Raw genomic sequence first — 1,121,032 nt, 5'->3', positions numbered from 1 at the left:
ACAGCCCTGGAGCTCGAATATGACTGTAGATGTCGGTTGGAACAGACTGACAATACTTTGCCTTCTGGCACAGATAACTCTAGTCCTGACACTGCTTTAATCCACCTGTCAATCTCACACTTCCTTTTACCCCTTACCATGAACAAGATACTTAAACTGTTTCTATAGGGGAAGGGACTCACATCAAGAAGGTCTTTCCATTTCAACAGAGAAATCTTTCAATTTTTTTTAAACCCTTCCCTATCTCACTAACTCTATCCCAATTACACTTTAAACTAATCTTTAAAGTAGGGAAGTCGCAATAATGAAAACATCTGTACCAAGTCGATATCAAATTTCTGAAAACTTGACGGTACTTCAAGTGCAAAGGAGTCTTAATACAGTACTGTCCAGCCTGTCAACTTATACACAATAGCCGTGTGTGTGTGTGTGTGTGTGTGTGTGTGTGTGTTAGCACCCTCTGTGTACTGCATTAGCACGAGGAAGAAATGCTACGCGGGAAAGTGCACAGAAAATGACAAAACCTGCAGTAGAGATGCTATACCAAAAAAAAGTTGATTATGTTTTTTAACAATATTGCCATTTAATTAATTAAATCACATTGTTTTTGCTAAAACAGTGTTTGAATCAAATCAAAAAATCATGGACAAAATAATTGCACATTTGCATACTTTCAAGGATTATACTTTTGTGAGTACGCTAAAAGTGCTTTTTACAGTATCTTTCTTGCTTAATCTAAACATTGCTTAAATGGCTTTACAGGTAAATGAGATAGTTGGACTGGTTAATTAAACTTCTCAGATCTCTCTCTTCACAGTTTCCCCCCTTTCCTACAAATAAGAGCATTAACTCATGGTCTTTTGCTTAAGGCAAGTACCAATTACTCATGGACTCCACTGGGTGTCACTAGAACAGCTGCTACACTACTGCTGTGTAGAAGAACACCTCTTAGACTTAGACATCTGAATCAGGGATGGCTCTGCTACTTGCATCTGCTTTTCCGGTTAATTTATTTGTGCAATAAATTATTATACAATTCATGTGTTCCTCCACACATATACAGTGCATCTATGTCACATCAGTACACCAGCTGTCAACTCTTGCTGCACAGATCAAGTTAAGCAAAAATATTCTAAGCATACAATGGGGACTCAAGATGAATCACAGTACTGAGACAAAATTGGCCTGCGCAAACAAGAAACTGGTTTTACTTCCAATTTACATAAGTACTCTTCCTCTAAACTATTTTCTGGACTTTTGTTGGCATCCCTAGAAAATACTATAAATAATTGGATTATAGGGATACTTCCAACTGTTTCCTGTAATTAGCATCACAGATCTTGAATATTATAATCAGTCATGCAGCCTATTAAGGTGGGGGAAAATGCAAGCATGTCAAAGGTAGATGCTCTACGACCAGCTTAATGTTGGTGTGACAACAGTATTAAGAACATTATGTTCCATGGGACTGCTTAGAGAGGGTGCAGCCTTGTGCAGCCAAGCTCCCTTGATGTGGGCGTAGAAAACCGATCCCCAGACTAAACAGAAGGATAGTGCAAATGGTAGACAAAGAATCAAGCCAAAATCTCAAGACTTTCAAAAAAGTCTGGAGAAGAACATTGTGCCCATACTAGAAAATTTTGAAGTGGCCTTCTGTAAACCATGATATTAATTCTATCGAACACTTATGGAAAGACCTGAAACCGCAGTCCAGGTAAGGTACCCTTTAAACCTAAAACTGCCAGAGCAGTTTGGTTAAGAAGAAAGGTCCAAATTACCCGTAGGCAGGTGCAGAAGTCTTGCTGTGAGCTCGTCTCTAAAGGTTACACAACATTTAGTTAAGGGTGCCATTATTTTTGTTCCTAAACATTTTCTTTTGTTGTACTGTTTAAAATACTCTGTGGAATCAAAACCAAAAAAAGTCTCTAGCTTGCTACTACCTACATACCCTCTAATCTAGCCGTCTCATTCCCTTTGTTCCTTCCCATTTCCTCTTTTTGCTCTCTGGTTCATCCATTCAGGGTTACAGCCACTGGAACAGGGTTCCCAGCAGCTGGAAACTCAAGATGGTCTAATTTAAACCCCAGGCAACAGGATGGGAAACAGATGCAGGAAAAACCAGCAGGCAGAGGGCACATTTTATTCAACTAGGAAGGGCACCTCCAAAGGGCACTATGCTATTTAGACATCAAGAGAGGAAAAGTATTAACCAGTAATGTTAGTCATAAGCACAATCAGAATGAAATTCCAAGTTTATAGAAAAAGTGGAGAATTTAGGAAATAACTGTTCCTCTCTGCGCTCTCTGTTCCTTCAGGAAATACCAGGGCTGCCCTTGGGCAAGGCACTTAAGATTAATCCATGTTATAACATACTCGTTTTACAGGTTTTAAGTCATTATTGAGGATTATTTTCCGTTAAAGCTCTAGCTGTTGGACAAGACAGTCTGGGCCACAAAGGAAAAAACTGTAAATTAAGAGAGTGCAAGAGAGGCCTTCTCCAAACAGTAAATCTGCGATTAGTTGATAGATGGTGGAAAGAGGCTGATAGTAAAACATGTTTTTGCCAAGCTAACTCCTTTAGAGCATTTTGTCACTTCAAATTTCCACTATAACATAAGATACACTGTGTTTCTCAACAGAGGTTTTATTTATTGCTCTGGATTTTAGCTGTCCAATTACAACACGCTAGCAAGCATGTGCATGTAAATCTGGATTGGACTGAGAATGCATTTTACATCACTGACACAAATGACAGAGTACTGCCACTCTGCCTAAATTACATTTATAAGTCACATAAGTTGTCACCTTGTGGGATTTTAAGCCCTGGACCCCAAAGTGACATTACTGAAAGCTTCTGAATTCATAAACTAAAACTTTTTCAATGACAAAGTCACTTCCAATTAGAATGGGGTGTTGAATTCTGTTGTTTCGTAAAGGCATTTTTCAGAGAAGTTGATTCTCTTATTGTTTAGACTATACTGCAATATTAAATATATTACCTTTATTTTATTTTTTGCCCTGTATTGATAATGACATAAATCAAAAGCATTTATAGACCTATTTTTTGGTTGTTTTAAATAAATGCCTATTTAGTTGAAGACTAAGACAAAGCAGTTGCACAATGTTTACAGGTTGACAAAAAACTTTTAAAATGAAGAGTAAAGAAACTTGACAGCTTGACAATTTACTGTGTAAAATTTTCTTAAGCAACATAATGAATGTAGCTACCAATGATTCAATGAGATTCTCCATACATGAAATGGGTACTGGGTGTAACAGATGAACTTGTTTATGGACATGGACAATATGGGTGCTTTTTCCCTTCCTCTTTGCACCTTAGTCTCCTCACTTTCTGCTTATCGCACCTTTCCTCTCATAAATCCTATCACCTCTCTGAAGTTTCTTCTGACATCGTCTCTCTCTTGAATTTGTATTGTCCTCTCCTCTTCACTGGACTGGGTTAAGTCCAAAGTAAGCCAAACAGAGAATGATGATCCAGAGAAATGTTGTGGAGTACAGCGGCTGCCCTAACATTGAGAATGCGGGAAACCCACTAAGTGCTGCATTTCCATTAGCAAATGTTTCAATGGCTGGTTTCAGTGTCCAATAGGTCTACATACTCCACCCTTCCAAGAAAAATGTCTCGTGGGTCATAAATACCAGACACGTGCTTATAAATGCAAGCTGCTGCTTGACAGGTGCCAACTCCATTGCCTGCTTTGGCAGGTCACCATTAGTTTTTTTGTTGGCAAGAAGAATTTGCGCACGTCTAATCTGCATTTGGTGTTGTATCTTAATGTATCAACTTTTACATGATTATTCCAAACCAAAATATTAGTTCCAGGACAAAGCTACTTCATTAAAATTGATTGTAAAATATCAACAACAGATGGGATTCAGCTTAAAAACCACAACTTTTTGGGGCGGACCAACTGTTACTAAGTGATGCCTAGGAGATGCACCACAAAGCCGATGCAGGTTTATGTCTACTTTGACTGCAGCTGTTGGCCAAACATGCAGGGTTTTGTTGATTTTAAGCCTCTAAATGCCTCATTCAATATCTGTGGTTTTAGCTAGCCAAAAAGACAACCGGGTCTAACGGTCTAATGGGTTTTGTTAGTTTCATAGAGTGTTGGAAGACACTGTGCAATAGTTTAAAACAGACTGCTGGATAGATCCTGCGCTGCAGGAGAAACCACAAGGAATCGAATAAAAGGACAAAGATTATGAGAAAGACAGCTAAAGATACAAAGATGAGGAGAGAAAAATATAAGAGCATAAAAATATGGAGAATACCTGAGATGAGAAGACAAATGCCCTTTAACTAAAATAAGTACTTTCTGGTATTGCAATACAACACATTTTAATACCCTAAATCAAACTCTCACCTATACTGTTTATATTTTTCAGTAGTAATCATAGTCACGTTTTGATAATCTACCTCAATGTGTTTTGCGTGTGTGTGTGTGTTTGTGTGTGTGTGTGTGTGTGCTTGCATTTGTGTTTGCCAAACAAGTCTGTGAAGGTGTTGACCCAGTTTCTGCTGCCCGGTTTCTGGGGTTTGCTGTGTTTTTTTTCTACCTACATGTGTTTGATTTGAGGTGAAAGGAGGGAGGAGCTGACACTTCACATATGCCATGTGGTTGATATACACACACACAACAAGAAACACACAAGTAGATAAAGGACTATATCTATGCTCTAACTGTGACATGAAAAAAAGAAATATTGGTATAGAAAAAAAAACATACAATAAAATTATAAATAATACAGAGCCATCAACCACCTGGTGGAGGTGGAGGTGAAAGTATTGCACCTGCCATAACATTTGAAAAAGATGCCGTAACTGGCTAGATACAACCACAATGTGTGCTTCTATGGCTACTTCTGACGAGAGTGAGAGACTCGTCAGTACCTGCACCCTAAAAATGTCAGCTCTGCGTTGGAATAGATACGAAGAAAATGCCAATCGACAGTAAGCCCAAAAGAGGCGAATACCACCAACCCGCTCACCCACCTTTGACCTCATCACGCTGCAGATTTCAAGACGTAAGCTGCAGTTAGTTTGCTAGCTCTGAAATGGGAAACGTTGCAATGAGGAAAATAGGTTCTGCAAAATACTGGGTAGTTCTCCATCTTTTGTAACATACAAACTGTGTCCTGCTCCCTGCAAAAGATTTAGTTTTACTGGTTTATCAGTTCTTCTGGTTGCTTTTTGTAATTGTTTTTGTAAGTGTAATTGTTTATTTTGTACTGTTTTGTTATAGCCAATCTTCACACCCTTGCACTTGTATTTTATATCTTGTATTGATTAACTAATTTGACAAAAAAAGAGACAAAATACACAATAAACAAATTTAAAGTTTAAGGGACCAATTCTTAATTAAGTGTTGTTAATTTTTCCATCTGCTTTTGTTATTACAACAATATTGTTAATTAAAAATAATGAAATTGTTTGGCCTGCTATTGTGACAGCTCTTATGCATACTTGCATAAAAATTTCATGTGATGGTGAAAAGATCCATTATCTGTATTACTTATTCTGTTCAGGGTCAGGGGGGGCTGGATCCTATCCGAGTTGTATTGGCTGGGTAGGGTACACCTTGGAAAGGTCGCGAGTCTATCTCAGGGCCAACAGTGAAAGACAAACACAGACAGACAACCATTCACACTCACATTAACTCACATCACCAATTAACCTAACATGCATGTCTTTGGGCTGTGAGAGGAATTCCTGGGAGCCAACATAAGGATGGGGAGAACATGGGACCTAGCTGTGAGGCGGCATTAAATATTTCAAAAAAACTCGTTTGAAAGCTGTTTTGGGTTTTAACATGAAGTCAAATGAAATGCAATTCTCATTTAAGTAAAGCTCTGACTCCTTATCTTTCAGTGAAAAGGCAAAACTGCATGTTTCAACTGCATAGCTGCTCTGCAGGCTAGATGTACATACTTATTGTTTTTTAAACTAACATCAAAGCAATGCACAATACTCGGTATGTGGGTTAGACATTTTACGTTAATGCAGCGTGAACAGCATAATTGTCCTTGGTTATTTGCAAATAATTATGCATATTGGAGCAAAGAGAGACAGGCGTGATAAACACAAGGGGAGGAAGAGATGCACAGAAGTGTTTGTAATTAGTGCTACACCCACACACATAATGGCATGCACAAAGGAAGATCTGAAAGGAAGGAGACAGTCTAATATATTCACATTAAAATTCTATATCTTGCAGCACAACTTCATAGTTATTTAATTGTACTCAATTTTAAAACTGACAATAAAGAATCTATCTATCTAAACATTCAGTTAACCTTTATCTACATGTTTAACCTCATAACATGGCTTAGGCAGACAAAGAGACAAAAAGAGTGACAGGTACGGAAACAGACGTGTTCAGCCCCCTCAGCTGTCAGATTTCTGGTTTGCAGTTCTCAAATCCATCATCATTATTTCATTAAAACAGAAACATGAGCAACACCGGCTGGCAAGGTCATTTACGCAGAATAATGTAGAGTAACTGTTCACACCTGTAAAAACATAGTGACCAAACTACTCTGTCAAAATGTCCCAGGAAACAAGGAAGAAATTGATTATAGTGTTACAGTAATATAAAAATAAAAACATTACTTATATCATGCGTACACAAATGTGTCACTACATCATCTTTATATGTTAACTTTGTGAACAATGTCATATATATATATATAATTCCATTTTTTCAAATTAAATGGTTTCTAAATTAAATACATGTATGTGGGTTTAGAAAAAGTAAAAGGCTTAGAAATAGAAAAACTGTGCATATTTGAGTGTGCAATGATCCTATTACTGTTAATAAGGGGTAAACCTTGCAGAATAGACTTTTTCCTTACTATTTCCTTCAACTTTCTTGAAATGTCAACATAAATTAAAGCTAATGTGTATTTGCACAAGTACATTTGAGAAAGGTTTCAAAAAAAAATAAAATAAAAAAGGCCAGGACCCATTCTGGCAACACTGCATGTAGTAAGATGAAAAAGTAAAGTAGGCCTAAATGTTGGGAGACTTCTAGAGTTATGAAAAGTTAATGTGCTCAAATCTGTGATCCAACCTTTCACAATTAAACATAATACAGCTACATTGTTTACAGTGTTAACTGTTGCCTGTAGAATTTACAGTGATTACCTGGCAAAAAATATGATATGCCAACAATGCCTTGTAAAATTTGCACTTAATTACTGTAACAGCGTTTTATTGTATTTAAAATGATAGCAAAATATTACAATTACAATTAAACAATAATTAATTGTAATCTATTTTACTCCTTAATCTTGTATTCTATGAAAATTACAGAAATTACCTTAAATCCCTGTTAAAATGTTTTTACAGGTAATTTTTGCTTTTTAAATTAGCAGCTTTAACAATATATGTTCAGATGTGTTTTAAATGACACCTTAGTGCAAAAGTGATCCAAAATCTTTTATCAAAAGTCAATAGTTTTACATAGTTTTAAGAACCTGAGATGAAAGAGTCTTCATCTTCTCAGTATATGACTTATGCTCAAAGCAATTAAAGTCCACTTGCCTGAGGAGAAAAGAGACACAAAGTTGACTGTGGTTTTCTTCTTATGCACTTTGCGGCCTTGGAGCCACTGGTTGCATTGGTTCCAATGAAATATCATAAAATCACAAATTGACATAAAAAGAAAATTAATGACAATACCAATCACAGCTATTCTACATGAGAGCAAAATCCTTATGCTTATACAAGACAAACTAGTGATGTAGTTTTATCAACCTAAACTCAGTTTGGATATTTTTCAATGAGCACCAACTTGGAACGACAATAGCAGCATCAAACAATTGCACCAATACAGAATTTTTAGTATTCATTATTAAAAATATTGTTGTCGTGGTTTAAATGTTCTTCAGCAACTGACCAAGTATTCTGCTGCTGTTTTTGTTGATGTGGAAATGCTGGACATTCTCTAACAAAATTACTTATTTAAAACTGGTGTAAATCTCCTTAATAGCCTTATGAAGACCCCCACCCATATATAAATGTTAGTGCAAACCTTATACAAATGTTGTGGCCAATTCAAATCAAAATCTTTTAGCTAGTTAATTCACATAATAGCTCAGATCGGCCTATGTTTCTGCAGAACTACTGGCAATTGTTCTGCCATGCTTTTGTAATACAAGGAAGTAGTAGTGCAGTGGGATACATAGGACATTTGGGTGAATAAATGTTACTTTTTCCACTCGACAGTTTGCCTCCCCCAGTCTCCCCCAGCTTCACTTTCTGTTTCAAGCTTTTATTTTGTAGCGCCTCATCCTACATCCTGTCTTGTAGTTCTCTTTACCTATTATCAGCCCCGATTTTTTTTCACCTGTGCCCCCGTCTACTTAACCTGGCTTTCCCCTCATTTCCCTGCCAGTTTGTGTTTGTTGTTATGTGCCTGCACAGCAAGCCTCTGGATCTTTCCCCTATTTGGACTTCTGTTTCTCTGTTCTGACTGTTCCCTGTATTTGGACTGTTTCTGCCATTTTAGTCTGAGATTTGATTATTTATCCATGTCTGTTAGCCTCAGTTTAGAGCTTTAGAGTTTATTTACCCCTGTTAATTTACCTTTGCACTAGTGTCTCTTGATGATATTAGTTACTGTTCTGATCCCTGTATGTACACAACCTTTAGTTTTTGTCTATTCCTGATCCTGGTTGTTTAGTATGTGCGTGCGTAGCCCTCTTTGGTTAGTTGCTATTTTATCTTACATTTTCCCCATATGTATGTTTCCAGTATCCCATTTCCCTGTTTTTCCGGCACAGTTATAGTTTAGTTATCTTCCCCCACTTCTGCATTTGGGTTTATGTTCTGAGTTGGTTTTGATTGAGTGTTTTACCTATCTCTGTGTGTATTTTCCTGTCCTTGTGGAATTATATTTTTGTTTAATTCTTAAAATAAAACCACTTTTACTTTAAACCTCTTCTTGCAGTCTCCTTACGTGGGCCTTTAAAACCTAACACGTAATCCATGACAAAATGTACAGAGTTTTACTGTTTATCTCTATTTTAAAATATCTGTCACACATTTTAAAGTGGGCTCAGTTTCAGGATTGGATTTAGATTGTTTTTTAATGAGTAAATTTGACTTTAACTTTTTTCCTTTCTCTTCTCTTTCCTCTGAGATATGAAACATCTCTGTTTTAAATACATGACATGGAATAACACTGTGCTGTGGAGTCACTGTCATGTCAACTAAAGCAGCAACAATGCAACTGAAATAAAAAAAACATTTCCACATAGGCCCGAGTCACAACCTGGGAGCTAATGGCTGCTTCATCTCCTAAACCCCCCCCCCCCCCCCCCCCCCCCCCCAAAAAAAATACACAGTTAGTTTGTACTCACCGGTCTATGGAACCTAGCACAAACAGAACAGTAGAGGAAAGGAGGGGGAGGCTGTGGTGGACTCTAATCTCTGGCTGGTGTCTACAGGTCAGACTGCAGCTGTAGCAGGCTGGAGGCTTCACAAGGTCCAGGCTATTACCTGCTCTTCTCTGTCTGATAATTGCAAATGTCCTTTCCTCAGTCACTTGTTTTAATAAACGCTCACAGACTATATCACACCGAGCTAGTTTTAGCTTTAGACAGTAGCTAATAACACTAAATACACCAAAGCTACGCTAATGTCGCTACCGTCAAAGATCAGTGACTTTTGGCTAGTGTCGCCACAACGGAACGGGTCCGGCAGGTAGATTTGGCATCAGTTTTTACGCTGGATGCCCTTCCTGTTGCCACCCTCCCCTTTTTTCCAGGCTTGGGACCGGCACTAGGGTGGCCCTTGGTGCTGGGTGGGGCCACATCTGATGGGGTGGAATTTGAACCCGCTGCCCTCTGCATCCCAACACAATGCTCCACCACTGAGCCACCAGGCTAGTTAAAATCATGGGAAATTACAGTCACTCTTACAAATAAGACAATTTTGTTCTCACCAGTAACTCAGAAGTTATTGTTGCTCTTCTGCTTTGGTCATCAAATGCTCTTGTTCCTTCAAATTCAACAGTATTCAGCTGTAATGTGCATCATCTACATTCAAGATACAACTTGCCCATTATTGTACAATATGTTGTTGTGGAAAAATTCTGTTAGCAACGGTCATTTCTTTACCCATGCGGCATTGCAATATACAGTCAACTTTGTAAAATGACAGAAGTTATTGTAAAATTTCAATGTAGAAATTACAGCAACTTGTCACAGTGTACAGTATTCTGAGGGTACAAAGTATTATTTACAATTATAGTATACTCCTGTAGATGTAAGGATTAACCCTTTTTAAAAGACCTCCCCTCTATGAAACATCTCTGCTTGACTTGCTACTTTCCACAATGGCCTGCACAGGACTTTAGGTATCATCCTTGAATTTAAATAAACAGGAAAGCTGCAAGACTAATGAATCAAGCAAATATTGAATTTTGATAGCTGTTCAGAAGGGCAAGCATCGCTCAAAAATGTTGCCAATGCTGTTCAGTGACTCGGGGTCACAGGGAGCTTCATCAGTACCTTTCAACATTTAAATAAGTTTTAAAGCATATTTCTACAAAAAAAAAACAAAAAAAACCCCCAAAATTATCATGGCTCTTTTTTAGGGGAATTTCGATTGCAAAAACAGAAGTATATTGCTTTTGACACATTGTGACGGCCCTCTTCTCTCTGTGCTGTACTTGCAGGTAGCTGGGGGCGGGGCTAATTAAAGTAGTTGAGAGCAAATTGGCCTGGGGTCTTCCAACACATAACTCCCTGCCCTTCCTCATACGAGAGAGCTCTCTTTTCCCTGCACACCTTTTTGTTTGTTTTGTCATCTGGTCAGAGATAAGATTATTTAATTATATTTTCTGCTCGTTATGTTTTTCTTTTTTTGCTATAATAAATCGGTTTATTTTAGCGTTTGCCTTGTGTCCTCTTCTTGGCTGTGGAGCCAGGTTGTTAAACACATCAATACATTAGTTTACTAATTCAATTACATACATTAAGGAGCATTTTAGTTTTAGTCTACATTCTTGTGCTTCTTGATATAACATGACAATGACACTAAAGCTACACTAGCTTCTCTGTGAGGTTATATGGAGATTATATTGTGCTGGGCATATTACAGCATGTATAGTGTCTAGTATGAATTACTGTCTCTTGGCTTGCACTGTCCCTTTGTACGCCATGTGACATCCTATTGGATGCCATAAATGCTAAAACGCCTGATAATTATTGCACATGGTTTGGCGACTGCGATATTGAATTGCACCTCCACTGACACCACTCATGTATTAACTGTCTTAACGCTTAAAAACCATCCCTTCAACTGTCCAGTTCTCCACAACAGAAGTCGATTTATTGAATGAGGTAAGTTAGGGATCACCTGGATTCACCCGGTCACTAAGGTTCATCGAAACAGCAGGTGCTCTTAATATTTGTTTTTGCATTTGGTGTTTGGCTCTGTTCTAAAGGATCACAGGATTTCTGGACAGCACAGCAGTAATATGGTTCCTCAGAGAGGGACAGTAAATCCCTGAACAGACAGGGACTCCAGAAACCAAGGATCATCTTCTTGGCTAACTTAGTTAAAACCGATCACGTTTATTATTGTGTGTCTGTATACTCCTCATATGTGGATGTCCATGTTGTGTGTATTAATCTTGTTTGTCTTGTCTCACAACAATACTAAAAACAAAAGTCTCTATTTGTATGAGACTGTAAGGGTATGTAGGAATGTGTCTGTACTTAGTCAGCAGTGCAATTCTTACAGCAAATAGCAAACACAACATAATGGCCAGAGTTTTATAAGACACTGGGGAATTTAGTATAAAGCATCACTGCTTGAATGCCATTAAGTGACATCTTAGTGGAAATCTTGTATTTTCACTTTTGGCTATTACTTTCATTTTCACCTCGATTTTAAAGCTGACATCATCCCTCAACATGCTTAGGGAGTTATATGACCTTAATGTCTGCGGAAATCATTCAAAGCCTGTTGTAGAACCTTTTTAAAAAATCTATTGGCGTCACTTGGAAATTAGAATTGGTTTTCTCTTTCCCCTGTGCTGCAAAAGCTATCCATCTTGACAAGTCATTGAGTGTAAAGTTTAGCCTTAAACTGTATTTCTTTAAAAGCAGGGGAGCCAAAATCTGCCAGAGGAGTGAGTTGATTTGAAGACATGATTTCTAGCTTGTTTAAGCAATTTTGAACTAATGCTACTTTGATAACCCTAAAGCATTATCCCCATTTAACAATGTCATCAAATCTTAAAGAAAAATCATAAAAATGCAAAGGTGATCAAAGACATTATTTCACACATTGTCACTTTTTAGAGAAAACAACATTTCAAGGTAGCTGGTTTTTGCGGGGTGAAAAGTATATGTCTTATGAGATTCAAGGTTTTCTTTTACATGCCGTGAAAATTTAATATCTTCCCCTGTCTTCTCATTTCCAAACTATTAGTAACTTATCTGTAGCAAAGCCTGACAGCTGGAAAGACTTCTGTCCAACAGATTTCTCCTCCTCTCCGTCACCAAGGGACAGTCCAATAACCACAAGTCAAAGCACAGAGGACTTCACATTGGCCTGTTTTCCATTTGTGGGTAACCTTAGTATCAAGTTTAGTTCATATTCTATTGTGGGGGGAAATAAAGGGAGTCATATTTAAAGGGCTTTTCAGCGCATTTGGTAATTTTAAACTTCTGCAAAACACACAAATGTATCATCTAGTTCTGAAGTTAAGCTGCTCAAATAAACTAGTTTTACTCGTTACTGCAGTCCACTACACTTCTTTTCAGCTCCACTACATCAGTGCTCAAAATAATTTACTGCAATTAACGAGCTGCAAAGTTCTGGAAAATAAAATGGCATAACACATATTACAGAGGTTACATTTTGAACACTTTATAGGAATTTCACAAATTTAATGCGTTATATTTTCTGATACATTTTGTGAAATCCATTGGGCAGATATATAACAACACATGACTAAAAGGACACAACCATTTGTTTCCAATCACTGTCAACAATAAAGTTTTATTTATTTATAACCTTATACAAGTCCATAGAATAACATCAGTCAGTTAACTTAATGGCACATGGCTGCATTTGATGATTGCGCTCACATTTCAAACTGTATACTTTACTATATTCTGCACCGTTTAGACCATATTTCATTTCATATTTTTAATTTTGTTTAGTCCATATCATTTGTTAATACTTTGTTCTCATGTTAATGATATAAAGCAAGTGTTCATCTTCCTAATACCTGCTGCTCTGTAAATAAGATTAAACATAACAACATGACTCTGACCTCAGGCTTATTTTAGTCTACGTACAGGCATTTCCAATAAGCTCCCTTGTTAATGACTACAAAGCCTTACTCTCTAAAGCTCCATAAAAAGCCTCCTAAAGACTTGTAACCCCTGATGGTTTTGCATGAGAACACGACAGTGTAACAACTTCCCACCATCATCTTTTTTTGTGTGTCCTACTCAAGATTTCTAGACAGAATGGTCATCAAACATGACAAGCCTCTTTTCTCTGACTCTAACACTAGCAAAGGTTATTTCCTCTAATTTTTTGCTGACTCTTACATTTTTCAAGTTTCAATGACAACCTAGCTTTTCCTATTCCATACTATGGTAAGCTCATATTATCAAAATTCTTATTAAAATATTCGAAAATACAATCCTCAAACCAGAATTTCCACATCAGGTACAGGCAAACTCCAGTCAAGACCTCTTTGCACAGAATGCACAAGTCATCATCTTACATCCAGTAAAGTTATGGCAGTGTTTCAAATGCAATCCTTCAATTATATAATCAGAATGCATCAAAATGCAGATATTCATTGGATTCAAGGCTTTTTTAAATATTTTAATGTAATGTATATGTATGTTAAATAATCTAACATACATAATTATATGGAAAAATATATGTACATTAAACAAGCTAAACATCATCACTGTCACCTTGAGCATGTTAAAATAGTACGCTAACATTGCCATTTAGTTCTACAAACTTAACCTAGCCTTCCTCAGCTGTAGACCCCTTAGACAATAAAAATTCATGGCACTTCAAAATCAAGAAAATAGATAAAAAATCAATATTTGAAATTATTTTTTATGGTGGTGGAAGTAATATTCATAGCTACAGTGAAAGGGTGACAAAATTAAACAAGTCTCAAAGGAAGTTAAAATGGAGCTTCTAGCAAATCTACAGAGCACATCATTGTCTCTCAATAGAGAAACACTAGATAGACATTGTTCTTCATTAGCTTTTCTCCATTGGCTTCCCATAAAATCTAGAATAGAATTCAAAACCCTCCTCCTTACATACAAAGATCTTAATGGTCAAGCTCCATCATATTTAAAAGATCTCATAGTACTATATGGTCAAAATAGACCACTTCGATCTCATAATGCAGGCCTACTTGTGGTTCCCAGAATCTACAAAGGTAGAATGGGAGGCAGAGCCTTTAGCTATCAAGCTCCTCTCCTGTAGAACCAGCTCCAAGTTCAGATTCAGGAGGCTGACGCCCTCTCTACTTCTACGTCTAAGGCTTAAACTTTCCCTTATGATAAAGCTTATAGTTAGTTATAGTCTTGCAGCTATAGGCTCAGACTGCTGGGGAACCACCCCCCGATGCACTGAGCTCCTTTCCTTGCCTCCTCTACTCTCACCCGTATTTGCCACAAGTGCATGGCATTAACTCTTTGTCTTTCTCACCCATAGTTGTGGTTCTCTCTCTCTTTTGTAATATTTATTTTTCAAATTATATATTCAAAACATTTTCAAAAAAATGTATACACTGTAGCTTTGAGTAAATATTGAAAACTTGTAAAAAGCTTCAGTGAAGTACAGCCTCTATTTTGTTGAAAGCGATGACATATCAGAACTTAATAAATTCAGCATTTAACAGCTAGAATCTTAGCCCAGTCTTAATACAACATAATTTATACAATTTTAGTATTATACAAGAAAGATTTTGATACATTCTTGATTTTCAAAAACAACCTGAAAGTGTTCCGGCATAAGAAGTGTTCTCCTATTAACCTGCTCTGCCAGACAAGTTGGGACTTGGCTCAGTTTCTTAGAAAGTTTCAATTTTATTTTGTTTTTCCTCTAAACACATGTTCAGGGTGTAAATTGGTCACTTTCCAGCCACAATCCTCATGCCGTAACGTCCAGGCTACTGGGTTTATAACACTTTTATAGAATCCGTGATACGTGTACTCAACCTCTAAATGGTTCTTTATTGTAAATTTGAAAAGCATTTGTGTTTTCACATTGCAATTAGAGGTTTTGCGTGATAAACCTATCACTGCTCTGCGAGCCATAGTCTATAACAGAAAAGAGTGTTTATGCTTGAAATTTGCGTATGAATAGACCAGTTGGTTTCATAAAACAATGCTGATCTGTTTTCAACCTTGCTCAAGCAAAATAGAAGTATTTTTGAGTTGTAACAGAGCAAATATTTGCTGGTGCTTTAGCAGTTCAAAATATTTTGACTGAACACCCATTGTGCAATCTGTCTGGGTGAGAGAATGAGAAATCCAGTAGTCTCTCTTGGTTTTGAGAAATGTTTACACGCCTCTAATGTTGTTAATCTCAATGTTAACGAAGTGTGTTTGAAACAGAATTAGCACACTGGTGGTAATATAATCTAGAAGCTTTTGATTTTGAAATTTAAAGCAAAGACATGATAACACAACAAAGCAAAATCATTCTGTAGTTCACTTATTCAGAGTCCCCTCACTGAATAAAAGTGCTGAGGGCTGCATGTTTCAGCAACTGTATTAACAATTGGTTAAGATGAAAAAGCCAGATTTCATTCTAAATCCATTGTTTTCTTTTCAACTGACTTATGACGTGCCTTAATGCCTGTTGCTCCCACCTCCCCCCTAATTTGGTCCTCTCTGTGACTCTACATAGAGAACAGAACACACATGGAGAAAACTGAAACCCACATTATCACCATTTTCTTCTCCCGTGGAAATATATCTTGGCACTTTTGTAACCTGACAAAACTGGACAATAGTGACTGGAGTGCAACAGTTCCAGTATTTATAAAAGTGAAGCCTGCACACAGGACTGCTATGCTGGAATACTGATCTCTCATTTCATGTTTTTTTTTTAGTTGCAAAGGGGCCCTGTAAATCATGTCCTTTATACCTCCGGCTGGGGGTTCAATGCCTCACCACAGGGTGGGAGAAAAGCATGATGGGAAAAACATGATAGGATATCATTTTAGTGGGAGTAGTCAAAGTGACAAAAGAAGAAAAAGAGAACAAGGGCTGTGAAAGAGGTAGAGGAACTGTCTAAACTGGATGAGAGAGACACAATCACAGCTGGAGGTAAAATATTGAAATATAGTCAGACAAAGATAGAGAGAAAAATAAGAATATAAAGACATAAAACCACAGCAAAGGTAATAAAAATCAGACTCCCTATTCTAAAATGTATTTAAGCAACTAAAGTAACTTCATACAACCAAAAGAGCATAAAACAGAACTAAAAGTAATAAATAAAAAAACAAACATAACATTTTTATTTGGCAAATTTTTGTTAACTCATGTTGCGTGCTTTGTCTGATTTGTGCAGCTTTTAGAAGTCTTTCTGCTAAACGTTAGCAATCCAGCCCAGATGCCAACTGTTCAGCCAATTGTTATGAGATACAAGAATGAGAAGGAAGCAAGAACAGCAGACTCAGCAGCTGTGATTTCCTAATGGTAAATTTATATGTGCGGTGTTTTAATAATCTGCGGTCACCTAATACCCTGGACCAGAGCTATTCATCCATAATTCTTAGATACAAATGACTTTGGTCTCAACATCTAATATTAGGCATGTCTAACTGATGGGTTTTAATGATTGATGGCACAAAAATTCAACAAAGTCAGTAACAATACCAGCAGCCTGTGTGTGTGTGGGGTCAAACAGTAGGATTACGACAGAGTATCACCATAGGCTTTAGGCAGGTTACGCCATTTGTGATAAAAAATCTTGTAAAACTAACATTTTGAAAAGCCAATATTCTCTACTTAAAGTATCTACAGTGGAAGTATAAAAACATGAATAAACAATAAACAGGAATGACGCTTCAGCCAAACCATAGCAACCCAGAGCATGGATATAGACAAAAAAAAACAAACAAAAAAAAAAACACCACCGGACCCCTGTCCTCAGACTTACAGCTTGCATTAGAGGACAGAAACACACACATACAAATACACACACAATTTATCCAGAAATGTGGAAATGAATGCACATGGACACAGATTGCTCCCACACAGTGGAGAAAATGATTCCCAGAAATCAGGGTTGATTATTGCTATAACAAGACCCTGGGGATACGCTGAGAGGAGGTTTGGGGAGAGAAAAGTGTAAAAAAGCTTGAATGTTAAGACCAGGTGTAAAACAGAGGTAAGAGTCTGTATGAGTGTGCTTGTGTATGACAGGAAGAGAGAGTGAATGATTCATAACTTATAACCATTGTGTATCTTATTGTGTTTGTGTGCATGTGTGATATTTTAAAACACGCAATCGTGCATTTCTTTGGGTCCACGTGTGGACATCTGTTTATCAGTATTTGCAGATTCACCATGGTCTGCTCTTAACCTCACTTAAACAAAGCTAGGGGGCTAAAACAATGACCTCACATCCTGTTGCCACATTAATATTGGCCATTAACCTAAGAGCAAGTTCTGTTATTTTGTTTACAGGCTGTCTGGTCGATTGCATCAACATATAATGGCCCCTCAGCGGCCTTTAGCATTTTGATATTCACCCGGTCACTGAAATCAATGTGTTCAGCTCTACTTCCTACTTTCTGTTAGAAAGTTCAATGCTCTTACTGACAGCAAAGCTAATTCCAGCTTGTAAGCCAATTTTGGACAATATTTCTTAGCAATGAAATTTTGTGCATGCACATAAAAAGGATTTAATCTGTTTTAGAACCTCTTTTTATATGAAGCACTAGGGAGGCTACCAGGTGCAGGAAGTGTAGTTAGTGGTGCACATTTGAGTAAGAAATCCAAGAACACCAACCTAAGTGCAACTCACCTGCTATTTACACACAGACTAACAGTTCTTTAAATGGCATTACAATCAGAAATTATGTGTCATAAACTGTTTACAGGTGTGCTAGTTTGTTGTTTTGTCAAAACAGTATAAAGTATTTTCTAAATAAAAAAGCTTTAGCTTTAGAAACAATAGTTGGATTTAAATAAAGATGTTTTTTCTATATTTTTTTAAGAGTCTCTATTTCTTCAGATATTAGTTTAATTTAAACAAAAATTAAATTCACTGTATATTTGCTGAATGTCTACCTATAGATTACAGCTCACTACTTACAGGGTAAGCACAGCAAGCTTACTTATTTAGTAAAAACGCCTACTTCCACACTACATATTAATATATATTTGTTACTTGATAACAAAAAGCAAACTTTGGGGAATAACAGGATAACAAGATGAAAATAAGAAAAATAAATTTTGTATTAAAAGGGATACTTATTAAATAATTACATGATAAGTGCAAATACTTACAGTGTAACTATGGTATAAATACAGATAAGAGGGTAAGAGGGTCCACTTTACATTACAGCCCCCATTTGTTGTACCTACTGTATATCAACAGGTAACAAAGGGGTTTAGATAAAGTAATTTTTGAGAAAAGAGGTGGCAGTGCTAACCCACACTTACCATGTAATATTTAATTATTTATCAATAAGTAAGCTAAAGCATTAGCCTACCCTACCATTAGCTAGCAGAACATGTACTGGCATCTTCAACTTTCCCTACAGTAGCAGCAGACATGTTACTAATCTATTTGGTCCCACACCATAATGTTTATAATTTCCCCTCTGCCCAGGTTTTATTAGCTCCTGTCAAATAATACAACTGGCAAGAAACATGCCATGACATAGGCTGAGGTCATGAACACTGTGACAATTTGTCACATCCGTTTTTGAATCAACAAGAATTTCTAAAGAAACACAAATCACATTTCCCAGGCAAGTGTGCAACTAAACCTTGTGTAGGTCTTGACAACCAGCAGGTTTACCTACAGAATTTGGATGTAATTAAGATAACTAATACTGTTACTCCTCATAATGTCTATGGATCCCTGAGAGGTAGTTAACCCAGCAAATGAAGCCAAGGGCCGGAGGTCTGCTAGAAACCAACAGACAAGGATTTGGTTGGGATTCAGGGGCTTGACCCAAGACACTGCAGCAGAATAGATGTCTGCAGACACAAAAATATAAAGGGTCTTTCTAGCAAATATGAAAGCCCACATGCACCCTTATAAGTTCAAGGTGATGAGACACATGTGGATGTTGGGATAAAGGAATGATGCAAGTGTTAAGATAAATCCACCTCAAGAATCAATCCAACGGTTTCCCAGTGTCCACTAAAAACACTCACTTCAGCCACATTGCTAATGCTCCTTCCTTCTCACATTTTGCTCTACTACCCTCAATAAAATTGACCACAGTACAGCACTGTTTAGTTGCAAGAGTTATGGCAGTGGTGAGTTAACTTTCCTTTTTCAAATGTCACTGGCTGAAACCAGACAAGAGTTTGACTAAGGGCAACTGCTCTGTGTGTCTGCATGTGTAGGTGTTTTGGTTTGGGTTTTTTAGAAACGTGACCATATGGAAATCATTAGATGTGGGCTGATTCAGCATGCTGGCAAATTTATGTTTTTGCTTGTGTGTGTGTGGAATTTTACTTGCCACCTCCAGGTTTAGAAAATCAAGTACCACACCCTCACACTTTCCGCACAGAGAGACACACACACAGTCTATAATTTGGCTAAAGGACTAAAGACACACAACATCTGATCCAGGAGAAAACAGCAGCTGCTGTCATGGCTTCCCATAAATCTTATAATCACATAACACATTGTAAAACACTCAGAAAACCAGAATTACTACTACAAATGTGACACATTGTTGTTAAATTGTGTGATATACGATGACAGCTGTAGTCACTACTATTCGCACAGTGATGACACAAAATTTGAAAGGTCAGGGTCTGTCCTTCTGTTAAGGTTACAGTTGTACAAAGAACATGTTTTTGTATGTAAAACTACAGCAATGTCTAAGAGAGACTTTGTTACTTGTGTTATATTTTAACATAAACTATTAACAAACATTTTTTTCTAAATATCAAAATAAAAAATTCCAACTCTGCTGTCTTACTTTTTATAGTGATAATCTAGTTTCTAAATACAACTCTCTTTGGTAGGATACAGACAAATGAATGATTTTCAGTGCACCACCATTCAGACATTTTCAAACAGTTCATGACCACATTACATTTAGGATTGGGACATTTTCCTTCGCAAATATTTACTTTCCTTCTGCTTAGTTTGTCCAATGATAAGTTTTACTTTTTGGTTTGTGTTATAGTCATAGGTTTCCATACACACAATTGGAGTTAGGGGTGGATGTTATATTAAACAAGTTCATTAAGTGATTTTTATTTTTACAAGATAAAAATGCTAAAGTATACTCAAAGCTAACAAAAAACATAAGGGATTGGGCAAAAAGCAAAAAGAAAACCTTTATCACAGTGTAAGGTAAACCCAGCTAAACCCAAATCCAACATCACTATAGACCTCACTTCTTTGTAAGCCTATTACCCATCAACATTATTTGGGATAATACTGGACTTTATAGGTGCTAAAAAATAGATCAAAGAGTTACACAAACTGAATGTGACGCAATATAATTTTCTAGATAGGTTAAAAAGCAGTGCTCAGATTGGATCTTGCAGATACGCTGTACTTTGAAGCTAGAGCAAGGGACATAAAAAGGATTCAAAAAATATATTAATAGCCTCATTGATCATATTTGTCAGTTTAGAAATCTACAAAATCAACTGTGAAATGATAGTCCATCTATGGAGCACCACACAACCTCTGGCTGTCCATCTAGAGCTGCTGAACACATTAGGCTACTTCCAGTATTAAGCGTAGGAGAGAGGAGTAGAAGGTTAGAGGAAAGTGAGCCAAAGTCAAAGGACATAAAGGGGGCAATGCAAACACTGACAAGAAGATCTAGAGGCTGAGAGAAAGAATGGAGCAAATTGAGCAGGGGAGTAGAGTAACAGGGAGGGAGGGAAAAATGGGGAAAGGAGGGAAAGAGGGAGAGGACAGACATGGTTGAACCCCCTGAACGACATAAAAATGCAAAAGAGGGCTTGGAGCTTTGCAGTCACTCTTACCGACAGCCACATCCACCACTCTTCCATCTCCATATCTCCAGCACTCCTCTCCAATCATCTACAGCAACCCTTCATTGATCTGGACCCCGGGCAAAACCAGTGAGTAGTTACTGCACCACACCGTCATCATGTTGCTACCATTCATCAGTCTGCACAAATGAATGGGAATTTGTATTACAGCAGGTTACTAAACTTGCATGATAATTTACTGGTATTATTTTATTTACTGTATAGATTGTATGCAATCATATGAAAGCAAGCAAATATATAACATGTAAACAGAAAGAAACAGTGTTTCACTGCAATGCAAACACATACAAACAAATACTAAATCTGTCCTCTTTCTATTGTGTTAATATGTACTTTGCATTAGCATGTCATATTATCAAACTAAAGAATTATACTTTTAGGTGGTCTGCACTTGTGATTGTTCATCTAATTCACTAGGACTGTGAATCAATCTATGTGCATTGTGTTAATGCGTAAGTCGGAATTTGTTTCAGTTAAAACAATGCATGCCACTCCTCTGCACAATTACCACACAAATTAGAAGAAAGGAGTAGCAACAAAACCATAGTTCTAAGGAGGAAGACCCACACTTAAAAAAATCTTTATTGAAACATTCAAGGGGTTGCAGGATAACCACCAAGTCACTGATGCCGCAATGATGCATTCAAGGTTAACAAAGTCCAGCAGTATAGCTTTCCTCTGTTAAATAAAATGTATATTAAGGCAGGAATATCAAAAGGTTGCTGCAACAACAGCAACAAATAACAAACTCCATTCTGAAAATCCCAATAGCTTAGCTGAGTTTACCAGTCTAAACAGTGGAAGAAACAATGGAAAGACTTAACTGACAAATGTTCCTTCTGACTCATTTGTCCCACTTTCTGCCAGGCGCTTTGTCCTTTCAATAATTCTCTTTGTCAGTCTTGGCTTGTTCCAGATCTGATTGGAATAGAACAACTTCACAGACTTCATAAATACAGCATTCAAGACAAATAACAACTGACTACCACAAAGCTTTATATATACTCACACAGGGACAGTCAATAAACATGTACAAAAAAGTGGAAAACAAAATCAGTGAACTTGATAAAGTACTTTCTGAGACCAAACTTCTACCTTTGTTTTCCTGTCCCATTTATTTACTATCTTCAGGTCATCTATCCTCCTCCAAATCAGCCATCATTGTCATGGACACCACATGGAACACCTCTGAGATGCTCTACCAACTAATGGTCATGGTGTTGTCACTGGGCCAGGGCATTAATACAATGCCTGTTCCTACTGACAGCCCACTGTGCACGGCCACAGAAACTGCCCAATATAGCCTAACCTTTACCGGCAAGTGGACACAAGCAGCTTTCCCCAAGCAATATCCTGTCTACCGTCCCCCAGCACAGTGGTCAAACCTTATTGGTAAGTGCAATGCTGGTGTGGAACTGTTTTTGTACAGATTATAATTAGAAGCAGATGAAATACTGTATTCTGTTTGAGTAACAGAAAGTAAAATTCAAAATGTCTGTTCTACAACCCCATTAATGATTACTAAAAGCTGAAGAAAAATAACCTGGTCAGTGTATAGAAAATAAAAACAAACAATGTTCTCAATCATGAACCAAAGACAGGAGGAAAAAAGCCATATAACTCAGTTATAAACTATTGGAAAAAATAAATCTTGCTTTGATATCTCTTTGCAGATACTACAAACTATTGCAGACCTGTAGCAACATGTAGCTCTGATTCTCTCCTTTCCTTATGTCTCTCCTCTTAGGGGTGACCCACAGCTCTGACTACCACATGTGGCAGCGTAATGAGTTTGCCAGCAATGGAGTAAGGGAGTTTGCAGAGAAAGGCGAGGCGTGGATGCTGATGAAAGAAGTTGAGGCAGCCGGCGAACGGATCCAGAGTGTTTATGGGATCCTCTCCGCTCCCGCTGTTGTGGGAGGAACAGGCCAGATGAACACTGAGTTTGAGGTCTTCGCCAGGCACTCCTATGTAAGACACTTAACACCTGATTTTCTCCACTCTAGGTCACCGCATCAAGTACAGCTGAGGTTTTTGCTGATAGGCCAATATACAATATACAAAACAATGTGACGATTTTTAAGCCTGTGTCGTCTGATTTTCTTAAAATTGTTGCCAATGCTACAAATTGTAGCAAAGCAGTCTCCAAAAGTAATGGCATCATGTAGATAACATGACAGGAAAGAGTGCGTTAACAATACTGATTTAAAGATGATTTAGTTAAAACAATCTCAAGACTGTTTTTTGAATTTTCTGGGCAAAATAACAACAAAATACAGTATATGAAACTTAAGAAGCAATTGGTTGTTTTATGTCCTTCCTACCAAATATGTGGGTGGTTCAAACTAGGGACACATCTGACCAATAAAAGCCCACATCCAACAAAGCTGGCAAGATATTGGCTTATAAATTTATATAAATATGATAAATATGAATGTATAATTAAACAGGCATATGTTTTATTTTTATTGGCAATTTACTGAATAAAAGTGGAAAATATCTCCTGCCTTTCTCCTCTTTTGTCTTATCTCCATGTCTAACTCTGGCCCACTCCTCATTTCCTACACTCTTTTTTTCTCATCTCTATCCTATTTTTCTCCTCTTGCTAGCTGTCATTTATCGTGCGTATTGTTCCAAGCCCAGACTGGTTCGTGGGCGTGGACAGTGTTGACCTGTGTGATGGTGACCACTGGAAAGAGAATGTGTCGCTGGAGCTTTTCCCATATGATGCGGGAACTGACAGCGGATTCACCTTCTCCTCTCCCAACTTTGAAACCATCCCACAGGACAAAATTACACAGGTGGGTCAGTGTAGTTTTGTTAATACATTAGATGTGTTTTTTTGTTTTTTGTCTTCTGTGCAATATTAAACTACAACAATAAATAAAATGCCAACTGTGATATGCAAATACTTTATTATTGGGAAAAAATCACTAAAACTATACAGCTTTCAAAATCTATTATTATCTACCTTCCACTAATTTGACAGTCAAGTATTTTAGCTTAAAAAAAAAACCCAACACTTTAGTTATCTATTTACTTATCTAAGTTGTTTCTCACTAAATATGTACCATTTTGCTAGTCTGTGTCTTGATGTTTTATTTTTTAAATCTAAAATCATTCATATAAGCACTACTTTACACTACATATTACAGATAGATCATAAGTGATGAATTGCCTATGTGCTATTGCTGTTGCTATCATCTCTACCAACACAATATTTATCAACTGTTATTCCTCCATAGATCACCTCCTCCTTCCCAAGCCACCCTGCCAACTCGTTTTATTACCCCCGGTTGAAGCATCTCCCACCCATTGCCAAGGTAATGCTGACCAAGATAAAGAAGACCAATCAAATCATCAGTTTGCCATTGGAGCCCACCCAGTCCAACCAACTCCCAGCAGAAAATGAGATTGAAGACACACTCATTAGTAAGTATGAATTTTTGTCCTCATGCAGCTTTGATTAAGGAGTCCAGTGCGAGCACAGCACCAGTTCAAGTAGCGTATAAATTAATTAAATTAATAGTAATTAACATCACACACACACACACACACGATTAGCAACTACTGCTATTAACTTACAAAGTAGTAAAGCAAATGCAATGGTTTACATTAGTATAGTATGTATAGTATCCACATATACATCAAGTTTGTAATTTCTGTAGTGCCAAATTCTGATGCAGGGGTTTAAAACAATGCTAGGAACTTGCGTTTTTTTGCTGACTCAGATAAAAGCATTTGGGAACCATTATCGGCCACACACAAACTAAATTATTCCGACCAGAAAGCAGAGAAGCCAAGTGAGTGCAGGCAATCAGAAAATGCCAGGGGCACATCTGGCATCCAGTGGAAACGTCTAAAAATGAGAGATGCAGTATGTAAAATATGATTTTAAGAAAACTATGTCAAGATTTTGCACAGGCACCCAAATAGGATGCAACACATATGTTTAAACAAGTACTAAATCTGTAGGTTGAAGCTGGATTTAATTAAAGTGGGTTCCAGACAGTTAAAATTAAAGAGTCCCTGTTGTACAGATTAGTTGGAACAGTAAAAAAGCCTAACTGCAAGAACAAATACGAAGACAGCTTAAAAAAAAAAAAAAGCTCAAGAGTGTGTCAAATTACCAGTATGGCAAAAATGCAGTGGTAAACCAAACTGTGTAAGTGACTCACAACTCTCCAAAGAAAGTCTAAACAGATGATCTGTCAGGATTGTAATTATTTATTTTTTAATGGGGGAACGGGGGTTAACAAAAAGCATGTTTAACCTGGCTAAAGAGACAGTGCAGTAATCAGATTCACTGTTCAGGGTGACTGTAAAGTTTTCACTCAGCATCACAGACTATAAGACTGTTTCCATGGCTACCCATCAACAAACAACAAAGAGGGGCCAAGAATCTGCTGGGGTTTCCTGTTCTGCTCTCAAGACTCCATCCTAACTCTTCAGCTGTTTATCCTTCCCTTATGTTTTTCCCCAGAGCTTCAACAACATTTCACAGTCACCTGCTCTACATTTTCTGCAAAATATGAAATAGCACAAAAGTCACCATTACTTCTAACAGCATTTTATTAATTTACCTTTTCCTCTGCTTTTAATGGACACACAAGATGACCCAAGATGTCAAAATCAGCATTAATTTGATGTGTATGTCCAGCCATCTACATAATTCCTGTACAGTTTCCTGTCCTGCAACTCAACCAACTCAATCTGTGATACATATTAGCTGTACACAAGCTCAAAACAAGGTTGACTTGAGACAGGCCAGCAGGTTCACAATGTTGGATAAAGAGTGGGAAAAAATAAGTTCAATGATTTCATTAACCATTAGGTTATCTGAAAAAATTAATGAGAAAGACAGCTTCCATTCCTTGTATTACAACCAAGGTGCCTTTAAGCAAAGTGGTAAATCTTTATTAGCTGCAGCTGACTCATTAAGTGGTATTTTAAAGTGAGGTACTGGTAAATTGAAGGGATTGGCAAAAGCCCAACAACAAGGTTAAAAAAATCTATAACAGCTGAACATTATTCTGGCATGACAGCACTGCCAAGAATCTATAATGAGAAGCTGTTGATTCATACAGAGCTGTAGATAGACCGCAACGCACAATTTACTACAATTCCATTACTTTTTTCATATTTTTTGAGACAAATATGAGTTGAAGAGCAGTAATCTTCCCTATTAGATAATATATTTAAGCTCTTTTCTGCACAAAGCTTATAAATCCAAACTCAAATGTCCACTCATAAACATCCTTATAATAACAAAGAAAAGCAAGGTAAAACACAAGGTAGAAAGCACCATCTCAGCAAAACAACAAACAAAGCCTATATGTTAATGAGATTATAATTTCCCTTTCTCTGTGCAGATACCCCTCTGGACTGCGAGGTGTCAGTGTGGTCTCCCTGGGGCTTGTGCAAAGGCAAGTGTGGAGACTCGGGCATACAGCACCGCACACGCTACATCCTCATGCACCCAGCCAACAATGGAGCAGCCTGCCCCCTGCTGGAGGAAGAGAGGACGTGCTTCCCAGACAACTGTTTATGACTAAGCCAAGAAAGAAGAAAAAAGAAAGAGAGAAAAGAGAAAAATGAGAGGAAAGCCAGGAAAGAGAGAAAAGGGAAAAAGGGACGAAGACGGAGAAACAACAAAAGAAGGTCTTCCATATAGTCACAAGATGTATAAATGTGGAGAACCACACACCGTTCTTTCCTTCCTGGCCATGTTGTCTTACTGTGGGAAGGACTAATGTACTGATAGAGAATATGAACTTGATGTCAAGCCATGTTAACCCCATGTTGCGATGTTTCCCTTGCCTTTGTATTGCAGGTCAGTGATGCTGCCACTGTAGGTCAGTAGAGAAGTGTTGTGTTAGCTACAGTATGTGAGTTTCAACAAAGCCATTAACTGAAAAAAACATGTTCAGTATCTCAATTTAGTTTGACATACCAGAAGTTCACATATTTCTCTGTACACAGGCTTTCCCTGCAGTTTTTTACTTGCACATTAAAAAAAAACTATTTAAACAATACATAAGAAATATAATGTTCCACCAAAGATCTACTTAGGAGACTATCCAAATAATATCAGCTCACAGGGAAAAATATGATGCTTCAAGAGCAAAATGGTACTAGCAGAAACGTCAGGCAGAAATCAATAAGCTGCATTCAGAACATGTTTTTTAAGACAATGTAGTTGTTTTCTTGAAGACAAAAAATATATTTATTGACAGGATTTTAACCTGTACTGTACAGTATATCAAATCTGATGTATTGATCTGTAATAATTTGTAATACTTTATATTATGATATAATTTCAGTGCAGAAATTGTTTTATTAAAAAACAATGTATACATTTTTTGTTTTCTGTATTGTCAATAAAATGTAAATATATCTAAAGATATTTTGGCCTTATTGATAAATGCTTGATAAATGTTTCTGCAAGTTTGCATGTTTATTTTCCAACTTGTTTCCTATAATCTCAACTTTAATTTCAACTGAGAAATATATTATTACTAACACTGGGGATGCATGGTCAGATTATGTGTTGGGACAATAGATTTTACCTCAATGATCTCAGTTCAAGCCTCAGTGTTGGCTCAAGCTCACCATGATGAAGTGTTAGTCATAAAATGAATAAAGGTGTAGAGCAGTTAACCAAATGTTCATCATGGGACCAGTATTCTCATGAAGCTCACTCCATGCTGTGACATTACACTGGAGCAGATCACAATATGTACTTGGAGTACCATTTAATAGGCAGAACAGACACCAGTTGCACATAAAGTAACCCCTTTTTTGGGACAGGCTAAAGCCAACCCAATTCAAAACACATTGAAAAGATCTTCAGTGAACACTATTGGTGTAAATATATAGGAAATCACTTTTAAGTATACTTATCAGTATTTTGAACTCACCAATTTAGGTTGTAAAATATGGTAGAGTGATAGTTACACATGGCAGTGAGTTACAAATGGTGGTAGTTATTAGTTTTACTTAGATAAATTAGAGTGGAAGTCAAACAGTATATAAATCATCCATCCATCCATTATCTGTAACTGCTTATCCTGTTTAGGTTCATGAGGGGGTGGAGTCTGTCCCAACTGTCACTGGTCGAGAGGCAATGTACACCGTGGACAGGTCGCCAATCCACGTCAGGGCCAACAGAGAGAGACTTACGAAGACAGATAACCATTTACACTCACATTCACACGTACGGCCATTTTAGAGTTACCAATTAACGTAACATGCATGGCTTTGCACTGTGGGAAGAAACTGGAGCACCCAGAGGAAACCCACGCAAGCACGGGGAGAACATGCAAAAACCACGCAGAAAGGCCCAGCCTGCAAGGGACTCAAAGTGGGGGCCTTCTAGCAGTGAGGCGGCAATGCTAACAACTCCACCACTGTGCTGCCCTGTATAAATCAATGGTTCTTAAAAATGGAATGCATTATTTTACTGGAAGGTACAATATTGTTTAGTATCCACACACTATATGTAAAACTACTGAAGTGTAGGAGAAGAGGGTAATCAGATTATTTGGAAAAGCTTTTACAGATGCTAAATGTAAAGGGGGTTTATTCTGTGTGTGGGTGATTTCATCTGAGGTAAGCATATGGCATCTATTGTATATTACAGTTCAGATTACATTTTCCACTCAATTTCCAAAAAGATTTGGATTGTGTTTCATGGTGAAGTAGTATTTGCTTTGGAGACGGTTAAATGGTGAAAAGCATGTTAATAATGGATATAAATTCAGAAAGAAATTTAAAAAGGGTTAGCAGGCTGGGGTGATTAGTGCCTTCGACTAATTTGTTAAGATTTCTCATTTGGAGAAAAGGAGATTAGGAGGAAATGGCCCCTGGGACCAGACGTTTGATCGGCTCTCCACCCATTCTTTTGGTTATTTGACCTGTTTGTGGTAATTATACATTGGTGTGTAGAAGTTTTATGTCTGTGTTTGGTCATTTTGTGTCTGCTTTTGGTCACTTTCAGTCTGTTTTTACTCATTTTACACCTCTTTTGTATAGTTCCCATCATTTTTTGTTTTTTAACTGGAATATTTCAAACTCGAAATATAAACTTTATTGTTAAAGGCTCTGGTTGATGGGTCTCTGGGCCTACAGTTACTCCTTATAGCACAAATCAGCATCTGTAACTTTTGATTTAGTTTTGTAATTGCAGAGCAGGTACTTGGTTTCCAAGTGTTGAATAAGTTTACATTAGCATGTCTAATACTTTGATCCAGCATTTATTATGCTCTGTTGTATGTTTGTTATATATTTTCTGTGCTAAAGAATTAGAAAATACTGTTGCCTGCTTGCATGCCAATGTGTCATGAGCTCTGCTGTGAGTCATCAGAGCCTATGAATCACTATTTCAGCAAATATTATTGGCTCCACGGTTAACCAATCACAAAACAACCAGAAAGCCTTGTCACACAAAGTAGCACCTGTGCATTTCTCACACAAATTGTTTCCCTCATAGCCTTCAACTTTAAATATGTTAAATAGGACTTGGGTATCTAGCTATAGTCGAGGAGTAGAACTTCAGTCTTGACTTAAAATTAGCTCACTGAAGAAAATAAATTTAGTCATTTTTAAGTGCATTGTAATTTAATAGCTCACTCTTTACTGAAAATGGGACTGCGAGGCATTGGCATTTTTCTCCAGTATTACCTGATGTTTTCTGCAGCCATGTTTTTTGATCTCGGCGAGCAGGAGGAAAAGTGCATTATTAAGGAGATTCCTGAAGACATGCTGGTGACTGGTGAGTCCTGGAGAGGGAATATTGCTCCCAAGTGTCATTCACATTTCAACAGATCTAATTAATGTAGAATTTGATTTTGAAAGTGCACTTTGGCTTACTGTTGAATTATACAGATTATTGTTATACAAACTTTCATGACTGTATGTTTATTATTTCAGTGTAAGTGCATAAACCATTTATGCCTCAATATATGCTAAATACTTTCAAACTGCCCATTAAGTGCTGCCTTCTCTGTTTGTTCCTGGGTGAAATTTGTTTTTACAAGCTCAAAAACATGTGAAGGGATATGAAAATACCAATATCACAAATGCTAAAAGCTTACCATCGATCATCACTACTACTGTGTGGGCTTGTGCACATTTAAAGTACAGTATATATATGCACTCATGTATGAGTGTCTCCTAATTTCAGGTCATTTCTTGTTGGAGCCTTGGGATTTGAAGATGCTCACTCACTCTGTTCACCTTGGTGTCACTGTAACAGTCAGAGACCCCGACCATGAGGTACTGCATTCACAGGACAGCTTTATCACTAAGCCAGAGTCACTCAAACATGTGTGTGATGGTACGTTAAAGCACGTGCTGGGTGCTTTCCCCATTTAAACAAAACCCAAACTTAGTTAAAAGCCTTTGAACTGCGTTAGTAAAGATCAGCAATGCACAAGTCTATTGACAAAAAATGTTTCTGCTAGTTCTGCTTCCTGCGTAAATATTGGCCTAACTGTGTCTTTCTTTTTCTCAAGGTTCTGATGTCGAAACGCTTTGGTAAACTTGGTAAATTCACTTTCACAGCTCACACTTCTGGTCAACACTACCTTTGCTTCCAAACCAACTCCACAAGGTTTGCTGTTTTTGCTGCAGAACGGCTGGTGAGACCTGTGGAGACACAGAGAAGCAATTTATGTAAAAGACACAAAAAAAAGAAATACATACAGTACACTATTAGCCAATCGCATAAAACCTTCTGCTAACCCCCTTTACATCTTACAGTAATGCCTGCTTTAAACACATTGAGAAGATTAGGTTAAGTCAAGGTTTTTTATTTATCCAAGGTAGATTTACTGAGAGGCTTTCTCAGATTAAAAATTATAACTTGTTGACTTGTGATAAAAAGCAACCTAAACATTTGGGTGACAAGGTATTATGTTACATAACACTGAAAATCTTTATGTTCTGGGGTGTTGGCTAAATAAATAATGATAACTAATGCCAAAGTACTGTGCTAGATAAAATGATTTTTTATATTTTGTTCATTGCATTCTTGTACACTATTACTCAAGATATAAGACTAATCAATGATTACAAAAGACAATCAAAATGCTGCCCTCTAAAATTGTAACATATTTGAATATAACCACCCAATTCCTCCCCACAACACAGAAACTACATTTGGATGTTCAGATGGGAGAGCACTCAATTGACCACAATACCGACAAGACTAAAGACAGCATGGTGACTCTGGAGAACAACCTCAGGCACCTCATACATCAGATGACATACATCACCAAGCAGCAGGAGTATCAGAGGGTAAAGGAAAAGTCTTTTTTTTCATTGTTCAGCCTGAGTTGAAATAAAACCTGCAGTGTAAGAGTTTTTCTCCGAAAGAGGCTTCCAATATTAGTGGGGAAAATCTTTCAAGTACAGCCAGATTTAACATCCATTTTCCTTATCTTGTTTATTGCCTGACCTCATTCAGGAGAAAGAGGAGGTATTTCGTCTGATCAGTGAGGAAACCAACAGTAAAGTGTTCTGGTGGGCTGTGGTGCAGACCTGTATCCTGCTCTCAGTCGGTTTTTGGCAGATGAAACGACTTAAAGACTTCTTCATTGCCAAGAAGCTGGTCTGATGGGAGCCTCTGACCAGCACTCAGTGCTTACTACTACTATCCGGTAACCTGCAGCAAGGATGATTTATGTCCATAAATACTAGCAAATTAAAAAGTCTCCCTTTGACACATGGGCCACACAGGTGGTCATAATACATACTTTGTAGGATGAAAGGGTGAAAACTGTTTGTTCATGTTGGTAGGACAACATCCACATTTACTGCAATGAATCAGTTACTTGTTTGCGTATCACAGACATAAAACAAATCACTGTCGAATTGACAAAGTTGCCAAAACATACTGTATTTACTGTGATTTTGTCCCGGTTCATTTCTTGCCCTTGACATGTTTAATACATTTAAGGTTTGTAATCTGCATAGTCCTTTAAGTTTGAGCACAGTTGTTAAGTAGGTATGGTTTAACGGAATAAAAATGATGACTAACTAAATACTTGAATAAACTAGTATTATGGACAATAAATATTTTGTGCTTTCCTAATTTTGAGCTTTAAATATAACTTACTGTATGAGCCAACCAGGGTTTCCTCTGTTTTATGTTGTGTATTGCAAGGTTAATTAGATTATGAAGTATAAGTGTACTGATGATGTCATTAATGACGTCAGATGGCTTTTAAAAATTACAATTAGCGTGAAATAACCTGTAAAATTTGCATTAACTATTTGTTAATAATACTATCTTAGCTAGCGCTAGATAGCTAGCTTAACAATCGCAGAGCGTTAGCATGAGCTAAAGTTAAGTTAGCTAATGCCTCGCTGAAACCAACGCTGGTACGTTACGTGCTACAAGGTCCATTTTAAAAGCTTAATTTGGTCATTAATCAACGTCAACAGAGAAGGAGCATGTCTGTAAATCGAAGGGAGTTTACACGAGTCAACTTTGTATTAACTCAACAACTAACGCTAGCCTAGTTCACCCTATTGCTAGCTGCAGACTTCCAACTTTCACAGATCCCCCCGTTTAACGTTAGCTAACTTAGCATTTAGCTTTACCTGCAGCGGGAAAATCTGGCCCAGGTAAGGTGATAAACCCTCTAGGTAAGTGACTGTAGGGATGTAAAGTGACCCCAAATTTAAATGCAGCATATTTTATTAGCTCTCACTTGTTTGTATTGCTCTAACGCCGACTAAATTAAGATACTCGCCAAGGAAGAATTGTGGTCATTTCACATGTCCTAGTTAACCTGTAAAACACCATCTTTTGTAGCGCTTGCAAATGTCTTACTGGATCTGCTGCAACTCCTGCTTCCTTTCCCCGAGTGCTGACCGAAAACTGGCTCTAACAACCTGTGGCCATGTCATCTGTAGTTTATGTTATCAGAAAGGTACTTTTACTTCGATTTCACCTGTTCAAATGTGCCATGCCTGCCGCTCCAGTCCTGTCAAAGTGTGACACGACAGGGACATCTGTTGGACTTAACGTGTTATTACAGAGTTGAAAGCTCTGTTGTACACCACGAGTAAGCTTTCGAGCAAAAACTGTCAACTCTAAAGCTTCTCTAAGAAGCTTTTATTAAGAAGTTTTTTTTTTTTTTTTATCAAATTTTAATGTGGGAACCACATTAATTAAAGATCATATACACCATGGGTCTGTTTTCAATGGGCCTAATCAATCAAAGCCTCAAGAGTTTAATTATATTTAAATCTATTCTGGCTCTCAGTATTAGACACAAGGGCTCCACTTACAGTAACAGCACTTTGAAGCGCCCATTTTGTTCAGTTCATATGTTGGATTCAGGCTGGGCATGTTGCTTATTCAGTACATTCTGGGAAGGACTATATGGCTTTTATTTGTTGCTTTACAACTTTTTTTCAGGCAAACAAGACAAGTGTTTAATATGTAATGCCAAATGCCAAGTATCACCTCTCTCCGACAAAGTAAGCATATTCTTATTAAATGCCATCCCTGAGTGGTTGTGGGGCTGTATACGTGGGGTGACAGCATACTTCATATCTTTACAAACTGTCTTTATATTTTATAGACTGTTATTTACCATCCCATCATGCTTACAGTCATGTGAAATGTCTTCGTTTCAGAGCAGCTCAGAGGTCAAGGCTTTGTTTACGGACATCAACGCCGTCGCAACCAAGCACTTTAAGGAAACTAGCAAAGTTTGGTCACGTTCTTGATTCACATAATAAATTCACATAACAGTCCTGAACTTAGTAAATTACACCTAACTTAATAACATTCAGCTAATTCCAGTCTTTTATTATTAGAAGTAACAAAAATGGTCAAGCAGTGAATAAAAAAAGTTGATAGTAAAATAATGAAAATTACATTACTTGGTAAATGAAGTACTTGCAAAAGTTTGCCCCTCCCCCTCCCGCCTTTATAAATTAGTTAACAACTTTATTGTAGCACTAAATATTATGGTGATTTAAAGAATGTTTGCTTTATTTTATTTGCATTTTCAAAATAAGGGGATGCAAACTTTTGCGCCCAACTGTAGAATCATTTCTTTTCCTCTCTCAGGTAATAATGTTCCAGGCACAGCATCAAAAAAGACTGTTGACTCACTACAAGCAAAGGGTGAGAAAAATAAATTTAGCTTCTCTTCATATGAACTACAGTCTTATTCTGAGGTTTAGCGTTTTCGCTGTGTTTTATCAATTATAGAATGAGAAACTAGAGGAGATATTAGTAAAGATGAAGCAAGAAATGCAGCAGATGACAAAGTATGTTAAACCTCACATTTATAATACAGTTTCATACAAATTTTCAAACTGCAGTTTATTAAAAGTTGAGATTTTGTTTTTCTCCCCTTTAAAGAAAGATAAATGAACAGAGTGCCTACATTTCAAAACTGGAAAACTCTCTTCAGCATCTGAGGTAATGCACACAGTGGATATTTACAAGAAATTATTAAAATATGAGTAATCACTTTTTCAGTGCTTGCAATTCTGATCTGTAGTTTTCCTACCCTAGGAGCCATTATGCTGAATAATTATCCGACCTTTAAGTCAAGCAATAACAAGCGTTTGGCTAATCGTTTTAACTTCTCATTCAACAGGTTATTCTTCACTCACACACAATTATAACATTAAATGCTGGCTGTCCCAAATCTTGGCCATGCATTAATATTAATATTGCACATTAAATAAAATTGTTTAAAAAGTTTAAATAATCTATGACTCGTGTCAAAATCTCTAATGATTTGGAATAATAAAGTAGCATGTGACTTATTCACTTTAGCAGCATTGTACCATAAAGATGTATTTACAATCAGCTTGGCTGTTAGTGCCTCACTTCTCACTAGGTGTCACTACTGGAACATTTACTGCTGCCTTGTTACATCCAGTTTTTTTGCTCTGGAATTTCCTTATTTATACCAGCAAGTAATCCCTTTTCACAAATGTTCAGTAGATGGTAAAGGCAGAGAAATGCAAAGAAATGGTTTATCTGCTCTTAGGGCACCTTGAAGGAAGTAGGACCCATTTTCAAAAACAAAAACTTAATTAGAGCAGCTAAGGCAGATTGTTTAGTTGGCATTGATTAACAGTGTTTATTATTGTTCTTACTCAGCGTCAGAGCCTCATCAGTCCCTCAGATGCGTCAAAGTTCCCACACTCCACATGGACATAAACCAGGTAAATAATAGTACTGCGGTTTTCTTGAGCTTAATGGCAGACCAACCTGTACAGCAACTAATTCATCCGTAAGACCCTGAACTGACATTCACATTTACACAAACACTAAATTGGTATTGAATTTACTCTGACACACACACTGTTAATCTATCGTACTTTATATACAGTATTTTAATGTATAATATTCAATGATTGTTTGTTGCTAACATTAATTTTTGTGTCCAGTCACTGTATTCATCATTAACATAATCTGTGACAAATGATGACTTAAAAATAACACGGTTTCTATTATATAGTATAATACTTTACATTACTTCTTTGCAGCCTCACTCCAAACCACTGAACCACATCAGAGACAAGTCTGACTAGATCTACTAAAGACTGAAATCAAAATCACAAATCAGCTCTTATTAATCGTCCTAATGCTGTTTTTCTCTATTTTTTTAATAATTCAACACTGGTATTTTAATTTAAAGAAATATGATTAGAAGAAAAAACAACCTCATTCTGCCTAAACAATGCCTTAGTTACTAAAATCGTTCTCTCAACTCTGAGGCTGTAATAGATAAAGTTGGTAATCTGTGACAACCCTGACTTAATGGAAAAGATTATCTTAAGTACTGTAATAGGAATAGACCACATACCCAAAATATATTTATGGGTTCAGAATGGACAGGCAGTTTGGTCAAGACTACTGGTTGCACATAATCGGTTCCACATATTTCTTATGGTAATACTGGTAAGGAAATTCAAGATGGGATACATACAGAAAAAGCGAAAGCCAGCAGACTTATGAAGAAAGACCCAGAACTCTTGTGAGCCTGGTCATTTGAGGGCAATGACTGATCATTCAGTTTGACGCACTAAATGTTTCACCTGTGAACATTTATACACCTACTAATGTCTCTTTACCATTGATGGATGTTAATGTGTTACTGTGTCTTGTTTGCCTGTAGTTCTACAGATCCCATATAACTCCCCCATGTCACAACACTTATCAACTACTAATGTGTGAGTATTGTCCCTTTTCTAATGTTTCAATGTAATACTTTTAATTGTTAACCTGCTCCTTCTCTGGTATGCTCCCACCTTCACACCATCTCAGTTTTCAAATTTACCCTTATTTGACTCTCATTTTGCCCCAGACCTCGTAAGAGATAATGAAAATTTAGGAGGTATTTCACAGTGCAAACAAGTGATATCCTGGGTTCAACCCCAGTGTCTCAGATGTTAGCCTCAGCTGCTGTATAGTTTTGCCCTGCCTTGTGGCTATCTACAAACACACCTGAATAAGCTAAGCTTTGCTTTGGTTTAGTCAGGAATCCCTATTGGGTTTCCTAGACACCGTTGACACAGGATTGATTAGTTGGCCAAATTTAATAATGCAAATGTTATTTTATTCTCTGAGACTTGAAGTTTTTTATTGATTGAAAACAGTCTAGATGACGAGTTAGGGATATTAACTCCATCTGTGACAATACAAGTAATAATACTGTAACTAACTACATTTAAATTAGTTAAAATACATCATATACATTACACATTATCACATAATTTCTAAAATAATATGCGTAATCTTAATCTTTAATCTCTGCAAAATCTATCAGTAAATGGGCTTCACACTCTCTTTGAAAGGATATTTCAGTATTTCCCAGTAATTGGCTTCTTATAAAAAAGTCACTGCTGTAGTGCTCAGCCAACTGAACGAACCAGACTAATGAAATATGCTTGTCCACAGAGCTGAAAATATGGACGTGGATGAAAGGTGTCTGTTTAGGAAAGTAAGTAAATATAAGTAAGTATGTTATTTTACCTACGGTCCAAGCCTGGTAGAAATTGGGGAGGGTTGCGTCAAGAAGGACATCAAGGCGTAAAAACTGTGCCAAATCAACATGCGGACAATGATCTGCTGTGGCGACCCTGAACTCACGGGATAAGCTGAAAGGACAAAATAAAATTAAAAAATGTCCATCTAGCAATGTAATTTGTTTAATACATTGAAATATTTTAGATCGCTCAAGGTCATTCTGCATTGTGCCATTTTATTTATTACATAACTCCACTGAAAATAAAACAAACAAATAAACAAAAATTAAAAGGTTGACTTGGGCTGTTTCTCTCTTTCTCTTTCAGCCTAACTCTGTCCCCAGACTGTCATTAATCAGTCCTCCCCAAGACGGACGAATGGGTATATGCTTTGCACTTGTCAGAAAACTTAGTGGACGCTCTACTAACTATAGAAAGAAACATAGTCTGTGGTTGATTTTTTTCCTTGCTTGGAAGTAAAGAGGAATGTTATGCTAGCTAAGATATAACACAGTTAGGTTGCTACACTGACAAAGACAACATCGCATTGCATTTGACAAAGTGATCTTGCTGCCTAACCTTTTATGGACACCATAGTTGACCACCTACAGTGGTTAGACCAATGCAGATGTTGTCTTATGTTATGCTTAGGATTATATCTGCCTAGCTCCTTCTCTTTGATTAGGTTATTTAGTCTTTTAATGAATTTGACCTTTGCTGTGCTAGATAAATTAGGTGACAGTCCTGAAATACTATTAAAATTGTGTAGATGCTCATGATATGCATGTGCGTGTTTGGTTGAGTGAATATTATACTGAAGGACAGCATCTATTTTTACCAGCACTAATTGATTGATTCATTTAAAATGCTCAGATGATTTGATTTATTGTTATTATGAGATAAGCGAAAGGCAGTGGCTTAGTTGGTAGAGTGGTTGCCTCTACGACCATAGGGTCGGTAGGCGTGCAGTTCAGTGTCTGTGGACAAGACACTGAACTCCCCAACACCCCATCCCCAGCCGTGCAGTACCTGTCCCAAACCCAGTAGAAAATGGGGAGGGTTGGGTCAGCAAGGGCATCCAGCGTGAAAGGTCTGCCAAATCAACATGCAGACAAATGATCCGCTGTGGTAGAGTGGTCGCCTGCTGACGTCATCCCCTGAACTCACAGGATAAGCTGAAAGGACAAAAAAAATAAAGTAGATGAGGTTGGCTTGAGATATTTATTGTAGTGCTCTCTGTAGCAGACAGTTGTGTATATGCCAAGAGTGTTTTTACATCCTCTGTACATGTTTGTGTGAAGTGAAAATTGTGAAATACTAATTACTTTGGAAGATGACTCATCCATTTATCTTGTCTTCCTGGAGGCTTTTCCAAATGAAACTTGCAACCAAGAGACACAGAAGACTATAATCACCCCAAAATGTCAGATGTGCTTTTTAAATCGTTATAAGCCATTATATGTAAGAACTGTGTTATGGATTAATCGTGGCTTTATCTGATAACATGTTTAGGCACCATCCCTCAGAGATCTTCCAACCAAAACACCGTGGCCAAGCACTCAGCATGCTCAGCTACAGTCAGGTGATTTCATCTGTCTACAGTATATAATCATTTGTGGTACACTTGACATATATTTAAAAAGTTATGAGCAGTCAAGCCCATTCAAATATTAATTAAGGTTTTCCCAGCTTAACGTAACAAAAAATAAATAAAAGGATAAATCTGGTGATTCTGTATTTTGTGTGTGCACCAAAGCCAACAATGAATTCATCCCATCAAAAAATATTGTCTATGTAGGGGCCTGGTGGATCAGTAACACTGGGTTGGGATACAGAAGGCTGCGGGTTGGAATCCCACCACCACCAGGTGTGGACCCGCCCAGCCAACAAGGGCCACCTTGGTGCCGGCTGCGAGCCTGGATAAAAATGGGAGGCTTGCGGCAGGGAGGGCCAATTCATGCCAAGTGAAACGTGCGGAACACGTTCCGAAAGCCGTTGATCTTTGAACAAATATTGACTATTCAGCTAAAGCCTGATTGATCTTGTTCCTCTGAACCAAAAAATTGTCATACATTGACTCTATTAGTGTATATGTAGCGTTTCTAATATATTGCTCTTACTGACATGTTCTTTCATTGCAGTGATCACAGCCACCAATACTCACTAATGCCCCAAATCTATGGTTAAACATATTCAAGTTTGAATAACCTTAGCTAAAAGCAACAGTGGCCAGTCATTGTAGGCATTTACAAAGTCCTAATAAAAAAAACAAAAAAACAGTACATTTTAGCAAAATTGAAAAGTGTTGACAGCTAAGCTAAACACAGGGTTGGATTCGATCTATTCAGAGTAATTGTTGACAATAGCAGAAGCACTGTATAGAATATCACCAGCTGTCTCCTTTAAGAAGTGTGTGTAGCTGTTCTAGAAGTACTTGATGTATTTTTTCTTTTTCTTTTTCTTTTTTTTACTCTTTCCAGTAAAAACCTTTGAGAAGTGAGAATTCTATAAAAGGCTGTGGTCAGGTTAATGTTGATTTTGAATGAGCCAGAACTAGTAACAAAGACTCAAAATAATATCACTTCTAATGGTAGAAGAACGCTGTTTATATCCTCTGCTTTTTTCTGTTTGAAATGATCTTTTATATATCATTTAAGTAAAGGGAGTTCTCATCAATTATGTCTCACACACTGAAAGAATTCCTCTGTCAATAGTTTTTTCATTGCACCCGCACAGCGAGTTAATTCTCCTGTCCTCTCACAGTCGTTTTCAGGTGACCCCAGATATTTCCTATGGCCAAAGTTCCGGATGGAAGTCTCCCATCTTCAAACCTCCTTCATCCTTTAGACACTCTGTCTCCTCCCTGACCTGCCTTCCTCCTTAACAAAAACACACATTTATGCATTCATGAAGAATGTAGAGGTCATACAGACCACTGACATGTACATAGATGCCGGTCACAACCTAATATGAATTGTTTGTGTACTGTAAGTAAATGTATTTGGCTCAGACAAAAGTTTGTTGTTCATCTCCAGTCTATTAAACAAATAGTGACATAAGGCTTGTTGCTGTTATATGACACTGGATCTTTGTTAACTTAATATGTGGAGTGTTGTTTTTCAGTTTCTGGCTTGGGTTTACCTGCAGGCGATCCTACTAAAGTGCATCTGTGTTGGTGGTATGTCGTCAAAGGTCAGGCTTTTCAGTGGAGTCGGTGGCTTAGCCATGTTATGAAAGTAAACTGCTTTCATTAATCCGGCAGAGAAACCTACAGGCCTCAACTCAGAGTTTTACAAGCTTTTAGCCAAAGGCACGAATTTGATGTAATGCTCAATCTCCTGCGCCAACAGCTGTTCAGTTTACAAAGATAAACTGGGATTATGTCCATGAAAAAAAAGTAAATTTACTGCATTTTACAAGACTACAATTCAGTGTTGAGAGACACATGTGGCACCAACGTCAAAAAAGCCTTCAGGCAGCGATATAGTTAACTGCCCTCAACAACAGTTTCTGCACTCCAGATCCGCTGCATGTAACCTCAGTAACATGATGTGTGAGTTCACCCTCAAATCTTGTTACAAAACAGCTGCATGTGAAGGCAAAGAAAATTGTAGCCATATAGAAACATGATATCAACTGAAGTCATCACAGCAGAGAAAAGCTGATGCGGTGAAGCAGACGACGAGGACGGTGTGATGTGTTCAGACAGGTCGATTCTCTCTTTGTTGACCTGCGTTTTTTGCCTTTATTGTCCTAGGTTGTCAGGGTAGTGAATGGTATCTATTGAAGAGGGCTCAGGTGTGACTGTGTGTGTGTTCTGGCTCTGTTCACGCTATATTCAGGCACTTAAAGTGTGTGTGTGTTGTGTGTGTGTGTGACGTTAAAGGGTATTGTACCGGATCGGTAGGCCTGATCCTCCTCTATGCTCCAGTGGGATTTGAAGTCCTTTCCTGTTTTTTAAGGTCCACTTAGAGAGAAATGGGTCCCCAGGGCAGACTAAGCTGTCATGGTGTCCTCGTGCTGACAGGGAGAGCACTAAATCCGAATAATTTCTCCCTCATGCACACACATACTCTCACACACTGCATGACCTGTTGTATTGTTGCCCTCACTGTAATGGCAATAATGTGTGTGTTGTTTTGTGCGTTGTTGACATCTCCTTTTCTCTCTCCCATCTTCATCGCTCTTACTTTGTCTTGCACACACACACACACACACACACACAGACACACACCTCTGCCTGGCTCCAGGCTGTACAAATGAGCCCTGCCACTTCAGAGAGCTAAAGAAAACTATTCTGATGTCAGTGGTAATTATTCAGCAGCATGTTCCCACAGCTTGTTCACCCCTCCCCTCTTGCTCTCCCTCTCTCTCAGTTTCTGGCTTTCCAACTCCATTTTACTGTGTGTGTCAGAGAAGCTTCTCACTTAATCGGATCCAGATTTCACACTTTGTCACTCAGTATTGCTGTCTAGTACCTTTTGGTGCTGCAAGTGTAATCCCCTCTAGGCAAGACACAACATGAACTAAATGATTTCACAACAGAGCTATTTGTCTTTCAGAACTGTGCAGGACATGTTCCTCTGTTTGCCTAAAGTATATAAGCTCTAATCACCATCACTATTACAATTTACCATTTAGGTTGAAAGAAGACGAATAATGATGATGTTTTTGTTTAAAATTCGCAAGAAATTAAGAGCCAGAAGAGCCCTTCACTAATGTCTGTAAGGGTTAAAACCAAATGTTGGTTAAAAAGCACTGTGACCCCTACCATGAGATATTAACTATCACACAGAACGCATCAGACCTCAAAATAACACCTCACGATTGTTTATGGAGTATTGCATTATAGTAGAGCATACTTCATTAGGCTGGATCCCTTTTTTCTGTACATTGGTTTATTGTGGCTGTGTTCCAGGAGCATAGGTAGAGAATGTTGTCATATAATCGTCAAGCGAGCGGCTGCAGTCGAACTCATCAGTCAACAGTCTCAGCTATAAATTGTTTTTAGCACTAGTAAGCAAATGCTCAACATTGGAGCAGTGCAGCCTCACAGGGTGGATGTAGACTTATGTTGGTATGTGATGTCGCATTAAGTACAAAGGTTAATCTTAAATGTAAATATTTGATTCACTGGATAGTGGAAAGAAAGAATTTGACTTGATGTTGACTCGATCAGCCTGTAGATGTCACTATAGTCTGTCTGTCTTTAGTATATAATGAAAGGCTATAGTATATAATGAAAGCTCCAGTGTGCATTCCTCTACAGCATGAAGGTGTTTGGACCACAGCTGCCTCTGATAAAGATCTGCAGGATGAGGAAGGGATGCTCAGGAGAACACACACACACACAGACACACAGGTCTATTCACATCTGCTGCTTTTGAAGCGGGTGAAAAGGATGAGATCAATGAATCGCTGCACACACACAAACACACAACCACAGGCAGTTTTGTTGCATTTTAGCGGAAGAGAGTTGAATAGGGGTTGGTTTATGAGTCAAAGAGGAACAGGTGAGGATGGCTGACCGTAACTACTTGTGTATTTTTTTAATACACACACAGGCACATGTGAAGGCAGGCAGGCTGTTGCCTTTGAAGGGGCCCGGCCTTCTCCAACTGTCCCATGCATGCTTGAGTGATGTCAGCACGGCTGTGGAAAGATTCCTTTGCCGTCATACACATACACACATATGTACACAAACATTACGTTATCACAAACCGCTTCACACAAAAACACACCAACTTGCTTTGCAATTTTTCTACCTTCTACCTCAAACCCTCTTTCTTGCATAACACACTACACTTACTTTGACTTTCTTTGCTTTTCCTTTCTTCCACACACAAACACACACACACACAAAGACACACACTTGGCAGGATGTACAGGGGGCGAAAAAAAGGGCCGAAAGACAACACCGAGATTAGGAGGCTTTTGTCACGGCTCTGTGGCAGACTTTAAAGTCCTTGGCTCCTTTCCCCTCTGCCAGATTTCTTTCTTTTCTCACCCTGTCTGTCCACATCCCTCTGTTTTTCCGGCGGAAGGTAAACATTTGTTACAGAGAGATGGAGAAAGGGAGTAATGGAGGGAGGGACTGTTGGGTGGAAGAAGAATGGAAGTCGCCTGTTGCCCTCTTTTAGCTTCTATTTTGTTTGTTGTTTTTGTTCTCCTAGATTTAATGGCAGCTTTGTTGCCGTGTGGAGGATGAGCAGAGCGAGGGAGAGGTATGCAAACAGAGTAGTGCTTCAATGCTCCCCAGGTGTCTGCGTTGTTCCCATCTGTGTGTGCAATGCACGTGTGCCTTTGTCTGTGTGCATCGGTGTGCAGACTTCCATAAGTATCTGAATACTGAATACATGCTAAACCGTGGTAATCTTTTTTCTGGGTTAATGGGTGTAGGTATGACTATCATTTAAGTATCAATGAAGGTGTGTAGAGTGTGGTGTGTGTATTCCTCCAACCCAGGTGTGTGTGTCTGTGTGTGTGTTTGAGCCCTTCATGGTCATTGACTCCATTCACCTGAGCGCTTCTTTCACAGTGAAAAGGCAGGGGGGGGGAAAAAAGCTCTTCGGACAGCTTCTCTTCATCACCAACCGCAGCTGCTGTTGACTCAAGCTCACAGGAATCTCCTCCATGGGTTCACACCCTTTTATCCAGCCAACCGCAAAACAGCAAAAGCGTCCTGCAAAACCTCAAGATCTAAAAGACTAAACATTTGCTCCGACAATGACCAGGATTTGTGTAGAAAACAGGGTAACAAGGAAGTAGGTCTGCAACGTCATTCCTAGAATACAGACGTATCTGGTCTATAGTGCTGTTGATAGCAAAGTGTTAGATCTGTCTGTGAAATTTCACAGCTGAAATTGTAGCTTCAAACAATCAATAAACAACTTGATGAATGACTTATCATACATGTCAAAAGTTCAAAAATGTCTCCAGTGAATTTACATTATGCTCGGCTGATTACCCAGTGGTACATACACTTTTTTCTTGTAGCCCCCTCTGTTAATGCAAGTTTCAGCTAAACAACATTAATGTGAGGGATCACATCATGAGATCCTAATTAATCAGGAGTTTCAACAGATACTAACTTCACCTCCATCACAGTACTAAGTGTAGTCTCCCTGCCGTCAAACACTTTCATACTTTTCATAATGAAAATGTAATGAGCTAAATGAAGTTGAGTTTAATATCAAAGCTGTCAAATATGAAATGGATTTGAATTGTGCTCTCACTACAATAAGGCTTCACTGTAGGAAAAAGCAGGATCAAGAAGATGCTGTTAAGTTCTGCAAGAGAAAGTGGAAACCCAGAAACAAGTTCCCCAACAGGGAGAATGTGTATTGGGAAAAATGTTTGGAAGAAAAGTTTTTTTCAACCAACATACTTTGTGAAATTTCTATATAAAAAAAAAATGCAGGTTTTTTAAAAACGTATTTATTTATTTTTAATTCATACTGAATTATTACTCACTCTCTCAATGGCCTGTGTTTTTTTTTTTTTTTGGGCTCCTGATGATGAGTTTCCCCTCAATAAACAGGCCCCCTCCTCAGGGTCTGGGTGCTGTTTTAGAGGGGAAACAAGCAGCCAGGCACCCTTAACCCTTGGAGTTGTGAGCGACTCGGAGCTAGAGAATGACAGGTCAAAAATAATACACTCAACACAGTTAACCAAACAAAAAAAATACAACACAACATGCTGGACCACCCTGGAGCCCCACGAACAACTCCTCTGATTGGGGGTGGATCTCAACCCCCCACTTTTTTCAAAATGTTATTATTATTATTATTATTATTATTATTATTATTGTTATTATTATTAATAACAATAATAATAATTTTGTCTGTTTTGTTTGTTGTAACAAGGCATTTGATCTTATATTTTCTGTGTTTATTCAACCCTGCTTCCCAAAAATGACGTTGCTGTGGGTGGAAGCTGTGAACTTGATTAAGTTTTATAGGGAAAACAATCGGTGGATGAGTAAAGTGTTATTTGACTGAACAAAGTGCTACTTCATTAACAACAAAGCATGTTGCAAAGGGGGCAGATCTGTCACGCCACAGACCCAAGGGCGACTCTTGTATGTGGTTAAGTTTAGATAAGAAAAGCACTTTGGTTTGAGGTTAGTGACAAAAGCATTTCATCTTGGTCTCTGGGGTCAAAGTCATTTTCTCCAGTTCCTCAGATTTCTTTCCCGTCTAATTCATTCTTCACTCCATTTGCTCATCTCCTCATCAGTGCAGTGCAGCTTTGAGCTCAACACATCTGTCAGCAGCTCAGTTCTGTCTCATCCTCCTCCATGACTTTCTTCATCATTCCCTCCCCTGTCTGTCCTCCCTATCATCCACCCCTCAACACTTCAAGTCAATCAAATTTACAGGGAGGTAACCAGGAACACAAAACAGCAGGAAGAGACTAATCTCTGAGATGACAGAAGAAAGAGAGATGAGTATAATGGATGGAAACAACCCTGAGTGTAATATGTATTTCATGTCACTTGATCTACTTCTTTATCACCAGTGAAGCTTCTTGGATGGATGGAAATCCCTGGGTTAGGTCGTACGGTACTGATTACAAATCCACAGATTTCTGGGAGGTATTTTACTTTTCTGCATATTTTCATTACTTCTTTTCATTTTAACTCGAAGTCCAATATCCCCTCAATGCCTTGCTCAAATGCAGAAATAGTTTTAAATGTAATCACCTCACTCTGCAGCCTCATCAGATTTTAAAGAGCACTTTAGTTTTTTTTTCTTTAATCTTGTTTTGATTTTACCGTCCGCAGTGTTTGGTTCACTCACAATATCTTTCAGCTTCCAGCAAAATCCAGTAGCTACTTTAAGTGACTTCGATAAAAGGTTTTGATAAATCCACCAAATGGAGTTTGCAAACACACATCCATTTGGTAGCTACTGAGAAACACAAGTCTAAGTCTGGAGCTGTCAGAAAAATCAGCTGAATATACATTATTGTGCATTCACAGCTGGGTTTTCTCTCTTTAATCTATTTTGTAGGAAAGTCCAGGCCAAGCTAACAAGGTCCTGGATGATGACAACCATTATTGCTTCATCACTGGAAAATCCAACTGTGCTTCATGTTTGACCTAACGAAGCTAAAGAGAATATGTGTACCATTATCTTACATGTCCTGCCCTGTTGCCGTCCTCCACCCTTTTGCTGTGCCCCGTGCTCGCAACAGTGCTTTCTTTCACCGTCTTCTTCTCCAAATCTGAGTCACAGAGGGAGAGAAATGCTGGGCTTTCACACCCTGCAGCTGCACGCAATGCTTGTCCATCTGTCATCTCTTCAGGAAGACACGTTGACAGATAGAACACCGGCTGCAGCTCTAACCATTCAAGGACTACAACTATTTAGAGGACATTCAATTAAATACAGTGCCATAGTATTTTACGGGGGTTGACTGGAATTAATGTTTGTCACAGAAGAATAAGAAGAGGATTCAGCAAATGGAAAATCAACCAAAAGGAGTTTTAGATGATTAAAAGATGGTTCATACGGTCAAATTTACCACGTACCTTTAAGAACAAAGAAAATACCACATGGATTTTCCTTTTTTAATGGCACCAATAACATGATTACAATAAGAGGAGACAAAATTTGAACCTATATGATGATAGACTGTACAAGATTGTCGATACAAAGTTTATCGATAAAATTTTGTATATTCTGATGGCACGTATAAATACAATATCTTACAATGACATGAACATGTTATTTGCTACATAGCTTACATTAATACACAATAATCCACTCATGCAGGTAATGCCCAATTTATATATATATATATATATATATATATATATATATATATATATATATATATATATATATATATAAAAAAACAAGTTTTAAAAAAATAAATTAGAAACGCTTTCTCTTAGCAATTACTATGTTTTGTGGGCCAATGTGTTACTAGAGCTAGTGTATGGTCCAAAACATTCTCACCAAGAGCTTCTATAATTACACTGTTATTTCATGTACATACTAGTGGTAAGTGCACATACACACAATCTTTCTGTTGGCAGTATGTTACGTAGCTTTGACACACATGTAAAATGAGGGAAAATTGAAGGACTTTGAAAAATAAAAAATATTACGTTATTACGTTACGTTATATTAAATTGTACCAAAAAGACACTTCCAGTGACGCACACTGGCTGTTGTTCAAGGTGACTTTGTCATAAATGATTAACATCTCAAAAGGAGAGTACCAATGCAATATCTGAAATATAAACTGAGGCACATAAACAGAAGGTAAACCGTGGTCTCTGTGACTGCACCACAATCTTTCTGAAATACATAGATTCTCTTCTGTGCTTAAATTTGTATTGGCACTTTGTCATTTTACATAACTTTTTAATTATAACACAAAAAGTAATATATATAAGGGTCATGGACTGTCTCTGATGAGAGAATGAAAAATGTTGATTGTTTTGTTTAAATAGGTCTGTGTGCAGGTTCCTGGGTATAGTCCATCCTAACCAAGTCTTAGTATTCACACAAGTCCGAAGTGAAATGTGTTCAAATGGAATGAAAACATGAATTGCATTTGGTTTCAAAGAACATGTCTGCAGGCCCAGAGTTTTTAGGGGGGGACAAAGATAACATATCAAGTAATTTAAAAATCAGTGAGTGATCCATTTTGCACATTTCCTGCTTGAGCTGAACATTTGATGTGCAAAAATACATGCTATAAAGTTACCAGGTGATTTCAATGTTTGACTACTTCCCTGTTAAGGTGGTCAGACTCATGGGCACACACACAGTTGGACAAATTAAAGTGAGCATGACTGCTGAAACTGGCTATGTACTGGAAACGTAAACCGTAATTCAAGCAAATTAAATAACTAACTACATGTTTTACAGGTGATTTTGATGCTTTAGGAGATGCAGTCTTAACAGCAATTTTGAGATTTGGGAAACAAGTTTTATGATCTTTATACTATTTTCCATAATCAGCGCGTGCTGGATCTATGGGGTCTTACATCCTCACAAAGCATAACTTTACTTTGTATTATGTTTAAACTCCATTCTCTCCAGCTTAAGCTAGATTCCTTACTCTGACATCCATTATATAATGTATTAACTGTTCCTCACAACAGCTGCTGCACACCCATACAGGTGTTTTGGCTCATTAGACCTCTGCAGGACATATGCAACTGGGAATGACCTAATAATAATAACAGATTCTACATGAGACTGTACATGAGAGTTAGGGACAAATTGAGCACACAATCCCAAATGAAGGCTTAATCCCATAAAAGGAGTAAAAACACCTGTAGAGGTGTACAAATGGGTGTGTGGGGGTGTTAGTAGAAACAAACGTGTTGTTCCCATCGCTTCAATTACATTTAAAGAAAGTTGGTTGATAAAATTAGGGCTAAATTTGCAGGGTGTGGCAAAACATACCGAAGTAAATATTTAAATGTACTGTATTAAGAAGTTACTGCAAAAAACACAGCACCAAGAGCAGCAGATTGGGGACAGCTAGAGCGATCATCATTGATGTCTGCAGAGAATATGGCATTACATTTGAAACTATAAATACCTGATGTCTGATTTCAAGCCGTGTACATAAATTTGTCTCGTTACAATTTATAAATTCTTGACTGTAATCAAATTTTCCAGACAGAGTGACAAGAGGCTCTGCAGACGAGCTAGCAGCCAAACTTTTAACTATTTACAACATGAGACTAGAGATGAATCAATAGGCCTTATTATAAACCATGTGCAGAGAACAGACCACACCCAGACAATCTTCATTTATACCCCGTTTGCCCTCCTCTTTCGAGGCACTTTGAAAAGAACAGTTGAGGACTTAAAGTCTCATCCTTAACCTACGGAGTTTAAGCTGACATCTCTTTCTTTTAAATTTTTTTTTAAATCTCACAAAAGATGAACACAAATCTTTGACATATCCAGTGATCCACGAAAACTGGAAACAATTCTTGGAAGACACCATTTTAGACAGAGGTATTGTTGAAGAGCCCACTGTGCTGTTGGCTAAAAAAGGTTGACCAAAAAGAAGATGAGAACTGACATCCTTCAATTGTCTCTTTTCTAAAGTCGGTGAGCATCAAACAACGCTAAAATGGAGACGAAACTGGAAATGCCAATATTCTCCAAGAAACGAGGCAGGACACTCCTTAACTTCGAGGAGATCTCACGATTACTTGTTACCGAGTGACACACCGAAGCAAACGTCTTTTGTGGAAGAGCTCCTTGGTTGTAGCAGAAATTACACCATAGCTGCTTTGAAAATCAATCTGCTAAGGCAGCTCCAAGCAGTAACTCACTTTGACATCAGCTCCTTTTCGCACAGCCCCCAGTTAGCAGCTGGCCATTTATCAGAACCTCTGTCAGTGAGGCAAAAGTTTGTGTTGATTTGTGGATCTTATGGCTCAGTTGGGCTGATGTGGGAGATATACTCTGAAATTAAGCTATGACATTACACACATGCTATAACGTTATCTATAGATTATCCAGGGTGAAGTAGTCTTCTAAATGCCATATATATCATGTTACACTATATACACAAATAGATATATTGGGAGCTTTCTAGTTGTACTGTTACGGAGTAGGTTTGAGTCCAAAATATCCAGAGAAAAGTGGCTGATAAATTACAGGGTTGCTGTAAAGTTACCTGGAAGCTGTGACTTCATTGTTACTTCAAATGAGGCCTTTAAACAAAAAAGGCACATTTCTACTTTTGCAGAAGATATTTGATATAGACTTGAAAAAAATGTTTTTTTAAAGTTTCCTCTCATATTTCAATAGATTGGCTCCCACGTTGGCTAAAAATAGATCTTCTTTTACATTCTTCATTATCTCTGTATTGAATAAGTCCTTCTGCACATGTGGATGCAACTGAATGAGGAAAAGTTGCATGACCCCATGTTTCTGTATGTGAACCCACTTGCTCTCTTGCATGTGTCTTTTGTTATTCTTTGCTCTGTGTGTCAGCACTCAGTGTGAATTGCTGTCTGAGTGCAGAGGAAGATGTTCATGGAAGAGTCGAATGCGAAACCCCACTGACTGCTGCTGCCCTCACTGCTAACACTGGTAGTGAATGTGCTGGTGCACTTTCCCGTCCACGTGCGAATGCGTGTGTGTGTGAATATCCGTGTAGATCTTCGGGTAGATCTTTGGAGCCAATCCAGCACCTCCTTGAGTCAGGAGAAGCTGCTGATGGGCAATGTAGTCCTCATATGAAAGGCAATCTTTATCGCCGTTGGTTAGTTGAGAGGGCAGCGTTGGGCAGGCTCTGTCACGATTAGCCACTGGTAGACGCTGAGCAGCAGGAAGAGCAGAAGAGGAAGAAGAGGTGGAAGAGGAGCAGGTGCGTTTTGACTGGCAGAACCAGAGGAGGGCGGTGCCTAAGATGAAGGCAACGCCTGCTGGTATTCCAATGATGACAGGCCAGGGGAGGCTTGGTGATGTAGCTGTAGGGACAGGCTTGGGTTGGGGCTTCTGATCTGTAATAGAAAAAGAGCCAAAAAAGTAAATGGAAGAAAAAACGGCTGAAATGTGTCGTTAACATTTTCTTATAAATGCTTGTGATACAAGATACAAGACAACTAAAGAAGCCTGGTTGGCAGTAGTGGAAGTACTTAGATCCCTAGTAGAATGCGTTGTAAGTTATACATTGATTATGTTTTGTAGCTGAAGAAGAAAAATTACTTTCTTACTTAAATTTATTTTTTTGTGTCACACAGTTGTGAAATCTGCCTGTTCGAATTTTCAACTGTGCAGAATGTCTTAAAATCTGTTTTAGGCCACCTGACAGCCTGAAACCCAAAATATTCACTGTACTATTATGAACAACCAAGAGAGGCATCAGATCTTTACATTTAAAACGCTGCATCTAGCAAATATTTCAGAGTTTGATCTAATATGATTATTATCAAATTCTATACATTTTCTATCAACACGCTCTTTATGTTTGATGTTAGTTATTCTCTCTCTGACCTGGCAGCACAGTCAGGTAGGCACTTCTGAAACTGTAGCCCATAGTATTGGCTCCCAGGCAGATGTACATGCCACCATCTTCCTCTTTGGCTCTTGTTATCAGCAGCTTGTTGAGGTAAGATCCATCAGGACGCGACCAAACCTCTCCTGTAGGCAGGACCACGAAGCGGTGGTCTCCAACCTGAGACCAAATAAAGAAAAACTTTGCCATGCAGGTACTGAAAATAAACTGTGTTGTGTTTAACACAAATAGCACATTTGTGTACCTCAATGGTGGAGTTAAATTTGTTCTCGTCACCAGGTTCAACTCTTTTAAGCCACTGGATAACTGGCTTAACGTCACTGCGAACTTTACACTGGAAAGATGTGGTTCCGCCATAGTCTACAGTGGTGTTGACAGGGTGGGTGCCGGTGAGAATAGGTTTGGAGTTTGTACGTTCTGCAGAAAGACACAAAACACAGCATGGTGATTATGAAATGATACGTCAGTCAACACATTGTCTATAGAAGAATGTGAAAAACTACAGGCTGTCGAAAAGCCTGTGCTGACCAACTTCTGGATAAGTTGGTCAGCACTGGATAACTTTAAGCTTTAACTAAGAAAGCAGCCGATCACTCCAACATTTGTGGTCACGAAATCCTTTGAAAGTCTAATGTTGAACCACCATAACGACGTCACAGGGCACCTGCTAGACCCCCTGCAGTTTGCCTACACGGCAAACAGGTCAGTGAATGAAACTGGTAACATTGGACTGCGTTACATCCTTTAACAGCTCGACTACCCCAGGATATATACACAGCTTTTATCTGTGGATTTTAGCTTGACGTTCAACACCATCACTCCAAAAATCCTGTCCTCCAGCTCTCCTTGAGAGAACTGGAGGACATATGACTAATGGGACATAGTAGGGGTGGATGGGGAAAGTTTCGTCCTGCACACGGGAAACCAGCACCTGTGCTCCCCAGAGATGTGTCCTCTCCCCTCTGGTGAGAGAATAACATCAACTCCATCCTCACAAGAGCTCAGCAGAGCCGATTCAATACTCAACCACTTCTTCCTGTGCTTCTCTGTCAGAGTGTGGTTTGGAGCAGCCACCAAACAGGACAAGGACAGACGGCAACAGACGGTGGAACAAATTGTGGAAAGAATCACTGGTGCTCCCCTGCCAACTCTCCGGGACCTGTACACTTGTACAACTAGGAAGCAAGGAAATAAATCACCATTGACCCCTCTCATACTGGACACAACCTCTTCCAGCTTCTCCCCCCCGACAGGCACCACAGAGCTCTGTCTGCCAAAACCACCAGACACCAGAACAGTATCTTTCCTCAGGGCATGACACTCATTACCAGCTGGCCTCATACTCACTGCTACACTGCTGTTTTATCTGTAACTGCCAATGTTACAGTTCTGTATGTGTTTACTCCTGAACTTGTCCTTAAGAGCCACCAACAACTAGAAGCAAATTCCTAGTATGTGTCAGCCTACTTAGCCCATACAGCCGAGTCATATTCTAATCTACATTAAGAAAATAAAATCAGGGGAAGGGACGTGTTATTGAATTTATTTCAACTGAATGAACCATGAAAAAATGAACATAACATTGGTCGAGAGCATTATTTGCACAGTATCTGCAGCATTCAGCACCACATCCTCCCTCTCTGCTGAAAATACAAACAAGTCCATTATTTTCAGCTGCTGTCTTTTCTTTCTCAGTTCATACAGCAGAACAAACACACCTGACTGAGACATTCAATAGTCTACTATGTAGTATCTGTTAATGCAATCTCCCAGGAACACGCCATGAGAAAATAGAATTTTACTTTCTTGTTTGACGATCAGCTGTTTCAAACCACTATCTTCAGCAGAGGAGAGGAGCAGAGAAACATGCTAAACTTTTTGGCTTTGGTCCATCATTTTTCGAACGCCAAGTAGCGTGTGCGTTTTTGCTTTGTATGTACATTTATGAGTCTGGGGACATCTTGCAGTGCTGCTTTCTAATGTTTTGGGGCTGAGGGGTGGTTTTGTAGCTCAGTTGGTAAAGGGAGTCCATGGACCACAGGGTCAGTGGTTCGATCCCCGGTCCTCCTATATGTCGAAGTGTCTCTGGAGGGTTGCATCAGAAAGGGCATCCAGCGTAAAAACGGTGCCAAATCAACATGATCTGCTGTGGCAACCCTGAACTCACGGGATAAGCCGAAAGGACAAAAAATAAATAAATAAATTAAAAAAACACACAAAGAACACACTATAAAGTAATCTCTGGGTTATAAAATGTATAAGTTTGAGCAGTAACACTGATGAGAAACACCTGGTCAGCACTGAAACTGTGACACCATGCAGCTGTAAACTCTGTTAGTCAAATAGTGCTCAATGAGTGATGCCAAATATTACAGGGGGAACCTGCATTTCATGTAACTAATCTCCAAATAATTTTATTCTTACCTTTATACAGCCCACTCAGAGTGCTGGACAAATAGATGCAAACCCAGCAGATCATATGTATTGTAGGCACTTTTCTAAATTAGTGTTAGTTTTCTGTCTACCAACTGTGCCTGACTGACAGCTGACGGAATATCTACTAATGAAAAATATTACATTTGACATGAGCAAGTAGTGGTTTGATTTAGTTTTTCTCGTGAGGTGTATATGTGTGTACATGTGTGACTTTGTACGGACTGTGCAGGAAAAACTACAGCTGTACTTTAATGTAGCACAGATGTGGTGAGTAAAGCAAGAGTCAAGAGATCTGGTCTGTGCCTCTCAACAGACCAATAACAGCAACATACTTTTCACTGCACACATACAATTCAACACCAGCTCTTTAACAAAAAGCTCAACGTTAAATCATCCAGCAACATCCAAACAGTTTGCAGCTTTCCAACACGACCTAATACATCACAAAACACTCACAGCTCAGCCAAGCAACCCCATATTCTGCTCCACACAGCTAAACCAAACCTTTTATTCTAGCAAAAACTGGAACTGGTTCACCATCCAAACTGAAAAACACACCGGACAATTCTTGTTTGCTTGTCAAATGTTTACCGACAGGGCTGGGGATCAATAACCGACAATGAAGTGAAAGGTTTTTTTTTTTTTTTTTTTTTAAATCTATTTGAAACTTCTATTTTTTAAGCAACAAAAGTCCTGTGAGACAGTAGCTCTACTTTACAACAACCACAGTATGTTAAAGACATGCAGAAAATTAATTAATAGAAGGAGATGGGCTCCATCTATTAATTCATATTGCACTTGGACTGACTCTGTCCTCTGGTTACATTTGTGAATGCAATTTAAAATTGCTTGTGATTCTAAATTTCAAAGCTTATTAGTGCAGGCATCGTTTTTTACATAATCTACTATTCTGTGGGTGCAAAAATGATTACAAGTCAACAAATCTGATTACTGACTAACATTCAAGATGCTTACAGGAAATGTGGGGATTCTCTTTCTCCATTTTATTTCATTGTAAACTGAATATTTCCAAGTCGTAATTCTTGGTTGGACAAATATGGCAATTGGGCAACTCGAGGAGCATTTTATTAACTAAAAAATTAAGTAACAACAATAAAAAAAGAAATAAAATAATCATCAAATGAATAAATACTGAAGATAAAGCCTCCCACTGATTTAGGACTTAAGCGGATTTCATATTGGTGAATTCAAATAATGAAAGCTGTATGATACAACTGGATGGAAAAACCTTCATAAAAATCATATAAGTGGAGCTTTAAGTTGGAATAGACAAACTACATACTTATCTCTGTTTATATAAACACTACCTCTCGTTTGAGCTCTGTGAGGGTAATATATGCACGTTTACAGAGGATGGAGGCACATCAGGAAAATCTGGGATAGTACACTTCACAGTGAGTAGCATTTTATCTTTTTTAAACCGATCAGTTTCATATTGCCGATCAGCCCGTGTCAGTATTTAACCCTATAAGTTCTGCAAAAAACCCATTAGGACTCACGTATGACTTCCACTTTGTAGGTGGCATTGATCTCTCCTGCTTTGTTGGAGACATGGCAGGTGTACTTTCCACTGTGCTCTGGTGTCAGATTCCTCAGACTTAGAGTCCACTTCTTCTTCTTCCCTTCACCTCCTCCTCCTCCTGCTCTACTGTCCTCATCCACCAGCGGCCGGCTGTCCTTCAGCCAAACTATGTCAGGGCGAGGGTTGCCACTCGCTGCACACTTCAGACGCACGGAGCTGCCCACCGGGCGAGCAATGACACGCTTCCTCATCTTTGCCGGCTGAGTGAAACGTGGACGTACTGCACATGGAGAGAGGAGAGTTGACTAGTAAACTGTCAAATGCGTGCTGAATATAGAAACTTGATTTTAGGTTACATTAATTAAGAATTCCAATAACAATTTAAAGAGAAACTCGCTTCCTTTCCTTGCGAATGGGGGGAAAAAAAGGTGGGGAAAAAAAGGGAAAGTAGAGGATAGAAGAAGCTATTAGCAGAAATAAAAGATTTAAAGGGCAGTTTTATTTTTTACAAGCAGATTGGGAGACATCGTGGAATTTATCAGATTCTTATGTGACACTTTTATTAGATGTAAAGCGCGATCAAAGCCCAACCTGAAGAGACTGAGACACAAGCAGAGGGTTCAGAAATATTTCCTGCCTCCAATGTTTCAGGGTATATTCAATTTCTACTTCCCAGTGACTGATGTCACCATTAGAGGATTACATTATGAACATTCTAAACATTATTAGCATTCTATTTTTATGTATTAGAAATACATATTACTGTATATTGTCCATTTTATACAGCAGATTTGCCTACTGTAAAAACATTTCTTATAATTAATTTTTTCACCATTTTTTTTATATGGTATTTAATTAACTGAAATATAATCTACTATCTTACTAATATAAATACATGTATGCTGTTTCAGTGTTGATAATTCTGAATTCTACTGGTTGAACCCTTGTTTGTGCTGCATCCACTAATGTTCATGGTGCATGTTCTTTCATTTGGCATCGTGAAATTGCTGTCTTTAAAGTTAGCAACAATAATCTGCATCTAGACACACAAGTATATTCATGCCTGGTGTAAAAAGGCTTCTGTTTTTTTGTTGGTACAGCATACAAACATGCGATTCAATGTAAGTTTATAAAAAGAAAATAAACTATATCAAGAACAAATGTAATAACCTCAGTCTACTAACACCGTTTATTTTAAAACGGAGTCAATTTTAAGGCCGAAAACGAGACTTGGTGATCAGGAGAACATTTTTGCCGTGTAAGAAGAAATCACCTTCAACATATGGCAGGATGCCTCTTGGTATTTGCAACATAATCTGCTGAACCACTTATTCTTCTTTCTGACAAAGACTTACTCAAATGGATCAGGAAACCCCTTTTATTTTCCACTAACCCAGCGCCTCTGGCCCTCGATTTGTTTCCCTGTTCTGCTATTTAGAAAAGTCCTAAATTTGACCCATGTAAAACCCACTAGTCAGCAGTATAATACTGCTGTAAACATCTGGTCATGAATGCATATCTGTGGACAAGTCATAAAAAACTCAGACAGTGACTTAGCATCACACCAAACAACAACACTCAAATCCTGTGTTATAATGCGTAAAATGGCCAGTTAACCCCATGGTCTGTTCAAACATCCACATCCCTCCACACAGTTGCTTGACTGAACGCCATCAAGCATTGAAAAACACATATTCCTCCCTGCAAATAAATAAAATGGCCAGACACTAACTCGGTGCATCTACTCATACTACAATCACAAGCAGTAAAAATAGATCAAAGCATAAAAAAAAACTATCCAGTAGGGAGGGAGGAGAGGAAATCACTCACAGGAGCAGCTTGATTTTATAGCTCTAATGTTCTGGCCACAGCAGATAGCCATCAACCGGGCTGATAAATCACCCTGAAACTACTGCAGTTGTGTCTCTTTCTTTGGACCCAGTTATTATTCTAGCTCCGGGTAAACAAACAAGGGGAGAGTTATGTGACGAGTTTGCCCGTTCAAATCCGGAGATTTCACTATGGCCACATTACTCAGCAGAATATAGCTCTCTGACCTGAAGCCAGGCAGGATGACAAAACAAACATACCCGAAAGGCTTTTAGGTCTCGCCTTCATCCCCCCCCCCAACCCCCGAATTTGAGAAAAGCTACTGGACTTAAGCTGAACTGTGATCAGTCAATAGATCTGGTAGAGGATAAGACAAGTGGAAAGATAGAGAAGATGATAATATATATGTTTTGGCAATTCCTTGTATAATTATATAAATTTTGTTTCAAACAAAACAACGTGTAAAAAGCAGAGAAGTGCCAAAGCAAAGTGTGGCTGAAAAGAACTGGACATAGATGACACCAATGAATGAATGAAGAAAATACTGAGAAAATCTATTTAATTAAACTGATTTATAATGTCACAGCTGAACCAAATCAAACAGATCAAACAGAAGTTCAGGAAAGAAACAGTGAAATAGTGAAGTTCACATTAAGGTTAAAACAAACTGAAGACTGACTGAGGGCAAGAAAAGGGCAAATAAAAGTCGAGTGATGGCAGAGAAATCGAGAACAGAGAGAGAGAGAGGAGACGGAGTTCAAACAATAAAAAAGGCATAAGGTAAGACAGAGGGCACACGGAGAGGAAAGGAGAACAGAGGAGAAGCGACGGCAACTGAGAACGACTCACAGAGGAAAGAGGGGAGAAGGGGAGAGCTGGAGCAGGCGAAGGGGCAGGCTTGGAGACCACTTCAGTGCCACACTTCACAGTGTAAAAATACAACTGGCACTTCCAATGACTGCCTTTGATCAGTTTACTAGGGAGGGAGAGAGTGTGTGTGTGTGACAGAGAGAGAGAGACAGAGAGAGAGAGACAGAGAGAGCCTAAAAGCTTTGAAAGTTACACATATGATTTTTGTTTATCTCCATATGAAATGTAATGTAAAAACGTTTGTGACTCTGAGGGGATTTCAAACATGCACTGCACGGTAGTGACTGGCCACCACTTGCTGGATGACAAACGTTATTGTGGTCATTTCACACAGAGCTACAGACAATCTGCACCTCAGCCTAAGCAGTGAGCTTATGTATGTTAGGTTGTTTGTGAACAAAGAGTCAAACAGATAAAGAGAAAGAATGTGTGTGAAAAAACAAAGAGCGCTTTAAATGGGCAAACCTGGAAGTGTATGTGTGCACTGACCTTTGTGACAGAGAAAGAGAGGGTGGAGGGAAAACTAGGTAAATAAATAGGTAAGAATAAGCAAACAAAGCAGGGTTGAGATAGAGATTCAGGGATACTTCGGGGGGATGTGTCCCACCAAATGACACCTCGCAAATAGACTGCCTTCCACTCTGCCAGGGGTAATTCTCTATTCAAACAGCCCCCAGATGTGTGCCTGTGTGTGGGCACGTACCTTGTCCCCTCTGACAGTTCGCAAGGGATTATTCTGCTACTTTATTTTTAAATTGTTACACAACCTCAGCTATCTAAAGCATTACTTCTAGTCTTCGTTCACATTTCCAAAGGTTTATAAATCTATATATGGTTACCCAGTTTCCCAGCCAACTCAGGGACAGATTCAGAGTCTTCATTGGTTGTCCCTGCTCCACCTCTTGAACTGGAGTCATCTGGTGAGAGAGACACAGAAACACAAGAAGCATCATTAGTGGAATGAGAACTTGTGCATAATTTGGGGAGTAAAAAGTAAAGAGTATGATGCAGCACTCCAACTATTAGTCAAAGAAATATTCTGTAAAATTAATTAATATTAAGACACTTCTTTGTTGTTCCAGTTTGGTCACCATACGCACAGACGGAGCCAGTGCCAATATGCTACACAGGAAATCGAAAATGGGAGGTAGATGATCGCTAGGGCAATGACACGCTATTGTGTTTAACCTTTAACATATTGATATAAGACATTAAAAGTAGAAAACAGAGTGGACATAGTCATTAGAAAGGAGACTGATTTCTTGATATGAAAGGTAAAAGCAACTGAGGCACAGAGCCATGCAGATTAAGTTTTCAAATGTTAAACCAATGTGTGAGTGTCCTGGCTTTAAAACACATTTTCTCCATCCAGTCCCCTGCTCTCAATACCTCTACGTGCATCTTAAAGTTTCAGCAATGGATCAGCATCACATTTCTTGTCAAAACATAAAATTAAATGACACATAATACTGTATAATAGGTTTGTCCACGAAGATGACGGTTGCAGCGGCAAAACACAGGCGATAAATCAAAATAATAATAATAATAATACTATAACCACTCTTACTGCACTCCTGACTGGTGTCTCAGAGAAGGTATCTTTGTAAATGTATGCCTGACATTTAAGGAAACGGAAAAGAAAAAAACGACATGGTACAAAGAGCAACCTCTTTTTTGTACTTTCACTGTGTCTAGTGATTCAACAGTATCAAATTATGTTCCCGCTCATGCTGGTGGCGTATCAGCACCCCTTCCTCAGCTGGTCTTCCCACACTGATTATCAAAAAGACACAAACATGTGTCTGAACCTCCATGCTAAGGAACCACTTCAAGATGGAACCAATGTATTCAAGGGCCCCTTGAATACATAGGAAGGTGGAGTAGGCCAATAGAGTGCAACACTGGGTCTGTCCAAATTGGATTGGGGTGGGGGATGGGTGTATCTTGGCTTGAACCTGAAACTTCTACAAAAACCTGATGGCAAACAGAAAGAAAAATGACTAAACGGCCTTGGACCACCTGCAGAAAGTACACGAGGCTGTTCACGTAATTGTAAAAGGATATGTTTATCGTGCATGTTGGTACATATACAGAGCTGTGCGTGGATTTGAGCAGACCACCTGAAAGCTCAGAGTGTTTAATGCAGCGCCAAATGTTTTTAAAGCATCACTATTTGGACGATGGAATAAAAGACCTGTTTGAAATGCAAATACGAGGCTTAACCTGCATCCCCAGGGCTGGTATTAATAGCATGTTGGCAGGCCATGGCACTGTATGTGTGTGTGTTTTTGTGGATCTTTGTGTGTGTGTGTGATATGAATTCTTGTATGGGTTTCAGTGCATATATGTGCGTGTGCGCGTGCTCTGACTAAGTGGTAACTTGAGGCGCAGGTATTCCTGTCAAACCTTAGTCCTCCTTCCCTATTCTGGCTCCCCCCCTCCTGCCACATGCGTGGCGTGTTCTGAGAAAGGGCACCGCGTTTGAAGCTGAGCGGCACAGGGGTCTGATCTGAAGAGGGAACATGGTTTAGCACTCTCCCGCAGGCTTGGTGTGAGGCTGTAAACCTTACTTGGCAGACCTCCTACAGACCTTCTCACAGAGGGGGGCTTGGACCACTTTCACTGTCCATGCAGTACATCCGAGGTTTCAAAGCATTTTTTAAATTAAAAACAAACACGCTGTTATATAGCAGCCATATAACGTGATACTAATGCAGAGGTAAATCAACAACAAGCAACAGACTACAGCAAATGCACTTATGTAGCTAGATTAACTAGAAACAAGAATGTTTACTAGTAGCTAGAAATTTAAATAGCAATAGTATGGCAGTGTTAATGCTTTAATACTGGCTATGGTTGGATTTATTAAAAAACAAAGTGTAAAGAACGAAAGAAAAATAGGGCTAAAAAAATTAATTAAAAAATACCAGTGCACAAACATGAAGATGCATTAATATTATATATATGTAGTATGTACTATTTATGTACCGTGTAAGTGCTAGTTTTTTCTATTTGATTGTGGACAGAGAGAAGGTAGTGGGGTTAATAAGGGTAATGTACATTTGCTTCTATTACTTTGATTTATATTTATCAAGAAAACTGATTTTCCTGATTTCTTAAACAAAATAGCTTTTTTAGTCTTTCTGCACAGTTATATGTTCTCGTCTATGGATGAAGTGCCTTGTAGTCACTGGGGACAGGGACCAGATGCACAAAACAATTAAAACTGTGTACAATGTATTCTTACTGTTAGATTTATCAAAAGACATATACGCCTGGCTGTCTTGTACAAATTTCAATCACTGTGGTAACAAGCACACTTCCTCCCTCACAATTATCACCCTTACACATCAGTTCGCATAGTAACGCTTGTGCGGGCTCCACCAGTCTTGTCCTGTCATTGTGGGGAACGGACGGCACTGATCCCGCTGCATCAACGAGCTTCTTCAACAGCACCAGAGCAGCTGGTATCACATGACTGCCACCAGTGGCATGTGGCCAAATATAGCTCCCAAACCAGTGATTTATCACAAGTATCTATAAATGAGCATCGCTTGTCTCAGTACTTAAAATAAGCATTGAGACCTAATGAGCTGATACAGAATACATTTGCACGGTTTTGTTGCAATATTGTGTTCTTTTTTTATGTACCGTCTCTGTTGGTTAAAGGTCTTAACTCTGTATTGTTTTGTTTTTACAGTGGGGTGTTAACCCCTTGAAATTGAGTATTATTTCTTTTAATATCACATGCAGCAATATCATTTTGTTTTGCAAGAATATTTTATTGGCTAACTCTACCTTTTATAATCTAATTGGAATTTACCTGTCAAAATAAAGGTTAAATAAACAGAGCTTAAAAAAATTGGTAGACTGTCGTTTAACAGTTGAACCAATTCATTCTTGTTCAGTACTTAGACATGAGATGGATGACATGGATGGAGCTACTTTGAGACTGACTGAGCTGCCAGCGTGCCATTCTCCTTAAATAATCAAAGCAGAACCTTGTTTAATCCACAGACGACTGCATGGTTACTGCACTTGAATAACTATAGCCCAACAGGGGTGACTGGGCTCTTAGTGCCAATAAACAAACTCATGAATTTGCTCAGATAACCAAATGATTCCTCTGCTATCTCTTAAGTCAAAGATGAAGCTTTTATCCAAAGATGTTCAGAGAAAAGTCTGCTACCACACAGCTGAACTACTCACAATGAGCACGACTGTGTCCCCCAATACTCCATCTAAAAAAAGCTGTTCCTTTACGTGTGTATATTTTTACTGTAATTCTGGAATGTGACACACACACACACACACATGCATAAAACTTCTATTCATCTGGTGAGTAAAATTGTAACACAAAGTGCAAATAACACATCTGTCAGCATGTCAGTGTGTCAGTATCCAGTCTTCAGGAAACACTTTGGCCAGCAGCGTCAGCTTCTTTAGCTCCATGATACGAGCGAAGGGTTGGAGGTAGACTTAGTGTTTCAGGTTCAACAAACACGAAGTAAAAAACACATTTCTCCTCTTTTTCAGCTGTTTTCAATAAACAAAATGTCTTCTGATCCTGTTCCGTGTTTGGCCAGATAGTCTGACTGGTGCTTCCAACAACCAATACATACACACGTGCACATATACCAACTCAACACGGGAGTGTGTGCACAGACAAGCCATATCACGAATCTTACATGTTATGTAATTATAATAAAACAAATGTAAAATTGTAAGGTCACATATTGGACCAAATGCCTAAGCACAGGATCTGTAGCCACACACACATTCGGTTTGCAACTAATCGACAGGTTCTGCATTCCTGCAGTCTTTTCTTAACTTTATTAAACTTTTAGAAATTATATTTAGCCTATCAATTCACTTTCTAAGCTGGTAAATCTATAGGTATTGTATTATTTGTGCCGCATTGTCTAACATTGTTTTGAAAAGTACTATAGCTCAGTTGGCAAAGGCAGTCGTCCAGTTTCAGTGGTTCGACCCCTGGTCCCGGCTATATGTCGAAATGTCTCTGGACAAGACACTGAACTGAACAGTCCATGTCCATCCCCAGCTGCTCAGTGACGGTCCAAGCCCGGTAGAAATTGCAGATGGTCGCATCAGGAAGGGCATCCGCTGTAAAAACTGTGCCAAATCAACATGCAGACAATGATCCGCTGTGGCGACCCTGAACTCACGGTATGAGCCGAAAGGAGAAAAAAAAAAGTATAAATATTGCTGTTGTGTTACTACTACATCCAGACATTTTCCATCTAAGGATTTAACATCTTGTTCTTTGTACAAAGAATATAAAACAATATACAATAAACAATATAAAACATATTCCAAAGTTTGCTCTCTGTCCTAAAACTTGGATTTTCCAAGTTTTTTTCATTTTCTGCCTCTGTTCTTTCGTTTCTAACCACTCTTTTAATCTACAGGGGGGTGTGGTTCACCAGTGTGCTACATTTCACACATTCACTGGCAGGAAATCCCTGTGTGTGTGTTTTTATAAACCCTTCTTGTATTTACTTTAAGCTTTGCAGAGAAAAGGCAGCAGTTGAACACTGACACTCAGAAATACGAGTCCCAAAAGTCCAGTGTGTGTGTGCGTGTGTGTCCAGGGGGCTGGTGTTTTCCTAAAGGGTCACGTCCTTCCAGGTTTTAATATAGAGACACTGGATATGTGCACAGAACTTCTGTGTGTGCATGTGTTAGAGAGAGAGGTTTCTGTGGCAGCGCTTCCTGACCGCTGGTTGTTGCAGCATCTGAGCCAAAACCAGCTGCTCTAATGTGAATTTGTGCATCTGACAAACATAGTAAATCACTGTTAGTCCCTTAAAAATGACCGTGGTAGTTTTAGGCTTTACAAAGCAACAACGTGCCTCAGATTTTCATTTCACCATTCAGATACAAGTTTTAAGTTAACATCTTATAATCCAGGTTGCAGACTGACAGACAAAAGCCAAAAGTAGAAACAATTCACTATTGGTATTTGTACACAAATTAATTTAGAAGATGTTTTAAATGTTTTAACCTAATCCATTAGGTTACAGAGGTGATGGACATTTGAACTGAAAAGACAAAGAAAAGGAACTCCAGTTTAGAAAAGCAGAAACACAACCACCTCTGTTTAGCGCTGCTACGCAAAACAATAGAGACCCCAGACGTTTGTGGATCACTTTTAAAAGACCTCAGGTAGCAGCAGAAGATGCTGAACGTGTGTGTCAAACAGATGAACTTTGAAAGTCCATTCTTCAGCGGAGTTCTGCTTGGATCTATCCTCGTCCAAATCCACCACCTTTAAGGAGCAGAAGAATAAACACCATTTGTCCTTCAGCAGACGGCTGCTCTGTCAGCACTGACCCCCTACTGAAACACACACTGTCATTATTACTCCATCAGTTTAACGATACTGTGGAAACAACAATACTCTTCTATTATAAGCCCACTGTTGTGAGGATAGAATAACAGCACATTTTTTTAGGCTGTAGGGGTAAAGAGAGAGATATCCAACATCTGTCTGTCTTCTAATATTTTCTGCCTTCTCTTTAATAAAGCGCTGCACAACAGTGTTCCTGCAATTTGTCCTCACCTTACAAACATACTTTTCTTTCCAGTCATTTTAAGAATATTTCATTGAAAAAAAATTTACTGCAATACCACATACAGTAAAATTGTAACAAATGGTTAGATTAATTTTTTGTATGAAAGAATTTAAAACAAATTCCAAAGTTTGCTCTCTGTCCCAACACTTGGAAAAACTTGGAAAAAAAATGTTAATAAATGTTTTTTGCTTTTTTAAGCAACAAATCCAAAAAGAAAATTGTTGGCTGAAGGCTTAAATTTGAGCTCTTAGATTTCAGCTTTTTTCATTTGATAGACAAAACAAATATTCTGTTTATTGACATATTTGATGAGTTGGCCTTGTTGGACCTTTGCATTGTGTCACTGTCTCAAAAGATTACCTTCAAATAAAAAAATGCATCTTTCATCACTGCAGAGGAAATCATCCGGCCCAATGACTGACTTCGTAACAGATATTTCTCAAAAGTCAAGATGCCAACCTTTGCCACTGTTTCAAGAAATGTTCCAAAGGAAAGGATTTTTAATACTCTCATGAGAAAACAAAGTGTGAATGCACACAAGCATTAACGTGTGTGGACCTGATGTACACACACACACACACACACACACACGTCACAGTGATTTACACTCTTGCCCGTAGAGAGGCTGTGTAACCTTATGGAAGTCATTACAACTTGTGCCGTTACACAGTCCTCCATTAACAGCATGAGAGAGAGACACTGAAAGGGGCTGCGACAGAGAAAGATGGGAAAGAATCGGGATCTGACTGCCTTTTGGAAAAGGTCAAGAGGCAGTAGGAGAGAGATGAAAAGCCAGATTTGGAGAGAAAAAGGCAACATTGCAGTTAGAGATTTAATAACTGTAACTGCAGAGGAGACAATGGTACACTACAGTTAACTGCTGTGAAGCAATAACAACCAGTGTGTGCGTGTGTGTGTGTGTGTGTGTGTGTGTGTGTGTGAGTGTGTGTGTACGAGGTGTGTTCCAGGCAATGACATCTTCCAGCATTCGTTAAATCTCACACACACACACACACACACATACACACCCGTTGCTGGTATGTGTGATCAACATATTTCCATCGTAAACATTTACTTATAAATAACAGTTTGTAGTCGTTGTGGTAAATGTTTAGTGGTGAAAACACAGTTAAGTGGCGGTGTTTATATGTGTCTGCACGGCTGTGATGATGACACACATAAAGACTTACATACCTGCATTTAAATAAAGTAATGTAAGCAGTAATGTGGGTTTTGACATGGGTCACATGGGTCTTACTCCTTCCTTCACAGATCATGTTGCCTGTGAAGCAGGTCCTCTTCCCATGTCTTTTTTCCAACAAGAAAGCATGGGCCAGGTGAGTTAGAGAGCAGAACTGTGTCCGTTTAACACCACCAGTACATAATGTAAATCTCTCTAATGTAATCACACATGTCTGCAGATCCAATGGTAATGTAATGTCAATTAAATTTAGAATATACTTAGGAAATTCTTGGTTCAACATTATGTAGTAAAACAGGTGGTGCCACCAAATCTGGCCCTAGTGATACTATCTGAGAGACATGATGGCGCCATTATGAGTCTGGAGCCCGGGTAGTGCACTTGACATGCAGTCTTGGAATTTGAGAGAAAGCACTGTTGAAGTTTTTCCAAAGTCACTGGATTTGAATAAAAGCTTACATTTGTATCAATTCTCCAAATGTTTCAAATGGAACGAATTGTGCACTGATTAATTCACAATTAAATTATTGTGAAATATGAATTACTGCAAACCAAAATATGGGTAAGACAGAACAGTGTTTGTTTAAAGCTCTAACAGCTGAAGCAGGTCAGGATGAGAAGCAATGAGGCTAGAAATTTTGGTACAGTTCTATGACAAACAAAGAAATGTGCCGTATATCTGAAAACAGTGAATGGAAGTGCTAACACACCACCTACAAAAACATGATGTCTAATAAGGCTAATATGTACAGCACATCAACCACATTTAATCATATTCATTGAAACTGATCAATCAGCAGGTTAACATGTGTGTCAAACTGGACAGACATTCCGTCTCTTTCTGCCAAGAATTCTATTTACAAAGCCAGTGACTTCTGCCAGCAGCTAAAAGTGACTGGGCAGCGGCTGAATACAAAATGCGGCAGCTCCGACTACACAAGTGAGAGAGTCTTCACACAGAAAGCTGTAAGCTCCCTGTTGTTTTAGTGAGGCAAGGTTTCAATCACCAAGTATTCAATGTGTCCAGTCCCTATCTAATGCAAGACTTTGATAATTCTACTAATGTAACAGAGTGAAAAATGACAATGGGAGCCCACAGGGAAACCTGTGTGGTCATTAATATAAAGAGCTGAACCGTCAGAGCCACACTATTTCCCTCCGGCAGCATTATTACTGCTTTTATAACCTCATGCCCAGCTGGTCTGGCTATGCAGGTTCTGCTTAGCTCTGCAGCAAAAACCAACAGAGTGTATTCCTGAGGTTGATAGAATTGTTGACCATTTCAAGACTTATCTAACTCATAATTCCCTGCTCTCCACCTTCTCTATCAGACTTATCTTTCTGCAGATGTAAATGCAGAGCGTGTAAGTTTCTACTGTGAAGTCAAACAAAGCTGTGTTCACTTGCAGACTAAACAAAACCAGATAATCTTTTGTAAGGCAGCATAATGTTAGAGAGAGAACAAGAGAAATAGAGATTGTAGGTGTTTCTATGGATGTGTGTTTGTTTGTGTGTACCTTTAAGCAGAGCTACGTATTTCCTGAACCTTATTAGATAGCAGTTTGATCTTGTGCCATGAATGGGCTCAACATACTAATTACTGCCACCTGTCTGTCTGTGTGTGTGTGTGTGTGCGTGTGTCCGTGTGTGCGGTAAGAATGGCTGCATGAGGGAGGAGGTTGATGGTATGGTCATGAAAAAAAGTTACCTGCTGTTTTCACTCCGTTCACAGAAACACACACACACACACACACACACACACACACACACACACACACACACACACACACACACACACACTATTAGGAAAAAATAATTCTTCAAGGACGCAGAGGTGCTGTTTTCCATTGTGGGGATTAACCTTCAGCATGTGAGTGTGTCTGGTCTGTGTCAGACCTGTTAGGTTCACTTTGGCCTTGGATGCCGCATGTCTGTGTTTGCATCTCCAGCTGTCAGTCTCTCATTAATTTCAGGAACACACCAGATGATGTTTTAAAAGGTAAACATGCAGAAAACTGAACATTTCCCATTTTAAAGCTGTGGAGAGAGACAGAATAAGACAGATTGGACCTTACTGATCCATCAAACTACTGCAAACTACTAGTACTTATGCTTGTTAGAAATTCAGGGCTTCCTTTGAAGATATGATTTTCATGTTCGCAGAAAAGATCAATGATGTACAGTGCATTGCAGAGTTTTCATTAGAGTTTCATTGTCTGACAAATTGTTTTGATCTTCATCATAAGCACAAAATCAATACTAAGACCTTATACTGCTGTTTCTCCTCCAACACACAAATATGACATAATGCAGATCTGTCCATACACAGTGAACAAAGTTTTTTGCCAGGAAAAACTTGCCATGTAGTATTATATAGCTTTTGAGCATGAGAATCTCCCAGCAGATCCATTCAAGGTTACAACTCTAATATACTTTATGTCACAAACCTAGTGTTTGTATTTGCTTAAACACAACGAATAGGAATTCAGGATGTGTTTAATGTCTCATCAGCCAGGATATCAGTTTTCGTTTGCCATGTTCTACAGTGTATCTTTTTGTGTACCTCTTTGTATTTTGTGGTAGGGACACCAACTTACCACTTGTGCGTTTGATCAGATCAGGAAGTGACAAACTACAGGCACACGTTATCCGTATAAGCCAAAACAGACAATTTTATGGCAAAACTAGTAAATATTAGCATAATCATGGCTCAGGACATCTGGTTTTCTTATGTTTCACTCTTTAACAATGTAACAGTGAAGGTTTTTCCTTATAGTAGAACTGGCTTAGGATGAAGGTCAGGCAGTAAGTAGAGTGTTGAATAACGTCAACAAAATACCACCGAGACCAGAAAAGCCCCCAAACTTTCCAGTTCTTCCTGACAAAATATTCAATAAACTAACACTTCCAGGTAATTAATGAAAACCAGGGAGCAGAGTTTTGGCTAAAAAGGGTCTACAATAAAATCTGTTCCAGGAAGTAAAATCTACCACCCTTTAGGCTGAAAATAGTTCCAGACCCCTCAGCGGCTGTTGTGCTTTTAAAGACCCACTGTACAGCTGCATGATATTGCTACTGCTCTTTTTTAATCTATTCTAATCGCTTATCTATGTGAATTCACTTTTCAAAGAGCCATGTTAGTGTTCTTCCCCAAACTGTGTCAGAAAAAGCATCAAATCAAATTTATATGTTCTGTCTTACACGCAAAGCTTTGAATTTTTTAGATAATTTTTTATATTGATTATGTATTTACTTTCAGTAAATTTCAGTTTAGGTTTTTTCCCCCATGGAGTCAAGGGTATGGCTTGACAAATAACCAAACGTACTGACCACACTGAACACTGAAATCCACTTACATATGCGACAAATTACAGATGGAAAAAGCCTCTTAAAAAGTACGAAAATATAAGAAAATGTTTTCGTGTTAGTTTTAGTAAATAATAATAACTCTGCTTCCCACATGTCATGCATCATATTATCAACTAAAACAAGCTGCGATCTTAGGTCTTTCATTACAGCCTCCAGTCTCTATCTCAAGTATTTCTGATATTCAGTCTGGGGTCTATTTCTGGCTGTTTCTGTAACTTTCTGAAACAAATGATCTGACATTTATAACTGCTTCATGCTGTGTCGGGTAAACTGTGTGAAATAGAGATAGAATCTGAGGATCTGATCTTTGAATTTGAAGCAGTTTTAATCTGAACAACTGAGAGAAGCACTAGGACAATGTTGCCTCTTAAACAATGGTAGTACTGAGCCTCTGATTTCATGTTTTTGCAGTAAATAGCTTTTACAATTTTTTCAGTCTTACTCGTGTGTGGTATTTTATAATTCTCTGATATGTAATCTGTTTAAAGGAGATAAAGAATTATTTTCTATTTCATGATGGTATGTTGAAAATGACTGCAAAACAGTGAATCTAGAAAAAGGTCCTCCTTCATTATATTAGACTGAAACCTAAAATAAATTCTGATGTCAATGAACTTAGCGTGATTAGTGATTAAACCCCACTGTGACTGCTGGAAAGTTCACGTCTACATCTGGCCAGTTTGCCACATGAGCAAATTCCAAATTTGTAAAGCAACCAACAGCAGTCACTGAGAAATGAAAAGTACATTAACAAGAGCAGTTTCTTTCTACCTATATGAAGCTATGTGAAAGTGTTCTAGCACAGATTTTCTTTTGGGTGCCCATTAGTAAGTAACTAAATCCCTATTTGCTGTTCGACTGCTGACCCTGGTCCCTGACCCCTGGTAAAGAGGTCATAAGAAAGGAAATCTTTCCACTTGGGATCAGCAAAGTATCGCATTATTTAGTGATTCTGACTTCAAGTATTTAGTGAATCTCTGCGCAAAGCTGCCTCATTGTAGCAGTGAGGGGAGTTCAACAGAGTCTCTTCTAGCTGACAAAGCACAAATCCTGCCCTATTCAATCTCCATCTGATATTATCCAAATACACAATATGTGATTAACATGCCACATTTTTATGGGGTGTTAATAAGTCCAGATCAATTTTCCAGCAGAGTTACTAGCAGATTTGATCTGGTATATTTTCAGATGCTGCAGCCAGGCACGGGCCATTTACCCTTGGCGGTCAGGTTTAGGTTAACAACAAGGTCTGGGTTTGGTTATGACATGAAAAATGCTGAGAAAACCAACAGTGAGAAAATACACAAAGCAGTGCAGGCTCTTCCAATGGTTAACATGGGCTGTGTCAAAGCGTTAAGTATCAACAGAGAGATGAAATAACATACAGGCACAAGTGGTTTCATGCACTCACTCATAAATGTCATAAAGCTATGGGGTTTATGAGCTCTGAAAATATACACTTAGGGATCGGGTTTTCGCTTTTCTTTGTGTGTTAATAAAGTATGTATCTTTAAAACAAAAGCATCTAGTTAACTTCATTTTAAGTTTTAAGCTTTGATATAAACGTTGTCTTTCTTTCTTTCACTCCTATGTGCCCGCACATTAGTCTTTATATCTGCAGTGTTTACGCACAGCACTGCTTTACATCCCCGTTCACACTTGGTGGAGCAGCAGGGTCAAGCATGTAACACTAACTGAGAAATGGAGACAATATGGAATCACACAGGAATCTGGCAAAAACACAGCATCAGATTCAAGCTTTGACCATACACCTGGCAGATTAACATGGAGGAGGTCGTCCAGTCAAGGACACAAATTATTTAGTGGAATTTGTAAAACAATTCATTTACGTGGCTCACAGGGGGTCTCTGAGATCACAAAAGTGGAAACAGAGAGTGTGTGCTAACATAGAGACTAAACAGCCTTCATATGTGTGACATCATAGCAATGCAGATGAGTCTAAATGAGCTAAACAGACATGATTTTTAAAAGACAGTGAGTAAAAAAACACTCCTTTCTCATGCCTTATATCCAAAAACAAGACCAACACAATTACAGCAAATGGGTTAGATTGGACCCAAACAAAAAATAAAACATGCAATCAATATCATGCACTGCATGACTGATTTCACTCCAATAACAATACTTTGTCATTTATATTTATATGTATGTTAGACAATATCCTATAAATCAGTGTTAAAAGATTATATTTCCAGCCCTTTAAATTTATTTCCTGTGGACCTTGTGATCATTAACTCAAAAAATACTCATTCCCACTTAAAAAACAGTTCTTCTTACAGCCTTAACAAGAGAAGCAATTCGTGTCCACTGTGTGTTTACTGGGAGCTTGTTACAAGTCAATCCTTGTTGTCTAGAAGTTGCTGAAAACGCAGTTAAATAGGGAGATCACCCACTTGCTTGGAGAATGATAAACAAGGTAGAATATTTTTTTTCTAAACGTGCTTTTCAAAAAAAAAAAAAAAAAAGCTTGTTTTTAAAGGCTCTAAATGCTTTTAAAAAGGGACGGGTAGTCACTACCTTGTTTTAAGGCATTACACGCCATAAAGTTTGGAAACCAATGCTGTAATGGAAACCAGTATTTTCAATAACTAACAATACAAAATGCTCCAACAGGATGCAGAGGGCACACTGTCTGTTTAAGATGCACTCAGTCAGATATACTTAGTAGTTTGCTCCAACCTTAAAGCATCCTGGCCTATAAAAACTACTGTCATATCCCCAAAATAGATGATGTCCCCATTTGTTAAGTATCGCCTCTCTGCTATGTGAAGTTCTGCTGCCTCACGAACACTGCATGCCAAAAAGTTAAATACTTGGGGATGATGAAACAACTTACTAATGTCCTTGTGGCACTTGTATATTATTGTCAAACTGATGTGTTGCGATAAGAAAAATATTTGTACATTCAATGGGCCGCAGGTATCTCTGTACGTGTGTATGAATGCATCTGCAATATGTGCCTATTATTGAATTATCAGTGCATTTATGTATATAATATGTTGTATATCCAATTGCATTCATACCTGTGTCTGTGTTTGAGTGTGTTCATCCAGCTGCTGCCTGTGTAATTCTAGTAAACATCAAGGCAGCACTTTGCTTTGCTGAATTAACAAATCTCTCACATCCCTCGCCACGCGCCGCCTTTGAAACACACACCGCCGTCTTCGGCTCAGCACTTTGAACTCTCAATCATTCTCTCCCTTGCGGCCACCCTGCTCGTCCCTGTATCAAATTTAACTCCAATTAAATTTTGACTCATTACTACTTTAGTAGTTTTTGCCCTGTTTGACCTTTTGACCTTCTGATCAAAAGCTTCTAAATAATTTTTGCAAAAGGCCATAAGCTCTAGGCCACAACAGTCAGACAAGGAACATTTCTACTTTTGTTTTTCTACAAACTGCATAGGTCTTCACTTTCATACCTACTTAATTTCCAATTCTAATTTATGTTTTATTTAGGATTCTTCAAAGAGTAAAAACTTTTGCTTGTACCATAATAAAGTATATTCATAGTTTTAAGTTAGTGAATTAATTTGAAGCATTAAAACAAAACATGCTGGAACTAGTTTTAACTCAAGAACAACAAACTAAAAAACAAACAAACAAACAAACAAACAAAAACATTGGTAGCTCTACCTATTTGTGCTTTGCTCAGTGCTGGGCCCTGAACTACACTGTGATCCCTGCTGGAATGTTGGAGAGGCCTTAAATGAAGTCCCACTCAAAAGCAGCTAGTGTGTATCCCATATCCATGAGCTTGTTTGCTTTGCACATACTGGCATGCTTTTGCATAGATCTGCAGCAGGCTCACAAATGTGCCAACGTGTGTTCGCATGCCCTCGTGTATGTGCTTAAGTGTATGCGTCGGCATGTGTTGAGAATATGCGGTTGTCTTGTTTAACTTCAAAGATCCTGGCACGCTCTGCTGTGTGAAGCTACATGCTGACAGGCTGTCTTTGATGAACAACTATTTACAACAATGTAAAACTAACCAGCTCATTGTGATGCACCGCTGGGAAATGTTTCAACATGACTCACCCCTACGCCTGCTTTTCCAATATTAATTTGTGTTACTCAGGGCAGTTTGTTGATTATTAATAATGCAACTTGTTATCTGTGCACCCAGTTGGACACCCTTACTCACCTACAATAGTCAGTGTTTTGCTGCGGGCAGATAATTGCATATGGCCACTCTTGGAGTTCGGTTCACATCTGCATAAGAGTTTAGACTGGAGCTGGGTGAGTAAAACAATGTATCAGGCAGCAGTTAATGGTACGTACGTGTGGTCTGTTGCATCTTTGTATCTAGAAGCAACACACAAACACACGTGCACACACACATGCACACAGCAGTAGCTTCTCAACCATAGCACACTTATTGGTCAAGGAAATTTGATGTCGGTAAAGCTTTGCACATCTTTTCTAGTTGCTGATCAACAAATTTTAAACATTTAACAATTGCATGACTCTTAGCTTATGTGATGATGACATTTAGGTGGTCAGTAAATCAGTAGTACACTAGAAGGAGAAGGGTCTGTGTAGGCTGACAAGTGCTCAACTCTGTGTCTTGTAGTCATTGTTTAACGACAATAGTTTGACAATGTCTACACATCCTCCGCTCTCCTTTCCTTTACTCTTACTTCTGTTTCCACTTGTAAACGCTTTGGTGTTTGGGCCAAGTAGAGTTAGACCACATAAATGATGAAGACTCATAGGACTAATCATGGTGGCTCAGATCTGACAAATATTGGCATGGTGGGCTCTGAACCAGCATCAAGCATACAGAGAAATTATCTAAGGTTAACTTTGAAAGGACAGTATGGATAATCTTTCAACTCAAAACCTCTGGAGTGGCAAGAAAGGCTGTGGGGTTCCTCAAAACGATTAGTGCAATATATAATCAAGCTTTGAAAATTCAAAAATTTAGAGATTTAATATTTAATTAAAGGTCTTAATTTTACAAAGTATACTCATTTACAAGTATAACCACGTGCACACAAGTGTAACATGGAGTCAGACCAGAGGAATGTAATGGAGAGATTATGGTCACGGCCACAGACAGTGTGTGAATGTGTATCAGTTTTCAGCATGCTGTCACACTGATCAAACTTCAGGCTGATAGCAGAGGCGCCGCAGAACCATCACTGTGTTTGCCTAAGAACCATGGGGAAAACTTTGCATGCGCACACACACACACACTTATAAACAGAACACAGCAAAAACATATTTTGCATGCATTTATGTGAAACTATAGTGGTGGAATGCAGCAACGTTATGCAAGTACGTACATGTAGATACACACACACACACACACACACACACACACACACACACACACACACACACACACACACACACACACACACACACACACACACACACACACACACACACACACCTGATGGCTAAGAACAAACCCAGTCTGTTGTAGCTCATTTCTAGTTCTACCGTGACATTGTTTGCTTCAAATTACACATAATTTTGTAGGATTATTTCTGCAATCAATTTTTGTGTGTTGTTTTCACTTCGGCTTTGCTAAATGTTTAAAAATACAAGAGATAACGCATTTTATCGAATTTCCTGGACCTCAGATAAGGGGTGGTAGCAGCTTTAAAAAAACGTTTAGTCTACCCACATTGAACATTGAATAGGCTTTATCCAATTCAGATAAAACACAAACTTTAGGATACATAGCTGAAACTGTGATAAATCTTTTGATAAGTTAAACAAGTCTTTCCATGCTTGCTGCCTTTTTCTCTGTGACTGAAGTGTTTTTTTTTTCCGTTGCATCCCACCTACTTGTCGTCAGTGTTGTGAGATTGGAAAAGCCAGGAGCAACTGCAGGAATCTGAAGAGCGACAAAAGGAGACTGGAGAGGGAAACTTTGAGCATAATTCGCTCTTCACGTGGTTATTAAGACATCAAAGCTGCAGAAGATACAGGGCTTTTCAGAGCTGACACAAATGCATTCTGGGGGAGAAGAGTAACAAGTGAAAGAAGAACAGGAGAGAAAAGAAAGGAGAGAGAGGGAAAAGCAGGAGGGACATTGCGTGCTGGAGAACCACTATTTGGCTTTGATGGCGGCACAAGAGCGAAGCAGCAAAATGCAGACAAAAGTTTCTAAAACTTCAAAAGAAGCCTTTTTGTAGCACAGGTCCGCTCTCCCTTTCTCCTTGATTCTTCCATTTATTTCCTCTCCCTCCTCTTTTTAAACATGTCTTTGCTAATCGCCAGACCCTGTTCTGCCCTTTGTGGGCTCTCCACTCCTCTCAGGTCTATTCAACAGGGGGGCTGTTACAGCGGGAAACCCTAATAACCCGCTCTGAGGCAGACAATAGAGCCTGCAGGGCCAGCGTCAAAATCCCAGCCCTAATGAGAATAGAGTCCTTCAGTGAACAAGCATATCTGTCAATAGGTTGGCCTATTATAGAGTTGGAGAGTTGTGGTGGGCTGGGGGGTACAACAAGTGTGTGTTTTTTGGTGTTTAAGTTATTTGCACATTAGTCTATGTATGTGACAGGTATAAAGAAGGAATAATACAGAAAAACAAAAACGAGTGTAAAATAGGAAAAAGGCAAAGGAAGAAATAGGAAAATGTGTGTCTGTGTTGCCTCCTAAGGCGAACAATAGAGAACACTACTAATCCTCCAGACCGTATAATGGTCCCTAAGCTGACTATTCAGAATTACACGACTACTCTGCCAACTGCTGATACCCAAATATCCTCGTCCACCCGTTCACACTATGTTCCATCCTTACCTCCCTTTCTTTAAATCTAATATTTTCTGACTCATCTTTATCTCCCCACTTCCCTTCCATTTCCTCTTTTTCATGTACCACCTTATCCCAACTTTAACATGTCATTATGGCCTAATAATAGTTCATTACAGAAAAAACAACACAATTGTATATGAATATGTATTCTTTATAATTTCCAAATTCATGTCATCTTGTATGATCCTTGTTTCTTCTGGGTTTATGTAAAGAAAAAAGTACCTGCTGTTGTATGATAATCAGAATTTTATTTAACTAATACAGTACTCTCATGATAACCGGTTTGATGTATTGTTTTATCCATCCTTTTAGTAACTGTATTTAATGAAGTTTTCCACTCAGCTCCACCATCTGTCACGCTCACTGCCTCTCCCTCCTTTGTTAATCCCTCCTTCTTGGATCTTCTTTCTCCTCCCCTTCCCACCTCCTCCTCCTCCTCATTTTTGCAGTGTGTGTGTGTGTGTGTGTGTGTGTGTGTGTGTGTGTGTGTGTGTGTGTGTGTGTGTGTAAAAAAGAGCGGGAGTTATGCAGAGAAGGATGCTGAAGCACCTTGCTTCCTTTCAATCATTGCTGGGGTGAGCTTGCGTGGATTTTGTGGGTGCTTGTTAAGTGCGGCGGTTCAGGACACATCTCCCTTAATCACCCACTCTAAGAGCAGCAAGTGTTCCTTTAAGAGGATCTGTTGATGCTGTGGCATTTCTGAACCCTACCTCACATATTTACTTAGTTACTAATTTGCAGGTTAATTACTGACATTAATTTACATGTTATTCACATTTTTGGTAATCACTACTTTTAGTCATTAATAAAGCAGTAGCTCTAAAATGTATGCAGTTTTAACAAGCCCAAAAAACTGTCCCACAAAAGATTTCATTTTGATACTTGATGCCACTCCGATCCTGTCAAAAAGTATCAAGCTTCAATTACAGTAATTCTTCAGTCAAACTGATCCTTCTACTACTTTTCTTAAATTGTTTTGTTTTCTCAACTTTTACCTCCTTCATTATGATCAATTATTTTGCTTACTCCCCTCTATTTCCCATCCTTTCCCTCGTCTTTTGTTATTGTAGGACTCGCACTGAGGAGTTTGTTCTTAATTACATTAAACCAACTAGTCGCCCACATCCTCAAATATTTAGTTTCAGACCGTTTTACTCGTGTGTGAAAAAAAGAGTACTTCATAGGTTGAGTAATATTGCACTAAATGACTCGTGATTCATTCTGCTACATTTGTTAATTATACTCCTGTGTTTTACTCACACGATATTTGCTATGCCAAACACACACAGAAGTAAAGTTAGTGTCCACCTCACATTAGGTATGGTAGAAGAATGAAAACAAAAAGTAAACACTGAAGAATTTGCTGGCACATGGAGTTAAAAGCAAATTCCACCCTAGAGCCAAATTTAAAAAGGATGTAAATGAAGGACAGGGTGAGAAATGTGTAGAGAACAAAACCAAAGCAGGTATTTGAGGATGTACTGTTACAACAGTATAACCTGTTGCTTTCTTGTCTTATTTGTTGATAGTTAAAAAAAAAAAAAATCAACATAAAATAAATAAGCTGGTTGGTGACAGGTGGGAATTACTAAAAGCAGAACAGCTCACAGTACACTTTATTAATCTGACACAAGCACACTCAAGTCAGAGGAGCTGAAGATTTGAGAGAAGAAATGTAACTTGCTGCTGTCTGAATAGGAGAGGTTTCAAGCTTTGATTAGAAATGACAGCATTTGGCCTTTCCAAAATCACAGAGGACACATGCATTACTTCTGTTTCAGGGTGCGTTTCCCTTCAGAATGAATTACTGCTTGGGCCTCAGACAAAGGCTCACTGACTGACAGATGGCATCTCCTATGGAGAATTGAAGTCAAAGCTAGCAGAGGGTATTTAAGACCCATTAGGAGCCTATGAGAGCTTGACTTGGCGTAAAATTTGGAGATACAGGCCATACTCTCCCTCTCTCTCTCAAACACACACACACACACACACACAGAGAGAGAGAGAGAGAGAGAGAGAGAGCTCTAAATGAAGCATGAAGGCAAACAGGGGGGTGGTGGGGGAGCTGAAAGACCCTTTAGAGAAAAGATGTCTTCAATCAGCTGGTGAAGCAGAAGGAATACAACCACAGGAGGGTTGTTTTAGGGAGAGTAGAGAATTAAGTTGGATAAGAGAGACGACAAAGACAAGAGAAGCTGACAAGCTGATGTTCTAGAAAAATGTGTTTGATTTTCTGTGTCTCAGTGCTTACATATCACTGTACTGGTGTTATTGCCTTGCTGACTGCAAAGTTCTGCAATGGGTTGGGTAATCTGCAAAAAAAAGTTTTTTAATTATTATTGTTCACATTAAATCACATCGGCATGGGTAAAAATGTACTACATGTGAGCAGGTAGAGGGTGACAATGTAGATATAAATGAAAATAAAGTTATAGTTTTTCCTTTAACTGGTGCTATTTCAGCACTTTTATTTATCATTCCATAACTGAGAATTCATCAGGCTGAGAGCAACTAGATATGTGGTCAGGTGATTAGCACAAACTCGGTCAGTTCCGTAGGCAAGTCGTTCTGCAGGTCCTGAGTTAAAAATGAGTGACTGATCAGCGACATGGTGGTTTTAATGTTGTGGTGGACAGCGTTCATCACTGAAAGATTTAGCTCTGTCCATATTGTCAAACTATAATTTGTTTATACCACGGGTACAGGTTGGGTTGGGGATCTCACATTAACGGGTCAGTTCAGGTACGGATTTGATTTACAGATAAATGTGGGTAAAGGGTCAGGTCCAATACCAAGCTGTGCAGGTGTGGGTGCAGCTTTGCAAAGTTGGACCTGCAGGACTTTGGCTGACTGCACTCAGTCAGTGCACGAGACTCTATAAGATGTTTTTGTTCTTTGTTCTGTTAATGATGTTTGAGTTTCTGCAGACACAGTAGGTACACCATCACTCAACCCTACACCGTTATGGATTTCCTCATGTAATGTTTTATTTTTCACACTTGTTGACATTTCAAGACGGAAGCTGGGAAAACTGTTTTATTCTTTTCTATCTATATTTCTCCATCCTGTCCATTTTATGCCTGTGTCTTTGCTAAAAGTGAAACGAGGCAGAACAGGAGGCAGCCGTGAAATGGAGGCCGGGGGCCCCTGAGGAGTGTGTGCTGTGGAGTGAGTGTGCGTGCACACTGTTTGTCAGTGAGGTGTATATACAGTAAGGGTGGCTGGACAGATATTTTCCTGTCTTGTCTTGCGGATATATGCACAAAGATAAAGAACATATATCTTTCTGATCTCTTTGTGTTTGCCACTACCGGACTCAACAACAAGGTGGAGAACAGCTTTTGAAATTTGACTCCATTCTTTTCTTTCTATGTCTGTAACTTCACAAGCAGGCCCGTGCTTTTTCATATAAGCATGGACACAAACCAGCATGTTTACATGTCTGCTCTCTACCCTCATTTCCAGTGGAACAGCTTTGTCCATATCACTGCAAGGGGGGTGTTGTCACAGCTACCAACAACCATGAAGTGAGCAAATCTGGTGGAGAGCATCAAGAAATAACTGACCGTGAAAACAGAAAGAATGAAAGCATGTGGACACAGTCAGAACTGGTGCAACATTATTTTCACATTCACATGAACCACATTTTGTCAAACTCTGACCAGTCATACCACAGCTGAATGCTGATGGTCTATGATGCATATTGTGCAACTACAATGCAACTGCTCTGAATCTGGCCGGGAGCCTTTACGTCTAATTACAAAAAATATCAAATGTTGATCAAATGTGTCTCAATTAAAGAAAATTATGTTACATTTTGTTTTCCAAAACTTCAGAAAGGTAGTAGAGGAGTTGGGAAACTGTTGAGAAAAAAAAAACCAAGACTTTACTGATGTCTCTCTTTTAATATTTTTGATACTCTTGGCAGGTACAAATAGTTTCCAAGCAAAGGGAAAAACAGAAGACAACATTTTTCTGGGATTGCATTCTAGCTAGTGAAGGAAACAATATAGTTTAAGAGGAGGACTGCTAAACCACGCTATGATTTCTGGGCTCCAGTTTAAAATACCTTATTTTTTATGTTCTGTAAATCATGATTTAGATCCCCCCAAAACCCCATTGTGAGGCCTTAAACCCTCAACTGAACACCAACTGAGCGGCTCCTCCAAACTAGCGAGTTGCAGCTCCAGGTTCACTCCATGCATTTTTCTCCCATTAGTGAGAAAGCAGTGTGTGTAACCTGAGCAGAAAAATCTGGGGGTAAAAAACAATAAATCCCCAACACACACACACACATCCCAAGACAGGCACAGCTGCCCTGGTGTGTTTCTAAATAGGTGTGTGTGTGTGTATAAGAAAGACACTAGGTTATTTGAGATTGTTTTAGACCACACACACACACACACACACACACACACACACACACACACACACACACACACACACACACACACACACACACACACACACACACACACACACACACAGGTTTATGACTACTAGCAATTAAGCTGCAATCCTTGGCCACCTCTACATCCTCTCCAGACGAGGCAGCACATATCTCAATTAAAAGCTTCGAAATCTGAGAACACAAAAACGGACATATCAGCAGTGAGGAACAGAGGGAATAGAGAGGCGATATTGGTCTGCAATTTGATCTGATGTGTTAGTTTCTGGCTGGAGGACAGCTGCAGTCTCACACATGCAATACAGTTAAGTAGGGAAAAAAACAAGGATTTTGATTTGCTTTCAGATTATTTATTCTGTGTGTATTATTGCACTGTACTGTTAAGACATACAGGTAAGCTGTATGACATCAAGGCTTTGTTTAAGAAAGTGTAAAACAGAATAATCTTTCCTCTTTCAAATCATATTTTTTTGTACATTTTCCCTTTGTCATGTTTTAACTTGCTCTTTCATTTTTCTGATATCAGCAAACATTATGTATCTGCCGCTTGATGAACATAAATCACTTACAAGCTCATTTACTCAAACATATGTTTGATGTGCTTCTCTGCCTCTCTTTCATCTTTGTTCTCCAATTATGACCACATGTCAGCTGCTATAGTTGAGCTCTTAAATCACCACAAATCAACACATCAGTCACTTACTTGCTGAATGGACCAGCACACTCACATAGTCATGCTGACACAAGTGTGTAGCTTTGAACAGGACCATTAAGACTAAAAACTGCACTTGCACATTCCCGTGCACTAAAATCAGATGGAAATGCAAGCAAGCGTGCGTGCACACACAAACACACTCCAAACCACTTCCTTCCTTCCTTTTTACGCACAGCTTCCTAACTCTGCTCCAGACACACTCTCATTGTCATCACATCTGGTTTGAACTACAATTTTTTTATCATTCACTCTTCTGCAAGGAGGGAAACAATTTGAGAATTTCATACAAGCAAGCTGGAAAGACAATCAGCAAAGAGAAAGAAAGATTAAAAAAAGAAAGATCAAAAGAAAGTGGGAGGAAGAAAGAACAGCTCTCTCAGCCCTCAGCTTTTGAAGGACACAGAGGTTTGTTTGGTAGAAAAAAAATTTCTATCTCAGTTTCACTTTAGTGGTGGTCCCATGAATCTGTGCACACCAACGCATGCATACAATTACGTACACACACACACACACACACACACACACACACACACACTCAGTATTTACTAACACAAACATTTGCCAACCTACACACAATAAAAGAACAAACACTTCAAGGAATCTTCTAATTTCCCCCGCCAACAAAAGCCTGCCTTCACCAAACGCCTCTCCATCACTACCAACAACTGGGCAGCTGTACAGTGGAGGTTTCATTGCAATCAAGTGCTATTATCCAGCAAAAATGGGAAACTGTGAAAATATTGATACAAAATAAAATGTGGTCAGGGAAAAATGAGTTGGCCGAATGAATGAGGATTGAGTGCTAACAGAAAAAAGGTGTTAAAGATACTTTGGGTTAGAAATTGACAGGAAAAGACAATAAGACACAGGTGTGGGCTCAGTACTGTGAAATGAAGCAGCCATAGAATAACTGCTGAAGGACCACACATGAGAGGAGATGAAAGGAGAGGAGGAGGTGACAAGGGAGGGACAGAGGAGGCTAAGCAAAACAGCAGAAAAAAACCCACTCAACTGAGCAGAAGAAAAACAATAATGCAGCATAAATAAACACTTTATTTTCATTTCATTATAAGCAGTTTAAAATTTGCTATCACTTGTTAAGAGTTCTGCACACACACACATCCATTCCTCTAATGCTTCGGACATCATTGCCTATGGAAATTGCTCTAGCTGTGAAAACACACGCTATCTGCAGCTCCAAGGAGACGCGGTAGCTTGACTCCTGGCTTAAATTACTGAGGGAGGGTCATCTTCGAAGGTTAAAATGGTGGACCACAAACTCTGGGTACCATTTGTGTAATCTGCAAATGTAGTGATGCAGCCTCTTGCGCAGCATGTGAACCTTTGTTTTAGGTACTTGTGGAGTCCCTGAGATTTTCTCATAGCTAGATTGTGCATGACATGACCTTCTCCTTGTCTATTGTTTTCTCAGGGCACTTTTGACTCAGTCTACAATGCTCTACCAAGCTTTCCCCCTCCCTGCTCCTTTATAATCTTCTATTGCCTGCTATGCTCTTTTATGCTATGCACAGCTTTAAGGGTTATAGACTGTGTCAAATTGTTATGATATGCTGCAAAACTTATTAACTGATAAAGCAGAAATCATTGAAAATGGTGGTTGTTTCTTATTTGACCTGGCAAAATTGGTGTTTTTATGCAAAAAGTTTACCTCATTGTTCATGGAGACAAATGTAACTGATGCAGTTATGTGGATTTCTCTAGTTCATTGTCCCTGAAGCATCTGTTTATGCATATGAAAGTGAATGATATAGACAGTGACTGAGGAAAAGGGGATGGAAACATAGAAACACACAACTGCTCCTCTGCTACAGAACAAGAGAACCCACCATAACGTCACTTCAACTGGAAACAAAAACTGAAACCAACCAACAACCTGTGTCAAGTTTCTGGACTTTTTGTTTGTTTGTTTTATTTCTTGTTTCCTGTCTTGTATTTTTATTTTGTAGCACCTTAGTTCCGTTTCCTGTTTTTCACTCTTAGTCTCAATTGTTTTCACCTGTTCCTCTGTTTATTTAAACCTAGTTCTCCCCGCAGTCCCTGCCAGTTCGGCCTGCTTTGTTCGACTGTTAGTTGGTCTCTGGTTTGGTTTCTACTTAAATGCCCTGTTTAGTCATTTGTTTGATCCTGTTTTAGTATTGAGGATTTCTTATTTGGCCTGTCCCTGTTTGTTCACTGCTTGAATTTTGAAGTTTGGTCTTTTGTTTGTCACTTGCCTAATCATGTTTAGCTTTTAATTCTTTGTTTTTGTAAAGGATTTATGTTGTCTGTTTTTTTTTTTTTTGCCCTTATTAGTTGGGTTTTGTTTTGCCCCTTTGTTTCTTCCCTAATTTATCCCTGCACATTATCCTCTACAGTGGCATTGATAATAAATATTAGTAAACCTTAGTTTACTAACAGTTTGCAGCTACACTGCCATGCAGAATTCTCCACTGCTGGTCTGTGTGAGGTTTGTACAGTTTGAAGTCAGGATCTAATCCGCCTCCATGGGACGTTACTGAATTCAATTTACTTTGGTTTACAGTCTGTACCATCAGTCTGTACATCGTCTTTACAAAGAGAGCAAGAGAGAGAGAGCAGCTGTCTGCAGGGATGACCTCAGCGGCAGCTGTTGCCCCCCATGCCCCACCGTCCCTTTGTACGCCAGCCCGGCTTTGATGTTTAGGTCAAGACCGATAAAGCTTTGGATCATATACCAATAATTATAATGGACAATAAAAGAATTTTATATTCTGGCAATATGAAAATTTACCGTAACAATGGGGATAAAAATATTTTTGTGACTATAGTTGCAATACAAGCAGGAACAGGAACGATGCACCTTTTAAATGGAATAAACTGCAAACTACCTTCAATCTAAATTCCTCATATTCTGTATATTCTGCTACCTTGTTAATTCATGTTAGAGTTTAGATCAAAACATTTTAATTTTATCTATTAGGGCAAGAAAGCTTTATCATTCCAAAGTTTTGAGCTTGTGCACAGCATTAAATTTACATTTTAGGAAATATCAAACAAAAACTCTAAACACATTTTATCCAAAATTACCAAGATACAGCAAATATTGGCTCATTTCAGTGTGGGAGCATTTTTCTGCAGCCCATCTTTGAAGTGCCGATAGTGGACAAAATGAGATGCTTCAGTCAGATTCTCTGGAACGCAGTGCAGCCTTAATCTCTCTTTTGGCATTGACTCTACTGACTGAAACCCGACACACACACACACACACACACACACACACACACACACACACACACACACACACACTGGAGATACCCCAATACACAGACACACTCTGCACTGCCTGCACTCTGTGAATCTGCACTGACACAGTCCTGGCTCCAGGTATTTTGTTTACATGGATGAGAGTTGAGAGAAGTGGCTAATTGAGTCCCAGTAAAGACAGAGTAGTCCACAGTCACAGTTTGTACAGTACAAATGAGACACACATATAAAAATATACTTGTGTAGATGTACTGACAACAGACGCAGCATATTGTAGAAAACAATGTGTGATGCTGTAAACACAACCCAAGACCATAAATAACAAACATCTCCTTTAACAAATGTCTCATTCATAATTATATAGGAAACCCCCCCCCCACACACACACATACACACACATATAGAAAGACAGTACTTCAATGAAGCACCACACAGACTTGATTACTGTGTAATGGCCACACCAACCCATCCTGGCTAATTATATCATTGAAACTCACACACCCACACACACTTTTGTGCTATAGTTTCTAAGCACAATATTAAGTCACCAAAAGCTGTTTCGTTGATTAAATTTAAAAGGTTGGGGTTACACAGGAACTCAAACATTTTAGAAACCACTTACCTATAACAATGAGCGTGTAGTTGATGTTCACGCTGCCAAACCCGTTGGTAGCTTTGCAGATATAAGTCCCAGCATCATCTGTCTCCACTTCCTTAATGCGCAGACCATGCTGTAAAACTCTGAACCGCGTCCAGCCACTGTGAATGTTGCGACCATCTTTGGTCCACATGATGAGCGGCGGAGGGTCACCCTCCACAGGACAAGGCATCTTCATGGTGCGACCCAGACGGATGCTCTGTCGGTGGGTCACTTTCTCTGACACCCGTGGAGGACCTTAATGGCAGAGAGGTAGAGTTATTGGGAAAGATGTCATTCGGCTTGATACCGTTTTTAAATTAGTGGCTTAAGAAATAACATTTATTTACAGAAAGTGTGAACAACCATGTTACTTTCATGGCTATAAAACTGCTAATGTAATGGTGCACATTTGCTTGCTTGCACTGTCTGCAGGTTTGCAGCCATTACCAAATATGTCATGAACAGTAATAATCATTTAACCTTTAGTAAGTTTAAAATACTGACATTTTAACACATACAACAATAGATCCCCCCCGAGAGCAAACACAAAGTCAAGCTGTGAGTTTAATATCAACTGAGATGTCGTGTCAGGACATAAAATCAGGCGTGACCTTGACCGCTCGGTAGGCAGTGTACTGTGAAACTGCACACTAGAAAAACAAAGGATTTGGACGAGCAGGCTGATTGACCGGGAAACTTGGGAGGAAATTAGAGAGTGATGGAGAGAAGTAGGAGTAATGGAGAGAACAAAGAGGGAGGAGGGGGAGAGAGGAAGAATGGAAGGTAAGGAGAGAAGTAAAGAGGAAATGAGGAAATGAGTAGGGATGGAATTTAAGGGAGTACGTCTGAGGAGAGAAAGGGAATGAAATATAATTGGAGACAAGTACAAAGAAACAGGAAGATACAGTAGAGCGATAGAAGAAGGAGGGATGTAGGAGGTTTAGTGCATATTGACATCCCTGTTTGACCGCTCTTGACTCCCTCTGTGTTAAAACAATAGCCACTAAATTTAGTTGTGAGAACAAATAACAGATAAGTAACAAAAGACAACTGTATGGAAATCCATCAGAAAACAGTCCACTTCAGGTCACGTCCTGTAAGTTAAACATTTTTAATAAAGGACAAAGGGTGGTTCATGTTAACCATGTGCCTTATTTATCTAGCTGAATACATACGACCCGATGACGATTAGAAACACATGTAAACATGGCCTTGAATTAAGCATCTGAAGTGTAAATTTATTGGCCCCTTTGTCTGATACTTTATCACAAAATGAACAGCCTGATGCTTGATATAGCTTATGGAGACCTTCAATTTGTCCTTGTAAAAAACCGGTCAACTGATTACTAGTTGGTTGTAGGAGTTAGGATACAAGCACACAAGAGAAGAACAGGTGGTCCTGGTAGTTATTTGACTGCATTTCTTTAATGACATTTACAGCACAATGTTACAGTGCTTTCATTAAACGCTTAAAAGCGTTGCTTCTCATTCATCCATGCATACTGATGGTACCATGGATATAAGTTAGCAAACTCCTTTAATTGGTGCTACAATAAAAGTAAACTGTGAAATGAAGTGGTGAGAGAGTGGCATTTAACAGGATCAAGGAGGGATTCAGGATGTTAGGTACAACATGATGCAATGGAAATATTTCCATATTCTACTTAATTGGTTTAGTTTAGATAAATATTTGATGATGGTCATGATGATTTTTATTTTTATTTTTTTTTTTTACATCTGCACAGCTTTCGACATGAATATTTGAATCATGACAAGAACTGATGAGGGTGACAGGGTGTCAAATTCATTGTCATTTAACAAATTTAGCCAAGACTTTAGCAAATTAACAGCTTTAAGTGTTGTCTATTAATTTGTTTGTTGAACAAATCCAGGTTGAATTTTTTTTTATAAATCCCCAATTTGTGGCTAAATTTTTCATATTCAACATTCAAGCACAGATTTGTTCATACTTACTGTTTGTGCATGAGGCTCATTGTATGAACAACAGAATCCAGCATGGATCCACATTAATGTGCGGGACCGTATCAGTAGGTTCACAGGTTTAAATGAAGAAGACTGAACATCACGACCAGCTGTTACCTCTCACAGAACAGTAAAACAGGATCTTAATTTATTTTCACTATATTATTTGTTGTCGTGACAGGCTACTGTTTTAGCAGGAGAGCAGGGGGTGGACACAATGATGGATGGACGAAGGTGAAATGTGTGAAAAAGACATTAGTCACACTGAGGTATTCACAGGAGCCTCACTTCCTCCTTTCTCCTCCCTCCATTTCCCTTGTTCCTGGACAGGGGAATGTGTTCGTTCAGCTGTATGGCTTTCTCATCAGGGGCCCGAAAGCGCACATATTCTCCTTTTTCCTACTCCCAACCTCCATTTCTTTGTAATTTCTCTGGTTAGGTCAAGTTATTTATCGCTTGTTCTCTTACTCTGTTTGTTACTTCCTTCTTTTTTAAATACATTTGTCTGAATATATTGGCTATAAAATAAGCATCCCTATTTTTTCTTTAGCTCATGTTTTCTGTTTCACCTATTTTGTCTATGTAGTGTGTCCTGTTTCCAAACATTCCTTCCCTGTATCTAGATTGTGCCTTTAAAGTTACTTTTCTTCTATTTATTTTCTCTTTTCTTCCTCCAACAGATTAAAATGTCATTCCCCTGAACCCCCCTTGCTACCCCTCTGTTTCTTGCTCTTAGCTGCTTGGCTCCTCCTCCTGTCGTCTCTCCCTGTCATCGCTCTCTTTTCCTTAGCTCTCCGTCTCTCCCTATTTTGCTCTCTTACTCCCCGCTCCCTGTTTTTTCTTTCAACACACTCATTCACACCAGCTTCTTCGTTCAGTGCTGCATCTCTTTTTTCTCTATGGACTGATTTACTAGTCTCCTGCCTTTTTCAGATCAACACACACGCACACATACAACCTCTAACTGAACCTCTCAACTTTCAACGATTAACCTCTCCTACTCGCTCCCTCACTTCCACTCCTCCCTCCTTGCCCGATGAAGGGAACACCGAGCAGCAGCCTCCTTCCCTCTTTTCCTTCCACGGTCCATGACCAAAGTAAAGTCATTTTAAATCTGTCTCAAGGAGTGAAACTGAAGCAAGTTAAAGACCCATTCTTCTTTTTTGCAAGACCCAAGGTCACTGTCTGCATGTGTGCATTCTTGCATATGTGCAAGGACTTCTTGAGCACATCTACAGTTAAATGTGAGTTTGTGTAGAAAAAAGCTAAACACAAACTGTATATAGTGAAATTACACCAATTATGTGTCTGTGTGTGCCTAAGCATCTCTGTTTAACGGATTGTGTGGGGGCAAAGAAAATTGCAGGGCTTAAAAACTATGGTCTGTTTAGTCCATTTGGGGCTCAGGGTACTCCCTTGCCCACAACTCACTTCCCACGACAATCTAAAGCACCTTGAAGATTGTTTGTCTGGCTCCACATGCAGACAAGCACACACACAGTCCATGGCCTCCCTCTCTTTCCCCTTATACAGTGGGGAGTGTGTAGGTAGGTTATACGTGCCTGCCTGGTTTTATGGGACTTAATGACAGGCAAACACAGCCCACGTCAGACACACACTACTCCCACAGAGGCACAACCTTCCAGCTTAGAGCTGCACATCCTCTGCATGGGCTGAAAAGTCTGAAGGCCAAATAAAGCAAAGCAGAATTCCGTTCATACATTCTGTTCTTTTAGCAGTCACTCCCCAAGCAACTTAAATTGAACTGCTTACGTTCCATTATATGGTCGTCTACAGTAGTGACTGTAAGTTTGTGAACCCTTAAGAATTTGCTTCATTTCTGAATAGATAGGACTTACAATTATTTAAAAATTGACAAAAGGAATCCAGTTAAACAAACTACACAAAAACATCTCACTTAATATTTTATATTTTGTAAATTAATGTTACCTACAAGGTTACTTATAACTTATGTTGAATATTTGTGAAATCAGAAAACAGTGAAAACAGAACATTCTTGAACCTCTCACCATCTTTTAAACACCACTGTATATTGAATTATGCTATATTAGAGGAAAAAAAACACAAAGCCTTGTCACAAACATCTGAATCCTGTGTGAATCCCAAATATCTGTGAGCTAATCAGAATTCATTTCAGGTGTGATGCACTGTAAATGCAAGCGTGCATTTTTGTTAAGAAGGACCAAGAGTGACCTACAGTATAATAAAACTACACAGTTTTACAATAAAATATACTACAGACAGGTGTAGTCTTCACCAGAGATGTTCCAATATGATACCAAGGATCAGAGCCTATACCGGTCAGATGGAACAGCCATTACTATGCACTAGTTTCAGAGTACAATTCTGCCATTTATTCTTTCTTTCAATCATTGGGGGGCTCAGTTGTCAAAGGCAGTCGTCCACAGACAATAGGGTCAGTGGTTCAATCCCCGGTCCCAGCTATATGTCAAAGTGTCTCTGGGCAAGACACTGAACCCCCAAAAGCCCACAGCTGTGCAGTGCCGGTCCAAGTGGGGGGGGGGGGGGGTTGCGTCAGGAAGGGCAAGGAAGGTGTAAAAACTGTGCCAAATCAACATGTGGACAATGATCTGCTGTGGTGACCCAGAACTCACGGGATAAGCCGAAAAAACAAAAACTTTCATTCCTTAAGAGTTAAAGTTTCAAAAATCTTAAATTTAACACCTTAAACATTTTTAACCTTTTAAACTTAAACTTTACCTCCGGTATTTGGATCTGGTCCTTGATCAGGATATTCCTATTCTTAACTTTTTAAAGTAAAGCATCAAGTTTATTATCTTGGAAACAGCAGCTAAAGAAGAACAGTTCAAATTCAAAATTCCACTTATTTTTAATTTTATCAGTTTATTAAAAAATTATGTGTTACAGGTGAAACTATAAGAACAACTGACCCAACCAGATTAAACTCCAGGACAAATTAGCCTCTACTGTAAAAGAAGGGGCGAGGGGGCAGGAATGTGGCGCAGGAAGGTAGAGAGCGGTTGTCCACCAATCTCACAGTTGTTGGTTCAATCCCCGGCTCCTCTGGTCACATGTTGAAGTGTCCTTGAGCAAGACACTGAACCCCAACTTAGTTGCTCTTGGTGAGTGTTGGCCAGCTGCATAGCAGCTGTATGAGTGTGTGTGTGATTGTGATTGTGAATGGGTGAATAAGAAGCAGTGTAAGCACTTTGAGTGCCAATATGTAGCAAAGCGCTAAATAAGTGCAGACCATTTACCATAACTATGTGATACGGTTTAAAGCCCCGGTGAAAACTGGTAGGTTTAGATTGTTCCTCTTTTTTTAAACTCCAGTCCTATTTAGTGTTTTAACGTCTGGTTTGGATCTAGATTATTATTAAGTTTGGTGAGGTCTAATTCAAACTTGGGTTGTCCAGTCCACAATAAAAGAAATTCAGTTTACATTCGTTGACCGTGGTTTGGTAAATCCTGGTTCAGCCAACTTAGAAGTAGTGGATTAGTTCTAGTGGATTCACTGTATCAGCTGGTTTGGCCCAATTTAGATAAATCTGTGAGTAATTCTAAAATGGTACACTACTGCATTTTCACATGCCAACGTCAGCTGATAAAATTTCAAGTTAACTTACTGCTTTAATACGTTTACTTTGGTTCTCTTTTCAACAAAGGTCATTGCCAACTAATATCTTAGCGCATATCAGATATGTGAATGCCTTTCCCAGTTTTCCGTGATATAAAAACGATGTCATAACAGGCTGAATAAAGTAGGACGTCTAACATTTCATCATAATAAGAAAACCAATAAACACCTTCACTCCATTAAAAAAGGGACAGAAACATTGTTTCACATCCAAATACTGTGTCATTTTTCCATTGTGTTAAATAAAACATCTACTAATTTTGGTCAGTTTTCATGTTGCATATTTTGGCAGTGTGTGACAGCCAGGGTTGCCCTTTATGTTTCGGGCTTGGATAAAAAAAAATCGGTCTTTTAATGCCCTTAACGTTCCACTGGTCTTTGAGTCAGATGGTTCTGCAGAGTCCAACACAACGTTGTTGTTGGCAGGAAAGTGAGACTGGAGTGAGAGGGGAGAGCCGAGGAATGCTTTTGATGGAGAGCACTTAACAGCGGGACTCAGCGTTGATTTACTGTTCAAGGTAGAGGTGTGTGTCTATGTGTGTTTATGTGTGTATGTGTGTCTCTTCATGGGCATGTTGTGCTTAATATCACATTGTGTTTCTCAAAAGACTGAAGCACGGAAAGTTATTATCAAATCAGCTATATACTGTAAGTGACATTTCATTCTCTCTTTTCTCCGTTGTACTTCTAACAAAGCTCAGAGTTTTTAAAAACTGGCAAAATGTTAATTCTTCTGCATTGTGTTTTAATAAGAATGTATGCATGCACGGCTCAAAATAACCCCCAAGTCGTCTATTTACGCAGTGCTTTTGCCAAAACCCTGTAATCCCCCACTGTTGTGTTTTTGTGTCAGAAATTTCTATAAAGACTTGAGTCCTTTTATCATATTCATACTCTTTAATTTGATTACAACCAGGGGAATTGCTTTTGTAAAACCACATTATCTAAACTAAACAACGTCATTTTTTTCTTCTAGATCTGGCAGCTTACACAGACAGAACCTTTCACTAAGTTAAACACTCACTGAGTTTCCTTTCCTTGCCCTGCGGCAACATGCAGAACGATGGATACACACATTATCTTCCTCAGGTGCACACACACACACACACACACACACACACACAAACACCAACACATAGCCACACACACCCACACACACTTTCTCCTTTTGAGCCACTCACTTCCACCCCATCAATAGGTCAATTGCTGCTTGTTACTCCTTCCAGACAGTTAACACTAGGCCTGAGGGAGGGGAGGATACACCAACATCATTGAAGGCGCGCACGCACACACACACACACACACACACCCTAAGGCCTACACTTGTCTCACACAAAAGAAAAACACAGAGCGGCCAGAAAAACGTTAAGGAATCTGCTGAGTGGTTAGTACAGCAACCTGATCCGCTCAACAGCTCACACCATTGGCTCTCTGAGAGCACACACTTATAAAAATGTAAAGCCTTTTGTAATCCCCTTATTTATTTTATGGCTTGATAATAATGTCAGAACTTTCAGCAAAATGTGATTTGGTCTCTTACACTTCCTTTCTTTTTGCTTTTACTGTGTCCATTGTCACATCCCCTTCCTTCTCTTTGTGTCTCTGGTCCTTTCATTAAGGTTTTTCTACTGTAATAGCTGGTTCTATTGTTCCATCATTCTTCTCCTCTTGCTGTTGCACCTGTCTGCTTTTCACAGGAGAAAAAAAGTCCCCACATTCAAGATTAAGAAAGAGAGTCAGGGCTGTTATTTGGAACAAACCTACCAAACAAGTTGCTGCTTTAGAAAACCTTTAGCTCAAAGATCTCCCTAAGCCTCCAGCAGAAATATCACCTCACTCAGTGGCCTCCCACAAAACTCAGTGTAAAAAATACATAAAATTACCACTTAGTCACGCTTAGTCCTTCCAAAAACAAAAACTAGTATTTAAAGTGCATTAAATGTCCTCTGGAAGCAGCAGAATAAGGTGCAAAGCAAAAACAGACATTTGTATACTTGGCAACAGCAATAAATCAACTTGGTTTAAACCTCAGACAAAAAAGGGTGTGATTCATTTTAAATGACACACATCACCTAAATGTATACACAATGTAAGATTGACTAAAGTGGTGAAGTGAGGTAAAAGGATTTAAGCATTTAAAGGAATAATTTGCCACTCTGAGATCATTATTTGTACACTTTTTTGGTGCAGCTACATACAACTTACAGCTTCTAAGTAACTGCTAATACTGTGTGTCACTGTGAAATTAAAACATATTGTCATTATAAAAAGGCAATAAAGAAGATTATATTTTTGTGCCATTTTTCACTCAGTGATTACACAGATGCATTAACATAAGCAGCCATGGAGCAAGTTGTTGAATGACATATACCAAGCAGACTCTACTTTGGCATACAAATGTTTATTAGACGTAAATGGTAGGTTTATCTTAAAAAACTAGTGTCAAAAATATTTTCATTGACCGTGTTGGTTTCCAGAGGGGGAGGAGGAAACAGATGTTTGGTGCTGAACAGAACATGGTTCAATCATGTAGTAATACACATTAAGTTTTGATAATCAAACTTCATCATCATCATCATCATACAAAAATAAACACTTTGGTAATTTTATAATGTTAGAAAGTCAGAGGAACATGGGAAAAGTGGGAATGAGGTTTCTTGGGTGACCGAACATACTGTAAAGTACTGCAAACCACCAAGAACCTGAGCGCGTTTTCAGCCTAGAACATTATATTTAAGCATATAAATGGCTTTATTAAAACCACATCATGCACAGTAGGCAACTGTGTGCGTGTAGTTACATATTTGATCATCACGTAAATGCATATTAAGGAAGATGACGAAAGTACACTAAGGGATGAAGGAAAATAAGGTGTTAAATATGACAGAAAATACCTAGTGTAGGCAGGGAGTTAGTTGAGATGGGATAAAGAAAGGAATTCGTCCACACAAACAACTAATGACTAACATTTAAGGATTTCCAGGTAAACTGGAGAACGGACAAGGAACTGACATTTTAATGACTACCTTGGAGAAAAACGGTACCAGAATGCGCTTAGCCTTTGATAACCATCTATTACATTTGCATCCTGTGAGACAGACAAGAGAAAAGATTGACAGAGCTAGAGACATCTTCACTGGTGAAAAACAGTGTGCAGTCTTGTGTTGTTGATAGCCGATCTGGTTGTTGCTCACAAACTAAGACACAATATTATTTCTCTGTTACTTCTGTCTTCCACAGAGACAAATGGGAAATTAGATTTTACAAAGTTTGACAGTGAGCCTTAAAAACTTTCCACCTGTCTCCTGTGGCTACAACATATCCATGCAATCTGACAGAGTGTGTTTAACATTAGAGACCTTTTATATTCTTGAGCTTTTTAAGAGATCGTTAGGGTTTATGCATTTAGCATATGCTACCTGAATAAATAAAGAGAAGACTCTTATTATATAAAAAATGAAGAGGAAATGTCTGTGCAGATGATAAATCATGTTTGGCACAACCATCACTTTAGGCAAGAAAGCGAGTAGAGGAAAAAAAAAGGTGAGCAGGGAAAAACTGAATAAATTTAGTAAGGAGGACAGCCGTGGTACAAAGTAGGTCAAAGGCCACAAGTGCTCTTCCAGTTCAGTGTGTGTGCATATCATTCTTGGCTGGTCAGTGTATGGAGGCTGGGGACTGGGTTACATTTTAAGGCAAAAGACGACCTGAGACAGATGGGGAGCAAACACCCTGATCTGGAGCGAATTATCAAGGAATATCATAGTATACTCAGTTTACCTTCATACAGAATCATCAATGTTAATACATGAAATACTTTTCAGACACATGTCAAAATGCATTTTTTTATATAAATATAACAGTGTGGAAGGAACTGATCATTTCAGACTGCAACATATAAGCTTTTGTTCAGAGAATTTGGACACAAACATTTCTAGCAACAAGAGCATTTTAGCAATCCTATGACTCAGAATGAGAAAGCATGCATAAATAAAACCTCTTTCAAAACATTTTAAACACAAAGGAAACTCAGACATGCAGATGTGCCAACTATTCCCCACTAGCCAACCTTCACCTGTGGCTTCTAACAAACATTTGTCAGGCTGCAAAGTCCCCAGAACTACACTCATGGCAGGTGCTGTTGCTCTATGTGAGGAATCTGAGGGTCAGGCTCAATTTACCCAGTCCATCACTGCCACTGCCATTTTACAGTCACTAACAGTGGACACAACAATAAAACTGTGATCCAGGCATTGACAGAGAAAACACAATACAACAAATTGTGTGTACAACTATATTTACCTACAGTGGGTAGACCTCCACAAGTGCATCCCTACATTTAGACTGAGTTGTGTATGTATCTCCCATGCATGTGTCCCGTGCCTTACAGATAAGGCAAGACTAAGCCAGTGTAAGATAAGAAATAGTTAACACTTAAGTGTGTGTTTGTTTGTGTGCATATGTGCCTGTGTGTTTGTGAAGTAAAGCAGTGTCCCTGACCTGACATTTAGCAGAATTCTGGAGGCAGACACTGTTACTCATTAACAGCAGTGATAAAATACACACACACACACCACCGACTGTGGTCCAGTTTAGTGATAAAGACGCAAATATTTGCTGTAAGGGAGCCTTTCATATTGACATAAGACACAAAGATGAGACAGAATTAAATGAGAGACTACTTTATAAATATATCAATATACAGATCCAGCTTCCAAGTTATTAAATGAAGTAGGTTACACTGGAAGACCAAAGCAGGCATAAATATTTTTATTTTAAAGAAATTAAAAGTAATTCTAAAAGTGTAAAAGTCCAACACTTACGGAGTTATTATTTGTACAAAGATTGCTTCTTTCTATCCTTTTATTTATGCTACCTCTGACTTGGTTTTTTTAGTTTATGCCTTAGTATTAACCTAGATTTTTGCATAATGCATCCCAGTTAACAGTTTCAGGAGGCTGAATACTTAATGCACACTCAAGCAGAGCTCAGCTTTTCATTTCCCTCCTCCTTTCTCCTGTATTTCCTCATCATCTACTTCACATTACCTCCTGTCTTCCTCCTCCACCTGTGTTTTCTGCTTCAGTGGGTGGGGAGTAAGACATTCCACGCTTGCACATAACACGCACACCCCATCCCATGTCTCGCTCAAACACACACACACACACATATACACACACCCTCCCACATTCCACACCAATCCTCAGCCATGACTAAATCCATTTGTTCAGCTCAGGTCATTGTCTCATCTTGGAGTGTGTGTATGTGTATGTGTATGTGTGTGTGTGTGTGTGTGTGTTTAAGCAAGACATGTGCGTGTGACTGCATGCGCATAACCTATATCTCTTTTCTAATCTCTTCTTGTTGACTGACATGTAAATATCTTCCAAAGCCTCAGAGGGAAATACCCAAATGAAGATGCAACACAACTGACATCTTGCACAAACCTCATTGAAACAGGGGTAGCTGCCTTAGCAAGTACTATCTTGACTCACACTTCTGGCAAGGTGTTGCCAGATGATGTCAACGTTTTATTACCTTGTAAAGCAGATTTCGTTAGATATTTACTTTCAAAATTAGTATACAAAAACAAGGTTTTCGGCCATAATGACACAGATCTAATGAATTACTTTTATATCATCTCTCAATCCACAAAATTCATGAATGGGTTGCTTTAAAGAAAAAAAAGAAAAAGCATTGGCACGGTTGAATTAAGATTGCTTCTTTTCCTTTCGGCTCTCCCTTTTCAGTGGTCGCCATAGCGAATCATGTGCTTCCATCTAACCCTGTCTTCCTCATCTTCTTCATTCACACAACTTCATGTCCTCTCTCACTACATCCATAAATCTCCTCTTTGCTCTTCCTCTAGACCTCCTGCCTCACAGCTCCAACCTCAGCATCCTTCTACCAATATATTCACAGTTTCTCCTCTGAACATGTCCAAACCACCTCAATCTAGCCTCTGACTTTATCTCCACATCATCTAACATGAGCTGTCCCTGTGATGTCCTCATTCCTGATCCTGTCCATTTCGTCACTCCCAAAGTGAACCTCAAAATCTTAAGCTCTGCTACCTCCAGCTCTGGCTCCTGTCTTTTCTTCAGTGCCACTGTCTCTAAGGTCTCACCACCATCTTGAACTCCTTTCCTTTCATTCTCGCTGATACTTTTATCACACAACACACCTGACACTTTTCTCCACCTGTTCTAGGCTTGCACTCGCCTCTTTTCCTCTTTTCCTCTTTTCTCCATTGCTCTGAACTGTTGACCATAAGTACTTAAAGTCCTGCACTTACTTCACCTCTGCTCCCTGTAACCTCACCGTTCCACTTGGCTCCCTCTCGTTGACACACGTTTTCTGTCTTACTGCATCTAACCTTCATTCCTCTGTTTTCCAGAGCAAACCTCCACCTCTCTAGATTTTCTCCACCTGCTCCCTGCTCTCGATACAGATTCGAAGGTCATCTCGAAAAGTTACATCCACAGATATATACTGTCTAACCTCATCTGTCCATCACCAGATCAAACAAGAAGGGGCTCAGAGCTGATCCTTGATGGAGACCCACCTCCACCTTGAACTCCTCTGTCACACCTACAGCACACCTCACCACGGTCTTACAGCTCTCATACATTTTCTGCACCAATCTCACATACTTCTCTGCCAGTCCAGACTTATACCACAGCTCCTCTCTTGGCACCCTGTCATACACTTTCTCTAAATCTATGAAGGCACAATGAAACGTACGCTGCATCTCCCTGTACTCCTGTCTACTCTTTTTAGTCCTTTCAGTGTCCCACTTCTTCTTGGCTAACCTCTTTCCCTGTATACACTCCTGAACATCCTCATTTCAAGTCTCCTTGTCCACTTTCTTTTTTCTAATGACACACCTAGTACCCTCCTAGCTGTCTGCCTGTTCACATTAGCTGAAGTGATCCAGTCATCTGAAAACATCTCCTGACCACCCAGAGCCTATCTCATCTCCTCCCTGAAAACTACACAACATTCTTCCTTTTTCAAATTCCACCAATTCGTCCTTTGGTCTGCCTTAGTCCCGTTCATTTTCATTGTCATCATCATTTTACACACCACCATCCTGTGTTGTCTGGCTACACTCTCCCCTACCAATACTTTGCAGTCACTGAATCCACCTGAGTGCTTCTACCTCCGCTCTTATACATAAGAAGACACTAGGTTGTGCCCCCTTGTGGTTCCATTCCAAGTACTCTGGGACAAGAGAAAGCGACTGTTTTCAAAAGCAATTTAAGACTAATATGGTCATATTCCACATATTAACAACATCTTTGAGTCACCATCACGTCTTACTTAAATGTGAATAAGTAAGAATATCAACAGCTGGAATCTTTCCTTTGACAAACCAAATACTGCATGTGTCTGTGTTTCTACACTAGGACTATTTGCCATGATACACAGTGTGAGTCAGGAACAGAGTAGGAGACGTGCTGATTGATAGCGCGCACACACACACACACACACACACACACACACGATTCCAGAGCACCGCCTGAAATTAATCAGTCATCGTGTCACTTGTAGCTTTCAGTTTGCACTAATCGCCGTCCGTCTGCTGCCTCTCGTGTGTTTTCTTCTTCATATCCTGTTCTTGTTTTCCTCTCATCATTCTGCATTTTTGTGATTGTGTGTGTCATAATTACAGGACAGAACAGTGGAAAACACAATGCATTCTTCTGTTTTCTACCTGTCTACTCAAGTAAAATACTGTGTGTGAGTTTCCAAGTGGTAAAAAAAAGTTATATCCATTTTGAATTGTGATAAAAATTAAAAGGTGTAGTATTACAGTGGTATATATTAGTAAAGTAAATTACAGCAAATGTTATTCATTTAAAAATTTAACTAAAAAGCAAGTATTAAAAATACATGCAGGAGACACACGTTTAAAAGTAAAAACATTACAAAAATAACTTATATCACTATGCACTAGTCGGTTAAATTATCACATTTGTATATTAAATAACTATATGATTTCATAAAATCACATATAAACAGTTCCACAAACCATACAATTCTGTCAACATTCACATCACCACAGCAGCCTGAGAGTAAACATGTTTTCCTTCATTGACTAGAACTTGCCACAGAAACATTCAGTGTGGTTACACAGTCCCAAACCTCTACTACACTGTACTTGTGCTAACACTGATCCACCCCCCCACCAACTTCTCCATTTTCTACCACGTCCCATTGCCTTCCACAAAGCTCCTATAACACAACAGTTTAATCCCAGAAAGGAGCCTGTAAGTACCTTTGTTAATTACTTTAGGAAGAATTGGCCTGTTGTGCCCTGGTGTGATAATGGTGCAAGCACAGCAGAGGGATTAGCTGCAGATAATACGTACGCTGAGCTGACCAGTGTGATGAAGGGCTGTGTAGAGGGAAATAATTAACAGAGCTAACTGGTCTGCAGGCCTTTCAGCTAGACATCAGCCCTTTGTGGTTACTGGCAGGGGATTAATGTCCTGGGATATTTCACTGTGGCTGTAACCAATATCTCTTTTTTATATATATATTTTTTTACAGATCTGGTCAATATTTTGCCTGTTACTTTGACTGGACATAAAGTCCTGAAATACTTGTACCACACTGTGTCAGTGCACACTGCCTCAGCCTCAGGGATATACATTTTTGACCTTTGGCTACGAGCAGGAATTGCAGCTCACAGTTTTGCTGCATTTGATTTCAAATTCATGCCATGGCAAAGGATTGCTTTCAGTAAGTAAGATCTCCAAACAAAGTCTTTGAAGGGGACAAAGGATTAAATCTTATTAAAGATGGGCAAACATGCAACAAGTCTCATATGTCAAAACAGCAAATGCAGGTTTCATTTTAAAAGTCCTTCACAGTTCTGCCATTTTCAGATTTACACACTGCTCTTTCAGTCTGTATAATGGGCAGCCAGAATATGTATTTGGTATGCATACATAGTCTCAGTTTGCCTTCGCAGTAACTTTCAATACAGCTGAAAGTATAGACAGTAAAAATAGTGATACAAGTACAAATTGGAACTCTAATATAACTGTTTTTGGATGGCAGGTTGTGAGGCTACTTTTAATCACAAACTGACCCTAACGGTTTTCCCACAATCAGTCACCAGTGTACTGTATATCCAGAGTTCCCGTCCTGCTAGACCTACCCCCACACCTCTCACATTCCCCCCGCAGTATGGATTCCACATCGACAGCTGCAACCAGGGAAGAAGTCACTTTATGTCGCCTCATGTTTGGTGACTTTATTCATTGTGCAAAGTTTTTTTTGTTTTTTTGGTTTTAGTGCAACATTGGCCACGACTAGAAAAAAATAACCCCTAAAACCTTTTACCCTCACTGTGACTATTTAAATTAAGTCCATAGAGGTTTTGGGTACATTTTCCACTTTTGTAGAAAGAGTAAATCATTAAGAGATAACACATAGAGAAGACTATCGCATTAATCCTGTATTTATAAATAAAATAATCAAATTTAATATATATATATATGCACAAGTATAAGACACTGAACCCCCAACAGCCCATCCCCATCCGTAGACATGCAGTGCCGGTCCCAAGCCCAGTAGAAACTAGGGAGCGTCAGGAAGGGCATAAAATGATCCACTCTGGCAACCCTGACCTCACAGGATATGCCGAAAGGACAAAAAATATATAAATATGCACGAGTATGATATGATATGCATGTCTCGTTTATTTTTTTTTGCACTGGCAAATACGGTACACATTTAAAATAAGATAAACAACAAGCCTAACATGTCACAGCAAGAGCTTGCAAACTGTATTTGCTAAAGCTCTCTTCCTGGGGTTAAAGATCATCTGTATGTCAAAAAAACATTCAAGCAGGAGGAGCTTCCTGATCATATTTAAGTCTGGGGTTGCAATGGTTGTATTTTTGGTTTAGGGTAGTCTTGTATTTCTGTCACTGTCCACAAAAGTCTATAAGACTGCCCTAAGGGCTCTACTGCTCCCCTGTCAGACCCAATCTGACAGAACGAAGCCCTAAAAAAGCAAGGGTCTGTGTCCCCTGTTCCGCGGATCACCTTTCAACATCTCATTTGTAACACCATCAGAAATAACAGCTGGAGACTGTGTGTTTGTGTGTATGTGAGACAGGTGGGGGTTAAACGGGGGCGGGGGGTTCGGGGTGAAGAGTGGACATGGGAGACAGGGCTACCTACAAATACAGAGAGAAAAATGTCCGTGAGAGAGTTTGAGACAGAAAACTGAACACAAAGAGGGAGAGATATAATAATTAAGTAATAACTGGGTGAGTGGCACAGTTTGTGTCACCTTTAAAAGAAAGTAGTTCCTGGTGATAACCTTTAACTGGAGGAGAACCCAGACAAACATGGAAAGCTGTGTTTGTGTACAAAACTAGTCCATCTTAAAAATTTGCTGGTAGCCTCTCAGCAGTATTATTGTGTTAGCAGTTAATGTCAGGATGGTTTATTTACAAATAGAAAAATATTTCATTAGGCTTACTGGCACGTACACCTACACAGCCATAAGTTAAATTTACTCTCCTCCATGTGTTTGTGTCACTACTGCTGCATCTGCACTGTGTGGAAGAAAGCTGCCTCGTACTGCCAAAAAAGGTAGTATTTTTTATAAAAACAGCATAAAATGAAATTATCTTCACAAATTTTTCTATTGTCACAATATATATTGTTATATCGTTCAGCATTACGGGTAGGACACGCAAAAAGATAAAATGCTGCCTGTGGTAAGTTGCAACATGTCAAAACCAATACCTTCCCTACAAGGGAACTCTTAGAGTCTGGGCCGTATTTAGGTAAAAATTTAACAGAGAGTCAACATATAAGTCATCATGTCCATCATCATTTGAATGAATTAATCACTTGAACTGATTGGTCCACTTGTGTTTACACCGTTTATGACAGTCATAGTAATGGAGTTACTGCACTGCATGGAGACAGATAGGGAGACAGGAGATAAAGGAGAGAAAGCAAAGTGTGTGTTGTCCTGGTGAGTTATTGCAATCTCCTCTGGTGCTGGCATGTGCTTTCTCTGACCCCACACACACACACACACAGGCTGCCTTTTGACCCACAGTGATGTAGTGTTGACCAAACATACCCAAACCCCACTGAGATCACAATACAAGACTGTGGCGCCACAAACCCACACAATACTGTCCTATTTGGAGAAAGACAGAAAACTAGGAAATGAGAAAATAAGAGAGTAGGAAACAACAGAGAAAATCATTGTTTCTCCTATACTTCCCCACATACTTTCCCCTCAGCCCTCCTAAAGACAAAAACCAGAGTGACTTCTACATACATGAAAGTAAACAGGTTCATTATTCAAAAATTACACTGGTGCACGTTAAAATGGTGCAGCTATAAAAGAAATTCCTGAGTTTCATTATCGTATAAACAATATTAAGCCTCAACGAAGAGCTGTACCAGGATGATACCAAACACATGATGCTGTCAGACAATGTGGAATGATTTCTTTAGCCTCAAAGCTACTTAAGGAAGGGGCGAGGAGAAAAGAGGAGACATGAGTTACTTTATTAATGTTTCACAATTTTTTTGTCTCCTTTTGCTATCTGCAGTTCTCTGCAACACACTGTCAAGCCCCACAGAGAACATCCAGACAGCCCCATTACCCACCATTAGCAATGTCAAAGCAAACACTGACTTTATCTAAATGTGGGCTAATAACCTTTAACATTAACAGGCCCTGTAAAACTCTAAGCTGGTGCATAAATTGGGTGTGGGGGTTGGAGGCTGTTCCTGAAGATCCCCAGTTCCCTGCAAATGCGGTCATGTTAGTGCTGGTTAACTTTTTCACACCACTAAATAAAGAAGATAAACATGTAATGTTATGTTTCAAAATTACTCATTACAAAATCAAGTTAAACAACTAGATGCTTTTGGACATGAACTGTCAAGAACAGATTTCTACATGTTATCTCAAGTCTGCAAATACCTCCTGAGCTTCAGGTCCAATTTACAACAGTTAAAGAAAATAAAACACAGGCTTTACTTTCTCATTTGACCATTACTCTGGCATCCCTTGGTCAACTTGACCAAACAACCAACAAGGCAACATTTGGCCCTGACATTAGGATTTAACGAGAGGAAATAAAAGTCATTTGCACCTTTGAACCTTCTCTTTGTCTGCAGATGACCACGTAATGAACAAACACTGCTGATGCAAATCACTCCTTTGCCCTGTTTTAAAGACAGACTTAAGACTATTTAATCATTAATAAACTAAGCTGCTTTAGAAAGTAGAAAGTCCCCTATGAGTATTTCGAAATGAATTGTGAAAATGTTTTCAGCTTGTGAAATTGAACATCTTCCATTTAGAGTTGCATGCAGGTGATAGGCACAAAAATGTTTTCCCAGTCCCTCTTTATATCACTTACTTAAAACCATAGATCATGATGAAAATTTTATCAATATTAACCAAGAATTAAGCAAACGTAGTAAACAGCCAGATGCCTACCACCACCACCAGGCCACTGAATGGTTATCAGCATGTCAAATGGTATTTACGATAGTTAGCTGCGACTTAGCACACATTGCATGCTTCAACAAAAGGAGTGGGGTGGAGATTTACTCATCTGTTTGCACTGGGGAAAGGTTTTGTGTTTGAAGCATCTGTCTGTGGTATGCAGTTGTTTACTCTGCTCTCCTCCTCCAGCTCCCTGCTCCATTCTTCACATTATAAGGCAGGCAGATGCCTACCACAACTACCACAATCTGTGTTTATTAGTGTAATAACGCGGTTAATCAGTGCTTACCTTAGTTTGCTTTCATTGAGAACATGAGAACTAAGTGTGTGGGCAAACGCACAACAACGTACATGTAGTTTAAAGAGGAAATTAACAGTAATCCTCAAAAATGTCGCCCTTCTTAATTACTTGAAAAAGAAGAAGAGTCAAATACAAAAGAATATTACTATCTTGGTATGGTTTCCTACCATCTTTCAGGAACAAGCTCTATAATCTAGAGTCTAAGGTCAAACAATTGAATTACAAGAAATTTCAAAACAGTTAATTTCACAAATAATTGAGGTTCCCTTTTTTTTTAGCAAAAACTGCAAGTTCCTGCTGTGTAATTTCTTAGAGTTATGAACTGACAGCCAAGAACCATTTTTTAGACCTTACCTTGCGCTCCAGGAAAAGAAATTGACATGTGCTCACAAACCTGTATCTGAAATTGATATAGTCATCATTTACTTGTCTAAAAAGTTTAAAGCTCTGCTGTTTTATTCTGATTACTGTGTCCTAAGTGCTATTTAACAAACTGCAAAAGTCTCTCTCACCTTTCATTGTTCAACAGTGCATTCCTGTGTGTGGCTTGTTAAGGCACTGTGGGCTCCATGTGCAAGTGTGTGCTGCAATCATATTTGTGGGTAGCATCTTCTAGTTGTATACATTTCCAGCATCTGTGTGTATGTGACTGTTTACACAATTTTTCTCTGTCTGTGGTACAAACGATTTCTTCTCTTTCTCTGTTGTTCAGTGTTGGCAGCCTTCATGTACTGAATATGTGTTTTTAATAGGTTTGGGACACTTTACACTTATTGAAACAACAAATGAATGCGCTCATCTTTGTCTCTTTCCCTCTTTTACTTCAAATATTGGGTGGTCTATACAGCACCGTCACGTGGAAAACATTTAACTGTTTAGACGTAATGGTGCATCATGAAAAACCCACACTTCTCATCTAATTTCTCAGAACATCCTTTCTTTTCTGAATCTGTTGCCAAGGACGGTGGGAAGAACGAGCTGGCAAAAATATGATGTAATGGTACATGCTCTAGGTCATTAAAAAAAAAAAAAAAAAAAATCAGAAATCTACAATCTTCATGCAAAACTTGATGATCACATTATTATTATTCAGCCTGCTTTGCCAGTTGTTTGACTGTGAATTGTTTGACAAATGACTTTTGTAAATACTGTAAGACACTCTGATAGCCATATGATAAACACGTATTATTTCACATCACATGCATAATTAATGCATGTGTATTTGTGGAGGCATTCAGATACTCAAAATTACACATATGAATCCATAAACAACCAACTGATCTGTCCAGTGTATTTCAGCTGTAATTTCCTTTTCTTTCTTACTCATTTGGTATAAGCACAGAACCTTACCTGTCACCTGGTAAAGACTGGAAAACAATGGAAACAGTTAACCGGACTCTGAAAAAAGTGACAAAAACCCTTCTAGCAGAACCTCTAAAGCTCACTAATTAGCAACATTTATTTTAGCAAGCAAGTGTAAGAAGTGAGTTGTGTTTTTATGGTGGTTTATTGGCAAGAGGCAGTGATGCAGAAGGCACCGGGGTGACATATATATATAAGTGGGCTATGGCTACTTACTGAAATGCCAAACTATTCTTTTGACAGTGGAAAAAGTATGTTTTACACACTCTAAGTTAACTCTGTCCAGAGCAGCAGGCAGCCTAAAATCCACTGGCCTACTACTATCTGACCCCTGAAATCAAGCTCAATGCTGTTGAACTAACTGAGGAGAATGCTAATCTCTCAGCTGCTCAGTCTCATGCTCAACTCTACACACACACACATACACACAGGTTCAAACAGTGCAGTTGTGTAAGCCTCTGCAATTTATGCGACTCTACATCTGCCGCAATGAAGGCATAAATGTTGTTTTTATGTTTTTCTCTGTATCCTTCGCTTATCTGTCCATCATATCTTTACCTTTACCTCCGGTCCTTTCTTTTGAGTGACCCCTTTTTCCTTTCTTCTTTCTGCACCTGCCACAGTATCTATGTCTCTTTCACTCTGTTTTCTTTTCCTCCATCTCCTTATTTTTTCCTTCATCTCTCTCTTTTTCAGAACTCCAGCAAAGCTTCCAGCTATTCCAGTGTTTCTGCTTTTATGCACCACTCACAGTGGAAAACAGAGGTTATTGCCATCTGATGCTCAAATCCAAGGACACTAATGGAAAAGTAACATTGAGTAACAATCACTATAAGTATATGGCTTTTCTTGGTATCTGTTAATTCATAGATGTGCTGTACAGCTTTAGTTTCCAAAAACTGTGAGGCATTATGAAGATACTGTACAGGCAAAGGCAGGATTTAAAAAAAAATCCTATGTTAATTTATCAATGTTTCTTTATTGTTCATTAGTTTAAGATGTATTAATGTAAAATTGAGATATGAACTGAGAACTTCAAAACCACAAGTTTCCAATTTCATGGTGGTAAAGATAGACTCAACAAATCAAGCACTGCCCTTTCACATGTAGATGTTCTTCACAGTTTTCAGTCAATGTTACACAGGAATAACACAATAGTATTCACTCACTCTGACCCAATCCAATAATCTGTTTTTATTATCTTCCTCATTTGTTTCCCATAGTAGCTTTTCCCCTTTCTCCACCTCCCCTCTCCCGCCCTCCCTTACCCCCATCTTTTGTCTCTCTCTTTGCTGCCTGCCCTGGTTTCAGTGACAGACTGCAGGCAGTGAGGGGGAGGAAATGCTGTGGCATTGCACAGCAAACATCCCTAATAGGCTAATCTAATCTCATTTCTTTGTGGTCTATGGTCCTGTGTTTACTTTCAGCCCCGTGTCTGCACGCTGGCTCAGCCTCTCCTCCCTGAATGCAGCTTTGTTACGTCTGAAAACTCATCATTGGTGTGATCTAGGGAACAGGCGCCAACTTCACGACAGTCTGCCCATAATGCCTGGAGGCTGCAGATTGTTCTCATGCAGCCTCTGTTGCTGTTGTTGTTGAATTTATTATGTTTATAGTGTAGCATGCCGAGTACTGAGGAGTACTGCTGTGTAGCTGACCCTATAACAACTGACCCCCCTGTGGCTTTGTTCATTTAACATTTTACTCTACATCTTTGCAAAATAACCAGGAGGTAGAAAATCACATGACAAGGAACACGAGTGTAGCATTTAAAACTCCCAAACAAGTTCAAGAATTTTTGAATACAGTAACAGAGCAACCAGTCTAAGGCAAAGGTTAACAAACTAAAGAGGAAAAACATTCAATAAGTCAAGTACACACTGGGACAAATGTCAATTTTCCTCTAAGTAAATGTGTTAGTTCACAGCACACTAATAATGTAGTTCTGTGGAAAATACAAAACACAGTGTTTTCCCCACAGCTGCTACTGTCCTGCCATCATGCACTCAGCTTTATTGAGACTGCTGTTTCTTGAATCAGACAGTCACAGCGATCAAACTACCATGTTTCATAACTACAGTATTTTCCCCTAAATTCTCCTGGGGTTGGAGGAGCATGGTGACAGCAGTGTAGCAAGGATCCAACAACATAAAATTGTACTGCAATAAACGACTCCAAGTTAGACAATTCTTTGGGAGTCTTATTTTACAAATGCCACTAGATACTGCGGGATGTCACTTGCATTGGTTTACTGTATCTTAATAATATCATCAAGACATTCAGCTTAACTCTAAAGGATCAGGTCTTTGTGGAAAGCGGTATTTCTGTAACTCACCCCTGGCAGAATTAGACATCAGGACCATCTCCAGCCACAGGAAAACCCAGAGAAACTTCATTTTGGTTTATTGTTCAAGAAGAAAAATGCTCAGCTTCTATGATCTGAAAGAAAATGAAAATAGTATTAGGTTAGTTATTGATGCCTCTAAATGTATAACCCTGAGATAGCGAGAAATTATTACCTACTTATCTACATACAAATCACCACGCGCTGTTACAGTATGTGTTTATACCAAAAGCCACATTCATAATTCCACCATCTGATTGTTTTTTTTATGCTGTGGCTGCTAGTAAAATCAAAAGATACATTATTACAATATTCTTAGTACAAAACAAATATTTGTGCAGATACTTTCAAAAACCAACTAGTAGACGGTGAAAACATACAAGCACTTAAAAAGCTTATTTTTGGGAATTGTATCTTCTAAACAATCTCTTTCTCTAGAGAAGTCCATGGCAGACAGAACAAAAGAAGATGTTCCTTTTGGACTGAACACCATTATAAATCCGTATCACACCGGAGCAGAGATTTTCTACGAGTCAAACCTTTATCCTCACAGATTTATTTGGTCCACCCATGCATTTGTCTCTCTTTACAGTGGTTTTAATCTTTCCACCCCATAAATTATTCCACTAACTTTATGAGCTCTTATTTCAGTGCTTTTGCATGCCATATCTTTGATCAGGATCTGTCAGCCTCAGCGCCTCAGTCCAGGGGGAACTGCTACACACTTCTGAGTGCAGGATAACTGATCAGTGACAGTCAAGTACAAGGCAGCTTAAGTCACACTTTGATTTCCATTAAGTAGCTCGCTGATGTTAACAGAGAAATAGAAGCAAACTGTATTCAATAAATGTCATATAAACCTCACACTAAGCAGCTGTAAATCAGTGTCCATTAAAAAATACGTTTTATTTAGAATACCTAGGATTGTTTTCATTAGGATGATGCCAGACTTGCAGTTTAGTGTGTTTAAAATCAATTATTTACCTACCATTGTATTTTAAAAAAAAAAAAAAAAAAGGAAAACTGCACTTATCATAAAGTCTGTTCCTTTGCATTTGTTCAGCAAGGCACGTTGCCCTACAAAACCATATTGTTCAATGGCAACGTGCTGTTTTATAGTTTTATTCGTAGTACATTTTATACTTCCAACAAATATTGACTCTAAATTAAACACGTCAAACTTTAGCATGAAAATTAATGGTACTGACATAAACCAGAAAGACAAACATTTAGACACTTTTTAATCATAAATATTACAGTAATTTTGGCTAATAAAGATGGACTTACTGTGAGGCTCCCAGCAATGATGAGCTGTCCTCAGTCTGCACGTCCACTGTCCCGTTATCAAACACAAAAAAAACGTCTCGTCTTTTCCAATAATCCGTGATTTTAAATCGGTTTGTTGAATTATCAACAAACGTGGAGAGACGCGACACTCACAGCAACGCCAACTCGTACTAAAAACATGCGGAAGTATGCAAAGTTGGAATATTATTATAGGCGTAAAAGCAGCAAAAAAGAAAATCCAAAATATGAACGCTGCGGTCAAGCACGTGAGAGCCGCAGGCTGCTGTATTTCTGAATGACAGTCTGCACGTAAACCGCTCGAGGAAGAGCAGCGAAAGGACCGGGAAAGGAAAGAAAAACAGGAAATTAAAACATTGTCTACATGTCTCGATAGGCAACGTCACTCTTCACAACAGTTTCTATAAAACAAAATCCTGGACACCATGTCCACATTGCCTCCAGCCAGCGGTCCGGGCGTCCAGACTTTCAGCCGCAGGCGAGAAAACAAACTGCACGGACGGACTGTCCCAGCGCTAAACTTTCAGCCAATCAGAGAGCGAGCCAATCAGCCGGCGCACCAATCAGAGAGCAGGAACGTGCAGGACAAATTTGGAGCGGTTTAGGTCGGTGAGCGGGGAACAATAAACCCACAGTGACAAGTCATCAATTGGTAACAGAAATGATGCACAATGTGGGTTTGTTATTTCTCTACCTCTTTTAATTGTTTTACTTTTTCCTTCTTGTTATTCAGGATTATTATTATTGCTTTTAATTAATGCTTTTTAGAAACAGATATGTTTTTTATTTTTACATTTTTTATTCTCTTAATGAAGTTTAATGTATGTAGCCTATAGCTGTGCTCTATTGCTTTGCTGTTGGCCATGATTGCGGTGTAACATTATAGACCAACACTGCCACCCTATGGGTTTCAGACAGCACTTTGTGACAGTATGCTTCTTCAGATTTGAGCTGTTGAATACACCCATCAGCTACAACATTAACACAACCTGGTAATTTTTATAGGAAAATGTGCTGTGGCTTTTATCACATTTTTATATTAAAATCACCAGGTTGTATATGATGTGGCTTTTTATGGGGGCCTGGTGGATAAATGGGTAGAGCATCTGGTTGGGATGCAGAAGGCCGCTGGCTCGAGTCCTCCAGGTGTGGCCCCCACCCAGCCACCAAGGGCCACCCTGCAACAATATGGGCATCCAGCTTAAAAACAAATGCCAAGTCAACGTATGGAACACGTTGCGGTGTGGCGACTCCTGAAAGGGACAAGCTGAAAGCCGTTGTGATGTTGCTTTTATAAAAATATCATGAACTACTATACATTAAAACTGTTCAAATCAGCTCCACTTTTACCAAAAACGTTGGTAAAGGTGGATCTTTTAAATTAATTATATACACATTTTTCCATAATTCACATAATCAGTATTGTTTAAAATACAATATTTTCTTAGGGAAATACTTTTGTACTTCAAGTACAATGTAGCTAATCTGCATAGTGCATAACATTTTGCTGTGTAAGTGGGTGTATAGTTTTAGACTGCTCAGATTGCCCATGCATTATTAGGACCACCGGTATTAATGTTGTGGCTGATGTGTATAGTATATTTCCTGTTGCACTTGGCTCATAAGTAGCCTATCCAAAAATTATAATTATATATTCCAATAATGCACCACATTTGTTTATCAACTTAACAAAAATAAATATGAACATTATAGAAGAGGGAAAAAAGGAAAAATAGTACCAGTGTGTTGTTATTGGACAATTTAGGGTCTAACAGTGATTCACAATAGGCATTTTCACATTAGAAAATGTGTCTAAAGGCACATGTAATACTGATAATAATGACAACAGTGCAGGGGTTAATATTAAATATATAAATATTACCTTAATATTATGGCCAGTACCAGTCCCTTTTGAGTAAAACAGTTTCTTTTATTTGCAACACCTATGCTTTTCCTATTGCTGGTATATTCTGTTGGGCCTATTCAGACCCTTTGCGCGTGAGCTTCAGACAGTTCAGACTTTTTTTTAAAATTTTTTTTAATAGAGTGCATCTTATAGTGCAATTTCAGTAACTTGCCAAGAACATTTACATACGCTTTTGCAAACTATTTGGCAATGCAGTTCTCATTTTATGTGGTGGTTCTATGTTGAAATGAAATATTCCACTTAATAATTCTATTGCAGTCTACTTTATTCCACTTGCTTATGCAGCAGTGCCATCTTGTGGTGATGAGAGGACCAGCACACCTGTATCGTCATACTGTAGGTTAATTCTGGTTGTAGGAGTGCATTAAAGCCTAATAGCTTCACTAATGTATGCTTTATATTTACAAATCAATTTGAAAGAGACCAGTGTGAAAGGAGCTGTTCATAAAGATGAACATCATTTTATCACCTAAATGTGCAGTAAATGGGTCAGAGTTGATCTGAGCTTTTTCCTAGGATAAACCTTAGGAGTCAGGAGACAGGAGAATCACTCCCAATCAAATGGTTGGTTCAATGGTAAACATCGTTTAATATGGTACATTACGGTAAAATCAAAAATTTTTAAAACAACTGTAAACTCTTATAGGTGTTAACAAAAACATTACTTGAGTGATAGGGGGCCCTAGTCAAAGCCAAACATGCCATGTTGTACGATGTATTATTGTATGTATCTTCTTATTATTATATAGTATGTCTTATTATTATTATATAGTATGTTTCTTTAAAATAAATTATCCCCAGCTGAGAGAAAGAAACTCTATTGCGTTATACAAAGTTGACACAGAGTCCTCTCAAGAATGTATTAAACCTGGAAGCTTTGCTATACACTGAAGACATTTGGTTTTAAGATGAAAAGATGGCTATTACATTAAATGTTTTAAAAAATATTCTTAATTAAATTTCGGCTTTCATTTTAAGGTATTTATGCCTTCATGTTTTAAGATATAGATGATTGCACCTTTTGTATCACCTGTTACAGTACTTTTAGAGGGGAGTGTAGCTCTCAAACCTCTTAAATCTTCAGCTTTAGAAACATCTCTTAATGACCATGTAATATGCATTTTTTGATTATATCTTCCTTTTTCCTTTGATTTCTCTAAATATGCCCATACAATTATAAAATGAATATAAAATTATAATTGCAAATTTCAAATTAATCTTAAACTGCTTTCTTTAAGTTTAGCTGCATGTTTTCTCCACAAGATGGTAGCAGAAGATTATATTGTGGAAACAAACAAATGCACACATGCATGTCCACTGGACCTTTTTTGTTTTCAGTGCAGCTATAATTGTTAGAAATGTATTTTCTTCACTAACCATCATGACAGATGGTGGGATTATGGTTGAACATGCTCCATTGAGATCCACGCACTGTGACAAGCAGTAGAAGGCTGGAACTACTTCTGGTAAAAATTACTCTCTCTGTGTGTTTGTGTGTGCGCGCGTGTGTGTTTCTTAGAGTCCATGAGTTTGTGGAGTCATTTCAAATGAGAAGAAAGATCACGTGTCATAATTTACTCCATAATTGTGTCCAACTCCTACAAACTGCAGATTATCACAGTGTTACAAACATTGTTTTTGCAAAAGGCAAATGTGCTCTTAGTTGTGTTTACTATGATATCCATTTGTCTATGCCCCAGAGAAGATGGTCCCCAGAAACTGGAAGTGCATTTGTTTTCTTCTTGACTATCATTTTGTTTGACAGGAGAGTGTTACCATAACCCAGCTTGTGCAGAACATCCCCTGTCAGCAGCAGATTAACATACAGCACTAACATTTCTACACATCACATCTGCAACACGGCAACCTCTAACACTGCAACTGGCAGTCGCACATTTAAAAATTCGGTTAAAAAAAACGGTGATTGGTGAGAATGGCTGTGTTTTTTTTTTTGAATGAGAAATGGGTGCGTATTACAAATGTGAAGTTATTTTACTGTAACACTGAGCCCACTTATTTTCAGTGGCAGTGTGTGAAGTTAGCTGTAATGTTTATTACATATATATGCAGACCTCATGTTTGCATGATCAAACAAAGAAGGTATGCATCTCAATTACTCTGAGGTTTACATTAATTCTCAACAGTTTTTTGAAATGCACAAAGTGTTCGGTTTCTCTTCATGTGTTGCAGATATGTTGTGTGAAGTATGTCGTGAGAACCCTCTTGATGTACCTTCTCTTTTATGTTGGCCTCATAGTTAATGTCACATATGCTGTATTGTCGCTGACTGGAAGGCCAGTCTTTAATAGTCTTTTTTTTTGTTTAAATTGCTTAAGAAGCTCTTGAAGAGTTCTGTTTTTTTTAATATTGTGAGTGAGGCTGCTGAATGTGCAGCATTAGACAGCTCACTCCACCATCGTGGAACCACTGAGATGAACACCTTTTCTTAGGATCTTTTGCTGTGTGGGGTAGAAACCACCAGATGCCATTTGTTGGCATCTACAACAGTCTACACTCTACAGAGTACAGTGGGCATGAGGGATTGTGAACCTGGATGAGGGTGTTTAAGGTAGGAAGGTGTTGAGGAAGTGACTGCTCTGTAGGCAAGAGTCACAGTTTTGAACCTGATGCCAACATCCACTAGAAGCCATTGAAGAGATATGACCAATGGTGTAACATGCAGCAACACGGTCAGAGTTTGCTCCTGTGCAGTGGAAAGAAACCTGTGAACAGTCTTCCGGTTCAGTTAATGCACTGGTTAGGAGCTGGTTGTTTTTAATATTAGGTTTAACTGGGCTTCAGCCAGTGCAAGAAGGCGTTTATATTCTGCAGGCGCAGCAAAATGTCACATTCAATCTGTACACTTTGTTTTCAAAAGGTCATAATTAGCTAGCAGTTTTGAAACAATTATGGCCAAAGTGCACCAATTTCCCTCTGAAGGAAAAGTGGTGCTTACTCTTCATGAGTTAGCACTGGGTATGTTTGAAACACTTCTGGGTTGTGTTATTTCATTTTTACGTTTTATTCCAGTATGAATCTCAACTTTGTATTAGCTGCAAAACTTACCGTGTGCAGAGACTTGTTGTCTACCTCCAAATCAAAAATGTTCATTTCAAATCTTATCAAGTTGAGTGAGCATGAATGTTGCAGGTAGGAGCAGCTGTGAATAATTACAACTTATTAGCGAGGCTGGAGAAGGTTTGGTGATAGGAGGAGACACACACACACACACACACACACAAACACTAGGGAAATTAAATAGCAGCTGCTAAGAAACAGGAACATGTAATTTATTCAGCATCACTATATCTGCCCTAATTCTCTTGCCAGTTCAAAGGTTTAGAAAAGCTATTTACCGAGTAGGCAGGTATGCTACTGGTAAAAATGATTATTTGATTTCACAAATTTGAGCTCACAGATTAGAAGACAATTAACAGAAAACTTGAATGTCACTCTGAAACGTCAATTACCTAAGTAACTTTGTTAGGTAGAAAAAACTAAACAAAACATATCACGGTAACATTGCTGCAAAGCAAATATAGAGTTTGAAAACTCGTACAACAAACTAAGTGTTTAAAATTAGAAATGTTTCATTTTCTTTGCCCTCACAATGAGTGATAATGTTGTTGTTGCTAGGGCGGTCTGAGCAGTTGCTATGCAGCAGCCTCAACTGTTGTAGGAAATGGCTCTGGTTAAAGTTTGAAAGAAGGGAAAGAAAGAGGGAGATGCAGCCACAAGGCAATTACTTTCAACTGAGTGTGTGTGTGCGTGTGTTTCTATGTTTGCATGAATTTGTGTATTGGACATGTGCGTGTGCATCTATTATGTGTGCATGTACCTTTCATAGGGGAAACAGTGCATGTGCTTTCAGAGTGTGCACTGTAGGTTTGTGTAACTTTGCTGTACAGTATGTATCCGTGTACATATAAAGTACCTCTAGCTGTTGTGTACATACATATGTGTGCGTGTTTGCCTCTGTATGTTGTAGTCCCACCTCAAGCCTGAACCCGGCGTAGCAGCGGGGAGGGTTGGGCATTTATGAAGGAATTCTGTAATTTTCAAAACTGTGGTTTGAGTTTCACTCTTTTTAACAAGCTGGTTTGGGCACTGTTAATGGAAAACGGCTGCAGAGAGAAAAAGAGCGAGAAAGACTTTTGGCAGCCTGTAGGTTCACTTCCCATTTCTGAAAATATGTTTTTACCATTTGGTCTTTGTAGTTTTTTGCATTATCATTTTCATGCCACACAACAAACTCTGGACAAACCCAGGAAAAACACATCTAAAGAGGACATGGGATCCACTTAAGTTCATAAGTTGACGGCATCAATCCTACTGAGTCCTAACTCTTCAAAAGCAAAGTTTCAGGACTTGTCTGTTATATTATTTATGAGTGGTTGGTAAAATGGGATCTGAAAACAGGATTCAAGTGTATATATATTTTTTTACCTTGCCACCTCAGTGATGTTAACCTTCCTGTTGCAGTGCTGTGAAAATTCCAAACTTTCTGTTTTCAAAATGTGTTTTTTTTTTATGTTTGCCATGAGAGTTTTTAGCATTCACACTAAAAAGCCATAAAATAAACGATTCTTACAATGAACAACAAATTTTCCAAACCTGTTTCATCATATCCCATCCAAATGAATGCACTGTATTTTTATTTACATTTTACACAGCCTGTACCTGCAATTTAGCCTGTTTTATGCAGCAAATTTGATGAATCATTCAACCAAACTCCATTTTAGATTCAGATCACAGTGTATGGGAGATCTGTTCAGCTTTGTAAACAGTGTACAACAGCACCATGAAAATACTGAGTAGTTGGAAGAGAACTCTCGTGCAACTTCCCATGCAATTAAAAAAACAAACATTGTAAAAAAAAGTCCTAATATTACAGACAAAAACTCTAAAAGTTTATGGTAGTTTGCTGTTTTTTCATTATATTTAAAAACTTTGTGAAATTACAGATGTTTTCTGTGAAATAACACACCAACTTTTTTCAAAAGTTTTATGCCGATAAAACTGAAACGTTTTGTATTTACGTTCTGGATGTGAATTTCAAGAACAATAACCTGGAATCTGGTCAGAGGAAATTAAGTGAAAGATGCTAACCGCAATTACGTGCTAATATTAGCACATAGTTTACTGTTACAGTCGGTGCCTAGCCTGTGTTTATGTTAGCATTAACTTAATAATTAATGTTGCCCAGTCAGCTAACGTTAGTTTAAACTTTGGGATGAGTATTTGACTGAGAAAACTGTCATATGTACGTTTTAGCCAGAGAGGACCAGAAAACCATACAGTGTTAATGTTAAATATTGTATATATATGGAAAAATATTAAGTCCAATTAGGGACATTTTACTAAATCTGTCTCCTTTGTTAATTCCCCTCACCCCCAGATGTGTCAAGGATGAAGCTGATTACTGGATATTACACAACCCCAATTCCAAAAAAGTTGGGAAGATGTGAAAATGTAAATAATAACAGAATGCAATGAGGTGCAAATCTCATCAACCTATATTTTATTCACAACAGAACATAAACATATGAGATGTTGAAACTAAGAAATTTAGTATAACACAGTATAATACAATCATACCATGGTTAGTTTGATAACCATGATCATTTAAAATATTAGGTTTTCTTTCTTCATTAAAGTATAACTACTTCATTTAACTCCATGGGGAAATTTAGGAAACTGCTGTAGGTGTAGCTACCATTTTTCCAGGTGCTGGTGCAACTTGAGGACCAGGATCCTACCCAAAAACACTTTGACGTGAAGAGGAGCTCCTGAGCCACAGCTGGCCAAACAGCAATATGAGAAGAAATGTCAGCTTTACATAAAGTGTATAGCTAGTAGGAAACAATAGCTGTGTTTCAAGCAGAACTTCTTGTTCCACATCTGGAAGCCAGGTAGCTGGACCCCCTGCTGCAGCTAAACACACACACATTGCCAGACATACATATACACACAGTGGTCCAAGCGACCATGGGGGCCTGTTAAGCATGAGATATTTAGCCTGCAGACTGGGAAAATAAAAAGTATATTGTAATGGAGACAGCTGTAAAAGCACAGAGTGGTACAGGCTAGAATACAACAGGACATTGCCTAACGCTGTGTGATTGGTAAAACCAAATGTGGGACTCCACTGATTTATGGTGCGCAATGGCCTTAAGTTGTCCACTGATGTTAAAGGAAGAAAATGGGACTTTGTGAATGTATGTAACTTCCTAATGGCAATAAGATATTACTCTGAAGGGCTGCATAATGTGTCTCTTGGATTCTATTTTAAAAACATATTTTTTTCTCATTTGAAAGAAAAAAGTTTTTCAACAAATTCCTTTTAGTTTTACTTATTAACCTTGGAGACAGGGGAGAATGTGCAAACGTCTTGACTGACAGGTTTAGAGGTACAGTTTCTACTACTACTATGTTATAAGAAAGGGTTTTGGTTTTTTTACATTTTTAAACTTGGAGTAATTTGTAATTATTATAAAACTTATAAATATGAATGACCACAAAAAAGCCAGTGCAGTAAGGAAAGCTTACTACTCTGAATTTAGCACTAAAATATCTTTTAAACCAACTCGCAGAACTGATTGTGTCACATTTATGAATCTTTTGGGGCTTCAAAATACAATATAGGAAAAGAAGCTGTGACTGCATGTACATTTGAGTATTTACATGCCAGCTGTGCCTGTGTGGGCCACTGGAACTGCAGTATTTAGTATTTTTAATGCTGCTGTAAATAGTCTGTGTGTCTGCATGTGGGAGATGGTGTTTATCTGAGGTGTTTTTGGGTACATTTTCCTCCTCTCTGTTCTGAAATGTTTTATTAAAAACATAAAAAAATGAAGTTTTCATAACAGCTATATTATTAACCTTATTTCTCATTGCCCCACACTCTGAGGTAACGCAGAGAAAAGTAGGGTTTTACGAGCACTTAACACTAATGTTGCTCTAATGCTGCAGTCATGAGCTCATGTTCTGAACCCCCCTAGTTTTCACACTCAGTCAATATTCATCTCACTTTCTCTCAGTCCCTTTTCACTCTTAAAGATGTTGAACTTTCTTATAACCTCGAGTTGTTTCCAGCCTATGAAATGCTATAAATTCAAATATTGCTTGTTGTTGTCAAATTGTTGAGTTAGAATTGTAAAAAATACATTTTGTGCATTCTTTATTTGCTGTATTTTCATGGGAAACTGTTAAGACACATTTTGGTTTCTATGGTTCTTTTTAGTATAATCTTTCTCTCTTGCCATGTGCTTTCAGTTCCAGCTGTCAATTTATTTGTCTTTGTCTCACACCTTTCCTGACTCCCTCGCTCTGCACTGTCTATCTGTGCCCACTTTTGTCTCCTCGCAGCCTCTTTCTTTCCGTACACTCAGATCTCTGCGGCGGACCAAACATTCAAGACACTCTTCTATGACACATTCACAGGATATTTTTACCCAACATGGCAACCTGCCTGCATTGATTCCATGGGTCACAGTGACACCATTATATTTGCTTAATCAAACCTTATTTAAACATAATATAAACTGTAATAATGAGGGCTTTGCACCAGACCTCAATCAATTTATCGAAAACAGTTTAAAATATGTGGACAAAAAAAAAAAAAAAAAAATGTGGGATTCATGACAGATCCAGTCTGATCTAACTTACTACTTTGCTCATTTTAGGCTGCATTTAGTCATAAGTCTTGTGCTGTCCTAAAAACATTAAGCACAGATGTATTAGGATCTTTTAGTAAAACTTATTGAATGAAAAAGGGGTCTGTAACTGTAAATTATGAAAACATTGATACCCAAACACAGGCATTTTTATTTACACTCATAATAAAGCCCAACTTTTTATGAAAAAGAAATGAATTTATAGTGACACTATATGACAACTCAATATAAACATACCTCATTGAACAGAACACATTCCTTTTCAGACATAACTATATGTTATTTATATGGTACACAATAATATCTTACATGACAGCAGCACATCATCAGTGTCTACTTATATATTTATTAAAAAAAAACCTAACAGCCTTCCCACAGTGACAAAGTCTCTCTCTCTCACACAAACACATACAACACACACTGACTTAGACACCCAGAGTTACCTTGTGTTTGTCCACCTGTAAATCTGAACAGGCCATAATCATTGGCTGTGAGGGCAGTTACAGGTCCACAGGAAATTTCACAGTGTTACTACTAGTATGACTTAATGCCTATTACCCTGCACACACGCACACTCACGTGTTCACACATGAAAGTATATGAACGTTAGTGAAATCACACACACGAGCCCATGTAGAGAGCCATTAATTTTTATACTGTTTACCATTCCTGCAAAGGCCTAATCAGTACATTTACAGCATCCCTCAGCCTTTATGTATTTTAGCATTATGCTTTTTTATTAGATTCAGTTTAGTGTTATGTTTTATTTTAGGTTTATGGGCCAATTTAGAACCACTGAGCTGCTCCCCATTAATACCTCAACAAGTGTTGTACCTTGGGTCAAAACCAGAACCAATTTTTATTAAATGGTTCTTCCCATTCTGATGAAAGAACAACCATTTGAACGTCTGTTTTTGGATTAATATATGGTAGTTATGTTACATCCAAATGATGACAATCTCATTTCTAAAAAGATGAATTCATTTATCACTTAATTTTAAATATTTTGTTAAAGGAAGGATGGAGCAAAAGAGATTCAAATCATCCATTCGTCAAATACCTCAGTGCAATTAACTGCTTTAATTGTGGAAACTTTTTCAATTTCAATCTATTTACAGTCTTTCTTTGCAAATCATGATTTTTTTATCTTCCACTTTTACCGCCAATCTTACTTTTTGTCAAAGTAAAACTGTGGTAAATTTCAGCATGCTTCAGAAAAAATGTGTAATGCTGAAGTTGTTAACCTATTGGCCTCAACTGTGTTTAAACATCTTGATGACTAAAAATGTAAATTGTTTATAATAACTTGATGATGTAAATATTCAGTGTATGTGTGGGGGCTGCTGGCACTAAAAGCTGTGGGTAATGTCTGGTGCCTTCCACTATTTAAAAATGTTAAAAAAAAAATCATACTGTTGTCAATGTGTAAATACCTGTATTTTCCAAATTAAACCAGGTCTGTGAAAAAGGTATGCAATGGTCATGTAAGCCTTTTGCCCTCTATAGCTTTTTTTAAAAGGTGTGGCTCTGTAGGCTAATGTAGTGGGTATATCAATAAAATCTCACTATCAAGATTTTCATCAAGTTCATCAACTGAATTTCTTTAAAAACCATCTTTATATATGATCACCCGGGAGGGTGTTTTTAGGAATTCACAGCGAAAGTTCTGAAATGTTTCTTCCTGTGATAAACAAGCATGTTTTGTACTTAGCTACAGCTACGTATCTACAGTATGTAACTTTTGACGTTTGACTCCATGAGTTATCTATGTGTATAGAAGGGCTGTCAAAGCGGAAATTTCTTTATAAATGTTTTGAGCCTTGGTCACTCTTTGAAACAATCAGATAGGATCAAACTCCGTGTGTCACACGTCAATGCAAAAGAGTACTTGATGGATAGATTTTGAATGTTGTGCACAGCTGGCTTGACCATCATCATTAATGCACTAAAATGATCATTCCTATCAATATCACAGCATGTCACAGCCGAATATAGGTGTGATGTAGGGTGGTTAGTTACTGCCAATTTTTGCGTGTTTGTTGGTGTGATTTTTATCTATAAGAAGTCTTCATTTGTCTTTGTGACTCAGAAAACTACAGTACATCCAAGAAGGATTTGATGTGAAGCCCTGATCTGTTTCCATCTCTTGCACACATTCACTCACTCACTCACTCACTCTCTCACACACACACAAAGACATGACTACCTTTCCCATTCATACTTACACTGAAACACCTATTCAACAAAGATGTTCTCACTTTGTCCCAGCAGTGTCACTTGTAAACATCCATGCAAAGACGCTGTTGTGTATAAAGATAAACATCTTGTCTGATACCATCCTTGATCAACCTCATACCTCTCACAATAGAACTCCTGATAGTTGCTAAGTAACCACCTTAAACACATGCTTTTTCTCCAACGGCAAAGTGTAGTGACCCCTGAGACAAACACATCTGCACACACATATTGTGTTTGCAGCTAAAGACAAAAGATGAATGGTTCGTCGTAATAGTCACTGCTTGTGTCAAACTTCTGTAGTACAGATGATACTGTTTGATAAATAAAGTATGGAAATTATTGTGAGGGTTTTTGTATAAGCACCCAAGTCAGGAGACTGTGAGAGGAGGTATGTGGTGAAGGGAATGTATTACAATACAGTAACGGAAACAGAAAATCACTCTGACTCAACAAAAACAGTGAAAGGGACCTAAGTGTTGAAGCTCAGTGAACTCAATACAGGGCTGCAGAACGTAAATTGAAAGCAAACCCAAATACTGGAGTGGGGGGAAAGTAGGGAAGCTGAACAAGAACAAGAACAAGAAGCTGAACAAGAAAAAGGCCAACTGTGTGAACTAAAACAGGGGAAACTAATCACAGTGCCAGGGACAACAGAGAAACAAAAATACCCCAGGATGGATGGAATGTTTAATGACAATGATATAGAGGTGTGCATGTACAGAGACTGATCAAAAACAGAGATAACAATAAATCAGAATGCAAATGTACATAAGTAGGTAGAGCAGGATTAAACAACTAAGGTGAGTAGGCAGATAGGTAGGGATACACAAAAAAACCTAAGACTAAGAGTCTTAGAGGAGAAATCAGGTAGAACAGGGCAGGCCATAGTCCAAACAGGAAAGCACAACATCCAGGTGGATTGAAATTGTAAAGAGACAATCTGGCAGGGAATTGTGGGGAAACCCAGCTTTGAATGGGCAAGGGAACAGGTGAAAACTATCAGTGATCATGATGATGAGTAGTGAAGTTGCCAGAACAAGTGGATAGGAAGTGGGACAGAAAAACTACAAAATAAAAGCTAGGAAACAGAAAGCAGGGCTGGGGAAAACAGGGCGAGAGAGGAAACAAGAGTGAAGAGCAGAGATTGATTGGAAGAGAGGATAAGATAGAGAAGGAGAGGCAGACAGTGCAGGTCTAAGAATTGAAAGAGCGTAAGGTGTGTTAGCAGGTAGATTGAAGTAGGAAAGGCCAAAAGGTGAAGGGGAGTTGAGTTTGTTGTCAGATTCATGACCATTAAAACAACAAATTAGAACATCAATATGACTTTAAAGATGAACATGCAGCTGAAAAGCATTTCTGTTTATTAAAAACTTTGATTTTGGACCTTGTATCGATGTCTACTGGATGTTTACATGTAAGTCTACAAATTTTGCAAAAGCTTTTTTATTTCAGTCTACTGGTTGTCTGATGCAGACTTAAAATGCTTATCCATGACACGTGCCCTTCTTTAAAGAACTGTTTTTTGGCCAAGGCTCCAAAAGTTAAAGTTTAGAACAAACAATGCTTTTCAGTAGAAAATGAGCAACTGATGGACAGTGCAATTTGTTTGTTTAAATAAAAAGTCAAGCCTGGAAAAAAGTACACATGTATTTTTGGATTCCATTTGTATGCTTGTTTCATAAATTAGGTCACTATGAAGGAGTATTTATTCACAGTTTCCCAACTTCCCAGCCAATTACCAAATGAAATATGTACACACATTTGAAATCATTACATTTGTTGGCCATACCATAAAGCAGTAATATGGTTTACTTCTGTTTACACTTTTGCAAACAAAACAAGAACAACAACAAAAAAAATGCATAGTTTAAAATTCATTTATTACAACAGCAAGATGATAAGTAGAGGACAACACAGCATGGCTGTGTGAGCACAGCACACAGTTGAACAGCTGTTATTGTGCATTTATTCATTGCTAAAAGGTAAACAGCTTTCCCCCCACATGCATACAAACATCAGTAACAGGTAAAACACTATTTTTCATCATTCATCAGTGGAGACAATAAGCATCACAGCCAGTGAAAATTCAGACAGATGTATGTGATGGACAGATGGACACAAAGAAACATGCAGATAACTAGAACACAAAAGCTCAAAGAAGCCACAAGCACCTTGGCATGGTTGTTGCTGTTTCCACCGGTATGATTTGTTGATCCTGAATGCAGCATCTTCTTTTACCCCAGTGACTGAAGATTGTTAGATTAGTGTTACAGAGACACAGTTGCATTTCTCTCAAAGTCTTGTGTGTGACTGAGCACTATGGACAGTATGTGTATGTCTAAGTCTGACAGCAGGCATGAATTACAGTAAGACATGCTTCACCATCATCCTCCTTTGTAGTTCAAAAGTCCTTCTTGATGTTAAGTGTCTAAACCGATCCTATTCGGCGTGGAAACAAACCACTGAGTGGAACTCGCAATGTCAAAGACAAAACCTCAAAAGTTTCTCTTATTACTTTGCTTTAGGTTGGTGCAGCTTCAAAGAGTTTCCCATCATGCCAAGTGTAAACTTCCGCAGTAAACACTCAGTGCCACATATCATATTGTTTCAGACGGCAGGATGTAAGCGATACAGTGGGAGAGAGTCAACTAACCTGCATATGTGCTGTAGGTAAAACCCAGTGTCCAAAAGACAATTGGATTGAACAGTTTTCAGAATCCCCATGTTGGCACAGTCATACTGGAGCTTTCTGAACCTCCCACTGTGAATGAGTGGGCACATTTCTATTCACTGTGAGTGCTTTTTTTAAAATCCCTGTTTACTATAATTACTGTCTCGTACATCAGGAACATCCTGAATGTTAATCAGATTTTCTTGATACTCTACTGGTGAGAGGAGCCGAATTTTTAAAAATGATACCGCTGGTTTGGCTCCTCGGTGTCAAACACCATAACAACATTAAACAGGGTGTTAAAAGTTAGTAATAAAATGATTGGTACCTATTTAAGAGCTCGTTCTGACCACTATGTAGGGCAGCTACTAAACAAAGGTTCTATCATGTTTGACTTGCCTTCCGGACAAGATACGAATACTATTTTTAGTTTAACTTCCACCACTATAGTGAATTTAGAGAGGATACAGTGACATAACTCTTCTTCTTGTACTCAATGTTGGATGCGCAATGATCCCACAATGGTGCAACGAGCTACCAAACGCTGCATGCTCAGCTGACTCTCTCCCAATATTGAAAAAACTGCTGAAAACTGAACTCTTCCGCATCTTCCTATGCACTTAAATTTCTTAAAAAAAAAAAAATCCTTTCTGCTCTCTTGCACTTGTATCTCGTGAACTGTGAACACTTTTCTGATAGGACTTTGCTTTGATGTTTTCTCCTTGACTTAGATTTTTGCTTGCCTTGTACCTCACTTGTAAGTCGCTTTGGATAAAAGCATCTGCTAAATGACTAAATGACTAAATGTAAATGTAAATGTAAATGCTGTCTTGCTTTGTTGATACCGAAACAATTGCCCTTTGGCGACAATAAAATATTCTTAAGTTCTTAAGTTAAGATCTGACAAAACAAGAAGACGTTTCTTCTAGGAACATTTTTCTAATGCCAAAAAATTAAACTGGCATCACCAACTGTTTATGGCCTCTTATCTGTAAAGAACATGCTGGAAAAACAGGGTCTGGACCTGTACGCTCTGAAAGACTTGTGACTAATGGTTATGATAACAAAAGGCACATAGTTGTAGAAAGTGACTCGTGGCACTGGTAACCAACATATAGTATGTGTTTGACCTTTGACAGAACACTTCCTGTATCGGATGTCTCCTCATTTCTCTGGCTGGGTTTCCATGCATTTCCTTTAGAAATGGGACTATGTGAAGAATGTTGCAACAACAACCTCTGAGATGCTGAAACATAATACTGACCAACATTAGATACAAAATTTGGTCATTTACTTAAAAAAAATACATTTTTAAAAACACATTTATCAGCATGGAGCTTTTCATGGCCCGGTTTTCATTCAGTGGCTTATGATTTTATTGAGGAACCGACGGATTTTGTTACTCTTATAATCATCTTCCTTCTCTGCACCCGTTTCCTTTCGGTGTCAAATTGTTTACTTCACTGCGTTATTGCTGTTATTGTTGTCGAGAGTGAAGCTTTTCCTCACTGTGTTCGCTCCACTGTGTTATAATGTGTATGTATTTGAACTGTGCGTGTGGTCACCTAATGCATATGCAACACTTACATGCATTACATCATCCATTTTTCATTTTCACTCAGTAGTCACACTGCTTTCATCGTGTTTTCTCGTTATTTTATGTTCTTTACTAAATAATGTTTTTGTCTTTCCTCAGCTTGTTTACTCCTGCTGCTTCGTTAGCCTTCACAGTAACTGTTGTTGTGGCACTGCTGGCAGCCGAGCAATTAAAATGGCTTATAATGTGAATTTTAATGGAGAGGTACTTCATGAGCCATTTGTTTATATTACCTCATCTCTGACAAAGCATTAGCACTGCCTGCAACATTTCCCTAAGCAATTAGGCTACATGTTACCCCCATTTATACATTTGTGGATTAGCCATACCTCTGAGGAAAAACTATGACATACTCTTGGATTTATGTTATTTGTGTTTCTCTAATTGGGGGTAAATCTGGTCAAAATCTTTTAACGTATATCCACCCTGCCGCTTGAAATTGGAGTGCTTACATCTGGTTGTAATTTGTTATTTTTTGTTTGATAGTGACAATCAGTAGAAAGCAATGAAACGGCCAGAGAAAGACAGAAAGCGAGAGACAGACCAGAACATGTATGGGGCTAAACAGTACAGAAAGCTATGAAGAGAAATAATAAGCAGAGGTAAAGGTTAACTGTGAAGCAATATATGATTCCAGTTTTACAGCCAAGGTTGATTATTATTTTTATTCTTTGTTCCTTTTTGGAGCTTTTTGCCAAAATAGAAATGAAAATAAAAAAATAAAACAGCACACAAGCAGAAAACTTATCGACATGCAGACAAGCACCTGACAAAGGAAAAATTTAATCTGACGCTCAGGATCAGTCAAAAGAAAGAAGTAAAATTAACTTTGTAGATATGAATGTAATTGAAATGTATGACATGTGGCGCTGGTCATCTTGTTTATGCAACAGCAGCTGCTCATACATTTAATCATTTCATGTTTTCACATGTTTGTTTAATATATGCACACATGTTTTTCACCCACCGACACACAAAAATATATCATATGTTCCTCTCTCACTGTATATTTAGCTTTTTCTGTTTTGTTTTGTTGGTCAATTCTTCTTTTTGATGGAGTACGGATTTTTTGTGTTGCATGTGAATTCTATGAGGTTTAGGTTTTCCAGAGTGGCCCATAAAGCAAACGGAGAATCTGTAGAAATGAAATGGAACAAAGCTGCATCAACTGAAAGGAGCATTATCATTACTATAGTTAATCTTTAGTTTGTGTATTTTAACTCAAACCACTTTTTCCCCAACTCTACCCATAAACACGGGCAGAGTTTTTTGTGACAAAGCCAAACCACGTTCGTGCGTAATGTTATGTGATTATGACCAACCGAGCCTGCTAATATGTGATAGCAGGTACCTCCTGGCCTATAATTATAAAGCATAACAACAGCTAATAACTAGTGACTAGTTTGAAAACTTCCGTGTGGGTGGTTGCATTGTGCCGGAATCAGTCAATCCATTATTATTTTCATGTGGCATTTTCTTCTGAGGGTTTCTATTGCATTCATTTTAGATGTTGCCTTATAATCACCAGATGTTACAAAGATTACAAAGTCCTATTTTCTTGGCCTTAGTAAACAGCAAGCTCAGTTTACCAATGTGCATAGTTTGTGATTGACTTGTAACTACAGGGCATGAGAAGCAAAAATGGTTTTCCCCCCTTAAACATTTGTGGAAGAATAGATTTGGACACAGAGTCTCTCATGAGTAATAAAGGTTTTTTTTTTCCAACACAGACTGCATGCGGCCTCTGTTAACATCTCCCATTTGCCAACCAGACCTACCACAAAGAAATTGAGAAGTTACAATCTGATCCAATGTGATAAGAAAACTTACTGGAGGTTTAAATATCAACGTGTTCTCCAGCACCTGTTCCAGAGAGAATGATGTCGTGCAGCTGTAACTTCTCTAAATATGTTGGTTTTTGTGTCAAGAATATGATCAGTCGTTTGATTTTCCAGATAGTTGCTGGGGTGCTGCTGTAAACTAACGTCTCCCACATCTTCGAGTTATAGAGAAACCATCGACTGGGTGGTCAGGAAAGTCCCCCATCGGAGATATCTGATATCTAATAAATGGGGCAGAAATCCTGTTTTGTGTCTGTTTATTTCATCCCATCACCTCCTTCTTGAAATTAAAGTACTAAATGTCTCTCTTTTGTATTCTTTTCTCCCTTGTGTCTGTCTCTGTTTCAAGTACTAATGTTACTGGAGGCAGAATATGTGCCTCAGAAATATCTAGTAATACAATTTTTCAAATAATCAGCTCACAATTTTTGCCATTTTAGTTTATTATTGGCTCACATGTCTCACTTTGTTATGTGTATCCCTGCCAATCAGATTCCAGACTGTGGAGCAAAGTACCGGCATTAATGATTCCAGTAATGCTTTGCACAGTTTTTTGGAAGTTTTGCAGTGCCAAGTGCACTGAACAACCTTATTTGACTCAATGGACCAATAGTTATTGAAAATATAATGTTTAATGCCCATGACATGCGCTGGCAGTACACTGCCTGCATGTGGCGAACAACCCTCCATCAGCGCTTTTGTTGTAACCTATCATCTAAGAATTGCCCGTTGAAAAGATGGTTATGAACTAAATATGACACCGAGGTAAATACTTGAGTGAAAGAGTCTCCGTAGGGTCTTTTTGGTTTCACAACTTTTCGATCAAGCCTCATTTTCAAATCGAAATGACATGTTCCTGGACGCTTTGGCTCCTTGAATCCTTCTTCTGTAGATAACCTGTTTCTCCAAGTGAAGTCTCATGTATAGATTTGCCCATTGTCTTTTGTCTTGAAAGGATTGTGCCTCAAGGGAGGCGTGTAATTAAATAAGCTTGGGGCTTGGGTAGTGCCAGTCATCCAGCCGAGCTTGGGTAGTGCCAGTCATCCAGTTTGTCCACTCTGTCAGTAGCTCTGATGGTAGTAGTGCTTTTGCCCTCTTGGTTTTGAGATTTTTACTATCATCTACAAATAGTATCATATCTGAAGCCAAGTGGCCTAAACCCTGCGCCAGCGACATAATGTATAGTACAAGATTTAGGTTTCTCCATCACAATAATAAATTTATTTATGAAGGATCTTGGCCAACCTGAGGGCCTCTAGAAGTTGTCACTTTCATTTATCGTTTATATTTGGAACACGTGAAGCCCTTTGAGGCTTTAATTGTGATGGAGGCCAGTAAAAATAAACTTGACTGATGTAGTACAGTTCTGCAGTTTGAGAAAGATACGTTACAGGCTCTTTGGCATCGGAATCACCTTTGAATAAAACGTCGTAATAAACACCGATCTGTCACTAGCAAAATTATATATTCAAGTCCCATCGTTAATGCTGAAAACGTGTTAGCAGTTATTAGTTATTATTTATATTTATACAGTTATTAATAGTTTTTGGTCAAAAACTCTGTTCTTTCTGGCTGAAATAGTGCTAACTCTTTTTTTTTTACTTTTTCTTCCACTTGCTTTGTCACGCTGCAGGCTTTATAGCATTCAAAATGAAGATACCTCCATCACACATGCATTAAGAGCTGTAAACAATGGCCCATGTGACTTTAAGGTTGGTTTGGACCTTTATACATGAATTCTCATAATAGTCTTGAAGTTTGGTACACGATTAAGACCAGCATCTGAAGTTGAACAAAACCCAGTAGATAAAGAGTGATGCTGAATCCATTATTTAGTGGCCTATTCTTCAAATACAGTTGATTGGGAGTAGCCTGCTGGATATTTGCATTTTGTTTTCTAAATGTCAGCCCAAAGACTGCCTCTTGTACTCATCAGTTCTCTAACTACTTGCCATCAGTTGTTTTTCCAGGCTGATTCAATGACAAATTCTGGGAAATTTATAAGAGTTGACCAATATGAATGCCATGTCTAGAGTTTAATGCTGGAGAAGGTAGCAATTTATTTTATTATTTATTACAAAACACACACACACAACAGGCCATCAGAGAACACGTCACATAACTGTGCAGGTGGGAGATGTGTGTTCACGTGTTTTACCTGGAAATGAATACGCACATGTACGGAGAAGTGATGGTTGCGTGTTGTGTGTTAGCAGGTGGTGCATGTGTGGGTTTTCAGTTTGACTTTTCATTATTTACATTTGTAGAAAGCACAAACATTTCCTTGCTATGGGGCCTGTGTCACTCAACACAGAATTAGAAACAACACACTGTTTACACGCTGACTCTGCGTGTGTGCCTGTGTGTGTGTGTGTGATAAGCATAGGGTTCAGTGTGTGTGTTTTCATTGGTTTGTATATATCTGAAGACTGTGAATGTGTATGCCTGCAATGTGGAGGTCGTTGTTTTGTGTGTGTGTGTGTGTGTGTGTGTGTGTGTGTGTGAGCAAGCCTCCCTTCTTTACATTCACAGAGATACAGTGTGAGATAAAGCTTTGAAATTGAGCCAAAAGAATGGAAAGAAGAAAAAAAGCTGCTTTTTAAAAAAAATAATAATTTCAGCAGCGATGGAAACATCATTAGTCATCCAGACATCAGCGCACATTAAATCTTTCTCTAGGAGAGGCGGGGAGAGGAGCCATCATTCTTAAAAAAACATTTTCCTGTACAAATGTTATGACAAGCACATCATTTTTCACATATTTTTAATACCGCAAAAAGTCTTAAATATTCCATCTTAGTGAAGATTATCTGTTGGTGTGGGTTTTTGACAAAGTGCCAACATTTACAACAGCTTTGACCTTTATCGCTGCAGTGCCTCCCTCCATCCTCTCTTTTCACCTTTCCCTCCTGTTTGTTTCTCACACTACTTTCACCTCTGTGTGGCTGCGTTTGTCTTGCGTGTGTCTTAATTCCTCGTCCCTCTTCTGCCTCTTATCCTTTACCCTCTCTTCTTAATCTTTCTTCCAGCTCTAACTGGAACTCTCTTGCTTTGTCCCCTGATTCATCTCATCATCCATCCTCCCTCTTCTTCTTCTCCTATCATTTGTTAACTTCTTTCTCCCCTCCCCCTTTTCACTTTCATGAATCTGCCATCATTTGTTCTTTGCTGCAGGCCGCAGGCAGGAAGGACAAAAAACAGAGAAGACAAAGATTCAGGGACAAATTCAGTGAAGGTAAATGTACAAAATCACACTCATTAAAGATATTTTGTTAATAGTCAGATTAAATTATTAGAGATTTATTAAGGACATTCTAACCAGAGAGACAGGCAGTCCAAAGATCCACAACTGAAAAGACCAAACAATTGAGAGAGAAACCCACTAAGATGGAGCAGGAGAAATTAATGTAAAGAGAGAAAAAGAAAAAGATCCTTTTGATCCTTTCACATGCAGCCACACTCCCAGTAATCTGAGGACTTGACTGAGGATCCCTCCTGTGATTGGATTGAATGTTAGCCTTTGTGACCTCCCAAAGCACTTAACCGAAAAGGAAATGACCACCACACTCTGGGCAATTTGTGACAATTAACTACCATGGAAACCACTGAGGTACTGGTATCAGCTGTCCTTTAATCAGGCCATGGGCAGCATCTCAGTTAATGCTGAGAAACATGAGAATTTATGTGCACACATAAACTCCTAAATGCACACAGAGCTGCGGCGGCTCTCATCATGAGCCCACTGAAGAGAAGCAGGCCTGAGAAAGTTGGATTTCTCTGACATATGCATGTACAGTTTTATATTTTAACATGGTCGACTTATAACTGAAAAAGCAAACGTGCAAAGAGACTACTCCCACAATGCTGAAGAGTTGACGTGCACATTTATTAAAACGTTTACTACCTATACTTTATTTTGCTATGTGGTGCCCTGTCTTGGTTTCTTAGATTATGTCTTCAGATCTAAAATATCTCATTCCCAGAAGTGCTTTGGTGTTGGTCCCTGAATAACAAGAGCAGGGTTATTATTGTTATCCTTACTAACAGGGTCACTGACTTGTCTTACTCAGGTTGTGGAATGAAAATGTTCAAAGAACTGATTTGAACCATCATTTGTGTATCTAACTCTGAGAAATGAAATTTTGCTGCCAAGCAGCTCTCAGTCATAAAGATTTACCCAGCCAGCCCTAAACAATAGTCCCCTGTCAGCTTGATCAAACACTGGTAGGAAAACACAGAGTGAATGCGTTCAGGCTTTTTCAGCTAGGCTGAGTTAGTGGGCACACAAACCAATATGCCACTACAAAGATGCACACACACAATCATAAATACAGCTCCATATCAGCTATACATCAGCTATGCATGGATTCTTTAAATGTAAATCTAACATGCACACTCCTGACGGCTATTTCCACTGTGATTCCTTTCTCACTGGTGTAGAAGTGGCTCCCTTGGTCAACCCAACTGCTGGGGCTCTGGGGCTGTTTAAGCTCGCTGGCTGATCCGGAACAGCCCAGAGCCATAGTTCATACTAAGGTCCGGCAAAGTCATCATGTTGGACAAACTGGAAGCTGAAAAACTCCAGCCCTGAAGGTTTTCAGGTATTGTGAGTACCAGCATACAGTGTAAGAAAAGGTTATGAATCCACCACAGGCATATCACACTTGTGAGGTTTTTATGCCTCATTAATATGTGGTAGTTCATTTTTGAAGGCCTTTAAGTTTATTTTTATATGAAGTTTTCAGAGCTCCAGTTTCCACTGATTCAGCTTTACACTCCTCAAACAGTTTTGGAGCTTAAAACAGATAGATAGTTACAAAAGAACCCAAGATTTTATTATTTATTTTTTTGCCCTAAGTTACAGTCACCATTGTGACATCAGCTCAATTTATTACATCATTCTGAAGCCACGGATAGATTTAGAAACATCTACTGTACAAAAGTACTGCCTACTGTGTACAGACTGATGTCAATTGATATTTGTGTATATTTTGTTAGGATACCATAGTTGTTAACTGAAAGGATTAAAATATAATGGAAAATGTACGGCACTGACTGAGTATAGTAATGTTTTACTTAACAATGTTCTTTTACCTCTCATTCCCCCCTGCACACAAACTGATGCCATGCAAGGCTCTGACCTGCCCCCTGGAGCAACTTGGAGTTCAATGACTTTGCCCAAGGACGACCCGCTGTCCCCCCTCAGGCACAGTTGCTCCCTTGTTAACCAGCTGCCATTTCAGTCTGGTTGGTCTCTTTCTGTCCCACCAGACCGTCCACTTGATTGTTCAGCAGAATGTGAGCGTTGAATCGCTGATGCTGAGCGACACAATGATCCTTGTTCATCAGTATCTTGCCAACAATCTGAGCAACACACTGTGATTGTCATTGTAGCACAACTCTCACACTCTGTGAAACTTGTTGTACAATGACTTACAGTTGTTTTCACATTCTGACTGTCTGGTGTGGCATTGCTACACTAAAATTGATTCCTTTAAGCCTTTATAACTTTACAAAGAAAAATACCACAGTCATCCAGTTGCAAAAAAATTTGATTTTACAGACGGTAAAATACAAGCTGCCTTAATTCAGTTAATGTCTCACTACGTCTGCCATGGTGGTTGATTATAGTTAATATTAGCAAACTCCCTCCTACTTCCTTTTGGTCAAGCTCCAACAAATTTCCTCAAGACCTCATAGTATCGTGTGATCCCAAAAGGCTTCAATAGATCTCGGAACGCAGACCTACTAGAAGTAGAACAGGAGGCAGAGCTATTAGCTATCAGGCCACTGTCCTTTTTCGTAAAGCCTACAGTTGGTTCTAGTTATGCTGCTTTAGGCTAAAAGTGCACAGACTGAGCTCCGCCTGCATTTATATGTCACCACTGCATGACATCTTGTCACATTTCTCCTGTAGTCGTCCTTCTCCCTCTCTGTCTCCCTTTCTCAGTACCTTTCTGCAGGTGTCCCTGTGTGTTTCCAGTGTGAAGCTACTGGTCCTAACCACTTGCCCAATGTTTAGCTGTTCCCTCTTGTTGCTCTTTTCTTTTCTCAACTTTCCACTCACCCCAAACGGTCGAGGCAGATGGCCGCTCACCCTGAGCCTGGTTCTGAGTTTTCTTCTGTTAAAGCGAGTTTTTCCTCTCCATATTGCTCCATATCTGTATAGTCTTGGCTTTATTATGTAAAATGTCTTTACATAACTTTGTTGTGAATTGGGATTATATAAATAAAACTTAATAATAAAACTTACTGTGGAAATTACTGTGGAACCTTATAGTCTGAATTTTTAGATTTAGATCACACCAGTATATTCTAATCTCCTTATATTGACATGAAAAAACCTGAAGCTATAGTGAATTACATTAAATGAAGCAAAATGCCAACTCCCTTCAAGCCACTCATCCTGATCATCTCTTAGCTGAAGCATCTTGTGCATTATCATGTTTTATCATCTGCGGTTTAGAGGTCTGTGCCCAACTCCTGCTATACACAGCTCTGGCGCAGCTTATCTGCTGTATTTATCCAGCACTGATCCACTATAGCTCTGCCTGGAAGCTGTAGCCTAGTCAGGAATTCAGAGTTGTGACAAGGTTTACGTTGGCTGAACCGCCTGAAACTGGAGCAGAGTGCTGCAATGCAGTCAAATAAATCATATAAAGAGAGGGATGGCACAGGGAAAGACAAGCAAATAGCTTTTACCAACCAGTGTTTCCAGCAACAGATTTGTTGGCAGGAGCCAAAGTGAAAGGGAGAAGGGCAGAGACAATCACTGACCCAGAGGCAGAAAGAGATAGGGTTCACAAACACTAAATACATGTCAGGTTCTCTTTAAGGGAATTTATAGTAAAGGCTTTATTTGAAGATTGCATTCCTCTGTGTTATTATGTAGTCAGTGGTTTCCTTCATACCTCCAGGCTGTATAGCACCATCAAGTGAGACCGCCAATCCTGTACTGTGTTTAAACAGTGGTTAATCAACTGGTAGAACAAACCCACACACACACACACACACACACACACACAAAGACAAAGATTAATGAATGTAGTAGGATAGTAAAAACAAGAGAGGAAGACAGATGTGCATTGATGGAGATGCTTGAGATGCTGATGTAACTTTGGAGCAGATTTTTTAAAGGCACCAGAAGCAAAAAATAAAGGTATGGACATAAAAGAGGGAGTTGAAGAGTGGATTGAAAGAGAGAGGAGAACGATCTAAAGAAGAAAAATACGTGAGGACAAAAAAGGAGAGGAACATGTGAAGAATGGTGAATGACATAACAGAACCCAGGGGGCTGATACAACAACAACAGGCCTGATTGGAGCAAACGACTTCTCTTTTCCAGTCAGTTTAAACATGAATGAATCTGTTCCCTCTGGACACTGGCCATCGAAGGTTCGATACAGAAATAAAAAATGCTCTCCCAGTGTGTTGATGCACACAGCTCTAAAGTCCATGCCTGTACTATAGATTTTTCACTTTGCCTTCTTCAAAAATAAAAACACCATTTAAATTCTATGAATTTCCTTCGCCAAATACTATATTTATTTTCACTGGTAACCCAAAGCTGAAAACACAGGAATAAATCTTTTAAGAAGTAAACAGATCCCATTTTGTGCTTTAAGTTGGCTTTTACTTATTTAATCATTTACTTTAGCAAGAATTGCCCAACCTTAAATGTGTGTTTGAGCTGCCTAAACAATACCATAAATCAACGCTTCAGCAGTAAGAGCCGATATTTTGGTGGGAAATTTATATATATGGTTAATGTAGGTGTGCGCAGTTTGGTAGTCAACTGAACACCGTCTTCTTGTGTTGATTTCAATACATGGTGTTGCTTTGTTTTCATTCCTTTAAAAATGACCTAATAATGCCGATTAGTTCTGCTGTGTCAATGACATTTGTTTTAACCCAGCTAGAGGAGTAAAAATAAATGAAATAAAAATAATAAATGAAATACAAACAATACTAATTGTCCATTAGGGGGTAAGTTTAATGGCCACTGGGAGAAAGGATCTCCTGTGGCGCCTCTGTCTGAAAGTGCTCCTCTGTGCAGCCAGCACACAGCGGAGTGGGTGAGAGGAAATGTCCAGGATTGAGAGGAGTTTAGACAACTTTCTCCTCTCAGCCACAACATGCAGAGGGTCCAGCTCCACCCCGAGAACAGACCCAGCCCTCCTAAGGGGCTGCCTTTGAACCAGGGGCTTGTACACAGGTAGGAGGTAGATCAGGTTGTGGTCAGACCTGCCTGGGGTCGGAGGGCAGAAGAGCTGTAGGCCTCTTTAACATCACGTCCAGATTCTTCTCCCCCCCGGTGTGACAATCTACATACTGTGTGAAGGTGTGGTCTTGGAGAGGGTTACATGATTGAAAATCATAAAGAGGGTGTCAGGATATTGGGTCTGGAGTCTGGCTGGGACCGAGTGTATGATGTCACATGCACCGTCTGAGGAAGCGGAGGGAGGAATATAGACGGCCAGAATATAGAGCAGTAAATGATTGAATAAGTCAAAGCCAATTTACAGCACAAAATCTGTTTTCAGTAAGATTACAGCAAATCTCATAATGATAAAACAAAAAATATTGCTTTTGTTATCTATTGTTGAGTGGAGTTAGTGCTGCCACCTCACAGTTAAAAAGCCGTGGTTTGGATCCCCTGCTGGCTGCAGCCTTTGTGTGTGGAGTTTGCATGTTCCCCCTCCGTGCTTGTTGGGGTTTCCTCCAGTTTCCTCTTACAGTCCAAAGACATGCATGTCAGGTTAATTGGTGACTGTAAATTGTCCCTAGGTGTGAATGTGGCCAGCGACCACTGTGTGTAAGTGTGAATGGTTTTCTGTCTCTGTATAGCTCTCGATCTTGTCCCTGACATAAACTGGATTCCTGTCCAGGGTGGACCCTGCCTCTTGCCCTATGACAGCTGGGATAGACTCCAGCCCCCCATGACCTCAAATAGGATCAGCAGTCAAAGATGAAGGATGGATGGACGTTAGAGTTTAACAGTTGAAAATCTTCTGTTTAACCCCCCTGAGTGTTCCTGTTAGCAAACGCCTGCATGCACAAAGAATTGCTTTCAAATCTGGTTTTAATGAGGCTATTTAGTATCATTACATATTGAGAAGTTTAATTTTTGCCTTGATGCTGTATAATGATGTCCACATATTCACCCTCAGTGTTTATACAAAAGCTGATTTTCTAAGAAACATCCACTTGATGAGGGCCCAGTGAGACCCAGATAGATAGCCTAACTGGTCCAAAAACATGGTTCACTCTACACCCAATTTAGACCTGATCTGATTTTATTATCCTGATATATTCCAGCCACACTGTGCATTGACCCATTTTAAATAAAACAAGAGCCGGAAAAAGTGATGCGTTCACATGTTTAAACAAATCCAGTCGGGGGAAAGACTGAGCAGGTGTTCTCAGGCCATAAGTCGATTCGCAGTCATGTAACAGTGCTGCTCATATCTCGGACATAAAATGCCTTCAATTTCACAGAGCAGTATTTTTTCACACAGTCTGACGTGGAGCATTATCATATGACAGTGTGGGTGTAAACCACAATGTTTGGCACAGTACGTCCAGCTGAAAATGTACTGCTACAGACTCACTGTAACTGCAGAGACTAAACATGTGTCCTGGTTAATGGGAAATTATGAGTGTTATGATTTAGACTAATTCCGCAATTACAGTCTCACAGAGAGAGTGGGCTTCCTCCACATTATACTTCCTCGCTCTGTTTCTGTTTTGTTCCCGCCTCATTAATCTTTTCTTTGACCCGTTCTTTGACCAGTTCCTATGTTCTCCCCCTCTGTTCTTTCCTTCTTCTCTTTAATGTTTTCTGTATTTTCTAACTTCCTCTTTTCCTATTTCAGGAATCACATACTCTTTACAGTCGTCCTATACTGTGCTAATAATACATCTTAATTTCACTGACTTCTTTGATATATTTTATGCATGTTTTTATCACTTAAGAACTATCAATCGTATTACATGTAACTTTGTTTCCACAATTTACGTCAAAAATGAACACATTTTTTTAGGGTGTACAAAGCACAGAATAGCTTTTTAATTGTAGCAAATTATTTATTACTTATATATAGAATTAATGTTTCTATAAAAATCTTTTTGTAGTTAATTTTAGTATTGTTGTGACTATACAGTCCTGACTGAGAAAATACATCATTTTTACAATTATTGTCCTGGCATCTAAATATTAACAATCAGTCATTTGGTCTTTGCTTTTCCTAGGAACCACTTGTACGTGATGAGGACTGATGTATTTAACATTTTTCAAAACTTTTAACTAAAAATATGCTCCAACAATATGTACAGTCGGGGACTCGAGCTAGCTGAGACCTCCAGATCATCACACTGTGCTGGTGTGACCTTGTCTCAAAGAAACCAACAAAGTACTTTTTACGCCTGCGTGTGTTCTTTGGTTCAGCCTTATTCAAAATCCCTTAGAAGTTGGTGTGACAGGAGGCTTCTACAGCATCTCCAGCTCCAGATTCAAGCTGTAGAGCACATCATTGCTAAAAAACATTTTAGAAGGTTACCTTTTGGAACTGAAAGGATAACATTGTTTTTTCTTTTATCTGCTAAATTTCCTCTAACACTTGGTATTGGGACTGGACTTGACTAGAGCTAATACTTTGCTGTTGTGGAGATTCTGCATCTGACACATGGTTTGAGTCAAATCATTTTTAGTTTTATCTCTGATAGCTGATAGCTCTGATTTAGCCACTGGAGCCAATGACATAATAAGATAACTTGACCCGATCACTCGGTCATCATACCCACATTTAGGTGAAATACATTAGGTTCACAAAAAAAAGCACTTCAAAGTTACCTAAGGTGGAGAGTTGCTGTCAAAGTGCTCTTTCACCAAGCCAGTGCAAAGACATACTCTTCTAAAAGGTTATTAAGGTGGTTTGAACATTTACAATTGCATAAACTTTGTACATTTTACTCAATGCCACTACATGTGTATAAAAGTTAATAGAAAGTGATTAACTCAGTAGTACTGCAGTAGTACTCTGACTGTGCTTCCACTGCTCTAAACTCAAGTCAAGGTCACAGTTTGCAGGCTGCATTTGGAGGAATCCGGATGTGGGTTAAGAGTCTGAGCTGAAACACAATTTATTTGGAATAGCTAATATTTCCTCTTAGAAATGGATTGATAGTCAATTAATCAAACAAATTACTTTTTTGTGGATCATAGGCATTAGTCATTGGCTGAGAAAATAATCACACAACCCCTAGGCCTGCTAATGGTAACATTTTCCCCCTTGTTGCACTTAAACATCCCTTTACAAAGTCTGACAGCAATTATGATTGTGCACAAACAGTACAGTGTTTAAAGGTTGAGTTATCACAAGATGATCTCTGTAGTTCTAGTGTCAAATTTCTTTAATATTAAAACACACTTTAAGTAGGTGATGGGGGGAAAAAAATCACTTTACTCCACAAGTGTTGCATTAAATTCAGTGTGTAAGCTGGGCTGGAAATGAGGCTTGCAAGAGCTTCAGCCTCCCCTGTCACAGGAGACTACGATGGAGTCAGTTACTGTTTCGTTTTTTTTTTTTTTTTTTTTTTTTTTTTTGCTTTCTTTTCACGCCATTTTTCCTCCTAACTCGAACCATTCCACCTTGGCTGCCAGCTACCAGAGAGCAGAGGTCGTTAATTGTGCTCTAGATTGTAGAAACTCACTGCACACACAGATGGAAGAACGAGACCACAAGATGCATGCACGCAAACATGCACATCTACATACGCCCACACAAACACACACGCACACACACAGCAGAATGATAGTAATTGAAATTTTAAGTGTTGAGTATCCAGGAGAGAAAACAGGAAGAAAGTCTTAAAACCTTGCTCTCCCGAGCATCTTAAAACACTTTTTTATTGACTTTTATTGTGTGTTTGCCTTTGTGTGCATGTGTGTGTGCACATACATGAAAACATTCCTATTATTTTTTACTTTGCTTTTCCAGCACAATGTGTTCTGGCACTGCTGCAAGCCCATGACACCATTCAGGTGTAAACTATGCATGAGAAGGGCTTAGTATAGTTTCAGAGCTAAAGAGGATTTTTCCCTGAGGATAATGGGATTGACTGAGGAGGCTGGTGGAGCGGCTAAATTACAGAGAAAACTTTACCAACCTCATCCATGGATGCAAAATAATTTAGAAAATGAATGATGTGGCAGGATTTTTCATTTCATGAAGCTAAAAACTTAATTTTCAGCATTAAGGAAGTTGTTATTTTATTAATGTGAGGACTGATTTTCCTACATGATGCCACTGTTTTGCATTTTGTACAAAGAAAAAACATATTTTTGTGTCCTCTAAACAACCGCATCATGTACTCTGAGACACAAAATGTCATAGTTAAGCTTGAATTGATCAGTAAATCTCAAATGATGAAAACACAGGACATTTCTAGAAAATAAGGAGCTATTGTAAAACACTCATGTTTTCACAGGTTAACAGTTTCACACAGGTTCACACAAACTCAGCGGGCTCAAATACTGAAGCTCTACCAATCACAGCGTGCAGGTTTTAGCTCTCACAGGGAAGTCAGCAAATTACAGAGGCTGGTAATGTGGCCCATATGAGCAGGGGCTTTTGGGTAGTTGGAGCAAGTGTTGTGTTGATTATGATCTGACACTCCTGTTGGCTGCTTACAGAAGCATGCCTAGGAGGGAGTCAACCAACATGATGCAAAGCATTGAGGAACACTTCAGTGATGTCTGATGATCAGGGTTGTAGAAATTAACCAAGACTTACAAACAGCATGCTAGTAAACAACGGTAATACAAATACTGTATCTAACTACAGCCTTCTTGGAGTGATAATGTCTCATACTCAAATCTGGGATATAATAAACTGAGCTGCCACGTCTCTTCTTCCTGTGCTGTCACCTGTTTGTGGTGCCTTTAACTATTGCTCTCTGCTTTTCAGGGAGCAGAAAGAAAAGTCTGGTGTGACTGCCATGCTACTGCAATGCTAACGAGCATTGCTCCGGAGATATTTTGCATGAATGGAAATTGTGTTTTTCCAAATGCACTTTCTATTATGCACCAGGCACAAAGTTTTTGTTTAGATACAGATTTCTATATTTCCTCACACTATTTTGGGTCTGTGTACAAGTATGTTACCTTCTATGTCCAGATCTTCAATACTCTGTTTAGTGAAATATATTCACCCAAAGATCCTGCGACTGCCCTCTCGACGCTCTGATAGGAAAAAAAACAACCTCAAAGACAGTGTAAATCTTAACTTTGCCATTAAGATTTATAAAATGCCTGTTTGTTTAACTGACAAAAATATGAATCATAAATATCTCTCACATCCAATCAAATGCTTAAACATTTTAGAAAAGCAAAATGGCATCGGATGAACATGTAAACATAAACACAAAAATAAAGCATAAACATTGGTTTATGCTTTATTTTCCAGCTTTTTATGAACAGATAAGACAATGCTCTCCTATGTTTATCATTTCCCACATGATCATAAATGTTTATCTCACTAAGGTAATTCTAAGCAGTATTACACACACACGGCAGTATTTTCCCTATTTATATTTGGAAATGGAAAGGTTGACCCTTACACTCTGCTCCTACAAGAGGGCAGATCCTGCGACTGCCCTCTCAACACTCTGAAAGGAAAAAAAACAACCTCAAAGACACTGTAAAGTCCTAAAATACCTTTAAAAAAGACTTCTTTACACCAAGGACCACAAGTGTTCCAGAATATGTTTGTATGTGTTTGCTTGTGTTTGATGGTAAAGCTATATTTCATTACCTTTTCTGCCCTTTTTGCAACCTTTCCCATGTTAAAATATGATATTTTCTGAAATTCTCACCTGATTCACAAGCATGTTTGCATTCTATCATTTATGACCAACAAATTGTCACTGGAATACTTGGTCACTATGGACAATTTTGATAAAAGAGGGAAGGAAAATACGAACCATGAATATATGTTATTTTGACCCGTAGCAGCCCTTTGAGCTTCACAGTACTGAAGAGTATCTCCCAATGACCTTATCTCTAACCAAGGCCATATGATGCCACAGGGGGAGGTAAGTTTCTACTGCCTGGTGGTTTTTCCAAGGGACGTTAAAATCAATGTCAAAATCATCTGTTCATGACATGACAGTGGGACCTGTGGCTGTGGCTGAAATCAAACACCCCCATCTTATCTCTACTTAAAGACCTCCTCCCATAAATTCTTTGGCTTTGATCCTGTTTGATCTATGAGGAAAGTAAAAGGGGAAGTGGAAGTGAATTAGAGGATGAGGGTACGTATGATGGAGAAGATTAAAAGAAATAGACATAAAACACATAGAAAGAGGTCATTGTGCATATGTTTGCTTGTCAGAAGCCGTCCGCTCAATATATCACTTATTTCTGACCAGCTGTTAAATCTATGGAATGTAAAGGTTTGTGTCTGCAGTGGATTTTAGGCTAATTGGTCACGCAGAGTGATTACACTACTATAGACTTGCGCTAATATATTAATAACCTGCTGATTTTTGCACATAGTTACCTTCATATTAATGAACAAATCAGGGACTGTACATGGAAGTTGGACCTGGTAAATGCATCTAAAATAAAATTAACCATAATAACATGAAAATATTTGTTTTTGGATGGCAGTTAAATTACCTCAAGCAGAATTCGAGTCAACATGGTAATGTAAGTTCAGATAAATATAACACTCTATGTTTTGTACAAACAGTTTTCTATTTCTGGTAAGTGGCCATGACAAACTCAACAGTGCACTCCGATGTGTCCTAATGTAGAAAGCGGTGCTCTCTGTGGTGAGAGTGTTACTTCTCTGCCTTCACTGCATCCTTTATTTTGTGTATCGGATCATTTGGCTGTTAACCAGATTTTAATCTCAGTCGATGGGAAACAAGTGTAATGGGATTGTGTGCCGTTCTGGGATGCAATAATCACACAATAAATAGTTCAAATAACTAATAGGCGAACTTCAGTGACTTAGCACCAAACATTTGTTATGCCCAAGTCCAATATGAAATAATCTTTCAGACATAAGAAACCATCTTCAGAGCCACAGATGATATTGTACAGCTGGTTTCACTGGCTGGGTGTGAAAAATCTCCCCCTTGATACAAAAACTGAACTCCATGACTAAATTGGTGGAGTGCCCTTTAAAACAGCTCCAAAAGATCTAACAATTAGGGTATCCAGGGAAGAGGGAGGTCTATAAATTTTAACTTGAGTGGCACTTTCTCTGGTCTACTGAAACAGGAAAAGACTACTGTTCTGAATAGCTGCAGAGACTGTATTTAACTAACTGCTTTGTGAAATAATACTGAGATGAAACTATTTTTCACTTTTATTGGCCAGCCACAAGTCTTCCTTTAAGGACCTCTGATGGGTCCCCAGGCCCCTCTCTGACAGTCGCCACAGCAGAGGGATGAAACACATTCACCAGATGTGGCAAGAACACACTCTGCTGGCAGTTCAATCCATTTAAGGGTCAAGTCTTTGTGTTAGGTTATCAACACACTGAGTTGGGTTCATGCTCTTGTTTCACCAGGATCCTGGATTATACTGTAACTCAATACAGGTGGGATTTCATCATACAACCCGTGACAGAAAAATAAGCATACGTTTAAAATCTAAAAATGAGCAACTACACAGTGAGATGGCATTTAAAGCGCACACATACACACCTAGCTCTGCTTTTACTCCACATCTGAAAGTAATTCTGTGTGTGTGTGTGTGTGTGGTGGGAGGCCTGCTGGATTCCAGGGCGACCCCCCCCCCTCACCCCCCCTCACCAGGATGGCGGAGGAAAGGGGAAGGAGGGCGGGTGGTGGTGATGTTAGTGGCAGTGGAGAGGGTGGAGGTAGGTAAGTGTTTTGGGAAACTTGGAGGGAGCAGCAATTAAAATCCCCTTTTCTTGGTCCTTTTGATGGAATTCCTGGTGGAGTTGACTCAAAGCGGGATTAATCACCAGTCCCCCCTCCCCCACCCAAAAAATACCTCCATCCCTTACTCACTCTTTCTTTTATCCTTCTTCCCTCTCTTCCTCTCAATTTTTCTTTTCTTTACAAGTGTGTGTAATTTCCTTATTAATATCCTGGGAAAGGAAATCGAGGGCCCAGGCAAAGCAGTGCAAACCTTTTTTTTTTTTTTCTGTCACTGCTCTAACCTCAAATAATTCTAGCAAATGTTTCGTCAAAACTGTGAAGACCTGAGCTCGGTCTGCTTGTTTCAGTAAACTAATGCAAAGATTATCACAGAATCCAGCCTTAAAAGGCATTTGTAGTAATGTTTACAGTGCCTTTTAAACTTGACAATGATTTGTTTATGTGTGTGAGTGTGTGTGTGTGATAGTGAGTTGTGCGCTTGCACATGGGCATGGGCCAACCCTCTGACTCTTTCCCTTGTAGCTGAGTGGTCTTGTTATCAATGTAAGCCATGCATTGTATTACAGCCCGTAATTTAGTTTACATTGTGCTTGGGAAAGCAGTAAATTACATGGCTTTCTGCTCTAAATGAATAGCCGGCCGCTCCACATTTGAGACAAATGTCTTTGCTTTTGCTACTCGAGGCAGAATTTTTTGCTAACAGTGCTCTGAAACATATAATTTTGTACCAAACTCCTGGCTTTTAAACGCAAAGTACAGTGAAATCTAATAAGCCACTTTCGAAAGGGGTTTTCTCCTGCTCTGTCAAACAAATACTTGCTATTTGGCTTTTCCCACTCGCTTTTGGATAACATTTGTACTTTCTGCCCCATTTTGCACCCTCTCCTTTTCATCTGTCTTTCACCCTCTTGCTCTAAAACAAACATCCCAACAACCCTCAGGAAAACACCGTTTGGATGTGCATGCATTTCATCACTTCCATTAATTAAGTCTGTGACTCACAGACTTCTACTGATGTTTAATGGTATCCGTCATCTAGTTATGGTCTGAGCAGAGGAGACCATTATTACGCAGCTTTGGTGTCTTAATAATTTGCACATTGAGCAACAACATTTTGATTCTGGGAACACAAAAGATTATAACATCTGGTGTTACACATATTATTCAGGATCTCTGATGTTAAATGCTTTTGTTGCCTGTTTTGAGATATTCTAAACTACTGGCAACGAACAAGACACTAACTTAATGGGTCCGTCGTTAAAATATGGTAAAATGCAAGTGTGTGCTGCAGGGTGGATGTATTTCTTTTTTGTTGCGCTTTCGTGTTTGTACGTGCTTTGTGCCTGGTGGCCACTGTAATAAAGTCTTATTTATGGGACCTTTTGTTTCATACTAATTTACAGATTCATACTAAGAAAAAAGAAATGTGACTGTAGAGTAAAAGTAAATGTGTAGGCAAATAGTCAAAAGCAAAATGAACAGAATTTATTTGCACTTTCATACTGGAGTTCTTAAGCATATCCCTGTCATCCACGCTGTCACCAACGCACTCACACACTCGGGGCAGCTGAGCTTCCAAGCACGGCGTTGGCCCTGGGAACAGTTGTGGTTCGGTGTATTGCTCTAGGAAACTTTGACATGTGGGCAGGAGAGGCCAGGGATCAAACCACCAACCTCCTGAAGGTTTCTGCAATGTTAAACCTTATTATGTGTTTTAAGAGAGAGCTCCTGGCTGTGTAGCAATTCAGAAACAGCTGCCTGTTGCTAGCAGCTCATTCATGTGCAAAGTAAATAACATGATGAACTGGGAGGAGGGATAACAAATGAATACAATGAATAATACATCACAAATGAGCAGAAGTGTGTACTGTTTTTTTGGCTAAAGCTTCTTTACTTAACAGATTTATTTTGATATTTGAGGCAAATATTTTCACACAATCTAAGGGGCATAATACAAGAAAAACCTTTCTATGGGTCTTTTCTTTTGCACCCAAAGTTAGAATTTGTGTTTCACATCTTAAAATGTAACAGTCAGATACTCATACGATTAATAAAACTGTAGATTTTTGTGTGAGTTTGTCCCTTTGCATACCTTATTTTCTGTTTGACTCACAGATTAAAGACAAAGCCTGATGTAGATGTAGTTAGTCTTGTAGCAGTGGTCTGTGTTTATTGTGGGCATGTTAATGACCATGCAAAATTGCCCGCGGAGGCTCATTGTGCTTTGGCACATTTCACACATGTCCAAACTTGTAGGTTTGACCTTTAGCTCCAAACTAACCCTCTCTGTCCCCTGTAATTCCTGTGAAATAAAGCACAATCCCTAAAAACAAAGCAAACAACAAATATGAAATAACTATGAAAAGTGCTGCTGTATCTATATACCTCAGCCTCTTTCAAACTGCTCCAAAACCCCTTAAATCTCCAGTCATGAGAACTTACTCCAGCTGAAATCTGGCCCACTCGCTGCCTCAATTGTCTCTCATTTACTTTCTCAACTGTTCTCTATCCTCTTCATCCTCCCAGCCACTTGTCAATCCTCCCTTCCATCCCTTCATCCCTCTCTCAGACTTGTGTGTGCGCAATCCCCTCAGACTCTTAAAATCCTCTTTTATTTTATTCTTTCCTGCTGTGTTATATATTTTCATCTTTATTTCACTTTATCTGATGGCTGCTATTTATCTTTCAAGCTCCTTTATCCCCCTTTCCTTACTCTTTCTATCCCTCCTTCCACACTTCCAATCCCACCTTAGCCTTTCTGCCTCTGGTATTCAATCCAGTTCATCTCCTTGTTTTAGCCTCAGGAAGCTCCCCCATCTGGATGTTCTGCGTCTTTTATTCATCCATCTTTCCCTAGAAATCACATTTGTTTCTATTACATTACCAACAAACTTGCATTGTGAAGATTGTTTTCCAGATAAAAACTGACCTATTTTCTTTCACCCATTCACCCTTCCTTCAGTCTCTCTATCCATTCATCCATTCATCCATCCATGTCTCCTCATTGTTTCACACTAAATATTTTCCCGCCTCAATGAGTGCAGGTGCTTTCCATTACATCCACACACATATACAGTATGTGCACACTCAAACTTTGAAGTGCAGGGTTTCATCTGATCCAAACCACAGGAAGGGAGATTGAGGATCTGAGATAAACGAGCAGCGTGGAGCCGTACATGTTCGAATGTGACTATGTGTGTGTGTGTGTGTGTGTGTGTGTGTGTGTGTGTGTGTGTGTGTGTGTGTGTTCTTCCATGGGAGCTTGACTCCTGGTGAGTTGGTGTTGGCTATTACCAGCGGGCTGGGGGCTTTGATGTTATGTCTCCAGTGTCTCACTGGATTAGAAAGCTGCAAAAATTCTCGCTAAAATTATTTCATTAGAGTCAGTCATTCTGGAGTTTTTAAACGGCAACTAAAATAAAACGGACTTTCTCAAGGCCTAATAAAACAGATCGGTGTAAACATTTTGATTCATGCAACGTCAAGCTTCACCCACTGGTTGATCAAATCCTTAATAATGAGTGTGATAGCATCAGTGTGTCTAGTACTGGGACGATCAGTTGACTGCACGAAGGCAGTCTTTCATAATTATAAACATTATGAACCCGGTTTAAAGGAACGTCTAACGTTCCTATAGGTGAAGTAAAAAATCCACAACTCTCCAAATTCTGACCAAAGGATTTGTATGTGTTTTATCTCATAGCCTTTAGCACATTTTAACAGTGGCACTTGCATGTTTTTGGTGATCAAGTCCTAGATCCTTCAAGTCGAATCTCACAACATACATGTTTAGGTAAAGTTAGCCAGGGCCATAGCTCAGTTGGTAGAGCAGTTTACTATGAACCACAGGGTCAGTGGTTCGATTGGAGATTCTTCCTGGCTGCACGTCAAAATTTCCTCAGGCAACACACTTGACCCCAAGTAGCCCTTAGTGTGAGCTACTCACTTAATAAAGGCGATTAAGGCATCTTCTAAATGACTCATTGTAAGTTTCTAAAAATGTCACTTAACTCTGACTTATTGGATGTTACCCAGCTTTACATGTTGAAATAGCCTTTACATGTTGAAGTAAGAACTCTCTTGCTCCTGATACACAGAGGAGCATTCAGCCTGAGACTGCAACCGTGTTTTATATGTGTATGGACAAAGCCAAAAATACAGATGTTTCACAATGTGAAAGGCTGAGGCTTATCCCCTCAGTTCAGGGTCGCCGCAGCGGATCTTTGTCGGCATCTTGATCTGGCACCATTTTTACGCTGGATGCCCTTGCTGGTGCAACCGTCCCCAATTTTTCAGTTCAGTCTCTTGCCCAGAGACACTTCGACATATAATATTACATACAGTAAATATACACCAAGAGTTAAGGGTGAACCGGCTTTGTCACATATAGTTTGTAATATGTCAGGGGTTTCAAACCCTAAGGGGTTTTACTTTTAACAACAGAAGATATGTGGTGTGAGTATGCAGAAGCTGGTGATGCCCCATTCTTTTTTACAGCAATTGTTTGGGGGGCTTGGTCTCAGAGAAACAAAGGTCATACATCACACACACACACACTCACACACCCAAACTCCTGGGAGCTGCCTAGTTTAAGAGTAATCTTGTAGCCCAGACTGCGGAGCAGCTCCTCTAGAGCAGCTGGCGGTTCACTGCGTTGCTTTAGGGCAGTGAGCTTTAGCTGAGGGAGAAGAGAAGAGCAGTGTCGATTTTAATGACGGAAAGTGTCTAATTTATTTGCTTTTCCTGCATCTCTGGCCTTCACCTGAGTGTTTTCTGCTTAGGTTTGACAGGCAGTTATGGGATTCAAGATGATAAGGCTTTGTTTTTACAGTCTGCGCTCTAACCAGAGGGCAGCTCGGGATTTTCTGCCTCTGGTATTCTTCACCCAAACTCTGTCTCATGTTGTTCTCTTTATCCCTACTTCTGTTCCTCCAGTCTTTTGTAGCTTTCATACTTGCTTAACTTCTGTGAGCTTTGTTTAACACACAGTGAGCACTATGACTTCTCTGTCTGCGACTATAACTTTACAAGTTGATAAGACATTTAATGTTGTTATGGTATTAAACTGTTTTAAAATACTGATGCATCAATAGTCTGATGATCACACCAAAAAAAGTCTTATGTCATGAATTAAGCTAAAAAACACAGATTGGCACTGAGATAAGACTGAACTACAACATAGTGGCTTACAAAGCCACTGCCACAAACACACACACAAACACATACACACACACACACACATGCAATTAGGTATGTGTGTCTCAAATCAGGCTGAAAAGCAGCATGTTTGTAATCATATCTTCAAAAATGGAGCAGATAGCATCATAGGCAGAGAACCAGCAGTGGAAATGAGATGCTGACAGGCGGACACACAGACACACCTGTGATGTTATTCCCTGGGTGGATCAGGTAACATGCTGTAAATTAGCCAGTGATCCATGCTGGCAGTCAAACGGGGTAAAGTCAGCTCGGATTTGTGTCAAAACATGTAACAAGTGCTCAGTTTCATTACAGCTCCCTCTGAGCCAGTTGCTATAATTCGACATATTTCTGATACTAATTAAAATATATAGTATATAAATTACCGGCTATTGCTCATTGTTCTGCACCTTTATTCCATGATAGAATTTAAATTAAGCAAGTCACAAGAAAGTAACGTGTACTGTTGTATTGAACGATCAGATATTTGTCTGAAACAAACATGTTGTCTAGGAACATTCTATTTATACAATCAGCTTTAACATGTTTTTTAGTTCTAGTACAAATTGTAACAACAATTGTGTTTGCAGGTTACCAAAAATAATGAGCTTGACATAATTTCCAAACTAAATATTTAGTTTTAATTAAAAGACCTACATTTAGCTTTTTTTTCTCAATTATGTGTGAACGTATGCACAAGACACTCACACTCACACACACACACACACACACACAAACACAGTCCTGTGCTATAGCATGGCATTTATATCTGGCTTCTGTTTTGATTGGCCTTTAGAGTAGAGTCAGCCGGGTTTAGAGTTGGCGAAGAGGAATGTGTCCACACTATGTACACACACACACACACACACACACACACACACACATCATTTCATTTTCACATCACTTTCCTAACTTTAAAACACACAAGCGCACCTCAAACACCGATCCTGCGGGAAATGTCTTCCTCTTTCCCTGTGACACAGTCAGACACAGACTACAACACATCCGTTGACCTCACTGTGATATAGCTAAAAGACACACACACACACACACACACACACACACACACTGACACATCAGGCAGGAATATGTTGTTGTTGTTATGGTGGAGCTGTGGAGCTGCTCAGCACCTCCACTGATAAGACTGCAGCTATCTGATAGAGAAAAATGCAAAGAGCGAGACAGAGAGTAGAGGGCAGAGATTGATGGGGGCTGAAAAGAAAGAGAGAAAGTGGAGGGAGACGAGAAGTTAATGGTAGGACTGGGCAGAGGGATGAAAGGCAGATATGTTCATTCAGATTTCAGACTTTGAACTCATGTTTACTTTTCCAATAGTCAGGCTCCTTTTCCTGCTAACAACAGAGCTGCTGCTGTATTTAACATTTCTGTGTAGAATGGAAACACAACATATCGACGTGCTATTGTTCATAAGAAAGAGTCAAATCTGACCAGAATCACAATCGACTGTGTTCGACCTTCAGATTTTAATGACAACAAATAGTTTCCTAAGATAGTTTCAAAGTCTTAACTTTGAATAAGTGCAGGCTGAGGCAAAAAGTTATGAAATGAAGTCTGTGTTTTGGTCTCTTGTGTCTGAAAGTCTCCAAACTGCAGTCTTGTGTTTGGGTCTCTTGTGGTTGACTGTTGCAGACTTTCTATACTCAATACTGAACTGAGTGACACTGAGTGAAATTATGTATTTGTTAAAAGTTGTGTCTTATATATATTGATTAATGTGGGTGCGATGTTCAGTGGACATGGGTGACAACTCTTCAGCAGTCCAGTAATTTTGTTAAGTACACAAGAGAACTAACCTTTGTGACTTTTAAAAAGTCCTAAACTGCAAATTACTTGAAAATTTCACCATCTCAAGACACAAAACATAATCTTTTCAGAAGCACTGATTCCATTGGCCTTTCACACAGGAATCACCCAGAAAATCTTGCATTGAGACTTTATTTTGGGCCAAGCAGCTCAGTGGTTCTCTGTCAGCCGTTACCTGGTTATTTATAGAGACTATTAGACATCTGGCTTCTAATCAGTCTCAAGTCTCCTTCTCTGCCTCCTTTTAAAAATGATCCTTTCATCCCTCCTTCCTCCCCTCCCTCCATTTGTATTGCAACCTTTGACCGTTCCTTGTTAGGGAGGAAAAGGAAGAGGTTAACCTCTGCACTGAATACACACATACATGCATTCACACACACACACACACACACACACACACAAACACATACAATTTAATCATCCTACAGCACCTACTTAGGTCCCCCATGGAGCATATAGGTGGGCAAAGGTACATCAAAATGATTAACCTTTACTACAGATAAATGGGGACTATACAGATTTATACTAGTGGACTGTCTTCTAATTAAAATGATGTTGGGTTAATGGAGGTCACTGGACAGTGATGAGGAATATATTAAATATATTTATTATGTACAACTGGCTACAACAGAAGTTGGTCTGCTGACAGGGCAAAGTCAATAACCCCCCCCCCTGCCCCCAACCACATAGACACACACATGTGCGCACACACACAATGTTCCTGATAACTACATTTACAATCTTTTGTCTGACAGGAAGAAAACAGAGCTGAGTAAACAAAAGAGTGTGTTGCTAGAGCCACTATAAGAGATTATGCTGAAGTAGCTGTGTGTGTGTGTGTGTGTGTGTGTGTGTGTGTCTGCGTGTTCAGCAGGTTTTTCTAGCGTTTGGGGTTACCACTGCCAGTGTTAAAAGAAATATTTAACTTGGGTATCTGCCACCTAGAACAACCTTTGAATACTGCTCTTTCACACTTACTCTCTGTCTCTCTTTCTCTTTTATCTCCTGCAGGCTCAAATCCACTCACTGAAACTACATGTAAAGATATTTCATTGATTGATGAACAGTCAAACCATTAACAAAATTGCCATAAAAAGAACAATAACGCATTTATTTCAGTCCTTGGGCAACATTTCATTCCACTATTTATGCCAACAATAATTTCAGAAAAGAAAATATCATCCAAAACAAATCCTAATTATAAATAAATAAGAAATCGCTGTGTCATAAAGAGTCCATTTAAACCACACAGACTTACAGACCTGTTTCCTGTTTTACTGTTTTTAGATAAATGGCATTTTGTCAGTCTGTAAAAAGCTTAGAGCTGTGGGACACCATCACTCTTGAAACACAAACACACACACACACACACACACACACACACACACACACACAGACACACAGGTTCAGCTATGCAGATGTGCTGCACTCAATCAGTAGTTTAATCACAGAGGTTAAAGTTTAATGAGTTATTATTCCTGAACCCTTAATCATCCGTGGCTGCCCAGCCATTATATGTGGTGAATGTGTGTTCAGTATGTGTTCAAATGCAACAAATAACAAAGAGCTCAACACATTGTTACTGCGTTTCTTTCTTAAGTCATTGCAGGTCTTAAATGCTTTGTGTACTTAAGAAGATGGAGAAGAGAGACATTTTGTTCATCGTAATGATGCAGGTTTACGGTTGTCTACGATTCCACCGTTCAGATGCTTGAGGCTACACAGTGTCATAGTGTAAAATTTTCTCATGCTCAATAACAAACACCAACAATCTCTTAATTTTTCATAAACCCTGCAGACATTGCTGTACTTCTTGTGAAATTAAGCTAAATAACTGAAATGTGTCCCCAGCGAGATCTGACTCCAGAAAAAGACCGAAAAATCAGTCGTCGTCCATCTCAGTAATTTATATCACACTGTAAAAGATTATTTATGTAGGTTTTCTTTCAGTAGTGAAACACACTGTAACAGTATCACTAACTGAGCTGTCCACAGGTATTTGGATCTGCCTGGACATAATGCTCGACAAAAACACTGCAGCACCCTGTTGGTTTAGTGTGCATGTGTGTCAGTGTGATATTCTAGTAAATTAGACCATCAATCAAACACAACACGGGAAGCTGCAAAAGAAAAAAGAATCCTTGCAAAGAAGCGAAGGCGCTGAAACAACATGTGGCATTATTTAACTGCCCATTCAGAAACACAAGCATGTGTGTTTCTGTGTGTGTGAATTGTCGTACTACCATGTTTGTGCATTGTTTAACTCTGTGTTGCGGACTTGGTGGTTTACTCGAGACGTGAGGACTCTTTTTGACATGTCATCACTAAGTAAAGGCTCCACTGAGCAATATTATTAGAGTTCCTGCTAACCGACGCTGGGCCAGCTACATTGGAGGATTATCCAGAGGGATTAAGGATAAAAATGACAACAACAGTAAGACTTTCAGGTCTCCCATCCAAGGGGAACACATGAAATGACATTTGGACTTGAAGAATGAAGGATAAAGTTACAACTACAGATAACAGATGTGTGCTCTGTCATCATTTGACGGGAAAACAATTCCAATCCTCTGATTTGTGCATTTCCAGTTCTTATTTTGGTTCAGCAGAAAGCGTAGTAAGCACTTTTGGATGACTCCGTTTGTCTAATATGTCGAAAGTGGAGAGCTTTCTAGAAATGAGTCACAGTGTGGGCATCTAGTTTGACAGTACAAAATTAAAGTCAAGCCTAGAAATAGGGGTACGGTTAGACATGATGGACATAAAGAAATAAAACATGGACTAAGTTTCAGGTTAGGAGGTTAAGAGTGGAGTCACTTAGTTGGACTGTGTAACAACTGATGTTTGACTGGATGAGAAATGAGGATAAAATAAAAGACGAATTGTTTAGGGGAATGTGGTCCGTTGTCAGTTCACTTACACATCATTGTCTGTGTGTGATCGTGTCTGTTCAAGGCGACATGGGGATGTTATGATAGCCCGCTTTAAATGCTGCTTTTCTCTTCTCTTACTTTGTCTTCCCCTCTCAGATACACATAGAGGAAGTGTGTACACAGTGTACGGGGAGATAATAGCTTTGCAGGGGCCACAGTGGAGCTTAGCCAAAGATCTGTCTGGCTAAAGGATCCATTAAACCAAACACACACACACACACACACACACACACACACACACACACACACACACACACAAGTGCACACATACACGAGGACATACTTCATCACTGACATGTACAAAACAGACAATTAGCTCCAATAGACACCTAAAGTAAAACCGGTGCAAAAGCTCAGGAACACATACATTTGTATGGCCATTAATGTGCTATCAGATATCAGAGCATTTCAATGGATGAGGCCCAGTGTGAAGAGAAGTCCAAACTTTCCACCAATTATTCTCTAATCTGTCCACTGCTTGGATGGCGTGAGAGCGGAGGAGGAGGGGGGACAGACAGAAGAGGAGGGATGAGAAGCAGGAACTAGGAAGGTAGGAAGGAAGACCAAAGACAAAGGACTCCATTATACCAGCCTCGTTACAGTGCAATCCTCACACCATATTTAATTCATTAGAGTACAGTCATCATAATTACTGGGTCTGACCTCTTTGGCAAACTTCACATGTCCTGTGTTTTTGATTATAGTGGTGAACAGACACAATAATTTATACCATCCTGACAGAGGGGAAAGCAGTGAGTGAAAAATGGAGAAAACTTCAATGTTCTAGAAAAAAAAGGGTCAATCTAATGCGTGATTTGTTCACGCATTCAAATTTTTATGTTTTATTTACTATTTTAAAGTTGCATTTTCTTCTCAGATTTTCTCATGAAATCGACCTTCAAGCATTAACAAGCCGCTAGTTTTCTCCATTTTACATGAGCAAAGAGCAACAACGGAACTGATACACTATTTAAGAGGCCTTGTTGTGGGTCAGGACACTGAACTTTGAAGGAGCAGATATTTAAAGGGCATTTATGAAATTTTCTCCCATGTTCAACCAGTAAATTAAAATTTTAAATCCGACAGAGTTAAAACCCCGTTTCCTTCAAGTCATGGTCGTATCCGTTTAAACAATGGCAAACACATGTATGTTGAAACTGTAAAACTGACAAAATGTCTGACTTTGCAATACATACATCCAGTTCGTGACTTACATTTCATAAATGTTTATGGATTTATCACTTGCTTAAGGTTAGGGAAAGACTGCTGTCTGGTTCAATTAAGTAACATTTATGCACAGTGAGTTTATTTACATTAAATCAAAACCAAAGTGTTTTTCTTTTCTAAACTTAACCGCACACACAACTCTGAAGTCAAACTCAGGTCTGTGGTGAGACAGTCATGCACATTGTCCACCCTCTGTCTGCCCCAAACCACCTTGCAACTTGCTGTCAGTTAATATATTTTTCATTTATTCAACAAAATTACATTGATTACATTTAGAGTTCAGTTGTACGGGAATGTTATTTCTACGAGACACCATGTAATTTATAAATCGGAGAATAAAATGCTCCTCAAAAGTGATGGAACGTGTTTCACAGTTCAGGAGTGGAGACCTCCATCCATCTATTATCTTTAACCACTTATCTAGTTCAGGGTCACAGGGGCCTGGAGTCCATCCCAGCCGTCACTGGGCAAGAGGGGGGGTCGACCCTGGACAGGTCTCCAGTTTATCTCAGGGCCAACCCAGAGACAGACACACACAGACAGACATCCATTCACACCTATTGTCAATTTAGTCACCAGTTACCCTAACATGCATGTCTTTGGACTGTGGGAGGAAAATGTAACTGGAGTACATGCTAACTTCACATGCAAAGCCCAGGCTGCCGGATTGCCAGGAGTTTGTTTTTCTTTGTCACATCCTTTCCTGTCTGGGGACACATTTGTGTAGGTCTTATACTGTCTTCACTGCATGCAAAACAATGGGATATAGATTAAATGGCATGAGGTATTTTGTTGCTTCATCATATCTATATAATCTATATGATACTGTATAATCTGAGTTGTCACCTTTAGGCAACTGTAGCTACAGTAACATATTGTTTTAGAAAGCTGCTGTTGTAAAAACATTTTCATAACATACAAAACAAGCCCATTGATCTTGTACTGAGTGGGAGTGATGCTACTGGAAAACGTGTCCTTCATTATTATCCAATAAAAAATGTAATTCATAGAAAGACTGTGCTGGAAAATGTCTCTAAATGTGTGAGGGAGCTTCGGTCAATCGAGAGGAAATTCCATGTGACAGCACGATATTAATGTGTGCCTTCTCGCCTCTGTATGTGTGTGTGTGTGCGAGCAGTGAAGTGTGAAGCTGTTACTCTGGTCACTGGCTCGGCCCTGCATCACTGAATGATTCTAATTAGTAGCACACTGCCTCTCAGCTAGTAAAAATAAAGAGTGTGGGACAAGAGAAATAAAGATGATGGGATAATGGGGGGAAAAAGAGAAATAAAAGAAGAATGTGTTGATGAGAGACAGAGTGACACAGAGACAAAGAGAGTAAGTCAGACATTAGAAGCCAAGAGAATGAGATGAAGGGTTGAAAAGGGCACACGAGGGATTTCAAAAGAGAGCGAGGACAGAAAGAAAGAAAGAAAGAAAGAAAGAAGAAAGAGAGAAAGACAGTCAGAAAGAGTGGCAGTTGTTTTGTGGTGTGAGAACTTCTGCAGCAGCCAGTTCTTTTCACTTCACAAATGCTTAATGTCTCATTTTGCCATGTCCTCTGTGTGTTTTTGGTTTTTCCACTTTATTCATTAAAATACAGCGGAGACTTCAGGGAGAGAAATCCTCAAGAAGGGATCACAAATAGAAAGGTCCTGAGCGAAATCTTCAAACCCTCAGCCTCAAAAGTTAATGACATGCATCCTATCCCAGTGAGCCCAAACAAAGCCGTCAGAGCGAGGTTTCATACACACACCAGCAGTGGTTTGTCTGAGGAAAAAAAAGATCATCGCTCCTTCATTTTGAGTGTTTCAATGTGTTGTTTTTGTGGAGCAACAACTTTATCATTAGTTGTTTGCCCAACTCTTGCTACTTTCGGAAAAGAGACAGCTCCCAGCACTGTATGTGTTTTAATTTGCAAATCCTGTTTGTTGTAGAAAAAAATACATGGATGGATTTTTATTTTGTTCTTATTTTCATTTATTAGAATTTCCTATTATCTAAAATGTCCCAAAGACAGAAACTAAGAGTCAGTTGAACAGTATTGTACAGCATGAGTGGCTGTGTAGCATCCGATCATATGTTCCTCTGAGACCGGTCTGTCCAGCTTACATGTTAAGTCCGAAAAACAAGGCCACACGTCTTTAATAGACTGTCCACTCTCTAAACAACAATCGTCCAAATATGTGGTGCGACATTTGGAAATGAGATTTGCGGAAACACTGAAGTGAACAACACCATAATGTTGTTGGGGTGCTGAAAATCAAATCAGGCTGATATGTGTGATGTGTGTGTGTGGCTCTGTTTCTGTCTCCTCGGCTGTGTTGTCCTCCCCGTTTAAACATTTTCTCCCCTCTGTGTCTTTGCAGTTTACATGTGATGCGAGACAAAGGGACACCAGATGTTTCCACAAACCCATTTTTAGGTTTTTTCTAGATTTTGATGTGTTTTCTGTTTCCTGCTGAAGTTTCTTAATTCCTCTACAGTTTAACCAGAAATTGAATGTTTGGTTGACTCAAAGCTCTGACCCCTGAATCCACTCTTTTACTGCATGGGGTCATAAAGGCCTCATTGTAAACGACACCATTGTTTTAAATAACAGAACCACTGATAGGTCCAAAAAGCTGGGAACAACTTGGGCTTTAAAGCAGTTGATCAGATGTTAAATTTATGTAACTGTAACTTCCAGCAATTTAAGACTTACTAATTTTGCTTATATTAACACTTTACCAAGTGTCTCAGCTCTCCTTAAATGCATAAAGGGGAAATGAGATACACAAAATCCATTCCAGGGATTTTTTATTCTTATTTAACATTACAAAATTTGGCTTTTATCCTTTTTACATCACTGCAATAAAATGTTAATATGTTAGAGGTAAAACAGCAGAGTACCTAACAAACCTTTTGCTTTTGCTGTGAAATCCAAATGTTTTACTCGATTTTGTGTTTTAATTTTCAGATTTGTCTGGCATCTCATTAATAAATCAATAGAGCCTTGCAGTTTAGGTAATGTTGAATCCTTTGAGCCCTCACAAATTGTGATAAAATACATCTGGTTTCTAGGGAAAATTAATAGATTTTAGACATGGAGACACAGAAAACCATCGAGAACAGCACAGAATTCATTTTTAAATCTCTTCTACGTACATAACGAAGAGATCAAACTACATGTTTTGGCCACGTTTTGACTTTTTGTTAGTTAACAAGCGTAGAAAATTAAAACAACTAAATTAAAAGCTTATATTGACCACTGAGTCAATTGTGTTTCAGAGCTTCAGGTTTAGAGTCTGTTAGCTTAGCAAGTATGTTGAGCCAAAAATGAGTTTTACCACAGAATTTGCAACTGTCCTGAGGGTTTGATAAATGTGTTGTGTTAGAACCTTTTATAGCCTTTTGCTGTGTAGCTTGCTGGAAATGTTCAGGTTGACTATTTGTTCATTTGCCTTTGATGGGAAGGATGTGTGTTAAAAATGTATTACTCCTACTTGTTTAGGCTGTTTGTTTTAATGTGTACAGATGGAATTATATTTTTGGCAGTACTGTTTCCAATTTGGTAGACGGGGTAGTCTGTGGCCACTCAAGTCTCCACTCTCAAATGATAATATTTTTAATTTGGAACGCATCAGTCTGGGGTCTGGTCTTTGCTTTCCCTTTGCATAAAAGATCTTAGCAGCAATGACAGCAAGATCCAAGTGCAGGCAGCTGAAATGGATTTTCTCCACTAAGGCCGGTCTTACTCACTTTGACAGGCTGCTCCTGCTCCCTGGGCATGGCCAGCAGAGAGGAAACCTCAGGGCAGACCCAGGAAAGTCTGGAGGGATTTAATTTCTCCAAACGCCAGAGGCTACCTGTGGATCCCCCAAGAGGAGCTACAGTTAGTCACTGCAGAAAATACCTGTGCTGCTCTCCTTGCCCTGCAGCTGGCGTGGATCTGACGTGAAACTGAGAATAATTTCAAAGCAGCTTCTTTGTTAGAAACGGGAAGGCTTACACATCATCCCCACTGACATTTACACATGTGCACATTTTAAACTCAGGTCTTTAACACTGACTAACACCTTTTCCCTTGGGATTAAGAATGTCACATTTCAACAACTGGCGGTAAACAGGTCTGTCTAACCGCACTCAGGTGAATTCTACTTAAGCAGAAAAGAAGAGACATCAGACGTAATGCTGTGATAACTAACAAGTGATGCTTCTTCTCTTCTTTAGAAACTTCTATTATTGTTCATACTAGCTAAACACTGCGCACACACAAAACAAATGGATCTAGTTACACAACCTCGGAAGATTAGCAACTCTCTGGTAGAAATATGCATAACTGACTTAGCACGAATAAATATGGGCCCAAAAATGACCATACGCTACAAATTCAGCAAATCTATTTTGCATTAAAATAAGAGACCAGCAGACAAAACATTGGGATCGTTTTTCATAAGGTTTTGGAGAATTAATCTTAAACACTGCAATAAATTTACTGCATTTACTTATAAACCGTAAAATATTAAACAAGCCAGAAGTATGAGTCTGGTGGGTCTCCAAATGACAGTAAAACGGATGTTTTAATTAGCCAGAGTCCCAGAATGATACTCAGTCTGGGTTTTACAATATTTATGAACTTTACACTGTTCATTACAGACTGAGACACTGCTGAGGAAAAAGCTTTTAAAATTTTTGACATTTGCAGGAAAACGTCCCAAATGAATTGGATTAATTTAGAGGGCTGTGATATATTGAGAAAGGAGTTGTTTTATTTCCGTAGCAGCTAATTGACCAACTCTCCTCTCTTTGGCTCATACATGTTTCCCTCTGTGCCGATAGAGGGCAGCAGCTACACTGCAACATGCAGAACAGCATCCAGGCCACCGCACTGAAGATATTTCCACTTCACTGTACTATTGTTGGCCCATGTCAAAAAAGCATGTGTGGAAATCTGCGTAGTGACTAGATGCAGGATGAGAAGAGACTTAAGCAGTGCCTGTAACCATACAACTAGTTATACTCATCCACAACCAGTTAGAGGGACGTTTGTACTCCACGGTCATGAGGCCTCATCAGTCATCTTTTTATCAAAACTTTTGATGCTGGCTGCATCCACAGTGGATTTCTTTTTGCCACAGCAATAAATAAAGCATTTTATATTCAGCTTTGACAAACTGATTGATCTGTCTGACAGCATTTTGTATCATCCTGCTGGCATACAAAGGCTCCCCAAGGATGATACATGAGGCTATTTTGGAGAGATGGCTCCAAAAAAGACATGGCAAAAAACCAATATATGATCACAAAGCAGATCATTAAGATGATGTATGAGCCATGATTAATGGGGACGAGTTGCTGGGAAATTAGCTGAAGTATGTACACTCTGCCATGGCCTGAGAGTTTTGGAGTTTTATTCTTGTGTGTGGGAAAGTAGCTGAGTTTATACAGTGCGTTTCTGCGGGAAAGATAAGGATGAGTGAAACTTTGTAGTTCTCCCGCACTCTCTTTTCTGGTGACATCAACACACACACACACACACAGAGAGAGAGAGAGAGAGAGAGAGAGAGAGACAGAGAGAGAACGAGGGGGGGAGACAGAGAGAGAGGGAGGGAGAAAGGCACTCAGAGAGAGGATTTTGGGGGAAACCTCAGTACAAATCTGTCTGCCTCTCTCGCAATCTCCAGCCGTACCAGTCTGCGTTGCGCCTCTGCTCTCTGAAGTTTGGGTTTTTTTTTTGTTGCTCTTTTTGTTTTTTTAACATTACAACTCCTCTGCAACTCTCACTTTTTATTCCCTGACAGTGGAGGGATGCTTCTTGGAAGGAGGTTACACCCCAGCTGAAGTTTTTCACCTTTGGGAAGTTCAGGAGTCAGGCTGATAAGTTGTTCTCGGAGAGTTTGTGAATGGGGAGGACTTGGGGAGACTTTTGCGCATCGAGTTGAGTGACGCACGGTTAGACATATTCTAAGATAACTTGTAGGTGTCAAATCCTATTCTTATTGTCTTTCTCTGTCACTGGGAAGGGAGCGTTTTAGGAGGATCCTGACCGATCGAGGCTCTTGAGAGAAACTTTGGTGAACTTCTGAAACAGAGCACTTCATTTGATTTCGCCTTCCATCACATTTAAATCATACTGTCAAACGGCCTCTCTTGACCTTTTCCGGGATCCTTACTTCCACAGCTTTCTATTTCCCCGCGGATTTTCAATTAACTTCAGTTTGGAAGTAGTTTCAGTGGATATCATGCCGCCGACCGGGACGGAGAGGCTGGCTGCGCTCTGCCGGGTTTGGGCTCTGGTAGTCGCGCTGCTGGTGTGCGTTGCTTCGGTGAACGGATGCCCACACAAGTGCAGCTGCTCCGGGTCGCATGTGGACTGCCAGGGTCTGGGTTTGAAGACTGTGCCTAAAGGAATACCTAGGAATGCCGAGCGCCTGTAAGTATTTAGCATTAAGGAAATATATTTCTGTGATAAACCGCATCAAACACTGTTTTGTACACCGTTTCTTCATTTGTGTGACTGCAATGTTCCTATATTACCCCCATAACCAGTATCGTGACTTACTGTGTCTGTGAAACTTAATGCTTAATGTGCTTTTATTGGTCAAAATGCTAAAATCGCTATTACGTAGACATATAGTCAAACTACGTTTAAAGGTAATTTTGAATAAAGTAGGAACTTATTGCACAAGCAACCAATCACCATTTATGTGAAAAAGTGGATTGATATGTTTTATTTATTTTTGTCCATGAGATTTCACTTGCATGCACCAGGCTACATCTGCGTGATTAAACTGAAAGGGATTTGAACTCTGACCTGAACTTAGTGATTAGGCAAACATTTGTTTTATTTTGCTCATACTTGGATGACAAATGTGAGTTAGTGTGAAAGTATTTAGGACTGACAAGAATGATACATTGGGAAAATAAATATGTTGTGATTTATAGAATTATGCAAAACAAATCCTAGTGTCTTGGGGAACTGGATAAGTAAAGTTCGGTGCACATAATTCACCGGTGACCCCGGTCAATGGCAGCAGTTCTGAAGCAGTGTTTTGGAGAGCGGCTTACAGATTTTCAGCAGTTCAAAATCAAAGGCAAAGAGAGTGCAGTGAGATCTTCAGCATTCCCTTTGTAAGACTTTCAAAAGTTTTATTTTTGTGTGTAAATCCCTACACAATGATTCAACTCCTGAGGAATTAGTTTTAGTTTGTTTTCAAGCCTGGTGACACTAGTTTCAAATGAAACCCATTCCTAAGGCAGCCTCAGACCCCTGACAGATGCTGCTGCCACCTCTAGCCCGATCTTGACACGTATACACCCCCACAGCCACACACATGCACTCACAAACACACACCTATGCTGTTAAGGTATGGAAGTGATTACGCACGATAAGGGAGCAGCCAAAATCCCCGCGGGGGATCAACAACAAACCTAACACTGAGACAACAAACACAACCAGTAGGCTGCAGAGGCAAGTGGGGGGTAATGGCTGTGAATACGCATGCATGTGGGGGGTACTGTTTGATATTAACATATGATTTGAATATGAATGTGCGGTTTTACTTTTTTGCGTGTTTGTCTTGTTTTTTGTATATGTGCTGGCCAGTGCAGTAGTTGTTTCTTGCATGTGACTGTGTGAGTGCGAACAATGAACCCCGTACCTCTTCCATCCCACAGGGCTCTTGTGACCTCTCAGGACCTGTTGGCTTTTACACAGCAATCCCCTGAAGACATTTACACCCTAGCAAAATGAATAATTAGAGCAGGCTGTGATGGGGAGGTGGGATAACGGGGTCCCCTGACTCTCGCTGGGGTCTCCAGGGTGGAATATTTGGGGTAGCAGAGCCCCCTCCTATTGCTTTCACTCCAGAAACTGTGTTTATGTTTCCCTGATTTATCCAGGTCAGTGTTTCAGATGTGAATTTGGCCAAGAGTTGCTCTTCACCTCCCTCTTCCTCTCCCTCTCTGCCTGCCTCCATCTCTCTTTCTCTCAGCAGATACATTTTAGGGAGTCTGAGATGGGGAAACATTAAAATGAATGAGATTCCAGTTCTGAAGGTTACAGCAGACGGGGAAACTTTTTAGGAAAGAGACATGAACATGTTGTCTGGGCAACAGCGATTTGGGTTTGACAACTCAGATAGGGTCTACGTGCACAACAGGTTCTAGTAACAAGAGTGCCAAGTTTGTGATGTTCTTAGTCAAAAAGTGGTAACTTGTATCACATTCCCAAATTTTCCTATTGATTTTTTTTCTTAAATCTATCATTAAAACCTTTTAAAGATACAGATCAACTGTGTGAAGGTTTGTCATCTCTATCAATAAACATATATTAAAGCTTTGCACGATCAATAAGCCTGTAAGACCGGTCTCTTTCCTGGTCACGTAGTAGCCAAAAGTAGAAAAGGGAGATGGAAAGTACGTAGCTACTGCGATGGGGCTAAATTATGTCTCACCATAAAAATGAACTGAGGAGTCACACATATAATAATCTGTTATTCAGTTTCCTGGCAGTAAGATTTTACTAACGGTCTACGGCAGGGCTGAGATAGCTGGCTGAACACTGGTATGCATCAATTTGGGCAGAGAAAAACAGTGCATCAGAATGAAAAATAAATGAATACACCCAGAGAAAACCCATGTTTTCAAATACACTCGCACCCGTGGGCTTGACTGATGACTTAGGGAAGTTTGTAGTGTTCTCCTCAATAGAAATAATACAATCCCTGTGAAAAGAAGGCTATGTTAACTCTTATGTTGATTGCAAATGGAAAACAAGACAAGGAAAAAGGGTTTTTAGCTAAAAAAAAAAAGTTTTAATAGTGATCCACCTGCCATTTCTGTTCTGATTACGTTGTTCCTGTCTCATGCTGACACAGTGGTAATTTGCAAACTGATGTAGCAGACATGTTTTTTAGACTCACCATTTTGCATTAACGTTAAGTCGCATCATACGGTTTCTTTTTCATCGCAGTAGAATTCTTTAAAGAAGAGTAAAAGCAGTATTTTCACTATAAGCAAGAAGACGACAAGGCATGTGGTGTTTTGAGTGAAAGACAAGACTTTTCCCTTATCTCGAGTGGAAAATCTTTTCTGCTGCTACTCGGCTGCTCCCCTTTATCACTCTCTTGAGCCACATGTACTGAGTCAGACAACTTCACGGACTCTGTGGAGGTTGCGGAAAACAAATGCACAGAACCACTGTGAAGTGAAGAAGTATATGACACAAGTTGAGGGAAATTGCACTCCACAAGGAAGCCAAGTAATAGACCTCATAAAAAAAAAATAATGTTGGGATACACTTACGTACGTGGCTGATTTATTTTTTATTTAAATTTTATTTAAGGACCATGGCTACCTAGAAGGAAGGAAATCAAGTGAGATGGAAATTGGTTGCCACTACTGTACAAAGCAGTTAAACCACCAGTATGATTCTTAAAACTTTAGTCAGCTCCTACTTACTCTATTTATTACTCACACTTTATAACTTTAAGTCTTGCACCGCATCCAGAAGCAAACGGGAGCATGGTTTTCTGACCCGGAGTCCACCTGTCATAACTACAGAATTTCATTAAAAGCCCTTTTTTTTTTTTTTCTTTTTCTCGTCACTATTGTAAACCGTGCATTTGGAAAAGGTTAACAAGAGCAAAACAGTGGTGCCCTGAACTGCTCACTCAACGCACACAAACACGCACTCACAGGCAGCCTTGCAGATTACCTCAGGCCAGTCAATTCTGTAATGTCCTCCTTGGGATCCACTTGAGACCTCATTTGCATCTAATTTGAGTGGAGGGTTTTTGGGGGAGACTTAACAGGCTTAACGAGGCTGGGTAAAATGAATCCGCTTTTCTCTCCTGGGTCCAATTCACACCTGACCTACTGGGACTGCACACACACAGACACACACACACACAAACACACACCCTGCAGTGTTGATTTTTAGAGCTGTGAATTCCAAACTGTTGCCCCAACTGCTGTGAAGTGTGGGGAATTGAATGTTGTAGTCTAGAGGGGGGGAGGGGGGGGGGGGAGCTTTAATTAGTTTAGCTGCAATCAGGAAATTCTAGCATTAATGCGTCTTCAATGATATGAACAAACAAAATATTGATAAAAGACAAAGTGCCAGAGTGGAGTGTGACTTTATTGAACAAACTCATTAAACATACAAAGTGATGGGGCAAGAAGTCTCTGATGTCACTAAACATCAGCTGGAGTCAGGTGCTGGCAAACCTGAAGTCCAATCATTGAAATGAGAATGGAGGTGTGGATTTGAACTACCTCACTTATAAAACCACTTAAATCAAATGATCCTATTACTTTTCTTGCGAGTGTGTGTGTTTGAAGTTGAATGAGTTCACTCCTGCTGGAAGCAACAAGTGTCTAGAGCCAACTTTGCACAATCTAATTTTGATTTTAACTCCACTTTTTTCTGTTCCTCTGCTAACTGCACTTTGAGAGAAGCTTTTGGCAGGTTTTTCCCAAGCAACACCTTTCCTGGCTTTTCTAGCCTCATGTGGGTTATTTCCCTTCCCAACTCTTGATCTTTACCCAAACTTTGTCTCTCTTCTCTACATCTCTTATCCTTTCTGTCCATCTTTGATTCTCTCCTACTTTTTTTCAAACATTTCCTCACCGCTAGCTCTGCCTGTTGCGTGTCCACACCTCACTCTCTGGATCTACCTCTCTGTCAAACACACACACACACGCGTAAGCACACGCATATGCGCACACATACACACCTTTCATTTGCCAGGAGCATCTCTTCAGTAGAGTTTTCACAGCTCTCATTTCCTCTCTGTGTGCCAACCCACCACACAACTGTAGGCTCCTGCCGCTGCGCGCGCGTGTGTGTGTGTGTGTGTGTAAGCAGACATCAGTGAGTGTTTCTCTGTGTAGAATGGACACACACACACACACACGTTTCAGCCTCTGCTTCTGGCTCTCATCAGAGCTTGCTGTTGATTGGTCAGTAGATGCTATAACCACCACACCCTCAGCTATGAAATGGCATTTCATGGTGGAACTGAAATCGTGTGTGTGTGTGTGATAGAGAGATTTGTGTTGCTAACCTGTGAATGTAGCAAACCAGCTAATTTGTGCTGACACAGTCTCCGTCCCCTAAATTTAAAAATAATTTGATTGTATCAAGAGCAATCTGTAATCACTGAAATGCTGTGGTGTACACTTCAGTTTTGGCTGAGCTCTTTCCAGCTGTGGTCTGAGCGCTCGCCTCAAGTCATTGCAAATAATATTGTGTTGTATACAAGGTCCAGCCACACCCATGCTGTCTGATAATTCAACGATTCTTTCCAACAGTTTAGATTAGTCTAATGAATATCTGCTAACCATGCTATGTTTAGACTCTTTATACATTTGAGGAAAGCAGGGAGCTAATTAGTGATGTATTTTCTTGGTGCTGTGATTCTTTATGCGCTCAGTACTTTGAGGAAAGCTTCAGTCAGTGCACATTCTTTGGCAACTGTTGAATAAAAGCCATCATTCTGCGAAGAGGGTTCTTTACTGTTATCGTGGGTACGATGGTGATGTAATACATCTGAGGAGCAGCAGAGTGTTATTGCTATAGCAGACAAGCCTAAACTAAGAAGTAAAAACCACAATGAGCTTGCTGTTCTCATGCAGCCTCTTAATGTCACGCCTATCATCTGTGGCCATCTCGCGGTAACAATTTTGTTCCCTTCCGACTCTGCTCGATTCAGTTATGGTATGCCAAATGGCACGAGCGAGGGTAACCGATATTTAGGCTCCAGCTCTGGGTCAGTGGGTGATTTTTCTTGTTCCCAATTTTCTTAAGCGTGTGGGCAGTCGACCTTTCTGTGTAATGACTTTCGGTGTGCAGACGAGGCAGCCAGCTGGCACTGACACTGGGTGCTGCCCTTCTGGGAAAATGCTGTCTGGAACTACATTAATACAAACGCATGAACACACAAAGAACATGAATGTGCTTGAATGTACACATAATTGCACTGCACTTAAGGACCCTCTCTCACAGAGTGATATCCCCATCTGTAACCATCACAACTATACGCCAAACCCCAACCCAAGCTGATCCTAAACTTAACCATTAGAGGAGAATTATGGCTTATCACAATTTGGGTCCTATTTTTTTTAGGGGTTTTGACCATTGATTTGTTTATTTACTCATTACATTACAAATACAGTACTTATCGTGTTACATTATTTTCCAAAGAAATATGTGAAGCAAACCCAACAGTTTAGTGGTTAGATGATCAAATGGGGTGTAAACAAGCCACCAGTTAGGCCACCTTCATTTGGAGGACAAACTGGGATCGAGTGCTTCTGAAATCCCTCAAAAACACAGTGTGCATGTGCTGAACGTATGGATTATAAGAGAGTCTCTCAAATATGATAGACAACAGCAGCAAACAATTTAGGGGGTTTATTTCATTTCCTCATCCAAGTAACTTTTGATAACCTTGGTTCTAGAACTGTTTGGCTCATTGTCTGGTAGCTTCTGGTTCCTATTATGAGAATTAGCTTGGAGTGTGAAGTACTATTATTACATGTAGGAATGATGACTTGATGGCTCAAACTCTTAATATAAAGCCCAGATTATATGAAAATACAATTTTGTTTTAGACCTAAAGGACTTATTTCTAGCAGTGAAAAGCAGCCAAAAAAGGTGCATTCATATTTCAAATGAAAGTACATACTTAAAGTACTTAAAGCACACAGGAGAATTTCTGCATGCAGCCACACTCATCATTAGGCACACACACACACACACACACACACACACACACAAGACTCAGGCTTTCATTGGATTAAACGTGCAGTATATGGAAACTTTGACATAACACAAGAAAGAAGTAGAGGGACTGTGTCACACAGAAACTACCCAGAGTCACGAATGACCTTCTGTGACTTTCTGCTGAAACAGAAGCCAGCAGACCGAAGGGGTTCAGAATGTGTGTCCTACTATAATGCCAAGTCTGGGTTGTGTGTGTGTGTGTGTGTGTGTGTGTGCGTGCGTGTTGACTGTGTGCAGTGTGTTTAGAGTTGTTTGATGTTAACAAGCTATGCCACTGTTTTGTTAGGCCTCTGTCACCAAAGCAACCCATTATATCCTTTCTGAAGGGACGTTCTTTTTTTCATTGTTTCTCTCCTCAGATTTATGTTTGTGTTCACTTGTGCACACGAGGCATGCGATATGTATGTAGAATGACTTAAAGCATACATTTCCATTTTTTTATTGAATATTCAGTAAAGCTCAGTCTGACAGCCTTTTTATGTAGGGATGGAAGCTTATGGAGAAACCAGTTCCTCTTTTGTGCATATGCATGTTTCTGCATCACTTTTGTCTCTTTCAATCTGTCATTCATCTCAAACTCTCTCATCCTGCTCTTGTCCTCTCACTCTCGTTTTCTCTGGCTTGGCCTCTGTTGAGGAAGCAGCAGTGCTTGTTCTTGTCAAGTGGCCTCTCAGCGGCCAAATTACCCCTCCAGCCCCACCTCCACCATATTCGCTTACAGTAAAGCAGTAGTAAATCCAGACAAAAGCAATGCATCCTTATAAACTCCAGCAAAGAAAAGAGCTAACCAAATACAGTGCTCCTTTACTGCCTTTTTGGCTTGTGACTCTAAAAGAGAGGGATGCTTGCAGGCGACTCCCTAATGTGGTCAAGCCTGCGTGGTTAACAGCAACACCAGCAAGTGAAAATTCACTCAATAACACTGAATAGAGACTATAAGGGAGACAGACAGAAAGCAAAGCAATAGATGATGAAATGCAGAGGAGAGACACATTACTTCCACAGATTTCGACATAGTTCAGTCTTGAATGTTGCATGCAACAGAAGTGCGTTAAGAGGTGCATTAAGAAACAAGCAGGAAAAGAATAGAGGAGTGATGTGGGATAAAGGGTTAAAACAAACAACAATAACTTAGAAAGACAGCAAACATGAAATACTAACGAGTAAAACTGAGGCGTAGTACCGATCATTCAGACCAGATTTCTACAGTAACAGCGAATGTCCTTTCAGTCTGCTGTAGGGGAAAGTATTTTCCTGAATAATGGCTCCCTTTTCTGCTTCCTCTCCTCTTACTTTACTCCTTGTTTTTTGGCGAAGAAGTTCTCCCACCTTTTGTTTAGTTTCCCCCAGCATTGTTAACATTCTAGACACAAGCCAGGAGCTTATTTGTACAAACACAGCAGTTTTTTTTTATCCATTGTGACAAATGTGTGGTTAGGAGCGTTGGCCAGACAAAATGTTAAATGTCAAGTGTGAGACTGTTTCTGAGAAGCATGCATAGCCTACATGAGAAACAATCTCCAACAGTGGGATCACTGTCTTGCTGTGGCAGCTAAAGACAGCCCACCAGGAAAACCATTGTCTTTCAAACACATTTGCTGCAAGAGTGTTAGCAAATATTTGCCTCTGCTATGTAAATTTTGCATACGTAGTTATCATGGCAGTGGTAGGGGGCCTGGCATGAATAATCTGATTAATTGAAACGCAATCAGTTATTTACTGACTGGGAATTATTTTTTTTAGATTGCTTATTCTTTTATAGACCATCTAAAGACTGATGGGACATGGTTTTGGAAGTTTGAGAAACTAACAGGGAGAAGAATGATGATTTCTATGCCATATAACAATAGATTTTGCTCAGGTGGAATTCTTCATATAAGCTTCATCCTAGCTTTGGCTGTCTGATAATCTCAGTAATGCTTCTGAGGTTTAGCTGCACTGTGGTTGTGGGATGAAAATGAAGATTCATGGGACCTTTGTGTCCTTGAAGGTGTTGAACTCCAGCCTTGTGTTGTCTGTGTCTGCACTTGCTTGTTCTTATTTGCTCACATGCCTTTTGCATCTGTTTGTACGTAAATTGAATGCCTTAGATCTCCCAGTTGATAATTGCTGTGTATTCCAGGGAGCTGTTCACTACCTGTTAGCATTACTCTGACAGAGATTTAAAAGAGCAGTAAGAGAGAGCAAAGTTCCGCAAAGGCCCCGCATTTCAAAAAAACTTGTAAACTCTTGTAAACAATGCATGATCTGTAAACTGAGACAAGGACATGTTCATGCATCTTCCAGTTGTAGGATTTGCATTATCCTTGGTTTTCACTCCATCCACCCATCCATTATCTGCCATCGCTTATCCTATGTAACTTAACATGTATGTTTTGGACAGTGCGAGGAAACTGGAGTACCCAGAGGACACCCATGCAAGCACAGGGAGAACATTCAAACTCCACACAGAAACCCCCAACATTCTAGCTGTAAGGCAGCAGCGCTAACCACTCCACCACCATGCTTCCCTTGTTGTCACTCTAGCACCCCATTGCTGCATAAAGTGGATCTTCTTCAGCTATTTTCATGTCACGTTGTTGGGGTCCTTAGTTTGTGCCTCACGTATTGAGGTTGTATTCACTGATTTCCACTGACTTTAAATGGCAGCTGTTGCTTGTAGTGTGAATACACTGTTAATGTGAATCCAAATCCAGTAAGAATACGATTAGTGTGATCAGGGCAGAGCAGGTGTTGGTAAATGTTCCATTCACACAACTGAAGTGGATAAATTTCAGTTACACTGAAACCTTATCTTGAAGCAGCTTGACGCCTCCTCCCAGCTTGTGGTGACAGACACACTGTAGAATGTGGAGCTCAGAGGAAAAGGAAAAAGGCAATTAGGATTCCTTGCGTAACTGGGAAATTTAGGGGGCGAGATTGAGCATACCTATCTCAGAGAGAAGGATGGAGAGCAAGAAAGGACGCATGAGCATGAAGTGGTAAAAGACCTTTGTAGAAAATAACAGGAGATTAGAATAGGAAGCAAACTCATTCGGAAATGAAGCGTTGGGCCGACAACAGCAAAGGATGAAAGGGAAAGAATGGAGGAGATGGAGAGATAGGGATGCAGGGCCTAATACACAGAGAGTAAAAGTTAAAAGAGGAAATGTCACAGTGTTGGAGACAGAGACAGACATGAGAGAGGAAACTGTTTCCAGTACTTATTCTTCATTGTTGTCCCAGATAGAAGAAAAAAGACAGCAAAGGTCAAGGAAACAGAAACAAGAAGGATTGAGATAGATGGACCTGGACAGAAAAAGACACAACTGACCAATACAAAACATTTGAACTCATCTATCCTCTTCATATTTCAGGGTTTACCACAGCTTTTCATTACACTGAGCTCCAGGGAGTCTTTGTCACCTGATCTGTCATTTGTTTAACATTCCTTTCTAAAAGTCATTTCAGGTTTTTTGTTGAGTTGTTTTTTTTTTTTTGTTTTTTTCAGTCTGTGCCAATGAAGCTGTGCTTTGTGTGAATCAGCTCCTTAACCACATGCATTCGTGTGTGTGTGTGAGGAAAGTCAACTGGTTTTCCTGCCCAGGGCAGCAAGACTAAAGGGTTCACTGACTTCAGTTGGCCAGGGGGAGATGTGGTGGGAGTTGTCTCTGCCTTTTGTGTGCGTTTCTTGTCTTCTATGGTATATTAATTCCCCGAACACCTGCTGTTTGCATTCTTGCCTTATCCTGTGGTTGCAAACACACACGCATGCCTTACCTCTGTCTTTAATGGAAACAAGCAGTGGTTGGGGTTTTTGTACTAAAGCTTCTTGTTAGCTTCTCACTGCCAGCTGGTCAGTGAAATTTAAAGTTAAACTTTACTGCTGGGTGGGTTGGACACCCAAGCTTCAACAGACCAGGTGCACAAAAATGACCGTCCAATCAGCTTTATGTTATTCAGGTCCTTTAGGTTGTTACATATTTGGTTGATTCAAGTTTTGCATAGACAAACTTTTGGTTTTTATCCAATGTGAATAAAATTTTAGCTTTGATGCAAAGCTAAAATTACCTACCATTGTATATGGGTTTTATTTTCAAAATATCATTTTTAAACTATCTTTCCAACGCTTCACAAAGTTCCCAAGATTTGAGTCTTCATCTCAATGCACAACTCTCAGCTGTGGGGTTATCAGCTAATTCCAGTCATATCTAAGCAGGTGCAAATCTCAGCCGCTATAACCCCACAGTCACTATTAATCTCCTGAGACACTCCTCAACATTGGTTGCTGTCACGGCTCCCTCTACCACCCCAGCTACTGTATATGCCACAACGTTCACTGATCTTTAAAGGCAGGATTAGTTTTCCCTGTTAATAACTGTTCCTTAAAAAATTTAACTGAACAGATTTTCTCATTATGTCAGTTCCTTAACTCTGTGTCAGTGTCTAATCCATTAATAACCTATAAATGTTAGTTAAACTAACACACTGGCTAATAGCCAGAGCAGTGAATGATGCATTTGTACCATTAAGTAATGTTAGTCAGCACTAAGTTCAAGAATAACATGCAGTCTACTCATTTAAGTTTGTACAATATCAACTACAGGTGCAGCCTTTAGAAATAAAAGAAATATATCATTAATTGGAAACTAATTGAAATTGATATTTTATTATGAGCGTAGAAACTGACACCTCATGTAAAGTCAAAGTTTCTCCTGAACTCAACCGGACAACGTCGGCAAATTTCCGATCTATAAGGCCAGGTTACCAAAACACTGGTTAAACGAGTATACGAGATTCTGCTCTAGCTGGTATAACCATTTGTTATGCTCTCGATTCCTAACCTTCCATCTCTGCACATGCAGGCACAGAAACAGGTTAAAGTTGGAAGTGGGTTAGAAATCTGCTGATAGTTTTGCTTTTAATGTATTTAAACTAAATTAAACTGAACTGATACTGATAGATTATTTGATTATTCGAGAAAAATAATCTACAAAATAATAATAGATAGGTGCAGCCCTAGTAGTATCATTAGTTTACACCTCATCTTATTTGCCATTGAGAATGACCTTGACTTCTTCAGTTTTTAAGCGGTGATGTTAGACCACACTCCAGCTGGCCCTGTATCGTCACTGTTTGTTTGACTCCAGAGCTGTTTCCCTGGCGAGAGCAGAAGTTTCCACCGTGTCCAGAGAGAAAGATGAAGATAAGGATGGAGAGATTAGAGTAGAACTCAAAGACAAAAAAAAGAGAGAACGGTAGGAAAATGTAGCCAATTGTAATAGAGTGAAAGATTGAGATAAAAGAGGAAAGATTAGGGGGAAGAGAGAGAAATTGAAAAAGGCAAAGTGTTTAGTCAACTGTGGAACAGAGAAAGATAAGACATGAGAGATTGAGAGAGGGGAGACCCTGTAAAAGCGGCAGATTACATAGGAAAAAAATGGAGAGGAAGTCTGGGAACACAGGGGTGAAGCTGGCTGTGAAGGACTAAAAGAGCAGCGAGTAGGCAAAGGAGATGGTCCAGATAGAGAAAGTTAAGGAAGAAAAACCTGAACGAGCAGAGAAAGAGCTTCTAATAATGCTTATCCAGCTGCCTTGCTTTCTAAGGGACTGGCAAATACACATGTACTGAACGCTTGTGACAGACCACCAGTCGAGTACAGTCTGGATGATGTCAAAGTGGCTCATTGTCAAAAACCTACCTGGTCTCTGTGATTGCAGTGACAGCAGCATCATCAGAACGCACACAGTTTCAGGGCTGACGTTTAAGTTCAGAATCACTGGTGGTTTTAGCATTTGTGCTAGGCATAAAGAAAGTTGACGGGAAATAAGTGAAAGAGGTGGAAAAAATGGCTCCCTGGGTCACCTCAAAACTGAGATTTTGTTATTACACTGGTCAGTTACCAAACCCCCCTTAGGCTTGGAGCACACACTGCCACTTTGTAAAACTTTACTTAAAAATGTTCAGACAGTGTAGTGCAAAAAATGGTTGGCTTCATTTATGCTCACATGGGAGCATGAAAATCTATAAATAGATTACTTAAGGTTTCTGTAAGGGTTTTTAAAATTTTTTGACATTTCATCAGGTACAAGCACAAATGGGGCAACATTAGCATTCATTTGACCCCCTGCTTAATGTGCATTCACTTTTCAGACTGCTTGTAGTTCTGTTTTGGTCTCCACTGACTCTCGATAAACAAATGCGTCACTTCATTCTTCAGCTAGTTGACAGGTTTGTCCGCTGTTTGAGCTGTTTGGCTAAAAAGCAGCTGCCTCTTGTAACTGGAAATGAGGTTGATGATAGTGGTGAGAACGAACCCAACCATAAACCTGTGGGCTGTAAAACCAAAACACAAAAGCTTAACGATGATAAAATGCTCCATAAATCTCAGGGAAACAAAAGAGTCATGGGATAATTCTCTGCGGGCCTGTCACGATGTATAATCATTTGACTGATTAATTTAAAAAATGCAAATTAGTGCAGATTTGAATCTCTTCTCTTCTCACTGCTGCTGCTTTCCATTTAGATCACTGTCTGTACTGCGTTGGGTTGGAATCTTTGCAAAACACAATCATTTTATGTGACCTCCCATTGTATCAGTTGAAATATTGAACTATTCATTATCATGAAGCCCTTTCAAGGTCTCCTGGTGGACCCTGGCCTGAACCACATTTTGGGCTTTGGGAATCGCTGCCCTCACCCACACCGTCCTTCCCGTCTCATGTCAGGGTATGGCTCCTATTAGTGGTCCTTGCCATTGCAGCTTGGGGAAGCCTTTTGAAATCTAATATGGTCTTAAATCAGATTTATAAATGTTTAGGTGTATTATGAAAAACACACACAGGCTGCCTTTGCAAAACCCCATTCTGTTTATGTGCATGTGTGAGTTTGTGTCTATGAGTAAGAGAGGGTGAGTAAAAGCTTACAGAGAATTGTGAGTGTGAAATAGGAGAGAAAATTGTGTGTGTTGTTTGTGTGCGCTCTCTGGAAACACTGTCTGTGTGAGGTTTTTTTTTCCTTGCCCTAATTCCTCCAGTGCGACAGCGTTTCAATAAACAGCATACCCGTACAAAAGGAACCAGTCTATAAACACACACACACACACACACACACACACACACACACACACACACACACACACACACACACACACACACACACACACACACACACACACACACACACACACAGTCAGGTCATATTGCAGTATGTATACGTTGTGCCGCCGTAGTTCAAACAGATTGAATGACAGCCAGGAAACACGATAAGCTTTTAAACTCTGATGATGGAAAGAAAAAAATAATTTCATGCCTTTTTTTTGTTGTTGTTGTTTTAATTTTCTTTCTGTCTTTTTTTTAGGTGGAAAATTTCCTTCTCAATAATTTGCAGCTGGAGCTCTACATGAGTTTAGATGTGAGGTTACTTACATGCCAAATTGTGTAAAGTCATAGCGTTTGTATGTCTTGGGAGTGTGTGTCTGGGGGGGGGGAAGTCACATTCTGTTTGACTGTCACGTTCGCTAATTTGCCAGAGTGAGAACAAATAGAGACAAAGACACACACATGCACTTAGTGGGTCCTCACTGATGCCTTTTCAACCTTTAGCATGTTCCATATAAAACGACATGCTTTGAAGACACTGTATCATATTGTTGATCACATTTGTTTCTCTGTTTCTCTCTGTAGGGATTTGAACAGAAACAACATCACCAGGATCACTAAAGTGGACTTCTCTGGCCTCAAGAACCTCAGAATTCTGTAAGCTTGTTTCCTCCCTTTAACATTTAATAGTAAGTCGTTCAGTGCTGCTGAAATTACTCATGGATTGTTAAGCCAGTTATTTAACGGGTTAGTGTGCGACACCGTCAATTCTCCAACTAACCATTAAATGGTGTTACTATTATACGTCGCAGCATTATCAATCTTTCCCCAACTGTAAATAAACTTTAGACACCTGCATCTTACCAGAACATAAGCACAGAGGTGACAGATCAGAAGGTCTAGGTTATGTTGTGTTATGTTATGTTTAATTTAGATGGTACCGATAAACAACTAAATGACAAACAACTAGTCGTTTAGATATGGGCCCTTCTGGATTTCCACTGGTATCAAAGCGAGGTGTTTCATTGACCGGTGTATTGTAATTACTGAAAATCTACAAGGTTAACAAATGGCATAATGGTGAATTTAAAAGTGTTAAAATAAGCAACATAACACTTTGTTAACCGATTGGGATATAGACACAGATTAAACTGCTTTTAATTTTTACAATTTTTAACAAGAGATTAATATAATATCAATGTAAAACAGTAAAATGAATCTCAGTGTGACAGTTCTCCACTGTATCTCACATCTCTCTGATATAATATACACTTAGAGAACTGACGTAATTACCAACAACACCCTTTGATCGGTCTCAGTTGTACTGTATGTAGCCCAGGTTAAAATGGTCCTTATGAATTATTAGAAAAGGCAGTATAACAGAGTTGTCCCCCCACATTTCAGCCCTTCTCCATATGTGTTGTGATCGAAAAGAGGGATTTTGTACAGAACATCAGGAATTGTTTTGCACAGGTGTATGAATCCTTCATGTCTGCACTTTTACTGTTTTTGAATTGTGCACAAATTTTGAATGATCACTTTTGAGTTCTGTATGTGGAGGGAAATTGCTGAAATGAACGGAAATGTTTTTTCTTCACTGTAATTGTTTCTTCTGTACATTCTGGCCACAAAGAAGCCTTATATGGTGATTCCAGCCACACACTCTCTGCTCATACATTATTTTAGTTTGGGGGCCTCAAATATTCGATGAAACAACTGAGCTGGTCCGGTTGAAAGCCCCTCTGAAGTCTGTTTAGTAAGTGCAGTCTATCAGTAAACTTGGACATTATTTTCAAAATATAAACATTATATGCGTTTTATTTTCAGAAACAATTTGCCAGAATCTTTACTGATAGTTGTTAGTTGTCCTATATGTAGCAGTGTGACTCCCCATCTCTCCTCAGCTCTCCTAATTGACAATGAGGAATCTGTAACTCCTCTGCCTCAAGTGGCTCAAATTTGTATGTGTGTGTCTGTATGTGTGTGTTTGTGTCTGTGAGCTGTAATAACTATAATCACCACTGGCTGCATGCAGTTTCCCTCCTCACTCTGTTTTACCCAGACCACCAGATAAAAATACACTCCCAGCACAAACTAAGCTGCGGACTGGAAATAAGTCTGTGCATGTGTGTGTCTGCATTTGTAAATGCACTTGTTTAACTATAACCATACTTATATGGACCATTGTGGCTTTCTGTGTGTGTTGGAGCAAAATGGAGAAAGAGAGCAAGAGAGAGACCTTTATTTGTGGGTATCCTGTGTACTTGAGAGAGGGTGAGAAGAAGCGAAAGGCTATGTGTGCGCGAGTGTTTGCGTGTGGTGGGCCAGCAGCTTGTTTCATGTGGTCTGGTGATAAACTGCTGTGACATTTCGCCACTCTAAATCTCTTAAAGAAACGGGGAGGAGATGGCTTGGGAAAGAGAGGAGATAGTCTGAGAAAGTACACACTCAGACAGTCGCCCTCTCTCACACATACATACCAAGCACACACAGTCACACAGACTGTAACATTTACCTTAATCTCTAGTCAGCATGTATTACTATTACTTTATCAGACCCCCCTGTCTCACTAATTCTCTTCTCCTGCTCATTCTGACACACACACACACACACACACACACACACACACACACACACACACACACACACACACACCTGAATTCATAGCTCTGGGTTTACTGCCTAATTAAGTAATACATGCATCTCATGGCAAAACTTGGATGTAACTTCCATGTTAACATTTTCAGCATCCTTCTTATAGAGGGTAATTGCAGCGCACACACACACAAATGAGCCATGTGGTGGACAGGGGTCTGCATGGACACTCTGAACATGGGTGGATCTGTTCTGACACCTGTCGATCATACCTAGCATTAAATTAGCTGCAACATCTCCTGCAGGTGAGCTACAGCTCCTTGGTCAGTGCTAAGAGTTACAGTAATCAAGGTGTGAGAGAGATGAGATCGCTCCCAGCGCTTTTAAAGGAATGAAATATGTCTGAACGTAGCTATATTTGTGAACCGCCAAAAAGCATCTGTACGGACTTAGAATTTGACCTCTTTTAAACACCTTAATCAGACTGTCTGATGTAATCTGAATTAACGCATTCATAGAAAAAAAATACTGTAATTTAATCCAGCAGCCTGAATATTCTTAACTCCGAGCGGTCAGGCTGTCGTGCTCTAATCATGGACTCAGCTTGTCTCTGCATGCATTATGCGTGCGCAACACTTAGCGAAATATCTTTGGCAGATGTAGTCTGCAAGATTTCTTCCAGATTGTGGTAAAATTGAATAATTTCAAACAAATTGAGATGGAGGTGAAACCTTGTACTTGATATTGGACATTTGGCTGGAGCAACACAATGTGGTTTCACCCTTTGTGAGTAAATAATAAATAAAGTTAATATCCCCTGAAGGCCAAGGGCTCTCAGTTTGCCATAAGGTAGCATGACATCATTTAGCTTTTTCTGATGGTTGCTTAGACGTTCTAATATGGTTCGGTGAAAGGGTTATTAGACACACCAGGCCCCACACACATGAAATCAATACGTTTTCTTTCTTTTCTTCGTCTCTCAGTCGATGACTAATGCCTGATACAAACCAATATAAAAACAATACCTCATCTGAATAAAGTGCCAGCATCGGCTCCCCACACCATCTGTTTGGCGTAAAATCTGTTGCCTTTCTAATCTTCATTGAATAAATCTCCGTGCAGTTGATCCCTCATTTGGACAAATAAACTGACAGTTACTCAAAGTTACGTCTTGATTTAGCCTTTTCCTGGTTTCATGTGATGCGCTTTCCTATCAGAACGGAGAACACTAAGCTTGACTAGAATAAACAGGCTCAATTGTTGCTGTCTGGACTGGAATTATGACTGATGGAATGGAGTCAGCCCGTGCTTATGTTTATGTTGCTACCAGTGCATAACTGTTCATCTATGTTTGCGCATTTGGACACACGTACCTGACATTGCTCATTAGTGCTAAGTTTGTCTATGCATCTACTGTAATGTATATAATCATACTTGTCAGTGTGTTTGCCTTTGTTAGCAGAGAGTTTAAACTTTTGCTGCAATTGTTATGACTTGGCTATAGCATTTGTTTGAAATCGTGTAAGTGTTTCTGAATGTATGCAGCAGATATGGTTCTTTATATTTCCAATTTTGACTGGTTTTGTTACTCTTTGATAAAAAACAAAACAAAAAACTATTGATCCCCGAAGGGGAAATTGGCTGGTGTTACAATCTTTTTTATCATTATTTAATTAACAAGGGTAAATACCATCTTTGCAGAAATGTGCCCTGACTTGAGCAAAGTAGATTTTTGAAGTTGTTGATGCTCACCAGGCAGGAAAGGGTTAAAAAAAAAAAAACTTCTAATGAGTTTGGATTCCACTTGTTGACCGTTAGACAGACTGTGTACAAATGGAGAATATTCAACACTATTGATACTCTCTGTCTCCTGTTTTTTCAAGGCCATGTGGGTAAGCCAGAAGGCTGTTGGAAGAATGTACTGTGAACAGATGAGACCAAAGTAAACGTTTTGGCGTAAATGAGAAGTGTTATGTTTGACAACTGCCACAAACACTGCATTCCAGCTTAAGAACCTTATCTCATCTGTGAACCATTGTGGGGGCACTATCACTTTGCTGCCCCTGGACACGATGACTTGCTACAATTAATGGAGCTATGATTTTTAAGCTGTACAGACAAATTCTACGGGAAAATTTAAATGTATTCATTTCTCAACTAAAGCTCAATAGAAAGTGAATTGTGCAGCAAGACAGTCACGTGAAACACCCAGGCTGTTCTACCAAACAAATGTTTTAGAATGGCTGAGTTCCTGAGTTCTGACCTTTCTGAATGACTGAGCAATGCTGTGGAAGCTCCCAAAGCAGGAAGTTCGTGCAAAGAAGCCAACCAGCCTCCCTGAGTTGAAGCTGTTATGTTAGAAATCTTTCCGTGCAGGGCTGATAAACTGTTACTGATAGTGTCTAGTTGAAGTCATTGCTGCTCCAGGTACGGGTTCACATACTTTTTCCACACATAAATATCTAAACTGGATTATTTTCCACAATAAATAATCGGAAAGTGTAATGGTTTAGTCTCACTGGGTTCCCTTTATGTGGTTATAGAACCTGCATAAAAATCTGATCATAGTTTTTGGACATATTCACGCAGAAATGGATACAAATCAAAACAAACTCTGCATCTTTGTTTGCAAATAGTTATTTTCTTTATGTGCGTTTCCATGATTTCATGTTTGAGTGTTTGTCTGAGTCTGTAATCTTCCAGCCAAGTGCATGTTGCTGTCCCAACAGAATGCCTGTGTGTGTGTGTGTGAGTGTGTGTGTTTTCCTGTGTGTTTGTATAAAGAGACAGTATGACAGACCATGGATTAATGGATGAAATACAGCTGCATGCCTAAACATTTTCTTAGAAGGAATATTCAAAGGGAGATCATGCCAAAACAATTCAAGGTCCACATGGCAGGCCAGACGGTGTCTGTTTGATACAACCCCTTTTATTTATTTATTTATTTTTGGCTCTGTTTTTCTTACTTTCTTTTTTAATTTATTTATTTATTTTTTTATTCATCAGATTTGTCATTTTTGGTTCTTTGCTTTTTGCATCTATATTTCCTCTCTCTGTCTGCCTCCTCCTTCCTCTCTTTTCCCTTTAGTTAAACCCTTCTCTTCCTTTCCTCTCACATTAGCTCCTCTCTTCTATCAGCCTCCCCTTCCCTCCCCTCTCTCAAAAAATGTCACACTTAAAATCCACAGGCAGGAAATATAAACAAGCATATCTGTGGATTTGTCCCAAAAACATTACAGCACACAGAGCACAAAGGCAAAAAGAGAAATATGTGTTACACTCGGAGACAGAAAATCGAGACAATATCCACTGAGGGATGGAAGAGGGATGGGTTGTTAATTGTTTGTTTTGGCTCACTAGATCGTGACATTTGTGAAATGTTGCATGTCTTAAAACTTTTTAAGCTTTGTGCTTTATGCCAGACTCGTTTCTTCAGCACACTGATTGCTTGTTTATAAAACTAAATTTTTTAAAAAGTCCAAGTGTCTCTCAGTGTTTGAAATCGCTCTATTTCTCTCTGGCAAGCAGCCAATTTTTGCTGTTTGCATTGGCCAGAAATGTGATTTATCTGGTGTTTCTTCCTCTTGTTTGAACCTGCAGGTCAGCTGGGGAAACTAGCTGTGGTTAGATATGCAGCTGTTCTTCAGTTGTTCATGTTATTAAAGTTATGTTAAAAAAAATGAGAGCTACAACTATTTAAGTTATTTCTTCCTGTGATACACATTATTAGTTTTAATTGCCTTTGCTATTTTTCTAAATGTAACTGTTGGTATTCCCTTTGAATTTCTGATTTGTTCTGATTCGTTCTGATTCTGTTCTTTTCTCACGTCACTCTCTATGTTCACCCTGGCAGTCATTTGGAGGACAACCAGATCAGTGTCATTGAGAGAGGAGCCTTCCAAGACCTTAGGCTGCTGGAGAGACTGTAAGTACAAAAATCAGTGTTGTACTGCTATGTTGTGTGTGTGTGTGTGTGTGTGAGAGAGAGAGTGAGAAAATGCACAAACTAAACCTCTAAAGGTGGCTGTCACACGTAGAACACACTAGGTTACTAAAATGCACAGACACACGTAAATCACAACATAAATATTTTCAAGTGCATGCAGATATTTGATCTCCTACTCCTGTTTCCCATTTTGCCAAACACACACACACACACACACCTCTGGTTTTCTGTTACTGCTTGCTCATTCTGTAAAGCATATGTGCACAGGCTGCACCTGAATGATACCCGCATCCAGCCACTTCACACACCACCCTGGAATCAGCCATAGATATTGCCTTGTTCCGTGTGTGTGTCCGTCGGTTCACACTAAGGCTCCAGTCAACAGAATTGAGGTGTCAGTGCACACTGCTGGGCTCCCCCCACACACACCTGAATGTTTATGACTGTGTGCTTTGGAGGGATGTCAGTCAGAGAGCTTTACAGGAAGACGTTCTTTCATGGTAATGATTCAGAAGCATGAACCAAGAATACACAGTGATGCACTGGTGATTTGTGCGTTTTCAGATGTTATCACTTGAGAAATCAGCCAGAAGTTTAGACTTTTATGTGATGCAACACACCTTCTGGCTGCCATATTGAAAGTCTTAAGCTGACTACAGCACCATTTTTAAACTTAAACTTTGGATGAATGCTTCTTCAGTGATCTGAAGTCTCTGCTTAGTTTTGAGATAGTTGCATTTATTGGATTTCTAACAGTAACCAATTTGAAGCTACATATAAAACTCTTTTGGAAAAACTTTCCATAGCTGAGCTTATTTTGAAGTGGTGCTTCAGACTCACAGCAGTGGGAGTGGTGCAGAGACATTTAAAAGTTTATGAATTTAAAATGTGAGCATTTCATTGCTTGATTAGTAAGTTTTGCTGCATTCTCATGTACTTTAATTTCATAATATGAAGAGCATGGGAATTTCAGTCCCACTGACAGTTGGATGGCTACTAAAGACATAAAGTAGAGTGACGGGGACACACAGATAAACAACGACGTTAATTCTGAAAGTTTTTCTGACGCTGGACAGAAACAACAGAATATGAGTGACGGCAACATGTGTGTTTTGTCTCTTAATGGTGATCACACATCCAATAGTGAAAGTGCCAGGTGATTGCTGCTTTAATGTTTAAAGGCTCTTTAATGCAGTGTGTCAGGAAGGGTCAGGGGTGAGGGGTGAGGGAAGAGAAGAGCTTAGGCTAAATAGTTGTGTCAAAACTCACAGAGAATGAGATGGCCACTCGTGACCCACCATGGCACTCTGCTATATTTATTACAGTGTAGACTATTTTGGAACATCAGTCCTAAATACATCACACAGTGCAAGGATGACATGTTTTACATAGTTATCAAAGACAGAATAAAAGCGAGCTTTTACTGTTAAATATTACAGAAAAACTACGGAGATATACAATCATGGGTCCTAATTTAGAATAATTTTAACTTTGCAGAGAGTGAAGTGCTCTTAAAAAGGCTTACTTGGTAGGGCTCCAATGTCGTGCCTGTCTGGGTGAAAGGTTAGGGACGGGAGGTCCTGGAGCTGAATCAGTGTGATATACGGAGCTTATGTAGTCACCTCTGTGGGCAAGGACATTCGTTTTTGTCAACACATATAAAGTCACATGTTTGGGAAGTTCAACTCATAATCATTTAAAAGAAAAAAACGATGACCTGAAATGTAAAAATGTGATTATTGGCTAATTGTCTGTCCTGTGTATTATTGAAGTTAAAAGATTAGGGAATTTTCCAGACATGTGTTTTGTATTTGTTTTTTCAAGCATATACCTGGCTTCTTGTTTTTGAGGTAGTAAACCCGCGATATGGGTTCTCTTCAGTCTTGAAATATTTTTAGCTGGACTTTATTGTGAATATGACTAACTGGGATAATTTTCCACATTTTAAAAATATGACTACCATAGACTTGTGGATTGGTAATATTTCAAAGGTTTCCAGTAGAAGAAACTCATCAGTATTGTCTGAAAACACACCGAGGATCCTTTGACTAAAAACCTCAACTTTTCTGTGAGCGAACGTCTTAAAATGACTCATAACTGTAATAGCAGCCGATCACACGCTTTACTTTAGTAACAGTAGTTATTTTGAAGGAACAGGGGTCGATTATTTCAAATGGTGGGTGACTCTTCTTGGACTGCAGCTCTCTTTCCATTGGTGCACACAGGAGGGAAGTCAGGGTCCTATTATCATTATCACGAGGGGTTAAAAGGTTGGTATCTGCATCTTCTCTGGCACAGATTCGACTTTGTGACCTCGTGACCCTCCACCCTCCTTTTTCCTTCCACGCCTACGTTCACAGCCAAATGCTTTGGTAGCTTGATAACAGTTTCACTCCTGCTCCTCACACTGTCCTCATTGATCTCTGCTGCTGCCAACCCCACCCTGCTTCCACAAACACACACACACACACACACACACACACACACACACACACACACACACACGCACACGCACACGCAGACACATCTTTCAACCTTACGCACATCATCTTTTAATTTGTCTTCACGCACATGTCTTTCTGTTGGTCGACACCATTCCTTCACTCACTCCATCTTCGTCTCCTTCTCATTCCATTGTAAATAACTGCCATGTGCTCATTTCATGCTCGGTTCAACCTTCCTAAACATGGAATGGCTTTACACACGTAAAATATAGAAAGGCATTGGAGGCGAGAATGAGGTTTCTAATGCCCAGTAAGATTGCTAGGATGGAGCATTACCATGATCACAAAGCCGCATAGAGAAGGTGATTTTACACAAAAACAATTAACTCAAATGGCATTAGGAGTTGTTTTAGCTTAATTCTTGTAATAATTTACTGGTATCCATTTTGTAATTAAAGCCATCCAACCCTTCCAACATTTAAGGGGTATTTATTTACAAAGATAATATGTGAATGTTTCTGTTGGCTACATGCACCTACATGACTTCTCAACAAGCTTGGATTCAGCAGTGCAACACTTTTCATATTTGTTTAGATTTGCCAGTGCTGGTAAAAATACGGAATGTATGAGCTGTCAGTTTTATTTAGGACAAAATAAATAGTGTGTGACTTTCTCGGGCAAAGCTGTTGCATTTTGTGCACTGGTGTCAGAAACAAATTAAGCCAGTAAAAATGTGCTACTGGGGTACAGCAGTGCTCTAGGATTTTTGTAATCCTGTAACTGACCATATAAATAAAGCAACAAAACACTTAGTTCACCTACATGTATGTCAAAAATATTATTTATCTTTGGAGAGATGAGTGAAAGATGCCAGAATCTCAACCTTTTTCCCTCATCTCCCTCTCAGGTCGCAGCACACACAGGGACGATGGTGATTACTGGCTTCTGAAAGCTTGCAGTGTGATAACCTATATCCCAAACACACACACTCGGCACATAGCACGATAACCTGTAGGTCATGATCACAGGAAACCAGACAGACTTTCCCATCAGTTTGTCCTGTGAACCATAAACCTGCCGACCTTTAAGGTGATACTTTGATGATTCAGTCAACACAAAAGCACGAGTTCCAGTGATTTATTAGTGTGTGTGTTTGCCTGCTTCTGCTCATATTGTGGTTTACAATATCAAACAAGTTTTTTCCTCCTAAAACTATATTTACTGTTCTTTTCCTCCCTCTTTTCTCTCTGCAGTCGTCTCAACAGAAACAAACTCCAGTTTCTCCCAGAGCTTCTCTTCCAGTCCAACCCCAAACTAGGACGACTGTGAGTACACATCTTGGTTTTCCATGCCCCCATCCATTAATCCCACTTTCCCCAACTGTTCCATCAGTGTTTGACTCCATCACCCCCTCTCTCCTCTTTCCTGTCTCTTTTGATGTGTTACCTGATCCATTTCCAAACACAGCCATGGTGCAATGTCAGAACTTTTATCTGGGTTGAGGGTTCAAGTCCTGCACCAGGTGACACAGTGCCGCTCTGTGCTCCTGTCGAGAGGTGAAATGTGTGTGTGTGTGTTAGATGTGTGTTTGCACATGCATGATTTTAAGAGGTAAATGTGTGCCTGAAGTGAATGTTTTGCTTGGACCGGTGAGGAATTTTTATTTGGGAGTATGGAGTTTTCCCAGAGTATTCGGAGTGTAACAGCAGGTCATACTGATGCAAAGAAGCCTCCCACTTGCCGTCCTTCTCTCTGATTTTCATCTCACATTCCCAAACATGTTCTCATTCTTTCTTCCCTTTTCTCTGCTTCAGTCCCATCGGTGTATCCACCCTGTATCCTTTTCTTCCCCTGTGCTCTCTGTGTCTGCACTCTGACTTTTCAGGTTTTCTATTTGTCTTATCCTCAGAGAGAGTCTGTCAGATTCGGTTGAAGGTTGAAACACCTTCTAAACTTTATAGCTGTTTATATTGGGCTTCCTTCAAGTCAGGCTAGAGGTGCTGTAGACTGTGTGTGCATGTGCGTCTCCAGCCCACACCAGCATTTATTATTGTTGTCGACATTCTTGACCTTATATAGCTTATACCTTATGTCTAATGAATGTGCATGCATTGTCTGTGTTGTTATACCATAGTATCTGTATGTGGGCATTGCGTGCTTGTGAGCGTGTGCATGTGTGAGGTGTAGGGATAGGAAATACTAGATCTGGAACCGTAAACTTCTCCTTTCTTGCATTTTCTTTTATAAAGTTTCCATGGGATATAATGCCATGGAAGCTACTGTAAGCTTTATTTAATGAAAACTTACATTTCTTGCAATGGTTGTCTTGTGTTTTTGACATTATTGAAGTTTCAGGTGTTTTAGGTCGTCAGAAATTGAATTAGATCAATGGAAAGTAAAGGACTGCAAATGAAAAGCTCTCCTGGTGCCTTTGGCTTTGAAAAGTTGGTTTGAAAGGGTTGTAGCTTAACTTTTCACAGAAGACATGTCAGCTTAGATTTGCCACAGTTCCAGTGGTTTCCAATATGCCATAATTACTATAATGTCATAATATGACAAAACATATCAAGATAATCTGAAACATATTGAATACACTGGCAGTGAAATATGGTACAGGAGTGTTAGTAAACCTCATGTGCATATCTTTCGCAATTTTTTTTTTATCAGAAACATGCTCTAATTCCAAGCTGCCTGTAGATTGGTGCTGGGCAGTACACATCTACAACTTCTTATTAATGCATTATTATTGTACAATAGATGCAGTATTTGCTTTGAGGATGTTGATGGAGAAGTACAGAGAAGGTCATAGGGAGTTGCATTGTGTCTTGGTAGGTTTAGAGAAAGAGTATGACAAGGTGCAGAGAGAAGAGCTGTGGTATTGTATGAGGACGTCTGGAGTGGCAGAGAAGTATGTTATTGTGGTGCAGGACATGTATAGGAGCTGTAAGACCATGGTGAGGTGAGCTGTAGGTGTGACAGAATAATAATAATAATAATAATAATAATAAGCAAGACAGAATACATGTGTGTGAATGAGCCGAGTGGAACGGTGAGGTTACAGGGAGCAGAAGTGAACCGGCTGGAGAAAAGTGTCAAAAAACTGAGATAAGTGCTGGAGGTAGCAGAGCTTAAGATGTTGAGGTTCTCTTTGGGAGTGACGAGGGTGGACAGGATCAGGAATGAGGACATCAGAGGGACAGCTCATGTTAGATGTGTTAGAGATAAAGTCAGAGAGGCCAGATTGAGGTGGTTTGGACATGTTCAGAGGAGAGACTGTGAATATATCGGTAGAAGGATGCTGAGGGTGGAGCTGCCAGGCAGGAGGTGTAGAGGAAGACCAAAGAGGAGATTTATGGATGTAGTGAGAGAGGACAAGAAATTAGTTGATGTGAGAGAAGAGGATGCAGAGGATAGAGTTAGATGGAGGCACATGATTCGCTGTAGAGACCTCTGAAAGGGAACAGCCGAAAGGAAAAGAAATTATAGTATAAGACTAGGGTTGTGGCTAGTGGTAAGACTAACAAAGCGATCTATGCTTCCCCATTGATAAACAATATGCCAGCTAAGCAGAGAAGGGAATTATGGGTAACTTTAGGTCGCAGAAGCCTTGACATGCACGACTCCCAAATTTCAACAAGGCATTGTGCTTAGCTGCTCCTCGACAAGCGGATTGGTTAATGTGATGGAGTCAGGATGCAAGATGGAAACGGAAACGTAATGACAACAGCAAAAAGAAAATGAAGAAACGGAAAAAAAGATGGAGCAGCTAGAGGAGAAGTTGGCAGATGATTTTAGAAAATATAAACACAACTTGCCTGTTTTGTTCTGCTTCGCTCCATTCAACAATTAAGTGTAGCAGTTTGTTAACACTGACACAACTTTACTTTTCACTTCCTGTTTAGTTCCGCTTCCTCCGTAAATACTGGTTTGCTAAAGGCGGCACGTACATCTGCTATAAAAGAATAATAGAAAAACATATGCAAACGACTCCATATGCCACCAGCAAACATTTGCATACGTGCAGAATGCAGAAGTCTAATTTAAGCTTTAAGCTATTTCATCAGAATATGTGAACCAGTAGTGGATTACGGTTGACAGATTTCAGTGCTATTGAAACAGTGAAGCCAAACCTCACCTAAAGAACCCACTTGAAGAACCATTTTCTTGAGCCACTGTAAGTTGCAGCAAAAGCAAGCGGTGGAGCAACATTCTTGCCCAGAGATGGAAAAGAAAGGGCGGTTAAGACAATGATTACAAAACTCGATTAAATTCATGTCCTAACAGAAAGAAAATCCATCATCGAAATTGCTCTTAAGGGTAAAATTATTCCAAATTACCATTTGTAGCATTACATTTGTTAAATGGAGAACAAAGAGAATTTTGACTGATTAACAGCCACATATCCCGACTTGAAGGATAATATATTGAGAATTTCTTTTAAGCTGGTTTCTTACTTGTGCAATAGAACATTTGGGAAATATCTCTGAATACTTTTATGTACTGTTTTATGTACGCCTGACAATAGAATAAGCCACAAAGCCGTAATAAGACCCAGATGTGCATAAAAAAAAGATACACCGTGAAACCGCCAGAATCATTAAAATTACTGTGATACAAATTTTTGGTCATACCACCCAGCACTTTGTAAAGGAGCAACTAACAAACTTTCAACCCTGTAGTGAAAACCGTGCATTAACCTAGTTTGTGATTTCCCAGGTTCTAAATGAAGTAAATGCTGTTGTGTGGGTTCTGACAATGTGTGTATTCAACTTGAGAGAAAAAATGTTATCTTACGCAAAAAGCACAAGTGCGATACCCATAAGTGTTGTTTCATATATTATAAAAAGCGGACGTGTTCAATCGTCATGATCGTTACTGGACAGTACATTTTTCGGGTTGTAAAATTGAAAATGTTCAATTCGAGGAAATCATTGTTTTGCTTTCTGAACTTTTATTTTGAAATAGAGTAAGGAATGAATTACAGAACAATAAAAAACACACTCATAATAATGGTTTATGCTGATGACAAATATTGATTTGTATTTTCTGTGGCACTTTGTCAATAAGATCTCTTGTGTTGGCAGCAAAGCCACAGAAAGATGAAATCTTCTCAGTGGGATGCACACTGTATGAAACCTCTATTTAGATCTCTGGACAGACTGATCGAGCATTTCATATTTTTGTGGTGTTGTGTGATTTATTGCTGAAGACAGCAAACTAGACTGTTATGGCTGAAAGCAAATTGTCTTTTACGTCAACTGTGGCTTCCAGGATCACACACAGTCAAAACCCCTCATGTGAACATCAAGGACGCACATGGTGACAAATCCAAGCTCATACAAACACAAATTTTCCATCGCACACACATTTATACACAATTCCACTGTGTTTATTTCTTTCTTTTGACTTTTTTTTTTTTTTTTTGTTCTTCATGACTGACAGCCTTATTTCCTCCATTGCCTGGCTTACCATTCCATAAAATCCATAATTGGTCTCGATAGTTCTTATTTATCACCAGTTGAATATGGATCCCTATAGAGCTCTCACACAACTCACTATGAGAGTGGAAAGGGTGAAAGTGTTCCAAACTTAACATTATAAATCTCATGTTCTTTATATCCCTACTTTGCCATCAGCACAGGCTAAATTACAGTGTCTGGAGTTTCCTACTGCTCTTTATTTTTTATTTTTTCCGTTTTATCCCATGCGCACGGTGTTTTCCTTTAGATCAGAGAAGTGTCTGAAAGATATGCAGACAGTAGAGTGATGCTGGAGAGACACACAAAAGATGGAAGGATTGAGGTAGAATAATGGGAGAGAAAGTCAGAAGAAGGGAGAACAAGGAGGAGGAGACAGGGAGGTTTGCTGGTGGCTTTTCTGGTTTGGGTTCGTAACCTTCCTCTCTGTCAGTCTCGGTTAGATATTAAATGATGGCAGTGTGATAGGAATTACCTCTTAACCCCCCTATTAAAGCGCTGTGGTCTGAGGTTTGGAGACGGGAGGAGAGGAAGGAGTTGGACTTGCATTAAGGAAAATATGGCATGGGTTGGAGGTTTTGCTCTTGAGGATGGTGGGAGGTAAGTGCAAGAGGTATAAGACAGGATAATAGTTTTTACCAGAGTCTTCAACTCTGTAGGGATGAACGAATCTAGTATCGAAGAGTCTTTCTCCTACTGGAAAATGCTCTAATTGAGCAGTAAGTGTGGCTGGTGAGCGCTTGACTGAGACAAATGAACGATAAGGTATCGGGGAGGTCATGTGAAGGAGGAGATGGATGGATGAAAAGAGGCTGTTGGAGGATGAAGGGAGCTGGAAGATGGATGGAGGCACTGGAGCCAGTGGCCCCGCTAGGTGCTCAATAGGGGGTGGGGGGGGAGGGGGGGGAGAGACAAAACAAAGACAGGGATGGAGAGATGGATGGAGGAGTGGAGTCTGTGGGTTTCAGTGTGTGCAGTCTGTGGTTGTTTCCCCCCGAAGTTTGCAGAGACTGTGGCCTCACAGCACATGGACATAGACACACACTTCTCCGCACATTAAGCTTGAGCTTTGAGTTGAATACATTTGCTCGATATGCAATGAATTGTTGGTTTGAAAAACAACAATCAGGATGGCTTGGATGGAAAAACGTAAGCCACTGGTTAAAGATTTTGCGCATCACTGCACGTTAGTGTTTCAGGGAGGTTTATTCTGCTAAGTGACTCCGTGGTTGTTTGTCTCCTGTAAAATAACACTGATCCAGCCTGAGCCTCATCCTGTTATCACTTTCTCCTTTAGGAGTTTGATTGTGTGTGTGTGTGTGTGTGTGAAAGTGCGTGAGTGGCTTGTCATTTGAACCATCAATGGTTTAATTCCAGGGTTAGTCATGACGCAGCACCAACCAAACAGCTCAGGTTACAGTTGATTGGTTTGCATGACAGGAGAGGAGTGCGAAGAAGAAAAATGAGCTTAACATCAGACTTGAAAGATATTTCCTCTTTGTCTTCACCAATACCACCAACAATGCCACCAGTGGGGTTTCCGATATTGAGGATTACAAACTGTAGGAGGTGATTTTTGACCACCTTTCAACATTTATGGACAATGAAGGAAAAGTGCTGTGGTAGTGTATAGATGCAGATCCCTCGTGTGTTTTACAGATGGAACTCTTTTAATGTTATACAGCTGCAGTTCTGTTTGTAATGATATACAGTCTATGCATCATAAACTGTTTAGCATACATTATGATTGGGTCTAGTATAGTATGTTCAGTATCTTGTGATGGCTGATGTCAGCCAATGAGTTAGGCTATTTCATACTTCATGCATACTCCATGTATTTGTATCCAGAAAAGGTTTTGAAGAAAGTATTAATTAACCTTTAAGTACCTGAGTTTTTGATTTGTCTCTGCCTGTACTACTGTTACACATTATTAACTTAATCATGTCCCATAATTGTCATTTGCATCCTATAAAATTCATGACAGCAGCGATACCAGCAGTCTGACACTCAGCTTAGGTATTTTGGAGCTCTAATGGAAAGAGGAGCGAGTTATTTTATACAGGGGGTGAGAAATGGACCATTTCACCATTTTAACAAAGGGAAGTTTCACCTCAGTGTCTAAAGATTCCTCTACCTTCCTCCTCCTGCTCACATACGCTGCCATTTTGCCTGTCCCCAAGGGAAGTTTAAAAGTTGACATTTATGTTTTACCTTCCGAGTGTCATTAAATTCGCAGATAAAAACCTGTTTAGTGAAGAGCTCATTAAAACCACAAAAATAAATTCTCCATTTAAAACAGACCAACCTTTCAAACAGGTGCACGCTAAAAAAACAGTGAAACACAGTCTCTCTGTTTACAGGACACTTATTTACCACATTGACATTAATGCCTGAAATAAATCAATTTACAGCCATAGTCCCATTCCGAATGCTCCACTGCAAGTCTGTGTGTGTTTTTGCCAGAGCAGTTCTATAAGGAGGCCTTCATGGTGGCTTGACTTCAGGACTAAGACTCAAAAAGGATCCTCCATGGAGTGTCACTGCGTTCATCTAGTTTCTGTTTGTTTATGGTTTTTACCATCGGCCTGTAGCGAGTGTTCCCTGTTGTGCCCTCTAAAGGGGCAGGTGACAACTTTCCAAACTGTCTCTAACCACCCCTAACAAGTCCTCACCCAGCACAGACCAGAATGACTTGTAGAAGTCTCCAGGGAGTCCATTAAGCCCAGGAGCTCTTCCACTCTGTAACTCAGTGCAGAGTACAGCTCAACCGGGAAAGTCATCATGAAGCAACTTGCACACACCTAGATTGTATATGAATTCACTCTGATAAAGGTCTTCTGATAAAGATCGAGGAAACACCGCTAGATCTTAGAGCGCAAGTAATTTTCTTCTGTCCATTTTTCCTCTCCACACCAAATCAAAACTTAGACGGAGCCTCCATCTGTGTGGCATCCAGTAACCAAGATCTGAGCTCCCTGTGCTGTAACACCTAGCAGCCAGGCCAGAGAAGATTTATTTTATTTTATTTTTTTTCAATTTAAGGGAATCTAAAAGCCCTTAATTTCCTGTAGAGTCTACTAAACCTTGCAGTTCTATTTCAGTCTCTAGATCTCTCAAGGACCCGGTAATGTCCTTCATGACATTGCGAGTGTACAGCTGTCTGATCTGTCTTTTGCCAAAATCCCAACACTGTTGTATACATTTAAAGTCACTTTTTTTTCACTCACTCTTTTCAAAAGAATTTTGAAAAGTATTTTCCTGTGCCAATATGGACACTGTATTCTAACATTTAAAAAACAAAAAACATAAGTACAAGGCAGTGATAAGTAAAACCAACTGGGTACATGTGACAGGATTTAAGAATACTTAACTAATGTTTAAAAGCATAAAAACGAGCTAATCTGGCCACTGACAACATGTTAATATGACTCAAAGTGTACTGTCTGTGATTAAAACCATTGAAATTAAAGGACAAATTGAGATCGTTGTGTTGTTTTTTAACACCAACCATGAAAACCTGCCTAGGGGCGATTTAGAGCAGAGTGAAACCTTTTTGAGTGGTGATACTAACTGTCCATACCTTGAAAACTCCTTTGCTAGAACATCCTAATGAACGGTGAGCATTGGAGATGGTGATCTTTTTAGCTGGATTAGAACAGATAAAAACAGAGAACAGAGGTAAAAGTGTTTTTGATGAAAACACCAAATTCAGTTACATAGTTGATTTTTGCTGTGCTATCGAAAAATATGACAATTGAAGCAATAATGTGGGAAGCACACTTCACACTCCCTTAACCTACAACTCCACCAAAGGGGCAAAGTGGCGTCTTCCACTGAGCAGCAGTGGAAGTTTGACTGCATGTCGGCGTGTAGGCTTTTCAATCCTTGAACCGGGATCTACGACGGCCATGTTGCTACCACCACCAGCAACTACGAAAAACAAAACAAAATTATATGAAAGTGGAAATAAATAAACCAATCTGAAAAACCAGAAAAGGCGCTGAGGCGTGCTCCGCACCACTCCACTCCACGCTGAGGGAGGGAGGGAGAGTGAGGGAGGGAGGGAGCGAGAGAGAGAGAGAGAGAGAGAGGGATATTTGAGATGTTGTTTCCTCATAATGATGTTAAAGGAGAAAGTAGAGGATCTTACCTTCAATCTTGTCTAATTGTCCATTTAGAGGCGACTGCAATAGTTTTCCTGCGGGAATGTTATGGTTAGTGTTACAGGAAGTGGGTACACTCTGTGCATCCAGTGATTGGCTCTGACAGACGGGTTCTCTGTGGCTATTGTTGGGAACACACACACACACACACACACACACACACACACACACACACACACACACACACACACACACACACACACACACACACACACACACACACACACACAGGGAGAGAGAAAGCAGCTTTGATTGTCACTAGATTCCAGGCCCTTTGTTTGGTTTTAACACCACTCAGTGCTCGTGAGAAACAAATAATTCTCAAAAACACAGGCACACACAGAATAGCACACACCAGTACATCTCTCTATCACACCACCTGCTGATTGAACACCATAGGCACTGGATGCAGAGTTGCAGGTCTGCATTTGGGCGACAGAGTGTGTGTGTGTGTGTCTGTGTCTGTGTCTGTGTTAGTGCATGGTAGACTGTACTAAACCACGCACCCATGACAGAACTTCCTAATAATTAAACATGACTCAGAAGTACAAACCATGGTATGCAGCTGCACCACATGGCTTGTAGGACCTGACACGCAGTTACACCACAGGGCCCATTCAGAGCAGTTCATTGTGTGAGCGTTTCCAACAGGTTAATCAGCCTTACTAAAATCTTACTTTGCACGATAACTCCACAGAACGAGGGAAAACAATTCAATGTGTTGAACTGCTGGTGTGTGATGTTGCACCATGAAACCCATAGCTCATAGGCAGAAACTACCAGGGCTACTGAGCCTTCCCTTACACAAGAGATCCACTGGTATGCAAGGGAGTTTTACAGAGGCAAGGCTGCTTTTAGCGGCTTGTGTGTGTGTGTGTGTGTGCATTTCCCATAGCCCAGACGGCAGTACAATTTTGTCCCAAGACATTTTTAGATAAATACACAGTGCAGAGATACCGAAGTCCAGGAGAGAGAGTTAAAAAAAGAAGAAGAGAGAAAATAATCTAAAAAAATTGAAAAAGCCAGGAGAAGTATCATCCTACATGTTTGATACTTTCTATCAGGTTTGCCTAAAAATATTTTCTAACATGACCGTAAATAATCTGATGGGTTAGGCTCTACGTATTGGATCTGTCAAGATCATTACATACATCACGTCTGTGTAATCCTTTCTCTAACTTGCCTGTTGATGGCACCTAAGTATGGGAGAATATGAGTACTTTTTGTTAAAGTTTAAAAGTTTAAACTATTTCTCTTGCTTCAAAGAATGTTCTAGTTTAGTGTTGTGTGGTTTCCACATGTAAGAAATTCCACATACTGTACAAATGTTTGTCCATACAGTATATTCATTCCCACGCAGCAGTCCCTAAATGGTAAAGTATGTAAATAATGCATAGATTAGGTTAAGATTCGTTTTCCGTCTTCAGAGACAGACAAGCGGCAAAAAGTTAAAGTGTGCGTGTAGGTCATTGTGTGTCTTCCTTTGTGAAAGTGTGGGGGGGAAAAAAACATCCCAGAATAAGGTTTATTTTATATTTTATTACATTATTCTGTCACCTCACCAAGCAGGCCGTGGTAAACGTAACAGCAGCACCTTTCCATGCCTACTTAAGCAGCTAGCCATCTAGCTAGGTCGCTGCAGGGCCAAATCCTATAAAATGTTCGTGGGAGACTGGGGGCTTGTACATTTTTTTTATTATATTTTTTTTAATGTGGCAAAGATTTTTTTATTTTTGCTCTGAAATAGCAGAGAGGCTGCATGTGGTAGTAATTTGGGATTGCAAATAAAGGTGAACAGCAAGGAGAAAGTAGCCACAAAGTTAAAACTCCCTGACTTATGTGTGATATTAGTGTATGCGGTATATAATTAGCGTATGTAGTGTGCATGTATGTGTGTTTGTGTGTGTGTCTGTTTTCATATGCAGTGTTTTCTATGCTAAATGTGTGTACACAGTTTAGTAATTTGTCTCTGCTTGCATTTACACAGTTGCTTATATATTTGTTTATGCCTTACATTTGTTTGTACATGTCTACTTATATACATGTCTCCTGTTTTCCCGTGTGTCAGTCTGTTCATATATTCAAGGGGAGGCAAACTTGATCGGGGGCCAAACTCACTCACACAGTGTTTTTCTAATCACAATTTAGGTTTACATGAGAGCGTTAATGAAAAACAGACCTGGCTCGCAGGAAAGCTGCAGGAGGAGTAAGATGAGGGGAGGGCAGGAGGAGAGATGAGAGGCAGGAGATGAATGGGTGCATGACTAGGAGGATGTGAGTGGGAGGAGAGGAGGGAAAACAAGACTGAGTGACAGGTGAAGACAGGAGGAGGAGGAGGTGGTGAAGGGACAGGTAAAGGATGTGGAAAAGACAGCATAAATATGGAGGGAGACAAAGGGAAAAAGGCGCATTAGAGAATAAAAGCTTTTGTTGATTGCTGACCGGTTTTCTTTTTTTTCCTACAGAGTAGTCTAAGGATCTGGCTCTGATTTAAGATGCTTTATTTTTCCTAAAGGATCATTTAAAAAGCTGGCAACTGGTCTGTGGCCTACTCGTGTGCAAATGTGAATTTGTGTTAATGGGGCGGGTTTCAGCACCGTAGAATTATATGCACAATACACTCCATCACTACAAAAGTCAGCTCGCTAAACAAATGTAATGTCCTCAAAGTATGGCAACATATTTTCTTCGACAAAGTTGCCCTGGGGCATATGTAAAGTGAAACAACAGACTCCCGTAGTTTCCTGGGCAGCACAAAGGAATCGAGGGGTAGACTGCAAATAATAATGCATAAGGTGCCAAATAGAGGTTTAGAAAGAGATAAATGATTGTATCATTATCACCACAGCGGCAAATGAAGGCAGCAACACACTCTAAACTTAAACTTGAGTTACCCTCATTTGTTCTGAATGATTTGATATACTGCATCTTTGCCACTTATGTAGGGATTTTAGGATATCGGATTTTTGCTTTAATTTCAAGCTGTTAAACATGTTGTAAAAATGGATCCTATTTCAAGAAGTAGCAATCCCATTTAGAAATAAATCTCTTAAAGTGCAGTAGCAGCAGCTGAAAACTGACCCACAGTCTAATTGCTGTTGAGTTTGATGGCCACATTATTGCAGCTTTATTTTTTAACTATGCAGAAGCAAAGTTGAAATTGGGCTTTCATTATAGGAAAGCAACTGATAATGAAGGATCAGTTACATGCTCTTAAGTGACCAGGTTAATCAACTCTGTCAAGGACTGCGTTTACATGGGGTACTCTGAAAAATCAGCTTTCTCAGGTAATCGGGGAATGGAATGAGGCGGCATCGGCCCTTTAACTTGCTAACAATCTCTCCTTTCCTTTATTCTTTCACTGCAGCCTTAGTTATGCACATACGCCGTTAAAGAAAGCCGATTAGAAACCTGGTTGCGCAAACACATGTCATCAGCATTCTCTGATAGAAATCCACCTGGGGGAAGCCAGGTTCGCCACGTAACACTTAAGAAATCAGCTTTCCCAGAAAGCTGACTGTACCGTGGTTACTTAAGTCCACGTAAACGCGGCCAATTAACCTGATTCCTTAAATGTCTTTGTAAATGTCGAAAAACTGGTTTCTGTAATCGGGGGAGGAGATTATGGGAACCTGATTTCCGTAGATGATCTGTTGTAAAAATGTTCTGTTGGCATTCTCCAACAGTGCATGTGCACAGGAGCTGCAGCTAAAGCAAACAGTGGAGTGAAAGTTCATCACTCAGAATGATGCCTTCTCATTTTTTTACATTTTCATTCCAAACTGAAACTAACCCTTAGTGACCTGTCTAAATGTCTCAGACTGTTTGCACTTGTCTGTCTCCCTGATGGCCTTTCTTTAAGCTTTGACTCTGCTGTGACACACATGCAGCAAAAACAAAAAAAATGCAGAGCTTAGGTTTTGAAGTCTGAACATGAGGAGCACTTCATGAGGAGATTAATTACCTGCTGCGTGTATAATTCCAGTAGCCTGGTTTCTTAGGACCATGCGAACCTGATCCCAGATCAATCAGGAAACCTGGTTTCTTTTAATGACCCTGTTAAGTGAAGAAACGCAGTAATGAATTTGGTTTCTGTACATCAAATCAAATCAGTTCATTCCATAAATCCATAAAATGTTGACATGTCTGAAAAATTGATTTTCTGGGGTTCAGGCACTCACACATATTGTATTACATGATTAACTTTAGGTTTTAGTGAAGGAAAGTCTGCAGGAATGTTTCACTTCCTGTGTATATGTGCGTTTGTGTGTAGCATTTTCACTTTGTGGGAGGTCTACATAACCACTGCGCTCTTTGTTGACCATTATTATGGCTACAGACTACATGGCTGAACTGGCTAATGTCATACACACAGACAAACACACACGGGTATACACATGTAGGAGAGTCATAGTTTCTGTGTTTGGGCGTACAAGTGAATGTGTGTGTGTCAGAAGTTAGACTTGTGATTTATACTGTTTAAATAAAGTCTTATTGTTACAAATGAACCCACAGTGTTATTGTTGCCCTGGTGTAATAACAGTCAAGCAAACTCACACAAATTGAATGACACAACAAACACTCCCTGTATCTCTTGATCACACACGCACAGGCAGTAACAGAACCACAGATAATGGACCCACACATTTTGGGGAGACGCAAACAAACACAAACCAGTCCTGTCACTCTTTCCCCATCTCCTCATTGGTCTAGCTGTCAAACCAACACATTCACGCAAAGTCCAGGCTTTCATATGGGTGTTTACGTGTTTTTCAAGTGTTTCACGGTTCAGATAGGTAAGAAAATAGTGGCTACAATATTTCCCTTAGTCCCTTACAGAAATGTCTAACAGTGGGCTGTAAATCCTGTTCTCTATATAAATTCTAAACTGTAACATCAATAAATCATTTGAAGAGTTTGTGCTGCAGGTTATATTGTGTATAAAATTACCCCCATGCTACTTAAAAATACACCGGGATTAGATTCTCCTCTATTGCTTTGCCATGCAGTGAACTGCACAGTGTGACTGAACCTAAATTTGTCTGTTTGTCATTAGGTTACCATGGTGTAACACGCTGGCTATAAAAACTTAACTAACTCTGGAAGCTTTTACATCATCCATGTACTATTGCAGATGAGTCAACAGCAAAAATAACTAACATAAGATGCTACATGCAGCACTAAAACATCCATAAATCAAGACCACATTGAAGCTGAAACATAAGAATAAACACTTCAAAGCCGACCACCGAAAAGATTGGCACCGTCTACCTCTGTTACTTCCTCAGCATCTCCTGAATTTTACGTTGTGTGCCGCATTGCTGATTTGCCTGGAAGTCCATTGGATTGCTTTAGTGTATGTTAGAAAATTAGAGGGGGTTCTGCTGTTCCAGCACAAATGAAGCCAAAGATTTCAGACGAGATGGGAATCCCTTCTTACATGCATTTGATGAGCACTATTTCTTATGATTTCTATAAATATCCTGTATCCTTGTTTTTTTTTTTGTTTTTTTTTTTTTGGATAAGTCTAAAGTTTCTAAAGTTTCACCAACCAGTCTGTAATGCTGATGATATGTCATCACCCAACTCCAACAAATATAATGCAACTAAATTCAATTCAATATTAATTCTTGGTGTCTTGATTTGGTCCATGATGATTCTCGATGCAAAATTATTCAATTTAATAAAAGGAGGGTGGATATGATATTTTGACTTTACTTTACTGCACTATGTGTCAAAATATTGATCCTTTGCCTATTGAGCTACATATGAAACATTGGGTGACAGTCTTTCAGAAAAGGCGCAGAATGAGTATGCAGTGTATTTATGATATGAACGACTTATATATGTTTTGATTATATATAAAAAGTATTTTACTGACATAAGTTAATACCTGTATGTAAAAAATATATAAAATAAAAGTGTAAAAAAAGGGAATGAATTTATATTTAGTGTAGATTTTCTTTAATTATTCAAAGTGGGGCAGCAAGGTGGATGGAGTTGTTAGCGCTGCAGCCTTGCGGCTAAAAGATGGCAGGTTTGCGTACCCGGGCAGCAGTGGCCTTTCTGTGTAGAGTTTGCATGTTCTCCCCATGCTTGCGTGGATGTATTCCACAGTCCAAAGACCTACATGTTTGGTTAATTGTTCACTCTAACATTGCCGATAGGTTCTAAATGTGAGTGTGAATAGTGTATGTCTCTGTGTCGGCCCTGAGACCCTTCCAGGGTGAACCCCGCCTTTCGACACCTTGCCTTTTTAACAAGTGGGATAGATTCCAGCCCCTCCACAACTCTAAGTAGGATCAGCAGTTACAGATGATGGATGATTAATAATTCAAAGTGTAACTTTGTGACAAACATCAGTGCCTAAATGTTTTTGGTAGAAATAAGAGTAGGCATGTCTGTTCTGGAGTAAAAGGGCATGGCGGAGGAAAACAATGAGTGCTCTGCTTTGATTTGGTAATGTTCCATGTAAAGCAGTGGAGAACAGTCTCCTTCCCGCAGCGTAAGGAGTCATCTTTACCCAAAATGCTGAATGGATGCAGGTATTTTTAAAACGGGTTAGTTTATTTGCCCAACCACATCTGAACGAAGTTTTAAAATGTTAAAAACGTTTTGCTTAAAAAGAGAAGATGAACTACAAACTAACCACAGCATTTGTTTTAAGTTTTTCATTATTACAAAATCAATGTTTTAACATTTACATATCGATTCACAATCCGAACCTCTGATTCTTATGTGAATCCATTTTGTCACCCAGCACTATTGGCACTCTACTTGTAAAAGAAGAAGAAAACGTGATGAACTGTCACTCACATGCACATGCACATTGCACAGTGTGATAGAAAGACAGACGAGGAGAGAGACGGGAACAATCTGATGTTCGGAGAGGCAACAGGAGAATGAAGAGAGAGGAAATGAGAGACTCAGCAGAAGTAGAGAGGGAGAGAAAGAGGGAGTTAGCCACATAAATGGAATGAGTGGAGATTGAACCAGGGCTCCTCTAAATAGAGAGCACCGCAAAGCCACTTTAAAACCTGTAGAGATATATTTATACATTGCACACAAACACACACACACTTGCAAACACACTAACAGCATGGGTAGTTTCCCTGTTAGTTCCTGCCTGTCTCCCTCTTTCTCCTTTCTATTCTATCAAGATTTCAGACAGTTCTGAAGGATTAGTGATTATGTGACCCGTGGGGACCTGTTACACTCCTAAAGTCTTCGAATCTTAAAGTTACCTCTACATTTGTTCCTTTACAGTGCAATTCTGGGCACCAAACCTGTTTATACCGTAGTTGACAGGTTTAAATATGAAGTCTTATAACTCACTGTACGTTGAATTTAAAGAGCTGTTTATAACCATTTGTACCTTTCCCCAAAAAGGCACGTTTCAGTGGAAAATGAAGAAAAGGCTAATTGTGTTTGGGAAATGTATGAAAAGATAACTGACTAGGAGCATGCAAGAAATGGTTATTTTTGGGTTGAGAAAGATAATTAAAGATCCTAGAAAGCCGTGACAGTTTGTATATGTTGTTCAAATCAAGTTACTAACATGAGGGTTTTTCTTGTTTGGTTTGAGAATTCTTCCCCCTGCTGAAAAAGTCTGTAGACGTCACTGTGTGTATGTGTTAGAGGGAGAAGCATAGTATTAGTTGTTTGGATTGTGCCAGTCTGAGCCAAACAAACAAAGCAGGAATGTGCATTTCTGTGTTTAAACAAAGAAATATGAGCCCACGAAGAAAAAAACCAAAACACAATCCTCTAACCTCTCTTTCTTCTGATCTCTTCCTCTTTTTTGTCTTTTCTGTTTCTGGTTATTTTAGTTGTCAGCAGGGGGACAGCTAATGTAATGCAGATGCCTAATAACTTGTCAGAGGTGTGTGTTTGTGTAAGTGCCCATTGTTTGCCCATTTGTTTATTTGCACATTTGTTCAGTAGGAGCATCTGCTTTTGCATTTTCAGCTGACTCCCAGTGTTTTTCAGAGGGTGCTGTATGCACGGCCATGTCATGATTGAGTATGTGTCAGGGCGCCGCTCTAGCCACCATCGGGAGCCACATAGCATCCGTGCATCTTCAACAGATGTCAGATGCTTCCTTGCTGTGTTCAAACAACCTTGTCTTCATTTAGGTGTGCGTCCATGTTTGAAAATGAACTAAAACTGACTTGAAAACTCGCAAACTCTTAGTGATTACTTGTGGTGATAAGAGTAAAATATGTTGCTGAGAAGGAGACAAAACAAGTTAAATGTGTATTTAGAAATAACACTAAAGACAGAGAAAGACACAGCTCACAAGCAACAAATGAACTACTGTGTGTGTCCGTGTGTGCGTGTTCAGCCGCACATATTGTTCTCTGTAAACTTGTCATCCTGAATTTTGGTCACTTTTACAAGCGCAGCATCATGCTCGTGGTGTAACGAATAGCCTTGTGTGTGTGTGTCTCAGCGTGCCTGTGATAGGTTACAGTTTTAATCAAAAACAATGGGCTCCAGCAGCCTGCCCGCTAATTCGTAGCTTCGCTTTATAAGGCCACCAAGTCACCACAGCCGCTCCACTGTAAAACAATAGAACCACTGCACATCCAGCCTCCATAGGTTATCTGTAGATTATTTAACTTTTGTGCTGTTGCTGTGATGTCATTCCAGTTTTTGGAAATTCTGCCGCATAGAGGGACATGGGAGGGACAGGACTGATTCCATAAGTCTGTAATGTTAATGTATTGTTGTCCTTAATGCTGTATTGTGCACGGTGGGGAGATGGATGAGTAAAACACTGAACAAAAAAATGATAGAAACGCAATCTTAGACAAGGGTTTGTCTCCACAGTGGATTTTATTTTCAGCTCGAAGTCAGTTATTCTGTTTATACCACAACCACATTCCAGATTGTTGATTATATTTTAGATTAAATAGAAACCTTGTGTTGGATCTAAGTTTGTCAAGTTTGAAATAAACACTAATTTGCTGCCCTGTTAAATGGTAGAAGCTGTAGCTGTAGGTCAGCCAAAATATAAAGTGATCTATATGCGTATGGTTATTGATTTAGAAAGTAATGAGGCCTCTGTGTTAAAGTCCTGAAATCAAAGCCATAATTAAATAAAGTAAATGAAATAAGCAAATGGCACACCCACTGGTCACCCATGATTAGGAATCCTTTATGTAGCTGTCATAAATTCATAATACTCATTGTTTTCATAATAAGGGCTGCTGCCACTTGGCAGACTAAAATAAAAGTGGGGGGAATCAGCAAAGGGAGAAAGAAAAACAAATTTTAAGTCCCAGCAATAGATGATGATGATGATGGCAGGGGGATGTTTGATGTGCGGAAAAGTTTGTCTCCACCACTGAACATCAATAAACAGCTGACTGCAGTTGCCAACACCTACTAAAGAGAAATAAACTGTGGAGATGGACATATGTGGAAAGCGGGATGGAGGGAAACTGATCACATCAGAGACAACGGCGGGAGAAAGAGGACGACATGGAAAAAGGGAAACAAGGTGAAAGACTGAGATGTTCTGGCAAGAAATCACAGTACTGCTGAGGAAGAGAGCATTCATTGATGGCAGTTTACATGTCCTGTCGTTACAAGTTTACTCTAAAATCTTGTTTACGTGCTGCAGGTCAGTAAATAAAATCTGTGTATGCATGCAGCACAAGAGTAACCCGATTTCTTCTCCACCTCAGACTTGTTTTAGGAGCCTGGCGCACAGATTTCAGCTGTATAATGACGAAAAATGCTGCTTGCTGCATGTTGGTGTTGCAGCAGAGTGACATCGCAGGGAGAGAGAAAGGAAAGACGTATGCAGCTGATCCACAACAGTCTGAATGTTAAAAATCCACGTGGAAAAGTGACTGATTTAGACTTATTTAGAATTTTTGTCTGAGGGAGGTGGACTGTTTATATGAGGCGGTTGCCCCGTTAACTCGTTAACAATCTCTCCTTTCATATATTCATTCACTCAGCAGTGTGCATTTCGTTGTCTGCAGCCTTTGATTACGCACATGCGCAGTTGGAGAAAGCCCATTAGAAACCTAGTTACACGTAAACGTGCCACAGAAACTGTTCTCCGACAGTAAGATACTTGGGGAAACCAGGTTTGCCTAATCCCCTACCCCGATTTCGGAAACCAGCTTTTCCGTTTTCGTGACGCTTAAGAAATCAGCTTTTCCGAGAAAGCCAACTGTATCCTTGTTACTTAAGTCCTTGTAAACACACACATAAACTTCATTATTTGGCCTACAGTAAAGTGTCAACCCTACAGCACTCTATTAGCCACTATTACTCTTTGTTTTGTGAATGCAACCTCTCACCCAGCAAGTTATCATCCCTGTAGAAATGAGATGATCATTACAGCTGACTGTGGGGTGTGTGGACAGATTTTTGTCTTTTTGTCCCGTTTGTGTTACATCAGCAACTTGTAGGAGCTGAATGAGCAAGGACAGTACACAAATGGCTTATAACCGCAGACCAACCATCATGTAGACACAATTACAGACAGTGTGTCAGTTCAAGTACCGTGGGTGAAAGTTTGTAAAACTGGACCTGTGCTCTGTAGTGAATGTACAGTTTTTCCTTAGGTATGGGAATTAAATGCTCAGAAATTCATCCATCCATCCATTATCTGTAACCGCTCATCCAAATTAAAATAGAGAGACAGATGAAAAGAGCCACAGAGAGAGAGACACACACAGACTAGGAGAGCGTGTAATAGCTAGAAATACAAAGACCCGAACAAATAATCATGCTGCTGAGATGGAGAATGCCTGGGAGGGACACATGCTGCATTGGGACACAGAGGAAATGACAGAGCAAGCTACAGGCGAGAGAGCAAGGCAGCGGGAGGGCAAATAAATGCTGGCACTAGTTAGTATTAGCGAGAAACCAAGCTAAATACATGACCACAGGCGTCAGGTGGTGCTGAATGCTACCGAAGTCCATGCCACCCACCGCCTGGTGGCTGCTTTCATGTGGTCACTGAAGGGATGATGTCAGTGGCCGCTCCTTGGCTGCGTTTCCACTGCCCTGCTGCAACCGTTTCAGCTGTTTCTGTTCTGCGGTAGAATTAACAGGCTGATTCGCACCAGATTTGCCGAACCAAAGGGATCAAGAGGCGCCTACAGGTGCTGCACGTAGCGTTTTCAGTCTCAGTAAGTTACAGTAGCATAATAACCATTTATTCACCACATAACCATAGCAGAGCAGGGCGACCAGTCCTAACCCTACAGTTTGTAAAGCTATTGATTTTCTACTTTCTCTTGCGGAGTTCAGTCTCAACATGTTATTACATGACGTAACTGTGATAGTTTAGTGATAGTCTAGTGGAAAAAAGGAACGATTCAAATCCACTACCACAACTGCTGGTGATCAAACTGTAATGTCCCGTGGTAATTCTCCTTTTAAAAAAAGAAAAACTATCCCTGAGCACGTCTGTTCTTTACAAGGTGTTGGACACATTGCTGTGTAACTGTTGGCTGACAAGAGCACGAGGAGGTCTCCATGCACACACATGTATATAAACACATTTATGTCACCTCACTGACAAGGTGCTTGTGGATCCTGCCATCGTGCATGTGTGTGTGCTGGGGTGTGTTTCTTGAGCTGCGGTGCTTTGTGCCAGCCAGAGACCGGACAAACGCCTGTCAATTTGTCTGGTAAATTCATACACAGCCAATGAAATCACTCCACAAAGTTGGTTGGGATGAGTCACTGTATTCGGGACAAACCTGTTAATAAAAACGTCCAAAATTGTTGGAACAGTCTTCTGTTTTACTTTGATTTATCGGGCTACTTATGCACTTAAGATCTATCAACAGCTAGAGTTCTGCATCTACCATTTGGTTAAGAATTGTAAATCTTGGTTCGTGTCCCCCTCTCTCTCACTCCCTCTTCCTCTTGTCTCTCATTCTTGCCCTCCTTTGGCATATTTGGCATTCCATATTTGCTGCGAGTGAATCACACAAACATGTGGCTTTCATTAGAGCGCCTTTGTAGTGTTATTAAGATGAACACACACACACACCAGACACACACACTTGTGCGCACAAACAAACAGACAGGGGACCATATGGGCGACCGTTCTTAGGAATTGGCGGCACATGTGGTCATTTTTGTTTTATGAAAGGTGTCCAGGCACTGTTGTTCTGGATAAACTTTAAAGTGTGTGCATGTGTCTTTGTGAGGACTCATTTTCTCTCCACTGAGTAAGCAACACAACAATGGAGTAAACACATGTACTTTGCAGTGAGCTCACTGTTAACAGGAGTGTGTCATCTTCTTCCGTCGTCTTCCTCTTCCTGATACACGATAATGATCTTTAGGTGTTAGCTGATGGCCTTAGCCAAAATAGCCAATTCGACAAATGCTGCTGACCTAAATGAGAGGTAAATCATAGTTTGAGATCCTAACCATAACATTATGAGACTTCTCAGAAGTAAGGTTCTTCTTCTTTTTTGGCTGTGGTCAAAAGATTTATCTCTCTTTTAGCTGGGAGTCCAGCTGTCTTCTGACTCACTGCTGCTGTTACAGCTTGTAATTCCAAGCTGCTCTCACAGTGACAATGATGGATGTTATACATTTATGGCAACTCACTTAGTGGAAATCTTATAGTTCCATATTTAGAGTCCCTTTGTTAAGTAAGCTCCTCACACAAGGTGGGATCACTGTGTCAATGCCTTGCCGTGCTCTCCTGTCTAAAAGGTACCTTGCTGTCATGGGCAGTTCATGTTGACCCCAATTTTAAGCTGCCTTCATAGTGTCAGACGCAGGGTCTCACTGTCTGGGCGAGACCCAGTGTGACTTGGGGAGGGGCGGAAGTGAAGGTGTGTGAAACAAGGTTGTTTTTGCTCTTCAATGCACAGGTCAGGTGCTGAAGGGGGTAGTGCTGCTGCCTCACAGCTAGAAAAGTTACATTTTCCCTGTGCTTGCATGGGCTTCCACTAGTACTTTGAAGTTCTCCCACTGTCCAAAGACGTGCAGTTAGGTTAACTGTGGACTGCAGGTGTGAATGTGAGTGTGAATGGTTGTCTGTCTATTTATGTGGTCATCTGTATCAGGGTACAGGGAGCTCCCTGCCTCGTGCCCACTGACTGGACAGGATAAACACTTCAGATAATGGATGGATGGATTAAGTCTACCGTGTACAATGGAGGGGAAACAGCACAGTAATATGATTTGGACTTGGGCAAAGTTGTCATGCATTGCGTAAAACATGTGTGAGTGATCTGACATAATGCTGGAGGAGAAATGAGGAGATTCATAAAGGACCAGAGTGCCAGGCCCATAGTTGGGTGAACACAGCTGAAGAAAGTGTTCAGCTTTTTTGCAGACTAAACCAGCCACCTGAGAGTGTCCTTGTTTCTCCTCGGTAACACACATGTTCCTTACACAAATCCATGACAAAAATCCCTTATTATTTACACCGGTGTGGTGAGGGACTCTGCATAAAAAGAATCAGAATTTTCAGTTTTTTTAAAGGCTTCAAATTGAAATTCCAGTAAGATGTTTCTTTCCTAAAATTTGAACAGATCCACCTCTGTGGATGAATAGTGGACTAACCTTTGCTCCAGGGCTTTCAGATAAAGTGAGTTTTTTCCCGATGTTTTAAGTCATTTTGCTGTTGATCGTTGAGTTCAATGAGGGTGACCAGAGCACTGTCAGCACAGATTGTCATTGTTGTTTGATAAATGTCAAACATCAGACAATCCAGAGGAGTCTCACACAAAGGACGGTGGGAAGAATTTAACATTTTTGGCTTTGAGAGACCACAGAGATGCCAGAGACCTATGTGTATTTGAATTCAACCGTTCATTTTTGTGTATCATACTTTCTGTGCTGTCTGTGTGTGTGTGTGTGTGTGTGTGTGTGAGTGAGCATGCCTTTCCATGATTTAAACATTTTATGTGTGTGATGATATGCAGTAATGTCATGAAAGGCGAACATAGCTACGCGCTGAAGCTGCTCTGATTTTAATTAGCGCAGTCTCATTAACACACACATACACACACACTCACACATGGAGTTACACAGTCCTTCCTGGAACACTGTGGACCCACCACATACATATATGGATTATGTTTTAAGTGACGGGAATAAAGCTTTACACACACACAGACACGCACGCATGCGCGCGCACACACACACATTGATGCCCTGTTTCTTTGAAAACCTTGCCAACTTTAGAGTGGCACATTATGTGTGTGTCTCTGGGTGTGTACAATTTGCTTTGGGTGTGTGACTTCCATTCTCATCATGTAAAACATATCGGTGTGTATAATTATGTGTCTCCGGTCGGAGCTGGAGTGTCCAAGTACCCAATTTAGAAAGCTCAAGACTGTGTTTCAGCACAGCAGTCACTATTATCATCATCACAACCATCATCGGGGATGATTTTCTTCAGTCTTATGATCACTAACCTCTCAGTTGCTTTTATTTTCTTGCAAGCTAAATTATTCTCATGTTTTTTGTAGGTTTGCAGATGACAATGAAGGTGGGACTGCAGTTTATTTAATTAGATACTAACAGCAGATGTTTAGCAGCAGAAATCATAGTAACTAGTAGTAATAACTAGTAGTCGCTCATACCAGTACCACTCAGTTTCAACAAGGACGTGAAGAATTGAAACAAAAACCAATAGTGTCCTATTAAACTGTCTGCAACCCTTTTTCTTGAGAGGCAGTTTGACTTTGGCAAACTTAATTCACGGGGGAGTGGATGTGCACATGCACGCAGAAGGGAGCACCAGGCAATCTGAGACAAGAGCAAAGAGTGGCCTGAAAGAATAATGTCAGAAAGTTGGAGGAGTGAGGAAAGCAAAGCGAGTGAGACGCAGCAAGAAGAAGTCAACAATCAACACCAACATAAATCACATTCTGCTCTTCCTCTTGTTTTTCCTCTCCTGTCTCCATTTGTTGCCAGGAGCCAACATCCTGGAGAGGCGCCAGTCACCTCCTAAACCATGTTCACCTGACATTTCAGGAGATATAGATCATGTTGCAAACACACTCACACTCACATAGTCACTCACTACTCACGTAGTTTCAAATACATCTTCGTAAAACAGACAGTACTCGTCACCTGTTATTTGTCTTGAACACAGGGCTTTCACTAAGGTGTGTCTAAATGCAAGTCATTTTACATGCTCTGTTCATGGACATATATGGGACAGTGTGTCTTTCTTGTCTTATTTTATCTTTGGCCTGGTTAAAATGCTGTCAGTATGTGTCCTCCTGGGTTGTCTCCCCTTGGAATTTTTGAGATAATGGGAGTTCCTTCAAGGCCATTGTCTGTCTGTCCAGTTCAAAAGGTCCTGTGTCCTCTGGCAGTACAGCCCTTCAACAAGCTCAATGAGAGTGTGTCTTGTTCATAATCTGTCTCCCATTTCCCTGTGTGTGTTGCACACTGGTAGAAGACGAGGTGAAAAAACATGCACATTTGTGCCATATACCAACATTTTGCCACCACTTTTCCTCTCGGCTAATGACTCCTTACTCATAATTGTAAACAGTCTAAGTGCCCTTCACTTGCACAAAGAGGCCATTAATCACTACTAAAACACAGTGAGGAGGGTTTAAATTCATACTTAAGAGTGTATTTTCATAATAAGTGGCATAGGCAATCACCACAAATCCCATCTCTTCCGAAGTATCCCCAGGCCTAATACACTCTACGACACATTACACAGCTGACTAATGTTTAAATGTGATAAATCTGTGTAAAATCAGATTGTTACAATTAACCTTGATTTTAGTTTGGGAGTAATATCTTTTTTTCTGTTTGTTTAGAGTCTGAATGACCATTAGTGACCCTAAGCCTGAGCTGTACTGTAAATCATGCTTTCTGTTTGAAGTACTGAGATAACTGCAGTAACAAAATATGCCTGGATTCATACAGAGATTAAATGCTTCACTTTGAGGTTTAAAATACTTAATGTGCAATAAAAGGAATGTCTCTCTTCTCTGCTGATAATCCCCTTTTCTCTCTTAAGTATTTCCGCCGTGTTTTACTACTGCAAGTCACTTCCACAGCACACCCAGACACTGCAGGGACACAGCATACACACACTTACAGACCCTCTATTAATCACTAGTCTAATTCTGGGGGTAAATGTAGTAATAATGGCACTTTCAGCTTTTTGGCGGTGCTTCACTGGTTAATAGACTATTCTACCTTTCCGGAAAAGCCTGTGAGATGAAAGACTCCTCAAGGAGCCACATTAATGAAATGTGCTGAGTGAAAACTGAACTGGGATGAAGGATCGTATACCTGCAAACACACACACACACATTCTGCATGGTTTTTGTGTGCATGTGGGGCACCTCTAAGTTAGAGCAGCCACTCATTAACGCAGCTTTAAATACATCCCATAATTAGCCTTCAGCCTAATTACCCAAAACTCTTGACAATTTCTAACAGTTGCCATGACAACACAGTCAACTTTTAGTACTGTAGCTGCTGTTTTATTTGTTTACTTCCCAGGCGCAGGGTGACGATGGTGTGGTGACTTTTGGAAAAGATCTTGGTTGCAAATGTGTGTTTACGTATAAGGATTTATTTATAAATGGAACACCTTTTTTATGATTCTTCCGTCGTTGTAACCGTGTATTATTAAAGATCAGATCCCACCACTAATTGCATAGTATGTAGGAGCACTTGCCAAATCATTTCCCCTACTTTCCTTTACTAAAAATGGTGATTTACACAACAGACTTTCCCAGCGCTCTCTGAGCAGGTAGAATGATATTTGATGTTGTTGGTGATCTTTTCTGAATGACATTGCTTTTAAAGGGTTAGGTCACCATTTTCTAAGTTTAAAGTTCTGCCTTGTCTGTTATGTTCCAGCACAGGGATCTGACCATTTCAGCAAGTACTCTTGATTTTTTGTTTTTTGTCTTTTCTCTCTGTGTAAGATGATTCAGACAGATTTAATTCTTAGTTCACTGAGAGACAGTTAGGGTAAAAAAGACCTTCTGACTATTTCATTCTTTGTGGTGAGCTTCTATATTCTAAATACCAGAAACTATCGAATACTTTGCCTGGACCTGAACTGACTGACCTCCAGAGGCTGAGGTGTTCTTAAAAATGTGGTCATGGTTTGTGGGGCTAAAGGTCAAGAGCAGGCAGCAGAGCAGATGCCAGCTAAGGTAACTTACGACTCCCATGATGCCTTGCTGACCCGAAAAGCCATTAAGTGGCGTGCCTGTGCACCTGACATGTGATGGGTCAAAGCTGTGGTGAGCTCTTGCTGCTCTGCCATTTTGTCTAAGTGCTCTTCCAGATCTATTAGGTTGTTTACCTTTAACATGCATGTGCACACACGCACACACAAGTCCATAACTGACTTAACTGGACCAAGAGCTCTGTGTGTTCAGACGGGGGTCGTTGCCACATTTCTGAACCCTTTAACAGACTTTCTGCTGTGCCCTTATCGCTCTGACCTCTACCGATTCTTAATTCTTTCTTTACTTCACATTATATCACATCTATCACAAGTCGCAGATAAAACCATAGGGCCACCATTCTTAGTTAGATAACTAGTTTGAATACTAAACCAGTTTCATTTGGGATCATTAAAAACATTGTACACATACAACGTATTGAAAACATCAGCCAGAAATGCATGTGATAAGTTACATTTGCAGCATTTGCTCAAAACAACTCTTCACATAAGCTGATCTTCTCTAGAAGAGTTAATGTTTGTCTTTTTTTCCCTCTGCATTTGTCTGTCTGAGCCATCAGCATTAACTTGCATTTGTGTCCTTCTCTTATTTTATGTCTGCTCTTGTCCTCTCCCTCTTTCTTCATTCTTTAGAAGCAGGTAAATGGGTAAACCCAAGTGGCTGCCTCTGCAGCACTACAGCCAAGTGGGTACATACTTTTAAAAAAGTATAATATAAAGTATTCTTTCCTTTTCAGCAATACACTTGCTTGCATCACGACCTTTAGGAGAATCTAGCTCCCAAATCTCAAAATCATTGACATAGCAGATGTATTTGTTTTAATGTGGAACAGATTCCAGCACAGAAATATCAATTATCTTCCAGTCTTTCATCAGATGACCTCTCTCATTTTTGTGGTGCTTGACAGAGCAGTGTTTGTGGTGACTGTGTACGTGTGTGTGTGTGTCTGTGTGTCTGCATACGTGTCTGTCTGTGTAAGTTCTAAACCATGTCTTTCTATTTGTGTGTCTGTGTATGCCGGCACATTTGTTCATGTGTTGTGTATTTGACAAAATAAAACACTTTTGGTTTCTCTCCGGTTTGATCCTATCATCATACATTAAATTAATTTATCGTTTCTTCAAGTGTTTTCAAACTGTCAGGGAGAAACAGGCACTTTTCCGTGTGGCTGACCAGTACATTAACGACACAGCAGGAGACTCTTAGCTCCCTCTAGCAGAACACGCCCTCTAAACTCATTTCCAGGCACCAGTATTAGCATATGCATGCAGCTGATTAAGTAATAAACCAGACATGAGGACTAATGGAAAAACCCTTGTTTAGGTAGGATTTTATTTAAAGTGTTTAAGCATATAAAGCTAAAATGTTTCTGAGACTTCTTTTTCCTAGGAGAGCAGGCTTTGAGTCAAAAGAAATCAAAGTGTAGGAAAGTGGACTTTATGGAGTAGAGAAGGCAGAGAAAGTAACAGCGAGCTGTATTTCATAAAACAGAAAATATTCTTACACAAAACAATGCTGTGCAAGTTTTGTTGAAACATACACACAGTGTTACAATAGTAAATGGCACTTTGAAGTCTGCGTGTTATGTCATTACATATATTCTATATTATGTATGACATGGTGCTCCAGTTATTAGCATTGTCACCTAAAAGAAAGTAAGTTCTGGGTTTGAAGTTTCTGGCTGCCTGGGGCTCATAGTGTAGAGGTTGCACGCTGTCCTCGTTCTGGTGGGGGCTCGCGCTACGTGCTCCAGTTTCCTCTCACAGTCCAAGTTAAGGAAATTGGTGGTTCTAACTTGCCAATAGTATGAATGTCTGTTTCTATGCGCCGGCCCTCTGATTGCCTAATCAGGTATATCCCATCTCTTTGCACAGTGTCAGCAAGGTTTGGCTCCATGAAGGATTTCATTCTTTAATTCTGACCCAAAACTGCTGCTGCGCAACCTTACTATGCATTGGTCTTTTAAAAATTCTTCATTTAACCAGCAGCTCTTTAGCAAAGCCTGCAGTAACAGTTTCATGATAGCAGATCTGATCAATTCGGCAGCATAAAATAGTTAAAAGAAAAAAATAGTCAAATGCAGGATCTCATAGTTCAAACTAAAGATAAAAGGTCAAAGTTATGAATGAAAAGCTGTAACCTCACCTATTTAAGACAAAATATGCAAGAAAATAATGGGCTCCTAAAGGATTTCTTAAATATGATACTAGGTATACTAGGTTACAAGCTCATGGTGCATTGTAAAAAATGTAGTGTCTAAATCTGAGTTTCAGCTGATAGACTGTTGTCCCTTCTTTGAATCAATTGACCTGCGGTAGCATCAGTATCCATCAGACTGGAGCACAAAGCAGGTTCTTTTTATGAGAGGAAAGGAAAAAACTCTTTGTGGCCAGGAAAAAAGGTTTAGAAACCTCTGAAGTAATCATGTCTGAATTAAGGTTGTAATAGGACCATGAAGTGTGTGTGTGTGTGTGTGTGTGTGTGTGTGTGTGTGTGTGTGTGTGTGTGTGTCTCTCTCTCTGTGTATGTGTGTGTTACCAAGTAATACCCACCAACATTGTGGTTTTTGTTAAAGGGGCGGGTGGTTCTCAGTTGGAGGCCTGTGGTTGTTTTAGGGGGTGACACTGTCTGTCTTTTTGGTCTCTCTGTCTGTGTTTTAACCAGAATATCTGTCTTACACAGCATGTGTTTTGTATTCCTGTATCGCTGTGTGTGTTTATGTGTGTGTGTGTGTGTGTGTGTGTGTGTGTAAAACTAAATGCATATCTGTTTGTGTGTTGATGTTGGGATGTTGGTATTGTTTATAACTGGAATGAGAATAGAACAAAACATGAAAATAACACTCTTTATTTTTTTTGCGTGTGTGTGTTTGTGCACATGTGTGTGTTCTGGCATGCTCACCACTGGGCCAGATGGAGAGAGTTTTCTGTCTGTCCCCTCTCTCCCACTGTCTCCTTCTTTCTTGCTCTCTCTCTCTTTTCTCTCTAATCATAGTTTTCCTTTAGCTGTAAATAGGCGGGTTGGGAAATCTACATACGCGCGCACACACACATTTTTAAAGTAGCCTTTTTAAACCTCCTACTCTCATATGATCTGAAAGAAAAGAAAATGTGCTTGAATGCATTCAGTAGACACCCATACAGTCAGGCTCATCATGCCCTTCTACTCACCCGTGATCAGAGCAAGACACACACTCACACAGACCAAACCACATAGAGTAAAGAGAAGTGCCGATCGCCCACAACTTCCTCTTTTTGCCGTCCGCTCACTCAAATTACACACCCAACCACCACCACCACTGCTACCACCAGCAGCACCAGCGGGAACTGGGACTTTGTTTAAGGAAAGAAAAGAAAAAATGATGCATAGAAGTTTTGATAATCTGCTTTAATAAGTGTAGTTCTTTCAGTAACACAGTTTCCTTTTAGTGAATCTAATAACATGACCATCCTCCTTCACTGATGGTCGGACTCAAAAATGAAAAGTATCGCTAAACAAATTAAGTGTGAGATGGACGTAAATGGCGACTGAGTTGTGCGGAATAAAGCATAAAGATGTCAGCAGAACTTTTGGTTTAAAAGAAAGAAACAATAAAAGTTGACATCGTTATTTGACCAACATTTAACAACAATATTCTAGCATTAGGACATTCAAACAAACACAACACACAGTCAGTAAACAGTAAGCATACTGAGTCAGATTATCCTAAACAGCAGAACAAACAACCTCCCTGATCAGATAAACTATTACATTCGCGGATGATGGTAATGCACCTGAATGTAATTGAACTCATAGAGCTTTTTGACTCCTTTAATTATAATGATTGGGGCTGTTTGCCCCAGCTCTACTTTGCCAGGTCAGTCACTGACATCAAAGTTAATTGCATGCCATCATGCCCATTTTGCTGCTATTTTGCAAGTTAAATGATCAAACCGAGGCAAGTTAACTCAAATTGCCCTTCAGTTTTTTTTCTGAGTGTTTAATTTGCCCGCTCCTTTTTTTTTTCAATCTCTTGGGAGCAGAACTTGTCTTAGTGTTCCTGTTCTCTTTTAAAAAACTAAATATTTGGACATATCTGTCTGCTCTCCCCATATTGAGCCCAGGCATCCTTAAAAATGTCTTGTTGTTCTTCAGTTTGTTTAAAAGCTTTCAGTCCTTCACACACGCAATCCATTTTATTTGGTCAGTAGGGCCTCTGTTTGTCTGATTACACACACTCGTTTTCATTTGACTCTCTTCCTTTTTGTTGTTTCCCTCTTTCACACCCTGCAAACCCATATCCCTCCGTCCACAGATTCCTCCTGGCTTTTGGTCTCACACTCAGTGTGTGATTCACACAATGGCTCTCTGTGTGTGAATATACTGGAAACACATAGTAATGTAAGTTAAGTGTGTGTGTCCAGCTGCTTATACTTTTTAAAAATAAAAGTTGTGTATAAATTTTAATTGTACTAACTACTGTATGCATGTGATGTGATTAATTATGATTGTGCAAGTCGAGACAATTTAATGCTTTGTACTTAAAAACAAACACATTTATGTGGTCGTTCAACCACAACAGTTTCTTACGGAAATTTAGTAAAATTCAAAATTCATAGACTCTTCATCACTTATTGGGAAAAAAATCATAAGTTATACATGTGTATGTGTCCCTGTGTGTGTTTTTGTATTAGTTGTGTAACTGTGTGCACCACTTTGTTTGCTTCTGCGTGTGTGTGTGTGTGTGTGTGTGTGTGTGTTTGCAGCAGCTGTGTCCGCTCGCCCCACAGTGAATGACTGTCCTCTCTAAGCTTCTCTACAGACTGACAACAACACGACTGCTAAACGACTGGGAAAACTAAGTACTTCCATTCTCTGTCATTCTTCTTTTCTCTTCGCCTCCATTCGCTCCACTGCTGTGTTTGGTTTCCAGCAGAAGGACTGCAAGCTGCCACCAGCTCTGTTTGAGTTCCCTCAACTTTTAATGAGCGACGAGGGGAAACTGCTTTCTCTTTTACTGACTGGCTCCTAATCGCGTCTTACTTTCTGTCTGTCTTCTATAGTTTCACCTACGCTCACCCCTCTTCTGTCATTTCTTCTCTACCTCCCTGTTTTTCTCTACCCCCTGTATCTACCAATTTTATTGTCTCCGCTTCTCTTTTCTGTTTTCTGGCTGCCAGCTGAAAGCCCTGCTGTATTTACCAGCTTAGTTTCCTAATCCCAGTACAAACTACTATCACTAATGACTTTCTCACTGGGTGGCTTCAAAAACTGAAAGGAAGGCATAAATGCCGAAAGGAAGGAAGGAAAGAAAGACAGAAAGTTGAAAAGGAGGTGGAAGACGAGAAAACTGGTGGAATAGTATTTTTTTCCAAGGTATGTGCTTTACAGGCAGAGGAAAAGAATAGAGAAGCAACAGGTAGTTGGTCCCCAGTCATGCATGTCCCACAAGATGTGTGTGTGTGTGTGTGTGTGTGTCAGAGACCCTAGTGACCTCAGGTGCTCTGCAGGTGTGCACCTCTACATAACTGGGGGTCACACACACGTGCGTGTGCACATAGGTAGTCAAAGAGACTGGACAATTCTCATCAACTGCATTCCTTGCTGATTTGGCTGGGGGAGGGAGAAGAGTGGACAAAGACTTACTCTTTAAGAGCAGATAGACGTTGTGCATCAAAATAGCTGCATGGAAATTTTGCACAATTGGATTAATTGTGTCCACATTTCAGTGCACTACACAATATTGGCTACGTCTTAAAATTTTTCCTTCGCTTCTTCAATGTTGTTGGACAGTTGGAGCTTCACATTCTTTGTTACCTGAAACTACTTTGTTGTTTAGTTCCTAAATGACTTTCATTCTGCTAATGTAATTTCGCTGCAGCGTTTGAAATGTCAAGAAAAAGTTGCACATTTTAAAAATGTTGCAGTTGAAGAAGGTCTTAAACCCAATAAGTAAGTAGTAAACAGTGCACAACAGAAGACGTGTCAAATGAAGTGTGTGTGTGTCTGTGTGTGTTTGTGTGTTGGGGGCGACATGTGAAGGCTGGGGCAGTTGTTCATTTCCGTTTCCTCCCTCATGATTCCATCTCCTCCGTCTGTCAGTCTGTTCATTATGAGTTAACATCTGTGCCATCTATCAATAACCTCACTGTGTATGTATCACTCTGTGTATCTGTGTGTGCAGGTGCGTGTGTTTTGTGTAAGTTAACTGTTTCTGTACACACGCGCACACACACACGGTTTCATGTATAAAAGCTTTGAGAAAGACACTAGTACTAGAGGTTAGAAAGAAAAGGCACACAAATAGATGACATAGTCTTACTGTGACCTTTAAAGTAATAATCACTGGCCTGGATGTAGCATCACGTTACAAATCAATGACTTGTATGACTAAAGCTCTGAAAAAATGGCTTTTGTGGTGTTTTGCGTTATTTGTGTAGGATGATTAGACTGTGAGGCTGAAAAAAATAAAAGGACTCAGGGTAAACTAATAACCTCCTTTCTGTTTTCCTGGGAACTTTATGTCCTAGGTAAAGTTCAGAAAGTCCTGTTGAATTTGAATCGGACTGCGAGATTTCTAACTTTGACCTCCACTTACATACATTCACAGACACACATGCACACGCACGCATGCATGCAACCAGCATTCAGCTTCGGCTACATTTCCATCGAGCTGTCAAGTGAATTTCATGCAAAAGATTAAACCGTTCCACAGAATGCAGTTCCAACCCTTTCCATGTACTTGATGAAAGCAAATACTGTATATTGACTTCCTAAGTAAGTCTACCAGAAGGAGAATTGATTATGTTTATGAGCACATTGTTTTCGTTATTTCTTTGTGTTGGCCCCGTTTCATGAGTTGATCTGAGAATGAAAACCAATTACTGGATAATGAAATACCACCTGACGTCAATTCACAGTGATTTGCCATATTTCATGGATCCATTTCACAGTGTCCAATGTTAGTTGTGTTGTTGTTCACTGAGTTTTGTCCAGGCTTCTATTGTTTTTTTTTGTTTGTTTTTTTAACAGATTTGCTATCATACAGTTTCTGTATTGAAAATGAGAATTTATTCAGCTTCCTTCTTTTGATGTCAAAATTCATAAAACTGTCATACAGCTTTTTTTTTTGCCTATTTTTGAAATGTGTGTCCTTTTTTTGAACTTTCCACTTTTTCAAAAGTTTAAAGTTAATCTTGTTTTTATGACTGCATTTTATTCTGTCATTTATTCCTGTCTCGTCACTCTTTTAGCCCCCTTTTAATCTTGTTATTGGAGTCAACTTAATTACTCTAAAGGTGTTAAGTCGATGAATAAACCATGACATGTTTTTGTAAATGCTGAGTTTATCTGTCAGAAAGCCGTTCATAATGTATGGAATTCGCTGTCTCTCATCAATTCAGACAAAATTACATCAGAGAGGGATGGGGGAAGGCATCAATAGGAGAGTAAAGAAGGAGATGGAAGCAAGACAGTGATGAAGTAAAGGAGAGAGACAGAGGGAAGAAAGGGGAGATGAGGTGACAAGCTGGATGATGAGAGATAATTTCACTAGTGCACCGAATTAGTCCAAAGCTTCTCTTTGCTTCCCTTGTGTTTAATCTCAGTTATTTCGCCCTTTTATTTAAAAAAAAAAATCTGACATATACCACAGTTACAGTAGTTTTAAAGAACAAGCCCCAGAATAGCACACTTTTTAAATTAGTTTTCAAAGACTAAAGTGCCAAAGGAGAAATTCAACGTAAAGGCAGCTGGTTTGCATCTTACATCTGCTGCCAGCATTAAGTGGGCAAAAACTCCATCCTGTCGTCGAGGTTGTGTTTAAGTTATCACATGAAAATAAGTTTGTATATCAGAAATGTGAGAAATGAGAGCTAACAAATGACAAAGGAACAAAGCTGGCAGGGTTCCTACAGAACATCACGAGAATTAACAGCTTTAAAATTTGAAATGGATCCAATATTTTGTTTTGTTACTTAGGCGAGACACTAACAAATAGACTAGTTTGTTATATACTTCATTTTAAGATCAACTTAATATTTTCGTCTGGGACTGATGCTGACTCATTTTTATCTCTTACTGGAACTGGGTTGATTTTGCAGCAATGAAATCTGAACCTCCTGAAAGTGAGTTCTGACACTGACACTGACACATCACCTCTGCGCGCACGTCTAAACACAAAAGAAGCCTGCATCGTGTTTTTCACTCCTGTGTGCTGAAGTGGGACGAAATGGACCGTTCTTCTTCGGCTCTGCGGGCTCTTTTGTGTATCCCGCCATTCACCTGCATTTGTCATCTCTGCAGGTTAGGCATCAGTGCAGTGCACAACCTTAGCATCGGAAGTGAGAGACTGCACGCACGCATGCACCCACGCACGCACACACACACACACACGCACTGCCATCTATGTGTAGTGTAGGTGTTAGTGCATCACCATAGGTTTCACACATTCCATCCTGCATGAGTAAGAGATGAGTTGTATTTTTGTTCTCCTTTATTTATGTAAAATGTAACAGAAGTTTTCCATATGCGATCACTAGTCTTAACGCATTTAAATATTTTGATAGTTTGAGCGCATTGAAAGTGAATTATTTATCTCTCTGACTCTTTTTTATTTTTTATAGTGCCACTATTGCCAGCTACTATTCCTATTTTCTGTTTCTTCCGTTTCCTGCTTTTTTTGTAAAAACTAATTTCATTATGTCTTATGCCCTTCTGACTTTCGTAACAAATAATGAACTCTTTATACACACACTATCTGTTAACTAGCAGCCCCCACACACAGCAGTGATGTATAGCAATCTGATACATGCATTCACAAATCGATAGCATTGGGACTTGATTTAGGATGGAGAGTCTTGCAGATTTGCATCTTAAACCCACATTGGCAGAGAATTAGGGGTTGTATATCTTCCTGAGTGGCTTGCTCACAGTAGACTGAGGAAGGACATTAAACCAATCCATGGACTTTCCAATCATGAGCTCAGTTTTTTTTAACCTTAAGGCTACTTCCAACCACTACAGCAGCCAGGAAATACATATTCAGGTCACGAAGAGGTGTAAGGATATGCATTATATGAGCGTGATGAATATGGCGCTTGAACACAGCTGTCATATCCAGAACACTTGCGTAAAGTTAGCTGTGATAGGTGTCAATTCCTCTCCATTGCTCTCCATTTCTTTCTTGCTCGCTCTCTTTTTCTGTCACACACTCACCTAACAACTGACAGCCCAGTTTCCACAAGATTAGTAATGATTTGATGCTCTCAGATCCGGAACTGTCAAGGTCTCATCGTATTTGGGGGGTGGGGGGTGGGAGTATTGACTGCTAGTACAGGAACACAGATTTAAGCTGAGCTGTTGTGCAAATCTTTGCTCAGGATATTGGGTGGGAGGCGATGAGGCAAACATGTCCAAAATGACTCAGACTGAAGCAGAGGTTATGGTGTGGTGGTCGAGATTATTTAGGCTGCAAAAGATCCTTAAATTATTTTGAATGAGGAGAAAATCCTCAGCACAGATGCAAATGTGCAGTAGGATTCAAATTTAACTGTGACCCAGAGGGCTTTATAAATAACAGAAGACATTTTTGAATCCAAGGGTCTTTTTATTCTAGGATTTATGCACATGAATTATACCGAAAGAGCAAACAGAAAGTGCAAGACTCAAAATGGAGCAGGAATCATTATTAGTAATATGGTCACCTCAGAGTGTAAAAAAATATTGTATTAATAAATTGTTGATCAGTCTATATAACATAACAACACACACTTAGTGCATTTAAGAAAAGGCATTGTTTCTAAGAAAAGGGTTTCAAATGTAATTTAATTTAATTTAATAATACAAACGATTTTCTATATATACAATATACATAACATTTTAACATCATAAAAGAAAAACAGGGATATATCAATTAAAAATAATTTAAATGGATTTTTTTTGTTTTATATTTTACTGTGTGAATTATTTCACAGCTCTGCTGAATACATCTAGTCCAAAAGTCCAAAAGTCCAAAACACTATTTTTGCTACTATGAGATGATCCTAATAAATGATTAAATGTTGTTAAAGTTCCACGTCAGTACACTAGTAATTAGATAATTATGATCCCAGTGCTTACAGTGTGTTTTTTTTTCCTTCTCCATTAACCAGGTCACTACCGTCTGTGTAGTGTAATGCCACTTAATAAAACGTCCATCAGGAAAAGCAAAGCAGTTGTTCCAGCTTCCGGTATTGTAAACAGAATCAGCTTTAGTCTCCTATACTTCCTAATTTAGGGAACATACACACTCACACACACGCCTTAACATGCAGAAGAAATGCTGCTGTTGGAGAGTGTAAGGGATCTAATTGATTGGTGTCCAGAACTCTATAATTAAGCCAATAATAAATCAGCTTCTCAGTTAATGAGAAGAGCTGAACGTGACAAGTCAGTACAGACACACACACACCCACACACACACACACACACGAACACAAACCAAGTGGTGTGAGTGGTCTCTCCCTCAGTGACCTTTCACCTGAGCTGATTGAGAAACTGGCATAACTCAGTGTCACCAAGATGACCTGTTGTTACTACAGCACCCCTGGAGGTCCCACCAATCACAGCTCAGAGTACGATTTCGTTGCCAGGCGGATGTTTGAACCTGTAATAACAGCCTGCTCCAACTAATTTATGATTGGTTGATTTGGCCACTGGCTGATGCATAGGGTCAACTGAGCTATCTGGTTTTTAAAAGTGCTTTTATCTCTTCCTGGAAGAGCCATTTATTCAGTTCTATTGCCCGGAAGGGACATTTTAAGCCATTAATTTTAATTTGTAAGGTAGGAAGCATTTTAATCCATGTGCTATTTTAAATACCTGCAATCTGACTGATTAGAGAGCGTTTCAAAAGGAAATGTTGCCAGGAACTCAGTGGGTTGTTGTAATTGTAAAGTTTGATTCGATTTTCCCTCATCAGGAATGACTAATGTTTGTAGTTTCAGAAGCGATTTCACCATCCACCATTGATTTATTTTACCTTTCCGAAAATCCCAGTTTAAAATCTTTGCAGAAAGACACAGTTTTTTGTAGACCAGAAAAACATTTCCTGATTATGATCATAGTTTTTGTGTTAGGAACAGTGAAGAGTGATGCAATGTTGGTGTTACACAACGTTGCTGAATAGTGAGGGCCTTCCCTGTGAAAGTCCAATAATCTGTTGGGTCTGAAGCAAACCTTACTGGGTGGTCATACATTTAGAGAGAGCTAGACCGGCAACCAGCTGCCATTTACTGTCAATAGAGAGCCGGCCTTGCAGCTAGTGCACAGAAGATTCAAAAGGAGCCAAACTACACTAGGGAGGAAAGTTGAAGAAAGAAAAATTGGCGTCTACGTTTTGTGATTATTCATTATCATTTTCCAAACATGATGTAGCAGGACAGAAACATGGGGTATGTAATTGGAACTGGATTATGTTGGATTATGTTATGTTGCATTATGAGCATGTTTATAAAGACAGTCAACATACTTTTGTCCACCAAAATATTCAGTCTTGTGTCAAACTATGGACAAACTACAACTATTACTGAATATTTTATGGTTGGAACAGGCTCATGGTGGAGGATACGTAAGGCAACAAGGATCCAATCTGAGCAGAGGAAGTAATTAAACATGCTCAACACAACACCCCCCCAGAACTACACACTCACCAGATCCAAGCTACTGTTTGTATCCATATGTGTGAACATATTGTTACTCGTTACGAAGCCTCACAGTCCTCCTTTGCTTCCCCCGATCCTTATGACAGCTTTGGAAAACTCCTGTCAGGGTGATTCTGTCTTCTACTGTGAGAACCTGCAATTTCAGATGAACCGCATCAAGATACAGAAACAAACCAGTAATCAAACAATTGTCAAGTCATGTAAAGTTTATATTTCTCTTGTTTCGGCAGTTTCTCTGTTGCCTTAGTGTGTGAGAGGTTTATATTTTTCTAGTTTAACACAGTAGGTGATTGCCGTCAAGAAACTCAGAGGAGTGTGTGGCAGGAAAAAAGGTGAATGGAAGGAAAGAACAGCAATTTAAAATGACTGATGAACAATTTCAGCCATTTCCTTTCCCACTATTTTGTACGAACGGTGACTTCTGTGTTCAAAGGAGCCACTTGTAACATCATTGTGTTCAACAAGTGGATTTAATACAGGTCTGAAAGCCTTAACCATGGTATGGCAGCACAAAGCCTCCTTAGATTACTGAGACACACACACACACACACACACACACACACACACACACACACACACACACACACACACACACACACACACACACACACACACACACACACACAGGATAAGCAGACAAAAGCAATTCAGATGAAGGTATTTAAAAGAAGAGGAAATGTCAGTCAACAGGAGGATTTAAAGACTCTCTCACCAAGATAAAATTTTCTCTTTTCTTGTCTCCCTTAATCACATCTCTTTATCACTCTTCCACGTTTTTTCTGTCCCTCCTGTGCTGTCCTGTCAGTTTTTCCCTCTTCCCTCTCTTTTCCTTTAACTTTTCCTCTGTTTTGCCTGATATCTCCATATATAAGCTTCCGTTTTTAAATATTTTTCCTGCCTTCGTCCCCTGCTCTCAGTTCGGCCACTTCTTTCCTGCTTTTCTCTTTATAGGATTTCACTTTTCATCTCCCCTGTGCGAGACAGTGTTGATGTTGGCCCCGGTTCACTTCTGTTGCATGGCTTATCAGTGGAGGACAAATGACTGACCGTAGCATAGCGTAGCATGGAGCATTGAACTACTTCCCCGTTTCCAACAGACATGGATGCTTCATATTATCATTGGGTTGTTCTGTTGGAATAGGAAGGTTCCAGCAAATAATAATGTTTGTGTGTTTGAAGACAAATGTCATTACTATGCTTTTTATATTATCCATCAGAACATGGGTGACATTAATTAGCTCATAGTATTGTGTAATATGTTATGGAATATTTTAGTGATTAAAAATGCTAAAACATTTTTTTTAATGAATGTGGAAATTTCTTGGTGCTAAAATCGTAACTTCTCAACAGAACAGTATGGGCAGTGTTGTGAGATCTGTGATATTGTCCTTGTCAGCCATCTTGTTTTTCTCATTATGTTTAAATAGACATTTCAGCACAAGACACCTTCCTACAATTATCATTATAAAAATGTATTGATTGTGCTTTATTTTTTCACCCTCCCTGTCTGTTAGAAGTAAGTCTTTTGAGCTCAGCCTTTCTATTCTAAATTCTAAATTGTTCGAAAAGCTTCAGTGTTTACAACTGTTGAAGTGCTCTTGAAGTACCCAGCTCCCCATCTAGTGCCAAAACAAACAACTATGTCCTCTTGTAGGACAACGTAAACCCATCACTTAATGTGCTCTAGCAAGCAGTGAAGCTGACATTCATTTATGTTGGAAACAGGTTAGGGGGTTAGGGTTAAGCCTAACCCCCTAACGCTGTTGGAAACATTATTTTAACCGACATGGTCATGACCCTTTCCTTTCTTACAGCTGGCTCCCTGTACTAGTCAGTGATAATGGAAGTGAAGGTCTTCCTGCCCTCATCCCCAATTTAAGCCACTATAAAAGTGGCTTAATAAACAACCTGTAAAACTTGTAAAATGTAAATGGAGCCTCTTATTTAGTTTCTAAAAACTCATCATTATCCTCTTTCCCTCCTCTGTTTGTGTTCCTTCTCTCATTCTCCATTTATATAATAACAAATAGTTTGACCTCTGACCCTTGTGTTATGATCTCCCAGTTTAGGGATCGAGGACAGAGAAGGAATGAGGTGGAAAGAGAGGGAAGGAGGGGGTGAAAGGGAAGATGAGACCAGTTTATAAAACCTGACCTGACTTGGTAGTGTGTACTTTTAGGGAACAGAATTCCTGACATTCCTCAGTGCTACAACAAGGGCACACTCACAACCTCCCCACAAACACACACACACACACACACACAAACACACACACTGCTGTGTGTGCAGAGAATGACAGGTAGACTCCTATAATGACCAAAACAGATGTCGCTCTGGGATGTTTGGAAGACTTTCACCTCTGTCATGTTGCTTTCTGGCCTCATATAATTTTTACTTGTTCTTTCTCTTAATACTTTGTATTTCTTATACAATTTCCCTGTTATTTAGTTTTTTTTCCATTTTCTTCCTGTGCTTCTTAAATGTCTGAGAGAGTTTGCACCTGGATGGGTTGTTGTCCATGTAACCACACACACACACACACACACACACACACACACACACACACACACACACACACACACACACACACACACACACACACACACACACACACACACACACACACACACAGCAAACCGGACATCCGAAGGTCTCAACTGTACTTCTTTAAACTCATTAAAATGTAATTACAATCAGTCTATCCTGAGAGGTTTGAAGTCCCTCTCACTCAGTCTTTTTTTCTTTCCTCCTGTTTTCTTTACAATATATTCATGTATTAACCCTTTATTTCCCCTGATCAGCCACAGCATTACCATCTCATCATTCAGCCTGCGATCATTCAGTCAGCCCTCGTGGTGTCTGTGTATGTGTATAACAAAGATGATAAAGAGCAAAGAGCAAGAGAAATAACTCGAGTACCTGTTTAACAAGGTTATCTAACACCTATATTTCTTATTAAAATAATATTGTAGCTCAAACGTAGGCAGACTAAGAACTTTACAATTGTATTTTCGTGATTTTTGTCACTGCTTTTTTCTTGGCTTGGTGACTACAGTGTGTTATTACTGCAAATGATGGTGGACTTCATTTTAATAAACCAGCATGGCCTTTGATTGTGGTGGGCTGTGATAGGATTCAACACGCATTAATTTGAAGATGTAATGAGTTGATGAAGTAGAAAGTTTCTTTTACATTTAAGAAACAATAAAGTGGATACCGTATAATAAAATGACACATGATCCATTTACCCCTCCGGGATTCACATCTTAAGCAGAAAAATAATATCCACCCATGTTTTATTCTTTGCAAAAATGTCTGACTGGTGTTTTATTAGTCTTCTGTAGGCAGAGAAGACGGATCCAAATTTACTGTGACACAAATATTGAAATATATTAACGCTGTTGCTGTAATTACGCCTACTGATTGTCATCACACTCTCAATCTAGTTGAGATGGAAAAAGAGAGGTAGAAAGCGCACGGGATACAGAGTGTGAGAGAGAGAGAGATTTTAATGCATTAGCACTTTCATTCATGCCCAGGACAATTTCCGCTCAATAATAACAATCATCCAGTGTCTCAACCAATAAAGAAACATTGTCCGAGACGGAGAGACTAATAAAAGGAGCTGCTCACTTACCACCATTGTGTTTCATTGGATCTTTAATTATAGGAGTTGAACTTGGGGTGGCAGGCTCAATTACTGAAGAAAGCAATCTAAAAAGCTACCAGTGCACATATAGAGGCATGCAAAGGGCAGACACACACTCACACACATGGCTGAGCAACTGTGCAGCGCATGAGAACAAAGTATAGTTGCTCAGTCCGTTCTATCTATAATCATGACTGTAAACACAAAGCTCTACACTGTGCTCTCTGTCTTCTCAACAGTTTAATAAGCTGCTATGTCAATAGTGAATACACACAAATATACCGCCACACACACACGCGCGCAAAAAATACACCAGCACAGATGGGTAAACAGATACACACATAATTTGAATTTTTTCAATGTTCATATTGCCAAAAAATAAAAAACAAGCCCAGCAAAATTACATTCACACAAACCGACAGACATTTCACACATCCATGAAAGCTCACAACGGTTAGTTTGTGTATGTGTGTGCGTGTGTGTTTGTGTGTGTGCGCTTTTCGTTCAGCTTATTTGAAATTAGGAAATTCCCTCTGTGTGTTTTGTGCTTGCTTGTCATAGAAAAACAATACACTATTTCAGTCACTGGTTATGTGTGTTTACATGTTTTGGTGTGTGTGTGTGTGTGTGTGTGTGTGTGTGTGTGTGTGTGTGTGTGTTTGGCAGGCATGACCTACAGACAAAAATGCTTTGTTTTCTTACAGTCTTCCTTTCCCTTCTTTCTGTCTTTTTTTTATTCTTCACATTTTTTATTTAATTTCCATTTTTCTCTAAATGTGTCTGTCACTTTCTCAATGTCCTATCTATCTCCAGGTATCTCTCCTGTGTTTCCTTCCATTTTTCTTCAGTGTCTTGATCTCGTCTTTCCCACCCTTTCCACCAGCTGCTGTGTGATCAAACCGCTCACACATGAACATGCCCTCTATTGCAAGTATGTATGTAGCCACGAACATCCAACAAAACACACACATGTGACTTATTGAGTGCTCCTATAAAAATAGCAAAAAGCAAAAGTCGTCTTAACAAAAACCCTATTTCAGTCTCGCTCTCCTTAATTTTTGAGCAGCAGTTCAGTTCAGACTTGGGTTTTTAATCACAATTTGGGACATTAAGTGCTACTGGATGGATGTGAAGTAGACTTCTTGATGTTCAGTGTCTGAAATAGAGGTACAGTGTCTGAAATATTAGAGGACCATAGTGGCCTAATTACAACAGAGCTAGAGTGGGAACTGGGGAATAAAGTACAAAATCTGAGTTAAGATAGAGGTGAATTTGTTGGCCAACAAAACACAAGACTTTGACACAGGATAGCACACTTTGTTTCCCACATGGTAATGTTGTCTGTTTCATCCATGATCCCTGTTTGTTTTAGTAACCATGATGACAAAAGAAAATACTTATTTTAATTCAAACCATGGTCTTTTTTTAAAACCTAACCAAGTTGTTTTTGCACTCAAACCATGCTGCCAAACCATGACCATTCCATACCCACATGTTTATTACTGCTAACGTGAGGACCATGGTCTGGTACGCCTCCTGCTAACATGCACGTATGGGTCTTATCGTGGTAACCATGACGACAACGATTTGGTACCCCTACTGCCACTACACTATTATTTGCTGCATCTAAAGGGTCTAGGTTGTAGAACTTGTTGAGCTTTATACAGACTAACCAACCTACAGTACAGTGCAGGATGTGGTACAGGGTCGTACACTTGCAGAACAATATGTTCATACACAAACACACACAAACACACACACACACACACACACACACACACATCAATTGGTCAAACCCAATCACATATTTCCTTTACTTTGGTTTTGTCAAATGGCTGCTGGGACATTTTGCTGCATAATGGCTGTTCTCATTTCCCCTCTCAATTTTTTTGATCTCTTTTCTCTGCACTCATCCCCTCATCCCCCTCTCTCGCTCTCTCTCCCTCTTTCTTTCTGCGTATGGTTTTAGTTTTCATCTCCCTTGCCCTTGGGGCATGCTAGCTGCCCAAGCTTTTTGTACGGCCTGTTTTCAAGTGTGTGCGCATCTGTGTTTATGTGAGTGTGAGGTATTATCTTCCTGCGTGTGTGTGTGTGTACAAAATGAATATTTTTCGTATTTGTGTGATGAAGAAACAGTGAAGCAATGCGAGCGAGCAAACGAGATACAGCAAGAGGTAAACTGTGAGGTCTTCAATATTAGTCCCAATAACCCGGCTGGTTGTGAAACAAGCCAGCTCTCTGATCTGACATGTCTACAGGGAATACGCTCTTTCTTTTTAACTTCGCTTTCTCCATCCTACTTTCAACTATCGTTTTTTTTTTGCCTCTAAAAATGCAGAAATACCTCATGAATGTGTATAGAAAAATGAGAAACATATGGGCTCTGTGAAGAAACTCGCCACCTCCCCTTCGAATGCAAATGTTGGCTTTAGGCTGTAACACACACTCACAGACTTACACCCACACAAGTACCCACTGACAGACTTTGGCACACACCCACAATACTTATATGTAGTCTACATAGACTGTAACATCTGCTTACATTCACAGGAATATACACCTCTTTAAAACAGATTCCACTATGTACATATTACAGCATCACTGAACATTTGCGCGCACACAAACATACACGCACACACACACATGCATGATTCATAGACTTATAATGTGTGAAATAATAGGAGTTTAGGTGCTAATATATGTGCTGTGTTTTAACATGAAAATCTCCTTGACACCTTTGGTGACCATTAGGGAAGACCTCATTATTAGCTTCATGGCAACTGTGGTGCAGGAGTGCACCCAATACAGATGCAATCCAACCAGTGTACAGGTACATGTGTTTTTTAAAGACCACATAAATGTCTTTGTTTACCAAATGTTTGACTAAAAGGTTTCTTTCATGTTGCATTTTAAGGCAGACTTCACAAAGCATCCAACGGTATTAGAAAAACGAGCTGCGCATGTAACTTTTTTCTCTCTTGGTTTGAGGCGGTTTACCCTTTGTGTCCTGCAGGCGTCAGCAGCCATGTTGAACTTGCAGCCCAGTCCAGGGTTCAGTCGTCACTTGAGAACAACATACACCTGAATTCAGAGGCTCACACTTAAACACATTCATTTTACAAAACCTGCCCCTCATACAACACATGTAAGCACTCAAGTCCTCACCCGGGTCTCCAATCCCTCCCTCCCACTGTGCTCTGCAAACGAATGGCGTCTGGTGGTCCCTACACCACTCAGCAAATCCTCTTCCTAAGCAAAGCTCTTCAGCTCAATGGTCCCACAATGGTGGACTGAACTGGCTAACATCCTCACTGACAATTTTCAAAAACTTGCTGAAGACAGAACTCTCTTCCTGAACTTCCTGTGCACCATTTTTCACACTTTGATTAGACTGTCTTTTCTTGTTTTGCTTGCTTTGTCTCTCGCTTGTTCTGTATGAAAGGTTCTGCCAAATGAATAAATTTCAACCTAAATGGAAGTCAATTCATTCAATGATAGTGCCTCTATACCTCTATTTATACCTCTATTTTAGTATTTCTAATAAATAAATATTATTTCATTATTTAACTTTTTGTGTTTCTGGCTCAGCAAAAGAGGAGCTTCTGGCACAACATCACCTGCTGTCAAGGTACATGGACGAGAAAAAGCAAACTGAAAAGATCAAGCTGCTAGCACAACACTTACTGATTGTCAAACGACTTTATTATTGTTACAGCAGCACTTTTCAGCATGTGGCCTGTGTTGGAGTCTCCTTTTTTGGTTGAGTCTCAGAACTTGATGGGCCTTAAATTATAGTACCACTGGACAAACATAATCAGGAGCTTTAGAAGTTGCTTTCAGGTTTTGACGATCCAGACACCTCAAACTTTCTCAGCTCTTTGATGAAGGATTCCTATGGACTACAGGGCAACTATCGCTGGAAGGGGAGAACACACGCACACACACACACACACACACACACACACACACGCACACACACACACACACACACACACACACACACACACACACACACACACACACACACACACACAGTCTTATGAGCTCTTAGAAATGAATAGCTGTAGGGGGAGAACACACACACAAACAGCCATTTACACACAGGACGTGTCTAGGCAGGGAGTTGATGGTAGCTGGCTTTGATTGCTCTGTTGACCCCTGACCTCAAGGTGAAAAGGTACCAGAGGGTTCACCAAGACACACCTACACTAACACACACACAAACGCACTGCAGGAAGGTTTAGTTGTTGAACCGGAGTGTGTGTTGGAGTTTCTGTGGGTCACATCCCACCGCATGGAGGTTAGGATCACTAGCAGCTGAATTCACTTTGATCTATGACAAAGAAAGGGAAGGAAGTGGAGATCAGAGTTGCGAGGTCCTACCTCTGTTCATCTGTCACAAACCACCGCAGACTGCTTACAACAATTAAAATTAATGACATGAGGCATGGACCATTGGTCTGCCTTTGACTCTTAGTTGAGATATGTGTGTTTTTGTCATTTTTATTAGCATAAATGCACCGTTTTACTGTTGTTGTGTCTGAGTGGCAGCAATGTTATGTTTACTACATCTTCTCTTATTTACCGTAGCAACTTTTTCATCGCACGTAACAGTTTTTATGAAGATTTAAGCCTAACTTCCCCATTTGTCAAGGGTTTTCAGGTTTGTTAAAATCCAAAATGCACATTGAAACGTTGGTGCAAACACCCTTTGATGGTCCTGCTTAAACTCTATAATGAGCCAAAGCTAAGAGATAATATTTTCTTCCTGTGAGATGAAAGAAATTGGTCACTGGTTTGATAGAAAGCTCCAAATCGGCATTAATGCTTTTTCTTGCCAAAGCTCTGTGTAGGCAATAACAACCTTCTGCTGTCAGCCGCCATAAAAAGTGCATTTTTCTGTATACTCTCAACCATATGTTTCTAACGTTATCACAAACAATGTGATTTTGAAAATACAGAAAACTGTCAGAAAGGAAAGGAAATGATTTAATGTGTTTCTCCTGTGACAAGAATAATTTAATCATCATGTCAAGTGATCAAAACATGCTATTTTTTTTTTTCTTGTAAAAATACTCCAAGCGCTCCACTCTTGCTTGACACATCCACACAAACACAGGCTATATAGTTTACTGCTTGCTCTTATCAAAGCTGTTTTTATACCTTTGCCCCAATATGATCCAGAAGGTGTGTTATGTTTATAGAGCTGTTCCTCTACAAGCTGGGATAAACACGTGGCCGTTGTTTATCAGAAGTGACCCGTTAAATTTTCATTTTCGAAGTGGAGCTCTCTTCCCCATCACACTAAGCAGCAGAAATGGAAAATGGAAACGGAGATGTGTGACTTTACGACTAATGCTTGACCCGACAGACTGATAGAGCCGTCTAGACTAAGAAGAGTGTGTGTCTGTGCTCATTGCGGTTGTTTGACTGTGTGTGTTATTGATGGAGGGAACCTCTAACTTACTGCAGCTGTGACCAGAGCTGCATCAGTCCCTCCTCTGTCTTCATTAAGAGTTTGATTTATGAATAAATCTAAAAGAACACATTTATTTTTTGTGCAAAATAAAATGGAATTGCACCAAATTCTTTTTTTTTCTTTGCACCAAAGCAAAGAAAAAAAAATTGCTATTAGGGTTTACCAACTGACGCCCAAGCATTTGATATTGCAAATGTTCCTGTAACCTGCTTTCACTGTGAATTCTGGTTTCATCTAATGCGCTACTCACTGTCCATGTATCATCTTCACAAAAGGGTAAGACAAAATGGACAATAAGCCACCTCAATAAAACCACTGACAGTTGAAATGAACAACACTGTTGCAATCGCACCTTTCATTAGGTTTGATTTGTAAGACACCAAGCCAACAGTCAGTTCTTGACGTTGCTGTGTTGGCACCGTAAGGATCCGAGCAACTATGACAAGTGGCCCATCTGGTCTGATCCCAAGAAAGAGCTACTGCAGCACAAACCGCTAAACAATCATCAACACAGTGTATCAGAGCAGACAAGGGGACAATATTAGGTGTTTGTAATGTTGTGGCTGATGTCTACAGTTTTCCTCTGTGTTAAGCCCTGTCTTTTAAACTTGCATCCTGTCTGCACTCACATATATACAGTAACGTAATCTTGGTGTGTGTGTGGACATCTTTTTGAAGCCCTGCCCTGCAGCAGTGCAGGTCTGATTAGGTTTTTGCATTCAAAGTCTCTCTGCATTCTGTCATTAGTGTCATTTCACTAATGTTTGACTAAAAATACCCGTAGGAGAGTACTATTAAAACACAGCGGGGCAGTGTTAATCGTCTTGAAACACTAAACCCCTCTCTTGCTCTCCTCTGTCACTCACTTTTGCCCTCTCACTCACTCTCTCTGACTTTGCTCTTGTTCTCTGTCATGTCACACAGAGGTTTTTTTTTTTTTTTTTTTTTTTTTTAAAATCTCTTCCCGTCTGCATCTCATGAGTCCTATTACCAGATGCTATCAAGCTCTGGCTGAATGTGCCTCTTCACTCCCTAATGGTTCAGCAATTACAGATTATGTTATGATTTAGAGAAAGACAGACAGCGAAAGAGAAACATGAGCATGTCTTTGTGTTTGTTTGGCGTGTGAGTGTGTGTAAAAATGTGTGTGTGCTGGTCATTACAGTATATTTCAGGGAGGAGTTTCTTTATGAATCATAGCATTGGCTTAAGCAAGCTGACCATCGTCATTATTATTATTTTTATTATTATTGTTATTATTAACTGAGTGTTGGATCATCAGAAACACATGTTTTGGTATTGTGCCAAAAACACCATATCTCCATGACAACGCAGCGTGCACTGTAAAAGTGTATTTGTGTGTATGGCTAGGGTGGGTATTTGGGCAAGTATCTTTAAACACACTGTGCTGGAATCTATTAATTTAATGAGTTTGAAACAGCCTAGTGGACATTTACCGTATGCTGTCATTGGATGAAGTCATTTTGTTTTACGTTTTGGGAGGAAAACATCATTAAAAAAAAAGTACCTCTAAAATTTTATCACACCAAATTCTATCTTTCTTTTCGCTTTTGTTTCCGTATATATCTTTTAAGACAGGGATGTGTGCATGCCGTCTGTCTGTGAGCTGAGGTGTTCAGCAGGGTGGAGAACTTCAGATGACACACACAGAGTGTAGACAGCTGCGCTCCAGATGTACTCCACAGAATCACGCCTGAGTTTCATTTGTTGTCTTTATGGATGGTGGACATCAGAACCAGTCTCACTCAACACCACTGATCAGTGGACTCTGTGACCTCTCAGCTCTAATACTGATCAATCAATGTGATGCCCACAGTCTCTATAGACAATTAAAACATTTAAAGATAATGGAGGCCTAAATGCAATACCCCAGTGCCAGTTTGAATCAAATGTGAAGCCTATAAATGCATCCAATGCACATTGCAGTACAGCATTTGATACATTTTTAGAAGAGCAGAGGATAATAGAGAAATTTATGTGCAGTGACAAATGTGTTATATTCTACTAAAACAAAAACTAGAATGTTGTACTGTACATTAGGTGTGTGTCACTGAAAAGTACTGAGGCCTGATAACCATTTAAAGACATTTTCTTCCTCCTAAAACATTGTCCGATTTGCTAAAACTTTGTTTTAGAATCATCTTCACACCTTCATCGCTACATCGTCAGCTACAAAAGGACATTTACATATACATTTAGTCATTTAGCAGACGCTTTTATCCAAAGCGACTTACAAGTGAGGTACAAGGCAAAAGGACTGTATGGCCTTTTATTTCTTTAGACATCAGTGCCACCAGCTCCTGACCAGTGATTTAGCATTAAATTGTCGGCAGGTATGTGCATTGTATTAGCTGAATGCTTGTTGGTGGAGCGTATCGCAACACATAAAAGTGATATACTGTAGCTTTAAGTATTTTCTAAAGATGAAACTGAAAGATGAAACATAGATACTTTCAAACTCAATACAGTCATGGTGTCTCTTCACAGTTGAGCTCTCTATTTAAAACATTCTGTGTTTAATGTACAGATGTACTCTCGAGTACATTTACCTTTCATGCACTCTTACTATAATTTTCAATAAGGATGGAGTTGCTGTTTTGCACAATGATGACACGACAGGTCACATGGCTCTTTTACAGGTCAGCTATCCCAGCGGACCACCTGCTGAACCCATCTGCCTCCCCACCTCACCATCTGCCTTTTCCACCAATTTTGTGTCTATATCTGACTGATTGAGCCGTATGTAACCTAACACCCATCTGTTTTGTGTAGGCAGTTAAAAAGCAATACGGTCCAAATTAAGCTGCTTCACGCTACGTCTGACTGACATTCTGAGCACATTGACCTGCATGAGCAAGGTCCAATATGGATGGTTTGTGGAGGAAGTTCAAAAACCAACCCAGGCTGGATTAGACTTAAATTCACACTGTGCTATGATCTTATCCTCCCAAAAATGTGTGATCACCCACAAATGGCACACAGTGGTAATTATACTCATGGATAAAGCCATGAAGAGACCTTTAAGGAGAGAAAATCTATAAAACAAACATACAAAATGTTATGAAATGTTCTCACATCTCTGCCTAGTTCTCTTCTCTTTTTCCAATTTCCATCTTAAACCTACTGTTGCTTCATTTAAATGTCAAACTTTAAGCAAACGTTTGTTAAGGTTGCAAAATCTACTGATGCAAATGTCTGGTTGACATAAAGAAACCACACTTCAAAATTTGATTAGTATTGGCAGTGCTATGTCACACCGTGAGAGAGGTTTGAAGATGTCTGGGACAAATTAGGATGATGGCCTCAGAGTGTGAGTGGTGCAGCATGAAGTGACTGATTGCGAAGAAAGTTTGAGTTAAGTATAACATTTGTTGCATACTTAACTCAGTTTACAGTTACAGCTACAGTTTCTTTTCTGTAACATCGACTGTGTCCACATTCACTTCCTTTCCATTTTCTTTGGATTGTTTTCTGTACACATGCAGTAAACACTGCGTTTTATTACAAGGGATGGCCTTTTATTCTTGTTTTTGTGACTTGTGTTGTAGCCTACGATTCAGTAGGTGTTAGCATCGTACAGAATACATACTAAATTTGTCAGATCTTTGTCGCACGGTGTGGCAATAAACTTTTTTTGGGAAAATGTTTTGCTTTCTCAGAAATAAAGGGATGCACTTACAGTATTTTGTTTCATCAGTCTACAACCATAATGACTTACGGCAGCAAAGTAAACATTTATTCTGCAATATTTCAGAAAGTGCAAAGCTACTTTGTTTGCATGTTGAACCACTGAATTTATTGATTCACAGGTAGACTATGCCAAGCCTGTTTGTATTTAATTAGTAAATGTGTTTCCATTGCTATCAGTTGGCAAATATTCAATCCAACGTAGGATTTTGTCTCTATGAGCCACTGACTGTCTTCGTCTCTTATTCTTTGTGAGTGTCTTTCCTTAACATTTCTTTATCTCTCCCCATCTCGCAATTTCTTCATTGTTCTCTTTCCCCCCCCGCCAACTTTCTCCTTAGGTCGGGGTCTGGTACTCATCATGCACGCTGATCGCTTCAAAACCAGCAGAACTAATGCAGAGCAGATCTAGAGCTGTGCTGTAGAGAAAGAGAGGGACCCAAAGACAATGAGTTAATAATGGAGATGCAGCGAGTAAATGGGAGACCGGGGGAGATGTGAGAGAGTGGGCGTTGGGGTGATTTAGCATCTAGAGAAAACATTTGGGTGTAACAAAGCAAAGAATTTAAGAAAAACAATAAGAATCCAAATATTTGTGTTGTCAGAGGTAAAGGGCTCCAACTGGAGCATCATTTTTCTTTCCATCCATCTTCCCTTCATTCGGCCTTCCGGCCATTTATCAACACATTATAGAACATATAAAGCACCTGAGCTGTGCATGGCTTCTCTTTCTTTCTCCATGTCTTAATCCATCTAAACAGTCTGTTCCTCTATCTTTCCAGCTGCTGGGATTGTCTTCGGTCCATTCATATTCTTCTGAAGAACTGATGCGCATTGCTCCTGATCTTATCTTATCTACACATTCAAAACTCTTTTGATCTTGTTCCATCTGTTTTATCTCCAAACACATTGTACATGAAAGTCTAATTGTTTCTTCGTTTTAAAAAAGTGTGTGACATTTGAGTGTCTGCTTCTTTTGCAAACACCATCAGTAAGTGAACATTTCCATTCAATTCTTAGTAATTCACCTGATTCAGAAGGAATTTCATCATTAAATGAGGCATTTTCAGTTCTTAGCCTAAAATGCCTAAAATGATGGTTCGGTAGGTGACTGATCTATCTCTTAGTGATAGACTGAGTGGATGATGTGCATAATGCCATATAACAGTCTAAACGACTGATTGGGTTCAGTAGGTTTTTCTCAATTAGTACAGTGCACCTGACCCTTACAAAATGAATGCCGTACTACAAAGCTCTTAGCTTTAAATACAAAATATACATGGTCAAGCACAAACATATTACAATCAATATAGAGAAAGACCATGTTTAAGATTTAAATGCTGATGTCATTACAATAGGCACATCAGTGGAGCGATGTCACAAAGACAAAAAAAAAAAGACCAGGCTGAAGAAAAAGCATTTCCAAAGAGATCTCACAAGTTAAAATGAATACTAGTATACTAGAAGTATGGGTATCTCATGAATAGAATGACTGCTTACTGTGAAACCCCCTGAAGTAAAAGACAACTTTAGAAAAAAAAAAAACATTTCTGTCTTCATTTCATCATTTCATCTGGAGGTTCACCTTTCACCAGCTTTACCTTTTCCCCTTGTCCTTATTCCCATATTACAGCCTTTGCCTTTTCTAATATCTACCTGTTTTCCATCAAAGTATCTATAATTAAATGTTGCAAACTGACTTTTTTGGTTTTAGGCAAAGATAAAAGTAGGTGATGACTAGCACATGTTTATAAAGATGGTAGGAGAGAGAAAGAAAAGGGTGGAGAAGGAGGGAGAACATAAGTATAAGAGGAATCAGGAAAGAAGGATAAAAAGAGTAGAGAGAGCGGTATGAGGGTGACATGTTGAAAGATGATGTCAGTCGTTCACATTGCCTCGCGATGGAAAGATTTTAACTGTTGTAAAATGTGAGTTATGCAGGATAATGGAAGGGCAGGTCTTCATTATTTTAGGCATTCTGTGCTCACCACATCTCTGTCTTTCTTTATGCCTCAGTCCCTGCTTTATTTCAAGTTTGAATTCAATTCAGTAATGCTCCGCTGGCAGGAAAGCAAAGAACAACATTGCCAAAGCATCGAAAAGATCAGCATCATCCCGTTTCTCTGTCTTACATCTGCCTGTCTGTTCATTTTTCCTACCTGGGCACTGCCATTTTTTTTATATTTCTATTTTGTTGTCGTTCTGCTGCCTCTCTGTCGTCTGAGCGTTGCATCAATGTTCATTGATGTATCAATCATCACTGTTTTGTTCTGATTCTTTAAAACCTAACCTTTGTGTGCGCGCATGTGTGCAAAGGTGCACATGTGTGTACAAGAACGTGTAATAATATTAACACGTCACCACACTCCCCTCACTGCTATTCATTCTTGGTGATTAGTAGCAGGTGTTGGCTCTGAATTCAAAAACAAACTCTGATTCTCTCACACACACACGGGCTGGAATGATAGGTGTGATTTATGGGGCTGAGACTTGAGGGTTTTTGGAATAACACAGTCTCTTCCTAGAAGATAACATATGTAGCACACACATGCACACGATGCACATATGCATGTAGCGTAAACACATAGACAGACTTGCACACACACATGCATGTTTCATTTTTGTCTGGCATGGCTGGCTCCTTTCAGCCCAGAGGTGAGATCAGACGTTAAAGATCTAGTGATGAAAACACCCCTCGTGGAAACTACTTATTCATCTTCTTCAAGGGGAGATACACGCTCCTCACTGCAACTTTTTAAATCTCTGGGCTGTTAAAGTGACTGAAATAACATTCTTGGACTGAGCAGACATATTTTCATGCCAAACTCACTGTGTCTCTGAAACGGCTGGTGGACAGATCATTAATCCATTAATCTCCTGACAGCTGAAAAAGAGAAAGAAATTGACCATAATGTGCTCACGTGTGACAGAATTTAATACAAACAACTGGTCTAGTGAGGAGAATGCACTGAATAATATATGTCTGGTGTGCTGCAGAATTTTACGAGGCTGTTACTTTGTTCAATGGTGCATTAACTTCAGACATCATGGTATTGTGTGAATGAACAGTGACTTAAGCTTGTTCACTTTCACTGTGTGTGTGTTTGTACATTATGTGTGTGTGTATGTATATATATATATGTGTGTGTGTGTGTATATATATATAGAAGTGACACTTGTATAATGTATACATTCATTCCACACAAACTGATATATTAAAAGTATTTATTTCTGTTAATTTTGATGATTATAACTGACAATTAATGAAAACCCAAAATTCAGTATCTCAGAAAATTAGAATATTACTTAAGACCAATACATAGAAAGGATTTTTAGAAATCTTGGCCAACTGAAAAGTATGAACATGAAAAGTATGAGCATGTACAGCACTCAATACTTAGTTGGGCTCCTTTTGCCTGAAGTACTGCAATGCGGCGTGGAGTCGATCAGGCTGTGGCACTGCTCAGCTGTTATGAGAGCCCAGGTTGCTCTGATAGTGGCCTTCAGCTCTTCTGCATTGTTGGGTCTGGCATATCGCTTCTTCCTCTTCACAATGCCCCATAGATTTTCTATGGGGTTAAGGTCAGGTCAGTTTGGTGGCCAATCAAGAACAGGGATACCATGGTCCTTAAACCAGGTACTGGTGGGTTTGGCACTGTGTGCAGGTGCCAAGTCCTGTTGGAAAATAAAATCTGCATCTCCATAAAGTTGATCAGCAGCAGGAAGCATGAACTGCTTTAAAACGTCCTGGTAAACAGCTGCGTTGACCTTGGACCTCAGAAAACACGGTGGAGCAACACCAGCAGATGACATGGCACCAAACCATCACTGACTGTAGAAACTTTACACTGGACCTCAAGCAACGTGGATTCTGGGCCTCTCTTCTCTTCTCCCAGACTCTGGGACCCTGATTTCCAAAGGAAATGCAACATTTACTTTCATCAAAGAACATAACTTTGGACCACTCAGCAGCAGTCCAGTCCTTTCTGACACTGTCTGTTGTTCAAGAGTGGCTTGACACAAGGACTGCGACAGCTGAAACCCATGTCTGTGCGTAGTGGTTCTTAAAGCACTGACCCCAGCTGTAGTCCACTCTTTGTGAATCTCCCCCACATTTTTTAATTGGTTTCGTTTCACAATTCTCTCCAGGGTGCGGTTATCCTTTTCCTTCCCTTCGCCTTTCTATTAATGTGCTTGGACACAGAGCCCTGTGAACAGCCAGCCTCTTTTGCAATGACCTTTTGTGTCTTGCCCTCCTTGTGCAAGGTGTCAATGGTCGTCTTTTGGACAACTGTCAGATCAGCAGCCTTCCCCATGATTGTGTAGCCTACAGAACTAGACTGAGAGACCATTTAAAGGCCTTTGCAGGTGTTTTGAGTTAATTACTGATTAGATTATGGAAAAACCCTTTGTTTGTATTGGTCTTAAGTAATATTCTAATTTTCTGAGATATTGAATTTGGGGTTTTCATTAGTTATAATCATCAAAATTAAAAGAAATAAAAACTTGAAATATATCAGTCTGTGTGGAATAAATGTATATATTATACAAGTTTCACTTCTTGAATGAATATTCAAATTATTTGACCATCACCTGTATATATATATATATATATATATATATATATATATATATATATATATATATATATATATATATGGTGGAGTAGCTGCTGCTTCACACCCAGAAGGTCCCCAGTTCTAATCCGTTTTCCTCCGGGTACTCCGGTTACCTCCCATGTTGGGTTAATTGGTGACTCTAAATTCCCGTGCAGGTGTGAATGTGAATGGCTGTTTGTCTGTGTTTGTCTCTCTGTGTTGGCCCTGAGGTAAGGATGGCCTATAAAAAAAAAAAAAAGTTCATTGAGAAATTCATGAAAGACATTGGGTATGAATGTGCCCAGATTTTAAAAAGATCTATAATACTGGACACGAAGCTGCTCCTAAGGTGGACATTGTCACTAAAAAGATAAGGTCCTTGACACTGTTCCCACACAGCCAGAGCAGAGCAGCCCATAAAGCTGGTGGCAATGTTGGCAAGAACAACCTATTAAAAGCTAGTTATGATAGGATGTCCAATTTGATTATTTTTCTGCGATTAGGAAAACTAAGTAATTCTACTCACACTAGTTTGCACTCCATGCTGGGGAACATTTTAGAAGTTGTCTTATCTTTTGGGTGGAAACACTGATAGAGGGGGTTAGAAAAGCGTAAAGAGACAGAGAGACAGCGCTAAACTCTGGAGCCCTCTCAGAAAGTTCCAGTCTGCCGAGCCACAGACAGGCCATTAGTAGTACTGTCAGTGGACTAATTACTCCCTATGGACATCATGCTGCTCTCTGCTTCTCTTTGTCCCCACTTTGTGCACATTTAAATTCTGCTCAGTTTAACCATTTTATTCCTCTGCAACTTTTTATTTTTCTGTTATGGCCTTTTCTGTCTGTCAACCTGCTGCCCCTGTTTATCTGCAGCTGCTCACAGGATTTAAAACAGTACAGCTGGAACTTGTGCCTGTCATTTTTTTCCCATGTATTTGCGGTTGCTACTCAATCTCTGCCGTAGACTTAGGCGTCATCTTTCAGTTCAGTTTGCTTTGTTTTAGTTTGCGTTGTATCATCGTTTGCCATAAATTCCCTTTAATGAAGTGTATGGGTGTTTGTGCGTAACAGAGGCAGGAACGGAGAGAGATGGTGCATGGGACGACAAATATTAGTGTGCTTCTGTGTGCATTTGTTCTGCTATGAATCACTTTATAGAGACTTCTCCTTACAAGGACACAAAACAGATCCACACAAAAGAATTTATTCATTTAGAAAAATGCTTCTTGTGTTAAGTTTAAAATGAGGCTAATCTTAGGTTAAAACTGATTATAAAGAAACACAATGTCCCCACCGTGTGTGTGTGTCTGTTTGTGTTTATATCATGCCATATTTATTCTCCGGCATGATTAATCATAACTGCCTAATTTTAATGAGCCATTGAACAAAAATTATTTACATTTGAAATAAACATCTCCATACAAATAATGGCATCCATCCATCAGTGCTCAATAGCAGCAATACATCTTTTATGGATCCTTGCATTCAAAACTTTCTCTTTATGTCAACAATTAAATAAAGGTGGGAGGAGAAATAATGAGGGGTAAGCGAGAGGAAGGGGCAGAGGTAGAAGATCTTTAGGAGACTGTAATAAAATCTAAAACAGAAGCTCACTTACATCAGTTAGAATGAGGGTACAGTATGAAAACAGACTGCGAATGCATGAACAACCTGAGCATTGGCTTAACAGTAAAAACAAGAAACTTGTTGCTTTAGTAGCATGAATTGCTCTCTGCTCACTTGACTAACAAACACATTGTGCCAATTACATTATAATTCAACATGTGTATGTGTGTTGTTTGTCAGAAAGAAAGATACAAGGACCAAAACAAAAGACAGAGAGAGAGAGAGACTGGAAGAAGTTGCATAAAAAGCGTGGAAAGTTAACAATTAGTGTGTGTAATGAGGCAGGCGGTTTACTTGGTGCTAAAGTGAGCGAGGCTTTATGGGTGGTTTGTGTTCGACTATGTGGGATTGGCAAGGTGATGAAGAGGAATGGAGCTTTGAAGTTTAAGGAAAAAAGACAAATAAAGAGGGCAGAGGAAGTGATAAGCAAGTTGCCACTTAGGAACATGGTGGGATAAGAGGGGTGGGGTTTCTCAAGTGTACGTGAATTTAAAGTAACAAAGCAGTTCAATGGTGCCCTTTCATACATTATCAGACATAACCACATCTGTATTCCACTGTATCTACTGAATGTTCATGGGATGCACAAGCACATGCAGTTTCTGAGTGGTCACCTGAATCACTCCTCCATACTTGTGATTGTGAATACAGCCCCTACAGCCCAGAATGCAGCCCCTCATTATCTGATGTAATGCTTACTGCTTTTAGCCCATTAGTACAACATTAGTAGGCGTGTAAATATCCAAGCTTAACAAGTGTCTTTGTAACACAGCTTAGATGGAAATACAGGGAATGAAATACAATAACAGATTTTTTTTTTTTTTTTTTATGATTTGTATGTTCAAGAAATTATTATTTTTACAGCTTTTGCAAACTGAATTTGTGCTACTCATAACTTACACAGTTTAGTTTTTATGATGGAAGAATGATGATGAAAGCAGTGACAATAAGGCTCATAACAAGTTTTTGTGTGTGTATGTGTGTGTGTGTGGGGGGGTGCGGTTGCCAGTATGGAAACGTATTAGTCCTGCACACTAACTGAAGAGTGTAATCTTAAAATGAGATTTCCATTACCTGTTAAAAAAAAAAGCGATGTCCAGCCAGCTCTTGGGGAAATAAAATGATCTGACATCATAAATCAATTTAGAAAATGTTATTGCTCCAGTGTTTTAAGACCATTGCCTTTTAAATGCTGATACTTTAGAGCAAGTCATTTATATTCCAAGCATTACAGGCAGCAGGTTTCTCCGTGCTGAACTGTGTGAAAAGCTGCTCTCTCACTTGGGGACAGGAAGGGCTTACAGGTACAAGTTTTCAGTAAAAAATGTTAACTGTGTTTAACTCCTAAATCTCCCTTTCATTTCAAAAGCCTGTTCAGTAAATTATTTGAAATCACTGAAGTGCTTTTAGGAAGCATTTACATCTGGATGTGTTGTGTTTTGTAATGAACCATACTTAATGTAAGTTCTCAGTGAATGGCATCAGCAGAATTTGAGCCCCTGTGTGGTCACCAAAGGCTCAAATGAAAGATAAATCCATCAGGTTTAGCTTTTTCACTTTCAACTAATGCAGATTGATAGCTGTGCACTGGGAGGTAGACACACGCACACCTACGCATTGTTAATCATATGCATGAAGGTCTGCAGGGAGAAAGGAACAGTCTGGAATACCAGTTGGATATCTTTTCTTGTATGTTTATGTGGCTGTGTGTGTGTGACTTGGCCCTTTGCCCTGTCCCTCCACGAGCCACACGGTGAGGGGTCCTACTCGGGATTATCCCCGTGAGCCTTACACACACACACACACACACACCCATGCGCATGCACGCACAAATCCTGCCAATCCGCTGTGGGTAGTTCAGCAAACCGCCTGTTAGCCCTAAAGCCCGCCTCCGGCTGTCAGAAGCTTCCTGTCTACTTCCGCTTTCTGTCAGATGCAACAGAGAGGCCTTCTTCTGCACATAGACATCCCATTCATTCATCACCATTACCATCCGTTCTAATTGGAGCTTCCTGATATCTTTTTCTTCTACCTCTTTGGTGTCTTTCATCATATACATGCTTCTTACACAGTCTGTGCACAGTCAGTACCAGTGTCCCCAGTATACCCAACATTGTTTAATTGCTGCAATTAACCTGTTACCATGGTAATTAACCTAGGCAATAGTTCTGTCAACATTATAATGACAAACAGATGGTACCGTTGCTGCCAACTCTGACACAGGAACATGAACACACACGCACAGACACACACACACACACACACACACACACACACACACACACACACACACACACAAGACACTTACCTGCTCACACTATGTCCTTGCACTTTGATGTGGACAGGCACAGCCCTGCATATGCTTATGTAAACTCAAAGCCTTCTTTGTCTTTTGATCTTCTCTCTCACCCATTTGAGTGTTTTGCGCAGAAATATGGCCACTTAAGCTTTAAACGCTGCATTTTCATGTTGTTTGTTTAGATTTCCAATAACACCCTCAATTTCAACAGCTTCTCTAACAAGGTAAAACTAAAAACACAGATATTGACGTGGATCTCAAGCAAAAAAGTATTAAACAGATATTCACAAACAGTGCAAGAGCACGATTCTGCTCATTAAAACAGCAGATTAGTGTCTGCAATATTCTTTACCATTAGTAGCACCTCACAGGTTGGTTTTCAGTTTAAACTCACGTAAACTTAAATATACCCTTGAGACAGAGTATTAGAATATTCTGACCTGTATTTTGGGAGTGACAGCAGCTTCCTGTTCTGGATTTTGGCCTTTTAGTTCACATTTGAATCCCTTTTTTTGTTTTTAAAAATGGCAACTAAACTACTTGCAGGTTTGTATTGAACTCCCAGGTATAAGAGACACAAGACTGAGTATGATGAAAGCTCAGGTTTGTCCAAGATGGGAACAAGCAGCACTTAAGGCTCACACAGTTGCTGCAATGAAAAGTCACCATATGGAAGCAAGTATTAATTGTGCAAGGATTTACAGTGTCACCACTACGGCTTCCCTTTGGCTCTTTATGTTACTATCCCACTGACGAGCTGCAAAAAGGTTTCCAATGGGAACAATAGAAATGAAAAGATCCTAGACCATATTGTCACACAGTGTAATCAGCAGAGCAATGATGGGGGCTTTCATTTGATTACTTCCTGGTGTTTTCGAGCTATCTGAACTTTTTTTTTATTTCATTTTTATTTTTTTTCTGCAATCACAGTGTCTGATCTGATCAAAAAAAGCCCCTGTCAGACTGGATGAAACAATTTTAATGAGTTACGAAAGGAAGGACGAAATGAAAGAGATACAGGGAGATGGAGATGGAGAGAATGGAAAACTCCGAGATGGAGAAACAGAAATAAAATGGTGCTGATGGATCAGAGAAAGGGAGGTTTATCTTGATGAAAAGCAGAGCCCCTTTAGTTCTCGTGTGTATTTCTATATGTGTGTGTTTGTGTGAGTGTGTAAGGATGTGTGCCATAAATCTCTATGGGGACAGTTTGATGGCTGTTGAAATAGTAAACAGGTGGTCCCACCGCCTCCCTCTTCTCACCTCGACCACGGAGGTCCAATCAGTTGGTTCCACCGTGACAAAGTGCAGGACACACATTAATACAACCACTTTGTTTAATTACACTAAGTTTGCTATGCACTGTCTCCTAACTGAGTTATGTCATAACCAAGTCAGCATGGAATAGTCCCCGCAAGAGTGCGATCACCTCACAGTTCATTGCTGCAAACAGACTTTTAAAGTTCACTTTTAATACAATATGGTTGCTTGTCACATAGCTTGGGGGGAGCTTTGAGATTGGGACACTAAAGTGAGATAAGAAGCAGACTCTGCTTCAGATAAACACATCATCTTCGGTGTCAAGGCCATAGTGTGTATATGTATGTGTGTTTGTAAATGTGTTTTGTTGTTGTGTGTGTGTATGAAAGAAACAGCGTCATTTAACTGAACAGAACTGTAACAGAACTGTCACTATCTCTCTCTTCCATAAATTGGTCTTGTTTAAAAAAAATGAAACGTCCCTTTCTGTAAAGCCAATATCGCTTTATTAGCTTGTGGTAATCATTAATGTCAGCTTGTTTCCTCCTAAATTAGGCTTCTTTAAACCTATGAAAATGTAAAGCTTTCTCTAATTTTGCTTTAATTTGCTTTCTCTTCTTGAAACTCTTTTGAAGAAATAAACACATTTTTACTACATTGGTTAGTTGATGTCAGTGTCCATCACGAAACGAGTCTCTTTTAGACTCTTTAAAAATATCTTCCTTCCCACTAAGGCGTTTCATCTTGGTCAAATAATATTTTGAACACTCTAATTTTCATTTAAGAAACCACATGTTCCGTTTATAAATTGATGAGCCCATGTCATACTTGTCAAATACTTTATTTTTGGCATTGAATCCAGAGCCTGCTCAAATTGCTAAACTTCGGGAGTTAGTTATTTTTAAAAATATCCCAGACTATTTCGCTTGATCAACCCAAACAGCTGTTGACAGGCCAAGCTGTGGTATTACCAGATGACTTCTTCTATCCCCCCACAAAATGTATCTACATGTGTGTTTAGAGACTGCATGAGTGTTTATGTGAGTCCTGAGGTCCAGATTTAAACGGACAAGTTGATTTAACCTATTGACACCCCGAGGTGTGTGAGCTGTTACAGCGTCAGAGAAGCTGTGCTGTATGTTTGTATCCACCAGGGGGCGCCGTGCAGTAGTGTTTCCAGCCTCTTTGATGTGGGGGGTACAGGTGGAGCAGGGATGATGCAGCAGTGAGGGTTTGTTTGATTTGCTGTACTTCATAGCCGGGCAGTTACACCGCTGTCTGTGCATGAAGCGGTGCTACCTCTGCAGGGTTAGTGCACTGACATTGACATTAAAGGGACTCCAGGCTGTTGATTGTGGCTGAAACTCTGAAGAGAACTAAACGGCGAACAGATGAAGAAGCTTTAGTGTCGGTCTGCTCAGTAAAGCTCTGTAGAAAACCACACGACTCTGTCTGTCTCTGTTCTGCTTCTCTGTATTTTGTTTGTTTTTTTCTCCGCTGCTCTGTGTTGTTTTGTCTGTCTTCTTCTCCTGTCTTTGCCATCCTGAGACACTGTAAGCCTGGATAAAGACTTGTCATGTAATCCACATGTAAATATGAAACACAATTACACTAATGCCTAATTCCAGTGAGCATTAAAGAAGCCGGCATTAATCAAAACAGGCCACGCTACTTTGCTGCTTCACTTTTCCGTTTTTCTGTTTGCATGGGGGGATTTCTGGGATTTGTTTTTCTCTTCATACCTTTTTTTTTCTCAGTGAACATGTGTAGGTATTTTAGTCTGTGTGCGTGTCTGCGTAACTTCATGGAATTATTTGTCAAAGTTTTAGTTGTTTAATATCTTACATATCAACCTTTCTGTCCCGAAGCTCGATGTAAGGGAAGCAGTCAACTGATTTACTTCAGTCAAAGTATATCTGTAGGCTGAACTGTTTATACTGTTGTAAAGTCCATCTTCTCCACATGTTTGAGGCCTTCATGCAGAATGGTCTGTGCCCTTTTCTTCCCAAAGCTCCATCTGTGTCTCTTGCACTTTTTTCCCCTTTTCTCTTATTTCATAATCTTTCTTTCCCCCAGTCATTCCTATTTTTTTCCTTTTTCTCATCACCAATGAAAACAATACAGCCTAGTGATGACACTCAATAAAAATCCCAGAATTGTTCAATTATGAAGTGAACGGCCAAAATCACAATTTAATTTGTTACACATATGTGTACTGGGTACGTTTGTCATCGCACACAAAAGAAAAACACATTTTTAAATGCTGCAACATGCAAGTACATCTCTGTAAAGACACGAATTCGTGTTATCGGTGGTGCTTTTACCACAAACATTAGATGTATTTTTATGGGAACGACAAAACTCAGATCTGTTGCTGAAACAGTTCCCGAAAGGCAAACGGAGAACGGCAGCAGGGAGAGGAAGACGAACAGATGGACAAATTGCTGGGCAGACAGACAGAGAGTGATAGCTTCCCCACGCCACTTCTAAAATATAGTATAGCAAAAGGAAATGAGACACCAAAAGAAAAGAGATGACATAAAAGATAAAAAGGAGAAATAAAGGCGAGGAGAAGAAGCTGGGGATTTCCAGTGAACTCACAGTGGATTCCTCCAGTCTGCGAGAGATTTGAGGTTAAATACAAATGATTGGATCAAGGTGACGTTTGCTTGACTGTTGGCAGAGATGACATTATACATTTTTATCAATTTTATCTGTGCAAGGGTGGCTTCCCTCTGTATTTGGATCTGAATGGCAGTAGGCTTGCTTTTCATTATTTTTGTTTTCTTCTTTCTGTGCAGTCCTTATTCTGTTGGATTCTCACAGTCAGACTTGTATTTCTGTAACAGTTTTTTTGGATAATACTAGAAAGTTGAAGCTGTTTTGGATCAACCTCGGGCTATAAAATATGTTGCACTGAGCAGCGACAGCGCACAGCCTCAAACAAAATCTAGAACATAGCATCCAGACGATGCACAAAACCAGGGTTGCTCAAAAGAGAAACAGTCAAAGGTGAACCATTAGCAGTCAGACAGTCGCCCGAGTGGGATATTTTGTTTCTTGAAGGCGTCCTGACATAGTCATAGGGGTCATAGAGGCACGACTATCCTGACTATCAATATACTTTTGAGCAATTAAATTCTGTTCTGCAAAAGTCCTGCAGACAAGTGGCCAAAAAGGGTCCCTGCAAAATGCAGAGTAGAACAAAACCGGGTTGAAGTGACTAAATTACAATACTTTTTATTAATCGTGTTATGAATGACAAACACAAAATGGCCATTAAAAAAAAAAAAACTTAAACAGCCGCGGTGAGATCAAGTGGAAGTGAAGTACAGTCGTTTCATGGATTATTAAAAACACCTAATGTAATTATTATGCATTATGTGAGGGTGCCCAGTGAAATGAGTACATGTAATACAAACGACTTTTAAACTCGCCACAATTTAATAAATAATCCCAGTTTTTTTTTTGCATATATTGTAATTGTTATGTTGTAGGCATAATCTTTTTAACAGTTCTGCTGGCTCGTCGTATGTTTCCTTCTCCTCTTCCTCTATTCTTCTCATTTGCTCTCTTTTTATTGCACAAAATTTTGTTTGTCAGGGGAAAACCACTCAACACTTTTTCCGTTTTACAGTTTAGAGATATTTCTCTCAGGTATTCCAGTCTTGAACTAACGATTTCCATGATCGTACACAATTACTTTAAGATCATGTCTTTTTCCTGCTGCATTCCTCTTTCTCTTTTAAACTCCTTTTCTCCTGTTTTATACATCAGTATCCATTCCATCATGGTAGTTTGTCAGAGGAAACTCTTATAAACTTTACCCCTTGTTACTTTATGGTTAAATCTCCACGGGGCACTTTGCCAGTCGTCCTTTCCTTCTGCAAGTCAAACTCTTTTATTATTTGGGTGTTACAAAAATGCTCTGCGTCTGTTTCCAAAATGTTTTTTTTTTTGTTCTTTTTTATTGCAGATTTTTCTTCTTAAACATCACATCAGCGTTATGCTGCTGCTTTGTGAAAACCATCAAGCATCAGTTAAATGTACAGTAATTTCGATTTATGACAAATATTTGTGGAAAATAAACTAAATTATGTTCTTTTGTCTGATGCTATGCTTGATGAAAAGTTAATTTTCAGTGGCTGTGCAGATTGTCGTTCTCATGAAGTACAGTTAGTGAATGAGAAGAAAAAATATTTATGGCTGTTTTCTGGTCTGTTTCCACACCTTAAATTATTCCAAAATCATGATGCAGTCAATTCTAGTTGACATTAAAAGTGAAAAGTTAGATCTTGAGTTTTTTAAAAGCATTGTCTTTTCCAAACACATCACTGGTCACGACATTTTAGGTTCAAGCTGCGTTTCTCTTTTCTTTAGTGTCCTACAATAATTCGATTTGTTACTCCACATTTGATAAGACTGACGGCTGACAATAAGCTGACAGAGCTGACAATAAATAACTACTATTTTAAACTTAAACAGTAAAAAAAAACAATAACTTGGTTTTTATTTTTATTTTTTTTTTGTAAAGGTAGTGGTGAAAGAGGGAAGAGAAACAGAATTTATTAGAGTACAGACAGAAGAAGAAAGGCAAGTGTTTGCAGGATCGAGCAAAAAAACGAAGACAGAAATAGAACTTAAGGGATTGGCACAGAGTGAAAATGTGCAAGTTTGATTAAAACTAGTTATTTAATTAAAACACAGCAGTAGTCCAAGTTTTGATTTGAACTTAATAGTCTGAAAATGATTAAAGGATTTCTTCATTAAAGTGAGAAACTCATTCTATTTGTTTTTTTCTTGCTATTCTCACCGTCTATTTCTCAGTTCTTTCTCTCATTTTATTTGTCTCTCTCTCTCTCTCTCTCTCTCTCGGTTTAAACCTCGCTCTCCCTCTGTCATAACGCTCCTGATTGCCACAGCTGACGTCGCTCGAAAACATGTCTGACTGAGTTTTGAACCTCACACATCATAAAGTCGCAGCGAGTGAGCGCGGTGCCAGGCCAGATGAAAGTGCTCCGTGCCCCACAAATAACACCCACATTAGCACAACTACAGACAGAGACGAGGTAAAGACAGACATGTGGGCATAGAGACAGACGGACATGAGTAAAGGCTGAAGGTTGCTGAATAAAATGTTGTTTTAAGTGATTTTCTGACATTTCTGCTAAATATAAATCCATGTTTTTGCCCTGATGATGTCAGTGTTTTGTTCAAGAGGATGTGAAAGGATTACATTGACAGAGAACTGTCAATAAATACAAATTTCTCTCTACAAAAGATGCCTTATGTGCCTTTTTCTGTTTGTCCTCTGACCCGTTGTGAAATACCTTCTACTTTTCTGCAGTTTCCACTTGTTGTTTTTTCATTTTGACCTGTCACAGTACAGGTGTGTTACCACAGCAGGAACATTCCTAAGGCAACAGCAGCCTTTTAAAGGAACTCAGTTCCCCTAACTGTTTTTCCAAGGGAGGTGACCAGGGTCCAAATTAACCTCCTGGGAGATGGTACTAGTTGCCTTACAAGCAGTACTTTTAAGGTGGGGTTTGCAGCATTGAACACTGCTGGTTGTTCAGCTACACACCAGATCTTTTGATTGTAGATTGTAGTGGACAATAATCAGAATGGAGCAGCCCATGAGATTTTTCAACTGATGGACAAATTAGGCTTTGCTGCGTGGAGATGCAACTGCCAGGCCTTCAAAACGTCTCATTTGCTAGATCTTTGCTTAATATTCACATAGCTTTAGACCTGCATTGCAAACACAAACCACAATATGCTGGAAGAACTTTTACTGCCGGGAGGACACTTCGAAATGCCTGCTACTGTCTATAGAATATGTACTGCAATTTATAGACAGACGGGTGAACAAAACGGGGATACCGTTTGTGTTTCCGTGTCTTCATGTGTGTGTCCACTCTGGGTGAAGACAGGTACGCAGCCAGCTAATTAGTTTTGAGGATTAAGCTGAATGACGATAGGATTTAATTAGTCTTTTGTTCCTCGGCACATCTCTCTCTCTCTCTCTCTCTCTCTCTGTTTCTGTCTCACTCCTTCTCCTTCCAGCTCTCTTTCTCTTTCTCTCTCTCTCTCACTTCCTCTGTCGCCTACACAACCTTTTTAAGAGTAGTACGCTCCGTGCAGATGCACTCAGAAGACCTGGCTAGTGGCGCAGCTTTCGATTCATGTCATGCTCCTCTCGTCATTCAAATGTGTGCATTTTTGTGGGGAGGTCTAGGCGTGCCCTGGTGCTGTCCCTCTGAGACCCTCTCAGTTGATCAGGAAGTAGGTGTGCTCAGCTGGACGTGTCTTCTCCTCGTTATAGTGCGCTGCTGTGCTAACGAGCCCAGGGGAGTTTAACTAACGAGTGTGTGTGTGTGTGTGTGTGTGTGTGTGTGTGTGTGTGTTTGTAGGATTACTCTACATACACCAGAGGAAAAAGGTGTGGTGTGCGTATAAATATACACGTACTGAGCAGGGGACCTCTTCGGTACAAGAGGTACTTGGTACTCGGTACTTGTACGTGTGCACAGCATTCCAAGGGTGCTTCTCCTTTCTATGTAGTTCATGTGTTTGTGTGAGTAAAGGTATGTTCACAACAGGCGGGGTGCCACTTTTTTTTAGCATTAACAGACTTAGAGGGAACCTGAAACTTAAACTCCTTTCAACTTTTACCTTTTCTCTCTCGCTCTCTCAGACACACACACACACACACACACACACACACACACACACACACACACACACACACACACACTGCACATACTAACATTCTCTTCTGCTCGACTCTTTGGTCTAAAGATTCCTCTATGAACTTGTTTAAAAACTTTCTTTCTCCATTTTCCCAGAAATCAGTCCAAGCATTCCGACCAACTGTTTTGAGTTTCTATAGTAGGTAAACAAGGATATGATCCTTTATTCCAACAGTACCAGTAGCACCACTGGGAACCCTCCACTTTGCAGTGATTGGCTGCGTGGACGACAGTTTTAAATGTAAACCAGCTCAAATTCCATTAACATATTATATGCTCAACATTTTTATTACATTATAAGGTCTGTTATTACTTTTTATCATATTTCCTACATTATGGAGTTATTATGTTATGCTTTGTGAGTTTTTACATGCATGAGAAAATGAAAAAGGAAATGTGTGTTTTGAATCTGCATGTGTCGCTGTAGCTTTACTACGTGCTTCTGTTTATATGTCCAGCTTTTTCTTAACTTGGAGTATTGCTGTGTGTGTGTGTGTGTGTGTGCTGCTGTACTGTGGTGTTTTCTTTTCAGATATAGAAGCTGATAACATTTTCTGGAGGTCAGCCAGGCCTGAATCCTCTCTAACTTTTTACCTTCCTTGGCTCGGAGTGTGTGTGTGTGTGTGTGTGTGTGTGTGTGTGTGTGTGAGTGATAATGTGTGTGTTAAGCTTCTTGGCTCAGACTTAAGAGCACTGGGTGGTTGTCTCTGTTTCCACTTTGTGCCAGCACTTTTTCAACCCTCTCCTCACCTCGCACTTTATTTATTCAGTCTGTCTTTTACATGTCCCTTTTGTGAGCAGTTACATCTTTTCATCTCTCTACGCGATGCCGTTTGCTTTGTTTGTCCTTTTCTTTAGTCTTTTACACTCGGCTCCTCTCACCAATTTCTCTCTTCCTCAGCACTTTTTCTTTTCCCTCCTCCTTCTAACACCTATAGTGCTCACTTCTTTTTGCCTTCCTTCTTCCTTCCAAACTCTCTCTCTTTCTCTCTCTATGTCAGTGTCACCACCTCTTTTAATGGGTGTCACCTGCTAGAGTAATGGCCAGGGCTCAATGTGCCATAGCAGTAATTTAACACTGTCACACATACACCCACACACGTGGACGCACACACAGTGATGGATTACTCTTGGGACTGTTGCAGAAGTGCTGTATGTAGGATGGTGGATATGACAGTAGTAAATTAGAGTGTGAGTGTGTCGGTGTGTTGTGTGTGCATATGTGTGTTAAGAAGACCACTACAAACGTAACCTGCTTTGAGCTCTGACCAGTTCCGATGTGTTTTTTAATTAGTGTCTCACAGAAGTTTGCTTCCAGTTTGTTCAGTTGGGACTTGGCTTTCCAGTAATTTTTGGCGATTGATGGAAAAATTCATTATAATAATAAATGTCTGTTTTCCTTCTCACCATCAACTTGCTGATTGAAACTTAAAGCCAGTTCTAGAGAAGTTTTCCAGTTGCCGATATATGTGCTGGGGACCAGAAGCAAAGAATGAAATGTTCATCTCAGTTCTGAAAGCTCACAATACAAACAACATATGAAGATGGAGAAATACTGACGTTCACGATTTATATCAGGCTTGTGAAGCTGTGCTTACATAGATCCTATTTTTATGTGGTTGCGCATGCACAAGCCTGATATCCTTGGCCATAGTTATTCATAAATCTTTTAAAAGCTGTCATTGAAAATAGCAGCAAAGAAAAAGGCCTTTTTACCGACTGTCACTGTGGCATGATGTATGCATGATTCTTATGATGGCTCTGCCTATTTAGTTAACTCACACTTGGCCGAATTGTCTTGTCCCGGGCCCCAGCACAATTGTCACCTCCTTCCCTCTCCCCCATTGGCCTACTATTGTGCTAAAGCAATCTGTGCCCCACCGTAGACCTGGGTGCTGAGTGATCTTACTAGTCAAACCAGTCAGACTTTAGGGATCAAATGTGCTAAGACACAATATGCATTGTCGACTGTGTAAGGCCTCAAGTAGCAGCCGCTACATTAATTTGGTCAAGGTAATCGTGAGTTGCAGTAACGTCATCAAACATCAGGTAATCATCAGAAATTGTGTTCTTTTTGTGCATGTGCATCATCTGAGCATCCGACCTGTGAAGTCAGGGATTAACATTTCCAGAAAATCCTCTGTAATACAGGAGCTACAGTACTTTGTATATTTTCTGATTATACAAAGCAGTCGGAATCGTAGATGATTAAATAGATCAAGTTTTAATATCAGATTTATCGGACTCGGAAAGGATGCGGAAAGGTGCAGGACAAGCGAAGTGGTTGGAAGGCAAGGTATAGTTTACTGTATATAACTGTAGTGATGGGACAGGTGGACTGACAATTCTTACGAAGGAACGAGTGGTGGGTGATTCTCTATAGCGAAGCCAGAGCACTGGGACGGGAGGGAGTCGATACAGATGAGAGGACTGGGAAAAGAGGAGAGCTATGGGCGGCTGACACTATCAGGGCAAAAGAAAACAAAGAAGACCATCACAAATTAACAACTGAAATTCAAAGTATCAACCAAGATAGAAGCAACTAAAAGTGTCCGAAGAGAAAAGATATCAAAGGAATATTTCAGTCTTGAGTAAAATCTGCTTCGAATTAATGGTCCAAATTACACTAAATCCACAAGAGCAAAGCTGAGTAACAAGTCTCTTACTATGATAATGTGCAGGCAGAGCAGAGCAGAAGTTCTCCGGGGAGATTGGGGTCCAGCGGCCAGGCGCGAAAAAAACCCCACAAACACTCAAAAAACCAGAGAGTAACCCAGAGAGGAGAAAATCAGAGCTCACCGGGAAAAACCAGGTAACTTGGATCATGGGGAACAGGAAGATGATCTGGCAGAGGGGGGCAGGTAACCGGGGCATTCAAAGGGGAGGAGACAGGTGTAGAGAGCTGGCGCTGTTCAGGCAGCACAGGAGAGAGAGAGGAAGAGGGAGATCAGAGCAGAGAGGAGAGATAGTGATGATCACCAGGGCAACACGGGCCAGTGTCACAGCCGTGACAACAGAAGCAGATTAGGCAGCTGGAATTTAAGATAAAAATCATCATGGCAGAAAAAATTGCAACTTATCAAGAAAAGAAAGACATCACACTGTTTGAGTGACAAGTGTTCTGTGGGCAAAGCAGTGCAAAAAACCCCAAAACATAGCAAAATGCTTAGGGCTGCCACTTTCATTGTTTGTCCTGGCTCGGTCAGACGATTAGCGTGTGCTGCATTTGACTTTACCACTGTGTGAGATTGGGAGCGTTACGATACTGTAGGTGGTCGCAAACACGGAGAAACGCACAGAAAGATCAAAAATATCTCAAGGCTCTGGGTCATAAACTCCATGCACATAAATCTCAACTTGAAAGCAGTGGCACGGTAAAACAGAAATGTTTTATGTTTCTTTTCAACACCTAGTTAGGAAAAGGAGATGGAGACAATGAAAGACACTTTGCAGACAGAGTGAATGATGAAAGATGCCTGCCCAGTGACGTTTTGTGTGCCCATATGATGCCCATGTACCATGCAGTGTTTATTGTCCATACACAACTTTGGCGCTGCCCTCACTGACAGAAGTTGGCAAAGCATCAGTCACTATCACTCCCACACACACACACACACACACACACGTGAATACTCGCAGAGAAGACTGCAGAGGTGCACATTTTGCTTATGAATATTTTTGAGCATGTATGTGCTTTTAATGCTCAGGTTTATGTATTTGAGGGTAGACCTGTGTGTGTGTGCATGTGTGTGACTGAGTGTTTTTAAAAGGGCTTTGACAGTAGAGTGACAGCTGATGAAGATGGATTGGTTGCAGAAACTAGACAGCGGCGGATTGAAAGGGCTTGGTTGATTGTGTGTGTTTGTGTGTTTGCTTGTGCGTGATGCTCCATTGGTGTGTATGTATTGGGGGGGTAGGACACCTGCTGACTGATAGACATTTCTGTCTTTCAGGTTTTGGCAAGAAGAGATGAAATGACCATATGTGTGTCATAGATTTCCTCTTCAAATATGCATCCATAACAGCACTGCAGAGCTACACAAAATAGGCAGATTTTGCACTCAGAGCAAGATGGTTTCCAAACCTCCATCAGCTGGTGGGATTTGACCAAAAATAAAAAGCACAAAAATAGTGTCTTAATTCAATGTCTTATCTTACTTTAAGATGTAAATACAGTATCTCTTTTTTTTTTTTTTTTTTGAACTCCCAGTCATACTGTATATTCTGGACAGGCAGAACCAGCCACTGCGGTACATTTTCAGTGGTTTGGCTTTGTGCCATTAAGTATCTACATACTATTAGTCTTACAGCAGCTATCAATTACAAGAATGATAGTTATGAAATTGGAGATGTGTGGTTAATATCTGACACCGACAACATGAGCTATGATAATGTGTTTATCATGTAGCGCTGACTCTAAAAGAACATTTCTTGGAAAATTTGTGCAGGAATGGAAAGATCTGAAAGTGCTGGACAGATGTCAAATGTTTCTGAAATGTCTAAATGAAGGACTGTGTGTGTTTTCTATATCATCTAATCATAAATACATCCAGCTGCGATGGAGACAATAGCCAGAAACACAAAATAGTTTGGCTTAGACAAACAAACGCAAAAAAGACGACAGATGAATCAGGAACTGTTCAATTTGAGTTTATTTTAAACTTTTTAAAAAGTCCAATTTAGCTTCAGTTGTGTTGTTATAAAATTCAGAACCACTAAAAGGAAAACATCTGCAGCAATCTGAGAAATATCAAGATAATCAAAGAACTTATAATGAAATGTAACGTCATCTGAGACCAGCCAACATTAACCAAAAACAAAAGCCAAACCCAGATCCTTTGGTCAGATATTCAATATGCACAATTGATTGGCATGCACAGTTTATTTTGATTGAAATATACATGTCCCAAAGCATTGATGATAAAACAAAAAAAAAAAATTAATTAGACTAAGAGAAGTCTGTCCACTCATAAGAATGAGCCTCACAATCAGCCACAAACCATATCAGCAACATACCCCCGCTCAGTCGTCGCCAGACTGTTTCTACATGTTGTCTCGGTGTTGGTGTTTGTGGGGGAGGTGGTGGCTAGAAGCAGCATGCTACAGTCAATACGGAGGGTGGTGAGGAGGGTTTGAGGATGATATAGGATATTGTGAAAATGATTTGGGTTCCCTTGATAACAAATACTACAACTGGACAGCAGGAAAAATCGTGGTAAAAAACTGGAAACTAACTAAGCTCAGTTTGGACATGTGGAGTATCACCCCATTAAATGTTAGAGAAAATATCCAGTGTCCCATGCATATTGGTATTGCTATGTTATAAAATCATACTGTGCCACATGCGGTAACATTACAAGCATAATCGGTATGAATGTCTGAGTCTTCCAACAGGTGCAAGCCTGACTGGGCATATTAAAAATCCCACTCTGCACTGACATTTATCATAAAATGTCCAAACGTCATGTATTTTGAACTGGAGATCTACTGCATTAGTCCAGATGTTTTTGGCTTGAGTAGTGGACAGAACCAGAACCATTGCTTGTAACACGTTTAATGAGGGAGCAAAAACCTGACTTGTAGCTCAGTAAGCATGAAACAACACATGGAACGTAAGTGGCTCCAAAGTCCAATTCTTACTATTCGTTTGCCTTTCAGTGGACACAATGGGTGCGTAGAGTTTTTATATGTATTTCACTTGGGGGCGGATGTAGAGGCAGATGGCTGCTGCAAAACATGCTGGTACAATAACTGACGACAACCTTTTTGGTTTGTTGTGTTTGACCAAAAAAATAAAATGGTATGTAAAACTGCTTTAGAAGAAAATGTGTCAAGGACGTTGAAATAAACATTTTATACATTTATGTAAAGGCGTAGTTTACTTTTCTGGCACAAGCTCAGTCGATGCATTGGCACTGGAGACAATGCGGACACAACTGTTGGCCTGCAAGCACACATCTGTAGAGAGTCTGCACCGACCTTCATGGGCTAAGGACATGATGAAACATACATCATGGATACTGTGGCAGACACGCAGAAACTATGATTTTGGCCTTCAGTCACATATTGACCACAGCCAGTATAAACAATACATCTGTGTTGCACATAGTGTGAATGTGGCAAGTGAGTGATTCTTTGCCAATGGAAGTGGGAGGGCACTGATATACTTCAGTTCAGACTTGTAAATGAGCAAGGTAGTTAACCCGGTGAGCTGCACTTCACGAGCTACGGTCTGTTTGTAATAAATCACCAACCTACAGTACACGTGAGTATATTCTTACTGTATGTTATAGGCGACAACATTCAAGGCCATGGTGTTGGTGACATATTTCAGAATCCCCACAGCACATTGGATTCAAATAAAGGTGTAATAAATAAAGGGTTACTGGGAAGGCACATAATGAGTTATTTGACCCCCTAGACGACAAAATAATCCAAGTGTTTAATTTTCAATCAAAGACTTCAGAGCATGTAATCATTTAATTTCTTCACCTACCTTAGAGACAATTGAAAGTAAAACTGGGAGAGACATGATAGTGCCAGACAGTAAGTTCTATCTCGATGAACAACCATTTACAACCATTATCGGAGCTCAACAACAGCACAACACTGGCTTCCTTTTAGTCACAGGATCTCTCTCATGCATACACACAAAGACTTATGTTTCAAACAGACAAACATGCAAACAGACTAAGTGAGATCAGTCTGTCAGGAGAATTTCGTGGCAGTGAGATGAGAGATAACCTTCATCAGTAGAGTACATCTGCCATTGGATGGCTACCATTTAGAGACCACAAAGGGCTACCCCCCAGAATTACAAACGGTATACTACTGCTTGCCTTTCCATTGTAGATCAACAATTCACATGAAAGACAAGGAGCACTGATGTAGAGACATGACGTGAGGAAGAAAAACTGAGACAAAAAGGGTAAAAGAGGAAGGAGACAAGGCAGGATGAAAAGAAAATAAGATATATGGACCCAGGGAGAGAGACTGGGTTAAAAAAAGAAAAGGATGGGGTCCTGTCATCTCCTCGCCAGAACTGTTAGCCACGCTGCCCCTCGACCTCACTCGCAGTTGAAAGACTTGTGGCTTCATTGCATCGTCCAGACACACACACTCTCATTCACATCCTTGCATTCTCACATGTACAAACTGATACGCATGCACTCTCTCTTCACACGTACCCACACATGCACAGGTTTCCCCCCCCTGCTATTTTAACTGCTCCCATTGTTCGGAGCAGTGCTTCTCATTCCATATGACTTCCATATGGGAAGCCATGGCTGACTGTGAAAACTACCGTACTTCATCTCCAATCTATATGACTCTATACAATCCCCGAATGGGTCCTGGTAAGGTGTCGGACCAACGTACAACACATGGTAACCTGACCTTCACTACTGCTGTGTACCGTCCATTTCACAGGTGTCAGTTATGCTCCGGCTAGGTGCACGTTGGAAGCCATGTGTGGGGTAGCAGCAGAGGTGTGAAATGATCAGTAGCATAAAGCTGAAATAAATATCAAATATGTGCACTCTTTATCCGAACACCACACAGAATAAATTCATCTCAAGGTTTCAGTATGTTGTTGCCCCCAGCTGGTAGATAGTGGTGCTGTATGCAGAAAGTTAATAAGACTGCTGCATTCTCTGAGCTAATGCTTGTGGTCAGCCCCCATCCCACAGACAGGGGGGTCATTATTTGTGACTACTTTTGAAAGCACGCCATAGGTACTTGCATTGATTTTCTACCTTCCAGGCAGGTACTGATTTAGATTCTTCCAGTACAGTTAGAAAATCTAGTTGCAGAGACCCAAAAGTTGCATTAGAAACTCAGTCCATCATAGCGTGCACTTTGCTGCCTTTGCTTTTCTGTCAGATGTTATTGGAAGCCCGAATGTCTGAGATGTTCAACTGGGAAGCTGTTGGTAAAATTCAATGAAAGAATGGAAATCAGACTTATTATTTATCATCTGTTTTTTTTTTTTCCCAACAAAACACGGCATTATTACAGCAGTTCTCAGGAGCTGATTGAATTCCTGATGTCGTAGCAGTGGCCTGTTCACTGAGAGGCAATAGCACAACCTCACTGAATAAATGAACAAATAAATAAATAAATAGGTTACGATATTGTAGCATCTAAAATTGATATATTTTTACTTTGAAATCTTGCTGGTTTATATAACAGCATCATCTGCTTTTGGTGGCACAGTTTAAGTGTCCAAGGCTTCAGGTAACTAAGGGTTATGGTGATGGTGCTGGACGTGCTTTCCGTGCTGCTACGCTTCTTCTCTGGTATGTTTCTGCCGCCATATGTGTCCTATAAAGGTGTCAAGCCCAATGCCACACATGGAAAGTTCAGACTCTGCTGTAGATTCAGCAGTTCACTCCTGTGGAAGGCTTTACGATTTTAATTTTAATTTTAATTTTAATGAAATAGTTATTAAAGCAACACTTTTATAGCTCTTTCTGTTTAGTTAAAATAGCTAGCTTACAATTAATTTTAATATATAAAGTAAAACTATATAATGTGTGCAAAAACTTTGTGGTGGAAATCTACCATTAGTTTAAGTACAAAGTATTTCAGAACAGATTCAGGATACACACACATTCTCCTGGCATACATGCAACAAAAGCGACAGGAACTGTGCACAGATCATATGTGTGTGAAGTGATAGAGACAAATAGAGGAAAAACACAAGTAACTACATCAGGGCCACAGAGTTTAGAGAAAACATATACACAGATTCACGAAACTTTATTAATCGCAGAGGGAATTTGTTTTTTTAAATCCCAGAAGACTCAGAGATTTTGCATGTTGGGTTAATATCTCAATCCAGTCCTTTCTTTATTAATCTTCCACGCTTAGTGGCAGTAGTGGCTTCATAATCCATGTTCTTCGTGTAAGATGCAAAAATAGAGTGAGGAAACAGAGTGCTAAACAGTGTTTTAAAAATGCGGAAAGAAGCTGGCTTAAAAACCCATCATGAAGATGTGGCCAGATTGTGGATATGTTGCATTCTCTCTCATTATTTATTTATAAGCGTCAGCTGCCTCAGCGAGCCCACCACCCTCAGTCTCAGAGCGCTGCCCCTAAACTGGAACCAGATTTCTGGGAGACCAGGAGGTGCTGGATGTTTTTCTCAGTCCTGAAGGAAAGATTGGATCAAAAGGGGGGGGGGGGAGATTTCATGGTTTTGGGGTTTTGGGGAGAAAAAAATGTCAATGTTTTTTTCTGAGGGCCTGAGGTTGACTGACACTGAGAGTGAGCTTTAAAGTCTCCTTCTTTTTAGCTAGTCTGCATTGGATGAACTAATGCAGTAAAGAAAATATTTTCAGAGGTTGAATTACTTTATTGGCCAAGTACAATAAACATGCCAGGGTTTAATCTTCACATTTCCAAGTATGGTATTAGGGTATTATTATTTGGCCTTAGTGTTTAAGTGTATGACTGAAGAACTACCCTCTGATTTTTTTTTTTTTTTTTTTTACTTGAATATAGAGTTTACATTTACATATCACCCACACAGAGTGTAAAAACAGTACAGCAAGTTAAAAATGCTTTTGTGTTTTTATTTTTGTAGAATAAATCAGTTCCGAATAGTAGAGCAAGCACTTTAATAATAAAGGCCAAATAAGTAACCAATGAGGAAACTGAAAATATGAAATAAAAATAAAAAAAACATCATCCTGTAATTATGAATGCATTGGCTAAAAGTGTATTATTTTGAGCACAAATGCAAACAAACAAAAAAACTATATTTAATATAACTGATATTATAAGACTGTCAGATATTTTAGGTAAAAATAGATAATTCACACACATGATAACTACAGTAAAACAGTTTGGAGATTGTGTTTGAGGCTCGGCAAACTGGGCAAAGCCTTTAGCAAAACTCTGTTGGCTCCGTTTGACACCAGCGAGTTCTTTTGTGGTTAAAGTGGGGCACAGAGACGGAAAATCAGCCCTTCTTTTGTCAGCAGCGATGAGAGATTCTGTCTTTGTGTCCTTGATTTTTAGCTTCTTTCTTTCTACATCTGCTTTCCCTTTTTTTTTTTCTTCCCTTCTTCCCGTCTCACTTTTTACTTTAACTTCCCCTAGTGTCAGCTAAGCTCTGATCCCATTACGTTCATATAGAGAAATGTCTACTTTACATCTTGTTCATTGATGTTTTGTAGCTCTGGCTCAGTCTCTCTCTCTCTCTCTTTTTTTTTTTTGTTTAGCAGTGTTTTAAAAATATTCCAAATATTGTGCTATCGAGTATGACAGCAGCTGCTTGTGAGTATAAGGCAAAAATTCTTTGGTAGTGTCTAAGTTAAATTTTTCTGGTTAGTGGAAAGACCACAATGCCATCAAAAACATTAATACAATCCTGTTTTTCCTGCAAAATAAAACAAGAAAATACATTTTAGATTCAGGCTTTATTTTACCCAGTGTAATAATGAAGACAGTTTATAAAAGAGTTAACATTTTATACTTTGCTTTTAAAATCCTATCCAAATGAGGGTGTAAGCAAAGCACAGGCCGTTTGCAACAATGCAACATACAGACCAATTTACAATAGAAATTAACAAAACAATTCCATTCAATGTTTTTTACATTACATGCCACATACATGTAATGCATTTTCACTATTGTTTTCAAAATTATTGTTGATCTGTTTCCATTTTTTCCATTTCTATTTCTTTAAAAAGTACATTGTTTAAGTGATTGAAAATGCTTGAAATGTTTCCATACTGTAGTTTTGAGAGTGATTTGCACATTAAGGCCAAGTTGGGGGAAGGTTCTGATATGTTTAAGTGTATGGGGTCAGATTTCTTCTGTTTGTGCGAGAAAAATAAATATGGTTGATTGAAGATGTGACTATGTTAGGTGTGTGTGTGTGTGTGTGTGTGTGTGTGTGTTTAGGTGAAAAACTGTGGCTAAACTTGCGGTCCATATGTGAGCATGTAGTCTTTGGATCAGGGAGAAGTGTGTGTGCGTGTGTGTCTGTGTGTGTGTGTGTGGGAGAGAATTGTGTCTTGAACCCCACATGGCTCAACATGATTAGCAGCATATCATTGCATTTACAGACAAACAGACACACACACTCACAAACTTCACAAACAAGTATGTCAGAGCTGAAGGGTTTGTGAATTGGCAGGAACACTTCAGCTGCATTTATGCGTTGAATGCCATGTTACTCATTATGTAACTGCCAAACTTAAGAATAACGAACATGAGAACTGTATATTTGAGGTTTTACAGAGTCCGCAATAAGCATTTTTCCACTTTCCTCTAAATGTAACTAATTGCAAAGTGAATAGCTGGGTTGACTGTGTATAAGGAAGGAAAATCTTCAGTTTACAAATAATTCAGACTCCAGGCAAAGGAAAAATCTGCGCAATTATTATACAGCCAATAAAAAGTTCCAAAATAAAGGAAGTTGACTAAATTTAAAGTAATGCATTTAAGTCAGTGTCGCATCACAAACACAGCCAGAAGTTATTTAGGTCCAACCGTTAGAAGTTAAAGGAGGTAAATGAGGAGTGGAGAAGTGATTCCCTGGACCAGATTTATGTGAACTAAAGTTTTTAAGGAAACATTAGTGTTGTCTCTGGTGAAAATGAAGTTACGAAAATAATTACCTTCCCTTCCCGGTAGCGATACCCCCAGCTCGGTCAGGCAATCCATCAAACACAATTGCCAGTGTTGGCAGCAATACTGCAACAAATCTTAACATTTTTCAAGAATAACAGATGTGTCAGAATGTGTGTGGATGTGTTAGTGGAGATCTGGGTCCATCACCCCTTCTCCCAGTGTGTGGTGGGAAACCCTAAACACATCTCCCTGCATAAAAACACAGGAGTAGGAGTTGGAACTGAGCTTCTTGACTGGGGGTAACAGACCTGGAGCGTAAAATATGGATAAAAGAACATCAATTTAATAATTTATTTATTATTTAAGTGTTTTATACTACTTAAATTCCTTTATATATGAAGGTAAATTTTTTAGGTTCACTTGTTGTTCGGGTTATGTTATTTCTGCAGCATTGTCTCCTCAAAAGTATGTTTTGATACAACTAAATTGCTTTGTGGGGAACATAATTGCAGCTCACATTTTCTGGCAACATAATGAGGATACGTTGACATTTAACGTAAATGGCAAGACACAAACACATTGATGCCGAGCTTATTAATTGAAATGTTCCCAGACGTTTTTTTTTTATCAGCCAAAATATTCGATCTCTGAGAACCTACGACATCCATTTTGTCTCTCTCTGTTCTTGTCTTGAAGTGACAGTTCTCTATGTTTTATTCTAAATGTATGCTTCTGCTCCTATTGTGAGCATTTATACTTGCTGTGTGCTGGTGTGCTTTTATTTGTCTGCTGGACTTGACCGTTGAACTGAGGGACTCAGTGGGCCAATCGGTTATGAGGTTTGCGTTACTGTGACTTATAGTTAAATTTCAGATGAGGTATTGTCTGATGTGATATTCAGCTTTTAAACAGATCCGACACTGAGTGATTTTAACCTCAACACATCTTGGTTTTCTGCTGCATGCTTTCACACACAGACATAATACACTGAAATACTCAAACAATGTATATAGATGCACACAAAGTTACATCCAGTAAAGCTACAATATGGAGGAAAGGTTGACCTCAGTCGAGAATCTGGTTAAATGGATCATATATCCTTACAGTTAATCATACACTCAACTAGGGGACTGTGTATGTGTTAGTGTGTGCCAGCTGTAGGTTAGGAGAACGCTGAAGGTCATCTGTTCATTTACTATAAACATACACCATTACCGTCCTACTTCCCCTCTCTTCTCCTTACAAACCCTTTTCTGTCATTATTCTTCCTCCTCATCCTTCCTCATTTTCCCCCACTTCATCTTCGTCTTCCTTCAATGTCGACGGGGTTCTGGGCTCCTCACCTCCCATCTCTCACATCACTTCACCCATGTTTTCCCCTTTTTCTCCATAGTTTCAATCCCCACAACATCTTCCTCCTGCTCCCCCCCCCCCCCTGCCCCCCTCCTTCTCAGCACAGCGTGCATTTAAATCGAACCTACTGTACCCCATGATGTCACGTGACTGAGGTTGCCTCAGACAGAAGCTGGCAACCTGGGCCTTGTCACTCTACACGCAGCATTTTTAACTGTGTGTGCTTGTACCAATCCGGTCTATTATATGTGAGCAGGCGGACACAAGTCACTGTGTCTGTCACAGGGTGCAGTGGGCCTCATACAAGCAGTGCAATAGTTTGTCATTGTAGTAATTTACTTCTGTCTGTCTAATAGTCAGCTGGTCCACTTAACCCTCCAAACCCAACTGCAAGTGACACTGAGTGCTTAATCGACCCCAGCGGATACTGGGTGGGCCATGTTGTAAAAAAAACTAGCAAAAGAAAAAAGGTACAAAAATATCTACAATACCAAGAATTTTTACCAAAAAAACTGTGAAATACTTGCCATTGGTGCATTAAGCTCCACTTGGGGGAACTTTCTAACACAAAAGTTTCATATAATATTTACTGAACTTTTCCTTTGTCTTATATTAAATGAAATGATCTAATGCTTCACTTGTCCTTAAAGTGCACAGTCTGTCTCAGGGTAAGCAGTCAAATGCTTTTGTCTGACACAAACGATATTAGATGTTATGGGTTTAGAAATGGGCTTTTATTGAACCACCTACGTGAGGTACACCAGTTCACAGGGTCCAAACTTTTTAACCTGTTAACCTATTCAAATATGCCATTTAGCACGAATTAACATTTAGAACGGTGATTTATGATTGTCCTTTGTTTGGGCGTTTTTTTGGGGTCTTTTTTTGCAGCCATACATCCACCTTCAATTTTCTTGTCCCACGTATCTTGTCTCTGTTTCTTCATCTCCTCCCAAACAAGACTGACCAGCTCTGTTCTTCCTCTCTCTCTCCTGCTGCCTGCCGTCTTTCTTTTTCTCTGACAGCCCATTGAGACTCGGCACAAGGATCATATATTTGATTAGTGACTACATGGCCAACGGCGCCACATGTGGTCTCAGTGACTTTATACCTTTAGCCTGTCTGGGAGGAAAACATCTAACATTTATACTCATACACGAACAAATAAATAAAGGGTTAGGATGTTTTCACATGGACACACTTGGAAATAATGTGCTAAAACGCAGACAACTTTGTATACTAATCTACACCAAGTTAAGTCCCCTTAATGCTAAAGAGAAAGCAGTCTTTGTTAGAATGTGTTTAAATGTAACTCAATAAGGTATATAGATTTTTTTTTTCCAATTATTGAATGACCTGTGTTACTGCAACCTTTAATGGCTCTGTTTTGGTCTCAGTTATTCCACTTTTATATCCTGAAGCAGTGCAGTATGACACTCAGCTGCAGCATTATCCCACATCTGTAAAAAAACATTTTTAAAAGACACTCAAAGATCCTGCAAATACTGAGGAAGTAGTTTTGTTGCAGCAAATTAATTTGCGAAGGATTACGAGTTCCCATTCTACACACGTTATTTCTGTTCCATAAAAAATGTTTAACTGCGACACTAGACTTTCTGTTGCTCCATTTCCCTGACAAACCATGTGTCAACAGTATGAGCAGCTTGATTCTGAAAATTAGACATGAAGCCCAACATCTGAGCAGGGTGTTAGTTAGGACCGATAGTCGGCCCGTGTTGCTGTCAGTGACTGAATGTTCATTTCCTTCCTTTTTGTGAATGAGAGGGACAGATAGCATCACCAGTGCAAACAAACACACACACACACACACACCACTCTTAGACACACGAGCGCCTCCTAAGACAACACACACACACACATGCACACACAAAAACACAGACTAGGTTGGAATAAATTGCAGTAGGTGTGGGTTGCAAGGGGATTTCCTCCTTTTGGTACAACACACTTAAAGGTGGCAGTGGCTCAGTTGGTAGAGTGCCCACCCACCGACCATAGGGTCCCTGGGGCAATACACTAAACCCCCAACACTCCGGGCAGTGTCGGTCCCAAGCCCGGTAGAAATTGGGGAGGATTGCGTCAGGACTGTTCCAAATCAGCATGCGTACTAATGAGCTGCTCTGGTGACCCTGAACTCAATAGTCACACTTGGTAGGTGTAGGTGTGAATAATATGTGTGTGTGTGTGTGTGCGCTTGTTTGTTTGAGTTCTCAGGAAACGGTGTCCTACGCTACATGTTTCACTTTCACTGATTTGATTTAAGGAAAAAGATAATAAACTTAGCCTGGCTACTACTTCCTGGAAATACCCAATAGACTCTCCACTAATGCATGTGATCGTACACACACACACACACACACACACACACACACACACACACACACACACACATACACACACACGTTGTTGGAAAGGGTCCTAGTCACATTTTTATTGAGAATGAGTACAGAATCATTCAGTGTGTCATATATATATAAATATATATATTTATGGGGCATGTAACGCTTGGATTGCATTTGTTTCTGTCATTGTTTGTAAATAGATTTTAACATCAGCTTGTAAGCTGTAGTCAGTTTCACAACCATAACCATTTGGTTTTTACTGCTGAAGGACCTCCAGGCATCATCATGAAGCCACTCAACTCTTTTTGAATTTAACCACATTTTGTATAGTTATAGACATGGATATAATTTAGATTCCATTACTACTCAAACCTGCTCTGTGCAAAAAAATCCTACTGCCGTCCTACTGCATAACATTGTGATGCCACGTGTGTCCACTGGAGCTGAACTTGAACTCTAGACAGACACATTTATTTCATAACTTTTCCATGACAAGACGACAGTAAAATGTTTATGTTAGAAACCAGGGCCTGTGCTGCAGTTGCTATGTTGTTGTCATGGTGACATTGACTTGCCAAAAGAATAAAAAGACAAGAGAGAGGGGAGACAAAATGAAAAGAATGGCACGAGGCAATAGGCTTACGCAAATGCAGCTTATTCTAAGTTCAGTTCAGTTTCCATCACTGTGCTGAGGCTCTTTGTCATTGAGATCATTTTTCACTATCATGTTTGCTTATCGTGTGTTTGTCTGTTTGTAATCTTCTTTGTGTTGAAGTATTATTTCTACTTTGGACTTTCTGGACAGTCAAATGCTGTTCAGACATACTAAAGTAACAATATAAGACACTTTCATATAAATACATGTATGATGTCTTTTTGTGGATGTTGTCAACACAGCAGCATAAAGTTTATGTTGGTAAAGTAGTTTTGACGAACAAAGCGTGTTTTATTTTGTGTTTTCAGCAGTTTTGTTGGTTTATTTAGGATAATTGCTAAAAGTGGGTAGTTAATGTTAACAGGGATGGATGCTACGATGAATCACAAACAGTGCACTTACTGAAAGCTCAATACATACGTGGAAAGTTTTGACCTCATCAACTGAAGGAATTCAAATCTGACTGTCCAGTAAAAAACTAATTATATTTCTGTTATTCTAAGCAGTTATGGGACATTGAGTAAGCGGTGATTTTTAATGCAAACTTTTTTACTAACCCTTTTAGTGCCTAAACTACTAGAGTACATGTTGCAGTGATGCAGACCACAGCAACTGAGAGAGATCCTCTTGGTCCTTTTGCCTCAGTGCAGTGGTTTTACAGTCCATCTCCTGTGACATCTTTTCTCTTTTCTGTCTTGCTATTAGCTCCAGCATGATCCAGTTTCAGCCACTGTTGTTTACAGTCCACCAAACAATACTCACCACCGTGCGAGGAAAACTCACCACAGTGGCATAGAAACCCTACTGTCAACTTGCACTTTGGTGGCGTAATCGCAGAGCGGCCCCGGCGTAGGCCTTATAAAACATATAAAAGAACAAAGAAAAGGAGAGATCGAATTGTTTCTTAGCAGAAAGTGGAAAATACAGGAAGGGCTGAATGAGGACAGATGAGGAAAAAAGAGAGAAAGAAGTGTTGCTTGTTTAAAATTAGAACTGAAGTAAAGTGAGTGTTGAAAAGAGACGGCGAATGAAGAGAGATGGAGTAGTAAACGGCCATAAGAAAATGAGGTGAAGGGGAGTGGCAGCTCAGACAGAGGGACAGAGGGAGGTACGGAAGAAGGGATGAAGAGAAAGGCAAAAGAGTCGAGCCTCCTGCTGGGATCTCATTTCCAGCTGTCTGATAATTCTGCTCTTCTCCTGCCCCTAATCTCTACATGGAGGAAATGAGAAATGAGAAACACACACACACACACACACACACACACACACACACACACACACACACACACTCTCGTGTGTCTGTATTAATGCACATCTATATGTGTGTGCACAAAACAAACACACAGATATTCATGCAAATGTACAGTACAAGCACTTTCTCTAACTAGGACTCACATGTTGGAGCACGTACACATAAATAAACAAACAAACAACCAGCTAAACAAGGACCCACACACAGTGGAATTGTAAACAGGACTGTATATGTACGAAGATGCATTCACCCTACACAACGTTCTTTAGACACACGAACATGCACATATTCCCTGCTGAGAAACTATTAGCCTCTCTGTGTCACGGGGTGAGCGAAGGATAATGATTCACAGATCCCTCCTGTATCTGTCTTTCTTCTATGTAGACAGAAGAAAGACAGATACAGCAGATAGATTGAAGGACATAAAGAAAAGAGGTTAGAATGAAATGACACACTACAGGTGTGTGTGTGTGTGTGTGTGTGTGTGTGTGTGTGGGGGGGGGGGGGGGGGGGGGGGGGGGGGGGGGGGGAGGGGAACAGACATCCGCTTTCTCTTTTTGGTTCCTTTCTGTGTGCCAACTCTGCCTTTCATCAGTCTGCCTAATGAACAACATGTCAATTTGATTCATGTCCAGCAATGACAGGTTTGGAGGGCATTTAGTGGGAAACAGGGAAATTAAACTAATGAAACATCTTGTATAAATGAGGCTTCAAGTGCAAAGACACAAGATGCATTTACTCACTCTGTCATGTTCTAATTCCTAAATCAACAATCTTTATTCCCATTCACTGTGTTCAATTCACTTATTCACACAGATTTTGTGTGTGTGTGTGTTGCTTTTGTAGTTCACCCAGGTAAAAAAACAGCTTTTTCCCCCACTTTTCTGCGCTTGAAAAATCATATTGAGGAATCTAGGATACTAGAGGAAATGTTTGCACTAATTTTCTCAAAGAAGAGGCAATTCTGGCTCTCAGTGCCAGTAAGTTGCAGGTGTGATGATGAGGAGCAGGCGGAGTGTGTGAAAATGATCTGACAAGCTCAGGCAAGCATCACAGCGCCATCTACTGTCATGAAACGCCTCCTGTTCTCCTCCGCCAGTCAAGGTGTTGCTTCGATGGAGACTAGTGTACCTGCTGGGTGGGGCTTGAGCTCTGCTGGGTGTCTTTGTGCCACTCTATTTTATTCTATTTCTATAAATAGTGCACTGCAGATAGATAGTAAATGTTCATCTACAGAAAGTGTGTATTTTGTCAGCTGGCCTATTTAATCGAGAGAAATGGGGATTTTCATAGCAGGAGCTGCATCCTTTTGACCCCATCTCTTTCCTGTCTGCTTTCCCTCTGCTGCAACATTCAACAGTCTAATGGCTGCTTGATTGCAGCGCTGTGCCGGTGTGAGTGGACGCTGTTATGATCACATGTTTCCAAGCTGTGCGTTACCTCATAAACACGTGGGCCACTGCAGAGTTTCAGAGTAATGTGGTAATTGTCTAAGCTGCAGTGTAATGTGTCATCTGTGTTTTCCTTTACTGACCCCTGAATCAAAAGGCTAAACATAGGACATTCTAGATGGACACTGTATCTCGCTGCTGTAAATGATCACAGGCACCATAACAGTGGACTATTGTCCGACTATGATTTATAGGGAGTTTAACTAGTTTTTGTGTATTCCTTAGGGTGAAAGTTCCTTTACGGGAAGCCATGTCTTTATTTTATTGGTACCTACTGTGAAAGGGGTCATTTGAGACTTACAGTTACTTTTATTGTGTTTATCATAAATTACCTTTGATGTAAATGTAATGTCATTGGACAGAAATACGCTGTGTGTTGTACGTTTGGGATCCTTCACCTTATTGTTGTGTGCTGATTCTGCTGATTCTGTAGCCTGGATACTCTCATTTGCAGAGCTGGGGCCCTGTTTACCATCAAGATAGTGGAGTTGCCATGTGGCTCTGCTCTGTTTGTGTTGTTCACAGCAGATAGTTGAGATTTGGGTGCAGTTTCACAGGGTGTCTGTGTTTCAAACCCGTCTACCACTGTGGGCCCAAGGTCAACTTTCCAACTGCAGATTGAAATGATCAGAGACACGAGTTCTAAAAATGATTATGATATGATACAGTACAATGAAACAATATCTGACAGTCTGACAAACACATGGCCTGAATGAGGTGAGTTCACCCTGTTTTTGATTAGGGAGTTTTAGCACCACATGACAAAGAACGTTTAAACCTTCTGCTTATAGCACTATTACAGTGTAATATAACTCCTGTTCTTATGGTGCTCTGTGTGTGTCAGACCAGACACATGATTTGGAGAAATGTTTTCTCAAAGCACCATACAGTACATGACGTGTGCCTTCAGCACTGGTGGGCCAGGTCGGCCAAGCCCTCTAGACTGTGCACTGATGCACGGAAGCACTCAAAAACTCACAGAAAATGTAAATAGATAAACATATACAATAAATGAAATCTACTTCAAGTTATTTTCCAATGCATGTCTTTGTTGAGCCATTTTGCTGAGGTAAAGACACAAAGTCGGGAAATTAGCCCAACTCCGTAAAGACTGTGTGGTTTTATCATGGAGAACATTAACAGTCTGGAGGGATTATTTTTGTCATGCGTGTACAGTGCCTTGCAAAAGTATTCATAACCCTTGGTGTTTTACACATTTAGTCACATTAAAACAACAAACGTAAATGTATTTTATTGGGATTTTTGGTGATAGGCCATATCATATAATTGTGAAGTGAAAGGAAAATGATAAATGCTTTTCCAAGTGTTTTACAAATAAATAACTGAATAGTGCGGCGTGCGTTTGTATACAGCCCCCCTGAGTACACACTTTGTAAAATCATTCCATTGTAGCTCTGGCTCTAGAGTTACCATTGGCCTCTTGGCTGCTTCTCTGATTAATGCTCTCCTTCCCCGGACTGTCAGTTTAGGTGGACGGGTATGTCTTTGTAGGTTTGCAGTTGTACCGTGCTCCATGAGCTTGGAATATTTTTTATAACCTAACCTAACCTTAAACGTCTCCACAACTTTATCCCTGATCTGTCTGGCGTCAATGTCAACAATGTCCTTGGACTTCATGATGCTGTTTGTTCACTAATGTTCTCTGAAATTAAATGAATTGTTGTGTGTCCACTGTTAAATGGCTATGAATACTTCTACAGGGCACTATAGGTGAGTGTGTGTGTTTGTTTGTGTGTGTGTGTGTTTGTTTGTGTGTGTGAGTAATACGCACTCTGCCCTGTGTGTAAGAGAAAAAAAGCGTTTTGTGCACCATGTGATAACAATATGTGCTGATTGTGCTCTCCTGGGCTCTGCCCTCCCGATGCCTCCACCCCAGGTTATTTCTCTAACACACACGTCACACTCTAAACTCACCTCAGCCTTTCACTATGTCCTTGACCCTCTTTTTCCCCTCTCTCCCCCTTTTTCCCCCCTTTATTCATTTTCACCTCTTTCTTTGTTTTGGATTATTTTCTCCATCACACTCATCTGATCTCTTCTTACCAACTCGCTACGCTTATTCTTATACCTCGGTTTCATTATGGAGATATACTTTTTCAGTAGTTGTCCTTCTGCTGTTCTGCATTTCTTCCTACTCACTACTCTTGTGTCTCTCCACCCTCCTCCTTTCCTTTCCTTCTGCTCCTCATTCTGTCTTTCCTGGGCTCCTTCCGTTCCTCTGTCCTTTCCCTTCATTCCTGTTTTTGCTCTTCTTTCCCTTCTTCATCTTCTCTCCCTCCTACTCCTCCCGAGCTTTCCCCCTCTATCGCCCATCCCATCCACCGCCCCTCTCCCCCACCCACACTCCTCTCTCCATTAGCAGATTAGATTTAGTCCCATAATGCCGCTGGGCACCATGATTTTACCCTCTCTCATTACTCCTAAATCATCTTTTCCTTCTCTCATTCTTTTTCTCCGTCTCTCATTCTCTCTCCCTCAGTCATATCCCAGTTATGATATGCAAACAGACAATTCTACACACAAACCCTATATGCCAAGGCCTGCGCCGTGCACCGCAACCCCCCTGAATTAGCGGCAGGGCCGGTGATTTGTGATGCAGTGTGATTGGGTGGGAGGAGAGGATTTGGCTGAATTTCTGTGTGTCTGCATCCATCCTTTATTCCACTACATATATTCCCTGGGGCATGAATGATTTTCATATCGCAACATTTGAGGAGGACTACGTTCAATCGTATGCTGTTATACGAGGTGTTTTGCAGCAGTATTTTCTTAAATGAAGGAAGGGTGTAATGGAGTTTTTGAAGGGCAGGTTATTTCTTTTTTGGACATGTACTGCAACTGATTAGAGATAAAAAGACAAAAAACAAAAGTCAGATGCATATTAAGTCATGCATATGAGCGAGCGGACATTAGTTCTGAGTGCTCATCATTCTAGTTGTGTCAGCGTCTTATCGTTTATTATGGCAGCGGGTGAGTTAGCTGTACTTTAACCCTCTGTGACAAAACTGCTGATCACCACATCCATTTTAATAATGCCACGCCAGCTTCAAGCACATTTAACATTCATTTACATGCTGTGCTGAATGTACCATATTAAATACCATCACATACCAAAATAATACACATTATGCTACCATGCCCATTAGCAATCGAAGCACATTGGCCCAGATTAAATTAAACATTACTTGAAATAAATACATGATGAAGAGCAGCAAAAGTAAAACTGTGAATTTTCATTTATAAAAATTTTGGATCAGAAAAGGAAAAACTGCTAAACTACTGTATCTAAATAATTGGTGCATATTAAAAGGAGCAAAGTAATTTACTGTTATATTTCTATACATTTCAATACATTTCGTGTTTCCTCAACCCTGCTGATTACCGAGAATTGCCGTGATATGTTATAATTTCTCAACGTTGACCAGATGTTAAACCCAATTAGCTTCCCCCCCCCCCCTCTTTTTCAACCTACATTTTCAAATGAGCTGAAAATCCATTTCCTGCACCTGTCCAGTTTTCTTCAAACCACAGCGAAAGCCTGCTGGAGAGGAACAATAGCGGCGAATCTGGATCCACTCAATCTAATCTCAGTCCTAATGGGCTGCTTTTCAGACACGCCCTGCAATACACACACATACATACACACACACTCACAGAAAATTATGCACACAAATACAAGTGAGTGATATGGTTGCAGGCTTGATAACATTCATTCATCTCACACACAAACAGTGTTTCTACAGGTAGACCTTGACAATTTTAACAAGGATATAGATATAACCAGAGGCACGCACAGACACCCACGCCAACATACACACACACACACATATAAACATAGCTCCCTCTCTTCCAGTTAGTCTTGACATTAGCCACTCACTGTTTCTAACTGGATCATGGTGCTTACTAAAGAGATTAGGTCCTAGAGACAGCATAGCAACCACACATACACACACAAACACACACTTTCGCGTATACACACAGGTATCAGGCACATACAGAAGTGCTTTCTTTCTCCCGGTTTGGATCTTTTATTTTTTCTCCATCTCCCGCTCTCCAAATTCTCCTTTTTTTCTTTATATCCCCACTTCTTTCCTTTCCTCTCCCAACCACCAGCCAGGCCCTCGGGCTAAAAAGACAGCAGCCAGTAGCCATTGTGGGAGACTGTCAGAGGAATTAGCCTATTGCTGCATGGGAAGGGAGGATGACAGTCTGCTCTGTTAGCCATCACAATCACTTTATTTCACCAAGTACACTCAGATACAGATACAACCACGGTGGAAACTTCCTTTTCTATCTGTGCTCCTGCTTCACTACTGTGCTACGCCAACACCAGTGAGGACAGCGAGAACATCTTTCTCATTTAAAATACTTTACAGACATAAGAGGGTAACATGAGTAGCCTGGCAGCGAGTAATTTAAAGGCAATTCTGTAATTAACTTTTATTATTTTCGAGGGCTCTTAAAGTATGCCAGATGGGATAACATGAGTGCTGATGTACGGGATGAAAACCACACTTAGTGCAACTAATTGACATTTTAGTGCCACTAATTGTAAGTGAAAGATATTATTCATTTTCCCAGTAGCTTCACTTAACATAAATTAATCATAAATTTGCAGTTTTTTGAGTCTATTGCACCTGCACTTCAGACACAGATGAGCCACTTTGATGCTCTGTTGGTTGAGATTCTGTTTTTGGTTGACTGAAGTAAACTGAGTTACAGTACTAGTTGGTATTTAATCTTAAAAAGACCACCTTTGTGGAGATTGAGACCTTTTATAATTTATTATTACATAAAACAGTGTATAGCATCCCCTCAGGTGTAAAACCACATCAAACTCAACTTGAACCATACACTTATCAAATGTAGACATTTACTGCATCGAACGTTTATTCTTGTTTGATGGTGCGGATTTAATTTAAAAGATATTTGATGCTTGGTGAATTCTTTTTCCAAAACAAAATAAAACAAAAAAGAGTTATAGCATCCATAAATCCAAATCATGCAATTACTTAGAAGCATTTGGAACCTTGAATAGAAAAAGATAAACGACTTGTCCCTTCAGGGGTCGCCACAGCGGAACGTGTTCCGCACGTTGATTCGGCAACGTGCCCTTTTATCTGGGCTTTTATTTAAGCCCGGGACCGGCATGTGGGTGGCCCTTGGTGGCTGGGTGGCGCCTGGTGTGGTGGGATTCGAACCGATGACCTTCTGCATCCCAACCCTATGCTCAGCATTTTTCCAAAAGAGCTATTGTTTAATTATTATTTAACAACAATCTGATACAAAGTATCAGGTAATGTCCAGATTAATTTCAGACGTTCTTGTGTTACATGATGAAATTTTAGCTGAGTGAGCCAAGAAACTCTCTTTGCACACATCAACCTTTTCAGTGGAACACATTATGTCATCATCGTCACACAGGAGCCTACACCTGCTGTGCTCCACCTCACATTTGCTCGAATCTCACCCTCAGTTGTATTCTTCTCTTAGCATCATGAAAGGCCACACAGCTATTTGCCAAACACAGAGACAACAAAGATGTACTGTTTTTTTTCTCTCGCTTCTTCTCTTTTATACACACACACACACACACACACACACACACACACACACACACACACACACACACACGCACACACAAACACACACACACACACACTTTATGTCACGCGCATCCTCTGTCTGCTGTCTGTTTCTTTCAGTATTATGCACTTAAACAGAAGACACCACATGCACACACCTACACACACTTTCTCTCTCACACCGGCACAGAGGAGACACCTGCACTGTTCTGTTTCTGTGCTAAAAGTTAATTGGCCCACTAGCAAAATGGCCTGCAGTAACCTTGACAACGCTGACCTGCTGAGAGACAGATCAAAACTCTGTGAGATGGCTTACATATAGAGACACAACAAATATACACACACACACACACACACACACGCATACACAGATGCACATGTGCACACAGCATGTTCACTGACGTTCAGAGATGTATATTGTCCAAGAAAGAATAAAGCATCTATTATGGACACACACAAAATATACATATACTGTGATGCATAGATGCACATTCACTGCTGTGCATGAACATTTCTAGACACACAGCTCTCAACAGCACACAGACACGCACACTTCCATCAGAACTCTTCTTCTGCAATCTGCTAATTTGCAGCGTATTATTTATGGGCGCTGAGGTGCTCCCCAGATGCTTATAAAAGCAAAACGCCACAGTCAGCTTTTTTTTCCGGGGGGGGGGGGGGGTGTTACATTCCTCCATCAAACACTTAATTCTTCCGTTCTTTACCAAAATCCACCTTTGTCTTTTATTTTTCCCCTTGCCTTACTGTCCTTCTTTCCAACTTGCCTGATTTCTTCTTCCATCCCTTCCTTTCTTCTTTTACATCACATACCAGTTCCTTGTTTTTTCACCCTTTCTCCCATTTCCCCTCATCACCTGCCAGCCTCATACCGTCTCTTTATCACTTTACCTTGTCTCTTGTTGACTCTCATATTTCCTTTTCCTCACCTGGTTTCTCTTTTTCTTCCCTTTAGTCTTTTTAATAACCATCTTTGAAACATGTCCATCTCCGGTCCGGCGGCAGTGATGTCCCTTTACCAAAGAGTTCTTAAAATGGAAGATTTACTGTATGTGGCACCTGTGCTTGTTGTACATCAACAACGATTGCCTTATTTGCTGACTGGATTCCAGGGGCAGGGCTGGTTTGAGGGTTACAAATTGTATAAGTGAAATTTTAAATAACTTAAATTTTTTTTTCACAGTTTTCAACAATTATAGTTTTGTTGCTTGAACAATTGTACAAAGACCACATCAATTTAGTCAAGGAGCTTTTGCCAATCTCAAAATGTGAATCCTCAGGGTAAATTTTCCAATACCTGCAATGGAATAGGTTTATTTCTCACTGGTGATCATCCACATGGGGAAAATCCATTATTAGTTAATCATTTTGATGTAGATGTATTGCATTGCGTGGGTTAGCTGTCAGTAATGCGTGTATGAGCTCAATCAAATGTCAGTACATCTCCTTTGTTTGTGATGCTTCATGAAAACAAAGCCTCAAATCACGCATACACTGAAATTGTACATTGAAATAATCAATCATTATTACCAGCACCCCTGTCTCTTTGACCCAGTGAGATCGCCAATAAAATAAGATTTACCATCTTTTTGCAATACTTTTATAGGCTTTTTTTATTAATTTTTGACAGGTACACAACCTTTCTGTGTTACTAATATGATTTGTCAAGGTTTAAAAGATGAAGAAATCACTCGCAGTTACTTAGCTGACATTGCATCCTGTTGAAATTTCAGAGCAGATAAGATTTCCCTTGTCCTTTGATAAAATCCGCCTTTATGATCCCTCAATTTTAATTGAGGGATTACAAAGTCCTCTGTGGGTTGAGAAAAGGCCTCAGCTTCTTTGCCTTTCAGAACACACTGGATAAGCCAAGAGAAACAGCACTTGAAAATGGGGATTAAATCTCTAACATAATAGCTGCTGTCATGTTGATATTAAATATAGTAAAATACTGCAGAAGCCACTTTTTTTATCATTATATACACAACATTTTGGAACCTGTTTCTTACATCAGACACATGATATTTGAAAACTTGCTTGGTTTCACTGTATACTTTATGTCACTATAGCACATATTTAAGTCTCCTCAAAGTTCTCAGCTTATAAAACTTGAATTAATAATAATCAAGCTGTTGTTTTGTCAAAGTAGACATAACAGTTTAGTATTTCTTTCTATCTTACACCTATGTGTAAATCTACTACAATAGAAAAACATAAAATATAGATCTCCAACCTATCAACCCTCTTACTATTGCACTGGTCTTATTTTTTCGCGCCTGCCTGTTAACCCACCCTGCTCTCCCTCCATCAGTCTTGCCTCTCTGTGTCCATTCTAATGTTGCCTCTTGATCCTTTGCTGCTGGAGTTTTATTAGATCCATAAATGTCCCCAAGAGCCTGCAATATTGCTTAGCTAAAGCACTAGAAAAGAAGGAAGAACTAACAAGGAAAAAAGGGAAAGAGAGGCAGAGTAGTAATGTCACTTAGTCCCGCAGATGACAATTCAAATAAAAAAAATGTATTAAAACAAAATGGCGTCAGGGACATTAAAGTGAATTAGCCAATAACAAATGACCATGCGAGCACCACTGCTGCCTTAACCTCTCCAACTATTTTTTTTTTTTTCAATAGTAACTCATCTAAATTTGTTGAACGTCTTTCGGGCATGGGGCCAGAAAAGCTTTTATATCCATAAAGGCCTATGGATCACAGAGAATTGCATTAAGCTGTCCAATTTAATTACAGTATCGACAAAACATAATAGATACTTACAGCTTTACGGAGAGCGATGGTTAGAGCATGGGAGCAGCAGGGGAGAGAGAGAGAGACAGAGAGAGAGGGGGAGGGACAGGAAAGTGCAGACAATGTCCATTTACAATGCTGATGCATTGTATGTATCAAAGGAGTTGTTTGAGGAATGTGTGCATTTGTGTGTGTGTGTGTGTGTGTGTCTGCACATTTGTCTAACAAAGGATTTGCAAGGGCCCATGAGAGCGTTTGAAAATGCTTAGTTTGATTTAGATGCTACTGCTCCCTGATGACACTCGCAAACACACACAAACAACAGTCTACACACCCACACACACCCACACACAGTCTTCCACATTGTCACCCGCATACACACACCTGTCCCCCCCCCCCACACACACACACACACACCCACCCACTTACTCATATCAGTGTAATGGGGCGAGTTAGGTAGAGTGGCTGTCCTGTCCCGTCCCATCCCAGGCAGCCTGGGCTGTCAGGTTCCCATCCACTATGATCAATAGAGGGGGCAATATTTTTATTCATAAAGCACCCACTTAATTAAATCACAGCGACCGAGGCAGAGGGGGAGAGGGAGGGTTGAATAGGGGAGGAGGGATGGGGTGAGGGTTACAAGACGAAGCAAGGGCACTGAGTCAAACGACTGATGAAGAATTACAAAGACTGGGAAGAGAAAGGCAAAAAGGGAGAGAAATATTGATGGAAGACCAGTCTGTGTGCCCTCCATTATACGATTCAGGATACAGAGGACGCTGGGCAGTATTTTATGTCTGATAGGCCGTACTTGAATTTGTCTTTGTAGTAAAAATTTCCAGTGGCGGAAGAAATTACATTTATTCTGTTAGTTTAAGAGCAAGCTTTTAGGGGAACACATGTGGTTTGGACGTAATGTAGGCGAACAACTTAAAGCAATAGTTTGACATTTTGGAAAAAAGGCTTTACTTTTTTTTGCAGAGAGTTAGATGAGACGATCAATACCACTCTTGTATCTTTCTCGTAAATATAGAGCTACAGTCAGCAGCCGCTGAGTTTAGCTTAGCATGAATACTAAAAAAACGGGGCCAGCTGGCTCTGTCCGACGCAAAGCAAATAAGTGCATTTCCCAAAATGTCAATATATTCCCGTAAGACGAGCCAAACAAGAACGTACTAACTTGATAAGACTAGAAATAAAACGGAGTATAAAAAAAATCTGAAGTGAAAGAGCTCATTTCTGGGCCTCAACCAATGACACAATTTAAAGCAACAATATCGTCAGCTGGAAAAGTTTGAAATATTAAAAAAGTCACTAACGTACAGTTTGACACTGCAGACTCACAGTGTGTGAATGCACTGCCAGCATGTTATGCAATTTATTCAACCTGCAATATATCCTCCCCATTTGTTGGCATAAATCAGACTCACTTAAGTGGAGTGGCTCTGCAGCCAAGACTTAAAGACCGCAGTTGTAATGGGAAGGCTCAAGTTTTGAATGCATGAAGCTACACTGTCTGTGGCTTTGCCAGAATGCAGCAATTATTGTCTATATCTTTTCCCAGGTTAAATGTAGGTTAGGAAAAAGTTGCCCAATGAGAGAACAAAATATCATGTACAAGTGTGAGCTAGTTCTTCTCAGATGCCACACTGCAGCAAAAGACCTCCCTCTTTGCTGTTGCAGCGTGGTAACATCCATATTTATTAGATCATATGAATGCGTGCTGACACTCCCTGTGCGGTTACCGGGTATGTAGAAAAATCCATTCTTGTATCAGCGGAGTGTTCAACTTCTTCAATTTATGTACGTGACAGAAAGTGAGGACAAAGCTTTAATAGAAAGTTTCACCACTTAAGGTCATAACGCAAGAAACAGTGGTTCTGGTTCTGCAGCTACAGGAATACATTTAAGTAATCTACTGTCCCAGGCATTAAAAACTTACCATATATTTATTGTGATTTAAAGGCACCACTTAACAGTGAGGTAAAATGGCATAAAGGACACCTTAATAGTTCCAAAGGTTACACATACCACTGGATATTGAACGGCTTCTACAGTACAGACGGCAAGTAACTAATACCGGCATGACTTTGATCTTATCCTACAGTGGAGTTCCTTAAAAAACAAGTGGAATATGAGCTAGCCAGCAGTCGATATTTATTACTGTCTTTATGGAACAATATTAAATGCAGTTACAGCCCCCAAGGGAGAGAAAAAGAGACAGAGAGGGAGAAAGGGAGTGGGATTGCAGGAAGGGTGGAAAAAGAAAGTGAGAGAAAGGAAGAGAGATGGGGAGAAGCTTGAGCTAAGCATTGAAGGTCTCTCAGGTTTCAAATAAGAAACTGTGGCACCTTTTCCTCCTCTATCCTCCCCCTCTTCTCCTCTCCCTCAGTTTTTCACCTGGAGCCCAGCCAAGGGTCATCTGTCATCTTTCTCCCGCTACAGTCTCTCTTCTTTTATTAAAAGACACACACAGCAACACGCACAAAGAGGATACTGCACACTGTTGCCCATCCACTCTCACTTACCTGCTTTTTCTTGCGCGCCGAGACACAAATTCTACCTGACATACTGATACACACCTTTGCTGGCCTCCTTGTCATCTCTGTCTAACTGAGACCTCATGTGATGCCACCTGACACAAAGCCATGTGAAATCAAACATGCCTGCTTCCACTCCGCTGTTTGTAGGTTAATGGTTCAGGGCTGAGTAGCCCTGGCTCATATCTGAACGAGCCTGAGGGTGGAGCTGTCTAATATCTGGCATCTAATGTGACATTAAAAAAGCGTAGGGAGAGATACTCTTAAAGAAGAATTCTTTTGATCTGTGCAAATGAAAGATGTGTGTACTGCTTTTAGATCTACGTGTGTGTGAGTGTAGGTGTGTGTGTGTAAAGTCTCTAAAACGCTAAACTGTGCCCTGCTTAGCATTTTGTGAGTTGAAGGGTTAACAGTAATATACGAAGCTGCTAAGGATGACCTGGCGAGTGCTATTATTCTCCTCACATGAATAATGGAACTTAATATCGAGGAGGTGGTAGCTTGGAGCTCACACACACCCTCACACACCAATGCCAGCATCACCCCAACCAGAGATGGATCTCGCTGTCATCCCCAATCTCTCCAGACTTCTAGGGGCCACAGAGAGTCACCATGTACAGGGAGGACAGACCTTGGCTGGGGAAACCAAGCAAAAGTGTGGGGTGGGGGTGGGAAAGGGGGTCTTTGTGGTTTTAAAAAAGGGGGGCGGGGGGTCTGGAAGACATTTGGTCACAATTCAATCTGTTATACAGTGCTCAGGAAAGCATGACAAACATGGAGTGGATAATGGAGACTGCTTTTTCTGTTGCTGCTGCTGCTGTTTGTTGCTGCTCCTCGTCTTCTAAATCATTCTCTTCGGTTCTTCTTGTGCCCATGCATCCTCAGATTAAGCTCACTTGAACTCTGCATTGCCTTGTCTTCATCTAGCTCTCGAGATCTTCCAGTTCCTCAGAAGAAATGCAGGTGGTTTCAAGATCAGTATCACTATAATTTACAGGCTTTGTCATCCAAATACAGCTGATGTATAATTTAAACATCCATCAGTCTCTTTAATAGAATTTTTAGGAGATTAATTGTGTGCTCCCTCAAATGCTGTAGCAATAGGGAAGGACCCAAAACGTCTAAATCCAATAATTGAAATGTTGGAGAAAATCATCCTGGTATCCAAATAAGCTCTCTGTCTGTCTGTGTGTTTTTATGTGTATGTGTGTGTGTTTGTGTGTGTTTGTGTGTGTATGCTTTTTGTGTGTTTAATTTGTCAGTGATTGTCCTTTTCAAGGATCACAAGCCAATCTCCTGTTGGTGATATAGCCCTCGCTCTGCTCAAAGGTCGGCAGGTATGACTCACAGAGTGATGAGAGAGACGCAGCTGTTTACATGAAAACGTAGCGCAGCCCTGAATGTTGAATGTGTTCAAACATTAATAATGCATTATGATAGAGTAAAGAGTTATTTCCAATATCTGAAAGTACATAATGTCATATCATAACAGCTAGAGGCATCTGTTTGAATAATACAGGTCCTAAAAACCTGTTTTCTAAATTAGCTTCTAATCAGTTGAGTCTTAAAAATGACATTTTTAGATCATTAAATTTAATTTTAAGTTTAGGTAAACTAAAGACTAAAAACTAACAAAAACGAAAACTAAAGTTTTCGTTTTAGTTGTTTTTAGTCTGTTCTAAATACATGAAAGTTGTCAATTATCTGATATAAAAAAAATCTATCAAATCATGATGGCAGTTATTTCACGTTCTTCAAATCATGGCAGCTAGTATCAATTTAGTAATACTATTGGAAAATAAGACTTAAATATAAACTTAAAATGTCTCTAACCTCTTCGGGAGTTGTGTGATATGATGTCCCTGCATTTTTTTATCTGTGTATCCGGTGGAGATGTACGTACGTGTAAGTGGATGTGTGGAAGTAGAATGTGTTGATAGTTGTGGGTAAAGACTGTGACTGTGTTGAGACAGCATACACATTTTTTTTTCTTTTGTCATTTCCTGTGCAAAAACACCACACATGAGAAATTAATTATAACAAACTGAAAGAGCGTACGATGTTCTCCTCTGTTTCAAGCTAATAAGCTTTATACATAAAACTGTACAATCTGTCTGACCTGAGTAAAATTACAGGTTGTGTTTTTCCATCCATCTCGTTTACACCTCTCGAAATGTCACCCGAACAGTGAGAGCGCTGGATGAGGCTTTTCATAACCCTAAAAACCAGGTTCACAAATGGACAACCAGTAACCACCCTCATGATGAAAACTTCATTCAGATCCTTTTGGCATATGAGTTTTATTATTGTGGCCTAAACTGTGGAGCTGGTGTCAGTCACTCCGCTGGAGTCATAAAGACCAACAGAGAGAGAGACACGCAGTCTCATAATGGTTTTTATTTAACTTGGACGGTTTTGCTTCTGCCATAAGAAATAACAAATAAATATCATGGAGGGTAAACAAAACAATAAAATATGTATTAGCCATGAAACTCTTCTGAAATATGACTTTTTAATGTTTTTTTTCTTTATCTTTTTCCCGCTCCACTGCTTTCTTCCTTGTTCTTTGTAATCATCCTCCACAGTACACAGAGAGCAGGGTGGTGTAAAAGAGATGCAAATTACAGAGATAAAAGAGGTAGATTTATGGATCTAGTCAGATAGTTAGGTAGATAGACAAAAAAGAATGATAGATAATACAGAATGATAGAGAAAGGAGTGCGGGAAAGACAGCGAGTGATAACCGCTTTGCTATTTATCTGTTTCCTATTTGCTCTGTCAACATCTGCATGGGAGCAACAAAGAGAAAAAAGAAAGAGAGCTTACGAACCTTACAGAGAAATCTCACCCCTACCCAACAAGTGTCAAAGACTTCAAAACAAAAAGTGTAAACATGAGGAATATTTTCCGGCTGTGCAGCACATTAAAATATCATAATGCCATTCCTCCCTGTCAAATGTTTGCCTTTTTTTGTGCTCCTTCGTTACCGCAAGCATTGAGCAGAGTTGCACATAAAAGCACATGTTTTCTTTGCCTAAAGAGTATACAATGCCAGGCACATACTTTTCCCATCAAGGCCTGGGGAAAGAAAACAGGGAACGCTCATCTTTTGTCAAACAAAAGGAATGAGCCAGAAAACAGAGGGCAGAGTGGGACACGTCCAAAATGATGAAACCTTGTTAGTTTGGGGAAATGAGTTTTGTGTTTTCCGAGCACGGCTCGCCAATTAACATTCACAGCACTAATAAAAGTTGATTGGCTCTAGGAATAATGCACAAGCAATTTCCCTCCTGTGTGTGCGAGTGTAAATTACACAACATAAACATACAGTGTGTATGCTAAGGCTATATATTTGTGACTGCATGTACATTTATTCCAAGGTATATGTGCATGCGGGCGGGTGTGTGTGATTGTGAAATTTGAGCAACAACAATGAGCAGCAGTTCTTAATTGCGTGATGGAAAATGTTTGGTTGGCACATAATTAACATTCTCCACGTAGAGGACCGCTGATTTGTGTGTGTGTGTGTGTGTGTGTCAAGGTCAGGCAGAAAACTCCACACAAAGGGTTATTGCTCTTTTTTGCTGCTCTGTTGTCATTACCTAAGTGTGCATCGACTATCCAACATGCGTGGTCATGTATTTGTGTGCAGCTGCTGATTGACTTTGTTAGCGCATGTGTGCACAGTGTGTGAGTGTGCAACGCAGGCCTGACTGGCAGGAATATAGGGTGATTAGCTTGTCTGATATTTCATACTTCTCTTTCTCTCTATCTAATTACATTGTGCTTTCTGAACCCTGTTTGGCTTCCAGGCTTTCTGTCCAACAAACAACACTAATAGAGTTAAGGCCAAGCCGTTGTGTCATGTCAGAAATCATTTGGCTCATATAGGTATTCATTAGAGAGGAGGAAAAAGAGACTTGGCGAGGCCGTTGTATTTGCCTGCATGTTCAGTGTGTGTGTGTGTGTGTGTGTGTGTGTGTGTGTGTAAAATAAAGAGAAAAAGTCATTACTCAGAGGGAGAAAAAGTAAACAGGCTGTATGATGGCGGTATTAAAATGTGTGTGCTCGAGTTTCTCTGAATAGATATGATTGCTTCATTTTGTTCACCAGAGCAATGCGCTGCACTGTTAGAGGGCTTATGTTTAAAAAAGTGTTTAAAAAAGAAATATTTTACTTTAAAGACTTGAAACATACATTCAACACACGCACTTCTTTATTATCGGATTGTGCTCTCTTTCCACATCACTGCCTGTCCATTATTCTGTCTCTCGCTCTCTCTCTCTCTCACACACACACACACACACACACACACACACACACACACACATATGTACTGTAAGCTGCAACATGGTCTCATGGTCTTTTGACTTTTAAGGAACAAATTGATCCGCTGATCATAAATGTCATATCATGCTTTCCCTGTCTTTTCCCTCTCTATCTCTTTTTTATTTCTGTGGCTTTGTTTTGAGATTGGCAGAGTGTGTGTGTGTGTATTTGTGAGTGGTGTAGATTAAATGTGGTTTGTGCTTGTTGATCATTTAACATGCATATAATATCTCTGAATGTTTGAAATACCATCCACTAATGTCTGGTGTTGTTCTCTCTGGTTCTCCCTCTCCCTTTCTCTCTCTCCAGAGACCTCAGTGAAAACCAGATTCAGGCTGTTCCGCGGAAAGCTTTCAGGGGAATCACCAATGTCAAGAACCTGTAAGAACAATTACTCCTCACCTTTCCTTTGTCTCGGTTCCCTTTCCCATCATCTTCCTTCACATGTATGATCCTTTGTGCTTTGTGTCACCGAGCTTAACGTGGTCCAAATGCATTTAGAACATTGGAGGCAAAAGAGCCAAAAAAGGTAACGCAGAATGAATCAGAGAATAAATATGAAACCATGCTTTAGGGCGAAAGGCGCAAAAAACTGTATTTTAAGTGTTTCTTGTTTTATCTAATGTACTGTGCTATTGGTGTTTACTGTATATTCTAGATGCAGTCACAGTATAATTGTTTACAGTATAATTTGAGGGAATCTTGATAGACATAGCACAAACATACCGGATAGACGTTCTTATAGAATAAAACTCCCTGACAAATTTCCCTGCTGCACATGGTTTGTCGGTTTGCATCTCCCTGCCCCTCTTCGCCCCTGTTAGCATCCCGCTTTTCATCATTTTTGCCTGTCTTCTTCACTTTTCCTCCTTCCACCCCCTTCTCTTATTTATGCTTCATGTCCCCTCGTGGTCTCACTCTCCTCATCCTCTTTCCTCATGTCCTCTGCCTCCCTCTCTTCCTGTCCAGAGAGGTTTTGTCCTCGTGTCAATTGCTCAATAGCCCCTGTCATTTATTCATGATGCCCTAATCACCAATAGTGTGATCAATATGCTGCCTAATCAATGCTGCTCATCAATAATGACTGATCAATCCTGCCTGATGCAACACAGGGAACTAGACAGACTCTTGGGGGTAAACAGTGTCAAATATTGTGAGGAAGTTCAATATAGGTAGAAAATAGAAACTCAGTTGATGATTCTCATAACAGAACAGATCAGTGACCAACACAGACTATTCAGGTTTGGATTAGGCTGGAAAAAAAAGCAGATTTGCTCAACACATCTTCTCTGTGTAAATTAAAGTTTGCTGTTGTGTTTTGACAGAGGAAGGGATAATAACTACAAGATGCAAAAAGATATCCATCCATCTTTGTGGATGCTCCCCAAGTATAATTTCACTCCTAGAGCTACTGACTGGCAGAAAAAACAAACAGTATTCTCTGGCTTAATGGAATCTAAAAGAAAAGAGAGAGGGAGGGTAGGGATGGAGGTAGGTGGGGTTGAGTCTGTGGGCTTTGGCTAAATGAAATAAAATAAAAGGTTAAACAATATAGATTTTAACTTAAAGGAAAATAAATCTTTATGTCAATCAATGATACAAAGGTGGACTATGTTCGATTTCATGCCTGTATCATTTTTATCCAGTGGGTTTGTGCTGGCTAAAAATAACTCCGGATTTGTTTGATTACTTAATAACAATGAAATTCGTGGAATAACAATGAGAACTTTGGAACAGCTACTTCCTGGACTTTGTGATGCCGATATTTTTTTAGCTGCTGTTTAGAATTTCAAGAATGGACTGTGTTCCATTCAGGTCGTTTGATCCAAATGAGCCTTGCAGAGAGACAGTTTTTTCTTTGTTGTTTGCTTTTATCTGGCATCCAACTTGATAAGATCCACCTTCCCAGTAGTGTTTGTAGTAGTGTGATTAAGTTACTTTACAGATCAGTTTAGCGGTTGCAGTAGTAGATTTGTTATTTAATACCCCATTTAGTGTTTTGCCAACACACAGGTAATAACTTTAGAGAGTCACTTATCAGCAGAGGGGGAATCCTGGTTCCAGGTTTGGCGGAGTCATCGCAATATTTCACTCCAGTAGCAAAATCCCACTATGCTTAGTGACCAATCACCGAGAAGTTTACTACCTCCAAACGTACATTTGTCACCATAAACGTGATTGTATGTGTCCCAGAATTATTAAGATCTTCTGTATGACTTTCCAGCACATGATTTCATTGGCCAATCTGTGAATTGATTAAAATGCATCTTGCTACAGATCAGTAATTCACATTTAGAAAACAGGCAAATGTGCTCTTCTGGTTTCTTTCCTCTCCCAAGTGTGATGAAAGTTCAATATGGCTGCCAAGGTCCACAGGAGATTATTACTCTTAGGTTAAATGAACCTTTAAGTGCCTGTACTCTGTGCTGTACTACTATATATATATGTGTGTGTGTGTGTGTGTGTGTGAGACAGAGAGAGAGTAAGTTTCAGTTCCCGTGGCTAAGCTCCAAACCTTTGAGTACAGTTTGGCCTCTGATCATCTAATCCACTCTCCCCTCTCATGTCGCACACAATCCAAACTAAAAGCTACACACCCTTTTACCTCTTTGACCTCTGAAGTTTGAAAAAAAAGGAACTGTTGGCCAAGTCTGTTGCATCGTAGTCAGTATCAGTAAGTTGTGATGTTTCAGCACCTTACATGTTGTTAGTGATGTATTTAACCTGTGGTCATCCAAGGATGGCTTGTGGAGCATGTAAGCTCTTTTTCAGCATCACATGCACTTAACACACATCTCCACCTGGCCAGTATAACCACAGTCTCCTCCAATTATCCCCATCCACTGAGAGTAGGGGAAATTCATTATGAGTTTCCAGACGTTGCACATTGGATTTATTCCACTGCACCCTGCCCCCTTTTCTCTTTAACACCAGTCTCACTGCTCTAATGCAGCTCCTCACTTTCTGCCAGAGCTATAAAGTCATATCAATCAACTTTGACAGTAAAATTGTGTCTGCCCCCGTTAAAATGTTTTTCACTAAATTGCTTTGACCTACAAAGTGAATCATTTCACTTTTTTCTCTTCCAAAATTAGGAGTGACTCGGGCATATAAAGATCGTTCATTTCTTCCTCCCTTGTCTTCTTCTTTCAGCACCACCTTCTCCTACTTTTCATTTCTTCCTGTAGTTTCTCTCTCGTCAGCAGTACTTTCCAAGACTTTCTCCTCCTCCTTTCCTCCTCTTCAAATTGCATCCCCTTCCCCTCCCCCCCATCCTTGTCTTCGTCTTATCTCCCTCCATCTTTGTTCTCCAACCTTGCTGCGAACAGTTTCACTCTCTCGTCATTATTTGCTCTTCCTCTTCTTTCTCTTATCCTCTCATCTGCATGTTGATCTGTGTGTTTCCGTCTTGGCCCTTTTCCTTCTTTTAAATCAATTTTTCTTTTTTCCTCAATCTCGTATTTTCTTCTTGTTTGCTCTCCATCCTTTTTTCTCTGTATGCCACCCCACTCTTCATCTTCCAGTCCTCACTGTTTTCTCACTATCTCTCCATCCTCAAATCCCTCCGACTTTTTCATACATTTTTCTTTATTCTTCTTTTTCATCCTCATCCATCCCTTCCTCCATTAGACAAGGTGACTCCTGCTATAAAAGGCTCCAACCCTTCATTATACCACAGAGTAAAAAAAACCTTCATGACATTCTGTCCCTAGTGGACACAACATTGATTTTCTCATATGTCTCCGTCTCCCTCACACTTTGTGTCTCTCTCTTTCACTCTCACTTTCCCCTGTCTCTCTCTCACTTTTTCTCTCTCGCTCTCAATCTCAATGTTTCTCTCCCTTTCTGCCTCACTCACTCTTTCTGCGAGGCAGATATGGTCTCTATCTTTCGCTTCTCTTGGTTGTTCCCTCTGATGCTGCCTAGTGGCATTGTAGGCTACACAATTTATTGCACATCTCTCTTGCTGTCTCTCACACACACACATACACACACCTGCATCCTTTACTGCTATCAGATTGAATGCATTGCTGAAACTGCCAAGAACCTGGCAAATGTGATTACTGTAGTTTCACACTAACATAAGGAGACAAGTATATGCCATACATCTATGTGTAGGTGTTTGGGTATGTACATTGTGCTGACTGCTGGTCCTGTCATTCCCTTAAACCCAGCCTGTCAGTCAAACTACAGATGATAAAGGGAAATGAGGAGCTAGAATGCATAGATTGCACCATGCACACATTTCTAAACGCTCTGTGCTTAGTAGTTTGTTTGTTTTTCCATGTCATATTCTGGATACTTAAATCGTATCGGAACCAAATCATATTTTCCACAATCTAATCTTGTTGTTTCTTGTCGCTTTGTGTCCTGTCTTTTCTTGTCATGACTAGTCTCTTCACTACAGTCTTCATGTTAACCGCTGTTGTGAATGTCCAGCAGTATTTTTGCTGCTGTTCTGTTCCCGCTCTTGAGCTTATCTTAAAGGGAACATGCGGCAGGGGGGAAAATGCACGATCTCTTAAAAAAAAAAAGAAAAAAGAAGAAGAAGAAGCAGCTGTAAAATTGCTTGATTTTTCCAAATAATCAGTTTCAAGTATGAGGCCGGTTCTCTCTGTAAACAGCAATGTGAAAGCTCTCAATCAAAAAACTGACCTGTTGCATCCCCACCCCCACCACAGGACAAGATGAATGCATTTAATCTTGTGAGTGGGCAATGCACCAAAGTTAAGCAATTTCGGAGTATTTGGATCATCTTCGCTGCCTGTTTGGTCCCCCAGTGTGGAAAAGATGCAAATCTTATAATGGAAGCGTGACTATATTTTAGCACAAATCCCCTCTGCAGTTCAGTTCCAACAAGCTGCAGCACTCAAGCTAATAACTACACAATTATGACCACCTTGCAGGGGCCTGATTTACATTACAGTATATCGGGTAATCAGTATGCTGGTGAGTTGGTGAGCTTAAAATGGATATAAATTGAGAAATAAAAACTCACAATGAGAAATGTCATATAACTAACTCATTTCAATATAAAATGTATTCATACCTCAGGGGGTAATTTGATGCAAGCTGGTTTGCAAACATAAAAACACAAAATCACAACAATCAACTGACAAACTATAAGATGACGTAAAAATACAAGATCAAAAAAGTCAAATAAAAGCAAAGATTAAAATGAAGTTATAGCAGGCATTTGAAAATTAAACTGCAAAGGTGGAAGTGAATCATACCACACCAAAACCTGGGGTCAAAAAGCCACCCCGAGATTCAGTAGTGCTTCCTGCCCATAGTGGCATGAAGGCAGAGATGATGTGATCAACCACAGATACTGTATGTGCCCAGTTGTAGTCACGTTTAACCCTTAGAGTGACTGGACCCTGCACCCTTCCAAACTACACAACTTCAAAAATTACCCGTGTTAGAATCAATGTGTTTTTATTCCACTTTCATCACTTTGGTAATTTTTTAGACCCATCTATGGAAGCTTGGGGTAGTAGTACAAAAAATTTCGTAACATGTATAAATGGTAGGTTGAAAATTTAGTGGCATGACATCAAATACATGTGTTTTAGAGAAACAGCTGGACTATGTAATGATAAAAACTTTTCATTACAAAGATATTACAAAGAAAACGACCTCACCGGGTCATTTTTGACCCACTTATGCATCTAAGGGTTAAATCAAAACGCATGTGAGTCATCCGTGCTGGGAGATATTAGCTGTAGCTGGATAACAGAGGAGCATGAATGCATCAGATAAGGTACAGCTGTTTTATATGGCCTCATATTACACATCAGTGCCCACACAGACACACTTTTTATCTTCTGTAACCATCACGTCCTCATATTGTACCTTGTTTTCCATCCGCACGCCTTCTCGCTCTCTTCAACACTTTTTTTTATCGTGATCAAATTTAATTCATTTTCCCCACCGGGTCCATCCATGCTTAACATCTATGCAGTCATTGGAGCTTCGGTAGAATGTGTGCGGAGAATGTAATATGTACTTTCTTCAAACAATGAAACCTTACAGAGCAGTATATCTGAGTAAGACCAAAAAAAGAACAGACCGCATGGCTTTACTTCTTTACCTTTCTCCTTCCTGTCATCTTCTTCTTTCACTTCTCCCTCGTAAAACGCCTCCACGCGACACGCTTCCCTACCCACAATGCAGTGCAGGATGGCCGTTTGTTTGAATTATGACTACACTGCCTTAGTAAGGGGTGAGAACATTGTGTCATCTGCGTGCACACACACACACACACAAGCACACACATTTCTGACCTGCACTGTTGTGTTGTGTGTCTCATTGCAGTTGCCTCAAGTTGTTTTTATGTTTACCACAATTCCAACAATAGACATTGTGTGTGTGTGTGTCTGAAAATATATAAAAAAAAATTATTAATAAGCTTTCATAGAAGAGCATCTATGAAGGTGACACCCAGAGCAAATTGCAAACACTTTGCACTGCAATTTCTTCTCTGACCAAGCATACAGTGCCGTAAGGTTTTTAGGGGTAGAAGAACAAAAACATCATAGCCAGCTTCCAGGAGTTGTTTGCTCCGATTTCCATCATTTTTCGCACAACACCAACACCCCCCCCCCATGCACTTGCCTTAAATGGCAGGATATGGCTAAATCAATAAAGGTCATGACCAGCTGAGGCAGGAGCAACAAATTATAAATAGCTTTTGTCCAAATTGTGACATATTTTCAATCGGTTTCCAAAAGGTGGACACACACAACAACTTGGTTTTGATGACTTGTTGGATCTAGTTGGTTCTGGTCAGTATCTGCCTGGCTCCTTCGATGATGACAGCCAGCAGATAAAATTGTTAGTATGCTGTTTAAAGATTCTCATCTTTAGTCATAGTGTTGCCAGTTGCTTTTTCTCATGAAGATCATCAAACATTGGTAACCGGCGATGTCACAAGTGAGGAATTTTAAGTTAGCTTTGTTTTACAAAGTTATTTCGCCTCCATTTCCCTCTATAGTCTGTGTTGTCCTCTTCTCTCCATCCAGGATCTCAGCACTCTTTTTGTCTCTTTTTTCTTATCACTGTAAATTACTGGCACTGGTTGAAGCTATGTTTGTTTTGGCAGGTCAAGTGTTTGCCCCTTACAGACTCTCAGAGACTAGAAATCCCTGGTGGAAATAGCCTGTTTTTTACTTTCTGCATATCCTTGTCCAGAAATGGACATGGACAAGGAACACGCACAAACTTCTATTGATATGGCAGTAAGAGGACATGGACACGTTCCACGTGTGCTCACTGCAAGACATGACAACAACTATCAACAAGTAGAAACGCTGTTTGTTTTGTTTGACTGAGCAACATAAAAAAGTAAAAGAAATAAAATGAATTTGAATATTAAGTGCTTTGCATAAACGGTGTCAAGGATGTTGAAAATAATATTACATACCTTCCATATATGAAACAAGCAGCACTTTAGAGCTGTGGACAGTCTGGATAGTAACAAATTATTGTCCTGCATGTGGCCATCCACAAAAAGACCATGTATAGCCTTAGCCGACAGTGAAGACGACAACAGTGATGTCACAAATATGAACATGGACACACAGACAGGGGAAGTCTTGCGAAGTTGCGCCCCCAGCTTATCAGAGGTATTTTTCTTCACAGTGAAAATACTTTTTGATCATTTACTTCAACTCACATTCAGGAAAACGTACTCCTTGCAGTGCAGGGCTTCTTTTCATCCGCTTATGAGCATAAAGATAGATTTTAGAGTTTAGCAAGTTTGACTTTATCGAACTTTAATGTGTTTCCACCTTTTTTTTCCTTGCTAAAACAACAGAACCTTTTGAAGATTCTGTACCGCTTTTCTCATTTAAATCACATAACAGCCACTTGCTGTCCTTGCTCCATCTACCAATCTCCGTCTAATACTCAGTCAAACAGAGGCGGACTTCATAATTATGTGAAAAACATGACATGACTTCCTCTACCCTTGAACATCACTAAAAGCAGATTCAACATTTGCAAGTCAAAATCTGCCATGCAATGTACAAATCCTCATTTGCAGAACTGAGGCTACATGAAGTGGGGGCCATTTCATCCATGATGCCCTTCTAGCCTCCATCAGTTTGACATCAACAGACCTGTAGCCTTAGCCATCATTAGCTCTTGAATCACCTCGTTTAAACAGAAATATTATTATCATAAAGTTTCTTTGGACTGAGTGAAAACTTTTTTTTCACCAAATGTTTTTTCAATTGTGAACTTTCTTTTGAGTTGACTCAGTTGGGTTTTATAAATGAGGAACATGTAAGAAAATGTGATCATATTGTCTTAGCAAATAAAACGTGTTGCCCTTCAGGCCATCGTGATTCACAAATGTAGCCCAAATTCTCAGCAATTTAGCTCACTCACAAATAACTCCCAGACTTCACTCTATAGAACCAACTGAGCCCCCTGCAAATGGAAGTGACGCATTATTTGTTGCATTGGATTGACATCCCAGGGGGATATATTGTATCCTCCTTTCCTTCCTCTGTCCTTTCATTAATTAGTCAGTCAGTAGTTGTTGGACTGATGGATTCATGGAGTGGCAGGGCTACTGTGTGTGTGTTTATGTATGTGTGCTTCCCTTTGCTCCAGATGGTAGCAGAGGGAAGCATTGAATCAGTCTGCCAATAGGCCTTATGATAGACGTGATTAAACACACTAACTAATTACATGGAAGTAAATTAAAAATTGGGCCCCTGTTATATTCCCCGGTAACAAACATTAATGATGTGAACAAAGAAAATCACACGCTGGTGCGAAAAGAGAGAACACACACATACGCAAAGTACACCACACTGATACCAACCATGTCACTGCTAATCAGGGTGGTTGGTGAATAAAGCTGTCAGAAGAATCCAATCATATCACGGATGATGGAGTCATTTGCTGTGGATGAGGATGGAAGAGGATGAGCATGGCCTCCAATACAAATTTACCAGTTATTTTCAATTCTAGGAAAATTACAGATGTGAGGTTTCAGCAGAATAGTGATGACATGTTCTCAAAATTACCAGCACACAGTTGTGTAGAGTCAAATACACTTGGAGGGTTAAAGATTTATCACCACTTGCTAGTCCGCTGTGGTAGTTGTACAGAGTATTGGGAATTGCCCAGCTGCTCATCGACAATCACTGAGGTAACACAGTTGACATTGAAACCCATTAGAATCACATGAATAACAATGTGGAGGTCTCTATATGCAGCTTTTAATCCAGCTCAAGGTCTCACCTCAACTAAAACATAGGAATTTGCCAAAAGTGTGTGAAAAAAGTGAACTTAGCCAGCATGGATACTGGTACAGTAGTACATGCGTGAGCAAAAACAGTTTTACGTTGAATTCTCTGTAATGCCACACCCTTAACTTTACATTTTATTTTCTGTGTTATAAAAAGCTGTACTGAAAAAAAGAGGCTTTAATAACTACAGTCATCCTTGGCAATGCCATGTGTCTCCATATGGCTGAGCAGGCTGTGTGCCAGGTTTCCGTCCAAAAAACAACATGCCTTTTAACTACATAAAACACAAACATGGCACAGCCATATGTTGGTATGATCCCCAGACCAACTATATTTTACAGTCCAGTCATTTAACAGATGCTCACACTTAAAGCTGCTGTGCAACAAGTAGCCAAAAGAGGAAAAAGTTCTTAGATTTAGCTGCAAAGCATATCAGTGTGTTCTTTAATACTGTTACAGCAGATCACTGATGATCCTGAGCAAACTTTACAAATCAGGCTCAATTAATGAGTAGTGGCGGCAAGGCGGTGAGCAACCGTCTGTATGTATAAATCACCTGTAACTTATAATTACATTGAATCAAAGCAAATCAAAACCTCTTCTCAGTCCCACCAAATCTTTGGAGGGACGAAAACAATTACATTGCAAGCCGAACCTGGCCTGTGGGCACGCAGTTGTTTGATATTTACTGTCTTGAGTCCAACCTGAATTCATGCCAGCCGTTAACCACCAGCACCTGGTCAATATCAGGTAGAAATACATGAAAAATGTGCTTTGCTCTGCTGCCCTGCAAACTGCTTTCCATGAATCTGTCATACGCGTTGATGCTGCATTCAGAGTGCAGACATTTTCAAAATAAGAGCATAGGATTTAAATCAAACCACCACAATGAGAGAACTGTGGCTTGATATGGTTGCTTCTTTTTTTTCGAAAGTTCAAATATCTTCAACAAGATGGTGATGTTCACTCTTTTTCACATTTATTTGTCTAGTGTCACTGTATTTAGGACTTTCTTTGAACAGCTTCTTCTTAAAAAGCAGTTTTATATTGAGCTATACTTGGTGTTGGTGGTGTATTTTTCAGACATTAGGGGCTTACCCATCCCTCAAGCACCTATAGAAACAAAATAAAGAAAACGTTGGTCCTGGAGCCCTAACGTCATTGCTGTTTCCCAACAGAGGAAACCTTGCTTCTGTTTTGGAGAGCACCTTCTTCAGCATTAAAATGCTGACATGACTGATACAACAGGTGCTGCAGAGTCCTGAGCAGACACAAGGGCTATGTGGGGAAGAAGAAAAGGGAATTTAAAACGTTGATAAAAGAAACTGGGGGGAAGAAATGGATTAGCACTGGATAGATGGAGTATGTGAAGAGAAAAGGTGAAGGGGAATCAAGAGGAAGAAATGAGAGGGCAGTGGAGGGAGAAGAAAAATGGATTATGAATGGAGAAAGGGAGAAAACATGAAAAATGGAGAAGATTAATGCTTGAAAACGAGAGGTGAGAGAAAGAAAGGAGAGTATAGAAATCAAAGAAAAAAAGGATTAGGGATGGAGGGATCTGCTGGAGGATAGATGAGATGGGAAAAGGGACAAGGAGGAGAAGATTAAGGTGGAGTGATATGCTTTTATCTTCTAGTGTGTGGAGAGCAGACGGTAACTAGTCATTCACTGGGTGTGTATGTGTGTTGGTGTTTTTGACCTTTATGATTGTGTGTGTTTCACTGTTTTTATGTGTTTGAATGCTTCCTTGCTTATGTTTGCAACATGTTTTTCACTGTATGTGTGTGCACATATCCAATTGTCTGAAGCTAAATGCCACTCATCATTTCTGGCTGATTAAAAAAAAAAAAAAGAAACAAAGGAGAGAAAAAAAAACAAGAAGATGCTTCTAAAAGGCTGCCCTTTGTGTTTGTCCATCTGTAATTCGTCCATCTGCTTCTTAGCAGAAGAAGAAGCGAGGGGGAGGAGAGACAAAGGGATGAGTAGTTAAGGAGGGAGTTGGGAACAGAGATTTTGAGGTTGTTGGGTTCATGGATGGAGAGATGGATGGCGGTGGAGGGGGGGTTGAATACGTAAAGCTGAGCAAATTAAAGTAAAAGCAAAGAGGGGGTGATGGAGGGGGTATATCTGGGAGTCCAGTGAACAGGGCATCAAGCGGGCAAGGGAGGAGGGGGGAGGTAAAGCAAGGGATAGAAAAGAGTCAGGAAGTAGAGAGAGAGTGAGGGAGAAGGAAGGGGAATGGGAAAGAGAGGCAGAGTCGTGACTGTAGGTTGATTTACGGAGGCTTTCCTTTTAATGAAATTGTTTCACTGACAGAGCCGGTAAAAGGCCCTTAATGGATTGGCTGGCCTAATGTAATGAAATTACTCCCTCTTTCACTACAGGGAGAGGAAAAAAAAGAATAAAAGAGGACATGGGGAAGAGGAGGAGGATGGGAGAGGAGGAGTAGGAGAGGAGAAAATGCAATTAATATTTACAGAACAGACAAGCAGGGTGGGCTTTTAGTAGCTACGGCTCGCTCGCTCTCTTCTTCACTGCGTCTACCTCTCTCGTCCCTCTCTTTCCTGGTGGCCAGTGTGTGCTGGGCGTGCGGCAGGGGAGGGAGGTGATAGGCTGACGCCAGACAGGCCACTTCAGCGTACCGGTCTCCTCTCTTGCGCTCTCCTTTTCCTCTCCTCCACTCCTCAGGCTTGGCCATATCAGCACTGAGGTGAGAGACTTAACCTTAGCTTGTGTGCTGTTGTCTGGACTGGGTATCCCGAGAGTCTGTTTGCCTGTGTGTGTGTGTGAGAGTGTGAGAGAGTTGACGCCGATGCCTCCTACCTGCTACCTGAATCCGGCTACTGGGGTATCACCTTACACACACCCCCACAGGCACACATATTCACACTACCAGTCTTTTTTGTTAGTCCCTCCCCCAGCTGAGCAGACCTTGCAGACTTGCGCCTGACTCTCTCCCATCTCTCTCTCTCTCGTCTGTGTGTGTGTGTGTGTTTGTCTGCGTGTGTGTGTGTGCGTGTAATGCAGGCAACTGGACAGCAACCACATCAGCTGCATCGAAGATGGAGCTTTCCGAGCGCTCCGAGATCTGGAGATTCTGTAAGTAGAGAAAAAACCTGGTTCTCTCACACTGGCTGCTCCATCTCTCTCCTCCTCCTCTCACCAGTCCTCTCTTCTTCTCTCTCCCCCTTTTCATGTGTTGTTTGTAAAGCAGGGACCTGTTCTGCGCTTTCCTCCGGTCGCTAGCAACATTGTTTTTGGTCCTGTTCAGTTTCTTTGTGTCTCTTCCAGTTCATGTAAAAATTGACATCTTTCTCTTCTTTCCTTTCTTTCCTGCACGTCATCCCTCGTTCTTTCCCATTCATCTACTTCTTTCTTATCTTCTCATAAATCTTTATGAACCTGTCTTCTGTACATCTTGCATGAGAAAAACTTAAACTTAAAGATGCTGTTGTTGAAAAGAATGTTTGTGAGTATTATATTTAATACTCCCTTTAATCCCTTTGTGTGTGTGTGTGTGTGGTGAGGTGCACGTCTAAGTGTCTATTGCTCGACAGGATTAAGTGTAGCGTACCTGTTCGTTCACCGGCAAATGTGTCCTTGAAACACACAGAGACAGAGAGTGAGGAAAAAGTGTATCTGCCACCTGCTGTGGTGTGCGTTTCCTCTGCATCATGTGTGGTCGTGGATATGGAAATACATTAATGATACTGCGTGTTTGCATTCAGCTTTGTGTGTATGTGGGTGAAATAGACAGTGTGTGTTTTATGTGCGTGTGCATGCGCACATTTTAAGAGCTGTTCATTTGTCACTAGGCTCAGAGGTGTGAATTGTGACTGCTAGGTTGTTTGGGGGAAGGTGTCTACTTTCTCCATACTACACTGTGTGTGTGTGAGAGAGAGAGAGTGTGGGAGAGTGTGTGTACATCATTTTGCAGGAATATATGTGTATATGTGTCCATTGCATGCATTCTTAGCACAGAAGCAGATGCTGTGTATCATGTTCAACTCACTGCAACAGCTGAACTGTCAAAAAATATTTTTCTACTTTTTGTGCTAAAATACTGTATGTGAAGGTTAAAGTGTCAGGACTTAATTTTTTGAAAAAGCAGGGCTGCAAAGACATTAACAAAGAAAGAGTTTTTGTTTAGTTGGCACAGGCATTGGTTTATTTGTCTGCAGGGTTGTTGGCAATATATTTGTGTTCTGCTTTTTAGTGCTGAGAGGTTAAAAGGTCACTGGTTTTGTTGCTGAATATGTTTATTAGAGGGTAAAATTGTATAGCAAATAAAGCAGAGCAATAAGAAAGAGAGAGAGAGAGAGAGAGAGAGATCGGAGTAAAGACCAAGAAAGGCAGAGGCAGGAAAAGAGAAAAAAGAGAAAAGACATGAGGAGGGGAAAGAAGAAGAGGTAGAGGGTTGACATCACTGCCCCAACCTCTAGTCTTTCTGTCCTTGGTTAGAGAAAATGCTGGTTGATCATTACAGGTGGACGTGGTTGAGGGTCCATCAAGTTCATAATACTGCAGTGCTGAAGATGAGCACTGGCCCTCACTGTAACCAGATGTTTGCTTCTTCAGTTGAGCACCTGAAATGAAGAATACTTGATTGCTTGTGGTGGAAATCTCACATTAAGTTCCACTGTACCCGGCTACAGCATGGAGCACAGATTATTCACACCAGACATATTTAGAGTATGGAAAACGAATAAAATTTCTTCTGTAAGTTGAAGTTCATGAAAAATGTGTTGATGCCAAACTTTGTGGTTTTAAGCCAAACTTCATAATTAATATTCTTGACTCGTTTATATTATTTTTTTTAAAGCTATAACAGAATGCAGGTATTCCAGAGTAGAAGCTCACTGAGATTCCCAACAGTATCGGACACATCTTTAAGATTATCCTGCTGTCGGTGGGATTGTTCCTGGTGCAATTTGGTGCTGCCTAATGTGTTCACATGAATGATTAAAGAGAGCACAGAAAACAGTGGAAAATGGGTCAATACATTGCAGCTTAAACTTTGGACCAGTGCAAACGCGGCAAGTAAGTGATGTTAGAAATATTTTATATCAGCTTGATTTTTCTTCGGACGGCAAATAATTATTTTCTCACCTTTCATTTACCTCGTGAATCCCTCTCTTTTTGTGAAGTTTGCTTTTTTGATTCCCTAGCCTCACTTTATGCTCAGCGCACAATCGAAGGGATAGGGGGCAGATAGAGGGGGATCGTCAGTGCGAGATACAACATATTAGCAATTCATAAGACTCTGACAGCTGAGTGCTCAGTGGGATTTACAATTCACTGTAAATACGCAGCCGTTTGCATTCACAGCAGACAGCATGACAGCACACAGTATATTCACTGAATGTGACATTTTAATAAAGGCAGGTGTGTGCTTGTTTGTGTGTGTGTGTGTGTGTCTGTATGTGGTCAAAGGGCATGAATGACAGTAAGCAATTCTGCCACTGAACTGATCTTTATTTGGAGCATCTCACACAGATGTGTGCGTAGCCACACATATGCATACACACAAACACAGCCCCATCTGTTCAGTTCTAAGGGTTTGTTTCGTGACTGTAGTACGAAATGGGATGATAGATGTAAATGTGACTGGAGGTCATGTGACTGCACCATCAGGTAGGTGTGTATATTTGTGTGTGTACATGAATATGTGTGTGTGGACGTATTCTTAAACTGTACCCTATTTTATTACTATTTGATGGCTGGTTGAAGAAAAGGGGGTTAAGACTTGGCGTTAGGGTGTGGGTTAGAGTTCCTAGGCGTTGCTCAAAGTTGAGGTTAGTGTCGAAAAGATTGGTTCATTAATCCATTAGCCAATCAATATTTGGTTCATTTATCAGGCAGCAGTGCTGGTTAGAGCTAATTGGTTGGTTCCATCCCGGGGATTTACTGCTGTTTCTCTGCTCCATATCATCTCAAATCTTTTAAGCTTTTTGTCAGACAAACAAAGGCATTTTAAAGATTGAGATTTTGAACTCGGCAAAATCTTTAGTATTTTTTTACCAAATTAAGCCACATTATGAAAAATTTACTAAATAATCAAACATAAACCAATAAAAATGCATATTCACAATAATTTCTAGTTGAAGCCCAAGTTTAGGGTGCTATTGAGCTTAAGCATGCGGATGAGATATAAATTACAATTATCAATGTAGTCTTGGCACTTGCCTACATATTTCCATCACCGTCACCAGTCCAAATCATTCTTGTCTCCATATATGTATGTGAGAATGTATTTGTGTGTGAAAGTTTGAACAATAATTTAAGAAGTGCAACAGGAGTCCTGTATAAGAGACTGCATGTGGCCTGGCAAGCAAATGGATCCATGTTGAGTGTGTGTGTGCATGTGTGCTTCTGCCATTTGTGTGTGCACGCCTCATGCTAATTGTAAGAAGCACAGCGCTGTGTGTGTGCCACTAACGAATCTGCACATTAATTAATCTAGTCATTTTTAATTAGCTGCTGTTTCTTGGTAGACTAGGCTTTATCTGAGCTTCTTAATATGTTTCACAGCAGCAGCACTGACGAGTCAAATCCGAATATTGGGGCGTCGGGCTCAATTTAAAAATGCTAAATGGATTTTAGTTGGTAAGTTTTATTAATCTTATTGTAATTGTTCTCTAAGAAATGACAGCGTGTTTTTATTATTATTTAATTGGACAACATGTTAAAATTATGACACATTTAAACGGATTGTTTTCATAAAATATTTGCACATCACAAACTGAAAAATCGTGTCTATGTGCCAATGCGGCTAAAAGCCATAACAGTTTTTCTTTGTTCCAAACACTGATAGCTGTTTTAACAGCCACTAATTTATAATGTTTTGACATTTAGTGTCATTAACAAAAATCTAATTACAATTGATTTCTGTTGTTTCTACCAAACTATGTTCTGCAGCCTTTCATATACAGTAAGAAGAAACCCCTAAGCATCACTGTGCAGTGTATAAAATCAAATATATACTAGTCGCCCTGAGGCAAAGCACCTATAGGTCTTCTCATTTATGCATGGGTGACTGACAAAGACCTCATTTCTGTTTTCTGAGACAGGAACAGTTTTTAAGACATGAAAAGTTCAGGGTAGCCCGCTTTGAATTGTTGTTAATCTTTATGTCTCGGTTTGACAGGAGAGATTTTCTTCCTCAAGAGGTTTAGGGAGAAAGACGGATATGACTAAAGACACTTTTACATTCACCATTTCCTTTGATATCCGCTCCCTTTACTCATGTCCTTAGATAGTCTCTTTCTCTCTGGCTTCCTCTTCTCTCTGCTCTCTCTTTCATGGCTGCCAGGATGAAAGTGGAGGATCGGTGTTGTAAAAGCAAGGCAGTGCCGGGCTATGATTTATTTAGACCCGAAAGCACTGCGGTTACTATCCTTTCCTCTCTTTTTTTGCCAGAAGAGGCAAGAGACAAGAGAGATTGGGGGTGAAGGAAAGAGTGTGGTATCAGGGTTGTAAAAGCAGCCAGTTTCCTCAACATCATTTATTTATCTGCTGTTGGACCTGAGCAGGGGGAGGGAGAGAGAAAGCAGGTGATAGAGAAGACAGAAAAGGAATGAGTGAAATCTAGAGATGTGGATCCAGAGGATGGAAAGATTTAGACTGTGAAAAGTAAAGGTAAAAAAAAAGGAAAGAAGGTGAAGATGAAAAACCAGAGCAGTAGACAGACACGTAAAATGGACAGATTCCAGACAAATACAAACATTTGTGCACAAAGGATGCAGAGAAAACTTATCCATTGGTTGCAGATTTAAAATGAGGCAAGAAGAATGAGATGCAGGGATACAAAGGTGTGAAAGACCTCAGAAAACTAAAAGAAGATGAAACAGGACATGGAAACACAAGAAGAAACACTGACGTTGGCGGGTAAAAAACAAAAAGGGCAGTGATGGAAAATAGATTGAAAGGATCAGAGGGAGGAGGGCAGAGACGCATTAATTATTGATGGAACAAATGTCTGACTGACTGACTCAATTTGGCCCTTTGTTGTTTCCAGACCACCGAGGCTGTCAGATAGACTCAGAACAGTGCTGCTCAAAGTAAGGGTGGAGACCCCATTGGGTGTCTGGCCTGCTGGCTTTCTGGATCCTAATGTTTTATCAGTCTGGGTGGAAAAAAAGGTGCTGTTTCCAATGAAGACACACTTCATAAAGGAAGGCTCGCCCTTTTAATCAGATCATTTCAGGGACTTCTGCTTTATCAGTAAGTGAAGCAGCATTCTCATCCATTGTGATTTCATTCTGATTAAAGCTGTAGCTAAAGGACTGTGGACAGCGTGGCAGAGTGTAGCAGATAGTGAAAGACTGGAGGGGCGGGGTCAGTAGTGTTGAAGTGCCCTTGGGCAAAACACTGAAACCCTAAGTTGCCCAGATGCGTGTTTCTCACTTGTTGAACACTTTGAATAAAAGCTGCAAAATGAGTAAATGTATATGTAGAAGTGCATAGTGGAGCAGAATGGTTAAATTTCTTATTTTAGTGATGGTTTAAATTGGATATTGCAACTTTAAGTGCATTAAAACATTTAAAAGAAAGTCTCAATGGCTGCATCAGGTAACATTGGGAGATAAGCATTCATTTGCTTTATTGCCCTTTCAAAGTCGCTGTTTCTCTTCATTTAAGCCTGTATACAACTTGTAATGATACTTTGGCTTTGACCTCTGCTGAAAGCCATCACTTCCCCCTCCTTAATATCCGTCCAGTTATTTTCCACTAGCCTGTAATGAAGATAAACTCCAGTGCCGTAGTGAAAATTAAGAAAAGGAAATTAGCATGTGCTGGTAATTTAAGGTAAGCTTTTAGAACCTGAAGATTAGTGGAGTGAGTCTTTGGCTGGGACGTTTCCAGTCAATCTCTAAAATGAACTTTTTGGCTTGTCCACGGGGGCTCATATACCAACAGATCATTACTCACTAGGAGTCACCCTTTGTGGTCAAAGTAATGAGTTTACCTGCACATTTTTCACAGAAATGCTTTCCCCTACCTGTTCCCTGGAATGTCTACATTTTCTCACAAACACAAAGTTACTGTTATGTTGAAAGTAATGTAACCAAACGCTCATCGAGAAACAAGCGTTTAAATCTGCACAGCAAGGATGCATTTGGAAACAGTGGATATTCAGGAAATAAATGTTGCTTTTGAAACATGAGCTATACTGACAAATGCAGCGTAAGAACCAAATTGATTCATGGACAGACAAATGTAGTAGTGCATTTGACATTTACTGTTGTGAGGTAGAATTTGAAACAGTCTTGTGTAATTCAGCCACACACTGGGCAGGGAAATGAAGAAACACTCTCATGCGATGTCTCTTAACATCAAGCGTCACGCCTGCCCTTTAGCAGCTGGGACATCCTGCTGAAAGTTAGGAATCATTGGCCCAGTACCCCTCAGATTATCCCCCCAGCGCTGAACCACTTGGTGGTCACTCTTGGAAAACAGAACGCTCTCAAGCTGCTAAGCCCGACATTATTCTTTGTTTTACCAGACGACTCAATTCATCGACATTCCTCTGTGTGTGTTCTGTGATACCCTGCCAGAAATTTGTAGCGCTGATTGCGTTATATGAAAACAGCTGTCGATTCAAAAGTGTCCACATCGGTTTAGTGATAGGACACTGAAGTGGCTTTTAACGATCAAAAAAACTCTGATCTATCTACAAACACAGAGACAGACTCACACTTGACTCGTAATTCTTCCACTTAAAAGCATGAACAGATCGTAAGCCGAGGTGGCCTTTCATATTTGTCATTAAACTCCTATCAGAATCAATTACAGCAGCACTAAAGTTACTAACAAGTGATTTTCCTAATGATGAGGGTTACTGATTCATGACAAAGACCTTGAAGTGTTAGCACTAAAGAAAAAAAATTCTTAATTGCTTGATTCCTTTTTATCTCAATACAGTCTTTCAAAGGCATTGAGATTGGTACTGTAATTTGTAATTTGGAAGTGAATTTAATCGGCTCATTACTGACAACAACAATGCAGGCGGTCTCTGGTCTCGGTTTCTATTACAAAGGTCAGAGCCAAAGCTGCATGTTCTGTAGAGATTATAGCTAATAAACATATTAGGAGAATTTATTTGATAACTTCCTATTAACGTTTGACTGACAATTGTGCTCTATTTATTAAAGACAATAAATACAAGGGCTTTTTATCCTAAAATGTCCAGTTCATGTATCGATGGTCAAAGCTGCAGCAACACACCAGAGGGAACTGGAACATGACTTTGCTTTAATGCATAAGTGAGAAAAGTACCATGGCTGTGAAACTTAAGAGCCCTACAGTCTTAATATTTTGATTTTTTTCTTTTTTTTTTTAGGAGAAACCCTTTGATTGTTAAAGCTGTATGTGCTCAAACTTGTAAGGCCAATAAATACAGAAGAAGTGGGAATGTAATTATGTGATAAACACAGTCTTTATATTTGGCAGTGGAGCCGCTCGATCCACTTTGTCGGTTTGATTCCTGCGAATTTCCTCGTCTTTGCAATCACGTCAGCGCAGATGGTAGGCATTCCTCCTGCAGCGTCTAATGATTGTGTGTGCCAGTGTGTGTGTGTGTGTGTGTGTGTGTTTTACTCAGTGAGAGCTAATTTATTGCTGAGTGTCGGCACTGAATGCAGGCCAGCCTTGCTTCGCTGTACTCTGAAGTCTCCCCATATATTATTGCGTTCATTTGTATCAATGGGGAATGCAGAACAGTGGGAAAAACATCCTTTTATCCTGCCAATGTGAAGTTAGAATTTAGTTTTATGCATTTCGTGTAATGTTTAATTTGTTTTGGTTGATTATGCAACTCTGATGATCATTTTTGCAGCTTAATTAACTACAGTAGCATCCTCCGTTTTTCTTTGTGTCCTTGAGATTTGAGCCAACAATCTGTATCAACCTTTAGTTTAGCTTCCAATTATGTCTCCTAGTTTACCATCTCAATGTATTAGTCTCCATTCAGTTCCATCTGCCTGTAGGAGCGGACAGTTTGTAGATTAATTGCATTTACAAGTGCAAAGAAATCATTGTTAATGTTCTGCAATGGCTCAATCAATAACATATAATCTATTTAAAACACTTACCAAATAGCTAACACCTGATTTGGAATTCCACTGTGTTTTTACCAAGGGTGTCTGTCTGTCTTTGAATGAGTTAATCCAGTTAGTGCATGTGTCTGCCAGGCCACATCAGAATAAATGATGGGTCCCTGTGTGACGATGAATGGTAATTTAGATTTAACATAACTGGACTAACGAGCACGCTAATGACTCCAAAGCTAGGCTGGACAGCTCTCACTCGACAGGCTCACGTCTTGCATCCCAATGAGCTGTGTAAAGGGCATCCATGTACAGAGAGAGAGAGAGAGAGAGAGAGCTTCACACAGAGAGGAAAAACGTGCAGAAGTGTTTTAATAAATGCATGCATACACAATCATAAATTCACAAATGGTTCTGGCAGGAAAACACACACGCACACAGACGTGCACATACACACATAACGCAGAGGCTGTGGTTGTGTCTGTGTGCACACGTGTGTTTGCCTCTAAGACCTCCATGAGTAGTGGAGAGCAGCGGTGTCAGGCTAATGTGAAGCTGATTAATTAATTATTATTCATAGGCCAGTTTTCAACCAGTTGAATTAGATGTGGTTTTCGTTCAATGATCTTTCGACTCCACTCTTTTTTTTCTGTCCTGACAATTAAGACTAATGAAAATAGATGATAAGTACTTGATCATTTTGAGATATAAATACAATTAATCTGTTTCGTTTTTCAAATGGGGGTCTCTATCGCTGTCAGAAAATGTGAACAGGGTGAGTTTTCAGTGAATCGTTTATCTTCATATCTGAACGCGCTTTGTTGCTCAAGGTGATTTTCTCAAAGGATTTGCAGCACATTTCACTGCTCTCTGTTGCACGGTTGACTTGTCATTTTTCAAAATAAGCTTCTCTTTAAGGTGCAAAGTTTTCTTTAGAACTAGTAAATACACCATTAAGTGTTTACGGGGCCAGTAATCTGTGGCGTTATACCTGCAAGCAGCACTGCTTCATCAGAGTTACTGTACATTACCGTGTCATGCTCCTTAGTTGAACGACATGCTCAAACACATGTAAAGTGTGACGTTATCATAGTGTGCTTCCATTATTGTTATGGATTTCCGAAGCCACTTGTTACCTCTGTTTATGTGCTGTCAATGCCGCCAGAAATCAGATAATCTTTACCTGCTCAGGTCCTGAAAAAGCCAATGCTGTATGGGTCTATTAGCATTCAGCAGCGCCCACAAGTCACTCATTGTTACCTGTAACTATTTGGGCCTTTTGCATCTCTTTCTAGGCCACATAGCATCAGTTTTTAAATCTAAGTACATGAAAACATTTTATAGAACCCAATAGAAACAGAAACTAGAGACGTAATCTGCACATTTCTGTTGGGGCTACTCAGAAGCAATAAAAAGCAAATGTGCTACAGATAAAAGACTAAGATAAAAGAGAAGTCTTTCCTTATAGCATCTGAGACATGTAAAGAGGAAGGACATGTTTAAAAAAAGATGGGAGAGTGTCTGATGTATCCCTATTGCATTCTCTCCTCCAGGATACTCTACAGTAGCCTTTTGCTGATACCACAGAAAAACTTTCATGTTGGGAGGGTTTATAGATGAGCTTTATAGATGTGAGAGTGAATGAGAAGCAGGTGAAAAGTCATTGCAAAAATGTCCAGTGTGACAAAGAGACACAGCTGGAGAAGTGAACAGAGAGCTGGTTGGGGCGGTAAGGCAGAAAAGTGAGAACTCAAGCTGCCTTTCTATACGACACAGAGAGAGTCCAGGGGTCTGAGAAGCTCTCCAAAGAGCAGTGAAACGGCTGCATGTTTAATGATTACTTTTCTCGATGAAGCACTGCTCTTTGGAGGAGGCTGCACTTCTGAGAGTGAAAGGAAACAGTGAGAAAAAGACAGTATAAGGGAGAGAGAGAGGAGAAACGTGTGTGTGTGTGTGTGTGTGTGTGTGTGTGTGTGTGTGTGTGTGTGTGTGTGTGTGAGAGTGACTGTGTAGCAAAGGGGTATTGGCCAACGAGTGACTGTCATAACTCATAAGGGGAGACAGACGGAGTTGTTCACTGTGCTGTAGCTTTACAAGGTGACTTTCACTCAGCCTGACACGCACACACACACACACACACACACACACACACTTTTAAACACTTTCTTCAGCATCTGATGCATCTTCCCCCTCTTTAGACATTTTCTGAATTTTCTGACATTTTCTAAATCCGTTGTCACCTGCACTTTTTCCCTCTGTGCTTTTCTCATTCCTCTCATTTGTTCCCTCTTCGTATTTGTTTTCTTCTTTCATCAGTCGCCCACCTTTTCCTCTATGTTTTAGTGTGATTGCAAAATGTGCTGATGCAGGTATCAAAAAATGACCAAAATTTAGTTGAGCCCGCATGTAAATAGGAATTACACTAGACAGAGACATCATCAGCTCAGTGTTTCAGTTCAGTGGCCATTCAACCAAGCAGTGCGACCAGAATAGCTCTTTCTAGGGCTGTTTGTTTCTATTACATCAAAGAAGAAGAGCAGCAAAAAAATTAGAATGATGCATATCAGGCTTGTAAGCTGGAGGCAGTGAACTGCTTTTTCATCCAGCGTACCGTAGACTGCCCTTCTACTATATTTGCACCTCCTCCAACTTTTTTTGTTCAGCAGATGCCAAAGTTTGGGGAAAAAAATGCTTTAAAAAGAAGAGGTGGAATGAGAATGTGTGAGCATTACTCTTTAATGATAACTCCACTGTTATAAGGAAGTCATCTCATGCACATTCAAAGATTGCCAGAAGTGCTCTTTCTGCCGCATAGCATTTCTTACACTTGGCCAGTTGTGCATGCAATATGAGAATGATGCACCCTTACAGAGCTAATCTAACCCCACTGAGATGAAAACAGGCTTTTATTTCACACCTAAACATGGAATAACTAACAGAACTATATCTGAACAGAAAAAGATAGAAAATAGTTATCACGCTAAGTCCAAAATGCTATTTCTAAGTTATTGCATAAGTGACTTGATACTTCTATGTCCTAGATTCCTAAATCAATAATCTGTAGAGGCGATGCCATTATGTACCAAAAAGAATGCAGAAATGTTAGTCTGTAACACTGTCTTGAGCAGATATGCTCCATCCTATAAAACTACCTTCATGTCCCTTCCTTACAGTGTATTTTTGTCAGGATTAACTATAACATCTTCAACATGGTCGTTGAGAAACTTGTTTCTTGCTGCGATTTTCTCTTGTGTCATGTGAAATGTGATGCATTAATAATAATAAATGAATGAATTAAAATTAAGCAGTAAACCTAACCTTATTTTTAAGGTGAGTTAGGTTAACAGTTGTGCAAGTTATATAAGGTAAGTTTGAAAAAAAGCTAAACAAAACCGGCATGAAACCATATTGTTAAGAGTTTCTGGATTTAGCAAAAACAAACCTTCAATACTTTTCAAATAAATAAAGTCCATGACATACTGTAACTTATGCTCATCAACTTCTGCTTTCTGTATCTCGGTCATTCAATTTAAGACCACGGAAATCAAAGTTTGAACGCATCCAGCCGTGTTGGGACTGAGCATCCCCACACTGCAGCGTCTGACACCTGTCGATCACAGCCACCGTTTAATTGTTTCCATGCTGACTTTTGTCCACCACAACATTAAGACCACCAAGTGAATGTATCATGTATCTGCTGATCTATTGTTTTTTGTTATTGTGAAGAAATACAAAAGCCAGCGTTCTGCCTTTTTTATAGAATTTTAAGTACTGTATGGCGATTGTGTGTGAGTTTTGCCTGAAGTGTAATTTGACCTACAATGGAAAACTAGGGTAGTTGTTTGCACAACTTCACGGGTGCAACTGGCCAAATTGACTAAAAGAGTTAGTGGGTTGAAATAAAATTTTGTGTGCCCTACATGTCAGAATATCCCCAGTGCAGCTGGTGTGCGTCCATCCTCAGCCGCCCCCATTTCTTGCAATTGCATTTCTGTGGCTGTGTCCTGCCTCAAGATCTGCCTTGTATCCGCGCTGCGTGGGCACTAGATCGAAGCCCCTGAAATTAACCGTTCTTGAACCTGAAGTTTACTAATACGAAAGCTGCTGTGTAGGTGTGTATGATTCTGCAGGTGTGTGCAAACAATTTGCTTTGAGTGGATCCATCAGTAATTCTCCATGTTTGTGCCCTACACACTCGAACAAGTCTTCTTGTATCTATCTATCTGTCCATGTGTGAGTACGGAGGGGTCAGAACAGAACAGAGCTGTGCAGTTTTCTGCTGTTCAGTGATTTTGGTTTGGCTGGCCTTTTGGCTTCTATTTGAGTCAGCGTGCTCTGCAGAGCCATCACGCCCTGGCAGCAAGCGTTGCTTTGGTAAAGACAGACAGGCTGACCTGAGAAAAGGGGGGGAGGGGAAATAGACTGATGAGGCAGTGTGGGAAAGAGAGCCGAATGGCAAGAAAGACAGAAGACAAGATGGAGGGTCAGAACAAAAATGAGAATACGGGTCAGTACCAAGCCAAACTAAGGTTTAAAGAAAATAGCTGGAAGGATTTGTGAGGAAAGCGCGAAGAGAAAGCAAGGAAAGTATTGCTGGGGAGAGGGGCTGAGGTAACTACTGTTTTCATAATAATAACAGGCTGGAGCGACAAAGAGACCAGAAAGAGGAGCAGGGCTGAAAAAATAGGTACAGACGCTGTGTGGCAGTGCACTGATTTCCCAGGAATAATGACCGTGAATTTATGAAGCGCTTGAAGAGTTTCCTGGTCTGGAGAGAGAGGCAGAGGAAAGGTCGTAAGGTTTGGAGGGGGTGAAGTCAGGAAAAGTGAGAGAAGGTAAAGAGGAAAAGGAAAGGTGAGTTAACTGTGGAGAGAGAGGGGAGCAGTGTCAAAAACTGGAACAGCTTCGTGAAGAAAAACAGATCATTGTTTCCAAACCAGTACTGACAAGGCCAGATTTTACAGTAGTGAAATCAAAGCATTTTGTACAGTGGGATTTAAATTCTCTGCAAACTACAACCAAAAGTTCACTGTGCTCTTTGTGGTCCCACACCGTGTACAGGAACCAGCACTCGAGTAGACTGTGGTATTATCCTCCAATCAGCTTTAGAATCACCTGGTGGTTTTAATGTATAAAAACATTACCAACCATTAAATGCTGATGTATCATTATGGGTTAGTCCCCTGTCAGCACATACAATGGTCAAAATCAGCTCCACTTTTATGTACTCCATCTTTTAGTGGAGTATTTTTACTTAAAAAATGGGTAAAAATGTACATACTGCTTAGTACTTTTACTTGAATAAAAGTTTTGAAAAGTACTTGTAGTAGATAATGTTTAGGCCGATACCTGCACAACCTAAGTATAGAGTTTGGGTACTTCTACCACCTCTGTACACTGTGTATTACATTATGCTTGGTAAAGGACTTTGTAGCTGCAGACCGCTCAGAGTGGCCTGATCCTCGTCCCCCAAAAAAGACATTTTTAGGACAACTAACCTTGCTATTGAGGCCGATTGGTGTGTGTGTGTGTTTGAAGGGAAGACAGTGATTATAAACTGTGAAATTTTCAGCTCACAAGAAAAAAATTGTACATACAAAACACAAAATCAATGCTATACACTTCTTACCTGATAATCAGCAATACACTTGCACCAACACACACACACACAAACACACGCACACACTCTCTCATACACAAACCTTCAGTTGTTTTAAAGAATAGAGATGATGGGGTAGGAAGTGACTTTTTCTGCAGTTGGCACCAAACAATTTAAATACAATGACAGACAAAGATAAATAACTGAGCTTGTTCAGAGCTTGTTCAACACAATTTTCTCTTATTAATGTTAGGTGTTGTATGGCCCAGTTAGGTGTAGAGCATCATTTTTTTACATCATTTTTGTACAGTTGCTACTACGCTGGCCTGGCACATCCACCGTAGATTGATGGCTGCAACTGAATCAAAAGTACAAAAAGTTATTTTTTCCAATTATTTCCAATATATTTTGACTAAAGCAGGAACTAATGTGCACATGTTTAGGAATGTAAGACTGAACTGAGAAGCAAGCAATGCATTTTGAACAAAAAGACAATAGATAATCATTCAAGCTTTAGACGACTGCACTCAATCTGTTGTATAAATGTGTTGAACCTCTCCTATCTGTACAGCAGGAAAACAGTGGGAAATAGATTATTTTAGTTTGTCCTCTTATTTTTTATTTTTTTTATAATGCGCATGTAAGAGGGAGTCAAGCGTTGGCATAAGTTCAGCTCAGACCTTGCTACAGAGGAGGAGTGCACTAAAAAACGCATGCAGTCATGCAGGTACAGTAACACATTTGCCAGTAGCAGAAGAGTCTCACGGGGGAAAAGGGGCGGGTAGCAGGGGGCATTTGCAGAGGTGGGAACAGGAGCGTCAGATACTGGAAGAGCTCAGTGCCAGCAGTCTGACCCACACACAATTAATCACATCCCACTGGGTGGTAGGACAGGAAAGAGATGGAGAGATGGTGATGAGGGAGGGTAGTAGTAGAGAGAGGCAGAAGTGATTTAAGGTGGAAATCAAGCAGAGCTAAAAGACAATTGAGATGGGGTGTGAGGAGAGAAAGAAGGAGTGAAGACAGAAAGGCAATCTGCATTCTAATTTATTCTCATTTAAAGGTGTGATGGTCTCATCAGTGCATTTTTGTCTTCACCCCTCCCATACTTTTAGCTTGTACTAGTTTGTTTCTACACATTCTCACACACACACACACACACACACACACACACACACACACACACACACACACACACACTAACTGTAGTAGTTTCTCTGCATTTCTCCATCTCTTTCTTACATATTCCCACACATTCAGCCGGCTGCCAAACCACATGGAATGGAATCGATGACGATCTCCGTGTATCTCTGTTGACTTAGTGTCAGTTAATTCAATTAAATCAACATCATCACATTGTGGTTTTTAGGGGCAGTTTTATGCAACTTTACTCCACGTTCAGGCTTTAATTTATACCACACTTGAAAGAGCCTCACATTTTCTTGGAGATACCTGTGTATTTCAACTTTTATTGTGTCAAAGCCCTTCGCCAGAAACTTGGCACATTATTGGACAAAGTTTGTTCCATTGTCTTTCAGGCAGTTTGAAAAGCTTGCCACGCTCAGCACCTAGTGGTCTCAGTAAGAACTAATGAAAGCATCCACTATTAATTGAATGAAGCTCCAGTCCAATGTGCAATCATATTTTCAATTAAATATATATCATATAAAATATAAAACTGTTTTGAATTACATTTTACACTTGCTGTATGGCTCAAGGTAAGGTCAGAAAATACCGTAACTACTAATTATCTGAATCCCCTAATGCTTTTTAAGTTTGGGTTGTAAACAGTTGAGCTTTCCCATGGTGGTCTCCAACAGCAACACTCTGAAAATCTCAATGTTCACTGAGATGAGAGGACTGAATTGCACGACTTTGGTTGTTTAAACACTTGAGTTTATTAAAGTAGGCTGCACAGACACACAGACACACACACACATATATATATGCATATATGTATATAAATATGCAACAACACACATACACAAAAGAACACAAGCACAAAAACACACACAAATGCTTGACACATTCACTCCGACAAAAGACACTCGAGCATACACGATTTAACACCAGGCTGCCAGGTTAAAACCGTAAAGCAGGCATTAAACCCCGTGGGAAAGTTCAAATATGAGACGATTCAACCACTAAAAGCCCTTAACTCTTATACCTAAAGGCCCTTAAAGCCTGTTTGTGGACCTCATAGACCATTAGAGCTCAGAGTTGAAGTCAACAGGGTCAAAAATCTCTTCAAATTACAAGCTGAAATATCTCGAGCAAAAGAGACACACACTAAATGAAGATCCTATTCTTTCGATTCTATGTCACTTAGTTTTAACAACCTCGCACACTTGCATAAACACTCGGGCTTTTATTCACAGTTGTGTTGTCACAGTATTTTATTCAGAGGTGTATACTTGTCCAAGTCGACTGAGCATACCTGGCAACACACACACACACACACACTCCTTTGAATGAAGGTATACACATGCATTCACAGCAAAACACGTGCACACACACTCACTTACACCCTCTAATGTATAAACACCTGTGACACAGAGATTCTAGGATGACTGATTGCAGCTGTCCTGCCTCCAGTACACACACAGGGATGCAAAGAAGTACACACACACACACACACACACAGTTATCTTTAGATGACCTATAGACATATATATCCTTTTCAAACCTATTGTTTTATCAGGGACTGAATAGAAAGAGTAAAGAGGTTAAGTGATCGTGCGACCTGAAAGTGTGACTCAGATTTTTGGGGTGGGACGGGGGGGCGGCTCTCTCACTCTGCATGGGGAAAAAGTGAAGTGAATGGTAGGTGTGAAGAGGTTAAACAAGTGAGTGACTGAAGGAGTGAAGTGTCCTTGCATTCCTATTTGCCTCCTCTCTTCAAGCTGTAATGAGGCCTTGGGGAAGATGCTGAGGGCTCTTCACACTCTTCACATACTCAGAGTCTTTTAGGCCTTTCGATAGTTGGCCCCTTTTCAGTGTCTGTGTGGGAAAGCTCTCAGAGAATTAAATTTCTGTTGGAACTCATGTCAAAGCAACAACCACTGCTGCAGTATACACTGCACATTATGGTACAAAAAACATTGTTTTAAAAAGGCCATATTCTGCTTCTTCATATTTCAATTCTAATGATGGGTGTCTACAATAAACAATAGAGCTTTCAAAACATGAGCCGAACTTATGTCGATAAAATCACACAAAAACAAATCATGTGCCTTTGTCTGCTGTGTTGATTTTCCAGCAGCTTCCAGAGAGTTTGTCTGGACCCTCCAAAAATATTCCTGACAGTCCTTTGTATGAATCTATGAATCAGCCTATAAAACTGACCCCCATTTTGGGTCCACATGCCCACAACGTACACATCGTGCCCACCTGCTCCCAAATTTCATTCATCCGCTGTTCAGCAGGTTTCCACAAGCTGAACAATCAAAAGATAATGAGACAAGAGCTAAAACAAAGTGGTTCACACAGAACCAAAGACGAGCTACTGCAAGGCAATTTTTTTAGGGAAAAAAAAAGCTAATTATGGAATTGTAAACGATCCAATAGGTATTGCAGTAGAGCCCCAGATGATAATTGTGCATAATGTGGCCCCTTTAAAGTAAAAATTTCCACAGGGCAATCTATCCATGAGCTAGCTCAAAATGATCTTTATATATTTTTTAAACTTAATGTATAGGCAACTAATATATAACAATTCAAACTATTGCCAGTTTCTGAAATAATCTCCAGTTGCTTTTTTCAATACTGCTTAGTTAACCTCATAAGATCACTGCACAAGAAGTGATGCACTTTATGTGCACAACTACTACTGTGGTTGAGGAAGTGCCTCGTGCAGTTCATAGCGACTGTTAATTGTGACTCCAGGAAAGCCCCCACTGTGCTGGGGTGAATCAGAAGTAACTTTACACTTTTAACTCCACTTTGCTAAGCTAAGCTACTGTAGCTGTTACTTGTCCTACTTTAATAGCATTATGCAGTGGAATGAAAAGTGGAAACACTGCCAAGACTAACAACAAATCTCATCAGGAATTTAAGAATAAGTCAGAGAATGAAGAGTCTGTCTTTGCTGCCAGCACATTCACAGATGATGGTCCAACTCTTACTCCTGAGACCACTTTAGGTGAAAAGACAATAATTGAGTAAAAGGAGAGCAGAATAGATTAGATGCTTTCAAAAGAGATATCCTCTTTTTGAGCTTTAAGACTTAATGTTAGAGATTGTACTTGTGAGCAAAATTATTTTACTGCACGTAATATGCACATCGTAGTAGTAAATTATTCATATTGGTGCTTATGTAAACCAGATTACAAATCTCAAAAATTCCCCCAGTGGATGGATGAATTTAAATGAGTTTACACACATTTCTGCCATTTTCTTTTTCTTGTTTTTTTTTTTTAGACTCGCTTCACAATTTATCTCAACGCATGCTTTGAATATCAATCAGACGTCCTCTCTGATGAAATGTTTGCATTTATTATTTTCAGTCAGTATTTTTTCACGGCACTAGGATTTTATTATTGTAAACTTGAAATTTTAATTTTAGAAAACAGGCAGGGTTTAGCTAGATAACATTAAGAACAGCACAATATTTCTTTTATTGTTTATTATAGATGTTATAGACAAAGTGGTGGTTTACTTGTCATCTGTTGAATACAAAAGATTAACTGCAAGTGTTGGATGTGTGAAAGATGCCCTGCATTGAAATATTTACTACTACAAGGTAAAAAAAAAACTTCTGCATTACTCCATGAATGCTGAGAATAAAAAGGTCTGCTCACACCAGGAAAGTGGCACAAACAAATACAACTGGCTGTCCTGACAAATGTTCTACACAAACTGTCATTGTAACACTTACGATATTAATCTATTACAAACAGTGTGTCACATCAAAGATTACTGTTTAATGTCCGCAATTATTAGAGTCTGTGTGATCAAGAGTAGCAATGGTGCAGTCGTACGTAGGGTCATTAAATTGTTTTGTTGTGCTTTCACTTTTTGGTTTCATTCCTAGAATGGAGTATTGATTTAAGATTTCAGAGTAGCTCCAAGTTCACCTGGGGATTTTTACCCCAGAGTTCTGTCTAAAATGAGATGATGATGATAGAGAAAAAAAGCTTACAAAATGTTTTAGGAGCAGTGCAGAAAATTGAAATAATTTATGATGTTTTTACACAAGTAACAAATGTTTAACCTCTGCACAAAACTGATCCTACTCCTGTCAGTGTCTGCAAAATCTCAACAGTTTGTAAATGAGGTTAGCAGTATTTTAATTATTTAAAAGAATTTACAACCAAGCAGTCATTTCTAAAGTGAAGACTTTTCCATTTATAGTGAAAAGGCAAATTGGTAGCAGGGGAAGTCTGATGCACTGTTGCACAAACCTGTTGCAGTGCATTTTCAAAAATTTAATGTGCAATAAAAACACTAAAATTGACCGTTCGATACGGTTTCATTTTATGATTCGTTTTACGTTGTTTGGTTATTCCGTCGTCAGTGCTCTTCTTTCTGTTCCTTTTCGCACACCATAACTAATGTTAGTGATTACGAGAGAGAATAATCGTATTGAACGTGAAGTCAATATTGGTTGTAATCACAGTCATAAAGTTACACACTGTTGTGTAGTGTTTTAATGGCTGCAGTAATTCAGACATTCTGTTCGTGTATTGATCTGTGTCTGTTAAGGCTGACTGAGCATAACAGAGACTAATAGAAAATGTGTTTTATTACACGAATGCACACTTAGAGGAACATATGGCAGCTCAGACTTTGTGAAGTCATGTTCCCTTTTTGGAGATTCATATATTTGAATCTCTCCGCAAGAACAGTCCCTGAAGTTTTAGTTAAAAACAAAAATGTAAAGTCTTGCAGGGTGGCAGAGTTTTGCATTGATAAATTCATTACTAGACTTGTATTAAAACGTACTGTAGTTGGCTTGATTCTAAAAATTGTACTGCCTCATTTTTGCTTGTATGTATATACGGCAGACAGACAGAAGTTGCTTTGGAGTATTTTTTGTTGTTGTTGAAGTTATTTTTAGTGTCTGTGTTTATGCCCAGCATCTTAAAAGCAGAGCAGACGATGTTCGAACCTCTATAAACAGCCAGTTAATTGTGTGTGTGTGTGTCCATGTGTTTCTGAAGGAGGGAGGAAAGATTGACAAGAAGGCTTTGACCTCAGTGTGTAGGCTGCAGTAAAGCCACATATGATAACATCACTCTCTTTCCCTCCCTCCCCCCACCTCTCTCTCTTTCTCTCTCTCACACACACACACACACACACACACACACACACACACACAAACAGCATCTCCTCGGTGGGTTGCCTCTAAAGAGCCTCTTCCATCACTGACTGCAGAGGCCCTTTTGCTGCAAGAGAATAGGCACTGCGTCGCGAATACACGCGCAACGATGCACACAAGCATGTGCTGCTGTACTTGCTGACTCGAGAATATGCACTTGATAGTAGGACACACACATGTGTGAATGTGGACACACACGCACATTCAGGGTTCATGGATTTATCCTGCAATACCACTGCAGCGGTCACTGCAGCCAAGCTCAAATTAAAGCAAAAAAAAAAAAAACAACAGAGCTGAATAGGCATTTTGGAATAGAAACATTGTGTGTCACAAACAGTGTTGGTTCTTGAGCTCTCTTTACTGTGAAACCAAACTATTTTTTCTTTTAAACTGGCTTTCCTTTAATAATGAATCTGCAGGGTAACAAGCCTCCAGTAAAATGAAAACTACATATGGCTCAAATCTGCAATAAATTCTGTATGCATTATTTATTTCCCACAAAAAAAGGTGTGTATTTAATGGATAAATTAGTAACTACTTACAGTGTTTCACTGAATCCCTTTTTATAGATGCAAACTCATGATCTTCTGTTATACAATATTAAAGACACTGGAATCCAGTGGCTTCATATGTCATTCACTTTACCAGCACCATAGCTATGGTCCGGCAGGTCCCTGCTTTACATGCTGATAGACTCAGTGTGTTGTTATCATGTGACATGTGCATCAGTGTGTTTAGTTTGGCACAAAAAAAAAAGAACATTTATGGTTAGATTTGGACACAAAACAGTTTAGATTGTAACGGAGCATGAACTGGTTTCTCTCGTCTCCTCTGTTTTGTCACTTGCTCATTCACACCAACCTCCTACGTACAAAAACACTGTTGATTGTAAATTAACACGCCAAATGCATCTCTGGTAGTAGATGTCACCAATTTCCTACATATGTTGCTCATAATACTGTAGCTATGCCAGACGGTAGGAGGTGAGTACCATTTCATAAATACGGGCTGATGATGAGTAATAACTTGCCATTCATTGGCATGATAACACTTGAATGCAGCGTTGGGATCATGGTAATTTCAAGTTATTATGAAAATAGAAATAGCAAACAGATAGCAACAAGAAAATATGAGTGTTTGTAAAACTTTTTATTTAACCTATAAATCATGTAAGTTAAGAGTCAGTCCTGACAACGGAACATAAAGGCCTGCAAACCAAAGTCATTTTGAAAACAGCTGCAACACACGGTGCTAATGCGCAGTGCAAAAAGTCCTTTCCTAAGCATATAACATCAGTTGTGAAAACATTTGAAAATGGGAACACATGACTACATAGCCAATGTTCTGGTTTGTTCTATGTGATTTTGTGGTGGCAGCACAGTATAGTGTGTTGGGATCTGTCAAGGCTGCAGGATTATAAACTTCAGACAGACATAAGGTGGAGTGCAGAACCAGTGGAAAGTCCCTATCTGCACCAATCGGATACATTGCACTGAAAAGCCAATGAGTGAATCAAATGCAGAAATTCACAGGTGTACAATGTTCTGGCCGTTTCTTCACTCATATCACCGCCAAGTGCTTGTTTAACCTCTTCTGTCGGTTTTATAATGCTCCCAAAATTAAAAAATTCCATCCCATCTGAATGTTTTAGCTCAAGCTAATGCTCAGCCAACAGCAATTAAAGTGTCAGAGTTAGTAATTGCACAAAATGAAAACAGACTATGACTTTTCAGAGTAGTTTTTCAGAGCCCTCCGTTGATAAGGTGATTTCACTTTTATTTCAATGGCGATGTTCCTGCAGCAATATGCACATATTTTATTACAATCACATCAAATTTAAGAGTATCTATGATTTTTAAGAGGATAGCCATGGCCAGAAGTGTGTAAAATAAGCTGGGGGGAAAACTACCACAAATGTTGCTAAATGTTGTTTTTAGTGTTTATCTTGGCTTAATATAGTCCAGTCACTGCTTTATTAAGGGAGAGGGATGTGGACGGGGGTTAAACAGACTCAGTGGGAGAATAACTGACAGGGAAATTGCAGAGGGAAATTATTGTTATTCCACAATTAAATTATATATACTGGGAGGAATCACCCCTGACAGGGCTGACCATACCTATGTGTGTGTATGTGAGAGGGAGTGTGAAACCTTATCCATCTACCAAGGCCACTGAGGCTATACTGGCAGGGACAAGAACGTAGAAAGTGAATCGGAAGGAGAGAAAATTAAAGAGAAAGAAAAGTAGTAACATAAACAGAGTGGAGCAAAAACAGTCTATTTTAAGTCTGAGTGGGTGTTAGTGAAAACACAGCAAACCTCTGGTAATGAGCCTAGTTGTGACGATGGTACGTAAAACAAACCATCCTTGATTTGTGTCAGCGAAATCTGTCTGTGGTCACACTGTGTGTTTAGGCACAAACATATTGCAGATGCTGTAAAATTCCTTTCATCCTGAATTGGAGCCATTTTTCAGAGAGAAAACTGACCTTGTCCTTGTCTGAAAGCATTTAGAACACGTTGTCAGACTTGAAAAATGATTGGGTTTCCCATTTTAAAAAATGACCGCTCAGACTTCATTCTTCCTGAAACAATGACTCTTTGAATACACAAGGTTTCAGGTGATATGTAAAGTAAACTATCCCTTTTTTCTGCCCAGTGAAATTAATGATCCATGAAACTTGGGTAAAAAGCGAAGCAAAGAGTCGCATCGACTCGTGTTGACGTTGGCTTCCACAGGCCGCCAGAAAAATGACACCGTATTATAAATTTTAGTAAATCCCTGGATTTCTAATTCAACATGGATCTCTCATTTACTCATGTTTTCAATGTTGACTTTTTCTTGTAAAAAAACTGCCTCCAAGCCATGAAAACCGTCTCACAAGTTATAATGAGGGCTCATTATTTTTGCTGTATATTATGAAATTTCACCCCAGATTGATATGGTGATTGAAACGTTCATTGTCATTATAGGATTATAAGTTGATCCATTTGTTGTTTTTATTTAATTACTGGCACGTCTTGTGGAAATGAGTAGATCATTTGCATTATTTCTAAGTGCTTTTTGTCGTTGTTAACACTGTAAGAAATTTCTGATGTGTAAAACAGCACAGTGGTCGTAGCCTTTGTATCCACTGCTTCAGGAAACATAACTTGATGCTTTCATATATTGTGAACATGCATTGCGAGTTGTGTGTCTTTTTCCAGTGTTGCGTTTTGGCCGCTTTGTAAGCTTTGCATGCACTAAGTCACGAACAACCTCTTGTGCTTTGATACATCTTGGTGAATTGCTTTGATGGAAAACTGTCTCTTATGCATGTTTTTAAATCTCTGCTCTCATTTCTGTCTTTTTTTTTTGTACGTGGAATCCACAGATGATTGATTGGTGCCGTTTTTCTTGTGCATATGTGTGCGCGTGTGCATGTGTGTTTGTGGCATGTAGTTGTAATAATGTTTGAAATGTTCCCAGCAGTGTTTGGATCTCTTGTGTCTATAATGTTGAGATTCTACATCGTATAAAACCCTCAGAACCTCCATAAACAGTACTTTGACATTAAGATGGGACAACAGGAGAATGTAAAAGGAGCTATCTATTGCAGTAACTTCTGTTTCTTACATCAGAATACATATAGTTTTCTGTGGATATAACTTGTTGTGCGAATCCTCTTTAGTACATCCAATCTACTGGTAAACAGTAGTTGTCTAGTAGTTGTATAAGGGACACAGTGCCTTGTGTCCCTTATAACAGTGAAATTGAGTGTTTTCCTCTCTGATTGCTTTAGAAAAAGGGTTCATATTATAAACCTGACAGGGTAAAACAATTATATTTCACAAGAAAATAGCAATCATTATAGAAAGGTTTCAGTTCAGGGCTTTTCTGGTCTGGCTTGTCTAGGATCTATAGACACACAAGGTTTTTGTAAACATCTTCTTTAAGTAGGGCTGTAGATAAAAACTGTTGAGTGTTTTTCCCCTTTTCGACTGTGTGAGAAGTCAGGGAAAAGGTAGCGAAGTGTTGAACGTGAGTCTTGGACCAAAGTTACAGTAATGTTACTTACGTCATAGTTTAAACCACCAGAGCAATAAGTGGCACCAGGTTCTGATTTTTCTAACAATCTGTTTTTCCCCATCTCTCCTCCGGTTCCCCCACGACTCTGTTTCTCTGTCCAGCACCCTCAACAACAACAACATCACCCTCATCCCCCTGTCCAGCTTCAACCACATGCCCAAACTGCGGACACTGTGAGTATAACAAACAGTCACACACATTCGCAGAAAACTGCTTACGTATACTGCAAATGCTCGGCAAGAGAAAGTGCCTTCCTTCACGCACACTGAGGACATGGTGTAGTTACACACTCCACAACCGTAAACCAAGTAATGTTCACTTTCATACACATATGCCTCAAACACACACATCTTGACAGCAAAGTCTGTGTGTGATCATCTAATGCCATAAGAGGAGACCAACTCTAGTATTGTTTCATGACTGTGAATAATCATGTGGCCATTTCGCGCACAACACGCACAAACACACACACATGAAAACACACAGATAGATACAGTGACAAGTAAGAGCATGTACCACACACACACACACACACACACACACAATCTGATAAATAACCCAAGAAAAGCTTGTTAAGACTCTTATCTGCTTTGGTTCATTACGACACACATCCTATACTAATGGTATTGATGTGAGCACTACAAAACACACACACACACACACACACACATTGTGATCCAACATGAATGTCATGCCAAGTGATTGCTTTGATTTGTGTGTATATTAGTCATTTTGTTATTCTGCACTTGAGTGTGAAGGAGATTTTGGAGTTGCCAAGACGATGGCACGACATCTTAACGGAGACTCCCCATAATCCCATGGGACTGGCTGAGAAGCAGACCGTTGGTTGCATTCCTGCTGGCCGCGCTGAGGGCCGATTCTGCCAAGCCAGCATGCATAGAATGGGATTTCCTCCTCAAATCACCATTTTTATGAGGCACTTGTGTGGTCACGCAACCCTACTTAACATTCAGAAATGGGGATTTCTAAACACAAAACACAACAAAATAAAAGCGGCTTAACGGAGGTACAGACGATACACAGAGGTCCATCGTTTAGCCACATTTTTTTTCCTGACTTTTGACTGACAGTGTCCATCAAAACAGACAATCTCACATCAGAGTTTCTGTTTTTCCTGCATACTGCTGCAATTCCAGTAGCAATGCAGCTCGAAATCAGCCTTTTTAAAATTGGATTTTAGGCAGCAGCACAGCTACGCAGTTGCCAGCAGATTGAGTGCAGGGTTACCAATATCCAATATCTTTAATCAGAAGCCTTCGTCTGCTTCTGTTTTCTGACAACACTGTGACGGTCTCCTCTGATTTCCTCATTCTTCCTTTTCCTTTTTTCTGTCCTCCTTATTGTTTCTGGTCATGGGTCTTCCCTATTTTCTACTTCTTTCCCAATTTTTCCCACCTTTTTGTCTTCTACCTCGTCTATACTAAATTATTTATAAGCTCTGATATTGTCTGATTCTTCCTTTGGTGCTTTTCTTCCTGGTACCATCTGGCTAATTTGGTTGCTTTCTCTTTGCCTCATACATTTTATTCATCAGCCTTCCTTTGTTCGGTCTTGTTCTATAATCTTAGCTTCTATTTGGACTTTTTCTTTCCACTCTTGTCTTTGTTCACTGTCATGTTCCTATCTTAGTGATAGGTGGATCTTTGAATGGGACCTGCTACTGTTATATTAATATAATATTTCTAGTTTCTAATTGCTCATTTAAAGGACACAAAATGACCACAAACTGATGTACAAGAAATACATAAACACCAACCATGTGCTATTTAAATGACTAAAACAGACATAACCTCTCCAAGACAAAAGATCCAAAATGTCCAATCATAAAACAGCCACAAAGTTACCCCCAAAAAATTATTACAAACACCACTGCCAAGAACAGTGGAGTGCTCTTTGCCCAGGGGCTCACTTTCTCACAGTCCATCCAGGATCTCAGTCTATCCTCTTCCCCACCATCTCTCCTAGTGCCCTGCCTCATCTTCCACCTCCTTCTCGCTTGCGTCTGCTTTTAAATTTTATGTGTGTTCATTTTTGCTGTATTGAACTTACAGCTTTTATAAAAACAACTCATTCAATCAGATGTTTAGGGATGCCCCTGATTTGATTACTGGGTTTCTGTGTCTAGACACTTACCACCACCTCAACCTGTGATTTCTTTATATGGCTTTTACACACAGAATATATAGATCCATTTTTACTGTTTTATAACTTTCTCTCTACTGTATGTATCAATCACTCTTTCTATCTCCTTCTGTCTCTCTTTTTGTGCAGTGTATTGTACATTTAGTGTATTAGCAGTAATGATATCACCTCATGGTGCCTTTTATTCAGAAACTTGAGCCAATGAAAAGATTAGAACTCCCACTGCTTCTGTGTGTGTTTGTGTGTTTGTCTAATTCACTGTAGAAAATATGTGCCCATGTGCCTCACTAAAATTAAACACGCAGAGGCAGACACACATAGCAAACACACACATACACACGTTTACACAAACATCATGCACAGTGTCCTTAGTCACCCACGACCAATAAGCACGACAAACACTATCACTGACTTACACACACACACACACACACACATTACTTTCTCTACACCCCCTTGCCTGTTCCCATTCTCCCCTGGGCTTTAATCCTACTTGTCAGTAATTAAGGCTGAGCCGGGGGTGGGCCGGGACGTGGCTATCTCCAGGCAGGGGTTTGACTATAAACTGGATTTATAATAGGAGTGCAGTATTAAAACCCAATGCCCCCGCTGCTAGCATCAATGAGCCTATCTCTGTGCCATAACAGGATTTGTCCTCTTCTTTATTACAAAGGGAGGCCTGTCTTCTGAAAGGCTAGATATCCCGGCTGGCATATAATACGCTGACAAGACATTCTGCTGTTCATCCACCCTCCTCCTCCTCATCTCTCTGTCTCTCTCTCTCGCGTTCGCTCTCTCAAGGTGCCACATCCAGTCTGTGTTGCCTGTTGAGAGTCTCATCTCTGTGGAGCATCAGCTGATCGGTTCTATACTGAACCTTGAAATTAATGCTACAAGTAAAATCTGTAAATGCTATTAGTGTAAAAAAAAAAAATGTTTAGATGTAATTTCAATGTGAACAAAACATACAAAGTAACACATTTGGTAATATGTTGCAAAATGCATTTAACTTTTAAAAATCCAGCTGTAACATCCCAAAATAGCAGAATCCTTGATACCAACATTTAGGTTTCAACATTCACAGACACAGTGAAAACATGGATACATAAAACTTTACCCTAATGAATAAATGTAATTACCTATATCAGTGACAAAAAGGTTTAATTACGATTGTGTCGACATTCTTACATGTAACTAACTTTAATCAATCACCATAGACAACAACACAAAAAAAACCTTTTGTTCTGCTCTTTTCTTTGTCTTTTTCAAATTTTATTACTTTCTTTTCTTTTTTCCACAGCCCTGTCTCCTTCCCTTTTTTCTGTCTCGCGTTCTGTCTTTCTGAATAGGTGTGATTTAGTTGCATGTGTCCTCACTCTAAAGGGAGTCATATTGTCACAGACCTTGGGGAAATGAGAGCCCAGGATATTACTCTGTGTGTTTGTGTGTGAGTGCCTGTTTGTGTGTGTGTGTGTGTGTGTCGCCAAAGCAACAGCCTCATGATTCTGGCCAAGGATGTGAGCTGTGTGAAAAATAGAACCCATTTGAATGCAGACTCAAATACATTTGCGCTTGCTGGGCTGATGTGCCCAATTTAACTTCATAGACTTTTTGAACAGCTCTAGAAAGTGGCAGACACGAGTTGATTTTTCTAGTTTTGGTTCCTGTTTTGTACTTATATCTCTATTTAATCATACAGGCGTTTGCACTCCAACAACCTCCACTGTGACTGTCACCTGTCCTGGCTTTCTGATTGGCTTAGAGCCAGACGCAGTTTGGCTCCCTTCACCCAGTGCATGGCCCCCGCCCACATGAGGGGTCTCAATGTCCCAGATGTGCAGAAGAAGGATTTTGTCTGCAATGGTGAGTTGATGTGTGCATACAGTACATACACACATGGAGCTCGTACCATTCTATTTAAATATTACAACCTTCAAATTAGCTTCACCACAACTGCCTCAGTTTGATGCAAAAGAGCAGTGGTTCTAGTATGAGCTCCATCCAGATGTTCACCTCTGCACCCAATCTCTAAGGCTGAGCTTAGCCATCCTGCAGAGGAAACTCATTTCTGGTCCTTTCATTCATAATCTCATACTTTCACTACCTTCATTACAGCAGCATCTTACTTCCAACCTAAAGGGATTAATTTACTGTTGTAAAACACAGCCTTAGACTCGGAGGTGCTAAACTTTACTTTTTAGTTTCACTTTACTTTTTGTGGGGGGCTTAAAAAAAATAACATAAAACACTAAAAAGAATACAATCAAAAATGTAAATAATGCTTTTTATGGAACTATTCAGCACCCCTGGCATAAATAAGACGACATTTTGAGGGTGGAGTCAAGTAGAAGTCTATTTCCGATTTTACTGCTGCCAACAGTTGACTCTTGGATGTTGAGGTGTACAGTACAGACAGTGTAATAAACCGGAAGCCTATTATTACAAGCAGTATCATTATCGTCTCCGGTCAGCTATAACACTGAAAGAATTATGGTGTAGAGCATGTAATCAGCTAAAAGGCCAGTGTAAGAGCAGTAATGTTATCAGCAGCAGATAGTATAGGCACTGTTTATAGGCCTCTGATTCAGCTCTCTGTGCTAATAGACTGCCAAACAGCTCTTACTTTATTAGCCTTTAGCCTCGTCTTTTCTCCCTGCAGTGTACATGCTAAACACCAGTCTCCTTTTACTTGTACTTTTGTCAATCCCTGATCTCAAACCCTAAGTCAATAATGGATTTGGTCTCTTCTCCGTTGCTCATTATTTTCTGCCATATTGGTATTCACCCTGCTCCTGCCCTTTCATCTGTTTCCTGAGATAAAATGTAAAACACACTTTGCTGATACTTGTGAATGTGGAAAAGTAACTACAGTTACGGTGAGGACAGTGATTTCTCAGTGGACCATTTCTCTACTAAGCCAGGATCTGTTCAATATTTCCACAATCTGATATGTTATTGTATTCGTGTATTGTGCTACAGGTCCAGAACAGACTGAGACAAGGACTTGTGTTCCTCAGGTGGCCGTGTGTCCACCCAGCTGCAGCTGCAACAACAACATAGTGGACTGTCGTCGTAAAGGCCTAACTGAAATACCAGCCAACCTCCCTGAGGGCATCGTGGAGATGTAAGAACGCTTTATCTTAATTTTGTATAGGGTATAGTGTTACCCTATACACGCTCAGTATGCATGCCTAGGGTTGTGTATCTTGCATTGCCAATTCAAAGCACATTTCCATATCGTTTATATTATATTTTAAGACACATAGCACTGCATGCATTTAATGCCAGAGCCATTTGTTGCTGTGTGCTAGTGCTGATTTCAACTCATTTTAAAAAAGCGAAGGGAGAGATTGTAAACTATGTACATTTATTTGACTAAACACACACATCTATGGCCACGTAGGTCCACAAGCAGGTGGTTGAATTAACATGACCTCTTCACCTGAACTGCGGCACACTGAGTTTTCCAATGTTAATCAGTTTTAGATTCCAGGCGACCTTTTTTGTGTTACACACCCATACACTTAACATCCTTGTTCTCTCCTCCTCTTTGTTTCTGACTTGTACACACAAATTTAAACACATACACACCCCGCAGTGGGACGTGTTTGATATCCGTATTGATTGCTGTACCCTGTTTGTTTGTACAGAGGACAGCTGGTTGATTGCTCTGAGTAAAGGAGCAATTCTCCCCCCACTGCGCTACACCAATACCTCTATACGTCCCCGGCATAAGTAATAGATTCACGCTCACAAACACACACACACACCAATTCACACGCATATATGCAGAGAGTTTTGTTTGCACAAAGAACGTAACGTACTTGTGCCTACACACACATATTCTAGCAAGGGCTAAACACAGGGACATGCATTTTAATCATAGATTAAAAATTTTTAGTCGTGCATGTTGGTGGAAAGGATCACTGCCAAATGTGTGTGTACACGCTCAAGTGTAGGCCATTCATAACGTACTTTAACACAACAGTGTTGTCTTACACTGTTTAATTTCATCCCACCATCAAAAGAAACGTGTGTGTTTGAATTTGGGCTTTTATCAGTGTGTGTGCGCATTCATACAGAGCCAATCATGTACAGTAGCATCTCACCTGCCAAACCCATCTCCCGTTTCTATTGTCATTTAATCGCCTCCTCACCATATAGATTTTTTATAGAGCCTCTTAAAATGTCACCCCTTTATTACGTTCTTTCCTACAGACCCTTTAAGTGTCTTTGTCTCAACCTTGTTTTATTGCACCCTGATATAATTTGTATCTTTGTTGTGTGTGCGTAGATTGTCTTTGTCAATATCTGTACATCCTTGATTTATTTTGACCCCTTAGCTGTAATAAGATTTTGTTGGCTGCCAGGTGCATAAGATGTGGCAATTTAAGGAGGGCCGTGAGCCAAGAGACAGACACCTTCCAGGCTTGTGTTCAAAGCTAGGGTCACTTAAATGTGATCCAAATTGGCTCAGTTCATGGCACAAAATAGGATGTATTGGATGGATTAAGCTGCAAAGTGACTTACAGTGGTTAAAGACAGTTATTCAAGATGAAGCAAGAGAGGCTGCAGACGCATACATACAAACTGTCCATGCACAGATAGACAGCAAGATGGATAGAAAGACATCAAGGGAGAGGACTAAAGACTGGAAAAGAGAGGGATGGTCAGTGGAGGTCAAGAGCAGAAGAAGAGGAGGAGTGGAAGAAGAAGCGTGGATTAGTTCCCATTTATCATTCTGACAGCTGACCCTGTAGCTGGCCTTGGGACCTCACCACATCCTTTTCTTCTTCTCTGATTTTTGCTCTTCTCTCCCCTGTTGTTCACGCCTTTTTCATTCTCTGATTTCTCCTTCGTTGTTCTCGTCTCTTACTCGTCCTCTGTGATTTCTCTTTTCACCTTATGTCCTCTCCCCTTTGCTGCTACACTTCAGTAACTTTTTATTCTCCTCCTCCTTTGCCTCCTTTATTTCCCTTTTCCTCCTGCCTTCTTTCCTTCTTATCACAGAAACAAGGGCACATGAAAAATGCATGAGGCACATAGAATGAATGTGTTGCTCAGACCATCAGGAAAGCAGAAACTAAAATACAGCACATTTGCCCAAATGTGGGCTGTGTGCCTAGTTCTGATGGCTCCCCACATGATAATAGACTAATACTACCAGTATGGTGTAATGAGTCTGCTGTCTTCCACAGAAAGAGATGTAATAAATTTCCCTTGGCCCTTAGCCTGAAAAAGTTGAAGAACCTAGAAATATGTTCAGAAATACATAAATACAGTGGGGCTGCATCTAAAGAAGAGAACGCTGCGGCTCCATCAAATTATAATCATAATATTTTAACTGGACAATAATAATATTCACGTTCTCTGCCATTTATACAGTTAGATTAATTACTCCAATCTGTTCAATTCACATCATATATCAAATGTCACACTGGAAACGTTTGTGTACAGCACAGTCCACCTCTCTGCCTCCTGAACACTTTGGCCAGAGTCTCACTAAGCAAACAGTAATTGTGGTCAGCAGCAGATTCAGAAGGCCGCTCTCATGTAAGATCATTACTGCTGAGCTGCGAAAGTCAAGTCAACATTTCACACCGAGTGACCTTGGCAAGCCCCTGTAGCAAAGTACTGACCAACGTGCAAAAATGTAATGTAGACGTTGATTGGAACAGCCACCTTTTGAACTCGTTGTGCACTTGGGCTTGGCTGAGGTTCACGGGTAAACAGGAAATCAGGAGTCCAATGATTTCTCTTTCCTTTGCAAAATTAAATATTGAATGAAAACAAAATGAATTTGTGACAGAAGTGCGCCGGTTTACATTGCTCTTCTAAAAAATGTTTTGATGAATTGTTACAAATAATTTTGCTCCTCCTTGTCTCATGTGTCTGCTCTTTTTTCCTCTTTCTCTCTCTCTCTTGCTTTAGTCGTTTGGAGCAGAACCTGATTAAAAGTGTCCCAGCTGGAGCCTTTACTGCCTACAAGAAGCTGAAGAGAATGTAAGACTGTCTGAAAAAAAAACTGCACACACCCTCACACGCACAAGCAAAGATTTGTGTGTGGATGCACACAAACTGGCGAACATATGCACAAACATGGCATGTACAGTATGTCACTTCTTCTGTTACTGGCACCACGGAAACACATGCGTTGCTTATTTCTGTAACAGGCATTTTACCATGTACGTCCCAGCCATGTCAACTATGACGGGATCATATCTGTCAACAGTAAGAGTAGGTTTCATGTCTGACCACTCCTAAAACATCATGTCAGGAGAAAATAAAGCAAACCCAGAACCTCAGGCCAACTCAAGGTTAAGCACAGCAACCCAGCATACAGTAATATGAGCCCATTGATTTTCACATATTCTTTTGAAACATATTGCTTGTCAGACTATCTATCATATGTTAACCACCCTCAACTTTACAAGTCACAATGAACTGTGTCAAGAGCTTTTAAAAAATTAATGAGCTAAATAAAGCTGGGTTACACTGATTTCTCCTAGAAGCTTCATTTACAATAATTGCTGCTGAGATCAGGCTACTGCTTTCTAAACGTAATCTGACAGACCATATGACCAGCACTCACATTTTAGACATCGCTCTTATTAGCTAGTTTATTGTCTTCGGGATGTTGTCAGTGCATGTGTATTCAGAAAAAAAGAATTGATTGCATAGCTAGCATTGAAGGTTTTTGAGAGCATGTCAAAGAATAATCTCAAAACAATCTCAGCAAGAAATTGTCAGAAGGCAGGTGGGAGATTCTGATAAACTGGAAGAAGCTTCTATGGTCAGAATTGAGCTTTTTGTCCATCAAAACAAACACTGTGACTAGTGAAGAACCCAGGCAGCGTTTATGTAGTCTCTCCCATCTAAGCTCAGTTTTATATTCAGTTTAGACTACTATTTTCAGTTTCACATTAAAGTGATCATTATTCAATTTTATAAAAAAATAAATAAATATGTAAAAGATGAAAACTTTGATGCAGGGTCAACACTTTTTTGTAGGCACTGTAATACCTAAAATTTTAATTCACAACGTGCACATTATTTTTAATTGTCATATTTTCTGTTCTAGTCAGTAACTGGTGTCTATTCATTTCCACATTAGATAGAAAGACTGTAGCTGTTGGTCGCTATGTGTCCACGTGTCTAGTGCACATTAAATGGACTGTATGTATCTAATGAAGTCCAAATCAGCCTGCACACACAAACTTGTTCAATTTAGCTCCTCTAGCTCATCTCTTTACCACACACCCCCAGATATAAAGCTCACTGGTGAAAAATGGCTTTATCATGCAAATGCTTGAAAATACCAAAATTGCAAACTTCTGCAAGGTTGTAAGGTTATCGACCCACCCACTCAACCTCCCCCACCACACACACACACACACACACACACACACACACACACACACACACACACAAACCAACACACACACGTACACATAAACAGATAGACTTTTAGAAAAGTTAAATAATATATCTGACAGCAGTGGAAGTAAATGACATGAACTGCACTTAACATACTGCCATTTCCATTTTTTTCCAACCTTTTCTGATCATGTCACTTTACTTCTTTCCTTCAATCTGACTACCTCTCTCTCTCTCTCTCTCTCTCTCTCTCTCTCACTTACACATTCAGCCCTTCTTGCATTTTCCCCTGTCCCCTTGCCTTGACCTCTGCTGATGTACCCCCCTATGATCATTTGTCAGACAGTTCTAGGACATCCACACAGAATAGACCCCATCACTGTGTATTACAATAATGCACTTATCTCCTCTCTCTCTGTCTCTTCCCCCCAGTGACTTGAGTAAGAACCAGATTTCTGACATTGCTGCAGATGCTTTCAGTGGCCTTCGCTCACTCACATCACTGTAAGTATGACAAACTTACCTGAAAACATATGTACACAAACACATATCCAGGCAGGATAGTAATTGCATTTCCAGACATTTTGCAAATAAAAATGTTGTCGCAGGCAATGTTGACAAGTGGAACACAATGCAGTGGAGCATGCGTATGTGCTGTGTGTGTGTCTGTGTATTGGTTTTTGTGTGTGTGTGTAATCGGACGTGTCTGTAATCACTGAGGGTATGTGTATGTGTGTCTCTGAGGGTGAATGTGATAAGAACATGAAGGACAGTTTAATTTGAATAAATCTGGAGCATAAAATGAGACACACAGACATAATGGAGCAGACAAGGTGAACCCAGCTGGGTGTTAAGACTGAGTGCACACATATACACAAACAAACACAGACACACATACTGTAGAGTCAAGTCGGTTGTCATTGAAAGGCATGACATCTGCACTGGAGGGCAGCTGAGGCATGATGCAGCAAAATATAAAATTTCTCGAGTGAATTAAATTGTTGCCTCTGTGACTGGAAGCACATCTCAAAAATTATTTCAGTTTTTACCAATCAACTGAGATAAATGGACCAAAACAATGTGCTTAGTGAGCAAATCTTCACTGCTCAAACAACTTTACTGTTTTAAAAGAAAAATTCTAAATGTCTCTGCACTGGAAAGAGACAACATTTTGTCTTTGATTACAATTCAGTTTCATTTTTTACTTACTAAAATTGTTTTTTTCAGCTGGGTGAGCATGATGGCTTCCTCACTGAAAGCAGGGGTCTATCAAGGGTCTTCCTTGTTTTATTATGAAAGCTGAATTTTAGTGGATTTATTTAGAAACCGGTTTAGGCAGGAAAATAAAGTACTAATAAATGGTGGAAAGGATATGAACATCACCCAATTCAAAGTAAATACAGTATTACTCAAAGTAAGTAAATGGTGGAAATCGTAGTTTAGAAAAGCAAATGCAAAGGGGTTGTGTCCTTTACAACTGCCAACATGGTCGTGATAATATAATGTATGTACCGTTCCCTCGCTGTCATTCCACCTGAAAAAGTGTAAAATGTTATTTTTTCTGTATATTTCAAAATTTGAATACGGTGAATAGAAGAAGAGATTATTGCTTCTTTAATAGCAGATTAGGATGGGATTAATGTCAACAAATGAGTGAAAGCATTTTTTGCAGCCTGGTTCAGGCCACATAACAAAAAAACCTTCTAAACACTGTGACTTTAATGGTGTTGCTTTGATTGTCCTATGCAGTGTTCTGTACGGCAACAAGATCACAGAGTTGCCCAAGGGATTGTTTGATGGACTGGTTTCCCTACAGCTACTGTAAGTACTATCTGTGTAGCATGTTGTTCCATGTGAATCTGTGTGTATGTGTGTGGTCCCTCCAGTAAGAAAAAAGAGAATTATTATTTAGTAAACAAATAAGTAGCACACTTAATCAAAGGATGAACTGCCAAGGAAACACTGTAAGTTGTGGATTTGTAGCAGTGTGGTCCAAGTTTTTGTCAAGGATGCTAAATGTAAAGAAGGTACAGTCTTTGGGGTTTAAATTGCAAAGCCGGTATCTTCACACTGTAAATACAACAGCAGACCTAAATGTTCTGTAGTTTACTTGTGTTGTCACGACAACCGGTTAAATTTACAGTATCTGAAGTACCAAAAGTTGCTTTCAGTTAATATATTGGTTATACTGGAAGCAAAACAATATTCACAGCAGAGGCTGATGTTATAAATCCTTATCGTTTAAATATACAGTATGGTGGTTTTCATAAGTTGGAAAGCTTCGGGTTTTTCACCCACAATCACAGGACCAAATCTTAGTAATCATCACTATAGCACAGGGGCAACTAGTGTAGAATCCTATCTTCATGCATTCAAGCCTTCATTTGTCCTTTATTGGGTGTGTGTCTGCAGGGAAGTCTATTTTAAACAATCAACATGGACCACTTTGGTGCACTGTAATGAAAAGTCTAATCCCCTATAGTTCTTCTGATATTTAAAGGATTCTGAATCCTCATGAGCACAGACTCAAACTGCAGCAGTGGATCAGCGTGCAGTTAAAATTCCTATAATGGCTACATTGGCACTGTATGTGGCATGAGGCCCTCGCAAATGCCGCAGTCCACTGCAGAAACGGCTAACGTTCCGGGCTTTTCCATCGTAAAGTGAAGTGAAGCACAGAGAATGAGGACTAGTGAATCTAACCCACAAACGCCTTTAACGGGCCGAGGTGGATCATTGCGATGCATGGTGCATAGTCACACGGGGGGGTGGATGGGTAGATAAATTAACGGACGGAGAGGGGAAGATGGAGAATATAGGGAAGAAGACATACAGGGAGAAAGTACTGGTATAAATACAGAAAAGATTAAAAAAGTGTACGAAAGACTAGTGTTTCCATGTCTGTGTATGGCTGATAGGACATTTTAATATTTAGTTTTGAATGTCATGATTTTATAACCATAAAATAATAATAAATAATAATAATCAGTCAATTAATCAATTAATGCTTTAGATTTGGAATGCTTTGCCAAAGGCCGGATAAGTTGAGATTATTTCTATGCTTTTGCAGCTGCTTTACCCAATTAATATATAAAGTATTCATTAATTAATATTCATGTCCTGCCATGTCATTGGTCAATCTTTTAGCATTTTGTCAGCAATGAAAGTAAATCTGTCATGTCTAAAAACTGGGTCAGGTCATCAGGAATGAACCTGCAATATGGCAAAATAATTATAAATTATACATTCATTTTCAGTGGTGAATCAAACAGCATGTCAACCTTCCACGACAAAGATGAGTTTATTGGTTTGTAAAGGTACCGGTCTGCTGTTTGTATTGTTTGCACTGCTTTGTTTTACTGGTGCAGTTTCAAGTAATTAGTTCCCCCTGTGAGCTGCCTAATGAGGCGTGGATATGTCGCAGAGCAGCATGTGTGTGTCTGAGTGCATGTGCATGTGTGTCTGTGTAAATGGGTTTGCGCCGCTATAGGTGCTCGTTAGGATGGCTTGAGCTGATGAAGCTGAGCTGCAAGGATCGAGTTAGTCACCTGTCAGACAAGGGAAGAAAGACGGTTAGAGAAGACAGCAGAGCATGTGAGAGAGGTGAAGAAACAAAGAATGAGAGCGACAGAAAGATTGTTGAGAATGAGAAAAGAGCAAAAAGAGGCAGTGAAAAGACACACAAGTGAGAAAATGACAGGATGATGGAAAAAGTCTGACAACTTGAATACATTGGCTAATGATGTGAAGGCATGAAAGGATGGAGAGATGGACGGTAGGGTGGAGGTGCAAACCCCTTTCCTGTCATTTACCTAATCCCTCTATCACATTTCTCTAATCTCCGTCTCTCCTTGTCCTTCATTCTAGCTGTCAGACTCCTTCACCTAAATGTATATGTGTGTCTATCCAAATTAAATTTTCACCTGTCCCTTCTCTGTCTCACTACATTATTTCCTCCATCTCATCTCCATTCTTTAACATCTACTCCTCTGTCTTCCTTTCCGTTCTCACCATCTGTTTTTTCCATCAAAACAAGATATTGCACTCACCCACCCAACAATAGATATTTCCCTTCTGCTGCAGCAGAGAAAGTGAAAATATATAAAACTGCAATTTTCAGATTTACGTGTCACAGCCAGACAAAATATAATCACGGGTGTGTGGAGGGGGGTGGAGAGGCTATAGTGAAGAATGGGTGAAGAAATAGAGAAATGAACGAGACAGTGGAAAGAATTAGTGGTTTTACAGAAGATATACATCTGAGAGAGACAAATCTCATTATATACATAAACACGTTTATGCTTTTTTTCATAGTGCACAGGGATAATAAAGCTGCATAAGTTAAACAAATACAGGTAAAAAAAAAAAAAAGCTGAATGGCTCTTGCTTGTGTTTTAGGCTGCTGAATGCCAACAAAATTAACTGTTTGAGAGTCAACACCTTCCACGACCTACAGAACCTCAACCTGCTTTCGCTGTACGACAACAAGCTGCAAACTATCAGCAAAGGACTGTTCACCCCACTGCGCTCAATCAAGACTCTGTAAGTAATTTGCCTAAAAAAACAAGAATTCAGTTATGGTTGAGAACCAAGTGAGAAAACATGAAGGATCTGGAGCTACTCATGTATCCTCTTAATATTTTTCTCACAAGTGAATCAGATGTTGATGTGACTTGTGTTTTACTGTCTTTTTCTTACCTTTTTCCTGCCGTCTTTCAGCAGACATCAGCAATTTAGAGTATCAAATATTAAAGCTTTGATGGGTTTGGGTTGAGTCGGGAATATTTTGTTCCAGTCAGCAATGAAAAAAATGAACAGAAGTGTCACGCAAACAAATGACAACTGAGGAGACTGTTACTTCTGATCTCTCTTCTCTCCTTATTCAGTCATCTGGCCCAAAATCCCTTTATGTGCGACTGCCACCTCAAATGGCTGGCTGACTACCTGTTTGACAACCCTATTGAGACCAGTGGGGCACGCTGCAGCCACCCCAGGAGGCTCGCGAACAAACGAATTAGCCAGGTTAAAGGCAAGAAGTTCAGGTGCACAGGTAGGTGATGCATCCTCGCAAACGCAACAACACACGCACTTGCAAACACATGCTAGCATGCAGTGAGTCACCTGAAGGTGGAGAAGGAGTCGTACTAATCAGGTCAAAGGTCAAATAGGTGAACAGGTACAAATTTTAGAGTTTGTTGGTGTGTGTTTGTGTGTGTATATGTGTAAACAGAAACTGAAATTGGTATCCATTTACTAAAACACACACACAAGACTTCCGTCTTTGTCTCTCTGTGGAAGTCCTGTATGCCTGTTACTTCCTTTGATATGAGCCATGGGTCTCTCTAATTACAACACAGACCAATTCAGTATACTGAAACACAATAACTAACTCAGCAGGGGACTGACCATAAACTGTGATTGCCCACTCGAGTGAGTGTGGGAAATGATATGTGTGTGTGAATGTATACACTTCATATCCTCGCTGCCTCTCTGCAGTGGCTCATCATGCTGTTTCCCTGTCTTAAATATTAAGTCTTTATATGGCTCACTGGAAAATGAATTTTTAAAATCCCTTCACAGACATTGTACAAACTCTCTGAATTGTGTTAATACTCTGGTTGTGAGCTAATAATTGGTTTACAATGCAGCCTAGTTGGACATGACCCACACCAATGAATGGGATTGTGTTAAGGAACGATGACTAGGTAATAGGATTATCAGAAACTGTGGATAATTAGCTGCTTAAGAAAGACATAATAGCAGATCTATATTTTGGAAAACTACAGTTTTCAGAACTAAAACAGTTGTTTCCATTACAGTCACCTTAGTTATATCTCTGTGCTAACATAAGTGTGTATGTATTGCCGGCCATTTTGTGACATGACATTCCCACCCAGTCTGTTTTCTACAATGGTGTGGCCCAGCCTAATGGCGTTCATCATTAGCAGTGTAACCAATGCTATTAAAGGATGAAGGCTCTTATCCAAAGAGCTTCTTAATACCGTGCTGCATTGTTAGTACGGGAGGTCTGAATAGAAGGAAAATCCCTAATGTTAGGTCTAAGTTTCTGGATTACAAATGCTCCTAAAGCTGGTTCTGGCTCTCCTCCTTGCTTCCGTCCCTCTTTTCTGCAGTCCCATGCCTCTCCATGCACCTCCTCTTCCTCTCTGGACCTGTGTGGACTTTTTTGCTATTTGTGGGCAGTTTTCTAGTCTTGCCCCCCACTTCCTGTTTGGATCCACAGCCCATCTTTTGCCTCTCCTTTCCTGTATGGACCCTGCCCCCTAACTGATTGGTGCAGCTCTTTGTTGCCCCGCCTTCCTCCTGCGTGGACCTGCATTCTGATTGGTTCGTGCAGCTGTCTCTTGTGCTTGATCTAACCATGTGGCCCCGCCAATTGTGACATCACATGGTTCCATCAAGCGCCAGGGACCGCCGAGCACACACCCACCTGCCTCTCCCAGCCAACCGCACACCTTGGAGCAAAAACTGAGAGATAAACACCTCTGTCTGTTGGCATAATGTGTAGTATTTCTGGTACATGGGACTCTTAAGTGTTTTTGAAATTAACGAGCCATATACAGACAATCGACATTAAAATAGTCTGTCAGTGTTGATATAACTGGTGTTTCAGTACTTGGGCGGTTTAAAAGGTGCACTGTGGAGTTTTACTGTCAAAAAACAACATATATATATTTGTCTCACCAAAACTCGTATTACTAGAGCCTAAAAAATGGGTTAAATGCACGTCCTTCTTCATAATATCATTACATAAAATGAACCATTGTTTGAATCCACTGTTAGTCCTCTTCGTTGTCTTTTGTTCTAGTTTGTATTTTGGCTCAGTCATTTGTTTCTTCACACTTTACCAACACCACCTGTCCACCAGTAGCTTAGACGTGATGCCAAACCAGCACCAAAGATTTGCATTGCATTCTTCGCACGGCCGACATGTTGATGGGCAACCTCGCGTGCATGCACAATGCGAACAAGTTAGAAGAGCATCACTCTTTAGCCCTACTAAAAGGCAAAAACTCCACAGCTGCCTTTAAACAGTCCAAAAGTATCTTCGCTCACCTTGCTCAACTGTCTGCATAAATTTGAACTCTATACACCTTTTTTTCTACAGATGCTTCTACCTTTCCCTCTGGTGCTGTTTGCTTTGGAAAATATTGACATCTTTGTAGAGTTTTGTTCAGTGGTTAGCATGGCTGATTCTGCTACCTCTGTGCAGACCCCTTCATACTTTCTACTCATGTTAGAGACGACAGAAAAACATATCAAATGTCAAATCACTACTGTTGTAAAGGTTGTAAAAACCCACCCTCTGTTTTTTCTTTGTCACTTGTCCTCCTTTTCTTCATTTCTCATTTCCTCCCTTTCTGTTCCCTTTCTGTCAACTTGCCAGCCAATAGGATTTGCAGCAGCCCAGACACAATATTCTAAAATATTCTGGCACTGAAAGGAGCCAGCCACATCTCATAAAAGATGAGCATTATTTGAAGAGCAGTGAGCATTTTCCAAGTTCAAATCAAGGTTGTTCATTGAAAATTTTCCCCCCAATGGGTGGTCCTAATTTTTCTTCACACAGTCGAGCAGTGAACAGATAAGACATAAGAGTTGTGTGTCAGGAGACTGCAGAGGCAGAGAATCATAGAACAAGTAGTATGTGTCGACATCTGAAAGTGAAAACCAGAACAGCTTGAGCAGACAAAGAACAAAAAGACAACAATGTCAGAAACAAAGAGAAAAAGAGACCATGTTAATCATACTTTCGTATATAAAGACAATTGACTTCAGAAGTGGTCACTGGTTCATCGTTAACAAAAACTTCCAGGGTTAAAGCATTTTGTCTAAGGAACCACCCCTTAAAAGCACATGGATGGTCGTTTGTTTGATTTACTAAGAAAAATTACGCTTCCACCCACTGAAATTATGGCAAAAACAGGACAATTAAACTCAATCAAGAAACAGTTTAGACAAATACTGATGGCATGGCAGTGAGCCATACATAGCAACATCTGAATATGCATGTGTTCCTTTTTTACTATCAGCTGGTTATTTCCTGACATAATGTGTTTTGATAATTAACTTTATATCTTTCTGCTATTCCCTCCCTTCCCCTCCATCTTTATCACTTCACTTTCCGTTTCCTACTTTGCTGTTGACTTAATTAACCTGTTAAACTGTTTCTTCCTCCCTTTCCCTTTTTACCTGCTGTCTTCCATTCTGCCTGTCCTCCATTCCTGTTTTTCTGGATTTTTTATGCAAAAACTTTTCCTTTTTGTTTTTCTCTTCCTCCCCTCCACCCTCTCTCCCCTGCAGGCCAGGAGGATTATCGTAGCCGTCTGAGTGGGGAGTGTTTCCAGGACCTGGTGTGTCCAGAGAAATGTCGCTGTGAAGGCACCGTGGTTGACTGTTCCAATCTCAAACTGACCCGTGTACCTCCACATATACCTGAACACACCACAGACCTGTAAGTCAGAGTGTTTTACATAAATTCATATACATGCAAAAAGAGGAATAATCACATTAAAATTCACATGTTATATTGCTCTAACCGAAAGCTGCCTTTACCGCTTGCCTTTCTCTTTCTATTTGATTTTATCCAGGCAATATCATGAATGTCAGATTTAATTTTTAGCTCCCAGAACAGAATGCCTCTCAACAGCCTTTTCTCTCCCTCGGAGTCCCAAAGGAGCCATCATCATGTCTGACGAAGGATCTCACAGTAGAATACTGAATAGCCCTGTGGATCATTCGTTTCACAGCTGAAAAATGAAAAGAGAGTAACAGATCCTCACAACAGGAATTCTATAATTTAAAAGTTAAAATAGTTAAAATGTCCCTATGTGTGAAGAATCTGTTATAATCACTGACAAAGTAAACATGTTAGTTAATTGTAGAGAAACTGTCAAACGTGCCTATAATAAAGTTGCCTAACAATGTTTATTTACTGGCTACAGTAAAGGATAAAGCCAGTGGTTTGCTTTTTTCAAAACATCCCGACTAGATCAACAATGAATTTTCTCCTTACTGTAATGTCTTGACTTTAACTTAATGTATGTGCCAAATGTATCCATTGCTGTCCATGTTTCTGCACTGTTTCTTTCTCACAGAAAATGTCCATTGTCAATAACGAGCTTGAGAAGCTACAATCTGTTTGTATCTGTGGTTCAAACAAGTGTGACTCCAGCAATCTATTACATCCAGTGACGCTGCAACACAGTGTAAATCTTTTGACTAGATGTAAAAAGAGTAGAGAAGTGTGCAGATGACTCTGTCTTACTTGCAAAGTAATGGCCATTCTTAGCCTTTGAAACTTCTTTTTAATAGAAGTTGATCCCCACATATTTGCAATGATAAAACATGTCACCCTGTGCATCACTGATGTCTTTTTGGACAACAATAGAGGTCTATGGCACAGACACATAAGCCAAACCGGAATTTGTATTCAGAGACATTCCGCTTATTGTTTATTGTTGGTAAAAGTGTCTGACTAGAGGGTATTAAAAATAATACGAGTATAGAAAACAATCAGCCTTATCCTATAACATGTATTTGAATGATGGAGAGCTTCCACCACTGCTGTCACTGTGATACTAAAGGAGAATAGCTGCAGAGTAAGAGACCACTGCAGCACTACAGCAGATCCAAGATAGTTGCCATAGTGTTACTTATAGAAGTTAGTTGTATAATGGTGAATTCAACCATGACTGCCACTTTAGATAACTAATAATGTCAGTATCCTACAGACCATTAGCCCCCATTGCTCTCACTCCCTTTTCTCACTGTGAACCTTGGTATCCACCAATTCTCTCCATCCATTCCCAGGGTGCTTCTTGTCAAAAAAAATAAGCTTTGTCCTTTATGGTTGGTTGGAGGACACATCAGAGTTTCTACTATTTACGACACCGTCTCTCTTTTTCTTTTTCTTTAAGAGCATAGCCAACCAGCAGGCTGCTGAAGGCCACAAACATGCACACACAGAAATGCTCAAACAACCCTCCAGTCATGGCCTGTAACCTTTCTCACCAGGGGAAATCAGGAGAATTTGTGCCTGAGCTGTAGGCTTTTACCATGTTTTTTTTTTTTCTCTATTTCTCTCTTCAGTCTTTCTGTCTTTGTTACTCGTCCCACTAACCATAAAAATCCTTGACATCCTTGACAAGCCTTGAGAGTGTTCAAAAAGTACGAAAGAATCAGTCTTAAGTGAAATATTTCTGCTCAGTAAAATGCAGTGTGCACTCTGAGTAGATATTGGGGGCTCTGGATCATGAGTTAAAGACATCTAAATTCCTAGCATTCAGTATACACAAATGAAGCCAGCAGTAAAGGCCGTATCCTTTTCTTAATATCACCAATCTACTGCAGTCTGCAACATATTAAGTCTGAATTTATCCAGGTTGATCCTTCCCCACATCTCATTAGAAAGTGCCCCCTCCAGCTGATCTTTCACTTTCCTTTCTCAGTAACTCTTATTCCACCTCTTTCTAACACACACACACACACACACACACACACACTCACAAGGAGCATCCTTTTTGTTGCACGCTTTTAGTGCAAATTACCTTAATAAAGCAGATGTCGAGCTTCCTATCTCTCAAACTGTTTTCTCTTGGCTTAGGGCAGTGTGGGTATTGATGAGCGCATAGAAAAGATTCATTGCTTTTCTTTTCTCTGCTACTCTTCTCCAAATTTGTAAATCATTTTTCCTCCCTCCTCTTGATTTTCTGCATCATCATACTTCAGCAGTCACTAAAGGCCTCTTAACCTTCATGCGGTCATTCCTCTCTGATTTGCAGCCGCTCACCCTGTTGTTTTGTTCTCACTGTGCAAATGTGAAAGGTTCACCCATTCCTGTTTTTTCAAGAATATGCCAGCAGTTGAATTTATGATAGAATAAATGTTTAAATCGGTCTCTATCTTTTTCTCTGTAGGCGGTTAAACGACAATGAGATTGCCATCCTGGAGACTGCAGGGATGTTTAAAAAGCTGCCTAACATGAAAAAGATGTGCGTATACTTTATTGTTGTTTTATGTTTGTTTTTGCATGCATTTATTCATTAAGTCATGCTTTCATTATTCAATTCCCCCTGTGGAAAGGAGGAGGAATGAGTGCGAGATAGGGGCTTTCTTTATTAGGAAGAAATTATTTTAGGTTATATTATGAGGAGGCAATGATAGGGTAGGCAAACGAAGGAAAAGGGGACAAGAAGGATGAGGAAAGAAAAGACAAATGTGAAAAGAAAACAAGACAGAGCAACAATTAGGAAAGAGGTAGGAGTGGCTGAATACAAGCAAGAGTTTACAGTAGAGGGGACAAAGAAATTGGGAGAAGGGAAGGGTGAGTTGAAGGCATAAGGGTAGCAAAAATTAAATGGAAATGGAAGATGGGCATTCGGTTCAGATTTACAGTCAGTCTTTATCTAAAACCCGCTCTAGGTGTGTGTGTGCATAAACGTGTGTGTGTGTGTGTGTGTGTGTGTGTGTGTTTGTGTGTGTGTGTGTGTTTGCCAGAACAAGATAGAGAAAGACAGAGCAGAGACCAGCAGTTGATTTATTGGAGAGGAAATTGCTAACCATCTAGCAGTGTCACTGACGATATAGATTGGCTTGCACTCATTTCCATTTTGCTTCTCTCAACCCCCCCCCCCCCCTTTTTCTTTGCCTCCTCTCCTCCTATCCTTCCTTCTATCACCCCACACCCACAACTGTTCATTTTGTTATAAGTTTGTCAGCGGGGGCTAATTTCGTTTTCATCCTTTGGTTTTGTGTGTTATTTCATCTCGTCCCCTCTCTTTCTTCCTGTCTTCCATCGAATTGATAGCGACAAGCACTAAACTGGCTATGAATGAAAGCTACAGCAGTTGTGATAACTATCATTTCAAGTTATTATCTCAGTGGTCAAATCCTCGCTTTTCATTTTCATTTCTTTTATTGTGTGTGCAAAGAGGAGAGATTGCAATCACTTTCAGTTATTTGTGACCACTTGTCTCATTTACTTTTGTGTTGTGTGTGTGCGGCTGTTAAGCTGCTATAACAGAATGTAATTTATACAAGATGAGGACAGGATTGATTGCTGCAATTCAATTTAACACTGGGTGGACTTTGTTTCATGGTCGTTCATGTGGCAACCTAAATATGAAAAAGGTAATAATCTGTAATGTCTTTGTCCTTCCTGCAGCAACCTAAGCAACAATAAGTTGAGAGACATTCGTGAGGGTGTGTTCGATGGAGCAGGTGGAGTTTTGGAGCTGCTGCTGACAGGAAACAAGCTGACCGGCATTCAGGGGCGCATGTTCAGGGGCCTCACAGGCCTGAAAACTCTGTAAGCATTTTTTTTTCCTTTGTTTTAGTACATTCAAATTCAGTTTATTCAGTAGAAGAAGATGGCCAAGATGGATCCACACAGTCTTTAAACAATAGCAGAGTGGAAGAGGAGCTCATCATGAAGGAAAAAAATCCTCAAAGAAAATAGTCACATGGCTAACATTTCCCTCTCACTCGTTTTAATCTGATCAGGACAGCCTGTTCTGATTGAGGTGGTTATGCGATACATTTTTATTCTGACTGGGCTCTTATTCTGATTATCGGTGGAATATTTAGTAAACACGTCTAGTTTAGTCTTTCATGTTGCCGTGTGAAAACCTGTAACTTTTGTAGAATAATGTGGTTTTGATGAAATACTGTAGCCACAGTTTACATGTCAGGTTGTTTGAGTGCTTTAAATCCAGCTCGGGGTTTGGACTTGCGGTAGAGTTTATCAACTTTTGCTGCTCTAGATTGAAAGGAGACGACTGGGATAGTTCACTAACTCACCCTGAAATTACGGCTAATGACGGTATATTGTTTCTCTAATTTGGGCATCCACCATAAATAGGCAAGAGTCCAATCACAGGTTACAGGATAGTGTACGAAATTGTGAGCTGATGTTGTCTGTGTATGCTCAGTAATGACTGGCTAATGCTATCATGTATATATATGCCTGCTAATGACTCTCTAATGGCATCAAGGCTGTCCCTGTATTATGTTAAGAGGCTCCGTGCTCCAGTAATAGCCTTGGTAACTAGGTTAGTCTGTCCCAGAGATTGCTAATGCTAACTAACTCAGTTACCCTGTTCCCACATGGCTGAATGTCAAAAGCTAATGTCATATTATGGAGTCTGTAATGGTTGTCGAATGGGCACTGGTTTGAATTTAGCCCTGCTTTCTGTTTTAGCTGCAGTCCGTGTCATTACACATTGGCTCCTTTTAACATCTTAGCCTGTCTTACTGTTTCAATTTACACATTTGTTTGTCAAAAAGCGTCCTTTAAGAAGATGAATAAGCACAACACTCCAGCATACTGTATTTGTAACTACTTAAAAGCTTAGATGTGTGTCTTTCAAGGTCAAACAAAATGTGCCATCAGTACTATTTTGACATCATTCACCATATATCTGCTATGTGTGTTTCCAGAATGCTGCGGAGCAACCAGATCAGTTGCATAGACAACACTACTTTTACGGGTCTGAGCTCGGTGCGTCTGCTGTCGCTCTACGACAACAGGATCTCCAGCATTGCACCAGGAGCCTTTTCCACCTTGCACTCTCTGTCCACCATGTGAGTCACATTCACCGGGCTTTCTTTTAATTTCCCTCTCATTACTCCCACTATCTTCGAACATGTGTCACAATCTCTCACAAGAGAGTGAAGTAGAGACAAATGATGGGTGTTTTGTCTCCGCTTGTCTCTGTATGTCTCTCTCTCCCCTAATTTTTCAGCCCTTCTGTGGGAGTTTTCTGCCATGCAACACACACACACACACATTTGCAAACTCGTTGCTCTCTGGAAACGCTTCTCCTCACAGATGCTCTCCATCATTATCGACTAGTTTGGTCTGGATCCCAGGACATTTGTTATCAAAGCTAAATATGCCTGAGCATCTGCACACCCAAAGATATACACACCTGCTGCTGCCATGACTGGAATATTTGGATGGCATATTTTTTTAAGCTCTTTGTCTCTGTGTGTGTGTGTGTGTGAGTGTTTGTGTGTGTGTGTCAGGGCACACACGCTTTCATTAGTGTGAAAATGTTGACTGTTGTTCAGGCTGTGCAGAGAAGTACAGTAACAACTACCATGAAGTAAATATATGACAAGTCTTAACCTGCCACATTGTTTAGAAGCAGAGAATGGGAAGCTGGGGAAAAGTATATATGTCTGTATGTGTGTGAGTGTTCTTCTGATCACCTAGATGTGAAGGCTGTAAATAATGTATTTTACCGGCTTAATAAAACATTACAGATTGCTTTTTCTATATTTTTTGTTACTGTGAACACAGAGATGTGTCAGGCCAGAAATGTCTACTCACATCCTCTCCACTCACTCTTTCTTTCTTCCGTGTTTCCTCCCCTTGTTCTGCCTTTTGTTCTTGCTCTCTGGCCTGCTATGTACCTGTCATCTTTAATTTAAGTTCCTACCTAAGGCTTTGGGAGGAAAGGTGGGAGACAACAAAGGGAAAATGGGGACAGTAGAGAGAGAGACAGAGAGAGCGAGAGGATGGAATCATGTAGTGTTGCATAAACTCAGCTTTGCTCAGCAGGGCTGTTGGTGATAATCACTACACAAAATGAAAGGTGTCATCTGTCACTGTTCATTCTTTGTTCAGCATTAGTTTTTCATTGACCGTGTAGTAATAAGTGATTTGGAATGCAACACCTGTTTGCCACTTGCTGTGGAAGAAAGATGGATAGTTTTTGTTTCTCGGCTCTCTCTTCTCTGTTCATTTACTCATCTTACCTCTCCGCCTTTTCTCTCCCTGTCCTGCTATTTTTCATATCTGTTTCCATTTTTGGTGCATTGTTTCCCAATAGAGTTTGTCCATTTAATTAAAGGATTAACACGTTGAAAAGGAAGGAAGGGATTTAGCTTAGGTCTGGTTGTCACACGGCGAGGTTAATCCATTACGAAGAAATGAAGAAATAACTCGTCCCAATCTGTAGCAGAGCACATCAATAATATTGTAACACAAGCAACATTTCAGGTTTATTATCTTAGTAGCAGATATAGTGAAGGGCAGTGAACCACTTTGGAAAGAGCCAATCATCATTTAGGTTTTACATGTAGCTTTCTATTATGTAGAGTTTCCACTTTTATTTCTTTGTGAACAAAGTGGAAAAATAAAAAGATAAAACATTTCTCTTAATGATAAACTCCTTATGTTGTCACGCAACGTGACAGCACTCTTAAATCTCAAATTATTTTCACAGCTCACTGTTGATCTCACGACAAAAATTCTATATTTGCAAATTGCATATTTGCAAAATTACCTAAAACTGTTTCGTAAGTTCAATGGTTTTCATTCAGCTTCGCAAATCTTTCATTGGAGCTGCACCAGACAAGATGTTTAGGGGAAATTACCCTTGTCCAATAAATCAGAAAGCAACAGAAAGCATTTCCATTGTTGACACTGGAAGATTATGCCACTAACAATAGGAAATATAAGCGTTATGTTTGTGGCAGGATTCTGCACTGTTTTCTGTTGCCGGTCGGACATTTCGGAAATCTATGTCTGGCTGTCACCTGCATGTGCCAGAAAAGTAAAGATGCCTAGAACAGCTTTAGTGTTACTACCTTTGTGCTCCTGATGCTACCAGCTGCTCCACCCCATTCACTTTAAATATGGTTCTCTATAAATATTACATGAGCAGTGATACAAAGGCAACAAATGAAATGAGAGGTGATCAAATATGAATAAAATGGGCAGATAACCTTTTCTCTTTTTCTTTCTCTCAAACAATTTTTCACTCTGCCACCTTATCTTTTTTGTTTGCCATCTCCCATGTTCTTTACAAAATGAATACAAATGCCCGATAACCTTTTCTCTCTGTCTCTCTTTTTCATTCTCTTCCTCTCACCTTTTTGATTTCCAAAGTTATTCTCCTGTTTATTATTGACCAAAATGGAAATAATTTACCTGTGTAAGGTGTGTATGAGTTTTACCATTCAAACTATAACTCTTCTAAAGTTGTTTCCCTTTTCTGTCAATTATGCTGCTGCTTTGTAAGCCACAGTTTTATTATGGTTTGCTGAATTTAAATCTGTAGTGAGTGCTGGTTGTCTCGATAGATGGCATCTGCTCATGCACTGACTCAATATTTTATTTTTGAAGGCAAAATTCAGGGAAAACATTTAGGAAATGTTTTGTCATTTTGCCATGATAAATTCATTATACTATGGGAGAATGGATGTGCCCCAGTTAAGACTGACATTTCTTTTGTTTTAATCATTTTTTTCTCTGTATTTCCATAGTAACCTCCTATCCAACCCGTATGTGTGTGACTGTCACTTGGCCTGGCTGGGTCAGTGGCTGAAAAAGACCAGGGTGGTCAGTGGAAACCCACGCTGTCAGAAACCAGCCTTCCTGAAGGAGATCCCCATCCAGGATGTAGCCACCCCAGACTTTACATGTGACGGTGAGTCTCTGATTCTGTCTGTCCTCACAGTCGGCTACATGGTTGACAGAAACAGTTTTCCTCATGGACTGACATAGCACGGAAATCTGCTAAAATCCTCCGTTATGTCGGGTCCATTACCGTAGTTTAGTTCAAGTGGGGTGCTAAAGTCTAACATCTCCAGATGCTCAATGCATAAACTTCATAAAATGTCTTTGACCGCATACTAAGCCAGCACACACACACAGGACACAAACACGGTCAGCAGGGTATTGTGTGGACAGCATCAATAACCACTGGCAAACAACAGCCGTACATGACATCAGCGTGTGGTTTCTACAGTGACGTTTCCGTGACCACAATGATGCTGGTCTATAGTGGCTTAGGCCATTGGCTTGGCTGCCAAGATTGACGGCACCAAACAAACTGTGGCCTGGCTCTCCTGTCTATTATATCTTTCTTTCTTTCTCCCCTCTTTTACTTTTAAAGCTTCACACTACAAACCCCTTTTTTCTATCTCTCGCTCTATCTCGGTATGCCCCTCTCCCTCCCTCCTGAGTTTCTTTGAATTCATTACACTTTTCTAATTTCCTGTGGCTGTGCTGCAACCATTTACTGAAAATGAGTTTGGAAAGTAGTTAGTTGGGTTGGCTCATGTAAGGAAACTCCAAGATGGTATCAGATCTTAATATTAATTCTTGCATCTTACACACTCACACACAAATATACATTTGGATGATTGATAACACACTCAATTGTGTCAAACCCTGGTATGTCTGTCCCTATGTGGACCTTACAATGTTTACATTGCATGTCTGTTCTACTTCTAACATTAACATACAAAGTACAGAAAAGTAATAACTCTAAACTTATCTCTTCCAACAGAACTCTTAAATTGCAGAAACTCCTCTGTGCACAATGTATGTCAAGTTTTGGACAAGTTTAATATGTTTTTTTTTTTTTTTTCATTTTAGACTCAGACACTTCAGCCATTTAATAAAGAATCAAAGATCTAGATCATCACCAAACATTAAATCAATAGGTTATTAAAGATATCCATCTGAGAGTCGGACAAACAAACTTTTAAGAGGGATAACGTGTCCTCTTGGCTACACTAAAGTGTCCACATTATAAAGGTGTAAATCTCAAACTGGTTCCCAAATAAGTAGAAGCTAAGAAACACACTAACTCATACAACCAAGGTCCCCATGTCCGGTCTATTTATAGTTGAGTAAAATGGCTGATAAGTTGTCCAGGGGCAGCCAGGGGAAAGGTAAAGTTAATTGAATTTGTGAGAAGATATTTAGCGCACATTTAGATGTTAGTTCAATCAGCCGAATGTAGAGTGAGTCAGCCCATGGCTACACCTCCCTGTGGACTTGAAAGCTACACATCAGATAAGACACACTCTTATACACTCTTACACACTGCTACACACTGGCACATAAGCGCCCATTTGCTCGACATTTAGACATTAGCACAATTAGGAACCTACAAAGTGCATGAGAAAATTGCAATAAGACGAGGGGAGATGGCTATTTAACCAAGTCGCTGTGCACCAAACTCTGCATGTGGACGCGCATACACTTACACATCTGCAAGTGTATTGCTGCGGCACATGGTGGCACATAGGCACAAAGGCACAAACAGAGAATTATGAACACTCAGGAGCACACACTTGGCCTTTCTCCTTCCTAAACCTCTTTCTCTCTCCACATACACACATACAGTACAGTACACACAAACTCAGAGTGCAATTTTGTTATGATTGGCTGAGTGTCCACTCTTCATTATCCTTCATTATGGTTTTAACTCAGCTTGTTTTACATTTGGGACCACAGTTCAGCTATTTACAATGCAATGCTAGATTAAAGCTGCATGTGAGTTTCTCTGTCAATCAAGGAAATGGGAGCAGTTTTCAGCCAAGAACAACAGTCTTGTTTCTGATCCTTCTTATCTCTGTGTATTAGAATGATTATAATCATTCAGATGCTTTCATGTTTCCTCATTGTGTGTGTGTGTGTGTGTGTGTGTGTGTGTGTGTGTGTGTGTGTGTGTGTGTGTGTGCGTGCGTGTGTGTGGGAGGGGATCAGGGGAGCCATGTGCAAGATGCAGGTTTCCTGATGTGTTTCTCTTAAAAAAGGTTCCATTTTTCAATGATCATATTTTGCAAATAATCACTGAATTCAAAGTCACTGACATTGTTGTATTGTAGAACAATGCACCTAGTAAAATAACAGATGTGGTAACTTTGATTGTGTTGTTGTATTTACATTAGTTTTCAAAGTTATTGCAGGTCATCCTATCAGCATCTGTTCAGTAATTCTCCACAATCATACAAGGGAGTTTAATTTTACTGTGACTTGCCTGCAGGTCCTGAGCCAGATGTTGAAACACACTAGTGCAGCTGATTATTGCAGCCTCTGGTCATTTGAAATAGGTTATAAAAAACAGTTTTTTCTTCACATCTATCCACCGCTTTCCACCCCTCTTTGCTTTTCCACCCTTCTTTTCTTCTGTTTCAACACTTTTCTCTGTCCATTTTTAATTTCTCTGTCCTTCCCTCTCTCCTCTCTTTTTCTCTCTCACCAGGTGCTGAGGATAATGGGTGTCTTCCTGCATCTGGTTGTCCTGACGTCTGCACGTGCTCAGACAGCGTGGTGCGATGCAGCAACAGAGGGCTGCACTCTCTGCCCAAGGGCATTCCCAAGGACACAACTGAGCTGTGAGTCACTCACACAGAGACACACACACACACACACACACACACACAGACAAATTCCAACACAACAATGTGCACTTTAATTAAACCTACATGCAGCAGCCGATACTTACATGCACACAAACAGACCTGGGCATTTTTGTCGATGCTTAAGCTCCAGTAACATGCATAGTCACAAGCACACACACACACACACACACACACACTGATACTCACAATCACACTTTGCTGCAGTGCAATACTAATGCAGCAGTTTGCCTTGTGCTACTTCCCTGTGTGAGCTGATGGGTTTATAATAAAGCAAGTGCTGCTAATGTGATTTATTTATTTATAAATTTGGATGCTTATGGCATAAATGTATTAATACCCACATATGTTTAAATCTGTCCAAAAGCGTTAAATACCGTAAAAAATTATGTATGGAATGTAATGATGAAAGTTTTGTATGCACATTATTCACAAAGTGAAAGTAACGGCAGATAAATTGTATTTGTCTCATATTTCTGAAACATTTATTTGCCCCATTACATAACTGTTGCTACATCTTTGTCATTGATTTAAAGCTAGTTGGAATTCTTGTACAATAAAAGAGGCCGATAGGGGAAATGTCTATAATGATTGTAATTGTGGGAATTGATGTAGAATACAACAAGGGTAAAACAATGTTAGTCGACAATAGGGAGTTTGGAAGAAAGTAGGAACAAAATCTCTTGTAGGGAAGGTGAATTATTACGCACCCTCTCTTGCTCTCTCTCTCTCTCTCACACACACACACACAGAAACCCCTCTGGCTGTGAAATAGGCCTGCTCTGCAGGGTCAATAGCAGTGATTAGGTATTGATCAGGCAGAAGAAGACACTCCATCATACTGTCCACATGACCTACTTATGACCCAAGATAGGGAGAAGACACGGAGACAAATACATCATAAGATGTAGGTGTTATGCGTGTAAATATTTTCTCGTGGTTATGTGCGCAAATAGTAGTTTGATACCATTGTGTTGGTGTTGTGTGGTCGGTTCTCACAAGTTCAAAAGGCTCTTTGGTTTTGGGGTTAGAGTTAGAATAAGGTCTGGTTTAGGGTTGAGGTAATTGTTATAGTCAGGGTAAAGGGCTAGGGAATGCATTATGTCAAGTGTGTGTGTGTAGAAGAAGAAGAATCAGTAGGTCAGTGTAGGATAGCATATAGTTGGACATATGTCAAAATTTACATGATGAAAAAACGTCATGCACCTCCTCTTCAAATGGTCATGCTTAGGCCTTAAAAGTTTATCTTTGTCACCTTGTTCCATCTTTTTTGTTTGGGAAATCCAAAGAGATAAGTTTTCATTATGTTTACAGTATATTTGCGTAATACATACAGTACTACATTAACTATGCACTTTTCTTGCAGGTACCTGGAGGGTAATTCGCTGACATCTGTGCCCAAGGAGCTGGCAGCCCTGAAGCATCTGTCTCTGGTGTATGTACCACTCACGTAACCTTGAACACATATACTACATCTTTGTGTTTAGAAACCTAATGTGCCTCTGTTTGTGCTGATCCGTGTGCCTTTATTGTGTTTGTATCCACACAGAGACCTGAGCAACAACAGCATCAGCACCTTGGCCCCGTACACCTTCAACAACATGACTCAACTAGCCACACTGTAGGTTACCATGGCAACGCACACACCCTGCCATGCAGACACACATCTCCGGCCATATATCATCGCTGTTGTTACCAGCCAATGTTTTCTTCTTCACTCCATCCCTACATCCTCATTCTGTCTCTTTCCTACTTCCCATCTTTTGCCTTTGTCGTTTGTTTTCTTTTATCCCGACTACGTTTTCACTCTTCTATGCTCCAACCGACCAGTTGTGTCTCATTTCAAGCTTTACCTTCATCCCTTTGCTAACACAAATAAAGTTTATCAGTCTCCTGTGTTTGTTTTGCTTTCTAAAAGTTCTCAAAACTGTGTTTCTCTGTGACTCAATTAATGAATTTGTTCAATTAAAATCTGCTTCAGCTCCTCTTAAATTCTGCTCCTTTCCTTTTCTCTTATTCTATCCTGCATACAAATTTGTTTTATTGCCTCAGTAGTCTTGAAGCTTGCTTCTTTCTTTTTTGCTTTTAGCTAATCTAGCATATTACATGGGTTTTACATCAACTCACTGGATTTTTCTGTGTCCAGGGAAAGTTGACTGAGCATATTTTCTCTTTTCCAGCAACTCCACGTTTCATATTTCATACAGCTGCACTGATTCATGCCTGGGAGCAGCCCAGTGCAACCACAGACTTCTACTGTCAGCCCCCAGATAGCATCACTGGAACATTTCCTGTGTTAAATGACTTGCTTAAGCACACCTTTGACAGGCATTGAAGTTTGTAGAGGTGGAGGAGAGTGTTTCACCGTTTACTTTCCACATCAGATTTTCCAGTCTTTAGGTTAATTTTCTGATGCTGGCTGAAAGGCTCCTTTCTTTTAAGCATCTACTACAATTGTTAACGCAGAGGAAGATTTTTGTTTTTTGCTTCGCACCATTGAAACAACTTTCATGAGACAAAAACTGCAAGGAACCACTTATCTGTTGTCTTAAAGATACCTATTAGATATAAAAAGGATTTCCGTCATTGTATTCTTTTCTTTTCATTTATTGCTAAACCTAAAGTTTGGTAAAGCAGTGTATAGCAACAGACAATTTAATTTTGTCAGATTTGCCTCTGGCAAATATTAAACATTTTAACACTTTCCCACTGTTTACCCTGCAGTGAAATGCAGGTTGTTTAAGTTACTGTAAAACCAAATGTGCTGTTTCACCTTATAAGCATTTGCTGTTTTTTGATTCTTTGCCCTTTCCATTCCTCTTTATTTATTTTACTATGATTAAGGGTGTAGTCTAAAAGACGAGAGAAAAAAGAATGAAATGAACAAGTCAAAGGAAACTTTAACGCTTGTGACCTTGTTAATGTTCTCTCTCTTCCAGCATCCTGAGTTATAACCAGATCCGCTGCATCCCGGACCATGCCTTTGACGGGCTCAAGTCACTTCGTCTGCTGTGAGTAGCAAGCTTCATCTTCAAGTGCTGCAGTGCATTCAATATTCAACACCCCCCTTTGCTGGTTATAGTACTGAGCTAAATCAAAGTTTAATCACTCCCCTGGTGTCAAGCCAAGTGCCATGTTAAGACCCAGTCAGGAAAAGAGGCACAGCCACCCAATTGCTTGTTGTTTCAGGGCACAAAATGAGATAAAAGTCACAATCTCTCATCTCCTTCTTAATGCTCCATCCCTATCTACATGCTCTGGCCACTCTGTCTCTCCCTCTCTTTTCTTCATCCATCCTCTCCTCCTTTTCTCTCTCTCCGCCCAGTGTTATGTTTGATGAATCGACCTTCAGCCCCTGTTTCTCTCAGTCATCCATCTGGTTGTCCACCCTCTGTCTCACAAATCCACACACAAAAACACACCCACACACACACACACACAAGGACGCATTGATCGCACATGTGACTATTGCTGTTTACCATGCTCACACACACATACATGCAGCTAAAAACACATAAACCTGAACATATTGAGACACACACAAATGTGAGCTCAGATAGAAGTATTATTGACATTAAATTGTAATTTCAATCCTAAAATATTGCCTGAAGAATTTTAGCAGCCTTTTGTTGTCAGTTTTACTGCTGTAACAAGGCGTGTTTAGTTAGTTGGATTATTTATGGCGCTTTTCATAAAGGGACAGTCCACCCAGATAGCAAGAAAACATTATTTTGTGGTGATATCATTTCATGAAGATATTTATCATTATCAGTTTGACTTTTTTAAGCCCTTGTTCTCTGGATAATCCACAAACTTCAGTGTGAGCAGTTCATTAGGGTGTATTGTTTTGGTAAATATTAGTAACTCGAGGTAAATAAAAATGTTATACATCTTATTAAAGAAAGCTAGATTCTAAACTGAGACTAGCTTCCTCACAGTCTCTTTTTTAAAAAAGAGAGTTAAGCTCCTTCTTATGCTTTCCTTGCATTATCATTAAACAATTATAATTTGCATGTTGAATAGTCTGAAGCATTTGACATCAGCAAACTCTCAAATTACTTCACACACAGTGCTGAAGTTGATGATCTTGTAAATGACTAATATTTCAAAATATTAGGGGCTATAAATGTACTGTACTGTAAAATGGAAGCATCGGTGGAAGGAAAACATCTGAAAACCTACCACCATGACAAAACGATTAAAGATCTGAAACTTGTGTCTGAATAATTCTCTATAGACATCATTTCCTTAACTTTGCCTACCTCAGTTTGTTTAGAAAGAAAACTTCAATGTCTCACCCTCAGAAAAGTCAGCTTTGTTTCTGGCCTTTTCTCTGGTATTGACTGTATCTCTTACGAGGCTTTCACCTTCCAGGAGTTTAGTGATCGCCATTTTTTTTATCCCTCCCTCGTTTCATCCTTTCATTTTAGTTGATGTTGCCGTGGGGACTGATCCCTCTCTGCCCCCGCATAGAAACTGGTTGCCAGGCAGTCATCACTGTCACTTCCTCATTACCCACAACCCCCTCTGGACCAGCTTTGCGTGGGGGTGTTAGTCCAGCGTACATAGATGCACAAACACACACAAAGATTCACACAAACATGTAAAGACATTAAACACACACAAGTTAGTGAGAACAAAGAGGATACACACACATATGTGCGCTCTCACACACGATGACCGCAACGTGCTCACACACAATCGGACAGACCGCACACACACTTCTCCAACAGTGGTGGTTTGATAGCTGTCCCTTGCTACAGCCTTTCGCTCTAATGGAATGTGAACTTATATCCAGCAGGCAACACAATCAAATGGCAAGACACAAAGGACACACACGCACAAATGCTGCAGTCTCTGAGCCCTTGGAGACAAAAATTTCAGGCACACAAACATGCACAAGGGCACACACAAAAACCCACAGGCACAAAACAAAAATGCACATGCTCACGCCGATTCACATCACAGCCCGCGGTTTGTCCCTGTGACACAAAGTTTTTTTTTCATTCACACATCATATGACCATATGAGACCGTTTATATTCCATTCAGAGACCAGGACAAGCTTTATTGCCTAACAATAAAAATAAGCTTTGTGTTTATTTTGTGGTATTCTTTCATAAATATTTAATCTTTTCCCATTATAAGAGGAGTTGATTGTGTGTCTGCAGCTGAGGAACCAAATAATTTAAATAATTTAGCATGCAGCAATTCTGGGTTAGCCTAGTATAGTAGATTGTTGCAAATCAAGTACTATGCAGCTGTGCAGTCACTTTCATTTATCTTTGATAGTATCGACTAAACTTGTTTATTCATGATATTACTATAAGTTGGCCCAAAGAGTTGATGGCAAAGGTCAAAATGCCATTCATCGTCCTTCACCAAATCCCTAATTAATAAAATCAAATTAACAATAGGGAGGAGAGCAGCCTCTTAAATTTGTAACAAGGTCAGCATTGGTTTTTAATATTCATGCGCATTTTTGTCTTCTCTGTTCGGCTCTCTCTCTCTCTCTCCCCTTCAGGACTCTCCATGGTAACGACCTTTCAACTATCCCAGAAGGAGCTTTCAACCACCTCACCTCTTTGTCCCACTTGTAAGCACAGCTCCCACGTTTTGTTTGTATACCTATTTTTTTAAGGATCATCTACAGTAAGAATCATCAGGGAAAGTGCATTGTGTGTCACTGAATTGGTTTTAATTGTGTTTACATGTGTCTAGGGCTCTTGGTGCCAACCCCTTGTACTGTAACTGTGACCTGCGCTGGCTCTCCCAGTGGGTCAAGGCTGGTTTTAAAGAGCCTGGTAAGAATAACAATCACAGTCAATATTCTATTTAAATAGCTGTAACCAAAATGTTTGTCTGTTTGTAGGACATCATATATTATGACTTAAGTGCAAATTAAACCGTTTATCAATGTCATTTAACAGGCATCGCTCGCTGTACTGGGCCTCCTGAGATGGCTGACAGGCTGCTGCTCACCACACCACTCAACAGGTTTCAGTGTAAAGGTGAATAACTCCTTTCTGTACAACGGATACATGGCCGCTAAAATATCAGTCAGTTACACGAATATGAATGACACTGAATCTTCGGGGGCATTGAGACGATCTTTTGACGCTGTGAAACGTTTCACGGTTCATTAGTATTTAAAATGCATCTCAGATACATTTTCAAGCACAGGCTCAGGAGTTTAGTTTAAATCTGCCTTAAAAGAGCGCTCATGTTAGCCATGCTATAAGTTTGGTTCTAGGGGTGAGATGGTATATCAGCTGTCAACTCAAGGAACAGACACGTTTTAGACTAGAAAACACTAATCATGTATGCGCAAAGAAATGGTAAAACGTGGATTGGTAAAACAACAATTTGCTGAACATGTATGTTAGAAGGATTGTATGACTACGGTTTGCAGATGAATGTAAGAAAAGAAAGTGGACTGTGACTCAAACCTGTGCTGCAGTAGACAGTAGAGGTACCTGACATCTTCAGATTGAATAAGATCCCCTCTCCTTCCTACTTCCACATGCCCTGCCCTCTGCAACAAATCACATTTATCGCTTGGCTAAGCTCTTGGTTCTCTTATTCTGTAAGACCTTTTCTTAACACATCATCCATTAAACGAAGTCTTTGGGCTGCAGTTTAGCCCCATATGACGAAATATCTATGTCATTTCTTTGCTCCCTTTGTCTTCTTATCTTCATCCCTCTTTTCCACCTTCCTCTTTTTGCTTAGCACAAACACTGTTTGTGTTATCTGTTTCAGGTCCAGTAGATATCAGCATGATGTCGAAGTGTGCCCCTTGCCTGGCATCACCCTGCCAAAACAATGGTACCTGTGTCTCCGATGCCACTGGGTCCTACCACTGCACCTGTCCATATGGGTTTAAGGTGAGATAGTGAATAACAGCAGAGGGAAACACTTCTAAGACTTGTAAGGGTAGTTGAGGCTAGTTCGTAAAGCCAGCACAAGTGTGAAATAAAAAACATTTTATCTGTTAGTGAATGGGTAATTTAATATGTCATGTTTGATTAAATACTCTGTCTCATGCAAATTTGTTTTGGCTCTTTCAGTGCTAAGGCAAATATTTAAAGTTTTAACGCTGCATCCCCCTGCTTTTTTTGGAAGCATATCCAAAGTATATGCCCTTGATCCCTGACACTGCTCTGGTGCCCAGTACCAGCTACCTGCATTGTCAATTAACCAACCACTATTGAGTGTTTTTATCATTCTGCTGCTGAATTATGTAACCCAGCAGCCACAGCATTAGAAGTGTGTATATATATATATATATATATATATATATATATATATATATATATATATATATATATATATATATATATATATATATATATATCTGCTGGAATTTGCTGCATGTGTGAAAGATACCCTAGATAAATCGCCACGCGGTATAAGCAGCATTAGCACACTTAACTTTAGCTTTGCATACATAATAAATCTACCTGTTCATCGAGATATGATGACTGCAGCTGGCACTGGAGTTATTGACTTATCAAAAGATAAAGGGTGTAATCATTGTTAAGTCCCTGCATTAGGAAAAACATGCGCATCTACAGCTGAGAGGGCAATTGGCAGTGAATGAACGTGCATGGAATTTATGTGATCATATGCGTGCGTGCTTGTGTGTGCGTGTGTGAACTTAATGTACCCGTCCACATCATTACTCACCAGTTTGTTTGCATGCATATATAGAAATCAGTGGGTTCATCTCTCTGTGTGAATTTCTTATTATTTCTTATGCATACACTGTAAGCACTTTAAAGATAATCTCTTGGTCTCATGTTCACAAATGTCTCATAACCTTTAAGCTTTTACAGTACAACAAAGCCTTAGTCTGACTTTAATTAAAACATCACTTGCCAAGGTCACTGACTGGGAAATGGGGACTGTTGGTGTGTGGGAGTGTGTACCTGTGCATGTACATGTCTGTGTATGTTTTGTTTTCTGTGTGAGCATCCACTGGGACCATGTTAATTAAAATGTGTGAGAGGAATCAAAGAAGGAGCAGCAGAGAACAAAACAGGGAGAGAGAGAGAAGGAGAAAGAAAAAAGGGGGAGATAGAAAACAGCAAATCAAAGTACAGGAGACTGAGTGAGATGGGTGGATGAATAAGAAATGTAGTAGGTTGAGGGAGAAGTAGAAAGAAAACATCCAAAAGAAATAAATAGTGCGAAAGAGGAGAGGTTGAATAAAAGCTACAGTGAACAAAACGTCAACAAAGAGCTACAGTAAAGAAGGGAGAAGAAACTAATGAAGATAGATGGAGAGGGAAAACAGGAATGAACGTCTTTCTGTTGGCTTTGATCAGAGGAAGTGGGTGTGTTGGCGGCCAAAGGTTTGGTGGTTTGAAATTAAAACTACAGCCGCGGGGTTCGATCTGGAGAGGGAGCGTGTGCGCGCACGCATGTGTGAGTGTGTTTGCAGGACTTTGATACACAAGATAGTTCCAAGTGAAGGCTGTTTATTCAGAAAACAGGTGTGTGGTTAGAAAAGCAATGAATCAAACAAGTACTTTAGGCTGTGCCATGTTTTCCTGGGTTTGTAACTTACCAGTAAGGAGACCATTGAAGCAAAATACAGCTGATTTATTCAAACTTCTTTGCAGCTGCAGGATATTACTTTCATTTATCCTAAAATATTTGAAAATCTGTAATCCTAAAACAGAATTGCATAAATAATTATTTAATTAATTGTCTAAACTAATTATTAATTTAGTGCTTTGACGTCCATTATTATGCGTGTAGCTTATTAGTCTTACAGCTGGTTAAAACCAACAGGAGAAAAGATGCCTCTCACAGAACTCTTGTGTGAAAAAGTTTTGTTAGTGAGGTAGTTTGAAGGAGTTTTCTGATCACAAAACGCTTTGTTTGACTAGTGAAATTGTTTCTAGAAGAAGAACATTCAACATTTAATTATTAACACATTGTACCTGGCGTGTCCTCTTTTCTTCTCCAGGGTCAAAACTGTGAAGTACCCATCAATGCTTGTATTAGTTTCCCCTGCTCTAATGGAGGAACCTGCCACATTCAGCCTGGCCATGAAGACTACTTCAGGTACATCTGTTAATAACAAGCATGCCAAATCATATCATCATGCAATTTGGGGTTTTTGCTAAAGCATGTTGACTTTTAAACACTGGGAAAGCATTTGTATGCAGTTCATTTTGTATTTTAAAAACCAGCAATACAACTATTTTAGATTGAGTTGATAAAATTGAGAAGTAGAAAGAATCAAAGAAAGAAAAAGTCATTTTAAAGAAGTCTGTCGGGAATCCATTTTGTCTGTGGGTCAAATTTTATTGCCCTTTCTACCCTGCTTCCCCTCTCTATTAGTCGAGACGTTTTAAAAACTCGCCCTGTATTCTCATCCAAAGGGGAAAATTAACTTTACTCGGCCCCTAGAAATATAGACAGACTGATTAGAATGGACAGTCTTGCTTCACCACACAATGCATTACCCGCGATAACAACTCACTTTGACCTTATGATGTGTTTTCCTGCCTCTGTGTGTGTGCGTGTGTGTGTGTGTGTGTGTGTGTGTGTGTGTGTGTGTGTGTGTGTGTGTGTGTGTGTGTTTTGTAGGATGTGGAGTTGGAAAGGAAATAGGGGATATCTCAGAGGAGAAAACCCCATTTGGGTTGCTCATCAAATGCTTGTGGCCTCTCAGATTTCTTCAGCTGCTCGAGCAGATTTTTTTTTAACTTTTGTTATTGTTCATATTGTTGTTTATTCACTAATCTGTTGTAATAATTTACAGGGGTTTTTAAAGCTCCATGGTCATTACAAAATCTTTATTAGACGGACTTTTATCTCCTGTAATTTGAGATTAGTGAACACCACAGGTGTTAGGGAGAAATTACTGATTCGAGTACAGCTAAATCTCTTGGCTGAAGACCAGTGAGACGTTAAGGTTAATTTATAGATGGTCCACATGGTCATTTCCCTTTTTATCGCATTGATCTACAATGTACAGTCATTTATAACATTCTGCTGTCGGTTTTCCATGATGTGAACACCACCTGCTGAACAGCTGCTAAGTGGATTTTGAGGTGATATTAACAACTGCTGTCTCTAACCTTACAAATAAACTTCATCACTCTCATATTATATTTTAAATCATGCCGTCATTACCCTCACATGGGTGCACAATTCATTTGATTGCAAACTATGGTAAAGGCTGTATCTATGTTGGCCTTCCAGGGTATAGACCCATGATCCATAAATTTCCTGATCCAGTTTAACACACAATCCTGGGAGCTAGCCCATCGCAGAGTTTGACTCCTGGCTGCAGAGCAGCTTCACTGGAGCTGTTGAGGGTCAGGAGCCTCCCAGTGGCAGTTGTTGAGGGAGTGGAGCATCAGTCATTCCCTTTTCCTTCTGTCTCTCTCCAACTGATGCATGATCTCAAACTTTCTTCTCACACATCTAGAGTGTTGCAGCAATTTACTTTCTCCACATTACGACATGTTGAAATACTGTAAATGAATGTTCCTTGGTTATGACCTAACATATTAAACACTATATTCCCTTGCCTGCTATAATATAAGAACTAATCTCTTTTGGACTTGGAAAATAAGACAATAGTGTCCAAGTTTGTTTGGAAGTATGTGTAAGTGCCAGTAGCCAAAGTATAACTCGGGTAGCAGGCCACAGACCAAAAGTAATCAAGTTGGTCACAAACTGTTTAGAATAAATTAAAAACAGACTGTGTAATATGACTTTTTAATTTGTTGTATTTTAAACAAAACAGCACCCTATCCAATGAATTCAACCAAACCACATTAAACACACAATATTTTTCACTCTTTAAACTCTTTGAGGAGCAAAGGAATCAGCCTTGGTACTATAGTTAGTATAGTAATTCAAATAGTGTTTGTATAAAAATATAGTCTGCATGCTAAATATAAGCTTAATAACTGCAGAGGCCCATGGATACACAGACATTGTATATGCATAGACCTCCTCTATCGTGCCTGCCAGGATCATCAGTGTCTCTTCAAAATGCCCACTTTTCCTGGGCTCATAACAAACAGCCACTTAGATTGAAACAATTGTCATAAATATCTTAAACAGACTTGTCTCCTCCTTGAGCCCCTTAACAAGGCCTTTGCCCTTTGAAAGACTTTGATATGCGTCTGGCCTTTAACGTCCTGCGTGGTAATGTTATTAGGGGTCTCTTTACCCTTTACAGATCTTCTCTTAATGTTAATACCAACATAGGTAGATACTCTGTGCCCACTGAGAGATGCACAAATGAGAGGGGGAAAGACAGAAAGAGTCAGAGACCAGACCCCTTTGACATTTTAACATGTTACATAATCAGTTAGGGATATTCAATCCAAAGTCCAATTAGCCTTGGTTCTTAGCAGGGACCCATTTGTCAAACTATATAGTTTAAATGTCAAGACTGGGATTTGATTGGAGGAACAGTGCTCTCTGACCCTCTCAGTGCTCGCAGAACTTGTCTCAGTTTTATTTCTTTGTCTTTTGTTTGTTGTAATGTTTTTTTTCCCGCTTTTATTCTCTCTTCCTACACTGTCTTTTACTACAGTGTTTTTCTTTGTTCTTTCTATACACTCTCCTTGCCCTTTACAGTACCTATGGGAATTTTAGAACATTGACAGTGTTATTGTCATAAGTACAAACAAAACAAAATGATATGTCACTCGAAAGTTCAACAATACCTTAAGTTAGAATTTTGTTTGGGCAAAATGGGTCGATGCTGATGTTGTCACACCATTCAGTGGCTGGTTTGTGTTTTTATCACCACTATGGGCCTCTAGATACCTGCTCCACATGCTAATAGGCTCAGTAGGTCATTATCATGCAGTATTATGTGCCATAATGTCATTTGGTCTTGAAATAAAGTATACGTTTAGGGTTAGGCACAAAAAGGAGATAGTTGGGGCCTAAGAAAGATCATGTGGTGGGTTAAAATACACAAACAACATTGACCAAACCAACGCTACTGAGCAATTACAATAAACAAGACACAAACTGAAGTATCTCCTCTCTACCAAAATCACCAAATACAACTTTGTCAACTGTAGAGTTTACTACAGCCGCTAGATGTCACCAATTCATCTAGGTGATTAGGTAGCAGGTGACCTATAGAACCAGGACTATGGCTGTGACGACTGCTAACAACCCTTAACTGGCAAAGTAACAACCAAATCACTGAGTATAAATTGATAATCATACTCATGCATGTTTCTTTCCGCTCGCTAAAGGTTAAAAACCTTTTAACACATGTTTGAGTTCAAAACCAGCAGGCCGGGAGGTACTTTGTGTTGTGGGAAGAGAGACTGAATTAGATAAGTTAGTTAGTCCTGACTCAGTAGCAGAGAATAAAGAATAGTGAGTTGTGATAGAGGACAAAATGCGGAGTACGGCCAACTCTGTCCTGTATGTGTGTTTCCCTAAAAGTAGCAGTTGTGTTTTTGATCTAATTAAATGAGGTAACATGGCTGAGATATGAAAGGTGGGATGAGTGTGGAGATCAAGGACTTGTGAGAAGGAAGGAGAATGAAATGGCTTTGAAGACAGAAGAGAAACAAGAATGAGAGAGGATGAAGGGAGGGGAGGAAGAGGAGGAGGCTTTTATGACTTCTTAAAACTGCCCCAGGTGGATGTTGTCTGGCTGTAATGGCATCAAACTAAGTTTGTCTAATCGTTTTGTTAAAGCTTGGGTGGGTTGAGTTTGCTTTGACTTTGGCTTCTGATGTTCACTAATGCAACAACCCCTGACAAGAAAGACAGTAATGACATGAATCACAGTGCTGTGTTTAAAAGAGATGACTGCTTCTCTCTAAAATTTAGTGCTGGAGAAGATGTAGTAGTAATAGTTTAAACTTTGAACAGCTGTGTTAAATTTTCATTTCTGCTATAAAATGAGGCATGAAATAATGTCTCTCGTTGGACCACTAAATATAGATGCTGTGGCTCCAGTGGTGTTGGAGAACCAGCACAAGTTCTGCTAGAATGGAGATTAAATTGTTTTTCTTTAACGCTCTTACAGGGGATTGAGAGGGGAAGTGAACTTGAGCAACTGATGGATCAGATGTGTGCAGCAGCAGTGTGTGTTCTGATTTGGCCCGGTCACAATGTAATGATGATGATGACATTTTTTGTGTGTGTAGCTGCGTGTGTCCACCGGGTTTCGAGGGCCAGCGCTGTGAGGTAAACCCAGACGACTGTGAAGACAACGACTGTGAGAACAACTCTACCTGCATTGATGGAGTCAACAACTACACCTGTGTCTGTCCACCCAACTACACAGGTACACATACACACATACGCCATCTGTTTCTGGACTGAGATGTTCCTAATCCCCGGTCTTTGCTCCGGAGAGGCTGGGAGTGTCACCAAGTCCCCTCCAATGCTGCACACACATACGGAATCATATTTTCCACTTTACTGGATGGCATGTTAGTAATGGACAGCCTCTCTGCAGTGACCTGAAACTGCTCCTACAGGAGGTTGAAAGAGCAATCACACAGGAGACAGAGAGTTGGAGAGAGAGGGGGAAAATTACATCAAAATGGCAGAGGGACTGTGTACTAGAGGGAACTGGAAAAATAAACAAAGCTAGGAAGAAGGTAAAGAAGGGGCCGGTAAAGGGCAGAAGCAGTGACAGACTGAGAGAGAGAGAGAAGAGAGAGAGAGACCTCACTTGGTGGAGTCCAGCAAGTTCAAGCTAAACTGCTGACTGGGAAGTTAAGTTTTTCTATCTGTGACACTGTCCTCTGAGGCACGCACACACTCACACACACACACACACACACACACACACACACACACACACACACAGCTGGTCCCCTTTGACACTGGATCTCAGTCAATATACATACACACACATCATGTCATTATCATTGTTGGCACGGAAAAGTTGGATAAACTGCCAGCCACCTTACCACATACAGCTGTTAGACACACACACACACACACACACACACACACACACACACACAGCTGGTTCCTTTGGATCTGAACTTCCACTCAGCTCAGTGAACCACAGCGTAATAATCAGGTGTCACATTAAGAGGACAGTCCTTCGCTAGTTGCTCTGCTTTCTCCAAACTCAGCAACCAGGACTGTCACATTACATTTGCAGCAGAGGTGCGGGAGGTGGGGGGGGGTCTCAAGATTTAAGGGCGCAAGAGCTTTTATACAGCTCACATAAGGGTTCTGCAAACGAGGAGCTTCATTCCGACGTGAAAAAGACTCAATTTAAATAAAAACATCAATGCACCTGAATAAACTTTAATTTAATGTCACTTTGTCTTTTATCTTTTGCAATCGTGCTACAATATGTTGGTCACAAGGACATTAGGATTCACCCTCTGTAGACCATATATCAGCAAAAGTCACACCGGGAGAGCTCAGTAATTAGTGTTGGTAATGGAGTTAAATATCAACTCCATATCGAGTCCATACACTGATGTGCAAATACACATCTATCTTGGAACATATGTATTTAGAATAAATGTCCCAACAACATGCTTCAGTTTGTTTGGTGTTTGCATACAATCTGATGTATGGGGCATTTGTATTATATAAGAGTAAGCATTTGTACTATGTAAATACAGTGCCTGGCTATAATAAAAGAGTGCCTTGCCATGGGGAAGGCCAGTGGATATATCAGTTCCTAAAATGTTTATCTTCCTCAGTAATCATCCCATCAATGGTCTCATTTGTGCATGGTAATTATAATAAGGTATCACAGGTAATTTCATGCTGACAAATTAGTGTTGGCATCTTTAACTAAGTGTCAAAAGTGCAAAATACTGTTGCTTGCTTCAAAGTCTCTGTGTACACAGACCATTTAAATTAACACTGGAGCCCAGGACAACACACTTGAGAAAAGGGTGGTGGAGACAGACAGGGTGGCAGCAGGATTAGATTAAAGCAGGCAGAGAACGATGGAAATGTGTTTGACCTTTCTCAATCCCCTCTTCCTTTATATGACCAACATCCGCTACAGCTTTTACACACACACACACTGTTAACCCTGTGATTGGTGAGTGTGTGTGCATGTGTGTGCAAAGTAAGGCCGCAGTTGTGTCACAGACTATAAACCTCCTTCACCATCGGCCTTGAGAAAAAGCTGATAATGCCATTTCCTTGGTGTGTGTTTAAATAAAAAAGAGACTTCTACCATACGATATCTGGACAGTAAAGACACGTGTAAAATATCTTTTTCCACCCCTCGTCCTCTTAGCATGAGCCTCCTCTCATAAATGCTCCCTCTTCTTATGTATTTATTGTGTCTTTCTATTGCTTTTCCTCTTTGTTTCCTACTGCAAGGTTTTGTTTTGAATTGATCTTCAAGTTTGACACCAGTGGCCAGTGTTTTCAGCGACAGCTCAAATACACCGTCCCACAAACACACACACCCACCCACACACACTGTGGATGTAGCTGTACATGCTAAGTTTTTTTAATCGCTAAAGTAATATTTTACTAACTCTGTCACCAGGTGACCTGTGTGAGGAGGTGGTTGACCCCTGTCTCGATGGTTTTGACCCCTGTCAGCATGATTCAAAATGTGTCCATGTTGGTCGCAGTTACAGGTGAGTGACAGTTCAGCACTAAAAGGGGTCATAGGGCATTAAAGTGGGTCAAAAAGTTAAAAGCTAGCTTTTTTCGAAACCTGAGGAAGAAAACTGATCATAGCTAAACACCATTGGCCTCAGGGAAATACACACGGAGGAACACTGGTTTATTTTCAAAATTCTGTTCAAATTTAGTATATTTTTCACAGCACATTTGTTTTGCTACTAAATTCTTAGAACTTTATACACTAATGTGAAATGAGAACTTTGTACCTGCCACTTCCAGACTTATGAGATGGGGGTGTCAGAACCAATACATCCTTACTAAACAATGTGATAGCAGTTTTGTAAATGTAGAACCTATTTTAAAGCTCAAACTTATCCAAAAAGAAAAGTGACTAGAAAGTGTGATGTCCGTCACAAGACCATTTACTGGAACCATGTGATATAAAAACAACTGAAATCTCTCACCTCTGTCACCTCTTTGTACAGTTAAACATCTGTGATTATGAGGCAAACCCTGCCACACACACTCATCCCAGTCTTATTTCCATGTCACGGTAGGTGTGAGTGTTTACCAGGCTACGTGGGCCAACACTGTGAGCAGGACTACAATGACTGTTTGGAGAATAAGTGTCAACACGGAGCGGAGTGTGTCGATGCTGTCAACGGTTACACTTGCATCTGTAAGGAGGGTTTCAGGTGAGAGCCAACAAATCATGGAGACAGTAAATCAGGCCAGACTGGGAGGAGATACAGATGGTACTTCATAATCAGACACTTGACTGTCTGGACCCACTGTGTGCGTGTGTGTGCGTGTGCAGCAGATGCAGCTCCATTTGGTTAATTATAGTGGAGACTGTTGGCAAGATAGAAACAAATTCATCACAAGAAGCAGAGAGAAAAAGAGACAGAGGGAGGAAGTCATATGGATACAGGAAACTGAAAAGAAGAGAAAAAAAAACACATCTAAAGATACTTATGGATAAAAAGAGGAAATTCAAAGAACAATTCCTGGGGAAAGTAGATATAGATGTCATGCTGATATCGTTGTACATTAGTATTACCTTCCATCTTCCCCACTTCAATCTACAAATGTAATGCAATGAGGAAAAATGCAACACTAGTGCCAAACAACTTTTTATCAGCAGACCCGGACACAACAAATCACCCCATTAAAGCCCTATGAATAAGTTATCTCCTGTTTAATCTCCTCCTCCCTCAGCGGTCTGTTCTGCGAGAACCCTCCGCCAATGATCTTGCTGCAGACCAGCCCCTGCGACCAATCAGACTGCCAGAACGGTGCCCAGTGCCTGGTGGTTGCTGGGGAGCCCGTCTGCCGCTGCATGCCCGGTTTCTACGGCAGCAAATGTGATAAGATTACCACGGTTCACTTCCTGGGTCGCGAGGGATACGTGGAGCTGCCAGGTGCAAAACTTCGTCCGACTGCTCATATTTCATTGCAGGTATGGTCGCCGTTTGACCCCTTCCCCTTTGACCAAGATTTGATTTTATGTTGTAACTGTAAATCGCCTTAATAGCCTTTTTTCCTTAAAATTGTAAAGCACAACACTGTATCATGTATCAGCCTTTGGAGGCACAAAGCCATGTTTTGATTCGCTACATGGAAACTAGTTTTAGGCTGCTTAAAAGAAAGCTGTGTGTTGTTCATGTCAAGCCTATAGAGTTCCACGACTTAGTGCCGACAAAGCAAAGCAAACATCTGCTATGCCCTCTGTTTCCACGGCACACTGAGAACTCGTGCCCGTGCACACACACTCAGGCTAGTCCTCACAGACTACACACTCTGGACACCTGAGAGTCTCATTCTAATAGAGACATATGTTCCTGCTTTTTGGAAATGAGGGTGCAAGTAGGTGAAAAAGAAACAATAAAAGAAGGACAGCCTAATTGATATTTACCACCTGTTTGGATTTGGATTTGTCTGAGTGTGTGTGTGTGTCTGTGTGGGTGTGTGTGTGCTTCTGTGGTCCTGCCAGGAGCTTTCAATATCGGGGCCAAGGCTGTTAAACCTCGACCAAGAGGCCTTGACTCTAAAGCAAGAGGAGGAAAATGCAAAAAAGAAGGGAAAGAAAGCCACAACACTTTATAAATCAATGTATTTTCATCTTTTCTTTTGCTCCTTTCTTTCTGTCTGCATCCCTAGTTCTCTCTTCACCCATCCCCCTTCCACATTCTCTTTTGTTCTCTTCATCTCTCCCTCCTTTTATTTTCCTGTTTCGCCTTTTCTCCAGCACCTTGTTAGCAGGTGTTGACTTGGCTATGCTCCATTGAAACCAGAGTGTTAAGTGCTTTGGCCCCTTGGCCCCATTTCCAACTCGCTAGTTAGTTAGCGCTCAGCAGAGCATGCAAGCAAGCGTGACATGTCAAGTGTGTCTGTGTGGGAGGGAGGCCGAGTGACCTCATTTAGGAAAGTGTGTGTGGTGGAATTTACATTTTCTCCTCCTTTACTCATGTACATTTATAGTTTTTTAAGAACGTGAGTATATATACGTATTTTTTAAATTTTTGTTTGATTTGAAAATGCTGATTTGCAGCTGACGTTTTAAACAAGTACCAGACGGCTATGTAGGTACATTGCAAAGCTGGAAAAAATGTGTGGATTAAAACAGGGCTGTAGCTAACAATGGTGTAAAGATGTGTCAATGTCACCAAGTTTTAAAGTGTCAAAAAACAAGCTGATGACGTTACATTGGTACAATGTAACTAGTGAAAGCTCACTTTTAGCTTATTGCTTACAGGTTAGTCACTTTAGCTGCAGCCAAACAGAATATGCCAGCAATACAAAAAGGAAGGTACTGCAGTGATAGTTTCCAGTAACAAAATAGCCACTGAGAACATTAAACTATCTTGTCCCTCCAGGTGGCTACAGATAAAGACAATGGCATTTTGTTGTATAAGGAGGACCATGACCCCTTGGCTCTTGAGCTGTACCAGGGACATATACGACTCATTTACGACATCGCCAACTACCCACCAACAACTGTGTATAGGTAGGTCTCATACACACACACACACACACACCCAAACACACACACACACACACTCACACACATACTTTCTGATCTGCCATTCTTGCTCCACAACAGTCTGTCCAGCACTTCAGCTCGTCAACTTTATAAATTTACAATAATATAATATAAAAATAATGTTCCAAAACTGACTAATCAAGTAGAAATAACCAGAATTCTCTTACAGATTTGAAGAGCAACCCTCATTTAATAATATTTAGAAGCTAAATTCTCTGCACAGCTGGTGCTGTTGTTCGGCCTGGATAACACAAGGACTTAACAGCGCACTCCAAATTATGTTTAGGAATATATACCCAATAAATATTCAAATACATATTCACAAAAAGTTATAGTCCATGTAATAAAGCAGTCATTTTGTTTGACTTTGACAAGATGTGTCAAAGGTTCAAGGTATTTCAAGTGTATTTAAGAATACCAAAGGGAGGCTTACATGCAGTACAAACATAAAGAGCCGAGGGTTTCAAGGATCTGATGTCTTTAAGTACTGGTTAGTACAACATTTATTGTGCCTCCTGTCTCTCTCATTCTCTCTCTCTCGCTCTCTCTCTCTCTTTCTCTCTCTCTCTCTCTCTCAAAGCGACAGATCAATAGCTGCTCTCTCCTTTAAAAACAAATAAACATGATCTCAACCATTACAAGACCTTGAATTTAACAAAAGAAACTGAACAGACGTCACTTTAAATAAAACTGTGTAAACTTATTCAATAAGTCTGAATATTATACAGCATTAAATACAGAAACAGAAATTACAGAAATTTTACAGGAATGGGTGATCTATAGTAGCCTATTGTAATATCGGAGGTAATGCAGGTAAAGGTGATCATATTTTAAGTACTGTACTGTATTCGTCCAACATTTTCAAATATTAAATATTAACAGAAGAAAAAATAATTCTAAATAATAAAAGCCATACTGTGTACATTGTGTTTCAGGCTATATGAAAAAAACTCTAATGTGACACCTGTAAAACATTCTTTTAGAGGATCACACAAAACCTACACAAAGGGGTCAGAAGGTGTATAGCAATGAGAAAAGAGAGAAGGAAGTAACTATAAAGAATGAGGAGAGAGAAGAAAGAGACAGAAGGAAAGGATTAACTGACTTTATGCTGAAGTGGACAGAGAGAGAGACGGGGCCTATACGTCCATCTTTGTCTGGTGCTGATTGGCTCCTATTGATTCTGTCTGCTTCTCTGTCTCTACTGCCTGCAAGAAAGAGTGTGAGAGATGTGAGAGGGATACATGATACCATATTGTCATGGGTTCACTGTGTAACACGAGCACAGACAGCAGTGCAAACCACGCCAAACGTGGAACACTGTCATTTGTCAACACAATCTACTCATTGCCGTGGCAATTAAATAAATACCAATAATGAAAAAGACTACTGGCATGATGAGTGACCGCATGCTATTGTTTGGTAAAGTGTAGAAAAGCTAGGTTTATTGCACCAGGGCACTGGTATCCAAATACAGCTAAAGATCCCTAAGTTCTGTCCATTGGCAGATGATGGACAGTGTAGTCCAGCATGGAAAGACACAAAATAACCTAAAAAAACATAATAATTAGGACATAATAATGAGGAACCATAGCACCAGACAGCCAGCCATCCTGACCGAAGTATGAAAAGTTACTTCACGGTATTTTATTCATACTAAACATGTTTTTACCAGTGAATCCAGTAGCCAGTATTTTAAAACAAAAGTAGAGACACAGAGAGAGAGAGAGACCAATGTTAGTGTAATTGAATGAATTAAGACAGAAATCGGGGTTAGGGAGAAAATAAGAAGTGACAGAAGACAGATAGAAAGAGAGATGAAGGAGGAGAGAAGATGAAGTTTATTGCTTTCTCATCTACTCTCCATTCTTCTTCCTGTATATTTCAATCATCGATTTGCTGTGACGTTTGGCTTTGGGGTTTTGGCTTCACTCTGTTCTATTGTCTCTGTGGACAGGGACAAGGGTGAAGGAGAAGCAGGATGTAATGGTAGCTCTACTGTTTCTGATGATAATATGGAGACTGCTCATTACAAATTTAACTTTTGGATTAGCATGTTACATTATGTTATAAAACCTGCAAATATCCTGTGGGAGAAGAAAACTTTTCAGATATTTTAATCATGATTTCTACATCTAATATACATTTATTCTTTGTATTGCTATGGACACCACAGGGGTCATGATTTTTTGCAGTTTATTTTACTTTTGCTTGCAAATGCTGTGTTGCCAACTGCCGTTAATTTGTTGGTGTTTGGATATATACACAGTCCTCTACACCAACAACAGCAGTGAGCAACACGGTTCCACTGTGCATTATGCCTTTTGCAACCGATTTGTAAACACGCTATAAAAGGCTGAGCAGCAAGCAGAGAAAATTAGCTAAATTGTGACCAGTTTGACTTCAACTTGCACACATGTGGAGCAGGCCTCCACACCTAAAATCTATGTACATGGTACATGTCAATCATATTTATTTCACTTGTGACTTTAAGCTGAAAAATGATCCGGTCTTTGCATGCTGGAAAAGTGTTAAAGTGTTAACGGCCAGATATACTTAATACTGACCTGAACAGCCGACCCCCATGTGGTTCTACTTATACTGTCTGTACACATGAATGTGTTCATACATTTGTCAGCCTCTCTGGTTCACACGTGCGGTCCACTAGGTCATGCACTTTGGGCTGCAGGTGAATAGTGTGCATCAACCCTGTAGTCAGTGTGTTCTGTGTGGCTTTAATATGTAAGGACCAAAGGGCATTTTGTGCCTGGCATGCTGTGTATTGAGAAGGATTCCCAGGTTTACCTTTATAGTGACACTGCCAGTGCTATGATGTGATAAACAAATTCAGCAATGTTTCTTGAGATACTCTGTTACAAGTTTACTGCCATGAATTTTTGTTTTGTAAATCGACTTTGTTCCACACCTGCTATAGCATACTCAAAGTATAAAGTCACTTAGAATGCATCTATCTTTCATATATAGAGTTGATGGCAGGGCAGATGTGGGCCAAGACGCTACCTTGCTTGCTACCAAACAGTTGAACTTGTCTATTACTGGACATTTTTGCACTATTGAACTTTCCATTTGTGTTCCATTCTTGTTTTTTCTTCTTCTCATAAATAGGGTTGGTTCTGTGATCGGCGTGGGAAGAAGTGTGGAAACCACACATATTACTTCAAATATGACCTTAACCAGAATATGGGGTCATGTTTGCAGTAGAGTACACAACATGTAGTGGTGGTGGAAGGAAGGATAAAATGAAAGAATGGAAAAGAAAGCTTGAATCTAATCCAGCACTGGCACAGATGGGGAGTGATAGAGTCTGGGTTAAATAAAGACAGGAGAAGAGTTCAAGCAGAGGGACATATGGAAGTATAGGACGGAGTGATTGCTTGAGAGACAGACATAGATAGAGATAGCCAGAAAAACAGAAGGACGGACTGATGCTGGATGGAAGGCTTGCAAGAAATACCAGACAAGACAATAAGGGGTTACTGGATATAACAGGTTTCCCGCCAGAGGAACAAAAGGAGAGTAATATAGATGGAGAGAGGCAGTCAAAATGAAAAGATCATGAGACACAGCTGAACGGCAGAACGGAGGAGAGGGCAGTAAAGCATGATAGAGGGATGGAGTTAAAGGGTGGGAGAACAGAGGGGTAAAGTAAACCACAGAGTGAGTCAGGGAATTATCCTTGCCTGGTCTTGTTAACTTGACGTGGGCCACGCCTTTGAAGATGACAGATGGACAGACGGACGGACAGAGTGCGAGAACCACTGGAAGAAATAGAGAAGGGAAGCAAAAAAGAGAGGCCGATGAAGACAGAGAGGGACAAGCAAAGTAGCTCAGAACGGAAAGTCTAAATGAGAGTTATATAAAGTGTTAAAATGAAAGACACAAGTAGAGAAAGGGGATCAAAAGAAGGACCACGAGAAACAGAAAGAGAGAACATTTTTAAGATTGAAAATAGGGGAAAGAAACAGAGATTCATAGAATTATATGTCTGAACACAATGCTAACCACTGTGTAGACATTGTCTCTGTGTTGTGGTTAGACGCAGACGAGGCTCAGCTTCAAACCTGGGGATCATTTTATCACAAGCGTCTATATATTCCTCTCTATGTGCCATCGTCTCACTGCATTAGCCTGAGCTTTGCAAATGGCCTCATCGTATCTGCCCTAATTTTAAAATTCATTGTAAACCGCCTCAAACCGCATGGCTAGGCAGAACATCCTGCCACCATTCAACTCTAACTGTCCAGAATCGCTTAAGTACAGTATTTACCCACCACAGTCTGACCAGAACAGTTCTGCAGACCCTCAACGTGGCACTGTTTGCTCAGTTAATGCAGTTGTACCATTGAAGGCCAGGGACCGGTGCCAGTCCCTGGGATGATATTTGAGCGATCTCCGCCTGGGTTGGTTATCTTGTGTATTGCATTTAAGCATTTGTTTCTGCTTAAAGGGTAAATTAATTAGTCACCATAGTTTTGGGGATCGGACTTACAGGTTTTAGTACGTGTGAGGTTTCCGTCGTTGAATACCTACACCTATAAGATGCCCTGTCATGACAAAAATATTTTTACAATAAGACTCATTGTAAACAGACTTTTGAGACTCCACTTTGCTTCACCCAGCCTGCCTTCTCCATGCTTTGACTGTGCTTCTTCTGCACTGTTCCACCACATTCTGCACAGCTTTAGTCATTATTACAACAAATAAGAATGCCCCCACTTACTAATGAAGCAAAAATCATTGAAATTCTCCATAGGATTTGAAGAGTGAGCCTTGCTCAACAACATTTAAAAGTAAATATCTCCAGTGCCAGAGCTGTTCAATAAATATTGATGGGAGGTATCAACAGGGGCTTTCCACATTAAGTAAAATTTTGGAACATTAAAAAAGTGTTTCAAAAATTGCACACTGTAGCCTTAACTATTGTATTTAAATCCTCCATTATTGCATGTTTGGTGCATTAATACAATCTCATAAAATGTAAAATTATTGACCACGGTGTGTTTTGCCTCATTTGCATGCATCCTTGTGACTAAATAAATAAATAAACAAGGACCTCAACATAAAATCTGATTTATCCAGAAACACATTTGTATGGGCACACACTTGCACCTTCCCAGATGACAACCGGACAGGGGGTACAACCCACAATAAATCAGGGAAATTGGATTAGAAAATAAACAGCAAAAAAAGAGAGAGAATAGATAGAGGAATGCAAACAGGAGGATGAGTCTCAGCAGGGTGGACATAAAGATGCAGGCTGGAAAGCAGATGGAAAAATACTGAAAATGAAAAACTGAAACAATACAAGAGATGGGTAAAGTAAGAGGGTTTTAGATTTAAAAAAAAAAAGAGTAGGGAGACAAAGTGACAGTAAGACAAATAGGAGAACGTGCATAAGTCCTTCACTGTGACCTCATTAACAACCCATCAAAGTGGAATGTATATGCCCCGTGTTAAATGAACGTGTGCGCATGTGGGCGAGAGAGACAGAGTGTGTTTGTTGTGTATTAATGTGCTGCCCTTTACTAAATGCCACAGTAATATCCCTTCGGGTCAAAGGGAGTGCATCTACTGTTATTCATCAGCCAGAGACCGACCAAGGGATGCAGGGATGGACGTGGACGGAGAAAAAAAATGATAAAGAAAGGCAGATGCAGTGGAAGCTATGAGTAGATGGATGGATAAATGCACTGAGAAAAAACAGACATAGGGTCTGTGTGTGTGTGTGTGTGTGGGGGGGGGGGTGATGATGAATGGTTGGACAGAAGAAGATGGAAAGGGATGCAGAAAGGTTGTTGGAAAAATGAAGGAAAGGAAAGAGACAATACAGGAGAAAAAGATGCTATACTGTACCTGCTGACAGCACAGTGACAGTTTGGTGTTTCACATTATTTACCATTGTGCAAAGTAAACAGTGAACTTTACTGAAACACGTTACCAAACAACTGTGATATCAGTGTTTGGTGAATGACAGTATGAACCTCCATGAATATAAATGAACAGTATTTTTGTATTTTTGCAGCACTGCAGTCTGGTGGATCCCATTACGCTGGAAAAAACGATTCTTGTATTGTGTCTCCTCCACATACATGTGGGGTATGAACCTAAATATTAAGGAAGTCATGTAACACACTTCAGCTATGAAAACGATATAGGATTGTCACAAACATTTACACTGAGCTTCCTTCTCGGTGCAGGTCTTATAAACCGATTGTGTGTGATTTAGATGAATAAAGTCTGACCTGAATCTAGCTCTTAAAAACCACAGCGCTGTGGTCAAAACAGACAATGCTTGAACATTATAGGTTTAAAACGCTCAGAGGCAATTCAGACATCCTAACACTGAAAACCTATAGGTCTGAAACAACAAAGGCTCATTTCCGAAGCCCTGCAAAACACTTTGAATCCACTACTGAAAAGTACAAATTTCATCTGAACTGGCCAGCCTGGTTTAATGAACGCTGAAAAAAAGAGAGGGATAGAAAACAGTGAAGGAGCTCGCTGTTCAGCAGCTGCCGTCTCAGCAATGACTAATTGAGGTTACCACGGCAATATGGGACTGGGATGCCTGTCTGCTGAACATCATTTTAATCAGATTGGACCGCTAAACACAAACACACATTGTTGGTCTTGCTATAGCGGGGAGGACACTTATTGACATAATTCAGCCCCTAGCATCTTACCGTAAGCGTATGCATCATAACTACTGTAAACGCCAAACTCTTACCCTAATTCGAAGAGAACAGTTGACATCGAACTAAACATCTTCCTCACAGTGAAAGTAAAACTTCTACATACACACGCACACCTACAGACGTGTAAACACACATGGAGATATACACATATCCAGACTCACAAACAACCGACAGACAGACGCACAACAAATACGTGAGCATGCTGTGCCTATATACTGTATAGGCAAACCCACACAATATTAAAAACAATAAAAAAGAAAAATTAAACACATTCATGTGTGCACATACACATAGAAAATGTGGTTTAAAACGTTGTTAGTAAATAGGGTTGTCTAATTAGATTTTACTGTGTGCAGTTACTACTGCTAATACTTTATATACTACTTTAATACTACAGTTAATACTTTTTTTTTTTCAAATAAATTGAATTACTTGTGGGGTTGGATTTGATTTGGGGATAAGGGAAAAAAATCTGTTTTATTTGCGGCTTAGGAAATTCATTTTTTTATTTGTGCGTGGGTGGGTGGGTGGGTGGGGTGCTCGTTTTGGATTTTTTGATTGTGGAGTGGCAGGAAATTGGTGTCACTTGTGAGTTTGGATGAAGACAATGAAAGTAGGAGAGAGAGGCTGTTGTAATATGCTGTGTGTTTGTTTTGATTGAATTTCATAATGGGCGGCATTGTAGTAATTTGCAGGGCACAGCCGACTTCAAGGGACCTGAAATGCACACAGTCACAGATATTGTATGGATTTTCACTACAAAGTTGAAATGCATTGATATTTATATATTTTTGATTTTACTTAGAAACACACAGGTCTCATTCAGGTTCTGGAAAACATCCACTTGTCAAAACACTGATGAAGGCTGATTTGTACAAACACACACACACACACACACACACACACACACACACACTGGCCTCCTGCAGGGGAGGTAGGTCAGTATTGGACACACTATTAGTCATCTACTGCCACCAAGTGGAGCTTTGGCGACACTGCAGGTTCAGCATTATATATTTATACTGCATGTGTGTGTGAGAGGTGTGTCAGAATGAGTGTGTGATGCCTACTGTCTTGCACCGTGTGAGCTGCTTGTATGATTTAACTTTCCAGACACTTGAGCAAACTTAAAAGCGGATAAAGAGCTTTTTGGATGACCGTGGAGATGGTGGAGAAGAGAAAAAACGAGCGTATGTAAATAGCAAACAGTGTTAGAGAATATAAGGAGAGCAGAGCAGAGAGATAAAAAGATGAGCGTATACCAGGAAATACTGCAGAGGAAATGAAGGAAAAGGCACAGAAGAGATGGATGTGAGAGACTGTATATAGAAACGAAGGAAAAGGGAAACAAGAGAGCACAAAGCTACATAAGGAGAAGAGGGTGGTGAAGTAGGAAGCTAATCTTTCAGACTAGCAGACCATCATTTTGCTTGGTTGCAACAGGCCTGTTTAAGCCCATTATTAAATTACATGGCTCCTAATGGAAACCATGTATGTGTCTGTGTTGGGTCTACAGTGAATTCTGAGCACTTAATGTAGAAACCACAAGCTTTATGCTGGACTACACCAATGTCCAGAAGAGAAACGCACGGCGTGCATAAATGGCTTTGTCTGTCTCGGTAAACCATGAATGCAAACATCAGATTAACATTCTCAGTTAATAAAGGAAAAACACAGTGTAGGACAAATTGAACAATCATCCATATCACATCAATAACTTATATAATAGTCGATTCTTTGTAGAGGCTATTTCAATGTTTTAGTGTACGTTGTAAAAAAAAATAAGGACTTATGCACAGTTGGCAAAAACCTGATTTCTCACTCTTCTATATTATGTTTTTTTTTCTGCTTATTGTTCTTTTGCTCCATCTCTTTGCTATTATTTTCTACTCGTTCCTCTTCTTCCAGTGTTATTACATCTGCTCTGTTCCATGTTTTTCTCCTTTTGTTTGCTCAGCATTTTCTGTGAAAGTCCCATTGGCCCACCTCCACAACTTACAGCCGTGGTCGGTAATGTAACATCACTGTAATCTGAATGCTCTATAAACAGCTGTCAGTAAAAGCTGACTTGAGGCTCGTTAGTTATCCGGCCAATGAGAGCAGGCAGACAAAGGGATATATTGTCTTGATTTCAAGCTGTGGGAGTCTGGAGCAGACCACCAACGGAAAGAGTGGCTTCACTTGTTCTTTCGTGTTTTTGATGTTCTCCTTGTTTTCTCCGAGTTCGGGGAAAGGAAGAACTTGGGTGAACGGAGGCACAGTCAACTTTACCACCCCGTCATGCACCTCTCTTTCCTGTTCTGCCTCTCACTCTCGCTCGCTCTCCCTATTTCCACTGTGCCAAACCACTGTCTCTATAGCTGTCTGTCGTCCCTCCAGCAAAAACCACTTAGTGGGGAATCTCAGACACACACTGTTACACACAAACACACACAATTTCTTCCCTGGGTCAGACGTGGTGTGAGGGGTCATGATCCTGGTTCATTGTAGGCTCCTCTTCAGTGGAAACATGTATCTTCTTCAATAATATCAGAGCTCTAGCAACAAGTCTTTATTCTTGGTTATATTAGTACTGGTTTGTTTGGCCACCGTGAAATTGCATACATTTTGTTTCACCCCGTTATTTAAGCCCATCAGTAACCAAGGCCCTGTGCCGCTTGGGATTCTGGGCCTCAACCCCCACGTTGGCCAAATCAAGGGACCGTTTTAATCTCTTCCAAAAGAACACTACATTGAGGATGTAATCAGTCTGTGTCTGAGAATAATGTTTCAGCACAGATTTCCCTAATTTTGTTTTCATTTAGTTTGGTCGATTTGCAAACGAAACAAAGAGAAAAACAATGTTTGACTTGAAAATGTTTGGAGTCTGTTTTGTGTCTGGCATTTTCAGTTGCTCTATCATATTTTTCGCTCCTTCATTCTCCTGTCTGGTGTAGAATTCAGCTGTAATTCATCATAATAGAAACCTTACTGAAAATCTCTCCTTACTTTTTTTTCCGTGTGTGTGTGCGTGTCTGTGTGTTTGTAACAGCGTGGAGTCTGTGAGTGACGGCCTTTTCCACACAGTAGAGCTGTTGATTCAGAACCGTTCGCTGAGCCTGGTGGTGGATAACGGTGCCCCCAAGAGCCTGGGCAAGCTAGCCCGCCAGCCATTCGTCGACCACAACACCCAACTTTACATAGGAGGTAAGCAACCCCCCCCAACCACACACACACTCAACGTGCACAAGCTACCATCATCTGTCCTTTACTGCCTTTTAGTGGTTGCCAAGAATGGGTGCATATAAATGCAGTTCATTCGACTACATGCTCACAGTAGTACATCCCAGCAAAGGTTGTGGCGAAGACGCGTAGAACAGTTTCTGGCACGCCCCTCAGAACAGTCAGCTCACGTGCTGAAAAAAACATCATTTCATTGTGCAATAATGAAAGACATATGGTTATTTACTGTTCTGTTGGGACATTCTCTTTTAGTGTGAGAATCAACCAATAATGAAACCAGAGTCCAGAAAAGTGTATTTAACTAGCAACCCTCTTTTCTGTTGTTCACTTCTTTCATCCCATCTTTTCCATATCTTCCTGTTGTTTTTCTTCATTACTCAGGTGTACCATCTCAGATAGTGGCCTCAGGTCTGCGTCCTGGCCCTGACCGTTCCCTTCAGGCTTTTAATGGCTGCATTCACAATGTCCGAATCAACGGGGAACCTCAAGACCTGAACTACAGAGCCACAGGAGGACCACCACAAGGTGTCGAGGGCAAGGTGATTACATGGGGGAAGGCTTAACTCCCCCCAACAAAGGCACTACTGTAGTCTTTTAAGAGCAGTACAGCAGTTTTCAAAACCATATTAACAAATCAATAAGTTAACAGCACTGTCTACAAAAAATCCTACAATAATGCAGCTGATAGCAGCAGATATACACACTATATTTACAATGGTCCTTTTATGCAACATTGAAATGTGTGTCACACTCCCCCATTCTGTTCTTTTCTATCAGCTCAGCGTTTTCTGACAGTGTTTCCTCCCTTTGGTCTCTCACCAGGGCAATGGCATTCTCCCAGGGTGTCATTCATGCAGTGTGTGCGCTCAGGGTGCCTGTCGGGAGGGTGGCGAAACAGGGGTAACGTGTGACTGTCCTCCAGGACGCAGCGGGGCCCTGTGTGATCAGACGACCGCATCGAACCCCTGTCAGAACAGCAGGTAGGCAGGGAGAGCAGAGAATGGGCCGAAATATTTGTACGTCAATGTTCAGAAAGATGAATGCTGATTCTTCTGAAGTAGTTGCCACTGGTGGTGCACATTTACGCAACTAAGGCATTAAATGATGCCAAGTGTCTTTGTGAAGCTTGTCAAACCTTTGGAGCAGTTACTGATTGATTTACTGACTATTTGACATATATGACATATACTTATTGACGTCCAAATTATGTGGGTCTGTCTTTCCTCTGTTCTTATTCTTGCTCCAGATGTGTTCATGGTCTGTGTGTGCCAAAGGGTCATTCGTATAGTTGCCAATGTAGCAACGGCTACCAAGGTCAGTACTGTAATCGACAGCAGGAACCTCTGGCCTGCCGGGGGCATCGCTGTGGGCACGGGGATTGTCGAGTGTCAGAGGAAGGAGAACCAGTATGCCACTGTCAACCCGGCTATACCGGAACTACCTGTGACACAGGTAATATGGAAAAAGTGTAAAATTATGGAAATCAAGAGGGATTTTATCAACACATATGTCTCAAATGTCTTTCTTGCTCAGAGTTTACATGTCAAGGAGAGATGGTGAGGGAGCAGCTAAAGCGTCACCATCCGACGAGAACGTGCACGTCCACCAGCAAGATTCCCCGCATGGATTGCCCCCGATCCTGCCAGGCGGCCGCGCCACCCGGCGTTTGCTGCGGCGTCACCAAGACCAGGAGGAGGAAGGTTTCCTTCCGCTGCTCTGACGCCACCTCGTACTCAGAGGAGATAGAAACCGCCCTGGAATGTGGATGCTCCAAGTGCCCATTGTAACAGCACCGCAGTCAGTTTGTTTGCTTTGCAACACCCACCGCTGCCATTTTGTGAATTCAACACACCATTGAGGCTGTCGCTCTGAGATGTTTCCACGTTGATGAGCATCATCTTTATGTGATTTTTTTTTTCCACACTCCGTTTGACCGCTACCAATGAGCTGCCAAGAGAAAACACAAGTAAAAATGGGACATGTGTGTGTGTTTTGACAGAGAGAAAATATATTGTAAGATATAAGTGAGAAAAAACATAGAACTTATTTTTGTTATGGATTTTTTTGCTAAGAGATGATTAAAGGACTGATGAGTTGTTTTTAATATGTTGATTATATAATGTGTTACATAGTATAAAAGTGTTATTTTGTACCTTGTAAGAAGAAAGAGTGCACCACAAAATAGATTAACATTCCTTAAAATTATATGAATTTATATATATAATTCTATATAAATGTATACTCTAACCCAATGAATTGTATATTTTCTAAGTGTATTTGCATGATGTTAATGTGAGGCTGTGGACACTGAGAGGAGAGGACTGAAAGGGAAGAGCCCTGTTGATTCCACAATAAGGATAAGGTGGCGGTCTTTTGTTGCCCCCTCTCTCGGAGGCAAAACGGAAACTGTGTGTGCCGAGTTAACCTGCTTCACTGTGTAACGGACATCACTCTCACGTGAGTTCTTGAGAAAATGAAGAGACTCTACACAGAGATGATTTAACAGTTTGTTCTAATGTTGTGTTACTCTGTAGTTTGCTGTTGCACACAGGACATGGAGCCACATGAGGTTTGACATGAGAATCTTAAAAGACATTTGCAATTGATTATACATAATTCAGATTTCCCATTTCAATCAACATTAGTGAAATAATGCTGTAAGTTCAGCATCAGGCTGCGTCTATACTTGCTGAAATTTAAAATGTCAAGCTCAGCTTTAAGACAGCTGTCATGGCAATGACTGATGAGTCATAAGATGTGGAGGCCATGTTTAAATAAACCAACCATTATATAGCAAAGAAAGTCTTTTTAAAGCAGTGTTTTAATGTGATTGAATATTTCAAGTGATATATGAAACGTTCAAGCAGCATATTTTCTTCTAAGTTGCTCTTTAGATGGTTTTTTAACTAAAGCCATTTTGAATAAAACCATTATGCCAAAGTCAGTTGTATTTGCCTTAATGAAGGTCAATATAAATTAAATTGTTTAATCATACATGTTAAAGTGCCTTGGCGTACTTACATCTCAATTCAAATATGTTTCTGCAATACTGTCAACAGCTGCTACTGAATGATCATTTTGGATTGACAAACTGTACATGTATGCATTATTGTGTTGTATGTGGCAGTTGACACATGTCTCCTGGACACTATCATCAAATTATAAGGTGGCCTTCTTACAGTAAATATCAGTTTTACCTGATCATGTGGGCAGAACTTTGAAATGCATAGATATCCCAAAGCAGTTGAAAGAAATTGGTCCAAATCAATAGAAGCCTTAACCATGCCACAATCTTTTTGGTGTGATTTATTTGTTATGAAAAACATGTACCATGCATTCAATGTATAATGTTTTTACATGATTTAATGCATTTCTGATTTTTATGGTGAACATTGACAAGTTTTGAGTGGCATTTGGTAAAATCAATATTTCCATGGAGTGTGTATTTCAAAAAACAATCACGCATTTTATTTAAGGGGATTTTTTTTTTTTTTACCATTTGTTAATGATTGAAATCTAAACATTGAGTTCAAATAAGTGACTTGCAATATAGACCAAAAAGAGTGATTCAGTGTGATCACAGAAATCCTCCATATTAATGACTTATCTGCCTGCTACAGAGAAGAAGCTTCTGTAACTTTTTCATATGACAGACTTGTGCACGACGGAAACGCCAACATCAACATCAGTAGGTTTATATTAACTGCCCATAAATGACTAACACAATTAAAACCTTAGTGAAAGACTATAATGTAACTACTACTGTATTGTTTACTTTAGATTGTTGCTTTGTTTACAACAGGTCACAGTTAATTTACAGCTCTGCTATTTTTGACATATCAGTATTATTCATTTCTTTCAGTATCACAGATTTGCACACCTTTTGCTACTTCTACCTGCTCCACCTCCTCCTTTTCTACATACTTTTCCCTACCTATCCGTTGTCTTAATCCATTCACCATCTCATCCTTCTCCTTATTTGTTTCTATTCCAGTTTTCAAACCAAATCTATTTCTCTTTCCACCTCTTTTCCTAAAGGTTCTTTTTTTTTCATTGTGAACAGAATAAAACACCTCAGTTATTAGTTATTCGCAATAAAAGTAACTGTAAAGTCAGTCAATTCCAAGACATGAATATGTGAGTGATGATAATTGATACTTATGTTGAATGTTAAAATTAAACTACCATTGAAACCACACTAATTTTACTTGTCTGGTCGTTTTTTTTCTACGAATCCTAATCTCCCACATAATTAATTTGGTGCATTCCAGTGGTGGAGTGATTGGCACTCCCCCGCAGCTAGAAAGTCCAGTTTGAATCCACCTGTGACCTTTCTGTGTGGAGTTTTATGTTTAATACTCTTCTCTTGCTTGTGTGGGTTTCCACACAGTCCAAAGACAGTTAAAGTTACAGATTCAGAGTTTTGTCTTACAGTAATGAATTCAAGACATTTCCTGAAATGCGTATAAAGAACAAGGAATCAAACGTCAAAACAATTTATCTGACAAATACTTATCCATTATTAATACTTATTAGTTAATTGTAGTCATAGTTTTATGCTTTGATCTTTCAGTAATGTACATGATAAGAGCAATAACATTTTAAATGGATATGATTATTAAATAGTTCATGTTAAATTACTACACATTTGGGTTTGCATACATTAACTAGAATTGGCCCATGAATCACTGACTAAAAAAAGCCACCACTATCATTAAAAATTAGATGTTTTTCACCTAAACGGATGTTTCTTGTTGCACTGCTTAGCCTTGTCCTACACTTTCTTTTATACTCCCTGAATAAAGTGAAACAGCGCCTCCCTAGGATTCAGTTGATTTGGCTAGTCCTTGCTACAGTGTGGCCAAATGTGATATTGCACCCTTAAGGACGATCAGGTGGGCCACCACCGAGGAAGAAATGGAGCGACCAATAGAATATAAGGAAAATGGAACTTGGGGGGTAGAGAATGAATTTTGAAGATAGTAGCAATATAACAGTTGGGATGCCGGCAGTCAAGAAAGCCCAGAAGAAGAAGAAGAAGAAATAGAAGAAGAAGAAGAAGAAGAAGAAGAAGACAGCCAAATGAAGCGCGTGAACTTCAACTACAACAATTAGCTCAAACGACTATCAACCAACAACGACATTTTTGCACCAAATGCCGTGAAACAACCCGGATAGCTGTAGTTCACCTATTTCCCCCAAATGTTAACGCTAACCAGTTTTTTAGCTGCCATTACCCCATCAAACAAAATGGTCGCCACAGCAACGGTGGGACGTGCGAAAAACCGGATGCTTCAGTGTCAAATATCGTGAGTCACATACTTGTGTTTTCTTGCTGTGTTTTGTTGATGGCTAAACGTTTCTTGCGGTTTTCACGGTTTGTTTAACTCCGTCTGTGTAGCTGTTGCTACTGCACAGGTCACATTGCATCGTGTTGGTGCTGCAGTAACAGCACTTTAGGTCTGCTGCTAGTGGCCTGTGGGATTTTCGGTTTTTAAATGGTTTGATCTAAGGGGCTGTTCAGTATTTTGTATTTATTTGGAGTATACAACATATAGTGTGTATATCCTGTTTTAATGTAAACTCAAATGTGGTGGTCTTGGTATTCAGAATCTAAACTAGACATGTAACAGACTGAGTTTTGTAATTTGTTTGGTTTTTTTCTTTAGAAAATATACAAAAAAAATGTTTATCATGTCTAGCTATGCATGTGCATATTTTCCTTTGGTTGTGAACTCAAGTCTCACCAGGATCTTACTTTGTTAACCAAGTGAAATGATACATTGCCCCAAATTATCATTTGTTTCTAAAGATGGTGTGTAGATAATTGCAGCATGCTGGACTGATATTTTGACAGCTTGTTAAAAAATCTAATTAACCAAGCTATAGAATCGCAATTATTACTGTTTCACACTTCTAATGTCATATAAGGTGAGATTCAGACAGACTTTAACTCTGCGGACCTCATTAATTAATTTAAAAGGGGGATGCAGGGGCTACCACTACATGGTGTCTCTGCCAAAGTGATGCAGTGTTGCGCGGGGAAAAAGTGGGGCCTGGGCCTGTATTGAACACGGGTCTCAAAATCACTCGTTGGAGTCGTGCTGCATGATAATTTGGGACTAAAATTATCCAAACCTCACAGTAGAACATAAGTTCATGTGTTGTAGTGTTGCAGCTTAAAGACTCATTTTGTTAGATCATCGTGGCAGGTAACCTGTAAATTAGCCATGTTAATCTTGAGCTACATAAGCATCACTGACATTAAATAATGTGGCACTGATGTAATATGTCATCACAGCATTGGCAAAAGCTTATATCACAATGTTTTTCACTCTGTGCCTGCAGATTGTCCTTATTGTATACAATAGCTGTTTTTTTTTTTTTTGTTTGGCCGACATGTTTAAATGCAGGTTCTCATATATATACTTCATACTTCATGGTTGCTGATATCCAAACAAAGTTTATCCTAACTCTGGGACAACCTGTGTAAAAAACAAATAATATTTCGTTTGGAAATAGTAGAGCTCACTATGGGTCTTTGGAATTTTAGAGGCTTGGAAATGATTTTGTAGCCCTTCATAGACTTAAGTACAAGCTGCCTTCTTCCTTGTCTTTTATGGAATTTAGTTTGATCTTGGCATTATCTACTGCTTCTTAGCCTTTTCAAAAACATTTTATTGCTAAACGTATTTAAGTGATTTGTAAAATGAACAGGGCTTGCCATTGTCAGGCAGGGATGTTAAATGCGTCTGAATCAACGGTCAGACCAAAAAGAGAATACAAATGTTGTTCTTGATCACCAGCATCATTTGTTTCCACCCACATTTCAGACTATGTAGTTTAGAATTATTATTATGTTTATTATTTAAAAACAAAATAAAAAAGAAGAAAAAACAGTAAGCATGCTTACTATGACATGTCTTATGGGTTACACAAATTTAAGTGTTGTAGTAAAAACTAAATAACAACATGGAAGTGATAAAAGATCTTTAAGGTACATAGTACAAATATTGTGAGAATGTATTTGTTTTTGTATTTTGTACATATGAATATTGCCAGCATCATTCCTTATTATAAAAACAAAAGGTAAATATGCCATGCATTTAATGTGTTTAGTTTCACAAGACTCAGAGGACTGTCAACAACATCCAATAACTCAAACTGGAGCCAGTGTCACATCACTTCACATGCATCCAAACCACTTAGGCAGTCAAGACCCATGATGGAAGAGCTACTACAACACAACGCATTGTCCAATAGAACCAACCTCAACTCAGACCATACATGTGTCCTACTTGACCTCTGCCTGACTGGTGCCTACTGTATTTCAATTTAAACAAAGGTTTTTACAGACAGAAACATGGATATGACATGTGTTTACCTCTGTCCCCAATTGTGGCCAACCTGGTTCATATTAAAAGAAGTTGGTGGAAACATTCACAAAACAGGAGGTGGAACTTTTCAGAAAACACGTGCATGCAGTGGGGGAAAAAACAGCAATTTCACACGAGCATGTCACAGGAAACTGTCTGGCCTGTGCAGTACATATAGAAAAAGACAGAAGTCTCAACATTCAAGTATAAAGCAAACCCACAGACATGGATCAATATTTACACTTTGACTCGCACCAACTGGGAGCAATAAGAACCCTATGCCACCAGGGTGAGAGTGTGCCAACAAGGGTAGAAGCAAAGGAGAAGGAACATAAGAAGCAATCAAAAGCAGCGGCTACCCCAACTGGGCCTTAGTCAAATCCACTGAGGCAGAAACTGTTCCACCCTTAGGACAAAACACCCAGACATAAGCAGAGCAATGTAGCATATGTTCTACTTTTCTCTACTTTTTGCGTGGGGAGCAGCAGTAACAAGGCAACACAATTTCCCCACGGGATCAATAAAGTTGCTTAGATCTTGAATGCAGTCTAATGCACGGAGGAATGTACAGTTTTGCACACTGGAAAAAATAAACAACCACTTCAGAAGTTGTCCGACACAAAACCAGAAAGTGCAACACTCAGTCCATCTGCATGTGAAGGACAAGTGTCAACTCCTTTGAGGACGGCAATGTCTGTATTGTGGACAGGAAAGAGCAGTGGATCGAAAGAGGCATTAAGGAATTGATTCGTGTCTGGCTCACACGGCCCCCTCTCAACAGAGGAGGTGGCCTACGACACCACTTTTCAAACACTTACAGTATGGTTCTGTCATCACTCCTGAGGCATTTCCAGTCATTTACAACCTAACTGACCCCCAACAACACACATGAAACCAGGCGGGACACCAAAGTGTAACAACTTAACAACGTTGCTTTGTTCGTTTTGCTTTTTTGTTTTTTAGATGCACAGCTCCAACATGCTGTAAAAGAAACACAGTTTCCCACATCATGTTGGCGCTGACCCCACACTGAAATCATGGAGAGTTTCTAAGGTGAGGTTGCTTCAGACAATGGGAATCTGCCACTATGTTTTACATGTGTTATTATTTCTGCTGACAATAATGTCTCTCTTTTTTTCAAAAAACAATAGGCCACTGAAATGTTCATCTGAACAGGGCTAACCCTGACCTTGCTGGCATCGTACGTGAGGCTTTGAGTTGACCTTCCCCCAATGCCCCCACCATCCCAACCACCCACCTCCACACACATAAACACATACAGTGCCTTGTGAGAGTATTCGGCCCCCTTGAACTTTGTGACCTTTTGGCACATTTCAGGCTTCAAACATAAAGATATAAAACTGTAATTTTTTGTGAAGAATCTACAACAAGTGGGACACAATCATGAAGTGGAACGAAAGTTATTGGATATTTCAAAATTTTTTAACAAATAAAAAACTGAAAACTTGGGCATGCAAAATTATTCAGCCCCTTTACTTTCAGTGCAGCAACATAGTTGAAGTAAATCTAGATAATATAATTTCTTTTTTGCAAAATTAACAACCTGTGTAAGTTTATTTGTTTTGAACTAAATTTGACGCTGCTTTTCATGTCTGTTAAAACAGATGTAACCACTGTTCTAGAGTATTGTTACACTGAGTATCTTGTTTCAATGAGCCTCACTGATTAGTTTTGTACTTGTTGTAATACTAGAAGCTGCACGTTTTTGCATATACCTCCAACATTCTAGAAAAGTGGGACCTTGCTAACACTTAAATGCTGAAGCAGACAGAGCGGCACTCTGGCAGGCTGCAGTGTGAATTTCAGGAGCCAGAGCTCACTGAATGAAGTTATGTCTAAATTATGTAAGCGTATTAAAATCATGAAAACAGAATGGAGACTGAATTGGCTTCAAGGATTATTAAATTTTTATTAATATGCAGTTTAAAGTATCTAATATTTTAGAGTTTATTTTCTTTTTAATTACCAATCAATTCATCTTGAACAGCAATTTTCTAGCATTTGGATTGTAGTTTCATTACAAAAATTACCTAAATTGGTGGAGCACAGAACTGTTAGTTGTTGCTGAAAGCTATAATACACAACTTTCACCAGCACTAGCATAAGACCTGAATGCATAAGACCACAATGCATTGTGCTTCAGTCTTGAATAAATCCATTTTGCCTTCAACATGCTGCAGATTTCCCATGTCAGAGAAAGCAATGCAGCCCTAGAGCATTATCAGACCACCACGATGCTTCACTGTCTTCTTTTGGGCGTATGCTTTATTCCTCTTTATGCAAACATACCGCTGATCAATAGGCCGGAAAATTCCAGTTTTGTTTCATAGCTCCACAGAACAGAAACCTCAAACGTCTGTGGCTCATTTATTACTTCAACGCTTTTGGGTCAGAAGTGGTATACCTATTGGAGCTCAGTATGAAAACCTTACACAATTAGTTTGCACCTACTGTGCAAACTAAAACCCAAGTGTCTTGACACAAAGTCACTCTTAGGTCTTTCTCCCCCTGCCTCCTGAGAAATCTGGTTTTCAGCCATGTCTGACACTCAACAAGCCCCTAGTCAGTTTGGGTTTGATGTGTTCTATATCAAATACACCTGCTACAACTAATAAAGCTCTTGACTAGCTGCACCCGGTGTGCTTGAGACAATGCCTGATTTGCAAAAGTGTGCTCTTATGCATTTTGTGTTGAGAGGAACCACTTAGGACATTATTTGTGTGAAGCTATTTAAAGTGTTCTTGTTTGTCTTGTTCATTGCAATCAGCTGAATGTTGCCAATACACATTATTTTCAGTGGGGTTGAATAACTTTGAGTGAAGCGTCATGCATCATAATTTAACTGAATGTGGAGATATGCTGTCGAAGCCTCCTTTCACTCAGTATCACAAAACACCACTGGCAATGGTGCAAAGATGATGCTAAATTTAAAAAAGAAATTAACAAATAAAATCAGAACTATTCAACAAATATTGTGAAAATTCTCTTGAACAGTCATTGACAAAGGAGCAGCAGGAGTGTTGGAGGGAGTTTAGTTTACTGAAAGCAGTGGTTGTAGCAGCAAGGTTGCTCACCAATTGCATATGCGGACAGAGTGAGAGTGATGCTTGAGGTGTCATGTGGTCATGTATGCTTTAATGTTGTACATGAGGTGGGGGGCTATCAGACTGTCGCAGTTTGCAGAGGCTTCCGTCTCGCCAAGCATCGGCTGTACAACAGGTAAGTAAATTTGTTATGCCATCCTGTGTTAATTCCTGTGTGAACAACTTTGTTTCTGTTGCAGGTAAAACAAAATGCAAAATAATGCAATTTTTACTTTTTTTTTTTTCCAGATATATTGGAAGAAAAATTATTATAATTCTACTTTTTAGAAGTTTTGCATCCATTTTTATTTGCTCTTCTAAGTTTGTAAGTATTTATACAGGAACATTATGATTTGCTTTTACTCACTCTGTAGCTTTCTCTGCTCTGATAGATTTAATCTTTGATCAAAGTACTAGTGGTCAAATCATAGATGAATTATTAGCAATATACATAAAAAACAAACAGCCATTTGTCTCAGTGATAGTTGTACTTGATTACAGTGTGTGAATCAGTATTCTGGCTGCAGTTTTCAGCAGACGTCACAGCCCAGACTGTACGCTTCATCTCCTGTGCCCTTCCTTTACCAGGAAATGATGAAGATCCCCTTTCTGTGCTTGCTGTTGGTGATTCTCCCTGCTACTGTGATCTCTCAAGATGCAAGCATCAAAGCTCGCTACAAGAAGTTTATAACCCAGCATATCGACAGGCAAATGACTGCCAAGGGGTGCGACAATGTGCTACGAAAAAGAAAAATCACCAAAACCGACAGCAATGAGTGTAAAGAGACTAATACCTTCATCCTAGCTGAGACCAAAAAAGTCAGATCTATCTGTTTGCATGAAGGACAACCATATGGGAACAAGACCAAAAGCCTTAAACCCTTTCACATTATTGTCTGTAACATCCAAAACGTAAAAGCCAGGTATCCTAAATGTCGATATCGTGGTAAGTCTTTGAAAAAGAGAGTTATAATCAAATGTGAAAAAGGCTTTCCTGTTCACTATGACGGAGACATTGGTCATTGTGAGACCTAAACATTTGATTGTTAAATAAAATGCAAAAAGCATTGTACATGTGTTTTTATTTCTATATTTTAAATAATGGTTTCTAGTATAACCAGTCTGTGATAATGCTACAGGTACCTATTCTTCAACTATTCCGTAACAGTTAGCACAAGTTTAACTATTACAGTAGTTTTTGCTGCTTATTTTACCTTAAGCAGTAAAAGTACTGTGTTTAAAATGTAGATCTTTGCTAAGCTTTACTGATTGTGGAGGTACTGTGCTGTAATGTAGCATGATCTGCACAACCTGGGGCAACAACAAAAACCACATGCTGCATTTACCCTGACAAACAAGGCATTGCATGTGGCTGACCATTTCACAGCCTCTGAACAAATAGCAAGTGGTATTAGAATATACGTGACTTACATGACATATTTTACAGGATGTTGGAGGTTAGAAGTGCCCAAAAAAAGAAGTTAGCGGTTGTGGTTAAAAAGGTGATGCATAAAGCTGCAGTAAAAACACTCATTTGTCATTTGTTTGTAGATGTAAACCAGCTAATATAAGATGCAGATATATTCACTGTTCAAAAAATGTTGACAATCTAATGAAATCTTTACTACTTGGTGAAGGTTTGCATCAATCAATTTAGGTCTATCTTTTTTGTAGCACTGTGCAAAGGGGATTCACACAACCGCCTTTAAAAACCATCTGCAAACACAGCAGCATCATTGTTGGCAACAGCTGTGACTGAGCATTTCTGGTAAAGCTGCGTATTGTGATTAGGTCTGTGACCGGATGTTGGGATAGTTGACTTCTGTATTTTAATGGTTTGCAGTGTGAGAAAACTATTAAAAATGGAAGAGGTACAACACTAACTTACAAGGTTAATTTTAACTTTTATGTCGACCGGTATGCACTGGGTTTAGGACCACCATGGGACATGTGGGGGCTGTATCCTAACAGATTTGTATCAGGGAAAATAATGGAGGATACATACATTTCCCATGTAACATAGCACTAACATGACACATGCTCTGCACTGGATACCCAGCCCAGCTTCAACATTCTTACAGTAAATATTTAAGTATAACTATTAAAAAAATTTATGAAAAGTTTGTCAACCAGCTTATCACACAGTATGAATAATATTCCAGTCTCAGGAAACATGCTCTGATTTAAAACCTAATGCGACTTTGATCTGGTTATTATAGCGCTCAGTCTTTGCCAGTTGTTAAAATATGATGTGTATAAATATACTGATAACTAGTGATGGGTAGATAACACCTCATGGAGTTTGTGGCATATTTTCCTAACAGCATTGATACTGTTGAGCAGTGTACACTCACCGGCCACTTTATGATGTACACACCTATATAATCTAATGCAATCCAAGACCGTAGCTTGGGGGCTGCTTCAGGGCAGCTGCAGCCCAGTTGGTAAGGCAGTCGTCCACGGACCACACGGTCAGTGGTTCAATCCTCCGTGTCGAAGTGGCCTTGGGCAAGACGCTGAACCCCAAGTTGCTCCTAGTGGGTCAGGTGAGCACCTTGTATGGCAGCCACCGCCATCGGTGTGTGTGTGTGTGTGTGTGTGGGAAACAACATTGTAAAGCGCTTTGGATATAAGCGCTGTATCAGTGGCCATTTACCATTTACATCATCAATGCCAGGTTTTCCAACTGGAAGAACAGGTTGCTTCCTGCCTGCAGGAGCTGTGTGCAGCTGGTGAAACGATGTAACTTCACTGCTGTACTGTGATAATGTCTGGTTTTGTACACTGCTCATTTCAGACAATAGGATTATTTTCTTGATAATTAAATGTATGAGTTTAAAATAATATGTTAAAGTCAAACTCACTGATACTGGAGGACTTTTGTGTCTCACTGCCCTTGTCACAGATCCACCATGACTAAGCATGAACCTTAGTTCAAACACCTACTAAAGCCCATCAATATAGGGGGAGGCAAGCTGACCCTAAATGTAATTTGATAATAATATTGCACATTAAGCTGGTACCAATGTGTTTAAATCCTCAGATGTGACAGAAATGGGCAAGGAGTGTATAAAAATGTTAGTAAAATAATGAAAATTAAATTAATGTAAAAGTTTGGTAAGGCAGTTGTTCACGGACCACAGGGTCAGTGGTTCGATCCCCAGGCCCAGCTATATGTCGAAGTGTCTCTGTGGAAGACACTGAACCCCCAACAGCCCATTCCCATCCCCAGCTGTGCAGTGCCGGTCCAAGCCCGGTAGAAATGGGGGAGGGTTGCGTCGGGAAGGGCATCCAGTATAATAACTGTGCCAAATCTAAATGCGGACAATGAGCTGCTGTGGCGACCCTGAACTCACGGGATAAGCAGAAAGGACAAAGAACAAATAAATAATTTATGCAGTTTGTGTCCCCCTTCATAAATTAAAAACTTAAACAAAGCAAACAGAGAACTAGAGAGTGGTGAATTCATTAAAAGCAGGTAGTGGTTGTTGCCACAAAGTTACCCAGCACTGTTTGCAGACAGAGTTCAGTGTTTGACAAACCTTGTGACCATGTATGGTAATGTGGGATAATGTGGTTGTTTTAGACTATATAAAAGGTTCCACAGTTTCCAAAGTTTTAAGTGTCGCTAAGCTGTGACTATAATACAGGTGAACACACGTTTTCTACTGCGTTAAGGTTTTGCAGATTTGATTTAATTTAGTAGTAAATGGCAAACAGCACTGTAGTTTTCTGTTTGTTTGCAGAAGGAACCATCATGTAAAAAAGAAAATTACTTGTTGCATTACTACGTTTTTCTAGGTTTGCATCTCTTTCTACATGGCTTTTATAATAACATTCACAACTGTATTATTTTGGGTTGTAGCTCTAATGCTCTGTAGCTTTCTCTGCAGGTGTAAACCTCATCCAAATTAAACATATGAGAGTTTTTATTGTTGCTTTCGTTGACATGAGTATTTATTTTGTACCTCTGGATGATTCATAGGGGCAACTTCTACTATCGGTAATTTGTAATATGTCTGGTTTTGTACACTGCTCATTTCAGACAATATGATTAGGTTCTTGATAATTAAATGTATGAGTTTAAAATGATATGTTAAAGTCACACTTAAAGATACTGCAGGAATTTTGAGTCTCACTGCCCTGGTCACAGACTTAGCATGAACCTTAGTATAAACACCTGCTAACAGTGATCAATTTATCAATTGAGGGGGAGGCAAGCTGACCCTAAGTGTAACTTAATAATAATAATGCACATTAAGCTGGTACCAATGTTATTTATCATCAGAAGTGACAGAAATGGTCGAGCAGTGTATAAAAAATGTTAGTAAAATAATGAAAATTAAATTAACACAAAAGTTTGCATCCCCCTTCATAAATTAATCAGAAAACTTAAACAAAGCAAACAGAGAACTAGAGAGTGCTGAAGTCATTAAAAGCAGGTAGTGGTTGTTGCCACAAAGTTACTCAGCACTGTTTGCAGACAGAGTTCAGTGTTTGACAAACCTTGTGACGCAATGTAAGATAATGTGGGCGTTTCAGACTATATAAAAGGTTCCACAGTTTCCAAAGTTTTAAGTGTCGCTAAGCTGTGACTATAATACAGGTAAACACGTTTTCTACTGCGTTAAGGTTTTGCAGATTTGATTTAATTTAGTAGTAAATGGCAAACAGCACTTTATTTTTCTGTTTGTTTGCAGAAGGAACCATCATGTAAAGAAAGAAAATTACTTTTTGCATTACTACGTTTTTCTAGGTTTGCATCTCTTTCTACATGGCTTTTATAATAACATTCGCAACGGTATTATTTTGGGTTGTAGCTCTAATGGTCTGTAGCTTTCTCTGCAGGTCTAAACCCCATCCAAATTAAACATATGAGAGTTTTTATTGTTGCTTTCGTTGACATGAGTATTTATTTTATACTGCAACTTCTACTATCAGTAATTTTATGACCGTTATATTTCCAAATGTGTGAAATTGACTATATTCAGTATATATCAATGTTTGCAATTAATTTCAGAGTGGGAAGTTTTCTAAACACGTTAAAATGTCTTTAGGCTTAATCCTCTGTGCCTTTTTTTAAACCAGGAAATCATGAAGATCCAGTTTGGCTGCTTGCTTATGCTGCTTCTCTCTGCCACTGTGCTGTCTCAGCAAGGAAATGAGCGTTACAGACACTTTATAAACCAGCATATCAATGGGGGGATGAGAGTCAGTCAGTGTGATGCCGAAATACAAAGAAGAAGAATCACCGAAACTGGTACCAATGTGTGTAAGGAGACCAACACCTTCATCCTAGCTAGTACCAGCTATGTGAAAAACATCTGTGAGAAAGCCGGGGAGCCATATCGTGGTATGAGGATAAGCCTCCAACCCTTTAGCATTATTGTGTGTCAACTGAAAAACCAGGGAGCCACACGACCCAACTGTCAATACCGTGGTCAAGCTCGCACCAGGAAAATTGTGATTGCTTGTGATCAACAAGGCTTTCCTGTGCACTATGCAGAAGATATTGTACCCTTTTAACAAGTGATTGCACACAAGCTGTTCACTTCAGTGTCATGTCAAATAAAATACATTTGACAGCTTATAGTTGTCTGTTTTTATTGCAGTCCTGCAGTTATCAGTAGTGTTGTGAGAAATTTAGAATCGTTTGATGGTTTATATTGGTCCTTGTTGTAACGTCAACCCATTTTTATTTATGAATTTATTTTAAATCGGCACAGTATATCTAACAGTATAATTCTTTTGGAAACTGGACTGGATTCTTTTAATTTCATAGAACTGCTGAGCAAGTGTAAAACTAAACAAGTGCTGGGGTTTGCTGGTCTTTGTGTGCTACTGCTTGGCAGCAAACACCATGTCTAGATACGAGAAGGGAGGACTGTTCACCCTATTGGAGTGATTGCAACATCCCCTGTTCGACTTGAAGAAGCCCTCTATAGCCACAACTCTATTATTCACAGCTCTATACTGATTTGGAGGGAAATGGCATCTTAATCTTATATGGTGCCTATAGCAACATACTGTACCTCCTAAGAATTGAGTGGAGAATTTGTATATTATTGGGGGGTTTTTGTTGCATCTTTTCAGCAGCTTCAGGAGAAGCAAAATGTCTTGTTTCTGTCTTGTGATTTTTTTTTCTGATGCCAACACGTTAGGGATTTTCTGAAGACTCACTTTCTAAAGTAAGCGAGTGCCTTTCCAAAAAAACTTGAGCAGTGTTTTAAAGAGTGTGCCAGAATAAGACATGTAATCACTTTTGTAAGATAACCGCAGGAAATAAGACACCACAGGACATGTGGCATGAGCATTTAAAGTTTGTTAATACGCTCCATCAATGCCACGTATTGTCTAATACAACTCAACCTTTACACAGGCTGCATTACTCTAAAGCAAAAGCTTCACAAAACATGGCACCATCAGCCTGTTGTATCCTCAACAGATTCTAACAGAGTAAATATTTGGATAAAACCAGCTCCTAAAATGTTCACTGGAATTTTTTTGCCTCAACAAGCAAAACTGAACTGAGCACGTATCTTATTTTCACTTAGACTAAAAAAAGTCTGGTCGACATGACCCAGCTTCTCAGTGTTTTGGTGTAACCACAAGATGCAATCCATCCCCTGATTGTGGGTCAGTTCATTTGAGATGAGAGTATATAAGAGATCCAGTATTTAGGATTCTTTGACTTTTGTTGGTATTAGGCCGCCGCTTCAAACAATCAAGATTGGTCTGTAATGCTTATGCAGTCAAATCTTGCAGACTATAGAAGAAATTTCAAATTGATCTTTAGCAAATCCTTCAGGACTTACTCATTTATTGTATTGAAAAGTCATAAGTCTGTTATATGACACATTGTAAACTTGTTCCACCAATCCAAAAATGTAATGACTGGAATGAAAAAAAGACTCGTATTCATATTTCCTGGCACAGCCTGGCAGAAAGTGGCTGTTGCTCTGTAAGACACCTGGTTAATTGGCTCTCATGTTATAAATACGGCTATATCAGAGTCGCTGTATGTTTGATTTTTAATTTTAATAAAAATTACAAAACTTGTTCTAGGCAACACAATCAGATCTAGTAATTACAAGTAAATAAAAAAAAAACATCATTATAAATTGTTGGAAGATCAGTGCCACGGTGAACAGCAGCTCTGTGTAGTGTTTAGTGTTTTTCAACGCCACTTTTCTGGCACTATTTGATTTCCAAGTCACGTCCTTTTAATTCTGATGTTCAGATTGTGTTTTGCCCACCCTTTGAACTGCGACACACTGTGTCCACCGTTATAAAGGCCCCCGCAAAATTTAAACTGAACTATGATCCACAAATATTTGGATCAGTTGTCACGTGCCCGCTGCTTTATTTTCTTATGTCGTCAATGAGCATGAAAGCAGGACATAGAGAGAGAACAACTACTGTAAGTGATAGGTCACCGTTTTGAATTGTCAAACTTTTTTGTCATTACAAAGACAATCGTTCAGGTCGGCAACTCAGTATGTACAGAGCATTCAGGAAGTATTCTGACCCCCTTTTATTAAATTTTGTTACATTGCAGACTGACACAGCCAGAGCAAAAAAAGGTGTGCAAAGCTTGTTGGGTCATGCCCCAAAAGACCCAAACCTGTAAATATGCCAAATATGCTTCAACACAGTCCTGAGTAAAGGGTCTGAATACCCCCCAATACTTTTTACTTTTTACTTTTTTAAAATGATTAGTTTAGTATTGCTATCAAATCTTACTGGATTCATCCCCTGTTCCAACCTCACATTAAAACCATCTATCACAAGATGGCAGCAGAGTAAAGAGTAAGAAAGGGAAAGAGGATTGTGTGTTTGTAGTTACACAGATTTCCAAGCAAGAAATTCAGAGACAACCATCATAGCAACATTGTTAATACAACATAGTACATTTAGTACAAATATAGTTCCTTTTGCCATAGAAAAAAATAATTTAAAAGGTTGATTTAATCAAAGGTAAGTACACCTGGTGGTTATGTGGGAATTAAACTGCACACACAATTTTGCTTGTGATAAATGAAACTTTTGAGGGGGGATAATCTTTGCTGTAAACCTCAGAACATTTTCATTTTACAACAAATATTTATATAGAAATAAACAATGTTTTAATCTTTGTCTAATGATGTACCGTCGTTTCATCAGAGGAGAGCAGAACAGCAGAAGGTGGTCTCAAAATATCTTGGAAATATAATGCATGTTTGCTGTCCAGGTTTAAATATAATTATTTATTTAGTTCTTTTTATGCCACACAAAGTGTAAAAACGCAACTGCTTGTGCTTCCACGTAAGCAGATTGGAAAGAACCGGTCAACATAATTTCCACTGTATTAATAAAGTCATACAGATGATAAAAGTAACACTGAAAGACCAATCAGATTGTTTTTAACTTGCTCCTCCTCATTTCAGTGTCGTCCCCCGACCCCCCATTTGATATATTTACACTAAGATTATAAAGTTTACTGTACGACTGAAATTAACTACTCAGTGGATGAACCAGAAAATGATAATCATATATTGTTTAGTTCTCGTGTTTGCATGTGGGCGTAAGTATGAACACAAATCTATTTTCACTTCTGTTATGTTTGAATTGTCATTTTCTTGCTTTAAATGTGTGATTTGTAATCACTGATCTGCATGCAATTCTTTTTTGGATGCACAGATGAACAGCATATTTTGACAAAGTCTGTTCATGTTGGAGAAGATGTGACTCTAAAATGTAGCCGCCACTCCTCCGACTCAGGAACCTTGTTTTGGATTAAACTTAATCCTGGAAATTTCCCTGAAGTCTTAGGAGCCACTTATACTTTTGATAATGCCAACGTTAACAGGACTCCTCGGATCACAGCAATGCAAGGGCCTGGAACATTTGATCTACATATTACAAAAACCGAGCTGAGTGACACGGCATTTTACTACTGTGAGAAACATGTCGAACTAAAAACAACAATTTTGAATACTACTTTACTGAAAGTTGAAGGTAAAGGCAGCAGTATTCACGTTATTAGTACTCAGCATTTAGTTTGCAGATGTCTGACTTTTGCAGTCCAAAACATGTTTTAATAGAATCATAAGTGCTTGTATTGTCTAATTTCTTAATCCCCCAGGACCAGAATTTAATATCATTGCCACAATTCAAAACATTTCATCTGATCCAGTCCATCCTGGAGCCTCAGTGACTCTCCAGTGTTCAGTCCTCTCTGAAAACAGAGTATGTCCAGAAGATCACAGTGTGTACTGGTTCAGAGCCAGATCGGATAAATCTCAGCCTCTTTTAATTTATGCTCATGGAAATGATGGTGATGAATGCGAGAGAAGTTCTGCAGCTCCTTTTCCACAGAAATGCGTCTACAGCTTCTCCATGCACAAAATCAGCTCCTCTGACGCTGGGACTTATTACTGTGCTGTGGCCACATGTGGACAGATTTTATTTGGAAACAGAACAAATTTAAACATTGATGGTAATCACTGTGATATACTGTAACTTCAGACATTTTGCATGTTTCATGTTTGTATTAGTAGCAATTTAAAATTATTAATATATATTTCTTGATCATTTTTATGTTCATAATACCATCAAACAAATATTTTTATTATTGTTTATTAACCTTTACTTTTCACCATCTTCCAGAAGCCAACATGTTGTGTCAGAAGACAAATACAGTCATATTTCTTCTGTCTGTTGCTTTGACTCTAAGTTTGGTCGTTATAGCTCTACTGATTTAGACCAGGAAGAAAAACCAGTATGAAGGTTTCAATGGTAATAAAATGTGCTTTACTAATTTACTCACTCTACAATTCTTTCGGGTATAATGAAATTCTGTTCACCCTTTCCTCCTTTTTGATTGGTATTAATGGTTATTAACATCCTATACTACAGGGGCTTCTGCTGCTGCAACAACCACTGCTGGTCAACAAAATCAGGATGTAAGTTAATTTTTAATGAGGATTTGTTTGTACAAATTGGTACAAGTTGGCATATACTATCTAATAATGTTTGCCATTTATTTCTATAGACAAATGAAGAGTTAGTGATTTATTCTGTGCCAAAGTTTGCAAAGAGGACAACTGGCCGGAAAGTAAGGAGAGGTGCAAACGCAGTGGATGGAACAAGCATCTATGCTGATGTCCGAGCTTTAGGGTACGAATAGCCTCATTGTACATTGGAGAGATTGTTCAGTGCTTGTATGGTACAGAATGGATATTTAAGGTTGTTATCCTGTGTAATTCATTTTTACTCCATTTGTATTTTATTTTTACTTTTTTTGCAAGGTCTGTATCGTCTCTTTTTCATATGTTAGAATTGTTTTCTACTCATCAGCATTTATGACTTAAGGTTTCCATGGAACAATGATACAGGATTATTTGAAAAAGAACTGATGGATGTGATTAAAGATAAAGTCATTTGAACCTACGCTACAGTATATATGTATATGTAATCGAACAAATGTTGAGTTAACATATCAAATAAATGCTAAAAAAAAAAGCACTCGACGTATATTTACAGATAAGTTGCCGCAGCACTTTAAATATAATATCTACATGTCCAAATTAAGATTTTAGTGAATGTGTATTCAGTCTAACGCATAAATGAGAGCTCACAAATGTTATCAAACATTTAACTGTGCATCAGTTTTGCATCTTTGTTTAATGTACATTCACTTTACAATTTAGCTGTCAGGGTCAGCAAATTATCTTTCCCTTGTTTAACAAAGTAAAATAATTGCATTACTCTGCAGTTCTCTCTCTGGCATTCTGAGACAGCTGTGCCCTTTCAGACAACAAACCAGGCGTAGATTTAATGAAAACGGGGCCTTGGGCAAACCCAGAAATGCCCCCACCCACGTGTTTGAATCTCAACGGTTCTCTAACTAGGGTCTGCTGCTCGGGTCTTTATTTGGTCCCTGTTAGTGGGGAAAGGGGAATTATTTTCTCAAATATCAAAATCAGATACTTCTTGTTGTAAAGTACTGAATCCTGCTTCTGCCTTTAAGATAAAGCAGTCAACATTTGCACAAACACAAGAGGGTCCCCTTTTGGAAATTATCAAAACACAAAGTTGTTTTAGGCTTTGAACAAATGATTTTTGTTGTTCAATGCATTTTGTCTGTCCCTCTATGTTCCTGTACCAATTTTGACACAAACTAACACCTGCTGCAAGTGTATTTTGAATGGGTTGGGCCAGGTTGTATTGGAGGGAGATCAGATTGTTTGACAAATTTACCATAATAACTAAAAAGCAATTTTTTAGTTCAATTGAAGCTGGTTCCAGAGGAAAGGAGCTTAATAGCTAAAGGCTCTGCCTCTTATTCTACCTTTGGAAGTTCTGGGACCCACAAGTAGGCCTGCATTCTGAAATCAAAGTGGTCTGCTGGGGTTTTAAATGCTATTGTGGATTTGATGGGAAGCCAATGGAGAGAAGCTAGTGAAGGTGGAATAATGATTCTGTTTCTAGTTCCAGTCAGCACACTTTGTGCAGCATTTTGGATTAATTGCAGGCTTTTTAGTTAGTTACTGGGGCATCCTGAAAGTAGGGAATTACAGTAGTCCAACCTAGAAGTAACAAATGCATGGAATAGTTTTTCAACATCACTTTGAGTTAGGATGCTCCTCATTTTGGCAATGTTCCGTAGCCTGTTCTTGAGATTTGTTTTAAATGTGAAGTAAAGGACAAATCCTGGTCAAAAACATGCCGTCTTATGCCATCTACAGTAACTATATGCTCGGATTAAATTACCAATTACATGTTCCAGTCTCTGTAATAAAATGTGACCAATGGTGTCAAATGCTGCACTAAGATTCTTCTTAATGAATTCACTTACGTGACCATTATTGTAAATTCAAATGTCATAGGAAAATGGTCAGACAAAAGAGAATTATCAGTAAAGATGATGACTTGGTAACTACAATGATACATAAGTTTCAAGCCTGGGTTCTCAGAAAACGAAAGTGAGTTAAAACAGAGCTGTTATGTGCTTTTTTCCTACTTCACACATGTACCCATTTCCTTTCTGAAAGTTTTTTATTGCAGCCATCTCCCCTATTATACCGTCACACAACACAGCCCATTCACATCACACTTACACTCCTGACTAATAATGCAAAAGACCAAATTCTTATGATCACTGAAGCATGAAGACAATAAAGAAACTGCCCGTTTTGCTTTGGTTTCGTGCAATATTATACAAGTAGTGTTGCTCAGTCAGGCACCTCTTTTGAGTCTTTCAACAATTATTGTTTAACAAATTAGGAAATGGTGTACAGATATTCATACGGTGCTAAGATTATTCCCAATTACTCAAGTTCCCGGACTTTTTAGTGCCATCATCAAGTTAACACTTAATACATATACCTGCAATTTACTAATGCTATTGTAAGCATTTTAGCATTTAGTACGTCTGTACAAAGCTGCTAGCATGGCTGCAGACTGTCACCAAACTACTCCAAGGAACGTTTTACATATCTGACCCAAAGATAGACTTGGGTGAAAAAAGAAGGAATGCTATGTTTTTCTTTTCTATACAGCAAAAGGAAACTGCACACCAGGTACGAAAGTAACCTTGGCCTGATCAAAAGGAAGAGCAAAACATTGCAATGACATTTACATATTTGTGTGATTATTTGCAAAGATGGGCTTCTTGGTTTTGTAATAAGTTAAAAGCCAAACTTAGAAAGCAACTGTCTAGTAATGCTGGTTAAGCAAGTGATTTTGCTGCAGCCTTTATTGTTTTCCTCTACTTGAATAAAACCACAAAACCTCAAAGGTCATAAAATTGCACAAGAATGGTGCAACAGGAAATACAGTTTTGAAACTTGCATCTTGTGATTACCAAGTGGATGTTTCAGGCAGTTTGACCTGTAGCAACCAGCCTGTGGCATCAGCTTTCTCTTCAAAAAGCTCCGAAGATACTGTAACAAGAGACATTATCAAGATGGTTCTTTTATGGATTACACTGTTTCTTCTCCATCAAGGATGTAAGTGCATTCTTCTTTTGTTCAACTGATTTATCGGTTTCGTTCGGAAAGGTTATGTTTTTCTATTTGGTTGGATGTAACAATAGCACACAGCTATGTTTCTCAACTTATCTAATAAAACTAATTTAAACAAAGTTTATTTATTGCCATTTATGAATAATTCATAAATATTAGTTTAAGCAGTAAATGCTTCATTCTGTAATTATATGATTAAAAATCAACTATATTTCCATTATCTTTTCAGATGCACTGATTTCAGTGACCACAGTCCAACTCGGTGAACCTGTCACCTTCACATGTTTATACCCAAATTCAGAAAATAGCAACACACGAGTGAAGTGGTACAAACAAAGAGTTGGTGATAATCCCAGATTAGTCACAACGCTGACGAAAGGTACTACAATTCCTACATTTGAACAAGGATTTTCTCCGACCAGATATTGTGCAAAGCATAACTCATCCCAAAGCACTCTGACCATCCTGAGGACAATCCGAGCAGACGAAGCAGTCCATTACTGCGCAGTCAGTACTTGGAGTAAGGATGAGTGGAGTGGCACATATTTGTTCTTTAAAGGTAAAGCAAATCTTCATGCAGAATTACATATATATCACACTTAATGTAATTTTTTAACTATTTATACTCTTTTGTAATTATAGAAAACATTCAGAAGACATATGATATTGTTCAGTGGCCAACAGCATCTGGTCCAGTCCATCCAGGAGACTCTGTCACTCTCCAGTGTTCAGTCCTCTCTGACGCTGAGAATGAGACGTGTCCAAGTGAAGCCAGTGTGCACTGGTTTGGAGTCAGGTCCAACATCTTTCTTCCTAGCGTCATCTACACTGATGGAAATACACCTCAAAGTTGTGATCACAGATCTGACACTGTGAAGACCTGTGTTTATCGCCTATCCAAGAACGTCACCTCCTCTGATGCTGGGACTTATTACTGTGCTGTGGCCGCATGTGGAGAGATCATTTTCGGCAATGGAACAAAACTGGACATTGAAGGTAACTGTTTCTTTATTCTGATTAACACATTCTCAATGACGATCTTATTCTTTAAGAGTTAACTTGTCTTAAATATTTGTTCTTATCCATGTTTCAGGAGCAATCTTATCATCAGCCACCATTGGCAATATAACTCTGCTTCTGCTTTGTGCTGTTTTGGCTATGACAGTGATTGCTGCAGCCTTCTTCATTTATGCCGTGAAGAATAAGTGTGAATGTTGCATGGGTAATTGAACTTCATATGTTATATTACACGTTAGTTACACAAGAGGTTTCATCCATTTCAACATAACAAAATTGTTATATGATTACTTTATATGACTTTTAAAAAGGTATTTTATGTTGCAGCTGCTGCTTCGTTTCAAGAAAGAAGTGAACAAAGGAGATTTAAGGTAAGATGAACGTATTTATTAAAAAATAAAAATAAAAATAAATATTTTGTTAATATTTGTTAACATTTGAAATACATTTCCTTAGATAAGTAAGGACACTCAGATTTACTCAGCCGCGGTCTTCACCTTGATGAAGCAGGACACTGGTGGAGTGAGAGGTCCAAAAGCCGTCAACAGAGAGAGGATCTATGCTGCTTTCAAGGCTTTTGGATTGAAGTCCTGAACATTTGAGATCAGTTAGTCTCATATTTGCGTTTTGATGTTATTCTGTTTAAAATAAATGACTGTTAAACTGTTATTTTCATTGTTAATAATAATCTTATAATAATTTAATCACGTTACTTTATTTTGTTCTGCGTATGTAGCTGTCACCTGAAAAGTTATGGTGCTACATCGTCAAATGCAAAAAACCAAAAAAGGGATGTACTTCTGCAGTCATAATGAAAGAGCTAAGGCGTGTTACAGTTGTTTCGTTTGTTTAGAAATAGGGACTGTGCTGCAGGAAGTCTCAAAGATGTGTCCCTGTGCAGGTATATAAAGGTGTTAAAGTTTGTACCTGTCATTTTGACATGTGGTTTATGATGTTCAATCATAAAAATCTTGTGGCCAAGTGACCATGTTTCTGAGTAGTAGTAAACTGACTATAAATATTACAGACTGTGTAATACTCAAAAAAGTTCAGTTCACACTCATTTTACAGATGTGTAAACGTATAATGTGTAAGGTAAATCTTAGCCTGTAGGGGGCAGTAACATGCTGTTTGGGTTGTAAAGGGGAAAAAAACTGCTTTGTGGTCATTTTGGTTAAAAGTGACAAAGATACAGAGGTTGAAATCACCATTTTCATCTCTCTTAAGGGATTCAAATTGTTCATCAACCTATTTCTTAAGTACATAGAAATGACAGACATGAGCAAAAAGAAGATTATAGTTTCTCAAGATTTCTTTGATGTAATTGAAGTGTTTAAAAAATGCTCCTTTTACAGTAATAGTGACTTTATTTTTAAAAAATGTCTTAACAAAACAACATGAGAAAACAACATCTATTTATACACTTATCACCTTAACCGTTTATTCTGTTCAGGGTTGTATGGGGTCTGGAGCCTGTTCCAGCTATTACTGGGGGAATGGTAATGGGGGGACATACACACACAACCAGTGACACAGTCATACGTACAGAATCACCAATTAATTTAACCTAAAAAAAATTATAAATGGCAATGGAAAGTAAGCAGTAAGCCCCACAACATCTGACAAAAACTGGTATAAATCATAGTCATGCAACACAAAAATGTTCCCTTGTTCCAGGACCTCGGTGATCAGACCTCCACTTACTCTGTTCACAGTAATCGCTGCTGAACAGCTCAATCTATTCTTTTTTGTGCAAATTATATGCCAGCATTTCAAAAACATTTCTCAAAAAAAACTAAAGCTAATCTGTACCAAAGTTTGTGACAAAATACCTTCCTCTTTTGCTGTCGGTTGTTCCTTTTCAGTGGTCGCCATAGCGAATCATGTGCCTCCATCTAACCCTGTCCTCTGCATCCTCTTGTCTCACACCAACTAACTTCATGTCCTCCCTCACTACATCCATAAATCTCCTCTTTGGTCTTCCTCTAGACCTCCTGCCTCACAGCTCCAACCTCAGCATCCTTTTACCGATATATTCACAGTTTCTCCTCTGAACATGTCCAAACCACCTCAGTCTGGCCTCTGACTTTATCTCCAAAACATCTAACATGAGCTGTCCCTCTGATGTCCTCATTCCTGATCCTGTCCATCCTCGTCACTCCCAAAGAGAACCTCAACATCTTAAGCTCTGCTACCTCCAGCTGTGCCTCCTGTCTTTTCTTCAGTGCCACTGTCTCTAAGCCGAACAACATCGCTGGTTTCACCACCGTCTTGAACACTCGCTGATACTCTTTTATCACACAACACACCTGACACTTTTCTCCACCCGTTCCAACCTGCCTGCACTCGCCTCTTCACCTCTTTTCCTTACTCTCTGTTGCTCTGAACCTTTGACCCCAAGTACTTAAAGTCCTGCACCTTCTTCACCTCTGCTCCCTGTAACCTCACCGTTCCACCTGGGTCCCTCTCATGAACGCACATTTGTTAAAATACCAATTTAAGATATTTGTATAATAATAAGGTGAAAAGCATAAAGGCCACTTTATTATTAGATAACCGAGCAATAAAATAAAATGGGTTTAGCCCAGTTTGTAATTAACATTATTTTCAAATGATACGAAAACCCACCTCGAAACCCGAGTAGTTTCAACATTTGCATTTACTACATTAAGATGTGATTACTTGACATTCATTTTTGAATTTTTTGCTAATAAACAGTTACCATTATGTCCTTAGTATCACTTTTGTTTCAGCCGTTGTAAAGTGAATTACAGTAAATGAAGCTCTTTGAACCTTCCCGTTCACATGCAGGCCCTTTTTTTACTCAAAGACCTGATGCTACGTGTGATGATTTGTTCTCACAGCAGAGTACACACACTCTTGTGGTGGCTCTATCTTCCGTTTCCCTTTTTTCACTCTTCTTTTGGAGAAATCCAGTGCTATGTAGTTCATTGTTTCTGCATCACCATCCTGAAAGTTAGAGCAAGACCTCTTAAATCACATCCAAGAGCAGAATACATACCATAAAGCATATTGTCGCTAAAGTTGAGGGTGTCATATAAAATCAGGAAACATATTTCCTTCTGTGGTACATTAATCAGACATGCTGATGAGTCAGTAAATAATTCATACTCTAGCGGTTCTGTACTGTTTATCACATTATTAACGTTAATTTGAAGCATATTTACCACTTCGGTTGACTGATGGACTGCTGACTTGTCATTGCCAGAAATATGGAAGGCACTTAGTGCCCCTGTTAAAAAAAACAAACGATTTAGAAAGTATGTAAAAGATGATAAAGAACTGGTAATTGGTACCAAGTTCAAACTGATGGCACTTATTTCCAACAGTAGTGAGGGTGCCCAAAATACTGCGGTAGATGTGGTACAGTGGGTACCGGAAAATGGGATTTGTCTGACATGACACAAACACAAAGACGAAACAAGGAAGGTAACAATATAAAAGCAACATGTGGAAAATCAGTTACTGTATAAACACTGTATGTGTTGAGGTGTCAACTTTTATTTCTGCCTTTAGCCACCAAACACTACTAAAATATTCTCATGTATAATGTAATGTAGAACGTGTAAATGGTTCTTTGTGACTTTTATTGCAACGACAATCACTTCTGTGTAAATTTCTGTCACAAAATTAGTAACAACTGAACGTTGTGGTGCAGGATTATAGAACTTTTAGAGTGTTTCCATTCCTTCGCAGATAGTGATTCAGTACATATTATGGTAAGTGAGGATTTTTCCAAAAATGTAATAAATGTTTAATTGCTGCATATTAACGACTTTTACACAGCTTTACATTGGAAATGTTCTTTTCTAAACACAAGTGGAAATTATTCTAGGAAGGAAATTCCTGTTGCCGACTTAGAATTTATTTAACAATATACAATATATTATGATTTCAGGACTCAACGTTTACACGTACACAGTCTTTAAAATTAGGTATAGTACTAACAACCTTCTGTAGCTGATATAAATCATTACAACTCTTTGGTTTTCATTCTTCACATTTATATAAAAGATAAAAATACATTCAGTGAACCTACCTTGACAGTGTTCACAAACTCTCCTTCGACTTACACAGAAAATAAGAAGAGCAATCACTGCCACACAGCAGGCCAGTAGTACTCCAAGTGCAATGACAGGTGGGCCCAGTTCAGATCCTGCAATAACCAGAGACACTTTAATACTAAATTCATTCATTCATTCATTTATACACATTTCTTTACATTTAAAGAAATTGCAGAAATAACCAATGCTAATAAGTGGAACACAGTTACAAATAAGTTCTGGCAACTCATAATCAAAATTACCATTGGTGCAAGACCATTGTACTAATTCAGATATATTTAAACAAACATATTTGTTGTAGATATTTCTTTATCGGAACTCATTTCAGAATAAATGAGCTGATGTTTTGAACATTAACATGGCATTGAAACAACAATTCAAACAGACATCATTAATAATATTTAACTTATACCAGAGAGTTGTGATTCTGCCTGAAAGATCACAACTTAAAAGGGACTTGTTGCACAGATATAGAAAGATCACACTTGAATTTTAAATTGACAGCTTTTTTATAGCAGCCATTTTGATTTGGTTTTGCTGGTAACTATTAATAGTGGGTGACTGTGACGCAGGAGGTAGAGCGGTCGTACACCAATCCTCCAGTTGGTGGTTCGATCCGCAGATCCTCCGGTCAGATGTCGAAGTGTCCTGTTCCGAGCAAGACACCGAACCCCAACTTAGTTTCTCCTGGTGAGGGTTGGCCCGTGTCCCCCATGCGTGTGTGAGTGTGTGTGATTATGAGTTCGAATAGGTGAATGAGAAGCAGTGTAAAGCGCTTTATAAGTGCAGAACATTTACCATTGAACTGGCATCTACAACAATAGTTAATTTGTTTTACCAATAAGACAATTAACAAATGAAATGCAGCTAGTTACAATCTAACGATTTACATCTCATGCATAATGTGGTAAAACAGCATGATATATTAATCTGAGTGTTAATGGTTAGCATGTACAGAATTAATGATTTAGGAAAGGTTTTGAACATACTTGTCTCCACTTGGGTTCCTTCACCGAACAGTATCTCCCCACATGTGACCACAGCACAGTAATACGTTCCAGCATCAGAGGAGTTCTGTATGGTTTTGGACAAACTGTAGACACAGCTTGATTCCTGTTGTTCATCTTTCCTGCTCTTGTGAGGGTAAATGATGCTGGGATGGGATCCTGCTGATCCAGCTCTGAACCAGTACACACTGTGTTCACCTGAACACTGATCTCGGTTTTCTTTGTTCTTGCAGTGAAGTGAACACTGGAGAGTCACTGAGTCGCCCAGCTGGACAGACTGCGTTTTCGGATTTTTGTTCACATAAACTGGTTTCTGCTGATTCGGATCTGTGTGATTTAATAAAACAGGGCATCGAAGGGATTTATTGATGTCATTACTTGTATAATATAAACATTTGGTGATGTCTGTCAAGGACATAGACATAGAAAGTAACTGTTACCCGTCACAGCCAGGAAGATGCCGTTAACAATGGTCTGTGTATATGCCGTTCCAGTTTGACAGAAGTATGTTGCTTCGTCCTCTTTGATCACATTTCTTATTTGTAGAATATACTGAGACTCCCCCTCTGTGAGTGTGAAACGTGAATTGTTAAATGTTTCACGGAGTGAGTGTTTTATATAAGTTCCTGTAGCAACTGTTTGGACCATATATCCCAGAGACTGCTTATACCAGGTAAAGAATTTGTCTTCCTTATGTGAGAATGGACATTGCAATTTGACAATTCCACCAACTTCAACCTTAGTCAAAGAGATTGGCTGAGGACCGTCTGTAGACTCAATCACAGCTGAATAAAATTGACAAACAGAATTGTGGACAAAATGTAAAATCTGCCATTCAAAAGATTATTACACATCTCTGTGTGGTTTTGGCAATAACAATGTGTTCAATACAATATTAGTTAAAAGTTGAACTTACACATTGTACTTAGAAGAATCAAAGCAGCCAGTTGTTGGATCATTGTGTTATAAGACCCTTCTCTTGCACCACAGAAGCCCTTCTACCCAAATGAAGCTTTAGCCACAAGATCAACAAAGTCTACAAAGTGGAAATCAACCTGATTGGCTGAAATGCTGAAAATGCACTTCCTCCAAAATTTAGCCAATCCGTGATGAATTTTCAACTATTAATATATGCTGACAAGTGTGCTTCAAGTAAAGGGAGCCCACTCACGTCTCCCTTTTCCTGTGTTTTAACCTGTGTTTTAACTAATTACTATGCACTGATACTGTGGTTTAACTTTACTATTTATCAAAATCAGCATGTGGAATAAAACTTACATGTGGAAAGGACAAACATGTAGCTGTAGCCATGTCAGATGTCTCATCTTTACTCTTCTTGACTTGGCGACAACCTTGTAAAAAGTTTTATAACCTGATTAGCAATTAAGACCAGAGCCTTGTAATTAACAGTCGGAGTCAGTCAGAACCATTTGAGTTACCTAACTATTGGACTGGCCTCCTAGACATCCTGTGTTACATACTGTACATGTCTAGCAAAGCACAAAGTTAGACTGGTGTGGCAGATCGGTTTGTGCCACAGAAATCTAATTGTTTCTTTATCATCTTTCGACTCAGTCTGACTTTGTCCTTGGATCCCTTTTTGGCCTGGGCATGTGCTTTAACACAACTTGTTGCCGGGCGTCCTGTTTGATGTCCACAGTCACGAGTTTCCGTCCAACAGCAGGTGTTGTTCTAAGTACAAAGGTTTACTTGGCTACATTTTCCTAGTAGAGAAAAGGTTCTTTTCCCGTGGAGCTTAGTGAGAAGCTGGATGAGGTATGGCTGTGTGTCACTATTAGTGCCGCGCCTCTCTCTGTATATCCAACTATAAGCTTGAATACGCAGACCAGTAGACAAGCAGCCCAAATGTCCAGCTCCACTCTGGACCATACTGCTATGTCCTATTATAGATATATACATAACTCTAGCTGGTCTTCATGAAAGGCTTTTGGTGACTGCTAAAGAGACACTAAAGTGATTAACAGCATTGGTTCAGAACCAAATGCATTTGTATGGTCTAGAAACACTACATGCAGCTCTTTGTTGTCTCTTGGATTTATTTCTGCTATTTGTAAGAGAGGCGTGTAAAAAAATGGATGGAGGTGTTTGCTGTGCTACAAAGCCTGCTTTGGTGGGATGCCAAGCTGGAAGACAGTTTTCTTATTACAGTGGCTGTCTGTGACTCTTGTAATTGTAATTGGCAGCCACTATCTTCCAGCTTCTGATTAACGCCTATCTAGATAAACACTGTAGCTGTATAGCACAGCACCACAACATGTAATTTATTTGAAATTGTAATTTTTTGTAAGTTAAACTCACATATGGTTGTTCTGAGTATATATGTCCATTCATTGACGGGGGTGGACTACTGCGCTGTTCTAGTTTAACAGAACTTTTCAGTGTGTTTTCACTGAAAAGTTCTGTGCAAAACCACATGCAATGACTGTAAAAGACACTTACAAGTAATATCTTTAACGTTATCAAGGCTGATTGTACTTCAGAGACTTACTGTGGCTTCCTTATGCTGTAGCTAATTTTAAAAGAATAGTTCAAAGTTGTGTAAGAGCATTGATACTGTAGCACCCATGTGAAAATGAACCCGGAACACAAAGGCAATTAATGAGGGGTAAGAGGCATTAAATGAGGAATTCCCTTCTCTTCCCACAACAGCTAAAAGCATGTCTTCAGTTTCACTGTGTCGTATAGCAAAATGAAATATGTGCGTGATATTCTGCATGAAAAAATACTATCTACTATGTATGTTTTATTGTGAAAGTAAAAATAAAACCAGTCGTGTGTTGCTCCAGTCGCACTGAAAAGGTTTTAAAGGTAGTTTTGTTAGCATGACATTTTTTGGTGCAGCACTCTCTAGTTTGTCAGACCACAATGCACAGACCTGAAATGAAAGACAGGGGGCAGTGCAGAGGCACATTAATGATATTAAACACAAATTTAATGCAGCATAAGCCGTTACAGTATGTGAACAGGAAGATGAGCCACACTTTCAGTGTGTGTGCCATGCAAACATACAGCTAGGGTTTAATCTGCAATACTTTGATTTTCTCAAAAACAAGTCTGGCTATGACATTTGTGTCATCACCCTTTTTCTATGCTTAAAGTTGGAGAATTTATTTAAGAAGTGCAGAATCTTCCAAGCAACAACAGACATATGCAGGGACGATATTTCTACAAAGCAACATTGGCAAACACAACTAAGCTTGATTGGCCCCTGTTGTACACACTAGTGGAGTGTGATACTGTAAGATTTGGTTTAAATTCGATATCAAGTGATTACAGGGCCAGTATCACCAATACCGATACAGATGCCAATTCTTTTTAATAATTAAAGAGGATGCATCATCAAATTGCTAAACCTGGGCTTATTCCGACACATTAATATGTCTGTGCCTTTAAACATTACCATTTCATATCTACCACTTTAGTGGCACTGCATAAACGGAACAGCTTGTTACACTATTTGGTACGACGTGTCTTTTGTTTAAATTATTTAGACTTGGGAGGTGTGTGTGTGTGTGTTTGTGTGTGTGAGGTCTTCTGTCAGCCTGTGTGAACCCACGTTTGCTCACAACACTCTTCACTGCTTCGTCTCACCGAAACGTTCAGAGCATCTTTGAAGAACCATGAGTCTCCAGCCTTTAGTGCAAATAAAAAAGCACAATGAAGTTTTTGCAATTTAACAGCATTAACACAAAGAAACAATAAATAGTCGTTATTTATATATATATATATATATATATATATATATATATATATATATATATATATATATATATATTCAATCACTGGGCTTCACCCAAAGTTCAGTCACCGTTTATGATTCTACTCCTTCTTTTCCCCTATCTGCCTTTAACAAAGGGATTACAGTCATCATCAACATGATGATTAACAAATAATGTGCCACCATTATCCAAAAAAAAATAAAGATGATGAATTCTGTCAGCCAGACTTAAATCCAGAATAAAACAGGAGTTTTTTTCTTTTTCTTAAATTAAAAAAAAAAAATTCTCTAAATACAAGTTGCTGTATAGAGTCTACTCCTTTTTATAGCATCACTAAACTTACCTTCAGTCTCTTGCAAAGATTAGGACAGCGATCACAATCACACAGAGAACCAGCAGAACCACGAGCACAATCACAACTGGTCCAGGGTTTTCTCCTGTAATCAGACAAAAAGCTCAAGCACACTTCAAACTCTTTCCTGTGCTGCAGGAAACACTTTGCTCTTTAGTGGATGCAAAGCAACTTCAGCTTCACAGTGACTTTCACAAGTTTGGATTCATTTTGTTGTGTTTCTGTTTTTGCATTTAAGTGTTTACATTTGCTTTAATCTTGCTTTAATGCTTTAGATGCTTTAATCCAAAAACAATTACAAGTGATGAAGACAAACGGGACCCTGTGGTTCAGTGTCTGTCACGCTCCGGCACGTGAAGCCACCTGCATTACAGTGCTCACTTATTTTTATTTGGAGGTTAACATAAAGTGAGTGCACCTGTAATTCTGCAAATAATTTGTGCAGAACATGTTTACAGCTGACATTTTGAACAAAATATTTATCATTTACCTCCTTTTTTTCTTCTAGATGAGTTGACTGCCCTAACATGTCTGAGTGATTAAAGATAGTTACGATATCACTAGTCACAGCAATTACTGGTGAGGGACAGAACTCAATGTACAGGACAAACAGACATCTTAGTGCAACATTTTCCATAATACCTTCTTTACCAAAACTCCTCTTTTGGCAGCTATCATTTTAAAAATCAACTGACGCCTCTCTCTACCTAACGTAGAAGCAGCTGAGGCTCAGGACTGTGTGCTCTTTGTAAATGCATTAAAGAAAATGTTGTTGAACAAGAACTAACAACCTGAAGGGCAGGTGTTTGTGAAACTAACTAGCTTGGAGCCGGATAGGATCACTAAATGAGAATGATGAGGAAAAAATGTTTTGTTGATTATATATTAAATGATTACAAAAGACATGTATAATTACATACTTGTCTCCACTTGGGTTCCTTCACCGAACAGTATCTCCCCACATGTGACCACAGCACAGTAATACGTTCCAGCATCAGAGGAGTTCTGTATGGTTTTGGACAAACTGTAGACACAGCTTGATTCCTGTTGTTCATCTTTCCTGCTCTTGTGAGGGTAAATGATGCTGGGATGGGATCCTGCTGATCCAGCTCTGAACCAGTACACACTGTGTTCACCTGAACACTGATCTCGGTTTTCTTTGTTCTTGCAGTGAAGTGAACACTGGAGAGTCACTGAGTCGCCCAGCTGGACAGACTGCGTTTTCGGATTTTTGTTCACATAAACTGGTTTCTGCTGATTCGGATCTGTGTGATTTAATAAAACAGGGCATCGAAGGGATTTATTGATGTCATTACTTGTATAATATAAACATTTGGTGATGTCTGTCAAGGACATAGACATAGAAAGTAACTGTTACCCGTCACAGCCAGGAAGATGCCGTTAACAATGGTCTGTGTATATGCCGTTCCAGTTTGACAGAAGTATGTTGCTTCGTCCTCTTTGATCACATTTCTTATTTGTAGAATATACTGAGACTCCCCCTCTGTGAGTGTGAAACGTGAATTGTTAAATGTTTCACGGAGTGAGTGTTTTATATAAGTTCCTGTAGCAACTGTTTGGACCATATATCCCAGAGACTGCTTATACCAGGTAAAGAATTTGTCTTCCTTATGTGAGAATGGACATTGCAATTTGACAATTCCACCAACTTCAACCTTAGTCAAAGAGATTGGCTGAGGACCGTCTGTAGACTCAATCACAGCTGAAGTAAATTAGAAAAAGAAAAGACATTTATAAGATAAAAACAATTAAAAAGGTAATAACTGCCATTCAAAAATTAATTAAATAGCACTGACTGTACACATAACTACTGTTTAGTATAAACATTAGTTTATTAGTTAAAAGTCGCACTTACACATTGTACTTAGAAGAATCAAAGCACGCAGTTTCCCCGTCATTGTAGTAAAACAATGCTTTCTCTTGCACACTGATGGCTTTCTGCCCTATTGAAGGTTCACTTACAAGACCATCAAAGTAGACAAAGTGGAAATCATCCTGATTGGCTGAAAAGCTGAAAATGCACTGCCTCCTAAATTCAACAAATCATAATCATCATCCAACAACTGTTTCAATGAAAAAAAGTGCTGTTTATTGTTCTCCACAGTTAGAAAAGTTGATACTTTAAATACATTTTGATATTTTGACAGGATACTTGTGACTAGAATACCAGTATTTTTCATTGATTTCTTCTTTTATCTTTGATCTCTGGGTCTGAAAGATTAACAATGAAAGGCTGCTAATGTAGTTGAACTATAAACTTTAAATTATTTATCGAGATCAGCAAGTGTAACTTATACTAGGGAAAAGAAAAAGAGCTTAGTCTCTGTTACAGAGCCTTTTAATGTGTTAATATGAGGAAACTGTGGTGGGGAGTTATTCTGACAGTGTTTAGGGGGTTTAAGGTTTTTCACTGTGGTTATTTTTATCCACATTATCACTTATTATGGACTTTATTAATGATCGTAACCCAACACGGCGCACGTGTTTACTATAATAAAGTATGTGTGTGCCGTTGTCACCGTCTGTTTGGTTTTTATGTCATGTGTCTTCTAACTCAACCTTACCCTGATGCTTTTGTGCCTAACCCGAACCGTTGTTGTCTCTTAACACGACCTTACCCTCAAGTTGTTCTGCCTAACCCAAATGCAGTTTTTGTATGAATATAAAGTCATTCCAGTTAATATACAGACACCAAAGCGTACCCGTAACGTCAAGACCGCACACCATTGCTTCCAGGGCGCCAAATAGCGGCTCTCCCGGAACAGCCAATAATTATAATGGTATGTACAGTCTTGCCTTTGTTAAGTAAAGTGCCTTGATATGAATTTGTTGTGAATTGGCACTATATAAAAATGTAATTGGATTAAATTATTTAGCCCACTGATATATACAGGGTTCCAAAAATAATACAAACACCTGCCTGTATAATGTGATACAACAGCAAATAAATTAAAAAATAACTTTAAAAAAATGTGTTATGCAGTTGAATCAACACCTTACTCTGTATCAACAAAAACTGAACATTGTAACTTTTATTGAGGTAAGTTTGTTGTATTGTTGTAGTATCTATATTAATTTTATCAAGCTGAATAAGCTTCCAACTAATTTTTTGTAGCTAGGTAGGCAAGAATTAAGATTAGATTTTGGGGAACAATTAGCCATCTCATTTTGTACACCACACTGTTTTTGAACATTTTTAAGTAACATTTTAAGTATTGAATTCAGTTTTTTGCCAACTTTTGAATATCTGATTTTTCACTTGCTAAATTCTTCGCTATGATTATAGTTTCTGTTTCTGCAGTGTGTTATATGCAGGCAGTACACAGAGTGTTTTTAAAGTGTTTGTGCTAGAAATCTACAGTATATTACCTGAGTATTACCTCAGTGACCTCACACTTAAAACTCAAATCACATGACCAATGCCTCACTGGTTGCATACATTATTGATGTAGTAAAAACTTGCCATTGGTTCTTTCTTGTACTTGCATACTTGCTTACTCACGAAACGGAAACACTTCTTCAGATAGTACTATGCTTTAATGTTCCATCTCCTTGACTTGGCTTATTTTCTTGCCTTGTACTTCACTTGAAGTGCATCCATCTCCACAGTATCCATCTCCACAATATACTGCCTGGAAGGGCCTGGAGGAGTTAGAACAGGTACAAAGGTAAAATAGGCTTTGAGAGTGGAAAGGCCTCTTCCACTGCTGCAGTCCAAGCTAAGCATTTTTCTTTGCAAACTGTCTCAAGCACAGATAGGTTTGATGGGGACTACCAGTGAAGCTTCTCACACCATTATTCAGTTTGGCCAGGTGACCAACTCTTGGAAAAGTCATGGTTATGCCAAACGTCTTCTGTTTGATAATTATGGAGGACACTGTGCTCTTGGGAACCTGCAGTGCAGTGGAATTAGTTTTGTTGTTTTGCCCAGATCTGTTTCTTGCAATAATCCTGTTTCTGAGCTTTGCACCTTTGACCTCATGGCTTTTTGGCAGATACAGTATGCATTGTCAGCTGTGAGGCCTTCTGTAGGCTGTAGTGTGTGTGTCTTTCCAAATCATGTTCAGCCAGTTTAATTTATCACTGGTGGACTCATCAAGGCGAAGAAACAGCTCAGCAACGATAAAATGAAATGGGAGTCATCTGAGCTAAATTACAAGTGTTGTTGCATAAGGTCTGAATACCTACGCACGTGATATTTCAGTTTTTCATTTTTATTACATTTACAGACATTTGTAAAATTCAGTTTTCACTTGGCCATTATGGGGTAGTGAGTGGAGATTAATGAGGGGGAAAAAATCAAATGATTATAGTATCAAGCTGCAAAGGGTGTCTAGTAAAGGGTGTGTAAATGCGCTGTAGCTGGTTCTGAGGTAATCTCTAAAGCACCGCTCTAATGTGTTGGCTCTGGGAGGTCTGAGCAAAAGATCAGGATGTTCTCAAAGTAAGCACACGTCTATTTGTTCATTATATCCCGCAGGACGTTGCTGCAGCAGGGCTTGTGATATTCCAGATTATTTGGATTTCTTCTAAAGATAGTTTGACAGATATCTCATATAGCATCTTTAGTGGTTCTGAGAATAGGTCTATATCTGTCCCCCACAACTTCCCCCAAGTATAGATAAAAGAAAACAAAGATGCACAAATCTTTCTACGGTCACATCTTTTTATAAAGGCAATTTGCATTTGTGTTGTGAAAGCAAAATGCAAACAGACATGCAACAGCTACGGAACTTTAATGGACAAAATAGTGGTTTTAACAGGATATGTAGAGGTGTAGAGGTGCTAGAGGAGAGTCAGCTTTGGGTTACAGAGTAGAACTGTTTGTTTTCGTGTTATTTGACTGTATTTGTAGTGTGAGTTACTATCAAACATTTTAAGGACTCATCTTTTTTTTTAAAGGAGGCCTATTATAAGTTTTTCTCTCGTCGACAACTAAAACCAAGCAACAAACCCCCCACGTGCAAACATACAACCTACGTTTATGTGGACAACAGATCTTTTTCTTTAAAATGGTTTGAGCGACATTTGAGGCTTTTTTTTTTGTTTTTTATTTATTTAAAACAATTTAAGATGCACATCATACAACACTTGTATTATTTCAACACAGGATTAGCTGAATGGTTTGTCTTTACTCAGTCATGAGGTTCGCTTTCAATGTACACAGATCAATATGCACTGCAAAACATTTCTGTGTATCTTTAAAGAACCATATTTCCAGCCTTCATTGTAAATAAAAAGCACAACCCATCTCTCACAAAGTGAATACACACATACTGAGGTGCTTTTTTACTGTTTCACTCTCTTCTCCTTCATCTATCTTGTTCCTGTAAAGAAATCCAGTGGAAAATAGTTCAGTGTTTCAGTGTATAATTGCAGTATTTGACATTAACACCAGCTAAGGATGATAATAATGACATTTAGAGTGGAGGGCAAAGTAAGAATTTCATTGTACAGGGAAACATGCGTTCTATCTGTGCATATGACAATAAATACTTTGAATCTTTGAATCTTGAATCTTGAATGTGTCATAGACCAGCTGTTTGCACGTCACATTATTGTGAAATTAAAGAGGACTGGACTGGACTCAAAACTAAATTTGTGGTTTGTGAGACATAAAGTAAAATCCTGGATAACAAAATCGACTTTTTACATTATTCTACTTTTAAATTATTCTGAAAATCTGTCCATAGAAGTTACTAAATATAGTGCATGTATTACCAAACTTACCTTCAGTCTCTTGAGAAGATCAGGATGGCAATCACGATCACACAGAGAGCCAACAGCACCCCAAGCACAATGACAACCAGGTCTGATTGTTGTCCTGAAATCAAGTTAAAGTAGATTTTTTAACCCATTAATCCTCATTTACTTTTACCAAACGGACTTTTAGAGGGATAAGCACATTGCTGACATTTACGTTTAATTTGTCGAGTTCTGTCCAACAAGACAACACAATCTAACAACAACAATCTCAGTTACTTTGGCAAAGTAGGGTTTTGGTTTCATAGCTTAGACTATTAATTCTGTAAGTTATAATTTTGTGCTCACCAAAGTGAGATCATAGACATGACATGATGATGTATCAGTAATTACTGTGGTTAGTATCCTTACGGATTGAACCACAATAGCCAAACAAGTGAAACAGTTTTAGGTATGTTTAAAATAGTGATATTATAAATGCATAATATAAATGTTTTTTAAAACAATGTTCACACATACTTGTCTCCACTTTGGTTCCTTCCCCAAAAAGGATCTTTCCACATGTGACCACAGCACAGTAATAAGTTCCAGCATCAGAGGAGTTTTGTATAGTTTTGGACAAACTGTAGACGCAGCTCCTTTCCTCTGGTTCATGCTTGCTGATACTGTGAGTGTAAATGATGTCTGGATTAAATCCTCCTGATCCAGCTGTGAACCAGTACACAGTGTGTTCACCTGCACATAGGACACTATTTTCTTTGTTCTTGAAAAGAAGTGAACACTGGAGAGTCACTGAGTCACCCTGTTGGACAGATGTTGCCTCTGGACGCTGTCTTACATAGACAGACCACTCTCGATGTTTATGATCTGTTTGAGTCCCAAAAGATTACAAATTTCAGTATCATTTACTGTGAGTATTAACTTTTAAATAGAAAACGGTATTGAATTTACCATTTACAGCCAACATTGTGCCATTAATCATTTTCATGATGTATGCTGATCCAGCTTGACAGAAGTATGTTCCTTCATCCTCTTTGCTGACATTTCTGATGGCAAGCAAATGTTGAACACCAACTGTTGTGAGTGTGAATCTTGAGTTGTCAAATTGTTCTTTGAGTGATATTTTGTCAAATGTTCCTGCGGCAACTGTTTGGACCATGTACCCCAAATTCAGCTTATACCAGTAAAACAACCCAGTTTCATCTGCAGAGACTGAACAAGTCATAGTCACATTATCACCAAGTTCAGCCACAGTCAGAGGCATCTGGTGAGGACCCTCTTGGGTCAGAACTAAAGGAAAAGAATGGAATCAATTACTAAATATCTACTGTATCATATGTACTGCATTAAGATGTACAAATATTTCTCAAACACTTTTCTCAGTGCAGATAAAAACTGTACTTACCTGCTGTATTCAGAAGAATCAAAACAGCCAGGGACGTGATCATTGTGACACCGTCTCTTGCGTAACTGTTGTCTTCCTATTGAAACTGAAGTGAAGCCACAAGGTCATAAAGGTTTACACAGTAGCACACGTACTGAGTGGCTGAAATGCCGACAGTGAACATCACCCTAAGTTACCCAAACCCTGGAGATCCTGCTCCCTTTGTCTTGAACTTGCTGCTGCATTTGAAGTGAAGAATTGCTGATCCAAAGTTAAATGGACAGTAGACAGTTTTTGACAGTAGAGACCCTTTCTAACTAAATTAATTCTAAAGGGGGGGCACAGATATTTGTGACACGTTTATGACAATGATAAGTCAGGGCCCCTTCTTTATCAACCAACTAGATATGTGTTTGAACGGCATTAGTATTGAACAATTCTGCTAGACTTAATTCAGGTCTGCTGAGGTGATGGGAAGTTACGTACTACTTTATAATTAATTGCAGAAATGTCATTAACTTTCTTAGAACAATGCGATGGATAACAATTTAGGTTTTTTTATTTTACTGCAACACCTTATCCCACTTACACTATTGCTTTGTTAGATGCTTTGTTGATGCCCAGTGAGTTTTGTAGTTTCTTAGTGGATACAGTAGACACGATGTCTGTTTTTGGCTGCTAAATAAATCATAAGGAAAAGTTATGTTTAAATGGTAAATGACCACTTATATGAGGCTTTTATCCGAAGTGTTTTACAATGTAGATTCCCATTCGCACACACACTCACATACCTGCCATGCAAGGTGCTGACCTGACCCTACTTAGGGTTCAGGGCTTTGTACAAGGACACTTCGACAAGTAGCCAGGACCAGGGATCGAACCACTGACCCTGTGGTCCGTGGACGACTGCCTTACCAGCTGATCGAGTCGCATTTCATCACCAATTCATGCAGAAAAATAAGAAATTGCAAATAGTGCCATTACTTTTTATTGTGACTGTTTATACCATGATCTCAAGTGAAGTGACCGTGAGTATTAATTCATTAAGTATTTAATAAAAGGTGTAATGACATCTAGGAGTGGGATTGTGGATTGCTGTGTACAGTGTACGGTGTCCAGCAGGTTCATGTAACCTATGACATAAAAGTCACTGACAGGATATTTCTGCTTCCTGTCAAGCAGCGGTGGAAGTCATTGTGTGTATTTGGCTTTTCGTTGCCAGGCTACATGCTGTTATAACGTTATAACAACACAGTAAAATCATATCTTGAAACTACTTTAACGTGTAAAAACAACTAACTGCTGTATGTCAAAATCCTGTGAAAAAAAACCCAATATAAGAAAGTATTTTACAAATGGAGCCCCTCCATGATTAGGCCCACATTGAGAAGTTGTGTTTGGCCGCAAATAAAGGCAGGGGGCTTTCACTGCTTGCAGGAATATTAAAAAAAATGTCAATTTAAAACATCTGGACACAACTACTCTTGTGTAGTTTTTATTTAGTCACTACATCTGTAACAGCTACACTGACAGAAAAAAACAGTGGTGGGTCGCTTCTCTGGCTTTGACCAAACACTGAAGCTGTTTACTCAGAAGAGTTCTGACAATAGGCCTCAACAGGATATGTAAAGAGGTTTGCTATGTGAGAAAGGAAACTCGGCAATTGGCATCAGAAGCTAATTTTAGTTTAAGCTGTATATACTCTAGTACCTGATTGTTGTTAGTTGTAGTTTACCTACAGCACATGATCTAAGCCACCACCACCAGTGTGCGAGCATGTGAGTAAAAGTGTGAATGTGAAGCATCACTGGTTCTAATAAGGTATACAGATACAAATTAGTGCAGATTATTTAAAATCTATTAATTGCATCAAGGTGATTTGTAACTTTTTTCTCACACAGGTACACATATTAAAATGCATTTTAAAAGCCTTTAGTGCAAATATACGTTTTTATTCTAATAGCATATGTGATTACTGTCTGCACTGAGCAACACACTGAGAAGAAAGTGAAGGTAGTTATGAGTCACCAGAGTCCACTACAGTTATGATGTGGTTTATCATGTTTCCATCTGGCCTGCATGCACATCTGAGAACAAACTTACCAAAGATCACTCATGCACGATCAGTGTATTACCTAAGGAAATCATAAAATTAATCAGAATACATTTTACATAAGAATATAAACATGCTGTATATCTTTGTGGTATGGAATAAGATTTCGCAGCGGTACATTTAGGGACATGCTGCACATTTTGTATTACTCGACCTGTGCAAACAAACATACATTTTATCTTGCACGGAGGAAGTTAGCAGAAGTAGAATAAGAACTATTCAACTTCTTCTTCGGAAACAAAGATGCGCTTGTAAAGATCTTTATACAATAGCAGCATTAATGACTAAAGTGCTGTATCACTGGCCAGGTTTGGGTTCTTTTTGTGCCATGAATCTATCACTACTTCACTTACTTCACCGCCAACCCCTCCACTGGCCACCAACCCGCCCTCGCCTTCGTTAAAACTAAAATAGTGAGAATGACAGGAAGAAAAGACGCTTAGAAATCACACTTCATTGCAGCAGCCCAACCACAACTGTGTTCAACTTTCCATCCATCCATTAGTGGTGTGTGTGTGTGTGTGTGTGTGTGTGTGTGTGTGTGTGTGCGCGCGCTCGCATACAAACACACAGCTCTTATTTTGAATTTTATTTAACAGTTGTTTCTTTCCCCAGATGGTAGCATTTTGCATACAAATGCATGGTGTTATTTTGCTGGACTGCAGTTTTATTACTTCATCTCCCCCAGAAAAGTGATTTTATGTGATTTGTAAGTGATTTTTATTATGTCCATCACCTTAGTACAATAAGTCACTGCAACTTTTTTTCAAGGGATTGACACGGTCTTGAAATGACATCTCACATCATAGCATAAAAGTCTAAAGTTCTTTCTTCATACAAAACACATTTACATCAGATGAGTCAGGCAGCACACTGAGTAACCATAAAAGGTGCACAGCCCCCCTCCACTCTCTCTGCTTTACTCTTCCTGGTAATGTTTCACCACACGTAGGCAGGGTCACCACTGATGGCTTCTGCCTTCCCCTTTGAGTTACTGTGGCAACATCTACTTATTCAAATAAATCATTCCTTAAAATCCTCTTTATGTTGGTGTTACTGAAATGGTTGTTGGCTTGTGTGTTACAAATATTTCACGAGGTCATCTGGTTGTCACCAAGATGACGATGATGGTGGGAAAGGGCTTTCAATTTCAATGAGGCCACATAATGATCCAACTACTAAAGATTTAGGTTTAGTTCATGCTTTAACCTAAACAATGTAATTATTATAAATCAAAATGGTTTTGCATCAGTTACCATCACGTCCTCATCCCACAGCTTCACATACTGTAAGGACATGGCCCGAGGCATCAAATATTGGCACTTTTCATGTCATTTGGTGTCTCATATGGACACCACAGGTACTGTACCCACTGATATCACTATTGGATACCACTGGAGTGACACCAGGTGAACAACTTTACACAAACACTTAGTTAAGGTTAGGGCCAAAAACTGAAAATGTAGTTTAAAGATTAAATAAAAAAAACTGTTTAAAATACCTACACATACACTCACTGGCCACTTTACGTATTAGGTAAACCTGTACAAAGTAATGCAATCAATACAGCAGCTCGGCCATGATTTCTACTTTTACGACGCTATAATTTCTTATAAGGTCATAGTGGGTGGTGGATTCGTACTGTAGTGCATTATGGGAAAGAAGTAGTTCTAACTTTTAGGCCTCATTCATTTTTTAACAGGGTGGCCAAAACATTAATAAATATTAAATACCTAAAATAGTGGCTGGTGAGTTCACATTCTACATTCTGATCATCGATAAAGCACACGACACCTTACACTGGAGTCAAATTTCATTCTCCTCTGGGAAAGTCCTGTCACTTGTAGTGTTCAACCACCTCTGCAAAGCATTGGCATGTGACGGCATAACACTGAACAAACCGGCGGTTTTTGATGACATGGGAGTGAGAACGGGAAATATTACAGGCATTCTTAAGATATGTTGGCTATGTTCTCATTCAACCCTGTCTCCTAAAAATATCAATATCAATATCAATAACATGGGTTTTTAATTTGAAACCAAAACCAACAAACTCCTTGCAACTAGTTCTTCATTCATTTAGAAATATGTTGCATGGGAACAGATTCTTCCCCTGAGTACTACCGTGTACTATTGGTACTATATCTTTGATTGCACACTTACACTTCTGGGCTTCTGGTAGTTCACATTGATGTTCATAGGTTCATAGGTATATTCTTCTGTGGTGTGAATAACATGAATGCATACATTTACCTTTGTAATTTGTGCCATGTGGGAACTTAAAACGTACTGTAAACACCCACTATGAAACCTGAAAGAACTGCTGGTGATGTTTCATGTCTTTAAGCTGCTATTATTTCCACTGTGGTAGTACAAACACCAAGACCAATCAGATTGCTCTAAACATGTTTCCTCCCATGTTTCCTCCCACTTGTGTAATTATTAAGGTAAATCATTTTATCATATGATCTGAATTAACAGATATGTCAAGTGGAATAACCAAAAAATGCTGATCATATTTTATATACTGCTGATGCTCAAAGGGGCAAGTAAGTATTTGTGTAAAAGGTTTGATTTAATACTAAATTGTTATGTTGTTGCACTCCAGGTGCATTTATATTAAATCTATCTCTGTTGTTATTTACTCCACTATTGTCTTTTCAGGATGTACAGAAGCTCCTACTTTTGAGCTGAAGACGGTTCGTGTTGGAGATGATGTGAACCTGACGTGCACCCGCAGAAATGTGGGAACCTTGTTTTGGATGAGGCTTGTTTCTGGGAACTTTCCTGAAGTCTTAGGAAAAACATCTTATATCTTAGAGACTGTAGAGCCACGCATTACTGTCAGCAGACAGCCTGGAACATTTGATCTGCTAATTAAAAATGCACAGCTGAGTGATACTGCAGTTTATATTTGTTTAAAAACACAACATCAAGACATTATCTTTTTGATAGGAACAACCCTAAAAGTTAAAGGTAAATTCAGCAAAAATAATTAAATTAACATTTGCTTGATATAATTAACAATGGTTAAGTTACTTACAGTACCATAATTCCATTACTTGAACATATTCATTTGGAACATTTACATAACATTTATTATTTATAATTTATTTTTACTTTCCCCAGGACCAGAAACTGACATGACTGCAGCTCCCCCATCCGATCCAGTTCATCCAGGAGACTCGGTGACTATTCAGTGTTCAGTCTCTGAGAACGAGACATATCCAGAAGAAAACTCTGTGTGCTGTTTTAGGGCTGGATTTAATCTGTCTCCCCCAAGTTTTAATTACACTCAAGGAAATACAGTAGATGGGTCCAAAAACAACCCTGTGGGATCTTCAGCAAAGAATTGTGTCTTCAGCCTCTTAACTAATGCCAGCTCCTCTGGTGCTGGGACGTATTGCTGCTCAAACAGATCAAACACGCAAAATAAACGTAAGTGCAAAACCTGGAAAAATTAGCATCATTGTGTGTTGTAGATTTTGTCATTTGAGATAAACTATTAAAACATTCTACTTAATAATATCATCACTGCGATGTTAAATAACACTTAACAAATAACTAATTTTTAATATCCATTATTTGTGTTATCAATATTCTTCAGCAGTGAACACATGGGATTGTCAGAGGAACAATACGATTGTGTTAATCCTCGGCGTTGCTTTGGCCAACAGTCTGATTGTTATAGTTTTCCTCATTTCTTTAATGAAGCCTGGTAATTTTTCTAATGGTAAGTCAGTCTTACTTACTGATTTACTTTGGACGTCAATCCATTTAGAATAGTTGCAAAGTATCTAGTATCAACCTTCAATTCATGTTAAATTTATGTAGTACCTCATTTTTACTAATCTCTATCTATTGTCACCGTCTTTATATACAATACATTTAATAACAAGATTCCCTTTGTTTCCTTAACAGGCACTGAAACTACTGGTGAACAGCAAGAACAGCTTTTATGGGTAAGTTTTTTTAAGTTTTGAGCTCAAGTTTTACATTTTATTTAAATACTTTAGGAATAGGAATGTTAATTTAAGAAAGGTTAGTAAAACCATCAAACGCATTAATATTATTACCAAGTTTAACATTTATTTGCCTTATAAGCGACTATAGCTACAACTTGTGCGTTTTCTGAAAAATTTCTGAAATAATGACATCCACAGGAAAGAAGTTATGATCAGCACATTAATGACAAATTATTAGGCTCGCTGCATTTATACATAGTGTACTGTATGTATAATGGTTTAGACTTTGATATGTTTTGTTTTAATTCTAATCATGTCATGTTCAGTCATTGTAATTTTATTTTTATATGTAATGAAAAAAGTTGATCATGAATAGCAGTAATATTTGTATTAAAGTGTGAATTATTTAGAAATAAGAAGAAAATAAAACACACAAAATGCTCATAGATTAGCATGTAATTTATTCAATTTCGTGGCAAATCCCTGTACATGAAGTTACAGTAGCACACAGACTGGGTACAGATTGTTAGTTAATACTAGTTAATATATGTTTATTCAACCAAATTCAATACTGAGTAAACACCTTATTTTTTTTCAATCCACCTACTATGGCTCTTTTTAAGTAATGATATTCTTTAATATTTGTTTTAATTATTTTTTGTTTAAATGATTAATAAACAATTTAATGTTCTATGCCATATTAAGTTCTGCAAATACCACATTCCTCTACAATTGCACAGTTCTGTGTGGGATGGTTGTAATTTTGTAAAATGTAACACCTTGAATTTTTCATTTATATAAATATAGTTTACTCTAATAATAAACTAGATGATCAGATGTTTTGATGTGTGCTGGCCCTGTGAAGCCTATGAAGTATGTCAGTGATGCATATGGTGATTTACTCTGCAGTCCTGTAGTAGCTCTCTATTCGTCACTCTTTTTGGATTCCTTGTGGGGAAGTTCAATGCTGCATAGTTCACCGCCTCTGCTGCATCACCCTGCAAAAAAAAAAATTTTTGATCAAGGCTGTAATATCAAGTCAGGCTAAGAAAAACATACCTCATATTGTTTTTATATCTGATCTTGTGCATTGGTTAATATACTAAACAGTTGAACAAACTGATGATTAATTTCATTTACTTTTTTAATCCTAAACAAACTAAATTCTATCTAGTATAAAAATCAGTAAGACACACACTGAACATAAGAATGATGAGTTTACTAAATACAAAGTAAACTAACATAACACAGAATTATAAATATATTATAATAACAAAACAAATGTAAGTACAGAATAATGCTCGAGATACAATTTCATGTTAAACATTACTTTAATCAGGTGTTAAAACATTGTCTTAAAATACGTTCATGTCCAGTAAACCAACATTATGAGTTTATATTTGGTTCTCCTTCCCTATTTGGGGTAACCTGTGATTTTTCGTGTAAATTAAAACTTAAAATGGCCAAATAAAAACAGTTTTTCCTTTGAAACTTGTCTTATTCTTAGAAAAGAAGATTATTCTCAGTCAAAAAATGTAAAAAAAATTTAAAAACTGTACCCTGTAATCTCCAGAGACATCCTGCAACTAGACATAATCAGGACAGAAGACCCAGTCGAAGGTCTAAGTGCACATTTTGTCTCAAAACACAAGTACTATTACGTTTTATTCTTAAAAAAAACAGACGCCTGACTGATCCTGATTTGTCAGCATTGTTAAATAAAACAAGAGAAACCATTATGCACAGACACTGAGACTCAGGTCAGCTGGGCTCATAGGGAGAATTTCAAAAAATGAAAGAAAATCCCACTAAGGTTGGCAAATGTTAATAAAATGTCAAACGTTTGAGGTGTTTGAATATTTGTCAAAGGCAGAGCTCATGAACACATGATAGCTGCCTACCCAACACTATCAGTGAAGTATGGAGGTGGAACGTGGTGCTCTGGAGACGTGTTGCAATGGTGGTGGGTGATCTGTATTGTGTGCAAGGCATCCTCAACCAGCATGGATACATGTCCATACTGAAGAGGCCATTCCCTCTGGGCAACGAGTGACTGGGTATACTGGAATACTTTCAGTCATGGTTTGGCCTGCTCAGTCACTAGATCTGAAACCCATTGAGCTAAACCAAAGAGTTCAGGAACATTGCCACACGAACACAGCAGACCTTTACATAGCTCTGCTGAAGACATGGGAGGAAGTCCCACCTTAACATCTGCAAAAACCGATCAGTGGAATGCAATAGATTGCTAATGCATTTAATGCTGCAAAGGGGAGTTTTAAAAAAATAAAAGTAAAGATTAACATACCAATTGATCAGTGACCATTGACCATTGACCAAATTGACCATTATGCAAATGTGTTTACAAAATGAATTAAATGAATTGTTTATTTTTTACCTTTTTTTTTGTATCCATTTACATCCATTTAACTAAATAAAACCAAAAAAAGATCACTGAAATAAGAAAGTCCGTAGGTGTTTCCAAACCTTTCTTGCCAGTGTATCTCTGAGAACCTGTGCAGTACATAGCAGCTGGCGTGAACCCGTGCGAGACTCACGTTTGTATCCATATGTGTTGTATTTTCATATATGCATTTGAAGTGCTTCATGTACAAAGACTATACTGTGGGATACTGGGAGCTTACAGGCACACATTGGATAATTGAAAACGTCTAGTATCTATCCTAGTATCTTCTTCCATTTTAAGACTCCAACTATCCAGTAAAATATCTGTCTCCACGGCTAAATGAAAACTTTCTTCTGTCTGGGTTGCACAGATAGACATTTGGAACCAGAGATTCTCACTGCAAATATTGTCTGACACGGTTGAAAGCAGCAAGTCAAACAAAAGTCACAGGCCTCAATCTACAAGACTGAGTATTTTGTTTGAACCATTTGTGAAAAACGATGAAGAGTCTTACTGATGGCAACAGCTAGCGGCAGTAGTGAAGAGAGAGAGCATGACGTAGTATTTAGTGCGGAGTCTGTTGGGAGGTGGACTTTTGTACAGGCTGTTTGTCATTGTTTCATTTGCTACTATGGAAAAATTGGTTATGACAGCTTTAAAAATATTTACCAAATCATTTGATCCTTTGACAGATGGCCTGTCTGATCCTCGGTGACGTGATGCACATGCTGTTCCTGTTAATACAAATGAAACTTTTACTATTTTGCTGCAACACACGGAACAAAAACACCCACACATGTAGTGAGTCACTCAGTTAATGTAATGTAATGTTTTACACACTACCATACGTTTTACATTGGTTTAACATCGTGGCAGCAAAGTATTTTCTTTTTGGCAATTGTTGTAAAAAAAACACAAAGAAGTTCTGGAACGATCAAATAACTATAAAAACTGAGGTCTATGGCAGACTGGTGGCAGACTGACATCCATGAGCGGAGACAATTCATTGTTTAAATGTCTGTATAGGAAAAAAACTAGGTTATCCTTTAACTATAGTAAATGAAATTTCCGTTGCCTAATAGAAAAATGTGTGTACTGTATGATCATCCTACCTTTGCAATGTTCACAAACTTTCATTCGTCTTACATAGAAAACAAAGGCAGAAATCACGGTAACACAGCAGGCCAACAATAATCCAAGTAGTAGTACAACAGGGTCTAATCCTGGTCCTAGAATCAGAAAAAACACTCAGCACTTTATATGCATTTCTTTTGAGATTTACTGCTGAAAACAGAGATTTAGAAAAGGCACCATTTTAACTCAAACTTTAGACAAATGTATTAGTTGGAAGCTGTAAATACATACTTGTCTCCACTTTGGTTCCTTCACCAAACATGATCTCTCCACATGTGACCACTGCACAGTAGTAAATCCCAGCATCAGAGGAGTTGTGAATAGTTTTGGACAGACTATAGGAACAGCTCCTTTCCTCTTTTTCCTCCTTCTTAGTTCGGGGACTGTAAATGAGGCCTGGGTTAAATCCTCCCGAATCAGCTCTGAACCAGTACACACTCTGTTCACCTGCACACTGGACTCTGTTTTTTTTGTTCTCGGACAGAAGTGAACACTGGAAGGTCACTGAGTCACCCAGTTGGACTGACGCAGTACTTGGACTTTGCTTCACATAGACAGATTTCTGTTGATTCGGGTCTGTGGGATTCAGTTAAAAAAACAAGTCACAGTCAAAATTCACATTTCTTTGGCTTACTAATATTGTGATGACTGAGATATTTTACCATTCACAGCCAAAAATGTGCCGCTGAAGAAGGACTGTGTATACGCAGTTCCATTTTGACAGAAATATGTTGCTTCATCGTCTTTGCTGACATTTCTGATGGTAAGAACATACTTATTGTCCCCTTTCGTTATTGTGTAACGTGAGTCTTTAAACTGTTCACTGACTGTTACTATGCCAAGAATTCCCGAAGCCAGTTTTTGGGCCATAAATCCAAGCGACTGCTTATACCAGTGAAAAAAATTGCCTTCCCTGTCAGAGGCTGGACACAGTAAAGTAACATTGTCACCAGGTTTGACCACAGCCAAAGAGAACTGGAGAGGAGTCTCTGTAGTCTTAATCGTAGCTGAAAAAAGGAGAAAACAAACCCATAATGTAAGTATTTTCACACAATTTATAGTATAAAGAATCATTTCTAGTAGTATTTTTACCAGACTAAGTAGGACACTTACACACTGAACAAAGAAGAATCAAAGCAGCCAGTTTTCTGATCATCATTGTACTGTGCTGTTGTCTTGCACGACCTATGTCTTTCCACCCAAATGGAAGATTTAGTCACAAGCTGAATGTTAACAGTGCAGCAATCATTGTGATTGGTTGACACATGGTAATTGCACTTGCCCCTAAATATCACAACATGTCCCATGTTCAGTGCAAGTTTATTATTTATTATAATTAATTAAAGTTATTGTTTATTAATTTCTTGTCCAGTTTTTGTGGCTAGGTATTTTAAATGCTAGAACACTGGAAACCTAATGACTCTAAACATGTGTAACAATGCCAATGTGTTTACAGTTTATGGATTTCAAATATCAACTTTAAGAATTACAAAAACAAACAAATAAATAAATCAAACTGATCTGGGCTGTGTGAAGGTCTTGACACTAACTGTGGCTAGTAGTTTTCCAAAATTACTAACAACTCAGCATTTTTTGCTGGCCACAATTTTGAGATATATGTTTAAATGCAATTGGATAGAGGTTATTGGAATAGAAATACAACCACGAAATCGACCCCTTTCACCTCTTCACTACCTGATGTTGCCGGCTCACACAGAGCCTCTTTCTAATAAAACGCAGAAGACCTACGCTTTGTAGAGTCCTTGAACGCACCTCGCCTGCAAGATGCAGCAGACCGGCAGCTCTTGACAGAAGCAGATGTTGCATTAGTGATTCTTTTTTCTAAACCTCATGCACAAGTTTTAACAATCCAGTTATAGCACAGCAAGAGAAGATGAAATCACTCTGCAAAAACATTATCTACTCCCATCTCCACTATGTTCTCCATAGGGACGTTTCTTATCAATCCATCTGTAAATATAGGCCGACAGACAGACAGACAGATCGATAGACAGACAGACACACAGACAGACTGGCAGGCAGACAAACAGACGGATAGATAGATAGATATATAGATAGATAGATAGATAGATGAAAAGATAATCTTTAATCTGCAAAGATAAAAGTTTAATAACTAAAGGCAGGAAATGCAATCCTTGTAGAAATTACTGTAATTATTGTAGAAAGCAATGTGCAAAATGCCGCCTCTGGGAGCAACCACTGAAATGAGTTAGGCGTGATCTGTCTTTGCAGCACTTTGTAGATGCACACTGCATCTCTGTTTTAAGAACAACAAGCAAAGCCACATGATACACTGAGAGTCAAAGGCTGTGGTGGGCTACTTCTCTGCCTTTTGCCCAACTACTGGAGTTGTTAACTTAAAGCAAACCTGTCTGTGTGCTTCGACAGGATGTGCAGTCAGGGTAAAAGTGCAGCAAGGAACGAGCTGCACAAACTGTTGTTTGATGCAATATATGTTCTTAAAAGTTTAATAGCAAAGGTAATGATTTGTTCCATTGATTGACAAGTCTTTTTGCGGGAGAAAGCATTTAAAACATTTATGAAGATTACAAATCCACTAGTAGAAATAGTAGTTCAGAGAGACAGACACTTATAACATGTTATTGTCTGATGGGTTCCTGCTTGTGGCAAGCAGAAATTAAAATTGATAGAAATTTTTATAGGTTGTCATTTCATGTCATATAGGCCTTGTTGAAATCTTAATAACCTCTTTACTGTATACACTATTTAGCGGATTTCATGTAGCCCTAAACATTGTTAAAATTGCATTATGTTCAATATAATTGAATCTAATAGTTCAACTCCTGCTCATTACACGTGGCCACCTTTAAGAGAACGGAGGGGGCTTTCATCTAAGTGAAACATGCATTGAACTTTATAGTCGGTTTGTAGGCATAGATTATTTCCTTTGTACTAAGACACAGAAACACAGACGCAGGTCTCGCAAAAGTATTGCTGTTGTTTTTTGTGGCAGTTAAAGCTTAGATGACAGTTTTGTGCGTAGGACCAGTGGCCGTTTACCACTCCCCCCCTTTTCTTACCAGCTGCCACCGAAAAGCACCAAACCACAGAGAAGTGTAATGATGCATCGTCACGGCCTAATGTTATGTGGCAGATGTGTGTCCATTGCTCTTGTACCCATTAACTAATCCTTTAATGGGTTTTGATGTTAATGAGCATAATGTGTTAATTGTAACACAATATACTGTATAAGTTTATTAATCTTCTCAACTCGACTTGTTGAGAAGATTAAACAGCAGCGCTCCAGCTCGCCTGCTCCGTTTGACAAACTACAGAGAGTGACACAGGAAGAAAAGACCCTAGATACACGGCTTAGTTTGAAAAACCCTAACCACAACAATGTTTCCATGTACCATTGGTTTGTCTGTGTATTGACCGTGTGCACAAGCAATAAGCTTAAAAGTACAGACACAAAGTAAAACAAAGGCTTTTATTTCAAAGCTTTCATCTCAGATTTTTTCTATATTTTAACTGTGTGTGTGTGTGTGTGTGTGTGTGTACGTGTGTGTGTTTTAAGGAGCAAGCGAAGAGGTTCACCACTGGACCATTAGTGGCACAGGATTTATTTATGTCAATGATCTCAGTGTTTAAAATTACTTCTTCCTGTAAAAGAACAAAAACTCTAAATTGTACATATTGTAGGTAAATACATTTATCCAACAAAGTCATGCTCCATCACTGCCTTTTTACATGATGTTTGTATAGTAGTTTGACATTTTTAAATATTTTTGGATTCATTATGGGTTTTGGTTAGTATGAGTTAGTTTTACTAAGGTTTAATTATTTTTTAAACTACTTTTTTTCATGGTCTCATTTCTGTTTCATTTTTGTTTCAGTTTTAGTTTTTATTTTAGTTTAGAATAAACGGTGACCAAGCAATAGTGTGGTGGGAGGCAGACTGCAAACCTCAGTAACATATCAGCTACAGTATATTAGTTTCACATTGGCAAATAGTAAAAAAAAAGTACTGTAAAAGCCAAAATAGTGTTTGAATATTTATAGCGCCATGAATATTTAGACTCAGACTATGTCATGAGAGGGAGTCAACAATATGACATTAACACATTGGTACCAGACTTTAACTTTGTCTTTAAAAAACATGTCAATTTGATTGTTAAAAACATGTAAAAGTTACTGATATATGTACTACAGCAGTGTGGAGTTAGATTGTAAACTGTTTTTTATCATTTCTGTGATCAGAATTTTAAGGCCGACCTTGGAAGCCCCCCTTTGTTTGTTTCACCACCAGCAAGATGACGCATGAGTTTGAGAGAAATGTCTCAACAGCTGAAGGATGGATTGCAACAAACGTAGCACACACATTCAGGCCCAGCTGTAATAACTGATCCCCTTGACCTTTCATCTACTGACATCGTCAGGATAAATTAACTATTGATTAGCCTCAACTGTATTTTGTGCAAATCTTAGCCTCATGCTAACTTGCTAAACCAAAACGAATTTTGCAATTTAAGATTGCACTTTTATATCCACCACAGACAGAGAGTGAGCAGCAGTGACTGGGTGAGTCACAGGTGTGAGTGGACTGTGGAGTGAGGCAGGGCAAAGGTGAGAAGAGAGGTTAGATCAGCAAAACAGGGACAACATTGTGGAAATACGAAACACATACTAATTAAATGACAAAACATACAGGCCATGTGTCCCTACCCTCTCATACAACCAATAGGACTGTTATAACGATAATATGACTCTAATAACATCCCCACATAGGGAGATAGATGACTGTTGAAATTCCAGCACGTTTGGTGCCAGGCACCTAAAACGGTGATACAATGACGATGACATGGCAGGTAGTCACTCTGATGTTTTGCCCTCTAAACTCTGAAATGGAGAATAAAAACTACTGTATGGAGTGACCGATATGAGGGTCTGCTTCACTGCTTTTTGAAGATGATGTGGTTCTGTTAGCTCCATCAGGCCCTGACCTTGGGAATCCACTGGGGCAGTTTGCATCCGGGTGTGAGACCGCTGGGATGATACTCAGCAACTCCAACTCCGAGGCTGTGGTTCTCTGCCAGAAAACAGTGAAGTGATGCCTTTAGGTTGGAAATGAATCACTGTTCCAGGTGAAGCAGTTTTAGTATGTTGGGGCAGAGTTCATGAGTGATGGTAAAACGGAGGGTAAGACTGAGGGATAAGTTAGTGATTGGTCAGCTATAATGTGGACATTGTACTAAACTGTTGTGGTTAAGAGAGAACTGAGCCAGAAGGTAAAATTCTAACTCTCTCCTATGGTCTAAAGCTCTGAGTAATGACTGAAAGAATAATTTGGCATCTACAAGCTGTCAGAATCACCGACATCACTTTCTGTCCCTGGTCCCGTCACATTTTTCCCCGTTTTACTAATCACCGGCAATGAGTTTCACCTGCTCTCACCACTCTGTTTAAATACCACCTCAGTTCCCTCACCAAGCTGCCAGATCATCTGCTTTCTCACCGCAGCCTTCCAGCTTTCATCTAAATCATCATTGCTAACTACGGTTTGGACTACGCTACGTTTTTTGACCTGACTCCGCTTGCGACTTTGGTTATGTGAGTAACCGCTCCCTTTTGACAATCTGTTGCCAACCGCATGTATGACTAAGGACTATGAGTATTGTTTTCTGCCCATGAAGAATCGAGATACACCATATCCCACAAGTCATTGTCATGTTACTAATCTTTATGTCCTCTCTCATAGACTGGAGTTCAGCATCATCTAGCAACTCTGAGGAATTGCTAGTACTTCATCCTGTTTTGCCAACTATTATATTTTATAATAAACCTTATTTAAACTGAGTAATTGTGTCAAGCACCATATTGGATACAACCCTAAATCTAGTATCTTACAAAAGCAGCCATTCCTTCATAGGGTGACCAAGCTCAGCCTTAAGCCCGAATATGAATATTTAGACTCAGACTATGTCATGAGAGGGAGTCAACAATATGACATTAACACATTAGTACCAGACTTTAACTTTGTCTTTAAAAAACATGTCAATTTGATTGTTAAAAACATGTAAGTTAGTGATATATGTACTACAGCAGTGTGGAGTTAGATTGTAAACTGTTTTTTATCATCATCATCATATCAAGCTCAGCCTTAAGCCCGTTTTAGACATGACCTCTAGATAATGTCAGGTCCCGACATGGTCTGGAGTTTCCCTTTCAGACATGCCTCAGAACATGATGCAAAAACAAAGTGGACAGTGTTTTGCTTTGTGATCTGGTCACAAACCACAGAATCTTGTGCTATTCCTTGTATTTGTTTGATTTCCAGGTCTGTCCTCACCGACAGAAGTTCACGAATTTCATTGTCCTTCCAGTTTGACATTGTTTTTGGGTTGAATGAGTTCTTCACCCTTGGGTGTTTGTATTTGCCCGGTTTTCCAGCAGTTGCAGGAAATGGACATCATCAACATGCCCGCTCCCTCATGGTGAATTCTCTGGAGTATTACCACCTATTTACAAATGCTCGGTTGGAGATAATCCGGACTTTGCACTAGGGAGATGACTGCGTAAAGCTGATTGATGTCAGGGTCAACAGACTTGGGCATTTGCCTTCACGCATACTCCCACCCCAGACAAAGTCTGGGAAATGTCTGAATTCCAGTGCATGTCTGAAAGCGGCTTAAGACATAGGATACAGAGAGGTGGGACATCCAGAGGTAGCTTGGAGTAGAGCTGCTGCTCCTTCATGACTGATGGAGCTAGTCGATTTTGTCGAGTCAAGTTTGGGCATCTTGTAAGGATGTCACTTTGCTCTTTGGACATCTTTCAGGCATGTCCTACACCTAGAATGTTCTGAAGAGATTATGTATCTTATTTGGGCTGGAAATTTATGAAAGATTTCTGGAAATCTTAAACCTGCTGCCACCGCCAATGCTCCGATTGGTCACATGACAATAATCATGTCATGTTGTCACATGATTTGTTGCAACAAAACCGTTTCTCACTGGACTGGAACAGCAGTCTTCTTTGGGAAAGTCCTCTGCTTTGTTGACCCGTTTAACCAAACCACCTTATGGTAAACCTTTCAGTACCTAAACACTAGGTGAATGTGTTATGTTAACTAGAGCTGTCACCCCACAGTAATGTGTGTGTGTAGGCTATTTTTAACCTGCTTGAACAAACAATTTCTTTTTTTACAAATACTGTATTTAAAGAGCTACTGCAGACAGTATATCTTTATTTAAAAATGCCATATTTTGGATATATAAATCATGTAGCACCTGATGTTAAATGTTTACAGAAAAACTACCCTAACATGAAAAAATACCATATGTCAATCCCCATAAAGTACTTTGATTTCCTTTAAATTCAGGACAGATCTCAGACAGGATCTGTCTGAGACATCTTGTTAAAAGCCTACCAAATCATTTGTAGTGTACATTGCATTGATTATGATATATTTTCCATGCACGCATCATGTTTTCATAAATTAAAACATTAATGTAGTAGTACATGATGCATACTGCAACAAAATAGTATTTTAGTAACAAATGTTCCTAAATAAACCTCTTTTCTGTTTACTGTATGAGATTTAAATGAGATGTTTTGTCAACTCATCTAATGTTGCTGTTGTTTCAAGCTGGAAAGTTTCAGTTCACATACCGTATTTCCACTGGGGTGGTAATATGAAACACCAAAAAGCAAGAAGCCAATCAGGTTGTTAGGAACTTGTTTCCTCCCATTTGATTTGATTATATTAAGGCAAATCATCGTATAAGTTCATCCCCAAAATAAGAAAATGTTGATCGTATTCTACTCTCTGCTGATGATCAGAGTTGTGCGTGAGTACACATATATTTATATCTATATATATAGATAGATATAAATAATTAGATAAAGCTCTGTTTTAACCACATTACCTTTTTCTTCCAGCAGTACAAACTTGTCTCGATTGTTCATTGTTCTGTGTTGAATATTTTTTCAGGTTGCGCAGATGAACAGACCTTTGTGACAAAGTCTGTTAGTGTTGGAGAAAATGTGATTTTAACTTGTAACCTGCAGAAGTCCGGGGACATCGAAACATTTTTTTGGATTAAGCTTGTTGCTGGAGGCTTGCCTGAAATCCTGGGGAGAGCATATAGCTTTCTTTATAACTATGAAAAAATAATTTCTCGCATTACAACAACGCAAGAGCCTGAAAGATTTGTCCTGAATATCACCAAAACAAAGCCGAGTGATGCTGGATTTTATTACTGTTTGAAAATACATGGTTTCAACATCACGTTTTTAAAAGGAGCATTTCTTAGCATCACAGGTAAATGGATTACATAAAACATGACATAGATTTTTATTTCATGTTTACTTATTCAATCAAAAAATGCTGAATTATCTTTCAATGATGAAATAATTTAGGTAAAATTCTTGTTTTTCATTTCCAGGACCAGAACCTGATGTCACTGCCATCATTCAAAATTTTGCCTCTGATGCACTTTATCCAGGAGACTTGGTGACTCTTCAGTGTTCAGTCCTCTTTGATTCTGGTAAGAAAACGTGTCCAGAGGAACACAGTGTTTACTGGTTCAGAGTCGGATCAGATGAATCCCATCCTAATGTGATTTATACCCGAGGAAAAAGCAGTGATCCATGTAAAAACAGTCCTGAGGCTCGTTCTCCACAGAAATGTGTCTACAGCTTCTCGAAGAACCTCAGCTCCTCTGATTCTGGGACTTATTACTGTGCTGTGGCCACATGTGGACAGATTTTGTTTGGAAATGGAACAAAACTCGGTATTGAAGGTAACTGCATAGAAAAAATTGTAAATGATTTATTACTATTTCATAACCTACTAACAATTTATTGACGGTTTCAGATGTTAGCCCATGTGATTCTAAGAAGAGCAATACAATTCTGGTCCTGCTGTGTGTTGCTTTGGCTATAAGTCTGATTGTTATAGCCTTCCTCATTTACGCCGTCGTGAAACCCTCTTGTTATTGTTGCAACGGTAAGAGAAGTTACTCATAACATATTTTTTAAATCCAACTCCAACATCATTCATCTTTGATAAAGTTAAGACTGTACATTATAGCTGCCGCCAAAATGCAGACAAATGCTGTAACATTCGGTGGGAATCAGCAATGTCAGAAGGTAAAGACTTAAAAATAGAAAGATTAATTGCATGTCATGAAATCTCTTCTGTCATTTAGAATTTTGCATTTTATTTCTTCAGAGAAATGAGGACTTGGTTTATTGTACAGCAGTTTTCACCAGGCAGAAAGGTGGCAAAGCAGAGAGGAGAAATGCAACAGCAAAGGACGAGACGATCTACAGTGATGTCAGGAATATTGTGATGAACAATCCAAACTCTGAATTTAATCATTGATTATAATAAAATACCTGTGTGAAAATTTTACTACTTTAGCAGCACTTCAAACGTATTTAATGCATTTTTATTATATGCGTTTTGGCATTTGTGCATTTATTAAATAGGTGTCAGTGAAGAGTAGACAGAAAACACAAGGGAAGACATGGAGCATGCAGTGCAGGTGCACAGTCAGATGTGAACCCAGACTGCTGCAGTAATGTGGCAAAGGCTGAAACCATCTGACAGTGGCTCCTTAATGCATACAATATATACTTTGTACAAGGTGAAAACCTTAAATATTATATTTCAGTTCTTTTAGGTGATCATAGGAAATTCATAAATATAATGAGAAAGTAACCTTCTGGGCGGCCTTTGTGCTCTTTTATCTGTTTAATATCTGTGTTATATCTCATCTTTCAAAATGAGTTTTTTTTTGCTAATAAATTTACACAACTAAAATGGACACGTCTTTACTCATTCAGTGACATGTTACTCTGCAAATTCATTCGGTATGAAATGCTACACTTGCAGTTGGGCTCAACTACTACAACCAACAAATAAGCTAGTGCTTACTGCCATCAGGTGAAAACAAAGTGCCTGGTTCTTAGCCAATAGAAACATTAAGAAGAAATCTAATGATTTGCCAGGATCAGTTTAAATAGATTTAGGGCAAAAACACATATGACATCAATCACACCCATTGATTTGTATACTAACAAGCAGTGTAAATTTGATGTGATAGTGCCTAAATTCATTTTGCATATTAATTACAATTAATTAATTGGATTGTGTGTGTAATATAAAAATTGTAACTATACCGGTAAAGTATTAAAGATATTTTCCAATTGTGGGCAAATCATGATGACTTGTTGGAAATCAAAGTGGGTAGCAGTGATTTAGAGATGTTCTTTTTATGCACTGTAGTGGATTTTTGTGATCAGTTGTTGGGGTCTGACTGTATTATAGCTATGGTGTCTCTGTGGTTTTCAAAGTATTTCAGCCCCATTCCTCAGTTGAAATGTATTCTTGTTTCAATCAGTCCAGCTGTGGGCCACTGAGCACCTCACATACATGTGTTATTTTAACTGTATCCACAATGACAATGTAGGTATTGTCCAGTAAGATTCTGGTATTTTCAGGACCTGGAAATTAATTCATTTGTTGAATGTTTTTATTGTTAGAAAACGTTGCATTGCATTGGAAAACATAGTTATTCCCACCTCTGCTTTCTGTTCCTGCTTTCTGATCATCTCACCTCCTTCACTCACTGAACTACTAAAAAGTGTCTCAACAAGAGACAGTATCAAGACGATCAAGACGGTTATACTGCTGGTTGCAATGAAGGAATATATCACCGTGGAGTCACAGAGTGGATTAATACTAAATGGAGTGGGACGTGATCTATATTTAAAAACTTTTAAAGTGAACATTTTCGAAATTTCATAGAAATTGTACTATTGTAGTTTAAATTGTAGTTTAGGCTTTGGAAATGTGTTTTCAAAAAAATTGGACTTTTGTGTTTATCAGGAAACAGTCAGAGGACATCAAACTATACTGTTGTTCAGTGGTCGACAGCATCTGATTCAGTCCGTCCAGAAGACTCAGTGACTCTCCAGTGTTCACTTCTCTCTGTCTCTGAAAACAAGACGTGTCCAGGAGATCACAGTGTGTACTGGTTTGAAATATGTGGTTTTTAGGTACTGTATATACTTTAATGTTGTACATTTTTAATTAAAAACTAGTTAAGCTGAACGCATGTTTATCATGCAGATGTACAAACCTAAAAAAACGTGTGAGATTAAATAAATGTCATTATAATTTGTCTATATATGGATTTTTCTTTATTGTTTTAGTTGTCTGACAATGCAAAAAGGATTTAATCAATACAAACGATGCCATTAAAAATCTTTCTGTGCCAAAGTGTTGCTACTGCTGCGATGTGTCATTCTGCAAAATGTGTTGGTTGTTCTAGAATTGGCAAAATTACTAAAACAAATCCAAAATGTAATTACCGTAAGACCTCAGGAGGTAATTTGAGTCATCCTAAAATCACATTCATGTCATTTGGACTTCTTTCATCTTAGCTGGAAACAATTAACTCAACATCTAAATAGAACAAAACAAAGAGGACTTAAATGAATTTAAACAATTTCAGAGTTACATTCACGCTGGTTACACTTGGGTTTAAATCACATCTCAGGTGATCGGATCACAAGTGGATCGCGCTAAATGAAAGCAGAAACAATCACCAACATCGTAGTCTGAACACTTAAACTATTTGCTGAGATGATCTGGGACACATTTGAACATCAGGCTTTTTTAGTGTCAACGTGTAAATGGTAAATGGTCTGCACTTATATAGTGTTTTTCTACCTGTTGGTACGCATAGCACTGCTTCTCATGCACGCTTTGACACTCACAATCACCCACACACACTCACACACTATGCAGCTGGCCATCACTCACCAGGAGCAACTACATTGGGGTTCAGTGTCTTGCTCAAGGACGCATAGACATGTGACTGGAGGAGCCCGGTAAACCAACTATGGGGTTGGTGGACGACTGCTCTACCTCCTGCGCCACAGTCACCCTGTGTCCTGATCCATTACAGATGTATAAATATATCACTGGGAGGGGAGGTTGGCAGTCTACCACAGGGCTGACACAGACAACATGTCACACTTACATTTGCACCTAACTGCATGAGTGTGGGAGGAAACAAGGCTGCTAGTATGAAATTAAGGCGAACACAGAAAAACCCCATATGTATTGTAGTTTTGCTTAAGGACAGTAGCGACTTCTCCCTACAAACATTTTGTGAGCACAGGAATGTCCCTACCAATATTTGAGCAACGCTGTTTGGTGTAAAGTGACCTGGATCTATAAAAGTGATGGGTTGGGCAACAGCCTCCAAATCAAAGCACTGATTGAGCAAACGTTCAAATTTACAGATGCACATAGTGAATTCACTGTGCTGGGTAGTAAACAGAGAGGTAGGCAGGAAGTAAGCAGAGAAGTCTGTAGATTAGTAGCTCTACTTATTATGTTCAGCCACAGTAGTGCTGCAAAATAAGGTTCAGAACAGTTTACACTATTAACAGAAACTGGAAATAAATCAACAGTAGCGTATAAATAAAAAGCAAAGCAAAGAGATGTAGAGGAATAAATGTTCGGGAATTCTGGGTAAATGCTGACAGTAGGTTGCTGGACATGAGCACAGTTTCTGTGGGTGTAGTTACTGTGGTAAATTCAGGTTTCCAACCAGGTAGTACTGGCTGTGGTGGAAAGTTAAAAAGTTGCTGTTTAGGGCCTGGAGGTAAATTGAAGAAAAAACAGGGAATAGATTATTAGACAACAGATGGAGACTAGTTTCTTTAAGTAATGCTAGTTAACCTCATAACCTTTGTTAAAATATGTGTTTATTGCTTATCACACATGTTTATATAGCCTATTATTTAGCGAGGAGAAGGAAAGCTCTGGGTTTGTACATTCAGCAACGTGTACATTAAATCTGCTAAAATAGTTCAGGAGCTACTCTGGTCTAATCATTGTTAGTCATGTGTGGTATCGTTATCGTAATTAACCACGTGGGCCGGTGCAGTTTGAGTTAGGAGAGAGTGAATCTAAAATAGAGTATGTTCTGCTAACTGAGAAAAAAAGGAGTTTTACATGAACAAATCTGAACCTGGTGAAGGCAGTACTGCAAATTGCCTCTTCACCTCACTTCTTTTTTAAATCTGAGGTGAATCTCATGAACTGTTTTAAAAGAGTCATACGGCCACAAGGGGAAAAAAGTATGAAGGGAAGATGTTGTGCTCAAGCTCTGTTAATTCAGTAATTTACATATCTGCACACACAAAGAAAGTACCACACTAACAGTTGATTTAAAATGAACTGGTGTCTGTGTGTGTGACAGAAAGGTGGGAGTCCTTATCTTTATCATACTAAAGTTCTCATGCACACTTCATAAAATTTAAAAGTACTTATACTGTAATTGTTTAAATCCTGCAACAGAACACTTGATTTCCTGTCAGGAGAGAAACTGTAAATAGAACAACTCTTGTCCACAAAATCTCACCTTTAAAAGAGTGTCTGTGATTACTGTGTCATATTTAGGAACTCACCATGAGAAGAGGAGTGTGTAAACTGCTTTACGTGGGAAGGTTTGGGCTGATTTTTTCCGCTGGGGTAGAACAGTTAGACGCCAACTAAGCAAAAGAACCAATCAGGCTGCTCTGAATCAGGTCCCTCCCATTCGATATGGTTACATTATGGTAAATCAATCATCTTATAATACAGACAACAATAGCTGCTTTCTCAGGTGGTGAATCTGAAAAATGCTCGTCTTAATACAATTACTTCTTGTGCTGAAAATCGTCCGTAAGTATGAAGAATTAATTTAATATGACATATTTCAGCACATTGTCGCCTGTTTACAAAAATCAAGAGAGGACATCTGAGTGTTTGTGTATCGGTAACAATCATTGCTCTGTTTTCATTTTATTTTTTAGGATGCGCAGACGATCACATGTTTGAGACAAAGACTGCACATGTTGGAGAAGATGTGACTCTAACATGTAACCGCGAGAAATCTTGGCATCTCACAAATTTATTTTGGATCAGACTATTTTCTGGAACATTTCCAGAAATTTTAGGGGGAACATATGCACACGAGTATGAAGGTGTTGATAAGATTCGTCACATTACAGCAAAACAAGAGCCTGGGACATTTGTTTTGAAAATTTCCAAAGCACAGTTGAGCGATACAGCAATTTACTACTGCATAAAAGTGAAACAACTCAAATTTATATTTCTGAAAGGAACATTTCTGACAATCAAAGGTAAATACAGCAAAAGCAGCAACATAGATTCCAGATGGTGCTTAATATATATATATATATATATATATATATATATACACGGATATATATATATTTACTGAATGACTAATTGGAATAAAACAGGTTTTGCTTTTCTAGGACCAGAGTCCGATAGACTTGCCGTTACTCAAGACCCATTATCTGATCCAGTCCGTGCAGGAGACTCAGTGACTCTCCAGTGTTCAGTCCTCTCTGACTCTGGGAACAAGAAGTGTCCAGAAGAACACAATGTGTACTGGTTTAAAGCCAAATCCGATGAGTCTCATCTCAGTTTGATTTACGCTAATGGAAACAGTAGTGATCGATGTGAGAAGAGTCCTGAAACTCAGAAATGTGTCTACAACTTTTTTCCAAATGTCGATTCCTCTGATGCTGGGACTTATTACTGTGCTGTGGCTACATGTGGACAGATTGTATTTGGAAATGGAACTAAACTGGACATTGAAGGTAAACGTTAGATCATATTTCTATGTAACGATAACTGCATCACAATCTTTGAAACTGTTTGTCAAACAGTGTGGATGATTTATTGCCATTTCATAACTTTAATGATTTATTGAATGTTTCAGTTGTCAGCACATGTGATGTGAGGAACAATACAATTCTCTTCCTGCTGTGTGTTGCTCTTGCTATAAGTCTGATTGTTATAGCCTTCCTCATTTATGCCATCGTGAAAAAATCGTGTGATTGTTGCAACGGTAAGAGAAGGAGCTCATAATTTCGTCTGTTAAAATATTTCTCCAATGTAACATAATTTAACTTACATTTATGCTGTTTAAGTAAAATTACAGCATCATTCATCTTTATGAATGTTAATACTGTACATATTTTACATAATATAGCCGCTGCCAACCTGCAAACAAATGCTGCCATATCCAGTGGTAACCAGCAAAGCCGGCAGGTAAAGAATTTGTAAATGTGGCTGGAAAGAGAAGTGTGCGTGTATTAAAACCTCTTCTGTCATCTTCACATTTGCATTTCATTTCCTCAGGCAAATGAGGACTTGGTTTATTCTACACCAGTCTTCACCAGGAGGAAAGGTGGCAAAGCAGGGAGAAGAAATGCAACAGCAAAGGACGAGACGATCTACACTGATGTCAGGAGAATTTTGTGACTTATTAACAACCCAAACTCTGGATTTAGTTTGATTATTTAGATTGAGTATAATTAAATTGTTACTCTGTACGTTGTGTGAGAGTTTTACTCCTTAAGCAGCACTTCACAGATTTGTATTGCATTCTGACATTACATTTATATTGTTCATAAAAACGTTGCAGTTATTAGTTCACAATAGAAAATAAATATAATACCAATATAAGTTTATTTAACAGCTAGATTTTGGCTAGAATAGCCTATTTTGAAATAATTCTACGTTCATGGTTTATTTTTTAAGTGGTCAAAGGGGTTATTGATGCATCAGCCCAAGCTGTCTTTCTTAAGCGTTCAGTTTGAAAGAGCAGTGCGAAGGGCTAACTTTGTGGCTCTTTTAACTGTTTCAGAGGTGTTAACTCCTCCCAATGCCCTCAGCTCTTACACAGCGTGTTGTTTCCTTTGTCAATTTTCACACCTAAAAAATACACATTTTATTTAAATTCACTATCTATATGCTGCATTTATATGTAATGTGTTTTGAAAATACTTTCCAATGCAATCACTGCAGGAAGCATCTAGAGTAAGAAAATTTAATATCTTAATGTTTAATCTCAGAAACACAAAAGTAAAGTGATGATAGCTTTACATAGTTTCTTCTACTGGGACAAAATTTAAATTTATTAAATTTGTCGTTGCCATCAGTAACATCACCTACAGTATTCATTTATATATAGTATGAAAAACTTAACTTGAAGTAAAGCTCAACACATAACAACCACAAAATAACCCCGAAAGCCACATGAGGACTGAATAGTGTATGTGAAGCAAAGATTAAAAATCTAAGAATTGGAGTGGTGAATCAAATCACAATCACATTATAAACGAACAAGCAGTGTCAACAACATTCAATGTTATATGAATGTTTAAATTAATTCAGAAAATTAGCAGTTTAAGATTAATGGTGTTGTGTGAAATGTCTTGGGGACCATAAATTTGATAAAGGTACTGTTCCCCGTAGAATGAATTGTACTGTAATATGTCTGGATACTGTCTGACCATCACCAGATTGAAATATTAGCAATTCAGATACTAAAGTACCTACCAAATTACAGTATTTATCTCAACAGTGTTTATGATTAGTTTTTTTATGATTGGTGATATTGGGCTACATAAATCACATTTGGGTAGGACTTTAGAGCTTGCTAGTAATAAGGTAATAGTGGTGTAATACCTAGGAAATAACAAGGTAATTGGGCTGTTATGGTTAATAATTAATCAGTTTTTGCACAGTCTGGGTTTTTGTTTCGATTTCTGAAATAAGATCTGTAGTTATGGGAAAAGATTTTCCCATTTCATTTGTGTGACATACAATTAATCAATAAATAGTCCACTAGCGCTATTTTTTCAATTTGGCTTGTCTTTAAAGAGGCAGTTGCTAACAAGTACTAGCTCACTAATCCGCCTTTACAGCCTCGTTTAATTTATGTGAGAATATAAGTCAAAGTATAAATTAAATCACTAATTATATATTCAGTGGTGCGACTGTTATTTTAGAGCCTACAGTTGTATGTAAGCATCAAAAATTATGAAGTGGTGTTCGTCTATCTTACTTGTACATTTCAGAAATTTGGCACAGAGCTTAATTTCCACAATATTCCAAATGTACAAAGACCTTTTTGTCAAGGAAACCAGAGATGGGCTAAACTTCCTACAGCACTCTACAGGAGGCAAAACACAGTTAAGTTGGGGTTTCAGTGTCTTGGCTTCGACACGTGGTTCGGAAGAGCTGGGCATGAAGCTCCGACCGTATAGGTAATGTGTGTAGTTGTAAAGGTGGATGACACCACAGTTCCCCAAAGGCGAAGCCACATCAGCAGTGGCAATACTACAGTTTGTTGGGGTCCTAGGCAAAAATGCCTGCTGACATATAATGCCTCTGCATATCGGATAAATCAATCTAGAGTTTGTTTCTGACCCACGAGACTTAATCTAGTTAATGGTTTTTGGAACAGATATTATGGTCGACATCCAACTGTAATTGTTGTCTTCAGACTTTCCCATACAAATGGCACCAAGGTTTAACTCATCCAGAATAAACAAGGTAGATTTGAAAATGCCCTAATTAGAATGGCTACCACACAACCACAATGTGAAAACAGTATAAACACTGTACTGGTTTAATATATGCTTAATAACACCGTCACTGTGAACTGTGACTGAATGGCGGCGTTTAGTTCACACATTCACACCAGCATAGTTTTCTGCAGTTTTATGTCCTTGTGATAAAAACTCAAAAATATTTTAATTCTCTACTGGATGTCGAACAACCAGATATGCACTTTAGTTCTGTTCTATGTAAAGATGAAGCATCTCTATTGGTGAGGGAGCACTGGTTCCGTCTGGGCTTTGGTTCCCTTAAAGAACACAGTGTCACTGCTGCTGGACTTAAGAACATCTATTCTGTGCATCTTTCCTCTCAGAAGCAGGACTTGACTTATTGCAGACATTTATTTCAAGACAACAGTAATGAGCTTGGCATCAGTTGTTCGAAGTCTAAAAAAATAATTCACATAAAAAAGGTTTTCAAATGAGAATTCAGACGTGAACAATATAGACTCTAGTAACCACATTAGATACTATGTACTTCACAAAGACCAGGATGATACCAGTGTGACAGGAAGCATATTTTTTAACATATTCTCTGATAACCAATCAGATGCACTAATGCTCTGACCTATCACGGTCATCTCACCTCCTTCATCTACTGAAATACCAAAAACTGTCTCAACAAGAGACAAAGTGAAGATGATGGTGTTATGGGTTACACTGCTTCTTCTTCATCAAGGACGTAAGTGCTTGTTTAATCTTTCCACAGTATTTTTCAATAGAGAATTTACTTTGTACATGTCAACTGGATCTTTTTGCATTCTAACTTTCCCACACTGATTTAGATTATTAAATTAACTGTATGTTTGCTTTTAATTCAGATTCTCTGGTTCCAGTAACAAGAGTTCAACTTGGAGAACCTGTGACCTTTACATGTGCTAACAAGGAGCTCAACACTAAGGAGGTCCACTGGTACAGGCAAAGTGCTGGAGATACCATGAAATTAATTTTGACTTTCTGGCAAACTAAAATTGAGCATGGACCAGAGTTTTCTGAATCAAGAATGAAGGCAAATCTTGATAACAGTTTTAGCAACCTGACCATTTTAAGGACGATCGGAGACGATGAAGGAATGTATCACTGTGGAGTCGCAGAGTGGATTAAAACTGAATGGAGCGGGACGTATTTGTTAGTGAAAGGTAATTATGTGAACTATTTGTACTTTAAAAGTGACTCCAAGCATACGTTGATTATTTTCTGAATGTATGTATTCACTTTAAATAAATGTATGCTGGACCTATACTTTGGTTTCTTATTAAGATTTGTGTTAATCAGGAAACAGTCAGAGGACATCAAACTATACTGTTGTTCAGTGGTCGACACCATCTGATCCAGTCCGTCCAGGAGACTCAGTGACTCTCCAGTGTTCACTTCTCTCTGACTCTGAGAACAAGAAGTGTCCAGGAGATCACAGTGTGTACTGGTTCAGAGTTGGATCAGAGAAATCTCATCCAGAAATCATCCACACTGATGGAAATCATCAGTGTGAGAAGAGATCTGACACTGTGAAGAGCTGTGTTTATGGCTTCTCTAAGACCATCAGCTCCTCTGATGCTGGGACTTATTACTGTGCTGTGGCCACATGTGGACAGATTGTATTTGGAAATGGAACTAAACTGGACATTGACGGTAACTTTATCATTAATCTGTTTGAACATGTTATCAATGTCATCTGTATCTAATTGTTTCTTCCTTTTCATAATCTCTTAGGAATCAGCACGTTGTCACACACAGCCCGTGTTATCATTTCTTTGCTGTGTGTTGTTTTGGCTTTAACTCTGATTGTTATAGTCGTCCTCATCTGTGCCATCAAGAATAACGACTGTGATTGCTGCAGTGGTAATATGTTTTTTTTAATACTTGTCTATGTATGACAAAATTACATTAAACTACTACATTTTAATTATTTGTTATATCCGTATTCTGTGTTGAATACTTTAGCTGCTGTTGCCCTGAACACAAACTGTGGAGGTCAAAACACTCAGCAGGTAAAGCATTGAAAGACAGTCTAAACTTTATCAAAAGTAAGTCATGATGTTTTTTTTTTAACTTTGTTATTCAATATATTTTCTCAGAGAAAAATGGACATACGGATTTATTCTGCTGTTGTCTTTTCCATGAAAACTGACCGTGGTGGAATAAGAGATGGAAAAGCAGCAGAGAGAGCAAAGATCTACACTGCAGTTAAGGCTTTTGGAGTGGAATAATAAGTTAACGTGTGTTTTTGGTATCAGATGGTGCTGCGTGCATGGCCAGACAAAGGGTTTTCTGAGAAATGAAGTTGAAAATCTTCATCTGCAGAGCATAGTGAACACAGTGACAGTTAAAATGTGTAAATTACTTTAGTAAAATAATCTCGCAGTGATGATGAAATACACAAATTAAAAGTATTTTTAAAATGAAATCATTCACTTCACCTGCAGTAAAGCAGCAAAGGTGATAATCGTCATTTGAGACAATTGCTTATCCTGGTGTTGGTAGCACAAAAGTAAAGTTATTTTTACGATGTACAGTAGCTTATGTTACGCAAGCCTGTTTGGATATTAGGTGGTATTATACATATGAAACTGTATATAATTGACATTATTAAGTTTTGTCTGTATGTTTGCAACTGTAAAGACTGAATGTATCTTTATCATACAAATGTACAAACTTAAAAAAATACATGGACAGGACATGGCTATGATAAATAACCTTACCAGCTAGGCTTTTTGTTCATAATTATTATTGTACTTATTTTTTATTGTTATTTCTAAACTTATTTTACCATTGAATTTCTAGTTTCTGTGCCAGAATAAGTTAATAATTTTTATTTTATACAAACACAATGATACAGTTCACTGATTCAGTACTGGCTCTGATATATTAGGTGGACTAGATATCAAATTTTAATTTTTCAGACAGAAACTGTACAAAAACTGGCCAACAATTTTTGTTTTTGATGTGTGACTATATAATCTATTTGTGAACTTTTTTGGAACAATATCAAACTGTGACAAGTGTCATAGCTGCTCTAATGTGTCAATCTGCAAAACAATAGATTTGGACTGAGCAATAATAAAAGTGTCTCAATGTTACTTTGTCTATCTGTGGTCTCTCACATTTGGTATTAGAAGTCTGTCGATTACAAAAAAGAAAGCATTTCCATGTATACAACCCAGTTTGAACAGCACAACATTGACTAGATTTTTTTCAAGAGTTAGTATTTGACCTAATTAGCTGTGGGCTGTTGGGTTATTAACTTGGTTTTTCACCACGAGAAGAGATGTAATGTATTTCTGTGAGTCAGGTTTTATTGAAGCTTCTGTAATTGGCTTTGAAAACCCTCCTCGTTTAGCATAGTGTAACGAAACAGTGGCTGCCAGCTCTTTGTACTGAGCAGTTTAAAAAAACTGTAATGAAACCATCAGTGACTCAGTGTTATTTCATCTCTCTGCTGCTCTTCTACATTCAGTATCTTACACTTGAGAGCATTGCTAAAATTAAATTATGTGCCTACATGTGGGTGAACATGTTAAGGGATGATTTAACCTGCCTGGCCATGAGGCTTTAGCCTAGTCCACTTCAGTTCAGATGAACTTCAAATGTGTATTCCCATAAACATCTGAAGTGGATAATGAAAGTGAAAACAGTAGAAAACAGCAAGTTTCATCTCTGGCTTCTCCTGCTTTTGCAACTTTGTGCTGTTTTCTGAATGGGAACAGGAATCATACCCACCTGCTGATACTGTAGACTGAGATGGATAGAAACACCAGGCTGATCATGACACTTACCTAATGTCATGAGTTTCAAATTGACTTGACTGCTTTTGAATGTGGAAGTAAACCATGTAAACACTGAGCTCAAATCACCACATTCATAGGTTTATTACATAGTTCACGGTGACGATGACACCTGCTAAATCTACAACAGAAATCAATACAAGTCATTGATGTGCTCTGATATAGTTGTTAACAATGAAACTAATGTAAAAGCATTTGCAGTACTGCTGCTACTGTGTACAATCCCAGCAGAAGGTAAATGTTAGTGAAATATCTACGTATCCACCCTCCTCCTCTCTAACCATCCGACCACCTGCTCTCTGGATCCGATCCCTTCCACTCTCAAGCAGTTGCACCCACACTAATGCCAGCTGTTACAATAATCATCAACACATCTCACACAGCAGGCACTTTTCTGACCTCATTCAAGCAGGCCCAGATCACCCCACTGCTCAAGAAGCCTTCTCTTGATCCCTACTGACTGTTGTGGAATCTCTTTGTTCTGTAAAAGGCACAGGTCAGTCTTCTGTCTTAATCCTATTGATCTAACTTCAGCCTTTGACACTGAACCATCAGGTCCTCTTGTCCACACTCTCTGACTTAGTTATCTCTGGATCAGCTCTAGCCTGCCTTCGGTCTTACCTATTGGGACAAACCTTCAAGGTATCCTGGTGGGGGCATGTTTCTCACTCTGATAGCCGGTGTGGCACAAGGTTCAGTTCTTTGTCCTTCTCTTTTTTCTGTCTATACTACATCCATGGATTCTATCATCCACTCACATGGCCTTTCCTATCACTGCTATGCTGATGACACACAGCTCTTCCTGTCCTTTCCAGTGGACGACTCCACTGTCTCATCATGCGTTTCTGCCTGTCTCTCAGACATCTCACCCTAGATGACAGAGAGACACATCTTTAGCTCAACCTCTCCAAGACCGAAGTACTTGTTTTCCCAGCCAGACCTTCGACGCAACACAACATCAGCATCAACATTGGATCTACAGTGATTGTCCCCACTAAGTCAGCCAGAAATCTGGGGGTCATCATCGACGACCAACTGAGCATTAAGGACAACATCTCCTCAGTCTGTAGGACATGCAGATTTGCCCTCTACAACATCAGGAAGATCAGACCCTACCTCATGGAATATACAACACAACTTATTGTACAGGGGCTGGTCGTATCTCATCTTGATTAGAGCAATGCTTTGTTAATGGGGTTACTGGTATCCACAATCAAACCCTTGCAGATGATCCAAAACCCAGCAGCACGCTTCAGTTTAATCAGCCAAAAAGGACTAGTGTCACACCCCTCTTCAGAGCTCTACACTGGCTTCCTGTAGCTGCTCGCATCAGGTTTCAAGGGCTGTCTCTTGCCTACAGGATGATCACCTCAACAGCTTCTGTTTACCTCAACTCCCTGATTCAAGTCTACAATACTTCCCGTCCGCTGCGGTCTGCCAACGAATGATGTCTGGTGGTACCAGCACCGCAAAGAAAACACCAAGCAAATCTCGTCAGCAAAATGATCCCATGATAGTGGAACGAGCTACCAAACTTTGCATGCTCAGCAAACTCACTCCCAATATTCAGAAAACTGCAGAAAACAGAACTCTTCCGCATCTTCCTATGCAATTAAATCTATTCAAAAAAATAAAAATAAATTTCCTTTTTGTTGTTTCTTGCACTTGCACACACTTTTTTTACAGGACTTTGCTTTGATGTTTTCTCCTAGACTTAGATTTTTGCTGCCTTGTACATCACATGTAAGTCGATGGTGTAACGAGCTACCAAACTCTGCACGCTCAGCAAACTCACTCCCAATGTTCAAAAAACTCTTTCTTGCACTTGCATCTTGTGAAATGTAAACACTTTTCTGACAGGACTTTGCTTTGATGTTTTTCTCCTTGACTTAGAAAAGCGTCTCCTAAATGACTGTAAATGTAAAATGGGGAATTTGGGAATGCCAATTGGTATTTTTTCATTTTACCACCATCTTGGTGCAACTGTATCACTGGTCTTTGTGTGTTTCATGCTGTATTCCTAATGGTTGTTAGCAGACTTTGGTTGTGGAAGCAGTTAGTCGACCTACATTCCTGGCACTGTCAGAGATTTGTCCCAGGGTGTCTATGATTGCAAGACTTTAACAACTGATGTTTTTCCCTCAGTGTAATGTGATGTGACCACTGTTTTACAGCTACAGTTACAGAGATACAGCCACGTTTGGTCATCTTTCCTCTGTGATGACCCAGAATCGCACCGTGTTTACCCACCTTACAAGAAATACATACGGATATGTAAATGTACCCTGGATAGGTGGGAAGTCTACTAGAGGGCTGATATGCAGAAACACATTCACATTAACGCCAAATCTAAACAGGAGCACCAGTAGGACATGAACCCACACACAGGAAGAACATGTAAAGTCAGCACAGAAAAGCCCCACATCCTATGACTCACAGCTGTGTAGCCGTAACAAAAGTGTGGCACTGTCGATATGTGCACAGCTTTTTAACACTAAATCAAAAAGTTTACAAACAAAATTTTCAGTGCAATTTATGTACAAGATATTATTTGGTTATTTATATTCAATGTTCACTGTGACACAATGAATGACTCTCACATAAGATTAATAATATCACATACAGTAATAACTTGTTAGCTTATTAATCTTTATTATATAGAGTGTACTTTATCACCCAAGTACACTTTTTATATCTACTTTAAAAATAATCATTGTTTTAGAAGAACCTTCATTGTGACTGAGCACGTATACATATTATACATTACACATATATGTTACAATGAAATTCTTTGACGCCATTTAACCCATCGCCCAGTTGGGAGCAGTGAGCAGAGTTCTGCATACCATCCTGCTGCTTTACCCTTTCAGCTGTATTAAATCCTATACCAGAAAACTTTATTACCTCTGAGAAAAAACTATAGACAGCAGCTGTTGTCCCTGCAATCTCTCCTTTAAAAGACCTTCTGTGTGATTAAACCTCTTCTTTTCACGTGTGTGAGTGGGAAACGTACAGTGACCCTGAGAGCTCAGTGCACTTACAATTGAGAAAAAACATGCAAATAGACTCAACACAAATAAATTTAAAACCCAACTTTATCAATTTGACAACACAGGCTCAGCATTAAGAAACGCCCTGCAAAAAGCCAATACACAATCGAATGACAAAGCGTGCTGCAAAAAGCTACAACACAACGGATATTGCTCCACGAGAAACTAAAAATACATTTACAAATCTAAATGTCCATCACTTTTTAATGTCTCCCGCGACTGTCATAGCAATGTTTCCAGGGGACACTAAAAAGTGATAAACATTTTAAATCGTAAAAGTACTTTTAGTTGACTTAATCCAGTTAAAGCTTTTTGGAACAGATGTTATGGTCCACATCCAATTTTAATTGCTGTCTTCAGACTTTCCCACACAAATGGCACCAAGGTTTAATTCATCCAGATTAACAAGGTAGATTTGAAAATGCCCTAATCCGAATGGCTACCAAACAGCCAAGATGTGAAAACCGTATAAACACTGTACTGGTTTAATATCTGCTTAATAACACAGTCACTGTGAACTGTGACTGAATGGCGGCGTTTAGTTCACAGCTTTACACCAGCATAGTTGTCTGCAGTTTTATGTCCTCCTGATAAACTCAAAAATATTTTAATTCTCTACTAGATGTCGACAACCAGAAATGCACTTTAGTTTTGCAATATGTAAAGATGAAGCATCTCTATTGGGGAGGGAGCACTGGTTCCGTCTGGGCTTTGGTTCCCTTAAAGGACAGAATGTCACTGCTGCTGGACTTAAGAACATCTGTTCTGTGCGTCTTTCCTCTCAGAAGCAGGACTTGACTTATTGCAGACATTTATTTCAAGACAACAGTAATGAGCTTGGCATCAGTTGCTTAAAGTGTAAAAAGAATAATTCACATAAAAAAGGTTTTCAAATGAAAATTCAAACATGAACAATATAGACTCTAGTAACCACATTAGATACTATGTACTTCACAAAGACCAGGATGATACCAGTGTGACAGGAAGCATATTTTTTAACATATTCTCTGATAACCAATCAGATGCACTAATGCTCTGACCTATCACGGTCATCTCACCTCCTTCACTCACTGAAATACCAAAAACTGCCTCCACAAGAGACACTAACAAGATGATGGTGTTATGGGTCACAATGCTTCTTCTTCATAAAGGACGTAAGTGCTATTTTATTCTATCCAATGTTTCTTAGCACAAAATTGACAAGCCAAATGGGTCTTTTTGCATCTATTCCACATTTTACGGCAAACTTTAAGTTTAATGTTCAAATGTATGTTGTCTTTCTAAACTCAGATTCACTAGTTCCAGTCATTACAGTTCAAATTGTGGAACCTGTGACCTTCATGTGTGCTAATAAGGACCTGAACCTCAGGAGTAAAGAAATTCACTGGTACAAGCAGAGTCCTGGAGATACTCTGAAATTAATTGTCACAGTGTTACAATCATCACCTAAAGAACAAGAGTTGTCTGAATCAAGAATGAAGGTAACAACTGATAAGTATTTTAGCAACTTGACCATTTTGAGGACGATAAGAGACGATGAAGGAATGTATCACTGTGGAGTCACAGAGTGGATTAAAACTGAATGGAGTGGGACGTATTTGTTAGTGAAAGGTAATTATGTGATCGATTTTTATAAACTTTTAAGGTGGTAACTCTGTCTTAAGGTAATAGGACATACAAATTTAATCCAATTACATACTTTGAATGCATTTTAGCTCTGAAAATGTAAATCCCAAATATTAACAGAATTTTGTGTTAATCAGGAAACAGTCAGAGGACATCAAACTATACTGTTGTTCAGTGGTCGACACCATCTGATCCAGTCCGTCCAGGAGACTCAGTGACTCTCCAGTGTTCACTTCTCTCTGACTCTGAGAACAAGAAGTGTCCAGGAGATCACAGTGTGTACTGGTTCAGAGCTGGATCGGAGAAATCTCATCCAGAAATCATCCACACTGATGGAAATCATCAGTGTGAGAAGAGATCTGACACTGTGAAGAGCTGTGTTTATGGCTTCTCTAAGACCATCAGCTCCTCTGATGCTGGGACTTATTACTGTGCTGTGGCCACATGTGGACAGATTTTATTTGGAAATGGAACTAAACTGGACATTGACGGTAACTATATCATTAATCTGTTTGAATGTGTTATCAGTGTAATTTGTATCTAATTGTTTCTTCCTTTTCATAATATCTTAGGAATCAGCACGTTGTCACACACAGCCCGTGTTATCATTTCTTCGCTGTGTGTTGTTTTGGCTTTAAGTCTGATTGTTATAGTCGTCCTCATCTGTGCCATCAAGAATAACGACTGTGATTGCTGCAGTGGTAATATGTTTTTTTTAATACTTGTCTATATATGACAAAATTACATTAAACTACTGCATTTTAATTATTTGTTATATCTGTATTCGGTGTTGAATACTTCAGCTGCTGTTGCCCTGAACACAAACTGTCGAGGTCAAAACACTCAGCAGGTAAAGCATTGAAAGACAGTCTAAACCTTATCAAAAGTAAGTCATGATGTTTTTATTTTAATTTTGTTATTCAATATATTTTCTCAGAGAAAAATGGACATACGGATTTATTCTGCTGTTGTCTTTTCCATGAAAACTGACCGTGGTGGAATAAGAGATGGAAAAGCAGCAGAGAGAGCAAAGATCTACACTGCAGTTAAGGCTTTTGGAGTGGAATAATAAGTTAACGTGTGTTTTTGGTATCAGATGGTGCTGCGTGCATGGCCAGACAAAGGGTTTTCTGAGAAATGAAGTTGAAAATCTTCATCTGCAGAGCATAGTGAACACAGTGACAGTTAAATTGTGTAAATTACTCCAGTAAAATAATCTTGCAGTGATGAGGAAATACACAAATTAAAAGTATTTTTAAAGATTAAATTAATCAGTTTTTATTAATTTTGGACAGATGGGATATTAGTTATAGTTATTTTACTGGTTTGTAAAATTCTTATGTGTATCGACTTTGCGGAATTCAGTTGTCTGTCCAGTTTGTTCTGTGACATAATAACAGAATCACTGTTTTGAGCAACTATGAAATCATTCACTTCACCTGCAGTAAAGCAGCAAAGGTGATAATCGTCATTTGAGACAATTGCTTATCCTGGTGTTGGTAGCACAAAAGTAAAGTTATTTTTACGATGTACAGTAGCTTATGTTACGCAAGCCTGTTTGGATATTAGGTGGTATTATACATATGAAACTGTATATAATTGACATTATTAAGTTTTGTCTGTATGTTTGCAACTGTAAAGACTGAATGTATCTTTATCATACAAATGTACAAACTTAAAAAAATACATGGACAGGACATGGCTATGATAAATAACCTTACCAGCTAGGCTTTTTGTTCATAATTATTATTGTACTTATTTTTTATTGTTATTTCTAAACTTATTTTACCATTGAATTTCTAGTTTCTGTGCCAGAATAAGTTAATAATTTTTATTTTATACAAACACAATGATACAGTTCACTGATTCAGTACTGGCTCTGATATATTAGGTGGACTAGATATCAAATTTTAATTTTTCAGACAGAAACTGTACAAAAACTGGCCAACAATTTTTGTTTTTGATGTGTGACTATATAATCTATTTGTGAACTTTTTTGGAACAATATCAAACTGTGACAAGTGTCATAGCTGCTCTAATGTGTCAATCTGCAAAACAATAGATTTGGACTGAGCAATAATAAAAGTGTCTCAATGTTACTTTGTCTATCTGTGGTCTCTCACATTTGGTATTAGAAGTCTGTCGATTACAAAAAAGAAAGCATTTCCATGTATACAACCCAGTTTGAACAGCACAACATTGACTAGTTTTTTTTCAAGAGTTAGTATTTGACCTAATTAGCTGTGGGCTGTTGGGTTATTAACTTGGTTTTTCACCACGAGAAGAGATGTAATGTATTTCTGTGAGTCAGGTTTTATTGAAGCTTCTGTAATTGGCTTTGAAAACCCTCCTCGTTTAGCATAGTGTAACGAAACAGTGGCTGCCAGCTCTTTGTACTGAGCAGTTTAAAAAAACTGTAATGAAACCATCAGTGACTCAGTGTTATTTCATCTCTCTGCTGCTCTTCTACATTCAGTATCTTACACTTGAGAGCATTGCTAAAATTAAATTATGTGCCTACATGTGGGTGAACATGTTAAGGGATGATTTAACCTGCCTGGCCATGAGGCTTTAGCCTAGTCCACTTCAGTTCAGATGAACTTCAAATGTGTATTCCCATAAACATCTGAAGTGGATAATGAAAGTGAAAACAGTAGAAAACAGCAAGTTTCATCTCTGGCTTCTCCTGCTTTTGCAACTTTGTGCTGTTTTCTGAATGGGAACAGGAATCATACCCACCTGCTGATACTGTAGACTGAGATGGATAGAAACACCAGGCTGATCATGACACTTACCTAATGTCATGAGTTTCAAATTGACTTGACTGCTTTTGAATGTGGAAGTAAACCATGTAAACACTGAGCTCAAATCACCACATTCATAGGTTTATTACATAGTTCACAGTGATGATGACACCTGCTAAATCTACAACAGAAATCAATACAAGTCATTGATGTGCTCTGATATAGTTGTTAACAATGAAACTAATGTAAAAGCATTTGCAGCACTGCTGCTACTGTGTACAATCCCAGCAGAAGGTAAATGTTAGTGAAATATCTACGTATCCACCCTCCTCCTCTCTAACCATCCGACCACCTGCTCTCTGGATCCGATCCCTTCCACTCTCAAGCAGTTGCACCCACACTAATGCCAGCTGTTACAATAATCATCAACACATCTCACACAGCAGGCACTTTTCTGACCTCATTCAAGCAGGCCCAGATCACCCCACTGCTCAAGAAGCCTTCTCTTGATCCCTACTGACTGTTGTGGAATCTCTTTGTTCTGTAAAAGGCACAGGTCAGTCTTCTGTCTTAATCCTATTGATCTAACTTCAGCCTTTGACACTGAACCATCAGGTCCTCTTGTCCACACTCTCTGACTTAGTTATCTCTGGATCAGCTCTAGCCTGCCTTCGGTCTTACCTATTGGGACAAACCTTCAAGGTATCCTGGTGGGGGCATGTTTCTCACTCTGATAGCCGGTGTGGCACAAGGTTCAGTTCTTTGTCCTTCTCTTTTTTCTGTCTATACTACATCCATGGATTCTATCATCCACTCACATGGCCTTTCCTATCACTGCAATGCTGATGACACACAGCCCTTCCTGTCCTTTCCACCTGACGACTCCACTGTCTCCTCATGCATTTCTGCCTGTCTCTCAGACATCTCACCCTGGATGAGAGAGAGACACATTTTTAGCTCAACTTCTCCAAGACTGAAATACCTGTTCTCCCACCCAGACCTTCGATGCAACACAACATCAGCATCAACATTGGATCTACAGTGATTGTCCCCACTAAGTCAGCCAGAAATCTGGGGGTCATCATCAACGACCAACTGAGCTTTAAGGACCACCTCTCCTCAGTCTCTAGGACATGGAGATTTGCCCTCTACAACATCAGGATGATCAGACCCTACCTCATGGAATATACAACCCAACTCATTGTACAGGGGCTGGTCGTATCTCGTCTTGATTAGAGCAATGCTTTGTTAATGGGGTTACTGGTATCCACAATCAAACCCTTGCAGATGATCCAAAACCCAGCAGCACGCTTCAGTTTAATCAGCCAAAAAGGACTAGTGTCACACCCCTCTTCAGAGCTCTACACTGGCTTCCTGTAGCTGCTCGCATCAGGTTTCAAGGGCTGTCTCTTGCCTACAGGATGATAACCTCAACAGCTTCTGTTTACCTCAACTCCCTGATTCAAGTCTACAATACTTCCCGTCCGCTGCGGTCTGCCAACGAATGACGTCTGGTGGTACCAGCACTGCAAAGAAAACACCAAGCAAATCTCGTCAGCAAAATGATCCCATGATAGTGGAACGAGCTACCAAACTTTGCATGCTCAGCAAACTCACTCCCAATATTCAGAAAACTCTTTCTTGCACTTGCATCTTGTGAAATGTAAACACTTTTCTGACAGGACTTTGCTTTGATGTTTTTCTCCTTGACTTAGAAAAGCGTCTCCTAAATGACTGTAAATGTAAAATGGGGAATTTGGGAATGCCAATTGGTATTTTTTCATTTTACCACCATCTTGGTGCAACTGTATCACTGGTCTTTGTGTGTTTCATGCTGTATTCCTAATGGTTGTTAGCAGACTTTGGTTGTGGAAGCAGTTAGTCGACCTACATTCCTGGCACTGTCAGAGATTTGTCCCAGGGTGTCTATGATTGCAAGACTTTAACAACTGATGTTTTTCCCTTAGTGTAATGTGATGTGACCACTGTTTTACAGCTACAGTTACAGAGATACAGCCACGTTTGGTCATCTTTCCTCTGTGATGACCCAGAATCGCACCGTGTTTACCCACCTTACAAGAAATACATACGGATATGTAAATGTACCCTGGATAGGTGGGAAGTCTACTAGAGGGCTGATACGCAGAAACACATTCACATTAACGCCAAATCTAAACAGGAGCACCAGTAGGACATGAACCCACACACAGGAAGAACATGTAAAGTCAGCACAGAAAAGCCCCACATCCTATGACTCACAGCTGTGTAGCCGTAACAAAAGTGTGGCACTGTCGATATGTGCACAGCTTTTTAACACTAAATCAAAAAGTTTACAAACAAAATTTTCAGTGCAATTTATGTACAAGATATTATTTGGTTATTTATATTCAATGTTCACTGTGACACAATGAATGACTCTCACATAAGATTAATAATATCACATACAGTAATAACTTGTTAGCTTATTAATCTTTATTATATAGAGTGTACTTTATCACCCAAGTACACTTTTTATATCTACTTTAAAAATAATCATTGTTTTAGAAGAACCTTCATTGTGACTGAGCACGTATACATATTATACATTACAAATATATGTTACAATGAAATTCTTTGACGCCATTTAACCCATCAAAGACCTTGTGTGTGATTAAACCTCTTCTTTTCACGTGTGTGAGTGGGAAACGTACAGTGGCCCTGAGAGCTCAGTGCACTTACAATTGAGAAAAAACATGCAAATAGACTCAACACAAATAAATTTAAAACCCAACTTTATCAATTTCACAATACAAGTGCAGCATTAAGAAACGCCCTGCAAAAAGCCAAGACATAATTGAATGACAAAGCGTGCTGCAAAAAGCTACAACACAACGGATATTGCTCCACGAGAAACTAAAAATACATTTACAAATCTAAATGTCCATCACTTTTTAATGTCTCCCGCGACTGTCTTAGCAATTTTTGCTGCCTTGTACATCACGTGTAAGTCGATGGTGTAACGAGCTACCAAACTCTGCACGCTCAGCAAACTCACTCCCAATGTTCAAAAAACTCTTTTTTGCACTTGCATCTTGTGAAATGTAAACACTTTTCTGACAGGACTTTGCTTTAATGTTTTTCTCCTTGACTTAGATTTTCGCTGCCTTGTACCTCACTTTTAAGTCGATTTGGATAAAAGCGTCTCCTAAATGACTGTAAATGTAAAATGGGGAATTTGGGAATGCCAATTGGTATTTTTTCATTTTACCACCATCTTGGTGCAACTGTATCACTGGTCTTTGTGTGTTTCATGCTGTATTCCTAATGGTTGTTAGCAGACTTTGGTTGTGGAAGCAGTTAGTCGACCTACATTCCTGGCACTGTCAGAGATTTGTCCCAGGGTGTCTATGATTGCAAGACTTTAACAACTGATGTTTTTCCCTCAGTGTAATGTGATGTGACCACTGTTTTACAGCTACAGTTACAGAGATACAGCCACGTTTGGTCATCTTTCCTCTGTGATGACCCAGAATCGCACCGTGTTTACCCACCTTACAAGAAATACATACGGATATGTAAATGTACCCTGGATAGGTGGGAAGTCTACTAGAGGGCTGATACGCAGAAACACATTCACATTAACGCCAAATCTAAACAGGAGCACCAGTAGGACATGAACCCACACACGAGAAGAACATGTAAAGTCAGCACAGAAAAGCCCCACATCCTATGACTCACAGCTGTGTAGCCGTAACAAAAGTGTGGCACTGTCGATATGTGCACAGCTTTTTAACACTAAATCGAAAAGTTTACAAACAAAATTTTCAGTGCAATTTATGTACAAGATATTATTTGGTTATTTATATTCAATGTTCACTGTGACACAATGAATGACTCTCACATAAGATTAATAATATCACATACAGTAATAACTTGTTAGCTTATTAATCTTTATTATATAGAGTGTACTTTATCACCCAAGTACACTTTTTATATCTACTTTAAAAATAATCATTGTTTTAGAAGAACCTTCATTGTGACTGAGCACGTATACATATTATACATTACAAATATATGTTACAATGAAATTCTTTGACGCCATTTAACCCATCAAAGACCTTGTGTGTGATTAAACCTCTTCTTTTCACGTGTGTGAGTGGGAAACGTACAGTGGCCCTGAGAGCTCAGTGCACTTACAATTGAGAAAAAACATGCAAATAGACTCAACACAAATAAATTTAAAACCCAACTTTATCAATTTGACAATACAAGTGCAGCATTAAGAAACGCCCTGCAAAAAGCCAAGACATAATTGAATGACAAAGCGTGCTGCAAAAAGCTACAACACAACGGATATTGCTCCACGAGAAACTAAAAATACATTTACAAATCTAAATGTCCATCACTTTTTAATGTCTCCCGCGACTGTCTTAGCAATGTTTCCAGGGGACACTAAAAAGTGATAAAAATTTTAAATCGTAAAAGTACTTTTAGTTGACTTAATCCAGTTAAAGCTTTTTGGAACAGATGTTATGGTCCACATCCAATTTTAATTGCTGTCTTCAGACTTTCCCACACAAATGGCACCAAGGTTTAATTCATCCAGATTAACAAGGTAGATTTGAAAATGCCCTAATCCGAATGGCTACCACACAGCCAAGATGTGAAAACCGTATAAACACTGTACTGGTTTAATATCTGCTTAATAGCACAGTCACTGTGAACTGTGACTGAATGGCGGCGTTTAGCTCACACATTCACACCAGCATAGTTGTCTGCAGTTTTATGTCCTCCTGATAAACTCAAAAATATTTTAATTCTCTACTAGATGTCGACAACCAGAAATGCACTTTAGTTTTGCTCTATGTAAAGATGAAGCATCTCTATTGGGGAGGGAGCACTGGTTCCGTCTGGGCTTTGGTTCCCTTAAAGGACAGAATGTCACTGCTGCTGGACTTAAGAACATCTGTTCTGTGCGTCTTTCCTCTCAGAAGCAGGACTTGACTTATTGCAGACATTTATTTCAAGACAACAGTAATGAGCTTGGCATCAGTTGCTTAAAGTGTAAAAAGCATAATTCACATAAAAAAGATTTTCAAATGAAAATTCAAACATGAACAATATAGACTCTAGTAACCACATTAGATACTATGTACTTCACAAAGACCAGGATGATACCAGTGTGACAGGAAGCATATTTTATAACATATTCTCTGATAACCAATCAGATGCACCAATGCTCTGACCTATCACGGTCATCTCACCTCCTTCACTCACTGAAATACCAAAAACTGCCTCCACAAGAGACACTAACAAGATGATGGTGTTATGGGTTACACTGCTTCTTCTTCATCAAGGATGTAAGTGCTATTTTATTCAGTGCATATTATCAAATTTATCAAGCCAACTGGAGCTTTTTTGCATTTTTGCACATTGTAGAGTCGAATAGTTTCATTTTTAATTTTTACTTAAATGTATATTTGTTTTTAATTCAGATTCACTGGCTCCAGTAACCACAGTTCAACTTGGAGAACCTGTGACCTTCACATGTGTTTTCTCTAAAAATGCCCTCAGCAGTAAAGCGCTTCACTGGTACAAACAAAGTACTGGAGATACTCTGAAATTAATTGGGTCACTATTGAAAATGACAACACCTGAATATGGACCAGAGTTTTCTGAAAGACTGGAATTAAAAACTGATAAAAATTGCAGTAACTTGACCATTTTGAGGACGATCGAAGAAGATGAAGGAATGTATCACTGTGGAGTCACAGAGTGGATTAATACTAAATGGAGTGGGACGTATTTGTTAGTGAAAGGTAATTATGTGATTTATATTTGCAAACTTTTAAAGTGAATATTTTTGAAATATCCTAGTAGAATTCTGAGTGTTTTAGGCTTTAGAAATGTGTTTTGAAATTTCAAAATTTACCAGAGTTTTGTGTTAATCAGGAAACAGTCAAAGGACATCAAACTATACTGTTGTTCAGTGGTTGACAGCATCTGATCCAGTCCGTCCAGGAGACTCAGTGACTCTCCAGTGTTCACTTCTCTCTGACTCTGAGAACAAGAAGTGTCCAGGAGATCACAGTGTGTACTGGTTCAGAGCTGGATCAGAGAAATCTCATCCAGAAATCATCCACACTGATGGAAATCATCAGTGTGAGAAGAGATCTGACACTGTGAAGAGCTGTGTTTATGGCTTCTCTAAGACCATCAGCTCCTCTGATGCTGGGACTTATTACTGTGCTGTGGCCACATGTGGACAGATTTTATTTGGAAATGGAACTAAACTGGACATTGACGGTAACTTTATCATTAATCTGTTTGAACAAGTTATCAGTGTAATCTGTATCTAATTGTTTCTTTCTTTTCATAATCTCTTAGGAATCAGCACGTTGTCACACACAGCCCGTGTTATCATTTCTTTGCTGTGTGTTGTTTTGGCTTTAAGTCTGATTGTTATAGTCGTCCTCATCTGTGCCATCAAGAATAACGACTGTGATTGCTGCAGAGGTAATATGTTTTTTTAATACTTGTCTATGTATGACAAAATTACATTAAACTACTGCATTTCAATTCTTTGTTATATCTGTATTCTGTGTTGAATACTTCAGCTGCTGTTGCCCTGAACACAAACTGTCGAGGTCAAAACACTCAGCAGGTAAAGCATTGAAAGACAGTCTAAACCTTATCAAAAGTAAGTCATGATGTTTTTATTTTAATTTTGTTATTCAATATATTTTCTCAGAGAAAAATGGACATACGGATTTATTCTGCTGTTGTCTTTTCCATGAAAACTGACCGTGGTGGAATAAGGGATGGAAAAGCAGCAGAGAGAGCAAAGATCTACACTGCAGTTAAGGCTTTTGGAGTGGAATAATAAGTTAACGTGTGTTTTTGTTATCAGATAGTGCTGCGTGCATGACCAAACAAAGGGTTTTCCATGAATTAAAGTTGAAAATCTTCATCTGCAGAGCATAGTGAACACAGTAACAGTTAAAATGTGTAAATTACTCCAGTAAAAAAATCTCGCAGTGATGATAAAATGCACAAATTAAAAGTATTTTTAAAAAATAAGTTAAAGTGTTTTTAATAATTTTGGACAGATGAGATATTAGTTATAGTTATTTAACTGGTTTGTAAAATTCTTATGGGTATCGACTTTGCGGGATTAAGTTGTCTGTCCAGTTTGTTCTGTGACATAATAACAGAATCACTGTTTTGAGCAACTATGAAATCATTCACTTCACCTGCAGTAAAGCAGCAAAGGTGATAATCGTCATTTGAGACAATTGCTTATCCTGGTGTTGGTAGCACAAAAGTAAAGTTATTTTTACGATGTACAGTAGCTTATGTTACGCAAGCCTGTTTGGATATTAGGTGGTATTATACATATGAAACTGTATATAATTGACATTATTAAGTTTTTTCTGTATGTTTGCAACTGTAAAGACTGAATGTATCTTTATCATGCAAATGTACAAACTTAAAAAGAATACATGGACAGGACATGGCTATGATAAATAACATTACCAGCTAGGCTTTTTGGCTTTTTTTTCGTTATTATTATTGTACTTATTTTTTATTGTTATTTTTAAACTTATTTTACCATTGAATTTCTAGTTTCTGTGCCAGAATAAGTTAATAATTTTTATTTTATACAAACACAATGATACAGTTATCTGATTCAGTACTGGCTCTGATATATTAGGTGGACTAGATATCAAATTTTAAATTTTCAAACAGAAACTGTACAAAAACTGGACATCCATTTTTGTTTTTGATGTGTGACTATATAATCTATTTGTGAACTTTTTTGGAACAATATCAAACTGTGACAAGTGTCATAGCTGCTCTAATGTGTCAATCTGCAAAACAATAGATTTGGACTGAGCAGTAATAAAAGTGTCAATGTTACTTTGTCTCGCTGTGGTCTCTCACATTTGGTATTAGAAGTCTGCCGAGTACAAAAAAGAAAGTATTTCCATGTATACGACCCAGTTTGAACAGCACAACATTGACTAGATTTGTTTGAAGAGTTAGTATTTGACCTAATTAGCAGTGGGCTGTTGGGTTATTGACTTGGTTTTTCACTAGGAGAAGAGATCGAATGTATTTCTGTGAGTCGGGTTTTTTTGAAGCTTCTGTAATTGGCTTTGAAAACCCTCCTCGTTTAGCATAGTGTAACGAAACAGTGGCTGCCAGCTCTTTGTACTGAGCAGTTTAAAAAAACTGTAATGAAACCATCAGTGACTCAGTGTTATTTCATCTCTCTGCTGCTATTATACATTCAGTATCTTACACTTGAGAGCATTGCTAAAATTAAATTATGTGCCTACATGTGGGTGAACATGTTAAGGGATGATTTAACCTGCCTGGTCATGAGGCTTTAGCCTAGTCCACTTCAGTTCAGATGAACTTCGAATGTGTATTCCCATAAACATCTGAAGTGGATAATGAAAGTGAAAACAGTAGAAAACAGCAAGTTTCATCTCTGGCTCCTCCTGCTTTTGCAACTTTGTGCTGTTTTCTGAATGGGGAACAGGAATCATACCCACCTGATGATACTGTACTCTGAGATGGACAGAAACACCAGGCTCATCATGACACCTACCTAATGTCTTGAGCTTAAAATTGACTTGACTACTTTTTGAATGTGGAAGTAAACCATGTAAACACTGAGCTCAAATCACCACATTCATAGGTTTATTACATAGTTCACGGTGACGATGACACCTGCTAAATCTACAACAGAAATCAATACAAGTCATTGATGTGCTCTGATATAGTTGTTAACAATGAAACTAATGTAAAAGCATTTGCAGCACTGCTGCTACTGTGTACAATCCCAGCAGAAGGTAAATGTTAGTGAAATATCTACGTATCCACCCTCCTCCTCTCTAACCATCCGACCACCTGCTCTCTGGATCCGATCCCTTCCAATCTCAAGCAGTTGCACCCACACTAATGCCAGCTGTTACACTAATCATCAACACATCTCACACAGCAGGCACTTGTCTGACCTCATTCAACCAGGCCCAGATCACCCCACTGTTTAAGAAGCCTTCTCTTGATCCTTCCTGACTGTCTTGGAATCTCTTTGAGCTGTAAAAGGCACAGGTCCGTCTTCTTTCTTAATCCTATTCATCTAACTTCAGCCTTTGACACTGAACCATCAGGTCCTCTTGTCCACACTCTCTGACTTAGTTATCTCTGGATCAGCTCTAGCCTGGCTTCGGTCTTACCTATTGGGACAAACCTTCAAGGTATCCTGGTAGGGGTATGTTTCTCACTCTGATAGCCGGTGTGGCACAAGGTTCAGTTCTTTGTCTTTCTCTTTTTTCTGTCTATACTACATCCATGGGTTCTATCATCCACTCACATGGCCTTTCTTATCACTGCTATGCTGATGACACACACCTCTTCCTGTCCTTTCCACCGGACGACTCCACTGTCTCATCATGCATTTCTGCCTGTCTCTCAGACATCTCACCCTGGATGAGAGAGAGACACATTTTTAGCTCAACCTCTCCAAAACCGAAGTACCTGTTCTCCCAGCCAGACCTTCGACGCAACACAACTTCAGCATCAACGTTGGATCTACAGTGATTGTCCCCACTAAGTCAGCCAGAAATCTGAGGGTCATCATCGACGACCAACTGAGCTGTAAGGACCACATCTCCTCAGTCTCTACGACATGGAGATTTGCCCTCGACAACATCACGATGATCAGACCCTACCTCATGGAATATACAACCCGACTCATTGTACAGGGGCTGGTCGTATCTTGTCTTGATTACTGCAACACTTTGTTAATGGGGTTACCGGTATCCACAATCAAACCAAAGCTGATGATCCAAAATGCAGCAGCTCGCCTCATTTTTAATCAGCCAAAAAAACACCCATGTCACACCACTCTTTAGATCTCTACACTGGCTTCCTGTAGCTGCTTGCATCAGGTTCAAAGCTCTGTCTCTCGCCTACAGGGTGATCACCTCAGCAGCTCCCTTGTTCAAGTTTATAATCCTTCCCTTCCGCTGCGCTCTGCCAACGAACAACGTCTGGTGGTCCCAGCACTACACAAAAGACACTAAGCAAATCTCTTGTGCAATGATACCACGATGGTGTAACGAGCTACCAAACTCTGCACGCTCAGCAAACTCACTCCCAATGTTCAAAAAACTCTTTTTTGCACTTGCATCTTGTGAAATGTAAACACTTTTCTGACAGGACTTTGCTTTGATGTTTTTCTCCTTGACTTAGATTTTCGCTGCCTTGTACCTCACTTTTAAGTCGCTTTGGATAAAAGCGTCTGCTAAATGGCTAAATGTGAATGTAAAATGGGGAATTTGGGAATGACAATTGAGATAGGTATTTTTTCATTTTACCACCATCTTGGTGCAACTGTATCATTGGTCTTTGTGTGTTTCATGCTGTATTCCTATAGGTTGTTAGCAGACTTTGGTTGTAGAAGCAGTTAGTCGACCTAGATTCCTGGCACTGTCAGAGATTTATCCCAGGGTGTCTTTGATTGCAAGAATTTAACAACTATACCAGAAAACTTTATTACCTCTCAGGAGAAAAAACTATAGACAGCAGCTGTTGTCCCTGCAATCTCTGCTTTAAGAGACCTTCTGTGTGATTAAACCTCTTCTTTTCATGTGTGTGAGTGGGAAAATGTACAGTGGCCCTGAGAGCTCAGTGCACTTAAAATGGAGAAAAAACATGCAAATAGACTAAACACAAATAAATTTAAAACCCAACTTTATCAATTTGACAATACAAGCGCAGTATTAAGAAACACACTGCAAAAGGCCAATACACAATCGAATGACAAATCGTGCTGCAAAAAGCTACAACACAACGGAAACGACTCCACGAGCAACTAAAAATACATTTACAAATCTAAATGTCCATCACTTTTTAATGTCTCCCGCGACTGTCATAGCAATGTTTCCAGGGGACACTAAAACGTGATAAACATTTTAAATTGTAAAAGTACTTTTAGTTGAATTAATCCAATTAAAGCTTTTTGGAACAGATATTATGGTCCACATCCAATTTTAATTGCTGTCTTCAGACTTTCCCACACAAATGGCACCAAGGTTTAATTTATCCAGATTAACAAGGTAGATTTGAAAATTTCCTAATTAGAATGGCTACCAGACAGCCACGATGTGAAAACGGTAAAAACACTGTACTGGTTTAATATCTGCTTAATAACACCGTCACTGTGAACTGTGACTGAATGGCGCCGTTTAGCTCACAGCTTCACACTAACATAGTTGTCTGCAGTTTTATGTCCTTGTGATAAAAATTTAAAAATATTTTAATTCTCTACTGGATTTCGAAAACCAGATATGCACTTTAGTTTTGCTCTATGTAAAGATGAAGCATCTCTATTGGGGAGGGAGCACTGGTTCCGTCTGGGCTTTGGTTCCCTTAAAGGACACAATGTCACTTCTGCTGGACTTAAGAACATCTGTTCTGTGCATCTTTCCTCTCAGAACCAGGACTTGACTTATTGCAGACATTTATTTCAAGACAACAGTAATGAGCTTGGCATCAGCTGCTTGCAGTGTAAAAAGAATTATTCACATAAAAAAGGTTTTCAAATGAAAATTCAAACGTGAACTATATAGACTCTAGTAACCACATTAGATACTATGTACTTCACAAAGTCCAGGATGATACCAGTGTGACAGGAAGCATATTTTGTAACATATTCTCTGATAACCAATCAGATGCACCAATGCTCTGACCTATCACGGTCATCTCACCTCCTTCACTCACTGAAATACCAAAAACTGTCTCAACAAGAGACAAAGTCAAGATGATGGTGTTATGGGTTACACTGCATCTTCTTCATCAAAGATGTAAGTGCTATTTTATTCAGTGCATATTATCAAATTTATCAAGCCAACTGGAGCTTTTTTGCATTTTTGCACATTGTAGAGTCGAATAGTTTCATTTTTAATTTTTACTTAAATGTATATTTGTTTTTAATTCAGATTCACTGGCTCCAGTAACCACAGTTCAACTTGGAGAACCTGTGACCTTCACATGTGTTTTCTCTAAAAATGCCCTCAGCAGTAAAGCGCTTCACTGGTACAAACAAAGTACTGGAGATACTCTGAAATTAATTGGGTCACTATTGAAAATGACAACACCTGAATATGGACCAGAGTTTTCTGAAAGACTGGAATTAAAAACTGATAAAAATTGCAGTAACTTGACCATTTTGAGGACGATCGAAGAAGATGAAGGAATGTATCACTGTGGAGTCACAGAGTGGATTAATACTAAATGGAGTGGGACGTATTTGTTAGTGAAAGGTAATTATGTGATTTATATTTGCAAACTTTTAAAGTGAATATTTTTGAAATATCCTAGTAGAATTCTGAGTGTTTTAGGCTTTAGAAATGTGTTTTGAAATTTCAAAATTTACCAGAGTTTTGTGTTAATCAGGAAACAGTCAAAGGACATCAAACTATACTGTTGTTCAGTGGTCGACAGCATCTGATCCAGTCCGTCCAGGAGACTCAGTGACTCTCCAGTGTTCACTTCTCTCTGACTCTGAGAACAAGAAGTGTCCAGGAGATCACAGTGTGTACTGGTTCAGAGCTGGATCAGAGAAATCTCATCCAGAAATCATCCACACTGATGGAAATCATCAGTGTGAGAAGAGATCTGACACTGTGAAGAGCTGTGTATATGGCGTCTCTAAGACCATCAGCTCCTCTGATGCTGGGACTTATTACTGTGCTGTGGCCACATGTGGACAGATTTTATTTGGAAATGGAACTAAACTGGACATTGACGGTAACTTTATCATTAATCTGTTTGAACAAGTTATCAGTGTAATCTGTATCTAATTGTTTCTTTCTTTTCATAATCTCTTAGGAATCAGCGTGTTGTCACACACAGCCCGTGTTATCATTTCTTTGCTGTGTGTTGTTTTGGCTTTAAGTCTGATTGTTATAGTCGTCCTCATCTGTGCCATCAAGAATAACGACTGTGATTGCTGCAGAGGTAATATGTTTTTTTAATACTTGTCTATGTATGACAAAATTACATTAAACTACTGCATTTCAATTCTTTGTTATATCTGTATTCTGTGTTGAATACTTCAGCTGCTGTTGCCCTGAACACAAACTGTCGAGGTCAAAACACTCAGCAGGTAAAGCATTGAAAGACAGTCTAAACCTTATCAAAAGTAAGTCATGATGTTTTTATTTTAATTTTGTTATTCAATATATTTTCTCAGAGAAAAATGGACATACGGATTTATTCTGCTGTTGTCTTTTCCATGAAAACTGACCGTGGTGGAATAAGAGATGGAAAAGCAGCAGAGAGAGCAAAGATCTACACTGCAGTTAAGGCTTTTGGAGTGGAATAATAAGTTAACGTGTGTTTTTGTTATCAGATAGTGCTGCGTGCATGACCAAACAAAGGGTTTTCCATGAATTAAAGTTGAAAATCTTCATCTGCAGAGCATAGTGAACACAGTAACAGTTAAAATGTGTAAATTACTCCAGTAAAAAAATCTCGCAGTGATGATAAAATACACAAATTAAAAGTATTTTTAAAAAATAAGTTAAAGTGTTTTTAATAATTTTGGACAGATGAGATATTAGTTATAGTTATTTAACTGGTTTGTAAAATTCTTATGGGTATCGACTTTGCGGGATTAAGTTGTCTGTCCAGTTTGTTCTGTGACATAATAACAGAATCACTGTTTTGAGCAACTATGAAATCATTCACTTCACCTGCAGTAAAGCAGCAAAGGTGATAATCGTCATTTGAGACAATTGCTTATCCTGGTGTTGGTAGCACAAAAGTAAAGTTATTTTTACGATGTACAGTAGCTTATGTTACGCAAGCCTGTTTGGATATTAGGTGGTATTATACATATGAAACTGTATATAATTGACATTATTAAGTTTTTTCTGTATGTTTGCAACTGTAAAGACTGAATGTATCTTTATCATGCAAATGTACAAACTTAAAAAGAATACATGGACAGGACATGGCTATGATAAATAACATTACCAGCTAGGCTTTTTGGCTTTTTTTTCGTTATTATTATTGTACTTATTTTTTATTGTTATTTTTAAACTTATTTTACCATTGAATTTCTAGTTTCTGTGCCAGAATAAGTTAATAATTTTTATTTTATACAAACACAATGATACAGTTATCTGATTCAGTACTGGCTCTGATATATTAGGTGGACTAGATATCAAATTTTAAATTTTCAAACAGAAACTGTACAAAAACTGGACATCCATTTTTGTTTTTGATGTGTGACTATATAATCTATTTGTGAACTTTTTTGGAACAATATCAAACTGTGACAAGTGTCATAGCTGCTCTAATGTGTCAATCTGCAAAACAATAGATTTGGACTGAGCAGTAATAAAAGTGTCAATGTTACTTTGTCTCGCTGTGGTCTCTCACATTTGGTATTAGAAGTCTGCCGAGTACAAAAAAGAAAGTATTTCCATGTATACGACCCAGTTTGAACAGCACAACATTGACTAGATTTGTTTGAAGAGTTAGTATTTGACCTAATTAGCAGTGGGCTGTTGGGTTATTGACTTGGTTTTTCACTAGGAGAAGAGATCGAATGTATTTCTGTGAGTCGGGTTTTTTTGAAGCTTCTGTAATTGGCTTTGAAAACCCTCCTCGTTTAGCATAGTGTAACGAAACAGTGGCTGCCAGCTCTTTGTACTGAGCAGTTTAAAAAAACTGTAATGAAACCATCAGTGACTCAGTGTTATTTCATCTCTCTGCTGCTATTATACATTCAGTATCTTACACTTGAGAGCATTGCTAAAATTAAATTATGTGCCTACATGTGGGTGAACATGTTAAGGGATGATTTAACCTGCCTGGTCATGAGGCTTTAGCCTAGTCCACTTCAGTTCAGATGAACTTCGAATGTGTATTCCCATAAACATCTGAAGTGGATAATGAAAGTGAAAACAGTAGAAAACAGCAAGTTTCATCTCTGGCTCCTCCTGCTTTTGCAACTTTGTGCTGTTTTCTGAATGGGGAACAGGAATCATACCCACCTGATGATACTGTACTCTGAGATGGACAGAAACACCAGGCTCATCATGACACCTACCTAATGTCTTGAGTTTAAAATTGACTTGACTACTTTTTGAATGTGGAAGTAAACCATGTAAACACTGAGCTCAAATCACCACATTCATAGGTTTATTACATAGTTCACGGTGACGATGACACCTGCTAAATCTACAACAGAAATCAATACAAGTCATTGATGTGCTCTGATATAGTTGTTAACAATGAAACTAATGTAAAAGCATTTGCAGCACTGCTGCTACTGTGTACAATCCCAGCAGAAGGTAAATGTTAGTGAAATATCTACGTATCCACCCTCCTCCTCTCTAACCATCCGACCACCTGCTCTCTGGATCCGATCCCTTCCACTCTCAAGCAGTTGCACCCACACTAATGCCAGCTGTTACACTAATCATCAACACATCTCACACAGCAGGCACTTGTCTGACCTCATTCAACCAGGCCCAGATCACCCCACTGTTTAAGAAGCCTTCTCTTGATCCTTCCTGACTGTCGTGGAATCTCTTTGAGCTGTAAAAGGCACAGGTCCGTCTTCTTTCTTAATCCTATTCATCTAACTTCAGCCTTTGACACTGAACCATCAGGTCCTCTTGTCCACACTCTCTGACTTAGTTATCTCTGGATCAGCTCTAGCCTGGCTTCGGTCTTACCTATTGGGACAAACCTTCAAGGTATCCTGGTGGGGGCATGTTTCTAACTCTGATAGCCGGTGTGCCACAGGGTTCAGTTCTTGGTCCTCCTCATTTTTCTGTCTATACTACATCCCTGGGTTCTATCATCCACTCACGTGGCCTTTCCTACCACTGCTATGCTGATGACACACAGCTCTTCCTGTCCTTTCCAGCGGACGATTCCACTGTCACATAATGCATTTCTGCCTGTCTCTCAGACATCTCACCCTAGATGAGAGAGAGACACATCTATAGTTCAACCTCTCCAAGACCGAAGGTACCTGTTTTCCTAGCCAAACCTTCGACACAACACAACATCAGCATCAACATTGGATCTACAGTGATTGTCCCCACTAAGTCAGCCAGAAGTCTTGGGGTTTTCATCAACCAACTGTGCTTTAAGGACAACATCTCCTCAGTCTCTAGGACATGCAGATTTGCCCTCTACAACATCAGGAAGATCAGACCCTACCTCATGGATTATACAATCCAACTCATTGTACAGGGGCTGGTCGTATCTCGTCTTGATTACTGCAACGCTTTGTTGATGGGGTTACCTGTATCCACAATCAAACCCTTGTCGATGATCCAAAATTCGTGAGCACACCTCATTTTTAATCAGCCGAAAAGGACTCATGTCACACCACTCTTCAGATCTCTACACTGCCTGCCTGTAGCTGGTCGCATAAGGTTTCAAGTTCTGTCTCTGGTCCCAGTACCGCACAGAAGACACCAAGCGAATCTCTTCATCACAATGATCCCACGATGGTGGAACGAGCTACCAAACTCTGCACGCTCAGCAGACTCTCTCCCAATATTCAAAAAACAGTTGAAAACAGAACTCTTCCCCGTCTTCCTATGCACTTAAATCATTTTTTTTTTTTAAAAACTTCCTTTCTGCTCTTTCTTGCACTTGCATCTTGTGAATTGTAAACACTTTTCTGACAGGAATTTGCTTTGATGTTTTTCTCCTTGAATTAGATTTTTGCTGCCTTGTACCTCACATGTAAGTCGCTTTGGATAAAAGCATCTGCTAAATGACTAAATGTGAATGTAAAATGGGGAATTTGGGAATGCCAATTGGTATTTTTTCATTTTACCACCATCTTGGTGCAACTGTATCACTGGTCTTTGTGTGTTTCATGCTGTATTCCTAATGGTTGTTAGCAGACTTTGGTTGTAGAAACAGTTGGTCGACCTACATTTCTGGCACTGTCAGAGATTTGTCCCAGGGTGTCTTTGATTGCAAGAGTTTAACAACTGACGTTTTTCTCTTAGTGTAATGTGTGACCACCGTTTTACAGCTACAGTTACAGAGATACAGCCACGTTTGGTCATCTTTCCTCTGTGATGACCCAGAATCGCACCGTGTTTACCCACCTTAAAAGAAATACATATGGATATGTAAATGTACCCTGGATTGATATGTCGATATGTGTACAACTTTGAGTGCAAAATCTAACAGTTTACAGACAACATTTTCCGTGCAATTTACGTACAAGAGATTATTTGGTTATTTATGTTCAATGTTCACTGTGACACAATGAAGGAATCAGATTAATAATATCACATAAGTAATAACTTGTTAGTTTATTAATCTTTATCATAATAAAGTGTACTTTATCACCCAAGTACACTTTTTATATCTACTTTAAAAGTAATCATTGTTTTAGAAGAACCTTCATTGTCATTGAGAGAACCAATTACACATTACACATATACGGTCATGGCCAAAAATATCGGCACCCTAGCAATTCTGTCAGAACATGCAACCCTTCTCTCAGATCATTGGTCCAGTTGCAAATGTTTTGGTATTTAGGTGCTTATTGTTTTTGTTTGCACTGGAACAACAAAAAGAAACAAGAAAAGAAAATTCAGAACACAAAAATGGACTGCATACTATCCTGCAGCTTTACCCATTGAGCTATCAGGCTCATTTTGTATTAAATCGTGCAACAGAAAGCTTGATTACTTCTCAGGAGAAAAACCATAAAGACAACAGCTGTTGTCCGTGCAATCTGTCCTTTAAAAGACCTTCTGTGTGCGTAAAACTCTTCTTTTCACGTGTTTAAGTGGGAAACATACACTAGCCCTGAGAACTCAGAGCACTTAAAATTGAGAAAAAACATGCAAATGACTTTTACAGCGTGTTTTTTCAGTTGGTTGTGTTGTGGCTTTTTGCTGTGCATGAATGAAGTTGTTTTTTACATTTTCTGGTGTTTTTTCTATTTGCTTTTCTTTTGCAATTTGCAGTGCTGTGAGCTCTCAGGGCCACCACAGAAAGAAATGAAACGTAGGTTGATTATTTGCACTGGGTTAGAACAGCTAGACACCAACATACCGAAAGAACCATTCTGAAATCTTTTTCTACATAATCTGGTTATGATCATCTGATTATCATCTTCTGGTGCTGGATTTAGCCTTTTTTTCTCAGGAACTTTTTCCATCAGTGCAGTCCGTCTATATACTTTCTTGTAGCAAAGTGGTTTCATCACTGATTTGAAATAGTTCCACAAAGATCCCAAATGTTTTCTCCCTGACATTCTGACCTAACTTCCGGCTCTCAGCAGAGCTGAGTGAATTTTGCCTTTAATTATTTAGATTTTGAATTTTATTTGCTGTGGGTAAATTATTTAGTTCAAATTTCCAAAAATATTTTACAGCTATTAGTTTTTGTTTCAGTTTTCTTTTTTTTTTTTCAAGATAACAATGAGCAAAGTACATGTAAAATGCGGCACAAAGCCCAGGATGAGATAAGTGTGAAAAGCAGTGTAAGTTTGATGTATACTATGACAGCCAATCAGATGCACTAAATGCTCCCCTCACCTCCTTCACTCACTGAAATACCAAAAACTGCCTCCACAAGAGACACTAACAAGATGATGGTGTTATGGGTCACAATGCTTCTTCTTCATAAAGGACGTAAGTGCTATTTTATTCTATCCAATGTTTCTCAGCACAAAATTGACAAGCCAAGTGGGTCTTTTTTGCATCTATACCACATTTTACGGCAAACTTTAAGTTTAATGTTCAAATGTATGTTGTCTTTCTAAACTCAGATTCACTAGTTCCAGTCACCACAGTTCAACTTGGGGAACCTGTGACCTTCATGTGTGCTAATAAGGACCTGAACCTCAGGAGTAAAGAAATTCACTGGTACAAGCAGAGTCCTGGAGATACTCTGAAATTAATTGTCACAGTGTTACAATCATCACCTAAAGAAATAGAGTTTTCTGAATCAAGAATGAAGGTAACAACTGATAAGTATTTTAGCAACTTCACCATTTTGAGGACGATAAGAGAAGATGAAGGAATGTATCACTGTGGAGTCACAGAGTGGATTAAAACTGAATGGAGTGGGACGTATTTGTTAGTGAAAGGTAATTATGTGATCGATTTTTATAAACTTTTAAGGTGGTAACACTGTCTTAAGGTAATAAGACATACAAATTTAATCCAATTACATACTTTTATTTGAATGCATTTTAGCTCTGAAAATGTAAATCCCAAATATTAACAGAATTTTGTGTTAATCAGGAAATAGTCAAAGGACATCAAATTATACTGTTGTTCAGTGGTCGACACCATCTGATCCAGTCCGTCCAGGAGTCTCAGTGACTGTCCAGTGTTCACTTCTCTCTGACTCTGAGAACAAGAAGTGTCCAGGAGATCACAGTGTGTACTGGTTCAGAGCTGGATCAGAGAAATCTCATCCAGAAATCATCCACACTGATGGAAATCATCAGTGTGAGAAGAGATCTGACACTGTGAAGAGCTGTGTTTATGGCTTCTCTAAGACCATCAGCTCCTCTGATGCTGGGACTTATTACTGTGCTGTGGCCACATGTGGACAGATTTTATTTGGAAATGGAACTAAACTGGACATTGACGGTAACTATATCATTAGTCTCTGAATTTGAACATGTTAGCTACTTTACAATTCATCTCTAACATCGCTTCCATCTTATTATCTTAGAAACCAGCGTGTTGTCACACACAGCCGGTGTCATCATTTCTCTGCTGTGTGTTGTTTTGGCTTTAAGTCTGATTGTTATATCCGTCCTCATCTGTGGCATCCAGAATAACAAGTGTGGTGATGGTAACAGAAGTTTTTTTTCCACTACATATGACAAAGTTACATTAAAACTATTGCATTGCTAAGTTTTTTATCTACGTATTCTCTGTTGCATACTTCAGCCGCTGTTTCCTTGCATAAAAACAGTGGAGGTCAAACTACTCACCAGGTAAAGTACTATAAGACAGAATTAACTTATCGAATGAAACTTCTTTTTTCTTAACCTTGTTATTAATTTCTCAGAGAGAAGTTGTTTGGATTTCTTCTATTGCTGTCTTTACCATGAAAACTGACTTCGCTGGAATAAAAGACACAAAAATAGCATCGATCTACACTACAGTGAAAGCATTCGGATTGGATTAATAAGCTAACAAGTGAGTTGTGACTGGCTGCTGTGTGCATTTAATTTAAATAGGTATTAAGTGGAACTGTACACCATATATTGTATATTATTTCAATTTTATACTAAAGTTACAGTATGTTCATATGTTATAAACTATTTAGACTGAATGCATCCTTATCATACAAATGTACAAGCCTACAAAATACATACATGACAATAAATGTCTTTAGAATCTGGTACACTGATTGTTCATTGTTTTATTTGTGTAACAATGCAAAAAAGATTTAAACAACATAAACCATGTCAATAAAATAAATTGCAAAATGTGTTGGTTATTCTGGAAATGGCAAAATTACTTAAACAAATCGCAGATTGAATTACAGCTTCTGAATATAAAGTGACTCATCCTACAGTCACAGACAAGCAAAAACACTAAGATAGGGAGAAAATAATAAAACAAAGTCCTATGAGAAGAAATATTCCTCACTTATGAAATGAAAGTGCAAGAAAGAACAGATAGAATGTTTTTTTTGTTTGTTTTTGTTTATGTAGAACTAAAAACTAAAGCTGCAGAAGAGTTCTGTCTTCAATAGTTTTTGAATATTGGAGGCTGCTGAGTGTGTGGAGTTTGGTAGCTTGTTCCACCATGTCAGAGCACTGAGCCGAAGAACTTTGCTTGTGTGGACTCTGTGGAGTGGGTGGGTGTGAGGAGAACGTTAGCCAAACTGACCGTTGAGGCTTGTGCAGCTCCTTCAGCGGTAGACTGACACACCCTCAGTGTAGGAAGGAGCAGTGCCGCAGATCTTTCAGAAGGCTTGAATCCAACTCCACAGTTCAGCTGAATATCTCTAGTCACCCTTGATTACTGTAAATTATGTTTTTACTCCACTTTTTCTATTTTTATAAATACTTAAAAAAGTGCTTTTTCCACTGTACATAGTCCCTCTGAGCTGCTTAACAAGGGAATGTCCCCGATGTGGGATCAATAAAGTTTGATCTTATCTTATCTCATCTTATATTTTGCTATGTGGTGATGGGACCACCAGAGGTAACTTATTGCCAGAGTGCCGTGGGCAGAAGGGATTGTAGACCTTGATAAGGGAGTTCAGCTAGGCGGGTGCTGTTGAGTTCTGTACCCGAGAGTCAGATTTAAACCTGATGTGGCCACCTACTGGAAGACAATGTAGAGATCTCAAGAGTGGTGTGACATGTGGCCGATCAAAAAGGAGACATGCTGGTGCATTTTGTGACATCTGGAGGAGTATGATTGCGCATGGTAGTAGCCCATCAGCAGATTAATGCCTTAACAATGGCTGGGCTTACATATTCGTGTACTTTGTTGTAGATGGCAAATCTGCATGCTTGAGAGACAGTGGAGATGTGGTCAGTAAAGCTCATTTGGTCATTAGCAATGACCTCCAGATTTCTCACAGACTTACAGTAGTGGGGACAATCCCTGAAGTTCATAGGCTGATGCTGATGCTGTGTTGTGACACTCTGTCTTGTAAAAATTGGGTTGAATGTGTCTTGCAGTCACCCACGCCGAGATTTCCGAGAGACAGACAAAAATCCTTTAGAGACACTGTAGTCATCCTGTTGAAAGACTAGAAGAGCTGTGTGTCATGAGGGTAGCACAGTGGATTTTAGAACCCAGGGATGTAATATAGACAGAAAATGGAAGAGGACTGAGCACTGCAGCATACCCCTGGAGATGCCGTAGAAGTTAGAAACTTAAAGGTTCGTCCAGACAAGTAAGACCTGAGCCAGGCCAGAGCTGTGCCACAGATGCCCAAGTCAGAGAGTGTGGACAAGAGGATCTGGTGGTTCGGTGTCAAAGACTGCAGATAGATGAAGTGGGATTTTTATGGAAGACTAAGCTGCAGCCTCCAGGGATTCTACGATTTCAGGAGTGCTGATGAATGACCACTCTTGAAGCCAGACAGGTTGACAATAAGGAGATTGCTCTGAGAACGAAAATCTGAGAGTCGATTGAAGACTGCTTGTTAAAGTGTCTTTGCCAGAAATGAAAGATGAGATATAGGTCTGAAATTACAACTGAGGGATCTGGAGTAGGCTTCTTAAGCAGTGGGGAAATCTGGGCCTCCCTAAATGTGGTAGCTGAAATTAGTGGGGATGAAGTTGCTTCAAGGAGCGTACCAGGGATGGGATCCAGAGAACAGGTGGTAGGATGTTTTGAGAGGAGGAGGGTGTCAGTGTCGTCCCCAGCCAGAGTGGAAAATGAGGAGAGCGATGTACTTAGCAGGATGTCTCTATGTGGTGGAGAGAACTGGGAGCTAATGGCTGCCAACTAATCAGCAAAGAAGATGGCAGAGCCATCAGCAGTGAACGAGATGGAGGCAAAGGGGTGTAGGGGAGTGATTTAAAAGTGTCCTGGTGGTATTCAGTTTTTACCTTAGTGACGCTGTTAGAAAATCAGAAGCAAGACAGACACTGTATGTTCATAAACCTGCTGTAAGTAAATGTTTTAATAATTGGTAACTTAACTGTTTTTGTTGTGTGAACTGTTGATGAACATGATGACAATAAAATATGTGTTTTTGTCGAAGTGTTACTATTATTTGTGCTAAATTGAGCAGTTTATAGAAAGCAGTTTATATTTTTAAATATGACAATGGCTAATCACATTACACTTTAACTGGAATTATTTTACCACTGACCATTTCTAAAACTAAGTTATGTCTAATCTCTGCTAATGTTTGTAAGACAATGAAAGCATCCCATGTCAGACTAATATTTATTTAAGAGCTGAGGCCACAATTCACAAGGTTTCACAATGATTGAAAAATGTTGCCTGGAGTCTCAATTTCTACTTTTAGATGCAGTGGAGCATGTTTGGGATGTGATGCCATGGAAGCATCTGCAGCGACTGCATTGTGTTATCATGTCAATATGGACTTAAGTCTCTATGAAATGTTTCCAGCACCTCATTTTAGCTATGCCGCAATGAGTTAAGGCAATTTTGTAGGCAAAACGGGTCCTACCATTACTAGCAAGGTGTCGTTGGTGAGTGTATCTTTAAAACTGTTGAATGCATTTTCATTATATTTTGTGGGATCATGCTACTTAGAGGATGTAAGCAAATTAGTTGTTCTACTGACTATTTATAATGGACAAGTCAACTTTAAGCATTTGTGTTTTTAGTTTTTGGGTTGAACAAAAATTAAAGTCAGGACAAGCTTCTATAACTTTGCTGACCCCCTGCCACATCATATTTTGCCAACTTCAGATAAAAATTAGAATGTATCCTTTACTTTGATTTATGACTAAAACATTTATTAAACTTCTGTGTGTTTGTGATAAAATGCTAAATAATGTAAACACTGATATAAACCAAAGTCCATAAAGTAATAGATTCTATCAATATAAAATCTCTATCATTTCATAAAAATATCAGCAACATAATGTGTAAAAAAGAAATGACAGTTTTAGGCAAGAAAGTGAATACCCACCTAAATAAAGGGCTCTAAGTCTAGTGTAACAGGAAGTGGACCGCTGATTCTTTTTCCTTTGATAACCAATCAGATGCGTTTGACGCACCAACCTATCACAATCAGCTCACCAACTTTACTCACTAAAATACCCAAAACTCTCACTACAAGAGGCAATGTCAAGATGATCATGTTATGTGTTACACTGCTTCTTCTTTGTGAAGCATGTAAGTGTGATTTTACTCACCATGTATTTTCTCAGTGAATTAAGATGCCAGCTGTGGGATTTCTCATTGAAAGGTTTCTATGTCGTATACTATTTGTGATTTAATGTATCATATTGTGTGTTTTATTTAAATTCAGATGCTCTGACTCCGGTGATCTCAGTTCAACTTGGGGAACCTGTAACCTTCACATGTGATCTGCCAAACGCTGAGATCACTCGTAGAGAAGTTCACTGGTACAGGCAGAGTGCCGGTGACACTATGAAATTAGTGGTGATTCTACGGAAATCAACAAAACCTGAGTTTTCAAAAGGGTTTCCTGAATCCAGAATGAAGGTGGATGATGATAACAGTTTTAGTAACCTGACCATTTTAAGGACGATTGAAGAAGATGAGGGAATGTATCAGTGTGCAGTCATTGAGTGGATGACAATTCCTGTATGGAGCGGAACATATCTGCTAATAAAAGGTAAGAATCTGACATTTCAGTCAGTGTGTTACTATTTAAGAAAAAATAAAAGCCTTACCAACAATGTTTCAACTACTTCAGCCATTGATTCAAAGGAGTGTCATAATTTAGATTAGACTTACAATTTTCAAAATGCTTTTAAGAAATCTGCTCTGTTAATAAAAAAAGTTTTGTATTTATAGGAAACAGTCAGAGGACATCAAACTATACTGTTGTTCAGTGGTCGACAGCATCTGATCCAGTCCGTCCAGGAGACTCAGTGACTCTCCAGTGTTCACTTCTCTCTGACTCTGAGAACAAGAAGTGTCCAGGAGATCACAGTGTGTACTGGTTCAGAGCTGGATCAGAGAAATCTCATCCAGAAATCATCCACACTGATGGAAATCATCAGTGTGAGAAGAGATCTGACACTGTGAAGAGCTGTGTTTATGGCTTCTCTAAGACCATCAGCTCCTCTGATGCTGGGACTTATTACTGTGCTGTGGCCACATGTGGACAGATTTTATTTGGAAATGGAACTAAACTGCAAATTGAAGGTAACTGTTTCACTGTTCTGTTAATCAGAAAATTTGAATATTTGAGGTTTGAGGTTATACAGTTGGGCGCAAAAGTTGGGTGCATCCCCTTAAATTGAAATGCCAAAAAGAGAAATTTAGTTTTTATCAACATAATATTTAAAGGACAAAAATAAATTAATTAATTAAGGCACAATCAGTTAGTACAAAGTTCATTCGTCCAAAATTAAAGGTAATTTTAAATTATTTTATCAAGGAGGATGCAAGTGTTTTCGTTGTTTTGATTTTTGTTATTTTCCTGTGCTCCCGACAGGTCCTCCAGACATGCTGAAAGCATGATTATGCTACTTTTTATCGTAGTCTGCACACAGTAGCCAGCACTTTAATATTATAAGTCCTGAAAAATACATTGTGGTTAAATTAAGCTACTATTGCTGATTTCACACTCATTTCAGGCTAATGTTTGTCCAACATGTAGTTCAGCGTTTTTTTTAATATACTAATTCTAATCAATTCATGTAAAAGAATTTGAAGCTGTTTATGCTGAATGATCCCAGGTTAATAAACTACCAGCGGGATCCACTGCGTGTGCTAAAGTGTTTGATTTCTCATGCTATATTGGCTACCAAGTGTGTCCAGTGGGTCAGTAAACTAACTAGGCAAGGGAGAGTTGAGGAATCCACACCTATTGATGTTTACCCGCCAGGTGAGATGGACATGAACACAGATTTAATTAATTTAAAAACCCTAGCGATTAATAGGCTAATTAATGATGTTATCATTGTTATATTAGCTGGTAAGAACGCAATTTTTTTGGAGACAAGGTTTGCTTTTTTAAATAATACTATCTTGTTTTAAAAACTGATCTGTTTACAATTGAATTCTTAATAATAATCACAGTTTACAGTAAACCCCGACCAAAACGGTAAAAGAGAAACAGGCCTTACATCATGTTGTCACAGGGTGATATTTTACCTGTGAGTGTAAGCTTAGTGCCACCTAAAGACCTTATGCTGTAATCGAATCCCACGCTCCAGTACAAAAAATGCACAGTTGATGTTAAAATAGACAGTTATTGTGACAAAGGGGTCACACTTTGAATGCCAACATCTGTAATTATCAGATTAAAACTCTTATCAGCTGTTACTTAATACTAAACGTGCCAGATTGGTATTGGATTAAAAACAACTGCATCAGCACATCTCTAGCATTAAATATTTTATATTGTAAGTGTGATTTTACTCACCATGTATTTTCTCAGTGAATTAAGATGCCAGCTGCGGATTTTTTCATTGAAAGGTTTCTATGTCATATACTATTTGTGATTTAATGTATCATGTTGTGTGTTTTCTTTAAATTCAGATGCTCTGACTCCGGTGATCTCAGTTCAACTTGGGGAACCTGTAACCTTCACATGTGATCTGCCAAACGCTGAGATCACTCGTAGAGAAGTTCACTGGTACAGGCAGAGTGCGGGTGACACTATGAAATTAGTGGTGATTCTACGGAAATCAACAAAACCTGAGTTTTCAAAAGGGTTTCCTGAATCCAGAATGAAGGTGGATGATGATAACAGTTTTAGTAACCTGACCATTTTAAGGACGATCGAAGAAGATGAGGGAATGTATCAGTGTGCAGTCATTGAGTGGATGACAATTCCTGTATGGAGCGGAACATATCTGCTAATAAAAGGTTAGGAAAAAATAAAAGCCTTACCAACAATGTTTCAGCTACTTCAGCCATTGATTCAAAGTAGTGTCATAATTTAGATTAGACTTACAATTTTCAAAATGCTTTTAAGAAATCTGCCCTGTTAATAAATAAAGTTTTGTATTTGTAGGAAACAGTCAGAGGACATCAAACTATACTGTTGTTCAGTGGTCGACAGCATCTGATCCAGTCCGTCCAGGAGACTCAGTGACTCTCCAGTGTTCACTTCTCTCTGACTCTGAGAACAAGACGTGTCCAGGAGATCACAGTGTGTACTGGTTCAGAGCTGGATCAGAGAAATCTCATCCAGAAATCATCCACACTGATGGAAATCATCAGTGTGAGAAGAGATCTGACACTGTGAAGAGCTGTGTTTATGGCTTCTCTAAGACCATCAGCTCCTCTGATGCTGGGACTTATTACTGTGCTGTGGCCACATGTGGACAGATTTTATTTGGAAATGGAACTAAACTGGACATTAAAGGTAACTGTTTCACTGTTCTGTTAATCAGAAAATTTGAATATTTGAGGTTTGATGTTATACGGTTTGGTTATTCAGTTAAACAGTAATAAACTACCAGCGGGATCCACTGCATGTGCTAAATTGTTTTATTTCTCATGGTATATTGATATATATCTACTGTTATATTAGTTTCTAAGAACAACATTTTTATGGAGAGAAGGTTTTTGTTTTTTTAAATAACATTATTGTCTTTTAAAAACTGATCTGACTACAATTGCATTCTTAATAATAATCACAGTTTACAGTAAACCCTGACCACAACGACAAAAGAGTAAGAGGCCTAACATCATGTTGTCACAGGGTGATATATTACCACTTAGACCTTGTGCTGCAATCGCATGCCACGCTGCAGTACAAGGTGAAAATAGATATTTATTATGACAAAGGGGTCACATTTTGAATGCCTACATCTGTAATGATCAGATTAAAATCCGTATCAGCTTTTACTTAATACTAAAGATTTCAGATTGGTATTGGATTACAAAAGAACTGCATCAGCACATCCCTAGCATTAAATATTGTGTTGATGAAAAAAGCCTGTTTTATTTATTCTGCTATTTAAAATAAGAAGATATAAACAATTGTACTTAACTGCATTTTGGAGTCAAACAAAACTATATAAACCTTTTTTCACAATTTTTGTTTTCAATTTAAATGTATCTACATTCACACATAGTTTCTTCCATTTGTTTCTGTTTCAGATACCAACATGTGGATACAAATGACCACTGCAGTTATTTTCCTGCTGAGTGGTGTCTCAACTATGATTTTTCTAGCCTTCCTCTTTTGTCCCATCAAGTGTGACAAAAATGGTAACAGTACTTCATATATTAAATAACAATATGGTTAAAACTACTCCATTAATATATTGTTCTATATGTTTTCTATTCCATATCTCAGCTGCTGTTTCCCTGCATAAATACAGTAAATGTCAAAAGACTCAACAGGTAAAGAATTTAAAAACTTGATCTTATTAAAACAAAGTTATGAAGGTTATTTAACTTTTTAATTTCATTTATTTTTTCAGGAAAAAGATGACACACAGGTTTATTCTGCTGTCATCTTTACCACTATTAAAACTGCCAGTGGTGGAATAACAAATGCCAAAGCAGCAAATAGAGCAAGGATCTATGCTGCAGCGAAGGCATTTGGATTGAATTAGTGAGTTAACTGGTTTGTTTGGCATCAGCGGGTGCTGTTTTATGTGCATTGATGATGATCATGTGTTTGGAAGAAAAGGATTTATTTACAGTATGTGGCTATATGATAATACTGTTCCTATTAAGTTCTATTATTAAGCACCATTCTTAAATATAATTGGTAAGTTTCTTTTCAATCAAATGTACAACCCTGCAAAATACGCCTCTCAGTCACAACATTAACACCAAACGATAAAGTTTATATTTAAGAGTTAGCATAGGAAAAATGCAATGCAAGGAGTTAGAACACGGTATATGCAGATCGGCCCATGCTGACCCCTGTCCAACACATCTATAAAACCTCCAGGAGAATTTAGTGTTGTGTAACATTGGTGTATACAGCCATTTAAAAAAAAAACATCGCATAACCACCTTCAGTTGTTGTTACAAACACAATTGTGCTTCAGAAGTGGCAAATCACACCTTCTATTAGGCTAAAACTTGCCTATTGTTGATAGTAGCAGTCGTACTAATTGTGACAGGAGCAAAATTTACTCCTGAGATGACTAGAGCAGATACTATTTGAACCAGCTACAAATACAGGGCACGGGGGCTAAGGGACCTGCTTTGCCCCTGGTCACTTCAACATGTGGTCGCGGAAAGCCGAGCTCCGACCCTTACTCCCATCTGGTCGGTGGGCTGCCACTCTACCAGAGTACCTGATGGAAACCCATGCAAAGCACAGGGAGAACATGCAGACTCCACACAGAAAGGCCATGCAGTACCGGTCCCACAGTCGGTCAGGGACATGAACCCCCAAACTTTTAGCTGTGAGGTGGCAGCGCTAACCACTGTGCATATCATTTCATAGCATTTAACTAAGATAAACTTGTTACCGTTGGTGGAAAATGACTACCTACAACAAAGTATTAGATGAACTAGAGATATTTCCAGATTTTAAATAGAATTTTTATCAGCCAGTATAATTTAAAGCATCATCCTGCATGAATTATGCTTGTAAAGTGAGTCAGTGTCTTTTGAAAGTATATGTGTGCAAACCATTTGTTAACAAGATTTGGAGTTCTATTCAATTCTATCAATAAACAAATGATTCAAATGTTCTGCTGTTAGTGCTGTGATCCGTCAAAGTGCAAAACAGGTGTTGGTTATTCTGGAAGGGTTTTATTAGGTTTTCAATACTGAAAAGCGTCAAGATTCTCACCACTGCATTAGTGATGAACATTTCTAAAAGTAACAAGGGTTTTCTAAATAATATTTGAATATGTGATTAATCAGTCTGGGAAAACCATTTGTAATTTAAATTATAAATCAAACAGCTAAAACAGATTCTACAGTCATGCTGACAATACTGGCACACGTGCTGTGGCAATTAACAAAGCAACTTAAAAGCTTGTGCTCCCTGCAAAATCAGTAGCATGCCACAATTTCTAGATAAATATTAACATTCTGGCTAATGAATCTGCTTGTGGTCCGAAGCGTTGTGGTAATCTGCTTTAACAACGGAGTACACACACTCTTGTGGCAAATCTTTCTTCATCCCTTTCTTCACCCTCCTTGAGGGGAAATCCAGTGCTGCATAGTTCCCTGCCTTGTCTCCACGATCCTGCAAAAAATTCAAGTCAAGATCAATATGTATCTAGTCCAGGATATTTGTTTGATATTTGTCATACCCTGACATCATTACAACTACCCAATACAAAAACAGCAACACACCAATGCATATTTACCAGATTATGCACTGTTGACTTGTTATGCCCACGATGATGGGGAACATTGACTGATCCTGTTAAAAAGTTTTCAGATGTTATATTAGGGTTTCACATTTATCACAAGCTTAGGTCACAGAAGCAATAGTTTTCTTAATGAATGTAGTGCCCTAATTATTAACAGCAATGGGTTTGGCAGGAGGCGGATGGCTGAAATACAAAGTGCACCACTATTACACAACAGGCTACATCTACACCACAGTCTAAGTTAAGGTTAGAGAAAGAATATGGTTTGGGTCAAATCTACAGTAAATGTTCTGTATAAAACCAAGGCTCATATTTGTCGAAGCTCTTCAGTGTTTATCCAACTAGAATCTTTCAATAAACTCTTCATAGGGCGGGCAATTGATCAAATTAATTTGATTGAATCAAATTTGTTTTTTGGAACCATTTAAAAATGCACAAATAAAAATTGAGAATAGTTCCTCCACTTTAACTTGAACAGCAGTAGAAGGAAACAGAAGTTCTTGTCTTCCCAGCCAGACCTTCAACAAAACACATCAGCAGTAACATTGGTTCTGCAGTGATTGTCCCCACTAAGTTGGCAAGAAATCTGGGATTCATCATCGATGATCAACTGAGCTTCACAAACCATATCTCCTTTGTCTCTAGGGCATGCAGATAAAATCTTTATTGTCATCATTGAGCACATATATACATGCTGCACATACACATGCACAGGAGGCATTCGGAGAACTAGCACTGAGCATCTTGCTTAAGGACACACCGCATCAGATTCGAAGATTTGGAGGGTGGTCAACTCAACAGCTCCTGTTTACCTCATCTGTTCATCTCATCATACCATCTTCCTACGCACTTAAAATAAAATAAAAAATAAAAATAATAATAAATAAAAATAAAAAATAAATAAATCCAAAAATAAATCCTATCTGTTTTTTCTTGCACTTTCTGCACTCTCATGAAATAGAAACACTTCTCTGATAGCACCTTGCTTTGTTGTTTTCTTCTTGACTTAGACTTTTGCTTAACTTATACCTCACTTATCAGTTGCCACAAGTCACTTTGGATATAAGTGTCTGCCAGATGACTAAATGTAAACATTAGCTGTCACCATATTATTGTAAACTGGAGTAATTGTGGCTGCAGCAGGGGAAGAAAGTGAAATGGTAGCAAAGAAAGGTAGTCATGTCTCAATAAAAGCCACAGCTGTAGCTTGATGTTCTAGTGTGGCGGTAAAAGATTTTTTCATGTTTGGGTCTTAGAGGGCGAAGAGGGTTTGCTACACTTTCAGGAAAACTTAAGGCTGCCACACTGTTAACGACTCTACAGTCGACTACGAATGTTTTTAGTGGTGACAGCTGGTCGTACCCAGATGGCCCAGGTCAGGGCCAGTGTGGCCTAGTTGGTGCTGACATTTGGCAGAGAATGTTGTTAGGTGTGTTGTATAAAAAATCCAGTCTTTGTTCTTATGACCCAGTCAGTTGTCAGTTGTCAGTTGCCAGATGTTGTTACAAATATTTTTTAAAAAAAGGTTTAATATTTAGGACAGGTAGCTGTAACTAACTGCGTCAGAACTGTAGAGAGGCCTACAGCAACTACAGCTTTATCTGAACTTAGCTTCAATTAAAAATATTATTTTACCCTAATATCTCTACACACGTTCTGTTTTAACAGCAAAATAAATTCATTCAGACCTTAATTTAGTTAAGTATCGAAAAGAATATCAAACGTGAAAAACAAATATGGTGGACTTACCTTTACAATGTTCACAGCCTTTCCTCTGATTTATGTAAAAAATAAGGACAGTAATCACAACCCCACAAAGAGCCAGCAGTACACCAAGAACAAGGACAGCTGGGCCTAATTCTGTATCTGCAAAATACCCTCCCCCCCCCAAAAAAAACCCTTTATTAAACTCTATATAATATATTATTTAATTATGGAGTAAACAATTTTAGACAACACAGTGGCATTTATAAAACTATTATCATGTTTTGACAGTTTACCTCCACTGGTAAGTCAACATATGACAATCAATACTTAAACCTAAAACAAACCACCAAATTAATAAACATAATGCATTTCTTGTACATACCTTAGCTCACTAAATACATTTCTTGAAGACTGACTGATGACACAATTCCACTATAAATACATACTTGTCTCCACTTTGGTTCCTTCCCCAAAAAGGATCTTTCCACATGTGACCACAGCACAGTAATAAGTCCCAGCATCAGAGGAGTTTTGTATAGTTTTGGACAAACTGTAGACACAGCTCCTTTCCTCTGGCTCATCACTGCTGATATTGTGAGTGTAAAGGATGCCTGAATGAAATCCCTCTGATCCAGCTCTGAACCAGTAAACGCTGTGTTCACCTGGACACTGGACTTTGTTCTTCGAGAAGAGTGAACACTGGAGAGTCACTGAGTTGCCCGACTGGACTGACACAGTCTTAGTGCTTTGCTTCACATAGACAGATTTATGGTGCTCGGGATCTGTGTTTGTTAAAAGAAAAAGAAGTTTTATCTGTATGACTTAAAACATTACAGGCACAAACACTGATAGGATAAGATATTTTACCGTTCACCGCCAAGAATGTGCCATTGTAGGACATCTGTGAAAACGTCCCTCCTTTTTGACAAAAATATGTAGCTTCATCCTCTTTGGTGACATTTTTGATGGTGACAAAAAGCTGGGTCTTCTCTTGTGTCACTGTGAAACGTGAGTTTTTAAATTGTTCACTAACTCTAACTTTGTTAAGAACTAGAGCTACAACTGTTTGGAACAAATGCCCAACGGGCTGCTTATTCAAGTAAAAGAATTTGCTGTCGCTCTCAGAGCCTGAACATTGAAAAGTAACATCATCACCAATTCCAACCACAGTTAAAGAGATGAGGTGAGAATCCTCTGCAGTTTCAGTGTAAGCTGAAAAAACAAAAAACAAACAAAAGTTAGGATTTAAACCCGGACAAAACATAATCCCTGAAAAATGGCAGGGCCTTGTGTAGCATTTTCCCTCACACTACTTAAGAAGAGGACTTACACACTGTATGAAGAAGTATCAGGGCTGTGAGTGGTCCGATCATTGTGGTGTAGCACACTTCTCCTGCACTACTGATGTCTTTCTACACAAATGAAAGGTTAAGTCACAATGTGACCAAGGTTCACCAAGTTACATGATTGGCTGAAATGTATAAAATACACTCCTCCCTATATTTGGTTTAGGGTTTAATCCTCAGCACTGGTTATCTTTTAGCAATAAAATAAAATATGGGTATCTGAAGGTGAACATATGTATCCTGTGATTTTGATTCTGTATAGCATGTATACCACAGCAATTAACAACTCCCCCCTTGCAGCAAAGTGTTGCAGCAAAGTGAGCAATTCATCCAGTTAATGTGTGGACCATGAAAGTGTGAATTATGCCTCCCATCTGTTACCATTAAGTAATGGTAGTTTGATCCAAAAGACCTGGAAAGAAACATAGATTAGTTTGTTATCAATTGCAAGCCGAAACAGTATCTTTAGTAAAGTGGTGCATTTATTTTGCTATTAAATAGGGAAAGGGTCAACTTTTTTGTTTTTGGTGGTTTCTCCCACTGGGAGGTGCCAAAATCTTTACCAATTAATTTCATAATAACTGTAATGCTACTATCTAACAGAATGAAAATACTCAAACATATTCATCTTAATCACCCCAGCCTATGTATGTAAGAGTAATATAACAGATGAGACAGAAACAGGCTAAACTGCCCTCACTTGTCTACTTCACTCAGGCACATTGGGTCATTTTGCCAAACCAGCGGTGAAAGGTGAAAAAAAGGACAAACTATAATCATTAAACTCCATAGAATGAAGAAAGATCTTATGTTTCTATTATGGTAATAATAATATGCTGCCTGGTTACTTCCTGTTATTCTAGTCATCGCCAGTGATAGAGAAATCTTTATTACTATATTAGACACTTGGAACCCCATTTTCCTCCAGCATGGTCACATTCTGGGTGAAATCTCACATTGTCATTGTGCAGAGCAGGAAAAGGTATAGTAACCAAGACCTAGTGTCACTCACATACAGGCACCTCAATGTTGTGTGAAAACTAGGTGGAAAATCTTTCACCAATGTCACCACATAGCTGTCACGGCTGTGAAGCTGGTCTGTGCCATGGTGATCATTACTATCTCTCCTCTCTGCTCTGATATTGCTCTGTCTGTGTAGCCTAATTAGACCCCACTTACTTCACCTGTTGACTCCCCTTTATATGCCCTGGTTACCTGCTCCTCCCTGCCTGATCCTGTTCCCCAGTATTCTAGTTACCTGTTTCCGTCAGTTTTGATCTTCTTCTTTCCGACTTACCTTTCTGTCTATGACTGTGTATTTGTTTTTTTTTCCTAGAAAACTTCTATTCTGCCTGCCTGTAGGCCACTTAGTAAGTAACTTTTGCTGTACATTTCTTCCATGGACTCGATAACCTTCGGGCAATTAATTAGAAGCGGAATTGCTCAAGACTGTTGTTTTTTCATCTGATGTTTTTTTCTTATCGGACACTTTCAGGTGTTACTTTCTGCCTTTGTTGCTACTTTGTATTTCAGTTGTTACTTTGTATTTGCCTCTGTTGCCTTTTTTCGCTAATAGTTTCAGCAGCCCTTAGTTCTCCTCTTTTCCCTGACCTCTCACCTGTGTTGGCTCCCTCGCCGCCCAAGACTCCAGCTCCTCTGCAGAAAAGCTCCATTCTCTTCTACGAACTCCATCAGCAATATTAACTACTCTGAGTGTAAGCTGTCACTCACCTTCTCTCTCCTCCATAGATTTTCCACACCAGTCACCTGCAGTCAACTTCAAGCCTCTCCACCTGCTGCATCACCACTTTTGTATTCAATATAAATTATTTATTTATTTATTTATTACCTTCCAACTCACTTCTTGTCCTGTGCTTACTGGGTATGACAAGTCAGACATTACACTTAAGAATAGGAGCAAAAACTAAATTCGGGCCACAATTGAGCCAGTGTGCCGCCTTTTAAGTACAGTGCAATTGTTTGGAAAGAAAAAGCTGTAAAAAAGCAAAAGGGAGGAAAAAAGAAGCAACAAAGAAGGAGAAAAGGAGTCTGTTAGTTAATACGTGGAGATGAATTGAAATAAGCCACAGCAGAGGCAGTGGCCTGTGGGTTTGAGGGGCAGCTGGAAGGCAAAGGTGAGAGGAAATGTGGCCAAACCCAAAAAGGAAACTAAGAGATGTAGAGAACTCACAAGTGTAGATGTGAAGGAGAATGTGCGTGTTTGTGTGTGCGTGCTTACTATGTTAAGATAAAGTGTTGCAACTGCATCACCCATAGCAATAATGAAAAAAACTTGGGACTATTGGACTGTTTTTTTAATAATTTCTGCTGTGCAAATTAAAAACTGTCATGCACAAAACATGATAAAAATCTATTAAAAACTAGGTTTGAAATTAAAAGCACAAGGGATGGTTGGGCATAAATGTACATTTTGCATCAGAATTGTTTAATTTGTATAGTTGTTTTTCCCAAATGTTTGAATGATGTCATTCCAACTTTTAAATATGCTTTTTTTGTGCATAAAGCCACTAAGAGTTCTGGGGGCGTCACTGCGATCTGCTGTGTATCTGTTCACTAAATAGCCCATAACTTTGCTGCAGATGGTAACTAAAGCAAATGCAATGTGTTAGAAACGTAGTAACATACTGTACAACGACAACAACAAAAAAAGGCATCAAGCTACTTAGAAATGAGTTTCTGAGGTCACAGCATTTCTGCATAAATGTCAGGAGAACTTAAAGCGAAGCTGCGTTCAGCAGAAGCACTGACAAAGAAAAGCTGTGGTGGGCCATTTCTCCGCCCTTTGGCCAACCGCTGAAGTTGTTTACTCAGAACAGAACTGACTCTAGGTGTCAACAGGATATGTAGTGAGAGGAGAATTACATGAGCAGACTAATTTTAGCTCAACATATTATACCTGTTGTTTTATTTTAGTTTTTTAACTGTGCTTATTAAAAGTGCCAATCCTATTCTTCTCTTTTTAAAAGAAGCAACATCAGCGTTTGCTCCTAAAATGTATAATATTCATAAAACTTAGTGCTTAGTACTGTTTGATTAATTATTAGTTTTAACTAAATGCCCTCATGTCACCAAGGGATTTATATTGGGGGGGGGGGGCTTTAGCAAGGCTGTAACATACTTGTGAGCAATCGGTGAACGTTAAGATCAAAAGTCCCGCCTTTCCAAAAGACACCAGGCCAGATCAACAAGATTAGCCTCAGAGCAACACCCAATGAAACTAACCAGTCTTCCAACTTAACAAAACTGATCATCGGTCCCTTCCTTCTCATGAACCTATAGGCGCATCTCTATAAATGTGTGTAGAGATGCATCAGTTACTATTGGTCTTAAAAACCTGATGGAACAAATTACACTTGTTTTTCACCAGCAGCCTCAACAAAACACGAAGCCGAAAAGCAGTTAATGATGTCATAGAATGACTCAGCAGTTGAGTGTGTGTCCATAACTCGTCCACCCTTTAATGACATGTGCGATGCTGTGATCTTCGTATTAATGATAATAATAAACTGTTTTGGTCATCCACAGTTTTTACCAAGAGATAAAACGCCAGTGCAAGGCCAGTTTCCTGAGATTTAAACAGTTAGAAATGAAAGGACGCTTTGTAGTCACACCTCTTATTCACACCGTTTGAAAATCCAACCACAACACTGCTAAAGTTTCCATGCATCATTTGTTTGTCAGTGGTGACTGTCAGTGTGCACTTATCCGTGTGTGTCAGCTGTACTCTGGTTACTTTTTTGAGGCCATATTCTGTTGGGCTGCATTATTACATGTTCTTGGCAGCGTTGTTAGGTCTGTCCAACACTGCACTTTACCATTAATATCTTGACATTCATCGATTTGCTAATTTGTTGGTTGTTGTTTCACTGCAAAACCAAAATTCCATTTTATAATAAGCACTGTGACATATTTTCTCACGCTGCTTCACAACAAAGTCAGCTGGCTTCATGTGTCAGCTGGGTTATATTAAGTGGGGGTTTTCTCCTAGGTTCACATGGGTTCCGTCACTCACAACAGTACACACCTGCTGAATCAGAAAGTCTTTAATAGTGTTTCCACTATACGGCGGTGTATTGCCACTACCTTGTAGAAATGGATGGTTTGACCACAACCACGTTCTGTACTGTGAGTGGATCACATGATAAGTAGGAGGGTCATCATTCATAATGTGGAGCTTGTCAGTTGGCTCAATGGCACAATGTACACCGCACGCAGTACATTGCTACAAAACTAACACCTATTGGTATTCATGTTTTCTGTGCCTGTATTGAAAACCTTATCATGCTCTTATCTTTTCAGTCCTTTTAGGAGTGATATAACCAATATAAGAGAAGCTAATTTGTTCAAATTCAATCTAACCCTAATCCTACACTACAGAATAACCAAACATTTAGAGTTGTAAGGTCAGTGCTACTGTAATGGCAACAGTTACTGCTTTTTTGATCAGAAAAAAAAAAAATCCCACAGTGCAAATGTTTGGAAAAAGAAACATGTTGAGCAATTAGTCTTTATAATTAGTGCTAAAGTTTAAAACACACATTGTAGGGACTAATCCAGAGCGCTGCTCGTGTACATGATGAAAAGTTTACCCTGAAAGACCACAGTCACGTATACAGTCTAATCAGGCAGAGGCTCACTTTAAGCTGGGGATAGACCAGGGGCACTGAGAGCCTGCTGTGTACACCACTTTGCTTCACCTTTCTCTCTCTTTTTTTTTTAAACAGCCACAGTGATATTTTTGTGTTCGCCAAAATGCGTAACCATACTGGAGAGTATTAGCCACATGTTAAGTCCACCTATTTGGAAATATAAAACAAATTAAAAGTGTTCTAGTTCTAGATTATTGTACTCTCAACGGCCACTTGATTGTACAATGTAATGCAATCTGATACAGCAGCTCTGCCATGAATTCTACATTATTATAATATCTTGGTTTTGAAGTTGAAACAGAAAGGCGATAATTCTACTCTCTGTTTATTATTGAGGTCAAAGTGGGTGGTGGCGTCGTACTGGAGATCATTGTTGGAGGAGGTGGTTCTAAAGTTTTGCCTATGCTGTTTAAAATGAATGAGTCAAACTAGTTATGCTAAGTCTCCATGTCTTTCAGAGAATCCCATGAACGCTTTTATCAGAGTGACTTATTGTCATGTGTTCAGATGGTTCATATATATCCACTGTTGTTGTAATACAGTAATACGCCAACATAATGAGTAGCCAATCGGATTGGTCTGAACTTGTTCCCTCCCACTAAATATGGTTTCACTTCCTGTCTCTGTCTCTTATTTTCTATTCCCCTGTTTTCACATCCTTTCTAGTCTGTTCAGTGACTTTACATTCATCACCGCCCCTAATTAGTTACACCTGTTCTCCTGGCTATTTAAACCCAGCTCTTGCCACAGTCTCCCTTCAGATCATCCCCCTGCATGACTTTAGTGAGCCTTCCAGACAGTCTCTGTGGCCTTTGGATCATTGTAATCTCTTTGTCTGCGATCCCCTGCCTGAGATCTGCCTGAAGCCTGCTGCTAAACCAGTTTTGCCTATTACCTGTCTGCTAAACTTGCCTGCCTGCTAACCTGTCTGCCTATTGCCTACCTGCTAAGTGGCTAACCTGCCTGCTGGCTGTCTGATCAGTCTACCTGCTGATTCCTCATGTTGTCTGCCTGTCTGTAACCCATCCCTCCAGACTCCATCCGGGTTCCTTCCCCCATGTACTCTCCATTGTAAGTCCTTCATTACTTATTTCCGGATTGTGCAAATTGGATATTGGAATGTTTGATTATTGCTATTGGCTCTTGGGATTCTGGGTTGGACCTTGGATTATGGACCTTTACTTTGACACTGTGATAACCTGAATGTTTACTACTGGTTAGCTGTTCTTCTACAACAAAAGAAACATTTTTCTTTATCCTGAGCTCCCCTACAGTACCTATGCATTACACACCTGCAGACATTCATCCCTAGTATGCAATTATCCTTCTCCCCTCCACTCGACTGGTCATCCATCATCTGACCTCCCTCGTGGTTTCCCCTTTTTGTCTGGCTCCTGACTCACTCCCCTGTCCCAACTACATTTTTCTCCCCTACAAGAACTTCCATCTGGTCCTGCCCTTCCAGGACCCTTAGTGACTCTGTTCAGTCTCCCCTCTTTTTGAGAACAAGATGTATGTGGACTGATTTTATTTGGAAACTGGACATCGAAGGCATGAACATGCATTTTTATTACAATTTATGTTTAAAGATGAGACAACTAAAGTGGCCCTGAGTGCTCCGGGCACTGCAAAGCAAGAAACGTGTGCAAATAACCAAAGCACAGCAAACAACGCAGGTGCAGCATTAGGAAATGCACTGCAAAAACCCACAACACAACCAAATTGAGAATGGTGCTGCAAAAGCCACAACAAACAAATGACAAGCAACTGGAAGCAACTAGAAAGAAATCTACAAATCTAAATGTCCATCACTTTTTAGTGTTCCCTGGTAACATTGCTATGACACTAAAAAGGGACTTGACATTTAACAGTTACTACTACAAGAATAAAGTTTTCCTGTGCAGAGGGAGAAGAGGAGCTGAGAATGGAGCCTTGTGGTGCTGCATGGCTTTTACAGATACTGTCTATGCCACCTGGTAGCAGTGACCTGTTGACTTGAATGCACAGAGAAAGAAGCTTCAGTTTGAAGGAGGGAGCAAAGCTGAACAGGCTGAAAGAATGTTTGATAGTAAAGCTGGTGATGAGTGCATGAAGTAGCTTGGTGGTGGAAAGAATTTCACATTGATCTTTTCAAATAAAGCAGCAAAATCCTTTAGGAGGGGCTGGGGGCACAGGGAAGGGACTTTTGTGTTATGTCTAAACTTCAAAATTGGCTGAATGGCTTAATGAGACTGGCGGGAATCTTTTATTTAAAAAACAGATTCTTGATTAATACTAAGAAGCTAAGAAGGAATTCTTGCTTGCAGCCACCTTGGTTATGTTTCTGACCTTTTAAACAATTTGTCATTGTATAGAAAAAGCACAGGTGACAATAATGATGGCTAATCTATGCTACTCTAAATAGTGAGAACATTAAACAGAAAGTTGATAGATAAATAAAAAATATAAAAGGTGTTAGGTGTCAGATTCTGTCATAAATAACCCCCACCATCTTCCTGGTCTCAAAGTATTTCTGTATGGCTAGCATGTGAGAAATAAGCAAAGCCGCAGGCAGCAGCTACACCGAGGGCAAAAGCTGGGGTGGGGCATTTCTCTGCTCTCTGACCAACCACTGAAGCGCTTTACTCATAACAGAACTGACTCTGGGCTTCAACAGGATATGTAGAGTGAGGGGAGAGTTGCATGAGGCTTCAACAGACTAATTTTAGCTCTCAAATGACTTAGTTTTACTTTCTCATGTATGTGCTTTCATAAAGCACATTTAATGTACGTACATTTTTATCATGTTAAAATTTTAACCAAGGACACAACCATACATATACTACGTATATATACATCTGCATTCTCAAAATGTACTATTGTATAATTACAATTAGTCATTTAGCGAACACTTATCCAAAACAACTTACAAATAAGTAACAGACATTGGGGGCAGCTTTTTGAGGTTTAGTGTCTTGCCAAGGGACACTTTGACATGTGGACAGAAGAACCAGGAGTCGAACCACTGACCCTGTGGTTTGTGGACGACTGATTTACCAACTGGGCAACAGCTGCATCTATTAAACAAATTTTGCTGAACATGTAGTATTACGTTCTAATTAAGTTAAATGGGCTGCGATATTTCCTCCAAGTAATTCCCATTGGAATGTACCAGGCATATAGCTCATTACAATTTTTCAATAATTTGGGACTTGATTAGCACCCTACACAGAGCGTGCACGCTTAGGCACACACACACACACACTCAGCAGTGCAAGCTTTGTGTGGCTAAAACAATGGGTAAGAAAGGTAAAAAAAGACCCTTTGTATTCACACCTTAAACCAACGTGCATCAGCATGAGATGCTGCAATGTTTTCCGTACGTCACTTGTTTGTTGGTGGTAAATATGAGTTTGTTAGTGTGTGACAGTGCGAAACAGGACACAATGTGCATCAAGTTATTTGGTGCAGAGGATTTGTTTTTAAATTTCCCATTGCAGTTTTCTGTGAACGATTGATTTAGGTGTATAGAAATTTAAGATACAGAATGCAATTTATTTCTTTAATAAAAAAAAAATTCTCTAACACCTATAATTTTGGAGGATGTGGTGGAATCCTCCTGTGACACACTCTCTAGGCATCACCTGCAGCAATATAGAGGCGTTCTTTTCCAAAATCATTTGAGGATCACGCTACTGACCAAATGACACAAAGCAACATCTTCTTCTTGGTTAGTTTGGTAATCAGCATTCTTATTGTTTCATGAGAACGACGACTTGAAGGGCTGTGCAGAGTGTAAAGGCCTTGCTCCAGACTGAAAACGAAAGGAGGCCCTGCTTTTGTGCTTGAACATTGTATTTATGCCTCTGAACTTTTTCAAAAAGCAGCTCAAGACTCATCAGTTTAGACATGACTTTGAATAGTGGCTGTGCCCTTATTTTTTTTTTTGTTTTTTTTTTTTGTAAAGCTCTAGAAAGGTGCTATGTAAGTAAACTGTGCTTACTAACTAAAGAACAAATAAACTCATTCAACATCTTTGGCTTGTGATCAACCACTTGTCCACCACCAATACATCCATTATCATAACCTACAGGTTAATGTATTTGTATGATACTGTAAGAATGGCGCTCTCAAATGTCTAGAAGCACGTCATGAAAAGAAGTGAAGCGAGCAAATGATGGTGTGACCACAACCACCTCCTAGAGTTTAACATGCTCTTCCTTCTGAAGAGACTGACCCACAGAGTGGGAGGGTCTTTGTTGATGCCAAGCTTCTCAATTGGGTGGCTGTCACAATATTTAAGAAGGCTCCTCTTTCTTTGTGAATCTTTAGAATAAATGGCTGCATTCATCTCTTGTAAATTCTCAGAAAAATCCTATTTAACTAGGAGGAACAACTTTTTTAACTTGGAACTTTTTTTTTTTTTTTTTTTTTGACAATATAGAAATGACATCTTCCTGGCTCCCTCCACAAAGTCAATGAGATGGGACTTAGGCCTCTTTTTATTGTGACCTTATAAAGTTGGTGATGGCAAGTTATAAACTCAGCATCTACTTCATTTAAGACAGTTGGGAACGAAGGAGCCAGAAGTGCAAAAATGCAAACTGATTTTCAGGATTTAGGACTCATTTCTATGGTACTCTATATATTACACATATAATAAGAGGATATAATAATGTAATGGCCAAATCTTATCTTACCCCATCCCTAGATGTGTTAAAGCCATCATGTAGCCACAAAGCTAGAAGATGACCAGAAAGGTAACTGTTTTATGTTCAGTGCTAATGAAAACCCACCAGTGTAAATCAGACTGACAGAATAGCACTGACAGTAGTGCAGAGATATTCACTTCAAAAGCACTTAGTCTATCAATGAACTATTTCTGCACATGGTAGAAGAACACAAAAGGGCAGGGAGGAGGAGGGTTTCCACTGGAGCACAGTGGAATAGCAAGTGTCATGGTGGTAGTACTACAAAGGGTTAATTTACCATCAGTCATATTTTCTATATTTTCTGTCCTTTAAAAATGACTTGACTTAATCCAAATCAATACTGTTGGACATCCTGTTTGAAAGAACACCTAAATTGTAGTTAAAATCAAACTAAGTCATCTGTTTTTACTCAGTGACATTTATCGCAACATTGTGAAAAATAAGCCTGCTGTTAACATTTTTTTTTGGTTTTTTTTGTCTAATCACTTTTGAAAGATGGTTAAAATTATTTCCACTGTGGTAGAACAGTGAAATGGCAACATAACACAGAGCCAATCAGATTGCTCTGAAATTGCTCCCTCCCACTTCATTTGGCTATATTAAAGTGAAACATCTTATATCATTAAATTAAACAGTTACACTTAAACGCGATTCATCAAAAAATGCTGCCAGCGTTTTATTTTCTATTGATGCTCAATGTGGGGCGTAAGTAGCCTATACAGTATTAAGAAAGCTCAGATTTACTGGAGATATTTATCACATTTTTATAAGTATTGTCATGTTATTCAATTAATTTAGCAGAGGGGATGCATAATTTAATCTGTGGTTTATTTGATTTTAATCACTGACTTGTTATTAATTATTGTTTCAGACAGCACAGAAGATCAGACATTTGTGACAAAAACTGTTGTCGTTGGACAAAATGTGAAACTCGAGTGTCCCCGTAACAGATCCATCAGTGTAAAGCACTACTTTTACTGGATCAGACTTGTTTCTGGAGGCTTTCCTGATTTTCTGGGAGGAACATTTGACTTTGATTATGATGGTGTTATTAAGACTCCTCGCATTACAGCAAAGCAAGAGGATGGAACCTTTGTCCTGCATATTAGTGAAGCAAAGCTAAGTGATACTGGAATTTACTACTGTATGAAAGTAAAACAACTGGACATGACGTTTTTGAAAGGAGTATTTCTAAGAATCAAAGGTAAATAAAAGGAGGCAAAAAGACTTTTCACATTAAAATGTAATCATGTTTGTATCAGACACCATTTATAAAAGCATGTTTGATTTTTGTTTAATTTTTTGTTACAATAATTAATTTTAAATATACAGTTACATTATTCAACCAACGTTTTTAAGGTTTATTTTTATCAAATTAAACTGATTTTAATTTATTTTCTAGGACCAGAACCCGATGTCACGGCCATCATTCAAGAGCCTCTGTCTGATCCAGTCCATGCAGGAGACTCAGTCACTCTGCAGTGTTCAGTCCTCTCTGAATCTGAGGGGAAAATGTGTCCAGGACGTCACAGTGTGTACTGGTTCAGAGCTGGATCAGAGAAATCTCAACCCAGTCTCATTTATACTCATGGAAACAGAAGTGATCAATGTGAAAGTGGTTCTGATGCTCGTTCCCCACAGAAATGTTTCTACAGCTTCTCTAAGATCATCAGCTTCTCTGATGCTGGGACTTATTACTGTGCTGTGGCCACATGTGGACAGATCTTATTTGGAAATGGAACAAAAGTGGACATTGAAGGTAACTGTTTTTATTGTTAATTCAATTATCAATTAGGAAATGGATCAGGAGCTAATACATAAATAATTAACTAATTTCTTTTCATTTTGTTTCAGAAACCAGTATATGGCTGCAGACAACAAATGCAGTTATTTTTCTGCTGTGTGTTATCTTGGCTTTAAGTCATATTGTTATGTTCCATCTCATTCCTGCCTTCAAGATCAATCACTGCAATTCTTGCAGTGGTAAGAGGTGTTACTCATATTTATCTATCTAATGGAAAGACTATGCTGCATCCTGGACAATTCCGATGTATTTTATATTTCAGAGTACGAAGCTGGCACAGAAAAAAGCGATAAGCCATAAGAAAAGGCAAAAGGTAAAGAACATAACAGTTGGATTAACTTTATCAAGTGTTATCCAGTATTTTATACTTTGACTTGTACATTTTTTTTCAGAGAGATGAGGACATGTGCGTTTATTCTGCTGTCATGTTTACAATGATCAAAGCTGGTGATGCAAAAAAAGGACATAAAAGCAACAGAGAAAAGGTTATGTGCTGCTGCAAAGGCCTTTGGTTTGTATTAGTGAGTTAACAGGTCTGTTTGGTATGTTTATGCTGTATGATTTAGCTGATGTCTGTGTAGGTTTGTTCTACAGTGGCCCTTTATGTTGTGTATTATAGATAGTTGTGAACCAGACTTCAATGGAATAAATAAACTGAATCATATGTGTGGTGGACATTGTTAATCCAGTCATTCTGTGCTGGGACAGATCGAACTGTATGAGAGGTTCGGAATTGTAGAGTCTCCATTTAACATAAGCACTGCAGATATGTAAAACATATGAATTCAGAAAGGACACATTTGGTTATATTGGATATATTTCTGTTGTGCCTACAGAACACAAATGACCTACTCCGGTAATGTACCTGAACATGGTGTTACTTTAACGTAAACCCTGTCCACATGGGCAAATCATAGATGCTATTGATGCAGCAGTATTTGCACTGTATGGTATTTCTTGAATAAAATATGAACCACTGATAAACCATCAATAAAGGTTGAAACACACAATCAAGAAGCAATAACACAGAAAACAGGCTGATATTTAGGTACGAGAGTAAAGATGTTATCTTGTAGCATTATTTTGTCATTTGCACCTGACTTATTCAAGGTACAGTAAACACAGTGGATGGTCGTGTGTAATCCCACTGGGCACTAGTGCATGTGTCCTGCTAACTTTGAAAGAAGCCAATTTGTTTAGTTTAAACTAGCTGTATAGAAAAAGTCATGTCAATCATATTTATATCCATCTATTATGTAAACAGCTTATTCTGTTCAGGGTCCGAGGGGGCTGGAGCCTATCCCAGCTGTCATTGGGCGAAAGGTAGGGTACACCCTGGACACGTTTCCAGTTTATCTCAGGGCCAACACAGAGACAGCCATTCACACTTACAGGCAATTTAGTCACCAATCATGCCAAACCAACATGCACACAAAGCTGTCCCTCTTCACGTCTCATGTTAGTGGGGCATTCAAAGACCATGCAGAGCATAGGTCGGCTGTGTTTCAATAACAAACATCACCCCAATCATTTTAAAATCAGATCTTTCCAAATTGAGCTATAAGTCATCTCATGAAAATTGTATGTTTTATGTCACAATATATATCACAGAATCAAAGTCATTTTTTCCAAGGTCAAGGACTGTAACCCAGTGCATTAATTAATGTTACACAGTAAACCTGTATTTTACACCTGTGTAAAGGTCATGAATAGAAAAACTGAAACAGAAAAAAATGAGCAGCTATTTTGTGGGTTTTTTTTAGTAGTGGGCAAACAAAAACACATTGGCAGCCTTACAGCGTACAGTACATCAGACACAATCAAAATAAGTAATACATAAAAAAATGTAAAGCGATATAGGGGTCAGGTTCTGAAATAAACACCACCCACCATCTTTCTGGTATTTCGGTATGGCTGCCATGAGAAAAACAAGCAAAGCCACCCACCAGCAGCAGCTACTGTGATGGACAAAAGCTGGGGTGGGGCATTTCTCTGCTCTCTGACCAACTACTGAAGCTGTTTACTCATAACAGAACTGAGTCTGGGTCTTAACAGGATATGTAGAGTCAGGGGAAAGTTACACGAGGCTTCAACAGACTAATTTTAGCTTTCAAATGATTGTTTGTTTTACTTTCTTGTTTATGTGGTTGTATGAGGTGCAGGTAATGTACGTACATTTTCATCATGTAATTTAGGATTTAAGAAAAGCTGCAACCATGCACATACTACAACCTTTATCATCTGCATTCTTAAAGTGAACTATTGTTAGTGTTAATGTAGATGTATTATTTGACCCTGAAGCTCAGAGCACTGCAAATTGAGAATACACGTGCAAATAGACAAAAAACAAGCAAATTAAAATAAACAACTTCATCAATTAGACAACACAGGCACAGCATTAAGAAAAGCGCTGCAAAAAGCCACAACACAAACTGCTGCTCACTGATTTCCAGGTTTTAGGGCTTATTCCAATGACACTTTAATAAGAGCGCATAGAATAATGTAGTGATAAAATCTTATTTAACTCATCTCTAGATGTGTTAAAGCCAAAATGTAGCCACAAAGCTACAGGGTAACTAGAAAGTCAAATATTTTATCTTTTGTGCTTATGAAAACAGAACAGCACTGACAGTGGTGCAGATATTTTGACTTATAAAAGTAACTATGTATATTGTTATGTATGTATGTGTATATAAATATATTGTATATTTGAATAGTAAGTATAGCATCAGTATAATGTTTTTTATGACATCTTATACTACTTAATTAGTAAGTAGTACATTTAGAAGTAGTCAAAATTATTTTATTTTTCAGATCATAGTACACAGTGGATAACAGGAAGAGGGACGGTCAGGTGGAGCACAGGGAAATAATGAGTGTCATGCTGGTGCTACCCTAAAGGTCGGCACACACCTAACAAGTGTGCGGGCAATTATGGATGGTATTTGGTCTGTTGGCCTAGTTGGTGCTGATAATCCATCCATTATCCTATTTGGGTTGCGGGGTGACTGGAGCCTACCCCAGCTGTCATCGGGCGAGAGGCAGAGTACACCCTGGACAGGTTCCCTGTCTAGGCCCAACACAGAGAGACCTACACAGACAAACAACCATTAGCACTCACGGAAGCATGGAGAGAACATGCAAACTCCACACAAAAAGGCCACAGCTGGCCGGGGGGCCACCATATTTGTTATGGCACAACATGTCAGAATTTCCTTCAAAGGGTATGTTTATCTTCAGAATATTCAATTGTTCCCAACCAGTTGTTCTATATATCTGAACTGTCCAGTCTTTGACAGCCATTGCTAGCCTTCAGCTGTGTACCCATCTTTAGTTGAATAAATCGCAGCTTTGAAGACAGTAGGTAAAAGGGTCTGTAAGCATAGTTCATTTGCCATCACCATCATCTTTTTTAAAGTTAAACATAGCATTTATCTTTTGAAATCATGACTGTTAAACATCCTGTTTGAAGGAACACCAAGATTGTCTCGGATTATTGTAGTAAAAATCTAATCAAGTCATCTGTTGTGTTTACTCTGTGTAAACACCTGTTGTTAGTGTGTTCTGTTTGGAAAGATGGTTGATATTATTTCCACTGTGGTAGAACAGTGAAACGGCAACACAGAGCCAATCAGATTGCTCTGAAATTGCTCCCTCCCACTTCATTTGGGTATAATAAAGTGAATCATCTTATTACATCTTCAATATTGTCTAAGATAAATACAGTTACAACGCGATTCATCAAAAAATGCTGCCAGCGTTTTATTTTCTATTGATGCTCAATGTGGGGCGTAAGTAGCCTATACAGTATTAAGAAAGCTCAGATTTACTGGAGATATTTATCACATTTTTATAAGTATTGTCATGTTATTCAATTAATTTAGCAGAGGGGATGCATAATTTAATCTGTGGTTTATTTGATTTTAATCACTGACTTGTTATTAATTATTGTTTCAGACAGCACAGAAGATCAGACATTTGTGACAAAAACTGTTGTCGTTGGACAAAATGTGAAACTCGAGTGTCCCCGTAACAGATCCATCAGTGTAAAGCACTACTTTTACTGGATCAGACTTGTTTCTGGAGGCTTTCCTGATTTTCTGGGAGGAACATTTGACTTTGATTATGATGGTGTTATTAAGACTCCTCGCATTACAGCAAAGCAAGAGGATGGAACCTTTGTCCTGCATATTAGTGAAGCAAAGCTAAGTGATACTGGAATTTACTACTGTATGAAAGTAAAACAACTGGACATGACGTTTTTGAAAGGAGTATTTCTAAGAATCAAAGGTAAATAAAAGGAGGCAAAAAGACTTTTCACATTAAAATGTAATCATGTTTGTATCAGACACCATTTATAAATGCATATTTGATTTATGTTTAATTTTTTGTTACAATAATGAATTTTAAATATACAGTTACATTATTCAAACAACGTTTTTAAGGTTTATTTTTTTCAAATTAAACAGATTTTCATTTTTTTTCTAGGACAAGAACCCGATGTCACTGCCATCATTCAAGAGCCTCTGTCTGATCCAGTCCATGCAGGAGACTCGGTCACTCTGCAGTGTTCAGTCCTCTCTGAATCTGAGGGGAAAATGTGTCCAGGACGTCACAGTGTGTACTGGTTCAGAGCTGGATCAGAGAAATCTCAACCCAGTGTCATTTATACTCATGGAAACAGAAGTGACCAATGTGAAAGTGGTTCTGATGCTGGTTCCCCACAGAAATGTTTCTACAACTTCTCTAAGAACATCAGCTTCTCTGATGCTGGGACTTATTACTGTGCTGTGGCCACATGTGGACAGATCTTATTTGGAAATGGAACAAAAGTGGACATTGAAGGTAAGTGCAGAAGATTTCTATATACAAAGTGCTTTAAGATAAAATGTAAGTAAAAATGTATTGTATAAAAAATGTATTGTATAAACATTAGTTCAAACTGAAAATGATTTGATCTGATTTTGCATTAGCACTCCAAACCTGGGATTTGCAGATGGCCAATACAGTTCTGTTTGTGTTATGTGGGACTTTGGCAATAAGTGTGATTGTTATTGCCTTCCTGATTTATACCATCAAGAAGAAAACTTTTGATAGCTGCAAAGGTAATTTTCCACACAATTTTTTGTCAAAACTCACTTCAAGGGACATGACTCTTTGTGTAAAAAAACGTCTTCGACCTGTATGTGTATGTGTTATTTTATAATACAGCTTATCTGCTTTGCAAACAGATATAGCAACAGTCAGTGGAAATCAGAGAAGTCAGCAGGTAAGGAACCAGATGAAGCTGGAATATTTATTTGCATATTTGTCTCTCTGCATAAAAATTGTCATCTGCCATCCCATAACATTATTTTATATATTCTCCTCAGAGACATGAAAACCCACTGGTTTATTCTGCACCAACGTTTAATAGGAGGAAAGCTGCCAAAGCTGAGAGAAGAAATGAAAAAACAGCTGAGGGAGAGACAGTCTACACTGACGTCAGTATGTCTGAGAAAAAATAACAAGCCAAACAATGGATTTTCTAATTCAAAGCAAAATAGTATCATTTAGTGTCAAACTGTGTGAAATGTTCTGATCATCAGTGTGACCGAGGTGAAATACAGTTTTGCTTTAAATATTTTATATAATATTTTGACTTTTTACTTTTCAGTTGTCTTGGTGCACTTTTATCTTATACCCACATTAAATGGCTTTTGGTGATACACATTAGCATTTTGCATTTTATTAAATTCTTGTACCATTTCTCAGCGTTTTTGTTTGCCGAGGTTTCTACTTCTGCTGTTTCATTCTTTCACTGAAACAGGCTTTTTCAACAATTCAACTTGTCAGAGCAGGAATGTTTGCTCATTAAAGGAATGGTTTGGGATTTTGCAAGCTGGTCTACAAACAAAATATAAGCTAATAGGTCTTGTTTATAGATTCTGTGTAACATTGAACCCAGAAGATGACTATTCTTTAAGAAATGGCTGCTAGTCCTTGACTGTGCCAACTAATGCCCACTAATGCTGTTGAAAGCACTTTTCAATAATCTAGTAAACTTAAGATCACAGTTTTTAAATCCTGGTTTTGCTACGAAGACCACGGTGGCTCTACCACTAATGAGAAGCATCAAACATTTAACCAGGGGAAGCAGATGTGTCTGTGCGTGATGACTGCGAATGTGTGTCTATGTGTGTAAATGTATAAAGTAGTACACAAAATACATTAAAGTCCTTCCTTTGGGGATTTTGCTTTAAATTATAGGATAAATTGTCTCCTTACAGAACTTTTATCGAAGGTGTTTTACAGAACCACTATTGAACACACATACACACACACACACACCAATGATGGCAGCTGCCATCCAAAGTGCTCACCTAACGCTCCAGGAGCAACTTAGGGTTTAGCGTCTTACCCAGGGACTCTTGGACATGCAGACAGAGGGGCTGAAGTTAATGTTTGGAAAAAGCCCTGTAGGAATTATGTGGACCCTAAAGAAGGTAAAGTAGAAGCTACTCAAGCATGACTTTTGTTGCATGGCCCTTTCTGTGTACTATGAAGAATGATAATGTATACTGTCTCATACATGCAACAAAAGCCAACAGAGGATTAAGAGAAATGTCAGAACAGTTTTCATTCACCCACACAGTTCTGAGAAAAGCCCTAGACTAAATTTACCCCCTCACAGTTGCGTGCTAACCACTCAAGTTGCAACTCACATGCATGTCTGTCCAGAGTCATAGTGTAGACGGAAGGAATTTAATCATAAGATATTAAGGGCACTTTCGAACTTTACTTGATGTGGTGCGAAGACACCTCTCTTACCACTGCACTTAACTTGTGTAGTCTGGTTAAATTAAACTTGCCTTAGTCAGTTTACTTTCTTGTTCTTTGCCCTAATCCATTTAACGAATGAGCAGAGGAGACTATTCTCACTTCTTGTGAGGTATTGGGGTTCACTTTGATTTTTAATTTTTTTTATGTGTAAAAGGAAACCAAACCAAACGTTTGGAAACTGCAAAAGCGTATTTAAAGGGATAATATGGCAAAGCAAATTGCAATGAGAACAATGGAAATTGTGGTGAATCATTTTCAGTGAGAAGCTGCTGAATTCTATAATAATTTTATGAGTTGACCTTTGACCTTTAGATCTACAATGTCAACAGTTTGTAATTTTAGACTATTGAACATCTGTATTATATACAGTCATAATTAGCATGTTAATTATTTTGTTATGGTCTTCTCTTACTATGACCACACAATGTGTGGTCATAGTAAACTTGAGCACACAAGCTTGACCACACAAGGTAACTAACAAGTTCTAGTTAGTTACCTGAGTCCAGGTGATCCTAAGATATATATTAAGTTTTCTGGCTGAGAACTTGAAAACATAATGGCATCTGGCCATGGGTGTCGCTGGGGTGGAATCATAAATTCAACCTGTAAGGGCTCTAATTTCTTCAATTCACATAACAAAATTTACAAAAAGGTGCAAAATCGAGTCTGTCATTCTACTGTGTTAAATGAAATTCTGTAATAAGTGACTCCGACATGCGGTAAAAAATTACGGTGATATTTGTGTGTGTCCTAAACACCTGGATTATATTAAAGACTGTCAACTCATGTTTAGTTTCAGGGTGGGTTATAAAAACCCACCCTTAAACATAAAAGAAGCGTTTGCATAATCTTGCTTTTGTTTCATGTGTTCCGGTTGGAAAGATGGTTGATATATTTCCACTGTCAGTGTCACTGTAAACGCCAACATAATGAGTAGCCAATCAGATTGTTCTGAACTTGTTCCCTCCCACTGGATATAGTTACATTTGGCCATGTCCCCTTATAATACAGTCTGAACTGTAGCATTAAGTAAAATAACAGAAAAATGTTGATCATATTTCATTTACTGCTGTTGATCAGAGTTGGACGTAAGTATATAAGCTTTGTTCAGCTTTGTTCCTTATGTAATCTTTATGCATCAACTTAGCTTTGTTTTTAATTATTGTTATATTCCATTTTATTTTTTAGGATGCACAGATAAACTCAACTTTGAGACAAGAATTATTGGTGTAGGAGAGGATGTGAATTTGACGTGTACTCGCCACGTATCTGATTATGATGCAGCATTATTTTGGATCAGACTTGTTTCTGGAGCCAGTCCTGATTTCCTTGGAGGAACATATACCTTTGATTATGACGGTGATAATAAGACTCCTCGCATCACAACAAAACAAGAGCCTGGAACCTTTGTCCTGCATATTAGTGAAGCACAGCCAAGTGATACTGGAGTTTACTACTGTATGAAAGTAGAGCAGCTGGACATGACTTTTTTGAAAGAAATATTTCTAACAACTAAAGGTAAATAAAACAATTCAAAAAAACACATTCACTAGAAATGTAGTAATAATAATAATGACATCAGACGCTTTATTCATTCAGTTGTTTAATTTTCCTGCATGTAAATACTAAATCATCATATGGGAAATAGCATGATTTCTGTAATCAATTTAAATTATTTATAAATATAGTTTAATGTTCCAAGCACTTTATTCTAATTAAGTAACATATGTTTTATTTTACATCTTCTAGCACCAGAACCTGATATTACTGCCAACACTAAAGATCCTCCATCTGGTCCAGTCCATCCAGGAGCCTCAGCAGCTCTGCAGTGTTCGGTCGTCTTTGACTCTGAAAGAAAAACATGTTCAGAAAAGCACAGTGTTTACTGGTTTAGAGCTGGATCAGATAAAAATCCTCCCAGTGTCATTTATCCCCCTGGAAACAACAGTGTTCAATGTAAAAAGAGTCCTGAGGCTCATTCTCTACAGAAATGTTTCTACAGCTTCTCAAAGAACATCAGCGCCTCTGATGCTGGGACTTATTACTGTGCTGTGGCCACATGTGGACAGATTTTATTTGGAAATGGAACAAAACTGGACATTCAAGGTATGTGCATAAGATTTTTTGTGTGTTTACTCCCAAATCCAATAAAATTATTATAATTCTGGTGAAAAATAAAATATTAACATCTTAATTCAATGTCTTTATTTTGTCCTTGTCTTGTTTTAGAACTCCACAGCTGGGATTTGCAAAAAGCCAGCACAGTCCTGTTGTGTGCTACTTTGGCAATAAGTGTTAGTGTTAATGCCTTTCTAATTTTTACCATCAAGAAGAAGAATAATGATACCGGAAAAGGTAAAAGTTATTCATACATTTGATTTTCACACTTATTCCACAAACGCTAACTTTGTGAAATGTGTATTACTGCTTTAGGTAACTTAACCCAAAGCACCCTTCATATGAAATGTTTATTAAAATATTATATTATTGACAACAGATGCTCCAGCCACCAGTAGCAGACAGAAAAGTCCACAGGTGAGGTTTATTAATAAAATATGTAGCTGGCAAAGTTACTGATGCATTCTTTCCTATATTTGTTTAATACAATGGCATCTTCTATTCTTTCATATATTTTTCTCAGCAAGACGAGGACTCACTGATTTATTCTACAGCTTCCTTTACCCGGGAGAAAGCTGACCTCGGGGCAATAGGGAATGCAAAAAGAAAAGAGACAGTCTACACTGGCGTCAGAACTTTGGAAATAGATTAACAATCCAGACTGAGAAATGCATTGCATCAATTCAACACCTTATATAAGTGGCATTTTTATGTGTATACTGTATTGTAATATTATTTTATTACACTTGACGCTTTATTATTACACAAATGTTTGAAATTATTTTTGTAGATACTGTTTGGAATCACTGTTAATTTACATATGGTTATACATTTCAGAATACAAAAATTACACATAAATAATTGCTTGCTGACCTGCTGTTATCGGGCATCCGTTCTAATTCTCCCTTTGTGCTCTTATAATGCTCATAATGCTCATGGTGCTCATAATCATAAAACTTATCAATACGTCCAATACCAATTTAAATGTCTGTGATTTGCAACTGATGTTCTCTTTGTTTTCAAGTCATTTTCTGTTCATATTCCTGCGTTAACTCTACAGTCCAGGCTGTGCTTTGTTCATCTTTTTTTCCGTGTTCTTGGGGGATTTGCTTAATTTCTATGGATCGATAACAATTTTACTGTCATGCAATTCTTACTGGAACCAAAACAATTTTGTTTTTGTATTAATTCTCGATATTGGTAAGTACCTACATCTACGTACTTGTGCTCAGTCAGGGAATAAGTGGTATCGAGACAACTGGTTCATTTTTCAAAAAACAAAAAAGAAGCAAAGAATAATAAATCTGTTTATTTTAAGATGCACCATTTTGACATTGTAAATTCATATTAGAATATTTATTTCAAATTATTTATTTTGAAAAAGACTTGAAATTATTAGAGCATGAAACCAACCATGGCCAGAGACATGCTTTTGGATTGTCCCTCTGTCCATCCCATTCTTGTGAATGCAAAATCTTAGTTAAGTTAGGTGACATAGTTGTAGCACTTTCACACCCTTATCACTGTCTAAGATGCCACAGAACCAGTGCTGACTGGAGTGAAGGGACTTATGGGTTTTTATCTTAAAGTAGCTACTATAAGGATTCAGTGAATTTGAGTGGAAATGTTACGATCTGCTAAAGCGTATTTAAATGCTGGCTAATTTACTCATCATTGTAACTATTTAAATAACAAACGTAAGTAAATTAAAGGAAAAAATTTACAAAAATAATTTATACTAAACTGAATTGGCCCATGCTCAGAGGAGTCTAGGTGGTTATAGGTCAGGGGTCATCAACATGGTGCCTGTGGGCACCAGGTCGCCCGCAAGGACCACATGAGTAGCCCGTCGGCCTGTTTTGAAAATAGCTCACAATAGCACCACTTACCAATAAGCTGTCTCAAATTTTTTTTTGTTCTTTTTTAAATCACATTTGATAGATTTTGTGAGAAATCATTAACATGATCCGAGTCTTCACATAGATGAAAATCATTAATTTAAATAATTCTTAATAATACCATATAATTTTATATATATATATAAATAAAATAAATCAAATGTATTATTTCAAAAGTGCGTATTAAACTGGTAGCCCTTCGCATTAATTGCTACCCAAGAAGTAGCTCTCAGTTTCAAAAAGGTTGGTGACCCCTGTTATAGGTCCTCTGCAGCACGTAGACAAGAGCATCATCTACACCGATGTGGGGCAGGATATGCAAACTGTAGAGGATCCATGTCCATCCTCACCCTGGGACTTAAGTAGGAGAGGACCAGGCTCTCAAGAGTCTACATAATGTGAGAAGTGAGGGCTGTAGGCCTGTTGACCTTAGAGTCACCATGGAGACTTTAATCACTGTTTCGTTAACTTGTTGAAAGGTTTTTAATCCATCTTTTGTTAGGTGGAGTTAAGTTGTTTATATCCTTTCCATTTTTACAGTGTGACACTGGATGTTAGCTTAAGAGAAAAATTTTCAATTCCAGTGTGAAATGTTGTTTAATTTCTGCTTAAGTTGCCCAAGGGAAGGCAAAGTATTTTCAGTTCTTTTGTGCTTTTTGAATGGGAGTGGATTCGAGAGTGGTGCACAGGCCCAGCTCTGCCAATACAGAGCTACATCGCTGGCTTTAGTAATCTGCTCTTTTTACAAAGTACACAAACTCGGGTAATGAAAACCAGATTATGAATTGTCTCTAGTTGCAAACAGCGCTTAGCATTTCTGATCAGCTCCCTGCTGCGACCGCTCTGGGACAGCAGTCAGCTGTGGTCACCCAGTGCAGTCTGTGCCTGCAGGAGTGCGGTGGCACATGGAGTGGGATAACACACAGCTGTCTGTGTTGTGTTTTCATTTTAAAGCTGCAGTGTTGGACACTTTTGTAACACAGAAAAAAACATAATGATTTCTTATATATTGATGGTCACTCTGCTCACTTACATTGGGGGACTGGTGGCTCAGTGGTAGGGCATTCCGTTGGGATGTAGAAGGGCGCAGGTTTGAATCCCACCCCACCAGGTGTGGCCCCTCCCTGCCACCAAGGACCACCTTGGTGCCGCTCCCAAGCCCGGATAAAAAAAATACAAAATAAATAAATGGAGGGTTGCAGCAGGAAGGACATCCGGTGTAAAAACTCATGCCATGACCCCTGAAGGGACAAATCCATAGCCATTCCTCTTCACTTTATTTTTCCTTCCTGTGTTTTTGCTGACCGAGACTCATAAGTTAAACAGTGTTTAGTTTTTATTCCCCCTGTGTGAAAAGGGCCTGTACAGTTTTGGTTTCTATCCACAGTTTTTGCGTAATTGTCCACCACAACTTTAGATAGAAGCATGACAAACACACACTGTAAAAAGAACTACTGTATTAAGGACGTTTAGCTTCACCACTAAATCTTTTTAATCTCACAGCACTTTTTCATGTCTGCCATGAGAACAACAAGCGAAGCTACACTGACATGAAAAAAAAAAAAAAATGAGGTGGGCCATTTCTCCAACCACTGAAACCAATAACATTGAACAGACCTGACGTTGTGACCTGACCTGAGAGCTTCAACAGGATATGACAAGAGCTGGCTAATTTTAGCTTTCAAGTTTTTAATTTTAATTTGACTTACCAATTTTTGTGTTACCATAAATACAATATAATGTTCGCCAAAGATAAAAGTATATGTACGTGTTTGCTATATTACAACATTTAATCATTATGTTGATGTTGTGATTTAATAATAATGTAAAGGTTGACTCCTTAATTGAACTTTTCTCTACTCCATCACACCAAGACATACACCTTGGAACAGACTTGAGCAAGGCAGTCATCACAGCTAAGGCTCCTGCTGTTGTAATAATTGCAGAGTGGAATAATTGATGCCCTCTGCACCTTGCATGTATTACAGTATGTAAATTGAAACTCTTTTGCAACGTAATTTTTTGGGCCGTTTGCAATACTGTTGCTGACCACTACACCAAATTGCTGCACTGCCCAGGGATCCTGGAGGCTTGTTCTCCTGTTGGTTGTTGTGATGTGTAAAAAAAGAGCAGACCCATAAGGGTACTCCACTTGTCCATTTAAAAAAAGATAAATCAGCAGTGCAAGCTCAGGCTGTTGAGATTAAAATGGAGGATGAGACAGGAAGAAAACCCCCTTTGTTTTCACACGTTAGTTTGAATGTCTGACCACAACTGTGCTGAAGTTTCCATGCATCATTTGTCAGAGGTGGCTGTCTGTTTATCTGTGTGCTTGTTTTTGTAAACGTGCAAAGTGGAACACAGAGTACATGAAAGTACTGTAGGGCTTGTATTTCACTCTTACTTTGTGTGTCCACTGCTCTGTGTGAACAGCATCGTGTCGGGGGGGGGTCATTCATTAAAATCAATGGTCTGCGTGTCAGGAGCAACACTTGTAGCATTAAGGAGTAATTAGTTGTCAAATCATGTTTTGATTATCAATTTTCAGTCTCCATCTTCAAAGCAGACAAAATTATTCCTGATTTGGTAATTATTGTTTCTTTACATTTTATTGTACTGCAAGTAAAAACTGCCTCTTAGGAGGTTGTTTTTTTTGGTTTGCATAGGTTCACTGAGTTTCCACTCCTACACATCCAAATGCATGAGTGTTTAATCATGAGTCAATATGTTTCTTTGGAAGCCTAATGAGATAATCACAGTTAGTCACACAGTAAATGCTTTCACCCAAAGTAAGGAGGACACACCAGGGTCAACTTGGAATTTACCATGACACAAAGCTAGGAGGAACCGGCAGCTGACCTACTGACCTCAGTGGTTCATGGCCTACTAGACAGACAGCCATTCACACTCACATTTACACCTGCAGACAATTTAGAGTCATCAATTAACCAAACATGCATGTCATTGGACTGTGGGAAGTAATCAGAGTATCTGGAGGAAACTGGATACGATTAGGTCAGAGCCAAATGAGTGGTCTTTTTTAATGCAAAGATAATAACACACCCATCCTACTCACCTGCACTGCTTTTAGGGGAGTGGTGTGATGCCAAATACATATGAATAACTATGACAGGGAAATATTAATGAAAAGGACTGCATGGTAAATCACAGTCTTCATATCATCTGTTAATATTAGACTTATTGTGGATTAGCATACATTTTATGAACCAATTAACAGAGAAATACTTATATTTGTTCCGAAACCTTGATTTGGAGTCTGCTTCTGAAACACTTCTTCTTACCCCTCACTGCTAAAGAGATTCAGGACACCTCTACACTACACACAAGTGTGAAAAACCAGGGATTAGGGCCAAGGGGGAGAATTGGGTCTGGGGTTTAATGGTCGGAGGATGAAAGAGTCTTCCCTCGTGCCCTCCGTTGGGCTGATTTGTTCTCCTATGGGTAACGGACAGGCAGAGCAAGCAGGTGATGATACCGATGATGTGGATTGAATAGGGGTCTCTGCCCTGTACTAGTGTGACAATATATGTATACGAAATGGGCAGTGAGTCACAATGAAACTCATGAAAAATGTATTCTCTGCTTTGCAGTACTTGTCAGCTCCGTTAGTCACTGTTTTCGTTTTACAACCCCTAGAAGTTACTAGTCTCTCATAACAGTAAAATAATTCCTGCAGATGTAATCAAGCCCCACACAAAGAACTATACATTTCATAAGCATAAAATGTGATACATACAATACATTCATATTTAATGGCATCAGCAATCAGTGTGAAAAGTTCATTGTAACTTTAATCTTCTTTTTGTTGACTCATCTGATTTTCAAAATGGCTTTGAGTTTGCAGAATTAGTTAGTTAAAACAATACTAAACCTTATGAAATATCAAAAGAAAACAAAAATATACCTGCTGTACTACCTCACTAAGATGACAACCGAACGTTTAGAGGCAACACCAAAAAACAATATTTAAGTTCATAATTATGAAGTGTCTAACATGTCTGATCTCTAACACAGAAAAAACAAACGTTGGGGGATTTGGAGAAAAAAAATATAATATGTAATGTCACAGTGTTGGAAAGCAACGCACTAAATATGTACAGCACAAACACGCTGCATTTTTTTTCTGTGTTGAGGAAAATTTAACACAATTTTCAATTTTCAAAAATTCAAGATTTTAAAAAGAGTGAATACAACTAATCAGCAAAAAAAATTAAATATGGAAAATTGTTTCATATCGATACTATATGACATCAGATGATAAAAACATATTTCTTTTTATTCTTTAACATACATAACATGTTATAGAAACCTACCATGAAACATGAAACAAAAAGACTTGCTGTTGGAAAAATGGCTTATATTATTTCCACTGATGTAATACAGTGAAACCCCATCATGACAAGAGGCCAATCACATTGCTCTGAAATGGTTTCCTCCCACTTGATATGATTACATTTAGGTGAATCATTGTAAAAGGCAGTGTGCCAGTCTTGAGTGCAATAAACAGAAAATGCTGATTATTTTTCCTTTACTGCTGATTCTCAGAGTGGGCCGTGAGTATGTGTAGAAAGGTTGGATCATTTCTCAGTCATTCTGAAGAAGGCACATATGACTCTTCATGATTTTTCCTGCTGTGCTTTGTCTTTTCAGGATGTACAGAAGCTCCTACTTTTGAGCTGAAGACGGTTCGTGTTGGAGATGATGTGAACCTGACGTGCACCCGCAGAAATGTGGGAACCTTGTTTTGGATGAGGCTTGTTTCTGGGAACTTTCCTGAAGTCTTAGGAAAAACATCTTATATCTTAGAGACTGTAGAGCCACGCATTACTGTCAGCAGACAGCCTGGAACATTTGATCTGCTAATTAAAAATGCACAGCTGAGTGATACTGCAGTTTATATTTGTTTAAAAACACAACATCAAGACATTATCTTTTTGATAGGAACAGTCCTAAAAGTTGAAGGTAAATTCAGCAAAAAATAAATAAATTAAGGTTTGCTTGATATAATTAACAATGGTTAAGTTACTTACAGTACCATAATTCCATTACTTGAACATATTCATTTGGAACATTTACATAACATTTATTATTTATAATTTATTTTCACTTTCCCCAGGACCAGAAACTGACATGACTGCAGCTCCCCCATCCAATCCAGTTCTTCCAGGAGACTCGGTGACTATTCAGTGTTCAGTCTCTGAGAACGAGACATATCCAGAAGAAAACTCTGTGTGCTGTTTTCGGGCTGGATTTAATCTGTCTCACCCAAGTTTTAATTACACTCAAGGAAATACAGTAGACGAGTCCAAAAACAAACGACGAGTCCACAACAAGTGTGTCTTCAACTACTTCCCTAATTCCAGCTCCTCTGATGCTGGGACTTATTGCTGCTCTGTGGCCTCACGTGGAGAGAAACTTCCTGCAAACAGATCAAAACCCAGCAATGAAGGTAGATGCATTGTATTTGTATGTAAATGGAAACCTTAACATACAACACTTGTGTGTTTGGTTAGGGTCAAATATTTGTTATTCTTAATTACGCTTTAAATAATTAAGAACTTTCATTATTTGCTCCTTTTCATTTTGTGTCAGGAGTAAAACAGACGTGTTCAAAGAAGGACAACACAATTATCTTTCTCTTATCTGCTGCTTTGGCTATAAGTCTGCTTGTTATAGCCTTTCTCTTTTATTTGATCAAGAAACTCCAGACAAAATCTTGTGATTGTTGCAATGGTAAGAAAAGTCACTCTTAAAGTCCAATGGTCTATTGAACAGTTTTTGAAAAAACTGATTTTTGCTTCAGTTCTGTGTTTCTTGTTTTATTAAACAGCTTCAGTTGTGCTGCAAACAAATGCAACTGCCAGTATGATTCAGGAAAGTCAGCAGGTAAAACATATTAAGGGGACTATAATTTGAAAATGTTACACGTTTTAATGACTGTGAATGTAAATATTAAGATCTGGCATCTCATAATACTTTCTACAATGTTTCCTCAGACAGATGAAGAGTCTCTGGTTTATTCTGCACCAAATTTTACCCGTAGAAAATCTAGCAAAGCAGAGAGAAAAGATCCAAAACCATCAGAGGAGGAGAGCATCTACACCACCGTTAGAGCTGTTGCTTCGGACTAACAGTCTCACTAATTATAGTACTTTTAGAGTGCAAGGTACAGTAATGCTTGAACTACACTAACTGTATTTTTTATTCCTAATATATTTATGTGTTGTAATGAAAATGATTCATAACAAAGAATAAGATTAAAGTATAAGTTAAGCTTTTAGCAGTAGAGTTAGACAGAAGGGATCATGTCACTTTGTTTCCATGTGGAGTTTTTGTTAAAGGTATATTTGTATTTTATGTCTCTAAAGCCTCTAAGGCTCACATCCTGTATGTTTGAATGCCATGCCATAATAATAAATAAAATAATTTCTGAAATACTATTTGTGGTTATTTTTCTGTTATGTTTCTATTTGTGTTTAATGACGTAACCAAGACGTGTGGATTATGACAGCACAATGCTGAGTGAAGGTTGATTCTACTGAAAGTCATTCGATTTTATGCTAAACGGCCCAAACTTTAATACACTGAATGAACCCAATAAATAATCATGTTACATGATTGAATTTTCCTTCTCAGATTTAATTTGTTGCTAATTAAACATGCTGATCTGTTAACACACACATTTAAAACTTTCACCCATGTCCACATGACATTCAGCTTCTATAAACACAAGCTGAATGGCCTGTGATCCAGGTTTTGATGGACTAAATTTTGATCATATCGGGCGGAAGATGTTTCATCAGGTGATGGTGTTTTCACCCCCGTACTTACCCAATTCAAGCACTGCGGCCTTACACTTGGGCTGAAGGTCATCACAGCTATCAGCGAAGATCTACAGATATGATTTCCTTCTGCAGCGCCCCACTGCATAACACATCATTGCAAGGACACTGCAACACTCCACACAGATTACAGAATATATGAAAGAGACCTGCACAAAAGCTGTTTAACCCTAACAATCTAAGCCTTTTTGCCTTCAGAACTGATTTAATTCATTGCGGCATAGATATATCACATCCATGATGCAAATCTTCAGTTGCACCACATCCCCAAGGTGCTCTATGGGTCTGAGGACGGGTTACTGTGGAGGCCATTTGAGTACAGTGAACTCATTGCCATGTTCAAGAAACCAATTTGAGATGAAGTTACCTTTGGTACATGATGATTAATCCTGCTGGAAGTAGCCATCAGAAGACAGCTACACATTAAGGGATAGAAATGGTCAGTAACTGTACTCAGGCTGTGACATTTAAACGATTGTTCATTGTTTCAAAGGGACAAAGAATCGGTCATTATTCCGCGGCCGAATCATGGCTTTTATGGAATCACCCTGCTCCTCCAGTTTTTCTCCGTCTCATGTTACAAGCCTGTTATCAGCTCCTCATCAGCTCATTCTGCACAGCACACATTAAGGCCAGTTAATACAGAAAGATTTGCTCTTACACATTGATGGTGCCCAGAGGGTGAATCTTATTGAGGTAGGTGAACCCCTGACTCCTACCAAGTACTACTTGGTGGTTTAAGATGCCTTATAGTTTGAGGATTGTAATGCCATTAAGTGGCTCTTATATATGTCTTTATTATATTTATAGGTATGGAAGGATGGGGAGTGGTTAGTGCTGCCACCTCACAGGAAGTTGCAGGTTTGGGTCCTCGCCCGACCGTGGCCTTGCTTTGTGGAGTTTACATGTTCTCCCCGTGCGTGCCTGGGTTTGTCCGGGTACTCCCGTCCCACAGTCCATAGACATGCATGTTAGGGTAATTTGTAAGTATGGACGTCTCTCTGCGTATGTCTCACTGTGTATAAACTGTATAGGGCACCACAGAGTGCAGATAATCTGTGTTTTGGAAACTTTCAGACCACAGTTGATTAAACAACTTTAGGTTTTGTGTACTCACCAACTGTCTGCAGCTACCTCTATGATTAAGTCATGTTCTGAGGAAATCCCAACCAAACCACTTCCTTACTTCTCTGACATTTTGGTTGTTTCCATCTCCACTATTTTAAATGTTATAGTTGTAAACATGATGATTCTGATTGTGACCACATGAATTGTTTCTACAAAAATGAAGTATTGGTATTGGCATTATTGGTATAGTTATTGTTTCCAGAGATGTCTCAGTGGGTTATAGGAGAGTATTGTTAGTGGTGCCCTGTTCTCCAGTTGAAATTTGTGTTCTTGATGTTTGTGCAGCGTAGGGAAAACTTGAGTGATTATTAGGTCACATGCTTCATTTTGGATGTTTCCACTTCTGTATGTTATACACAGACTGGAAATTTACATTTAAATAGGTTGATTAAAAATTAACAATTTCCCTTACACAAATATATAATGTATTGGATCAGTTTCAATGTAGCGCTTGTGGTCTTTATGTGTCTCTTTACTAGATTTGAATACACACTAATGATACACTGCTTTTTCCTGACAGTAGAGACAGCATAAATAATTTAACTAATGTGTGATTTCTGAGTTTCACTCTAGTCTCACTTTTCTTAACTTCTTAGCTTTTCTACATTGTTATCAATTTCACTTATCAATACTGTTTTATTCACAGTTTCAGTCCCCCTCTTGTCATCAAGCTCCGTCTGATGTGCTTTTAGGTGTCTGCATAGCTGTGCAGCTCCAAGCATTGGTAAGGCAGGAGGTGGGAAAAAGCACAGCAAAATAAGAGCAGTTGTGGGAAAGTTCCTAAAACCAACTTTAGAATGAGGTGGTATGTTTCACAAAAGCCAGAAAGAGACCAGCATGACAGGAAGTGCACTGTTGAATCTACAGTGAGATAACCAATCACATGCACTTGCCATTATGACCTACAGCCATGTCACATCAACCCCTTTACTCACTGAAACACCAACAACTCCCCATGCAGCACACAATGTCAAGATGATCATGTTATGGGTGGCTCTACTTGTTGCCCATCAAGTGTGTAAGTACTATTTAGTTCTGTGCATTGTATTTAATGAAATATTTCTTTTTTGCCACGATGGCTTTTCTATATCATTGCTGATTTATGATTAAATTGTGCGTTTTCTTTAAATTCAGATGCTCTGACTCCAGTGATCTCAGTTCGACTTGGGGAACCTGTAACCTTCACATGTGATCTGCCAAACGCTGAGATCACGCGTAGAGAAGTCCACTGGTACAGGCAGAGTGCCGGTGACACTATGAAATTAGTGGTGATTTTACGGAAATCTACAAAACCTGAGTTTTCAAAAGGGTTTCCTGAATCCAGAATGAAGGTGGATGATGATAACAGTTTTAGTAACCTGACCATTTTAAGGACGATTGAAGAAGATGAGGGAATGTATCAGTGTGCAGTCATTGAGTGGATGACAATTCCTGTATGGAGCGGAACATATCTGCTAATAAAAGGTAAGAATCTACATTCATCAGCGTTTGCAAATGCTAATTCACCAAATGTTACTAGTAAGTGAAATAACTTTGTAGGATTGTTAAGCTTAGTTCGAAAATCACTAAAATTCCTATTTGAAAGAAATTACACAATCATTTAACATATTTATTGTTCATTATTTATTTATTATTTTTTAAATGTTTGCTATTACCTCCGCCACTGATTTAAAAAAGTTGTGTAATAATTTTGTCCCTCAATTTCACCATCCTCTGTTTCTGCTGCTCTAATCACTAATGTAAAATTAAACAGTCATATTGCATATAAAGTTACTGTACATTGATATATGCTTTAACTATTAGTCTTTCAAAACATCCTTGGAAATCTCATTATTATTATATGCACTTCTTTCAAAATAAAAGTGCTTCATTTTATATATATTTATAGGAAACAGTCAGAGGACATCAAACTATACTGTTGTTCAGTGGTTGACAGCATCTGATCCAGTCCGTCCAGGAGACTCAGTGACTCTCCAGTGTTCACTTCTCTCTGACTCTGAGAACAAGACGTGTCCAGGAGATCACAGCGTGTACTGGTTCAGAGCTGGATCAGAGAAATCTCATCCAGAAATCATCCACACTGATGGAAATCATCAGTGTGAGAAGAGATCTGACACTGTGAAGAGCTGTGTTTATGGCTTCTCTAAGACCATCAGCTCCTCTGATGCTGGGACTTATTACTGTGCTGTGGCCACATGTGGACAGATTTTATTTGGAAATGGAACTAAACTGCACATTGGTATGAATTTATGTTTACTACTGGAGTTAAAACACAAAAACATGTTAATAATACCATGATCGATGTGTCTCCTCTACAGAAAGCCCTAAAAAAATTTTCCTTGGTTTTCTAGAGCAAAGAGTAAATTCTCAGTGTATTGGACTGGTGATATCATTAGTCTGTTTGGCCATTTCTGTGACTGGAAACATCATTTTCATCATTTGTTACCGAAGACCAAGACCAGCGTGTGCAGAATTTAAAGGTGACTGTTTGTTACTGAATTAATATTTCTGATACAACTGTGGTTTTACATGAAAGTTTATTTGATTTAAGTGCATAACATTGAACAGCAAAAATCTTAATCTCTCGATCTGGGATAAAAATAGATATCTGCTAGATCATAAAATTAGCATTTTATTATTAATGCTGTTTCTTGCATCATTTCAGCATATGTATTGCGGTTTGCTCTATATTATCCTCGTGAAGTTTGTCAATAAAGTACACAGTGTCAGTAATTATGGAAAAAGTCTCACCTTGCTGAAAAGTCAGATTCAGTACATAATATACATTTCTCATTTATCTTCAGCGATTGAAAATGCGTCTTTGCAAGTAAGACATGAAAGTTTGAGTCAATCAGTTCACAATATTGTAAGTAAACATACAAAATCATTGGTTGTTGTTCTTTAACATGATTCACAGCAGCATTAATGGCATTAATGAAATAATTAAACAAATAATTTTGTTTGTTGCACAGGCTGAAAGTGAACACGATCTGAACTATGCTGCGTTACGTTTCTCTGGAGCAAAAGCTACAAGAGGAAGGAAGAAGAAAGAGCTGAAGGCTGAAGAAAGTGTGTACGCTCAAGTAAAATGCTCAACATGAATGTGTCTATGAAAACCTGTAGTGAGGTTTATAATTCTGACCCCTGTGTGAATACATTTTCTTGAAAGCAAACCGGTTGATGAATGTGAAAATCAAAACATACAGACTGTTTTTCCATGTTTTACTCTATGTTAGTCCTTATGCAAATTGTTGTCCTTGTTATTGTTTTATAACTATGAACCGCATTGAAATATAATAATTGTCTTCATTCGAAATATGAGTATAGTTATAGTATTTTTTTTCTTTTTACACAAAAAACATATTTTAAATTTCAGCCGAGGTTAACATCAGGTTTCAGCTGGTGAAAAGGGGTTGGGCTGGTTCCAAAGTTAGACTTCTTGTGTCACAAGGAAGTAACAGTTCAAGAAAACCCAAACAGAGAATCGCCACATCAAAAGACTTCAGAAATACCTTCTTGATTGTCAAACTCATGTTGTTCAAGATCATTTAGACTAAGATTTCAGTGGCCAGTGTGGACTGGAGGAATGATCAGAATCACCAATAATGCTACACAGGGACATGTGAGTAATGTTTCAGGACAGACTTTAGAAACATGTGCCTATGAACACACCTTAATGCTGAACAATAATATTTTCATCATAACTAAGTTCAGTCATTCGGTTTTCTCAAAAAGAGCTTGACCTCTTTGTTCATTCATCTCTTGGCATTTAAAAAGGCAGATTTTATCTGTAGTCCCTTATGAAAAGCCTGAGTCTTATCTTATGGTCTGCACTTATATAACCCTTTTCTACCTATTGGCACTCAACACGTTACACTGCTTCTTAATCACCCATTCACACTCACAATCACACACACACACCGATGGGGAGCTGCTATGCAGCTGGCCAACACTCACCGGGAGCAAATAAGTTGGGGTTCAGTGCCTTGGTCAAGGATCCTTTGACATGTGACCGCTGGAGGAGCCGGGGATCAAACCAACAACTGCGGGATTGGTGGACAAGTGCTCGACCTTCCTGCACCACAATCACCCCATGATCTGGCACTGTATTGTTTAGGGTCTACTTGATCCAAATTTTTGATCCAAAGATACAAGAAATATAAAATGAAAGGTTCAAAGACACATACACCACTGCAGCCTGCAGTGAACAATGCTAATAAGAAGTTAAAAGGTAATGATAGCTTTACCACTTTATCTGCAGCTTCCACTTTTATCTACAGTTTTAAGATGCACTAAAAAAAGAATTGGACTCGACTGACAAAGACAGCAAAAAAGAACATTCACTCAAGTGAGGAAGAACCATCTTATCTGGGGGAGTAACCAGAGGTTTAACCTGATTACGTTTCAGTTCCCTTGAAGCACACGGTGCCACATATACTGTGTGTTTATGGCAGTAAATGTCATATGTCAATGTCATCAGTGATGATTGTAGTACTTAAACACAAGAAAAAGAATCATCAAGAGAACCAAAGTTGAGCTAACATGCCAGGATGAGACCAGTGTGACAGGAAGTGCACTTTTAAATGTCTTCAGTAACAACCAATCAAATGCACTACATTCTCTGACCTCACCATCATCTCACCTCCTTCACTCACTGAAATACCTAAAACTGCCTCAACAAGAGACAAAGTCAAGATGATGATGTTATGGGTTACACTGCTTCTTCTTCATCGAGGATGTGAGTACTGTTTCATTAGGTCTTGATTTTTCTCAGTACAAATGAGAAACATGCCAACTTGTTATCTTTTACACCTTTATGTTACCTCATCATGCACTGATTTTAATTGCATTTTTTATTTAAAATTTAATTAAATTGACTGTATGTTTGCTTTTAATTCAGATTCTCTGGTTCCAGTAAACACAGTTCAACTTGGAGAATCTGTGACCTTTACATGTGCTAACAAGGAGCTCAACACTAAGGAGGTCCACTGGTACAGGCAAAGTGCTGGAGATACCATGAAATTAATTTTGACTTTCTGGCAAACTAAAATTGAGCATGGACCAGAGTTTTCTGAATCAAGAATGAAGGCAAATCTTGATAATAGTTTTAGCAACCTGACCATTTTAAGGACGATCGGAGACGATGAAGGAATGTATCACTGTGGAGTCGCAGAGTGGATTAAAACTGAATGGAGCGGGACGTATTTGTTAGTGAAAGGTAATTATGTGAACTATTTGTACTTTAAAAGTGACTCCAAGCATACGTTGATTATTTTCTGAATGTTATAATACGTATATATTCACTTCGAATATATATATATATATATATATATATATATATATATATATATATATATATATATATATATATATATATATATATATATATATTCGTATGTGGTCGTATTCGTATGTATGCTGGACATATACTTTGGTTTATTATTAATCAGGAAACAGTCAGAGGACATCAAACTATACTGTTGTTCAGTGGTCGACAGCATCTGATCCAGTCCGTCCAGGAGACTCAGTGACTCTCCAGTGTTCACTTCTCTCTGACTCTGAGAACAAGAAGTGTCCAGGAGATCACAGTGTGTACTGGTTCAGAGCTGGATCAGAGAAATCTCATCCAGAAATCATCCACACTGATGGAAATCATCAGTGTGAGAAGAGATCTGACACTGTGAAGAGCTGTGTATATGGCGTCTCTAAGACCATCAGCTCCTCTGATGCTGGGACTTATTACTGTGCTGTGGCCACATGTGGAGGGATTTTATTTGGAAATGGAACTAAACTCGACATTGTGTTCAGTGAAAGAGGTAAAATATTCAATATCTTTCTAATGTAATTATTGATAATGTTTTTTCTCTCAGAAGAATAAAATATTTTTTTTCTTGGTTTTCTAGAGCAAGTATATTTTAAATGTATTGCATTGATCATATCATTAGTCTGTTTGGCCATTTCTGTGACTGGAAATATCATTTTCATCTGTTACCGAACTCCAAGAGCAGTGTGTGCACAATTTAAAGGTGAGTGTTGTATTAAATCAATAATTCTGATGATGCTTTAAATTATTTATTTAAAATCTTCCAACTGAATAAGTTAAGTTTTGTACAAGACTAACAATTTTAAAGTAGCGTTGCTAATTTGTGATTTATTTTTACTTCTCATTAGGAAGAGAAGGTGCCTCTTCACCAGCAAGAGCTGACAACCCGAGTCAAATAGATGACATTGTAAGTAATGATAACAAATCATGTTTGTTTTGTCCATTAATATATTTCCAACAGCACTATATCAAACAAGACAAAATTATGTGACTTTTATTTGTTGCACAGGCTAAAAGGGAACAGGATCTGAACTATGCTGCGTTACATTTCTCTGGACGGAAAGCTACAAGAGGAAGGAAGAAGCAGGAGCTAAAGACTGAAGAAAGTGTCTACGCTCATGTTAAAATCTCAACATGAATGTTTCAAGCCTGTGCTTTGGTTTATAATTCTGCCCTCAGACAGTCTGACCTACTAAACAATGTTGATTTCTAATTTTATTAAAAATGAAGTGGTTGATAAATGTCAAACTCTCACCGTACCAACATAGTCTTTATGTTAAATTTTTTATATGTTAATCTAATGTGTATTACATATTTTTATCTTCACATTGGATTGATTGTTAAATACTGTACAGTATCTACAGCAGGGGTCACCAACATGGTGCCCGTGGGCACCAGGTAGCCCGCAAGGACCACATGAGTAGCCCGCAGGCCTGTTCTAAAAATAGCTAATTGCAGTGCCACTTACCAATGAGCTGCATCTCATTTTTTTGTTGCTATTCTTTTTTAACACATTTTCACATTTGATAGTCATTGTGAGAAATCATTAACATGATCTGCGTCTTCACATAGATGAATATCCTTAATTTAAGTAATTATTAATAATAACATATAATTAACGGTACATGGAGCAAAGTTTTTTTATACAAAAGTGCGTATTAAACTGGTATCACTTCACATTAATCGGTACCCAAGAAGTAGCTCTCAGTTTCAAAAAGGTTGGTGACCCCTGATCTACAGTAACACGTTAGACCACAGCCTGTGATTCACCCTGTAATCAAATCGTATTTAATCGGCCTGTACATACAAATACATGCAGTACTTGTAGACATAGTGTATAGTAACAAAATGAATCTTTACAACCTTTAATCACTGTATATTGTAAACTAAGGGGTATCTACTCTAAGATTACATGGTATGTATTTGATTTAAATTCTAATCAAACAATCTTGCAGTCAACATAGTGAGAATGTCGCTGTAGTTAAAAAACTGGAACTTTTCTTCTATGACTGTATTTCAAGTTAAGTAAATATTCTATATATTCTACTATGAAAAAATATTCTATGTGACAGACTCATTTGTGAATCCCACCAGTAGATTTTGATAGTGATAATAGTGATAAGACAGTGTGAAAATCTTACCATGTTCGCTCTGCAAGTTTCAACTACAGTGGGACAAAGCTTATCTTTTCATTTCCCACAAAGTGGGGATGGTTTCACTCTTCTACCCGATACTTATGGGGCTCTGGAGGCTCAGCAGGCTGTAAATTGAAGTGATCACTGTGTGTCCTCTTTTGAGGTGAGAACAATATGTGAACAGAAAAGGCTTCTTTAGCTATTTTGTATAGTTTGTGTAGTTTATACTCTTTAGCCATATACCTCCTAGATTAGAAGTTTAACATGAAATATAATATGAATGTGAAGTACTGAATTACTTTAACACAAAATCATAGAATATGCAACAATATTTTATAAGGATGAAATTAACCTAACAAGGTCATTTACAATTTAGTTGCTTATGGATCATCCAAAACTGTAAAATCATAACTCTTTCACCGTTTAAAAAATGATAGACCCTATTGTTTAAACAAAACCGTCAACTGCCGAACAAATTTTTCAAATGAATCGCTCTTTTTGAAAAACAATAAAAAACAGGTGGAGTAGAAGAAAGAGGAGTATGATGAGGAAGGCCAAGAACAGGAGCGGTCACATCAGACGAAGTTACAACAAAACTCATAGATCATGTTTTGGTCTAATTCTTAGTGACCTCCATAATCAAGACAGTCAAAAAGTTACAGCAAAAACTTACGGCAGTACAGTAAAAGTACACAGAAGCATCCTAGGTTTAAATCCTACTGTGCATTGTTTACCTCTATTCTACATAGAGGACAGGACAAAAAGACTTAGAGGAAACTTGTCAGTGTGATATTACTGCATAAAGACATCCAATACTTCAAAATAGAGAGATGAAGTCCTGTGTACAGTAACAACAATGACCCCTGACTTTTCTTCTAGCATCATCATCAGGTTAGAATATTTTGTGCCGTGCAAGGTGCTCACCTTCACCCTGTCTTGCCCAAGTTACGTTTCGACTAATAGCCAGGTGGGACTGAGAGTCAAACCACTGACCCTGTGGTCTGAGGACAAGTGCCTTATCAGCTGAGCTGACAGTGGTCGACACAAGAAGCTCAATGAGTTGCCATAGCAACAACATGCGCATCCCAGTCATTGTCTGTGCCCCCCTGGAAAAAGCTCCTCTTTCGTCTGAAGACAACGATTAGATAGTTTGAACTTGTTAGATAGTAAATAGTCGCTTATTTACTATCTAACAAGATTTGCCCGAGAAGCTCAAACATTACTGTGGGACTTTCCAGTTAAAGTCTGTGTTGGACAGTTTCCGGTCAAACAGACCATTTGAATGTTGGCACAGAGAAGCCACCAGCTGTGATAAATCTTTAGTGTCTGAATGTGCATTTCTTTTGTGTTGATTTCAGTAAATACTGAATAAATACTTCTGCATCAAATTTGTTTTTGCCTCAGGACAAAGAACAGTTCAAAAGTCCACTGCTGCCATAACAGTCATGTCCATGAATGTATATAAATATCCACGCCTATACATGTTGTACTTATCAGAAGCATGTGCGTGTGTCTTAACATACTAAAATAAATTGTAAATATTAATCCTTTGTCCTTTTTATCATGCTAGCAGGCTAAATTTCAATCAATCAACTTTTATTTGTTGATGTAATTGAGAGTGATTTATGTATGAGTTACAATGGATTTTATATATAATAATATTAACTTAAAGCAAAGGCTCACATTGCCTTCAGTATGAATAGTCTTAATTTTGTCTACTTCTTACCTACTTTACCTGCAGCTGAAAGGTTTCTCTGCAGTTTCAAGGCGACCTAATAAAAGTTAACACTAGCTCTGGTCTACGTGGAGCTCAACCATCCCACTTTGGGAGGGTACATTGCATTGACTCGGCCCTTAGCTTTTTGAATGGCGTATCACGGCAAATATTTATTGTGAAAGCCGTAAGTGCAACTGCTGTGTGAAGTTCAAGCAAAAACATAAATAGATTCAGGTGTGTCCAGTGTGTTCAAAAGAGGAGTGAGAAGTGAAAAGTGAACAATCTAGTCACTGCTGTAAATGTAATGTGCTTCACATAGACTCGGATGGGACCAGTGTGACAGGAAGTGTACTTTTGAATCTGTTCTGTGAAAGCCAATCAGATGCACTAATGCTCTGACCTCACCATCATCTCACCTCCTTCACTCACTGAAATACCCAAAACTGCCTCAACCAGAGACAATATCAAGATGATGGTGTTGTGGGTTACACTGCTTCTTCTTTATCGAGGACGTAAGTGCTTTTGTATTCTGTCTAATGTTTCTCAGCAGGAAATTACCAAACCAGCAGTATTTATTTATTTAACAGATTTATTTTTTAATTTTGGCTTTTCTAGCACAGTGTAGAGTAGACTCAATTAATTTTAAATGTATGTTGTCTTTTAATTCAGATTCACTAGTTCCAGTCACCACAGTTCAACTTGGGGAACCTGTGACCTTCATGTGTGCTAATAAGGACCTGAACCTCAGGAGTAAAGAAATTCACTGGTACAAGCAGAGTCCTGGAGATACTCTGAAATTAATTGTCACAGTGTTACAATCATCACCTAAAGAACAAGAGTTGTCTGAATCAAGAATGAAGGTAACAACTGATAAGTATTTTAGCAACTTGACCATTTTGAGGACGATAAGAAACGACGAAGGAATGTATCACTGTGGAGTCACAGAGTGGATTAAAACTGAATGGAGCGGGACGTATTTGTTAGTGAAAGGTAATTATGTGATCGAATTTCATAAACTTTTAGGATGGTTGTAAATTGTTTTCTAAATTTTATTACAAAACAAATTAAATGTGACTAAATTCATGCTTTGAATTTACTTAAATGTGTTTAAAAATCTCAAAAATTTACCAGAGTTTTGTGTTAATCAGGAAACAGTCAGAGGACATCAAACTATACTGTTGTTCAGTGGTCGACAGCATCTGATCCAGTCCGTCCAGGAGACTCAGTGACTCTCCAGTGTTCACTTCTCTCTGACTCTGAGAACAAGAAGTGTCCAGGAGATCACAGTGTGTACTGGTTCAGAGCTGGATCAGAGAAATCTCATCCAGAAATCATCCACACTGATGGAAATCATCAGTGTGAGAACAGATCTGACACTGTGAAGAGCTGTGTTTATGGCTTCTCTAAGACCATCAACTCCTCTGATGCTGGGACTTATTACTGTGCTGTGGCCACATGTGGACAGATTTTATTTGGAAATGGAACTAACCTGCAAATTGGGTTCAGTGAACGAGGTGAAATATTCAGTATGTTTCTAATGTAATTATTGATAATGTGTTTTCTTTCAGAAGCATAAATATATATGTTTCCTTGGTTTTCTAGATGAATTTGTATTTATTGGACTGATCATAACAGTAGTCTTTTTGGCCGTTTCTGTGACTGGAAATATTGTTTTCATGTTTTATGGAACTCCAAAGTCAGTGTGTGCACAATTTAAAGGTAAGTGTTGTATTAAAACAAAAATTATATTATTGTTATACTTTTACTTGAATATTTAATTTAAATTAAGTGTAGCATCATATCGGACAAACATGTTCCGGAGAAAGAAAGACAGACTTATTTTTACAATATTATCAATTTGCATATCTGTAGAACATTTTTGTTTTGCTTTGCTGCTTGTTCCATTTTTGCCTCCTGAAACTTTACAGTGCACAGTGTCAGTAGTTGAAGTTATTGTTATTATTGTGTTTTGTTAAAATTTTAAATTAAAACTTCAGCCCGTTTCTGAGGCATCAGAAAGCATAAATTTGTCCCGTCCCCTCTGCGTTACCTGCTGAGGCTTAGGGCATCCATTTGCGTTGATAATCGACACTTGGAGCTTTCAGCGTAGTTCAGTGGAAACCCCGACACAATATTTGATGCCTAAAGCAATGACATAGAATATGAAGTGGAAAAAGTCTCATAAGGAGGTGGACAGGGTGGTGGTTGGTCCCTTAAGACACATGAATTTTACACAGGACACCAGGGTTCGATGTTGTGCTCTTTAATAATGATGTTACATGTCGTGGCGCATGTGCTTACCACAGTAAGGAGGTAGTGTCAATATCTGATGCTGTGGGATGAGAATGTGTTGATAATTTATTGAAAACTCAGATTAGGGACATAATATTCCTAATTTTCTTCCATACTAGACATAGAAAACATCTCTTTACAAGCAAGACATGACAACTTGAGCCAACTTCAGCCAGTGCAAGATGTTGTAAGTAAAAATGCCATGATTAACATGACTCCCAGCATCGCCATATAACAACAGGATGACATAATGTGTCTTTTATTCGTTGCACAGAATGAAAGTGGAAATGACCTGAACTATGCTGCCTTGCGCTTCTCTGAAAGAAAAGCTACAAGAGGAAGGAAGAAAAAAGAGCTGAAGACTGAAGAAAGTGTGTACGCACAAGTTAAATGCTCAACATGAACGTGTCTATGAACAATGAGTTGCTTGGTTATGTATTGTACAGTATTTGTTAATTATATTAATGCAAAATATCTTTTGTCTTCATTTGAAATGTGGTGATGTAGGTCAAATGAAACCAAAAATCCAAAGCCAAATTTCTTCAATGTCAATACAAATAATATTGATATACAATTAATATCAATCATGTGACTCAGACTAAGAGTAAGTCTGAACTGTGAGAGCAATAGTCAGCTCTGTATAATAATAATAAATAAATACAATAAACAAAAACATGATAAAATTCTTCTAGTTTATTTATTAAATTGCTTTAATAAATCTTTCTGGCCAGTATGAACTGAAAGAATGATTACAAGCTCTGCCATTCAGGTCCATGTGAGTTTTGGTTTTAAACAGACTTTAGAAAGCCTCAGAAAGAATCTCACTGAGTTTCTAATCCAAGATCAAAAAGGCTTTAGTATCATAATAACTGACGCTGAACGGAAGAGGTTTTTGGTGCCTTTCATTGGACCTTTCTCAGTAATTCAGACATTTGTTTGAAATCATCATAACAGTGAACACAATGACAGATTGCAGCAACAGTCACACTTTGGTGCAGGATTTTTATTTCATGTTACCAAATAGTTTGCATTGTGGAACAACAAAAGAAAAAGTAACATGCATGAATCATTAAGACATAACTTGTACATGGAATAAATTCACGTTGTTTTTTCGGCATCTGTATGGCAAAAACATTAATTCACTTATAAACTTAATGATGAATCGAGCTAGATTAAAAAATGAAATAGAGAAGTTTTACAAATAGCCACATGCTGTATATAAAGCTTATTGGGCCTGAGCAGACAAAATTAGCTACATTATACAGCAAAGACTGATGCTAAACAACACAGCGTTGCACTAATTTAAACCAAATGTTTTCACAGCCACAAAGATCCTTTCTCTCTCTGCTAAGTTTGCATCCTTCATGGTACGTCTGCCAGGTTTTATCATGGTAAAGGCAACAGCTGAATAAACCCACATATCTTCATCGCTCTGGGAAAACATACAAAGTCACAACGATTTTAAATAAGACTTTAGAGGTTTTGCTTTTATAAAGTTAATCCTGCCTTTAAATACTTTACCTGTTGGCTGTTCGGACCATAACTGTTTCTTTTTAGGACAAAAGCAGCTATATTTTAAAAAATAATAAATAAATATTAGGATACAATAGTTTAAATGTAAAATTGGTGTCTAGAGAAGTATAAATAACTTCTATTACCTTTGCAGCAATCCCACTTGATGGTGCACATAAGGAAGACGAGCAGACTTGGAGCCAAAGCAGCAAACAGCAGAAAAAGAATTGTTATGGTGAACTGTAACCACATGTTGGTGTCTGAAAAATTGACAAGCAAAGAGTAGAAGTCAGTCATATTTTATGTCACATCCCAGTAAGATTATTTATAATATAAAAATGTTAATGAGTATTTTTTTTCTTTTAAAAGACTTAATAAAGCGCTTTGCTGTACACATACACATGATTAACAGACTAATGATACAGTTACTGTACCGTCAATGTCCAGTTTAGTTCCATTTCCAAATACAATCTGTCCACATGTGGCCACAGCACAGTAATAAGTCCCAGCATCAGAGGAGCTGATGGTCTTAGAGAAGCCATAAACACAGCTCTTCACAGTGTCAGATCTCTTCTCACACTGATGATTTCCATCAGTGTGGATGATTTCTGGATGAGATTTCTCTGATCCAGCTCTGAACCAGTACACACTGTGATCTCCTGGACACGTCTTGTTCTCAGAGTCAGAGAGAAGTGAACACTGGAGAGTCACTGAGTCTCCTGGACGGACTGGATCAGATGCTGTCGACCACTGAACAACAGTATAGTTTGATGTCCTCTGACTGTTTCCTATAAAGACAAAACTATTTGATAAAAAATTTTATTTGAATACAAAATGCCCAATATAAATACTAATGCTATGTGAGAAGTTATTTTTTAGAAAACATTAACACCAGTTAAGACAAGTCAAGATACTTAGTGATTAAAGTTGATGCAAAACATCAAACAATCCTCATAATTACCTTTCAATAGCAAATATGTCCCAGTCCAAACACTAGTCCAGTCCACAATTGCACAGTGATACATTCCTTCATCTTCTTGAATCGTCCTCAAAATCATCAGACTGCTTAGGTTCTGATCAGTTTTTAGGTCCATTCTTGAGGAAGAAAACTCTGATCCATACTGAGGGTTTGCAAATTTCTTAATCGTTGCAATTAATTTTAGATTATCCCCAGGTTTCTGTTTGTACCAGTAAAGCTGTTTACTGGTCAAACCGTTAACAGGCAAAACACATGTGAATGTTACAGATTCATCAAGCCCGACCGTGATCACTGGAACCAGCGAATCTGAGTTAAATTAAAACATTTCAATATTAGATTATAGAATATTCATGCAGATATTTAAATGAAAAAATGTTCAGTTGTTGTTAAATAGCACTTACGTCCTTGGTGAAGGAGAAGCAGTGTGACCCATAACACGAACATTTTGACACTGTTCTGCTTTGGAAACTTCTCTGTGATTCTGTAAGTGAAGGAGGTGAAAATGATCGTGATAGGTCAGAGCGTCAAACGCATCTGATTGGTTATAACCAAATCTGAAAAAACAAAGCATTTCCTGCCACATTAGTCTCATTCTTGTATGTGTAAAGTGTTTTAACTTTAACCATTTATTTAAATAGTTGGTAAAATCAATGATTAATGTTTTTCTCAATGATAGGATCCCAGTGTCAGTCGCATTAAATCTTTATTTCTGGACCAAAATGTAACTAAAATATGGAATATCGTGAAATTTGGTGCCCAGTGTTTGGTCCCACTGTCCTTCCTCTAGTGACGCCAACAGGTCAAAATCTTTACTATTTCAATCTGTCAAATGTCTCAACATAAACTCACAGTTGGTTCGTACTTCCCACATGATGAATCCTGTTAAATGTGACATTCTAAAATTTCCTCTTCTCAAGTAAAGAAAGTAATGTGGCAGTACAGGAAGTTTTGGTATGTTCACACATAGACTACAAAGCAAATAGCCTCTGGTGAAACTGTTGTTCTGTGGTTGTGTTGAGCACACAGTTGACAGACTCTGCGCCAACTGTCTGCTGGACTAAGAATGGCATTGATTTGGTTAAACCTCATGTGTCCTTAACATGTGAATGCGACATTATTTAAGATGATATACATACTGTATAAGAAATTAACATATAATAATGAACAGCTACATTTGGCTCAGTTGCTCAGTGCTGCATCAGCTGAGATTTGTATACTTATAGATTTGTATGGGCTCCTTTAACAAAAGTCTGGTCTTTTTGACAATGCACAGCAACTGTGGTCGGCCCAGCCTTTGAAATTTGTGTTAGTGATGGTTTGGAGGGTTGTGATGTGGGGTGGTGAGTGTATTTCAGTGAGAACATCAAGTGGTTGTGCAGCCAGCGGGTAGAAACTGTCTTGTTTTGAGATCCATTTCTTCAAACACTATTCCTACTAAGCTACTGTAGTGGTAGCATGAAACTTCAAATCAATCCAGCCTCCCTCTCCCTGCTCGGCTGTGCAAGATAATGCTCAACAATAACTAACTAACTGTGCGATGAAAGTAACTGAGAGATAAAGTTGAATAAATTATACATGTAAATATTAATGTTAAGAAATTGATATAAAACATTCTAATAAAAAATCTCAGACCCTTCAGGGGCCTCGGAGGATGTCTCTCATACGGAACCAAATTGTTCAGAAACAGCATGTTGTTTTGCTGGTGTGCACAGTTGTCTCATAGCCAGGGTGCCTTCTGATAAACTTAGATATTTTGACACATGATGTCCCCATGTTCAGTTCCTCTGTGGGACATAATCTCATGGTTCCTGGACTTCTAAAGATCCACTCCGTGAATCTTTACATAAAGATAAAGACTGTGAAGCATTTTAGACTCAGATATTTGTTGCAGTAAATGTCACAAGCAGCAGTGCTGAGCATTAAAAGTTCTAAAGTGTATAGTAACCAAACATGAGCTAATGTGCTTCAAAAGACCAGTGTGACAGGAAGTGCACTTTTGAATCTATTCTCTGAAAACCAATCAGATGCATGAGAAGTCTGACCTATCACAATCATCTCACCTCCTTCACTCAGTGAAATACCAAAAACTGTCTCAACAGGAGGCAAAGTCAAGATGATGGTGTTATGTGTTACACTTATTCTACTTCATCAAGGATGTAAGTGCCATTTTTATTCAGTCCATTTTATGAAAATTATCAAGCCAACTGGATCTTTATTGCATTTTTGCACATTGTACAGTCGCATAGATTAATTTTTCTTTTTAATTGAAATGTTTTTTTTTGTTTTTTTTTTAAATTCAGATTCTCTGGCTCCAGTAACCACAGTTCAACTTGGAGCACCTGTGACCTTCACATGTGATTTCTCTAAAAATTACCTCAGCAGTGAAGGGCTTCACTGGTACAAACAAAGTACTGGAGATACTCTGAAATTAATTGTGTCATTATTGAAAATGACAACAACTGAATATGGACCAGAGTTTTCTGAAAGACTGGAATTAAAAACTGATAAAGGTTTTAGTAACTTGACCATTTTGAGGACGATCAGAGAAGATGAAGGAATGTATCACTGTGGAGTCACAGAGTGGATTAATACTAAATGGAGTGGGACGTATTTGTTAGTGAAAGGTAATTATGTGATTTATATTTACAAACTTTTAAAGTGAACGTTTTTTAAGTATCGTAGTAGAATTCTGAGAGTTTTAGGCTTTAGAAATGTGTTTTGAAATTTCAAAATTTACCAGAGTTTGTGTTAATCAGGAAACAGTCAGAGGACATCAAACTATACTGTTGTTCAATGGTCGACAGCATCTGATCCAGTCCGTCCAGGAGACTCAGTGACTCTCCAGTGTTCACTTCTCTCTGACTCTGAGAACAAGAAGTGTCCAGGAGATCACAGTGTGTACTGGTTCAGAGCTGGATCAGAGAAATCTCATCCAGAAATCATCCAAACTGATGGAAATCATCAGTGTGAGAAGAGATCTGACACTGTGAAGAGCTGTGTTTATGGCTTCTCTAAGACCATCAACTCCTCTGATGCTGGGACTTATTACTGTGCTGTGGCCACATGTGGACAGATTTTATTTGGAAATGGAACTAAACTGGACATTAAAGGTAAATGTATCATTAGTCGGTTAATCGTGTGTATGTGAACATTTAAGAGATTTTATTTTGGCAGAAAACTGCAGATAACTGTTTTAAATGCAAGAGATAAAATATAAAAAATATTATGACAGTTATGTTGTTACAAAAGCAGTTATTTGATATCTTCTTGGTTTTCTAGAGCAGAAAGTGAAATCTGAATTTATTGCACTGGTGATATCATTAGTCTGTTTGGCCATTTCTCTGACTGGAAATGTCGTTTTCATCTGTTACCGAACTCCAAGACCAGTGTGTGCACAAATTAAAGGTGAGTGTTGTTTAGTGAATCACTATCTTATTGTGCTCAAAATGTTAGTAGTGGAAGGCTAATACCTTACAAGATATGACAAATGTATGCCTCAAAACTATCAAAACTATCAAAAGTATGTTTTTGTAGTAATATATTCCAAACTGTAGCTTAATGTGGTGAGTTGCTCCGACACTGCTCATCAAGTCATACGTGTTAAACAACATTTGCAGCAAAGCCAAGATATTCACTTCTTAAACTTTTGAGAGAGGCTCACTCCTCTAACCAATTAGAGAATATCCAAAAATCTTTGCTTGATTTGTTAGTTTTGCAGTATTTGTATTTGTGGTAGTTTGATAATAAAAAAATAAGTGAGGAGTATCAGAGAGTAGAAGAACACAGCGATGCAGGGAAGGCTGGGCTGAGCAGAGTGGATTGATTTTGAGCCTCAAGCTACCTCTAGCGTAAGTTGCATTTTATCACATGTTATTCAGTTCTGTTTCTTTGTTAGAAAGAGAAAATGCCTCTTCACAAGTGAGACATGACAACTTGAGCCAATGGCGACACAATATTGTAAGTAAAGATACAAACATTTTTAATTGTTAGAACATTCACAGCAGCACAGTATAACAGCATGATGTGTTTGCTCTGCTGCACAGGATGAAAGTAAAGAGGATCTGCACTATGCTGGGCTACGTTTCTCTGGAGGAAAAACTGCAAGAGGAAAGAAGGAAAAAGGGCTGAAAACTGAAGAAAGTGTGTACGCTCAAGTTAAATGCACAACATGAATGTGTCAAGGAAAAGTTGTGGTTTGGTTTATAATTCCAACCTCTGATTGGAAATAAATGTATTGGGTTCCATTTTTACTTTAATGAGAAAAGGTGGTTACTTGAAATAGGCCGAAATATTGAGGTACAGACAAACTCTTTGTTCTATGTTTGACTATACATTGATTCTTAGATGTGTTTGTTCATTTACAAGTATTACAAGTATAAACTTTGTTTATTCTGGTTTTAATTTGAACAAATTCTTGACTTAAACCCTTTGTCGGACCATCAAGTGTAAACTGACTGTTCAGATAAACCAGGAGCCAGAGGATTCCCCCCTTTTTCTTATGCCCAGCATCTAATAAAGCCCTAAAACTGTGACGTAAATAAATCTTTGAGAGATTCTAAAACATTTTAGTTGAATACAATGGAGAGATTAAAGATTAGTCAGATCTTTATTATTGTGTGTTCTGTTAATAATTTAATTATTTGTAAAAGTGTGACAAGGGTTAAAATGGAACTGCACTCAACCACATAATGTATGTAAGACCCAGATTTATGGGTTACACTAGTGCTTTACCTTTTATTAGGGAGTGTGGCATTTCCTGTTTTTTCGTCTACAAATACCTTACAATTATAATTCATTTATAACCGGAACATTAAGTCAATAGTTACTGTGCAACTGAACTGTGAGCCAAGTGTTTTAGTTTTGTTAATTCATTCATGAGTTTTCGATTAAGACTTTACAATTAAATTAATATTCATCATATGTATCATTGCATCTCGCAACAATTTACAACCAGTGCTTTATTATATGATGATGGACAAACAGGAAGACAGCATTTCACTAAACAGTTAGTTACCAAAGATCCCTAAAAATAAAGATTACACTGCAAACTCAGAAACATCAAAAGGCTGAAAGACCACAGAAATCAGTTATAATGGAAATAGCAGAAAAAATACAGGTATTTCCCGCTTTACAACGCTTGTCACGATCAAGATCACACTCCAGGAAGTAAGTGCATCAGTGTCAAAGTCAACAATCAAGGGGACACTTCACCAGACTAACCACAGAGGGTTTATACCCCTAACCCAGTGGTAAATCGTAACAACAGGAAGACCAGATTAGAGTTTGTCAAAAACCATGTAAAAACATCCTATAAACCAATGAGACTAATATGCACCAGAAAAATGGGGAGAAAAGAATTCGGAGCAGTGAAGAAACTGCAGAGAATTTCACACCAGCTCCAGGTGACCTGATCTCCAAATGAATCCACGCTCCCTCTTCCTGCTCTCCTGTGCTCAGTTACACTAAATAATCAAGGAGAAAGATTTGAAATTCTCTTATTGGTTGTAAGATGAGCTTTGCTCGGCTGACTCGCATGTAGCCTGTCGTTTTTCAACTCTTCTGAATTAGCCGACCATTTGCTAACACTGATATGGACAAGTCACTTATGAGCCACCTGTTTATGTGTTCAGTGCAGATATTTAGCCATAACAAGATCCGTGGCAGTACATATGCCACACAGCATCACCTGCAGTCATGAAATCAGTGAGTGTGCAGGTCTAACTAAAGAAATGAATGATAGACAGATGTTAAAGTAGGCTGCCTTGGAATGATGGTAACATCACTGATTGTAAAAGGAATCAAATCAAGCCCTTTTGTTATTGGAAGCCATCCAGATGTTCAAACCTGATATGACAGCTGTCCAAACCTCCACACTGTGCTCTAAAAACATTCTTATCATTTTCCATTGTACAACCAGTGGTGGAGAGTAACAGAGTACGAGTACTTACTACTAGTACATTTTCACATTTCTGTACTTTACTTAAGTACATTTTCATTATGGCTACTTTGACTTTTACTCTACTACATCTAAGAGCAAATATTTGTACTTTTTAACTCCACTACTTTCCTAAAATAGCTGTGTTACATGCTACAATCACATTACTTTACAGATTTCATAATTAACCAGTTTGTACGTTTGTTTTATGAAAACAAGTCACAAGCGACACACAAATTGCTTTGTCAAACCAGACGCAGGCAGGCTATTAGTCCGTCCATCCGTGTCCTTGAAAGACTTATCTGACCTATTAGCAGTACTCAAAGTGAGCTTAGTAATTTCACTCTTTGACGTGTTGTGCTAAGTTTTGCCTGTCTACTAACATCTACATTCATTGCGCAGGAGCGAAAACCCCCATACTGACGGTTTATTTTTAGACATAAAGCTGCTGAATTCCTTATAAAATGTGCCTTTAAATGGGATCACTGAACACGGTGTCATGTTTTGTCTATGTTGAGACATTTCTGTGGCTCTTTCATTCTGGATGTCTTCACCTTATTTCCAGCTCTCTGAACATTTCATCAGTGGTTGTATTAGTGTTTTAATCTTGAAATTACAGAGCTGTTAGTTGGACTGTTGCTGCCATGTTACATGCACGCCTTTCATAAGTAATTTAGAAATAAAACTAGAAAAGCATCAGATCATAGCTAAAAGAGATTCAACTGTTCATTTATATCTATTACCATTAATTTGTTTAATGCCACCCCTACAAAAAAGACAAAAAGTAGCACAGGTCCACAGAAAGAGACAATGAGAAAAAAAGTCGAGTACCTTTACTTTTAATACTTTGAGTAAACTATAAATCATGTACTTACTTTTACTTGAGTGGAAATTTCAGTCAGTACTTCATCAAACACAGTGGACAACAGCATATTTAGCCGATGAACACACCTCCACAGTGCTGCTGTTAGTTTGGTAACTTGTTCATGCTGAGGTACATTAGTGAACTAAACTCTGATCAGATCAACCTGATACATACAGTATGGATTCACACTGGCATCCTCTCTCCTGATGAAGGCCTGAATTGTGCAATGGATGCTGAATAATTGAAGAAGATAGTTACACATGTGAGAGGCTTATTTCAATTGATGTTCATCAGTAGAAAAATGACAGAGACTGCAACATGAAACTCTATGAATTAGCAGGATATGATCTACACTGAAAAAGGTTGTAACAGGATAATGCTCAACAATAACTAACTGTGCGATGACTGCAATTAAGAGATAACGTTGAATAAATTATACATGTAAATACTAATGTTAAGAAATTGATATAAAACATTCTGATGAAAATCTCAGACCCTTCAGGGGCCTCGGAGGACGTCTCTCATACGGAACCAAATTGTCCAGAAACAGCATGTTGTTCTGCTGGTGTGCACAGTTGTCTCATAGCCAGGGTGCCATCTGATAAAAGTAGATATTTTGAGACATGTGATGTCCCCATGTTCAGTTCCTCTGTGGGACATAATCTCATGGTTCCTGGACTTCTAAAGATCCACTCTGTGAATATTTAGATAAAGATAAAGACTGTGAAGCATTTTAGACTCAGATATTTGTTGCAGTAAATGTCACAAGCAGCAGTGCTGAGCATTAAAAGTTCTGAAGTTTATAGTAACCAAACATGAGCTAATGTGCTTCAAAAGACCAGTGTGACAGGAAGTGCACTTTTGAATCTATTCTCTGAAAACCAATCAGATGCATGAGAAGTCTGACCTATCACAATCATCTCACCTCCTTCACTCAGTGAAATACCAAAAACTGTCTCAACAGGAGGCAAAGTCAAGATGATGGTGTTATGGGTTACACTTATTCTACTTCATCAAGGATGTAAGTGCTATTTTGTTCAGTCCATTTTATCAAATTTATCAAGCCAACTGGATCATTTTTTGCACATTGTAGAGTCGAATAGATGCATTTTCCTTTTTAATCTAAATGTATATTTGTTTTTAATACAGATTCTATAGCTCCAGTAACCACAGTTCAACTTGGAGAACCTGTGACCTTCACATGTGTTTTCTCTAAAAATGCCCTCAGCAGTAAAGCGCTTCACTGGTACAAACAAAGTACTGGAGATACTCTGAAATTAATTGTGTCACTATTGAAAATGACAACACCTGAATATGGACCAGAGTTTTCTGAAAGACTGGAATTAAAAACTGATAAAAATTGCAGTAACTTGACCATTTTGAAGACGATCGAAAAAGATGAAGGAATGTATCACTGTGGAGTCACAGAGTGGATTAATACTAAATGGAGTGGGACGTATTTGTTAGTGAAAGGTAATTATGTGATTTATATTTACAAACTTTTAAAGTGGACATTTTTGAAATATCGTAGTACAATTCTTAAGGTTTTAGTCTTTAGAAATGTGTTTTGAAATTCAATATTTACCAGAGTTTGTGTTAATCAGGAAACAGTCAGAGGACATCAAACTATACTGTTGTTCAGTGGTCGACAGCATCTGATCCAGTCCGTCCAGGAGACTCAGTGACTCTCCAGTGTTCACTTCTCTCTGACTCTGAGAACAAGAAGTGTCCAGGAGATCACAGTGTGTACTGGTTCAGAGCTGGATCAGAGAAATCTCATCCAGAAATCATCCACACTGATGGAAATCATCAGTGTGAGAAGAGATCTGACACTGTGAAGAGCTGTGTTTATGGCTTCTCTAAGACCATCAGCTCCTCTGATGCTGGGACTTATTACTGTGCTGTGGCCACATGTGGACAAATTTTATTTGGAAATGGAACTAAACTGGACATTAAAGGTAAATGTATCATTAGTCGGTTAATCGTGTGTATGTGAACATTTAAGAGATTTTATTTAGGCAGAAAACTGCAAATAACTGTGTTAAATGAAAGAGATAAAATATAAAAACTATTATGACAGTTTTGTTATATAACAGAAGCAGTTATTTGATATCTTCTTGGTTTTCTAGAGCAGAAAGTGAAATCTGAATTTATTGCACTGGTGATATCACTAGTCTGTTTGGTCATTTCTCTGACTGGAAATGTCATTTTCATCTGGTACCGAACTCCAAGACCAGTGTGTGCACAAATTAAAGGTGAGTGTTGTTTAGTGAATCACTATCTAATTCTGCTCAAAATGTTAGTATTGGAAGGCTAATACTTTATAAGTCAAAAAAATAAGTGACTAATAAGTGAAGAGTATCAGAGAGTAGAAAAGCACAGCGATGCAGGGAGGGCTGGGCTGGACAGAGTGGATTGATTTTGAGCCTCAAGCTACCTCTAGCGTAAGTTGCATTTTACCACATGTTATTCAGTTCTGTTTCTTTGTTAGAAAGAGAAAATGCCTCTTCACAAGTGAGACATGACAACTTGAGCCAATGGCGACACAATATTGTAAGTAAAGATACAAACATTTTTAATTGTTAGAACATTCACAGCAGCATCGTATAACAGCATGATGTGTTTGCTCTGCTGCAAAGGATGAAAGGAAAGAGGATCTGCACTATGCTGGGCTACGTTTCTCTGGAGGAAAAACTGCAAGAGGAAAGAAGGAAAAAGAGCTGATAACTGAAGAAAGTGTGTACGCTCAAGTTAAATGCACAACATGAATGTGTCAAGGAAAAGTTGTGGTTTGGTTTATAATTCCAACCTCTGATTGGAAAAAAATGTATTGGTTTTCATTTTTACTTTAATGAGAAAAAGTGTTTTTTTTAAATAGGCCGAAATATTGAGGTACAGACACAGACTTTGTTCTATGTTTGACTATACATTGATCTTTAGATGTGCTTGTTCATTTACAAGTATTACAAGTATAAACTTTGTTTATTCTGGTTTTAATTTGAACAAATTCTTAACTTAAACCTTTCGTCGGACCATCAAGTGTAAACTGACTGTTTAAATAAACCAGGAGCCAGAGGTTTTCCCCCCTTTTTCTTATGCCCAGCATATATTTTTTTCTGTTTGTTTGTCCTTTCGGCTTATTCCGTGAGTTTAAGCCGTAAAACCGTGATGTAAATAAATCTTTAAAAGATACTAAGACATTTTAGTTGAATACAGGGGAGAGATTAAAGATTAGTCAGATCTTTATTATTGTGTGTTCTGTTGATGATTTAATTATTTGTAAAAGTGTGACAAGGGTTAAAATGGAACTGGACTCAACCACATAATGTATGTAAGACCCAGATTTATGGGTTACACTAGTGCTTTACCTTTTATTAGGGAGTGTGGCATTTCCTGTTTTGTTGTCTATAAATACCTTACAATTATAATTCATTTATAACCTGAACTTGAAGTCAGTAGTCACTGTGCAACTGAACTGTGAGCCAAGTGTTTTAGTTTTGTTACTACATTCATGAGTTTTCGTATTATGACTTTACAATTAAATGAATATTCATCACATGTATCATTACATGTCGCAACAATTTACAACCAGTGCTTTATTATATGATGATGGACAAACAGGAAGACAGCATTTCACTAAACAGTTAGTTACCAAGGATCCCTAAAAATAAAGATTACACTGCAAACTCAGAAACATCAAAAGGCTGAAAGACCACAGAAAACAGTTATAATGAAAATAGCAGAAAAAATACAGGCATTTCCCGCTTTACAACGCTTGTCACGATCAAGATCACACTCCAGGAAGTAAGTGCATCAGTGTCAAAGTCAACAATCAAGGGGAGAGATTCACCAGAGTAAACACAGAGGGTTTATAGCCATTAACCCAATGGTAAATCGTAACAACAGGAAGACCAGATTAGAGTTTGTCAAAAACCGTGTAAAAACATCCTCAAAACCAATCAGACAGTCACAAGGTAATTGTTTCGTTTTACATCCATTGTGTTGTTGTACAAAGCAGAAAGTATAAAATCCATGTGATTTGTTCATGTTGATTGTTCTTCTACATTAACATTCACTAAGATTATTGGTGGGAGGGGCACTACCACCCCCGTCCACTGTCACCGCTCGTGTAACGTTCACACTGTAGAAGCTGGAGCTGTAGACGGGTGTTGTGGTCAGATACAGGCTGTGTCATGACTGACATTTGTTTTCTGGAGAATTTATCAGCAGCTGACACACCAACAAGCAGTTTTTTTGTTTGTCCTCGTACGTAACATGTTAAACCAAACTCAGAATCGCTTTAGTAAAAAACATGTATTTTAATGTTCAGTTGAAGATAATACAAAGCTTTACATCTTTATATAACTGTATCTTTGTCTGCACAGTCAACAAAACAACAAGACTCATTAGATATGCCGGGGAAAACACTGGTTTACTTTAGGATCTGTTGGCTGCCGCACGTTTTCACGTTAAGCATTTTACTTGAGTGTACACACTTTCTTCAGTCTTCAGCTCTTTCTTCCTTCTTCCTTTTGTAGCTTTTGCTCCAGAGAAATGTAATGCAGCATAGTTCAGATCGTGTTCACTTTCAGCCTGTGCAACAAAGAAAACACTTGTGTTGTCATGGTGAATGTATTAATCATGTTAATTGACATAACAAATCTCATTTTGTATCTTCACTTACATTATTATGTTGAGGTTCACTCATGTTTCCGTGTCTTTCTTGAGAAAAGGGACTTTCTATTGATGAATAGATGAATAAAAAGGTGAATATTTTCTACTTATTGCTTTTCATTAACTGCTGTTTTAACTTTTTTTGATTATTAAAACACTTATAAGTTAAAGAATAATGGTACAAACACCACAAAAGACCTAAATACATTTAATTACATAGCAATATTGCAAGTATTATTAATAATATGTCAGATTAAAACATTTATAAATTTCTGTTTTCCACTTGTCCTGTAAACCACAGCAGGGTTTGAATTTTTAAATGAATAAACAACACTTACTATTAAACTTAGCACACGCTGGAGTTCGGTAACAGATGAAAAAAATATTTTCCGTCACAGAGACGCCCAAAACAACTAATACTATGATGAGTGCACTAAATTTGAAATGTCTTTTTTGCTCTGGAAAACAAAGATATAAAACATATTTGAGCTTTTTAATAGTATTTTGAGCATTATATGTGGATTTGAACATAAATTCATACCAATGTGCAGTTTAGTTCCATTTCCAAATAAAATCCGTCCACATGTGGCCACATCACAGTAATAAGTCCCAGCATCAGAGGAGCTGATGGTCTTAGAGACGCCATAAACACAGCTCTTCACAGTGTCAGATCTCTTCTCACACTGATGATTTCCATCAGTGTGGATGATTTCTGGATGAGATTTCTCTGATCCAGCTCTGAACCAGTACACGCTGTGATCTCCTGGACACGTCTTGTTCTCAGAGTCAGAGAGAAGTGAACACTGGAGAGTATAGAGACAACAGTATAGTTTGATGTCCTCTGACTGTTTCCTATAGAGACAAAACTCTTTGATAAAACATTTTATTTGATCACAAAATGTCCAACATAAATACGAATGCTTTGTGAGAAATTTTTTTTTAGGAAACATTAATAAGTCAAGTGACTTAGTGATTAAAGTTGATGCAAAATATCAAACAATCCCAATCATCATCCTAGCAAATATGTCCCAGTCGAACACTCGTCCAGTCCACAATTGCACAGTGATACATCCCTTCATCTTCTTGAATCGTCCTCAAAATCATCAGATTGCTTAGGTTCTGATCAGTTTTTAGGTCCATTCTTGAGGAAGAAAACTCTGATCCATACTGAGGGTTTGCAAATTTCTTAATCGTTGCAATTAATTTTAGATTATCCCCAGGTTTCTGTTTGTACCAGTAGAGCTGTTTACTGCTCAAACCTTTAACAGGTAAAACACATATGAAGTTTAAAGCTTCATCAAGCCCGACCGTGATCACTGGAACCAGCAAATCTGAGTTTAATTAAAACATTTCAATATTAGATCATGGAAAAATATCCCAACAACCATCACACATGTAGTTTTCATGCAGATATTGAAATAAAGAAATTTCAGCTGTGTTAAATAGCACTTACGTCCTTGGTGAAGGAGAAGCAGTGTGACCCATAACACGAACATTTTGACACTGTTCTGGTTTGGAAACTTCTCTGTGATTCTGTGAGTGAAGGAGATGAAAATGATCGTGATAGGTCAGAGCGTCAAACGCACCTGATAGGTTATAACCGAATTTGAAAAACAAAGCATTTCCTCCCACATTGGTCTCATTCTTGTATGTGTAAAGTGCTTTAACTTTAACCATTTATTTAAATAGTTGGTAGAATCAATGATAGGATCCCAGTGTCCGTCGCATTAAATCTTTATTTCTGGACCAAAATGTAACCAAAATATGGATTATCGTGAAGTTTGGTGCCCAGTGTTTGGTCCCACTGTCCTTCCTCTAGTGACGCCAACAGGTCAAAATCTTTACTATTTCAAGCTGTCAAATGTCTCAACATAAACTCACAGTTAGTTCGTACTTCCCACATGATGAATCCTGTTAAATTTGACATTCTAAAATTTCTTCTTCTCAAGTAAAGAAAAGTAATGTGGCAGTACAGGAAGTTTTGGTATGTTCACACATAGACTACAAAGCAAATAGCCTCTGGTGAAACTGTTGTTCTGTGGTTGTGTTGAGCACACAGTTGACAAACTCTACTCCAATTGTCTGCTGGACTAAGAATGGCATTGATTTGTTTAAACCTCATGTGTCCTTAACATGTGAATGCGACATTATTTAAGATGATATACATACTGTATAAGAAATTAACATATAATAATGAACAGCTACATTTGGCTCAGTTGCTCAGTGCTGCATCAGCTTAGATTTGTATACTTATAGGTTTGTATGGGCTCCTTTAACAAAAGTCTGGTCTTTTTGACAATGCACAGCAACTGTGGTCGGCCCAGCCTTTGAAATTTGTGTTAGTGATGGTTTGGAGGGTTGTGATGTGGGGTGGTGAGTGTATTTCAGTGAGAACATCAAGTGGTTGTGCAGCCAGCGGGTAGAAACTGTCTTGTTTTGACATCCATTTCTTCAAACACTATTCCTACTAAGCTACTGTAGTGGTAGCATGAAACTTCAAATCAATCCAGCCTCCCTCTCCCTGCTCGGCTGTGCAAGATAATGCTCAACAATAACTAACTGTGCGATGACAGTAATTGAGAGATAACGTTGAATAAATTATACATGTAAATATTAATGTTAAGAAATTGATATAAAAGAAGGAAGTCTCTCATATGGAACCAAATTGTCCAGAAACAGCATGTTGTTCTGCTGGTGTGCACAGTTGTCTCATAGCCAGGGTGCCTTCTGATAAACTTAGATATTTTGACACATGATGTCCCCATGTTCAGTTCCTTTGTGGGACATAATCTCATGGTTCCTGGACTTCTAAAGATCCACTCTGTGAATCTTTAAATAAAGATAAAGACTGTGAAGCATTTTAGACTCAGAAATTTGTTGCAGTAAATGTCACTAGCAGCAGTGCTGAGCACTAAAAGTTCTGAAGTTTATAGTAACCAAAGATGAGCTAATGTGCTTCAAAAGACCAGTGTGACAGGAAGTGCACTTTTGAATCTATTCTCTGAAAACCAATCAGATGCATGAGAAGTCTGACCTATCACAATCATCTCACCTCCTTCACTCAGTGAAATACCAAAAACTGTCTCAACAGGAGGCAAAGTCAAGATGATGGTGTTATGGGTTGCACTTATTCTACTTCATCAAGGATGTAAGTGCTATTTTATTCAGTCCATTTTATGTAAATTATCAAGCCAACTGGATCTTTTTTGGCATTTTTTTCACATTGTAGAGTCGAATTGATTCATTTACATTTTTAATTTAAATGTATATTTGTTTTTAATTCAGATTCTCTGGCTCCAGTAACCACAGTTCAACTTGGAGAACCTGTGACCTTCACATGTGTTTTCTCCACAAATACCGTCAGCAGTGAAGCGCTTTACTGGTACAAACAAAGTACTAGAGATACTCTGAAATTAATTGTGTCATTATTAAAAACAACAAAACCTGAATATGGACCAGAATTTTCTGAAAGACTAGAATTAAAAACTGATAAAGGTTTTAGTAACTTGACCATTTTGAGGACAATCGAAGATGATGAAGGAATGTATCACTGTGGAATCAGAGAGTTCATTAATACTAAATGGAGTGGGACGTATTTGTTAGTGAAAGGTAATTATGTGATTTATATTTACAAACTTTTAAGGTGAACATTTTTGAAATAACCTAGTAGAATTCTGAGAGTTTTAAGCTTTAGAAATGTGTTTTAAAATTTCAAAATTTAGCAGAGTTTGTTTTAATCAGGAAGCTGTCAGAGGACATCAAACTATACTGTTGTTCAGTGGTCGACAGCATCTGATCCAGTCCGTCCAGGAGACTCAGTGACTCTCCAGTGTTCAGTTCTCTCTGACTCTGAGAACAAGACGTGTCCAGGAGATCACAGTGTGTACTGGTTCAGAGCTGGATCAGAGAAATCTCATCCAGAAATCATCCACACTGATGGAAATCATCAGTGTGAGAAGAGATCTGACACTGTAAAGAGCTGTGTTTATGGCTTCTCTAAGACCATCAGCTCCTCTGATGCTGGGACTTATTACTGTGCTGTGGCCACATGTGGACGGATTTTATTTGGAAATGGAACTAAACTGGACATTAAAGGTAAATGTATCATTAGTCGGTTAATCGTGTGTATGTGAACATTTAAGTGCTTTATCTAGTGCAGAGATTTTATTTAGGCAGAAAACTGCAGATAACTGTTTTAAATGCAAAAGATAAAATAGAAAAACTATTATGACAGTTTTGTTATTACAGAAGCAGTTATTTGATATCTTTTTGGTTTTCTAGAGCAGAAAGTGAAATCTGAATATATTGCACTGGTGATATCATTAGTCTGTTTGGCCATTTCTCTGACTGGAAATGGCGTTTTCATCTGTTACCGAACTCCAAGACCAGTGTGTGCACAAATTAAAGGTGAGTGTTGTTTAGTGAATCACTATCTTATTGTGCTCAAAATGTTAGTAGTGGAAGGCTAATACCTTATAAGACACAACAAATGTGTCTTTTTGAAGTGTACTTCAAAACTGTATCTTAATGTGGTGAGTTGCTCCGACACTGCTCATCAAGTCACACGTGTTAAACAGCTCTTGCAGCAAAGCCAAGATATTCACTTCTTAAACTTTTGAGAGAGGCTCACTCCTCTAACCAATTAGAGAATATCCAAAAATCTTTGCTTGATTTGTTAGATTTGCAGTATTTGTATTTGTGGTAGTTTGATAATAAAAAAATAAGTGAAGAGTATCAGAGAGTAGAAGAGCACAGCGATGCAGGGAAGGCTGGGCTGAGTGGATTGATTTTGAGCCTCAAGTTGCATTTTATCACATGTTATTCAGTTCTGTTTCTTTGTTAGAAAGAGAAAATGCCTCTTCACAAGTGAGACATGACAACTTGAGCGAATGGAGACACAATATTGTAAGTAAAGATACAAACATTTTTAATTGTTAGAACATTCACAGCAGCACCGTATAACAGCATGATGTGTTTGCTCTGCTGCACAGGATGAAAGTAAACAGGATCTGCACTATGCTGGGCTACGTTTCTCTGGAGGAAAAACTGCAAGAGGAAAGAAGGAAAAAGAGCTGAAAACTGAAGAAAGTGTGTACGCTCAAGTTAAATGCACAACATGAATGTGTCAAGGAAAAGTTGTGGTTTGGTTTATAATTCCAACCTCTGACTGGAAATAAATGTATTGGGTTTGATTTTTACTTTAATGAGAAAAAATGGTTTCTTGAAATAGGCCAAAATATTGAGGTACAGACACAGACTTTGTTCTATGTTTGACTATGCATTGATCCTTACATGTGCTTGTTCATTTACAAGTATTACAAGTATAAACTTTGTTTATTCTGGTTTTAATTTGAACAAATTCTTAACTTAAACCCTTTGTCAGACCATCAAGTGTAAACTGACTGTTCAAATAAACCAGGAGCCAGAGGTTTTCCCCCTTTTTCTGATGCCCAGCATATAATAAAGCCCTAAAACTGTGATGTAAATAAATCTTTAAAAGATTATAAAACATTTTATTTGAATACAAGGGAGAGATTAAAGATTAGTCAGATCTTTATTATTGTGACATGTGACATGACAAGGGTTAAAATGGAACTGCACTCAACCGCATAATGTATGTAAGACCCAGATTTATGGGTTACACTAGTGCTTTACCTTTTATTAGGGAGTGTGGCATTTCCTGTTTTTTCGTCTACAAATACCTTACAATTATAATTCATTTATAACCGGAACATTAAGTCAATAGTTACTGTGCAACTGAACTGTGAGCCAAGTGTTTTAGTTTTGTTAATTCATTCATGAGTTTTCGATTAAGACTTTACAATTAAATTAATATTCATCACATGTATAATTGCATCTCGCAACAATTTACAACCAGTGCTTTATTATATGATGATGGACAAACAGGAAGACAGCATTTCACTAAACAGTTAGTTACCAAGGATCCCTAAAAATAAAGATTACACTGCAAACTCAGAAACATCAAAAGGCTGAAAGACCACAGAGAACAGCTATAATGGATATAGCAGAAAAAATACAGGTATTTCCCGCTTTACAACGCTTGTCACGATCAAGATCACACTCCAGGAAGTAAGTGCATCAGTGTCAAAGTCAACAATCAAGGGGAGAGTTCACCAGACTAACCACAGAGGGTTTATAGCCATTAACCCAATGGTAAATCTTAACAACAGGAAGACCAGATTGGAGTTTGTCAAAAACCGTGTAAAAACATCCTATAAATAAATGACGGAAGTAGCTTTCTTCCTTTTATTATATATGTGGCTGTTGACAAAAGCAGTAGGATAAATTCTCAGTAGAATAGATCTACATTATCTCCTTCTATTAGGCCAAATCTCTCAAAACTGATTGAACCGTGCTTCACAGTGCAGATGGACAACAGCCTGAAGCATATTGTGAAATAAACCACCTGACCTGAATCTAATAACACTTGTATTTCACTTGGTGAAGGCAAGAATGAAAACCCCTCAAAACCAATCAGACAGTCACAAGGTAATTGTTTCGATTTACATCCATTGTGTTGTTGTACAAAGCAGAAAGTATAAAATCCATGTGATTTGTTCATGTTGATTGTTCTTCTACATTAACATTCACTAAGATTTTTCACACTTTCTTCAGTCTTCAGCTCTTTCTTCCTTCTTCCTTTTGTGGCTTTTGCTCCAGAGAAACGTAACGCAGCATAGTTCAGATCGTGCTCACTTTCAGCCTGTGCAACAAAGAAAACACTTGTGTCGTCATGATGAATGTATTAATCATGTCAATGGACATAACAAATCTCATTTTGTATCTTTACTTACTTTATTATGTTGTGGTTCACTCACGTTTCCGTGTCTTTCTTGAGAAAAGGGACTTTCTATTGATGAATAGATAAATAAAAAAGAGAATATTTTCTACATATTGCTTATCATTAACTGCTGTTTTATCTTTTTTTGATTATTAAAACACTTATAAGTTCAAGAATAATGGTACAAACACAACTAAAGACCTAAATACATTTAATTATATAGCAATATTACAAGTATTATTAATAATATGTCAGATTAAAACATTTATAAGTTTCTGTTTTCCACTTGTCTTGTAAACCACAGAAGGGTTTGAATTTTAAAATGAATACACAACAATTACCTTTAAATTTAGAACACGCTGGAGTTCGGTAACAGATGAAAAAAATATTTCCTGTCACAGAGACGCCCAAAACAACTAATACTATGATCAGTGCACTAAATTCGAAATGTCTTTTTTGCTCTGGAAAACAAAGATATAAAACATATTTGAGCTTGTTAATAGTATTTTGAGCATTATATGTGGATTTGAACATAAATTCATACCAAAGTCCAGTTTAGTTTCATTTCCAAATACAATCTGTCCACATGTGATCACAGCACAGTAATAAGTCCCAGCATCAGAGGAGCTGATGGTCTTAGAGAAGCCATAAACACAGCTCTTCACAGTGTCAGATCTCTTCTCACACTGATGATTTCCATCAGTGTGGATGATTTCTGGATGAGATTTCTCTGATCCAGCTCTGAACCAGTACACACTGTGATCTCCTGGACACGTCTTGTTCTCAGAGTCAGAGAGAAGTGAACACTGGAAAGTATAGAGACAACAGTATAGTTTGATGTCCTCTGACTGTTTCCTATAGAGACAAAACTCTTTGATAAAACATTTTATTTGATCACAAAATGTCCAACATAAATACTAATGCTTTATGAGAAATTTTTTTTTAGGAAACATTAATAAGTCAAGTGACTTAGTGATTAAAGTTGATGCAAAATATCAAACAATCCCAATCATCATCCTAGCAAATATGTCCCAGTCCAAACACTAGTCCAGTCCACAATTGCACAGTGATACATCCCTTCATCTTCTTGAATCGTCCTCAAAATCATCAGACTGCTTAGATTCTGATCAGTTTTTAGGTCCATTCTTGAGGAAGAAAACTCTGATCCATACTGAGGGTTTGCAAATTTCTTAATCGTTGCAATTAATTTTAGATTATCCCCAGGTTTCTGTTTGTACCAGTAGAGCTGTTTACTGCTCAAACCTTTAACAGGTAAAACACATATGAAGTTTAAAGCTTCATCAAGCCCGACCGTGATCACTGGAACCAGCAAATCTGAGTTTAATTAAAACATTTCAATATTAGATCATGGAAAAATATCCCAACAACCATCACACATGTAGTTTTCATGCAGATATTGAAATAAAGAAATTTCAGCTGTGTTAAATAGCACTTACGTCCTTGGTGAAAGAGAAGCAGTGTGACCCATAACACGAACATTTTGACACTGTTCTGGTTTGGAAACTTCTCTGTGATTCTGTGAGTGAAGGAGGTGAAAATGATCGTGATAGGTCAGAGCGTCAAACGCACCTGATAGGTTATAACCGAATTTGAAAAACAAAGCATTTCCTGCCACATTGGTCTCATTCTTGTATGTGTAAAGTGCTTTAACTTTAACCATTTATTTAAATAGTTGGTAGAATCAATGATAGGATCCCAGTGTCCGTCGCATTAAATCTTTATTTCTGGACCAAAATGTAACTAAAATATGGATTATCGTGAAGTTTGGTGCCCAGTGTTTGGTCCCACTGTCCTTCCTCTAGTGACGCCAACAGGTCAAAATCTTTACTATTTCAATCTGTCAAATGTCTCAACATAAACTCACAGTTGGTTCGTACTTCCCACATGATGAATCCTGTTAAATGTGACATTCTAAAATTTCCTCTTCTCAAGTAAAGAAAGTAATGTGGCAGTACAGGAAGTTTTGGTATGTTCACACATAGACTACAAAGCAAATAGCCTCTGGTGAAACTGTTGTTCTGTGGTTGTGTTGAGCACACAGTTGACAGACTCTGCTCCAACTGTCTGCTGGACTAAGAATGGCATTGATTTGGTTAAACCTCATGTGTCCTTAACTTGTGAATGCGACATTATTTAAGATGATATACATACTGTATAAGAAATTAACATATAATAATGAACAGCTACATTTGGCTCAGTTGCTCAGTGCTGCATCAGCTGAGATTTGTATACTTATAGATTTGTATGGGCTCCTTTAACAAAAGTCTGGTCTTTTTGACAATGCACAGCAACTGTGGTCGGCCCAGCCTTTGAAATTTGTGTTAGTGATGGCATTGTGTGTGAGTGATGGTTTGGAGGGTTGTGATGTGGGGTGGTGAGTGTATTTCAGTGAGAACATCAAGTGGTTGTGCAGCCAGCGGGTAGAAACTGTCTTGTTTTGAGATCCATTTCTTCAAACACTATTCCTACTAAGCTACTGTAGTGGTAGCATGAAACTTCAAATCAATCCAGCCTCCCTCTCCCTGCTCGGCTGTGCAAGATAATGCTCAACAATAACTAACTAACTGTGCGATGAAAGTAACTGAGAGATAAAGTTGAATAAATTATACATGTAAATATTAATGTTAAGAAATTGATATAAAAGAAGGAAGTCTCTCATATGGAACCAAATTGTCCAGAAACAGCATGTTGTTCTGCTGGTGTGCACAGTTGTCTCATAGCCAGGGTGCCTTCTGATAAACTTAGATATTTTGAGACATGATGTCCCCATGTTCAGTTCCTTTGTGGGACATAATCTCATGGTTCCTGGACTTCTAAAGATCCACTCTGTGAATCTTTAAATAAAGATAAAGACTGTGAAGCATTTTAGACTCAGAAATTTGTTGCAGTAAATGTCACTAGCAGCAGTGCTGAGCACTAAAAGTTCTGAAGTTTATAGTAACCAAACATGAGCTAATGTGCTTCAAAAGACCAGTGTGACAGGAAGTGCACTTTTGAATCTATTCTCTGAAAACCAATCAGATGCATGAGAAGTCTGACCTATCACAATCATCTCACCTCCTTCACTCAGTGAAATACCAAAAACTGTCTCAACAGGAGGCAAAGTCAAGATGATGGTGTTATGGGTTACACTTATTCTACTTCATCAAGGATGTAAGTGCTATTTTATTCAGTCCATTTTATGAAACTTATCAAGCCAACTGGATCTTTTTGGCATTTTTTTTACATTGTAGAGTCGAATAGTTTCATTTTAAGTTTTTATTTAAATGTATATTTGTTTTTAATTCAGATTCTCTGGCTCCAGTAACCACAGTTCAACTTGGAGAACCTGTGACTTTCACATGTGTTTTCTCCACAAATACCCTCAGCAGTGAAGAACTTTACTGGTACAAACAAAGTACTGGAGATACTCTGAAATTAATTGTGTCATTATTAAAAACGACAAAACCTGAATATGGACCAGAGTTTTCTGAAAGACTGGAATTAAAAACTGATAAAGGTTTTAGTAACTTGACCATTTTGAGGACGATCGAAAAAGATGAAGGAATGTATCACTGTGGAGTCACAGAGTTCATTAATACTAAATGGAGTGGGACGTATTTGTTAGTGAAAGGTAATTATGTGATTTATATTTGCAAACTTTTAAAGTGAATATTTTTGAAATATCCTAGTAGATTTCTGAGAGTTTTAGGCTTTAAAAATGTGTTTTGAAATTCTAAATTTACCAGAGTTTGTGTTAATCAGGAAACAGTCAGAGGACATCAACCTATACGGTTGTTCAGGGGTCGACAGCATCTGATCCAGTCCGTCCAGGAGACTCAGTGACTCTCCAGTGTTCACTTCTCTCTGACTCTGAGAACAAGAAGTGTCCAGGAAATCGCAGTGTGTACTGGTTCAGAGCTGGATCAGAGAAATCTCATCCAGAAATCATCCACACTGATGGAAATCATCAGTGTGAGAAGAGATCTGACACTGTGAAGAGCTGTGTTTATGGCTTCTCTAAGACCATCAGCTCCTCTGATGCTGGGACTTATTACTGTGCTGTGGCCACATGTGGATGGATTTTATTTGGAAATGGAACTAAACTGGACATTAAAGGTAAATGTATCATTAGTCGGTTAATCGCGTGTATGTGAACATTTAAGAGATTTTATTTAGGCAGAAAACTGCAGATAACTGTGTTAAATGCAAGAGATAAAATATAAAAACTATTATTACAGTTTTGTTATTACAGAAGCAGTTATTTGATATCTTCTTGGTTTTCTAGAGCAGAAAGTGAAATCTGAATGTATTGCACTGGTGATATCATTAGTCTGTTTGGCCATTTCTCTGACTGGAAATGTCATTTTCATCTGGTACCGAACTCCAAGACCAGTGTGTGCACAAATTAAAGGTGAGTGTTGTTTAGTGAATCACTATCTAATTCTGCTCAAAATGTTAGTAGTGGAAGGCTAATACCTTACAAGTCACTACAAATGTTTCTTGTAGAAGTATGTTTTTGTAGTAATATATTCCAAACTGTAGCTTAATGTGGTGAGTTGCTCCAACACTGCTCATCAAGTCATACGTGTTAAACAACATTTGCAGCAAAGCCAAGATATTCACTTCTTAAACTTTTGAGAGAGGCTCACTCCTCTAACCAATTAGAGAATATCCAAAAATCTTTGCTTGATTTGTTAGTTTTGCAGTATTTGTATTTGTGGTAGTTTGATAATAAAAAAATAAGTGAAGAGTATCAGAGAGTAGAAGAGCACAGCGATGCAGGGAGGGCTGGGCTGAGTGGATTGATTTTGAGCCTCAAGTTGCATTTTATCACATGTTATTCAGTTCTGTTTCTTTGTTAGAAAGAGAAAATGCCTCTTCACAAGTGAGACATGACAACTTGAGCCAATGGCGACACAATATTGTAAGTAAAGATACAAACATTTTTAATTGTTAGAACATTCACAGCAGCACAGTATAACAGCATGATGTGTTTGCTCTGCTGCACAGGATGAAAGTAAAGAGGATCTGCACTATGCTGGGCTACGTTTCTCTGGAGGAAAAACTGCAAGAGGAAAGAAGGAAAAAGGGCTGAAAACTGAAGAAAGTGTGTACGCTCAAGTTAAATGCACAACATGAATGTGTCAAGGAAAAGTTGTGGTTTGGTTTATAATTCCAACCTCTGAGTGGAAATAAATGTATTGGGTTCCATTTTTACTATGATTAGAAAAAGTGGTTTCTTGAAATAGGCAGAAATATTGAGGTACAGACACAGACTTTGTTCTATGTTTGACTATACATTGATCCTTACATGTGTTTGTTCATTTACAAGTATTACAAGTATAAACTTTGTTTATTCTGGTTTTAATTTGAACAAATTCTTAACTTAAACCCTTTGTCAGACCATCAAGTGTAAACTAACTGTTCAAATAAACCAGGAGCCAGAGGTTTTCCCCCTTTTTCTTATGCCCAGCATCTAATAAAGCCCTAAAACCGTGATGTAAATAAATCTTTAAAAGATTCTAAGACATTTTAGTTGAATACAGTGGAGACATTAAAGATTAGTCAGATCTTTATTAATGTGTGTTCTGTTGATGATTTAATAATTTGTAAAAGTGTGACAAGGGTTAAAATGGAACTGCACTCAACCACATAATGTATGTAAGACCCAGATTTATGGGTTACACTAGTGCTTTACCTTTTATTAGGGAGTGTGGCATTTCCTGTTTTTTTATCTACAAATACTTTACAATTATAATTCATTTATAACCGAAACCTTAGAACTAACATGGAATTAATGTGATCATAAACTTCTTCATTAATGTTTTTACTACTGAATTTAAATTCATAATGTTCTTATTCAGTAAAAAGTAATTAATCTTACATTCAGGTAAAGATTGTGTGTGAGGTGTCTGTATCTATATGGGTTTATTACTTCCTCCTTCGTTCAGTGACACTTTAAATATGCAGTGACAGTAGTTTGTGGTGCTGATGGCTTATTTAAATTAAAACTCCAAACAACCCAACATATACTACTCATAGCCACTGTGCAACTGAACTGTGAGCCAAGTGTTTAAGTTTTGTTTGTTAATTCATTCATTCATGAGTTTTTGTATTTAGACTTTACAATTAAATGAATATTCATCACATGTATAATTGCATCTCGCAAAAATTTACAACCAGTGCTTTATTATATGATGATGGACAAACAGGAAGACAGCATTTCACTAAACAGTTAGTTACCAAGGATCCCTAAAAATAAAGATTACACTGCAAACTCAGAAACATCAAAAGGCTGAAAGACCACAGAGAACAGCTATAATGGATATAGCAGAAAACATACAGGTATTTCCCCCTTTACAACGCTTGTCACGATCAAGATCACACTCCAGGAAGTAAGTGCATCAGTGTCAAAGTCAACAATCAAGGGGACACTTCACCAGAGTAAACACAGAGGGTTTATAGCCATTAACCCAATGGTAAATCTTAACAACAGGAAGACCAGATTGGAGTTTGTCAAAAACCGTGTAAAAACATCCTATAAATAAATGACGGAAGTAGCTTTCTTCCTTTTATTATATATGTGGCTGTTGACAAAAGCAGTAGGACAAATTCTCAGTAGAATAGATCTACATTATCTCCTTCTATTAGGCCAAATCTCTCAAAACTGATTGAACAGTGCTTCAAAGCGCAGATGGACAACAGCCTGAAGCATATTGTGAAATAAACCACCTGACCTGAATCTAATAACACTTGTATTTCACTTGGTGAAGGCAAGAATGAAAACCCCTCAAAACCAATCAGACAGTCACAAGGTATTTGTTTCGTTTTACATCCATTGTGTCATTGTACAAAGCAGAAAGTATAAAATCTATGTGATTTGTTCATGTTGATTGTTCTTCTACATTAACATTCACTAAGATTATTGGTGGGAGGGGCACTACCACCCCCGTCCACTGTCACCGCTCGTGTAACGTTCACACTGTAGAAGCTGGAGCTGTAGACGGGTGTTGTGGTCAGATACAGGCTGTGTCATGACTGACATTTGTTTTCTGGAGAATTTATCAGCAGTTGACACACCAACAAGCAGTTTTTTTGTGTGTCCTCGTACGTAACATGTTAAACCAAACTCAGAATCGCTTTAGTAAAAAACATGTATTTTAATGTTCAGTTGAAGATAATACAAAGCTTTACATCTTTATATTACTGTATCTTTGTCTGCACAGTCAACAAAACAACAAGACTCATTAGATATGCCGGGGAAAACACTGGTTTACTTTAGGATCTGTTGGCTGCCGCACGTTTTCATGTTAAGCATTTTACTTGAGCGTACACACTTTCTTCAGTCTTCAGCTCTTTCTTCCTTTTTCCTTTTGTAGCTTTTGCTCCAGAGAAACGTAACGCAGCATAGTTCAGATCGTGTTCACTTTCAGCCTGTGCAACAAAGAAAACACTTGTGTCGTCATGATGAATGTATTAATCATGTCAATGGACATAACAAATCTCATTTTGTATCTTTACTTACTTTCTTATGTTGTGGTTCACTCACGTTTCCGTGTCTTTCTTGAGAAAAGGGACTTTCTATTGATGAATAGATAAATAAAAAAGAGAATATTTTCTACATATTGCTTATCATTAACTGCTGTTTTATCTTTTTTTGATTATTAAAACACTTATAAGTTAAAGAATAATGTTACAAACACCTCTAAAGACCTAAATACATTTAATTACATAGCAATATTGCAAGTATTATAAATAATATGTCAGATTAAAACATTTATAAATTTCTGTTTTCCACTTGTCCTGTAAACCACAGCAGGGTTTGAATTTTTAAATGAATAAACAATACTTACTTTTAAATTTAGAACACGCTGGAGTTCGGTAACAGATGAAAAAAATATTTCCTGTCACAGAGACGCCCAAAACAACTAATACTATGATGAGTGCACTAAATTTGAAATGTCTTTTTTGCTCTGGAAAACAAAGATATAAAACATTTCAGCTTGTTAATAGTATTTTGAATATTATATGTGGATTTGAACATAAATTCATACCAAAGTCCAGTTTAGTTCCATTTCCAAATACAATCTGTCCACATGTGGCCACAGCACAGTAATAAGTCCCAGCATCAGAGGAGTTGATGGTCTTAGAGAAGCCATAAACACAGCTCTTCACAGTGTCAGATCTCTTCTCACACTGATGATTTCCATCAGTGTGGATGATTTCTGGATGAGATTTCTCTGATCCAGCTCTGAACCAGTACACGCTGTGATCTCCTGGACACGTCTTGTTCTCAGAGTCAGAGAGAACTGAACACTGGAGAGTCACTGAGTCTCCTGGACGGACTGGATCAGATGCTGTCGACCACTGAACAACAGTATAGTTTGATGTCCTCTGACTGTTTCCTATAAAGACAAAACTCTTTGATAAAACATTTTTTTTTATCACAAAATGTCCAACATAAATACTAATGCTTAGTGAGAAATTATTTTTAGGAAACATTAACAAGTTAAGTGACTTAGTGATTAAAGTTGATGCAAAACATCAAACAATCCTCATAATTACCTTTCAATAGCAAATATGTCCCAGTCCAAACACTAGTCCAGTCCACAATTGCACAGTGATACATTCCTTCATCTTCTTGAATCGTCCTCAAAATCATCAGACTGCTTAGGTTCTGATCAGTTTTTAGGTCCATTCTTGAGGAAGAAAACTCTGATGCATACTGAGGGTTTGCAAATTTCTTAATCGTTGCAATTAATTTTAGATTATCCCCAGGTTTCTGTTTGTACCAGTAGAGCTGTTTACTGCTCAAACCTTTAACAGGTAAAACACATGTGAAGTTTACAGATTCATCAAGCCCGACCGTGATCACTGGAACCAGCGAATCTGAGGTAAATTAAAACATTTCAGTGTTAGATCATGGAAAAATATCCCAACAACCATCACACATGTAGTTTTCTTTCAGATATTGAAATGAGAAAATGTTCAGTCATTGTTAAATAGCACTTACGTCCTTGGTGAAAGAGAAGCAGTGTGACCCATAACACGAACATTTTGAAACTGTTCTGCTTTGGAAACTTCTCTGTGATTCTGTGAGTGAAGGAGGTGAAAATGATCGTGATAGGTCAGAGCGTCAAACGCATCTGATTGGTTATAACCGAATTTGAAAAAACAAAGCATTTCCTGCCACATTGGTCTCATTCTTGTATGTGTAAACTGTTTTAACTTTAACCATTTATTTAAATAGTTGGTAGAATCAATGATAGGATCCCAGTGTCCGTCGCATTAAATCTTTATTTCTGGACCAAATGTAACTAAAATATGGAATATCGTGAAATGTGGTGCCCAGTGTTTGGTCCCACTGTCCTTCCTCTAGTGACGCCAACAGGTCAAAATCTTTACTATTTTAATCTGTCAAATGTCTCAACATAAACTCACAGTTGGTTCGTACTTCCCACATGATGAATCCTGTTAAATGTGACATTCTAAAATTTCCTCTTCTCAAGTAAAGAAAGTAATGTGGCAGTACAGGAAGTTTTGGTATGTTCACACATAGACTACAAAGCAAATAGCCTCTGGTGAAACTGTTGTTCTGTGGTTGTGTTGAGCACACAGTTGACAGACTCTGCTCCAACTGTCTGCTGGACTAAGAATGGCATTGATTTGGTTAAACCTCATGTGTCCTTAACATGTGAATGCGACATTATTTAAGATGATAAAAATACAGTATAAGAAATTAACATATAATAATGAACAGCTACATTTGGCTCAGTTGCTCAGTGCTGCATCAGCTGAGATTTGTATACTTATAGATTTGTATGGGCTCCTTTAACAAAAGTCTGGTCTTTTTGACAATGCACAGCAACTGTGGTCGGCCCAGCCTTTGAAATTTGTGTTAGTGATGGCATTGTGTGTGAGTGATGGTTTGGAGGGTTGTGATGTGGGGTGGTGAGTGTATTTCAGTGAGAACATCAAGTGGTTATACAGCCAGCGGGTAGAAACTGTCTTGTTTTGAGATCCATTTCTTCAAACATTATTCCTACTAAGCTACTGTAGTGGTAGCATGAAACTTCAAATCAATCCAGCCTCCCTCTCCCTGCTCGGCTGTGCAAGATAATGCTCAACAATAACTAACTGTGCGATGACAGTAATTGAGAGATAAAGTTGAATAAATTATACATGTAAATATTAATGTTAAGAAATTGATATAAAAGAAGGAAGTCTCTCATATGGAACCAAATTGTCCAGAAACAGCATGTTGTTCTGCTGGTGTGCACAGTTGTCTCATAGCCAGGGTGCCTTCTGATAAACTTAGATATTTTGAGAAATGATGTCCCCATGTTCAGTTCCTTTGTGGGACATAATTTCATGGTTCCTGGACTCCTAAAGATCCACTCTGTAAATCTTTAAATAAAGATAAAGACTGTGAAGCATTTTAGACTCAGAAATTTGTTGCAGTAAATGTCACAAGCAGCAGTGATGAGCATGAAAGGTTCTAAAGTTTATAGTAACCAAAGATGAGCTAATGTGCTTCAAAAAACCAATGTGACAGGAAGTGCACTTTTGAATCTATTCTCTGAAAACCAATCAGATGCACGAGAAGTCTGACCTATCACAATCATCTCACCTCCTTCACTCAGTGAAATACCAAAAACTATCTCAACAAGAGACAAAGTCAAGATGATGGTGTTATGTGTTACACTTATTCTACTTCATCAAGGATGTAAGTGCTATTTTATTCAGTCCATTTTATGTAAATTATCAAGCCAACTGGATCTTTTTTGGCATTTTTTTCACATTGTAGAGTCGAATAGATTCATTTATATTTTTTATTTAAATGTATATTTGTTTTTAATTCAGATTCTCTGGCTCCAGTAACCACAGTTCAACTTGGAGAACCTGTGACCTTCACATGTTCACAGCAGTGAAGCACTTTACTGGTACAAACAAAGTACTGGAGATACTCTGAAATTAATTGTGTCATTATTGAAAACGACAAAATCTGAATATGGACCAGACTTTCTGAAAGACTGGAAATAAAAACTGATAAAAATTGTTGTAACTTGACTATTTCGAAGACGATCGAAGAAGATGAAGGAATGTATCACTGTGGAGTCACAGAGTGGATTAATACTAAATGGAGTGGGACGTATTTGTTAGTGAAAGGCAATTATGTGATTTATATTAACAAACTTTTAAAGTGAACATTTTTTAAGTATCCTAGTAAAATTCCGAGAGTTGTAGGCTTTAGAAATGTGTTTTGAAATTTCATAATTTACCAGAGTTTTGTGTTAACTATGAAACAGTCAGAGAACTATACTGTTGTTCAGTGGTCGACAGCATCTGATCCAGTCCATCCAGGAGACTCAGTGACTCTCCAGTGTTCAGTTCTCTCTGACTCTGAGAACAAGAAGTGTCCAGGAGATCACAGTGTGTACTGGTTCAGAGCTGGATCATAGAAATCTCATCCAGAAAACATCCACACTGATGGAAATCATCAGTGTGAGAAGAGATCTGACACTGTGAAGAGCTGTGTTTATGGCTTCTCTAAGACCATCAGCTCCTCTGATGCTGGGACTTATTACTGTGCTGTGGCCACATGTGGACAGATTTTATTTGGAAATGGAACTAAACTGGACATTAAAGGTAAATGTATCATTATTCGGTTAATCGTGTGTATGTGAACATTTAAGTGCTTTATCTTGTGCAGAGATTTTATTTAGGCAGAAAACTGCAGATAACTGTGTTAAATGCAAGAGATAAAATATAAAAACTATTATTACAGTTTTGTTATTACAGAAGCAGTTATTTGATATCTTCTTGGTTTTCTAGAGCAGAAAGTGAAATCTGAATGTATTGCACTGGTGATATCATTAGTCTGTTTGGCCATTTCTCTGACTGGAAATGTCATTTTCATCTGGTACCGAACTCCAAGACCAGTGTGTGCACAAATTAAAGGTGAGTGTTGTTTAGTGAATCACTATCTAATTCTGCTCAAAATGTTAGTAGTGGAAGGCTAATACCTTACAAGTCACTACAAATGTTTCTTGTAGAAGTATGTTTTTGTAGTAATATATTCCAAACTGTAGCTTAATGTGGTGAGTTGCTCCAACACTGCTCATCAAGTCATACGTGTTAAACAACATTTGCAGCAAAGCCAAGATATTCACTTCTTAAACTTTTGAGAGAGGCTCACTCCTCTAACCAATTAGAGAATATCCAAAAATCTTTGCTTGATTTGTTAGTTTTGCAGTATTTGTATTTGTGGTAGTTTGATAATAAAAAAATAAGTGAAGAGTATCAGAGAGTAGAAGAGCACAGCGATGCAGGGAGGGCTGTGCTGAGCAGAGTGGATTGATTTTGAGCCTCAAGTTGCATTTTATCACATGTTATTCAGTTCTGTTTCTTTGTTAGAAAGAGAAAATGCCTCTTCACAAGTGAGACATGACAACTTGAGCCAATGGCGACACAATATTGTAAGTAAAGATACAAACATTTTTAATATTTAGAACATTCACAGCAGCATCGTATAACAGCATGATGTGTTTGCTCTGCTGCACAGGATGAAAGTAAAGAGGATCTGCACTATGCTGGGCTACGTTTCTCTGGAGGAAAAACTGCAAGAGGAAAGAAGGAAAAAGGGCTGAAAACTGAAGAAAGTGTGTACGCTCAAGTTAAATGCACAACATGAATGTGTCAAGGAAAAGTTGTGGTTTGGTTTATAATTCCAACCTCTGAGTGGAAATAAATGTATTGGGTTCCATTTTTACTTTAATGAGAAAAAGTGGTTTCTTGAAATAGGCCGAAATATTGAGGTACAGACACAGACTTTGTTCTATGTTTGACTATACATTGATCTTTAGATGTGCTTGTTCTATTACAAGTATTACAAGTATAAACTTTGTTTATTCTGGTTTTAATTTGAACAAATTCTTAACTTAAACCTTTCGTCGGACCATCAAGTGTAAACTGACTGTTCAAATAAACCAGGAGCCAGAGGTTTTCCCCCTTTTTCTTATGCCCAGCATATAATTTTTTTTGTTTGTTTGTCCTTTCGGCTTATTCCGTGAGTTCAAGCCGTGAAACCGTGATGTAAATAAATCTTTAAAAGATTCTAAGACATTTTAGTTGAATACAAGTGAGAGATTAAAGATTAGTCAGATCTTTATTATTGTGTGTTCTGTTGATGATTTAATCATTTGTAAAAGTGTGACAAGGGTTAAAATGGAACTGGACTCAACCACATAATGTATGTAAGACCCAGATTTATGGGTTACACTAGTGCTTTACCTTTTATTAGGGAGTGTGGCATTTCCTGTTTTTTCGTCTACAAATACCTTACAATTATAATTCATTTATAACCGGAACATTAAGTCAACAGTTACTGTGCAACTGAACTGTGAGCCAAGTGTTTTAGTTTTGTTAATTCATTCATGAGTTTTCGATTAAGACTTTACAATTAAATTAATATTCATCATATGTATCATTGCATCTCGCAACAATTTACAACCAGTGCTTTATTATATGATGATGGACAAACAGGAAGACAGCATTTCACTAAACAGTTAGTTACCAAGGATCCCTAAAAATAAAGATTACACTGCAAACTCAGAAACATCAAAAGGCTGAAAGACCACAGAGAACAGCTATAATGGATATAGCAGAAAAAATACAGGTATTTCCCGCTTTACAACGCTTGTCACGATCAAGATCACACTCCAGGAAGTAAGTGCATCAGTGTCAAAGTCAACAATCAAGGGGAGAGTTCACCAGACTAACCACAGAGGGTTTATAGCCATTAACCCAATGGTAAATCTTAACAACAGGAAGACCAGATTGGAGTTTGTCAAAAACCGTGTAAAAACATCCTATAAATAAATGACGGAAGTAGCTTTCTTCCTTTTATTATATATGTGGCTGTTGACAAAAGCAGTAGGATAAATTCTCAGTAGAATAGATCTACATTATCTCCTTCTATTAGGCCAAATCTCTCAAAACTGATTGAACCGTGCTTCACAGTGCAGATGGACAACAGCCTGAAGCATATTGTGAAATAAACCACCTGACCTGAATCTAATAACACTTGTATTTCACTTGGTGAAGGCAAGAATGAAAACCCCTCAAAACCAATCAGACAGTCACAAGGTAATTGTTTCGATTTACATCCATTGTGTTGTTGTACAAAGCAGAAAGTATAAAATCCATGTGATTTGTTCACATTGATTGTTCTTCTACATTAACATTCACTAAGATTTTTGGTGGGAGGGGCACTACCACCCCCGTCCACTGTCACCGCTCGTGTAACGTTCACACTGTAGAAGCTGGAGCTGTAGACGGGTGTTGTGGTCAGATACAGGCTGTGTCATGACTGACATTTGTTTTCTGGAGAATCTATAAGCAGTTGACACAGCAACAAGCAGTTTTTTTGTGTGTCCTCGTACGTAACATGTTAAACCAAACTCAGAATCGCTTTAGTAAAAAACATGTATTTTAATGTTCAGTTGAAGATAATACAAAGCTTTACATCTTTATATAACTGTATCTTTGTCTGCACAGTCAACAAAACAACAAGACTCATTAGATATGCCGGGGAAAACACTGGTTTACTTTAGGATCTGTTGGCTGCCGCACGTTTTCATGTTGAGCATTTTACTTGAGCGTACACACTTTCTTCAGTCTTCAGCTCTTTCTTCCTTCTTCCTTTTGTAGCTTTTGCTCCAGAGAAACGTAACGCAGCATAGTTCAGATCGTGTTCACTTTCAGGCTGTGCAACAAAGAAAACACTTGTGTCGTCATGGTGAATGTATTAATCATGTTAATGGACATAACAAATCTCATTTTGTATCTTTACTTACATTATTATGTTGTGGTTCACTCACGTTTCCGTGTCTTTCTTGAGAAAAGGGACTTTCTATTGATGAATAGACGAATAAAAATGAGAATATTTTCTACTTATTGCTTTTCAAAAACTGCTGTTTTAACTTTTTTGGATTAATAAAACACTTATAAGCTAAAGAATAATGGTACAAACACCACTAAAGACCTAAATACATTAAATACATAGCAATATTGCAAGTATTATTAATAATATGTCAGATTAAAACATTTATAAGTTTCTGTTTTCCACTTGTCCTGTAAACCACAGCAGGGTTTGAATTTTTAAATGAATAAACAACACTTACTTTTAAATTTAGCACACGCTGGAGTTCGGTAACAGATGAAAAAAATATTTCCCGTCACAGAGACGCCCAAAACAACTAATACTATGATCAGTGCACTAAATTCGAAATGTCTTTTTTCCTCTGGAAAACAAAGATATAAAACATATTTCAGCTTGTTAATAGTATTTTGAATATTATATGTGGATTTGAACATAAATTCATACCAAAGTCCAGTTTAGTTCCATTTCCAAATAAAATCTGTCCACATGTGGCCACAGCACAGTAATAAGTCCCAGCATCAGAGGAGCTGATGGTCTTAGAGAAGCCATAAACACAGCTCTTCACAGTGTCAGATCTCTTCTCACACTGATGATTTCCATCAGTGTGGATGATTTCTGGATGAGATTTCTCTGATCCAGCTCTGAACCAGTACACGCTGTGATCTCCTGGACACGTCTTGTTCTCAGAGTCAGAGAGAAGTGAACACTGGAGAGTCACTGAGTCTCCTGGACGGACTGGATCAGATGCTGTCGACCCCTGAACAACAGTATAGTTTGATGTCCTCTGACTGTTTCCTATAAAGACAAAACTCTTTGATAAAACATTTTATTTGATCACAAAATGTCCAACATAAATACTAATGCTTTGTGAGAAATTATTTTTAGGAAACATTAACAAGTTAAGTGACTTGTGATTAAAGTTGATACAAAATATCAAACAATCTTCATAATTACCTTTCAATAGCAAATATGTCCCAGTCCAAACACTAGTCCAGTCCACAATTGCACAGTGATACATTCCTTCATCTTCTTGAATCGTCCTCAAAATCATCAGACTGCTTAGGTTCTGATCAGTTTTTAGGTCCATTCTTGAGGAAGAAAACTCTGATCCATACTGAGGGTTTGCAAATTTCTTAATCGTTGCAATTAATTTTAGATTATCCCCAGGTTTCTGTTTGTACCAGTAGAGCTGTTCACTGCTCAAACCGTTAACAGGCAAAACACATGTTAAGTTTACAGATTCATCAAGCCCGACTGTGATCACTGGAACCAGCGAATCTGAGGTAAATTAAAACATTTCAGTATTAGAACACAGAAAAATATCCCAACAACCATTACACATGTTGTTTTCATGCAGATATTGAAATGAGAAAATGTTCAGTCGTTGTTAAATAGCACTTACGTCCTTGGTGAAGGAGAAGCAGTGTGACCCATAACACGAACATTTTGACACTGTTCTGGTTTGGAAACTTCTCTGTGATTCTGTAACTGAAGGAGGTGAAAATGATCGTGATAGGTCAGAGCGTCAAACGCATCTGATTGGTTCTAACAGAATTTGAAAAAAAGCATTTCCTGCCACATTGGTCTCATTCTGGTTGGTGCAAAATCTATTATCTCTTATATCTAACAATTTTAAATGGCAAATGTAAAAAAAGATGAATGTTTTAATACATGTATTAAATTTAGTGCAGATCTCCAATTTTCTAATGTTATTCTTCAGCCACCAACAGGTAAATATTTTCCACTAAATCTGTCAAATATCAGACAATTTGGTGTAGACATTTACGGTTCGCAGATGATGAATCCTAATAAATGTGATATGTACTCTGAATTTTTCTCCAGTCCCATGCAGTTCTGAGGTTTTTTGAGAAACATCTGAGGGTTTTTTTTTCCTTTAGCCTACTCATGATAACTTGTGAAAACTTTGATGAAACCCTGACTTTTCATCTAGAAGCACCATCAAAGGTTTATGACCAAATACTAACACAGTCTGAATAATTATTGAGTACGTGTTTGCAAGCCAATATGATAAATCAAGATTAAGATTTGTGCACAGAGCAACAGGAATAAATTGAGAAATTAACTCAAACATAACGTTTCCAACGTTTAAAAAGTGCTCTATACAACACTACAACAGTCTTGCTATTTTTTGCCTCCAAAACCAGGCAGTATGCACTTTACAAATGTATGTCAGTCCATATTCATATTCTAATCAGCTCATCCATCAGTACATCAGTAAAATGATATAAAATCGAGCCAACAACCCTGTGGTTGGTGGGCAGTTGCTCTACCTCCGGCGCCACAGTTGCCCTGTAAGAACTAACATAAATCATACAGATGTGACAGAAACTTTTCAAACATAACCTGCACGCTCATGTACGTGCAGCAAGCATGAGGATTACTCCGATACTCCGACCCTGCAAATCCTTTGCTTGCAATGCTTTGCAGGAATCAAGCATTATTAACAGTTTTATATGTCAAATGCAAAACTTAGGATATTATATAAGACATAACACAAATTGTTATTTGGAGACGGATCATGCTGTTGTGTATGACTGTGTGTATCTATTTTTTCTGTGTTTAATGGATATCTGTCCTGATCCTGTCCAAGTGCCAAAAAGAATTTTGACACTGACATCCCCTTTCTTGATAATGACCTGAGGTGTGCATGGGGAGTTGTGTAAAAAAAAAGAAATTGTGATTTTAAAATTGTAACTGTAAGAATATTCTGATTGAACCTTAGAAATGCCCACAAAATGCCCAAGATGTTATGCTTATGTTAGCATTTAGCTCAGAGCCTCACAATGAAACAAGCATCTGTATTTTCAAGGTGACCGTGTAAAAAACTCAGGCATATTCAATGTCTCCAGTAGGTGAGAACAACCAAAACTGCCGAGGAGACATTCGTTCAGCCTGTTGTCCAGCTCCTTTGAGGGACATAATGTCACGGTGCATGGACTTCCAGTTGGTGAATTTCCAATGACATGCAGGATGTGATGCATTTCAAACATTTAATGCAATTTATCTCACAAACAGTGGTGAGGACAATGGCAGCTGCTTCTCTAAGTTATTATCAAGAAAAAGATTAAATGTGTTCACAATAAGAGTCAAAAAGTGATGTGAACAATCTAGACTCTGTTAACCGAAGCAGAGCTAACATGCTTCAATAGATCAGAATGAGATTAGTGTGACAGGAAGTGTACTTTGGAATCTCTTCTGCCACAACCAATCAGATTCATGTGAAGTCTGACCTATCACGGTCATCTCACCTCCTTCACTCACTGAAATACCAAAAACTGTCTCAACAAGAGACAAAGTAAAGATGATGGTGTTATGGGTTACACTGCTTCTTCTTCATCGAGGACGTAAGTGCTTTTTTATCCTGGCAAAATCTTGTGTAGTGTAAACCTGTAGTGTAAACATGTTAATTTTCACATCATACATTGATTTGAATTTTAGTTTAAATGTGTTTTTGCTTTTAAATCAGATTCACTGGTTCCAGTAACCACAGTTCAACTTGGACAACATGTGACTCTCACGTGTGTTTTACCTTATAAAGATCTCAGCAGTAGAAAGGTCCACTGGTACAAGCAAATATCTGGAGATACTCTGAAATTAATCGTGACACTGTGGAAAACTGCAACACCTGAGTATGCACCACAGATTTCTAAATCAAGAATAAATGCAACAATTGATAACAATTTTAGCAACCTGACCATTTTGAAGGCGATCGGAGAAGATGAAGGAATGTATCACTGTGGAGTCACAGATTGGATTAATACTAAATGGAGTGGGACGTATTTGTTAGTGAAAGGTAATTATGTGATTTATATTTGCAAACTTTTAAAGTGAACATTTTTGAAAAATCCTAGTAGAATTCAGAGAGTTTTAGACTCTACATTTCAAAATTTAACAGAGTTTTGTGTTAATCAGGAAACAGTCAGAGGACATCAAACTATACTGTTGTTCAGTGGTTGACAGCATCTGATCCAGTCCGTCCAGGAGACTCAGTGACTCTCCAGTGTTCAGTTCTCTCTGACTCTGAGAACAAGAAGTGTCCAGGAGATCACAGTGTGTACTGGTTCAGAGCTGGATCAGAGAAATCTCATCCAGAAATCATCCACACTGATGGAAATCATCAGTGTGAGAAGAGATCTGACACTGTGAAGAGCTGTGTTTATGGCTTCTCTAAGACCATCAGCTCCTCTGATGCTGGGACTTATTACTGTGCTGTGGCCACATGTGGACAGATTGTATTTGGAAATGGAACTAAACTGGACTTTGGTATGAATTTATGTTCAAATCCTGATGTAGTATTCAAAATACATAATGAATATGTTTTATATCTTAATATTTCAATGTTAGCTTTGCAACTCTCTCATTCTTTTAGTACAAACAACACATTCAGTATATATAGTGGTCGTGACATTAGCAGTTTGCTTGGCCTTTTCTATGGCTGGAAATCTTGTCTTCATCTGCAGCCGAAGAGTCCATAAACAAAGTCAAGGTAATTGTTGTGAGAAATTAAAATAGTGGCAATGACCACATTTGTTTACATAAAATGCATTTATATGTATTTTACTTATGCAATCAACAACAAAAACTTACAAAACAGGCTCTCTGGTAAAATCTTACAACCCAGCACCACATATACGGGTTGACTTCAGCAGCGGCAGTTAACTCCCATTAGTCATTTTGACAGGTTGCATTATGTAAACATATATAATGTTTAATTGTATTCTCAAAAGCCATCTGAAACAAGCACAATGTGACACAGTGACACTGCAGCTCCAATGAGAACTACCTGCACACTGTTCGTCAAGAAGCACAATGCCTTGTGCTTCCACGCAAGCGACTGAAATGATAGAAACGTAATAAATAAATACGATTTTATTATTATGTACATTGAAGGTGGTTTTTATATATTTTGTCACATATTTTATGATTGTGGTTTCCTTATCTTAGGAAGGGAAAATGCTGTCTCAGATGCATTGTGTGACAACCAACCAGTTCATGAAATAGTAAGTTATAATAACAAATGTTAATTATTGTCCTATTTTTACATTAACATACAAACTTAAAGGCCAAATATACATTCACGTCACTATGTGAACTGTTTTATTTGCAGGCTGAAGTGAACTATGCTGCTCTGAATTTCTCTGAAAGAAAAGCAAGAGATCGAAAGAAGAAAGACTTTTCAGAGAACAGCGTGTACTCTCACGTTAAATGCTGATGCATTTAATCCATACAATTATATTCTGAACCATCTATTATCTTACACAATGTATGTCCATTTGTTTTTAATTGTTTTGCTAAGTACAATAATGTTATTCCCAATGATTGGTATATATTACTTTCAATGCATGACTATAGTTGTAACCAACCCTAGAGTCTTTAATGGTTGTAAAATAAAGTGCATAGTCATTTGTGTAACATCTCATTTTCAGCATTGAGATGGTTATTTCATATTTACATTGCTGTAGTGTACTACTGAATTTTTAGGCCAGATGTGTTTATTCTAATCATTATTTTTATATTTAGTTATTTGGTTACATTTCATCACACTCCTATCCAACATGACTCACAAGTGAGACCCAAAGCAACCAATAAAAAATATTGAAAAAATGTGCTACGAGAATCAGTCCTACAGTTTGTGAGACGCTGTCTGCATGGGGAGCTGGGCAAATCTGCATTCCTGAGTGATGGAGGAGATGTGTTTAGTAAAGCTTAGTTGTCTATCAGTGATGACAGCCACCTTCCTGTCAGACTTTGTGGTGATAATTGATAACAATCTTAACTTGATACTGATGCTGTGCTGTATGTAACGTCTGACCATAGCGTATAAGAGAGACGTGATAAGATGGTGTCTCCATCTGGTGGACACGACTGGGAGCTGATAGCAGCCACATCACTAGTGACGATACTGGAAAAGTCATCTGCATGACAGAATTGGGTTGGATAGTTTCAAAAGGGCAGAGGAGTGTTTTGAAGGTGAACATTTGGGGGTTAGGTGAGGGACAGGTGGGTTGGAATCCAGTTCTTAAAACAGATTACTCATGATTTACATTCAGTTACTGCCAGATATATGAATCCCTTTTAGTGGGAAGTACAAAAAAGATTATTGAAATGCACTCAACACATTTAATTTGAAACTGGATAAATGCTGTTAAATGTGGAAAAAATCACCTCAAAATACTAAATATTATGAAATAAACAAGTGGCTAAATTATTAAATAATGTCAGTTTGGTAGCATAATTATACACTGCCCACTTTTTATGAACTGCATGAATTGTAGCTATTCTGAAAAACACACACTTCTGCATGCAAAGCAACAAAACACAGTAATACCTGCATTAACAACTTTCTTGTTTTTCAGCTTCCACATGACTTTTGATTAGACGTTGCTGCACAAGCAACACATTACCCAATCTTTAATACCAAAGACATTTGTTACGTTTTCATCTGATTTCACAAACCACTAGTCTGTACTTGCTAGTAATTGCAAAACAATGAGGAATCACTTCAAATTCAAACTTGTAGTGGTTTCTGTGTTTCAACCAATAAGAGTAGTTTTTTGTTAACTGTGTGGTAAGTTGAGAGATTCAGCATCAGTCCTGATACGGCTTTGATTCGAGGGACTGAAAACTGTCCACATGAGAGCTTACTTTAGTCTTGGTCATTCATCAAACTGTGTGTGCAGCTTTAAGTTTTAACACCCTCCAAAAGCCATAACCCACAGCTATGATATCTGAGGATGGAGGCCTCAGTGGTGTCTTAAACATTTATTGTCTCATTAACTTTGTCATTCATCCCCCTCTGACTGATGTCACACAAACTGTAAACCCTTCAGATTCCCCACTGATGAATTTTAAGTGAGCAGATACTTACAGAATAATAGAGTCATAGGGTCATCTGATAATATTTTATTATACACAGTTAGCCCACTAACCTATATCTAAAAATCTAACAACAATATGACATCACATTATCTCTCTTTTACAGTTTGCAGATCCGCTCAGACAATTAAGGCTTTGTATTTCTTTGCCTTCAAATGGCAAAAATTCAAATGGTTTCTATGTGAGATAATAAAATACACCACTATTGTAATTTAACACAAAAAGGAATAAAGCTGATGACCTCACACAGTGTGTCATTGAAACATTACCTACTGGTAATTATACATTTTCTAGTAGTCTCTGTCCCTACAAACATTAAATCTCTTAACACAGTAATTTTTTCCTATTTGCAGTTTTCCAGATGTAGAACAGGGGTCTCAAACTCAAATTACCTGGGGGCCTCTGGAGGCAGAGTGAGTGAGAGTGGGTGAGGCTGGGCCGCATAAGCTATTCCAAAAAAAAAAGCTTTGTTAAAAAAAATCTAATCTTCTCAAACGTCACTACTAACAGTTCTTTAACTTCAATGGGTTCTTCTGAACATGAACATGAACATGAACATGAACAGTTCTTCTAAACATGGATTATCAAAACAAAACAAATTGAAAAAGATTCCAAGTCTTTTCCAGATACCCGTCCCAGGTCGTTGTCACTTCAGTGGATGACCAAAATGTCAGGGGGTCTGGACATGTCTTTATAGAACGAGGAGAGGATACCGCTCCATCTTTTGTCCTCTTGTCAAAACCATTCCACCTTATCAGTGAGTCCAAAGTTCTTCCAAAAGTGCAGCTTTCTTGCTGTGATTAATATAACTGGACCCGATGATCCAATGGATGGAAGCTTTTTTAAAAAGAAAACAAATATCTTAGACACATGACCTTATATGGTAGTGTTTATTCTTAAAAATTACCCATTTTAAATCAAAATAGCTTGTGCTTATTAAACACCTTGAAATCCAAAATAATATATTTGCTATGAATTGACATTATCAGTACATAAAACACACTGTTGCTTTTTATCATCACTTCATTTTTCACATTTTTTTCCCATTACTTATTTTTTACCCCTCGTTATGAAGTGTCTCCTATAACGGGTTACAATGGAGCATGGTTCATATATCCCACTATAACATAGGACAGCTCACATTTCCAACACACACACACACACATACATACACACACAATGGTTTTATTCCTTGCAATCACAAAGACAATTGTGCATAATACATTGCAACACTTTAATCATCATGTTAACAGTGTAATGATGTAATCTTTATGGGCCAATTAACATGGGACATGAGCCCTGAAAGAAAAAATGAAGGGCTGTAAAGTGGATGGCTTCAAGGGAGGCCCAGGTGAGATGCGTCAGAGTTGAGGATGGATAGGTGTGTTTAGATCAGGGCTGCTTTCAATCTGTGTAGTTGCCATGAGAGGCTGCATTACAAGTTTGAATGTGTCTGTTTATTAGCACTTTCTCAAATCACTTGTGAATATGAACATCTGAATATGTACAATTTGTACATTAAAGAATCCTCATGTACATCCTAGGGTTCTGAATTATTTTGTCCACCACATGTTAACTATGTAAAAACTGCTGTGGTGAATTATGCCAATAATAAATCTTAAATACCTCTTTTTAAATTAGCAACCTACAAAAATATGATGAACACAATTTTTTTTTTTGATTAATTAATTTAGCATTTAATTTAGCGAGTTTGTTCTACACCTGGGGGCCAATTGGGGCCCGCGAGACGATATTGTGTAACCCGTAGGACGATATGAAAGTTTAATGTTAGTGCGGCCGCGAGGTTTGCGGCACTTTACCAAATGGCACCAAAATACATCCTATTAGAGGAGGAAAACTATGTGAAAGTTAATAATTAATCATTTAGCTTCTGAAAAATTACAGCTCCTATGAAAAAAGTACATGTGCAGTAGAGCGTGTACTTACATTGTTGTAACATGGTTTACTCCATATTCATTAAACTCAACCAACACTCACTTTTAAAGTCAGCTTTTCTATGTAATCTCTCCTGAAAACACCTGTAGCATTCAGTCCTCTGTGTCCTGCTGATATTTCAGACTCTCTGCAAACCGTCAGCTCTGCAATCATAAATACATAAACACATACTCACACACACACACTTATGTATGCATGTATAAGTATGTATATCTACATATACATTTAAATGTAATTTGAGATTTTAATATATTACATTATGATTAATCTTCCTCAATCGATTAATTTCGGCCAATTTACACATTTCAGTTAACCTTACATGCATGTCTTTGAACTGTGGAAGGCGACCAGAGTAATCAAGTCTTAGTATGGATGTGGATGCAAAGGGAAACTGGAACTTACAGGTTGCATTTCCACAAGTGATAATACCTCATTTAAAATCTGATCCAGATGTCTAACACTGCTAATACCCAACCTTCAAACACAACCTTTTGCACCACAATGCTGTGGGACTTAATTGGTGTTCTTTACGAAGAGCCATCCAACATTGTTGGTAATCCACTACTTAGTATGGTTGCAGACATAAGGGAACAGCATTTCGTGATTTAAATATATAAATATACATCTTCTGTCAAGCTGTGTCAAGCTGTGATTTAAATTAGGTATTTTTGCTTGTAGGAGTCCAACCTGCAAGTTCCAGTTTCCCTTTGGATCCAGTGGGGAGCCAATACTAACACAAACCGAAAGGAAACTTTGCAGCATTGAGCCTGAGTTTTTTTTTTTGTTTGTTTTTGTTTTTTGAAACTTTATTGAGTTCTTGTTCATCAAATTGCAACATTTATGTTTAATACTCTTGTGGTCTCTTACAAATAACAATTTAACAATAACAATCATACATTCTCAAAACTCACAAAAATTACGCCCACGTACAGTAAAAGCAGTTATGGGTGTAACCTCAAAGCATCAACTAGTCTAGCAACTTCAAATAACACACGACTTATAATAAAACAATCAAAGTTTTACACTAAGTGTAATTTCAAGCGAAAAAAGGGATGAAAATTAAAAAAGTATCAGTAAGTGGAAAAGTAAACGAAAAAAAAAAAAATTAATATTAGAAAACTTATTAATTCCATCGTTATGCATTTAGATTTTAAGTGGTCAACCTGACAACAAATGGTAAAAAATACTAATTAATAAAATAACAACAACAGCAACACCAACAATAATAATAATAAATATGTATAGTTATTCTAATCTGATTCTTAACAATGACATGAATACACGCTCCTTTGTCACAAATGTCTTATTTTAGTGAATTCACCTGAACAAGAATCATATCTGTGTAAAGGTACATTTTTCTTCATGAGAACAGCTTTTCACTCTGACTCACTGGGGAAAGTGTACACACTCTCCTCTGGTAACTCTTTTTTACTCCTCAATCGTTTTGCTTGTCTTGAAGGGAAGTTGAGCACCACATAGTTGACTGGTGTTGTTTCGCCATCCTGCAAATAAAAAAAAAGTGATTGTTGTTGGTGAATTAATATTGGATTGTTTTTACTTTACACTTTATAATATATTTCATATACAATATTAAACGCTCAGGTGCTCAATGTGCCACAAGAATCCAGTGATTACTGTTTGTTTTTGCTGCAGCATTTCAACTCATAATGTTTCCGAGTGGTGAAAAAAAACACCTTCTTGAAAGTGTGTACACACGTAAATGTCCAAAAGGAAATGTAAGAACCACCAGATTATGCTTTGTACTAACATAAGGAGGAAATCTTCTTATCTAACATCTGACCAGTTGCAAACATATTTCCGTAAGAGGTTCAGCAACAACTAATTCTCTGACAAAATATCCTCACTTGCTGTACGACATCTGCTCGTTATGACTACAGCAGGTATGAACTTGGTATGGTTATGCTTAAGCACTTTGTACTTAGTTAAGATGATTTAGCTTAATACAAAGCCACCAGTGACTTGAGACAAAGTGTTTCTATGTACGTTTAGCGGAAACCAAATTCTTTATCAAAGCTTAACCAAAGTGCTTTGTTGCCTAAACCTAACCACAGACAGATCTCAAGTTTCAAACACTTTGTATGTCCACCTTCACCTATTGTTCACCTACTTAATGCTAGTCATCATTTATATATTTACCATATTACTTTGATAATACGTTGATCCATCCTGTTCAGCAAGATTGGAAGCAGTTGTTTCACCTATTTAGAAAAGTAATAACTATTTCATTTATTGTTATTTATTTATTATAGTTAACATTTGAAATGATCAACATGCACATGATGCACCCACCTCTGCAGTGTGCACATACTGGCTTTGGCTTTCTGGAGAGGATTAGAGAGACAATTACAATGACACAGCAGCCCAGAAGTATCCAAAGCACAATGATAAGTGGCCACAGTTCTTGTCCTGAAATGAGAAAAATCCAAAGACACTTAGTAACACTCAACAAGTTTTAAACTGACAGTGCTCAGGAAATCTACCTAACTCATCTTTTAAGTATGAGGACTGCTTTACGCTTTTTTGTCCTCTTGTCTGGGTTGTAGTCAATTGTTCCATAGCACTGGTATGTTAATGTCTAAATTATCTCCACAGACTGCAACTGATCACTGATACTCCAGGTTGGGTTATATTTCAGTAACTTTTGAAAAGCAACATAAGTGCCCTAAGGATAACTGGTATAGTCTTTGGTGAGCCATTGCTGTATCTAGCACCACCGTCACATCAAAATTTTGATTTGTCTCAGTGTCCACTTACCTGCAAACATCTCCATGAGCATCAGCTGTAATTTGTGTTTATATCTAATGAGCAAAACTTAGCAGAGTGTCTCTATGGCACTGCTTTTTTTAAATTAACATTTTTTAAGGTAATAATAAAAGTATAAAACAGTCAAATTCAGTAAGTACTAAACTTTTCCCTGCCATCACTGCTTTCTTTTTCATCCCTGTCAACTAGACATTATGTTTATGAACTGTACCGCTAATATGCAGCGGCAAACACGTTTTGACGGAAATGTAATTGCAAGCAGATCAAATTTTCTCTAAAACAATGAGGAAAGTTTTATTTTGCAAGTCGCAAAAACTCACAGCATTACATTTAAGATAAGCTTATGATCTAGTGAAGGTGAAACCCAGTCTCTGCTGTGAGAAAGGTCAACGTGCAGAACTGACATTTATATGAAAAAATCCCCCCCCCCCAAGATTATTGGAAATCAATTTACATTTAAAGTTATTTCTAAAGACCACTGAAATGATTGATAATGACATGTTTTCTGTACATTATTTCAGAGGGAACTACGCTGAAGGGCCTTTGTGAAGAGAGCGTTAAACAAGAGCGTACAAAAACTTTTACAATTTAATACAGAAAACACCCCTGGTTTAAACCATATGCCTATAATGTGTTTTAGGCTGTAGTGTGTGGTAGAAAAGCAGAGGCAGTCCAACCCTACACAGAAAAGGACTGAACGGAAGTCTGCAAATTGTATAAACTAATTCTGTGGCCCATGACCTTTAAAAACAATACAAAGTAAACCAGCTCTCATAAAGTTACATGTAATATTATCATTTTTCTAATTTGAATAGAAGAAGGAGAGGCTACAGGTACATTTAATTGAGTGAAGTTTTATGAAGCAGAAACATGTTTTTCTTTTTTACCACTGGTCAGAACAGAAAAAGATCAACATAGAAAGTAATTTGAGAATTTGAAACATACTTGTCTCCACTTTGGTTCCTTCACCAAACAGGATCTCTCCACATGTGACCATAGCACAGTAGTAGGTTCCAGCATCAGTGGATTTTTCTATGCTTTTGGACAAACTGTAGACACAGCTCCTTTTCTCTTGCTCATGATTGCTGATATTGGGAGTAGTGTAGATGATGCCTGGCTGGGATTCCCCTGATTCAGCTCTGAACCAGTACACATTGTGTTTGCCCGGACACTGATCTCTGTTTTCCTTATTCTGGGAGAGAAGTGAACATGTGAGAGTCACTGAGTTTCCCAGCTCGACTGAAACTGTCTGTGGAAGTTGTTTCACGTGGACAGATCTCTGCAGGTTTTTAGGATCTGTGTGATTCGCAAAGAAATACAAAAAGTAAATAAACAAATGAACTGTCATGAATGGCAAACAAAGACGCTTGGATGGGCATCCTTTACCATTTACAGCCAACATTGTGCCATTAATCATTTTCATGATGTATGCTGATCCAGCTTGACAGAAGTATGTTCCTTCATCCTCTTTGCTGACATTTCTGATGGCAAGCAAATATTGAACACCAACTGTTGTGAGTGTGAATCTTGAGTTGTCAAATTGTTCTTTGAGCGATATTTTGTCAAATGTTCCTGCGGCAACTGTTTGGACCATGTACCCCAAATTCAGCTTAAACCAGTAAAACAACCCAGTTTCATCTGCAGAGACTGAACATGTCATAGTCACATTATCACCAAGTTCAGTCACAGTCAGAGACATCTGGTAAGGACCCTCTTGGGCTTGAGCTAAAAAAATGAAAACAGAGTTACTAAACAACAGACCAAATCCTGTTTGAATGCATGTTAAATACCTGTCTGTCAGTAGGTAAGAACTGCACTTACACAAGGTACTTAGAAGAATCAAAGCAGCCAGTCTTCTGATCATTGTGGTACGTAACCCTTTCTCTTGCACAACTGATGTCTTCCTACTCAAATGGAAGATTTAGTCACAACATGAATAGTTTACCACGTGAAAATCACGATGATTGGCTGAAACAAAAAAAAATGTGTTTCCTGTCAAATTTTGCAAAACACTGGCCCATTTTCAAAGAATCTTTTCTCATCGTCTTTTTTTTTCTTTTTCACACGTGAACCAGGCAGTGACACTAATCCTTAATCATGACAGAAAAACTGGATGATTAACACCGTCATACAAACATAATGCCTGCAAATTCACATAATAGTTTTAGAGCAAACACGGAAGAGTGATACGTGTTCAGGATGAAAGCTCAGGATATTTGTAGTTGCCTTATAATTTCTTGCACGTTACGATCCTCTGACACAATGTTCAAGTGTTCGGGTTTTATTGTGAGTCAGTTCAAACTGTTTTTTAAATAATTTTTAGTCAAACCGATGTGACAGAGCTTTGTTTACCGTACAGTTTAAGTACTTTATAAGCTAGAGGAGTTCTCAATTTTGACTTGATATTTTTTATTTTATGCTGTAACACAAGAATTTCTCTCACTGAAGATCAATAAAGAGTCATCTCTTCTCTTACATTTCAGTGAGAAATTGTGTTTTATTTTACTCCACTTATTTTATAGCTGTAGTTATCAGTTACTTTTAAGGTAAAATCAATTTACCGAAATTTGTGATGGGGTCAAAAAATTGAGATGCATTTTGCAGATGACACTACAAAACATAAAATAGAGTTTAAATTAACTCCAGCTCAATAAACCTCAACACTGAAGTCTTTTTCAAATGTTGCATCAAGGCTTATAGATGACAAGGGGCTTTTAAGTGACAACTCAGGACAATTGATAATAGTGTAGTATTTTTTCAGTATTGCTAATTTTACCTACTTTTACTAAATCTTCTGAATACTTCTTCCAGCACTGCCGGTAGTCTTGTGTGAAATTGTGCTTGTAGTCTGCTGTGAATTTCCCATGGGTCTGAAACTAAATCCTCTAAGACACGGCTACAGTGTGAGTAAGAAAGTGCCATGAGACTATTTTCTGTTTTCACTGACCATCTTCCATTCAATGTGACACAACTATATGACTTCAGCCCTTCTTTCTTTGAAATATGCAAGAGATATAAAACACTGATCTCTGAAGCTAAATTATAATTTTTTTCTTAAACAAAATGTGTGACTACCAACATGCTTTATTCGGATGTGACATTTTTGCCATAAACATTAAATTCATGCACAGCACAAGCCACAGCCAATTAAGCAATTCTGTGAGAGGTGACAAATGATGATGCTGGTGGAAGAAAACAGGCCATCACAGAAGTGCACAGATGGTCCTGAATGAGGTCAACTTACTTATACACACCACACCAGACTAATGTTCAAAGCAGCTTAGTGACTGTATGAAGAACTTTTGAATCGGGTCACTCTATAAACCTGTGAGGGACTGATTTAGATTAAACCACCAAAAATATGAAGCTGTTAAAAATTAAATTATTGAGGTATTTTAACATTTTAATGGATCAGTAATAATGGCACTGTGGGACAAGTTCCTAATACTTCTGTACTGTAATACTTTAATGCAGGGCAGCACAGTGGTGGAGTGGTTAGTGCTGCTGCAACTCAGCAATTCTACTTGCAGTGGCTTTTGTGTGTGAGTTTGCATGTTCGTCCTGTGCTTGCGTGGTCTTCCTCTGGGTACTCTGGTATAGCTAATTTGAATGACATATATTTTAAAGCACGTCCAAGAACAGAAGCTGCTACTGCTAAATATAACCGTAAGAGTGTCTCTGGGTTAGTTGGGCATCATTACCAGCCCATTCACTACCCAACCCTGGCTTTTAAATTTGTGTTCCCTTACAGCTAAACTACTACATTTTTGGGCACTGGATGGATTTTGTTCCAATGCTGTGGAAATAAGAGATACAAGGAGTTGGGGAGGTTTACAAAGCCAGCTACTATTTTGAATACAACATATTCTTATTTTGTTAACAGAAAACATAATCAGCTGTAATTAGATTCCATATAAAACATATTTGGGTTTGGGTTTTATTTTGGAGACAGTTTTTTGATTTATTCACTATAATGCTGTTGTTGTTGTAATGTGTTACTCTGCTTATGTAAAGCACTTTGAATGACCTCTGTTTGAAATGTGCCATATAAATAAATTTGCCTTCCTTAGAGTTCATCCCTCAGCATACTGACCAGCTTGGAGGAGTTGGTCAGAGACACAATGCTTCACTGGCTTCCCACCCACACAATATAATATTGAATATTGTTACAACATACACAAGTTGGAGGAAACAGTTTTTTTGTTTTTTTGGCATGTAACAACATGAAACATTCATGACTTCACTTCACTGTAAGTCATCATTGGCTAAAAATGCTGTCTTAATAAGTTTATTATTTTGCTATTTACTATAAATGAACTCTAACAACAACTTGAATGTTGCATCACTTGTTGCGTTGTCTGAACAGAAATGTGCCGTTGCAGAGCTGACCAAATTTGGTCCAAGCACAGTACAGGGTTATGATTGTGTTATGTTTGTGGATTCCTTTTGAAACAGAGAGCGACAAATGAGGACACAGACCCGTCACACCTGTTCCTCCAGGCTTCTAAAAGCACATCATGCTGCCAGCATTTTGTTTTGATGATAAAACCTCACCTTACACACGTCCGTTGGTGGGCTTTACCACTTCAGAGCACACATGCTCATATCAGGAACTCACAGAGATGCTAGACATTACCTATATGTTATATGTGACTGATTTATTGTAGGTTACAATATATTCCGTATGGTCCATCACCAACAATCCTGCAATGATAATTTCAATAAGATTACATTTCATTTGATCTGTCATGGGGCCCAGCAAAAGAAAATAATTTTCATATTTTAAAGAACACAGCTTGTGTGTACGTGCAGGAACTAGCAATTGAGCAAACAAATGAAAAGCCCGAGTGATGTAGGAGCCTGAACTTTCAACATGCTGTTGTCACTCAGATGAAAAGTGTAACTTAGCCCGAGTCAGAAAACTGTGATCCAGGATACATAAAATTGCTGCTTTCAAATCTGATACCTAAGACCTATGATATAGTACTTTTACCAGAAAACTACAAACACAAAGTAAACAACACTGCTGTTAAGTTGTGACATATTTAAGAAAGAAAAATTAACCTCCCTTATTGTATTTGTACTGAATGTAAAATCACAGTATTGGGTATTCAGACATAAGCAATATTTTTTGTGTCTGTTTGACTGAACATGTTTTTTTTTTCTTTTTCTTTTTTGTGTCGCAGCACGCCGTTGTCTGTGAAAAAGAGAAGCCACATACAGCAGCTAAGATGCGAAATGTAGGCTGTGGCTGGCCATTTCTCTGCTTCTGCCAGACCGCCACGCATGTTTACTCAGAATGTACATGAGTGCCGACATCAACAGGATATGGGGCCAGCATATCTGAAGGCTAGACCTATTACGACAGTTAGTTTTTAGTTTTTCCTTCCTGGGTGTGTGTTGGTTAGTAAAAATCAATACAGAAACATTTCTAACCACTCAACCCCAAATTACCTCAAGGGTGTTCTCAGACAGTTAAGTTCATTTTCTGGCAGCCATGACTCAGGGATGTCACTCATCAATTCTGGGGTTGGTGGTTCGATTCCCGTGCGTCCTCTTGTCCATATGTCAGATTGAACATTGAAATTGAACCCTAAGTTGCTCCCTGTGGGTCAAGCCAGCACCTTGCATGGCAGCTGCCATAATTAGTGTGGTTAAATAGGTGAATGAGAAGCAACTATAAAGCACTTTGGGTAGAAATAAGCTAGAGAAGTCCTATGTAGGAGCACAACATTTACCATTTAAAGCTTTACTGACTTGGTTTTAGCTCATAAAGTAATGGACAAGGCCAACAATTGTACTAAGCAGGCAAATTTTTAAGGGAGGCAGGTGAGGGCAATAAGAAAAATGCAAATGAGACACCAGCTCACACTTTTAAATCTAGTTATTCCTGAAGCAAAAATCATTCTTTCATTACTTTTTACTTTTTTTTATAAAAACTAAATTCCTTTTTTGATATGTGAAAGGTTGTGACAGTCCTGCTGCTGAGGTAAACTAAGTGGCTCCTGACTGAACAGAAATTAGATTAATATCATCATTCTCATCTTACTTACAGCAAAAGAAGTGAATTCATTTCTTAAAAGGTTGAACTTTAGCTTTTCTTTGAGCCCATAAAAGAATGTTAACTTACCAATTCAATGACTGGTAAGTTAAGTACTCAGTTGTTTTGACTGATAGTAAACTTTTTGTTATTTTTGGTTAGCTTCATTTTGCTATTAATTTTGCTAATTTCTGCTATAACCTAAAAAAAAGTAGAAGGGTTTGAATTTTGCAAATCCAAAAGATGATGGTTGAGTGCTGTAGTGAAGAAAAGGTCAGAGAAACACAGGTGTGAGCCAAATATCAGCAGTTTCAGTCCTGTGTTCCTTTCACAAAGAGGTAGATGGGACCAAAGCTAAGGGGAAGACAAGAACCACATCCCTGACAACTGTAGTGCATCAGTGCTCAATGATTAATGGCCCATAGTTCATCACAGTGCAGGTTTGTGTAGTTTATGTAGCTATTTCTGCAAACTGCCAAATTATTGTGCAGTTTATTCCACTTGCATCATTGGAAAAGGCTTAAAAATAGTTTGAACATCCTGCCTGAATCTAAAACTGAAAGCGAGAAAGAGATTAAAAATACCCCCTGAGGATTCACACTTCATTGTTACCACACGACCACATGCTGTGCAATTATTTTCCACTTACTGTTAGTCGATGTGCGTGTGAGTATGTGTGTGTGCGAGTGTGTGTGAGTGCTAGAAACCTCAGCCATAGAATTCGTTCCACATTATCTGTTATTTTATCTACATTAGTCACATATCAACTTATATTTGCAGACTAATAAACGCTCACCATGTGGTACGTGAGTTTAATGTGCTCTTTTATGTTGTCGTTCAAACGTCCAGTACACAGAGACAGGAAGTCATACAGAGTGTGGATGTGATGCTGCACAAGGTAAACAACAGCTTCTTAGTATGTGTCACACATTTTAGCCCACCAATTCCCCTCAGTGTGTTTCTGTCCTCTGTCCAAACTACAGTTAACACAAACTTAGTCATCATTTAGATGAATAAATGTTGTGTTGGTTGTTAGGGACAGCCAACCTCCACAACAACTGTTACGATAAAATTAAATAAATAGTATTGATTATTGTTCTTATTGGGAATTTACCTGTGGCCTAACAGATAAAATAGTTGGATTAAAATGATTCTGCTGCAGTAAAGCTAAACCTTACATATTAATTGTTCTGGTGCCATCTGGTGAAAAAAAACAGCCATCAATTTCCTGTACTCCTGCTGCTCTGGAAGGAAAATCACTGAGAAAATCACTGAAAATGTGCGTGGTAGGGTTGGCTGGGCCACCTTAAAGGTCAGTCCACCTTGGCTAAAGAGCTGTCTGAAGCAGATGCTTCGGCAACCTATTTTACCAGATTTCTTTATGACTTTTATTCCTGGCCTGAGTAAAGATGCTTATAGATGTTGTAGATAAAGAATTAAGACACTGGTCTCTTGGCTTATACAGTTTAGAGTAAATCAATATAGCTCAAGTAGTTTGAGAGAGGTTTATCCGAGAAACCTTAACTTTAGGTTTCTAAGTTATTGATGATTTCAAGGATCAAAATGCTAAGACACCAGTCAATACCACAAAATTAAACTGAATAGCAATGTGTTTTCTATTTTATTTTTAACATGTTCACATACTTTTTAAAAAAACGGCTCCTGCTGGTCAACTAATGAATGAACGGTAACTGCTGCTCTGTGGGACAAGATTTTAATCAGTAGGTTTGTAGGATGTTAAGCTGTGTACACATTGACATTTAAGCATTAGTATGTGCAGAGTCAATTAAAGGCAGTGTGACTTGCAATAATCTTAACCTTCAGCCATGTTTTACTATCAAGACTCTAAGCACTGCAGATTCAGATAGTGACTCGTGCCAAACTTCTATGAAAGCAGACACTGGTTTATATTAACTACAGCTATAAACTCATGAGGTTAACCAGTCCAGCTTTGTTATGGTGAAGACTTTAATCAAAATAATGGAGTATATGTGGAGTGTCTGGCACTTCCACACTGTCAAAGTTACAGCTTCCAACCTGGACACCCAGAATGTGCTGCAAAGAGATGGAGATCCAGGAAGTCTGTTTGGATTTTCTGTTGCCTTCCACCAGCAGAGGAACCCTACCACAAAGAACCTGTGAGTTAAAGCTCTTTAGTCTTAGTGAATTACATCAAGTCTCACTTTAAATCTATTTTGTATATTCTTTGGTAGCGTTTTTTTTCCTTGCTTCACATAATATTTGACGAAAGTTACACTCGGTTATATAATCACATAAAGTAGAACATCTAATAATAATTCTCACAGCTCTCTTTTTCAAAAAATGAAAAAACAATTAATGTAGGTTTTAGCGACATTTCACACAGTAGGTGATGTGTGGAGCAATAAAGGAATAGTAGTTTATACGAAGCTTTTACATATAGACCCTCTTAAAATAATGGCCTTTTTTGAAAGACCTTTCACAAATTAGCGCTTTTTTCAAAAAAAAACTGAAAAAACTGAACCAAATATAGAGTAAAAGCTGAAAGGCAACAACTTGGGCCATTATTTCAAGAAGATGAATATATAGTTGATCAATAACATTATATAATTACTATATGCAATTGATTATGACCCTCTAAACCAAGGGTCTCAGACTTGCAGCTCGGGGGCCAATTGTGGCCCGCGAGACGATATTTTGTGGGCCCGCAGGACGATATGAAAGTTTAATGTTTTATATGAATGGCACTTTACCACATTGTGTGTGGAAGACTCGTGTTTTGTGCAGGTTGGAGCTGAACGAACCCACCAATCACAGTGGAGTATATGGCTTCAGGGGCGGGGCATTGGCTGCGCTTTATGCAAGCAGAGAAACAGTTCACGACTATGGAAGCGCCCGTATAACATCACATAACCATCATAGAATTGCTACGTCTTACTGTGTTTGAAATAAGCATGTTTGACTTCGAGCTGGACTAAGTCAATGTTACCGCCGTTAGAGACCAACACCGACGTTCCGTTGACGATGTCCTAGAGGGGAGTGGACCTCCGATGGGGCCAATCAGCCACCTCCTGCCCGCCGTCCCGCTCCGGAGTCAGGCTGGAGCCTCATCGGGGGCTTACCCGCCTCGGTTATATAGTCAACGGAGCATCGGTGTTGGTTAGGACGTAGCGCTGAATCCATGGGGTTATTATAGAAAATAAAAGCCAGTAAATAACGCATCCGTGGCTGCATCCCATTGTTTTATAGAATAAATAAATAATGGTGTCCCAGAGTCCCAGCTGATAATGAACAGCCCGGTAGCAGTCGTCATTTTTTGTGCTCGCTATCCTGGTACATCTTCAAATGTTATGATGTTCATGTCATCATCAAAGACATGACCCCTTCTCCTTTAATGTGCAAGATGCCACTCCTGTGCCTCAAATGGAGCTCATTGACCTGCAGTGCAACTCTGATCTCAAAACCAAGTTCATGGGGGTGAGTGGAAAAGCAGACAAGCTTGGGCCATTTTTGAGAGAACTGACCCTCGGCTGCCCTGAACTTTCCCGAATGTTCAAGCGGACCATGTGCCCTTTTGCGAACACATATTTGTGCGAAACGTTTTTCTCTAACTTGAACTTCAATAAGTACAAGTACAAGTCCAGACTTACTGACGATCATCTTCAAAAAAGTGTATTCTTAGTATTGCAGCGTAGTCTAAATACACGTCTTTATGAAGTTTGTCTTTCCTGGTAGAAAGCTCTTCTATTCTCCAGGTTTCTCCATTGACTCCGGTATGGTATTTAGGATCCCCCCAGAGGGGAGTTTGTCCCCTCTAGTCCAGGTCTGGCCTCGTCCTTTTGGCTACGAAGTGACAGTTATGGATTTCAATGGTGATGGGTAATTTTAACCTTTAATTTCACATAAATGTGTCTGTTGCAGCTTTATGGGTCATGCTCCCTTTGCTCTTGCCAAATTTGTTGTATAGATTCTCTTTGCCTAATGACAGCTGGAATAGTTCCAGCACCCCCACAACCCTTAGGTGGTACAGATAATGGATGCTCTTTCATTTGGTTTGTGCAGTTGGCTGGATCTTGCGGTAGGAGCACCAGAGTTCTTTGTCAAAGATGGGTTTTATTGGATACCCAGTTTACATCTATATAAAAAAACTGGAAGGAGATTGTCTCAGTACAGCTTATAGATATAATGGATAAAAAGATTTAAAATCGTGTAATCCATTAGGTACGCTGCATACAAGTTTAAAAACCATATTTGTCAAATTGAGGTTTCTCTGTCTTAAATCTCCATCAGAATGATCAGTAACTTGACTCTTCTGTCCCAGCGCGATATCAAAAACAGGCTGCACACTATCCAAATTTCCCAGGTCTGTGGAGCTCCGGTCAGACGACCAGAAAAAGTGCAGATCTGCCCGATGTTACTCCTGTCTTCAACCTCTAGCAGCAGAAAAGTACTGTTGCAGAGGTGCGACTGTGTTCATCTGTTTGTTTGTACTGCTTTGTAAACACAAATGTTCATTTTTTTTCCATTATACAGTAAAACTAATTTTTTAAAAATCTTATTTCTAGCAGATTATTTTAATAAACAAGGGTTGTGGCAGTGACAACAGTTGTCAAAGTAACTTGGAGTTACAGTACATGTTCTCTTCCAGAAAAACATAAAATGTGTTCAAATCACTACAGGTAAATTTATTTATTTTTATTTTTTTTTAAAGGAAGTAACCAAACTCAAAACAAAACCCATCAATACATCAAACCAAAAGTTCAGTCTCAAGGGTTCTGTCTTCCCTTACAGAGAGGACTGTGTAGCAGTAATATCTCCGTCTGAGGAAGACATGGCTTTGGATATCACTGTAAAAAAACAGGAACAGGGAAGATGCACACCAGAGTCACTCATCCATCAGCTCAGATACTCTTCATTACTCATGTTGTCTATTATACAGCAGCAGTGAGTACAGCATGTAAAAACACTTAATTTACTATATTCATTTAGTATAAACAAAGATTTGTGGGAGTTGCACAAAGCCCCTCCTAAAAGTTCCACAAGAAATAGAAAACAATTGTAAAATCTATCAAAAGCATCTTTTGGAGAGATCTCAAACACTGGTCTAATGAAGAATGATTATAGAAAGTGAAAATTGTGCATATGGGCACCTATTTTTAGAAAAATGGTTTAGAGAGCTACTCTGAGAATTATTTATTTTTATTTTTTTAAATAACACATCTCTTGACCTTTTTTGTTTTTAAAAATGACCAGCTGAATTATTTTGTTTAAGGTTAAAATTACGTTTGCACCCCCCTACATGCAATTTTAATGTAAGGGGATTTAGATGCATCCTTGCTAAACTATTTAAAATGTAACTTGAATTAATCTTTGACAAAGGAACATTGTACTAATTGTACATAACAATTATGTTGAATTTTTAAAATCTTTATGCCATTTCAAAGTACAAATTCCAACTTTTGCACCCAGTTGTATACTGAAGATACAAAGCTTGCATACATTGCAGGATCTTACAAAACAACAAACACTTGCCCCAATACCCACAATATCAAGATAGTTAAAAGAGCTGTGTTCCTAAATAGGAGAATTAAATGAATGATCAAATAATTTAATTTTTTTGTAGATGGGCTGGAGGTAAAACATGAAGTGATGAGGCACATTTAAATCATGTGAGAATGTATTTTAAATAAATAAAGCACCTCTGTAAAAGTGGTGTTTCACAGATGTGAATGCAGGATCATCACTGCAGAGCTGTCCAGACCCAGCAGAGGGCAGCATATCTCCACACAATTCAGCCCATTTATGCAGGTCTGGGAGCGACAACACCGGGCCTGGGGTCACATTTGACATCTAATAGATATACCTACATCACCACAACCCAGTGGAAAGGTGCAATAAAACCAGTTACGGGTCAGACCAATGAAAGGAAAAGAAAAAAAGATAAACAGAAGTTTTGCTGTTTATAAATTAATTTCCCTTGATTTATACTTGACCACTGTGGATCCATCAACTTTGTTGCTCATAAAAATAATCCAGAGGATGTGGGTGTGTGCCTCAGTTATGCCATAATGCCAATTATATTATGGTTTTTCACTTAGGTTTCTATTTAAGCTGATGTCCTGATTACTGCTAGTGCAGAATAATGATGGAACATGCAATAGTTTTTAAAAACTTTACTGTAGTGTATTTAAAATGATACAGTAGTAAGGTTTATTTTTTAATGACCACATGTTTTGGCAGTTTTTATAAAAATCTAAATAAAATTGTGAGAAAAAAGGCAACAACTTGAACCTCGTGTTCTTTAGTTTTTTTTAATGAAGCAGAAAATATCACTTGTTTGATACCAAAAAACCATTACAACATGAAAAAGGCTGCGCTATACTTTCACCATGAAGGAATGTGCGAGTCGTGGGAATGGATGCAAGGTCGTACTAAAGAACAATTTAACTGGTATTTGATGAAAATATGTCACCCATCAAATCCTAATCTGACTGCTGAGCATTGAAAGCATGTGGTTACAATACTGTTGCTTTGAAATACTGTGAAAAACATTTATTTATTGTGCAACATAATTCTGTACCCATGGAAGGCTTTGTCTTGCTCATGTTTTGTATTGTGCAGGTGTGAATTTCACAATTTATCATTCAACAGAAACATGTCTTTTCTTTCAGTTTTCACTCTGTTGTCCTTTGGGAACGTACCAATCAACCTTCATCTTCGAAGAAGAACCCATTTTGAGAAATGTGCTGGACAACTAGAACTGGAAGTAGCAGCCAGGAAATGGGGAAACAGCAAGCCTGGCTCTGTCCAAAGACAACTAAATCTACCTACTTCCCAACCAGGTTCAGTATTTACAGTAAACACTGGATCTCATTTGTTTTATACACAAAAAAACACATTTTACATTCTGGGGTAGCTGGTGGTGTGACCAGCCAAGAAAGAAGCCGTGTCTCATATCAGGGCCTGCAACCTTCAAAGGAACCAGTCTGTGGTTTTTCAGGTGTGTGTAGTTTTTTCATTCATATATGTATAATATTTCTCAGATCGCAAGTGCACAAAGAATCTTGGGATATGTTGCCGAGCAGTGGGCAGGGGGAAGATGGCTGCATTTGTCTGCCACAGTTAATTAAAATCTTTCCCGTTGAAATGGGACGGCCTTGTCACAGTGCTCTGATGCAAACTTCGAAGGATGCAGCCCCTGGATTTAGACACAACTATATTCTGGCACAGAATTCCTTAAACTGTAAAACAGCAATTTATTGTCTTTAACTCTTTTATACAGCTTAAACAAACATGACATAACATGTTGATCTCAACACTTTGCAGAATCTTAGGACAGAGCCACTCTGGCTGTTCCCTTGTTTCTAAACAATATGCCAAGATAACCAGCTGCCAGTAGTTTCATATAAACCATACAGACATCAGAGCGGCATCAATCGTCTCATCTCCTCACTGTGCATGGCTGACCAACTTCTCAAAACCAAGTTTTTTAAATCTTCTAGAACAAGGTCTGATTTTATCTTCATCAAAACACATTCTGAAAATTAAGAGCCAGCGTCTCCTAGATCTTGACAACATTCGTCTTTCTGTCAACATTCAGCTCAATTGTACTGTACATCGCATCATAAACTCAATTAGTGTTTTCATCATCTTTTGTTGCTTTTAGGAAAAATAAGTAGAAAAGCACACTGTTAAAAAAACATCCCAAAATCTTCGCAGCAGAACATATAGCAAACAAACAATATAAAACCACCACACAAACACACATTCACACACAGTGCTCCTTAACAAAATCTGGTAAAGACTAAAAACACCAGAAAGACCAGTAGCTGGTATTGTGGCCCAATATTGCATGATTGGTAAATGTTTCTTGTGACTGGTTTAATATTTCAAAATGAGTTTTGCAAAAAGCTTCATATATGAGACTTGTTTTTTCTTTTCGAACACCTTTCGAAGACAAGACACAACCTTTGACTTAAATATAACAGGATACCATTACTAATAAATTAAAAACATCATATATTAAAGTAGCTTTTAGTACATTCAAAATAATCCCCTTGTTTGGTTCGAGAAATCGTCCTGTTGACATTTTAAATGTCGAAGCCAAAATACAAGAGTTTAATTAGGTGAGCAAATGAAATCTCGCTGCTTCCATGCAATGAAAAATTAACCTCAATCAAACCGAAACCAAAATTATTCAAACTAATCAAATTAACTTCATGAGAAAGTCGGCAAACAAACGCACTTGGATCGAATCAGCTGCTCACAGAAACTACACTGTTATTAACTGGCACAACTAATCGCTATCTCACGGACCACCAAAAAATGAGACCATCCGCTCAATCACCCAAACACATTGCTAATTCATTCACTGTTGTGGTACTTTTGTTCTCTTTTCTCAAAGATGTCTGTGCTCCAGCACAGGGCACTGTTCAGCATCAAAAATCTGGTAGGTCAAACATCTCTGAATGGTACTAAAAAAAAATGGCAGTACTTTTTAATTAATTATTGTGTCTCATCAATACCTGGTAATTTTCCTTTTGTGGCTTAGGCAGTAGGAAAATAATAACTTTAACCCATTTATTTTGTGCTGTAAACAGGTTTTTGATTGCTAAATTAGCCTGTTTTGCCTGTGTTCTGCTGGTGTAACCAAATAGAATGACTTTTTCTTTCTTTTATATTGTGCTCAAGACTTCAGACACTAACAGCCGCTGTAATGGCCAGCTATCTCCACATGGGGGCAAGCGTGACCACAAAAGGCAAAGACAACAAAGGAAACAGGGAGTAGGTGAGCTGGCTGGATGCAGATCCAGCCTGTCCGTTGTTTCTGCTCCACTTTGATCCATTTCTTTCTCGAACTCGAGGAGGCTTTGGTGGATTGGAGGCAGGGTTACGGGGAGCATTGTTGTGGGACGGAGAGTAAGGCCCATAGCCTGGCCAATCATTGTACCTTTCACCATGATCTCCTCCCCCTGAGCCACTGCCCTCCTCACCTGGAACAAAGCAAAAGAGATTGCTGAAAAAGTGCATTGGAAATAAACGCCTTCCATACAGATTTGCAAGAATAATCAGTGGTATCAACCAGCACACAGGCCACAGTAACGCTTACTGTCCATGAAGTCCATGTCCTGCCCTGTCTGAGCATGCCTCAGCTTGTTGGTCACCACTCTCAGTTCCATGATCAGCTGTCTGGTCCTCACATCTGGCCTGGCAATGTCCACCTCCACCTCTGGGTTATTGATCTGGCTGACCAGCCCGTCACCTGTCACATCTGGAAGGTACCTAAGTGTGTAAAACACACACACTCTTCTTTTAATAACAGTCTCAAAATGTCTGGGAAGTGAGGGACTAGTCGCTGGAGTTTAGGAGAGAAATGTTGTCCAGTTCTTGTCTGATGCAGGATTGAAGCAGCTTTATGATGTCCAGTTCAGCACCCAGACTCTTTGCCTGTGAAGCCATGCTATTGTGATGGATGCAGTAATTGTTTTAGCATGATCTTGCTGAAATATGTCAGGTCTTCCCTGAAAGAGACATTGTCGCATATGGGATGGGAGCACATGCTGCTCTAAAACCTCTATGTACTTTTCAGCATTGACGGTGCCTTTCCAGATGTGTAACATGCCCACATCATAGGCAGGATTGCACCCCCATACCATCAGACATGCAAGCTTTTGAGCTGTCTTCTGATAACAAGCTAATGGTCCCTCTCTTCTTTACTCCGCAGGACATGGCGTCCATGGTTTCCCAAAAAAATTTCAAATCTTGATTAATCTGATCAAGGAATAGTATTACATTTTCCTTTAGACCATTTTAAATGATGGCATTTCTGGTATGTGTTCAAATATGGCTTCTTCTTTGCATGATACAGCTTTAACTTACATTTGTGCACAGTAAGCTGTGTTCACAGACATTGATTTCTGTAAGTGTTCCTGAGCCCATGCAGTGATGTCCAATAGAGAATCATGTCAGTTTTTAATGCAGTGCTGCCTGAGGGGCCGAAGATCACACGCATACAGGTTTGACCTTTGACCTTGTGCCTTGCACAGAGATTCCTCCTGATTCTCTGAATCTTTTGATAATATTATATACTGTAAATGGATCTACAATGTCTTCACAATTGTACGTTGACAAACATTTTTCTGAAATTGTTCCACATATTTTTAGATACAGTTTATCGCAGATTTGCCCATCTTTACATTTGATAGGCTCTGCCTCTCTGAAATGCTCCTTTTATACCCAGTCATGTTACTGACGTGTTGCCAATTAACCTAATTAGTGGCAATTATTTTTCCAGTACCTATGTTGCTGCCATCAAATTCAAAATGATCTAATATTTTCCTCTAAAAGGTAAAATGTCTGTCTCAGGGATTAAAAAAAATAAAGTTGAAAATGAGAAACAAAATGACCACTAACAATTACCTACAATACATACAAAACCATTCAAGAGGGAATAAAAAAAACAGAAAGATGCACAAATCAACCCTAAACCTAAGGACTTAAAATAGGCACCTAAAAGAGTTTTATGACAACGCAAAAAGACTCCAGGTTGCGCAATGTTGCCACAGACAAATTACCTATAGAAAAATAGAAATAGAAAAATTACCATTATTAAAAACTAAAGGAAGAATAGGGGGTATTTAACCTGTTTGGGACCCATTTTTTCATAGTCCATCCATGCCTCGATATTCATGACCCCCCCCCCCCCCCCCCCCCCGCCCAGGATGAAGTGTACTGACTTTGTCCATGCCCTTACTGCCTTTTTATTTTTTCCAAAGTCAGGTCAAAATATTTGGCTTTATCAGTGTTCTACCAAATACCCATTAATGTCATTCCCAGCAGCCCCTGCTGGGTTTGTTAGTGCTCCCAAATAGCCACTTGCTGACACACTCAACTGATAATTGCAAACATACCTGCTTAGCATTAGCTGATGTCATTTGCATTTAAAATCACTGTGCCTAAGTGTATGGTTTACTTTGCAGTTGTAGTATGGCTGCAGATTCTTAATCTTGTTTTTCAATTTAAAGCTGTTTTGGTTTGTTGCCGGCATTGTCTTTTTAGGGTACTGTCTTTTTTTGAAGCAGGAACACAGTATCCATGGTATCATATCTAAAAAATAAGCTGTATCTTAGAGGATGTATTAAAATATTGGAAACACGAGTGCTAATTCGCAATGGGATAATTACCTCCATACAATACACCCTTTAGTACTGAATAATTGTTTTTGTTTTTTTGTTTTTCTAATTTATAATTACACAAGCACGTCTGGCTGGAGTCCCATTTTGTGATTAAAGCTGCTGAGGTGGGTGTACTTTAACATAAAACTGTTGCCTAATGCAGCTGGAACATCATAAACACAAAATCATCCATTATGCTGACTTGTTTTTCCTCTTTGTATCCCACAACACAAACACACTCACACGGCACCACAGTGTCTCCAAATCAACCAGGATTGAAAGTGATGGGCTGTATCTGTGTCCATAAAAGCAAGCAGAGCCATGCAGCGAGCATGTGGGTGACTGGTGGTAGATAAATTAAATAAACTCACTCCCATCTGTTGCATCCTTCCACCTCTGCACCATCACTCACTCTTCTTCCTCCTCCACCTCTACCAAACCCCTCCCCTCCCCTCCATTCCACTCCCCCCGCCTGCTCTGATCTCGCTCACCTCCCCCGGGTCTGGCCGTTCCAGCAGCGGTCCTCATTAGTGACGTCGGCAGCCATTTTCTCATCACTGCAGATGGTGTGTGGGAGGGACACCCAGAAGCCCCGCATGGGCCTCAATCGCTCCTTTAGCTCCGTAACCTGTATGGAGGCGGAAAGGAACTGGTTATGACTCAGACTTGGTTTTAAAGTATCCTTGTTTGGTATGGCTGGCTGAAGGAAGCATATGGAAACTGCAGTGGTGATGTTGGGTTAAGTGAAAGGACTGACATGAGACTGCCTCAGGGTCAGTTCTTTAACCACATGCCTTATATTTTATAAATAAGCATGAATACCAGCTTTTCTTTAGCGTTGTCCTCGGGTCTTAGTTTCATTTATTTTCTGAACACTTTTATCTTGCTAGACACACTCAGTGCTCACAGGAATAGTGTCTAGGCTCATACAGCAACGCTCAATATTATTAGTTGCATTCTGCTCAGTTGCTGCCTCTAAATCCTCACACATACACAAAGGAAACATTTATCATTCCTTTTTCTGTCTTTCTCTGTTTCTTTCATTCTTTGTTTCTTTCTTGAAATTGTACTGTGCACCAAAAAGGCAGTTTTGAGTACTTACAGCTGCACTAATAACTATTTTGGTGTAAGCGATAGCTGAAATTATCACACTTGATGTCCAAAAAGACATTTTTGTTGAGGAATTCTTAAACGCCTACTGTACTGTATTACCAGACTTCAGTTTTCCTGAGCTTTCCTTTTAGCTCATTGTTTAGATTTTCTGACACACAGCTGTAATGTTTTGGTTCAGTCTCATCAGTATTGTTTCTAGACAGAGCAGGTAAAGGAGCTGTGATCAACCCCCTGCACATTACCAAACAGCAGACTAAGAAAATAATCCATAAATTAGTCAATATCATTGTGCATTCACTTGCTAAGTTACCTTCTCCATTTGGCACAGGTCCAAAGACATTTCAAAGGAATGAAGTGACAATATTGAGATTTAGTTTCTTGCATATTTAAACAATTTTAAATCAAGACTCTTCCTCACCAGTCTGTCCAGGTTGGTGCCTGCAGCAGTGGTGGGTTTCTCTTCGGGGCTGTAGGTGCGGAATGGCCTCCTGTTGCCCCCAGGCTCTTTGGGGGAGCGTTTGGATCGTCCTGGAGCTGGCCTGGGGCTTCCACAGCCCTGGAACACCTAAAGTAACCATCAAAGTAGAAACATTAGTGTAAACAGCTGTGTGACAAGCTGCTATGTGATCATTTAAGACATGTCCACCTTGGGGCATTCTCTAGGACATAGTTTGTATTGTAACTTAACTCTTTCATCGCACTTACGTTCCTTCAACCTGCCTTGTAACCTTTTAGTGAATTTAGCAATAACTTGTGGCAACCCATGGCTTAACACAACCTGCAATACCTGTGATGAGATACCCCAGTTCTCACTCCTAATCTATTAGCATCGCTCTTGAACCATCAAAATGGGAAAGGTATAAAAATAATATTTGATATTTTACAATATCACTGAATGCTGGCAACATCAAAAAGAATCTTTTGTTTGAGAAATGCGAGACTCCTGGCTGTTTTTAAAGTAAGCTTAGTGTTAGCATGGGAAATCAAGTCTGAGAAAGGAACTCTGTGGGATTTCCGAATCATAACTCTTAAAAAGAAAACCTGAAAATGTTGCAACTTAACCAGAAACCTCCACAGTGTGGAAAAGATTCTTTATAGGCGCCACAATCACATTCTGTTAGTGAAACGCATAAAACACACAAAGCTGAGCTGTAAGGAGAGAACCGCCAGTTCATTAAAGTACTTATACCAGAAACCACGGGATGTGGGTGTCTCTCTGGTGGATTAGCTCCTGGGACGCCTGCCATGTTTTAATCATAGCATGAGGCTGTCACGCTCTCCATGTATAATTCCTGTCATTTTTATTGCTTGTCTTATTGGGATGGATGAAATTAAACAATAGTTAAGATTATAGCTTTAAGTAAATTACTTTTATAGACATTAATGCATATCACGTAAGGTTCCATAGTGTGGAAAAGTTTACATTTTTACAACCAGTGTAAATTACTGCATGTGAAAGATATTTAAAAAAAACAATAACGTCAATTCAAATGTCTGTTTATTTTCTCCATAATGTGCTTGCGTCCTCTTTCCTACCTTAGTGGAGATTGTGACACTGTTTTCCTGCATGTGCATGATGGCCTCCGACACTTTCACAGAGATGGAGTCGGCTGCAAGCTCCATGTTGAACGGTCCCTCTAACTTCTCTGAAACCTGGTACAGAGCATCTGATAGAGGACAGAAGGACAGGTGGTAGGTGGTAAAAGCTGTTATGATTACACCAGCTCACCACAGGCCAACGAAACATTTCGGATGTTGGCCATTTGTAGACCCTGATAATATCAAGACAACAAGGCAAACAGGTAAAAGAGAGTAGAGTGGTTGAAGAGTAGGGTACATGAGGACAAAACGGGTGCTCATGGATGAAGTGATCAAAGGTAAGAGGAAGATCTGCACATGAAAAGAAAGAAAATGCAGTGAATGTGGGTTTGATGAAAGGGAGAAGGAAATGCAGAAAGACAGATCAATTGAAGGAGCAGAGAAGCATGAATGATTAATGAAGGAGGAATTCATTAGGGGGAAAGAGAGTGCAAAGTAAATGAGTGACAGAGGAACAACAAAAGGGATCTACTTTCAGCTATGCTTAATTTGATAATGATGGTAATTCAAAATGCTGTTTAATGTAATTGGGCCGTGATTTCTTAAGGATCTAAAGTTATTGAAATTGAAGGTAACCAAACAGTTTTGGCTGAAATTTAACTTACTTCAATACAAACAAATATAAAATATGATTTGTCCCCACACTGACTTCAACTACAGCTTATCAGGATGTACTGTTCCTCAAAACCTCACCCACCAATGAAATTGTTCCACTCTGTATCGAGGTCGCCCTGATTGGCTAAGCAGCCCTTCATCACATTAAGACACAGGGGGTGGCAGGGTCTCAGGGAGGACATGCCTCGACACACTGGGCAGTACCACTGACGCATCAGGCCACGCACACACTCTGAATCTGCAGTCAACTGCAAAACAAGGCAGAGGAAGTTAAAGCAGACTGGCCGCACAATATTACCATCAATAATCCAGATAACACATGAGGAAACTTCTGCCACTGTGGGTGAACTTTGAAATCCAGTTGCACCCCAGTAACAAGCACCCACATTTGAACTTACAGTTATCTTGGATTATTGAGTCTAGCTTCTGGGCAAAGTAAATATTTACTGCCAAGACCTCAAGATTTAATTTGACATTTTAGAAGTTGATAGTTATCCTAATTATTTTGTTTAGTGTGGTCAACTCACTCACTCACTCATAAATATTACGAAGGGAGTCTTGGCTCTACTACAGCACTAATTTAGGTTGACTCGGAGGTATATTTAAATAGAAATACATATTGGATTAAACATATTATTAAAGATAAGTAGCAAATAGCTGTAATGAAGTCCCAAAACCAGCACAAATTACACAGGCATGAAAACCACTAACCTTTGTTGCTTTGTTAACAATATCCCGACCAGTAGCCAAGCCCTGAGACAATGCTCTCGCTGCGATGAAAGCCCTGGACACCTGAACGTGAAACCCACAGAAACAGAAAATGATCAGTCACAACTCAACATGTCATTGTTTATAACTGGAAGTACAGTTCAGACACTCTGGCTGTGTCCCTTTCATTTCATATTAGCGCTGTGTTGTTTTATCAAAGGACACACTTGTACACGCAGTTTGCGCGGCACGTCCGCAAAAGGCTGCAGCTGTTCAGCATGTTTGCTGACACACTCCAGGTAGTCCTCACTGAACTGATACTGGGGGTTGACCAGAGAGAAGACCCGCTCCACCAGTCTGGACCAGAAGTCTGACAGAACTTCTGTCAGACTTACACTGCCCCCTGTGGACAAAACAAAGGACCTGTTAGTGCCCGTTACCGAACCAATAAGCATACCAATGTTTGTTATTTCAAAATAACAGTTTCTGTGATAATTTCTATAAAAGAACAGAACAGAGGATCTCATTATGTGTCAGGAAAAAGTTTACCCCAAAATACTAATTTCTGCCACAATTCAACTGTAAGGCACAAAGTGAACAGGAAGCTATAGCCCCTTTATCCCCAAATTAAAAAATCTTAAAAAGTAAACATCCATTAAATTTCCTTAGATGGTTCAATTATTATATTGCTCAGGTCATGTGTGGTTGTTGCATCCAGCATCTTGTGCGTGTGTGTACTGTAAGGTGTTTCATATGGTGCCATAGTTTCAAGGTTTAGCAAGAAGAAAACAGAAGAATAATATTGTGAGTTTTGTCTTATTACACACCCTGCAACAGCTGTTTGCACAAATATGGTGGACAATGAGAGAACTGATTATTGCAGAATTTTCATTTTGGGTTTAAAAAAAAACCCAAACCAGCCAAAAAAACAACAACAAAGTACTCACACAGTTACAGATCGATGCAGTTTTTAAACTAATTACATGACAGTCAAATGAAAACAACACAAAAATATTTTCCATTTCCTGGATATTATCTTTTACAACACAAAACAATACCACACCATGGGTGTAAGGAACATTAAATAATGCATTTTGCACCATTTGTCTTCCATTCTTCCTTTAAATGTAATTGGGTGCTTGTTAGTCTTCACCGTCTGTACATTACTCAACTGGCAGACAGAGTCTGAATATGTGACTCTCCCTTCTGTAGTCTACTATACAGCCTCAAATTAGCCATACATGCTGTTTGGCAGACAAAGACAGGTTGACTAAGCAGCAACAGCCTGCAGATAGACTCGCCAGTGAGCTGCTGTCATGCCAAAACACAGCGATCCGGAACAGAAATAGAAACAGCCTGGCATCCATGGGATTCCAACTCTTTCTCTCTTTCTTTACTGCAATTCTTTTTGGCATTTCAATGCACCTTTAATGACAATACTGCCTCTTTACTGCTCTCCAGATCTGCTGTGGATTTATCGCACCAGGGACATGGACTATAGCTCCATCTTTGTCCAGACCACCAGGACTTTGAAAGGATTTTTCTACATTTATTTGTACTGATAGAGGCCCATGTGTGATCGCCTCAGTAAAATCATTTGTTTTGGTCTTTGAATTTAATTTAAATGTAATAAAATATGTTATAGATGAGGCTTATTGCATGAAGCTGGTTATGAAACACTTTAATGTAAACTATAATGTCCTGTCTGCATTTCTTTTTGACATCAGAGCAAATAGGGAAAGAGAGCAAATAGGTGACATATGACCTGCAAAAAAGTCCCCATCTGGAATCTGGGGCAATTTTTATTTCATTGGATAATGTGGCACCTCAAACCCAACTGCTATCACTATTCATCAGAATACAGAGGTCTGCACTGAGGTGGTTAATGTGATTCAACTAACCAGAGTAATATCTGCGAAGCTCCACAAACAGTTCCTGAAAGACGTGTGCATTCTGGGTGAACAGACGTCCATAGGTCTTTGTAAACATCTGGTTCATAGACTTTTCCGATAGGTCTATAAGCTCTCTAAAGAACTCTGCAGAGACACACACACACACAAAAAAAAACTCATTAGATATGAATCAGTCACCCACTTATATTTTTCTAATGTGTTCGCCAGGTTCCTACGTAGGTTCTCAGTGAAGCCCTCCTCTCCCTTCTAGATTAACAGCTCAAGGGGACAGTTACATCAGATCCTGGACACTGGTAAATGAGTGTAACAACGTGTACTTTATTTAAAATCCATCCTTAAGACTCACATGCGGTTTCCCACTCTTTCAGCAACTTTAAATGATTCATCACATACATTATATAAAAGGATGTGGATAGAAAAAAAAGGTGATAGCAGTCCACAGCAGGTAGGAGGAGAACGTGTAAATGCAGCTCTATGCAGTGCCTGCTATAAACCTGCAGGCACTGCACTGAGACAACGTGGGCTAAATTCTCTCAAATACAGACAGTCATTAAAGCTGTCTCGGAAGGTGTTCTACACTGACCATTTCTTTAAAGAGGCACTCATCCTGTGAAATGTTTTTTCCTTGTAAAAAGTAAAAGCTTTGCAAGGTCTAAATAAATATCCTTGATAGAGTCAAAGTAATATCATCAGGGTTATTTCAGCTTTGTGACGTCGATATAAAGTCTGCATCACCAAATGGAGGTGTAGAGTCAGCCAGGCAGGAAGGGTCTAGATAAAAACAAGCAACAAACATTGAGTTGCTAATATGGAAAAGGTTGCACTGCTTCTGGAGTTTAACCCCTGCTAGAAACTGGAGACTAGGAGCAAGGATATCTCCATCTCTGCTGCTTGAGACATAAACATTTACTGATATTTTTAGTTTCATAAAATTATGAAATTTCTACACTAAAATTGTTCAAGTATCTCTTTAATGTCAGCATTTCCCATGCACTGATTAAAAATAAATAAGATTCTTGCCAGGAAGTCCGCAATACATATGCATTGCTGTGCTTTTAGCTTTCAAAGTTAATTTTGTGGCCCAGATATCTGACCAAGTGAGAGGAACTGTGGAGTTCGATATCCAAAGTTAGTTTTATTCAGCTGTCACTCAGCGCTGCTAACTCAGTAGAGTGTGGAGGGTGAGATGAGGAGAAGCTGAGTGCAGTTTGTGTTCCTTTTTTCCACCAAATGTTCCCACTGTTGCTTCAAGAAGAACAATTATTATTTATGAGCCAATTTCACACCAGATAATGTTCCCATTAAACATGATAATAGCTTGACTGAGTCAGCCTCTCACCATCAAATCTGCGGTGTCTCTGGGTAAAAGTGGTCAAAAGGAACTGGCTGTTATCTTCAACAGCTTTGAGGAAGTCTCTCTCACTCTGGAGGGCCAGCGTCTCCTCCATCTGACTGGAGCAGCAGGTGTAGTCCTGAGGACAGAGCCGCAGGTGCTCACCTGAAAGGCAAAACCAGGTCAGAGGAAAATGAAAGATTAGGACCAATCATCTGTTTAGATAAATGAGATCATTTTGGTTTAATCATAACAAAATCTATACAGTTTTGCTTTGATTCTCTCTTGAAATCATAGTTTGGGGCAACAATTTAAGCTACAGTGCTACATGTAAGGTGCTCTACAAATAGTTATTACCTCAACAATAAATGAAACCAATTCTCAACAGCATCAGAAAACAGATTTTAATGAAAAAGTCAATTCTTCCATTCAGCCCCAATTAGTTACTATCGGGAAATCTTATCAAATATAGGCTTCTGATAGAAAAGTGTAATTTCCCTGCATGAATTATTCACCTTCAATATGTCTCTCTTTGTCAGCTCAGGTTGGTCTTTGATATGTCAAGGTAATGATATGCAAACGAAAGGCAGGAGGGGGAAACACACACAGACACACAGACACACACACACCACTGTAAATGTGGTGAACATTTCAATTTTCTATATCTATAATTTTGCATTCAACATGAATAGTACTGCTTTTAATACATTTGAAAGTCTCATTCAAAACTCCACCCTCACTGGTGTTGCTCTCTGCCTCTTTTGTTCTCTCTCTGTGTGTGTGTGTGTTTGTGTGTGTGTCTCACTATTAGCCCTCTCTCATCCCTCTATTTCCATTTCTAAACTGCCTCTCTTCATCCTTCACTCTCCCGGCCATCTGCTCCCCTGGCCCACGGGACAGTGAGCCAAGACTCAGGCAGTGATAGCCCAACACACACGTGCACACACACACACACAAAATAAATCAATATCACAATTGTATCAGTGACTCAAACACACAGCTGAACTGCCACAAAATAAATCCTCTGCATAGCCTGCATTTTGGTTTTTACATATATTTCACTTTTAGCAGTGAAGGGTTCTAGTTTGTCTGTGGGTAACACACACATGCACACAACATCCTTCTCTTTCTAATTTAAATGCAAAGCTCAGCCTCAGAGAAGTAGGCTACATCTTCAGACACTCAAGTACTCTATCATTTGCTCCCTCACATGGTCAGACACAAATGTATTCACCTCTAGCCCATCTCACTAAAACTTCAATTTATCTAAAACCCAGCAGTTTGTAATCCACATGCTATATTTTCATCCAATAGATAACATTAGAGCCTATGGGTATATATAGATTTAACAGTGGCCGAGAAAAAGACTAATTATGGGCGAGGTTCTTTGTTGCACCGGTGTTGGCAATTTGCTCATCCCCTTAATCATCCTATTTAAACTGCACACAAAGAAGGAGGGGCGGGTGTAATTTGTTTTAAACCATCCTGCATTGTGTATCTTGAGGAGAACTCGTCGTGATATTCCTGCAGTGTATTTGTGGTGGTCTTTAGTGAGTTTCAGCCACCTTGTACTTTCTTGTGTCACTTTCCTTTATTGATTTGCGCGTCTGTGTCATTTATGAAGGGTTATGTTTGAATTTTAATAGTTGAGTTGATAGTGTGAGCTGCTGTGTAATTGAGATTACACTGACCTTAACGTTGATAACGTTATTTATGGGCCTAATGAGACAAATTGGATCATGCTGACGCAACTTCTCTGGTGCAGCGCATCATATCCTAATCTTTATTTTTGAGGCTACTTGATGAAGACACATTTCCTAATAGATGACAGTGGTATGAGTGCATAGGTCCTAGAAACTGTAATAATGTATCCTTCCCAGGCGCAGCGTCTTACCGGAAATTTGAGTAAGTGGAGCGGTTCCTGTGCTGTACCCCTTCTCCGCGTACACCTGCCGGGTGACGGCGCAGCTCCTCAGCGCAGCTGCCACGGGGCTCCGGGTCCCCGATAGAGCAGCGATCGTGCAGAGCAGCACCAGCAGCGAATATCTGCGAGAAGATAGGCGGGTGTCCATCCTCGCTGCAGGACTTGATCAGAAACTGATCAGTGGAGGGGTGGATTTGTGTAAAAAGAGGATATGGGTGCAGCAGTTTATAAATGAATGACCGGTTTAAACGCACGCAAAAGTAAGAAGAGAAACAGTATTCCAAATCCTCAGGCGTTTAAAACGGTCATAGTTCTCCCGATTAGTGCAATGAACAGATTCATCCGGACTGGATTATGTTTTAATTACACATGTTTCCATCGATAGTGTCCCGTTAATTTGTCCTTCCTGGGAGATCCACTGCGGTGCGTGAATGTTAAGGGAGTGTGGATGGGACACTCCCGTCCCTCAGCATCCTCAAGCAGACATCAAGCTTCCAGGAGTCTATAGGAGGAGGAACCGGATAAGTGACTGTATTCAAAATAAAAGCAAAGGCAATACTAAGCAGGGCCCATGTTTTGTGTTTTTCCAGAAGGCAAATCCAATATCCGTACGTGACCACAAAGGGTCAAGTATTATGTAAAAACACACACTCTAAGAAGACATGTAGCCTAAAATGGCAAAACAATGACAGATAAAAATGTTGTGAAATTAAATCAAACCTAATTTAAGAGTACAAAAAAGATGTTTAAAAACTCTTAATGTTGTGATCTATTAATTTCAATTATCCAGCTGTTGTAACTACACTACATTGGATATACAACAATTTGTGCCCTGCCAGTGTCAGATGGGATAAATTTAAGATGTTTTAGGCTCAAGCTTTTTAAAGCAAAATCTGAGACTATATTGAGTCATGACAAAGCTTTATTAACAGGTTATTCCATTAAGTAAAGTAGATGAGCTGCTACTGTTGCATTTTGACAAAGATGCTGTACTGACATTGTCACCAATATGTATTTTAATCCCAGGTTGCATCATTATTAGCGCAAAATACAGGAAATGGCCTTGAAAAATTGAACTAATCCAGGTGAGTACTTAGTGTTAGGTCAGTGTTATCTCACTGTGGGCACATTACAATACAATTCAACGACAGTGTTTTAGTGTCTCGTGGTGGGCCTCGCATCATTTCCACCTATACTCTGAAGAAATGAGTGTTACCTATTTTATTTTGAAGGATCAGACCAGAAGCTGTGGGTTTCACCCAAGCAAGTTTGACTCTAGTCAGAGCCTATCAAACACAGAACAATGGACCGTGCAGGGGGCAACCAACAGGGGACAGAGGGGTGAGGAGCCTGCGGTGGTGGGGCGCAGAACAGCTGAGCCTTTCACCTCAGGGGCCCTGAAAAACTGGGCACACAGACGCAAAGCAAACTGAAAGGCTGTACAATGATATGATAGTGGATATAAACTGCATAGGGGGAAGTAGGTCACACAATGAAGGTCAGGTGTATTTACTGAAAAAGGATGCTGATATTTTAAAGGTGCAGTCTATACAGTTCAATTCATTAAACTTCTTTTAGTTACACCTGTTGACGAATCTCTTCGCCTACATTATGCAGCCAACGGAACTACTCAATGAACTGACCAATGGTAGTCAAGCGTCGTTGCGGCTGGACCAATCAAATCCTAACCCGAGTTGGCACGGACCAATCAGCAACTAGAATCACTTTGCGTACGTTTGCGCGCAGTTGACTCTACGGTTCGTATGTAGGAAAAAGTCCAGAAAAAAATTAAGAAACCCCTTGGAAAACAGCATACCTCTCATTAACTCATTTTAAGGTGAAAAACAGTTTTTTGTCAGTTATTGGATAGTTATAGTGTTGGGTAGTGTTTTAAAGTTTTCTCTAGTCTGTGCTTGTCTGCTTATCATGTCCAATAAGTCAACACATAATAGGATCTAAGTCAGATAGAATTGAATTAGAAACGCTGTCGTTGATCACGTTTGTTGGTCAGACATGTAAAAGAAGATTTAAAAAAGGCTGGCAATGTATTTTTGAAATACTGTAAATAAAGTCATGACTGTAGCTACATTAGTTAGGGCTAGCTAGGTGTGGTCCTGGAACTTAGCGTTAGCTAACACCAATGTTTTCTCTTCTGCCAGGTAGCAACTAGCTACCAAAAGTCTCCACGAGCGGCTAACCGGCGGATTAAACTCACCTAAAAATTACTAGTGTCTGTTTTACCCACAATGTCGGATAGAGACTCGGTGTTGGACTGGTAAAGTTATTCATTTATTATTACCTTAATGTTAGTTAGCCGTCTGAATGTCAAAGCGCTGTAAAACATTCGTGTGTTGTTGTACATTTTGTGTGGAGCCCAGCATTTGTGATATGTACCTGGTTATTTTAAAACATTAACCAAAAAAAAAAAAAAAAAAAACCACAAAAGAAAAAAAAAAACAATTTCGATTGTATCCACAGATTTGAAGAAAACATTGTTCTGCTGCCAGTATCTAACCATTTTGGGTGGTCCTCTTTCATTAAGCTGCCACTTCAGGGGTGCAAACACTTTTATTACTTTTGTATTGTTTCTTGTACCTTCATCGGCCTTATAACAATGATTCTAAAACGTTTTCCAATTTGTTTCTCTTTCATGTCTATTAGCCTTGAGGAGTTGGATGACTTCTCAGACTCTGGTAGTGACTATGAGTCCACGATGAAAGAGACAAAGTGGAGAAAACAATCAATGCTTGGAACCCAGGTAAATTAATATGTTCTTCTTTAAAATAGTTTATGCTCTCATAAGATGTTTATTATTTGAATAAGGTTATGATCAAAAATCAAAAAGGCTTAACTGAGGAATAAATTAGAACACACCAACTCATGTTAAATGATCTGCTGAGCTGCCTATCCATCTTTTCTTGATTTAAAGCCACCTAGGAAACTCAGGCGTAAAGCTGCACAGAGGGTGATGTCCAGCCCAAGTAGTAGCCCCATCCCCTGTCCACTGGCCCCCTCAGTGAAAAAGCAGCAAGTCACCCGAGGGAGATCTAGGCAGGTCTCTCCTAGACCTGTGAGAAGAGTAAACAACGGGAACCAAGATATCGGTGCAGAGGACATCTATGAAGCGGTCTGCTCTGGAAAGAGTGCTATGGTGGTGAGCAAACCCTCAACTATAGTCTATGGAGAGAAAGGGGTGTAGTGAAGGGAGGGAGGTGCTAAAGGAGGCATGTGTAATGAGGAAAGGAACAAGCTATTAAAAGCCTGAAATGAGGGAGACTATCGTGCTGTCAGTGGCTGACAGATGTGATCCTACAGAATTGTCTTTGATAGGCAAAGAGGAAAGAGTGCTCTCATTGGGCCATTTTGTTAGTGATTGACAGCATGCAAACATCCCACCTTTTGTTATGCTGTGGCCACTTTCATGTGGGTTAAAGCTAGAAAAGAGGGACCATATAACAATAGACAAAAAAAAACTGTGGTGAGCTGTAATAAAAAGAGTCTGTCACTACAGTATAGAGCACCAACACAATGCAGATGGTGATTTTGGGTGAGAGCCTGCTCTCCATCAGCACATTCAGCCAATGTGGCTGCAGTTCAAGAAATTTAATCTTCTTTGCAATGGTTTATCAGTTCTCAGTTAAATGTTACTCCTTACTTCAGTAATAATCAGGACCAGCAGATGGTCTGTGTCTTTGTCTATTGAACGGTGTCACAGTGAAAAATGATTATGCAAAAGAGCCACTGGAAAAAAAGGTAAAGCTAAAATCCGTAGTGTTGTTTAAATCTATTGTTATTATATCCATCTGTCCTTTATCTAAGCATGGTGTTTTAATTGGCTGCTGTCTCCCTGTCCCTCTTAAGACAGTGGTGGATGAGTGGCTGGACAGCTACAAGCAAAGCAGAGAGACAGGACTGCTGGTGCTTATAAACTTCGTTGTTCAGTCCTGTGGATGCAAAGGTCAGAGGTCAAAATGGAGTGGTGGGAATTAGGGTTAAAGTTCAATAGGTTATTTTTTCAATTTCAGCTTAGGCAGTGATAAAGGTTCAGAAACAGCATTAACCTGTCATGTTTTCGTCCAGGTGTTGTTAGCAGAGAGATGTTTGAAAGCATGCAGAATGCTGAGATCATCAGCACACTAACGAAAGAATTCAATGAGGTGAGAAAATGAAAACACTAGCTCAGATATAGTTTAGAGTAGTTTAAATAAATGAATAAAATAAAGATTATTGTTATAGATCTCTGCGTTTGAATCTCTTTAATAGTGTTTCTCGTCCCTTCTCAGTTTGTAAAGATTTGGCTAGAAAGAGCTGAGTAGGTATAATGACCTCCAAATTTGAGAAGATTATGATCCCAACAATGAAGGACATTGTGATGGAATATCCTAATAAAATATAATGCTGATAAATAGACACATTAATGAGTTGCCCATTGTCATCAGTAGAGCAATGCCAGGCTTCTGCCTCCAAAATCTTTACTAAATGCAGTGTAAGACGTTTCCTCATTTCTTTTCTTTCCTGTCATCCTCCAGGATTCTGTGAACTACCCCCTGTCTACTCCAGGCCCCCAGCTGAAGCGTTTCAAAGCCAGCCTCTGCGAGTTTGCTCGGGTTCTGGTGCGCTCCTGCCGTAATAGCTTCATTTATGATGAATACCTCTTCCCCTCCCTGCTGTCACTGCTCACTGGCCTGTCTGACTCTCAGGTCCGAGCCTTCAGACACACCAGTACTCTGCTTGGTAAGCCTGTCTGTACAGCTTACACACAGTAAAGACATTTCAAGAGGGAGCTTTTATAATAGTACAAAGGCTACAGTTTTGATTGATGGTTATTGTTTTGTTTATTTAGCCACTGAAGTCACTCATATTTTTAGATGATTGAAAACCTGCACCCTATGTTGCTATACCTGTGATACGGTTTTCTCTATCTTTGCTGGGCAGTAGAACAAACCTCTCTATTCACCTAACACCTGCTTTAGTTAGGTAAAGTTCTTTTGTTTTTGGATAATGTATTGCTTTTGCATAGCTTGCTTTTGGTGCTCATAATTTGTTTAATTTTGAAACCACAGTCTACACATGTAGCTTCTTTCTTTCAACCAAACCAAAATAAAATTCATCAGCTTAAAACTAGCTTAAAATGCCATTAGACTTGTAAAGTTAAAAATATAGTGCCTAGAATTACCTTTTTATACTGTAGGTAATTGAAACAAACACATCCGTTCAGCAAGATAGTTCTTTTAGTTCTTCTGTCAGTGCTGTGTAGTCTACCTAATCTCTCTATGCCTTTCTCTGATAGCCATGAAGCTGATGACAGGGCTAGTAGACGTAGCTGTGATAGTGTCTATTCAGCTTCAGACGGCACAAAGGCAATATGACATGGAGAACATCAAGAGTGTACATGACAGAGCCTCTGACAGGCTGGAGGAGCTGCAGGCCACTATCAGTGAGGTGACATGTTTTTTATTTTTTTTTATATACACACACACACACACACACACACACACACACACACACAAAAACATGCAGTTCAAGACATTAAAGCAGCAAATTAATACTAACTCTGTTGAGTAATCCTCGGGTGCTGTTTGTTTTGTGGGGGAAGGATGCAAATGACCATGGCACAATTTATGATTTATTAATTTCTAAGTGATTAAACTGAAATATGTGTATATTTAGGAGATGTGTTTTAAATGTTTGCTCTTTCTACAGATTTTAGTCCATCCTTGGCAACAGCATTCAGAGCATTTTAATGTTTTTCATATGTGTGTGCTGTAGCTGAGAGAGAATAGAGAAGAGCTTTCTTCCATGATGAATGCCACATTCCGTGGAGTGTTTGTGCATCGTTACCGGGACCGGCTGACTGAGATCCGTGCAATATGTATTGAGGAGTTGGGCGTGTGGCTAAAAACTGACCCTGAAGACTTCCTCAATGATGGGTGTCTTAAATACCTTGGGTGGACCCTTCACGATAAGGTTGAACACATTCACAGGACTATAGAGCATAAAGAATACCATAGAAAGTGTTTTTGTTATATTATTACTTTATTTAACGGTGCTTTACATGAACACCATGTGTTGTAGAGGTGTCAACTGTCTTTCAGCATCTATGTCAAGGCCAGGACAGTAAATAACAGTAAAAAGGACTGCATTCATAAAGAATTGGCCATTCCAGATTTAGCTGCTTTTCTCTCACACCAGACACAATTGCAGACACACACACTTTGTCTCTCTGGCACAAAGAGAAATGTCTTCCACAAATTTAGGAATTAGTCTGCATGCAGGTTAGAGAAAGTTAAGTTTTAATATACTAATATACTTTCTTCTTTCCGTCAGCAAAGTCTAGTGCGTCTCCAGTGTGTACGTGCCTTGCAGGGTCTGTACCAGGAAAAGGAATCCATTGGCCGCCTGGAGCTTTTCACCAGCAGATTTAAAGTAAGGCATCCCTCTGGAGTGGACTTTATTTCATGCCTTTTATCTCCCTCCCATTCCCCCTGTCTGTCTGTCTCAGCATCTCCTTTATCTATTGTTTAAAGTTATTGTATTGTTTCTATTTTGTTGCCTTCCTATGCCCCCCACCCCACCACATTTTTTTTTTTTTTACCTCACCAGTGCTTTTGTTGTCATGGTCTCTTCCTTTGTCTGTGCGTGTGTCTGGATGCATTAATTGCTGCCAATTACTGATGGTTAATAAGCTCCTATCAAACACATAAAAATCCTTTTAAGTCACATGTGCTACAATAGATAAATGGTTTTCATGCCGTGGCTCAGCGCTTAATCAGTGTGTTTGTGTGCATGTGTGAAGATATTTATGTTTGTCTGCTTGTATAATTGTGAATTTGATTGTGATTGCCTGCACATATCTGAATGTGTGTTTAGGAGAGGATGCTCAGCATGGTGCTGGACAAGGACCCAGACGTGGCAGTGGAAGTGGTCAATCTGTTGCTGCTTATCCAACAGTGAGGGGGTTTTCTGTCTCTGGTGGTTTCTGTGTGTCACGGTCTGCAACATACTGTAGATTACAGAATATCATATTTTTAGATCAAAACGTACTAAATATAGTAAATTTCATCTTTTTTGTTGTTGTTTTGAATATGGCATTTTAATTTATCTTTAATAAATGTGGTTTAGAACTATAGTGATAATGCTGTCAAATGCCATTTGGTTTTATCGATTCATGAATAAAAAGAACTCTTCAAGTTACACAAATAAAACATTTTTCACAAAAATTCTCACCTTAAATGCAAGATGAAAATAACCAATCACTGCAAATAATATCCTGGTGGTCCAAAACAAGTCCAACTCCAGCCACTCAATTTGAGTGTAATGGTTACTCAGAATATACCACTCTTGATAAACGTTCTTTGTTGTGTCTGCTGATGATTCACAATGTGAATCATGATCTCTCAAGTTTGCCAGCCTTTTACACTACTGACTCAAGTCAGGTGTAAATTATATAGATAAAAATATTTTGCCACAAGATTATAAAGGTTTCATGACCAGGGTTTTCCCTGTAACACAATACTTTCCATTCTAGGTGTTTGTATGTTTTCTCTGTGCAGGACGACAGAGGAAGGCCTGAGAGAAGAGGAGTGTGGCCACATATATCCCCTGGTTTACGCTTCACACAGAGGACTGGCATTTGCGGCTGGTGCCTTTCTCTACGACAAGTACATTTTGATCATATTAGATTTTTCTATTTTTTTCCCCTCTGCAACAATTGTCTGTCATTTTGGTAAGGTGCAGCTTCATCTTTTCAGTTTCTGTTGTGTGATTAATAAAATAAGAGTTGACCAGGAAGAAAGGATTAAAATATTGCCATGATAGAGGACAGTTTTTGTCTTGAAGAGCAAAATTCACACAAGCACTCTTCAAGAAATAAACATTGTGTGTATATACAGTTGCGCACACTTTAAATATTGAGTTCTTTTCTTTTGTAATGGAGTGTGTGATTGCCTCCTAAATGTGTGTGTGTGTGTGTGTGTGTGTGTGTGTTAGGCTGAAAAGTGTCATTTCTAGTGGCAACCAGGAGAATGACAAAAGTGACAATGCTGCCTTCTTTCAAATCCTCATCTCTTTCTACATCCAGAGTGAGGTAGTCTTTCTGTCACTTTGTCTCCTCACTATCAATCTATGTGTTTGAAATTAGTATTTCAATAATTTAATCTTAAATGGAAAAATATATTAGGGCTGTCAGCTTTAAGGCATTATCTTGTTAACACAAATTGTCTTCTAATGCCACTATTTTAGGGAAAACTCTGGTTACTGTTTATTTTACCATGAAAGAGAATATTAGAATTTTATTTTAAAAAGTTTTTTAAATGTCTTGTTTATACCTGAAGACACTCAGTCATAAGTAAAGAAAATATCAGTCATTTTAGGTGTTTGACATCTTGTGAAAATCTAAATGAACTCTTTTGCTCTCTTGGCAGTTCCATGAGCATGGGGCATATCTGGTAGACAGTTTGTGGGGTGTGGCAGGATCTGAGCTGAGAGACTGGGAGACAATGACGACATTCCTGCTGCAAGATGCCGGTGAGGAACAAGACAAATCTGAGTATGCATGACAGGCAATCTGTGCTGCACTTATTATGGGGCAGTTGTTGCTGACAAACCAACTTATAATCAAAACGGTAACTAATTTAGGTAGTTCTCTGTACCCCAGTACAAAGCATCAAGTCTGATCCCTCTTCCAACTTGTGCTGCCTTGTGTCTGTCACCCACTCAGATCTGCTTCTGTCTATACTTCTGTGTTGTCAGGTCTGGTGTATGAAGAGGAGGGGGCTGTCATAGAGCTGATGATGTGTGCAATGAGACAAGCAGCACAGGGAACCCCACGCGTTGGGAGAACTCTGGGTAGAAAGGTGGTGACACATAGACACTGCATATACTCAGTAGTTAACAGTGAAGCTTGGAGACAAGAGAAATGTCATTCTATGGTTTTACTTCATAAAAAAAAAAAATGAAAATACCTGAAACGGTCTGAATCAAGTGTGAATATCTCTGTAGAAGTAGATTTAATTTTGATTGGTTCAGTCTTTGTCTTGATAGATTGGTGGTTTATTAGACACTAGGCTTTTTTAAAGTTGCATATTTATTTAAGATTTTATTACAGCCAATAAATTGTGTTTTGATTGAGGTAATTTATGCAATCCATCTCTTAAACAGATTCAGACACATTAACAACAAATCTAATACTGTATTTTAATATGTGGAACGATGAGCATCTACTGCCATAGTACATTGACTTCATATGAATTTGAAGACATAGTTCACTGGTAATATCTGGCTACAGAAATGCGCAGCTTCCTGCAAATTACTTAACAAATGTTTGATTTTCCTGAGCAGTTGTAATTCACTCATTTAGTCACATTACAAACAAAAATATAGTATGTATATTTGCAATATTACTTGCTTAATTATCTGAAGATTGAATCATGTCAACTGGACTTCTTTCGTTCTTGGTTTTAACCAAACCTCACTGACTGTTCACCAACATATTACTTATTTATGTTTACCGAATGTGCTCATGGGACTAGATTCTGAGTATGAAGGATAAGAAAATCCAGGAACAAGACAGGAGACGTATCACCACCCACTTCATCCCTTTACTTCCACAGTTGCTGTCGAAGGTACACAGTCTAAAGTTTCAAAAAAAAAAAAAAATATATATATATATATATATATACACACACAAAATATCATAAGTTCAATGCAATATATTATACACAGAGTGTAAAACATATCAGCTATTTGAAGGTAAAGCTTCAGCAGTATTCTTCTGAAATGGAGCCTTTTTTCTATATGCTATCTTATGTACAGCCTTTTATTTCACTCAATTACAGTACTCTGCAGACGCAGGGAAGGTAAGCCTCCTTCTCAAAGCTCCCCTCTACTTTGACCTGGAGATGTACAACAGCGCTCAGTGGCTAGAGAAGGTAGGATGGCTGGAAATGTGGCAGGACAGAATTTCTCTCAATAGATTGTTAAAATCTCTCCAGCAATTATGTATTATAATGGCCCTTCCGGTCCTTTCCTGAACAAGAGGACAATAAGTGAAACATGTTATTAAACCTAAAATTAGTGAAGAAATAAATTGAACTCAATGAACAAATGAAAGCCTGTGTGGTCGTACAGAACAAAGAAAATCAACCTGCTGGTCAGGGACTGTGGGAGTTGTGAGTTGATGAGCTCATCTGGGGCATACAAAAGACTATAAGAGAGCTGAGTGGAGCAACACACAGTGTACAGTCTTAAAGTCTTACTCTCTGGTGTCACGTAAACCTATATACTGTAGAGGCAGTATACAGATGCAGATCAACCCCCATTGCAAATTAGTTGTTTTGGTAAAACTTACAAACTTTTAGCTGTTAACAGTGAACAAATGAAACAAGAACAGTTTAAATAGCTCAACATGACTATAGTTATAAGGCATCTCTCCAAAGTCAACACAAAATGCAAATTTTAATACTATTGCAGTCTCAAAATTATTCATGCCCTTAATGATAAGCCTCTGGAGTACTTAGTGAAGCGTCCTTTTGCAGTTTTGACCTGGTGCAAACGTGATGTGTAACCAGACACCAGACACATTGCTCACAGGAAATGGCCTCCACTTATATTTTTGGATTTGAATATTACGAATACCTTCTGCAAAACCCTCCAGAGATGGCAGCCATTCTCTGGAATCTTCTGTAAACAAGCCTTGGTGGACTTTGAGTTATGTTTGGGATCATTGTCCCGTTGGAAGGTCCAATAATACCCAAGCTTCAGCTTCCTTGAATTAATCCTTTAGTTACTTAAGTAGCCATCCCATTGAACACTGGCAGCCTCTGCTGCCTTGCTCTAGTTTTTGTAATTAACCTAACAATGAAATTCAGTAAACTTAAAATGGAAGTTTTTAAGCTCTTTTTACATTTTGTGGTATTCTGTCTACTCATCTTTCTCCACCTTCCCACTTTCACTTGACCCTTTTTTCCAAGCATCTTGACCTGCTGCTCTCCCAGATATGCAGCATTGTGGAGAAGCACACTGAGCTTACCGTATTGGAGGCTTGTGCCCATCTGGTCGGCGCCCTTTGCTCTGACTGCTACACCTTCTCCTCCCGCTCACACCTGGCATTTGGCCAGTTGCTGGACGGTCTGTCTGAATGCTTCAGTACCTACTTAAATGAGCTGCTGCAGGTGGGTGAGAGTGGTAGTGAGATGCCTATGTGCTTTTATAGTGCAGAAGTAATGGTCTGTTCAAACATCCAGCATTAGCATTATGATATAGGATGTTGCTCAGTTAAATGTATACAACAAAATTAGTGTCTGAAAACAGTGCAACATGTTTTTGATGTCACTTTATTAGTTATATGTAATAATTCTTATACAGTGTACATTAAGTTGTCTGTTTAATATTAAAACCTAGCATAAACTAACTTGAGACATCATGACAGTGCTCTTTGCTGAAGTTTGTGGCACTGAACTAAATTATATTGTTAGTTGTTTCTTTTATTTTGTCCAGCCCTTTCAGTGAGGGTAAAATAAACAACAGTTCTGTGTGTATGTTGAAATACAGTTAGTCATCACCACAAAGTACACGCTCCATAATGTCTGTAGTTGAGTCAGCACGTCTTAAAACTATTGACTACAAAAAGGGAGGGTTTATTGCAGGACTGTTGAATTGGATTAAATAAATTTCAGCTAGGTAAAATGACAGCTTGGTTTATAATAAAACTAGAGATCAATGTGTTTGTGTACAGGGTACTGCAGATGATGATGACATATACAGTGCAGCTACTGCCTTGAAAAAGATTGCTGCTTTGAGCAGGTAAGTATAGTTCTTGGGATGCACATGGTGGTGTCAGTACAAACTGTTCTGTATAGTTCTTACACACAACCATAGAGTGAGTATATCAACATATTTTGAAAATGCCCCTATTGAATTCTAAAACTTTCAAACCCAATTTATATTTAATGTATACGTCAACATAGGTTTTTTTTGTTTGTTTGTTTACTTTTGTTTTTTAAGATTTATAAATGTGTTATAAATCTCATCTCTTTGGTATTAGGTTAAACCATCAGAGGACATTTGTATGTGTGTGTGTGTGTGTGTGTGTGTGTGAATGGTTGCTTTCCAGTGCCAAAGATCCAACAGGCTGGAAGCTGTTTAACTCCTGTCTTGAACTGTTGAAAATCAGGATGGAATCCGATGAGATTGACAAGGAGGTTTGTCAGGCCAGATTTATTATTAGAGTATATCTAAAACCAAAATAAAAATATTAAAATTACAAATAAATATTTAAAAAATGTTTTGGTTTTATAAAATAAAAATTATTTAGATGGCTAAACTAAAATGGAAATAAAAGGGGGCTAACTGTCACAGTCAGTTTGGAACTATATAACATAGACTTAAATTTAATAATATAATAGTTATGGTGGCTCCTAATCCATGTGTAATGGTGAGTCAGGGTTGGGCAGCAGATAGGGAACATCTGTCTATGTAGGTAAACTATTCCACACTGTGGGAGTAGAAATGGAAACGGTTGGTTCACCCCTAAATTTGATCAAAGGATCTGATTGGTGTGGATGTAAAAACAATGAAAAGATCGGAAATGTAAGCCGGCAACAAACCATGCGGTAATTTGAAGACCGCTAAAGAGTCTCTTTAGTCTCTTTAAAGATACTCAATATTTATGACTCCCACATCAAGAAAGTTGAAGTAGTCAAGACTCAGCATAATGAAAACATGTCTTTAGTGATAACAAGTGATAAACTCACTCTGTTTGATAATAGAGGAGGAAGTTGGGTTATGATGATACCAGACATAAAATCTTACTTCTGCAATTTTCAAATCTGTATTAAAACACCACTCTATGCCTATATGAACAGTGAAACTTGTTTTGCCTTCTGTAATTGTTCATTCTGTTTATACAGCAACTGCCCATGAAGCCCAAGGTTGCTGGTTAACTCCCACATCCTCTTGGCTACATGCTAATGTTTTCCTTGGGCAAGACACTGAAACCCCCATAGTAATGCCATTATCTATATGTAGCAGTCCTTCAACAATCAATATCAATAAAGTATGTTTTATTATTAATAAATTGCTTCAAAAATATTTTCTATGTAAATAAATGTATTAGACAATATATGGCTTCAGCTTTCCAAATTGGTCACATTACGTGGGTTTCTTCTAGAGTTGCAGTTGTTTGTCCCTTATAACATTTGTTGAAAGAGCTTGAAACGATGATCTTGTAATGGCCAGTATTAACAGGGGAGTGTAACAAAATAAGGCCTAAATATTCATTGTGAAGCTAAAGATTAGTTTTGGTACCATGAAATTTTATTCCCATCATTTCATTTCTTTAATTTTATTTAAAATATTTTTTGCATTTTCAACAGTCTCCCCAAATTCTAATATTACTTCTCTATGTGTAACTTCAGCTCATGGTGTCTGCTCTGAAGTGTGCTGCCTTTCATCTGATGTGGGCCAAAGTAAATGCTGTGAACTCCAAGCCAGCTGAGGTGATGATCATGAGATAAACCAACCTATATGATTAGATCCTTCATGAGAATTATCTCATCACAGACAAGGCATGGTGGCCATATTTGTGGTCTTGGTGTGTTTGTGTAGCTCTACTCATCTGTGCTGTTAAACAATTAACCAGCTGTGTTGCCAGCTGGAAATTTAACACAATGATCTTTTCATGTGCATCAAAGCTCACAATGACAGATGGTTGGTTAACACTGTTTCACATGTTTTCTGTTTGTATACTGTATGTCTCATTCTGTCTTTCTTCACTTCAATCGTATCTTCTGCTCATTTTCACGTTTTCTGTGGTTTTTGTCTCTTTTCCACACACGCACACATGCTGAACATGTTGTTTATTCATGGAAGCCTTTGTGTCTTTCTAAACAGTTTTCTAAACTCAAATCATTTTAACATGTTTTTGTTCTGTAGCATCACTAAAATTGAAACTCTCTTCTGTGAAATGCACACTGACCCAGAAATCCCAACCTAATTTAAGACGGTAATGGTAAACCAATTCTGATGATTTGTATCTTTACCTGGTCACTTTGCCTCTGCTACTGGCTACTTTGAAAATGCGATGGTAAGAACAGTCACATTCCATCTTCAGTGTTGTTAGTTGATATGTGTGGCATCGACCACTAAGGATCCCCAGTGGCACCAGGAAAGCTGCTCACAGACTAACCCTATACTTTGACCGACCAGGGGAACAGAAAAGTGAAAATATTATGTTGAATTGTGGTGAGAGTTGTTTGACAAGGCATTTGCTGTAGTTGTCAAGGGTACGAGTTTAAGTGTATATTGTCTAGAGAATAATAGTAACTGCACTCCCTTCCTGTCCAACACACACATATATACACATTACTGTTATGTTAATATATGTCTATGCCTCTGTCTTTGTTCTTCCTCTATCATCCTCTGTGTCAGGCTGAACTGAAGCTTCTGAAGAAAGATGTGCGTTTGTTCAGTAGAGTCTGTCAGGCGTGTCTGCCCCTGAACCAGCCTGAGATCAGAGATCAGGTAAGACCTTTGTTACAATGGTACCACTTAACTCTCCTTTTTATAAGCAATATGCAAGGATTTAATAAATGATTTAAAACATACTGTAACTTGTAGTGACAGTGTAATTGTCAACAAATATAACTTCACCACTTATCAGGGAATTTATTTGCACTTAAGTAACCTGGTTACAGTTGGTTTTCTCAGGAAAGCTGATTTCTTACCTGTCATGTAGTTGTTGTTCTGTTCCTATGAATAAGTTAGTTCTTCACCTATGCCTGGTTTTGGGGCAGTCGCAGGAAACGGATGTCATAAACACGCCAACTCACTCATGGTGAATCCTCCGGAGTATTACCTCCTCTATTCACAAATGGGCTTGGGTGGGGATTATCCGGACTTTGGATTATGTCTGGGTAATGTCATGGGCAACAGACTTGGGTGTTTGCATTCACACATACACCAACCCCAGAGAAAGTCTCCATTCTGCAGACACAAGAACATAGCAAAAAGAAAAAGTCAGAAAGCACCATTTTCTGTCACAAAAAAAAAAAAAATCGAATTTATGAGGCATTTTTCTAAAGTCTTGTGAACGAAAAATCTGATTATTCTTCTGCTGCATGTGTATGTAGATTTTCATTAACCAGGTTACTTAAGTAACAGTCAATTAATGTCAATCAACTAATTACTTACCAGGATGTCCAGTAGTCTGCTGTAATCAGGGGCTTCCATTCAGTATGTTTTAATAAGTGGGACTATTCTCATGAGGAGGTTCAACCAGTTTAGGTACAGTAGTTAACTTATAAGATGTATTTGATTATTATTTTTCCATTATGAATCTGAATCTGAAAAGTTACTAATAACTAAAGTTCTTAAGTGCAGTGGAGTAAAAAGCACAATATTTCCTGAAATATACAATGGTAATATATTACACCAGAAGTACACCAGAACAGCTGAGTAATTTTAACTACTTACCACCTCTTGTCTGCAGGCATTTGAACTGCTCTGTGACTTGCTGCTGTTGTACAGTGTGAATTCGGTTCGTTCTGAACCTGCGCTCAAAGCACTGGTCCACCTGCCCTCTGATTCCCTGCGCTCTGATTTGGCTGCTTTCCTCCTAGACAACATCTTCATTGATGCTGAAGATGCTACTCTTAATGGTACTTTGACACATATAAATGATTTTGCATCCTCTTTGAGTAAATATTTGCCTAAACGATAGTACTTTCCAGCAGCACTTTCAGTGTTGACAAAGCGACGACACTGTTACATGCATAATATAATCGTTGCCATGTTTAAAGTGCCCAGTGTTCAAAGAAGGGTTTAGTTCTCCTTGTGGAAGGATAGTGTTTTGGAAAATGTTCAATTTTAACCCTGCCGAAGCTCTCTGGGGGCTCTACCCTCATTTATGCCTGCAGACATAGTTTGGATGTCTTGTATTGAGAGTCTTCCTTGGTAACTGAGTTGTTTTTACCCCCATATTTCACAATGACTTCTCAGGTCTGCCTGTACCTGTACCAGTCTTTCATCACATGTTCTTTTTTGTCTTAACACCTGAAAGCACTTTCTGTAGCATTCTGTCTGTAGTCCTCAGGTTAACTGTTGTACAATTACTATTCCATCTTTATCTCTTTTATTTCCTCATTCCTTCACCCTCGTTGTTCTCTCTAGCTGAGGGTGAGGAGGAGATAAAGATAAGTCTTCTCCAGAGGAAGCGCAACCAGCTGGCTGGCTACTGTAAGCTGGTCATCTACGGGGTTTTGGATCTCACAGCTGCCACTGATGTCTTCAAGCACTACTGCAAGGTTGAGAAATGCTTTAAAGAATAGTCTAGCATATTGTAAATGCATTATAACTGTGCATATTCATATGGGTATTCATCAACTGGCTGGTTGATGTGTGCACAAAAATCTCTTAAAGATTATATTAGAAAGTTGAGAAATTGTTGAATGAGTAAGTTAGTTATATCGTCCTTAAAAGAAATTAATTGGGTTTGGCGCACAGGAAACTGTCAAAAGGAAAATGTTAATAATGAAGAGGATGTGTAGAAGAGTGGAGGAGGGTGAGAGAATCTGTTTTAGAGCCAGTGAGGTGCTAAGAATGAGTCAGAGGAACAGTGGTTAAAAGAGGCACGCATGACTAGAACTGAGTGGATTATTTTTAAATTTTTAGACAGCCAGCATTGGAGAATTTAATTAATATAATATTTAATTGAAGTTAGTTTTTCTTTTTTGCTCTTTTCTGGATCCTCCAGTACTTTAAAGACTTTGGAGACATCATTAAAGACACTGTGAGCAGGAGCAAGCTCATCAATCCTGTCCAGAGCGCCAAGACAGTCTGTCTTTGTCTGCAACAGGTGTGCACTTGTTAATGGAAGTGATGTCAAGGGATAGTGTCTTTCAGTGAATTTTGTTTGGAAAGTGTGATATTAGCTTTGTCTCTGTAAGTCTTTCCATGATGGGCAGAAAAAGGCGGCAAATGTCCTATAAGAAACTTATCATGATTTTATGGCGATGTGAGTTGCATGTACATCGCTCATTGGTTTATAAACACATTTCAAAAACAATCAATTTGCCATGCAAGTAACAATTGGTTAGTATCTAGTCTAATCCTTATCATGGTAAATTGTTTTATTAATATTTTCTTAATATTGTGTAGGCAAATCAGTGTTTTATGTGGCCCAACTTTCTGGTTTAAAAGCTTGATTGATCTTTTCACATCAAAGCAAAAAAAAAATTTCTGTTAAAATATGTCCAGTTGGGAAGATGTGAAAACAGAATACAATGATTTGCAAATCTCATCAACCCATATTTTATTCACAGTTGAACATAAACAACATATCAGATGTTGAAACAGACATTTTACCATTTCATGGAAAATATAAGCTCCTTTTGAATTTGATGACAGCAGCACATCTCAAAAAGTTGGAACAGGGGCAACAATTAGGTTGGAAAAATAATTGCCACAAAAAAAACAAATGGAGGAGCATTTGACAACTAATTAGGTTAATTGGCAACACGTCAGTAACATGACTGGGAATAAAGGGAGCATTTCAGAGAGGCAGAGCCTATCAAATGTAAAGAAGGGCAGAGGTTTGCCAATCTGCGATAAACTGCATCTAAAAATTGTGGAACAATTTCAGAAAACTATTTCTCTTGGTACAATTGTGAAGACTTTTAAGATCCCACCATCTACAGTATATAATATCATTATTATCAGATTCAGAGAATCAGGAGGAATCTCTGTGTGCAAGGCCAAAGTTCAAAACTGTATGCGCGTGATCTTTGGGCCCTCAGGGGGCAACTGCATTAAAAACAGACATGATTCTCTGTTGGACATCACTGCATGGACTCTGGAACAATCACTTTCTATGAACAAGTTAAAGCTGTATAATGCAAAGAAGAAGCCATATGTGAACAAGATGCCGCCGTGTTCTTTGGGCCAAGCTCATTTAAAATCAAATTTGAAAATTCTTTTTGGAAACCATGGACCATGTCCGGTGGACTAAAGAGGAGAGTGACCGTCCCGCTTGTTATCAGCGGACAGTTCAAAAGCCAGCATCTCTGACGGTGTGGGGGGGCATTAGTGCCTATGCCGTGGGCAGCTTACACATCTGGAAAGGGACCATCAATGCTGAAAAGTACATAGAGGTTTTAGAGCAACATATGCTCTCATCCAGACGTCGTCAGGAGAGACCTTACATATTTCAGCAAGCCAGTGCTATCCTGCACTGTCTGCACATCCTTCTTCCATCACAACAGCATGGCTTCACAGGAGAATAGTCCTGGTGCTGAACTGCCTGCCTGCAGTCCAGACCTTTCACTAATAGAAAACCTTTGGCGAATCATAAAACAGAATCCAGGACTGTTGAATAGTTAGAATCCTGCATCAGACAAGAATGGGAAAACATTCTTCTGCTGAAACTCCAACAACTGGTCTCCTCACTTCCCAGACATTTACAGACTGTTGTTAAAAGAAGAGGGAAAGCTACACAATGGTAAACATCACCGTGTTCCAACTTCCAAACTCTCTGCCCATTCACAGGCTCTGTCTCTGATATGTTGTTTATGTTCTATTGTGAATAAAATATGGGTTGATTAAATTTGCAAATCATTGTATTCATACCTGTTTTAACATTTTAGAGGAAATGATACAGCACCTAAAACACTGGATGTCAATCAACTTTGGAATTAAACTAAACTAGAATTTTTGGTTCTTATTTATTTATTCGAGTTAATAAACTCATGAAATACTCATACCCCCGATTATGTTTTATGTTTTTTAAATTTAAGGAACTACATATTTATGAATCAGTACACAATGATGGTAATATAAAAAGAGACAAAGCACCATTATTACTACTGATTAACAATGGATCGGTTATTTTAAGTGCTCCCCATTGTGTGACAATGAGCTAGAATGCAGCTAAATGGAATTAAACTACCATTGTGCTTTTGCATAACATGTTTATGTGAAGTTTTGTTTGTGTGTGTTCAGCTGTTCTCAGAAATGCTTACTGAAGAACACACCAGGCAGGATCTCCTTGAGATTAGAGACTTGGCCAAGAAGCTAGCTATGAGTTTTGGCATTGATCTTCTCCGTGTTCGCAAACCTCTGGTGGCCTTGCACATGTCAGTAACACACACTTTTATGATAAACACACACACACCAGTTCTGGCAAATTATTGCTCACTTTATTAAAGTGTAATTTTACTCTCTGAGCCTTGTGAGATACATTTTTGGATCTTAGGAGCAGCTGTGACTAGTTGACGTCTACACTATGCCTTGTACTGTCTGTATTCTGTGTTCTTAATGTGTTTTCATAAATAAGAACTGTTCTGTGTGTTGTGTTTTCATTTCAGGGATGGTATACGCTTTGCATTTCAGGAACAAGAGGAGGAGGAGGAGAAGCAGCATCCAAACTTGGACTTCTTGGAGATCCTCAGCGAGTTCAGTTTTAAGCTCCTGCAACAGGACTGTGCCCAGCTGTGAGGACACACGCAAACTCATCCACACTTATCTGGAAAGTCAGTTGGCCGAGTTCAGTGCCGTTGTTCCAGCAGATTTGTCTGCTATTATAATTAAGTAAAGATGTGTAAATTAATTCAGAGTCACAGCAAACATCTATCTCTTAAATCTATGATTTAAGATACATTTTTATACATAGTGTGTAATAGCTGTAACCGGTTTAATTGTCTAGAGATACTGATTATGAAAGAAATTGACTTAATAGTTGATCTTAATCAGTATTGGGAATGCAGACATTGCATCAAAGCATTCATTTTCCAAACTGGGCTAAATCAAGCTTTTTACAGGTCTAATACATAAATAAATATTCAGATTCTCATTATTTAAGTATGAAATATCTTGGGTGTTTATGAACGAATAGGATCAAATCTGAAACAATAAGAAAGGTTTTCTTGGTTTTGGTTCTTGTTTTACCATCACTGTACTTTTACCTCGCAGGATTGTGCTTCTGAAATCTATGTGTCCCAGTTCTGTCCTCTCCTGGCCATCAGTCAGACTGTACCAGCGCTCCTTAGAGGCTCGCTCTTCTTCTAAACCCAGAGAGCAGGAGGAGGAGAAAGGTGACGCTGCCCCCTCACATGGCACTCCTGCAGCTAAACGCAGGAGGACCACGGCTCAGGGTGAGGTGGACATTCACTCTACATAACACTGTTTCTGGATATGGTGGAAATATACACATAACTTCCATAGTATGACACATTTAACTACAGAATGGGCCAAAACTGTGTGTAGACACACAGACGTAAGAAATTTGGAATGCCATGGAATTACTTTTGTCATATTTAAGAAGACTGACAAACATCTGGTTCTCTTTTATAAATTTTAGGCATTGCGGTAAATATATAAATGAAATGACTATCAAAAATATATATATGATATTTACAGGGACCTCTACTAAACCTCTGGACATATTGAGATTCTATCCTTTTAAAGTGAGTTTTTGGGCCTTTCAATAAATTATGGAAAATAACTTGTTCAATTTGTATGTTGTACTTATGGCTTAGCTCCTAGGTTTTGTTGTATTTATGCATCACATTCTCACAGTCACATTCTTTTTATGCATAGACAAACATGGATGTAAAGTGTTACTGGAGTAAGTTCTTCCAACAGTAAAATAGATTATGGACAATAAGATTCACATGACTCACGTGTATAGCAAAACAAAAACAGTAACTTTCATTAAAGAAGCTGAAACCAGCAAATTTATTTATTATCTTAATCCTAATTCTCAGATGAATGACAACATTGCTTCTTTTGGTTCTTATGATAACAAGCTGCTCACCTCAGTAGTGTTAATGTTTTTATAATTCTTAAGTTGTGTAGGATTTAGGTTTTTCTTGTTTTTTTTGTTTGTTTGTTTGTTTGTTTTTTACATTTTTTTTTCTACTTTGTGTTTACTCATTATTACCCTTCTTTGGTGACTTTCGTCTCCTCCAGGTTCAGTGTCTACCATCACCAGAGGATCCTGGTTGGACAGCAGGAGTATCTGTAGCAGCCTGCACACCCCAGCCCTCACCTCCACTGTCCAGAGGCAGCCTGTCAAGCAGCTGGCCTCCAGGAAACCCAGTTCCACAGGCTCTGATATTGGCAGCAGTTTAACTGAGCTGGAGTCAGAGGATGAGTTCTCCTCAACGTAAGTTGATTTTTATATCATGAGCATGTCTACATTGTCAATCATTTCTGTTTCAAAGGTTTGGAAATTATTGCCAGGCGCCGGCTAAATTGCTTTGGTACAATTTGTTTGTCTACCAGCCAAGATTCAGACTTAGTTTAATGTTTCTAATCTGTTAATTCAGGTTCAGCTATATGCTAAGACAGCAAGAAGTTAAATATGTAAATGGAAAGAATGTTCAATACGTGTTTGCCAACCAGAATTTTTTATAGCATGAACCATGGCTGCCAAAATTTATCAGCTGCTACTCAGCAGGTCACAAATGCGAAAGGTGAAGCCCATCAAACGACACCAGCTCTCTTCCTCTGGAACTCGACTCACTTTGGATCAGCAAGACCTGAACTCCAACCTCACCTTGTAAGACAGATCTAACAAACTTTTTTCATTTATATGAACAAGTGAATATTTGTCTTATTTTGTGATTATACATTTCACCAATTTTACATGTTTGTTTGTTTCTTTAGATTGTCTCTAATTGAGGATGAAAATGCAGAGAGAGAAGAGGCTGATATTGAGGAGTATGAGAGTGACTCTGACCATGGATCTACTTATGCATTGGTAGAAACAAACTATCTTGGTCATTAACATTTTAGGAATAACTGAACACATTTATTAATGAGTCATCTACAAATACGTTTTGTAGATAATTTGGTGATGTTGGTTATTATATGCAGATTTAATTCTCTCAAGTCTGCATCAATTTAGGTAGCACCCTGTTGTGGAAATAAATCCTATTATATATTGTCTCCTATTATACTTAAAAGTGTCAGTGCTCTATTATAGGAGAAATTCTAATATCGCCAAAATATATTGAATGGATTGGTACATTAAAGCAATTAGTGCTAGGCTAGTTTTAGGTAACATTGCTTGTTAGCTCAGACTTTCTTCACTCTGTGCTTTGCAGCCTTCTACACGACACACTCCAGCCAGTGTCCTTGATGAGCTCTTCGATTGACACCAACCTGAAGAGTCTTCGCAGCAGCACTTCTTGTTAAGTTTTCAGTGATTTCTGTAAATTTGAATGTGTTAAGAGCTAAAATATATGTTAAGGCCATAGTTTCTGAATTCACCCACTAATTTTGGCCATTATTTTGTTAGATTGGGAGAGAGGACCAATGATTATTATTAATAATTATAAGTCTGGAGGAAAAACATTTATTTTGAATATAAAAAGCAGCCAATTTGATGTTGAACATTTAGAAAAAATTTATATGATTAAAAAGAAATATGTTAAGTTTTCATTAGATTTTTGTTTGCAAGCAACAATGTGTGTTCCGTGTTTGGAAGTAAGTTGAATATGTTGCATTGTTGGTGTATGCACCTTCACCTTTTGTTTTGATAAAAACCTATTATTGTAATGTTTATTAAAGTGTTTAAAGTATTAGCAGGTACATTCCTAAATACACAAATGCACTGAAATGCGCAAAATGATAAGAAATTGTAGGTGTAATGACACAATTTATGTTTTTGTTTTTCTTTTCATTTGCTGAGACACTTGTGACCACTTTAAAGTCACATTTTCAAAACAAGCTCACTGCTCATAAAGACATTTGGTTTGCAAAACTTACAACAAAACAAGAACATGTACCAAAAGCAATGTTTTCTATCAAACAAAACTGTTTGTTTATTGTTTAAAAAAAAAATAGACACTCAATAGCACAGCATTTGCACTGTATTCTTCAATGGGGAAAAAAATGAAATTCTATCCAAAATAAATGGCCTACACAGATATTATTCCTTTTACCATATTGTTGAAAAAAAAGACGAACATTATAAATACTAAAGTGAAATTACGAAGCTATAAAAAGCAAATGAAAGTTACAGTATGGTGCAAAAAACTGTTGACTTACTCAAAATTTTACATGTAGTCCAGTTGAACCTGTTAATTATGCCACAGGTTCTCATCAACGTCACACTAAATGTTTTCTCTTATCTTTGTGGCATTTTTTCTTTTCGAACACTTTTCTGATAGGACTTTGGTTTGATGTCTTCTCCTTGACTTAGATTTTTGCTGGCCTTGTAAGTTGCTTTGGATAAAAGCGTCTGTATGACTAAATGTAAATGTAAATCTTTTATAGATGGATAAGGGCTGATTGATGAATTTTGTATAGGGGTTTGCACACTATAAATTAGATTCATAAGTTTCCAAGGAATATCTATCAGTTGGGAGTGTGTTTTCTTTTTGTTTAACATAGTTAATTCAAGTTTTGGGTCACTGAAGAACGTGTGTCCGTTTTTTTAAAAATGGTGGGGCAAATGTGTGAAACTACAGAGCACAGGAAGGGACGTGGTTGAAAAAAGGTGATGATGGGGATGAAGTGAATCCCAGTTTTATTAAAGCCATCTTAGCCATTGAGAAAAAACTGTAAAAGAAAGGAAAGCATCCATCCATGTGTTATTTATATTTTAGTAACAATCTCTAAAATAATATTCACTATTTCAAATAGTTCAGAAGGACATATGACAGGAAATATTTATTTTATTTTTCATAAAGTATTATACAGAATAAAATGTGTGATTAAAAAAAAACTCCCTATCTTACTTTCTAAATGTGTAAGGCAACAACCAAATCCACATGGCCATCAATCTGAAATAAAATGTGTATTTCATAATAGGTAGGTTTCAATAGGTATTTACAGTAAGTTGAATAATTATATGTAGAATGGGCTTGTTTGTCTGAATTTATATGAAGCTACTACTGTTTTATGGCTTTCTGAATAAAAGAAAGAAATTATGATCATAAAAACTTAAGATTTACGTTTATTAAGTAGCTAATATGTTCTGCTGGAGTCCCCGATCTGGCCCACAGGTTGGTATTTGCCTCCTTGTGCTGGCCTACACCGAGTTTACTCCAGTGTCACTCAGTTGTATGAAACCCAATCATCGACTTTCGCGCCATTCTTGACAAACAGGGCGGAAGTTTATCCAGTCACGTGGTGCATTATCCTCCGTAACTTTCGCGCCACCAACAAATACCGCCTCTCCCCGTTGAAAGACGTGACGTGATTGGCTGCGGAACACGTCAGACTCGCGCCACTTCTTGCACTGCGACCGGGGAGAAACTCGAGCTTCAAGTGAATTAATACGGGAATCTTGGGACGAGAACAATTTTTATTTAAACTGCATTTTCGTTCAAGGTATCTTTAACATTCCGGAATCGAGTTGTCTAATCTGAGGAACTATAGCCATGGCTCCTAAGGATTATGCGGCAGAGAAAGGTAATGGGTTACCCTCAATAATAACTGTATGGCAGCAACAGGTTGGCCTCAATAGGTAAGCTATTAGCGTTAACTCAGGGACTTATCTAAAATGTTATTCCCTTATGTAATTATTGTTAACTGTATCATGTTCTGAGTTCAGAGTCTGGAAATATATTGTTTTTGTGCACTCTAAAACTGTCAAGCCTGTCTTATCTCCTCATTTGCCCCTTTACACCAAACGTTCACGTTAACGCTAACTCGCTTTTCTTTGGTCGCAAAGCTGGAAAATATGGATATTGGTTTGCATGTAACGTTATGCTGCACAGTCCACTTAAACTGAGATATGCGAAGCTGATGTGTACCTTGAAGTTGCAGACTTTTGTAGTCGTTTGTGAGCTTGTGACCCGGATGGATCCGCTTAAACAAAGAGCAGGCGCCAGTGTGCAAGCACGTGTCCAACAATAACTTGCATTTAAGCTAGCGGTAGTACGCTAATATAGTAAGAGAGCAGGTTCGTGGGGGTGGGGGGGGGGATAGTAAAGGAGAAAAAAAAAAGATTTTACGGTTATAAGTTTTCCTGCACGGCTTGCTCTATATGCAATGGCCAAACCTGGCCTGTTAAAGCGAAAAGCGGATATAACTTTAGTTTGCGTATTATTTAGCATGTTCACCTGAGTTTTTCTGACCTTACTAAAAGAAGGTTACGAGCACGAATCCGTGAAAAGTCTGATCCATACAAGATTAGGTGACGTTAATTCACGACGGCCTGACGTAACGTTGACATGAACGTAAAGTTAAATGTAGTTGCCACGCGACTCCTTTTGTTTCTCAGCGGTGTAAGTAACTCCTCAAGTGACGTCTCGTTACGTTAAATACCTGTCAACATTCAACGATGTGTTAACCGGCGATGTTCCTAATTAGCTCTTTCATTTAAGTAGCAAACCCATCGAAACCCACAATGCACACGTTTGCGTATTGCCTGAAAACATTTGTTTTCACTAAACATTGACGGACTGCTCTTACCTGAAGTTACGTTAGCATGCTAGTTAGTTAGCTATTTAAGTAATTAATTATATGCCGTTGTGCAGTCGCATGAGACTGTAACAACTTGGTTAGTCGGCTGATGATTTAATGCCCCGCTAAAGGGTGACATACTGAGAACGGCTTGGTGCTGTTTGAGTCCCCAAGAAGTTTCGACACAAACCTGGATTTTAACGTTATATCCACCCAACGCATATTCAAAAGTTATTATGGCCACATATGGCCCAAAGGAACGTTAATGAAAACTAGTAACCAAATATAACAATTTGCTTGCCGTTTCACTTAAAGCTGCCACGGTAATGCAACTATTTGCATATTTGCCTTGAACCTACAGCGGGAAGTTTACATGTCTCACTCCCTAATCTATTAAATTTATAGGATTAGGCCGATCGAATTGAAAAGTTTTACGTGGAGTCTGTCCATCGTCGGACATTAAGCTATCAACAACGAGTCAACGGCGTCTTAATCGTTTAGGTATGTTAACAGTAACCTAGCTAGCTAAAATCGATACCAGACCAGGGCTACGTATTCAACACAACCCCGCTACCCCAAGCTAGCGTTAGAAGATGGCTGGCCATGGGTTGAAAACAACAGTCGGGATTATGTTTGAGAGCGGAGGGGTCGCGGAGGGATATCGGAGTAGAGAGGCACACAAGCCATGTGCTGCTTTGTTTACAATAACATCCTCGAACAGAGAAATATTAAATCCGTGCTGCCGTTTTTCCGATACAGCGTCTAAGTAAGTTGACGGTTTTAATTACTGTATCACGACTAGTTTCGTGTGTTTTGAACGTGCGTTTAAATATTTGTAGTTGTAGCTCTTTCGAGAAGTGAAGCATATCTTCCCCAAAAAAATGGACACTGAACTCAGCGCGCCTGTTGTATTTACATTCTTGCCCTGAAGGTATCTACTGCGTAATATCGTCAGTATCTCTGTAAAGGTGTTTTAGTGCGTACATTTAAACCGAATTTGGCTTATGCAGCATCATCAGATGGTGGTTTACTGTAGGCAATACCAATAGTGACTCATCGACATTACAGGATGCCGTGTTACTCAACAAAGGGGGTCGTCGCAGGACAACAAACTAGCTCCCAGAGTGTAGGCCCACTTTTGAGGGGTAGTGGTAAACAATATTTTCAGCAGCTTTTAAACTTGAAAAGCAGCTTTGATGCTAAGGAGGCAATTGAAATGGTAGGATCAGTAAAGAGTTCATTGCCTGTACACATAGCCTGACAGCCTCTACCTAAGGTCTGCTGGATGTGGCCTGTGTTTTTCTGTGGAATAATGCTGAGTTGTTTTTGTTTTGCAGAGAAGTGCAAAAGGTTCCTACAGGAGTTCTACACAGAAGATGACAGTGGGAAGAAGGTGTTCAAATATGGAGCTCAACTTGTAAGTTTAGTAAACGAATAAGTGTGTTACCTTGACATTGTAGCCTTTTATTACGCCAATGTAAATACAATTTAAGGGAATAAAAACTGATGTATATCAGAGTACTGGGTTTTGTGTGTGTAATTTTAGATGTAACTTCTATCGTACAATTTGAACAATTAAATTTTTTTCTAATCAATGCTTTTAAATCTAGAGGTAGTTATTCTTTGAATATTTGTCATCAGTTTCAAATGTTCATACAAAATGCATGTCATTTGGATGTAAGTGTTAAAACTGAAAACAATTTCTATTTAATGTAAAGGTTTGGCTCAAGCAAAACATGACATGTATCAGTTATACAGTAATTGTGTGTCTGCATGAACTACCACATCCTGTTCAAGCTTGTTGAATTGTAGTGTTATTGTTATTGAGCAGTATGTGCAGCATGATGTAATTAAGTTGTTAATTTAATAATAATACTTGTCATGCAGGTGGCACTGGCACACAGAGAGCAGGTGTCTCTATACGTGGAACTGGATGATGTGGCTGAAGAGGACCCTGAGCTGGTTGAGAGCATCTCTGAGAATGCCAAACGTTACAGTGGACTGTTTGCTGATGCTGTTCACGAGCTGCTGCCAGAATACAAAGAAAGAGATGTACGTAAATGTTCACAGTTCAAAGCATTTTAAAAACGAACTTTTGTGACTAATGTAAAAAAATTAAAATTGTATTAATTGTAATGTGTAAGATTCAAACTTGTATTGAGAATTTCCAAAGTTAATTCAGTCATTGCATACCTTCAATGCTTTTGTCACATCCAGATTGTGGCCAAAGATTCCCTAGATGTGTACATTGAGCACAGGTTGATGATGGAACAGAGAGGCCATGACCCTGCAGACACCCGAGATGCCCGTAACCAATACCCACCTGAACTTATGAGGAGATTGTAAGCTGGGTTATATTTGGAGTTTTGTTTTGTTTTGTTTTTCCTGCCTTCTTCTGACATAACATTATTTCCTTTTTATTTTCCCAGTGAGTTGTACTTTAAACCCCCCAGCACTGCTAAACCTAAAGTGGTGCGTGATGTGCGAGCTGACAGCATCGGCCATCTGGTGACTGTTCGAGGCATAGTTACCCGCGCCACTGAAGTCAAACCTATGATGGCCGTAGCTACTTACACTTGTGACCAGTGTGGTGCTGAGACCTACCAGCCAGTGAGTTTGGATTAAAATCTCAAAATCAGTTGGGTCCTATGATGACGTTAAAACCTATAATGTATTAATTGTGCTTTCTTGCCCTTCAGATCCAATCTCCCTCCTTCATGCCCCTCGTCATGTGTCCCAGCCAGGAGTGTGTCACCAACAAATCTGGAGGTCGTCTTTACTTGCAGACCAGAGGCTCTAAATTTGTCAAATTTCAGGAGCTACGTATTCAGGAACATGTAAGGATTGTATCAAATTAAATATTCACTGGTTGTAGTAAAGTACTATGATAGAGGAAGTATTTTTCCATCCCTTATGAGTTCTTTTGTTAATTGTGCCACAGAGTGACCAGGTGCCTGTTGGAAATATTCCAAGAAGCATGTCTGTGTATGCTCGTGGAGAAAACACGCGGCTTGCCCAGCCAGGAGACCATGTAGCTATCACAGGAGTCTTCCTCCCTCTTTTGCGCACGGGTTTTAAACAAGCAGTTCAGGTAGGAGGTTTTTTGCCAATCCACACTGCACCACATGGACTAACTTATGAGAAAATGTATTATAAAGCAGACTTTAGGAACAGTATATGAGCTAATACTGTCCAAGTTCCTGAACTAATCTCTGTTGAAGACACTGCACAACCCTTGTCAATAAAATGTCTTGTTTGTTAACTTATTTAGGGCCTTCTGTCAGAAACCTACCTGGAGGCAAATAGCATCACGCTCATGAACAAGACCGAGGACGATGAGCTCGGAAACGAGGAACTGACTGAAGAGGAGCTGCGTAGCATCACGGGTAGGTGGTCTGTACAGGCAATGACTCTACATAACATTAACAGATTGGTGTGTCAAAGTAAAGCTAATTGTCCTTCTTCTTGCAGATGAAGGATTTTATGAGAAACTAGCTGGCTCAATAGCACCAGAGATCTATGGACATGAAGATGTTAAAAAGGCACTGCTGCTGCTGCTGGTTGGAGGAGTAGAACAGGCACCGAAAGGCATGAAAATCAGAGGTGAGCACTGACATGAGCCCCGTTAACCTTTTATCAAGTAAACAATCGCACAGGGAGTTTTTGTCACTCATGTATTGCTGTTGTCTGTCTCCTGCCATGGCATTTTTTGTTCCCCAGCTGAGCAGAGCAGTAATTGCTTCTGTAAAATTCACTGAATCACATTACGACAATTCTCAGTAGGATGGATTGGTACAGTGAATTATCTGTAACGTTTAAAAGTTGGATCAAATAAGGGGGGGGAATTATTTAAATAGAGTAACCACAGTTTGTTCTGGGGCATGTTCCCCTTCCCCCAGATAAATGATAATAAGCACAACTTTTTTCTTTTAAAAGATCTTTTTAAAATGGCAGCATTCTTCTGGTTTTGTTTCTTCTCCTTAAGGCAACATAAACATCTGCCTTATGGGAGACCCAGGAGTTGCCAAGTCCCAACTTCTCTCCTACATTGATCGTCTTGCCCCTCGGAGTAAGTAGAGCCATGCTTGTTGGATTTAAAGTCCTATATCTGGTTTAATATTTTATCCAGTAAGGCATTTGATTTACATGGGGTAAAATATTAACTTTTGATGTGACGGCCTAACTAAGAAACAATAGAATAAAGGCTGCATATGTCAATGTGGGGTTTTGGACACTAGATACATTTATGAAATGACAAAATGGATAAAAGCCATAGTGGAGACAATCTGAGAAATGTTTACGCATGTCTAAGTTCACCTGGGTTCACCTCTGTTCTTTAGGCCAGTACACTACAGGTCGTGGATCATCCGGTGTTGGTCTAACTGCTGCGGTCATGCGTGACCCCTTAACTGGTGAAATGATGCTGGAAGGTGGAGCCTTAGTGCTGGCTGACTTGGGCATCTGCTGCATCGATGAGTTTGACAAGATGGCAGATGCTGACCGCACAGCCATCCATGAAGTGATGGAACAGCAGACCATTTCCATTGCAAAGGTAATGAGAATCATATTTGGAAGTCATTGCTTAACATCTTGGTACTTTTTTCTTCTTTTTTTTCAAAATAAATTCTCCAATGTCATGTTGCCTGTTACTCTTGTCAGGCTGGGATCATGACGTCCTTGAATGCCCGTTGCTCTATTCTGGCCGCAGCAAACCCTGCCTATGGACGCTACAATCCCAGGAAGAGTATTGAGCAGAACATTCAGCTGCCAGCTGCTCTTCTCTCCCGTTTCGACCTCCTGTGGCTGATCCAGGACAAGCCAGATGCAGATGCTGACCTGCGTCTGGCCCAGCACATTACATACGTCCACCAGCACTCCCGACAGCCACCCACTCACTTCACCCCCATCGACATGAAATTGATGAGGTTTGTAGGCAAAAGGCTTTGTTGTTCTCAATTCACTTACCCTAAAGTTTACCTGGATTAACCCCAGGGAGGATTTGGGGTTAAGTATTAACATTGTGCATCTAAAATAAAATGTCCTTAGGCGTTACATTGCTCTGTGTAAGAAGCGGCAGCCTGTGGTCCCAGAGTCGCTGGCTAATTACATTACAGCTGCTTATGTGGAAATGAGGAAAGAAGCCAGAGTCAGCAAAGACACCACCTTCACCTCTGCCCGTACCCTGCTCTCCATCCTTCGCCTCTCTACTGCCCTGGTGAGAACTACAATGACACTCCGTTTGCTGTAGGTGGCTGGAAACTATGACAGGCCACTTACTGAAATAGTCATATGGCAGGTCTTCAGATGTGTTGGACATTTGTTTACTTGAAATTACAGCTGCAAGTAGACAGAAGACAATGTATTTATTTTCCATATTTTTTAATAAAAATTTGTTTTAAATAAACTTTTTAAAATACCTTTTTTAATGGACATTTACAGGTGTCCCATTTCAGATATATAGTTTTGCAATTGGATTGTTTATGCTCTTCTCTGTGCCTTCATGCTAGCTCCATGGTCCAGTGTGTGATAAAGTGCTTACAGTGCAGGTAGTGATGATAACCTGGTCTACTGCAGTGTGAGCACTTCTATCCCTCGCTGGTCAAAAAAAGAGCTCCAGTCTCCAAATCACTGAAGTTGAGTCATCGTTCTGGGTGACTCAGCAATAGTAAATCAGATTAATGTGTCCATTAATTTTTTACAACAGTGTATTTTGTGCTTTTGCTTTCTAAAAGTTCTCAGTAAGATTGTAAAGTGGGAAAAGCAAATACTTTCTGAATGAGAGCCTTTGAATTTGATTTGTTCCCAGCCTCTGGCTGCTAAAAGTGCTGTTTGTGCAGGTAGCAGTCTTCCACCTACTGCAAAACCAGCACTTCAGGCAGACAGGTTGGCAAAGTGCTGCATAGACACATCCACAAGGGGGCAAAACATTGTCTCAACTTTAAAAGTTTTGAATGCTTCACGGCTGCACATCAACTAAACAATGGAGTTTGTCCAAATGCTACAGATTGCTACAGTATTTCACCTATGAGAAGTGTAAGAGGTTTTTTGATCTTGGCCAGCTTTGCAGGGTGGGCAGTCAGCCTGTGTGCAGAGCAGCTGTGCAAACCCATGCAAAACTGACCAAGGCTGGAACTGTCGTCAGTTTCCTCTACATTTAAACTTGAGATTTTTTTTTTTTCTCTTTTGTGGTTTTTAATTTCATCCTGGAAAGAGACTAGCTGGTGTTGAGAGGCGGAGACTTGGGCAATTGCCGGCCATCCCAGAGGGCATTGCACTTGTCTCGGTCTGACAGTGTCGGCACAACGCAGCCTACGTGAATCAAGATGCACCTACTATATGTATATTTACTTGTTGTCCGCTGTATTTCAATTACCATATTCGTTTCCTTTAAATGCCTTCTTTAGGCCCGCCTTCGCATGATGGACACTGTGGAAAAGGAGGATGTCAATGAAGCAATGAGGTTGATGGAGATGTCAAAGGACTCACTACAAGCTGACAAGTCCAGCAACACAAGGTTAGTGTTAACACTGGAACCTGATCAGTCTTAATGGTGACATGATTTGGGGTAAAACTCCAAAAGGAGACCAGATGTTGGTGGACCTAGAACCCAATTAATTAACCGCCTGTAACAGTATAGCATGAAGTAGCAGGCATAGAGGAAACTGTAAAACTTCTGGATTTTTATGGAGCTGTAGTCGCACGCTGAACCCCTGTTCTGGAGTCTGTGCTTGGGAAGATTCTAGAGGCTTTTTATGGAAGGGCGAGAGATCACGTCTTAGGTCTCTTTTTAAAGAAATTGTCTTTTACACAGATTCATCTTTACTTTCTTTTTAATTATAATGACATGATTGATAATACAGTCATTCGTTTACTTTGCATATTAGGCCGGAGGCCTTAGCACAAAGCCTGCCTAACCAACAGTTGATCTAACCATGTCATTCTAAAAGCTCACTAATTACCACAGAATTTATTTGTTAAAAAAAAATCAGAGATTAAAAACAATTTGTGGCTTCTAAAAGGATGTTGGTCCAAATCTTTATTTCTTAATATCACAATTAACGTCGTAATAACTTTATTTTTAAGCACTTAACTGTCCTTGTCTCACAATGAGTAAAGAAACAAGACTGTTTTTCCCAGATCTAAAAATTTTGAATCCATTTTAATTGTGTATAGAACCCAGCGTCCAGCAGATGTCATCTTCTCTCTGGTGCGTGAGCTTGCCACAGAGGGCGCAGCAGGCCGTGGAGGAGCCAACGGGGTGGTTCGCATGTCTGAGGCAGAGCAGCGTTGCGTCTCACGGGGCTTCACCCCTGCCCAGTTCCAGGAGGCTTTGGAGGAATATGAGGAACTCAATGTGTGGCAGGTCAACCAGGCTCGCACCCGCGTCACCTTTGTCTAAAGATACTGGGACGTGTGGCCAAACATGGTGCGTTTCACCTGCCTCAGTAGGAAGCTCTACTGAGGGCTTTCTACAGACTGAAAAAGAAGCTCTTTATTTTTCCTCCTTCAGTGTGTTTGTAACACAAGTCAAGCAGAACCTGGACATGTTTTAAGTGGGCCTTTTTGCAGGTACACCTTGTGTTTGGGGGCCGTAACTTTTTAAGTTTAAGATTCCTGCTCACTGGTAAAATGTTTGTAAATATGTATTTCAGAAAGTGAATTGTGTAGAGCTATCTGTGGTTTAGAGCTTAAAAGTTCCATTTGACATTGAAAATTTCTGTATATTTTACTCTTTATAATGCACATTAGGCAAGATAAATCACCATTGACAAGTTATAATAAATTGCTTTGGAAATGTGTTTGATTCTTTGTTTTTGTGCACATTAAATATGCATTTGTGCTGATACTTCTATGCAAAGCAACTTGTAAGTTGGTTATAAAGTAAGCAGAAAATCAAAAACTGCAAGACCCTAAGCAAAGTGCTTTGGAAAGTTTGTTTCATGAAGTGGGATGAAACGATGTCACAGTCCATTCTGAACACCTGGTTTCCCGCTAAAGCAACATTGACATAATTGCTGCTTTCAGTAACAACGTGTACATGTCTTGCCCATAAAACATGCTAACATACGTTTTCACTATAGTTTGGTCTGTAAAACTGAAAATTATCCATTCCAAGCTTCCTGAGGCCCAAGGCATCTGGGAAAGAAACGTGTATAGTTGGGCACTGTAGAGATGGTAATATTCACAATAGTGAAAAATATATAATTAAAAGTCCTGTATTGGAAATGTCATTTGGTATCTTGCTGCAGATCGATTACTTTTTAATCATTTTTAAACAGTTCACATGCTGTTATGTTTAATGTAATACTGATGATACTTAAGTTTTTTATTTATGCAGTCTCTTGTGCATCAAACAATGTGTGTTTTGGTAAGAAGTGTTATCCAACCTCAGTCGGTAATGATACGGTGACTACAAAATCTACAGTGCTTGAGGAACAGTAGTCTTATATTCCACCTCGGTGGGAAAAGGAAGAGATGTCACATTTAGGAAGTGGAGACTAAATGATGTTTGTAATGTTTAGCCAAACTGCTAAAACTGACCGAAATGCATCACTGTATGGGAAACTACCTGTGTATTGTATAGCACAATGTGTTGCTATGCTGAAAACACTAATTATATGTCACCATCTTGTAAGAATGCATTTTTAGCTCCATTTCAAGCATGTTAGATTTAGTGGCAAACATGCCAAGACATAAACAAGATCAGATAGTTGATAGCCTTCCTTTGAATCATAGAACACATATTTTCAAAAGCAGGTGTTCTCTGTGTAAAAATAACCACCTTTAGCTTCTCAGAGCAGTTTAGAAATCTCTAAACTGTTAGTTATGTTCAAGGGTGTGCAGTTTGACATCTTTTTTTCTTTCTTTTGGCTGAGATACTGTGTTAGTAGGCACCATTTTCCCCACAGTTGCAGTTGTCCCAGCAGGTGATACTTTCCTTGCAGACTTAATGGGGAGTTTCCATTTGAAGTCTATTCTCTTTATGGCTTTGCTGCCTAAGTCCAGGGGCTTTTATTCTTGATTGGCGCCTAGGGTCTCACAGTAAACCATATTAAAAAGAGGGGCGGAGACAGGGTTTCGGTCTCTTTCGTCTATAATCCTATTGGACAGGGGATGATGTTTCAGGACAACGGACACACTGAGGTGTATTTAACCCACTCATCCCTGTTAATGCGTTGAAGACGGCCTCCTGAGCCAGGTGAGTAACTTGAAAAAGTTAGATGGTGAACTTTATCTTTTGTAGCTTTTGTTCTGTTTTATTTGTTTATTTTAGGATAATGGGTCTCCCGGGAAACATGTCTTTTGCATAACATCAAGATAATTGTTTTCCTGTAAAACAATAAATTTAACTTTGCAAATTAACGTTTGCAAATCTGTGGCTCATTAAAATGTATGCAGCTTGGTCTCTATTGTTACTAAAGGGGATTGGAGGATCTTGTTGGGTGGGTGATGACATTAGTTTTAAAATGTTATATTTGTTTTGGTAATAAAGTTGCAATGATTTCATATAAAATGTAATGATGCAGGGATTCAAGATGATTTCTACACCATGGTTGATGGGAGCAGTGTGCTATCTGATATTGCTTCCAGGTCAGTTATGTTTCTTTGCCATAAAACACATCTTTCTATATCACTGAATATATACATGCACTAAATATTTTTGTCTTTTAGGTCTGCTGGAGGCCAAATCCCTGCTTAATGACATCAAGCAGGAAGGTAACCACACAAATTAAATCAGTATTTTAATACTAAAGTCTATTTAAGGGACCACACAATGACAGACTCTCCCTCTCACAGCGATGGTCCCTGTTAGTGATGTTAGCATCGGCTCAGAGAAGGCAAATGGTTTCCTGACTCGCTCCAGATCGAAGCGTAACGTGGACCCCAGATGGTACAGAGGGAACCCAGACTTCCAGTCTTACTACAGATACTACAGCAGCATTGGACACACCGAGGGGGTAAGACACAAGGCACTGCTTTATAAAAATTGAAACGATCCCTGCAACAGGATTCAGGCTGTTTATCCAGTGGCAGAGTCAATATCTACAAACATAAACATATGGTCCCTAAAAATGTAAAACATTAGACTTTAAAATACTTTTTTAGCTTTCTGCTGTAAACCATAAATTTTCATAAATGTGTAAAATCAAAAAACATTTCTTCATCTGTGAAGACTCCTTCCATCACAAATCACAAAAACATTTTCTGATGCTGATAACCACATCAATAGCAATGTTGTTATTTGTTTAGATTTCAATTATAATATAAACATATATAATTATAACTTAATTTATTAATTAATAATTATAATATTGCACTAATAATTACAAACAAATAAAACAGGGAAAGGCACTTGTCACATATGCTACAAGGCCATAAAATACATGGAATGATTTATAAGTGCCCATATGTAAATGATAAGTAATGTTTTTTGGCTTAAGTTGGCACAAACTCCACTAAGTTTAAAATAATCTGCCAAAATGTTATTAAAATTGATGACAGTCTTATTGCTATTCTCTGCAAATGAAACTGAGCTGTAAATAGAGAAATCATTTATTCTTATAAAGGTCTAAAGTTGAAATAATTGTCCTTTTTATTCTTAAATTTCGTGGGTTTTTTCTGTCCTCTGCTTGTTCCACGTCGCAGCTCTACGAGATCGACAAGCTGCGGATGCTCTACCAGCAGATGAGGCACCTGGAACAAGCCTATGGCCCCAATGCTTCATATTTTCAGAGTAAACTGGGAGTTCCCATGATCATGTGTGACCCAACTACAGACAAGAGGTGTAAAACTGCCGCTCCTCCTCCACCTCCAATGAAAGGGGTTCCAAAGCCCACAGAGCCCCAGGCAACACCACCTCCTCTTCCTCCTGCTCCATCCATTTCCCAGGCTGATGTTCTTTACTTGTGCAACAGCAAGGACCCCCTCTGCAAGCCCCACATCGTTTACATGCCCACTGGTGCCGTGCCTGTGCTATGCGACCCCCGCTACCACCCTCATTGCACCCCCCAAAAGGCCCCACAAGCCCCTGTGGCAGCAGCACCACAGCCTCCTCCACCTCCACCAAAGAAGGCTGCCCCACCTCCATCGGTGTTCGTCAAGAAGTCTCCCCCAGCCCCCATCCGTACCTTTAAGGGCATGGAGTATGACTGTGACCCCTACTGGGACCCCGACTGCCTGATTGAGCACCCACCCAGGCCCATCAAGGGAAAGATTGTTGTCCGGCCACCGCCTCCAGTGGAGGAGGATGAGGAGGAGGAGAAGGAGGAGGATCACGTGGAGGAACCAGCACCTCCTGCACCCATTGAAAAGAAATTAACCTTCTACCCTTATTCTTACCAATACCCAATGCCCTATAATCCCATGGATGATCTGTACGACCCAGTTCGCTTCAAGTACCCTCAGCCTGCGCATTCTGCTGACGAGCCTGCAGGGGACAGTGAGTAAAAGCTCCGGCTGTGACGGGGAAAAGGTATTTCTCTTTAAACAAACACAAGACTCTGAAAACAGCTGAATGATTCCATGTTTTGCAACATTTTTACCTTTTAGCGTTATTTCAAATCACAGACAACATCCTGTGTATTGTTAAAATGTTGGTTAAAATCTTATGAAATTGACAACCTAACCGTCAGTATGTCAAGAAGCATTAGTGCATCCCTGTAATTCTTTTGTAATGATTTTTCTGTGATAAGAAAATAAAATGTGACAAAAACGGTTTCTCATTGGTGAACAAGCATTTTGACTCAAACAAGAAGACAAAATGGAGAAAAATATCTGCTCCTCCCTTTGCCACATGGCAGGTAAGAGTGGTAAACCAGAAGTGCCAGCGCGCAGCCTCAGGGTCATTCTCTCTCTACTTCTACTGCATATTTAATACCCATATAAATGCTGACTCCTGTTAGACCTCCAAGTCTGCAGATACACCTCCCCATTTTTTCCTGCTCCCCGTCTGTCCAAAAACTCCACAGGCCATCAAACAGCAGGTACATGACTTCAAAAGACAAGCTAACTGCAAACACTCCTGACAATAAACCTGCAGCTAAACCAGCTCCACGTAGTTAAAAGTACAGGTCTGACACTTTTACGAGCTGTGGTTCTGTATAGTTACTGTAATGACTAAGCAATATTAATTTAGAAAAAAGATGAGTCAAAGTCCCATGAAAAAAAAAATCTGCAGATCATTTATTACATACAGAAACATGAAACAACAAAACAAAGTAAAACAATATATTGTTCATGTACAGTGGATTCATTTCTGTGCACACCAGAAGCAGAGTCGATCAATTTTGTACATGCCACCTAATGGTGTAACTAAGTGCCTTTAGATACACTTGTGTTTGACGAAGGTAAACTGGTTTGAAAACCTACTGTGTACGGTTTTAGAATTTCTTAACAAAATACAAACAAATCCCAAAAAACAAACAAACAGCTGAGCTGCCAGCTCAAAAGAAGAGACCTCTCATCCTCCGGCCGATGCCCTGTCTGTCATACAGGACGTTGAACTTGTTGATGAATTGGTTCATACTGTTGCAGGTCTTGGTGATGCTGCCTAAGTAGGCCATGAGGCCCACATCATTACATTGCTGCAGGGAACACAAGATGCACACTGTTTAAAAAAAAAACACCTTGCTCTGCAGTACACCGTCAGATTTGCTAAAAACTTTTTTGGTTTTTCCAAGTCTTTCAAGTATGTATCTAAATCTATGAGTCAGTCTATGTTTATGAAATCTAGTGGAAAACCACCGAAGTGTGAAAGTGTGTGGTGTGAAATGTAACTTCACTTAGATTAGAAGCATTTTAAAGGCAAAGTGAATGACCACAGGACCTGACTATTGTTTTGAGATACTTCAGAAATATTGCGTACAGACTGCAATACGTTCATATACAGTATAATATGCAATTGAATAATGCACATCAGGCAGATGTTGATTGTTTCTAGAGTGCTAATAATACAAAATAACCAGCACTGCTCAGTTTCTGGCTCGGTTTATATGAAACACTGTATTCTATATAATCGTCAAGAAATCTTATAAAAAAAACTGGAATGACTCAAGTCAGCTCAAATACGTATTAAAAACACATTCATGACCCACATTGCTGTAAACCTGATGCCATAAAAAGTCAATAAACAGATGGAACCAGTCACTAACAAATGCACCATTTTCTATTGTTTGAGTTATGTTAACTAAAAACTATATTGTCCAACTGTACTGAGCCATCTTTTTTTTTTTTACATTCAAACTATTTAACAAAGGTGAGCTGCATGGAGAATCTTGCTACAGTAATACATTTTACAAACCATTTTTCTTGTAGTTACCTCTACATCTACACATTGTTAAAATGCTGTTCTTCAGAGGAAACACTCCCACTTCTGCATCTCCCCATTAACTGGCTTCGTCTTAAATGCCACAGCTAGAGAAGACTAATTGTTTGATTTTTTTTTTTTGTCTTTCTATTGAATTTTTTTAGTCTGAACAACTACTTTAACCTTTACCCAACTGATATTATGATGAAATTGTCAATAAATTCTGTAGAATAACAGGAAAGCTTGCTTACATCATAGAAGTCCGTTTTGAATTTTGTGGTGCTGAGAACTGGCAGTCTGTGGCACAGAGCGTTCGCTTCCCGAAGGATCTCATGATTAAATGGCACCTCTCCTATGATACGTGGCAATGAAAAAGAGGGAAAAAAAATACAAAAAGGTACAATGATGCTTTCAAGACAGCTTTAAACAGCAACTTGTAATCATGGAGGTGTGTTTCTCAATCGAGGAAGGAAAACCCATTTTAAAAACAGCTGTTTCCAGACATTTTGTACATGCTTTGCTCTTACCTGCTTCAACAGCTTTGACATACTCTAGAATAATCTTCACGCGACTGTGGAGCATCTTTATCGCACTGTGCTGGGCTATGAGGTGTTCAGCAACTGATAGAGAAGACAGAAAGTATACTGCAATCAAAACCTGTTTTATGACAGAATTAATATTCTAATAATATATTCTGTCATCAAACCATTTTTGATGACAGAATATTAAATGATACGACATCTATTTTCGTAGTATTTCTTGTGTGACTTGACCATCTACTTTAGCAATAACCCCAAGACATTTGTTTAGATTAGCAATACTTTACCTTCAAAGCAGTAGTGACAATTTTTCTAACCTGTTGAGTTTTCTCCTGTACCAGTGGCTGTCATTCGAGCTACATGGTCAACACCGATCCTCTCGGCTTCCTCTGTGGCCAGAGTGTATGTCAGCTCAGCAAACAACATGGTGGCCTGGATGAAAAAGAAAAACCTATGAAATAAAGCTATTCTCTAAGGGAAACTGGGTTGCTATAAAAAGATTATGTAAATGTTATTAAATGTAAGCAGTACCTCGCCACTGATGATGTCAATTACAGATTCATAAACACTAACAGGAAGCTGAAAGAAAAAAACAACATACCCTTATACCAGCTGTATCTTAATACAGAACATTAACCCTGAAGTGAAGATACAGAGGCACTCACATCAGTGTGTTTGGTCATTGAGTTGAGCTTGAGGAAGAGAGGGCTCTCAATGATCTCACACACCTGATAGAAAAACAAGACAAAATGACAACTGTTTAAAAAAAAAGAGTTTCCCTTTGTGTTGGAATTCACTGACAGCCATTATTCTCTGCAGTGTAACACTACTGCTGTGTTCTTTGCCCAATTTGATTTTTCAGTCAGCCCTGCGATGACACCATTCATTAAGTGGTCAAATAATTTATGGTAGCTAAATATCTTTTTATTTTTTAATTTACCTTTCTTTTTGCATACCTGCTTGTGAATGTGGATATCTGATTGATCTGGTGGGCCACCTGTGGTGTACCAGCCCAAGAACTCCATATCTTTGAAAACCTGTTTGACTGAGAGACAAGACAACATTACAGGAGAATCAAGGACCTGACCAAGTTTAGTAAGCACGAATACCCACTTATCAAGTAAAAAATAACTGGATCTATGACATTAACTCTGTGTGTTTTCTCCCGTAGTTGTCTTTCTCCTTCTCTGTCTCCCTCTTGCTGTCCCTTTCTGCAGGTGTCCCCGGGCTTTGAAGCTGTGTGTTTTCCAGTGTGCAGCTACTGGTCCTACCAACCTGCCCGATGTTTTGTTGTTGTTTTCTTTTTTCTCCTCACTCTCCACTCACCCCAACCTGTCAAGGCAGATGGCCGCCCACCCTGAGCCGGGTTCTGCTGGAAGTTTCTTCCATTAAAGGGAGTTTTTCCTCTCCACTGTTGCCTAGGGCTTCCTCAAGGAGGAATTGTTGGGTTCTCTCTATACATTTTTATAGTCTTGACATTACTCTGTAAAGTGCCTTGAGATGACTTTGTTGTGAATTGGCACTATATAAATACATTTGAAATTAATTGAATCTAATTTTGCCATTTCTTAATAAATAGTTGGACACCGTTCACCACAGAGCAGATTACCGGTGAACTATGCATTTCTGCTCATACTCCTTTAACACTTGCACAAAGACCCATCAGCTGACCTTTTTAACCTTAGGTGACACTGGAGTTCATATATTATCAGATTGTACATGCTTTTCCCCCATTATTAATTTTCACTTGCAATAATAATTAACATTGTGATTCAGGAACACTGTTTAAAAGTTTGAAGAAAATAACAAGAGCCAAAGCAAAACAAAAATGGCTAAAATCTGACGCTAATCTACAAACTGATTTCTTAGATAATAGCACTGGCATTAAGTCACCTCTCTGAAACTTTGAAGTCTGGACTTTCATGTCAACAACTTCATTGCAATTCATAACAATCAGTCATAAAATGAAGCAGACACAAACACAAGCGAAATACTTGACCCGCAGACACCACCTACATTGTTCCTCCTTAGTGTAGTAGTACTCCTTGTCAATATGCACTTGGTCATCTATTGTATGAGACAGCAGCTCAAAGGAGTTCATCACTTCAATGTTTCTACCTTCCTGCTTCCCAATCAGTGCTCCAATCACTGTGGAGATGGAAAAGGCACAGTGAACATTTGCTAAAATTACCAGTTTATTTTAATCAACAAAGTGTACATTATCAATACTTGTATGCAATCTTTCTGGCATAGTGTTGTCATACGAACCCTGCATTGGTCGTCCTTCCTGTGACCGGATACGTGTCCAGTGGTCGGATATGTTGAGGATAACCAGAGGGTGTAAGGCCACTGAAACGCTCCCTGTAACTCCTGAGGCCATGACACTGGGGCTGGCTACAGTGACAAAGACAAAAAAAAAAAGAAGAGGTGCTTTAAAACTAGAGTGGCTATAGGTGAAATAGTAATTCAAATAATACTTTAAATAGCTGTTTTCACTGTAAACAGAATAACTTTAGGTTTTTGAATACTTGTTGAATGAAACAGATAAACTGAAATCATGTTCAGTTCAGGGAATTTGTAAAGAATGTTTCAGTATGTTCTTACATAGTAAATGATAGAATGATGTAAAACAATTTGAAAAAACAAAAATACATCAATATTTGCTGTAAACTTCAATGACAAACAAGAGCTGCAGCAATTAGTTTATGAACTGATTTGTGAACTGACAGAGCTTAAATCAGATTCAGCAATTATTTTGGCATAAGTTAATTGCTTTATTTTATTCCAAGCAAAACTTTTACACTTTACTAGTTGAAGATTGTATGTAGTTCTGTTGTAAGGGATCATTTATTATGTGTTTTTCTGTTGCAAGAAGAGGGCAACATTTTGTAATGATTTAAGAGTCTAAGGACAGAAGGGTGTCGTTATATGCTGTACAGATGTAAAGCCACTTGAAGTAAATGTGTTTTTTGTAATATTGGGCTATTTAAATAACAATTACTTGATAAACAAGTATCAAATCTGGACATTGCAACTTGGACTCCAATTTAATTTGGACATATGAAGCCAAACATTTAGAAAGACTTTATGGTGAAGTACGCTAGGAGACAGTTTGTATCCACTAGAGAAAACTTTTCAATGGAAAATGAAAAATATTTACATATTCACCGATTCTGGATATATCAAATATATCCTTTGAAATATTTTGAACATTTTAATGTAATATTTGATGCAAACATTGTCTAGACACAAACTGCAAATCAAACAGAGGATTACGTTATGTCTTCAAAACATGTCAGGAGGTGATCTTTAAAAAGTGAAAGACTCAGAACGGACGTATTAGTTCATAATATGGACTGCGGGCATCCAATCCAAGCCCTATTCGACATTAGGTTGTTTTTCTCAAACCTGTTTATGGTGCGAGATTTAGGTTTCGTTACTGTGAAGTAAAAGATCAGAGACTCAATAGGGATTCATTTGTTGACAGCTTTTACAACAGTGCCGTGTACCTTAACCCACTGGTGTTAGCAAGCTCGCTTTCTGCTACCTTTAACACCAAGCATTCAACACTTAGAGCCACTTATAACACAACGCATACGCCAATCTGCATTGTGATTAATGTTAATATGAAGGAGAAACCTTGTAGTAACAGAAAAATACTCGCCTGCCCCATCCACTTCCATTCCTCCACCATTGCTCGTCGCCATCTTGTCCGGTTAATGGCGCAGGCGCAATGGACTGTTCAGCCAACGAACGTTAGGTGGCATTATCGCTTCATCACGACAAATGGCTATAAAACTAAAAAAAAATACATTGTCACAAGTGAGCCAAGTGTTTTCAACAGACAAGGGCGTTTTTGTTTTTTTGTTTTAAAACCGAGATACGCGACGCTGAGCGTAAAGAAACTTGTCTGATTGCTGCTAGGTCCTACGGTCAATGGGCAGTTGTTTCCTGGGGAGCGGGGATTTGGGCACAATCCGTGTGCGTCGGGATATTTGTCCGTGTACGAGGTCTAAAGAGTTTTGTTTACAAAATGGATGAATTTAAAGCCTGTAATCTGGATTACTTTCCGGAAAACATTTTAATTGATGTGTTGTCGTTTTTGAGCGTGCGAGAGCTTGTTAGAGCTGGGAGGTAGGAGAAATTTAACTTTAATGTTCATATATTACCGGTTCATCTTGTGAAACAAAACTCAGTGGCAGCTTTGCCTTTGTTGTTGACTCATATCACATGATTAAGTTATTTGTCGTATTTTTCGGTGTTTTTCAGAGTGTGTCGGAGATGGAAACGTCTGGTTAAAGACCAAAGACTTTGGAGACTTGTCGACATGACTGCTTGGAAAGGGGTAACACTTTTAACCACTAATATGGCTTCACTGTTTTTCTGTTATTTGATGCGTTTTACATTGCAGATTTTCTTTTTAATAGGAAGCATGGCCACACTACATGTTCGCATTACTATATTAGTAAAGTCTTATAAAACATCCGTGCACACAACTCCTAAATTAAAGCACACGTGATAATAATACCAATAGTAATAACTTTAACAGTTTTTGGTTATAAAAAAGGTCGACTTTAAATTTTTGTCCCGAAAAAATATGTAATGTCATTGGAAACACTGTCTTAAACAGTCCATGACAAATTCTGTTTGCTACCATATTAATAACAGAATCAGAAGAATCCATGTCCAACCTGCCTTTCATTTCCAACAGGTTCGGTCCCTTTTAAGCTCTGCTCCTTCAGAGTGCTGCCAATAAAAGTATTAATATTTTATTTATAATCACACAGTTAACACTTCGGTTGAGCTCAAAAATGAGAGGCAACATTTGCATTACTCAGATTCTTGCATGTCTGCACTGGCTTGGTTACCATATATTTCATCTGCCTTTTACCTTATGAATCCACCTGGATTCTCAGATCATGTTTGCAGTAGGTTGTTGGCTGTCTGTTATTTTCAGAATCCACATTAAACTCAAGAGACAAAACACTTAGGTACTTTGACCCAGAAGTGGAAAAAATAAAAACATCCAGAAGATAGTCATTAGGCACTTTTCATTATTTACCTTGGATTGACAACTTTTCCTACCACATATTTATCTCCCTGTTCTTGGTTTTACTTTCTTTAATCGATTTTTAACATTGAATTAGATTTTTGATTTTCTCTGCTTTATCCCTGTATCTGCCTTTTTATTGCTTTATGTAGTGCCCTTTGAAATACATAAGACAGAGACATAATACACTTTATTGTATTCAGTACAACAAAAGAAACATTAGCAATAACACACAACCAAAAGACTATCGTTAAGAAAAGTGTAAAATATCTAAACATTAATAATATGATTTATAGATAAACCTGATCATAAAACCCCAATGAAAGAAATGTTTGTACTTTTTGTTGTGTCTATGTAATTATTGATGGAAACTGTCTCCTTTTTTGCCTCCCAACCCTCCCTCCTGACACATAATTTTGAATGATCTATTGTGTGAAAGGTGACATCCCGCATACTTTGGGTCCTGCTGCGTCAGTACCTGGGCTGTGGACTAAGATGCCTACGGTTGCGTGGTTTGCTGCTCTCTGCCCGAGGTGGCACCTTCCTCTCTGAGTCTTGGCTCAAAGCTTTGTCCACAAAGTGCCCTCGCCTGAGTAAGCTCTATCTTCTACACGCAGACCTGAGAGGGCTGCCCAGTTGCCAGCTCCTACCTTCATCTTTGCAGGTGCTGGAGCTGCGTGCCTGTGAACTGCCTCATGGCTTTTTCAATCAGACACTGCCTACTTTACCTGCTAGTTCCCAAGAAAGAGCAGAAAGTGCTTCCACTGCTTGTGGGCCAAAGCAAGGACGGGAACAGAAGGGAAGATCACTTGGTACTCCCTCAGGAATTCTGATTGAGAGGTTAATTCTAAACAATGTGCCATCTTTCACGGACCAGCACCTGCTGAGTCTGACATCATGGGAGAGGCTCAAACAATTGGAGCTGCGTGACACTTTTCGTGTGACGGCTAACGGACTCAGAAGCTGTGCTGCAAAGGATGGCACCTGTGGTGTGGAAGGTCTTTCCAGGCTCAAATTTTTAGAAATAGGCATAACTGGGAGGCAGGGCTACCAGTTACAGATGGCCTCTCTGGGGCTAGGTGCAGGATGGCTTGGACTGGAGGAGTTGAGCCTGGGTGGTAAAGAGGTGGGTCCAGGCCTGCTCTGTGCCAGCCGTCTGAAAGACCTTAAGCGTCTTTGCCTGTGGGCCTGCACGCTCAGTGAGATGCAGATAGTACGGAGCTGCAGGATGCTACGTGGACTCCGCCATCTGGAGTTTTTAGAAGTCGCCTTCCAACCTCGGCAGTTTCCAGCTGTGGATGAGAGAGAAGGTGATGGTGAAGAAGAGCAGGACAGTGAGGAAGCTGCAGCTGGAAATAGCAACAATGACGAGAACAGGACAGCGGATATGAATGATCCCATTCCAAGTCTGCGTCGTTCACTGGCTGTTCTGCTACCATCCTGCACACTTCTTTTCACTAACTGCTCTGTTCAGATTAATGCAGACTAAATTAGGTCTCTACCACAGCTGTATAAAAGTGGCCAGTATAGATTAAATCCTTACACGCAACCAAATGTAATTTTATACGGGCTTATGTAGACCAGGCCACTTTCTTCTATTTCATATTATGAGTTTATAATATAATGATTGCCTTTTTTATTGTGTCATACATATTATAATCATGTCCAGCCAACAAGATATCACAATTTCATAAGATCCCCCTCAAGAGTGCTGCATATATTACATTTACGTTGTGACACTTGAGCACTTGGATTAAACTCTAATTAAATTGTTGTCTTATCTTCTTTTACAGGCTTTTCAGACTGTTTTTCTCCCTGAATATTTCTGAATCTGCCTCAGTAACCAGATGAAGAATACCAGATCTAAACTATGCATCTTAAGATGTATGTCATCCAGATAAGTGAGATATACAAAAGTTTTAAAATTTCAGCTAGGCATTATTACAAAACTACCATAAATGACAGTGCTGTATAACTGAATAATCAAGTAGAAATTGAATTTCTCTGATTGTTAAAACAAGTGAGCCTTGTGCAAAAACCTTTAGAGGTGAATAACTCTGCACTGCTGGCAGTGCTGTGTCACTATGAGCAACCTGACCAGTCTGTGGCTACATAGCCCCATTCTTAACAAACTGAGATGCACTTTGTCACCTTTCTATGAGCACCAGAATTATTTTTTTTTAGCAATTTGAGTTACAGTAGCTCTTGTATTCGATCGTGCAACATATGCTAGACTTCATTCTGCACATTCATCAGTGAGCCTTGGCTGCCCATGACCCTGTTGCCAGTTAACCATTTTGAATAGATGCTGACCACTGCAAACCCTTAATATGCCACAAGAGCTGCTCTGTTACTTGACCCAGTCATTTAGCCATCGCAATCTGGCATTTTGTCAAAGTCACTCAAATCCTCACACTGACCAGGCATAACATTATGACCAACTGTGCAATCTCAGTTTTAAGGTTGAAACTGTCAAAAAGGTGAGTGCATTATAAGAAGAGGTGGTTCCAATGTTTTGGGCCGCCCATTAATTTTAAATATGGTGGCTAAATATTGGAACCTCTCTTATTAAAATGCACTCCAGTATGACCGCACTACCTACTTTGAGCTCAATAATAAACACATAGTAGCATTATCACCTTTTTCTACCCAAGTTTCAACCTAAAAACTGAGAAAGTTTAAACTTGTAAAAGGTAGAATTCATGGCACAGCCATTGTATTTTATTGCATTAAATTGCACAGGTGGTCATAATGTTATGGTTGATTGGTGTATCTAACCCACTTCCACTTGCTATTGTAATTACATAACCAATGTTATTTGCGTTACATGTCAATGGTTGTACTGTTATGGCTGAACCGGTGTATTGTCAGTACTGTTACCCAGTTCTTCAAGGTAAATCAGTAGACATTCTCACTTCCAAATCGATTGCCTACAAGCAAAAACAAGCCTTACACAAGCAGTCATGTACATCTTCCTTAAGCATCTTTTTAAGTTGGCCACAGTGCAACACTTTATCAGTGATTCTGCTGTAAAGACATAAGCTGGCGTCGGTTACAAAGGCATAATCCACCTGTTTCCTGTTGCTTTACTGCTTTTCACCAATGTATACATTCACAGAAATAACCGTTACAGGCAGGTGTTTGGTTTTGGCTTTCCTATTACAGGAGAACTGTAAAATTATTGAGCATAATCTTTTCAAATCAGAATTCTTTGAAATATTTTCAGGGTTTTTTTTGTTTTGTTTTTGTTTTTTTTTTACTACATGCTTTTACAAATTATGAAATAAGAAATGTTAATAGTAAATGTGTGTTGATTTTGTCAAAAGGAAAGATGGAAGGTGGGCCTACTTAGCGAGATTGGTGTCAATCCTCACATATAGTGTGAAGTGTGATATGGTAAATAGTTTTTAAAGAATCTATTTTGAAGAAATAAATTCTAAAGTAAAATTTGTCTGGTTTCTGTCAGTTTATCTGCCTAATTCTCAATATTAGGTATTGTGACTTTATTGTTAACTTTTCATGAAGTGTAGAGGTTGCCAAACTGTCTGCTCTAAAATAAAGAACAAATTTCAAAAAACTAAAAATCATTTATTTACACCAGTAGTAAAAATTCAAATTGTTACATCGAAATAAAACTTTAAATATGATCTGAGCTTTGAAGTTAGTTAAATAAAGTATTCGAATGCAGAATGTACATATTGCACTTGCAGCAGATCTCTGAACAAAAGAAAATGTTTCTGCTTTTCGTTGATAACTATGTCAATTGAATATTTATGCTAATTTCATTTATTTACCATGTGTTTTTCATAATAATTATTACTTGCTGTTCTGTATGTTGTCACCAATTAAAACATTTTACAAAAAACGCCATGGTTTTTATGAATATAATAAGAGCAGTCAGAATAACAAGGTGCTTTAAGTTCTGTACAATTAGTAGCCTACCTTCTACTTTAACCTCTCTGACTGCTAAGGTTCGGCTCATGCTGTTCCTACAGTCAGTACCACTTGCCTACTACAGTATACTGGCACCACCTCAATTACTATTGCAGTCATTAAGTAAAGATACATGACAATAGGATTTGTTTTTTTCTAGCCAGCTTTGAAAATAAATCACTAATAAAGTACCAGAAGGGCTCTTAGACTCTGTTTCACAAAGGGCGGGGCGACACAGCAGCATAGTCAGTTTTGACTAATCACAAGCTTCCTCTCATACCAATTCTAACCAATCGGAGCTTTCATATAATATCACACTGGCCAATCGTATTCTTGCAGACTGGATTTTTGAAAACGTTGGCGGCGAAGGAGTTCAAAATAGACAGCCTGGACATTACATGTTAGAAAGTAAACAGTTAAAGATTTCACAACAATGCAGGTAAATCCGTTTTATTTTTCATAGCTAGATAGGACTTCGTAACAGCTAAGAACATGAAACAGCTCGTGTTTTCCTGTATAACACTGTTGAGTGGATGCGGATTTTAGCTAGGATAACGCTAGCTAAAGTTAGCTACAGTGTGGTTCTCTAGCGATCTTCCTGCTAGGTTACATAGCTAAGCTAACGTTAACGTTCTACCACAATGTCACCTTAGATTAACTTAAAAAAAATAATTAGGTCTATTTGGGGTAAGTATGCGGCAAGTATGTAACAATACACCCATATAACTTTACACGAGGTTTTTATTTATAGTAGGTGAAACCTTTACTGATGTGCACAGTCCACCAAATAAGACAAGGGCATAAACATTTTATCGTTAATAACATCATCAGGTCCCCTGATGCATCTACAACGAGAACTTGCAACAAAATAGTCGTGGTTAACGTTATGTTTTGTTTTTTTACCACATAAGCTGAGTTAGAATTTGAATCTCATTTCAACTAAGTGCTGTAACTAACTTAACTTGACCACAATAATAAGTTTGATGACTAGGTCAGAAATACTGTAAGTTAATGCGAGCTGTGTGGACTCATTCTTTGCAGAATAAAGAAAATTGTGAGCCTAAAGGATTCCTAAGGCCGGTAAGTAGCATTAGATGTAAAACTACATCTAAATTTGCCCACTGAATATATCTAGTGTACAATATTCATGAAACAAATTGGTGCCCTCCTTATGTTTGTACTATTTTATTATGTTGTTGGTTGTTTATATAAGACATTATTAATTCAGGTGGCAAATTTCTAACTGCATACATGTTTGTTTGCTTCTGAATATTAGTTTGCAACCCCTAGCATGATATCAGGTCCCCAGCGTGTTCAAGTGAAGCCACGAGCAGAGACCGACAAAAATGCTATCGCAGGTAACCTTTGCTTCCTCACAGACAACATTTAAAGCTTAATTTACTGATACATTAATAAATGTTCTGTTGGTTTTTAGGCCCTGGGAGAGAGTGTGTTTCATCCTCTAGTTCAGCTCCAAAGTAAGTATATTCACCATCACCTCTAGCCCCAACTTGTGCCTGTCATGTATACTGACATTCAAGTCACAGTGATAACCTTCCACGTAACCTGGGAAACATATATGTGTAGACAATTTCTAAATTGTGCAAAGCATTTGACAACACTCACCCAGTTGCTAAAGATGCTTCCCAAATTTTCACACTTTTCTAGCTATCCAGATTAAAAAAATATTTCAGCTTTCTCTAGGAAAAATACGGTTTTATTTAAATATCTTGGGTATGACTATAACTTTTCTTATCCCAAAAAGTTGGCAACAGCCAATAATTCTGTCATCTGTCACACATTGGGTGCAAGCTAAGTGTAGCAACACTAGTGGGCATCTGTTATTTATCCATTTACGGCCAGACATGCTTGATAAAACAGAGTGGAATGTAGACATACATGAGAGGCAGACGTTGGGGCTATAGTATCTCTTAAGTTCAGTTGGTTTCCAGTTTCGTGTGATGGCCTCTCTGTGTATTTTTCATCAGGAAGATTTCCATTGAGGACTTTGACATTGGTCGACCACTTGGGAAGGGCAAGTTTGGCAACGTCTACCTTGCAAGGGTGAAGAAACTTCAAGCTATTGTGGCCCTCAAGGTGCTGTTCAAGTCACAGATTGAGAAGGAGGGTGTGGAGCATCAACTCAGGAGGGAGATTGAGATTCAGGCTCATCTCAAGTCAGTGTCTTTTATTTATTTTTTTGGCATCTGTTGTGTATTGTTGTGATATATTTAGCACAAAGATGATCAAATTAACAGATATTTGATACTTTGCACTTTTGTAAATTTCTCACTTTTGCATTAGAAAGTCTCAAGAGGATAGAGTAATGCTGAATTTATGCAATCACTATAAATTAACTTTTCTATACAAAGTAACCCATTTAAAAAGTTAGCTTTGCTGATGTGTACAAAGTATTTTCCCAAAACATGGTTATCTTTACTCTTTTCACTAACCAATGCAATTTTAATAAACATTCACTAGTTTGTCACAAAATAATATTGCCAAATTTTGGTGGTACTGGTTTAGTTGAGGAACAGTTTCAGTTTGGAAATACAGCTTGTGTCTTTTTCTTTTCTCTCAGGCACCCCAACATCTTGAGGTTTTATAATTACTTCCATGACCGCAAGAGAGTGTTCTTAGTGCTTGAATATGCCCCACGTGGTGAAATGTACAAGGAACTACAGAGATGTGGAAGATTTGATGACCAGCGAACTGCCACAGTAAGAATTTAACGAAGCTTAAGTGGAAAGTACAAAACACATGCTTGAATTCTGTTTAACAGACACTTTCCAACATCTTAATTTACAGTATATGGAGGAGATATCTGATGCTCTGTTGTACTGCCATGAGAAGAAAGTGATTCATCGTGACATCAAGCCAGAGAATCTGCTTCTGGGCTACCGTGGAGAGCTGAAGATTGCGGATTTTGGTTGGTCTGTCCATGCACCTTCTCTAAGGTGAGTAAAAACACTTTATGAATGTGCTCTGTTAGAAACAGCTCTTTCCTTTGTTATGATCTTGCATAACTCTGCATATTGCACCTTGTTTGCCTTCCCTGTTAATCTCTTATTTTAAACATTTCCAGACGTCGTACTATGTGTGGAACGCTGGACTACCTCCCTCCAGAGATGATTGAGGGACATACTCACAGTGAGAAAGTGGACCTGTGGTGCATTGGGGTCCTCTGCTATGAATGCTTAGTTGGAAACCCACCTTTTGAAACTGCAAGCCATTCAGAAACATACAAAAGAATTACAAAGGTCTGTGTTTTGCTTTGGGTCTCTAAAGTACTAGGTCACAATTCATGTGCAATCTCTTTCATTTTTACCAAACTACTAGCTATGCTAGTGTGTTGACAAATCATGCAAAAGGCCTCTTTTATCCAAAACTAATTAAAAATACATCAGCCAGACAATCCACTCCACTTGGTGACACATTCCTTTTCAAATGTGCCTGTATTTTTTAGTTTTGTTGTTTATTTTAGCTGGCCAACTGTGCATGGGTTACATCTCCAGTGAAGTTATGGTGACTCAGTTCGGATAATTTATATTGATCAAGATTTTGAATGAAGAAATGTTACCCAGTGGAGTAGTGTATCCTGCACAGACAAGTTAATCAGCCTGCATACTAACAGCTAATCAAATGTGATCACAAAGGATTCAGTGTTGGTTTACGCATCTGCGTGGTGATTGTAGACAATATGAATAACTTAATAATAATTTCCTTTAATTCTGAAATTATTGCTTCATTTGTAAATGGTTTGGCCACAAACCCGGTGTGAGTCAAACATCATCATTATGCAAGTTGTGTTGGAAATCAGTAACCACAGACTGGGGAAATGCATCCAGTTTGTTTCACCAGCCCAAATATAAACGCCACAAATATGAGGAGTAAATCTGAGCTTATGTTAAACATCAACAGTAACATGACCGTGCTTTTTAATTATTTATTTTAATTACTGCGTGTGTTTGCATAGGTCAAGTGTAACAAAATTTCCAGGTTTTTATAGATTGTAAGCTCAGTAGTACCATTCATGCACTCTGGAAAACTGTTAAAAATAATTGTTTTAATCCACTGCACCCAAACCATGAGTGTACTTCATACACCGAGCATCAGTAACTTTGGCATCAATATTGAAACTTGAGATTTTGGACATCAGTGAATTGTTGTTTTGTTTTGTAGAGCAAATGATAGATAAATATCAAAAAATACTGTAAGTATTCATTGCAGCACTTGAAAAATTATTGGATTGTACATCTCTAATCCAATATCATGAAAAATTTTTCTGAAGAAAGTAAGTGGAAATCTTAATAAATGTTTAGGTTTAAGGTTTAAACTTCCTCAGTTGTGCTCATTAAAAGATGAAATGTCATTTTGCTGTTTACAGGTGGATTTGCAGTTCCCGAAAATTGTGTCAGATGGCGCACGGGACCTGATTTCGAAGCTCCTTCGTCACAGCCCCATCGATCGCCTGTCACTTAGCAATGTCATCAACCACCCATGGGTGCGCTCCAACTCACATAGACTCTTACCACCCACCTACCCTGCCAAGAAATGCTGAGCCCACCTGGACTTCTATATCTCCTTCTGTAGGCCTGCAGGATTTGGTGTCTCTGCCATGGTGTTGGGCTTCAAACTGCCATTATTCTGGCACATTTTATGAAAAGCATCACCACTTTTATGTTGTATAGTTATCTTTAGTAATATGTCTAAAGGTGTCTGTCATTATTTTGTAATTTTCTTTTGTTTTTTCCTGTAACTTTCACATGGACACAGCGTTATCACAATTACAATTAAAGGTAATATTGTACACCCTTTAACTCTTAATAAAGTTTTTGATTAAAATTTAAGCACAGTGGAAGCTAAAGTTTGCAACGCAGTGGAATGATCGATACTGAGGTGTTTCTAATTTATATGGCTATCAGTGGTTTTAATGTTGTGGTTGACAGGGGTCTGTAGGAGCACTCTGACCAGTCCACGGAGCCCCATTTGCAGTAAGCTGTGATCTATAGCTTTGGGCACCATGGCCAACACCCCTCTTCGCCAAAATTGGTGTTAATGCCGAAAGGTTCCTCTCCTCTGATTGATTGGCAGACTTTGTATTGTAATAATTAAAGTCTGCAGTGAGTAAATGAGGGTGATTGTGATCTGTGTATGTGTAGACTGAGTATTAAGTTTCAAGACGACATGAACTTTTTGGAAGTGTTTATTGCAAGGCTGTTATAGGTTCAGACGTAGGGAAGAAGTTAATCCCGGGAGAAAAGTGCTTAGCAGTGTTACAGATGCACTGTACTTTAAGAAAAGTACTTTAAGTGAAAGATATGACCAGCCAAAATACACACTCAGATAACGTTATTATGTTGTCCGTGTTAGTGGGACAGTGTGGTAGCGTGGCCGAGCGGTCTAAGGCGCTGGATTAAGGCTCCAGTCTCTTCGGAGGCGTGGGTTCGAATCCCACCGCTGCCATCTCTTTTGTGTACACATTGTGTGAGTGTTTAACATTTCAAACAGTCGTTCGTACATTCAAACCGCCCATCGGTTTCGTCGTTTTTTACTGACTAATAACTAACATACTGCAATACTGGGGTTTAACCAATATAAAGCTAACAGAAAACTGGGGTTAGCTTCCGAGTCATGAGGTTAACCTTTTTTTATGTGAGTGGAAAAAAAAATAAAGTCCAGACTCATCAAATCTGGACCTCAATGTGAAAACTGTGAAACCTTTATTCTAATTTTGGTAACACAAAACGGCAATTTCACAAATTTTTCCCAACTACACTACATCAAACTAGGTCCACTATCGCGTCCTCACGCTTCAAAGACGACTGCTCTACCAAACTAACCAGACTAACATACTTCCAAATTGTAACTTTGAGTGAATATCTTTAATTATATGGTTTCTTTGTTGCAGCTCACCAGAAGCACTGTGCAGAGAAACACAAAAGAGGCAATTGTCCACTAAAAAGATCAACATTATACTCTTATAATCTACTTTAGGTAGAATATATAACTGGTATTAAACAGCCCTTTGCCTTCCCTTTTTAAAAATATCTTTCTACGTGTACCTTAAATCTAGAACTACACATCAACTGGACGGGTTTCCAAATTACGTCATGCGGAAGTCCTCCAGACTTCTGAAAGAGCCGGGTAACTAATACTACATATTAAATATCAGTGAAGTCACCCTATAACTTTGGAACATAGCCACGTCATACCTCAGAAACATATTTTTACTTGTGCACAAGGGATTTTGAAATGCTGTGTGTTTCGTTAACCATTCAGTCTGAAAATGTTTGTCTTGTACTGTGTCTCTGAGGTACACCTGGCGTTACATGATTTGCCTTCTAGCTTACTCTTTAGGTTTCCAAGTGATCCCGCTCTGGCCAGAATATATTATTACTACTAAACTTTTATTTTGATCGAACAAGCCCATGATTTGAAACATTTCCGGTTCACTTGAAGTAGTTTGTTCCTTTTCCGGTTCAAAGTTACTTCGAATTTCATATACCATAATATAAAGCTAGTGCGTTCTGTTAGACTATTACCTTATGTGTTGACAGCCTTACTGCTTTTGATCATTAAACTATAAGATACTTACACCGAGACATGGCTGGTTTACCACCGGGAGACCCCCAGCTGGTCTCAATGATTGTCAGTTATTTAAAAACACAGGGGCTTTTCGACCAGTTCAGGAGGGACTGCCTGGCAGATGTTGATACAAAGGTAATTATTGACATTATATTTATAACCTATTATTATTGTTATTTTTTTCATTAACGTGGATGCTTAATTTCGTTGTGCAATATTCCTTTGTGCCTAACATCTTGCGTTTAACTATCTAGTTAACTCACGAAACATTAATATATTACTGTTTATGTGTTAGCTAAATGAAGCTAACGTAAACGAGAGTCTCCTCCCAATTATAAATACATCCCCAATATCTGTAGGTCATTACTGTACTGTAGAGTTAGAAATTAATTTGTCATCCATGTTTTCAAAAAATGTTAGGTTTTAACTTTTTTGTTTTCTTGCTTAACTTGGCTACATTTTTATTATATTTTAATAAGTTCACTACAGCATAAAGTTCAACTTAGAGGTTTGTTAAGGGTTTAGGCTTGATAAGGGCAGGTGAAGTTCTGTAACCACATACAATCTGTAATAAGTAAGACCTGTTTAAGGAGGGCACACTGTGTTACTGCTTTTACCTTTTTTCTGAAATTATTAACATCTCAAATGCTTAAGTGCTGAATTGGTAACCCTCCTCCTTTCATACAAACTGGGCTTGAACATTTAATGAAAATGACAAAATACAGATAATCATAAAGTATTCAGTTATATTTTTAGGTATGTATACCCTAAATTCATAGTTTGATGCCTTTTTAAAGGTTGGCTACCCAATCACAATATATAATAATAATTATTTCACAATTTTCAACAGCAGCCCCTAAACTGTAATATTTTTTTTTGCAGCCAGCTTATTTGAACCTGAAACAAAGAGTGGACAACTTTGTCTCTAATCACCTCTCTAATCACACATGGAGCCCTCATTTGAACAAAAACCAGCTGAGAAACAACATCAGGCAGCTTGTGCTGCAGTAAGTGAGAAAGGAGCTATATTTCCTTCCCTTTTTGTTCTTCATCAGTGCTTACACTAACAGTCTAGCTTTAAAACATATTCTGAAACAATCTCAAACAATGTGCATTCATTTGCTTTGTTATTTATACATAGTGTGATGTGTATTTTTGCCAAAAATCAATCAATCAATCAATCAATCAATCTATCTTTCTTAGATCTGGGATGCTGGAGCAGGGAGTGGACAGAATTGTGGCTCAGGTAGTGGATCCCAAAATTAACCATATGTTCAGGCCACAGGTGGAAAGAGTGGTCCGTGAATTTCTGTCACCTGGCAGCTGCTCTGAAGAGCCACAAGCCCCACTACCTTTAACAGAGTCCAAACCAGACAGCAGCATTCCTGAACAAGGTAGACAACACTTTATTAACCACAACTACAATATTTGATGGATTTCTTTTTGTCAGTCTGAAAGAAATAACTTTTCTCTTTTTGCACACACCAAAGACAACCAAAGAGAGCTGGAGGCAGACTATAGGCTCCAACTTCCTGTCCTCGGATCAGTGGCCTGCATGTCTATTAACTGGACACATGGCAGTTGTACAAGCTGTCTTCAACAGTCTGGCTGACAGCAGAAATTTACTGGACAAAAATAATCTTTCATGCAGACTAATCAGGAAAAAATAGGCTTTGTTTTTATGAAGATTAAGGATTGATTGATCTTACAGATTTCCCCTGACTGCTATATGAGATGGGGGTAAACAAAACCAGAAAACTTGCAACAATCCTGATCAGCCATTACAGATACCAGTACTTAGTTTAAGACACATAAATTAACAAATATTTGTGTGATCTAAACTGCATTATGAGGAGATTGTGCTTCCCAAAATGGGCCAGTAGGGGAAAAAGGGGTATGAGGCATAAATAATGCAGGGGTTTCCTAGAGTAACACAAGTGCCTGGAATAAGTATGGATTAACACATTTGATCGAATGGAACGCTGTCTGTTTAGAGGGACGTGTGAGCGCCGTACATAAAAAGCATTTCTGAAAATGTTTTCAGTGTAATTCATCCTTTATGAGGTCTTTAATACTATATCCTATGGAGTGTGCTTCTCAGAGTAGACAAATATCTATACAAACGCTGCAAATATGATTTAAGTCAAAATCGGTTAAATCAACAGTATCTGACATACAGTACATTCGAACAGTTAGCACCTGTCATTATGTGTTCATATGTTAACAGCCTCATCATCTGCAGCAAGTACCACTGCAGCCAATGATGCCATGTCCATCCTGGACACCATTACGTCTCTTAACCAGGAGGCTAGTGTCAGGGCCTGCTCAGACACAGAGAAAGGATGGAAAGGCCAAGATATAGATGAGCCCATGGACCTGGTGGAGCAAAGCGAACTGGGCATGGTTGCTGTTGAGGAAGGAGAAATCCACCTAGATGATGCAGAGGAAGCAAAAATGACATCAGAGGTCCAGGCATTTGAAGTGCGAACAGAGGATACAGAGGAACAGATGGATCTAGGAAAAGAGGGGTTTATTGAGGAGGTGAAGATGGAAGAGGATGAGTCAGCAGCTCATGATCAGAAAGAGGAGGAGAAAGAAAAGGCTATAAGTAAAGTTCCGGGACAACCTTCAGAAGAGAAGCAGGATGATGATCAGCAGAAATCCACAAGTCAAGCCAAGCAGAAAGCCAGAGAGAAGATAAAGGAAGGTAAGTTGTTCTTTATGTATTTTTAGTTAGGTTGAGTACTGCAACGTGCATACTCAACATCTTGATTAAACCACATTTCTGTGTCAAGGGATTTATGTGCAGCTTGCTTAATTATCACCATAATTTATCATTTAGGTAATTTAAAATGTCATCTTTAAAAAAATACTCAATTCTAACTGGTTTTAGCTTCTTAAATGTCTTCCATTTACATGTACTAATTAAAGGCCTTAAAAAATCTTAAAATTTCTAAAACCCATATTTAGTCACTTCAATGCATCCAGCTCACAAATGCAAAAAGGATGCACCAAATATGAGCCCAGTGACCAGATTGTAGGAGCGCTCATTTTTGCAACATTTTATCCCTGCTTCAGAGTCATGTGCTCTGTTATCTTGACTATCAATTGATCACCCACTTGTGCTACGTGAGAGTTTAAAAAAACATACCTTTCATAAATAACCAAGCGGGCTGTGAATATGTCATGAGGGAATCACCATTTACTGGAAAGAAACAATTGCCCAAGCTAAAATGGTAATCTGTCAAATGAAAGATCAGAAATTAAGTGGTTAGTTCCAAGATCATAGGTGAATCTTAAGTGATGTAAATTATTTTTGCAGGTTCAGCTTTCAACCTGTAACATTATGTACACTAACAGTTCTAGTTGCAGTAACACTGTGCACATTTGTGTTACGTTACTACTGACAGATTTTCTTATTTAAAGACTATCAACAGCTTTCAGCTTGTCCCTTCAGGGGTCACCACAGCGGAACCTGTTCCTCATGTTTATTTAGCATGAGTTTTTACGCCGGATGCCCTTCCTGCCACAATTTTTATCCGGTCACCGAGGTCACCCTTGATGGCTGGGGATTTAGTGCTCTATCAATGAGCCACCAGGCCCACTCATTTTTTAAATTCTTTTTTTTAAAGAGATTTGTTTTTCAGAGTTAATGAAGAGTCAAAAGTGGAGAGAAAGTCAAGTAGCAAGTGAAGAAAGTAAACAGGACCACTGCTAACCACTACCTTTCACAAGTTTGTATATGCAACGGTTAAATTTTTGGATAGTTTCAGTTCTAATCAGCTGAGAAACAAAACTATAAATCTAATTGAGCAGTTATTGTCAGGTAGGTGCAGCAGAGATGAGCTGAAGGAGAGGGACATGTTCCATAGAGCAGCTAAGGCACGTTGTGCATTGTGGAAAGTTGGCTAACTAGCTATTGCCGTAGTTCTTCAGTTACAGTAATAATACATACTCAGTTACATTTTCTTACTTATCCTTGATTTTGGAACATCAGTAAAACAATATATGAAGAAGACAAAGAAAATGTTTAATTAGCAGTGTTAAATGTTTAATTGAATTAAAGATTAAAAGGTTTACAGACTGATCTCTTTTTGTGCTGCAGAATACTCTTTGGAGGATTCTGACCTGGAAGGCCTGAGCGACATCACTGTGAGCTCTGTCCACACCAGTGACCTGTCATCATTTGAAGGAGAAAGTGAAGATGAAGAGCTGCTGTCCGATTCTTCAGAAGAAGGAGAACTGCCATCAGATGGTCTCAACTTCTTATTTCAGCATGACTTTATTTATTTTTTTAATCAAATTTTAAACTGCAGATCAAAAAATGTTAAATTTAACCTCTACTACTACAGACATTTAATTTTTAGCTCTTGGCCGGGTGCTTTATTTTACTGTTTTAAATGTATTCATTTTACTTTTCTCTGTGCCTCATCAAGGTGAGGGAGCAAAACCGCAACGTGCAAGTGGAGATGCAGGAGAAGAAGACAAAGAGTGTAAACCTCGCCGAAAATCATACGTCCACAAGCCCTTTCTCTACTCTCGTTATTATAGTGACTCGGATGATGAAGTCACCGTCGAAGAACGTCGGAGATCTGCAGTGAGTTGTGTAGCCCTTTCATACGGATTGTGTTCTTAATTTCCTGCTTTGTTGCTCTGTCCTCACCTGTGTTCTTTTAGGCAAAGGATAAAGAAGAACGGCTGCTCAAGAGACAACAGAACAGGGAGCGAATGGAAGAAAAACGCAAACAGAAAGTAGCTCAGGCTGAAGAACAAGGTCTTTCTGTCTTTTATTTATTACCATCTTATGTCCTTTTTATGGTCCTTGACAAAACAGTTGACACTGGAGCGGGGACATCAAAAAATTTAAAAATTTGCCTGAGTTATTTTATTTAAAAAGTTTTGTCTCTCTTGGGTTCATTTGTGCGACATCACAAATACACAAAGTTTCAGTGCCCAGATCTTGAGTAGTTGTGATATCCTCTTTGCCGGAGTTATTTATCATTTATATAAAAGGATGTTTCTGCAGAATATGTCGGTTGCATGTTGTTTATTACCTGAATGTGTCTAAATTTTGTCTTTACACTATCAGTAAACTGCAGTGTGTAATGTGGACTTTGTTTAGTTGCGCTGTGTTGCAAATGCCCCAGTTTTAAACTTAAATATGCCTTCAAAATAGCTTTGTGTTCTCATAACCGCCACTGAATCTCCTACAGATAGTAAAAAACAAAAGAGTGGAGATCTTGCTGGGTTTGAGGGCCCTAGAGCTAAGGAGGCTCGCAAAGAGAGAAAAGTTCTGGAGAAGAAAATGGCTCTCAGTAGGAAGAGGAAACTAGACTCAAGGTATGTCCTCAAAAGTGCAAATTCATAGAGCTGTTCTAAAACACAGTCAAAGGTAAAATATTTTTGTAATGTGCAATACATAAATGCATGCAACATTATGGCCTTTCAGGAAAGAGGGGGATGTTTCAAACAAGAAGAAAGGAGATACAGGAGGAGAAGGATTCAAGAAAGTGGTATGTGTAAGACACCAGGAAAAAACTGATTTCACCACAATAACAAATTTATCCATGAATTCATGAGTTGTAATAAGCAACGTTGTTTTATGTTATTTTAAATTTAGGAGATGAAATCAATCACCTCAAAGACTCCGCAACCAAAACTGATTAGGAATCTGTCAGAATCAGCATTATCTGATGAAAGGCACAGAAAGACAAACAGCAGTATGTCAGAAGACTCCAGTGAAACCAAAAAGCTTTGTGACAAAGGTCGAACTCACTCCTTCATCCTGGAGTTGGAACAAGGTTCCCAAGAGGCTCTCAGACAACGCACAGTTGGAAAATTTGACCGACTGTCTCGTAAAGAACTTCATATTAAGGAACGGAAAGAGAAAGAAGGCAGTCTGTCCTGTGACCGTGCCAAACTCAAACAAAAGCAGGAGAAGAAATCTGAACATCTAACAGATGAATCTCAGCAGAAAGAAGGTGGTAAGGTGTTATCTGAAGAGAAAGGTGAGAAAAAGCCCAAGATTAAAAGTGAAAAGAAAATGACAGGAAATTCAAGAGAGGGAAAGATGTCTATTTCAGATGGTGTTTCTGACGAGGGTCCTAAAGATGCTAAAAAGGTGAAATCTTCATCAGCAGAGGCTGCCAAAGCTGAAAAGGACAAAATTAGGGAAAAGGAAAAAGATAAAGATAAGAGCAAAGAAAAAGAGGTGAAAGTAGAGAAAACGGCTAGAAGAGACTTGAAGCAGCTACAGCGGCCAGATTCTGCTGGTTCCTCTGAGGATCGGTCTGATATGGAGCCTGGGTCTGACAGCAGCAAGAAGAAAGATAAACACTCTAAAGAAGTCCTGAAAAGGTCAAAGAGCCACCCTGAGGACAGTCAAGGAGAAAAGCCCAAATCTAAAACGGACAATAAAGAAATTGAGAAGGAGAAGACTAAAGCAGATCAAGACAGCCAGAAATCAAACAAATCTACCTCTGAAACAGATAAAGATCCAAAAAGAATTAAACCCACAGAAAAGGGAAGGACTGTGGAAAAATCTAAAACTAAATCTAAAGAGGAAACAAAGACTTCATTATTATCTAAGGCCGATAAGAAAGGTCAAAGGTCTGAAATCAGAAATGCTGGTGCAGCGTCTATCGGCAAACCTGAGACAACAAAGGAGAAGAAAAAAGAGGGAATTGCAAAAGAACAGCAAAAAGTCTCTGCAGAACTTTCACAGGAGAAATCTGAAATTAAGAGTGCAAAGAAGAAACTAGAAAAGGATAAAATCACAGAAAAGAAAGACGATAACCAAGAAGAGAAGAAGTCACTCAAAGAAGAAAAATTGGAAAAGTCTGATAAATCCTCAAATTCTTCAGTTTCCTCTCTGAGTCTTGAGACAAAAGAAGCCCAAATGAAACAATCTCTTCTCCAAGACACAAGCACAGACTCTGATCCCGTCACCACCACTGTCACCACCTCGTTCTCAGATGACACCTGCGATGCTTTGAGCGACATCACACCTGAGCCCCCCGAAAGTGAAACAGAGTCACGACTCAGTGAGATGTCCGCTGTGCCAGCTGAGGCGGATGCTCTGCTGACGCTTGTTGATGTCTGTACCTCAGCAGAGGCCAGACTTCCAACTGAAAACCTTCGAGAAAATGTAGCGGCAGAAATGGCGCGTCAGGACGATATGAAGATGAAGGAAGCAGCTCTTACTCTGCTGTCCATGGATCCTGACAGCACTGTGTCCTCTAGCCTAATCAGTCAAGATACAAGGGACGAACCAGAGGTGAATCCATCCACTCCACAACTAATGGAAGTAACTGCAACTGAAGATGTACAGCATCTGCCAATGGATGTGCAAACAGCTGCTGAAACAGGGTTCACAGCCACTGAGACGTTACCAGCTCCACCTCAACATGTGGTTGAGCTTACTGAGGAAAACCTGTACAATACAGGTACATTAAAAAAAACATGCAAATGATTTATTAGCCCCCTGATATGATTCCAATTTTTTATGATTTAAAAAGCTAAATTATGTTTCTCTTATAGATGAATCTGAAAAGTCAGAGAAAGAAATGGGCAAATCAGAGGTTGAAACATCTAAGATGTTTGCTCCACAGGTAAATATGTCATATTTCTAAAATGAAAATGTCTTTGTAATGCAGGGTACCCCTATCTTAGCTTTTTACAGTTAAATCTGTCTTTTGTTTTATAAATAGGAGGATGACACTACTTCAAATGTTTGCCAAGGTTCTTTGAATGAGCATAAAGACACAAAGACAGAAATTCCTCCAGAAAAGCATCTACTTGATGAACTGTCACTACCAGCAGCTGGCAAAGATGGTAAAGCTTCTTATCTCCTATTGAGTGTGACATTTTTATGTGTTTAAGTCTTTCAAACGACATGTTTTCTCATTTCCAATGTGAAGTTAAAGATTTGATTAAAGATCATTTTAAAAGACAGCCATCAACCTCATTATGTTAATTGACTTTATTATATTTCCTATTATATTTCAGCTGCTGCTGATGTCGTATCTGAACCAGAAGAGGTCAGAGGAACCACAGGGGAAAATGCAGTATCTGCCTTATCTAGTACCACAGAACAAGAAATGTCCACCGTGTCAACAGAAATGTCCGGTGAACTAGGTGAGAGCTTGAAAACAGTCTGGTTGAAAAGAATAATAGGAGTTTTGATTGATTGATTGATTGATTGATTGATTTGGCAATCTTATTGTTTCTTTAGAGCAAGCAGAGCCAGATGTTTCAGATACAATGACCAGCCCCAAGGTGAGGCCCCATTCATGGTTTAGTTCTTTCTTAAATTATAATCTTTTAATGAAACATTATCTCTCTTAAATATACATAGACACATGTGGCAGGTGAGGAGGACCAATCCAACATGGACATTGTTGAGAGTAAGGCTTTTCTTTTTTAAAAAAACTATATGGACATAAAATCTGTCTAAATCATCAAGAAAACATTTTTAAACCCAATTCTTTTCACCACTAGGTGAAGCTGAGAGTAGGAAGGTGAAAGAAGAAATTGTAGAGAAGAGTGATTCACAAATGGTAGGTGGATAAGCTGTTTAACTGTTCAAATGTCTGTATTGGTCATTTAGTTAGTGGGAGAGCTGTAAGCACAGCTCTCACACTATTGAGATCCTTTTCTTTATTAGTGGGAGAGCTGTAAGCACAGCTCTCACACTTATGAGATCCTTTTCTTTATTATTATTATTTCGCCGTTTTTCGGTCACTATCTCCTCCTAGACGGTTTGTCGTAGAAACTTCGTTCCACTTCCTAAACGTAGGTCTCTTTTAGGAGATCTATGCTATTACTTTTCTCATTAATAACTTTTATACTTTTTATTATATTTCACTTTTTATGAACTTTTTTTCCCATAGAAAATGAATGGAAGGCACTTAAAATTTCCCTTCAACTTGCCACTTTTCATCTGCCTCTTGTGTCGTCATACTTTGGAGTAGAAACTTCATTTAAACTTTATACGGGTCTAGTCCCTTTCAACTTTTTCTGGGTGGATCAGCTTCTTTCTATCTTTTATACTTTTTGAATAATCGCAGTTTTAGTTTTAGGCAACTTTTGGAGCTTTTTCAACTTTTCCATTAGTGTGTATTGCGGAATGTTGGAGCAGCTAGAGTGGGTGACATCACACGCACTCTAACTTTTCAGCTTCCACTTTTAGCAACTTTTTTCCTTCTTTTCCTTCTTTCCTTCAGTCAACTTTAATCTTACATAAACAAACTATACATCAGAATGTAGGTATTTTTGTCTTCTTTCAGTAAATGTAACTCTCATAGTGACAGGACTGACGGTTCTTTCTCCAAGTGTCCAGAAGCAGAGAGAGTGCCGGCTGAAACTCCCATTGGAGCCCATTATAACAGAGGTTCTTAAATTCTAATCAAATCACAAACGGGGGGCTGTTTTAAAATCGCCACCACGCCTTCATTTTATGGAGTATCTTCAAATAAAGTACATCAGTGTGTTCATTGAAGCCTTTTGTCACTCACAGTTTTTGAATTGTTTCGATAGGACTAATACTTTTTCATATTTTGAGCATTTTGCGAGGCATAGTCTCAGCACTTTTCCAGCCTGCCTTTGCATTTGGCTCACATGACTCAGCAGGCGGGCAGCGGGCAGCAGTCATTGTCATGGTAACGGACACAGCTGCATGACGTCATGTAATCAGCCTCAGAGCTGTGTCCACACACTTTACCTGAGTTTTTCTCCCTCAACAGACACAGTGGAGACACACACAGACACACACCCTCACAGACAGGAAATACCCTTTCAAAATAAAAGCCTTTCATAATACTTTATCCACTTTTTAGCATTTAAATGCTAAAATGACTTTGTGGTGAAGTTTCCCTACACACACACCCTCACAGATAGGAAAAACACTTTCAAAATAAAAGCCTTTCATAATATTTTATCCACTTTTTAGCATTTAAATGCTAAAATGACTTTGTGGTGAAGTTTCCCTACACACACACCCTCACAGACAGGAAACACACTTTCAAAATAAAAGCCTTTTATCATTCTTATTTTAATTATTTAGCATTTAAATGCTAAAATGAGTTTGATTTGAAGTCTCCCTACAGTGGACACACAAACTACCACACAGACACAGACAGGAAACACACTTTCAAATTAAAAGCTCTTTTCAACTTTTTTTTTTCAACAGTTTTTCAGCATTAAAATGGTTCCTTCATTTCTAAGTAGTTACTTCTAGCTTTTTTCTTTACACTTTAATAGCAACTTTTTTACTTTGCTTCTTTTTTTGTTTCTTTTAACTTTGGGAATATTAACCTTTTCCTTTGTTTCTTACTACTTCTTTCCACTTTTGTTAATCAAGTTGTTGCTTTTTCACTTCTTCCTTTACACTTTTAATAGCAACTTTTTTACTTTGCTTCTTTCTTTGTTTCTTTTAACTTTGGGAATATTAACCTTTTCCTTTGTTTCTTACTACTTCTTTCCACTTTTGTTAATCAAGTTGTTGCTTTTTCACTTCTTACTTTTTTCTTTACACTTTCAATAGCAACTTTTTACTTTGCTTCTTTTTCTGTTTCTTTACACTTTAAATATCACCTTTTTAGCTATTTACTTCCATTGTTACTTTCTACTTTTTTTCTTTTCTTAATTCAACTTTTCTTGGTATTTTGGATTTTTTCTTTTATTGTCATCTTCTTTCTTTCTCTTTTTGTTTGTATTTATCTCTCTTCAGCGTTTGCGGCTTTGAACGTGCAAACGCCTCTGCTCTCAGCAGCTTCTGAGCGGTCGGCCTCTACCGGGCGACTTAACAGCTCTCCCACGTAATTTCCTTGGAAATTGCCTTTTCTAGTTATTATTATTATTATTATTATAGCTCGTTTTTCGGTCGCTATCTAGTCCTAGACGGTTTGTCGTAGAAACTTCGTTCCACTTCCTAAACGTAGGTCCCTTTTAGGACAGGGGTGGTATTACTTTTCTCATTAATAACTTTTATACTTTTTATTATATTTCACTTTTTATGAACTTTTTTTCCCATAGAAAATGAATGGAAGGCACTTAAAATTTCCCTTCAACTTGCCACTTTTCATCTGCCTCTTGTGTCGTCATACTTTGGAGTAGAAACTTCATTTAAAGTTTATACAGGTCTAGTCCCTTTCAACTTTTTCTGGGTGGATCAGCTTCTTTCTATCTTTTATACTTTTTGAATAATCGCAGTTTTAGTTTTAGGCAACTTTTGGAGCTTTTTCAACTTTTCCATTAGTGTGTATTGCGGAATGTTGGAGCAGCTAGAGTGGGTGACATCACACGCACTCTAACTTTTCAGCTTCCACTTTTAGCAACTTTTTTCCCTCTTTTCCTTCTTTCCTTCAGTCAACTTTAATCTTACATAAACAAACTATACATCAGAATGTAGGTATTTTTGTCTTCTTTCAGTAAATGTAACTCTCATAGTGACAGGACTGATGGTTCTTTCTCCAAGTGTCCAGAAGCAGAGAGAGTGCCGGCTGAAACTCCCATTGGAGCCCATTATAACAGAGGTTCTTAAATTCTAATCAAATCACAAACGGGGGGCTGTTTTAAAATCGCCACCACGCCTTCATTTTATGGAGTATCTTCAAATAAAGTACATCAGTGTGTTCATTGAAGCCTTTTGTCACTCACAGTTTTTGAATTGTTTCGATAGGACTAATACTTTTTCATATTTTGAGCATTTTGCGAGGCATAGTCTCAGTACTTTCCCACCCTGCCTTTGCATTTGGCTCACATGACTCAGCAGGCAGGCAGCAGTCATTGTCATGGTAATGGACACAGCTGCATGACGTCATGTAATCAGCCTCAGAGCTGTGTCCACACACTTTACCTGAGTTTTTCTCCCTCAACATACACAGTGGAGACACACACAGACACACACCCTCACAGACAGGAAATACCCTTTCAAAATAAAAGCCTTTCAGAATATTTTATCCACTTTTTAGCATTTAAATGCTAAAATGACTGTGGTGAAGTTTCCCTACACACACCCTCACAGACAGGAAACACACTTTCAAAATAAAAGCCTTTTATCATTCTTATTTTAATTATTTAGCATTTAAATGCTAAAATAAGTTTGTTTTGAAGTCTCCCTACAGTGGACACACAAACTACCACACAGACAGGAAACACACTTTCAAATTAAAAGCTCTTTTCAACTTTTTAACAGTTTTTCAGCATTAAAATGGTTCCTTCATTTCTAAGTAGTTACTTCTAGCTTTTTTCTTTACACTTTAATAGCAACTTTTTTACTTTGCTTCTTTTTTTGTTTCTTTTAACTTTGGGAATATTTACCTTTTCCTTTGTTTATTACTACTTCTTTCCACTTTTGTTAATCAAGTTGTTGCTTTTTCACTTCTTACTTTTTTCTTTACACTTTCAATAGGAACTTTTTACTTTGCTTCTTTTTCTGTTTCTTTACACTTTAAATATCAACTTTTTACTTATTTACTTCCTCCATTGTTACTTTCTACTTTTTTTCTTTTCTGAATTCAACTTTTCCTGGGATTTTGGATTTTTTCCTTTTCTTGTCATCTTCTTCTTTCTCTTTTTGTTTGTATTTATCTCTCTTCAGCGTTTGCGGCTTTGAACGTACAAACGCCTCTGCTCTCAGCAGCTTCTGAGCGGTCGGCCTCTACCGGGCGACTTAACAGCTCTCCCACGTAATTTCCTTGGAAATTGCCTTTTCTAGTTACTTTATGCTATTTTACATAGTTGATTTGTGGATCTTATCAATTTTGTTTAGATGGAAATTGATATTCCAGACAAGACTGAAGAGGACAGAGAAGATGAACCTGGTAGTCCACCAAAATTAGTAAAACAAATCAGTAAGTTGGGATTTTGTTTAACTTTGTAATGAATTTTTGTTTATACAATTATCTGACTTGTAAAGCTATTTACTGTTTGGGAAATGTGACAGTCACCAGACTATTTTAGAGGCTGAACTGTTTGCCTATTGTAATTTTTCAGATTGTTTTTGGATAATGTATTAGTAAGAACTTACTCCACCTTTAGAGATCTAAAACTGGGACAGATTTTTATTCAAAGTTATTTCCCGTTCCGACACTGTAGACACTGGCAGTCATTGGTATTTTTATTTATTTATAGGTAATGTCTCCAGCAGAGATGGCCAGGATGATAAGGGATCAGACCTATCAGAAAAGGTGTGTGTTTGTTTCTTTATTAAATTAGCTATCAGTATTGTATATCTTGTGCTAACACTGTTTTTGCTTTGCAGGAAGAAACAATGGAAGAAAGAGGAAGACAAAAACGAAAGCCGTCCACTCAAAAAGCTGCAGCAGTGAAAAAATCTGGTAATTTAACTGACATCTACTTTCGAACTTACACCTGAAGTTGCAAAGTTGCATCAGGGTAGCTAGAGGTCTTTAAGTCTTCAATGTACATATTACATTGTCTTAAATTCAGATTTGATTAGTCCTAAATGTTTCATGGTCACATAGACATAGACATCAGAATTGCTCTGGGCTGTCACACTGAAGTAGTACAATTTATATTTTTGGCACTGCTTAGTTAAAATACGGTGTTGATAGCTAGCGTACTAAAACCCCAATTCTAACAAAGGGGGGTAGATGTGTAAAACGTAAATAAAAACAGAATTCAATGATTTGCAAATCGCATCAACCAATATTTTATTCACAATAGAACATAAACAACATATCAAATGTTGACATTTTTTACATTTCATGGAAAATATTAGCTCACTTTGAATTTGATGACAGCAACACACCTCAAAAGATGGAACAGGGTGGTGTTTACCATTGTGCAGCTTCCCCTCTTCTTGTATCAACTTTCTGTAAATGTCTGGGAAGTGAGGAAACCAGTTTCTTCAGTTTTAGGAGAGGAATGTTGTCCTATTCCTGTCTGATGCAGGATTCTAGCTGAAAACAGTCCTGGGCTTTTGTTGCTAGATGTTTTATTTTATCATGTGCCGAATGTTTTCTATTAATGAAAGGTCTGGAGTGCAGGCAGGCCAGTTCAGCACCCAGACTCTTCTCCTGTGAAGTCATGGTGTTATGATGGATGCAGTGTTTGGTTTAGCATTATCTTGCTGAAATATTCACTGAAATTGTCTAGATGGGAGATAACCAGCTGGATGGTCCCTCTCCATTTTAGTCCACAGGACACGGTCCATGGTTTCCACAAAGAATTTAAAATTTTGATTCATATGACCACAGAACAGTTTTCCAATTTGCCTCAGACCATTTTAAATGAGCTTTGGCCCAGAGAACACTGCAGCGTTTCTGGATCATGTTCACATATGGCTTCTTCTCTGCATGATACAGCTTTAACATTTGTGGATTGCACAGTGAACTGTGCTCACAGACAGTGATTTCTGGAAGTTCCTGAGCCCATGCAGAGATGTCCAGTAGAGAATCATGTCGGTTTTCAATGCAGTGCTGCCTGAGGGCCCAAAGATCAAGCACATCCAGTTTTGACCTTGAGCCTTGTCCCTTGCGCACAGGATTCTCTGAATCTTTTGATATGCTGTAGATGATTTTCTGAAATTGTTCCATAATTTTGTGGCACAGTTTTTTGCAGCTTGGTGACCTCTGCCCACCTAAACATTCTAGAGGTTCTGCTTCTCTGAAATGCTCCTTTTTATACCAATGTTACTGACCTGTTGCCAGTTAATTCATTTTTAAATGCTCCTCCATTTCTTTTTGATTTGCGGCAATTACTTTTGCAGCCTTTTGTTTTGTTTCCCCCGCTCATTCAAAATGAGCTAATAGTTCAACATATAAAATATGGGTTGATTAGATTTGCCAATCATTTTATTCTTTTTTTAATTTGTTTTCACATCTCCCAAATTTTTTTGAATTGGGGTTGTAGGTCGTTTATGGAAAGGGTTAAAAGTTCAACAAAAAGTGATGAACAACACTTCCTTGTCGTTATTAAAGCCAGGTTCTGGAAATGCAAACTGATAATGTGATAATGGGGATCAAGGTGGTGGAATCAAACATTTATGGTCATTTTATGGTCTTTTAGTATCACTTAATATTACATTTAAGAGTCTTAAAAAGTCGACACCTTGAACTGTTGCTATTATCAATAATTAAAATTATAATAATTTGTTACGCTATACAGGTTTAAACCACTTACAACATTTGTGATTACATTTTAAATTGTATACATCCGGTCTATTAAAAAACATCACAATGCAACAATTTAAAAACGTAATGTGCTGATTCATCTTTTTCTTTATGCTTTAGGAGATGACAGAAATGATAACGAAAGTTATAAGGAGCCGTCAGCTGAGGTAAATACAAAAACTGTGTTTTTGCTCAACAAGAATTACCATGTAGCTAAAACAGTGGTGCTCAGTCTGTTTAAAGAAATAACTGTATGCAGGTACAAGTTCTTGACATCTGTTTTTCTACAATATGGATCCACATTGTTTTGCACATGGACTTTTTCTCTCCAGGAAACTGAGCAGGTGAAGGCCGTTGAAGTCAATTCACCATGCACGGGGCAATCACCCAGAACCACAGAGGAGACAGAACAGGATCAAACTAAAGAAACTGGGAAATCAGATGAGACAGACCACAGGGAAAGACATTCAGGAGCTCCACCCAAAGAAGCCATAGCTGGTAAGCTGGGTATCTTATCACTATGATTTAAGGTGTAAGAAGGGGGGAAAAAAACAAAGTTGTTTTGAGAAACCTCATTTGTAAAAATCTTGTGAATCGCCTGCTTGATCACTGTTAGAAATTATTCATAATGTTTCAATCAGTTACATTCAAATTTAACATTCTACTCTCTCATATCTGAACCATTTAAATTTTGTAGTTATAATATAAAAAGGATGCTTGAGAATAAAATGGTTTCATCAAATATTTGACCAATGTAACTTAAATTAAATCAGTTCTTTTTGAGATGCAATTCAAATATGAATAAATCTTTTTTCTTTTTACATAATGTTACTATGTAACACATAGTAAGTCTGCTTTAAGTGATGAAGCCATTTTGGTTTTAGCCCCAGATAATGAGAACAAAGAGGAGAAAGAAGATGTCGAGACCAGTGATAAAATGTCATCAGGGAAGCCAGAAGAGGTTTGTTAAGTAAAGTGCATTGTGTTTTTTGTCATATTAGAATGTGGGTTTTTTTGCTTGTTTCTTTGCTTTTTTTAAACCAAGGAAGTGCTTAAAAAAATCAATAATCTTTTGTGGAGTACAAATTTGTGCAATGTTTCATAGAAAACTGAAGAGGAAAGTGCACCAAAGAACAGTGGTCAAAGTCAGGGCAATCTGCTGACTGTTGTTCCAGAGGACACTGAAGTTGCTGGAAGCTCTGACTCCAAAGAGACAACTTACACCAGTAAGTTTGTATTTTTAAAATATAGTGTGGAAATCACACTTTATGTATGCACTTTCCTTCCTCTATGAATAGTTTCTTTTTTTTTTTTTCTTTAAATGAGGCGAAGTACAGGGGGGGGGGGGGGGGGGGGGTGATACTGCATGTCTGCTGGTGACAAATCTCAACAGCTAAATCGTACATTTCAGGGCATTTCAGAGGATTGTGTTTTATTTTGATGGGATCACCATTATAAATCTGTAAAAATCTAAATTAATTTGACTTCCTAAAATATTCCCTGGCTGATCCTTAAATACAAAAGAGACGATGTACAAAAAATGTGCTTATTTCTATTCCAGGTAAACCTGCAGTAAAGAGAACGATGTCAGAGGAAATACAGGTGGAGGTGAGATTTGAAATTCACTTTGCGTCTTAGTTCAGTCTTTCTGTTCTGCCCCTTAATCCTCAGTTACCTTTCAATCAATATTGCTATTTCTCTGTTAATTCTATTTAAATATATTATTGTACAGAAAACACAGGAATATAAGGAGTTGAATGAGGTTGACAGCCAACAGGAACAAAACGAGCAAGAGCCTGAAAAAGACAGAAGTAAGAAAGCACAAATATACATGTGAACACACACTAAGGCAAATTTAAAATATATATTTGCATATCTAAAATACTAATTGCCTGGATTTTATATGACTTATACTAAATTAGCAGGAGAATGTGTTGTTTTGATTGTTTTATTCTCTGTATATTACCTTTCCAGGCCGCTTCTCTTCGGTGAGCCCATCAGGGGAACAAGAGGCGGTTAAAGAGGAGAGCTGCAGCGAGGAGAAACTGGATGATGTAACTTATTAGTATTTGGAAATATTCCTATTGTGTATTTTAAATATGTCTCCACTGATTTTGCTGCACTTCTTCACTTTATTCTCCTGAGCCTTTTTCTTTTTAAACTTCAGCTGTGTCTTTTTACCCAGTACTGCTTTATTTCCTCATATTATTTTTCTTAGACTGAGGAGGAGCAACAGCAAGAGGACCCAGAGACCACTCCAAAGAGAAACCCTCGGAGGGGACGGCCCTCAAAGGCAGCAGCCATCACAGACGACTCAGGTAAGGAAGCTTAGAGTTGATTTAGATATAGCCATGAATGTAAGTAATATTTGAATATTTAAGTGTGTGTGTGTGGGTTTTTATATATAAAAATAAAGATTGTATGTCATATTAATTAAATGTTCATACATCAATAGATAATTAATAAATACATACAAATCCTTGATGTCAATGAGTATTCATTATGTTTCTTGTAGATAAAAAGGACAAAAATGCAGAAGGAAAAAAAAGTGAGCAGAATGATGAGGAGGAGGAAGAGGATGGAGATAAAGAGGAGGAAGAAAAAGAAACTGCTACGAGAGCTACAACACGCTCAGCATCTCGTCTTGAGGCTGAAAAGTAACTTAGAAACAGCTGTCACAACAGTAATAGTAATTAAAATGTGATGGTGTAATCACTTCAATTTCTGACTGGCTCTAAGTTGTGCTATAGTTTATTTGAACTGTTAATTTGTTTGCTTGTTAACAGGATATATATTTATATAAAATTGTACTAAAGATAAGTAATTATTATAAATTAATTCACATTTAATAACACTGTGGAGAATACAATATATTCCCAAAGCACCTACAATAAATGTGTCATCTGAAGTCAGAGGTGATGAATATTTGCGTTCTGAAGAACCATCACATATGAAATGAGAGCTGGGTAGATTCAGTACTAAAGCAACAACTGTTGTTTCATATTTGTTTTTTTTGCTCCTCAGGAACAAGCCAAGTAAACCATCCACCCGGGCAAGTCGACAGAGCGGTAAAGAGGAGACCGCAGCTGGCACACGGTGAGTTTGTCTCATTGAGGTGCAGAATAATGAATGAGCTTAAAGGGGCGTCTGACCAAAACTGTGAAAGGGAACATTTTGCTGAAAGTTTTCCCGTAATTTTGGGATATTTTTGAGTCATTAGTTCCCAAAATAAAATATAGGACATAATTTTGTGACGACTAAGCTATTTTAAAAAAAAAAGCATTTATAAGAAAAGAAACAATAAAATAAATAAAGTTTGATTTGATGATGTTTTTTTTTATACTGACAGTATTTTGAAAGACTGCATGATTTGCTTTTTGTACTTATTATGCTTTTGTGTAACATTTCAGAATAAGAATATCCACACATTCATAAATTATTTGTAAATAAAATGTAAACAAGTATTTTAAATAATAACTTTTTTTTACAGAATACATTCATTACACAAATTTTCTGTATCTCAGGATACAGAAACTAAAAAATTGTAAATAATCCTAATTGTAAATTGTAATTATTATTTTTTTTATCGATTCCTCTGAACATTGTTCTATTGATTAACTCTTTAATTGTTAGGTTTAGGAAATCGTAAGAATGTAATTTTACAAAATGGTTAAGACACCTTTCTAAAGTATGAATCTGAAGGCATCTACTTTATCGGCACAGAGGACAGAAAAACAGAAAATCACTACACTGAAGAATTATCAACATGGGATTATTTGACATTCTTGCTAGAAAGATACAATATATCAATTAACTTATAAATAAAATAGTTGCTGATTATTTTCCACGACGTTTTAAACCCTTCAGCTGTGGATACATATTTACCCTTCAGCAATATATGTATAGTTTTTATAATTCAGCTCATTTTTAGGTTCAAGTCAGATCTAGGAAAAATGCTCCAGTTTTAGTTTTTAAACTAAGATTGCAGTTAAATGTTTTTTTTGTTTTTTTTAAATTTGCCTGCTCTGCTGTTTTTTTTTCTAACCAGGGGTTTCGCACACATGCCAAACCCCAATCTTTGTACATATACTGGTTATTGCAACACTTTTTACAAATAACTCTTGAATTAACAAAGACATATTTTTACAGCACTTAATGTGACACTTTAGACAAACTGACTGACGCTTGCTTCTTGTTTCCCTCCTGCAGGGGAACGAGGGGCCAAGCAGCAGCGGCAAAGGGGGGCCGTAAACGGGAGGCCAGCCCTCCTGTGGTTCGAACTCGGGCAGGACAGAAATCAGAGGAGCCCCCGTCTAAGAGAGCCAAACGCTAAAACCCCCTAACAGCGGCGGACCTGTTTGGCCCAGCAGTGTTATTTCTGCACTCCATATTTAAGTCAGTTTTGTTGTCGTGGGTCAGAGAGCCTCTGCCATCTGTTTGCATGCAAAGCTGTTTCTGCTTCATTGACTGTAGATATTAAAAAGCTCTGGATAGTATTAGACACTCTCCTGTGATGGTTGAGTGTAAGCCTGAGGATCTGTGCAAGAATCCCTCCAGAATACTTTCTCTGACAGCGGTGGACTCTGCCCATATGGTTTGGATCAGACATCGTCATTATGTCGTTTATTCAGTAATGCCCAGTGAACCAGAGCATTTCAGGCAAATCGGAGGCCTAACATGCAGCCTAGTCGTGCTTTGAGATGTAGACGGTGAATTGAAATTAGTCGTCAGCCAGAGTCCAGATTGATTCAGTGTCCACTGTTACATTCATGTAATGTACTTGGAAACACTTGTACATAGAAATCGCTGGGAAGCATCTCAGCATTCATTGTGAATTTTATTACAAAATATTCATTCCATGAATGAGTTTTTTTTTTGTTTTTTTTTATACTTGGTAATAAGAGGGTAAAGAGGTGTGTGTTGTTTTTGTATTGGTTTGTATACCTCTGTTAAAACAACATCAGTATTAGCCACTGACAGGGAAACAAAACCAGACATGAACAGTTTCTCTAAGGTTTTCTTCATAACATATTAGTAGCAAAACCCACTGCAGTAACCCTGTCATTTGTATAGTTTTAGAGTTAACTACGTCTTAAAATGTTATTGTTTAATACCTGTCAATGTATACATTACATTTGTTTCATAAAATACAGAAACTTCCTTTTTTATTGTCAAACAAATATAATCGACTCAGGGCTCTTATTGTAGTTTGGTAATTATAATTTTTATTTGTTTCACTTATGTTGCATTTATTGTGTAAAAATTCAGGATTTTATCCCCACTTAAAGTTTCTTTTAATGCTTAAAATTGTGTGCATTTTTATAACTCATTTTTTGCAGCAACGTTTATCAGAGCCCCAGAAGACAATGAACTTTGGAAATTGATCTGTTTTAATTTGACTTTTAAGAAGTTTTGGATAGCATGCAGTTAATCCATATTACTGCTGCCTTCGTGATGGTTTTCATCTTTCCTGTTTTCCAAGAAAGCCATTGGTACGTACCTTAAAGGCAATCCAAACTGCTTTTGATTTTCCAGCTGAAATCTTTGTTTATGAAAAGATAAACTATAGCACAGACCAGAATATACAGATTTCTTTATTAATTCACCCCTATTATGTCTCAAATGTTATCTCCTCTGTGTCCTAAATGGATGTGCTGTCTGTAATGTGGAAATAGGCAAAAACATTAACCAATCACTGTGGAGTTGGGAAGAGGAGAGGACATTCCTGCCTGCTAATGGGGGATAAAACTGACAAACTAAGAATGAAATATTCCACCGTCATTAACACATTCTGAGGCTTTAATCACTGCACCTGAACTTAGGGGATCTAGAAAGTTTGGAGAGTGGTTTACGGAAAGCCCAAGTTCTCTGGTTGAAGTTTTCCAACCATTTCTGTGAATTGCTAAATTTGATTCCTTCAAGGTGTACCTCTCTCAGGTATTTCCTGTTGCTGCAATCCAAACTTTAAAATATTACCCCAACATGTCCCAGTTAAAGGTTTGGATCAGCTTCCATTTAGCCACCAGGTCTGGCAGACAAACAGCGCTCCTTTCACTCACTGATGCCATTGGAGAGACTTGAGACGTCATTTTATTATAGTCGTTTGCATTGTGGTCCAAAATGATTTTTGAATTTTGCCAAACGTGTTTCTACTGCGAGCCTTAGTGGTGCGAGGCACATTCAACAGATTTATGGGCAACAGGTTTTATGTGTGCTAGGAAGGACAGCCCACAGCTCAGCAAGGACCTCACAACAAGAAAATAAAAGAGCACCATTACTTGATTCAAAATCTAACTTATTTATAACTGCTTCTGCACAAATCACTCCACTCCACTCATTCAATTAATTTGTTTAAACTTGGAGCAATTTTATTAAGTTTATCAAGATTTTGCTCATTTTAGTTTGTGGCATAAATTAAAATATGACCTACTGAATGAACCAATTTTATTTTATTTTATTGTTTTTTTAGTCTGTACTTTTTTTTAACATTTCCATATACAGTATGCTATTGTAATAATTGTATTTGAATATTTTACTAATTGCCAACAACATCACAGTCATCGTTTTAAAAATGTTTAAGTAGTGGTTGAGGTTACAAAAACAGAAATATAAATTAGAACCACTTTACTTGGGAATATAAACATAGATGTAAGACTGTTTTTGAAAAAAAAAAGATGTCGTCACTGGATCTACAACTGTCTGTCTTAGAATCTTACTAATATTAGTGTATCTACAAACCCTATGTCCAAAATTTTTTTTCTGAACTCTAAATTTACTTATTATATTTGCAATATTTGCAAAGTACACATTTAAAACACTGAAAATTTTCATTGTACTTTTGTCAGATAGACCTAAGTTTAAGTGAACTGACAAATCAATTTTAATTGTATTTTTACAATTTGTAACTGTATGTGGGTTTGCTGAGTTCAATTTGATGCATTATAATAAAACATACGTTATATTCAAAATGTCTGAAGAGACCACAACAATAATTCCTAATTTATTTTTTAATTGAAAACTAATATGGTCTTGCTTGAATTAAACTCAATATTCTTCAGCCTTGCAGAAGATATGTTAAGAAGGATGCACAAACTAAAAATGTGTTATTGAAAGTGTTTTGGCAAAATTTGTAAGCTTTTCAGCCCCTGTAGTGACATAATTTGTTACAGGTTTGATGCGGCTGACGGATATGCCACAGAAAAGAGATTCAAAAGCCTCCTGCAGTGCAAAACAAATCCAACAACACAAATTCCACTTTGAGTTCAACTCTGCAACAACCTGACGTTTGTGTGCCTTCATCTGAAGAGGCTAAAGCCACATTTCAAGACCTCCAGATTCTGTGATAATGGGGGGGGTCCTGGCAGTGCACCACAATTGCTTCGTTGGCATCTAGACATGAGGGCAGTATAGGAAAAACTTTATGTTGTTGGTGTCTTGTATCACTGTTAAAGTGCCTCAAACCTCCTCACATCTCCTTCTTTTCCAGTTATGCAGGTCTGCTGGTGGGTAGCAGTGCAGTTTATTCATCAGAGAACTGTGGAAAGATGGCGGTTTCACACAGCTGTCAACTGGAATCGAGGTAACTGTGGGTTTTGAGTGGAGGGGATCCTTGTAGGCTGTGGCAGGGATAAGGGGGCTCACTCAATCCTGCTGCTGCCTCTCTGCACTGGGAGTGGTCTTTCCTCTACTGGGGATTTGGCCCGGCCGACTGGCACTGAATATAATGCTCTTCCATTCAGCCACTCCTCTCACAAGACATAAAAGTTAACAGGTGTTTAATGTCAGAAGTGTTTCATATGAGAGTCACAGAAATAGCCAGCGACAGGCAGCAGGGAGGGGTGGTAGCTCCAAGTCATCTCGTTTTTTTTCCCCCCTTCTTTTTTCTTCCAGTGTTGAAATGGTTCTGTAGTTCAGTTGAGATCAGGATCGACTTCAGGCATCTAAAGCTGACACACACACACACACACACACACACACACACACACACACACACACACACACACACACACACACACACCAGAGTTTGAAAATATGCATGGATTTACTAATAAGTTTGAATTGCATTGAGTAGTTGCAGCAAGTCAGCACTGTGTAAAGTTTAAAAAAGTCATATGTTTGGTCTCATGTACAAAGTACTTCTGCTCTGTGTACCAACACCTGAACTCATGCAGAGTTTATAAGATAAAGGGCTCCTGGGCACAGACACGTAAAAGCCCCTCAGTTCTCCTGCACTAGACCAAGATCCCCAGAATTGTATCTCCTGTTTATAAATATATAAATATTTGTATCTCTGTCCTTTTTGCATCTATATATTTACTTGTGTTGTGTCTCCAATGTAGTTTATCTTCTTTTAGTTGTTTTTCATAAAAATAAATAGTTATTTAAAGCAACAACCAGACTTCATAAAAAAACATCGTTAACATTTGTTAACGACTTAAAACACAGAGGATGTTCATTAATTAGCTTAGTTAAACATTATGCTGAACTTTGTCCAGTGAACGCAAAAGCAAGATAAAAACACCCACAAAAAAAACCTATGTTGCTTTTTATTTATTTATGCAAACCTTAACTGAATATCTGTTTTGGACTGTTGGTGAATAAAACAAGACATTTTAAGATGATCATTTTCTCTTAGACAAAATTATTAGTTAATCCACAAAATAATCCATAGATTATAGAAACAGGAAAACAGTAACTGAGCATGTGTCAAGAGGAAAATCTGTTACCTGCAAACATCCAAAGAGTACAGCTCGTCTGAATAAAGCGGGGAGCAGCTGCTCTCCCATAAAATCTAAAGAATTTCTAAATGGTCCATGAAGTTTTCATAACTACATCAATTCATAATGTCCAAAAGTGGCATTTTACATGTGACATGAAACCAGCTAAGAAAGGGGAGGGGGGATCTGCTGTTTTGAAAGACGTCTCTATTTAGGCGTGAGCGGAAGAGAGAGGTCACGGAGCCCTGAGGAGGCAGCAACAGGCCCTTCAGACCCGAGGAGCCTTTCATGATGTGCTTGAGCTGCATGCATTATCTGTTGCGTGCCAGAGGAGGATAAGAGCTCGTTTGTCAGCACAGCAGAGCTGAAAATAAACTATAAATCACGTCTGCACAACCTACACACATTAATTGGACTGTAACAGTGGGCTAACCCCCACTACTGCTCCTGTGTCTGCAGTAATGTAGGCTTAGTGGAGATGTTTTGAATTTCTTCCAAGAGACGGAGGAACTTCTCTCTGCTTGTCTCTTGGTTCCATTTACTGTTTTAAGTGCTCTGTCCCAAGGGCTCTTCCATTTAGTGCTCCATCGCATGCAAGGATAATTTTTCTTTGGGAAGGAGTGTTCAATTGTAACATAGGCGACTAAAAGCATACTTAAAGCTGGCAGTGACCCCCCCACCCCCACCCCCACCCCAAAGTCCTTTCCCTTTCTGTCCACTTTTCAAAGTTGAGGTAGATTAAGGGTGCTATCACAGTGGATGTGATATTTGGTGAGAAATCTATAGGGTGTTTTGGGAGCTTTTATTGCAAATGACTCTTGGCGGTGTGCTTTCGTGTATTTCTCCATCTGAACACAATTTGGCAGCGATTCTCGCGTAAAAGAGAGGAGGGGGATGGTTTGGTGGGGCTGCATGATCTCCTTCCTCATACCAAGAGCTGTCATAAACACACCCAGGAGAGGAGGAGAAACAGAGACGTTACCACGGCGACTGGCATGTTGCATCAGGGGAGATTTCTGTTTAAAATGCGAGAATGGCGTTATGAAAAGAGGCAGGAAAAACAGGGTGGTGGGGAGGGGGCAATAGCCCATTATGCCATTTAAAGTTTATTTCTTTACTGGAAATGTGGTGGGAGTTTCACGGTGGTGCCGTGGAGCAGAGCAGACAAAGAGTCTGGGCCATATTACAGCATTATGTCACTGTAGACAGAAAAAGAAGCTCAAAAATACCTGTTCCCGGCACGACTATTATATGGTGAATGTCTCATCTTTTCAATGACAGCAGGATCCCGTCCTCACCAGCAGAGGGACCCATCCGGTCCAGATCAGCACCAGCTGCATGTTCTCTACTGAGTCAGAAAGAGCAGCTCATTTTATTTTCATGCTTGTTGAACTGGGCATATAAAACACTGGAGCATTATTTATTAAGCAAAAATATCATACTAATTTATTAATATTTTTTTACATGCTTAACTTTATTTACCATCTTTAATTGATATCTTTACACCAAAAAAGCAACTTTTAAGATGCCATCTAGGTCACGAGGGAGATTTTCAAATCCAAACATAATCATCAGATTATAGGATAAGCTCAGAAAACCTCTCAACGAATTTTGCTTGCTGTATTATTACACTTCCTCATGTGTTTTTACTGTGAGAGAAAAAAATTAAATCCTCTTTGTTCTGCTATATTCTAATGTGGTTTAATATGAGATGACTTACAGACTATTTTTACTGTTACATTTCCTCAGTCTTTCTTATCCTTCAATTAATGAAGTAATCATTTTGTTTCAAGCCTATATATTATCTATATTCTTTGTAATTTTGCCAGTTCTTACTTGACACATGCCTCTAAAAAGTATTTAAGTATTTCATTTACCAGTTTTTTAAAATTTGGAAAAAGTCTTTAAAAGTGGATCAGAACTTTACAAAGTATAAATGCAAATACAAAACGAAGAAGTGATTGCAAACGTATTCACCCCTTTAATGTAACTCATCTCTGATGCAGTCAGTTGGTTTCCAAAGTCCCACCGTTTGTTAAATGGACATCACGTGAGGGCAGTACATGTACTTAGAGGGTTGTAGTATAAATACACTTGTATCAGGAAGATCCAGGTACTAGTGTATCAGTATCCTGGCCAAAATCTACAAGACAAAACAACTTAGTGAAAAGATTTTTGGAAAGTTGAGCCAGGGAATGGAAATAAGAACATTTCAAAGTCACTGTAAAGTCATAAGATATAGAAGGAACATGACTGTACAAGAAGGAGACTAGTGAGGGAGGATGCCAAGACTTCCATGGCTCCTCTGATGGTATTACCAGCTTCAGCAGCTCAGATAGAGAGACTGATCTGATGAGACCTCAGCTAAGCTTTTTGTTCATCACACTTGAGACTCTTGACTGCTGAAGGACGGCGTGCTCTAGGCACATTTACACACGTGACCCCATTCTTCCATTTTTTTAATGATGGACTTAACTGTCTTCCAAAAGATATACAGTGACTTTAAAATGTCCTTGGATCCATCCCCTGACTTCTGCTTTTTGATAATCTTTTCACAGAGGTTATTGGAGTGTTGTTTTGTCATCATGGTGTAGGTTTTGGCCACAATACTGAATCCAGATGAAGCTGTAATAATACTACAATCCTTTAAACAAATTCCCTGCCCTCGCGTGATCTCCATTTAGCTGTTTGGCTTTGAAAAGGGACTGACTGCACCAGTGATGATTTGGTTACTTTGAAGGGGCTTCAATATTTAAGCAAACACTTTCATTTTTATACTTGAATGGATTTGAATTACTTTGTAGAGATGTTTCTACTTTTACATACTTTTTTAAAAAGCTAAATTAATATGTAATGTATTGACACTGAGGGGTGATTTGTTTTTGTTTTTTTGTTTTTGTTTTAGAAAGGAACATTATGACATCTGATTTAATGTTAGGCTGTCACACAGAAAATCTGACGACCTGAAATAAAAAAAACTGAAGTAAAGGTTTTAACTAGACTCTGGTTTGCACAAGGTGTTTTGCCTGAAGCATTAAAATGTCTTAATTTCCTGGAATAAATAACGTTAAATTAACATTTAATACCCTAACTACAGTTTCAGTTGCTCTGATGATCAGCTTTACCCCAATTGTGAATCACAATGAACCAGATGTGTGTCATGTCTTTTTTTTAATGCCCTGCTGTTGTCTGAATGAAAACCAAGCTGTTCTTGGTGCTGCTGTTTACATTTCCTGCCACTTACAGCTACTTACTGCTTATTACTCTTGCTCACAGTGTGGTTACCAAAACACAGCGTAACATGTGCAGCTCTGCTTGACATCACAGTGATGGGCACACACTGACTCACTCATTGGCAGAAAATTTTATTTATTTTCTTTTTTTTTTTTTTTTTTTTTTTTTGTCAGACTGTGTTTCGGATCAGTCAGATTTAGGACAAAAGACAACAGAAAGTTATGGAAATAAAATAAACTATAAACGCAGAGGACACAAACAAAAACTTTTTATATCTGTGACACAGTAAAAACTTGTGTTTTGGCCTTGGGTGGAATGAGCAGTTTCGAGAAGAACAAGGGCAGGGTGTGTGAAAATATCCAGACGGTGTCAGTGGTTTGTGCTTTTCGCCTTTTCCAGTTGTGTTTTCATTGCTTGCGGTGAGTCCATCCCCAAGGTCACGTACATCCTTGAGACAATGCCACAGGTTTAATTTCATTCTCACAGAGCAGGGCGGTGCAGATAAAGCGATTATGGACGTTAAATAGTTTACAGGCCTTTTTTGAAAAGAAAATATGTTTTTTGCAGAAACGAAAGTTGCAGCTGAAATAGGCTGCGGACGTTGTGGTGTTAGTGGCTGTAAATAAAATGCGCTTTTCCCCAAAATGTATTAATTTTCCTCCCATTTCTAATAAGGCTACAGTTTCTGGAGGCTGTATTACACAGACTGGACAGTCCGGTGGGCTTATGCTGATCTGACCCCAGAGGCACAAAACGTCAAAAAGTGAAGATGAAGAGGTATTTTCAGTGGCCACTAGATGGTATAATATATGCACGCAACGGGTTTGCACAAGGTGACAGCAGAACTGATGAACTCTAAATCAGCTGGGTGGTCATCCTGAGACATGATATGCAGCCGCTTTTGATTTCTATAATATTCACATGGAACTGGGGTCGTTTCATGAAGAGCTTCGGATCAGATGTTTTCAGGCAATTTTACAATCAAAGTCATGTCTTTCACGGGTCAATAATTAACTCTCACGGTTATGCGAACCCATTTTTTTACGCAAACGTTTAAAAAGAAAAGCATCCAACATGCGTCTGCAATTAACATTATAGAAATTAGAAATTTAAGATCAGATTTTCGTCTTTAAAAAAAAAAAAACCTTGCGCGCAGGAGTTTGTAGGTTTGTTCAGAAAACAAACCACAAAAAGAAAAAAAACACCCAAAAGAAAAAAACACAAAACCAAACACAAAAATAGGGGAAAAATATGTTTGCCTGATCATCTGCTCTAAGGAGCTCAAAACGTCGTTGAGTTTCTAAATTTATAAAAATCAGAAAAAAAGCCTATTATCAATTTTAACCAGGATAGCAGTTTAATATATTTTTCCACATCACATAATAAACACTAGTTACAGCTTTTGTGATGCAGCACTAAAACAATCAGGCCAAAGCATATTCATTAAAGCCTGATTAATTAAACGTTTAGCGTTAATTATTAAAACTGCATTTAATGACGAGAAATGACAGAAAAATAAAACCAACAACCGCAAAAAAACCCAAAACATAATAATAATAAATGAATACATATGGTAAAATAAATCAATTGTATAAAATAAAATTCCACCTGCAGGATATTATGGATGTATATTCATTGGTCGTTATTTTTATTCCGGCAATGAGCATCACAGAAACCATGTAGTTGCGATCTTGTCAGCTTTATTCAGTAAATCTCATTTTGCACTAAATGGAGGAAAACAACTTCTTCTGACGTTTGCAACAATATCATTTAATTGGCTGATAATCAAGTGCAACTGAAAAGCTGTGAACACAGGCGACGTGGAAAAGAGCAGAGGTCACGACACAGATGTTCCCCCACTTTACCCAGAGGCAGAGCTGTGTGCCACACTTCATGTTTAATAAAACTGTAAAAATTATGCATGGAGTCTTCAGACAGGCTACATAAACAGAGCGTAGAACATAAAAAAACAAATATCATTTAACGCTGCAAAAACACCATGATATAATCTATGATAATTTCATTTTGTCTGTGCGTTATTTTAGTGACGGGGTTTTCTACAAAAGGCGTCAGTGTTTTGGGGGATGTTGCACAACCTGACGGGTGCTGAAACAAATATCTAAGTAATTTAACGTATATTCTCAGATATTTTCCTCAATTAATGAAACAGTTCAACACCTACATTCAACAGTGTGTTAAGTTATTTACTAATTCTGCAATGCAAAGGTTAGTTAGAGTCCTACCTGGTCATTGCGATCCATGATGCAGGAAGTGACGGAAATTATCATTTTGATGACTATTAATGATTAATACAACGCGGACAACTCGATATGTAACAACGCCCAAACACTTATTATAAGAAAACCGTCACGTAATGTGTTCCGCACCGGACTCCCCACAGACCTGTGTGGACAATGAGGGGTTAAGTTTTCTAAATGACATATCCTACACGAATTTATTGTTCTGATGCTGCCTTCAAGTGATGCGGGGACTAAATGACGTCGCAGTTCCCCGTTTCGTGTTCGAGTAGTGTTGCTGGTTAAATTTGTTTCCTTGTGATCTCACATCTGCCTTTTTCTGACATCATGGATTCTGAAGAGCACTTTAGCTGCATTAACTGGATTGATTTAATTATCTAGAGTCAATCAAACTAAACTGACAATCAGTCTTGTTATCTTGCACCGTGCAGAGATGCAGTTTTTTCCCCCGTTCTGGTGAAGTCGAAGCTGAAAACCGTTGTTACAAACCTGAATGTCACTTTAGGCTCCCGTGCGAAGCATTCACCAAACTTCTACCTTTTTCCCACTCGGGTGAAAGCAGCATGACGTAGTTTACAGTGACCAATCGTGACACGGCTTTCCTCCTCTCGGGGGCCAATAGGAGGTGACGAGGAGCGCCTGTCAGTCACAGGTGAGGGTGGACTGTAAAAAAAACGTTGGGTGAAAAGGGCCAGAGTCAGGAGCGAGCCCGCGTTGATGGCAGAGCTATGCGGAGGAGCATCATCGTGCCTGCGGATGTAGCAGAAACTTTCCACGGCTTCTTCCGCGGGGATGCGACCGGGAAGCAACAGTGGAGGGAAAACGTTAAGCGACAGCAGTGCTCCACGGAGGGAATAGCCTAAAATGTTGATGAACTGACATTTATTCGGGGGCGCTTTAATTACTCAACTTGAAAAACGAGCAAACTTCGCATTAGTGAAAATGGCCGTTCGTGGCAACTCGCTGATGCCTTTCTCCATCCAGGCCATTCTGAACAAAAAGGACGAAAGCCGACACTTACCAGATTTGGACGTGTGCTTCTCCAAGACTGCGTGCTGGAAAATATTTGGGGAGATGAACGGCGGGTCTCGGAGAGATGATGGGGAGGTTTGTGAGCCGTCCGACCAGAAAAGCTACGATTCGGACTCGGGACTCAGCGACGATAACGACAGCAAGGCTGTGGCTGCGTGCAAGTCGGAGAAGGACGGAGATCCTGCGTCGGACGTCCAGGAGGAAAGTTTGCAGGAGGAGACGGATCATGAATCTGCAGCGGCGGAAAACGCCAAGAGTGACAGTGAGCCCAGCAATACTACGGGTGAGTACGACGGGAAGAGTGTGGCCTTTTGATGTGTGTGTGTGAGGCCATGACGGCTCTGTGGAGCGTCTGCATTTAAAACCGACAAGTGTGTTTTAAAGAGCCCATATTGCTACTGATGCATTATACTGTCGTTACACTTGTGCAGAATCATCACGAATGTTGTGATTGTGTTGCTGTGGCGTATCAGGCCTGTTTGCAAACCTTTCCACATCCTGGTACCTTTACGCACAAATTGTCCTACTTTTACGCACGGTAAATAATAGACAAAGTATCTTATTTCCAAACCCTGTTCCTATAGCAATAATATTAATGGCTTTTTTATGCTACAGTGGCACGACTTCACTTTGGATTGTGTTGTAAATCACACAGCGTTCTGGAGACTGTCTCTGTCTCGTCTGCACAAGTTATGATCCGACATTTTTCACTTTAATTTAACAGCGACAGCGTCCTAATGCCAAGAAAACATGTTTTTAGGACATAGTAGTTAAAGTGTCTGTGTACATACTATTTACAGTCATTGCATCAAGAGCTTTCATCACTCATAACATGGATATTTTTGGCTTTATTGAAGTAACGGACAAATACAGACATTTATTTGCATGACCCATCTACATGTGCCCTCCTCTCCCAGACTCCAGCACGCTGGACGAGAAGAACTTGGATCAGCCCAAACAGCGGAAGAAGCGCTCCAGGGCCGCCTTCTCCCATGCGCAGGTCTTCGAACTGGAGCGCAGATTCAACCACCAACGGTACCTGTCCGGACCCGAACGCGCGGACCTGGCGGCCTCTCTGAAGCTCACAGAGACTCAGGTCAAGATCTGGTTCCAGAACCGCAGGTACAAAACGAAACGCCGCCAGATGGCCGCTGACTTGATGGCGTCCACCCCGGCTGCGAAGAAAGTGGCGGTGAAAGTTTTGGTGCGGGACGACCAGAGACAGTACACCCCGGGAGAGATCATGCGGCCCCCGCTGCTCTCCCTGCAGCCGTCCTACTACTACCCGTACGCATACTGCCTACCTGCATGGACACTCTCAGCATGCACGGGCAATCAGTGAGAAGCGGTGACTGTATTTATTCATTTTATTGTTGGAAATCTAAGTAACTCTATATATTTTTTCTGACAAGAGCAGGGGACCTGAGGAGACTTTTAATCTGCTCAGTGTCTCCAACTGAACTGCCTCATCGAGTTGTTCAGGCCAGCCCAGGGCTTCCTAAGGTTATTCATATTTTTTTCCACATCCAAACCCTTACAAAAAACGACGTCTCTTTTCATTTAGCAACTCTGATTGGTGGGAACCCCGTTTCAAGATTATTCTCGTGATTAGACGGTAAAAATATGACTGTAGGTGCGGGGGAGACCGGACTTCCCTATAAAATATCAGTATGTTAAACTCCGAAGATTGACACACTACTAACATTAGAGTATTCCTCTCTTTGCTTGGGAGCCCTCAAGCACCTCGACCTTAGTTTGGGACACGGAGGCCTGAATAAACTGAGAATGTCCCCTTGTGTTGGTATATATTTTACATGCGCCTTCCTACCTCTGCAGTGATTGGAAATAGGCTTATTCCATTGACTCTTCAAATAACTGTCTCTGTTACAGGTTGTGTTTTTTTTTTTGTTTTGTTTTGTTTTTTTTACTCTTGCTGTGTTTGTAAAGGTAAGATATTTCAGCACTTTTGACCATTATACGTTACATTATTTCAATGTAAAAGACATTATAGAGTGGGCATGTACAGTGTCAGGCGGTTTGTTGTGTTATGGGCCTGAAAGTGAAGCAGCCTGAAACAGACCAGCTTCTAATTGAAATGTACATGTGTTCTTTTTGTTAAGTGACTGTTTTAGATCGAAAACATTAAAAACATATCAGGCATTAATTTCAGTTGGATGTTTATTTTAAGGCTTTTATTTCAAAGTGACACAGACATATTTTAATAACATCAATACAGCAGTCGGATTTTAACGACAGTTAAACACATTTTTCAATTACACATTTTATTCGATGGCACAATGACACAAGACACATGAGTTACTACTGGTAATTATTATTACTTATTCTTGCATTATATCCTATACAATTCAGTTCAAATTACCATGAATTCGCAACATGTGTCATTTTTGTGACCAAAAGTGATTGTTTTATACATATAGCTTGATGTTATAATACCTCATCTTACATTGGCAAAAAAAAGAGGGTCTGGAAAATACTAAAGCTGAATTGCTCATATAAACAAAAACAAAGCAAAGCCATTTTTTCTGTACAATGCCCCGAATCACTTATTATTTGGCAGAATTGTATGTTTAATTGCACCCTTCCAGTTGTCACTGCGATATAATCGCTTTATGCTGAGGAATTGAACATGTCATCTGGGCCACTATGGCCTTCTTCTCAAACCCACCTGTCAAACCATGATGAATTGCTGTGTGACTCCCGGACAGGGCAAACTGAGAGCTACCTTTTAGGGTTGCATGTCAACACAAGAAGATGAGTATTCCGGGGTTAAGGAACCCTGTGTCACGACTTCCAAATTTAACTCAAAGAAGTTGTTGTGTTCTCGTTGTGGATTAGTTGCAGAAAGTAAACGGTGTGCATTTTTTAAAAATGGGAAAATAGTTCTACTTTTAGGCCGAAGGCTGGAGTTGAAGTATTACAGGAGTAGTACTGGCTGTTCTTTTGTCTCCAGTAATTGCCTAAATGTTAAGTCAGGGTCAGTAAGGCGCTGGCGCACATCAGTGATCCATCTCCGGCACTGTAAAATACCTTCATCTCTTCCAGACGGAATGCTATGAATCAGATGAATTGAGTCGGTGTGGGGTGTTGAACTGATCAGGGTGAGTCTACAACACAGAAAGGGATACTGAACATGATCACAAATTTTTCTAGTTTCAATAGCTGTATGCGCAATGAAACAAGTAAAGACTTAGAGTAACAGAACTATCAGTTTTACTTGGACACAACAGATACGTTTTTGGGGCTGATGCCACTGTGCAATGCTAGTGCACTTTTACGCAGGACATTTTTACGCACTAATACCTTTGTGTCTTAATTGATCAGTACCCCATTTTCTTTAACCCCGTATTTCTTTTACTTCACGAACTTTGTCCTAAAATCTAATGTGTGTGATGCAGGTATACGTATCTCCAGCGCTCGTCATTGGCTACTCCTTACTTAAGGAAAGGAGCTCTGAAGTGTGGACCACACCGGCCCTCATCGCTTCCCTTCATACCTGCATGTGGAGATATCTGATGCAGAGGGAAATATCAAGGCTGTTTTTTTTCTTTCAACTTGCGATCGGTGAAATGCAAACACCCCCATCTGTGTACATTAACGTCATTCTGGTGGTTCCCCGTTTTTTACTCTTAGTGCGTAAGAAATTTGCTTATCCTGTTGCGTACTATGACGGCGATTGTATAGAATATGGTGACTGATTTCTTTTTCAGAAATAAATAAATAAAGGGGACTTCTCAGAATTTTCTTTATTTGTAGCATCTTAACTAAATTTAGACAGGTACAATATCTGAGGAAAGAAACAATTTCCACCTATTTCTCAACAAAAAGATTACATTTCTGGTGTATTTTTTTCTCTTGGTGGTCTCAGGAGCAAAGCTGCAATTTGGAATTGTTAGAAAGACAATTGCTCTGAAGAAAGTCTAGTATATGAGTGGATGAACTTTTTTGGCCTATAAAACTGGTTTTCATCCTCAAGGACAAATCAGACGCTTGCTCTTGACTATTGTCAAGCAGCAATAATTATTTTCATTTTCAGAGACAATGTCCAGTTGTTGTTCTATATTGAGTTACAGAGTAGATTATAGAAAATTGGCATTTAATAGACATTATTATACAGAACGGGGAGTGAAGGCAACGGTTTGCTTAAAATTATACTAACCAGTTTCTGCTTACTGTCGATACATAATCGGCTGCATTTGCGTATTTTAGTGGTTTTGGAAAGTGAATGGAGCTAAAACTCATGTCTCCTGTAAATGTCACTATATTGTAGGAGTTTTCGGTTTACCACAAAGTTAGACTGCAAAAAACCGCATTTGACAAATAGTTAACAGTTCGGATTTGATTTTCCTTTAAACATGTGCATTGGTTTTTGTGAGCAAATTAAATTGTCGAGCGTCTTCTGAGCAAAAACTTGTTAAATCCCTTTCTGTGTATTTTTAGATAATCTGCTCATGAAACAAGCGAAACCATGTGACACGATCCCTCCACGTTGTATTTTATTTGGCAGCCTACAAAATGCACTACTGCATATTTAACTATGATAATAACGGATTTAAAACATTTGTATAGAACACTTAGCCTCTCTCCTTGAAATATCGGATCAAACAATGTGCATTGCATTATATCAACCTGGTTGGGTAATTATAAAGTCATAGTTATAGACAGGCCTCACAATAGTTTATTTTGCACTTCAACATAGGCAACATTGTATTTCCAGGTTTAACAGCACTAATACCTGTTAATACTTGATGTAGACAGCAAAGTAAACGTGTATGGTCTTTATTAGAACAAACGACTATTGCATGATTTAAAATACAAAGAAAGTGAAAATGTCGTGCCAAAGAAACTGGGCTCCTCTGTGTAACCCTCAAGTATAAGTAGTCACAAGCAACATACATTATCGATTAAGAAACTGATGTTACAAATGACGTATGTGTTTTGTATTTTCGTGCATGAATATATATATATAAAAACGAATTACGGATATATTATATGCACTATATGTAGAAAAAAGGTTTATGACAGGGAAAATAGTCTGAACACAGTCTTGCTTCCTCCTTTTGATTTAATTCATTTGTATTTAATCCATTTGGCCCTACAAGTTTCAAGTTGTCCCTGTAGGGATCAAACACACACTCTCCCTTCAGGCGATAAGGTTGCGGCTTAAAATTACACTGACTTTACTACACCAGAAACGACAAAAGAATTTCCCCACAAATAACATTCAGTCTTTTACTTTTCGCCGTGAACCGTCCTGATCCTCTCCACAGCAGCCTTTTACAAACAATTAGACGTCATTTACCTCCAAACCCTTCCGTCTAGTTGGGGAGCTGTCAATCACACCCTCATAAGCATTTTTTGGAGTATCCTGACCTGACACTCACTGCCACCTGCTTCAAAGTGGCCCAGGTGCGAATTTCTCCTCATCCCCTATATGCAGCGACATCCTTCCCCTGCACAGAAAAGTGTGAAAGACGAGCACCCGTGATTCAGCCTCTGGTTTGTAAAACACAACAGATTATTTTCTGCAGAAGCAACAAATTAGGGCATATAACATGAATATGAGCCTGTTTCCAAACATTAGCACCAACCGTATAACCATGGGTTTATAAGCAGTTGTAGCGATATTGTTTTGTATGCGTGTATGTATTTTTTATTTTTTGTTATGTTATTTCTTGACCGACATAATAGGATTATATTTCTACTTCACACTACAGATGTCTGTATTCAGTCTCACATGTTGTAAATACCATGGTGGAATTGTTATAGAAAATCTATGTGTGTGTTCTAGTTGTCGTGTTTGACAGATTCATGTTTAATGGGGCTTCCTTTTTATACTTTTTTGGGTGTGATGTAGTCTATTAACCTATAGAGATCTAAATACCTACAAATTTCAAAGGTTAGAAAGAAAATTCCTGTCTTCCAGTCCATGCAGAACCATTTAAATAATCCATCCATGGCTCTACATTATGTTTAATTTACAAATGAGATTTGAAATAACCAGGGATAATGCTTAACTACCCAAGAGAGAAAGAACTGTCTTAAAATATTACCCAAGACTTGCCAATACTAGTTCATTTGCTAAATGAATCAGTGTCATGAAGCAATCACATTACTGCTGGTGAGATGTTTCTCCATACTGAGATTGTTCAGCCCTTAACTGACTTGAGTAAAAATGAAACATGTCTGTATGGAGGCCTTAGGATTATTGCTAAGCTTTGAATTGTTGTCATGGTTAACTGGATAGTTAAGGCCACACAAATTCTTAAAGGTGGCAAAAAGTGTTTGTTTGCCCTCTTCAGATTTACAATGTTTAACATCTGAGATCTGTGTCTTTATTTAGCAAGAAGCCTTTAAGGTTTGGCATGAGCGTTTTCCATTTGTGCATCTAACACAGTTCATATTTGTAGAAGACTAAATAAGAAAACTTCAAGACAAGTACTGTGAATTGTGATCCAATTAGAAATTGGTTTTATTTAATATTAATTTCCAGACAAAAGCCAACATTTAACAGGGCTAATAATAATAATAATAATAATATTAATAATAATAATTTATTATAACATTACAGTGAATTGTTTTATAGGCTGATCAGTTAAAAGATAAAACGGGTTCACGCACTCAATGGGAATTTCAGATAATGTAATGACTACATACAATACAGAATGAATGGGAGGTTATTGAGAGTATGTATGTGTATGAGAGAGACAGTAAGCCAAAATGCAAAAATGAAGGGAAAAAATTATAATAGTTTAAATAATTGGCTAATAATGTTTTTATAAAATTGCCGTGCAGTGCTGCCCGCAATAAGTTGGAAGTAAGTGCATAAGTGTTATCGGCGAAAACCACTTTAAGTATCAAAAGTAAACACACTCATTATATAGAATAACCACTTTCATAGGAGCTTACTGGGTTATTATTCCCGATATATGATTGTGTAAATAGCACTTAGCATGGTTTTATTTTGGTATTGTAGCCTACAGCAATGCATCATATTTCATAAGCTGATAATGTGGTCTGTGTGTAACACTAAACTCTGACTCTGCAAAGTAATTACCATCTATGCAGCCAGAGTGGAGGTATACTTAGCCTATTTTGCTCTTGAATGTTGTAAAGTAGTAGGTCTATAAAAAAAGCATGAAATAAAATCACTAAAGCAAAGCACAACTGTCTCAAAACTACAACCTACTAGTACCACCTAGACATACTATTTAAATAAATAGCTACTTTAAACCTTCAATCTGATTTGTTTCTGTACCTGTTCAGTGGCTTTTAATGCACATTGTTTTTTATTAATGTTTCGTACGTTTTTATACGTACACTTTGACCTCTTGTTTCCACGGCAACGGCACCGCGTCACATGCAGGACTCTACCAAACGTCGCCGGTGATTGGGTTTCCTGTTCTGGTCTGTTTCTGTGAAGACAAAGGGTATTCATGGCAATTCTTCAAATATTTGCCTACTGAAATGCAAATCGTGGCCGACGGTGTGTTTTTCGTTAGAGGTTTTCCTCATTTTAACAGAATATCGGTGCCAGCTGAGGTGACTTTTGCAGTGGATCATGCCGAGCGGAGTAGCAACAGTGTTAGTGGAGTCAAAATGGCGTCCGTTTGTCCACTCAACGGTTGTTTAATCCGTCTATGATTAGCCCTGATAACTGGTTTCGGGAACGTGGCTCGTTTGTAGCGTTTCAGTTTTATTCACTGACACAGACGAAGCATATTTTGACGACATGTCGGACTCGGAGGACGACAGCCAGGACAAGCAGCTTAAAATCGTAGTGATTGGGGACGGTGCGTGTGGGAAGGTAAGCCCATCACAACACAATACAAAACACATACATAATTCACAGACTAATTCACAGAATATTCCCTCCACCGACTACGTGTTTTCTGTGTCATAACGGTTTAGTAATACATAATTATCCAGCTGCTTATTACAGTGCTCATCTTCACGCTGCACTGCCTTCCTAGTCACCATGGCGACCGACGCTAAAGTAGCTAAGTTGGCTATTAGCAAACAACATCAACATTGCTAACAAACACAATGAGACAGCATAATGAGGATATCATTTTTGTCAGAGTTATCATTTAAGATAGGGATATAGCACGGACACACACGCCTTCACCCAGTTTTATGTTATAAAGCTAACTTATATATTTAAAGTTAAAATCCATACTAAAATATATAGGTATGAAACACAATAGTGTAGCTTATAATTTTATTACTTAGTTTGCTGTTATTACTATCAGATGCAGTGTTATATGTACTATACTGTTTTAATGGTTTAGGCACTGAAAGTAAAGAGAGGACTGTCATTTATCATTTAACTTTGTACTGTCAGATTAGATTAAAGCCAGTAATTTGTTTAGCTGGCACAGTTGTATACTAGCTTATATCATTCCCCTGGTTTGTGTATGTGGTGCAAATCCATGTTATTATTGTTCTTTTGAGGTGCGCAAACAGGAGCAGGACAACAAACATTCTGAAACATTCTGAGGTTCTGAACATCTTTAAGAGCAGTTGTCCAAGATATGCTTGCATAAAGTTTTTGCTGTTGCATGCATTTGGAGAATTTGCCACGCTACTTCAGTTGATTAGGTCTTTATCATCAGTGTGGTTGTTTCTTTTTGTTAACCCAGACTGCCTGATCAGACCAGGGCTTTGTGGAGGCCTTACTAACTCACCGCTCTTCTTGTCGCTTAACATAGGTGTTTATGACCTAATGACCTATAGTACATACACTGTACGTTTGGAGCTTCTGCCATGATGCAGAATGAATATAGGACAGATCAGAAACCTCACTGTGGGTGTTACTTAAACCTTTGCACAGCATACTGTTTAGTTATTTTCAAAGTGTCCTTTATTATTATTCCTTTTTAGAGTAACAGTTAATAATGTTTGTTATTTTCTTTATCAGTTTTTTAGTCCATAAAATGCAAGTATGATGGAAACATGTGCAGACGATTTTGCCATTTTACCAGTGTCTGAGGTTACATCTTAAAATATCTTGTTTTGTTTAACCCGCAGTCCAAACCCCCAAGATATTCAGTTTACCATAATAATAAACGGAGAAAAGCAGAAAAAGCTCAAACCGGAGGATCTCAAACCACAGAATTCTGTTTAAAACATCACATAAACAATAAATTGACTATTAAAATACCTGTTGAATAAGTTTCTAGCAATCAACTAGAATCAATTGTTGCATCTCTAGTTACTTCCATTTATGCCGTATTCTACATTGTTTGTACTTTAATGTTGTTTTTGTTGATTCCTGTATATTATTTTTTAATATGTAACACGACCTGCTGAGGTACTGCAGATGCAAATGTGCCTTTTGGCCCAATCTAGCATGTATATTACATGAATTCTAGTGTGTCCCGTCCTTTTATCTGACAGATAAAATAATATGACTTAAAAATCTGCCTCAACTGGAAGAATAGTCAAGTCTATGAGCCTTCAGAGAAAATTTGTGTAAATTAACAAGTGTTTTGATGCTTCGATTTTTGGTCTTTGGTCATTTGTGAACACTCTTTATTATTCTAAACCATTGGCTAAATAGTATATACAACATTACATTTTGGAAGTTGAAGCTCACTGAAGTCAGAACCATGAAAGAATAAAGGTTGTAAAATTGGACAATTCAAGATTCAAAAAACTTCCCATAGGGAAATTGTGCTGCATTGTTAGCTGCTCTGCACTGGAAAGTAGAAAAGAAAGGAAAAGCATCTTATAATTAGAAACTATTGTATATAAACATTGTATTCCTTAAAATTAAATTTACTGTAGCTAGGCTGCCATTTTTTGTATGAAATGAAAAAGTTTAAAAGCTGCTAAAGTAGAAAATATTAAGCAGCTTATTTTGGCACAAATGACATCATACAAAAACTCTGTTTTGAAGATTTAATGACACAAAGTCTATGCATTATGTTTGTCTAAATTCTTGAGGCTCTTTTAAGTCATATTAAACTAATAAACTGTTCATTTAGGCCTGCACAATGGAAAATAAATTTCTCAAATGTCATCTACACTTGTGTTGGTCATGGCAGAGGTATAGCCTAAATAAGAATGAGGGTGTGTAACCAAATCAGATTATCAGACTTGATAAGAGAGAGCATGGTACTAGACAATAATCCTAAACCTAAAAACTGGATAATAGACAATATTTTACATTTTTAAAATGAAAACTAAAGTGCAGTTATAATTGCACATTGCATTGACTGCAGCATAGAATAAATTGAAATGTTAAACAAGAATCATGCATTTCAAGAATTTGTCATTATCAAAAATATACAATTCTTTTCAACAGTAAGTAGTCAACTACATTAAGTACTGGGGATTTAAAAAATAAACAATTTATTTTTCACTTTAGAGTTAATCTAGCAAATCCAGTGTTACATTTAATGGACATTTGCAGTTTTGATTGTGTCTTAAAGATAACATGATAGATTTAAATCTGGCACAAACCTGTTGTTCTAAACCTATTAAGTCTACCCAGCCTTTAATCCACATTGCATGTGCCATTGACCGTAGTTGTAGGCTGTGTTCATGTGGTGCAGTGTTTTATAATAACACAGTCCATAAGGTTACACCATGAAAAAATTATATGTCATTTGTTTATACTTTTATATAGCAGTCTAGCTTTGGTTACCTATCAAGGGGACAGTTTAAATGATCCCTGGTAGACTTGGGGCTAAGACATACAACACACAGGAATCAGTTTTTCTATATCTCATGTCCCTGCCACTTGGTGCACCACCACACATTTGTTAATTAGTCTGCTAAATTTACCTCACAGCATGTACCTTACTTTCAAAATTTAATAGAGATATGTGCCCAAATTAAACAGACAGAATGGACATATTTAAGGAAAACACATCATGTAGATGTTTTCTTTTCACAAACGGTTGTTTTGAATGTAACAGTTATTACATCTACGTGAATAGGAACTATAATGAATTCTCATCAACCCTACATTTGTCTTAGAGTTTTGAGCTGCTGCTACTGTTCAGGAACTTGAGGTAAAGCACTGAACTGTACATTATTATGCAGAGCATGACAGTTCATAAAGGAAACTTACAGTTTGCTTAGCCGGGCTCTTGCAGCTGGTGGTTGTTTTCCATCAGTACACCTCTCTTCTCCTGGCTAAGGACCCCCTTATGCATTTGGATCCAGAGCGAGGCCTCATTTAAGAAAATTATGTCTGATCAGCCTAGAAATATAGCTGTTTTCTTGTTTGAAATAATAATATAGCAGAGATAAGAGTCATATTTGAAGAATTTAACTGATGAATGTCAAAACTGTGGGAAAAAAATGTTTTGGCAATGCATATGTCTTTGCTGAATCTACACAAGCTGTTTTTACCTGTTCTCTTCGGAAAACATTGTACTGAATAATTCAGTATATTAATTATAACCATTTAAAATCATTAAACTGTGGATTTTTTTCCACCAAACAGTTATTTGCAGCAAATCTGGATGGTTGTCATGACAATTTAGCCACATTCCTTCTTACTGCATCTTGAATCCCCAAATGATTGAATGCAGACCCGAGGCAGAGATGTCAAGTGCTTTTCAGCTACATATCCCTTTTTGTAACTAATCTCTCCTTCTTCTCAGAGAAAGAAAATGAATGTAGCAGTAATCGTGAGACCCGATGAGAAAAATGAATGTTCCTGTTCTGGAAAGTCCGCATTTTCATTTGGGTGAGGGGGTGCAGAGAACACACACAACTCAGTTCCCAGTAGATATGCTACATTAATAACCGTCCCGACACTGCTGCCAGGTGTCAGCCCGTCACTGTCTGAATGACTTACCTGCTTGTCTGTTTTGGGCAGAAAACCGGAGCCCTGCCCCCTATTTTGAGCAGGCACCACTGACTGACATCTTGAATGCTGTTTTCCCCCTTATTAATGTCAATTTGCTCAGCAAATTGCAATCGGATCAGTTTTTCTTGGACAGCATTTTTTGTGGTATTTTTACTTGTGGTTGGTTGCCCATTCAGAAATATTGGGAGATGTGAGAGGGCTTGTCCACCTGAGCGAGATGTTTTTAAAATATGTCTCACATTTAGCCAGGCTCTTAAGGCGCTGGGCTGAACTTACACACGGGTCTATTTTTCAAACTGAGCCTTTTACTTTTCCTCAATATTTACTGTTCTTTGACCCATAGGGTAAAAAGAGCTTTAGGTACAGATACTGTATATTAATGCATACTGTATCCCAGCAGGGTTCTTTACAGCAGGGCTTTTCATAATTTTTAAGGAGAATAAGGAGTACGTTTTGATACCATGCTGCAAAAATGCTCTGCCTCTCATATGTGTTGCATCACATGGATATATTCAGCATGCTATATTTTTTTCGCTCCTCTAGTGTCTTGTTTCAGTAGAACTTCCCAGATTTCCCGGCATTGGTATCATCGGTGACCCTGTGCTGTTCTCTGTTGGAGTGTCAATATTACGCCAGCTTTTACATTTGCTGGTTAGTTCTTATTGTACTGTGGAAAAAAATCACTACGTTGAGGGAGGAGAGCCAAGCTACTGGAATGCCAAGACAAATGTCCGACTAGGCCAATGTGAGCATGTGGAATAAATTTTTGCTGTCCAAGCTTGTTATTCCTGTGTTGTCAGTGATTGTTTAGGCTACTTAAATGGCCGATTTTCTCCTTGTTGCGTCAGTCACCTCTAGTAATTTTTCAGTCACTCTTGAGCCCGTGACATTATCCGCAGGCTAAGATTAAAACATCCTGTAGGTTGGTGAACTTTGAAGAAGTATTAAGTGGATAAAATTTTATTTTGCACCTCTAACAACATATTAATCAGTAAAGCCACTGGCAAAAGCCTGGATTATGCATTCAATAGGTTCATTTACAAGACCATATCTAACTTTTCAACATTGGGTACAAATAAAAAAATATATATTTTAAGGGTTGTTTGAAAAGCCTGTACGTTAAAATTAGCTAAACTCAATCATTATAAGGGATTACTTAATTTTTATAATCTATTTCCTGAAGTAATTGGAAAAAAATCTAGTTGTTGAATCGTTATTTGGCAAAACCTAAACTGTCGGAACATGAATGGAAGCAGATAAGGGCACAGAGTGAAAAGCTCAAGAGAAAGCTTAGTTCACTGAAAGAAAGAATCTAGTTTTAAATCCTCTAACATCCAGTGATTGTCAAGTAACACATTAAATGCATTTGCTGCCACATGAACACTCAGGGAATCCCATTGCTTCACTTCTGTGTTGTGTTTATGTAAGCACACTGCTCTAAAGATAGCTAATAGACATTCAGCACTTCATTTTTTTCCTATCCTCATCCATCAAAATGAATTAAACTTGGCATGTCAGGCCGAATTCCCATGGATTTCAGGAGAGCCCCTAACATGCTATTTTTTTCCTCCTCAAACACAACAGTGACAGTGATGGAGGTTTTATAATTTGTGGCAATTATTAGGTCTGCAGTCTGGAGACATGACACATAGCCTGACACCTGTTTTTGTAATTCGTGTTGATTTTCGCTGTCACAAAAATGGTTGACTAGTGAGACGGTGGAGAAAGCAGGCAATTACATCAGTGCACTGTCCAGGCAATCACAAAGTTTTTGAAGATGCTTAAAAGGTTTTTCTTAATGGAATGAATGTCCTGTATTGTCTTAGAATTATGGCTGTATGCTACTGTGCAAAAAACCACTTGCATGGGACAAATTAAACAAATTATTGTCTCGTTTTTTCTTTTAGAAATATTAGAAAATGAAATGGCCTATAAAGCATAGCTATACAATTGTTTTTTTTTGTTTGTTTGGCTTACTACTAAAATCTTACTTGTTAGGACGTTCTTTAATATTCTGTATATTTTATTTGGAAGGGGTTTTACAGGATCTTGCATTTTTCCCTGTGCGATTTTTACTTTTTAAAAATGTTTTGTACATGTGTTAATGTTGTTTATTATGCAAAAACTATGCACTGAGGTTTTCTTTATCCTGAATGCATTCTTTTTAAAATACTTAAAGTCCTGTAAAAGATAAATTCTTAGACCTGTTGATTTCTGATTGGGTGCTCTGGCAGTCATTCTCCATGTCTCTCTTTTTATCCCTCTGTTTCAGACATCACTCGCCACCAGGTTTGCGCAGGAGGCCTTTGGGAAGCAGTACAAACAAACCATCGGCCTGGATTTCTTTCTGAAGAGAATAAGCCTTCCAGGTGAGACACCTTCATAATCTTTTGGGAGTGCTCGTTTGTCTCGAGACTCAACACGGACACGTGTGTTGTGCAAGCATGTGGTAGTAGACAAAAAAAAGTACTAGTAAAAAAAAAACATGCCTGCTCTTGGAAAGATTGTGCATAAACTGGCTTGATTTGTGTGTATTATGTTAAAGGTGTTACATGTTATATATGTAGCACCTTTAACATAATATAATATTAATTGCAAAAGTCTAAAAAAAACATTCTTTTCTGTCCCATTTTTAATTTTTGTACTTCTATTTCAAATAAGAATTTATTCTTCAGGTTACCTTGGGAAGGGAGCTGAATGTGTCTTTTCTGGTAGCTCCTCATTGAAGAGTGTCTGCCACTTCTCAGGCTTATTCAGTCTGAAAGCCCTTCTCTCCAATGCAAACAGCACACTTTTTTTGACTCCACAAGGCCAATGGACAGCTAATGTACAAATGGGTGAGGGGTGCTCATAATCCTGTGGGCACCCTACAGAGTAAATATATGAACATTTTATATCCATATCACTGATCTCCAAGTTCAACTGATCTTTGTCCTGCACCACATAAAACATTCACGTTCTTATTTGTTTATGTTGAACCCACAGAAATAAAGCCACACTCTGTATCCCCTTTAGATCTGTATAATAAATGTTTATTGACTAATGCCATATTTAGACAAAAGCACTTTATTTTACTTCCATGTGGAATGGGGATTTTCAGCATTTTAAATGGCATTTCTAAAGCTCTGCCAGATTTCTAAGCTCCAGAAATCTGCAAAGTGGCTCCATTCTTTCATTACTAATAAAACAACATTAAGGAAGGGCAAATTAAGTGCTAAAAGTAAAAGTTATGCTGATTTGTGAGTTGGCTGAAAGATTCTATTTTGATTTTGTGTCAGTTTCAGCTTATGAGACTTAGAAGAACTAAACCCCAAAAAATGTTGTGGTGGAGTCAAAATGAAAAGTGCCAACTTAAAGCACAGGCTGGGCCCAACTCCTTAATAGGAACCCGAACAAATGCTCTTAATCGTTTGACTTGTCTTACCAGTAAGTTTCTAACCTGAAATAATCACTAATCTCTCAAGTTTGAACTATAAGGTCTTTTTAAACGTACTATATACATAAAGTCTCTGTCACTGGGGTAGCAATAACACTGGGTTCAGTACTGGACTTATTAAACAGCCCATTTTCTGGGGAATTGGGTGTTGATGAGCTGATGAAGAGGAGGGAAGCTCTGCGAGCTGGGTGGTCTCAACTGTGTTAGGGCCCCCACCCTGCCTTGTATTGGAGAGGTTATGTGGCTCTCTGGGACTCTATGGGGCTGTAAGGGTCTTTTGCAGCATGAGGGAGAGTAGCCTATAGCCTGGGTTGGCCCCTCTCACCATGAAGGCCCAGCTTGTCAAACTTAATGTACATTTTCCAACGCAGGGAGAGGTGAGGTGAGGCCGACTGGCAAACAACAGCCTCCTCTGTGTGTGCTTTTTATAACAATACCTCTTCCAGATGTCCCTGCCAAACCGTTGAGGTACAGGCGGTGAAGGGAATGGGCCAGAGGTGAAATTTACTTGATAAATTCTGTCAAACTCTAACTTTTAGAATCTGCTTTTGCTTTGTTGACATCTCACAAAGAATATCAAGAACGGTTTTATCAACATGAAGATTTTTCTGAACCTGTTATCAGGTTTGTGGTTTGTCTGGCAGGCTCACATAAGCAGTTTCTTCTTGCAAACCTCAAGCAGAAAAATGTCCATGCTGTTGAGTCAGCGTGAATCTCTTTAAATAAAGCGTCTGAGCACTGTGAATGGGTGGGGATGGCTCTTTATGACACTAAGGAACCGTTATTCATTGAGCTCCTCCACGTAGCTTTACATTGACACTGTATAGTCTAGATGTAGTGACTGTGAACTTTAGCATTTCCTTCGTTGCTTTAAAAAGGGCACTTGTGAAGGGGTTGAGTCGTCCAGCCGTGTCCACAGTGTACGCTCTGCTCACCATTGCCGCTCAAGCCCAGCGCAGTGCCCTCATCACACCAACATAAACTCCTCGCTGTCTGGTCCTCCCTCCGGCTTTTTAAAAAAAAAATTTTTCAACCACCCTTTTCATTTTCCAGGGGAAAAAATATTTATTTGGATTTGGTTTTTGTGCCTGTCTTTCTCTCTCCCCCTCTTATTCACTCCTTTTTTTCTCTTTCCACAGACATAAGAAATAGAGTCTTCCTTTCCTTTTATTTTGTGTTTAATTATTGCTATTTTCTTTAACAGCACATAATTCTCTTCACTTTTCTAGCTTGGCAGGATATGGCACAATTCAGACAGCTCTTCCCAGTCTAATAAGTATTTTTTTTCACTTCCAGGGTATTGAGAATGTTTAAATTAGAGGGTAGGCCTACCTATTCATCCCCCTCGATCTCTGGGCTGGATATTCTTGGATGTGAGGTGTGGGGGACCTGCCAGGCAAGAGTGCTTACTTTGAAAGATTAATCACTGATTTATTATTTCCATTATTAATATCAACATTAACTTTTATTACAGAAATCGCTTACATAAAATACAGGTTCCAGTTACAGTTGAGTCGTTATTTTCTTCAGATCGCGATTTTGTTAAAACAAACTACTTAATGATGTAAAAGGACAAAAACACAGAGAATGGAAAACCACAAATTATAGAATCGTCATTTTTTGCTGAAAAAGATTTTATATCTAATTGATGATTTGCCCAATCATTTTAAGAAAAGAAAGTTGTGGCAATCTAATCTCTGAAACATCCATGTCCCATTTACAGAGCTGATTTGCTGATTTCTTTTTCATCAATTGAGTGTTGGCCCTTTTTGATACAGAAGGTATTTCTGTCTCTGTCTCCTCTGTAGGCAATCTGAATGTGACCCTGCAGGTGTGGGACATTGGAGGCCAAACTTTAGGAGGGAAAATGCTGGATAAATATGTATACGGAGCCCATGTAAGTTGATACAAGTTCAAACTGAGCTTCCTTTAGCTAGTTTTTATTTTGCCTAAGAAACAGCATTTGCTCTAGTTGGTGCTATAGTGTCCTTTTCTGTTTTTGTGCCTCACAACATGAAGCAAAACCACAACTTTTTGACTCCAGTAGCCTCCAGGATAGGATATTTGTAAATAAAAAAACAGATGGTATACATGTTTGTCATTATCATGAAAAACATATAGAAAAACGCAGTAAGAGTTAGTTGCCCATATAGTCCTGTCACGGTCACACTAGTCAGGCTTGTTTTTTCCAGGCCTTTGCTTCTTTATTCAGAGCCTACCACTTCCTCCTTCTGGAGCCAAATTATAATAAACTTTCATTTGGATTTACAGAGAGCGTAGCAGGTTAGTAGAGCTTTAAAAGTCACCTATCTCGGGTTTGTACCTAGTAGTGAGTTTGCTAGTTAAGCTCATATTTAAAACATTTCGATAACTGTACACTTTAGGTAACAATTAATAATTAATAACCACATTACATTAAGTCATCAACACATAAAGAGTTTTAAACACTATGTTTGGGCTAATTAATGCCTGGTGTTATATAGTGTTCATACATGGCAAGAATAATTTTGTCATAATTAGATTACTCTCACTTGTCATTTAACATCAACACTTCAAAACCCTGTTTTAAACTGTTAATTAATATATCCACAGCACTTCCTTTAATTTGTCTCTCTCACAAGTTTAATGTCTTAAATCTTTCTCCAATTTGTGTAGAGCGCTTATCATCAGTGCTGTATCAAACTTTCACGCCTATTATGCACTGTGTATCCTGTAATCGATCATGGCCATTTGAGAGTGGCTCAAAGTAAACAACAGTGGTGTAAGCTGTCGTCAACAACCACACTTGTGACGCTGTGTGTCTGCTGAACAAAAAGCAACAAACAGCCCTTCAGTTGTGCTGCATCATGCAGCAAAAGTAGAGACATTTGCTTTGGCTCTAATTCATTTTGTCCTTAGACATAGCAGAGGTTGAATTAGTGATAGATAGAGTTATGAGATAATTTGTCTTGAATTATGCCAACTGCTCTTGTATCTGTGTTTACACTTTGATTAATTTATGTGCTCATGTAAACAGCTCCTTCTGGTCTGAGTGTTTGCTCAAACATGGCACTGGTTGTTGCATGACTGTTTCTTTAGTGCATACAGTGTTATGGAGTACTTGGGGAGGGGGGAAATCTCTCTAGACAGCCAACATTCATTTGTAGATAACGGAACCTGACCTCTTTCTACACTGAGGTGTGTGCTTACAAAATTAGCAGTGTTTATGAGTAAACAATTTTCATTTTAAAACTGATCCATATGAATTCACATACTTGGATCATAGAAGTACTAAATTCATCTCTGTTTGAGTGAAGTAGTAAGTCAGTGACCTTACTCTTAGAAGAGGAGCAGTGCCACCTACTGTTCCCAGGCTCACTGAATATTACTCATGTCAATATGAATGAAATTAAGCTGCATCCTTATTCTATCTTGTACAATTATTTTTAAGTAAATGAGTGTATACAAATGAAAATATTACAAGCTTAAATGAGAGTATTATCTCGTTACCTAACTCTCTGCCTTATTGCAATGCAGGGGGTTCTCCTGGTGTATGATATCACCAACTACCAGAGCTTTGAGAATCTGGAGGATTGGTTCAGCATGGTGAAAAAGGCCAACGAGGAATCTGATATCCAGCCTGTTGTCTCCTTGGTTGGGAACAAAAGTGAGTATAACACACACACACTTTACACAATTACAAATTCCTGTACTTCAGGAGGAACTATTCTATCGAGTTTGAATGACGATTTATTTTAATTTCTATTAAGTGGTAGCAAGTGAAGAGAATTATTTTTTAAAATTCATTTTACCCTGTCTCATTTTTCATTTGGCGTGTCTGTGTGTGGAGGGGTTAGTGTTTGATGGTAGCAGACATGTTTGTTAGAGCACCAGATAATTGATCGGTGTGATAAGGCAGTTGATAAGAGAGTGAGGTTTTGGAGCGATGGGAATGCTGATGTTTGTGAACTCTGGGGAGTGACTGACGATGATTTAAGATCCCCAGGCCATTGGATCTAGGGCACAGCTTATCTGTGCCGTCCTCCCTCCCAGCCAGTACTCATCTAGCTCCCCCAGTCTGAGCCTGTGCTCCTGTCCCAAGTCCCTGGTTAGGGAAAGAAACTCGATGTTAACCAGACAACTCTCATCCTATCAGCCTGCACCCATCCACCCATCTCCAAAATAAAGAGCAATAATGATGACTCTTTTTAAACATTCCCTTGACAGATTGTGGAGTCATGGCTGCCGCTGTGTTATTGTAAAGTGAGGCCTCGGGGTGCATGTGTGTAATGGTGACTGTCCACCTTCCCTAGTGATGATGAACGGTCAGCAGAGTGGTGTCTGCACACAGGAAGCTCTCGCTAATGTTACTCAACAGGGACTATAGGTCACAGTTTAATTCGCCTGTCTAGAGCAGATTCTCTTGTCCTCACATCCGTTGCATCTCCTAATGCCCCGGCTTTAAGTTTGGGCGCCTCTGTATTTAGGCTAGGTTTTGGGTGTGTGGGTGAGTGTGTGTACTGTAATATTTAAGTAGTGTACATCCCGCTGTCAGTCCTGTCAGCCTCCTCACCCCTACACTCACACAGTCCCTCTCTTTCTAATGGCTGTATTGTTGAGAATTGCCCATGCATTCTTTTTTCTGTTCCTACAGGCTAAAAAAAGAAAAACAGAATCCCACATAGATCGCCCTACTAGGAGCAGTCAATTACCTTGCAATACCATATGAATCTCTGCACCCTCCCAAGGACTTGTAGAAAGTTAGTCCAGCTAGCTGCAAATGTCCACACCTAAATTTTTGTTTTACATTTTCCATTTACCCACCATATCTGAGTATTCACTGAAAATCTTCAAAGTATGGTAGCATTTTTTTTCTCTCACTTGACTATTTGAGAAACATGAACAATAGGCCGAACATGTTAAAAATGGCATCGTTTTAGGAGTGCCATTTAGATTTTCTTTAAATTGTTCCCATGATATTGGACTAAGTAAGGAAATGTTTGTGACAACCAGAAATAGAAGTATGAGGTTATAAAAACACTACAGATTTATGTCTCTATGAGGGGTTGTCATAGGCAAGATTGTGGTGTTTCACCACTCAAAATGTTTTAGTTTATCCACCTAGATAAATGTAGGTGGCTGTACATGTCATGTGCATTTAGATGTTGGGTAGAGCAGAGTTATACATACATATGAAAGTTATTTCTTTCATGCACTAAAAGATCTCTTAAAAAATGTTTTTAAGATACTGTAGCTTCAACATAGTGGTTAGAATCAGACATGACTGCCTTATTAACAGGACGGTGTATACACTGAGCTTAAATTTCCTGAGTTACCCTCTGCCTGCCTTCCAGCTTAATTTGAACACTGTCTTCTTTACATAGTATATGGTAATTGATCATATAAACCCGACTGGTTCATTAATGGTGCTGTCCCCCCTCTCTTTAGTCTGGCCTGACTGCTCTCCTGTGCCATGTCACCACAAGGGAACAACCCTTCCTTTCTTCAACTTAGCATGGCTGGCTAGGTTTAAGTGTGTTTGTTAAGCACCAGTACGCTACACCCCCAAACCTTCTACATGCTGCCCAGATCCTGTGTTAAATAATGGCACCACTTGTAACAATTCAGAGGGATAGCCAGTATAATACCTTATTAAAGATACACATATTTGCACACAATTATTTATGCAAATACATATTCACACACAGACACTCCCATATGTGCACAGAAATATCCTGGGTAAAGGGACACACTTGTGGAGTTTCTGGGAACACATGGGTAATGGAAGAATGCTAAGCTCTTGGTCTGTCTAAACATACTATAACTGTTTATTACAATGCAGCCCAGTGTAACACCGTATGGCACACAGGAACCTCTCAAGAGAAATGTTCGCTTGTTGCTCAGTCGTCAGGTCCCCTGCTTGACTGTTAAATTTTTAGTAGACTAGTGCTTTATTTTTGTAAGGGATCCAAATGATATATTCTTTTGCTCTTTGCTTACCACAGCTGGGTTGGATCTATTAGTGACCGTTTCTACATTTCATATTGCATCGTTCTTAAAAACTGAAAATCCATATTTTGACTCTTTTCGTTTTGCAGAATACACATATCATCACTAAATGGGACTATTACTGTTTTACATTACTACTACAAAATGACTTGTGTTGCTGAAATTAGTGCACATATTTCTTTTTAGACATTGCCCCCTGTGTCATTTATCAAGCCAATTTGTTTTTATTAAGTGGAGATCACAGGACCCCTGTTCGCTCGCCACCCATCACCCTTCCCATTGCCTGCACTCTCTCCCTCAGGAACTCCAGAGCATCCATCATGGGTTGCACAGCCCTTATTTGGGTGACTTAAATGGGTTCAGTTCTCTTAACCCCTCCTCATCACTCACTTTTTTTTTTCTCAGTGGTTCTAACACTGCCGATACACTCGGGCCTGCCATGGGAAAACGTTTCCTTCGGTGGGAAGATACATTCTCCACAAAAAGAGAATCTGTATATTCAATTATCTTACCTGCCTTTCTCTTCGGCCATTTTCCTTTTTTATCTTTTGTCCCTTTATTACACCATCTCTCAAACAGACCTGTTCACTCATTTTCATCCCTGGGCAAACATTACTCTTTCAGTCACACACTTAAATCTGCTCTTAACTCTTATCTTTCACATGCGTATACCAACACTTCTGCTGTAGCTGCTCTTACTTACATTAATGTCTTTTCATTGGCTTAGCGTTCCTGTTGTGTTAAACAACATTCATGTATTTGCTTTCTGCACGCTACAGAAGATCTCACCACATACCATTGCCCATCACACTTTTCTCTCCCCAGTTTTCCATTCAGCCATGTGACAGTTAAAGCAAATCATGGATCTCCCCTAACTCTTGATGCTCATGAAGCATGTCCATGCCACCAACATCGTTGGTCTTGAGTTGTTTGTCCGCTTGGCAAGGCCTAGGGTGGAGCTGAAGCATTCTCGGCTCCCCAGTTCTCTCACCCTCGTCACCTCCCTGCCCCTGTAAAGCTGCCACAGTTTCTGTCTGTTCAGTGTAGACCTGCACATTTCTTAATAGAGAGATGCTCAGAAGTCCAGGAGTGCACAGGCGCTCAATGCGCTTCTGTTTTTGGTTTAGCTCAAAAATGTTTTTCCTGGCTCAACCCACTCATACTTAGGTCCTCTTACAACAAACTAAAAGGTCCTAATTGCCCCCAAGGGAAAGGTTTAGCCACAATAGACATGTGGTGGGACAAAAGCCCAGTACTCTTACCCCAACTGCCTCACCCCTCCCCAAATAGAGGAGATGAACACGTCAGCAGTGTCTGTGTTGCACTGTGGGTAGCGCAACCACAGGTTCGACACTGTAAAAGATTATATATACAGTACAGACCTAGTAAGGCATGGTGTATGGTTGGGTAGAGAACTGGAATGTTTACAGTTTACAGCTAATCCTGTGTTTCCTGTTTCTCTTCACATTTTATTGAAGGTAAAGGGTCAGACTAGGCGTGCGTATCAAATTGTCTTAGTGACCGCAGTGACTGTAGCCTGCTGTCTTTCTGTGGGTCTGGAAAAGATGGGAAACAGAGATTCAGGTTACAGCTAGTATATGGAGGGATGAATGAAGAATTACAGCTGTATAACACTGTGGCTGATAAGTCAATGTAAAATCACAGCTGCAGATGCTGCGACATGTGTCCAGCAGTGATTAAGAAATACTTTCAAGGGCTTATTTAAGCCTAAGCAGGTGGCTGAAAGGTGTTCTTTCCAACACAGAGCAGTGCAATGAGTGCTAATGTGGTGCTCCTTGCTAAATGAATTCAATGCTACGATTTAATTGTAACAATGGTTTGACCCAGCTCTAGTCCCCACACTCATCTCTCTTGACTCCTGTCGAAACATGGAAAGTCCTCATTCATTTTAGCCATCCATAAAGTAAATATTGTTGCACATGCAGTAGATGATCAGTCTTCGAATACCTTCTTGTGTGGTAAGTCATGGGCCATTTGAGTTGCACAGCACAGCTTAGCCACCTGACCTGAGTGCAGCCTGGAACCCTCATCACACTCAGGCTGTACTTTATTTCTCCACTGCTTCACAACATTGATATGGAGGAATTCCTGCAAGGGGCCTTGCTGACACAGGGTTGGGCTGATTGATCTAGATCCACAGGCATATATTATAAATATATGCCTAAATACAAACATAGCTTTCCCCTCCTGTTTTGCTAAAAAAAAAATGGTGCTATGAAATATTATCTCACTGTCTTTTTCTCCTGCTTTAAGGTTTTAGCTTGGTTGATGTTTGCTCAGGCAGTCATGAACAGAACACTTTTTCCATGTTACAGTTCATTGCTGTGGCTGTTTTTAAATATGTAAGCCAGTTCAACGCTTCATTGCTCATAGGATGACTTTATAATTATGAGTACGCTTACAGTGATGCGATGAATACAATTACAAAGGCTCCCCTGTGGTCCATATAATTATTATAGCTCCTAGTTATGCAGCCGGCTCATAGAGACATGTATTACTGCTCCCCTATAAAAGTCCACTTAGTTTAACGGTGGCAGGAGAGCTTGGAGGACATGGCCAGTGAAACACTGGGCAGCATCCTGTGCGGTCGAGTCAGAACTGGGCCTTTTGTTCGCTTTTCACGAGCCCTGGGAGCCCATTAAACCAGCCTACAAGGCCCTTGGCCCAATGTTTTACTGTAGCAGTGACAGCCAGACACTATAGCTCCCTCTCTGCGTCTAGAGCTACTGCTGGACACTCTCTGTTTTAAATTCCCTGACTGGGAAGGAAGACCATGTGGTTTTACTAGCCGCTGTGGAGTATCTGATTATGTTTTAAAGTGTGAATTCGTGTGTGTGTTTGCACGTGTGTCTGTGTCGTTTCATGAACAACGATCATATGACATGATGAGCTGTGATCAATGAGCTGTCGACAGAACACTTCTGACCTAGTAGAAAGCGAGTCCCCTGATGGTCCCGGCCCGTTTCAGGCCACCAGGGCAGGGGCGCCTCTGAACAAAGAGTGCTCTGTCTCTGTCAGGATTCCCATGAGGACTCCTCCTTCATGAGCTCGGTTCACCTTGACAGCACCCGGCTGCAAACAGCATTTCATCTGTTTGTACTACCTCAGAAAATAACATAATATAATATAATAAATATAAATAATATAAGTAATAAAAATATAATTTTCAGTTTCAGGTATTTTGCACTAATATACTCTAGATGAAAATAAAACTAGCTACAATAAACAATATCTACGCTGTTCATATAAAATGTGCATGAAATGCCCCGTTTGATTAGTTGTTTGACTTTTGAAAAATACTTATAAGTCACTTAAGAGACTAATGCACATCTTTCCTTTTATAATACTTTATTTTGTTTGTGAAAGAATGTATATAAATTGGGAAATAGCCAGTAATCTTTTGAACGTAAAAAGATTATTTGTTTGCATTTACATTAAGTTATTCAGATTTTAATACAGGCAGAGACTGATCATTCCATAAATAGTTCAGAACCCTGAACAGTGTTTTTTTACCAACTTATAAAGCATATAAAGCTCGATGAATAGGCTTGGTAAGGTGGGAGGTGGGAACAAGGTGGAGCCATCAACATGTAATGATTTATATTTCTAGGTTGCAACATTCACTGCGCAGTCCAGGAAGGCCCATCTTGTCATTGGTGTCCTCCCTGGTGAACTTTATGTTGGTGTCGACTGCATTTATTTGGTCTGTGAAAGCTTGTACCTCCTGGATCTTGATCTTAACCCAGGTGTCTACATATCTGAACCAGTGGGTTGGTGTTGTCCCTGGGAAGGAGTTGAGTGCTTTCTTCACCACTTCCTCCATATATAGGTTGGCAGCAATAGGTGACACTGAAGAACCCACAGCCATGTTTCTGTCTGTAGAAGTCACCTCTATAAGTATGTGGTGTTCAGACACAAGTCCAGGAGGCAGCAGATTTGATCTGGGTTGAGGTTGCTCCTGGTGAGCAGGGTGTTGTCCTCTTCTAGACTTTTCTTAGACAGAGCATAGGTGGTGGGGATGCTGGTGAAGAGGGACCTGACATCAAAGGATGTTTCATCAACATGTAGTTTCAGCTCTCTGACTCTGGCTGCAAATTCCACTGTGATCAGTGCGTCCAACAAGCGGTGATAGGATGTTGGCCAAGTATTTTGTGATGTTGTAAGTTACTGAGTTAATGCTGCTGACAGTAGGTCTGAGGCGGGCTCCTTCCTCCTCTCAACAGAGGAGGACAACTGAGGCACAACCTTTGGCACAACCAGCATTTTTCATGCTGCTCTTTGCCCAGGAAGATTAAGACCACTTCACACATCCGCCAAGAGGGGCACACCTAACCATCCCGAGTTGTAATCGTTACTTCTTGATGACTCCACACTACAAATTTTAAAGTGGTTAAAAAAAACAGATGCAATAAACAAAGGTCATGCGCTACAGAATTCATAACAGTTTTGGATGGAAAAAAATAAACCATTCCAAATGACCAGGGGATGAAAAAAACTTTGTCTGTGCATTAGTGATATACAATGAGAGTCTGTCTATGAGAGTGCAAGATGAACTCTGAAATAAGTCACAGAGATGTGACACACAGTCTGCGTAATTTGGTAACAAATCTTTCTGTTCATGGTCGTCAATTAGAGGAAACTAAGTCAACCCTGTACAGGCATATTATAAAGGCACAGTGTGAGGTAATGTTGGAAGTGATAGGATTTCCCCTGGGGTTGATTAGCCTCAATCCTGTTACTCTCACTTAATGTGACCCCTGAGTACCTAGTACCTAGTCTCTGACAACACACAAGCTCAGCAGTTACTACCACACGCACACACGGTTCAGATTTTCCACCCTGAACCCTTAAACTCCCACCCACTAAACCAACTGCTGTTTAGTTTAACGTAAGGCTGCCAGAATTTAACTATGTGATGTCAAGCTTATTCTCTAGTTGTTGCTCACTTGCTTAATTGCTCCTGTTGGTCCCCAGCAGCTGACTCAGTAGAACAGTAAGCAGGTGTCTCTGTTAACACAGCATGGTTTTTACCAGCCCTCTGAGAATCACAACAGTGCAGTGTTGGGTTTCACCAACAGAGAGCTGTATTAGTTATAAGTCCAAAAGGTAAATACATACTTTAGCGAGTGCATTAGTGAGAATAATAATACATTATGTGTGGAAATGCTAGTTACATTGCTAGTAACTTTTTAATTTGAATTTGGATTTTCCCGTTGAAAAGGATGCGGTGTACATTTAAAAAAGAAATAATAGATATCATAAAAAGAAAACTGGTATTCATCAATAGACAATATGTTATGGTGAGAAAACCTATTAGAAAAAGGTCCTATAAAAGACATTTTTCTGGCTTATCCACTTCTGACTACTAGCATCAACATTATTCTGTCAGTGTCACTTTTTCCCTTGCAGTACCTCACTTAGGTTGCATTCACACAGAGATATGCCCCACATTAAAACAACACAAACGGCTGTGTTGGTGGGGTGGGGGGAAGTTGAGTTGGAGGAATGGCGTGTGTGTTTAAAAAGCCTATTATATGCCGAAGCACAGCGGTTTTGTAACGTTATCCCATCAGCAACTGTTATAACCTAGTTAACGATCTAGAAGTAAATAGGACTCTGGCACTGACCTTACAAAGTAATCCACAAAGAATGTGCACTTGAAAATTAGTACGGGACCAAACCAATGAGTTGGTGTATGTCATCACATTGACTCTACGTTGTGTCCCTGTTGCGTGAAGTGCACTCTGGGAAAATCTATGTCACTTGACAGTAGAAAAAGTTTCATTATGTTGTCGATAAAGTAATCACTAGTAATAAACCACTCCAAGCTGCCGGCCATACAATGCTGTGGCACCGACAGTATTTTTATTTAGAAGAAGCTGTAATCCCTTCTTTCAAAATATATAGGGTATATAAAGTCATACTAATCATATCGTGACTTTTATTAGGGATGATATGATAAGACATAAGACATTGTGCATGGGAAAACTGGTAAAGCCCTCTGATCATGTGTGTGCAGGTGTGTCTGATCCCTGATTCTGTGTCAGAATATGGACTATCTGGGTTTCTGAAACCACCATATGAAGTATGATCCCCCAAAACATGTTCTTAACTAGGATAATGCTTCACATGTAATTACATGTGTAGTCTTACTTTAAGTTATTTAAATGATCTGTTTATTTTGTTATTTAGTCCAAAAATTACAAGGTTAATTTATGTTATGTTTATTTTTTATTTATTGACGATTGGTAGATTATCTTCTTTTCAGGAAAATACAAGGCTTATAGTTTAAAAATGCACTCTAATCCAGATCAGTCTAACCCAAAACCCAGCCTCCTTACTAGTTTCAAGTTTTTGTGATAGAAAGAAAAATTCTCCAAGTCTGTCTGGTTTCAGAATAATCAGCTCTGCCAGTGAGAGGATTCTTTCCATGGAGCTAAACTGACATTCCCATAGATGCAAACTTTCGGAGAGGAACATCCATATTTTCTTCCCATTTATGTAATAAGTAACTGCAATAACACACTGGTTATTTACGGTAAAAGACTAATTCATCTGCCAAATATTAACTCCAAATGTTGTCTTGTAATTTGCTGTAATGACAGGCAGACCTTTTAAATAAACACTGACAGTGACCTAAGTGAGGGAGAGCCATCGCTCTTGAGGAAGGATGAGTCCCTTCACTATTTTTATGTGCTCAGAGGCCTAAACAGTTTATTTCGTGTTTGCAGTCACTTCCTAGGGGTTGTTAAGCTGATGTACAGTTTGACAGGAACAGAGGGAAACCAGATCATTGGGGGAAGATTGTTTTGACCTGATAAGTAGAAATTAGTACATTAGGAAGAAAAATGGTGCACAACACTAAATCTGTGGGATTAGGCTTGTATTAAATTTAAACAGACTGATGCCATATGCTGCAAAGCTTGCTTACTTCATTTTCATGAGAATGTGGGTTCTTTTTACGAATAGTGGTGCAATTATTCATTAAAATAGTCCTGCTTCTAAAAACAACTGGAACACTGCGTAAAATGTAATTTAAAACAATGTGTAATCCCAATCATCAAAAACCTATCTTTGATTGAAAATGGTATAGACACAAAAAGAAGAAAAAACAAACAAACTACAACCCCAATCCCCCCAAAAGTTGGAGGATGTGTAAAACGTGAATAAAAACAGAATGCAAACCATATTTTACCATAATTTCTTAACAATAGAACATAAACAATATATCAAATGGTAAAACTGAGACATTTTACCATTTCGTGGAAAATATTAGCTCATTTTGAATTTGATGGCCGCAACACATCTCAAAAAAGTAGGAAGAGGGCCAACAAAAGAAACAGAGAAGCATTTGACAACCAATAAGGTTAATTGACAACAGGTCAGTAACATAACTGGGGATAAAAGGAGCATTTCAGAGGCAGAACCTCTTGAATGTAAACATGGGCAAAGGTTCACCAATCTGTGACAAACTGTGTGAAAGAATTGTGGAAGAATGTAAAATGGTGAAGACTTTGTAGATCCCACTATCTATAGTATATAATATCATTAAAAGATTCAGAGAATCAGGAGGAATCTCTGTGTGCAAGGGACAAGCCTGAAGGTCAAAACTGTATGCGTGTGATCTTTGAGCCCTCAGGTGGCAACTGCATTAAAAACAGGAGGGATTCTCTATTGGACATCACTGCATGGACTCAGGAACACTTCCAGAAATCACTGTGTGTGAACACAGCTCACTGTGCAATGCACAAATGTAAGTTAAAGCTGTATCATGCCACATGTGAACACGATCCAAAATCACTGCCATGTTCTCTGGGAATAAATCTTATTTAAAATGGTCTGAGGCCAAAAGGGAAACTGTTCTGTGGTCAGATGAATCAAATTTGAAAATTCTTTTCCGAAACCATGGACCGTGTCCAGTGGACTAAAGAGGAGAGGGACCATCCAGCTTGTTATCAGGAGACAGTTCAAAAGCCTGCTTCTCGATGGTGTGGGAGTGCATTAGCACCTAAAACTCCAGTAACTGGACTCCTTACTTCCCAGACATTTACAGATTGTTGTTAAAAGAAGAGGGGAAGCTAGACAATGGTAAACATCAACCTCTTGCAGCCATCAAATTCAAAATGAGCTAATATTTTCCAGGAAAAGGTAAAATGTCTCAGTTTTAACATCTGATATGTTTATGTTCTATTGAGAATAAAATAAGGGTTGATGAGATTTGCAAATCATTGCATTCTGTTTTCATTTACATTTACACGTCCTCCCAATGCTTTTGGAATTGGGATTGCATTCCTTTGAATTTGATGCATGTAACCGATTCATTGTCGGAGCTCACGCCTACTTCTAAATCTGACAGATGATAATTCCAAAAATGCAAGTGTGACATAATTTCCATAATCACAATAATTTTCTTTTAATCTACCAATCAATAATTGAATCTGTTTGTTTCAGGTTTGATTTGATATGATACTGTAACAGATGTGTCTGCTGTACATTTCATTGCAATTTATTTATAAAATTATCCTGCTGCCTAGTTTAGGACTTAATGCTGTACTTATATACCTTTTTACAGTAATGTGGCTTCTTCCTGAGTCACTATCTTAATGCCAGCTAATCTGACTTTGACACATGATTGATAACCTTTCCCAAGTGTGTAGGATCCAAAGGATTAGTAGCATTTACCTCTAGTAGCATGGTGGTTACCCCTGCTCTTAATGACTGGAATTAATAACGTGCTGACGCCTATGAGACAGCTATGTTTATGTACAGGCAGAGACATGACAGTCTGCTCTGGACGTTGAGTAGTTGTAAAAGTGTCTGCCCTTGCCCAGAAAGGTTTGTGTTTATATGTCACTTATGACGATGGTAATATTCATTCTAGTCTAAAATGATTCGTTAAAAATGTTTTTTTTTGTCTTTGTGGATTGGCCTTTAACATTTTGGGTCATTTGACTTACTGAGATATTATTTATATGGGATTACTGGAGTGTTAACATTTCTGACTTGCTATGTATCTGTCTCTGTTTCTCTGCTTCTGGCTTTATGACCCCTCCCTCCCACATACACACACACACACAGGGGCATGAGAATGGGGTAAATCCTTGACGACTTCAATGAAACCTCACACAAAGAGTAAAACTCGGGGGGACGAGAGAAATGCAACACCGTACAGTAGCCTAACCTCCTCCAGCTAACAGACATGTATGCACCAGATACTGGGTGTGTCCACCTTTCTGCACAAAGCCAAAAATAAAGAGCAAAGCTATTCCTTTCAGCAGCAAGACCCCCAGGTGACCTTCCTCATCGACCCCAGTGTGACCCCATAGTGAGGAAGGAGAGAAGCAAAGCGTGTGGTATCACTGCACAAGAGTTGAATGCACAGGAACGTGATTACAATGGCTGAAAAGAAGGGTGCTGCCATTGTGTTCACACAGTAAATCAGTATGAAGGTGACAGTCCCAGTTCTTGGGCCTGTGTGCCCACCTTAAAGGCCGGCACTCTCATAAGTGAAACTGTTTTCTCCATCTACACTTTCACTGAGAGTGTAGACTGAAGACTTCAGCCATCCACATTTTGTTTCTTAAGTATTTCTCTGCAGCTGGGCTGGTTTGTCTGTTTCGGGTCAAATAAAGGTTTATGGCTTCGGGGTGCAACTTTACTAAACTTACACAAAGCTAATGTGTCAAGCTTTAATATCATCTGGCAATGGATCCTCTAGCTTACTGAATTGATCATTTCCACTGTCAGCCCCTCTGAACTGTCTTCATAACACCTTTATAGATTAAGAAAAAACACAACAAACTGTGGACACTGCAGTGTTTTAAAGCAAGATAAGAATTGCATTACATGCATGAAAATACGTTTCCATGTATCTTTATGTGCACACCACCCTTGTACACTAGGCAGACCCCTTCATTCTTAACTTAAGAGTAAACAGCTATCTTTTCTGTTTATGTTCTGATATGCGACAGTTAACCCTGCAAGAGTGCTGTATAATCGCTGAATAAATCTGTCTATCTTTTGTACATTTTCGCACACGTCACCCTGTGTTTCGTCCACAGTCGACCTGGAGCACATGAGGACAGTGAAGGCTGACAAACACCAGCGCTTCTGCCAAGAGAACGGCCTCATCACTCAGTTTGTGTCGGCCAAGAGTGGGGACTCGGTTAGTGCCAGCTGATTCCATAAGTCACCAAAAAACAAACAAACAAAAAAACCAAAACAAAACTGTAGAGTAACTTTGATAATATGATGCCCTATTTTCCTTTTTCTCTCTTTATCTAGGTGTACCTTTGTTTCCAAAGAGTGGCTGCTGAGATTCTTGGAGTTAAGCTAAACAAAGCAGAAATAGAGCAGTCCCAGGTGAGCCATAATGGCATCAGTGTCTTTCTCTCAAATTTCTCAGTGGGGTCTATGCAGCCACATTTAAAATGGCTTATTTGCTCTGGGGTTTCTCTGCACCATTTCCCAGCCACTGTCCAGGGATTAATCTGAAATTTATAATTGATTGGCAGAGTGAAAGTAGCTGACTATTTTTTTTATTTTTATTTTTTACTATGGGCTAGCTTCATGTGTGATGATATGTGTGAACGTATGAAAGGTCATTGGGAGTGTGTTAGGTCAGTGGAGGTCACCACACACTGTAAAAAACCTTTTGTTGTGTAAACATGAGTTTGTTACGTCTCCCTCATGTGATGGTCTACTTGCCAATGATGCTGCCCATCTGTAAATAGACCCACATTGACCACATTAATGTGTGACGGCAGAGGTTAAAGGCAGGCAGTTGTAGGGGTGAGGAGGTTAGTATTGGTTGTCTGATTTATTTGGTTTATCTCCCACTGTTTTGGGCCAGAACAAGGTCTTAGTTTGCCAGCCAGACCAAGGTGCCAAGCTGTAGGATTTACAAGGTCACCTCCCCCAGAAACATTAATCCTGCATCTGATATGACTTTTTGGAGCCACACTGGCTGGGTAGTAGTTGATGAGCTGGGGAGCTACAGAGAGGTCAGGACCTCCAAAGAAGGGAGAGCATGTAGGGGAAGGACTGGTTAAATTCTCAAGCCTCCCATTAACGACACTGCTTCTGACCGAAAATGAACATAGACAAACAGAGGTGTCGATCTACTTTCTGTCCTGCCATTCTACTTCTTTCTCTCCCCCTTGATGGCGTTGTCAGTAAAGCAAAGTGCTCTAAATCCAGGCTTATCAAGCAGTGATAATGTGCATTGAGTTTTGTGTAGACTAGTTGACAAAATAAGGAAAATCTGGTTGTGAGGTGTTGCAATTCTTTTGCATCATGGTTACCCTAAATTGGAATTATTTTAAATTTTGTGAACCAGTCTATAAAAGACTATATAAATATGTATGACATGAAGAGTGAGTTTACAACAGCTCCATATTCCCAAACTGGGATTAGCTGGCAGTGTTTTATTTGCATGACTGTGTGAGAGACTAAATTTCCGTTATGTCCTCATGAATACTTTATATTACTGTATATTTATGCCAACACTAGTTCTACAGTCAAAAGAAAAAGAAAATTTTAGTACATACTGAATGTCTAGTGGTTTGGTCTACAGCAGCAACAACATATTATTTCCATAATGCATTAAACTGAAAGTTATTTTCTCAAATCGGGTACGAGGTTGACAAAAGTACTGAGACTGATGTGAAAAAACAAAAAACAAAAGAAAAAACAAGCACATAATAGCCAAAAATACTCATCAGAGTTACACTGCAAACCCTGAAGATATCAAAATAAAATGTTACAAAAATGTTTGGATAATTCAGGACTAATATTAAGGTGGTTTCAGTTTTGGCCACATAAATGTATTTTATTGTGTAAATTTTTCATATATTAAAAAAAAAAAAAATCAAAAGAAAATATAGTTTTATATTGTTGGAGATGTGAAGAATGAAAAACATCTTGATGCAGGTCATGGCTCTGGGTCTAGCCATGGGGCCAGCAAAGCCTCATTACCAACTGTCAGGATTGAGAGTTGAACATGTGGGTCATAACCCCTGACAGTATTATACCTGTGTCGCAGCCCTCTCTCCGTCACGGTTCCTCTGTCGGCTGGATCAGATAGCAAGGCCACGGATCGCTCACAGACTCCGACACCAGGCTTTGGCAGCTCGTTATTCAGGCAGCCATCACAAGCCGCTTTTCAGCCATGTGGTCAGCTCTTTGGTTATTATGTAGCAAAAAGCCCAACAGTCAACTGCACAACATTAAGGCCAATTTGAACTTGAATTCTTACTAAGTGCAAATTTATGACCTTGTAATGCCTTGTCAGAAATTTAAAAAAGTTTTAGTTACATCTCAGCCTTTGCATTAACATTTTCCATAGTTTTAGTGCAGTCAGATAAAGTGACTGTGAGACCCATAGGAACAGAGTCTAAAAGAGAAGGCAAAAAAAACCATAAAAATCACAATCAAATCTGATTAACATTTTGGTAAACATGCTAAACCTTTGCTGGATTCTGCCCGCTTCAAAAACAAAGACTATTTACATTATAGTGTAGTTATATTTACAATAGTAATATATAGAAAGTACTCAGAAAAAGTTAAGGATCTTTGACTTTTGGTTGAAATTGCAGAATGCTATAACCTTTAAAGGTGAACTTAATTTGACCTTCTCTAAACTTTTGAATGCACAGGTCCAACTGTTCAATGTTTCAGTACTTTTTGCTTAACATGCTGTTCTCTAACAAGGTGATTAACCGGGATTCATGGCCCATGTCTGATCCATGAATCGACCACTAAATGTTCTGGTTCAGTGCCGGTTCTTATTTAAACAGTCCTCTTCATCGTGCTGTTCATATTTTGGCATCAGGAGACCAAGACGACACCTAACAATTGACACATTATTGAGACATTGACATTTTTTGTTCTGATGTTTGCTTTTGTTTCAATAAATTGTTTGTGATAAAGAAGTGACCATTGCATGTTTCTAATTAAATGCCCTTATTTCATGATATATTGTCACTGTAAACATGAACTTTACACTTTCCATAAATTTTACCCAAAAGTCAAATTTCCCTAACTTTTTGTGAGTAGTGCATTTGTGTATGTGTGTAATATATAGATTTTTTTTTTCATAAGTTTCCCTTGCTAGCTTTAGTTTTGTGTGTGAGCTGTGCACACTGATGTGTATTGTCTTTACCTGATCTTGGTCTCCATTCTTCTTACTCTCACACCATCCTTGCTGATGCCTTTGTCCTTGTTTCATCCATCCATCCACTGCTCTGACGTGTTAAACCTGTTCAGAGGATTGTGAAGGCAGAGCTGGTGGACTACCCACAGGATGAAGGCCCAATTAAACAAGAGAACAACCAGCAAAGCAAAATATGTTCTGTTCAATAGTTGGAAGTATGTCTCTGCAGTTACACACATATATTCCAGTAGACCATTTTATATCTGTTAGAATAGAAAGATGTGGTCAATTTTAGAGCCATAGAATAAGTAGAGAAACTGATCAGATTAATAGAATCTAAACACACTTCCTCTGTTTTTGTGTTTGTGTTATTGTAGAGTTACCATAATTTTTCTGTTATGTGTGTTTCCTTGAGTTTGTTGAGAAAAACAGACAGAACTTAAATTCAACCTCCAACTGCCTTGGGTAAGGAGAACATGTGCAGTGTCTTTTAATATCGTGGATTTTAAGCCATGTAACAAAAAACATTGAAAAATGCAATGGAAAATCCATCACGAATGGAAAAAACAAACAAAAAACATTGTTACCACTGGGCAAAGCCGAGCTAGCAGCTTCACTCTATTTCAAGCTTCACTCAAATTCTAACCTAGGCTAACTAGCAGATTAGCTGTAATTTGTGGTGATACCAATCTTCTTATGTAACTATCACCAGGAGAGCAAATCTGATTATTTCCCAAGATGTCTATAAAAAAAAGAGGTCTTTTTGCTGTGATTGCGGTTTTCCTTTGCATTTATAGAATTTTACCACTATCTAGAACTCTTCTTAAAGCTGTGTAACACTGTGCGTTTACTTTTACTTGTAGCCTAAATTAGGTGGAAGTGACTTCTATGTTATGGTCGTAGCTTTTTAACTCTGTGTGTGTGTTGTTTGTTGTCATCTTTTCAGCGTGTGGTGAAGGCAGACATTGTGAACTACTGCCAGGACACCGTGGCCAGGACAGTCAACCCCCCTCGCAGCTCCATGTGTGTGGTGCAGTGACTGTTTTTAAGTCAGTATTCCTCTATATTTTCAGACAGGATGTGTTCAGATTGTGTTCTCTATATTCCTGTTTGTAAGTTTAACAGGTGAGATGAAGACCAGCCTGCATAGTTTGGTCTATAGTTCAGATGTTTGCCAGAAAAAAATTCTTGGTTGGCTGACCAAAGAGGAAATGGCACGTCAAGTTTCTTCAAGTTTACGCGCAGCTATCATTTTATTTCTATAATCTTAAACAGATATTTCCAATAGGCAATTATCTAATTTATGTGTTTGTGTGGAGCTGAGTGTTTAAAGAAGAAAGACAATTGCTGTAATCATGAAATCGAAAATATTTTTATATATATCTTCTATAATTGCTATTAGGGTTACTCGTTTCAGTGATTAGATGTTGCAGTAAATTTAAAAAAAGTAAACACAAGCTTAATTTCCTTACCCTACAGCTGCTAAGTGGTTTCAGGAGACATAGACTGGAATGTGAAACGAATTCCTCTGTCACAATATTTGCAGATATTTCTTTATGTCCATGGTGCTCCTCAGTTAAACAGAAATCGATGCTGTAGTGGATGGAAATTAGGTTTAATTTTGCCAATTAGGGGTAGTGCTGTAACATAAACTATGTACTGTTACATTACATAGAAATATTAAAATTTTACAATATTAAAGATCTACATGTATTATTCAGATATGTTAAAATAATTTACATCTGTTATGTAGTATCTCTGATGTTTCTTGTTGACTCTGTTGCATTTTGATAATTCAGGCTTACATATTAAAAATATGTGAACTTCATGGGCCTGTACTGATACAAGATAATTCAAATACTGTGCAGGTAAAAGCTAGATGAATATAAATTACAATGTACTTGAGTGGCAGCCTGAGCTGATATGTGCATTTTATTAGAGTACACATAAGCTTAGTTTTTGTATAAAATGACTATGACAGATAAAAAGATATTCTTTTAAAGACATATTGTACCATCAGCTAGTGTTGTCAAAAATAGTTTCTACATCATAAGTTGGCATGATGGGATTCAATGTGGTGTCAACCTACCAAAATATTTGCCATATGTGTCGAATATATATTTGTATAATAGAAGCAACCTCTGCTATCATTCATTAGAACTCATCAGATGCATCTTGTAAATTCTGATCATGAAAACAAAATGTGTGCTATAAATAAAAGATGTAAAGTTTTAAATGAGTGTTAGTTGATGTCATACAGGGACACAGTTATGTGCTTCTAAATAAAAACAAAATGCTACAAGCAAAACAGGTACTAAGTTGTGCAGTGTGTCTGTGAATACATACATTGTTTGCATTGTAATTTTTATAATTAGCTATTTGTAATCTAATTGGTAAGAAAATGTAATTGTAGACTCTCAGAAGATATAGTTACAGTGAAGTTTGAGCGCAGGCAGCTGTCAACATCCTTCACTATGTTGAATTCAGCAAACTAAAAACTTCTGAGTCATCATCCAAGCAGTGAGTATTAACTGTGGATAGTTAGTAGCTGTTACCACTGCAAAGTAGTTTTGTGAATGCAGGGTTATATGAGTCCATATTGCATCAGTTTAATTATTTATAGCATCAAAACCTACTGGCTTTCAATTGTCCATTCATACTTTGGCTGGTGATAGATTAGTCAATTAATTATTGACATTATAGATGTTTGAAAAATAATTTTATTAAACCTTTTAAGCCCTAATGTGATTTATTGTTTCTATGTCACATATGAAGATCGGGGATGTTGGTTAAAGCTTTTCAGCTTCGCTTTTCTCATCAATCGAAGGATTTTAAGAATTCTTGCTGGATTATTAGGTTTTGTAATTTTATAACGACTACTACCTGAATGTGCAGCGCATAGTGCAGCGTGAAGAGCGAAGCAAAGCGGTATGAGATCAGGGTGATGGAGAGCTGGGCAGAGCAGAGCCAATTGAGTCTCTGCTGGCACCAGATTAAGTTGCATGTTGTTGTTTAACTGCATGTCTTTAATTATTGGACTGTTTAAAATAATAGGACGCTGCAAGATGTCACCTCAGTCTGTTTTCTGGAATGAACAAAACAATCGGTGAATAAAATCTAATCTGCAAATTAATTTATCATAAAAATGATTGTTAGTAGCAGCTGTAATTCACTTACAGTGTGGTATAAACATTTACTTCAGTGGGCCCTGCAGATATTCTGAATTAGCAAATGATGTTAGTTCTAGTAGTATAGTTTTACCAAAATACGAGCTCTGTGAATGTGTGCAGACTTTCTCATTACTCAGCCTTTGTTAACTTGTAACTGCATTTGGGTCCTGGTGTCACTGTAATTTTTCACTCTACAATAACATTAACCAATATAGGAACAGGCCCCGGAGGTGCTCATATGAGCAGCAGATGATGGGAAATAGACTATAGCTGATGAGGGCATTACAGATTACGGATCCATGTGTTGAAATTTAAGCATAAGGACTGAAACCTGAACACCCCCATGATCCCTCTCTATACAATCCAACCTAAGTCTCTGTTAGCTAATGAGCCACCTGGTCTTTGTTCAGTAAATCTTCTCTGAAACATCCCCTAAGTCCACTCTGGACAGATGATACAAATGGCTTTATAAGTTGCTGTAAGATGTTTAAATTAATCATTGAAATATTTCAGCCCTTTGTTGCTGTTACACAACTGGGCTCTGGTTTTGTGTTTAGTCTTTTTTTTTTCTTTTTTCCCTGAATCAACGTCACTGAAACCACTGGTGTATTTTGATGGATTAAATGCATTCAAAGCCGCACGTAGCAATAAAAGAGTAACTTTAAATCTTACATTTTCTATTCTGTGTTGTGTTGTTAAGTTGCAGAGCTACCACAAACAACACTGAGGCTTAATAGAAAGTGAGGCAGTCCAGCTGGGGTCATTCCTGCACACGTGCATTGTTACGCTTGAGTGGATGTCTTAGGAATCGTCTCTGCAGAATTTTTGTCAAAAGCTGTCACAGACGCTGACAGGCGAGACTTGCCCTTGGCTTTGCTGCTGTTTAGACAGGTGTTTTTCGCAAAGAAAACAACTCCAGCCCGTTTCCAGCTTAGGGCTCACAACTGCAAAGTTTCCCTAAAGTCGGAAGGAAAGAATATCAGTAAGGATAATTCCTAAGAAGGGCGAGGCTTTTGACAGATTGGCAAATCACATTCGTAGTCTAATTGAGTTTGTCTCTTTCCACAGTAGCGCCATGTTAATCATTTTACATCTCAGTTGCTTTTGGTGTTTCCTAACTCTCCATTTGGATGAACATACCAGAGAATACGCAGAAGTAAACAGACAAGTTGTATGATATACAGTACTTGTTGATACTGAGTTAACCACTGTGACACCTTAAATTTGCTCACTACTTTGTAGTCTCAGAATAAGTTTTGGTCCACCATAAAACCAAAACACTTCTCCCCTCTGAAGATCTTTGCCTCTTCTGAGCTTCTAGCCTGTATTTACTTGAAATTAGTGGGCACGAGTCCCGCTTTTTTTCGAATTTCTCTTTCCTCTTCCTCTCCGCCTGTGTTTCTCATTGCTAAAACTCTGCGATGACAGTCTCAAAAAACCACACACGACAAGCTGGTAAGAGGGCCATAGTTGTGGGTTCTGATTTTGTGTGTGTGTGTGCGTATGTGTATGTGTGTGGGTAAAATGAAGCCAACACCCTTGTGATTACCCACTCACCCTCTTCCGTTTTCCACCTGTGCACGGTGCCAGACCCACAGGGTTGAGGGAGTAGGCAGGACTGAGTCAACCCCTCTGATGAGCTCCAGTCCCCTTGGTCCCCACACTGGCTCCTATTCTCTGTCCGTGCTGGGCCAGAACTAGCATCCAGTTTGTCAGAGCCCTGAGTTGAGCCAGAAGTGCTTAGTTCCCAGGGTGCTTTAGAGGATCACTCTTCTCTGTTTGTAGGTGTTCCTAAGTGTGTGTGTGTGTGTGTGTGTGTGTCTGTGTTTGTAGATTGTGATCTGAGAACTCTGCTTGTCTCATTTACACGCTGTCCTGGAAGGTGCCGTGTGTCTGCTCCAGCTGAAAGGCACATGATTTATTTTAGGGGCAAGGATGTGGGCATTCAGAGGGGTCATATTTATAGTCTGCTGGTCTGCTGAGAAGACGTGCCAGTAAAAGCACAGAATCTGAAAAAGAGGCACGGGCACAGAAAACTTAAAGTCTCTGTATTTAGAGGCCATGGATGAATGCTATTTTCATTGGGCTGTAATGAATAGCACTTAAAACTGAATAGCACTTGTATCAGATTTTAGATGCAAAGAGGAGCAAAGCAATGAGAAGGCAACAACAAAGCAAGGGTCTCTTGATAGGGCATGTGATATTCTTTCAAAGTAAAACGCTCACAAGGTAAAGCATTACAATTGTCCATTAACAACTGTCTTGATGTGCTACGAAAGACCACTACCTGCTGCCCCCAGTTAAATAATTAATCAAATCAAACAATCACTGGCATTAAACTTGGAAGGTCGCTCTAAAAAATTTTCAGCATCACTGAACTTTCACGATCTTCTGTGCAGACAATGTCAGTAGTAATGAGACCTGCAAGTTTAACACACGCAGATGGTTTGTCCCCACCTTCTAATACGACCCAAAGGGCTTTCTGTTGCAACAGCGGGTCTACGTAAGGAGGCCAGCGTCACATGACTTTGTTGTTTCAGACCAAACTCAAACTCCAGTCTCCTCTGCTTTGTTGAACCATCCATTGATCCTTTTTTATGTACTTTTATGTGTCTAAGTACTGGGTGACTATTAATCTTTGTTGCTGTGTGTAGCCCCATGGTCATATGTTTCTATAGAACATACAGAAACTTTTTATAACAAATACAAAAATCTGTTTTATGTGAGACTTGTGTAGAGTATGAGCTGTGAAGGAACAAATGTGTAACTCAAAAGTTATGCGTTTAACAATGTGAAAAAACTACCAGTGCATGTAAACAACTAGCAAAATCATTAATTATTTAAATCAGATTTACAGATTTGCTGGTTTTGGATGTGGTCACACAAAAAACTCAATGCTAAATATGTCTGTAACAAATTTCTTTTCAAAAGTTCAAAAGTCTCACGGTTTAATCCACTCCTCTGGCATTAATCAAAGTAAATATGTTCCAAAACAATTATGGATTCAGCAATAAATTGCTAAAGATGCTATTTGTAACAGGGCCTCACAGCTAAGAGGAGACAACAGGTCAATTTAGCTCTGTTGTTTATGGACCTTATCACATGTTAAAAAAATGTGAATAATGTCTAGTCGGTAATTTACCATTATTTCATTTTATTCGAAATTTAATTTGTGGAAGTTTCAAAAGTGTTACAGTCCGAGCCCAGTAAGATACATGCTACTAGTGTATGATGGAAAGCCTGAGGTTTTTCTCTGTCCTGCGGAAATCTGCTCCTCATGAATAAACTTTTAGAGCTGGTAACTGAGACACTGTCTGAGTTGCAGGTCCGTATGGAGCATGTGCTTGATAAAGGATCTGCTCTGTTGGAAGGAAACACAATGATTTCATCATCTAAAAATGAAAGTATGATCCAACATCTGAGCACTAACCCTTTTTTTCAGCACCTGAATCCAGTGTGTGCCATCCTTCAACAAAGAGTCGGTTGATGGGTGGGACCAGGGTTGGGTGTCACTACTTACTGCATCTGTTAGAAGATAAATATCCATAAAACACTTAATAAGCACATTGAAAGTATAAGGAGGGAGGCAGATTACACAATCATTGCTCAACTTTGCTTCCTTCAGTCTCTTGCTTTGTGTATCCTCATTCATTGTTCTCCAAAATACTTTGGATACAAAACCTGATATGAGAGCCTTTCAATTTCTTAAGTGCTATTCATTACAGCCCAGTGGAAATAGCATTTATCCAAAGATGACACTTTGAGGCTTTTCAAAAGACTACTTAGCATTTGTTGCAGCAGTGTGGGACACTGAAAAGTGTGAATATGGATGTAAATGTTCCACTGCGGCATTTTTTGAGGTACGGCTTTGGGATTAAGTAAGTGCCTGTGGAGAAAAAGAAGGAATTGGGCTTTATTTCTAATTACAGAGGGCACATCCCTTCTGGATTTGTGGAAGTATGCTAATTCCATGTTGATCTGTGCCTCACATTATGTCTCATTTAATGTGCAACAGAGTGGAACGTTCACTTCATATTTGACTGGAAAATTCATTCATTGTGGAGCCTCAACAACAAGGCTGCTCTTCAGGCCTCAGTGGCCACAGTGTAGAAACAATAGTATGTGAAGACGGCAGCTTAAACCGTGTAAGTCCATACTTCTTGACATCTATGAGTGACTGCTTCAGGTGTTCGTTTGTCCACAGGGACGACCAGTCACATTGGGAAAATGTGTTGAAAATGTGTGGTCCATCTACCCCGTCTCTTTCCAAAGAACAAAAGGATATACATTTTTCCACCAGGTGTCTTTAAGGGGAAAAAAGTGTTGATGATGTGTACAGAGGGTACATATCAGTGAACCTCCACAATGTCAACTTTTCAGGAATCAAGAAACTTACATCTTTGCATTTTAGACAGCTGTGCTTTTCTCGTGTGATCTAAAGGGATTTGGAAGGGTTCATATAGTTGGAGAATATCCTCAGGCCCAAGAACAATAAATGAAACACTACATTTATTAGAAAAGTTGAACATGAAAATTACCCAAACCTGAAGGTGATGAGATTATTGCACAAGCTTTGATAAATGATACGGTAACAGTAACAAAAATCTCTCTCTGAATATTTCGTCCATATAGTCATTTTATCCAAACGGTTTGTATAAAAGTGCCACTCAGGTTATCATTAAGCAAGAACTTAAGGCTGTAGTGTGTTCAAGCGAGTTACGTGAGGATGTCAGACACCTTCTTCACTGCTTCGTGTGACAGCCCCAAGTACATATTGTACTGTATGAATTCATCAGTTAAAGTTGATCCAGAACCATTAATCAGTGGTGAAGGTGGGCGCCTGGCAGAAATAAAACACTGGTTCTCTTTTAGTTTCCTGTGATTTACAGTTGTGCACTGAACATTGAGTCAATGTCACAGAACATGTGATAAGGTTAGCTAACAAGTTGTGGTTTGCTTAGAAAATGTCACATCATATGTACTATGATGTCTGTCACATGACTGGTTACAACAGCAGCAATAGCAGTAGTTTCATGCTGGATTTGAACACCAATCTCGTTTTGTGACCCTTCCAACAACCCCAATCATCCTCCTGACAAACTACATGAGGATCCTAAACTCACTACAGCTGTTAACTGTGGCCAGACAATGTTTTGCGGTTGTTTTTGGCTGCTGTTTTTGGCTTGGTACAAACAAACTATACATGTCATGTTTTACAGTCTCATCGGGATCGAAGAAGCAACTGTTGGCACTAAACACTCGTTTTCCTCAATCCACATGTGTTGGACAGATGGTGAATACTCCACACTACTCAGAGGAATATCAGAGTAGCATCTCACAATACGAGCAGTAACAGAGATCAGCTCCTGCACACTCACCCTCTGTTTGAATGGGTGACCCTGCAGAAGTTGGTAGTGCAATAGACAACACCATAGTGCTATTTGGGTATTGACAGTTTCCTTGAGGTGAGCTGAGGATTCCAAGCGCTGTCTGGTTTCGTTGGCCCTTCACTGAACCCGTTCGCGTCTACAGTTGTAACTACAGCTGTATTTGAAAAATGGGTGAAGATTGTCATTTCCGGGATATTTTAAGACATTATTTCCACTTTGTTATATTGTCTTTGAAATCAAACCAATCCCAGAAATGATGGGGAATAAAGCACAATGCATCGCTCTGGTTTAACATACTGTAACTGAATCTAATTATAAACCCCATAATGTGAGAAAACATGATCCCGGCCTGGGATGCACAACAATTCTTATTGTTTTTAAAGTTCTTGCAAGTCTCACTGCAGCAATCATTTTGTCACACTGCTCAGCAGTATAAAAATCCACCAGGGACATTTAATTGGCTAATGAAGCACATTGCTACCGGAGTGAGGGTAGTTCAAGCAGCATTTCTTGCTGGAGTCTTGTGCATCAGCACCCCCATTACCTCAGTGATCCTACTTAAATAAATGAAAGGGCTGCATTTTTTTTCACACAGGACTAATGTCAGTTTGAACTGCATTCAATCAGTTGGTAAAAAATTCATATCTTGCTGAAGGGCACCTCAGCAGGGTGGATTTTGGCTGTCAAAGGGAATTGAGCCCAGACCTTCTGGCTGAAGTACCATGACACCAATCACAACACCACCCTGCTGCTCCAGCCAACAACAATACATCGCCGAATGTGAGACTGGCACGATATGAAGCAGCACCTAAATGTTTAAATCGAGAGAGCTTTTTCTTGAAATGTTTGAAAGAAATGTAATGAGACAGTGCTTGGATCATTTCTTGGTGGTAACAGACAATGTTCTCTCCCTGGATTTCCAGTTACAAAAATTGCATGTCGGAAAATGTAGCTGCCTCATATTGAGAAGCACGAGAGCTCTGATATAATGCAAGGTGACGTTAGAATTCCTTTCTCTGTCCAACACAATGTGGGCAGTGTGGAAAACCTGGATGGTGTGACTTTTTTCACAGTATCCATCACAGCATCATAAACCCTGCACTTACGGTACACAGCACTGTTAATCAAAACCAGCCTGTGCCGGGGTCTCGAAGGTCATCGGCCAAGGAGGAAATTATTGCTGGAAATAAAGGTGCTGGCCTGTCCCAAAGGTTCACCCTTAGAAACATGTTAGATGTGGAGTTTTTCGACAGGGCGCATTATGAACAAGGCAGAGTTGTTCACATCTGATTTAAGAGCTGCCTTTGTCATGACTTATGCCAGAGAAAGGCTCATGCTTTTATTGGCTGTTTAGTCTATTTCCATTTCTTGACCTGCATTGAAAGTCCACTAAAAGTTAATAAGTCTTTAATGTTTTCTTGCTTTGAAAAGTGCCTATGGAGAGAGTGGGGTCTGTGATTTACTGACTTCAGCCATTTGAGCTGCTCATTAATAACTTTTTTTCTGTCTCTTGTTATAACATATGAAGTCACTTATAAGTAGCTACTAATTCACTGTGATCGGCCAAACCGTTTTAATCGAGACGTGGAGTCATTACAGGCTGTGATGACATTGCATGTGTGTGAAGTATAGCAGGCCATAATTTGGAAAGAGAAGTGCTGCAGAGAAAAGTGTCACAAAAGAAGAAAGGGACCTGTGAGGGTCAAGTTCCAGTGTGCAGGCTGTTGTGTGAAGTGTCTGGTGATTGCCAGGCTGTTCTGAGGACGCAGCTGGACAGGGAGGTGAGAGGCAGGTTAATTACTATACTGAGAGGGAAGGGTGAGATGCTTTACATAGGCCTTTGTGTCCTGCAGTCTTGGGTTTCCAGCACAGAGAGGTTTGAGCAAAGGGTGATGGTGAAGATGGACTTGGCCCGTGTAGCATCACGGGCCAAGTCCATCCTAAAGTCGTCCCATCCATCACTGACAACCGGAGAGTCCAGTGTGAAAAATGTACTATTACATCGTCAGGTACACCGTTACCCTGCTTGTACAATGGGAAGGATACTCTGCACCCAGGCTGATAATTAGTCTAAAACCCTGTGTCTTTTTGGGGATGGGTATCATTCCCACGTCATTCAGTAATGACCTAAATATCCGTCTCGTTGACACAGAAGATGCATAAACGATTGTTCTGAGCAGTTTAATTAAGAGAATTAATTTAAGAGTTGTAAGACGTAATTTCATCCACACTTGTTCCTTGTTGCATTTTCTTGATCTGGAGGGGGAAGATGACAGTGACCGTTTGGATCTCAGTTCCTATGCACACTTTCCTGCTCTGGCATGGCTCATCTGTGACGACATTTCCCCTCAGGGATAAATAACGTATTTTAAATTGGGATTGTGATCTAGAAGGCTACATTGTTTTAAAACCAGGGAAATGTCTGTCTGAGCGCAATTTCAAAAACTGGAAAAGTGGTTGAGTTCATGTGATTTTTTTTCAAATGTGAGTCATATATGCACATAATTTTACATGTTACACAGATTTTTTTATTTATTTTTTTTACTTTATCTATTACATGATTTGAACATGTGACCAAACAGGCAGAACAGGTAACATAAAAAATCCCGGGTGGAATATCTAGCAGTACACAGAGAAGCTTCTGTAGAGCAGCTCTGCCATGAATTCTACTTTTACAAGTTTATAACTTGTCAGTTTTAGAGTTGAAACTGTCCAAAACAATAGGACCACCTCTTCATATAGTGATTGTCTATCCTATTATTATACTGTGGTCTTAGAACCCAACATAATGAAGGAAAAAACCTAAAGTACAGTGGAACAATCAAGTCATACCACAAGGCTACTACAGTAGTTTAAAAATAACCTGTATTTACAGATACTCCACATGCATCAGTCTCCCAGTAAGGGCACATTCCCATTCAGCATTAAAGACCCATGACAACACTTCTTCTCTTCCCAGTTTTTGCACAACTTGCACAAATTCTCATTTCCCTCACAAGCTCTGTCTCGCTCTGTTGCGCACACACATGGAAATATCATTAATACAATTCAAATGGTTTCTTTTGGATATTTATTCCCTATTTTTGCCCCAGGCCTAATGAATCCTTTCATTATTTTTCCAGTGGAAGGCCAAAGGGAGGTAAAGCTTGATTTACAGTTCCAGAAAGCAGCTCCTGCTTGTGTCTACAGGTAGATTAACAAAAGCACAAAAGAAGTTGCATTAAACGTTTCTGTGTCCCAAGACCACTATGTTATGTCGTGTTTTTTTTTTCTTTCTTACCCCTGAACACAGTGTAATGTTTTTTGGAGTTCAATAAGTAAGTGAACAGGTGTTTCCCCCTTTCATACACGGCTAATGAGGCAACTTAAGTGTGGTTAAATTATTAGGCAATTAGGGACAGGAAATGTAGAAAACACTGAACACAGGGAGACATTGGGTTTGTGTACACGCACTGCTAAGTCGTACAATGTGGAGTTTTCGTGTGTGTTTCGGAAGAAAATCACAAAGCTTTTTCTGTGTGTGTGTTTTCAATGCTAAACGTATCATTAGTGATTATACACTTAGGAAAAATGGCAAATGAGAAAATGATGTTTGTTTTGCTCAAAAATGACCACAGCTTTATTTATGTTAATTAACCTCTTCATTAATGTAAAGTCACTGGATAAAAATAAGCTGGGGAGTGCTCTCTGGGAGAGGGTCGGGTGTTTGTACAGCAAAAATTAAGCAAAAAGAAATATATTAATGGGTAACTTAATTTTGTCTTTAGGTAAAGTGCTGCTATTTGTCAGTGGACTGGAGCCACAGCAGATTATTGTGCAACAGAACAGCTGCTGTGTGAAATGTAATGTGTTAATTACAGTCGCTATGTACAACAATGTATAATTATCTAGTTATATCAGTATATATCCATATGATTCTGTTTTTACTTCATATCGAACTATTGCAATTTTCATGTTTCTCCTCAGTAAATATGTTTTGATGACGATCTTTAGACAAAGGTAACTGTTGAAACCTTAGCTCCTGAAACTTTGTGTAGCCTAAAATTTAAGACGAAAAGAGTTCCACTTAGTTCAGCGTGGAAAACGAGACGTTTTCCATGTGGGGCTTCATTAAGCTGGTTTATTCCAAAGAAACTGAAACAAAACCGTGGACAGAGGAGTGATGGTTGGCACTTCCTCAGCTTGCTGTATCTCAATAATTCACCACAGTTACAGTTGCTGCATGAAAAAGAGAAACTATGTCCCGCTCTGGGAGGGAAAAACCTGATCTGTCTCATATTAAGGGGAAGTGTGAACATGACAAAGCCTTCCCATCTGACACCCAACCCGACAAACAGCCATCTGTCATCAGTATAAGTGGCACCTGATGTGCTGCACTTAAGAGGCACCTTGAATCTTTTATGCTCCATCAGCAATTAAGCTAGGCCAATTATCTTCTGAATTATTGAATCAAATTTGGAAACCCAATCACTTATTCATAAAAAGGTCAACAGCAGAGTTTCAAAGTCAAAGGTGGCTCTGATGACGATCCCGCACAGTAGCATCCACAGTGTCCTCGCTGTGTTACTAATTCATAGTTTTGATGAGCTAATCCCATCTCCATGTCAGCTCGCTGCCAACGTCTCATCCCTTTAGCGATGCCAACTCTTTGGTTATTCATATTTCTGGCTGCTGACAATGGGAACCTCTTCAAACTCCGCAACAGATAATCCTCTCATTGCAAAAGTCACCCGGCTCAGGTGTAACCAGGGGGATCGTCCGCTGAAACCTTATCACTACGATGGACTCTGCGAAAAAATATTTTCTTTTTTGTTCGTTGGACAGGACATAACACCACTTACAACATTTCTGACAGGTCCAGGAATGATATTTTCCACCATTATATTCGGGGGTGTGGAGATTATATCGTGCAACAGGGGATTTGATGACAGGTAATCTTCATTTTAACAAGAGTCATTAATATCTGTGGTATCCTGTGACTAATCCCAAACCCTTCCACAAAGAATCAGGGTGGAGGGGAGTTATAACAGGAGTTTTCTGTGTCCATCTCATCATCTGGCTTCCTTCAGCCAAACAAATGCACAAGAGAGCCTTCCGAAAGAAACTAATCCCCACTGGGAGGAAAGTGAGCAGATTCCAGTAAAACAAGTTCACTGGACAGAAAAATAAAAATAAAACTTGAGCACCAATTTACCATTACTGAAAACTATTGGTCATTGCAATAAATTTCAACGATGGTGGTGATATAATTCCCCAGTACAACTGTTGAAAATATAAAAATACAGAAAATGACATTATCCTTTATCTGCTCTATCTCAGTCGACAGTTGAGGAGTGACAGTAAATGAAGGCAAAGACTGAGAACTTAGAACCGAGGATTTTGTAATTACATAATTAAACTAGTAGGTCATCACAGAAATCACAGTAGGACTGCAATAATGACTTTGTCCAATGCTTTGTCCAGGTTAACAGCTTCACTGGTTTTGTCAAAAAAGACATTCAGTTTGCAATCATGTGACAGAAGAGCATCAAATCCTCACATTTGAGATGCTGTAATAGCATTTTTATTCCTATCAAAATCACTGATTACTAAGAGAGTAATTTCCTTTCAATCGACTAACTACTAATCATTGCAGTTTTAAATCTCAGAATCAAATTTACAAGCTCAAAAAATAATCTCTATGTAAAACTTTAAACAGTGTCTTTTCCTTTAGCTGACCTGAAATCTTAACCTGAGCACTGCTTTTGTTGTGGGTCGCACGATGTCTTCTGACACCACCAAACATCACAGCACTTACAGCCTCAAATAGCAGCAGCCGACCAGCTGTGAACAGTTTTACCTGTGCAGGTCTGCCGGTGCCTCGCTGATGACTGACAGCAAGTTTAATATTTGATGAAGGACTTAGGATGAACTAAAGGTTGGTCATCAGAATGTGTGATGCAGGGAACACCCAAGCCCTCTGCTATTGTTATCCCCCCCGTCCTGCCCTGCTATTCATAGAGTGGAGGATAGAGTTTTGCACTCAGAGTTTCACCGAAGAGAGAAACACAATGAAGTCAGAATAACAAAGGTAACTGTGGCCTTCTCATCACAATCATGTGAGTGCATCCATAACAGGATTGCACAGTGATGGACAGTTAAAATGAAGCAGAGGGATCAGCAAAGCTTTCTGCAGATATTATACTCCCATGCTGTGACAAGTACGGCACACATTCCACTTTATGCCTTTAAAAGCAACCTGCATGTGAACAAATTCAGACAAATTCAGAGTATTTAGATTCAGTTAAAGGACCGGTTGTGGGTTTTAGTATGTAATTAATAATTTAACCATTATAAATAATCACTAATACACAGTATGTTGCATCTGTGGCTACGTTTTGTTGTTTCATAGTGTCACATTCTCATTACTGTGGATAACTGGACAAATGCCGTTGGTTTAATGTCACATTAAAAGAAAAAAAAACTATAGTGACTGTTGCAGAGACTGTTTTTGTGTGTATGAGATAAGTAATATTAGAAACAAACTATAAAGAGAAAAAACAAGGCCACTTGACTAACAGTTAGTGAGTTATGCTCCAGTCTTGCCATGCAATCATCAAAAAAGTCAGTTTTATTTTATTTTATTTTTTTTACGTCTTTGTTTTCAACTATAACTGAGCAATTCCTCATTTGCTTCCCTGACTTCATACTGTTATCTAAACCACCCACCCCTGACCTCTGACACAGTGTTAACACAACATCCCCATCGCTCTCTGCCCCTGCATGTAAACGTTACAGCTCAGTGAAACAAGCTCATGCTTTGCCCTAAAGATTGTTGATCCTTTCTGGGAGGAGTAGGAAGTGAAAGAGAAACAAATGTTTTGTAGGAAAAGAACTAAACTGCAACTTTTTGTCAGGATTAAATCCTGCAATTATTGTAACATCAATTTTTAGATACATCTGAGGTTGCGGCAGTATATAGAGACATGCTTTTGATAAAAATAAATCACATTCAAAATCAGTTCGATTACATATGAGCATTGGTTAGGGACCGGACAACACACTAGCTTTTACAAGTTATAATTGAGGTTGGCACCAGAAAAGCAGGGCATCAGCTCAAAGGGGAGCGATTATAAAGCGTTTTGCTGGATTAAAGCTGAGCTAATATTAGTGAGGATGATGTACCTGAGGTCAAAGACGGAGATGAAATATACAGTATCCCATATCCTGCAGGTGTCTCTCTGTAGCTCAGCAGGAATCCGTGGGATTTACTGCTGGACTTAGACGTGTACTCTCTTCATACCAGCTCTGGCAGCGTGCCTGAAGGAATCAACAGCTCTAGCTTTTTTAATGACAGTCAGGACATCCATGAGGGAATTTTTGGCAGGTTGGAAAGAAACATTGAAACTGATCCTCCTTTTTTTAGTGTTTTTTCTTTTTCAACTCTTAATCCACAAACCATCCACGAAAAGACCCATCTGGCATCTGGTCGCCTCCCCATCAAACACTTCTCATCTTGACTCAGGACGATCTGCATACAGACGCTGGGGCTCGACCCCTCTGTGCCTGTGATTCCACTTTGCCTGTCTGTCAAACATGTCCCTTTCCCACGAATGAACCAAATTAAGTGATCGACAGACATTTTGAGACCGATTTCATAATAATAGTTTTTAGTTATTTTCGAGGCAAAAATTCCAATTTGTATATGTCACCCACTTATACAGTCAGTGTTACAGAGGTTGACAATGTAAACAATGTTCAGGATTCACATTTGAGATTAAGGCTTCAACTAATAATTATTTTCAAAGGCAATTTTTATATTATTGTGTCAATTCATTGTTAGAAGATACCAGTAAGTTTGATGATTTACTAATCCTTTTATGTGTCCATCAGTCCAGAATCCAAAAATCTTCAGTTTATTTAAAATCCTACAATACTTGGAATTTTTGCCTGAAAAAGAACTAAAAACAATTATTTTTAAAGTTTCTGTCGATCAGTCTGACAAGTCACAGATAAAATAAAATAAAATCTCAACGATGTAGTGCTCTTACAGTGATTGTTAAAACAGTGCCAGTATTAAATGTTTCAACAGATTTAGAATTAATGTTGAAACCATGTTACCACTGCAAATCTTTATTAACTAAGATTCTTAGCAACATTTATTTAAAAAAAAGTGACAGTAGTCAATTTATGAGACTTTTACAATGTGCTGCCTCGTAAACCCAGTATTGGTCAGGCTCTATTTATTCCAATCTATGAATTGTTATTTAAATGTATTTACTTCTGTTATTACTGTAAGATCAAACACAAGTAGCTGACACTTGGTTTTTGTTGCAATCAACCTAAACAACACCTAACACAGTAAGGAACAGTTTTTCATTTTCTAATGGACAAAAATGCCAAAAGTCTTAAATGTTTGACGTCTAAATATGAGCAGAATCTAAATTGTACTGGTTTTAAATTTAAATGAGGAATGCAATGAATAAGTAACTATGATTATAAACAACATTTTCAATCATATTTTAGGACACTTTCTAAAACTCAGATATTTCAGTGCACAAGTCTATGGTAACAATCTCCATCTAAATGTATTACATTGTGTTTTCTAAATATAACCCACCGTATAGTTATTAATTACTATTACTAATAACATATGGGAACTTTAAATGACATAAAATAGACCTGATCTAAATTCAGTATTAAATGTAGTCTTTAATCATTACCTTTTAATACCGAGTTGATTGATAGGTTAAATCCAGACCTCAAAATATTTACTTTATGAAATATGTCAAAGAAAAGCACCCACTTCTCCCATTACATAGAATTGGAGCACATTTAGCATTTCACAGTTTTTGTTAGAAAATTTCTCAAAATAAGAGTAAAAACAAAAGTATTAGACTGATTAAATATTTTAGTTGTACATTAGGCGTAAATAAAATAAACACAATATTCACAATGTGCAGGAATTTTTTGGATGAGTTTTTTTCCTAAACACTTATCAATTACAACATTGTTGTAATTATGATCTGTAACAGCATACAGGAGAATAACTGCAGCCACTGGGGTCAGTAGTAAATCTCTGACTGCTGCATAAAGGTGACGATGGATTTGTAGCCCGCCCACACACACAGCACATCTTCAGGTGCCACTCTTTTTTTCTTCTTGTTCTTCTCCCAGGAAACATGCTAGAGTCCCGCTGCTTTATCCTCACTGCCCTCAAAGCCACAACACAAACAGCGGTGGCCATCAGAGCCCCAGCTGCCGACAGTCTGCTCCGTGGCGTATTTATTTAAACCTGCCGCTGGCCCTGGTGGCCCTGCACGGGCCTCGCCGGGGGCCTCCCCGGCTTGTTTGAGAATCCATTCACACCTGTGCATTAAATTACTGACACTAATGTTACTAGTAATGCTTGGACTGACTCCCATTTTCTTAAACCCATAAACCTACAGGGGCTGGGAAATATTGGACATCTTGGGGAGGAAAAAAAGTTGACAGATTCAGACATGACACAGGGGAAGTTGTGTTTGATAAGCACACTCCTGCCTGTCCTGTGTTTTCATTTGCCAGCTTCACTAATGTTTGTGTCTGACTGTGTTTTTGTTAGTTTGCTGTGACTGAATAAAATAGCATAACGCCACACATGCATGGTCGCTGGCAGTTGGGTTAATATGTATATTTTCATTAATCATGGATGAGCATGACGTGAATATGAGGCTCTTTAATGCCCAGTGCTCTAACAGTAAAATGTAAGACACTGTCGCCTCAGGGTGGGGGGTGGGCGACATATTGTTTGACTGTTACCTTGTTGCTAAAGACTCAATGGCTTTTGAACTTGAGAGGTGTGCAGGCATGAACACCTGTGCAGCCCCCCTCTCAGAAAACGCCTGGATACCTTTTACCTCGTCTCACTCTGCGGCACTTAACGAGGGGCCGAGAAGAAAAGGAGGAGTGCAGCGGAAAAAAGGAGAGTATCCAATAGACGTCTCCCAGGTTGTCAGCCCAGGGTCAGGGGTCAAAGGTCGGCACACACAGGGTATGTCAGGTGTTAAGCGGAACAGCCAAGCCAATGGAGGGCTTGTTAAATGCTTACCTGGTGACCAGTAGCCAGGTGGGAACACAAAGCACAGGGCTTTGGTACAAGATTATCCAAACAGGATGGAGATCAGAGGAGACTGAGATGGTGAAAGGTGTTGCTGATGGAACGAGACAGAAAGGAGAGAATCAACTAGTGACAGATATTTGGAAAGTGCACATTTCTAAAAAAAGAGTAAAGAGGCCAAGTACAAAATCTATTTTACAGAAAGGGAACCTCGAGGTTCTCCTGAAAACTGGTCATAGAAATGAAAAACAATCTTCAGCAAAGAGCATATTGGTGGAAATACAAACTTCATCAGGGTGAACAGTGAAAACCAGTGGGGGAAGACACTCAAAATTTTGGGTTAAAGTGCCAATATCACACAGCCCTAGAATTATGGTAACTAGAGTATGTAAATACTCATTATGCTGAAAAATGGTCCCTGTGAATGTTTATCTAATAATTATGTTTGTAGATTGATACTCACAATTTGTATATTAAAAATTTTACTGATGTAGTTGTTCAAGACTGCACTAGTTTGAAGTTTACTTAGTAACCTGTTGGGTAGCTTAATCTACAGCAACCCATCATATTCTGAAAGATATCGTACTTTTGTAGTGTTGCTTCATAACTTTAATCAGAAATGTTTCCAAATGACCATATTTTGTGACGAATCTGCACAGTGAATAGTAACTACAGCAGCAAGTGGCACAAATGTGTATTTAAATACAGTACTTACACCTGGTTATGCATAAATTATTACATCACACAAGAAACAGACAGATTAAAATCAAATGTACTTTTTAAAACATATCACTCCGTGATTTAATACTGTCAATTCATCATGCAGTTTGCCGATTTAAATACATTTATCATAAATATAGTTAACTGCGAATCTTCAGGCGTAGTTTCATTTGACTGAATCTGTCATTATTTTCAACAGAATTTATTAGTTAGTTAGTTTATTTCATTTAAACTATTTCTGCCGTTATGATCATTGGTGATGTTGAAAACTGTATTTCATTCATATGTTTAAACAACAGTGGTAAAAGTTGGTAAAAGTGGTAAAGATCATGGAAATAAACCAAAGTCTTGAATTATTGTACTGAAGTGCAGCTTCTATTCTTTTTTATGAGGTTGAACCTGTTTTCTTTGCTTTCTGATTGAAATAACATAACACAGTCACATACAATAATCCTTCAGTTTGTTTTGGCATAATATTAGCAGGGACGTTTTTATGAAAACTGGTGATCAAGATCTCAAAAGTCTTGTCCTCACAGATACAATCTTGTTATTCTTATGTCAAGTTAATGAAAGAATAATTATTATGAAGACTGAATACTATTAAAATAAATAGAAAACATTACATTTAAAGGTTAAACACCACATCGTGCACTGATCTGAAGCCACAGTGAATGGTCATCATCTGAACAAACATTTAATCAGAATGCAAATCGCCACAGCATGCAACTGGTCATATACTCCAATGTAAATGACACATACACATGCTGCAGCAAAACAAAAAGCTTATTTGCTTTAGTGCTGTGCGTGTCTCTCTAAGCCAAGGGGCGAGGCGTGACCACGCTAATTATGATCTGTGACAGAAGTGGCTGAGGGGTGGGGGTCCTCTCCAGTGAGTGGAGTTGTCATTCAGCTCTCTCTCTCCAGCTGCCTATTATTTATTAATGTCTATTGTCCTGCGCACACAGCATGGAAACGCACACTATTAAAGTGAGAAGACAACACTTCAGCTGCGAGGCTGCAAAAAGTCGTCGGATCCAAAGGGTGGACCCCAACTAATGAAAGCAACGCTGCACTTTTTCCTCAAACCCAATTTAACCCAGGTATTATTACACAGTTCAGCAAGTAAACTCAACAAGTCCAGTTCAGTCTCCTCTCCTTTAATTAAACTACACCTGCTTTAGATAAGATGTGCAAACAGTTTTTGTGGCTTGTTCATTTTAGACAGGCAGGTTTTCATTAAATCAACTTGTAAATAATCCCGCAGATGTCTCTGATCGTCCATTTTATTATTTACCCACCAATAACTTTTATTCAGACCTGAATACACAAACACTTATTTACAGCTTGTTTTTAACATGTTTTGCTGGCATAGTATCATTCAGTGTGACACTTCTAATGTTCAGTTTTTGTTGACGATGTAAGATGGTTGCATTGTAGAATTAGCTGTCATCTGTTCTTTTATGCTCTCATTTTTGTTTATGTTGTTATGTTGAACCAGATGTTAATATTAGTGTCTCTTTTCATGGGGTTGTGTTGAATTAGCATTTAGTGCTTGAAAATTACTTTTTTATTGTTGCCCAGTAATTTATTATCACTTTGCGGCAGTTGCTGCAGCAGAAGTTGGACTAAAAAAAACCTAATAATTTAATTTCCTATTTTTTATTTTTCAAGCTATACTTTTTGAAGTGCTTCTAATTAACTTCAACAGTGTCCACACAGCAACAAGCGGCGATCAGACACTATGTGGCAGGTTACGGGGGTTCAGTTTTGATTTTGGGCTTCGTCTTGTTTCCCTAAATCTACTGTCTCATCCATTCTCAGGAGCGTTTTACTAAGTAAGCAGCTATTGTTCGTGGGATTGTGGCCCTAACCTCCCTTCTGGTCTTTAAGTTCTTCAAACCAGGAAATGTTTAAACGGGGTTAATTAGCCGTTATTCCCCATAGTGCGTGGCTCTGGCAGTTCTTGTCTTTGGCTGATCTGACAGGAGTCATGCCCTCTGGGGTCCTGCATTTCAATTATGGGGCCTTTCACAGTTTGCCTTATTGGCAACATTAGACAAGCTCAATCCCAGGTTTGCCCCTCACAGCTCTTGTGCACGACTTTGGCTTTGAAATCAGGCAAATGGTTGAGTTGTCTTTATGAAGGTAATAGACTTAATCCAGTGGGTGATGGAAAAACTGAGCATTTAGTGAATCCAAATACACAACGTGTAGGTTAGTTTTAGAACAGAGAAGCTGCAGGTCTGACAGATCCTACTATGGAGGCTTTTCTCCCCGCAAATAAAACAAATACAAACACACACAAAATTCCCCACAGACAGTACTGTACTCCCTCTGCTGCCTCTGCTCTGTAAACACAGCTGCCCTGCCTCTTCCCAAACAGCGTCCAAACAGAAACCAGCATCTGCTTTAAAATCACTGAATGTTCTGATGGTCTGAAATATGTCAATCAAAATCATTTAACTGTCAATGTAGTTTTTAGGATAAGCACAGTTGGATTCAGAGTAATAACAGATGGTACAGTGAATGACATTCAAGATAAATCAAGTCAATTATTCTCCAGAAACAGAACTCTCAGTCTCACACAAACACAAACACAATACTGACAAACTAACTAATCCTTAAAAAAAGTAAAAAAAGTATTTACCATTTATTTGTAAAAGGACAAGTATGGTTCAAACCAAAGCCACATTTCTTACTGTAAATATTTACATTTAAGCTTTTATAAATTATGCAAAACTAAACAATAACATAAGACATGATTCACTAAAATAAAATTCATATTTTAAGCATATATATGAGAAGCAGCAACTTTACTTTTTTTTAAAACTGAGTTTCTCTGTCATAATCTAAGATTACTACTAGTACTACTATTTGTACCACTACTCGCATTACTGGTGAAGATAGGTTAATGTGTAGAATTATGACATTCTGCATTATGGGTATTTTAGTGTGTTTGCTAATGATACTTTAGTAGTTTTGCTAAAAATGTGTACTTATACACATTTTCTTTATAACATAGTATTGTACTTATTTTTAGTAAAGGCATGGATGGGATACTAGAGAAGTGCCCCCCCAGGCCTGATAGACCCATTAAACTATCTATCCATGAATTCTCTTTCTTAATGAGTTGTGTGAAACTTCTCCCTACCTTACTGTCCACTGTTTGAAGCTTTTGCAGCCTGACCAAACAACAGACTACTTGAAATAATGTCAGGATCTTAAAATTACTAGTTAGGACTGAGATTTTGTGCCACAATCAATTAGCTGCATATTTTATGAAAATTCCTTTTTGATTATCTTAAAATATCTCTTATTTATCATGTTCATTTCGACTCTAACAAAACTCTCTCTCTCTCTCCCTATATATATATATATATATATATATATATATATATATATATATATATATATATATATATATATATATATATATATATATATATATATATATATATATATATATATATAAAAAATTTAAAAGAAGCATTGGTGTGAACACGACAAAGCAACAGTTACATTTTGGAAGAAAAAAAGACTGTGCTTGAGTTTTTGCAATTTTAATTTGTCCTTGTGAAAAAAGTGTGCCTCAAATTATCTAAAATGTAAGATAAACAAGAGTCAGACATGTGTCACCTTTTTACCAATTATCATTAATAAGAGCTGTATTTTGAGAGAGAGCCTAGAACAAAAACACTCGCCGTTGCTCCTCAGTGATGAAATTAAGCTGTCATTGGAGCGTCTGCCTAAATCCTCCACGCTTACAGGGAAAAAAAGGCTATTCTGAGCTGAGAGTGCCATGTAACATTTAATTGCAATTTAACAGACGGGTCTCTATTAGTCGGTGTTCATTTCAGGGTTGGAGTCACAAAGTCATGACCCGTTCCTCTGTAAGTTTCAGACAGGTGCTTATGTTTATTTATTATTAGAAAAAAAAAAGTACAACCAAACATAAAGATTAAGTCCAATACAAACCACACCTGGCGGAAACATCCTTTACTGGAGTTTGTCTGTCACCCAAAAACACTCACACACTCACCAGAGTGGAAATTCAAGCTGACAGTCAACATCTCAAATAAATATATTTCACCGTCTTTATGTTTTAAGATATTAAAGTAATTTCTATAATTGTTTGAAACAAGTCCACTTTTCCTAATTCCCATCTGTGTCCTTGACAACGGGGGTCACAGCCGAGCCCTCTCCTGGCAGCTGTGCCAGATGGTGTGGAGAGACAAGAAAGAGTGGAGAAAAAATAGAGCAAAGAGAGGACGGTCAATGTCAAATAGAGAATTAGAGTTATTTCCCTGCCTTTTGAGGGCTTTACCTGTCCACTGCCCCAAACTGACAAGCCGATACCCTCAGGCAATAGAAGTCAGCAGCAGGGGCGGCGGGTGAAGGGCTGGAAAAAGCCTTACTTGTTAAAATATTGTTTGAACTCCTAATTGTGCAGAGCTCATGGCAAATCAGGGGGTGTTAGAGAGGAGACCTTGTCCAAACACAGATGAACAAAAAATCTATCCTCTGCAGCTTTGGAAGAATAGGAGTCAAGACAAATAACGGTGATAAAGCAATCGGTGAAAGATGAGAGTTGTTTGTTGCTTTTAGACACAGTTTGTCCTTTACTGACACTGAACAACGAGAGTTTTGTTGGCTATGAATTGGCTCTCACACACTTAGATGCATGGTGTTCTTCAGATAATCTAAAACAAGTCTGTCGCTTTTGTCTGAACAGCTGCATTTACAAAGAGAATCATGACTTTTATCATTTTAACTGAAACACTCACAGTTGTTGTCTTGAACGAAAGACTGTTTGATATATTTCATGTGTGTGGATGTAACATTAACTGAACTGGGCCTTGTGCTTTCGGCTTTCGGCTTGTCCCTTCAGGGATCGCCACAGCGGAACCCGTTTGGCACGTTCATTTGGTGTGAGTTTTTTAGGTTTTATTCTGGATGCCCTTCTTGCTGTAACCCTCCCATTTTATCCAGGCTCGGGACTGGCATCAAGGTGGCCTTGGGTTCAAATCCCAAGGCACCAGATTTGGTCCCTTGGTGGCTGGGCCACGCCTGGTGGGGTGGGATTTTGCATCCCAACCCAATGCTCTACCACCGAGCATACCAGGCCCCCTAAAACTGAATCTTGTGCATCATGTCCTTATACTGTAGTGGAAAGTATTTTGCTTAAGTACTGTGCTTCAAGACAATACAGATTTCTCTGAGTGTGTTGCTAAAGATAGTCTGGTAACTGAGTTTTTAAATACAAATGTATACATTCAGAATACATTAAACTACTTACAAGTATTCAGTAGTAATAATACAGTGGTTTAGTGAGTACTGCTTAGATGATGTGGTAAGTAGGTAGCTTTACTCAAACACTGTAGTAAAGTGCAAAAGTTATTTTTATTATGTTATTTTTACTGTACTTCCATTCAGAGGGAAATATTGTACTTTAACTTAATCTTAATACAATACAATTAACTAATAACCGCTTATGTATTATTATATATTTAATAGTCAGAATATAAATGCTTAGTATCACTTCCACCTTTACCAGCTGCAGTTTGTGTTCTACATCAAACCAATCAATGTAAATATTTTCTTTGTGCACTTACATAACAATTTTGAATTAGACTTGTACAAAGGTTTTCTTAGAGTACTTCTACTTTTGTACACAGCACATATACTCAGTATTTCAAATTGAATAAAGAATTTGAAGTTGTTCTTGTAGTTGTTTATTTTTTTACTTAAATAATGAGTTTGTGTACTATTACCTCTGCCACATAGATCAACTCCTTATTAAGGAGTAAACAAACAAACAAAAAAATCTTAAAAAGCTACAACACTTATGTAATTGGTCCTGTAAAAGTATTATGAAAGAATCACAATAATTAAAAGTACAACAGTATCAAAATCACAGTGTGCAACTTAGGGGTTATTATCAGAGGGATGTACATTGTATTGTTTTACAGCTATGTATAAATTACTGAACTGGGAACCTACTCGAGCGGTCAAGAAGCTCATCGTCACAAGTCTTTGTTCCTATTTCTTGTTTGAAAAAGTTGAGTCCAAATGACCAAAAATTAGGAACATAATGACAAAAAATGCTAAATGATCCAAAAATAAGGACAAGTGAACTGTAGGCACAAATTAGGCCGCAAACTGGACCAGCAGCAGACTCAAAACAACCAAAAACAAGAGGTGGGGGCCTCACCTGTTCCGTCCCCAGGGGCCTTGATTACTGCATTTTGATTATTGATGCAGTCAAGTGCAATTCACTTAAATGTTGCACCTGATAAAGTTTTATCGAATCAATAATTCGTAGGATAATACATCAAACTTTATTTATTGCTTATCATCTGTCTTAGTAGTGCCAATCTGCAAACAACCTATTAACTAAAGTGGTCATATAAATTTAGAGTAGTAAAAAGTACAATGTACGCTACTGAACTGTAGCATGAAGCATAAAGACAAAGAAAATACAAATGTCCAATCTAGCTACTTTCTATCGTAGTGGATTGTGTATTTTATAGTAATTTCCCCAAAACAATTCAGGTTAAATAATGAATTTTAAATATGCAGCCTCACTGCACCATTTAAATATTACTGCTTTTTGTGTCAAAGCCAAAACATTACATGGCGGCTCACTGCCATCGTGTGAGTGAGTGACTGAAAGTCACATTCTGTGTTATACATGTGTATTCATCCGGCAGGTTACATTTATTACACGGTCTACAGTAGCTTCTCACCTTCATCTTTCTGTTCTCTGATGTGTATGAACTGTGAATCTATTTGTAAAAAGAAAACACAAGAACTACACATAAATCTGTGTGATTTTACTCTAATATTGAATGAATCATTTTGAACAAGCTGTAGGTTATTTTAATTGTTGAAAGCAAAATAAAGGTAATACAAAACTTGTCAAAGACAGAGCAGGGCAAGAAAAGGTATCCGCTTAATAAAATTACACATTATTTTATGACAAAACAAATGTTTGAGGTTATATTTAGGATTATTCTTTATATTGTTTTGACTCCATTGGGTCATTTCTGCCCTCAAGAAAAAGCACATGGGGCTTTACAAAAAAAAAAAAAAAAAAGAGTGGATGATAATGTATGTGTCAGAAAATATTCCATAAATAAACTGTGTGTGTGTGTGTGTGTGTGTGTGTGTGTGTGTGTGTGTGTGTGTGTGTGTGTGTGTGTGTGTGTGTGTGTGTGTTTAACTTCTATATTAAGGCTCTTGAAACAACACTCAGGCTGTTTGAGTCGGCCCACAGGTGAAGCTAACCAGAATATCTCGCCCTCTCTCCTGTGACAAAGCACTTGAAAAGTAACATGATAGGGGGTAGCTTGCAGAGACAGAGCAGACTACACAGTCGTCCCCCCGTAGGACAATTTTCAGCCACTCTCTCTATCAGCGTCCTCTCACCCAGTTGCTACACGAGTCAAATCTGGTTCTTATCTGGCAGAAATTCAAATGTAACCAAACAAGTGCAGGCACCGGTCTGCACGTCCCAATAGAAGCATGAAAAATAAGCAGGCGGTGGACTGACGACATCCGGAGCTCCAGTGGGGATTCCTGCAAAGGTACAACCGCTCCTGCTGGGGCTTCAGTGTCAAACTTTGGAAGAAGAGCTACAAAAAATAGCTTCACTCTCCTTTACTTAGTAAATTCCACACAGGACATCAGTAATTTGGGGAATACATTTAGTTGATGGATCTGAAATTGTACACTTCTATCATAAAAAAACAATTGTGTTATTGTTAACAGAAAGGCTTGAGTTTGATCGTAAAGCCGGAGTGAAAAAAAAAATTTATTACTTTATTCTACAATTTGTTTCCACCTAAATATATATGACAGATTCAAGTGAACAATGTCCAGATGTCTTAAAGATATTCTCATAGGATAACAAACTACAGCCAAATGGAGAAGTCGGGGCCATAAGCATTGGTGCTGCTCGCTTTAGAAATTGAAAATTAAACATCGACTTCTGTACAATTACAAGTATTAATACAATGCACATTATTGCATTAAATAACAGGAGAAATTCAGAAAACAGAAAAATATCGCATGTTTTCTTGTTTTCTAACAGTTTGTCCCCTTGTTCACAATTTTACTATTTGTCAACGAATTCAATAACTAACAATTTATCATTGTCTGTATCGACTGCAGCTCACTTCTGTTCTACTAGTGTCCAAATACCATTAATTACAGAGCCACACTTTCACATATGGTGTCACGTTCCTGTATTATGATGAACACTGTATGTAGCCAATGCAACATGAATCATTCTGCTCTTAAGACTTAAAACAGCACTAACTGTGAATGAACAAACACACATTTAAAATCCCAACCAGGTACCGCGGCCGCAATGAGCTTTTTGCTAGACGCCCCAAAGTTTAGCTGTAAATTCCCTGACACACAAGTATTCACCCCCACCTGAGTAAAGTGACGTAACAGTTTGACTTGTTTTAGATCGTTGAGCCTCTTTAAAAGTGAAGATGTTGATTCTAGATTGTGAGACATTTTTAAAGATTTAAATCTTAGCAACCTCTGGGTTTGGGGAAGTCAAAAAGTCACAGAAAGACTCACATAATATTGGTTTAAGTCTTTTTATGGAATTTATTGGGAAGAAGAAAAATATGGAGAAACCTAATAAAGCAAAGTCCAATTCATAGTTTCCATTTGCCCTCTGACTAAAGGTACTGGCACTGTGGACACACATGTGCTTCTATTCATAGAACATAGGTTCATAACAAAACATGATGGCAACACTAGACAGTAGAAACAGCAAGAAGAGGAGCTCCTTTCCTTGTTTGACAAAAAACATGAAAACAGTATGTGCGAACATTTTTTTTAAATCCGCGTAGGGCTTCCTCGGTTTTGTCCTAAATGGTAAGCGTTTAAAAAAAAAATCCTTGTGAGAATAATTGACAGTGACTGCAGCTTAGGACCAAAGGCTAGAATCTTCACACAGCACACACACAAGGATTTTGTCTGCCGACTCTCAGCACTGACTGTAGCAGATCAGGCTCAACTAGTCGTCACGAGCTAATCCCATTCATAATCAATCGTACAGTCATTAAGTACGGGCCTGGCTTTAGTTCGACCTCATTTGGCCAAACGATCTACAGTACATATATGTGACCAAACATGCAGTATTTCACTTTATTTATTATCAATTTTCTTGTTTACAAACTGGAATGTTGTGAGAAACGTCATAGTGATGTCTTCTTCTGTCTGACTAATAAAGTAGAACTTAATAAGTAGAACTTTACTCTAAGTCCCTCTCTTTATATTTGATTAATGCTTTATCACACAAACCTTAAGGTAGTTGTACACAGGTGTTTAATCAATAAAAAAATATGTAGGCAGTAATTTTAAATCCTTTTAAAGCCATTTGATTATTTTTACACCTGCGTTTTACTATATTGTCAACTCACATCAGTGTAAAAAGCAGCTTTTACTAACTTTTGTTCCAATAGTTACCACGTCTACTTTCATACATACATTTTTATGTGAAAAATAATTTATTCAATGCTTAGATACTAATAAATGCTAAACACTTAAAGCGTTATCAGTGGATTTTACTGTTGCAAGAAACAGAAACTTTAACTACACAATTAAGACTTGCTTTAGTGTATCTAAAACAATTTATTGGTGAGTAGTGACTGACTATTTGTCTTGGCGCTAAATACATGTACCTCTCTCATGAAAAAAGGTATGTCAAAACAACATGTGCTGTAATTCAGATGGCCTTCAGTTTTCCACTTTCTTTCCATCTGTCTCTCTCTCCTTCACGCACCCACAACACACACACACAGCAACTTGTCATCCTCCATTACAGATGCAGTCAGCCAATGTCTCCTCCTCAGCAGCTGGCAAAAGTCTCCTCCATTCATCACTTCATCTCTTCTACTTGTAGACCTTTCCCTATTATTAGTGTTAATACAAGGCCAGAGGACATGGAGGGATACAGGCCTGGCAGTGCTTAAAAAAGCTGAAATGTCAGACTGACATGCTGCCAGCTGCCGGTGGCTTTGATATGCCGAGGCTGGATGATGCTTATTTGATCGTTTCATTAGAAAATTTGGCCTAGGTGTCAAAGAGGTTCCCTATGTCTGTGCTGCAGCTATTAGGCTCAATTACAGCTGCCAGAGAGGAGAACTGAGCTGGCTCTGTGTGCCGCATTCAGAGTGGCCTTAAAGAGCCACTGAGAGAGTCACAGAAATTGCTATTCATAACACTTAATGGCTTATGAATTAAGTTTTCCTTCTAATTATTCATAATCACACATGCACACTCAACAAAAAAAAAAAAGAGGCAATCACATATTTGGCACAGGGAAAATGTGCTGGACAAGTTTTCTTGTTGACTGGTTTTAAACAAAAATATTGACAAATTTAATAGAATCTACAAATAAATTATTGTAAATAATATAGTGCAACTAGGGGATCAGGACCTTCCAAAGAGGCTGCAAGATTAATCTAAGGGGTCTTTTATTTAAAATCTTTAGTCTTTGAATATAAAAGATCTGAGTTTTATATTCTTATATTAAAACTTAAGCAAAAACAAAACAAACAAAAAAAAAAACCTTCAGCAATCAGACTTCTCATGTGATTCATTTACAAACACTGACATTACACAAACAATGCAAATCACACCAACTACAAGAGCAATGTTTCTAGAGGGCATTAGAAAAGTGACGGACATGGCTGTTGCCATGGTGACTGATGAAACTACTGAATGGACTATCCCATTTTTTTAAATTTTGGTAACTACAACTATAACTACACGTATCTTATGTGCTGTCGATGGCACCTGTTACCTACATAAAGCACTGGCAGCAGTACAGAAATACTGCGTGTGCTTTTTTTGCTCAGGATTTTGATTGAGGCTCGCCTTTCTAACCTATCAGAGAATTTCCGAATGCCTTATTCGGCAGGGCCCTGTTCTTCCTACGTGGACTAACACGTTAGCCGAATATATTTTTGAGGATTTGACTCTCTCTACCCGTTCCTCTCTCTCTGTCTTTCATCACTGGGATGTAGCCAATGAGAAACCAGCTGATCATGGTTTGCGGTGTTGATACATATGGTGTAATCAACAACCACAAACGTCTGCAGTTATCCTGGATGATTAAATTAAAGTTTTTAAAGCACAAACCTGTATGACACAATGTGACTAGTTTAACCAATAACATAGAAAACCTGGCACGATTTTATTCTTGTTCTTTGTCTGCTTGTAAAAACACGTTGCATCAATCATATTTTAGTCATCTTGCGATTAAATTACTGCAATACCTCATAATGTCCTAGTCAAACTAGTCAAAACAAGTGGTATAAATGAAAGGGCACAATTAGACACTGATTTGTTTTAAGAATCACAGCATAAAACGGTTGATTAATGAATAATGAAGGATGTTTTTTCCACTGGGAAAGCAGGTTTAAATTCTAGTTTTCTTAACATAGTTTTTTTAACAGAGTTTTCATTTTTTATTTCTGGGAATTATAAAAAATGCATCGCAATTGTCTTATTAAAATGATAAACTGAGAAAATACTGAGAAAACTGTGAAATCTTTCCTGCAGCCCTTTTTCAAGCTAAATCTAAATCAATACTAAAGACATAACATAATGACATTGCCTTGCGTGTAGTATAAATAATTGCTTGATCATTTTTCTGATGACGAGTATTTAGAAATCATGCACTGCTGAGGAACAACAGTTGGGGCCATATTACTATTTCAAATGCCAATTTTCAAAATTGCACATATGACGTATGTGCACATACATGCAGCACTTTTTTTTTTTTTTTTTTTTTGGAACCACTTACAGATTAGATGTAATAGACATGCCGGGAAATGTGCCGCTGAAGGAATGGTGACCACATGTTCAAAAATAAATAGACCTGTGAGAATTGAAACAAGCACTCATAAGGTTAATCAAACCTAATTTCTTCATGGTTTCTCTGCTTTGGTCTGCCAGCATTTTCCCTGTCATTTTATTATTCTAGATTTCTTTCTGGGCAACAGTAATCCAGGCAGCACTAGGCCCTGCCACAATAAATTAGCCGCACACAGATGTAGAACAGAGTAAAAGTATGCATTTCTCACCTTGAATAACACTTAAAAAAAAAAAGGAGAATACCAGCAATGTGTGGGGAAATTAACTAATTAGAAAATGGTGGGGCTGTGGATTTGGACAGGCCTCGAATTACACAAAATATTTTTTTCCTTTTGCTTTGTTTCTGTGGTTGGAAACCTCTCTTCATCCGATGCAACTCTAACCTCCGACTGGTCAAAACAAAAGAAATGAAAGGTCAAAAGAGGAAGAAGGAGTGAGGTTTAAACCGTTTCATCTGATTTTTTTTTTTCTTTAAACCGGTTTGGCGTCTCTGGCATGGCTCAAACCCAGGCTGAAGGAGTGTTAAACCTCTCAGGCTGTGGGGGGAAAGAAATGACAGGACTCCCTCAAGCTTCACTCTGTTCTTCTAATGGACTCCTACATCGACATGGGGGGGTTAGAAATATCATAAGTTCATATTCCCCACGAGACTTTTTTTTCTACCTTCCCCCCATTTAGCGGTGTTGCCTTTCAGATCCCTCAATGGCTCCATCTCTTTCACCCAAAGAATCAGTCCTATCAGTGAAATCAAAGGCGATTACACAGCTCACTAGTCATTTAGGATCTCTGTGGCTGTGGTAAGTATGTAACGCAGGCCGCAGTCCGAAAGTCTCTGTTTATTCAGTGAAAGTACTCTGTAATTTATTTAAAATAATCTATTTTAACAAATAAAGAGGTCATTGAGTGAGCGCATTGCTGCAGGCGCACATTTAAATACCTCTTTAAGAGTCTGACTGGCTGACAGGCTGCTGAGCTGGCTGGACCCAGAGGATGCAGAGGCAGGCCTCCTGCTCTGAACAAAGTGTTTCACTAAAATCTGAAGAGCAACACCACATGGTTAGCGAGGAAGTACTTGCCCTCTGTTGATCTCTGAGCACTGATCAGCACTGCAAAGGCTTCCCCCCCACCCCTCCGCTTATTGAGATGTTTGATTCGGATCCAGTGGGCTTGTTTGAAGAGAGGGTGGGCTCTGGACCTCATGGATGTTTCGAGAGCAGGGAGGCGGAGGGGATGCAGGAGTAAATATGACGGATGGGATTACAAGGAAAACCTCTCAGCAATTCTGAAGGGCTTGAAATAGAGCTGGTTTTTCCTGCATACCAGCACATCTCCCCACTTGCTCTCTGTGGTGGCTTCGGTAGCTCAGGTGCACTATATCTACGTTGTCCGCCTGTCTGATGGGATCTGACTGCACCGGAGAGCTGGATGCATCAAAGAAAGTCAAAGAGTGGAGACCAGTCCAACTGTAAGAGGCCTAGTTATATAAATGGAGCCAAAGTACTTTGCTTTATTTGGACTTGTTTGGGCTTATTTGTTTGTACACCACACAGCTTCATACTTGGCAAAATGCAGAGCAGTTTTTCCTCCCATTTTAAATATCTACATTATGCAACTTGTTGGGTTATAAAACAACTTATTTCCATCATAAATCTCATACATTGTAGATTTCTGCTATTTAGACATGGTAGTGTCATCAAATCCTCTAATACATTTTTTTGTTTACAAGGTTTTTCCATACTTTCGCAAATCAATCCTGGATTGTGGGTGCATGCTGTAAGCTGGCTGTCTTCTCCACCTATGAATCACGTACATTCAGTAGATGTGTGAGGTTCAAGGGCTAACAAAGTGGCTAATTTTTGAGCATATAAATACACAGAGAGGGGGGATACGAAGAAGACTGACATTTCACCAAACTTCTCTACAAAAATATCAGTGGACCATGACTGGCATCTGGTGCAATAAGTGGTTGGTGCAAAGCGAAGCCTCTTCTGTTCTGGCCAAAGAAAACCCGGTTTAGTGTAACCGCCGTTTCCTCGAGCAGAGGTCCAGAGGAGAAGCAGGAGAAAGGGTTCGAGAGTTGTGTAAGATGTCATTCCAGTATACAGCTTTATCCTAATGTGCCACATCTCCTCAAATGAGAAAATATAGTCGTCAGTCAGTTCTTGATACTGCATCTGTTGTCAATCATTTTCCACTGAGTTCATCCTTTCATGATCTTGACAGATAAGGTCTGCGTTACCTTCTGAACAGTGAAAGCCTCTGTCTGTATTGGCCGACATTGTGGTTTGGGTCAGTGAGTCAGGGTTAGGCTGATGGATTACTTTACTAATGATTTTGGCCTGAGAGTGAGCTTGTTTGAAAAGGCAGACATTGGGAGAGTCAGTTTGAGTTTCATACGATGTTATAGATTGGTGGAGTTATATGTAAGGCTCTACTGTAACAGCCAAAATCGACGCTTGATTATTTAATGTTCTTGTTTTACAAACTGGGCTTAATCTGCAGAGCAAAGAAACATGAAATGGAATCTTAACAGTTAATTTTAAAGAGTTAGAGTGGGTTAGATTTTTTTTCCTCCCCAAGCAAAACCTGCAGTCTGAAAGGTAGGTGCTTTCACCGTAACATAATATGCTGCTTCACATCTGAGATGTGTGCACGTACTGTACCTCCATAGGAAGATGTCCTCCATGATTTAGCCCACCCAGACTGCAGTGTTGTGAAGGAGCGTGCCCCTTACCTCCCATTGGGGGCAACAAGGTCTTGTGTCCACATTTCCAGCAGGGCTGTCACTCACAGTAGGGGAGAAAGGGCTCTGTCTTAGGGTCAACACTTATGTTCTCCAGCTAAGAAAGCAAGGCTGGCTCTCAAAGGACAGGCAGCAGTTCAACACAGCATGCTTTGTGTTGCATCTATACAGGCCACACTAGAGGAACTTAGAGATGAGCAAGGGGGATGTTCAAACTGACAGTGAACAGAAAAGGATTCTGTAACTTTATGGTGAAACCACATTAAGGGTTGAAGTGGAATTTTTTAGGGAGGCCAAAAGAAATGTTAAAAACCTGATCACTCGTTAACCCCAATCCTTCTCAAATACGGATATGGACATAATAATTCAGCCATGCATCTGATTGACCCCCAGGTAGAGGTGAAATGTTGAGCATGCTTAAAAAAAAATCCATCACAACTGCAAACGCCTGTTAGAAAGGGCCACACTTGCTAGGAAGAGACAAGATGGTCTGAATTGTACAGATCAGATTATGTCAACATGCTGCATTATATTTTATACATGCTGCCAATTAGGAAAATAAAATCTTTGTTTTAGGTGGGGCTATATTTGTTTTAAGGACAGCTGTCTGTTTATCACATTTAATTGATTTAATTTGGAAGCTGGGGGCAAAGGTTTCAATAATGATAACTCAGTGCTGTATGTTCTCATAGAATCCAGACCCAACAGACAACCATCAACTTATTCAGAAATATTTAACTTGAATATTACACTGGAACACTGTAGTTAATTGTTGGTAAAAAAAAAAAAAAAAAAACTTAAACCTGCAGCAACTAACTTTTCTGGCCAATTGGGGGCAGTACAACATGTAAATGCAAATATTTCAGCAAACATTCCTGCAGAAACTCGGCTTTTGGTTTGCCCTTTCAGGGGTCGCCACAGCGGAACGTGTTCCGCACGTTGATTTGGCATGTGTTTTTACGAAGGATGCCCTTCCTGCCGCAACGCTCCCATTTTTATCCGGGCTCAGGACCGGCACCGAGGTTGCCCCTGGTGGCTGGGTGGGGCCACACCTGGTGGGGTGGGATTTATAGTTATTTCATTTTCACCTGACAAAGGTTGGATCTTTTCTCTGCACTTGCGGGAAGATCTGTTTCCCTAAAACAAACAAAGAAAAAAAAAAACTGTCTGCTGCTCGTTTTTTCAACTTTGAACCCCTAACTGAGTTAACCAGGATTAGCATGTATAACAGTCCATATGATTGTGTAGAAGATAAAAGAGGAGCGGAGGAGTTAAGGATGGGGGCAGCAAATCGACACGTTTAGACCAGCGTCACCTCTTAATGTAATTTAGCACATGATGCTATGTGCTTCTTCTGGTGTAGGGTTTCTTTTAAGTGGCTAATGCCTGTGGTGGGTGAGCACCCATGGGGGACAAGAGAGGTCAGTGTTTTGGGTGGAACGTGCAGAGAAGGTGTGGGGGATCTTCCTGTCATTCACCACTCATTCCTCTGAGCCCTGCTGACCTTTGACCTCCACGCAGACGAGCCAACAACCTGAACCTCATCAGCAGAGTACACCAGCGGGCTATGTTGGAAAAAGCACTTTGTGAGGTTTTACTGTCTTTTTTCCATGGTGAAACTGCATCAGCATGTTACGTTTAAACCAATCTTAATGTTAGTTTTTATTTTAGAATTTATAAAAACAGTTAATCCTGTTGAATAATAAATATACTTCGTTTCAGCTCTAAAGACACACAACAAGTTAAGCTGGACATTATTTAATCTTTGTGACCAGAAGCAGTAGTTGGAAACTACATTTACACAAGAATTTACATTTCATTAAAGAGTTGTACTTCACCTGAATATATCAATTTTACGTTGCAGTTTTTAGTCCACATTTACACATCATGTGTATGAAAGTTGTAGTTAGTTTGCAGATTCAAATTAACAAAATATGAACAAATTATTACAGCTAATTTTATTCCTGGGGAGATTCCACAGACTATTTAGCAGTATATAAATTAATTTTTCTGTATATGTATAAAACATGCTCCAAAATGTGGACAGGTGCTGTTGAAGTCCCCTAGAACAGCTTGACCAGCAGTGCAGGGAAGGTCGCTTCTGCCAGTCTCTAACTGAGGGTCGACCTTCCTTGAAATGGATTTAATATCTAACACTACACTTAAAATAGGCTGTTCTGCATAGATACTTTTGATTTCAGTACTTTAAGTATATTTGGCTGATAAAATTATTATGTTCCAAATGTAGGTATTTCTACAATGTGGTATTGCAACTTTAAATTCTTCCACCACTGTGCCGAAATGTTTCTGTTGTGGAGGTGAAGAATCCACATCACCCTGACAGACGGTTCACATTAGTCACCTGAGGTACACAGGAAAGGTTAAGAAAATGTCTGAAGTGGAAAAAATTGAGCGTTTAACTTCATACTGATCCAAGGCAGCAGGGCCAACTATTGGTCACCTGGGGCGTAAAGTGGCTGCCAATCAGAGCCTTGTTGCACCTAGCTTTCCTACTCATTTATTCCTCCACTCCCTTATAAGATGTAGAAGGAAGCTTCAATCAGTCTCATGATGACACGTCTCTCTGTTTTCAGAGATGTCTCACACACGCACACACATACACACACACGCACACACACCTACCTGCACTTTGCCTGGCAGACATATGTTGATAATTATTGCCCAGTCTCAGCAGAGAACTTGTGATATTTAATATTTCCTCACCACTTGAACAAATAAGCTATAATAACTGCAAGGTACTTGACCACAGGAGTAGAGGAGATGTGCCGCATGAAAGGAACTGTGTGCACTTTGGTTGAATCTGCATTGTTTCCGTAGTATTTTACCCTCGCCATATAAATGGAAACAAAATAGAAATCAACTTGAAAACGTACCACTAAAATTTTAACCACGAACAAACAAACAAAAAAAAATATCCCTGCTTAAAAGAAAATATACATAGTTATAAATACTCACACATACTGTGCACTTACAGCTGATGCGCTTTAGAGGTGTTGCAGAGCTGCAGAGCATCAAGAGACATTCACAAAACACTCATTAACCTCCTTTACAAAGCTGCCTTTGTGACCTTCCAGATCCTTGGCTACTCTCCCTCTATAACACACACACACACACACACACACACACACACACACACACACACACACACACGCACAGTTTCTCGCCCAATGAGAAAGTACATAAACACTAAATGGGATTAAAGTTTAAAGTGTTACAGCTACTGGGATATTTTTTCAGGTAGGTTCCCTTGAAAAATGAAGGGCTCCATGCAGCCTTTTGAGAAAAGAAATAAACTACTATTACAGCAAATACATCAAGTAATGTTTGACCTGTGCCTCCCATACAGAAAAATGAAAAGACTTCACTGTGTAATTTTCAGTGCATTTCTTTTTTTATGAAATTATTTTCTATGGAGACATTTGATTGCAAATAAAGACTTGGGTTCACACCACAGCCCTAAAAGAAGCTGTGTACTATGAATCACCTGATTATTTATTATTTCCTCATAAATTGTGTATCAGACTAATATAAATTGTACTGTCCATGTTAGATTCCCTTTACAGTGGATCACAAAAGTAATATTGCAGTATAAAAGGTCTCTCTGCATTTTCAGATGTCCAAGCCAAGTTTGAACATTCCAGTCTGGTTACATCAGTGCCTGTATAACAGTGAGTAAGGCAGCTAATTTATGGAAAGCTTTGGATTTTTTGTATATGGTATATTATTATTTCTATTGTTTATATAAATATTGTACTAAATATTTCATGAAATCTGCCAATGGAGAAATGTTCCTACACTGAAGTCCAACAAAAAAATAACAACAAAAAAATAAAGCCCCAAATAGTCCAGTTTTTAAAAAGCCAACTGTTTGGTCAGATTATCAAGTATCAATGGTATTTTTTATTCCAATAATATATTAAAAATCTTAATGTCTGACTCATTGTGTTTCATTCCCCATCTGACAAAATTAAACGTTTGGTGCCAAGTTTCCAGGACTCATGGATAAATTTTCCCGCTTTTCTGACAGTTGGCAACAGTAATGCACAAAGAAAGCTGTTAATTATGAATAAACAATGCATATTTAAAATATATTTTAAAACTTTGCAATTGTTTCATGAGAAATGGAAAACAGATATGAAGGATTTCCAAAATGGATTTTGGTTTGTTTACAAGAAAACAATTTTGGCAAAAATGTACAGATTATAGCTTCTGGTGTGTTTATTTGCAGCTTTTTAAATTTTGTTTACAATTATGTTTTATTATGTTCATAAATTATTCTGTTATAGAAAATTTTATCTCATCCAACATCCAACACCCAGAATCCAATCAAAAGCAACAAAATAATTATTAAGGTATTAGGTATTTTTTGCATCTAGAGCTTGACATAAACATTTTTGCTCACCTGCCACTGTCGATAGTAGCATTCCAAAGTTCAGCCACTTAGTTTTTCTCTGGGTACAATTTCGATATAATTTACACTGTTGCTAAACACCTTTGACAGAGTTGCCTTTTGAAGAAACACAGATTACCTACACTTTGTAGTGTCCTGAATGCACCAGATGCATCTTTTAAAAGAAGCAGATTCAACATAAGTATTTCTTTAATGATCCAGTTACAATCCGGTTACGACAGGAAGAGAGGAAATGTCTACTCCAACTACCATCTTGTTTAAAGTATAGAGAAATATTCAGCTGTTTGATTAGTTTTCTGATTATCATCTGCAAAACAGCAATCGGCTTAAGGTGCTCTGCAAACACAATATACTGATCATTGAAAACTCTGAAAGGCATGTCCATATATGGTATGATAACTCGATAATGTAATTAATGTGACAAGGATTTCACCAGGTTTTGTTACAACTTTTAGATTCCACTACATATCTTTTCTGCTTCCCATTTCCACCATGTTGTGCACATGCCCGTCTCTTTGACAGTGTGTCGCTGGTCAGTAGTACGGAAGCAAAAGGCAATAGGCCTTACGATCCAGACTCAATGAAAGGCCTAGCAGCAGTGCAGAGATATTCCTATATCCAGGAGCTCAGCAATTTTAACTACAGAGGAACAGTTTTAAGATCATGTCTTTCAATGCGTGTCCTTCAAGATAAGGACGTTATTCTGGGTGAATAACAGGCTGCAAGCTCATGATTCTGGCATTAGCTGAAAACTCAAGGCTCCCAACGAGGCAAGAAACCAAAACAGTGAAAAGAATTTCCCAATGGATGCGAATTTGGCATTATTTCTACTTGATTAGTTTGATTTGTAGAATATTATAACAACTAATACCTAAAGGGCAGAGCATAGCAGATGGATTACTGCTACCACTAGCTTGACTTACAAAAGTCGATAATTGTAGCATCAAAGGTGACATTTCTTTGGCTAACAATGTGTCAATCAGCGGATTGCCCCGGCAGCAGCGAAGCGATGCATCTTTTCCACAGTAATGAATTTACCACAAGGCACTACTTCCTGCTTGCCCTCAGATCAAAGTGAGCAACATGCTCAGGTTTCATCAGCCATGAGGACCAGCCCAGGCAACATGGCCTGTTTTCCCTCCATCACATTAGTGCAGAGGTTTGAGGAAGAGGTCAGCCGCACACCGGGGGATTCCCTGACAGCAGCTTTGCCAAAGACCACAAAGGTGATTTGTAGATGAAATGACAGGACACATTCTTATCCTTCCTCCCCAAGGGCAACGAAACAGAGAGGCTGCTGGGTGAAGGGGAATATCGATGGCATGTTTCACTTTATGTTGGACTCTGCTCTGTTTGTCTGTGTAAAGGTGTGTGTGTGGATACCTTCACACCATTTCCACTCAATATTCCCACTGTACTGCAATCACCTGAAGAGAGGCTGTGGTCGGGGCTCCAAATATCCAGAATGGGGATACTTGTTAAATACGACTTCGGCAGAACAAGGAAAGAAGGTGTAGAGAGGAAACAATTTATGATAGATGTTACAGAAATAAGTATCTGGGCTGGGGGAGACCAATTACATGCCCATCCCCCTGGGGGGTGGTGGGGTGGTATTGGGGGGCTATTAGGAACTCGGTTTCATGAACTAAAAAGTGTGGTGTGGGGTTTAGGGATGGACCAGAGGGGGCTCCTTCTCCCTGCAATATCCCATCACATAATCAAGTCCTTCTAACCACCTCCCACCAAAAAAGGCCCATCTGAATACACCCCCTTCTTATTTATTGCCTTATAAAGAGACTTCTGGTCAGTTTTTGCATCTCTAAAATGAGTATGCTGGTTTTCCCCCCACATAGTGCTCCATTCATCATAGGCTGGTGTAGGGAGACCTACTGCTCTTACATTTCCTGTAACTGGAGTGGCAGAGGTCCAAAGGTTGGCATTAATATTAGAAGAAAGTAGCAAAAATGAATTATTTCCTGACAGTTTCGCACTTTTGCCAACTGGTATTTGTGCAATCATTTATGTGTCAGCATGGGAGTGTCTGCATATGTCTTTGTTTGGTTACAAACCAATTTGTCACCTTTTATACTCCTGACTTCCTTGTGGGTCAAGAGGCCCCTGTGGCGCCCTAAATGTTCTCCACAAGCTTATGAGGTTTGGTGGTGAATCTAGTGCCTGTGAGGCATAACTCTCCCTGTCAAAACAGAGAGGGAAACCATGATTCTTCGCTGTGGAGCTCTGCGCTGCTCGACTCTAAAGAGCCAATACACATGAGGTCATCTCTTAGTGTTCACTTGTTTGCATTTACGAAACACGACTGCATCGGTGAATAACTTCACATAAGTTGTTAAAAATTAGATATTTAGCTTAGTTTGTGTACATTTTTAGTTTACATGATCCGTAGGTGCTAAGTCCTGAGAAGAAAGTTATCTCATTATCACCACAGGGCACCTCTGTTCTGCAAGAATTTGATGTTGAACTTAAAAATGAAAACTTGGAAAAGCTCCTTCCACCCCTCTCTCAAAGTGGGCTGTTGTCCAGCACCTACATGTAGTCACTTCATGGTTTGTGTTACAGTACATATTGACATTTGAAGTTAATGTTTTGAAATATCAGCCAATCATATATTTTGACAAGACAAATGTGAAACTCATTGAGTGTTCTGTTTTTGGGTGAAATGAAAACACGATTCGATGGTCATTTACAGTAATGTTTTCTTCCAGCTTGCATTGCTGAGTGTACACACTGTAGGCGTGAAAATTAACGTGAAAAAAAGACTAAAAAGGGAGCTTTTGATAGAATGAAATGCACCCAGCTGCGAGCTGGACCTGACACATATGATGTATAAATAAACTTGTATCTTATGCCAGGTTTCCAACAAACCACCGGCTACACAGGACATTTTATTTCAAATTTGAATTTCCTCGTAGATGTAGAGATATTGGCCTTAATGATAATAAGAAGCGATGGGTCAAAAATTATTTTAGGTTTGATGTAGGTGTTGAATTGATTTGCTCTGAGCAGGGTTGTGGTTTATGAAATGGGCTGCACCTGCTGCGAGGGCATCACATCGGTTACGACAAATATTTAATTTAATTACATGTCAGATTACACGCAAGGTATTCTATAATGCTAAAATCTAAGAACATTTTTTTACAGAATAAGTATTCTGTTATTCTGGCTGCATTTATAATTTAATTTGAAACTTTTAAGTAAATGAAAACACATTTCTGTTTCTGTTGCAATAATCTTTTGATAAATGCACCTCCAGCACCTGAAATTATTTAAATAATTGAAGATGTTTGTACTTCTTACTCTGTAATTATGCACTTATGCATGTACACTTTTGCAAGAGAAGTTTAGTGGCCAAAATAAAAGTCTCACTCAAAGGCCTTTTTTATTGGCAAATTGGAATAAACACCTTAAGTTTTGACCATGATACACACTAAGATGTTTTCTTTTTCTGCGCAGTCAATCATGTGCTTTGACATAGAAAAATAGACGAAGACACTTAGCAAAGAAAACCTCATTTATAACACGCTTCAGTGCATATATTACACATATTTAAGAAATACTCGTGGATGTTGTGAGACCGCTTCAGCAAGCACTTGAGGCAATGTTTGCTTTAATTAATGAAATGGAAATGGCTATTAAAATTAACGCTTTAATTATCTTTGGAAACAGAGCTCACTTCATGTGGGCAAAGTTCAACCTCTTAAGTAAGAAAAAGAAAGTGGACAGCCTGGTGAACAAATACTCCGCCAACATGAAAGGGTGTTAAGAGTCAAGAGACTTTTTCCTCGTTTACTTTTAGCGGACTGCCTTATAAGAGTGATAGAACACAGATTTCCTCTTCCATTCATGCACTGTGAGTTTTGGATGCCTTGTACAACGTGAAATATTTGTGTGGGAACATCATCATGGTTCAAATATATTGGCAATGGCAACAGGGCATAAGGGCTTCCCTATTTGTGCCACAAGATGAGAGGGTGTTTCTTTTGCTGGCGCCAGAAGTCCTGTGAACCAAGGGCTGATTAAAAGGGTGACTTCATGTTGTGCTGACAGTGGCGGTGCCTGAAAAACGCTTTCAGTGTCAAAGACAATGGTTGGTGGTTGGATTCAGTGAGAGGAAAGTTAGTGTGTGGGAGAAAGTGATCAGTTCATGTATGAATGTGACAGATCTTGTCAAAGGCTTAGTACTTGTCACAGTAAATGGAGCAGTTCAACATTCCTTACAGCTCGCCAACTAAATATTTAAAAAGGTTGTATCCCCCAACAAAACATCATAGCTTAACAGAATATCCTCTAGTGGTTTCAAGCCATGCAGGTTGCCTTTGTTTTTCCAGGTCTTTGATGTTGCCCTTAACCCAATACAACATAAGTAAATACATTTCAGCCATCCCCACATGTGTGACATACGATTTAGAGGGCTCTACTAGCAGAAACAGAATTTAGTATTCATAAGTGTATAATCACTTGAAAGTAACCTATGCGTTTTTTAGCTTAGAATGAGCCTTTTACGACTACATAGGGAGCAGGTTCCCTTTCACAGGAGCTGCCATTTTCACAGGAGCTGCCATTTTCACAGTAACGCAAATGACTAGGGGTACAAATGTGTGAGTACAACACTGGAGACTGATTGTACTAACAGTCAACACCGGTCTCTTTAAAACATGAAGAAGCTTTTTCCTAACCATGACCAAATAATTTTAATTCCCTTAACTCAACCAAACCTTAACCATAAGGGTGTAAGTTCAGAAAACTACTAAGTTATTTCTACTAAGAATTACTAAGGACAGGATTTATTCTATCCTCCTTTCTTTGTTTGGGCATGAGTGGGAAATATATTTGAGGATAAATCTTTAACAATATGTCATGGCATCTGTGAGGTCATGACTTTAATCAAGACAAATGTAGGACACATTTTGACAAATGTAAAAAACAGTCATTATGCAGAGCAGAATAAATCTGAATGAGTCCTGATGACTCATTAACCATGACAATAAATATCATGTCCTAAAACCACAGTCGTCTGAAGACGGTGCATGATATTTATTAACCGACATTATAATTTCCATGTGCGGTATTCCTTTTCGTGCAAGGACAGAGCGGACATCCAAAATCCTCTACATGCTGCATTTGTTCTGGGCATGTTGCTGTGATTCCACATCAAGTGAGCCTGTTTTTTCAGCACGAGTCATCACTGGAGTAACAATGTACTCATGGTGATTTACATCTGAGGAACAGTCATGGTAGATGTAACAAAGCAGAACAGATAAAAACATTCCAATTGTTCTCCAAAAGGGGCAATTACCTCCTACATTAACCCTCTGTGTAGCAGTGAAATGTTTATGATGTTGAGCATGCAGTAAAGAAAAAAAGAAAAGAGAAAAAGGTGCTTCTCTTTTCCCCACTCCATTCCGTGGTTATTTATCACCCCTGACGGTCCAGGCCGGGCCCACAGGAAGTGAAGCGTAAGTGCAACAGGAAGAGGAGAAGGTGGATGGTCTGATCCCCAGCATGTAAATCAAGCTTTTTTTATGAGGCCCGGCCACCCTGGAAGATGAAGTGCTCTTGTTGTTAGAGAAAACAGTGGACCGGTGCACATGTCATAACATTGACACCTAGGAGGGGGTCGGCTGGGATCCATCCTCAGGCCACGGCTCCCATGTGCCCTCTTGGCCTGAAACACCACCAACCCCCCCCCCGAACCCCTGAAATACCCTAAATGTCTCTTTTTAACTGTCCCCTGCCTCGCTTAGTCCAGATCTGCCTCAGACGGTTACTTACAACATATTTAAGAGCCATGCCCAGCTTCTGTCCACAAAAACACTTTCTCAAACAATAAACAGAGGGCCTAGGTGGTCCTGTCAGAGCTGCTGTCTTTATAGAATAACCAGCTACCACAGGAATCTCCTTCTCTGCTCTCTGTGTAAATTCGTACAAGCATCTCACACTGTGTTTTCGATTGTCAAAACCTCCTTCGATTGTAATAATGTTACCCTCAGGAGATGTAGCCAAATATTAAGTGTTATGGCAATCAGAGTGATTTTTGACCAGTATCTGTCCTTTATGTAACATATAAACAAATCTCTAGAACAGCCTTTTTCCACCTACACAACATTGCCAAAATTAGGAGCAACTTGTCTCAAAGTGATGCTAAAAAATTAGTTAATGCATTTGTTACTTCTAGTTTCGACTACTGTAATTCCCTACTTTCAGGATGCCCCAGTAACTAACTAAAAAACCTGCAATTAAGCCAAAATGCTGCAGCAAGAGTGCTGACTGGAATTAGCAAGAGAGATCATATTTCTCCTTCATTATTTTCTCTCCATTGGCTTCCAATTAAATCTAGAATAGGATATAAACCCCTCGTTCTTAAATGGTCAATCTCCATCATATTTAAAAGGCCTCTTAGTACTATACCATCCCAATAGACCAATTTGATCTCAGAATGCAGGCTTAATTGTGGTTCCCAGAATTTCCAAAAGTAGAAATGGAGGCAGAGCCTTTAGCTATCAAGCTCCTCTCCTGTGGAACGAGCTCCCAGTTTCAATTCGGGAGGCAGACACCCTCTCTACTTTTAAGTCTAGGCTTAAAACCTTCCTCTTTGATAAAGCTTATAGTTAGTTATAGTCATGCTGCTGTAGGCTTAGACTGCTGGGAGACCCACCCCCGATGTACTGAGCTCCTTTCCTCCTCTCTTCCCTCTCTCCTCCAACCTGGCATTTATATGCAAGCGTTTATATGCAAGCGTGTTTCTCTCCCATAGTGGTGCTTCTCCTTCTCTGTCTCCCTCTCTCTTTCCCTTTCTGCAGGTGTCCCTGGGTTTGGAGCTGTGTGTTTTCCAGTGTGCAGCTACTGGTCTTACAACTAGCCTAGTGTTTTCTTGTTACTTCTTGTTGCTCTTTTCTTTCCTTTCCCCACTTTGCACTTACCCCAACCGGTCAAGGCAGACGCAAACTTTCCCTGAGCCTGGTTCTGCTGGAGGTTTCTTCTGGTAAAGGGAGTTTTTCCACTCCACTGTTGCCTATAGGCTTGATCAAGTGGGATTTGTTGAGTGTTGTTTACAAATCTGCATAGTCTTAAGATGACTTTGTTGTGGATTTGCTCTATATTAATAAAGTTGAATTAAATATTAGTAGAGATTAACCTTGTCTCCCAGAAATTCTGTTAGTCTACTTGTTTGTTATGTCTGTTATGTAACAAACAGTGCCAGGTTACTCTGCTGGACAAATGAGGGGAAAAGCAAGTAGTGGACCCCTACAAAGGCCCTTTTCAAGCTTATGTACAATGTACAAATATTATCAAATTAAATATTTGATATTATTGCTAGATTTTGACGCAGGAGCAGCAGTGGCCCACTGACCATAGGGTCGGAGGTCCGTGCCCCACTCTTCCCGACCACATTTCGAAGTGTCTCTGAGCAAGACAGTGAACCCCCATCACACCATCCCCATCATTCTGGAGGGTTGCATCTGGCCTAAAAACTGTGTCAAATCAACATGCGGACTAATGATCCTCTATGGTGACCCTGAATTTATGGGATAGGCCGAAAGGAAAAAAAATATTTTAAGGATTTTGACATGTGCAGATTAGTTAAGATTAGATACAAAAGCAGGAAAGCATTTAAACAGTTAAAAGGGGAGAGGACGTTTCTGCAACAACAGATATTCTCTCGTGTGTCTTATAACATCAGTTGGGTTCTCATATGAACACTAACCATTCATCCTCTTCGTATGGGCCTGTAAGATCCCTCAAAAGATGCTTCAAACAAAAGGGATGGGGGTCATAATCTGCAGTTTTCCATTAGTGTAGAAATGCATTTAAGAGTTTATTTAAAGCCAAAATAGGGAGCAAGTTGAAATTGCTAAATTGCCCTTTAATAAATATGATGCGCTTCCTGTTGCATTGACTTTTTAAAATAATAAATTATGAGGTTTCATTAATCTTCTCTAATAAACATAATTAGGTACAGTATAATCAATCAAGTAGTTATTATGACCCCATATTTTAATGAAAACAAACAATGAAACACGTCTGCATGTCAGTAAATGTAAAAATTTACTGTACAGGGTCAACATTTTTGAGTTGCTAGATATTTTAAAGTTTCCTGTTCATATTGATAAAAAAACCTAATCTGGGTGGTTTATGTTTCTATCTGAATGTAGTTGCTCTTTCAAATTAGCTGTATATAATTACAATTCCCAGAAGGTAGCAGAAATGCAGGATAACACGTGTAAAATAACTACACGTGTCTAGTTGATATAGTTGGTATACTCAATGTAACTGATGTTTTTCCTCTCACAGAAATCCTCTCTGCTCCATACTGGAAATCCTCTGATGTGTATAATGGCCTAATGGTCATGCCAAATACATGGACGTGTGTGTGTGTGTATTTGTGTGTGTGTGGATGGTGGTGGGAACGCTGTGTGTGGAAACAGTTTGTCACATTTCATTAGTTCAGGGTGACCACTTTGCATGCTGCTCACACAGGTTACATCCATCCTGCATGGCTCTGATGGCATTTAGAAAAAAAATTTAGGGTCTTTAATAACCATCTTTAAAACCATTTCTCTTCAGCTCCTCACTTTCAATCTTTGTTTTTGTCACCATTTGCAATGGAACCATTAAGGTTTAGTGCTGTTGTGGCTGACCTAACTGCAAAAGTACCAGAGGTATTTTTGCAGGAAGCTCTGTGTTTACCTCGAGTGTGTGACAGGAGCCAAGGACATGGCGGGTATAATGGGGTTTATTTACGTTCACACTCACTTACACTGACCAGTGTCTGGCACTCTAACTGGGGGGGACACGTACCTGCTGAGAGACGTCATTGGTGCCACTGCACATAGAAACTGTGTTCAGGAACCGTGGGTTCAGTCACAGGGATTATTCAAATTGAATGAGCAGGTATGTGAGAGTGTAGGTGGAGTTCAACAGTTCAGATGTGGCCTTTACAAAATACACCTCATTCAACATATTTAACATTGCTCAGGTTAGATGTGAATATTTTCAGAATTCAAGCTGTTAGGTTAGAAAATGAAATTAAAACAAATATCCCCCATTGAATTCCGTGTTACTTTATAATTTCCTAACCAGGCAACAAACAGTCCACTCATACATAAATGTCAAAGCATTTGATGAAAGTTGAGCTAAAATTTTACTGACTGATCCCAATTGAGCACTTTATGACCTGTTTAGGTCTTACTTTCTCTTTTGTTATTAATGCTGCATTTTAATTTAATTAGCTTGTTTTTAAAGTTGCCAGTTTATTTACCGTATTATTATTTAAATTATAGATTATTTTGCTGATTGTTTTCTCCACAAATCTGGATAAAAATAATGTCAGATGAGAGAAAAATATTCAGTTTAGTATCATATAAAGTAAGATAAGTACACACTGTAGACATTATGATTTTAGAATCATAAATCAAAATTTAGAAGTCACAGAATCTATTAAATTAGGAGGAAATTTGTAAATTAGGTACAGCTATCAGTAGTAGCTATGAGTATATAAAATTACAGGGCTGCAGCAAAAACAATAATGTAAGTGGGTTACAGTGCATCAAGCTATACAACCCAAGATTCCAACAAAGCTTGCAAACATTGAAATGACTGACTGAAACTTGAAAATGATCAAGTTTATTTATTTGTACTATGTGACCAATCAACATTATTTGTATATGTCCAAATGTACCTGTGTCACTCTAAGAATACTCACAGTAGTCACAGTACGTCACAGTAGTAGAATAAAATAGATGAGCACAGACAAGCAGTATTTGAATTAGAAGCTAACAGTGTATTTGCAGTCACTGTATATTTACGCTGCACTGTTTAGCTTGGCATCCCTCTGCAGATAATTTATGACACATCTGGTGTCAATCTGCCATCACCTTCCTCATAAAAGGTACTCAAATCATGAATATATTCTTTAGATGGCACGAAATGCTAGTTATGAGCAGGAGCTTGATTTTTGTGGTCTATCTATTTCACAGCAGACTGGATGTTTGCGTTTTAATCAGTGTGTCTCAGAACGAGTCAGAGAATTTATATACCTGGGAGTGTGCACTACCATGCAGCACCTCAAAAGAAAGCAGGGGAACATTATGAAATGAGAAAAAAAACACTGAATAACTTCTGCAGTAATTCAGCATCATAAAACTCTATTAACTTAAACACATTTCCCTGTTTTTGTTGTCCAAAACAAACAACAACTTATATTTAATGTAATTTTAGTTTCTTTAGCTCTCTATTTAATGCCCTCTTTGGAGGGATCAGCAAAAGCAACTAGGAAGATAAATGCATATAATACAGGGAAGGCACTGTAGCATACATGACGATACTTTAGCAAAGAAAACACTTTTACTTAGCTACCTTTCCCTCTCATTTTCAGTCACAAAAGGAGTGCTCAAGTAAAGTGTTTTTCTTCTATACTCTTGCCATGTTGCTCTGGCATGGTCTTAGCTATAACAACTTGTAGAAAGCTTTCAGTCAGAATATCCTCCATGGAAGCGACCGAGAGAGGAGGCTGGAATGAGGGCGAGTCAGTGAATGTTTCATTATATCTAATGTTGCCTTCCCTGAAGCGCTCTCCAAAGTAAGCGAGCTGCGTGAACTGGGGCTTGAAATGCTCAACCCCCTTGTGACCACTTGGAGGAAAGCAACTCTCCACTTTCTTATTTTGGCCCTCAAACGAGAGCCTCTGCATGGATTATGTGTTTGAACACAATGGTGCTTTTTATTTAACTCGATCTTTGCTTGCATGTTTTAAAGCGTAGGGTTTCTCTCGCTGAGAAGGAGGCTTAACATGATTAGAACGGGGGCAATAGGGACACTGCCATCACAAACATATTAAAGGTGAATGTTTTGGATATGAATTGATACGGTTGTTGGCTCTGGAGATCGTTGTTTTTAATGGATAGAGCCATTCAAGTCCTATTTAGAAGCAATATCTCAATACATGTTAGAAACTAACTTACCTGCATGGCTGTGAAGAAAACATATGCATAACTTATTTAGAAGTGGAGGAGACAACAAGAACAACTGTGTTTTGTGAAAGTCAGACTGATCCTCCCTCCGAAAATCAAGACTGATCTTAATTGCCTCTATCATTTCACTAAATGCCTAATGACAGTGATTTAATACAGATGGAGCTGTCTGAGTGTGTGCACCCTCTAACAGCTGTGTGTATGTGTGTGTAAGCCTTGGTGCTCAGCGGGCTGCAGGGTCTTTGGGTCTTTGCTTTGATTTCCCTGCTCCGGCATGTGCGAGGACTTAGCGAGCTGAGCTCCCAGACATCTGTTGAATATTAGGGGCAATAACAGCTGGGCGGACCTCAAACATGGTCACCCACTTCACCTCACTGTGTCTCTGAGGATAACCCCAGCTGCCTCGCACTCCAGATGACAAGTGCCCGATCACCAGCCCACTGAGCACAGGGCTCGCCAATGAGCCGAGCACCCTCATCTGCAACCAGTCCAGCAGAAAACCTCTCCGCCTTCTTTCTGTGTCTCTCTCTGACTTTCTCCTGCTGAGCATGGGAACAAAGTGGGTGGTATATGGTGATTTCACCGTGATGATATCCCACCATGTTTGATTTCCCATAATGTGTCAGCTTGTTGTTGAAATTAATTTTGGCTCAGTGGTGGTTGTCCGTCAGCCACTCTGCTAAAGCTTCCTCCTATTAAAGACGGAGAGAGGGAGGTCGACCATACGGGCAGATGTTGAGGTCGAACGTTTGTAAATCAGTCCACAAATACTGTTTCATAAGCATAACGATAAAATGAGACTTAAGTAAAAAGGTTGCAATTTCCGAAAAATGTTATCATGAATTAATTAGAAATTAAATGCTACTTTATTTTAATACATTTAGAAGATTTGCTGTTGCATCTTTAGTTGTTCAGTCCAGCCAGTAGGGAGCCTGTACTGTAGATACTGCTGACATCAATGGAAATTACATTCTGGATTTTCTCCTACTCCCATTGATTACACAGCATCTTAACGAGTCAGCTTCATGTCCGAATAAGCACCCTGGTCAATGCTAGCTCAGATCTAGTAATATTTACAAATCACTTTCAACATTGCACAAGTCTGAACTTGTGAACACAAGTCACATAAAATTATAACACAAAGGCTGTTTGTTCGAATTTCTTTCTTAATCTGAAACAATATGATTTACCAAAATAAAGTGTAAAATGAATAGCGTGCAGTCGTGGGTTTCTGGCCATATTTACTTTTTGTTAACACAGTATGAGGTGTAGAAATCAAAGGGGAAAACCCAACAAATCCTAAACTTGGAGACTTTCCTCCTGTAAAATACGACTATGTAGGTCATTTGTACAACCAGAGGAAAATTACCAACATAAACATCTTACTAAGGGGCCATGCATTGTGGCTATAGTGAAGTTGGGGTGGATGGACGGTGAAGAAAGCATAGGTCTTTCCTACAAGAGACCTCAGTACGAGTTCCATGTGGAACAACTGCTTGTTGATTTGTTTGGAAATGTTGACTTTGTTAAAAAACTCTTTGTCATACCCAGTGTGGTGATGAATGATGGCAAACGTTACATGTTTCAGTCTACTGCTGTTATACTCCAACAATTCTCATTTTACCTGTGGCCACAGAAGCCACTTTTCAGAAAAGTGGCTGCTAAACCAAAAGCAGCAAGTAAGAAGACATATATTGTAAGGACTTTGTCTTATCAAGCATCACATACAATTTAATAAACTAAATAGAAGCTATTAAACTGCTTTTTAAATATGATGGTGCAGTTTGCCCCAGCTCAGGTCAAAGTTAGCATAATAATAAATTCAGTCTTAATTCAAACAATGTTAAAAAGTATCAAAAATCCATGCAGTGATTAGTTGTTACTAAATACCTACAGCAACTAAGTACTCTGTGTTCTGCAGCTAACTGAACCAACAACAAAGCTTACTAGGTGAACAGTTAGAGGCACTGGAATGTGATGTGATGGTATGTGGTTGGGCTGGATAGTTCAAAACTACGAATAACACTAAAAAAAATAACTCTATTAATCAATATACCAATCAGAAAATTACTAGACAATAGTTTCAGTCATTTCAGATTCCAGCCTCTCAAATTAGTGGGTTTGTCATATTATTAGAAACTCATATTTAGTCATTTAGACTTTTTTGAACAAAACATAAATTTGGAGACATCACATTTTGTATTCGACAGTGTTGCGACTGGCATTTTTCCGAGGCTCTCTGACTAAATTAAAAAAAAATTATGGGCAGATTAAAGATCCAAAACATAATTGGAATATGATTAAACCAATGTGATGACTGCATAAATAAAGACGGCTGTTAGGTTTGATATACACTTTGTACTTCAATATTTTTTTAAGTTATGTCATATGGTGGAGGAGTAACCTAATTATCATGTCAACTGCTTTTGTTCAGACTCTGCTATACAGTAGATAAGTCATAGCAAAGGTTTGATACAATGCTGTTTGGCTGAAGTCTTTAAGCATGTTAAGATTTTAGGATGCATCTTAAGTAATTTACTTAACTGATATACCGTTACTAAGAACTTTTTTTTAGTTACTTAACAAAAACAAAGGCTTTACACACATACGATTAACAAATATTGTATAGCTGCTTCAACCCCCTCCTGTCCTAAATGTTTTAAACATCTTGCTGCCACCTTACACAATTACCTGAAAGAGGTTTAAACAGATTCATAAATTCATATTACTACTGTAACTAAATCAATAACCACATTCATGTGTAACTACAGTCACTTGCTGGCATTTGCTGCACTGAGTCCAACATTTTAAAACCCTCCCTGCATTCTGGGTGTCATTATGGAGTCACATTTTATGACCTTGTGATTAGTGTTTTTATGGCGGTAGGGAGGTCTGCAGATGGTCTATGTAAACTTGTCACACTGAGGGGCTCTTGTCGGGTGGTGGGGTAGAGAAGGAGAGCTCTGTTCAAGCCACAGCAATATAAACAGAGACTGAGTGCCCTCTTCTGGAGGCGTTTAGATCTTACATCGTAGATGACGGACTGTACAGTAGCTGATGGAGCTGGTCAGGGAGGGGTTGAAAGAGGGTGACAGCTTGAAATGTTCAAACTCCTGGAGTGTGAATGTTACACAAGCAGGCCAGAATGAAAGAGTTGAAGACAAAGTCAACATTTAAACACAAATACTCTTTTCACAGGTCTGTGGCACCTTTTAAATCACTTGATTAAGCTCATATTTATTTTTTAATTCAAAGACTTTAAGTTTAAATTTGGTTTTATAGTTTGGTAATTATTTCAAGTAATTTTGTACCAACTGCCGTTTGTATTTTACTTAAGCATATTTTAAATGTAAATGAAATATAAAATATCCAACTCAAGCTCGATTTTAAAAAATATTTTAATATATTCATTCTATTTCATACTTGGATACATTTTTGATGGAAATAGTTTTACCCTTAGTTTTACTTATTCAAGACGAACTAATAGAAGCCGTTAGTCATTAGTAAAATAAGTGAAAGGCTAAATGTAGTTTACACACTGCTGTGTCCATATTAACAGGACAAAGTGGTAAGATTCCTGTAGGAAGAGAGGATTTACGTTCATATTTTATGAACAATGAACTTCAAAGGGCAATCTGCAGTGTTATATCAGCACTGTTGCTTGTTGGAATCTAACCAGGTCAATTGTTGGTTGGTTTTAGCTCTTCATCTGTATCCTTTCAGCTTCTACCCAAATGCAATGAAGGGGATATGTTTACAATACTGATGATACAAGACTCTATGGATTAAATTTTTTATTTAAGAAAGAACTGTCAACATACCAGGTTAGTTTGTCTGTATTTGACAATGTTATAGAATGCAGCTAAAATAAATGTAATGTTTTATAGCGTTTCCTTGCTTAATGAATGATATTATAAACAAAGAATCTTGTTTGGCAAAAACTTTACTGCAACTACATACAAAAAGAAAAAAATCCATAGCACACAGTCCGGGAGTATTATAGACACCAACGCATTTGGGTGCAAAACCTTTATTGCTGTGTTGTAATGATATTAAAAGATCAAGCAGCTAGACATGCAGCACAGAGCATGTGAGTGAAGATTTGGATAATTCTATATAAATATAGCTTATTTAAACTGAGTCAGGTGCACCCTCTTGTTAAAGCTTAGTACCCGAAAGAAACAAAAAGACTTGTCTAAGATGATTTAAACAATGCTGCTGTCCCACCAACGGGTGTGACCGACGTCCTCTTCTCATTGGAAATACCAATGACCCTTACATCCTGCACAGCAAGCTGGCATTTACAGACCATGTGTTAAGCGTTTTACACATTCTTTAAGTTTCAGGCTCAAGTTTCACCCATGAACTGAGTATTGTGGAGGGAAGAACACATGTAAAGAGGACTGAGTGCTAACACAACAGGGAAGCAGAGAACACACCGAAGATGAGCCATAAAATCACATCAACTGAAGATGTAGAAGATTCACTGTTTAAACAGCATTTACCTTTTATATTTTTTATAGAGATATGTTCCAAAACATATCTTAATGATCAGGCATTGAGTCTAATGTTAGTTTTAGCTTAATTTGCATTTACTAGCTTTAGGAACCAAATTATAAGTTATAAGTTATAATATATATATATATATATATATATATATAAAGGATAACATCAGCAGCTTGCAGGCAAAAAGACAGCTGCAGCATTGATGCACACAGGTTCAGAACAATTTCCCTGCTAAGTGCTGTCATTATTATTGTTATTATTATTATTATTACTACAAGGGTGTGTGTAAACTATTTATGTTACTGTTTGCATCAAAAATCTCTTTTGATTTTAAGCACATAAATGCAGGAAAATAGATCTCAAGTGAACAAACATGCTTTGGGTTGTGGCTATGCACGTACTGTATAACAAGCTTGTGTAGACAGCTAGATTGTTTTAGAACATGCAGTATCTGCTGTGTAAAATGTCTGTGACAAGCACGAGTGTGTAAACACACCGTAAAAAATAAATATGTACTTTTGAAGTTCATTTTCATTAACCGATTGTGCTGAAAAAACATCAGAAACCTTTAATGGGATTTTATAAAATGTAGTTGTAAAGTGAAATGGCTATACGAAGGTATAATGTCAAAGACTATTACTGCTCTTTTGTGAAATTCATAAATGTAATTCTTGATCTATTTTTTTTCTGTGACCATCAGACATGCCTTGTTTTTGTGATGGCTGCCTCATTACTTTCAGTTCCTGCCGTTTTATTTGTAGCCAGAGGAAAACATGTTGATGAAGATGTAATGAAGTCTGAGAAACAGACACGACACTCTTTGTAAAACGGAAAATATCTAACAAGTACCATGAAAATGCTCCATTGTGGGATAAATTGGGAGTGAAATACATTTCTGGATGGGGTTACTGTAAATGACGCACACACACAGAGCGGATTAATGGGACTTCAAAAGTGTTTTGCTATGTAATGCATCATTATGAAGCAGTGAATGTGTCAGAGAAGAGAATCTGTGCGCTCTGGTCACTGAGCTGCGCCTGCAATTATTACACAATGATATTACCCAAGCACTTTGAGTCCTTTTGCTGTGGGTGGACATGCATATGGAGAACAAACTGACCAAATAAAACTGTGACAACATGTGTTTTACTGCTCTTCTCCAGACACAGACTGTTTGTGGCCCACAAAAACGGTTTGGGACAATTGCACATTTTACAGTGACAACTATAAACCCACTTAAACCTACAAGGGAAATGCTGCTGCCCCTAAAACCCCTTAAGACTACGGTCATAAATACAACGTTAGATGTAATCATCAGTGCAATGAAAAAATATACCTTTCTGCTCATCGGAAATGAAAGAGAAGGAGCGTCCTAGTAGCCAAAATAGTGCATGCCATACCTGTTCAAGAACAGCTGGGAGACTTTGGTGCACGCCACACCCTTCTCTCACCCCATATTTTCTGTCCACCTCTTCACTAGACACTATCAAACTAAGGCAAAAATTTCCCAAAAGATTTTATTTAAAAATGAAATGAATAAAACATGAGGAGGAAAAAGGGTGCTGGCTGGGGTGTTGGTTTGCTGGGCTACCAATGTTTTAAGATTGCCTCTATGTGGAGGTTTGAGGGTATTATCAATTTTCTCAAGTAACTCTAAAAGTGCATTTCCCAAAACCTTTTCATTAAGTTGTTGGAATAATTACCATGATTTGCATATTGAGGATGAACTTCTTTTGATTTCTGCCTAACAGGAAAATACTAGTGTTTGATAAAATGTCTCAGAGTTTTGAGATGGTCAGATTATTCGGAAATCTGTCCATGTGCTTCTGTTTTATGTTCATTTATAAAACCCACTGTGGGATTTTCCTAAACTCACCAGCCCTCCACTCTGCCCATTTTGGCCACATCTGAGTTCGACTCCCTCTTTTACCCAGTAAGTGCTTAAAAGAAACCTGCTCTGCTTGTCCAGCAGCTTTCAGACTGCCAATCACAGCAGCAGCTCTCTATGTGCCCAAACTAATTAATGACAGGATTAATATCTCATAAAAACACCATTAAGGGCTTTGTGTCAAATGCTGGTGTCATGCCACACTCAGCACATTTTCCTCAGCTATTTTTTTACGATCACTCTCTGTGGTAACCATTCTGTAAGAAAGACATCTTTAATTTATTTGGATTCAGCTGAAGGAGAGGGATATTATATCTATATTTAACTCTGTGGTGCCTCCACTTGGACAAGCCACTGGAGACTAGCTTATTTTTTCAGGTGCTTGTACTTTGGAGAACAGTGAGCCACAACCTTGAAGATTTCCACTCCGCAGAGCCACGCTCACTGAAGAGCACCAATTCTGGGAAAGCAGTGTGTGTTGGCGGGCTTTTGGCGATGGATGGTGGATAATGATGCAACAATTAATCATGACACGGCCCATTAATGCTCCAGGGCAGGAGAGGGTGCAGGACACGGAAGATGGTAGTGTTCAGATCAACAGAGACACATGAGAACTCCTAATTTGCTCGTTAACACCTGTGAACTCATCAAGACAGGAGTAAATCATCCTGTAATTCTGCATCCTATTCCTGCAGACATGCCAACTGTTCTTATGTTCATTCATTAATATTGAAGTACTACTTACAGTTTCTTGCTTCCTCTGTGTGTTTTAGCAGTTTCTGTCACCCAGAGTGAAACAAGAGCAAGTTAAAAACACACAGAGGAAGCACGAAACATTATTATTATACAATACAATACAATTACAATAACAATATTATTGTCCGCAACGATACAAACCTGTGATCTTAACCGTGAACTACCACAGCAGTCAAGCTGCTTGGAGTTATGAGTGACAGTAATTTATCTTAATATTATTTTCCCTTCACATTTTCACAGCCACAAAGTTTCTAGACAGACATAAGGAAGATAATGATGCAGTATGAGCATGCACACGTCAGATACAGTAAACTGTTCACATTGGCATCATCATACATTTAAATACACACACAAGCTCAAGTTTAAAGTCCAGCTCCGGCTTGTGAAGGGCTGCAAGTGTGCTAATCAAGTTAATGTTTGTATTATAATGTGTTTATCTTTTCCTGAGGTATTAGGCAGCACAGAGGATGATAAAGTTTTACAAACCAGGGAGATAATGGTTAAACACTGGTATCTGGTATTAAATAGCAAGTGGTTAAATAAATGATTATTGAATGGGACGTCTAAAATTGAATACTGTCTGCTGCTTCTTAAACATGCATGTATTTGATAAGATATAATAATCATGTATTTAACTTTTATATCATTACATTTTACCTTTTAAAGGAGTAATAATACAAAACCTGAGACTCTGTTCAGTTTAACTTGACGCAGTTGGTCTTACAAAGAGGCTGGAATCAATTAATATTCATAAATTTAGCTTGAAAAGGGATTTAATATGAGATTTGTTGCTTCTAAATTTTCTAAAAATCAACTGACTGATAAATCATCTTACTGTTTGAGACTAAAAAGAATTTTGTGTCCTTGTGTAAAGGTCTTAGCCTGTATCTAGTGCAGTGGACCTGCTTGGTAGTCAAAATTTCCTTCCTTAAATTGTTTGAGTGAGGCAGACATAAAACAAAGGAAATGTACAAGCTTATGATGTATGATGTGTCTACTAATCTTGACAACTCATATCATTTGAAGGGGACAGTTTGTCTGCACAGAGGACATGTTTTGAATGTTTTAAGTGATAAAACAAGTAAAGATACTTTGCAAAAATGGCTAAAAATTCTGTTTCGAACATAAAGATCCTCATCATATGTATCTTTCTGTATTGTGTGCCAAATATTGTTAACATGCACAGCTCCTTCCATAACAGTGTTGACCTGTCTGAATGTTGAAGTCAGCCATATCTGAACACCTACACTTTAACATAATGAACGACTCAGTAGAAAGACACAAAGAGAGAAAGAAAGAAAGAAACGCAGCAAGTTGTGTCAGATTGTGAATGAGACAGACAGACAGACATAAAGGTGACAAAGGTGAAATAGTGACTCGGGCAGAAAGAGAAAGCGAGAGCCGCGGTGTGGCAGCATGTTTGTACAGCTGAACACAAGCTGAAGAAGCCCAGGCCCCTCTCTCTCACACTCCATTAGGCCCTAAGCTCCACGGAGTGCTGCACTCAACACATAAACAGCCTCCTGGAAAAGCTCCGGGATCTATGAAGAGGCAGAGGGATGCCAGGCTGGCTGGCAAGAACCAACAACTCGCTTTTCATGTCAGCACAATACCTCTAAATTAAAGAAGGACTGTAGAGACAAGAGATGGAGACAGAGGGGACTGGCACAGAACCAGAGAACTCATGTGCACAAGTGTCATAGACTTCACACTTACAGAATGAAGAAAATCTAAGAAAAAAATAAGATCAATTCAAATGCAAAAAAACAAATCAACTCCGAACATTTAGTTAATTGGTGTTTCTCTAATATTCCAATAATTGGCCATCGTGTCAAAGTTTCCGTCTTTTCAGACTGCTGTAACAGACAAAATAATACCTAATCTCAAGATTCAAAGGGATTTATTTTATGAGCATAATTGAATTGGATTTGAGGTCAGAAACTTATAAGCAGACATGACCCACATAATCCTTCACTGCTAATACTACCAATAAGAAATAGTATTTGACCATTGGAATCTTCTAAATTAAAACTATATTTCCATGAATGAGGCCTCATCAGTGAAGTGACAATGAGATAGGATGAGGCTTTAATGGTGCAGCCGTAGGCTCGTGTGGGCCCAAGTGCTAGACAGTTGTCAGTAGAGTTACATAGCTGCACTTTTATATTCAAGGAAAAGATTACACAAAATGAGGGCAGTTCCTGATGGGAACAGGAAAAAACAAACACTTATTGCCATTTATCACTGTGGGTAAAATATATAGCCTATTAATTTAAAAAAAAATATAGCCCTGCACATGGCATTATAGTAACAGAAAGCAAAACACAATAAAGGGGAAGTTTTATTTAAAGAAATTATTATTAATAGTTTATTTTAATTTAATTAGTTACCATCATTTCCTTCGCTGCCAATGTTTATGGCAACCTTTTATGCTTTAATTCACCATCACTTCAGAACTCAGAATGCAGATGACTGAGGTCAGTTCACACGAAAAACTGATCATCTTTGTGTCTCTTTGCATTACGCCAACAACAAGCCGGAGTTGACTGATTGCAGAATACGACAGTACACTAAACAGCAGATAAACTAGCCATCATGCAAGCCCTGCCTTATGTAAGAGATAACTGCATGACCACTCCTTAATCCTCAACCACAACAAATCCCGTTTACACATGAGACAGACCCATCATGTACTATCTCACACACAAACACAGCTACTATTTGAAAACTTACAGGCTTTATGTACAAGTACTCAAGGAAACATATACTTGACCTGACTGGATAAACGTACACACTACAGTATACTTATTGTGTAAACACACACACACACACACACACACACCCCACAGGGCTCCTACAAGAGTGACAGGCCATATAAACAATATGAGCAGATGTAAACAAGCATCATGTTTCAGTAGACGTTGGCCGCTCTGAGCTCAGACTTTGGGTGTTTGGGTTCGGAGAGCTGTGAAATTTCAAAATCAAGTCGAGGTCTGGATCTGATGTCCAACCTGGCAACACACTTGAGGTTTTCAACATCAAGTCTCACTTGAAGAAAAGTTAAAACAGTGCATCAATTCACAACACTAACCAAGGGCTTTGCTGATGATGTACACTAATTTTCGCCTTTAACATTTAACGTGTTTAGTTTGTGATGAATGATTTTCAGAATGTGTTTGAACTTATTGAATTGAATGAAGAAAGCATTAGATAGTATTTAAATAAAAGTTTTTCTACAATAGAAAAGGTGTGCGCGTTACCAAATCTGTTACACTGGAGCTTCTACAGTACCACAGTAGTTTCTATTACAATAGAGACATTTTACTCTGCAATGGATTTGGTGGAGGAACATCAGCAGCTAAAATACGACAGAAAACAGAACGACTTTAATACCAATGGTGTCAGATGTCAGCCTACTGTTTATTGCTTATGCTTTTGTTGGCTAAAGATTGTTGTAAATGTCTCACTTTGAATCTTTAAAAACTAGAAATTGAATGGTTGAATGTTTCTACAGGCTCCAACAAGGCAAAAAAGAACGTTATTTTGAAAAATTCAAGCAAATTGGTTTTCATTTGTGCATACTGTGAATAAACAGAAGCCAGCGCCTACCTGCATAACCTAGAACATGGTGGGATGCTTTGGAAAATATTCAGTAGCGATACATTTACATGATTTTTATTCAATGACTTTAAACACCCAAAACCTGTCACCAGTCATGTCACAGCTCACCCACCCTCCTCACTGACATCCAGACGAGCTCGCCTGCTACTGGGTCAAGTGATGTGAGGAACAGATAAGTAAGTCGGGGCCATAGCAGAGAGAGACTAAACACTCGCAGAGGGGAATGTGATTGTTTTAGAAATCTTCCGAAGGGTTTTTATGTACTCAGCTGGTCTCTGGCTGCTGTAGAGCATCGGTGCTGAATCCCAGTTACATGCCGTTTGATGGTTTTCAGGTCAATGGGTCCATAAGCGCACACACACACACACACACACACACACACACACACACACACACACACACACATATATTTAATAATCAGATTTGATTTTTTAGGGGGGGGGGGGGCTCTCTGAAAGTTACACAATTCACAAATTCAGATGTTATTTCTTTGTTCACAAGGAAAGAAAAAAGGAGAGTCACCCCCATCTGAAATGTGGCTACCACATTTGGAAAGTCAAAAGATAAACTAAAGAGATAGGCGCATATATTCACTAAAGCTGTATAAGTTCTTGATATTGTTATTTAAAAGTTTCAAAAAGATTGTCTATTACTAACTGAATATTAAAAACTGATTAAAAGCTTTTTAATCTGCATTTAATATTTTATTTAATATTTTATTTACTTTTTCTGAAATGGTTTAATGACTACTGGACAACTTGTCTTAAAATTTTATGTAAAAAATTTTTACATATTGACATCAGTTTCAATTTTGTGGATAGTGCTAATAACTGCCAATCTCCTACTGCACCTTTTCTGGATGATAATTACAGACCACCATTACCTGCAGAGGATAGTTTCTCCCACACAGGAAGAGAACATACGTGCTAGTTGGATGATGGCAGTAATGTTTGTGGTGCGTTCAGTGAGGTGATGCAAAAATCTGCTTTTGTCTCCACTAGTTACACAGTACAAAGTTGTTTAAATTGCAAGGTTGTGCTGAGATTACAGGGGAGTGGTTGACATACTGTGTTTGTTGCAATCACAAGATTGCAAATTCCTGGAGGGCTGAAATATTCTTGGGCTACTGGTTAGACTAAATATAATCTGGACATGTCAACTTGCATTTTTTTGTCTTTATTCAGGCAACCACTCATTTATACAGTAGGAATGCCAAGAACAAATTCACCCCGTAGCATTTATCTGAGGGTACACGTTCCTCAGTGCCTCACCCAGGTGAGGTAACAAGGTACCATCCTGTAACCTCAAGCAAAGCATCGCAGAAATAATCAAAGAACAGGGTGATCACAGTTAGTTGTTAAAAATCATAAACAGTCCTCGAGCCTCTTTCACCACACTGGGTATCATATTTTAAGGCATTCCATAAAGAAATGGGCAGCCTCTCTATCTTTTCACACACATCACACCTGCTTAAAAAAAAAGAAAAAAACCCAACACATCTGTCCCTGAATGGCAGTGTTCTGGATACGGGACCCGTATGAACACAGCCAGAAAATTGACCTATTTGTTATGTGCTATCGTTCATGCAAAAGCAACCATATTTTTTAGTTCAGATACAAACAATGCCACCTTCAGATTTCCTTTATGTTGTTGATAAATGTTGACCTTTTGGCACCGAAAATACAGTATTATAAATCTGTTCATAGCATGCAAGGTATGTGTGCTCTTTCATTGTGGTATAAAGGTACTTACAACACACCTGCATGTTTTAGCCAATAAATCTGAAAATCCAATAGTCACAAGGAGATGTTTCTACTTCAGAGGTATCTAGAGTTTTGGTTGTTTAGTCAACAGAGAGCTGTTTTGATTGCAGCTATATGACAATGTTGTCAGAGACCCTGCAGTTAACCTCACAACCTCTCCTCCTCAGGACACCTCGGAAACTCAAGCCCGGCTCCTCCAAAGCCACAGCCACACGTGTGATGTGCAGCAGCACTGTGATGAGGAGACCATCATTCAAGTGTGATGGCCACTAGTTTCCAGCACTGCTAGTGGAGTATTTTAGATGCTGTAGCAAGGACCACACATAAGAAATGGCTCCTCTCCATTGACTGATGATTAAGCGAGACGCAGTATATTTTCCTATGGCTTCACAAAGACCAAGCAGGGAGAGCTGTAAAAGATGGTGCAGAAAGACAATTGGTCTGGAAATAAATAAAGCAGAGTGGAAAAAGTGGGAAGAACACTTTGCTTCTCAGCAATAAAATCCACAACCTGGGCACTATTTGCTTATTCGTTTAAATGTCTAAGGTTGTTCATCATGCTTTGTTATCGGAACTGAACGTGTTCATTTAAACTACAAAGCAAATCTATAAATCCATCCCCCCATAATTCATTGTGAAAGAAATCGATACTAAAAAAGGTGAAACAAGGAAGAAATAAATGTTCTAAAGATTATGAACTTTCCTTTAAATATTTCAGCGATGATAAAGTGTTGTGAGATATAATGCACCCCTATGAGCCAGCTCCTTCCAGTTCTTCTTCAGATTAATGGGCCGTGTTGGGAAAAGAGTGCAGCGAGGCATAGAGCATAAATAAGGTCTTTAAGTAGGCAGCTATGACGGCTGTGGGCTCAGTGGACAGCTCTGTCTACGCACATACACACACACAAACGCAACTGTGATTTACAGGCCCTACATTGCAGCTCTGCTCATACAGATAAAAGCGAAGAATGTGGCCTGTGACTGTGGTCTTCCAAAGCTACATAAACTCAAAGTGGTGTCAATGGAAAAGTTGCACCTCAAAGTCACTTGAGCACTTGGAGAAGTTTTGATGCTTGTCCAGACTGTGTGTGTGTTTTTTTTTTTGTTTTTTTTATCCTTTTGTGTTTCCAGAAACTCACAACTAGAAACAAGAGCATGAGTTCTGTAAAGTGGCTGCTTTGTTGCTTGGATGATGTAGACTGTCTGGGGCAGAGTGTGGCCTCAGATGTAATCCAATCCTAACCCGCATTTTTACTTTCAATTTCAGTGCAGCTGTGCAACTTAAGCCAGCTGTAACTAAACAAAAAAAAGGGTCACAACTCTTCCCTGCAAACATAAATCTCTTCTGCAAATGTAAACCATTCAACATTAACTTATAGTATCATTTTACTATTTCAATTGTGTAAGCAAAATAAAAATGGAAAAGATGGCAACTGACAATGAGGTACTGTTGCAAATATTATGTCTTAATTATTTGCTGATAAGGACATATGAAATTATGCTTTACATACAATAGAAGGAAGTGGGCCATAAAACATTAGTGATCCTACATTATTAACTATTGAGAAATATCAGGTTGTCTTTTCCCAGGGTGGAAACATTCAGGTTATTCAACTTCTGCAACTTGTTTAAAATCCATTTGTATGCTAATGTCCTTTTATGGCAAAAACTATTCGTTTTCTGTCATGGTATACTTATATTCTGCATCATTTTCTTTCAAGATCGTTATTCCTTTTAATGTCTTTCATACAAACACTTTAGTTTGTTTGACAAAATGTGCTTCACAAATACAGTAAGTGCATTTGCCTCACTTTTGTATCATACACCTAAATCCCTAGAGACAGAGATGCTTGTGTAAGTGTAAAATAAATAAAATAAAGATAGTGCATGTAAAATAAAGTTTTCAAAAATATCATGACCTAGAAAGTTGATGTAAAGCATAAATTTGTCATCTAAGCGTGAGCACTGTTTGTTTACAGCACTTCATTTTGCCAACAGGGCAACACCAGGAATACCAGAAACGGAAAAATGCCTCCAGAAAACACATTTAATCTGTGATGTTTGGATGATTGGACATAAACAGAAATAAGTACTTTAGATTATTCTGTGTATTCCTTGACATGGAGGCAGTGAACACAGCTGCACTGAGAACAGGTCTCTTTTAAAGTAACCCCGAAACTGTGAGATCAGATGTTCACAGCAGCAACAGCTGGATTCAAAACACTATGTTGGGAGGTTAAGGGGGTGATTATACTGTAATATGCCTCTGTGGACAGAAGTCAACGCAGTTGATCCATGAATTTTAAGGGCTGAACAGTGAATACCACCCACTGAATACCACACACATCTGTGCTGCCGCTGCTGGAGGAGGCTGATGCACCAACATACCTCCAACCAGTAGAGTGATTACAGAAGGACATACAGGAATCTCAGCTCTTAATCCAAAGGTTTTATATGTGGTTGTTTTACCTTTCACACCGAAGTGGGGAGATGCGAACTGATCTAATCCCATCCTCATATATCCAATACTTCCCTCACTGATTCTTAAACATACAGCAGGCATTTATGAGTAAACTGTTTTAGTTCCAGATGGTGACCGATTGATAGTGTGTATACATATATAATCCTGTTTTGTCGCACTTCAAAAATCAATGCTTAACAGATGCATTTAAAGCCAAAAGTAATACATTACATTTTAATCCTTTTTAATATATATTAATCTATATATTAAGATATGGTCTTTTATGAAGTAAAAATATGAAGCCCACGTTATCATGTCCTCATCTCAATGAAATTTCTCATGTTTTTCATGACAGAAGAAGTCGGTCCGCTTGAAAGCTCATTAGATAAGCCAGTTAATGTGTGCTTCTCATAAAGCCTTAAGTTAGACCAGCTTCACTTATAAACAATTTCCTGTCCCTGAGCTTAGGTTAATAACTCGTTGGCATAGTCTGAATGTAATCTGTGAGTATCATAAACCATTGATATTGTCTGCAATTTCTCCAGCACATAGAAAGACACCGATTTTACCAATGACAAGATTTTACCTCTAGCTCTACTACTTTACCTTCCTGCTGCATGCAAACACATTTCTATGTATGTGTCCAGCATTAGAGTCATACTCAGTTATTGTAATGAAACTATAAAATTGTCCTTTCTTTATCCCCCTATCCTTTCTAGAGGACCACAAAACAGATTATTCCTATTCAATACTGAAGAATATAAAAATAAAAAAAAGTAATTTCCCTGAGAATAGCCCCCATAAAACCACAATGTGTGTTTTTTTTCCTGTGTTTTTGTGCAAATTTTACAAGCACAGAAACAAAACAGTGTAACAATTTCTTTCCAGTTCAGAGGTAGTGCTAAGCTAAGCTACATGTACGCCACCATACATACATAAGACCATCCAGGATAGATGTGGCCTAAATGCTTGCTTCTGTGATGGCTAAAGAATTGTAATGCATGTTGTATGTTTTTATGGTAAAGTCACACAAAATGTACTTTTCCATTGTTAGATTGTAACATTGCTAATTCCTGGAGGGACTGACACATGAGTGATACAGGTCTTCTCATCTAACCCTCAACAGGTATACAAATAAGCATATTTCCAAAAATGTAATTAAATGACCTGTTAACCTATTGCTTTAAAAACTAAAGCCAACTGAACTTTTCCTGATGTTGTTACATGTCAGAGTATGTGCTATTATTTAAGTAAAACACTGCTATATTTCTTGGCAGAAAACATTGTAAATGAATTTCAAGTGATATTAAGAGTCAGTAACCAGCACCACTGAAGAAGAGATCCGCCAACAGTGTAGAGCCAAGCAGATGTGTGTTGATGGATCACTTAAGTGAGCCCTGTGATAAATGAATATAGTGATGAATGTTGTTAAACTTCACTGTGATCGGTTGCAGATTGACTCTGCTGTTACAAATGACCTCACTTTCTCCACAGACAAATATTATCTTTGCAAAGTGGAATGCGTACAGTGCAGAAGCCCGTAAAGTGTTTTCTTTAGAAAAGCCTTTGTTAGCAGGGTAAACGGTGGTGAACATTAACGATGAATGGTTTTAAAGCTGTTTTTAGGTTATATGATCAAAGTAATTACATCATTATAATAAAGGTATGATTTTTGTTCCTTGTGGAGAAGATGTAAAGTGCTTTAATTTAAATTACTCAGTTCTCCATGGAACTGAGACCCCCCTCCCTAATATATTTAATACATTTTCCAGCTGCTGTGACTGTGAGAACCTTAACATGTATATAAAGTTTATGGTGGGAAACTAAACAGTTGTAAATAAGTGCAACATATGAAAAATGTTAAAAGGAAATAAGGAAAGATCCTTTGGCTGGTAGCATGCAAAACTGTTTCACACAGACTAACAACACTGTCAGCTTAACAATAACCTTTGTTGCATTTTGAGGGAATTCAGTTCTTTACAGAGGCCAAGCTGGTTCTTCATCAGCTACAGAGGGATCATGGTTTGATGTGTCTACACCTGATGAAGCACCACTTTGGGAAACACTCTTTTCTTTTCTTTCTTTGCTCTCTGTTAATGCAATTAAAAGGGCAACTTCACCAATTTTTAACTTGCTTTCTATGGCTTTAGTTTAGTGTGTAAATGTACATTAATGCTTTTACACGTCCCTCTGACTTCACTAAATTAAAATATTTCTCTGAAACTAGTTGAAAAACTCCTCCAGATGACATCACCTGGAGGAGTTTTTCATCATTTAGAGATATCATATCATCTGGGGGGAGCTCTGGAAAAGCAAGTTGACCATTATTATAAACTTCATAGTGAGAGAAAAAAGATAACATAATCTGAACTGAAGGTTTGTCCCAGTGATGTCATCTGGAGGTGTTTTCTAGCTATAAGTAGAGAGATTTAGGGAATTGAGGGAAGTCAGAGGGAGGCTTAGTCCCATTCATTTACATGTACTGCTCAAACTAGACTGAAAGAATCAAGTGTAATATCAGTGAAGGCGTCCTTTAACAAAAGCCTTTTCTAAAAGGCAGCAGTCAGTAGTGTTGAGAGTCCTGTAATAGGTTTTATCAACACTTTAAATCCTTTAAGTAAACTAAATCATTGTTATGAGTCCCTTCGTATTTCTATGTAATCTGCATATGTTCTTAGGAAACTGTTCGTGGCATGCTTTGTTTGTGTCAAGGAACAGTAACAGCAATGTTGTACTGTGTGCTCACTGCTGTATGTTTGACATTTCTACTGCCACTGTTCAGCCTTCCTGCTGCAAGATGGATTAGAGTAAATAGTACATATTACAGAAAGTGCATGAACTGAATGAAATATTGTCTTTAAAGTCATTTGCTGAAAGCTCAAGGGCACGGAACCTCTGCATCACACAAAAGGTACATTAAGTCTAAAAGATCCAGGAAAATATACAGAATTGCATTTATACTGTGCTGAAACTCTTCCAACTGTAATTAAGTGTCTGGTAATGTCTGGCTCTTATTGTTCTATTTGAAAAAAACAACAACAACATAATAATAGTTACATTTACTGGACACTGGATTTACCGTGAAAAGTAAGACATTTGTGCAGGTTGGTATGTCCTTATTGCTCTAATCCCTAACTGAGTTTTTATAATTAGAAATGTTACAGTGCTGCTCTCTTCTATGACAACTTCACTAGTGGTTCCAATTTGGAATTAGGAGCTGTAACTATACTACACATTAAGACAAGTATTTGCTGTCGGGGATTCATTTTGAAATACATTTTTCAGCACACAGAGCTTTTGCTTTTGTATGGTTATCAGCATGTGCAGTAGCCCTAATATGCAATGTTGTCACAAGAGGGAGACAGAGTACTCAGATTTTTTTCTCAGCTTAAATGAAACTAAATCACAGAAATTGTCTTCGTCCATAACATTTTATTTCAGTTGCAGCAGTATGTTGTTTTTAAATATAAGAGGAAGCTAAAGAACTGTTGGAGAAAAAATGTTGCTCTTGAATGTTGTCTGTGTGCGAATTTCTACGCAACATTTACTGAAAAAAAGAAAAGTATAAATGTATTAATTTGGAATGACAGACAAATGACAAATGGCAAACGAATGACAAAGGAATGACAGTTTTTATTTTTCCCTTTTGTTGATGAAGGAGGAGGAGGTTCATTTTCAGACAGTAGATTGTGAAAAATCAGATGGTTGGCTGAATGGAGATAACCTGAGTGCAGTAAGCTACTGGTAAATCAGTACTCTGGCTAAAAACTACACATTGAAGACAAATCTGTGGGTACATTCTGTTGTTACCTTTGTGTTCCCCTTTGCTCATATAAGATATGTGGTAATTGTTGCCTGGTTATATTAAAGTACAATGTTATATTGTACAGTTTGTTAGACAGACTCACAGTCCATCTTCTACTTTACAGCATATAAAGCTGCGCTGCAGCAGCAATTAGTACAATATGCATCTCTACGCTGCAGCCGATATATCAGTTAGTCATAAAGTGGCAAGGGAGACTCTTAACAGACTATTAGATTTGACTCCAAAAAAAGGGGTTGCACATCATCTTTGTGGTCACTATGCGCTCTACCATTACACTGTCTAATCACGTAGAAAAACCAGAACGATCATCTCAAACACAGTGTCTGCTGGAGTGAGTGATATCAAACTGCACAGAAGTTGTGGCCTTGAATGTGCACGCACAAGCGCACACACACACGTGCGCGCACATACAGACCAAAAGTCCCTGTTTTGCATACGCATCGATCTGATCCAGACACGAGAGATCAGATAACGGAGTGATCTTTAGATTAAGACAAAGAGCTTAAAAACTAACCCCAAATGAGACTATTTCAAAGCTTCCTCATCAGGGGATGCCTCAGGCAAAGAGCTCCCTCCAGTAGAGCGAGACAAGAGCAAAGTGTAACACAAATTTAATAGATTACATTCACATCCTGTGGAATCCAATGAGGCATCAAGTAAGATCCAAATCTATTATCTGAGTGAACCATTACAACTCACATCACAGCTGGACCGACATGTGCTGAAGTGGCTGGGGTGGGGTGGGGGTTGTTGTCTTTCCATAGAGCCAGACTAGCATTCTCCACCTGTTTCCAGTCTTTATGCTAAGCTAGGCTAACCTGTGGCTGTTTGTAGTTTAACGTTAAACAACAAGTGGAGTAAAATAGAATTGTCTTTGTTTTCCTGTTTTGAAAGAAAGGTATCAATAATTAGATCTATTAGATCTAGTGATTAGATTATAAATGCTAGGTCTTTAGCAGTCATTTAATTATATTGCACTTGAAGGTTCATTACTGACATTGGAAAATATAGCTACAGACCTTAATATTAGGGCAAAAGTAAAATATTTTGCAAATCAGGTTATGTGTAGTTAATATCTAGGTAGTTACAAGTTTACAATTTTCTAACCTACTTGCCTGCTCTGTGTGGCATTGTTTAGTCTCCAGGGCCTCAGATGGTGCCAGGCCCTAATCCAAGAACGGTTTATCTAAGTAACCCACTCGCCATCATGTTGTCCCGACTCGGATGAGAAGTTTAAGAGCCCGACAGCATCTCTTAGTATGTCTTTCTCTTAAAGGTGGGTCTTGCCTCAGTACTACTAGAGCTTACAACACCCTTTTTAGTGCATAATATACCATTATTAGTTATTTACATGTTGTAAAGACTTATTTTGAAAACACTGCTCATAGATTTAACCGTATAGTGACAGAAAACACTTCTTCCTGACCTTTTTTTTGCTGTGCATGTGTCCAAACAGATTGACAGCAGAGGGGGGAATAGGAAAAGAAAGAGGAGACACACAACTGAGAGAAAATTGCTGTGGCCTGGGTACTTAAGTTCATGTAGACGCACTTATAGAGAAGCACACTGGACCAGAGCATCTTTGATATTAAAATTATGCCCTTTAGAAAACCCCTCACAACGGAACTAAAATGAAAGTAATAATATGTGACTGTTATTCTGAAAAGAAAAAACACTTTCAGCTGCTTTTGGACTAAAGAGAAAATGCTCTAAAAGAAACACACCCCCTCTCTGAGGACTTATTGATGTGCAGCTGCTTACTTTATGTCCTCTGAAATGAAAAAGCTGTATTTCTTGTATAGGTCTATTGATGCTTAACAAACTGGACACATACTTTTTATTCTTTCAAATGTTATAAGCACAATAGTTCTTACCTCAGTACTGGTGAAGCTGCCAACAGCATCCCTGCTCCCAGAGTGTAAAAGCACAATTTTAACCCATTTCATGATATAAATGTAACAACCTCATCTTCTGTACTACAGACATTTGTTCAATTATGCACAGCCACAATGTTCAGGGCTGTTAACATAACCAGTGTAATTGCTGTTTTTGTTGCTAAAAGCTCAACACAGGTACTTGTCACTTTTTTTGGAAGCAACCTAGATGCTTATGATTGATTTGGGCTGTTAGTTGCCAGTTTCTTCAATAAAATTTTGTCGCTTTCCCACACTGCACAGTGACGACATAAAATATAGTCAAATAACTACTCACTGGATTATATTGTAGCTCCCAAAGAAGTTTTTATATACTGAAAAAGGAAACATCCAATGTGTATGGACACCACACTGCTCATATGGTGACACAGCAGTGGTCTCTTAACACAGTCTTATTTAACAAAATAAAACTAAATAGTTTAATCAAAGGAACAACACAAAGAGACATACACAGACAGACAACCATTAACACTCACATTCACACCTAAGGGCAATTTAGAGTCACCAATTAAACCAACATGCCTGTCTTTGGACTGTGGGAGGAAACCAGAGTAAATTGAGGAAACCCACACAAGCACGGCGAGAACATGCAAAGCTAGACAGAAGCTACAGTCTGAAGTTAAAAAACTAAAACGGATTCTGTGCATGAGGGCAAATATTCTGTGGTCTGATGATACAAACAAAACTCTTTGGGCAGGGCTCCAAACAATGTCTGGAAAACAGTAGGTGCTGTACATCACCGGGCTAATATTATTAGTGAGTGAAGCATGGTGGTTGCGGTATCAACATGTGGGTTAGGGGTTCTCAACAGCAGGGGCAAGTTGGAAGAGATTCATAATTGAAGAAATGATGAATGCAGCCAACTAAAGAGACGTCCTCAAAGAAAAACTGCTGCAGGGGGGAGAACAAGTCTCTGACTACCCTTGAGTGACCAAGCCAATGTTTAGCTTGAGCCCCACAGAACATCAGACCTGAAGATGGCAGGTCAAACATCCAATCTTTTGGCAAGAACTACCAGGGAGATGTGGATAAACTGTTAGTAGAACCACCAAGAAGACTTGGTGCATCTAATCATTTTGATCTGACAATGATCTATCTGGTGTGTGTGTGTGTGTGTATCTATCTTGTATATATTTTGTGTGCAGGCAAAACTCATCTCAGGGATGCTGCTATCAGTAGCTTGGCACCTACAGTGAACAAAGGCACTGAAAAGTTTGTGAAAGCCATAGAATTCTCTCTATTTCTGAATAAATATGACCTAAAATGTCATGTTATTTCAATCGAACTCCTAAACTAGTTAAGACGATTCCGATTAGACAAGTGAGGCAAAGTAACTACACTTGCCCAATTCCCAACTGATCGTTTTTTATTAACAGAAACTTCTGATTTCTTTTCAAATTAACTGATAATCCTAGAGGATAATATATTGCATTTTTCATTCATATAAAGCATTGCTGATTTTTTTGATTCAGATAATGCATTTAATTTTGATATTACATTGAATCGTATCAGCTTCGTGTCCAGATGTCCTTTACTCTTTCCCTGTTTCCTTTTTTGGTGTAATAAAATATTTTTTGTAGGTATAATCCAGCAAGTCAACACTAAATCTTTCCATCATTGATTTTCTTGCCTAAATAGAGGACAGGATGTTCACACAACAACCTCTTTGCTATAACCCTGCTCTGCAGCAATCTGCAGTGGCTGGACTTTAATAGAAAGTACACAGAGCTTATCAGCACGTTTCTCCGGCTGCCTTCCAGTCAAGTACACTCTGCAGGATATTCTCTTGTGTATAAACACACCGTTTCTATTTCTCTACCAAAGTCATACTTTTTTAATTCACTCCTGAAGCTTCTATTGTTGTGATATGCAGCGAGCAGATAAGTGAAACCTATTTGCATCAACACACTTGATATATATTTTGATAGAAGACTATTTTTCTTTTGTCTCCCATCTCCAGGAGGATTACATTTCAAGGAATTTTCATGAAACACCATTTAAGCAGGGATGATAAGGCTTTCGTTGGACACAGATAAGAGCCTATCCACACACACATTATTGATCTTCCTCTGACCTGTTTGTGGAAGAAAAGCTGGAAGGGGTAAAGCACTTGTCAAACAGAGAGCTGTACCCAGGAGAGAAGAGGTGGAGAGAGAACTCAAGTATGAAAATGAAGAAGATATAAAAGAGGAAATGGAGAGAGAGAGAGAGAGACAGAGAGAGAGAGAGAGAGAGAGAGAGAGAGACTGCATGTTTTAAATAGTTCATTTCTTGTAAAGAACTTAGTTATATGTAGGTTTAAGATTAAGTTTATATCAATGACATTATAACTGTGCACAGCTGGTACAAATGGTCTTTCATTATCAGATGTAAGACTGGTCAAGTATGAATAAGAAAAGTTGTGAAATAATAAAAATCTCATCATTGCAAAAGTTTGCATCATCCTTAATAAGTACCAATAATTAATTGACTTTACTTCTAATAAAATAACAATTCTACTAGCGGCGCATTAAATATATTGATGAAATAAAAATCCCCAAACTCATTTCAAATAAGGGGATGAAAGGTTTTGCACCCAACTGTATATTTATATGTAATTGTTCAGATGCTTAATTTGAGCTTTTATTTCTTCTTACGATGGGATAACAAATGAATAGGGAGGCAGCTGATTAACATAAGTGACCAAGTCACTAATGATTTATATATCAATTAATCAGCTAAATATTTCATCATTTAAATAATTAATCATTTAGTTTATAAAATTGATTAATCTTCACATATGAGAAACTGGACCCTGCAAATATTTAGCATTTTACTTTGAAAACAACAACAACAAAAATTCATAATACAATTCAGATCCAAATTCAATGTCCATTGAGCAATTGCTTCATTAGTAATAATCTAAGTGACTAATTTCAGCTTTCCTCTGATAAAAAAAAAAAAATCTGCAAAAGCAGGATTTTGTGAAGATTGGTGCATCAATTACTTAACTAATATTAAATGCAGATTCTTCTTTAAATCAATTAACGCTGTTTAACAGTGAGAAGTAACTGATGACTGCAATCCAGAATGAAAAAGTGAGAGAGTGTAAGCAGCACCCTGCAATTTCTTAATATGTTAATGTGGCTCTTTATGGCTTTCCAGTGCCCTCATCATGCTTAATTATATGTTAACAGTTTCTGATTAGTCTCTGCAGTCTGGCATTTGCAGAAGGCAGTATGGCTCCTTTTCACCTTACATAACACGCTCAGTCCTGTTTTTTTTAGATAAGCCTAAAAATGTATATAATAATCCAACATCTGCTGGACAAGTTAAGTTAAATTGCCTGTGTCCCAAGCCCATCCTGAGTGTGCCTCAAGCTTGATGCACAAAATAATAAAATTCGCCTGTGGCAATCGTTGGTGGTGGGGTGTGGGTGTGGGTGTGGGGGTGGGGGCGAAGCGGTGTCGTGCCGTTGCATGCCAAAAGTGCACCCTTGCTGCGTGCTAGATGGCAGACGCATACTGGGGGCCAATGCACATGACCTTCTGCTATCAGAGCAGACACGCTCATTTATCACTGCAACCTTGAATCATTGTTTTACTCAGCTTGAGCCCTTATGCTTCTGTTCACGCAAAAAATAGTATAAGTACATTTTGGTTTGAGGCAAGAGCTGACTCAGGCAGCAGAACTGCAGAACGGCTCTCGCTCTTCCTCACTTTACCTCCTCTGTTACTAAATCCTCTCCATACCATGCCAACAAAATCATTTTCTTTTTTTAACAAGCAACAATCTGGTTGCTCCCTGAAACAAGAGACCATTACTTCGGAAGGCTGCTTTTTGCATTGTTATGAGGGGATTGGATTGTTTATGATGCAGCAGGGTTACAGGCGATAAACCTGATGAGAATTTTTTGGCGTGTTATACTGTGTGCATCACTGGGGTACATCCCAGAAAAAAAAAAAAAAAAAGACATCGAAGGGTCTTTAGAGGTACAAGCTGCCAGATCACCCACTGTTTTACAGATGTTTGTAGAGTGGCAGAGCAAAGAGGAACAAAACGGATCTGATATTGAGGACAAAAATGTTGTGTACAAAGCAGATGAAAACAAGGCTTCATGTGTAGTTAGAAAAATCTGATATGCAACAAAATTTATACGCCTCAAAGTTACATATGGTAAAAATCCTTTATGTGAAGCAATGGAGCTTTATCGTTGTTAAAGTGTAAATGAGCTGATGTGTCCAAGTTTCATATTACATACCAATAGTTCCATAAATTATCAACTTCTAACTTAGTAATAAGGCCAATCATTTTCTCATCTGCTTCATGTGTATTTTTATGGAACTCCAAAACTTGCTCTTGATATAAATTTATCAAGAGCAAGTTTTGGAGTTCCATGACGTTCCTAATTCACTCTCCAAACAACAGTCATCTTTGTCATTTTGCTTTCCTGAGTTTTTATGTTTTCATTTTTCATTTCATTCCTCACCACTTCCTGTTCACCATTTCTCATTTTCCATCTATAACATTTTACCAACTGTGAGTAGCTCATCCATTTCCTTTTTTGCTTTTTTTTTAAGTCTAAGCAGATTTAATATTATAAGTCCAGACAAAAAAAAAATTAACTAAAGCAACAAAAGCAATGTATGCTAATGCTAGAATCACATTCAAAATAAAATAAAATAAATAAATAAAATAATAATTAGGCACAAACTGCTGGTAGTTCTGTTAAATTAGGTCTCCACCTAAAAGTTTTGTGGCATTTAATGGTGGGGCAAACTCTAGCACCTAAATAATTATACTTAATTAATATATCTTTATTAACTTGAATTGGTGGTGATAAGCAGATAGTTTACAGAGCATCCAAAGCAGTTGTTTACTTTTTGAGTACTAAAGCTAAACATACAGGCCAACACATCTATATAAAGTGATTTAATATTTCCTATAAGTCAGACCTCAGGAAAGACATAAAATGGCCACAGAGATTAAAAAGAGCCAACAAAAAGACAAAAACAAAAAACAAAAACATATTCTAAATGACCAGAAAGTGACACAAAACCTTACTAAACCCACTTCAAAACAAAATCACAGAGGCCAGAATGATTTAGAAAACAACTATGTATCATCTATGCAGCTGTGTTTTTGTCTGGTTTTAATTCCTGGCTATTGACGGATATGATAAGCAGAAGTTTTAACAGCAGCGATTCATCGTGCGAATAGGTAATTCAGAGTTAGTCAAGTGGACGTAAAATGATTGCATTCTCTTAAGCAGTCCTCCAGAGTGACAGACAAACTGCCCACTTCAACCAATCAAAGCTGCTTCCCGTGAAACGCTCCAATTTGTGCATATGACTGACTCAACCCATCACTGCAGGAAAAGGCACAAATGATATTCAAGGTTTCACTTGGGCATATAAACTGAAAAGGTTTAGTGCCCAGCGGGACAGAAGAGGCAGCAGAGGGAGAGAGGATGGGAAGGAGAGAAGGAGAGACAGTGAGAGAGAAATGATGGATAGTCCAACTTCCTGCACGAGAAAGGTTTGATTAATGGCCGTCCACTCGGCAAAACACGCCAGCTGTGAGGGAAGATAAGTACCAATACAAAGAGCAAATTACTGTCTGTACTGTAATAATTAACCTCAGAGACCAGCTCACACAGGAAGTGCAGATCCACTTCGTAACAGCCTCACTTCCTCTATCTCATCAGAAGTCTGTCCAAAACAAAAAAAAAAAAAATAAAAGTATCTCCTTTAGCGCTGAATCCCTGTTTTAGCACCAGGATTTAAGGCTTTTTTTATGGCTGGGTGAGCTGTTCCGAAGATGTATGAGCAAATTACTGGCTGGAGTTATTTGAAAAGAGTCCATTGTGGAAATGACTGTCAACACGCCAAGTCAAGCTCATCCCCTGGTGTAGAGTGGGTATCCAAACAGTCTTCAGTGAGATATATGGTGTGGAATAATTGCTTGTCGCTTGGTGGGCAGGGAGAGATACAAATAAACCCTTGTTTTTTTTTTTTAAAGGTGTAGTTGTGTAGTTGTGATTGGCTGGAAGTGTTTGTAAAAGTTTCGATCCACGTGGACGAGATTTAAATTGAAGTGTATGTAAAAACACGCGGCTAAGTGATTCCCTCTGAGGTTTCAACTGAAACATTTGATCAGGGTTTAGAAAATAGAAGCAAGTTTGAGCAGAAAAAGTGAAAGGTCTGCTACCTGCCTTAACGACTCATCGGGAGGGTCCATTATTATTCTTCAAGTTTCAAGCTCACAGTGGTTTTAAACCCCCCCGGGTCTAGCAACACTCAAGTTAGTCTTTGATAACAGTTAATGACTGCAGCCAATTCCTCAACCATAATATTATTTGAACCAGAGCTGATTAGAAATGTGTTTGAGTGTCAGGACGATTTACGGGTCCCTCACTGATAACCTTTCCAATCACTGTATAGACCCATGTCTTACATCACTACAACAGACTCCCCGCTGAGAGCTCGCCTCTATTTTCTACAACACACTCAGAAGCACAGCTCAATTACTTCTTGCTTGCTCAGTTGTTGTGGGGAAAAGGTACATAAGGTACATAAACAGAGGGCAACAGGATGTGTGCGCACTTGCAATATTTGTTAAGTATTACTTAACAAAACAATAAATTTGAATGTTAATATTGCTAAATGGATTTATTGTCATGTAAACACAATGATGTAAAAGCCTTAAGGAAGTGGTAATCCACTTAGTAGAAAGTCTGTGGAGAGTTTTCTGTCCCATGCTGATCCTAAGGCAGTTTCAGAAGCTTTTCTACCCTGTGACAAATACAAAATTCATGCATACACTGGATCTATTTCTTTAGAGAACAACATACTGTCTGAACAACACTCTCCAATGACCTCTAATAAAACCAGCACTGCTTCAGCTTGTCAAGATAATGATACTGATCATTTGATTATTAACTGGAGGTGATGGCAATCATACAGCAGTGTATTGCTGCAACCATGTAAAAAAAAAAAAGTTCTCTCACTTTTACAGCTTTACAATTGTAGCATTACATGTTTTGTTATTACTAAACATTTGTAACTTGCAACTTTATTCGTTAAGCACTTTAAAACAACCAGGTTGACCAAACTGCTGTAGAGGTTAAAAACATAAAATGACCAGAAATAAAAACAGCACAAACAGGATACAACAAATGTGTACAACTATTACTAAACACAGAACCAAATAAAAGAACCTGACACTAAAAGCGAGTAGAAGCAATTTATTGTTGGTTTATTCTACATGAGAATTGTGGCATATAAAATTAATTTAAAATGTCAAAAAGGTATCCTCTAAAGCAAGAAAGTGATTGACTTTTGACATTGTGTCTGCAGAATACAAATGTACAGTTTCTCCCATTAAAACCTGTGACAAAACGCAGCAGTCACTAAATTTCAAACCCGGTTTCATTCTTTGCTTATGTAAATTCATGTATAAACACAGCACACTGAGTCATGGATAATGCACATTTATTTCAATTGGGATAAATAAGGTGCATTCATCTCCTAAAAGGTCTTATTAGATTATTTTTGGTAAATTGCACCGGTCCAGTCCTGTAAAATTAATCACAGCGAATTAATGTTTGATCTCCGGAGTTGAAATACCAAAGCCAGCTGGATAATAAGAATGAAATGCTGCAATCTGTTTCATAAAATGCTATCTGTAAAGCATTTGTGTCCATGTACATTTTTGGTCTGATTTCTGTCATTAAGTTTTGTGTTAGTATTGGAGGCTGACTGATTGTCCTTGTAAATACATCTGGATGTCTGTTCTTAAATGCTTAAGTATGAGGGGTTTCCTGTTTGTTTGTTGTTAAAGTACTGACAAGCAGTTTTTGGTAGTTGATAACATGTCCCTGATCATCTGACTCAAACATTAAATATCTCCAAACACAGCTTTTGAAATGTTTTTTGTAGGTGCCTCTATACTTGCTGAAGCCATTTCTTATGTTGTTATAATCTTACCTTCCTTCTTCTCGTTGCTTTTAATGTCAGACTACACTTTGATGTTACAATGCAGAATTTGTCAGTGGGGGAGATATCGCATTCTCCTGTACCTGTGACAGCAGGTACTGTACTTTGGATTCTTATGTCCTGTATTTAAGGTGCAAGTTTGTATCATCTTTCCAAGGACCGCAGGTGAAAAACGCCTCATGCCTAATCCAACACATTTACATCATGTTTTAAAATGTGCTCTGTCCCTGTGAGATAAGCTACTAAAAAGCAAGAACTGTCACGATGAGTTCTCGTGATATTCCTACTCACGTATGTGTAACAAGCTGATTGTCAGCCACCATGTATTGATGCTGATGCAATGTTGGGATTTGAATTTACGATATAAGGCAACAAATTTTAAACAGTTGTTTGTTAAAAATTAGTTAGTTTAACAAATAAAACAGTATGTTGCCATTTCTAGTCAGTGCTTTTGTGTTAATAATTTACAATTAGCAAGACAAATTTAAAAAGACAGCAGGGCAGAGAAACCCTGTAGTTTATAACACTAGTGAACTGGAGTAATAGCAATAATCGACACGACACCCTTTGAACTGTCCAACAGCAAAACTGCTTTGATATTTAAAAAAGTTAATTAAAGTTGATCAAACATTGTTTCATATGACAGCAAATGCATATTTCAGATATGACTTTTCCGCAAAAAAGCGGGGGGGAAAAAAGATGATTGTGGTCTTTATATTTCAAGACGTTATCTGGCACTAACACATGCCAGCTGAACTGTAAGGCAATGTGGATGTAAAACTAAATTGTGTCCATATTGTGATGCCAGATGTTTGAAGTGGGGAGGACCTCTCGCATTCACTCTTAAAGCTTGACCTTTACTGTTGACCACCAACTGCTCCCTGCACACTTAGTTCACTCTGTGTTCATAGAGATAATCACTTCACAGAAATACATCAAGTCCTCCACACTAGGTTTTGTTTTTGATCGCGCACACACACGATAAATGGTATGTCTTTCTTTTTACTGGCATACAAAGACACTGGGAAACATGACTTTTTCCACCATCATTCTTAGGTTTGCTGTGGGGCCTCACACACTACATATTGGGCAACGGGAGTTCGGGGGGAGGCAGCCGTACTCTTCATGCTGGTTTCCTTACAGTTCTTCTCTTATTAATGAGAGCCTCTAAACAGCTGCCTTAGCAGGAGGGAAATAGATTTCAGCAATGCCCCAGCAACTCTCAACAGCGTTCTATCAGGAAAAAGACATGAGGCGAATGGAGATAGAGGAAAGGCATTAAAACTAAAAATAGTGCACCGCTTTTCTCCCAAAGTGAGGCAAAATTGGGTTTCAGTCAGCCCTGCATGAAGTGTGGTGACAATGCAAAAATACTGACATATACAAGTACCTATATGGAAAAAAATTTTAGTTGTTCAGCCACGTTTGATCACAGCTCAGCACTGAGCTGTATGTTGATGTGAGGAGTTATTTCAGTGGGACAGGCAGAAGTCGAAGCCTGTAACAGCTCAACGGAGGCTCAGTGCAGAGATGCCCCTTTGTTTGTTTAAAGGGCAGCAGAATCGATGGCCCCGTTTTTTGAGGCATGGCTCTGACCTCTCGTGGTGGCACCTGTATCAATCACAGGCCGGCTCGTTCTCTGCCTCACTGCCCATCACATTTGTCTCCAACACTCATGACCGTGGACGGAGGCTGTCCATCTACTCTGAAATGTCAGTCTGCACTTCATGGCAGCTGTCAGCTGACACAGAGTAATACATAAACAGCTTTAAAATGTGACGAACAACTCTCGAGGAGAAAGCTGTTGAAGGAGGAAATTGATTTTGCTAAGAGATTTAAGTTTTTGCTGCAAGGCTGTAAGTCCAGCACAGGAAAAATCAGAACCAAGCTTCTCTTTGATGAATAAATATGAAGTAATTTAACAATATTCTGACAGCTCTTTCTGCTAAAACTCAAAAGGATTCTAAAAGTTAAATTTATTCAGACGTGGAACTGTTTGGTGTTTGTTATTTTGAGAAATGCAGGGTGAAATTAATTGAACATACAGAATGAAAATCCAATTTCCACAAGAATGTACTTGTTTTTTATTGACCTGCATATTTTGGAACACCTGCATATTATCCAGCTGATATGACAGTCTGAAGGATGCTTGTATAAATTTGCCAGTCCTTTTTTACACTTACCAGTGACTTAAATTATTTCTTGGCATATTCACATAGCTCACTCAAACACTGCATAAAAGATAATTAAAGTAGCTGTATGCTACAAGACTGACATCTTTCGTGCATTTTGAATAAAACGTGATATCAAGCAGCAAAGACTAAAGCTGATTTAGTTTTCCATTCTGCTTGTCATTCTACACTTTAACACAGCTGAACCAACGTGAATCTCTGAATAAACAACAGATGTAGACAAACTTACTGTACATGTAAATGAAAACATCATAGAGCAAAAGTTCCCCCAAACTTTCTCATCTCACTCTCACGCTGCAGACGATTTAAAGGCTGTTGAATATGTATTACCATATGCAAGTGCCCATTTCACACACCCTCAAGAAAACAAAGTAAGACCAGAGAAAATTGTCCAAGGAGCTATTTTCATGGAACTGCATGCTAACTCAGCGGGGTAACAACCAGCTCTCTCTGCTGATGGATTGGACAACAGTTAATCTGTATGTATGGCCGATGGTTATGAGGCCACATTGTAATCACCCAGCCAGTTCTCAGCGATCCTGGGCTCCTGTCTTGGATTGAAAAAGAGGGATGGTTCCCATTATGGAGTAATTAGTCTTGTTGTCACTGCCGGACCTTGACAGTGAAACCACTTGCTGGGGCTCTGAAGGGATTTGGGCGCTTGTCACTGCAGAATCATAATCCAAGGATTGCCAAGGATGACATGTCCAAATTTAACTAGATGCTGTTCATGCGCAGGAGGGCAGACATCACTGGATGTCAGCTGTGATGAGATAGCTAAGGTTTCAGCTGTAGTAATTATTTTCTCTGTTGAGACACCTTCTTGGCCTCGAAGCACCAAAATATCCCACTGAGGCAGTGTTTGTCTGATTAACATCCAAAGTTTGCAGCAGGTTGATAGAACTGGGAATTTAATCAACTTGTGCTTAGTTTGTCTTATGTTCTACAGTTTTATGACAGGGTGCATCTGCTTATGCTGCACAAACCAAATCTGCTCTCCTCTAAGGTCCATCAGTTACTATAGTCTCACTATGTTTGATACAATCTTTGTTATGACAGGCAGGGTCTCAGCAGTCATATCAGCTGTGATGAGGACAGTACTATTTTACTCCATGCCCCTTGACTGTAAAAACACGGTGAAACAATTTCCTGCACCAGAGTGTGCTAATGCTCTAGTTACTATCTAAAACAGTTACTTTATATGTTATGCATCAGGATTTTGCAAATGGTCAAATTCCAGTGATATATTAGTATGTTTAAAGACAAAGTAAAGACCTCCTCCCTGATTTGTGGGCAAACACAAATATGTTGCATATAAAGTACCACATATGTACCAATGAACAAAGTTGTTTTTTCATCTAAGAGTCTTACATTAAGGCAAGAGTTAGCCAACAATGCAAGAGGACACATAGTGCTCTTCCTGCATCAGTAAGGTCTGTCAGACACGTGTTTTCAGAATCACTGAGCTCTTTTATGGAAGCACAGAAAAGAGCACTACAAGGATCCATTTCTACAGCTGGAATCAAACGATTTTGTCAGAATTATTTGGCTTTTCAATGCAGAATTGTAAAGACAATGTTTAATTCATCATTAAATTCACATGAGAAGGAGAAACAGCAGTTATGACATTTATGATTAATGATTACGGTTACATTCAGCTTTGTTTGAGTGCTTGTGTCCATACAAGTGGTTGGATAAAGGCGGCTGAAGAAGATTGTCATTGTGGTATCATGCTTAACCTGCCTCCAGTCTCTCCATCCCTAACTTTTTCATCTGGAGCCAAGTCCTCTTACGAACCCACACTTAACATTTATAACCAAAACATTCTTCTAATGTAAACCATAGCTGTGATATGCAAATACAGTACGCAGAATGTAGAAGGTGAGAAATTTAAAACAGTTGCCTGCTGCTTTTTCACACACATCATTGTGTTTATCTGAGCATAGTTCTCTTTAAGAACCTTCCTCTGCTGAAGCTCCAAATAACTGCAGTCGTCCAGAGCCTGAGTGCATGCTCAGTTGCTGCTACCTTTGAACAAACTAATCAATCACGTGAACGAATCAATCAAATCCCTCTGAATTATAATCGAAAACCTGAAGATGGTCTACCATTTCACTGTCTTGTAACATGCAACCCAGGTATATGATAAGTTAGACAAGAGTTTAAATGCTTATACATTTACCCACCACGTTTCCTCAATATATTCCAATTGTAAGTTCCATGTGATAGCCAGTTTAAAAATTGAAATTTTTAGTATTAAAAAGCTGTGGTCAATGCTGCTAGTTATCAGACACACTACAGAAATAATATTTTTGCTTGGGATGAGCTGTAAAAAAAAAAAAAAAGAGGTGTTTTTGTGCTGTGGTTGGCTAGAGTTCATCCTTCAATCTCCAGGGATCAAATCAGTCTGAGACCTTTGTTTTTTTTTTCTTCCAACCTCTTCAGCCTCTTTTTAGCGTGTCTGTCAAGTGACGGCCAAATACCAAAAACTGACTTCTGTTTCCCTAGATGTATCATTTATATGAAAACACTGTACTTTTGTGAGAAAGCTCAAAATTATATTGATTGAATTACGTATAAATTTGCAGTTTAAATCCCCAGTTCACATGTTCTTGCCTTTTTAACTGTTAAAACTTTAAAATCATTTTTTTGTGCTGTCAGTTAATCGAAGGTGTGGAGTATCAGAGACTCAGTTCAATTATTTTCACAGCTCTTATTGAAGACTCCAGTTCTCACCTGTAAATGGCTGTAATTGCCACATTTAAGGTGTAGAGTTATATTTGAAATTATGCCTCTGAGGATAAAGTCAATTTCCCTACATGGTGATCACAGAGTGGAGAAAAGGATTTTTTCAGTGGGAATACTTTACAGCTAATGTACTGTGGGTTCCAGTTTCACCTCCATAATTCTCGTATTGATTTAAACTTAATTATTCTACTCCTGTGAGACAAAATCCATCTGGTGCCTAATGAGAGCGCTTCATGTGCAAATAGGCTCGTTGTTATTCTGAGAAAGCCATGTGAGAACTGAAAACTGTAAATGTTCAGTAGACAGGTTTCAAACCAATATCAACATGGGGGTAGAAAACAAACAGGGAACATATGCTACAATCAATATGAAAAGCTGATTTGTGCTAAAATAAAAAAGTGAAAAATGTAACAGTAGTTCAAACAAAAAAAAAAAAAGTCAAAAATCAGAGCCATGTGTATGTCTCTTCGTAAATATGACCAAAATAATATGTATGTATCTTTCTTTGTTTGTACATGCAGTATGCAAAGATTTATTGTGAATCAACTAGTTCTATGAAATCTGGGCCATAGATTGTAAAAGAAACTGATGGCCAATTTAAATGTAAGAATATATATCTCTTTGGTTGTTTTATGAATATTCCCAACATTTATCAGACCCAGTCAATATTTTGTTAACCTGACGTGGATTTAAACATCAGTCTTTAATGGATCATAAAAAGCTGCACATAGTTTTGTTTTAATGGTTTGTTGTGGCCAATGAATAATGAATAATTGTTTGTGTGAAAATACATAAAACAGTTTACTGTTTTACAAAAAGTTGCATTTATTTTAAAATCCCTAAGATGCTCTATCAGTACATCAATGCAACAATGTTCTGTCCCAATATTCCAGATAGATATTACTTTATTTCATTTTAGACAGAATCAAGACACAAAGCGAGATACAGGATCTCTAACGGGAACTTAAATACACCTAAGAGAATTGGCTTGATACTGACACTGCTGTCTTCATGCCCACCTGACAGTAACAATGTCTGTGTGCTGTGATAGAAGTAGAGCGATAAAGAAATTTGCCTGGAGTCAAAACACACAGCTTTTCATAACTGATCTGTCGGAGCTAAATGTAAACAAATAATTCAGAGGCTTTGTTTAAGCCTTTATGTAGCAATGGTCTCCTGCTGTGCTCATTTTTTAGGATTTACTGAATCAAATTTGTAGAATTCAGAAGTCATTGTAAGTGAATGGCACCACAGCACAAACCGTTCCCTCTTTGAGCTGATGTATTATATTTCAACATATCACTTATTGTCGCAGCAGTTCTTTCTGCTGAAGCTGCTCGTACAGTACGAGGCATGACGGCCTTGAGGTGACATAAAGTGCTGAGTTACTTGTGCAGCTTTTCATTGTGTTTACTTGATCCCCATCAAACACCTAGCTGCACTGAACCCAAAAAAATTAATATCAGCCTTCTTTTGACAGATATTTTTGTGTTGCACAGCTGCATCGACAGCAAGTCTCAACCTCGGATTTATGACTCTATACACTGTAAGGACTCAGAAAATAATTTCAGTATAATAAAAACAATGAAGTTCACTGGATGTAGAAAATCAATACAGTTTGTACAACAAGTTGAAATCAATGAGTGGTGGGGGGGTCATTGATTCCCAATAGGTACAGGACTCACTACAGTAGCTCCAGTATATAGCCCTCACTGCTTTCTCTAATTGTCTCTCTAGATGCTACTTAATAAGCAGAGCCATCTGTCTTTTTAAATTAGTTTGGATTTGCGTGTAGAAAAATAAAACAAAAACATAAGTGTGTCACCCCAGAGGCCATACACATTAACACATCAAGATGCCAATCAATAGTCCATTGGCAAACTGTAATGTCCTCTTAGATCACTGACTTCACAGGCAGGAGGCGGCTGATGAAGACAGACACGAAACATCAGTGGCTTTTCCTGCCTCTCAGCTTCAGTCAGTAGAATTTAGAAAGTGAAAAGATTTAATGCAGCGTTAACAGCTGATTGGTGAAACTTTCTCAAAAATGTCCATGCTTTAAATGATTAGGAACATTAGTGTTTGATCAGTGAAGCTTTCAAACAGTTTCATCAGCTGGATATTAAATAATTTTCTCAGCCTGCAGACAATAAAGTGCAAAAATCTCTCTACTCAAAAAAAAAAAGTGTGACAGTTGTCATATGAAAGAGCATGTCATCACTTGAATATGTCTTTATATTATTATTGCTTAGAAAGATCTTCTAGATATGTTGTTAAAGCAAAACTTTAAAGCAACACCTAACCTTTTTTTTTTTTTGCCTGACTGATTCAGGGTTTGTTGAGCAGAAGTATCTGGTTGCAAAGATGGCAAACTAATAACCTTATAGCTCGAAGTTGTCAACTCCAGCAGAAGATTGTTAGAAAGGGGGGGAAACCAGAAAATAAATAAATAAGTAAATATAAATAAATAAATAACTTGGAGAAAAAGCTGGTAACTTCTGGCTGAGGTTAAAAGTAAAAAAAAAAAAAACATCTTGCTGGTATTCTCTAAACTGTAGGTGCCTCTCTTTTTAAGGCAAATTATTTAAACGATTGAATAATTATAACTAAAAGAAATGTTAACATGTATGAGTAGATATAGATTTCCCTCATTGTTTTAAACTATTTATTAAAAAAAATAATTGAGTAGGACACTGTACAATAGAACAAAATAGTTTTAGGTGAACAGGTTACAGAATGCTGACAATGCTGCATTTAGAATATCATTTTTAAAAAAGAAAATCAAGGGGCAGCTGCTCCCCTTTGTCCATATGTGTATCTGACCCTGAATGGCAACAGTTTAAAAACTTTGTCATTCATAACCCCAATTCCAAAAAAGTTGGGATGATGTGTTTATAATTTAAATGAAAACAGAATGCAGTTCTAATCTCATCATCCCATATTGGCAATAGAACATAAACAACATATCAGACGTTGAATAAAAAAAAAAAAAAAAGTAGTGTGTGACAATTAAATAGGTTAATTGGCAACAAGACAGTAACATGAAAGAAGCATTTCAGAGAGGCAGAGCCTCTCCAATGTAACGATGGGAAAATGTTCCTCAACATAAAATTGCAAAGACTTTTAAGATCCCACTTTCTACAGTATAGAATATCATCAAAAGATTCAGAGAATCAGGAGGAATCTCTGTATGCAAGGGACAGGGCCAAAGGTCAAAACTGAATGTGTGTGATCTTTGAGCCCTCAGGTGGCACTGCATATAAAAAAGGCAATTCTCTACTGGACATCACTCAATGAGCTCAGGAACGCTTCCAGAAATCACTGTCTGTGAACACAGTTAACTGTGCAATGCACAAATGTAAGTTAAAGCTGTATCATGCAATGAAGAACCCATAAGTGAACACAATACAAAAAACGCTGTTGTGTTTTCTGGGCCGTAGCTCATTTAAAATGGTCTGAGGGAAAATGGAAACCATGGACACCGTGTCGTGATGAGTAAATAGGAGAGGGGCCATCCAGCTTGTTATCAGCAGACAGTTCAAAAGTCTGCATCCCTCATGGTATGGAGGGGACTCTATGGGGGTGGGGGACTCTCTAAACTACTCTCCTAAACTCCAGCAACTGGTCTCTTCACTTCCCAGACATTTACAGACAGCTGTTAAAAGAAGAAGGGATGCTTCACAATGGTAAACATCATCCTCTTCCAGCTTTTTTGAGTCGTGTTGCTGCCATCAAATTCAAAATGAGCTAAAATTTTGCAAGAAATGGTGAAATGTTTGTTTGTGTTCTACTGAGAATAAAATATGGGTTGATGAGATTTGCAAACACCTGCATTGTGTTTTATTTACATTTTACACATCACCCCAACATTTTTTGAATAGGGATTATACATACATCCTCTATTTTAAATCAGCTGGTACTTTATGTATCTACAATGTTTGAAAAAATTGCTGATATTTTAGCTTGCAGATCCATCTGGCTCTCATCGACTCTTTTGAACTGTAATCGACTAGATGATGAGCTTAGCTTAGCACAATAACTGAAAGCAATGGGAAAGAGCTCTGTCCAAAAAACACATCTACTGCCACTTCTGAAGTTTACAGCACTTGTTAAATGTTTTGACCTTTAGTTGAGTTTTGAGGTGTTACCAGGCCTCTTGCTTGTTTTCACTGCCAAGTAAACAGAATACCAGGGTAGACAGATTAAACTTTGTTCATTAAGACAGTTACGCAACATAGCTCCCATTAAAACCACACGTTGTTAAAAGAATGTTGAGCTTTGCTTTAATGTGTGAAATGGGCAGGATTGGGTTGCTGGTATAATTAAGGCTTCTCAGTACTCCTGTGTTCACACCCCATGATAACTGCTGTAGATGAATGGAATTCTATGCATATACGACATATTAAAAATTAACCAGTCAAAATTCTATTACAAAAACAGCAGTGGCAAGAGAGAATTTATGATATTTTAGTTTGCTGCCTTTTAGTGTTCTCTTACTGCAGCTCCTTCCTTCTGTCATTGTGTCCTTTGTGTCTTACCGAGACATTTTATCTTGATCTCAGGGTTTGTGTGTGTGTTTTTTTGCCTATTGCTTCTTTCAATTATTGATGGTTCCTTTAGATTTTAATCTTTTATGTATTAAAAGCCAATTTGCAGGGAACATGAATGCATTAAACACCCACAGCTATTAATTTCCTCACTTTAAAAAGAAAAGTAGGCAGCAAAGGCAAAGCTCTTTCAGAAGAGTGAAATGTACATACAAAAGCAAGACTATTATCAGGATTAATGTGCAGCAGCTGAAAATATTACACCATTTTAGAAGCATCTTGTGTACACAAGCACAAAACAACCAGACTCTGGCAGCCTGTTGATTCTCAATAAAACAAAAATCACCTGATCACAGCCATTTTATCTTTAACAAGAAGAAAGAATAGTGACACAACCACAACAAGATAAAACACAAAGAAGGCATCATAACAGCAGGAGAGGAGAAGACAATTTCTCTGGGTGAGTCAGTGGAAAATGTCAGAGATAGCTCTCATAAATTTGTATTTAAAGAAACTGCAGTTTATACAGGTTTTAAAAAATTAATCAGTACCATTTCTCCACTTTACTGCTTATGTAACATAGGATGATTCAACCTGGAGCCAGTTTATAGAAGTGTTTCAATTTATTGTTTCATGCAGATGCCTAGCAACAAGTTGGTTACTCTGGTTATTAAAGAAAATCGTTGGATAGACAGGAAATGGGGCGCGTTGAGTCCTCGGCAGGAGACATGGGGAGAAAAAACGTTAAAGATACAAAGACAGCAACCGCTTCCCAGCAAAGACGTTGCCCAAATGAAAACACTATGGTCTCACTGATAACCACTTTAAAAGGCACACTGGCATCCAAACATAACAGGTTACCTCACAGCGAAAGACAAAACTCTGATTTGGATACTTCTGTAAGGTCTTTTGTTTTGCCTGTTAGTATGCTAACATTTGTTAAACAGCACAAAACACACAGTTCAGTGGAATTTAATGGTATGGAAAGTTATAAATCACAGAAGTATGTACAAAGAGTCCTGTGAAGGACAAATGTCTGCTAACTTTGGCAATCCATGCCTTAGTTGAGTTGTAAAAGACATTTAACTGAAACACATATGTCAACTCACGGAGGTGCTAAAGGAAGAGTCAGGATATCAAAGTCATTGTGATTAATACTCTCAGGAATTCATGTCTGCACATCCATCCAGTCTATGCTTAAAGGCTTTGCTGCAAAAGACAAAACTTTGACCTACTAGCAAAGGGTTGAGAAAAAGTCATGGGATCATCAAAGTAATTAGATAAGACTCAGCTTCTGGGCCTCATGAATACTTGTAACAAAGTTGTGCTTATGGCTAAGGGATTGTAATGTGGTTTCAAATAAAAATTCTACCACTGTTGATTGTAATAATTGTATTACTCTAAGTTATCTGTGATAAATCAAACTGTACTTATTTTAAACTATGATGGACCTGTGTTTCTGTCAGACATTTCTGTTGAAGCCAGACAACATAAGGAATTCACTTTTAAATCTGTGGATTTGTAGCAGGTCAGAAACTCAGCGGTATCCATGCTAGAGCTGACAGATGTCACTTTTCATCATGAATGCGAACCATTAACAGAAAAAAAATCAGTTCTGGTTAAAAAAAATAATTTAGCATAAAAGCCACAGTTTCATTTGAGACTAAAGACTGAATAATGAGTGCGCCATGCATCATAAAACAGCAGATTACATTATGTATGTAACACCCATTTAACTTGTATAGATGCTAAGATATTTCAAACATCAGATTTTACACAGTATAGGCTTTATCTACATGCACGGCTGTAACACAGGGTCTAGTTTGGTGGAGCTTAGCGATAAAAAGCTCATCCTCCTGACAGATGATATTCTCGCTCTGTGGCTAATGTGTGTGTCACGTGACTGTAAATAACACCCTCTTGAAATGATTTGCCCTCATTTTATTTCCTGTAGATCCAACACTTGGCCAAATGCAGTCTATAACTCATAGGTGACTTTTGTCAAGGTGCCTAAGATTATATGATTAAAGAGGAGAAAATCCACTGTGAACTTTTACTGGGTTTTAGAGGGATGTTTGAGGTTGAATTACTGTTTGTCAAGGGCAGTGGTTTGAAGGGGCAGACCCCCATTTAGTCCTGTGCCACAAGAGCTGTGAAAATAAAATTACCCGACATCACATGGTAGCATTTATCAAAAAGCTCTCGTGCAGGCATTAACTCAACTATTTACTTTCCAGTGTCATTTCCAAAAGGTTAAAAAGAAATTTCATTTTTTTTGTCCCTGTGGTTCTCTTTTCTCTCTGTGATGATCAGCACAAACGCTGCTGTGATAGAGGGCAAAACAGAGTTCAGATTTTCAGCTAACGCATTTTCTCTCGATTGTGTTTACCTCAGTTTAGCTTGTGATTCATGTATAACTGTTTCAGATAAAGGCCTACATTTCACAGAGGCAACAAAACAAAATGAGAAGGTCACAAGAAACGTCTTTTAATGTTTAATGCCCCCCCCACCACCCCAACATTCTCTTTGTTAAGCTGCTTCTGACAGTTTTCAAAAGATGAGACTTGTCTGCAAACACAATTCAAAAATCCATACTTAAATATATATATAGATTAAAAATTAAGTTCAATGTCACTTTGTCTTCAATGAAATGGGGATGATGAAAGTACTGTGAATGCATATCACTCCTAGCAAACAGACCCATTCAGTCATCCCAGCTAGTTTTTGACAGCTGATTTCCTTTTAGTGTTTGTGTCTTTCTGATTTTCTGCTGTCTGCATGTCTGTATAAAGCATTTGCAGACCTAAACAAGTGAACTCATGCATGGCAAATGTCTATTCAACAGTGTATTTCCACAAACTAGAAACTGGAATCCATTTGAACTGATTGTTTTTTTACCAGTTCCCCACCTGCGATATCGTCCAACTCAAACTCAAACCAATTGTTCACTCAATACAAACCGAGGTCCACAGGTTGGTGGCCACATGCTGAGTGTTTCTGTGCCCATGGGAGAGTGAAAGATCACATTTTATTCTTCCACATCCAAGAAAAGACACAATGTCCTTGTTGGTATGGTCCTCAAATGTCCCCCAGCTTCCAGTTTCTCACCATGGCGATAATGTGTGGATACAAGTGGTCCCCTGTGGTTCCCTTCCTTATTATAAAAAGAATCCGCTGTTTTGAATTTAAAGAAGAGAATTAGGAAAGTAGTGAGTGATGCAACTTTAATGTGTAATTCTTAGCAGACGTCTTGCTACTTTGTTTATTCACTTCTAAGAATTGCAGGATTTTTTTGACTTGTGCATTCACATAAAAAAAATGTTTATGTCGAGAAGTACCTCCTTTAAAATACTACAAAGATTAAGCATGATGTTTTATTCCATTTTATCTTATTTTGCAAAACTCCAATGTGATTCTTGTATCAGCACTAAAATCCATGTGTTTGTTCAAAAACATGACAGTTTTAGTTTAGTCTAACACTTAACACTGAATTTCACAGTCTCCTCATCCTCCACACTGATCTAATGTTTTTGTCTGCTGCCATTTTCTGTCTCCCCAGGTGGGGGGACACTGCAGGGAAATGGAGTCATGTGTTTCCATTGTGTTGTCACAATTTGTTGTGAATCAATAAACCAACATTTCCAATTCATCAGAGTTTAAAATGCTGATAAGTGTAAACTATAGCTTTTGTTTTTGTTTTTTTAATAGCCATAACATGTATATGCTACTCCAATGATTAAAACCAATCCTCTTTGCATTATAATTTGATTATGGAACTGCTCACACTGTGAGATCAACGCTTCTGCATGACAGAAATCCAACAGATCATCCGGATGCAGGATTGTTGATTGATTTGGTGATTAATATTCAATTTTCAAACCAAACCAGTCAGCCCAAAGTTTGGCCCAGTTCTAAAATCAGTCTGGCGCAAGCAAACTTAGGGCTGAATTTGTTCAGTTTCTTCCCAGCTTTAATGATAGATCTGCCAGAAATATTGTCTGATGCGAGGTTTAAAATAGCTTCAGAGAACATGACTGCACTTCTTGAGTTTCTATCCACATCTATTTTAATCTTCTCACTTTGAATGTGTCCTAAATGCAGAAAATCACCCAAAATAATCTAAGAATTATAAGACAATTTTATTGTTTTATTAGAGCTACAATATAAGGGAGTTTATAAAGCTTTTGAGAGTTGTGCTAAAACTAGCTGCTTCAGTTTCTAAAGTAATTACTTTTTTTAGTCAGACATTTGTCTAAAGTAGGAATGCTTGAGGATGCTGATTTTAAATAATCACCAGCCTTTCATTTTCTAACATTCTGGTCCTCAGCTCTAAATGAGTTTCTCCCAGGGCTCTTTCAAAAGCTTTTGATTTCTTTGGCTGGGAGTGCTCAACAAGCCCTCTCACACCGGGCCTATTATTTCAGCCTTCGCGAACACAGATCTGGAGAGTAACAATGCAACCAAAATTTCACATCACCACCAACTGTCAGTCTTTCATTGTCCACCCTGCACTATAATAACAAAATGAGGCGTTTAATTATCTCAAGTTGAATGTTCAGAGTATCTGAAGTATGCTTTGTTAATGTACCGTAGACTTTTTTTTGTAAATGTCATTTGCCAAAGATCCAAATGCCATTTTCCAGTGGGTGTATATGAAATTGCTTCCTCTTTATTTTAGCCATTTATTGTTCTGTTGCAGCTATTGAACGTCTCCCCAAAGGGGCAGATTCATCTATTTCTGGGGTTGAATAGATGCATTACTATTAGACTGATGCAGGTATTTATGTGCATGACACAAAGGTTCACCTTCACTTACAGAACAGGGTGAAAAGAGGAGCTCACATCTAGTGTCATTCATCCTGACTGCTTCTTTAAAGGTTACACTTGAGAGATGTGTGTGGATTATTTATTACTGTAAGAGAGTAACATCATTTTGCTTAGGCTTCAAAAATATATATCCAATCTTTAACTGTTTCAAGTTTGGTATTTTACGGATAACTGTAAATTTCTGCTGGATGATGAATGCAAAGAACGATGTCTTTAATGTAACTCCAATATGTTAACAGTTTTAGGCCTAAGCACATACATAGCCAGCCATGCATTTGACATAAGTACAAAGAGAATATATTATTAGAAAGAGTAAGATACAAATGGCCCTTTTAGTATTTGTGGCTTAACATTTTAGTTAAATACATGATTAGAGTTAATGCTGCATATGGCTCAGTAATGTTGCTTTAAACTTTGGGAAATTGGAGAAATCCAAGCTGAATGAGACTACTGTGCAAAGATTAAATATTTGTGACTTCAGACTGCTCAATTTCTCTCTGTGAAACATCATCTTCTCTCATCTTATTATTCAACTAATTGGAAAATGTGAGGAGGAGAACATGTTTTCAAAGAAAATTGCTATTTTGAAAGAAAAGGAAATAAAACAGTTGCTTGTTCTTAAATGCCATCAAATCTCATTTCCATTGTGCCTTTTTTCATCTGTCAGAGAGCGGAATGAAGTAATTGTCAACATTATGTTCTTGTTATTCACAGTCAGAGGGCTGGATCTATGAGAAATTTTGGGGAAGAGATGATTAACGATTGTGGGGCTAATAGTTCTGTTCAGAATCTACTTAAACTGCAAAGTAATTTTAAGTGTTTCCCTCACATTGAGATTAGAGGCTTTGACAATGTTAAAATATACAGACAATTTACCAAAATGAAAACTCCAATGAGACAAACAGTACTGCTGCTCCACATGAGTCTGATCAGTTCATTTAACAAATAGTAAAGCTTAGTACCAGATTTAATAAGAAAGGTAAATGCACTAATTAGTTTGTTCATTTCTTATGCCTTCTTTTATATAGTACTCTATGAATATTGATGCACTTTAAAGTACAATAGTCCAGTCTCACTATGGAATGATGGAAATTTTAAGGCATCTCATGTTGCTCCATGGGTCAGTGTGTCTGGAGGGGAAGACTGGAGTTTCAATTTTATCAATAAAAAAACACACTTTAAAGCATTATAGGTCAAGAAAATATTTGCTAAATGCAAAGAATTCATAAAATTCAACGCATTACTTTAATATTAATTGATTAATGTTTAAGTTTAATACCTGCCCAATAGGGCTAGGAATCATTGGAGATAATAAAATCTTAGCATTTCCAGGAATTCCCTGACAAATCTGGGTACTGTACATATCCTCTGAAAAATGGTAACCACACACACTGTTAACATTTAATTTTCCTAAACAAAGCCAGCCCAGTCTTCTTCTATGGTATGCTAAGCTAACCAGCTGCTAGCAATAGCTTCATACTTAGTGTTTTAAAAATACAGACTTCATGTAGACCCTTAACCATATTTAGTTCATAGTCCTCTCAAACCTTACTACATTGCAGTTGCCAACAACAAATAAGAAAACAAAAACAAAAATGTAAAGACTTGGCCGTAAGGATTTGAGCATCATTTAATCGATGTAATAAAAGCAAGAAAGGCATTATAGTGGTATTAAAAGATGTGCGAAGTGACACACTGTAAAAACTGGTCCACAAAATGTTTCCAGATCATGAATTCAGTAAATGAGTGAAGCATCAAAATAGGTTGTGGTTTCTGCTACTAGTAGAATGCAGAATAGGCAGACAACAGTGGATATGTGACATTATTTTTTTTTCTAAGCTGTGAACAAAACAGGTTGTTGAGGATCTGCTGTTGAATGCATAACGGGCAACTGACTGCAAGACAGAGCGGGTGGGAACCTTGTGCAGAATCCTAAAATCATCACAATACACATTTATCAACCTAGATGACTTGAACTATTCTCTTATTTAAGGAGGATGTAAATGATGTTGGAGTTATATTTGGCAGGTTGGGCCTTTTCTCACTTTAGTGCCTCGGCATGGGAATATATAGTTGGGAATTCTTAATTAAGTTAGGTAATGATGCATTTAATGCGAGAAGGTAAGACATTCTTCATGCATTGTGCAACAGACCCACTTTTTTGGAATGAAAAAGTATAACGTTTAGACAAATGCCACTCTTGCATGATGCTAGAAGCTGTAATTTGGGAAACAAGCTGGTAGACAATAGCTTTACAAGAGAAAACAGGATGTAGACTGTATAAAAAGTGGCTTCAGTGCATAAAATTCAACACTCCATAGTCATTGTATTCAGTTCACACAAAATACACTAGCAATCAATATGCAACAGTGGAAACACACCTTTAATATCAATCTTGTTTTGCACATCTTTTTAAATTGTGTCCTGGCAGGACCTGTTTGATGGAGTGTATACTGTGGTTGCATCAACTAGTCCGGTGGATTTGTTTCTCACTTTCTGCACTTAATGGCATGTGAAGTAAACTGATATAATTCCCAGTTCCCACATCTGAGCACACCACAAAAGGACAGTGATGAAAGATTTATTGGGGAAGAGTGTGTATATGTGTACGCTTGCCAGTGGCTTGATGTAAAACATTTAAGGCAAACTGGCAGAAAGCATAAAGAAGGTGAAATTTTTGGTTAAACAAAAATGGCCTCGGGTCATGAATGTAGATGCTACAAAATCGACATATTATAGCATAACTTGACTGAATCTGACAGCTGAAGTGATTTATGACAATGTTAAATTTATTCCACTTTGTGTTTTCAAAGCTAATTATGCAGTTTGTTCTGCCTGCTATTTAATCTGACCTGCCAGTTAATTTTTCCTTTACAAGTTGCAGTTTCCTGCCATCTGATGGTGTTTGTCATTAAATAGGCTGCTGGAAATGACCAAAATTAAAACTGATTAGAATAAAAAAAAAATAATATGCAGTGTATCTAAGTAAAGAAAACTCCATCAATGACGCAGTTTGCCCCAGTTACTAATAATAGAGCTTAAAAGGCATACAAAAGTAATTTATAGGGGAGTCAGAGAAATTACAGCAGCATCGGAAATGTTCTTTGTGGCGATTAACAGTCATCCTGATTCAAGGCGATGTCTATGCCACCGTGCTGAACTCTTGAGTTGCCATGTCTCATTATCCCGACCCTGCTAATGGAATGAGAGACAAATAATTCATCTGCCCCGACGGTGACATGAAGCATAACAGGTCTCCTCGGGGGAGACTGAACAGCTTGTCAGTCAGAGGAGGGAGGTTTAGAAAATAAGATCCTCTGATTGACAGTTAAACACAGGCTTACTTCACACTGCAGTTACTCAGTTACTGTTTTTTCTTGCCAACATTCAAAGTAATATAGCCTTCATATGTTTTACTTGCTGTATGCTTTTATAGAATACAGAAAATACTGCCATAGACAGACACACATGATTTAAACAAGACTCAATCACAACAGAGAATTAAACAGAGTTGGACAAAAAAAAAAAGATCCCACTGTGACATTTATGTTGAAGGACTTGTCAATATGACAACAGAAGGGTCAAAAATGCTGGATTATTAGTATGCAAACATAGTGGCCTGGTTGGGTTTAAGCACAAAATAAAGATGCTTTGGTAAATATGCAAATCTGTGATTTGGCAACATATGCCGTAGCATCACATACTTGATGTCATGTACTTTGTGTGTACCCAATGTTCATGTGATCACAACAGAAAGTTGTCCCCAGTCTCCTGACCTGTGTGTAAATACTACGCAAGTGTATCATGTGAACTTCCTCTGCACGCTCAGACTCACTCCCAATTTTTAAAAAACTGCTGAAAATAGGACTCTTCCGCTTCTTCCTATGCACTTACATCTAAAAAAGAAAAAATGTAAATGCTGATTATAGCTGCTGAAGTCACGCAGTTTAACTTCAGAATCAGAATCAGCTTTATTGGCCAAGTATGCCAGCACATACAAGGGAACTGCTTCTGCCATTGGTAGCTCTCAAAGAGTAACAATACAGACAATGCAACAATGACCATTGTAGAGAAGATAACACTAACAGAGCAAAGGAAAAAAACAAAAGTGGCAAAGCTATAGAAAACACAAGAGTCGCCTAAAGAAGGCAGACCCAGATGCAGTGTTTGTGGCAGTTGAAACACAATTACAATAGTGTGTACAGAACATCATCGATAGCAGCAATGTAGGGATAAGTACGAGGTCAGCTGTTAATGAGTGTGATGGCCTGAAGAAAGAAACTGTTACGGTGTCTGACAGAGCTCTATAGCACCTGCCAGAGGGCAGAGCTGGAGAACCTTGTGACCAGGGTGAGAGGGGTCAGTGAGGATTTTCTTCAGCTACTTCCTGGCTGTCGATGTGTAGTCTTTGACAGTGGGCAGGGGAGCACCAATGGTTTTTTTCTTTAGTTCTCACAGTCTGCTGCAGTCTGTTCTTGAGCTGTTTGGTGGCTGTTCCAAACCACAATGTGATAGAGGGGCACGGAACAGATTCATTGACAGCAGTGTAGAACTGGATCAGCAGCTCCTGTGGCAGGTTGAACTTCCTCAGCTGGCGTAGAAGTGACATCCTCTACTGAGCCTTTCTGAGGATAGAGTCGATGTTGTTCTCCCACTTCAGGTCTTGGGAGATAGTGGAACCCAAGAACTTGAGAGAAGAAAATGTAGATTGGTGTCTAGAGGTGGGTATAGGGGGTTTATGCAGTCCTTTTTTCCGGAGGACAAGGTGCGTGAATTGGTGCACCTTATGTCACTTGGAACAGATTTAGGGAGGTTGATACAGGTGTGTTGGTGGTGATTCCTGAGCTAATGCAGGTGAGGGACTCATATCCCAGATTTGCTTCTTTAAAATCCCGAAGTACAATAATGTAAATAAAGCCAGAAGGTTTTCAGTTTAAGCTGTTTATTTTTTGGGCTAAATGCTGCTGTGTGTCACCTATGCAACTCTGCATTGGGAACCGGCACAAATGAGGAAAACTCTCATGGAGAACAAAATGGTTTACAGTTTAAAAATATGACCAGATATACTTAACACCGTGATATCAGTACACCAACCTTCATTGATTCAGAAGCAGTTTCCACCTCCTCTTGTTTTCCCTGATAGCTCTTTTACACAGTCCGCTCAGTGCAGGAAAAAGCTGCAGTGCGTTAACCAGGATTGATGAACCGAGACACGTTTCAGGGAAGCAGAGGACAGCAGAATGTGCAAAGTCCATATTATATCTATTCAGAAATAGCAGTTTTTCAATTTAGTTGGGCAGGGAGCAGAGATAGGCCAAGTGAACTGAAGGTGTGCCGTGCGAAATCCCCGTTGAAGTAGATTAACTTTAGGTGGACTTTAGTTATCCAACAAAATATTTTACAGGATAGCTTTGTGCAGCTGAGCACGCCTCCCCTTCAGTTTCAGGACGCCAGCTCCAGCTTACAATACAAACAATCACAGTGGAAAAGCTGGAATTCTATATATTTTTCAGGTTTCTAAAAATAGGTGACTAATGAATTAATCTGCATACAATCAATCAGCAGAAATGGAATCAACTAACTGTTGCAGTGATATAATCTTAACTACACAAGCTTGGCAGCTTTGATCCAGGTGTACTTTATCATGGATGTTTTGCTTACACCCCAAAACACACAATACACTGCAGAACAGCTCAGTTACAAAAGGAGCAGAAGGGCATGGTCAGGTTAAGTGTGCCCACCAATCGCAGATGGGCACTGGCTGCAGCAGATTTGCATACATACATTCACTGGACACAGAACTTAAGAAGAGCAAATAGGGAAGGCTAGAAGGCAACAAACAGGGCATAACAGCCATGTAACAAACAGCAAATTCAATTCATCATATGTGTAATCGCCCGTGAATAAGCAAATAGTTACCTTTCGGATAACCTTTAAGAAATAGTGACTAGCACTGTATAATTCACCAGTGTCAAATTTACGCTTCCAAAGCAGCTCTGTGTGAAAATGGCTGTGACTTTATGGAAGGAGGATGCACACTCTGTCAATAAAGTACCTTTCCCTACATTTCCACTGCTGAATGAGCTAATTTATTTTCACAGGCCAAAAGACAATTGCTTCCTGAGTTCAGTGTCAGCTCAGTTGTTCTACTGTGTCTGTGTGTGTGTGTGTGTGCGCACGTGCATGCACGCGTGTTTAAGAGAGTGACAGTGTGAGAAAGAGCATGTACAATTATGTTTGTACACATCATTTCATGAATGTATAATTGTGTTTCTGCATAGGATCATAATTAAAATATTAAATGATAATATGCATTTACTGGAAATCTTGCTTTGCAAAATTGCAGTGGTTGCCTCTGCTGACCATAGTGACCAAAAGTGGACCTGAAAATTCTTATATTAATTGTTCATCTCCTCTGCAGGCTCAGAGGAGTCTTTTTTAAAGCTCTTCAGCTATCTGTGCAATTAAAATTTTTGTGTGTATACTTCTTCATGCCCTGGTTATAGCAGTGGAGCAGCAGAACAAAATTAATTTGACAAACTGGTGGTGCTAAAAGCTCAGTGGTATACTGCTACATAAACTTACAAGGGAGTAAAAGTTAAGTGTTAATTTAAGGAGAGGTATTTGTATGTTTGTGTCCTCTCTCATGACTGACTGCAAACAATGCTATATGATTTTCTGTGCAGCAGTAAATACTCTGAGGAGTGGATCCATGCTAAAAATAAATTATACAACACAGTCAATATATTGGTTCCATTGCTTCTCTTATATAACTCTACTTCCTCTCAAAAGTGAGCACTGTAGTAAAACACAGTTTGAAACCAGCCAATGGCAGTTTTGTGCATCAAAGTACAGAATGGTCGAAGTGTATTATCATTACATTTAAAATCTTTCAGGCTAGCGAGCTCAGGCTAGCTGCTGAATTACTTCTATTCACGTATCAACTGAAACAGGAGTCTGAATGGGGCTAATGTGTTTTCTGAAGGCTGCAGAATTTTCTGTTAATAGTGGCTGCACATCCTCCACAACACACTCAGCGTGCCTTAACTCTTATGGTTTATAGATAATGAGGATTCAAGACATGAACACATACTTAGTAGAAGACAATCAGGGTGCTGAACAGGAAAAGGTTAAAAGTGATTGACTGCATTTCAACTTTAGAAAGTGGTAAAGTACCTGACCACATGAATGCTAGTGTTGCTAAAGAATAACTGTGAGGATATTAACTTAGAAATTATTGCAGGTTTAACAGATAAGCACACTATTCCAATGAAGAATCTTTTTATCTCAGAAATGCACTGGAGTCCCCTCTTGCAGAATGCATTGACACTTTAAGACTTGTTTGTGCCTTTTAAAGAAGCAGAATGAAATGTCCTCTGTTGCTACATGAACACTGCTCAAATGAGGGCACAGCATGAGCCCTTTTAAGTCTTACCCCATCTGGATTAACACATAACACACCACACAATTTTGAAAATATGAAAATATGAAGCATGGACCTGGCAAATTAGATATGTGGTGATGTTTGGAGGAGGTAGATGCTGAAGGAGGATTTGCAGGAGTTTAAAACCTGGAGGATAAATAGATGAGGTTTGTCATGTCCTGCCTGTGGTGCTGCTGCATGCTGTGCTAGCTTTCATGCAAATTAAACTGCATGTAATTCTTAGGATAATAATGGGTGTGAGATGTTTAAGGAATAAAACTTTTTCTCTCTCCCCTGGTTCCAGAAGTGATCCTAAGGAAATATTAAGAATTAAAAATCTCATCCCTTATAAAACACAAGTTTGCTGGAAGAGATGGGAATAGATGTGATGTGTGGGTGAGTGTATGAGGCAGCTGAAATGAGTTAGAAGAGAAGGCTTGAAAAAAATAAATCATTGTGCTCATCATATTGCTAATGAAGTTTAATTTGGGAGAACTCATTGTTATCTGAAGAAACTACAGCTGGCGGTGAAATACACCTGTCTCATTTACAGTGACAATTAATGTGTTTTTCTTCATTAACTGCTATAATCTGACATAAAGCGTAATCTGATGTTCATCTAAATCAGAGGGATAGACAAACACAATGCATCTAAGCTAAGACACCATCAGTTACAGTATATTCTGTATCTCAAATTGAACACTCCCATTAAGTATATACAATGTGGGTACAAGTAGTATGTGAGGGTTATTAATCCTTGGGTTTAATAACTGGTTGAACCTCATCTGGCAACAATAACTTCAAACAAGCACTTATGGTAGTTGTGTTTAGGAACTGCAGAACTGCTTCAGCCTAGTCATATCTCTGGTGCTTTTATAGCACCATGTACACTGCAATGATTTCTGTAGAGAGGAGCGGATTTGTTTGTGTTGTCCTGTTTTTGACACTATGCTTGTTTAGTGTTTTGTGTGTTGTAGACTCATGAACAGAGTTGTTAACAAGCTACAATGATTCCTTCCAGCCTTTTGCTGTTATATGTTGCATATGGAATTAAAATTTTAATTTAGTGTAAATATTTGATAATTTTTTCCATTTAATTCTTAAAATTTGTTTCAATGAAGTTCTGCTCATTGGTAAGCTTTTCCAGTGATTAATATGTGTGTGTTATGAACTGAACAATAATCGTGAGACACATCTGCGCTGCAACTTCTGAGAGGCCATATGGGAATTTGATTTGTTACACATGAACAGAACAGTTCAGTCTAGATCTGTATCACAGACTGTGCGTTAGAATCCAGGGTGTGCTTCTCACTCTGTGGTTGAGACACACACTCGCTGTAAGTGACCCCATGGAAATAAGGACCTCAGGCTTGTTTTTGATTTGCAGTGGCCCCCACCCTGTTTTAACCAGTAGGATGAAATATTTCTAGTGAATGTAGTTTAAATAAAAATAATGGTCTTAGATACTTTATACTACCATGCTGTGTCATAGTTTCTGTATGTCTAACTTTTTCGCTTTATTAGTGCCATGCACAAAAACCTATGATAACTGAGCTGTCTGAATATTTACCACTTCTAGAGGAAGGCTTTTTACTGTGTTAGTAGTATTGGATGTAGAATGTGCGACTATGATATAAAAGAGGCAAAGTTTCTTTTACTGGTTATGAATCCATATGTTCAGACTGTAAATAGAATACAGCGATAAACCCATGAGACAATACGAAGTCTCAATGGATTTAAATTGAATTTTGAAATTCAATATGAAGGCATAGCCACCGTACCAGTCAGCTCTGCAGCAAAATTAGTTTCAGTTGAAGTACTGCAACTGTGCAGGTTTTACTTGGCCCTGGCAAGCCAATTTATTTTGCATGAGAAGTTCAACCTCCCATCCTCTTTTCTCGACTGTAGTCGAGTGATTTAAGCTTCTTTTATTAGATGCATGGCTCCAATGTGCTGTGAACAAAACACTATTTCCCACAGCTGAAGTTGTCTATCATGTTGTGCCTCCTGTACGCACTGATTGGAGTGGAGTGGACTTTCAACCGTGAGGACATTTCTTAATCAGGTGATCTCCCGCAATGTGTGATACATGTGTGAAACGCCACTTCGGACAATGTCCGAGGCTGGATTCTCCCAACATTGTCCGGAGTTCACATGTAAAGCAGGCTTGTGTTAGCTTTCAGCTCACCAGTTGCAGCTTCTGTGACCATTAGACTTAACTGTCATTACCTAAGATTCCATTTAAGCCATGATTGCATTTTGCATTATTTAGCAGAAGTATCCTCATTCGCCCATAATCAGCAAATTTAAGCACTACATCTACATGAATCACACTCTGGGTTTTAAAATCCTCTTTTAATAAACACAGCATGACATAGCTCATTTCATGTGGCTGCAAAAGGATTTAGACAAGTAAATCTCATGTCATTTACCTTGCCGGGCTGTCTAATGTAGCAGTGACTTTGCTCACAAACTGTGAAAGTGTTGCTGAAAAGCTAAAAATGGTGATTAGCTCTAAAAAAGTGTAGAATGAAAGAAAACAAAAATGTGCCCTATATTTTTGGATAGTTCAGTCATCCAGAATCATCGTCAATATGTGACCACAGTGAAACTTATCTGACTGAAATAAATACTTAAATAAATATATGCGTTTCTCTTAATTTTCTAAATAAAACTTAGAAGCCCCAACCAGCAAACTGTAGTTAGTGATTGTTCGGGGACAACTGCAGACCTGGGGTGGGTAATTACATGATGGGCTGCTATGCCTACAGGGACAGACAGAGTCCAGGACAGAAACGGTCACATTGTGTCCTTAATGAACACCAGCAGGATGCCTCATAACCATAATAACAGAGAGCTGTGCAGCGGTATGGTAGACCTGCCCTCTTCGATAAGGGATTTAAAAAGCCTCTTCTCAATGTTTATCAGACCAAATAAAGTAAGACATCAGTTTATCTCTCAGGATGCACTCAGTCTTCCAACATGGGTCACTCTCTTCTAGAAGAGTAATTAAATTTGATTTGTGATTAGCTGAGAATTATGCTACATTAGGCTGGCAGTATATTCCCAATATAATTGCATTTGGCATCTTTTCAAAGGCTGTCAAGCAATTCTGCAAGCATATGACAATATACCCACTGCCACATGAGTTTGGTTTCTTTAGCAATGTTCATGGTGAAAAAAGGGGGGATACGGCACAGTAGGAGATGAAGTGGGAAAATATGAAACTTGCAGTCCAAACCACATATGTATACAACACAACCAGTCACATGATACTGATAACCAAATACAGAAAATGATCTATATAATGGCAGTGAAATGTCAAGGAGCCTGCAAAGGTACCGATGTGCCACTTTAAATGCCAATTAATCCATTTGACAGTCTGTCACAGACTGCAGGGCTTTGAGTTACTGCTGCTAAATGAACTAACTGTTTAGCACAAATGATCCAAAGGCCATGTTTGCTTGCAACTTTTAAATTCAGTCTTAATGACATCTAGTGAAAGACACAGAGCTGGAGGTTCTTCTCAAAAGCTTTTTCTGCTAAGGAAACCTTCTGCACAGTTCAACATTTCCACCTTAAACTGCAGATTAGCTTTGTCTGCAGGGTAATTTTTCTTTCATGTAATCTACTTTGAAGGAGAAAAGAGGCAATGCGAACTGCCACCTCTGCATTGTCTTTGTAGATATAAGGGGTCTGGTAGCCTTTGTCTTGTGAAAATGCTGAGGCAAGTTAATAGGGAGTCTTCCTGGAGGCCAGAGGTGGTCTGACCTGTCAAGGACTGGCCACTGTGAGAGCTTCTTATTTAGCTAGACCTTGAATTAGGCTTTTTTAAAAACTATTGACATGCACTATTAACAAGAGCAACAGTAAAGCTTTCCAAGCTTGAAATGTTGAAATGTCCTTCAACAAGCATCACACTGCTAAACATACAGTACTGTATGTAAAAGATGAACCATGGCGGAGAACTCCATTTGCTACAGTGGGTCATAAATGCTACTGAAAGGATCTATAAATAAAAGGTAGTAAAAAAAAAAAAAAATTTTGTGAATGCCCAGACAGAAATGTAGCAGTCTTTTAATTATACATGAAGCACAGAGACGTGGCTGAAGTGGATGGTGGGCCCACAGACAGTTTGTGTTGATAATGCAGGAGGCATTAAGATTTGGAGAGTAAAAAAGAAGAATATGGAGTTGCATATGGTAAAAAAAACAATAACAAAAACAAAAAACAAATCAGAAATTTGTACATACAAACATACAGACATATTAAATGCTTATATAACCCAAGAGATCGAGAATACTTGCAACATGTAAAACACAGTATGAAAATAACTTAAGTGATCAACATCTTCGAAGAAGCCATGAAGTCTGATATGGGAACTGTTCAAAATGGAATACTGCTAACCAAAATGTCTTAAGATGATCACTGTTCATTCAGGCAATTAATCAGCCATCAAAATGTAAAACTGGTCGTCATTCAACAAATCTATGAAAAATTCAGCCTAATCCTAAAATTACTCAGGGGAGAAAAAACACAGGAAAGTTTGGGCTTAATCTGTACACTATTTGCAAACATGCATTTCTGGTAACATCAAATTGGATTACTACAACTGCTCCTGCAATAACTCATAAAACTGAGCTGCAATACTGCATCCTGCAGTGCTTTAAGGTAGGGTCAATGTCTAGCTGAATGAGGCTCAATACCTTAAACCCTCACCCCAGATGCAAAAGCTATTCTGAACGTATCTGTACTGTAGTATATAAATTTAGCATTGACCCCAACAGTGCATTGATGTCAGCATGAGAGACAGATGGACTTCGAGTGAGCACTACTTGGCTGCAGTAAACAAACCTGTGATTTGGGATTTCATGATAGAAATAATTGTTGGCTTGAATCGTTCAGGAGAAAAGTTAACAGAGCCATGAACAGCAAGAGTAACAAACTAGAAAAATGCGAGCAGTTGAGTTCTGAAATTCTATGTCCAACATAAGTCTCCTGAAACAAACTTACACGTACAGTTCAAAGCTGATCATTTATTAAAACTATGTAGTTACATTTTCAAACCACTTTATTGTTGTCTTACTAATTCTTTCTATAGCTTGATGCAGGTTATTCCCCGGCTTAAAACAGGATACCAAGTACTAATCCGATTTTCGATAAATCTCATTTTAAATGACAAACTTTATTTATCTTTTGGGATGACAGGTATTCTATTGTTTTTATACTTTTCTCTGTGAATTATCCTTACACTATGCTTACTAGAATAATTATTAGAATATTATTGTGCTGTGCTCCTAATGGGAAATTAATACTGTTGTCACTGTTTTATGTCCTGGCATGAGGACGTTTAATAGCTTTGCTTCTATTCTGAATAATAGTTTAAACTGATTTGTACAGATGGTTGCACACATGCACACACATTATATATATTTTGCTCTTATAATGTGTTCTAACATTGAAGTTTATTACTCTTTAAAGGGAGCCCCTCAATAAGCCTAAGGCTTTTTGAATATGCTCACACATCTCTTGTATTTGAGTTTTAAATCATTTCTATCTATAGCAAGCGATATTGTTTCTGTGTTATGTACACTAATTTTTTGTAATAACGCAATTTTTGTACCAGATAAAGCAAAAAATATTAGTGAAAGCACTAGCTGTCAGTGTCGTATGTCAGACTAGATGAGGCATCCTTTGATGCCACCATGCTCCTGTTAAATAGCTAATTTTATTAACCATTAATTATCCATATGGCTAAGATTATGGAAGATAACAATAGCTGGAAAAAGCAGATAGTAGCAAGTATCAAAAAGTAGCAGATAGTTCACAACACATACTGCCATTTCATGTGGTAATCGACAATCCTACACTGCTCAGATTTAACCTTTAAAATGGAGGTTAAGTTCAGACAGCAGGCAGAAGTAAATGTGCTGTGCAATATATCTGAAAATGTTTTGAGGCAGTGAGCTAACATCCACAGAAAAAGCAAATGAGGCAGAGTAACAACCATGTTAAGTTGATCTCAACGTGAGATCTAGCCAGCAGTCGGACTATTATATGCGGTTAGATGGTTCTGATTGATTCCCTCTCCGTCTACACCTCTCGTTTCAGAGATTTCACCAGGTGCACATGCACGCATGCATGAATGCAAGTACACTCACTTAGGCAAAGTCGACCATATCACACAGGCACAAGCCCGGGAGTCTCACATTCCTGTAGAACGGTACATTATGTTATTATTCTAAATGTGGCGTAAGTGAATCTAAACGACATGATTACATCAAATAGGGTGTACAATTTAGGCACTGATGTCACTCCAAAAGAAGGCACGCTTCAGCAAAATTGGGCTGGCAGAACACAATGTAATGTCCAAGTAGCACTTTTTCATATCAAATATTTTTAGTATTTTATTTAAGCTGTTCTTCTTCTTCTTTATAATTGTAGTCTACGTTTTAACATTAATGCAAAGTGAATGATGACTACACCTTTGATAATCTAGCTGTCCTGAGAATTCTCGCTTGTGAGATTAGTGTAAAGACACACATTCAAGGACCTAAGATAAAATATTGCATGTAATTGCCTCACTGGCGATATACTGGTTGTCATTACAAGTTCTATCCTTGATACCTGATCTATGATATTCTGATAGGAAAGTGTTGTGACAGACTTCATAAATCAACATGTTTCAAAGAAGCTTAAACTTGGAGCCCTCGTGGGTTCACGTTATGTACAGCAGCCCCTCTGACCCATGTTAGAGTTCAAAGAGAACAATTCAGGTTATCTTCACTGGTTTGTTACAAACATAGTGGATAAGTGCAAACTTATGATAAATTGCAGCCACAAGTAAATGTAAACATTAATTTGAAAAAAAAAAAAGACAAATGTCTTCATAAACAAAGGACATAAAGTTGTCCCACTGTCAAAATTCATACAGTCAAAGTTACTTACTGCCAGAGGGACTTTATCCAAAGCAACTTACAAGTAAGTACCAGACAATAGGGACGACTTTATGGTTCAGTGTCTTGCCCAGGGACACTTCAGCTTGTAGACAGGAGGACCGGGAATCAAACCACTGTCTCTGTGGTTCGAGGACGACTGCTCCACTAACTGAGCTCAGCCTCCATCTAAGCCCTATACACGTAGCATTTGTTCTGCTGCGTTGTCTCTGCAGAAAGCACTTATTTATTTGATCAAACTAACACACTCAAATATACTCAATGTATTGCAACTTGCTCTCTGTGGGACGTATTATAAGATGTTACCTAATAGCATTTTCAAGCTGCCTGCCTGAGACTTGCTTTGCAGGTTCACTTTCAGGAGTGTATGAGGATAATAGATGAGACGTCTTCAGCAGGGAACAGGAAAAACACCTGGCAGTATTTCCCCTATATGTATTAAACAGTTATGTACTGCTACTGAAACTTCAAATGGTTCATAAATATTTACAACTATATTTACGAATAATAACTAACTTTTACAGTCTTTTTGCATAGTGCTGTTTGAGCAGTTCAGTTTGTCACGCTGTTGTAAGTTTACAGTTTAAGTAGACTTCACAGTGACTCCACAGCTCCTAACATCTATCCTCACTCTATGTTGGAGTCAGATTGCTTCTTAGTCATAACAGTGGTCCTTGTGATATAATCAGTTGAAAACTCATGTGCTAAAGAAACATGAAGAAAGTGATCTAAAGAAGATAACCGGAAAAAAATCCAATGCAAGATTGGAACTTACCATAAAATAGCTGACAGGTGTTATAAAATAAGGATAACCACAAAAAATTACAGTGCATATGTATACCAACATTATTCCAATATGCAGCTGCTAACATTTGCCTAGTTTGAATAAATATGGCTTTGTTAAATTTAATTTCTTTTAAAGGTTGGATAGTTTAAATAATTTTAAAGTTCTCACATCAAAGTGATCCATAAATCCATGAGGCAAAAACTCAGAAAAGTACCTGTTTACATTCAATATCATCGCCTCCTAAAAAAAAAAAAATGTGCAATGTGATTTTTGACAGTGTTTATTAATCTACAGTCTTCTACAGACTGAACACTGTCTGTACCAGCATCTGTGAGAAACCCTGGAGGCAAAACTCCATCATGACTGACTTACAGCACCTGTTCTATCGAACATTATTTGTCTGGAGAAAAGCTTTATGTTCTGCCAACTAACACCCCTTCCTCACACTCCTTCGTGCCATCGTGGCACAATACTATTGTCAAAGTAACCCGGGAGGAGTAGCTAGTTTTTGAAGTTCATTCAATTCCACATTATTCAAGCTGCCATCTGGTAAATCCTCATTTTCTAGCTGCCACTTGGCCACAGCACAGATCACGACCTTCCTCCCTGAATCCCAACTGAATTCCTTGTGCACCTGTAATCCATACATACAGAGTTTGTTTTTGTGGCCTGCTGTGGATAGATGGCACGAAGAGAAGAGTGCTCTTCACCTCATTACATGATCTATTTAAAAACCCGAGAGCAGATGCTCCGGCAGGCTGATTAAATGATGGCTGATATCCTCAGCCAACGTGCCTCTCTCCCATGAGAAGGCACCTGTGCCACTCACTGTTGCAGTAAAACAATACTCATCTTCAGTCCTGCCTGGTTTACTCTACTGTGAGGGACTGTTTTAGCGGCTACACTTGTGAGAGTGGACCCATCTGTGTGTCAAATGTGGTACATTGGACAGGGAGAATTATTGCCTCTTCATTAATTCATAAGAAATAGTTGTACTACATATAACACAGGTCATGTTTTGGACAGCTGCTGCTTTGATCATCACTCTTTACATTAAGGGAAAACTCCGAGTCTTTTCTAATTACTAATTATTTTATTGGTGATATTTAAAGTCATTATAATTTAGTAGGAAATTATCTCTGTCATTACTCATTACAGTTAACCATGGGACAGCTACACTGATGTGGAAGTTAAAACCTACTTAAGAAAAATGTTTAGGCAGCTTCTTTCAACTGCTACAGAGTTTGGCCTGAGGTTTAAAGTCTGTCTGTGTTTGTTGATGCACCTTTCAGTTCAGTTTTAACCAGAAATCGTTTTCTACACGCTTGTAACAACACAGATACTTTGTCACATTCACAAAGTATAAATCTAACTGGCAACTGCAGCCCATGTCTGTAAATGTGGTTCTTGGGAAGAAAGTATTAAATTCTTTAAGAACACTGTAAATCAGAATGTTACATAGCATCACATCAGGTATGTACAATTTTAAAAGCTTTGTGACACAAAGTGCTGTAGGAGTCACAGAACAGGCAGTAACACTTGTCTTAGGCGATTAAAAAGCTGCACTGTCTATCACCCCAGCAACAGAAGTTCCTCATGAAGGAGAATCTCATTATTGCTGCCATTATGTGACACCAAAGCAGATGCTTCTTTGAGGAAATTATTGCCATTTAGGTTTTCGTGAATACAGTGTCATCACTTCAGAACATCACTTTGGAGCATGCGAGGGGGACAAGGCGGAATGACGAAGTCAATTAGTCACACTCTGGCTTGTTCACTGAAGGCTCAAGATGGTGGCTTTGTACCTGGATGCTCATTATCACTCACGCTGTGATGTATGAAATAGAAATGGCACCCTAAATGCTTTGGCTTTTATTTAAAAGCTCATCTGTGTTTAGCCATTCATCATGTTAATTGACACTCTACATTTTGTTGTGCTGATTTGGTCTTTTCTAAATTCCATTTTTCATGTCATACATGAGTCACTTTAATAGCATTCTGACAGGGAGTTTACCAGCAAAGAGAAACATTTGTAAAGACAAAGTACAGTAAAATAAATCACTAAATACAAAGCAATTGTTGAAAGTGTCTGCTCAGCTGCAGAAAATGCTATTTTATTAATAATTATAAGAAATGTTTACATAATGAAACACCCTCTGAAGAATACAATTTGTCAGGCGAAAATTATAAATGCTGATACTGCTTAAGGAAACGAAGCATCAAGGAAAAACATTCAAAGAGAAAATGCCTCTTACACGTTCTCTTTTCAATGCTCACATCTATTTTTTCTCATTTTCTAGGTTTAAATAGAAAAAAATAGTGAAAAAGAAAATACAGATTTTTCTTTGAATGAATCTTACTTTGAATCCTGATGCTATAAATGATGTAGACTCATCACTTCAAGTCAGTAAAATTCATTCAAACAACACTTGCTGAAAGCATGTACTATATATTTTGTTACATTAAAGATGAATGACTTATGTATTCTCAATTACATTTTTTTCCAACTCAGCTCTAGTTCTGCACTGCTGATGAACTACACTTTTCTCTCCCATTTTTTCTAGATGCATTCAGAAAGCTGCAGCATGTTTAAAAAAAAATCCCAGGTGTGATAGGCTCACAGCTGTGCATCTGCATCAGCTGCTGCACAGACTCAGAGGCTGAAAGGCTGTGCTCCACAACAGACACCAAATATGCTACATTAGTGTCATCTGGTACAGAAGAGGAATCCTCTTTACCGTCCATCAATAAATGTATGTGCTGCACTTTATATTGTTTTTCTGCTTTATTTCCCTAACAAATCAGTTTAAAGCATCTCTCCGCTTAAATGTTTGTTCTTATTTCATATTTTACATGAAAGTTTAGTCTTCTCTGCGTAATATGATGTATGTGCAGAGAATGACAACTGAAGCAGAATGTGTGAATGTGAAATTCGCTTTTTTGTGGCACTCATGTCAAATGTGACCTGAAGACATGTACATGTCACACGTTTCTGACATCGCAACTAATATGGAAGGAAAATGTGTTACAAGTGCAAAGTAAACACCTAAAACTAGTAAGGCAGATGAGATCTTGGAGGTGACAGCAGTTACTGTGAGATTATGTAAGTTAAGGCAAAAAAAAAAAAAAAAAGAATTGTATCATAAAAAATGTTTGAGCAACAAAAACATTTACAAGCCACACAATTACATGTACCAAACATTACTTTCATTGCGGGTGCTAAATCCTGCTTTCTATGCTAATTTCTATTTTCTTTAGGTTTCAGTTTTACTGAAAATAATTTTTTCTGTGTTTAACTGAAAACATTAATGACTCTTTCTATTATCATTGCAATCAATTAATCTATGAAAGGTTCAAATTTCAGTTGAAGAGCAGCACAAAATTCTTTGAAAGCTTGTGTGTCACATAAACCTGGTTGACATTTCCTACCAGTCTCAATAAACAGATTGATCGTTTTTGACTGCATTGATTGGAGCTGATCATCTACTGTACTGATCTTATCTTAATCCAGCAGCAGCATTTTCCATCAACATTTTCCCTTCAATGATAACTTAAAATATTAAGATTTGTTGGGGTTTCTCTTTGAACAGCACAGATGCCAGAGGCTGAAATTGTTACATCCTACATGGACCAACAATGCCGACCAACTATAGATTTTCTTGTAGCCATGAATTTGAAACTGTTCCATACAGGTCTCCCACGTTTTCTCCCCGACATCCTGATCTCACTTCTTCAATTACTAGGGCCTGAGTTTAGAGTCCAGAGGGCTCATCAATCTGTCATCCACAGAGCTTCTAGGTACATACTGTAGAAGCTTGAATGAAGCTGATAAATATTTTTTGTCTCATTATTTTATATTCATTCATTTATGAGAGCTAATAATCATTTCATTTTGGTTTTGTTTTTCCATTTTCTGTGTTTTATTTTATTTTTTTCAAAGTTTTGTGTTGAAAAGTTACCTTATTGGTCAGTAGATTATAGTTCACAGCCCACTAGTCCTTTACAACTTTTTATCCTCAACTGAAAATATAAAAAAGTGAAACTGAAATAAACTAAATAGTCTGAGAATGTCTATAAGGTAAAACTGTAACAAATAAAACCACAGGTGAAACTATAACTAAACCAAAAGGTTGGAACTGAAATGTAATATTCACTTATTTGCTAAAATTAATTATTGTTTTATTTGTGGTTAGGAAAAATTAGCTTAAATCTCTATGTTCTGTGCACTTTGAATATTTTGTTTGTGAATGAGCTTAGCTTCTCCTTTTCATTGTAAAAGTAATGATAACATAAGCCATTTACTTCTCATCTATGATCTAATTTTCTCCTCTACATGGAACCTAGATTTTGACTGTTTCCAGGCACTAAATACAAAAAATGCTGAAAAGTACAACACCTCAGCCATAATGACTGCGCCTTACACGGAGATGATATGGCCTTGGTAAACCTGAGGCGATAAACCACAGCTACTCCTAGATGCAAACCTCTGGAGATCCCTGTCAGAATGGATTTGTGTAAAACCATCAGCCTGTAACATGAGGCAGGGAGCATCTTTTATGTGCATCATGTCCACAATAAGACTCTGATCCACCTTGTTCAAGCTATTGCAATGCAGCACATCTCTTGCTCTAGTCCTAAATAATTAAAAGCACTTAGTGTGTCAGCGGTCACACGTTTGACCTGCCTGCTTAGGTCAAAAAGATGGAGGAATTATTGAGAAATCTTTATATGACCTGTTTACCGGGGCCAGGAAAACAGTTGCATTAGATTTTGTAGCTTTATTGTATTGGCAGGAGGAATCTGCTGAGGATTTGTGCTTTACATTTATTTAGTTTGGCACAAATCTCTCATACCTTTTGACAAATAAAAAAAACTATAATTTTCTCTGAAATATCTCCAAACTTACAAAAGCAAAAGAAAAAGGAAGTAAAAAAGAAAAAAAAAGAAATGAAGGTCAGACCGTGCTTTTGATTTGCTTCAACAGATCTTTACATAACAAAAATGACAGAGCAACTACTTTACTACAGTTAAGGTAGGATAAATTATTACAAGTTTAAAAATGTGTGATGGTAATTACAGGAAACGGTATGAAATTTCACTATAACAACAAATTACTATTTGATTACTATATTACATTTCTATTTGTAATATTCAAACCCAAAGTCAGATTTTTTTTTTCTCCTTTTTCCACCTTTTTTAATTTTGTCAGTTTTGAGTTGTTTTAGAGAAAATTGGTTTCTTTTTTTTTTTAATCGCTTAATTTCAACCATTTCTGTGAGTGACATGCTGATTCAGCAGATTACGGCACTGTAGTGTAGATACGCAGACAGCAATCGGACCCACTCCACCTACCTAATGCCTTATCGATTCGTTGAGCTGTTTGTGGCCAGATTCTGTGCAATTCACACTCCAAACCAGACATGTTGTATAAACCAGTCACCACTGGTGGTGATAAGGAGGTTCCTCTGTTCAACTGATTGGTTGATGCGAGCTAAAGATTACCTTTCTTCTTACAGTACAGACCTGAATTTGAGAGGCTGTTAGCATTTGATCTTAAGGTGAACTCATACTGCACAACGTTAAATGTTTATCCAAAGCCACTTTTGTTATCCAGTTATGTTTTGTTTTGTGTGATGCGTTTGACATTTGTTCACATAACCTGTTAATAGAAGTGTGAGATCGTGAGTAAAAGTAAAATTCTCACTCAACATTAAATTTACAATGTCAGCAGGGATACACAACATGACCTGTTGTCTGTTTAATGTAGGACATGTTCCTTGATGTCCTGTACAGAAATCAGAGCTGTAAATGTGTTGCGGCAAATGACAGACAACAATTCTGAGTGGAACTGTCAGAGAATAAAAGATATGTTTAAGGCCAAAACATGTACAAAGCAAATTTACAGTAAAGCACAGGCTTTGAAACTGCACCTTTCATAAAACATGTAGCACAAGCAATTTTACACCTTCTTAAGTTAATGCTTAGTAATTGAATGTTTATATACATGACATTGACTCTCTTCCGAGAATTAAACTCCATTTCCCAGGCTTGTAATCCCCACTGAAATAGTCTATATAATCCCAGGATACACAATGAAATATATCCATCCACTGGTCTTTTCTTTCTCTGGAAGTAGACACTTTTGAACAGAATACCTTTAGTGTCATAAAACATTGAAGATTAATTTAAGGTCAATTAATCACATAAAGGACACAGTCACTGGAAATTTACCAGGTTTTTAAAATTGACCTTTGTGTAGGTCGGGTAGATCAGGTATGTCCTTTATCTCCATTTCTATTTTAATTGAAAAGCCTTTAACTTGGCCTTCTAGATAAAAAGCACACAACTGAGGGTTATTCTTTTCAGGTTTTTGTTATGTGCCAACTTTTGCCTAAGGTCATGCAGTGTAAACAGAGCTCTGTAAAGACAAGCCCAACTGCATTTTAACTAAGATCTGCCAGACAGAGAGAAAATAGTGCACGCCACTCAGGTCCAAAGTCCCAGCATCCCACATGTGCATCTGTTCATGTCTGGCTGGGTCCACAGATTCACAAATGCCCAAGAGCAACTTTGTAAGCAACAAAATGTCCTCTCACAGTAAATGAGCCACTGTTTAACATAAAGCCACATGTGCCATAAATTACAGACCAGTATAAGGATTGTATGGTTTTCTCGACATATGTTAATTCACAGTGAAGAGAGGGGAAGTGAAAGACAGCCTCAGCAGTATCTCAACAACAGGTTTAGGTGACGAGACACTAATTAGATGTATCATTAGCTCAGAAAAACAGCCTAAACCTGGTCAAACTACTAACCTTGAGCATAAACAAAAAAGTCATAAAAAGTTCAAAGGTTTTCTCATAACTTCAGTCATAGTTAAGTGAGAGAAACTAGGAGCTAAAAATGAAAATTCTTTATAGAAGACGTATTTGCATGAGTTGGAAATGAAGCCCTGGCTGCAGCAATTTCCTACCTTGTAATTACCATGTCAAGTTGCTGCCTGTTTCTTTGTCATGTCAACTCTTTAACATTATAGCTGGCACATAATTTGCATTTTAAAAAGCCATGTTACTTTCATGAAATGACATGGGCCAACACAGGAATTAGTGTATGTTTTCAATGGAATCCATTTACTTTAAATGGATGTCTTTTTTTTTTTAAACAAACTTTCACCACTTGGTGTAATTATGGAAAGGTGAATATTTTTCTCACAGCAATGTTAAATTTAGCTGTAACACTGTTGCTGGGGAAAAAAAATGTCTATAGATGAGTAATATGGCAGCTCAAATTACAAGACTTTTCTAAGCTCAGAAATTCTCTTCTTATCAACATTATGTGATGTATTTAATATAGTATTGATCATCTACCTCAACCCAAATTATTCTTCTCACACCAAGGTAATTTATATAAGTTTGCAGAAATGAGACATTTTATCAATAAGTCATTAAACTGTTCCAATTTATAGTAATAAAATGCATTATTTATCTATTTCGTAAATTCAGTATGTGCAGAAAAGAACTCTGTCAATAGTTTTTCAGTAACCAATCTAGATAGTTCTGAGCAATCAATAAAATTAATTTGCAGTACTGTCAGGATGTATAGACCGTGTCATGTCGGCTGAACAAGAAATAATTGATTAACCAGATAAAGTAACTTGTCACTGAAAGAATGTAATGTCATCATCAAGTCAAGCATGTAGTCATTTCTGCCTCTTCAGAATGAGCAGTCACTTCTCATTTACATCTCTCCTCAGTGCTTGTTTTCCTCGTCTGGAACAAATAATCACTTTTAAACAGGTGTGATCAAGCAGTAGGTTTGTACTTTTCAGTTGTCTCATTTGGATGGTAATCAAGCCAAATGTTCAGTATTCAGTTTACTATACAACAGCACAGTAAAATAATTAGTTTTAAGCACACTGTTGGGAATACTGACAGTTTCACATAAACTTCCAAACAAAAGCCATGCTAGGGGCTCTGTGACGCAGTAAGGAGGCACATCGGGTGCATTGGCCTAAATTAGCAGTAAAACTATGGTTGAGTCTGGTAGGAATTTCATCATTATCTGTCAAGTGTGTCTACTACATAACATGGCATTGTCCCCAAACTAACAAAAGTCAAGGGTCCAAAAATAAACATGAGGGCATTTTCTTTGACGTGCTTCGGACATTCTCACACTCTTCAATGGCTGTCATCTGTTGCTATCACCACCATAGCTTTGAAGTAGTACTTGCTAGTAAAAATACCAAACAGGACACAAACCTCTGTCTCTGTGTTTTGTCACCCTCATCCACCCTGACCTCCCTAGAAAATTTTTAAATAACATCACATGCCACTCTCTTGACCTCTCATGGCCATAAGAAAATGTTACAGGTGACAGTTTCTCACACTGTGCTTTCAATGACTATGGCAGTAGGTAGTAGGCACTAGGCACAAGTACTGAACCCTAACTATTTGAGCGACTGATAACGAGGACTTCTCCACTAAGAAGGTAAATCTTTTAATAATATTTTTTGAAAACTATAAATGATTGTTGAATAAATTCTTTAATCACAATTTTAATTGATTCATTCATTGAAAATATTACTTTCTAAGGCAGGCATTACATTAGAATTACTGCTTTTATCCAGTCTTCACAGTGTAAGTAGTTTGATCATATTCATGCTTCATAAAAAATTTCCACCTGGCAGAATGTCAAGTAACATTTTATTTGCTACTGGGAGACAGAAATGTGCTGTTGCTGCATTGAAAAGTATTTCCAGCATGATGAATTTATTCTCACTGTCAGATCAGTGGCTGGTAAAATATTGTAGTTGTTGTTCACCTGTAAACAGAACCTTGTGGCAGATTTTATCTTGAACCTCTACATCATGTTTTTCATTACTCCTACAGTTGTTTTCAATTTAGACTTCTATAAATAGTACAAACCAGGAATTCCTTAAAAGACACTAAGGTAAATGTATTTTCTAAAATTCTAACTGCTCCACTATGGTTCACCTAAGAGGAAAAATTGAAAAATACCCCACTGAGAAAGACTTAAAAGTTAACAGCAACTATTATTGCCTGACATGAGCGGATTACACAATCCTAGGATGCTTGGATCAAAGCACTGGCAGATAGAGATCAAATGAAAAGCAGTTGGAGGCTTGGATCAGTCAGTTCGTGCTGAGTGTTCAGCTTCCCCTATAACTAATCAGTACAGCATGTTTAGCAGCAGTGGAAAAAGGGGCTGGAACAGACAAGATTACAGTTGAGGAGGGTTCCAGGCTAAAATACAAACCTTATCACCAATCTGTCATTTCACAGACATTTCATTGTCACAAGCTGGCTGATTATAGAGTGATTCTGACAAGATGATTTTAATGTCAGACATCAAAATGAACCTGCCCTAAAAGCATTTGTTGGCCTGTAAAAAAAAAAAAAATGGTGGATGTCGTTTTCTGTTAGTGTACATACAGCGAAGTAACGCTGTCACCTTCTTCAGCTTCGACGCAAACTCACAGAATGCATCATTTGTAAAGTAGCCAATACACTTGGTTGTACAAAGTTATGGCAAATTTGAGCAATAGCAAAGGTGTCAAAACCAAGTTTAAATATCAAGGCTTAAACTGCATATCAGGGGCCACATTCCCATCTCAAGTCTTACAATACGGTATAAAGATTTTGGTATACAGTTTTGCATATCCAGGGCTTTAGTCTTCTTGTGGAAACGGTATGTAAAGAACAGCCAAATTGGCACTTGTTGCTGCCACATCAGTTGAATAGTCACTGCAGCCTCTCCTACTGTGAGCTGGTCATTGCTGTCCAGCTAACTGCAGGACCATGGGCCAGGGTAGCCTGGATTATGCCTTTGTTTAAAAGCATAAAAAGAACAGCCATGAGCTAAAAAACAAAGTATGATGATTCCCTACTTTTCTCCAATTGGAATCATTGATCTTTTAACTGTTAGCTTTCCAAAATATAAATCATCCAAAGACCTCATTTTGGACTTGGAGAGACTGGTCATCTTAAAAACACACTAAAACTACCGATAAAACATACTATCATAGTATTTATAGAATACCAGTCTCTTTTATTGTAAATAGATTACTCTTTACTTTTTAAAAAAATCTTAAGTAATCTTGAATTAGATTAATTACCCAGAGACATCAAATTCCCACCGAGCTTTCTGCAAGATGAGAGCTTCATGTTCATAATGTGAATATGAGCTTTAAGATGAGACTGTTGGACCATAAAATTTACTTTGCTAAGACAACGCACTGCGAGCAGAAAACCTAACAGAGATACGATGGCAAATGAGATAAAGATATTTTAGTGCTATTTTAGGGAAAATCACTTATTTGCAATAGTGCAAAAACCTTTTAGAAGAGAATCCACAGTTAAATCCAACCTACTGTAACACTAGAAAAAGAAATTGGCTGATATGAAAATATTTCAGCTGAGTTCAAGAGTTCAGCTCCTCCAGCTATTTCAATCTCATTCATCCAAACCATTTAATGTCCATTGTGCATTAAGCCTTGTTTAGCCAATTGTAAAGCGGTTAATTTGCTTGTGTATCTTTAAATCTAATCTTAGTGTTCATACTTTATTTTAGAATAAAATAATTGTAAAGCAGCATTAATAGAGCAAGGGTGTAATCAGAAAACGTAGTGCTTTAACAGTCTCTCTGGACCCATTGTGCACGTGTGTGTCTCTGATAAGAGCAATGTTAAAAAGGTACCAGCTATTAACTCCTACCTAGCTGTAAAGCACTTCTGACAGACATGCCAGCATGTACTACATAAACATAAGTACACTCACAAGCTGCTCTAGCTGATATCTCTAGTCCACACCAAGCATAATTTTAAAATAAAATGAAAAAGGCTGAAGAGGTTCTCAGTAAAGTGAGAAGTCCATTTGCACCTTTCCTATGATCACCAACTAATATACTGCAGTACTTAATGAGAATTGCAAATGAAATGTCAATGCGTACTAGCAGACAGCTAAAGATGACATCACAATACTCCGTAGCATTTACTCAAATAAAATATACTGAATTATGGTGAAAGCAAATTCAAACAAGAACCTCACCAAATGAGTCAAGTGTGTTTGAAAAAACTAATTTTTTAATAAAAAATAAAAGCAGTATTTTTTCCCTAAATGCTTTCAATGACACACTCAAAAGGGGTGCTCCAAACAACCAAGTCCTTGAAGCAGTCCTTGAACACCTTTCAATTTTGTGCTTTCAATAACGAATGTGCCCTGTGAGACATGCAGCACACCGACAAAGAACATGAAACACACAAATTCAATCCAAGGGCAACACTGTTTGAAAACACTCTGAAAGCTTAAATGTTGAATATAAAAATGTATTACACTCTCCTCAGGGGAAAGTAAAGGTGTGATACACATTTCCTCAGATGATCTGGTTGAGCTCAGCTTTTGGAAAAGGTGCTTCAATTCCTGCTCTCGGCCTCGGGGTAGAATTACTGCATAATAGAATCTCAATTCTCAAAGCGTACGTTCCTACTTAGCAGTGAGGTAAATCATCATCATTTACAGAAATCATTTCCAAAAGCAGCATTGTTTATGTTGCACCTACATGGTGAGAGGCTGAGCTTGTTTGCGGTAGAAATTGGGGAGGGTTGCGTCAGAAAGGGCATCCGGCGTAAAAACTGTGCCAAATGATCCGCTGTGGTGCGTTGTGAACTCACAGGAAATGCAGAAAGGACAAAAAATTAAAAATAAATTAAAATAAATCAGCCTCTGGTCAAATTCAGGGTACTTCCATCTGTGATCTGACAACCTTGCAGTAATGGCATAAACTGGCAGTTATCATATTAGGCAACATCACCTCATCTCCTCATGCTAAAATCCCTTTAGAGGTCCACAGAGTATGCATAATGAATTTACTGTGTGACACTGCACATCAGACACAGCCTCACTTATAAAACTGGCAGCAATGTCAAGATTTTACACAGAATTACACGAATAATAGTGATTGTTTTCATTAATGATTAATTAATTTAACTCGATTAATAATTTAGTGCATAATGTGGTTTTCTTGTCATGCTCCTATATGTGTCAGCAACAACTACCATGTAAATATTGGTTATGTTTGCTGGATAAATTATTGATAACAATTAATTATGTCACTTCAGTAAAACATGCTTGTGTTCGCATCATAAAAAAACATTTAAGATTTTCAATAATTGTATTTATTCTCAGTTTTCTTACAGTACATTCGTTTGAGCTGTGAGACTTTACCCATATGTTAGGATAAACAAACTAAATCCAAAACTGAGAAATATTGGAAGACACTATTGGACCTTCTGTCTAGTCAATAGCAAGTGAGGCAGATAAGACAATACAGAGACTGCTGAAACAACAGCATGGCAACCAGTTAGACAGAAAGGAAAAACATTGACTCTCCACATCCGCTAATAAAACCATGGTCAATGCAGCTCTCTCTTTGTGAAGAGTGACTTCCCATTGTCTGTCGACAACTTAGAGCTTCCCTATTCGTGATAAATAAAGTATTACTATAATGCGTTGAAATCGTACAGGAAAAGTGTGTTCTTGACATTATGACATTATGGCTGTCTCATGTATTTTAGTGCCTTTGGGAAGGAAATGTGTTGAATGTCCTCTGGCATGACCTCATTTTTTTTTTCTTTTTCCCCCTAAAGCATTAATGGTATCCTGATTGAACTGTTATTTCAGCTGTAGGTGTAAGTAAACTAATTTATTTACAGCAAAACTTAGGTTAGTAAAAGTTGCTGTAGAATGAACATTTGAACAGCCATTTAAGACACCTTGAAAACAAACTCTGCCGCATTCCTTTTTCTCTTAGTGCTCAGAGTATAAATAACACTGTGACTCTTACTTAATGGTTTACAGTCTGCCACCATGGTGATATGAGATACAATAATGTGACAGAGGCATTTCCATTAGGCAAGATGCATCTGTGGTGAAAAGCTTGATACACTGAGCCCACTTTACTTTGAGAGGCGAGGCAACGGGCTAGATTGTGCTATACCTTGACCCTGCATTAAAGGACACTGGGTGAGGTATAATGCAATCACTTAGCTTTCTCTTTTGTTTCAGATCCATTTTTTGCTCTTTCAGCGTGTGGATTTCTAAACCCTGAGTGCCATAATTCCCCTCTTCATTTACAGAAGGCCTCAGTGCATGAACAGTTTTTAACATAATAAACAGCTTTTTTTAAAAAGGAGTTTTACAGAAACATTTCTAAGTCACAGCAGTAATGAGCAGTTGAATCTAAATAAATACTTTATCCTACTTGTTCCTCATGAGAGGTGTGAGGTTGGCTTGTGTGAAGAAACAGGAAAAAAAAAGTGTAATACATGCAGTAAATAAGAGGAAGCAAAGCTATACACAGGATAGGTGTTAACTTTAATAATATCCTTAAGTGAATTCCACCCAGTGAGAAAGAATAAGACTTCAAGGAAGAATAGGAACATTTGCCAACTTGTAGTACATAGTCACAAAGACGCTAAGATGAGAGAAACAAAGTAGTGAGATGTTTATAGTCTGATATCTGCATAAGAAAGGTTTTTGAAGGTTGGAAGTAGTTTTAATACTGAAAAGTAATTTTTCCTTAATTAGTTACTTCTAATGGCCAAGAGCATGAGTGGAGTCTTTCCTCATAATTTGTCAGAATACTAAAATCTCTTGACCTTGTATTAACCAAAAACCCATAGACCTTGGGAAAAGAGAAATGGAAGTGCAAAATGCTACGGGACTTGCAGGTTTTAGGATTCTTCAATGAACATTTTAATCTATTAAAATGCAAATAATCAAAAATTTAATAATCAATGTCAATGATTATTTAATAACTCAAGTCTACTTGATGCTGACGTTCCTATTTTTTTTTTTTTTAACTACCTGAATTCTAGATGTTCTAAAGTCACTCATAGAAATCCCCATGCCGAAGCTTGGAAATAATTAAAAGATTCAATCTCATCATCACTTCCGCCTTAACAATGCTACATGATGCACTGGCTAAACTGTACCTGGTGCAGCGTTAATAGTCATTTTTCTTACCCTGAAAGCTAGGTAATGGCATACAGACTTGGAAATGAGGGTGGCTTTTAAAAAGAAGGTGTTACATTCTGGCATTTCCCTAAAGATCAAATAAAACATCTTTGAATTATGATGAATACTCGCACCAAGATGTCTACTGCTTCAACCTGAAAAATCTTAAGAATCTTTGAAATGTATGAATAAAAGTGCTTTTCTAGTCTATGTGATCTTTCTTCAAATCATTAGTGGGTGTAGATCAGTGCTGATGAGAGATGTTTCCTTCACTTAAAAACCAATTTCTTATTTTTCACTCTTCGTGTCCACCTTCTCTTACTCCGCAGCCGTTCATTAATGCAGAAGACAGGTAATGTACTGCATTTGCCTGTTTGTTACAAGCTCAATAATTACAGCAGGTATTGGTCGACCTATTTACTATAAAAAGATCACAGACAAGGTAGTGTGATGAGCAGTGTGAAACATAAAATTACAAATAAATAAATTATAAGTTCAGCAACATGAGCAACAAAACTCTATAGTATACTTAAAGTGGTTCATTTTAATGTTTAAGAGAATGTATGGGAATGATAATATGTATGAACCAGACGAAAGCAAAATATGTCAAATTTAAATAGAATTTGTGGTCTAGCCTATAATGAGTAAAGGAGCATTTCCAATCTTCCTTCATGACAGCAAATTGAAATGATAGGTGGGTTTTTATAGAATGGCCTTTTTTGAAAAGCAAGTGATGTGCAGGTAATGATTAGAACTGTCTATTTATAGTTTTTCCATCATTTATATTAAACAGGAAGCATGTGAAAAGCAGATCTGATAAAAGTTACAGACACTCATTGTAAAAAGACAGAAACAACAGTGGCAGAAGACTTCATTCCACTAAAAAGTAAGCTTATTTGAACTAAGGCTGAAGTTTTGGGGAAAATAATCTAACATCTGACATCTTTAGAGCAAGATTGTGATCAGAATGCTATTGTTTAAAGTTCCTGTTTTACCTTTTTTCCTGTTTTTTTATTAGTCACTACAATCTCTGCAGCTCTGTACAGCTCTGCTCCTGCAGACAGGCAAAGTACAGTAGGCTACACTGTTTGTCCATTTCCCTTCCAATGACCTTAAATCCACTGGTGCCCCATGATGCCCCAGTGTCCATCCATAAGAACTCAGCTATTGCCTTCATAGCAAGCATAGCAACTACCCACTCCAGTTTGTAGTTTGATTATTATGCAATTATTCATAAAAAAAAAAAAATGCTTGTTACTTAAGTTTTTTTCTGGTGCTGCTTTTATGTAAAGGCCATGGGAACAGGTTACAGTTGGCTGCAGACTTTTGCCTCCCCTTACTTTGAAATGTCAAAAAGACTTTTTTATAAACGTAATATTTAATGCACATTCAGCTTGTATAATTGTTCTTACATTAGAAATGATACTTAATATAAAATTATTAACTTTGTGTACCATTTTTGTTACTACGGATGAGGAAAGAACATGTGCAATGTTTTTATGTTAGGTTTAGGGTTACGTTTGTGTAAGAGAATGCAAACTCAATCCAATACGCAACTTAATAACAAAGTACATTCAGCTAGTAGTAGTTTTTTTCCCCCATCAGAAGTGTATAACAAAGTAAGTAAATGGACACAAACTTATGCACCCAACTGTATATACCTCTGATTGTTTAAAACCTGCGGCACTCCAAAGAATAAAAAAAAAAATATTAAAAACAAATGCACATGAAATTGCAACTTTGTGATGGTTTTAAATTGCACGGGGCTTTTTGCAACAGTTAACTGTTTTTAACTGAACTGCTAAAAACAACAAAAGAATTGCCACTTGATTTAGAGCTGTCAGACTGTCTCACACAAGCTTTAGATAAACATTTATGCACAAAACAGGAACCATGTACTGTATTTTTGGCACACAATATTATGAGAAGCTATCTTCTTGTGGCCAGGAATAAAAATGTATAAATGGTTAGACCTCTTCCAGTTTATATGACAAATCACAGAAACTGCGAACCTATTTCTGAGGTTGTGCCATTACCAGCACACTCCCTGCCCGACTGGTGGCATGTTGTTTGTTGATACTTTAATTACAAATTGATAGTCTATTGACTGTCATGCACCATGATTATAAGGTCTATAAATACTAGCATTGAAGTATCAAATCCATATTTTTGGTGCACTGATCCAGTGTTGTGGCTGCAACATTTTATCTTAAAATGTACTTAATTTTCTGCTCTAGATAACAATGACAGTTCATAGCTTTAACCTGAGCTTTTACCTGAATAAAAAGGAAGATCCTCCTTAATGATTCTTTACAAGAACTTTTTGTTGTTTGGATATATAGAGTCACTGGTTGTAACAAGGTGTCTACAGCAGTACTTTGTCTTGTAACAAATAGATACAAGCTTGTATGCACAAACAGATGGCAGCGTCCCAGGCGATGCACTGCAGAAGTACTGCAGCTTGCCTGCAACCTGTTTAGTGGTGTCTCTATAGGGAGACAAATGAGCATGTGTCACCTAATATACTTCTTGTAGAGCTGTGACACGTTTGTGTTTAGTTGGTAACCCAACTTGCCTATTTAAAGTTTTTTATTTAATAAATTGCACCATTGGAATTCAAATGACTTTATCTGGACATCTGCATTGTTCATCTTTGAATTTTTACTTACTCCTGAATTTGTATCTGTTGTTTACACAGTGTCATGGAATTGAGAAACTGCTGGTTACTATAAAGTTGTTGAAAATCCTTTTTTTTTTTTTTAGGTCAAGGTTCTTTTACGCACTTGTATGACACAAAGTTCTTGTCATTACCTATGTACATTTCCCTCACTTTTGAGAAAGGAAAGGATGCATGGAGGGCACTATTAAGTAACTCTGCTCAGGATCAAGAATTATTTGCAACAATTTATAAAGTAAAACTATATATATCGCCTGAAGCAAAATCTGTTTCTGATAACAGCACAGCTAGATCAGCTTTATGTCCGCAAATAAATGCAAAGCATACCCAAAAAATTTAAATAACAAAAGAACTTTCACATATTGTATCAAACTTGCCCTGTTGTGCTATTCTGCCAACCACAAAAAGACAGCTGTCTGGAGAAAGAGACTTAATTGTTATATTTGTTCAGCTAAATAGCCTGAAACATGCTTTGCTTGTGATTTAGCTTTCAATTGACAGTGTCATCTTTTTCTTCAAACTCTGCACTGTTACTCATTACAACATTTGCTTTTTAACCAACCCAAACTGAAATTAAACATTCAAAAGCATTACTTCAAAGCTAAGCTTCAAAACCTCCCAAACAGCAGCTATGCAATGTTTATTGCTATGTTTTCCTGCTATTTATTGGAAGCACAAAACTGGTGTAATTGGCTTGTCTGTGTTGCACTTATGCAGCCATGACTATTGTTTGAAGTCTTTGAATGCTTGGCCGACATTTCCCGTGACTACGAAATTGTGCTGCCTGCAGCTTTTGATTCGAGAATTAGTACAGTACCGTACAGTAGTACAGTATATCAGCGGTATGCAGTGTAAATGAGTGATAAGAGGTCCACATGCCTTGGTGATTCTGACCATTTGTTAAACATAAAAACCTGACCTTTGACCTATCATTATGTATACCATCAGGTGTTGTTAGGTGCACCACTTCCATTATTCTTTATCTTAACTGTCACATAAAAAGGAAAAACCTTTTTTTTTGTGGTCTAAGCCTAAGAAAAAAATGTGCATACAAGATATGACACTGCCTGCATTTTTAGTTTGAAGTTTAAGGTGAGGTCTTGGGACAAAGGACAAAATCAATTTGTGACAAGCACTATGTCTAAATTTGTGGCTGTAAAAAAAAATAAATAAAATAAAAAAATTCAAAGACAAAATATCTGGTTCCAATTTTTTTTTTTATTGTGTGTTACATGATTCATGATTTATTCTGGGGAAATGTTGATTCATTACACTGAAAATATTATGGTTATACTTTTATCCTTTTTGGATGTCCCTGTCATCGGTTTAACAATTCTTCTGGGCACTTTGCAGATGCTTAAGAGAAACAATAAACAGTAGTCATGCCGGGCCTTTGTAGAGTTGTCTGATGACTGTGGTTTATCAATAATTGCCAATTTTTTATTTTTTTTTAAAAGGCCTTTGCACCCTAGGTCCCAGCAAAGCAACTGGATTTTCATTCGATTTAAGAGGCACTATGTAACAAGCAGCAAACTAGCACAGTAAATGGAGTGTTCCTCCTTTGAAATAAATAGCATGTCATAAATCCTTTCTAACTTATATTAAGAACTTGTAACATGGCGTGTGATTTAAATGTGTGTTCACTGCAAACAATCACAATACCTTGAGCTATGCCATCTTTCATTGCAGGTTTACACTTAAATCCTTTTAGAGAGTGGTCATATTCTTAAAAAGAGCCAGCAATTATTCCTATGCTGTAAAGGTTTATAGCCTTACACATCCTTAATCACAGAGGCAAGCAGTGTCTCTCATAAAATAAGTAAGCCCTGCTGTGCATAAAAGGACCTTTTTATATCAACATGCACAATAAACAGACCTATCATCACACCTCTGAATTTTTTATAAAATGACCTGATTTAGAGGCACCGCCATTTATTGTGCCATGCTCTGACAAACACAAACTGTGGTCCGGCAAAGATAGATTATCAGCTAAAGAAGACATGACAGCCTCAGGGTATTGTGCTGTGTTAACACACAGATACAAAAGAGATTGTCAATAAACAGGGAGCTGTGCATACATGTAACCCCGTAGAAGTGAGACAGATTCAGCAGGAGACAGTTGGGAGTGTCTTGATTCCAATGGAATCAAAGCCTTTAACATTAACTAGTTAGTAGGACATTAGAGATCAATGTCTGCTGGTGGCATCAGAAAACACCCGCCATCATCAGCATAAGACAGCCACTAGGAACCAACAGATTCACCAGTGTCCAGCACTGGATTATGTATCTGAATTTCTGAACGCACACTACTGCTGGTCTCTCTACAGTGAGAATGACTCCCTCCTGTTTGTGTAGCCACATAACTACATTCATCTAAAATACTGCCACATCAAATGATCCATCATCATGACAAAATGGCTACCTGTGCAGAGAATACTGAATTGCTTTGGAGTTAGATGGTTGCTCTTCAGTTCACTGGGTGTGATTCTATATGTATTTGTTGAAGAACAAATGGAACATTGAGCCTGGAAGCCACTCACTCAAATTTTTTATCATCTTGTACTTTCACAGATACAAATTGTTACAATAATTTCTGTAAGAAAATGAATATCCCTCAAGTTCTTACTTTGAAATAACTATCATAAAAATGATAACTGACTGCAATCACAGTTGTGAATTTGTAGAATGCTTTTAGTTTGTCAGGCCCACTAAAATGTTATAGTTGTAATGATATTAAAGTGCTACAAACATTAGGGCTGGAAAATATTTCTTGAATGTAACTTAGTTACATTCACTTGCCTAAAACTAATGCAACAACTAAAGATTACAACATAGAATTATTGCAGGGCTTATTATTGCAGACCATAGAGCTGCAATAATACTGTGGAAGGTGGAAAATGCCTCAATTAAAAAATAAATAAATAAAAAATAGCTGTCACTCAAGTAGTTCTCTAGAGTTGCGACAGTAATGTCTGCTGTCACAATTTCTTTAGAGACGCCTGCACGTGTGTTGACTTTGTCAGTCAACAAGCTGGAGGTGTGACAGCCACAGCAGGTGAAGACAACAAAATAAATCCAAAGAAAAAATACATACTAAAATTCTGTAAGTCATACTGTAACTCTTTATTAAAGTCATAGAGTCATTATCTAGTTCTGTGCAACAGCTCTAATATCAGATCTCCCACTCCTCCCACAGCTCCACACTGTGCAATTATGCCCCATACCAGCTTTGGATGAGGCTCCGTCTTAAATTAGCAGCTAATGTCTTGCAGCTTCCTTTTTAGGCCTGAGCTACTGTATAACGGCAGACAAAGTTTTGTTGTAAACAAATGAGGAAACAATAGATAGTAGTTTCTTGCCCATTGCCCACACTCAGCGTGCAGCACTATGCAAAGAGGACATTGCCATTTTTATCCCCACTGCCAAATGATTTCCCGTCAAGTTTTCAAGCTGCTGGTTTGCACAGATTCTACAATTGTAGCACGTGTACAATGTGGAGTAGTTAAAAAGCATAGAAATGTTAAAACTGCAATCTTCACACAACCTGCAATTTAATTGTTGTTTGGTCAGGAGTGGTGCTTAGAAATCTGGAAATGCATTCTCCATTCTATGTTTCTCTGTGCAGTTATAGCAATCCATAGTCAGGCTGTAATACTGTGGAAATCACTGCTCTCATGTGCCAAGTGTTGTGAAGGAACGACAGATTGAATGGTCAAAATGGGGATGGTGATTGAACATGATGGCACTAGCCATAATGATGATAGTGAGGGTGATGATGAGAGTAATTACTGAGCGTGGTGGCAGATAAGAAAAGCAACTGTTGATAGTCCAGAGTGAGCCGTCAGCTGTCAAATAGAATAAAGCTGATTTGAAGCTAGTTCTCTCTCTCTCACACACTCACAAAGAGTGAGGATAAAGGAACAATAACTCTGATGAAAAAGAGCGCATTGAGGAAGAGCTCACAAAAAACAGAGTTTGAGTAAGGAATAAAAAAAAGGTAGAAAAAATACAGACCAACTGAGAAACTGAGCCACTCAGCTACACACCACTGTGAAAACCACAGCTTAGCCAAAATCCTCCCTTTTGATCCTATTTCACATATATCGTCTGTCTTTGAAACGATACGCACCAGGCATCCATCTCCCCCCCACCAACCCTTGATGCAACTTTTCTCAAATCCCTTGATGCTGGGTTGAAGGCTTGCACACCCCCCTCTGTCTTAGCCATGATTATTTGGCTGGGGCTCTGCCATATCAAACCCTGGCCGGCTAAACATTCCCCAGAGGAGAAAGCAGTGAGATGGGGAAAAAAGGAGAGCTGCACCACCCCCCACCTGTGCAGGGCAAAGATAGGAACAAACCAAATGGCACCCCACTGGATGTTGCGATCTGCTAGCGGACCCCCCTCAAAGACACCATCACAGGTTTTTTCCCTTTTTCTTGTGAACTGCTGTGACTAAACCCCAAACTGAGAAAAGCTAGGTTTTTTCTCCAGATAAATTCTGCTTCTGCAGCCCGTTCATTTTCAGACAAGATGACCAGTCTTGCCTCATAGGGGACATGTGTCTTTTGAAGAAGAGCAGTTATCAGTGTGTGTGTGTGCCAGAGCTGATGAGATCTGAACTGAGGACTGCATGATCAGGGGTTTTTACAGAATCGGCTTATAAGTGTAAAGCTGGTCTCAGTGTTACCTGCCATGTCTCATGTCTACACACGCTTATACTGTTTAAAACATATTGTGTTCTCAAAAATAATCTTCAACTGAGATAAGCTGCATAAAAAAAATATTCATTTATATTAGATATTATTTAAGTTTATATTATGACATTATTGACAAGGTAAAATTTTGTTATTTACTAAATTTACATTTGGATTGTCTTAGGTATCTGAAATTAAAAACAAAAAAAGAATTAAAATTAAGTTCATTTGTCATACAATTTAAACTCAGCTTCCCTTATCTGTTGACTGGTAAAGACAGCAGTGCAGTGATATTTGCCCTTAAAGTGCAAAGCTTGTCAATATTAACTATTAGAACATTCTTTGAAACCATTTTGTTATTTTGCATTGCTCACTCAAAGCCTCCTCAAAAACCATGGCTTGGTCTATAACACTGTATTAAATGAAACAAAAACAAGTTTAACATAAAGAAGCTTAACCTTATTCAACAATATTATGACATAATGAAGCATGTTCGCCTCAGGCAGATAGGGCCATAAAAGTCAAGAAACCTTTGAAAAGCAAACAGTCAGTCACTAAGAAGAGAAAAGGTGAAATGATCTCACCCAGCAGTCAGACTCTTATCACTTGTTAATAAAAATGTGACACTAAAAGCTGAAATATCAACTTGTTAAATTTAGGCAAAAAAAGGAAAAATTTCTTATGAACCATTGGATTGAAAGTGTGATGAATGTCATCATGTGAGAAGCTGTTAAACCCGAAGGTGTTTAGTTAGAACTGAATTTTTCTCACATCTCTCAGAATGACAGCAAGTATCAAGAAAAAAGAGAAAACCCAGGGAAATCACAATCATATTTTTTTTTCCTGGCCAGACTTTACTTTTCAGGGTCTTGCTAAATATAACAACTATGAGAGTTATGTCAAAAAGTTGTCCACAAGGCACAACAAAAACAAAAAAAACTAAGTAAATTATGACACAGAAAATAAATCTGACAGTACTTCCGATGGATATATCAGCAACATGTTGGCAGAAGTGGCACAACCAAAGGATCACAGAAAGTTATTTAATTCCTGTCTGTCTCTCTTATTGTCCAAAGCAATTCACTGTGTGTTATGAGTCTGTATTTAACCTCACTGAGTGACCGAACACTTCTCATTCGGTGCACTTGAAACAGCCTCCTGATGCACAAAGTGATCAATACTTCTAATCAGGCACTTTTTTTTTAGCCTTGATCAAAAATGCATAGCAAGTCATTTGGTTTTGTTAGGCGTGCTTGGTTTCCATAGATTTTAATGATCACTCAAAAGGAAATTACCCTTATTTAGCGAACACTCAGTCACAATATATTATTCTGGATTTCTGTTTGTTACAGCATTGCAGTGTAGGTAATAATTTGAATTTGGTATTTGCTATGATCAAATATAAATATGAACTGTGACTTAAGCCATTTTTATGCACCAGTAAAACAAGCACCTAGCTAGTTCTGCCATTGTTCTGTGTATAGCTGGACTTGTGCGGCGTTTTCTTTAAATTAGCTGTGTGCAAGGAGAGGCTGAGGACATGCTGATACATTCCTGTACAGTGTGGTAATACCCTACCCTGTAGCTCGCAGCTTCAACTCTGTAGAGAAACAACCGTGAAGCAATGCAAATTCGTTAAGTGACTCCACTGTTTCTCATTAACGAGATGAGTCATATAGCGTCATAGCCAGCACATACAGACACACCCATACATGCTTTTGTGCACTATGGAACGTTATGTCATACATATTAGACCATGATGCATGAAAGGGACTGCGATTTCCAGCCAGTGGGTGGTAATTACTGGTACAGTTTAAGCATTTACTTTTACTTTTTTGCAGCCTTTGTTTTCTACTAGTCTGTGTCTATTTCCTTACTATGGTTTACGAGTTCTGAGACTAACATTTATATGAAAACAAAGAGTCCTATTCTATTCTGGATTAACCAAAAGTGGAACTACTAATATATAGAGAGAAATGAGTAATTAATCCCATTCCCATTAATCCCTTTCATCCCATTCTGAGTAGATGTTGTAGGGCCACAGAGTTGTTGGTGCTGTTGACACTGCATCTGAAGAAGCAGAAGCGCAAGTTCAAGAATCCAATCGAACTGGAAATGCACCTTGCCGTGTGTCTGAGTTCAAATTATGCACTTTGCTAAATAAATCAGCAGCGTTATCTCTCAAGTACGCAAGTTTGCATTTGACAACAGTGCTGCAACTTCAGTAAAGCAATTAAACTAGAAGCAGTAGATGGTGACCACCCTGTGTGATACTCTTACCCATTTGGAACATTGACTAGCACCAACTTAGTTTGCATATTTCAAGTTGGCACTGCAGACACACTATTAAGCAGGTTTACGTTTTTGTGTGACATTGCGATTAGTCAGACATACTACTGTCATGTGTGAAATTTTCAGGGAAAAACTACTGGGGGAAAAAGAAGAGAGAACGAAAAAGTAATAATAATAAAAAACAGACCTCAGCTGTATCAGTCAAGATGTAACAACACCCAAAGCTTCACATCACTGACCCTGAGTGCATCATATGGCATTTTTGCTCACTGTTATCACATCTTGGCAGCGAAACTCAATCCTATAAATGATGGATGATAGACAACTTTAGATTGTCACCTTCTTCTTATGGACTATACTTTAATTCACTATATACATCTTCTTGTTTTTTATAATTAGACTTAGTTGTCTCATAAGCACATAATAAATTGATCTTTTTGACCCAAATTGTGTTTAGACATTTATGTAATGTCTTCAAAGTATTTCTCTCAATTCATCACATACCTTACAGCAATGTGTCCATTAAGGTGCAAGAATTTAGAAAGAAATATGGTTTGGAGAAGTAAACAAGCAGTTTTGAATTAACCTTGAGAAAATTCAATAAAGCAAACACTGCCGTGAAAACTGCAATAACCTGAAAGAGTTTGCTCTGCGGTTTTCTCTTGTCTGTGTGTCAACCTTTGACAGTAACCTCTTCATCACTCTGCTGCAAATATTTTCTTTTGTTCTCTCTGCATCAGATTGAAGGGAATTTCAGGAAACACCTGTTTCCTTAAACTCCTGGCAGGATTCAATGCCAACTGGGCAGAAGCATTAAGTGATTTATTACCAGTGCCCACTGCACGGTAGGAAAATTGGGCATCTGGCTTGTCCACCAAACTGATGAAATTTAGTGGTTGCAAAAGTAGAAAACTTATTAAATAACTTACGGAACACTTTTAGGACCACTACCTATAAACCTGTATATGTTACCTCTAGGTTTAGTCAACAGGAGATATGGCGTGTCCTTCTATGTTATAATATGCGATGGTGAGGACACCAGATTTATGTGGCTGTCTCCTGATGATACTGGGGCTATTGACACCCTTCAAAAATGTATTTGAGAAATCAATGTCACTGAACGTCTTGCAGCTCGAAAAAGAAAAAAAACATTTTTTGTGACATCATGTGAGGTCTGTCACTGCTTTTTATCACTTTAAAGAAATTGCTAAAGCATCACTATTTCCCAGAATGAGCACCACAAAGAGACTAATGCACACTTTTATTTCCAGCAGACTAGACTATTACAATGCTCTGCTCTCTGGTCTACCTGCTGAGTTATAGCCAAAAGCTGAGCTTGAAGGGTGAAATGCTGGGCTGACTGGTTAAAGAAACTTTCACACATGCAGATATGAGTTGTAAAAAGTTTAATATACAAAAATCACCTAGGACGGTGGGACAAAACCAACAAGAATATATACCAAGAAAGAAGTGATTTACAAATTACAAAGATAGAAAGTGGAGTTGGATAACAAACAAGGCTAGTTAAATAAGAAAAACTAAAACATAAAACAGGCTAAGTGAACCAAAAAAGTGGAGACGCTATTTGACACAATTTCACGCCAAGTAAAATATAGAAGTCACTCATCATGTCAAAATAACCAATGCTATAACTCAGCATTTGACTTGTCACAAAAGTTAGCAGAGGACCCACAGCCTTTTGTTTGAAAACCTTTTGTTTTTGGACCTTTTGTCCTGCTTCAGAAGACATGTGTCTGTCCTAACTTGAACTCATTATTTCTTCATTAAGTGTCTCATTGAGGGTAGGCAGAATATAGCTGACAGGTGCTTAACACATATTTTTAGCCGTCAGAAATTTTCACACTGTGCCTTAAGTAACAAAAGGCTGAGAACCCCTGTGTTACATCCACATGAATAATATTAACTAAAGCAAACTTCTAATGCAAATATTTCTAATTGTGATTATCACTGTCTAAAAATAACAATAAAAAAGGCCCACTCCATAATGTTTAGGCAATTAGAAAGGTAATACTTTGAGCAATATTAATAAGGTCATTTAAAATACAGTGTAATACCATAAAGACAAAGTAACCACTGGGTAGTACTGAGATACAGGAAGAAGTCCAAATTGTAAAAGCAAAGAAGGGCTGAATAAATTAAAATAAAAACTTACTTTACAACCAAGTCTCGCCATTAAAACAGGTCTTTATTTTCTCCAAGTGTCCTTGAGTTGAGCAAAAGGACCTTAAAATCAAATTTATTATTAACAGAAAGGCATTTTTCTAACATCTATTTAGCCAACACCATGATGGGTTACAGAAGCAGGGAATCATTTCCCTGTTTCTTCAGTTTGACAGCACTTCTCTAAGCAATGTTGATTTTCAAAAAGTTCGACATTACAAGCAGGAATATCCCTAAGTAGCAAAGTGTGAAAAGGACAAATAATTAAAACCACATTGTTAGTTTAGGTTGATGGTGAACACATGCATGAAAAGCCGTGATTCTCGGATTGACAGATATTGCAAAACTATAACTATGCAGTCCACATCTGCCAAACCAAAAGGCTAGTTCAGATTGAACTCTGTGAAATGCACAACTGAATCTTTTGGATTTTACCCGAGCTGAACTATGCAGCTGTTTGTCAACCCAACACTCAACACTATCCCTTGAATCCCATACATTTCCCACAAAACGACAAATTCAAAATGGCTTATTAAACTCACACAGTATGTTTTATTATTTGTTGTCATTACATTACTAATATTGTAGGTCAAACAATCTAATGAAGATAAAATCTGCTGACATGGCATCTAATTGTCTGGCTTCCAATCTCCCCATTTTCCTGCAACAAATGCTGGCTGCAGGACCAACATCACCATCGAGCCAGCCATTTTCTGAAACATTTGCATAAGGAATCCATCAAGCCTGTCCTGACGGTAAGCAGCTTCACCACCGATAGAAATGAAACTGTTTAGCCTGTAGCACAATAAACATTATACCATCCTTGTCTGCCTCTAACTTATAGTAAAGCCACATGATTTTTTTTAATGCAACTCTTTAATGATGCAGATTTAAGAAGGCCAGAATTCCTTAATTGAAACCACTAGTACCCATTACACCAAGCTGCTTGGGGGTTGCCATGTAAGAGTATACTCTAAAACTCTAAAATGTATTGCGCTCGTACATCAGATAATCCATACATATAAGCAGTGAGGTTATGAAGCTGCAGAACCCCCTAACCATCTGCAGCCAATATGGACCTTGCCCAAACCTCTTTAAATCACACAAATCTTCCAGTCCTTGCTGGCTGGACTACAGAGGAGGGTGAGAAGTTTTTCATTTGAATTGCCTTCGCATACTCTTCCTGGTAAATTTAGGAGGGGAAAAAAAAAACATCGGCATGAACTACCTGAACTAGTGATACTCCCTAAAAGCTCACACCCTTTGCTGGTCTCGTACTGCAGCAGTAAATTGTGAAGGAATGTGGCTGCAGCATCAGATCAATAAAACTCCCTTTACAATTTAACAAGAACAGATGTTGGCAATCCTACTAGGTCTGCCCTGCTACATTTTAAGTGAACCAACCATGAATGTTTTTATGCCTGCATATGTTAGTTTAAAGGTAAAAAATATATAGATTTAAAAAGTACCAATTTACTTTTTTGTACCATTATCGTAACCATCAAACATGTGATCCCCTCTATCTGCGAAATTAAAGCACTTAATTACTATGAAGATTAACCTTATCTGAATCCACATTTCTTTACAAAGTTTCAATAATAAGAACAAATCTGGTGTTGGGGATGGAGGGAATGAACAAATAGATGACAGCCAGCAGTGAATGGAAATCACTGATGGCTGTAAACAATGATAGCATTTTTTATCTGAAAATTAGGTGGGAGCTGCACAGTTCAAGGAATGGAAAACTTTCATTTATGTCTTGTGTTGCTTGTGCTCTGCTGATCCCTCAAAATCATTATTAGGCTACCTGTTTACAGCAGATTCATAGTTTCACTATTTTCAGATTCTTAAAAGCACATTTGCTTCATCCTAAATAAAACACTCTCTCTTTGAAAATTTTAACTACTTGATACAGGATGTTCACAAAAAATAAAATAAAGTCTTTGGATGACCCCAGTGGTTTAGAAATTCAAGATGCCAACAATCGCAATGCCCCAGTTTCAAATTCAGCCTGGGGACCTTGTTTGAGTCTTTCTCCTACACACAGAGGTAAAAAGTTTTCAAATCCAGAAGATATTTTCTTGTATTCATTTCAAATATCAATAGCAAGAAACATTAAACCTATGCCCTACTTGGAGATACAGTAAGTGTAGTTTTCTCTCCCTAATTAACTAGATTACAGTTATATATTGTCCAGGATTTATGGCTCTACAACAATGTCATGCCACATTTGCTTTTGTTCCTTACAGAGAATGCAATTCACTTTGCTGTTAATTGTCTTTGTCAGGTGAACATATAAATGGTAAATAACCACCTATTTATCGCTTTTATCCAAAGTGCTTTACAATGTTGCTGCTTATTTACCCATTCACACACACACACACACACACACCCACACACAGACACCAGCCATGTAAGGTGCTCACCTGACCCCACCAGGAGCAACATGGGGATCGCGGTCTTGTCCAAGGACACTTAGACACGTTATTACTGACAATTTGTCCAGCATATACACAAAAAGTCTTGGGTATTTAAAAATCATAAATCCAATAGTCTAGCTAATAAGGAAAGCTAACCCAATGTCAGAATACAGCTAGATTGTGGGGTTAGCAAGCTATACAGCCGCTTGCCAATATTAACTTCTATTGCCTATATCTCTATATGCTTCTTCTTCAATGAAGATAACTATTGAAAAATATTTTAAAAGTTTATACTGTCATACAGACAGTCATACTGAACATACAGAGTTAGAAATGTACAATGACATACGTGGAAAGGTGGGCAGTCCAACAATCAAGCAACATGAAGAAAGAGAGAGATGTTAGAGAGCCAGCTAGTTTAAAAAAGTAGCCTAACATTAATGGCAGACCCAGGATCAGTTACTGACTTGGCTGGCAAACAATAACTGCCCAGGCTGGTTCCAAATCAGCTCTAAACCCTCCACACTGATGGCCAAATTTATGAGACTTTGTCGTTATAAAATAATCTTACATTTGGGGGTTTTGTTTAAAATTACTGCATTGTACAAAGGTCTGTACAATAATTATCATACGTCTGCCAACACTGATTCTGTGGCTGTGACCCCTGTACTGTCTTTGTTTAGTGTGTGGGAGGGCAGCACAATGTTTACTTGACCAATCAACAGCCAAAAAGAAAAAAGATTTTTGGGGAAACACTGCAAACGCTGTTCTTCTTGTGAGGTTGGATTCCCATCCCTTTGTTTTCCTGTGGTTTAAGTTCTGTTACAGTTTGCCAACACAAACATTTCTGAGGTCATGTCTGTGCCACAGCAATAATGCAAGCAAAGTTCATTCATGTGGTCACAGTCCCTTTACAGATACCTCAATCTTTGGAGTTGTTTAACAATTTATTTAGTTTTTTAAACTTATCAATCACAGGTGTGTAACCACTTTCAATCTTATGTCATTCAATTAATGTGGAGGTACACAAACATGTAAATTGAGATGGTTTTCTAAAACAATGCATAAATAGGTTGTATGTATCTAGTTCCATCATTGACCTTTTGCATTTTAAACAGCATCAGCCCTCAAGGTCCTTGGCAGATAGAGGTTGAAAATGCATGTATTAACCAAAAGAAGAGTGCACATGAAATTATTTACCCAAGTTGAAGTGTTGAAATTTCTTTGAGTATTTATAAATAATACACTATGTTTTGGGTCATTGTTATGGTGCAGAAACTTGAACTGATCAGACAAATAAGGAACTAAATCTCTTAAGTTTGTAAGGACTAAAGTGCTGTTACAAGTGTCTCAATGTTTTGCGTTCAGTAAACATGCACAGTTCAGCCTCAACATTAACAGCACCTCATGGTTTTATTGCTGTGATGGACAGGGGTCAGCATAGGAAAAATTCAATGTAACCCATTACTAACAGGAGTCAAAACACCCAGTGCATCATAGCTTGTTGAAAAAGGGACTGCACAGACTGTTTAGGAGCGACCATGTTGACCTATTTCCACAACAACATCAAGACCATCATGTGGTTGGTGTATACAGTGATAAACAAGCACAAGGGAGGCTAATTTTAATGTCCTTTAGTCCAATTATATATGTGGTCTGCTTTGTTAAAGTTCAACAGCCTGATCTTATCTAAGAAATACTCCTGTGAAGAAGAATATTGTAAAACTGTGTGTTGTTCTGAGAAATTAAGGAGGTTCCAGAGTAGATCTGTAATTCAATTTTACTCAATGAAAATCACACTGTATCTCTCATAGGGGCTGTTGGATGCCTTCCATTCATTCTTCTATGGTTTACTTTATCCAGTCATTGCAAATTAGATTTTGAAATTCTTGCTCCATGGATTTCAATCAGCTGCACTGGGAATGCTGACATTTTCTACAACAGGTCACTTGGCCTCCTTCCACTAATGATCTCAGGTTTGTTGTAGGCTTGGAGCAAAATTGAGATGCATGTAGTGCAGAGCACATTTTAGGTTACACATTACCAAGTGAGATTGAAACTGGAATGAGCTCACCAAGCTTTGTCTGACAGCATTATCACAGCCATTGGTAACAGTGCAGGATACTATGTAAACAGCTTTCTCCCAAATGCCAATAAATCTGAAGCATTGTAAGCTAAAGCGAGGTGTTGGTTTGCATTTTAAAAGGAAGTTTCTACAGAGAAGCTCACACACAAATACTGTGTGCATATGTGTATATTTATACACATATGCACACAGCCATTGTGCAAACACACACACACCATATACATAAACATGCACACACACATTGTGTGACAGAACAAAGTACGGATATCTGCCTCTGTTGCTAGGATACCACTTCTTCTGGCTCCTAGGTAAATCAGGGTGACTGGTGACAGACGGCTGTGAAAAATTAACAGAAGCTGTGGTAACTAAGTAAAAGTAACGTTCAACCTAATAAAAAATAAGCACACATTTGGCTTTAGTTTAGTTACAATTTTCCAAGTGGGTCTTAAAACAAACAGTAAGGTGCCATTTTGGACATTTAAACATTTCGGACAGTTAAAGGTTTTGCTTACTGTGTGTGCTGTCAATGGAAGACATGGAAATTTCTCAATGTGAAAAACAATATTCTGTAAAATAATATAGTTTCTCTGACAGAAATACTGTGAAGCATCAGCGACCAAGTTACACAAATAAAATGGGTACCTTCTAAAATTACAACCTGCTGTGAATTACAAGGGCCAACAAAATTTTCTATGCATTCAAAAGTGAAAATTCATGTGAGAGAATATGAAAAATAACACTAATGCACATGTCCAGTGAAGCAGACAGAAGTTAAACCAGATGCACTGGGCAATGAATTTACATTCAAATGAGTATGTGCCATCTTTGAGGTTGGTGTGTGTATCCAGGCAAAGACTGAGGATAACCTCCACAATGTGATGTTTCTGAAGTTCCAACAACTCCAATGTTGATAGGCTATCGCTGCTATCACTTTAGCTGATCACATGAAAGCACTTTCAGCAGGATCTTCCAATCATACTTCCCAATCATTTATTATAAATACTAACTCATGAAATTGGAATAAACAGATCATGAAAAGTGACTGACACCAGGTCCCTAGTCTTTATATGTGGGTTAACAGATCGAAGATGAGTAAATGAGTAATGATGGATGTGGTTTTCTAGTTATGTTCGTTCTTCAGACCCACTTAAGATTTTGATTGACTGAATAGCAGAACCTGCGAACAGGGGAAGGATATTCTGGAAACTGGTGCCTGTGTATTACTCTTAACCCTATACTAATGTTAACAGTGAAAACTTAATGGCGAGTTAATTACTTTAAAATGAGACAATTATTTATTTTCTGAGTTGTGTCATGCCACACGTATTGACGTTTGATCAATATTAATAGTTTATTGCGGGGAATGTTATCAGACTGCGGTCTTATACATTTCCTTAAACCAATACACTGTTGCATCACTTGATGAAAAACATCTTTTTATCATTACAATTATTTGTTGCCGAAAGAACCATCCATCCATAGTTGTATGGACTTCTTGGTCCAACACCGTTTAAATCTGGGTGTTTATCTTGTTTTCACCAACCAAACCTGAGAACAAACATAACCTGTTAAGTCACATACAAAGAAAGAAGATTGGGAGGGCTGCAACTTTTTTTTTCCAATGTGACACATATACACATCCAAGAATTCCAGTCAGGATTAGGACATTTATCTCATAGTAGCCACCAGCTTTATAACTCATGTTATGCAAAGACCTTGATTCTTTCTGTACTATGCACATTTTCCTAGAACCTGCATACAGATGTGAACTGAACAGCTAAATTAAGAAAAGGTTTATAAGGTTGCAGCTGTTATTTTATATTATCTGATGTATCTGACAGGATCCCTTAAAATAAATGAGCAAAACTTTAATGTTCATTTGATTCCTGCTAAAGGCATAATTGAAATTTGTGAACTCCTCTTTCAATGGAGAGTTGTGTTGTACTTGATTTGCAAGGTAGAAAAATGCTAACTGCACTGCTCCTCTAAATGAATACCTGTCTGTGGCTCATGTGCCCTCTTTCCACCTCCGTTTTTTCAGCAATTATGGCGATTGATTTTATATCACTCCTCAGCAAATATCTGTATGACAGTTGGCCTTTGTAGATGGCCTCAGTGGACTCCTAACTGCTGACCACTGTGGCCACAATATTTGCTGAAAGATTTGGACAATTCAACATACTATTCCTGCCCCGTTATCTCAAGGTGTCCAGCATGTCTCTTTGAAACAAGCATTATAGCTTGTCCCTCTTCAATACTATCATCCACACTCCGCTGAATATTCCTCTAGCATCTTTGCTTGTAGACCCACTTTTTATTGCATGTTGAACTGACTAATTCTGAAAACACCGGCAGTGCAGACACTTTCACGTATCCCCAAAATGTCATCCCACGTACATCCTGTCACATCAAATGACAACACGACAAGACATAAATTATTCAAAGTAGTTTCACCTTAAACTGCTCACAGGATCCTTTTCAGTTTTCAATCAAAATGTCACAATAACAGATATGTTTGACAATCCAAGGCTATAATTCATCTTTGCAGTCTGCAACAATGCCCTTCTGCAAAGAAACTGCTTTTTGTTTAATTCAATATCTGTTGAAACTGACAGCAAGCTCCTAGGGAAGTGGAGTCTCAGTCAAAACACTTCCAAAGGACATATTGTCTTGAAGCTGGTAGCCACAACTTTTATCACTGATGTCATGCAAATAATAACTGAATATTCTTTCCTTATCACTTCTGCCACTTGTTGTTTCTGTGTTTCTCTTATCATGACAAAATTTTCCATCTTTGTGTAAAAAATTAGAGCACAAATTGCAAAACTTTGAACTAAACAAACAACAAAATACCTTGCAATTACTAGACTGAGAATTATGCCATTAGTACACAGCAGTGTGAAATAGCTTGATACTTAAAAAAGCAACAAAGCCCTAAATGCCTTTTCTACTGTGTGAATTAATATTGTTTCCCACAGAGTTTGAATTCTGGGGGTGGGGGGGATTCTCAAAGCCTGATTGTATGCCTTTTTGCTTGTAATATTAACAGCAACACCACCTTGTTCTCCAGCAGCTACTTGCTTCAAATGGGCTACTGAACATCCTAATTCAGTCACTTGATGACTACTGAGGTTTATGTTGTCCTCGTGATTAGGTGAGTTCTGCAAGCATATTTGTTAGCACGTTACTTGTCAACTGTGACAGCTAAAGAATGGCACCAATAATTAGTCTATAATAATTATGTATTTTTTTAAAAAACTGAATTCATTTGAAAGAAAATTGAAATGTGACTAAATAGACATACAGAAAAGGGTGGGTAAGGCTTCTTGGTAAAATGGGTCATCCACACAACCGCAGGGCTGGTGGTTCGATATCCGACTCTGACGTGTGAGCAGGTCAAAGTGCAAAGTTGGCAGGTGTCCTCAAAAAAAATTTCCATAAAGTATTTCAATCATCTGTTATCACAAAGGCAACATTTTAACAAGAAAATCTAAACAACTCTAAACCCAGAAGGCAAAGACATGTGAGGTATGAATAATAACCTACACTTATGACATTCACCAAAATAAATAGATCGACAATATTTTCAGGGAAATGTTGTGTAGTCTTGATAAGGAATCAGTTGACCATTATTATATGAATATAAGCAAATGGCTGGGAATGAGTGAGGCAGTATGTAGCAGAGACACAAAGCTACAGAACAGGGGCTCAGCAGTTTAGATGTAATTATGATATGGGAAATGGTAAAGCAACCTGTCACATAAACATTATCTTGAGTAGAAATATTTCTACAGTGCTTAGCTGAAAAATTAACTGGGGAGCCAAAACAAATATTGAAATTATGTGACAAAATGCACATGATTTGCTATGAATCACTGAATTAGGGGGTCAGTTATAGAGCATTGGGGTTGGGATGCAGAGGGTCACAGGCTGGAATCCCACCCCACTAGGTGTGGCCCTGCCCACCAAGGTCCACCTTGTAGTACTGCACAGTTTTTTGTGCTACACTTAACTATACATTAGTGGAAAACTAATTAATGATACATCAATCATTCATGTTAACACAAAATGTAGATATTTTACAGCAAAAAAAGCTGTATTTGTTGAATGAGTGTGTACGCAGTGTTCACCAAGGTATTCGTTTTAACACACTGATGCTAAAGTATGATGACAATACCATATCAATAAGTCCATAAATCACATTTATCTCCATGTTTAACAAACTTCCAAATAATATAATCAGATGGATGGACTGGGTAAATTAGGTTTTAATCATAACTGATTAAATAAGAAATTAGGATTTACACAGGCTATTATTGTTATATCATAGGAGGGGGCCTGGTACAGGTACAGCCATTTTATAAGTAAAGTTACTCCATATAGAGTATTTCTCAGACCTAAACATTTCTAAATTAATTTTAACTTTAATTTCTTTTGAGTGTTTTTTTTTTTAAGGGAAACTGAATTCAACGACTTTCGTGATCCAAAATTCCCCTATGGCCTAACGCTACTTTTGGAATACACCAGTCATACTTTAAGCCAATAATCTACAGTTTGAAGTCCCATCTGCTACAGAACTGAGCCAAAAATTAAACCACGCAAAACAATGAAACATTCAATGCAAATATGCAGAAGAAAACGAGCTCATAAGTCTCAAACATTAGACTATGTAGAGACTCACCACCACTGAAATTTAGCTACACGGCAAAAAAGCACAAATATCACGCACCAACCAAAAAGACATTAGCTAAAAAAAAAAAACAGTAAGGAAGAGAAGCTTTGCGCCAAACAAATTAACAAAAGTTAATTTAAAACAGTTAAGGCGTCTTACCTGTGTTAGGTGAATCTGTCAGGAAAAGAGCCTGGGTGGTCACGGGTTTCCCCAGAAGAACACGTTTAAACACGGTTGCTCTACCTTAAACTAGCTAAGCTTTGCTAATTGCTAACAGCTAACGCTAGCTTAAGTGTGGGCTAACAGCGAAGTCTTTGATTCGTTGATTCACAGCAGCGAGATGACCAGAGGAAAAACGTGGACATGTCCTCTTTACGGGCTCTCCAGGGGCAGGTGAGCGCGAGTGGCAAACATCAGGAGCATAACATCTGCATCAGTACCAAAACAGTGCACAGGGCTCTAACGTTAGTTAAATATACCACTTTGATTAAAGCAGTCCCTGCAGAAAATCAACTTTTCGCGATGGTAACACACATGATTTGAATCCTGCCGTCTTGGGATTTTAGACCTCGTCAAACAAAGCAACAAGCATCACATTTATTTTCTTTTTTTCTTTTGAGTAAGCTGTCGCAAAATCAGGCATATAGGCCAGTCAAGTGATAAGTCTAATGGAAATGCTGGTGGGACTGATCCAAAGGAAACGCCAAAACGCCAGCTCCTACACAGATATACAGTGGGGTCCAAGGGTTTGAGACCTTCATTTATACCCGGAAAGAAAATACGTTTTTAAATTTTTAGAGACATACTGTAAGACGTTGTAAAATGTAAATGAGGACAGATCCCGCACTATTTCCAGGTCAGAAATTGATGTGTGGCATCTGCGTTATGTCCTTCATGCAAACCATCAGAGATCCTTGACATGTATTGTTTCCATTGATGCTCATGTTCAGGTGGAGTTGATCAAGTGCTCTTAAGCAGGCTACCACTGTAAAAAGGGCATCATAAATATTGCTAATTCATGGAATGGGAAACAAGGCCATAAGCTTAGGATGGACTTTTACATCTATTCATCCTCTGAGACTGCTATTGGAGAGCTTCTTTTTTTAAATGTATTTGTTGATTGGAGTCTCATATTCTTTATAAAGCAAAATCAGTATATGTGATGAAATTGCTTCTAATGAAACAAAGCTTAATGTACCTGATCCTCAAAATAAATTCTCACATTTTCTAATTACATCCTGACTTATATGACAGTAACACTGATTTTTGATGTGAACTCCTGGACCCACTGTATATACTGTACCATTGTTGTACAAAGAGAACATGGGGAATGTAATAGTATGTAGGCCAATCTTTTGTGTTATTATTTCAGATAACATTTAAAAATTATTAATCAATACCTGGAACATATGCCAAACTGTTGTAATGTCAGCTGTTCCACTGGGGTAACTACCGCAACTAGCAGTTTCCATATTAAATCATTTACATTTATCAAGACGCAAGACGAATGATGGGCGGTTTGATAGGTACCAGCTTGTACATATGTTTAAGGGAATGAAATAGATGATCCAAGCTGTTCTGGAAAATTGAAAAGCAGTTTCAACTTATACGTTTATCTTAATTTTTAACACTCAGTGGACTGAATATTCTATCATCCGAATGGTTAAAGTGGTCTTTGAAGAAGTTAGAAACAATTTTTAAACATAAAGTGTTTTTAAAGACACTGAGCATTTCTCTATGTGACATCAGAGAAGCCCACAGATGTTACCTTTGGAAAGGAATTGTCCCGTGTCATGCCTACCATTTATGCATATTATTTTGATTGTATTTTTCGCGACGGTAACAGACACGATTTGAATCCTGCCGTCTTGTGTTTTAGAAGAAGTATCAGCAAGAATGAAAGGAAAGGTGTTCAAGACGGTGGTGAGACCAGCAATGTTGTTCGGCTTAGAGACAGTGGCACTGAAGAAAAGACAGGAGGCAGAGCTGGAGGTAGCAGAGCTTAAGATGTTGAGGTTCTCTTTGGGAGTGACGAGGATGAACAGGATCAGGAATGAGGACATCAGAGGGACAGCTCATGTTAGATGTTTTGGAGATATAGTCAGAGAGGCCAGATTGAGGTGGTTTGGACATGTTCAGAGGAGAAACTGTGAATATATTGGTGGAAGGATGCTGAGGTTGGAGCTGCCAGGCTAGAGGAAGACCAAAGAGGAGATTTATAGATGTAATGAGAGAGGACATGATGTTAGGTGGTGTGAGAGAAGAGGATGCAGAGGACAGGGTTAGATGGAGGCACATGATTTGCTGTGCCGACCCCTGAAAGGGAACAGCTTAAAGGAAAAGAAGATCTTGGTTGTATTTTTAGTATATTAAGCATATTTTTTGGTGGCAGTGGACAGTTGAAAAAAGATTGAGCTGGGCCTTCAGTTACATGAATTACAGGAAAGACTATAGACGTTTTTCCTTATTGTTAATTATTAGGGCAGATTTGGGGGAAACTGCTCAGGCTGTGTTTGCTTGAGCCACTGTAGATAGGAGCTGAATAAAAGGTGTCAGGTTGATTACCTTTGAAATTAGAATAAACAGGCTTTCTCTAAATATAAAACAAATCAAATGCAGTAAATTTAACATTCAGTCATTTTTACATGGATTCTCATAAAGGCAGCATTAATCCCTTCATGATATTTATATCTATAATTTTTAGAGACTAACATGAGTAACTGTGTTTAGGCTTCTGATATTAATGGGACTTGAAATGAGCCTAAAAAAACGCACAAAAACATACTTAACAATTGGTGTTGATGCTTTGCACATTTTCCCACAGAGACAAGGTTCTACAATCAACCATCTTTTACCTGGACATCTGACATCTAGTCTGGGTTCAACCTGACAGGTCAGTTCATGTTTTCAGGTATTTACATTGAAACTAAAACACCCTTTAAATGCATCCGCAAAGTGAGCCCCTTGATACATCGATAAATGTCTACTGTACTTTCAAAGAATACATAATTTATTTAGCTTTTATTTTCAACATTTTCTTAGTCCCATTGTCAGATTTTCTTTATACAGTAAAACACTTCAGACATTCTCTTGCTAAAAAAACATACTGTTTAATTAAAATTGTGTTAAGGATCTCATCTTAAGACATATTTTGTGTCACAGCAGGTACAAAACAAACCATCATTCACACATTTAACAATGACAGCACATGCTTGCAGATAAAGACAATTTTATTAATGGACATAACAGACTTAATAAATACAGCTGGATATGAAGTATAAAGTGCTTTCCAGATTCACCCAAATGCTAAGATGCAAGACCTCCTGTTTGAATTTCATTTCTTGTGATTGGGGACCATTTAAAAATGCACCCAAGTGGATTTGCCAAAACATTTTTCACACCATATAGCTTCTAATCCTTCTTTTCATATGTTCGAAAACTTACTTTTAAATAGAAAAAGCTGGCTGATTCAAAAGTCATAGTAAACCCTGGCCTGTCTTTGAGAGGAGGGGGGGAAAGAGTAAGTACCGGCAAAAAGTGAGAGAAAATGAAAAACATTTTCTTAAAAAGACACACATACACACCCACTCAGACACAGCTCACAATTGCATACAAACATCCAAGCATCCAGTTTTCTTTTTGAGGTGCAGATAGAGGTAATGGCTGGTTGCAATATAGTAAAATATTACTGCAGCTGTGTCAGAAGTTTTTCCACTAATCTCCTGAGTTGGGGTTCTTTCAGTTGGAAACTAAATATCTGTGTCTGAGGCCTGTCATACAGCTCCACATCACAGGATGATCAAAACCCCCTTCGGCAAGCTTTTGCATTGTCTGAGAGAAGGGGCTCTTTTGAGAAACGAGGAATGTGGAGAGAAGGGGTTGGTTGGCGGCGGCTGTGCAGGGAGGGCTCGGAGGAAGAGGAGTAAAGAGTTGGAAGCGGGGTTAATCCCACACTGTCATTATCCTCACTTCTTAGCCACAGACTGTGAGCTTCCCCATAATGAAGGCCATTTCCAAGGATTTGTACCTTGCACAGATGCCAATTCTGCCGTAATTACGAACACAGAGAAATTCATTTTACCTGTAGCTTTTACTGTGGGTTAAAAATAGTAATTCCCAGTCTTTTCGCATAACTGTAAAATAAATCTGCAGAAAATGCAGCATCGTAAGCATGTTTACATCTACAGTAGAATCACTTCCTCTGTTTGTACTGTAATGTCATCAAACACATAGACTTATTTGTCTTACCTCATTTGATGATCTACTTTTTTAATAGGTAGTGATTTGTCTAAGTAGATTCACATTTCAAATACTTTGTTATCCAGTAAACAAAGTAAATATAAACATAGAGGAAAAATGTTTTTTCTAAGATCATTCCATGAAAGCTCTTATGTTGTCCCGATTTTCTTTTAAAACAAGCACAGTGACAGGTAGATTTGATGGAGAAAGCTATGTTTACTTAAAGGATGTGTTAGACATAACTGTATAAATATATAGTTTATTAGACTATAATTATGTAGATCATGTCAAAAAAGTCACGCCTGTCTACAGGAACACTTCTGTTTTCCGGTAAAGGCGCTAGAAGCAACTGGCAGCGCTCACTGCGCGTGAACTGACACCCTGTCGTCACCAGCATGCATCAATATGTAAACCCAGAGGATGAGTCAATGTGAAACTGCTGTTTCCCATGAAGCACCACTTAACATTACTGAGCATGCCCCGACATGATGATCAAGCCCAAACCTTCACCTCTTTGTTTTATCTCACAAAAGCTGAGGTGATACACACTGTGATGCACATGACCGACGCATAATAGCAACAGTAAAAAGTACGAAATATAAGAATCAATTATTTTTTCTTTTTTGTTGCACATATCAGTGAAATTGTTATTTGATAAATATATAAAGGGAAATATTACTAAAAGTAATTACTGTCATTTCTATTTCTGTCAACTCCTACCAACCAGCTAGATAATTGCATTGTTTTTTTAATTCAGTTTTTTTTTATTAGTTCTGACTGTTCACAAAATTCTGTATACAGAAGGGAGATGACATTTAAGAGGGATCTATTTTTATTTCAGTTTCAATAGCACAAAGATTCATTATGTGAAAAACTTACATTCACACTTGGTTTCCTTTACAGGCTTAAGTCATGTTTTTCACATTCTGCTAAACACGTCGCAGCTTGACTATGGTGACATTGTTTATGTTTTTCCCTGTGCATCATTTCTGGCTAAACGTGACCCTCTGTATCATTCTACATTGCATTCACCATTGATTTATAACAAACTCTGGCTACAGAACTCATCATCGTGTGCTCTATAACCTGGTTAGTTAGACTTCTCTTTCTAATCGCAAAATGCAGCACTGGTCCATTTTCATTTATAAGCCCCTACTCGGTAAATTACCCCCTTACATTGGTCCATGTTTTTCTCTGTGCAATATTAATACAATCTGAGATCTTCTCGGCTTAAAGATCCCAACTGTGAGAACTGAAGCTGGAAGAAAAAGATGATTATATTCTGGTCCTTGTTCATGGAACGATTTGCAGATGCGAGTAAAATTGAACTCTTTCATTCCATTAACCTCTTTTGAACAGAAATGAACTGCAATTTACACCACATCCTGCTCCTGTTTTTACTAATGGATTTTTGTTGTTGTTTTTTCTTGTGTCTTTTGGACTTTGTCTTATTTTATTCTTGTGTATTTTTGTTTTAATAGTCATGCAACAAACATTTTTAAACTTACTGCCTTCTTGGCCAGGTCACCATTGAAAAAGAGATTATTTTATCTCAACTAGTCTTTTACTTTAATATACTGTTTGAATCAAATTTGTCTCAAAACATTTCATGTTAACTAATTTGGACATATAATAGATACAATATGTCTATACAGCAGCATCATTTGTAGGACTCAGGGTTGCTTTTAGGACAAAAAGGTTAACAAAATAATCAGCAGTAACAGTAAAGTGCCAAAAGCAATGAATAAATAAATATTCAAAGAAAGTAAGATACATGCTTGTTATCAGTATAGGATTTAAATGTGTAAGCAGTTACTTGAGAATTTAATGATTCCAGCCAGCCTCCAGCTCTTAAAAACTCCTGAACCTCTTAAACCCCATTAACAGCCTTTAAATCTGGCATTGTTGATAAAGTAGATCTGTTTTTATTTAGCTGTTTCCACCAGAAACTTTCTGGTAGTTGTCTCTTCCAGGATCCTTCATTATTTAAAATTCCTCATCATCAAATCCAGATGTGGATTTCCCTGGGAAGATTACACAAAGTAGCCCACTGATGCATCCACAGCATAACGTTTAGTTGTGTCTCACAGCATTATATATACTTTATTGTTGGTTCATTGCTCCCGAAATCTCTCAAGCTGCTCCATCGTGATGCAGGGTGTGTAAAATGCTATGCAATATTTAACCAAAGACACTCAGCACTGCAAGCAATTCCACAACAAAGGTACTTCAGGAAGTACTACCCCTCAACCAGACACTTTTTCTGGCTTTGACCCTTAGGTGGAAACAGGTAGAGGAACTCATAGTTTTGATTCTCACCTGTGTTGGTACCTAAGATAAAGCAGAAATTATGTCTTGACGCCGGAAATAGTAAGTGGTATTTTACAATCCCGTCTCCAAATAAACGATTCAACAATCCAAATCCACATTCACTTACCAGCCTATTCCAGTGCACTCTGTATGGTCTTCATCATCAAATGGATTTTGTTTAGTTGTCATGAAGACAAATCTCTTGACACGTACACTCACTGTTAGTCTAAGTAAGTGCTGAAAGAGCAAATAAATCTAAAACTTAAATTCAACTTTGTTCCTAATAAACCTGTCAATCAAAGAGGGGAATAAGATTTAAGTCTTGCAGCTGTTCTCTTGTCACAAATTATTTTGACAGATTGCTGTGCTCAGCTTATATCATTTTTCTCAAGACCAATGATCACATCCATGTTGTTTGTGAAATGAGCCAAACCTAAAAGTTGCATGTGGGCATTGAAATTAGCTACAACATGACAATGGGTCCTGTTATAAGTTTGTATTATATATATTTCCTCATTTATGTTTCTGTGATATATAATGTATGCAAGTACCCTTTTACTGCAATATGTGTGATCAGCTTCATTTTAAGGTATTATTACTTGTGAAAGCACTTATAAATGTTGTTTCATGAAACAGCTTGAAGCTATATCCTGCGGTGTTCGACTGGGGGATGTGTGGCAGGCAATGATTTACAGTACATGTAATTAAACAGTTGAACTAGGTAATAGCAAGTGACAGAAACTCAGAAAAAAAATCTACATGGAGAAATACCTATTTTTCTTCTTCAGTTGTTTCAAAAAGACAAAGAACTGTGAAACTTTAAATTGAAATTAATTTCCACTTCACAAACATAAATAGAAAACAAAGAAATGACAACAAAAAATTAATATTTTTTACTTATAAATAATAACATTTGTTTTCAGAAACAACTCCAACAGCATTGTCTGTAGCCTCAGGGTGTGGCTGAGTACTGTACTGAAAACTAATAATGGTTAAATTTAGATCAAAAACAATAACGGCAAGTGCAAAACACTTTAATGTTTCACCACTAACAGAGCCTGAAGGAATGTTGAAGCTCCGTCTTTGTGTCCATAAAAAAGATAATTACTACTTTCCCAAGTAGAAATCTTTAAAACCCCAAAGTCCACCATGCCTACCTTCATATCTGTAAACCAATATGTACTTTATTACAGATTCCCTGCATGTGAGTACAGTTAAGTAAGATTTCATCCGTTAAGAATATCCTCCACAAACATATGACGTACTGGCATTTCTGTGTTCATTGTGTGGGGCAAAACATACCAAACCCCCCCCACATTTGCACGTCTTTCTGTGTTTTTATAATATAGATTGGCATCAGAGCCATGGCACACACAGCATGCATATCATATATTTACCCATAACAGTCTGTGAACCCATTTGGAATCTGTTAAGCCTGCCGAAGCCAGATAAAACCTGTTTTTAATGCTGTACACAGTTGGCACAGACGCTAAAGAAAATGTTTTCAAGCATTCTGATCATGTAGCAACACTGCAAGATTTGTCTGACTTACATCAGAAGTGAAGGTGAGTTGTTAATGTGAAATGAAACATTTAATTCACCTGTAACTTTCTTTAAACCTATTAAGGGGAACTATTTAAAATGAATGCATTTAAAATGTAAAGTATTAGATATGCAGTGGATGTAACACCATGAAAGCTAAGAGACATTTTTGTTTTTATTAAGTTGTTTAAGGAAACTAAGGACATTCACTCAAGTACTCTATGTACTTACAGTTCGTGACACTTTACACATTCACAACCCTGGTCTTCTGAAAACCCTGCCCTTCTTCTTTTTCAACTAGCCCTGCAATACCCACTGCTAATTACCTGGATCAGGTGTGTTCAGTCAATCAGAAGCTGAAGATGCCCATTTTATATCAGGGTTAGGTTGGGGCGGGGGGAAAACTAAGCAAATTGGTTCCTTCCAACTTCTGATTGACTGAACACACCTGTTCCAGGGTACTCACTGTGTAGGCGTAGTTGGGAAAAAAACAGGGCAGGTGGTCGCAGAGGACCAGGGCTGGAAACCACTGGCTTACAGTATTTTGGAAATGTCAATGCCACAACAAAATCCTGATTCAAAATGTTACTAACAGTAAGTAAAATACAAACATTTCTGTTAAAACCTAAGACGACAAATGTAAAAGTAGTCTATGAGGAATGGCTCATTTCACATCAATGAAAATATTAATTTAATTACAATATTATTGTAATTACTGAGGCAATAATGCATTTAGCACTTTACTGTTACTGCTGATTTTAAACACTGTATTGTCTGTTTTAATAATCATATCTTCAGTAGTCTAGAATTTTAGTAACTTTACATTGTGATTGACATTTCACACTGGGATTATTAAAATCTTATGATTTATATTGTATTTATTAATCAGTTTCTAAAAAGTCACTATTGTTTTCAAATAAATGTATTAGATAGTAGAAGTACCGTATGCAGTTTCTTTCTCTTCATAGGAAGCTATTGTACTTTTTACTCCATCACAAGCTGGCCTTAATTTAAATAGATCAATATAAGAGGGGCCTAATGGCTCAGTGGTAGATCATAGGACTGGTATGCAGTGGGTTTGAATCCTACCCCACCAGGTGTGGCCCCACCCAGCCACCAAGGGCGCCCTTGGTGCTGGCCCTGAGACTGGATAAAATGGGAGGGTTGTGGCAGGAAGGGCATCTGATGTAGAGAAAACAAAACAAAAAAACACATGCCAAATCAAAGTGTGGAACGTGTTCGTCCGTTCACGCCGAAGGTCGTTGTAGGATTAGATGAATAGAAGATTTTAGATACAGTTAAAATAGATGTCATTTTCTCTACCTCATCTTGCTTCACCTTTAGAAGAACGTTAAAATCCACCTTGATTTTTAAGTAATAAACCAATTCAGAAATCCCATAGAAGTACCAGTCTGTCACTTGTGAGCAGTTTTTAGTTTCTAAGAACATTTAACTGCATCTATTGATGTCCTTTTACTCATTTTAAATTTTGAGTGGGGTACTGCCACTTTTACTTCTCAGTGCTTCTTCCACCACGGTTGTTATTTAATCCTGTTTAACTGTTACAAACTGAGGATGAAAGAAGTCACTGTGGATATTTGGGGTCTGTGAATATCTACTATTGTCATGTTAATATGGTCAATTCTTCCGATGAGCCTCAAATCAGGATTATATAAGACTAGTTCTGAATTCATGAGGGCAGGATGTGAGGATTACTGAGCTGCAACTACAAATGTGGTGAAAGTCTTGGTCACATCGTATCAGCACTTATACTTTAAATAGGCAAATCGCATGCATTTGAATTTTCCCTACAGAAATGGATGAAGTGGGGTTGACCTTTTGCTCCATTCCCAACTTTGCTGCCCTTAGCCCTCTGGTAGACTGTCAGTTTAACATGTGTGATGCCCTTCACTTAAATTGCCTACACAGCAGAAGGTTTTGCAAACTAGGTAAAATCAGATACATCCATATTCAATGGCAAAGTGCTTAAGCTTTTAATGGTTGAGAAACAGACTATACTTTACTAACTGATAATAGCTGACAAATATTTGATAGAAATAAGCTTTTTAGAATAAGTTTTCTCAACCCTGCGGCAAAAACGTTTCACTAACTGGAAAGCTATTTGATGTTTGTGATGTGTCACTTATCAGCTCTCACAGGGATTCACTACATTCATAGGTGACTCAGAGGAAATGGTGAAATACTAAAAATTTCTAATAGAGAAAACCACAAATGCAGGTCAACGGGTCGGGAGACTGTGCACGTGCACTTACTTGCACTTGCCGAATACCCACAGATGCGCCTGCACTCAGGACAAAGCAGAAGAATGCTAGGGATGAATAAAGGCTCTGTCTTCCTCTGATTTCCCCTGGAAGCAGAGAGTGAGGAGAGAACTCCCGGAGGCTCGTTGAATAACCTTTGTCTGTCTAAATCCTGGGAAGGCGCACATTCTCAGTGGGCAACAAATTTCAATTTGGAGCAACTTCGACTGCTTGGTTTTAGTTGTTGGGGCTTTTCAGTAAACAAAAATTCGCTCCCGGCAAGATTGGAGCAATTTTGTTTGCTGTATGGCTGATAATCCTACCACAGAATTGTTTATTGCCTTTCTTTCTGCATATTTGTAGACGCGTCACACACCTGTTCCGGCATCTCCTCTCATGTCACACATACCGACAGCTTGATCTCCGTCAAATACCTGTGTTTCAACAGGAAGCGATGGGGGGGATGGGAGGGGGTTGTTAGTGGTGCTGCGGGCGTATTGTAGGCGTGTGCTTCCCACGCCACAGCTGACACTCAAAACTGGGAGGACCGTCTGGCTCTGAGACACAGCACAGAGGAGGAGCTCCGGTGAAGTTGGTGCCCGGTCCGGGGCGAGTTGAACGTGCGCTCGGAAAACAGACCACAGAGGAAGCGCAGAGCCGGATCTCAGACTTGCTGCTGTTGGAATATCGGTGCTGGGAGCAGAGCGCCCAAAGCTGCGCGATATGAAATCTCTGACGCGAGGACGATTGTAGCCAGAAAGGTATTGGAATCTATGTAATGTTTAGTGCGAGCGCAAACTGACACGGTTACATAAAAACCTAAAAGTCTGATGTTACTGTGCGTTTGTAGTGCGGGCCATAGTTTCTTTCTCAGGTCTGAGCTGTTGTCCGAACCTTTAGCCGGTCCATGTATTCTTACATTTCCCATGTAATATATGATAAATATTTACAGTATTGCATTATATCATTTTTATTCAATAGAGAGAGAGTATGATTAAATTTGACCACTTTAATTATGTCCCAGTTTTTATGCCATATGCCTAAAACATACATTTACATTGAAACTTATAAATGTTGGTATTTTTAGCTTCGTATAGTTGCCTGTTTAAATGTTGATTTACATTTGCTACTCAACTCAATAGCGATAAATAAAACAGTTTTTTCACTTCCTTAAATTTTTTGACAGTCATAGCATGGTTGTGATCAGACATGCTGTTTAAACGTGCAATGGATTGTGAACCTGCAGGTGCTCTGGCAAATATACTTTAGGTATCTTCTAATCGCAGCTCTTTTCTTACCTTGGAGTTAGTGCTGCTGAGAAGAGGCTGCTTCTGCTTTCCAACTGACCATTGTCCTCAGGGAGCTGCTCCTTCAATGTGGGATACAGTTTTGGTGCTTTTGCCAGGCTGAAATCCTCCAGGGTCAGGACCTCCCTCATGGCTGCCTTGCTCCTCGGGCTGCTGCTTTTTGCCATTCAGTCTCCCCCTGTCCCCTCCAGACCGACGGCTGACAGCAGGCCGCCTTCACCTCCGACCTCATCGCCCACCAGCCACCCAAACGGGACCCTCCAGCAGCTTCCTAAGATTATCATTATCGGTGTGAGGAAGGGGGGGACGCGGGCACTAATTGAGATGCTCAGTCTGCACAGCGCGGTGGCAGCAGCTCAGAACGAAGTGCACTTCTTTGACTGGGAGAGTCACTTTCAGAAGGGCTTGACCTGGTATCTTAGTCAGATGCCCTACACCTTACCCGACCAACTCACGGTGGAGAAGACACCAGCATACTTCACCTCCAGCAAAGTCCCCAAACGCATCCATCAGATGGACCCTAACATTAAACTGCTGCTCATCCTAAGAGACCCCACAGAACGGGTGCTCTCGGACTACACCCAGGTCTTTTACAACCGTATCCAGAAACACAAGCGCTGCCAGCCGATTGAATCAGTGCTGGTGAAGGATGGAGAGATCAACCTGGAATACAAGGCTCTCAACCGTAGCCTGTATTATGTCCATATGCAGAACTGGCTGCAGTACTTTCCATTGGAGAGCATTCATGTTGTGGATGGGGATGAGTTGATAAAGGACCCCTTCCCTGAGATGAAAAAAGTGGAACGATTCCTTAAAATGGAACCCCAGATAAACACTTCAAATTTTTACTTCAATAAAACTAAAGGATTTTACTGTTTGAGAGATCACGGTCGTGAACGGTGTTTACACGACTCCAAAGGCAGGGCACACCCTCATGTGGCACCTGCCATCTTACAAAAACTTTACCAGTTCTTTCACGAACCCAACAAGAAGTTCTTTGAGCTAGTGGGTCGAACATTTAACTGGAAATGAACCTTTGATTCTCAGTAGTTTGGTGTAGACTTGTTTGGGGATAATTTCCACAAGATGTCCAGTTTTCCCCACTAACAATTTAGGGCAATGAACGGAAAAAGCTCATGTAAATTCAAACTAAATCTATTTTTGTACGTTTGTTACAGGAGTATGATTGAGCCAAATATCAGGGCAGATGGCAGTTAGTGACATGCTCTGTGCATGTCTTGTTTTTCTTTTAGAAACATTTGCGTTTCCTGGACCTTCTGTTAAAAACACTCACTACTGATCAGTGTGATAACAGCAAATGAGTTGTTATGGCGCTGATAATGAAATTCAGACTTTCGTCTCTGCCAGTTAATGTGTTACATAAAGTTTAGTACTAGACAGTTTAGTATCATACCTTCATGTTTTGCGTCATAAAATATGACATTAATAACATGGCTGCATTTAGAAGGACCTTTACCTGCTGCTATGATTTCTCAGTCACTTTTAGGCACATGTTTAACTAAATATGTATTTGTCCTTTTTTCTTGTTTATTATGTAAGTCTGCTATATAAATGCTCTGTGCACATCATATATTTGCCGGTCATTATGATGTCCTGTAAAAAGATTGTTGTTTTTTGTTTGTTTTTTAAGTGAAGAATTAATACCATAATAAAGATGTATTTTATTTTTAGCATTTGTGATGCTTTTTTTTAATTTGGTTTATCTATTTTTATTCATCCATTATGTATCTGTCTTCTGTGCAGTTTGCCTCAGATCTTAACAAGTAAAGAGAATGACTCAAGTCTCGATTTATACTCTGTTACCGGGCCTGAGCTTTTGCCTGTATATAAAGACTACGCCTATGTCTGTGAGTTGCCAAGTCGTATTTAATTTCTAAGCGAAATGGTTTGATATTAGTATAGGGGCTGTCTTTGACATACAGCAAAACATTTTTGAAGTATTATCAGATACTATGTTAACTGCTTGGCCACCCTCTGTGTGCAGGAGCAGGTGTAGACCACAGTGGTAAAAAAAAACAGTTGTGTTGTTAGAGAAAAGGCTGTCTGTTTATCTGACGTTTCTCATGCCCCAACCTTGGATACTTGCTTTTCTTTATTTACACATGTAGAGTAATCATAAATTAGGATTAGCAGAGTCCAGAGTGGGCAGATAGGTAAACTCAGATATAGTGAAAATCCAAACCATGACAAATCAAAAGAGAAGTTGTTTATGCCCCAGGGTGCTATCTTGTTACTTAGTTTTTTTAGAGGCAAGGGATTATTTATTCAAATCTTGCTACTGTGGAAACATCAGCAGCACCGTCTCAAAGACATTAAGCTCCAAAAAACCTACGGTAGAGTTTTCATATTTGAATGTGGCCTAGATTTACTTGGAGGGCTTACTGGGACACTGCAGACAGGATGTTAACCTCATTGCCCCTTAAATGCAGATCGAAGCAACATTTCTTTTTCTCTATCCCCTTATTCTGCTCTTCCTGCTATTGGCATGTGTATTCATAGTTGTACTGTTGAGTAAGACTGTCAGCGAGCATAAGCAGAACAGGTTTGCCTGCAGGCATAGGTAGAAAGAGAAAACAGCCAACAGTATGTGGAGGTGAGGTGGGGGCTGTCAGATTATCAGACAGCTGCTTGCATCATTTAGTATGTGCAGCGATAACTCAGGCCTCCACATACTCCTGCAGAGGAGCCACATCTGGAGAAACCTGCAGAAATGCACTTTTCCTAACCCAATAACCAGTTTCACTTTTCTCTGGGTCTAAGACTGTGAAGTTTCCAGCTAGGACTGTTTTCCCCCTTAACACAACAGACAGCAAAACACTTAAATCAAGAAAGAAAAACCTGGAAACATTATAAAGCTTTATCTCTAAACACACAGAACTGTAATTAACACTATAAGTCAAGCTTTTACAATACTCTGTATCAGCTGGTGTTTAAAAAAACGGAGACTTTTCCCTTCTAATCAGCTCAGTGTGGCTTTATTTAAATAACGAGGCCTAAAGAGGCAAAGTTGTCAAATGGTTCATAAATGGATTCCATCCAAAGTGTAAAAACTGAAAAACATTTGTGCTGAAGAAGAACTTTCATCTGCTTTCTCACCCCATTAATCATCTCACAACTCCTTAGATTTATCTAGTGACCCTTCAAAGGGGCCAAGCCCAAGACTGGAAACCACTTTACTAAACTGTATTAGTTGAAAGTAGCACTACTACAGTAAAATGCTACGTGGGCATGGTTGCATTGAGACTGTCCACCTTTAAAAATCAACCCCACAGGTCATCTGTGCGAGCAGCTTATTACAACCCATGCTTTGTTTTAGTTTCAGGCAACCTCTAGCCGATGTAGGAATTATGATGGGAGTAAAGGAGGAAGTCAAGGGACATTGTGCAATAAGCGACAAAGTGTACACAGAGAGGAGTTTGGGATAGAAAAACAACCTTAATCACGTCTTTGTTATTGCTATTATAAGGATGGAGTTCAGGGAAAACCTACAGTGGTTGTTTAGGTAGGAGGACTGTGCATGACTGCATTAGTGCTTTGACCAAAAATTTGAAAAACCCCCAAAGCCAGCTAGTCTCTAACTTTGCTCTTTGGCGGTGAGCTGGTAATGAAAGGTTTTAGAGCTTTGTTATTTAATATATTAAAACGGTGGCTAAAAATTATGCTAATAACAGTGAACCAAAAACTAAAAATGTGGGCTGTTAAATGTATAAGTTAATAAATGGTTGCTCCATAGTGGAGGGCAGCTGCAGTCAGAGGATAATTCTGTGGCTTCAACTGCATTCACATTACACAGTCATTTAATCCATTATTCATATAAAATATTGATTATAATAACTCTAAGGACTTGGTAATAATGTAAACCTTAGTTCAAGTTAGAGCAGGTGCTCCTAAATGATGCTTTTCGAATCCTCTCTGCTAAAATTACTTGCTCACTCTGCTCTTGCTGTTAATGTCTCTGCTTTCTGTCTGTGCTTAGCATCAGAAAAGCATCTATTAAGAGTTCATGAACGCTCCATTAGTCTAGTCAGCTGTGTAGCCCTCTAAAGTTTTACAGACATAAATTTCCCTTAACACCTAATTAATCTCAGCCACATAATTAATTTGTCTCCCCGCCCCACATGCAGTAAGAGTGGTAAACCGAGACTACAACTAGGATTAATGGCCCTACCCTCCTCCTGGCGCCTCCCCCGATCCACCATGCCACTGTAACACTATTTGCTGTGGAACATTCTGGACTAACTTGGAGCCAGTCTGCCACCCACACCCCCATCCTCAACCCCACCCTTCCTCCCAGACCACACTAGTTGTTCCTGAAGGGGGTCTGTTTCCTCCAAAACACAATCAGCCATTCTGGGGTTTTTCAAAGGATGATGTGATCCGATGGAGCGTACTCACCAGGGCTGCAGCTCGCCTTAATTGGAATAGATTGTTTGTCCACTCAGTGTGTGAAGCCCAGCAGAAAGAACACACACAGCCACTCTCTCTGATGCACACGCACACACACACGCACATACATACACACACATACATACAGGGTCTACTTGTTAGAGTCAAGTTCCAGTTTGTGCCTCTCATGTACAACCTTACCATTTGTCTCACAGAGCTTAATTTCTTTTTCTTCCCTTAGATTCCTGGCAGTATGGGATCACATTCCAAAAAAACACAGCTTGTGATAATATTATATATTATATATTATATAAGCCGCAGTCATTAAAGCATCAGTAAACACCAAGCAGTAATAACAGCAACATTTTGGTTGCCAGATTGTTGAAAATTTTCCAGCATGACATTTTGCTTTTCTGTCTTGTCTTTCAATAAACCCTCTGACCACTTATCTCCTGGAGAAGAACTGCAGGACATCTGGTCCCAAAGCCACTTGATTAATTTTTGTTTAATAACCATGAAAGCTGCAATATGTATCTTAAGCCATTGCTAGAATGAGACTCAGTCCAGTCTGTTTGTACCAGCCCGTCCTCTCCCTGCAACTCTTCTACACTCTACCATGCTCTGGGCAGCATCTAGGTATTACTCATTAGCAATTTACAATAAATAAGAATGCTGCAGACCTGCAAAATGTCTTATTCAAGCAGAATTTATTGAAATTTTCCAGCTGGTTAGAAGGATGGGCCTCACTCAAAAATGTTTTTAAGCAAATATCTCTGCTCTGCTGTGTAGGTGCTGTTCTGTGAATCTGACTTTATGGGAACTGTTAAGATCAAACCGTCTGCAACATTTAGAGATTATAGAACAACTTTATTGTTATATGACCAACGTGTTTCAGCCTGTAACCAGCAGCAGGGTAAAAAGACTTCCGTGCACCTTAACAACAGGATGCGTTTTGGAAAATGTTTCTACTAAAAAAGTTGGAAAATAGAAAACAGAGTGTCGGAGATGTCAGGTTTGACATCTCACACACCATTTAACATCGTTACTTATGTTCTGCAGGTATTTTAAACCGGTCGCCTCCAAAAAAAGTTCCAAAAAAAGAAGTTGGAAATGATCTTTTTCTCAATTTGTACAGTATAAATCAAAACTAAGAACTTTATCATCAGTAGTATTGGTAAATGTTGACATGTCTTTCCAATATTGTGTAATACAAAACGTAGTGTTTTGTTTTGTTTTTATTTCAAAAGAAACAAAAGGTATTTTCACAACCAGGAAAATGCTTTATACATTTCTTTTGTGTGCAGCAGACAAAACAACAGAAACACCTTAAAGCATTGTGGAAATACTTTCAGAACAGCAATAAGTATTGTTAAGGGACCGTATGGATTTTCAGTAATTGCAGGTAAATTATTTTTAGAAAAATCACGCTTCCTGTGTCTCTGATAATGAATAAAAGGCACAAGTCGTCACTAAAAAATAAAGAGAATGAGAACAAAATCCTAGGCTTATGTATTGTGTGTCTAGCATATTTTGAAATTTGTTTGAACACTCTCTTGTATTTGTGTGGGATTGTAAAGACCTCTCTTTGTCCTCTCATGTTTTCAGTATATGACTGGTCAGCATCCCGCTTGGTTTATTGGAAGAATACTCCCCATGCACTCACTGCCACTCCGGGTGTCATCCACAGCTATAAAAGATGCAGCACTAAAAATAATAGGTCACACCCTTGGACTGCATTTACAGGAGGCTTTTATTCAGAGTTAACATTCACTCCAAGTCGAGATAAGGCTGCTTCTTTATGAGCAGGTAACCTTGAAACCAGGACATACCAAGTAAATAAAGGGAATCTCAGAAAGATGTACATCTTATCTGCAGCTTTGAAAATCTTTGATTAAACACGGACACCAACAAAGACTGCGTTATTTAACCAGAGTAATTGTACGCTGGTCTGTGTTGATTTTAATTTAGCATTAAAAGGCAAACTGTCTGTGCTGTGAGCATCATTGGTCCTTGCTGCTTTTCACCGTGTAGAGGTATAGTCGAGGGAAAATCTAAAGGCTTTTGCCTCTGAACAAATGTGTCTGATAAAGAACAGTCATGCATTCATTACGATTTCAACACAACACTGGGAAAAGGGAGTCTACCAGCATAGCACCATACATGTGCTATAGGTTCTGATAATTGTCTCCCATCAGTGTTTGTGTTAGGGTTCTGGTCATCGAGCTGTGAAGCATTTTGAGTACCATCCATCTCAGTGACCATTAACCAGGCCCAGTGCCCCTCTGGTCAAGCTTTTCATTCTTTCATGACACATGCAGTGCAGTTCCAATCTACCGAGCACTTGAAATTATTTTTCAACAGTGTATCCTTAAATTCAGACAGGAGAGAAAAATATGCTTTATTCTTTCTAGTTGGTGAAATGACAATACAACCTTTATTTCACTATTATCATCAGCTGCAGATATTTGGGTTAGATAATAAAGCTAAGATTAGCTTCACCAACTGGTTAAAAGCAGCAGCTTAATGGGAATTTTTTTTTTTTTTTTTTTTGCGGCTACGTAACTGATTTTATAATGAGAATCTTGAGTCAGAAAGAAACAAAGAATCCCACACACTATCTAGTTCTGCTCACATTATTGATCTTGTCTCAGCTCTCAAACCTTCATCAGGCAAAGCTGGAGACAAGAGTTATTACTGTCTTTTAAGAAATTTCCATATATAGGATTTTATCCATCGTTATCACACTACATGAGAAAAAACCCTGCCGCTTGCTGCTCTGCTCTTCTACTCTTTACTACACTCTGCCACGCTTTGACAAACATTCAGGTATTAGGAGTTATCAGATGACAAAAATTAGGAAATCTGGAAAACTTACTAATCAAACAGAAATTGCACAAATTCTAAAACCAATTTTTAAAAAGAAATAATCTTAGCCTGAACTCTACCCAATTTGTAACCTCACAAAGTAATTTAGTTTGATTATTCCTTGGCCCTGAAATGACCTACATTGTATACGGTAGTTGACAAACATGCTAACACATGCTAACATTAGAGCAAATAAACCCAAAGACTATTCCGTGAACACCTTTCGAACGCTTCAAACTTAGTTTTGCTTTATGCTGCAGTGCTGTTCTTCCATCCTCTCAAGGTTTTTCACAGATTGAATAAGAGATGTGTGTCTTCTTGTCGATGCAGGTTTTAAATTACTTACTGGAAATATCCTGGAGTCCTTGCTCCATTTAGTAATCATTTGCTTAATTTGTCTCTCAAGCATTTCAGGTAAAAAAAGGAAAACTCTTACTGTTGGAAAAAAAAGCAGTCCTTTAGTTGCCTGGACACGTGAAGAATTTTGGGATCCTTCCCATCTACCCGATACAAACAAAAAAGCAATTTTTGCAATAGATGACGACATGACAGGAAATAAATTGAATAACCTAAATTAAATACCACAGCATATGATTCAAAGTTATGATTTTCCCTCAGGCAAAATCAATTTCCCCCTGTGCTTATTATATCTATGAGCATTTTCATTTTGCAGCTTGACATTGCAACAAATAATGTTTAAGATATTAGATGAGAAAAATGTGGTTTTTACCTCTGACTGAGCTTCTCAATCTTGTTTCTGAGCTAATGGAACGTAAATATACATTAGTAAAATGGCTAAACAGGAGAGGGCCCGAGCTGTGCTGTGTGATGCATGTGGACATATTCCCATCATTCCTTCATCTCTGCCAGGGTCTGCATGTGCTGCTGCTGTGCAAGCCAGTCATTGCTGTGCTCTGTTATCACTCATTTCATGGCATGGCCTCCTCTGGCATAGGAATAAGCCTCCGTGGCCAATGATAACTCCCACAGCTAACAGACACCTCTGCTTGGGTGAAGCATGACTGGGCCCACAGATAACCATTTCTCCGTGTGTGTGTGTGGGGGGGGGTGTGCGCACGTGTAACACATGCAGAGTTCATGACTTGCTTTATGGTTTTCTGTGTGTATGTGTTTGTATGGTCCATGTATGTGTGAGATTATGCATAACTGTGTCCACCCATAGGGAGCATTTAGATAGTGAGCAGTATTTTCAAACACTGGGATCCAGACCCAGATTCTTCCCAGAAGCCTACAACGCATGAGTCTAAATGTTAATGAGACTGAGAATGAAACACTTTTTCCAAATTGCTCCATTTGACGTCACCACTGAGCTCATTTGGACACCTCTGAGCTCGAGCTGTGTTGCAATTTTACTTTGCCTGCAAGAAAACATGGTTTCTCTTGTCATAACACTGTTGGTTCTCCAGACACGCAGCAAATGTTCTGTGTATACATACAGCATATGGTTTAAATCAGAGCTAAACAACATAGGAGATCATTCAGAACAAGCATCCCATTACGACACAAAGGGAATTTTTGGTGTGTGTAAAATAAATAGAGCTGCTGGATATTAAAACCATGTGTTGGCTCGTGTCTTCCTGCTGAACTTATGCCAGTTTCCAATGAAAAACTAAAAGCAATGACGTTCGTAATAAGGGCTGTTAACAGAGGTGGGGCAAGAGAGGCGGTCAGAGATAATAAAACTGTAGTCAGTACAAGTGAATATTGTACTGCAAGATATTTTATGCAAATGCAAATACACTGGAAGAGTCAGTTCAACCCTCTCCCTCCCTCTCTCCACCAAACACACACAGAGTTAGGACTATTTTCTATTCTTGTTAGGACTTTCAAGTGACATAATGCATTCCCTAGTCCCTTACGTGACCCTAACCATCACAACTAAATGCCTAACCCTAACCCTGACTCTAGCCTAACCCTAAAACCTAGTCTTAACCAAAGTCTCAGAAACTGACGCGTAAACTTGTTAGGCAAGAAAAAAGTCTTCGCTTCACCAAAAGCTTCTAACCTGGTTAGGAAAAAACATTTTCTGACACTAACTAGGTAACAAATACACACACACAAACACACACAACCACAAACAAACACACACACATACAAACACATTTGTAAGTCTCCAAATCAGCCTGAACTCTTGCACACCTGGTGTGGTCCAAATGTGTCGAAATACCCCAAATTTGTACAGTGGTATGAGCTAACTTCTTATAGCGAGATCTATGCCTGAGTTATGGCAATTTAATGATTGTTGAAATAATTATTTTTAGAAAATGACTAAAATTGTCATTTAAGGAAAACCTATAAGGGATATTCAAATCAAATTAGAAAATTCTGAAATGGGGAAACAAAGGGGAACAAAATGACACAACAAAAGCATTAATTGATGCAAAAAAAAAAAAAAAAGAATGTAAGTGATGCATCTATCAGTCAGGAATTATTTTAGCTATGTATCAGGAGTTGGGGACTTTTTGTCCAGTGCCTGTTATCTCATGAGCTCCATGTTGCAGTCAGACTTTTCAAAATTGGAGCCTTAAAATTGGTTCTGGTGTTGTGTCAAAGTGTTTCCCCATTGACATGTGTTTCTCCTTCCATTAGCCTGAACCTAATCTTATACTATCCTTAACCCTTGAGGTGGGACTGCTACTGAAAACAGGAGAAGCACATGTCAATGGTGGCCCAGATTTCAACATCAGAATCGGTCGATTACCTGCAATTATCTTTGAATCAGATTTGGACCAGAGGTAAATCTAATATATAAAAAGATTACAACCAGACCAGTAGGCTAACGTTACTTAAATATATATAGTGGTAGATGATTTAAGCGGCATTTGCAGAATGACTTCTTCATGGATTCTGATAAATTCATATGTATGAAACACTGCTAATAATCTAGCCACATGTCCAAACAAATCCAGGTCAATAATTCATTCACCTGTTGTTCACCAGCATATAGTCTGTTACCTGTGCCTGAAGTTAGTTGTATTTTTACCTGTAATATATATTTCAGCACCTGTGCAGTTCTTATTAGAATATTTAAGCTACAGTACAACATTAATTTTCCATTCATTGTTTACTTTAAACAAACACTCAACAAAATAAAATGTAAAAGTTTTGAGCTTCACATGTGACCCCTTCTTTAAATCCGTGTTCCAGTGTGAACCTTTCATTTGAAATATTTGTACACCTGCCGTTGCATGTTAAGCCTAACGTTCAGGGAGATTACAGAACTACAGTTGAAGAAAAGTTGTTTCGCAAATAAAAGTTGAGTTGATGCAATTTGGCACACTTCACATATTTCTCCTGATAGCACTCCAGTCACTTACTTGCCACAGGAAACACACTCTTCCAAGTCAAACCACACTTTTTCTCTATTTGCTGCTGCTGTTGTTTGTTTTTTTAAGCATTTCACAAACCTAACTCGTATTCCCAAATGTCAACCTAAGAAAACAGAAAACAGGTGGTAAGTGCTGCTGCGTAAAGACAAAATTACATTTAATCAGCTGCCCAGGGAGGGAAAATTTCCTCTGCCTTGTGCCAACTTCTGCAAATAAAGAGAAGAAAATCAATTGGCTGTTTCATGATTGAGAAAATCCTTTCACCCACGACTCTTGAAATCCAATGACCTGTACCGATGATGTATGGCTTCTCATCTGAAGAATGATAATAAGATTTTTTCACTTACTGAAACATGACCATGTGTTTATGTTTGCCGTTAGTATGACATTTTTCAAATATACACAGTATATAGCTTAAAAGTCCTTCAGATTAAAGCTGAAACACATTCAAGCCCTTACAGGGCTGCTAGAACAAACTTTTTTTTCTTACTTTTTCAGCTGTTGATGAAATATTCACTGTCAGAAAGTCAGAGCAAGCCAAATCTTGACAGACTTGACTTGAACTTAATCAAAATTTATTTGAGATGAAAAGGAAATTCTGAATAAATTACACATTGTTTTCAACATTATATCATATTCTGTCATTAGAATAAGCACATTGTCAATTCAAATAATAATATAGTGATCATAACAACGTGATCATAAGAATTTATTGATCAAATGAATGCCCAACTTATCAAAGTCCTCTGTATTTCTCAGCTTCAGTCGTGACACATTTCCCACCACAGCAGACTTGAAACACTGGCATCATCTTTGCTGTTTATGCCTACGTCACGCGTGCTGACCGAGCACAATTGTTCTTGTACGATTCGGAATTGCAACTCAACCAGAGGGAATTAATCAGGTATTTTCAACCGCTGACCTTGGTCCCAGAACATAAAGGCGGCACACCAACTGCATGAATACAAAATGTCTCTCAGAGTGAGAGAAGAATATGCAGCATCTGTGCAGGATCTTCCACATCACAGGAATCTCTCTATTTCTAACATTCCCTCTGAAGTCAGACAAGCAAGATACAACGGCAGCTGAAGCCTTGGCTCGCCATCCCTCAATCTCACAGATCAAACACACTTACCAGCAAACCCGAGGAGCCTCACAGAACACTTTCTCATACACCTGTCGTTTTGCAGGTGCTGCTCCACCTCTCGATTCCCCAACTAGAACAAGTTTTAAGCATTAAAAGTCCCTCAGAGAGAAAGTCAATGGAGAAAAGATGGAAAGAGGACATTGATTTGGTTGTGAAACATGGTGCATTTTGCCACAGGTCAATGAAATTCCTTCAGCTTTCTCCCCTTTGGTCAATATCCATCTGAAGAATCTGTACAGACATTGTCTTCCCTGAGCCCTCAGCCACTTGTATTCATCCTCAGCTGGCTTCTTTTAGTTAGAGAGTTGAATAAATGTGCAAAAAGGAAAAGTTAAAGAAAAGAAAAACACTTTCATGAACATGCTCCAGAGAAACGAAACAGCAGTCAATGGACTTTTTCTAGTTTATATGTACCTCTTGTAGTGTAGTGCTCTCAAGTCTACTAGCCTTCAGGTTGATTTAATTAGACACTGAAGTTCTAAAAGAGCAAAATAAAATAAAAATGAGCTTGATTTCTAAAGGAAAGTTTCACATTTGTCATCTGCAGGATAATATAAACCCTGACCCCACGTGCTCACTGCTCAGCCTTTGTTTATTGTTTGCTCCCTCTAGTGGTTTTGAGAGTCCCCTTGGAGTTCAAGGTGAAAATAAGGGGCCTGATGGAAGAGGTCTTAGGATCAATGCAACAGTGTAACAATGCAAATAACAGTCCTGCATTCAGGATTTTATCAACATTATCAAGTACTAAAAAGTAAAAGTACTCCTTACAGAGCAGAGTTATTCCTGTCACTGGTTTTCTACTGTATGTGCACCACAAGAACATAGAAATGACTGTGCTGCAAATCGTGCACATCAGTGCACCAAAATTGGACTCTCCTGTGCTTAACTTGTACAAATATGATTTTCAATCTGACCTCAGTGCTAAATATTTACTATGTTGTGATAAATATCATGACATAAAAATCATATTAAGTCTAACGGTCGTCCATGTCATCCTCCTGTGCAAATACACAACTGTACTGTACTGTAAACTAAGTTCATGTTAACTACTTTGTTGTTGCTGTGTTGCATAATTTAAAAATGCTCCTTATTTTTACAACTATCATATGTTTTGTATGCAGAATCTTAAGCTTCTATGTAACTTGTAACAGCGGTTACAAAACTGTAGTATTAAACATAAAGTACGATGCATAGTGCTATACATATACATATAGATATACATATAGAATTACCTCTAAATTGAATTTAAGTATGATACTTGAGTAAATATGTTTTCTGTACTGTGTCATTTGAAAATGTTTTTTCCAGTCTGTCAAACTCCGAGACGCAGCAGGGTTTATTTCCAGTCAGCAGGATTCAGTTCAACTCTCCAGCCTCCATTTTGAAGGTGGTTCTCATAGTTCAACTCCAAGTCAATGAGACTGTTTTGCATATTGCCTTGGCAACTGCCTTTTTTTTTAAATCATTAGGCCACTGTTCAGAATTTGCTTAATAGTAGTTTAATTCTAACCCAGACATTTCGTATGGAAATGTGACTCCTCCCAGCTTTGACAAATTGAGGCTCTCTGCAGAAGGGATTTTGTTTCTAACTCAAAAACAAGACCCACATTAACATATCAAGGAGCTGGAAAAAGAAGGATCGGGAGATATTCTAAACATCTTCCCAGTGGACAGCTGACAATAGTTGTTTGGCTTTATTGAGGCTGAATTCCAGGAATGTGAATTTTAATCACAATATTAAAGGATGTTTGATATTTCCCATTTTTTTTTGTGCTTTTATTCTCTCTTCCATATGTCAGAACTTCAGCTTTTTATTTAGCTTTTCAATTGTTCGCCCTCATAATTTCCATATATAAAGAAAAACATCAGACAAATCACTCATGTGGCAAAAAGCAGAGTGAAGCTCTTAAAAATGTTCCCACTTCGATCTGTGCAGGCTGGATTAAACCTGTAAATCATAAAAAGATGTTCAGAAAGTCACATTAATGCTGCTAAAGCAGGTCAACAGAGCTTCTCTGTGTCTCGTTGCTGTTGTTTCGTTATTTGTTTGTTGAGGAGCAGATGACAAGAAGTGGAGCTGTGGAGCTGCTGGTGTGTGATAGCAGCGAGTGGGGGACTCGAGGTGTGTGTGTGGGGGGGGGTGCATTAGCCTCTGTCTGGCGTCTGAGAGGGTGAGGGGAAGTGGGTGAGAGGCTTAATGTCTGTCTACTTCTATTTCCCTCTTAATTTCACACACTGTTGAGTCAGCCTATTGACTGACTGCTTATGGTGATACTGGCGATCCACCAACACTGCAGAGGAGCCAGTGCATATAACTCTTCCACACTGCTCAATATACCATGTAGGACCTCCACTTATTTAATAAGCTGATGCGAGGCCCATTCACACCCCTCCGTGTGTATCCTGCCTCCTACATGGGAGTGTGTGTGTATGATACACTTATCAGGTTGTAGCTGTGGGCACCCTCGCAAGGCTGTGTGCACGCTACGTCTCTGGGTGACAGACGAGAAGAGCAAAAAGAGTGATCCTACGTGCACTGTGAAGGCTCTTTGCACCTTAGTGTCCCACATGTGCTCAGTCTCCCAATCGATAACCCTTTACTCTAAGTTTTCACATTTTGGTGCACAAAACTTCACACTGGAAGCTAGTTGCCAGCTAAACACAGAATGTAGAAGAAACATTAGAGATAATAAGTCTAGAGATAATAAGATTCAAGGTATCCATAAAACAAAGTGTGTGTTTTCTTTTTTTTGACCTGGGTCATATTGTCATAATTGCAGCCCTTCTGACTGTGGGTCAAGCTAATTTTGCACTCAGTGGAAACACTTCCCCAGCAAAATATGTAATGTATCATAAGCAAGCAGAAAACAAGCCGCATTCTTTAATCAGTACACCAATACACCAGCATCTTCCCTCAGCCAAGCATTTGGTTTTGCATTTTTGTTGTCATTTTTTATTCCCAAACACTATGGGAAAAAAAAAACAGATGAAGGGATTATGTTTGTGCTCTAGATGCTCTCAGCTGCTAAAATGCAACTTTAAAGGATGAGGCACCAATTCTATTCATACTTTAAGTGAGCATGTGTACAATGTACAATGTACAGTGTACAATGTGTCCCACACATGTGCACTACAAATTTGTGAGTGCAACTTTGGACAATAGTAACAAAACCGCCTCCTTTTATTTACTGTAATTGGGTTAATGACATTGAAAAGTGTAAGTAAGTGACACTAAAATGTTACCTCCAATGCATGAAACAAGCACTTTACTTGTCTGGCACATGCACATTTGGTGCAGTGGCTCTGTGGTTGGCACCTCCAGACACACTGCTGCAGACTGCACCACAGATCTGTACACAGGTCTATACTAACACTCACAGTCGTGGGTACAGAAAAGAAGAAAGAAGAACAGAATTTGCCTCTTTTTTTAGCTAAATATTCTAAACGTCAGGTTGTTTCCAAAGTCCCACAAATGGTTAAATGGAGATCGCCTGAGTGCAGTCAATGTGTTGGAAGGATTGTGGTAAAAATACACATGTATCTAGAACATCCACTTGCTGAAGAATCGGTATACTGGTCAAAATCTACACGATGAGGACAAAGGAACACGCCAATCAACTCTGTGGTAAGAACAAGTCAGGGGGTGAATCCAAAAACAACTGCTTCCACAAATGTAAGCTCAGATATAAGTTGTTTTACAAGTCACTTTTCAAAATAAAAAAGTCACAAGAATTTCAATAAAACTCAGGTTGTTCAGGTTGTGAAGTAAATTAAGTTTTTCTGAATGTCAACAAAGCAGAAATTACAGTAGACACCAATCACCCCAGAACCAATGTTTCAAAAATTGCTTTCCACAAATGCTGTGAATCTCATCTGCTTCAATCTGCAAGCTAATCTTTTCTCAAATCACAGGAAAGTTGCTTGAACAATTCTTGGGAGGACGATTCAATAAAACAGCGCAGACAGTAAATCAAGTCTGTCTGCAGTGAAACAGCAATGTGGACTGAAATTGGTCTTCGTTTCTAGGTCACAGGAATGAATAAGGTAAATCACCAACTTGTAATCTGGCTGCTGTCACCTTGCTCCACGACTAAAGGCCCTTATCAGTGGCGACAGTGCCGGAGCCATTTTGTTTGCAGGGTGTAAATAACGTTACAGTGGTCATGAAGCAAGATAAGGCTTCTCATGAAATGTGAGCCACCTTAACAGATTTTGACAGGTGGTTGTTATTCCGTGAAGTTGATTTGGTCCAATGGGGAGAACATAGGAAATGAGATACAGGGATATGTGCAGAAGCTGTGAGATATCAGAAATGAAGCTGTGCATTTTTCCCTGATGAGACAGGGGGTGTTATTGATATCACTGTGAGTGTGAACACCAGGGAGAAGCAGGAGCTGCATATTTATTTATATACAAGACTTCATTGCTTTTTGTTCCTCATGGTAATATGAGTAATTTACAAAGACTATTATCTTCAGAGAAAATGAGAAAGAAGAGTGAAAAGAAATGGTGTATGTTGCACAGTTGCATGTACTGTACCTGTTTGTCCGCTCCTCTTTCTTCATATTAAACCCCCGGTGTTACAGGCCCTGAGGGGGAAGCTTCGAGCATGAGAGAGAGAGAGAGCCACGTCTGCCCCTGTGATTTGTTATTCAGTGAACCGCATCTCTGGAGAAATGGATTTACTGGTGTGCCCTCTGCAGAGGAGTGAAGGTCGGCCCCTTCCTCGGAGACGTCATTTGCGGCACGATAAAATTGTCAATACGCAGATTTAAGAAAAGTGTGCAGTAAAACAATCAGACCCATTTGGAATTCCAGTGATAACAAGAGATGAGAAGGGAAGAGTGGAGGGATTAGAAGAGCGGATGCAGAGCAGATCTCTTTTTGTCTCTAAGCTGTGCTCCACAGTTTCCTTTGCGTGCTGCTACAACCTTCTGCTGTTAATGGGAAAATGTTTCCAACTGTAGCTGTTGTCAGGCTGCACACATCTCCTCTTTTGCTTGCACAGCCTGGAGGCAAATTTTACCTTTGACCCTGAAAATGTGTGAGACCTCAGAGTGAGAATGAAGTCGAGACACATTTGGTTGAACACCTGTCAATTCACCTTTTATTTATTTATTTTTTTAACATGTACTATACACTCTTTTAGCTGCAGGTTGGTGTGCAGTACATCTGGCATGACAAAAATGTGCTTTGTTGCTTTCTTGTTGAGAGAAATAGCACTCACTGCACTCTTATTAAATGCAGAACACTTTGCTGTTCAGCTTAGCACAAAGACAACAATTAGCCGGCTCTGTCTAAAGGTAGATTCCAACCACAGTGGCTGCTCTGCAAGGCTGTGCTTGTGAGCAAAATGTTAACATCATGTTCACACTGCTGTTGCTTTCCTCATCTGTGTCAACATCTTTTTTACGACAAGAAACTGTTGTTGTTTTTTTACAAATACTTTTCTTGTAATAACATGATACTTTCATGTCATTATGACATATACAGTAGTATTATGTTATTACAAGACATTGTAACATCACTTTATTGACACACACACTAACTTAGCAGTTTAACGTGAGGTGGTGTGTGGGGCAGCATCATGGTGGAGGAGTGGTTAGCCCGGCTGCCTCACAGCTAAAGGGTCTGCTAATGGGTTTGGATCCCAAGCCAGCTGCAGCTTTTCTGTTTGTGTAGGTTTGAGTGGGTTTCCTCCAGGTTCTCTGGTTTCTTCCCACAGTCCAAAGACATGCACCTCTGGTTAACTGGTGAATCTAAATTGCCCGTAGATGTGAATGTGAGTGTGAAAGGTTGTCTGTCTGTGTTGGCCCTGAAATAGACTGGAGACCTGTCCTCGGCTAGGCTCCAACCTCCCTGTGACCCTGAGCAGGATAAGTGGTTACAGATAATGGATGGATGGTGAGTGAGGTTACTCCATATTTGTCTTGTTATCAGCTGTGGTCCCGTATCAGCTCTGCAGCTGACTGCTATGAGTGACAGTCAGAATTTACATGTGACGATTACACAAAACCTTCTCATGATCATAGTAATAGCATAAAGATGAAGAAAAATTTAAGAGGGAAGTTGTTATACCAAAGTAAAGACTAATTTTTAGATACTTTTGGTCCCATACGCTGCAGGGAAGGCCAAAACAAGAGGTCAGTAGTATCCATCCACTGGGCCCATGAATAAGTGCATGAAATGTCATAGCAATCCATCCTGTAGTTGTTGAGGTATTTTAGTCTGGACCAACACTGTCCATGGTGCCTCACTGCTTGTTGAGCTAAAATTCTACCTACAGCGCCCTTAAAACTTACCAATGTGATGGAAGTTCATCTTCAAGCCAAGAAGTAATCCAGCGCCTACACCCTAACTCCCTGTGCAGCTACAACTTGTCGATATTACACTTTGGCTTTTGTAGAAATTACACAAACAAGTTATTGTGAACTTTTTTGCAGAGCCAACTTTCCCTCACATAAGAGCAGAAATAAGAATAAGAGTACAGTGATGTCTCGGTTTGATGTAATAATTTCATCGCCTTGCTCAGAGCTGTTTTGAAAATGTAGGACAGGGTTTTGCATGGAACACTTCACTGCGCAGACAGCTTCAAAAAGTCGTCTCCTTCAGCTTGTCATGTGCAGATGAAGCCAGTGTGGCGCTGTCAGTGTTTTTACGGGATTGCTGCACTGTTGCTGCACTTTTCCTTCGGTCCCATGAGGAAGAGTTTGGAAACTCACAAAGCACTAATCCAGCAGAGACAGTACAGTAAGATTCATGAACCTAATGTTTCTTAAACTGTATGAATGAGCTGCTACATTCAGACATGTCAAGGAAACAGACTCATCAGTTTCATTTGAGCATTTTTATCCCCCACAAAGAAATATGAGAGATACCCAGTTGCGGATGTCACATAGATTCCTTTTTTAAGAGACTGCAGTTCACATTTAGCATCTCCTCACCCTCCTTTTTTGGTTTTGGGCCCATAAATGTTCCCTCCTCTTTCTCTCCTCCTCCCTTTATGAAGTATTTCCCTCTGGGAGAATGTGGCTGAAAGCTATGTCCTGATTGATCTTATTGTTTGCTGCTCTCAAGGCGTTACCAATCCTCAGTGAAAGAAAGCCAAGACACATTAATCAAGCTGGAAAGTTGGTAAACTTTTTAGTCTTTGCGTAGCCTGCAGCAGACCTATACACACTCCAGTATATATTTTACTGAATCTGACCTGTTTTACACCACAACTTTTTATAAATACACTGATTCGCTTTGCTGAAAGTTAGATGACCTACTGCTCTCAACTTCGAACATGATGCAACTTGTTAGACAGGTACTTAGAGACCGAAAAAGGGAAAAACTAAGAAACGAGAAGGACTGAAGGTTAAAACAAATCTTTTTACCTGCCAAGTGTGACCATAACCTGTTTGACGTGTTATGGTCACACTTGGCTATTATGAGCTGTTTGCTGACTCAGAATGAATCTCTCAGTAACAATAAATATAGTTTTCAAAAGTCTGAACTATTTCTTTCAAAAAAAATCTTTCATTTGTTGAAGTCAGATAATATTTTTAATGAGTAAAAAAAAAGATTCACTAATTCGTTAGATTCACTAAGGAAGATTAAATCTGTGAGGAGAAGTGTTTGGGTTATACTATATAAGGGAAGTGGTCACACTTTATTTTCTACAAAACTTAAACGTTTGCTGGCTGTTCGGTCACCCTTTCTGTTTCTGAGGCTTTACTTCTCTTTTCCCATCCCACCTCCTGGTAACCAATCACCTCTCCACAACTCATTGTTAAGATTTGGGCCTTGTGATCTTTGGCTTCTCTTCAGCAGTTCCCCATAACACTCTTCTCCGTGTAGGTCAGTGAAGTGTAATTCCACCTTAACTCACTGGGAAAACTGCTCTCTATAGCTAGTGTCTGTACAAAGCCAAAGATTGTTTGGGCGATGTGATACTTCACTTCGGTAATACCACTGTACAGTAGAAATGCAGGAGAACGGAGTGTGTTACATCTCCTTAAAATCCAGCAGAGGGAAACAACCGGACTCCAGTTATTCTGGTTATTGTTTTAGTCTTAAATTATTAATAATTTAAACCTAAAAGCTTTAAATTTGTATCCAGTGCCTCAAGCATTTTAATTAAGTAGCCTCTGAAAAATACATCTGTCTGTCCCTGTGTCCATCCCTCTTACTGCTGCACTTACACAAATGTCTCTCTCTTCACAAAACCATTAATTTTGTCCTGCTTTCTATGGATGGTCCACCCATCCTATCAGCTTTCTGTTCATTCGCTTGTTTGTCCGGTGTTTTTGCCACTGATGGTATAACCTATGTTCGGTTCCTTCTTTTCTTTTGCCTTATACACCTGCTGTGACACCTTTTAGCATGCCCCCTAATCTTTCTGCTGACTGCTCAGAGTCCACAGATGTGAGAAGTAGATCTGTTTCTATTACTGAAATCTTTGCTGCCAGTCATAAAATAAAACACCTGCACAAACTTCTTTCATAGTAAAGTATTCATTGGAACTGTTAGTGGTAAAATCAGACAAAGGTCTGTAGCAGCTTTGAGTGGGTCAATCGTTCGACGAGGGTTTCTGTGAAAATTGAAACACTGCTGCCTTTTCAATTTAGAAACACTAGACTGGAAATATGGAACCTGTTTTAGAGGTGATAAATTCTGTACTAGAAGCCGGATGTCTTTTTCAGAGTGTGTGTGTGTGTTATATATTTGTGTGCGCTATTCACAGGAACGGAAGTCTCATCTGGTCACAGCAGAAGGGTTTTCTTTTTCTTTTAGGTGAAAATTGTCACAGCTGTTTATTTCTAAAAAAAATCTGTTTGTTGTTAAAATTCTGATAGTAAAACATTTCATAGTTTGATACCAGTTCACCTAGGCCCTCATTGTGTTCACACACACACACACACACACACACACACACACACACACGCACACGCACAGCAAGCAGTTGTGTTCTACAGCTTTCTGTAGATTTTGCAGATCTTCAAACCAAATGCTGTTGTTATATTTTCCTATCTTGGCTCTATCTATCTATCTTAGAAAGCAGCGTTAAAACGTTGATGTATATATTTAGAGAGTAAACTGAGGAAAAGAAAGATGAGTGATTGCTGGCACCACCAAGTGGTGGCAGCAAAAAACAGCTAAATTAATGCATAAGAGTGAAATTGAATCTAAAGCTTCCTGAAGCTTAACATCAGTAAAGACTTAAATATAAATAAACAGCATCATGGAGCCAGATATGTTGATCACTAACTCATATTCAGTTTTCATGCAATTTGTGAGATATTTTTGAACAGCGCCATGAAAAGGGACCCACTGTAAGCATCGTTTCATATTTCCTCTGAGACTTAGTCTGTAAACGCCAACAGCCTTCAAACACTCCTACAAGAAATACGATGAGAAGCAAAAAAAATAAAAAATTAATAAGCAGGACTCTCAAGTACGCATTTCTTTACAGCACAGTTTACAGCACAGCCACATGTGAGAAAACCGCAGCTCACATAAACATAGCTCTTTGAATACAGCTGCTGCAGTTCTATGAAAACACAAAAAAAAAGCTAAGGCGATTAAAATTAATGCTACAGGAAAGCGATATATGACACTTTATATCTAATACAGCTCTAGTGTTGTTAAAAAACTACTGAAAACACATAAATGATGCGAAATAATAATAAGAATAACAATAATAACAAATAATATACATGTTAACTGTGCAGGATGGACTGACAACATGCAACATACAGTACAATAAATACTTAACATAAAAACATTTGTAACAATTGTAAAAAATATTCTTCCGGAGGAACTGAAGCTTTGTGCCACCAGCAGAGTAGGGGAAAGCATCACTAACAGTTTAGAACTTTTAACAGATTTTCTGACCATAAGGAACATGGCTCTGCTCCTGGTCTCCCTGGTTTCTCCTGTTTTGTTGATTGGCCGACCCCCCACTCATCTGCTTCTTCACAGTTGATGTTCACAGACACTTGAACTGTTACTTTAAATCTAATTCTAGTACACATCTAAGCTTCATTTACCAGTGCAACTGTACTGTGTAAAACTATACTAAAAGTAGGTATAGTATGAACTTACTAGTTGTGTACTTTTACCTGACATTTAAGCTTTTTACAATCCCACACGTTTAACTCATGTTATTTTAATTTCCTGTACAGAATACATTTTGTTTTTGTATGTTACAGAAAGCCGTGGAAAGCCCTGACAACATCCATAACACCTCAACAAACTAAATAATGTACTGTAGAGAAATTAATGAGAGGGGACTTTTATTAAATGTGTCTTTCCTTAATGGTTCATATGTATTGTTTTTCTTTTTTTGTGTATGCAAATTTGACAGGGAAATACAACATTGCATATCAATAATTTGAAAGATTAATAATCGAATGTTTAAAAAAGTACATCCTCAAATAGCATGCTGGGTAAAGTGTTCTACCCAGACATGTTTAAACTGCTGGGAGAGACTTCGTCTTAACAACAGGAAGAGCAGAAACCAGAGCAGAGGGAGGTGAGACTGAAGATGCACCTTTTATACTTTTATACTTTTATACTTTTCTTTATGTATCAAGTATCAAAACATAAATGACCAATATAAGCCAAGTATACATAAGTACAATTTAATTTTGCATAACTCAGGAAAGACCAGAGAAATAAAAGCAGACTCACTAATTGTTTTGTTTCAGAAAAGTATAGAATAGTACACTTGAATAAACATTTGTTCAAGCTGCTCCCACTTCCTTTATCTGTTAAAGGAATCTGAATGTGTCATTAAACCTTTCAAACCCTACCTAACTATAAAAACCATTAAATTAGAAATAAACTAATGGCACAAGTAGTTTAGTCTCTTTGAGATTACCATCTTGTCTTGGAGACAAACCATTTGTTAAGGAAAGCAGACATACTGTACTGTACAACATCACTTTTTGCTTTAAAAAAAAATCCCTCGCAAAAGTAATTTTAAACAATCTGTTAGACAAAGCACCAAAATCCAAACATCGACATTTCAGAAAATGAAAGAGGCATCTGTGCATTTCATGTTTCAAAGGCCTTTACAATACAACAAACATATCATCCGTCCTCAGGCCTGAACACACAATACAGAAAAGTCCCAATTAACTGTATGAAAATGACAAAATACCACAAAAGGCTGTGGTATTAAAACCAAGCCCACATTTGTGTATGTGTTGCACTACAGTCATGTTGTGATTTTACTTATATTTTTTTCTATTTTCTCTGCCATTTGACTTTACTTAGCATGACTCACATTGGTGATGTAGTTCATAAGGTTTACTCGTGGCCTGACATTATCTATGTTAACTGATAGACTTAGGATTTTTAAAAAGCTGACCTTGGGATGAACAAACAGAAGCCTGTCTGCTACGGTTTAATTTGTATTATTTATACTTGTACATGGCCATCATGACAAGCAGCTGTAACATGAGCACCCTCGGTGCATTGCCACTCATTATTCACATGAACTGGCACATTTCCTGTTAGCAGCAGTGATAAATGTTTTTCTATAATTGCAGCTGTGGACCTCACAGTCTGCCGACAATCTCACGATGGTTTTCACATTCTGGCTGGGATCAAATCATTACAGTCACTGCACAGTCAATTAACTTCCATTCTCTGCCCCATCGTGTCCTTTAAACCACTTGAACCTCACGAGCGGGGCACAGCACATTGAGATCCATGGATTATATGAATGTAGTGGCTGTCAGGCTCAGACACTGTAGGCAATGAGGATGAAATAGGCACCTCCTGCTTGAAGTTAATGGGGATGGATTGTGTCCGGGGTGATGTAGAGCCACATTCACTGGAAGCCGTGGCCGGGGCAGGGACCCGAACTGTGAGCCGGCTGATCTGCAGCAGCACAGTGAGACTGATGCCTGCTCTCCCAGCAGCTTATTACACATGTGACCAGACCACAGGTGGCCAAGGAAGTAAGGACCTGGATTGCACGGTCAAGAGGTTGCAGTAATTAGACCTGCTCATCCATTATTCCTGGTCTCAGTGGTGCTCATTTAAAATGCCTTCCTCCCACTTATTGTGTGTGTGTGTGTGTGTGCATACAGTATTTGAGTTGCTCTTTTTAAGAGTCCAGTGAGTTTTAACCTTTAACCATCTAATATGATTTCACCAGACTAGAAATCTAACACGACTGCTCTACTTCCTGGCTAACTCAGTCTCAGCATTTTAGCAAGATGATGTTGAGGAATTAATGTTAAATCCAGTTTGACCACACTTATGAATTCAGTGAAAACCATAGCGGTTAATTAGTGGAGAAGTCAAGCTAAGGGACCAGACAGGGGCAGAAATCCCCCCACCAAGAAACCAACAACAAAAAACAAGCCAAATACAGAAACATGCAGGGAAGAAACAGAGAGTAATGCAGGAAAGCAACGGGTGGTAAATGATCAATAGCCAGTCCGGGAATAGAGTGAGTGAAAATGGGCCCATATGGGTCACATGAGTGGATCAGTAATGGGTGAGCAGCAGGGCAGGAATGAATCAGGTGACTATAGTGGCGGGAAAAGTGGGGTTACTTCAGGGTTAGAGTATGACCACAGACAGACCGAGAGAAATAGATGACTGACTGACTGGGATTGTGAAACTTTGGACTTTCAGTACTTCCCCTGAAACCTATTCAAGACTGGATTAGACTAATAATTAATTAGATCGTTGACAGAAAACTAAATGTCAATATTTTTTCCAATATGAGGCTCAATGATTAACAGTTTTCACCATCTGTAAACTCTCAACAGCAGGTCAGACAAAACAAGAATTAGAATACGTTAACTTAAGTTTCAATAATTAACAACAATTTCTGACACTCAACAATCAGAACAATAAAAACCTGACACACACCTTTATAGATGATGAAGATAATTGTTGGTTGCAGACTTACACCCATGGTGGAATAATACCACCTTCCAAGAGGTTTTCTGTAACTTCATTACATGACAAAAAAAAGCAAATAAAAAAAATTTAATCATAGGTTTAGTCCTTTCTTTCTGTCGAAAGAACAGCCTGTTGATATTTAAACACAATAGCTCCCTTCAGTTCTCCTTCAGTAACTACGCCTCCAAATTTCATGCACCCACGGTACGAGAGCTGATCCAACAGATGTGCATCATCACAGAAAATGTCATTATCGAATCAAACAAAATGTACGCACCAGACATAACACACACATCACAACAACAGCAAAAACATTTCACACCAAGTAAGTTAGCTGTTAGTCGTCAGTGGCATTCAAAAACTAAGTCGAGCAGAAACGAAGTGATGCCCGCCTTCAAGTCATTGAACCCTCTTATCTATTAGTAAGACAAAGAACAACTGTTCGTGACTCCAATTTGGGTTTGTGCTTTTTCTTTGCAAACTTAAAACCCACCTTTTTACCCTTAAATTAAAAATATCTCATGTGAGCTATTCATTCACTGCATTTATTTACATAGAATTTATTTTATCTTTTTATGTCTTTTACTCACTTGTAATTTTTATATTTTATTCATTATTTGTTTTAATCTAAATTAGGTTTTTAAAAATTATTTATTTATTTATTGTGGTATAATTCTTCATTGATTATAATTTTTATTTTTGTTTATTTTTGTACATTGTTCTCACTGTCTTATAGTCTAATGCCCTTATATTGTATTGCCTTGCTTTGTGCGCCTTGTTGTCAACCTCTCTATTATTATTAATATTATTTTAAACTGTCTTATTTCAAATTGTCTTGTTTATTGGTTATCATTTTACCGTTTCAACTGTTTTTATTTTTTGCTTGGTAAATTTTTTCATCAACTTTCAATCATTTGTAAAGCACTTTGAATTGCATTATTCTGCATGAAAGGTGCTATGGAAATAGTTTTGATTCATTGATTGAGTTTTTAGCAATTTTGCCATTATTAAAAGAAAATGTTTAGTGTGCATTTCAGCATAAAATACTTTTAAGCCATTAAATATCCCCTTGACTTCACTATATAGAAATATCTTTCTACTTCTAGCTGGAAATTGACTCCAGGTGACTGCTTGGAGTAACTTCGGTTCACATTACGTTGTCTCATCGCTCGCATTATGGAGTTTGTCATCATAGCAAATCTGCTTTTTCAGATCTCTCCAGATGACATAATCTGAAATGCTAATGATGAAAACCTCTTCCGGGGGACGTCCCCTGGAGGAGTTTTTCAGGAAGAAGTAGAGAAATATTTAAATGTATATTAGTCAAAGGGAAGTTTCAAAATATTAATGTACATTTACAGCCTAAACTAAAGCCGTAGAAAGAAAGTTGAAAATGGGTGCAGTTGCCCTTTAAATCATCCACGTCAGGAATGACATTCCCTGCACCTGTAGCTTTTCTGTGTGGAGTTTGCATGTTCTCCCCATGGATACGTGTGTTTGTCCCGGATACGCTGGTTTCCTTCCACAGTCCAAAAACATTCATGTTATGAATGTGAGTGTGAATGGCTGTGGTCTATGAATGGTCTGTGAGATTGTCCGTCTGTGTATAAACCTCTGTGTGGACCCTGAGATAGACTGAGTGATTGTCCCCAACTTTCACCCAAAGACAGCTGGAATAGGCTCTAGCTTCCTGCGATGCTGAATATTATAAGTGGTTAAAAATAATTTATGGTTGCAAATAAACATGTACATAATATTAGAAGAATATATACGATATATACATTATAATTAAATTAATTAATTACAGCTGAGGATGTAGCACCATTTTTGCAACAAGCGCAGTTAACCACATATTAACAATAATGAATCTGAAAAAAACAAATGACCTCTTTTAAATAGAGATCACATTACTGCAGATGCAATATATTCCAGTGACTTTTTAACTGAAAAATGTTGTTTACTAGTTGTTATTATCAATAGAAAAACACATGCTGATGGTATCAGTGTTTCTCACCGCAGGCAGCTGGAGCTCTGTGAGAAGTGTTCGGCTCTTTGCCAGGTGCACCACATCAGTGGCAAATTAACATCAAGTGAACTTACTGTAGAAAAGACACTTGTTTAATGCTCAGCATTGGGGAAATGTTATCAAGATGCTCTTCGACAACGTGTGGGTGGTACTCTGTCTTGATCTATTTCAGAAGGTAAATCAGAACAGAAAACCCCAAACTACCTGCAACATTTCTTTTAATATTTGGCATCTTTGCAACCAACTACTAAATGAAACTTTAACTTTTTAAATTTAGAGTTGTCCCTTCAAAGTAAAAACGCGGGTACTTAGGGATTTGTAAAAGCAAACAAACAGAAACCATTTGATGAAAAATGTTGGACTTAGTCGTGCTGTTTTGTTTAGTTTTTTTGTTTAAACCCCAGTCTATGAGCACTTTGGGATATGAAATTAAACGAAGAGATCCACTGTTAAAATCCCTTTGGGTTTAAAGAGCTTTTTGCAGCTGCATTATCCTAATAATACAGAAAGACCTAGGAGGCCTAACATGGATGTAAATAATCAAATGTGACAAAAACACATTTTAAGACCACAGCAAACTCTGATGTCAGATAGCTTTGCAAAACGTGGTGCAGTTCATTCTCTATAACACATTATAGACTGCGACTGTGGCGCAGGAAGGTAGAGTGGTGTCCACAAATCCCGCAGTTGTTGGTTTGATCCCCGGCTCCTCCTGTGACATGTCACAGTGTCCTTGAGCAAGACACTAAACCCCAACTTAGTTGCTCCTGGTGAGCGTTGGCCATCGGTGTGTGAATGAATGAATAAGAAGCAGCTTAAATAGCTATATAAGTGAGGACCATTAGACTGACAGGTGTTTCTATTGTTTTGAACACTGCATTTATTTCAATAATAGAAACACACCTGTGTATAATTTGGCACAGTTTAACAGCAACACAAATTACAGTCTCTAAAAAAACCACATATAATTTCTCTAAAACAGTTCGAGTTTTCACTTTCATGGAGCAGGAGTTACTGCAGGGCTGTTCTATTAGACTGCATTAGCTCCAGCTTGGTGTGCCTAATAAACTGGCAACTGAGACATTAGCATTACTGTCTTGTTTTGGCCTGGATACGATGCCGAGCTGCTGAAGATCTGAATCTGCCTTCTGTGAGCGGTGAAGGCCCCTCGCTTAGCTCCATAACAATCAGCAGGCTGGCTCTCAGCTCATTAGCCCGGGCTCCTCTCATTCAGACACACATCTTCTAGAGACTCCACAACACAGCAGGGGGAATGACTGGGATAAATAAGGAATAATCAGGGAATCGTTCTAGCTGCGAGTTGACCTGAATGTGGGGCTCCTTGTCATCATGGACACACTGCTAGCATTATGAAGAATGGAGCGGTGTGTGTTGAGAAGCGATAGAGGGACCTATGGCACATTCACACTGATGCTCAGGGATGAGGAGGAAGCTCTTTTGCGGTTACGCTCATACAGAGACTTGTTTCGGTGCAACTTCTGCATGCTCTAACATCTGCCCACAGTCTATTTTTGGTGTTGCATGACGTGCAAGACAATAATAGTGAGGAAATAGGCAGTTGTGGCTGATTGCAGAGGAGTCGTTCTCAAAAACAAAAACAAAAAAAACCCATACATCCTCCTTCAAACTAAGTTATGTAGCTGATTTGAAATTCTCTGGTTCAGAGAAACCAACCAGATAAAAGGGAGAAGAAAACAGAAATGTCAGTGTGACACTGCAGCATAAACACAGGTGTTTTTTTATGTCCTGTTCTCTATAAAAAGTAGCTTGATGATAGAACATTAAGTTTGGAAAATTCTTGTAGAGTCTAAAGTGTAGTAATTGTTTATGTGCTTCCCCTGTATGGGGGAGCTCAGTTGGTAAGGCAGTTGACCATGGACCACAGGGTCAGTGGTTCAATCCCTGCTCCTGGCTACATGTCCTTGGTCAAGACACTGAACCCCAAGTTGTTCTCGGTGGGTCAGGTGAGCACCTTGCGTGTCAGCCACCACCATCGGTGTGTGAGTGTGTGAGTGTGTGTGTGAATGGGTGAATGGTAATCAATGAGCGACTATTTACCATTTACCCAGCTCATTACAAAACGTTTCTCTGTCTTCACACCTCTTCTTGCCACAAACTTTATTTCAGGCTCACAGTGTTCACACTCTTCACTAAGCACAATATCTGATCAGGTATCCTTCTCCATTAGAACAATATTTCATGTACAGGACATTTATTTCCTAGTCAACCCCAGCTGTGAGCCACCGTCAGTCTCCGTCCATCCATCATGTCCTGACCTTCAGCTCGGTGCCCTGACGGCCGCCCAGGGCACAGGGAGAGTGACTAATGTCGTCTCAGTCACCACTTCCTCGCACCAAAGCCCCCTGATATCCGTCCAGTATTATCTGACCCTGGAGTCTACAGATTCCTATCACTGCTCCCAGCTTTAATTATTCACGCTGCTGAGTCACACTCTCGTTGGAGAGATAGCCAGACTCCCTGCCCTATCCCTCGCTCAGATCTTATCTGTCCGGCTGTATCACAGTATCCCATCCTTCTCTTATATACTGTAGAATAGAAAAGAAAGCTGGGACCACCTCTGCCCACTATGTAATTAGTAAAACATACATTCTATAAATAAACCATGATAAGAGTTACTGTAGTTTCAATTGTAAGCAAGGACATTACCTTAGTTTCGAAAGTCAGTTCTCAGTTGTGATTCATGAAAACAGTTGCGATTCCTGTCTGTATAGTCAACAGCTTCATAAGTCACTGGTTCTTATCAGATGGTCAAACTACATCTGAAAGCCGCCGCGTATTTCCACCAGTGGAGATTTGTACAGCAACACTTTGAAGCCGATAATCCACCAGCAGAGGCAGCTTCATGCAGCGGTTTGCCAGCTGTGCTCTATTTTCCATTCTCCACGCTGTCTTTTCCATCTCGTTTCACACGTACGAAGCATAAGCTGTTGTTCACACAAACCCTGCCCCTCCACCACATGTCCTACAAAAGATTTACTCTTAGGTGCTTTTGGCTATTTACTACTTAGCCTTTGATTTGGCGACAAATTATACTGTGTATACATCACATCAGGCTGAGGGATCCCACTTCTGCTGCTCTTCCTGGGATTCTTTTTTAAGGGTTTTTAAGGGGAGATTTGGGGGTGTAACATTTGAGGTATTAAGTTTGATCATTTTGATCAATCAGCTTTATTGCTTTAGTGCTGCACCGAGCACTTTGAAGTGCAGAGGGCTTCATAAATAAAACCGACTTTAATTTACTTAATTTTTAGGTCTGAGAAATAATTTTTTTTAATTATATTTGGGGAGTCACTGGTTCCAGTCTCAGCGTGTTCCTTTACAGGAGCTCTCAGCACCCATACATCATTATTTGGTGTGGCTGCAGTTACTGACTACTGTGTTTCTGCAGCTCTACATACATGTAACTGTTTTGCTGATGTGGTTTATCATTGTGATCACATGCATCCTTCCTGTGGATCTGGGAAATTTAACAGCAGCCTGTTAATGCGTGAAGGACTTCGGTTATATTAATGAATATCCTACGGTGTCGGCCACACACACACCCTCATGCGCACACACTACACCCATATTCAACCATTGTATTTCTCACCTCCGAGGGATGGGACTTTGGATCTTATTTCTTAGTGACAGGTTCAGGACACAAGAGGGAAGATCAGCTCAATTTTTGGCTTGTGGGGGGGGCATTGGGTCAATCTGAGCTGCAAGATTGACAGGGCACTGGGGCTGTCGCTGGGGGCCAAGGTGTAGAGATGTTCATGGCTCAAATGATAAGCATCAGTGAGAATCTGAGAGGCTAGATGGCAATCTTTCACAGGAAGTCAAGCTATACCATTGCAGAAGAAACCACAGGAGAGAGGCTGACCTTGTGCGCCTGTACTCAGCTGCACCGCTTTTTGGGGGAGGCCTGGCCTCTAACCCACTGCAGACAGGAAGATACTATGGCATGCGACTTCTATGTTTAAAAGTGGGAACAAGTTAATTGACAGCTAACAGACACATCACTGAGATGTTGACCTTTGTCTTGTATGATAATCCATTGTATATCTGAGGCAGCATAAATCATAACCACCAGGAGCTAATTAATGTCGAATAATTCCATACATTCTTATCTTTGTACTGGCTTTATGTTACCACCACTTAGTTAAATCCATGTTTCCAAGACCAAAAATTCTAATTTACTGCTTGAAATAGACTTTCTAATATGCAAATTTACTTTCATGAGTTGTGTGTAAAATATAATGTTGTTAATTACTTTTTTATGGGGTGTCTTAAATACATTCAAATTTCTGCATTCATTGATGTAATATAAAATTTAAGTCACGGTAACTTAATAAAATAGATTTAGTAGTCCCATCCTCAGACCTCTTAACACAAAACAAGTAGAGACCATTTGTTAGAGGACTTTTTTAAGGTTAGAATAATTTGCTTTACTAAGAAATTCCTATTGCCTACAGTTCTAGTGGACTGATGTATAAAGGACAACAGCAACTAACAAACTTGTGCTTTTTTATATTTATGAGTCTTTAGCTTTTGTTTATTAAGGGGCTGGTAAATATAAATTCATTTATTTCTAGTGGAATTGATAATTCCCCCTTGTTGCTTTTACTTAATTTCAACAGACTTTGTCATAACTCAAAAACCTGACGCAAACTGTTGCATTACTATTATTTTTTGCCGTCTGTGTATGTGTGTGGAGCCAAAGCATTCGTTTTTAGAGTGTACATTTAATTTAATCATCTTGTGTCCAAATAGACTTTGCTGTATCTGCCTGACAAATCTAATCAAATTTCTATAGAACTTTACTTCTGAGAAACATATGTGAGAAACTGGAGAGTGAAACAAACATGGCGACCTGTTGTTGATAACTACCACCACAGCTAGTAGCACTTGTGTGTGCAGAAATGTAAATGAAGTCATAGCTGAGAAAAAGGAGTCAGTGGGGTGTGTGTGTTTTACAGGGTGAACTCGGATGAGTTGGAGATAAAGTTTTACTCACTCTTATCTCAAACGAGGCTGATGGAAGCTACTGCTTACACACCTGGTGCGCATCTCTCCTGATTAGCCCCTCTTCTGTTTCCCTCACCCCCCTAACACATTTCCTTTTGAGGCTTCATAGCTTTCCCAGTGTATTTTGGTGCCTTTTTCAATTTTACCTTTGGTAGTTTAGCCAGTTTGACTTTCTGTTACTAAACCTATCTTGGAATTCTGACCATGGTCTTGCCTTTGCCTCTGTTTACATTTTTCAACTGAGTGAAAAAGATCAGTGACCAAAAAGTTTCTAAGCAACCTGACTGACAGTAGACTCTTTGTCTAAGTGTTTATTCTAAAAAATGAAAACATGAAACTGAAGTGAAATGTCAATTTAAAAGGTTAAGCTTCAATAAAAAAAAATGTCACACAATAGACTTTGGGTTCACCTTTTTGTTTAATGTATATATGAAACCAGATGATGATTTAATTAAAAGCGAAAATGTCACCCTGCTTCCGTTTACCCTTGGCAGTGCAGATGTTGAAATGTCACCATGATCCTGCTTAAATTAAGAAAAATACCTGCAACACTGGTAGATTCATTTAACCCTGATTTACAGAACAAATGGGCTGCACCCTTCAGATTCTCATAATAGATACTGTTCATTTAAATTCTGAGGTGCCGTTGCATGAAAATAGATTCATCTCTACATGACAAAAGCTAACACAGGAAACATTGACGCTGAGGCTTTTGATGAAACACTCAGTGGCTTTTTATTTTTCGAAAGGTCGATGCCGAAATTTTTTCTATAGACACTTTTAAACAGTTTAATGTTAGCACTACCAGTGATGATTTTAAATATTTTGTTGGTATGCTCTACAAGAGCACCTGTAAAATCAGAGGAAGAGGATATAAAAGGTTAGAGGATGCAATGGAAGAACCCCAACAAACAAACCTTTCACTGTCTTCAGCAGCAGTGAAGACCTCAGGTTATAGGCTAGTAATTCACCACACAGGAAGTCATTTTGGGTTACTGCTGTGGGCTGCTTAACTGAGAATCAGACTTGAAGCAGTTTTTGTAAGTGTATCGGAGCATAAGAGCTCTGTACTTATGTGACCAAACAGGAAACACCAGATAGAAACTAACAAGAAATTTCTGGACACTCACGGATGCGTGTTGTACTGAAAAGGTAGGTGATTTATACTGCTGTATTTGTGAATATTAATGCTAACAACACACCAGAAAAGCACAGATGTTGGTGGACTTGTGGAAAATATGTGAAAAGATTAGAATTTTAAGAAGATAACGGCTTTAAAGGTTAGTTTTTATTGTGACGTTTAAATTGCAATTTACGCGATCAACCGCATCATATGTTTAACTGGAGAATGTGAATTAGATGTTGATGGAGCATTTTTATATTAAATTAATAAATTAAAGAGAGCCCACCTTGCTAAAATGCAAAAGATAAAACGAAATATCATATATTTCGAAATACTATGCGTTTAATATAAATCACTGTTTAAATACTGTACAATATTTACCTGTGCTTGGGGTACTTTTAAAAAAAGTGAATCAAGGATTTATCACGTTTTGACACCCACACCCAACAACTCTTACTGTTATTTGCATTTTTAGTATTAAAACTGTATTTACTAGTAAAAAATGTGATCAAACACGGACTAATATAAAAGAAAAACGGTTACAGGATTTAGAGAGCTGTATAAATGCATATATACTGCACTACAAACAACAAACAAACCAACAACAAACCAACAGAAGACAAATTTTACAAACTATACAATAGTGATCACAATTTTACTACAAACAGTTCCAGTATTTAGAGTATTTCCCGGTTTAACTGCTTTGATAAAATGTCTCTCTCTCTCTGAAGTTGATACCAACAGCAAAGACCAGGTCGCCAGTCCTTATGTAGTCAGATGGTTGGAGTTGCCACAAATCCCCTGCACCCAATTTCCACGGGGCAGAAGATTATTTTTGCTGACTAACTGGCAGAGCTGCAGTGTTAAATTCAATCCTGAGTGTGAGCCTTCCTTTTGGGACTGTGAGGTCATAGCCGGTAATGTCTGCTCGCATTGTCACTGTTCTTGGGCCTCTCCACAACATCCTCAATTTAGGGCAAGTTTCCTGTTTTGTTTCTTTCACAGTTTCAAGAAGATTCAAAGATAAAAACCTGTGAAAGGCTGATTGATTGCCCCAGTGTTTCCTCTTTCCCTTGAAATATTTATATATTATGTGTATATCATATATACATCTCGGTTAAAATGCTTAAATGTTGCACAAACTGAGGTTATGTGACTAAGCCTCGTGTCAGCCTCTATGCAGAAGGCTAATATCAACATTAAGCATAACGGCCCAGGTTTTCCCATTCCCTTACTTCCTTTTTGATTTAGCCACTGCTTATTTATTTTGGAGAGTTTAACTGAGTATAACTTACTGAGAAAGCCAGTGTAACTGCAGAAGCATTAATACCTGATGCTGTGGGATTAGAACGTGTTGAAACATAGCTAATGACTGTGATTTCACAGTGCAGGTACTTGGACACAGCTCTGTAAGGGTTGTATATTGTTTTAATCCACACAAATGTGGGATTGTTGTGCTGAATAGAATTTAATTTTCTTTCATGAAGCCAACAATCCCTTTACTGACATTTACTGATATTTGTTAGGCTTAAGTTAAATACTGTAAAGAGCAAGTTGTGTTTCGACACTTTCCCCACTTTTGCTAGAGAGAAAATATATGAATTAAATTAAATGAACATTTGATGTGGTTGCTTTGTATGCATTTCATTAACACATGCTAGTAAATTATTCAGTTTTTATGTATTTATTTGTTCTCGTAAAATTACATATTGATACATTTAATCTTTAATCACAAATATGCTTTTAAGGGGAGCTTAAATTATATCTTTTATTACCTTAATAGGGAAATGATCATGAACGCAAATGGAAAGATACAAATACACTGATAGTGAACAAATCAATCAAAAGTGTACCTGGACAATACATTTAACTAAACATTTTTTCAGCCAAAATATTCGAACTTGCAGTACAATATACATTTTTTGTGACTTTGGCGTTAATCAGCTTTTTAAGGTTAAGGTAGGCACTTAGAACGCTGAAGGATGAGCTTAGAAAAAGGATCCGGCTTAAGAAAGAAACTTTTCACATGTTTTACAACACGATCTTTCTCTATCATTAACCGTTATACTTTTGTTGCACAAACCCAAACTCGGGTTAATGGTGTGACACCCTAACCCTCAACCACCTCCTTCGACTAACTTTCTATTCAAAAACAAGCTCGATCATAATCATGATATGTTTATTTCAATACGACAGTCTATTTGCATTTGCAGTTTAGTTGCGGAGGACTGTGTGTGAGATGCTGGTGGTGGTCAGATGTTGGGTTGGGGAAACATTATTCGGTGGTGTTATGTTGTTTAGTAGTGCCTGAACATCATAACAAAGTTAATAATGCTATAGTTACTATACGTAAAGTTATTATATCTTTACAGAAAAAAAATCTTTATTTTAGGTGAATATTTTACAATAACCATTCATATTTTCCTTCAAAACACAACTCACAAGACATTCAGAATTTGTTTCTTAAAAGTATTTTTTACAATATGCTGATGACACCCGACTGTACTAATCCATGTGAGCATATTAATCAGATTAACTGCCTGCTGCATTAATGTTAAACTATATATTATCCTTTAGTCTTAAGAAATGTTCTTGATCACTAGTGTAGTAGAAAATGTTTAAAACATGTTGTTGATCACTTTAAGGGTGAAACATTTTTATACGGGGACGTGGAAAATTTGTCTGTTGTGTATTATATATTATAGTTTTGGTATTTGGTGTAAATTTGGTATTTTGGTGTTAAATTTCACGGGTTTATACATTCCAATTTATTTTCAAATGAAATTTCCTGAAAGGAACCATATAATTTGGTAAAATAATTCAGGTAAAATACAGGGTGATGAGCAGGTAGAGGTCGAGTTATATAATTAAAAAGCTTGTACAACACTGAGAAATGTTTTCAGAGAACAGCCAGTGAGCTAAACATGCAATAAGTGAAATTCTATATAATACAAGATTCTAATAACCAAACACTTTCCAAAAAACTTTAAGAGGCTGTAGTAAAGGAAGTGGTAAACTTGAAGGGGAACGTCACAATAAAAATGTTTTATATTTTAATAGTTTTAGGATAGAAATTTTTACTGAATGTCAAGACATAAACTAAACACATGCTTCACCAATGGGTTAAATATCTGTCCATCCTTTTACAACCCAGGTGCTTCTAAAAGAATTTAAATATTGAATCTGCCAACATTATATAATAGGTTTCACAGTAAATATATAATATAATATCTTGAACATTACAATTGTAATTCACGGCTTGCTTTAATTAGGTACAAAGACATATTTTTTCTGCAAGTGTAACTGTTGAGATCCAAGGACAAACTGTGTTGGAAGGCCACATTATTCAGCAGTCCACCAAACTAATGATGTTTTTCATTTCTGTTTCGCCCCCTCGTTAGCTACACAGAGAGGAAACAGCCATGTGTCTGCTGTGATAATGGTGAGTTATGGCATCCATATCCACTGCATTTCTCTGCTGGTTCCACATGAATGTTCCCAAGGGAAACTCTGGGAGTTTGCAAACCCCTTGATAATTACCTTTGAGCACAAAAATGAATAAAGGGTGAGATTCTGCTCCGTCATTGTTAGTGCACCAAGAACAAACCAGAGCAGAGCAGCATTACTCTCTGTAGTTTTACTGTAATTTGCAAGTGTTGTTTTTTTTGTTGCATTCATATTAAATTTCAAATATTGAAGTAATTTTCTTAGTTTTTATTTTTACACGATCACACTTTTCTAAATCTAAACAAACTCATTCAGCTGCTACATGGTAATGTCATTTAAAGGAGCGTCTTCCCATTGACTCTCGTAATGCCCCTTTGTGTTGTGTCCTTGTGAATCTCTCCTTTTTTTAAAAAGTTTCATACACATGCACATTAGTAATCCAAATTTAAAGGGAAGCAGTGAAACTGTGAGGTTCCATCACAGTCTCTGTCTCTGCTGTGCCCATACTGTACACTACGCATATGATGTATGAAAACCTTCGTTTTGATTGACTACCTCCTAATAACTGCTGTATCTGAGGACTGAAGGAATGTCAATCTCTGCATTTTGAGATGAGAAATGCAAAACGATAAAAATGATTAATTTCTTTTAGCTACAGCTGTTGGGTATGAATAAAGTTCCTACCGTAGAGTCAGAATCTCATTTTGTGAACATTGCTTTATAAGATGTGTTGGCACATTCTTGCAGCTTGCAAAAATATCTCGAACCAGCCAAGCGTGCTGTTAACTCTCAGGGTGGATCATTACACGAGAAAAAAGAGAGAAACTGAGCTTCCAAAAAAAAAAAAACATTTCCTTCCTGTGGCGAAATATTCAGGTTGATGGTGCACCTGCTGGACAAAAACATCAATTTGCTATTGGGAAAAGCCAATCTGGACTCTCTTCTTCATTACAAAAGGAGCCAGATTTGATGTGGAGCACACAGCTTTTAAACGGAATGAGAGAAGCTACTTTAAATGGCTGTAATCCATGCACCCAGTGATAACGTATTCATGCTAATCTCACCCATTTTTTCCAGCTTCACCACAGGTGCACAGAAATACCAAACACGGTCGCGATGTACTTTGGCACATGTGCTATTTAATCATAGAAATAGACAATATTTATTATTTAACACTCTGACACTTTTTTCTAAAGCTGACTGTAAATATGTGCAAACTTGTGTCTGTCTGACTGTGAAGTCAGGCAGCAGGCTGTTTTGCAATACCTCGTGACAGCTTCCTGTACTTCTCAAAGATGAGTATGTATATTATACAGGTAGAATGTATTGCTGTATGTTGGGTAACATAGAAGCAAGTACTTTACAGATTTCCTTTAATCCAGAGTAGTACATCTGTCCAATGAACTAATGAATGCAAAATGAGAATTAAATTAAGTATAAATCTTTGTGACACATTGTCCTACTGGGTTATTAATTTCTAAGACTTTAGGGTTAAAATAGGATGAAGACAAACATATATCTAGGCTCAGATATTCATTTTTTTACAAGGTCACAAGTTTCTGATGTGTTTCTATTGTACATTTAGCTGCAAATGTTTTCTGCACAGGATCACAGCAAACCAGACAGAAAGAGAAATCAAAGATGTGTTAACTATAGCAGCGTTGTGGAGCCTGAATACGACGTTGTGGATGACCAGGAGGAAATGATAAATGTGCACATACTTCCTGCAAGACCCATGAACGATGAAAGAGAGTATGCAGGTAGAGAAGAAAACAGTCACATGTCATTTCCTTGCATTCATTCAGTGTTTCATGACTGCAGGTTTAATTATGTCCTAGTTTATATTCAGTTTTACTTTTGTCTCTCTGTGGTTTGATTTGTTTTTGTTATTGTACTTTCATTCACACTGACGGTAAATTTAAACCGGGACATACAGAACTAGAACTAAATGTACCTTTTGTTGCATCAGTACACAGAAGTTCAGTGGATAAAGTTACTATTTTAGTTTGGAGCCGTTCACAGGCTGAACGGCAGTAAATCTCCAAATAGCTCAGTGGGCTGAGACTGAGTAATTCTGTCCATCTGAAGGTGTGAATATGACCTTTAAATTGATTCCAAGTCCCCTTTGCAAGACCCATAATCTTTGTCTACGCTCGTTTTATAAAAATGTATTACCTGCAAAACTAGTTGTAAATACACTATAGTAACCTTTAACAATCAACTTGGAAACTAAATCGCAAACTTCTCCAAACTTTAAAATGTGTTTGCACTCTAGTTGCCACAGTGTTGGTGAGCATGTTTCACGTCTGTACTCAGAAAAGCCCTGGTGAACATAATTAGAAAGAAGCTGAATGAAGTGCAGACAAAAAATTACTGCTCCACCACAAACTGTGGTGAGAATGAAAGCAGTGTGGATCTGAGAGAGAGCGCTCATGCTGAGTGAGCATGATCTGCCAGTGGGTCTCCAGGGGCCATCTGTTGGTTGCGTCAGACTGCGGGAGATTACAATTATCCAAGAGCCAACGGGGGAGAGAGGGAAGCATGTAGTGTGAACAGACTCCTTTACTCCCCTGCATGGATGTGCCCCACAGCCAGGGGCCTCACAGCTGCATGTCTATGACTTTATACTGAATGTGGCTTTTAAATTTGTTCTCACTTGGAGTGTTCTCCCTCTGTAATCAATACACTCGGCTGCAGCAGCGTGCCGCTGGGACTGACAAGTTACGAAAAATGATTCAGAATCAAAGAGTGTTTAAACTCCTAACTAACGCTGGAACCACTGAAACTACTGTTATTACTGTTGCTGATGACAAGTGTGTTCACCACAGTTTCTTTTCCTTTCAAGACAGGGATCTTCCAAGGTCAAAATCAGCTCAGAGCCTTTCATCGCTCTCCACTGTAAGATTCCTCTGTTGTTTGCTTTAAATGAAACAATTAAAACTGAACTGAATGGCTGTGTATGCTCTCTGTGCTGCCCCCTGCACTCCACTCCTGATGTACCCTCATCAATCAGCACCTTAAATTGCCATTGCTTTTCAAAATCTTTTTAATTTGAATCTTTTGATTTCTGCAAGTCTATTATTATTATTATTATTATTATTATTATTATTATTATTATTATTATTATTATTATTATTATTATTATTATTATAAACAGGGAATCTCCAACAACGTCCTTAGATGTCCACCTAGGGAATTCCCACATGCTAAAGGTAATGTATTAAATACTTTCAGTTGAAATAGTTGTGAAAAAGATGTTACATACATGCATTACAACATGCAGTTGCTTAGCTCATTACAGGTTTTGCTGAAATAGTCAGGCTTGGTCTGGTACCAGATGTGTATGGTGACGGCCTAGTCTTAGCAAATGTTGGTAAACTTTTAAAAATATTGCTGTGAACAATTACTGGGACATTACCAAAGCAGTTTACTGTCTTTTTCTCTACTTGGCCACAGGATGCTACTCTGCACAAGTTAGGCAGCGTCATGTATGATTCAATATTTTAAGGGCAGGTTGACCATTTTTCAAGTCTGTCTTAACAAAACAAACATACATGCATGCATACAGTGTACTCACTCCTTTGGACCTTTCCTATATAAATCATAGGCATGGGAGAATATAAGCCTTTAATCTTTCACATTAAGTAGATTTCTTCAAAAGTTGCAGCTTTTTAACTTCAACTGCAATTTGATAAGCGCTGTCAAGGGAATTTCAGGACATCCATTTGATTTAATAAACGCAGTGACTGCCCTGTGCCCTCAGTCCTGTGGACACCCACCTGTAGCTTTAGGACACCTGTAATAATTGTAAACCTATAATCTATCATCAAAGTCTCTGTTCATTATATTGGTTTAGAGCACATTCTCTACACATATCACTGATCGAATTTAACACTTAAGCATTACAGTGTCAGACTTGCTCTGGTACAAGACATTATTGTGATGGCCTAATATAAAAAAATGTTTGCAAAAAAAAAAATATTAACAGAATCACTGTTTTACATTTTCATGGTGTTTACTTGATGCCAAATGAGTTTTGGCTTGATAGTGTCTATTGTTTTTGTTATAACCAAATTTGTGTAAAGTCTGTGAATGGTAAAAGTAATCAATGAAGCCTAAATACATTTTGTTGGGGCTGATATCATATTTCTTTTCTAAAAGTGTTCTTCAGTAGTATACTGAAGTCTGTTTTTGAAACACAGGGCCTGCTATCAACAGGGATCTGAAACCTGGCAGAAAAAAGACCAGATTAGGTAACACAACTACCCAAAATGAACTTCCCATTCCACTTTGCCTGTCTGGGTCACAATACCATCTCTAACACTCACATGTCACTTTTTCAGAAAGATTCACAACTGTGCAGTCAGGAGACCAGGTAAATATCCGTGCAATGTACAGACTGTGGTAATTCCAGATCATGAAGTCCTGTAACTGATCACTTTTCTTTTTTTTTGCAGTGTACAAGGAGGTAAATTGCTCATCTACAATTAAACTTAATCGTTAACAGGTTTTGAATGAACTCACTATACCATAGAAGTATGTGTGTTCTTTCAGGTGCCCTGAGTCACCTCCATTTACCCTGGAATTAGTGAATCACTTGCCCGGACTGTCCCTGCAGGACCCCTGCAGGAGAGAGTGAGTGCTGTTTTATGTTTATCTATTCAGGCTAAAATGTAGTAGGACAGGAAGGACAAAGACTTTGACCGTGACTTTTACCAGTTATCATCTACACTGATTGATTTTGCTGTATCTGATCTTATGATCTAGATTATGGCCTTCTGATTGTATGTAAATGGTGAAGAGTAAAAGGAGGCCATCTTAGGTTTGGTTGGTGTAGCAGTAACACCCTCTGCTGGTTAGAAAAGCAATCACAGCAAACACTGGAGGTTTTCTTAGACAAAGTACAGTATAATGTATGGTTTCCATATATTACAGGAAGCAGCAGAAAGCATCCCTCAGTGTAAGTAACCAAACATTAAGCATTATTTCAATCATAGCTAAACCATAATATGTCAAAGTCTCTAATTTCCATTTTTTATTTATAATTCAGAATAAATTAATTATAACTGACTCTGATATTATTGCAATATTTGGTTTGGTAAAATATGAAATAGAATATATAAATTAAATCTTTAAATGTTATTATTTTTTTTTATTATTAACTACAACAGAATCCTACATCTTTACCACTTAAATGTACTGTCTTTTTAATATTTCTAGGCAGAATTTGGTGTGCATAGCAAAGGTAAGTACTTATTTTGAAATGGCAAAAGAGTAAAACAAAGATTTTTTTTTCATCAGCGTAATATTTAATGCACAATTTGCTATTACAAATGCTTCTCCCTCCGAAATTAATTAAAGTTAAAGGACGCCTTCACTGATTTTGAAATTGCTTCTTTTGGTTCTAGTTGTGGTAGTACATGCACATAAATGCCATTAAACCTCCCTCTTACTTCCCTACATTAAAATCGCTCTCTACTTTTAGCTGAAAAAATGCCTCCAGATGACATCAGTTGGAGGAACCTTCAGTTCAGATTAGGTTATCTTTTTGCTTACACTATGGAGTTTGTAATCATGGCCAACCTGCTTTTCCAGAGCTCCCTTAGATGACATACTCTGAACTCATAATGATAGAATTTTTACTTAAGGGGCCGCAAACTAAAGTCCAAAAGTTTTACTATAACCTTTTTTTTTTACACTCCTTGACAATTTCTGATAATTGATGGAAGAAGATCAAGAGCATTTATACTACTACTGAATATGTAGTAACAGTATTATGTTAGCTTTACAGACAAGTTTGCATCACCCAACAAGCAGTTTCAATGTATGGGGATTCAAACTTAATCCTGAATTGAACAAAATAACATTGCACATTCAACATCAGAAGTAACAAAATGGTCAAGGAGTGTATATACATCTAACATATTCCAGAGAAACATTTAATTCTAAATGTGCTTTTAGGTCTGCAGAGGGTTGAGAGTCTTTCCAATCAAAGACATTCTTTGGATCTGGACTCTCATGTCATAGAACAAAGGTGGGACTTTCTTTTATCAGACTTTTCAGGACATTAAGTCTTGTATAAATCATTAAAAAATCTTTCTCTCTTAACCTATAGGTTACAGCAAAGTTTAGGTAAGTAATGTTACACGCCAGCCATATTGTTATACAATTGCTGATTAAATAAGTGAACACTGTTATCTGCTTAAAGAAAGGGTGCCATCAAAACGTCATCACCATGAGTGGCCTCAGACCAAAGAAGATATTAACCAGCATGAATTTGTCCCAAAAGAAAAGCCTCAACAGGTAAAATGACTGCTGCTACATAATGATTTATTTAAAAGAATGTATCTTTGAATACAGTATTAGATTATGTATCACATTATATACATGCAGACATATTGTGAAGAGGATTGGTATGTTGGGCCCTGTAACCGAACCGATGCTGACCACGCTTTACACCTGATGAACAAGGTATTTCTGTAAGACAATACAATAATAAAAAAATAATTCTAATTAAAAATAAAATAAATACACGTTTATTTTTATTGCTGAAGATTAGAGGAGGAAATCAACTGAAGTTTTATATCTGTGCAATAATTATGAAGTTACTTATTTACTTGACTTATTTTGAGTAGTTTATATCAAAACTCTACCTACCAGTATCTCAGAAACTCCTATCCCGTTTGTTTAACCTGCATATCAACCAAGTATAAAAACAACAGGTCGTAGGTTTATTGATGGTTATGGGCCATATAATGTTTTGGCTAGGCTGGAAAAGTATTTAACCAAATGTCAAACTGTGTGTCTGTAATGACATTAGGATGGTGCCTTTTTGGTGCGAGACTGTTCCCTCAGCAGCAGCAGTGAACCTTTGGTGTTGGCTGTGTATCATGAGAAGAAGGTGTACAATGTGAAAATTCGGTTCATCGAGAGCACCAGGAAGTATGCACTGGGACGATCGAATGACGTGAGTGGACAATTTCAGAGATCACGAAAGATCAACAAGCACTCTCTGAAGCATTTCATTCACTGTATCACGTCTTATTCCTTCTCAGATGTTTGACTCTGTGGCAGAAATCATCAGGTTTCACTCCATATTCCCAATAATACTCATCAGCGGGAGAAATTTGACTGGAAACAAATACCCAGAAAACTGTGTACTAACATTTGCGGTAACAAGAAAGGATGTCAACCAGCTGTTGCAGTGATGCATGCATCGAATCAAAACGCTCACTGAAGTTCATCATGAGCATGTTAGTAAAAAGCTGTGTATAAAAGAGTGACAGTCATTGCTTGAGTCAATAAAAATCTGCCATGTAAGATTTTAAAATTAGGAGATATGTTCTTTTTTCTTTTTCACTTTTGGTCAATTAAGACACGAAACCATCAGAAATAGGGACGTCACATTGCACTTCCCCAGGGAACCAAAGTTTCCTAATTAATTTATTTTTGGCTCGACCAAAACCCAAACATGATTACTTACAAGTAAAACAGAGAAAGGCAGCACATATATATTATATTACGGCACCAATTATTGCTGAAGCAATTTCTAAGCTTGGATGGTCAACTGGAAAAAACAGGGCAACTGTCCCGTGGCTCTAAAATATCCAAGCCAAAATATTACAACCACCTCCTAATATAATGCACCGATTATGACCTCAACAATAAACAATAGAATTATCACTTTTCTGAAAGTTTCAACTTGGAAGTGAGAAATTATAACTTTGGCAGAGCTTCCCTATTGATTATCCAGCCCCCCCAGAGCCCTCACACCACTCACGCACACACACACACACACATCTATAGTGTTTGCTCCACCAGAAATAAAACAACCCAACAAAATATCCCTCCTCCCCTAGTGGCCCCTCACCTGCATTAAGGACCCGTGAAAAGGATGTGCACCAAATCTTTCTGAGACCAAACAGTATGAAGACCCCAGGCCCAGACGGAGTGTCTGGCCTTTGTCTCAAAGTCTTTGCTGACCAGTTGGCTCCACGTTTACAAAGATTTTCAACATACTGTATCATTGGAGCTGTACTGGGTTCCAGATATTTTAATATGGTCCTAGATTATTCCAGCTTCTAAGAAATCTTCTATCAAAGAACTATATGAAAACACATCGATCGCCCTGATGTTTGTGGTTATGAAGTCCTTTAAGAACATGATACTGGACCAATCTAAGAACATCACAGGAACCTTGCTAGACTCCCTGGTGTTTGGCTTTAGGGCAAGAAGGACAGTGGGGGATGCAGTCAACATGGGCTTGCACCACATCCTGCAAAAGCTGGAGTCCCCTGGAACATATCCAAGGGGTTTTTTTGTGGACCTAGCTCAGTATTTAACTCTAGCTGGACCAAACTAACCCAGCTCACCTGCCCCCAACCGTCAGTGCATTACAAACATTCTGACTGACAGGACACAACACACAAGTCACTGCAGACCCTCACTTACTGGCGTTAGTATAGTATTGAATCTAAACTGTACAATAACTGTATAAATATATATTTATATATATACAAACAACAAATACAAGCTATATATACTGTAAATTCACTCACTTAAATGGTACTTGGTTAAATGTGAATCTTTCATATTATTGTGAATCTGGAGATAAATTCCTTATATGCGCAAACATATTTGGTTCTAAAAAAATTATTCATATTAATATCTAACAAAAGGATATTTATAAAATTGGACCATTGGCTATCCATTAGGAATTCTTTACCTGTTGGATCTGGATTATCTTTCCAGTCTTGCTGACAAACTGTTTTTCTTTTAATGACACTTTACAATAGGTAAATGGTAAATGGTCTTTACTTTTAAGTCTAGGCTTAAAACCTTCCTGTTTAATAAAGCTTATAGTTAGTTATAGTCATGCTGCTATAGGCTTAGACTGCTGGGGGACCCACCCCCTGATGCACAACTCTTTTTCTCCTCTTGTCCCACAATTGTCACCACTGACATTAACTGTGTGTGTTGTCTCCCGTAGTTGTCTTTCTCCTTCTGTCTCCCTCTCTCTGTCCCTTTCAGCAGGTGTCCCACCCTGAGCCTGGTTCTGCTGGAGGATTCTTCCGCTAAAGGGAGTTTTTCCTCTCCACTGTTGCGTAGCGCTTGCTATAGGGAGAATTGTTGGGTTATCTCCATATATCTTTATAGTCTTGACTTTATTCTGTAAAGTGCCTTGAGATTACTTTGTTGTGAATTGGCGCTATATAAATAAAGTTGAATTGAATTAAAAATGGTAAATGGCCATATAGTGCTTTTATTCAAAGCGCTTTACAATGTTGATTCCCATTCTCCCATTCACACACACACTCACACACCGATGGCGGTGGCTGCCATGAAAAGTGCTCACCTGACCCACCGGGAGCAACTAGGGATTCTGTGTCTTGCCCAAGGACACTTCGACATGTAGCCCGGAGCAGGGATCAAACCACTGACCCTGTGGTCTGTGGACGACTGCCTTACCAACGGAGCTACAGCGGCTAGGTTGAAACATTAAGTAAGGAATTTTTGTGAAAAATGTTTTATGATAATAAACACGGTGTAATGCAGTTATGCTGAACAAAATGAATAAAGCCACATAATTGGTGACCATATTTACTTTTTTAATAGAAAAAGGAGTTACACAATTATTATAAAAGCATGTATTACAATGAGGATAAACACTGAATGTAGTAAAATAAAACAGTGACATGAGTAATTATCACACTAACGAGAAGTGAATAAAAGACAAAGCATCAAAAAACAACCGTCAAACACCTTTGAAATAATTATACATAACAAAACTGCATGGCAGCTTCAGACACCGCAGTGTATGAAAAGTAAAGCACAACATGACTGCTATTGCGTAGGACGCTGAGGAACGTTAGCCATTCCCTACAGAGTATGAACACCAGTCATCACAGTTCATATTCATAGGTATATACAGAATACAATCTGATGACTAAGAAGTATATACACACAACCTATGAATTTAATCATAGGCCTAGTACCTCTTACATCATGATTACAATATAAACAAGAACACACAAGTGTCATAATGCTGTCTTAATAAGCAGATCTGCAAAGTATCAAAAAAACTAATCGTATGTCTTTTTGATGATTTGTGAAAAATATACAAGAATCACCACAGTCACTGAATATTTACATGGCGGTAGAATTTAAAAACATAATATGATAATAATAATAATAATAACACTACAGGTACATGGCTTTCTGTTACAGTAATAGACCAGTTTAGGTTTCGCTCTTTAATGATCCCCAACTTTTTCTTGAATTGCAGATGCAAATGAAATCTTGAGAGAAAGCAAACTGTATGGCACATGAAGGTGGTGTATGATTAACACTTGTAGACTGTAATCAAAATAACTTAATCACAAATGCACAGATTTTGCCATTAAGGCATTCTTCTAATCGTTAATGCACTCATCTTTCTTTTCCTCTGTAGTAGAATCTATTAGAGCTCAGTCAATATTTTCTTTTTTAGCACTAGCCTCACAAAACTAAGTGATTTCAAGGTTTCAGATCAGCAGTGGCCAGTGAAGCAGCTAATACTGGTGGAAAACCGGGGCATGTTTTTACAGTACAACTGAAACAATTTTCTTCATACAACATGCAGACTTTCATTTCTTTGCAACACCCAGTGATTAACATCCAAACCAAACTGAGAACAAAGACCTTAGTGCTTAGGCACAACTTTCCTTATTTACATCTTGCAGTGTCTTTTACATTGGACCAGTTTATCTGACAAATGTAGCAGTGATTTAATGACCATCTGAAAAATATGACATGGTCTTGTAGTACTTCCCAAATATACGAGTTTGCAAAGAGTGTCTAATGCCTACATACAAGGATATGGCTGCACATAAAACTTTATAAAAGCTACAGTTATTAGGCGTTCTTTGGAGAAGCTCTTTCAAATTAGCATTAAAATGTTAACCTTTTGAATGCAGTTCTGAACTGGGAAGCCGTGTCTTTACAACCATCGTCACATCACAGGAAGAAAGAGGGACAGTGTCAAAGGAGCAAAACAATTTACAGATACCAGTTGTGTTGAATGTTACACTGATATACCACTGTAAAGGGACATGCACATGTCCTTTTCTTGGACTGTTCTGGTAATATGTAAATTAAATTGTAAAACAATGACCTTAAAAATAAAACAAACATTTCGTCACTTTTTAATGCCCCCCACCAATTCATACATCATTAAATGGCACGGCACCTCTTTGATCATCTCCTTGATGTTAATAAGCAACAACAGCAGAAGTTCTGGACTTTTCTGTCTCAGTGTCAAATCCCTCTGGCACTCAAGCATAACTGGTTTAACTAATGGGTGGATGGAGATTGCGTATTAGAATGAAACATTATACAAGCAGACAAAATAAATAAATACAAAAAGCTAACAACGTGCGCTAATGGATAAACGTACAGATCTACTGGTTTATCAAGCTTCTGACACAGCACAGCATCTGTGCATCACTGACTGTAGTCTAATACAGCAGATTGTTCATGTTTCATCACCCAAAGCAGTCAAACTGCATTGCACTTAAATACATAATCCATATCCCATGCCTTTATTGCCGACAAACATAATGTTCAGTGATATCTCGATTTTTTATTATTTTAAAAAATATAACTGCCTCAATATTTTAATCTGTTTTTCAGTCAGCATCTTCCCGTTGTAATACTAGTCATTTCCATATAGATGTACACTTGATAAATTCATGTTAAGACTCTAACAGTGCACCCCTTCACCTCATATTTCTGCCCCATCACTTTGCTCAGTCTCATTTTTAAGATTTGGCACTTTGGAACCACCTCAGAGGCTCCTGTGTCAGCAACATTGGCTGCTCTTGCTCCCTGTATGGAAGCCCGGGGCTTTGGGTGATTGAGTACCACTACAGGTTGGTTTGGGCTTGGACTTTTCACTGGCTGGTCCACCCTAAGTGGCATCAGATCAATAATTGTACAATCACTTAGACTTTCCATAGGTACCTGAGTCTTATATTTAGATATTCTAAGTTTGAGTCCTTTTATGCTTTTCTTCCACACACCTACTTGTACCCTTTTTAAGGAGACTGTGGGGAATTTCGACATGTCCTGCTCACTTTTTGACATTTGCTGTACAGGGTCTTGAGCCGCAGATGGCTCAACTAGGGGCTCTTTCGGAGGAGATTCCAGATCTTTTAAAGACAATGAAGCAACACAGTGACTACTTGTATTGTTGTTTGTTGAAGTTGTGCTATTTTTTTCCTCCTTGACATGGGTGTGGTTGTGATTAAGTGCAGGAGGGTGCTGGATACCCTTGTCATTCACCTCTTCTTTTATACTGTCACTGGTCTGCTCTGTCAAGGGGTTGCTAGTAAAGGATCTACTTTTTGTGTCCACCTGAGCACAGGATCCTGATGCTGGCTCCTCTTTCATTTGCCCTGTGTTGTTTATTATACTTATGTGATCGCGAGTTGCACCGCAAGAACTGCTATTTTTATCCATCACTATGCCACGCAGGGCCATTACCAGTGGCTGAATGGAGCCTTGGACCTCCTCCGATTGTTGACTTAATGAAAACACAGAGGAAATAACTGGAAAACCCTCAGGTTCTGGCATATCTCCTTCTCCTGCTTTTTCATTGGGTCGGACTTCCTGGCACGAGGCTGAGATCTTAGAACTTGTGTTCCTAGAAAGTGCAAGAGCTTTGACCAACGGGGGCTCATTAAGAGTCCCGTGTTTTAGGAAAGATGGATTAGAAGCAGCATTATCCTTACACAAGGAAACTGTTGGGAGCTTTACTTGAGCATCTGCAGCTAACAGGACACTCAGGGAAGGAGAAACAGATTTTAGACTTTTCTGGTTCAGGCCCACTGCCTCTTTAATTATTTTAGGAACAGTGCTGTTCCTGGGGCGGAGCTGCCCAGGCTCCAACTTCACAGGTACAGTCACATCTCGGGAGATGATTTTTGTGTCACTTGCCCTCCTTGGGGGGATGCTCTTGGAGTGGTCTGCCATTGAGTTTTTTCTCTCATCCACTGCTCTCTGAGAAACAATTGTTCCCATATTATCTGGATGCAAGCTGCTAGTCAACCTGTTGACAACCCTAGTGGAGAGAACCGTCGGAGCACTTATATTAAGATTTCCAGGTTCTCTTGATAAAATTCTGATCCCAGCATTTCCCTCTTTGACGGTGTTGAGAATGATTTTGGGAAGCTTATTTGGAATACTACAATCCAAGTTGATTATTTCTGGTGATGATCTTTTCAATCCAGTCTTTTCTTTGTTCACCTGATTTGGGAGATTTTTAGGAATGGTAACAGCTGCAGGACGCTCCACATTCACGGTCTTTGTTTCACACTCTCTCCTGTTAACTGTGCACATCCCCGTGCTCACAGAAGTCACTGTGTTTAAATGATGTAACGTGGACGATAATGGCTTTGCCAGTGCCGTGTTCTGCGAGCCTGTGGTCCTGGTATCTTTTATCACAGACTCGTTTTCTTGTTGGGTGACGAGCCTTAGCTTTAGCTCCTTTGTGCCATTAACAGTTTTAACCTCAACAAGTTCAACCAAGCAGCCAGCGGGGATTGTTACTTCCTCTGGGAGAGAAACTGTGAGAGCCCTGTTGTGCTGAATGAGTCCATTCAAAGGTGACAAACATTCTGCATTTCCATTATTGGCATTAGATACATTTGTGTCCAGGGTTTTTCCTCTCTGTTCCACTTTACCCAGTCTGACTACAGGTGCACTTGGGGCGGGCACTGTTACACGAACAGCTGGTCGAGGTGGGGATGGATCAGCAGTGCGCCCACTCATTAAGGCATTAAACACAGGGACATTTGGATTTTTTGTCATGCCTGACTTGGCAGATCCTTGGCTAATTTCCTTGCTATGCAAACGATCAATGTGCTTGACAAGGCACAACCTCCTCATATAGCCCTGTCCACAGTAAGGACATTTGAATGGATACTTTGCAGTGTGTTGTTTCAGGTGTACATTTAACTCGTCTTCACTAGATGAGACACTGTTGCAATAAAAACAATAAAACTTTGTCCCTGACTTCTCGGTGGTAGGTTTCTTGGATGCTGAGGTGTCCGGAGATGCAAATCCACTTTTCTCACAATACATTACATTTGAAGTGTTTAAAACCCGGTCCAGTGTCGGATAGGGAGGTCCACCGTTCACAGATGACGGCATACTTTGATAGCCCACAGGTTTCATGTTGAGCAGTGAGGTCTTCTGGTCATCTGGCAGCAGGGTCACACAAATTCAAAGGCTGCAGTTACACAGTGGAGTATCCGTCCATCTCCACCCGGTGAAACAGTTGACTGACTAAAAAGGACTCTTCCCCCTGCGAAAATGCAGGATAGACATAAGTTAGTGTCTGATCAAAGTGCTGACATTAAGGCCCATAGAGGCCCCTCCCCCCTAATACACAGCTCATGCAGCATTTTTATGCGCCTGTCGCCGTTATTTCTCCATCTCACAGATTGTAGACTTACTAAAACACACATGACGGTTAACTACATGTAATGCTGTCATCCTTGTTTACATTGTCTGCTGATGTCTTCCTCTGAATACAAAGTGAAGGCCCTTACGTTACCTGACCACAACACGGGGGTCGTAGAGAAGACGGCCCATAATACCACTGTTTATATTTGCAACACTGGGTCAAACCCTACACACATACCTGATTGGAGTGTTGTCCTGCAGGGTTTAATCCGCTGTATATGTTTTAGGTAAATGCATGTAAAACATCCTTTTTCTTTTGAACGGGGAATTAACGTTTGTCAACACGACCAACCGAGCCGCTTTTACATTAGCTTCACGCTAGCTGCAGCCAGCGCAAAGAGTTCCGGAAGATAGAACAACGTGCCTTCAAAATAAAGGTGAAGAATAAAAATAAGCTAATCCAGTAAACCGTATTGTCCGTATCTATTGGTAATATATTCCTAAATATTAATGTCAAATTAATTTAGGTGTTTCCATCTTAAACATCAAGGGACATGATGGACGCTGCAACAAGATTCAATCATTTTGAAAGTTATGAACGGAAAGTTGTATTTTTATTTTGCTTGTCTGGACAGATGGCGAACGAGCCACTGTTTAGGTGTTATTCTCGAAGAAATGCAACGCAAACATCGTATATTTGCGGTTTAGTTTACGGTGGACTTTTAAGAAAATCTGGAACTAGACAAATGTGCTTTGTTTAAGTAATCTCAGGTCAATGTCGGCTGTGTCCCAAAGAAGACTCTGGAGATTTTTTATATGCATCAAATTTGTCCAGATTTCAAATACAGTTGTCCCCCCCCCCCCTTTTATTTTTTAATTTTACAGGTGATGTGGAATGCAGATGTTCATAGCAAAGCTTCTCCGTCTGCCTTTTGTTCCTCCACTTTCAGCCTACTTCTCTATCTTTGTGGACAACACTGTTCTGTCAAGGAGGTTGTTAAAGATAAGCCTTTACAAGGAGTGGCTGCCCGAACTATTAGGAAACATTTGTAGGACAGGGTTGGGTAGTTCATGAGTTCTGCCTGTGTGGATTTACGTAAAGGTGTATCCAATGGGATTCGTACGTTTGGACTGAGTGTGTGTTTATAATACAAAAAATAGTATATTACAGGAAGTGGAAAACAAATAACTAAAACATATACACAGTAATAGTACACTGTGTTTACTGTATATACATGTATCTAATCCAGTTTAACAACATAGCCATCCAAGAAACATCTCCCATGTTGCAGCAGTGCAAACATTACAAAGTAAAATAGGATTTCATAGTTTTTATTTTATCAAAGGATTAAAGGATGGGTTTACAGTTTTTCAGGTAAGCAACAGACAGGTGCGCTTATGAACACTGAAAGAGGTGTTATTAGTTTTAATCCTTCAGGGGAGATGAGGATATTTTTTGTAACTGAGCTCTAACACACAGCTGGAGACTTGAGAACCGATGGCTTGTCCGTTGTAATTATTGGAGAAGGCTGAGAATTCTGTTTAGGAAACCTGTGAAATTTTCATTCGCATGTATGAACAGATTCAGATATGTGTCAAGCTGCTGTATCTATTTTCAGCCAAAAACCAAACAGTGAATCATGGCTGATGGAGGCTTGTTTGCTGACAAATCAAAAAGTGCCTCCTTGATGAATCTGTACTTTGGTGCAATTAACAAAATATTTGTTCAGGTGTTACAAACATATCTACGTTTTTAATTCCTACTTTACACCTTGAGACTAGACTTTAAAGACGGAAATCACGTTATGGTTTCGTGGGACATCTTCCACAAACAGCGTGTTACATTTCACCTCGTCGTTCCAGTTTAGGCAGCAAATGGCCCACGTCGCACGTGATTTGGAGGCAGACAGGTTGTTCCATCCCACCAAACGGGGGCTCCATTGCTGAGAGTCCGCACAGTGACACAGGAAGTGCTTTAAAGTGTTTGTATTTGATGCAATTGTAGTCAAACCCGCAAGCTTTCACTGGCTGAGAGTGAGAGATGAACGCTGTGGATGCCTCTGCTTCAAATGCCCTAAAACAACGGAAAACATGCTGTTTGTAAGAATGTGCAGACTGCTGCCTACTGTGTCACTGTCCCGGGCTTTACCGAGGTGATGCCAGGCTAAACTGAAGAATAGTCGCTTTTTAAATATTGCCGTGATGCTTCATTAGCAGCACTTAGGGTCATTTTAAAATCTTCATCCCTTGGTGCTTCAATGCTTTAAATTTTGTTTTTAATTTCACCTTATTGTTGAAGATTCCGCTTTGATTTGCACCTGTTATTGTAATGTCATCCTGTAGCTCATGTGAGAATCACCATGACTATTGTGAAAACTGTTTCTGGGATTTACACACCATTGTTGCAATTCATAATGACACAGCAGTCGCTTTCATTTGACCCTCCCATTCCCGACACGCCTACAAACTTCCTGGTTATGGCAAAATTAATCCGAATAACCCCGACACAACTTCTCATCATCAGAAATCTACTTTTCTCCTCTTGTCACAGACACGCACTTATCCGCCGCAGCATGGCGACGGAGACAACCCGCTTCGACTTCCTGGTGATCGGCGGCGGATCTGGAGGTTTGGCCGGAGCTCGTAGGGCGGCAGAGCTCGGAGCATCCACTGCCGTGATCGAGAGTCACAAACTCGGAGGTACCTGCGTGAGTAAAAAAACAAACAAACAACCCCCCCCCCCCCCACTGCTATCCATCTTCAGATTGCGCATTGTCGCCCCTGCAGCGTTCACACACATGTTGATTGCCAGGTTCACTGCGAAGCCTCCGGAGACCTTTTGTGAATTTGTGTGTACAACTAACATTGTGGGATTGTTGGAAGTTTGACGAGGACCACAAAGTCCTCATATAGCCAGGACCCAAGCTGACATCCACAGTATGCGACACAGACATTAAGTCTTGACATGTAAATTAAGTTGAAATGGTTAGTCCAGATATGCAGTCGCCAATGTCTTCAATTGGGAAGAAATTGACATATTTGAAATGCTGTTCAAATTTTGTTTGTGCAACATGAGGAGGATGATCCATAGATTTCACATCTGCACAATATTTGGAATGCATTGGTTATAGGTGTTTATATATTTGTGTCCACCCATTACAGTACATCTAGTAATATATACATTCAGCACATCTGCTTTTCAGATGTGGAAACTGATGACTGACACGGATAAGATGAGTTATTCCTTCAGATTTGTGTTACATTCACTGCCTTGTATTTTTTATTATTACTATTGCTTCTGTCTTCATATTTCATTTTTCAGCAGACTGTTGAATCATGATTACATTTAGTTTGTTTTACATCTTTGCATATTTTAACATACTGTGACACATGTTGGTTAATTAATATTTATCAACCAATATTATTAATGATATTGCAATATTAATTTTAGCCATATTTCCCCTTGGAGGTTAGATCAGCAAATTATTTCCTTAAACTATTTTTGCAAAGGCATTTTGTTGCTGTTGTTTTGTTTTGTATTCTGCTTGTATTTGCAGTGTGTATATGTGCATCCCCCAGCTCCAGCATCTGTTTTGTAACATATTTAAAACATTAAATGTACTTTGATGCTTTTGAATCAACCTCAAACTAGACAAATGTGCTTTGTTTCAATATTTTCAGGTCAATGTCGGCTGTGTCCCAAAGAAGGTACATAATATGAAATTTTTTTTCATATGCATCAAATTTGACCAGATGTCAAATACAGTCGTTTTCCTTTTTTTTTTTTTTTTTTTTTTTTACAGGTGATGTGGAATGCAGCTGTTCATGCCGAGTATCTCCATGATCACAGTGACTATGGCTTTGATGTTGGAAATGTGCATTTCAGATGGGAGTAAGTTATAGTATCTGTTGGTGTCTTTTTTTTTCTTCACTTTTTTGTGCAACTCTTTTGAAACCTGTCTTGGTGGTTCCTGGAACAGAGTGGTATCCATTTCATCGCACTTCTCCCTCTGCCTTTTGTTGCTCCACTTTCAGCCTACTTCTCTATCTTTGTGGACAACACTGTTCTGTCAAGGAGGTTGTCAAAGATAAACCTTTGCAAGGAGTGGCTGCCTGAACCATTAGGAAACATTTGTAGTACAGGTTTGGGTAGTTAATTGAGTTCTGCCTGTGTGGATTTACGTAAAGGTGTATCCAACGGGCTTCGTACGTTTGGACTGAGTGTGTGTTTATAATACAAAAAAATAGTATATTACAGGCAGTGGAAAACAAATTACTAAAACATATATACAGTAATAGTACACTGTGTTTACTGTATATACATGTATCTAATCCAGTTTAACAGCATAGCCATCCAAGAAATGTGACCCGTCTCCCATGTTGCAGTAGTGCAAACACTACAATGTAAAATAGGATTTTATAGTTTTTATAAAGTGAAAATTACAATGAAGTGGCATCAAAATGTTGTTTTTCGTCTTTCTAACCTCATCCTACTCTAATATATAGAATAAATGTAGTGTTGCTGTTAAAGGATGGGTTTACAGTTTTTCAGGTAGGCAACAGACAGGTGCGCCTATGAACACTGAAAGAGGTGTTATTAGTTTTAATCCCTCAGGGGAGATGAGGATATTTTTTGTAACTGAGCTCTAACACACAGTTGGAGACTTGTGAACCGAGGGCTTGTCCGTTGTAATTATTGGAGAAGGCTGAGAATTCTGATTAGGAAACCCGTAAAATTCTCATTCACATGTATGAACAGATTCAGACATATGTCAAGCTGCTGTATCTATTTTCAATCAAAAACCAAACAGTGAATCATGGCTGATGGAGGCTTGTTTGCTGACAAATCTAAACTGCCTCCTTGATGAATCTGTACTTTGGTGCAATTAACAAAATATTTGTTCAGGTGTTACAAACATATCTACGTTTTTAATTCCTACTTTACACCTTGAGATGTGTCTTTGTTGCATGTAACTGTGGTCATAGTTGAGGGTCAAGCCTTGAGTAAATATAGATTTTTGAAACTCTTATCTGACTTGTGTTTGTGTTTTCAGAAGCCTTAAAGCCAAAAGGGATGCTTACGTTAGTCACCTAAACCGCATTTATCGCAACAATCTTGACAAGGTAATTTAAGTTATGCATGTGTTTCTTTTTGTATATTTCCTTCAGGCCAACATCATGACCACAAAATCAGAATTGATTTAACACTTCTAATTTGAAAATTTCAAAAGTGGAACTGCAAGTGCTGGTGACATTTGCTGGCAAAATATGGCATCTACTCTCTCACAGGCTAAAGTCCAAAATATTCAAGGCCGTGCCAGGTTTACTAATGACCCTGAGCCTACTGTGGAGGTCAATGGAAGAAAGTACACAGCACCTCACATCCTCATTGCCACTGGAGGGCAGCCTTATGTTTTGAGTGATGCTGAAGTTCCAGGTAAGACAAACTTTCCTTATACTTGGAAACTGCAATCCACTTTGTGTTCAGCACTGTTCCTCCTGAGCAGATTTTTCATTTAATGCATTCATCAAATGAGACTTTTATAAAATTACAGTGTACTGTGTTTATTGATAATTTCAGGGGCAAGTCTTGGCATTACCAGTGATGGCTTTTTTGAACTTGAAACCCTGCCAAAGTAAGGTTATCATATAATCGCTGTAGTGGTCATTGGATACCATTAGGAAAATTAATGTGTGTAATTAAAGGGTTGTTTTCCCAAAAGGCGCAGTGTGATTGTGGGTGCCGGTTATATTGCTGTGGAGATGGCAGGCATCCTTTCCACCCTGGGGTCCAAAACATCCCTCATTATTCGACAGACAGGGGTAAGATACGCACACATAGAGTTGCAGCTCACACTGAATGTTGGCTGATTGTTTTCTACAGCCATACAGTAACGGAAATAAATGTGCTGCTCCCCTTTGCTCTGCAGGTTTTGAGGAACTTTGACAGCTTCATAAGCACAAACTGCACCAAAGAAATCCAAAACTCTGGTGTAGATTTGTGGAAGAACTCTCAGGTGAAGTCAGTGAGAAAAACGGACAGAGGCCTGGAGGTGACACTTGTGACCAAAGACCCAGAAAAGAAAAATGAGGAGGAGAAGATCGACATCATCCAAGAGGTGGACTGTCTTCTTTGGGCCATCGGCAGGCAGCCAAACACCTCTGGGCTGAACATTGGAGAGACGGTAACAGGGTTTCAGTCATGAAACATTTTCGTATGTTTACTGTAAACTGGACACTCAGCTGAGCAGAGGTCAAATCTCAGCTCAGTGGAAAAAAACATGCAGGTCTTCTTACACAGACAAAATAATTTAAAACTGCAACACATCCACTAATAAATCATGTGCAGACAGAGACTATGGCTTATAGCCTATCACTGTCTGCAAAAGGAATTAATTAGTTTAAATCCTGGCTGCTCCATTGTCCTCATAGATTATAACAGGTCTGCAGATCATTTTAGTCTCTCTTTCTTTCTTAAACACACATTTATTATTCTTGGGTTTTTTTGTTTTTTTTTTGTCTTTTACACAAGACTGTGTACAAGAACATTCAGTAAAGAAAGTAATTCTGTAAAGAAAGGTTTATTTATTCGACATGATTGTATCAATGAGCCCAAAATAAACCAGTCATTTGATCCTCTTAAATTAGAGCTGGGGAATAATCTGGTAACAAGTCTAGATAGCTGTCGGATAAAGGTCTTTGTTAGAGTTGAAGATGTGAACTCCATGTGAGCCTGTGGATATAATGGATTAAAGGCACAGTTAAAGCCTTCTCCCGTCTATTTGTGGCTCATCAATAAAGCTACACGGCTACAGAGGGAAGTGGCCAATCACGTTGTCTATAGAAAGATGGAGCCATTTTACAGACTAATTAATTGGACGTATTTTGACTTCTCTTTTATTATCTAATCTGTACCATGAAATAAAATGCAAGTTATATTAAAAAACATTTAAACCTTATCATTAAACCCTCACACTGGGGGGAGAAATGCTATAAAATTATATGTTGTTGACAATTTTTATATATATATATATATATATATATATGCTTATATTTGCTTATATTCATGCTCAGTTTGAGGAAGTTTCCAGTGACTTAGCTTTGTCGACACATAACCATGTTAAACACTATCACACGTTTCAGTGGTTGCCTCTGCTCTTTTTTGCTTAGTTGCTCACTTCCCATTTAGAGTTTTAGTTAGACTGGCAGCAGCTCATCAGCTTCGTGACTTTGTAAGGGGAAGAACAGAAATGGCTGCAGCACACAGTGTCTTTTCCTCATCATTGTTGTGCATCCCAAACCTCATGAACATAAGGTTAAAGGTTTATAAGGAAAAAAGACAAGCACTTCGGTGCTAAAATGTGATATTTGAGCTAATTTAAAATTACACTTTTCTCTCTGTGTTCAGGGTGTCGATACAGATGAAAGAGGCCATATTATTGTGGATGAGTTTCAGAACACCAGTCGTCCAGGAATCTATGCTGTCGGCGACGTTTGTGGCAAAGCTCTTCTTACACCTGGTAGGAAGTAGATTAAGTGAAATTATTTTACAAATGGAAAAACATTAGTGATGTTTAGGTAATATCTTGGTGATTCTGTGAGTTTGACTGCTTGGTCTTACATTTCTTGGTTAAAAAACTTCAATAGTATGTGTCACTGTATTTACAAAAATGTGCCAAAAATGTATTCTGAAATAGGTGGGGCTATGCTACTTTAAAATAGATCACTACTTTAAACACTGCTCGCTCCAGATATCTGCAGTGAAACTGCTTTAAAAAGCAGGTCTGAAGAAAACACTTTTATCAGTTGGCTCCTGTGTTCTGACTTCGGCAGACAGCGGGAAGATATTTTAATAAGTGTCAATATAACACATTCAAACATTTTAATGAGAGCAGGTCCACCAAAATAAACTGCTGGTTTTGTTTAACCCCCAAAACAACATTTAGACCGTTATTTGACTCTGAATATCACCTTTAAAGTCCACTAAAATTACATATTTATAGCTGCAAAAACCTATTTGGTAACCTGTATTTTATTACAACCCCTAAAGGTCAAAATCAAAATTTGTAATTTTTTTTTCAGCACTCTCTGGAGCAGCCCCCATATAGGGTAGTAATAACCAGTTTACAACAGCAAAGTCAGGTGGTATTACTTACTCTAGGCCTATATTGTTATTCAGAGCTGGACTCTATAATGTTATTTTGTATGTTGGGTCAGTTGCTATTGCTGCAGGCAGGAAGCTGGCACACAGGCTGTTTGAGGGCAAGAAGGATTCCAAGTTGGACTACTCCTGCATTCCGACAGTGGTGTTCAGCCACCCACCTATTGGCACAGTGGGCCTCACAGAAGGTGAGTAAACTTAAACAGATATTCAAGTGGGACGTGACTTTTGGACCAATTATGACATTTTACTATATTTGTAAGACACCCTGAAGTCAGCACATTATGGTCAATATGCTTACCATTGTTTTCTTGCTCATGTCACAGAGGAAGCCATTAAATCCAGAGGAAAGGAGAATGTGAAGATCTACAAGACTTCATTTACTCCAATGTATCACGCCATAACGAGCAGGAAGAGTCAGTGCATCATGAAGCTGGTGTGTGTGGGCAAGGAAGAGAAGGTAGGAGTTGTCTGTTCTCCACATAACATCTAGTTGGTGAAAGAAATTTACAGCATGTGTGTACAAATCACAAACAGTGCATTGACCATTATCACAACATCTTCTACCTCCAAAATTAATTTTGGGAAATGTAAGAAGTGAACTTATATAAGTGAACTTAAGTAGTTGATTCAGGTTTGGGGAAAGTGTTTACAGGAAAATGTAAGTGTACAACACTTAATTGCATAGCAGAAAATAACACTGGGGGCACTCACAGTAAAGGCCCATGGTGTCTTTGACTTCTGACACGAACAACTCGCCTGACTGTTAGATAATGATTTGTCTTTTTTCCCCAGGTGGTGGGCCTGCACATGCAGGGCCTAGGCTGCGATGAGATGCTTCAGGGCTTTGCTGTGGCCATCAAAATGGGTGCTACAAAGGCAGACTTTGACAAGACTGTTGCCATTCATCCCACCTCATCTGAGGAGTTTGTCACGATGCGCTAATGAAAACACAAACTCCCTCCTTTGCTGTCCTATAAAACCAGCAAGTTGTACAAGGACAGAGTCAGTACTCCATGTTGCTCTTGCATCAGCTTGATGACTTATTTTCTTAAACTATATACATACATGCTACCATTTTACTCATTTCAGTGACCTTATTTGTGCGCAGTGTTGATTCTTTATTTTTTCTTTTCAAATTTTTACCTAAATGGACCAAGACCAAGATATGGCCTTCTTAAACTGTACTGTAGGTCTTGATTTTTGATTGAAAATTCTGAATACCATTTTAACAATTGTGAAATGGAAGTGATGAATCTGCAGGTATTGTTGTCAAGTGACTGAATGGGAAGTCAAAAGACTTCTCCTACTGTATGTGTGTGGTTTGTCAGTTTTTTGTCAGATTAATTCTACAAACGCTGCTGCATAAGACGCCTATTCACTACCAAAGCAAGGTCATGACATATCAACGGCACTGTTGAAAAGATTCAATAAACCTGCAGGTTTTTTTCTTAAGTGTTAAGATGCTTTTCTCTTCATTGACTTTACTTTGTATGTTTGGAAGTTATGTAACACCTTTCCACTGGTACTATTTCCTGTCCGTCTTTACAGTTGTGACACATACCTGGCAATAAAGTTTTACATATTGTCAAAGGAAGTTGTATTAACACTCATACCTAAGGCGTAAGGAGGGGATAACAATGTGCATTTCAGACAACTCATGGCAGATTGTTGTGGATCTGGATTAGTGGCTTTATTTACATAGGTGAATGGTTAGAAAAATACTTATAACCAAAATAGCATTCTGAATGGCTATATAAGTAATTAAGTATTTATTGAAGTTCTGTATTTGTAGTTATTGTAGTATGTTGTTTCTTTATAATTCACCTCCACAATACCATTCGGTGTGCAATTCTATACTTTGTACACAATTTGACAGCCAAGGTTAGTCATATCTAACTTTATGGATAAAATGAACTACCCACCAGGAGAGAAATAAGTTAAAGTTAATGGAATGTCATTTACAAAACTAAACTATGTAGCTTGGATGTTGATAAATGATCCTGTAATATATACTACAGTGTCACGGCGAGTCTCCTGGATGAGTATTTACATTTTTGATACTTATTTTGCTGATAATAGGCCTACGACTAACTATGATAGGGCTGAAGCAAGACTCGTTGCCTTCTGCTGCTTTATGGCAAGTAAACAGTCTTCCGTTTTTTTTTTTAAATTAAATTATCATAAGGTATTGGCCTAGAATAACATGTATTCTTACTTAGATAATTGACCCAACATAAAATATAATTCGATGCAAACGGTATATGAAGTCATCAGGGACCTTCTTTGCAGTTTCAGAGAATATCGCGATATGACACCCTAAAACCGGATAAGCTCCCGCGAGAAGCCTGTAAGTGTGTTTTGCGTGTCATAGGTGACGTGACGTATGTGTGTTTGTAGCGCTTTCCATGGCGATACAGTCGTTTTGGTCATAGATTCCAAAAATGTATGCAGATTATGCAGAACAGACCTCAGTGTAGACAGGTATGGGTTATTTTGAATGACTGCATCTAAATGTATTCACCAGTTAATAGCAGTTGTTTCTGAGTAAATCTAAATATAATACTGTAGCTGTTACTTTCATTGGCTAACGCTATTAGCTTTCCATGCTAGCTAGCTGTGTTCGCCTGACCGGTGTTGTGTATATATATGTGTGTGTGTGCTCCAGCGTCTTTAATGGCCTTAGTTTACGGGCGAGGTGATTGTCACTAACACACATTTCAGTTAAACGCGAGTGGCCGCTATGTCAAACATGTTAGTTTGTTTGTAGCTATTGCTTGCGATGACAATACGGTTAATAATACGGTCAGATCTTAGCGTTAATCTGGCTGAACTGAGATAAAAGTGACAGGCTAACGTTAACCGCTATCCGTGACTCCCGTGACAGTAAGTTCCTGCCCTTCGCCAACGAGTCCTGCTACTGCGAGGATGTTCACCAGCCTGGCCCACAGACCATGGAACGTCTTCTGTAGGGTCTCCTTGCAGCACCGGGCGTCCCTCTCACAACAGTCTCCTAGGCTCTCGCAGCTGTGCTACGGTGAGGAGCTTCAACATAAAGTGCTGCTAAATGTTAGCTACAACGATGTAGCCCAACATACAGTATAACACATAATACTCTTTAAATCCAAATGTCAATTATATGTCAATGTTTGTTGACGTTGACATGTGAATCTTTATCAGATGAATGCATACTTTAGTCTACTCAAGTAGTCTTATTGTCCTTTATAACAGGCACAGACACAGACAGATTTAACTGATTTTCCTCCAAGGTCCAACAAAATCAGAAAGAATGAGGCCTGGGAGGGGTCAACTATGCTTCTGGTGGTTTTCTAAGCATAGTTTGTTACACTGCTCCCTGTGTTGCTGGGAGATAGATGTCTGCGTTTTTTTTTTGTTTTTTTTTTTATTCCTGCTGTACGTCTGTATCAGAAAACCATGTCTGTGTGTGGTCAAGAGGTAGTAGTGACCACAGGTTCTGCTTAAATCAAAATCTTAAGGGAAATTTCTATGGGAAACTGATGGATTTGCTGCACCTCTTTGCAAAAGGCATAGTTCCAGCTCTACTCTACTTTCTCTAAAATCCTGGTATTATTTACTATGCAGCAAAACTAACAAAAACTAAAAGCCTACATTGTGTTGCACAGGTTGGCAAAGCAGAAGCATACACAGATTGTGGTTCAGCCTTCCAGACTGCAGAGTTGTTTCTTCAGGGCTGGGCAACGGGCACTACTACTCTACCTCTGGCAGCAGTAAAGATGACCCTCCAAAACCAGCATCGGGTGATGCTCCATCAGCAGAAAAGCCCCTGTCTGGTGCTGCAAAAACCACCTCAGCTTCATCAGGTGAAAGACTACTTTGTCCATATACCGGAGAAGTTGTTTGATGTCCATCTCTTTGGCATGTGGCACAGTGTTGTATTGCACACATAATGTTTACTACAGTATTTTCCCTTTGAAAACTGTTGACTTGGGTATGAAAATGGGCAGGAACCTTCAAAATGCTCCTGGGTTTCAAATGACTTTTCTGATCAATATTTGTTTTTGTTTGTGTTGTTGTTGCTTTTGTAGGTTCATCACAAAATGAGACTATTCAAGTTAAAGGTAGTAAACAATGTTTGTCTATTGCATGACTGCAAATATTAACCTTTTATTTTAGTTATGATCCTCAAATTCCAGGTGTGATTTGGTGGCTTGAAGAATAGTGGGGACAAATGAGTACAGATGAAAACTCTTTATAATATTTATTATATCTTTGCTTTTGTTTTCATGTGCAGTTCGGGCAGTCCTGAAAAAAAGGGAATATGGGTCCAAGTACACTCAGAACAACTTTATCACTGCAGTTAGAGCAATGAATGAGTTCTGTCTCAAACAAAGGTAGGTCCTGTCTCCAAACATTAAATATTCATCAAGTCCAAACTGTAAATCAACGATGGCTGAATACTATGCCTGCAGACCCCAGCCACTGCACAAATTAGAGTTAATGATAAACATGCATTTGTTATAGTTTGACACTGAAAGAAATTTAATTCCCCACTGCCTTATTTGTTGACAGTGACCTGGAACAGCTTCGGAAGATCAGAAGGCGCAGCCCTCATGACGACACAGAGGCCTTCACTGTGTTTCTGCGGTCAGACGTGGAGGCCAAGTTAGTGTTATACGCCTTAGCTTTACACGTTGAGAGATAACAGAACACCAAAAGTCTTCCAACAAGTTATTGCCCGAACTACTAGGTTTTTATTGTTATGTGATTTTAACTTTTGTTGATTTATGTATTTCTCTATTAGAGCACTAGATGTATGGGGAAGCCATGAAGCTCTGGCCCGGGAGAGAAAAGTCAGAAAAGAGATGGAAAGAGAGTACCAAGAGAGTAGGTTCTTACTTTACTTTTGTATATTTTACTATATGTAAGATTTCACTTTCTTACAGAGAGTTAGATGAGAAAATTGATTATATTGTGATCATTATTTATTACTAGATAGTGAAGTGTTAGCTAGTGAATTCTGTTGGCTTTAAATAAATCTAGGATAACTGTTTCCACTGATTCCGGTCTTTGTGAGAAAATAACGTATCTCTCTGACAGAAAGCAAATACATGTGGAAATGAAACTAAAAACGAATATTGTCATCTATTAGTATGCCCTTTATTTTCTTGATTAGTCTTTTCCTAGACCGTAAAGCTATACAGTTAAAATTCTTATTTCATCTTGACCAGCAGTCCAAACCTCAGAAATATAAAAGGTTCTCAGTTCTAAGTCAATAAAAGCAGCAAATTCTCACATTTGAAAACATGTTATCATCAAATTTGTTCTTAAAAGTGGCAAATTATATGTATTATTAATTAGTATGTTTTTTTTTCATCAAAAAAATCAATAAATAAATCATTGCAGCATTAAGCGTGAGCTGTTGTAGAAATTCTGTAAGTATTTGCGTAATCTGTGAACGGTTAACATATTATTTTACATATCGTTTATTCAATGACCGGCAGATCTTTTTCGAAATCAACAGCTGCTGAAAGAATACAAAGACTTTTGGGGTAACACTAAGGTGAGATCTTGCCTTTTTTTCCCCTCATTGTTTTTTAACTCTCCAAATAATTGTATACGTGAAACAGAAAGTAATGTGGATATCTCAGTATTCTTCCTTCTTGTTACAGAGGTCATTGCATCTAAATGACAGTGTCATTATCTGTTGTCATTCATGCAGTTCCCCCCTGTTTACTGTATGTTGCTGATGTTATTTCAGTAACTGTATTGTACTGTTCTACACTTCTCTGGGACGTCATGGTATATTCTGTATTCTGCTGCCTTGTTTTGCCAAATTGACGCCCATACTATACTTAATGGGGTAAAGTCAACTGTAATAATTGTAAACTGACTATAGGGCAGAGAGAGTTTATATTCAGCCCATTTATAAATCATATTACCAGAAAATTAATCACCATGTGTTTGTAGAATGTTTGAAAACAATCTACTAAAATGACTAACTTTTTTTTATGAAACTGATGATCGGTATTTCACGAATTGTGATGTTTCTTTGTTTCGTTAAGCCTCGATCAGGAAAGAGAACGAATTATCTACAAGGGCCAGGAAAGGTGGTCATGGTGGCTATTTGCATGTAAGTTTCAATAGTCTGTGGTTCTGCTGTGAAGTCTGTCTATGCTTAGTGACTTTACTGAGCTGTAGCACACACAGTGGGAGGTACTGCTTTAGAGAGAGTCTGCTCATAGCAGGGTTACTACGTGTAGTGTTCTGCAGTAGTGTAAGAGTGAAGCATATGGTCAACTAAACAATAAAAGGCCAAAACAGTTGGTCCTTAAAAGAAACATCCTAAAAAAAAGAAACATCCTAAAAATGTTTAAAAAATAAATTGGGAACTGCATGGGACCACGTGAGGTCATGTGCCCTATTGGATTAGAATGATTTTGTTAAAGCACACGTACAGTCACATGAACAGCAGATGGTTTCCTATAGTGAGTATACACAATATGCAAAGGAATCAGTGAAGAGCTTGAGAGGCGCAGTATGGCTGTGAAAGCTTTTTGCACTTGATAAAGACAGTTAAGGACGGAAAAATAAGTAACGTCAAGTGTCACACTGTTAGACAGCCAACTATGTTTTGATGACCTGTAAACCTGCTCAAGCAAAACTAATGCTAACCATAAGGCCTGCATGATATGTGTGATAACACTGTTCACTGTTGTGATGACTATCCCCTGCTATAAATATATAATATATAATATTGAATTGTACAATACCCCAAAAGTTCCTATGCCTTTGCTTTTATAGATATACTGTTAACAGAAAGCATAAATAGCTGGAATAAAAATAGTGCCAACATTAATCACTGGGGTGAAGCTGAACAAAAAGAATGAATGAAGAATGAGGAATAGAACTCTAGAAATGAGTCACTATCACTTGCTGATCCTGGTTCCTTGCTCTGATGTCATTCAGTGCTGGCCAGGTACAGCTGGTAGAGGCAGGGGGCTAGAGTGTGTACTCCTCCAGTATTTGCTCAGTTTTATGATATTATGTGGTAAATTAGACTGAACAGTTGTGCATATAGACACTCACCTTTTGTTTTAGCGTCTTCATAACAGTTAGAGAATTTGTTTGCTCATTATTTAACATACACAAACAGGCGATGTGACACAGAGGGTCAGAGCTGACATTACCATTTTTCTACAAGTTTATGCTTGTTTGAACGAGTGATAATAATATACACTGCGACCCACCTCACCAACAGAGACTGGAAACAGAGACAGCGAGAAAGGCACATTTGCACTTTCAGATCCACTACTCTTACTCATTAATAAAATGCTGAATCCTAGTTGTAGTCACTCACACTTGTACCGCAAAGAACTGTTTATGTTTGCACGCTGATTTTTTTGCATATGCCACGATCTGATTGATTCAATGTTCACGGACAGTGTGTCAATGCATATTGCCTATAAATAAATAAAGTTTTTTCTCTTCATTGTAATTCAGGCACTTATTTGTGATGTGTCTATATACATTCTTATTGACATTGGTCGGCATTACTGATTATTAAGTTCTGTCCTACGAATCAGACTTGTTCACCCACTTGTTGTCTTTCTCCTCAGCAATGGACTGAATTTCTTCTTTAAGCTCCTGGCTTGGGTCTACACTGGATCAGCCAGCATGTTCTCAGAGGCCATCCACTCTCTGGCTGATACCTGCAACCAGGCTTTGCTCGCCCTGGGTATCAGCCAGTCTGTTCGTAACCCGGACGCTGGGCATCCGTAAGCATCAAACATGATATTATTGAAAGCAAGTTGAGCCACAAAGAGTAAAAGTAATGTAGAGAAATAATGTTGCTACAATATTATTTATTTTACTGGCTTGCCACTATTGATTTCACTGACAGAATAGGAACATGCAGGAACATTGCCAACACAATGCAGCGTTAAGAAAACCACTGTAGAATTCGGTGTAAATTGTGCTGGTAGCTTCCAAAATGCAGATGGTTTTAAACAGTTTACTACTTTGCAAATCTAACTATTAAACCTTTGTGAATAATATACAGTATGTGCAGCGTGTGTATAAGTAGCAAAACAACATTGGCCTAAGCTCAGCTGTAAAAGACACTGCTCTTTGTTTTTTTCAGGTATGGGTTCTCCAACATGCGCTACATCGCCTCACTTATCAGTGGGGTTGGTATTTTTATGATGGGAGCAGGCCTCTCTTGGTACCATGGCATCATGGGATTGCTGCACCCGGAACCGATGGAATCATTGCTATGGGTAAGTGTCCGGGTTGACACTTGAAACGAACATTTGTCTGTAAAAGACTATGCTGATCCAAAATGTTTCTCTACGACAGGCTTACTGTATTTTGGCAGGCTCTCTAGTGTCTGAAGGAGGTGCGTTTTAAAAATGACCTCATAGATCTGATATTTGGACAGGGATTGTGGAATTTGTACTCAGACATTTCTTTCTATTTTACTTTCTTAGCCACATTACTAGTAGCCATCAATGAGATAAAGAAGAGTTCCCGCCAGCATGGAATGTCTTTTTATGAATATGGTATGTATAGCAGAAATCTATTTCATTATCTGATACAATATTTATATTATTACATTTAAACTTAGCTTTATGATGAATCTGTAGTGATGAAAGCAACCTGTTCCATATTCACATAACACTGCAGGTAAGAGGCACCTTGTAACTGTTGACCAACTGGAAATAGAAATGTTTATCCGAGACACATACAGTATGCAGTACTGTATGGTCTCTCTCCTCTTAAAAACATTGCACATGAATCAGTAGACCCAGAAATGGCTCATATTTCTTGTTTAGGTGTTTTCTGTCACTGTTTGGATGTTTGTCAGCCATACAGCAAAAATGTTAAGGGGATACAAACTACTTGTGAAATTGCAGTTTAAAAGTCATCAGGTTCATTTTGCTGATGATGCTGTTACAGTGAGCCGTAATGAAATTTCTCGTGCGGTTAAAAATAATTTCTTCTACTAAATGTGACAAATTTTAACTACATGTGCAGTGATTTTAGACAAGCCCTGTGAAATAATAGAAAGCGTAGAGTCTTTCAAGAACTACACAATCCCAAGAAAACCCAGCAGCAATTCCAGTTTCACTTGGAATCATTTATGTCTCCATAGATATTCTGTCAACTTAGTTGTTACATTTTAATTTATTTGTTGATACTTATCTTACTGACGAACATAAGAATTGCAGCAGCAAAATCACTGAAACACAACGCCAGGGTAGTTATGTGGTTAAAGAAAATGCCCTTTGTGAACAAGCAAAATGATTAATTCAGGGGTAAATGAGGTTTTGCATTGTTTCGTGTCTGCAGTAATGCAGAGTCGAGATCCCAGTACCAATGTAGTACTGCTGGAGGACACTGCCGCTGTGTTAGGAGTCACTTTGGCTGCCGGGTGCATGGGGCTCACCTCACTCACAGGTAAGCAAAGAGGATGTCTTTAATTCATATTGTTTAATCCTTAATCATCCTCATGTGAATAATTTGTGCTATAATTTTTTACTCTCAGGTTAGTCATTCTTTCGTGTGTCTGTACCTTGGTCCCTAATGTTAGCTTCCAGAGTGTCACAGATTTTTTTTTTTTTGCTTTGTCTGTTTCTACCTGTGTTGTCCCAGGTAACCCATACTATGACAGTTTGGGTTCTCTTGGTGTGGGCACATTGCTGGGTGCTGTCTCAGCCTTCCTTATCTACACAAACACAGAGGCCCTGCTGGGACGATCTATACCGACTGAACGTGTACAGAGGCTTACAGAGTTTCTGGAGAACGACCCCGCTGTAAGGTCAGCAAATCTGCAAACCCACTCTCCTGTACACACAAACACACCGCCACAGCTTTATAACACGAACCACAAATTGACGTCAGGTCTGGAATCCAAATAACACACACAGGGGTCGGCTGCATGAAAGCCTTGAGGCGCTCTTCAAAGTGACCTTTAATATCCGTTCTTGGAAAATCAGGGGAATGACCAGAGGAACAAACAAAAGGAAACTTACAAAGAAAAACAAAACCACCTCACCAATATGATCATAACTGTTAGCAAAGCTATGAAAAATCAGAGGCAAAGCTTGATTACAAGGACACAAACAGCTGTCATTAGATTAAAAACTGATTTTAAGGAGATGCAAAACTATATGAAACTGTATGACTACATATACACAAAGCAGCTATAATGTTGCATGTAGAAAAAGAGAAAACTACTGAACGTTTTAATAGCATTAATCAACTGCAGTGAGCATTTGGTATGTTTTATTCTCTTACTACCTGAAAGCTGGATAGTTTCTGCTGTCTGGCTGCCCTGGAGATTTCCTCACATGCTTTATTTTATTCTGAGCAGAGCCATCCACGACGTGAAAGCTACTGATATGGGACTGAGTAAAGTTCGCTTTAAAGCTGAAGTTGACTTTGATGGACGAGTGGTGACACGGTCTTACCTGGAAAAACAAGACATTGACCAAATCCTCAGTGTAAATATTTATTTATATAACATTTAAATATTTCTAACTTTCTGTCTCTTCTTTTATGGGTGCGACCTTATTAAAAGTATGCATTTATGACACAAATGTTGTCTTGGGCTAAAATGTGTTTTATAAATCCAAGAATGTACACTGAGATTTTATTTATTTAAATATATGTAAAAAACTGTTTTTATTTGTCATATACGAGAAATTATTATTTAAAATGAATCATAGAAGATACTCATAAATTCTTTAGTTGTATTAACTCTGCACAGGTATCTACTACTAAATCCATAGCAGGTAAAAGCAGATTGTCTCCCCATTGTATTATACTTTTCCGAAGTTGGATTTTAAACTGTTGCCTCCTGAAAGAGATTTACTACAGTCTGAGCAACGGAAAATTGTAAACCTTTTGAATTTAAATCATTTATCAGCATCATGATTCAGTTTTAAAATAAAAATGTTTGTAGACTGGTTGTTTCTAGCTAACCTATGTCCAGCCCTACGTCCAGGAGCCTTAACTCTATCTTTACAGACTGAGGACTTTTGTCTTTCTGCAGGAAATTCAGCTGGTGAAAACTCCTGAGGAGCTGGAAAACTTCATGCTGAAACACGGGGAGAACATCATTGACACCCTGGGAGCTGAGGTAGACCGCCTGGAGAAAGAACTGAAGGTACTAACATATGTAACATATTTAAATTATTGTATCAGTGATGTGTTAATATATCTAGAACTCCCCAAAAAAGTATTTGATCAGCAATACATGGATTTTTGTCTAATCGTAACTTGTTCCTCTGTAGCAACGTAACCCGGAGGTTCGTCATGTAGACCTGGAGATTCTATAACACTTAGTGGTTCCAGCTGAAGGCAACTGCTGTATCAAGATGAACCTACTGGCAGAAAGATGACAGAGGAGTCCACTTCTGCTATCTGCCTCCCAGTCTGAGCACCACAAAACAATCTCCATCTCTGCAAAAGTCAAGTCTATATTATACTATAGTTCAAAACCACATACAAAGTTTGGGCAATGATTGGGCTTTCATTGTATTTCTTGAACTTTAGTTTGTGATATTGTGATCCTCTTCCACACTCCAGTGTGTTTGTGGCTAAAGACTTAAGACCGTCAGTAGTCTGCTTGAGTTTAAAGAACATTTTAAATATTCTTCTGGGTTTTTCTTCTGGGTCCGTGAATGTGTCTGCGTTTGGTTAAAATCAGATTTAGTCATAGACAAAATCATGAGCAGGACCAGTATTATTTTATATACTTTATGTTTCTTTAATCTTATACGTGCACCAGAATAATGGTGTGTGTGTTTTTTTTTTATTAGTACAAACCCAACCTGACTTATTTAATTGCTAGAAAACTTTTTCTTTTTAATGTAAAATCTGAGGAGCTGAAAATGGCAACGTGCCACCAGGTTCTTTAGCGAAGGCAGAATTTGTGACTTCTATATTTTATCTCTATAACAGAAAATATGCAAAACAAGATTTTTCATTTGATTTATGTGGTAGTTGATGCGGTTCACTTAATAAGAATCAGATTATGCACAAAAGAAAAAAGGTATTCCAAATTAAATTTTTCATATTAACATATTATCATCAAGACATGTTGAAAGTCTAATGACTTTAATAACTTGCTTTTTATTGGACATGTTGATCTTCACTCTAGGTCAAGTTTAAAGAGTAAACATTGTTCCAACTTAGAAAGGACATTTAAGGCAGTGGTATCCCACGTTCTACTCCAAATTTTGACATTTTCTAAATTTTAGGTTCAATAACTTTGCTGTGTCAGGTTTGCTTCTCTCCAACAATCGACAGATTGTATTTTTCCACAGGTGAGTTACTGGACAGGCACCATCCCCACAATGTCCAGGTTTCATCCAGTGTTGAGCTCCAAAAGCAGCTGTGAGCATAATGTCATAGTTTTAATAAATCAGGATGTTAGCCTCACAGCATGGACACTGAAATATTCAGTGAATTGTCTCTTAGACTTTCTGTTGAACAATTTGTTTGAAACATCTACAGTTGGCACAGTGACAGCTCCAGTAAGGGGGGTGGGGGCACCAGCTTAAGATTGAGAAGGAGGTTTGGAGTCCTCTCCGTTCAGAGGGTGGATACATGTATTTTTGAAGGTCTTAATAGTGTGATACTTTTGGTTATATTGATGCTGCCGCTGTTGAAAGAGTTGGAATAAATTTGAAATAATTTATTGAATCGTTGTGCTTTTCTCCACTATCATGTAGTTAAGTTTAATTTTTCTTGTATAGTATGAGACATAGTTGCCTGGATTCCCCACGATCAAAAGATGTCTCCCTTAATAGTGGGTTTTAGGCTTTAGCTCCACTAAATAACACATTTGACCCCATCCGGGACAGTAAAGTAGAAACTTTTTAAATCTAGTTTTTTTTGGGGGGGGGAGGGATGTGAGGCCTGTTTTCTGTGTAAAGCTCACTCGGTTGAATGGAATGTAAAGCCAAGTCCATTAGATGGTGCAGTTGTAGGGATGAGACAGAGCAGCGGGGGTGGGGGGGGCACTTGCCTCTACGCTGACGTCAATAAAAACAGTCATTTCCAACCAGTCTGCGCATTGACCGACTATTCAAAACATTACGCACAGCATCGCGGCTGGACCACGCTAGACTACTCGACTGAAATAATTTTTTCGCCGAGCCCGGAGAGCGGAGACAATGCGGACAAACTCCACTGCAGGTTTTTCACCATTGAATGTTGTCTTAACATATTGGGTGTTGCGCGCATATCAGTGTCATGTCTCGTCATACCATCCCCAAGTCAGTTGTGCCAGTGCCACTGCCCATCTCGTTTCCTTTCATGTGTCCCCCCCTCAGAGACAGAAAAGGTCGCTTGTGCACGTTGATTTAAAAACAAAAAAAAAACAAAACAAGATCCTCAGGTTTATTTCGCTTATTGTTATACAAGAAATATGCGTGGAGACGCGCCTGTCGAGTCTGGAGATCACTGAACACATCTTCAGTCCTTCCACAGCCTTTTGCACATCGCATCGCTGCTCTCACCCTCATTAATTAGAAGTTTGTGGAAGCGCCTGTGAAAATAAAGCTAATTTATGTGCTTATTTTCGATGCATCCTATTTTTTCCCCTCGAATATTTCAGACTCCGACAACCCACAGATGGGGGGCGCAGTAGACTTACCCAGTTGGGGTCTCAGATTTTCATGCAACCTCCCCCTCCATCGCCACAAGCCCGTGGTTACGAAACGCCGAACCCCCTTATTCTTCGGTGGGCAATTGAGTTGAAGAAACGAGCTTTTGTTCAGCATTGTACCCTCATCAAAAAAACAAAAAACCTCATTAACCTTTTGTGTGCGTGTGTGTGTGCGAGCGTGTGTGTTTCTTCTGCACAAATAATCGATGTGGATGGTGTTTCAATCACAGGTGGAGGAGCATGTACAACAGTCCAGGTAGTGTTCGATGACTTCATGGCGGATCTCCATCTCTCTGCTCTACGCTTTTAGCCTCTTTACAGTGCTGCCTTGTCTAATAATGTTCAAGCAGCATTGTACAGGGCTATGACAGCATAGAGAGCCGACCTGCGTACCCCCCCCCCCCCCCCCCCCCCCCGAATGGCAGCCAGCAAATTACATCATCTTTATAAAGCGCACAACGGGGAGAATTGATCTGCGTTAATTTTGGCTACAGACAACACATTTCTGTTCTCCATAGCTGCAGAAAACGACAACACGTGAAGTTTTCCTGGGGTTGAGTTATACGGTGCTGACCTAAATCCTAAAAAGCAGCGAATTCATTACTGATTCCCAGTGTGTTGCTCTGGTGTGTTCAGTCTCAAAGCAAGGCAGCGCATTCAAAAAAATGCAAACTGAGAGGGTCCTTTTAAAAAACCCAAATCCTTCCGTAGAACATTTCGGGTTTCCTGAATATATTTTCAGAATCCTTGGATCCCTCCCCCCACCCAACAAAAAAAAAAAATAGAAAAAATAAAGGTGTTGGTCAGCATGTCATATTTTGTCTTGCATGATTAAAACTGTTTTTATGTAGCCTAATGCTTAGTTATTTGATCCTCAGATTGATTATTAGTTTGATAAACAATCAGCTGTTATTAAAATGTTTTTTAAAAATGCTAAATAAAGTGAGATTGTAGACATTTCACTCCAATACTTTGGGAGTTTTGGTTGAAAAACATGTAATTTAAATTTTAATTTATAATTAATAATTTTTTCCTTAGGTTTTTTTTTTTTTTTTTTTTTTTTTTTGCAGTCTTTGGGTATTTCAGTGTTTGGTTTTATCCAAAAGAGCAGGACGATATGGCACATCAAATTAGCTGCATAAGAAAATACTGTACAATTGACAAATGGCTTAAAATGTTTTTTTATTGTGCAGCAAGTGAATATTTTTCATCCAGATGGTTGTGGGAGTCTGAGGATTCTGGAAGTGTTGTTAAATGAGTTACTGTGCTTTTTTATGGGCAGTTATTCTTTGGATTATTGGAGGAGGCATAGTTCTGTGATGAACTGGAACTTTTACTAGATAGGCCATTGAGTAAGCAATATGTATTTAATGCTGAGAAATAAGAATAAAGTTCCATTTGAGATTAATTTGATTCCTTTGTTTTATTTAAATATACAAGTATATCATATTTTTTGCGATTGTTTGATGTGGCTTTACTTTGAGCTTTGCGTTTGTCCCCTTTTAGCTACAAATTGAGCTCTTGCCTTTCCCTCTCTTTCCTGAGAGTCTATCCTTAACTAATTAACGAACAAGCTTTTAAGTTTACCAGAGGAGAAACTAGTTCAGAGGTGTATGCAGATCCACACACAAAGTTCGTCATAATGTAATGCGAGGAATCTGATGTGAAATTTGCTTTACACCATTAACAAATATCACAAGCTACATAGAGTTTTAACATAGCAGCAATATAATATTGACAAAATTCACAAGTTTTAATACAAAATCCTTTTTTTTTTCTCTAACAATGGCCATGGACGAAGAGTCGTGCTGCATTTCCTTTCGCTGTCTGTGTTCCAGTTTAGCTCAGGGTCCTCTGTCTCAGAGAAGCAAGTGAGGGTGTTTGATCAGGCACTTGAACATCCTCAGCGGCTGCAGCTCACACAGGGCTGCAGGCCATTCTCGTTGCAGGAAGTGCACTTGAGGGCTTTGAAGGAATCCGTGAAGCAGTTGCGAAACACGGACATCTTGCTGCCATGGCACATTGGACATGGGACAAAGGCAAAGCCCCCACAAGTCTGGCACGTGTGGGGAAGCTGTACTCTCTACAGAGATAAGTGGGTTTTTTAATGTCCCAGATTAAATATCCAATACAGGCAATAAAAAACAAATGTATAGAGCTGGTTATATTCCATTACTTCTTGAAGCCCTCACTTTAAGAAACACATGGGTTTTATATAAGCAAGATTGTTATTATTTGCTAAATTCAAACAGCTTGACATTTTAACAAATGTATTCACTTTTTCCTGTTTGTTTTGCTTCAGTGAAACAAGTTAAAAAGTAAAATGTATTACTTTGACATTGATAGAGGTGGTGTGGATTTGGTTACCGTTGACATGGTCACCAAGATATGTTAAAAGCAGCTCCTTCTCAGTGCTCAACAAGAAAGTAGGTTTATATAACAAAATGTCAAACCATTATTTCAAATTCAACTTTTTCCACTTTGATATTTTTAGTTCATAATTCAGCAGATATAAATTCACAATAAAGCCATATTACCGTCCTGTTCTGGACTGATTAGTGTGTGCATGACCTTTTCAAGCTGCATACTTTTTAATAGACTGCAGTGATGGGGATTCATGATGTAAATGTAAATGTCATTTATGGGAGGATTGTTGGGTCTAATTTCCAAAGTAAGAACTGAGGCCTGAGAAAAGGCCAGTGCTTGTTCCAGCTCAGTGTGAAACAGAATATTTTACACCACCTCATACACTCTGCAGAGCTGTGTTTGAACTAATGCGTTGGAAACAGAATCAATACCAAGTCTCTGTTGCTGATGGTCAATTAAAGATGTGCATGCATCTGTGCTAGTGAGGAAAATTGCCGCTGTTTCCACAGTTTATAGGGCCAATTGCTTAATGTATTATGACTTAATTATAATCATTCCCATTATCCAATGGTTGACTCTACCTGGATCATAAGAAAATGTTTTACCACCCTCAAGCACTCATTATGGTTTACGCTGACAACTCACCTCAATTTTTGTCAGAAGATCTTGAAGTTCTCCTGATTCATTCATGCCAAGTATTTTCTCAGCACCCTGAACAACATGGTAGATGCAAAATGTAATATATTATGACCTCTCAATGTGTTTCCGCAACATGTTGATTACAGAAGTCATTAAAAAGGAGCAAAGAGAACTGACCCCAAGGTAGTGTCCATCAATGAACACGACTGGTAATGAAGGAGGTTCTCCCACACATTTGCACCGGTCCTCCAGCTCTTTTCCATACTCACTATTCAGGGCGATGTTCTTCTCCACAAACTTCACCCTGTGGTTCTGGAAAATCTTTCTGACCAGCTCACAGCGCTCAAAGGTTGTCCTGACCACACGGAAACTGGTTGTGTAGATCACTATCCGCCCAAACTCCAGAGATAACCCCATCTGCAAGAGCATTGAAACGTAGGGAAACAATCACGTTTGTACTGTGTATCTTATCAATCATGAGGTTCAGATGAACTGTCCAGGGATAAAATAGCACCTTTGTGCTGCAGATTATGATGTGACATTTCAATACTTATACTTTAGACATCAGACTACCTCCATATACTTTTTTTAAACATATTTAATTTTTGAATACATTATAACTAACAACTGCATCATTAAACCTGCAAAGCAATCTGAACTGGGAAGTAAAGTTACATTTTAATTCAATAGAAATATTTAACAGCTTTAGTTACTTTTTGCTGAAGTTAATTCTTATTAGAAAATATAATAAACAATTAAATAATGGTGTATTATTGCGGATACATTTTAGTGCCTGTACTTAGTACTTTAACATGCAAACAATGTTAGTTGCTATTCTGTGATCATTTTGAAAGATGTCGAACCTGTTTCTTATCTTTAAACTCTTTAAAATGTACTATGTAAAAATCAACATGAATCGCAATATAACACTGATATACAGGCACAAATCTAGTACACATTACCAGGGTGAAAACTTACTCTGATCTTGAAATGTTTGAAATTCCAATTTTAGTGAAAGCTTTGCGTGATATGGCTTTAGGCGTCTGTTTCTTACTTCAAATCTTGTAAGAAACTTGTAAAATATGGCTTATTGAAAGGTGCAACTGCATGTTTGAACTACTTTACAATATGTTTCATGTTTTTTTATCTCCACGTGTAATATTTATTTCCACTTACCAAAGTGTGTGCTTTTCACAACAATCAGCAATATGTAAACTTTAGATGATTTTTAAATTGTTTGTTTAGAATCAGACCAGATACATTTATGTGAATCAGACCACAGTGTGTGTTTAAACTTCACCCTGAAAGAAAGATAATCTCACTTAATCATGATGAGAAGCTTTGTCTAGTCTAGTCAGTGATGCCATGTCTTCACCTAACACCACTTTGGGTGGAGAAATTTCCTTGGATGTGACCTTCTGTATAACGTTTGCGTCAGCACACAGCTGTAGAGTTAGCTCAGAATAACAAGCAGGCAGGGAAACTACGTAAAGTGCTGAGAACTCAGTAACTTGATTAGTTTCTCCTGAAACACTTAATGAAGTGCATCATTAAAATTTAATAGTTCTGTGATCTTGTCCTCTGTTCTCACCTACATGGGGCTCCTAGCAGTAACTAGACTTTAAAACACGGTCCAGACAGATAGGAAGTAGAAGTGAAACCATGTCAGCAATAATGCAACTTTGTGATAAATATTTACAGGAATTGAAACAAAAACCCAGTCAGATGTACTCACAATGTTGAAATTGGGAAGGTTTTCAAACAGAGTCTGGCCTGCGCTGACTTTGTGCTTCACCCCCCTCACAGTCCCATTTTTACTGAGTATGTTGACCCTCTTGGTAGTGAACAGCCAGTCCTTGGTAGCCCCTGCGTACATGAGCAGATCATCAGGCTCACTCTCACTGTCATCCAGCTCAGAGCCCAAGTATACATACAGGTGTCTATGTGTGTCTCCACTTGTGGAGGGTGTGCTTGCCCGCTCGGCGTCGGAGCTGCTGGTGCAGTCTGAATCCAGGGAGTCTGATGGCCCCTCATCTTTGAACATCTCCTTCAGGACTCGGCCACTGTTTCCAGAAGCCACACGGAATCTCACCCGCTTCTGTGGCTTCTCCTGTCCTGCCATCATCATGGTCTCCTCCATTGCAAACCCTCTGCCACATCACATGGTCCGCAACACTGCAGCGTAGCTCCTCGCCTCTCATTCGAAGGTATATGTGCAGCTCAGACACATTTGTTTTCCATGGATTAGTAGCACGTTTAATCCTCACTGTTTGAACAGATCTAAAAATGACTGAGAGCCTGTAAGCTGCATTGCAGCCAGAGTCACACTGACAGTAAATTATACATGCTTTCCTACCATGGCAACCTAGTAGGCCTATCTCAAGTAAAATGATCACCGCCTTTGAATTATTCATCACAGTTTAAACAGTTTTCGCCAAAGCTCTGACACAAGACTTTTAATAGCCTGACTTCATATACTTTTATCGCATTCAACAGATTAAAATAGCAACATCAAAAACTTACAGGGGCAGCAGTGACTCAGTTAGTAGAGTGGCTGCCTACCCACCATCGGGTCAGAGGTTAGCGCCCTGCTCTTCCCGACCACATGTCGAAGTGTCCCTGGGCAGGACACCAAACCCCGAAAAGCCCATCCCCACCCCCAGCCGTGCAGTGCCATTCCCAAGCTAAGCGGAAATTGGGGAAACAACATCATCAAGTCAACTTAACTTCATCAACTTAATTTAATAATTTTATACCATATACATACATTGAAAATTAATAAAAGAACTCTAGGGGTCCATGCTTTAATTTCTATACTTTTAAGATTTTTTTACTAAGGCGTGAAAACCTTGTGGTTGTTTTGACCAAACCGTAGAATTTATTAAATGGAGTAAAAAAAACAAAATTCTGTAGTAGTTTTGTAGTAATAAAACAACAACACTGTTTTGCGAGTAAGTATAACCCTCATTTAGAGAAAATAATCTTGGAGTTAATTTTGATGAACACTGAACACTAATTGTACAGTGTAAAAAATAAATTACGCTTTTAGTAATAGTTTCTTATCATAGTGTAACTATGGTAACACTTAGTTTAGTGTACAAAAAACCTTAGTGTCTGTGGAGTGGGACCATATGTTCACTGACTCACTCCTTAAGTGTTGAATGGGCACTGCTAAATTTACTGTATAGTAAAGCAAAAGAAAGTGGAAATAGTTAACTAAAATAGAAATACCTTATATTGAAATACATAACTGAAGTAATTGTACTTAGGAACTTCACACGACTGCAGTATGTACTGTTTTTGGTACAGCTGAAAGAACACAACTGAAATAATTAGCAAATTTAGATTTTACTGTTATTGCACAAACAGTGTGTGTAGATACAAAGTATAAAGCCTACATGTATAGAGATAAACATACGCTACACTCACAAAAAGTCAGGGACATTCGGCTTTCGGGTGAAATTTCAGATGCACTATAACCTTTACAGGTGAACTTAATTTGACCTTCTCTAAGCTTTTAAATGCACGTGTCCACCTGTTCAATGTTTCAGTACTTTTTGCTTAACATGCTGTTCTCTAACAAAGTGATTAACTGCAAAAATCCCAATGGGATTCATGGCTCATGTCTGATCCATGAGTCGACCACTAAATGTTCTGGTTCAACAACATTTCTCTTCATCGTGCTTTACACATTTTGACATCATAAGACCAAGATGACACCTAGTTATTCAGATATTGACATTTAATTATTGTGGTATAGCTACCACTGCTGTTAGCTTTTGTTTCAATAATATTTGTAAAATGAAGAAATTACTGTTGCATGCTTCTATTTAAATGTTCTTCTTTCATGATATAATATCACTGTTGCATGAACTTTTTACATTTTCCATATATTTCACCTGAAAGTCAAATGTCCCCCACTTTTTGTGAGTAGTGTATATATACAGTACAGAATATTGGTGAAGCAAAGGGAGTTACTGTGAATACACATGTACAATTTTCTGCAAGTTCTCAAAGTTCTGCATGTGCTATAGACAGAATATCATGTCAGTCATTACGGGCTACAATAATTTTCAAATGCAGTGACTCCTCCATCTTTATTATTTATTGTGTAGCAAAAAGTTAAATGTACTCTGACAGCTTTCACACGCATGAACGTATGACGTACAGTAAATGGATATTCCTTGGCTGGGTTACACCCAAAGTGTGTGTGCAGGTGTTCACTGTATGTCCTCATAGAGCAGTCGAGGGCCAGACCCTATAATGTGTCACAGTGACACAAAACAGCAGAGTGTCTGCTGAGATACCTCGGCCAGTTTTTTGTGTGTTTGTGTGTCACAGGTGATGAAGCGACTCCCGGAGATGTCACACATCAGCTTCCAGCGGTGACAGCACCACTCTGTTTTAATACGGCAGTTTGGCCCCTGAGGTAAGAGCTACACACACACACACACACACACACAGAATGTAATCCCCTGTTTGTGTCGCCTTGTTTTGATCATTTGAGAAAATCCATGTGGGAAAGTCTAATGTGTCAAACTAAGATTTAGTGACATCCTAAGACTGTTTGTAGGTCTTATTGATTCAAAGTGACCCAAACTCTCCTTTAAAGCATCTTTTTTTGTAACAATGTCCCAGCAGTTATTACAATATGGCCTCCACAAGCTCATTTTATAATGCTGCTGCCATTTTAGATGCCACAAATTGCTGAGGAGCAAAGGTTAGCGAAATGTGTCACATGTGTTTTGTAAATTTCATCCTAAAGCTCATAATTCTCAGCTTGGCTAAGTTGGCAAGAATAACGTCTTACATAGCTGTCTATTTTTATCATTGTCAGGTGCTTATGTATCTAATGTAAAGCAGATTGTGACATTGTCTACATCCATGATTAGCCTACTTGCTGCAATAACTAGTCTACTTCACAGTATTTAGTGAAGCATTATCATGATTGTGTTTATTGGCACTGTACCACCACCTGTAGGTAAGTGTAATATCATCAAAACACTGGTGTGTAAGTTCTTGTACAGTACATATAAAAATAAACCCATAACCACCAAAAATTCATATGGAAATAAAATTTTATGTGATGTGATATGATTTTACAAATGCCTGCAACTGAGCACACTGTTCCTTGGAATACAATAAATCATACCATTTTAATTTTCAATAGTTTTTTCAATACAATAAAGAAGCAGTAAGATTAATCATACATGAAAATATGCTCACTGTGTTGTTTGGCCTTCTGTTTAAACAGAACAGCAACATCTTATATAGACCCTAGTGAAACACACCCACATCATGTTGAGTCAAGCAGCCATTTTATCTCACTTTAGCACTTTTTGACTGGAGACCCGTGAGATGGTGATAGTCTCTTCAACATAAGGAGCTCATCTCTCAGCCCTCCTCATCAGCAGTGCTGACGTAGCCCCAGCAGTCACCTCCTCAACTGCTCTTAAAAAGGTAATTTGAAAAGATTAATGCTTATCACTCTTTAATTTCACTGCGGCTTGTCGACTCGACTGTGACCAATTGGAAAAAGACAAACAGAACAGGCTGATGAATGGTTCGTATTCTGTGCAAGTTAAATAAACAGACATATTCCCAGTATGGCTTTTATTTATGTCGTTATACCACAGACACGTTTTAAGACATGATAAATGTAAATTTAATGTAACTAAAATGTAATTTAAATTTATCCAATTATTATACTATGAATATATACTATGAACTGGGTTTTGGTGTAAGTTTGACACAATGATCAGCATTAGCATTTAGCAAAATGACTCACACTGACTCACCATTTGTGAAGAGTTGTCCACTAAACCCCCTCACTCTGACTAAAGATCATCATCCACAAGGGGGCAGAATGACGTTCAATTACAGCTAATTGTCATGTCCAGCCTCTCACTGTGGAGCCACTTTGATGAAAGATGCAGCTTCAGGCCTGAAGGCTTTGGTTTGATAAGTCTTGAGAGAAGAGAAAAACATGTGATAAATTTATAGTCAGTGACAAGCCAAGTGAGCAGGAGCCGCATTAGTGTATCCTTAAACACAGACAGATTTAATTTTCTGACAAAGGTTTTCTGAAATGGACTTCAAAGGTATTGCAGACACGGGTTTGTTAAATACGTTCTGAAAATGTGAAAATGAGAAAAAAAACACCATCTTTATTTTGAACCAAGTTGCGTGCTGTTGTGAACAAGAGTCCCTCATAAACAACTGTGACTCAATTGGCTGCTGACTTCCTGGCCCTGCTTTGCACTAAAGCAGTATGAGTTACTTATAGGAATTTTTCAAATAATTTCACAAAAGCGGTTTCCAGTAACATGGGAAAGATACCTGATGGTTAAATAGTCGACATTTCATCCTCTGTAGTTAACTGGACACCCTTTTAAAAGCATCTGGGATATGATCCAGTGAAGCTGTTACAGTAAGCTACATTACTAATTTCCTTATATTTCGCTTGTAACAACAGGAGAGTGGCTAAAAGTATTTCCTGCAGAGGCAAAGGTTTTACAGATAGGGGCTCAAGAATGTTTTCTTAACCTTATTGTATGTAATATCTCAAAGATACTGCAAACTTACTGCAGTGTGATGTGGAGAAGGTGACAGGGAGGATTTATAATGATAATAATGAGTTGGTTTTTACAGTAGCTAAGAAAAACTATTTTAATGAAAGTATCTTGAGAATAATAGCCATCTCATTGACAGAAGTTAATAAGGATCCCATAATCTAAAAAACAAAACAAACATTATGTATATGATTACCAACATTTACTGTTGAGCAGATGGGAGATCAGAAAAAGTAACTGATAGAGTGGGAGGGAACAATAAATATCTTCAGCATTAAAGCACAAGCGTTATCTAATGACTCAGGAAGAAAGTTGGGAACAGGTATGTGAGTGGGTGGGGAACATCAGGTAACTGGGAGAAATGGGGAAGTCTGAGGGCATCTAGTGGTTGGACTGGAAAAGGTGGGACCATAGGCACATGGAAAACATGGGGAACATGGTATGAATGTGTTTGAGGGCAGTGAAGTAAACACAGTCAAGAAAGGAAAGGTGAGAGTTATTTCTTCTTTAGGCACCTTCAGCTCATTGGTCAAGTGACAGGTTACTAGACTAAATCTTTCAGTTGGCATTGTGTCTCCAAATGAAAAAATGGTGTCTCCAAATGGTTTCAATTGCTATATTAGAAAACAAGCCAAAATGCTTCATGACTATGTGTTCAACAAACATTGGCAATTTATATCTCTAAATTATTAATACTCTTGTAACTCACATCGAGTCAGTATTTACTTCTTTTGTGTAATGATATGTAAAAACTGTTTTTTTTTTAACTGCAACACATAGCCTACATTTTTGAAGTTAATAATAATAATGATAGTAATAATAATATTAAATACAGTTGTTGTTATCAATAGTGACAGTAATTCAAGCTGTGGGCAAAAATAAAGTGTTGCTGGAGGATTGCATTGGAGATCCATCTTTTCAGGTCAGACTGATGAAATAAAAATAAACCTATAAAAAATGCTCATGCTGTCTATAATTGACAAAGTATTTGAAAGTGGCTGGTTGAATGAGTCATTGTTTGGACTGGATATGCTATAAAACAAAAAACCATTGCATCCGCGCGCACACACACACAATTGAAGAGCCAGGCTTCTTGTCACCGTTGCTTAGCAACCGGGGGAGTTACTGAGCCAAATCCCCATGGTGGCAAGCTGATGTTGAATTAGGTGGAGTGGGGGAAAGAAAGGAAATCGTTCGGAAAGATGTGTCTGTATGAGGCACAGGAGGAGGCATAGATGTTCAGGTGTTCATTTCTTATGTTTGGATGTGGTGAATCTTGAGTGCCTATTAAAACACAATCGCTCTGTGTTTTGACTTGTGCTTTTTTGGGCTGTGGAGAATAGTACTTACAGTAGCATTTAATATGTAAAGACACAGGAATAAAACAGCTTAGGTTATTGAATATGTGTTTTTCAAAGATGATGTAAACACAGACATACCTTCTGCTCATAAAATTGTTGGCATCTACTGCACTACTCATATACAGCACATTCCTGTTGAAATCTTGTTGATGTTTTCCAGAGGAGGAACATAATCTCATACACTTCCTAATCCCCAGTAAAAACATTTTATTTTTATATTAAATATTTTTAAAGGACTAAAAGGATTCCCTAATATTGCTATAATGAAGGCTTATCTACATCCTAGGGGTCTGGTAGTAAGCATCTCCAAGCAGGAGACTCAGCAGTGCAACATACGGTTCACATCAAACCACTGTTGTGTCTGCAACACTGCAGTTCTCTCAGGCAACTGCAGTGGTGCTGCTGTTGCACAAATGGCTGTCTCCTGTGTCATTTGCATTTCAGCTGCAGTGAACAAGAGCACACTTTGATTTGCTGCATGTACAGCTGCCAAGCTGTCGCCTCACAAAAGGCAATGTTGAAAAATGTCTCCTATTTATTGTAAATGACGGTGGCACCCATGAAGGTGGAGTGGCACATGGGGGTTATAAAAGAAACTGTAGGCTTGAGTAATTCATCCTGGGTTAGATCTTAGACAATAATCACATAATAACACAGTGACTGACACAAGTGTCTGTTTACAATGGCTTGTATCCATTGTCAGTGTCCAGGTTCAACGCCACAAAAATGTTTAAAGGTTTTTTCAGATTTGTTTTATAGATGCAATGTGTCTTCTCTGCTGCAAACGAGTTCATAACCTGTTAAAGTATTCATGTTTTTGTTGGGCACATGTCCCACTGCAGCACATCTGTTCTATGTGGCTACTAAAATTGTACCTTTGTTGTAGCTCTAAGATGCACACATGATTTGTGCTAGCTAGCAAAACAGAAATTGATATCTCTTTTAGAGTTATTGTTATGTGAATGTTTTCCACTTATGTTTGTTATTTATATATATAAATAAATGACAGGCCTGGCTGCATATGTGCAGTCATGAAGCATTTCTTTATGATTTCTTTAAATTCCTCCCAACGCTGTTTTGTGGCTGTCCCTGACCTCTGGTCCCTCACAAAAGAAACAGGTATTTATCTACAGAGGTCAATAACATCTGCTAATATTTCAAATACCTACTGCAGGTTCTGATTCTCTTCCCTGTATATTGAATTAGACAGTCATGGATTGATTGTGGAGGGCTCAGGTTTGATTTATAACCGAAGATGCAGACTAATATCTCAATGTGATTTATTGTTGTTGTATTTTGGCTTCAAAAGCAAGCAGTCTGGACTGAAAGTGAATCAGAATAAACTCTCATTTGTATTATTCAGTTTGCTTTTGATTGACTTCCTTACCTCAAAATGTGAGGGATGAGATTCGTATTGAGTCTATTGAGTCTATTAAGGGCCACAGAATGGCCACAATGTATCTTACTGAATTACCCCTTGTAATTCAGTTAACTTCCTGAAGTGGGTCACTCTTTCAAGTAGATAGTACTGCAGAGATAAATACCTTTTTAAAGAGATATGCAGCTTGGTTTAAACAGCCAGCATTTGTTATGAAGTACTGGCTGCATGGTGCTGCAGAGGAGCACAAAGCCAATGTTCAAGGGGTGCTGCACAGCATTTTGGTTAGGCTTTTTGCAATATAATCGCCCTATATAACCATAATAGTGTGGACGATGATATTGCTACAGAAAGTGTCAATATATTGACATGTACTAAAAACTCCTGTAGTCTGTTTGTGGAGACCTTCCATTTTTGCACATATATTTCAAATGTACTACATATTTGAGCACATGTTAAGGTATGTTAGTTTGTAAAGTGGTGAAGGTCGTCGTTTGCTAAATTGCAATAGCCACTAATACATAAATAACTATATTTTACACTCCTACCCATTGTGCTATTGTTGTCTTCTGTCAACATAATCCATTCCAGAGGGGGGTGTTCACAACATCGAATGATTCATTCGCCTCTTTCTTTTTAAATGTATGTATGTGTAGGATAAACAGCAGTTTGACGTTCGTGTGTATTCAGAAAAACATATTTATTTTTTTTACATTTTATTTGGAAGCGGGGAATTGCTATTGTGTTTTGTTGCCTCACACCCCTCCCCCTGCGGCTGAAAGTGGTACGGTCCATAATGTAAAGCAGCACCCTACCCCTCTCTTCAGTTAATGGTAAGTCCCTGTGCTCTCCGCTTTACTGACTGCGTGTGGCGGTTCCTGAACCGGGATGCTGTATGGTCTGTAAAGCCGTGGGCACCGGGACACAGTTCTGTCACCGTCGGGATATGTTTGTCGGTTATGGTTCGTTTGTGTGTCTCATTTTAAGCAGTAAACACGCAAAAGTACAGTGCGCGTGGGAGAGGAATTGTAGCAGTGTTTTCTAATTATTTGACGGCTGAGAAGACGCGACACGAAGCAGAAGTAAGCGCCGGCTGACAGGTGCCGTCGACCGGCTCTTTGTAGAGAGATGCCGCCCGTCCAGAGAACGATGTCTGATCTTCGTACCCGGGCGGAGGGTATGTAAAGACAATTATTCTTAATTTTATGTGTCAAGAGAAGTGTCTGAAAATCACGTCTTCCATTCTTAGACAATTTCCTTGTTTCTGGAACGAGGCCGGCTGGTAGCTCCCTAGAAGTACATTAAATTGTTAGCTGTTAGCCTAAAACTGTGATTAATGCTACTGGAGAAAAATAACTCGTTCAGTTGTAATAGAACTAAGTGGATAATATGCTGTTACTCTTTATCTGCCCATAAACGCCAGGTTTCCACAGATAAAGGCTTTATTAATGGCTGCCTGTAGTCTGTAAGAAGCATATTGGCTTAAAACTGGTGTGGGGTGCACCTGACCCAGTAAACGTAGTACCAATCATGACTGGGACACCCCCCAAGCTATACCCTGCCCATCACAAAGGTGCCATTATCTCATAAAGCAAAAGCCCCCACAAGTATTACAAGTTAACATTATCAAACCGCATGCAATATCTACATTGCAATAAATCTAAAACCTATAAGTTTGGAGTATTTGTGCAAAAGAGCCCAGTAGTTCAATTAAACAACAGAAAAATTCAAATGACCTGACATCTCAAAGTCATACTTAAGTACAGTAATTAAAAAATATCATTGGGAACCTTTCCCCACTAACAGTAAGCCATTATGATTGGGTCTGGACCCTTGCTCCTTCACTGTAACGGTAACTTTCCACTGCATCTTAGTCTTGTTTGCAAGACTGAATACATACTCATTACATATTTAGCTTTAAAGGTTGAGATGTGTTTTTTTATCCAGGAGAGTATCTATGACTGAACACTGTGGGTGTACAGTCCTGCAAGAATTCTTTATCCTCCCATTGCTGTTTTGTCGCTGCCCCTGGCCTCTGACCTCTCTGAACAAGAGCCTGAATTTATCTGGAGGGATCAATAACACATCACAGTATTTATTATGTTTACTTTAGTTTCTTTTCGTCTTCACGGTAAATGAAATGGCACTGATACTGCATTGCTAGAGGTCATGCAATAACTTCCCCATATAACCGCAGTTAAATTGCTGAGTACTTGTAGATACAGGAAGTGTTCCTGAACCTTGGCCTTTAGGACAGCAGAGTAAAATGCATTTTTGCATTGCATGTGGCTTGATTTAAATTCAGTATTACTGAATGTGAAACAGTGACTACAAGCACTAAACTAAAATAAAACTCTCAAGTTGTGGTGCACAACATATTGGGCAATGACTGCCTACAAACTTTTTGTGAGTACCGATTTAAAATAATGAGCAAATGAATAATTTCTTACAAATATACATACATTCTGTAATTCACCACTTATTTGAAATGGGAAAAATCTTCAAAGCCAGTTTGTTTGGGATACTAAAATCCCACTCTATAAGACAATGTTTGAAGCAGATTTCTACTTTTTGTGTTTACAAAAAAAATATTTTTTGTTATCAGATTGGCCTGCACAGCATAATGTGTATTATAATTTAATGTTTCAGTTGTATATTCCTTTAGTCAGCAGCGCAGTGGTGTTGCTGTCAGCATTTAACAGTAACGCATAATAATAACCCAGGGTGTTTTGCCTATTATAGAAATCAAGTTAAGAAAGATGATTATCCAGATGCAGCTGTAATATTTAAATACCAAAAACAAAAAGTGATGATCTTGCATAAAAATTAAGTAGTATTTAGTATTTTTTGGCCTATATGGCCATTGTTGCTTATTGGATTTCTGAAAACTTAAATAATGAGCACCTACCATCCTGATATTAAGCTACTCCAGTTTTCGAGCTTTTCCACTGAGCATCTCTTGAAATAATTCTAGTATACAAGAACTGTACGAACTGTAAAAGCTGGTAATTGTCAGTGAATCATAACTTTACTGTAATAAAGGCCAATCCATCCTTGTAGTAGGAATCTAAATAATTAAATACTAATATAGATTCCATAGAAAACCATTGACCAATATGGCTGCTGCAGTCACAAGAATGAACACATAAATTATGCAGCAGCTATTACCGTCACCCCCAACCTCCAACTACCACACTCTACTTTTTAATGTTACAAACAGTAAATGACCAATTGCATCAAGCGTATCTTCCTCCTGCTTCAATGACAATCTCTTTTTTTTTTTTGTCAATCTTTGTCTTCATTCACCTCCTTTACTGTGCTATGTTTTTGCTGCTGCTCCAACATCAACATTTCCAGCATCATGGCTTCATGTGTGCTCAATTATTTTGCACAGTCATTGGTCTATTCTGCAACATTTCTTTGGCCGCTTTTATGAGAGTCTATAAGCACACTCCCCACACTGCAGTTGTATTTTTTAATCACCACAGTGCATCAGGCAGGCTTCCATTAAAAAGGGCAGCCCTCTGCCAGGCTTACCACCTAATCCATCAGCGGGTTGTCCGTCAGCTCTCCATGCTGCACACTCCCCACTCTTGTCCACCACGTGCCACACCACTCCTTGTCACTCCTTGCTGCTGTGCTGTGAAAACATCCAGCATCACTGCCAGACTGCGCCTGAATGTGTTGCCAAAATAACCTTATCAAGGACACTTTGGGTATAGGTGACGTCAGAAGCTATTAGCACGTTTAATGTGTGATCCTGCATTGAGAACAAATTTCCATTATGCGTACTAAGGCATTAATATCTGGCCTATTGTCTAGCTGGAAATGCTAGTCAACACGAGAGTTAATGCTAGACAGATGGCAACTAGTATTCTGTCCTATCTTTGCTGGCAAGCTTATCTTTAGACAGAACGAATCCCCTCTCACTACAGGTGAAGATAGGCAGGTAAGCCTGTTCTGAATACTCATTTTGTGAGGTGAGTCACATGAGCATCTCGTTGCCCAAATACTAGTTGGTCAGTAAGATGTAGTCACCTTTAAACTGTAAATCTAGCTTTCTGTCATTCAATTATTTTTTCTTTTTTGTAAAGCAGCATGTTTACCTGTAGCATTTCAATAACACCAGCTAAGCCTCAGTCTGTCTGAATAGTCGCAGCAGCATAGGGAGGGAGACTGGAGGGGGATAGACTGCTCCCTTCTGAAGGGATCAAGGGCGGCCCATGTGCCTGGCGGATCACTGGCTGATAATAACGTGGCACAAAAGCCCAACACACCACTAAATCCCCTGTTTGGGTTTTCTGATGTGTCATATCAAGTCCCCTCAGGCCTCTGTACACTCAGTACTAAATGCTGGCATGGGGCATCTCCTCTTCTCTATTTTCCACGTAATGTCTTGCCTACATCACTAACCTGCAGCCAGTCTAATAAGTGTTTCTTCAAATATTCTAATTTCCTCACCTCAGTGGCTCTTTTTTGTCTGTGATTAAGAGTGGAAAAGGCAGATCGGTGTAAGAAGGGGTGGATGTGTAAATGCACGTGTCCCTCACAAAGATGACTGCAGACACGATGCATCTACAGTTCCTGTGATGTGGAGATTCAAAATTTATTTTAATGCTTTCTTATGCAATCCTTTATGGCCCTGAGATGAGTAAGACCCATGACATCTTAGCAGGCAGTATCATGAGATTTGCATATTGAAAAGAAATAGCCTTTGTCTCTGCTTACAGTGGTTGTCTTCATTCTTTTTGCACCCCACTATGGATCATCATGCATGGTGCTGCCGATCTTTCTTTCCTGATTTCCTTTCACTACTGTTAGTTACTAAACAAAGGCATCAAATGTGTCCAAAGTAATATATAAAACTTAATTTTACTTACCTCACTTAAGTAAGTTGCTTTGGATAAAATGATAATAATGGAAATGTACTTATGGGCCCATCAATGATTTACTTAGCTTCTGTTTGGCTCTATTCAGCACAAAGTGAGTGATTCTTGTTATTACATCATAAAAATTAATATGTACATTATTTTTTGAAAATAAACTTAAGAGCATGTGTACATTTCTAAACAAAAACTGTTACTGACTCTCTAAACAATCTATTAGCATTGACTGGATGCTCTCATATACTGGAGAAGCCCGAAACATTACTTATATGAAACCTTTGCACATACTGTATATGCTGTTAGGGAGTTAAATCTTCTCCCCTATACTCATCAACTCAGCCATCACCGCATAAGATTTACAGTAACTTAGTTTCCAACTCTCAATCATCAAATATTTCTTGAATATAAAGTTAGATGTATAGACAAAAGGCCCTAACTTTATTTGCAATCACTTTGTTTTTGTTGGTGTGTAGAATTGTTGTTTCTGGCATGGTTGTGTTTGTCTGTGCATGCACACAACCATGAACAACAGGAAAATACATCAAGCCTGCATGTGGTAGGAGTTGTTCAATGTGATGACAAGGTTATATGGAGCGGTATCATCAAGCACTCCACAGTAAGGAAACACCATCAATGCTTGGACAGATAAAAACTCTTGCTGGCCTTGATCCCCAAGATCTTGAGCATTGTATGACCTGTTCTAGTTTAAGCTTATGTCCAACTAGGCCACGGAGCTTCTAAAACATGGTTAGGTCAAATATATACAGAACATCTAGGACTTTCACATTCAGCAACATTTTACTGTGTAATGATGCAGTTAAAACATCCTTGTCAAGCTTATTCATTTATGTTCTTAGCCTAAATCTGGTCTTCAGGTGTTGCTTTAGGACGGAGAATGTGGAGAACAACAATAAGGAGTAGTCAATCACTATAATCACTGACATATATTAATATTTATGACATATTTCTATGCTTTTGTATTAGATAACATGCTTTAATCACTTTCATCTGTGCCTTCCACTCCGGCAGTACAAGCTGTAGTGTAATTGATCTCACTATTAAGATTGTATAAGTGCAGGTAACTGAGGCTTGAATCAATAGTAGGCAAAGACAGAATTCAGGGTGATGCAGGCTCCTGTTTTGTCTCTTAAGCGATCACATCAAACGCGTCGCATCCTGGCAGTGAACATGAATGTATTTATTGTCACTGCTTATTCATTTAGATATTATAGGTATTTTTAGACAAAATGAGTATGGCTGTTAAATCTTCTGCCGCAATTTCAGATCTCAGTTCTGACCTTTTAGAAAGTAATTATTTGATCCCCTGGTGATTTTGTAAGTTTGCCCACTTCCAAAGAAATTAAGGGTCTATAATTTTTTAGCATAGGTGTATTCGAAACCACAGAGACAGAATGTCAGCCTAAAAGACATGATACCAATGTTCGAAATTGAGATGCATTTTAAAGTATGTAAAATAAGTACTTGATCCCCTACCAACCAACAATAATTATGACTCCCACTGACTGGATATGTGCTCATGTGATACACTGATTAGGCAATTTAAAAAGGTGCTCCTAATGACAACTCCTTATGTGTATAGATGCCTGTCCACAGAATCTCTATCTTCCATTCAAACCTCACCACCATAAGCAAGACCAAAGAGCTGTCAAAGGAAGTCAGGGACAAGATTTTAGACCTGCACAAGGCTGGAATGGGCTACAAGACCATCAGTAAGAAGCTTGGTGACAACGAGACAACTGATAGAACGATTATTCGCAAATGGAAGAAATACAAACTAACCAGCAACCTCTCTTGGTCTGGAGCTCCATGCAAGATTTTCCTTCATGGGGTAAGGATGATCAGTTAGGGATCAGCCCAGAACTATGCGGGAGAAGCTTGTGAATGATCTAAAGCCAGTTGAGACCACAGTCACCAAAAAAACCATTGGTAACACTATATGCAGTCATGGATTGAAATCCTGCAGCACCCGCAAAGTCCGTCTCCTCAAGAAGGCACATCTACAGGCCCCTCTGAAGTTTGCCAATGAACATCTAAATGATTTAGAGAAGGACTGGGAGAAAGTGCTGTGGTCAGATGAGAACAAAACAGAGCTCTTTGGCATCAGCTCGACTCACCATGTTTGGAGGAAGAAAAATGCTGACTATGACCCTAAGAACACCATCCCTACAACGCATTGAGGGGCCTATGGACGGGGCCATGTATTGTGAAATCTTGGATAAGAACATCACCCCCACCCCCCCCCCCCCCCAACCAGCACACTGAAGATCGGTCATGGATGGTCCCTGCAGCATGATAATGACCCAAAACATACCGTCAAGACAACATAGGAGAAGAAGAAGAAGCTCGAGAAGGAGAAGAAGAACGAGAAGAAGCTCGAGAAGATGCACATACAGGTTATGGAATGGCATAGCCAGTCTCCAGACCTTAAGCCTCTACAAAATCTATCAAGGGAGCTGAAACTGCGAGTTGCCAAGTGACAGAAATGAAAACTTGAGGATTTGGAGAATATTTAGAGATATTTAAAGAAGAGTGGACCAGAGAACCTCCTGAGATGTGTGCAACCCTGGTAATTAACTACAAGTAACATCTTGCCTCTGTGCTTACCGACAAGGGTTTCTCCACCTAGTACCAAGTCATGTTTTGCTTGATCATTTTTTGGGGGGGATTTCTGGTTGATTTTTTGTCTCCATAATTTAGAATTAAGCTATGATAAAAACTGAAGACCCTTCTTTTCACTTTCTTCAGTGGGCAAACTTACAAAATCAGCAGAGGCTCAAATAATTTTTTTCCCCACTGTAGGTATGTGAACCTCAGACATTGTGTTTCTTTGAGCACCTTTCACACCTATGCAAAACTTTTCATGAGTGTTAAATGTGTGACATTTTTATTACTAAGGCTCACATAGTTTAGTTAGCAAAATATAGATGACATTATGATGATTACATTATGTGATTTGGAGAAATTCCTGAACCAGGTCCAGCTCCTCCAACCCTTGCTCTCACTGATCTCCTATACTTTTTCTATTGTACGTTCTGCTATGCTCTACCAGACACTGCACAGTCCTTTAGATATTAAATTCAATATTATGTTAACCTTTAGATGCTTAATTCTCAATTATATATACATAACACCAATTATAAGGTTAAATGCTTGACATAAGCATGCCTTCCCTGTCAGTTCACGTTTGTTTGGGTATATTTTCATCACCCAGTCTTTCCAAGAATGTCAAAATAAAAATTGCACATATAAATGTGTACAGTATGTATATATAAATACATAAAAACTATAAATAAATTGGTACTGAATGGAATAGGACTTAATTGTTAAAACACAAGTATATAACATCACAGTATAGCGTATTTCTCCAGTCCATGTCAGTGGACAAATCAGTGAAAATTATTGATCTCTAAGAACTCTATAAGGACCCCATATATCTGCATCCACATTTTCTTTTAAAATAAGATTGTCTCTCCAAGGCAACACTGTATGTCTGATCCTTTGTCAACATTTCTCTAAAATGGATGTCCATCCTCTTCTATAGTGTAGTTATCCTCCTAGTTCTTAAAATCTAAAGTCAGGGTGCAGCAATTGCTGTAGAATTCTAGGTATCTTTCCAATAAATGACTTTTGGCTCAAAGAGATCTTCACATCCTTGCTTTGCCTTCAAAATAACTTAGACTTGATTCTCACTTGATGGCAATCAGCATAAACATTTTGTATTTTAAGCTAATTACACAGCCAAAGGTAGAGGTTAGTTACAGACGTTAATCTACATAAACCTATTGGACAGGAAGGATATTATGGTTCTCGCAACCAATACATCCTGCTCTACCACAGTGACCCAATCAAATACTGAAGCTGCTGAAATATATAGACATCCTCTAAATGCTCAACATTTTCATTGAGAAAAGACTAGAAGTTCAGGAAATTTATTAACCTTTGGATTTTGCAGTTTTTCACAATACATTTGTACTGTGAATATAGGAAGAGGAAGAAATAGAATGAAGTGGTAGAATAAATTGTGCTCAGGCTTAATTATTTGATGATTATGAATAAATGACTGTGACTGTGACTGTCACATGGTCAGTTTCCTCCTGCATACCAGATGACCTTCCCTTTTTCCATTCAGTTGGTTGCACACAGTGGTGAGGTCTCTGTCCCTGCAGATCCTATGCTAATCTAGTCCAGATTGTCCTTCTGATGTCACAGCAAGCCCCAAACTGCTTGTGTTGTCCCTGGACTGTCCGTCCCACTGTAGCTCTCCTGAGCCTATAGGCAGCCAGATGGAGCTGGGAAGGGAGGGGGATTAATTCTGCAGATGCCCTGTTGTTGTTGTTGTGAGCGCTGGTTACAGCATTGTGATCCGATAGGCGACTTACAGATGCCTCTGTTGCTTAGATTGAGGCTATATCTGTTTCCCCCTTCAGTGCCTCCACCCATCTATTCACAAATGGCAGGAGATAGGAGGGGGCTTTCATCTCTGGCACTTTGATTCAATTTAATAGACTCTGGCTGCAGTGTCTACTGAAATATTTCTCTGGTGTAAATGAATCATGTACAGATCTTTCTTTGGTGGTGATAAGCAAATATAAATGGCACATTACAATAAGGTGTTGTAAGGTGGAGAGATCCCAAGGCCCCCCACCAAAGGAGCTAATTTAAACTGTGGTTAATGTGCAGAACAACCTCATCAGTCTGTCTTACGGTCTTGTTATTATGTGGTCTATAAACATTGATACACAAGCCAAGTCACTTGTCAATTATTCAACCTAGTTTTACTTCACAAAAGCTGCTAACTATGTATTTGCTGCCACTCCTTTGTTTATTTAAGAGCCACCTATTTCTGTAAAAGGAAGAAGCAGTTTTTTTTGTTTTGTTTTGTTGGTTTAAACATTTCAATTTACTTATAGACTAATTATTCCCAGTGGTTGATTAATTTGCCTTTTTGAAGAGAGAAAGCCAAGTCTTGATCATTGAGCCAGCTATAATCAGCATGTGACATGATATCTTTTTTATGTCTTTATAAATACTTTATTTGAGGTTGGACAAGAGTACTCAGAATGATACAGTGTTGTTAAAAATATCTTGACTTTAGAAACTATTTTAGGTTGATGATCTTATTTTAATACAAGGATTTGTGCAAGTGTACCAGCCATAGTTCACAGATATAATGGTCATCTATGTATGACAAGTTTTTTTTTTTGTTTAACATTTAGCGTGTCATGAGATTCTTTGTTACAAGTATGCTTGTCTATCAAGTCAATGTTTACCTGTCATTGCTGCTGTTATATGTGTTGAATGTTTGACAGTCATGGCAGCAACAATTTTCCACCCCCATTGCTTGTGCCTGTCCTGATCTAGTACATCAAGACCCAAAATATTGGTAGATGTTTGATTTAAAAAAAAGTTTTTGAAATTTATTTTTCCCCCCTTTGGTTGCTTTAGGATCTAATTTCACAGTATGTGACTTCTCTCAAAATTGAGTGTATTAATTTTGAAGGTGTGGTTGTTTGTGTTTAACATGAATTATATTGTAACCATTACAATCAGCAGTTACCAAGGGACTGTGTTCTGGCAGTGTGTAAACATCAATTAGTGTTGATGGCATAAAATACATGTTCTGCAGTTTAACTAACATAAGTTAGTTAACATAAGTTTTAGGTTTTTTTAAAAAAAAAAAGATTTCTACAGAGTTTTATATTAGAGATTTGCGATACCCAACGGTTTGTGACCAACAAGACTCGGCAAGTAAAAAAAACACAGACTGGGGAAGACTGGCATGCCTTAGCCAACACCAAGTCATGCAGGGCCCAGTTTTTTCCCACTGGGCATTCTCTCCAAAATACGTGCCCCCTTGTGACTATTGTTCCACCCGTCTGTCTGTTGGCTGACACAAGCAATAATCCTGACATCTGGCCTGCATCCAAATTCATTACAACACTTGGTGGCATTGATCCCTTCTCTCGAGGCTTTCCCTCTAGAGCTGTGAGCTTCTGCTCTCTACTCCCACTGAGCTTTATTTGGCTCCTTTTTCTCTCTTTTTTTTCTGTCTTCTTTCCATGCATCTTACAGTACATTGCCAATTTATATAGATAATACGGTAGTTCCATTAATAGATAAAAGATGTTGTTATGAAGCCTAATATAACACAGATTAAGAATTATATACACATTGAGTATCCTCCCAGTTTCCCATTCTTGCTCTCTTTATTGATGTCAGGGTAGTTGAGCTGTGACACGCCCGCAGTTAATGAAATTAGTGCACTGAAATTGAGCAGTTCCCACTGAGACATCAGTGATGGTGGCCGAGTACAATATCTGTACAGAGTGTTAGAATTTAAGGAAATGAACCGGAAGGAGATCCCACAAATAATTCTCTAGAATAAATTGGTCAAAGCTATTTTGAGGATGAAACCTGCTTCACCTCTCACCCCAGCTTCCTTGGACAGTTGTGTTGCTCTACCCGTGCTGCTTTTTAAATTTGTCTACAATTACAGTAGGCTGCCGATAAAAGTCTACTTGTTTTAACTGTTGCTTTTGTCTTGATTCTGTATTTTAACAGGAACAGCTCCCTATATCACCTTCAAACCGTGCTAACATGAGTCCTTCACTGTAAAATAACTATCTGCTTTTGTTCATCATAGTCGGTTGAAATTGAGGGTTTGATGGGTATTAGAGCAATATTTCTTGGCCACTACTCAGTCCCATCGATGACTTTCCGGCTCCAGCTTTACTTTTTCATCTTTTAAACCAAATAAAGCACTGCATATAGAGACTTCAACTGGATCAGGTTTGTGAAATATCCAAAAGAAAAGCAATATGGTGCAAATCTGTCACGGTACATCAATTGTTAGTGTCTGTTCTGATACTATAGTGCGATGTCAATTTTACAAAAATCACTTTTGAACGACGTTTAAATTGACATGAAATTAATTCGAATGCAACCCACATAACTCAATGAGTTAGTTTGAATATTTTTTGTTTTTTTTTTTACCAGGTTCGAACAAAAAGTGGCAGCCTATACTATAGCAAGAGGTTGCATCTCAAACTATTTTGACAGTAGCTTGCACCAAACAGTTTCTATTACTTTTGCAATGAACAATGCTGACTCACTCAATTAAATTGCAAGACCATAGAATAATAAAACAGCAATAACACACTATTTCCACTAGCTTGGTCCAAGATATGCGAAGTCACAAGCAAGCAAACTGAGAATACAGTTGTACTTGTAAAGGTAAGGCAGCACTCCTCTACTGACCTGCTATGGCAGCAGTACTGACCTACTGGGCAATTCTTTTCACAAGCACAGCAGAAAGTGAAAATACAGCCTAAAACTCCACAGAAAACCAGGGAAATCTCACAACATGGTGCACAAACTAACAAAATTCAACACAATTTGAAATGTTCTCTATTAGGTGGCTCTTTAAGTTTTTGCTTGTTATTACTGTTTGCCTCTCAGATGAAGCTAGCTGTGCAGACTGTGCTAACCTTGCTAGCATGGTTTACATACATATTGCCATAATGCTGTTAAAATCTACATCATGAATCATACATTCTTTACACCATCACTGCAGAAGTACTCTCCTAACTATATTAATATACACATCTGTTATGTAAGGAAAACGTTTTACACTGAGATTTTTTTAACATGTTTGTATGTGCCATGTAGCTTATTTTTTTTGTGGGAATTTTGAGGTCATTGTATAGTGTAAATGTTTTATACTGGATTTCTTACAATTCAGGCACATTTGGAAGTCACACTTAATTAAATAGGTGGTTAGTATGTGCTCATGTGTAAACTTAATATAGTTTTATATGGCATTTTTAAAAAATGAGTGATAAAACAGTTGGTTCAGGACAAATATGTGCACTGTTACACCCTCCATCTATTCCAACTGATTATCTGCCTCATTTCATAACTACTGCCTTGTAAAAGCTACATAAAGTATTGATAAGATTCATAAGGTAATAACACCTTTGTTTGTAGCCCTGCTGGCATTTTCTACAGTAGATGTTAAAATGCAATTTGTTGAACATAATGAACAGTTTTTGCTGTCTGCAGCATTTACTTTTCATATAACCTCTTGTGTAAAAACTGCTAAGAAGAGGGAGCCAAGGCACTAAGTTAAGCAGTAGCAATACCAGTTGCAACTGGTGCATTGCAGCACCTGGCCTACCCCTGCACACAGGCTCCTGCTGCGAGGGCTCATTCAGAACACATCTATCATCGCTGCTCTGCCAGCTTTTTTGGCTTGCTATTTTGCTAATACCTTACGCTGCAGTCATTAGCTATGCCAGTTTCCTCTTTTCATTTGTCATTGTAGACACAAATTCCTTGATTACTTTACCTACATTAAGAATTTCTTGACTAACCCTATTCTTTGGCTTTGTCCCTTGTTGTGTAATTAATATTGGTGTGTTGGTAGAAGCGATCATCTAATAGTTTCTGACAATTAGACTGTAAGATGTAGTCATAGTGTGTGTTTTTATGAAGTCATAGTGTTACTCACTGGAATTACTATTGCATTGTTTCAGATTGTATGATGTGCTGAAAACACTTTTACTCTCGTAATAGATTAATACATAACACAAAATGCTGTATCCATGGTTTTGTAGCCCTGTCTCCATCCCGTCCACACTCTGAGAGCCAAAAGTAATTTCGCTCACCTTTACTCAGTGTTCTTACTGGTGGTTGGAATTGAGTGTTTCCAGTTGAGCTCTTGGTTGCAAATACTTTTTACTTTTGGGTGATTGAGGCTAGTTAACTGTGTCTTGGAGGGTCCCTGTCATGCCAAGTTGATGCAGAATTAGTGGATCACTAATTTTCCTGCAAATCCTCTCTTGGCCCCAATGCAGCTTTTTATATTTCTTAGAACCACTATTCAAAATTTAATATTACTGAAATCTCACTTATTATATCTTACATATCCTGCTAATTATAGAACTATTCTGTCATTGGCTTCCTAGACAACCCTATTTTAAACTGTAATAAAAACATAACCTTCATTTACTTAATTTACAATTTTGTTAAACAGTACATGATAAAATAACAGACATCATGTATGTCTTTCTGCTTAAGGAGTAGAGACCCTGCTCTTTAATCTGCTGTTGCTGTGTAAATGTACACACAATTTTGCCACCACACTCCTCCAATAAACTACCTATGCTGATCTGATGTCTTGCATAACAGGCCTAGGATAGCCATCCCGTGTTTTCCCTGGTGACAAAATGACTAGAGGGGGCCATTTATTTTTAGCCCTAGAGCAAATGCTAAGGAGAGAAACTGTCAGGAGATGATGGCTTGAAGACAAAATATTTGCAGTAACTCCTCAGTTATCCTTTATGCGTAGCCAAGTGGATCATTAAAAAAACAAAAGCTGTAATTTAAAACTGAGGGTGTGTGTAACATGATAGAGAAAGTACCAAGACTAAGGTTATACTAGTAGTTGGAAAAAGAGCAGGGAAAGTGGTGAGTGTGACTTTGAAGACTGTGTTTGACTTCTACTTTCCTCTTGACTTGACAGAAGAGAGAAATAGTGTAGAACGGAGGGCCAGGAACTGGTTGCACTGGTGCATATCCTGCAGGGGATCTGGTTACAGCACCTCATGACACTGCATTCTTGTTTTTGTTGATGTTTCCAGTAGCCAGCCCCCCCTAATAATGGCCTTTCTTTCCATTTTTAAAGTCCCTGGGTTTATCTGCAGTCATGAAAGCTATACTATGCCAGCCCCTACCTAATAACCTCTAACACTACTACTACTACTACTACTACTACTACTACTACTACTACTACTACTACTACTGCATGCTAGGATCACCCGCTGGATCACATGCATGCAATTTGAGAGTGTGAGAATACTGTTGACTTAAGGGTTTTCCAGTAGTGCTCTCTTGGCAGTGCTGAGGGCACTAATCTAAACGTCAATTTAAACTCCTCACGAACGTTTTTATTTTTAGAATTTCTTTTCTAAACAAGGAAATCCTGTCAAATCTGCTTTTGCAAGTCTAAGATAGTTTCAGATGGTAGTTTACATTTGTTTTGTCGCCTGTTCACCTCCACAGAAGTGGATAGGAGAATTGTCTCAAACCTAAACTGCTTTAATTACAAAAGGCCAGGAGTGAACCTCGATTTCTGTTAGGGTTACAATAATTATATATTTGCCTGACCCTGCCTGACGTCCTTTAAATGGGTCATCTTGTCTGAAACAACCCAAAGCATTCAGTTTATTATTAAAAAGACAATGTTTTTACAAATTTGGTGGGAGCAGAGCCGTGCCTCATTTTTTTTAGATGTGTAGAGAAAAATGCTGTTATCCAACTGAGGGGAGTTTTTTTTTCTTGGCAGTACAGTGAAGTTCTGATGATTAATGAATAAGTTATGTATATCTTTCTTTTGCAACTTGGGTTTGATAATGTTTTTAACTATGTCCGTGTACTTCACATCAGCCTTAGGGATATGGTGATTCACTATTTAAAAATACTGTTTACTCAAGGTCTTATGTGTACAGTGCACTGTACGGGCCTGCTGGTCCACAGATACGTTCTACTACTTTGATCAGCAGGATGTGGCTCTTAACAGGATTTTCTCAGATCTAATCGAAACACATTTCCATCAACAAATAGGTCTTAGGGACAATCATTAAAATGTTAGCTTTGATATAAGTCTTAACACAGGAATCACACTCATAGAAATCAGCTTTCTCGTTTAATTAGGGAACGATTTTTTATATGCACTTAAGAAACCTGGTTACACCCTGTTGCTCAGCTGTGTGTTTCTTTCTGCAACTTTTTGTTACATACATGTGTTGTTGGAGAAAGCCAAACAGAAACCTGGTTATGTTTATACATGGCAAGGACTCGGCATTCTCCGACAGAAATCTACTTTGGGAAACCAGGTTTCCCTAATTCTCTAACCTGATTTCAGAGTTTTCCCAGTTAAATGATCCCTACAAATCAGCTTTTCAGATAAAGTTGACTGTAACCTGGTTACTTAAGTCCATATAAAAGCTCTCTGTGTCTACTGAACACTATAGATTAGAATTGGTATTTTCTCATTGGCTAGTGTTTAATTTGTCATCGTAATATGCACCTGCAGAAGATGTACACTAATATGAAGAATAACAGAGTTCTTGTTCTACTACCTTTTATGAAACAGCGTGAGTCATTGTGTTTACATAAAGCAGGTTAATACTTGTCAAAAAATGAATTAAATACAATACTGTCATTGACAGGTACTGTCATTGACAAATAATTTGGAAAGTCCTTGGAAAGCCCCTGTATTTGTGCAGCTCCTTGCTCAACTAAGAAAACAATTTGAGTATTATATTGACATCAGATGAGCATACATACAGTAAGACACATCTCTTTAATGTATTATGTAGGCTACAGTAGTTGCTGTGAACAGTTGACCAATACATAGTTTGCCATTGATGCAGTAAGAAAAAGGCGCTATACTGTAACTGAACTTACTTTTCTGTACATGACATTTCATTTTAACAGAAATTTTAATGTAAAAGTTTAAAATGACTGCACTAGAAATGAACAAAAGTTGTTCATTAATTTATTAAAAAGAAAAATAATTTATATAAGTCTTGGATGATATACTATATATCTTTGGCCTTTGAAGCACCAAGGTCAACTAAAAACTTGCCTTTTACAAACTGATGGCTTCTTTGAGGTTTGAGGTGCATGTCCCCAAACTCTTCAACACCTTTGTATCTCACTTTTGTTTTTGCTTTTTTTAGGACAGATTTAGGTCTTTATTAAACCGCTTTTCTTTTGATTCTGCAGGATATGAAAAGACAGAGGACACATCAGAAAAGACATCCTTAGCTGACCAAGAAGATGCTCGACTGATATACCTCAACCAGCCGCAGTTCACGAAGTTTTGCAGCAATCGAGTGAGGTAAGAAGATGTGTCTGTGGTAGAAAAATATTCAAACGTTGCTACAGTATATCTAGTAAAGACTTTCAAAAGAAAATACTGCATAGGCTTTAATTATATAGTACAAACCTCTGTAAACCATGAGGATAAGGCTTTGTAGGAGGTAGAAAAAGTTGACATCTCTGATTAATGATGTCTCTTCCCATGTGTCTTAAAATTTGGCTCAGTGGCACTGAAAATTCCCACGCCTGGTTGTATTCCATGCTTAACTACACTGTTGGTATAAAATGCTGGTATATTTGACTTGGAAATGGCAACCTAGAGGCTATCACTGCTTTTCTCATTGACCTAAAGCATAACTTGCCACTTAGCCTTTAACCCCAATAACATTAAAAATCACAAGTGAAAAGCAGAACTAAAGCACGCTTTGGCCAAGTACACGTAGTTGCTATTTTCTATTCACCCTGGGGAGAGTTTTCTAATGGCAAACAAACTTGAATCCATTAAGTATTTCTTCAGCATATATTGTTTCCATAATATGTCAGATATTTTGTGAACTTTGCATACGTAAGTAGCATAGATATTTTAGATGTAGTTTACCATTTTAAAAAGAATCTCAAATGTAAGATTATGAAGTTGATTTATTCATATTTTTTTGAATGCCTGTCCCATAGTTAAATAATATACAGTGCAGTATATTTGATGTAAGGAGATAATTTGTAATACCAGGTGTATTAGTCAAGATTTTCTTCACTGGTTTCTTAATCTTGTTGTTGCTCCTAGAGGAATGCACTGCTTTTTCTATTAAAGGTCAGTATTGTTGGGTCAGACCATCCTTGTCCAGAAATATTACAGTTAATATTCCTGCTGCGTCAACAGGTTGAGACGTGGTGTATTTATTGGTTTTTTTACACAGACACAGATATGCAGTGAGCTATCACCATATCAAATAACAGACAAATAACTATACAACATTTCCCTTACTTCAGTTTATTTTTACTTAACCATATTTAATTCATTTTGCTTAATTATTATTGTTCATGTTCGCTGAAACTTCACTTTGTAAATTACATGTCACTAATGATTGTGATATCTATTTATCAATATTAGAGTTGTATCTATATTTTAGATATGTTTTGCTTATTAATAATTAACAGGCTTAAGTTCAGTAAGGATTTTCAATGAATAAAAATTAACGTCATTTCGGTACCTGAGCGATCTTTAAATGGCTTTTAAAATGCATTTTCAAACATCTTTTGTTTCAGAACTACCGCTTTTGGATTTTACTTAAGTGCAGCCTTATGTCTTCCCAGTGATTTCAGAGGTTGTTCCTGCAGTACCTCAGCAGTAACTTGCCTTTTGTTGAGACCTACATCGTCCTTTTAGTTTTGAATTCTAAATGTGCCCAAACATTTGCTTCAGGCCTTGAAGATACAGGCTTTAGGCTGATCTGAAGATCTTATTTGTTAAAGAGGATTGGTTGCTGTCTCAAAGTGACCTGTGGAGACACGAACAGGAGCAGGGTCTGGTGTAAATGGCGACTCTAATCTTACAGGCAGACAGAAATGCTTCACAGGCTTCTTGCTTTCACTTGCTCTTATTTTCCCTCTCCACCATCAGTACTTGCAGCTCCAGTAACACTGATGTGCACACATGTGATAACAAGATGTGCTTAGGTGTGGTTGTCTATGATAAATATGTTTATTCATCTGTACTACTGGAAAATCTGCTTGTATTGTTAAACGTAGTCATCTCTCAGTGTTTCCTATGGCAAATGTGAGTGGCTATGCAAACTGTTACTATTGTGTATCAATATAAAGCTGATGTGTGGTTCAGTGTTATTGTTATGTCAGTCAAATTCCCCCAGTCATTCATATCAAGAATTTAAGACAGGGGTCACTAATAGGTTGACTGCGCTCTGTGCCAAGACCCAGACGCTATCCTGTCCAAACCTAAAGCCGGAAATGACATATTGAGATTTTATTCAGCTTTGGTGGAAATTAGATTTTAACAGGCGAACTCTTTACTAACATTGTTTCTACGCCGCTAGTCAGCAACAGGGACGCCCTACCTATCACTGATTGGTCAGTACTCGTTGCCATCTGGACACGCATGAGGATTGAGGGGGGTCAAGTTGACAATGTTAGCAAATCACAGGCAGAATAGGGCGGGCCTTCACTGAATGGAACCTTTATTTGGAGTAAAAACAGCAGCTGTGACAGTGACAGGGAGAGAGAAGAAGTGAAAAGACAAGGAGAAGAAAAGCAGTGAAATTGTAAGTCAGTGTGTAATGGATTGGGGTGAACAGTGGAAAGTTGACACAGAAAACGGGGCTTTTATTTCCGGGTGAACTGAGTTGTACATGTATATCCTTCCCACAGGAAGTGCGAAACTGCTCTGTTTCAAAAACTCATTCAGTAATTGCCCTTATCATGTAAAATGTTGAGTTGACCGTTTTTTTTTTTTACTTATAAGACAAGACTTCATAACACAACAATTCATAACAACTTACACATAACAGCATTCAAAACATTTGCTTTTACAAAAAAAAACACATGCTTTTAAAGTTATTCTGATCTGTGCTGCATAGCTGTAACAAGTGGAGGATGTGGGCCTCTCATATCTTCACAGCATGCTTGACAGTTCCACTTCCATATAATCAGAAAGGAGCAAGGAAGTTTAGTGATAAGCAGAAAGAGAAAGGCGGTAACAAAGACAAGATGACAATTGTATTATTGAAAGAGAGGGGCGGTAAATCTACCTTTTAGGCATCCTGCCTCAGAGCTTCCTCAGCAGCATTAGTTGGTATGTCATGGCAAAGCTATGGCAGCAACTACACATCAACACTACCAGGCTTATTGTGGTGCTTGGAAGTGCTTGAAATATGACCTATGTGATTTTTAAATATAGTTTTCATTCTAGTCCTAAAACTAGATAAAGAGGACTTATAAAAACAAATTTCTTTTTAAATAGTGGTTTTTAGATCATATATAAGCAAAGATGGAGAGAATTGTAAAGAGTTCACAAACTTTTAACTCCCACTGTAGGTAGAAGTGGTACTTTAAGCAGAAGGCTGCTCTTTGCAAATAGTGAATATGAAATGTGATCTTTGATAAGATCTTACAGGTAATAGAAAACCTGGCCAAACCTGGCCATATCTAAAATTTTGTTTGTAAATAACACAAAGTAAAACTATAAAAGGAGCATATTGTGTATCTAAGGTCAGTTTTATTTTCTCACTGACACATAAAAACATATTTCTGTCCTTGTTCCACTTCCTTGTTTTTCGCATAGTCTCTCATTGAACAAGCTTATTGGCTTTTAAATTTATGATAGTAAACTTTGAGCTTCTTGACATTGATTTATGGAAATCAAAACTTATTACATGATAGCTTGATACCTGGTGGCAAGACTGTACACTGTTTTCATTTAACATGCTTTCTACCTAATGTGTTAATTAGCTAAGCCTACTGTATATTTCTTGGCTGCAGTTTGCATTTTATTTATTTTTTTCATATAAGCATTTCTCTTTATGCGTTAAACTCAAATACTTAGTATACATATACATCCTGTAGAACTACCCAGAGATTCAAACTTAATTTAAGTTATAATTTTTTTAACATGATAGCATCTGGTTAGGGTCACTGAAATCTCCTGTTTCCCCATCATAAAGCACCAGACTGATTCTGCTAGCATTAAAGTTTAAAATCTTGTCTGTACATATTTAAAAGAAGTTAAATATTCAACATTTTTAAAGTATACTATTTTATACTATTTTTTTAAAAATTCCAATTTACTTTGAAAAATGTTTGGTGCTTTCAACTTGTTTCGTTTTAAAATCAAGTGACTCCAATGGCATTAGTAAAATTCAGACGCAAAATTAAGGAGTAAAACTTCAATAAAGGAGCCAGATTAGTCCAAGCGACCAACCAAGCGACATTTAGATGGATACATGAAAGTGTATTACACTTATATGGCAAGCTCAAAAACAAACCACATAAATTCAGACACTGAAAGTGTAAAATATGTAAATGCTATAAATACAGTGTTTCAGCCTTACAATTTAAAAATCATAACCTGTTACTGTCTAATTTAAATGTATTTTAAATGTGTTTTAGAACGTATCTCAGTAAGTTGGCAGGACTCAAACTTTAGTTTTTACAGGGGAGGCAGAGATTTGGCCATTTTTTTTTCACACAAAAACTGAAATAACTAAATTAAAGTAAAGACTAGATGCTTTTGTATGAAACAAAAGATGGTCCATCTTGTTCTGACAGAGCTCTTTATCACACTCTGTGAAACTGGTATTACATTGTACTACTGTCAGAACAATGCCTTCCTCTTTCTCAATTGCTCTCACTCTGTCCCAGAATGCACCATTGTACCAGGCAGGCAGGATGACAATGAATATAAAATCATTTTTTGTTAATTCAATGCTATCCTACTTTTCTATAACTTTACATTCTGCTTGAAGATTTGCTTCCACCAGCTGCTGAAAATGTGCTTGATTCAGCCTAACGGCGAATGTTAAACTACATATGCTTATCCCGTTAAGATGGCTTCGAGGCTGTACTTTTTCAATACTCTGCTCGAATACGTGTGAAGGCTTTTGTGCACACGTGAGTAAGCAAAGCACTGCTGGCAGCTTGGCATACATCATGTTGTATATCTTCCTCCAAAGTAGCTGTACTGACTGGCCCTTTATCACAGCTGTAAATCAGACTGCTGGAGGTCTAATAACTGTGGAACTGATGAGGGGCTGCTTTAGCATTGGTATACCACATCCATCACCACCTAGCACCCCCCCCCCCTTGATTTCTACTGCAACCCAGGCAACCCTGTCCGAAGCTCTTTACACCCCCTGCAGACTCCCTTTCTCTTCCTAATTATTCTTTATGAATATGTAGTCTCAAGCACAAGCACATTTTCTTATTTTTACTTTGAAAAAAGTTTGAAAGGATTAATGCAAATAACGTTGATGTTTAACTTACATTATTATCTGCTTACGATAACTAATCATTATGTTTCTCTCTTGTTTCCTCTTCCATCCATTGGCCTGTTTGCTGCTCGTTGCGATCTTCAGCACTGCCAAGTACAACGTCCTGACCTTCCTGCCCCGTTTCCTCTACTCACAGTTCCGGAGGGCAGCCAATGCCTTCTTTCTCTTCATTGCATTGTTGCAGGTAAGATGTGGCGTTGTTGCGGCTGCCTCTCTGTCTGTGATTAGTCATCAGGCAGTTGACCGATTTTGAATAAAAACATACCAGACAATGTTTCATTTTTACTCTTGACCTAGACACAATTTTGAAAGCTCATTTATACAATTTTACACATAGGGGAACAGTCCTTTATACTGCATATTCTGACAATGAATAATACATGTAATACTTTGTACTGTGCCTCCAATAAAAGGAAACCAGATTTTCCAGGATTTGCTATAAAACATATTAAATATCTTTGAAATGTATAGGGTGCAATTGTACTTCATAGATTTCTAAAAAATGTATAGAAACTGCATTGAATTTTGGCAGCATACACATACTGTATATTATAAGAGCCACAAGTTTAATCTAGAAATAAATTAGATAAATAAATAATATTTTCCTCAGTTTCAATGTCCAACATATTATTAGCTCTGGTAAGGTTTTGATTGCTGCGAATCAACAATAGATGTCCGTACTACTGGTGCTGCTTTGATGTAGAGCAACACAATTATTTTAGCTCTGAGGATCTTTGCAGTGGTTTGCCTTTGTAGAGTAGGTCAACATTTAGCCCTCTTAAGAACCGTTAAACCCTCAACTATCAATCAATGCTATATAATCCCAATGAGCCTAATATTAGCAGAAAAAAATTATTATAAAAGTAGCAATGATGGCTGCCAAGGACTCAGATTATGCCTTTACCTATGTTTATCCCGACATGTTAACGAGTGCTTTCAGGGTGGGAATACGATGAATTTAGTGACCTTGAAGGAGTTGTTTGAAAAGCAGCCAGTGTAAATCTTTATTGCTTACCAAGTTGCAACCTTGAAAAAACTTCAATGCAGATGAGAACGAGAGAGATCCGTTTTGCTGAAGTTTCGTTCAAGCGATGTAACAGTGGTCTCCTCTGGTCCATAATTGACTTTAATTATGCTTCCATATGCTGTTAATTATTTTGCTATTTTAAGTATTTAAAAAAAAGCAATTTCCTGCCTGGCAACAGCACACTAGTGTATTATGGGTAATGGTTTGTGGGGAAATATTGGGTTATACCTTGTTAATAACATGGTATTAGCTGGGCGGTATTCTGGTAAGCACATAAAAGGGGTACTTATGTATTAATGATGTAACAGTATTATCTTAATAAAATAATAAAAGTAATAAAGGAAAATTAATATTATGATAATTACTGTAGTAATTACTTGGCAGTGGATGTATCTAGGTGATTAGAGGCCAATGGATAATAATGTGGAAACTAACCACCAAGAGAGAACCACAATGATTACCTGGAAACGCTTATGGCTGTTCTCTATTTAATAATCAGGAAAGAGAACTGACACATTCATAACTACCTAATTGTAATTAATTTCATAATAATCTATAGTGGTAATCATGGACGACATAACAGCGCTCCAGAAGTGAAGCCATTTTAAGCCATGGTTGCTGTATAGGTCACAAACCCCATCCCTTCAAGAGTTATTGCTTTAGTAATTTCCATAACATAAAATCATTATTTTTATTATCAACATAATACTGTGAAATCTTTATTACAATATATTACACACTGATATCATGTTATTAGCATGTTACTCCTTCTATTACGATATATAATCCCGTTTTACATTATTTCCTGAAATATTACTCCACTATTACCCTGCTGTTACCTACTGTAAAGTAGAGTGGCAACATTGCATTTGTGTTTTTGTGTTGAATGCTGTTTATCACTATTTTTGCCCCTTTGACACTACTAATAGGAGTAAAATACCCTCCTTTATGTTAATGTTTAATGTTTTTATGTCAAAAATATGCATCAGGTTATTATAGTGTTTTGTTTTTCATTTTGAAGTTGGTAAAGTTTAATTTGTCATGTTGCGTCAGCTTACACAGTGTTTTTGTTTTCTGAAAAATGTTTGACTTATTTTTTATCATTGTGCCTCTTCCAGCAAATCCCAGATGTGTCACCTACTGGTCGTTGGACCACTCTGGTGCCGCTGCTATTCATCCTGGTGGTGGCTGCTGTCAAGGAGATCATTGAGGATCTCGTAAGACAGATTTGAAAAATATTTGATATTATACAAGACTTGGTATTTGTGTTTATAAGGAGATCTTTCTCCATTTTAAAAAAATATGTTGACTTGTTTTAGTCATGCATAGTATTTTTAAAACTTTTATAATTTCATGAGATAGCATTGTAAGATTAGTTTTATGGGTTTGACTGTATGTTATTTTTTAATTTTTATATGTATTTTATATATCTTTTTTTATATTTCATCACTTTGTCATACAAAGTTCTTTATCAAGGGATAATACCTGAGCTCCTATCTGGCTTAGCAAAACACTATTGCTTAGGAACTAAGTCATGCTCTCATCAGCTAGATTAAAAATCCGGCAGTCAGCAAGTATCAAAGGCAGTCAACAGACTTTCAAAGGCCTAATTTGCATTGAATTGCGTAGCCTTCATGTCTTTGTGGGAATAATACACTATGGACACAACTATACTGCAGCTCACCATATGTAGTCGATTGTGCTATAAAGTAAGAGACACCCGATATAAAAGCAATATAATTTTATGATGTTTTACAATTTGTTTGTGATTAATATATACAGTATAATAATGCAGCACTTTATCAATATCTTCTTGACCATAGGTCAAGTCAGCATATATTTTTTAGAGCTTTTATGATATGGTGTGGCCCTACTATAAATTCTGTTTACAGAATTTGTGCATCGGGCCTTCAGTGTCTGCATAATTTTTGCATTTCGTAGTTCTCAATTTGTTTTAAGGTGATTTTTAACAAAGTATGGAGCATCTAAAGCAGTTACCACTAATCATCAGGAGAAAGTTGTCAGAGCATATTATATGCATAGAGTGAAATCAAACTTGCTGATGAGTCTACTCTGTTGGAAAATAGGTCAGTAGTTCTCAGTTCAATTGACATACTCTCACTGAAGTACTCTCCCCTCCCTATGGAGAGAGCATTTGTGTTCTCTCCTATTGTACAGAAGAGTTCTAAATTGTTCCCTGTAGATAAAGAGGAGACAGCATTGGTTATATGACCACAGCAGGATACTCCAACATGCAAATGCACATGGACCATCAGACTTAGACAGATACACACACACACACACACACACACACACACACACACACACACACACACACACACACACACACACACACACACACACACACACACACACACACACACACACACACGGATCCCAGAGATCACAGCTGGGCCCACTGCCCCCAAAGTCGGTCAATTACCCAGAAACCGATTGCACATGTAGAAAAGGCAGTTAGTCCTAACAAAGCAAAATATCTACCTTCGAGCAAGATGGGGCCGTTAACCAGAAAAGGCATCCAATAAAGAGCATCAGGGGTGATTTCATTATTGTCTGAGTTCTTGTTTGCTGCGAAGTCAAAGGGATGTCCATCCAATCCAATCAAGTTTGCCTAAACAAAGCCCGAGAATTTTGCATTCTACTGCACTGTATTGCAGTGACCCTGCAATGCGATCCTGTAGGCAGGTCCCAGTGGGCAGTTACTTTATACTATTGGTTTCTATTGTGTTGAAGGGACCAGCACAGCACTTTTTCTCCTGGCCTGTTGTTGAAAACATAGGCATAAAATGACAATGACTCTGTCTTCTACTGCTGAAGGTCACTTGCACACACGTCTATTCCCTGCATTGTGCTGTCCTTCACAAGTTGACCTGACAGTATAATATCAATCCCCTTACTTCATGAATCATGCACTATGGACATGCAACTATTTCAAGCTGTTTGTTCAGGACAATTTAGCTTTTTTTCAACTAAAATGCAAACACACAGTGCGAATGCAAGATGCAGTGTTTTCCACATACACATATGTAGAAGCAATTATAGCAGGTTTTATTAAAGTAACATTGCGGATGCCTTATCCATTTCTCTTTTGCTCATTATTTCATTATTTATAGATGCCTGATACTTTAGTATGTATACATGACCTGTGTGTGGTACTCTCCTTCCTCTGCAATGTGATTACATCTCAATACTGAACATCTTCATTTCTTCATTTCCACTTGGACAAGAAGAGTGAGAGTGGAGGAGAGACAGAATTTTAAATTGGTAAAAGGGAGGAAAGGTTGCAGAGTAATTGATACAAATACAATTTGACTCTTACTACATTTCTATGAATAGAGGAAGGTCTATACAGTCAACTGTGTTTATGAATGAAATGAGCTCACAGCTCAACCACAGGGCATCATGAATGAGCTTTGTACTGGTCTCTACTAGCAATTTTGGCACAGTGCAGCTGGTGATAGGCTGAAACCATGTGACAAAGTCAACCTTTTCATTAGACACTACAGCATGTTGCAGGGACATTAAATCACATTTGATTGATCTGGAGCTTGAAAATCAAGGGAGCAGATAGCAGAGAGCTAGAGAGTGGAAGCTTAGGCAACAGTCACATGTAAAAATCGAATCACAGAGATATGGACTTGAAAAAGTGAATCGAACAAAAGTGCAAGAGAAAACAAAAGCTGTAGAGCAGATTCAGTTTAGTGCTTTAAATGGTTTCAGAGGTACTGAGTGATGTTTTTTTGACTTCTAAATGTTCCCAAAGAGAATGCACTTCACAAGACTTTCTGTCTTCTGCTATGGACAGTACAGTGTGCTAAATTTTCCAAATTAGTTTTAATTGAATTAGAATTAGAGTGGATGTCAAAGTAAACCGATTACTAGCAGGGATGTTGAGAAGATATGTCCTAGCCTTGCTACTGCAACAGCACATGTTGCTTGTAGGAGGTGGATTTTAAAAGACAGTGATTATTTATTTGTGATGGACTCAGCAGTACATTATTACTGAGGGTGATGCTAGTTGACAAGCTGTCCCTTGGAATCAACTTTTGAAGTCAGTTGATTGCATGACTGTTAACCAAACAAGAGGAACATGAGTGGAAGTACAACTGATTTTAATGTGATCTCACAGATTACACATATGAATTGATGAGAAACCAATCTCACACAAAATACATTTAGCTGCTGGCCTGGAGTTTTTGTTCATTACACTTGATCATCATTAGCAGTAGATGTAGTTTTTCCTGTTGTCATGCAATCGTAGATTTTTACTTTAATTGTATTAAAATGAAATTTAATTGAGGCCCACGAAAAATGTTTATGCTGTTATGTTACCCTATGATTTAATGGAAAAGGCATTACTTAAATGTCAGCTTCTTTAAGCAATTTAGTACAATATAATCAGAAGTAGATGCTCTTATAATACAAGGCAGTTTTTGAATGAGCAGGGTTTTTTTTGCCCTCGTTAGCTACACATACATATCGCATACATTTCTCAATCTTTGATACTGCAACTGCAAACTGCTTTTAAATGAATTAACACAGGATAATACAGTATGTGTAATGTAAATATATTTTCTTGTTTTTTTTCAGAAACGTCATAAAGCTGACAATGTTGTCAATAAGAAAGAGTGTCAAGGTATTGAAAATAGTTTTTTCTAGGTTCTTGAGTAATATATTTTTGGTTTCAGTTAAAAACTCTACCATATTGTATGTAAATGTGTTTACATTGTTAACAAGCAAGTAGGCTTTTATAGAAATGTGTCGGTTTCCTTTGTAACATGGCTGAAAATTTTACAGCCAGTTTGGTGTTTTTTCTAACTGTCTTGTCTTTCTCCATCTCTTATTGTAATTTCTTTCACATTTCTTTGTCCCTTTTTTCTTCCTGCACCATCTGTTACTTATAGTACTGAGGAACGGTGCTTGGGAAATTGTGCACTGGGAAAAGGTATGTTCGTACGATTATTGGTCATTTTCAAAAGTTCACATTTTCTGAACCTGGATCATAAAACCGATCATTTATTTTTTTTCACAATATGATGTATCATTGTCAGTTGTAGAAATCTCATGCATAGTACTGACACGGACACGTGCACACACATACTCTTCTTATGTTACCCTCTAATTAATCCAATTTTGATGGTCAATACTTGGCAGTGCTAGAAGGACAAAAAGCAGCTTCTGCTCTTTACCTACAATTACATTATTTTATTGCTTTGGGGACTGTACAGCTAAAATCACAGGATGTGGAGAAAACAACACTAGGTAAGACAGAAATAAAGTAGATTTATATTTTTAATAATTGGTAAAGCTGCCTCATTCATTGTAAGATACATTCAGCATTGAGCATTGGATATTCTGTATGAACTCAACACTTAGCTCATACTTGTACAGCTGTATTAAGATTATTACAAAACATGTGCAGTACAATATTGCTGAGATAACATCACAATTTACACCATGACATCGAAAAATAAAATGAAAAGAAATGTGCAAGTGATTTGATTCATGCCTCAACTTGCATCTTACATGGAGAAAAATCAGTGTTACTTGCTAGTGTGTGTGTGTGTGTGTTCTTTTTATACACATAGAAAACTTCTCTAAAAAGCCGGGGTTTAAATAATTTATACATTTCACATCTTCATCATGCATATTGTATAAGCAGCTTCTCTTCCAGATTTCTGGTCTCCAAGTTTCTTTAACTTGGAACTCTTCCAGGACAAAACTCTTTACATGTTTTTGGTTCTATTTGCTGAATATCTAGGTCATAATTATTAGTATTGATGTCAGTTTCCTTGTTTTACAATTCACATTGTATTGTGCTATGTTTATTTCTTTAATGTATTTAACCTTTCATTCCAGAAATGCATTTTTACTCCAGATTTTTTCTTTTTTATTTTCTTAACTCATTTTTCCTTTTATACTGTTTCATAGGCAGTGAAATGCAGTAACCAGTTTATTTTCACAGGTTGAAGTGGGTGATATTGTTAAAGTAAATGGCAGTGATTTCGTTCCTGCGGATGCTGTCCTTTTATCATCCAGGTATCCTGCTTCAAGACAGTGGGGAACTTCTCCCTTTTTGCTTCTTTTCTTCATCTTCTATCTCTCTCTCAGCTATCCCTAACGAAGTGATGGTTAGCTAATACATTAAGTCAGTATTGCAGGGTTTTCCTGCTTTTTGAGTGTGTTTAGGAGGGATATAATGCTCTCCAGCCTTATATGTATGTGGCAACCATCATTTCTCTAGATGGACGTTGGTGATTTTGAATTAGAATTGAATAAGTCATGTCAACATACCTACCTCCTTCACCTTTTCACAAACCACTTGGACTTGCTATGGAGGCTTTGTAGCCTATCCAGTTTAAAGATTAAAAAATAAATTCAGGGGAAATTGGATTTCACTATACGTATAAATGAAGACCTGCTGGCACTGCATTCGATCATGACTTACCATATAACTGCTTTCTGAATTTAAGTTTATTACCTCTTGTGAGCAGATTTAAATAAGTAATTCCACTATAATGGTTTTCTAAATTGTTTTGTGAAAAGGAGAACAGATGACCACAAATACATTCTGATTACGCAGTACTTATCATCGTGCTCTTCTCATCTCCCTTAAACTGAAACCGTTGTCTCTCTTCCTTTGCGTTTGATGTTTGTCTGTCTGCATTTTGTTCCCCCTCTCCATCTCTCCCTTTTTTCCCTCATCCTCTCCTCTCCTGTGAACTACTGCCACACTTTAACTGTCTCGCCCCCTGCTGGTGTATGGTTTGAAATAAAATAGGTGGCTGTTGGGGAAGTAGTCAGAGCTGCAAATCGGGATCACCTCCCGGCTGACCTCGTCATTCTGTCGTCCAGGTCAGGAAACGAGCACATTACCAACAAAACATATGAGAATATTTTCCAAACACGAGGAAGAAAAGGGCGTGTAACTATTCGGGCAACAAACAAATATCAGAATGCATTTCCTAAGGATTGTTGTTTAGTAGCCATTAAAACGGCCATTTTAGAATGTTACATTTTGTTTTACCACACAATATATAAAGTCAACAATTTTCAGTGTTTGGCTTCAACTTACAACAGTGATCAGAGTAAATAAGGCAATCTCGTAAAACAGCAGAGGAGTACATGCTCCTTTATGTTGGCTGGGAATGTTTTTATAATTTACTTCCCTTTGCATGGCTTGTACTGTATGGCACGCTCACTGCAAGAGGTTAATGTGATGTGACAGTTTGCATGCAGTCATATCCCAAGTTGAAATGTAAAAATCCCTTGTGGAATTGCAGTTTTCACACCATATGTTAACTGACATTTGAACAAGATTACCAGTATTTTAGCTGTTTTATAGCTGCAAATTACAGAGCTTTCTCATTGATTGTGGTTGTGTTGCAGAGCCAAGATTGTTTGCCCTCCCTTTTTGTGTTTGGTACTGTCTTCAGTATGAATTAATTACTCTGTTTAATGAGTAGCCTACCAGAAACCCACGACACCTTAAGCACCGGCATGCTCTTACTTACTGTCCTTGTGCCCAGACTCTGTCAGAGGCCTATTGTCTGCTCTGTTTGTTGTGTTTGCCATGCCTGCTTGCTCATATCACCCCACTCTCCACTCTCTGTCCCTTTGCAAGTATATTTGAACTTTTCTTAAAGGTATTACTAGCAGATTAGATAGAAAATGTATTAGATCTGTCATATGTACTCGGCATTAAATGGCCAATTTCTACACGGTAAAACTTAAATATAGTTTCTGATTGGATTGAAGCATCTTTGTTTGCATTTCTCCAGTCTTATGTAACTGTTGTGCTGTTTTCTATCACATTTAGTTTATATATAAAAAGATTTAGAGCAGTTTGAAACAGAAAGTCAAACCTTTTTATTGGGAAATAAACTTAATTGCTAATTGAGTAATGCATAAACAATATTATACAGTTATCCGTATATAAAATACTGAACTGAGGTTAGATATACAGACTATATAACTGATTAACATTTTACTTGTCTGTTTGTAATACTACCCCATGTGCCTATATCCTCTGCCCAACAGTGAACCACAGGGGATGTGCTATATAGAAACATCTAATTTGGATGGGGAAACAAACCTTAAAATCAGACAGGTAATACTTTTATTTTTTACATTTCAGTGTCCACACAACAACAACAAAAAATAAATTATCTGCAAATATAACACATAACACACACATTGATAAGAAAAATGAAATGCTGCTGCAATTACATCAACAGGGTCTCCAAGTGACTGCAGACATAAGGGACATTGACAGCCTCACGCGTCTCTCTGGGCGGATGGAGTGTGAAAGCCCCAACCGCCACCTGTATGAGTTTGTTGGGAACATACGCCTGGATGGACACAGGTGAGCTCCGTTGCAGAGATCCATGCCTGGCTCTCTGGCACTCCTTTGCAAATCAGCTGCCCATTAGGGAGAAGCAGAGGAGAGAGGAGAGAGCAGACAATATGAGTGCAGTATGAGGCTTCAGGCATTGTTTAATGTTTCTATTGAATAAAGGAAAAGGTCTTGCCTCAGTAATATTTAATTATGAATTTGTTTAGAGGCTTTGCCATGGAAAGTAAAAATACATTATTTACTGTTACGGCTGTCAGGGTTTAATAGCTTGATTCTTGGAGTTTGAGACAATAAGGCTCTATTGAATAAACAGTTTTACCAGGACCATTTTTTGTGTTTTGGTGGGTTGTGGCTCAATGGCCAGAATCTTTATATTGATGGAAATCCAAACTGTAATTGTACTATATACAAACTTTAAAGTAATAGCAGATAAAATACGTGGCTGGGTAAATGTGAGGCATCATTGTCAACCAGGACAACTTTAAAAAAACAATAATTTCGGCCTCTTCAGTCTTTTTTTTCATTAAGTGTATTCATTTTAAATTATGTATATCACTACAGTACAGTACCACTGAGCCCAGACCAGATCTTACTGAGAGGAGCCCAGTTGAGAAACACCCAGTGGGTCCATGGTGTGGTGGTCTACACAGGACATGATACAAAGCTCATGCAGGTAGTGTTTGGAAGGTATTATTGTGAGATACAAATGAAAATGATTAATTAGGGTCAACTTAGAAGTTGTTAAAGATTAGTTTTATTTTTGGTTCCATTATTCTTATAGTTATACAGCCAGATCTTTAAAGCCAATAGTATACTGTAATTTAGTATTTAGACATTACTTAAAAGGGTTTAGATACAACAAATAAAGAATTTTATGATGTCACTCTGAACATGTTTTGCTCCATCATTTTTTTGCCAACAAAAAAGCAACACTACTAACGATCAGTCTTGATTACTTCTTACGGTCATGTTTACCCAGAATTCTACTCGGCCACCCCTGAAGCTGTCCAATGTGGAACGAATCACCAACTTCCAGATCCTTGTGCTGTTTGGCTGCCTGCTGGCCATCTCTCTGGTCTGCTCCATTGGCCAAACCATTTGGAAGTACCAGTATGGCAATGAGGCCTGGTACATGGATCTCAACTGTAAGAGTCCCAACAGCCTACATTGCACCTCTTATTCCACATATTTTGTCTCACTTGTCCATATCAGCTTATTTTTGTTGTCATTTTAAGTTTTTAACTGCTGGTATGTGTTCTGTTGTTTTTATTTTGCTTCTGTTAAACTGTGTTTTGCATTACAAGTGAAATATGTGGCAATGTGGGAATGACTGAATTCCCCGTTAAGTGACAAAAGACAGCTGCATAGATGTGTATGAATGAAAAAGAAATGGTTGAATATCACTACGCTGTTGTATATTTTTGTTTCTTTCTAATGTTCTGTTTGATTTTGTTGTTTTCTTTGTTGTCGTTTTTAACAGCTCCAGGTAACAACCATTTAAAAGCCTTGGCCATCAGTGAATGACCCTCCTTTACTAATCCCTTACTGAAGCCCTGCCTTTGCTAAGCAAATGAAGCCCCCTGCCCACGCCCCCTATATGGTTGCCCTACTTTGTATGGGCCCATGCCATGGACAAGCACATACCAGGGATCCAACAATAGGTTTTTCCCCTCCAGCTCTCTTATACCTTTCATCTAGTTTTTTTTCCAGTGCCTGATGCAAACAGTGTCTCACTTTTTCCTTTATTTTTTTGTGTGACGTTAAACACTTTGGAGTTCCCAAGATTCAGACCTTCATCTTGTTTTTTCCTTTCATTTTTTATACAAAACTATTATCATAATTTACATTGAATCCAAAGGCAATCAGGTTGCACTAAGTAAGCTTTTCATGGCAAGAGGCTTATCCATGTTTATTGCTCAGAGAGAACATGTGGCCCATCTTGAGGGCCAAGAGTTGACATTTTCTAAATGCCTTTGTTGCCATCTTTTCTTGTGAGAGTGGAGGGATGTGGAAAGTGAAGTCAGTTCCTGCGACAGTTTGTCTGTTGTGATGAAGCTCTGAAGCTTGTGTGCAAAGTGATTATCGTCACACTCTGGTCATTACTCTGTACCCTGATAGGCCTGTGTAGAAAAGGTTGTGTCCTGGTTAAATAATCTTGCTTCATGACTTACACTGCACTTTTTATTATTGGATTTCGTATTGATGTCTACTGATTTTAGGGGTTTTAATGTATTTCTCAATGGCATTAAAACCCACAAATAAAAATTTTACGTCACGGAGTGTAAGCCATAAAGCAGGCATCCATCTTAATTCTTATTGTACTTCCATAAGGAGATGTTGAGGCTCTGTCCAGTGCATATCATCCAACCCATGACCAAAGAGAGAGGTGTGGACATTGTCAAACCTATACATCCCATTTACTGACACAGTTCACTGCTTGGTTAAAAAATTATATAGTGACATTTTAACTTTATGCAGATTAAAGAACCTGTGGCTCAATCCCACCTGCTGTCAAGGTGCACAGACACTAACTGAAAAGATAAAACTGGCAACACCTCCAGATTGTCGAACCACTTTATTGTTATACTGTATGATCAGTGCGTTTTGGCCAGTAGCCCTTCATCAGAGTCTGTTAAAAGCACAGAGAAAAAATACATTTAAATAGAATTGGGTTTTAACAGACCCTGGTGAAGGCTACAGGCTGAAAGTGTTGGTCATATAATAATAAAGTGGTTCGAAAATCTTCAAGTTTAACTTTATGCAGATTGAAATTGAAAAATTAAGGTAATTTGTAATACATTAATGTCACTTGCTACAGTTTACTCGGTCAGTACAGTTAGTTTAGTTGTGCATTTATCACTATATCATTTCAAATTATATATCTATTACAAAGCTGCTAATTTCTTAACTGGCAGTAAGTTTTTTTTATTATACTGTGTACATGCCCCATTTTAAATTCATATTGCTGTTACATTACAGTTAAAAGACATTTAGTATAGATTTATACTTCCATCTGTGTGACTTGTGCATGTCTTGCTTTTCTAGTTTGATTACATTTTTTTAAAATCACACTTATATCTCAACCTTTCTGCAGAATGGCTAGCATCACATAACAACTGGAATACTACAAATTAGTGAAATGTGGTGGAGGGATCCTCATTAACACCCAAACTACTCTGCTAGAATAATCCACCCCCTCCTTTTCTGCTCCTTGTTGGTTGAGTGTGCTATGGACTGAATCTCCCTCCTTTGTCTTGAGAGCATCCGATACATTTGTCTTCCTCCACACTTCTGAAATAAATCTTTCCTCTATGTGTTGTTGTAGCAGTAGCTTCCATTCAGCCACTTTCTTTATACCATCCAGTTTTTTTTTTTTTTGCAATTGTTCTGTCATGAGGGAGGGCAGTCCCTTTCCACACAATTCTAAGATCAAGGCTTGGTTGAGGAAGGTAATATTTGCACATCCTGCAAGCTGAGAAAAGGTAAATCACATCCCTCCTGTTTTTATATATGGTGTCAGTGGGGTTACATGTTGATTGTTGCCAATTGTCTGGGGCTTTCAGGGGACCAGCGTCATTTTGCATAGTGCTTTGTGTAAATCATTGCCTGGATCATGCTGGATGCCAAGGCTGCTGCTGTGACACTAATCACATTTGAGATACTTCAGTCCCTGTTGGCTTTTTTTGAATGTATGGGACGTTAAATTGGACTGCTAATTGTTTACAATTTGAAAGAGGATCAGGTTGGGTGGAAGCAATGGTTAATTCCAGCTAATGCATAATGTTATGCCAAAATGTTTTCTGGCTTTAGATAATGTTGATCATTGGCTGGAAGTAGCTTTGGGCATTTTCATTTACACTAACTAATTGACCAGCACTGATGAGTTTCCTGTGTATCACTTCCTTTTTGTCCAACACTTATCTCCTGATAGATGGCGGGGCAGCTAACTTTGGCCTCAACTTTCTCACCTTCATCATTCTGTTCAACAACCTTATCCCTATCAGTCTCCTGGTCACACTGGAGGTTATCAAATTCATCCAAGCATTTTTCATCAACTGGGTGAGTTGAAGTTGCAGTCTACAAATTATTGCAGTCTACAAATTATTTAAACTAAAGTTTTTTTTCTATGTTCAAATGTAATGCACAAGCAGATATACTGGATTGTAGACCATCTGCATCTGGAAGGTCCAGTTACTAGGTAAACCAGTATCCTGTCCAAAACCTAAACCATGAAAATAAAAGAACACTCCAATCAACTGTGAATAACGTTATTGAAAAGCAGGAGTCAGGGAAGTAATAAAAGTAATTTAGTATAAAAATAAGTATATTTAAATCCATTATTAGGAAATGGAAAGAATGTGGATGTGAATGAATCTGCCCAGAGCAGACTGCCCTCAAAAGCTGAATGACTATAAGAAAGAGATGAAGAAGAGTGAGGCCACCGAAACACTTATGACTTCTCAAGGTTTTGTGACTGAGCTGGGAAAGACTGTATAAACAACAGCTTTTTCATCAGTCATTGCATCTAGCCTAATGGGCAAAAAGTTCAATTTTGGTCTTATCACATCATAAGAACATCTTTTCAGTGGACACAAGAGTCTCTCCAGTGCCTTTTGACACACTCTAGCCGAAAGGCAATTTGACCACTCTCTACTGTAAAGCGTTAAGTAGTGCAAAACCCATGCAACAGTTGTGGAGTTTATAGCAGCTAAAGCGACAGACCTTTGCCCTTTTCAACTGCACAGAGCTAGAAAAAGACTGTGGCCATAACTTCATCCAGGTTACCATAATTACAACACAATTAAGTGCTGATGTTGCTCTGTGACTGATTGATGTGTAATGAAACCATTACTAAACATTTACCATAATATATTGACACCTTATAAAAGTGACCGCAGGGTGGATATATCAGCAGGGTTTACTCTGTTCCTGAAGAAAAATTCATGCACAGTGGCAAGAGGATAATAGAGGTCATTTTTGGTTAGTTATTTGTCAGGCAAAGCTATTGGGTGGTAAGTTAATTTTTAAAAGTCAAATAAAACAAGGCTAGCATTATTAAGATGTATTTATTGCATGCAAATAATTTCTGCTGTATGTCTCACTGGGGGCCCGATTAAAGACCTTTGGGAAGTTCCTCTTCTAACCGGCTGTTTATGATGATGGCATATACGACTGAAAATTCCTACCAATCATAATTATATCGGTTATGAGAGATGATGTATACTGTGATATTATTATAAATGTTGCTTTTAAAAAAACTTAATTATCATTTTTATAAATGTTTTACATGTTTTTATTTAATCCAATTTTGATGGTCAATACTTGGCAGTGCTAGAAGGACAAAAAGCAGGTTCTGCTCTTTATTTACAATTACATTATTTTATTGCTTTGGAAACTGTTCAGCTAAAATCACAGGATGTGGAGAAAACAACACTAGGTAAGACAGAAATAAAGTAGATTTATATTTTGAATAATTGGTAAGGCTGCCTCATTCATTATAAGATAAAGAAGCCATGAAGAAGCAGATGGAAGTTGTATGAAACATACAGCCCAGCCTTCGCTAATTCAACAAGGTCTATCTATTCATGTAAAAAAGGGAGAAAGTGGAGTGAAGTGGATGTAGGACAGGTAGTGAAATTTGGGCACAACATAAACAAGAAGATCTCTCGGATCGAATGCTAAAAAGAACCGGATTGGCCATGAATGTTTTGAGATTTAAAAAAAAAAAAAATGTGACCTGTTGTGTAGACATGTTGGGGGGTCTAGTTCCGTTCCACCATGCGTGTACTGTTGGGAAAACACTGTATCAGTGTCACATTTACTACTTATTGCATTGTTTCCTGGCAAAGAAAAACACAATTTTGCAGATTTGGGTATCAGTTCTTCAACTAGTCTTAAAATTAAATGTTGCCATACAAATAATATGGCTCTCACTAGAACCCAAAACAGGTGAAATCTGCCAAGACCACTGCAAAGCCAAAACGCATACCAAAATAAATAACATGGAACATTTCAGTGAGTGATAAAAATATTGTATTCTCTTATGACCAAACTAGGGAAACCTCATGGACTATATTATTTCCAGTTATTTTGAGCCACTTTCTTCATTATATATTTGATGAATATTTAGCAACATTTGGTGCAGTTCTCAGTTGGTCCATCTTTCTACCACCAGTTGATTATTACTTTCTTGAAGGAAAATTGAGTAAGCTAAAGCAGTGGTTCTGGCTTAATTTTAATGTCTTCTCAGATGCAAAGTTTATACTGATGATTTTTTGGTTGGTTGGTTTTAGGACACTGATATGGTCTATGAGCCCACAAACACACCTGCAATGGCTCGCACCTCCAATCTGAATGAAGAATTAGGCCAGGTAAACAATACAGGTCAAATGATACTTTGCTATGTTACCTTCTAATTAAAAATCTCCTGTGCGTATATCCATTAACTGTTACTCTGGCTTTCTTTCTTTCTACAGGTGAAATATATTTTTTCTGACAAGACGGGGACTCTGACCTGCAATGTCATGCAATTCAAGAAGTGCACCATTGCTGGTGTGGCCTATGGGTATGTTGCTTTTTCCTCCCCACCCTTTTTAAAATATTCCTCCTCCCCCCTTTGCATCCGTTGCTCCTCTTCCATCACCTTCATTAAATGCCAAGTGTGCATCACAGGACATCTGGCATTGCTCTCTCCTCCTTCGGCTTCTCATTAGCAGCTGAATCAGTGCTCCTCAACATTAATCATAAATAAAAGGTAGACAGGCATTTGGAAAGACAAAGACTATTACTCTCTCCTTCACAGGCTTCTTGTCAATCTTTTATCATGACAGAGGTGATTGTGAATATTGGTAATGTTCTATATCCTCCAGATAATTAATCTACATCTTGCAACTTATGAATAGAGTTCGGAGAATACATGTATGTTAATGCTTCTAAACTTATTTCCACCTTCCATAAGTTTAAATATCTGCATGCTTGTAACTGGAAAACCTCTCTATATAACATGGCATAATCTAGAAGAGTTTTTCATCATGGAAGGGTCAGATGGTAACATCCAGATGAGATCTAAACAGCAGGACAACCAGATACAACACAGAACTAATTAATATAAGGAGTCTAAACATTTATGGTATGTTCTATATACATTTACTGCCCGAAATGGAGCCATAGAGAGAAAGCTGAGAATCTGTGACATTGCCATTTAAATCAACTACTACTGCATTTTTCCCCTGAATAACAACTTATTTCATTTTAGTTTATAGATAATGAACCTCAGTGGAAGCAAAACAAGTGGGAGTATCTTAACAGAACCAAAGCAAGTACAAGCGTGACAGTACACGATTAATCCCATTAGGATTCAATTAAAAGCATGATTGATGAAGTGCAGGCTGAAGGATAAAATAGCTTCTTTTGTATGAAGTTCTCTGTACCAAGGCTCTCATCATGCTATGATTGCCAGCCCAGTGAATACACTGACTCTTTCTCATTATCTCTTTAAGAATATAGTTATTTTATGATGTGACTCCTCTAAGTCCTCTAAGAGATATTTCTTTTTTTAACTACTGCTGCCAATAAAGGCAACCAATTTATTCTCATTTAGATACTTAGTGCTGCAGAGTGTCTTTTCTTTTTTCCCTTTCTTTGTTTTAACAGTTATTTAAATGGGTCAAGCCTGCTGATCACCAGGGACAGACACTCCTCCCTACAAAGGCTGAAGTTGGGCAGCAGTGTCTGTGTCCTTTATCCTAAATTGAGATGTTTTCCTTTGAGTCTCTGGAACGAGGACTCCCTTTTATGTAACTGATAAATATGGATGAGTGTTTCATAGCAGGGAGAGAAAAAAGACAGGATCTAATGAGGCAAGGCTGTTTTGACGATGCCATCGTTTGGTCTGCTTTTCGTCTTCCGAGTTTCCAAATAAGAGTTGGGAGGGTTAGTTTAAAAAAGTCTTTACAGTAAGGGATTATTGTTGCATTTCTAATGCATAAATACATTTTAATGTTACTCTAACAGCAGTTTAATCAACTAAAGTGATGTAATTATACAATCCATTTATTTTTATAACTACTATATATTTTTAGAACTCTTACAATATAGCTGGGGATTTTCTTTAAACCCAAATTGGACCATATTTTCCAATTTTCTGCTTGCTCATAGTCAATCTTAAAATATAGATAAACTTATCTGTGTGGCAGATATTGTTTATCAAAAATCGTTATTAACATGTATTTAATTCTAGAATTACTAGCTTGAACTTTCAGTTTAAATTTACTTTCTGCACAAAAGACAGATTTTAAGCATCTAATCATCCAACTCTTCTTCAGGAGGAAATAAAACTTTCAGTACTTTAATACACATTAATAAACATGCTTGTGTACAGCACTTACTGTACTCTCTGGCACAACTGTGGTGCCAGCACACACACTTACATATGTAAAGCCCCCTGATACTGCCGCCCACATGTCTTACTCACCACAAATTAAGTGCCACTGTAATTAATAAAGCCAACCCCAAGGGTGCAGACATTAATTAATTCAGCTAGATTGGAGTCCAAATCTTAAGGAGAGATACTGTTGAAGTTTTAAAGACTGTCATAATCCTCCTGGGTAATTTTGTTAAGACTAGTGTGAAAACATACGTTTGTCTGTTTGTCTGTGACAAAACTTACAAATTGGTTGGACAACATTGGTGTGTAATGGAGAAAAACGCAGTGGTGTTTTCCTGAAAGTACGAGCACGAACAAGCTTACAGTTTGAATCAAACGGATTCAAATGGGGAAACGTAATGTTCAGTGAAGCACATCCTCTGGTTGGCTTCGCTCGTCACAGTTAACAAAACCGTACACTGCAGTTAGTCTGCCAGAGCAGAGATGTCAAAATAATTCGGTTCCTCCTTTTTGGAGCAGCATGCTCTCTGAACACATTTATTTTAAAACATTGTTTTCATTGTTACATGAAATGGTAGAAAATAGTACTTGGCGTATATATTTTTATCCTCTCGTAGACAGTTTTTTCTCTTAAAACACATTGGCAAAACATCTTCAGTGTAATATCTTTAGGTCAAATTTTGATAACTTTTTTTTACAGTAACTTCATAAATAATTTTGGTTGATATTTCTAGATTAAACAACTAAACAAAACATACAGTACACAAAACAGCTGGGCGTAGAGAAACAGCAGAAATGGACACCTAAATTGAAAATGACACACGTCTCTTTGATTGTTGTAGTAGTAGTAGTAGTAGTAGTAGTAGAAGAAGAATACTAAGTAGTATAACACCTGTCATTCGTAAGAAAACTGAACACAGTTATAACCAGTGCAAACACATATATATTTTTTTCAATCCTTAAAACCTAGGGAGTATAAAAACACAAGTTGTGGTTATGTGCTCAACAATATCTTGGCAACTTTTAACAAGAAATTTACATTTTTACATAAATTTGGATTAAACAAAGAAGATAAACTATCAAAATATAACGTTGAAATGTTGAATTATTATTGAATTTTAGCGATGCTGGTTGGTAGATTTTGTTAGATTTGGACCGAGGCATTTCAACCTGTTTCCAAGTTTTCTACTGCCACATTGCTGTCAACCGAACCCTGACACTTCACCTGCTGTCCTTCCAGGCATTTGTACTATTATGCTCTAACCCATCATAACAGTCCCATCTTGACTTTAATCCTGGCACCTACACATTTTCACAACATGTTAATGGTAGACTCTGTCAACAAGATGATTTTTGTTCTCCACCTTCGCTCCAACAGTCACGTCCCTGAGGCTGAGGAGGGTAGTTTTGCAGAGGATGACTGGTAAGATGACGAGTGTGAAATGGTAGTTCCTTTCTCTCTCTTCACCCTCCGCTTGTGTGATGTATTAGTGTTGCCTTGCCGTGTGGAAATTGTGATGTTGAAAACAATACCGCAATGTATTTTTGCTGTTTTTCCATTGTGCCTTAAGTAAACTAAGGACATGTTGTACGTAACTGTGGCTTTTGATTCACTGTGTGTATCTGTTGTTTTGAAAAAAAAAAAAACAGCCGTAAACGAATGATCTATTATATGTTACTTACATTTTATCAGAATTATTATAAAATTTTGTGGCTACAGACACATTGAACAGGTTTAATAGGTCATGGCTTCTAGAGTTTGTTATATGTTATGTTAAGGGCTGAAACAGTTTCTCCTTCTTCTCAGTTAACATCAAACTTACTTTGTAGGTGGTAGTTAAAGTCTCACTTCTGTCTGGCTGTCTTTCTCTCTCTACCAAGTGCGCACACACGCGCGCGCGCACACACGTACACACACACACACACACATTCTATTTCTGAGATCCATCTGCTACAGTGTTGAGATCTGCAGGAACAGCATGGGCGTCTCATACATTTTGCATGCAGGATTGGGCCCTGTTTTTTAATGCCTGTTATGCGAAAATGTTGAATTGTTTTGCTTTAAAGGAAGTTTCCAGCTTCCATGAAAGCATATTTTAATTTGTTTTTCACACCCAGGCTTTATTTATACACTAAAAGGTTGGAAATACATAAGTAAGTAAAAAAATAAAGCTATTTTGTATATAGGTATGAAAGAAAACGTATCATGCCCTCTAAATGGAGGTCACTTAACAATTACAATTAGTCATTTATCAGACGCTATTATCCAAAGCGACTTACAACTAAGCAGAAGACACTAGGGACATCTTGGGGGTTCAGTGTCTTGACCAAGGACACATCGGCTTGTAGCCATGAGGCCCACGAGTTTAACCACTGAACCTGTTGTTTGTGGACGACTGCTCTACCAACTGAGCTACAGCATTTCTCAGTCCAAGGTCAAAAACTGTAAAACTGGTATAGACGCAGGTCAGACATATATGTACTTATGAGCAGCATGATGCATTATAGGTTTTATCTGAAACCAGATCCTAACAATTGACTGTGAAGAGCCAGTGCCCTTGTTGTAGCAGTGACACATAGAAGCCCTCTGTGCTGGCAGATAATCAGTAACTGACCATCCTGCACACCCAACCTCATGTCTCAGAAATTTCATCAAGACAGTTGGGAAGATGACCTAAGCTATTGCTGTAGAACAGTGCTGTGACCCTCCTTCCCCATACAAAGGTTAGAAACAGTAAATGTTACTTTGTAGATAGTAGCTCATCAGAAAAGCATTTTTTTGTCTGAATTTCTGTTTTTATTTTACATAAAGCCTGATACTAAAATTGTTCATTTTGTTTTCTGCATTGATCTACATAAAGTACCCCATAATGACAAAGTGAAAACAGAATTATTATTTTAATAATTACAAATGGGTATAATGCAACAAGCTTTCCAAACCTGGATTGGGAACCATTCTTCTTTGCAATTCTTCTCAAGCTTTGTCAGGTTTTATGGGGACTGCCGGGGGACAGGCATTTTAAGGTACTTTCCATCGAGTATAAGTCAGTATTTTGGCTGGCCATACTTGAGGCTTTCCCTCAAGCCTGACCAGTCTCCCATTACTGGTGAAAAATACCCCCACAACATGATGCTGTGATGCCACCACCATGCGTCATTATAGGGATGGTATTGGACAGGGAGATCTAAGGCCAAAAATTTCAATCGTGGTTTGATCAGACCAGACAGTCTTGTTCCTCACAGTCTGAAAGTCCTTCAGATGCTTTTTTGCAAACACTTAGTGGGCTTTCATGTGTTTTCCACTGAGGGGAGGCCACTGCCATAAAGCTCAGATTGGTAGAGGGCTTCACTGATGGTTGTCTTTCAGGCATTTTGTCCCATCGCCACACAGGATCTCTGGGTGGCTATCAGGTTCTTAGTCACCTCTCTTACTAAGGCTCTTCTTCCCTAGTTTGCTGAGGTTGGCCGGGCAACCAGTTCTTAGAAGAGTGCTGGTTGGTTGCTGGAGTTTCTGAGCCCTCAAGCCAGTTCCTTTGACCTGGCTTTTGATACAATATGCATTATCACCTTCAATGATTTGTGCCTTTCCAGATCATGTCCAATCAGTTAAATTTTCTACAGATGGGCTCCAATCAAGGTGTAGAAACAACAATCAATAAATGTAGACATTTCTGTTTCAAGTCTGTTTTCACTATGTTGTTATGGGTTAATGTAAACAATTATAGTATCAAGCAGCAACTAACTAAATTTAAAAAAAATGAGAGATATGAAAATCTTTGGAATGCACTTTATTTAAATACAATCTACAATCTGAGCAAGATATTGCACAGATAGAAAACCTGAAGATATTTATTTGAAAAGTCTGTCCTCCTTAGAGTTTACATTAGTGTTCTCACATTTTTCCCTGGCATATTTTAGTAAGGCCTGTTGGTTTGATAAATTTGCCTAACTTCCAGTCTATCTACATAGATGTGACACAATATCGACTCCAGCCATACTGTTTAATTGAATCACTGTCTCTTTCCTACATTTCTTACCTCCTTAACTTCTATTTGCCGTGCAGTAGATAGAAGTACTGCAGGTTGACTCGCTGGTCAAGTCTTGGGGTTGAACAATGTATCCTGTGGGGGTAGAAAGAAATATTGTTGCTAATTGCAGCCTCAGTAACATTTCTCTCAAGGCCCAGTCCCACAACTAAAGCTGCTGTCCTTCTGATCGATAAGACTCTATAGTAAATTTTTCACAGAATCGTAAATTGATCCCTTCTGGACAGCCATCAAGCGTCTAGTGGCTACATACAAATTCATTGCCCAAAGCCACCTGAGGATTAAAAAAACCCCCACAATTTTCTTTTAAAACTTTAAATGGCTTCCCCGTGATACATATTCTTTTTTCCCCCCAGTTCAGTATGACTTTCTGATATGGATAAAAGATGGTGTCACATTTTTATTTTGTTATATTTCTAAGGGACGTCAAAATACTAAATAATTTTGGGTTTTTTTAGTGCAAGTATGTGAGACGAATATTTCCCATAACTTTGAGTGTGATCAATAAGGTGTTTTTATCTGTCAAAAACATCTTGTATTGTTTAATTTCTAAACCAGGAGGAAATACGAGCTAGAAAGATGTAGATAAATAAAATAAAAAAGACTTGCAGATGTGTTTGTGATCTGTGAAGTGAGGAGGGCTCATCCCTCCCTCAAAGGATGATCCCCTTCAGCAAGCATGGGCAGAATCTCAAACAGTCACAACACTGTACTGTATGTCACATGACTGAGGCTCAGTGGACCTGCATTTGCATTCTGTCTGCATTGTGTTTGGTACTTTTGTCAGCAAACATCAATACTGCTGGCACACAGCATGGCTCTGCTTCAGTCTTCAACCAGTACCGACCTTGTGCAAAGTAGTCTCATCTAGAAATGAAACAATTACTATAATCAATTAAATAAATAGTCTGTCAACCAGATGATTGCAATCTAAATCAATTGCAAAAATAGAACATGTTTAACAATTCCATTTTCTTAAATGTGCATATTTGAAGCTTTTGTTGTTGTTCGGTGTTTTGGTCAGATAAAACTGTTCAGTGTGTCTCACATGGCTAAGGAAAATCATCTGCAGACCAACATTGATCATAACCATTAGTTGAAACCCATGTTTTGTCGGAATAATGTGTGTAATTGCTTGATTTTTACAACAAAATTAACTACCTATGCTTTACAGTGTTAGACATTCATTAAATCTAATCTCTCTTTTGTTGTCCTTATTGTAATTTGGTGAAATATAGTATTACTTTCTAATATTAGTAGAAAATTGTACTTTCAGGTAAGCTGCTCTTGTTTTGACATAATAATTGTTGTTAGATCCTGCACTGATCATGGCGCAAATTATTTATTTGAGGTTTACCAGTCTACTGTCAAGACATGTTCTAGCGTGGTGTCCGTGTAATATTCTACTGGGTTCTCCTCTGACGTCTGACTTTTACATCTTGTCTTTCCAGCCACAGCACACACTCATCAGACGAAGCTGGATTTAATGACCCGAGCTTACTGGAAAACCTCCAAAGTAATCACGTAAGTAATGTCAGGGTTTCCTGCTTTCTACCTGCAGTGTCGGCTGTTGCTGAGGACAAATTCAAGAAGGATTTAGAATTGAATTGTGTGTGTGCTTGAATATTGTCATCTTGCTATTTTATTTGATGTGGTGGCCGCAGTTATTTATGGTATGCATTAGGATTTATGATCAATATGTCTCATCTGAAGCAATCATTTTTTGACAGAGAGGTGGACTTTCTGTTAATAATAGTTTAAATACAGACAAGCAGGGAACCTAATTAAGTTTATTTCGACAGGATGAAGACCTCCTTGTGTGCTTATTTGCACTGGGGAAACTATGAGGGGGTTTACGTGGTCTTAATTTGCCAGGTTACAGTTAGCTTAGTCATGTATAAACGGTAAACCGGATTTTTTGAAACCTGGGTACCCCACCTTTCGCCCTATGACAGCTAGGATGGGCTCTAGACCCCCTGTGACCCCTAAGCAGAATAAACTGTTACAGATAATGTATGGATGGCTGATTTTCCCCAGGTGGATTTCCTTTTATAAACACTTAAACAGGTTTCTAATTAGCCTTTAGAAAAGAGAAGCGGGCTGAAGGAGGGAGAGATCAATAAAGACGCCGCATCATCCATCTAAAGTCTGAGAGAAAATTTAGCTAACACAAAGTCCTTGTAGAAGTCTAAATAAGGTGCTTTCACCACAGATTTTTTAACTCAGACATGCTGTGGATCAGCTATGTCTATCCCCTTTCTCTTTTCCTTCTTTCCCTCTGTGCTGTCACTCTGCTGTGGCAAGAAAGTCAGAAAGCACAGTTTTTAGTCACTTGGAAAATGAGTCTAAAGTGGAGGAGACACAAGGATTACTCTTGTGCTGCATGTACATGCAGAACTCCTGTAACCAGGTTTCTTAAGTGCATGTAAACACTTTTCCCTCGATTACCTGAGAGAGATGATTTCTCTGAGTAACCTGGATACCTAAGTGCATGTAAACACGTGAGTATGCAGACCACTTGGAAATTACATTAGGAAACCAAATAATTGAAGAACGTGTGGCTGGACAAGCGTTTACTGTCTGTCCCAGGGCTTCAGAGGGAACATTTAGGGCCACCTGTAGTAACAAAATTGGGGGAAACAGTGACTCTTTGGCTGATTGAGTCAGAACAACTCGGGGAAGGGAGAAGTCATATCTATTTTGTACAGTAACACTACCCAGGGAAGGTAGTAATCCCAATGCGGTGTTTTGCTTTGTTATGACACCAGCATCTCTTCACACACCGAGTTTGTGTAGTATCTTTTTTAATTTTATATTGAGAGCCCTGCACCCACTGCTATTACTGTGCCTAACCAACTGCTGTTTAGAAACTGCAGTCTCTATTTCTGGTTATGATCCTGCTTCTGAATAATTGTGGTAGTAGTACTACTGCTTAGTTGATAGAGGATGTCTCAGAGCTGGACTAGTTGTTTCTCTCTTTTATAGTCTTTGTTTTAAAGGGTGACTTTACCAATTTTCAACTTACTTTCTATGGCTTTAATTTTGGGTCCAAATGGATATTGATGCTTTTAAACTTCCTTCTGAGTGTCTTATATGGTAGTATTTCTCTTCTTCTAGCTGAAAAAAATTCTCCAGATGAGATTACCTGAAATATTTTTATCATAAGTTCAGATGATGACATGTGGAGGAGCTCTGGAAAAGCATCTTGACCATGACAACAACTTCCATTGTGTGAGGAATGAGATTATACATAATCTGAACTGAAGGTTCCTCCATGTGATGTCATCTGGAGGCATTTTTCAGCTGGAAGTACAGAGATATTTTAATATAGGTAAGTTTAAGGGAATGTTAATGACATTTATTTAATTGTATTACCCAAACTAGGACCAAACAAACCAACTTAAATATCAGTGAAGGTGTCCTTTAAGCTAAGGTATCTTGCTGCTTACTGTAACATCATATTTGCAGAGTGGTATTTAGCTTTTTGTCAAATTCTGACCACCAAACAAAAGGGTAAATCTGTATCTATTCCTTTAAATCTACAAGAGGAACTCACTTACTGTACATGACTCTACATTAGATGTTAAATGAAGCAAAACATTTTATTAAACGCCTTATGTTTTTACAGTTAAAACAGTCTCCTGTAAGATTAGATTAGTTTAATTTTATTGTCATTACACATGTACAAGTACAAGGCAACCGAATGCAGTTTAGTATCTGACCAGAAGTGCAATAAGAGGTGCAAAATATACCGGAATGTGAAGGTTTGGTGGTCTTAGTTGCTGTCTCGATGTCGTCCCGGTCAAAGCGAGAATAGATGTGACTTAACTCTTTCAGGTAGCAGACATCTGTACACACGTTGGATGAGTTACTTTGGTATGAGACACAAGGAGAGGTGGCCTGACTGTCCCAGATGGGGGAGGGGGGTCACAGTGTAAGCTCCAGGTATGTTTGTGTAAACATGGTCCAAGGTTTTGTTTCCCCTTGTGTGGCAGGAAAAATGCTGGTGCAATTTGGGGAGTACTGTCTTTAAGTCTGAGTGATTGAGATCACCCACAACAATAAATGCTGCTTGAAGTTCATTCCTAGCTAGCTTAGCATTAGCCTCCGGGGGGAATTAAGCTGCATTTATCATGTCTGAAGTGAATTATCTCTGCTGTCACAGTTTGTGTATAAGAATGGACCCAAAAGTAAACACAGCGAGAGGGATTATCATAATATAAAGGAACTGAAAGAAGGGATGAGAAGGAATAACAAATTTACTCAACTTATTGAGGACAGGCTGTTGATTCAGAAAAAATGAAGACAATACATGAACTAAGGAGTTAAACTTGGACAGGAGAGCTAAAGTGTCAGAAAATAACTTGAACATTCAGCGAATGTTACCAAGGGTTAGGGAAACTAAGAATATGAACATGAGTTATGGAGGTAAACCAGGGCCAAGATAACCATGAGAATCTGTAGGTTAGCTGAGCAGTGTCTCCCAACAATGACAGACTCTATGTTAACAAAGCTTGGTGTACAAACGCACAGTCCTCCAGCTCTGGTCTTACCGGATTCAGCTGTTGTCCTATCTGCTTACATAAACTAATTTCTTATTACTAAATTTGTGTGGCTGCAGGCTTTTTGTAGAAGTAGTGGTGATACAATTTGTTTAGGGGCCTGTCAGAGTATATGACAAGGGAATGAAGTGCTGACAAAAATAAACATCCCCTATGGTGTCTTTCATGTTCTGTTGAGTGGCTTGACATGTTCTCCACCTGCAGACTTTCAGCAGCCTTTGTGGGTCTGTGTTTGCGCGCTTGTCCCAGCACTCTACTACATTTCTGTTGACCTTTCAACTTTTACCACACTGACCATGTCTAAAGTGATGACTCTCCGTGACTCCTGCCATGGCACTGATTATCCATGAGTCAGTGACTGAGACAGCGGGTAGCACAGTTTTAGCTGTCACATTTAATTGTGCCATGAGAGCAAAGCTCATGATATGCCCTGCAGTTTCTGCTCTCATCACACAAGTTTAACCTCTTGTAATTGTGAGAATTTCCATCGGTATAATACATCCCGTAGCCACTAACGTTAAAAAAATAATTTTATAGGCATATCTTCTTTCAAAGTTGAAGTTGGATCAGATACACATATCTCTGTTCAATGTGAAGCTATAGACAGGAGAGCTAGTCAAGGCTGTTTAGCTTAGCATAAAGCAATGAATTGCCCAGTGTACAAAATCTGCTTAGTGCCTCTAAAGCTTATTAAGTGACACATAATGTCTTTTTAATCTGTAAATGTAAACACAACAAGCTCTTTCAGTGACTTCCTTGAGTTCCTTCCTTGTATAAACAGCATAAATTCTCCAAATATTCTAAATAAAACAACCCCCCTACAGTACATCTGTGGACCTGCACCTTTTACAAATCATCATTGTCAGGATCTAAAACTCAACTTGTTCTTCACAAAGATAAGTACAAATGCACACACACTGACATGTCCTTCAGAGGATACCTAAGAGGCAGAGGGGACTCTTACAACCACTTGGACTACAACTCTGTACTTTCATTTACAAGAGGCCCTTTGATTTCCCCTCACCTCTTACATTCACCCCTTTTTTTTTTTGTTCCTGGCTAGAGAGCTTTTATCTGAGTTGCCTAATCAGTGGAAAAACAAATTTAATTATTGCAAGAGTACATAGTGTTTTGTCAAAGGGGAGGAAAATCCAGTTGTTTTAGAGTAATCTGTTATCGAGAATTCACAGCGTGGCTGGTTATTTTCTTTGGTTATTTTGCTGATGTATGTTCGTTGTTATGAAATGTTTTTTCTTAGGCACCAGTATTTATCATTTATTGTTCACAGTGTGGATCAGCTTGGAATGTCAACATGCTCTTAACCCTATTGTTAAAAAGCATTAGCATCCATTAGCATTCTGTAGTCCATAATGTTAGATTCAGGCCTGCGTAGCCCTGCAGGCTGCTGATTTCTCTAGCTCAGTTGTGGTCACTGACTAGAAACTGGTGCTCCAGCGACCTCAGACATAGTAGAAGCCTTTCCTCATCTACCCTCTGGCTAGTTAGTCATGTTTTCTCTTAACAATGTAAAATACCCTCAGTATATAGGTTAGGCTTTTTTCATTATATAGTACAAGCTTACTGCTTTAGGATTGGATACACAGACAGCTGACCTCAAATAAAAAGGTTTATAATAAACAGTCTGCAGGTTTAATAATTGCATTAGTTAAGTTCACTTTATAGATGGCTGTACCAGAGAAAGCAGTTTCTGAGCCTATGTTTTCATTTTTGGGGTAAGTGATTAGTGTAAAAATTGTATGTATGTTAAATGCCTGCAATAAACATAAACAGCAGTTTTAATAAATTGTCCTGGACATTATTAAATTAACAACATTTGATTTGAGGTGTTAAGTTTTTAGTTTTGTAGATAGAGCTAATGAAGCATGTTGGTTGTTTGGTTCTTTTTAGCACCACAGAGAGAACATTGTTGGAAATGAAGCCAATCAAACACTATTTAGCCAAATGTACATGTAATCAATCATTTGCATTGTTTTAATTTGCTGATTTGGATTAATTGAATTTTGGTTTTAGGCTTACATTTATGTCATTTGAAAACTGGTTCCATCTATTTTTGGGGAAGTACAAAATTTCTGACTTTTCTGTTAAACTTTTGTAATAAGTCTACGCAGATGAAAAATTTAAATCATGACCGTGCACTGATTAAAACATGACTGTGCACTCACACATTAAGGGGGGTGACTCAGATATAGTAGTTGGGCATGTTTTTGTTTACTCTCACTTGTGCTCTATCTAAGCAGAACACAGTATAATGATTAAACTAAAGGTATATCAGTTCAGGCCTTGTCCTTATTTTGTTGGGACATGTTTTATTTAAGAATATTAAAGGTCAAAGTGCCCTCTGCTCTTCTTACAGCCTACAGCTGCTGTCATCCTGGAGTTCATGACCATGATGGCCATCTGTCACACTGCAGTTCCTGAGCACACAGATGGAAGAATCGCCTACCAGGCTGCATCTCCAGGTGGATAAAACCTTAGTTTGTGCAAATATGCTGACCTAGCATCATCCCAGTGCATTATATGTGCGCAGAGGGGATCATTGAAAATTTTTACACTATAGACATCACTCTTTATTCAGTCAATAGCTCACATGAGAAAAGAGAATAGTTTTAAAATTGGTTTGGAAATAAGCATCACTGTCATCCATCTTGATTCTAAGACTAGATATTGTGGAATGTGGTAGTTTATTGGATTTACACAATCAAGTTCAACATGCTGCATATTCTTTGCATTGGCATAAAATTTTGGTCACTGACATTCCCAGATCAGATCAAAACATACTAAGGAAAGGAAATGCCAGGAGAGTCTGGATCTACAGATGCAGAAATATCATCTCCTACACTCAAAAACGAAAAATAACCTGCACTTCCTACAAATTGGACCACACAATGACTCGGTTCAAGCTTATTTGCATGCTCAGCTTAGCTTTATTATGCTCACAACAGTGGCTGCCCCTAGCAGCAGTATTTGCTGAAAATAAAGGACAATCCAAATGAACCGTATTTTCACTATGCTCAAAGGAATATAGTATTTTTGTGATCGGAATGTAAACGATGAGGTAGCTCCTCTGAAATATCTCCTTTTATTAACAAAAATTGTTGGGTATATGGACAAACACTGCAAATAATGTTAAATGGTAATATTTCCTGATGCTTTTGTTTGAAACGGTAAGGACAAACAGGCCAAGTTTAGTAAGGAAACACATGCTTATTTACCAGCAATTTCTGTCTTTATGGTCATAAAGTGGTTTCCTAGTTGTATAATATTTTCACAAAACAGTGCTGCTTCTTTTTCTCCTCCATATTCCTTCTGAGATTACTTTGTTTGGCTGATTGTTTAGAACAGTCACAGTTCTTTTGAGTTTTGGGGTTTAAAACAGAGTTGGGAACATCTGTAAAGAAAGCTAGTTCAGTGAACTGTAAAAAAACAACCAGAGAGCTTTTTCTTGCCCTGCAGCATCCACATGCAAGCTGTAGTATTAGTTACCTGCTTCGTTTGCACTTTGTAAAAATCTGTCCACATAAATGTGTTTTATGTACCAAATATTGATGTGATTTTTATCATAAATGTCAGCTTCAAATTCTAGGTTATCTTGAAACAGCATTGTATAATATTATGGGTTTCCTTTTGCTTCCAAGATGAAGGAGCTCTGGTAAGAGCAGCACAAAACCTTGGCTTTGTGTTTTCTGGAAGAACTCCGGACAGCGTCATTTTGGAAATGGTAAGTTGGATGAGACAAATTTAATATTAGACATACAAGCTGCTGGACTAATGGAATATTGATGGTCAAGTATGACCTCACACAAGAAACACCACCACACACTGAGAGATGTGTGATATTAAGATAGCACTAAAATATAATATGCTATAAGCGTTTTTCTTTGTAAGTAAATATAGTGTAATAATAAAACAAATTATCTTTTTTCTACCAGCTCATAAGCTGTAGACTAATATACCATTTACCATTTAGACACTAAAGTAATTGTGCTGAGCCTTTTAACCATTTTTTTAAAAAAATGATTTTTGGAAAAAAATTTTTAAAGGAGTAGTTTGTCCCCTCTTTTGTGAAAAATTTGTTGATTTGCTACCTTGCTAAGATTTAGATGTTAAGATTGTTACAACTACCATATCTATAGAACAATTCTAAAACTACAACTATCAGCTGGTTAGCTTAGCTTTGCATAATGACAAAGGGGGGAAATAGGCGAAATGAGCTCAGACCAACAGTTACAAAATGCCAGTAAAATCAAAATAATTTGATTGCAACTGCCAGACAAGAAGTTGAGTCTCCACTATTGCACCTGGCTGAGAAAGGTTGCAATACATAACCCCATGTGAAACAATCAATTGTTGTATTTACGCTTACACTATCTGCATAGATTAAACTTTTTTATTTATTTAGCTTTAGATGATTTTACACTTTCAGACAACAGTAGGCTAAAATACATCTCCCCCAACTCTTGGCAAGAAAGGGAAAGTGTATTTCCAAAAATTTAACATTACAAGACATTACAGGACCATTAAAAAATAACTAGAATTAGTCTGTAGAATGCCTGTTGGTTATAATTTCATTACCTTTCTTTCAGACCTGGAGCAAAAACTAATGTGCATATTAAGAGAAATCTGCCTTTTCTATACACATTATCTAGTAATGGAAAGTGGAAAACATCATATCCTATGCTGATTCAGTGCGTGTCTTCTCCAAAGCTCAAGTCATCCCTCCTGTTGCTCCTTTAATTGGCTAAAGTGATGATTGTGCTCAAATAGGCCCAGGCCATAATGCCAGAGCCAATTCCTTTTTTTTATTCTATGATGAGGACATCTTGACTTCAAGACATTTGTCCAATTTCTTAACCTTTATTAGACCTTCTAATGCTCTTAGCATCTGTTTAATCGCTCTTTATTGTACCTAGAAGTCTCAACAATTAAGGAAGTTAATTGAATTTTACCTTGTTGTATCCCTCCATCAGCTCAGTGCAGGAAACTGATAAACACATTTAAAGTGCAATTAAAGCTGATTGCAGTAGGGTGTTGAGGGGGTGGCTTGTACTACTTAAGTAAGTCATCTCAGAAGAAAACTGAGGTTGAGGTGTCTCCTTTTGAAGTATTTTGACTCATCTGTCTCCTTTTAATTTAGCCTGGAACAGAAGAGAAGTATGAACTGCTTCATGTGCTGGAGTTTACAAGGTACGACCTTTATAACTGCCTTATTGTTTTTAGTAGTTATGTGTACTATTTTTATACTGTAATATTTTGTCTGTATAGGTTATATGGTAATACATTGTTGTATATGATGTTTGAACCTTAAAAACCATATGCTATCAGATTTGAAATTTCTCTTGCCCTTTTGTACTAATTAACTATGTGACTGTGTGATATCTTGCTACCCTCTTTGATTTCTAATTTCAGCAGACATATGCTACCTCAAACAGTACTTGATAATTTGTAACACCAGTGATTTGAGCCAATGATTTTTCTCATTTGGTTTCTCCCACTTTCCTCTCTCTCATCTTTATTCTTTGCTACCTATCTCAGTACGAGGAAGAGAATGTCAGTTATCATGCGCACGCCATCTGGGAAGATCCGCCTCTACTGCAAAGGAGCTGTGAGTGTCTGTCTCTGCTCCATGGCAACACATGAAAACCTGTCACCATCATTGACACACCCATACACGTGTTGAATGCTCTCATCCCCTTATCACTCTTGGTCTGTTTAGGGAATATTTTAATATAGGAGTAGCAAAAAAGTAAATCGCCACATTTCACACATGGATATCTCAGCAATATAAATATCAAGTGTTTAATTGGAAGATGCTCAGCTGAAGCTATCAAACTATACTCATTTTACTAGTATCGAGACCTCTGCTGGATAGATGCAACATTGTACATTTTGAAATACTTAATAATAATAATAATAATAATAACAATAATGATACTGGACCAGTTTTCATATTTGAGGAACATGTTTTACACTGATTTTCATAGGTTTCCGTGTTTTACATAGCATAGCAGGTTTAACGCTTATGTCTTATTTTATTTGTGTATGTTTAAATTCTGTTTGACATAGTATTAGTTTTTCAGGGATATTACGAAATTTTGCTAAATGCCAGAATAGTAATTTTCAGATTAAGTTCTTAGACCTAATTTTAGTTTAGCAAATAAAATATTTCATAGTTTCTCAGTTCTTTTTTTTTTTTTTTTTTTTTTTGCTGTTCCTAAGACCCATCGCTGAAAGAATAATTTATTCCTCGGCAAATCCGAGTTTATTTCATTCCCCAGCAAATGCTTTTGAAGAGCATAATTGTTATAGTACAAATCACTTGGGGACCATTGATAAATCCAGCAGAAGCTGAAAGTGCATCACATAAGAGCTGCACCCCTTTGCACAGTAACCTACGTCCAGGACGTTCTTTCCTTCCTCTCTCAGCATCAGTAACCATTGAGTGCTTGTTTCCTTTCAGGACACAGTGATATATGACCGTCTGGCAGACAGCTCTAAGTACAAAGAGATCACATTGAAACACCTGGAACAGTTTGCCACTGAGGGTAAGTGGGTGAACATTGCCCCCTGTCTTTAAAAAAAAAAGTTGTTTTAGAATATGTGTTGTCTGTGCTTCCCTCATTTTTATCTGATTATTACCACCACTTGATCATCAGTTGCAGCAGAAGGTATAGTTCCCCTCCCCCATATGTGATTATACAATGAATATTTGACCCAGACTCTGGTTGTTACTTGAGCAGTGATTAGACGATGGAGGAAAATTAACCTAAGGCACTGTATCTGAAAGAAGCTTTCTAACATGGTGTTCATACTGCCCCCTTGTGAGCCACAAAAAAACTTATGTCATTGGATATTTTTTGAGGTACGCTAAATATAGCATTCAGAACAGATTAGGAAGAGTTTCGGGAACAGTAATTTTAGGGAGGTTTGAGTAGAATACAATAACTTCCTTTGGTATGATGACAAGATAAGTAGCAATTACTGCTTATGTGATTTAAAAGCTGTTTTTTCATTAAATACAAATGTACAGCTCTTAATTTTACTCAGAAAAAAGCACTTACAGATTCACGTTTATGTGAACTACAAATGAAATTACTGATACTTTACCTCAGTTAAATCCTGGTCAGTTGGTCAGAATTTGTATTTAACTCTGTATTTCACTTAACTTTTCATATAAAGTAAGTGCCTACATAGGTTTTTTCCGCTGCATTAGCATAGTGTCAGGTAAAGTATTATGGTGACTGTTTGTGACAGAATTGATCTTCTGTCATGGTTTGCTTTTTATGTAGTGATTTCTAGTTAATTTGACTGTGAAACTGCTCACTCGTCACTCACACAAACAACTACAAATGAGTCAGAATGTGTCTGCTGAACTAATTGCCATCTCTTGTACCTGGTGATCTAAAAAACACACATTAGGATCAAATAACACATTCCTTAAAATTTACATATACAACATAAAACCTATGCACGATTGTACAGTGTACATCTGCTGACAAATATTATAATTGTTCTGTATAATATATAGTGGTTAGCTCGCATCTATGTTGGTCCATTTGTGTTGTGCTCAACATGGTAATCACCCATTTTTTATTTTATTTTATTTTTTTAAAGGTCAGGACTTATACACTGATCAGAAATGTACAGAAACTTGCTTAACCTTATGTAACAGCTGATAAATCTAACATATTACTTACCATAAAACGGTGTTTATACAATGCATAGATTTATTTGAATGAAATGCCTAAAATGTACTTGACATGTCAATGTATTTAACAAGTCAAAGTTTTAAAATGGAAAGTAGATAGAACTCATGTCATCTGATTAAGGTGCTATGATAACATTTCCTCTTCCAGGGCTGCGCACTCTGTGTTTTGCGGTGGCAGACATCAGTGAGTCATGCTATCAGCAGTGGCAGGAGATCCACCACAGAGCCTGCACCTCTTTGCAAAACAGAGCCCTAAAAATGGAGGAGAGCTACGAATTAATTGAAAAGGTTTGTTGAGGTTTGTTAGGGTTTTTTAAATGGTGTGAGTTGTGTTTAGCAGCTCCGTAAAATGAACTGGAGGCCAACATGGCAACATGAAGTGATCCAAACAATAGTGCTTTTAATTTAGAATCTAATGCAGAATCTATAATTACTTTATACACAACAGATATTTGATAACTTTTTGTTCATCAACATTACGACCAGTGAGAGGTGAAGTGAAGAACATTTATTATCTTAGCACCTGGAAGTGGGTGGGAAATATTTGTAAGCAAGTAAACATTTTTGTCTCAATCCAGTTGAACATCTGTGGGATTTGCAAAAAAAAAAAAAAGTCTTCCAACTTATAGGACTTCAAGTATCTGCTACTGAAGACTCTGGTACTGGTGCCAGATACCAGAACATACCTTCAGAGGTCTAGTGGAGGCCATGCTTCGATGGTCAGGGCTGTTTTAGTGGCAAAAGGAGGACCTACTTAATATTAGCAGTGTGTTCGTAATGTTATGGCTGATTCGCGTGAAGCTGAAGAGAGGGCCTCTTTGTAACTAATACTGTACTATGATTGAAATCTGAAACGGTTCATAATTATGCTTGTGTTTGTGGGAGAGAGATTCAAGGTTTGATCACCAGGTATTAATGGGTTTTCTTTGAGGTGGGTCTATGTGGAAGTGCTGGTCAAACACAGAAACACAATCATAAATAGTCTGCTGCTGGCTGCCCAAAACAAATGGAGGCAATCAATCATGAAATAACCATAAAAGCTGTCGGCGAGAAATGTGTAACATGCATTTCTTAATAGGCGGAATATGGCACTGATGCTGCCTGGGTTTGGACTTATTGCTCCTTGGGGCAACACATCATTAATAATGCGCATAGTAACACCACATGGGGGCAAAATTGAGTTGCAGTGAAAATGATCAGAGACATCCTAACACTGTAAAATAATTTGAATCTCTTTCACACCATCTTAAAGCAGTGAATACTTTTTTAAAAGAACATGTTAAAAATGTGATCAACTGCAGATAATTCAATGTAATCAATGATATAAACATTTAAAATAAACATTATTCATTCATTATGACAATCATTATTCAAAACCTGTTTTACTTCACTGATAGTTATTACTTCAATTAATTATTGTTCTCGGTCATTTAAGCACTTACATTATTTTTACAGCAGTGTTCTCTAGAATCTAATTATGAATTGACTGTAGCCTCATTATGTTAGAGTTTGTAAATGTCAAGTGAATTGCTTCAGATTTCAGGAAAAGTCTCTCATTAACTTTACATTTTTGTTTAAGTTTAGCTCAGCCCACTACAGCTAATAAGGAAAATGTTTTCCTGGAAGACCATCAGGAGGTCAATGTTAATTGCAGAAGAAAAACAGGCGATGTTTAGGATTCCCACACTACAACCACAGGTGGCAAACTATTGTCTATTTTTACATATTAAAACAATAAGATTTCATTAGGAATTCTAGCATCTGCTCTCTCAGTGCTTTATAGACACTGAGCCACAAATTCAACCTCTAGTATTTTGTTCAATGCTGCCAACACCAGGGAAAATGTACCAGTTTGTTGTTTTTGTTGTTCCTGGCTTGGCTTTGAAATCTGATCCAAGTGGCTCATATTCTACAAAAAGTGCCCCTAACAACAACCACAGAAACAGCAGAACAATTAACATCAAAAAAGCAAATGAGGACTCATTAGATAAAGTATAGCCATGTCCTTCCCTAGGCACAGTTTTCTGTGTTGTGTGGTTCACAGTGATTAGAGAGGGCAGCGCTACAGACACACAGGAAGCGGGACTCAGGTCAAAACCTAAAGAGCTTTCCCTGCCTTTCTTCTGCTGCTGGCTCCTGTCTCCCCTCCACTCCTGGGTCTTGTCAGATTTGTGCACTCATGATGGGCCCATATGAGCCCATGGCCATCATGACGAACCACCAAATTTCCCAGGAAAAATACCAACGGTATGTTTAGCTTGTGTGAGAGCGATCGTGTCTACAGATGTATGCACACACCTTTGGATACAGTAAGTGATGCAAAACCCCTTAAGCCTGTGTTTTTACTCTTTTCTGGCTGATAAACAAGAGCAGCTGATGCGGGGAAAACAGGAATGTCTGAGTGACAGTCTCAGCTCGCATGTTTCTCTTAACACGTGATCTTTAGAGGCCTTCCTCTCTTATTAGCACCACTTGCTATTTTTTAATTTATTTATTTTTTTTCTGGTGTAGAACCTGCAGCTCCTGGGAGCCACAGCGATTGAGGACAAGCTCCAAGACAAGGTTCCAGAGACCATAGAAACCCTGATGAAGGCTGAGATCAAGATCTGGATTTTGACTGGGGACAAACAGGAAACAGCCATCAATATTGGTAAGACTCAAAAATAGAAAGTTGAGAAATGTATTAAAGAACCCGATGTATCAGTTTTTTAATTCAAGCATTCTTCTTCCTTGTCAAAACCTAGCTACCCACAATGCAGCTATGGCTATGCCAGCAGTACCTAATGTAGGCTTGGGAACTTCTTTCTATTTCTGCAAACTCGAATTTTATTTCAGAATTATTTTTTATTATGTTGTCCCACCGTTATACCCTCAAATTATATTAAAAAAATCGAGATTTAAAGACAAAGGATGACAAAAATGGAGATACTGATCCTTTCCACCATGAAAATCTGAAAAGAGGACAGACCGGCCAAAATTATAAGAGAAAAAAATCCAAACATACCCTTCATCAATGGATAGACTAGGACTCCCTGGGGAGGAAAATACAAACAAACATCTAGTAACAAGTCATTGACAGCCAGAAAAAAGCGAGGAGCATGGAGGGCACTCATCTTGGACGTGTCCATGTCAATGGTAAATATAATCTGTGATGTTACAAATGCTACTCCTGCTTTTTACAGGTACTCCAGTCAATTCTTATTGTTATTCTTCACCCAGGAAGACAAACTATTGACATGCTAAATTCTTTTCTGTCACAAAAATAAAGAAAAAACATCTGTCGTAGACTGCAAGATGATGTATGAGCAAAATACAGTGACATGACGAAAATAACATACATATGCACACAAGCAGGCAACTCTCACATATCTGGCTGTCCTCTGGGTTTTAGCCTTGCAGATCTTATCAAAAAGCTGAATATCTAACAATGATCCACCAGTTTAGTTTAAAATTCTCTTCCTTAAATGAAAATGTTGTTACAGTATTTGGGGCTAATTACTACAAACGGATGAACCTTGAGTAGCGCTAACTTGGTAACCCTGAGTTTAGAAAAACAGATATAAAAAGTACCTCCATTCTTGGTTATACCTACCACTGTGGCCTAACTGAATCAGCTCTTTGTGCCCACGGTGCCCAGATGTGAGGAGGCTCTGGAGAAGCACAGGCTCACAGCAAGTATTTTACAGGTCTGCTGTTTGACTGAGTTCCTCTGTAAAATCTCTGCTCAATATTTACTTTTTTTTTTTTACCATTTTCTTCACAGAAAAATGATCTCCATTACCAAGGTTAATGTGTGCTTTTTGCCACACTGGACTGGTAAATTCAGCCCATCGTATTTAGTGTTTTTTTCCACAATTCAAGGTGGTCTCCACCACCCATATGTCACTCTTGGCACCGAAAAAAAATGACACAAATGCATGTGTTTGCTTTTACTTCTTTCACATTTTTTATATCAAAACACGAGAAGTCAGTTTTATCTGAACCTGTAAAGACTCTAATCCTGAACTATTCCGACATAATGTACTGTACAGTACCTACACTGCCTCTAGCTGCCCGATTAAAGAGCAATGTGGGAAGCACTCCCAGTGCTGTGAGCTTTTTGTAAAGGGGAATTGTATATACAAAATGCTTAGGACAGAATTTGGTGAATGTCTGCTGGTCAGCTAGTTAGGAAACGCAGGTCACTTTAATGAGAGTATCATAGATTAGAAGCACATAAACAATGCTTTTAATTTTGGTCAAATCATCTATTTAAACACAAATAAAAGAGAATAAAAACTCTTTACTTGACTATACAAATATAGCCTACCTTTCCACTTTACCCTTCTTTTCAGGTCCAAACTCTGATCCTTTAGCCCTCAGTGACTAAAATTGTATCTTTAATTGTTGCTCCCAAGACAACATCCTGGATTGCTGTGACACAAATGTTGCTGTTACACATTCCACAAGTCCTGTGGGAGCAGTGTTTAGTTCCGCCTGAGATGGCGGAAGGCCAGGAATTTAACTTTCTCTGGTGAAATAAAAAGGGCAAGTTGGGCATTGAAATTAGTTAAAGGTAAACACATTAAGTGGAAGGGCTATAGCAGGAATTGACAAGAGGGAAGGGAGTAGAGACAGCGTCAGATGAAGAAACATTTTCCACACACTGGCAAATTTTTGGATGTTTGCACCTTTGTACTTAAGATCTGCCAGACCCCAGACCCCAGATCCCAGCCCTGCTTGGTTTTGACTCTGGAGGTGAAACCATCTCATTTCCTCATACAGGGCCCCCTACATGTGTGTAATGTGTGTGCACAATTGTGCTGCACTGTGACTGTGTGTTTTTTTTTTTTTTTAAGTTTTGTACACAATCTTATCTCATTTTCACTCAGAGAAAATGCCACCCATGTATTCAAAAAACATAGACTTTGTGGTAACCCCCTTAAAGAAACTAAAATCTCTTTCCAGACAGAAGCAAAGTGTTGAAGCCCACAAATATTCATGTGGTTATGCCACAGATGGCAGCCTTTTCATGCAGCCACAGCACTTAACTGAAAGCTTCAGTCTTGGTTTAAGAAATATTTCTGTTTTCCCCAATGGGAGGCTCCCTCCACCACCTTCCTGGTGACCCTCAGAATTTGTCTGAGCCAAAAGCTGAGGAAAACACTCCCCAGAGACCCATGTTGGGTAACTCAGAGTTGTAGCTGCCTATTAAAACAGGAAACTGACAAACCCTTGTAAACCAAAACTCATTAGTCATGTCACGAGACACTGGCTGAGCTGTAACATTTTAATTGGTTATATTAAAATCCAAAGCTGCATACTGTAGTATCCCTTATTAATGTGATTTGTTTTCTTTGAAGCAGTAATGTGATGCAGTAACTGATTAGTAGTTTAGTAATTTATTTAAATAAAGTGTTTTAAAATGTAAAGTTTTATCCTCTGCTTTTCTGTTTTGCTGCAGGACATTCCTGTAAATTACTGACAAAGAACATGGGGATGCTTGTGATTAATGAAGACACTCTTGATGTGAGTACTTAGCAATTTACTGTTTCATAATTGTGTCCTTGCATACAGACCTAACAAAAATCATATAAACTCATACAAACCGTTATATCTTCTAAGGTATACCTATGCTTATATTAATCCCCTGACCACCTTACCTTATCCACATCTCCAAAATAAAGGGTTGAGGCCACAGTGAGTCTTTTGTCACAGTCAGCCACTATACATCTAATATCTTTGAGATACCCAGCAGAGGAGTCTGCTGACCCCCTAGTCTGGAGAGTCTTGTCTGTTGTTGCTGAGATTAAAAAGGGCAAGTCCCTGCACCTCCAACAGGAGAGAGCTAAGCAGACAAGCTGCAGATGGAGGAGAAACTCGACTTGGTTTAGTTTGTCGGGACAACAAGTGTGGAAATAGTAAGCAGATGAAGTCAATAAAGGAGGGGAAAGCAGCAGGATGGTGTTTGGGGGTGATGACGGACGCTGTTCACTCTGTCAACCAGTCGTTAAGCGTGATAAATGAAGTTAAGGTAGAAATTTGGGGTCGGTGCATTCATAAAGCACATGGACTAGTGCTTTGAAATGTCAGCTCCCATTCTCTTGTGGTTGAGCAGATGCTTACACAAGGCAGTTTGTTATAAGGTGAAGAGAGAAACCTCCTCACCAAGACTGAAGAGGCACAGTGAACACAGGGCCAAGCAGCAGGGCTAGTTATGCCGAGTGCTCTCCTGCTGTGAATGAGAGTAATTGGAGCATGTCTTCTCTCTTTGCTGTGTTTAGAAATGATTATCAAAGGAAGGACATACTTTTATACCTTCCCCATACTAAATCTTACTTGAAATGAAATTCCCAAAAAGAAACTTGGCCTCCAATGTAGGGTTAGGTCATTTTGAACATCTTTGTTTTCTAGTCAGTATGTTTAATCATTTTGGAGAAAAACCCTTTAAGAGGAACAGCCACAGACAGATGGGACTCTTTGTTTTTCTTTGTTTCTATAAGATTATTCATCTTCATTTTTAATATTAAGAAATAGTAAAAGCAAATTACAAAAATCCTGCCAAAGTTAGATGGGAGCACTGTGATTTTTAGTGAGATTTAGATCATACAAATTTGTGTTCATACACTTCTAACTAAGGTGGAACATCTCCTTCTCAGCTCCTCCATGTCCACGACAGATGATGACATTATATCCATAAAAATGTCCAGATTCCACATTATGAGTGTCACGTCCTGTTAGCTATATCACTCAGAGCCTATATCAACAATTGAGCTCAGTCTTTATGTGAAGAGGTTGTCGCTTTCTGAGTAGACGCCACATGCCCATTCCAAAACCAAACACTAGCCAGTCACATAGGCTAAATTGGTCATTATAGCCATAACAAAGAGGTTTTAGGAGGCTTTAGTGCTAAAATTCCTCATCGGAAATTATGGGGGAAATGGCCACCCTACTTGAGGAAATGGTAAACTGTGCACATCACAGTACGTGATTAATAGATTATGCCCTAAACACGGTGGATTCCTTCTCGTACATATGGTATACCAACTTATTATAGTGCACAAACACATACAGTCACACTGAGATGTGATCTGTAACTACTGTGTTAACTGAGAGAAAGAGGATTTCATTTTTGGCTCTGAGGTTGAATGTGGATATCGTGACCTATGGCTACTCTGACCTGAACATATACACACATATGTCCGTCCCCTGCTCACCATCTCGTGCTGTTTTACAGACCCCATCAGGGATGGCTAAGTCCTCACAGCTGCTTTCTGCTTGTATCCTCTTGCTCAGTTTCTCTTCTCTGTTAATCCATCATCTCTCTCTGTGCGTGTCTCTCACTCTCCTTCTCTCACTGTGTGAAACGTAAAGCCCCTTTCTCCAAATATTTCCTTTAAGCTGGGGTTTCAGAGTTTTGTTATGCCAAGCGAAAGTTGCGTGGTCCCCCTGATACAGTCTGACTGCTCTGACATATCTGACCTCAACACAAGTATGGACCCCCTTCCCTCCCCAGTGCTGTTAATGACCACTGTTTTTTAATGATTACAGCTGTTTTAGCATCTGCTTGACACATTAGGTTTTATATCCACCTTAGTATCTGCTTATTCAAAGTCATTTAACATCCATTTTCTCCTATTTTATATTCACTCGAATAGCTTTAAGTATGGAATACCACCTTTTTTACAGGGGTTCTCATCATTACATAGAGTTATTATGTCAACATGTTTAAACTTTTCATTAGCACTATGATTTGTACACTCAGTGAAATCTTTAAACCCATGACTCCATGTTTTTATGGTTGCATCATTCGTTAGAAGAAAAAAGGACGTTTGTAAAGATTTAGAAGCTTCTTAGCACCTCCCATATAGGTTTGTTTGGATACATATTGTTTAGATTTGCTTTTCTCTTTTTTCATGTCTTTCCCCTTTTTACTTTTTGAAATGTTCTACATATACTTTACTACACATCCCTGTCCCTCAGATAATGGTTACAGGCAAACATTGGTTTTAATTCCTAATAGCTTCACCATCTGTAGGGAAGACGGAATAATGATACAATGATGATCTCACCACTCCATCTGTACAGTCCACATGTCCTTATACCAGGACATTGGGTCTTATTGTCAGGCTTGTGTTTATAGATTTTCATCATCATAGCTGAATATATTGTGTAAGCAAGAACTTGTCTATGTTATCACCTCATAGTCATGGTCCTAGGGTAATAAGCGCGTTAAATGTAATAAATATCCAATATATTAAGAGCAGCTGTTCTGCTGCAGTTTGACAGAGGCATTATGAGTGGACAAATCTGCCTCATCTGTTTTACGCTAGACCAATATTTCGAGTCTGATAGCTCAGAGTAGAAATTAACGAACTTTAGTATTATGAGGGAATATGAATGCTCTTGTGGAGTCCTTTAGCATTGCACTGAAGCAATGAAGCATTTTTTTAAAAATATTGTTCAAATGTTGAACATACATTGTTTTATGTCTTGCTATAGCTAAGCTGAGCTTAGATGGAGTTTCTTTGAATGAAAACAAATTAAAGTTTTCCAATTATTTAGCTAACAAACCAATAAATGTAGCTAATGAGCAAAAATAAATTAAATTATGAACTTTCATTAATTAAAATGCTCCCTTTACTTTACAAGCATAATAATTATTTAAAGATCTTTTTGTACATTTATTTTTTCCTTTCACAATTTTAATTAGAGTCCAGCATCATAATGGCTAATTGCAATAATTATTGTACCGTTTATGAAGTGGTGTTTATCATACAGGGAACAAGGGAAACACTCAGCCACCATTGTGGAATGTTGGGAGATGCCCTCTACAAGGAGAATGACTTTGCTCTCATTATCGATGGGAAGACTCTGAAATACGCCCTTACATTTGGAGTTCGACAATCCTTCCTGGACCTTGCCCTGTCCTGTAAAGCTGTCATATGCTGCAGGTAAGGTTTACCTCTGAAACAATTACATAAATCATGAGACAATTCTTCTAATATGCAAAAAAAAAGCATTAAAGCAGAGTTCATGGAACAACTTTGCCTTCTGAATCTTTTTTGTGCGGTTACAGAAAACAAATATGTAAATTAACTCTCATATAGTACTGTTGTACACTTCATTCATAGCAAAAGAGAACAAACAAAACCCTCAAGTTGGGCTGCAACTAAATACACACTGTACATTTGTCTATACAATGTCAGTAAATAATATATAATTGCACACAATCTTGGAGAACATCACATTGCTTGCTTTGTTTGATTTAGTCCAGACCTCACAGATATTAATTTAACAATGGTATTCATAATGGAAAAACACACAATTTGAGATGATCAATTAAGCAGGATTATTTCTGCTTTTAAAAATGTATTATATTAAAAGCTACAGTACTTGGTTGAACTACAAAGTATAGTTTATTTGCCACAAATGTCATTGAGAATTTTTATGGCAGCAGTTTTGAAAGTGCGATAGTTATAAATTTTACAGTATAGGCAGCTTTCAACATTGTGAAGGTAGACTGTTGACCTGCCCAGGCTGCATAAATAATAGTAAGTACTTAAGTACTCAAGCAACTGTGACGAAGTCTGGGACAAGAAATCAGCACCATGTTTTAAGAACAACAGCAAACCTTCAGGTGCCACACCATGACGTCAAAATTGTATTTATTTTTCTCCTGACCTTTACCTGCTTATGCCTTATCCACACTTTGTGGGCACTACGAGATACCGGGAAATGAATGAGGCCTCTTAAACCACAGAGAACATAAACATTAACAGTTTCACAGCTAAAGACACACATGGATGGAGACTTTCTGTACTGTGCCCTAACTTTTGGTACGCAAAGAAGAAGCATGTATATGTGAGGCTGCAGGCTTTGCTATCACAAGATGTGTCACAAGCATCAATTAATGAATGGCTTTACTTAATGGAATCAGCAAGTAAAAGGCAGGAGAACATGAAAACTTATAGAAAAATAATGACATACTGATTTTAACATACTGATTTTTTTATTGGCTTTATAGACAGTAATTACTTCTCCTATACACACACTGTCACCAGCTAATACTTCCTTTCTTCCTGTTCTCTTTTAGAGTATCTCCTCTTCAGAAATCAGAGGTGGTAGAGATGGTAAAGAAACAGGTTAAGGTGATCACATTGGCCATTGGAGACGGTGCTAATGATGTGGGAATGATCCAGACGGCTCATGTTGGTGTAGGAATCTCTGGCAATGAGGGTCTACAGGCAGCAAACTCCTCTGACTACTCTATTGCTCAGGTGAACAAGAAGACATATGCAAAGTTAGAAATAAATAACATATCTACTAAAGTATGTTGTTGTTGTTGTTGTTGTTTTTTAGTTATAATTGAAGGTGGAAATAAAAATGTCTAGGTTTGCATAACTTTGAGCCCATCCCACAATTATGCCAATGCATTTAAGTCACATACTATGATTACTTAGGTGCTTAACTGCTAATGTGATTTAGACTAGACTTACAGACAGCTTAATAATTTGACATACATGGTCAAAATTTAAACCATAAAACTACAAAAGTATGTTTTTTTTTAAGACTTCTGCCTTGCTAAAATGTGATTTTAACTTGATCAGAATGTTTGCTTTGAAGCTCCAGATTCACTCCATGAATTTGCCTACTGAACACTGATACCCAAGGCCATTTCTGTCTTTTATAAGTCAGATCCCACAAACTGTCAGTCCTGTCATTGTTTTCTCAAGTGTAATTTGTGTTACTGATAGCTTGGCACATTGTTCTGAGTAACAAATGATCTTATGTCAGCCAGGGAATTTGCTTATACAGTGAAGTAGTAACACCTGTAAAACAGGCATCTGTTGACACCTAACCCCTAACACAACTACAAAAAAAGAGATCCCAGCAAAATTCTGCTTAAATACACATACACAAATACATTTATCTCTTAGTAACCACTTTGCCTGAAACTGCATCGATATGTGATACCAGTAAGCAACAGAAGCTTTACAGTTCCTGTATTATGGCTCCGTTGTTACACAGCATGTTGTTCGGTACATAATGTTTCTATTACAGCTACTTGGCTTAAGAGTGAAGGAAACATTTGAGTAGAATACAGTGCACTCTCTGTACTACAGCATGCAATACCATTCAAGAGTTTGTCTTAAGTGCCCCTTTAATTCCAATGACATTAAGAAAGTGTATATCTTTCAAAGACAGGTGGCCTCTTATAATCCATTGAGGTTCTGTCCCAGCATCAAATTAAATTACACTTCCAGACTTCCAGTGGTGTTTTTTGTAAATTGGTGTAACGGTACATTAACTGTAATTTGCAGACTGCAAACTGAAATTAATCTGGGAAAGTTGAACTGTTTTTTGTGTTTTTTATACACTGATTTTTATTAATGTTCTAGGATATTAAATAAGCTCCTTACTGTTGTAGATGTAGATGGCTAGTTTCAAAGAATTAAGACTTGAAAGCACAAAGTTATCTGTTGAAGCAAGTGGAGATTGAAGAGGCTTAGGTCTGAGGCACCTCTGTTGTCCATCTGTCATCAGCTCAGGTCCGTGTTAACTGATGTGTGTTCGGACCATTCGAAGGGTCAGACAAACGGGGGACGGCAACTGTTCAGGAAGGAATACTGCAGTGCTACTGACGGACAAGCAGACATTCAAATAAACACCTTTATGTTTCTTTGGGTTTAATTCTACTCCATATTTTCTTGTTTTTACTCCTCCATCTTGGAAACATCTTTCTCTTTTGTCAGATGGCAAGAATATGTAGTCTAAATTGTGTGCTTTATTTTACTCAGTCACTAGCAGCTAAGGTGAAACATTTGCCTTAATGTTTTGTTCCAGTGTAATCACACTTCTTAGCCAGAAATTGCACTGAAATTGTAAATTCAGTACAGACCCTAAATTACAGTATTATTATAAAGTAATTTAACTATTATGTTGAGCCCTTTGAGACCCCATATGAAGTCTTCCATTTTCAGGATACCTGAAAGAGAGTCTGAAGACTCTGAGTCTTTGACTAGAAATTTCTGGAATGTGTTGGTGAGAACCACAGTGCCTCATCAGTCCTTAAACTCTGCTGTAGGATGACAAAAGACTGACGATTACTTTAATCTTGAAGTTCCTGTAATTGCTTTAGTGTTCCAGCACTGATCTCTGATTGTGAGGAATCATTAGAGACTTCTAGCTGCACACAGACTACTGCTCTTCATTCATCTTGTCGTTCTCCTCCATTTACTTCCCTCCCACACAGTTCAAATACTTGAAGAATCTGCTGCTTGTCCATGGAGCCTGGAATTACAACCGTGTAGCCAAGTGTATCCTCTACTGTTTCTACAAGAATATTGTCCTCTACATTATTGAGGTAAATCCCACACAGTAGCACTCAAGACTCATATCAGCACTAAAACTGATCTTAGTGCAGAGCTTTAAAAATTTTTCCACATTACATAATTAAGTAAAAGCAAAGACTCCTTGTTGGAGTTTTCATGTTTGTTTTTCTGTTGACTGGCCCTTCACAGCACCTGCCAGTTTGTGCAGCTCCTGCATGAATGGTTTGTGTTTTGATATACCTGGACAGGAATAACACACATGCGTGCACACACACCTTTTTAAGTGGAAGTCTGAATCTGAATAATTGTGAGCCTAAACTAACTCCCAAATGACGCTTTCAATTTTGTTTTAAGCTCTAGGAGTACTACAGTAGATACACATTTGTTTATTTGTTGACAGCAATTAGACATAAGTACTTACAACAATACATTTACAAACCCCATTTCCAGAAATGATAAGCACTTCTGTGTCACACGGTGGAGTTTAAACTGAAGAACAGTTTAAACTTTTTTTGGAAACCAACTCCCTTCACTGTTTAATGGTTGATTAGGCAGCTTTACACGCGGTGCTTCCTGTACTGATCTGTTCATATGCAGTGGATTTGACGGCATTTGACAAATACCAGACCTTGTACTGATTGCAGGTTTTGAAGTATAACCACACAGGTTAAGTGGTTCCTATCAGCACCAGCTTTATCACCCAGGGTGTTCATATGTTTTGATCTATAAGCCATCCACTTCTCTGACAGAAGTGCCACCTTTTGGTTTTGCCGATTTACAAAAGCTCATCAGAAGTGTGTGATGATGCTTTGTCTCATGTGACACATAACATTTTAATAGAGTGTTGTACTGTATATAATCTACTCACCTTGGTGTGGACATAAGCACCACTTGTGTTAGTTGCAAGTTTAATGTCAATGCATTACATAGTATGAAAAAACAAGCAAGGGAAAAAAATCGAAACAAGAAAGGACAGACAGAAAAGAAGAAAAATTGCAATGGTCCCCCACTTATACTACTTGAGGGGGTCCAATAGGGAGGAAATATGTAAACTTTTTTTTCTGAAAAGGGCACAAATTGGAGAATCCTCCATGGTCATGCCCTGTGATGGCAAGATGGGATCTGTCATGTGTTTTTAAGATATCATCACCACATAACCTGTCATGGAAATTGGAGCACTTTTAAAATTCTTTTTTGTTCATCCTCTTTCTGTGACACTTGACCTCTGGTCCCCTCTTTCATACTCATGGTTCTTTATGTGCCATGGAAAATCAGTTGACTACTTTTTACATTCCAGCTTGTCTGCTTCTGGCTTATTGTGACCCAAAGTGAAAAAGGTCAGTTGGCCTCTTTTCAGACTGTAACTGCAGTTGTAGGCACTGCAACCGTTTGATCATGCGGCCCTTTTCCAAATCAGGTACAGCACCAGTTACATATTCCAGTGCAAAATAAAATTAAATTTGAAGCTAATTGAATTTTCTTTTTGCAAAAGCATTACATGTGACATTTAATGTGTGCCTGTATGTTGAATTTCTTTCATTTCCACCTCTGTTTCTAACCATGTGGGATCTCTGTTTTACTCACTAAATATTTACTATATTTAAGCCTGAAACAGTTAATACATCTAAAATATACATTACACACTATATATATATATATATATATATATATATATATATATATATATATATATATATATATATATATATATATATATATATATATATATATATATATATATATAAAAAGGACTATGCAAACCTCTGTTCCTTCAGTCTCCATTTAGTTTAAAATATGATCAGAAGTCTTCTTAAAGTTGTTTTTCCGTTCTCTCTGTTACCAGCTAAAGCTCCTATTTTAAATATACCAGGTCAGTTTTCAAAACAGGTAATTTCCTAAAAGTGGAACATTGCATCTATAGTTCTTTCTGCAGGGCAAGCTTCTTTCTAGCAAAGCTTTTGTTGGTCTCTGAGAACATACATTCCCCATCCCCCGCACTACACTCCTTCAGGGGATTGAAGTAGATAATAGGACATTTCTTCAGTGTTTGGCTGCTTCAATATTTCAAATGGCCCTGTTTTGTAAGACCCTGACATGTAGCACACCCGCTACCCCAGGGTATGGCTATAAACTGCATTTGTTGCACTAATAGGTTTACTTTTGTGCTTGCATGTTTTCCTTGGCTACCTTGCCTGGAGAGAATCAACCGTATTGACGGGAATTTTAACTTTTTGTTCAGAGCATCATTGTCCTGTACACTGTGTGTGTGTGTGTGTGTGTGTTACAATTTCAATGCCAACACTAGTAGCCTCTGTATCTAAGCCTCTTTTTCAACTCCCTCTCATTCCACAGGGTCTATGGTTCCTTTTAAGAGACATAGGAGGGGACATAGAGAAGGAGGGTAAAGGATTGTGCAGCTATTGTGAAAGGTGTGAATGTATATGCAACTTGGTCTGAGCCTCTTTGAACACTTGTGTGAACGTTCATGATTTTCTGTGGGTTAACTGTGATTTAGAAATGAAGGTTGTCACTCTGATGGATGATTGACAGAGGGCTGGAACTGCTTCACAGTGGTTCTTTTGTCTTTCTGCTTGATGCTTTTGATTTTGGTTGGAATTCTTGCCAACTATCAGAACAGTTTGAATACACTCTAAGCACAATTTTCTATCTGATTTTGCGAAAGCAGTTGTAATTTTCGTTAATAATGTGGCACAGTGCTTAACATTTAGCATAATTCATAACTTTGACATTGTTAGAAATTCCACTGTTAACCAAGACTAGGAGTGAAAGACTGAATTCAACAACATTTGCAATAGAAGCCATAGCAACTCAGTTTAAATGGCGGATCCAGCTGGCCACTCATGTTTGATTGACACATTGCCAGAGTGCTAGAGAGGGGGCTGATGGACAAGTGGCATTTATGAGGCAATTACATGAAAGCTCATTCACCGCGGCTCAGCATAGTTAAAGAAGCCTCGGAGTTGCAGAGCAAAGCTTGCCGACCAGTAGCACTCTGAATGAAACCATAAAGGCCGTGTCTGGCATTGTGTCAGAGCGCTTGTGTTTGTAGCTCCACATATTTTCAGCATATTTATCAATTCCTTCTTTATGGCTGTTCTTTATTCTTTGCTTGCATTGTGCATGAATTCCATTAGCAATTCTGCAACGCTAAGCTTATGAGTATCAGGACTCACATTGGGGACAAATGTCATGTTCCCCCACATCCCTCCAAGCCATATTCACTTTTTGACAAGGCTGGCAGTGTTGGAAGCAGCCTTGGAACCAGTGATTTTTTTTTTTTTTTTTTTGGATTTACTGATGAATATGCAACAAGTCTTCTTATCAACTATTCTCTGCGCAATCCCCTTTTTCTCAGGTCCCATTTTCCTCCATGACTGTTTTTCATGATGTGCAGTCGGGGAGAGAGGCCAGCCACGCCTCTCTGCTGAGTGGCACTCAATGAGCAGAAGAAAGGGGGAAGAAAGATCCTGCCTGGTACTTCCCCTAATGAGCAAATCAATGCATCTGTCCCTCAAGAGACAGGAGAGCGAAAAAGAGAGAAGCTATTGGGACCCAAAAGACGAGGCCAAAACACTCACATAGAGGCAGTTACCACATGCTATGAATAGGAGCCTTTTTTAACTTGGCACAACAATATATCAGCCCAGAGCCTCTCATTGAGCAGAGCTCTAATTAATTCAGCAGTTTGACCTATCTGCTAGCCTCTCGTTACCATTGCTTGAGCCACGCTAATGGGTGAACCTGCCTCATGGCTTGGGCTTCTCCTACACATAACCCATAGCAACGGCATGAATGTATTTTTCAGTAAGCCAAGACCCCAAACACCAAAACCTATTAAAGTGCCAACTGATGTGCTGTATACTTTCATGATTATGGTTACATAGCCACATGGTCAATTAATCTTCAAAACTACTTCATTCCAGGTAGTACTCTGGTGGACAGAACTAAAATATCTATAAAAAGGCACAAACACAATCATACAGACATTATAAGAGTAATAATGCATTTACACAGGTCAAAAATCTTCATAAAACAATGTAATAATCATTTGTTCATTTATGTCCTAATCTATTGCCTTAAGAATGGATTTTCCATATCCTTGACTTTGGTATTATACCAGATTTGGTATTAGTAGATTGAAAAAACATTATGTCAAGTGGTTGCAAACAACACATTTATCCAAATTAAGATATGTTTTTTAAAGTTGTCTTTACTTAGAATTTTAAGTAATTTCATATAAATTATATTTGTAATTTGTTGCTACTAATTACAACTAAGATTAAATGTACGTGGATATATTACGTAAACTGGTAGCCATTACCCAATTCTTAGTGGATTTAGTAAATGTAAACCAAAGCACTCTGACTTTATTTAGACTTATCAATAACAATGACTAAAAAATAAAATTGCAACATCATTCAATCTATTAAACATCAATTGTAAACCTCACCTGTTTATATTTTAAAAGGTAATGCAACTATTATGACATAAAAATGCACTAAATACTGACAAATTTTGCCAGTGTAGTGTTGCCCTGTAGAGACAGGACACCATTGGTCTTCTCCCACAGTCCCTGTTCACGAGTAGCTTGACATCTTTCAACAACATGCACGTCAGGAAAAAGTGTGTATAAAAAATAAACAAATGTAAAAGCAAGTAGCAGCACAATTCATGATGAAAACAAATGTATCAAAGTCAGTGTCAGTGCATAGATGACTTCTAGAAAGCTCTCAAGCTCAGGCAGCAGATGCAGTGTCTTTCAAAAAAATCCTCCACTGAACATGCCACTCTCATCATCCAGTTAAGTTCATGCAGTTCCTCCACTGTTCATGTTACGGGCATATATGCCCATGTTGGCCTTTTGTAGATCTCCCGGAATCTCATTCTTTGAGCTTCGGTATATTTAAAAAAACAAAACAAAAGAAAAACATATTTTTTATTTAGTTTCATACTTGGTTAATAATTCATCTCACACGTTTCAAAAAGTTCATCCACCCATCTATCCATCTGTAACCACTTGTCCTGTTTAGAGTCGCAAGGTGCCTGGAGCCTATCCCAGCTGTCATAAGGCAAGAGGCGGGATACACCCTGGACAGGTCCCCAGTCAGGGCCAACACAGAGAGACACACACAGACAAACAACCATTCACACTCACGCCTATGGGAGACCCCAATTAACCTAACATGCATGTCTTTGGACTGTGGGAGGAAACTGGAGTACCCAGAGTAGCGCAAGCACGGGGATAACATGCAAACTCCACACAGAAAGGCCACGGGCACCAACCCGCAATCTTCTAGTTGTGAGGCGGCAGCGCTAATCAAAAAGTCTCAAATGACAATATGAGGTCATCTTACGTTTACATCTTTGTAATTGAAGGCTAAATTAAAAAGAAAAAAAATTTTGTTAAGGTTTGCTGTGAACAAGTTTCTTATGCTGTAAATCCATTTCTGTGACGAGGTGTTTCAGACCATCTCTTTGTTGATAAGGGACACATCATATGAGTAGCATGAACAAAACATGGATCATATATATATATATATATATATATATATATATATATATATATATATATATATATATATATATATATATATATATATATATATATATATATATATATATATATATATATATATATATATATATATATATATATATATTATAAATTTTCCAGGCTCAAGGTGAAGTCTTAAGAGTTTTTATTTTGACCAATCACCTGCTCACTATATTGTTTTCTAAATTAATTGTATTTTGAATAATCCTCCACAGACACTAAAACCCACAATGAGTTTTCTGTGCAAAAATCTACTGCATCAATTTGTAACCTGGATTATGTTGTTTGTCTGTGGCATGGACTACTGTTGTTGTCCAAAGCAGATTAAAAAAACATCAGTTAGACAAACTGCACCACTTGTTGACATGTTTCTTAATGCTGAACCACTTGGTCATGAAATTGTTAAAAACAAAATTTTGTCACTCACCAAAACCTTTTACAGTTGTTGTCCATGCACAATTGTACCCAGCCTTTCTTATCCACTGTAAAATGTAGTAATCTGGGACAAAAGTAGGATTGTTATCATGAGCTGGACTTTATTTATCTGTTATACACAGAAGAAAATCACAGAAACGGATTTTGCATGAAATTATTTTGCTTAATAGATGGACAATATTTCCTGGAATTAGTTTAATGTTAAATGTAGGACCAATTAACACTAAGAAACTAGCCTAATAAAATTTGTAACCTCTAATGGTCGTCGAAAACACTTTTTGCTGTGTACCAATGCAACAAGCCACATGGTCCATGCCATGTACATTTTAAGTCAGGCCCCCCTCATGTAAAAGAAACAACAGTATGGTAGAGTGCCCCTGATAGATTGGAGTGGAAGATCTGTTATAGGTGGGTGTGGCAGAGAGGAGGGGGATGGGGGTTGACAGTGGGGTCGGGTAGGGCCCTCAATCTGGCTTTGTCCCAGTCTGAGAATTTGTAGCAGTTCATGCCTTCATAATGATGTTAAATGAAGCAAGGAAATGCTTGGTTGGCCAAAACACAGCTTCCCTAATGCTCCCTTGACAGATTTGGCATGAGCAAGAACTGGTTCTGGATCATGGAATGTCAAAGTAAAACACTGAAAGAAGCCAATTCTGATCCACTCTCAGTGTACAAGTCATTCTAGTAAAAAATAACATCCAAATTTTCTCCAGGATGTTTTAGATAAACCTGCTTTACACCAACAAAAACTTACCTATAAACCATGTGTCCTCCTAGATATATATCAGTTGCTCTACATGAAAATTAATTCAGAATACCTGGCTTCTGTCCTGATCTCAGGCATGTTTTTTCCAGATGAGTATGACTAATCTATATGCTGATAAGCCTCATCTCCACCCTGCATATGGTGCACATAACCTTTTTCCCATCTTGACACAATACAGTATATCACAGTTTCCATCACAATTTCCTATACGCCTGGCTCTGCCCATATAACTAACTTCAAATGTCACCCACATGTCTTTAGTGTAGATCAAAGTGGGCTTGTATATGATTTTATTTAATCCCCTGATTAATCCAGGAGACAGTTACCATCATAGAGGTGGTATTTGAAGGTTCTGAATATAAAATTTTCATTTTCATGTTTCTTATTTGACCACTTTTTTGGGTCCTTTGTCTTTCTTAAGTTTGAAACCTTACTAAGTTAGAGGGATCAGATGTTGGTTTCAGGTCAGCATTACAAACACATGGAACATTTAGTTGAACCATATACTTCTTCTTCAGAAACGACCATTTCCATTATAAGACTGTCTGCTGGGTCTGCTATTTTACAGATATATTATCATGGTATAACACAGTGGATAATGTAGTGTGGTAGGGAAATGGATCGTTACTCTGGGGAACACATTAAGTCTGTCACAAATCTGATAACCGTTGCCACACACCCTCACTATCACTAATGTAAAGTATACAAAAAATTATGATTAGAAAGACCACCGAGATTTAGTCTTGTTTTCATCATCTACTTTTGGTGAAGCCACCAGTATGACATTTGTGACTTCTACTGCTTTAAAAAAAGGAATATAAAACAAGTATTTGGGGTATTGAACCATTTAAATCAGTCGTTACTATGACATATAGTACATATTTTGATTATTTTTGTGGGACCATTGCTGAAATCTGTCTTTACTGTTTGCTGCTTGCTATTTTTATTCATTATTTGTGTAATTGTGTCTCCCCTAGATCTGGTTTGCTTTTGTCAATGGATTCTCAGGTCAGATTCTGTTTGAACGCTGGTGTATCGGCTTGTACAACGTGGTGAGTGTTATTAAAATTTTCTGCCTACTTTGCACTTTTACCTCATCACTCTCTAACTTTGAACTGATTTGCCTCACAACAGATTCTTGTACTGCATAACTATGTCATCAACATCCTGGAAAAAAATTGCCTTTATTTATGACCTGTTGTCAAGTTTAAATCCCTTTGTGCCATGAACTATGTACTGAATGTACAAGAACAGCTTTGTGTACCCCAAAGAGTGTAATTAGCAAGTAGAGCCACGTTTGAACGAGAAAAAGAATAGGAAGACTGGAGCAGTAACTGAGCTGGCTGCTGATGTAAGGAGTCCCTCAGGGTAATATAATGGGACCACTCCTAATGAACTCGTATTTCATATCTGTCATGAATCAAGTGGAGGAAAAAAATGTGTGCCTACTAGTTTGATGTTTAATGTCAAATTGTTAAGCCCAGAAGGAGTTAATATATAAGTTTCAAACAGCTTATTAAAATCACAATTCAGTAAACAAAAATGAATAAGACAAGTGTGAAGAAAAGTTTCCCAACATTTCGGCAGTATGTCTGAGGGACATACTGTCAAATTAGACAGCCCTGCCTCTCTCATTATTTCATAATAAACCACTACCCCCCAGATAATAATGTTTTAAAGTTAGGAAGAGAGTTAGTCTTTTACTTTTTCCAAAAACTGAAGGAATTTCTCATGCTCAGTGGGAGTCTGTAGGGGGCACTCGGCTAAATCCACCCCTCAGTGGAGCTCTTTTTGGGCCTGGCTTTGAATGAGAAAGAAGCCCAGTGGAGCATATCCCTGTGGCCCACTGGTCCCGTAGACCGAAGCCTGTCGACTCCCACCCCAGATGGGCCTGCAAGGACTCATGCAAACAGATCCACTGATTTCACCCCCCCCAGCTACACAATACAATCACTCCTCTCTCACCAGCTGCTGTACAGAACAACATTTCGAAACTAAGAAACATCCACTTTAGTAAGGCTTAAATACCTGCTTCTTATTCAAGAGCATCGCAGATGTTCATTGGAGATGGGGTTTTGCATATGAACAGACCTAAAGTTTGACCAAAAAACAAGAATGGACAATTGTGTAAAATAAAGAATGAATGATTTTGCCTGCAAGTGTAGCATGAGAAGAAGTGAGATGAGATTTACACTGTTTATTTATCGTAGATGTGTTTGGTAATGTTTGTGAATCGACATTGAAATTTCAAAAATAGTTTCATACCCAGCAGTTAAAATGCAACATTTGGAAAAATCACGGATTCTCAACATTCTATTTCAGTTTCAAAGGAAAACCACATTGTTATAATTTTTCTGTTACTTTTCAAGACTTTGAAATGTCCAGCCCATATCAACTGTTTGGCAGATGGAATAGTCAAGAGTTCCAATGTCTAGAAGCTAGTAATAATAATGATGTTTTTGCTTAGGTCTTAAATTAAGAGTAAATTGATTGTTTATGATGATTTCATTGTTAGAAAAGGGGAATAAATAATAAGATTTGATGTTGATTATTGATGACTTACATGGCTTTGTTTTTCATCCAGATCTTCACTGCTCTGCCTCCTCTCACTCTGGGAATATTTGAACGCTCTTGCAGGAAAGAGAATATGTTGAAATACCCTGAACTCTACAAAACTTCTCAGAATGCAATGGGTTTTAATACCAAAGTAAGTCTCTGTTACATGGTCAGTATTTGCATATTTACTGTTTAATGCACACAGGCCAATTTAAATACTTGTAGACTAATGTTTTATTCTCACTGGGCTCTTTTTGTTTTGTGGTTTTAGTCTTGATCCTTATTTCTAAATTGTTTAATCTTTTTATTTATTTATTTTTTTTGTGGTGTCCTTTGCCACTACAATAACACAATTTCTTGATGGTGCACTCTTTAGTTTCAGCAAAGCGCCAGACCAAATGCTACCTTAATTTCAATACCATTACCTAAATTGTACTTTCTACAATTATAATACTGGGTATCAGTATCATTTCCTGCCTTATTGGTAACTTTATACAGCACATCTAGTATTTTGTGTCTTCAAACTCACAAATATTGTATATCCTAAAATTTATTTTATATTCAGAAATGAAATATAAAATATACTAAAGAAAGGTCAAATGTTCCTGCTCCTACAACCATTTAACATCACTTTAATGACATGGCATGTTCCTGTCATGTTGCTTTGAGGGACTGATGCATCACACTTCTCAGTGACCTGGCAGCTGTAGTCAGACGGGCTCCGGTTTTAACCCAGTTTGGCCTGTTTTGACCTACTCTGTCTAGTTGCGGGGGCTGTCTGTGTCTGTTAGCTTTCCCCTGCTGGTAATAAAGACGTCTCCTACTTTCTCCATGAGGCAGAGACTCCTGGACCCTCCTCACAGGCGTGGTGACCTGGTAAGGACCACGAAGAGGTGGATTAAAGATGGATTGGCTGTGGTGGTCAGGGGCAGGAAAGGTCAAATGATCTGGGGGATGCAGCAGAAAGAATCTCCTGAAGGAGGGAATAGAGAAGGCTTGCTGTCATTGTGTGACAGCATTTGTTGCAGAAAATTATGCAATTTGTTTAAGTGTGGGAGTTTGTCCTCAGAGCAAGGTTGTCAGGTCGCGTTTAACCCAAACAGGATCAGCTTGAATAACCCCACTGAGAGGAGAGTTTCTGTCTCCAGTTTTACTGAGCCCGAACTGCTCACTCTGCTGAAACGGTTTTCAGATTAACTCAAGTACAAGGTTTATTAGTCACTAGAAGACCCATAGCCTATTTAACTTGTAATAAAGTAAAATGAATCCAAACTATAATGTAAAAATAAAAAAATTTGCCTTTCTACATTCAATTTTATTACTAAATTATTGCTAACTTATTAAAATAAATTGCTAGAGGTCATATGGTGTCAAAACATACATTCTATACACAGAAGTCCTTACAACTTCTTATTTAATCATCCAAAATGTTGGTGTAATTCTGTTATGGGCTGGATTTTCCCTTCATTACCTTTTTTGAAGAGTTTATTAAGTTTGTCTTGCCAAAAAAGGGTCACAAAAATATGCTTCTGATAGTTAGAAGCAAATGAACCTCAATTTTGTTTTGGACACATTTTCCAAGACCCATAAATGATGACTCGGCCAGGTCAGCGGGTTGTTTTTGCTGGCTTGTCCACTCCTTTCCCGAGATATTTTCCTTGCAGCTGGCCTGAGGCGAGGCGAGAAAATCCAGCAGGAATTTGGCCCCTCGAAGCCTGTCTTTCTGCACGCCCGGCTCTTTTGTACACAACAGATACTGTCTTTGTGAATTAAAGCTGTTTGTGTTGAGATGATAGAAGGGAGTGACCGAGGTTGTTAGAAACTCAAGGCGTAGCTTCAACTATGTAGCCCGTTCACCTTTAATTACATATTACATATTTTATTCACTCCAATAAACACTGCTCTCCATTATGTGGTTTTAGTAATTATAGCAGTCTACCAGTAGCTATCACCTTTTATACAACATCTTCTCCTAAACACTTAATTTTTTTCTCCGACTTTCTCTTTTTATTTTACCAATTTAAAATGACACAGGACGAGGTGGGCAGCTGTGGAAATGTTTGGCTTAATATTAATTGCTGGCTTTCGTGTGTTTCTTTTTTGATTCCACAAAGCACTGAATCTTTACAGGACAAATAGAGTATTCATACAGAGGGAAACCTTAGCAACTTTCAACGATACAAGGGAAAGAAAGAGCAGGGTGGCTGGAGGTTGGAAGGGAGGATCCTACTGTGACAAATGATTATGAACATTTATTGATTTCATTAGCATTCATTATTTTGTGTTTGCTCCCCCATGGTCTTTGGGATGGGATTGTTAAGGAGGAGGTTAATAGTGAGCTGAGCCTGTCAGTGGGAGGTTAATTGGCATAAATACGTTAGTGATAATTTAGGACACCTTAGACCACAGAGACAGAAGAATGGGGGTTGCTTTCAGCCACCCCTTACTCAGTGTATTGGGTTTTGTGTACACAGCGGGAGGGTGGGGGTAATCCAGGTTGGGGGTGGCTGCTGTGGCACTTTGTTTAGAGGATAGAAAAGGTAAGGAGGTTGTGCCACTGAGGGTAGGGTGTATAATAAAGGCTCATAGTCAACCCCCCCCCTCCTCTGTCTTTTCTATTCATACTGTAACTTCTCTTGGCTATAGTATTAAAAAAAGACAAATCTTATAAAGCAGCATTATTAGTTCCTCTAAAATCACTTACACATACAGAAATCACAAGAAAGAGTCACGTTTCAGTGACTTGGCAGGTTTACTGATATTGTTGAAAAGGGTGTTTTTTATGAAAGTGAGCCTTTAACTTCTGCCAAGACCCCAATTTAAAAAAAAAAAAAAAGATTTGATTGTTGTTTTTGTTTTTATTTTGCCTCTGTTAGATGTTTACATAGTAGCTTTGATAAATTTTCAGTTTTTAGAATTAACACCAGTGTCTAGGTCAGCACAGAGGAAAAGGGGGCACAAATGCAGAGCGGTTTTTTGGCAGAATAAATTTCACGGCTGTTTCACGCTACATCGCCTGTTACTGTTTTGTTTGGCTCTGGCATTGCATAATGTACATTTGAAGCAAGGTGGGTTTTGGAATGGGAGTATTGATTTAAAAGACTCATCCAAAGTCTGCATGCTTACATACACAGACACACAGACTGTGGTCCACACCATGATTTTCCAGGTCCTTAATAATTACCATGAAAACAGTTGAAACTCTGTCAGGCCTGTCAGTCTCCTTGTATGTGTTTCTGGACTGATTTCTGCTTGTTTAATCTCTCCTGTCATTTATTTCTACACCACTGAAAATTCTTACATGAAAGGGCCGACAACTAATGAAACGTAATGAGAGGAAACCCCAACACTAGCAGCACATATATTAAGTTTGTATAGTTTTCTTCTCACCTCTTGAAGTGAAGAAGTGTTTTTGCAGTATTTCTATGCTTACTACTTTTTTAAATTTTATTCTGGTACCTGCACTGTAATCTGGGGGTGGGGATAGGAGTTAAAACCTGCACACTGGTATTGTCTGCTGGGTTTTCACTAGGCGTACACACACACTCAGCAGCCTCTCTCTCGCTCCTAACACACATAGAGGATATACAGCGTGTCTGTCAGCGGGGTGGCCATTCAGTGAGGAGGCCCCGACAAAACCACCACTTAGCCTAGTGCTGGGCTGGCACAAAGAGTCCAGGTCAGAGGTCACTTGGAAGGCTGGAACTCCCCGCACTCTTTTTTTCATGGATTTTTTTTTTCTCTCTCCCACTCTCTCTCTCTCCTTGGAATTGCCTGAACCCCCCCCCCACCCTCCACCCTCTCCATCTTTTCTTGCCTCCTTCCCCTACATCCATCTCCCCTCTTCTTTGCAGGTCTTCTGGGCCCATTGTCTGAATGGCCTCTTCCACTCCGTCATCCTCTTCTGGTTCCCCCTTAAAGCCTTCCAGCATGGTAAGTAGTTCCCAGAGACTCCTCCAGGGCTCTCTGTGGACTTGGTGGTCAAAGAGGGAGGACAGTCAAACACACATACTTTGTCTTAATTACTTCTCTCTTCAACCATACAGTCGTGAATTGCTAACATGTGTGTGCTCCAAACAGAGCAACTACACTAACAAGTGTCTCTTCTTGTTTGCAGCCGTTCATGTGCACAGACAATGATCTGCTGAAATGCTTTTGCACAAAGTTATTTACACATGTACTGCTCAGATGCAAACTTTTCCAGGTGTTTTTATCCAAAAATCGGCGTTTTGTGTGCAATTAAATTGAAATTTGCTTCTCGATAACTTACTCTATATAACATCAATTGTGCGTGTTTGTGATGCAAGGTTTCTCTCTGTGCATACAAAGAGAACTTTGGGATTTCTGAGCCAGTAAGTCTTGGTTGGCCAGAGCTGAGGACCACACAAGCTTGGGCCTGCTCTCCCAACAAAGGCGCCAAGCCCCTTCACACTGAGTGACAGGTTGTCAGCAAAGCCTCAGTGCACACAAGACATGTGACCAGCCGGAAGTAAATGGAAAGGAAGCTTTGACTTCTTTCTTTCTTTCTTACCTTCTTTTCTGGCAGCCACACACTGCTAATATTATACTCTGAGGACTAGCACAAGTCCAGTGAGCGATTTTAACCGTGAGCAATTTACAGTTAATTTCTGTTTTATTAATTTAGGAAGTCTTTTTAACTCCTGTTTTGGAAAAGTGTTCTTAAGAAGTTGGACTCCAATTTAATGGCAAAACAAATAAGCCTTTGGTTTAGAAAAACACTTATGTTTTTTCCATTTCAGCAGTGAATGAGGCAGATCATTTAATTTCTGACTATGATTAATGCACACCAATTCTGCTATTCAGGTTTACTGATGGATTTTCATAGAAAAACTCTTTCCTAATAGTTGAAAAAGACAGAATTAACATTCCAGCCTCTCTCAAAGGGCAGTAATGGAAACAGCATTTGACTGTGGTTTCATGTCATGTTCCCATGTCCGCTTTTACAACCGAATCTCTAACAGAGCATTTTACACCAAAGTTCACACAGCACTGTATTTAAAGTTCTATCCTGCTGTCTGGTTGTTTACTTTTTGGATCACCTAATGGAAGTCTGTATGAAACCCAAGAACTGAAAAGAGACAGCTTTGGCCCTAAAAGCTCCTGTTGTTGATTCCCTTCACAGATACAGTTTTTGGCGATGGAAAAACTCCAGACTATCTTCTCTTGGGCAACATGGTTTACACAGTAAGTGCACCAATCTTCTTGACAGACAGGGTTTCTGCAGTGTTAAGACTTTAGGTGTCTGAGCCAACAGTTATCCAATTTCTGTGGATCAACATCAGTTAAACGTCCTTTACTTGTGGCTTTAGTTTTGTCTTTTTAGCTGGTCCAAATTTATACTGTATGTAAAATAAAATTATGTACATAAATTTAAAATACAGATATGCATGATGTACTTTGCATGTCCAATTCAGGATCAGAAAGGGACATCTTGATTTAATGTTTTGTGTGATTTGTGTCTCCGCAGTTTGTGGTCATCACAGTTTGTCTAAAAGCCGGCCTTGAGACCTCATCCTGGACCATGGTAAGTTGATGGCTCTCTCCTCTCTTGCTAAGGTTCTGTTATCTCCTTCCAGTTCCTCCATTTTATTTGACCACTGTGCTTGTGCCATGTTTTACATCCTCTTTGTCTCTCCAAATCTCTTTATGGTTCATTCCCCCTGGACTTGTAACTGTAAACCCAGTAAAATTACTTGTATGGTAACTCCTTCAAGTTGCTAGAAGCCACTCCGTGTAAACGTATAAATCCAAATTATAAAAAAAGGCAGCCCATGAATCTGTACAATGTAGAAAATGTAAATGCATTGCCTAAACACTTTGTTTCTGTACTGTTGTTTGATTCTCCACCAACAGTTCAGTCACATTGCCATCTGGGGAAGCATCGGCATGTGGGTGGTGTTTTTCATTATCTACTCCTCCCTGTGGCCCCTCATCACTCTGGCTCCCGACATGTCAGGCGAGGTAATCACGCACTCTACTATGCTTGTTCACATGCTTACACACACACACACACACACACGCACGCGCACGCACGCACGCGCGCGCGCGCACACACACACACACACAGGCACGCTCTATCTCACCGGAACAACTTCCTCTAGTACTAAAAGAAACTGCTAAAATAATAGTCACAACACTGACAGACCTGTAGTAGCTTGTGATTAATTTTCCGCAGAGATGCTGGTGGGAAAATTTAGAGTTATGTTTGACACACACCTTTGTAAGGAGAACCAGAAGAGTGTAAACTGTCAGACCTCTGGCTTGTGTTGCATAATGACTTAATTGGGCCAATTACCCCAGTGTTTGTGTTACATTGCCCTCCCTTGGCTCTGAGTTTCCACGGGTGACATTGAAATAGTAGAGAGGTCTGGAAGCTAAACAGAGAGACGTGAGTCTATATCTGACTCCATACTGATATCCTACCAATCTGCTTAATAATGTTTAAAAATGTTGAAGACTTGCTTTATGATTTTACACTTTGCCTCTTTTTCGAATTGGTATTTACATGTGAAAGAAACTGTTGTCTCTATGGGTCACCACAGGTGGTCATTGTGAGCCTGTTAACCACAGGTGACATTTCCCAATGCACTGTAGGAATAAAAATGGGGCATCTCTTCAGTATGAAACAATAACACAGCAGGACACTATTAAAGGAAAAAGGCTGGGGATATGCAGCCAGCAGGAGAAGAAAAGATCTGCTAACAGTAGTGCTGTGTTTGCGACGATTCTTGGCAAACACATTACTCTGTTGTTTACGCTAGTCCTAATGTAAACTAGTTACATTAGTCCCTCCTAAAGTTATTAAAGACCAAATATTATGCCAAGTTGTCTTACAAGTCACATATTTTCCATTGTCTTTGCACTCATTGCAAGACAATCAAGCATGCCACACTGGGACACAACTGTATAGATGTTTCTGATTCCTGTTGTAAACTATGCTAATCTGGGCTCTTGGTAAACATATAAACTGTGACCATGTACTTTACATTTGAATTGTTATTTACAGCGGTTTTGGAAATCAGTGGCAATTTTGGATAGAAACATCACATGATGTGATTTTACATGATGAGTACTCTTGATCAGCCACTCATTAAAAAGAACTTTTTAAATGCAAAATTTAGCAAAGAAAACCCACAAAACTCACAAAGCCCAGAAGAATGTAGCTCCTCTCAATATTGTTTGTTTGCAATGTTGAATTATACACAGTAGGTTGTGTTTTTGCCTGACAGATTGATTAGCTCAGACTCGACTGGGTACTTGTATGTCCATGACACAATAACATAACTAACCCCCCCACATGCACAGAAATGCTGAATGATTTACACTCGCTCACTCACCACACGCACGCACACACACACACAGGTGATGGGTATATTAGCTTCACTCTATCCTCTTGTCTGTTAAGCCTGGTGCTTTCATCCATGCCCTGCAGCACTCGACTGAAGTCTGTAATGGTGTCCTGTGGGTAGTTGGTAATCCTATGCCCCTGTCCCAACTCAGGGATGCGGGTATATCATCAAACAGGGACACATCTCTCTGAAACCTGAGAAGGCATCAGAGACGTACTCTTCACTTCCAAGACCTTTTAGGCCCTGAAAAGGAGGAATATTGTCAACCCTGATGCAGCCCCACATAGAGTATTTCACTGGAGCCAATGTGTAGCTGAATCTCAAAATATTTTTATGCTCCCTATCCTTCCATCTATTTTCTTTTACTAATTTTTGACTTGTTGCATCAGCTTTCTCCTCGTTGTTCTCATTTTGTTCATCCCTCCTTCTCCCGCGCTGTTTGAAAAACTGCCAGAGGGCCAACAAAATAACAGACACCAGAACTCCCTTCTCCTCCTGTGTCTGCTCTCACTCAATACCCAGCTCACTGCCTTTAACAAGAGACGTTAAGCAGCGCTCGGATCCATGTGAATGCATTCATCAATGTCAGGCAAAATATTCTTTGGACGATTGACAAGACAGGTGCAGGATTCATCCACAAAACTCACTAAAACAGCTACTTTTCTCAGGTTCTCTCGAACTGGCTCAATCCCAAACCAAATATCTCATCCAGTTTTTACTTCACGAAAGTCTGACATACTATATAGATATCAAAAGAAAATGTCACATCATTCTGTAGAAGCAGTGTGATCTGTCACACTAAGCAGCTTAGTGTCACCTCAGGAGGTGTCACATCTAGACTCTGTCACACTGACCTGCTGTCTGCTGACTTGTCTCTGCTATCAACACACCTGTCTCCAATACAGTTTATCCCTTCTCTCTAGTCACTTTTCACATACACACACCTCTGATATTTTTCCAATCCTTTTGCAGGCTGCGGTGGAGCACCATTCTCTCTGTCTTCCTCACTCCAGTATTTATCATAAGCAAATGGTTTTTACACTGAGTATCAGATTCTTTTACAGTTCCAGTTCAGTGATAAGAAACTTTTTCACAGAAATTAATTAATTAACCGAGAGTTTTGTTGATGTGTAGGGTGCCAGGACTACACTCTGGACTATTTATGTCTGTCTGTAAAATACTGATAATATTCAGTGCAGGAATGAAAACTATTTTCTACATCTGAATTTGATTACATTTTTTAGTTTTTATTTACAGGGTTTTAAAAAATGGTTCATATTTACAGGCGGATTTATTTAATTGAGCTTTAGTTGAGGTATTTTGCAGAAAGTTACAAATCGCTTGCAGATTCTCACTTGCATCTGAATGGGAATAAAACTGCATGCATGTTTTTTAAATGTATTTATTTATTTCCACAAAAAGTGCAAGATCTTTTTCGACAGTATTGTGTTTATGTGGCAGGTAAGAATTTACAAGTGTTTACCAGTCCAATATTTAGAGGTTATCTTAGACTCAAGTCTCTACTTGAATAAACATGTCAAACAAGTCAAAATATCTCACACCTGACATAACTAAAATAAATAAAATAAAATAACAATTTTAATTTCATACATTTATATCTCAGAAAACTGTGAGGGAAAGCCAGACAGGATTTACAATAAAAGTCCCCTAGTTGTGTTGATCATCCCCTCTTTTGTGTGTTAGCTGTCCACTTCGTATCAATTTTTTGTTCTGCTTGTTTAAAAATTTTGTCTCTTTGTTGATTTTTAGCTGCTTAATTTCTTGTCTTGTTTGTGTGATTCTTACATCATGTGATTTCTTTGCTTAATTGTTCCGTAACACCAGCCAAGTGACAACAGTTGCAAATTTGCCTCCGGGCTAACAGAGGAGCCTCAATGAATCAATGTTGATTAATTTTGCAATGTCCCTATATAAAAAAGGAAGGAAGAAAGAAAGAAAGAAAAGAAAACCAGGAATTTCTTTTTTCAAAAAAAGTGTCCTTTTAAATAAACGTGGTTCGGTGCAGGAGGCTTTGCTTGCATCTATCTTCTCAACCACATTGAACTGATATAATTAGGGGACCACCAGTACTTGAGCACAGTGGAACAGATTACCTGTCTGAGTCTGCCATCTTTGTAAAAACAAAGAGGTCATATGATAATATTAGTATTATCTAAATTCTTGAATAATTGATAGCCACATGCAGTAATACAAGAAGTTACTCATCAAGAAGACTCATTGGTGTTCAGTGGTATTATTTGGGACAAGTTTCGTCTTTGTGTGTATGTGTTTGTGGTTTTCCAGCAAGTAATTTATCACAGAGAACATGATGAAATATTTAGTTCTCATTCAAATCATTATTGTTTTTTGCAACAAGCTGAAGGCATGTTAATTTTTAAACCGGCGGTGCATTGTTCCAACATGCAACACAGATTGGAGTCAAAAATCCCACCAGTAATACATATTTTCTACGAATGTAGTCTTAAAATAAAATAATGATTCTAAAAACTTCAGAAACGAACAACAAAACCTTTTTAAACTTTCCCATCAGAAAAAAAGCTCTAAGGTCTGTTAGTGCTAATAATTGTTGACCAGAACACCTACATGTGTGTTTTTATTTGAGTGCTGTATGATCACTGAATTATGTGAATGTATCTATATATTTTTAGGAAAAAGCCATTTTTGATTTCCTGTCAAATTCAAGTTTGCAGCCTTGGATATATAATAGTGGCCAGAAATCTATTTATTTAGTCTTATTTTTACACTTTTTGATCTAATTACCTCTGTTCATTACATTTGCCCTTTGTGGTATTTTGCCATCTTTATGGTCCCCTTTTCAAGGTGTGTTTCAAGTATAAGAGATTTTCTGAACTGTAGGTCTCTGGGCTAATGTTTAGAAATACACCACAACACATGATTACTGTAAGAACTGACTTCGATGTACGGTATTGGTGAGTGGAACCATTTCAATCTGCTGTAAATCACATGTTGCTGGAAGTTGAGGCAGTTACAGTGTTTATGTTAAAAGTTTTTTTTCCCTCTGTTTTCTTAGTGGATGTTTTACACTACACACAGACGGCGTCGTTTTCAACATTGAAGTGGTTATGGGCCAATTTGTCTTTGCTGAATTTTTGGATTTGCTTTATCCAAACAAGTCTGTTTGTTTGATTTAGTCATTGTTGCTTTTCATGCTCTTTATTTTTGGCTTAGTGTGGTCTTTTCTGGTCTTCCATATTTATTTATCTAGTTACAATGTGATGTTTTTGCCACCTATTTAGCCGTACCAAAGCTTTTTTTTTTTATATTCAGAAGAGAGGTTTTTCAGGAATAAAGCCCTGTTTAGATCCAGTAGTTTTATTTTCAATTTCCATTTTTTCCATGAAGCTGTGCAGTGTTGTCTGGTTAAACCAGCTGTTTAGAATCAGAAGGAGAATCAACACAAATCGATGCAAGTTTTGAAAAAGACTCCGCTTTTAATGTAATGCTTATCCTCTAAGCCTAATCGATAATAAATTAATTCACAAATGAGCTTTGCATTGTTAGCATCTCTGGGATGTTGTACAGCTGGTAGCATTTTATGTAGCGTTGTGTTGTTTTTTTAAATCTAGATCATATTGTAATAGTGAAGTAGTGGATGTCCTCAGTGGTCTCGCATTTACCATTAAAAGGCCTGACATTAACAGAATTCAATATGCTAAGACAATAGGTTTACCTAGAGATAATCAACCAGGTGCCAGATTCTCCTGATCAAGTTTTCCTAGAAAATGAGGCATTGACATTTTCTTATATCTTTCAATAAAGCCATTTCTTTGATGTTCTACATTTTTAAAATCTTTTTTTATTGACTGAATGTGTATGATTTTTATTTTTCCAGTTCTCCACAGATACAACGAAGCTTGATCTTGTTCTCCACACACATTAATCCAACAGTTTAATCGTTGAGCCAGTTAGATTCTCACTTTTCTGTTCTTTTCTAAATATGGTTTTGTTTTATTTTTGCATTTTGTCCATCTGTTACAAAGTGTAGAACAGGAATGGTGAGAAAGCGGAATTATATGGCCAGAATTTGACTAGGTATTATACAGTATAAAACATGTGGTAACCAGAAACCCACTTAACCCTTTGAGCACCAAGCATCACCAGCTTTTTACAATTTGTCATTTGGAAAGGAACAGAAAACATACAGCAATGTTCAGTCTGGTATTTTTTGTGTGTGCACATGTGCACATATGATAGATTCTGTCTGTTTGGTTTAGTCTGTATATCTTTGAGTGTGTAGCCATAAGGGGGGTCAGTGGCCTGTCAAAACACACCCATCCATGCCAGCGGACACTACTGTCTGTCCAGCCAGACTAGTTTATTAGTTTGTACAGCCTCACTACCCCAGACCTCTCTCACCCTGTTCAGCTCCCAGGGGCCCCTTGGTATGAGACAGCACTAGCATCCACTAACGCTGGCCCCCGCTCATAGTCAGGGAGTCTGTCCAGATGCCTGAAGACAAACATTTATTGATTGTAAATGGTCAAACTTGTTTGGATTTCGAGACGTTCATGTTAAAATTGAACTGTAACAATGATTGTAATTTTTTAGTTCTTTCTACTTTCTTCTTGTCCGTTATATTTAGCATTTTGACGGTTTTGCCTAATATTATTATGTGTTATTACGTCAAATGTCATTACCAGTATTATACAAGAGATTTGAAGTAAAAGTCTTTCATATACATCATTTTTGGCTCATGTATGAAGATGCATAAATATTGTTCTTAGATTGAACTTGAGAATGTTTATTTTTCAATGTCTTTTTAGTAACATGCTGTGAATCATTGGTTTGTTTTCAAAAGACTCTCAAGACAGCTTAAATGCTCCCATTAAAATGAAAATAATTAAAGTGACTTGCATGTTTCCACCAGGGCTGCATAATTTCAAAATTGACATGAAAATTTTGAATGCTTCAATGCAATTTTCCTTCATTGCATACATTTTCAGCGTCCGGGAGATCCAGAAAAGCTTCATTCATTCATGTCCCATCTTAAAGTGTAGGAAAAAGCCATTTTTGATTTCCTGTCATTTGAGATTTCCTCTGCCCCCAATGTTTTGTCTGACATCAAAGTCAATTTGCAGGTAATGGCAAACAGATTAACTTATTTAAGCTAACTTGAGCATTTTGATGGTTTTGACACTGATCTGTGTGTGTGCGTTTGTGTGCGTGCACCCTGAAAAAGGGCTCCAGCCTGTGTCACATTACAGGAAAGACACTAAGGGCTCCAGCAGTTGAAACAAGTGGCACATTACAATGCAAGGAGCGTGAGTTTAGCCCTTTGACATTAAATGACAGATGTTTTCAGAGCAAGGGGCCAAAATAAACATCTTCACACAGAAGGCTGAAAGGTTTTGACCCCACTAGGACAGTCAGCTGTCTCCTTGACCCACCTTACACCCAAAACTACTTCCTGACATGACCGAGGCTTTGTGATTTGTATTTACTCATTTATCATTCACATGGTGAATGATAAGAGTGAGGATCAGGACTTTCTCATTTGTACATTTATTTTGTTCATATCCGCAAAGTGAACATTTGTTACTTAACGTTGGAAATCCGTTTGGTCAACCAATGAGAAGTGAAGTTGGTAGGGGATTAAGCTCCAGGTTTTTTTTTATCTATAAATCCTACAAACCTTCTAAAAGCAAAAAGGTTTTTGGTTTTTAGAACCATTTCAGCTGCTCACTCAATCTGAATATTTTCAAAAAAGAGTGAAAGTGAACCATGTTAAGCTTAAACTCCAGCATAAACGTTTTACTGATTGATTTGTTGTCGTCTTGAACGTATCATTTAAACAGATCATGCTCGTATGTCTTCTGTGATGCATTGACAGAAGCTCTCAACACAGCACACAGTTGAGTTGTTTCCCTGTGAATGAGAGCCCACTGTCCAAGTGCTCCACAGGTACTTCCTCCACCCTGAAGGGTAGAGAGGTGAAAAGGATGCAAACAACAACACGGCATCATTTTGTCACACAGGATTAATGCACAATGAGTAGGTTATTTGGTTGGCTTTTTGGCATGTATGCTTTTTATTAAGTGGCACTGCAGAGGATGATATGGTTATCTTTATCAGGTGTTTTATCTTTTAAAGAGCTCTTCTTTTTATCTGCTTAGTAGTTGAACTCTGCATGGTCCACAATGACCTCTGTGTCTGTGTGTGTGTGTGTGTGTGTGACAGGCAAACATGATGTTCAGTTCAGGGGTTTTCTGGATGGGCCTGTTCTTCATCCCGATCACCTCGCTGATTTTTGACGTGACCTACAAAGTGTGAGTCTTCTCTCCTCTCTTCACTCATCATCACTTCAGTTCACATCCAATACTGGAAATTCCTCCAGAGTCTTCCCTATCTCCTTAAGAAATTCCTAGTTGAGTTTTTGTTCGGAAGTACAGCGTTTCCACTCTGTGAATAGTCAATGGGAAATGTTTGTTTCGGTTCTGTATCTGTTCGACATCAGCCCACAGTCGATTCACAGTGTCAGGGGCAATTTCCAAAGCTATAAGTTTTATTTCCTGATGTATGTGAAGTAGTTTAAAATAGTCATGTAAAGCATCTGTTGCATGATTTGTTAAAATATTGTTTAATTTACAGGGTGAAAAAGGTGTGCTTCAAGACCCTGGTGGATGAGGTGCAGGAACTCGAGGCTTTATCCAAAGACCCTGGAGCAGTGGTGCATGGAAAGAGGTACGGTTACACATCCATTCATCACTGCTGTCTTTACTCCACAACTTTTGTTTTATAAAGTAAACTAGTCAACTGTAAGTTTTATCTTGAAATGCAACAAACACAAAAGGTATTTTAATAGTTTTAAACTTTAATTCAAATTACATTTTTTTTAAATATCAGTTTTGTGTTTTTTGTTTCTTTTGTAGTTACATTCAAAGTGCAGTCACAATAGTTTTTATTCCCAGAATTCTACTTTTCCAGTTGCCTCCATTTCTCTGTTCCTGGTTTGGTTGCAGATCATGTAATTTTCCACAATACATTACAAAGCAAATTGCTTAAATTCCACAGTAAGTAGTGATATTAATAGTATCTGCGGTCACAGAATATATAATTTAAGTAATATATTATGGTATATATTGGAACTATTTTAACAAGATTTGAGAAACCATTTAGAAATAAGATCAATAGGCAGCCACGCCTGTTTTTGGTCAATTCATCAAATTATTAAAAGTCATTGATTTGCAACTTTTGTCACAGTGGATACTGGAGATACACAAGGCGTGTGCTGCTGAGTTATGAACAGCATACAAAAATGGTACATTTATATTGTCCGACTGTGTTCAACATCCCACATTCAGGGCAACAGAGTTGATGCTTTGGCTGTTATTCTTTTGGCTTGTAAAATATAAGGCTTTTTTTCTAAATTCTTAGGATCAATTTGCAGGAAGATCATCATCTCAGACCCTCAATTCACTCAACATTTCAGAAATACTCACATTTCCTCTGCGAACAATTTTCATATGTGGAGGAGAGAAATCTTAAAATTGCTGCTAAATTGCTGGAGTTTGACTATAATGTTAGTAATCATGTCATAACAGTAGATATCTTTTTTCCACCCAAATAGTGAACATCTCATTTTAGAGCAATAGTTCTCCTATATTAAAGCCATACATTATAAAAACGTATTGGCTGAAGCAGGTCTGTGCTGCTCTCTGGGGTCTGAGGCCTGCAGCAGGCAGTGTGAGAGCTCCTGCTGGCCGAAAGTAATCCTTCTGCCTGGCAGCTATCCCAGACCCAGCAGGCTACAAACCTCACGCACACACACAAACACAAAGAAACAAACTAGCACAAATGCATACACACAGTCACCTGAATGATTTAGCATTTGAGCTTGTAGGAAATTGTTTCACGTAAAAACATGTATATATGCAGAGATCACTGATGTAATTTGTACGTAAATGCATTTTAGCCAACATATACTTTAAAATATGACATTTACACATGCATACTTTGTTCCTTCTCCGTCTCCAGAGTTTTGTCTCCCTGCATGACATTTGTACTAGCAGGTAAAGTGGAGACAGAGCCTTGAGAAATGGTCTGTACTTATATAGCGCTTTTCTACCTGCTGGTACCTAATTGGCTTTACAATGCTTCTCATTCACCTATTTGCCCTCACAATCACACACCATTGGGGGAGCTGCTATGCAGCTGGCCCACACTCACCGGGAGCAACTAAATTGGGTCTAGTGTCTTTGCTCAAGGACATTTTGACGTGTGACAGGAGGAGCCTGGGATCAAACCAACAACCCTGGGATTGGTGGATGGCAGAGTCATTAAATCTGCCTGTGGTGCTCAGCATGCTGCTAATAGTTTCTGTGTGTGTTTTTGTGTGTATGTACAGTTTGACAGAGAGGGCCCAGCTTCTGAAGAATGTCTTCAAGAAGAGCACAGTCAGTTTGTACCGGTCTGACTCCATGCAGCAGAACCTCCTACGTAAGTTAGACAATTTTTTTTTTTTTTATTCTCTAACTTCTATTTTAGTTCCTTTCTTTTTAAATCTGGACATGAGTGTATCCACATTAGATTTATCTGAAATGTTCCCTGATCAGGGGAACAGACTGCATGTCATACTATCTACTGACACATACTTTGCCTACAGAATAGCTTATCCTTTCCTGGCTGATGCAAGGAACACATATCAGTAATTGTGTCTACAAACAGCGCCACAGTTCCCTGTGTCCTAATCTGACTGGCTATAACTACAACAAACTGCCTGTATGAACTGGTAGTTCAGTTATTTGAGCAGCGGTCTGGAAATGGAAGTCATTGCGAGATCTTGTGTTGCCAGTGATGGAGTTTTTGTTGTTGTGTTGTTTTTGTTTTTTTTTAATCTTTTGGCTTTTTGTCCAGCACATAAAACACTAGCATATCTTTCTGAATGATGCTTTGAGGAAGGAGACAGGTCTGTAACACTGTTAGATACACTGCATATAGTATCTTATATAATGTAGCTGTGCTTAAGAAACAGGGAGTTTTTTATTATTATTTATTTATTTTGCCATCATGTACCGCATCAAAAGATGTTTACCATTGAACCAATCATGTGACTTGGTCCCATCGGCGTGATCGTGGAGCCTTAAGCGTTAAAAGACAAAGCAGGTCACATGGCAGTGCAAGAATTCTATATAAGATAACTTTTTATCAGGAGAATGTTTATCCAATACATTCTTAAATACATAATAAAAAAAGAAAGATGTATGAGTAGACACTCCACAAAAATAAAAAATAGAAAAATCTCTGAATGCCCTACAGATTATATCAGCTCCGCTACTGTATACAAAGCTCAACTTATCTAACAGGTCAGAGATACATCTGCAAAAGTGTCTCTGTAGATTTTACTTGGAGTACATTCTTGGTCAGTAACTGTGGCCACAATTTTTATTGCAAACCAGTGCAGCTGCTATTTAAATAGGTAAATCTATGGAAAGGCATCCAAAATTGCATCGGCAGCGAAACTCAGGTGTCAAATTTCAAACCTTCTGTAGCATCAATAAGCATGGGTTTGTTTTTGTTTTCTGTGCTTTTTACATTCCCTTTTGTCTTTTGTCTGATCAGTTTGTTTTTTGTTTGTCTCATAGGTGGGGATGAGACCATTGTTGTGTGATACCTTTTTAAATGTATTATTCAAACCTCACCCCATTTATAATTCTGGCCCCCTGTAGCTCCCTTGTAGGCAGTCCTCTTCCCTGTCCTTTCCCCTCCTTGTCCTTCTTCTCGAATGCCTCGTGTCCTGAGTTGAGTTCAATAGAACGAGGTAACGATGAAATGATCAAATGTTGCGCTGTTATTCCCCCACAATGCACCCGTCTCAGCGGGGTCCTTTGAACTTGCCTGCTGGCCTCCAGGTACTGACAGAGTCGTTTGACACCTGAAGGTGAGTCAGGGGTCAAAGGTCAGAAAGGAACCCTGTAGGGAAGTTGGTTCAGTTTAGATTAACTTGCCTTTGTGTATTATTTCATCATAATTTATTTTAAAGGAATAGATTAACATTGGGAACAAAGTTTATTTCATTTTTCCTTGTGTTACATTAGAAGATTGATATCACTCTGTCTTTGCGCTAAATATGAAATTACAGTCTAGTCCAAGTTGGTGTCTATCATGTATTACCACTCAGTGGGTGTTCTGGGTATACTTTTATTAGCAATCATTCAAAAATTATTTAAAATAACAGTTAAATCACTGAAATAAGTGTCCAGGGAAATGAAAGGAATCGAATTCTTTACACTGTGAAATAAAAACAAATACTGATTTCTAAGCCAAACATTGATGGTAGTGGGTGACGTCCTGTCAGTGTCTCTGCTTTTTTTTTTTCTGTGCACTGGACAGAATTTTCTTACATCCACTAGTTAACACATTAAACCTTATCTAACTTATCAGAAACTTGTAAAAACAGCAGTTTTAGTATTAATGAGAGGTTACATCTGTGACTCACCTCTAAGAGATTCTGTTGGGTTTGGGATGTTTAGACAGAGCTGGGCTTGCTGCTCCCACACTGGTCTTTATGCTAAACTAAGCCAACTAGCTGCTGGCTGCAGTCTCTCACCAATACAGACATGACGGTAGTATCAATCTTCTCATGTAACTCTTGGCGAGAAAGCAAGTAAACATTTCCCAAATGTTGAACTGTTGATTTTATTTGTGTTTATTTATTATTATTTACATTATGTTTTACGTAGTTTTAATTACATTCATTATCACTGTTAATAACTTACCGACCTGTTTTCAGATGGCTACGCCTTCTCTCAAGATGAAAATGGAGTGGTCTCTCAGTCAGAGGTTATCAGAGCATACGACACCACCAAACCGAGGACCGACGAGTGGTGAGCGGCCAGCCAGCCAATTCGGGGGCCACAGCAACCGTTTCTGAAGGCGATATTTGAAGCGCTTTGCCTGCAGCGCTGAGGGGGATTTTTCATGTGAATTTGGACGAGAGGAAAGTGACATTTGTAAGGGGGGTGAGGGGTTTCAAGGAATGAAATGTGTTTACTATCAGCTGTAGTTATGTGTCAAGCAGACATGATGAGCACTGTGCTTTCTTAGCGATCTGTGGTCTGAAGTTCTTCACTGTTTGTCGGAGTGACTGTCTCCAATCTGTTTATTTAGGGAAGGACAGTATTCGCACTGAGCCAAACGTCATTGTATTAAATTCAAATCAAACTCCTTAACACTGTTGTTAAAAAAGATAAAACACTGGACAAGGATTAGTTTTAGAGGATCTCAAATTGTTGCGAAGCATTGCCAAAGAGCAGCTGAATATACAATCTTCCACGTACTAGTGAATTTGGAAAACATTAAACCAAATGTAATTACAATCCTGAGTGTATTCCAGCACCACATGGACCGCTTCAGAGCAAAACTTTGGAATATTTTAAGTTTTGCACATAAAGAAGCATCTATTGTGAAAAGCCTTACATTTGCTCATGCCTTCATCTGTTTTATTTTAAAATACTGTTTTTTGTAGTTGCATGTTTGAAGTATGTAAATCTTGTGCCTGGTTTTGTTTATTTTTATCTTATTTCTTATTAAGTACACACAGTAGTCCTGTTTCCAGTGTTTTTACAGCATAAGCATTGCTCTTGACTAATACTTGCATTCCATACATCACTTCTTTCTCGATCACAACGGTGCCTATGTAAAACTTTTCCCTCTTAAAAGAAAATGATAGATAGACACACCAGTTACAGATACACACCAGTGCTCCACACACACCTACTGCAGATAAAATCACTGTCTCCCACACCACAGTATTCCACTTGTATAATGTTCAAACTACAGAGTGCCTTGTGGCACATGTAAAAATGAACATTTGTTCCTGTAGAGGCAAACCGGAGGCTCTCTGATGGTCATGTTGAATCTTAAGGTGGTGATAGTTTCCTTTTAAATGGAGATTTTATGCTTCAAACATTAAGTGCCATTAGCTTAAGGGAGAGAGAAATATTAGCTAGGAAAAACTCCACGACAGTATGAAATCTACTTAGTCTCTATAGTTATTTTGTGGATTTGTATTTTTATATTTGAGATGTATGAATTTTGCATCGACAGGCTTTGTAATGACTTGTCTTTTTGTTTTTCATCCTCTGATGAACTGGCGGGATAGAATAGATTGAAAGAGGAAGCTAAGCGTTCTTAAATGTCATGTTCTTAATAATATTAATGTTGTTACAGCTTGATTTATTTATTACTGAATACTTAATGTCTGTGTGATTGCCTTCTTCTCCCTATGGGAGATCAGGTGTGTGTGTGTGCGTGTGTGTGCATTGCTTGCATGTGCATGTGCTGTGTGAGTGTGTATGTGTGTTTGTGTGTGTGTGTTTGTGTGTGTGTGTGTGTGTCTTGTGGATAATTCAGTGTATGCATTGCATGTCTGTGTCCTCTGTGTGAGCTCAGGAGTTCAGTCGTCCTGGTGTGTTTCTGTGGTCGTGAGAGTGTGTGAAGACGCTTGTTCCAGTTGTTTGTCTGCACGACCCCTGGTATAGCTATGGTGTACTACAATGTGCTGATGCATGGCCCGTATGGGAAAGTGTGAGTGTTAGCATATGGTATGACATGCGTGTGCATTTGTAGTCAAACTTTCACTGGGGGAGTTTTTGATGCTCAGCTCGCTTCGACAGGAATTGTTGCACAATGCACTCAATGTACCTTTCCAGTAGTAGATATCTGGTATTATTTGGTTTCGATAAATGATTTCTCTTGAGTGTACATGTTGTTAACTTGTTTTATTCATGCACTGTACCACTGCTTTACTTGAAGATTATAATTATTTTTCCCTGCTGGTCTTCAGTGTTAAAAGTTAATTGGTCGTCACGTCAAAAATTTCCAAACTGCTGAATGTGGATGTCGTAGTCGTGGAAGGCTTGAACTGATGCTTTCGTTTTTCTGAAAACTTAACACACATTGTTATCTGTGAAAGTTGTGGGCTGCATGAATGGATAACACCAACTGTTCTCTGAAGTGTTAACTGTACTACTTTGACCCAAGAGAAAAATGCACCTTTAATAACTTTTCTTTTCAATATTAATTTATATTCGTCATTTTGTTCAATGATTGTTCTGCATGTTGGGACTGCAAACTTATTAAATGTTGTCTTTTACTGCCATGAAGGATTACTGAAATAAACTTTACAGTCTTGGAGAAATTATGCAAATGCTAATTCTTCTGTGTATTTGCAGATTTGTCATCACTGTGACATGTTGTGACTGTGTGTTGACAAGGAAAAGGCAGAAACAAACATCATCCTCATCAGACTTCACACAGGTCAAACAAACCGTTTCAATCTAGCCCTTTTGTGATGGTTTAGTCAGGCTTCACTGTTTATAGGCAGACTTTAAGCACACAGCTTAAATAAAGGGGAACCAGCTAGGCTTTATTTAAATGTTCAGTAACTTTTAATTACTAAATATTGTATTCACAGCTATTTTGATCATTAATACTTAATTTATCCAGCAAGGGACTGAGTGACCCCAAAACAACCATGAGAACTACTATAGAAAGAGCTCATTTGTATGAGTATTACCAAAGACGCGGACTAACTTCATTAGAATTTTAAGGAATGTAACTTTAATGTGTTGTGGATGTCATTACCACAGTAATTCAAATACAAGACCAATATTCCAAGTCAAGAATGAGTTTTCTTAGTTTGACGAAATCGTTTGCGATTTATCAAGTGTTTTTAAAACAGTCAAATGCTGACAGACAGACTGAAGGAGGTCATACTGTAACCTCCTGTTTTCTCAGAACCCCTACAATGCAAGTGATGGGTGCCAAATTGTGTTCAAACATGCCTCTTAAGTTAACACGAGGCTTTAACTTTGGAGCATATCTACTTAATTAACTAGTGTTTTTATTATAAATGTAGGTCTCTCCATGGTGGACGGTGTCTCCCTGGCAAACTGCACTGGAAGAATAGTAACAAAATAAAGGAATTTTGTACCAAAAACACTGCAACGTACAATATTGATTTTATGTGACTAATTTGGAAGGCTGAATCATGATATCTTCAAACAAACATATTAAAACACTTTTTTACAGAGTGAGGACGGTGGGTTTTGGTCCCCATCACTTACATTGGAAGCCTTGCATGGAAGATCTCTTTAAGGCCAGTGTTAACATCAAGAATGATGCAGCAGGTAAACCGTGTTTCAGTGTTAATGCAGGCACCTGACAACTGTTTCAAGACACACTGGAACAACTTTGAACCTGACCTCTAAAATATAGATATCAAAAAATATTAACTTTAATTAAAACCCATACGACAAAAAAATTCCAGCTTCAGTGTGAGGAAATACTGACAAACGAATTTCCATCCTCATGGAAAAGCTGGGAAAAAATGTAAACCCTTCCAAGTCCTGGCACGACTTGAAAGATGAGACATATCCAAAAGATTTGGTAAATGTCATGAAAGGTTGTTAACAACTTGTGTTCTTCTTTTATAAGCAGAGTGGAATGCGATACTGCAAGTATAAACACGACCTGAGAAAGTAACATCCCCGAAACCGTAGCTAATGATCACTTGTGGTGCATTTTCTGATGGGAGTTAAAGGATAGTAGCCAGGCTTAAAGGAATCCTGACTGTAGCAGATCTTCACACTGAACAATTTGCAGGTTTCATGAGACACTGATTGCCAAGGCTATTTCACAGTCAGATGACCAGAGGACAGAAAAGTCTTTGTCGAGACTTTGCCATACCTGTTGGTGCAACCTAAACCTCTACTTCTGGGGCGAGTTGTTTTTAACACTGTGGCCATGCTCATTGAACACTGACAATGACTGATCTCTGCGTTGCATTCCTGCTGTGAAGTCTGGCGCTTGAATGAGCGGCAGGTAGGGAGCTGCTGTGCAGGCACGACCGCTTGTGTTTTCTTGCTGTGTGAGCAAAGACGAGGTTTCTTTTCTACTCTGTTTAAATGTCATTTAGCAGACGTTTGACATTTTTCAGTGCATAGGTGGCACCGCAAGGCAAGATTTTATTGGCTGTAACTTAGGGAAACATCCGACAACCCTGTTCTGGGTATAAAGCCTGTACAACATCTTATGGAAGGTCCACATTACCTTCAAAATAAAATGTCCTTTGAGTGTCAGGTCCTCTCCTCGTTCAGAGGTCCTTGCGATTGTCTAAAAATAAAATGTTCTTGGTTTCAAACATCTGTATTTCTAATAATGTAACAATGCTCTGAGTGAGTCCATGTTGGGGCCGTCCGTGTACAGTGTTTCAGATTCTTATAGAAGTCTATTGTAAACTGCCATTTAAAAATATACAAAAAAAACATTAAACATTAAAATAGAATAAAATGTATGCCACAGAGTTGTGTTTACTGTATAAAAGTGCACAAGATTCAGAACTGCTGCTGCCTCTCACAGATCTGTTGAACTGATGTGCGCTTTGCTGCAAATGGGGGAAACGTCTCAAGTTTCATTTCTCAACTACACAGCTTTATCAGCCTTTTCAGTCCTCATCCCCCTGTTGCTTTCTGTCTGTTCAGCCTGGGCTTTACACCCAGACAGCATCAACCAGGTCACAGAGTATTTGTCCTTTACGGTCTGTTCCCTCTGATGTGGCCTGTCAGCTCTGTCCGAAGTCAGCGAAGCCCTTGGCTGCCGTGAAGACTTCGGGCTGCAGGGGGAAGAAGTATTGCTGCGGCAGGAGAAACCCGGTGCTCTGCGCGGGGTGAGAGGGAATGGAGGGCGAGTGGAGCTGCAGCTGGGTGTGGGTGGAAGGCAACGGGTGTTGCATACCTCCTGACATGGGTGGGGATGTGTAGGGTGGAGGTGGAGGTGGAGGCAGAGGCTGAGGGGCCTGGGTGGGGGTGGAGGCAGATGAGGACACGGTTGCAGACACTAAGCAGCTGTGCTGCTGCTGTCCCTGGCCTCCGAGAGAAAACCTCCGCACGGAGCTGCTGCCTCCGGCCGAGCTTGAGCTAGTGGTGGCTGTGCTCGACTGCCGCGACGGGGCGCGGAGGCTGGGGGGAGCGGTAGTGAAGATCATAGGGATGGTCTCACCTTGGCAGCTGCGCAGGGAGAGGCGAATAGGCTGCTGGGTGGGCTGCTTGGGCCGCAGGCAGGTGCAGCAGTAGACGGCGACCAGAGAGCCGACCACAACGAAGGCAATGAAGATGCTTCCCACCATCAGGAAAGGCACATAGACGGGCTCTGAGGGCGGAGGACACACAGGTATCAACAGTGAGGTGACAGCTCATAATGTATGTAAGGTTTTTCTAGTTTTGTCTCTCTGGAAACAAAGAGAACACATTTGATTGTGTTTAGCATTTACAGGCTCTACATAAACATTTTATAACACTGACATATTTGGATCCAGATATAGACATCTGTTTATTAAAGTACAGGCTTTGCCAGCTATAACTTTTAATTATTGTACATTTGTGTTAAACGTGGAGTTGTAACTGTGGACAAATACTTTAATAAAGACATATCTGCTTATAGCTACATTATTGTATGGCAAATGCCACTTAATATTCACATAATACTGGAGCAGGAGATGTTAAGCGTCAACTTGTTGGTGACTGAAAACTTCTTCATATTCTGCTATTTGCTGGCTAAAATTGTGATAGCAAACATTTTGTAAAGTCTATTAATCCTTCAATGTATCGTGAACAAAAGTGAAGTGCGACACATTCCAGCTGCAAACACAAACAGCTCATGTTACACCGCACCAGTCGCTTTAGGAGGGAGGAAATTAACAAATGTCTATTTATTTTTACAGGAACAAATTAGGAAATTGTGTGCACACAGGCCACGCAGGCAAAGCCTCACAGCTTATCCGCTCAGGAAATTTAAAGAAAACTGATAAATCCTCGGGGTTATAGTGACTTATTGTGTAACACTTTGCATGTTAAATGTTTAAAGAAGCCGTGGAGAAGGAGCTGCTGTCTGATGATGTTGTGATTACTTTGGTTGGCAAACTAGTGAATGTGCTTTATATTTGGCAGCATTATAAAACTGTGGTTGTGCAAGGAAATCTTTATGCATTGTGATGTAATCTAGGTTTAGTTTTTCTACTGTTTTTTTTTTTTTTTTATTTATTAGTTTTGGGGAGTAACGGGCTTCTCTAGTTTTCATCTTTATGTTTCTGCAATGAGTTGAGGTCAAATGAGCTGAGATAAAAGCAGGTGCCAAGAACTTTACACTGTGGTCGATTAAAGTTTGGAAATATGACATCAGATGAAAGCAAACTGCCGGTGGTGTAAAGCTGACACACAAGAAATACTAATTTTCAAAAGAGACCATCAGATTCTAAGGTTTTACAGTTTAACACATTGATAAAAGGCCTTTAACGTGTTTTGTTGGCACATTTAAACAGCTGTTAAGAGAAGCTGTTGCACTAAATCTTTATGTTTCACATTTGTCTTTGCTTTAGACATTTCATTGGACCGCTCTGATGGATGGAGACACTGTCCCTAAGTGTTGAAGTGCTTTCTCCAACTGACCTCTAACGTCTCTGTCAAAGGCAACTTTTCTAAAGTTTAGTCCAATAAAAGACAACACAAATCCGACTGCATTATAATAATTAAAGAATTTAGTGTTTTTCTCACCCTGTGAACTAATTCGTCTATTTCTTTGAACTTTAGCTGGAATTATGCCCTCAAGGTTCCTTAAGAGTAGTTTTGAGAAGGAATCTTAAATAAGACTATGAACCAGAACAAAGCTCAGAAGAACTAAACCTACGCGCAGCAAACTCGGTGTTGTCCACCTCCCTGTCGTTGGTGCAGCTGCCCTGGTCCAGCCGTGCGTCCGCGGCCGCGCAGCAGTAGCGCAGCGAGCAGGAGCCGCAGCAAACTGTGGCATCCGTGGTGTCAAAGTCCTCCGGACACTGGAAGCCCTCATGGTAATTCCCATTAACGTCCAACCAGCCGTGGCAGTACTCCCCCTGTGCGTCCGATATCCGCAGATTCCAGGTCAGATATCCGAGCAGCAGGCAGCTGAGCAGACGCACCATCCCGGCTCCCTGCTCGGGTTCGCGGCTCCCTGCGTCCTGTGGGCTTCGGGTCCCGACCGCCGAGTGCGTCAGTCCGGGTTAAAGACTTTTCGGGGACATTAATTTACTGACAGGGAAACTCGGCGAATAGGTCCAGCGATGAAAAGTTATGTCCCCGTCATTTTTCCAGCATCAAAACGTCTTTTCAGCTGAAAGTTGCCACATTGCGACGTGAGAAAGCCGCTTAATTGGACCCTCTCCGGTCGGCGACGTTTTAAAACATCGCTATTGAAGTAATTTCTCATCCAAACTGGGAGAAACAACAGCTTCCTCCGACTTTTCCTCCTGTTGTTCGCCCGGTTTGTTGATGTCCGTGCAGATGGAAGCTGTGTACCCACCTCACTAGACCTTTGCTGCTTTTGTTGCCTCTGGGTACGCGCGCACGTATCCCTCATTAGCAAGACGTGCGCGTTCACACGAGGCGCTGTGATGCCAAAAATTCCTACAAGCGTGAAGGTGCCCAAAGACCCGCATGGATGGTGTTAATGAGCCTGCGGTTTCTGTTTCCATTGTTCAGGAGACACAGGCGTGATACATTTTGAGGCTGAAACATTTAAAAGTGAATACATCAAAGTTAATCCTACGATTATTTTACCCTTAATCTTGGTTAACATCAATCCTGACTGCCACAACTTCTTTATTTATGACAAATATCAACTGTACTATTAATATTACTGAATATGAATGTTGTGCCTCTCAAAAACGTGAACCTCAAAGAAACTGTGCAAATATGAGATACAAAAATAAATAACATTTCACATATATCTAACTTTCCCAGCACCTGCATTTTGTTTCACTTATTGTTAAATGTACTAAATGTAAACACCAGCTGCTTTGGCTGAATGACTTTGTGCTACTCTGCATTTCAGCATTTTTACTCCGCTCTGGCCAAAGAAAGATGAAACCCGGCTTTCTGAGGTGGCTCTGGCTCGTTTAGTCTGGTCTGTCAAGAGACTCATGGCAAAGAAAACCAAAGTGTTCATCAGAGTTTACAAAGGATTTAAATTATAACAAACCCTTTGACCGATGCTGCATCCAAATCACACCAATCACAATTTAAAGGTTTTTGTTGGACCACATTACTATTTCTACATATTCAGACTGTTGTCCTGGCCTGAAGCCCCCATGCTAAATCTCAGCAAAAAACCACCAACCTGTCTGACTTGGTGAAAGGGAGAGAAAAAACATTTATGTTAATACAAAACAGGTCTTTCCATTCCTCGGTGGATTGAAACCTCCTGTTAGTACCCTATACGTGTGGCGCCCCCATGTGGCGCCAAAAACTTTTATTCCTACAGGGTTTCGGGTCAAAGGTAAAGTCTTATTAGACCTGTACACGGACTAGTTATCGACTCATTTGATTAAAATTCAAATTATAATAAAAGGTTATGTTGTGTTCAATGGAGACTGGACTTGAAGTTCTTGAAGCCTTTTTGTTAAAAAAAAGATGACGCGACCACTGCCACCGAACAGTGAATATTCACCGGCGGGTTTGTGAAAGTCTAATCAAGAGGATAGTGTCGGTTTATTTAATCCTACAGGCTGGTTTCTGAGGTCTATAATAATTATGTCACAAAAGGGTGTTTACACATGTCAAATTTAAATTACTGAATTACTTCCTCTGTTTATGCTCCCGTAGTGTTTTGCTGGTAATATGTCGCTCTATTCATCATTTGAGCTCAGTACCAAAATGGCCTCTGCCTTTTCATTTGTAGCGTTACTTCTGCGTGTTCTTTTCTTTTTTCTTTTTTCTTTTTTTTTCTATTTCCACATTGTACATTTGTAGTAGCGCCCCGTTGTTCTCTGAGTGGATGTGGGCTACAAAGGAGGCAGGCAGCGGCGCACAAGTCCCGCCTGTATTTCCCTCTGGAGGAGTCTCGGTGGCGGCGCTGCCGACTGGGGATTGGAGCGGCGGCTTGTCAGTAACCTGGCCCACCCTTCACACAGTGTATGAGGGAAACCGAGCCAGACAGTGACGGATCTGATCTTCCCGCTCATCAGCTGCCTGTCACACCAGCACGCCACAATACCCACCCGCAGCCATCCGCCGCGCTGACACCTGGCCGGGATGGAAGGAGAGATGCAGCCCGCAGACGAAGGGCCCTGCGCCCCGAAGATGTGCCGACAACAACGGAGCCCGTACAGCACACTGAAAACCTTCCAGAGCAAGCGCTCTGCGGGCAAGTCGCGCTTTGACAGGTCCGCGGTGGTCGAGGTGCCTCTGTTTGGCGACGGGCATCACTTCACTTTTCACCCGGAGCAGCCTCATCATTTCCAGCCGCACAACCACCAACAGCATCACCAGCGTCTGCAGCAGCTCCACCAAACCAGCGTCGCTATCAGCAACAGCCAGCAGCATCACCCGACGCAGCAGCAGCAGCAGCAGCATCGTTTCCCATGTGAGAGCAGGCCCAGCAGCAGGGTCCCGACTTCCACCTCAGCAGCTTCTGCTGATGCCCAGCAGCGGCGCGGCGGCGGCGCGGAGCTCAGGTTCTCTCCAGACTGCACCTACGGCATCAGCTCAGGTGGGCTTCAAACTTGTTCAGTAAGTGAGGAGAGTGACACCTGGTCGTGAGTACAGCTTTGCTCCCACACGCTCTCTTTATTGAAGATTTGAGATACTGAGACTTTTCTGGTCCAGGTCTTCTCATTACCCTGTTTTTGTTGTAGCCTGTGTCTCCCAGATGTGTCCCATCAGTCAATGAACTTGAATGGAGGACACAACAATTAGTCATTAATAGCCAGCCTCTCTTTTGTTTGCTCCACATCACCTGAGCTGCACGTTTTTGTCTCAATTTCTTTACATGATTGAGTTGCTTGTGTAATGAGAGGCGTCTTGATTGAATCTCCAGTGTGCATGTGCTAAATATGACACAGGGTAATTGTCTGTCCCTGTGTGTGTTTACTTGTGTGCATTCATTCATGTATGTATGTATGTATGTGTGTGTGTGTGCATGAAGGGCCCTCACAGTCTCCTGTTGAAACACATTGTTCCCTGCTCATTTTTTCCCTCCTCAGCTGCTGTTCATTAGAGGGCTCGGAAAAGAAACGTTCCCCATGTGCAGGGTGGGTCCATTGGAAGCAACATTAACATGAAAGCAATGAACCTAATCGTGCAGTTATGAAATTAAACATTAGGCATCTTATCCCCTAATCAGATAGGAATCTCTTCATCACTGCGGCTCAGTTTTCTGCTGGCTATTGTTGCCTCACAGATAAACCGTGAAGTCTGAGCTCAGGCTGAACTGTGGATGTTTATTAACTCACCTACATGTCAACAGACACGTGTGCATTAGTGTCATATATTTACCCCACTTCAGTCTGTGGAAGCCAGCCTTTTTTTCTTCTCTTGTTTGCATCCTTTCTGGTGTGCATGTGGGCCTGATTTTACTTGGGGAAATAATCACACAAAACCATATTTCCCCTGCTCTAATGAGTCTGCCTATATTACATGTACAATCCAGTCCCAGCTAAACACGCCATGATACTGATAACCAAACATCAAAGTGCTTTTATCTGCATAATGGGACAAACTTAATGTCCCTCTCATGGCTGACAGAAATACATAAAAAAAAAAAAAAAAAACTTGATGTCCTTCTCATAAAGAGAAGCACTGGAGACACGGGGACTCTGCAATCAGTTCGGCACACAATAACACAAATTGCATTGAAAAGCCTTTCCCAAAGAGTTGTGATTAAAATAAATGGTGCTCATAAATTTGCCTCTGCCGAGCGTGTTGTTTTTAATGAAATTTTATGAGGCTCTCAGCTCACACTGCCACAGAACTGGTGAGAGAAGACAGGAGTGAGTGTGTGTGTGTTGGGGGGGTGGCAGGGCGAAGGCGAATGATATCAGATACATCTCGATGGGTAAACAGAGACAGCACGCATATTAATAAATGCGACACATCTGCGCCAGGCTGATAGACACGTTTGAGTGAGTGGCAACACAGCAGTGGCCGCCTCATTTTGTTGTGTGTTTGTGTGAGGCCAGTGGACTCATAATCATTACACGGAGGTATGTGTGAGATCATCTCACTGAGACGTGCCTAGACTGCCAGGGACACTGTACACTGAGCTGTGTTTCTGGACAGTGGCACTGTGCTCAGTGTGGACACAGCAGATACAGAGAATTTATAGTTTATTGACATCTGAATAAATCAGCATAATGAAGCTGACATTTCAATAAACAGAGGAGCCTCCTGTGTGCTGCCACAGTGGAAAGCTTTACCACAACAAGATGTGGTTCAAAGGAAGAAAGAGAGAGGCAAAAGTCCCTCATATCGTTTCCATCACTGTGCAACTGCTGTTTCAGCAGCAGAGGAAAATTATGAGGTACATCTGCTCAAGTTGGTACTTATACTATTCTAATGCACTTTCCTTGAGTACTTTCCTTTTGCTTTTAAGTATTCATTATCTCACAATAAAAGCAAACTCCATTTACTTTGTGTAGGCAACGTTTTGGTTGCTCCTCGTCCTCGCTCCATTAATTATTGCAGGAGCTTTCAGATTTCTATTGTGACTCCAGGTTATCAAGACCAGTAAAGTAACAAGGTCAAAATACACCACCACAACTAATAAAGACAGCGCGGATCCATTGTTATGCATTTTGCCACCTTTAGGAATAATTGTGTTGAACTGAACAAAAAATTCAAATCCATCCATGTACTTGCCATCTAAGTGCCAAAAGCACTAAACCTGCAGGATCTGAACAGGATGGGGGAGTCTTGTGCTTTTTTAGTTCATATGCCTGTTTCTGACTATTGAACACATTTAACCTGCTGATGAGGATCTAGTCATAAAGTCAAAAGCTATACAACTAAATGGAACCTGGTCCAGTAACACAGCAGACACAGATGAAATACTCCTGTTATTGTTCACCGCTGTCCTCTGTGACATCTTGGCTTTTTGTCTGTTTTAGAGAACCGTCTCATCCTGGACGCCTTTGCCCAGCAGTGCAGCAGAGTCCTCAGCCTTCTCAACAACGGCCGTCTCTTGGAACCTGCCTCCCCCTCTTTGACCTCCAACATCAAGCTGGAAGACAGGCCGGGGGACACTGCGAGGCTTCACTGCTCCTCACTGGGGAAGTCCAAACATGAAGAGAGCTCCTCCACCACAGACCCAGAGGAGGAGGCCCAGCAAAGCCATTTAAATCAACAGCAGACCTCTGTCGTTCTCCGCATCTTCACAGACTCCCTACAGAATTATCTCCTCTCAGGCCCTCAGCAGCAGCAGCAGCAGCAGCAGCAGCAGCAGCAGCTGGCTGAAGGTCTGGAGGATGACCAGTGTCCAAAAGCGGAGCCCGGCTCTGGGGTGTCCCCTCCTAGACACAACCTGGGAGGCTGGGGCTCACCGACCCCATCGGAGTCGTACGGACACCCCTCATCCACGCTGCCTGAGGAGGAGGAGGAGGAGGAGAGCTGCTGTCCACGCTGCCTGGAGCTGGAGCAGGAGGTGCTGTCTCTGCAGCAGGAGAACGAGGAGCTCCGTAACAAACTGGAGAACATCCCAGGTGCAGTAATGACAGCCAGGACTTCACAGGAGTGATTGGTTTAGTTGGAACTGACACAAGAGGGCAATAATTCAGAGAAAAACTTAGCATATCATTTACAAATCTCTTTTGATTACAAAGTGTCTCGTAAGTCTTTAATTTGTTTGAGATCTTCTGACCGCAAAAGCCATCGCATGTAATTCAAATCAGTTTCCCACTCATCAAACTATTTGGAGACCCCTCACAATCTACATCCATTATGTTTCAACACTGTACTCGTGAAACGCATGATTGTTTTCATTACCAGCTCATATCTGTTTTGTTTGTGTTGTCTAGAAAATCATGTAAAATGCATAAATTTCCACAGCTATTGCAGCGTAAAGAAAACCCATTTAGCTTGAGCCGTCCTCTCCCAGCTGTCCCCTTATGTGGCGATGAATCACGCATACATCCACCACAGTTTGGTCTGTTGAATGTTATTTTATAAAATACGGTTTAAATCAAATAGACCTAATTTTGGTCTTATGATCATCATAACTCAACACTGCCTATTTTAAAAAACTGTTGTTTTCATCATGCATTGGTCTGCAGATTGTGTGTTAGTCATTCAAAATGTCAAAAAACAGTGAAATGAGTTATTTGTTTTACTGTATGTGAAAGAAACACACAGTGAATCTGGAACCAGTGAAACTTTGCAGATTACTTTTCTTTGCAAAATTAATTCATTCTGAAATTAGCCACTGTTGGAATCTGGTCAAAGGTTTTTTTTTAAGACATTAACCCATAACTGTTGATTCTACTGTGCGTGAGAAGTTTTCATATAAACGTCACACCTCTAGTCCTAATAACACTACAGTAACACACATTGTAATACACCTATACACCGGCAGTTTGTATTCATGTAGCCTGAAAAAGGAGATAGATAGGGCTGAACAAATGCATTGGACTGTGTCTCAGTACTGGTGCTTCCTGGTTTGTAAAATTGATTCATTGATTTGTAATCATTTTTGGACAATAACTGAGCTATAACCTGTATTCAACTGTTTATTGGTGACAATGAATATGCAGAAAACCCCCAGATGTGTTGTTCAGGCTCATGTGTGTCTAAATACATCACCACATCAGGCTTAATAGCATCTATTTTTTTCTGCTCCCCAGTGTCACACTAACCCAGTTTTCAATAAACCTGCTCAGTTTTGTACGTGCCCATTAACAGCACAGGATCTCAAATAATAGGGGAAAACAATGATGAATTATTAGTTTAATTTTACACCACACGAGTTCTGCCTTGATTTGTAGGGAACTGTGACACTGTCTTTGTATTACTGCTCACATTAACGTGTGTTTTTATACAGTTCCCTGTCAAAATGTTCTTGACTACTTCAAGACTGTTCTTGAGTTTCACAACCAGCTGGTTCAGCCGATGCCAGAGGAGCAGCTCACTGAGGTGAGGAAACAGATTCCTCTACAACTATTTAAAGCCTGCGGTATCAGTAGCATATGTTAAAGGTGTAAAAATATTAAAATTCTCCATGGTGGTAATTGTGCAATTAAGTGGTGTGAAAATCTGAAATGAAACTCTCTCTGTGCAGGAGGAAGAACGGCAAACAGTATTTGAGGTTTGTGTTTTTATTTAAGCTTTATGTATTTTGTCATTTCCAAAAGACCAATATTGATTTTTGTGTATTTGTGTGTATTCTATGCCTTAATGTGCCTGTGAGACCAATACAAATTTGTGCCACATTAGAGAATGTGGTCAATTAGCCATTTCATTACTTCAAGTATGCAACATCTGAAGGGTTAAAAGTCAACTGAAAGAAAGCAAACCTCAAAATCAGAGTAAAAAGCTACAGTAGGTAGATAAACCATGGTGCAGTGAACATACCATCCCGTCTCCTTCCTGCAGGGCAGTAAGCAGCTGCTGGAAAACTATCCTCTCTTCATCACTAACAAGCAGTGGGACGAAGCCGTCAACTCTTCGAAGAAAGATGGCAGGCGGCTACTGCGCTACCTGATCCGCTACGTCTTCACCACAGACGAGCTCAAGTTCTCCTGTGGCCTGGGCAAAAGGAAACGCTCAGTCCACTCAGGAGAGCCGGGCCTGGAGAGACGACCACTCAACCCCGTCAAAGTCAGCTGCCTCAGAGGTAACTGTCCTGAAAGAGTTACTTTATATTTCAATCTGCACGAGTTAAGTGAGCATTTTGTGGCTTTTAGCTATGTTTTTATTGATCTTATTAGTGCATTTTTGTAGTTTTTTTGACAGATATCATTCTTACAGCACTAGTTCTGGGTTGTCTTTCTGTCCGTCTGTCTATTTATCACACTTTTTATCACCGTAAGAAAAAGTTTTCAAATCTGGCACAAACTTCCGCTTGGTCTTAAAGAAGAACTCATTACATTGTAGAGGTCAGAGTTCAAATATCATGCTCACTGTGACCTCACCCACTTCCCATTGTTGGATATGGGATATCACAGGAACTCTCAGGGATGAGCTGATTAAATTGCGGTGGCCAAAGTTCAAAGGTCAGAGTCACTGTGAACTCATGCCCCATGCTGTCAGAGCTTAAAGGATGCCTTCACTGATTTTGAACTTTCTTCTTTTGGTTCTAGTTTGGGTAGTACATAATGTTAATGTACAATTTCACCCTAAACTAAAGCTATAGAACTCAAGATGAAAACTGGTGAAGTCGCCATTTAACACGTGCCATAATTTAATTCATTTCCACTGTAAACTGTTATTTGTCATTGAAAAAGTGCAAAACCTCATCCCTGTTGAACCCTGGTACAGATCAAAGCTTGCAATCTTTCCCAGTAAATATATTCACATCTCTCCCGATGTCAAATCTTCATGCCAGAGTTCATCCGGATGCACTGTGCCTCAAACCCAGACTGGTGGATGCCATCGGAGGAGCAGATCAACAAGGTGTTCAGCGATGCCGTGGGTCACGCTCGTCAGGGTCGGGCGGTTGGCACGTTCCTGGGCAGCAGTGGCAGCGGCAGCAGCACCAGCAGCCTCTATATGGACGGCTTTGATGGACATCTGTCGCAGGACGAACTGTACTTAAAAGGCTGCCAGAACGGCCAGTCAGACTGAGGTTAAGCAGAGGTTAAAGCCTGAAATGTAGCTGTACAACAACATATCCCAAAACACTGACCTTTTCCTGTCACTTTACGCAGTGAAGAAAACATTCCAGAAGATTATACAATCCTCTTTTCCAATAGTTTTGTAGCGTTTTGCCATTTTTATACCTAAACGTTTGTTTAGTCAAAACCTGACTCTTAAGGTGCAGTTAAATTATGGCGGTTTGAGTCTTCCATTAGATTCTTTATCTATAATTTGATGGTTTAAGAAGTTATCTCAAAGGAATATCTTTATTTTCTGTAATTGTTTTTGAAATGGAGTCACTACAGGGAGGTTGTGCGTTGCACATTTTAATCATTTTCAGTTGTCACGAGCTTTTTATGTCAGCGTTGCCCAGGTTAGACATTTATCTCCATATCCGACACTCCAGCCTCTATCACCTGCGTCACCTTTCCTCACAGCCCGTCCACAGGAGTGCCTCAGAGAAAGTCATGTTTTGTTATGTTTGATGAGTCGTACACTTTGCATCCACACTTTTGTCTTTATTTGACGCAAATTCTGACATGTCAGGGTTTATTCTTAAAAAGCAAAGGGCATTTACAAAAAAAAGTCTTTCCAGCAAGCTCTAGTGCAGCTTCCCTTGGGCTGATCTGTTCTGATCTCTTCTGAACTTCGAACAGTGGGTTCAGCATATGCAACAAACACAAAGCATGTGTCACACTGCAGAGCAAATTAGGCAAAACTCCTAAATTACAGAATGTGACTGCGATATAAGGCTGTGTGTTCTTTTTAAACAACACTTTTTAATTTAAAACAGGGTTGAACACTATAAAACACCAGATGTTTATTTAACTGTGTGCAGTCCAGTTTTTATATGTTACAGATAATTGTAAACACATCCGGCCACAAAAAGACTTACACAGCTGCAATTTCTTGACTATCCAAGCAGAATTTCTCATGTTTTACAAATACGCCTTTGTTGCGTTGTCATACTCTTAGAAGACTTTTTGTGTCGAGATGGACGGTGTTGAGTATTTTGGTGTGAGGCAGCTGCCATATAAAAATGCCTTAAACCCATTAGAAGACCTCCACAGACTTGTCAGAAATCAAAGTGTGGTTGTTTCTGTCTTAAACTTGAACTACAAAGCTGATGTTTCTTGATAAGGACAGAAAAGAATCACTTCTAGACAATTATGTTTATCCAAGCACTTGTTATTTCGGAAGCACTTACAGTATTTGCACTTTCAGTTGGCCCACAGTGATGAGTCCAGAAGCAGAACGGAACCATTTTTTAAGTTTTATATTACTTTGGCACTTGCTATCTTCACTTCATGCCACTGTTTTCCACATCTGAATGTAACAGAGTTATTAGGACGGTTTGCCATGTCGACAGTGCTGTGTAAATGTGTATTATAAAGTACAGTTATTGTGTGAGGTGTTCTTCAGATACCATGTCCCTCTCTTTAAAAAGCCAAGTAGAAAAGTGCCGCAGAAACCTTAAAACAGTTGGATTCTGTCGTTGTGTTGCTGTTCTGAATGTGAGCGTTTATTTGTATTTACTCTTTACCCTAAAAGTGGCTGTTATCAACACTGTGAAACATCAGATTTTTACAAATCTAATAGTTTCTGTTGGTTTTTATTTATAAGAAATAAAATAAGCACTTACATTGATGATATCCATCTATCTATCATTATAAACTTGTCAGTAATAGCATTACTTAGGACACATTTTATACGTCTGACACTTGTGTATCCTCAACATGTGTATTTCTGGTGATCTGGGAATCAAGTGGGTTTTTTGTAAGCACTTTTTGGGTCGATTAGTCTCCGTGTTTCCTTTTTTAGGAAATATTGTAGGATGCATTGCTTGGTAGCTACAGTCTATTTTGTCAAATAATGCATCTATCTTTTAGTAAAGGAATAACCAAAACATGTTCCTATTATATAAAGCTCATTATTAAATTCTATGTTTAAAAACACTGGTAAAAAACAATAAGTTTGCTTTTGCAAACGTAAACGCAAATCAAAGAAACGGTGCAAATATCAGATGAACTGTATAAAAAGAGATTGTGCTTTTACTGAGTCTTGTTTCTGGGCTCAACTGTTCAGAAACTTCAAGTAAGAATTTTTTGTTTCATCAAACCTTCACCCAACAAAGCAGGTTATATCTTTAAAAACCTGCTTTGTGTGTTGCCAAAGGACCATGCAGTTCTCCACATAACATGTTCACGGTTGACTAATCCAGTCACAACCTGATTTTCACCTTCACCTCAATATTTACGCTTCCTGCCCTTCGCCTGGCCTGGTCGACTTTTGTTGCATGCCAGTCCACCTCTCTCTCATCTGGCTCCCTGTCTCTACACACTGTCCACAATCAATTAAAGGCACAAAAGCCAAGAAAAAGAAAAAATAGGGATCACTCTTCCTCTTGCTGTTACAATCCGTAACATTCACAGAAACTGCACTTCCCTAAATTGTAAAATGCAAAATGAATCAATTCATCTCCTTCTGTTGCAGGGTCCCTGTGTTGTGCATGCTGGTCTTTGGTCAAGGTTTAATGTACTGGGACACTTGAAAGCAACAGTGTCTTCCTCAATGTTATTCCAGCTTCTCCCGCTGTGGTGCGTCACATTGTCTGCGGGACAAAAGGGCCAAAGAAACAGCTGGAACAAGCACAACCTCCATTCTCACTTATTTCCCTTTATAGTTTCAGTTAATGTCATGTCAAAAATACAAATGTATCACTTCACTGAGTCAATGTTACAGCAATGGCAGATCTCAGAGCATCATGTGGCGGCTGATGTTACTTCAGCAAGACATACTGTAACAGGGCGAGGCCACAGCAGCCTCACCTGGAAAACCTCAGGTGTGTCAGCCTGTAGTTATTCATTTGTGGGATTCTTTTTGTTCCCAATAGTCATTGAAATCCACTAGATGGCATTACAGCTGCATGAATGAGAGTAACACGATGTTGCACAAGAGCAAAAGCTTCTGTCAGTCTACAAGGATCCACTGTAAATTATTCCATAGGGCTTGTGGCTGGAGGTCGTTACACCAAAATGCATCCACCAATAAAATGATGGTTTGTAAATGAGTAATCAGCATTTGGTTAAGACTTTTTAATGAACCGATTATTGAATTTTATTTTGTTAAATGAATGATTTGATTACTCATTGTCAACACTTTATTGGTTCAACAGCTCAGTCCCTTTGATTTATTTTTCATCGCTGAATTTTTACAGATGTTAAGAAAACTCTAAAATGTGCAAAGACTGGAGTTCCAAAAATCGAAGCATTCGCAGGATGAGCTGGGAAATATCTTTGACAGACGGTTCCGCCCCGAAACTTCGCAGATCCTTTTCTCCTTTTTGAACAAAGACAGTGAACGCGCGTCCTCTCAGCTCAGTGCAGCAGAGTAGCATCTGATGAAGGTCTGGAGGAGTGTTTCTCTTTAATTCTGCGGCATCTCTCTCACTGTGTGCGGGCCTGCTGCTGCCGAGGAGGGCGGGCCGTGAACACAACGAGCAGATTCCGGACAGTAAACAACTGATGCGACATGTACGGATCATGGACGCAGGGTGATTTGTGCACGCTGCTCGCCTCACTGACTTTGCATTGATTGAATGTGGGAATGGCGTGCAACGTTTCACGTTAAACACATGCCCAGTCTGCTGTGTGTACACTGACCTCGGGTAAACCCTCGGGGGCTCGAAGGACTTTGGAGATATTCTGCAGAGGTCATTTTTGCGCAGCACGGAAACTCTGGCGCAACGTGAACAGGGATGATCTCGCAGTCAGCTGTTGAGACAAGCGACTAAGTGAGACTAAGCCAAGACGGACACTGCGCCCCTGTGAAGTCGTGCAAAATGATGTCGCTCATAGATCTGGACGATGATCAGCGGTGGGTGCCCACTCACGTGAATGTCACCGTCCTCCGCGCAAGAGGGCTGCGAACCAAAGGCAAGCATGGCAGCCGCTACCTGTACACCATCATCCAGGTGGGGAAGGAGAAGTACACCACCGGCCTGGTGGAGAAAGCGGAGGTGCCCGAGTGGGACGAGGAGTGCTGCTTCGAGCTGCTCCCCGGGATCCTGGAGGACGGCGGTCGCAGCGCGTACCCCCCGGGGAGCGCGGACCTGGTCCTCACCGTCATGCACCGGGTGCTTATCGGACTGGACATGTTTCTCGGGCAAACCATCATTCCTCTGGATAAGATATTTCAGCACGGAACGTGTCCAAGAGACGAGTAGGTCGTGTTTGAATGTTGATGTAGCTTTTATGACAAACCACGTAGATTCACCCAGCACTGATTTATCAGACCACAGCGAGCAAACTTTAAGGTTCAGGGAAAAGGTGTAGACAGTTTTCTCTGCGCACCCCGCCCATCTCATGCAGCTGTTACGGTTGAATTGTGAGCTATAATTATCAACCAACGACACATGGCTGAGACACATACCATCGCCTGAGCCCTAGATGCATTAAAGGCTCATTACAGTCCGGATTGATAGGCTGCCGTAGTCTCCTACCGCAGGGATTCCCACAATGCACTGCAAATCAACAGGATGAGATGTAGTTTCCATTGTGCAACCATCGTTGTGCATGTTGGCCGCTCTGAACGTGTCTTTCTACACAGTCGTGATATTTCTGGCACTGAGTAGTGTGTATTTTTATTGAACTCGTACTGACTCAACTAAAACATGAATAAATGTTATACCGTAGCATGGACGGATTATGAGCCAATGGGCCCCTGGGCACAGACATGTATACGAACCCACTGTTGATACTCGCTGTACTGTAGTTGAGCACTGACTGAAAATGTGTAGTTCAGGCTTTACTGTGTGGTTTATCCTCCACATAAGACATTTACTCACACAAACCATGTCATTCAATGGTGAAATCATCAATTTATGACATCACTGAGAATAATTTACAGTAAATCTAGAACCACTTCACCAAATGTCTCTTTAGTCGTTTTGGATATAAATCCCGCAGTGAAACATTATTACACAGTAGAGGCTTTCTCTGACCCTCAGAGAAGCTTTTTACTGGCTCAGCTGAATGGAGAAGTAATAACAGTCTGAAGTCCAGAGAAAGAAGTGTTTGTTTGGAGTTTGATATCGTTTTAGTGATGACAGAGTTTAAACTAATTCAATCAAAAGTTCAAACGCACCATAGAGTCACCAAACCTAAAAGTTCTAACACGTCAATCCAAGTTCATGTAGCGCACTGAATCTTCTAGAAGGCTTTTACTGTGCATCTTGACCTTCTGGCTCTGACTCTTGTCGTGCCACAGGTGATGTAACAGGACTCGCCAGTGATATTCGAAACATTTCCACATCGACACCGCAGAGCAGAAAGCAATACAACACATCTGGCTTTCATTGTGGCTTCTCCGCCTTCTCTCCTCTCGCTCTACGCTCACTGTAGCTCTCTGAATTCCTGCTGTTAGCTTCGGGTCTAGATCACTTTCTATGGTCCACTCAAAGGATTCAGGAGGCAGCCATGTATTGGCTGACTCTTCATACTGTCCATATCCTATTCAGTGCCTAAACACTGGGCGTAGGTGGGTGGACCCTGAAGAATTTGGGGTTGTGATTTCCTGCTTGGAGGCTTGTAAAAAAAGTTTAAGATTTCCAGTCCAATCCTCTGGCAGCATGTCCATATTATGTAATGTGTAGAAGGCATCTCCAAAAGGAAATCAGTGTTTTTAGTTGTTTGTTCCGATGAATGGCCACATTACCCATGTAACCACTGTTTTTAACCTAAAATATCTCTGTACTTGTCACATCTGGCTAAAGTAGTGTATTTATTATAGGCAGCGATATCATCTTGTCTCTACTCTTTAACTCTTCCAGATGGTTCAAGCTGAACTCTAAAGCTGGAAGAAAAGAGAAGGAACGTGGTGAACTTCAGGTGACAGTACAGTTCACTCGCAACAACATGACAGCGAGTATGTTCGACCTCACCATTAAGGACAAGCCTCGCTCTGCTTTTGGCAAACTCAAGGATCGTGTCACGGGGAGGAAGAGGGGGGACCTGGAGTCTTCCTCAGCCATTGTGCCAGGCCGCTATGCCGCCCTGTCAGGATCCCTGGGGCAGCCGTTCGGAGAGGAGGGCGTTGAAGCGGTGGAGTCACGAGACGTGGAGATGGCGGAAGACAAGAAGAGCAAGATGAAAGATTTCTTCAGAGGAAGGTTGCGCAAGTCATCTGACACCAGGTCGTGCTCGTCGCTGGCTTCAGAGAGTAGCATGTCCTCTATGGCCAGTGATAACCCTGGCCCTCCACCTAGTCTGGATCTGATGTCAGACCCCCCCAGCTCCCCCATCTACACTAGCAAAGTGAGAGTGGATAATCTCTATGGAGAGACAGACTTAGCTAAAAAAGGTGAGCTCTGAAATGATGTTTAAAGGCATGAAATAAGCAGTGTTTTATAGCTGCACGTGTAGTTTAAGGTTAAGCTTCTATGCCATTATACTCACTATAGGTTAGACACAGTTCTGGATTTTGAGGCTGATACTGATCCCAGGGCTGCAGAGTTGAAAAAAATTAGATAATAGTTTAATAATAGTATGTGGGTGACCAGTTATAGAGGTTCTTTTAATGGAAGCAGTTTCGAAACAACATTACAGCATATGAGAGCGAAACTATATTCACAGCTGACACTGATCTAAAATCGAAATAAAATAAGCAAAAAGTTTCCACCAATTATAACAACAGTGATGTATCAATACAGGCAAAAAGGGCACACAAATGAATATTTCATCTTAACAGTGGATACAGCAATAAATGTGATGTGAGTAGATGTCAGTGTTGAACTCACAGACCCCTGGCTCAGCTCTTTGGGGTCTGTTGTACTTCCGTCCTACCACTTTGATCAGGCCCGTTTTAGCCACGTAAGAAGCTGTTTGCTTTTAAAAGCTCTAAAAATCCATTATCACACTAATGGTATTTTTCTGGTGTAATCAATATTGTTAAGGCTTTAATGTAAAAAGTTAAAAAGTGATAGTAATTTCTGCTTCTGCACACAGATTTGATACAGTTATCAGATTTGTGTTCAAATTAAATAGATGTAAAATTGGAACTTTCAATTTTTAAAAAATGTGTTCTTCCTTCTTTCCAACAGTGCTCACCAGTCAGCACACCACAAAGGTACTCACACATAAACGAGCCTTTAGCGATGAAGCCAGTAAGGTCACTACATCCTTCCCTCGATCAAACCTGCCTGCAGAGTCTCTTAAGGGTCAAACAATGACTCAGTCCAAGTCTTCCTTGTGTATAAATGGAAGCCACGTCTATGACTCAGAGCCATCAACTCCAAAGAGCTCAGGAGCCCTCCAGTCCAAGCTGGTCCTGCTGGAGAAATGCTCGCCGCTCTCTCGTTCCCTGCAGAACCTCACAAAGAAGAGCGAGGACAAAAGTTTATTTACTGATGGCCGGCGCTGGTCCTTTGACAAGACGAAGAAAGAGGAAAAGGAGGAAGAGATGGAAGCTCAAGCATCATCTTCTCCGACCCAGCAGACTCAGGTGGGGGATCGCCCCATGCAGCCAGGCACGGCAATCATTTCCTCCGCTGGTGCTTCACCTGAAAAAGGGAGGAAGCTGAGAAAGACTTTGTTCTCCGGAGGGAGGAGTGATTCTCTCCCAGCTAAGTCAGACCTGAGCCAGGCTGCTGCGACTTCTGAGGGGAGGCTCCGAGGCTGGTTTGGCTCTGGTGACGCCCAGATCAAGCCAAGGTGAGTGCAGGTCACTTAAAAGGTTAATATATCGGATCTCTGAACGGACTTTTTGAGCAGGTACGACATCAGGCACAGGGGAATCCTGACTTCGCCGTTTTCTCTGCCTCCTACTCATTTGAAAAATAAATTGGTTTACTGTAGTTCATGGTTTTGTCCATTTTGCGACCTCACTATATCGTCATGTCATACCATTTCCCCTGCTAAAAGCAGTCCAGCATTACCATTTTCTTCAGCAGCGTGTGTCTGTGTTTCTCGGTCAAAGATGCACCGTCATTGTGGTTTAGAAAAGTGCACCAACAAAAGCAAGTGAGAAAATCATTCCATTGTGATCTGAGCTCACCCAGCAGAACATGGTGTTGAATGGCTTCAAAGCATTATTTATTTTCGCTTGATTATTTTGCAAATGTGCTTTGCTCTTTTTGATTTAATTTGTGTTATTGTTTCCATAATACTTTCTGTTTGCCAGTTTTATATCTTGTGATGTTTAGTGACATTAGTTGAGCAAACATGTCCCACATTGTGGACTATCAGCTAGTGTTGAGGTTGTTTTCCTGTTTGTGTAAGAACGATGTTCCCCATCTGGTCACCTGGCACATCATTTACTATTGTGCCCTATTTTCCTCCACAGGCTGAAAGTTTCTCCTAAGGTAGAAAGCAGCTCAGATGTACCCCCTCCCGTCCCTACTCGCTCCCCCGTACCCACTCAGTGCTCCTCTGCCTCCCCCTCTGGTCATGTGTCACCTGATGACCACAGCATTAGCTTCACCCCTTCTTCCTCTCCCTCCTCAACCCCCCTCTCCCAATCCAACCCTTTCCTCCCACATATGCAACGCAACCCTTTCTTTGAGGAGCTCATAGCTGAAGAGTCACAGAGGTCTCCTCCTTTTGTGCCTTGCTCTTCTTCTGACTCATCCCCCTTTCATTACACCACTGTCCCATCACAGCCGGGCACCCCCAGCCCCGTTCATGATGCATTTGCTACAAATATGGCTTCCATAAAGCGAGAGCGCCCCAGACCTGTAGCTAGACAGGTATCTCTCCCTACATTTGCAGCAGCCACACATAACTCCCCTAACCACTCAGCACCTCGCTCCATGTCAGAAAGTGCAGGGGAATGGGATGACTCGTTTGATGCCTTTGCCTCCAGCAGGCTTAACTCACCTAAAGGGATTCATCCTCAGAAACAGAGAACCAGCCCAACTTCATCCCACAGACACAGTTATGGTCCAGTTAATACCTACAATCACACACAAGAGCTGCAAACCTGTGAAGAGGAGCCCCCACCGTTGCCACCGAGGAGACTTTTGAGAACTCCGGTGAATGAGATTTCCTCTGATGGCTGGCTGCACAGAGGTCAGGAGCTAGCTGTGCATAAAGAAGCCTACCTGCTCTCACAGACTGGTGTGGCCTCGTTACAGCGTGGAAGAGAAGGAGAATGCAAACGAAACGGCGTCTCTCCAGATCCTCACACGAGCACGGAGACCTCAGACTCAATCAGTGTCCACTCCCAGCCGTGCACCAACATTACGTCACCAGGATTCATGTGTGAAGAAAAGCTCAAAAAGTTCAAATATGAGCCTTTGGAAAATGACAACGACTGCTGGGGAGGGATGTTGTTTGAGCAAGACTTGTATGGGCGCATGTGTAGAGGAACTTACGGCCAGCCCAAAGTTAAAAATCCTAATTTATCATTAAACGCTGAGAAAACTTCAGGAAATAACACAACATTCAAGGATTCAGGACATAAAATGCTTCTTGATGGTGAGATATCTGTTACACATCTCCTGAACATGTCAGCCACTACTTCTCCTAACCCAGACGAAACCACGGTAACAAATATTACAGCCACTCCAACAGAGCCGTCTGATCCACCCGAAACCACATGCATCAACAATAATGTGTCTTTCTCTCTAACTTCAGGAGATCTCAACATGAATGTGAATAATTCAGACTTTAGTTTTATTGATTCTGATTGTTCCTCCCAATCAGACATAGCAGATACCCTGAAAAGCATCAACAGTTTGGGTAGAACGTTTCCACCACTGCCAGAAGATTCGCACATAGCCATTTACCACGAAGTGGCTGCACCTCTGAATTTGTTCACTTTAAAGGACACCTACATACCTGAGCTGAACTCGTCATTTGAAATAAACTCATCATCTAATAAACTGTGTAAAGTCTCCCCAGTGTGCCAGGATTGTCCACGTGAGCTAAACAATGTGGCACCAGATGATCACTGCAATGTGAGCAGCAGAGAGATCACTGCTTTGTCCTCACAAAACCAAAACTCTGATTCAGTCCATTTTGAAAGTGAATCTAGCGATGATAAAACAAGCAGTGATGATGCCTTCAAGAATACACAGCTAGACTTGGATAATAATGGCAACAGGCAAGCTAAGTTTACTACGCTTAACCAGACGGAGTCATTATCTGGTGTGGTTAGTGCACGTTTTAGACCCAAAGGCCTGTATCAACAGAGCAGCAGCCCAAACAGCCTACGCAACGCCAGTGGAGACAAAGAGTTTGAACAGCTGTTGTCGCTCGTTCAGAACATTTCAGAGGTCAGAGAAGGACCATTGTCATATCAGCCCACTAAATCAGCTCATTCTTCCTTACTGACCTTGGATGAACACGCCAAAAGTAACCATCCACATCACAACGAGTCTAACCCAACATCACAGGTATCTTCACAAGACAAGACGAGACTTTTTAAAGAAAACTGTGAAACTGGAAAACTGTCCAATATCAGTTTTGAAGACCTCCATGCAAAAGTAGCACCAAACCCGAGAACCCCATTAAAGATTGGGCAATCTTTGCATGAGCCCGAGCCCTCGTCCTCGTCTTCCTCCATCCCCTCCGCACTCCCTCTGTCAGCAGATGCACAGGCTATCACCCACCCCACCCCTCTCTGTTGTACCTCCATACATCCCTCAAGCATGGGCCCTAGTGCTGGAGGCAGCACTACTCTGGCTGTGGCCCCCTACACCTCTTCCTCCTCCTACTCCACCACCTCCACCTCTGACCAGCCGCTGGTCGATGCACGGCACTCACTTTTGCCTGGGGGGAGACAGCCAGCTAACAACCTGCCCCATCAGGAGAGCAGGTGAGAACCCTAGGATATGACGTATATAGGTGTTTACAGGTTGTAGTACACTACACCACACATACAGTGAATGATATTTCTCATGATGTGGCTCTGTTTGCTTTATCCATTGTTGGCCTGGCTTGTTTGAAATGCATTTAAGTCCTGCTGTTTCATCCAAAGTGGTTGGATGATCACTGCTGCACTCTTTTTGGCTTTGATTCATATTTCTGTTCATCTCATCTTTCAGTTTTTGTTTACTGTAAATCTGTTGTTTTGCTGACACGTTGGTCTGCCTAAACTTAGTTTTGCTGCCATTTTATCCACCTGCTAATGAATTTAAAGACACGCCCGTATATTAGGTATGTGAAAAAGTAAAAATAAATCTCATAGTCATAAATGATATTTGGCACATACAGAAGATACATTTTCCTCTTTAGACTATAACTGCTTTCATACAGTCACAAAAGACCTAAAAATCATTGCTGGGTCATTTAATTATTCCCTTTTAGATTTAGCAATAACAAAAGCATTTTAAAAATGTTGTGCGTTAAAAGCAGCGTTATCTCAGGAACCCTTTAGTTTTGGCTGTCACAAAGCAGTTTTAATTTGAATTGTAGTTTTTGTTCCACTTTCATTTTGTAAACACCCCTTTGCTATTGTTGTTGTAAATAAAACCACTGCAGTGAGTCCCTGCAGCTACATTTTAGCAAATTTCTTTTTGAAATTTGATTGATAGAGCAGCATTATTGTTTTTTTTAAACAAACAGTAGAATCTATTTTAATGTCCCTGTTCCTGTGACCTGCTTTGATATGTTGAGCTCCTTCAGGAAGTGTGTGTGTGTTCATTCTGATGAACAAACTGATTAACTTGCCATAACCACCCAGTGTATCAGTATTGAAATGCCAGTGCTAACCTCTTTACTTTGCAGACCTCATCTAGTGAAGCCATTAACCTCCAGTCAGTCAGAGAAGAAGGAGGGTCGTTCAGTTCTGGAGAAGCTCAAGTCGACCATCCATCCTGGACGCAGCGCACACCAGGCTGCAGCTGAAGCTGAGAAGACTCCGGTACTGTGAAACAAAACCAGATTAATCTCTTATGAACTTTTCACAACCCTGTAGCTACATGATATATACTCAGGGTAGTCATGTTTTTCTCACTTAGTAAGACAAACATGTTCCACAGCTAAACTAAAATAGATCTAATACCAGAGTCACCTTCTCCTTCCATAGTGTTTAGCTATCCAAATAATTCTGACCACCACCTGCTGCTGCACAATAAAGAAATCTCAAGGTACTTTAAACAATAAAGTCAAGACTATAAAGAAAGGGACACAGAGAAGGGAGACAGAGAAGGAGAAAGACAACTACAGGAGAAAAAGGACACAAAGTTAATGTCATACAGTGGTGACAAATAAATGTGGTTGAGAGGAGAGAGGGACAAGCTCAGTGCATCGGGGGTGGGTCTCCCAGCAGTCTAAGCCTATAGCGGCAAGACTATAACTAACTATAAGCTTTATTAAAGAAGAGCCTAGACTTAAAAGTAGAGAGGGTGTCTGTCTCCTGAATTGGAACTGGGAGCTGGTTCCACAGGAGAGGAGCTTGAAAGCTAAAGGCTCTGCCTCCCATTCTACACTGAACCTTCAACAGCCCATCCCCAGGCGTGCAGTGCTGGTCCCAAGACCGGTAGAAATTGGGGAGGGTTCCTTCAGGAAGGGCATCCGGCATAGAAACTTGGCCAAATCAACATGTCGACAATGATCCGACCCTGAGCTCAAAGGATAAGCCGAAAGGACAAATGTGATGGAGCTTGACCATTTAGAGCTTTAATTGCAGGCTTTTTAGTTAGTTACTGGGGCATCCTGAAAGCAGATAATTACAGTAGTCATACCTAGAAGTAACAAATGCATGGACTAATTCTTCAGCGTCACTTTGAGACAGGATGCTCCTAATTTTGATAATGTTCTGTAGGTGGAAGAATGCTGTTCTAGAGATTTGTTTTAGAATATTTCTGAGATTTTTATGACTTCAGTTTTGTCTGAAATTGTTGGATATCCAGGCCTTTCTTCCTTGTAGGCATGCTTGAAGTTTATACATTTTTTAATCTGGTTCCATAGATACATATAGCTGGGTGTCATCAGCATAGCAATGGAAATTTACGAAGTGTTAGGGTTTTGGAAATTTTAACTTCTCATTTGTCATTTTGGTTATATTATATTTTGACCTCAAGAAGTTTGAACCAAGAAAATTATATCATCACAGAAAAAGTAAACAGGTGCATTTGCTTAGCATTAGAAAAAATGTGCAAAGATGAAATCAAGAAGAAGCAGGATTTTTTTAAATGGCAGAATTTTTAAAAATTTAGATAATGGATTAGTTGTTCATTAGTTGTTGTCAATTTAAACAATGAGAAAGATGTGGAATATTTCATAGATCTTGACAACTAACACACGTGCAGACGTAATTTCTCATTAGAAATGAACAATACCATGAGCTTTATGCTGTATGTGTCAAAATAAACAAGAGGCTCAAAGTAAAATAAAAAGGCTGAAAGAGCACGTGGAGTCAACAAAGGGACAATTTGTTCATGATTTCAACTATTAACAAACTTGACTCAGTAAAATCACAGTTAATTTACAGAAGTTAACATTAAGACCGTGGGGGTCTCAGCAGAAGAAAAACAATACATGTCACACTACTGTAAATCACAGAAAGCTGTTAGTTTCCTAACATCAGCAATGCACATGCTGTTAAGAAACACACTGCAGATTCTGAACTGCTGCAATGACTTCACGGTTTCCTGTGACTCACTGTGAACGTAACAAAATGCCTGTTTTAGTTTCACACCGTCATTATAATGAGATTTCTCAGTTAAATAATTAGTTTGACACAGACCTTAGATGAGGCCATCAGTCTCATGTCTATGTGTTAAACATCAAGAGACAGTTGGCTTAGCTTAGCACAAAGACTGGAAAAATGGGAGAGCAGTGAACCTGGCTTTCTATTAACAAATCCAACCTACAAGCAAGCGTGCGTCTAGAATTTGTTTATTTTAGTGCCAGGATGGGACATTTGAAAGGTTGTAAACTCAAATGTACTCCAATTATTTTGGAAATAATAAAATGTACTACACCCCTCTGTTTTTTTTTTTTTTAAAACCAAAGTGTGCTCAGGCCACTTGTTTTTTCTCAACTGATCTGCTGATCGTTTACTGGCCGTAGCTTCATATCAAATGGACAGGGTAGTATTAAGACAGATTTTTGGCAAAGATTTTCTGTTGCCAGTTGCAGCAGAAAGCAAAAACATATTTCTGTCAAACAATTTCCATAATTGTAACATTTATAAACCAGTTTCACACATTTACTTACATACTGTACTCACTGTACTAAACAGTATTTTCTGCTCCACTATGACTGAGAGGCAATTATGCTAATTTTTACTGGCCTACATTTCACAATACGTTTATCTTAGAGCTTTAGACACCATTTTACAATTTACAACTTTGGCAAAAGTGTATGAAGATCTTATAAAACATGATGGCTTGTTACATATTAAATAACCCAACAAAATAAATAATAACAGCTGAATTAATTAGAAGATTATAAAGAAAATAAAGCCTTTATTTGTTTTAAGACATGTCAAAGATTTTATGGTTCCAACGTCCTCAAATATCAGGATTTCCTTTGGTTTTGATCATTTTATCTTTATTTTGTGTTTGTTGGTTGGAAAAAAAACAATTGTGAAGATCTCCCTTAGGATTCAACATATACTATTTCTTTCTAAACTGAGCAATCAAGTAAAAAACAAATTGCATCCTTAAGCAAAATTAGTAAAATAGCTCCAGTTCAACCACCTAGACTTGCACAGCAATGCATGAGTTATGATAAGCCAGTGATTTAACATGTTGATGTGTAACTGGGACATTTTGTCTGTATTTTAACACTGTCTCCTGTAGGAGGCGACAGTGGACAACCTGGCCCAGTACCAGCACCTGACCAACATGGAGCTGATCTCCCTGCTGCTGCAGCAAGAGATGGACATTCAGAAGCAGCAGGCAGCCTCAGATTGGCAGGGCGCGCAGCTGGAGAAATGCGAGGCAGAGCTGAAAAAGGTCAAGTCACAAGTTCGAGACCTGGAGGACTACATTGATAATCTCTTACTGCGGATCATGGAGCAAACGCCCACGCTGCTTCAAGTGCGATCCAGACACAAATGACTGCAGCGCAAGAGTGTGTCTGATGCATTGCATCTACAGCCTGGACCACCATAATACTGTTTCCTCAAGAACAGGAATCACAGTTCTACAATCCAACAAATGATTTACAAAATCTGATCACACAATGATCCAAGTCTTTTAACTGCTAATACTGCCCTGCTGATGTAGACTCAGTATTACCCAGCATGCATGCGGGTTGCTATTTCAATTTGACACGCACAAAAAAAAAAGTACTAGGTCAAACGCTTGAATCACTGTGGATGCAAATGAATATTTTACCCATGCTTATTAGAATATTTTCAGGTAGTCAGCTGTTTGCAGTTTGAACTCACTGCTTTCACAAATGTATATGTTTTTGGTAAATGCAGTAAATAAGCTCTTCAGGGATCAACGTAGCTTCTCTAACAAAATATGATGTTAGCTCGAGAAACCTTAAATGAAGCTATCAGACGTATGAACAACACTTTCTTCTTGAACTGTTTTATCAAATGCTACAAGAACAAAGCTAACTTAAGTTAATTACATATTTTCAAGAAAAGTTTTGGCAAAGCCACAAAAATAGTTAGACATCATAAAATGCTGCTCTGCAATGTAAATACTATAAAGGGATGTTTCCAAATGACATATCCAAACCTATTGAAATTAGCATTTTCTATTTTTTCATCATTATTTGACTTTTATTTTTACAACATACTTACATTGATTTTAAAGAAGTAATTTTTGTACAAATTACTTGATCTTTAAACTTATATCTTATTTCAACATAAACAACGAATTATACGTTTTGTTGTGCTTTCTTACATTTTTGTTTGGCTAAAAAAAAAAAAACAGCACTTTCCTGTTGAAATAACAATGCAGTAAATAAGAGTATTATAAGTTATTTCTGTCAGACACCTTTCTCATGATAATAACACTCTAGTACCACTGTAGCTACTTGCAATGCTTTACATGATCGCAGTACTGTACTTTAATAAAAGTAAAGTGCACATATACTAGTGTTTCTGACATGTCACTAATCAGAACCTCGTGAGGCTGCACAACTCTGTGTACATGTTACCTATGGTGTGTTACAGCAGTGTTTGCTCCTCTCCACTAGAGAGCACTCATTACCTCAGGTTACTGGTTCAGCCAAGATATCGTCCTCTGACATCTACTATTTGATTTTGCCAGTTTGTCAGATTTACCATTTCACTGACTATCTCTCTCTGTCTCTCTCCACACACACATATACACTGTACACACACACACAAACACACACACACACACACGGTTCCAAGCTGGGAAGATGTGTAAAACTGGAATAAAAACCAAATGCAATGATTTGCAAATCTCATCAACCCATATTTTATTCACAATAAAACATAAACAACATATCAGATGTTGAAACTGACATTTTACCATTGCACAGAAAATATTAATTTGATTAAAGCAACACATCTGAAAAATAGTGGAACAGATGTAACACAAGGCTGGAAACGTAATTTTAAACAAATGGCGCATTTGACAGCTAATTAGGTAAATTGGCAACAGGTTAGTAACATGACTCTGTATAAAAGGAGCATTTCAGCTTTACATTGGAGCGGCTGCTTCCCCAATGTAAAGCTGGGCAGAGGAGGGGATGCTACACAAATGCTAAACACCACACTGTTCAAACTTTTTAGATGTGTTGCTGCCATCAAATTCAAAATGAGTTAATATTTTCCATGAAATGTTAAAACATCTGATATGTTGTTTATGTTCTATTGGGAATAAAATATGGGTTGACAAGATTTGTAAATCACTGCATTCTGTTTTTATTCATGTTTTACACATCGTAACTTTTTTGGAATAGCTGTTTTATAGCTATGGAGAACGGAGCTTATTGCATTTCCAATGAATGCCCATAAGTTCCCTCTTGCACAGCTTTCAGCTTTACTCTTCTCTGTCTCTATCATAGCACTGGCTTCGGATTGTTAAATGCTGGTTTACATTAATTTCAGCTCTAAAGTAGAAATTAATAGGCTGTGGTTTACAGCCAGGAGATCTGGGACATTTCCTGTTTAGACTGAGCAGTTTAGGCTTAGAATAGCCCATTAGGGGGTAAAATAGAATATGTATTCAGATCCTTTTCATGAGTTAAATAGCAATGTCACTACAGAAATGATCCAATGCATGTAAAGGTCAGTGAAAATCGTCCTCCGGTACGGGTTATAAGTAAAAAGGATCTTATAGAATTAAACGTAAAAATACTAATTATGCAGCAAAATGCTCTTGTCAGTACATTATGCAATTATTATCAGCGATTCGGTAACAAGGACACAATTTAATGCTTGTCTATTATTTGTTAGCTAGTATTTAACAATGCAGTGTATTCTTTCTCCTTTATATCTGCACAACATGTCAAACATTAGTGTAGTTTAGAAAAAAGTATTTGTCTTCAAAGTGTATTGAGGGAGAAGTATAAATGTTAGTACTTATGCTGAGCAGCAGTACTGCATAAAGTAGTAATTTGTTTTTTTCCTGTTTTTAATTGAAGTTAATTAGACATAAAAGTGTGATTTTCATGATAATATACATTTAATGTACTTCAGTCTCATAACAACAGTCTTTTGTCCTCGGCCACTCTTTGACATCTGGCGGTGTGGGGACAGATGTTTTTCGCTCTGGTTGCTTATTAAACATGCACACCTCTTCCCGTCCTGTCGGTCTGACACCTTTGGGTGCATCCACTAGTTTCTCTCCCAAGATCAATCCGAACAGTTATGTAACAGCTGTCACCTTATCGATTATTTGGGATGTGTAGTCATGCGGTTCAACTTTACCAGTGTTAACCCAAACGAAAAGACTACACCTCCCAGCAGGCTTAGCGGCTCTTCGCTCCACTAGTAACACACTGATTGTAGTTGGGTACTTGAAGCCCCGCTCATGATTCACTTTATTAATAAGTAAATAGTTCGATGTCATGGCGGAATCTACAGCATGTCCTGTTTTCCAGCTCGGAAGTGCCCGATACGACCAGGTAAGTCCCCTCTTTCCTCCGGTAACAACACGGCAGTTAGGGTTTAATTCTTTCGGGTGAAAAGCAGCTCCATCCTCCGCCCTGCTCCCTGCCTGGATGCTGTCACTTTGTGGCCAAAGTTGCCTTTGATTTACGAACCGATTCTTTTGTTGTGTTTCCGGAAACAGCAGCAACTTTCTGGCGAAAGGCCGACGGACTTCTCTGTGTGATAAAATTACTTAGAGTTTAATGTAATTTCACCAGTGGCAGCAATAGTCCGTGGGCAGCGTTATATCGCTGTTTATTAGCTCCCCAGACAGGTTTCTCACTCTGCTCCGGATCAGATCAGATCTGCAGCCAAGATGCCACCGTCAATTTAAAGGCAGCAGTCATTTCCACCTCACTTTATCTCGATTTTTTTCTTTAATTTAAGCTTTAAGATGACTGTTAACGATTCAAATATGCGCACGATCAATCCACACAGATGTTTGCAGGACTCGTACCACTGTGTGATTGTAGTAATCTGAAGCCCACTACTCAGTCCTCCGTCCTCAGAAATTATTTGAAGGATAATGTGACCTTCATGGAAACTGCATGTTTACAGCGCCTTTGAGCAATGCTATTTACTGAGCATCAAATAAAAGGGAATTATTTACCTGATGATGTTGCACAAAGCAAAGTCCAAATTCAGATTGTATAAACGAACCGCTTAAGTTTTTCATCTGATATGGGCTGTCATTGTAGTTCTTATCAAAGGAGGGTGCAGGCTGGACCACAATCAGTGTAAAAACACTAAAGCCCAGGGCAAAGTAACTTGAAATCTGAGCCATTTCCTCACACACATTGTGAGAAACACAACTATGGATTCATTACTGAAGAAAGAACCTGTGGGCCAGAGCCTCAATGGGAAGTGACCGGGAACATTAATTGCTTCTAATAACAACTTGGACACAAAAACTGCAAAATGCTCAAGAAACATAAGCAAACAACAACAACAACAAAGGAGGCGACAAAGAGCAAGTGCAGAACAACTACAAAAACACAAAAAACCCAGACATGCAAAAGAAGAGACCCAAGTGGTCCCAGATGACCACAAAGAGACGTGGGGAAACAAAAAAGATGCAAAATGACCGCAAAGAGACACAGAGGGACCTCAAAGACACATAAGGCAACAACAGAGATGCACAATAGACCACAAGGACATTTAAATCATCTACAAAGACACACAAACAAGAAGGCATTTGAAATGATGACAAAGAGCTGCAAACCAGCCACTAAGATACAAAACAGTTTGACCGTCATTCCTACTCAGGCGCGGTGACTTGAGCGACCCATTGTTTTATAATTCTACTTAAGTCAGGACACTGCATGATTAACAGGTCTGGAAGACATTTTATTAGCACCCTCGTCTAATGTGGTTTATTATTTTGTTACTTTCACAAACCTTTTTTAATTTTTCCATCAGCAACCAGAGGTTTACGCCAGATAAATAAAGGGGCTGTAATAATTTTTGTTACTTGCATCAAAGCAGGTGAAACTAGGCCAGTCCTTGAATCAGCATAGATCTTACTTGGCTCGTCTGTGCTTTCTGCCGCGCTCCATCTCTGCCTGCCTTGTTGTGTACTCTCAGGGGAGCTGAAGCTCATGCATAATTAAAGCAGGCTCCATACATGGATCCCTGCCCCACTGTTGCAGAGCAGCACTGCAGCATATATGGCATGTCAGTGGAGGAGACGTGGCACAGCAAAACCTAAAGACACAGTACAGAAAGACGGTGGAGCTACTGCGTTGAAGAGGACTGAAAGTTGTTTCCAGTCATTTCAATTAAGGCTCAGTGCTAGAGAAATAATTAAAACAGACTTGCGGGTTCCACTGTCTTCTCACTGTATTTCCTGCCTTTCATAACTGATACACTTCTCAGAGGGAATCTGATTGAAGATGCCATGTTTTCACCCATCTGGTTTGCCAAAGAGGCTCTCATCATAAAGTGCTGCTGGGCCTTTTCAGACTGCTGGCACACGTACTTAGCAATTGGCATGCTGGTGTAGACAGTGCAAGGAACAGGAAACAGGGCGCCTGACCAGCAGCTCCAAGCTTCATTTGGAAGAATGTAGAATGTAGTGCATTTACTCAGCGACTGTATTTAAGTAAAATTTGTACCTATTTGCAGTATAGAATACTTCCATTTTATGTATTTTACACCTTTACGCCACTACAATTCAGGGGAAAATATTCAACTCTATACGTATCTTTAGCTTTAGTTTGCAGATGGAGATTGTTTAAAATATGGAGGAAGAAGGAATCTTCTTATGATCCAGACCATACAGGTTCGTTTGTAAGGCTGCAAGGCTGGATTTAAAAATAGGGCTGACAATGACGTGTTTCCAGTCATTAGGGGAAGTACTGTGACAAGTTAATTAGCAAATGGATGAATAGAAGTAGGTTTGTAGTTATTAATAACCATAGTATTAAGGCTACACGTAGAGCTTCTTAAGAAGCGAATTATTTTATTCACTTGTTTCATTGGCCATAACCTTAAATAACAGAGTGAAGATTCATTGTGCTTCACAGGAATTTAAAGGCAATGGTGTTCAAAGCAGTGACATTTGGAGAAATGCACTTCTTTGCTTTCTGTTGGAGAATTTAAAGAGATTGATACCAGTCTCACGTACACATCTTCTGTGTATGTGATAGATACACATACACACCCCCAGTGTCTGTGTATAAGAGCAGTGAAGTTGGACCTTTGGACAGAGCCAGGTTCATTGTTAACCCACAGACTGTAATGAAAGGGTAAAGTGAAGCATTTGATGGCATCATGGTTCCTGTAAGGATGAATGAGCGGTAACAATATTCCCAAAATGTCAAACCATCCGTTTGGTTGGCAAAGAGGACATGTACTCACTATCTGTGGAAGGTCACGTACTTTAATGGCTTTTTAACTGGAGTCCGATTATGTTTTAGCTTAGGGATTTTTTAAATGGGAATTTTTGAGGCAGAATGAGGAGTAATATTTCTGCAATGATGAATCCAGTCAGACTTCGGAGGACAGAAAAAAAGAGGATGCTGCTTTTACTACAGCTCTACTCTGTCTTCAAATTAACTGCCCAACTCTGTCTTTTTTTAGGGTTCATTCCTCGGTCGTCTGAGACACTTTGTAGACATCATTGACCCCAGCACCCTGTTTGTCTCCGAGGTAAAACCTAGATATATTGTATATGCTGTCCAGACCAGAAGTATTTGGACAGTTACACTTTTTTTGTGTTCTTAAGGTTCAGCATACTGAATTTAAAAAAATATTAAAAAAATGAAATTAAAAATGTGACATTTCTGACTTTAATTTGGGTAGTTTTACATCACATTTGAATCCACAGTAATTTTATCCAAAGCGACTTACAAGGGAGGTACGAAACAAGCAATGCACGGTAGCCAAGAAAGGGAGAAGACTCTGAAAGCAAATTGCCATAAGAATGTGACGCAAGTATTTTAGTTTCATCAGATGTAAGTGTATAAGACGTTGTAGAAGACTTCTGTCCTCAACTGGTCTTCAACTAATATTGTAACACTGTATATATGACATCAATATTGTGAGAAAAACGTCAACAAATAATATGTACAGCATATTGACCTGTAATTTGTGTGTCTGCATTAGAACTAAAAGATTTATAAACAGGACAAAACATGCATACATTCATAGTTTAGCTAAGCCCTATTTTTGTCTTCCTTTGTTTGTAGAAACGGTTGAAAGAATGCATCAAACTCCTGGACGACTACAAACATGGGACACTTCCACTTGGAGTGTCAGATCTTCAGGTGAGTCTTCATGCTGATGTGACATAGTAGGTTCAAGTGTCTGTTCCTAAAGAAAATCCATATTAATACCAAAAGGCAGGAAGCATGGGAGTACAAATTACAAGGACTAAAATAAAAAAAAACATACAATTAGGCTTAGAATTCAATCAGATGTTGAAAATTAATCAGTTCTATTTTTTTTTTTTTAACTGCGCTGTTCCCTTGTGCAGCTGTGGGAGGCCCAGAAGATCAAGCAGGTAAGTGCATCATCCAACATGCGTCAGCCCAGGTTTTACTGCACCCCCATACATTCAAGCCTGTGTGCTCCAGGCAGCATGAAGATGACGCCATGCTCTCTGCACGCAGGCCATCATTCACCCTGACACAGGAGAGAAGATCTTCATGCCATTTCGAATGTCAGGTACGGCCTCAGATGAAGATCTTTGCCGAATGTTTTCGCGTCGGCCCATTTAGTCATTGTTTTTCCACTGACTACCCTGTTCTCACTGTGCAGGCTATGTACCATTTGGAACACCAATTGTAAGTCCCATCTGAAAATCACTCATTTGAAATCATGCACTTCATAGAACTTTTACTCGGCTGTGCAGATGTCCATTGATGCAGTCATGTTTGGGGACAGATGACATGAGACTTGGAACTTATTTTGTCAAAAAATAAGCTCTTATTCCTGGTTTCATCTAGGTCATTGGCCTTCTTCTCCCAAACCAGACTGTGGTGTCTACCATTATATGGCAGGTACTGTAATGAACATACACATTGTGAAACCATTGCATTTATTGTACACGTGAATAGTACTCTGTCTTCCCTCTACTCCTTACTCTATGTTAGCCTTCTCTGCTCTGATTCTGGTCCATGCTCCTTTTTCCTTTAATCCCTGCTTTTTACACATCTTCCTCTCTTTTTTTCCTTCTTTTTGTCCTACAGTGGCTGAACCAGAGTCACAATGCCTGTGTGAACTATGCCAACCGCAACGCCACAAAGGTACAAACCACTTAGAGGATTTTAAGATCTCTAGACTCCCTAAAACCATCTAAAATTAATGTAGATATTATTTATGAAGTTTCGTTGTTAACGCAATAATTGGTTTAACTTTTTTTCCGTAAATAAAACACATCCTAAAACATTTAAACCTACTGAGTTTGCAGACTTCTGAGAGTAAACTGTGTATCAAGCTCTGACAGAATTTTTCTGTTGTCCTTTTTTTTTCAGCCTATGCCAGCATCCAAGTTTTTTCAAGGCTACGTAGGAGCAGTGACCAGTGCTGTCTCTATTGCAGTGAGTGTGTTTTGCATTTAGTTATATCACTATTAACTTTATGATGGAAAGTTATATTTAGTTTGAATTATCTGCTGAGAGCTGCCTATAGCTTTGAATAAACTCATAAGTCACTTTGCCTTCTCACTCTAAATAAGTAATTGTACTGACATAAAAATAATGTCTCTGTATTTAGTAGATGATTCTTAAGGTATACTACTAGGTATTAATGCTCTTACTAGGAGGAATGCATATGCAACCAAAGTATGTTTTCTATGAAAACTCAAGAAGGAAAAGTCACAAATATGCCAATACTAAACATATCAGTAAATTGTTACAGACAATGTATATTACCTGCCTAAATAAACAGCCATGTAAAGGTTGTTGGTTAAGGTTGGAGAAATAGTGTCGTCTGTTCCATTAACAAAAATGGTAATGATAAGTGACATAGCACGCTCATTTGTTTTTGAACAAAACCACACTTGTCTGAAGCTGAGCGTGCAGTCAAACATATGCCCACCACCACACAGAAGCCATTAGTGAGTGTGGCTCTTCATTCATTCACAAATACAGTACATCGATACAATCGGCTGTTTTACTGTCTAACACTATTCAATTCATGTCACAATAGTTTTAGGAAAAAGCTCAAGTTGGTGCATTTTTGCGTTTTTGTATTTAACAGGTGGGACTGAATGTGCTTATTCAGAAAGCCAACAAGTTGAGCCCTGCCACCAGAATGATAATACAGAGATTTGTCCCCTTCCCAGCTGTAGGTAGGTGCTCACAGGAGCCTGTGTACCAGTCAAATTACGGGGGGTGGGGTATTACGGTTGTTGCCCTCTGGTGGCAAGACTCCAGTGTCCAGCTGATATCATTTATACCTGCTATTTCATGGTAAATTAAAACAAAAATATTTGAGAAATACAGTGCATTACATTTTATTTTGAGTATTTAATAGTATTTATAGCACTGTACTGCAGCAAACAGGACACCAAGAGCACTTTATCTGCCTCTGTTCTTATCTTGTGGAAATGCATTTCTTTCTCCATCCTCAGCAAGTGCAAACATCTGTAATGTGGCTCTGATGAGACACAGTGAGTTGTCTGAAGGCATTGATGTGTTAGACAACAACGGGAATGTGGTTGGATCCTCCAAAATTGCAGCCAGACATGTGAGTGTTATTTTGTTTCATATTTGTTACATGAACCTACTAAATGTGATTACCACTTGCTGTTTGCAAGTGAATTGGAAACGTGACGGTTGCTGATAATGGAGGAAATGCGCCGTTTCCCGCTCGGCTCCTATCGCTCAGCACCCCTCTGATCTCATGACAGGGAAAATTAAATCCAAGTCATTGCAGCATTTTAAATGAAGCGTGTGCACAATGTTCTCTCCTCTCTCCAGGCTATTATGGAGACAGCCTTCACACGTGTGGTTCTACCAATGCCAATCTTTGTCCTGCCCCCCATCATCATGTCCTACCTGGAGAGGTTGGTATGAACATATATTTAAGTACAGTACCAGTTTGTTTTGTCTCAATTTAAAAATCAATTAGATCTAAAAACTGGCAAAGAATATTGAAAAACACTAATATCTGAATGACCAGAGAGGAATATCTTTGACATTGTTCACATTTGTGTTACTTACATCTCTTTTCGACCTGTGTGCAGCCTTTTTGTCATGCACATGCGCAGCTGGACAAAGCTGATTGGAAACCTGGTTATGCACATACAACTTTCACCTGCTTACCTAAATCCACAAAATGCACCCCATTAAAACCCAAACAACCATTTTTCATATTTTACTAAATGTTAGTTGACCATTTCTTAATAGAAGACTGACAAAGTTATTGCTTTACCATTTTACTCTCTGTCATCACACACAGCAGATTGTTCTACACAGACCCTCCTGATATCCCACCCTCCCACAGTACATTCTAAATGATTTCACTAACATTAAACAGTGTAAGGTTTTTTTTACCTGCCTAAAAAGCATAAAATTTACCATTTATCTGTTAAATGTTGTCTCTCATCATTAACCTTTAATTGTCCTTAAAGGGTGGTACTGTATATTCTCTCTGCTTGATTCCGGTCTAAAATACTCAAATATGTGTTTTTGTACTGATCGAGACCCAACATATGTTGTGCCCCAAGGTGCTGCCCATACACAGTATTCATTCACTAGTGCATTTAGGTCACCACAGACAGAGTAAATGTAATATAAAATGTAAACTCCAACAGATCATTTCTTCTTCAATTTGACTCAGTATATGCAGAACTAGAACACAGACAGAGAAATCTCCCACCCACTAATTGTGTGAAATAGCTCCCCCAAATCTGCACAGTGTTTATCTCCAGATCTAAAAATAGCTCCTGGCTCTGCAGTGCTCATTTGGGATCGATCCACACAGCATGCTCATGTTTCCCTTTTAACCGCTATCTTGACTTGTGTAGGCTGCGCTTCCTGCAGAGAAACCGCAGATTATTGCTGCCTATCCACGGTGTTGTGTGCCTCGTTACTTTTGGCCTCTCCCTGCCTGTGGCCATCAGCCTGTTCCCACAGATATCACAGGTACAGTACAGGATATACTGTCAGATAAACTGTACTCACTGCTGCCCAGGCAACTCATTCATCTCTGATTCCAGATGATGAGAGGAAATGTATTTATTTATTTGTAGATTGATGTGTCTTGTCTTGAGCCGGAGATTGCCATGGCAACAGATTGCAAGACGGTGACCTACAACAAGGGTTTATGATGGATGTCATGGTGTGGGAGCGGCGAGGACAGATGGTGAGGATGGAAATCAGGCTGCATTGTGAACAGCTGTAAGGGTTCCTGCTGTCGACAGGTTTGGAAACTGTCAGATGCAGTATGATCGTAGAGCCTGCAAATCACTAACCCAGAGTTTCTAAACTTTATTTTCTACAATACTGATGACCCTTCCAGGAATGAGTCACGCAGAGAGGAAGCAGCAGCTCTGCATACTTTCACTCTTAAACCAGTTTTAGGATTAAAGGATCAAAGTATGTAATATAGCACAGTGTTTCCCACTTACATATTTGTGAAATGGCAGACTTGTTAGCCAACACTTGCCTAAACACAACTTCTGCACAAATGAAGCAACATCATCATTTAATCAGAGTATTTTGCCACCTGTCAAATTAAAGTTCCTTTCTTTTTTGGTGTCAACTGAAATCTATGAGAAACATCTGGCTCTTTAGCTGTGTTCACCAGCCAAATGCTTACTTTGTCATTTGCTGCTGAGCAGGTAGGGTACTATACAGTGGGTTTATCAGAGCCTCTTCACTGGAAGTATAGCTACCAGCTGCAGCCAAAAATAAAACTGATGAGAGGTGAGAGGGAACAAAAAAAAAAAAAAAAAAAAAAAAAAAAAAGAGCAGTGGCGTGAAAGAAGCTGCACAGGTCAGTAGCTCAGTCGAGCTGCAGAACTGGGTGATAATTCTCTCCATTCACATATAAATAATCCCGTGATTGTGTACTGTTCTTAAACAAGCTTGTTTAATGCTCTTATCCATAAGGCTGTGCATTGTCAGATCGGTCCCAAGGAACAATATGCATCAGCCTTCTCTTTTGTTAAGTGAAAGAATGGGAACACAGGTGTTTCTCGAGAGGATTCAAATAAAGATGTTCATCAGCCTGAACAGCTGATAGTCATGCTGTGGGCTGTGTAGTCAACATGCCCACCAATTAATTAGTTGACACTGAATTTATCTTTATTTCAGCCCATTATTCCTTATCTTGGGACTGAAAAGATATTCCAAATTCTAGAGAACTGGAAAATTTAAAAAATGTATTTCTAGAATGTTTAGAATATAGTCTAAATTTGATTCAGTGGCCTGTTTTAGAGCCTAATAAATACTGGATGTATGGATGTTTAATATTTACCTACATTGTGAATTGTGGCCATAGCATGTACATGTAGATATGAATATGTCATGTCTTTTGTACAAACTAGAGAGGAGATGTGATGGACTACCAGTGCACAAGTACCCTTTGGCCATTCTTTACTGTAGTTTCTCATTATTTCTAGCTGTAGCTAATATATCTGCAATAAATTAATAAAGGCTGATATTTTGCTAAAGGCCATTTATTGGTCATGCTCTGATATGTTATAGTATTGTGATCGAGATGGTTGGAAAAAACAGAGTAAAATATCAATTTTTTTAGTCTTTTTTTTTTTGTCTATTATCGTGTGGCCTCAGATGGTTTTCCAGCCTTAGTGTGGAGAGACTGGCGCACTAACTATGCTGTGGTGTTGATTTAGTGTGTACTATCAGAAAGAAATGAAATAAATGAGGGAGTGATAAAGAAGCTGATTAAAATGGGACAATTGTACCAGAGATAAGATGCTCTGTCATTGGCTGCCTATGTACTGTAGATGTAGTGCCATCAGAAATTTTTAAGACCGTTTAACTTTTTGCACATCGTGCTACCTTCTTGTAGGCCAAACCGGAAGTTAGCATCTTCCTGGTTCACTGGACATAAAGTCAATAGGAGTTTTGCCTTGACATTTCGAGGTTTGCAAAAAATAAGCTCTGGGACAAACATGTTTACGAGCAAGATAACCTGCGCAGATGAACACCACTTTGTGAAGCTTTTTTTTTTTTCAGCGTAGTAAAATGTGCCAAAATTGAAAGGACGTCACTACTTTCTGATGTATACACATATGTTTATGCACTTTTTAAACTCAGAAATGGCAGGTGAATACATGCCAGGCATTTTAACCCAAAAATGTGAACAACATTCAGCAGTCCACTGTTTTTGTACCACAGTAGCCAAATACTGTTATAAAGGGTGTTACTCCACTACAGACTGTTGTTTTCCAAACAAATAACTTCTTTGTACAATATTTGAATCATAACCTATGTATTATACTTACTGACTATGAAGTAGTATTTTTAATTCTTTGTATAATACTTGTACTGCTAGCACAGGTTTATCAAAGCACTGCTATTCAAACAATGGGAAAAATTTACCTACTGTACATTATATTAAAATGTATTAAAAAACACTTTCTCGGTTATTGTGAAAATGTTTATTCAATATGTGAACATGTATTTCTTTACTGATGTACTGTACTTCATTGTATTGGACAGGAAAAATCTGCTTTCTGAGCTGGGAGGACCAGTCAGTTAATCAAATAGTAGACTGACATAAATTAATTTGCAACTATTTTGATAATTGACACATTATTCAAGTTTTTTTTCCACCTTGGATTAATGTCTCCTTAGGGTTCAGAAAACTAATGGGAATTTTACTGTTGTCTATAACTTATTAATTCACCTGTTAATTATAATATTAAAACTGTTACTTGCTCCAGATACTTTTATTCTATACAAATTATGATCAACACATAAATTATGCAACATTTATATACAGTATACACCAATAGTTTCACTAAAGTGTAGCCACCAACATTCGATTTGTTATTTTATTGCTATACTAAAAAGTATATTCCATTGAATTAGGAATTGGATACTTTTTCAGATGAAATTCTCATAAAGTTATATTTTGTCCATTAAGTGTCTTTTTGTTGTTATATTACCAAAGGTAGTAGTACACAAATCCCCAGCACAAAAGTACTCCACTAGAAGTACCGGTTAGTTTTTAACGTGGCGCTACAGTTCAAATCTCCACCACCGGAGGTCGCTGCCGCGTCGTCCCCGAGATAAAGACTCAGTGTCGAGGGTGAAAGGGGAGAGGTTGTCGGAAACATGGCGGCTCCCCTGGATGACATGTTTTCTTTCTGCGTGGACCCCGGCAAAGTTTCCAGCAGCGTGGAAGTCAGATTTATAGACAATATTAAGGTAAGAGGGATTTAAACAACTGTGGCTTAACGCGGTTTTGAAGCAGTGGTGTTGTAGTCGTGTGGATCCCAGGCTGCTGTGGATGATGGTGTACAAACTTCATGTCTTAGCACTACAGTGTCTTTCATTATTGAAAATACCAGAAATACTTTTATTTGCTTTAGCTAATGTTTTTTTCTTAAAGAGATACAGCTGCCAATATTCTACATTATAAAACCTTAAGATAGCAAATAGCAACATGTTATATCACAAACTGACTTAGAGACTCAGGCCCACCAACTTTAAACTGTCCTTTTCTAAAACAGGGATGTTTGTGTTGAATGGCTTTAAATAACGACAAACCATGTAGCTTGCGGTTTCCTTATAGAAATGAGGAGAAATGTTTGTAGTCAGGAGGAGAGAAGGCTTACAGTCTATTAAAGCCTCCGCTGACCAAAAATAACAGAGTTACAGGCTCTGAAAAAGCCAGGAGCCAAAAACACCTTGTTATCCCATCTATCAGTGCTGCTTAATGTTATTTTTTTTTTTTAAGGCAAATTAAAAATCCTCCACATTTTAAAAATAAGATACAATAGTATTGAGCTAGTAATTAACACATAACTTTATTAGGAGAGACATTTAGGGGGTTTGGAGGTATAGATCAAAAGGTTCATAGCAACATGAGATTTTAAAATTACTCTTATTCCCATTTTGCTATTTAAATCTTTACAGATTAGCAAAGAGTGAGGCAAGTTCAAGAGTCTTTTGTCTCACACAGGTCTCCCTAACAAGAGGCATAGACACAGTGTCCTACTGTTTACAGTGACATTATTATTATCTTATCACAGTTAGGTTTATATTTTTGCAGTACTATGCTTTATATGGTGGCTGAAAATTTAGTTTCATGGGGGTTCTGGCAAGGAAAAGTCATATGGCTGAAAGCTAAGAGACATAAGGATAAAAAGAGAAATGGTTGGTAACAAAAGGTGCAGTGGGATTCTGTAAAGTAGTACATGGGTGAGGGAGTGTTAGAGCAGTTCTGTGTCTACATTAACATTTAGGTTGTCTTTTGTTTTTAAATCCCAAACCACACTGAAAGCATTTGAAAATCAATAAAGACAATCTACTGCACATTACACTGTACAAAAAAGAGAATCTTTTTTTTATGACTTTAGGGCAAGGGAGTCTTTGCCAAAAGGAGCATCAAGAAGGGAGACACCATTTTCATTGAGCGGCCTATTGTCTCTGCCCAGTTTCTGTGGAATGCTTTGTATAAATATAAAGGTGAGATGTGTCCAATCCACTAAAAGTTGCCTGCATTCAAATAGAAAAATGTTATGAGTAGTGGCTAAAGGTGCTACCTTTTACACATACTGGACTTTTTAACCGTGACTCGCACCAGTTAGTACTGACTGAGGCTGATGTTGCCTCAAACAATATTTAACAGTATATCAGCAAAAGTGATTTTTTTTTTCCCTTCTTTTTAATCAGAATATGGATTTGACCATTAAGGTATAAATCAGGGTTTTAGGAGAGAGAAACCTTGCATTAACCAACTCTGCAGTGATGTTCTACCTCCCCTCATCTGCTCCACTGTGTCTGTTAACAGCCTGTGAGTACTGCTTACGTGCTCTGGAGACCGCTGAGCAGAATGCAAGGAGACTCAGCGGTAACCCTGGGCTCAGCCTTCCACACCCGGAGCTCTGCCGTGTTCGACCGGAACTGCACCAACCCTGCCCTCAGTGCCAGGTTGGTCTCCTCACTCACCGAGGAGCTCATTTCCCATTGCAGACTGGACTGATGTTGGTTTTCAAAGATTTAAACTTGGGTACTTTTCTTATTTAAAAATGAGAACATGCTATCTTTTTCCCCACAGGACGATAAATGTAGGATCAATGTACTTGTAAAACAAGACACCTATTGATTTTAAAGCAACTGTTGTCAGGGAAAAACCTCTATAGTAAATGGTTAGATAATCAGGACAATAGGATAATCTGTATGTGCCATATACAAACAGGCTGTGTTTAACTGGAAAAAATTAGTTTTTATTTTATTTAGTGTTTAGGCAATGTATATTTTAATTATCAGTGTTTCCAGAAAATGCATTAAACGAGCAGATGTAAAGTGCCATGAAATACAATTGAGATAAATTAGGAAGTTTAATGAAAGGAGTATATAGCGAATGTATTAAATGCACTGACACCGAAAACAACTGAGGAAAAGATTTAAAAACCAGCCCTCCTTAACCTCGTCCATATGGAGCGCTATCAAATCTGTTTTTAAAAATATCCTTTGTTGTCTTCTCTGAAGTATTCTCTTTATCCTTTCCTGATGTGATAAAGCAAGTGATACTTTTGCAGTGAGCAGCCCTGATATAATCAACAAAAACATTTCATGTATTGTAGTACAAACAACCTGAAAAGCACTGATTTGACAGTCACCCAAAACACACGTTGCAACTTGATGAAAACTGGTAGAGACAGCAGAAGTTAAATATGTAATGTTTGTGTATTTGTTTGCCTGTCACTTAAAATAATTTACATTTCTTTTCATGTTGATAATTTTATGATTGGTGGGGGTTGGACCGTTTCCATCTGCAGGTGATCTACTGTAGCAGCGAGTGTCGACAAGCTGCAGCCGATCAGTACCATCGGGTTCTGTGTCTGGGTCCCTCCCGTGAAGATCCGGACCACCCCATCAACAAGCTCCAAGATGCATGGAGGTGACAAAACGTTTAAACATACACTCAGAGGCCACTGCGAGCGTACTACATAGTTACATACACTAATGTTTGTGATTTAAAACCCACTTGAATGCTCTGACTTCCATCATTCATCTTACAGTAGGTAATTTGTTTTCTCATCAGGACTATGCATTATCCTCCAGAGACATCCAGCATCATGCTTATGACTAGAATGGTAGCTATGGTCAAACAGGCAAGTGTCTCATCATATTTCAATCCTAAATGAATTGTGAATGTACCAATCTATTCAAATATCTAAAACAAAAGTACCAGAACCAAATGTACAAATATTAGAAACGCAGCGTAGACACCCTGCTGCTACATGTAAGTAGATTTTTATTTTTAACTCCCCATTATTTAGTCATTTGCACAATGTTAAATCTCTTAACTTATTACCTTAAAATGAAGTGAGACAGAAAAAGACTGAGTGATACGGATGTTGGTAAGGTGATAAACTGGCCATTTTTTGAACACTTTTTCCTTATATGGCTTTAATCCCAATTGACAGTGAACAAATAATATTGATTTAAGGTGGGAGGGTGAGTTTAGAGTAAGAGAGACAACAAATTACAGTGTTTCAATTCAGTAGTTGCCAATTGTTGGATAAAAACAAGTTGTAAATCTCCGGCTCCTGCAGATACCACCAGTTATTTAGTCTGCACCTGTTCCCTCACTTGACCCTTTCTTACAAATTCTTATAACACTAACTGTCCTTTGCAATAAGCAGTTTGTGTATCAAATACTGTAATAACCACAGGGTTAGTGTTGCTTCTGTTGTCCAGGCCAAAGACAAAGCCCAGTGGCAGAAGCTGTTTTCTCACTTCTGTAGCCGAACAGCCAATGAGGAAGAGGAGATTGCCCACAAGCTCCTAGGGGATCAGTTCAAAGTAAGTTACCCTCATGTTACTTCAGCTGAAAATATAAAATAGTTGAGGAGCAAAATGTATAAAATGTGGTAGTTCAAAGACCATGCTGTAACAGTTCTTTACAAGTCAATGATCAAAGTGAGGTAGTGTTATTCTCCCGACGTGTTCATTTCCCGCTGAGGCCACCTTTGCTTATGATGCATGTTTTTCTGTCATGAAATCCTATTTATTCATGTCCCATTGTGCCTGCAGGGGCAGTTGGCTTTGCTGAACAGCCTGTTTAGAGCAGCACTTTACGATGAACATCTCAGTCGTGTGAGTACATCTCAAACAACTGTTTTTCCCCTGTGTTGTCAGTTCAGTACACTTTTTGTTTGTTTGTTCATACCGAATACTGCCAGAAATATCCGAGGTTGTTGCTCAGGGCAGCTAAATACAGCAGCTCAGAGCTGACAGTTTATTTGAGACTCTTTGTCATATTAAAGGGCGACTTCACCAATTTTCAACTTGCTTTCTATGGCTTTAGTTTAGGCTGTAAATGTACAATAGTGTTTTTAAACTCCCCTCTAACTTCCCTATATTAAAATATTTCTCTGCTTCTAGCTGAAAAACTCAGTTTTTTTTTTTGTTTTTTTTTTTTAAATCAGGAGTTCAGATGATGTCATCTTAGGGAGATTTGGAAAAGCAGGTTGACCATGATTCTAAACTCCATAGTGTGAGCAAAAAGATAACATGAGCTGAACTGAAGGATCCTCCAAGTGATGCCATCTGGAGGCAGTTTTCAAAGTAGAACTAAAAGATCCAAGTTCAAAATCAGTTAAGTCGTCCTTTAAATCATGTTTTTTTCCCCCCAAATTAGGGCTGTCACTATTAGGTATTTAAATTTTTATGGTCCTTATATTGTTTGTGTGTTAATCAACCACCCGAATTATTAAAAATTATAAGGAAAATCATCACATTTAAGATGCTTCTAAAGTGTCTCTCTTGATTGACTAATTGCTTTAGGTCTATCCTCAATTATAATATGCAGATGTTTGTTCCTACCATTACAGTGGTGCTCTAGTTGACTCAGCCCTCAATGTTAATAATAAGAATAATAAAAATAAGAAGAAGAATTTTCCCTACATGGGTCTATAAAGCTTTGATTGTATTGCAGTGGTTTGTTCCTGAGGGTTTCCGCTCCCTCTTTGCTCTGGTGGGGACTAACGGACAAGGCATCGGCACCAGGTAATTACCTGCCTCTGTTGTCCTTCACTTTAGCTTTTAACAGACCTAACTTTGGTTTTCGTCATCTGGTCTGTTTGCCCTGTATGTGTCTCTCTAAGCTCTTTGAGTCAATGGGTTCATGCCTGTGATGCACTGGAGCTTCCAGCCCAGCAGAGGGAGCAGCTGGACTCTTTTATCGACCAGCTGTACAAGGACATAGAGAAAGGTCACAGTTTTATCCTAGTTTTTCATCCTAGTTTAAATTTTGGAGTATAATATTGTCTGAACCAAGCTGATTCTCAATAGTAATTTTATATGAGTGAGTGTTTATTATTGTTTGATTTTTGACCCACTGACAGCTGTGATTTTTGTATTTAGGTAACATAACACCAGTGCAGATCTTAGGAGGTTAGAAATGTACATTATTCGTTTTTGTTTTTTTAATTCTCTGTAGAAACGGGAGAATTTCTAAACTGTGAGGGCTCTGGACTTTTCCTGCTTCAAAGCTCATGTAAGTGCAGATGACATCCAAGGTCTGAGTGGTGTCTCTTCAGTTCAAAGATACTTCTACACCGGACAAGAGACTGTCTAATGATGATGAACTCTTAATTTTTATTTTTATTCTTTGCGTTGCCTCTGACACTTGCAGGTAACCACAGCTGCATACCCAATGCAGAAGCTTCCTTCCCCAACAACAATTTCCTGCTCCACCTGAGTGCCCTCAGTGACATCAACCCAGGAGAGGTCAGTTGGCACGTCTGGGTTTGGAGTGATACATTCTGGCCTTGCATAGATGGGACAGAACATTCCTCTCTAGCTTTGTGTGCTCCCTTGTCAGACAGTATTAGAAGGCTGAGACTTTGAGGATTGGAGTGGGTTTGTCAAGCTGTCAGAAAGATTGAGAAGCCTCACATCTGAGCGGCACAGTAATGTCACAACAGCTATGCTACGTTCACAGCAATGCACCCCCTTTGATTTCTTGCTAAGGCAGAAGAGCTATGTATACCAAGTAGAGAGATGGAGAACAGAAATAAAATATAACCGTATTAGGTTTTGTGGGACTAAACTGTTCAGAAGTGTTTAGCTTTTCAGGCGAAATAATGTCAACTTATTGATGTCTGGGGTTTTTCAGCCATTTCAAGTGTTTGTTTTCTTCGATTTTCAGGAGATCTGCATCAGCTATTTGGACTGCTGCCAGCTGGACAGAAGCCGCCATAGCAGGCACAAAATTCTGAGGTAAACATCTGTAATCCCTTGGATGAATCACTTGAACGGGGTTCATACTGTTACAAATTCCACCTGGATCAATAAAAAGCCTTCCAGGCAATAATGGGCATGATCTTGATGCAGAGATGTTAGAGCTGTGATGGCTACTCCTGTGCTGCTCACACTCCACACTGATCAATACGATGTCAGTCCAAATTTGAATTATACTACAACACATGATGGGGAGGGCAAGTTTGTTTTAAAAGTATATGAGATGCACAAAGTTTTTACTGCAGCCTGTGATAAAATTCTCAGCCTTACACCAGCTTGGTGGTGTTAAACATCATGGACCACTATGTCACACCTGCTGAAGTATTAATTGCACCACAAGTATTAATTAAGAGTGTTACACACTACTTTGATTTTCTGAACTATAAAATCTTTTTAAACAATTTAGCTTTTCACAACAATGTGACTGATGGAAGATTTTCTTTCCAGGGCGAACTACCTGTTCGTCTGCTCGTGTCCAAAGTGCATCTCCCAGATGGATGAGCTTGATGCAACATCAGAGGAGGAGGAGGAGGAAGAAGGTGAGGCAGAAGGTGAAACAGAAGATGAGATGACAGATGTCTGATGAAAGACTTGCCCATATTGTACTCAGCCATTCCCATGATGCCTGCCACCACACTAAGCGCCCATGAAGCCCAGAAGAATAAAGATCAGTGCAAACCACGATCTGCATTTCACCACAGCTATCCAGATGTTTGGAAAATGTCTCATTGTCAACATATGTCAATCATTGTTTGCAGTTTAGACAACAGCCACAGAATGAGGTGCATATGTTGGTCAGTTTTTGGATATTGCCATTTTTAATGTTAGGTTATACTTAGTCACACTGGTGTGTTACATACAACTAAGACTACCAAATTAAGTCAGTCAAGGATTTATAGGAGTTTTTACTCTTAAAATGCAGAATTTGGACACACATCCACGCCTAAGATTCTTTTCATTCTGGCAACTACAGCACAACAAATTGTAAAAAAGAAGACATTCACACCTTATTAATTTGAAATGACTAATGTCCACTATTTTTTGTCATTATTTTTTTGCAGTTGTGTCTGTAGCTAAATAATAAACTTAAGTCCAGTATGCACATTTTTAGCTTTGTTTTGGTGTCCACCACCTTCTGAGCAAACGGTTCAATTGTGAGCGGGTTCTCCTATAGTGATGAACCTACAGAGAATTATCACCCAGATCTTCAGCAGCACTTGGCTTTAAGGAACATTATGGTGAGTAGGTCATTGTATAACTATATTAACTGTTTGGGTTCACTCATACCCTGATGTTTAAGCTCAAGTAAGCAGATGTCAAGTAAAAGAAAGTATTTTCCTCAGGGGTTGGTGGAGACCAAAAACAGAGCAAAAGGAGAGTAAATGTTGGACTTAATTTCTCCAGGAGGCCAGAGAGCTGACTCCAAATTAATGTTCTATAAAGTACTAGATGCGGAAACTGCTAGCTATATCAAGATAAAAAGTGATTATCTGTCAAGTGTTACATAGCTTTAGTCCACTGCCCTAAAGTGTCCAAAAAGTCTGTTAACGTAGGTTAAAAGCAAGTTCATCTTCAGAATTTATTTCATTTAAATCTGATGTTAGTGAATAAAAAAATACCACAAATACTGTCAATAAAGGAAATCCTAGGTCCACTAAATACAGCTCGGAACAGTTATTGTTTCTTGTCACTGAGAACTTTAAAGTAAGGTTAAGTGATTAAGAAAAGGTCACTTGGTTTTTTTTCTTTTTTTGCTTTACTTCTAAAACATCTCCTACAAGACTATATGCATACTACACTGAAGAGGCTCTTTTTATTTATATTCTGTTGTAATTACAGTCCTGTCATACTGTCATACTGTCATTGGTTTTCACACATGATCTATAGGGTTATGTTAAACCTTACTTAATGCATTATTGAGACCTTGAGTGGAAAATTGCTTTGTCAGTAACTGTTTGCCCTTTGTTGAGAACTGTATTTCAAACTGCAGTTCCACATGAGCGAAATTGCTGCTGCTGCTGCTGCCCACACAAGAATCAATATTACAACAATGCCTGTAATCACAAATCACAATATTTTCAGTTCCTCAAGAAAGATTGAAACTATTGAATGAGTAATCCCAATTTTCTCAGTTGGCATTCAGTGCAGTGGCACAGGACAAAATGGCGTTCATAAGTCTCACCAGTGTAATTTAAATATTGTAACCAACCGGAGCCTAGCGGTTGTCATTTTTACTACTCTGACATAAACTATTCAAATTGGATGTCTCTTGAGTCATTTATCTGGTTTACACACCTCCTGCCTTTGCTACAGAAGATTGTACTAGTAAAATATTTGTTCAGTCATTGCACATTAACCACAAATCCTTAGTCAAATTGCCTTCCTCCAGGGGGGTTGGGCTGTTCACTAATCATTGAATTTTTATGACCCTTACTCTCAAGACAGCCTTTTGCTGTAGGCACATTTAAAGAGACACACACTGAACCTATATTAGATCTGCTATTTCATATCATTAATTAGTAACTGGATTAAATGAGGTAGTCTACAGCCGGTGCCTGCCAGTCAATCACTGTTCCCACTGACACTAAGTGCAGTCTAATTGGTGTTGGAAGATATGGGATAAGAGTTAGTGTTCAGTAACAGTGTCTTTGCAAAGTTAAGCTTTCTGTACTTTCCTGTAGTGCATCCAGTTGTCTATGGTTGACATTCAAATCTTTAACCTTCTCAGTTTCCTCTGCCCAGTCCTCTGTTGTCGCTGCACTTGCATTAAATGCTAAATAACCCAGAAGTCACAAAAAAAAAAAAAAAAACATGGGGGAAAAAAAAGGATCGTATTATGTCCATGAAAGGATGAACACCTGGGACCCAGCAGGGCAGGAGGCTGGACCTCTGGAAACGTCCTCCTGTTGAAGCTCCCATACCATCGGCTGTCACCCTCTGAAGCTATGCCAGAATCTCTGCAGGAGCTCTGTAACTTTGAAACATGGACTTTGGTGTGGCAGCCCACTGCGGGAGTCAAGCTCAGGCAAACATCCCTATTTTATACCGTACTATAGTCCTCAACATCACACACGTGTTATTCAAGCAGGGAAGTAGAGAGGTCAGAGAGTCTGCCAAGAGAGAAGAGGCCCAGATAAAGCCCCACTTGAAAAATGAGGGAGCTGGAAATTAGGTGTTTGAGGATGAGGGGAAAGATTTTTGAAGTGCTGGTATTATTCAGAAAAAGGCTTGTTTGAGTCTGACACGGTTACAAACACATCCTATTCAGTATATACTGAAAAGACTGAAATTATCTAAGAGTTGCAAATCACTATTTTTGCCATATTATGCAGATGGAGCAGGGAGAGGAATGATTAAGTAGACAAAATATTTGTCCAATATATATTAATGTGCAGGATATGTACAATTGTCTGAACATACCTCTCTATCAAGGGTTTTTTAGACCCTCAGTTTGAAATGCTTATGCAGTTTTGATTCACAATCTATGCAGTTAAATAAAATATGAGTTTTTAGTCAAGGTCTGTAACATGTGGAATAACTTGGCTCTTCTTACAACTGACATTATGGGTAAAATATATGATTTTAAAACTGCAATTAGTAACACACGCAACTAAATCACAGAAGGGTAACCTGTATTTAATTGTTGATAATTTAGATAATGCCAGATAAAAGTCAAAATACCTGTTAAAATCTAGAGCTGATGTTTTCACTGTTTGCAACCAGTCCTTAATCTCCAAATATTTTGTTTACACTGATAAGAAACTGTGGGAAAAACTGCAAATTCTCAAACTGGAGACGCTACCGCTGTTAGTTTTAAATGAATACTAAATTCAATAACAAAAGATGATGCTAATTAATTCAGCAAGCTTTCTAATTTCTCTAACATCCAGAACTTTCCAGTAGCCTGTTGTTGATTTATCTACCAAGGTTAAAGACGGGCTATGTTGTTTATGGCTGCTAGTGTGAAAGTTGTCCTAACTATTTCACGTTGCATGCTTCAAGTGGGCAAACTATGAAATGGAAGCTGGTGTTTAAACCCAGGCATCATATGGAAACAATCTCCAACATACATTAGTGTTATCCAGACCAGTTTCCACAACAGACACCGTTACTCCCTTGGAGGCCGACTCCACAACTAAAGTGATGAATGACTGCTTCGTGTGAAATCAGCCCACCTGAAGTAATGTTATTGCACTTTAGCTCACCCTGCATTAAAATAAACAAGTAAGAGAAATACAGTTTAAGAACACAAACATGGCTGCTGAGAGACCTCATGGTTTTGATCAATGTTTATGTTTTTAGTGGTTCACTTCCCCTCAAATAGTTTTCTTTGCAAAAATCACAATGGTACAAATTGTCAACAGTACCTCTGCCATTTAGTCACTGTGGATAGTTATGAAACGCTGTGGGCTGCCCAGTAACCTCACATCCATCTTCAGGGAAAAACGTTAAAGGCCTCAGTGGCGTCATATAAATCTGGCAGCGTGGCTTGAGCCAGTGGAACGGAACATGAAGAATTGAGGTGTGAATCATCCAAATGAAAGCTTTAGCATTACAAATGTTACAAAAGGATCTACAGTAAAACATGCAGTGTGTGTTTGTGACTATCTGACAGAGGGCTCAAGAGAAAAAGCTATTTTTAGCACCTGAAGTGGTTTTGTGAGCAGACACTGCCTTGCAGGGAGGTAAAAGATTAGAGCAGAAAAGTTTTACAGTGACATGATTAGGTGCTTCATTTTGCAGACTGACAGCACAGAATCAAGAACGTGAGTCTTTCTGCAAAGATTGATGGAACACTGAATCAACACTGTTGACTCTGAAAATACTCAGCTAATTAGTTGGAGCAGTCTGTGTGTCTGTTTTTCTTTCAAAGTCAACAAGGGATTTATGGATTTTAGCAAGCTGCTGCAAGAATGGCAATATGGATTTGTCATCCAATAACTCTTTGACAGATTGCTATATAATTATGAAATTTTGCACCACTATGACCTGATAGGGATAACACCTGTGATCCTCTGACTTTCCCTCAAACCACATGATCAAATTAATTTTTTGATTTTCCCAGCTGAACAAACATCCTATAGTGAGGTGATTGAAGTACAAACCCCACTTCCAGAAATGTTGGGAATGTAATGATTTGCAAATGATCACATATTCTTAATTGTTAATACTACAAAAATAACTTCAAATGTTAAAACTCTTAACATTTAAAGCAACATGTGTTTGGGAATGCAACAGACGACAAAGCTTTAATTCTAAAAGCAAAATAGAGGGGTTTATATTTTGTGTCTGAAGCCTTGCTTCTCAAGTATTCCACGAATACAACTAAGGAGCGTTTCATTCTTGTATGGGAAGGTTCACCCCCCTGGGGATAGTTTGGGACCTTTAGAACATGTGTACATTTTATTTTCTTAAACATCTGTGTCTGAGGCTTGTACAATTAAAATAAGACCATTGTATTCTGTGTGACAGAGGTCAACTGTGATCAACTGTGAATGCCTGGATGAATTCTTTCACTAAGGTCAAGTCTGACATTCTCGCTGAGACCAAACATGGTCTGACTCATGTAGTGCAAATGAGGCATTTGAAACACTTTGGCCATTCAGCTTTATCCCCTGGTATCTCATTTTCACATCTTTTTGCAGGACATTCAACACATCCTTACTGGATGAGGCTAATGCTTTCGTTTGGCTCTGGTATTTTAAAGTCCGAGGTGCAAAAGCAGCAACAGTATCCAATTATGCGCAGCTTATTCTTGCTAGTCAGAATCATACGCATGCTAGCCAGATAACTTGGCTAGATAAGACACATTTCAATATCAAGTGCTTCTCACATCCTGTGGGCAGCTGCTTGGTGAACTGTTCATCATGCAAAAGGTCACATTCATGAACCAATTATAACAGAGGTCTTTTCATAGAAAAAAAAAACACAAAAGCAATGAGACAATTCTGCTTCCAGTTTTTTTCATTTAGTTTTATAGCGGATTCAGATGAACATGCCTGTATTTGCAACAAATTGACAAAAACATTAAAAAATTATTCCTTATATGTCAAAGCCACTTTTTAAGATTAGTACTCTGGCTGGGCATTGTCATTCACGAGAGGAGAAAGAGAAGATTCGATGTAGAGTCCATCTGATTAATGTGCCTTTTTTAAACTGCAAATTAGTGACGTCAGTTCTGCCTTTTTACAATTATAAGCTGCACAACCTTTTTATAAGAAACCACAGACATTATATTAATTAGCCTGTCTTGGTGAGGAGAGTGGAGCTGAGAACAATAAGATGGTTATTTTAAGGCTTTATGAAAAGAAAAACTATTTAAAGTGGACCCCCCACCCCCCCCACCCCAAACCATGACGCCTGCTTTTTTAGTGCCACAGCCAGTTACAACAAAATTAATTTAACAAAATGTACCCACTTCCTGACATGTATTTGTTCTTAAAACATAACTTTTGTCAGTTTTGTGCTGTCAAAATTAAAGATACAGCTAATTATCCTCATCTCATCTTATCCTCATCTTTTTTTTTTTTTACATTGATCAATTAATCATCAGGAGTTAGTACTATGACATCTAATATTTTCAGAATGTGGAATATACATTTGCTGTCTATTTTGTCAAACAGTCCCTAAAGAAAAATATTTAGTTTACTATCGTAAAAAACTGAGTTAATCATAAAAATTTTATGATGGAATTTTAAAATGTTTGTCATTTTTACCCTAAAACATGCAAAAATGATTAATTCTTTATGTTAAACTATTAATCAGTTATAGTAGTTATAAACAATACCAGTACTAAGATATAAGACTTGAAATTTGATCCCAGTGGCTTTTACATATTGATCCCTACATTTACCCCGTTTTCTGGGCCCTGTGAGAATTTAGTCTTTCCATTAATCTTTGATGAAAATGCCTGCGAGTGGCAGGAGCCTTTATGGACTGACCATTTCAAGATGTATGGTCTCCGTATTCTAATTCAACACGAGGACGATCCCTAATCTGTAAATTTCACTGCTCTATCCCAAATGAAATGGCCTGTGTGTGAAACTGAGCAGCCCCCTCCACCCTCCCTCCTCACCATATACCCTGAGGACACACTTTGACCAGCGTGAGGGAGGGGAAGGAAGCCTAAGCCTGATGATTTGTGCAGTTATTTGGAGGTGATTACACATAAAAAGACCACATAGGAGCCGTCGCTTCACAAGGCTCCTTCATTATGCTTTCAGCTTGAGACAATCCAGTTAGCACACATGTTTCATACATATAGTCCTAGTTGTATGTAAAAAAGTTTTGAAAAAAAATTACTAATTTTGTTGGGAAAACAGGTGCACTGGGAATTACAACCTCGCAATAAATAGATGCTGGTAATCATCTTACTTCAAATGTAAATTTTGTAATGAACTTGCCAGCTGTTAAACACTGAGGTGGAAACACTATACAGAGAGAAGAACAAATCAAACTAAAAATCAGCCAATTCCTAACTCCATTAAGAAATGGAAATAAAATACTTCAAGCGCAACAAAAATCTTATTTTAGTAGAACATGTTCCAAAATGCATCCTGCTGTGAAAAGGTGTTATTGATGTCTCCCATGAAATCAGACTCACAGAACAACACTGGCAACGTGCAGAGATATTCACTTATAGGAACCTTCAGCAAGGCTCAGCGTTCAAACCAGTCAGAGAAATTCCACTTTCTTCATCTTGATTATTACAGTATGCTCTGAATTTATTCTAATTCTAAATAACTAATACAACTAATAATTACATTTTCCTGAGGAATGTAATTAGAACCACATTACTTTTTCAGCGAACATAAAAAGAAAATGATCACCTATAGCATAAACAGTGAGTTGCAAATATGCTGATACTGAACATAATTATCAAATGTTATCAGGCAACATCTTGTAGCTGCACATCCTGTTTTGTGTTCTATGCTGAAATATGTAATCCTGCAGTACAATGTCCAGTTTGTGTGGCTACAGCATTCACATAAAGCTTTTTTATTACTGGTTAAGGTAAAATGAAAATCCAGAGCTAGTATAATAGAGTAAAATGTGACATTTCATTCAAAATGTGTATAATTGCTTTTAAAGACATCCACAATCTTTCTCTAACCCTAACATAGTGTTTTTTATTGCCTGAACTGCCTGATCTTGGGTGTGTGGCTCGACAGTCCTGCACTTTGTACGCTCATCACCCTTCACAACAACCTCTTTGAAACTCCCTTCCCATAATAAAAGTACGGTTTCATTCATTCAAAAAATACATTGCACGAGAACATAAAGATTAACTTATTGTGTTATCCATAAAAATGTAGTCACATTTACAGTTTAGTTGTATAGGACGTAATATTTGAGAAACAGGGTTAAACACAAAGCTCTATGCAAAGTGTGTCTGAGTGTAGCAGAGAGTAGAAGAGCACTGCAGAGGAGTGGAAGGGCTTGGTGGAGCAAAGTGAATTGATTTTGAGTCTCAAGCTACAGTTAGTTTAAGTTGCATATGAAGAATGTGAAGTTAGATCACACCAGATATATCCAAGGGCAATGGCACCTTCTGTTTTGTTTGGCTAAAAAACATTCAAATTTGATCAAGCAAAGTTAAGGTGGCAGCGATCTACTGTGGCTACACTTTTCCGAGCTATGCCAGAAAGGCAAAACACAGCCTCCAAATCACCAAGAGAAAGGCAGGGGAGTCCTCGCAACACGGCACACAAAACAAAGAAACTGCATGATGTCAACCTTATATTCTCTATTGTAGCTTTCAATTTGTGCAACACAGCTCCAGATAACTTAGAACCTAAAGTGATTTGTAGGAAGAGTGGGCAGAAATCCCTAAATTAGCTAACAACTTGCAGAAACCTTAGCACATGCCTCAGTTAAGGGTTAATTTAGTCTATTTTTACTTTCAAAAACTAAAAAAGTCCATTAATATTTGTAGATCTGGTGCGAGGAATATAAAGAACTGCACATTAAAAATACTAATTTATATTTACTAAGATAAGAAACTGATTAGGAAACATCTCTATCCTCACAAAAGGGTATTTGATATGAAAGGGTGGTCATTTGTTTAGCAAAAATAAATTATTATCTGAATTTATTGCACATCATAAGCCTTACAGGGCCTCTTTTATTGGAGAAAATATGGTTAGTCATCAATATCACCTCAGGACATCATCTAATTACCAAGCAACATTGTGTCTGGAACAAACAATAAGCATATTATCTAGCACTGTCTTTCTATTACATCTAACGTCTGTTCACAAAATAAATAGATAATAAATTTAAAAGGGACTGTTTTCAAAGCATACAACACGAGCACCAGTGAGCTTAAAATATCCATAATTTCCCAGATGACTCTGTACAAAGTTACATATTCAGTCGTCCACAGACCAGCCCTGATGACTCCCTGCATCAGGTGCTTCTGACAAACAAAGTCTTGTTCCCCAGATGGCAGTGCCTCTCAAAGCCCTTGTGAAAGTGTAGTGTTCCAAAGTTTTAAGATTGAGCTTAGAGGTGCATAACCCACCAGGACAGAAAGTTGGATTCAAAGCACAAGCTGGAAATGTGATTAAGGTGTGAACCTCAGTGGTGGGGGAATCGACCCCACAAATCCCAAACCCAACACCATAATTCTGCCGTGGTTCCTCTGGAGACATTTAGCATTTTGTTAACATAAACCGGTTTAGTGTGACATGGAATGAAAGCCCCTGAAGTGACAGATGTTTCTCTTTAATGTGATGGGAAGTAATTTTGTTTTGGAGGGAAGGGAGGGGGCACTATGTGGTGTTGAGTGAGAGATGCTCAGGTTGCTTTGGGCTGTTTAAAAATCCTGGGCCTCTTTTTGTCCGTGAAAGGTTTGTATGTTGATATGGAAAACAGCTTCTGTGTTTTAGAGAGCGAATAAACCGCTTTGTCTTCTCTTCTTTTCTCTGAACGGTCAGTCCACAAGTTAAGAAACTGTGACTTGGGGATGTTTCAAATGCTTGGGAGTTATTGGTCATTATTGCCTCAAGCAATGTAGCACTATCTGTATCTGTACTCTAATGTGTACTCTGAAATGCGTTTTAGCTTCATAGTGTATTAGTAATTTCTGCCTAAATTTAATTACTTTCGGGATTTGAGAAAACACATTTTAGCTATTAAACTGACTTGAATAAAAATACTTTGGCCTCACTCCACATTTCAGACGATGGTCGACGTTGATCTGCTAATAGCAAGAACTGTATTACAGATTTTTCAACACTGCAGTGTTTGTTCAAATGCAATGGGACACCACGACCATTGCAAAGGACGAGCACAAAAACAAAGGCCTCTCTCATGAAGCTGTCGGTCTGTTTGTGTGGCTGGTTGAAGAGTCTCAAGACAGCAGAGGGAAATCCACAAGATCTTCAAAGGGACAGCACAGTGGGGAGAGTTGGCAGACTGCAGGTTTAGACAGCTTGCACACATTACAACGCAAGCCTGGTTAACAGACTAATGCACACAAACACAACATCACACAACGTTATACATGAGCTAACATTTACCCTTTACCACAGATTACATTGAATCATTGTAAATTATTTTAAAGCGTAGACAGGGTAGTCCCCTGTAACACCTAAACATCAAACTGCTAATTTGACAAGTAAACTCTTTGCTCATAGAGCACAAATTTGTTGCTTGTACTTA

The 1,121,032-nt window shown here is 38.7% G+C and overlaps 57 protein-coding genes, 3 long non-coding RNA genes, 1 other non-coding gene and 3 pseudogenes across 93 annotated transcripts; 47 read left to right on the top strand and 17 right to left on the bottom strand.

The window, feature by feature from the left end:
- Positions 1–21,174: 21,174 nt before the first annotated feature.
- On the top strand, positions 21,175–27,596 carry spon2b (spondin 2b, extracellular matrix protein). The gene is made up of 6 exons (XM_067519582.1): positions 21,175–21,342; positions 22,405–22,665; positions 23,021–23,244; positions 23,883–24,074; positions 24,519–24,705; positions 26,646–27,596. Exons 2-6 carry the CDS (start codon positions 22,440–22,442, stop codon positions 26,822–26,824), a joined length of 1,008 nt encoding a protein of 335 aa, XP_067375683.1. The 5' UTR covers positions 21,175–21,342; positions 22,405–22,439; the 3' UTR covers positions 26,825–27,596.
- A 2,151-nt stretch (positions 27,597–29,747) lies between these two features.
- Positions 29,748–32,349, top strand: si:ch211-255i20.3 (transmembrane emp24 domain-containing protein 11). Its single transcript, XM_067518665.1, has 5 exons — positions 29,748–30,046; positions 30,458–30,549; positions 30,789–30,914; positions 31,426–31,572; positions 31,742–32,349. Exons 1-5 carry the CDS (start codon positions 29,917–29,919, stop codon positions 31,889–31,891), a joined length of 645 nt encoding a protein of 214 aa, XP_067374766.1. The 5' UTR covers positions 29,748–29,916; the 3' UTR covers positions 31,892–32,349.
- Positions 32,350–32,881: 532 nt separating this feature from the next.
- On the top strand, positions 32,882–40,168 carry LOC137134559 (probable E3 SUMO-protein ligase RNF212). The gene is made up of 12 exons (XM_067519480.1): positions 32,882–33,212; positions 33,704–33,765; positions 33,925–33,999; positions 34,364–34,420; positions 34,508–34,566; positions 34,661–34,720; positions 35,414–35,478; positions 36,435–36,489; positions 37,217–37,259; positions 37,612–37,666; positions 38,797–38,866; positions 40,048–40,168. Exons 1-12 carry the CDS (start codon positions 33,104–33,106, stop codon positions 40,166–40,168), a joined length of 831 nt encoding a protein of 276 aa, XP_067375581.1. The 5' UTR covers positions 32,882–33,103.
- Positions 40,169–46,844: 6,676 nt separating this feature from the next.
- Positions 46,845–108,874, bottom strand: fgfrl1a (fibroblast growth factor receptor like 1a). The gene is made up of 8 exons (XM_067519026.1): positions 108,365–108,874; positions 107,069–107,172; positions 84,922–85,194; positions 58,813–58,890; positions 55,251–55,553; positions 51,539–51,711; positions 51,273–51,453; positions 46,845–50,779 (listed from the first exon to the last, which is right to left on the bottom strand). The coding sequence occupies exons 2-8, from the start codon at positions 107,127–107,129 to the stop codon at positions 50,358–50,360; spliced, it is 1,491 nt and encodes a 496-aa protein (XP_067375127.1). The 5' UTR covers positions 107,130–107,172; positions 108,365–108,874; the 3' UTR covers positions 46,845–50,357.
- Positions 108,875–159,072: 50,198 nt separating this feature from the next.
- On the top strand, positions 159,073–381,828 carry slit3 (slit homolog 3 (Drosophila)). Of its 4 annotated transcripts, XM_067518822.1 has the most exons (38): positions 159,074–159,848; positions 173,871–173,942; positions 179,737–179,808; positions 183,527–183,598; positions 284,346–284,417; positions 296,330–296,401; positions 320,438–320,509; positions 324,199–324,362; positions 325,479–325,623; positions 328,431–328,502; positions 330,309–330,380; positions 331,626–331,697; positions 334,275–334,418; positions 334,763–334,926; positions 338,202–338,352; positions 340,817–340,891; positions 342,064–342,207; positions 343,338–343,481; positions 346,173–346,336; positions 348,908–349,040; positions 350,431–350,499; positions 350,614–350,685; positions 352,004–352,075; positions 354,588–354,659; positions 354,785–354,867; positions 354,994–355,074; positions 355,826–355,950; positions 358,041–358,138; positions 362,224–362,363; positions 364,563–364,656; positions 365,203–365,340; positions 365,864–366,104; positions 367,522–367,652; positions 377,436–377,590; positions 378,008–378,165; positions 378,449–378,606; positions 378,873–379,078; positions 379,160–381,828. In XM_067518822.1, the coding sequence occupies exons 1-38, from the start codon at positions 159,658–159,660 to the stop codon at positions 379,411–379,413; spliced, it is 4,614 nt and encodes a 1,537-aa protein (XP_067374923.1). In that variant the 5' UTR covers positions 159,074–159,657; the 3' UTR covers positions 379,414–381,828. The 4 variants fall into 4 exon arrangements, with proteins under 4 accessions (XP_067374924.1, XP_067374923.1, XP_067374925.1 ...); XM_067518823.1 differs by lacking the exon at positions 296,330–296,401 and having other exon boundaries at positions 159,073–159,848; XM_067518824.1 differs by lacking the exons at positions 159,074–159,848; positions 173,871–173,942; positions 179,737–179,808; positions 183,527–183,598; positions 284,346–284,417 and adding an exon at positions 295,570–296,012.
- Positions 381,829–382,554: 726 nt separating this feature from the next.
- LOC137134621 (uncharacterized) lies at positions 382,555–388,129 on the top strand. Its single transcript, XR_010915449.1, has 3 exons — positions 382,555–382,935; positions 385,966–386,055; positions 386,154–388,129. It is a non-coding gene; the product is annotated as an uncharacterized lncRNA (long non-coding RNA).
- A 5,503-nt stretch (positions 388,130–393,632) lies between these two features.
- Positions 393,633–398,631, top strand: LOC137134558 (uncharacterized). The gene is made up of 5 exons (XM_067519478.1): positions 393,633–397,181; positions 397,225–397,584; positions 397,755–397,883; positions 398,004–398,050; positions 398,140–398,631. The coding sequence occupies exons 1-3, from the start codon at positions 396,761–396,763 to the stop codon at positions 397,847–397,849; spliced, it is 876 nt and encodes a 291-aa protein (XP_067375579.1). The 5' UTR covers positions 393,633–396,760; the 3' UTR covers positions 397,850–397,883; positions 398,004–398,050; positions 398,140–398,631.
- Positions 398,632–400,929: 2,298 nt separating this feature from the next.
- Positions 400,930–403,115, top strand: LOC137134137 (immunoglobulin kappa light chain-like). 2 transcript variants are annotated; one of them, XM_067518653.1, is made up of 6 exons: positions 400,930–401,098; positions 401,343–401,672; positions 401,756–402,109; positions 402,279–402,335; positions 402,458–402,501; positions 402,587–403,115. In XM_067518653.1, the coding sequence occupies exons 1-6, from the start codon at positions 401,056–401,058 to the stop codon at positions 402,722–402,724; spliced, it is 966 nt and encodes a 321-aa protein (XP_067374754.1). In that variant the 5' UTR covers positions 400,930–401,055; the 3' UTR covers positions 402,725–403,115. The 2 variants fall into 2 exon arrangements, with proteins under 2 accessions (XP_067374754.1, XP_067374753.1); XM_067518652.1 differs by having other exon boundaries at positions 400,932–401,098; positions 402,207–402,335.
- A 447-nt stretch (positions 403,116–403,562) lies between these two features.
- LOC137134136 (uncharacterized) lies at positions 403,563–410,876 on the bottom strand. Its single transcript, XM_067518651.1, has 6 exons — positions 408,139–410,876; positions 407,663–408,007; positions 407,205–407,549; positions 406,191–406,307; positions 405,319–405,383; positions 403,563–405,100 (listed from the first exon to the last, which is right to left on the bottom strand). Exons 1-6 carry the CDS (start codon positions 408,179–408,181, stop codon positions 404,969–404,971), a joined length of 1,047 nt encoding a protein of 348 aa, XP_067374752.1. The 5' UTR covers positions 408,182–410,876; the 3' UTR covers positions 403,563–404,968.
- A 1,350-nt stretch (positions 410,877–412,226) lies between these two features.
- LOC137134557 (polymeric immunoglobulin receptor-like) lies at positions 412,227–413,272 on the bottom strand. The gene is made up of 3 exons (XM_067519477.1): positions 413,191–413,272; positions 412,693–413,037; positions 412,227–412,579 (listed from the first exon to the last, which is right to left on the bottom strand). Exons 1-3 carry the CDS (start codon positions 413,231–413,233, stop codon positions 412,227–412,229), a joined length of 741 nt encoding a protein of 246 aa, XP_067375578.1. The 5' UTR covers positions 413,234–413,272.
- A 2,026-nt stretch (positions 413,273–415,298) lies between these two features.
- LOC137134140 (signal-regulatory protein beta-2-like) lies at positions 415,299–418,556 on the bottom strand. The gene is made up of 5 exons (XM_067518655.1): positions 418,444–418,556; positions 417,990–418,328; positions 417,558–417,905; positions 417,066–417,159; positions 415,299–416,662 (listed from the first exon to the last, which is right to left on the bottom strand). Exons 1-4 carry the CDS (start codon positions 418,484–418,486, stop codon positions 417,068–417,070), a joined length of 822 nt encoding a protein of 273 aa, XP_067374756.1. The 5' UTR covers positions 418,487–418,556; the 3' UTR covers positions 415,299–416,662; positions 417,066–417,067.
- Positions 418,557–423,025: 4,469 nt separating this feature from the next.
- Positions 423,026–424,324, top strand: LOC137134139 (uncharacterized). Its single transcript, XM_067518654.1, has 4 exons — positions 423,026–423,084; positions 423,200–423,511; positions 423,665–423,973; positions 424,143–424,324. Exons 1-4 carry the CDS (start codon positions 423,042–423,044, stop codon positions 424,319–424,321), a joined length of 843 nt encoding a protein of 280 aa, XP_067374755.1. The 5' UTR covers positions 423,026–423,041; the 3' UTR covers positions 424,322–424,324.
- A 560-nt stretch (positions 424,325–424,884) lies between these two features.
- LOC137134250 (uncharacterized) lies at positions 424,885–429,231 on the bottom strand. The gene is made up of 6 exons (XM_067518870.1): positions 429,155–429,231; positions 428,704–429,048; positions 428,273–428,617; positions 428,020–428,136; positions 427,577–427,641; positions 424,885–425,498 (listed from the first exon to the last, which is right to left on the bottom strand). The coding sequence occupies exons 1-6, from the start codon at positions 429,198–429,200 to the stop codon at positions 425,379–425,381; spliced, it is 1,038 nt and encodes a 345-aa protein (XP_067374971.1). The 5' UTR covers positions 429,201–429,231; the 3' UTR covers positions 424,885–425,378.
- Positions 429,232–435,830: 6,599 nt separating this feature from the next.
- Positions 435,831–438,883, top strand: LOC137134135 (signal-regulatory protein beta-2-like). The gene is made up of 6 exons (XM_067518650.1): positions 435,831–435,873; positions 436,017–436,346; positions 436,471–436,827; positions 436,902–437,033; positions 437,118–437,176; positions 437,259–438,883. Exons 1-6 carry the CDS (start codon positions 435,831–435,833, stop codon positions 437,409–437,411), a joined length of 1,074 nt encoding a protein of 357 aa, XP_067374751.1. The 3' UTR covers positions 437,412–438,883.
- Positions 438,884–441,910: 3,027 nt separating this feature from the next.
- Positions 441,911–442,731, top strand: LOC137134556 (uncharacterized). Its single transcript, XM_067519476.1, has 2 exons — positions 441,911–442,234; positions 442,373–442,731. Exons 1-2 carry the CDS (start codon positions 441,922–441,924, stop codon positions 442,729–442,731), a joined length of 672 nt encoding a protein of 223 aa, XP_067375577.1. The 5' UTR covers positions 441,911–441,921.
- A 3,439-nt stretch (positions 442,732–446,170) lies between these two features.
- Positions 446,171–448,578, top strand: LOC137134574 (signal-regulatory protein beta-2-like). Its single transcript, XM_067519501.1, has 6 exons — positions 446,171–446,213; positions 446,353–446,670; positions 446,807–447,160; positions 447,242–447,370; positions 447,473–447,519; positions 447,607–448,578. Exons 1-6 carry the CDS (start codon positions 446,171–446,173, stop codon positions 447,736–447,738), a joined length of 1,023 nt encoding a protein of 340 aa, XP_067375602.1. The 3' UTR covers positions 447,739–448,578.
- Positions 448,579–453,441: 4,863 nt separating this feature from the next.
- On the top strand, positions 453,442–456,058 carry LOC137134573 (signal-regulatory protein beta-2-like). 2 transcript variants are annotated; one of them, XM_067519500.1, is made up of 6 exons: positions 453,442–453,517; positions 453,654–453,974; positions 454,127–454,480; positions 454,562–454,690; positions 454,793–454,839; positions 454,927–456,058. In XM_067519500.1, the coding sequence occupies exons 1-6, from the start codon at positions 453,475–453,477 to the stop codon at positions 455,056–455,058; spliced, it is 1,026 nt and encodes a 341-aa protein (XP_067375601.1). In that variant the 5' UTR covers positions 453,442–453,474; the 3' UTR covers positions 455,059–456,058. The 2 variants fall into 2 exon arrangements, with proteins under 2 accessions (XP_067375601.1, XP_067375600.1); XM_067519499.1 differs by having other exon boundaries at positions 453,465–453,517; positions 454,793–454,875; positions 454,995–456,058.
- A 5,971-nt stretch (positions 456,059–462,029) lies between these two features.
- LOC137134572 (uncharacterized) lies at positions 462,030–464,637 on the top strand. Of its 2 annotated transcripts, none has more exons than XM_067519498.1 (6): positions 462,030–462,072; positions 462,208–462,531; positions 462,665–463,018; positions 463,100–463,228; positions 463,330–463,412; positions 463,532–464,637. In XM_067519498.1, exons 1-5 carry the CDS (start codon positions 462,030–462,032, stop codon positions 463,386–463,388), a joined length of 909 nt encoding a protein of 302 aa, XP_067375599.1. In that variant the 3' UTR covers positions 463,389–463,412; positions 463,532–464,637. The 2 variants fall into 2 exon arrangements, with proteins under 2 accessions (XP_067375599.1, XP_067375598.1); XM_067519497.1 differs by having other exon boundaries at positions 463,330–463,376; positions 463,464–464,636.
- A 4,079-nt stretch (positions 464,638–468,716) lies between these two features.
- LOC137134554 (signal-regulatory protein beta-2-like) lies at positions 468,717–469,590 on the top strand (the record flags this gene model as incomplete). The annotated part of the gene is made up of 2 exons (XM_067519475.1): positions 468,717–469,050; positions 469,184–469,590. Coding segments are annotated over 2 exons (741 nt in total), but the record flags the coding sequence as incomplete, so codon positions are not given.
- Positions 469,591–469,628: 38 nt separating this feature from the next.
- On the top strand, positions 469,629–471,158 carry LOC137134571 (uncharacterized). The gene is made up of 3 exons (XR_010915441.1): positions 469,629–469,747; positions 469,849–469,895; positions 469,983–471,158. It is a non-coding gene; the product is annotated as an uncharacterized lncRNA (long non-coding RNA).
- Positions 471,159–475,379: 4,221 nt separating this feature from the next.
- On the top strand, positions 475,380–477,157 carry LOC137134570 (signal-regulatory protein beta-2-like). Its single transcript, XM_067519496.1, has 6 exons — positions 475,380–475,422; positions 475,560–475,880; positions 476,038–476,391; positions 476,477–476,599; positions 476,698–476,744; positions 476,819–477,157. Exons 1-6 carry the CDS (start codon positions 475,380–475,382, stop codon positions 476,936–476,938), a joined length of 1,008 nt encoding a protein of 335 aa, XP_067375597.1. The 3' UTR covers positions 476,939–477,157.
- A 3,569-nt stretch (positions 477,158–480,726) lies between these two features.
- On the top strand, positions 480,727–484,985 carry LOC137134553 (polymeric immunoglobulin receptor-like; the record flags this gene model as incomplete). Its single annotated transcript, XM_067519474.1, has 7 exons — positions 480,727–481,060; positions 481,243–481,596; positions 482,938–483,267; positions 483,416–483,769; positions 484,510–484,620; positions 484,709–484,755; positions 484,836–484,985. Coding segments are annotated over 7 exons (1,665 nt in total), but the record flags the coding sequence as incomplete, so codon positions are not given.
- A 1,406-nt stretch (positions 484,986–486,391) lies between these two features.
- On the bottom strand, positions 486,392–489,796 carry LOC137134130 (uncharacterized). Its single transcript, XM_067518643.1, has 6 exons — positions 489,739–489,796; positions 489,276–489,620; positions 488,855–489,190; positions 488,451–488,567; positions 486,696–486,751; positions 486,392–486,571 (listed from the first exon to the last, which is right to left on the bottom strand). Exons 1-6 carry the CDS (start codon positions 489,779–489,781, stop codon positions 486,419–486,421), a joined length of 1,050 nt encoding a protein of 349 aa, XP_067374744.1. The 5' UTR covers positions 489,782–489,796; the 3' UTR covers positions 486,392–486,418.
- Positions 489,797–499,759: 9,963 nt separating this feature from the next.
- Positions 499,760–501,363, top strand: LOC137134134 (uncharacterized). Its single transcript, XM_067518649.1, has 6 exons — positions 499,760–499,820; positions 499,987–500,319; positions 500,518–500,874; positions 500,970–501,098; positions 501,182–501,232; positions 501,312–501,363. Exons 1-5 carry the CDS (start codon positions 499,778–499,780, stop codon positions 501,217–501,219), a joined length of 900 nt encoding a protein of 299 aa, XP_067374750.1. The 5' UTR covers positions 499,760–499,777; the 3' UTR covers positions 501,220–501,232; positions 501,312–501,363.
- Positions 501,364–504,636: 3,273 nt separating this feature from the next.
- On the top strand, positions 504,637–507,002 carry LOC137134131 (uncharacterized). The gene is made up of 6 exons (XM_067518644.1): positions 504,637–504,710; positions 504,877–505,209; positions 505,408–505,764; positions 505,893–506,024; positions 506,151–506,188; positions 506,292–507,002. The coding sequence occupies exons 1-6, from the start codon at positions 504,668–504,670 to the stop codon at positions 506,424–506,426; spliced, it is 1,038 nt and encodes a 345-aa protein (XP_067374745.1). The 5' UTR covers positions 504,637–504,667; the 3' UTR covers positions 506,427–507,002.
- A 1,758-nt stretch (positions 507,003–508,760) lies between these two features.
- On the top strand, positions 508,761–511,171 carry LOC137134132 (uncharacterized). Its single transcript, XM_067518645.1, has 6 exons — positions 508,761–508,829; positions 508,930–509,259; positions 509,491–509,847; positions 509,971–510,096; positions 510,239–510,276; positions 510,383–511,171. The coding sequence occupies exons 1-6, from the start codon at positions 508,787–508,789 to the stop codon at positions 510,509–510,511; spliced, it is 1,023 nt and encodes a 340-aa protein (XP_067374746.1). The 5' UTR covers positions 508,761–508,786; the 3' UTR covers positions 510,512–511,171.
- Positions 511,172–516,247: 5,076 nt separating this feature from the next.
- Positions 516,248–518,204, top strand: LOC137134133 (uncharacterized). 2 transcript variants are annotated; one of them, XM_067518647.1, is made up of 6 exons: positions 516,248–516,331; positions 516,429–516,740; positions 516,895–517,227; positions 517,371–517,511; positions 517,609–517,664; positions 517,775–518,204. In XM_067518647.1, exons 1-6 carry the CDS (start codon positions 516,289–516,291, stop codon positions 517,907–517,909), a joined length of 1,020 nt encoding a protein of 339 aa, XP_067374748.1. In that variant the 5' UTR covers positions 516,248–516,288; the 3' UTR covers positions 517,910–518,204. The 2 variants fall into 2 exon arrangements, with proteins under 2 accessions (XP_067374748.1, XP_067374749.1); XM_067518648.1 differs by having other exon boundaries at positions 516,275–516,335.
- A 2,448-nt stretch (positions 518,205–520,652) lies between these two features.
- Positions 520,653–526,220, top strand: LOC137134552 (uncharacterized). Its single transcript, XM_067519473.1, has 12 exons — positions 520,653–520,766; positions 520,883–521,212; positions 521,637–521,987; positions 522,100–522,228; positions 522,553–522,614; positions 522,721–522,846; positions 524,345–524,486; positions 524,649–524,966; positions 525,199–525,564; positions 525,652–525,774; positions 525,920–525,978; positions 526,081–526,220. Exons 1-12 carry the CDS (start codon positions 520,724–520,726, stop codon positions 526,207–526,209), a joined length of 2,178 nt encoding a protein of 725 aa, XP_067375574.1. The 5' UTR covers positions 520,653–520,723; the 3' UTR covers positions 526,210–526,220.
- A 3,172-nt stretch (positions 526,221–529,392) lies between these two features.
- LOC137134127 (uncharacterized) lies at positions 529,393–531,846 on the top strand. Its single transcript, XM_067518640.1, has 6 exons — positions 529,393–529,435; positions 529,593–529,913; positions 530,072–530,437; positions 530,526–530,642; positions 531,335–531,402; positions 531,490–531,846. The coding sequence occupies exons 1-6, from the start codon at positions 529,393–529,395 to the stop codon at positions 531,616–531,618; spliced, it is 1,044 nt and encodes a 347-aa protein (XP_067374741.1). The 3' UTR covers positions 531,619–531,846.
- Positions 531,847–531,954: 108 nt separating this feature from the next.
- LOC137134128 (uncharacterized) lies at positions 531,955–534,176 on the bottom strand. The gene is made up of 6 exons (XM_067518641.1): positions 534,108–534,176; positions 533,689–534,012; positions 533,162–533,515; positions 532,874–532,987; positions 532,737–532,783; positions 531,955–532,647 (listed from the first exon to the last, which is right to left on the bottom strand). Exons 1-6 carry the CDS (start codon positions 534,148–534,150, stop codon positions 532,513–532,515), a joined length of 1,017 nt encoding a protein of 338 aa, XP_067374742.1. The 5' UTR covers positions 534,151–534,176; the 3' UTR covers positions 531,955–532,512.
- A 1,836-nt stretch (positions 534,177–536,012) lies between these two features.
- LOC137134129 (uncharacterized) lies at positions 536,013–538,286 on the top strand. Its single transcript, XM_067518642.1, has 5 exons — positions 536,013–536,330; positions 536,463–536,816; positions 536,986–537,111; positions 537,602–537,663; positions 537,750–538,286. The coding sequence occupies exons 1-5, from the start codon at positions 536,156–536,158 to the stop codon at positions 537,876–537,878; spliced, it is 846 nt and encodes a 281-aa protein (XP_067374743.1). The 5' UTR covers positions 536,013–536,155; the 3' UTR covers positions 537,879–538,286.
- Positions 538,287–542,144: 3,858 nt separating this feature from the next.
- Positions 542,145–546,676, bottom strand: LOC137134551 (uncharacterized; annotated as a pseudogene).
- Positions 546,677–548,213: 1,537 nt separating this feature from the next.
- On the top strand, positions 548,214–549,313 carry LOC137134550 (signal-regulatory protein beta-2-like; the record flags this gene model as incomplete). Its single annotated transcript, XM_067519472.1, has 3 exons — positions 548,214–548,328; positions 548,466–548,789; positions 548,922–549,313. Coding segments are annotated over 3 exons (831 nt in total), but the record flags the coding sequence as incomplete, so codon positions are not given.
- A 172-nt stretch (positions 549,314–549,485) lies between these two features.
- On the top strand, positions 549,486–550,643 carry LOC137134633 (uncharacterized). Its single transcript, XR_010915450.1, has 3 exons — positions 549,486–549,587; positions 550,024–550,085; positions 550,172–550,643. It is a non-coding gene; the product is annotated as an uncharacterized lncRNA (long non-coding RNA).
- Positions 550,644–551,094: 451 nt separating this feature from the next.
- LOC137134549 (uncharacterized) lies at positions 551,095–553,482 on the bottom strand (annotated as a pseudogene).
- A 1,596-nt stretch (positions 553,483–555,078) lies between these two features.
- LOC137134632 (uncharacterized) lies at positions 555,079–557,998 on the top strand. The gene is made up of 6 exons (XM_067519586.1): positions 555,079–555,156; positions 555,293–555,616; positions 555,748–556,101; positions 556,271–556,396; positions 556,848–556,909; positions 556,996–557,998. The coding sequence occupies exons 1-6, from the start codon at positions 555,114–555,116 to the stop codon at positions 557,122–557,124; spliced, it is 1,038 nt and encodes a 345-aa protein (XP_067375687.1). The 5' UTR covers positions 555,079–555,113; the 3' UTR covers positions 557,125–557,998.
- A 987-nt stretch (positions 557,999–558,985) lies between these two features.
- LOC137134263 (uncharacterized) lies at positions 558,986–560,796 on the bottom strand. The gene is made up of 5 exons (XM_067518900.1): positions 560,551–560,796; positions 560,040–560,390; positions 559,839–559,958; positions 559,511–559,566; positions 558,986–559,419 (listed from the first exon to the last, which is right to left on the bottom strand). Exons 1-5 carry the CDS (start codon positions 560,681–560,683, stop codon positions 559,291–559,293), a joined length of 789 nt encoding a protein of 262 aa, XP_067375001.1. The 5' UTR covers positions 560,684–560,796; the 3' UTR covers positions 558,986–559,290.
- Positions 560,797–562,668: 1,872 nt separating this feature from the next.
- LOC137134631 (uncharacterized) lies at positions 562,669–564,834 on the top strand (annotated as a pseudogene).
- A 1,632-nt stretch (positions 564,835–566,466) lies between these two features.
- LOC137134629 (signal-regulatory protein beta-2-like) lies at positions 566,467–568,415 on the bottom strand. Its single transcript, XM_067519583.1, has 6 exons — positions 568,332–568,415; positions 567,884–568,207; positions 567,374–567,724; positions 567,171–567,290; positions 566,844–566,899; positions 566,467–566,752 (listed from the first exon to the last, which is right to left on the bottom strand). Exons 1-6 carry the CDS (start codon positions 568,372–568,374, stop codon positions 566,624–566,626), a joined length of 1,023 nt encoding a protein of 340 aa, XP_067375684.1. The 5' UTR covers positions 568,375–568,415; the 3' UTR covers positions 566,467–566,623.
- A 1,836-nt stretch (positions 568,416–570,251) lies between these two features.
- On the top strand, positions 570,252–572,531 carry LOC137134630 (uncharacterized). The gene is made up of 6 exons (XM_067519584.1): positions 570,252–570,294; positions 570,417–570,743; positions 570,863–571,213; positions 571,320–571,436; positions 571,895–571,950; positions 572,058–572,531. The coding sequence occupies exons 1-6, from the start codon at positions 570,252–570,254 to the stop codon at positions 572,160–572,162; spliced, it is 999 nt and encodes a 332-aa protein (XP_067375685.1). The 3' UTR covers positions 572,163–572,531.
- Positions 572,532–576,549: 4,018 nt separating this feature from the next.
- LOC137134126 (signal-regulatory protein beta-2-like) lies at positions 576,550–580,545 on the bottom strand. Of its 4 annotated transcripts, XM_067518639.1 has the most exons (7): positions 580,388–580,545; positions 580,165–580,291; positions 579,953–580,047; positions 579,512–579,862; positions 578,093–578,209; positions 577,940–578,001; positions 576,550–577,284 (listed from the first exon to the last, which is right to left on the bottom strand). In XM_067518639.1, the coding sequence occupies exons 1-7, from the start codon at positions 580,428–580,430 to the stop codon at positions 577,159–577,161; spliced, it is 921 nt and encodes a 306-aa protein (XP_067374740.1). In that variant the 5' UTR covers positions 580,431–580,545; the 3' UTR covers positions 576,550–577,158. The 4 variants fall into 4 exon arrangements, with proteins under 4 accessions (XP_067374740.1, XP_067374737.1, XP_067374738.1 ...); XM_067518636.1 differs by having other exon boundaries at positions 577,948–578,001; positions 579,953–580,291; XM_067518635.1 differs by having other exon boundaries at positions 576,551–577,284; positions 579,953–580,291.
- Positions 580,546–590,880: 10,335 nt separating this feature from the next.
- On the bottom strand, positions 590,881–605,456 carry gpc2 (glypican 2). Its single transcript, XM_067519334.1, has 11 exons — positions 604,935–605,456; positions 603,047–603,205; positions 601,696–601,830; positions 600,022–600,197; positions 599,798–599,878; positions 599,169–599,334; positions 598,409–598,539; positions 597,291–597,437; positions 596,251–596,387; positions 593,695–593,867; positions 590,881–593,578 (listed from the first exon to the last, which is right to left on the bottom strand). Exons 1-11 carry the CDS (start codon positions 605,110–605,112, stop codon positions 593,310–593,312), a joined length of 1,752 nt encoding a protein of 583 aa, XP_067375435.1. The 5' UTR covers positions 605,113–605,456; the 3' UTR covers positions 590,881–593,309.
- A 2,450-nt stretch (positions 605,457–607,906) lies between these two features.
- On the top strand, positions 607,907–627,329 carry LOC137134253 (cohesin subunit SA-1). Its single transcript, XM_067518876.1, has 29 exons — positions 607,907–608,118; positions 608,826–608,922; positions 609,045–609,121; positions 609,494–609,698; positions 610,255–610,406; positions 610,734–610,931; positions 611,292–611,390; positions 611,835–611,914; positions 612,518–612,625; positions 612,954–613,050; positions 613,388–613,490; positions 613,716–613,819; positions 614,495–614,587; positions 614,801–614,893; positions 615,935–616,135; positions 616,699–616,766; positions 617,077–617,164; positions 618,380–618,460; positions 619,392–619,484; positions 620,452–620,620; positions 621,132–621,265; positions 621,715–621,816; positions 623,958–624,091; positions 624,323–624,448; positions 624,927–625,108; positions 625,926–626,121; positions 626,416–626,517; positions 626,625–626,718; positions 627,065–627,329. The coding sequence occupies exons 1-29, from the start codon at positions 607,933–607,935 to the stop codon at positions 627,113–627,115; spliced, it is 3,513 nt and encodes a 1,170-aa protein (XP_067374977.1). The 5' UTR covers positions 607,907–607,932; the 3' UTR covers positions 627,116–627,329.
- Positions 627,330–629,180: 1,851 nt separating this feature from the next.
- mcm7 (minichromosome maintenance complex component 7) lies at positions 629,181–638,173 on the top strand. Of its 2 annotated transcripts, XM_067519182.1 has the most exons (16): positions 631,045–631,118; positions 631,491–631,498; positions 631,712–631,791; positions 632,262–632,426; positions 632,592–632,716; positions 632,804–632,984; positions 633,074–633,211; positions 633,316–633,465; positions 633,646–633,760; positions 633,846–633,977; positions 634,360–634,443; positions 634,715–634,926; positions 635,034–635,299; positions 635,421–635,589; positions 636,779–636,888; positions 637,548–638,173. In XM_067519182.1, the coding sequence occupies exons 1-16, from the start codon at positions 631,060–631,062 to the stop codon at positions 637,771–637,773; spliced, it is 2,220 nt and encodes a 739-aa protein (XP_067375283.1). In that variant the 5' UTR covers positions 631,045–631,059; the 3' UTR covers positions 637,774–638,173. The 2 variants fall into 2 exon arrangements, with proteins under 2 accessions (XP_067375282.1, XP_067375283.1); XM_067519181.1 differs by lacking the exons at positions 631,045–631,118; positions 631,491–631,498 and adding an exon at positions 629,181–629,378.
- Positions 638,174–639,315: 1,142 nt separating this feature from the next.
- and3 (actinodin3) lies at positions 639,316–642,092 on the top strand. The gene is made up of 5 exons (XM_067518532.1): positions 639,316–639,573; positions 639,902–639,965; positions 640,047–640,091; positions 640,173–640,333; positions 641,022–642,092. The coding sequence occupies exons 2-5, from the start codon at positions 639,911–639,913 to the stop codon at positions 641,820–641,822; spliced, it is 1,062 nt and encodes a 353-aa protein (XP_067374633.1). The 5' UTR covers positions 639,316–639,573; positions 639,902–639,910; the 3' UTR covers positions 641,823–642,092.
- A 436-nt stretch (positions 642,093–642,528) lies between these two features.
- cops6 (COP9 signalosome subunit 6) lies at positions 642,529–647,941 on the bottom strand. The gene is made up of 10 exons (XM_067518534.1): positions 647,884–647,941; positions 646,488–646,613; positions 646,236–646,367; positions 645,176–645,264; positions 644,885–644,947; positions 644,751–644,798; positions 644,537–644,651; positions 644,208–644,300; positions 643,932–644,032; positions 642,529–642,958 (listed from the first exon to the last, which is right to left on the bottom strand). Exons 1-10 carry the CDS (start codon positions 647,924–647,926, stop codon positions 642,818–642,820), a joined length of 951 nt encoding a protein of 316 aa, XP_067374635.1. The 5' UTR covers positions 647,927–647,941; the 3' UTR covers positions 642,529–642,817.
- A 97-nt stretch (positions 647,942–648,038) lies between these two features.
- On the top strand, positions 648,039–653,641 carry LOC137134080 (F-box/LRR-repeat protein 12-like). Its single transcript, XM_067518531.1, has 3 exons — positions 648,039–648,353; positions 648,489–648,564; positions 649,709–653,641. The coding sequence occupies exons 1-3, from the start codon at positions 648,253–648,255 to the stop codon at positions 650,756–650,758; spliced, it is 1,227 nt and encodes a 408-aa protein (XP_067374632.1). The 5' UTR covers positions 648,039–648,252; the 3' UTR covers positions 650,759–653,641.
- Positions 653,529–658,052, top strand: aurkb (aurora kinase B). Its single transcript, XM_067518533.1, has 9 exons — positions 653,529–653,641; positions 654,244–654,282; positions 654,479–654,560; positions 654,638–654,680; positions 655,191–655,379; positions 655,784–655,922; positions 656,011–656,159; positions 656,288–656,462; positions 657,590–658,052. The coding sequence occupies exons 1-9, from the start codon at positions 653,636–653,638 to the stop codon at positions 657,761–657,763; spliced, it is 996 nt and encodes a 331-aa protein (XP_067374634.1). The 5' UTR covers positions 653,529–653,635; the 3' UTR covers positions 657,764–658,052.
- Positions 658,053–658,586: 534 nt separating this feature from the next.
- trnal-aag (transfer RNA leucine (anticodon AAG)) lies at positions 658,587–658,668 on the top strand. The gene has a single exon. It is a non-coding gene; the product is annotated as a tRNA-Leu (tRNA).
- Positions 658,669–659,676: 1,008 nt separating this feature from the next.
- On the top strand, positions 659,677–682,230 carry bod1l1 (biorientation of chromosomes in cell division 1-like 1). Of its 5 annotated transcripts, XR_010915401.1 has the most exons (32): positions 659,677–659,925; positions 660,673–660,797; positions 660,994–661,184; positions 662,018–662,497; positions 663,896–664,045; positions 664,227–664,387; positions 664,468–664,564; positions 665,004–665,130; positions 665,240–665,303; positions 665,411–667,235; positions 667,330–667,400; positions 667,500–667,623; positions 667,798–667,926; positions 668,024–668,067; positions 668,147–668,195; positions 668,290–668,348; positions 672,563–672,644; positions 672,925–672,980; positions 673,055–673,130; positions 675,048–675,094; positions 675,260–675,425; positions 675,812–675,888; positions 676,033–676,153; positions 676,489–676,535; positions 676,660–676,738; positions 676,902–676,981; positions 677,146–677,245; positions 677,443–677,584; positions 677,952–678,023; positions 679,137–679,322; positions 680,267–680,419; positions 682,097–682,230. XR_010915401.1 is itself a non-coding variant. In XM_067518762.1 (30 exons), exons 1-30 carry the CDS (start codon positions 659,809–659,811, stop codon positions 679,258–679,260), a joined length of 5,082 nt encoding a protein of 1,693 aa, XP_067374863.1. In that variant the 5' UTR covers positions 659,677–659,808; the 3' UTR covers positions 679,261–679,839. The 5 variants fall into 5 exon arrangements, 2 of the variants coding, with proteins under 2 accessions (XP_067374863.1, XP_067374864.1); XR_010915400.1 differs by lacking the exon at positions 682,097–682,230 and having other exon boundaries at positions 680,267–681,264; XM_067518762.1 differs by lacking the exons at positions 680,267–680,419; positions 682,097–682,230 and having other exon boundaries at positions 679,137–679,839.
- A 7,295-nt stretch (positions 682,231–689,525) lies between these two features.
- Positions 689,526–694,903, top strand: nkx3-2 (NK3 homeobox 2). The gene is made up of 2 exons (XM_067518761.1): positions 689,526–690,451; positions 691,086–694,903. Exons 1-2 carry the CDS (start codon positions 690,079–690,081, stop codon positions 691,508–691,510), a joined length of 798 nt encoding a protein of 265 aa, XP_067374862.1. The 5' UTR covers positions 689,526–690,078; the 3' UTR covers positions 691,511–694,903.
- Positions 694,904–697,559: 2,656 nt separating this feature from the next.
- On the top strand, positions 697,560–726,925 carry rab28 (RAB28, member RAS oncogene family). 4 transcript variants are annotated; one of them, XR_010915409.1, is made up of 9 exons: positions 697,560–697,993; positions 704,286–704,382; positions 707,258–707,346; positions 708,966–709,095; positions 721,520–721,623; positions 721,743–721,820; positions 724,725–724,826; positions 725,027–725,076; positions 725,558–725,697. XR_010915409.1 is itself a non-coding variant. In XM_067518806.1 (8 exons), the coding sequence occupies exons 1-7, from the start codon at positions 697,919–697,921 to the stop codon at positions 724,818–724,820; spliced, it is 669 nt and encodes a 222-aa protein (XP_067374907.1). In that variant the 5' UTR covers positions 697,560–697,918; the 3' UTR covers positions 724,821–724,826; positions 725,558–725,698. The 4 variants fall into 4 exon arrangements, 3 of the variants coding, with proteins under 3 accessions (XP_067374907.1, XP_067374908.1, XP_067374909.1); XM_067518806.1 differs by lacking the exon at positions 725,027–725,076 and having other exon boundaries at positions 725,558–725,698; XM_067518807.1 differs by lacking the exons at positions 724,725–724,826; positions 725,027–725,076 and having other exon boundaries at positions 725,558–726,925.
- A 151,280-nt stretch (positions 726,926–878,205) lies between these two features.
- Positions 878,206–880,655, top strand: hs3st1 (heparan sulfate (glucosamine) 3-O-sulfotransferase 1). Of its 2 annotated transcripts, none has more exons than XM_067519338.1 (2): positions 878,206–878,418; positions 878,967–880,655. In XM_067519338.1, exon 2 carries the CDS (start codon positions 879,094–879,096, stop codon positions 879,994–879,996), a length of 903 nt encoding a protein of 300 aa, XP_067375439.1. In that variant the 5' UTR covers positions 878,206–878,418; positions 878,967–879,093; the 3' UTR covers positions 879,997–880,655. The 2 variants fall into 2 exon arrangements, with proteins under 2 accessions (XP_067375439.1, XP_067375440.1); XM_067519339.1 differs by having other exon boundaries at positions 878,963–880,655.
- A 30,773-nt stretch (positions 880,656–911,428) lies between these two features.
- LOC137134188 (cytokine-dependent hematopoietic cell linker) lies at positions 911,429–924,536 on the top strand. Of its 2 annotated transcripts, none has more exons than XM_067518759.1 (17): positions 911,429–911,872; positions 915,245–915,285; positions 916,897–917,050; positions 918,136–918,188; positions 918,448–918,502; positions 919,493–919,543; positions 919,634–919,665; positions 919,748–919,758; positions 919,845–919,925; positions 920,226–920,250; positions 920,511–920,535; positions 921,252–921,324; positions 921,406–921,422; positions 921,499–921,593; positions 921,684–921,761; positions 922,111–922,257; positions 922,346–924,536. In XM_067518759.1, the coding sequence occupies exons 2-17, from the start codon at positions 915,283–915,285 to the stop codon at positions 922,496–922,498; spliced, it is 1,053 nt and encodes a 350-aa protein (XP_067374860.1). In that variant the 5' UTR covers positions 911,429–911,872; positions 915,245–915,282; the 3' UTR covers positions 922,499–924,536. The 2 variants fall into 2 exon arrangements, with proteins under 2 accessions (XP_067374860.1, XP_067374861.1); XM_067518760.1 differs by lacking the exon at positions 911,429–911,872 and adding an exon at positions 912,641–912,760.
- Positions 924,537–924,883: 347 nt separating this feature from the next.
- On the bottom strand, positions 924,884–930,131 carry LOC137134187 (uncharacterized). The gene is made up of 2 exons (XM_067518758.1): positions 929,974–930,131; positions 924,884–929,634 (listed from the first exon to the last, which is right to left on the bottom strand). The coding sequence occupies exon 2, from the start codon at positions 929,502–929,504 to the stop codon at positions 927,018–927,020; it is 2,487 nt and encodes an 828-aa protein (XP_067374859.1). The 5' UTR covers positions 929,505–929,634; positions 929,974–930,131; the 3' UTR covers positions 924,884–927,017.
- Positions 930,132–931,075: 944 nt separating this feature from the next.
- Positions 931,076–939,358, top strand: gsr (glutathione reductase). Of its 5 annotated transcripts, none has more exons than XM_067519009.1 (13): positions 931,076–931,110; positions 932,287–932,443; positions 933,417–933,443; positions 933,539–933,627; positions 934,790–934,859; positions 935,025–935,172; positions 935,317–935,371; positions 935,459–935,558; positions 935,666–935,920; positions 937,144–937,255; positions 937,953–938,084; positions 938,223–938,356; positions 938,692–939,358. In XM_067519009.1, the coding sequence occupies exons 1-13, from the start codon at positions 931,091–931,093 to the stop codon at positions 938,839–938,841; spliced, it is 1,449 nt and encodes a 482-aa protein (XP_067375110.1). In that variant the 5' UTR covers positions 931,076–931,090; the 3' UTR covers positions 938,842–939,358. The 5 variants fall into 5 exon arrangements, with proteins under 5 accessions (XP_067375110.1, XP_067375109.1, XP_067375108.1 ...); XM_067519008.1 differs by lacking the exon at positions 931,076–931,110 and adding an exon at positions 931,686–931,835; XM_067519007.1 differs by lacking the exon at positions 931,076–931,110 and adding an exon at positions 931,707–931,888.
- Positions 939,359–940,269: 911 nt separating this feature from the next.
- Positions 940,270–950,581, top strand: slc30a9 (solute carrier family 30 member 9). 2 transcript variants are annotated; one of them, XM_067518979.1, is made up of 18 exons: positions 940,270–940,380; positions 940,784–940,933; positions 941,541–941,738; positions 941,964–941,996; positions 942,170–942,269; positions 942,448–942,540; positions 942,680–942,762; positions 943,380–943,438; positions 943,941–944,008; positions 945,495–945,653; positions 946,019–946,154; positions 946,234–946,273; positions 946,365–946,436; positions 947,227–947,334; positions 947,530–947,695; positions 948,251–948,380; positions 948,932–949,045; positions 949,173–950,581. In XM_067518979.1, the coding sequence occupies exons 2-18, from the start codon at positions 940,825–940,827 to the stop codon at positions 949,215–949,217; spliced, it is 1,713 nt and encodes a 570-aa protein (XP_067375080.1). In that variant the 5' UTR covers positions 940,270–940,380; positions 940,784–940,824; the 3' UTR covers positions 949,218–950,581. The 2 variants fall into 2 exon arrangements, with proteins under 2 accessions (XP_067375080.1, XP_067375081.1); XM_067518980.1 differs by lacking the exon at positions 941,964–941,996.
- A 2,401-nt stretch (positions 950,582–952,982) lies between these two features.
- grxcr1a (glutaredoxin and cysteine rich domain containing 1 a) lies at positions 952,983–956,862 on the bottom strand. Its single transcript, XM_067518981.1, has 4 exons — positions 956,295–956,862; positions 954,737–954,976; positions 954,566–954,631; positions 952,983–953,636 (listed from the first exon to the last, which is right to left on the bottom strand). Exons 1-4 carry the CDS (start codon positions 956,697–956,699, stop codon positions 953,457–953,459), a joined length of 891 nt encoding a protein of 296 aa, XP_067375082.1. The 5' UTR covers positions 956,700–956,862; the 3' UTR covers positions 952,983–953,456.
- Positions 956,863–964,692: 7,830 nt separating this feature from the next.
- Positions 964,693–1,061,983, top strand: atp8a1 (ATPase phospholipid transporting 8A1). Of its 6 annotated transcripts, none has more exons than XM_067518833.1 (37): positions 964,693–965,047; positions 980,568–980,682; positions 985,745–985,844; positions 987,806–987,904; positions 991,299–991,344; positions 991,613–991,653; positions 993,490–993,563; positions 994,749–994,818; positions 994,946–995,073; positions 995,626–995,737; positions 996,044–996,209; positions 998,996–999,123; positions 1,001,358–1,001,435; positions 1,001,541–1,001,629; positions 1,004,829–1,004,873; positions 1,008,948–1,009,020; positions 1,014,433–1,014,538; positions 1,015,715–1,015,797; positions 1,017,214–1,017,263; positions 1,017,612–1,017,681; positions 1,018,537–1,018,621; positions 1,019,933–1,020,072; positions 1,022,296–1,022,434; positions 1,025,228–1,025,292; positions 1,028,545–1,028,717; positions 1,029,860–1,030,043; positions 1,032,020–1,032,130; positions 1,039,852–1,039,926; positions 1,041,459–1,041,581; positions 1,045,285–1,045,363; positions 1,046,574–1,046,635; positions 1,046,919–1,046,975; positions 1,047,305–1,047,412; positions 1,055,020–1,055,108; positions 1,055,431–1,055,523; positions 1,057,187–1,057,278; positions 1,059,572–1,061,983. In XM_067518833.1, exons 1-37 carry the CDS (start codon positions 964,999–965,001, stop codon positions 1,059,667–1,059,669), a joined length of 3,495 nt encoding a protein of 1,164 aa, XP_067374934.1. In that variant the 5' UTR covers positions 964,693–964,998; the 3' UTR covers positions 1,059,670–1,061,983. The 6 variants fall into 6 exon arrangements, with proteins under 6 accessions (XP_067374934.1, XP_067374935.1, XP_067374936.1 ...); XM_067518834.1 differs by lacking the exon at positions 993,490–993,563 and adding an exon at positions 992,674–992,747; XM_067518835.1 differs by lacking the exon at positions 1,004,829–1,004,873.
- On the bottom strand, positions 1,061,763–1,066,795 carry shisa3 (shisa family member 3). The gene is made up of 2 exons (XM_067518843.1): positions 1,066,525–1,066,795; positions 1,061,763–1,064,991 (listed from the first exon to the last, which is right to left on the bottom strand). The coding sequence occupies exons 1-2, from the start codon at positions 1,066,793–1,066,795 to the stop codon at positions 1,064,405–1,064,407; spliced, it is 858 nt and encodes a 285-aa protein (XP_067374944.1). The 3' UTR covers positions 1,061,763–1,064,404.
- Positions 1,066,796–1,067,411: 616 nt separating this feature from the next.
- Positions 1,067,412–1,077,083, top strand: LOC137134230 (BEN domain-containing protein 4). The gene is made up of 6 exons (XM_067518839.1): positions 1,067,412–1,069,359; positions 1,071,755–1,072,345; positions 1,073,680–1,073,771; positions 1,073,917–1,073,943; positions 1,074,231–1,074,471; positions 1,075,183–1,077,083. Exons 1-6 carry the CDS (start codon positions 1,068,903–1,068,905, stop codon positions 1,075,419–1,075,421), a joined length of 1,647 nt encoding a protein of 548 aa, XP_067374940.1. The 5' UTR covers positions 1,067,412–1,068,902; the 3' UTR covers positions 1,075,422–1,077,083.
- A 1,692-nt stretch (positions 1,077,084–1,078,775) lies between these two features.
- rab11fip5b (RAB11 family interacting protein 5b (class I)) lies at positions 1,078,776–1,092,212 on the top strand. The gene is made up of 6 exons (XM_067518831.1): positions 1,078,776–1,079,654; positions 1,081,264–1,081,793; positions 1,082,533–1,083,142; positions 1,083,774–1,086,248; positions 1,087,160–1,087,295; positions 1,090,183–1,092,212. Exons 1-6 carry the CDS (start codon positions 1,079,275–1,079,277, stop codon positions 1,090,441–1,090,443), a joined length of 4,392 nt encoding a protein of 1,463 aa, XP_067374932.1. The 5' UTR covers positions 1,078,776–1,079,274; the 3' UTR covers positions 1,090,444–1,092,212.
- A 141-nt stretch (positions 1,092,213–1,092,353) lies between these two features.
- On the top strand, positions 1,092,354–1,103,814 carry sfxn5b (sideroflexin 5b). 3 transcript variants are annotated; one of them, XM_067518840.1, is made up of 14 exons: positions 1,092,354–1,093,441; positions 1,096,548–1,096,616; positions 1,097,156–1,097,233; positions 1,097,443–1,097,469; positions 1,097,579–1,097,633; positions 1,097,727–1,097,752; positions 1,097,915–1,097,968; positions 1,098,158–1,098,214; positions 1,098,443–1,098,508; positions 1,099,170–1,099,260; positions 1,099,543–1,099,658; positions 1,099,892–1,099,977; positions 1,100,941–1,101,058; positions 1,101,166–1,103,810. In XM_067518840.1, exons 1-14 carry the CDS (start codon positions 1,093,385–1,093,387, stop codon positions 1,101,241–1,101,243), a joined length of 978 nt encoding a protein of 325 aa, XP_067374941.1. In that variant the 5' UTR covers positions 1,092,354–1,093,384; the 3' UTR covers positions 1,101,244–1,103,810. The 3 variants fall into 3 exon arrangements, with proteins under 3 accessions (XP_067374941.1, XP_067374942.1, XP_067374943.1); XM_067518842.1 differs by lacking the exons at positions 1,092,354–1,093,441; positions 1,096,548–1,096,616 and having other exon boundaries at positions 1,097,161–1,097,233; positions 1,097,543–1,097,633; positions 1,101,166–1,103,814; XM_067518841.1 differs by lacking the exons at positions 1,097,579–1,097,633; positions 1,097,727–1,097,752; positions 1,097,915–1,097,968 and having other exon boundaries at positions 1,101,166–1,103,814.
- Positions 1,103,815–1,104,196: 382 nt separating this feature from the next.
- Positions 1,104,197–1,111,362, top strand: smyd5 (SMYD family member 5). The gene is made up of 13 exons (XM_067518830.1): positions 1,104,197–1,104,316; positions 1,105,471–1,105,579; positions 1,105,905–1,106,044; positions 1,106,896–1,107,017; positions 1,107,162–1,107,231; positions 1,107,821–1,107,925; positions 1,108,157–1,108,219; positions 1,109,061–1,109,131; positions 1,109,230–1,109,336; positions 1,109,565–1,109,621; positions 1,109,760–1,109,854; positions 1,110,276–1,110,346; positions 1,110,815–1,111,362. The coding sequence occupies exons 1-13, from the start codon at positions 1,104,224–1,104,226 to the stop codon at positions 1,110,948–1,110,950; spliced, it is 1,239 nt and encodes a 412-aa protein (XP_067374931.1). The 5' UTR covers positions 1,104,197–1,104,223; the 3' UTR covers positions 1,110,951–1,111,362.
- Positions 1,111,363–1,121,032: the final 9,670 nt, after the last annotated feature.

This window comes from Channa argus, chromosome 10 (genome assembly GCF_033026475.1).
Source record: "Channa argus isolate prfri chromosome 10, Channa argus male v1.0, whole genome shotgun sequence".
In the NCBI taxonomy this organism is placed as follows: Eukaryota; Metazoa; Chordata; class Actinopteri; order Anabantiformes; family Channidae; genus Channa; species Channa argus.
The sequence above is the reverse complement of the archived record's forward strand: the minus strand, read 5'-3'. Positions and strand labels throughout refer to the sequence as shown.

Excerpts from the sequence above, each read along its gene's own strand:
- LOC137134131 (XM_067518644.1), top strand. The coding sequence starts at position 504,668 with ATGCTGCCAGCGTTTTATTTTCTATTGATGCTCAATGTGGGGC. Across the intron at positions 504,711-504,876 it reads ATTGATGCTCAATGTGGGGC|ACAGCACAGAAGATCAGACA; the intron begins GTAAGTAGCCTA and ends TTATTGTTTCAG. Across the intron at positions 506,025-506,150 it reads AACTTTTGATAGCTGCAAAG|ATATAGCAACAGTCAGTGGA; the intron begins GTAATTTTCCAC and ends CTTTGCAAACAG.
- rab28 (XM_067518806.1), top strand. The coding sequence starts at position 697,919 with ATGTCGGACTCGGAGGACGACAGCCAGGACAAGCAGCTTAAAATCGTA. Across the intron at positions 709,096-721,519 it reads CTCCTTGGTTGGGAACAAAA|TCGACCTGGAGCACATGAGG; the intron begins GTGAGTATAACA and ends TTTCGTCCACAG. Across the intron at positions 721,821-724,724 it reads CAGAAATAGAGCAGTCCCAG|AGGATTGTGAAGGCAGAGCT; the intron begins GTGAGCCATAAT and ends AAACCTGTTCAG.
- LOC137134135 (XM_067518650.1), top strand. The coding sequence starts at position 435,831 with ATGTTGATCGTATTCTACTCTCTGCTGATGATCAGAGTTGTGC. Across the intron at positions 435,874-436,016 it reads GCTGATGATCAGAGTTGTGC|GTTGCGCAGATGAACAGACC; the intron begins GTGAGTACACAT and ends ATATTTTTTCAG. Across the intron at positions 436,347-436,470 it reads AGCATTTCTTAGCATCACAG|GACCAGAACCTGATGTCACT; the intron begins GTAAATGGATTA and ends TTTCATTTCCAG.
- LOC137134552 (XM_067519473.1), top strand. The coding sequence starts at position 520,724 with ATGATCATGTTATGGGTGGCTCTACTTGTTGCCCATCAAGTGT. Across the intron at positions 520,767-520,882 it reads ACTTGTTGCCCATCAAGTGT|ATGCTCTGACTCCAGTGATC; the intron begins GTAAGTACTATT and ends CTTTAAATTCAG. Across the intron at positions 522,615-522,720 it reads GTCAATCAGTTCACAATATT|GCTGAAAGTGAACACGATCT; the intron begins GTAAGTAAACAT and ends TTTGTTGCACAG.
- smyd5 (XM_067518830.1), top strand. The coding sequence starts at position 1,104,224 with ATGGCGGCTCCCCTGGATGACATGTTTTCTTTCTGCGTGGACCCCGGC. Across the intron at positions 1,106,045-1,106,895 it reads AACCCTGCCCTCAGTGCCAG|GTGATCTACTGTAGCAGCGA; the intron begins GTTGGTCTCCTC and ends TTCCATCTGCAG. Across the intron at positions 1,109,132-1,109,229 it reads GGACAAGGCATCGGCACCAG|CTCTTTGAGTCAATGGGTTC; the intron begins GTAATTACCTGC and ends TGTCTCTCTAAG.
- hs3st1 (XM_067519338.1), top strand. The coding sequence starts at position 879,094 with ATGGCTGCCTTGCTCCTCGGGCTGCTGCTTTTTGCCATTCAGTCTCCC.
- bod1l1 (XM_067518762.1), top strand. The coding sequence starts at position 659,809 with ATGGCTGGTTTACCACCGGGAGACCCCCAGCTGGTCTCAATGATTGTC. Across the intron at positions 672,981-673,054 it reads GATCAGACCTATCAGAAAAG|GAAGAAACAATGGAAGAAAG; the intron begins GTGTGTGTTTGT and ends TTTGCTTTGCAG. Across the intron at positions 675,889-676,032 it reads CATCAGGGAAGCCAGAAGAG|AAAACTGAAGAGGAAAGTGC; the intron begins GTTTGTTAAGTA and ends AATGTTTCATAG.
- cops6 (XM_067518534.1), bottom strand. The coding sequence starts at position 647,926 with ATGGCGACGAGCAATGGTGGAGGAATGGAAGTGGATGGGGCAG. Across the intron at positions 644,948-645,175 it reads ATATCCACATTCACAAGCAG|GTGTGTGAGATCATTGAGAG; the intron begins GTATGCAAAAAG and ends TTTTTCTATCAG. Across the intron at positions 644,033-644,207 it reads TGTCAAAGCTGTTGAAGCAG|GAGAGGTGCCATTTAATCAT; the intron begins GTAAGAGCAAAG and ends CACGTATCATAG.
- fgfrl1a (XM_067519026.1), bottom strand. The coding sequence starts at position 107,129 with ATGAAGTTTCTCTGGGTTTTCCTGTGGCTGGAGATGGTCCTGATGTCT. Across the intron at positions 55,554-58,812 it reads TGAGTTGGCTGGGAAACTGG|TACGTCCACGTTTCACTCAG; the intron begins GTAACCATATAT and ends CTCCATGTGCAG. Across the intron at positions 51,712-55,250 it reads CTACAAAGTGGAAGTCATAC|AACGTACAAACTCCAAACCT; the intron begins GTGAGTCCTAAT and ends GTCTTTCTGCAG.
- LOC137134559 (XM_067519480.1), top strand. The coding sequence starts at position 33,104 with ATGTCTTACTGGATCTGCTGCAACTCCTGCTTCCTTTCCCCGAGTGCT. Across the intron at positions 33,213-33,703 it reads TAGTTTATGTTATCAGAAAG|GCAAACAAGACAAGTGTTTA; the intron begins GTACTTTTACTT and ends ACTTTTTTTCAG. Across the intron at positions 34,721-35,413 it reads AACTCTCTTCAGCATCTGAG|CGTCAGAGCCTCATCAGTCC; the intron begins GTAATGCACACA and ends GTTCTTACTCAG.
- LOC137134629 (XM_067519583.1), bottom strand. The coding sequence starts at position 568,374 with ATGTTCGTGTTATGGGTCACACTGCTTCTCCTTCACCAAGGAC. Across the intron at positions 568,208-568,331 it reads GCTTCTCCTTCACCAAGGAC|ATTCGCTGGTTCCAGTGATC; the intron begins GTAAGTGCTATT and ends AATTTACCTCAG. Across the intron at positions 567,725-567,883 it reads GACATATTTGCTATTGAAAG|GAAACAGTCAGAGGACATCA; the intron begins GTAATTATGAAG and ends TTGTCTTTATAG.
- LOC137134632 (XM_067519586.1), top strand. The coding sequence starts at position 555,114 with ATGATGGTGTTATGGGTTACACTTATTCTACTTCATCAAGGAT. Across the intron at positions 555,157-555,292 it reads TATTCTACTTCATCAAGGAT|ATTCTCTGGCTCCAGTAACC; the intron begins GTAAGTGCTATT and ends TTTTTAATTCAG. Across the intron at positions 556,397-556,847 it reads AGTGTGTGCACAAATTAAAG|AAAGAGAAAATGCCTCTTCA; the intron begins GTGAGTGTTGTT and ends TTTCTTTGTTAG.
- LOC137134137 (XM_067518652.1), top strand. The coding sequence starts at position 401,056 with ATGGTTCTTTTATGGATTACACTGTTTCTTCTCCATCAAGGAT. Across the intron at positions 401,099-401,342 it reads GTTTCTTCTCCATCAAGGAT|ATGCACTGATTTCAGTGACC; the intron begins GTAAGTGCATTC and ends TTATCTTTTCAG. Across the intron at positions 402,110-402,206 it reads AACAAAACTGGACATTGAAG|GAGCAATCTTATCATCAGCC; the intron begins GTAACTGTTTCT and ends TCCATGTTTCAG.
- LOC137134557 (XM_067519477.1), bottom strand. The coding sequence starts at position 413,233 with ATGACGGGGAAACTGCGTGCTTTGATTCTTCTAAGTACAATGT. Across the intron at positions 413,038-413,190 it reads GATTCTTCTAAGTACAATGT|CTGTGATTGAGTCTACAGAC; the intron begins GTAAGTGCGACT and ends AATTTACTTCAG. Across the intron at positions 412,580-412,692 it reads CATCTTCCTGGCTGTGACGG|ATCCGAATCAGCAGAAACCA; the intron begins GTAACAGTTACT and ends TAAATCACACAG.
- LOC137134253 (XM_067518876.1), top strand. The coding sequence starts at position 607,933 with ATGTCCAGCCCAAGTAGTAGCCCCATCCCCTGTCCACTGGCCCCCTCA. Across the intron at positions 609,699-610,254 it reads ACACACCAGTACTCTGCTTG|CCATGAAGCTGATGACAGGG; the intron begins GTAAGCCTGTCT and ends TTTCTCTGATAG. Across the intron at positions 614,588-614,800 it reads TTCCACAGTTGCTGTCGAAG|TACTCTGCAGACGCAGGGAA; the intron begins GTACACAGTCTA and ends ACTCAATTACAG.
- LOC137134140 (XM_067518655.1), bottom strand. The coding sequence starts at position 418,486 with ATGATCACGTCCCTGGCTGTTTTGATTCTTCTGAATACAGCAG. Across the intron at positions 417,906-417,989 it reads CACAATGTTGGCTGTAAATG|ATCATAAACATCGAGAGTGG; the intron begins GTAAATTCAATA and ends GGACTCAAACAG. Across the intron at positions 417,160-417,557 it reads AGGAACCAAAGTGGAGACAA|GACAACAATCAGACCTGGTT; the intron begins GTATGTGTGAAC and ends ACTTGATTTCAG.
- sfxn5b (XM_067518840.1), top strand. The coding sequence starts at position 1,093,385 with ATGGCGGAATCTACAGCATGTCCTGTTTTCCAGCTCGGAAGTGCCCGA. Across the intron at positions 1,097,634-1,097,726 it reads CATGCCATTTCGAATGTCAG|GCTATGTACCATTTGGAACA; the intron begins GTACGGCCTCAG and ends CTCACTGTGCAG. Across the intron at positions 1,099,978-1,100,940 it reads ATCATGTCCTACCTGGAGAG|GCTGCGCTTCCTGCAGAGAA; the intron begins GTTGGTATGAAC and ends TGACTTGTGTAG.
- LOC137134263 (XM_067518900.1), bottom strand. The coding sequence starts at position 560,683 with ATGGACCTAAAAACTGATCAGAACCTAAGCAGTCTGATGATTTTGAGG. Across the intron at positions 559,959-560,039 it reads TGGAACTAAACTGGACTTTG|AGCAAAAAAGACATTTCAAA; the intron begins GTATGAATTTAT and ends TTTGTTTTCCAG. Across the intron at positions 559,420-559,510 it reads GTGAACCACAACATAAGAAA|GCTGAAAGTGAACACGATCT; the intron begins GTAAGTAAAGAT and ends TTTGTTGCACAG.
- gpc2 (XM_067519334.1), bottom strand. The coding sequence starts at position 605,112 with ATGGACACCCGCCTATCTTCTCGCAGATATTCGCTGCTGGTGCTGCTC. Across the intron at positions 601,831-603,046 it reads GAGACACCGCAGATTTGATG|AGTTCTTTAGAGAGCTTATA; the intron begins GTGAGAGGCTGA and ends GTGTCTCTGCAG. Across the intron at positions 593,868-596,250 it reads AACGGCCAGACCCGGGGGAG|GTACCTTCCAGATGTGACAG; the intron begins GTGAGCGAGATC and ends TTACACACTTAG.
- LOC137134250 (XM_067518870.1), bottom strand. The coding sequence starts at position 429,200 with ATGATGATCAGAAAACTGGCTGCTTTGATTCTTCTTTGTTCAGTGT. Across the intron at positions 427,642-428,019 it reads AGTTTGTGAACATTGCAAAG|GAACAGCATGTGCATCACGT; the intron begins GTAGGATGATCA and ends TTGTATTAACAG. Across the intron at positions 425,499-427,576 it reads TCAAAGGATCAAATGATTTG|GGTGATGCAGCAGAGGCGGT; the intron begins GTAAATATTTTT and ends TTTTTTTTGCAG.
- LOC137134630 (XM_067519584.1), top strand. The coding sequence starts at position 570,252 with ATGATGGTGTTATGGGTTACACTGCTTCTTCTTCATCGAGGAC. Across the intron at positions 570,744-570,862 it reads GACGTATTTGTTAGTGAAAG|GAAACAGTCAGAGGACATCA; the intron begins GTAATTATGTGA and ends TGTGTTAATCAG. Across the intron at positions 571,437-571,894 it reads AGTCCATAAACAAAGTCAAG|GAAGGGAAAATGCTGTCTCA; the intron begins GTAATTGTTGTG and ends TCCTTATCTTAG.
- and3 (XM_067518532.1), top strand. The coding sequence starts at position 639,911 with ATGATTTCTACACCATGGTTGATGGGAGCAGTGTGCTATCTGATATTG. Across the intron at positions 639,966-640,046 it reads CTATCTGATATTGCTTCCAG|GTCTGCTGGAGGCCAAATCC; the intron begins GTCAGTTATGTT and ends TTTGTCTTTTAG. Across the intron at positions 640,334-641,021 it reads GCATTGGACACACCGAGGGG|CTCTACGAGATCGACAAGCT; the intron begins GTAAGACACAAG and ends TCCACGTCGCAG.
- slit3 (XM_067518822.1), top strand. The coding sequence starts at position 159,658 with ATGCCGCCGACCGGGACGGAGAGGCTGGCTGCGCTCTGCCGGGTTTGG. Across the intron at positions 173,943-179,736 it reads CTCAAGAACCTCAGAATTCT|TCATTTGGAGGACAACCAGA; the intron begins GTAAGCTTGTTT and ends TCACCCTGGCAG. Across the intron at positions 179,809-183,526 it reads CTTAGGCTGCTGGAGAGACT|TCGTCTCAACAGAAACAAAC; the intron begins GTAAGTACAAAA and ends TTCTCTCTGCAG.
- LOC137134558 (XM_067519478.1), top strand. The coding sequence starts at position 396,761 with ATGCAATTCTTTTTTGGATGCACAGATGAACAGCATATTTTGACAAAG. Across the intron at positions 397,182-397,224 it reads TTTTGCAGTCCAAAACATGT|CCCCAGGACCAGAATTTAAT; the intron begins TTTAATAGAATC and ends AATTTCTTAATC. Across the intron at positions 397,585-397,754 it reads AACAAATTTAAACATTGATG|AAGCCAACATGTTGTGTCAG; the intron begins GTAATCACTGTG and ends ACCATCTTCCAG.
- LOC137134570 (XM_067519496.1), top strand. The coding sequence starts at position 475,380 with ATGATGGTGTTATGGGTCACAATGCTTCTTCTTCATAAAGGAC. Across the intron at positions 476,392-476,476 it reads AACTAAACTGGACATTGACG|AAACCAGCGTGTTGTCACAC; the intron begins GTAACTATATCA and ends TTATTATCTTAG. Across the intron at positions 476,745-476,818 it reads GAGGTCAAACTACTCACCAG|AGAGAAGTTGTTTGGATTTC; the intron begins GTAAAGTACTAT and ends TTAATTTCTCAG.
- LOC137134574 (XM_067519501.1), top strand. The coding sequence starts at position 446,171 with ATGATGGTGTTATGGGTTACACTGCTTCTTCTTCATCAAGGAC. Across the intron at positions 446,214-446,352 it reads GCTTCTTCTTCATCAAGGAC|ATTCTCTGGTTCCAGTAACA; the intron begins GTAAGTGCTTGT and ends CTTTTAATTCAG. Across the intron at positions 446,671-446,806 it reads GACGTATTTGTTAGTGAAAG|GAAACAGTCAGAGGACATCA; the intron begins GTAATTATGTGA and ends TGTGTTAATCAG.
- gsr (XM_067519006.1), top strand. The coding sequence starts at position 932,096 with ATGACTATTGTGAAAACTGTTTCTGGGATTTACACACCATTGTTGCAA. Across the intron at positions 934,860-935,024 it reads ATCGCAACAATCTTGACAAG|GCTAAAGTCCAAAATATTCA; the intron begins GTAATTTAAGTT and ends ACTCTCTCACAG. Across the intron at positions 935,921-937,143 it reads GGCTGAACATTGGAGAGACG|GGTGTCGATACAGATGAAAG; the intron begins GTAACAGGGTTT and ends CTCTGTGTTCAG.
- LOC137134129 (XM_067518642.1), top strand. The coding sequence starts at position 536,156 with ATGACAACAACTGAATATGGACCAGAGTTTTCTGAAAGACTGGAATTA. Across the intron at positions 536,331-536,462 it reads GACGTATTTGTTAGTGAAAG|GAAACAGTCAGAGGACATCA; the intron begins GTAATTATGTGA and ends TGTGTTAATCAG. Across the intron at positions 537,664-537,749 it reads GCCAATGGCGACACAATATT|GATGAAAGTAAAGAGGATCT; the intron begins GTAAGTAAAGAT and ends TCTGCTGCACAG.
- LOC137134133 (XM_067518647.1), top strand. The coding sequence starts at position 516,289 with ATGCTGATTATTTTTCCTTTACTGCTGATTCTCAGAGTGGGCC. Across the intron at positions 516,332-516,428 it reads GCTGATTCTCAGAGTGGGCC|GATGTACAGAAGCTCCTACT; the intron begins GTGAGTATGTGT and ends TTGTCTTTTCAG. Across the intron at positions 517,228-517,370 it reads ATCAAAACCCAGCAATGAAG|GAGTAAAACAGACGTGTTCA; the intron begins GTAGATGCATTG and ends ATTTTGTGTCAG.
- atp8a1 (XM_067518833.1), top strand. The coding sequence starts at position 964,999 with ATGCCGCCCGTCCAGAGAACGATGTCTGATCTTCGTACCCGGGCGGAG. Across the intron at positions 1,025,293-1,028,544 it reads TTAATGAAGACACTCTTGAT|GGAACAAGGGAAACACTCAG; the intron begins GTGAGTACTTAG and ends TTTATCATACAG. Across the intron at positions 1,028,718-1,029,859 it reads AAAGCTGTCATATGCTGCAG|AGTATCTCCTCTTCAGAAAT; the intron begins GTAAGGTTTACC and ends GTTCTCTTTTAG.
- grxcr1a (XM_067518981.1), bottom strand. The coding sequence starts at position 956,699 with ATGGAGGAGACCATGATGATGGCAGGACAGGAGAAGCCACAGAAGCGG. Across the intron at positions 954,977-956,294 it reads ACCTTCCCAATTTCAACATT|ATGGGGTTATCTCTGGAGTT; the intron begins GTGAGTACATCT and ends ATGCTCTTGCAG. Across the intron at positions 953,637-954,565 it reads ATCTTCTGACAAAAATTGAG|AGAGTACAGCTTCCCCACAC; the intron begins GTGAGTTGTCAG and ends TTATCTCTGTAG.
- LOC137134573 (XM_067519500.1), top strand. The coding sequence starts at position 453,475 with ATGATGGTGTTATGGGTCACAATGCTTCTTCTTCATAAAGGAC. Across the intron at positions 453,975-454,126 it reads GACGTATTTGTTAGTGAAAG|GAAACAGTCAGAGGACATCA; the intron begins GTAATTATGTGA and ends TGTGTTAATCAG. Across the intron at positions 454,691-454,792 it reads CGACTGTGATTGCTGCAGTG|CTGCTGTTGCCCTGAACACA; the intron begins GTAATATGTTTT and ends TGAATACTTCAG.
- LOC137134080 (XM_067518531.1), top strand. The coding sequence starts at position 648,253 with ATGGATGAATTTAAAGCCTGTAATCTGGATTACTTTCCGGAAAACATT. Across the intron at positions 648,354-648,488 it reads GAGCTTGTTAGAGCTGGGAG|AGTGTGTCGGAGATGGAAAC; the intron begins GTAGGAGAAATT and ends GGTGTTTTTCAG. Across the intron at positions 648,565-649,708 it reads ACATGACTGCTTGGAAAGGG|GTGACATCCCGCATACTTTG; the intron begins GTAACACTTTTA and ends ATTGTGTGAAAG.
- LOC137134130 (XM_067518643.1), bottom strand. The coding sequence starts at position 489,781 with ATGATCGGACCACTCACAGCCCTGATACTTCTTCATACAGTGT. Across the intron at positions 488,568-488,854 it reads AGGAACCAAAGTGGAGACAA|ATACAGAATTAGGCCCAGCT; the intron begins GTATGTATTTAT and ends GGTATTTTGCAG. Across the intron at positions 486,572-486,695 it reads AGTCAACAGTGCATAATCTG|GATCGTGGAGACAAGGCAGG; the intron begins GTAAATATGCAT and ends AATTTTTTGCAG.
- LOC137134127 (XM_067518640.1), top strand. The coding sequence starts at position 529,393 with ATGATGGTGTTGTGGGTTACACTGCTTCTTCTTTATCGAGGAC. Across the intron at positions 529,436-529,592 it reads GCTTCTTCTTTATCGAGGAC|ATTCACTAGTTCCAGTCACC; the intron begins GTAAGTGCTTTT and ends CTTTTAATTCAG. Across the intron at positions 530,438-530,525 it reads AATTGGGTTCAGTGAACGAG|ATGAATTTGTATTTATTGGA; the intron begins GTGAAATATTCA and ends TTGGTTTTCTAG.
- LOC137134134 (XM_067518649.1), top strand. The coding sequence starts at position 499,778 with ATGCTGCCAGCGTTTTATTTTCTATTGATGCTCAATGTGGGGC. Across the intron at positions 500,320-500,517 it reads AGTATTTCTAAGAATCAAAG|GACCAGAACCCGATGTCACG; the intron begins GTAAATAAAAGG and ends TTTATTTTCTAG. Across the intron at positions 501,099-501,181 it reads TCACTGCAATTCTTGCAGTG|AGTACGAAGCTGGCACAGAA; the intron begins GTAAGAGGTGTT and ends TTTATATTTCAG.
- LOC137134126 (XM_067518635.1), bottom strand. The coding sequence starts at position 580,430 with ATGATCAGAAGACTGGCTGCTTTGATTCTTCTAAGTACCTTGT. Across the intron at positions 579,863-579,952 it reads CACAATGTTGGCTGTAAATG|ATCCTAAAAACCTGCAGAGA; the intron begins GTAAAGGATGCC and ends CGAATCACACAG. Across the intron at positions 578,210-579,511 it reads AGGAACCAAAGTGGAGACAA|GACAAGAACTGTGGCCACTT; the intron begins GTATGTTTCAAA and ends TTCTCATTTCAG.
- si:ch211-255i20.3 (XM_067518665.1), top strand. The coding sequence starts at position 29,917 with ATGGGACTGCGAGGCATTGGCATTTTTCTCCAGTATTACCTGATGTTT. Across the intron at positions 30,550-30,788 it reads TCAGAGACCCCGACCATGAG|GTTCTGATGTCGAAACGCTT; the intron begins GTACTGCATTCA and ends CTTTTTCTCAAG. Across the intron at positions 30,915-31,425 it reads TTTTTGCTGCAGAACGGCTG|AAACTACATTTGGATGTTCA; the intron begins GTGAGACCTGTG and ends CCCACAACACAG.
- LOC137134136 (XM_067518651.1), bottom strand. The coding sequence starts at position 408,181 with ATGATCCAACAACTGGCTGCTTTGATTCTTCTAAGTACAATGT. Across the intron at positions 407,550-407,662 it reads CATCTTCCTGGCTGTGACGG|ATCCGAATCAGCAGAAACCA; the intron begins GTAACAGTTACT and ends TAAATCACACAG. Across the intron at positions 405,384-406,190 it reads AGTTTGTGAACACTGTCAAG|GGGCACTAAGTGCCTTCCAT; the intron begins GTAGGTTCACTG and ends TTTTTTTAACAG.
- LOC137134572 (XM_067519497.1), top strand. The coding sequence starts at position 462,030 with ATGATGGTGTTATGGGTTACACTGCTTCTTCTTCATCAAGGAT. Across the intron at positions 462,073-462,207 it reads GCTTCTTCTTCATCAAGGAT|ATTCACTGGCTCCAGTAACC; the intron begins GTAAGTGCTATT and ends TTTTTAATTCAG. Across the intron at positions 463,019-463,099 it reads AACTAAACTGGACATTGACG|GAATCAGCACGTTGTCACAC; the intron begins GTAACTTTATCA and ends ATAATCTCTTAG.
- slc30a9 (XM_067518979.1), top strand. The coding sequence starts at position 940,825 with ATGTTCACCAGCCTGGCCCACAGACCATGGAACGTCTTCTGTAGGGTC. Across the intron at positions 942,270-942,447 it reads GAGTTCTGTCTCAAACAAAG|TGACCTGGAACAGCTTCGGA; the intron begins GTAGGTCCTGTC and ends ATTTGTTGACAG. Across the intron at positions 946,437-947,226 it reads AATGTCTTTTTATGAATATG|TAATGCAGAGTCGAGATCCC; the intron begins GTATGTATAGCA and ends TCGTGTCTGCAG.
- LOC137134139 (XM_067518654.1), top strand. The coding sequence starts at position 423,042 with ATGCTGATCATATTTTATATACTGCTGATGCTCAAAGGGGCAA. Across the intron at positions 423,085-423,199 it reads GCTGATGCTCAAAGGGGCAA|GATGTACAGAAGCTCCTACT; the intron begins GTAAGTATTTGT and ends TTGTCTTTTCAG. Across the intron at positions 423,974-424,142 it reads ATCAAACACGCAAAATAAAC|CAGTGAACACATGGGATTGT; the intron begins GTAAGTGCAAAA and ends AATATTCTTCAG.
- LOC137134128 (XM_067518641.1), bottom strand. The coding sequence starts at position 534,150 with ATGTTCGTGTTATGGGTCACACTGCTTCTCCTTCACCAAGGAC. Across the intron at positions 534,013-534,107 it reads GCTTCTCCTTCACCAAGGAC|ATTCGCTGGTTCCAGTGATC; the intron begins GTAAGTGCTATT and ends AATTTAACTCAG. Across the intron at positions 532,784-532,873 it reads CAAGTGGGATTGCTGCAAAG|CTGCTTTTGTCCTAAAAAGA; the intron begins GTAATAGAAGTT and ends TTTAAAATATAG.
- mcm7 (XM_067519182.1), top strand. The coding sequence starts at position 631,060 with ATGTGCTGCTTTGTTTACAATAACATCCTCGAACAGAGAAATATTAAA. Across the intron at positions 634,927-635,033 it reads AGACCATTTCCATTGCAAAG|GCTGGGATCATGACGTCCTT; the intron begins GTAATGAGAATC and ends TACTCTTGTCAG. Across the intron at positions 635,300-635,420 it reads ATCGACATGAAATTGATGAG|GCGTTACATTGCTCTGTGTA; the intron begins GTTTGTAGGCAA and ends AAATGTCCTTAG.
- LOC137134132 (XM_067518645.1), top strand. The coding sequence starts at position 508,787 with ATGTTGATCATATTTCATTTACTGCTGTTGATCAGAGTTGGAC. Across the intron at positions 510,097-510,238 it reads GAATAATGATACCGGAAAAG|ATGCTCCAGCCACCAGTAGC; the intron begins GTAAAAGTTATT and ends TATTGACAACAG. Across the intron at positions 510,277-510,382 it reads GCAGACAGAAAAGTCCACAG|CAAGACGAGGACTCACTGAT; the intron begins GTGAGGTTTATT and ends TATTTTTCTCAG.
- nkx3-2 (XM_067518761.1), top strand. The coding sequence starts at position 690,079 with ATGGCCGTTCGTGGCAACTCGCTGATGCCTTTCTCCATCCAGGCCATT. Across the intron at positions 690,452-691,085 it reads TGAGCCCAGCAATACTACGG|ACTCCAGCACGCTGGACGAG; the intron begins GTGAGTACGACG and ends CTCCTCTCCCAG.
- LOC137134230 (XM_067518839.1), top strand. The coding sequence starts at position 1,068,903 with ATGGAAGGAGAGATGCAGCCCGCAGACGAAGGGCCCTGCGCCCCGAAG. Across the intron at positions 1,072,346-1,073,679 it reads CAAACTGGAGAACATCCCAG|TTCCCTGTCAAAATGTTCTT; the intron begins GTGCAGTAATGA and ends GTTTTTATACAG. Across the intron at positions 1,074,472-1,075,182 it reads CAAAGTCAGCTGCCTCAGAG|AGTTCATCCGGATGCACTGT; the intron begins GTAACTGTCCTG and ends TCTTCATGCCAG.
- spon2b (XM_067519582.1), top strand. The coding sequence starts at position 22,440 with ATGGACACCACATGGAACACCTCTGAGATGCTCTACCAACTAATGGTC. Across the intron at positions 24,075-24,518 it reads CACAGGACAAAATTACACAG|ATCACCTCCTCCTTCCCAAG; the intron begins GTGGGTCAGTGT and ends ATTCCTCCATAG. Across the intron at positions 24,706-26,645 it reads GATTGAAGACACACTCATTA|ATACCCCTCTGGACTGCGAG; the intron begins GTAAGTATGAAT and ends TTCTCTGTGCAG.
- LOC137134556 (XM_067519476.1), top strand. The coding sequence starts at position 441,922 with ATGTTTGAGACAAAGACTGCACATGTTGGAGAAGATGTGACTCTAACA. Across the intron at positions 442,235-442,372 it reads AACATTTCTGACAATCAAAG|GACCAGAGTCCGATAGACTT; the intron begins GTAAATACAGCA and ends TTGCTTTTCTAG.
- LOC137134187 (XM_067518758.1), bottom strand. The coding sequence starts at position 929,504 with ATGAAACCTGTGGGCTATCAAAGTATGCCGTCATCTGTGAACGGTGGA.
- aurkb (XM_067518533.1), top strand. Across the intron at positions 654,681-655,190 it reads TCCTCTAGTTCAGCTCCAAA|GAAGATTTCCATTGAGGACT; the intron begins GTAAGTATATTC and ends ATTTTTCATCAG. Across the intron at positions 656,463-657,589 it reads CATACAAAAGAATTACAAAG|GTGGATTTGCAGTTCCCGAA; the intron begins GTCTGTGTTTTG and ends TGCTGTTTACAG.
- shisa3 (XM_067518843.1), bottom strand. The coding sequence starts at position 1,066,795 with ATGGTGCGTCTGCTCAGCTGCCTGCTGCTCGGATATCTGACCTGGAAT. Across the intron at positions 1,064,992-1,066,524 it reads CAACACCGAGTTTGCTGCGC|AGCCCGTCTATGTGCCTTTC; the intron begins GTAGGTTTAGTT and ends CTCCGCCCTCAG.
- rab11fip5b (XM_067518831.1), top strand. The coding sequence starts at position 1,079,275 with ATGATGTCGCTCATAGATCTGGACGATGATCAGCGGTGGGTGCCCACT. Across the intron at positions 1,081,794-1,082,532 it reads GACAGACTTAGCTAAAAAAG|TGCTCACCAGTCAGCACACC; the intron begins GTGAGCTCTGAA and ends TCTTTCCAACAG. Across the intron at positions 1,087,296-1,090,182 it reads CTGAAGCTGAGAAGACTCCG|GAGGCGACAGTGGACAACCT; the intron begins GTACTGTGAAAC and ends TGTCTCCTGTAG.
- LOC137134188 (XM_067518759.1), top strand. Across the intron at positions 917,051-918,135 it reads CGATGAAAGAGAGTATGCAG|ACAGGGATCTTCCAAGGTCA; the intron begins GTAGAGAAGAAA and ends TTTCCTTTCAAG. Across the intron at positions 921,762-922,110 it reads CTTTACACCTGATGAACAAG|GATGGTGCCTTTTTGGTGCG; the intron begins GTATTTCTGTAA and ends TAATGACATTAG.